At 39.7% G+C, this 1153433-nt stretch overlaps 4 protein-coding genes and 1 long non-coding RNA gene across 7 annotated transcripts; 4 read left to right on the top strand and 1 right to left on the bottom strand.

The window, feature by feature from the left end:
- The first annotated feature begins 375709 nt into the window (after window positions 1-375709).
- On the top strand, window positions 375710-968537 carry TENM2 (teneurin transmembrane protein 2). The gene is made up of 30 exons (XM_062587647.1): window positions 375710-375793; window positions 454653-454943; window positions 497600-497875; window positions 738678-738887; window positions 788532-788766; window positions 804048-804286; window positions 840978-841100; window positions 851187-851392; window positions 858950-859145; window positions 861652-861753; window positions 881045-881239; window positions 886674-886874; window positions 888410-888595; window positions 915983-916129; window positions 928470-928680; window positions 931987-932106; window positions 933617-933878; window positions 934646-934913; window positions 936047-936190; window positions 937706-937955; window positions 940959-940979; window positions 945066-945298; window positions 946872-947026; window positions 947520-948394; window positions 954551-954726; window positions 956310-956545; window positions 960596-960892; window positions 961732-963346; window positions 965699-965829; window positions 966861-968537. Exons 2-30 carry the CDS (start codon window positions 454718-454720, stop codon window positions 967620-967622), a joined length of 8298 nt encoding a protein of 2765 aa, XP_062443631.1. The 5' UTR covers window positions 375710-375793; window positions 454653-454717; the 3' UTR covers window positions 967623-968537.
- Window positions 968538-990469: 21932 nt separating this feature from the next.
- On the top strand, window positions 990470-1071980 carry WWC1 (WW and C2 domain containing 1). 2 transcript variants are annotated; one of them, XM_062587517.1, is made up of 23 exons: window positions 990470-990645; window positions 1026378-1026487; window positions 1032679-1032882; window positions 1035055-1035131; window positions 1036089-1036168; window positions 1037108-1037237; window positions 1037812-1037958; window positions 1038970-1039043; window positions 1044099-1044341; window positions 1045846-1045935; window positions 1048628-1049166; window positions 1054610-1054718; window positions 1056574-1056651; window positions 1057547-1057633; window positions 1060655-1060847; window positions 1062261-1062413; window positions 1062985-1063085; window positions 1063811-1063949; window positions 1065369-1065533; window positions 1067621-1067713; window positions 1068562-1068792; window positions 1070722-1070843; window positions 1071296-1071980. In XM_062587517.1, exons 1-23 carry the CDS (start codon window positions 990527-990529, stop codon window positions 1071360-1071362), a joined length of 3351 nt encoding a protein of 1116 aa, XP_062443501.1. In that variant the 5' UTR covers window positions 990470-990526; the 3' UTR covers window positions 1071363-1071980. The 2 variants fall into 2 exon arrangements, with proteins under 2 accessions (XP_062443501.1, XP_062443502.1); XM_062587518.1 differs by lacking the exon at window positions 990470-990645 and adding an exon at window positions 1004474-1004533.
- A 287-nt stretch (window positions 1071981-1072267) lies between these two features.
- RARS1 (arginyl-tRNA synthetase 1) lies at window positions 1072268-1090729 on the top strand. The gene is made up of 15 exons (XM_062587438.1): window positions 1072268-1072329; window positions 1077216-1077350; window positions 1077877-1078065; window positions 1082051-1082162; window positions 1083174-1083274; window positions 1083651-1083772; window positions 1084100-1084220; window positions 1084534-1084663; window positions 1085014-1085118; window positions 1086038-1086216; window positions 1086776-1086885; window positions 1087789-1087894; window positions 1089080-1089252; window positions 1089934-1090181; window positions 1090581-1090729. The coding sequence occupies exons 1-15, from the start codon at window positions 1072285-1072287 to the stop codon at window positions 1090688-1090690; spliced, it is 1986 nt and encodes a 661-aa protein (XP_062443422.1). The 5' UTR covers window positions 1072268-1072284; the 3' UTR covers window positions 1090691-1090729.
- Window positions 1090730-1094149: 3420 nt separating this feature from the next.
- LOC134146854 (rho GTPase-activating protein 7-like) lies at window positions 1094150-1151723 on the bottom strand. Of its 2 annotated transcripts, none has more exons than XM_062587437.1 (10): window positions 1151593-1151723; window positions 1106214-1106285; window positions 1104566-1104647; window positions 1103082-1103145; window positions 1100516-1101873; window positions 1099882-1100052; window positions 1098914-1099073; window positions 1098561-1098759; window positions 1096323-1096542; window positions 1094150-1094363 (listed from the first exon to the last, which is right to left on the bottom strand). In XM_062587437.1, exons 1-10 carry the CDS (start codon window positions 1151597-1151599, stop codon window positions 1094249-1094251), a joined length of 2448 nt encoding a protein of 815 aa, XP_062443421.1. In that variant the 5' UTR covers window positions 1151600-1151723; the 3' UTR covers window positions 1094150-1094248. The 2 variants fall into 2 exon arrangements, with proteins under 2 accessions (XP_062443421.1, XP_062443420.1); XM_062587436.1 differs by lacking the exon at window positions 1151593-1151723 and adding an exon at window positions 1114184-1114333.
- On the top strand, window positions 1114385-1122735 carry LOC134146916 (uncharacterized). Its single transcript, XR_009959909.1, has 3 exons — window positions 1114385-1114646; window positions 1119907-1120028; window positions 1121590-1122735. It is a non-coding gene; the product is annotated as an uncharacterized LOC134146916 (long non-coding RNA).
- Window positions 1151724-1153433: the final 1710 nt, after the last annotated feature.

Raw genomic sequence — 1153433 nt, 5'->3', positions numbered from 1 at the left:
TTCCTTTGAAATCCCTCTTTACCTCCGCACTCACTTTTACTTTCTTAGGCTCCTTAAGTATATCTACATTTGCTTTATCTACATCAGTTTTAAAGACAGGGTAGATAATTTGAGGATAGAAAAGTTTAAGAGCCTTTCGGAGTCTCAGGAATGATTATCTTTCAATAGTAAGAGCTGAGTGTAATCTGACACTATTTACCTATTACAGAAGAAATAAGAAATATAATCAATTCATATATCTACTCTTACTTTTTCACTGTTGGCCACTAAGATTATTGTTTTGGGGTTGTGTTTTCTTTATTTCTGTAAATAGATAGTCAACTTACATATAATTATATGTATTTCTTTTTGCCTTTTATCTCTGGTAAATGTATTATTTCACCCTTTTGGGGTTTGCAAATATCACCCACCTCCTGGTGAAGTGTAGTGAAATGTGAGGCATGGTTAAAGGAAAATATGCCTTTGACTGTATCCAGGTCATTAAAACACATTAGCCACTGAAGTTTTCAGTCTTCAGTTATCAAGAAATTTTCTCAGGTGGTTGTTATCTATTTGCAGCAAAGTGTGATACTTGATGTTAAAACCTAACCGTAATATTACAGACATAGTCCTTCAATGAGATTATTTTCTTGCAATAGGTAACCACAAACCTATTCCTGTGGATTAGATAAATGTGCAGTAACAATTTAATCTGGTTATATCTGTTAAAATAACGTCTAACATTATTTCTACTGTCAGTAATATATGTTATGTAAAAGCAAAATTTAAAGAATATGTAAATTTAGATGATTAAGTAATCTCATTTTCAAATGCCCATCAATTATATAGTCTTTAAGTCATATCTCTGGCTAGGTCACATGATGTTGGACATCTTCTGAAACAAGCCAGGTTAAAAGGTAGATCTCTGACCACCCCTAGCAAACCTTTTGCCTACAGAGGAGATGTATTGGGGTAGCTGTCATAGAACAAAAGCAAGACACAACTAGAAGCTATAAACAGAATTTTATTAGAGCAGTGTGTCTGGTCTAATTAAACGACATCCCAAGAAGAAGTTTTTGTGATCCAAAAATTGTGCAATGTTTTTTTTCTTCCAGCTATACAGTTAGATGTAACAGAAGGTATGATTTCCAACTGCAAATCTTGCCCTGTGCAAACACAACCAGAAATAGATGAAGTTGCTGTGTAAACTGTACTGCTGGTTACAGCAATAAGTTGCAGTTTATAGGCTATTTAGCCTTTTGAATATATTTTTAGACAATTTGTATGCTTATAAAAGCTATTGAAAATCTACTGATAATTACTCCTGTTGCTAGAAATCACAACAGTAGAATAACCATTGCAAAAATGGCAGATGTTGATTTAAAGGGTCTCGTCTGCCGAAGAGTAATTCAAACTTACCTACGCTCTATATTTACTATGATAACGTAGTAGTTTTAAATGTCATGCAACTGAGGACAAGTAGCACTTTTGTTAGACTATGTTTAAAATGAGAATGTCTACAATATTAGTCAACATAATCTCGTGCCTGACCAGCCTTTTTTGTTTTTTTTTTTTTTTTTTTTTTTTTCAGTTTCTAGGCAGTTTCTTCCATTTCTTAATTCTGTCCTGCCTTCAAATTCAACTTAATGAAACCTATATTATTTGGAAGCAAATTTAAAACCCTTCTACTAGAATTTGTGGTGAGGCACAGGCGTTATTATCACATTATTGTCATGATGTATAAATTTAAGGCTACAAATCAGGTATTAAGAAACAATACTGTATTTACTGTTATGTCAGACAGTGTTAATGTCAGTCTTTTGAGTACTTCCTGTGAGATCATTACTATGAAATTGAGAAACTTTTTAAAGCACTTTTAAATTCATACAAAAATACATTTAGAAAAATACATTTGGTAGACCACTAAAGAAAAATTTAAACAAAATATCCCTCAAGAGGAATAAAGCTACTCTGACAGCAGTTTATGGTCACTTAGTGGTCTTTCAGAAATCTCTACTATGTGGAAGTGGGGTGGGCATTTAGCAGAAGTTCATTTTGGAAGTACATGCAAGAGGTTCCTGATCCAATTTTTGATAAAACAAGTGAAGTGTTTTAGCAGGTATAATGAATGCTGAGTAACATATAATCAATACATTTCTTTAATGTAAGAAAACTTTAGAAGGAAATGTAAAGAAGGATCTGTGATAAAGTGAAGGACAAGTAGTGGAAAGGAATGGAGGATTTCACAAGCAAAAATGCTTTAGGCTAGACTAAATAATAGGTGGATGATGCCCTAATGTAGTGAGACAGAGACTACCTTAGGTAGTAGAAAGAGCATGATAGATATTGTTTAGAAAGAGTAGGGAAGAGCATATTGGCAAGCGTAAAAGTGTGATAAAGGGAAGCAAGTGGCAGAACTGTATTACTTTGAAAATTAAACCTAAATTTAAGAAAAAAAAAAAAAGGGTGATTTAGACTTTCAATGTAATGATTATACATATGAAAACTGAGAAGCTATACTGTTGACTATATTTTGTGTCTACAATAAAGATGGATGGACCAAAGAAGGAAGTACTACATTAATATGGTCAGGATTATACAAGGGAAATTTTGCTATCCTACTTGCTTGGTAGGATGGATAAAAAAGTAGGACTGAATAGTTTTTATAGAAGTACTGACTATTTTTGCACTACAAAAATATCCAGCATGCAGACATTTCCCTTAGCTTGGAGTTCCCCTCAGAAAGCTTCATTTCTCTTATTCTGTTGCTAATCCCTAAAAAGAAAGGGGGAAAATGGTGATCTTCATCTGCAGAAATCAGAATATAAGATTATAAAACCATCTATTAGTTTTCTTTTCTTGTAGCTTTTGAGAAGAAACCTGTGTAATACAATGTGACTTGTGCAACAGGATAGAATAGCCACCAGCTTTGTTTTAAAGGTGGAAAGTATTCCCAGTTTAAAGAGAAAATGGTTACATTTTTCCTACTCTTTCTGAAAATGGAGTTTTGTAATGAGCTATATAAACCTACCCATAAAATGTAACCTCAGGACTTTCTTTTGTGTATTGGATCACACGATGAGAGACCGAGAACCCAAAATAACTCATCACCTCCAGCCAGTGTCTGTTAATGCTTGCCACTGGATTAGAACTGAGCAAATCAACTGAAGCAGTAAGAAACCAGCTGTCAGCCAGTGCTCCTCTTTGGAGGTGGTAAGCACATATCCTGTAGCCAAGGGAAAAAAATCTCTTATGTTGAATGTTCTACACAGGAATGGGTCTTTTGTATATTTAAAATACAAAATTCAATGAATGATCATTTATACTTAAGACTATTTTAGAAGAATTGTAATCAGTTTTATCCAGCTCATCGTCCCTGGTTCTGGCAGAGCTCTGTCCAGGGTGCTTGATATAATTTGTCAAAGCTTTGGTATCTCGTTTTCTTCTGAGGGACCTGTGAGTTTTTTTGTATGTTTGGGTCTTTAGGGAGATAAAAAAAGAAAAAACAAAAGAAGTGTATTAAGAACTTCTGTGTTGAATAGTTTACAGTTTGTAGAAGCATAGACCTGTAAATGTGAATTCATTCAAAATAGCACAGAAGGGAAAAGGTCAAAAGTAAGGAAAAAATGTGCTTCAGAGATTGGCTAGATGGTTGTCTGTTGAAGTCTGTACTGAGATATTATCAGCCAATATGAAGATCTGAGGGTGTACTAGATATCTGTGTAGAAAGACACAGTGGCAGATGATGCGGGTAAACGGTTCTCTTTATTCCGAGCAGCAGCTCTGCTGCTGTTCCTCAGTCTTACTTTAGTGCAATGGCTGAGGTAGTCTTCCATGTCTGTAGTACATCAAGGACTAAGGTATCTAAGAAGTAGATCTTGTGGTTTTAGCTTTTCCTGACTTTTTCCTATGTTCTACATACTGACACTCAGAAAACCACTTCAAGATTAAAAGATTTGCTTGAAACCGTAGTCTGTGTGTTGTTGTGTAAAACTGACTTTTGCAAGTTGATTCACATTTGTCTGTTTATGGTAGAAAAATTCTGACCATGTAGGTGACACTCAAATATATTTAGTACTCATAAAGGTAGTGCAAAACACAGAATTTGGGAGTAAGATGGGCAGAGGGGAATAGATTTTCTAATTTCAGTATCAAGAAAAGTAAAATCTAAATTGAAAAATATTTATTTTGAGGATGGAAAGGAAAAGAGACAACATGAAGACATAAACCCTGAACTGACTAAAAGATTATCAGTTGTTTAAAATGTTGTGTTAGCTAATGATTTTAATTACTTAACTATACGTTCCTGTACTTTGGTTACTTTTGTAACCAAGGAAATCAATTCCTTTGCTGTAAAAGCATTATTTTCCTGCAAATAGTTAGGAAAGATAGTAACAGACCTTCTGATGAATACAGTGCTACATACGGGACTAGTCTAGACTGATGAAAGGATTAATATCTGCTTAGCTGTGATTGCTTTAAGACAGGTTGCCACACTGAGGATTATGAGCAGTTCTGCATAATACTGAGAAGGACAAAAATGTGCACTGTGTTTTTGTCAGTCTGTTCTAAACATCTCTCTATTTTTCCTAATAAAGGCACAAATATTCACTTTATCTAGAAATGTGTTCTTTTTGTTTCGTTGATTGGTTTTTGGAGGGTTTGAGTTTTTCTAGAAATAGTTATCTACCAAATAACAGACTAAAGTAGCTCAGTGAGGTTTGGGGTGGTAGGAACAGATTCAGTGGAAGAAGCTGTGAACAGCTTTCATTAAAAAAAAAAACGCCATTGAAATAAGATGTTAGTGCAAAAATATACAGTAAGTAATACAGATGAAATTACATTGTTTCATATTAGGAATTAAATGTAGCTATCTAGTATTAGGATATCATTACATTCTTCACTTACACACAGGTGCTATATATCTGACTGAGCTTCTTTAGAATTATGTCTGTTTAGCTGAGGCTTGTAGAAAATTTACAAATATTTAGCCAAATAAAAGAAGGCAAAATTTAGAGAAAATACTGGGTTTTTTTTTTTCCTTAACACTGACCATCAGTCACATATCTTAGATTTCTCAAAATATTTATCCAGGTTTTAATGCCATTTGTATTTGGGCATTAAGCTATCATTTTGCTTCAGATATCTATATTGATTTCAAGATCCCCTTTTCAAGTAATGTTGACTTATATAGGAACTATGCATTTCTTACTTGTGTTTTCTTAATGGAGGACCTGAATTGGTTTTCTTATTTTGCATTAATTTTGCATTTATTTGCATCAGATTTCATCTGGGCTTTTAACTGAGAGTCACTTGGTGTTGCAAGAGACTATTGCTACTTTTCAGTCTACTTCAGATTTGACTGCCCCCTCTGATTTTCTATCACCATCATTTTGCTGTCCACCCCATTTTCATATCATTTATGAATGCACTAGTGAGACATCCTCAGATCTTCACTGATAAATCTTCTTCCACAGGAAAAATATCCATTCTTCATCCACAGAAAGACCTTTCTTCTTCTCCTGTGATAACTGAATTAAGAACCCTTAATGAGGGGCTTGTCCAAAGCTTTTCCAAAATCCAAATAAAATGTATTGATAAGATAATATTTATTGATGTACTTATGGACTGTTTCAGAACTAACAGATTTGTGATACATTATTTCTCTTTCCGTACTTCGTGTTAACTTTTTCTTATATCATATTTATGACTGTATCAGCTTACCCTATTTTTATTCTAATTTTTCACCAGTTTGCTTCATAAGTATGTTACTTATAGATATATAATTTCTCAGAGCCTCTTGGACCACTTCTTAAAGAAACCTATGTCACAGATACCATCTTCTATTGTTCAGATTCCAAGACAATGGGAAATGCTAGGTCAAATGCCACCATTAAAAGCAGTTCAGTAAGCAGCAGCAATAAATCAGCCGTTCAGATCCGAGTCCTGTAGGACCCTCTGTTATCATGTGGTGCAGGCAGGTTCTTTACTTCTCATTTTGTTGATGTATTCTAAATGCTTTCTACTGACACTTCAATTTGAGATGGTTTTTCTGACTTACCCACATAAAGAAAGGCTCTAATATAGAAACTTTCTTGAGTTTCTTAGAGAGCAATACTACAAAGAATTTGGTTAACTTTCTGTTGTGTCATTGAGCCCTTGAGCACTCCTATTATAACATGATTTTCTATCGGCGCTGAAGACTGGCTGGCAAGCTTCGTGCTCCTGATGTGTTTGAAAAGCTTTTATTATTAGTCCTTATGCCTTTAGCAGGCTGTTTCTCAGAAATATGTTATTGTAGATCTGTATTTGACTCACTAGAGTTCCTTGACTTTTCTGTTTTCCTTGATGGGATTCCACTTCATTTTAAAAAGCTGTCTTTTTAAAAGCTGTCAGCTTCTTTTTTTTTTTTTAATTAAATCTTTTAAAATCATTTAGATTCATTGTACAGATTGCTCCCAGGTTCTTTTAGACTGTTTGTAAAAATATGTTTCAGCAGATTTTTTAGTTAGATCGTTTTTCATGCCTTTTTCTCCTTAAAGTAATGTTGCATGTGGATATTAGATACTAGTTGTGTGTGATTACCTGTAGGGATTGGATTCTGTGCACTAGCAGGTCAAGATCTGCTACAAGCTTTTTGAATTTTATCAACAAGTAGCTCTAAGAAGCAATTGCAAAGGAGGTGTAGAATTTCTTGTCATGACCTTTATTTTCCAATGAGTTATCTGGTAGCTTTACTGATTTCGCTAAGTTGGATCTGATTTGTTGCATGCTGCCAGCTGATGAAGTATTTAGCTAAACAGCTACAATAATAGGGTTGTTGATAGGTTGGTTTTTATATAAAAGCATTGATAGCGACTTCTTACTGTGCTCATTTTCTGTTGAGCACAGCACAGGCCTCTGAAAGTGGTGATGCCCTTCAGAGCACATGCAAATATTTCTTCTTCCTGTGCTTTAGAGTCTTCTCCAGTCCCATCCTTCTGCCAGCTTGTGCTGAGCCTGCTTCTGTGCCAACAGCAGCTCTAAAAAACTGAAATGGCCTTAAACAACTTCATCCAACTAGACCTGCTTTGAGCAGGGTTTGGACTATACTCTGAAACTCCCTTTCAGCCTGCATTATTCTATAATTCTAGTTGTCATCTACTGTAAAGCATGGATTTGGTCACAGCAAATGCACTATGCTTTCATTTTATGTATTTCCAGTTGTCTAGGTAGTACATCGTATTTGTTAAATAGCCTGAGTTCTCCTTAACTAAGTTGTCTTATCTGCCTTCAAAAATCAAAAAATGATGTGAGGATGAGAGACTGGTCATTGTAGTGTCTTCCTCTCCTTAAACCAAAATTAACATTTCAGTCATTTGCTTTTAGTTTGGTAATCTAATCTACCAGGATATTGTTTGATTGTAATTAGTGTTTGTAACTTCTCCAAAGATTTCATTTTTATTTCTTCTTTAGAGGCAGCTGTAAAAGATACTTGGCAATCTTTCGTACTTCAAGTACAAAAGTTTCAGTTTTATCAAAACTTTTGAATGGTTTAAAAGGTTGTTAAGGATTAATTCACACATTGATAACCAAAAAAGGGAGAGGAAGGGGAGCTGAAAGACTTCTGTGGCTATACTTTTCACAGTTAAAAAGATACTGAATTAATAATGTTTTGCCATCTCGTTAGACCTTCAAACTTCTCTGACTACATCATTTACATCTCTACATCATTTAGCCCACTTACACAGAATGTCAAATAGCAAGACTTCCATTTTGAATAGGTCATCTTCACTGAAAACTCATTAATGTTCACTGTCCTTTTTCAATAGCTACTACAGGGCTATATTAAAAAAAAACTCCTTGCGCTCCACCCAAAATGGCAGTGCTATTAAAGCAGTGCCATATGCCATTATTATTTTGAATCAAAGTGATATTCACTGCACAATGTTTAAACAGAAGACTGTAAAATTATCTGGTGGTAGTGGGCAAGGCTGCTGGCAAGGCTGCGCGATCCATCTGGAGTGCTGCAGGCCCGCGTGAGCCTGGGCTCCAGGCTTCCAAGGCGGAGCAGCAGCAGCAGGGGGTGGGAAGTGATCTCTGTGCCACCATCACTGCAAAAACTCTGGCAACAGCACATCACAGTCGATACAGATATGGTATCTACAAAATGCAGTACAGATATGTAGCAGAAGCAAGAAAGCATTCTTAAAGCAAGGATCTGTAGGTTTGGAAAACACTTCTGGGCTTTTAAGAGGTCCTCTTGTTTCTCTTTCAGTACTGAGGTAGGAGCAGTATGATAATGTTTTTCTACTTTGCTAAACAAATTCTCCTTTTTAACCATATGGGGGTTTTTGCATTTGTTTTTTAAGCAGCTTCTTTCAGCTGTTATCTTTAAACTTGCCGTATTAAAGGATGTGGCTTCATTTTCTAGGCAACAAGGTTATTTTCTTGGCTTCCAAGACACTAAATTGGAAATACACATTAACTTAATAAGGATAAAGTTGGAAAATAGAGGATCTCTCAGATTTATATTGCTATGGGTTAAAATGAGCAACATCCAATCCACTTTTTTTCCCCCTAGATTTCCAAACAAGTCACCACAATCTCTATAAAATAACTCATACTTCTGGAACAGTAATCCAAGATGCACTGTTCAGGCCCTAGGTGCTCCCTGTTGCTCAGAAGGGTAATCCAAAAATGTCACTCTTATGTGAAACAGTCTTGACCTACCACGTATAGAGGAGTTTTAGGGGACTCCCACCTGTATCTGGTGCTGTCCGGCGTGCATTAGTGCAGCGTATTTCCTTCCTCTGCCCATTCAGGCTCCGGAGTGTGGAGTCTTTTCCCCAGAGTGGGCACCTAGCAAACTCATCACAGCTACTGGCATCTGCTGCATTTTGGATTCCTGCATTCTGTTTTCCACTTTTGTTCTAAAATGCTAAGAGAACATTGAGCTTTTGAAAAGGTAGACCTTAGTTCTAGTGTGTCCTTATCATGGCTAGAGACACAGAGTCTGTCTTCTAAGAGAATACTTTTATTAGTGGTTCAGGGCATTGAATGCATTGAAGGGCAAGCAGGTAGCTCATTTGGGAAGAAGAGGGTGTGAGATTCTGTTCTTGGACATTGCTAGTGAAGCAACTGGAGAGCTCTGCTCCTTTCTGTATTGCTCTGTTTCACAAAAGGCGGGAGGTCTACAGTAAGCGTGGAGCAGCTAAAGGAATGGATGTATGTGGAGAATATACCTGCGGGTACGTTCTGGTTTTGTTAGTGTGTGTGGAGTTGGACACTGATATACAAATGCATTGCACTACCTCTTTAGTCCTCCAGTTTTGTAAGCTGAGTTTGCACGTGTTCTGTGTTTGATTGTTCATTCTGACTCAAATAGCTTCGATATTTAAACACAACTTTTTTTAATTGGAGAAACAGTCTTCAAACTAATCATTTCTCGTAAATAGCAGCATGAGTAGTAGTGTGAGTCTAGCCTCTTTGATTTTTTTAAATAAAGATGGCATGTTGCATATTAAGAATAGTGTATTGAGAGATGACAAAATTAGTATAATCATGCTTTGTCTACCTCTTGTTCTACTTTCCATGTGTTTCATTAATGCTAGAAAAGTTTCCCATTTAGGTTGTTGGTCACACAATGTATATGTGAGTTTGTATATTAATTAGTACTGGCGGCAATAAGGAGAATACGGGAGAGGAGATGTGACTCAGGAGTGTGTTTAAGTCGTGTTGTCTCCTGAGATGCCTATACTTGCAAGATGTATCTTAATATTAGAGCCTAGTGTCATGGCTTATCCCTAAACTTAGTGGATTTAAATGGAAGGATTAATGAGGATTACTTTACGGCTAAAATAGGAGGTGCTGTTTATCTCACAGTTTGTTTTACGTTCTTGTATTTTTAACTTAAAACGTCTTGTTTTAGTATCATTTTTGATTCATTAAATCTTTCCCATGTAACTGTGGAAACTGTAGCCATAGCTATTGCTTCCTTCCCTCAGTGATTCTGGAAGAACAGAGTTACTCCATCTGTTTCAGCACTGTTTGGCTGATGGCCTGTTGCTACACCTAAAAGAAACAAAAGTTAAAACAGTTAAGGAGCATATGATTCTCTCTGCTTACGATTATTTCAATCCCAGCCGTGGGTGTAAAGGTCACATGGGGATGGGCAGTTCAGTCCAAATGAAAGAAGCCCCTTGGAACTTGGTCACAAGCCTTTACTTTTCAAAAAGGTACACTCTTGTGATGCATCTGCCTATCCTGGGCCTGAAGAGTAGCAGAAGCTAAACTGAAAAAAATTTTGCAATAGGTTTTAGTTGTAGAAAGACATCAAGAATTCTATGCAGTGTCTTAAGTTTGATACAGAATGACTTTATAAAGATTTTTTTGTTTTTTAGTCTTATGTTAGTATTGCTTCTATTGTAAAGAGAGCTCCTCCAAAACTACCCAAAGCAATTCCAACACTTGGAAAAGATCAATATTGTGTAGATACTGCTTCTGCCTTCTCAGAACTGCAGATCATTTCCACACTCTTTGCAGAACTAATGTCTAACAGATTCCACTTTGCAGAGCATTTCTGCTTATGTGCTATCTCTGTAACCAAAACCTACTATAGTATTGTAAGGTCTACTAGACAAAGCTGGAGACTGTGTGGCTCCAGCCTTGGGGTTTTGATAATAGAAAAATCATTTGTGACATTTCGCTTTTGAGGTGAGAAGACTTTTTAAGATTTGTTATTTGGACTTTCAGTTCTATCTTCCTTTTTTATTTTTTTTGTGAAGATCTTTTTTTTTCTTTTGTCTTTGCCTTCCTACATGAAAGGGTTGATGTAGGTGGTAAACCTGATGTAGTTTTAGTCTCAAAACTGCAACTGACAGTAACTTGTTAGGGAGTTTGATCTCCTATGAACTGATCAAGGCTTAGGTGGTAACCCCTAAAGGAGGTAGACGGTATCATAAAAACTCCTCAACAGGTAATTTTATAAATTAGAATGAAAAGTCATAAGAATAATGTCAGCAGAAATGCTTTCTTAGCTTGCAGGAAGCTGCTGTCTTTCTGGCATGTATGGTGACACATAGTGGAAATACATCAGAGGCATAGGTATCTTTCTCTTTCACAGTGGAAAACCAGAAATAATTATCAGGTTTAAATAATCAAAGATCCAGAAGATACTGTATCTGAGTTTGTCTTGCAGGAGTTCTTACAGGGAACAAAAATATCTACCACTACAACGCAGTCAATGACCAGAGCTCACATCACGAATGAAGGTAGTTTAATTGGCAGGTTTCAATGCCTGACGTATCACTTCTAAAACAGGAAGAATTCTGCAGTGAAAGTGCTTCGTGTTTATGAGTTCACCTGCTGATACATTAACCAGTGAGCTAAGCAGCCCACTGTGGTGTATGTTGTATTACGATTAAAAGTGAAACATAGAACTCTAGTGATAATAAGCAACTTATAATATGGGCATTGGAGATGCACCTCTGTTACCTAGTTCGGTATGTAACAACCATGACACGCGTAGCCTGAGGCACTAATGTAAGGAACACACAAAGTTTTTGCATATCTGGGGACAAAAACAGTTGTTCAGTGGAAGTTATTGAAGATGTCGTGTGATAATCTGTAGTGTGATCATAATTCTACTAATGCTTATTTATGCAGATAACTTTCACTGCTGAACCCCAAAGCAAACTTTCTTGTTGGAATTCAAATTGGCATATGGCAGTTTGCAAGACTGCCTGCCATAAGGTTGACGGCTGTCGGGCCTGGGCCTGTCTGCTTCTGAGGTAGGAGTAAAGGCTTTAAATGTTAGGAAATTCAGTCTAGACATAATTGTAAAAGAGCTTGATTGAGGGAGTGTGAGCAAAGACATTTCTGATTTTTTGCCATTTTTGCCTTCTGAGCCTGCAGGGAATGGAGAGGATACAGTGCCAGGGCTTTGCATGCGTGAATGAATAAAGGGGGTAAAAGACATATTTCTATGTTATCTCGCATCTTCTCTTCCTAGTGAACTCCCTAGACACGAGCAGAGCAACAGTTCATGTGCCGTACAGGACGGTGGCAGTGCATGAGGAGGAGTGGGTAGTCATTAAGCCTCCGAGATACCTCTAATGTTCAGACTTAAGCTTTCTTCCACAGGATTTCTGCTGAGTAGTGGATAACTCCCATCTCAGCTCCCATCATGTATGTTATTTATGATTTAGTTTGAACATTAGGTTTTGACCAAAATAATGAAGCTAAGTAATTCTGAAATCTGGAAAAGTTTATTAGTTAAAAAGTACATTTAGATGTTTCTTTTCTAATGTTTCTGAATGCTGTAATAAATGTATGTATGTCTACCACATGTGAGCCTCATCTAAAGCCATCAAATTACATTGTCAGTTGTAGCAAAGAATGCCTCTGGCTCCAGCCACTTCTGAAGTGGGCTCAGTGTAGTTGGTGGATGGCAGCATTGTTTTCGTGCTACTTCGTTTCTTGTCTCCTATATAGAAGTCACAGCTATACCTATATAGCTATATTGTTAAGAACTACATTTTGCTTAATGTAAATGCCACACACAAGAAAAAGATAAATAACATAAATTTTGGAATGAGGACTTTTATTTACATCTGAAAATTTTTGCTATCTCAACTCTTGTGACTTTTCTACTTTGAAATATATGCCAGATTAAAAAAAAAAAAAAAAAAAAAAAAAAAGTCATAGAGAGCCATTCATTCTCTATGGCATTTATTTATACAATAAAGCACACAAAGCAATCTTTAATTATCACTATATAGGATATCAAGTTATCTTTAATTATCACCACAGAATGGTTGCAAAATCAAATACTGTTGGCAATCAACATTCATTATACAATAGCATGATTGCATCTGTTCATATTACTAGATAAGCAGAGAAAATCAAAACAGTGTCTGATTTATCCACTAAAACTGTCTGAGCAAAATATTGTATCTAACTCTCTTAATATCTCTCAGTGACTTTGATCTGATTAAAGTCCAAAGACATATAACCACAGATGCAAATTTTCTAGTGCCTCAGAAATTAAATACTGCTCTATTTCAACAGACTGAATAGCTGGAACCATACTCCAGCTGACATGAGGATAGGCACAGTATAAACTTATGATAGAGAGCTGTCTAAATCTCTGAGGCCGCAGGTGCAGGATTATAGTAAACCCCATTGAAACGTACAGTATTCTATCTAAATACGCGAGTACAAAATTAATTAGGCAGTTGATCACATAATAAAAGTATGATGGATAATCTAATGGAAACTAGCAGCTCAAAGTCAATAACAAACTTGATTCTTTTATTAGGTGCAGCTGATTTTCAATTCCACTATTTACAGCATTTTATGCTTAATGGAAGATGAGAAAAAAAAATTTGAAAATGAGAACTCAGTTACAGCATTTATCTCTGTTGGAAACTATAATGTGTAAGCAATGTAGAATTTGTAGATAGACATATCTGCAAGTAATTCTGTAAGATACTTGGCTGAAAAGCACATCAAAGCAGAGTGAAATAATGAGACAGGCTCCAGCTGTTGGATTCCAACAGCTTTTGATTTGTGCTCTAGTAGAAGCTCCAGGTTTTGATTCTCTGTTGATTATTTCCATGGTACTGGAGTTGATTTGTACGTTATTTAAAAAATAGGCAGAAGACAGCAAACAAGGGTAAGTTTGCAAACTGCATCTTAAAGGACATTTTGCTTCCTGATGTAAATGATTATTTCCTATTCCTTTGCTGCCCTGGTTTAAAAAAAAATCACCTAGTAAAATATATGTTTAAAAGAATACATGAAAATAATTGGAAAGGCCATCAGAAAATGCTGTGAACAAAAACTCTGGGGAACTCACAGTGTTCATACTGTTTTGCTATTTTCCATGTGTAGAGGCTATTGCAGGAATTGTTTTCTCAGAGCCTTTGCAGAACACGTCTCTCTCTTGGAACTTGATACTATCGAGGAATTTTTGCCAGCAGGGAGCAGGTACCCTGCAAGAACTTTGGAGACCTGAACAGGAATTCAGAATCAAGTGTGTTTATTGTATCTGTATGTGCTAGTAGCATTGTACAGACAAATACAGGTTTTGCTGTGGAGGGCACTCCTAAAAGTCAGGTTGTGAACTGTAGTCTCCCTGATTTTTCTGGCAATGACAGAAGCAATGTATCTTAGTTTTTCTCTAGGTCAAGATTTACGTCTGTTTCTACTCTGACTAGATTTTAGACGTAGTTGAGTATAATTTGGCAATGAATTGCATGAAGGCTGTTGCTGTTATTTGTTACCAGAATGTCAGAATTCAATCATCCCTACTAGGAGAAGCTTGTACGATAGCATACCATGATATTTAAAAATTAACTAATTTGTCTGATGGAGAACATAATGGTAATCAGATATATAAAGTTACAATGTCTTGAAGGTTTCTCTACAGTTTAGCCAAAGCCTGTAGTCTCAAGAAGGTATAAAAAACAAACAAACCTTTCCTGTGTTTTAATGTAATCTGACCTTTCTACCAAGCTGCATTTCCCATTAGAGCTGCTCTCTTAGCTTCTGTACTTCCATCTTCACTTTTAAGATGAAATCATAGCAGGTGACGTTTGCATCTAAAGCGCTTCCTTGAGTAAGGACGTGGTTGTGTTTAATATGGCTACCTGAAGCACGCACTTTGTAACAAGGCCACTGTAATTTTAATATAAAATGTGGAAGCAGTCCTAGGAGCCGAGCTTGAAATTACGTGTCCCATTGAATCCCACTGAATCCTAACTTACTCGCAGCCCCCGGAATACCTTCAGTTTTAAGGATGGAAAGTGTTCCTGCTCAACAGAGCTCATACACTAGTAGTTGTTCATTCTACTGGGAGCAGTCTGGTAGGAGTTTGAGTCTGGTCAGCCTGAACGCCCTGTTTAGCGAGGGTGGGCCACGCTCCGGGGGCGTGCAGCAGCTGCTAGGCTGGATTGCTGTCACGGCACGGCATTCCCCGGCAGCACGCTGTAAAACAAGGCGCCTGCTACAACAGCTCTGTGCCTGGAGCACCGAGCAAAGCCTGGGCACAAGCAGTTACTGAACTGGTTCCCTGGGAAGACTTGCATGAAGGAATGCTTAATTTCTGGCTGGCTTAGACCTGAAAAGGGTTAGAACCTTTTGAGTCGTGGCCGAACTTTGACAACTTTGTGACACTGAAATATGTGCCTAAGAACTTAGGAAAACTTTGAAGTGAAAGATGTATGGAGGTTAGGACTGTGTTGCAGGTAAGTGAGTGTTCTCAAGACTAGTAGATGAAAGTAAGGCACATATGTCTGCCATGGGACCTGCCTCTTTGCATCAAGATAAGTCTTTGAATAGTGTACTGTAAATATATTAATCATATTAAAGAGAAATGAAATCTGTACCTTGTAATCTCGATGTTCTGTAGCTTCTGCGTGTGATACGTACTGTTACATTATTTTCTAAATGTCTGATTTGAGTACCTGTAAAAACATCTCAATTAGACAGTAGGGCCCATCTGTTTTCACATTTTTCTTTATTTTTCTTTTAATCTTGGTGATGTTACCCTTTTCTTCTGAAATTTAAGTCATAGCAAGGATAAGAGGGTGAAAAGGGCATGTCTTAAGCAATTTACTCATACCATTATAAAGTAAATCTCAACCTGCTTCTTGCTAACTAGTGCTCAGTAAGACTTGAAAAGGCTTTGTAGCCAAAGAGAGATTAATTAACTTTTATTTGAATGCCTTAATAAATTGATCCTGAAATTTTATTACGGCAATTTTAAGAAACACATATCTAAGGATTTAAATCAACATTCTTATGGTAGCGTGTGCTGGCAGATCACTTCCCTTTACTGTGTTTAAATAACAAATGTATTTTCTATGAAAATAGTAACTAATGCACTGAGGTAGATAACATCTCATTTGTAATTGCAGAAAAACAAAGCTAAACTAACCAGAGTTATCCTTTATCTTCAATTCAGAACAGCAAATCTGTGAAGATTTGTATTTTCAAAGTAGTTAACTAGTCAGTAATATTGGCTTCAATATTCCTATTTAAAAAAATGACCTTTTAAAGATGCTCTATAAAATTAAAATTTAATGAGTGGTAGTAAATGGTGAAGCTTCCACCGGAGGAACAGCAGTCCTAGCCTGGAGCCTTTGCTGTATGCCATCAGCTTCCGCGCCACGCGATGCGTCCTCTTTCGTTCCTTTCAAGAACAGAAGTATGATGATAATGCCACACTTTGAAGAACTGAAAACGCTTTAATATTACACTTAGTACAGGTATCTTTTTAGCTCTATGAACGATGTTCCAGTGGCTTTCATGATGCTTTTTCTGAGAAGTGTCATTTTATTAAAAACAGAATGACAGTACGTTGTTTTAAGGTGGTTTGTTACATTTTACATTTGACTTCTTGAATAAGAATTGGCTAGTTGAAAAAAAGAATTTCATGTGAACAGTGTCAAAATGTAGGTGCACTGCTGTGAAAGAATTGTACTGTCTTCTCCTGAAAGAGGGAGGAGAAACTTGATGTTAGTGACCCATCAAGGATTAAAAAAGAGAAGGTTGCGTGACAGGCATGAGGAGAGCAGAAGGGGAAGGAAGGGGCGGCGGGAAGGAGTGCCAGCTTGCATCATTAACCTGGTAAATGGTACTAGAATATCAGCCTCCCTCCTGTCAGCAGTGGTTGGAATTAATCCAGGAATTCAGAATAGGTCTGTAAATGCATCTTCAATTGTAGCCTTTGGCATAGATTTATATTTGCAGTCCCTTGGGCACTGAATTTCATTTCCCCATTTGCTAAATGAGAACAATTTATCCTAAATCAACGATAATCAGAGTAAACACTATTATTAATTTATTGTTTCCAGAATAGCAAAAAACAGTAAAATGAAGCTCTTTTCTTTTATCGGTGCTTTTTCTACCCTTTTTGCCCTGAGGATCCTATTAGCAGAAAGCTGAGCAACTCTGTTTCATCAGAAATAAATTATGCCTTACTTTTTTAATGTAAGTACTGAAGGGTTGTAAAGATTAGAAATATGTTTGAACCTACTATCACTTGATGTTATTTTCCTTGATGTTCTAAGCTTCTTTAGGGGAATGAAACAACATGTTCTTTTGAAAGCAAAAAGCAGAGTTGCTTTAAAAGAACACCAGCACAGATTTTGGTTGATGTTTAAAATAATTCAAAATCTGTACAGAAATATTTAAAGTAATGTATATGCAGTATGAAAGAGAGCTGTCAGGATTTCTGGTGGCAGAATGTTTGCAGGGCAAGTAGGTGGCAGAACTAGTCACCTTCATTTTCTAAATGATTAGAAAACTGTAATTCCTGGGAAACTGCAGGCTAATTCTCACTTTCTTCACAAAGCTGCTAAGAATGAAAAAACACCTTTAATTAATAAACACTGTTGGCACTACTTTGGTAACAAGCTGCTGTAAATGGAACTTAATTGCCTCAGAACGGAGTATTGTATGCAAATTTATTTTACTCTTTAAGTGCTGTCCTTTGTTGAAGCTGTTTTACCTTTTCGTAGATCATAAAAGTAGCTTTGACAGCCTCCTTGTTATTGAAAACTCTTCCTGTCAGCTATCTATTTGTGGGGAAGGCTGAGGTTAAAAGCCAAAACAAAACTTTCCCTGAAACCCTGATAACATGAATAGATAGCTCTCAGTAGAGTGCTACAGTGCAATCTAAATCCAAGCTAAATTAAGCTGCCTATGAAGCTTTGGTTAATGTATTTATGCTTGAAATTCTGTAATTAAACTGTGTAATGAAAATGAAGTCCTATGAAAAAGAAGTATTAATTATTGAGGTGTAAAAGGAGATACATAATGACACACAGCTGTGTGGTATGCGTATATATATTTCACATTTTACAGCATTTTTTGAAAAATATTTTGGACCTTTGTATTAAGCAATGTGGCTAATTATATTCTGTATTCAGGATGTACACAGTGAAGTATCGATGTGTCAGAGTTTTGAATGTGTGAGTCTTGGTCTGGTTTTTTTTCAGTTCTCAGAACTTTGATTTCAATTAGCAGGGATTTTGGAGGCACAAGACTGTGGGCAGCTGTAATTTGTGTAGCATAACATGCTGAGACAATAAGCAAGGCTCATAAACGAATCTGTCCTTGGGAAGGACTGAGAGGAATGGTGAAGTAGATGTTGTCTTACAGGCCTGTACAAATCTATCACAGTGATTTTAGTTATGGGAAAATTTGTAGTAAATTACAGAACATTTTCTAGTTACCTGCAAGAGTTTTCTGCTACACCAGCTTTCAATGCACATGAAAGTTGCTTAATGTAAGATATTTGAAACAATTCAGAACAATTCAGTGACATCTCAAATAAGCATTCCTGATTTTTTTTTTTTTTTTTTTTTTTTTTTTAGAATTCCTGAATGAGTGAATTCCTGAATGAGTGAATAGCTGCCAACCCTGTAAAGAGTGGAAGGAAAGACAGGTGAGTACTAAGACACTTATTTTTGAATCTAGAGTGCATAATATATATTGTGAAAGAGAAATTGTGTGGTATTTGATTATTTACAATACTTGAATGATTTGATTTTTTTTAAACAGTCCAGCAAGCAATTGCTTTCTTTTTGCTGTTTAACATAGTGCCATTATTTATGATATCTTGCAAGGCATGTTTCTACCCATGTCACTGTGTACATGTACATATTCATAAGGATTTTTGGCGTGTTTTGCTTCTTGGGTTTTTCTTTTCCTATAGGAATTTTAAGGTATCTTGCATCTAGCACCGAAGTACCACTCTTACAGAAAGGAGGCCCTTGCACAGTTTATAATAGAATCAACAAGTATAATGATGTGGTGCTATGGATTTTCAAAATATTGGGTAAAAATTAATTAAAAGGGGAACAGAATTTAAGGACACTTGTCATTTTAAATTTATTGGATGTCATTATGAATGTTGTTCTGGCACGGAACACATCCTTACCAGCCAAGAAATCCAGTAGCTGCTTGTTATAAATGTCAACTATTAACAATTTTTCCTAGTAATCAGACTTGACAGTGGAGACCTAAAATCTGAGGTAAATCCCACCTCTTTCACCTCCCTTTGAGTGAGATCTAATTGTTCTAAAACCAGTGCAAAGACTTGCAGAACGGTGCTCGGCCGTGTTTCTAGGGAAGTGCACTGTACAAAGTAGAGCAGATGGAGCAGGCTCTGAATTCCTGTAACAGATGGGACAAGGAGCTGGATTGCAAAATATTCTAGAATGGTTAAGAGATATGACAGATTTGGCTTTAAATCCCTTCTGTCAGGTAGGCAAAAAGAAGTCCCACATTTTATTCTCTGAATACCTTGACTTTTTGGGGTTTTTTTTTTTTTTTTTTTGATCCTTACTGTTATGAGGTGTGCCCTAGTGTTGGCTATGCTGCACTTTGTATAAAATACTTAATATTTGCTAAGAATGAGAAAAAAATGAAGTCAAGACTCCATGTTCTGATGGATTGGACACATTTCTGGAATATGAGAAAATGGCTGAAAATGCATTGAGGTTAAAACACCATGACCTTTCTGTCTCATGTTTGCCTTTGGAAAACACCATGTTTGAAACACTAGGGAGGTGGGAATCTCATTTCCTATGTTTATTATTCCATGCTTAACCTTTTCTTTGAAGTTCGTATTTTTGTTTCTCATTCTTTTTTGCTGGTTCTCAAGTTTAATATGGTAGTGTGCTAGCAGTTGAACGAAACCGTGATCTGCCACAATCTAAAAGCCAATTAAAAGAAAACAAAAGGGTATGTAGAAACAAAGGCCTGAATATCCCTGCAGTGATGTCTCAGGGTGCAATTTTGCGATTGGCATAGCCCACTCCGAGTCTGTGCTGCAGCCAGAAAGGGCGGCTCTGTGTGTTTTCCACAGCTCTGCCTACATACTTGTCTCTACTTAGGTTGGTAATTGCGTGTGTGGAGTAGCCCAGTCAAAAAAAAAAAGTTAACCAGACCAAACCAAAAAGCCCTCGGTCATTCAGAAAATGTAAGAGCTAGTATTTTTGTTACGAACAGTTTTGAGTTTGATGTCACCATGCAAATGCATGGTTGATACTGCCAGGGCAAGCGAGGGGGCTATGGAAATGTGTGGCGCGGGGAGCCGGCGAGGCGCCGCTTTGAGTAGCCCGTGGGTCAGCCGAAGCCTGCTGTGGCCCTGCCGCGTGCCGTGAGCGGAAGCCGGCAGGACCCAGAGAATTCCTCCAGGGGCTGGAGCAAACCTTGAATAAGGCTCTCAAGGCTGGCTCGTAAGCCTGCGTGATTCGGCTTCGTATCAGAAACGGTTTTAGTTTTGTCTTTAGCCATAGCTCAGCAGTAGGTGTAACTGGTGTAAGTGATGTTTTTCCATTGCTTAGTGGCACTTTACTGAGCATTGTAGATATGATTAGGTGCAATCTCAGCAATAAGGTAAATTAGTGACGTAAAAGTGGATGGAGATTTCTAGGAATCCTCAAATTGAGTGTTGCATGTGGGGGAAAAGTACAGTTCAGAAACTTGATTAACATTTCAGTATGGATTTACGTTTTGGAAATTCATTTGCATGACACTTACATTTAAATATGTTTGGATATTAGGAAAATCAGTATTGTCATTGTGATATTTATACAACTCTCCAGAATAATGTACACCACATCTTAAAAAATGCACTTTTTCTAAAGAAATCCAGGAGCAGAAAGGAACTATAAGAAGTTCAGCATATTTAATAAATAAAAAGGATGATTACAAACTACACAGTGCTTATCTTGGTGCTTAGGATACAGAAGTTTGCAATCCAGAAACTGTACATATCCTTTTATGTTATTCAAGGTCATCACAGTAAAGCTAGCAAGCAAATTTCAGTGTTATCTTTAAGATTATTAGGACTGTTGGAAAACCAAGCCCTGACATTATCTATGCAATGTGAAAGATGATGTTAAATGTGAATCTAGATGGGTTTGTGACAGTTAGTTTTTACTTAAGGCAGTTTTTATTAAATTACTCTTCCATTAATCTGTGAATCAAAGATTAAAAAAACTGAGAAAATATATAGAAAGAATATATATGTATATAAATGTGTATATATGTGTGTGTGCATATATACGTGTGTGTGTGCATATATATACTCACACAAATACATAAAACAGAATATTTGCAGTTACCCTACTCCTTGAAAAGTAACTTTCTAAAAGAGAAGCATTTTGGAAATAGTCTGCTTTATAAATGAGTATAGTCTAAAGGATTAATTCAAAGTTTTATCCAAATAATAAAGGGAAAAAAGAGAAATACACAATCAGTTTAAAAGAAAAATCATTTTAGTGAAGACACATCTCTAATCATCATCTTATTTCTAATGCAGTTATTGGCCATCCTAATATATTCAAGTAAATGAAGCTGTAGATTAGTAATCATAAATCTATCAAGTTGATTAGTTCTGTTGTCATTTAACAAGGACTCTAAAGAGTTTTGAACCCAAGTCCAGGGTTTGCGATTTTTTTTAACTAAGAGCTATTCACAGTGTATATCAATCAAGTATCAATAAAATGATGTTACAATTTTAAACAAGGTGAAAGAGAAGAAAAATATTTCAGTTTAAAGAACATACGTGACTAACCTGAACAAGGTGTTACAAATGGCTCCCATGTCGCAAATACCTCTTGTGATTAATACAGGTGGAACAGTTTCACTGTGTTATATTACGCATCATAGTAATAAACACATATAAAATATTCCTTTTAAAAAGTTGCAACTGATTTTGCTTATAACAGAGAGCCTAACTGAAAAGGGATTAATAAAATATCCTTCACTGCAATTATAAATCAAAATAATAGTTGCATTAAAAAATTAACAGAACATTGTCTAGAAATGACATACTGTACAGGAACATCTTCCTCATTCAATTTCCGAGAAGAGGATTTCCATTAGTTATAGCAGACTTACAGAACATTAAATATCTAACAAATATGTGGCACTCCTCTTTTGCTGAAGAACTTAAATAACAGGAAAATGAAAGCCCTAGAATAGGAAACTGATTTACAGTTTTATGGGGAAGATGGTGTGGTGTGTATATCTGCATGAGGTGCGGTAATTTAGGTCTCTCTAAACGTCGTTTGGAGATGTCACTCTTGCTTGGTTCAAGCTGGGCAGCTGTTGGAAGGCAAATGAAAGTGCAGATGGAAAGAAAATCAGTACATACCAAACACAACAAGTAAAATAATGTATTGATAAGAAGAGGATGAAAACATGGAAATACTTTGGGTTGATTTTTCAGGCCTTACCGCTAGAAATAATTCTGGGGAAATTCTAAGATAACATCTGAGTAAAGCGTTCTTGTTTTAGTAATGATGGTATTTTAACAGCAGCGCAGAACCTGCCACTTGCTTCCAGTAAGTACAGCTAAAGTTACATAATGAAATGCTTACTTTTACTGGCTCTCTGAAAATACCTGGCAGCTTTTTTGTGTGGTCACTTGAGGCAAAGCGAAAAGGTGATTCAAAGGCAAAAGTGTAGTTGACTGTCTATGGAAAGTTGCCATTCCGTGCGGTAATACATGGCGTAGAAATTACAGAGTCAGTTGCACAGGAACCGTATAATAATCAAGCCAAAATAGGCAGCTGTAGTTTGTGGGGGGGGGGGGGGGGGGGGGGAGGTTTATAGTGCAATTCCTGTGTTGTGACCTTATAATTGGGGATCTTTGAAATGATGATTCTGAGACACTTGAATTTAGGCCTACGTAAAACACTGAGTTCTAGCACTGAGCTCTGAATGTACTGCGGGATGAAGGCCTTTTTCCTGAATATCCGTAGGTTTTTGTTCCACTTCTAAAGTTCAAGCTTTAAACAAATAGCTACTTCACTATTATTATGAACCCAAAATCTCTTATGTGGTGGAAAAGTATCCTGGTTAGATGACAAAAAAGTTAGAAACATAACCTAACTTAATCACTTGTTATGCTATTTCGTTTGCATTGCGATAATTATCGTCTCTATAGAAGTGGAAATTACCGTTCACTATCACACACCTGATTGTATTAGTTGCTGTATACCCACAGAAGAATAAAGGCTCCTTACCTAAAAGAACTTAATCTATAGAGAGACAAAAGGTTTTACAGTTAACATATTTAAATTAATATTACGGAAATTTAAAGAGTCTGGAAATCATACAGTTTTAGAAGACTATATATATAAATATTTTTAATACTTTGGATTCTCGGTTTTTAAATATGTGCTTGCTTTAAATACTTTAGGTTTACACTTTAAATATTTAGAAATACTTTATATTTCTAAGGTAACAGAAACAGCCTAATCTTCCCTCTTTACAAAAAAAAAAATTGTGGTATCAAGAATCATTTTCAAATAGCTATGTTCACACAAACTGCTCATTGCCAGAAATAGATTTCCCACGTAAAAGCAGGAGAGAGAATAGAGAAGGGAAAGGAAAAGGGTTTTAAAGAAAAAGGACGGTATCCCAGCCAATTGTGCCATTAAAAGAAAATGATAGTTGTCGCATCGTGTTTTTCATGGGACTTTTTTCAATGTAGACTGTTTAGTGGAGTCACGTGCTTGGAGAAAGATGATAAGGAAGAAGACAAATGAATTCAGGTGATGTGGATTTGTCACCTGGACTTGTCAGACGCCTATAACTGCGTAAGCTTCCTTTTGCTGTGTAGCAACGGTACATCTTCTCTTTAATGCTCTCTCTGTGTTAACTGTTTAAAGCTGCACGCTCTTCAGGTCAAAAGCTAATGTGTACTGTGTGTATGAACAGCAACCTATTACAGTGAGTGTATTTATCTTAGTTAAGTAGCTCCAATGCCATATACTTGTAATCATTGCTGGTGACTTTGGCACTGTTGTAGTGTGACTACTGCATAGTAACACCAGTAGACTATAAGTATTTTATTTACGTATACATATATATTTATGTAAAATATGTATCTTCTGCATGTCTGATACTTGTCTGAAATTAGTGTAGTGTCCATTTTCTTGTCTAATGTTTTACTGATATCATACTATTGTTCAAACATCATATTCATATTATTTTGCTATAATCCACCATTGTAAAAAATTGGGAGAAAGAAAAAGCTGGTTTTTAGTAACATGGAGTATCGTTGTTGACAAATTCTTTTCCTATTCAAGCCTCTCAGAAGAAAAGCACTTTTTATGTTATGTCTAACAATGAAAATAGAACTTCTGAAAAATCTTTTTTTAAATGTGGATTAAATACTGGAAAAGTCTGCTATCAGCTAAAAATGTACTTACACAATTTTGCTGAAAATTTGAAAGTTTAACTTTAAAGTTTGGAGAATGTGCACAAGATCCAGATGCTGAGTTTTTTCCATTCAAGGAAGTGGCTGGAAATTCTTCTCTTCAGAGCAGTTCAAATAGTTTTATTTGTGCTAGGCAAGGAATATAATGAACAGCCAACCCATATTTGGATTTCTTTTGTAAACCTGACAAAAACAAAGGAAATATATTCAAATGAAACTGATTTTTTAAAACTCTCTTGTGTTAGAGGATGTTCAGAAGGTTTGAAAGAACACAAACATGTTTCATTTGCAGTTTCATTGAGTCTATGTTTTCACTGTTTTGATGTTTCTATGTAGGTATTTCAGTATAGATATCTGTGAATTTTCTAATCATTCTTTCTGATTATATTAACTTATTCTTTATATACATATGGACAGATACACTATATATGCACATATATATATATATATATATATATACACACACACACATATATATATATATACACTGTATATCCTTTCATACTCCTATTTTTCACCCTCTCCAATGGGAAAAATAGGCTAGTAAGACAGTGTTCTTTTACTTTCTCAAGCTTGTTCGTCTTTTCAGTTCTGTTTCACTAAGGGAGGGGGAAAGAAGGCAAATGTAGAATGCAGAAATGGAAAAGAAAAACTTTTAACGCTACTATGTAATAAAATGCTTGAGAAAGCGGGTTTTCTGAGAAGAAAAATCATTAAATCTTCATTTCAGAAAAAATGTTTTCTTAGAAAAGAACTTGAAAGAAGAATTGAATATTTTTGAATTATCCCAGTGTATACAAAGGTTGGATTTATCATTTCATTGTTTTAAAAGGAAAACTCAACTTTATATGTTTACAGCAAGTCATTATCAATATGTAGTTTAGCCTTCGAGATAGCATAGGCCACAACCAGTTCGTGCTGGATGAAATTAGTCTTTTGTCTGTTAATCTGTTTTTGCATGTTTTATGTTGATTTGTCCATCACTTGCAATATATTGAATAAAATTGACAAAATATGTGCTAAAATCAAATATGAATTCTACCCCTTCTCCAAAAAAATTGGTATCTACAGAGATAAATTAACACATCATTAAGAAATGGCTTTTGAGGATTACAAATTCAAGAAGAAATACAGTTTTTCAAATTAAGGGAAAAACATATGAGATTTCTGTTGTCTCTTAGCTGAAGTGCTCCCTAGTTTAATCTGAGAAGATGCTACAAACCTTCCCATACTCACAAAGTAGTACCTTCTAGGCAAAAATAGTAAAGGCAATAACTGGAACAATAGTTACTTGTTCTTATTTTCTGTGCCTGGTCCTGTTTTGTAAATCTGCTCTTGACCTCTCTCAGTTCCCTGTCTCAGGAGCTTTTTCGCAGGTGTTACCGAGCAAGGTAGCCAGTTTCAAGTTAGAGAAAAGCAGCATATTTTGCGTGGAAGCAAAATATATTGCACAGCTCCTGCACTTTCACTGGACTACAGCACTCTGATATCATATGCAGTTATGTAGACTTTAAAGTATAAGAATATGTACAATTTTCCTTTAAATTTATTCCTGTCTCTTTTGCCTGTGAATAATGCAGTTTTGTTGCACTTCTGGACAGATATTTACTCACAAAACTGGGCATTATTTATCTCTGAAGTGTCTTGCTGAACTGTCACCCAATACAGTCCATTCAAAATACTTATCAGTAGAAGGAGGTATTTAGTAGTAAAAGTGAAACCAAGTTAACACTGAGAGCTTGGTGACATAAAGGACATTTGTGTGAAGTTATACATTGAACGCCTGCAACGGAGAGCAGTCTTCAGGTACAAGACCCTAAATTCCTGTCCAGTACATTCATATAGCCAGTTTTCACGCATTCTGGTTGTTCATAGCATTTGGCCATTTCATAGACTTACTGGCAGGATTTGTAGGAGATGAGATGAATCACTAAGCCAGTATCTCGGTGACGGATTTGGAGGAACACGGCTGTTCCTGCCAGTAGCACCAGCACTGCAACCTGTACTGGCATGGGAGGCAAAGGGAGGTGGTGTTTGGCACTTCACACATAGCAGGTAGCAGACTGGATAGCAGGAGGATGGGTGCTCGACTGTCACCTTGCCCTGGCTTCCAGGATATCTCACTATCTTCGGGTAAGCTTCTCCCTGTGGCCATTTCACAATCGGTTCTGTTTCATATATGCAGTCTCATCTTCAGGTGATGAGTGTTTTCAGGCAGCTCCCTCCCCACCCTCCTGTGCTTTATTCTCCCTAATCAGCTTGCTGCAATATACACATCATTTTTCTAGGCGTTGGATTGTCTTCTTTAGGCTGTCTTACATACATTCTTTCTGACTGCAGTTCTTCCTACTCCACGCAGTGTTACTGTTCCTTACCATCTATAATACATTGTAACCATAGATACCATGCACAATTCAAACACCGATGTTCAAGGCTCCACGTTTGCTCTGGTAAATATTTTGATGAAAAGAATGATTGTATTTCAGATCAAGGCTTCACCAGAGTGATACTTAAAAGCTCTTATTAAGACAATTAAAACTAGATACTCAGCAGTATGCATCCATAACAGTGGAGGATGGATTTGTGTCTGAGACTGGACTCCCCCATGTCAGCACAAAGTATTCCTGAAAGAAGTTTTGATCTCCAGAGATCCCTTCCAACCTTACTGATTCTATGATTTTTGTCTTAGTGATATTTAAAGGCCCGATCCAAAGTCTGCTCCAATGAAGGTAAGGCATTCCATTGATACGATTTGCCTTGGAACACAGATCCTGTGTTACTGATGGCTTCAGAGTGGTGTTGTAAGTGATTTGTAAAGTGCTCAAGATGACTATAAAAGTAAAATACAATTAAGTATTCTCCATTCCAGTCTTAAGCAACACTGACTACTCCCCAGGTATTCAATTGCAGAGGTAGTTGATTCATTTTTGGAAAAGGAGGGGAAAGACAAAGAGAAAAAAAGAACATGTATCCCACATTTATAATAATAAATGTTTGATTTATGTTGTCCATAAGCTGACTAGGGAAATCTTTTATCTGTAAAAGCAGAAGTTCTGTCTCTGTATATGGTTATTAAAAACATTATATATCTTTAGGAGTAAATAAATTTAGGAAAAAATATGCAATAATGCAGCACCCTTTTATCAAGGGCATATACCACGCACCAGATGGAAAACAAACTGTGTTTACAACATTACCACTATCGCCACTGACACTACTAGATCTACAATATGTTACAGCAGCAGCTCCATTAACCTTGCTAGTTCTGTTGGAGTTGCCTGGTTTGTTGCCCAATTCGTGTTTGTTGTCAGCAAATGGATCAATTTAGGAGATTTTAATTCTGTTCATTGACCTTTTCCCTCCTTCCTCAGGTCAGGCCATAGTTCATTCAAAATTGGTGTACTATTGCTCGGTAAAATACTGCTGATAGAGCTCTCTAGATCTGCCTGCTGCTATGTATGTAAATTATACTGTCTTACTTCACAGATAAAACTTCAGGAGAACAGTTGAGGTACTGTATTTAACCCAATTTCCTACCTAGCTGATTGCCACGGTTTGTACTGTGATGACACCAAGCTGTTCTTCACCCCCTTAGGGACACCCTGCCCGCTCAAGGCACGTTGTCGCATTCTGATAATAACAAAATGTGAAAGGATTTTAAGAGTAATGAAGATTGTTCTTAAAACAGTCATACTTGTTTGTGTTTATCTGGGAGCAATCGGGAGAGCTGCATTATTAAAATAACTAAGAGGAAGTCTGTTCTTGTCTTGGTACCTTCACTAAGCTAGTGAAGAGAAAAAAGATGCATGCTTTCTAACCCGTGTCCTGTCTTGATGGAAGATATGAGTCTGTGTACTTTACACCATAATAACACAATCTGTTCAGTACAGACCACTGCAGTCCCCTCTGTCACTGGAGGCTTCCCATCCTTTCTTTGTGCCACAGATGTGCTCACACAGCCACATGGCAACCCTAATCTGTGAACTGATCCAGCTGAAAAGTAACCATTTTCTTTTCTGCTGTTGTGATTTTCAGTGTGATTAGTTCCCTACCTCACCGTGTAGTGCAGGAGCACTTCTGCTACCACAAATGAGAATCTTGGAACAAGTGCCTTTGGGTAAGGAGGTGGGCAAAATTACTCATCACCATGATAGTGCCTGACAGATTATATTGTTTGTGGACTAAGCCTGGGAAGCCATTTTCAATTAGATAATTATTTGGAATGAGGTGATGGCCTCCCTGTACCTATTGAGGACATAATCCAAGCCCATTCTTGGCTTCCTTTTTCTCTTTTTTCCTTGACAGTCGGTTTATTAAAATTATAAAGGAAACAAAGTTATAGGAGCAAGAAAATTACTTCAAAGATTGGAATGGAAGTAAGCTGATGCTGGCTTTGTGCAACCTCCCCTCCATTCCTCCCTGTTGGAAGTGAGCAGTGCTGATCAGGCAGTTGCAAAGTAGATCAGCGTCACTTGCCACCGTAAGCTGAATCACCTCCTGACCTTCAGTTTTCTTGTACTGTGCAGGTTTCATTTTCTCTGAACCAAAAGCAACTTGAAAATAAGAAATAAAAATAAGACCTGCTTTTCAGTTTAGACAAGATACAAGATATTGCATCAGGATTCAGGTAGAGTGAAATAGTAGGTTTGTTCCTCTGTATAAAATATGGCCAGTATAAAAGCTAGTCATTGTTTTCACAGAATCACCTACAGCTTGCATGCACAAAGTAAGTTTAGGTTGCTTTCTGAGGAATGCTGCCAAAAAAAATCAATATATTAAGTATGCTTATCTCTAATATTCCCATAGAACGTTACCCTGCTTAGAACATATCTCAAAATATTATAGCATTTGTAAGGACAGCCAGCAACACACAGGATTCAAATTTAAGGAACATACAAAACAGTTTTGAGTCCAACAGTTGTGATAGCAATGATAGAGGATATATTTTATCCAGCCATGAGTACTCTTTTTGTTTGCGCCTTGAGGAAAAGTTTGTCTTGTACTGGGTCTAGACTTTTGTTGTATAGGTTAAAGCCATGTGGTAAAAGTCTTGTCCACTTGACTGTCTCATATCTCATCAATGTTAATTTGGGCAAGAAAGTAATGAAGGTAAATGAGGAGATTATGTTTTATAAAATCATCAATTTACCAATATAATTGCAATTATTTAATTTACCAGAGCTACCTATACTGTGACTATATGCTTCCCAGCATTTGGCAAGGGACAGCAGTTGGGATCTAGCTTATACCAGTAGGAACTGATACACAGCTGATAGGCATGTGTAAAGGTGATTTCAGAGGATTTTGTTTGCCTGCCTTGTTTTCCAGATGACCTGATATCTTGGACTGTGTACCACAAATTGAATATTATAAATCTTAATTTTCTTTAGAACTCCTGTAGGCCACGTTCTTTCTGGAAACACTGGTGAGCGAAAGGACCTTTTATACTTAGACATACAGGTTTAGTGCATGGCTGTCTTACTAGTACTGTCATACTGTGCCAAAACTGCTAAAACAGCTTATTCAGGTTACATTTGAAGCAAATTTCATGCTTAATACTGAGATAATTTCTGTTTTGCCTTTCTGATATTTGCTAGATAGACATGATAGATATTAAAGAATACTTAATAAATAATGTTGGAAGAAGACCCGTTCCTCCATTTCAATAGTGAATTGATTGTTGCATTGTGTATTGGTGTTGAAGGAAGATGTATCCATTCCCAAGTAAAGGTGATTGGGTTTGATCTACTTTTGAGAGTTAGAGAAGACTGAGTGCACAGCAGTTATTTTTTTAGTTTGTCTTAAAATACTTTTTAATTAATAGAAAGATGCTTTTCCCCTTCTGACAAATATTGTGTGCTCCTTGCTTCTTTATCACTATTATTGGGATAAAACTAGGATTATTATAGTACGACTGCATTTTTAAAAAATGATGTGCATTTCTGTCTTCTGTATTTGCTTTTAAAATCAGAAGAAACACTTCTCCATGTATTAGATGATATTCTTCCTTAATCTGTCACATAACTCTTTAGAGAAATGTGTTTCTACCTAACAATATCGTGTGTAGGTATAGTGTATCTGCTGTCTGTGAGATTTCTTTTGTGTTTACTGCTGGAATTGGCTTCTCTGTAGAACTGCAAAAGCAGGTGAACCCACAGAATTGTTGGAAGCCTCCTTCTAAACTGTCATATTTACCTTTAAAGGACTACAATACAAGGCTGAAATGTGGGATCTCCTGTCATAGCAGAGTTGAAATAGTGGTTTTCTGGATATGTGATAATAAAAGAGGTCATTTTTCAGACCACTTATGTTACAATAAATGGTTTAAGAGAAACACCAGTGAGCCATCATTCATTCAAGCTTGTTACAGACAGGTCTTTGTCTATAACAAGGCAACAGGGAAGCCAGAATTGATAGTTGAGTCGTACCAATACCACTTTGTGTATTCATTCCTTCATGTACTTTCCCTGCAGTGTTCTTGAAAGATAAAATAGGACTCAGGATGATGAGGAGGAGTGGATAGAAAGAACATTTTTTAACAGTTTGGACATAATGAGAAATAAGGTATCTTAAAGTAGAATCTATTTATTTCTTTTTTACTGGCACTTTGGACATGATGTGCTTTCAGAGGATATATAATGTGTGCAGTTGTTTATATAATGCATGTGAGTGGGCATGTAAAGGAACTATTAAAGGAAGAAATAAAAGTGAGAGGAAAACTAACAGGCACAGAAGAGAGATCAAGCTTCTGGGAAACCTGGAAAGTGGCAGTCAAGGACAGGAAATGTAAAATCTTTTCTAACAAGGAGGAGACAGAGCTGGACAAAGTTACTGATGGACAAAGAAATGGTGGCAGTAGATGTTCCGTACAGTTTGGTGTTGTATTGCCTCCTGCTCTTTCGGTCACCCATTAAAATAAAAAGTTTCCATACGGGGTATTTGGTTTTACTCAGATGTTACTGTGGTGGTGACTACAGGCGTAGGTCCAGAATCATGTAAAAAAGCTAATGATATGTTGCCTTCGTTGTTGTCCTCACCTGTGATTGTCAGCATCAGTAGAAGCTGTAATCCCAGCTATGCAGATGGGAAAATGCAGGAGGCAGTAAGAATAGGTCACCCAATCCCTCTAGCTGGTTTTCTGTGCCCTGTGCTGAGACCTTGTCGTTACTCACAGTGCTTTGGGAACCTCTGCGGTCCGTTGGTGGAGTCCTGTCTTCACAGCAGTAATGCTGAAAGCTATTCACTTCTTAACAGCCTTTGCAATAGGATTAAATGAAACTTGTTCTTTGAAAGATTCACTGGCTCCCAGTATATTATACATATCCTATTGCTCTACAGTTCTGAGTGTGTTGGACTTCAAGAGAGGCTAGTTTCAGGTGTATTTGTTACAACTTTTTACTCAATATCTTTACTGATGATCTGACTTTTTAAATTGCTAATTAAGCTTGCAGTAGATAAGAGTGAATAGCAGCTGGGGTGAATAAGGATACAGATGCAACACTGCAGCATGAGTAACTTGTTTAATGCAGCCAAATGTGCAGGTTTTCTTTTTAGGGAAAAAGAAGAATATATTTTGGAATTGGCTGAGTGAAAGTATACTGAGAGACCAGAAGATAGCTAAGGAAACACTATACTGGTGGATTACAGTATGTAAGGATTCTGTACGCAAATCCCTAGAGCACAGATGCAGAAGAATAAATACATACTGTATGTAAACATATTGTAATAATAGATGTAAGAGTGAATCTGACCTATGGTGGAAGTGTGAACAAAAAATGTGCAGAAAGGCACGTACATGGGTGTGCCATAGCACACTGAAGGCAAAGGCGCCTAAAGCTGTAGGCAGCCTTCCACCTCTCCTATCCTGATCACAGGATATTGGCCATGAACCCCATTTCCAACAGCTGTCAGGATTACAACCTGTCTGTCATCTGGGGTGGCCACCCACTCAGTATCCTGCTCTTGCCTTCTTCAGGAGTGAAGGATTAGCTGTGTGTGATTAAAAAAAAAAACAAAAAAATCCCTATATTCCGTGCTGTTACTAATATGTGACTATGCAGGTATAACCATAGGAGGACTAACACTGCAATGGATGTCAGGAATGCCACTGTTGAGTGCAAGGCTAAGTGTCGGTGAAGAGGCAGGTGATGACTACCCGCTGCAGGTGTCACACCAGTTGGAGGCTAATAGCTCTCATTTTCATAGCCTTTTTTTTTTCTTTCCTCTGAAGTAACTTCCCAGTTAGTATTGATATATGCTGTAAATTACAGATGCTACTAATAAAATTATTTGTAAGTAAGCCTTTCTCGACATCTTTTGTGCAACAAGATGAATATTATTTTCACTATTTTATTTCAGACCATGGAACTTGCAGTACAGCCTGTGTTCAGAGGGTCGAGTCCTGACTTGGCATTGTAGCAAAGAAAGGAACTTACAATATTTCTGTAGTGACCTGGCAGCTTCTCTAGGGTGGCCAGACTAGCACAGAAGAGATGCACAACAGCTTTATCGCTGGAGAGCTCAGTCACCTGAGCTGATTGCTCCCAATTGCTATTCTTTCACCTTTGTGTAGAAACAGGAGAGTCTGTTACTGGGTGGTGCTACAAGCTGGGGACTAACAATACTCTGAAAGAGGGCGAAGCTGTATCGTTTTAGAGCTGGATGGCGGGAACCAAAGGATACATGGAAACCTTGTGATAGTTTGTAATATGCAGAAAGATGGGATAGCACTAAAGTGTGCCTCTTAAGCAGTGCGGTTTGTTTTTCTGTGAAATCTTCTTGTGAGGGTCCAGCATCTACTTTAGCACTATTAACTGATTTGAGTTGAAGGAGCAGCCTGCTTGCTTTGCCTACAATTAAAATCCCCCATGTAAGACAGATTCAGTGAGAACTCAACCCTTTAATTAAAGCAATGAAATCAGCACCTTTAAAAAACAACTTGGAGTGCGTTTTCTTCTATTAGATGAAGATCAAGGCAGGCAGAGAAAATCTTGCCAACTGAATGCTAACACTTCACAGGATGAGAGAGTTTTCCTTGTAAATTGGAAAATTATTTCTTCATAGGGAAGTCTTACATATCTTAATGAGACATATGTGGTTTTTCTATGGAATTTAAAGCCAGTTCTTAGATTTTCCAGGATGTAATTCTTTTGCATTTTAAATTTTGATTTTTTCAAAGTCCCAAACAGTTCTAGTATTTTCCATTTGATTCTATATGCCCATATTTTTAGAAGATCTGATTACTCATATCTCTCACTGAAGTCATTAATAATCATGAGTCTTCATAAATCACATTTAAACAGCTTTTTAAAAGGTGAATTCTACAGGGCGCTCTCATTTCAGTTGAATTTTGCTATATTTCAGCCATCTGTAGAAATTTCTGCAAAGCATGAACTAGCTGAAGCTGAAGGCATGAACAGAGCCTCACGCAGAGGAATCTAGCTTGTCATTAGTGCTGCTGAGCACTTCCTTAAAATAAATAATATTAATTAAATTGTGCAAATGTCTGGATTGTATGTCTGAGTTTTGATAGAAAAGCTCAGTCTTAAAAAAGTATTTGAAAGTAAGTATATAGTCTTACTCCCATACAGCTGGAGGTACAGCAGTACTTACAGGACACAGCTAATAATGGCTATGGCTTTTCATGCCATCTCTTTGGAATGCTTCAGAATGACCTTGTCAAAGTTAAAAGCTCATAACATTCCTATTTTGTTTTTATGGCATTATGATTCTGCATAACAGTGCTAAAAACAAAAACACAGTATAATTATATTGTCAATCAAACAGCCAGAAAAGGCATTTTCCACCAGCTTTGCAGCTACTAAACTGTAAATAATTTATAAAATTAGAAGTCATGACTAAGTGGAGGCATTTGGGGGCTAGTTAAGCACTTGTCATAGCTCTGTGGTTTAAGTGACCCTATGCACAGGGCTCTAGTTGCTCACTTTTATCCTATGAGTATAAAAATGATCATTTGTTTTGTATTGCTGTGCGTGCACCTAATAAAAATATCAAGCTGTCGATAGAACTATGAACAGGTGTACAGTGTATGTAGTAATGATGTTTTATTCATTTGAATTTCCAGCCCATTTAGTCTCATCCAACGAACAACAAAAATATTTTCTTCATTACCTCCAATTAATGTAAATGTCAAATGTTTGAATAAATTATCACACGGATAATTCAGTACACTGGTTGATTTGTGGAGTATTTGCATTAAAGTGACAATTCGAACAAAAAAAAATATGTAATCCAGACCACATGCTCTTATCGGCTGTCGTGCTATTATAGAGATGTTTAACTTGCTTCTGTGAGGTCTCTTTTTGACTCTGATAAACAAGTTGTTTAAAGCCTCTGAGTTTGCCATCATATCTAGGCTTTTAAAAATTTTAATAATTGATTTGTATTAATTTTTAAACAAGAGGGCTTACTAACTGTATATTGTATGTGCTAGTATTATTTATACTGTGTGGTAACTTAGTGACCTTGATACCTACCTCTCTTAATGGAGGTGTTCAGAGGGCAAAAGTCTGCACTAGGTATATATAAAAAAAAGTTGTGTGTGTGTCTGAGTCAATAGAAACAATAAAATAGCGATCAGATATTTCTCTTACAATAGCTGTCTATTGAACTTTTTATTTGTTTATTTGTGACTAACAGGAAATCTGTGCTTGACTGCTCAAATATAATGTGGATGTGAATAATTCTTACCTATTTTTTCGTGCTGTCTTAAAGCTTAATTAAACACTTTTATAGTAAATGAGACTAAAACTCTTAAGAAACAGAATATGTTCTTAAAACCCAAATATAGGTTGTGAAAGTCAATGATGTCTAAAATTGGGCTTCTTAATCTCAATTCAAGTATTTGAATAGAAATTACTCTCATAGACACAAATCTACTGTAGACGTCACAAGAAGTAATGAATAAACCACTCTTGGTTTATCATATAGTACTTTTTTCATTAGTACACGTTGCTTTCAGTGCTGCTGCCGCGTACGTCCTAGTGCAGTCGCAAGGCTCAGCCCTGGGAGCCGGAGAGTGGGATCGGAGTGACAGGGTGCCGGCACAGGACAGCTCCGCTCCTCTCAGCGCCAAAGCTGGAGCACTGCCGAGATGTTCTGTGCACGTGCGTATCTTGGAGAGCACGCTTTGAGCACTGAAGGGGGGGAAAAAGGATTGCAGCCATTTGCTAATTACTTAGGTCTTCTAAAACTCTTACTTGGTTAGATTTCATTATCGGGACTTGGGACCTATTTTCTTTATATCTTGGTCAGATGTTTTTTCCTACGGGGTTAAGATTTATAGTATTTTCTAAATGCAGATAATTATTTTGAATGTCTCTTTCTTGTCATCTATAACAAGCAGAGAGAACATGAAACAAAAATAAACTCGTAACCCATACAAACTACATGTTGCCATCATAGTGCATGCATAGGAGGGATCATACGGTGTGATTGTTACGTGTTGTTTCCACCAACTTTTGCATATGACCAAAATGCATTGTCTTGAGAATATTTGGTATTTTGGGTTTGTTATTATTAATATCAATGCAAGGTTCTAAAGAGTCATTAAGTGTCGGTGAAGAACTACAGAAATAACCAACTGTATTTGCTTTTTCTTCCCTCCTACCCTAAAAAAAAAAAAAAAAAAAAAAAAGCCTGTATGTAAGTACAGCTTATCAAAATTACGATGAGTAATTCCGTCATTTTTGCTTCACTGAAAGTAGTCCTGTGCAGGGATTTAGGAATAAGAAGGGGAGATAGCAGATTTTAGAACAGGACACTGGTTTATAGCAGAGGCATGACTTCACTGTTGCGCAGTTATGTGTTTATGCCCATGCAATATGCTGAAATCTTGTACATTTTAAGACTGGGGAAGCCTGCAGAGCTGTGAGTAGGATATGCTGCTTGTTATTTGCTCCCTTGCTAGTAAGCCAGAATTAAATATTTGTTAGTAGTTTAAAGTCACTGGAATTCTAAGGTTTTGCAAAAAGCATCTGCCTGTTGCTATCTGCTTTTTTTCTGGTGATCCTCCTTTAATCTTGGGCTGCATATTCTCTTCTGAGTTTTGGTATGTTACCATGCTAGAATTTTCCAAACTACGGAATTATTTGTTTCCCCAGCATCATGGGAATGGAGTATTAAGGGAAGTCAAGGGAATTCTGAGAGGGAATTTGGAGCGCAGGGGATGTTGCACGAGCATCTGGACTGCAGTTAGTTCTGTTGATAGCAGATGAAATTAGATGGAAAGATGTGGCAGAAACTTAATGCCATGGATTCAGAAGATGGCAAAAGTTGGCTAGTACTTCTGATTTAAAAGTTAAAGCAAAACTGAAATACTAGACGTGGAGAGATACTGGTAGAAATGTAGATAGGAAAACACTAATAATTTTAGCATGCCTCATGCATGAGTTACCTTAGTACTGCATAGAATAGGAAATACTGAAAGGTTAATGTGGCTCATTTTCTAAAGAAAATTCCAGTTTCCATGATCCTGTCTCCAAAGCTGCCTTTGTTATGCCTACGATCATTCAAATCAAATGTATGAAATGTTAGAGTTTGTTTTGATTTGTTCAGTTTTCTTTGCAGCATCATAAGCGTTCAGGGAACTAAATGATCATCCAACAAGGCATCAAATAGTTGGTAATGTTACTGAAAACAACACAGGAGGGATCTGAGGAGGGTTTACAAATTGAGGGGAGGGAGGGGAAGAAAGCTATTAATAGGAAGAGCATACTTAAAATTATTCCATTTCCTATAGCTGAGGTCAGAGGGAGGTGTCTTGTATGGCAAAGCTTTAATGATTCATGATCACACAGAAAATTTAATCCCACTCTGGTTAAAAATGCTAGCTTCATGCCATTGCAGAGGGAAACATACAGTTTATGGATTTGTAGAATAAATACAAGAAAGTATTACAAAATGTGTTCTTACCGTGAACGCTAAGAGATTTTTAGAACAAGTTCATGGTAAAAATGTTGATAACTGCTGCAACTTACCATACAAAAATATGCAAATAGAGAAAAGAAAGAAAGGGGTTGAAGGTGTGAACGGATCAAGCAAACTGTTGTATAATTTATGACCCACTCCTTGTCAGAAGGTAGAGTATTATACAATCCTACAGGGCCTCATTACATGTGTAATATACAGAAGACATATTGCAGTCTAATAGGAAAGTAAAGAAATTTAGATACAGTAGGCAAAATTAGAGCTAGCATAAATTGGAAATAATAAATACATCTGTGTATGCAAGCAAAGTTTGTGAGAATGTATTTTAAGGTACAAACAAGATGCTTCCTTTAATTTTATGTGATGTAGCTTACAAGCATAATGAATCTTAACTTTTTATCTGCAGACTATTCTGAATTGTAAAGCAGAGAAGGAAGGCAGAAAAAAAAATTCTTGATTCCTCAATGTCATGTTTTTCTTGGAAGTTTCACTTGAATGGTTTCATTTTGTTTCTGCTCGAGTCTTGGCTTCTAACATGTATTACTCATAAAGTCTCTCCTGTATCGGGCACTGCCGCGGTCTTTGTGTGTGCCTTCACTGCTGAGGAGGTGGGGGCAGAAATGCATGTAAGCTTGCTGCCCTGCTACCCTTTCCTGTCACCGTATCTTGAGGTGCTTTACTGGAATAAGGGTTATTTTGTGACAGGAAAGCAGAAGTGCTTCCATTTCATGGTTGTTTTTAGTCACTCTTTTTATGTTCTATCCCTTTTATCCATGGTCTTCTGTGTCACTGTCTTGGCAGTTGTTTTGCTTTGGGTCAGGCAAGCATCTCAAGAGACTACAGTTAAAATATTCCTCAAAAAGGGAAAGGATCTTTTTAATATGAGTGAAACTCTTTTTTCTTTCTTTCTTTTCTTCTCTTCTTTCTTTCTTTCTTCCTTTCTTTTTGCCTAACTTGCATAGACTTTAAATCCAGGACATTGCATGGTACAATTTCAAGTTTCAATGGGATCTTTTTTTTTTACTGGAGCTGAGTTAATTGACCTATCCCTAACTGGAAGTTATTTGTTATTCCCAAATGCTCTACTAGTACTAAATGTCTCTGTGATTTTCTCTGATTTCTTGGCAATTAGGGATTTGTGTAAATAATTGGTAATAAAAAGAGGAGATTGTAAATGATAATGGGAATTGCCTGTCTTTCCTTTTCATTTTGGGTGTATATCGTAAACAATATATTTAGTTTAAGCTTTGGTAATGTTCCTGAATACACTAAGAAAGTTCATCACATTTCCTGGCAGTCGTTATAACCAACTTTTGTCAAAGGTGTTGTTGAATGAACAGTCATGGTGTACTTAGAGCTCATATGTCTGTTCTTGTGCAACAGTGTAAATTTTGCAAAAATGTATTGCTCAGTATGCACCCTTAGTATTCAAAACCTGATGAATATCAAAATTTCAACACAGTAATTCACTGTGATTATGCACTGGCTGGTCAATATACCCGAGTAATGAATAAGGTCAATTATTTCTGATGATTCATAGCATAGCAGAGAGATACAGATAAGGGAAAAAGCACTGCAAAAATTTATGAAAACTGTCTTACAGAAATTGTCAGTGTTCAGACTGTACTTTACCCATGAGTATTCCCCCAAAATAAGCACCACACAAGAATAGGGAAAAGCAAAGAGATTTTTAAAATTTGCTCTTTCAGTCTGTACTATCCCAAGTGGAAATAACAAGGAGTGTCTGCCTCCAGTGAATCTGAAAGTAATCAATGAAGAACAATTGTTCCGTTGCAGTTGCTTTTAACGTCTGTATGTCAATGGATAATAATACTTGAGCCTCAGGCAGCGCAATCATATGCTCTGCTGTCCAGAGATTAGAAATAATGCTTAGATTCGTATGGCTAATTCTATAATTCTGGCTCTTTTGTAACATTTTGCACTATAGCAGAAAGATATTTGAATAAGTAGGTTTTATTTTGTACCCTTTATAAGGTTATTTTACAGTAATTATACCTTACTGTATGTATAGAGATAAAATAATTAGAACACTATCTGGTGCTAAAAGGTGATACGCAAAGTAAGTGTGGGTGGGTGTGGGCAGAGAAGCTTGGGCAGTTCTGAGAATTTTTCAAGGGACAGTGTTTTGGAGGTTATTTTTCTTTTAATAAAAGATTATTTCTGGCCTGCCCCTGCAAATGCTGTGATGGTGAGATCACATGCAGCAGAAAACTCAGATCTGAGTTGAAAGGCAAAAAGATGGCGTGATTTGCTCAAAATTGTTTTAACATCTCTCTAATGCCAGTGGTTGATTGAGTTTTTAGAGAAAGCCTTTTTCAGCAACTTTCTGTTCTGTAGGTATAGAGGCCTGCTGGCAATCCATTAAGAAACCCATGTAAATTTGGACTGCTCTTGGGATGCAACTTGTCTGTGGTCACCCAAATGAGAACAAAGTAATGAGCTTCTGCCATTCAGGCCCCCTGGTTTCTGACCCCAGAGGTGATGTAGAAGGCAAGTAAAATGTGTGTGCCTAGACAGAATAACAGTAAAAAACAGGCAGTTTGTTTAAGGTCCGTAAGTGTGCTTCTGAAATCTGCAACACCTTCCAGGAGATGCAAGAACAGATTTAGCACCACAGAGATGGACAGTCTTTAAGCTTTATTACATCTCAGGTTTTGGGTTTGTTTTTTAAGCCAGAATTTATTTTTTCCCCTTTCTATAAGTTGTGTAGACAGCAAGCACACTTAGCTATGTAGTCATGCACATATACATCGGTAGGCGTGCATTTTTTTCTCTTCTTGTAAAATCAGGTAGCAGGTGTTCTGCTTAAAAAGCTGAAAAATAACATGGGAAAATACTCATTAGTAAAAAGGTTTGCAAAAAGTAACAGTGGCAAGTTACAGGAGCTTCGACTATTGTACTCTGTGTGGGAATACGCATACAAAAAACAATACACTTTACCCTGTAACAGAACCAACAGTTCATCGGGGTTTTTTTGGTGCTTTGGGAAGACTATAAATGAAGAGTTAATTGAACAACAACAAAATATGTATCAAGACAATCCCACAACCAATTTTTCGATAATTGTTTTTTCTCTTAAGAGAACATTACCTCTCTCACAGATGGTCAAAGTGATGCATTAGGGGAAATTATCCAAACTTGGCTTTCTTCCTGGTCTCTCTGCTTAGTAGCTGCAGCTTTTAACCCCAGAAGTATTGTTTAAATTTGCTCCAGATACCATTCCAGTCTACAAAACTAGGCTTCACAGTGAGAAAGCTCCCTTTAAGTTGTCCAAAAACGATTTCATTTTTCTTAGTTTTTTGGACATTTTAAAACAAGGTTGTCTGCCGAAAGTAAGGTTTCCTTAATTCCAAATCACCCGAAAAGGGAGGCCTGAAAAATGAATCGTAGAATCACATAAATGTCGTAGCTCCAGGAAATGATCTTGCACAGAAATCTTCCAACGGTGTAATCTGTGCTGGGAAGGGAAAGAGGTTTACTCCCACCTCCTATCTAGGAAGGAAGATATATTAAACAGCTAAAATACTTCCTAGGTCATCTGGCCTTGAGCTAAGTTCCTGCTTGAGGACTGGAATCCTGGACTTTAGTGAGAAATACGCTTAGTCTCTCTGCGTGGTAGGACGCTGTGCACATAATAGTATTTTCACGTTATGGGGCAGACTTGTAAGTGGGAGCACGAGGGAGAAAAGTGGCGAGGCACTTCAGTGCTAGTGCAGCGGGACTTTATCGGGATAGCTAAATGAGCCTCAGGAAGCACTTTGCCCATGCCCGCGTGGCTGTCGTGGGGGAAACGAAGCTGCCTGTGTTTCACCGTGGCCGCTCCTCTGTGCTTTCGGGCAGAGCTGTTGTCCTTCCCCGGAGCCGCCGGGATGCTGGGGAGGCAGCCGGGGAGAGCGGAGACGTTCGGGCCTCCTCTGCACGGGGCGAGCCAAGCGGGCCGAGCGAGCCGGCACGCCACGCCATCCTCCCCGCTCTGCCTCCGCCTGTTGTGCGAACCTTCCTGCGGCGACGGCCCCGAGCTGCAGCGCAGGTTGTGCGAGAGCCCGTTTTGCCTTGAGGTTGTTATTCCAAGAACTTTACGAAGTATTTTTTGTTCAGTGTGACCCATTGCTTGAGTATCTTGAAAAGTTGAGTTCACCGTTGAGCATCTTTACGAAGAATGCTTTTGCAGATTAGCAGTTGCTGTAGGCAGTTCCGAGAGGGAGGTTTCTTCTCCTTTAGATTCTTTCTTTTCTTGATCTCTACCATTCTCTCTCTGTCCTGAGGAGCACTGGCGTTCTTAATTCGATTTCCACTTGCAGGTTATGAATTTAGAGTATGAATTTTTTAATTGCTATTATTGTCCCCCAATTTTTTTCTCCTCAATTTTATTCCATTTTGTCAACAGCTGCTGTGCACCCGTTCTTTAGCTGGTACTAGATTTAGTTCTTCAAGCAAATTCCAAAGAGGATTTTGATAAACCAGGGTATTAAGCTGAGAAGCACCTGGATACCGTGGAGATGGGTTTTTAACAAAACTTCTGAAAAATGATTGCTTTAATCTAAAATTAAAACCAGATCTGTCACCTGAGTAGGCACCCACCTTGAGCGAGTCTCTCTCGCGTACCCCGGTCTCATATCCCTCTTTCCCCTCTAGCTCATACTGCCTGACGTGGGTTTCAAGATCAATTCCTGAGGGCAGCGTTTTTTCCCTGAAGGGTGTATTTTTGTGTATATGACTGGTCTTTATGTTAATAGTGACAGAAAGTAAATTATAAATCGTAGCCCTGAGTATTTGTAACGAGCGTGTGATTTAAACAAGACGGGCGTAGCCTGGTCTTGGTGGGGTGGTTAGAATCCCCAAAGCCTTCCCAGCCAAACATGAATGCGGATCGTTATTTATCTTGTTTGGGGGAAAGCATAATTAGAAATGTGCTAACCAAATTCCAACAAAAAGCGTGGAAATTAATATAACAATAAAATATAAATGGAAAACTGTTACAGTGGTTAAAAGGTCCTGAACACAATAAATATGTATAAATCCTGTATAGGTGGTGCTCTAGTTGTATTCTACAGGGTAGTAATTCTCTCTGCGGAACAGTAAAATAGAACCTTTATTCCTGGTAATTTCTTTTGTTGGAAGTGAGGGAGAAAGACAAGATGCAGCTGGCCCAGGTAACAAAGTAATTTTCTAGTAGATTTGTGGACTCAGCTCAGATGTCTCAAATTTCACATAAGCATTGGGGGCAGGTTTAGCTCAGCTGGTGAGAGCATGGTGCTGCTAATGCCAGGGCTGCGGGTTCAGTCCTTGTGTGGGGCTATGCTGAGGATTGGACTAGATGGTCTCCAGAGGTCCCTTCCGGCCTTACCATTTTATGAGTCTCTGATTTCTGGACTGACCATTGCTTTCTGAGGAAAGTACTTGAAACCCATAAAAACTATTTTAATACAGTGTTATCTATATTCTTGTGTACTTTTTTATTTTTCCTTTTAACAGAATAGTTTATTCATTGTTTTCTTTATGTCCTCTTTAGCTGGATGTAGATTTGGTGTTGTTGCTGAGTTTTCTGCTTTGATTTCCAGTGTGTCTGAAGAAATCTGTTTGGTGCTTATTGCCCCTACTGAAGGTATGAAACTGCAACAAGGCTGATGCTCTTTGGTAATGAGTTATTCAGTGCAACCTGAGCTTTTGTAATGGCATGGAAAATCGTCCTGTGGTTACTCTTGGAAGGAACTTGTGCAGCATTTCAGATGGCTAGTGGTTTTGTTTTTTATACCCCAATGGTGCCCTGTACATTGAAGATAGTTTGCATTTTTCCTGTCGCTGCCTCTGTGGAGATTATTCCATTTCTCTCTGTTTCGAGGTGATCTGGGCTTCTATGCCCATGCTTGCATGATGCTTTGGTTTTGGCTCCTAGCCCAGCATTTTAACGGATTCTTTTTAATGGAGTTGAATTTCCCTATCTTTGCCTGCTTTTCTCTTTGCCTTCTGTCATTTAGTCCAAGCAAAATTTGTTTGGATGATAAGCTCAAGCAGGCCAACTGCCCTCTTGCATGGGTATAGATTTCACTTACTTGCAACCCAGCTCCATGGAGGGGAAGCTAAGCAGAGATTAAGGTAGGTCTGATATTTTTGCACTGCAATATAGGCAGAAGTAAGGAGCTTAGAAATGCAGAAAATATTTTAGCAATAATGTAGTCAGAAAAATATTTTTTTAAAAAAGATTTTCTTCTTCTTCCCCCCCCCCAAAAAAAAAAAAAAAAAAAAAAAAGATATTTTTGTAAGGTACTAAAAAAAATCACCTTAAAAATCTCATGCCAAGAAAAGGAATGTGAAAAAAAAAAGTGCACTAACTCATCATTCAGTCACCTGCCTGGTATGGCTAGGCCTACAATATTAATTCTTCAGGTGTCTTCCAGCATACCAATCACTTTCCCAGAAAACCAGAAACGTAATTCCTCCTTGAACTGAGTCTTCCATTCACAATACTTCAAACTGTGGGCAGATCTCCTGTAGCAGAACAGGATAAAGTAAGCGTTCCCATGTGCTACATGTTATCACTCTCTTACAGCTGACAGCGGAGCTTTTTATGCGAGTTCTCCATAATCTATTTGAGTATGAAGATCTGGTTTAGTGAAGGTGAGCTCTTTTAAACTGTTTAAAATAACCTGGCTGTTAGAGATTTGAAGAGGTCACGGCACACAGAGACAAGCAGCTACTGGGCAGAATTGAGGGAGAGTTATTCTCTGATGAGGACTGTCAAGGGAAGCGTCTGTCCCACTGGAAAAGCTGTTTGCATGGCTGCTCATTTGTTAACACCTCAGTTGGCAATTATCTGTTAATCGGGGGAAAGAGACTGCTGTTTGTTCATTAAAAAAGCTGAGAGGTTTTTATGAGAAAGGATCTTAGGTGTCAGTGTCCAGCAGCTGAAGCAATTAGGCGCATTTAGATAAGCTATAAAGGAAGCTTCTGCAGAATGTAGATGCAAATATTAGTAAGATGACCAAATGTTATTAAGAAATAGCCTGTTTTAATGAATTAAAAATAAATGTCTCACTGTAGAGATAATCTTTAAATGATGCATTTCATGTTTTGTTTCAGAGTCGCTGTAATATATTAATGTAGGGAAGTTTGCAATTTGTTCGTAGTGAACAGTTCTGTTTGCTTCTGATTTCGTGAGATCTCTATTCAAAATGAAAAAAGAAACAATTAAACAGGTGATTATACAATTCTGATTATTATAATAGTATTATTTAATGCCAGCTTCTTAGATGCTGATGTGATTCTGTCCTTAGCTGTTTAGTGCATTTACTCTGCTATCTCTCTTCATTTTTTGTTAAGCATAAATGATGTGTGCTTGTACGAGAGAGGTTATTTCTATTCTTTTACATATGAACATCATTCCATACAGAACTCCAGGTCCCACTGACATAGAAAGCACTTAGTCCAAAACAGTGACATGCTGGACTGTAACTATTTTAAGAAGACAAGTGGAGTCCTGTCTTGCTAGATCAAGAATTTTGTGTCCCTGGGGCCTACTGCTGTCATGCAACTTAGTAGCGCTTAAAGCCTTGAGAGTTTGGAAGGTAGTTTGTGAATGAAGATGGGCCAGTTTTTTTAAGGAAATTACTGAGTGACCGAGGGTAATTCATGTCAACTTGTTCTACCTCTGTAGTAAAGGGTGTTACAGAAATGCTAACTAGCAGTTTGTAAAAGTGGTAGCATTCCTACAAGTGGAACCAAAAAAGATATGTCCAAGTGGAATCAGTATCCCTCTGTGTTTTAGTGATTATTTGCTGACTGTAAGGTAATTTCTTTGAGAGAGAACCAGGAAGGGGCAGAGATGCAGCTGCATGTGCCTTCCTAGGACCGCTGAACTTCATTGACCTGTGCTCTCGTAGAAGTTTCCTGTGTGCTCTCTTACCTCTTCCCCAGGTACAGCACTCTCATTTTGTTTTTATATAAGACTCCTGGAGGTTCATGATGTTTCCTACCTCCACAATGCCTAGGGGATATTTCAGTCTTCTGCTGTGAGCAGTAGCTTCTTTGAGTTCACTTCTCTAACTGTTTTAAAAGACAAGAAATAACTCCCATATTCTAATGGGTAAGTTGGAAAATTTATGACTTCCGGAGCTGGAAACAATTTAGTTTGACCAAAAACCTCTAGACAGACAAAACCACTTGAGTTTAACAGCACAGAAGGCTGGCAGCCCTGTAAGAGGACTTTTTTATTTCTTTGTTTCTATTGGATTTTTTTTTTTTTTTTTTTTTTTTTTCACAATATAATGACTGCCAGTAATGGTCTCACCACAGCAGATTGGCTTGTTAGAAGGCTTTAGAAGGTTTTTAATGTCCTCTTATAGTTTTACTCTGGAAAATACATTTGTGTTTGCCAATAAAATAGTAGTAATGTGTATTCAGTTTTCTCTTTTCTTAGATATATTGCTAATTTTCAAATGAGGGACAGTTGAGCTGTCTTGCACTGAAGTCATTTTCCAAAGAATGGCTTTGTTATAAGTAGGGTTTTACCACGACTAGCTTTTTCTTTTGTGTACTGCAGAAGATGACTGATGAGCAGACCACATGTAGACCACACAATTTCTAAAATAGAAACTCTCTGCTACTCTCTGGAGAGAAAAGACCCCCAAGAACAAAACTGATGGAGATTCACTGCGAAGTGGGAGAAGACAGGAGCTCAGAGTCTGAAGGATGTTCTGGGGGACCTAGCTCTTGAGATAGCTTTTTGGAAGGGCAAGGAATGGGTACAGAAGTAGTCAGGAATGTGGCTGGAGGACCCTCTCTCAAACTATTCCTGACTCCATTCCTTCCAGTGAGCTACAGAAAGCAGTGGTAGGCTGAGTTGGAGTTGCCTCCATAAACCTTGAGGAGTCCTATGACACACCTTTAGTCCAGGGACTTATCCACTCTGCTTAGCATCACCCAGACTAGGGACCAAAAAGGAAGCTTCAGAAAATAAGAAAGTTCCGTTATTTCCTGAAAAGTGAAGATGTTAGAAAAGAGGAGAGAGAAGTTTGCAATTTTCTTGCCTTTTTGACTCATTTTTCTTTTTTTACCAAAGTAATAATAAATCTATATTAGACTTATACCCTTTAAAGAAGTTTAACTCTCTAGAAGCTGCGTAGCAAAGCAGTTTGATCTGAATATAATAACGAATAAAGTATATAAAATCCTTTTTTTGTGAACACAGATTTTAATTAGGAAGAAGATCACTATTACAAAACCAGACCATTATTTCCAGGTCTACACCCAGGCAAGAGTTTTAACTGGTATAGAAGGAATCAAAACTTAGGATGATTTATCATTTTTTTTTATTATTATTATTTTAAGGAAATAAAATCAGATATGTAGAAAGCAGTTTTTACCAGCTGAGGAAATGCAATTAATCTACGTGTCTGTTGGATAGCTAGCATACATATGTTACTCTCTAGGGTGGTTGGTGCTATATTAAAAAAATATTTTTTACTATAAATTTTGAACAAAAGAAATGTTTTGTTGTACCTTTTTGTTTTGTTTCCGATTAATTTACTCCCTTCTATCACTTTCTCGTTTTGAATTTTTGACTTGCTTTCTCTGTATTGTGTTTAAAACATTTTATTCAGCTGTATTTCTACATTTGTATTCCAGAGTATGTTCAGTTTTTAGTTCTACTGCTTTCATTATGCTTTTTCTTCCCTACCTATTGTAGTTATATCTGGCTTTTTTAATACCTTATTTTTTTTTCTATTTACTTGTCTCCTTTTCACCTCTCTGCCTCTTTTTCTTGCTCTACTTTTGCTGCTTCCCTCATGTACATTCATTTCATTTGCCAGCAAATGTTTATGGATTGATTGTAGCTTGCTGATAGATACGGTTAGCTTTTTATTTTTATCACTGTGGTGGTCACTTCAATCGTATGGTATTTTTCTTTGTTTCTTTTAACTGTAGTTTCAAGGGTTTGGAAGTCTTCCGTAAGTCACTGGTTGCTTGCTTCTTTCAGGAAGAGTATTTAAGTAGTTTGTGAAGTTTATAAAAATTTAATGGACAATAAAAATTTTTATCATTTCTTTTTAAATATCCACTTTGTAGGCTATTTATGCCAGATTTTGTCAGATTTTCCCACACTCATAAAATTAAACTGCTAGCCAAATGAACATACTTATTTACTATTCCATGTTTTTTGGGGAAAAAGTGTTTTGCAGTTCCATTTTCTTCAAAAGTTGTCAAAATGAGTGTGTGTGCCGTCCTCATTGGGAAGGGTGTAGCTGAATACTGGAATAGTTTACAACATGATGATTTAGAAATAGGTCCAGAAATGGCAGATCTATATTTATATAGAGTAGATCTAGTTAAAAGAGGAAGTTTTGTTTGTCTCTGGAAAAGGATGCCTTAAATAATTTATGAAGTTTTGGTTCTTAAAAGGGCCAATAATTGCACATCTATCATCTCATCTATATGTGTGCACACTGAAAAGCATCAGCTTTAGGAATAAAAGGAGATTAAAAGAAGCTAGACTGTGTTTACCTTCAATAAATAAGTAAACAAAAATTTGTCCTATTCACCATGTATCTTACCCTACTTTATGTGGATACCTTTCTGGATTTTATGATCTACAGTTTTATGTAAGAACATTCAAGGGACAGATCCTCAGCTGCTTCTGTTTAAAGACAGTAAAATTGCATCATTTTTCATGTGACCCTGAAATGGTAGAGAGTTTACATTATTAATTTTAGTATAGCTTTTTCCATGTTCTGGTCCTGAGAAGAGGATTTCAGTGCGTCACATGATGCCGGATTTTCTCCCTAGCTTTTATTTGTGGAATGATCAATTTGCACTCAGAATTAGGAAGAAAGTAGGTGGCAGCAATCAAAGATATATTTAACCTTTTTTGCTGATCCAGGTTTTGGGTGACTGAGAAGTGAAAAGCTCCCAGGTAAAACTTAGTGCCCTCTGAAGATTACTTTGCAGGGTGTCCTGCCACAAGGAGCCACATTGCCTCTACTGTCGTACAGTCATGGCCTACATCTGAGCATTGGTACTGCGGAGCTTTGTATTTTCCTCCTCATATTGATGCTACAGCAAAGCATATTCAACACTAGTATTTTGACTGGGAGCGACTCTATAAATAGTTTCTTGTGCTATAATAGACTTGTCTCAATTCCTTTGGCAATATCTTTCTCTTGACATGTCTGTCTGGTTGCGTTTAAGAACTGGCTCCTACTTTATCTCCATTTAAGCCAGGAATGACAAACTATTAATTCACTGGATAAGCTGCCCTTAGGTAGAAGGAAATTGCTGCCAGTTCCTCATGTGTGGTCTGGCACAGGATTACCACGTTGTGGAAGGAATCATACAGTTATGCAGGTACTTTGGGGTGACCAACAATTTCTCCATAGTGCAGATGAAGAAATTACATGATGAGATTGCCCAGCTTGTCTTGTGTCTGAACAGCTGATGGAGGGAGGCCGGACTGCCCCGAGAGGGGTTGCAGCTGCCCTAAGGATTGCACCGCCTCCGTAGCGCCCTGCCGGGGACGTGGCCTCCAGACCTGGCGAGGCAGCTGCCGCCGCGGGTGGAGCGTTTTGAGGTGATGGGGACTGGCTTCCTTAGCGGAGGTGGGCTTAATGCCTCGGATACAAAGGCTGGCTTTCGGAAAAGGCGAGCGCCGGTTAGACTGATGCCAGCGCTGTCTAGAGAGTGCTGCTGGGTACGTATTTAAATGTTGGGTCATTCTTTTAGCACCGATCTGGAATTACATTCATTTGATAGGAGCAAGGGGTACAAAGAAAGAAAAGGAGAGGTTTTCTCTCTGCTTTATGTAGCTGGAGCCAACTAACTGAACACAGGAAAGATTAAGGAACTTCCTCTAACTGCGTGCAGATACAGCTAGCTTTCTGTGTTAGAAGCTAACATATCTGTTAACTAGGTTAAAGCAGTCATGAGGAGGTCCGTGCAGTGCTGAAAGAAGGGATTTTCAATGGATTTTCAAGAAAAAGTGAGAAAGATTTTGTGGCAGTTCTCTACTGTACATTTACCGTTTTAAGGATGAAATCCCAGCATCTACATTAATAACAAAGCTCCCATATGTCTTACTAGCGACGTTTTATTTAGAAAACTAAAATTTGAGGACATCCTTTCATAACAGATGGAAACATGCTCAACTGTGACTTTCACGTTACTTCGCAATTATGCTAAGAGCTTGTGAAAGTCATTTTGCACTAGTATGGCTACTTAGTAATATTACAGGAATGTAGCTAGACAGTGCTGTAAAGCTTTTTTGTTATGAAAACCCTGTTTGCCAGCTACTGCCACAGCTGTTAGTATTCTTTTGCCTTCTTTTGTTTTCTCTTTCCCACTGGTCCTTAAGTAGTGCACTTCTCTGTTGCATCTTTGAATTAAAGTCGTTAAAATAAAGCACACCAGAGTTCTAAATGTTCTACTGCTCCTGCTATGCTGGCTGGATATGTTGCATTTTGATCAAGAGAGCAAAAGTGATGATGCCAACTGTCTTGGCAGACATTTTTTGGCCAGGTGTGGCTGCATGTGGATTTAACTTTTTTTTTTATACTTGTTGGAAGAATGTATCTGGCCAATATTAAATTGAGGTAGGAGGCGCTAAATCACCACATCTGTTTCATATATTTCTATGCAAGATGACACTAGAATACCATTTGAAGGAAACAGTAATTACTCTGTTTTAAGATTCAACTACCTTTCTAAAGATATGGAGAAGGACTGTATCTCCAGGGAACAAATTCAAAGTGTGCTAGTATCTTTAATGATTACCTTCTTTTTTGTTTATTTAAAATTTTGATTGTTAAAAAAAAGTTAAGCAGATATACTTGTAAGAAAAAAATATTAATGTGGATTGTTCTGTCCCAATAATTCTGATCCCATCTGCTATCCATTGCTCTAGAGCTCTCCTTTGTTTCTTTCCATTCCTATCCAGTAGTCCCAGAACCTTGTATTCAAATAGTCCTTACTCACTTGAGTAATCCACTTGGAGATAAGAAGATAGGGTTTTGGAGGATTTAGCCTTTAAATCTTGACTGCTGGAAGGGACAGCTCTTAGGGGCTTTATAGTATTGCCTAATGACTACATTTTTCTAAATATGAGGAGCTGTACACAAAGAGTGATTATGAATGAGGCTGTTGTACTGCCAGGATGTTGTCTTTGTGGTGTCTCATGTAAAGTGTAAGGATTCCCTTTACTTCTTCCCTTTCTGTAGAGAGCAGTGAGATTAACAACTTGGTACAAATAAAGGAGTTGTGGCATGACTTAGAATTTATTGCATTTATTAAAGTGTTCCAAACTCAAACTTTTTAGAATAGTGATATCAATTTCAGACATTTAAGAGAATAAGTACCTAGTAAGGATTTAGGGTAAGGTTGATTGAGGAAGTAAATCTACTTTCTGAATGTCTACAAAGAAAAATCAAATGAGAAATTCAGTATCAAAAACATCAAAGACAATAATGCAGTTGCTTTCATCTCCGATGCGTGCTAGCACTTCAAAGAAAAGCAAAATGCTCACCCTTCCTCCAGTACCCCCGAAGGAGGATGAGCCTATAGTTGAAGATAAGTCTCCATCACTTCTTTCAGAGAGAGCAGGGAAAATGTAAGTAAAATTTTGAGCAGAGAATAGCAGTTATACACCATTTCTCTCATAGTAACCATTTTATCATATCATTTATCATTTCCTTCATCAGGAATCCCGTTGTTTCATTAGGATACGCAAGTAAGTATGCACCCCTCAGAACTTGGTATTTGCTGAAAGAAAATGCTTCCTTTATTTATCTCTGAAATCTGAGGATAAAGCATTGTTCTCTGAGGTAAAGTAATATTCTTTATTCTAATTACCGTTTTTGCAGGAAGTGCTGATTACACACATTTAAACATGTACATTTGCTCACTCGTAACCTCTTGCCTTTTATCTTGGAATTGATGGTGCTGGATATAATTCTATAAAGTCATCTTTTATTATCAGTGTTGTGCAGGGCATGCTCAGTTACTCTGGTGATGTGAGGAGAGGAAGAGAGGTAAATCACCCTGAAATGCCTGTCTAAACAGTTTGCTGTGAAACCAGCAAATTTTAGGGCTGACCGTGCTATAGAAAATCATGCATGTAATGGTTCCCTAAATTTAGGCACCTGATTCAGCGCTCTTTATTGTCAGTGCAATATAATCCAGTCCAGAAACAACCCACAGAAATTAATAGCAATAAAAATCAGGACATTTCCCTTCTGTACTTGCTTTAGGAAATTTTATTTTTCAGGCAAAGGCTAAAGATGTGCAGTAAACTGAAACCATGAAAATATCATAACTTTTATTTCTTTGAGTGAGAACAGGTTTAAAATGGTTGTTGAAATGGGAATAAATCCAGTTTTGGCTTTTTCTCCATGCTGCTTTAGCTCAGTTTCAAAGCTATCTCTGATCAGGAAGCTTGACTGCCACAGTGTTTGCAAATCCTCACCAATGAGCAGTAACAAGATTTAAAAGTGAAACCTTTGAATAGAGCCAGTTTACTCAGTCTGCTGCTTTATGGAGTCGATTATTTAACCATCTGCAAACTGGTCCCATTTTATTTTGGGCTATCAGATCTAAAATCTGCATAAACAGGAGGGTCGGGAGGAGTCTAGTGAATATCTCACATAAAATAATTGTCCACGCACTCAGCGGTTATTTCTTGATGTACCAATCAGTTTAAAGGGGATATGTAAGTAAGCTGAACAGGTTAGTATTAAGTGAAAGCCCATAGCAATGCAAGTATTTGGAAGTCATTTAAGGGCTTCCATGTTCATTTAAGGGAAGTGTATCTTTGGTCTTAGATCCTTGTCCTTTTAGGGCACTGAATAGAGGAGATTTATCATTAGAGAAGCTAGAGAAAACATTCTCCTTGCAGAATACACATGGTATAAACTGAAACTCTTAAGCCTGGTTGCCAGACCAATGAGTCAAGCTACAAATAAGTGGCAATTTTAAAGACTGAATTACAGGAATAAGCAGGCCTGTAAGCACTTTTGTGCTTCCATAGTATGTTTGTCACTGACAGATTTTAGTGTTTTGGCAATGAAGAATAAATACTAAGTATTGATTTTCAGAGGTTATCCTTAATAAGGGATCCAGAACAATTTCAAATATCAAAGTGTTCACATTGGTTCACACTGTGGTGTCATTTCTGAAAAAAAAGAGAACAGATCACAGAACGTTATTGATGCAGGTGTTTATTTTGTTGGGCACTCTGACTGTTGCATGATGTAAGCAGCCGTATTCAGTGTTTCTCATTACGTGAATCATAGTGACTAACTGTCATGGTTGCATCATTTCAAGCAGTAGCAGACTTGTTTTTGTGACTATCTGGAACTGTTTGCTTCTGCAATAGAGCTGGAACCTGTTGTTTCCTCTTCTTGCTGCTAGTGGGCATCGCACCTCAAAGCAACAAGATGTCATTAATTTAGTTATTACTCTGGAAATTTCCCTAGTCTGTGCTGTGTACATGAGATTCTGGGATAGCTCTGTTCAGATACCATAGCTTTATATCAGCACAGTTTAGATTATAATTTAGTTTAGCTAATATGGGGATATGTCACAACAGTCCATATGGTATCATCTCTAATTAGCTAGAAGATTGTCATGAGACTGAGCTATTTGGAAGCAGAGAGTTCATAAAGAAAGATATTGAATGATGTGTAACAACAGCAATTTAATGACACTTGTGATAACTAGTTTAAATAGGATCTTTTAAGAAGGGATTTTTTGAAGTTGTAATATCATGCTTTTTAGGTTGTTTGCCTGAGGTTGTCTGGTATAGAGATAAGGATTCCTGAATGCTTTGAAATCAGTAAGGAACATACTCTATATTCTTACTACTTTTCTTGTTCTTTGACAGAGTTATTTTGACTGAATTGTAGAATTTTTTCAGTTTAGAAATGACCTTTTGAATCAAGTCTTTGATCTCATTGCTAAAATACTGATGCTATGGAGGGGTGTGTGTGTATACATATATATATATATATATATAAAAAAAATTATGATAATATTATATATATGTATACACACATATATATATTTTATATATGTATGTATGTATACACACACACACCTATGTATAGTGTTTATAGACCTGTATACGAAATATACATGCAGGCATATATTGTATCATATTGTATCATAAATATGCCTGTGTCATTTATGGTTTTTGCCTACTGTGAAAGCAGGCAAAAATAGAAGAGTATTTCCTCATCTGTAGCTTTCTGACTCTGTTACATATACATAGTTTACTGGATATGCTTGCTGAAACATAGTGACATAGTTACAGCACAGTTCCTTCGTGTCTGGAGAAACTTGATGATGTCTGTCAAGTCTACCCTCAGTCTCTTGAACTTTACAAAAACCAGTTTTTTAAAAATGTTTTGTGGCAGAGGGGTACAAATTCACTGCATCATCCATCAGAGATTTTTTTTTCAAGAACGGTCAAAATCTGCTGGTTTCCTCAAGAGAAATTATGATGTGCTCTATGAATACATGTGTATTTGCAAAACATGTAAATACCCTAAGTGGCTTTTGTATGCCATCTGGAAAATAGCAGAGGCAGTTCATAAAGTCCAAAATAGATCATGAAGCCTGGTAGAGAAAGGCATGAATGGTAGAGAAATGATGGCTGGACCAAGAGTCTTCAGAGGTCCAGGCTGTCCATTGGCAGGTCTGCTGCTCCAGAGCTCTGGTGGTCTGCAAGGTGCAAGATCGAGATGCTGTTTCAGCTCTTCCAGTTATGCTGAGTATGCAGCTAGAGAAAAAAGCAGGTAAATGCATGCAGTGTTCAGGAGCCTCAGAAGCCTCTGCGTCCATGGTAAGCTGAGGTGAGGGAGAAAGGCATGAAATGTGAATACTCTAACTTTTTAATTAAATGAAAGTTGCGTACTACCAAGTGGAGCAGTGTTCTTTGCTGGATATCTGAAGAGCTTAATTTATACAAATGCTTAAAAAAAGCTATATTAACGACATCAGATTTTCCCTCTTTCTTTGTTGCTAGAATGCTGTAGAGGAACATATTTTGTAGGTTATCTGTATATTGGTGTACAAAAGAAACTGTTAAACCTTAGGTAGAAATTTTAATTTCTTGCTTTACAGTGAGCATTCCATAAATGCAAAGAGTAAATAAGCTAGGAGATTTCTTCACATAATGCATAAGAGATCTTTTTGTGATTGACTGGAAGTAGAACGTAGAATTTCACTCGTTTCCTTAGTCTGTGTCACAACCATTACATTATTTAAACACTTTATTTTTGTCTGTGCAAATTAAGCTGAATTGCTTCGGCCATTTAGTATGCAAAATAGATGAAACCCTTTAAGGATTTGCTGGCTGGCACAAAAGCTTTTATTGTAAAAAGTTAATCTCTTGAAAATGTTATACTATTGACAAAGTTGCTTGCAATAATTAAGAAATTTAAATGAGTCACTCTACAAAGCTATAACAATTGGGTATTATGGTTTCACAGGAAATAACAGTTTCAGATATTAAATGTTCATATTGTGGTATGAAAAAGTACTTTGCATCTTAAGAGTGGCTTATCTTCTAGTGGAATTTACTCAAAACAATATTCATTGAATCTGATGTCTGATTCCTTGTTATTCATGGGTAGAAGTCACTGGGGCTTTCTGCCCTAGCTGAAAGACGTAGGGCTTGTGCCAACTCTTTCAGACATCAGGCTCCCATGGTGTTGGATGAGGAATACACTGGGGTATTCGCTTTAGCTCTGTAGTGAATACAGTCCCATGGCTAACTATTTCAGAAACATTAGTGATTTTTTTTGAAATGTTGTGCACAGAAGGCCAAACCCTTTTCTAAAAGAAATAAAGATCAAAATTCCTATTGTTTCTATTTATGCAGGTTTTCAACTGGGATTTTTCCATTGCTTTCATAGAGACCAGTTCAAGTCCCTTAGCAATTTTTGTCCTTTGCTTAAGTGAAAAATTTTGAGTTGTTTAAATTATTATGACTTAATTGTGTGCTTTTGCCTAACTATTCCTGATTACTTGAAATAGGAGGCCAAAGTTGGAAAGTGTTGAAAATTACAATAATTTACAATTAGGTAAAAATTCAAATTTTTTTATTCTATGATCCGAAAATAAAAAACAAACCTAATAGTTTGTTTGATTTTTGTCACTAAAGTCCAGTATCATGGTTATACTTTCTTCCCTATCTCCTACGTGTATTACCTGCAGCACCTGTACTATGAGCCATGGCATTTGTTATAATAAATGACCCTATGGATTGTGAGATTAAATTGAATTATTCTTGTGTGCATGTGTTTGGTGAGACTAGTTGCATAGATCATGAGCTTCTGGAGTGAGGAAACCCTAGAAAAGAATCTTTTCCTTTGAAAGCATCTCTGATTCCACTGATGTGAGTTGGCTTGCATCTGCATGATTTTTTTTTTTTTTTTTTTTGTCCATGAATTGCCATGATGAGTGATATATAACAAAATGCATGGTCTTAATGGAGTAATTAAGTTTGATTATCACATTTCATTAACAAATTTTTATGAAGTCCATTTAGTAGTCAGCATTAGTGGTGCCACTTCTCCTACTAATAAAAGCTTAGAAATACCTGAAATCTAATTAAATCTTGTTACTAGAGAATATGACGATATCTTGATAATGTCTTGAACTGTTATTTAAGGAACACAAGTACATGATAATGTCAGTATTTAAGGGCAAAATAAAATGCATTATGCGGACACGTCAGTCAGTCTTGGCTAGCCAGGATATTTTGAATGCCTCATAATTAAATGTAAAGTTTCTGGATCAATTTTAAATTGATACTGAATCAGTAAATTTAGAAAGAGTTTGTAGCTATGATGGCAACTGGTCCTACTACGCATGACTTCCCCTTACAGTACTCTCGAACTTATTTTTTGGCTTTGTTTACAGCCAAGTAAGCTAATGAATCAGTGCTTCTGTTAAAACATCTGCAGTCTAAATTGTTTAATCTAGGTCTTGCTTAGGTCCAGTTTAAGTAAGAAGAAAGCTCTATTCATACCAAATTTGTGCAAGTCCGCAGGGTGAGTTGTGGCAATTCTGTTGCAGACCTTAAAGACCATGCAGGGTTTTAATTGGGTAGCAATCTGTAAGCACTTACAGTGTACAGGCTGCACATTTTTAAAGTTATATTGAGATGGCTTTTCTTTAGTTAATCAGTGTCAAGTTGAAACGCTCTTTAAATCGGAATTTAATTGCTGGTTTTAATGTACACCATAACTTCCCTGAAAGCAAAAACTAAAACACTAAATCAAGCCCTTTGAGGTACCCAACACGCAACTCTTCAATCTTTGTTAACATTTGGAATACCGTAAAGCAATGCATTGCCATACAGAAGACAGGCAAAATGCCAAAGCACTGTATCAGAAAATAACTGAAGTGTTATTTGGGCAGGAAAGATGAGTTATAATAAGAAAGGTCTGGAAGTGGTTTTCTTAATGTTGGCATAACAGGGTTAGGTGCTAAGAATATACATTTTACTGTGCCAGGATATAATGTAGTGCAGGGCTTCACCATTGAAAGATTAAGAATTTTACACAATTGTATCTTGAAGAACAAGCGTTTTCCAACTCATCTGTTGCAAAGAAAGAGGATAAACAAAACAAATTTAATTTGGAATTAAGTAGCAGATATTCTACAAAAGTGTGAAAGATGTCCTATAACAGACATCTTAAACTTGTAAATGTAAATTTGAAAATATTCATGTTTTGAATATTATTTTATTTTATTTTATTTTTTGCTGTAGCTGTAAGGCCTGGCATGAAAACATGTTACATATGTAACCATTTTTAAGACAGGTTGTTTTTTGCAGGAGGACAGCAAATCTTCCCATTGCAAACATTTCTATTTAAATGATAATGTGCCCCTGCATGAATGCCTACCAGTTCATGTTTAAATGTTAGTTATCTGATAGTAAAAGAAGGTAATTAATGCTAGATATTAAGTAATTATCATGGTAAGGGAACTCTCAAACATTTTTTCATTTATTTGTGATTTAATGTGCTGTCTTGATTTTATGTGTAAGGATGAATTAAAATAGCTGACAAATATTCTGAACGTTAGTATCATTTGCTAATGGACAGAGCAGATAGGCTTATCCTTTTTATTTTTTAAATTATTATAAATGTCATTATTGTAAATGACATGGTGCTTAGGAAAATGAAACTAATAGCTTGATTCTGATCTAAGAAAGCTTTGTCCTTTTGGACCTGGAATGTGGGGTTCTTGTCTGCAGCGCAGCTCTCTGTTGCGTATTCTGCACTCATCCTGTGATCACAGCGGTTGTAGCTAATTGATATGCTTTGTATAGACCAAGCAATAGATATGCTACAGATAGGAGAACTCCTGCACTGAGGAGTTCTCCACAGTGCAGACAGACATTGGCAAAGATTTGCCATGATGCTTTGAAAGTACCTTTTGTCTCCAGCCATATATTCATTTTTGCTACTCATGTTTCAGCCTTTTGAAGAATACAGGCTTTAGGCACAGCAAAATTAAGTGTGATGTGAATAAACAGGGTTTTAGGACACTCTAAAATTCATTTACATTTTTGACATTAGCTAGTATTTGAAGCTAATTTGCTGTCATAGCAGAAGACAGCAAAATGAGAGTTAGTTACAAAACAATAGTGTCATTAACTTCCCTTTTACATCCAATTACTCATGTGAGGCAAGATTTTTGAAAGTGCTCAAGAATGATTTTCAGTTGCGCATAACCCTGCCACGTGCATGGCAGGATTTCCAGGGGAGTTCAGCTCCCAGTGAAGCTGTTTGTTTCGGTGTCTGAATGGGAACTAGCACTTCTGGAAATTTGAACCTTAATTTCTTTGTATACAAAGATAATTATATCCTGTGCTTACTTTTATTACTTGTGATTTTTATTGCAATTGCACTATGACTGCATCGTAGCGTGGGGCTTTGATCAGCCCTCAGTCAGTGCTTTTCATCTGAAGTCCTCAAAGCACTTTACAAAAGAGGTCAATGACTGTTTCCCGGTGGGGAAGCAGAGACTGTAACTCTTCAGGCAGCTGAGTCCATCTAATTAGTCACTGCTGCTGGAAATGGGGAGTCTTGCTCGCCACCCCTCGTCCAGGCCCTGTTGCCTTGTGCCAGGTTTAGCAGGAGGAGCAGGAGCTTTCCTTCTCAATATCAATGTGAAGTCCGTTGACTTTGGCTGATGGAGCAACCTGGGACAGAGCTGGCGGCTGCGGAAGCAGGGAATGATGCAGTAGAGAGCCCAGAGAGCTCGATGATGGTAAATTCTTTGAGTTCACTTAACAATGTTAATTGATAAAAAGATCGGGGAACTATTTCAAGGTTAAAGCCTGTGCATCCATACAGAGTTGAAGTTTTGTAGTTATTCATTGCCTGGGATTATTTTAAAAAGAAATGATCTTATTTAGAAATTATGTATTTCTTTGCAATTTGTGGTAAGTAGTAGGATCTAAAGTCACTGGTAGTGTTTGATCACTCTTTATATAAAGGCATTTGAAACAAGTCATACAAGAAAACTGCTAAGCACAAAAGGCCTCTATTTCTGGTATTCCTGGATACTTTTAGTAAGTTTGCCTTAGCTGAGGTTTTAATTTAGCATTAACAAAGGATTTTGTGATGTTTTATATGCTCTAATCTAATATTCTGCCTGTGATTTCATTCAAAAGTACTATACACTTAAATCTGATTTTGGAAGCCAGATACCACAGGAGAATAGTCCTGGAAAAGTCTAAATTATCAGTTATGAGCTGATCTAAAACTTACAGTATTGAAACATCTTTTGAAATATGCATTAGAGAATCTTTAAAGAAATCATACAAAATTCATCAAAACCTACTTTTCAGAAGAAGCTACTTTTTCATCAGGGTTTTACATGTCACTGTTTTTAGTTCCATATTTTTCAGGCATTTACATACAAACAGAATTCTGTATATACACAGGCGCACACGCAGAAGATACGAGAGCTCATCTCTTCTGAGTTGTATGTTAAGGAAGACAGCACAGCTGTAATACTCAAACCATGGATAATAGTCTCACAATTTTAAAAGAAAGAACAGTGCCTGAAGTTTAGGGATTGTACTCCAAATGACTTATCCAGTAGCTAGTCAGAGTTTCATTAATAGATAGGGCAAATGCATCAAAGAACTTTGCTGAAGTTCATCCATACTCTATTGATACCTATCTATTTGTCTACTTTCCATGTATTGGTATGCTTATAACTTAGTCCCTTGGCTAGAAGTCCTACACGAGAGCAAACTACTCTTTAAATTCCATCACTTGAGAAAATTTAGCCTTGCTTGGGTGTGTATCTGTGAATGTGAGGCAATATTCCAGTATTTATCAGAGGGTCATCGAGAAGGCGGAGCCAGGTGCTTGGTGGGAGATGGCAGGCATGAGTGACTGGAAGCAAGGAAATGCTGCTGCTTTGTGCGGACAGTTGAGCAGCGTAACAGAGAGAACCCAGAGAGGCAGTGCAGTCTCCATCACAGGAGATTTTCCACGCTGGGCTGGGTAAAGCCTTAAGCAGCCTTGCCTGACCTCGGAGCTGACCACGCTTTGAGCGGGAGGCTGGATTAGAGGTGTCTCCCAACCTGAATTGTCCTGCGATCCTATGACAGAACAGATGCCTACATTTGTTTTGGGCTGAGTACACCAGTAAAGCTATATTCCTATCAGGGCTACAGATGAGTGTCAGTAAATCTGTACTCCAGGGTTGAAGTCCACATGCTCACTCATTTAGGGGTTTCTGTAACAGAAAGAACTATATAAGCCGTTACTTATCTCTGACGTATCTTATTCAGACCAAGCCTGTAACAGCATTTGACCTTACCAGTGTTGATTATGATTCTGAAGCGCTCCTATTTTCCCATATTTGACTTACGTTGTCTCTGGTCCTGTCCATCTAGTAATGATAGACACCTTACGGAGTTACATCCCTCATGTATTTCTCATGTCTTTAGCTTGCTTCTCACAAAGCTATTGCTTTGTTTGTTAGTCTTCAGCGCTGCTTGGTCGTTCCTTCTGCTGATAACTCTGTAGGCTCAGTAGAGCTGGAGATACTCTGGGCAATAGTCAGGTTATTAAGAACTAAGCAAGAAGTTGCATGAGAAACCGTAATTCCTGGAGGAAGAGAAAATGAGCTGTTATTTCTACAGGAAATAGGCTAGCAAGGAGAAGAGAAGCAAGAACTAATGAAATGCTGATCTGCTATGTCTCCATATTTCACCAACTTCTAGCAATCTCTACATTTCTTAAGCAGTTCATATCTGTTGAGATGCCACATTGCATCTGTCCACTCCCAACCTGACTGTGGCACTATCTTCTGCTAGGTGTATGTAACAAAATCTGGGCCTCCTTTAAAAAGAAAGCCTGAGAGAGAAATACAGTGTGAAAATAGTATTTTAAGGCCTCTTTTAAACTTTGCAAATTATGTGCAAATTATACCTCGTTAATTTGTATAAAATTTCACAAGTGGAGCTGCACAAAACTTGGTGGTTTGTGTTTGTCCAAGACTCATAGTGCCCAAATACATATTTAAGTAAACAAACATCTGTCAGAACATAGAAATCCTTCACCAATTCATTTCAAGGCAACCCATACCTCAGCCACAGCAAACAGACCTACCTTGCAGCATGCCTCGAAGGTGAACTGATAATGAATATTTTAACCAGCTTTTTCAGGATCACTGTAAAACTGCTGTGGCTCCTCATCTTTATCTCTAAGGCATTTAAATAACTCTTCAGATAGTCATTAGTCTATTTAATGTAACAAATCCATTTTCCTATATAGATTGGAATTTCTTTTTAAAACATTTTTTTGTGTATGGTATATTTTGAGGGCATCACCTCTAGCTCAGAATTAAAGGAGAGGTTTCGTCTTTGGTCAGCGCAGTACAGCATTGGACGCAGACAGCGGGCGTTCATAACTAACAGTCTAGGAAGGTGCCTGAATAGTCTTCAGTCTTGATTTGATAAAATCTCTGTGGATTCATTTGTATTACCCTTTTTCCTGAGGCAAATAGAGAACCTGTTTTCAGACAGTGTTTTACTTAACAGTAGCATTCCGTGGCTACTGTCTGCGTGCCGGGGAGAGCGGATTGCCACCTTGCTGACTTTGCCTTAGGAAGAGCGAGTGATTATTTTAGCGCTGGTATTATTCTGAAGGATCGTAACATATTTGACTGTGTTAACCTTTCATATTCCATTGGATTACTTGGTCGGAGTCAAGAGAGGTAAGCTGATGATTTCTGCTTGTGTGATTTGCCAGCCATTAGAGTTGGTGGTGTGCCAGCTTCCTCCCGAGCTGTCACTGCGGCACTACGTGCCAGCTACATCCACCTGTTTGTGCTTGGGCTGCCAGGAGAGATTGGTTGTCAACTTGGCATCTCCGCCAGTACTAAATCCACTTTTTTTTTTTTTCTGGAGAAGGAAAGTAGTTGACATTTGTAGCTTCACGGTTGTAAATTATGAATTTTCACAGACAGCAGGACAGGCATGTTTAGTAAAAAAGCTTATTGAATGAGATTTTTTTTCCTTCCTTGTTTCAGTGGACACATGCATGTTTTACATGACACTTGTAACTGTAAAAGAAGTATATCACAGCCAAATACCCTTGGTGTAGCATTAACTGGCTAAAACTGTTTAAGGTAATAGATTTTTGTCCTCAGGTCATCTCAGTCTTTGTCTATTCTAGTGCATAGTCAACCACAAAAACCTTTTAGCACATGCAGAGGTTTTTTTTTGCTTAGTCTTATCGAGACAACAGTGTTAACAGAAGGAAGCTGATAAGACAAGTTTGTCTGCCACTTTTTCAGTTAATGAATTGATCTGAAATGTGTGAATTATTTTTAGATTTATTATGATAAATTAAACTTGACAGAAAATAAAACCATAGAAATCTAAAACCTGATATATCAGCCTACCACTGTGTCTCCATTAACGTTCTGGTTTGAAGTTAGCTGTCTGAGTGGTACTGTCCCTCTGAAGTTATTCTTTATATAGCCGTAGATTACCTCTTTACTTAATTCCTGATGAAATCTGCCTGTCAAAGATATGCCTAGCAACAAAAAGCAAGAAACTGTGTTGCGTACGGATTGTATGTCTTCGTAACAGGTAACACAACGAATTCTCCTTGCCAGAGTACGTTTCCTTGTGCAGTTTCACCACAGGTGAAGTTATGCAGCAGACTGTGCGGTGGCCTCCTCTGTTTCTAAATCCTCTTTCGGATAGAGGGGAGAAAAGTCCAAACTGAATTTTTCATTCGTCATCACACAGCAATTCTGGTCATTGTTAGAATTCACCACTTCAGTTCTGCAATATTAGGCCCAAAATTCAGCGTGAGCTCTTTAGATGTACTCTCGTTTTACTTGCATGAGAATAAAACTGAAAAATCTTTCAAAGCTCACTGAGCAACTTTCGTCAGCATTTCTTCTTACCTTAATGGCTGTCATGAACACATTTTCATAGTAGCTGTTTTGTGTGAAGATAATACTAATAAAATCACAGATTTAAGACTAATATCAGCTTCTGCAAATAAGTAACAATATAAGGGGCTTGTCAGGTATGCTGTTCAAATAGGTCATACTTTTATTCATTAATTCACTTAAGTTTGCCACTAGTCATGGTAGCATTTGCCTACTTCTGTAAAAAATGTTTCTCTATGAATATTTTCTATGAGCAATCCATTTGCCAGAATTAAAATCATAATTTAAAAGGTGGAGTGTAGAAAAATAGTGTTCATGGGCTAAATACAAAGAAAATTTGTTTCTTACACTTATTTATGTTTATCAAGATATCAGAATGCCAGCTTGCTATGTTTGTATACACTTGTAATATTTCAGTTTCTCACAAATTTTAAAAGCTTTCTTTCAAAAGAAAGTGTCATCTCCAAGTCTTAATACCAGTGGAATATATACATTCTTTAGTGATATTTTGTCTGCCATTTTCATTTGTAAAGTTAATCTATTACCTTGTAATTAAATACTAATTTTATTATTACTGACTTTTATTGCAGTAGAAAGTTTGGCAGATAGTAAAACCTCCTGCCTTAAAGTCTGAATGAAAAGATAGATAAATGTAATGTACAAAGCACAGGTTGTTTGTGGAACCAGTAATTCAACCCTAACCCCTTTATCCCGGTACAGCTCCCCAGCTCCTGGACAACACTGTCTTCCTGTGCCACAATTAATTATAATAATGATTCTTTCTAGATTTAGAAATACTGTAGTGAAGAATGGGTTTGGAAAGGCTGAACAGGTCGTATTTAGTGGACTGTCTAAGACCTACTCCAAAAGCTGCTGTTGTGCTCTTTCGTAGGGCTGTTCTTCATATACTTACTTCATTTCATACGTTCTGCTTTTATGGTGGGAACTGAGTAGAATCTGAAGACTTGCAGTTTTGAGTGCCTGACCGCCGTGGTGAGCCTGTTCTGTTGACTTCTGTGCAAAGAAGATACCAAAGTGAGGGAATCATCTTTAAAAAAAATGGAAATTTTCAGTACACGGAGGTTCTGCAAAGTGACAGTCTTTCCCTAACACACTGGTAGTTGAGATGAGGGCTACATGGGGCAGATAGTGAATTTCTTTTTTTAATTAAAAATCTATAAAGATACAACACTAAGGAGAAGGGATTTCCAGTGGGGAAATAGCAGGGGGACCGTAAGTGGGTCTTTGTCCCTCCCTGTGGGCTGTCTCTAGCATCTTGCTATGGTACCTTTCTAAACAAGAAAAAGGGAAAGAGCACTGAGACTAAACAATGGACAGATTCACAATCTTAGAAATGCATTTTCCCCATGAACTGCAAAAATTATGTTATTTGCAACACCATAATAATTGAAACTATAAACTAATGCAAGGCTCATAAATTTATAGTCTTCCATTTAACTGACATAAGACCAACTAAACCATTTCTATTTCAGTCTTAAAAACATTTTTCACGGTCACTAGAACTCCGCAATCTGATGAAAACTATGGAATTCTCACTAAACTTAGTCTCTCAAATAGTTTTTGTTGCATAGTTAATAGATAATATTCTCCAAGGTAGAACATATACATTTGATGGTATATTTTTGATAATAGAATGAAACAGAAGGCAAAATTACAGGCAGTAGGATAAGTTTAGTAGTAAGCAATGTAATCTATTCGGCTGCAGAATGAAGATGTACTATATGGCAGATGGAATCAATTGCATGACTTAACATCTGCCTCTAAGTAATTATTTTCCAGGAAATTTTGTTTGGAATACTCTTAAAATCTCCTAGCAGAGAGTAAGGTTTATGACTCTCAAAATACTGGTCTCAGGACCTGCTAGTCCTATTTATTTATTTTTTTAACAGTGAAAAAGGAGATGATTGTTGTCTCTTCCAGCAATGCATTGACTAATTTCAGGAAATCAGTCTCTCTGACTGAACCAGACCCAGAGCTCAGGATTCATTTATGTCAGGTCAAAGAAAGTAGTAAGGAAGGACTTGCATGGGACATTTTCTCAAAGCTATTTGTTCATGATCTCCCTGTGCTGCTGTTTCCTCAAGACAGTGTTGTCCTTTTAACTATGAATTTGTCTCTGTTCAGGTAATATCCTGTTCATAGAAGCTAGTCTAAACCACTGGCATACCTCATAGGATGTGTTCAGCCCTGCAGAGTGACCGGCTGGCTGGAGTAGACCACAGCTCGCTTCTAGCTCCCACACTTTAGTTTCATTCTCAAAGAAAGAAGGGGCAGGAGTAAAAAGGGCAAATGGGAGGATGCGCTTCTGTCTCAGGCAGCATGGAGCAAGGATGTAGGGATGTAGTCAGTTTATCCCTGCCTGAGTTCTGGCAATTTCTGCGAGCTGTAATACGCAGAGAGATAGAGTGGCCCATCTTGGCCAGGTCCCATTTTGTGTTCTTGTTCTTTTCCTTTTCATCCTTGGAAAATCCACTTTTTTTTTTTGTCTTGGTGCGGGCTTAGGTCAAATTATAAATTTAATTTTCACATCTTGAGGCTATCTTTATATTGGAGAACATGTCATGGATCTGTAGCACCAAGAGATAGAAAAAGAAAGCAGAAGGAAGCCTGGGAAAAGGTACTTCAGTGTTATTCACCAGATTTTTTTTTCTCGTATTTGCACAATCAGAAGGATGGAGTTAATTATTCTTGTAGAAATGACAAAGCAACTCTGTCTTGCAAAGGTAAAGCTGATATTCGCTACAATAACACGTAAAGTTTGTAATGTTTGTACAGCTCCATTTATTTCATTGTTCATATATTCAGAGTTTAATGTTTATTGATTCTTCTGTTTTACTTGTACCTTGGTAGCATTTTCATATTTCTGCCACTTGAATGCACTTTTCTCCACACTACAGGAAAATTGTGTTTCCTACTTGGAAAGAGTTCACAGGAAATCTTATTTAAGGTATTGTAATTCTTTGACCCAAATTTGGTAACAGGCAGTGAAAGTTACACTCTGAAATATCATTGATCAAACTGAAGCAAATCCAGAAATTAACATCATTCTAAGGTTGCTAAGGTTGCACTATATTCAGTGTATGTGCTGTCATTTGTTTTTTTCCACCTAGCAAGCTGAAAGCAATAGGGAAGTTTAAGCTCTGAACATACACAGCAAACAGGTTGTGTTTGCTAGGAGGGAATGGTAGAGTCAACCTATAAATTCTCATTGAGCAGTATATCTGTATTACTGACTAGTGTGGTGCAAGAGGAGGAGGACAGGAACTTGATGTGCCATGATCTATTCTGGTTCCAGCACTTCACATCCATGTTGTCTCCTTTCATTCCAGTGAACATGGTAGGTCCCTACCACGTGTGTGTCCATGTTGCAAAAGGTGTACTACTAGATGATGTCTAAGTGCTCAGCTTTAACTGGAGTGAGCATGGAGCGTGCGTATGTGTGTATGACCCTGAGCATGCCACTGATGCCCTCAGCTGTATACCACAGATGTCACATGGAGATGTAAGGCAGACTCGCACCAGAAGGACCCCCTCTTGAATGCTAATGTAGATTCATTCGCTGAAACGCTGTTGTGCTAGACCTGGCTCCTCTGCTGTCTCTGTACAACTGACCAGAGGAAAATGTGTTACTGTGATGTGGTGCCAGAAGGATCAGGTGATCTCTCAAGCCATGTTTGGCTTTTGTGCTTTGAAGTGTAGGAAAGTATTAAATTCTCATTACAATGATCCTATTTTCAGCTAGATTGCATTTTGAGCATCAAATTTATGGTAGGTTGCCATGATAGAAGGCAAAAATTGGTAGCTAGGAAAGAGAAGGGAGGGATAGCTACATCTGCTGAAAGTGACAGCTGCCAACTTTTTATCTGAATAAAAGAACCATCACGTTTGATTTGTAGTATATTGCAGTTGCTTATAATAATTACTACTAATAAGAAAACAACAATTGAGGTAGAAGAGATTTAGGCTCTTCCCACATCTTGAAAATGTTGGTATTATGCATCTAGGCTGGGTAGCTGAATCCGTCTTAGAAGTCCAGAATCTACAAATACTCGGAGGGGCAGGAATCAAAGACTTCTCAAGTTAACTCCACATGCCAGAGCAATCCCTGCACCGTAGGAAAGCTAGCTACAGTATGTTGACAGTGACTCCAAGAGGAAGCAATGCCAGATACACAAACTGAGATAAGTGCCAGCAAGAAGTGATGTCCATCCAAAATGACCTTAGAGTAGAAGGGGACACGCAAGTATACATATATCTGTTCTGGAGTGATATAAAGCACTGTCAGATGGCAGCTGGAGAACTGTGGAAAAGCAGTACACAGCACAGATATGCCCAGTAAATATGAGTATGCATTAACTTAGTGCACTATTAATTTACTATATTTTGAAATAGTAGTATAAAGTACAGATTATTTCATTTCTTTATGTGAACTATGAATTGCATTGTGTCATTCTAAAGGACAGAAAATGGTCTTAGTCTGAACTACCACTGCTAAATATTGTAAATATGCCTAATGTTTGGTGTCATTACCACACTATTGCTTCTCTTCTCTGCCAGAATCATGTATGTCCTTTAGGGTTTGCACTGTCAAAGATCTCATTAAAATATGGACAGTTGAATAAAGTAACAGTGGAAAACCACAACTGCAAATGAGTAATAGTAAGAATCCAGGACAGATTCCATATGGGGTCATATGTATAGGAAACAATGCAACAATATTTTGTAGCATAAGTGCTATTCTCTACTTTATAAGACTTGTTCAACAATCAGGAATTCACAGTGACAGAGCATTGATGTTACGAAGCCTAATGACTTACTTGATTAACAAGAAATGCATTGTCAGCAAGGGAACTATAGGAGTTGTTACAGTAAAGCTTCTGAAAAACTTTTATATGCTTTATAAGCTTTTATATGGTCTCAGAACCATTTCTTGAAGAAGTGTCTTGACTTTATCTTGACAGGGAGCCCTGTCATGATGTTTCACCTTGTGTGGCCTTTGAAAATGGGTCTAGATGAACGACAAGAAAGTTGTTGAGCTGCTCATCTTATATGAGCTAGCCATGTCATTTAAGTAACAAAGTTGCTGAGTGCACATTGCTAGTGTGATTCAAGTCATGTTTGGCTATCACCTTTGAAAGCTGAATGACCTACTGTTTTATTTATTTACGCTATGGACACAAAAATGTAGAGGCAAAGCTTGAGGCATTAACTGCATGCAAACTGTATTCTGGCAGCTGTTACTGATGAGCAGGTTAGGCAGTAGAAAGTGGGGGGGAAGTGCTCAGGATGGCCTGGAAGATTAGTATTTGCAGGTGTGACAGAAATAGCCATGCTTGACTGGGGTAAGTTTGCCCCTGTTGGGGGACAGCTAAATGCTTGTTAGAGTTTGCAGTTATATATTTATAGCTTTTTCATTAGAAAATGTTGATCTCATGCATTTTTAATTTATTCTTATGTACAAAGCCTTAGATTACCACCAGCAGGAACGACAACCTACAAAAGTATCAAAAAAGGAAAAACTCCAGGTTTGTCAACCTTTGAAACTTAATGGAATTTATAGTGCAGTCTTATTCTTACATCTGAATTTCTGAATGCTTCCTGCTTGTATCACTTCCTGAACTAAAGGTCTGATACCTCTCCTATGTAATGATATTCAGAATCTTTAGCAAACGTTTTCTGCTTCAGTTTCTCTAGCATTTGTTGCGAGTTTGCTATTTCTCTCACGGAGGTACTGCCTTGCTGTTACACAGTGTGATAATACTGCACCGTGCTGTTCTGTAGGAAACAAGCCAGGAGAGAGTATCATGCCTGTTGAGGTATCCTAGGTATAAACTTTCCTATTTGCATTGTTTTTATTTGCAACAGGCAAGCTAGTTCTGAAGCTTCCTATCAAATAATAGCTAGTACCTAATCAGAAGCTTCAGAGGCTATTTCAGAGTCAACTTCCTACCTGCGAACCTGTCTTAATAATACGTGGAAATAGAGACAGAACAGCACTGCTGAGCAGTCACTCTTTATTATAATGGTGGCTTGCATGATCCCATGCTGATGAGGTTGGAATTGGTGACTGCTGTATCATGTTGAGAAGCAACTAAGGGAGGATTTGGTTTCTGAGATTGCTGGGTAAAGAAATGAAATGCTTTTCTGAGCCAGTAGGTCTGCTATCTTCTTGTTCTTATTGTATGGGATTACTGTTACAGGCGCTAACCTATATGGCAACTTGTTATTGGACATATTAGAAATCAATTTACCCACATGATTTTCTTAGAGTATAACTGCAGACAAAGACGTTATGGCTGTAGTACAGTGTTAGCCATTTAGTTAAAGCGTGATAGGGGTGAGTTGTTCACACTGAATGACCAAAGTTCAACAGATAAACTAACGTTCATTCTTCTTGTTCTGATCTAATAGAAATTTTCTTGTCCTGATTTTACAGAAATCACAAACATGAATACAGGTGCATCAAATTAGGAGGAACAGCAACTAATATTTACAATCTTATTGAAGTATTTTAAATAATTGTCAAGTCCTGAATTGTACACCAAATTTAAATAACTCTTTGGAGCAACAGTGTCTTTGGTTAGTCTGCAGTAAACATTAAAAACAAACACAACTATTTCACCAGTTGAAATTTATTTTCAGTACCAAAATATCCCATATCAAGAGCTGTTTCTAGGAAATTGAGAGACATAATCCAGAGGTCAGTGGTTTTCTTCTTTGCCTAGAGCTATCGCCTTTCTCAGGCAGTTTATTAATCCAAAAGAAATGCCCTGTGCTTTCATAGGTATTGTTTAATTAAGACATTAAGAATCAGGAGAGAATTCAAAGTAAAATCAAAAAACATCTAAAATTTCATCAGGGTTGTATAATTCAATGGCAGGTAGCAAAATAAACATCTGTATGAATGTAAATTGACTTTTCTTATTTTAGAGTCTCCCAAGTTTATGGTACTTTGCTTTCTGTTGCAATCTTAAAATTGAATATAACCTGTATGGCTTTTGAAAAGGCCTTCCTACTAGTCTGTTTCCATTTCTGGTGAAAGATTTTTTTTGACCACAGCTTTGAAATGCAGGAAATAATATGAACTATAGTGCACCAAAAACCAAGATCTTCGATATTTTCATGCTGCTGCTGTTCTAAAGGTCTTTTATTTCAAAATTTATCAAAGAGTAACCTAAAGTAAAAGGAAATGTAAAATGTTTCAGCTTCATTAGAACAAATATTTTCTAGATCTGAAAAAAAAATATATGTTGGGGAAAATTTTATTAGTAACTTTTTATTTTTGGCAAGAAAATCAAACATCAATGTTTGAAACAGCCAGAAACAAATACTTCAAGCTTTAGGAAGGTACCAATTTATTCTCAAAGCTATACTTTTGAGAAATGTAGTTTGATATTGTTATGTTTAAAACATGTAACAGTAACTTTCAGGTTCGTGCTAGAGTTACTTCAGCATAGTTAGAAGCAATTGTTAAAATAGCAGGCAATTTCGCAAAGGGATGTTAAACTTGCCTCTGGCAGGCTCTGCTCCCTGGCCTCACTTTGCTTTCCCCTTGGTCTCTGCTGCCCTGGCTCTGCCCCATAGGTTGCACCTCGTCTCCCAGCCTCTTTGTCCTTCCTACTTGTCCTTAGCAGCACCCTTTTCCTGTCTAGTGTTAGCTGGCATTTCTTTGGCAGGGCACTTCTGAGAGTAATTGCGTGTCTCTGGCTGCCTTCATTAGTGTTTTGGTTCAGAACAGTAGGGTAATTTTTAAGTGAATGTCCAAATTGTCCTCACTTGCTGCACTTTGTCCCTGGTTGCTTAATGCATGCTTAATACATCAAATGCAGAGTGGATTCAGGAGTGCAAGCAGGCTAGTTTCAAAAGAAAGAGATCTGAAGATTTCATTCCCTGGGTGCACAACATGTCCTCCCATAAACGAAACGTATGAGTCTGCACAGTCCCTTGTACAGTCGTGAACAGTTTGTGTAGCGACAGGGCTCAGGCCCGTGGACTAGGCTAAACATATTCCAGAGTAAAACTAGTGGAGCCTGTGTAGGAACCTCAGCTATCAACTGTTACAGTACATTGATTGTGCCAAATTACTTGCTAATGTAGATAAAGCCTTAGCTGCTCTAAGTGTGGGTATTTAAAAATCCATCATTCCAAATCACATTGAGGGCTAAGTACAGTTTGCCTTTCAGACTTGAGTTAAGGATGTTAGCACCTACTTACAGCAGTAGAGAAAATAGAGTTCAGCTATTGTCACTTTTCTGTTGTAGAATAGCACGAATCGTGACTTCCTGGGAGAAAAGATATTTTCTTCTACCAATCTAAATTTAATAATTCCAAGATTTCCAATCTGCAATAGGGAAGAACTTGTTATTATTTATATTATTTCATAGCTTATGGGGCTTCCCTCATCCTGAATCAAAATCTATTGTGCAAATACGTAAGAAAAAATTCTCTAGAGATTAAGGAATTTGACTCCATTTTCTGATTTCTCAGGCCACGTGCTTATTCTTGTGACAACTGAGTAGAGGAATGGGTGATTCTGATTCTCACTAGCCCTAAGCTGGAGATCTGCAGGACAGCATTGAAGCTTTGCCTGAGTGCTCGGTTCTGAGTGTCATTTTGAGAAATTCCATGAGCATGGATGCAAATGCTATTTTCACGCAGAAATATGAATTCTGAATATGCATGAGAGAGACTTTACACATTTCAGAAATCTGGCTAAGGCATTATTCCCACAAGGATATACGATCATTGAAAGAAAATGGAAAAGTATGGAAGCACCAGCTGTTTGTGAATGAATCAGATTTGGCCTGGTTAACATCAGAGATGAATCAAATATGGTTTTGTTAGGATGATAAAGACTGATGAATTGAAGGTGGTTTAGAAACCCTCTAAGGATTCCTCTAAAGATGGTCTCTGGCCAGTAAAAATATCTATGCTGTTAAATAAATATGAAATGATTATTTGGCTGTTTATTCATTCAGCTTCCAGTTCAAGACTCCTTATCAATTTCCTGCTGGCATCATCCGGCTGCATCCTAACTAAATCAAATACCTGTTGTTTACCTCAAGCTTCCCTATTTCAAAATGAAAGGTGAAAATCTCTGTGTGAACCGGAGTCTGTGTGTAAAGTAGATTCCATTTGCTTAGGTAGCTCTTGCCTGCTGTTCTGTTATGTGTTGTTTTGGGGAGAAATGTGCATATTTTAAGTATAAGGTGTGTTATGTAAACCCATCAAATAAGTTATGTAGATACAAATGCCTCAGTGACCTGAGATTATTTGTGCATTATTTGCAAGAAATTTGATTGAATTTTCCAAGTAAATATGCATGACCTGTTTCAAAATGGAGGAGAAAGTCCAGATGTAAATTTGTAGCTAGTGTTACATGGTAAAATAGGTTGTTGATAGCATTATATACTCCGTAGTACATGATAGCTGATGCCAAAACTGAACAGAATATTAAGCGTTTGTACTCTCACCTGCAGATTGATAAAGTGAAGAAAAGTTCTGTAAGGGTGATGCTAAGAAAAATGTTTTATAAAACTGATGAATACTACCAGCTCTAAAATGAATGGCTTAGGGTGTTCTTGGGTCCAGGTGCATTCTTAATTTACATGGACGGATTAGAAAAAAATACAGACCTACATCTATCAGTATAACTGTGCGTGCATTTAAGAAAATGGTGAGGGTATGAAGGTATGCTTTACAGTACTGTTGGTACTCAGCATTTGTCATGCCTTGTTTGGGGACATGAATTTTATGCTGTTTTCAGCAGAAGTGCTTCTAATTTCCTAACTTCGGGGAAGAATTTTGTCAGTGGGAAATGAATTGTTACTGCCAGTAATTCTTGTGTCGTATATACAAAAGCAAAGAACAACAACGGCTGTACTGGTTCAGATCGAAGGCCCATCTAGCCTAGGTGTCTCGATCTTTTTCTCTTTTTACTTCTTTTCTCTTTGGAATCCACACAGCCAGTAGTTGGTAACAGTAATAGTATCCCTGAAGTGTTTCCCCCTTCATAAACCTCTTCATTCTCATTTTCAACTCAAGTAAACTTTTAGCATCCAGTATGCTCCATTGAAGTATAATATAAAAAGGTCTGATGCTTTCATTGCAAAGTATTCAGCAATCCTTTATGAAGTTGCACTTAGCCTTCTACTACTGTGGCTTGCCACTGTGTTTTCTCTTTGGTGCTATGTGTGATAAAAAGTTGGATATATAAATACTTCTCAAAACGTAAAATTAGTTTTTAAAGCAGATGTTATTCATCAGCAGTGTTAGAGCAAGTTTCATTAGAAACAAGTAGAGAAACTAGTATTGTAAGTTGGATTTACAAAGCCGAGATATGGACATGCTAGGAAAGTAACGCTGGTCAGCTCCAGGAGTGGGGCCAGTGGGCAGGAAGCCACTAAGGATTAATCCTCGCAAATACGTGGTAAAATGTGAATCTGAGCCTGAGCAAATAGGGAATGCCAGAGAAAATGAGAGAGCAAGAAAAAATGCCTGCTGACCTGAGCACAGCCAGCAAAACTTCTGGGAAAGAAAGTAGCAGCAAGAGCGGAGTTTCTCAGAGGTGCTAATCAAATAAATTGCTCTTATTGTTGTCCTGTATAGCTAGAAGAATGTTTGATGTTGTCATCTTTTAAAGGAGCTTGGTCATGTTGTCAAAGGCTGGTAGCAAAAAAGAGAGAGACTCTGTGTAAAAGTGGCTTCAGTGAGAGTGATGCTAAAGCAAGTGTAAGATAGACCTGGAGGAAAGCTACAGCAGACAACCGTGAATTCAAAATGCGATTAAAGGTAGAAAGGAGCGAAGGAATAGGATAAGTAATAGAGATAATAAACACTGACATGCTTTATCTATTTATCTTGGGCTTTTTTTTTTTTTTCAAATTGAATTGACCTAAAGCCTGATCATGTTGTTGGGCAGTGAAAAGAGGTGAGACAAAGGATGATGTTGGGCCTGAGGGACATAAGGTTTGGAGATGCCGTGGGGTGCCTGGGACAAGTAGTAATCCTGGATGCAGATGAGCCATGTCTCTGTAACCAGTAATAAGAAGTCTGTAATAAAGAGGAGAAAAGGAAAACTGGCAGAAATGACAGGAGATGCTTACAATTTTGTTAGTCGTCTTTTAGAAGCAATGGGCAGGAAGAGGGAAGTAGTAACTCAGGAGGCAAGTGTGTGGAAGGAGTTAATGGTAGCACCTATATGATATTATAGACCTGCAATGCGATTATGTTGAGAGAGAGCTGTTTTGGTCAGGCGATGGCAGAAATGAAGGAATAGAGAATGAACTCTGGAAAAAGTCATTTTGGTCACAGGATTTCTTCAAAATACAAAGCATGCAAGCAGAGGAAGAGGGTGATGGCTTGAGCAAGTCACATGGCAAAATTGTTACCTAGTTGCAAAACCATGCTTTTTTTAAGCTACATAACATTAAAGTTAACATTCATGCAGATTTCTTTAGGTACTTTATAAACAAGTGGATTTTTTTAAAAACAATTCACTGTATGAATAATGTGAATGTGGGTCTGAAAAATTGGAATTACCCTTATAGAAATATGTATTACTCCGCTATAGAACCAGAATCTAGGTTCATATAAGAGAACTTAGTGGTCAGGGCACTGGCTAGGGATATAGAAGAATTAAGAAATTATTCCTCAGCTAGTTTGATTTGAAAAATAATGTATTCCATTGAAAAGCTTCAATAACACATACCTTTCCTGGTAAAAGTAGGAAATAAAGGTTGTTTGCTAAGAAGTAAACTTTCAGTAATGTATTTTCAACTTTAATTTTAAAAAGCTAAGTAAAAACACCTGTAGACATCCAGCCCTTAGAAATGATTATGACTTTAAAACATTTGCTTTTATCTTTTTACTACTAAGATGTAGCTATTATGAATGGATTAAAAAATCTCAAAAACATAAACTTGCATTTAACCAAAAAAATGACCTGACATGGAAGTTTTAAAGAAACTTTCTGATGGTATCCACTCTACATTATACCTCTAGCTCAAAGTAAAAATTGCACTTGGTTTGACTTTCTGCAAATCAGAGATGCCTTCTATTTCATTTCATCGCAATGTTTGGCTATGCTTCATTGTTACCACATTAGACAGCAAACACAAATCCAGTAACACCTAACCCTTGCTTTCATTTACTTGAAAGTGACTTGCTTGTTCAAAGTCTTTGAGATTGTCTCTTATAGAAAATAGTTTATTCTCAAAGGCAAGCAATGTTCTACTTAATCCTATGAGATTTGATTGATTTTTTTTTTTTTTGTTATTTTAGTCCACTTTCATACTGACAGATCATGAAGTTACTTCATTGTGGGCTCATTTATTTAAATAGAGTAAGAAAAAACAGTTTGCCAATAATAATTTTGTTTCCAAAAAAAAGAAGAAAAAACTTTCAGCACTTAATATCGCAATATGTTGTTCTTCCATTAATTTGATGCTTGTAGATAACATTGATTGATAGATACATTCTTCCATGTATTTGCTCACCAGAAAAGCTGCTGGTACCATATAAAAAGACTGTATAGATAATTTAACCTGCAACATCTAACACAAGTAAGTTGAGGTAAATGTAGAGTAAAAGCTCTTTTCAAAATATTAAGGATAAGATTGAGAGTGACAAACTAATAAAGAAGTGGAAGACCTGATGGTTTTTTATTATCAGTAGAATTCTCTCTGGCCATAAAACGCTTGTGATTTTGTTTAATGAGTGAGGCTGTTCGAATAGTAGAGCTTTTACATCTATTTACAGTGATCTAATTGGCAGTTCTCAAGCCTGAAGTCGTGCAGAAAGTCTGTCAGCTTTGATGCCTAAGTCGGTGAAGGAGTGCTCTGAACTTGGTCTGGCGTTAGCCGGCGTTGGTGCTGGCCTGGCGCCTTGCTCCTGCTTTGTAGGAAGGGACTGAAGCCCAAAGCAAATCCGTCGTGAGCACGGGTGTGCTGAGGATAACCGTTGAGCCAGTCGTTTACAGGACGCTTTGTATTTTGCCTGTGATATACCCTTCACTTGTACTGTCATCGCTTAGAGGTCTGGGCAGTCTGAGATGTTGAGGACCCAGACCGTTCAGCCCACACAGCCACGCTTAGCGTTCAGCGTTATTGATACCTTCACGTGGTCGCAGCGTGGACCTGTAACAACGTACCCTCCTCAGTCCAGCGGACTCTTCTGCTGAACGTCTCGGTGTGAACAGGGCTGATACCGTACACGGAGTCTGCTGTATTTTGAAGTCTCAATTAGTTTTACTGGTCACTGTAATAGTTTAAGTACCATGATCCTGCAAATATTTTTTGTGCTTAACTCTATTCATACAAAGAGATTTCAGTAGATTCACTTGCATTTAATAGGCAAAATGAAATGGGAACATAAAGAGTTGTGCTGTATTAGCCTGGGGACCCTTGTGAACTACGCTAGGGAACCTGGAAAAGATGATGGAGAAAGGCAGGTTATTTACATCTGTAACCTATAGAGAATATATATTTTAGTGAATCTGTACCAACACATGGAACTTCTAGTTTCTATAAATTGAAAGAGATTGAAAATGACTTATTCAGGCCAGAAATTGCATATCTATTGCAGCATAAACCGCACATGAAAATTGTGATATTTATTCCCCAACTGATGGGAGGAAGAGGGAATGTGGAAAAGCAAACAATACACATGGAAAAATAAGATGGTTAGAATTTTCTAATCAAGCAGGCTCTGTGTCTTTTCTAGAGTTACATTGTGAACGTGTCCAGACTTTGCTTTGGCATGCATAGAACAAAAGTTTTACCTTAAAGCTTTTTAGTTGTTTCTGCAAAAAAGAGACACTTCCCCTTGGACTTCAGTTTGAGGTTGAAATAATAGAAAATTTAGGAAATAAAATCTTTTACTCTCAGATTAAATGTGCCTTTTGACTGTAGCATTAAAGAAAAGCCTTTTGGTCTAGCAGTCCTTCACAATAACCTTTTTATTAGATTCATTAAAAATGTTCCATGGTTTTCTTCTGAAAAACAGGCATCTGATCCAGTATATGTCAGAATCGCTTTTGGTACTGCTATCTGAATGCGTTATAGAAAGTACTCTTTCTTGAAGTAATACAAAGCGTTTTAGAAAATGTGAATCATAGTATTTAAAATGGTAAGCACAAGAGAATGGAAGGCTTCTATCAAATGATTTTTTTGTTGCAATCTTTATTACTTTTTCAATTATCTATAGGAGATAAGGTTACTGGTTAGTGTTTTATGGTAAATACTTAGTGTTGGATTCATTTTAATGAAAGAATACATAGCTTTTTATAGCAATATGGAGAATACACATAATTGTTGAATTCAAATTCTTTTGTTTGTTTGTTTTTTAGTAAACCCTTGAGGAATATCATTCTCAGTGTAACTTAAATACTTTGTTAACTGGTATGAACTGGATTGAGCTTTCTCAAACAGTGATAAATTATATTGCTAGAAGAAACCATAGTAAGATTGTTTACTGCATGGCTCTGCATGTTACTGTTCTTTTTTTTTTCCCCTCATAATCTCAATACTGTAATAATAAGTGAATAAATGAAACAGTTTCTCAGGGGTATGTCTAATTATGTTGGATTTTGTGCCCAGGAAAATTAAGATATAGAATGTCTGCAGAACTGAACCTCATACTGCAAAGACAGTCCTGTTAGTATCGATCTCAAAATTGTTTGCAGTGCATTGGGGTGATGGGAGAAATTAAATGAGTAAGTCCAGGTTGGAACTGCTTGACACTTTATATTTATTAGAGTGGTAAACTGCTGTAGTGGTAATTACTGGCCTGCTTAACAAATTACATCATTTTTACTCTTTGGAACTCCACATATTTCACTAAGAAGGCTGGGGAATTATTTTTTAATATGCTTGTTAGCATAGTGGTCTGAATCTTTAGCTTATGTTAATAGTGAAATCAGTGCAACTGTGCTCTCATCCAATAAAAGTATTTGGTCTTGTGTTTACAAGAAGAGGTAAATTTCATGCTGGTGAAGGCTTGCTGGGTATCTCTGGGAACACAGCTACGCTTCATTAGCTCCTTCTTTCTCGACCTCCCGTAATTCTGAGATGGTTTCAAATTAACTCTCAACCAGTCTTGTACTTCCAAGTAACTGGAAGTTGGTGGGATTCAGGCAGCAGTGTCTTTCATGTCTGCAAAATCTCTACTTCAAAAGCATTGCTAGAAATAAATCTGAGAATCCATAACCCAGCCTACTGCATCAAAAAACAGGATGTTGACTGTCAGCTTTAGAAAAAAATCTAAACTTAGACCTCTGAAAATTGTGACATAATACAGCTACTTTTTTTTTCCTATGACAACCCAGTATTAATGCTTAAACTTGCCAGCCACACCTACCAATCAGTTCTTGCCTCCAGCAGGCTGCCTGCAAGCAAAGTCTGCTGCACACGTATTTTTGAACCGCACAGCACTTTCCAAGCAAATGATTGATCAGCTAGCTGTAAGAGCAGCACTGGTTAGCTGCTTTGCATACTTCTTTGTGTTTTCTCATATTAGTTTCCTGATAGTGCTATTGTAGACTGCATTTTTCACAGAAAATTTGTTTGTATTAAAAGAATGACATTTCTTACAACGCTGGTCATATTTCAGTGCATGTTTGACTTTAGTCCAGGAACGAGGTCGTATAGTTACGTTCTTTGCTCCGGAGAACAGAAGATGCTCATTAAAAGAGCACCCTCGTGCTGAAGTAGCATAAGCTGTGACTCTAGCAGAATATTTAGTTGTATGTCTTACTTGATATATCATTACTTAAAGACAAGAATAGTATATCCATGACTAAAGAGATGCACACGTCACCAGCTTTCTTGGTTTTGTTTTCTTTTATTTGAGTTCATGTGAGCTCGGACGTTAGGCGAGTGCTGCTCTCTGGCCGCTGGGTAGTACAGGATGCTTGTTAGTTCCAGCTCTCTGAATTGTGAGAGCAGTTGACTTTCTTCTTGTGTTTGGAATGCAAGATCTGTAGGACCATGTTTTATTATGTGTGTGAACATGACAATAAAGTGGCAAGCTTTTTCTTATAATAGAACAGAGCTCAGAGAGAAAAGGGGAACGTTCTGTTTCTGTGTACCGTTCCCTTAATCAAAGCTTCAACCACAAGCTAAGTCACCAGAGGTCATTGCATTAGTTTCACTTTCCCAAGGTTTTTTCCTGCAATTAGATACGTAAAGAGTTACTTCTTAAGGAAAAATGAAATCCAGGGTGTTCAAAAACTGAGGGGATAGGTTCTGATAAGGGTCAGTTGGGGAAGCTGCTCTGTACAAACCCAATTCTAAGCCTTGCCTCCTTTCCAAATTTATTACTTTTAAAAATATCATTGCAATCTTTCTAAAAATCCAGCTGTGTAATGCCAGCTATTTCTTATTCAGGACCAATTGACTGAATTTTCAATGAGTTGCAAAGTAAAACAAAAACCCTAATTTAACTTTTTGTTTTCCTGTGGTGTGAAGAACTTGTTTCCTGTTATACTTACGTGTGGAAGGGAGCTCGTGAGTTCTGTAGTCCAACGACCCGCTCAAAGCAGAGTCAGCACTGATTCCAGACCAGCTTCCTACGGGCTTTGTCTAGACCGGTCCTAAAAGCCTCCATGGGTGGAGGTTCCACAGTGTCTCTGTTGAACTTGTCCCAGTGCTTAATTAACTATACAAAACAAAGATAATCTTTCTCTTGTAAATCACCGGAAATCTCCCCGTTGGGCCACCCTGCTGAAGTCTGATGATAAATTGTGGTACTGGAATAGAAAAAGTAGAACAAGAAGCTGGACAGTTGTGTAGTTTGCTTTTCCATGTCAGCTAAGCTATCTGTGCTTGACTGAATTTTCTAATTTTTAAAAACACTTTTCCTGTTCAATAGAGAGTATGAAAACGTAATAAATAAATAAATAAGATATAGAAAAACAGAATCCATATTTCCCGTAAGGGAACATTGCCTGTACCTGGTATTACTGCTTTCAGTTAACAAAAGTCAGAAAACGCTCCAAGTGCCTCCCTAAGTAGCCCACGTGAGTTCACTTGAGCTAGAAACGTGAACGGGAGAAGACGTTATAACTGCCCAGAAGTTTTTTTTTTTTTTAAAAAAAAAAAAACAATCTCGGTGGAAAGTGTGAATTCCTCAGAATAGAAGCTTTCCTTGAGAATGTTTTAATGCTGATTTCAGAAGAGCTTTTTAAGAGGGGTAGTCTACTTCAGGAAAGAATTTTGGTCGCCTAATGAGAGGTGGACTAAGCACTGGAACCAGCAAGCTGTCGGGAACCTTTGTTTAGTCATTTGCTCAGAAAATTCAGAGCAGGGCCTGGAGCCTGGACCCACCAGTGCCCTAACCACCTTGCTAATGGCTATTCCTGTGCGTCCCTGTCTCTGCCTCGCTGCTCGCAGAAACTGAGAATCGTGATTTCAGTTTCTCTAGATACGGAATTTGAGTGGAAGAAGCGTACGACAGGAACTGTATAATGTTAATAGAATGGTAGGTAGAGAAAGGATTTCTTTTTTTCAGTTTTGATGGGTCATCACAGCTGTAGTCTCTTTTTTGATATGGCATATCACTAGAAAAGGAAACGCCGGGGCTACAGCCTTCTGTATCGCGGTAAGCCCGTACGTAGGATGTCTTAACAGTAACGTAAGACAGTAAGCAGTGAATTACGTGTATTTTTATTGTGCGTGTTTCATCAAACAGGGTTGCTTGACATCATGTACAACACAACATAGTTAAGCTCACTTCACTATAGCTGTCTTTTGATAACATTGCCTTCTCTATTCACCTTCTTAATGCTTCACCTTTAGTTACAATTCTGTTGTTATTTTGTCAACATCACATTCCTGTGAAGATTTTGTGTGCATTTTCTAAATACACATCTTTGACCTCATCACCTGAAATATATTATTTTTATGCTTTTAAAATTCTAGTCCAAGACTTTGAGCTATTAAGATTCTAGCTTTGTTAAAAAAAAATAGATTTTATTTTAATTAATCCTATTTTGAAAAAATCAACTCCTTAAATACGTCCTTTTTATCTTGTCCAAAAAAGCTTATTTTAAAAATATTTGAGTCTTTCTAAAAAAAGAAACTTTCTCCTTCCTATCTGAATTTTACTTTATCTATAATATATACATAATATACAATCAATGAATAAAAAGTCCATTAGAAATTTTTTAAAAAGGAATTTAACATTGTTTAAATTTCTTGAACATTACTTATTATTTCCAAATATGTTTTGAGGAAATTGAAATGATCTCAGAATGTGTCTTTGTTTTGATAGAACCAGACTTTTCAGTGAAAATTTATTGATGGTTTTGACCAGCTTTATTCAGGAAACTGACTAAAATACAAATCTTTCTGTTTTCATTGTCATTTTTACTGAATGTGTAATACTTCAAAAGTTTATTGCAGAATTACTGCTGTTTTATCTCTGCAGACATCAGCAAGTGAAATTCCTCTAGGTACAGGACTTCATAGCAGGGTTGTCAACCACTTAAAAATAACAAATTGACAACAATTTGGAAAAGGATGCTGATCTGATGGAGCAGTATCAAAAACCTGGTGGTGTTAAAAGCATGATATATGAGAGAAGAAGGAATAGGCAGAACAGTATAACATGAAAAATGAACCAGCATTTTGTTGTAAAGGAATTCCCTCTCATTTCGAAACTCCTCTTTGCTCGCCAAACCCTATGCGAATACTGAAAGTGGTTGGTTAGCAGCAGACGGCAGTGTCAGATGCTTATGCCTTTTCTTAGCAAGACATTTGTATTGATGCGTCTCCAGTACATTTTCAAATTACAGAGCTATGCTAAATAAAATGTCATTTTCTGAATAAATTAGGATTTTATGCTGCCATCTGAATTACTAATGCGATCTTGTGTAATATAATGTTTATGCTTCTCTTAAGGCAGCCTCTTCAATTTTACTTACACCTGTGGCTTTATATAATGCACAAGGTCTTCCAAAGACTGATGTTCCCAGTGGAACATTGCTGATTTTCACAAAAAGGTTTGAAAATTATTATTTCAGTGTTTCTAAGTAAGCCTCTAGGTCTCGTGGTTTTTAATTTACACAGAGTTGCTTGATGTGCAGGTATCAAATACCTTTGGGAACAACTTTTTTTTTTTTTTTTTTTTTTTTTCTGTCTTATAGTTCATAGTCTTCACTTCCTAACCTTGCACAAGACAACTAAAATTGGTTTAATTACGTGTGTTTATTCTGTGTAAGTGCAGTGCAGTTTTCATAACCACTTTCCCATGTATTTTTCTCTTCCATCTTGTTAGCACGAGGTAGGTTAGGTGTTCCCCAGTGATCAGTGGAACTTGGAAACATCTGATGAATGATTTGGTCCTGCATGGGCACCTGGAGTAGTGCTGGAGGATGAAGCTTTTGCTTAGCTGCTGGCATCCCACAAGCATGTTGTGGGATGTACCTGTGGGCAGTACCTAAATGTCCGTGCAGCTTCCAAGCAGAGAAAACATCTTCACGTGTTTCATACAACTGAGTCTCCCAAGATAGAATTCCTTCCCTTCCCCAGGTGCACCCTTGGTGAGCTCTTTAATTCTTAATTTCTGGTTAACATCATTAGTAATGTGAAAGGCCATTTTTAAAGACAGGTGCCTGGCTGCTGTGGAGAGCAGCTGTCGCCTGGGTGCCGACCTTCCCCCCAGCTGTCCGGTGTGCCAAACAGCTTACACAAACAGCTGGTACCAATTCACTGAATATCAAGGCTCACAATCAAACTTCATTTATACTTACTTCCCCAGTTCTATTTTAAACTGGGGGAAAGTGGAACGGGGACATAGGATAGTGAAAACCATTGACCTCGTGCTTTCTTTGAATGTGTTTAAAAATTGCACCTCTTCATGCAAAACTCATTCTTCTCTCATGAAGTTATGAAATGTGCTGTTAACAGTAAAGTAATCATGCTGTAGGTCACCTCACGTTTCATGGAAATAACTTAAAAACAGAAGTTTCTCTCAGAAAAGTAGTTAACATCCTGAATAATTCTTTGCTGCTTTAAAAAAAATGCATTAGATATAACAACTAAATTTTCCGTGGAGTGTTTTACTTTCCCAAAAGGTAACATTAATCAAAGATTCATGACTAACTATTTTTTATATTGTCATATATTGTTTTGTTTAAGAATGAAAGACAAAACTCTCTGGAAAAGTAAAATACTATATATTTTTAAAAAACTATCCTTTTTTTAATTGCAGTTTTACCTTCTAAAAGAGGTAAATTTAAAAATGAAAACACTTCACATTAAATCAAACTAGCCCTTTCTTTTCAAACTAAAATACTCCTGTTTTCATTGTGCAGAGCAGAAGTGCGGGGGAAAATCATTTCAGGTTTATCCAGGACTTGATTTAAAAAAAAGAAAAAAATCTTTCCTGGCACCCTGAAAACATCCTATTTGCACAGCCTTCAGGGTAATGAGAAGCCTCAGTGTTTCAGAGGAACTCACTGTAATACAGTGGAGCTGGGCAGGCAATCACTTTTGAGAACAAGTTGGATTTTAAGGCTCAAAGAGTTAATGCCTACATACCGGTGTAAATCCTGTTTATCCTCTCAGGTGAGGTACTAGATCAGATAGATTGTATATAGAGCTCTTGCCTGAGTCCTGTGTTTAACTGGTTGGCAAAAATTGCTGTCTCAAAGACAAATCACAATTATATGAGTTATAAAACAAAGTAAAATGAAGTGACTTAAAAGAACACTTAAGAACAAGATGAGTGAAGTTCAGTCATACAAACCTTAACAATAATTTAGTTTTGTCTTCTGAATTGTCATTTATTCAGATATATTCAAGTCAATGTTTTATAATATATTGCATTTGACATCTATGGGTAAAGTTGGATAGAGTTGGATAAAGTCAGTAGTTCTCAGCTGTTAGGGGTTTCTCATGTATATACAAATATTGGCATATTCACACACACTGAAAATGCTGCTATTTTCAGTGGTCTCTTAAAAGTACGAGAATTTAGAAGTCCCCATATGCCAAGAAATCCACATACTGCTCAAAATACACAGAAAATGCTTGTAGCTTTGTTTGACATGCCAATAGTGCACTCTTACGAACTGCGCCGTTACAGTCCCTGCAGACCCCTCTTCGCGGAGGAGACTGTTAAATGAATCAAATCGCACCATTAGAGGAAGGCAACGTACTGACTCAAATATAGTTTGGCATTTAGGTTGCTTGGGTTTGGTTCCCGACTCTGTTATTTGGTCACTTCTCTCTGCCTTAGTTTCTACATTTCTAAGATAGGAATACTGGTGCTGACATTTGTAACGTGCTTTGAGGTTCAGAGCTGGGAACTGCTACGCAAGAAGCAGCTAGTGTTCAGATGTTGGCAGAATTGATAACTGTATTTGGTCTCCGCTGTATGTTTGGACACAGTGGCATTTGTTAGGGGAAACAAATTTGGAATGCAAATAAGATTAGTACTAATATTGTGCTGAGTTTAATTTTGCACTAAGTTGAGTTCAGTTGATTTCTAAATTTACAATGTGTTTATTTCAGAAAGTTTTTGATAGAATGAGATGTTCACTTGCTTGCATCTTTTCTTAGGCACACCTCAAGCCAACTCAAATACCAGTTCAAAAAGTGGGTTAAAATATTCTGTATTGGAGTTACCATTCAAATAATTTTACAATTTACAGAAATTAAGGCTTATTTAAATTTCAGAACTGGAACTGTATGAACAGTCGCTTCTTCACTTTTTCAAACTGCTCTGAAAATGTAGATGTTGATTAGCTGTTAAATATGTTGAAGAAAGAATTACTTTTGGAAAAAGATCACTGCTCATGGCTGTATTGTAAACTCGCACAGTAGCTATTTTGTCCATCTAAGAGGAGTAGATTGTCCAAGAGGGTGTAGATTATGTAGGTTATGTATAAAATAAGTAAAAAAAGAAATAGTCTGTGTTATCTTCCTGAGTGCCTATTCTCATTGCTTTTTTTTAATTATTTATTTATTTATTTATTTATTTTACTTGTTCAGTTTCTGCAAAGAAAAACAAAATGTACAACCAGAGACTTAAAGGCTATTGCGGAGCTTTCTACAGATTTTGGCCTCTTGGAGAGTTTTCAGTGAGAATCCTTCTTTAGACCTTTAATATACTTTTAACTTAGTGTCCCCTGCTCCCTGCCTTTCCACTTTCCGCATCCCAGCTTGTGGCAGAGACTGGATTGCATTTAGCAAGAATCAGCTCAGAACTTTGCCCAAGAGTCTGAGCTAAAGAGCTTGCGGTGCTTTCGGCTTCCCGCACCATTTTCCTGGGACTTTTGAATAATTTTATAGGGTTGTTCCATTGGGCTGAAAAGATCGGTGCTGACAGAGTGGTGCCGCAAGAGGAGCGGAGCAGAGCAGAAGTGACCATCCTGATGACGACTCTTGCCTTTTGCACTGCATGATCTGAGGTTGGCAGGCACCAAAGAGAAATAGGCTCGTTCTGGTAGCTGCTCTGTCTTACCACCCGTGTCAGAAACTGAGTAATTTTCATGTTTCTGTTAAAATTTGCGATACTGATGATAGGATTTTTTTAAAACACCTTCTGGTTGTGAAGCATCCTAGCGTGGTGGTCCCCCAGAAAGCACACAGAGAATCCTGCAGTGTCTTTCTTTACAAAATTTACTTACAGTGTAAGTACAGTGTAATGGGAATATTTTTACATTACCTTTTTCATTGTTTTTTTTTCCTTTTTTTTCAATTGGAACTGAACCTTATTCTGTCACTAAATATTTGGTCTTAGAAGCTAACGTATTAAAAATGACGTTCAGCTAAATATCCTAACAACCCTTTTTTTGCAGTTCCAGTATTACTTGCATCTTGGTTTTTGGAAGAATTGCTAGACAGATCTTAAGATATGTCTTAATTATAATCAGTGTCTTCGATCGGTAATGCCCGGCTCTGTGCATTTTGTTTTTATTCGCAGTTCTTTTATTTCTATCAATAAGACCCAGCAGATTTTTGACTGTAAGATCTTCCTACTACAACTTAAGAGCTTAATAGCCACCGCGGCGTGTTTGTGATCCCGCATCCCGCTCTGGGGAACGCCGCAGCAGCCTGCCCGCTGGCTCCCTTTGCTGGGGTCGAAGCCCTGGAGGCGCCAGCAGTTAGCTGTGCTTTGAAGCTGCTGACGTCCGTGCGGCGTTCCACCGGACGGGGTGGCCTGCTCAGCCGCTCGAGGAGCAAACGGCTCCGGCTGTCCGTGGGGAGTAACCGCGCGTGCGTTGGGTCGAGGTTGGCGTCTTACTATTAGGCAGTAATTCCTGAAGGAGGGAGCTTGCTGTTCTCTCGCTTCTGAAACGAACCGGGAGTCTAACCTGGCGTGAACCCACGTCTTACGTTTTTATTCATTGTTTGCTGACCCTGTGGTCAGCTCTCTGTCGCTGTGATTAATCGTTCAGACTCCGGCTGTCCAAAAAGACAATTCAAGCCTTTTCTGCGAGAGAAAATGGTGGGGTGGAAGGAAATTAATGAAACAAAATGGGTTAATCCTTGACATGATAATTTATACCTGGGCTAGCAAACCAACAAGAGTGCTCTTGTATGTGAATGATTAATAGCTGCTATGGTTGCATCTGTGACAAGTGATTAATAAAGTTTGTGATTAAAAAAAAAATACTTCCTTTCCTTTTCCTAAGTGTGCAAATCTTGGAGCTCCGTTTTAGCCTGCACTGTGGTTCAATTACAATGCAGACCTATTTGTAATTCAGATGTCACTCACCATTACTCATGCAAACATCTTCAAACTGAAGTTCACTTGATCTGTTAAGTACTAAAGAAATGGGAAATTCAGCATGTCCCCAAAAGACCTCTTAGCCTAGGGGAAAACCTGTGTTCTAGATGCAGTTGTTTCTTCAGGAGCCTGTAACTTATCGACATGGAATTTGTTACATGCAAAAATAAAATTCTGAGACTGTACAAGCTATTTTACTAGATGCAAATTAAAGCTTTAGTGTCCCTCTATTTCATAATTGGAACAGTGGCTTATGTTAAACCTCAAACCTATGCAGATATAGCTGTGGATTTAATGTTTTTCCAGATATTAGAACATGCTGTGAAAAGGTACATAATTTGAGTGAAAAACCTTCACAGAGCGGCAACGTGACTCCTTCAGCCAACTACTCCTTTTTAAATCCCTACCGTTCCTTCCCCGGGAATTAATAGTACTACATGAAAGTCTGCGAGAATTAGTTTGTAACACCCCCTGCAAAATCAGTCTTTCGGAGTTCATTTGCAAATCCGTCACATACCAACCCCTAGACCGCTCGAGTTGTCACACAATAGTTAAATGGATATATGGCGCTGCAGGCGTACGGGGAACTCAGAACTACCGCAGTCGCTCCGACTACCGTTCCGTTCAGCTCCAGTCTCCCAACAGTGGATGGTAGCAGATGCCTAGGGAAACCGCATAAGGAGAGGGATGATGCCTTTTTTGTTATGCTTCCCCCATTTCTGGGTATCCTGTGCTTCATGAGTGTCCAAATCATCGTGTTTAGTACCTGTCAATTTGTCATGAATTTAATCCATATATATTTTGGTCCCCGTGGCATTGTGCGGCAATCACTTTCCCAGTTTTAAATATAGGTTACATGTTTTTCCATTTTAAGCAAGCTGCATGAGCATTTCTTTAGTTTACCTTCTAGTTTGTATTTCCTGAGGAATAGCAAATAAACCTTCCTTTTCCTTTTTTTACTTTCTATTTGCTGTTTATAATTTTGTAGACTACCTTCACATTTCCCTTTGGTTATCTATTTTCCAAGATGAAAACTTCCACTCACTCAATCTTTGTTCCCATGAAATTTGTGACATATTTTAGTTCAATTCTATCTTTTCTGAGATAGGAAGGACAAGTACCTGAGATGGATTTACATAGCAATGCAATAATGTATTTATGTTTTGTTGTAAATTCCTTTCCTAGGACTTCCAAGCATTCTTTCTGACTACCCCAAAGCTTTTAACTGGCGTTTTCTAAGTGTCATGACTTATATCATGACTATAAAGCATTTTCCTTAGTGGTGATAGCTAATGTGCATAATCTGGGAGGACTTTCTTCATGGTTTTGTTTTCATCTGGCAGCGTTTTACTCAAATGTTAGTAAAATGCTGTTTAATAATTTGGGTTATCTTCACATCTACGGATAGCCGCTTGTTTTTTTTTTCTCCCTTTTTCTCTAACAGAATATGTTGCTTATCAGGGAAAAGAAAATTTAATCTAAAGCTCCTCTTGAGGTCCTCTTGGGCATAATCTGCAGTATAAGGCTGTAGATCTGCTTTATAGTTTGCTAGACGTTCAGTGACGTAGGATTGATGGATTGGTTCAGAAGCCATATCAAGGCCCTTTTCTGGCAATACCACCTCAGCTGGTCATAATTCTTTGCAATAACATGAAGTGAGGTTTGTGTTTCATGCACTTAAGCATTAAAGTGTACAGAGCTTTATCAAAGTAAGTGTCATTGAGAAATTTGCAGGAAAGCTAACAAATTATTTCCTCTTTTCTAGGCATTAATCTAGTACCTAACAAGAGAGTGTTGTCCCTCTGACTTAGGTTCTAGTTTCACTTTATGTAATTGCTGGCCGATTTGTTTCGGGTATAATGAACAATATTTCTGTCTTTTATTTGTAAATGTGTTTTTGATTATCCTGAAACATTTTTGCAGATTCTTTCTGACCAGCAAAAATAGCTTTTCTAAGCAAAAACATTTAAGTTGACATGAAACACAGTGTTTCTGTTTTAATTTCTAGAATTTCAGAAATAGAAAATTGGGAATTAATGATTAAATGAAGAAGGGAAAAATCAATGAATGAGAAGCTAGTAGAGTTCTCAGTTATGTCTAGTAGTACACTTGTGAAGGTATCTTTGTTGTTTTTCAGATTCAGATTCAACTCCTCCTAGTGAAAGTGTCTACTTTTACAAATAGTGACGTTTTCATTATCTCTCTGGAGAAGGGAGTAGCAATCTGCTATTTGAAATGATCATCAGAAGAAAGGGAAGGAACTAAGTTTGCATCAGTATTTCAATACACAATTTTAAACAAAATATAAGTGCTTCAGCAAGGGCGTTTGAGCGAAACGTAGCCCAACGCAGCTGTGAGAACTCAAGTGCGCCCAGTTAGTATTTCAGCCGTGAATTTACCTTGCAAGACCAGACTGCTTTCCCTTTTTTCCCCAACTCAGTCTCTTTCCTAAAACAATACAATCCCCAAAATATAACCTCATGTATTCTGCAGAAGGAAGTAGAAGTTTTTGCTGCTTAGAGCTGTTGAATACCCTCTGCCCTTACTCTTCTCTGTTGTCGCCCTAAGCTGTGGGGCAAAGGTGCAGTACTGAGCCGTCGGAAATGCGGACTCAGGTGGGCTTTGAGTTTGTACGTTGAAAGCGAATACCGTCACATCTCTGACTTTTCCTCTGCTATAAGCAGCCTGCGTAATTATTTTTTTGATAAAGTATCTTTAAGCAAACTGGGAAGTGGTATTAAACCCCGTGTGGTCTGTAAGTCTCTGGGCTCTTTAAAGTGTGTAGCCAGTGACAGTGTTTACTGGAGAAAAAAGGAGGTTTAGTTTCCCACTTGTAGCAGCAGCATTTGATCTACATACAGCATTTCTTCAAGATATAAAACTTGCATATATATTTCATTCTAAATAAACAAGTGTCATTCTGCCTGCAGAGACCGCAGCATTAACATTTAGCTGTTGATATTTTAATTAACAATTTAAGTGTATTGTTTGCCCTGCGAGTTCAGTGGGAAAAACTCTGCAAATAAACAGCAGTTCCCTCTTGGACAATCACTCCGTAAATTAGCTTCCTTTGTCAATAAAGCGCATGCCTATCAGCCCGTCGAGGCGGCAGGGGGCAAGGATGTTCATTTACTTAAGCAGTAGGTTATAGTATTAGTGTGTGTGATTGCTGTTAATTAGGATATGTGCGGATCTCTCTGTGTTGCACAGTCTGTAATATGAAACTGTTAAAACGCAAGGCTATTAATGAAGGCAATAATTGATTTTGTAGAGAGAATGTTTTGGCTTTATTACTGTCTCTTTATTTTGCTATTATGTATCAGTTCTGTTATTTCAGTAGTAGAAGAATATCCAAGGGCTATACAGAAACAATAAAGCACAGTTTTTGCTTCGGAGAGTCTGCAGGTAAAGGGACTGTATTTACCGATATTTATCCTGTAGGTTATAATACAGAAAAGCATGACTAGTCTAGTTATGACTTATGAGTCACTTACATCACTTCCATCTGATGTTCAGTTCAGTGTCTAAATATGCTTTTCATATCCCTTTGACTTGACATAATTTAAGCATTTGCCTAGTTTTCCAAATTCATCATAAGTGGTTGCATTTATGTTTCCTTGTAAACAGGGATATGTGAACATATATTTAACAGACTAGATTCTGTATGAATCTGCTTTTCTAATATAAATAGTCTATAGCAAATCTTGAATGAATAATATCTGTGCTGTTTTATTAGCTACATGTAATCTCTATGACTTCAATAACAGGGTCAATTCAAACTTTTGTCACAGTGAGCATGTCTTATAAATATATAATCCAAAGTCATTTTTGTTTACGTAGAGTGGATCAATTCAAGGGAAACACTGTTCTACAAAGCTAGATTAATTGGAGTTTTGTATGAAAATGTATCTATTACTTGAAAACAAAGTCATAGCAATAGAAATCTCTCATCCTAATCATGGTACTGCACTTGAATATTAAAGTCAATGTTCTGCATCTGTATAAAAATCTTACCGAAGGAAAGGAAGGCAGGGCAATTGGTATTTGGACTAGCAGAAACAGAGATGCTTTTTTGAGCTTATAGTGGTCAGAATGCCTAAGTGAGACTGGAAATACCTGCCAGCGTACTCTGCCTTTGGAGGTCCCAAACAGGGGTATGAAGTCCTCAGTTTTAATAATACTGATGCCACTGTAAGGAAGAGTAGGGTGAAGTCTTTTACCTTATGGCTGTTATTGGTAAAATTCATGTGGCTTTGAACAGGAACCTTGCGATGGATCTTTCTAAGTCAGAGAGTCTTAATTTACTTACAGACTTAATGTGGTATTGAACTCAACTGCTATGGAAATGCAAGGTGGTACAATTTAGATGTTTTCTGAAAATACTTTTCAGTATACCTGTTTTGCCTGATAGATCCATGGTAGGTTTTTGCACAAATGCTGTGGAGCAAACTGAGTTAGCATGATCTACAAAGTCCCAAATCACGTATTGTAGCTATCTAGCTGTATCCCTAGAAGAATCCTTACTTTGTTGGTCATAATCCGTCAACAAGGCAAACTTTAAACCTTAAAAAGAGAAAGGTTTATACTTTCTAGGAGGAATGGAGAAATGATTTTTGCATGGATCAATGAAGATACCAGTAATTGCTGCAAGGCTTTTTGTACTTTATGCAGAAGATGAGCAGACTATTGTGACAAAATGAAAGGAGAACAGATCACTAAAATCTGTTCCAGTATACCTCCTAAGAACAAATTTCTTGGTATGGTTTCTTTGCCAAGTCATCTGAACTCATGGAAAATCATACCGAGGTTCAGAAACTGTGCATAGAAGCCTGCTGTAATCTTACCTGTTAGAACCAAATGCAGTTTGCTGAATTGTAACAGTAAGCTAAATAGTATTTTATATATTTCAGGATTTATTGACAGTTAAAGTCATAAACTTGATAGGAACAACAGCTTTCTGTATTCACAAAATAAATTAACTCGTAGCTGGATTTGAGATGAGTGATACTCTGATCAAAAAAGGATTCGTTTTCATATGGTTTCTGAATGATCATTGATGTTTCCACTGATGCTTAAGTGAAGAAATACCATTCCCAATAGTTGTACAGTGCTACTCAATGGAAGAGAAATGGTCCATTATCTGCCTAATTATTTTCAATCCAGCAGTGAAGCTCTATTAGAAATGTTTATACTAAGCACAAATTGTTTGAACTTTGACAGTGTATTTGCAGCTTATAATTTTAACTTTGAAAAACTGCCATCTGTATGCAAATATAAGGAAAAAAGGAACATTTGCTCCTATCCAGCCTTTTAACTCAGTTCGTGCATTTTCCAAGAAAGTATGCTATAGATGAGATATCACTTGGTCTTGAGAGCTATGTAACCAACTTTTCAATCACTGCCTGGGCATCTGCCGATATAGTTTCAGAATTACAAAAGATAGTCCACTTTGTCCATCTAGAATGTGTGAGAACATTGAGGCAAGTCCTCACGAAATGAATTTTGTGTTTCCTGCAGCTGAAATCTTTTTAATGTATTTTTCCAAGTGTAAGAAATTATCCTTTTGACAAATGACCAATTGCACTTTGTGAAGAGTATGTAACTTACTGTGGGTAATGGTGTTTCTGTAAAGTATAAAGAAAAATATTGTTTCTTAGTTTCCATGTGGAGCTCTTTATTTTCTGCTTTATTTCTATAGGGAAATATTATAAATATAGAAATATATATTTCTTCTTTAGTTATATATTTATATTTTATTTATATTTTTGCTTTGCTATCTCCTCATGCTTTGAGCAGAATGTACTGCTTTTACTTTTTGGAAGTCAGAGAAAAGTAGGGATAGTACTACTGTAAAGATGAGGATCATTAAACTGATTTGAAAGTCATTGGTGTTTACTTAAGTGATGTAGATTGTTGGACAGGTATGAATACATGAGGAGGTGGGAGAACTCTTGCAGAATTTCTTGCCGAATTTTGTCTTTCATGAGATACTTGGGAGATCTGTAACAGGTAACTGTGGTGTAGGTACTCAGAAAGGACAAAAGAAGCTTTTGGATAGGTACATAGATCAGAATACCTAAAATTCTGTTTCCTCATGATTTGGAGGCAGGAGCAGTCTCACTGTTTCTGGGAACCTGATTTATAAGTTTTGAGCTCCTAAAGAAATCTAGTTTGTGATTTCATATCCAAATTGTTTTAGGTACACCAGGGATACTTCTGTAAGCAAGCAAACTGTGTTCTTGGAAACGCTAATCAAATCCATACCAACTGCACTGGCAGTCGGGAGGGGAAAACTTTAGTATCCTGCTATATGACTCAGATCATACTTCACGTACAGACCACTACTTACATGACTATCGCAGTCGTTTCTAATGTTTAAGGTTCTTTCACATGCAGTGATGACTTTGCTTTTCAGAATCATTTTTTCTATCAAAAATACCAAAGCAGAGAAAGTTAACATTGCATTATCTGAGGCACGCAATTTGCTAAGCCAGATCAAACCGTGAAATCTGTTAACTTGGTTTTTTTCTGTAGCTGACCAGTCCCTGATGATTCAGGGGAATGTTAAATATCTGTGGTGCTTGTTTAGGCCCTTAGCTCAGCAAGTTTCTTGAATAAGTGTCTGTTTATAGAAGTCATTGTGAATTTCTTGCTTAATTTGACCCTAGCTAGCTGTTTTTATTGATATTTTGCTCTGAAATGAGTTGAAGCATGCTTTAGAGCAATTTTATGTTGTTGTTCTGCAGTTTGGATCATAGAAATGGTTGATCATAAAGTTAAACCAAAAAAAATGAAATGCAAGAGAACGAAGGCAACTCGTGTCTTGTTCATTGATAAAAATGTTTTATGGATCTGTTACTACTGCATAGGATTACTGCTTACTGGCAGCAGTTACTTGAAATTAGTCAATAAATGATAGAAATATTTTACAACTAACATTTGACATATGAGAAGCATGTACAAATTGCACACTGCGTCTTCAACTGAAAACTCACATTTTGAGTGTGTTCTCTAACGTCTGTGGTATTTAATTACTGACTTCATTTTCTGACCTTAAGTAGGATTTCCTGACATGTGGCTAGAGCTTGTGACAGTGATTAATTAGTACTAATGTACTCATTCGGCGTTCTGTCAAGGGTGATGGGGAATGGGCTGTTAAACTTGTGATCTCCTGCTCTCCTGCAGACCAGCACTCAGGGGGCAAAAAGGAACAAGGCAGGAGGGTTTGCAGGTTTGCTTTGCTGTGTCTTAAATGAGTAATGGGCACCAGAGTTATTTTAGTTCCAGGGAAGGCTTGGGTCAGATCTACACAAAATATAAATCTGGTTAGCTCTACTGTGTCAGGAGAGCCACCATATTATAAAAGTTCAAGATGAATCCATTGTCTTCAGTAACTGCAAGTTGGACATATTTGTTGCTTTTTATACCGTGCCTCCTCTGAGGTCCAGAGTTTTGATTTCAGTCCCGAGAGATTCTGTTTTTCAGTAAAAGCTATGTGGAAACACATCAGAGGAACAGGACTTGGAAGATGTACAGTTTGTTTCTCACTCCGTTAAACCTTTTGCAGGATTTTGCATTAATTAATTTTATCTCATAATAAAGAAATGCTGATGAAAAGTGGCTAACAGTTCCAAATACTGTTGTATATTGCTCTGTTACGTTGTGCCTGAATAGACTTGGTGGGCCTATCTGTGCTGCAACTATGTGTTTCTCCATGTAAGCACTGCGTAAATTGTTATTATCCAGAGGCAGATGAAGATACCACGTGGATTTTGTTTCAAGAGATTTTGTAAACAAATCTGTATAAAGTTGTTAAAATTCCTTGGAATATAATGTTGTACAAAAAGCCAACAAAAGGGCAAATTAATGGTGCAATCAGTTTTATCGTTGTTGGTATTAATATAAACAACAATTTTGTTTGATATGGAAGTATGGTTTTTTTCCTTCTTTATTAGACATCAAAAAACACTTCCGATAGTTATCAGCTTTCTATCTGTTTATTGTTGTGCAATAACAAGTAAACAGTAGATGGGAAAAATCAGTTTCGAAAAACTCATATTCAGATGAAACCGTTAAATTTTGCTGATGATGGTCACTTTATTCCTTTCTCCTCAAATTAAAAAATAGGTTATATTCAGTTTTACGATGTTGAAAATGTCCTCAGTTCCCACTTACTTAGAAGGAGAGTAGGAAAAAAAAAAAAAAAAAGAAAGAAAAAAGCAAAATCCCCACATCATATTGCACTGCTATGTGCATGAGAAGTAAAACAAGCTCCTAAAATCTAACCAAGTAGAATTTATCTAGACCTGGGCAGGGGGATGACATGTGGTTTTTATATTACATCATATGTCCTTTTAAACTCATAGCTTCCTAATTATTTGTGTTAAGAAAGCAATTTCTAATAAATTCCAAAATAGTCTTTGTCAACATTTCTATTTTTCTCTTAGGTTTTCAAAACATAAAACATAAAACGGGAAATCCGATCCACGACTCAGCCGTTCCTCCAGCAAGTACAGAGGGTCAGCAGCAGAACTCTGCACCCCCTTTCACCTGCCCCGTGGTACACAGTTACACCGTTAAAAGGGGAGTCTCTGCAAGTACTGCGCCGAGCCTTGCTGGACACAGGTCAGTAGCAAACATTTCCCTTTGCTTAATGGAGACGGGATTTTGTTTCCCATATTTTAGAAGATCAGACGTTATCACAGCTAAACTGTAGACTGGCTAAATAAAGTACGTAACACCTAGTCAAGAGTATCTGGAGATTTGGGATGAACAATTAATGTAATGAAGCTGATTTCATAAAGCGCCGTATAAACTTCCTCTGCAAATCGTGCTTGTTCAGGGCAGTTCAAAGTTGGCACCCAAATCCAGAGGCATGAAATGTCATTTCTGAAATTTCTCTCCATAACCCATAAAAATATCAATGATGTTGTTCAACTCCATTTCAGAAGGGCACAACCCTGAGATAAATTTATTTGTGACTCTTACTGTAGTACTAAGTTTTAGTAAGTGGATAGGTCATGAAGTGAACTGTCTGTAGTCGCCAACTTTGTAACTTAATGCTTTTCATTTGTGATAGTGATAGGAAAATTCTAGATCAGGTACTCTTGTATTTTGTAAGTGACTGTTTGGGGGTATGATAAAATGAATCATACTAATCATGATGCCTGTGTTGTAGCACCAGCCCCCTTTTTCTGTTCCTAATGCACCCACCAGACCTAAAACCCTGTATTTCAGTTCCTTTAAAAGCACTTACTCTTGGCACCACTAAATCAGAAAAGGATTAGAAACTGTACAACGTGTAATTCTTACTTGTTTTCAATAGATTTTTACTTAGAGGAGATAACAGGTACTTCAGAATTGTCAAGACTATCAGACTGGGGAGAAATTAATTCTTGGAAAAAGATTTCTTAAAAGCATGAAGCAACTTACCCATGGAGATTGATTTGTAGAGTTTGCAGGCCTCCTTTACTTCAGCTCCACTGAACTATCTCCAGGTGTGACATTTCACTGTTCTTGACAGAGAAATGAGAGCTGATGGAAATGGAAATATCTAAGAAGAAATACAAGTCGTAGTAATTAGTTTGACAGAGTAGGATTTAGAGGAGGAATGCCTTCCATATTTAGATACGAAACCATGCTGCAGAAGGAAAGTGTTCCAGGTTTATTGTTTCCTGGTGCCTTACTTGTTCTAATAAAACTTTTAAGTGGAAACAAGTATTTAAGACTTAGTGTCAGCATTGAGTTATGAGCAGTTAGGAACAGCTAAAAACCATGAAAAATGTCTCTATTTACCTTTCAAAAATTATTTTAATAGTCTTTTAAGATTTTTTTCATGCTACACATTGTATGTCATTCATCTTTTTTTTTCCTCGGATTTCACTCATGTGGAAGTGCTACAGTTAAAAACTGAGTACAGCCACAAATATTAGTTACATTTACATCCCCTACTAAGAACTGTGTTTAGCTTGGTCTCTTCCCAAGTATATGGGGACAACTGAATGTTGACATGAATAAAGCTCCTAAGAGTAGCTATATTCTTCTCTTGGGCTACCGATGAAAAATGTTGTATAAACATGATTTGTCATCAGAGATGACAATTGGAAAAATGGGTCATTTGTTAAGCTAAATCTAGGAACCAGAACTAGACTTACTTTTCAGATGGTACAGAAGATTGTTGTGTATCAAAAGAAAATCATGAAAAAGAGGCAGTGATGGCAGGGGTGACTGTTACAGAAGGTATCATCTTCTGAGTTACAAGGTTGATTTTATTTTTATCATATTGTGCAGTCTCCTCTATCTGGCTTGTAACATCAGTAGAGAAGCTTCTCTCTTCTTCCTCATTGATCATTGCTGATACGTGGTTGAGCGCCGTGGCTGTGCAGACCCTTCTGAAGTGTTCCGCGTTGGCCTCACCCCATTGTTAAGAAGCTGGCGTGGCGTCTTTGAGGCGGGATCTAAAACTCTATCTATCAAGAATATACTCCCCTCTGATTCTTTAATGCACATTGTGAGGGGCCCTTTTTATAGCATCTAATGAGCTGTCCCACAAATGCACTGAACATTGTCATCAATGGCTTCAAGGTGCTACTTATTCACTTCTCCTTCTCCTCCAAGAGACAGTTAAGTGGGAATATCTGAGCCCAGCGTGAAAAGTGCGCTCTACGTAAGCAGCCATTTTCAAAGCTGTGGGAAAGATGCATGTTTCTCTAAGATAGCAGTGAGCAGGTCCTGCTTATACAAAGTGTCATTACTTCATGCTCACCTTCATGTTATCAAAGAATTATTAATAGCTTTGAAAAGACCAATTCTAGCACTGGGAATTGTGTTCCTTTTCATGTGTTACCTAATGTTGTGTCTATGTTATAACTGGTCAAGATGATGCAAGTATTTCGTAGATTAAACATTAGCAGTGAGCAAACCACAAAAATCAATTGTAGGCTGTGCAACATTACTAGAACAATCCCATTTCCTTCTCCAAGATAATCCAGTTAAAGATTTCCAATTGAGTGAACATGAAACTGAGAGCTAAAAATTTCGGTTCTAGTTCCATCATCAGGTTTTTGTTGTCTTGGACAAAAGATTTAAATTATTTATTTCTAGTTTATTTCTTTTAAAGGAGGATAATACTTTCCCTGTAGGAGGGCTGATTAAAGAAATGTTTTCTCCTTTAAAGGTATAAGGAGTTGCGGCAGTAACTGTAAAGGGACTTCCAGACAGCTGCTCTTTATGTGGTTTTTGCTACTTCTTTATTAGCAGAGCCAAAAAAGTGCCACTGACTAAGCAGATGAGGGCAAAGTTTCTAAATTTGTACTCACCTGCTCTCATGAAACCTCAGTTTGTAAACTGGGTAGTGAATAACTGAGAGGCACAGGTGAACAAAATTGGCCAAGGCAATTAGGAAACTTAATTGAAAAGTGTCCATTCTATACAAGAATCATTGATGTAACTGGTGGACTGTGTAATAATCATCTATCTTTGTCACTGAATGAAGAAATGAATTTCTTACAAGACGTCCCTGGAGCCCAGTACTGGTAACATTTTGTTCTGTACCAAATAATTTAAAATTTGGGAATGGAAGAATATATTCTACTGTTTCTGCATGTTCTCTGCCATGCCAATATTGCAAGTCTTCTCAGAGAAAAAAGGTTGCAAGCCTCAGACTTAAAGGACGTAGCTAGATTCTTGTAATTGCTTAGTGATTTATTTAGTTATTTTTGAAAATGCTTAGAACTATTTTTATAAATGTTGCAGCAGCAGGTTGGTTTTTAGCAGATTATACATTATTCTACTATAATTTCTGGCTAGTGAATCAGATTCTTCTCCTAATATTATACGTGTGTTGTCAGACCACTATAATTAGATTAGTGATTGAAGGTGTGCTACTCACTGAGTTTCCTGACCATTAACTTAGTTTTGCTCTGCCCTTCCTATATCAATAGATACTCTTTGTAACCAAGGTTTCTCTCCAACTCCTCATGCTTTTTTATGACGCAGCTGTTTTCCAACAACCTCTACTACAGATGTTTCCACTCTTCTGTAGTGACGTTCTTCATCTATATCAGATTTTGATGCATTCTTCCTTTAATCCAAAAGAAAAATGCTATGCCTGACCTATTGTATTTATTTTCAAGCTGCTTTTAGACAGAATGTTATACTTCCCTAGGAATGATCTGATCCTTGTTCTCTTGAGCATCTGAGATTCAAGTAGTGAAAAAACCACTGTTGAGACACTAATGGCATTAATAGAAAATTCTGTCTCGTCCTCTTAACAAGTTAAAATTTTGTCCTGACTTCCTGAAGTAGCACTGCTGCTTTATTGCTTTCATCAGAGATAGCCTGATCAGGTTTCTAAAGAGAAACAGGTACTTAAAGACAAAGGTAGGCGTCTGGAAGGATTTTCAAAATGATGTTCAAGATAATTCCCAAATAAGTTAAATGAGTTTTTAAGGCTCTTGTGGATTTTTTTTCAATAAATATCTATGCCCTTCTGTATAACCTCCTGAATGGCTTTTAAAATCTAATCCATTATCTTTCTTTCTAATCACTGTGAACTACTAATGATAAGTTCATGTCAAGTAAAGATTTCTTTTACATGGTGAGTCCTGAAAGGTTCACTGGATTTCAGATGATTATGGTAAAGATTTCATTTCATCTGGCTGGTGGTCAGCTCACTGGTATCTTATTAAGGAATTAAAACAGTTGCCATTTTTTCTATTAGTCTTTTTCAGCACTCTTTTTCAGTTTCTGTATTCAATGAGTAGAATTTTGTAATTCTGGCCTGCTATTGAGCCACCCATCGTTTATATATACAGCAATAGCTGAGGTGCTGCTGATTTTTTTAATTTGATATTCATTAGATTTGGCTTTTATTTCAGATATTACCATTTTGCATGTTTCCAAGAACTGTGAAAATTTTTGTGCTAGAAGATCTTTGGGAAGTTTTTGAGTATTGCATAGAGTGGCATGTTGCGTGTCTTACAGGATATGTTACCACGCACACAAGCGTACCCTATATGATCTCTGGTAGAGCTCCAAGTGCTGGTTTTGACTAATAAAACGCTACAGTTTTAGATAGCTGCCTGTGGGATTTTCTCTCTGTGTGTAGCAGCAGTTGGTAGATGGAGAAAAGGAGCACAGCTTCCAAGGGCCATTGGAGAGAGTTGACCAATATTAGCTGACGGAAAGGAGATATTTTGGCGCCTGTTAGGGTAGGTCCTCACACTGGATTTTGAATGACTGTGTGTTTTGGAGCTGAAAGAAGTTTAGGAACAGCTTTTGTGTAGCATAGGTAGAAAATGAACATGCAGAATGAAGTTACAGAATGTGATACTGGCAGTTGTAATGCTAGTGCACTGCTAGCTGACCTGTGCACCATACATACATCATCTTGCAGGGTAATTGTTCACTTTTCTCCAATTTACAAGTGAGCAGTTTGTATTTCACTGCTTTGTCAGTTAAATGCTTCTGAAGTTCCTAACACCAATTATTTGGATTAGTGATATTGGATTAGTGATATCATACTCTCATGGATTAATATTTTTAGCTTTAGGTTGGTGAAAGGATAAAATTTCTCCTAATAGTTAAAAAAAAAAAAAAAAAAAAATACCTCCCTACTTGGTATTGCTGAAAGAAGATATTTTGTCTTAAAAGTGGTAGCAGTAGAATTGAGGGCAATGAGATTAGATGTAAAAATATGCCACCACTATAAATGCTATTTCTTTTTTCTTTTTAAGTATTAGATACATAAATGGATTAGTCCAAAGATGATTGAAGTGTGGCTTTGAATTCCAGCTTATATATTGCAATATTCATCTCCCCATCCCCCCCAGAAAGGCTATAGCCCCTCAGGCAAACCTAATGTTGATGCTAATTAATTCAATGGACCTTGGATCAGGCCCACTTTCCTCAGGGAGGGATTTGTCCTCATTCTTCACTCATGCAGTTTGTATTCAAACTCCAATATCTTTTTGTCACTATGAACAAAGTTACCTTTAAAAAGTCATCTATGAATATCATCATGGAGATTGACTTTTATCTTAGCCCTGTAGGTCAACAGTAGAAAAAATAAGAGCATTCAGATTCAGGTCTTTTTGGCCTTTCAGACTGTATGAATCTGCTTTATTTTTTTAAAGCTGAAAACCATTTTACAAGAAAAAGAGCAATTGCTGTAGAATAGATTTCAGTACTAATATGTGATTATGGAAAATGGGAATATCACCCTTTAATTATAATTGTCACAAGAAGATAATTTATCTACTTTACATTATCTGTATATGTTTTTTCCCTCAATGTTGTTAGCACAATTGTGATTTGTTAACAAAATATTACAGGGAAACTAACCTTCTCTGCTGTCTTCTGTGCAATGGGTATGTTGCTGCCATCACTGTTGCACTTTGAATTGTGTGGTAGCTCAAAGCTGTTTCCCGTTTATTTGTATTCTGCCAGATTATACAATTAACTAGTTGGTGCACCCTTGTTAGCTGGGTATATTATTTCAATTTGGATTCCATCATTTTACTGAAAACTCATGAAAATGCAGATTGAGGAGCTTGACAGCTGAAATAAGTAAATAGAATTAAGGCTGTGTAGCTGATCTGTTGCTCACCTCCAACGAGCCTTGCAGCGCGCCCGCAGAACGCTGGCCCCGCGGGGGGAAACCTGCAATCAGGTCTAGTTACATCTTGTGAAAGGTACGATAAATCTTGGGCAATCTACTTCCCATTAGTGTTTCGTAGTCAGAAAAATAGCATTCGCATACCAAAAGGGAACACGTGTACTGCTCGCGGTTGATACTGTACGTCTGAATACTAAAGCGTTTGTGGCACAGCAGTGTAATTGCCTAACCAGGTGTATTTTTTTCCATATAATCGAATCTTTTCTTAGGGTGCTCCTGAATCATTTTGTTCAGTCAGCTCATTTTCTGTGTGTGTTCCTACCTTGATGATCACAGAAGTAGCTAGTATAAATCACGTTACAGTAGGTCTCAATAAAGATTGTGGAGGGTGCATTTCTTTTTTTAATCAGAGCCCCAAAAGATGTATGTCAAAAACAGTTTTAGTAAGTGTGTCTCATGAGTGTTGTGTCCATGCCTTTTATTGTCCCTTGATTTCTATGCAGCTCTCCATCTAAAATATGGAAGATTAATGAAATCTTGTTTATTAGGAACTTAACAATGAGAAACTATGAAACTATTATTTAGTAAATAGCAGTAAGCAAAGACTGCAGAATTTCGTCCTTCTGTTTTTTGTCATTTCCTAACTTGAGCATAAGGGAGAAAGGCCGGAGGAAGGAGAAGAGCACTACAGAACCTGTTTCTCCCTGCACATTCGCTCATAGCACGAGAGTGTCGCCAGGGAAAGCTGCCCAGCTCCTCATCTTCACTGACCTTAATCCTCTATCCTGTAGGTCCAAATTTGTCTTTGGTTTTTCTGGGGGGCAGCTAGTTTGCGAACTTACATTGCTTATAATTAGAGAGAAGGGACAGAGAAGGAAAGAAAAGTAATAAAAACAATGTAAAATGTAATAAAGGAAAACAGAGAAAAGCATAATGTGGAACAAAGAAGAAAGTAGCAAGAGAGAGCTAAAAAATGCAGAAGTGATTAACAGTACAAAATGTGACTGAAGGCTGAATGAGGCAAAACACTGTGCACCTGGAAGCATCCCCCAGAAGAGGGAGATTCACTTGTCCGCTGGTAAGAGCAGACACCTGCAATGTGCAGCTTGCCTTCTCGGCTGAGCTCCTGGGCGGGCAGCACTGCCACCCGCAGCCGGCCGCGCCGTAGCCCGCCGGCGCCAGAGCAGTCACACGCCGCGCACGACCAACACAGTCCTGAGCTTCAGTACGAGCTAATTTATCCAGCTGTGCAGCAGCGAAAGTCCCTCCATAAGGAGGGCTGTACACCTGTTACTGTGGAAGGTTAGCTGGTTTGGATATTTCTAAATATTGTGCAGCTGCTGCTCTGGATTTATTGTTGAGAGGTATCTTGAAAATGGGTATTAATTTTGATAATAATACACTTTGATGTCTAGAGAAAAAGGAAGGGTGTGTTTTAACCTGTACCTGTAGTTTTCTTTCTGTAAGTTATCATTTTCCGTTTCTACAGATAAATGGTAATGATTATCAACACTATTTACAGGTTAAACTTACATACGTGTAATGCTATGAGAAATCCATACATATGTGTTTGTCCTTTGAATAATCCCATCGTTTAGCTTCAATCTCTGGAGCTATTCTAGAAATGGAAACTGAATTCACTAATGCATAATGCTGATAATACCATGACTAAAATCATGTTTGAATTTATAAAAAACATACAGCTAATGAAAATGATTATCTTAGAAACAGGAAAACTCATAATAAAACTAATCTCTTCCAGTATATGGGGGTTCCTCCCTTAGCCACTCTTATTGGTTAATGTTTTCCTCAAGTGTGAAGGAGAGGATGAGCCAGCTGACTCCATAAAGGATAAATTTCCTCAGCCCAGGTGTGGGAGGGAAAGATGCCTACCAAGATCAAGCTCAGAAAAGCATCATGCATCTAAATAGCTCTAAACGTCTAAAAAAACAAAATAACCAAAAAACCTCATACCTCTTCATACCATAAATACCTCTAAAAATCAGTCCTGAGATAGGTGTAAACTGACTGTTTAGCATCTTAAAAGTACGATTTCTTTTTTCTAAGCAACTTTACCAGGATCTGTAATATAAATAGTTTTACACTTACAATCCTGGTAGGCATAATTTATCTTAAAGGCCAACAAACAAACAAGAAACTGTGAGCTTTCCAGCCTGTAAGCTGTTGCCAACCCAGTCTAAAGCGTTAAAAAAAAAAAAAAAAAAAAAAAAAAAAAAAAAAAATTACAGCTATGTGGCTACATAATCTGACTTAAAGAGGCAGTAGTGAAACCAGCAGGCTTTCCCCTGCAGGCTGCTTGTTCAAATTCAGACCAGACTAGGAGAGTCATAAAGCGATTACAAGTCGAGGGGCTTTTGGCTAGTTAAATTAAATGGCTTATAATCTCTTTGGGCCTGCATACATGCCTTTCTTCTTTTTAAAAAAACACGCTAGAAATTATACTCATTTTTAGCCTTGGCAGTTCAGAAAAGCCAAAATTGCTTATCTGGGGTGGCTGAATCATCACTGCAGTTTTGGAAGCCTGTCACAGAGAAGAGTTGCAAAGATGCTTCTACTACTGCTGCGTATGTTCTTGCTGAACTCACCAAGCTGCCAAACCAACTACTTTTCTGAGCTCTGAAACTGTATGTGAGTGTGTGTGTGTTCATACATGTGCACATACACAGCTTTTCCCCCACGTTTGCCGTTTTTCTCACACTACGAAGACTTGATACAGCTGCTGTTTGCTGTCATTTTTATTGCATTGTCCTATGCTTTGGTTGCATCATTTTCAGATGTCTCTTGCTAAGTATAGAAAATAGGGCAGCCCTGAATATATTCAGCTTACAATTTTTGAGGCAAATAGCTATTTATATCCACTCCCTAAAGATGCTATTGTGTAAAAGGCAAAAGAGTGAAAGTGATGAAGAAAAGTATTAGTTATCACCCCAAAAAAGAGCTGGAAAAAAATAGCGGAAATTGATCAGCTGAAGTCATACCATATTACCTCTTACAAGGTATTTTTATACACTAAGTGATAACTGCTGCTGCAATTCTTTGCTTCTTCACTTTTGTTACATGTTTGTGTATCACACCAGGTAGAGTAATGAAATCTGGGAATTAATCTCTGGTGGATTTTGTAAACTCTAAACAGTAGCCTCTTCATACTTGCTTCTTAACTGGTTTCTCAGAATGGAGGTATAGTTGGAAGAATGGGGCCTGAGATTGATCAGTCTTGTTTGGCTTTTCTGTCGTAACCTGTCCTAAACTTTACTTTGGCTTGACGTGGACTGCTGCACTCCATAGAACAGAGAAGGGAGTAAGGTAAGGTAACTTAGTTATAACAAGAAAGGATAAAAATACAGTAATGAGGTTTAAATAGACAGTGACTTAATGATTCCTCCTCACTAAAGCTCTTCAGCAGGAGCAGATCTCTTACTCAGAGTACAGTTTTTCAGTCCTTTCACACTTCTACATTTTTGATATTCAGAAAAAGCTGGAGAAATTCACTCCATCTCAGCATCATAGAACCACTACCACAAACACTGCAGGTTCAGCAGAAAGTTTCTGGCAGTAGCAGGTACTGAGGTATTGAACCTTCATTACTTCTGGTCCTTTGGAGACTATGTTGCCCTTCCCACCAGATGTCCACACCCATAATCATGCACAGAAATGGAGAAACAGAATATGAGTTAAACATTAAGATTATCTTGATGCAAGGAGTCATAAGAGGCAATTAGGGCATGTTTCCAGCTGCGGCAAAGGCAATGGACAGGTTCTCTGGACCATGAATGCTTTGGATAAAAGGGATTTGCGTGGGTATGGTATGGGATATATGTAAATGTGGACAGAAGTATGGTAGCTGAAGTGGCAACCACACAGACAAAGAAGGAAGCTTTAACAGCCTGAAAACCTGAAAGATTCTTAAGAGACAGCTAGAGCTAAGGCTGTGTGCGCAGTTCGGCCAAGGAGTTACCACTCCTTGTTAGCTTGTGAGCAAAACGTGGTAGTGTTGTATGATACTTGCTTCACCTCTGATCAAAAGCAGAACTGGATCCGATCATAAAAACGAAAAGGATTGATTGCATTTCTAATGTTCTCTTGCTAACTAGAGTACTTGTAAATCCAAGTGTTGTCTTGTTGCTACTCAAAATATGTGTCTATAATATCAACACCAGCTATTTCAGTTGTGAAGTTTCCAAGAGAAAGCCAGGTAAAGCAGTAGTAAGGGAAAAGTGGGGACTGTACATTACACTTCATCCGCTTTGTTTTTCTATCATGTTTAGAAAGCTAGTCTTTTACGCTTTTTGTCCCAAGGGAGGAAGCAGCAGTTGTTGTCACCAAATAGCTGGGAAAGTCCTTGCCATTGCGTACCCAGATGTGCAAGAACCACTCATCTGCAGTATTGCTTGAGAAATGCCCACCCAGTGCAACAGTGATAGAGACCTCCAGACGTGTTATGTCCTCTCCTCTCCAACACATAGGGTGCAGCTAAATAGGGTCCAAGTCCCCTGACTGCACTTGCCAAAGTGCTCCCGCTGCTATTGCAGTTTCACAGAACTGGATAAGATAAACTGTTATTCCACTTACTTTCATGTCGTTCATATTGTTGCGTTTTCAAACAATCATGGTGAAGAAAATAACAAGTAAAGAACTTGAGGGGAAAGAAAGTATTCTTGCTTTAGGGTTTTGGGACATCGATAAAACAAATGGAGCGGAGAGATTGATGTGTTTAAATATGCTTTCAAAGAGCAAGCAAAATCTAATCATTATTCCAAATAAATGATTTTGGAGTCTGGTTCTTCTAGTATAGTTATTGAATTTTGTTTTGCTTACCTCTATTCTTAAAGTATCTATTGGCAGTATAAGAGAATAGGTTGAAAATCTGCGGCAGTAAGCTGGAAAGTAATGCTACAAATGAAGTGGCAGCTGGAGATAAAGCTGTTGTATTCCAACAAGTCGGATTGTTGTACAGTTACATTCTTGCTATGATAGATTTGATTCCTTTGTAAATTCTTTGTCATAATAATTGTTATTATTTTGTATTATGTTATACCTGGCACAGACTCGAAGAGAGGTAATTCTGGTTCTCTAGTTATAGTCTCATCAATTGAATATATTTTGATTGCTATCTTCTGAACAAAGAGATTAATTACTCATAGCACAGTTGTTTTATTTCCACTTCATCTTGTAAGAGCTGCTGAACATAATAGGCGTAAAATAAATCAACAAACAAGAAAGGTTGAACTTCAAGATTTACCATCATGTTGCTAGCAAATTAGAATATGAGGAAAAACTCTGGAGCCTGCTACAGCCTGTAAGCAGGCTCTTGCCTTTTCGCAGAAATCCCTCTCTTACTTGTGAGAGCTGAAAATTGGCTGAGCCTTCTGGGGGAGGCAAATCTGGAGGACCTTAAGCCCCAGGGGATTTCTTCTGCCCAGTCTCCTTGCTGCTGTTCCCTTCTGTAAGTCCCGCTGGCAGCGAGGCTGAGCACGTATTCCCGATAGGTGCACACACGTGCGTACGTACACACACACACGTTAGCATTCATATGAACATGAAAGCTATAGGCAGTTCCGCTTCTGCTCCCTACCTGACCCAGAGGTTCAGTAGTGGACCTGCTGCCTCACACTCTTACTTCTCTGTTGCTCCCATGTTCATGAGTCCCTTGAGAGCTAGCTAGCCTGTAACACTGGGCAGCATCTGTGCCCAAACCCTGCGCTTCCCCTGCTCCAGCCCTGGATATTTCCAGGTTCTAGCTTCCTCCTACTTGCTGGAGTGCAGCTGGACTGAAGTATGTCAACAAAGCTTCCATACGTGCTCACTGGCATCGCTGCCACGCTTGCCTCACAGCCACTCTTACTCTCACAGGTGCTTTGAGACCTAGACCAGACGGTGAGTGTGTGCAGAACCAAAGCCCAGACCCTCGGCCCCTCTAACCTCCACCTCCAGCCGTAGGTCTTTCCGGATTCTGGTCTCATAATTACTGGCTAGTTGAACCAGTTTCCTAGCAAATTGCCCACACACAGAGCAGGGTCACACAGAAAATAAAAACTTAGAGTTTTGTAAGGCTACAGTAATCAGGCTCAGGATCAGGCACAGGACTTAACCAGACAAGTGTACTGACAACAGCTTGTTTATGTGCAAGCTGCCACTTATTATTAACTCTCTTCTCCATTTACCCATGTTTGTATCTCCTTGATCTGTCTTGATTTGGCCCTTCCACTAAGCATTCCTTAGTAAGTTTTGCGCATTCCCACAATCTGCTTAAAACAACCCATAAATTTAAGAAAAGTCAAACGAGCCCTCTTATACTAAGTTTGCTCTTTCCTGTGAGACCCATGACAATCTTGTCTCTGCCCACCGCTGCCGCCACCGCTCATCTCTGCCTTGTCATCACGTACAAAGTTGTGGTTAAACCTCTTGGAGATGTTGAAGGGCACAATGGGCCATCACTCAGTAACTGGAGAGTTCTGCTCTTTGCTGTCGTATTCAGTATCTCCGGTTTGTGAGGGTCTGTATATCTAGGTGTGATTTACTACTTATCTCTTGGCTTTGTTTATATGCTGAATAGCCTTTAACCAGATATCCTCACAAACCAGATATCCTTACATTGCAGGATTTTTTTGTAGCAGCAATTTAATATCAATTCTGATTTTATCTTTTCTCCTGCAGTCAAAACAAAGCCATCAGGAAATGTATACATCTGGGCATAGTTTTATATCGTGTGTCCTGGATAATGTGACAGAGATGTGACTGTACCTACGCTTGCCTGGTGATACAGATCCAGTATTAATTGGACTGTGTAACTTCTCTCCCCCCCGCCCTGCATGTCACTATGAGCCAAATTCTTGATGTGTACATCTACTAGGGAAAGAATAAAACAGGGCAGAATAACATAAAATGGTCAAATTTTGTACTGAGTATACGCATGGGACTGTACTAAGGTCAAGAGAAGAATCAGGCACGTGTATAACTGAAGTGCTAGATTAGGAATTACGGTGTAAATCAAGCCTTAGGCTGTGAAGCGGCTGGGATAGAGTACACTCTGCTTTGGTTTGTACAGCACATGTTGCCATTAAAAATAGTGACTAAAAATTCTGACTGTAGTACTATGACAGCCTTGTCTTTATGGGCAGCAACCAGGGCCAAAATGTAAGTGTACAGAGAGGATGAGATGAAGAGGAAATGAAATGAAATGAAGGGAATGCTGTGAGTGGCCACCGTGCAATAGGAATCTTTGGGGTTCCAGGTCATAAGCATGAATTTTTCCCAAGCATTAACATCACTCAGCATTAACAGAGATTGGAAACAGATGTATAGAAATACATGAAAAGCTTTTGAAAGTGCCCTTGCAGGCTAATATTGTTACTCCAGTGAATAAGTCTCTTGAGTGCTCTGAGTCTGTGGCCATTTATCTGGTAGGTTCACTATTCATCTCCTCGGCTTTAGGAAGAGCAAATCTAAAATGTTAAAATATTAGAAATGAGTTAGCTAGCTAGCAAAAAAGTATAAACTATTGCAAAAGCAAACACAAAGAAAACAGGGAAACGAAAGGTAACATTTGGAAAGAGGTAGCTGCACTGGGACTTGTGATCTTACAAACAAATTTGTTTGGTATATCACACAGCTCCGTTCTTGCAAAATAAGAAGGAATTGAGTGTTCTTGTAAAAGTACTTCTTGCTCCCAAAATATTTTGCAGATACAAAAAGAAGCAAGAATGTGCTAAAACAAAATTATAACTAGATTTCTCAAGAACTCCAAATATTGATCTCCTTTATAAATAAGAAATTGTGGTAGAACAAACAGACTGGAGAAAATTCAAGTTACTTCTATTTTTAAAAGGTTAAGTAAGAAAGCAAGGACAGAACTGACAGCAGAGAAGAAAAGGTTTGGAATATAACATTTGGAGTGTATTTTAGTATTGGGACAGATAAAATGATCCAGCTTAACTTGCCCTAATATCGTAAAGAAAAAAAATCAAGATAAGGAGGAAGAGCTTTGAAACAATACTGGTGGAAAGTAGAAATGTGCTTATATCAGACTACTGAAACTGAACACTTCTCATCTCCTTCTGTGACAAGGGTCCAAAAACTGAACCCGTATCAGTTTGACATTCAGAGTTTATTCCTTTAGCAGAAACTGGAATCCCAAATCCAAACATATCTTTCAGATACAGAGCAGGATATAGGCTTTTCTTCCTGCCTCACCTTTACCAGAAAGAAAAAGAGAGTAGTTCAAAGACTGTATTTTTAAGAAACTGTTTTAATGAAAATCTGGAAAAACCACATTAGTCAGACTTGTATGAAAAAAGATACATTGTTCCAGAGTATGTGGAGGTTTTACTGTCCTGTTTCTTTCTGTGGCAGTAAGGAAAGAATTCTTGTGTGCTAATTTCAGAAATGATCAAACACTTTCTGCTGAAAAGGACCTTTGGTGGCTGGCTGGTCCATTTGCTCCTCAGTGTAGGACCAACTCAGATACAGATTTTCAGGGCCTGGTCCACTGTAGTTCTGCAGAAATAGTGAAATTTTTAAAATATTCTTTCACAGAATATTTCAATACTTTTCATTAAAATTTTTGCTTAAAAAGTACAAAATTCTTGTTCAAGGACTGTTTGAATTTTTTTACTTATGAAAAATTATCTTCAATTAAAGATATAATTGAATTTAATTGATCAGTTAATAATTTAATTGAAGATTAAATAATCTTCAATGAAAGATTTTAAAAGAGATTTTTTAAAAATCGGAAGACAGTTATAAAAAAATTTATATGCCAGATAATTTTGTATATTCAATAACCAAGAGAGACTGTCTTGCCTCAAATGTGTTAATTTCTGTTACTTTCAGCAAATCATACTAAAATGTTTTAGCACTATGATAGGATTTATTTTTAAAAATACTCATGTGGAGAAATCTTACTCTTCATTTTGTGCATTATGTAGTGAAAGCTACTGCTTTTTGAAAAACTAAGAAATACTTTTGTGTAGCATTGCGGACCTTTGAAAGAATGAGGCAAATCCTGCCTGTTTTCAGTGCACTGCCAGTGCTTAGGGCCCATAAAGATTTTCAAGGCCACTGCTCGTTGGAGCTCTGACGTGAAGGTCAGATAGCAAGCAGTCTTCAAGCTCCGCGTAAGTAAATTCATTTAGATATCAGAAATAGTACTATAAATTCTTACTGGCTTCTCATTTAAACTCACCTGCACTGAGCACAGCACTGACACAGTGATTTGTTTTTCAGTTAGCTGGGTGCAGCCCAGCATTGTGCCCTGCAGACTGTTTGTGGCTGCAGGAAAAAAAAAAGGTTGAAAGTGTGAACCCAGAGGTCTTGATCTGACAAAACAAATAAGAAGAGCTCTGGATATATTATATTTTTAATGTTCTGAATTTTAAGCCATGGCTGTTTTGTATTTGACTTACTATTTTTTGAATGGAAGACCTTATGCAGCCCTTATGTGTGTCTTATATCTAGCAGCAGCTTGACTTGCTTTTAAGAAGAATCTTTTCCAGAGTATTTGCAGGTGTAAACAGAAAGATTGAACTCTGTAGGCTGCCAGTGTAGAGAAAAGAGAAGCACAGACTTAATCCAGAGCCAAAGCCAGAATTGCTTGCTGGAGAAACTCTTCCTCACTCTATGGAATATAGAAAGGTGCAAGAGAGACATAGGTTAAAGTTACATTTGTGGATATCTCTTTATGTCATTTTACAGTCAAGTACTTATTAAACTGTATAATATAAGAGCCCTAGAAGAGGAAACTCATTCCGAAACTAGAATCATAATAATGCATGAATTTTGCCAAGAAAAAGCAGCTAGGGATCTGTGAAAATGTAGCCATAATTAGGGGAAAAAGAAGAAAAAAAAAAAAAAAGGAAAGCATATTGAAGAAGAGTAAGGCTGTTGTGTTTATTTTCTATATCTTTTAAAGCATTCCTAACTTAGATTCTGACTCTGATTGTAACCCTTTGTATCTTCCGGGAAGTATTTAGAAAGGAGCCTTCACTCTCAACAAATCTTTAGTTAGAAGCACTCAAAACTTTTTCAAGGGAGCAGCGTTTCATTCAGAAAATGCAGATTTTTCACAGATGATCTTTCTCATGGTCATGTACCCTTTTCTTGGCAGAAACTTCAGGTGGAACAGGGTTTCCACAAAAAGAGTAGTACGTGCCTGGGATGTAGAAAAGCTGTGACATGATGCTTTCACAGGTTCCCCGAGAGTGCACCGATCACCATCCCCAGCCGCTCTGCGCAGGGCCACTCTCCCCTCATGGAGCCGTTCTGGTTTAGGTGCCAGATTAAATGGTCGTTGGGTCAGAAAGGGATTCCCACCGTAACGTGGTCCTCTAGCGTGTGGGTGGTGAGAGTACTAAGTAAGGAATAGGCCTGAAAGCATGCCTGCCACATGCCAGTAGAGAGCCTACTTCATTCTGGTCTGGGTCTGTTTTGCACACACATTAAATAAAAATACAGAGGTCTCATTCATAGGTAGTGTTGAAAGGAATTTTCTTGAAATCTTGAAAGGGATAGGAAAACTGTTCCCATTATCAAGTTTTAATTCCTGAGGATTGTTAAATCTTAGCTATAACCCAAAAGTTCTCACCCACTTTTGCGTTTCAGTGTCTTTCAAAAACTTCAAAACGATCTTGAGAATTTTGTTGTGTAGAGCCCTTACAGTATTCCGTAGGGTATATCTTTTTTGGAGATGCACACAGTCTGTATTTGCTATTCTGTTTTCTGGACAGCAGCTTTGCTAAGCTTTGAAAAGAGGATGTTAGCATTTTTAAAGCCTTTTTTTCCCCTTTTATTATATGAATCAGTGTTCTTGAAGGAGTCAAAGTTCAATCCTCCTGCTGCATTACAATGCCTTTCAGTCTAATATTAGAGAGCGAGTCCCATTTTACTTTGTAATACGAAGCTTCACTTCGGCATTAATTTCATTCGGAAAGCAGCTGCACTTATAATAGATTCCTTTTAAGCAAAATGGAAAATATACATTTATCAAATGACTTTCTTCCAGTAATGCTGCAGCAGTCTTTATTGCATCAAAGTTGTCAGCAATCAGCCCATCTTTCTGAATAAAGATGTGCCAAATCATAGAAGCTGGCTTTATATTGAATAAGCAATAAGTGAATTCTATGGTAGGTGGACAGACAGACACTATCTCAACTTTGATAATATAATGTATTTATTTATGCCCACATCACATAGCTTTAGCAAATGAATGTTTGGGAATATTTCCTAAATAGACATGAAAAACGATGTTATCAAAAAGATAGTCATACTTTTCAAAGTTTTTGCCTAGGATGCTAATAACACCTTATTAAAATTGAAAGATTTTAAAAATCAGCTTAATCAGCTCTATCTTTCTCTGCTGAGACTTTCTTTCTTCCAGTTTGGAGGAAATGCCTTACGTTCGGTTCCACATTCTGGTTCAGCACAGTTTTGTTCTGTCTGTCTTTGCAAGAAAAGCAATGTATAGGTTACTCAGAAACATTTCGGGTGTGTTTTTGCAGTTTGGGAAAATGCTAAGTCTGATTTAAAATGTTAATATAGTTTTAATTTGATAATTTGAATTCTGAATATTCTGAAGGTTGGAATATCCATTCTTTTGAAGAGCAACTATTGCTATAGTTTTTCTTGGTGACAGAGCAATGTTAGTGACTCGGTTCTCCTCTCCTGAGCCAAGCTTCTGGTGTGAAGTAAAGGGCATGCCAGCATTTTGCCCCGTTCATTCTATGGGTTTTAGAGTCCTGGGGGTTTGATATTTTTTATTTTATTCATTTGCTTATACTGGACATCTTCAGGGACAATTTCTCTTGCTGAAGCAGTGATGCGAGAGTAGGAAGTGGAGATGGAAAGAAAGAGAAGATATTTTCAGTTACTGCTGTGTTTATTCAGGTTGTAGGGTGTTGAACTCTGCCTGTTCCACAAGCCCAAAGAATCTGCCAATCAGACAAACATTTATAAGAAAATAATTTTTAAAATTTTTCATTAAGATACAACATTTTTGTTGTATATAGTATATACAACAATTTTGTTGTATATAGTGATAATGGCAGTATCACTTTGTTTTCTGACATGAAGATCCCAGGGAGGTTGCACGTGATAATAAACAACAGATTTGAACAGGAGCTAAGGGGAAAGGAAAATCTGCTCTTCCATGCTTCTCCTTCTTGCCTGCTTGCCAACCAAAATCAAATCTGAGTTGGAAAATAATTAGAATATTGAAAAAAAGCTATGGATAACAACATACTTTCAATCAGCAAAAACTGAATCAAAATAATCACAATTGCATCCTAATCACCAGCTTTCAAACTTCCCTGAGCCAAGTGTTTCCGTTCTGACAGTTAGGTTCACAGTTACATACGTAGAGATACGCACTAAAATCAGTGGCACGGGCACGGACATCAGTGGAATTACACTGCTTAAAAATCTTGGCAAGCTACGCTGGCCTCGGTCTGTTCTCCGTCTCCTCGGCGCTGCGAGTCCCGCCGTTCTGCGGTTTGGCGCGTGCTTGCTGAGCCTCGTAACAGCGCGTTCGCAAACTACCGCAGCAGCCGGGTGCAGCCGGGAAGCCCCGCAGGCACGGCGATGTTTGGGACCACCTGTCTGCTAGGCTCGTGCGTGCTCTTAGCTGCAGCGAACACCGTACCCTCTTTCTAAACTTCCCGGGGTAATGGAGTGGAAAGTAGGGCAGGGCAGAATTCAGTTAAGCTGCAGTACTTCTCTGCACTAGCACTGTATGTTCCCCAGCTGTATGCGAAGCTTCAACTATAACTTCCTCCTCAAAGAGCTCCAGCTCATAAAAATTAAAAAGGGTGGAAAAATTCTCCACCACGAAAAGACTCCCAAGCCTTTTGGTTGTAGTTGCAGGAGACTGGCTGATCAAATTGATCTTCCCTCCTCGGGGAAGCTTCCCTTTATTTAATTAAGAGCACCACTACTTGCCTGGTATACTGGTAGCTAGTAATTCTCTTGAACAGGTCCATCAGCAGATTAGGGCAGTCCTTAGCAGATGTGCAGTGCTGAAACACCACCACACTGAGCTGCAAAAGCTCATTTTTTAAGTGCTATAATGCGGGTTGAATTACAGCTGATTGGAATAGTGAATGCTGGATTTCTGATTGGCGGGCAGCGAATCAAATCCACACTGCGTTAACAGAATAATGAGACAAATGGCTTAAGAAACAATATATCTATATAATTCCCTAAGGTTCTGGTTCATGCAAACAATCACCTGTTTGTATAATTCATCAAATCAAAACTGTAGATATGGCGCGTGTATTACAAAATCACTAAGAAAATATAAATCAAGGACCCAATTATAACTGCAGTGTCTCTGAAGATAAAATAACTTTTTGCTGTTGTGTCAGTAGCATATTAATTCGTGTGAGTGTGGTATATGTATGAAAGGACCACTTTTTGCAGTTGGAGATGAATAATTCTGTGAAGCAAAAGTATTATTTGACATGAAGACACAAGATAGCTAAATTAAATAAGGGCAGAAAGCGAGTGCACTTGAATACTCATTATAATGGTCTGCTTCCTTAACTAAAAAACATTAATAAATAAACTGAGATCAATCAAATGTTTAAGGTTGATTTAACTATTTGTATGTTCTTACTCTTGAAACTATTTTTGTGGGAGTTCAGCAATATAATTATTTATCACTCTCTGAAGCCTGATTATTTTAAAATTTATAAATGTAGAGCCGTAACATGTGTAGCCATCAAATAAGTAAATCAGCCTTGAGCGCAGAAGCCCATGCTCAGCTGTTGCATGTTTGCTCATCATTAAAGGAGATTCTTTTAACAGTGAATTGTCCACTCAGTTGAAAAAACTGAAGCAGTTCTCTGTAATAGCTGGCTTATGCTTGATCCAAACAAGGAATAGATGAGTAAGGGGAAATGTTTCAGAGGTCTTGCATATTTGTAATTTGTACTTCACTCAAGAGATGAGCGCCGTAATCATGATTAGATCATACTGGAGATTTTAGTCTTCATTTTCAGAGGCTGTTAGTGGACCAGCAGATAATTATATGAGGAGATATTTTCCTATTTGGCTGTACTTAAATGCCTACAGCAAAGCTGTAAGGAATTTGAGTAAGGAAATTTTTTAAAAACATCTTTTAGTTTCTTGAATAGAACTCTGTCGTGAGGGAATAGGTATCTGCTTATTTTCATTTTTGCACAATTTATCATTTTCATTAGTTCCTTTGCAGTAGGGGTCAGACATGACAGTGGTTGAGTCTTCCATATCAAGGGATAAGAAAAGTCAGGACCTGGCTGTAGGCGCAAAACAATGCATTGTGTCTCTCCCCTTCCCTGTTCAGTGCAAAAAAAGAGCTGAAGTAAAACAAAACAACAGCGCAAGGTTGGTGTCTGGTATTTTCATACACTGTTATGGTGTTGAAACTATACAACTTTTTTTTTTTTTTTTTTTTTCCCCTAAAGAAAAGCAACTTACAATTCTTTCCTATTTTTTTAAACACGCTGGGCATCACCGTGGACTTAAGTTGAAGTTCTGAATTGTTCACAGTTCTGAAATTTAGTCCAAAAGAAATAAAATTCAAATGGTATCCAGATTAACAGCATTGAGACTGTTTGTCATCTCTTTGCCTCAGTTTTTCCGGTTGTATGATAGGATACATCTGTTTTCATAAAGAGCACTAGAGGCTAAGGTGAAAAATGCAATATGAATGACATTACTCCAAAGGACCAGGTAAAAATTTTGGGGGTGGGAAGAAACAAAGAATAAAGTTTTAAAACTGAGAATAACATGAAAAATAACTGGTTGTTCATTTGCAATATAGTTAAAGAGATTTTACAATGTTTTTACACAGTAAGGTTAAGCAATACTAAATAAGAGTGTTGAGAAAAATAATGTTAATGTGCATAAATAAGGAGTTGAAAATTTCTGTTATCTTCTAGGCATGTGAATTGCTGTTCTTCCTTTTCTCTTCCTTTGTCTGAGATTTATCCAACAGATGGATTAACTTAGATTTTCCATTTATTGCAAAAACAAGAGAATAGAAAGATTATATATTTACCTGGTGGGCCTGCACAGTTCATCCAACATGCAGTGTGCTATTTAAACCTACTTTTTAAACCTATGTATTTCACTTTCTCCGCAGTAGAATGGTAAGGTCCAGATTTTTGGGATACTGATATAAGGTTTTTGTTGTTATTTTTTTAATTATTCTGTTCTGACATGAGAAGAAAAAGAGCTATCAAAGCTTCCTATAATTTTACCTCTTATCAATTTTCAGATAAAGGAAGTGTAATTTTTCAAATTTTCCCCCAGTGCATGGAAGCTCTTAAAGCAAGTTACTTGTATCAAGTTATTGATGTTAACCTCTCTCCAGGAAGTGTCTCCAGAAGTCATATGGGACATATTTGCATTTATGAAGGGGTGTGGGAGTGTGTGCGATGAGGACCTAACTGAGCATTTGTTTCCATGTTGTTACAGTTACTAGATGTTGCCTGAGACAAACATACTTCAATCTGATCTGATGTACTTCATACAGATTTTCAGCCTCTGGCATCTAGAGTTTGCCTCACTTAAGGAGGAAAACATGGTTTGATTTACAAAATTGCTGAGATACAGATCCTGCTGAAGTAACTGGGCATGCTGTATTTCTGTGCCTGAAAATAAATGGTTTGTGTAGAGCCCTGTTGACCACAGCTTGCACACACGTGTGCGTATGTAAGTTTTTCCTTTTCTATGATGCTAAAGATTTCATTGATGGACTCCGTGACTGTTTGAGTTAATTTGTGTCTCGTCATACAAGTACTTATGTATGGATCTTTCTTCAGCTTAAAAAAATGAATATGGATTTAGGTATGTAGTTTTATGTTCAGCATTTTTAAGGATTTCTGAATTTAGATTGTACAAAGTTTTTTGGTTTTAATGTTATTAACCCCATGGGTTAGTAATAGCTTTCCGCATGTTTTCAGCTTAGAAGTAACCATAACAGTTTGGTTTACTACTGCAGCTTAGATAGCAAATTCTTAAGAATACAATATTAAAAATGCTATACCAGCAGTGATTCTGCTGTAAACTAGTAGAGAGAAAAAAAGACAGGTTTTCACACACATTGAGATAACATGCCACAGTGAGAAGAATTATAGACTATATAATTGTAGAGAAAAAGTGGCTAGTGTATTTAGGGATATTTGACTTACTATGATGTCTTGGATTTTTTTCTTCTTGCTGTTTTAACATTTCAAATTTTTACTTGTGAGTTGTTTATCTACATCTATGTATTTTTAAAGCATATTCTTATGAAATATATTTCACTTGATTATTTCCATGTTATTAATCCTGGTTTACATAACTCTTTCAAAAGGTATGAGTAGGACTTAGTAGTGATATTTACTTGAAAAGGGTAATTTTCAGATCAAAGTACATCTATATGTTAAATCTTGGCCATTTGCTATCAGCATCATATTGGCTCAAGAATACCATGGTGCTTAGGGAACAAGACTGGTCTCCTGAGTAGCGTGTTGAAACACCACTGGTACTTAATGCAGCACAGCAGAGCATGCTTCAGTCAGCTACAGTCTGACTGAAACTCAAATTATCTTAGACTCAAAGAGCAAGTTTGCTATTGATCCGGATCCATATTGTTAAACTAATCAAACAGTGTAGAAGTCTGTATCATGTTGGTGCATCCCTTCACCAAATATTGAAATAATTAGGATGATTCAGGCTCTGGTTGTTAGCTAGATAATTAGAGAGATGGAAATCAAATATCCAGTGAATTCAGGTTACTTAAAAATATAGGTGGATTAAGAGCTTCCTTCTTTAAAGTTGTCTAGGGCACAAATACCTGTTAAATATTTCTGTTTCTTAAAAATAATTCTCATGCCCCTCACATTCGGTCAGTGGTGGTGGTAACAGCTGAAACTTTCACAATACAAAAAAAAAGAAAAAAAGAAAGAAAGAAAGCAGGATATGTTTAGACAAGGAATTAATGAGACTGGAGATATCTTTCTGTTTTTGTCTATCCCACTTCACTATTTCCCTGGTCCCGTTCTTGCTCAGATCTCAGTGAGGAGCCAAGACCACAGGGATTTCATTTTGTGGTGAAGATCGTAATGTCACTTGGATCACCATTCACCCCTTTTTTGGAGGACAGGGATGGATTCCCTTCATCCTTCATGGGCAAAAAGGCTCCTTAGCAAGTCCCTAACTCTATCTCTCCTGGGACTTGCAGACTTCCTTTGACTGCACGCTGACAACAAATGCATCCCAGTTCTTTGGGGAGAATAAGAAGTAACGCTAGCCCGGAGGAAGGATGTGACTTTCCTCTAGTCCTATTGCTTCTGCACTGGTGGAGCTGCCATACTGTGCAGTTAACACCGGGAGACGGGAAAGGCAAGGAGTGGAGATGATGGCAGCAGAGGACAGCTCAGCCGAGGTAGCTCTGGGCAGGATTTAAGACGTATCTGACTTGTTATGATCGTCTTTGGTATGTTTTGGTAGGTATTGGCATTAGTTGCCATTGTACGTATTGAAAATCTTTATGTTGCCCAGGTATAACGCCCTCAGAGCATTCCCGCGCTTTTCTCCTGTGTTGGGGTTGTGAGGGGAGCTGTATATCACACATGATGCAGCAGATAGTAATGTTTTTTCCGCCGTGTATTTTGGCAGGGTCCATATGCACCTTTTGGAGGTGCATTGTCCCCCAGATGACGTGCATCTTGTCCTGGTAGTATGTCCTACGTGATTCTTTATCATCATAGCTAGAAATTCAGATAGCTGGGCATTTTCAAAACTTGTTGTCTTTGCTGTAAGCCTAGCTATTAAACAAGCCATGTCATTATTCGGACATTAAAGGGGAATCTCACAGCAATAAGTAAGCCTTACATATACAGTGTGTAGTTTAAAAATACTAGTGTTTAATTCCCAGGTTTGAAGGTCTGAATTCAAAACAAGACTTAGGTCAATCAGCTGGAGTGACTAAAGCTGGTTTTGTTGCCAGTTGTACTATTATGCATCAAGTATGTACAAGAAGAGAGAAATACAGAGACAGGCTAAACAAGGTTTTTCAGCAGCCTTCCAGCAGCTTCTGCTTCACGTGCTGGAAACAGCTAGTTCGCCACTAACGAGCGTCGCCAGCTTTGCACGGTGCCTGCGGCGTGGTGCTGGCAAGGCCTGGGGGCTCGCAGGGCACCGGGCGCTCGGCCGGCGTGGGGGCGTCGCGGGCCGGGGCCGAGCGCTCCCGCAGACCTTTACGAGAGATTGGTACAGCGCGGCCTGAGTTTGACGCGCCCTCCGGCGCCGCGCGGCCGCTGAGCCGCAGTCGCGGGGTGCTCCGTGGCGCGGCGCGGGCGCCCCGCGCTCCCCGCGGCCGTCCCGCGCCCTTCTGCGGCGCGGCCTCGCAGGACCGCTCGCCGGGGCCAAAGCCTCGGTGGGTTTGGCCTGGTGACGCCTTTCTCTCTTATTTTGTTCCATCTAAGGAGTAACTCGGGTCGGAGGAGCGGGTCTGAGCTGCGTTCAGGTCCGTGCCGCAGCCGCTGCGCCGGGGCGGCAGCTGCCCCTCCTCCCTCGGAGCCGTCTCTCCTTCCTCGGAAATAAGGGTAGCTTCTACGTGCGGGGATGAAAATAAGCAAATAAGGAGATTATAGGAACTTAGACTTCACCCCTGGAGAGCCTGTTTTTCAGAAGACTAATTCTCCAGGTGTGATGTTGTTCGTACCTCACTTGCCCTTGCGATCTGATGTTTGTTTGAACTGTGCGTGGAGCCGCTAGCGCTTTGCGGTCGAAGCAGGCTGCTGGGTTTGTAGGTTGCTAGATGCAGCTGAGCACTATTAATTGTTCTAGAATTGGGCACAGCAGAATTGCACTTATTAAATTAGAAATTAACTGAAAAATTAGGTGCTGATTGTGCAAGCTGATTATTGTGTTTTAGAAGAGCAATCTATGTTTTTTAAGGGATTATTCCATAACATGATGATATCTGAAAGAAAATACGATTGACCATGTTTATCTTTTTATTTGATTCTCTCTCTTTGTAAAAAAAACTAAATCAATCTCTAGTCAAAGATTCTGAATTGAATTCGTAGTAAGCCATGACCGCTACTCGCTGCGACGTCTTTTCCCTACTAGAAATAATGTTATGGATCTTTCATTTTCCAAAGGAAAAAGTGGAAAGATATAACACCTCCTTATGATATCCTGCAAGTTACTATGTATTTATGATGATTGTAACATTGCAATCTATACTGTTTTATGAAATAAAAAAGAAAAAGCATAAGTCTAAAATGTTGCTTTAGAAGTATTTAGAACAGAGTTCTGACACTTTACTGTAAAATGAGCTCTTTAAGCATTTATGGCAGCTACAAATTCACAGTATGATTTTGATGCAGTAATAATAATAAAAAAAAAGTGAGTTCAATGACATTTTACAGTCAGAACAAAGGATTGAAAATGTATGGCTTATACACAGCTACTTATGTGTTACATATTAACCCCTTAAACTGGAGCTAAACTCAATATCACCCCTTTAAGGGGCTTCAGTTAGTTAATTATTAATAAATTAAGTCCTTCAATCATTCTGAATGTCAAAGAACATTAAATTATATAGCCCCTACCCAATGAAAGCCAAAATCTGACTTAATTTACACTCCGAAGTCAACAGTGTTGAAGAGGTTGTGAACCAGGGTAGTATCTGGTGGTCTTAGCAATTTAAATAGAACCAAATAGATCTCTCTCACAATGTCCATGTGAATCTGCGATGCCCTATGGTATAGAACTATACATCTCCAGGAAGACAGCGCTGCACGGCAGTGTGACGGAGAGAAAAGGAAAACGTGCTCCACTTCTGGGCCTTTCTTGAATAAAAATGATTTGTATGGATGCTCAGCAATTTTCCTGTGAGCTTTTGGGAATGTCTTTGATGCACTTGATTAGGGAACAAGATCTCAACCTTCTAGTCTAAGATCTTCACATGCTTAAATACAGATAATTAGTCTAAGTTCTCTTCCTTTTTTAACTTGCATCCTTTTGGGTTTTTTTTCTTTTTTTGTGCTCTTCATTGATTTTGAGAGTTTGTTTAATTGCCAGTGTACTACTCTGTCTCTAGCTTATCCAGTATGAATGGCCATGTCTAGTTTTTATTTTGTAGTGTACGAAGATACATTTTTTAATGCAGATTTTTAAAGGGGAGTAGGAAATTCTTTCAAAACTGTCTACACAGCATAATGGAGTGAAGTGCAGAAACTCCAAACTCAGCTCCAAATGTACTGAAGTATGCAAAGTTTTGGAGATATATAGCCAAAGTTGGCAAGCATATGTGTCCTGATATAATCTGTAAAAAAACAGGAAGCTTCTGTTGAGGTCTGTGTTTGCTGTGCCTTCACTGACAGCAGTGTTTCAGCAAGGATAAATTTTTGTGTCCATAAAGCTGTGCCCAGTTCCACTGGCATACTTCATACGTATATGCTGTCTGTAGGGACTGCTTGAAGATGATGGGTGGCAGGAGCTACCTTGGAGCATAGCCAATTAGTTGTCCATAAGTAGGTTGTCTGAAAATCATGTGATGAGCCATGAAATTTGAGTACTTAGTTATCTCTCATGAGAATGTTTTGGCCTACAGTCTTATTTTAGTCCAAGATGCTTTACTGCCCTGAGGAATAGAGGATTCTGCCAAATAGTTGCATCAATCCAGCTGTGTAGGTGGGTAGAATATACATGGCGGAGCCAGTTTTCTTCAGTGATCGTGGGTGGAGGCTTGATTTTCAGCTTTGCTGAGTGTAGTTTTCCTCTGATTCCTCAGGTCTGAAGAGGCCTTGTTAAATTTTGGACAGGGCATATTCCACCGTATCTGGGACATGTTCCAAGAGGTGCAGTCGTGCTCTCTGTTGCAAGCCTTGTCCCTAACTGGTTCGAAATATTTAACTGTGGAGTCTGCCATCTACGTATCTACAAGTGAATTCCCTGTTTTGGAGGGGGGTTGCAAAATAATTCATTTGCTGCTTTCATAAACTGAAAATATATGAAATATATGAAAAATATACAGAGTATATTGTGTCTTTGAATCTTTGAAGAGTCTTTGAATCCTGTTTTTCAGTCGGTATTCGTCTTGTATATGGAAGGGAGAGGATCACAGAAAAGACGAAAAAGCAATCTGGTGTTCTAGTGTCTGGTGATTTTTTATGAAGCTGTTCTCAAGATGTTTTGTAGACAATGTGTGGAATGTTAATTCTGTGTCAGAGCATTATAAAGAGAATATAAATCGGAGTTTACTGTGCATATTTGATTGCCTGCCGATAGTGTTGCAATGTCAAGGTGTCAAAACTACAGACCAGAGTATTACCTTTAATCACCCTACTCTTTGCATTTGACACCAACTCTGGCATAGGTTAACAAAAAAACAGCAAAAAGTGCTAGTTTTGTTCTGCTTCGGTGCGCCAGCTCAGAATGGCTTTCTGTCTCACTCCAGTGGTTTTTTGGAGGTGGAGATTGATCTGTGAATCTCTTGCATGATATGTTTGAAATATTTATCTGAGGTTGAACTGTCAGTTGGTGTCCAACTCACTCATCACTAGGCAGCAGAGGGAGGCAGGGCTGTCAGGAAGTTATCATTTTCATAAGATATGGCTCTGTTTTCATCTTTATGGGTAGCAGGTTCCATGCTTTGTTACACTTTGCAACTGGAAGAGCTGGTTGCAAGGCACTTGCTTTAAATGGTGAAAATGGCAAGCTGAAGGTAACAATTATATTCTAACCGTGTTAACATTGTGGTTATCTGTAATATTCTTAACCTTTCTTATTTCTGATTGCATCTTTATTCTTTGCAATTTTTATGCTTTCTTTCTTTCTTTTTTTTTTCTTTTATGTTTTTTCCTTGGGTTTGGTTTTGGAGTTTTTTTTTTTTTCCTTTTCTAAACATGCCAGTGACTGGTTTTGTTTGCAGCCCAGTTTAATTGGTACATGGTAAATGACCTGTATTTTGTTCTGGATCTGAGTACTTCACTCATCTTTCATAGCCCAGTAAAACATACCTTCAGGGTGCTATAAGGTTTGCTGTGATCGAAGAGTTGAGGGCTGTTCTCATGATGTAATCGGGCACCAATAAACACTTCTCTTAACTCCTATAAATTGCAAGTTCAGTTTTGCTTCAGACTATTAGTAAGAAATAAATCACCAGATAAAATCAGACATGTCATTTTTCCTATTGTATGCTCTCTTTTATACCAACATTATGCCATGGTACAATATTACTTGTCTATTCTGTGAGAACTGGTACTATATAGAGCCTAGACTGGAAAGTTTCATTTTATTTTGGATTCCAGGAGCTTGACAGACATCTTTACATTATACAAACTACCTAAAATTGTAATTCTTAAATGTTTCCATTGTCTGAAAGGCACATCTTATAACTGTGGGACAGGAATGTTATCTTTAGGTCAAATTACTGTGTGCTGAAGCATGACCCAATTTTCAGTTTAATGTGAATCCTATTTCTGATTGTGCAAAAATAAATAAAAAATACCCATTGACTGTGAGGTGCTCGTTCCAGTTTTATTAAAGAACTGCTGATTGCAAGTTATAGGATGCTATAAAATTGAAACTGCCTTATTTAAAAACATTCTCACTTGTGCAATGGTATAAAGGTTTGATTTTGTAGCTGAGTAGATATTGTGCAAGCTTATTTAGATAGTGGTTCTTCATCAGGAGATATTTTCTGTTCTTTCTCTTGAAAAAAAAAAAAAAAAAAGTCCTGACACTTTTACATTTTGACAGTTAATCTTTAATTCTGCACTATACCAATTAACTGTGACCTATTAGAGAAACAATAAGCCATGAATCATCAGCTACAAGTAGGCAGCAAGTTTAATAGTCAAGAGATTGAGCATTTCTTAATCTTATATACACTCTACATCAAAGTGAATAAATCCAAGGTTAAAAAGAAAGGCTATCACATTTCCCACCGGTTTCAAAAATAACTTGCTTGTCTCTCTGCAGTTCATCTGCTAATACAAAATAACAAAAGGAGGGACCTGATTCTGCAGCCCTTGATGTGTACACGAAGTTCTTCTATCGTCAGTCCTTTAGGCTGAGTATATTATTAATGGACAATATTCACCATAAACAGATACAGTTCATGAGAACAAATAATCCACTTCGTAAACTTTTAGCTGTATGGAGAGTCCTCATGAAAATGAATGTTCTCGTTTCAAGGGCGGCATGTGTAGCAGTACAGGTATTCAATTAAGAGTCTTTGAAACCTCTTAAAGCATCTACTCTACCTAACTATGAGCATATAAATAGTCTTTAGTTTTTGTAGAACTACTCATCTAGCAGAAATTAAGCTGGAGTTCACGTATATTGCTGAATCAGTGCCAGGATCTTCTGCATCATACAGAATTTAATTTGATGTTAGTAGATCAAAAGGCTGAGGACTTTTCACTGGTCAGAACTGTGCAGGAATTGGGCTGCTTCATCGTGAACATTTGGAAAAGTATTGATTAGTGCAGTACTTCCTAGATATAGTTTACAACTCCAGAAGGTTCTAAAGAAATAATAGTTCAAATTGTATTTAGAATTAAAATGATTGTCACATGGTCAATAAAAAGAAATGTTACACACTTACAGACAGCTAGCTGCCTTTAAAACAAGCAGCTACATTCCAGCCAATGCAGATATGGCTGGCGGAGATGCACAAGTGCAGTGTGTGCAAGCCCCGGGGTTTAACACTGCAGTGTTTTGCTGCCAGGATTGCAGAGAATTTCTCTCTAACAGGGCTCCTACAGGAGAGATGCCTTCCCTATCAGTGAGTTTTCTCTGCCTGGTTTCAAAAGGATTGCAGTATGTTACGGGGACTGTTCTGGCTCTGAAAGGTAGATGTTAGCAAATATTTGGAAGGTTGTAACTTTGTTCTTAGTTTCAAGTGAAGCAGACTCAAATTTGGATTTGTGCACCATCTCACATGATCACTAAGAAGAGGTAGGTTGGGATATTTTGGAGAATTTTTTTTCAGTAGGAGAATACTTACCAGAAGTAACATTCTGAAGGAGAAAGTAGTAAACGAAAGCAGACCTAAATTTGGAAGTGTTTTCAATTGCTAGAAGAAATTCCACACATTTCATGTCTGCCAAAATGACTGTTTTCGTGGTCTTTTAACATTTGGTAGGAGTTGGGTTAGTTCAGAGAAATTTCTCTTTTCGTAATCAATACTTAATTTAACAAATCTGAATATTTTGCAGGTGATTTGTGCATACAAAACACTTAATCCAATATCAACATAGGAAAAAGATTGAATAAGGACTTTGTATGCCAGAGAAAAATAATCTTTGGAATCTGTCTAGATATTTTAAACAAGAATGTTAAGATTTCTAATTTAATCGTGTTTAAATATTCCTTTTGATAGTAAGTGTTTCAGACAACTTTAGTATTAATGCATCCAAGGCCAGTGCTGCTTTCTTACTGTATTTCCCTTCTGAGCCCTTTCTTAGAAAAATTGTACTAAATTCTGCTGGTGTTTCTTTGCTCAGGTTTTTCAATAAAACAATTATGTAATCCCAAACCACAGAAATCAATAACATTTTGCTATCTTGTTATTTTTTGAAAACAGTTTGTTGCCAACAGACTTTCCTTAATACCTCTAAAGCTTCTAATTAGTTTAAATAAGTTAAATGGAAAATTAATCAAATTTTACTCTTTATCATTAGGTATAATGAATAGCAAAAAATTCTACTCTGTTGGAAATGTAGACTTGCCTAATTCAAAGTTCAGTATCAATAATGCTGATATGGGGAAAACAAGTAAAAGGTGTTAAGGGGCCTTTTAAGAATCATTATGTGATCTAATTCTGCAAAGATAAAAGCAAGTGTTGAGACAGAGTTTTATCTGCCTTAAGTTGCTACTTTACTGTTCACATTAGTTATAAGGCAGAATGGAAGTTTTTCCTTCTGACACATTGGCGGTAGGTAGTGGGAGGAGAGTTGGGGCATCGCCTGGACGGCGCAGGGTGCCCTGCAGCGATTCCCGGGCACTGCAGCTTCCTTCTAATTGATAGGTTTTCATGAACTAGATCAATTTCAAAGAAGGGAGGGTTTTTTCCCCCTAAATCTTCAACTACTTAAGTCTCTGCTAGTCTGTCAGAGTATTTGTAATCAGTACTGCTTAAAAACTAACTAACTCTTTGAGAATATTTCATTTATATTGATCCAGCTTTAGCCTACAGCACTATTAAGACTGACTGAATTGCCACAGTTTGCTGTTAGATATTCAGACTCTGAGTTTCTGTGTATTTAAAATAATGAGAGCTGTGGAAGAAGCAGCTGGAAGCAGCAGCAACAGGGAGCTTTGCAATGTTTGGAACGAGCGTGAATCCTTCACCTTCTGATCACGACCCACTAGGGAGAAGAGAAGAAAGTGTGGGTTTTTTTCCATATTTAAGGCACACATTCTTCCAGATCAGGAATTTCTGTAGAAAACTGGAATCTACAAATCTCTCAGATGTTGTCCATTTAGACTTCAACTTCTTTTAGGGCCAATATTCTGAGGGCCTTGTCAGTGTGGAATTGTGTTTTGTTTCACAACTAGCTGTTTCCAGACTAGCAGAAGCGGTGAACAAGGTAGGGCATCTCCTTTTTTTTCTACTGTTGAAATAGAAAATAGTAGAATATGATTGGTACAATCGTAAAAGACTATGAAAAGGGATAGAGAACTGGTCACTAAAGCTATTAATGTACTTCTATGTTCTGGAGGGATGATTTCCAAAAAACACTGGTGGAAAGGCTGAAGAAAGTGGAGAAATGAGCCCTTCAGGGTAAAGACTATTGTCAAGACAAGTTACTGATGTAATAAATGCTGTTTGGAAAATGCAGTGATCTAAGCCAGGAACTTCCAGGCCAAAATAAAAGAGGTGCTACGTTTTGTGCTGAACAGGTAGCAGCAAAAAGCTTCCATCCTTTTACATGTGTCATCAAAGAAACCTGTAACCTAACATAAGGCTGGTAATGACAGTCATCTTTTAATAGGGACTGTAAACAAATAGGCGTGCACATAAAATAATTAGACTAAATAGGAGTCACTAGCAGTTTTAAAAATTCTGATTTTGATGCTTTGCCTTTCAGAGGAATGGGTGGACTGTCACACTGAAGTGTTTTTGCATGAGTCAGATTAATACTTTTATATATCTGTGGTGTTAATCATGTATGGGGAAAAGTCATAGAAAAAGTCAAGTGAAATATTTTTTCCTCAGTTCAAAATATACAATTACCACAATTTTGTATTTTATTTCTCTTTAAAGTTTTCAAAGATTGAATAGCAGTAATGCTCCTGTGAGAATTTACATTTGAAAGAACAGTATTGAAATTTAATACACATTTGATATGCATTTACCTCTCAAAGAACACTGAAGTTTGACTTAGTCAGTTGTAAACAGGCTATCATCCATTCTTATTTTAATTTCTCTTTTTAGAACAACCTCTCTCTTTTAATAATGAACTGATAAAGAGATGATACCCTTTCCGTTCTGTTAATTCCACAGTGCCCTTTGCTACCTTGTCTCTTGTGGTGGTGTTGCAAACCGTTGTTAGTTCTTTCAGTTCAAACAGAAAGCATGTAACGAATCCAAGCGTTGATGGCTGTTTCTTCAAGTGGAAGAAAAGATGGTCGCACAAAGTGGAGCCTTTAGAATCGCTCGTGCGGGTAAACACAGCCTCATTCACAAGGATATCCTCTTGCTAGCACCGAAACCGAGTAATTTCTCTAAAGCTGAATTTTACGTGTCAGTTGGAATTCAAGTTATGTTCGTGTTAAATTTGCTCACAAAATACAGCAGCTGTGAAGCTTGATGTGAGTCAGTATAGCTCCGGCAAGCTGAACGGAGGATCCAGCTTGCCGAGCTGTCGGAACTGTGCGTGGAGCGGGGAGCGGCCAGGCTGCCGGGGCAGTGGAAGAGGTGAAGCCAAAGGAGGTTATACTAAGTTTCAATCCTGTGCTCTCTTTTTTCTTTTGAAAGTGTTTCGCTCAGCCCTAATCGCGGTGTATTATGTTGCCGCTTTATAGTCACACTCCAAATGCAAATCGCTTTGCTGGTTTCTTAGTGACAGCAAGTGCTGGCAGCAGCAGGTACTTTGAATATGCCAATAAGATTTTAACTGCTCTGAAATGGTTGCAAGAGACATTGTTTAGGGAAATTACAATCAGGGCATTCCATCGGAGGGCTGCTGAAACAGCAAGGGCTTTATTTCCACCAGCCTGTGTGCAGGGAGCTAATAAGTGATTACTGCCTTTGTATCTTTATGTTTAAGGAGCGAGTATAGCATTTCATTCCATGAACAATGATTGTGTCTTCTCAAGGCATATGCAACTTCATTAATATTAATGAAACTTGCATACATGCATCAAAAAGGGCTTATACCCAGTATAATCACTATTTATCTAGGCAAATTTAGCTTCATCATTGTCTATTTACTAAAAATAAGCATTGTGCAGTTGATTTATAACTTCTGCCTGGTTTGTGTTGTGAGCAGTAATCACTGTCTTGATCTCTGAAATGATGAAACCACTTTTTACTCATTTAAGAAAAGGAAGTTCACTGTGACCTTTACAAAAGAGATTTCAATTTGGTGGTTGTCCATCTGTCATTTGGAGGAACTATGGATGAAAAAGGTGAAAGCTTAGAGTTTAGTATGTTTTACTACCATTTTCCTGCAATTCTTGATCTGCATTTTGAGCCTAGTGTAAAATGATGTGTGTGAAGTTGCAGTGGAGACCATAAGGGAGCAAATGCTGTTCGGAATGCTTTCCATACCACAAGTTCTTCAGGCAAGCCTGTCCCTTTCATTTGATATGAACTGTTGGCTCAACAAGCTGAATTTTTATTCAAGCATTTAAAAATTCTATTTGTAAAGAAGAGATGAGAAAAGGGAGCTTGACTTCAAAGTACTGATAGGTTTTCATTGGCATGGCGAGTTCTTAATACTCATTTTCACGTGTGATTTTGATATGTATGTATACTCACAAAATAATTTTTTTAATGCTTTACACTAGTTTCACCAAAAAAACCCAGAATATTTGACTATGTACACTTACTATGCTACTTGTTTTTAATTAAGTTGACAATCAGCAAAGAGTCAGACATACCTGTAGTAGGAAGATAAATTATAGATGTTTCCGAAATTATATAAGATAGCCGCTGCCGGTAGCCATTGGCCTGGCTAGTGCAGCTGTTACAGTAAGAGAGAGAATTGTATCAAGCAGCAAATTGTAGCGGGCTTGGGAATTGCAGTGAATGATTAACTGAACCTCAGCTGCCATTGCAACATCATGGTAAAAAGGACATATGTAGTTCTTGGCTGTATAATTAGAGGAATACTAAGTAGCAGAGGGATTATACTTTGCTTCTATGTACACAGCTGATATACCTACTAATTCTGTCCAAAATTTGAAAAAAGAAGTTGTAGAATAGCCATGAGGATCATCAGGTGCTGAAAAAACATGCCTTATGATGAAAGATTCCAAGAATTCAATCTGTTTAAATTCTTCTTTTCAAAGAAGTTTAAGAGATGAGTTGATCATAAACTATGAATGTCTCTTTGCAGAGCAGAGCTGTCATATTGGTTAATCCTTCAATCTAAGGAAGGTGCAGAAAACTCCAGTGGTAGGAAGTTGAATTTTTACAAATTGACATTAGGAGTAAGGGATGAATAAGCATGGGACTAGCTTACAGAGTGTGGTGGTGGGTTCTTCAACATTGGACATCATTTTAATCATTATTTTATGGTAAGCTGTGTGGTAGAAACTGATTCAAAAAAGGAATTGATCCTTTGTGAAGGAAGGCATTAGACTAAGTTATCACAGTGATCTCTTTGGGCCATATTAATAGATGGTAAACCAAACGGGGTTGAAAGTCAATCAGACGGCATTAGGAGATGAATTTCATGAATTCTGAAATTCTGAAAGTGATTGTTAGTCCTAAATTGATCCCGCTTCAGGGTTTGGGTAGCTTTTCACAATATTGGGGAAAAAAGCTTCAAAAAAAACGAAAAGTTTTGGAGGTATTGGGATTGTTTTATCCCCTTTCTGTCTTTGTGATATCTGGGGACTTAGAAATGTAAAAACGTGAAATGAAAATCAAAATTAAAAGCTTAAGTATAGAAGAGTATGAATCAAGGTCATTTTCAGTTTCATTGTTGTCTGTATTCTTTGTCTGAATAGATGTATTTCACTGTTTTTTATCTTTTGTTTGGAGTCTTAAGTGTTACCATTGCCTAGGTAGATCTACAGTCTTATCCAATATATCAGTTCCCGGTTTTCTGCATCTCTGTTTTTAAAAGAATGAGTTGCTGTCTCAAAAATTATTATACTAACAATATTATGTTAAGTTAATATATTAAGTCTTGGAGCACTTAGCTAAGATCAATCTAAAAAAAATATTTTAACCATACAAGTTAGTTAATTACATGTTACAAGTGAGACATCATGTAAGGAAATAAAATCTGCACTTGAAAGACGGGAAACTTGTTTATGGAGGGTTTAATAACATTCTTTGGCCACAAACAGGCCAAAACAAGAAAAAGGAGATAGAAATACTGATTCAAGATTAAAAGTGTAATGTTCTTGCTGTTGGTGATCATTTCTTTAGATGGAGTTATTTGAACATATATAGGTATCTCTGTATTTAAAACTTCCTTACTAAATATTCATCAATACACAGCTATATAAATATTAAATTTATAAAGAGTAAAGAAGCAATAAAAATGCTCAGAATATAATGAGTATACCATTGTCCATTTCAAATTTAGAAAAAAGGGGGGGGGGAGATCTTCCAATATTTAGAGCAACTAAAAGGTGTAAGAATCTTGAATAACTATAAAATCAATACTACCTTTCCCAGATTTCCACTTCATAAACTAGCACAGTGTATTTATAGAAATTAAGTTGTGTAGATATGTGAAACTGCAGTATTTCTGAAGTATGTGAATAACTCACTGAGTCCTGCTTACAGGGGAGATATACGCAACTGCAGTTGTTTCCACATGTTTACTCAATGTTGTACCTGAAGTGTAGTTTTTTTCCGTTGTCCACTGAGTTTCTTTAGACTGAATCAGAGAAATTGGACTTTCACTATTACATCCAAAATTTTATGAATCTCCCTGAACTTCCTTTCATTTGCCAGTAATTATGAATTCATTAGAATGATTAAAAATAAAATATATAAAAAATAATTAACATGGACAAGGCAAAATATGTAAAAGCTAAGAGATATGAATTATGTAAAGCTGTATTAGGTATTTTGCATGATCTACAACAAACTAGGAGGATCTCTAAAGGTCTAGAAGTTTTTTCAAAAATCATACACAATTAGAGGACCTAATTAGTTCATTTCATTCCTAGCTTTGCACTGATACAAGAGGATACTGCTTTGACTTACAGGCTTTGATATAATTAATCTAACTAGGAAGAGGTCACATTCCAAAACATAATAGGTGGGTTGATTTTAGATAAGCACTGCATGCTGTGCCTGAATCTGCACAATTTCCAGGTCTGAAAATAGGTTCAGCTCTGCAGGTGTGCTTTAGTCATCATTATTATCATTACTTCTTTTTAATAGTGTACCAAAAAGAATTGAGGCTCTTTATGTATGAAAGGAAGGAAACTCACTGTTTTGAGGATTATTTGCAGTCTAACATCAGGTGTATGTTTGGAAAGGAGTAGCAGAAGAAGGAAATAAAATAGCAAAGGTAGACAGATCTCTGATCTTTTCTATTGGCCTTATTTTTAAAAAATTCTTTACTTGCTTTCTGTTACTTGTTTTACTAGATCCTGGGCTTCCAAAAAGGTCTTCCTCCATGTAAAGAGCGCTGGTTGTTCCCTCTTTCTTCCGCCCTTTATTTTACTTGAAGTTCTCTTCTCATTCCACTCTTTTGGAAACTTAAAACATTACCTGTTGTTTTCCAGTGCTGGTGACTCACCCCAGCTCTGTGCTGGTTTTGTGTGCAACACTTTCTCTTGTAATTCATGAAGAGAGGGAGTCTCCCATATTAGAGGTGCCACTACACAGAAAAGAGACAAATTTGCAGTGCTTCACTAAATGCATTTGTGACCCATGACACTTCTAGCACAGTTACTTGTGGATTTCTTTACAAGTGTGAAAGTTTAGTCTAACCTAGTTTTTCTCATTGCAGTGGACAAAGACCAATCCTGATGTTTAAGCTGACATCTTAAAACACACTGACTGGGGGGCGGGGAGGGAGGGATTGCATTTAACAAGCGTACCCAAAGCTGCTACCTCTTAATCTGATACAAGGCCCTGAGAGAAGTTTAATTCCTCAGCTCTAACGTTGAAGTTTACTCTATAGTATTATCTTATTTGTGCATTGTTTTCTCCTTTTCTCCCCTTTCTAAGCTCTAGGTCTAAAGCACTCTGCAATTCTGATCAAGACAGTGCGAGTTCGTTTTGAAATCAGGACTAGATTTGTAATACCTTTATAGCTGCCTTCCAGTGATTATAGAACTCTGCTTTTGGCAGAGTGTGCTTGACTACAGAGGCTAATGGTGTTTGGAAAAAAACCTAAAAATTTGGGCAGGAAAATTCAGCATGCATCTGATGGTATAAAGCAGGTTACTTAGATGTTGACATGATCTTTTTGAATCTAGTAATTTCTCAGTATCATAACGAGCAGCACAGAATAAGCTGAGCGTATTTGTACAGTCTGCATAGGTTAATAATTGATAATATTTCTGTAGGCATGTGGTAGAAATAACTCCCTACTATACTATGGTTAAGCAAATAAAAGTGAATTTACCAGTGAAAGTTTGCTGGGAAGCGAAGTCCTAATTGGGTAGAGAAGTAAAGGAGGGTTAATCATCTGAAGCATTTAAAGCATTGCATTTTGCAACTTCCAAAGACAAGCTAAGCAAAGTGCAAAGCAGTGAGGAAGCAGAGCTCGCTCAGGCTGCTGGGCGAGTGCTCAAAGCTCTGAGAGAGGAATCGGTGGGTTTTCACATCCTGCTTGTGTTCTGGAAGTTCTTCCAAAATGGAAACTGTGGACCAGCTGCTTTGAATCAGGTGAGCCAGACTTGATGTGTTGTAGTCATAGTAACTATTCTTTCTCTTTAGGACGGAGTATATGATTAATCCTTTCATTTTGAAAATGGGATTATAGATAAGCCAAAAGCGCAAGTTAACTAGTATTATTTCACCTGTGAAAGTAAGTGTCAGTTTATATAAATAAAGGGTATTTAGATCACTCTAATCTATAGCATTTCTGAAGTTAGAAGACTGCATTTTTTGAAAGACTTAAACCTTATATTTTAATATTCATAATCCATTGTTATCCTTTGACTTGGTTGTAGGAAAATTTCTAAATACTTAGTAACGTTTTTGTTTTATTTAAGAAAAAAATCCTGTTAACAGCAATGTATCTAATGAGGCTGGAGACTGAAAGCTGAGCTTTTTATTTGGTGCTGCAGAAATGTGTAGAAAACAAGTATGTCAGTATTCTGTTATCAGCTAAACGCTGTCTGTCTCCGTACATGTTACTTCTGAAAAGTGCAGGTTAGCATCTGGAAGAGTGAAAAGGACATGTCGAGGTGATGGCATGATGAAGACTGACTATGTTTTCTGCTGCTTGGGTGATGTCAAGGAGGAAGCAGTCACGTTTTTTTTGCCACTCCCCAGGCAGTGTAACCTGTAGTGACTGAGGTCCCACAAGGTCTTCCTGTTCAGTCCCTCAGGTAGTGGGAGAAATGTTGAGAAGGAGAAGTCTAAAGAGTGTTTTTGAAGAAAAGGTGAAGACTTGCAACTGTGGAATAGGTTTCCTGCCCTCGCATCTGATGAGGAGCTGGGAGAGCTGGCAAATGAAGCATCTGTGCCAGCTTAGCCTGAGCCGTGTAGGAGCACTAGGAGGAAGCAGTGAGTGTCAGTAATGGGAGACTCCCTGCTGTGGGGCTGGAGGACCCCATCTGCCTACCTGACCTATCATCTAGGGAGGTTGTGGAAAGACTGCCAAAGCTTGTCAAGTCCTTGGACTACTAGCCCCTGCTGCTCTTCCACATGGGCACCAGTTATACTGCTAGGGAAGATCTGGAAAGTATCAAGCATGACTGCATTGCTCTGGGGGCCAGGCATGGCAGCCCAAGTGATGTTCTTGATCCTGTCACTGAACAGGAGGGGCTTGAGGAGGGCTGAACAAATCCTGTGTGTCAACAATTGATTGTACAATTAGTGTTGGAAACATGGTTTTGGTTTCTATGATCTTGGGAGCCTCTCTGAGGATCAACGACTGCTTGGAAGAGATAGGATTTACCTAAGTGGAGCAAAAGTATCTTTGCCACCAGGTTGGTCAACCTGGCAAGAAGAGCTTTAAACTAGGAATGATGAACTAGGGAGAGAATGACCAAATATGAAGCGAGGAATTAGTGGGTGGTGTGGCAAGCAAAAGATATGAGGTGGTATGAACAGAAGGGACCTCATAACCAACAAAGCTCGAAGTGAGGTCACTCCAAGCATATGCATATAAATAAAGAAGTACCTATAAAACAGCATTATGGGGAAAACTTACACATTTTCTGGGAAATCACCATGTCTGAGTGCCTCACTAAATGCCACTACACTGATGCACGCAGCCTAAGGAACAAACAGGAGGAGTTAGCAGTTATAGGAGCATGATCTCATTGGAATCACAGAGGTGCGATGGGATAGCTCCCATGACTAGAGTGCTGTGATAGATATCCAGGCCAGACCAGGAGACAGCCCACTGGGAAGGCCTTTTGCATGAAAGAGCATCATGGAGCTCTGCCCTGGGGACATGTGACAGGTTAGCTGAGAGCTTATGGGTGATTAGTGAGCAGGCCAATAGATGTGACATTTTTATGAATGCCTGCTATAAACCACCTGATCAGGAAGAGGATCAGGTGGATCCTGAAGGATGAGGCTTCCTTCAGACAACTGATAGAATACTCATATTTGCAAGCAATGTTCCTCATGGGGTCTTCTAACTACTGTGATATCTGCTGGAGGGACAACTCAGCAGAGCACAGGCAATCCAATCTGTTTCTGGAGTGCACTGATGATAAAGTCCTAACACAGATAATTGAGGAGCTGGCCAGGAGAGACACTCTGCTGGACCTCATGCTTACAAACAATGAAGAACTGGTTGGGCATGTAAAGGTCAGAGGCATCCTTGTCTGCAGCGACCACAAGATGCTAGAGTTCAGGACTCTGCAAGGAGGGTGCAGAGCAAAAAGCAGGATCACAACCCTGGGTTTCAGGAGGGCAGACTTCAGTCTCTTCAAGGATCTGGTTAGAAAAATACCAAGTGATATGGTGCTGGAAAGAGGGTTCCAGTAGAGCTAGTTCATATTCAAGCATCATCTCCTCCAAGCTGGAGAGTAGTCCATCCTGCCAAGCAGGAAATTGAGCAAAAGCAGCAGGAGGCCTGCATAGGTGAACAAGGAGCTCCTGACAAAACTCAAATGTAAGAAGGAAGTGTACAAGAGGTGGATGCAGTGACTGGTGACCTAGAAGGAATATAGAAATACTGTCAGAGCTTGCAGGGATAGGGTTGGGAAAGCCAAAGCCCATCTGCAGTTTAATGTGGCAAAGGGCACAAACTGAAACACAGGAAATTCCATATGAATCTAAAGAAAAATCTTTCCCCTGTGAGGGTGACTCAGCACTGTAGCAAATTGCCCAGGAAAGTTGTGGAGTCCATCCTTGAAGATGCTCAAAACCTGCCTGGACGTGGTCCTGGGCAACCTGCCTTAAATGACCCTGCTTGAGCAGGGGATCTGGACTAGATGATCTCCAGAGGTCCCTTCCAACCTCAACCCTTCTGCAATTCTGTGATTCTATTTTGCGCTCTGATGACAATCTTCTTGCCTTGGGCATTCATTTTTACAGTCATGAAAACAAAATTCAATCTCTGCTGAATCACTTCAGCCCCAGCACAGAAAATCTCTTGCATTTTCCATCGGTGGTGCCAGCTTGTTTAAGGATTTCTTTTTAGACTCTTCCAAACAGTCACACACATTTTCTTGTCACTTCTCATTACATTTATTTCAGTGGTGCAGAATATTACACGCTACTCTTGGGTAAACCTTCCTAAAGTATTTTTTTCTTAACTAAATGCTAAAAGAAATTGATCAAAGTGCTTTAAAAAGATTTTTTTTTTAGTTGTATAATTAAAATATATTTTTACTGTAATTAAAATACATTTTTACAGAAAATTTTCCAGTCAATTAGTCCCTAATAAAGCTCAATTTGTTTTCTAAATTAACCTTTTCTTAAAATAACATGATGATTTAATACAAGAGTTATTCTGTTTATTTCAGTCTGCACTACCAGACACATTCTGTGCTAATACACATCCCTGACAAAACAATAGGAGACAGGCTAAATAAGTTTTGGTGCCAGGAACTTAACTTATGCTCAGATTTTGACTACATACCACTGGACTGTTAGGGCTGTTCCCAGATTTTTGGTTTGAGGTCTAGTTTCATTCTGGTTCCAGATCTTGTGGCTCTGTGGTCCTGAAATTAATGTATTGACTTCCCATGAAATTAAGGGTGCCGTATAAAATCCAGCTGCTAGTTTTTAAGGCTGTTCATGATTTTGCTCTCTGTTTATTGGAGTTGGCCCCACCACATGGCTGAGTAGCCAGGTCTGCTCTCATCTGTGTTTATGCAGCTCGGCTTGTGACTGTATCTGACTCCGGCCTTTTTCTCATGTAAAGCAGCTAAAATGTCTTTGGAGTCAGACAAATTTGCAGGAAGGTAGGACTGTAGACAACTGTTGATTATACAGATGTAAGTCCACAGACCTGGAGCCTCGTCTTGCACGCTGCACAGTCGTGGTGGATGAGCTTTTGCCGGGCTCCGCTGGGTGTCCCTTCTGCCTGTGGGCTCTGCCCTGGCTTGGTGCTGGGAAGTGACTTACTAATGCAGCTGCCTGTTCGAATGAAGTGGGGAAGCCAACCGCTAATTTGTGTAAATGAATTTTTTATTGCATTGATTTGATTTTGAAAGAATGCAAGTTTTTATTTTAGGTACTGTTTAAAAATATTTTGTTTACTCTGAAGGTGTTCAATAGTACATCGTATCAATACTTGAGTGAGTGAAGTACTGCCGTTAGAGTCTGTCCTTCTTTACAACCGTACATTTTTACTGCAGTCGGGTCGATGTTCATAATCTGTAACTAATAAGAAGGAAAATCATAAACAATGATAACAGCAGCTAGAACGTTTGTCATTGTCATCCAAGTTGCATCATTGAGAAGGTGATTTTCAGAGACACAAAAGACAGTGGGGCATCCATTTCCTACTGAGAGTGCATAGAAGTTGACTTCCATGACTTTCACTCACTTGTGGCTATGAGAATTTTCTGTTTAAAATTGTTGCTAAACATTTCCCATGTACATCAGCAGCCATAGCAGTATTAAGAATAAATTCTTCTCTCCAAGAAGGCTGGTGAACAAGCACAGGCTGCTCATTCTGCCTCCCTCTGTGCGTGTTTGTTGTCATGCAGGAAGCAAACCCAGGGCAGGGCCAGCGGTGCCCCTGCACTGCTCTGCAGCAGTTGCCTTGAGGTTTACTTTGGTTGCTTTTAACACTGGAGTACCAGTGAGACCTGGGTCTGGAAAGATGTGGGGAAGAATGGGTTTCACTCTGTGCTTGAGAAAATCTGCTGCGTATGAAGCAGTCCTAGCGCTCTGGCTGGCTTTGGTGGCTCTCCTGACCTCAGGGAGCTGGGCAGAGAAGTCTTTCCTGGGAGGGCTGCTGTGCTCTCTGCTCCAAAGCGAGCTGTGGTCCTGGGGGAGCTCAGCTACCTGAGGGGGGACACGGCCTGAGCTAGGTGGTGGAAGCACCTCAGGAAGCTCTGGAAAGAAAGCCGGTCCTCTTATTGCCGCAAGCCACCCTGGAGAGAAAGCTGGAGCTGTGTTTCTGCTCTGAACTACCCCGTCCACAACCAGTGATAATTAAAAAGGAGACCTAGGACAGCAGCTGGCCTTTTATTTTATTTTATTTTATTTTATTTTTTGATTTGTTTGATAAGCCAGATTTAGACATAGCTGTAAGCAAGTTTTGTTGAAACAAAAAGTCTAGGGCTGGCTGGCAGTTAAGTGGATTTATTAAGCGGACTTAGAGTTACAGACAGAATTAATGATTGGAGCGTTTGTTTGTCTTCATGCTTTCTCCTGCGGGCATTGCTTCGTATTGCAAGAAACCAACAAAACGCACGTTGGTAAAACTCATGCTTAACAGGTAGTTAAAACTGGAAATAGAAGCGTTGCAATACCAAGCGATCAGGATTATCGTGAGGTGCCTGTCCTGGCTGAGGACACGAGGAAAGGTGCTGTGTGCCTGCCTGCGCGGGGCTGTTCGCGCCTGCGTCCGCCTAGAAGCCGTGCTCGGCCGAGCGGGGATCGTGTTCCAGGAGGCCCGGCGCAGCGTGGCCCTTCTGGCTCCAGCGGTTCGGCACTCTTGTCATACCAATTAGAAGATGGTGGCAACATGCTGATGGAAATAGTTGCAAATATATGCAATGTACCTGTTTAATGATCTTCTCTCTTCTGTGGGATATTTTTAGTATCTTTTTAAAAGTCAGATCATTCACAAACTGAGAGAAAGAGAGGAACAGATAACAGTGCATCTCCCTATTAAGAATTTAAGCTTCTCCGTCTTCCAGTTTCTTCTAAAAACTCCAGGTCTTTCAGTACTATGTGCATTTTATTTAGAAAAAAAAAAGTGCGCTTCTTGAATTTTTCTGCTTAGGGACATATAAGCTCTTTTGGTAAAGAACTGCAGTAAGAGGAGTACTCACCTGTCTCCCTCCTTTTAAATTGAAGTGACTTGATATGCCTCCTGCCGAGCTCATACAGTTGGATCAGTACGAGGTGAGATGTTTCACCCTGATTACCAACAGTGATTTTTCTAAAAGTAAACTTAACATGACAGTCAAAAATAAAACAGCATGAAAAATTGTAGTATGTCTCACCCAAACATGCAGTTAAATAAAAGAGAAATATATGTCATTAATTAAGTATAGCTGATCTAACTGACCGTGGTAGAAATTTGAGAATACTTTTATTATACTCTGATTCTTCTATGTTCATTCTTCAGTGTGAGTACTGTACTTGGAAATAGTTTTCATCTATTACACATTTCATAATACTATTAGTCTGATTAATTAATGCATAATACATCCTGGAGACTAATTTGTTTACTCCTAGCGGGCTCATTAGGACTTGCTATATGAATGTGAGATTAGATTTTAAAGTGAGCCACCTTTTAAGGACTGAATCATATGTGTTTTTCAGTGAACTGGCAAATGAAAATCTAGTAATCTATATCCCTTGTTGATGTGCAGAAGTGCAGTAAAGGTTCACTGAAGCTAGACACATAGCTAGATGCTTCCTGCAATTAAAAGTATATTTCCTTATGATGGCTATAGCTTTAAATAATTTCAAACCAAAATAAGGATTTATAAGGGCAATTGCCACTATTTCATATCTGAATGGAGTAATACATGCATTTTGTGTTCAAATACATGCTGTTTTCTCATAGGGTTTCACCTATGTTACTTTAGTTTTTAATGATAATTTCTGACCAGAGTGAATGGATAACTCTGAAGCACTGAAGCTAAACGTTTTCCAAATACAGTAAAATTTGCAAGAGTTCCCTTGAGTGCTGTAAGTCAGTCAGGATTTTGTTGCCTGCTGCTGTATATTAATGTCACATTGTTAAAACTTTTCACCCAACTAACCTAAGAGGAACTTTCATTTTTCTATAACGGTCCCTTTTTTCATACTCTAGCATGATTTCTAGACATTTCCTAACACTGGGTACAAGCATTTTTAGAGAATGGGTGTGGCTCCAGTAGGAATATATATACTTATGTAAGTGCATACAGTTTCTTTCTTTATTTATACTTTATATATATATGTGTGTGTGTATGTATTTGCATATATTGTACATATTATATATTATTATATTTTTATATATTATATATAATACAAATGTTTAGGTAGGTAGGTAAAAAGGCAGGTAGGTATATAAACACCTTCCTCGTTATTACCCTCCTAGCTCTGAACCAGTCGTTTATGCTGATTTCTGTTCTTTCTGTTTCATTACAGTTAGTTTTTTTCAAGTAGAAGAGGTAGCAGATCAATGTTTTTTCCAAAGACCATGTCTTCAACTGGTGTTCTCTACAGATAGGTAATTTCTGAATGTTCCTAAGTTAAATATGGTGAATCACAATTTCTGAAATAAATGGTTATGTACATGTCTTCCAGCTCCCAAATTGGGTTGGAAAACTTCCTAGAGCAAATTATGTAATGAGACTGCTTGCATTCTGTCAACTACACCTTTCCTTACCATGAAAATTCTGTTCTCTGCACAGTATTGGAAAGTCATGTTCAAGCTCTCACTTGAGTAGGAAAATGCAAGTCTACAAAATGAAGAGAATTAATTAACCAATTTATTTTCTTTCATCCTCCTTCACAAACCATTCAGGTTCAAATAGCATTAGCTTAGAGGGCTTTGAGTTGCTTATTTCAACTTTGTTAACTGTTCTTTCAGTAGGCATCTGAGCACTCCTCTCCACGCTACTGAAATCACAGATGGCCTTAAAGCTTTTAGGCAGTGTCCCAGTCTCTCTTTTCATACATTTTTTTTTAATTTCTTGAGTACATGATACCATACGCATCAACAATCTTTTGTTTCAGGGGAAAGGGACAACCTACAAGTCAATCTTTAGACTAAAATCTTAGCCCTGTTGAAGGAATTGAGTTTAAGTTAAAAGACCTCCACCCTTACTATTGTGTAGCATGGCTAAAAAAATGTCTTCATCTTTTGCTAACTGCTCGGTATTATATTCATCAGATGCACTGTGTAAGTCCCTGACACTAATACTTTATTCTCTGAAAAAAAAATGAAGTGTTTCTTGAATTATGGAAAATGCCTTGCTCACTAATAGATCTCAGTCTTACTAAAATGGAGCTTAATATAGAGTCTCCTTTTATTCCTTTTTTTTCAGGGATAATAGTAGAAATGCTTTCCTCTTGCAGAATTTCTCTTCCTAATTTTTGGAATCAGTAGTGTTAACAATCTAATTCTTTTTATCTCTCTAAATTATCCCCATCTTCTAAAGTCTTTTGTGAGACAGATGTCCTTTTCCATCAGATTTTCTGGAATAGCTCGGGAACAAGCAGTTCTGAATGAGAATTTCATGATCTAACCTGTAACCTGTGAAAATGACCTCATAAACACTATTTTATTCTAATGATTATACTTAATATCAATTATTACGTAATTCAACTAAATTACTTGTGTATTTTATAAAAATCTGTTTTGTAAAACGTATTTAATTTTCAAAAACCCTGAATTACATAGTCCTTATAGGAATACATCACAGAAAATTAGCTAGAGAGTAATCAGGGTTACTGGAATATCACTACAATCAGATTGATGATAAGATTGCAAAAAAAATCTTGAGGATTATCCTGTATTTGTTGCTTTAGGATATTATCATTTGGGGTCATTCTTGAGGCATTCCAAGAAATACATGCCCTAGAAAGAGTGCTGCTGAACAGCAGCATTGTAAGGAATAAGCTGATTGCCTAATCAGGTACTTAATATAGTTCAAACTTAACATATTTCAAAACCTTATGTTGACCAAATTCCTTCACTTCTCACAACCTCCAGTCTTTGACATCAGCAACAGAGAAATAAAAAGCCACCAGTGTGCTGAGCTTTGAGTCTCTACTTCAGAGCAACTGTAGTATACAAATGGTCTTGATTTGCAGTAAAGGTTTGGGACCAAGTTTATGTGCCTCAGATATACTGGAAGCTGAACCCAGCAGATCCATCAAGAGGTGTGTTCACTCTCTTAGATGTCGGAGTAGGCGTTGTAGAGTGAAAAGTGTTTCTCAGGCACTTGTCCTTGACAACACTGTCAGAAACACTTTGCGTTGCAGCCCGATCCGATCCCTGGAAGCTAGTGGAAGGTTGGTTTTGACTTCAGTGGGAGCAGCGTGCCCGTGAGAGCAGGTAGTGCGTGCCCAGGACAAGCTAATTTGATTTGCTAACACAAAACAAGTGTTAGAAAACACTTTTCAGAAAGAATTAAACTTTTCTCTGGTACAAGCAGGACTAATGTAATTTCCTTCAGAGCTCATGAGCACTGTTCATTTATAATCAAGGGGAGGGATTGCTGGTGACAGGCGACACCGTCCAACCCTCACAGAAGCTAGAGGCACCCACCGTGTGAGTGAATAAACAATGTCGATATGCAAAGATGTCTTGAGAGCTGTTTTGCAGCAGCTGTTGTGTGGGGTTTGAAACGGGGCCGCTAGAGCCTCCCTTGCGGAGGCGTCAGTGCGGCCAAGCACAGCCCTGTCCCTCCGCAGTGCTGCTGCCCCCCAGGCCAAGCGAGGAAATGCTGGGAGCGTTTCGTGCATGACCGTTTTAGAGTGAGTTGTCTAATATTAAGCACTTGTTTCCAAACTGCCTGAACCTATGTAGAGGACAAGCAAAGTGTGAAGCTGCCCTTCAGCACCGTTGATTAAAGCTTAGATTATTTCAGCTAGTTGAAACAGTTTGTCTTGCCGTTGATAATCCCGAAAGCAGTGCTCACAGCGTCTACGAGGGCATCCTCACTCAGAGCTGGCACTCTCAGCTGGGCCTCCTGCTTGCATCACGGAAGAAAGCAAAGTTCAATGAAGAAAGTAAAGTTCAACATTTTTTCTTTCCGCTCTACCAATTTGCAGTCTGTTAACTCAATGCATGTAGTTTCTGAGCAAGGCGTATTCTTGTTAAATGGCTTTGGGAAGTAGATGTTTGTGTCACCTGCAAACACGCTTCAGCAAGCTGCAGGTTTTGAGGGAGATATATACCTTTATATTTAGCATAATTTGAAGTGAGTGGTGTGCAGAGGCTGTAGATGTGTAGTCACTTAGAAATGTGCAATATGTAGAATAAGCATAATTTACAGTGTGCTGTCATTCCTTGGCTTGAAGGATCAACGGGCAGGTCCTGGTACTGGTACTCCAGCATGTCTGGCAGCTCCTAACCCAGAAAAAAAAAAGAAAAAAAAACACCCTTCATTTTCTTTGTAAGATGCTTTTTGTGTTTGTTTTGTATTTCTACTTTTGATTTTATATTGTTTAGATTTACCTGAGAGACACGTAGTAGTCGTAAGGTTTCTGATCAACAAACACTTGCTCACCACAAATTTTTTGGCTCTTTCCACCATTCCATCTGACAAAATGTCATGAAGTGTACGCAAATTTTAGCACTGCAGGAGAATGATTTTTTTTTCTTCCTTGCGTTAACCTTGCTGATGGAAAAGAAAGTTAACTCCCCAGCTAATTACCTGGAAGGATGTCCAGTGCTCTGTCCTGGGCTCTTTCAAAAGGTGGGAAGGCATATTCATCCTGGGAGAAGGGATGGGATTAAATTGGGTGAGAAGGAGTTTGAATTGGAATAATTTTAAAGGAAGCCTATTTAACTTCTCTTAGATTTGAACTTGATTCTATGGCAATAAGTATGTAACATGCTGCTGGAGGTGAAGAGTTATCTGTATCTTATGGGGTGGAGATGCAGAGATGTTTATCAGAGAAAAGACGTTGTGGATTGTATCGTATTTGTGACCCCTTGTAACACAGCAGAGACCTGTGTAGCTAATCTGAGGACATTGCTGTACGCTATTGGAATTTTAAGTGACACGGCTGACCTAAAAGACCATTTCTGCTGAAGACCTTCTGCTAAAAATTCCCTTAAGATCACTTGTGCAGCTGATTAAAGCATGTGTCTTCAAAGCAAAATGATTCTTATCTTTTTTTAAACAAGCAGTACAGTTCTTATGAGCTTGTCCACACTAAACAGTTAATTTAAGTTTCCATAAGCATAATGCAGGATGAATTCAAGGATAGTCAGCATTACCTCTGATTGATTTCAGATACATTGCAAAAGATTTAAAAGATTCAGTGTTATCAGTGACAAGATGACTTCTGTCTCAGTTTCCATTCTGCTACTGAAAAAATGTTTTCTGCCCTCTTTCTTCTGCTTTCCAGACTGGCCTCTCATTTCAGTCTTTTGCTCTCTGCCTCTACAAGCATTTGTGCAGCTGTGTCGTGAAATGGATAAGGGAGCTAATTAGGTAAAAATAAGCTAGCATCATCTAATTTCAGTAAGACTTCTTTTATTAATGTTTCTTTTTAGTGGTAGAAAAACCTAAAAAAATCATTATCACACGTAAGATTGTTTTTCCCCTAATGTTCTCAATTTACACATAACTGCTGCCTTTTAAAGCAGTGCTGCCTTTTTTAAGCATTTGGCCTCTGCCAAAGGCACTGGATTTTAACTGTTTCCAGTCCATGAGCAAAGCAGATTCTTCCGTATATTTTAGGGCATTTGTATAATACTGCATCAGAAAACACGTTGTTTAAATCATAAATTGGTTTCCTATCCTAGTTCACTTCCTGTCATATTAGCTGTTAGCGATTTTGACTTCTTAGTTTCTGAAAGTTTCGACGTGCCAACAGTGCAGACCCCGCAGCCACCGTCCGTTCAGCGCAGAGCGGCGCTGCGTTCCCAGCGGCATCCCTCCGGCGGGAAGCGTGCTGGGGTCCTGCCTGCGCGTGGCAGAACGGCTGTCCGCAGGCATGACCTCTTACGAGGTGTGCTGTAGCTTACGATTTGCCTGAGATCTGAAAATCTCATGAGATTTTCTATAGATTTCTTGCATTTTTAAATCACATCATATTCTGAATTCTCTCAGCTATCTTCTAGTAGTTTCACCCGGAAAACCAGGTAATGTAATGTCAGTCTAACCTAGTTATTGGAGTTACAGGAACAAATTTCTATTTGAAACTGGTGTTAGAGAAAGCTGCTCTAAATACAGGCCTGTCCTGTACACATTCCCTGTAAATTTTAGTTACTTATAAGGATCAGACCTGCTGACATGCACTTTGCTAGTCATACTCTCCACTTGCATTTCTGCAGGCCTTTGACAGCCACTGCATTATTTGCTGATGAAAAGTAGTAAGCATGATGGTTCATCTAATAGCTATTTCAGAAATGCTGAATGCCCTCACCGAGCTCGGAGAATTAAGTGGACGTTTGAGCAGTCGCCTTCCCCGAAACTGCAGGACCTCTAATGGGGGAATTGCTGTGGCGGTGAAGAAACATGTTTAGTCTCATCATACCTAGATGATTGAAGTCAGGTATAACCCTGAAACTAAACTAACTAAAGCCTCAGTAAAATTTGCATTCACACCATTGCAGCCTGGATTTTTCTGTAATCTTGTAGACTGTGTACTCTATTAAGATAGACTCTGAATGGTGTAGTTCACTGGTAATTACCTGCATTTTTTGGGGGGGGTTAAAAGTCTGTTGAATCTACTTGGTTGTTGTGAAAATTAAAAAGACTTTTTTTAAAAATCTATTGAAATCCTTTTTCACTTCCAGTACTTCATACTTTCGCCCGGCTCCCGGCCGCCTTGCGTTTGTCATTGTGTCCGTTGCACAAGGACAGCTTCAGAAGAGAAGCAGCCCAAGCTTTAAACAAGAGGCTCTTTCAAGATTCTCTTAGAGGAAAAAACAAACTTAGAAAATCGTCTTTGTAATCGTGTTAGTAAGAGACTGAAGTCTTTTACCACCTTTGCAAATTAGGGCTTCATTGGTGTGTTTTTTATTTCTTCCAAAGTTTTTCTTAATGAGTACAGCAATCTTAGCTCGTAAGAGGAAATGTAGAGGAAATGTTAGAAATGCTGTTAGAATAATTTAATTACACTCAGCAGTAAACATGGGTTTTTGTGCAGATAAATGCTAGATCTTGAGGTCACAGGAAAAAAAAAGGAATAATCACAATGTGGTTCTGGGAATATTGAAAATTATTTTTCTGATGATTTTTACATTTAAAAAATGGGAAGGCAGGCTGTTATTTTGTGTATTAGCCAGATCGATAATCCATTCCTGAAATGATTTTCAATTTCCTTTGCTGTGGTGTTGATTTGGCGGTGAATTGGAGGGAAAAGAGAAAGAAAAGAAAAGAATTCTCTCCTCTGTCTGATGATAGACTTGTGATCCCTGAACCTGCAGTAAAATTACAAAACTGGAAACTTAACAAAGAAAATTCATGTTGGTGCGTTTTCTCAAGTTAACTGTTTTAAGAATTTCTTTTTACTGTTTTTTCTTGGAAAAAATGCAAGGCTTATTCTTATTATGGGAAAAAAAGGAAATCACATTCATTTGGGGGGAGGGAAGAAATTAAATCTGTTTGGGTTTTTTTGAACAGATTATGATTCTTACCAAGAAATTAGTCCAAAATTAGGCGAGGCTTCTCGTGTGTGACAGGAATATCCTAGTAAGGTATTTGAACTTAGCCAAGATTTTCAGAGGTAACTAATAGTTTTATGTTCTTCATTCTTCAGATGCTGAAAATCTGATGTTTTAATTCAGACATGCAAAAATATCTTGGTGCCATTTTTAGACTGTATTCTCCCATTCGCCCTCCAATATAAAAGCTTCTCAGAATACTGGCTGTTAGTTTCTGGAGTCAGATCTTATTTCTCTTAATAACGTAAGAGGATCACCTGATAGATTTGTGCATCATTATCATTCTCCAGAACACTAGCTTGCTTAGCGTTCTTCTGGATCAAAAATTGGTACTTGTGACACAACCAAGATGTTTTTAAACTGAATGGCTTGCAGTGAAAGGAGTGCAAATGGAACAGGTATGCAATTTCTGCAGTCTTTTCACAAATTTTGCTTGGGGTTTACACCCTTTCCTAATAACTTTCTACTGCTGGGGATCTTGCTGGTTTAACAGTAATTCTTAGCCAATATTTCTTCCCAAATCCCCTTTATTCCTACCTGCACTCTAGCTTGCGTAGCTGTATGGGAGAGAGCATCCCGTTAATCTCCAAGCCTTTTGGTAATGCTGAGTTTCCCAAAATACTCTCCTGAAGTGTTTGGGTACACAGGATTGCTACCTGTGTGGGAATAACACATTTCATTTCTGTTGTTTTATTTTCCACTTATAAATCATTCTGACCACATGCTGAGATAAAAGTATTTATTTATGAAATTTGAAACTATAAATCTTTGTAAAGGTATTGGTTAAGACTTGCAAAACATGCAGTAAAACAATGTTTAAGAGGCCCCTATCTTTTTCCAGCTTATAACTTGCAGACACCCTCTTAACTCGTAAGGTCAAAGACTCCGCTATAGTAATACATACCACACATCCATTAGCTGCGCTCGTAGGAAAAAACGCAGGTTAAGCCGGCTAGGCTGCGCTTTGTGTCCTGTCCATGTCTTGGCGACTTGGTTACGTTCCACTTCAATGGTAAATCTCTCCTTTCTCTTCTTTTTGCTCCCTGAAAGGTTTTCTGAATCTTTATCGTGTTCGGAGGAGTTTTCTTCCCGCCGCTGTGCGGTTGGCATGCCCCCTCCTGGGAGCGCTGATATCCCACGAGCGAGGCCACTTGCGGTACTATATATCTAGCCCCACGCGAAGCAGGATCAGCAAACGACTGCTCACGGGCAGAAGGCTTTCCAGGGGCATCGCCGACTGCGCGGCACGGGGTCCTCTGTGCGGGGGTGGAGACAAGTCAAATCTTGCTGCGTGCGGTGTATGCTTATAATTTGGTTATTATATTTTGTACGTTAGCATCTGGAATTAGTAGTCAATTCAGGTGTGCTTATACGCATGCCGTATAAATGCAGAGACACAGACAGCAGAACAGTGAGATCTGCCAGCAGGACTGCTGGAAGGAGGGTTAGTCTGGTAAGAGCTGATCAGGACACTGCTGCTGGTAACAACTCTTAGTTCTTCGTGAAAAAAATGGGATCAGAAGTAAATACTCTCTTACAATGGGCATTTGAGCTAGAGCTTACCTGAGAGAAATATAAAAAGTTAAAATACAGAACCTACAAAAATACAAAAACCCAGATACTACACCACAGTCCATTGAACAAAAACCTCCCTTTCAAAATGGGAGCTCTGCTGAAAATCGCGCACACAAGGTGAAGGACAAACGGAAGCACGCGGCCTGCTGATCCAGTGCCTCAGTGAGAACGGATGGTATTCTGAAACAGTCCACTTGTGATCAATCCGTAATAAACATTGAGGTTGCGTATTCCCCACCAGAGGTGCTTTCGGCAGCCTGCCAATTAACGAGCAAGTTCTTGGCCCTCCTCTTCCAGCATTTGACTCCTTTTTGTTTTTTCTACTTGCCTGAATCGTATCATTCTTCCCACTGATAAATCTTTCTATAAAAAGTCAAGATAAAGAAAAGGTTTCATTTTAGCATTGTTTTCTGGCTATAATAGCCTATTAAGTGCAATAGGGAGTAGTTTTATTGTTCCAAACCGTAATCTTACAATACTGTTTTCAGCCGTACATGTTTGAGCCGTTCTCCGTTTCCAAGGTTTGAGCCGTTCTCCGTTTCCAAGGTATGTGAGGTTGATAATTACACGGTGAATGTGGGGCATTTTCTCATTGAACTTGTCCTTGTGAGCTGAGAAGTGTGGGGGTGTTAGAGCAAGAGAGCAGCTGTAACTGACATTCTAACCACAGCTGGAGCCTGATATAAATTAATTTCATTTTCTTCATAAGTTGGCTGCGAACTGTTATTTTACTGGTTATAATGGAGCTCATACCCCAACAGGTTGTGTAGTGGCAAAGAACCACCTGATAACCTGGGACAGCAACACAGAACAAATACTAAGCTTCTAGGAGACGGTCCGTATATGGGTGTTACATTGCACTTCTCAGTCCAGTGTGATCTGAGTTTTGATGTATTTCCTGTAAATTTGATACCTACGTTGTCCGAGGCCCATTCATTTTTGTTATTTTTTCATACTACATGCCAGTTTTAGAACATTGTCCATGTATCATCTTAGTAGTGTTACCTTTGAAATATGCAATTATAAATATGCAAAGAAGAGATTTTAAAGCAGTGATTGAACTACAAATGCACATATCAATGTATTGTATTAATGCATAAACAAATAGGTATTCAAGTCCTGATGCAGCGATTCAAGACCTTATTCGGAAGACCTTGAGGTCTTACTGTGTTTTAATCCAAGTAACTGTTCGTTAAAGCTGAAACAAGCGCTCGCTTTCACTCTTCCTCAGTCACTTGCCATTCAGTAACTATTCATTAAGATAAGGAAGCTTTGGTGGAATTCTGTCATTCTTATAATACTTGCTGGAATTAGCCAATTTTACAGTCTATGAGATGGAGAATACTGATATATACCCCAAGCATGCAGTTAAGACTAATTTGTGGCTGTATGTGATGTCCGTATTACTATATATTTCTTTCCATTAATACTGCGTTTTGTATTATGTTAAATAATGAATGCAAATGCCTTCTTTCTGTGAATACCATATATTATTTCTGAAGAGATCTTCTGCCTTCCACTATGACTTCAGAAACCACTACAGGAGTCTTTTTAACATGTAATGTGGTTGCAGTGCTGTGGTAGTAGTGGTGACTGCCTCCTCTTTGAGGCTTGTGGCTCTGAGGCTGCACATCGGAAACGTGAGCCTAAGACTTTTGTAAATAAAACAGCAGATTTCTGAGTGTATGGCCCAGCATAAATGAAATGGAAAAAACAGTTAAAATAATAGTGTTTCATGATAGTGCACTGTGGGCAGGGTCAAACTGTGTTAGTTGTATGGTGTTATCAGAAGCATTTTTATAGCTTGAGTATAACATGGCATGTGCATATCATCACTGGCCAGGCAAACAATTATTTCCAAGGAGGCCACAGCCTTAAAAAAGCAAGGTCACTAAATAAGATTAAAAGATCATTGATGACAAGGCTTGAGTGAGAATTTTAATACTTTGTGATGTTAAACTCAATTCTGCTGAAAGCTAATCGGTGGCAATTGTGACCATGTTAATAAAAATAGAATATGATAATTTATTATTAGCTTTCTCTTGCTGACCTGCCATTTTCTGACCTAAAAGAAATAACAGTTACTTTAGGTCATACATTCTGCACCGCTCACAGCTGTAGTAGGAGGACTTAAACAAAGCAGCATCAGGTCACCTTTCTTTGGTCTTTACCTGTCACAATCCAGAGATCCTTTACAGAGTTGTTTTGTAACAAATTCAGGTATCTGCAGAAGTCACATGAAGAAGCAGCATCCTGGGAGAACAGGCTACACGTCACCAACGCTGTTATCTGAAACTGGGGTTTGATTCATCGTGTCCAGATTCTTGCTGTGACGTGCATATCTGTTATCCAGTGCTTAACACTTTTTTCAAAGAACAAAGGGTCTCTGGTAAAATTGCAATGAGCCACATCATAAATAAAGTCCCATATGTTATTCCTAACAATAAAAGCGTTTATTAATTTCTTTTTCCATGTATAATCATCTTTTCACGTGCCTTTGTACTTGCAAAATAAATCCTGACCTTCAGTCACTTTGGCGTGCTTGCGGCAGCACCACAGTACGTGAATGTACTTTCCTGGTTTGGCTAGTAGAGCTTACTGACTTTGGCTGGCTTTACAGTGGTTTACGTACCAGTAATGATCTTTATGCTAAGCCTGTCTCACGCACCACCCTCCCAAACGGGGCACAGCAAAGGCAGGATGATGATTTCCCTTCTCCCGTTGGCTGCCTGGTGAAGTCAGGCTCTGATAGATCAGGCCTGCGGGCCGGCGGCTCCTGCGGCTGCGCCCTGCCGCAGCGCCGCACCGCGCTCTCCCGGGGCTGGGGCAGCGGTGGCGGATGCGTTGTCTCCTAGCTCTGCCCCAAGACAGCTGCGAGAAGGAAAGCATTGCTTGACCAGTGCAACCTCTTTTCTGTTTTACGGTTTTTCTCCCTACCTTGAAATGAGCACGGGTGTTTTGTTACGTGGCCCTAAAACTCGTTATGATCGTCAGAAGGAACAACGACTTGATGTCCTGCCGTGGCTTAGGGTCCCAGTACTGCGTTGTAATAGTCTCCTCCATAGACTGAAACGTTTAAATTCTCGTAGCTACAGCCCAGGAGAAACTCGGAGTGGACCCGTCTTTGCAAATGCTGTATCCCAGCTCTGTCGGCCTGTCTTCTGAAGGAGTTAGCTGGAGTGTGGCACATGAAGTTAGCACGTGAACTGTGCTGGAGTTGTGTGCTTGTATTTGCAGTGTGCATACCTGTGCATATATCCGTATATATTTGTGTTGTTAGGTGCAACACTTTTTTTTTTTTTTCTAGATAGCATTTTACAAACTTAGTGCATCTTCTTCTTTCCTTTGTGCTTTTCTTCCTCTTATTTTTAAAACACCATTAAATATTTATAGAAATACAGACCATGCCAGAAGTGCAAGGTCTTTAGTATTGCACTAGCAAATTAGCAGCATTTCTGGTGTCTGGATTTGGTGTTGTAATTTTTTCTGTTTCTCCTATTATATCTGAAAAATATTTGCTTTTAAAGACAAAAGTAGTCATGTTGTTATCACCTGAAATTTTCAGAATGGCAGTATTGTTAGTGTAATTCCCAAAGCTGACTATAGTTACAGCCAGTAGTGATCTAACTTAAAACTGGGAAAGAGTTTGCCTTTGAAAATCATGTGTAAAGATAATTTGACAAGCTTCTTGGTGAATTTAACATTAGTTAAAGAGCAGTAGCAGATGTCTAGTAGAAGCAGGTCTGTCAAAATGTTTTATGTCTTCTGAGATTTTTATTCCTGTTTTGGGGGGGGGCGGGGAGGGAAGGAAAGTAACCATCGTGAAATAAATCCTGACTCTCCGGTTCTTCCCGTGCCGCTACTGAGGGGGAATGTGATGCTGTGACACCTTCCATTGCTCTGTTTTGAAGTTCATTTAAGTCTGCTCAGCGCTATAGAGATTGCTTGAATATCTGGCGCTACATCTGGGAGCGAACGATTGCCTGCTGTACCATTCCCCCTTAAGAGAGAGAGAGAAAAATAAAGGAAGATTCACTGTTAGAAATATCTTTTTTCATTTTTATATAACACTCTTACATCTGTTCCCATTCTTAGGCAGAGTTAGAAGAAAGAGGCAAGACTCTCAAACAAATCAGAAAAGTGGCAAGACTAAGTGTCAAGAGAAACATTAGAGAAATACTTATTAATATGTTTGATTTATTTTTATCATCATTCTTTTGCTCCCTTCCTTACTTCTTCACTTCCCTCTCCTTTTTTTGACATAATTTGTATAGTTTATATCACAGTTTACATCACATTTGGGATTTTTGTTAATGCGTAGCTTTCATTTGTTGACTAGATATGGATGCTAAACCAACACAAATAAAGGAAAGAGTTGTTTCTCACTGGATTTAGCAACCAGTTGGACAAGTATTTGTATTAAGAGTACCTATATATCTTGTGAGGTTTGCATAGCTAGCTAAGATCAAACCGGAGTCTCCCGGTCCCTGTGGAGTTACTCTGTGCAGAGGCTTTACCAGGAGCTGGGGGTGAAGCTCTCTCCTGCATGCTTCCGCAATCTTCCTACAACAGCTCTGCACCTGAACCCTAAACCAAAGTGGTGTTGATAGAAAGGACAGATTCAGAGCTGCCTGGCAGGGATGTCCTGTGGGCAGCCATGGAGAGCGCTGAAGAGTTGCTCAAATATAAATGGACTTTGTGTGGACTTTGTACGTTACCCTATTTGAGTGTTAGCAAGTGCAAGAGGAATGGCAATAGAGATAAGACCTTCCCCGTTGCCTCTTGCCTTGACAAAGCTCTTGAGCAGCTTTCCAATGTGCCTGCATTATTCTTGGTTTGTTTTCTGTTAACATTGGCTCTCTCCTCCTGCCATCATGAGCTCATTACTGCTGTGAGATCACTCTGTGCAAAGACTGATTTAATATGTGGAGGCAGATCTTCAACTGATGTAAATCAGCCTGTAATGTTCTTGGGGTTTGAATGATTTACACTACATGATGATTCAGTCTTTATCTCCAGGCTAAGATTTATAAACCAACTGATTTATGTTGCAAACATTTTGCAGTTTTACAAAATAAATATTTTAAATGCAAGTTTGGTTAGATCCTAATTTGGGGAAAAAGTTTTTAATTATATCCAACTGACCACTAAATGAGCACTGTTTATTGATCACTAAACAGGATGAATTATTTTAGTCCTGTTCTGAACAGAATTCAATTCATGAAGTTCCTCTCAGCTAAAAAAGCCTCATATTTGCTGCTGCATACCTTTGTCCACCACAACTAATTACCAAGATGTGTGCATAAGAAGAAACATTTCCCTTCTCATCATCCTGCCCTGGCTGTGATTCATTCCAAGTTGCCACAATCAACTATTTGTAGCATCACAGTTCATTGCGGGGAAAGTGAGTTTGATGGCAGAGCATCGTTGTGTGCTTCCCGGTGCATCTAGTTGAGAGGAGGAACAGACTGTAATTAGAAGGGGGAGAAGTTTTTGTTGTACAAGTACACAGACATGGTCTTGGAAATCAGCAGTGATGAAGAAGGGCATACAGGAAAATAAATAGAGTTATTAACAAATATGATTTGAAGGTGATGACTGAAAAAAAATGTTTTGAAGACGAAGCTATTTAGGAGATAAAAGGCAGTTCATGCACCTAAGGTTAAGTTAGTTCTAAAAAGATGAAGTAGGATGAAGAGACTTTACACCCAAGTTTAACTAGCTGACAACTCAGTTACAGAATATTTAGCTGACTGATAACATACATTCAAAGAAATTGAATTCCAGTGCTGAAGAAAAGCAACTCTAAATCCCAGAGTAAAAACAAAAGATTTTAGAAGATTAAAAATAAAAGATTTAAAAGATTAAAAATAAAAGATAGCATAAGTCTCAAAATCATGTGGAAATTAAAATAGGTTTAAGAGCTCCCTGTTAATCCACTCACCCTGCTCCCCACTGAGATTGTGCAAATGCTTGTTGAGTTGAACCATAACAAGGAAATTATTGGAATCAAAAGCAAAAGATAACTGTCTCTGGAGATGGAAAGGAGGGTCTGGGTTTTTTCAGCTGCAGGTTGTTTCCCTGCTCAGGTTTACAGCATGGCCCCCGGCAGCTCCGCCGGCCCCACTGCGCAGCACCCTCCGAGAGCTGCTGCCCCTCGCCTGGCCTGCGCCGCCAGAGCTCTTGGGTGGCTCCTCTGCAAGCTGCCGGGGGCCTTCGCGCTGATCCACGTGAAAAGTGGTTTTGGCCTTGGTTTTATCTGCAGATGACCCTTAGCGGCCACGGGGCCAGCTGTGCCAGGATGTGGCACAGCGCTGGGACCTGCTGAAAGGACGTGATCGTGCCAGCCTGGCACAGCTGGCGGATTTGCAGCCCCACAGGCTTCTTTTCCCCTATCCCCCTCTTCCTTCTCATTTGCTATAAATTTTAAGGTTGAACTAAATGGTTATGCAAAACCTTTATTTACCTTCGACTAGACTGTTCCTTATCAGAGTGGATGAAGGAAGTAGAGGCCTGAAAGCTAGTCAGTTTTTCCATGTCTAATAAAATTATTTCATTATTACATATACAGAATCAGGCTTCTGATATCGGTGCTCCATGCTCTTGTTTACTGCTGTTATAATACCTTGGAATTTACATAACAAGTAATGCAAATGGGCAGATATGCTGTGGAATGAGAGAGGTTTTTTTTTTTTTTTTTAAAAAAAAATCAAGGTTAAGGAAATTAAAAAACAAAAATTTACATTACTATAGCATTAGAATTACAATTTTAATATTCCAAAGCTAGTGCTAAAACAGTTTTGTATACAAAACCATATTTCACCAATTTTCTACATGCAAATACTACTTTTTCAAAACCACATGAGGATTACTTTATTCCTACAGATGTTAGATGTCTAAATATTAGCTTCAAAAATGTCAGAAAATACACACAGTATGTATGATTTAATGATTCTGAGAAAAGCATAACATATTTAATATCTGGTTTTGAAGGTTTAAATCTTCAGTTTGTCTTTATTAGTACCTAACTCTTGTTATATTCACATTATTTTTCCTAACAGCACTGCCAGCAATTTTGCAGCATTGCTGGCAAATGATAGGATCGTTTTACATTTAGAAATGGGCTTTTTTTTTTACATGTGCTATTTTACTTTTCCTGGATACTAGTAATATTTCAGTAGTCTACTTGCTTTTGATTCTACAGCAGTAACCTTATTGAGTTGTGATACCATCTTGCAGCCTTACCAGCACATTGTGTCTCTCAAAATGGACTTTAGGCTGGGTCCTAGGCTCAGGATTTGTGTTAAAGTAATTTTTTGTTCAGGGTAATTCTAGTAGTGGAGACTCACACACTTTATAGGGAATCATAGAATGGTGAGGTTGGAAGGGACCTCTGGAGATCATCTCGTCCAACCTCAGCATAGCCGTACGGGCACTGAACCCGCGACCTTGGCATTAGCAGCAGCACGCTCTAACCAGCTGAGCCCATTTGATCTCATCAGTAGAGAGGTTGTGGCTCAATATGCCTTACTGTAGTTTGTATTACCACTGTGAACATCTGTGATTCTGCATTGCTTTTTTTGATTTAAAGGCAGAGTTCTTGTGACAAAATGATGGTGAGCTGTACCATAGCTATTTACGTGTTCTCTTTTGGGTAACATCTGGTTGACCCAAAATATTGCTGAAGCCCCACAAGCAACAAATGGGAAAATCTCCATTTCTAGCTATGAGTATGGTACTAATGTTTTACTTGATCTAATGTTTTATTTGATGATAAACAAAATAGCAAAATGCCACAAAATTATAATGATACTAAGTTTCCCCAGCTGTGCGGAAGAATTAGGCATTAGAAAGCAGGAGAACATAAAATGGTCGGTCAAAATATGCTGTTGATCAGTGTCCTTAGAATGTGCATTTTACTTCTGGATTAATTCCCAGAATTATTTGGCTATGTTTTGGGTATCACAGAGAAGTTCTGCTTGCTCGTCCTCAATATAATAGAGCCTTACAGTGGCACCATTTTAGGTTGTTTTAGCCGCTATAGCAAAGCGGGGTGCACATTTCATGTGTATCAGACTTAAGCAGATCTCGTGCAAATCAGTAAAATGCTGGCTGCAAATTAAGCCATCAGTACTCTTTCTTGCTTGTGTACTACTACTAATTTTTTTTAAGGGTGCGAAAAAGAGATGAAGGAAATGAGTGTGTTCCACAGGTCATTGAAACTAACTGGAGTCTTCCCAGCGACTCTCCGAGGTCCTGAATTACAGCAGGAAGTGAGCCGGGAGCCTGCAGGAAGGGAAGAGGGGAAAAGGAGCATGCGGGAGTATTGAACAGCAGCACAGACTGAAAGGAATACAAATTACCTGAAAGCTAGACCTGCGTAGGATCTTAAGTGATGTAGATGAACACCATAAAAATTCACTACAGGTTTCAATGGAAATCATTTTGGCACCCAATATATATTTTTAATACCTCACCACGAGAGCAAAAGCTGAAGTATACAGATTTTTAAATATGTCTTCTAAAGTCAAATTAAAAGGTTTCTCAGGCCCCTCAACTATTCATACACTTATTTATTAAAAATCTATTTAAAACATTCCATTGTTCTCTATAAATATTCATGTTTATTTTAATAAGTGCTTTACAGATTTATTTTAATTCCACCTAAAATCCTCCAGTGGCTTGAAAACTTTATATTCAAGTCCAGGTGTACATGTAAATGTGGAATATATTTCTAAGACTGTGCTGTAGCATAGTTACTAAGAGTATTATTAATGACAGCTATTTTTGTTGTTGTTTTTGACTGCCACAAGAGAACACAGAAGCTTGCAGCTGGGATTCTTTGAAGCAACATTCTATTCTTTAGGGAACTGTTATTTCAATAAAAACAATGAAATCAGTTAGCATAGGTAATAAAATAATTACAGTAATTTATTTTGGCTATTAAATGTTGAATTCCCTTAGCTAATCATCCACTTAAAGCTGTTACTCAAAGTGCCCTGGTTGCTTTTGCCTTTAAAGTTAAACATCATGAATTCTTATGCACTGATAAATCAAATTTTAATAAATTCCTGCTGTACTTTCCTACTAATGTTGATCCGAGCACTATCTGTAATAACTTAAAACTAGGAGTGGCTGTTGCCCACGGTTCCATCAAGGAGAACGGTCAGCCCTTGGTTTCCTTGGAGCTGCTTCCACCTGTCCTTGAAGCTCAGCCACCCGCAGCTCCCCGGCACTCGTTTGGTCGTGGGGTGTTGAAAAATCCCTGTATGCAAGCTGGCTGGAAATACTTTCTTCCAGCATGTGTCAACATAGCTGCCCACCATTCAGTCCATGGGAAGCACAGTAATTAATGCTCTGAAACGATTACAAATTGCTCTCTCTGATTAATTTAAGCTTTGGTTCATTTTACTTTGTTGTAGCTGGTAATAAGCCCTTTAAATGGCCAAAACCTAAACAGACAAAGGTTAATTTCTGTCTTAACTCAGAAAACACTGTTAGTCATGCTTAAGAGAAGAACAAACTGTGGTTCTTCCTTTCTTTTATAGAACAAGAGTCCTCAGAATCTGTAAAAAGACCAATTCTATTTCCCATTTCAGTAAATAGAGAATGATGTTGAGATGAGAAGATGATCTTCCATACTGTTATTATTAAAATATTAGTGAAGTTAGTCGTTATAGGTTAACTGAAAAGTTCATACGCTGTCATGTTTAGAGGAAGCATCATGTTATTGGTTTAACATCACTTCTTGTTCTCCTGAACTGACTCAAATACCTGTTTCCTAAGAGAAAGTAGAGCAGAAAGCGATTCACTGAAAGTCAGCAGATAAACAGCTCTTGGTATAAAACTAATGAACACACATGCATGAGCTATGACAGCAAGATACTGTGAACATGTCTGTAAATGTTTGATCTAAATTCCACTGAAATCAATAAGAAACGTTCCCGTGACTTCAGGAGACCGGCAGTCTGATTTCCCGGGCCCTCTCCTGCAAGCCTGTTGAGCGCACGTGAGTGGATCACCGAGGGGCCTTACAAGCCTGAGACCAAGTGAAAAATCCTTCCATAAAAAGCTGTGCAGCGGCAGCATCAATCTATATTTAAGTTTGTACTGAATGCTAATTTTAGCTGCTTTATTACATTATTTTTCAGTCTGAAAAAAGTAGGAGCTTTCAAACTTACTCAAGGAAGAAAGCTGAACTTTTAAATTGTGTTGAAATGAGATTCCAGGATGAGAGTATGCTGGAATATGATTTCTCCAACATAGGGCTGTCATGATGATCATAAAAGTTTGGAAAGGTTGACAGCTTGTAGGAAGGTTTTGGAAAGAGGTATTTATTGTTTTTTATGCTTTGGTTTTTTCCTCGTAATGCATTATAGTGATGAGTATTTTCAGACAGTTTCGCTTTTGTGTTCTCTTGAGAAGTCAAGGGATAGTTTTTCCTTTAGGAGTCTAAGGAGTCTGCTACGAAAGTGATAAAAAACATCTGCTTCTCCACAAGATTTTAGTAAAAGAACATAAAAAGTGCTGTCCTCTTGTTAGTTAGGTATGTCTACTTTTGCACACAAATTAAACTTTAAAATAATACTTGAATCTCAAGCAAAATCCCTCTGAGGTTGCATTAGAGCAGATAGAGCACTGAAATGGCTCTTGAGCTCTATGATTTTAAATACTGACTGACTTACAACTCAAGATATGGGGCAGAGTATTATTAGGGGATTTTGATACCCATAAAAATTTTTTAAGGGTTTTTCTTTTTAGTATGAATTCACATCTGGATTTTTTGGTTAGGGAATGAACAGGAATCTAGGCCGTGCATTGCATCACTTTACTCCCACAGGAAGCACATTTTACTCACAATGAAGTACCAAAAATTACTAGCTTTCAGAAGGAGGATTAAATTAAATGTATTACACTGCATAAAATACTTTGGCAATTCCTATAGCACATAATGACAAACATTTTAATAAAAATTGTCTTTTTCTTAAAGCCTCTAAAATATACTCATTCTGTTTCTTCAGTGTTTTTTAAGGCAAATTCAGTACTACAGTGGATGAAATGTGCTTGACTTTTCTGCATTTCTGACTCTTAATATCAAGCTTGGATAGGTTCCTTTTTCTTTATGCCTCTAGCTCTATTAATCTAATCGCCTTATCTATCCTGGTAGAGGCAAAGAGGTTCACTATTAACGTGGAACTGAGGAAGCGTCCAGATTATGTGGTGGCTGCCCCTCGTGAGTGCATTCTACAATGCAGTTTGAAATTGCTAATAATGTTTAAAACAAACAAACAAAAATACAGACTATACTCAATAAAGAACCTGGAATAAAAGTCATCCAGGGAAAAAATGATGTAAAAAGTGTACTAATTGTTAGTTTTTAATTCATTTAATTTAAATGAGGAAGAGTTAAAATTGTCTTCAAATATATAAAAAAAAAACCCTTCCAGTTATCAGACTGCTTCAAAAATGGAAATTTAACCTTTAATACTGTAAACATTTACAGGTCTGATTACATTAAAAAAAAATATCTTAATTGACTTGAGTGGAAATAGTAAAAGGTGACATATGGAATTATGTATAGCTCTGTGCCTTAAAATATAATCTAGTGATTTTTAATAGTTTACAGAATGTCATCTCATATCCAGTTATTTAATTTGTAATTTTGTTGGACAGAAAACTGCAAATTTTTGTTTGCTTTGCAATAATGAAATCTTTTTCTTATTGGTTTTATTGTTGGTTATACATCAGGCCATGTTTTTCTTAAAAGCTCTGCTCTGGAGGTCATTTGATTACAGAAAATCACAGCTTTTGTATACATAGAGAAAAAAGCTTGAAAACATAATAAAAAATATTTTATAGAGAGGAAATGAATAAGATCACAAAATGTACTGTCTCAGAGGTTGCATTTTTTAAAGACACTGTCATATTGTGAAACAGCTAAGTAATGTTTTTTTGAGTGCTTTTGTTCATCAGAAATTAATTCAAGATTTCCGTAGACCTTCACGATTTTTGGTAAATATTAGAAATGGGAAAGTAGTAGAGGAAATATGAACTTGACAGCCAAAGAATGAGTAACTGTGGTGGTCAATTTAAGAATATTACTGTATGAAATTTTACACCTAAAGAAACATTTGGGAAAAAAAGCACTCTAAGCTGATAGTGAAACAGTATAGTACCTATGGACTTTTTCAGTCAACATAAAGCTTTTCCTCTTTTAAAATTCAGCAAAATCTATTCACTTAGATGCAAGAAAAAATTCTGTAAGTGATGGATTTAACACCGTGGATAACCTTTTCATTAGACAATTATGTGTTTCAGTCCATGGCATATGAAGTGTATATTTTTTGTAGTGCGTTTTCAGATGTCAATGACCCTATTTCATGGAATATAAGTCACCCTGTGAATTTAAAGATCTGAAGAAAATCAATAGATGAGACATTGAAGACTCTTAAATCAACTGAAAATATTTTTTTTCATTTTTTTCTCTCTCTTCTTTAATCTTCTTGCTCAAAGCTTATCCCAAAAATCAAAAAATCATTGAAAGACTTGGATAATAATTACTACAGTCTTGGATTTTACTGTAAAGAGCTTTTATATTCTGCAGTATTTGAAGTCCTAATCCACTAGGTACAATACCTCTGGATAAGACACCACTAATGTAAAAGAGAGATAATCCATTGAGGAATAAAATGTGTTGCTCTACGTCAATTTTGAAAATGTTGTATTATCTTCATGATCAATAAAAACCAAAAGGTATAAACACAATTCACATTAAATTAATCTAATTAGAGTAATTAACATAACTGCGTTCATAACTGAGTACACGTTAGATGTTAATATTCAAGGAGAGACTTTCAAAAATACACCTTTCACTTGCACCTTAATCAAAATAACAAAAATGAATTATTCTTTAATGTATTTCCTTCTTATTAATCCCAAATATATTTATGAATGCAAAATAATGATCTTGTTCTGACCTAATTCTCACTTACCTTGCAGATTTTGAAAGTTCAGCCTTGGATACTTGAAATTTTAAGCCCAAATCCCATCCTCAGAATTACATGCTTAGGAATTTAAACACACATTTCTCAGGAAAAAAAAAAAAAAGAACAGATCACCATACGCAGTGATTATATGCTGTGCAACAGGTTTAATCCTGAAAAAGATACAGTTTATGAATAATTTAGTGATTCTAGGGATTCAGCTTGATATTCTCTTGTTAAAGCTGTTCAGGATTTGCAAACATGCAGAGCTTTGGAGGTGTCTGCTTAATTTTCTTGTATGCATACATAGGCACTATTAAAAGCTCTTTAATATTTAATAGTACATCCTAAAACATGACAGAAAATGAACAAAGGATACAACAAAGTGGATCCATAGCCTTTACTGAACTAACACAAATGTCAAGGATGTATGTCCTGCCATCTACCCACAGGCAACGATTATTTAACAACTTCGTAGGACCAAAGTATCTGCACAAAAATTGTTGTGCATATTGAAAAGGAAATTTAAAAAAAATAAGTCCGAGTATGCAGAATCATCAAACATCACTCATTCAGTTCTTGTATTTCTGAATTTCTGAAGTCTAGTTAGGAAGCTAGGAGTGTTGGTGGGATTCATGGAAAGATTCTGGTTTGTTTCAGATAAATATTCAGATTTATGTATCATGAAGCGAAAATCCAGTTTATCTACGGTATTACTAAAAGACGATTTGCATTTATATAGTAACAACTTAGAAATGAGTTGAAAATTTTCATCATTGTAATTTTTTTATATCTTTATGTTAATTTCTAGTTAAAAATACAAATAATAAACAGAAAAACTTCAGTTTACAGAAGGTCTACGTTTCTGGAGATACATTTGTTTTCTAATTAGATAGCTTATTTTTATTATACTTGGCTGATACTGTATTTCTCAAGTAGAATTGTGCACACAGATTGATAAGAATTTGTCTTAAGGCTATGTTCAGTTTAATGATATATATGAGAATGATTATGCAACTGAAAAAATGCTAAAAAAGAAATTAAAAAGTTAAAACATTCTAAAAACCAAACATAAGTGCTCAGACTGAATCAGCAAGCATTTAAGCTCCAAAAATTTGTCGGTGTTCAGCTTCTTCTGAAAGTGGTGAGTTTTGAGAAGCTATTCATATTTAGCTTTCAGCTTTATTGCAATATTGTACCCATTTTGGTAGTTTTATAATTTAACATCCTGCTTTCGCATGTTTCAATAGCATCTTAGGGAGCTGCATTTTTCAAATGAGAGGCCATAGTTTAATGCTGTAAATTCTTCTGGTTGAGAATTTGTAACAGAAAACTTCACTTTTTGACAGTGAAACTAAATAACGACCGATAAAAACAGTTGACTTCCTATAATTTTGAATGCCATGATGAACAATGTAAGCATTGGACAAAGGTGGATAATATCAAGGAGGAATACTTAAAATATGCTGAAGTGCAAACTAAGAGACCAAGAAAGATTAAGTAACTTGCTCAAGGTCAGAGTAGGGCTCAGTTTTCTTGAGCCTCTTTCACTGGGCTGGTCTTCCTTATGCAACATTTCCTAAATCTTGTAGGCCCAAGTTACCCACTTTTGCCTATTCAGTTGATCTAATAAAATCTGGATGCTTTTCAGTATTGATTGGTGCAAGTGTGGCTTAATGGCAGGATCATTACTTTTTTAATCTTGGAACTGCCAGCCCTTACTATTCTCAACTGAAATTCAGTTTCTTCGATTAAGGACTGCCATTACTAATTGTTTCTAAATGTTGCTTTGACATTTCTAGTTCAAAAAGTTTAGTTCTTCAGCAATACCTTATAGTCCACATTCTTAGTAATTCATTAAAACTTCATGTTTTGTGGGAGAGCCAAAGCCAGAGAAGGGAAGCTGCTAGAAAATCCTGGAACAAAAGCTAGAACTTAAATGATAATCCTTAGAAAATAGTGGCTTAGTGTCTCTCTGCAGTACATATAAGCTGCATCTCTATGCCCGTTCGTTCTTTTGCGTTAAAATGATGCATGTCTGATGGTAACCATAACTGAGTCTGCCCACCTATCTCACATCTCTTCCGCGCAGTTCTGCAGGAAAGGTCAGATAAGGATAATATGTCAAAAGGGTATAATTAAGATTCAGAAAGATTAATACCTGTGGTATTTAGTGAAATTGCCTTTTAGTGGAATGCTCATCTATTACTTTGATATTTAACATTTCTGCTGTTAAAATGTTAGTGCTTGTAAAAGTATAAAATCAGTGGCAGACATTTGGTTTATATACTCTCTTATACCACAAAAGAACTGCATATGAGAAGCAATCAGATTTTTTTTTCCTGAAATGCTTATGTGCAAGTCTTTCAGTATTTGCACTATAAATTTTTATTTTGTAAGGTTATTTAAGTTACGTCAATCAATTTGACAAGTTGTGTCAATTCAAGCGGGTTGGGGAGAGCATATTAGAAACAGCACCTGAAATGTGTAACCGTCTGCAGTGAAATGAAAATGATGCATCTGTAGGTGAAGTGAAATAAATATTATTTAATTCAACACAAAAAGAGCTCTTTAAGGTGATTCAGCACATACTGTGTAATTTAAAGCAAATCAGTAGCCTCACCTGGAGCTCCCGGTACACAGGAGCTCCAGTTCCTCCTACTATTCCAGCCATTATACAAGCATATAAAAGAAGACAGCACTTTTTCCCAAAGAATTAAATTAAGATGAGAAGACTAGTGCAAAATGGCATACAGAAGCAGGAAAAGTTAACACAGCACCTAGACTAATTTGAACGTTTGAACAATACAATGAAGTCATAACTTTTCTTTTCCTTACCCGTTATGAACATGCAAATAGTTTTCTTTCGTGCAACTATTCCCCTCGAATCTGAAGAGAAAAATGCACAGCCAGCTCATGGAAATTACAGCAAAACAACCACATTTGAATTAAAATCTACATCATGATCCTGAATTCTTGTCCATTTTTAAATCTTTCATTTCTTAAGGCAAATGGGGATTTTGTTTTATTAAGAAATAGATCTTGAAAGAGTTCTCTCTGAATCCTTCAAGTGGTGCTGATGATTAAGTGCGTTATAGGTAAAGGTTCTGTAGATTTGTTCAGTAAAACTTTTACAAGGCTTTGCTGCGGTTATAACATGTTAAGATTTTGAGCGCTGGAAGTACTAAATGCACTTTTTTATATGCTGTATCACGTAACATATCTACCACCATTAAATTAAAGAATTCTTGTTAATTTAAGAACGATCATTCAGAGTTATCACTAACGTCGCTACTGGAATGACTCATGTAAGAATTTACAGGATTATACCCCAAACGAATTTCTGTGGTTTGGAAAAGAGTAGAATTATTGTGTGTGTTATATCAGAACCTTGTTAATTTAATGATGCGTGCATTTTAGCTATAAAATTACAAACACATTTAGTTAATGTGATTAACTGTGTATGTCTATCTATCTTCTTCTGGGCATGACAATACTCCAAACTGAGCACAGAATGAGCTTTGAGAATGAAGTTCAGAGTGCTTCTGTTTTAAAATGGCTTTCAGTAGTTATCTTCAAAAAACATAGGAATTTCTTTACACTCCATTATCATGTAGGAAGATCATTTTTTATCTGCTGGTAGAGCTTTAATTCTTAAACTGGGAAGAAGCATTCAGCTTTCTAAAACAGAAATACAGTCTTAAATTCTTTTAAATTCTCTTACAAGTCTGAAAGATCTGTGGTATGGTAATTACCTCATGTAATCAAATCCATAAATTATAATTATTTGATTTGTCATTATTTGATTATCCACATCAATACACTGAATAAACAGCCAAATAAGATGGACAGAGACTAGACAAGATGCTCTAGGAAATTCAGAAGACAATATCCCTAGGAAGTTTTAAACAAGTACATCATTTAACCTGCTAGAAGTTTCATTCTATAAATCTGATGGTTGAATATTATGTGATGATAATTTTTTTTTCTTAATCATTAAAAACAGATGTGAAATCAGAACCCGCATACTTATTCTGTCATCTTATAAGACTGAGATAAAGCTAATAACTTTGTGTTCATGCGGAAGACAAGGTTATCCCTGAGGCTTTTTATTGTGAGAAGACTGTTCCATTCGTTTGCAAGCGTGCTATAAAGATGCAGCGTACAAAAATGTGGGGTTTTGTTTTTCATACTTATGTGCATAATCCTATTGAGTATTTTAGCCTGATTCACATAAGAGTTTGCGCAATCACACCCAAAGACTTTTGCTGTTCTATAACTTGTATTTATGTTAGCTTTTAGACTACCTTTTATTCTTCTACCTCTACAGATCTTACTGTAATCTGTAAGTCTCCTCTATGTGTTAGGAATTGGAATTTAACCTAAGAACTGCTATCATCATTATTAAATATGTAACTGCCTTTAAAGAAGTAGAAAATATTTAGGGTTCCTTTCAGACCCACAGCTGCCACTTTCACAGAAGCTTTTAGACCAGAATTTAACAGAGAGGTCTCAGATAAAATTTCCCATTAAACAATATTATTCTGTTTTGTAACTACCAGATATTACTTTGTTTGAAATGCATTATAATGACTAACTTATCTTGTATGGTTTACTGGAAGAAAGTAACAGAAAGGGAATGTGTTTTTGAAATAAAGAGAAGACTGAAAGGGGAAGGGGTAAGCAGGGAAAGGGGAGAGGTGGAAAATTGTTTTGAATAGCTGGGATTCTAGCAGCCAAATGTAAACGGAGTCTTGTGACTGCAGAGGCTTAAATGGAGCTCATAGCTGAGGGGCTGAAAAGAGTGGGAACATACTTTGGAGGTGGAATGAGGGACCAGCTATTGCCAGGAATTTCCCTGAGCATCATTGGAGCTCTAAGGATGTTTGATGGGATGAGTTGTGAAGATACTGGGCGGGTTTAAAGGTCTTGCAGCCCTCCTTAGTGCCCTTTTGGAGAGTGATGCTGAGCGGGAGGTAGACAGGAGCCTGCAAGCTGTTCTGGATTCAGCGTTGCCTCCAAGTAGGAAAATGTCCAGACATGCCCTTTTCCTTCTGCAGCTGGCCAGAAAAAACAGTTGGATTTGGACCAATGTGTTTGAGACCTGATCAACACCATACGCATCTGAAACTGCCAAATGCATATACTAAAGCAAGTGATTGAACACCTTGTTGAATTATACTTTCACTTATCAGTATTTGATGGAAAAATATAAATGAGCAGTGTTATAAATATTTTGTTTTTAAAAGTAAATAAAACTAGACAGAAGAAGTGAAACAGAGAGGCTTTAAGGTCTTTTTATTCTGTCTTACTTTGGCAGAATTTCCACAGAAGTAGACAGTACAGTAAGGATTGAGTGATAAATGAAAAATGCTTTATTTAGTAGAATTTGATCTCTTTGGAATGTAGTTAAAATAAGAAACTCAAACTGAGTTTTTAATTACCAGATCTTTGCAGAATGATAATAAGTTCTGTAAGTACACCTGCTAGGAGAATGGATTTTCTTACGCTTCCCTTTCAAGCAGAAACAAGAAATAGAATTTCTATCTCATGCATCATACCCATTTAAAATGACCTGTGCTTCACCTAATGGCTTTGCACATACCTAGGCTTTGTGAGTATGCAGTCTTTGCTCTTTGAATTATTTGAATACTTACTGGTTGACTATTGCTTTTATTATCTCCTTAATTAACTAGTTGTGTCTCTTAACTCGTTATGAACGTTCCTTTTTTTATTATTATTTTTGTGGCAACAAAGGCAAATGCATTGAATGCTTAAGAAGCATGCAGAGGATTTTTGTCACTCATGAAGGCACAATTTGCCTTTGTAAACTGCAGGTATCAAAGCAGTTTTTCTATTCTGTTTGGACACACCACGTAGTAACAGGGGGATGAGAGGCAGCTGTGCTTCAGACCACAGGAGATAATTTGCAGACACATTTTAATTGCCTTTTAGAGACCATGAAGGAGTTCCAAATAGTCTAATGAGTTCCAGCAAACACCTGTGAAATGCTTTCAGATGACCATGTAAAACAGAAATTAAGAAAGAAATAAAACCCAGATCTAGCATGTAGATTCTAAGGGGGCTATAGAGAAAAAAAAAAAAAAAAAGATGTGTTTTCTTTTATACTCACCAATTTCTCTAAGAGTGAGAAATAAAACAACAAACTGCCCTGTATTTTCATACCAACAAAATCCTGAAGAGGCAAATTTCACAGATAATAAATAGATAATAAAATAGTGTGTTTAAAATAGTTTTGCATTGCATTATAGAGTGTTTCAACGTGTAAATGTGTTTTTTATTATTATGTGATAACTCAGCAAATGATTATGGTCAATTATAAATTCAAGTGTGTAGAACTATACCTGTTTAAATCATGCATGTTCCCAAATGCATTTGCTACTTGGCAGATTAAAAATTACAGCAGAATTTCATTCATACTGTCATTTTTTTATTAATCATATTTATGCTTATATAGCATTCTGTATAAATATGTTTTTAGTGGAAGTGTGGGTTGAAAAACGTTGATGACAGTAAGTTGTTATGATTAATATTTAACAGTTACATGGAAGCAGTACATGAAAAACATAGCTCGGCTGGACCTCCAGGAGCATTAGATAACATGAGTTATTTACCCCCTTTATTGCTTCAGCTTGATAAAATATTATTACCATCCCTATCAGGAATACTGATAGACAGCTTTTTCAGAACAGATTGATCAGAGGAATTGTTCAGAAATTTAGAAAAATTATTTGAAAATCAGTAGGATTGTAAGCCCTATAGACATTGTTGTGTGTTGACTTATTTTTAAAAAACTGTATTGATTCACAGAATGAAGTAGTTCTAAAATTCCTTTCTTAGGCCTTTAAAAAATTCCTAACAGTAACTGCCTTTATGCCTTCAAGAAATCCAGTATGTTGATGGAAGATATATAAGATGTGCATTAACTATACAGAAGAATATCAATTTGACAAGAAAAACTCTATGTTTGACATTCTGCATTTCGTCATTTGAACTTGCAAGACTGATTTGTGGCATGCAATAATGTTGTCTTAGGCCTTTTTGGAAATGTTATCGTTCTCAATTGATGAGAGCACTGAATGTTTGGCTTTATAGAAAGAGGAAGGAAGGTTTACCGTTTGAATGACATGAATGAAATGACAGTTCATCTCTAGAATAAGACACTGCTGTGAGGCTGCTGTATCATTACTTCGTAGCAATGAAGAATTCCATTAAAAATCATCTCCACCAAATACTTTGTCATAACGTATATTCTTCTTTGCTAGCAAGGACAAAGCTGTTTAGGATGTGTGTGTTGGAAGGGAAGAACAGATACGTACGCGGCATGCTGTTGCTTAAAAGAGATACTAAAGTTAGGGGAAAACAAAGAATATCCATTCCTATCTTCTGATTAATCCTTCAGAGTTAAGAATGTCCTCTTTTTTTGTGTGTGAAGTTAGACATGACTGGGGAAAAAAAAAGCATTTTTCATTTCGGACACAGAACAGGTAGACTTGAGGAAAACACATTCCACTGTCAAGTGCAAAGCATGCAGTGTCAGGGATCCAGAATTATTCTTCTAGAAATACTTGTTTTCTGCTGTTATGCAGGAACTAAAGGATACAGTAGATGGTATTAAGGAAGCAACAAGGTGGGATAGAAGTGGGCTTTTGACAGTCAGCATGTTATAGAATTGGCAGCAGAGTGTAAATAGCTGCCAAATAAAATCGCCTATTAACCCCAAAGTGTCACGATGGCATGGCAACATGTGGTGACATGAGGGCTAAATTAAGGACGTGACATATTAAAGATTGAGCAGAAATTCCTGTGGTTGAAAGTAAAATACCATATCCCCTTTTCCATATTAAAAATAAATAAATAAATAAATAAAATTGTGTGGGTTTGAACCAGATGAGGTTTGAAGGTGTTTTCAGAAGTACTTCCTATGATTCTGTCATAAAATCCACCCTGAGCAATGAGGAAGTTGCAGATAATTAACATCTATCCACTTCCACACAGTTTAGTTTTCCTTTCATTTTTTGTCCTTTTACTTCCCTCCCTCCCTCCCTCCCTTCCTCTATGCTTTAGAAAGATTCTCGGGTACGAAGAGAAGACTGTATGCTCTGTTCTCGAAGAGCTGTGATGAAAGAATCTTCTCTTTCGTCCATACTATTTCTTTCTTTTTTATCCCTTCCTTCTTCTCTAGCGTGTTTGAACATCTTTCACCTTCATTCTTTAAGATTTCCTAGAACATCTGGGCACTCTTTGCTCCAGCCGTATCTCTTTTTATTATCAAGAATTTTCACCCTCATACTGCTAGATACTTCTGAAAGGGCTAAGCACTGTGTAAACATTAGAAGATTAATATTTGTAGTTTGACTTTTTGAAGTGTTAAAAACTTACTATCCCACTGACTTATGTTAGAGTTGTGCCTACTCACCAGCTCTGAGAATTATGCCTTTGCTTGTGATAGCCCGTAAGTCAAATATGTCTTTGAAGAACTGATCTGAAATGGCATAACCCTTGTGATTGATATTAGTCGAAAAGTATTATTGTGGGTGTGCCAAGGTAAGTAAGTGTCTTATGATAGGTTTTATTTCCATTAGGTACCCCTAGATGATTCTTCAAAAAAGGACCATGCCTGCTGTGCATGTGCCTGCCCGCCATCTGGTGAAGAAGAGAGTTCCAGGGCCACAGTAATCCTGAAGCTCTGCAGAAACCCACAAAATCTCTAGGACCATAGGGGAAAAAAATCTGTAAGGAAAATGCAGTTAACATTTCATTACAAACAAGACACTTAACCCTTGTAAACTAGGTGAGACATGCAGATTTTTGAGGTAGTGAGGCTCTGCTTCACTTGACTTAGTTAAATAAATAAGCAGTTTCCTTCCTAGTATATTTTAGAAGTGAGTGATTGTCTCATTATCTTCGTAAACACCCTTTCAACGTTACTAAACACCATTCAAAAAACCATTACCTCCCCTCAGTAATGGTAGTACCTCTCCTCAGGAGAGCCAGAGGGATTGCCTGCAGCCTCAGTGCATGCGAATGCTAAGGGAAGCTTTGCTTTGATCTGTTTTTGCCAGTAAATCCTCTTTGTGTACCGTGACTATTAATTTTTTTTTTAGGCTGGCCATGCTCAGTCCTTGGACAGTTATAAAAAGATTTAAGGGTTTTAGGTTTAAAAATGGATGGTATCTCCATCATGTTTGTGAATAAAGATAGGGAGTATATTTTGAAGCTCTTGATATCCCTTATTTTTTCTCTGAAATTACAGTCAGATCTGTCAAAATTTGATTACAAAGGGAATTTTTTATTACTAAATAATAGTAGTAAGTATTTTAATAGTGAAAAAGCTGGATTTTACAGTACCTTAAATATCAACACAGATTTTACTCTTTCTTAGCTTGCATAGGGTAGTTGGGATAATGCTAGAAGAAAAATTGTGATTTAAAGTGTTTCCTTAATGACTCTAAGAGATTTTGAGTGTCTTAGTTGTTAAATGAGTGTATAAATCTTATTTACATTAGCGCTCTGTAATACAAGGATCGAATCATAGAATCATAGAATCATGGAATCAGTAAGGCTGGAAGGGACCTCTGGAGATCATCTAGTCCAGCCACCCTGCTCAGCAGGGTCACCTAGAGCATGTCAAACAGGGTTGCGTCCAGGCAGACCTTGAAGATCTCCAGAGAAGGAGACTCCACAGCCTCTCTGGGCAACCTGGTCCAGGGCTCCGTCACTCTCACAGGGAAGAAATTCCCCCTCACCTTCAGGCAGAACTGCCTGTGCTTCAATTTCTGCCTGTTGCCTCTTGTCCTGTCACATGGGGCGACTGAAAAGAGTTTGTCCCTTCCCCTTGACACCCTCCCTTCAGGTACTTGTACACATTGATCAGATCCCCCCTCAGTCTTCTCTTCCCCAGGCTGAAGAGGCCCAGCTCTCGCAGCCGTTCCTCATAGGGCAGGTGCTCCAGCCCTCTGATCATCTTTGTAGCCCTGTGCTGGACTCTCTCCAGTAGCTCCATGTCTCTCTTGCCCTGGGGAGCTCAGAACTGGACACAGCACTCGAGATGAGGCCTCACCAGGGTTGAGTAGAGGGGCAGGATCACCTCCCTCGACCTGCTGGCAACACTCTTCCCAATGCACCCCAGGAGACCATTGGCCTTGGCCACAAGGACACATTGCTGGCTCATGGTCAACTTGTCGTCCACCAGCACTCCCAGGTCCTTCTCTGCAGAGCTGCTCCCCAGAAGGTCAGCCCCCAGCTTGGACTGGTGCCATTGGTTTATTTCTCCCTAGGTGCAGGACCCTGCACTTGCCCTTGTTGAACCTCAGGAGGTTCCTCTCCGCCCAGCTCTCCAGCCTGTCCAGGTCTCTCTGAACAGCAGCACAGCCCTCAGGTGTCTCAGCCCCTCCTCCCAGCTTGGTACCATCAGCAAACTTGCTGAGGAGGCACTCTGCCCCCTCACCCAGGTCATTGATGAAAAAGTTGAACAGGATGGGACCCAGGACTGAGCCCTGGGGGACTCCACTAGCCACAGGCCTCCAACTGGACTCCACGCCACTGATGACGACCCTCTGAGCTCTGCCTTTCAGCCAGTTCTCAATCCACCTCACTGTCCACTCATCTAACCCACACCTCCTGAGCTTATCTAGGAGGATATTCTGGGAGACAGTGTCAAAAGCCTTGCTGAAGTCAAGGTAGACAATGTCCACCGTTCTCCCCTCATCTACCCAGCCAGTCATTCTGTTATAGAAGGCTATCAGGTTGGTTAAGCAGGATTTCCTGCTTAGCCTGCCTGGACACTGCCTAGCAAACATCTCTCCATTTGCATTTTTAAAGTAGAAGTAGTAGATAGTTCTACTTTAAGAAACAGGTTGGGACTGATGGCTGCCTAGTGTCTGGGGACAGGGCAGTTAGTTAGAATTAGATCTGGGAAAAAATGCAAATAGATGTTTGCTAGGCAATGTCCAAGCTGCTCACAGTTAAACACTGAAGAAGTGCTGGGGAAGCCTAATTTAGCCAAAGCTGCCTGACACGTGTACCTGTTCTACTTGTTACGACTCTTGAAAAGTAGCTAGAGCTGAGCTGGGAGGGGGGGATATGTTTCTGTGTAAGGAGGAGCTGAAGAAAGGGTAAAGTCTCCATTCAAAGAGCCTAGTAAAGCATTATGTGAAATTAATCTTCCATCGAGAGAAAAGCTTCAAAACACTATGTACTTCAGTATAATTGCTGAATGTAACAGTAAAAGATTTGTAGTGTGAGAGTCTTCGAGCATTCATTTGACAGCAGGATGTAGAAAGTGTGCAAATATGTGGAAAAATACAAGGAAAAATAATATCCTGTTTTTATTCTAGGTAGTAAACTATATAGCTGCCACAAGATGAGGGGTGTAGTGAGGAAGTAAATCAAGTAAGATCTGCTGAAGTTTAGGATGAGCTATACACAGCATGCTCTATATGTGCTTCCTCAAATAGGGATACAAAGCCTTGGTACATTACAGTCCAGAGGTTTATATAACTCCAAAGAAAGTGCAAAAGAAAGTATCTGTTAGAATCAGAAATACATTGTTTTCTACAAATTATTTATTAGGGATGAAATTTGTGACTGTGATGAACTGAGAAATATCTGTATTACTTGTTATGAATATGCCAGAAGTTCCCATCTGTTTGTTTATGATGGTGAACCTACGGTGGAGTTGCTCAAAAGGAAGTCTTAAAGAAATGTAGCAGGGAAGAGAAAAAAAGGATTTGTCCCATTTTGTTAAGGAATGTTCTCTGTTTGGCCTCCTTCAGGCTAGAATGGATTATTCATTCCAGGGTTAAAGCCAGGGATCAAAGAAGATCCCACATCTTAAAGACTGCGCTAAAGGAAAGGGAATTGAGTGAGCTGAGTGAATGACTGCCCAGGGTTTCCGTGAAAAGCTGGCAGTTCAGCAGCACTTGGAGAGGGGAAAAGGGAGAAACGGAAGCAGAAGCTGCCTGCTCTTCTTTACTAGAGGTGGAACCAGCTGGTTTAAGTGATAACGATGATGTTGGCCTTTGGCTGGTCATACCTGTTGTTTCCATACTTTATATTTTTGTGGAATGAATAAGTAATGCTCTGCCCTGAGGATATTTTCCACATCGCAGCAAATTTGTCACAGCCTCCTGGGAGGAATTTCTCGCGGACACCAAGCCCCAGTGGGAGCCTGTTGTCACAGACACCTTGGGGAAGCTCCCGCGGGGGCCTGGAGCCCAGGCGAGCCACGGCCGGGCGGGGGGCTGGGGACACGCAGGCACAGGGCAGCCTGGCGGGGGCTTGGACGGCGCGCGCCTCTGCTGAGCTGCAAACCTCTCTGCCGAGCGCGGTGCCTCTGCCCGGGCTGCCAGCCGACGGCTTGCGCTCAGATGGGACCAAAGAGTGAGGGCAGGTTAGAGAGAAGCTGCTGTTGTTTAGCCAGTCTGAATTAGGGAAAAGGCAGGAATCTGAATTTGCAGCTGTTCATCATCATTAATAAAGAGCTCAACCCTCTGACTTACTTCTAAAACAAAGTAATGTGGTTTTCCACGAATGGCCATTTCTGTCACAGGCATACATGATTTTATAACAATATTTTAAAACGTGAACCCTTTCCTTCTAGATTTGTGCTGGAAAACATATGATCACTCAGAAGAACAAAGTAAATGTTACTAAATTCACAGTAAATGTTTTGAGATGATGCATGATTTTATCACAAGCACTTTTTTTTGCCAGTGCAGCTATGAAACATTAAAAGCTGTAGTTCAAGTACAGCTGAATCACAAAGCAGAGTGAATTTTATTTATTCAAAGTAAAGTATTCGAGCTTTCTAAATTACATGGGCAACATTGTAAAGAAATTGTGTAAACTGGTTGCCGGAGCGTTTGAGTCGGGCCTCTGCTGCTGTACCTTGCAGCCACAGGCTTTCGGAAAGTATCAGCCAGACTTTACAAAGAATTAAACCACACCAAGATACAGTCTTACATTGTCCAAAGCGTGAACCTCATACTCCTGTGGTCTTTATTTATATAAAATAAGCTGTCCGCATATAGTCCTCTACCCACCATTGATTATCTAATTACACAATCGCTCCATCAGTAAATCAGCACAACATCTGTGACCCTCCGTGTCACTGCTGTAGCCCTCTCTGATTCCCCAGGAGCCTTGCTGAGGCGGTTCTCTTGACATAATATATTCATTATCCATTAGATCTGGCACACGCTCTGCAGTGCTCAATTACAATACAATCGAGCGGAGGGCCTGGTGTCAGCCGATGTAATGACTTTCTGATTATCTGTCTTTAAATGATGAATGAAATGAAAATGTACTATTCAAACCAAATGTAAGATTGCTAAAGATGCTAAATGAAAATTTTATGTATACACTTTATGGAAAGAGGGGTGAGGTTAGAGGGTAAGGGTTTGCCTCACGTTCAAAAATAACGAAGTAGAAATCTTTTCCTAAGCCACTGCAAAACCACTTGGTGGGACTATGCAGTCCTTAAGGTTAGATGATCTACCCATGCATTATCTGAACATCTCAGTTATTTTCAGGCTCCTGCTAACTCACTGGAAGGATTTAAATTTCCACGATTTTTCAATTAATCTCATCTTTCCCTTTTTCATCAGAGGGAGTTAGTTACTTGAGCTGACTTCATTTGTAATAACATTTCTTTAGACTAAACTTCATTTTAATGGAGAACTGTAATAACGAAAGAGTAACTTCCAACTTCATATATGTTGCAATTTTATGAATTAGAGGGGGGAAAAAAACCTCTAGATGGTTTCACTTTAAAATACATTGCGATGTGGATCTCCCTATTTGATGTTTGTTGTTAAAGAGGACTTTGAGACAGGTCTGGGAGCTTGTAGTTCCTTAGGTGATTTCTTAAAATTCCAACTTTAAACAGCGTGTGGCCATGGCCCAAAGAGTAGGCAACCATCTCAAAGGATAGACGCAGCTTATCGGTATGGGGAATAGTATTTTAACTGAACTCTATCCTTCTAAACAGACTAGTACCAAGTGAGAAATTTCAGTATATGCCAGGATTATAAATAGATGGGAGATTCATAAGCATTCTGTTGTTCAAATAATTATGAAGCAGATGTTTGATAGTACAGTCATTTCAGTTATTATTTTAGTTATAATTGAAAATCTCATCAAGCTGCATGCTGGAGCCCTCTTTGAATGCTACTCCCATTGCAGTTTCCTGCTGCACACCTTTAAGAGGGGTAGTCCAGCTTTTCTGGGGAATGGAGCTCTATCTTTCCAACGCACGGTGCCCCGTTCCAGGACTAGTTCTGTGCCGCAGGACCATAATGGAACGTGTTTAAGAGTGACTCGGTGCCGCCAGGTGTGTGTCAGCATTCTGGTGCCTCCCTTCCACTACCACTTGCAGTATAAAATTATTCTCACCTGACACACACTATGGACACGAGTAAATTTTTTTTGCTTCTAAACCTTGTGTGCATATTCTAAGGATACGTTATTATGAATAATAAATATAATGGCAATACTGAAATCTACACTGAATGGAAAACAAGAAAAGCAATGCCTTCCATCTGGAATTTGTAGCAATGTCCAGTGCAGTTATAAAACCTTATGCTACACAGCAGCTGAAAGAAATTTGATTTTACAAAAAATTTCTTATTTGGGGAGTCTGATGAAAGGACTCGAATGTGGATATGTTACTGATGCTTTGTTATTTATGGACTGGAGTAGCAAATATGTGATTGATTTTAGATGGAAATAAATCTGAGTTAAAAGTGTCAGCTCTAAATTAAAAACCATTCGAAGATTTAGTTGTACTCAGATGTTCAGTCAGGATTTAGTCAGCCTTCTTTAGAAGCCAGAGCACTGAAAAAATTTGTAGCTCCTTGAGAACTTTGGGAACGTTTTTTTTCCCCCCTTGACCTGTCATCTCATTTTGAAAGGATATTTAATATAAAGCTTTTCAATCAAAAACAGAGAAATACGCTGACATAATGTAAGATAGAAACATGCTTTGTCAACAGAGAGACGGCATTGGGCCCTCACAAATACATTAGTTTCTCCTAAAAAAGCAGATTCAGAGTTGTTTTGAACTGCTATCAGGGATCCAGATGAATCATGCAGGCTCATAAAAGGAGATTATGGAACATGCTAAATGAGAGGAAGCCTGCAGGTGAAATTATTTTAAGAAATATATTCCTACTTTTCATTCTGTTAATATTCTGATCATCATCCTAGGACCATTCTATGCCACTTTCATCTTAGCTTTTCAAAAAACAAGGGCAGCTTTTTTAGAAGTCAGTAAGATCTCTCATTTCATTCACAAGTCATCCTCCTATCCTAAAAGAAATGAAGTATCCTATCATTTAAAATTTTCGCTTGGCTGTATAATGCAGAATACATGAGAAGTTGAAATGAAATGACTGGAGTTTTCTTCATTCAGGTTTCTCCATACTTTTCTCCTATAATCCTCAGCAGACCTAAAAATTTGTAGTACTGGTAATAAAACAGCAGAGTGCAAAATTCTAGGCCGTTCTTTAAACAGAGGAGAGAGATGACCTCTGAAAGAATGATGCAGTTTAGCCGCTCTCCATCGGATTTAGTCCAGTTTGTGTTTGTTAGCATTAGAAGGCAAAAAGCTAGAGAACACGAAAACGTGGGAGGAAAGTCAAATGAAGGTAAATACCTGGCAAGATGGTAGCGATTTTGTGATTTTAATACTAGATTACAAAATTTGCAAGGTTACAAATTAATAGGAATAAATTATAATACATCTACTAAAAATTATAAATGGATATTGAAGGCTAAATATAGTATCTTATTGTTTGTTTTGTAAATCAGGTGCTGATCTTCTGTGAAAGAACTCTAGAGCCTCTAATCCCATGAACAAGATAGATACGTGCTAGAATTGGAATTTTAGAGAATTACAGAGAACACATAAAAGAGTTGTGCAGTTCCAAACAATTCTTTTATTTCCTCGGTTTTCCTTACTTCTTCCTTTTCCCAGTGGCTCTCTTCCTTGCCTGGTCAAGGCACCTTCCCCGGGTGCCCAAACCCCACCGCTGCTCTCTCGCCTCCTGCGCTGTTCATACAGCCACTGGTATATGCGATAGATTTTATTCCGTGCAGTGAAATGAGGAAATGGGGAGCGCGCGCGCGCTGGTGGCCTGGGAGCCCGCCGGGGTTTGGCAGCCGCACGGACCCTGGGACCGCCCCGGGGCAGCTGGGACGGTGGTTCCCGCAGGACTCCGAGGTCGCCTGTGGCCAGGAGGACAGCACAGAATGATAGGATTTATCCCGGGATACCAATTCCTTTGGTTTTGAATTACCTTGGGTAATTTATGTGCTGAAAGGCTCCGTGGTGTTCTCGGGCTTTTGTTAGCAGCAGCGGTCGAAGGGTTTTAGGTGGCGGTTGTCCGAGTTGTCTGGATAACTTGAGCAGCTTCCTACCTGCGGTTCCTCCTCCGGTAGTTTTCTCAGCCTTTTTAATTCAGAGGGCCGAGACCTAGCTCTGAAAGACAGGCAGCCCGATAAAGATTAGACGGATTTTTCAGTGGTCAGTTACTGTTCTCCTCCATTTTGTTCACTCACTCGATTGCGCATGTAGGAAAGTAAATTTTGTATGTTTTTCCTAATTCGCTTTGTGGCCATCTTCTGCCGTGCAGTGGTGTGCGGACAGCGAGGCTGAGGAGCACAGGCGTCGCCTGGCGAGTTTCGGGCCTCCGCCTCCTGGGGTGTTAGCTACCCGTGCTGAGGGCAGCTGGAGTCGGAGGGTTGGCACTCTCCCACCTGAAGAGCTGGGACACATACTTAGTTCAGGGATACTGAATAACTTCTGCTAGCCCTGTTCTGCTGCTGCCCAGTGAGAGGAGAATATTTACACAAGTAAAAGCTACAACTTTACAGCCTTTCCCTACTCGTTGATAGAAGAATGACATGCACATTACTGATAATATAAACACTAAATCTACATGCATGTGCGTATTTTAGACATCCAGAAAAATACATCAGTGCTTACAAAAGCAATTGTAAGTTTTTATTAAAAATAAATATTGATAATGGTGGGAAAAGTCAGGCTTTTAATTAGAAAACTTCTGTTGCTACTAATTGGAAATAACGTTTTGATCTCAAGCCTCTTAAAATATCGATCAGTAATTTGAACACTCAACAACTGGAAGGCTAAAATTTTTGCAAACTCTGTGCTTTGCTGCTTTTTGTGTGCACTGTTAATAGCTGCTCTTAGCAATCAGCACCTTTCAGAGGCAGGTGTAAAATATTGCCATTCTGAGTCTAACCTTTCCTCTCATTTTCATATTTGATCGCTGGTTTGCCTCAGATAAATGACAACGACAAGTGGTCAAAATGAAGTCTTCTGCTTTCAGTTATAATCATGTAATAACAATGTCTTACAAACTGAAGAAAAGCAGGAAAAAATACAGAAAGCACGACATCGCTCAGCAGCTGAAAAAATAAAGCTGCCTCTGTGTTTTTAAATTACCAGTGAGTCTAGCCTTTCTCGCTTAGTTTTACTTTGATTGACAATGATTTTTCCTGCAGTTTTCCCCTATTTCAAAATATCATGGAAAGGATATTAAGCATTCCCAACCTGTCAGCTTTGGCTGCATTACAGAGTGTTCAATTATGCTCTAATCGAATAGCTGCCCAATGCAGGCCGTATAATGACTTCCTGATTATCAGACTTCAAATGATAAATGAAATGAATATGTAACATTCTGTTCAAAGATAGGAGAGTTAGCAACCCAAATGAAAAATGATTTTTCGCTCTTTTGTCTGAAAAACATATATTTTATTGTAATTCCATTCAACAGTTGTTCCGTTGCTTGTTTTGCCTTCATTAAAATAAACACTGAATGAGTTATCTAGGAGAACATTAGTCTTCATTTTTGTTTTCAAACAGATGCCGAAGGTGTTAAACAGTGTTTAGATTGTTCTCCTTTCCTCTCTTTACATTGAATTGTTATAAAAAGCAAGGTCAGATTTATATGACTGGTTCCTACTGGGAATATTTCAATACTTGCTGGCACTGCAGCAAGTCTGTTTTGAGTAAAGTATTATACAGACAACATTAAGGTCTGAATAAATTATTTAGTGGTGATAGTGCTAGATGTTTTTCATTTCCAGTCTGTGGTATTAGTACTAAGCAACTGATACAGCTTCTGAAATCAAATAAACCTCTTCTACCTCTTTGGGGCAGCATACATTTATTCTGCGAAAGTCGGATCAGTGTCTCATAATAATCTTTCAAAAGCTTGTTGGGGAGATTCTCCAACCTCTTTGCCCAACAGCCTCTCTGTGATGGGCATTTTTCTGAAGCACTGCTGCTTAGTGTCAGATACGATTGCTTGTGCCAAGGAGATTTATAAAAGTAGCCTTGATCTAAAGACTTAAAATAGAGCAGCTCCTGGTTTTGTGACAACTAGTGTGATACCTGTGGCTTGTAAGCCACTGTGAAGATGGTTCCCATCACATGGCACCATAATTAAAAAGAAAAACATGTGTTGAAGTTCAGTGCATTTTGAACTTTGTTAATTGTCTTGAATTTCATATCTGCACCTTTCTGTCTCCCAAGCCTGCATAACCATATATTCCATAAATCCACATCTCTACGGGAGAAGGAAAATAAAGCAGTTCAGTGAAAAGTGTGAGAACCTATCCTTGTTGCCACTAGGCATAGTAACAGAGCAGAGGTAGGTTCAAATAATCCAGAGTTGTATGATTAAAGGGAATTGTAGTCATAGCAAAGAGATCTGATTCATGGAACAAATCTCTGCTCACAGGAGCACGAGTAACTCCACTGTGAAGATAAAGAAGTTGCAGGATGTATATACAATTTAAAATGTATGAGAGTTTATCTCCTGAACTACATCTCCTTTGTTTTTTCAGCCTAATGTGAGAACATCCACAACAGCCATCTAAGATACTCCAATTTGGTTGCAGCAGAACTGTCTTTCCAACGTTGCAGTATATTCTTTTTGCCATTATCATTCTTCTTATTAGGCAGGTATTTACTCTTCGTGTTTGGGGATCAGGATCTCAAATCCTACTTAAACAGTGCTTGTAAATTCTTATGTGGTTGAAATATATGAAAGAACCATGTCTTCTTCTCCTCATCGGACAGCATGTTGGGAATGACCCCCCTCCCCTCAGGGCTAAATCATCTTCGTGCAAGAAACTGATGAGAATCATATAGAGGGCAGATTGCTGATGATCCAGTTGTGAATGATGTGTGTTGAGACACTGAGTGTCCCCTCCCCTTACGGCTTCGGTTCCAGGTGCCAGCACCACAGATCAGGTTCACCTGATCAGCCGATCGTGAGAGCAGTCTCAGCCTGGAGGAGGCACGTGTCCTGGGAGAGGGGAGCTTGGTGAACGTTTCTGCACTGTTTTTGAGAGTAGGGAAGACGGGATTCAACAAAAAAATAGTGCTAAGGAGACAACTCAGAAAGGAGATGCAGGATCTGTGAGTGCTGGGAGCAGCTTTATCAACTCGGCTAGCTGCCCCTAAGAGAGCTGGCAGCCCAGCTCAGCTCCTCGGGAGCCCACAGGCTCCTCTCCACACTGCATGACACTGACAGTGTGTGTTTACAGGTACTGCAGCTTCAGACTCTGCCTATTTTAGTCATTTTCTCCCAGTTGTTTTCCCTATTCTGCTCATTGTGGCTGTCTGGCAATATATTTTACGAAATTTGTGAATCAAGTTAATTAAAAAAAATATTCAGCATTTGAAAAGAGTTGTTCTTAGGATTAAGAGACTAGCTTGTGATACAGGAGACCAAAACTTTGATCTTAAATTTTTTTCCCTGTGTCACAAACTGAACAACTTGAACTAAAGTGATTTAGTAGGTATTAAATAACATTTATTTTGAAATGAAATAAAAATTCTCAGATTCTGAAAAGACATGGGGTTTCTAATTAAACTTCTTGGGGCTATATTATAGCAGTCTTTCTGACTACTACCTCACAGCTGGAACACGTAACAGAAGTAAAAGCAAGGGTTCCTGAGCACTTACACAGTTAAAGTACTTTGGGTTGCCTAAGTTCTCTTGATTTTGTACTGCTGTGCTTGTGATTCTTTAAATTAGGTACAGCTGAGCTGGCTGCACCTAATGGATAGTTGCTGTGAGAGTGGTTATTTCCTTTTTAGGTCTGAAGCAGGATGGGTTATGGAGGATATTTCTATTTTCTGATTAGGTAAGGTAGTATTTATGCATAGAACAAACAAATCTAATTAATTAAAAGTGTCTTCGTTCTTCTTACTTCCCTGCTTTGCCTTTCTCTTTGTTTTTTTTTTTCCTCTATAGGCTAATTATTGTTATGCCAAACTGAGGTAATTATAATGTACGCCTATGCTGCTGTTACTGGTATAATAACAATTTTTACAGCTATAATGTAGGCTAGCTAGTTCAGTATTCCTAGCTCCCTGGACTTCAGTACAAGCAATTTCTTGTTGCTGTGAGAGTTGTAGTTGCTCTGGGTTATTTTTTTTTCTTCAAACAGAAAAAGTGCATTTCTGTGTAGCTGTTGTGTTAATTTTAGCAGTACTTGAGCAGCCTAGTTCAAAAGTCACTTACAGAAGTTGCAGTACTGCAAGTGTACTTTCTGTTATTCTTAGGAACCTAGATGATAAAGAAGGAGTTATTTTCAAAAAGATAAATAAGATAAATAAGGCAAAATTACAAAAGAGGAAAGAAAGCTATTTCAGTTTGATTCTTAGTTGACTTCTTCTGAATGCTTTTTCCTTGAAAGCATTCTCAAAGTAAGGAAGACTATAAATAAACTCTAAGAAATATATTGATTAAACAGGTGAGGGGAAGAGAAAGCATATCTAAAATATGTTCTGTCTTATTTCAAAAATTGTTGGGGGAAGAATCCCCCAATACTTTTTTTTCTGTTCATGTTTGGTGATATGTACATTCCCTCCCTATCTTGTCTTCGTTTTACTTTGCTTCCTCCCAGTTTTGCTATAGTATCTGTAAAAGGCAAAGAGGACAAGGTAAAGGCAGCGAGGGCATCTTAGTAAAGACCAGTCACTGCTTGTTAACTGTGAACTCGATCGTAGTGGAGGACAGCAAAAGTGCGGAAGGGTGTAGGTTTCTCACAGCATTCAGACAGAGAAATAAGCGTTTTGCGTTTTCATTGCTAATAACAGTTTTGTGAAGAGCATCCGGATAATCGAGTCGTAGGAGTTTCCAATGTTTAGTCTAGATAACAAAAAGTCAATCTGATTTGGGAAGACCTGTGCTGTGAGCCGGAGGAGAGCCAGATAACTACATCTGTGTTGCTGGGCATCTCTTAAAAAGGCAAGGCCAGCCAAATTCAATCTTTCTTATCTGAATTCCTGTAATCTATTAGGGATTGTGTTATACAGGTCTGCCCAAGCTTGGAACAGAATAAGACAGGGAAAAATAATACAGAAATGAGTTCCTCTTAGATGTTGCAAGATGGAGCAATCTTGTACTCAGACAGCTAGGGTGTGTTTAGAAGGGCTGGATGATCCATACTTCCTCCATTATGTTAAGTATCCTGGTAGCTGACCCAGAGGCGTGTGTACAGTTATATGACGTGCAAGACAAGTTTTTTTTAAAATATATCTCATACCAAAGACAGCTTGGAAGGCAAGTGATTTAGTGAGCAAAATGGTGGATGTTACTTATCGGAACTTCATTAAGGCATGTAGTAGCATGTCACGTGGGATTAGGCTGAAGAAGTAAAATCTTGAAATGAGTAAAATAAGAGATAATAATTGGCTGAAGATAGAAAATCAAAGTAATACTAGAAGAGGAAGTATATAGAATATGTTTTGCTCTAATGTTTCTGTAACTGTCTCAAAATGTAAGTAAGTATTGTTGAACTTTGCTCATATTACAAAAGTAAGAAGGTGTTGTCCTTGTAGCATACAACAAAACTAGATGACCTCGAGGGTTGGAGTAACAGTAATAGAACTGAAATCCCGTAGTATGAAACATGGGGTTATGTTACAAAGAAAACCAGGGGATTTCAGCTAGGAGTTTGAAGCCCATCAGTTGGATGCGTATGTGTGCACAGAAAAAACCGGAGTATACGGATTGCAGGATGACTGCTAGCTAGTTGGCAAGTGCTACTTGCATGTAAAAACAATAAAAGAAAGCTAAAGTGGAATTGGTAAGATATTTTCTGTAAAGATGGAGAAGTGTTAATTACCTTGCATTTAGAATACAGTGTTTAAAATTTGGTATTCCATGTTAAATAAATGGAGAGGAAAAAAAAGGTCAGGTTCTCAGGTTCTGTACACTGGCAATTAGGATAATGGGTAACCTGTCCTGCAAATGAGTCTGAAAGGCCTTTAATCATTGGCTATGCCTGCAAAGGGTCTGAATTTACAACTGCCTGTTATAAATGCATTAAGAATAAATGCTAGGAAAGGAAAAAGAATTATTTAACCCAAAGGAAAACATTGGTAAAAGAACCAACACATACCATCTGGTCATGAATAAACTGAGTTCTGTCCTAACTATTGGAGTATCTGGAATTGTTTTTGAATGGTTAAATGGGTCAACAGAACAGATGTTTTTGAGTGGTATCAGTCTGGAAAGAACATAATAATGGAGTTAATGGTAATAGTAAAGGATTCTTAGTTATCCAGAATTTCCTTTTCAGACCTGTGTAACTGCATTTGCACATAGAGAGGTGTCAAAAAAAAGATACATCTGAGTGAAGGAAGTCTGTATACAAAATGAAGCATAGTCTTGTGTTAAACTTGGTGGGAGGATTAGTGGGTGGCATCATTGGGGGCAGAGATGAGCCGTAAGTGACCATGACCACCATGGGAAGTGCAAAGGAGTTGAGAAAGAATAGCAGACTGCAATACCTGACTGTCAACCCCATCAGTGATGACGTTTCGTGTGAGATAGGAATGGACTGTGAGCAAAACGTAACGGTTTTAAGCAACAGCAAAATATACTTAAATGTAAAGTAATGCAATGCTGAATGTGGATTGTCTGATAATGCGTTTAATGTAACTACTGATAATCACTAAGACTGCCGCTGGGTATTACTTTCAAAGGGGAAATGTGGCTTAACAAAGTTTTGAAGTTTGGTTGCTGCAGAAATCATCCGTGTTCTTTTGTGGCAGTGGCTAGTGCCGGTCAGTATCGTGGTAAAGCGCAGATATACAGCTTACCATCTTTGTGCTGTAGTCCATCAGTTATCGCTGCTGAAGCTGCACTGCGCTCAGCGTACAGAGCAACTTTTAGAATAAATTTGATTTCCATAGTTGCATTTTAAAAAAAAAGTGTATTAGGAAATTGTTGCTAAGCTAAATTTTGTTGCGCTTGAAGCAATCTGTCTAGAAAAACATGTAAGCGAAGTAGTAGTTGACCATGTGCAGGGTGACATTCTTTTGATGTTCTGTGGTTCAAATTGTGCATAAAATGGTTGTGCTTCAAGTTGAAAGAGAAGTTACTGCTTTCACTGTCTACAGTACGAAAATATCTGAGTAAGATAAAGTTTGTGGCTTTTATGCTTCTGCATCCTGGCTCACTTAGTAAAGTTTAAGTGGACAGTGCAAAACTCTCCAGTTTCTACCTATTTCATGTTAAACTTTCATTTTGATTATGGAGGAAAAAATAAGTTAAGGGAGGAAATGCAGCTGGGATGAATATATTGAACACTTCCTGGTAAGTGAAAGTAACTCTACTAAAGCTAAATAAAAATTCTATCTTGAAGACGTTTCTTGAGGGAATGGGATATTATGTCTGGTTCTTCTACAGTGTATTTACTTAGAAAAGCCGGATAACACTGACTACCCAAATAAATACAAAAGAATTCTAAAAATCAGTGTGATTTCAGAATTTCAAATTTAAAAAAAAAAAAAAAAAAAAAAGGAAGAGAGTTAAGCCAGCAAAGTCATTTAGAGTTCGTTCCCTGCAGTGGCAGCTCCGCAGCAGCGGCCTGAACCGAGGGCGGCTGCTGGGGGAGCTGCCGGAGCCCGAGTGCTGGCCCTGCTCCCGCGCTGTGGGCTCCCTCCTCTGACTCCGGACATCCACCGCTGAGTTTGCCTGTGGATAAAGTCAACGTTCAGAACGGCTTACTGCACACAGACACGAGGGCTCAAAAACACTGCGGCCAGTTCATCCTTGAAACTTCTGTGCAGATTTCAGATGAGGCTGCACGGTTTAGCGCTCCGAAGCATTTGCATACCTGCACGGTTTAGCGCTCCGAAGCACTTGCATACCTGCTCTCTTCCCCCCGCCACCTCCCTCTCTCCTGGATGTTCGTGATAAATAACAGATTGTCTCCGATAATATTCATGTGGTACTCCAAAATAATTCCGCAGACATGGGAAAAGCTTTCAGAGACTGTAAAACTGATTATCTCTTCTGTAACTCTTTTCATCTTCAAAGCACTTACCAACATTAACTAATTAATCCTCCCAGCATCCCTCGGAGTTAGGCCTCCTTGCCGCTGCACGGAGGAGGGGCTGAAGCGCCGCGCGGCGTGGCTAGCTCGGCGTCGCCGGGACGGCCGGTGACGGAGGGGCGAGAGTGGCCAGACGTGTCGTGTCCGGCTCTCTGCTCAAGCCCCCAGAGCCGTCTTCTCCGACGAATGCGCGCGTGGGTGTTAGCGCTCTGACCGCGGCTGGGGGCTGAGCTGCTGTTAACGACATCTTGCTGGGAATTGCTTTGATGAGAGATTTGTTTGTAGTCGGACAGAATATTATCTTTTTAAAACCTGCTTCTGCCGTTTTCCTTGAATGGCCCAGAATGGAAGCACGAATGAGCTGCTCCCAGAATGAGTTATTCTGGATATAACTAATTGTAAAATGGTTGAGTTCTTTACTAAAGATGTTAAACTGTTCAGAAAAGAAAACTTGCATTCCTTGGCAATGCACGGAAAAATGTAAGTGAGAGAAAATGCTGGTAATCTGTCTCCCTTCTGCTCTCTCAGAATTAAATTGCGGAGCAGACTGGCACAGCAGGTGCTATGGGTTTTCTCCTTGCTGGCTCGAGGTGCTTCGAGGAGCTCCTGGCTGCCTGTCGTCACCGGGCAGAAGCGTAACTGAGAGGAGAGTGGAGGCACCCGTACTGAAGTTTAGTGCCATGGCGGTATTCAAACTAGATGCTGTCAGATTTTTGCATAAAGTCTCAAATTCTGCTATGCTAGTGCGATTTTCCTCTTCTGAGGAAAAAGAGACACTTGCATGAAAGATTTCTTTTTGTTGTTGAAAATTCTGTTCTCTGACCCCTAAGAGTTATAGCAAAACTATGTAAGCGTAGCTTTCTCAAGGCCTGCTAGGTGTAGCAGCTGGGTGCAACTCGTCTATTACAATGAGGCTTTGGCCCGCAGGGAGTAGTGGGGAGCAAGGACAGTTTTCTTCTCTACTTTTCACACTGTTCAAGTCTGCATGGAAAATGCACGCAGAGGGATCTCCCCTGTTGGAAGCGGAAGGCTCCCAGGAAAGACCATTACAAATTGCCGAACTCCAAGGCTTGCTCGTGCTGCTGCCCAGAGTAATGGTATGACTATACCAGGTGTTCAAAATCTGAGTTTGCATTTCAGCAAAGGTCCGCTTTCCAGGACTTGCTCTGCGAGACTGAGCAATTTTACGCCAGCCCCTGTGCGCTCCCTGCACAGTCTGCCTGGCCTGCAGTAGGCAGAAGGATCTAAGACGCTATGACGGCATCCCATGCTGGATTGAGCCTTCGTATGACTGCTTTTTTTTCTCTCTCTCTAAATGACCAACTCAAAATACATTAGAAACTTCCAATCTCTAGATCTATGTCTTAGAATATACATATATATATATATATATATATATATATATTTATATTCTATATAAAAAGCAAATCCTTACATCTTGAGAGACACTGGGTGCTGGAGACGTACAAAAAATGACCTGACAAGGTTCCTGCTCCTCCCTGGTGTGTGTGTAGAGACCAGCACGGCTGCCCTTGCTCCTGCCTCTCCTCCTCTGAACAGCTGTATGCTTCTCACTCTCAGCTGCCCTCGAGAGGGGAAGAATTGCCCCTTATTTGAGTACCTCCACCTAAAATGTGGCAGGTAGGCTGCTGCCTTTGTGTGTGCCAGGAATCCCGCCACGTCGAGCACTTCTCCAGTGGACTGAAATAAAAGCTCCTGCCTGCGTAGGAGCAGTTCTGCATGTGGACAAAGGATAAAAAAAAAGCTTTGTAGGATCACTGTTTGCTGAATACAAACCTCAGAATTTAAAGAGCAAGTAACCATGCGATGTTCAGCCAACAAGCAAAAACAGTACAATGTCTTATTGCTCTAGTTTAAATACAATGGGAATTTTACTAAAATATCTAGTTTCATACAATCGAACTTCAAAACCATGAGTTGACATGTATGTATTGAAATAAGCTGCATGCCACAAGTCTTTGTGTTTTGACAAGTCTGGAGGACAGACGTTTGGGGTACTGCTTGAGACTTTCAGCATCTCCTTTAGGGATGTGGTTTTCTGCACTTGCTGAGGCTGATCAGCATTTCCCTGGCGCTGCTTTGGTAGGAATAGCAGGCAGGAATACTTGTCCCTGGAGTAGCTGTTTGTCCTGATGTCCCAGGTGTGTAGCTGTCCATGTGGAGGAGGCATTAGAGGTGTGGAGAAGGTGTTGGAGCTGCTGGTGCTGTCTTATTCTGGAGGTCAGCTGTTACTGTGGACTGTGGCTGCCACGGCTGTAGCCTCGTGTGGGGCTGCTGGATCGCTTTGCCTCTCTTCAAACACAGGAGGCTGTGAGGCGAGCTGGTATCAAGGTGAGGGTTCGGGTGCTTTCAGTAAATAGTGTTCAAAGTTCAGCAGATGTGATCTTAAAAAAAATTAGAAAGTATAAAATTAATATTTAACCAGATTGCTACATTTTGTCTGTTTCATTAATTTTTTATTACTTTATGAGAATGCTGTTGATGGAAATAATATTGACAAGGTTTTTTAATATCTTCTGGTAAATGGAAACCTATCTAACAAGTCGTATTGGGCAAATGCTCTAATAAGACAATAATTATTAGAGCATGGTGCATTAATGTTTGATACTGCTCATAACTCATTTTTAAAGGATTCATAACAGATGTGAATAGTATGCTATCTTAAGCATTTATGATTGTGATGTTAATAGTAAGACATGCTGTAGGAAAGAACATTATTTTCAGTTTCATTATCTATTTTTTTAGAGTATTATGGAGAAAATGTTGTTTCAAGTTTGCTTTAATAATTCTTAAGCAGTTCCACAGAAGTGAAGTGATATGAGCAACTCTTTGTGGCTAATGAATCCCTAAGAACCTGTGTGCATAGTACTTAGAAGATTAAAATTCCAAATTAACTTGAGCTACAAGTCTTTCGCTCCCAGTTATTGGGGAGCAGAAATTAAGGAACCTTAATTAGTTCCAGAAGTTTCACAATTGTTTTGTCTACACGCAAAACATATTGTAAAGCCCTTGGACACTGGTATGATTTGACTTACACATTCAGACTGAATTGTCATTAATTGAAGCCATTTCTAAATAAGAATTTTTCCTTTCGAAAGGCAGAGCAGAATGCCTGGGAAAGTTAGAAGCAGTGTTTAACGGCAGTGAGGGAATGAACAAATGTAGTAAGGAGAAAGGTGCAAAGAGCCTACCGCCAGCCTGATCAGACTTGCCAACTCTGCTTATTCTACTTACGATTTTAAGTAGATGCACACACTGTTAATGCTCATACCTTTATCACACCCCGGCAGGTGAGATAGAGGTATTTTCAAACAGCACTAGTGTATCCTTTTCTCAATAGCGCTAGTATTATCCCTTGCCAAAACAGGCGTGCTATATTGAAGAATCTGTAAGTATACAGGCTCTCTGAGTATTCCTTGTATGTAGCCTGCAGCATGTCTGGCATCCGTGGTGATCCCAGTGTTGCAGCTGCTGTTGCAAGAAGCAGCTTAAAAATATTTTAAGAGCATTGGGGCTGACTTAAAAGCAGTATAGCATCTACTCACCTGCAAATCAAGAGAAGTCCATTAAGGTAGATCCTTCTGGTTTTCAACCTTCTTTACCACCCTGTGTATTATGATAATAGTCCACTTTCATACTTGTAACCTCTGTGAGTTAGTGATGGCTTCAGTTCACAGCCACAGTGTATCTAGAATAGTTAGGGGCCAAATTTATGCAATTTTAAAACTTAATGCTAGTTAACGAAAGAGGTTCCAATCTGCTAAAATCCGTTTGATGAGTTATGGGAAACACTTTTCTTTAGTTTTGCTGACTAGATTAAACCTGACACCATAATGTAGGAAAAGGACAAGTCCAATACTGCAGACCATTTTCTGTTTTATTATCTGTAATATTTGCATACTGCGATGCTCAATTATACCACAATTGTGCAGAGACCCAATCTTTGCAGTATAATGACTTCCTGATGATCTGTCTTTAAAGGATAAATGAAAAGACTTTGCTGCCTCCCATCTGCATGTAAGACAAAGTTTCTTGCCACATGAACCTGGTTTTTTGTTACTCGGATGGGCGGGGAAGTAGAGAAGAAAGATGAAAAATGTGTGTTATTGTTACTCTCTTCTAACCTGTCACTGTATGGTTAAATTATTTGGATACATTTCCAGTGTTGTTCAACCTTCCTGAAATAAATCTTCCTGAAATTCATAAGGGGAAAGTGGTTGTACGGGGTTAATCTTAGGATTTTACAACTGATTTTAGATCAAATCAAAACCCTTGGCTATTGGCGAACCATAGGTTCTTCTTGTTCGTGTAAGTCCCTCCATCACCCACTCCAGCATGGCACTTTTGAAATGCAGAAATCTGTCACTTCTGAGATAAACCCACTAATCCACCTCTCTCCTTGGCACATTCTGTGTTCAGTGGGCAGATTTCTTACATGGATATTTTCTATCACTTTTGCCAGTGCTACCTCTGTGTCATAAGCTGATGGCTTTAACTGGTGATTTTCTGTTTTTCAGATTCAACGGAGACATCCAAACACCTCTCTGTGAAACGTTTTCAGAGTGTGTTCCCTGCTGAAAGTCTCCTCTAAGGTAATGGTTACGAATGACAGCAAGTGTGTTGTAAATAAAATCTCTGAAAATGTTTCTTGCTCATCAAAACAGCTGGTGAATTCTATAGTCTGCATTATTTCTCTCAGCACCAGCAGCAGCCTCTGTCAGTCTTGCTGGTGAATATCTGTAGAAGTCATCGTCTCCTGGTTATTTTGGTTATGTTTTTTTAATCATAATTCCACTTTCCTCACTCTTGTCCAAATTTTGCTCTTTTGTCGTTTCTCTGCTTGTATTATCTTTTCTTTTTTTGCATTTGCCTCATCTCAATATCCTGCTAAAATTTTCTCTCTCTCTCTGTCTTTCTGTCTCTGCCAATGTGTTTGATTAGTGCTTTTAAGCTGTTACACTTTTGTCACATGTGCCCAACTATTGCATGTAGTTCTATACTAAGAATCTTTGTGGTGTGCTGTCATGCTAACGAACTTGTGCGTTTTATTTGTGAGATAACCCTAAGTGCAGTTCTGGTGGGCTTGGCCGGTAAGCTCGTTGTCTCTGCGAGCCGCAGCGGGATTTTCACGGTAATGGGGCGCTCCTGGGTTCTCCTGGAATTTGTTTGCATGCAAATATGTCTGTGCGCCTGCACGCATTTTGTGTGTGTGTATGGTCTGCTTTAAGTTTAGTAGCAAAAAGCACAGTTTCACAGCTAAATCGTTAAGTGGGACAGTTTTTAAGAAGAAAGGACGTAGTGATGATTGGACAGTCTTTAAAATCTATCTACTTGCTTCTTGAGCTATGTTGGTGGTCTTGTGCTTTACAGAATGTATAAAATCTGTTGTATTATAGCATAGGCCATAGTCAGGGCTTTTTGAAATTCCTGCTGATACTCTTGCAGCAGTCAGCTTCCTTATTCTTAGGCTCCTTTTATTGGGAAGTCTTACTACTTAGGAAATAAAAAAATGCGTATGTTGTTCACAGTGCTTTTGCTCCATGTTGAACATAAAAGATGTGAGACAATCATGAGTCTATTCAAGTACTTTGTATTGATTACTATTAATGTATTGTTTAGATTAGGATGTAGCAAGGTGGTGAATTGCTGACCGCATACCTGTGTCCTTTAGCTTGCTATATACTGTTAAAGAAAGTGCTGAGGAGGACTTCCCTCTTTCAGTGGTGTGGGTTTTTTTTGTTTGTTTGTGTGTGGTTTTTTTTTTTTTTTTTTTTTTTAATCCTTTCCTCTCTCTAGTGGTGTGTTTTACAATATGGTCCTTTTTCATAGGAGAGGGAAAAAAATCTGCCAGCATTAGACTATGGCACATGAAAACTGATGACATATGGGCTGCATACATTTGTCTATAGCTTCTCACCCCTCCTTCAAGTCAGGCATGAACTTACAAGACCTGTTGCTGAATTCTGAGAGTCAACATAGTTGCACTTAAGAATGCTACTTCTGCACTTTCACTGGTTTTCACTGGTCAGCCTGGTCACAGGATAATTATGCATGCAATCTTGTGACCAATTTTTATGGTTATGTGTGCAGGGCGCATAGAACTGAAGGTTGAAAAATCTGCAAAGTCTGTGTAGTGCCGCCATTCAACGTCTTGTGTCAGAGGACGATGATTATTCCAGAAGACTTATTAGTCCTCTGCTGGAGGAAATTAACCCACTTTCCAAGGGGAAAATAGGTTTAGAACCTAGAGAAACATAAAATTCCTTAAATTGATAATGGAAAATCATAATCTTTCTTTGTCGGGAGATTATTCTTTCCCTGAATGACTGTTGGCTTCTGTGGTCCCCGAGAATCCGGAGTTTGTTCTCCTAATACACTATAACCCATGAGCAAGTTGTTGGACTTGATTTCTCTTCCTTAGATATCATCAGTCTCTTAGATTTCAAATGTTTGGATGCACTTTTTAAACTGTGAATTGAGATTTTGTGCATGTATTAACTGTTCATTGCTGATGACTAGGGGAGGAAAAAACAATTCGAAATTTACCATTTGGTATCACAGATCATCCTCCAAATTATATTAATTAATTTTTTTAATGAATCAAGTTGCCTGTGAGGACCACATTTTGGAGTACATATTTCTGTTACTAGATTTTAACCAATAAACTTGTTAAAAGGAAGGGAATGCAATCCAGAGGATGCGCCACGAAATATATAGAGAACATCTATTAGTTACACACAATTTTTTTGCGTACTGGATATTCATCAGAATGTTCATACAGTTTCTCATTAGAAGGTAATTAGGCTTAAGGGAAATCTTTGGCAATTTGAAGCTGTGTTCTCTGTTTCTTTCTCGAGATTCAGGTAGAGCTCGTGGTTTATGCAAAATAGTCATATCTTTCGTTTGCATGGGGATTGTTTGTGTTTGCATCTTTGATATTCTCTAAATGTGATGAACTGGGTCTGGAGCTGATGCCTTAGTTTCCGTCCCAGTGTTACACAGTTTGCTTTTAGGCCCACAAGCGGCCATGGATAACTGAGGCAGGGACTGGGTTTGCAGTTTTTCTGCCTCTTGCAAAATCTCCACTGCTTCTGTCTGTCTTTGGTGCCTCAGATAACGCACAAGTGAACGCCTCAGAAAACAGCACATGTATAAAATTGCGTAAAACAAGTGTGTAGTTTTAAAAATTACTGTTCAACAGACAAAAGCAATTGAAAGAGGCATACAAATACTGAAGGCAGTACCAGGAGGGATTGTGAACCAGGATTTTTCCAGGTATAAAGAATAAGCAAAGCTGCTTTAATGGCTGGTGTTCTGTAAACACACTGAACGGAGAGAATAAAGAATTACTGAAGTAATACTGACTTCTCAATGGCAATCAGCATTTGCTCATTAGTGATGTCTTTTTCCCGCTACCTCAAATAGACCATTAAGCATAATTTTATAATAATCTTCAGCTAAATGCACTTATATTCTACAGTCAAGCATCTTAAATATTATTTTCTCTCAAGCCTAGATATTTTTTTTCCATTTTTTCATGTATGTAACCCCTTTAGGAGAATTTCTGTTTGGCACCTGTGAGCCTACCACTGTTGGAGTAGGGCGCTACTGAGCAATTCTGGTGATTTTGCAGCCACCTACAAATATTTATAACCTTGCAGTTGTCGTGGATCCTAAACCAGCTTTTACCATTTTAGTTGCACTGGAAAAAATGATTCTATTGTTTTCAGAGTACAGCAAAGATGAGAAGGCTGACTCAGGAGGGTGCAGTTATTTTAAGACTTCTATGACTAATTGTAACTAACTTACTACCATATATTGTTGCTGGCCTTCCAGAATACTTGTCTATATAGAATCCTACAGAATTCTATAGAATATAGAAGATTTACATGAAACTTTGCCTAACTGTTGAGATAGTCTCAGTATTATTTATGAGAAAAGTTTGGATTAGTTTGTGAGTTGTATTCCTTTCTCATAGAAGACAGACGGCAAAACAGCAGGAATCTGGAGTTACTTGTTTACTATCAAAATGAACAATTAGACCAAATTTTGGATTTATTCTTTGTCTTTTGGGATTGCAGAATGCCTTGAAATTCTTCTATATGCTGAATGTGATTTCTAGCGGGAATCTTTCGTTGGGAATGTGAGGGTCAGTGTCTATTTTATGACCTGTATAACCGCGCTGGCACTACATCATTTGATGTTGAGTGCACCAAACAGCTCTGGTACTATGTTGATTTAGGCACAAAAGTTGTGAAAGGGTATTGGTGTGAAATTGTCATGTGAAAGAGTTCCACCTGCTCATTTTCTAGATATGTTTTCCTTTTACAATTTTCAAGAAAAGAGCAGTACAGTGTTTCAAACACAAAGGATAGCAAAGATCTGCTTTGCAAAACTCTGCGTATGCCAGTATGATTTAGTATTTATCAAAAGGTGCTTGTTTCTAAAAACTTCAGAAATATAAATTGAAATTGAGGAATTAAATGATCAGCACCCTATATTTCTTGTGTACTTACATAGTCTGTATTTCAAATCCCCTCCATGCTCCGTTTTTTACGGTATGTTCTGAAATAGGTGCTGTAGCTTTGAGATTGGGGCAAATTCGAATGCAGTCAATCACCAAGCTTCCCTCCTTCACATTTTTGGGAAGAGCAAGGGAATCTCTCTTTTTCTCTGTGTGAACTCCTTGCCTCATCTGTAGGACTGTGATATGGAAAATAGAGAAAAAGGTTGGCTTAATCATTAGTAATAAAAAGACATAAAAGGAAAAATCTACATTCTAGCGTGATGGGCAAGAGAACTGAAACAAGTATAAAATTCCATTTTTCTCTTAGTTACCTGCTTAGTGGAAGGAAGCAAACTGTCTGCGTGGTAGTAACATGTAGGCAGGGGGAAATACTCATATATGATGAGAAGCTCATCAGTCACGTTTAAATCTATTTTGGGGCCACAAAGCTTGTGCTTTACTAGTTCTGCTGGTTAGCATGCTCTGGTGTTGGTTCTTTGTACTGTAACGTAGGGTTTGATTATTTGCGCACTAATTTTTTTCAGTAACTTCTAACACCTGGGTATTAAGTACTGTCAAATTTTCCTTTTTGTAGATATTCATTGATTTTGGGGAGGGGGATATGAATTTATTCTTTAGCCACCTTATGTTCCTGTTGTGCTGTGAACAAACATAACAAAAATCCAACTTGGTATTTTAACATCCTCATATATTAACCTTTTTATCAGATGATTGTAATGAAAATCTAAATGAAGTAGTTGTTGTTCTTTCCAATGTAACGTCCTGCATTCAATACCAAATCCATCATCTTGTCAACAGCTTTAACAAAATGGAAAGGGGGGGCTACCAGTGTAGATGGGTATTCTGCACTGGTAATAGTTCTTGCCACTCTGCCGGTGGGTGGCTTCATTAAAGTTTTGGAGAAATCTGGTCTCTCTCTGACTCCTGTGCCCAAGCCTGCAGTGATTATTAAAAGAAGTTCTCAATTAAGAGACAGGGCTATCACATTAATCTGGGTACTTCAAACTGTAATATTAAAGTGTTGGGATGTTTTCTTGTGCAACGGCAAGCTGGAATTAAGTTATGTTTTACGGCAGTAGCATGGGAACTATGTTGATAGACCGAAAGTTATATTCACTTAATGTTAGTCTCCATTTTAAATATAAAGGGGATAACACCTGAAGTGCGGTGTGAGGATGCCGTGGTGGTACTGGGCTCCCTCAAGGTGGTCATCAGATGTTGACAGTAGAAATCTTAAAAGAACAAAGTGCAAGAAAAGGAGAAGATGGAGAACTCTGCAGAAGTGCCAGAGAATTGTGGGGGCTTCATAAACAATTTTTTTAAACTCCTGGACAAGTGCAGAGATTTGTTATGGAAGATCCCTGCTAGTTTTTAATGAAATACAAAGTTATGAGAAAAGATGGGCAGGGAAAATCTAGAGGAAAGGCCTGGGGGCAATGCTCCTTTCTCTGTAATGTTGGTTTAGTAGCTGTACAACAGTAGAGTTTTGACTCCAAAGTACCGAAGGCACTTACCGTTCTTCACCTGCTCTTTTAGCAAATGGCTGAGGTAGTGAGACTGTGTGCTAGGCAAAAATACGAGTAAAAACATTGCTTGGTGGCAGAGCAACTTTATGAGCATTTTTTGCACATCACACGTTGCACGTGTGTGCAGAAGTGTATAGATGTGTTTTCCTCAGTTCCGTCATCAGTTTTCTTGTACTTGAAAAGGACATATGTGAGTTAAGAAAGAAACATCATATATTTACATAATATTTGAACTAGTTTGTGTTTTACTACTTTTTACAAATGTGAATTTTTTCTCTAGTGACATATAAGTATTTGGATATAATTTTATTGATATGTGACAACCTCATCGCTTTCTACGAAGCGAAGAGTAAACTACTTTGTAATTCTTGGCTACAAAATCTGCATATTGGTTAGCTGCAAGGTTTCTTCTGCCTTGTGTTCTTTAAAGCTTGCTTGCAAAAATAGTTTGCTCACGTATTTTTGATTTGTGCGAATGATGAAACATTTCTTGCTTTTGTAGTAAAGATGTTTCTATTTGCGTTAGTAAAAGAATAATGGGTAAATATTCTTCAGATAATATATATTAAATTTTATGGCTGCAGAAGCCCAGTTTCAGATTAATACCCTACAGTCAGTATGGAGCGATGTGTAATTTAGATGTCAAAAAATATATGTTACTACTTCTGAATGATTATACCTTGACCAATAATGAACAAAAAAGATGATGTACAACAGATATTTCAGTATGCAGATTATCCTATTGTCAGTGAAAGAAACTATTAGAAACAAGCAAAGAGCCCCCAGAGTTGTAGTGAAGTTGTCATTTTTTTTTGTGGGTAACTTGTGATTTATCAGAACGACACTGCATTGTAGTGCACAGGGGGCTTTGAGAGATGGCTCCTCGTCGTCTCTAGAGTCGTGACCCCACAGATCTAGTACAACGATGAGTTTGTGTTGTCAGAGCCACTTTGTCTAGAAGACAAAACATTTTATTTAGGAGGTAAATTGATGGAATTTAAGCTTTCAAATCATTTTACACTACATACACAAATATACTGTAAGTTACTTTTTATTAAACCAATATTTGAATTGTTAAAGGAATTACTTTAGGATGGACGAGTTCATTTAAGTGGAGAATGAAGGGTCAAAAAAAATCAAAATATATTGGTAAACTCAATCCTGCAATCCCTCTGCTCAAAAGCAATATCTTCTTGTCTATGTTTGTTTATCTTAACCTGTAGATTATTTGAAAGAGACTGGATTACATGCCTCTATGCCTTTTCACCTCTGAATAACCTGAGATGCCAGAAGGTTTCTGATTAATAAGGAATTTGACTAATTCTTAAGGCGGAGAGATGGGAGAGCTGTCGGTTTCCCATAAATGCTTTTGAAAAACGGTGCACGTAATTTGGATCTGTTATTTAGTGGTCCCTTGAGTTACTTTGCTACGCAGCTCTTCAGAATAAACTGAAAAATATGCTGTGAAAGCATACATCCTTTTCACAAATGTAATTCTTGACTCCAGGAAAATTACCTAAATGTTTAAATAAACAGCTTATAGAGAGAGGCTTCTCAGTGTCTTTTCCTTTCCCTACAATGCTTAACACGTGTTTAAATATTTTATTTTTTCACTTCAAAATATCAGAGTCAAGGAATACCAATAAATGTGTTAATATTAGATAATCCAAAATTCCCTTTGCTCAGCTTCTTAGCATATAGTTATCTGTGTGGTTTAGAAATCTATTACAATGTGTTCATCTTCCACCCAAATCTATTCACCAAGCATCAAAACTCATCAGTGAGATGGAATAATGCCATTTAATTAGTCTTTGATATACAGTTTAATTAGGCCTTAATAAGGGGTAGTGCATCCTAAAATCAATTATCTTGCTCTTCTTAATAAGAGCAACTAATTAGTAGGTAAATTGCCACAGTTCCCCTTTTATCCTACAGTTTTCACAGTCTCGTGGAGGAGATTAGGCTGAAGAAATTACTCCCCAATAGCTTGGAGAAATTTCTAGGCATACCTCAGAAGATGCTTTGCCAGGCAGACTGGGATAGATAAAAGAAGAGAATTAGAAAAAGAAAATAAGTCTGATCCAAAACGCTCCGTTTTTTGAGACGTTTGCCGGACCTGCTCGGTGAGGTCCCCCGGCCGACGGAAGGCAGCAGAGCTGCCGTGGAGCCTGGCCTGCTCCGCTCCCCGGGACGAGGGGCGAGCGCCTGCCCGGCTGCCTCGCTGTGCGCGGCACCGGCCAGCCGCGTAGCGCTAAGCCAAGGGCATCTTACGGGCGTTCAAGCTCCTTCTAGGAGAGAGAAAATAAAGCTTTCTGTGAATAATGCCTTTCTCTTAGAATGACTATAGGAATCCCCAAACGCAAAAAAGAAAACCCTGCTACTCCATATTAAAGGACACGCTCGTCATGGGAAGAGGTTGTATTTATCCATAGGAGCCAAAATTGTTACCTCTTCTAAGCATATGGGTGTTGCAGACTTCCAGCTGCCTTCCTCAAGTTTATTCTGTTTTGTTTTTAAATCTAAATGCCCAATTACAATAAAGCAACAGCTGGAAAAAAATCACAAATATTGAAATATTGCTCAGGACTTCTTCACAAGTTTTACCTATTTCAAAACGATACCTATAGACATCTACCTGCTGTGACAAAGACCCTCATTTTATCCAGTCGTGTAGGCTAGTGTACAGTATACTGTAATAGCTCATTTCAGATGTGGTGACATTTTGTAGAGTCTTTGCTTTCAGCTAGATAGTGTCATTCTCTTTCATTGGATAGTAATTTTTTTTTAATCATGATTAAATGGTTCAAGGAGACTCAAGGACAAATCTATAATCATGTAATGAAGAGCTTTTTTTTTTTTTTTTTTTTTTTTTTTCTTTTTGCTGCTACTCTATCCTGCATATATCAGTCCCTTTAAGCTAAACTCCCTTGCCAAGGATGTCAGAGAGATTTTCTAACTGTGAAAGTGTTATGTTACTGCTTCAGCTTCCCTTATGCTTATTGTTGCAGTTTTTCTAGACACTTTCTGGTGTTAGTCATTAATGACAACACAGTGCCCCCGTTTAGAAAGTCTGAGGTTGCCTTCTGTTCTTTGTTTTTCCCTCTCTGCTGCATTAGTCATGCTTTTCGCGGAAGGAAACGTTCTGAAGGCAGCCTCCTTCCCCAGGAGATCAGATCAGATGAAATGGTGTATTCTTTTCTTATCTGTTCCTGATTCAAATGCGTAGCCCAGTAATGCAGTTTCACAGAAGGCTGTGAAAAGCAGTCCTCCTATTTTACCTTAACTGGTCAGGAATATGAGATTGTAAGAATGAATATCTTCAGATTATGACATTTGCATCAGCATCTCTCACTTTCCTAACGTTATGTTGGTGGTCTTAAGCTGTAGAGAGGGAAACCAGATGTGCGCTCTGGTTTCTTCGTGTGCTGTCTCTCCACCTAGGTCCAATCCAGAGTCTGAACACCAAAGGCTAGCAGGCTGTCATACAGTGTGTGGACCATAGCACTCTGTGCTTGATTCACTTGTGAATAAAATGGGTCACTGACATCTACACACACTTGCTGAGCACTTGCCTTCCCAGTGGCATCTGATAGAAAAAGATGCTAGTAAACCCTTTAGTTGGGGTTTGTGTTGATCCTTTGGCACCTGAGAAGAAGACTTCTACTTCTGACTGTCTCCTCAATACTGGGACGTTAACATTGTTGATAGTTTTGCACTGGAGCAAAAGGGAACACGCTATTAAATACTATCTTGGGTAAAAGGGCAAAAAGGCCTACTGAATATTTTTGAAAAAAATAGTTCCCAAGTCGATTTCAGGTCTGTGAAGTCTCAGATTCATTTTTTTCAAACTGCTTCCTCCTAGTCCTCTATTGTGTGTCCTTCTCCACGTTGCCATTTCTAGCCTCCGCCGCATGCGTGGTGCTCAGAAACGAGGACCAGCACACTGTCACGCTGCAGCAACTGCGCAGAAGTCTTCGGAGCCAGGCATGGAGGCACAACCCCACAGTAGCCCAGACATGTGAAACTATTTCTTTTTACAAGGCTCTCTCTGCTATTTGTGCAAAACCCAGCAGATGTTCTGAATTCTTTTAGTAGTCCACAATCCAACCTTGATGCAGTGTAGGTATCTAGGTTATGCCTGCTTCTGCCAACAGCTTAACATTCAGCAGTGCTCGGGGAAGTAAAATACACTAACAGTGTCGCTTCATGACTGTGCTCTTTGTAGATGCAGATACCAGGTTTCTGGGTGGATGCTAGTGGCAACTTTTATGCTATTTTTAAACTGTATAGTTTAATAATTTTTGAATCAGTAGGAACCATGAGTTAGTAATAATTTGTAATCAGTAAGGAAACACAGCTGTCAGGAGGGAAAACTTAAGTGCTTGCATAGGTTTCTCTTTGTTCAATTTCACATGTGAAACAATTTTATTATTTTTTTAAATTGCTAAGAGTCAACAAGCTTTGAAGCAGTTGGAGGGTGAAAAATACCAGAAATCTCTCCATTAGTCTCTGCAGGTTTGGGATCTGGTTCATAGTGGGGACAGAAAGGTCATCATTTCCCTTTCTCCTGTTTCCCCAGCTGTATGTTTTATGCGAAGGCCAAGTTGGAACCTGCAGAGTTCATCACAGCTTAGTTGTTTTCAGAAACATCTGTGCCCCCATGCCTCCAACGCAACTTTTTATTAGAATATTTTGTTCCTTACAGTAGGAACAGCAGATTTGGATCAAACTGCTGCTGTAGTAATTACTAACAGGTTACTTAGGGGGTAACAGAAGGTTATTTTATTGAGTAAAGAAGAGTGTACATTGCTATTTTTCCAATATACCAGGTAGTCCTGACAAGATTACTGTGACACTTTTGGATTCACCTCCACATATATCTCTAATTTTTCCATTTTGCTGGGGGACTGGTTCGTGTAAGAATCATTGTTCTCACAAAATACTAAAGGGTCTTGGACTGCTAGTTCAAAAAAAAAATCTAAGTCAGTATGTTAGCAGTTAAATGAACTTCATTTTCTTTCACAAAGCATAGCAAAAGGGAAATAAATTATCATCCTTTTGTCTGTTCCCTACTGCAATAACAGTACATCTTCTCCCTGCCAAAGAGCTTGGTGGACTTGGATGAAATCACTAGACAAGACAAAATCTCATCTGCAGATGACCTCTTATTTTATCCGTCCTTTGATGGCTTTTGGCGCGTGGCCTGCAATGCTGTGACATGGGGGGGTTCTCCCCAGCAATATTTGTTGATGATATGTATAAATTAATGATGCATACCACATTTAAGCCCAAAAAAATTTTAGCTAAAATCAGCGTACTATTTGGTGTCAGGGACTTAACTATTGAGTGTGTCTGTTGCAGTCCCTGTCATTTTATCTCCTCAGAGGAGCTTGGACATTTTGTTGCTGTCACCTTTTCATGGTCATGTCATGATTTACATCTGCAGCTTGTAAACAGCAGCCATGGGAGCAGTTTGATAAGCGGCAGCTGAGCTAGGAGACACATCAGGGTGCACTTGGAGTAAGTGGAAGGATGGCCAGCATCGGGGGTGGTGCGGCTGCCCATGGGGCTGGTCCCCAGCACCCTTTCCTGCTTAGGATGCCTCCAGGACCGAAAAAGGAAAACGAGCTCCTTGCTTCAGGTGTAGTGTCTGCATAAGATTTGTATTTTAATCAGTAGTTTTTCTAAGACTTCAGTGGTGACTGACCTGCTGCTGGTGTTCTTCCAAAGAGGTTACAATTGCAGACTGGAGAAGTCCACAGAATCCTGTTGGATTTGCGCTAGGCAGTCAGTGCTGTGTTTGGGTAAGTTAAGGAAAGAAAATGTCAGTGTGTGATATGTAGGTATCTGAAGCGCTACCGTTTCCAGCTTTCCTTCTTTGCTCACCTCCTGCACCTTCCCAGTGGTATGCTTTTTGCTTTTTTTTCCGAAGAGGTTTTCCATTTTTCCCCTTTACCCCTTTTCAATTGCACATTTTTAAACCATTCCCATTTGCTCTGTCTCTGCATTCCCTTAAATGCTGGCAAACAAGCAGTTTTCCTGCAGTGCTTGTGCTGTACTGCAACCCGTACGAGAGTAAAACCTTACCTGCAGTTACAGCCGCGACGCGGTGTGTGAGAAGGAGGAACAGGTGACTTTCAAATCCGGGGACAGCTTTGCCTACAGGTTCCTGTTTCTATTTTGTCTTTGATTACTGGTTAAGGGGATTTGATTCACTGGGTGGACGGTAGGGCCTCAAGGCTTGCCCGTGCGGTGGGAGAGCGGGGCCCGGCCGGGGAGGGGACCCGCGCTGGGCAGCGGGGCGCTGGCGTCCTCGGAGCGAGCTCTCTGCCCTGAGCTTCAGGTGAGCGCCGCTGCAGAGGTTTGGGGAGCTGCTTATTGTGAACTGATCAGCCACTCGCTCTTAACAGTTTTTAATTAGCATTGTAATAAGTTTATTTTAAAACGCCAGCCCTTTGCAGGCAATCTGTAATTCAACTGGTGATCAAAATCAACCGCATTGTGCCCTGTAATGTGAACGAAGGGTTATTAGTTCATCTAGAACACTACTTTGCTAGAGAGATGACAATTTTCACTTGTGTTTTTGCCATAAATACCTGTGTGACCTTTCTGCATCTTTTCTTCCTTCACAACGAGCTCTGCCGATCTAAAGCCTAAGTCTGAGATCTGAACCGTGGGGTACAACAGGTTGAATGCTTTTACAGCATTTTACTAGAAATTTTATTCCTGTCCTCCCTCCCTCTCTCCCTTGAGATGCAGCCTTCTTGAATCTCCAGGGATCTTGGGAAAAACAAAATGTCAGCAGCTGTACCACAAATTATAAATTTCACCTGCATTTAAAATTTAATTTAAAATAATCTAGCCTGGTATTATTTTAAATGCCAGCAAGCTTGATATTTCTTTTTACGTGAACTTGAACTTATTTCATAAAATAATAGATGGATATAAATTTACCTTACTCTGTTGACTGTTAATCATTTTATGTTTCAGTTTCTGTGCATTCTATAAAGAGGGTTCTGTAGAACGGTAGGAGAATGTCTTCCCTCTCCTGTTACTTCCTCAGTCCTGAAAGTATGGGGCTCCCAATTTTTTTTCTGTTACTCCCCACTTTTTCTCTGTTTTGGCTTTTCCCCCGGTTCTTCTCTTATCTTCTGCTTTTGTCCTGCAATTTGTCTTTAGTTTTACAGCCCCCTCTGCAAAACATGCAGTGATAGTAGGGAAAAAATGAAATGAAGTTACTATCTTTCTTTTATCCCCCGTCTCTCCTCTTGCCGTCTCCTGGGCATGGGGATTTGCCCCTCTTTGGAGCTGGGGCTCCTTACAGCGCTCGTCGAGGGCTTTCAGGGGGTCGCTGCCTGTCAGGAGAGCGAGCCTGGCGAAACACTGCTCAACTCGGGGCAGGAAAACAAGCCGCTCCCGCTCTTGCGCGCCTTTGCGCTGGGTGACCAGGGTGGAGGACGGCACGGAGCAAGGCTGGGAGGGAGACAGCAATTGCAAATTACTGGGTTAGTTTTCTGCGCTCAAAAGCATTTTTCCCCAGGCAAGCGTGTGCCGTACCTGTGACTAAAGCTGTCATAAAGCTGAACAAATGTGTAAACAATAATTGACTTATCTTGACCTGTTGTTCCATTTCAGAAACAGGTTATTTAACAAATGAATGCCAAAGGCTTTCCCCTAATTTATGAATTGTGCTGTTACTGCCTAGGAAGCGTTATGACTGTGAAGTTGGAGTTTAATAACAGCGGCGTTGTGTTTATGTCGCCATCCATTACGGCCGTGATTAATAGTGGCTGAACGCTGCCGAGCCGCGTGGGGCTCTTGCGGCAGAGAAGCCGACGGGAATTTCTTCTTTCGAAGCTGATGCTCGAGGCGCGCTGTGCGTCGCGGGGCCCGCGAGGGGAGCGAGCGCGTTCGGTGCCGCCGCTGTTCCTGTGCCGGGTGGACGTCTCCCGCGAGCGCCCGCGCTGCCCGCGGAGCCGGCGCCGGGCCCGAGGGGCCGCGGGCCGGGCGCGCCGCCCGCCCCCCGCGCGGACGAGGCCCTGGCTTTCTCTCGCGCCCTGCCCACGGGCTCTGCAGGAAACCGCGGACACGAGCAGGCTTTCGGAACCGTGAGCAGATGTCTTCTGGGGCGGCTCCTGCGGGTGAGCCGATCGTGGTGTTTATTTCTGTTTCAGTAAACTTTAGGCCATCATTGCATTTAAAGATGGCTTTTACCCCGGGGAGAATCGCACTCTCGTCTTGTAAGGTTCCTCCGGGCCCTGATTGAAGGGAAATTATTATTTGGAGGCTCTAAGGAGACGTCGGCTGTGACGCTGCCGCTGTCCTGGCGGCACAGTGTGCTCGCGGGGAGGCTGCCCCGACCTTCGCCGTTCCCCGGCGGCGCTGGATGTGGCCGCCCCGGCTGCAGCGCTCGGCGGCCTTTAAATCGCACGAGGTGCTTCGTCCGCTCCTCGCCCGGGCCTCCGAACGTGCTTAAGGTAATATTCACCGTGTATTTTACGACAGAGTCTTTAGTTCTTTCGTATGTTATTAGCAGGGGGTTTAGTGAGAAACTTGGATATTGTCTTAGCACAGATAATCCCACGTACTCCACCGCGAAGCAAACCCGTGTGAGTTACGACAGGCTCACAATTAAGACTCCAATATGTTTTTTTCTTTTTGTTTTCAAGAATTGTGTTCACAGCTTCAATTCTGTTTTCACAACCTTGAGCTCTAAACACTTGAATACTCTAACTTGCACAGCTGATGTCTAGAAATAAGGAAATAAGACTCTAAGAAATAAAAATGTGAAGTTTAAATAGTATTATTTGTTGGCTTTACAAATTTAACAACAGAAATAGGCAGATCCGTTTCTTTTCTAGTAAATTTTAGATCCTTTCTATACTCTTCTTTAGGTCAGGGCCTCATAAAAATTTTATAATTTTTTACTCTGAAATAAAGCACAGGAATACTTCTAGTATTATCTATGGATTTATATCTGTATGTATATATACGTATATATTCAGTTCTAGAATCCAAAAAGCATTCTAAAGGAACTGAAGAAAAATCATGTTTACAATAAAATTTGGAATTTTGTTACTATTCCTATGCTTTATGAAACGTTGTAAACACTGAACATTTAAACTAAGTTAGACGAATTTTTGTCTACTACTTACTAGTCTAGACATGACTTAGCACAGAAGCAGACCTTCTTTATAGAAGGTCTAACCTCATAGTATAATCTGTAGATTATAGACTATCAGATCAAGGAGTAAATATTGTCAGGGCAATCGTCAGCCTCGAGGTGGGCGAGAAGTTTCTGCATTCATTAGTTTTCTTCCAGTGGTTTTCCTCCCCACACGCACCCACTTTGCAGAAGGATTGTAAATTAATGTTCACTTTAGGGAGTAAAGGTACTGTTGCTTTCTCCAGCAAGTGTCTTACTATGTGATACTTGCTGAAGAGATTGAAACGTGCATGTCGATAGCTGTTTCTGTGTCTTAATCTGTAGGCTTTTTGTGTGTGTGTGTCATCAATTACAAATTGATGATGATCAAAAATCAGACACTGTTTATCTGACCCAAAGAACAACCTCTCAAAGCATCAGGACTACCAATATTTTCCAAAATATCTATGTATTTGAGTAATTTCACCCAAGTGAGGTTTAACTAATTCAATATGTCTGTGTGATTTGAGATCTTAAAATTTATTCATCAGATAGGAAAAACGTCTTCATCAGTATTATAAAAAACAGGTATATGGTATTACGAAGTCAATAGTAATCATGTTGACAATTAGTTTCATTGACTTTTCTTTTTTTTCCCTTTGGATGAATTTGGCTTGCAAGATTTTTTGTTTGTTTTAATGAGGTAGGAAGTTTCTAGAGTGCAAAGCTAAACATGGCAGCATAATTTTGTTGACCAATGAAGCAACAGTCTGTTCAATATGTCAATGTAATGCAAATAAAAATAAATTCTACTTGTACCTCCCCAGCGGTTGTGTTGACTGTAGTTCATTTGAATAAATGCAGTGTTCAAGTGACTTACCCAAATAAATGATGAGAAACACCTCTGTATTTATGAAACTGCTCCTTAAGCAGCCTGATAAAAATGTACGTTTCTGAAATCTAGAAGGAATCATCATTATAGGGAAATTGAAGTAGTGACTTTTAGGCTCTTCCTCTTCAGCATCGTTATTTGGAAGTTTTTCTTAGTCGAATTTCCTAAGGAATATAGGAAAGCTATGGAGTAGAGGTAATAGCGTTTGGGTTTTATGAATAGATTTTATACCACAATCCAGTAAATCTTAATTGAAAAATGTATTCAAAGTGAATAGAAGTAATGCTGTTAGGATACTGAAAACTTCTAGAAGAAAAGTAGGCATCAATAAAATGTGATGTATCAAGCTGGGAGGAGAGAGAGCACCTTCGGAAGAGCCGAGATACCTGCACTAGATGCTCTGTTGTCAGTGATGTTCGTCGTGAACCCGCAAGCATGAACTGCGGAGCACGCGCCGAGGGCGCTCTGCCGCGCGGTCGACTCACGTGTGCTGTGTAAGGGAGTGAAAATAGTTTAAAAGCTCTAGACACTTTAGGAATACTGCTGTAACTTGCAGTTGCATTCATCATGGGAAAATGAAAACTAATACAACTGAGAGGAAATGACTCTGAAGAAATAGTACTGAGAGACCTTGAGGTGATAGTGTGATTAGCATCTAATTTGTTTTCCACTGTGATAGAGCTGCAGAAGTGGCCAGTATTACCATAAGCAGCATATACAAAGTCATTTCAGTTTTGGATAGAGGAATAAGAGACCCTTTCAATAAAGCTCATGAAATAATAAACTCCAGAGACACATTACTGATAAGTCTGATCGATTATAATCTCCTTCAAGAATAACAAAGTAAATAATAAGGGAGCTATAGTCAGATTTAAAGGACAGTGGTGCTAGAGGGAACGCTATGGGAAATAGCAGTTTCATTCAACATTTTAAGGGATATATTATTCATCCATTGAACTATATTGCAACAAAATTGCTAACTTGATTGTTACAGGATGAAGATGCTGAAGGCCATATTTTTAGACTATTAAAGTGCTTAAGTACTTTAAACAGACAATGAGATTCTTGGATGTGTATGAGATGATGTGCATAATATCTAATATTTTCACATAGTGCTTTCAAACAAATTGCAGGTGCATACCTTTATAGCTTTCTTTGCATGATTTAAAAGTGAGACCGGACATGTTTAATGTTAAGTGTCTGGGTGGCTTTCTTTCGCCTGAACAAAGCTAGGTAAGTAAAAACCACAGTGAAGGCGACTTAGATTGTGTGTGTGTGTGTGTGTGCATATGGATTATAGCAGCAATGCTTTACGGGTGCCAGCATGTGCTTTGTAATCGTAGTTGGAAATAGAATTCCTCGGAGCATCAGGAAGTGATATTTATTCCGCAGGGGAAGGGAAACAAGCAGGCTGTTAAACTCGATGCCGTAAAACATCCAAAATTTTAAATTAAGTATGTCATAGAAGTAGTTTGTATCTCCTTGTAAAAAACGTGAAAGAAAATGCAACAAAGATAGTCGTTACTTTTAAGAGTCAAAATATTCCTGTAATCTTTTATCAACAGCCTCTTGACAATAAGATTGATTCCCCCCCCCCCCCCCCCCCCCCCCCGTGGTACTGCAAGACTTAATCTCTGTTGGTAGTAACTTGTGGTAACTAGTAACTTGGTAGATATCTTGTCGTGATTTGGCTCTATTCGGGTGTCTTGATTTGTCGCGTTCCACATCTGATGCATAACATCTGAATGATCTGATGTTATTTTATTAAATATGTTCATTATAATCTTGCAATAGTGAAAGGAAAGTATAATCACAGGAGATTCTGCTTCAGTTATAGTCATGTAAACTGTAAGCTCTCTGGGTACGTGAAAACAGCATGTACGTTCAGGAAATATTAGAAATGCAGCCATAGATTTCAGTTCTGTTCATCATTGGAATATGCAGACTAATACAACTGAAAGAAATGATGATGCATACCTATTTTAGCAGCCATCCAAACAAGCTCCAATTCAATAATTTCAGGAGTGATTGAAATTAATGTTAAGACAAGTACTTCAACACAAATGAGGGTAGTATTGGAGTTGTTTGGATAGTGCTTGTGTCGGATATGAGGGGGCCGTTTTGAGCACGAACTGGACCTTTAAAATCTTGAAGAGCATTGCTGCAAACAGAAAGTGTTTCCCACCTTATATGTGGCTCTAGTAAGAGAAAAAAAGGCTATATAAACTGAAGTATATCTACAGAAGCAAACAGGATTGCTGTCTCTTTCAAATACAAAATTGAGGAGATAGTTCCATTTTTCTCAATGAATGCTTCTGAAAAGGAAAAAGAAACAAACAGAAGAACTAGGAAAAAAGAGTATGAAAAACCCCATATGAAAATATATTATTGTATAGAAATTTCTCACGAGATGCAAATAGGCATGGATTTGCGCTTCTCTGTTTGCTAAAGTGGTGTTTAAAGCTTGTATTAAACAGGAAGCAGAGCACTTTATAGAAAGCATTTCAGACACAACTATTGCTTGCTGAAATCCTTGTTCAAAGCAATGTTATTTTATATAAAATAGAACTGTGAAAAACAGAGGCACTGTTCATCAGACTTTATCAGAAAGAGGAACCAAGCTAAAAAATAAGTATGATGTTCATGTTCATGCCATTGGTATATGAACATACTTTGGCTAGACTTTGAGATTAAATAAAAAATAAGATACCAAGCATTAGAAATAAACTGCTCAGCAATGTTTTAGATTGCACCTTGTTCCATTGACATTTTCTTGCCATATTACTCATAGCTAAAATAACAAAGCACTTAATCGCTCAGCATCACTACCCCTTCTTCCTCATCTTTTTTCAAAAAGTTATTGCTTGCTCAGATCAGCAAGCTGGCAGCTGTTTTGGACTCTTCATTTTTGCCCATTTTGTCTGAATCTCACAACATCTGCCTCAGAAAATGCCTGACAGCTGACCGTTTTGCTTCATCCTCACAGTCAACTTCTTTAACTGGTGCAGCATTCTTTGCTTTGGCTTCTCTTCAACCTCTAATAAATACAACAAATTATTTGTCTGGTCTGGCAAACTATTAATGTTATCTCACCTCTGCAGATCTTATGTGGTATGATACCAGATTCAGGCCTCTCAGCTCTGTGTTGAGACTTCAGCTCATTTATTTTTCTTTGAACCTGTCCGATCTTCCTTCATGATACTTTCTACTTGTTAGTTTTTGTTTTGTTTGTTCCTGAAACTTCATCTATTGATTTATTCTTTTTGCGCTGTCCAGTTGAAGAGACCACTTCTCTTTGTGGGTTTAGAAAATGTTGCTCATACAGACAGATTTACAGACAAAGAGCATAGTCTCAGCAACTTTCTCCCCGATGCTTTTGCCCGCGTAAGATACAAAACCAAAGAAAGAAGGATATTGGCTGCTGATTGAAATGTGCTGTAGCCTCTAACTGGAGGCATTCTAGGAGAGCAAACCGTGTCCTGAGCCTGGGCTTTTCGTACCTCATTTCTATGTCAAAGGAGTTGAAAAATTTTGGTGTTTTTTTTTTTTTTTTTAATTCAACTGTTAGTGCCTGAAAAAAAATTAAATAGATCAACTCAAATTGATTATTTTCCAATTATTGTAATGAAAGATTTAAAACTGCTGAAAATTGATACAGGAGGATTCAAATCCATTTCAGGATTCTTCAATAAAAGCAAAGAATGGAAACAGGCTGAGCTGGGTGTCATTCACACAAACTGCTTTAATCCAGTAGCTCAGGGGATGAGAAAAGAAAAAATTGCTGAAATCAACACCATCCCCACTGATCTAGAGGATTTTTAATTTTAAAAAAAATCATTAATTGAAAGTTAAAGGCACCTTTTTCTCTCTTCTGATTTTCAAATGCAATATCTATTTTGATTATTTGATGGAAGAGATGGGCTGAAGCCAGTAAGGCATGGGTGGTAGATATTAAGGAAAGTGGAGCCAATTTGAATGCATGAAGAACAGTACTATTTCATTCTAATTTCTTTGGGTTTCTGGATCACATACGTGCATATTCCCTGTCATCTTCAGCATCAAGCCCAAGCAGTTTCAAACAACATTTTAGGTAGCCTACTAGGCGTTTCATTTTCTTTAAAAGAAACCAATTATGCTAGAAATTAATAATTAAAAATTATAAATAGAATAAAGAAGAAAACATGAATATTATATCCTACGGCTAAATTTTTCAGCATGGTGTGCAGGGAATTAGGTGCAAAAATCCCATTTATGTTAATGGATCTTGAGTGTCTAATTCCTCATACACTACAGTGCAAATTTACCCCCTGGTGTCTTTGATGGTACAGAGGACCAGCACAGAGGGGGAGAAGAGTGAGTGATTTATTTGATGATCTGTCAATCATAATGGCAACCAGAAAAAATTGTAAAGCTGATTTTAACCTCTGTAGAAACAACTAGTTAGACCATATGCTTTTTTTTCTCTTGCCAGATGTCATCATTAATCAATTTCTCATTAAGAAAACAGCACTGTGAAAAGAAAAAAAAAGAAATTGCGTGAGAGTGCAAGAATGAGCAAAGAAAATCAAACTGTAAAAAAAAATGAAGTCAATTTTCATAAGGGTGATAATTGTATGTTCTTTAAACTTTGCAGTTACTGGTTCAGACTGGAGTGCTTATATTTGTCACTATCTAGTTTTGGACAAAGATTTTACAGATTTAGAATATTTACCCATTTATGAGTTCACTGCAAAATAATTTTTCCATTTTAATTGTGATAGTCTTCAATCATGCTAAGTAACGTAGATATTCATTGTATTCAAGTTGTTGTTTCCTTTTGGTCTCTTAAAGTCACACATCTGCTTAAGTTCATTCAGCCGATGTGAATTACAGGAGTCTTCTGGCTGTTTTTGTGTGTTTGGTATTCAACACAAAACCCTGACAGGTAACAAAAATATTAATATTAGAGTGGGACTGTATTTTGTTTTTAATTTGTTGAAGGCTTTCCAAGAGTCAGCATACAAAGAGAGCTTTTTAACTAAGTAGGTTATCATTTTTGTTACTACTGTGGTTAAATTTAAATACTATTAAATACTGCTTTTTGTTGTTGTTTTTTAAAAGTGCGTAAAAGCATCCAGGAGAACCATAGGACATCATTTTCCAAATGTAACATACCCTCCTTTCTTGTATAAATAACATCAACACGTTGTAAGGGTTTGGTAAGCTGCCGTTAAACATCTGTTTTGTTATTAATATTTTATTGCCCTGTGTTTTCCAAGATATTTTGACACTTGCTATTATTTCAAATGCAGCTTTTCTTGGAGTTTTTAATGGTTTGTGTATATCTCAAGACAGTTTCAAGATCTTGAAGCTGTCACAACATGTTAAGTAGGCAAATCAGCTAACAGTAGTTTCAAGAAAGATAATTTTCTTTGCATAACTTCAATCTGCATCATTTTGCATGACTTATTAAAAGGAACTGACTCATTGACAAACAAGGCATATAGCTTACAGAATAGAGGATGTTCCCAAGTAAATGACTTCAAATAGCTAAGCACTGATCAAAATTCTGAATTTCCATTTGCTGACAGCCGGCCCGAAACTTGCAGAGGCTGCTTACAGCTGGGGTTTTTATGGAAAGCTTTCCACAGGTACATTACAGTTCTACTATATGTAAAACATTTAACTTTACAGCTGTCAGACCTGCTGTGTTCAACCTCACCCGGTAGTTCAAATTTGAATTTCTAAAGGTCGTGTGTGGGACTGTAATTGTTTTAACATTTTAATTTTCTTTTTTCGTTTACTCTTTCCCTTCCTGGAGTGACTGGGACATTGAAGGTCAGAGTAGCGGCAAAAACAGAGAGTTATGTCTCTATGTTCGTATACCAGCTATCGCGCATCTGGTCGAAAGTGTGTGCTGTCATTACGCTACCTTACTCTCGGCCTCTGCTCTTTGCTCGAGATTGCGCCCTTCCCTCCTCTTAGCCTTGGAAGAGATGAGTCACAGCCTGTGAAAGCTTAATCCTGAGTCTCTCCTCGCCAGAGGCTGCTGATTGCTCTGAATTAAGTGCAGTGATTAGTTTTCGGATACGAACTACTATCACTAAGCAGAACGCTGGCCTGTTTGCTTAGGAGCTCGTGTTAGACAAAACAGCTGTCCTGGAGGTGAAGGGATTAATGTTTTATCTGCTACAGCAGGCCTCGGTTCTGTCTTTTTCTAAAGTAAATTAGAAATCTAGTTAAACTGAATGGTTTCCACTTGCTCTGTTTTGTATAAAAGTTTGAAAGAAGTACCACTCTTCTTTTCTGCCTGGGCTTTTTGTCACATGCTGTGATAGCAACTTCAGAAGGGAAGCTGGCTGTTCTCGACGCTTCTCAGCAGATGGTGGCTGTTTTGAACATTCACATGAAACTTTAGGAGACACTATCCTAATTCTGTTCTTGAGAGCTTTCATGAAAAGCAAGGAAAAAGATGCTCGTGTGCTTTATAAGCAATTAAGAATCCAGAAGACAGCACTGAAACTTTGTCCTTTTTCAGGTAAACTCTGTATTAACTTCAAAGAGAATGCACCATGGTGAAGGCTTTAGGATCCAACTTTTAGCAAATAAAGATTTTGATATTTAAATCTCTTTCTGTAACTGTTATTTTGCCTAGTAGAAAGAAGCAGCAGCTCTTCTCACAAAATAAGATTTATCAGAATGACTTTGAAGTTAAAGAAAAGCAAACAAACACATTTGACTCTTTAAATATTTGAACAGTTACCATGACTTAAACTGCCTACATGATGACACTTTCAACTAAAGAGATGGGATCTTTTTCATACATATGTATTATAAGCGCACGTGTAGAGCGCAGGGTTTCCCTGCTGCCTGGGTACCATGTGGTGCCTCCCTGTGGCAGGGCAAGGTCACCAGACACTGAGCAGCCGAGGTTTGCTGGGCTTGACAGAACCTCTCTGCAAGCCTCTGAGCAGAAAACGTCCCTCAAAGAGGAGGAGGAGGACACTAGGACATTGGGTAACCCCTGAGTGGTCCTTAGTGACGTATCAGCTGTGGCAGTGTGGGCTGGCGTGACCTCCAGCCACGCGGTCCCGTGGGCCAGAGCCTCAGCCGTTTGCTGAGGTGGAGCTCAGCAGAGCTGGTTCCTCTGGAGTCAGCTCTCGAAGATATGTGGAGGTGACGAGCAGAAGGGGGACTGCTTGCAAACAGGGCTATTCTCAGCTGATCAAACCCAGTGATACCTCCTGCAGTTACTGAAAATTGGAACTGTAAAACTCAAAGTTGTGTGAAATAGGAGCTCATGAAAGTTTGTGGGACATTTCCTTCTCCTGAGTACTCATCCAGCAGTTCATACCACGTCTGAATATGCGCTGGCGTGTAGACAGACCTAGCAATCTATTTACAGGAAGATTTCGCAAAGTGGTGTGTGCTGTTGCACATCCAAATTCATATTGGTTTGGGAGTGCAGCCCTGCTCTTGGCAGAAGTGTGTCCTTTTGGCAGTAACAGTTACTCAATAATATTTACACTCAATCCTCATGGTACTTAGTTTTCAATCCTGTCTTGTACAGTGAGAGCAGAGGAAGGGAGGCAGAAGACTTTTGTATTTCTTACATTATCTTGGGCAAGTAATTCTGTGCCTTATTGTGTGCAGTATTTTAGGCAATATTATTCTTCCTGCTTTTTTAAAGTTTTTTTCCACTGATTTTAAGGAGCTGCTCAAGTGCAGAGTTGTACATCTGAAGTCATCCCTGTTAACTACACTTGGTTTCCCTAGTCAAATGGGATCGTTACTGAAGATGTACTGCTTCATTCTGAGCACGTAGCTGAATTAGGGGGCTACTTGTAGAACAAATTTATGTTTGTTATAGGTAAACATCTTTCTCTTTTCTCAAAAGCAATGCTTGTGGTGAAAATATTGCTGAAAGGAGTTTCAGGTTTTTTCAGCATTTTTCATAAATTTTTAGTAGATCTGTCACTCTTGCCTTGAATCTATTCTGTAAAATATTTACTGAGAAATCCATTTTGTTACCAAAAAATCATGTTTGTTCCACTTAAACAATTTTGATAATGGTTAAAAAAGCAATAAAAGGTGCTGTGAGACCCTTTATGAGAACTAGAAATTGGTCCAGTTTAAATCCTATGAACTGGAAAAAAAAAAAGTATTTCACAGAATTATTTTTCTGTTTTCTAACAAGGTGCAATAATTTCTTATCATGATGCTGGTTTACCTTGGCATTATTAAAGGAGTCTGTCCAGCAATGTGCTGAGCTCTGTCTTTAACCCAGAAAACCATTTAAGCAAGTGCTTAGCTGAGTACATAATCTTGTTGATGTAACTGAGCCTACAGATGTGCTTAAACTTGAATACAAATATTTCACTGGATGAAAGCTGACACAGTATGATAAAACTGAGTTAAGTCTAAAGCCAAGATGCAAAAAAATTAAAAAAAAAAAAAAGATTGAGAGTTAGTGTAGTTCCACCAAATTTAAAAATGTAAATTGCTTTTTAAGCAACTTAAATATTTTTTCCTAGAAATGACTGCCTCTTACAGATGAGTTTGGTATGGGGAAAAGGCGATGACAGCTGGAAACATACTTGTTTCTGTTGTTCCCTGGATTCCTTTTCTGAACATACCCTGCAGCAAAACCCAAAGCTATATCTTAAGTGTGAATCCATCATTAAGAGAGAAGTATATGGCAGTGAACACAGAACTTAAGTATACGAAGTTGCGCTTTGAGTCGAGAAGGTCCCTGTGAGCTTTGCTGAGCCGAAAGCCCGGTTAGGGGCTCTCGGGGAGGGGACTGGCTTGGTCCCGTGCTCCGGGCGTGGGCTGAGCGGGAACGGTGGCGCACGTGGCCATCGAGCTGGTTTTGCCTGTTGACTCCTCCAGCTTTTAGTGCAGGATGCGATGCATCGCTGTCTTCTGCAGCGTGAGCAACACGGGGCTCCTTGCCTGGGACAGCTGCAGGTTGTCGGCGTTGAGAACCGTCTCTTGCTTTTATTCCTTACACCTGCGTTTTTACAGTATCTCTTACAGGTAAGTAGCATTTCTCTCCTCTCTTTGATCCTCAAGCATTTTCTGAATCTACTCATTATGTAATTGCAGAAGGCAAGAGGAGAGGAAAGAGGAAGAAACACAGTTTACTTAAATGTAATGAGAGACCCATAGAAACATTTATTAGGCTTTTAATAATCAATTTACGGAAACAGCAAGTTGGCTCAGTGAAGTAATTGTGTAGTCTATTAGCCTCCCTGTTCCTGTCTGGCCCAGCATCGATGTTCAGGTCAATGCTTCATTTTGGTGTTGAGAGGTGAGCATCTGAATTTTGATTTAGTTCTCTTTTGTTCTCAGAAAGGGGGTGGGGGGTGGAGTTTCTAGTGGCCATTAAGAAAACTCAGTTTAAAAAAAACTGCTGAAGTTACGTAGTTTGCTGGTTGAATTCAAGAACAGAAAAGACTTCAATTAATAAAGTTTGTCCTCTTTGTTAGATTTTTGTATGAACCGAAGATTCATCTAGATTTGATTTTCTGAAATGTATAAATAAATTGCCTAATTACAAAAAATGTAGATGAATTGCAAAAAAAAACCCTCAACCCCAAAACAAAACAAAAAACAAACTATTGAGCAACAACAGCAATATTGCTTCTGCTTTTGCGAGAATTAGGTGTGCAGAGCAGGTAGGCGTCTCACAGATGTACACAGCAGTCTATATAACAAAGAACAGTAGACTTTAAGTACTATTCTGTCATTTTGATGTCCTGTTCATTCCACTTAGTTGCTGCGCCCCACACCTAGAAATGCCTGGTCTTTACGCAGAGATTAAAGCAGGATCAATACAAAGCAAATAGAATAGCCATTTTCATCTTTTATCCCAACTCTATTTTGTTCTGCACTATTTTCAATGACTCGTTTCTGAAATTATGTTCTTGAAAGCAACAGAGATTTTTGCTCTCGCGTGCTTTTCTGAAGTTCATTGTTCTTGGGAGGTGGAAGATTCAGAATGCTATAAAGGAAAATATCGCACCACCAGTTGTAGGCAGGGATAATAAACTTGACTTTTTTTTCTTCTAATGCATTTTAGCAAGAGATGCTGGGACCTGGAGCATGAAGATTACTCTTTCTTCTTTTTTCTTTTTTTTTCTTTTATTCCTTTCCTCTTCATTGTCAGTGACTCTTGAGCACCTTTGAACAAATGTGTTTGTGTTTGCTATCCCTTAGGACATGTGTCCTTAGTTCTGTCATGTGAATTATTTTTGAGTGGAGTTTTGAGTTTTAACAAGGCCTTTGTGGTGAGAAACCCAAATGCCAAGAGGGATGAAGAATTCTATTCTAATAAATGATAAAGAATTTCTTTTAGCTTGTTTATAAAGTGATAGGTGCTCTTCGCTTAGAACACTGTACCCCAAGCGGAGGGTCGTGATCCTAGAGCTGGTCAAAGGGGTCATGAAGCGTTAGCTGCAGTTAACAGCAATTTATTTCTTCGTGTGTCGGCAGCGGGGTTTAATCCCTGTAGGGAGGGGAGAGAAAACATGGTGGAACAGTTGACTCTCTCTAATTGCCGTTTGCAGTGCAGTTTGTTCCGGCTGGGGAAGTGAGCACGGGCACTGGCAGGGTGACGGCGAGCCGCATGCACGGTGCCGGGGGCCCGGAGCCGCTGCTGGCCTGGGGCGGCCGAGCCGGGTCGGGCAGCGCCGCTCGAGAGCTGCAGGAGGGCTGAGCGCGCGTTTCGTCTGCGGGCGGCGCGCCGCCGGCCGGGCGGCCGGGCTCTTCCCTCCTCTGCGCGGAAGAGCAGGAGAGCTGGGGCTCGGAGCGAGCCGGGGCGGTTGGTTAAGTGCCGCCTGCGGGATCGCGTTGTCGGTGAAGAAAGCAGAGAGAAACGGCAGGAGCCCCCCGTACGTAGCGCAGCGCTTAAGGAAGCAAAGCGGCTACGGACGGGGAATGTGAATCCTCCCGGGAAAATGAATCTCAGAAGCTAAACTGTACGCTACAGGAATAAACCAGCAAAGCTGCTTTGGATGAATGTTAAAAATAAATAAATGAATCTTCATTTCTAATTTGCATGAGAGATTAAAAAAAAACTTTTGAAAGATGAGGCATTGATGTAATTTTATATCTTGGATTATAAAATAAAATACACAGTAGTAATTCATCTAAAATTTGCTTACATAAGGTGATTCAGTCCTGTGTAATCCTTTCCAACACACACAATTGTAACACTGGAAATATAATACTCAGGGCTAAGATATTCCAGTTTGCACTGAGTTCCAATATATGTTCTGTAATGCGCTGGTCTGAGAATACACCCAGGTGTGGTTTTGTTTTGTGAGGGTTTTTTGTTTTGTTTTAGCAAAGCTAGAAAACAGTATCTCCAGGGCTCTTAGGACTTGGGATACATATGAAAAGCAGAGGTTTAAATGGACCTGCACTAATGCAGACATATTATTCCTTTGCAAGTGTGTGTTTGTGTTGATCTTTGAAGGACAATATGGAAAATCATATTTTTTTAAATGCTTGATTTTTATCCTAGATTAGCTTTCCTATAACTTATCTTGCATAGTGAATGAACCTAAGGGTAAAATGCAGATTCCGTTTTCTTATTTTGAATAACGTGTTTGCACAATGTAAGTAATAGTACCGAGAAGGAAAGAAGAAACATTTAATTATATAATTTTACCTTTCTTTCTGTTGCCTTTCATACTTTGATTCTATTCTTTTGTAGCATGTGTAAATAATAAGGCAGTTTTGAAATGTATTTGATTAAATAAGCATTTTTGATTTTCAAGAATACTGACTATAAGAGCTCATAGTCCTGTAAGAGTAAGTTTCATGATTTCCACCTACCCCCATCGCGGGTGGGCGATATGGACAACACGCGTGTTCTAAGTAAGCGCGGGGGTGTATATTTGTCATGCGCCCGATTTCTAGGGCGAGTATGATTTCTTAGTGCCGATAGAGCAGATGGTTCTTTCGACCACTTAAGCAAAGATTTTCGATGACCGCGGAGCTGCAGGGTGCAGCCGTCCGAAACGGGTTCCCTGTTTCGGGATCGACAGCAGCGGTCGCGTGCTTGCGGCAGAAGGCTGCGGCGCGTCGTCTGGGGCCACCCTGGCGGCAAAGGTGCCTCCCGCCTCGCGGGTGCCCCGGGAAAATAGCGCGTGGTCCCTCGGCTGGATCCTGGATTGCTGGATCGAGCGGGAGCTTCGCGCTGGGAACGCGGCATCGTACGGCGCTGCCTCGACACCGCAGCCAGGACTGTGGCTCGTGCGGTGAGGAGTGGTTGTGCGTGTCCGTGCCGCTAGTTAAACGTGTTAGTTCGGAGCGCTGAGGCTGACGAGGTCTAGTTTGTGCTTTTTGAGACTTGGCAAAATGCTCTGTAGTGATTTATGGTTACATAAAATTTTCTACAATTTTAACTAATGCAGATTCTGAAGCTTTTTGCTGAATGGACGCTATTACATCTAGGGTTCACATAAATATATCTATAATACGTATATACAAAATTTTAAAATGAATTTAACATAGTATGTCATTTTTAAAGTTAGGTGGAATCTAAAGACTTTCTGTATTCTGCTGAGTTATGTAGAAGCTCTGAAAAGAGGTGTGTACAGTTATACTGGCTTGAGCTATTTCCATGGTGCTGCTGGCATGACACTAATCCATGGGGCAGAATATCAATAAGGCGAGGATGTACAGCAATCTAAACAAGCTTTAGGAGAAAAGTTCAACAGTTTGTTAAATAGAGCACGACAAAACAATCCCATTATCACTGCAAAAATATCTCTGAACTTAGTATGTCTAATTATCTGAATAGGTCAAAAAATATAATTAATCTATCAGCGATATTCAGTATTCTAATTCTGATACCAGGTAGTAAATTTTATGTGTCTATTCATATCTCTGTCAATGTATTGGCATCTTCTAAAGATGAATAAATGTAAGAATGTTCTCCTTAAGTTGTTCTTATTCTCTTAAACTGAGCCAGACTATAGTGCAAATCCCAATATTTCTTTTTTTTATTTAATGTTGGAGAAAGTTTTTCCTTTCAGCAGGGAGTGAATACTTACGTTGATCTGTAATATTGTTAGCACTGCGGGAAGCCTTTTCAGGAAATACTTTGTCGCCTCTCCAAATGTGGTAGCTTACCTCTGTGTCTGACATTTCAGAATAGTATACTTTATTTAAATTTCAAACACGCTACTGTAGCATGGGACCTTGAGTGACTTGTACAGGGCCAGCCCATCCGCTGTTGAGTCCGGTGAGATCTGCCTTGCATTGCAGGGAGTTGATTCAGCAAGATGGCTGTGATCCAGTCTCAGTTGATATATACCTAGTAAGCCTCTTTGTAATTCGTTTTAAAACTGGCTTGAATTCCAGGCGATACCTTTTTTTTTTTTTTTTTTTTTTTTTTTTTTCACCTCTTGTTCTTGTTGTTTACCATCATTTCACAGTACTGGTATTGAATTGTGCTTATCTCCTAAAAGGCAAAGCAAAGGTCTTTGAGAATTTCATAATATTTAGGAATAAATCAGTATTCATTTATCTCCAGGTAACAAAAATGCCAGTCAAACCAGTACTCTTCAAACACAGTGGAAAGTAGTCTGGGGTGCTTTCTTCTGTTCTGGTTTTATGCTGTGCCTCTTACTTTGCCTCTGCTGTACGTATGTTACTGGATCCCGTTGTTTTACAGCTACCGTATCAGAGGAGCCGCATCTAATTGCTCAGCTCAGAGTAGCTGGTGGTGTGTCTGTCTTCACCCAAATATCGTGACCACTTCCTCTGTTTGCTAGTAGTGAGGACAGCTGCTTACCTTTTCCCTTTTCTCTTTCTATGGTAGTTTGTTTCCCTTTCAACTTTCTCCCTGATGTGTATATATGCTATCTTTCACTCCCAAGCCTCTGGAAGATCTGTGAGTTATTTTAGGACATGCAACACTAAAACAAGCTTTTGTTATTCAACACTAGGTTTTTTGTTTGGTTTTGTTTTTCTGGTAGTAGCCATCCCAGAAACCATGTCTATCTTTTGAAGTTCAGTCATCTCTGTTCTTTTTGGTGTTGTCAATATGCTAAGAGTGATCATGGAAGAGAAATCTATACCCTCAACTGATGTGAAATCATAAGCAGTCTCCTTTATAGTAAGGAGATCTGCCAGTTTTTACCCTAGAGCATTCTGTTAATGACTGACTTGAAGCTCACCTGAATTTTGGAATAGGCGGCCGTGCATTTCATTGAATTTTTTTTCCTGCAGGCTTTGAATACTTTGGCCACCATTGCTGATAACCTCAGTGTGTCACTGAGTTCTCCTGGCTCTTGGGCAAAGTCCTGGTCTTGGCCCCATCTGTAGTTCTGCTGTCCGTGGCCGAGGGATCCCAGGCTGAGATTCAGACTCTCTCACGAGAAATTATTAATAGTAACTGCGAGTACAAAACTGAACAGATAGAAAATATTGGCATATGTACTTTTGTTGAATATTTTAAGAGAATCTTTTCCTCCGGTGAAATACTGTTACATAGTACGTGCTAAAGTAGCTGACAAAGCATTTTAAAGGGGCATTATTAATTATGGAAATTGTAATGGTATATAAATGAGGCTAGATAGGTCTAAAGTATTATGTGACTATCATAAAATGAGAAAGATGCTTTGTTAAACATTTTTAAATGTGACTGCACACTGGAAAGAGAAGCGTGTGTATTTCCCAGTAATCTGATTTCCTGCAGCAATGTAAGATTGTGCGAGTGGTTCTTTAATCTAGGTGGTGAATAAATACTGAAAATTTGATTTAATTTGATTTAAAAGATTTAATCAATGGCCCAGGTCTAAAAGATCCTCAGGAGTTTTGCTGACACGTGATGAAATGAATTTTGGTCTAATATTTATGCAGCATTTTACCTTGAGGAAGATCCACGTTAAAATGTTAGCATTCATAGACCCGCAGGCGAAGCGCGGGAAGCTGCTGATGGGCACTCTCACCTTGCATTCATATTCTTCATTTTCTGCTGAGTGAAGTTAATTTATTGGCTGTATGGGTAGTATCTGAACTCAGGTTTCAAGGGAGAAGGTAGCAAAGTAAATTGTATTTTTACCTACTTGAAATAGATTAGGTGTTGCTTTAAGCTCGCAGGAACGTGCGCTCGGTCCCCTTGCCACGCTCCTTTCCCTGCCTCGCCACCACCTCGGAGATGTGCCACCACGGCACAGAGAAGGGCGGCCCCGGGGCGCCGGCAAGGCGCTGCTGAGCTGGCCTGCCTTCGCTCCTCTGGTCCCTTGGACTTCAGATCCTGTCCAACAGAGGAAAACGAGTGCCATCGGCTTTGGAGAGTTTTGTTCGCTGAGTGATAGGGACAGAGGAGAGAGCGCGATGGGAACGCTGAAGTGCTTCCGGATATTTCAAGGGAAATCTGAGGTTCTGCAAGGTCTTTTTAAAACAAAAAATCCCCAAAGTGTATTGTTTTTTCAGTAAGCTGAGAAAAGTATTGGTGACATTGATTTTGAAGTACTTTGTCAAGTGCTTTCTATATTGTTTACATGAAAAGAATTTTATAAATGAGTCTTCCAACTATGACTGTTTCATGATCAAGGTGAAAATGCTCAGATAATAGGAAAGCTTTGATGAAAGATTTAATCCGAGTGCAGTGAACTGATTCAAACTCCCAATAATGCTGAGGTTAAAGTAAAATCCTAGGGCATTCTTAATAGTTTAATTAATTTGCCACCAAAAAAAAAAAGAAAATTCATAACAGAATTTATAGGATATGCAAGCTCTTTCTTGACTTACATAAGTAAAATAAAAATGAGCAATGTAATAAGCTTTTTTTCAATCTTGACAGAGGAAAGAGCCAATCTGTTACTCGTATATGATGCATTATTAATATTAACCATTATAAAATTTGTTTTAACATTATTTTTATTGGTCTTACACGTATTGTAATGTTATCCTCAAGGATAGCAGTATTTTCCTTCAGTGCTTGTGCATTCTTCCGTGAGAGCAGTGTTTAGATAATTCTTTTGTTGATATCAAACAAAATCAAATTCATTAAATGTCATACAAAAAAAATATAACACTAATGCACCCACACAGTGGATTGCAGAGTTCACTGTTTTGTACATTTGAAGTTAATTGTTTGAACCTTTTTTGTCTCCAGGACTGCAAAGGGATACGAATCAATAGGATTTTACTTCTCTGGAGAATATTGATAGCTGAATTAGAGCTTTAGTCTTGTTTTCTTATTGGTTTAAATAAAATAGAGCAAAAGAGTGAGCTATAGACTATTTTTAATGGTCGATAATTTGGGACATCTTTCCCAAAGAACCAGTTGCATGTTAGTTTTTATACTGTAACCCAAAGAGCCTCGTATTTGTAGTGTTATTTTATTAGGGGCTTGTGTAACACACTTCATCGCTGAACAAAAGAGAGGTTGGATTTTTGCAATTTTTTCTTCATAGTCAAGATCTAAAGTGCAACGTAGGTAGAAGATTCCTGTAAATGAATACATTATTATTCCACATATCGTACGTTCTTTTTTTCTGCATATCTTTACTGAAAGCATTTTAAGATTATGGTTATCTAGTAAGAATGCATTGAAGTCGTTAGTAGAATGATACTTTTTACATTTAATAGAGTTACTCATAAGACACTTGTAGCAATAGCATTACACAGAGCAATCACAGAGGTATGGTGTTGGGTTTTCTTCTGCAAAAGTGTATTTTGCTCTTCACTATAGTATTGGTATACCCAATAATTATGTAGAAACCATTCATTCAACGTTATCCAGATTTTTCAGAGATGCTGAACACATTCATTTCCAAGTGAAATTGAAGAGAATTGTCTGTTTTCATTGTCTTCAAAAATATGGCCGTACATGCTCAGTGGAATGTTATTCCTGTAAAACCGTGCACTTTTTGCTCAGATTTTGCTTTTTGCAGTTCACAGGTGGCTCTTGCTAGCTTATGTCAGTTGTCTGGGGGAAGATCTGGACAGTCATTTGGTTCGTAATTGCCACTCTTTTACTAAATCGTTTGCAACTGGGTTGAAGAAATCCTCAGGCTATGTAAATGTTTTACAGGACATGTGGTTTAAAATCACAAAATGTCATTTTAAAGTGTGAATGCCCACAAATAAATAATAGCATCAATTCACTCTCCATGTTATCTCCAATATCATAGCATGTAGTTAGTGGGGGGGAGGACCCTTGAATTAAAAAGAAAAAAAAAGATATTGAATATGCACCAGAAAACAAAGGAACTGTCTGCATTATCCCTAATTATATACCATGTACTTTAAAAACCACCCACAAAAATATCACACTAGAATTACAAAGAAACAGTCCTCATTATCTCGCTCTTATAGAATTAAACAAATAACAAATTTGCACAAAAATGTACAATTTAAAATAGCATTTTAAATGCATCAAAACAGAAAAAAACAGTCAAATAATGTTATATTGTGATGTTCAGAAAATGAAGAAAATTGAAAAGTATGTATTTCTTTTTATAAAACTATGTCTCAGTTTGAAAAGTGATTTGTATAAAAAGCATTTGGAATATGTAAGTGATTGGTTAGTGGATTTTCAGAAGTCTTCATATACCGACTTCCTTTGGAACAAGTGTAGTCAAGCACTTCTAAATATGCCTGTCATTGCCTGTCTGCATCTTCAGAAGTATCTCTAAAAAAAAGTCTGGTCCATGGGCGTTTAGACGACTACTGCTTCAATCATTGGGGAGGGAACGGGGGGAGACTTTGTCTTCTCAGTCAAGTAAGTGCTTTTGATTTCTTCTTCTGTGTCGCTAAGGACAGGCCTCAGATGTTTGTCTACTTCACAGATTTCCTCTGATTTTTTTTTTTCTGGTTTTTGACTCTCTCTTAAAAACGAGCTCCGTGGGCCGTCTGTTAGTACTGCATTCGTACCGCGCGGCAGCCTTGCTGCTGTAAGCCTGGGGGGAAGCTAGCGAGGTTTCATAGTTAGTCCTGGCGCTGCTGTTGCTCGCGACCGAGCTCGGGACCGGGGGTGTTATCGGAGATGGGGAAGAGGAGGGCTGGCGTCGGGCGGGGAGCAGGGCGAACCCTTTGCTTCGGCTGAAGGACGTGGCTCCCCGTTCGGGGCCGGGCCCTGCCACCCTCCGGGCTCGCTCGCCTGGGGCTGTCGGTGCCGCGGACGCCGGGGGGTGCCGCCGGCTGCTCCGGGGCCCGCTTGGGGCTTAAGCTTAGGCAGGAGAGTTCGTGGAAAAAAGCCCCAAAGACTGAAAGTGTAATGACTGAAAATGTAATAAATTAAATTAGAAGGAATGTTTAGTAGGCTATTAAAAAAAAAAAAAAAAAAAAAAAAAAAAAAAAAAAACTTTGGTAACTTCTTATAAGTGTAACGCTTAATAAATACCTCAGAAAAATGTATCTTTAATCAACAAGCATCCCTAGGAGAGAAAGAAATGCAAGTAGCTCTTCCACATAATTTGAAAGGATCAACATTATATTCTAGTGAAACAAAATTAAAACTCCCAAACTATTTCTGAGGAAAAAAACAGACTGGCCTTGTTTGCCTTCTTTATCAAATACAAACAGGAAAAGGGGAAGTTGACTTTAATTTTGGTCTTTTATTCCTGTATGGATTTTTACTTAAAGACATTTCTGATGAGATTCATCTGTTTCTCTGAAGTCTTTCCCCATTAGTATTTGCAAGTATTTGTGATTTTCTTTACAGTGACCTAATTTCCCAAAAGGGATCATTGCAAACCCTAGTACTATATTTTCTTGCACAAAAAATACATGTATGCTTGTTTGTTCAAAGCCGTAGATGCTGAATTTGGCCTCTCTATATTAAGTAGCATAACATAGTCTTCAAATAACAAACTCAATCAAAATTTGAGCAAATACTCCCTCAACCTAATAAAGAGAGGATGCACAAATAGCGCAGAGGCAATTCAATATGTGTTGTTGCTGACACTGATGCTAAAGATTTTCCCCTGTCAGCATGGCTTCAAGCATGTACATCTGCGATTTTTAACTTTTCATCCCACTTTTTCCTTTCAATTCTTAACCACTTCTTTCCTCCCCCTTCTTTCTTTCCATTAACAAATAGGATAATACAGCAGAGTCACCTTTACTGTGGGTTCCCCAGATATAATGAGTAAGATGGTAATTTCTGTTGAGGCTTTTTAGAACTAATGAAAATTATCAACATGTCACACAGCTGCATTTCAGTTTTGTTTGTCAGAGCCCAGAACAGAATTGATATTATAAATAGATCCTAAATGTGAGTACAAAATATGCATACTAATAAGTTCATGTTAAGACTTTGTTTAGAAAGACTTTTACAATTTACCCATTCAGAGGAGAAAGAATTACATGTCAAACGAATGAAGTAAAGCAGTTTCTTTCCGAAGTCAAGCTCCACAACCTTCATAAAATATCCGTGATGAGTAGGTTTTGCTTTACGCTCGTTCAGGTAGGTTTGTCATTGAAGAACGCTTCATGTGTATTGGAAAGAAATGACGTGCTCTAGAAAATAGAACATCTAGTTTTGCTCCAGCACAGATTCAGTCAGTCTGACAGCTCTTTTTTGGGTAAATTAAAATCAAATTGGTCTGGGTTCCCTTTCTGTACTTGAAATTTTTACTTTACTTTTATTGTATTAGTGTTGGTAAAGGAGCTGCAAAGAAAAGATGAATAGCTCTAGCCAGGAGGGCAGAGGTTTCCCAGATCCGCTCTCAGAAAGGTCCCTTTTCTGCCAACAATTTTCCTCAGCTGAGAGATGTAGCAACTAGTTCTGACATCTGCCTAGTAGTCACTGTTCAGTGCTTCGGGGGCTCCTCAGGTAGTCAGGTAGCTTATAAAATGCTACACACACACCCTTATGCAAGCTCTTCCCCCCCCGCCCCCCCCCCCCATTTGCAAAAAAAGAGAAACTTCAGTGGTTAGAACACAGAGCCAGTCTTTTCCCCATTAAGCTGAACTCTATAATTTCTTAAATGACAAGCATTTCCTCTTGCCAACCATCCTGCAAGGATTGCATGTGCAATGTACAGTTCTGCAGGACTGTATCTCTGTCCCTGTTCTTTGTATCAACATGTATCTATCTGGGCAGCGTAACTGAAGCAGGAGCTGTATTAGTATGCAGTTGTAACAAATTTGTTCCATTTTTATAGCCAGCCATAGGAGACGGTAAGAAGCTAAAGCTGCTTCAGCAAACGTTTTTTTGTATGACAATAAAGACAATTATTTGTCCTGTATTGTATCTGCCGCAGCCCAAGCCTGCTCTGAAGGACCTCCTGAGAAAGTGCGCCTCTAGCTGCACCAGACTGCGGCCCTCCCGCACACAGGATGGACAACCACCTTCACAGGTGGGAACTTTATCCTCCTGTTAGCCCATGTATACCCTGTGGTGCCATTCTTCCTGCTGCCACACGTTTTGCATCTTGAACAGTTAGTTCTTCTTCTCTTGATGTTTTTATTTCATGTCCCAGAACTGCAAACCATCTCTTTTTCCTGACATTGTGGTGCCAAAACAGACTATATGCAACCTCATTATAATCGTGGAGAAAATTTCATAACTTTCTGTTTGGGAGATTATGTTCTGCTTCTGCCAGAGTTGTGAATATTTGTAAATAAATTTGCCAGCTAGAGTTGTCCTTTCATTAGTAAAGAGCTTTGCAAATGCAATGACATCTTTCCGTGGCTTCACATAGGCAAGACGTTTCTTCATATCACGCACTGCAGAGGAGTACTGAAGTTGTAGAGGCTGTGCGAGTGTTTGACATGTTTTGATGAAGTTGTTGATAGACTTCAGTAAGATGGATTTGCTGCTGCTTTATTGCTGCTGATGAATGTGGCTGCAGTATTTGTATTTATTTCTGGTGTTATGTAGGCCTTCTGTGACATCTAGAAGGTGGAAGTGCTTCTAGGCTTTGTGATTGATTTCATAAAATCAGTGTTTTTTACAGTATTTTTACCACGGATTTTGGCTGGCTGGTCCACTTCTTTTAAGAGACAGATTGCTGTGTCCAACTAACCTTAGATCTAACTTTGAAGTTAGCCCTGCTTTGAGCAGGAGATTGACCTAGATGACCTTCTTTGGTCCTTTCCAACCTAAATTATTCTGTGATTGCATGATTCCTACTGCTTGTACAAAGTTTTACTTTCAGATAAGCAGCAGAGGCTGAAAAGGATTCTTGTAGAGCCTGGAGAGATGCTGATTTCCAGCACACTCTTCAGAAGGTTAATACACAGACTGCAGTTAGTTCAAACGGGTATAGGCTGCATCTGTCAGGTGTCCTTAGGATTATTCAAAAATTATTCAAATCTATTGTCATTATACAAATCCCTGGAAAAATTTCCTTCTAATTTTCTCCTAATAAGCAGATTATTTTGATGTAATCCTCAAAATACGTAAGATGACAGTTTATTGCTACTTATGAGAGCCACTTGTCCTGCATGAGAAGAAGCAAAAATAAGGTAAATGGCACACTTTCCATCAAAGCCACAATGTTCTCTGGTGTGTTGAATTAAAGACCAGGTGTGTGCCTCCTCTGTGACTTCAAAGTGACAAAGTATGGCCTAGCTGAATACATAGAATACGACCTCAGGGAATCTGTGCAGATGGTCATCTCATCAAATGGTATGCTGTCACAACTGAAGCCAGTGGTGTCTTTCTAAAGAATATCTGCAAGCTGCTTACTGCAGAAAGGCCTCTAAAGCTTGGCCAACATCAAAGCATTATTCTCTAAATCAGTGATTTTAATAACCCTTTTGGTTTATGATATTCAGAAATAATATTTGTGCCATTTAACAGCTGTGGATATTTTTGAAAAATCAGCATCTGAAAAATTATAACAAGCAAAATTACCTGTTGAGATTCTCAGGTGCTGAGACCTGCGTTGAACGTAACCAGTGTAGCTGAGATTGCTAGTTGTAAGAAGAAAGTGAGATACATAAAATATTGGATCAGAGTTGAAATGATGTTAGTAGCATGCACACATGTTGCACTAAAGCTAAAGCAATTTTACTGTGTTTTGCTTTTAACAATTCATGCTACTTGATCTATTTTTCCATTAGTTTTTGTGTTATTCTAGCAAGAACAGCCAGTCATTTTTCTTAAAGTTATAATTTGTCAACTATATTTCTCTACCAGATAGTTTGTCACTATTGTGCTACATACCCCTGTTAAACTACCATTTTAGTAAGCACTTAAAAATAAAATGTGTGGCAGAAAAAAATTGATTTCAACCACTCTGCAGAAGTGAGCATTGTCTGTAGCTTTGATTTTGACAGATTAATACTTCTGCCTTCACCCCTCTAAATGTAGCATTGACGACTAGACGACTGACGATAGATTAGCCCTTTTCTTAATTCTGTTCTTAAAACCTTATTGTTGGCTGTCAATTTGTGTGTTGTACAAAATTAGTATGCAGAGCAATAGCTGTCAGAGCGTGAGTGTTAGTCCGAAACTTATTCAGGGTCTTCGGGTTCTTTGGGGAGATAAAATGTATCTTTTATTTTGGAAGTAAAATTATTTGTAATTGTTGTTCTGCATTTTCTTATTTTAAATATCTCATTCTGAATAATATAAGCCATAGTGCGTAGTGGCAAATAGAAGTTCTGATACAAATCCGTGCTTTGATTTCAAGTTGGATTGTTCCTTGCAGTTCTGTGCCACAAATTTGACAGAAAGTGCCTTACACAAATTACAGCTTGTTCAAAACGTAGCTGCCAGAATATTAATTTGAACAAAATATTCACAACCCACATTTTCCCCAGTTTCTGGATCTTTTGCTAAGCTTTCCAATCTGTTGCTTCTGTGTATTTCGTTATTAACCAGCGACTTCTTACCGAGGGCTGTGCTGGGGATTTCTTTGAATCTAGGATTATTGCTGGCTTTGTCGCATTCTTTTGAATGTCCGCTCGTTCACCCAGCACACACAAATGGCTGGCGGGGTGATTTTGTTTACGTGCAGGTTATTTAGTTTGGATATAGGCTGAATTGATACATTCTGTCTTGGTATAAGAGATTTTTACAGTCTCACTTAACTAGGAAACTGTGATGGCCTTAGATTTTCCCAGGGATTTGAAGATTGAGTGCTTTTAAGTGGCAGGTTGTGGGCGTAGATGTGATCCACGTCTAAACCAGAGGTGGACCTCCTTCCATTTTCTCTGCAGTAGGTTTTCTTCCCGCCCAAGCTGCCCGCGTCGGGCCGGCAGTTGCCTCCCGCCTTCCAGTGGGCGCCAGCGCCGTCGGCGCAGCCCGACTGCGGCGCCCGCCCAGGGCTTGTGCGAGGAGTAAAGCGAGCATAAATTGACAGAATAATGTGGAGATTAAAGCCAAGAGGTAAGGTGCGCGCCTCCGGCACGGCCTCGCGCAGCGTTACCTTTGCCCCCGCTGCAGCGCGCGAGGAGGAGGCGAAGGGCAGCCGGGGCCGGCAGCAGCCTCCCCCTCGTTACGCCCTCCCACAAAACCGACTTCTGAAGCGGGTGCAAGGTAAACTAAGAGGCATGAATACACTTTTCTGATTGTGCTTGGATTGATTCCTAAGGAGAAAATGTTATTTATATTATAACTGTCACAGAATCGGGAAAAAAACGCATTAGCAAATGCACTACATTCCTGTGTTTATAGATCCAGATTCCCTTAGGGACTGCTGCCAAACACGGTATTCCTCACATTTGGCCTGGAATCTGCATCTTAGCTTGGTAGAAAAGGATACACTGTAAATGCATTAATATCCAAATAACTGAGGCATTGACTGAAAAGAGAACATAGACACATCCTTACACGGCACTGAGACCAGGGGGACGTAACAGCTACCTTAAAATTAGGCCTATGCTCAAGAGGGTGGATGAACAAAGATGGACTTGACTGTATTCGGCTGAACCTTAGCCAGGTATTTTGAGAAATATATTTTTTAAATTATTCTGATTTTGTGAAGCGTATTTATAAAATAAACATCACCCTTCCCCCTATGTACTTATTCAACAGGGAATGTTTGATTTATTTTTGCAAAAGACTGCTAAGTCTTTTGACTTTGGTTGAATGGTCTCCTCTTTTTAAGTAGAAATAGGAAATAAATGTGTAGAAGCCATATTGTTTGGTCCGAATCTGGCCTCTTTGTCTTTGGAAAATGATCTACTCTTAATAGTTCCAGCATTTAGTTGAACTCATTCTCAGGATAAGATACTGCTCAGTGTGATTGAGAACAGCAGAATTTGGTATATACGTGTCAGAAAAAGTTCTCGTAGAGTTTCATTTGTTGCCCCCCCTGAAACGCAGGGTGGTCCAGCTGGCTGTCTCCAGGCCAGGCTCATGGCTTTCAGTCCTGCGGAGCCCACCGGAAAGTTCAGTTTTGCTTTTCTTGTAGCAGCCCTTACAAAATGAATTCCTGCGAAGGACGTTTCCGTACAAAACGCGTGGGGACGAGCCGTGGCTGGTAGAGCTTCCCGCGGCCCCGAGGAGGTTTGCGAGGAGGAGAGGAGCAGCAGGTGCTGCACGTGCCTTTGGAGCAACGAATGACAGAGTTGGCTGAAGCTGCTGCCTGTACCTCCTCAGCTGCTGAGGCCGGCAGCGGTGAGTCTTCTGCAGCGCGAGGTCGTTCTCCTGCAGTAAACCACTGCAGGAACAAATGCAAGGGCAGGGGCTTAATGCAGCCCCTCAGTCCAAGCGTGCAAGGTGTTGTCAGGATCCCTTTAGCAATAGGACAGGTGTCTTCTCCTTTTTTATGGAAAGGGGAAAAACCTCAGAATGGCTCTTGCTATAGTTGTATCAGGGAAGTGTTTCAAACCATTTGGAAAGTGTTAATTGATGAATAAGCAACTTTTACCAGAAACTTTTAGTGTGAATTTTTGGAATTAGTATTACAAGCAAGGAAAATCTAGTAACACTGAAATGTAAAAAGCAGTGTACCTTATCAGCTTTTGTGAAAAATAAACCATATTACATGTATTTACACTAATTGTATAATTAGACATTCAAATTACAGTATGTAAATACTTAGTAATCAGCTAAAATTTGCTTTGAAAAACAAGATAATTCCCTCAACACCAGCTACCTTAAAAGAATTTTAAGTTAGGAGAAACTCCACGGAAGTACAATAAGAAAATTAGCCTATAATAACGAAAACCTCAGTAACTGGGGAGCAAGGCATAACTCGATCGTATTCTTTTGTGCCCAACTATATTTAACAATTTGAGGCTTAATCAGGTACAGTGAAATGAATAGAAATGGAGAGTACTCGAGCATCTCCAATGAGAGATTGCACTGCACTTCTAGAATTTACCCTTCCCCTCCAAAATGTACTCTTTTAAAAGACGTGTGTGTCTGAGAAGACACCTGGCGTAAGGAGCAGTGTCTTTTAGCCACATGGAGAAACTACGTCCACACGTACTTAAGAAGGCAGTGTTAGGCTCAGGGAGTTTCTCTGACTTAAAAAAAAACTCAGTATTTCTGTAAGTTTTTTCCATCCTAGTCTCAAACGGTTCTAGATACAGCGCATGAATAAAAACATTTGTCCCCGTGGAAGCTTACTCTTTCCGTGTTAAATAATCGAGCATCATTTTTGTAAATTGCTGGTGGTTGTCTTTGACTGACATGTTTACGCAGATAATGTAACAGTTTTTCTCAAAGAAATCTACTTAGTGTCTAGATGACATAAACATGCTGGGTTTTTGCTGGATTTCTTTTTTTCTAGTGGAAGGCACAATTCCCAAGCGCTCTGCACAGCTCCTGCCTGGTTCTCTTCCAGGCTTACAGCATCCTTTCATGTTTTACTTCCCTTGCTGCTGCTTCAGGGACTGTCAGTGTTTGCCAGGATCAGTGCAAAGGGCGTTTGGTGGGTGTCTGCTTCGGAAGCGACTTCCTCTGGGCCAGAGAGCAAACCCCGTAGGTGGGTTATGCTGCTCCTGCCGTTTTTGCTGGCTGGTGCGAGTGGAAGCGCCAGGCCACACGCGCCACTCGGTGCAGCTCTTCCCTGCCGCTGGCTCGCTTTCCCAGTGCAAGCGTGGCCGTTGGGGCTGTGAAATGCCAAGCGCGGGACCTGGGTCGCGTGACACAAATCAGGACAGCACAAGGAAGTCTCCATTTGCGCTAGTGACTCAGAAGAGGAGGGTTAGATCCTGGCCGAAGTTCTCCGCTTCTGCGGGGTTAGATCCTGGCCGATGTTCTTCGTTTCTGTGGTGTGACGGTGCATGCAAGGAGCAAAGGACTGGGATGACGAGGAGATGCCGAGACTTCGGGGAAGAGAGGAGGTGCCAGCGGAGTGAGATGAACCCCCAGGCCAGCTTTTCTGAGTAGGCAGGAAGCTTTTTAGGATTTAGTTCACTATTACAAGGCTTGAAGTCCAGAACAGCAGTAAAACTGGGACAGTACAGCAAGAAAGATAAGTCATACTAAAATTCTGGAATTGTTACACAGCCAGTATTAATAACTTATAATAATATAGAATAATAATCAATTATTACAGTTGCTGATACTTAAAACCTTTAGGTTTTTGATCCCCGGAGTGAAGCGGAGCAGATAGGACAGGTTAATCTCAGGCCGCTTACCGGACGGGGTGGGAAGCCGTGTCCCCCTTGCAGGCTCCCCGCGCTGGGTAAGAAAGAGGTAGTCGGTGGGCTGGCCAGTCTGACACCGCCGCTGGGACCGCTGCCGCAGAAGTGGGGTGTCAGCCGCCGAAGGGCGACCTGCTGCACCGGGGGTTTCTTTCCCAGGCGCAAGATACAGCGTGCTGGTTGTGGCAGGGTAGGAGAAGAGGTGGATGAGGAGATGCCGCTGTGCGTAGGGTTACGGTGGGAGGTGGGTGACACCGTCCCGCATCGTGGGCGGCTTTGGAGCTGGGTGGGAGGCGGAGGCAGCTGCCTCCCACGGCCGCGGTGCCTCCCTAGCGCTGCCCTGGCCCGGCCCTGCCGCCAGCCGGGAGCCTCGGCTGCGCCTTTGCTTCGGCACCCGCGCTTCACGTCGCCAAGCGTCTGGTTGTAGCTGGCTGCCAAGCAATGTGCAGGAGATGCTGCCTGGAAGCGCCGCGCAGTGTCCATCCCGGCCTGCTAGCGAGAAGGGGCAGCGAGCTCCCGCGCGCTGTGGCGACGCGCTTGCAGCTCGTGCGCGCTGCCTAACACTGCCGCTTCCTGGTACGCGGAAATAACGCAAAGGGGGCGAGGGTGCGTCCTGTGCAGCGGGGATGACCGAGAACGTGCTTTGCACTGAGCGCCTGTGGTGACCGCTTCCAGCGTAGACTTGCCGCGGAGGACGCCGGGGTGAGGGCGGTGTGGGGCTCCGGCTGGCAGACGGTCGGACTTCACTGGTTGCTGAGAGGGCACCAGCACAGCAGTGCGAAGTTGTTCTGCTCTGCTGCTTGCGTGAAGACAACCAGGATGAAAACTGATAAATGACTTGGCTAGCGATAAACTTGATGCAGGTTTCCTAATTGGTGTGAGGGGAAGACATTTTAGCAAAAGCTGTTGCTGGTACAGGAGACACGAGGAGGGTCAGGCTGAGGGAGCCGGGAAAGATGTGGGGCAGAGCGGTGACCTTGAGGTAACTCGCAGAGGTTGACAGGACTCCTGAGTCATTGCACTTAAAAATAGTGCAGTCACTCCTACCGATAAAAACACAATAGAGATCCCCGTGGAATTTCAATATGTGGAAGTTTTCCACCCATCAGCTCCTAAAGAAGATCCTCAATTTTATAAAACCAAAAGGCTTTTTTGTACTTTTATGAAGTCTTGGCCATATCTTGAGAGATTTTTATCAGTTTCTCAATTGTACTACATTAAAATGAATTGTCATTCTTTAAAAGAACGAACTACAGTAAAGACGACTAATATCCATGGGAACACATTGAGGTTTCCTGGTAACTACCATTCAACCAGTCAACATGGCAATGGCTTTAAAAATCTGTTCTTCATTCCAAGATGGGAAAAATTCCCAAGACGACAGTGACACTTTCTGCAGTAGCTCAGTTGAAGGCAATTTAGATCATTTGATCTGAGACAAAAGAGCATATTTGAACATACCATAGGCACAGATCCAGGTACAAAGCAAAAGATGTGTCAGCTCTAAAATCCAGTGTGCTACTTCAAGGCTCTGCTTTTAAAAGGTCTCTTGCATACAATATATTTGCTTTTTATGCCATCAGCCATCAAGTACCTAAACTGCAAGCTGCTTAGTTCATCACATACTGGAAATGTACACAGCAAAATACTCCAGTAGTTGTCAAAGATTTATTTAAAATTAATAGCAATTCAACAGTACAGCAGTCAAAACTTGCCATAATGCTTTATTTATGCTATACAACAGTACTTTCTGGAAGTTTTTGACCATAGATGACCACATTTTTGACAATTAGGTATTACATTATCTTGTCAATCGAGAGTATAGTTCAGTGCAGTTTTCCCTTTTCTAAGAGGATATATTTGATCAAAATGTTCTTAAAGCATTCTTAGATGCTTTAAGATGTAGATGCCTTCCATCTACAGGGAAACTGATAGCTTAGTTTTAGATGAGAACTTTGTATTAACGCCAATATGTGGACATGTATTAATGGGTTTCCCTCGAGCATTACTAATTTTTGACAAAGCAAGACAGATCAAATGATAACACTTTGAAAATTATCTGCCTAAAACTGATTCTTATACTTGTAATTTAATATGCCTCCATGTCAGATATCTTTTGGGTGAAATACTGATCCAAGTTTGAATTCAGTTCTGTGAAAAGCAACGTCGTTAATATTTCTCCCACTACTCTTATTACCTATTGTTGTTTCTTCATGTACATAGTTATCTTTTTTGCTGCTGGCATGCTGCTTCAGGGAGACTTGATTAAAATCAATAAGTTATTGGGAAGAGCTCAATTAGCAGTCTTTCACTTCTGCTAGCAATGCCTGCCAGGCTTCCCCAGCACTGAGCACAATATTTCTGCATGACTTTTCAGTCCAGATGCACCCATTAATCAAATGCAGATTAAAACAAAAAACAAGCAAACAATAAAACCTTGAGTGCGCTACTGTGTCTTTGATTAGGACACACGATTGAAAGATGACAGGCAGAGGTGGACATCGAAGAGGCAGGCTAGGGTGTTGTTACTGTAACACAGCAATCGCTTTAGTGGGACCAGCGCAAAAATAACTAGATCCCCAGTGTAAAATAAGGGAGATTGAAAGAGAACTGAGTGCTTTATCCTTTGCATTCAATTACATCTTTTAGATCATCCCATCCTTTTTGTCCCCTACCCTTGCTCTGAGGATGTCACAGAAGAATCTTATGGTATAGATTTAAATCTTTTTTTTTTCCTCCCTTCCCCCCTCTAATGGAGGAAAAGTCAGTAAAAGAAGAAAAAGTCCATGGTAGAATCTAGGTTCTTCTAGTTCTTCAGCTCATGAAATACTTGGTTGTTGTATTGTTTTTGTGGGGGTTTTTTTGTTTGTTTTGTTTTCCCAAATTCTAAGTCACATAATGCATGCATACCTGAATGGGAAAAAAGCTCTAATGAATTACTCATAGGTCCAGGGGTTTGGCACAGCATTGACTAAATCTTTTCTTGTGAGTATCTCTTACCCCAGGCCTGGAGAGAGTCACTAACTGCTAATGCATGGCTGTTGTGCAGATTTTACATCAGGAGTGTGTTATGCAAAAGTGTGTGGAGCTTGAAGAAAGTTGCTTTTTTGGGTAGTATTAAAAACTAAATAAAAATAAAATGTTTCAAGCATTTACATGTACTTGTTCAGCTAATCAAAATATTAGTATGGCCCTGTTTTTGGCAATTTCCAAATACATCAGTATGAAATGTATGCCATCTGTTCACTGTTTGTTAAGATACTACAGTGAAAGTTTGGGATTGCTGTTGAAGGAAGTTAAAGATGTATTCTTCATTCAGATTAGGTACCACTGTTGAATTTTTCTTGGTCCCTTGATACTTTATTTCCCTCGGTCTTTCACACTTGTGTGTTGAACTTCTCTATTTAAAAATTTAGGATTCATTCTCTGTTCTAATCGGTCTTCCTCCAATGATATCCTTCTTTCCAAATTGAACTTTCTTGTTTCATCTTTCAGTACAATGCAACGCTGTTTCTTTGTTGACCTAATTTTGGGTTTCTCACCATAATTCCTTCCTTCGCTTGCCATATCTGTGCCAAATGTTTTATAACATGTTTGTGCTCACCTCTCTCACTCCTCCCCAATTTTGCTTTTCCTTCTGAACTCTTCCAGTTCTTACCTCCCTCTTCTGAGACTTATATTTCATCTGTGCCAGTTCTTATTACTGCCACTGTTATCTGCATCTCCATCAAGCTTCCTCTGCCCCTTGCGTTACCTTAAGGTAACGATCGAATGGGAAGTGGGTCTGCTCCGTTGTTGTCTCCTCTTTTGACAGCAGCGCGATTAACTGTTGCCTTCCCCATTGGCAACACGGTGACGATAGAGCTGTCGCTCAGACTTTCGCCCTGTCTCACCGCTGGTATGAAATTGAACCACAAACCGTGAGACCTTTTGGCACTGTCAGGAAAATGTGAGTCAATAGTTTGGAAAGTGGCTCCATGTTTCACGTACTGTCCCAACTTACAAAAGTGGAAGATGCTCTCTAGGGCTTACTAATGAATCAGGATACAGCAATGCCACCACCTGGTGTAATTTTGCGTCCTTGGAGATGAACAAAGGATACAAAACCATTATCGCTCCCTTTTGCTGACATTTCTACTTATTTTCATACTGTATATTTATGACTTGTTGGCAGTGTTCCCCCCCCCACCTCAGTGTATTGCAAACCTTCTGGGAGTTTTTTATTTTTATTCTTTTCATACAAATGCGCTCATTGTTTCCCTTCTGATTTCCCTTCCCTTTTGCTGGTATTCCATTAACCTCTTAAAGCTTTTGCTTGTTGCTGTGTTATTCATTTAATAATTCTAGTTCAATGAACGAGAAAAATCATGTAATGCAAAATGTTTTCAAACTCACTGAAGGCAAACACAGGTGATAACATTAAGGACCTTTTGTGTTTATATTGGAGTTTGTCATGTGGAAAATCTGGAAGTTTAGAGACTTCCAAAAGGCAGAAAACTGCCTTTGCCAAACGTGCGGGTACCTAATTTGAAATGTGGATATGTGGTCTAGACCCTTGTGGGGGCCTCATGATACTGGAAGAAGTATCTTATGAGTGCAAAACTTCTCTTATTAATGAAAGTGGACTGAATTTTCTGACATCTCCTAGTAAGATTTGAGACAATTTTTCTTTTAATACAAATGTGTTCTTTTTCCCATCAGAAAGCCAGTACACTCTTTCCATCGGTGAAGTTCTTTTAATGATATCATAGTGCATATTCAGTATAATTTATAAATAATGTGGAGTGTTAGGTCAAATCGTCTTCTAATGTTACATCAAGTAATGGGGATGTGGCAACCTTCAAGGCAGAGCTTCTTACAGAGGCAAGGCAGTATATTAATTTCTTTTCCTTTTTGATTTCTACTCTCCACTGTCCGACTTTATAAACCCGCTTCACAACAGGAAGAACTAAAATTAACAGAGAATGGCAAGATACCTTTAAAAAAGCACAGTGAATTGGTTTCGATGAAATGGCACTGTGGAAGAGCAGGCAATGAAACTGGCACAAAGCAGGATGAAAAGGAGATTAATTCATCTTCTGTCACTTCTGAGAGGAGAGTTCAAACCAATCCAAAGAGACAAAAAAGACTTTTTGCATGTGTGCTTAATGTGGGAAGTTGTCAGCAGTGAATTAGTTCGAACAGCTCTGCCCTAGTTTCCGGCGTGCAGCAGTGTCGCAGCCGTCGCTGCCCGGTCTTGTTTGCAGCGGCAGCCGCGAGCGCGGGGCTGCGCCCGCTCTCGACCCACGGAAGGCCCATGAAGGGTTGCCCACCACCGCAGGGACCTGCCCATCCACCGAATTACTGTTTGGGAGCAGGCGGTGGGGTCTGGGTGCTGTCTGCTGGAGGGTGTTTGAAAGAGAGCGAGCTCAGCCGAGAGGTGTAGAGAACAGCAGCGGTTCCAGGTGTTTGCCGGTTGTCTGCCTCTCGGCCACGGCAGCACGGGTAGCACGTACGTAAACGTGGTCAAAGAGTGTTTCCGATTTTGCCCAGCGTGAGCCCGGCAGCCTGCCCCGCGGCATCGCTGGGGCCCTCGGGAGCTGCCTCGGCACTGCTGAAATTTGGTTTAGCATGGTTGAGTTCTACGGGACAGTTTCACGTAATACGTGTTAAACAAATGGCATTTCCTGAATTCATTTGTTAGAGTTCCAAGGCTTAAGGATTGCAGAAATGTTTCTAACTCCTGTGGAAATTGAATTTTTTTTTTTTTAACATTTGAAGACAGTGGACGTATTTCTGTGATATTGTCAGAACAGTTTATTCAGTTTTCAGAAATACTTTCTGTAGATTTACTGTTTCACCACCTTTGCATTGTGTTCTGTAAGGTGTTTTAATAAGGCAGAAGGCAAGCTGTCCGCTGTTCATTGGCACTAACAGACAAATCTAGAAGGAAAAAAAAGTAGATGATGGTACTTTAGTAGGATTTAGCTGGATACTGTGAGTAGCGTGCTAGCTTTTTTGTGGCAAAAACAAGAGATGAGACTGAATTTATTTTAATTACCACAATGCTAAGAGCATCACTTTTTACATCTTCTGCACAAGGTGAAATCTCTAATGACTGGTACAGTGTTGAGACTCACGTTCAGTGTTGGTTGTGAGAGAGAGGCTATTCGCTGAGCTTCGCTGTGGCTTCTGACAACAGCTAAATTAATGGAAGTAAAAATTGAGACCAGATGATTCTGATAGGTGCCAAAAGTGAATGGAATGATTGCTCTCTGTATTTTGTAGGCCTGAAGATTTCAGTTCTTCAACACACCTGTAAGCATGTTAGGTAACTTTATTCCAGGCTTACAGGTGACAGAAATCAAAGCATGGAAAAGATAAATCTTGCATTTTATTACTGCAAAAAAACATGCAGTTTTTCATCCACTACGCTGGTCTGTGCGTGTCCCATCCCATATGTCCTGCGGTGCTTTGCCTGAGCTTGGCTAAGGAGCTTGGTGTTCGGCTCGAAACCCGGCAAAGCTCACGGACCTGCACAGAAGCACATGCTAAGGCGTAGCGTAAGGCACCTCTTGGACCCGTTCTTACTTTATTCTAACATGTACCTACTCTCTGTTTCCTGCTGCTTTTATATATATTACTAAATTATTACTTGGGCTGGATTCACAGATTTTTGCCTTACAAAATTCTTCTGGAATTACTTTGTTCTTTTACCAAAAATATTAGATTGTGTCAAGTAAGTTCAGCAGTGAGTCTGCATATGTATTTCTGCTCGACATTTTACCTGTAATTTTTCTTCTATCTATTAATTATATGTAGTGGCTTGTGAAGGATTACATTAAAACATTTTAAATAATTGGTATGATAGGAGATACTATTACTCACCATTATCACCACTAGGTGATAATTTTCTGTTCTCTCTTCTGTTTGGGGAGAATGGAGGGCAAATCTGCTAACAGAGAAAAGAAATGCTGAGTAGGTTAAAGGAATGTTGGACTTGATTTGTTTCTCACATACACTGTATCTTGTCTGATTTCACAGAACTGCTCCTGATTTATATCACTGTAATGATAGAGGAAAATCAGTTCCTATATACTACATTCATTTTGTGTTCTATCATCCTATAATGTTTATTATTTATTTTTTATATTAAGCTACACATCTTGTAGATCACAATCACATTATGTGTAAACTCCTATATAAACTAGTATACTATCTATCATAACACCGTGGTGTTTCTTAATATTTTAGGCTTCCATGTGATGTGATCTGAAGCAATGGTGCTGTTTATCTTTTCTGTTTTCCATATGATTTGAGATTTAGATATTATAAATTTTCTATTTCTTGAGCAAAATATTTACTTCTCAGTATACATCAGGCATTCCAACTGAAGAGCTTTGGACTGTAAAAGGTATAGTCTTATATACTTTAAAATACATAGTGTGATACAAATATCAAATAAAAGGAGAACTTTCCTTTTCAAAAAGAAGCAGACTTCTAAACAAGAACAGATTGTGAAAAGAGCTCCGTGAAATTTTCTGGAGATTATGTAATTGATGGAAAATGGGCAAATGGCATTTGTGGATGAGTAAGTAAAACAACTATTGCACACATTTGCTAAAACAAACAAGCAAAAAAATTGCTTTTTTTATTTTCTTCTATTTGAAGAGGAAGAGGCATGGGCCTGATCTTCAGCTCCTTCTGAAAACATTGGAAGTAGGAGGCAGAAGGAAGAGCATGTTGGGAAATTACCTTCCTGAAGCCATAGCATATTGGTCTAGAGAGAAGTCCCAGAGCAACTGTATGTGCATTAATAGCTATCCGAGATGCCAGAGAGCTTCAAGAATGGGAGTAGATCAGTGAAGCATTAGGCCTTAGCTGTTATTTCCTTATTTAACTTGCCATTTTAACAGCATGGTTGAATTTGCCCAGGAACTCTTCATTCATGCAGGACCTTGAAGGTCTGAAGGATGAGGTTAGCAGCCTGAGCATGTGTTAAAATTGAAATTGGACCAGGGGGCTTCCAGAGGTCCTTTCCAATCTGAATATGGAGCTATGATACAGTGAAGTTTGTGACTTATCTACTGGACTCTGTTACCCAGTTCTATAGGCAACATAATTAAGGTGCAGCTTCCCGCTGAGGAGCCAAGTATTTAATGAAAAACTAATGATTAATTCACAAATTTTGTCTAAAATAGAACTGGCAAAATATCTCTGATATTAATGTACAAATGTTCCCAAACACTTCTCATGTTTTATGAAAAAAGTCTCCCTTTGCTACAAATTTTAGCATAAATGGTTGTTAAACTAAAAGCATACAACAGGCGTCTCTGTTATTGACTTCAGGTTATTTATTTGATCAGTCAGTTTAAAAAAAAATCACGTTACGGAAGTGACTGGCTGTTGAAAAGACAAGCATCCTGTAGTTTGAAAAATATTTGTTCAGCAAATTCTTAGAGATGATAAGCACAGCTGAAGAAAATTATAAGCAGTTCATGAGAGAGAAACAAAAGAGGGAAGCATTTGTAATTAATGCTGTTCACCACAAATAATTTTGAACAGCTCCAATGTAAAAAGGTGTATTTAGGATAAGAGTTGCACTGAACCAGTGCGCCATACTTAAAGGCTGTGTTCTCCTGCTCTTCTCCACCAAAAAAGAAAAAAACACTTTACCAAAATTCTTTGGCAGCTTTGAAAAAATAAAAGTGTATCTGCATAAGAAGAGTAAAATATAAGGAGGAGGGATTGGAGGGAGTAGGTGAATCAAAAGAATGAGAAGGGATAGAGAGATATTGGTACAGAGTCAGAAAGGCAAAGGTGCCAAATGCATTACCATTAGCAAAGGATGTAAAAGGAGGACAAAGTGTGCTCTTAAAATACGTAAGAAGCAAGAGAATAACAAAAGGAATTGTAGGGTCTGCTACTTACGAGGATGGAAGAAAAATATATATGGCAAGTAGAAAGCTGAAAAGCTTAATAGCTACTTTGCATTAGCCCTTCACTAAAAAGATAATAGTTACAGGCTTAATGCACTAATAGAAATAAGGTAAAGGTGAGATGGAATCAGGAAGGAAGAGGTTAAAAAGTGCCTGCCAATTTATGTTGGAATACATTAAAATAATCGCTGGAGAGCCGGGCGAAGTTCTCCCTGAGTGAGGTGGCATCACTATCAAAGCCACTGGCAATTTAATTAGTGAATTAACGGAGGGGAGGGGAATTTTGCTGTTTTGCTGGGGCTGGACATGAATGCTGTAGAAGCGAGTCTAGCAGGGGTAAGATCCTCGAACCCCAGTTCTGCTTTTCAGTTCGGATGGTCAGGCCCGATGGAATACCCTGCTTCTAACAGACACCGTGGCTGGATGGGCCCCGGCGGAGCAGCCCGCGAGCGTGGCTGGCCGGCGGCGGCGGCCGACGCTCGCCCGACGGCCTTTCCTGCCGGTGCGGGGACGCGAAGCGCCCAGAGGCGCGCGTTGAGTGGCAAGCGTTGCGTGAGCCGGCTCCGGTCCGCCTCCCGGCCCGCACGGGAACGGCCGGTTGATTACTCACGTTTTTATTAAGGTCGAGGGACTCAGCAATATTATGCTAAACACATGAAGAGAAAGTATGAAATCACTGTGGTTGCTGTCCAATCTTTTCTTTATAATTATTTCATAAGCTGCCATCTGTAATTAAGTTTAAACTGTCAGTGGTTCCATAGCATAGTGGTGTCGCTGATAATAACGTGTACACAATTACATAATCCTTCCTATTGGGAAACATCAAAAAATCATGGCCAGAAATATTTAATGCTTTTCTCAAACAAGCCAGCAGATGAAACCGGAATTTCAGCATTCCATTATAACCTCACATTCTCGTTATTGTTATTCTCTTTCTTCTTCTTCTTCTTCTTTTTAATCTCTGCAGACAGGATATTTTGGACTCTAGAATATTTGAAGCATTTTGTTTGGTAAAGAATTTTCCTCATATAAATTCAGGTTTTGATTTTAAAATGGGAAAGCAAACAGTGTGAGAGTGCATGTAGGATGTTCCTTTCAGAATATCACACACCATTTGTGCTGTAAAAATTCCCCTGGATAGTTAAGGCACCTGCATGTGGCCTTTCCAATTTTCCTCGTGTGGAGGAGATTTTAAAATCTGCCGCTCCTTTAGGGGAGGCTCCCGCAGCTGCTGCGTGACTCCAATGACCCCCTACGCCGACCCTCCTGAAATGCTCCATCAGCACCTCAGCTAAAGCGGCTCCATCTCAGGCGCTGGCCAGGGCCCTCGCAGCAGCTCGAAGCCGTCACGGAGCTTCCTCAGAGTAGCAGAGCACGTCTGGCATCAGGAGAAGGGCGAGCTTCCCAGGCCGGCGCCGGCGCTCCTCGCCACCGGGGTCTGCCTGGCGGGTAACGCGGTCGCCCTGTGGGACGCTCCTGCTCTTGATCAGCAGAGCGCAAGAGGAGGGACGCGTAGTTTGCTTACACGTCCTGTTCTTGCCGCGTATGCATAACTTGTACAGGGTTATTTACAAACTGGTGTATTTCTGCGCTGTTACTAGCTGTAGTCTCGTATACTTTCTGTTGAAACCCCTGAGCTGTGCACACGGCTGTTTCTCCTTTCCCTGAAGACGCTCAGAATTGCTGGCTAAGCCTACTCATACTCGTCTTGTCCTGCTGTAGAAGCCACACATTATCATAACCTATGGCTGTGACTCTCCTTGTGGGTGGGAGAGTTCTCGCTCCCTCTCCACCTAGCGGAAGGAAATCCCCTTCCAAGGTGTCTCTGGTGACACCTCTGTCTCGTGCCTCCCTCTCGGCAGTCACTGCTGTCTGCCTCTCCTATTCACTTTGTGAGACTCTGGGATTGTGCGGTACATCTGTGTGCCAAATCCTTTCCAATATGTGTTGTAAGTGGTGCTGTACAGCAGCAATTTTGGACTGGATAGGATGGAGTCAGAGGTGTGGCAGGAGCTGGCTGACACCGTTGTGAGGCTGCTCTTTATCGTCTTGGAAAAGTTGTGGTGATTGGGGAAGGTTCTTGATTGCGGGAGAAAGCAAATGATACAGCTGTCTTCAAGAAGGCAAGCAGGAGGCTCCTTCCCCTAGGAACATCTTGAGGTCCCTCTGCTCAGCACCTGTGAAGCCACACCTGGAGTGCTACTTCTAGGTTTGGCCCTCCAGTAAAAGACAGATCTCGGCAAACTACAGTGAGTCAGCAGCCAAGGTGACGTGGAGCCTGGGGGGCCTGGTGTTACAGGGACAGCTGGGGAGTTGGGGTTCCTCAGCCTGAAGAGGAGAAGGCTAGGGGGGGATCTAGTTATAGTCCCTCATTATTAAAGGGGAGTTTTAGAGAAGCTGGAGCTGGGTTCTTCCTAGAGAAACAAAAGGACAAGAGGTACCCAGCACACGTTACCCTCAAGAGAAGCTTCAAGAGAAGGGTTCCCAAGTGACAGTGGTTAAGCAATGGAACAGGGGGCCCCAGCCCATCCTTGGAGGTTTTCAAAACTCAGATGGACAGGGTCCCGAGCTGTTGGAGTTAACTTTGAAGTTAGCCCTTCTTTTAACAGGAGACTTTATTAGATAAATGTCCATGTGATCTTCCAACCTCAATTTTATTCTATGATTTGCTAGATTTCTCTCATTTCAGTATTTATATCATTTGTAGCGAGCAAGACTGTGGCCTTGTAAGCCCTCCTGAGGTCATCCCCATGTTGTTAGCAACCCAGGAGATGCACGCGCTCCTGGCAAGCAACGGAGGAACACCACACAGGCTCACTGAGTCTTGTCCTCGGCGCTGCACCGAGGGGGCTGTGGGATCTGTCCGGGTTCTCGCTTTTCAGTCCTAGCTTTGCTTGAGGCGATTTAAAAGCCCATGACAGTTTTCTATCAGCTGCGTGTGGAGCAGCCACCATCGCAAAAGATGTTCGCTGAAATACAGGGGACGGCAAGTAGTTTTTTATTTGTTGGTCCTACTGGATTTGTAACTCAAGCTGCTGATGCCATGAACCTGAGCTAGAGGCAAGAGACTCTTTCACTGCTCATATATAGGCACTGAGTTGGGTGAGGGGAGCATTTGCTGGCTTCCAAAAGAGGAAGTTTTTAAATTTAGCTTGTTTAACATCTGTAGAATTTTTCATCTCAGCAATAAATCATTTCTGAATCCTTTTGAATACGTTGGGGAGCATTGGTAGTAATGCTTACATTTTGTTTGTAGAGAGGAAAAAGCAAGAGGTCTTGTATATCTTCAATATATAATCTATGTGATATTAGATATGTCAGTGAGTTTACACGTTGTAGTGCAGATAGCAATTTCCCCAGATATTGTATCATATTGACAAAATGGGTGGCTGAGGTCAAGGTGGCTTGAAGATAAAGGCTGTCTGTTACCTTGGTGCAAAGTTTTAGCAGAGAGCGTTTAATGTGTCCTCACTTTCCCACTTTATTTCAAAAGGAGAATTAAAAAGATTTTGTCACATTAAAACAAAACCTTTTACAAATTAAAATTGCTGTCAGTGCTTGCACTTCGCATCTTTCGCAGTCTGACAGTGAACAGTGACAGTGAGGGCAGATCGTTTTTATGAATTTGCGTTAAAGAAAAAGCAGCAAAAGAAAATGCGTCTTGTATATGATTACAATAAAGTGTAATTCAGTCAAAGGTCTCTGTAGTTATAAACTCTTTAATGTAAAGCAGTCAGATACGAGCTTGGGTTAGGTGTTTCTCTGTTAAGATGTCTTGTTTAGAAGTCCAAGTGCTGAAGTGGAAGATTTTTGTTTAATGTTACCTAAAATGAAATCAAGTATCTGCTTCCTTACTGTGTAGCTCTCTGCTTACAATCTTTGGTGTTAGCTTATTTAGCTTTAGAGCTGCACTCCTCTATGCTGTTTGCGTCTTTGAACCTCATTGCTCCCCCTCTGAATTTTATTATCATAAAATTCAAAATATTTGACAGGGGAAAGGACTTTAGAGAATACAGCACAATCATACTTCCCTGACATCAAAGTGAGAAAAGGCTGTGAGATGAGCCATCTTGACCAACGTGAAGCGGGACTTTGACATTGTAATGCATTGACATCGCTCTCGGTTAATCCTCTCCCTCCCTGCGCCTTTTTTTTTTTCTTTTCTTTCTTTTTTTCTTTTTCTTTTCTTTTTTTTTTTTTTTTTCTTTTTTAAGCTAAGACAGAGGATATCCTAAGGACGCTTATGGCTTATGCAAACCGTAAGTGAGCAGAGCTTAAAAAGTATCTGGAGCCCCACATTGCTTTGAAAAGAGAATAAAATATACCAAATAACATAGGGATTGCCTGCCTGAATGTCACGTAATGCTCAATGTTGTAATATTCCCTTGCTAAACACTAAAATAAAAAATAAGAGATTGAGCTCTGATTATATTAGCTTAGCAGTGAATAAGCAGCACTTGATGTTAATACCCTGAAACCTAAAAACACACAAGCTGTAGTGTATGCCAAGTAAATGCAACTCTTTTTTTTTTAATAATGATGAAAAATGAAAATCCTGCTATTTGATGTACACTTCCAATTCTACTTTAGAAAGCTAATGCCATTATTGCTGGAAAATACTTTCTTTAATGTATTTAATAGGAAAAAAGTCACTAGAATCATACTGTCATTGTAGAAAAAAGTTATTTAGTAACTGACAAATAAGAAATAAAAACAAATTGAGTAAAAAGAAAATAGAAACCTATTTGGGTATTCTCTTACATTGTCTGCAGCATGCCATGATGTGTTAGGCTAGGTTAGTCTAGGTAGAATATGAACAGGACTATAAATAAAAATGAAGTAGGTGCATCTAAGAAAAAGAGATTTAAAGATTATTTAGCTTTAATATTTTGACATAATAAAATATTTAATAAAGGTGTATCTTACTAGTAGTACCTCCTCATGGTAAAATATGTATTTACAGACATCATTGTATTTGCTAAACATGGGACAGAATGACTTACAGGCATAATATGACAGCTGTTATAATTAAGTAATTACATTTTATTTCTTTTAGGTTTCTGATGTTATTTAATATGTATCTGGATGAATTAAATAGAAGTTACTTTTAAATGGGATATGTTTTGCTTTATGTTCAATTTGAAGTCAAAATATTCACAGTAAAGTATGAATCTTTGAATTAAGAATGTAAATAGCCAACATGTGAGCTGTAAATATGCCACCCTTACGTCAATATAAGGAAGTATTGTCCTTCATTTTTTTTCTGGACTGTTTTGTTCCTGAATGCATAAAAACATCCCTGAAAAGCTTAATAGCCCAGTTACGATAAGTAATTATCCACTGAACCATTTAGCAGTAGTGCAATGAAAGTAGCACATATACTTAACTGGCTGGACTGAGGGGGAATACTTCATAAAAGTAAAACATTGGAGTAGAAGAATAATATTAATGCTATAATATTTTTTATGAGAGCGATTGTCTATCACACCATCCCCTCATCTTAATGGTTATTTTATATTACCTTCTGCTGTAAATTAGACCACATTATGCTGTAACCTGAAAGACACAAAAAAAAAAAAAAAAAGTTATGAAATAAGCCAATAAAAATTTTGAACTGTTACTGAAAAGGATACTAGACCTCTCTCCGTTTTTCTCTGATGTGGTGAGGATAAGGGAGTTGTGCCGTGTTTCAGGACGGGCCGGAGGTGGCCCAGGGACAGGGCAGGCGTGCAGACAGCTGAGCCCTGGGTTTGGTGGCCCTGGACGGGCCGCGGGGCGAGGGAGGGAGGGAGGCGAGTCTGCCCTGCAGCACGCGCTGCCGGCTGCCGTTGCTATGGTCTCGACTGGGCGCCTGGAAGCACCGATGTACGTGTGAAATGTTTTCGTATCACAAACGTATTAGCAACTTACTTGATACCGAGCGCGGAAGAAGAAACCCATACTGTTCGTGCATATCCTTGTTTTCCTCTTTTTTGTAGCGCAGTAAAGTGCGGGTGTTGTTGGCAGCCAATTTTGATGTCAGGTCTTTCTGTGATTCTTTCTTAGTGCTCATCAGGGTGCCGATAGACTAAAGCCGTCCAGCATGAAGAGATTTTTCACATCACAGTTGCAGAAGCAAACTGCTTCGTGCCAAGCGCGGAAAATACCAATAAACATTACATATTCACATTTCCCTTTTGTTGTTTAATAAGGGGAAGGTGTCCCGGTGATTGCTCAGCCATCAAGCAGGAAAAATTACAACTTCTTTACTTCTCTTTTTGCTCTTTTGTCAACAGTCTCCCTTCCTCAGCCTTCTGCTATAAACTATAGGGAGCATATAGTGATTCTCAATAGGAAACATAATGGGAAAATACAAAACTGCCCGGCTCGGTTGCCGGTTGCAAACGGAGGCCTCCTTCCTCTTGCCTGTCTGAGGTCTGCTTTGTCAGGCAGAATTGCTTCTACTGATTTTGGGGGGCCTGTTTGCATTTTGGGGATATAGCTACTTTCTCCAAATGCTTTACTGTAACATTTATAAATGAGAACTGTGTATGTGCAACCGAGATTTTCCGCTTTGTCCTTTTCAGTAGCTTTTTTCCTGCTGTAACTGCTACCCCTTTGGCTGTATGAGGTGTTGTACGGTACTGTTCTGCAAAGCATCTCCCAGACAGTGGCTTGAACTGTTTTTGAAATAACTAATTAATAAAGCATATGTATACATATGTAAGCTGAATTCTTTGCCTGCTAGCCCCATTTGCTCAGTTGTAATGCCACCAAGATGCCTTGCTCTGCTTTTCACTGATTATGGTGTAAATTTCTGCTCAGGATGAGGAGGACTGAGCAGAATTAGCAAAATGTAGTAATTTTTCAGCTTTTTTTTTCTTTTTTTCCCCAAAGATGACAGAAACCAGATCCTGTACAAAATAGCTATGAATATTCCTCCTTCGTTAGGCTTGAAATATTTCTTCACTAATATTTGTCTGCTAATTTACTCTGTCCGCCAACATGAATTTGACTGAGTTCATTTCATTACAGTAAACCTCTGCTACTAAAACTACTGTGACTATGTTAAGAGTAGTCATAATAAACCAGCAATAATGAATACCATCAGTAAAAATAAACAGTAATATTCCAGCATGCATTTCTAAATTTTGTTGTTGCATGCATAGGAACAAAGAAAACAAATCGGAGTAAATGTGAAGCCTACTCGTTATTCTGAAAAGTTTCTCTTTCGCCGTTCCTGATCTCCGTGATCTCTCCGATCGGAGTGGCCTTTCTGCTCCTACGGCTGTGTTTAGGTGTGCGACCAAATAGAGACACTTTACGTTTCCTTTAAACGGTCGCTTTCCCAGCTTCAAACGACCTGATCCTTTCAGGCACTTGAACTTTTCCTAATGCTTTAGGGTTAATTTGTCTTGTAGATAGCAAATTGTGGAAGCAGAAAATAAGATAGTTTTCCCACAGAGCTGCTAATGCACATATTTCAGTGTTTCACCTCATGTCTCCTTATATGTCTCCTTAAATGTGCAAGTCAGACTCCACCTCCATTGCTGGTAGGTAGTACTGCATCCTAGCGCTTGTGAGAGTACTTAGATACTTTCACTCATGCAGAAATTGTAAAAAACAGTTTTTTCTTGTAACACTTGGCACAAAAGTATCCTGGAAATTCATAGAAAATGCATAGGGAACATATGGATCAACTTACAGGGAGTCATCTAGTATTCTGTTTTTCTCAAACTCCAGTTGTTGTCCCAGTAAACTAATATAATAATTTTGGTTTAATATGTCAATTTAGAAAGTAGTAATACAAGGATTATATATAGCTGTTTATCTTTAGGTAACTGAAAAGGATTTTCTGTATTAGGCAACAATCTGATTCCTCTTGTTATTCTGAGGTATGAGTTTATATGATTGGCTGCTCTGAGAAGTTCTGGTAAGAGTTTTCTAATATATTGCTTGGCAAAATAAATTGTACAGTACTGAATGAGTTTCATACATTAGCATGACTCATGTACAAGGTTGAGCAGTTGCACAGTTAAGTCAGCCACTTCCAGTAAATAGAATTTAAAATCTCCGATTTATTTTAATGTATTGCATATGCATATTTTCATATTTTTCCAGGAAAACATGATCCTCACACACACACTCTTTAATTAGAAGATCAGAGTGACGCCATCTCAGATAGCTAAAAAGGAAAAAACTTTCACATGTAAAGCCATATTTTTCAGAATTGCCCCTTCTTTGAGAAAGCAGATCACTATATATAACTCAGGATGCAAAACCATGCTGAAAACTGGTCTAGTGGAAAACAGTTACAGCTGATTAAACAGGAGACCTTGTCAAAGTAGAATTGTGCTGATACAGGTTTGTACCTAAAAATAAAGATTAAAAAAATGGAAAAAATTTGCATTTGAGCAAATTATGTCGACTCATGTAGATTCCCTGAAGCTGTCCTATTCCTTAACTTTAGGGCATAATGTTAAGTCTTATTGAAAGAAGTACTTCTCATATCACTGCTTACAAAGAGGATTTGGATTTCAGATACTGAATTAGAATCTAAATGTTTTCTAAGATACAGTTGCACTGAATTTGTTTAAGGTCATGTCTGTAATATCTTGAAAATTCTGGTATAGAAAATTCTCCTAGAATTTGTGTTAAGCTTTTTACTTTTCACACTTTACCTTCCACTAAATCGTGTGCAAAGAGTTTTTGTGCATCTTCAGATATCCTCTTTTTTTTTTTTTTTTCAGTCTATTATCTTGTGGCAAGATGGAATATTTCTCTTGTTGTCCTTCAATCTTACCATCTGCCCGGCTTGGGGGAGGTTCTGGGCCAGTATCTGCTAATTCACTGGAACAGATTTGGTTTGTTAAACTATATTCTGTGTGGGTAGAAATAGCCCCAAGGCTTGGGACAGGTAAGTCCCAAGATAGTGTGCTGGATTTACTTTGTGTGGATTACAGCCATGGTTTAGACTGCAGGTTTATTTTTAGTTTGTTATTTTTAATAGTGAAAGTAAAGAGCAGTAAGGGGATGACTTCTTACCTTCTGTGAAGCCTTTTGTTATGTTCTGGTGGGATTCCTGCATCTTACTCTTCTAATGGACTTTCCCTGCTGTGCTGTACAGCAAGCGTGTTAAATAATACCACACAAAAATATAGGACAAGTGGGAATTACTCTGTAAATTTTTTAATTGCTGGGCAGAAAAAATCTTTTTTGCTGTAACTCACTTCACAGCAATATTGTGAGATTTCTGGCACAATTTCTAAGTGATTGGGAGGTGCAGAATTGCACTGGGGATCAGGAGGTTGCAGCTCCAGGAAGGTTTTCCTGGTGTAACTGCCTCGTTCCTGGGGCATTGTTTCAGTTCAGCTGCAAGTAAGGGTAATACTGGTTAGCGAGTGCCATCGAAAAGGTGGAGTTCTTAAACTTGCTTCTGGTACCTTCACCTTTTACCATACTACCTGGCAACTCTCAGGTTTTTGTGTCCATCTTCACAACATAGGATAACAGGATCATCAGCTATTTCAGGTTAGAAGGAACCTGAAGAGGTCCTTAGTCCCACCTACTGCTCAAAGCTGGGTCAGCTCAGGTTGCTCCAGGCTTTATGGAGTCTGGGCCGGAAACCCTCCAGGGCAGAGCCCGCCTGAGCCCTCTGGGCTGCCCGCTCGGCACCCAAACATCCTCTGAGACCCTGAGATGCTGCCGTCTTCCCTGGAGGAGCAAGGACAGAGAGACTCTGAGCTTTGTGCCTTGGAGTTAGCTCACGTTGCAAGTGCTGCTTTGACCTCCAAGCTTCTCCACAGACAAAATCCTTATTTAAGAAAGCTGAGGCATCTGGTCAGTCTTGGAGGATTTTAGTTTGCAGTAGGGTTTTTTCACTGGGCTTTGACTCTCGTGGAGTTACTTGGATCACTTCTGCAGTGAGGTTATAGCTCAGATAACTAGTCCTAGAATACGTAAAAAGTTTCTGACAGAGCACATCCCTGGCTGAGAGTCTTACTTTGGAAGCATCTTAACCAGTGACTGAGCATTCCTCATCACCTTCGTTTCAGGAACTCCCATGGCTTTTCTTGGGGGGTTTTGGCTGTCTGACTACTTTCAAGTGTTTTCTTATCAAGAAAATCAGGAACAATTCAATCAAGTCTTCTGTTACTAACAAAATTGGGAACAATTCAATAATTCCTAAAGGACTTTGTAACTAAGACCTGATGACTACTGAAAGGTGGTAGGACATTAAGGGACTAAGGAGGTAGAAGAGTAACAAGTAGCCTAAGAACAGTGCAAGCAAAAAGTATAGAGAGAAATGGGTTACAAGTGGTTTAGGAAATACTTATAACCTCATCTTTACTTACTCTTTCTTGTGTTACTCTTGCTGCTGTATCTCCTCCCCCCCCACCTTGGTGTCAGAAACTCAAAGGGGATGAACTGGTTTCTAATAGCATGGCCCACATCAGAGCATGTGTTAAACCAGCTTCTGAGCAGCTCCACGTCCCCAGACTCACCCAAGATGCTTTCCGAGTGGGCAGCCAGCACAAACCCCTCCGGGGCTGGCCACGGTGCTGGCGCGCGGGTGCTCGCCCGCCGCGGTAGCTGTCCACACTTCACCCATCCCTGGTGCTCTCTAGCTGATGCTTCTCTTTTTCCCTTTCATTTTCAGATGTATTAAAAATTTATCACAAACATTTAAAGAAGAAAAATGCATTGACTTTTCTGAAAGCAATTTGTTAATTAACATCAAAGGGATGAAATTTGACTTGCGTTGCCTGGTGAGTGGCATTCTTGCAGAGTCCAGGTTGCCATGGCGATGAAGGAAACGCGTTTGTTCCGGGTCACTCCGAAATTTGCACATGAAAGCATTAGAGATTACTGCTGTCTAATCAAGTTATATGGAAAAGTTTAAAGGGAGGTACAATGTTTTACAGCCAGCAGCCCTCAACAGAATAAAACACAATAGCTGAAGAAAAGGATTATCTCTTGCCTTTAAAAACATGCTAGGAGAGTTCAGAATGGTATGAAAGCTTTTTTAGCCAAACATCTTGATTTTTTTCTAATGTTGTTTTCTAAATGAGGAATGTAGAATCATATTTCTAATAGAGAATTAGTGACTGCGTTGCCCAGCTCCAGGGCTGGATTCGGCGCACCGGGCCAGGCATGCGCTGTGCACTCGTTAAACGAGTTTACTGGTGGGCTCTGGATCCTCGTGTGTCACTACCCCTGTTACTGTCGCATCGCTACTAAAGCACGAGAAAAAACTGTTCCGCTGACTGTGTGTTAAATCCTCGGAAGCGGGGGAGTCGGGGCCGGCGCCGGACTGGGCCGGCAGCCTCGCGAGCCGCCCGCGCTGCGGTGCCGGCGCGCAGGGCGGCCGCGTGCCGGGGCTGCGCGCAGAGGTGCTCCGCAGCGCGTTCGGGTGCAGACTGCCGCAGAGATGCGGTCTGGGTAGAACTTGTATTCTTACGTGTGGATTGGGATGCTTTTGCTTTTGCTTGGGCCATTGTCTTATTCGTTGTGTTGACTGATGGAGCTCCGTGACGTGCAATTTCCATGTAATGTGTCAGTCATTTTAATGCAGCTTTTAATGGAAAAATCTAGAGCTTTAACTGCAGTTATGCAAGAAGCTCCGTTACAGAACAGAACATTAAGTTACTTTAATTCTTAATGTTTATGATTTTATAGTACTGCTCAGAAACCACGACTCAAGAAACCTAGTGAGTTCTTCAGGTTGTCTTTTAAATTCAGTATAAACAAGCATATAGCATCCTCTGTCTTAATTATATATGAGGATATTCTTGCTATGAAATAGCATTGTTGTCATGGAAGCAATCAAGAGTCAGCAACAAGGAAGCTGTGTTTGATTGACCAAGGCTCTTTTTAACAATACAGAGAAAGAAATATCCATTTAAAAATAACTGCTGAAGAAATATATCTGTTTAAATAGCTTTTTTTTTTTTTTTCCCTAGTACTAACCTGACATTTTTCCCTGGTAAAGCAACGTATAAGGTACATTTTGTGATAGTACAAATTAGTACCACTAAAACGTAGAAGGAAAGTGCATGTACACATATGTCCTCACTAAAGAGGGATTAATTGCTACCGCAGAACACTGAGGTCTACATCCGTATTTATATATATATGAGGAAGAATCAGTTAAGAGTGGCATCTCAGTTGCATACATTTATCTTATCAGGATTTTTTTCAATCATACCCAGGACATAAAAGATACTGCCTGGAGATTCTCACATCTACCCATTTTGATTCTAATTCTGACATTTTATTCTCAATATGACATTTTTCTGTATGATTCCTCCCCTCCCCCCCCAGCCCCCAGAATTTTCCCGATGAGCGGAAATATGTTTAATTTCCATATCAGTCTATCTGGTCTATTTGCTCTAGAATAGAGCTACAGACCCCTGGCTGTGTTTACGGGACTCAGTCTGTAAACGCGGGGGGCCGAGAGCTGCCCGCCGAGCGCCGCTGCTCCCCCTCCGCCTCCAGCTCGCCTAACGCCCGCCGCGAGGTTGCTACGAGCCCACCGGCAGCAAAACGCCGTGCACTGCAGCCCGCACCGCTCTCGGCAGAGCGACCGCGCACGTGCTTACGGGCCTCGGTGCCGTCAGTACCGCGTCTGACGGTGGTGGGGCTGCTATGAACCCTTAGTGCTAAAATTTAAGTGAAAGGGGAGTTGTGACTCACAGTTCTCAGCAATCAAATTCAGGAAGCTAAGTTAGTATAAAAGAACAAAATGACTGTAGAAGGGAAGCCTAGTTACAGAAATTTTTCTCTTAAGGCTTAGAGGCAGTATTATCCAGCTAACAGGGAAAAAAAAAATCTAAATGACACATGTGATGTTACCCTTTTTTTTTTTTTTTTAGCATTCTTTATTATAATTATCTACGGAATCCCCCCAAAAGGTTGGCCAAATGCTGAAAAAGATCACAATTGTTATTTCAGCTCCAAAAGGCTTTTCTATTCTTTACCTTATTGGCTATTTTTAAACTAGTTTTGTTGGTGGAATGACTGTTCTTTATATAAAAATGTCCCTAACCACTTACAAGCAGATATTCACACATGAGTAGACATATTTTCTATTCTTCAGTTTGGAAGTGTTTCATCTACACCAGGAACAAAAGCGATACTGTGATTTTTACCTGACCAATTGCACATGATGAATAATGCAGAGGGAAATGAATAACTCATCAGCAATGCTGATGCTGAGATTTGTTCGCGCCCCTGGACAAGTAATTGTGACCTGATTCGTATGAAGGAGCCTGCTTATAAATCATTGTGAAGAGAAGACGGGCCACGTTCTCAACAAACAGTATTTTTAATAAATAGTTTTACCAGCTGCAGTCACAACTTTCCATTTCAATTCAAAAAGCATCTCCTTATGGTGTTTCCTATTTTGATCTGAAATGATAGAATTAATTTCTTATTCAGCATTTAAAAAGCATCCACTTCCCAATTCAGCTTTACCGCACGTCTCTCTGTTGGTTACTTCTTAGACGTATGAGCAAAACAGTACTTTGTGAAAATGAAGGAAGTTTCGGAAAGATTAAATCTTTACAGTGTTTGGGCTCCCTTTCCCTGACTTTCTGAAGGGAGAAAAGGAGGAAAAACTTAAGGTTCACTTTGCCCATACTCGCATCCTTGGAGTGTATGATTTTATATAATAAGCAATTGGCAATTTAAAAAAAATACTGCAGTTATGAATGATGAATTACATCATGTTGCATTTTTATTCATTTTTATTCTGGAGCTGTGATCCTACACTCAAAAATGAGCTTAGAATTGATATATTGGCTACTTAATAGGAGGTGAAAATAGCATTTTTTCTCCTAAATCACTCCAGGTAAAAATAGTTACTTAATAAATGAATTTTAAAAGATACATTTTGAAGGAATAAAATCCATACAGCTTCATAAGTGGAGACCAGAAGAGATGAAAAAGTTGCTGAGAAGACCAGGGGGCACTAGGGGAGCGCGGAGGTTTGGGCGCGGGGCCGTGGCTCTGCCGTTCTGCTCCTTCGCCGGCAGCACTACTGTGACCGCAGGAGCCTGCGGCAGCCTGGGAAGAACCTTTCCGCCGTGTTAAGTGCGATGTTAAAAGAGTCAAAACGTGGCACGCGAGTACCGAGCGCGGGAGATGGTTCGGGGTGGTGTTCGGGGGCGCGGCGGCGCGGGCGGCCTGGTCGCTCGGCGGCTCTCGCGGCGCGCCGGGTTCGTCCTAGGTCTGTCACGGTAACGTCGCCTCTTCCAGTGCTGCATTCTTGTGGTAAACGCACGCTTATTTTCTTCAACCCTGAATTCGGGCTTCAAGGAATTGATTCAGGCTGGTATTTTTCATAAACAAGCTCTTAGGAGCGTTTCAGGGAGATAAAATGATTCTGACCTTGAGAAGGAAGAGGCGGCCGAGCCCGCCGGCTGGCTGGGCCACGCGTGGCGCCGGCGGCTGCCGCCGGCCCCGGCCCCGCGCGGGAGGCAGCCCCGCGGCCGACCGCTTCAGCCTTCCGGAAAACCTGGCCGGTGTGTTTCTAGAGGTTACTGTAGGAGGTTACTGATTTTTAGCCTTTGCTAACCTTTAGTTTTAACTTATGTCATTGAAAATGAGGTGTAACTTACTCGTTTGAGTCCTCTAGGTGGTGATGGCTTCTGCAAGGCACATGAAAATTTCTTAATTGCCCAGAAAGCCAAAACTGTGCTTTCTAGCAGCTGTTTGCCTTCCGAAAAAGCTATTTACCTGCAGAAAATTGCATAGACTGTGCAGTTTTCTAAAGACTTAGCAAAATATAATCACTAATTATTGACTAGTTCTTCTCTTAAACATTTGGTTGCGGTTAAGACTGTGAGAATGGAGTTGAAGAGAAGCAAATACGGAGGAGCGCTGTGAAGGTGTTGTCCTGTGTTGTCACGTGTTGAGTTTAGTTTACTGCCTGCTCATTTCCCGACTTAGGTTATGTTTCTGAGTTATTTTAATTTGGTTTTCATCCCTCTCATGTCAGTGGCCTGACAAGTGGAAGTAAAGCATCCGGCTTAACACAGGAGGAGTAGGAATCCTAAACTGCAAATACTGCACTAACTTTTGAGTCGCTTTTGGTTATCACTTGTGCGTTCGTCTTCTCAGAGGCATCCTCCGGTTTTTTATTCTGAACTCTTCTCAGCCCATTTTTAATGAAAATTATTGCTCGTGAATGTTAATAAAGTACAGTATGGTGTTAAGAGCTAATCCAGTTAAATCTCCACTAGACTCTGTAATTCTATCTATTTGTCATTCCTGCAAAGGAAGATTTTATTGGCACGTCTTTTCAAACACCTCGGGTTCGTTTTGCGCTCTTCCTTCACCCGTAGCCTCAGAAAGAAGAAGGGAAAGCGCTGCTGATGTCGACTGCAATGAAATGTGTGTGTTTCTCTCAGCTTTTTTCTGTAGTGCATGGCTCACAAACTGCTGTGTATTTGGCACTAAATCCACATGAGCAAGTAGAGTTATATTGCGAAATGGCAGCGGTTACTGCAGCCTGGTTTTGGGACAAACTCACAGCTGTCAGCTTTTGGCTCAGCGGAGTGTGGAGTTGGTGCAGGGGAAATGTGTCGCCTCCAGCGAGAGGAGGCAGCTGCCAGGCCAGCAGCACCCTTTGCTGCCCGTCCGGGAGCCCGCGGCCACCGCCGCCTCGTCCCGCTCTCGCTGCTCCATGACCCCCCCCGGAAGATGCCCAGCACTTGGCAGCGAGCAGCGGGGGAAAAAAGGAGAGAGGGAGAAGAGAAATGCATTTCTATATCGAGGTATAGGTGGTTTGATTCTTTGGGCATCTTGAGGTAGAGACTTACCTTGCACCTGCCCTTTGGAAAAGAAAGGGGTTAATGAAATGCAAGAGAAGAGAAGAGGTGTAGCCCCTTTGTCTTGAATGACCTGTAGGGGAAAAAACAGGTCCCCCGAAGGGAGAGGCCATGGAATGAGGTAGTATCTGAGCCAGCACTTCCAAAATGCTCCATTAATTTTAGGGCCTAAGATCCTGCATGCTCTGGCTGCACTTGCATCCTCCGACAGGGTGGATGCTTGGGATCTCCTGAAATGAGATCCCAGCTGCTCCTGGTTGGTAAGTCTAAAAATAGTAATCGGTACTGATAAGTTTTATTTTAAATTAAAAATTAAATGTTTTCATTCATTATTTGTGTGGCATCACAGCACTCAGGGAGCCCGGTCACAAGTGAGACCCCTGCATTATTCAGGGCTTACAGCAAAGAACAAAAGATAGTCCTCACCCGGGAGACCTTGCAGTCCACTGCAAAACCAAATACAAGAAACCAGTGTAAAGCGTACAAGGAGAAATGAGATAGGTACCACAGATCAGCGTTGTCTCGACATAATCGTCAGCCTAAGCAGCAGCAAATCATTGCTTTGTTTGTAGAAACTATGGAAGAGGTTTAAGGAAAGATTTTAAAAGAAAACCAAGAAGCAGTTCTTTTGGATTACCCCCAGTCGGTGCAGTTCCCATCTGTGCAGTGAGCAGTGTTGCAGCTCATATGTGGCGTTGTATCTGCAATGGATGAACGCATCTGTGTTGGTATTTCAGCATACTACAATTTGTTCTTGTTCTTCTCCTATTGTTTCCTTTTTTCCCCTTTGTTCACTTTTCTTGTGGCTATAATCAACTGATGAAGAATTATTTCCATACAGACTATAGTTGTTGAATTGAATAATAACATACCTTAAAGCAAAACTGAGAAATTCCCATTGATGTCCAGATGAACATCCCACAAAGAATGTTTCTTATTTTGAAACTTAAGAACAGGCATCTAAAATGCTAGAAAAAAGCACAGTTCACACTGTAAGGAAAACTCACAGAATAATGCAGTGCGTGTGTATTTTATATGTAGCTCTCCATTAAGCTTCAGAGCATGTGTGTGTGTGCTCATACATCCAGTTGCGTGTTTTCCAGAATTATGCGGCTGGATGAAAATGAAGCCTATGGGGAAATAGCCACGTACGTTGTTCCCCTTCTGAATGTGCACTGCTCTTCTTACCCAATTAATTCTTATAATAAGGTGGAAGCATTCTATATTTCAGTATGTGAAAAAAGTTTCTGTTGTCAAAATAAACAATATAGAAGCAGAGGTTTGTTTCTATTATTACAGAACTATGTGTACACAAAGTGTGAAATTCTTGACTTTAGTTATATGAAGTCTCCCTACGTAGATAGCACATCCTCAGTACTGTAAGTATACAGTGGAGAAAGAGTATTTATGTATGTACTTATTTGCAGCAGAAGGAGAAATAGTATTGACAGCATTGAAAGAGATTTTTGAAGTATTATTTACAATTTGCTGGAACAAGGGAATAGTATAAAACCAAGGGATAGTAAGTCCATACGGTCCCAATTTCTGTCATCAATTTTATTTTTTAATTCATTTTTATTATGAGACTGAGCCAAAATCCTGGATCTGATCATCCTATTTGGATGAGACTATGAAACAGATGTGATTTTTTAGCATTCAGATATATCCTGGCTATCTGACTGGCTGTTTGCTGGTTATTTTTTTATAGTTTTAATCACTTTTGCAAGTATATGACATATTCTTGATCTGGGCAACCAAAATTTTTCCATCTTGGCATTAAGTGACAAGGAATTATTCCTCTGTGTAGATGCAGGTGCAATGAAGAATTATCCTGACTTACAGCTTTCTAATTCAAATGAGATAGTCATAGAAGGTTGTATAAACCCAGTGACAGCTGAGAATGCCCTCAAAAATGTGCGTGCAAATGTCTTAAAGGAACCATTCATACGTGGACCTCAAAAGAGAAATTTTTAAATCTAAGAGTTTTTTGTAAAGCTCCATTTGAAATACTCTATTTACTTCACACTTTCTTGCCTTCTGCAAGACCCTATAGCCCTGCAAACCTTTCTTCTCCTCCTACACTCCATATTCAGCTTGTTCTTGATTACAGTTATTTTACCACTGTAAAAATTCTACTTCCAAAAATACATATGAAAGCTTTTATTTCTGTGCTATTCAGCAGAAAATAACCACAGCATGGAGGCCACTGAAAATTGTGGATCTTGTTTCCTGCCTACTTGCATTAAACAGTAAAGAACTAAGGCCACCAAATCATTTCCATCCAGCTATATGTGTGTCTCCTTTGGAGACCTGATACTGAGCTTTCTATCTCTAATAAGCCCTTCCATTTGATTTACAAAAGCTGATCATCTCCACACTCCAAAATAATATTTTGTCTAATTACTTAGCCAAAGACATTATGGAAAGTCTTTTACAGTCACTGACTTCTGGTGAGGTTCTAGTCATGCTCAAAAAAAAAAAAAAAAAAAAAAAAAAAAAAAAAAAAAAAAAGCAGTTTTGGCTTTATATTCCTTGTTTTCATAAGTAAGATGGTCTCAATCATTTTTAATTAATTATCTTTTAGTTTAACAATTCCTGGTCAGCAGTAATGGGCAGTAAACCTTTATCTAGTCTTAAAACATCTCTAGGCGCTTTTAATAGAATAATTTGATTGGGTCAGGCTCCCAAAACTCCCGCAGAGGGAGGAGGTTGGGAGGAGATTTTCCTGTTCTGCATTCATGGACAATGGCACAATGATCAGATATATTATTAAACTACCAAAAAAAATCAGTTTTATTTATTTGATTTTTTTTTCTATTATTTTATTTCTATTATTATTTTCTATTATTTCTAGAACTACACTTAATTGGTTACTCAAGCAATGGAAATGCTACAGTCTTTCAGTAGAACTGAAAGGAGATAGATATTCAGTGTCCTTGATTTGCTTTTAGTTCTGTTATTAGCCTGAGATGGAGATGTACCTTGTGTGTGATGTACCAGCGATGTGCTCCTGTGGCAGACACGGCCAAGGATACCCTGGGCTGCGGGAGGAGGAGCACTGCCAGCAGGTCGAGGGACGTGATCCTCCCCCTCTGCTCAGCCCTGATGAGGCCTCATCTGGAGTGCTGTGTGTCTGGTTCTGGGCTGCCCAGGACAAGAGAGACATGGAGCTACCGGAGTGAGTCCAGCAAAGGGCCACAAAGAGGATTAATGGACTGGAGCATCTGTTGTATGAGAAGGGGCCAAGAGAGCTGGGACAGTTCAGTCTAGGGAAGAGAAGGTTCAGGGTTTGTTTGTTTATTTGTTTTTATCAATGTTGATAGATATTTGCTGGGAGGGTGTAAAGAGGATGGGGCTAGACTCTTCTTGATGGTGCCCGGTGGCAGGATGAGAGGCAACAGACACAAACTGAAACACAGAAAGGTCCATCTGAATCTAAGGAGAAACTTCTTTTTGGTGAGGGTGTCTGAGCACTGGAGCAGGTTGCCCAGGGAGGCTGTGGAGTCTCCATCCTAGGAGACATTCAAAACCTGACTGGACACAGTTCTGGACAGCCTGCTCCACCTGCCCCTGCTTAGGAGGGAAGTTTGACTAGATGATCTCCAGAGGTGTCTTCTAACCTCGACCCTTCTGTGATTCTGTGACAGTGGTATTTGTCTCTATGAACTACACCGAATTCTTATCAGCTGTTTCATGATAATGTGTGAAAGCTTTCCTGGAGAACAGGTCATAAGCATCGTCAAAGCCTAGCTATAAGAACCTAAGCTTGACATTTGTAATTCTTAAGATACAAAGAAATTTTGCATAAGAGCATTTTTTCTCTACTTACCTTGTTTTGAAATTTTCAGAAGTAGCCATCTTCAGAGTGTACTAAATGATCTTGTTCCACAGCTGTTTTACCAGCATTTCCACGAAGTTTATATACTCTAGCAAGCCTCCTTCTTGCTTCCTGTTGGAGGGCTAGACTTTTTTTTTCCTCCTGCTTTCCAAGGTCTCACACTTCCCTATTTAAATAAATGGGAGTTCAGTAACTAAAGCTCAAATGTGCAGAAGTACTTGTTCTCAGTGAAACGAGTACACAGTGGCTTAAAAAGAGTAAAACTGAGCACGTATTCTTCAGTTCAGGCTGTGAGCAGTTTTGTTTGGGAGCGTTAGGCCGTATCCGCCGGCTCCTTGCTCTGCAGTTGTTACGGCTGATTGCTCTTACTAACTGCACAACCGGAGTCCGTCGCGGCCCTTAAAACGGCATGGTGGTCGTGAGGTTTGCATTTGAATATTTTAAAACGACATATGTGCTCTAGAGATGTTTAAACTCATCTGATTATTACCTTACTCCCGCTCAGCACTTCCACAGCCATCACGGTCCTTATGTGCATTCGTGGTTACGTGTTACACAAATTAACATAGAGGATATGAGGGTTTCTCTGGACCCTGCTTTTCTCCATGCCTTCCTTGTCGTTTTGATAGCAACAGATACACAAATTTATATCAGAAAGGTCGACTAATCTGATTTCTAGGTCTGGACGCAGAGATAGGTCTTTATCTAATTCTTTCTCTAATCTCCTGTGTAAGAGAAATAACTTTTATGAATGGCATATTTTAGAAATCCATTCAGTCTGAGTTTAAAGATTTTAGGAAATGAGAATGTACGAATTCACTTGGTAGTTCTTTCCAATGATTAAATGATGTTAATGGAACTTGTCATTGAATTAGGAAAGGAAGAAAAGATTGTGACATGACTGTAATGGGAAAGTTCTGCATTTCAGAAATTATATATATTTTGTTATGTTTAATTTTCCTTTCATGTATGGGTTACTGGAAATTTGCTGATAAATATTATAATACGAACCAGAATAGGGTCTAATAGCCCAAGGATTTAAATAATGGTAAGGTATGTTAACTATTTTATTTACGGTCTGAATAACCATAGAATAAAGTGGATGTGGGTTCTGTTGCTTGGCTTTATTTCTAGCTTTTTACTATTCATTTTTGCTCTCTCTGATAGACAGTAATAGAACTAAAGTTATGTGTGTGGGTTTTTTATTTTTTTTACATTTTTGTAGACACATTTTCAAGACAAGGATGCATATGGTTAAACTCGTATACGCATCAGCACAAGATGTATATGTGGGAGAGTGCAGTCTCCACACTGCAGTCGTCTGGGGTTTCAGATTAAGTGGGAGCTTCAAATAATACTTAGGGTTTTGAAGTCTTTGCACAGGATAAATTTCACTGTCGGAGACTTGGAGCTGCAGGTAGAACTTTGGTGTAGCTCTAGGTGTGCTTAATAACTAAAACAGAATATTGTGTCATTCACGATTGAAAAAAAATCACCTTAAATCACCTTTATCACCTTAAATTTTATGGCACTTCCCTTACAGACTGTTAATTTTTCCATAGGAGTGAGAAAATATTGTGTATTCCCCCAATTCAAAACTTTTAAATTGCTTGTGAGACCAAGCAATTTTGTTGATTTTCTTCATCTTCTCATCTTTTAATAATTTTCTTGCTGCTTTAGAGAAGATTGTAATATAATGGGCAAAACATTATGGGGAAAGCATATAAAATTTCAAATGGTGATAGAAAACCCCTGAGGAAAAATATTTCCATCACAAAGTATTCTCTTTTCAGGGAATCTTTGAAGTTTGTCATAGGACTCCACATACAAAAATCCTCCTGCTTTGTTTCTTTTTTAAATTAATCATTTGAACATTTTTGGGGGCTTCAAATGTTTACTGGGTGATTATTAAAACACTAAAGTACTGAAGAAGACTCATGAGGCTGCATATTCACCCTCATAGGCTTTTTATATTTTATTTTGACAAACCATCAATTGGAATTTTTAATTCAAACTATTCTCAAATGTTACAGCATTTTTACACAGTATATTATCAAAGTATCAAGTCCTTTGATAAGGGTAATTAAACATGCCAAGTCTGTTTCCATAGCCCTAAGTCTGCAATTGCTTAGTCCTTCGTTATGTTATATGACTTATTTCAGCTCTGTTTGTTTACAGCAAAGCCAATGGTAGTGCTCTATCCAGTTCTAAATGGCAGTATATTTCTCATTAAAGTTAATGATCAAGAATCATTTTGGAAAATATAATAAAACAATGGACATTAGGCAGTGCAATCAAAGAGAAGTAAATGTTGGTTCAATATTGATGAGGGTTGTCTGTATAGAACAACAGAATTTTGTGTGTGCCCTTTATTTGGGAAAGTAGAATAAGATATTAAAAGGAACCCCTTGTTTCTTAGAAAATACATTTAGAGAAATTATATGAAATAGTAATTTTTTAAATGAAGTGTGTAATCAAGTGTATGGATTTTAAGGTAGATTAAATGTAGGTTGTGCAAGGTTTTGCAACCAATAGCTGCCAGCATGGTCAGTAAGTATCATATCAGACAAGACTCTTCTGCACAGAAGCTGGAAAACTTTCCAGCAATTTCCAGTTGCTGATGCATGGTCTGCACTGCTGAACCTGGGAACCTACTGCAAGTTGTGGCTCTTCTACAGAAATTTTCTGTACCTACTATGAATATTGTACTGTGAGAGAAAGTTATATTTCAAGTAATCTTCACTATTACTAATAGGAGTATCTTTCTGTTTTGAAGAGATTTACACTTCAAATTAAAACCCAAGCGCCAAGGCAGTGAGACCATCTTGCCTGGCCCTGAGTGGGTGCCAAGTAAAAATTTTTTTTTCTTTATTCCCAAGGAATAAAGAGGAAATTCCAAATATTCCAAAATAATCTTGGTTTCCCAACATAATATCAAAAAGTGGAAACTTCCTATTTCTGCTTTGTGGCGCGCATACTGCTCAGTCCTTTCCGTTTGCTTTTCCTTCGTCTAACAGTGATGGATTTTCCCACTGTTGTGCTCTTGGCTTTGTCACTGGAATATATCCTAGCAGAAATTTCCTTTCGCAGAGCAAGAGCCTCTTTATTTTAGATTTGTGTAAGAGTTAACAAATTACAAGTATTTTAATAAAGGTAGTAGTGATAACTCAGGAGCAGGATTTAGACTTAATGTCTGTGCTAGTGAGTGCACTACTCAAAAATAAGAGCATGTGAAATGGCATACTACTGACATGAGCTGATTATGGTAATGTCTTAGTACAAATTTTTGAAAATCAGATACTATAAAAATATACCATTAAGTTTATGTTAATAAAATATTTTGCTTGATGCCTTTTAAATTATTCATTTGAAGTAGTCTAAAAATATAAAAGACCTCTTATTATCATTCAATTTACATGATTACTTTAAGTTCACTTTTTTGGTTTAACATAAACAGAGTATAAAATTCGCATCAAGCTTTTGGATATTTAAAATGTGTCATTTTTATGCAAAAATTGAGCCTGTTAGGATGTTAAGCTTGTCATTAGTATAAATATAACTTCAATTTCTGATTTGCAACTATTTTACACATAGAAATTACTGCGTTTGCTGATTTGACTCATTATTTTGTGCTTTGATTATTCATGCGCTCTTTTGAAAAACAGTTTTAAAAAATAAAAGCTAAAAGGTTGATAAATTGACTTAAAATGTTGTTAGGAGCATTTTTTGCCCGTAACTCGTGAATCAAGGTAGCCGAGGAAGAAGACATTTGGCTGATTGAGTTAGAGAGCTGTTATTTTGTAAGCTGAGCTTTGTGTAAACAGTGACATTAATCCAAGCACGAGTAAGCCCGTTCGGGACTTTCCGGAGCAATCAAACGGCAGCGGTGCCTGCCGCGGCAGGAGACGGCCGCGCGGCAGGGACCGGCGGCTCTGCGCCGCCACCGTGCCCACGCCGGGGCCGCTCCGTGCCTCTCGAGGTCCGCTCGAGGACCTCAAACACTTCAAAATGCAGCGCGGTTGCAGTAAGGGCTCTCGGCACCGAGGTGGGCTTGGCGGCGGTGACGTGGATCGGGGAGCTTCCTCCCCTGCTGCGTGCAGGAAGGACCGCGGGGCTGCGGAGGGACCCGCGGCCGGTGCGTTCGAGCCTTGCCGGCTGTGGGAGATAGCTTCATTTTTTATTTCTAAGAATCACCTCCCATTTTCAGTGTTTCCAATTTAATCCACACCAAAGCCACTCTGGCTTAGAAACACTAGAAAATATGTTACTTCGTGCTGATTAGCACTTTTTCCCAAGTGGTTGTTTAATCTCCATATCTAGGTTAATTTGAAACTGAGAATCTACAGATTTCCGAGGGGGAAAAAAATCTTCTACTGCACTTCTAAAGAATAAGGGTGATGCAGTAGAGGCGTTTGGATGTGATGTTTGCTATTGATGGGCACGTTGCATGGCTGATACAATTTGCGCCCAAGTGCCCTACTATCTTGAGCTCGTTGGCTAGAATTGCTGTGAAAACTGAGGAAAATTAATGTGATGGGAGTTTTGCAGGTGTTCACAGAGTCTAATTTTAGGAAGTCAACTGAAGTTCCCAAGATAGGCAGCTTGCGTCCTTGGCTATCTGTATCGTCAGGGGGAGAGAGCAATGCAACTCTTGAGGCAGCCGTTCAGAGAAGTCTAAATGAAGTTGTTGGTAAATTAAGACTCTTTCACTCTTTTTATTGTCTGTGTGTGGAGACCCAATTTGGGTGTTTCTCTTGGATGTAAGACTAGGTAAATGCCTCCTTTTTTGCAGTTTACTGATGAAGCACATTAAAAAACAAGCCACTTTTTCAGCATTTTGACTGATACCTCAGAACTTTGTTAATGAAAGAGATCTTCCTTTGTTTGACTGAAAATTCAGTCCAAAAAAAAAGAAAATACTTAAACCCTAGAGATTTCCTGAATATGGGTGGCAAGTTGTCATAGAAAAGAGCTGCAATTTAATTGTAATAATCCATGTCAGTAACGTGTTTGTTACCTTCAGGAGCTCACAGAATGTGAAACGAAGCTGTTCAGCACTGAAGATTATCTTGTGTATTTTCCAAGTGATTATATAATTGTGTTTCTTTGGTTTAAGCTGGTAAATGGCTCCAGGTTCTGGTGAGAGCTGCTTCTCAAAGGTAAGAGATACTACAAGATAGCTCGGTTTAGAACTGCATGTTTTTGAGACTTTTCCCCCCCGCCCCGGGAAGGGTTTTTTTCTAGGTATTATTAGGAAGGCATTCAGGTGAGGAACTGTCAGATGTCCTGCCAAGCGCTGGGTAGATGCATTTCTTTGTTTTCCCAGATTATGTAGCCCAAACTGCAGGGTATAAAAACTATCCTCATAAGCAACTTAAGAAACAAACTCTTTGCATCGCAGAGAAATCTGACTGAAACGTGTTAGCGGGCTGCGTTTCGGAAGCTGGGACGTGAGGAAAGCGCTGCAGTTCGACGCAGAATGGCTCGCCAGGGGCAGGGCGGTTAATCGCTTCCCGGTCGTCCGCGGCTGGGCCTGACCGCGCTCCTGCTTGTGCCGCCCGGCTTCACGCCTGAGCTCCGTCGCTGTCACTCCTGCCGTCACATCGGAGTGACGCGGCAGGGGGGAGCAGGGGACCGCGGTGCCTCCGGCAGCGGTTGCTCACGAGAAGTCGCGGGCAGCGAACGGCTAGCCTACAACCTCTTCCCCGTGGCAGTTTCTAACACGAGGGCTAGAAACGAGCCTCTGTGATACATGAGGCTCTGAAGCGGGTAGAGCCTCTGGGGCGTGTTTCCTTTCTGCAGACTGATAAGTGATGGGTAGTATCGGGTCGTGTCAAACACAAGGGCGACGTGACTAAATGACCGGCGGTTCAGCAGTGTAGAAGCATGTGGTTTCCTTAAATTGCATTTTATTTAACCTTGCTAAAAATAGCAATACAGAAACAAAAGGACCTCTGTTGTTTGCCCCTTATTTAGAATCAGGCTAATTTTTTTGTCATGAATTTCAGTGTAGATTTACTAGCTGCTTATATAATTGTAAAAATTTGAAATGTGTCTATCCTCCTTGTAACAGTAGAATTATATTATTTCAACTTTAGAAATGATTGAGTTGTATGTAAAAGCCATCTGTTGAATCAGCTGAAGAGAGAGAAGTGCTGTGACCTATCAAGCATGTATCTCCTTTCCCAGAAAATAACATACAACCTTTCAAAACATACACTTAGGAAAGACAGAGAGGGTGAAGCTCTTTTGTCTCCTAAATACATCTGTAGTCTTCTGTTTTGAAATGCCAGATTTCCGTGCAAGCTGTCTCACAGCTCCTCCTGCATGCTCTAGTTTAGTTTTTTTTTAGCTGAATTTTCTTCGTTTTTCTGTTTTCCTTTTCTCTTGGTCAGCTATCACAAGGTTCATCTGCTAAGCTGTGAGGTGTTCAGCTTTGTTTTGCCGGAGCATTTGTCTCTGTGGGCAGAACCGGAGTTTGTTTTCCTGGCAACTCTGAAATCACCGCTGGGTCTGTCATGCGCTTAAGCTGCAGATGGTTTGCATGAGTTGCTGGTTTCAGCTGCATGAAATGTCCCTTTGGACTCTGCTGTGGTTCTGAGGAATATATGCACTATCAGTCACATGAAACAAAATCATGTTTTACTTTTCTGTGACATTAATCCTCACTAGCCATAGGTTTAGTTGTACAGTACAGCTGCTTCTTCAGGTGAGAGAAGGAGGACGCACCGGTGGGATGGGATGGTGAGTAGTAATGAACCTTGCACAGACATCATGCAGCCTGGCTTAACCTCAGGAGATACCACTGCCGATAGCCAGGGATGGATGGGAAAGAAAATCTTTCCACAGAAGTTCTTGTCGAATATTGTATCAAAAAGGAAACTTCTTTCCTTCAAAGGACTGCCGATGCAAGTGGGTTTCAAGTAAATGTATAAAACAGTTTTCTTCTTTACAGTAATTTTTAAAAGACATTTTATGTTTCACAAGAGAAGTGTGTGTGTATATATATATATTATATATGTATATAAAAGTGGCTCTGATGGTCAAGCAGCATTTTCTCTGCAATACAATATTTTTATATGAAGCCATTCTTCACATGAAAGCCACAGAGAGTACGGCAGCTTGTTGTTGATGGTTTGTCACTCTTTTAGTTTCACTGGCACAACTTATCTATATGCAAATCTGTGCACTAGATATTGTGAATGCCCAAAACCTCTGGTTACCATGTGCAAGAGACTTACTGCGCTTGTGTGTGCATCACGGTTCCAAAAGAGATTACAGATCAGCTTAAATCACACTAATCTTTCACACAGAAAATAGTAGTAAACACATTAAGGAGATGTTTCTCTATGAATTTAAAGCTCATGGAAGGTGTTCAGTTATGAAATCTGAAGTTTCATGTTTAATTACTAGATCCAAACATTGTAGCTAGAGAAAGCAGGGAAATTTTTTCGAAGTTTGTTCCCCATTTAGATACTGAAGGAGATGGACAGACTTTGAAATACTCTCATTTTGTGAAATATTGACTACTTTTGAATGTCTAGATAGAAATGCCAGGAGGGGAACTCCTGAATGCTGAATTCTTATGAAGATCTCCTATTAACTCTCTTCTCAAATGTTTTTTTTTTTAAAAAAAAAAAAAAAAAAAAAAAAAAAAACATATTCCCAAAGTATACAATTTTATTGTTCATTACTGAGGTGGTTCATAGACTCTTTTGATGACTGTATTTTATACTGCCTTAAAATGTTGAATAAGGTTTTAGATTCCAAAGATTGACGCGCTAATCAAAATGTGTGTCCTGTGGTTTTGCATTTGAGCTAACATGCATGGTCTGAACATCAGGACGTGAGATGGCTAGACCAGCCAGCCTCTAGGCAAATAAGATGATAAGCTACAAACATATCAGAGCTGAATGGGACTTTGATATGAAAATCTCCTAATTTGGATCAGATGCAGAGGTCTATTACTAGGAGCTGTTTCCATGACAAAGAAGCTGATTTGGGGGGAAAAACTGGAAACTAGCAATATTATGATTGCTGGCTTTCCTGGCTTAAAAAGGTCTACTTTCATCCTATCGCACAATACTGAAATGGAAAGATTACAAGTGACATTCTCTCTTCAGATGATCATGCAAAACCCAGACTGTTTCAGCAGGCATCGATTGGCTGTGCATTAAGGCAAAATGTGGTCAGTTCTGAGACCTCTGTGAGTTTCTGGTGAGAAAAAATAGCCACATGAGGGAAAGAAATTTCTACAGTAATGTAGAAAACCAGACCATGTAGGAATTAAAACAGTAATATATACGTCTAAAACAGTTATATTGTTCAATGTAATTGTTTTCAGCAGTCAGTGCAAATGCAAACCAAATTGTCAGTGGCCAAAATAAGCTAATCTGATTGACCGAAGAGTTTAGTGGCAAATTTGAAGTAGGCTTTGGAGCTGTAGCTTGTGTCTCCATTGAGACATGTCTGTATTATGAATCATAATGATAGTATATTTTTTCATATTTGCCAGGAATAGAGAAGAGCTCAGCAGTGAGAGAATGATTCTAACTCATATATGTTATCCAGTCCCCATTTTAAGAAAATTAGGAAGGTTAAATTTCACACTCACAAAAGACCATGCTGTCAGGACTTTCAATATTTGTAACATACTGTGCAACTCAGAGAAAAATACTTTTGCCAAAAACTTCACTAGCAAAAGAGGATTTGCTTCATTTGTAAAGTTTCAGACGTAACACACTGTTGATCTTCTCTTAAAATAAATGATCTTATTTTGAGATAAAATGTGGGACAAATTTCTACAAACAACATGGTGGATTAATCTTGTAGGGGAAAGAGAAAATTTTACAGGAACAGTTTACTTATTAACCAAGGCACATAGCCTGGCTCGTGTACTCTGGAAATGTATTAGACATGCTGGCAAAAGATCAAGGATCATATAGAAGCTTAATATAATTTGCCATTTTTATATGGGTTTCTGTCTCGTAACTATTGAGAAGTAGTCATTGATTGCTGCCATAAAGGGAAAGAACAGCCACTCCCCATGAAGCACAAATTAACCGTAATATGCAGAAAATATTAGAATTCATATTGGATGCCAACAAGCAAGAATAACAAAAAGCACGTCTGATGAATAAGAACTTCTTATTGCTCTTTAAATAACACTTTTAGAGCAATTTGGAACTGAGCTAGTATACCGACAAATGATTGCTGGGAATAGGCAAAATTTTTAAGGATTTATTGTAGTTTAAACTTGTCTGAATTTTATGGATAGACTGTATCTATGATGAGAAGAATAATTCAAGAATTTATATACAGGAAAATGAAAAAAAAAATAGGAAGCAAGTGCTAAAATGGAAAAAAGCTTATGACAGTTCAATAGAAAATGGTGTAGTCTTTAGCATTTACCATTTTTCCTAGGAAGTCGCCATTATTTCCAGCTGTTGTTCTTATTAAAGTCTCTACACAAAGCAAAGTATTTGGAAAACTTGCAATGTATTTTGCCACTGTTTTTTCCTCCTGATTTGCATCTTCAGTCAGAAACATTAAAGGAGGCATAGCTTTCCTTGTATTTTAGATAAAAGCAAAAGATGATGATGACCTGAAATAATTTAATAGAACCGTTATCCTCCTCCCTCATTTCCAGAGGATCAATAAGACTAAGGAAATAAAAGAATCCAGTGGCTCTTTTAATTGGTAATAAAAAGACTTCTGTAACTCTCTGCCAGTTCAGCTTCTTCGTTGCATCAGTGACTATCAATATCTCAGGTGCTTTCCCCCCCACCCTCAGAGCAGTTTATCAACTGTTGAGGTTTGTGGAAGGATTACACAGTTTGCAGATTAACCCAAACACGAATGCAGCCCTTCCTAAACTGGGCTGATGGTTGCCAATACAGCTTTGAAAATCAAGCTCAGAATGAGCTTCACGTCGTGCACCTTGGTTTGGTGCACACTCAGGGATCCCTGCAGCCCGTGTGCAGCAATATCACAAACCTTTCTTCTTTCTCTTGCATTTTCATGTCATGTTTTTGTACATGATTCTACAACAATTTGTATGTTATCCTCTTGGATAATGCCTGTTCTTCTGCCACCTTTACTGTCTGATATACTTGAGGATTAGTTGCGGTACTGGTCTGTACACAGTACACTGCATTGGCATTAGAATAGATCTTTTGGTCGGATGTGAAATTTTAAAAAGTTCTAAAAAATTCTTGAAGTTATTTTCATCCTCTTGGAGACGATGAATGCGGTGGGTCTCTGCTGTCTCGAGGAGGAAGGCATCTGACAAGTGACAGTAGAGGTAACTGTCATTGGAATACTCATAAATAAAAACATTTGAAATCATACTTTGTGTCACCGACGAAGTACTGCTTCAGCAATTAATGTCACTGCAGGTGAGCCCCATATGTCTTTTGTGCTTTTTTTCAGAGGTGATTCTCATTCTTACAGAAGTAGGATGTATTAATTCTTAAAGCCCTATTTACAAGTAACCTACACAAGACCCGCTGATGTCTTGAATTTTCATAAAGACTCTCTTACGAATTACAGTTTCACAAAACGTCTCAGCAGCTCTAGCTTGGGTATTTGAATGTATCGTGGCTCTCCATGGCGCGATGCGTTTTCCATCTTAAGGGAGACCCTGCTCGAAGGCTGGTGTCCCGAGGCGCCTTGCTCGGGTTCGGCCCTACGCGCGCCGTGGGCCCCGTCGGGAGGGCTTTCCCTCTCCAAACAGCACGGCTGCTGCTGCCTGCTGGGGGGCTGCTTGTCGTGGTGCTGGCCACGCGGAACCGAGGTGCTGCAGTAGGGTCGTCCGCTGGATTTAGAAACCTGCCGTGGGCGGGTTTTAGACCTCGGATAGGATATTCCTACCTGGCTTTGTAACCTGACCTCGAGCTACCTAGATTCAGGAGGACACAGTCAAAAAGTGAGGGGGGAGCATGTTAATCCACACAAAATTGTTGGGAAGTCTGTTCCGCTGAGACCCGAATCCCCTGCCAATTTCTGCTATTGCGGTAGCTGCTGAGAGATTTATTTTGATTTTCATGGCTGCTTTGATATAGGTTACTGTATTGCTTATAGTTAGTGGATGAGACTGTTTTGGGGGTAAGACTATGCTGAATTTGTACTCAAGGATCACGTGATTAGTGCAATTACATATGACATGTATTCTGCCATTCCATTCGAAAAATCAATACTAGATTTTTTTTTTAAGAAGAGTGTTTTATTTGTTTTGAATTAGCAGTCAAAATAGTCCGAAGGCTCTTTGTTCAGCTGGTACAGATCAGTGCAGATGTTCTTTGTGTGTGACTTCTTTTTTAAAAAAAAATGATGTTTTGGCTCCGTTTCACTAATATTTCATCATATTTTCACTGAGACAAGTGTGGTAGCCCCCAAATGTCTTCTGCTGTTACAGTGTATGAAATCTTAGTCATCTGATGAGGAAACCTTAATCGTGCGCTGAATATGAGTGGGATCTAAGATATGTAATAGTTCCTGTCCCTTAAAAGCACTTTAAAGAAGGATCTGTTTCTTTAAATCTCTTATAAGTAGTATCAAAATTGAATAGCCAAACTCATGTATGTTCAATTTCTGCTTAGTATTTTCACTGAATATATTTGAATGTGGCTTACATACATAGGAAAAAACAGTTTATCATTTATATTCCTTTCTGTTTGTTTGTTTTTTACAAATTGAGATTTTACAGAAAGGAAGAAAACTTATAAAATATGAACACAGTTACTTTAGTTGTGTATGTTCTATCATCTACTTGCATGCAAATTAGTTCAATTAACTGATGGCTGGTGTACGTTTTGTGTGTATGCATCATTAAGAAAAGCAAGTCTTTATTCTAGTTCTTGGAGAACTGAAAGTGTAACTCTTCTACCTGATTCGGGTGGTCCAGTTTGTCTTATATAAAGGTTCCTCAGAAAACTCTCAAAGCCCTTTAGGTCCTCTGTAAAATATCACAAATAAATTTTCTCATTGTAAAAATTTGTGATTAATATAATCTCAGTTATTTATCTCTACAAAAAAGGCACTTTTACAAAATTCAAGTTATTAAATTTATGAATTTTGGGAGGAGAGGATGGGAGGTCTTTATGAAGGCAAACAGAAAAACTATTCAGTCTCCACATTTAGTTTCAAGACTCTTTCTTAACGTGAAGTATTCTTCCCTGTTAAGAAGGAAGATCATTCATCTAAAAAAAGTAGGAAAGAAGAAAAACAGTCAAGAAACTAGCTATTATTATATTGGTAGGTAGAGAGAAGGGATCAAATTCCTATATGTTCCGGAATTTTTATTAGATCTACTTGTGTCTGCTGTTATTTAGATGTATTTAAAATAAACAACACAGCCAAATATAATGTATATATGTAATTACTGATCTGATTAGAAACTGCAGACCTAAAACCAGATTTATAGGCATTATTTTCTCATAATTATAGTGATATTCTCTATTGTGAGAAGAGCACAATAGGACCGCTCCTATTATTAAAAAAAAAAAAAAAAAAAAAGTGTCAAATTTGTAGAACAATTACTCACTATAATTGTCCATAATCTTCCAGAAGGGTTTTCCTTTATGTGTGGATATTTTTGTATAAATACATAAATAAAGAATAAATCTAAACAAGATAAGAAGAGAAAATTGGAAGCCTTCTCAGCACTTTTTCTTCCCCACAGCAGGAATTACAAAATTATTTTGTTTCTTTTTTCCAGTTCTTTGCTGTTGCCCAGCCAACACCTGAGGGATCGCGAACAAACCTGGGAGTAAGTAATTAAAATTCAAAGCTTCAGCATTCAGATACTTTTTACACTTTTGCTTCCAACTAGCAAGAAATTTTCCAGACAAGCTTTTAATTAACAGGTGAGTTTAATTGATAGGTGAGTTTTCTGTAAATGGAAGGGATATCAGTGAGAAGGAAGGGAGGACTCTTTCATACTCACAGTTTAAGACCATTAATTCATTTGCATATGGATGTCCCTGTTGAATCAATTTACTTTAGTGAATAAATAAAACAGAAGACCTAAATACTGGAAAGCAGCAGAGGATGGTTTGTGCTATTTTACAATATACATACCAGAATGATGGTAAGCTTTTACAGTATGCACTTAGGAATGGAGTGCTTTAAGATTTTTGAAAATGCTTTCCTTTGGGACAGAAATGCCATAAAAGTGAAATGTTTCCTTAATGGGAATTACAGAGTTTGTCAGTTAGATTGGATACTGGTTGCTAAAACTGAGTTTATGGCAGTTCTTAGTTTTAGGCTTACCGTGTGCTGAATGAATGGCATTATCTTTTTAAACGCTTGAGTTTACAGATATATCCGAATTATGTAATTGAAATACCCATTTTATGCTACTATTACTATTGTCCCTCTTGCGGAGCCGGCGTCCTCATCCGTTAGATAGTCCTCGCGAAAGCACAAGGCGAGGTCGGGCAGTAGCAGATTTCAGGCAGTTAACATGCGAGTGCGTAGGAGAGGGGCAAACCCGAATTTTAGGAAGTCATTTCATTCACCTCCCAACCCGAAAGCAGGGCGAGGGCAGCTAAACCAAGCCTGACAGACGTTAGCCTGCTGTGTTTATTAAAAAACAAAAGACTGATGGAAATCCATAGGCACCGTAAACAGTCTGTTGTTGTGCTTAACTGAGCTTTATATAGTTTTATTAGGATTGAGTTAATTTCCCCGAACTTGCCCATCTGAAATGCACTTGCCAAGTCAGAACTCGTCATCCAGACTCGCGTTGTAGGGAGGGGAGAGTCCCGGGGCCACGGCCGCTCCTGCCCCTGGCAGAGGCACCTCCGGGGGTGGCTGTGGCTGTCGGCTCTGCAAAGTGGCAAAGTGCCTGACCTCCAGGTGCCTTACATTAGGCAGCAGGGATTCATTCCCTCGTGAGTCTTGCTCTGTGCACTTTCACACTGTTACTACTCTTTTTGCCCACGAGGGGTACGGAGCTGTGAGTGTGGGTTGGATTTCTGGGAACAGTGAGGTGGAATGCTTTATAAACAGTTAGTTTCTGAAAGCAGACCAAAATACTGTGAAATGTGGTAATCTACTATTTGTTATGAAGCAGATATTTGAAGATCCTAAGCCATACTGTGTCCTGGGGGTGCTGGATGGCTTAGGGAAGAATTAACTAGTAGGACAGCACACAGCCCAGAAAAATAGTTCTCTGCCCTCATTCCTAGTGTGGCTGCACACGAGTCTGCTGGGAGAAGTGATGAGAAAACATTAGCTACAGGGTGGTTAAACGTGTTGATGATACTGAGCTCTGTGTTGTCATGTTGCTGCCACTCTTTTTGAGCATTTGCTGCCGTATTTATTTCCGTTTGACTCAGTGTGCTTACATGTAGCACTTGCACAGGATTACCTCCTTGAGCAAGAGTTACATGGTTGGGCTGTTGTTATAAGATTGTCTTGCAATTGTGGAAACTTCTGCAAGAATATTTAGAAATTCTTGCATCGTGTGAGAGCAGCATGGCTTTTTTGTGAGAGTATTTGATCTCTCTCTGTGAAATATTATTTTTCAAGGAAGAAAAATATGGAGATTATTGTTTTAAAAAGCTCCACATTTTTTGATCAGGTACACTTTTCATAATACACATAAAAATGACTCCAGCCTTTCAAAGCATTTTTAGAATTTTCCCACTTTACTAGCAGTATATAATTCTTTGTAGAACTGATGGTATAGCAATGTATGACATTTATAGCATTTGTAAAGGAAAAACAATCAATTTTCTGCTGTAGAAGATACCAAATATACTTTTTAGTAAAAATGCCAAGCTGTCTTTCCAAAGATATGAATGCCCAGTACAAACTTTCTCCCCCTTTTCTACTGAGGTGCTGAAAATTAATAGTCTTTTCCTTGCACTTTCTTACCTCCTAGAAACAGAAGATGGATTTTCTCTGTGTATATTAATCAGTAGAGGGCAACATCTCCTACAGAGCACACTTAGGCTCTCCTGGTAGCACGTTCTTCTGTCTATAGGGTAGAGTTTGTGCTGGTTGCACTTGGCGTATTGTAGCTTCCTGGGTTATATTTGACAGTGGAGGGGGTTGTTTTGACTTTTTTTTTTTTTTTTTTTTTTTTTTTTTAAGTGTAGAGTTGTATCTGTTGATTTTAGGTCCTGACTCTTGGGGAAGCAAAGCTGGGAATGATGTTAATTTGAGAGCTCTGGTACGTTGGTTTAGGCTGTTGCCTTTCTGTCTTGATTGCTTTGACGTGTTTGGTATCGGTGAGGTTTATTATTGTTTCCTGTTCCATGTGTTTAGCAGGCTGCTGTGAGAGTTTCTTTATGAAAAAATGAAAAAAAAAAATAACAGGAGCAAAATGATTGCACAATATAATGTGCTGATGCTACTCAGCTCCATTTCTCAACATAAAAAACCGTGCCTGCTTCAGTAAAAATAATTCGTTTTAAGTCCCTCATCTCTATTGTATCTCATAGCCCAAATGTATCCTTTTATCAAATAGGATTGCCTTTATAAGTTTCTAATCCTTCAAGTCCGTGCAAAAGCAAGGGAAGATCTAGCTAGAGAAGTATGTTATTCTCAATTTTTGGTGGCTAAAACAACTCCTATCATTTTTATTTGCTGTATCTATGTATTTCTTCAGAATTAAACATGACATATGATCCCTATAAGAAAGCTGTGCATGTATAATCAGTGTTATATTCAAGTTCATAAACTTAAAAATTAGAGGTTCAGATAAGAACGGAAAACTCAACTACTCGGCTAGTGATGGAAAGGTTCATTGCATGCGCTGACCATCTAGGGAACATGACTCTCTCTTCTTCTAAAACAGATGGTGCTTTCAGCATACTGTAAGGTCACCAAATTCAAGCTGTTACGAACCAAAAACCAATTTCAAAGTTTTGCAGCTCTCGGAGAGTTGGCTTGGCCAAGCAACTCACTCTGTTATAATTTGGAGGAGACCAGTTTACTAGCCGTGGTGGTGGCAGCATGTCCAGGAGGCTGCTCTAAATCACTGTTTGGGTCTAATCCAAGGATCAGAGAGCAAAGGCTTAAACCACCTTTAACTTCCCTGGAATTGTACTGAGCACCATAATACTAACCCAAAGAGCTGGCTCAAAGCTTTGTGAAATCGTAGAATATGTGAAAGCAAGCTGTGAAGACTTAATCCAGATAATATCACAGTGGTATAATGATGGGCTGGGGCAGCAACTGGGAGATTTGGCAGGGGCTGTGTCTGCAAAATGGCCAACATTTCCTTCTTCAGAGTTATGATTTCACTGTTATTTCTTTGTTAAAACAAAAGATCCACTGTTAAAAACAAATATTTTCAAGGTATTTCGCTGTATACTGAACAGTGAGCACTGCTGTACAGTGAGAAACAAATTAATGAATCAAATATTGCAGCACTATCCACAGGGGCTCGTTTAAAAGCAAATGCATGACAGAGCTGGAAACTAGCTTAAATGCAAATGAGCCAATGTGATGAAATCTGTAATGTTTGATTCATTAATTTGTCTCTCATTGTACAGCAGTGATCATTGTTTAGTGTGTGCTAAAAGATGAAGTTTCCAGCTTTCTGGATGAGTTTACTTTAAGTTCTGTCGTGAAACCTTTCATGGTCATGCGACATCCCTGCAGCATCTACAGTAACTGCTTTCATAAAAAGAATAAAGAAAACTAAAATATATATTAAATGTTTTCTTGTGATGCAGCCTAGCAGATGGAATGAAGGAGAGCCAGTATCATATGATCCGTTAGCTTTCCAAGGGCCACCAACGGCTAATATGTTGTAGTTAAAAGGAGAAAAAAATAGTGAAAAAAAATAAAATCTTGGCTCCGTGTTGAAATAGGAAAAACAACCCCGCCCCTGCTTTAGTTACAGTTCCTTTCCAGAAGATTTTAATCCACTGGAAAATCATGGCTGAATGCCCCAAAGAGGGGAGGAAAGAGTCTCAACTTTATTTCTTACCTTTTGTGGAAGCTAAGCTATTAAATGCCAGTTTTGACAGGCATTCTGGTAATGTATATTTAATCTCGTGTAAGAGTGACATCAGCCTCCATTTGTCAGCTCCATAACTCTCAGCCTATAGTTGTGCTTCTGTTTTCAGTCGTCTTTCATGTGACTATAGGATTGGGGAAGAAGGGACAGAAATGGATTATCAAATTAAATGGCCACTTCAAAACGTATCATAAAATGCAGAAACCTGAGCTCCAGTGACAAAATTTCATGCGAGTTCGTGTCAGCATTTACAGCCACAAATACAGACATTTGGATGAGTTTATTTGTATTAGGATTCATCAAGGTAATGATGGCTTTGATTAGTAAGGATCTCCACATGCGATTTTTAGAGCCTCGTATTGTATTGGAGAAACAAGAAACACAGAAGTATTCTGTAGCTTGTCAGCAGCCTCTAATAAAGAGTTGGCTTGGTTAGGGCTCGAATTTTTGAGAATCTTGTTCCAAATCCAAATAATTTGTACTAGGGCAATCTATCTGTTTTCATTTCATAGATCCAGTGATTATGTTCTGCTAAGTGCGATGGTGTCTTGCAGGTACCTCTAGACATGGAAACTTGCAATTAACCACAAAGCAGGTACGCTCCTGAGTCAAACACAGCAATTTTTATCATGTCGTCCTAATAATATGTTTAATTTGCAGGGCTCTGAAGCATTTTTTTCTTATAGGACAGTTTCTATTTCCTTGGCTTTTTTTGAGATTGCAAACCCAGATATCGAATGTTGCCTGCTACAATGCCATTAGTTCTTGAGGTCAATTAGAGAAAGTCATAGTAATTAAAATAAAAGCTCTTTTCTGTGGAAACAACCTTTTAAAATGAAATCATAGAAAATCTGACCTTGCTCTAATCATAATTTGTTCTTCACAGCGTGTTATATTACTGAACAAAAACTATACGCTCTTTTTTTAATAGCAATCAAAATAACTTGAAAAGGAAACTGAAATACGTGTTTAGAAGTGAATAAATCTGGATAAAGGTTTTCTCACTGGAAAACTTTCTGGAGTCTGTTGTCCTTAGATCTCAATATGGAGCATGCTGTAAGGATGAAATCTGGAGGGGGAAACCAGCCAACCAAAAAATCCCTGATCACAAACACATAAGCAACTAAATTCCATTGAAATTTGATTTTTGTTTTCATCTAGCATTGAATGTGTGTTAGACTTAGGTTTTTGTTTAAATCTCTTTTTCTGTGCATAGAGTCTGTGTGGCAGCCATTTAGTTTCCAGCTTCCCTAGTATCATTTAAACTACACTTCTGCTTACCATCTTATCTTACTGTAGATTAACTGTATACGCTATCTTCTCTGGATTAAAAATTATTTCGAAGTTTAAAGGGAAAAAAATAGCTGATATCGTAGTCTTTCCATTAATAACTAGCTTTATTCTGCTATAGCTACCAGCAAAAATCCTACCCGTGTCAATGAACCCAGACCAAAAGTGTTGTTGTGTATTTTACATAAAGCCCCAGCTTCACCTGCCTGTTTTGCTTTAATACAGTGTTTTGTGGGTATTTTTGATTTTGACGAACCAATGTTTCTTTTAACATGGGCACTTTCTAGCCTAGAACCGGTGTCTCATTGAATCCCCTGGTTTACGTCCGCCTTCTGAACGGGCTCGTGTGCTCCTCTGCATGCTCAGAAGCAGAGGGTTTTGCCCGAGGCCGCGGCGCCCAGCGCAGCGGTTGCGCGAATGAGCAAGTGCCTCTTCTGCGGGTGGGCTGGGAGCTGCGGGGCCAGGAGCGGTGCCGGGCGGCCCTTGCGCCTTCCCGCCTAGGAGCAAGCTCAGGGTGCTGCTGGGGAGAGATCCCTTGTGCTTGACATGATTATTTTTGGCTTCTCTGCTTTTGTATTTTTTATATTATTATTCATTTCTGCCCATTAGATCTTTTCTAGTCTTTGAAGTCCTACCTAGCGTGATGTTTTTTCTTCAAAAACAATTTTTGCTTATCTCGAGATTCCCAGCTTTGTTGTGGCTCTTATGTTGATGAAGCATTTTCTCGTGGCTATGTTTGTTTGTTTTGTGGTTTCTATTGCCTCCTTTCTGAATGTCATTCCACTTCTCAGCAGCCTCTTTTCACCATCTCTTTTAGCATGTCCAATCCTTTACATCAGTCTTTTGGATGGTTTAATTCCTCAATTCTTCAACTGATGATATCAGAACTGTTTATGTTACTAGGCACAGCCAAAGAATTATAACTTGTATGCTCCGTTCCGCTTCATGCACATGTTTATTAGTAAGCTAGTAATGTTGTAAGAAGTTGCACTAGCCATTGCCTGATGTAGTGTACAAAAATTACAGTATAGTAATTCAAAAATGTGTTATCTCAAAATGAGGTTTGCTTATGAACTTTTGCTTTCTATTCAAGTTACAGCAGGTGGTTTCGGCTAGCTAAAGAAAACTTTAAAAACTTCCTTTTTTGGGTTATTTCCAGATATTGCAGAAGTTTTACAAATCGGGAAGTGCTACTGCTAAAAAACTGACCTAAACAAGCTGCTAGAAACCTTACTTTAGTATTTTCCAAAGTGTGTCTGTTCAACAGCAAGTGGGGTTGGTGGAGGAGCTTGCTCGGGGTGAGAGTCCAGCTGGGCAATCTGTAATTTAACGTCTCGACTGGAGATGAGCTGTCAAAGGACACAGCAACAACTAGAAAGTCATCGAGAAATGAGGTGTTCGTGGCATTCTTCTGCGTAGCCACGGGCGTTCCTGGACCGGAGGAGGCAACTCCTCGCCGTGAGGACGCGCCAGCTCCGTCGCCAGAGGACCTGGCGCCTCCCTCCTGGAGCTTTCGGAAAAGCCCCGTGTCGTCGTCCGGGCGGGTTTCAGATGACCGAAGCAGCTCGTGAAAGGCTGCCCGGCGGCACCGCGCTCGGTCTGGTGAGAGCCGGCAGCTCTCCCCGAGGCCAGTGCTGGCGCTTTCCCTTCCGCCCCGCGCGCCTTTTGCTCCTGCCCGCGCGGCAGCGGCGCGAGGGCGCGTGCCGCTCGCGCTCCGGCCTCGCGAAGGCTCTCGCGAAGGCCCCTTCCTCCCCCTCGGGTGAGCGATGCCCGTTATTGGCGATGGAAATTGGTGCCCTGTAAGTAGCATAACGTAAATAGATCACTTCTGAAGACTCATTACCAGCACGAGCTGGTCTTGTGTGTTATATTTTGTAATGTATTCTTTTATTTCATTTTTAAGTAGTGTGTAGCTGATGAATCAGAAGGCGGGAGTACTGTCCGTTTTCCTCTGTGTAAAATTTAATTTCATTCGTACGAAGAATCTTTAAGAACTAGCAGCAGGAATTACAGTAAATGTTAAAAGACATTTTACAGAGAAACCTCACAGACTTCCTAGTTCGTTAACTGGCCTGTCTTTAGAGCCGGGGGTCCCCTCTCCGTGTGGTAAGACGTATGACTAAAGCAATTTGGGCTTTAATCCATAGAACATGCTGTCAGCTTCGCCTGTGTGTTTTTGTGTCAGTGCTTACTTGACTATGACTGCAGTTGTGAAAAATTGAATAATAACAAGTCTCTTGCTTATATTTGATATGTGATTTTTAGATGTTTTATGCTATTTCCATATATACATTTGCTGAGAACTAGTCTTTAAAATTACTTTCTACTTATCTTTGTGACTCTAGGCTTTGAAGTAATACTTCAATGCCAGCTGAACTGAGACATTTGAGCAGTTTGTGAACAGGGTCTGAGCAGACCTCTCGGTATTCTGTGCCGCACTGAGGAGCTCCTTCCCCCTTGGAAGTCCTATCATGTAGGAGGCTGTTAAAGTTATGAGTTTAGGCTGAGGCATGAATAAATCCTGAGTCTTACTGATGATGTCATTATAGTGGTCAATAAAATATATAGAAGCAAACGCTTTTCATGCTACTAGGATCAGCTAACCAAATCAGGATACACGAGCAATTAACTCTTTAATTAAGATGAATGGATGACATTAGCCCTCCTTAAACCCTGCTCATCAGCATTTACAAATAGAAAAAGACGGATGTCTCCTTCCCAAGAAATCTAGCTTTTATTTTTCATTCTTTGACAGCATCTCATTCTTTTCACTTTGTAAACAAATTCACTGATGAACACTGTCAACTACAGAGATTTAAGCAGCCCTATTCAGTCAGTGCTATTTCTCATTGCACACAGGTAGTGTGTATGAATTTCATCTATTTTTAGGCAAGTTACATTGAATTTATGTTTTAATTGAGAAAAACAAAGAGCTTTTGATGCCCCTATACTTAAGACCATATGAATTCTATCAGCATGACGTGGTAGAGGGCATACAATTAAGTGCTATTCATTTTCTTGCCTTTGAAAGGGATTTTTGATTCAGAATAAGGTTTGTGTAAGCTGAAGGAAGAAAGTCTCTCAGTTCCATCCTTGCAAACTGGAATAATCTGTCTGGAAGCAGATAAGATTATCTTTCCCAACATTTAATACACATATTATACTGCATTTATAGAAAAATTCAAATTTGCCGATGATTGAAGTGTCATTGCCCTTTTGTAATCCTGCTAAATCCCATGATTCCAACTAATAAAGTCAAATTTATTGCTACCTTTTATTATTAATGCCATATGGCACATACAAATCCTGAAATGCGGTAGCCTTTTTCACTACCACATGTATTCAAATAATGTACCACCGCATACATAGGAGCCAAATTGGAATCAACATAGCTGTTGAAAAGAATTTAATATTATTTTCAATAATAATTCTGCACGTGTTTAATGTTTCAGGTATAGCTTTTATCTTTAGCCTTTACACTGATGTTACTGTAGGTAATTTTTGTGAAGCATATTTTGCAAAGCAGAATTAGGAGGCTGCTTTCTAGTTCTGTAACAAGTCCTTTGTTCAGAGAGTTGGAAGTGCTGAACATATATTTAAATCCAGCCTCTCTGAAGTATGGGAAGTGTTCCTCCTTTAGTTGCACCATCAACTAGAATAAAGTAAGTTCACCTTATCCATTATCTTTTTGATACAGCAGTGTAGGCTTGCAGCAAAGAAATAAAAATTTGTTCTTTGAAAATATGTATTTTTTATAGTCATAGATTTTAATGACAGGTAAGAATAATGATGTCTTTAGCTTTCATGTACTCTTACCCCCACAGTGAAAGTAGTGATCCAGACATTTTGCTTAAATACATTAGCTCTCTGTCCTCACCTAACATGGCTATACACTGCTGCTAGTGTCAGATAATCTTCTTGCCCCACCCCGCATCCTGCTAGCTGCAAGTCCCATCCACAAGAAGATTCATACTGGGTATCTGGCCAGGAGTATTTTGGTTTCCTTTTATAAAAAAAGGATAATAAAAGGATAAATATTAGTTCAAGAAGTTTGAGACATGTATGTAGAAAAACAAGGTAGGAAGGAGGTAGAAGAATTAAAATTACAGCTAAGATTAAGTGTATGATTGCACAACGTGTGTCTGTGCCAGGATGTGGAGAGGTTGACAGAAGTCAGGGTTCCTGTGGCATCGTACTTATACTAGAGGTCTAGTGGAGCATCTTTGTACTCAGGAAGTCCTTAATGGTGCGGGTGTGTCCAGAGAACTGACTTCAATGGCACTAAGATAGGTCCAGTGAAAGAGAACTGAGATTTTGCCACGATTTAAATAGCAGAAGCAGAACAGCGCTGTAGCAGAAGAGCACTCCTGACTCCCCATTGTGAGGCTTAGAAGCTTTGGAGTCTTTTCTGAAATTACGTGGCTTTTTGAACACTGAGGCTAGATAAGACCTGGGGGAGGATAAGGCAAGAAGGGCAGTGCTGTTATTTGCTGTATGTAAGTGTAAGTTCCCATCTCCTTTGGGCTTATGACATTCCCCGGTTGTCTACCTTCCCATGCGACCCGGACCTGCAGAGGAGCAGGAGCCTTTCTCCGTGCCCGGGTAGGTGGTGGCTCCGGTGTCTGACCAGCGCTCTGGCTGCTGCCGCCTGAGGGGGAACGTGGGGTTGTCACGGCACCTGTGCTCGTGCCAGAAGGTCTGGCAGTACCTGTGCTAGTGACATTGCCCAGAGCCTAGGCTTCATCACCCCGTGCTTTATCTAGTGGCGTGCTCTTCAGTCAGACGTGCCTATACCCTCCGAGCATCTTGGCTCTACACTTCACAGCTCTGTTCTCTCCAAGAAGGCAGCATGAAAGCTTCCCTATTCAGGGAACACAGTTATGGAGAAGGGAATCAGAGTGGTGAGGCGATCAGGTGCCTGAGCAGCTAGAAGATGACAGAAAAATAGCCATCTGCATTTCAAACTGATTTTTTGGCTTCCTGACAGAAAATGAAATCATGTAGCCATCTGAATGGCCCCAGTTGCCTTCCCCACAAGTCCTGTCAAACAAGGTACTCTTTCAGAAGCTTCAGCTGGTACAAATCTACGCATGCAGGTAAAGATACAGAGATGTAATTATAACGGGCAGAGTCCCAAGCAGCATGGGTTTCATGGGTGAACTCTTGCAGTTATGAAAATGTTTTGGTAGCTGTGCTGCAATTGGAAACGCTTTGAGGCAGAATAAATCAACACGTGCCGATCTTCACGTTGCTCCGGCTAGACTGCTGCTTGCACCCAAGCACGCCTGGGCAAAGTTTAGCTTCGTGCCTCGGTGTTACGCCACCGCCAATTCTTTGACGCAGCCCGAGAGCTTGATCCAAGGCCCGCGGTCTTCTGCACGGGTTGGCTCACTCGCTACGTGATACGCAGGACCGCAGCACGGGAGACTGTCCAGGAGGGCGAGGGAAGGGGCTGGGCACCGACGCTACGCGTGCGGTATTACGGCTGATTTACGGGAGGCCTGACACTCTGCTGGCACAAACCCATGCGGCTCCTCTGCTTGCCGGTCCGCCCGGGTGCTCGCGCGGTGCCTGCGGTGGCTTGTGCCCGCGGCCGGCAGAGCCGTGCGCATCCACGGGACGGCCCAGCGTCGCTTCGGCCGGCGCGGGCGCCGGCAGCAGGGGAGGCGAGGCGCGTGCGGGCTTCGCGCCGGCAGGTCGCTGGTGCCCAGCGCCGCCCGCGTGGAGCCGGGCTGTAGAAACGATTCCCTGTAGCTGTAACCTTGCTTGCGGTGCGGAGCCTCCAGTGACTGCTTCTAACTGACGAGAGGGGCAGTGCTTTCGGGCTTTGAAGTGTTAGACCTCCAAATCCATATAGACACGTATACAACGTGATCAGACTCCTGACTTCTCAGGGTCAGGCCTAATTTGGTGCCTAAACATGAATTTAATTCCTGGCGACTGCAGCTTTTGGTGGTTCTGCTCCTTAGGGTCTCACGGGAGAACCATAGGAAGTGGGATGCTCTTAGGGAATGTCACTGCTGGCAGCCAGAGCTGGAGATGGGACTGGCAAAAGCCCGGGCAGCTTGTGGAGTAAAAGGCGTTCGGACCCGAGTGCAGCTCGTATACCTGTGTCGCCAGCAGTTTGCAGAAAGTCCACTGCCTTTTAAAGCGGGAAGAAAAATGATTTTTTTTATACCTCTCCCTATATATTTAGGTGTAGATAGAGGTGTAGATATAAAATGGTTTTCAAATACACGTGGTTATGGGGAAAAGAGGAGCTGAAATCTTCATATTTTGTACCCATCTAGGTGGGGAATCAGTGCTTATGAAAAAGCAGCACTGTTTATATATCTGTTTAAAAAGTAAAATATTGCTATTTAAGAAGATAAGAGGACGTTAAGATGGAAGGTATGAAATAAATAAAAAGTCCACAGTGGAAATGGAGAATAGAGCTATAATCAGAAAGAAAGTTAATTGCCTCATTTTGTGCTGACAGTTCAGTGAAGTTTCTGTTTTAATATTATGTGCAAGCCAAACTGCCAGGTTTTATTTATCATCTGATATAACTCTAGCTCTAGTCCAGGATACTGGAAAAGCTCTCTTGTAGAGTTTTACCTCTTTAACCTCAAATGAGAACTGGCATTCCATCTGGATAGTGTCCAATGTGTCACATTTTGGTAGTCATCAACCACCTCGCCTTATAAATCAAGAGCACTGATTAAATAATCAAGATTTTTGAAATGCCTTGAGGGAGCTGTACGTTTTTTGCATCAGTGATTAGTATTCAGTGGTAATACTGAAATCTATTTGAGCTGCAGATATAAAACTGCATTTTGCATACTAGGCATAATCAAAGAGATTATATTCAGAAAGTGTGCTTCCCCTAAGACGGCAGAAGGTTACGACTTCTGCCGTGGCTGCATTGTTAGTGTGAGCGAGCTTTGTCCCTGCTGTTGTACAGCCCTTCGTTCACCAGAATAAAATCTTTTCTGCAGCTGTGTACTGGGAAAATGAAAACTCTAGGTAATAACTTTCACGGGGCAGCTGGTTAAATAAAACTCTAGCCCCTGAATGGAAAGCAATTTTAATTAAAGATCTCTTCGGTTATTAAAACTTCGCTGATATTGTATCATCTCTTTTGTTGTTACAAGTAGGCATTTTGTGATGTAAATCGTTCTCCCAAAACGCACGTTACTAGCAACGCAGGTGACTGCCTTTTACAAGAGATGCAGCGGTTACTGGTTGCAAGACAGACTGGTTAAGAAATAAGTTATTGTTCACAGGAAAAAATAGCGCCTAAGCAGTAGATCCAATACAGAGTTTTGAAGAGCATAGAAATATAAATCCAGAAATGTTTTCCGACAATCCTCTACTCAGACTGTGGAAAACCTTGCAGGTTGCCTCTCCTTTCCGCCTCCGCCTCCTTACCGTGAGGGTCCTCTCCACCGAATGCCCCCTCGGATCAGAGCGATGAGATCGAGCTGCACAAGATGCGCCTCCGAGCCGAGGGGTGTTCCCCACCTCCGCTCCCGGCTGCGGCGCTTCCCTGGGCAGCGCTGCCCAGCGGGAGCCTCTCTCCCCCGCGGATCCTGAGATCCCTCGAGTGACCCGAGCGGAGGCACGTTGTGTTTCCCTTCGTACAGTCTGGAGGCAATGTCCTGGAGCCAGGCTTAGGGCAACCAATTCTGGAAGGGTGGTGTGCCCAGGTCGTAGCTACGTATATACTCTTACTGCAAAAATTTTTAAAGCAAAAAATTCCTTCCAACTGTCAAAGCAATGTTTGAACTTTGATGTGGAGCCTTGCAGTACATTGATCCATGAGTTTCTTACAACCTTGTAAATGTGTGATCACATTTAGTGCAGTCTGCATAAATGGGCTTAATGCATGCTCATTACTGGCCTGGCTGTGGTCAGAGATTACGATAATCGTGGAGGGGGAGCAGTGCTCGTTTGGGTTGGCCCTTTCCCCTGGCTAGCCCCGTCCTTGAGGGATCCTCCGGCCGGCTTCTTTTTTCATTCGTAGCGCTCTGGGGGGCCAAGCCGCAGCGGCAGCGCTCGTCCTACCTGCCCGCGAGCCTCCAGATGTGACGAGAGCTTGCTTTGTCTCGCTGCACCAGTTAGCCTTAAACACAAGCCACCTTTCTCTTCAAGCTTTGCCTGCATCCAAAGATTATCACAACAGCAATACTGGTACTGGATGTGCCGTAGCAGAGAGCTCGGCGCTGCAGGTGCTTTCATAAGGGACGGGGGCTGAAGTCCCCTGCCCTCCCTCCCGGGACAGTCCCTCTCGCACTGAGGTTTTGCTTTGAGGCAGGAGGGAGTCCAAGCCTCATTCGGCCGAGGAGAAGGAGCACAAGAAATAGCACGCCTCCAGTGCGGGAAGCCCTTCTCTTCAGCTGTCTAATCTCTGCACTCTTTTTGTATTTTGCAGTAAATGGTTAAAAATGCATATAAAAAAGGCATTATGTGAGAATAAGGTATGTCATAGTAAATAAGCTGAGACAGAAGGTGGTATGATGTAGTTCTCATTCATACAACTAAATTTCATAGAACGAGCACTTGTGTATCATAGAATCAGTAAGGCTGGAAGGGACCTCTGGAGATCATCTAGTCCAACCTCCCTGCTCAACGGGGTGACCTAGAGCATGTTAGACAGGGTTGCATCCAGGCAGGCCTTGAAGATCTCCAGAGAAGGAGACTCCACAACCTCCCTGGGCAACCTGGTCCAGTGCTCCGTCACTCTCACAGGGAAGAAATTCCCCCTCACCTTCAGGCGGAACTGCCTGTGCTTCAATTTCCACCCATTGCCTCTTGTCCTGTCACATGGGGCAACTGAAAAGAGTTTGTCCCCGTCCCCTTGACACCCTCCCTTCAGGTACTTGTACACATGGATAAGATCCCCCCTATTTTCTTATATCCAAAAAGAGGCTACGTCCAAACCAACATCTGGGAGCGGTCTTTGGCCAAAGCTGTTAGGGGAGCAGTGTGCAGGAGGGGTGTGGGAGACTAATCCTTGACTTAGGCCAAAAAAAGCACACTGAGGACCATGCCGAACATGCTTTTGCACATGTCCTGGCCCAAGGGTGCCTTTGCCCACCTGTCTAGTAAAGTCCTTGAACATCAGTACTGTATGTTCCTTTTTAGTGCAGAAAGCACTACTGCACATATTTACGTAGATGCAAACCTAAATTAAAGCACGTAAAATATTTGGGGATTCCTGGATGAAAGAAATTGCATAATTGAAAGGTGTCATTGGTACATTGGATATGAACACAGAAACATTGATACAGGCACAGAAAATATTGGTTTAATAGAAAAGCTCAAGAGAGAAGCGTAGCGCTAAGCAGCCCTCCCTTTTCTGTGTCCAGTGCTAGGAGGTGGCCTTGCTTTATAACTCCAGCTGTGGTCAAAATTGTTTAGTCAATAAGATCCTGTATCTGAAATGCTTAAGCAGATCTTGATATTAGGTGAAGCAACAGAAGGGACTAGGATGCCGATGAGATACTCTGTAATTTTAAGCACAAACTAACTTTTTCTAGATCAGATTCACAGCTAATGTAAACCAGCATAATTCTGCTGACATTTAATGTGAAAAGTATGTGAAAAGTGATCTCTGCATGTTCCAAATGAATGCTTCTTCATTTCATACAGTAAATTGGAGATTAAAGACGTTTGACCCTATCATACTGTACTCGTTTTGGTGTTTGATGAACACTGGCCTGCAGCTGCTGTGTTAGGCAGTTACCTGTTACTGATGCAGCCTTTGCTCATCTTACTTTTAAAGAAAGACGGCTATATTTTTACCCCCCATTTCTCCTCTTTTCAGAGCTGATTTTAATATTGTGTAGCTTGTATATGCTGTTTGTCATTCCCTGCTGGTCCAGTGGACACTCTGTCTCCCGTAGAGGCATCCTGATTTCAGACTTAAATTTCACCTGAAATATAAGTACTTCTGAGTTGGTTTTATTTGAGCCTCTTTATTAAAACCAAAGTTTCAGCTGTGCCTTAAACTGTGATATTTTTGTTTTCGTTAGATTTAATAGCTAGAGCTGGATATTGGTGTATACAGTGTAGTATAGTAAATGGGTGAGGGAAGGTTTTTAACAGAAAAAGACAAGAAAGACAGTTTTGTAATTTGATAGAAATCAACTTCAGTGATGTAAGGGCTCGTTTGCAGGGCACAATACATTATTAGCTGATCTTCTCAGGAAAATCCCCCACTGAGGTTAGTGAATGTTTTGGTGGAAGTGAACAAGGAATGCTGAACAGAGCCCATTGGTATGGGCACTTTAATCCGTGTGCCTCTCAGCTTAATACAGAACATTAAATTACTCTGCTGAACAATTAGGCATTTGTCAAGGAAAATAGATACTTATTAATGGATGATTTGCCATGTTTCATCCTCTCTACTGCAGACATGCTTACTTTTCTATTATTTAGAGAGTGCAAAAAGTTCTCTATATTCATCTACTCAGTAATGAAGCTCATGTCTCATTCATTTCAGTGAGTGATATTTGCATATGGAGGCTTCTGACTCTGCTTTCTTAATTCCTTTAAACTATAATTCTTTGTCAGTCTTTTAAATTATGCTTTAGTTTATGAATTACTGTGAATAAATGCTTCCCAGAACTGATCCTTGCAGTATGGTGATAGTGAAATTCAAGAGACGGGGACAAATGTAATGAGAAAGGGTGATACCACCTTTAAATGGACATGCAGAGCTCTGTGTTCAGTGTCTGCAGTTCACAGCAAAATATGGCCACGCTGCAGCAGTAGTTTCATAAAATGCTAGTTTCTAAAATACCCGTTTCTAAAATGAGTGCAGCAGGTGTGGTACATTGTAGCTAGCAGCACATGAAAGCCTTTCACGAGTCATGAATATTCCTTATTACAGGAAAAACGCCACTTTTTCTCGTAGTAACGATAGCAGAAGCGGGAGGCCGTAATAAATGGGATTTGAAAGAGTCAAAAAAGAAAACAACAGCCTTAAGTGCGCTGAGGTTTTTGGATGTTCTTACAGTTGCTGGTTTCATTAAAAGCGCTATCTGAGCAGTAATGTATTCAGCAGGTGACGTACCTGAATGAATTACAGAAGGACAGCTTTTCCCGTTTCTCGGGGCTGAGCCCCGTCCCGCGTGGGCCTCGGGTCGGACGGTCCGGCCCGCGCCGTGCCGTGCCGCGCCGCGCGAGCAGGCCTGTGCGCGCCCCGTCGCGCGCCGCGCTCCCGGCGCGGTCGGGCCGCCCGCGGCGCGGGGCCAACGCGCTGCACGCCTTCCGTCTGGCGAACGCGGGGTGTGCGGTTTTAACAGGTGGAAAAGCCTCTCGCACTTATTTTAAATACCGATGGGTGTTTGGATCTCTTCACTTAATCCAAGCAATAGCAATTTTGGTCGCCTTGCAAGCGTCCGTTCCGCGCGAGGCGGTAACGGTGAGCGCGGTGCAATGGGAGGGTTTTTGTCGTACCGTGGCCGCTCGGGTAGAAAGCGCGTACGTTTGCCAGGCGTTCAACGCAAAAGCTCCGCGTTGGCACAGGTAATTTACGGGCCACACGTCTGTAACTGACACACATAAGGGGGTTAAACCCCCCGCCAAGCAACTACTAGGGCTTACAAAACGGCGGTAGCGATAGAAGGCAAAACGTTGCGGCGGCGCGCGAGGCCGGCCGTTCGCTCCTCTGGAAGCGCCGCCGCCGAGCGGGCTGGCGTGTTCCTGCCGCAGGGGAGCGTTTCCGCAGGAAGACGCGGCACCGTCTCGTGCCTTTCCGCTCACGCCGCTGGGTTGCGTCTCCGCGTGGAGAGCAGGGACCTCGCGCCTCCCTCGCGGAATAACCGCACGCCAGCTGGCAAACCCGAGCGGGTCTGGTAAGTACGTGTAATAAGCTATCGCAGCTGCTCCAGCTCACTTTTTGCTTTTCTATATCAGATTTTGCATGTAGTATTTTATTTTATGACTTCATCTGTTATGCGTGCTAGATTCCTCCAAATAGCAACAAATTATACCAGCACTTACAGAATTGTATGATGTTTCTGCTAACAATGGAATATTTTCCCACAATTTTGGCTATATAGGGTGGAATAAACAGATATTCTGCTATTCCTTGGTGGCCTTGTTTCCCTTCTATAGGAGGCGGCAAGTCTGCTTTCATTTCAGCAAGCTCTCCGCAGAGTTCATGCCATTTAGACTAAGCTGTGGATGACAAACTGCAAAGTTGACAGGAAAACATGGAAGGTTTATATATAAAACAAGCTACACTGCTCGTGCTTTGACTGTCGTCACTGGTCTCAGATAAATAAATAATACTGCCTCAGTCCTTGCAATATTCCTTAAGAGCTTCTTCAGCTTATGTGGGGAGTGCCGCAAATTCTTTTTTATGAATTTGGAATCTAAGAACTATAGTTTCCTAAAGCGAATCTGTAAAAAGGACTCTGGTTTTCCCAAACAAATCCGTAAAGAAAAGCTTGTTTAATTTGTTTCCAGCCATTTTCAACAGAGCCATCAAAAAAGTGATGGTCCCTTACGTGAACTGTGAAAAACGCTGTAGATATTTCTCTGGCGTAACAACCAAAGGCAAACATTCGCTCTTTATTCACCACTTGCTTTGCAAATTTCACTGCAAGCACCAACAGCTTTACACCGAGCAAACCCACAGGAATTTTCCATCAGAGCAGAAGCGAGTACCCCATGAGCAGGCGAAAATGTGATGGAGAGAGGTGTGATGTCTCCGTGTTTGCTATAAGCTTTAACCCATGCCAGCCTTCATCTAATATTTGATGTTTTGTTTTATTTCCAAATTTCAGTGGATTTAGTAATTGAACATTTTCCTCCTGAGCAATTCATCACCTGGTGCCTGTATGTATAGCACTACGCTACTATATCCTAAAAAATTTCCAGAATTCCTCTTGTGTGTTAATGTGCTGCAGAACTTTCATGAAGTAGAAAGGAATATTTAAACCATCTTTATTTCATTATCTCATTTATTATGGTGTAATTTGGCAACTAATTAATATAGATATTTGAAGTTATAGATTGAGAGAAACTAAATTACCACACCATAATATAATTAATCATAGAAAACTTTTGTTCAGCAACTAATCTCACATTAGCTATTTCATTGCTTCTTGTTGAAACTCACAACTTTAAGATTTTCAGAGCTTTATGTAACATCCCAATTTATTAATATGAAATGCAATGAAGTATCTACTACAGCCAGAAAGATTTGGAATGGAATTCCTCCTTGCACTGTGCTTCAACAAGAAATAACATGTAAAACACCAGAGTCAATTCATCATAGCACTTAGGGAAGAATGCATCAGGATATTCATTAACCTTTTAATTTATGCCCATCCCTCTAGTCATTCTGCTGTGCTTTCAGATGTTCAAACTACAAAACATACAGCCACAGAGAAACCTGATGGGCGGAAGCAGCCATCCCCACCAAAGCCAGACTCCTGGCAGGCTGTAGAAACCTATGGCAGAAATACCGTAAGGGCTGAACTCGGCGGCAGTTTGTGCGTTTCCTTCTACTGTTTGCACCTACGTGAGAGTGAGGGATAGCACCTGCTTCCTGTGTCCCGTTCGGTGTGCTTTCTGTACGCGCTCCCGCTTTCCTCCTGGAGTTGGTGTGCAGCTCATCACTGTTTCTTCTCCTGGGCTTCCATTTACCTAGACAAATGAGCTCTGAGGAGCACAGATATCTGGTAAGATTTCAGAGATGAAAATAAATCAGCGCATAACAAAGTGGGGTAGCATATTGCTACTTGCCCATTATGCCGTTGTGTGATTTTCTTTTCAGTTGAAAGAGTGACAGGATCACAGGTCTGTGTTATTTCACAGGTCTAATCTATCCCTGAAAAGGGCGCTTTCAAGAAGCGCCTGCACACAGCTTCATACGCGCCCAGATCATGCTGGCTCAGATCATTTCTACAGTCTTGCTTTTGAGAAAAGCAGGAACGCAGGAAGCACAGAGAAATTTTGAATTTATAATCGCTGCTCCCTAGAACATCCCCAGCTGCAACCCGTCTCTCACCAAGAGAGCAGGAAGCAGCTTCTGCCTTACTCTGGTTACGGCTTGGGCTGCTCTGGTTTTGCTCGACATCGTCTCGGCGATGACGGTAGACTTAGCACACGTTTGTATTCCTTTCTATGTTTCTGCAATGGTTTTGAGGCAGATCTGCTCAGAAATTTTCTTGAAATCTGTACCAAGCGTACTCAGTGAGCTAGGGACTGCCATGGTGCCTGAGAAGAGAGAATATCTTTTATTAGGATCATTGGCTTTTGGTAGTTCTGGGTCTGGAAAAAGGCTGGTACGTCCACAAATTTGTCTGCTTCTTCCAAAGATGCTTGCTGTCTGATTAGCTGTTACTTCCAGGAACAAGGCTTACCTTGCCAGCTTTCATGGCCTGCATAATTACAAAGAGGTATTAAAACAGAGAATTAAAAATATAAGTGCTTAATTTGTGTATTTTTTTATCTATGGGATTTTATCTGGTCAAATGGTTGCTACCTGCAATACTTGACATTTAGAAAAAATAACTGGGCAATCCTGTAGAAATGCCAACTAAAACGGGGGGGGGGGGGGGGGGGGCAGCTATTGACTAGCCATTTGGGTGATACTTTCCAGTCCATTTATGAAATATTAAATTTTAAAACATTTTTTACTCTATCGTGCAAGCACGTCCTGTAACTCTGCACGGACAGAAGATAACTAGTTTAAAAATAGTAACTTTTCTTGGGGGAAAATATTGGTTAAGGTTTGAAAATTCCTGGTTGTTAGGGTTTTTACTGTGTTTATGATTCTTTTGGTGTAATTTGATGCGTTAGTACTAATGTAACCTATATTCATGCACTAACTGTCTATTTTTGTTATACAGTTATCTGCTATTTGCTCTTTAGCGGCCATTTATATAGTTTTAGTTATCGTGTCAGCCAGCTCCTCTGCTATTATCACATGACTTCCGTTTGTTACATGCTTTGAGTAATGAATAGCAAACAAGCAAGGACTAAACAAAGCAAACAGCATTTTAAGCATAACAAAGCATAAACTGATACATAATAAAGTATGTATAGCAAACACTTTTTTTAGCCAAAATACACTTTATCAGCTGGTTGTGAATAGGAGGAGATACAAATGTTTTGGAAAGACTGTGTGCTAAAATAATTTTTACACGTAAAATAATGATATTTATACCATTCAACATGGCAATTTATTACAGGAGACAGATTTAAAAAATATTTAGAAACTACAGGCAATTATCATCATTTTAATACTGGATAATAGGTTTTCTGGTCTATATCTAAAGCTTTTTTCCCAAAACAATGAAATTATATTGGGATTAATTATAGTAAAAAGTAGATAATGTCATATGAATAATAGTGTACTAGTTTTGAGTATCTTTTAAATTATTATTAAAAAAATAGTGAGAAAAAGCCATTAAAATATCAGCACCTAGAATATCAGGACAAGAGGCAATGGGCAGAAACTGAAGCACAGGCAGTTCCGCCTGAAGGTGAGGGGGAATTTCTTCCCTGTGAGAGTGACGGAGCACTGGACCAGGTTGCCCAGGGAGGTTGTGGAGTCTCCTTCTCTGGAGATCTTCAAGACCCGCCTGGACACAACCCTGTCTGACTTGCTCTAGGTGACCCTGCTGAGCAGGGGGGTTGGACTAGATGATCTCCAGAGGTCCCTTCCAACCTTACTGATTTTGTGATTCTATAATATTCGTGATACAAATGCAAGATTTTCCTCTCTGTGAAATCTGAAGGTTTTTTAATTGCATTTTGTTTTTATCCAAGGCTGAGATTTCATATTACAAATTTAAATGACACGCAGATTTCTTTAGACACCAGTTTTATATATGTATGTGTAAAACGGAAGGCACAAATGCAGAAGGCTGTGGGCTCGACCTGGCTAGAATGCTTTCCGATTAGTGCTCCACAGTGCTTACTCGGTACTCTACTACTTTCTGTGTTTTCTAATGCTTGAGAACAAAAAGCCAGCTGCATCATTTTACAAAGCACAAAACAAATGTCCATTTTACCGAATCAGGAGTCAGAATCAGCAATGTGCGAGCTCTGAATTGTGGTCACATTTGACTATACCGACAGCACCTCTGTTGCTACAACCCGAGAAGCTGCACTGGCCGCACCAGCGGTGAGAAACACCCAACAAAAACTTACCTTTGCGCCTTTACTTCAGGAAATCAATGTGCCTGTTCTCCTCTTTAGGCCTTGATTAACCATAAAATTAAAAACATGCCAGTCGTAATTCTATTTAAACACAGTTTTGCTGACATTGACAATTCACGGACAAATGCCCTCAGTTTCACGTACGGGTATTACTGCTGCGTATGGGCTCTTACGAATAAATCACTAGTAGTACGTGAATTACAGACTTCTGGCAGGGGTGAGGTTCCACAGAATCGGAGGCCTGAAGGCCAAAGGGGATCATTAGATCTTGTAACCTGACCTTCTCTATGCCATATCATCTAATTTCATCCATTTACTCTGTACTGAGTCCAATAACTTGTGTTTGACTAACACGTCTCTTCTATATTTGACCTTAATATTGAGTGTCTTGGCCAAAAGTCCGTTACCATTTTTGTCAGGTCTGCCATTACCAACAAGAACTTTTGAGAAATTTTAAAAATATATTAAACCCCTTCTCATTTGGGATTGTGGTGCTAAATTCCTCTAAATAGATGTGATTATCTCAACAGCCTAGAGTTTTGCATGATCTGTAATGTTTGTGTTGGGTTTTGGGATTCTTTTGAGTGAAATATGCATTATAATTAAAACACTACCTTTCCTATTATTTATAGCTTTTTATTAAGAAGTTTTAGCGAATTTATTAGTAACTGATAAAGTTAGTTAAAAAAAATCAATATTTTTGTTATGCTTAAGCATTATATACTAATACTGCTCTTTAACACTATCAGGCCCCTTATAATCAATCTTGTGATACTCTACATAATTCTTAACAAAATCTAATATCTTCCTGCTAGCATTTGAGCAAAGACTATTACAGAGGGATTTTGAAGAGAGAGAAAGATGAGACAGCGTTGATTTTGACTGTGTGGTTTTTCCTTCCAAGGAGGACATTGCAAACATTCTTCAGCATCCCAGATGTAAATTGGCAAAAAATAAAATTAAAAATAAAAAATAAAAATAAAATAACAATGAAATAATGGTATTATATTTAAATCATTTTAAAAGTCATGGATTACTGTTAAGTATTTCTTTCAGGGGAATTTTTAAGTTAAAATTATTTTGGATTGTTGATATATAAAACTACTTTCAAATATTTCTGTAAATTTTATTCCTGCAGTGCATTCCTTAGGGTATTCCTTATCTTCTTTTTAAAAAATAAAAAATCAGACAGACAGAAAAAAAGCCAGAACAAGAACAACAGCAAAGAGTGAAGAGGAGATACTCCTCTTGATCTCCTTGTAGCTAAAGAGAGAGCAAGTTGGGTTTTTTTCTTGCTGTCTTAAATCTCTAAGAGGAGTCCCTGTAAAGTTAAGGAAGGCTCAAAAATTCAATGAGATGATTAACATTAGGGGCCTAATTCTCTTCCTGACAACACAGATACTCAAGTGTCAAAAGTGTGATGCTGTCAGTGCCCCTGTGGGAGTTGTTTCCAAATGTCCTTCTGATGTTCTCTAGACCCAGTTGTGATAAATAAGCTGAGAGTATGAAATGAAATTAACTAACATTTTTTACTAAAATCTTGATATGCTGGTTCAACAGTCACGTGATATTTTCAGCACCAGTAGGGAGAACGACATTAACTTTGCTCCCAGGCTGCGGAGGTTTTTATCTCTGTAAGTTAGCATGTAAGGCACCCTCCAACAGGACACTAATATTGCTTTAAACATCTTGTAAAGCTAATTGGAGGGGAGCTAAGAGGCTGTAAACTTCCCATGCCTACTACTACTTCAACAGTATTTTTGTTACTAATTTAAAGGTGATCATACCTTTTTGGCAAGCTTAGTGCTTTCGGGTATTTGTAATAAATTCGTAGTACAAAAAGTATTTGAAGTACAGATATTTTTTAATGAGCAACAAAAAGGAGAGATATTTTATTAGGGTATGTAACTACCACTTGCTGATTATTTTTAATTGCTGAAATAATAAATTGCTGTTTTATCCCTTTAAGCTTTTGACCTAGTAATTTCACTGTTTTTCATGAAACATCTCCTTTGTGGGTAGCTGGAGGCTTTCTCTGGGGTTCCTTTCGCAAACATATGAATACTCTCTGGTATTAGTTAATAGTTAATAGACTTTTCTAACAGGGTACTAGGCTGCTCTAGTAACACTCTGCTGTTCCTTACAGCTTTTTTCTTGTGACTTTTCAAATGAAACTCTCTTTATCAGCCAATTCCTAAACACATTTTTACCTGCTTCTGCCTTATCTATATTATGAGTTTCAGAGTACTGAGCAGTGCCTGTCCTGCCCCTTCCCGTCCCGTCCCGTCCCGTCCCGTCCCCTCCTGGCAACCCAGTCGTTGTCAGATTTGTTAAAGCAATTCATAAGAAAAAAAAAAAATTCCTGGACTGTATCTCGAGCTGCTAATACTATTTGTAATGTGCTACAATTTAACCACATAGTGATGCCGTTTTCTTGCAGATTTCTTTCTGGCTATTGTACACTCCGTTCAGGATGTAGGATGTAGCATTCATTTGCTTTTGCTTTATAATTGATGAGAGGATGAATATATATCTGTAATCTGATAGCCCTGAGGACATTTGTCTTCAACAGTCTGAGAAACTCAACTGGTAGTACTCCTTAGCTATTTTATATATTCTTTTAATTAATTGCATTGCAGTAAAGTCAGTGACCTGCTGAGTTACTTCTACAAATAATTTCCCCTCCTCAAACTGCTGCATTATTTAAACTAAATTCTATATATTTTCTTGCTTTTAAATGCGACCATTGTTATTCCTAACCTATGAACTGAACCTTTTAATCTTAATATGAAAAGGTATGCATGTACATTGATCTCTTCTCTTGAACCAAAACAGAAGATACCAGCTTAAGCCTGTTACCTTTCATGATAGGGTCATTCTGAAAATTTGTGTCTTGAAGTAAAATAACCTAAGCATCAGATTTATTTTTATTTTGACTATAGTTTTTTTTTTTTTTTTTTTGAATGACATGTATAACTTGGAAAACTAAAGTTGGAAAACTAAGGGTAGAGAAAGTGGTAACGCTGGTTTCTTGAAATGCTGTAAATTTGAGGTTCTTTGACATTTCTACTTCAAATTTTAAAAGCGGGGAACTAATGAGGCACTTGCGTTTTTTATTTCTAATTACATAAATAAAAGGTGAACTTGTGCATGGTTTTATTCTTGTTTTGCATATTTCTTTTCAATAATAATTGTCCTCCTCCTCATTGCTATCTGATTTAGCACATTAAACTAGCTTTAAATATCTGCTTCTCTCTTCACATTCATTATTATGGCTCTTAGGTCTTGGAGAAGTTAGCCTGTACAGAAAACGAGGCTTGATAGAAGTGATTTTACACAGGTTTTCCTAACAAGGAAAACCCATACCTGGCACAGTTGAAAAGGGTTTGCACAGAGCAAGAAAAGGGGAGTTTTGTCTGGAAAAGAGGACCAGCAATGTAAAAAATATCCGTGGAAGATACTGTTTGGATTAAGCTAAACATCTTTCTCTCTGTTCATTCAGTCAGTCTGTGCAACTGTTGCAAAAGATCTGTGGACCAAGGAATATCTAAGTGACATTCAGGTGTCCTCCCACCAAAGCACTAACGTCTTACTTGCGTTCATGTGGCAGACTAGTTTAATTTGTTTATTAAATTCATTTATTTATCAGTCCTTTGAGAGAACCCTAGGATTTCTGTATAGAAATGCTTATTCTTGGGGAAGCAATGAATTGATTTGTAATACGTGTAAATATTAGTTTACTAGCAATCTCTCATTAGAAGAGGCATATTAGTCCAAAAGTAAAGGTATAGCTCCAAAATTGTAAAATCATGTCATAATAGAAAATGAACCCTTTCACTTGTAAGAATAAAAGAAAATAGAAGAGGATAGATACCTACATACTCGGTTAATATATATTGAGTTTTCAGGCTGCCTTTCCAATTTTTACTGAAGTGACTGTTGAGTACACATATCTGGTTTAATAAATGAGAGATTTTCTTATTTCTTGGTTAACCATTTTAAGAATTTTCTGACAGAAATAGGTTGGCTATTTCATCAGCATTCATCAGTTCTGATTGGTTATTCCCTACACGGACAAATTCAGGCCCTGAGTAAGCAATATGGATTCATCCAAATAAGTGAGGAGTTTGCTCACTGATTTATAGCTGCTCTGAACTAAACTGACCTGCGTCTGGCTAGCTGTGATATTTAAACTGCAGATGACAACATCTGCTTGGACAATCAGACAGAATAGAAAATTTCTATTATCACACAAATATTTTTAGTAATGGGGGAGCAGGAGGCACTCACGCTAGATCCTTTATCTGAATGCCAGTAACTCATCAGATCAGAATACTTCTGTAACATTTTCCAGTTCCAAACAATGAACGATCAAACATTAGCTAATTAAAATGCCTTCAGAGTGGTGAAAGAAAATATAAAAATACATAAAATTATCAATTAAAAAAGTGACAAATTTGTCAGCTTCATCATCACTTTCCAAGTAGCAGCAGCCAACTAAGCCAAACACTGCATATCAATCAATTTTACTTTTTACAGCTGATAAGATACTGTTTAATTAAATTATGTTTTAATTGGCTTTGATTTTTAATGCAAGGAAAATGGCAATATGCTTTCCATTACAATACTCCCCACTCATTTCCGTATACTGTGACTGTCATTATGTAGTTAACAGTTGTTCCACAATAGCATCAGACTCCACATTTTCTCCTTAAATAAGGATTCTGAAATAAATGCAGGGTTGCTTTCTATATCCTATTATATATTTTTTAATTGTTGACAATATTCAGGAATGTCCACTTACGTTCTGTCGAAGTTCTCAGAAACAGGTATTCAGATAGCATTTTTGGAAACACGATTCCACGTGTCACTGCATTTACAATTAGAATGCCAGTCCTGGAAACCATAATCTCCCTATTTTTCAGACCAATTTAATCACTAATTACCTTTCAAAATAGTTGGTCGTTATAAGACAGTCATGAAGTACATAGATAAAAATTTTATTCCCGTTCTATGAAAGTATGAGACACGCCAATTAATTATGGTGTAAGACTGTGCATGAGTAAGAATGGGCCAGAATTAGGACTGCAGATCCTCTTCAGCCGCTCAGCAGTGGTATAGTCATCCTGAACATGATGACCAGCATATGAGGACTGTGTTGATAAATAGACCAGATCCAAGTTGTGAAATCTGAAAGGGACTCTCCAAATATCTATCTGTTATCTTCTGCATCTGCACGAAAGAAGGAGGCAATTTCCAGACAGTTCCTCTTCTTCGATTCAGAAAATATATGAATGTGTTTAGCACCCAGTATTTTGGCCAATTTGAACCGTATTTCATCTTAAAGAATGGTAAGCAAGCTCTAAACAAAAAGCGCTGCAAGATATGACAAGGAAAACAGAAAAAACATTAAAAAAACAGATAACTTATTTCTCTGGCTTTGAGATAATCAGACTAGAGGAAAATGCAAAGTGCAGCCATACTGCATTTAGTTTACTGCCTGACCCAATAAATTAGTTCCTACCCCAATTGCAAAGAAAACATCACATCAAGGTTGCACACAGAGGCTTCTGTCACACTGTCACACGCAATTATTCAACATTTAGGGTTCTCTCGTAGTCATATGGAGCTAATGCTGTGCTACATGCCATGCCCCTTGCTCCTGCATTACAAATAAAGTGCAAAGTGCTGGAGCTATATTTTCTAGGCATTCTTTCAATGATCAGATAATGATATATCCAGTGCTGAGATATATGATGTGACTAGTGGACATTTTAGTCACCACACGACTCCCTAATCTCCCCAGGATCCAGAGGAACAAAATTATTTGATATGAGACCCTTTGATATTACAAGTTGTATTTAACATTTCAAGGCTCATTTGAATCAGCTCAGTTCACTGAACTGCTAAAGCATACAGGACAACACATCCTGTAGAGAGGAAAAAACCTATAGATGTGTTTTGTAGCCTAAAGGTATATTACAAAAAAAAAAAAAAAAAAAAATCATGAAAATGAGTTGCTGAAGATAAGGCCCTAAATTTTATCAGTGTCATTCATTTTAAAAGTCATATGATAACACAGTTATGGTGCATTACAGAACAAAACGGTAGATATTTCAGAAACAAAATAAATTACTGAGATTTCCATGATATATTGGGGAAGTTTGTGAAACAAGAACTTTGTTGTGACCCACGAATATCTGTAGTGCATGAGTGAACCAAATTTCATGTCAATCCAAAAGCTGCTCTATCATAAACTTGATCCTTTTTCCCTGTTGCAACCACTAAGATGTTAAAAAAAAAATAGTTTTCAGTAGAGATGGGCAGGCAATAATATCTACCTACTGTGCCTTGGCAGCGTACCCATGGCTATCGCGAAATGCTTACTGTAAGCATTCAGCCAGGTTTCTGCCCACAGCAGAAAAAAAATGAATAAACATGCTTTCATCCAGTGGTACTACCCATGCTAACACATTGTTTTGTAACTTCAGTATAAAAGAGAAGAAACGGATCATTTCAGGGGTTGTGTATTTTGTGGTACATTGAAGATGTAATCTTAAACAGAAGGTTTTATGCCTTTAGAAAAGTGTAGCTTTGTACTACTCAGAGTGCTTGGCTTCTAACTACAGCACTCTAAAAGACTGCTTTCAGCAGGTCTCTCTTTTCTTTAAAAAAAAAAAAAAAAAGAAGAAGAAGAAGAAAGAAAGAAAAGAAAAAAAATGGCTGATAGCAATGAGCCTGTCCTGCAGCTTTACTTGGGTGCCGTTCTCGATGACCGAGTGGGACAGATTTGGCCGGGAGGGAGGGCATTTATGTTAACAGGCCTGAAGCGTTAAACTTTCTTTTAATTTCTAAACCAGCACAGTTTTTGAAAGGACTCTTCTATTTGTATTGGTAGCATAGGGTTATTACAAAGATAAAGCATGATTTAGCATGCGTGTTTTCTTACCACATTGTTTCTTGGGAGGACAACATCAGTCAGTGGTCACAGAACTAAAACATCAGAAAAAGACAGTAAAAAAAAGAATCTATTTTTGGAGAATATCAAGTTTCCTGTAATATAAACTTGTATTTCTAGAGAGAAATAATTATGTACAACCAGAGTGGTACCTCATAGGAAGCACAGAAGGATACCATGATACATATTCCAGTTACTGTTGGGGAAGGTCTAGTCTAGACTCTCCAAAGAAGGTGAAATCCTTTGTGTTAATTCAAATGGATTTTGGATCATGTCCTAAATTTACAAGTCTGTAAGAGTACTGTGAGTAAGAACAAAATCTGGCTTTTATTCTATGTGTATATATATATATTTATATATATATAGTGAGAATTAACATACACCTTACAAGATCTTTAACAAATGCAGTCGATTTGCATGTTTTTAATCCTTTTTTCTTTCATAGTAGGCAATACTCAAAATCCAGAGGAAGAGGTTGCAATCTACAGGAAGCCGGTAGGTCAAATTTTAAAACTATATAAACAGTAGTAAAATTAGGCTGACAAAAAAGTTGTAAGTGGTAAGGTAATGAAACTTGCATTTACTAGGTATTCAGAGAATATGCAAAATCATTTTAGTTTACATACTGAGGGGGAGAAAATGTGGTTTAGCAGAGACAATTAACATGAGAAAGTAAGACAGATGCTGCACAAATAATTTATAATGAATAATTTCTTTGCTCCATTTTCTGTTTGCAAGTTTTCCAAACAAACTAGTTTTTCTGATGTATATGTTCAAACAGTTTGCTGAATAATATCTATGCATAATTTTTGGTCTGTAATTCATTCATTAGCAGGGCTTTCTGAATATTCAGGATTTTTTGAATGGGCATGTAGGTCGTAGAACATGTTTCTCCTTTTCAGTTGGAGGAATACAACTTACAGGTTCTGTTGTGAATTATCACAATATTTAACAATGTTTGCTTTATTATTTTACCAAACATTCCTACTGGTAAACTCATTGGTTAAAATAATCATGGAAAAAGAGATGCAAACACAGGCAAATAAATTAGTCTGGCATCTCCTTTTGTTTCTCATCTAAAAAAATAATTTGTACTGTCAATAATTCTGTTTGTCTTTAATTAAAATATGTGAAGAAGCTGAAAATATAAAATCAGTCTTGAAGAGACTCAAATTTCATATGGTTGCAATGCAGAGTTGCTCTTACTTGTACAGATGCCCAAATGAGCATGCTCTAGTTTATCTCATGTATTTTTGTTGGCTGATTTTCTGCATGTTGTGCAGATCCAGTACATGTCAAACTAGTGCTTGTTAACTACAGTCTCCTCCTCAAGCTCACTCTCGGAATACCTGATCGCTGATGTGCAGCTTGCCCCTCTACTTGTGTCGTGGCTGAATTTCCATTCGTTCTGGAGCCAAATGTGGTATCAGCTTCTTCTGTACAGCATAAAGAAAGACCTAACTGTAGAAAGATAATGAAGATAAATATACTATCTGCTGGCAGTCAAGGTGATGAATTGCAAGAGGAAGGTTTAGTTATGCCAGTAGTAATAATTGGTGTTATGGACAGACACTAAATTTTTCTAAATATTTTTCCAAATATTAGAATAGTGTCAAAGTTTAAATATGAACAAAATACTGAATTAGTACAAGTGGTGTCTTTTTACATAACTGGCCTATTTTTTAAGTGTTTTTACAGTCATATTTACTTGGACAGCTGGAAAATTTGGGTTTTATTGTTTCTGTTAGTGAAGCAGGTCATTAGAACTGCAAGACCATTGCATTCTTGTGATAAGTTGTGTATGATTAACTCACTGATGAGCGAATTCTCTTTGTAGACTCTTACTAGCTGTGTAAAAAGTGTACCTGCTTTTTATAATTTTATTTTTTACATGTGTTTATATGTAATAGATTTCTATTTCAAAGTTTTCAGTAACTGAGAAGAAAAAAATCTTGGTATTAGTAGGCTGAGTTTCAGATTCCTAAGGAAGCAGTGGGAGAATTTTAAATCCTCTTTATGAGGTACCTTTATAACGCTTTCATACTGCTATTGGCACTGAGGAGCTGACAATCTAAGCTTACACCTTTGTTTCTGAGACCAGAGAATTGCTTATAACATCAGAAATACAAAGGATCCCCCAAACCGTTCTAACACTAGCAGGACAGGAAAATGCAGAAAAGACAGAAATACAGTTCCACAAATATCAGTTCATAGAATCAGTAAGGTTGGAAGGGACCTCTGGAGATCATCTAGTGTATCTGTGGAAGTTCTGCTATTCTCATATTTTACACTAAATAGTGTGAGAACATGGAGACAAGTATACCTGTATGTCTTCAGAAGACAACGGGAATAAAGGAATTGTTTAATAAGTCCTGTGCTTGTTAACTAGCAATTACAAGTTCCTCTGGATACAAAGAAAAGATGTCTTGTCTTTGAACAAGCCTGGTAATCAAGCAATTGTTTGAAAATACAGAAAAATAACAATGAATTGGCATTAAAAATGGAAACAAATTGTACTTTGCTAATTTGGCAGATTTTATATAGCAAACATTGTTTTGTTTTTGAAATGAGATAAAATAAGAAAACAAACAAAGCGTAACACATCCGATAAACTAAGCTAGTTGAATATACGTTCTCACTGATCCTTTCATTACCTGCCTTCTCTTTCTTGTACCTTTTACACCAGTTTAAAATTCAACTTCATAAAACATCTGGGCATAACAAACCTTATAATGACTACGATACATTGGCTTTATTTCTATTTACCTACAGTTTAAAAAAGAACATGTTCAGTAATCAGACTATTTCATTTGAGATTACTGTAATATATTCTTTTTGTAATCTTAAAACAGATGTGGTGCACTACATCTCTCTGCAGAATATAATTCCTGATCTACCTTCCCATTATTCTATAGCTGCCTTCATTTCTTTTTGCACTGCAGTAGTTCCTACTGGTAGGACTGATAAATGAATGAGTTTCTCTGCATTATACATATTTACAGCAAATAAACTGTGTATACCATATCACTTTAGAAGTCTATTGCCCAGTGCTGTTATAGCCAATGCATTAAATACTGGGCTTCTTATGCAATGCTCACTGCAGTTTAACAGAACAGATAACGCAAGGAGATGAGGCATGAAAGCTTCCTCTTTATCTTGCACCTTTCATCACACAAAATAACTGATAGCGGCTAAGTTCATCATCATTCTTTCGTAAAAGATTCAGGAAATCAGGCACTTAAACTGTGGCCTGCCCAGACAAGGGACCATGTCATCTTGTATAGTCAGTAGCAAAAATGGGGCCCTGATCCTGAATGGATTCTATATATTTTATCAGAAGATAAATAAAGCAAATCCATGCCTGTGTGGGGGCTTTTATGGAACATCTTTTCAAGGAAAGCACTTTGCATTGAAAGGAAAGATGGGAGAGAAAGGCACAAATCATAAAGAAAGATGTGGTTAAGTTAAAAGAAAGTTAAGTAAATCAGAAATAAAATTGTTTAATTGTTAGCTTATTTTAAATATTCATCAGTTACACAGTTGCCATTATTTCATGACGTTATCAAAGGTGCTATGCAATAACATGGAAACCATGTTATCGGTTGGAGAATGTTATTCCAGTCCTGAGAGTTTTATATTGGTTTTATTATTATCTAAAATTTCTCACTTTTATTATTATCTAATATTTCTCATTATCTTGGTAATTCAAAAAATTAAAGAAAATTATTATTTGTCTTTATATTTTCTAATGCCAAATGAGCCTATGAAATTTAGAAGATTCACTGATATATCATAATTCTTTAGTCACTACATTTACCTTTTTTCCAGTCTTCAGAATGGTCTGATTTAAAAAGAGCAAGTGCTGATAGAAAGTTTACCTTCCATATAATACATTTCTATCTCTACCTAAAACGCCAGTGCAGCTGTTCACAGATTGGGTGCCCTATTTTATATATTTACTTATATAGAAAATTATAATATATATTAATAATTTATATATTTCTATTTGTGCTTTTTTAGTTCTCTTTTATCATTTTTTCTCCAGTCATTCATTACATTTTTACATAGCTTTTCCAGTGGATGATTTGTCTGCTCTTTTTTAACATGCTTACTGTTAAGTAGACTGCTAACTTAATATTGATTTTGAGTCAGACTTTAAATCTCATGCTGATTGAATTAGTCTCAATATTAGACAAGAGAACTACTGCACCTTGCTAGTTTCATTCTCTCTATTTCTTAATGTATTATTCCAGAAAATATTTCTGGTGGCTGAAACTCAGGACAATTGAACTGACTTTTCATCTAGATTATGTACTAAAACTGTATGTGTTGCCATTTGCCTTAGCTGGTACCTAATGTTATATTATCTCATATACTCTTGTGCAGCTGCAAAATGCCTATCTGTGTTATAGCTTATTCACACCAATAACACTTCATGCTGAGCTGAAAAACTTTACTTCTGCTGTCAGAAATAAATGTTGATCTCCTCCTTAGTTCACTTTGGAAAGCCCGTAGTTATTAACCAGAATGCCTCACCCTCAGTCCCCATGATTTTTTTTAATGCTTATCTTGTAATACTTTCCCCTAGACCAAAAATGCAAAGACGTTTCTATATACAGACAACAACATAAATTAGCACATGCTTCTTTAATGTAATGGTTGCAACCTCTCAGCAGTTACTGTAGGAAGACAAGTGAAACACTTCACCCTCAATGGAGTCAGGGCCATTAGATGACTAAGGGAATTAACACTGTAAAGGGTAAGTCAGCAAAATGAAACTAAGGACTAGTTAACACGTGTTTCTTCCACTTATGTTACAACAGTAATGAGAAGACAGATTGCAATATTCAGGAACTGGACTCTAGAAGAACTGGACTCGAGACTTCTAGTAGAAACCAGTAGGGCTGCAGAGTAACTGCACAAGTCACAAGAAGGAAAGAGACTTGTGTCCTGATTCGTACACGTGAGAGTTGCCCTGAAAATAGTGTATTTAGTTCAGGATTTGTACTGGCAGTTTAGGATTATCACATGGCAAGCACTCTCAGTGCAGTGACTACAGCAGAAACAGCACCTCCCTCCCTGTCCTCTTTAACAGCGAGAGCTAATTCCAGTGCTCCCAAGGTGCTGCTTCCTGGGAGCTGGCCAGTTTGAACACAGAAGTTCTTCGCAGAGCCCAGTGAATTCTCCTCTTGGCCTGCCAGAAGATCAAAGGCTTGTCAGTTGTTTAGAAATGGTACTAACCCACTTTAATAATTAGTTGGCAACTGTATTCTTTAGAATACCTTTGAAATATTTGTGGTCAGCATAGTTCGGTGCATGTAGAAGAACATGCTACAGGTATATACCACTGCAGTTATGTGGTATTCTACTTAATTCTACTTAATTTTGCATGAGGGTCTCATTAGCATGTGTATACCAAATACGCTTATTTGCAAACAGCAATTTCTTTAATGAAAAATGATCCATCTTGCAGTATTACTGTTTTCTGTGCCTATAGAAGTATGCACATTTTCTTTACTTTTCACTGAACAGGTATTACCTGCAAACACTTCCCATCTTTTTTTCTCTCCTTCTTCTTCTAGAACTGCAAACTTGTTGATGGCTTTGAATTGTTCAGAGCTGTTCAAGCATGTAGCAAGTAGCTTTCTACCTGCTTGGTACTTCCATTTGAGTCATTTCAAAGACAGGCTATAATTCTTAGAAGGTAGATGGGCTAGCAGTAGAAGGGAAGAAAAGAGGCTAAAGGGAGTGCAGGCTACTGGAAAATACTAGTACAGTTTCAACACCTTTTTCCTCTTTTTGTTTGACAAATTACAGACTGCTTGTGACAATATTTAAAATGTGGCACAAACTCGCTGAGTCTAATGTCAAACATGCATTACATTTATTGAATTACCAAAGATGGTAATTCCAGTGTGTTAAAATTCCCTGCCCTGCCCTTTCCTCTCTGTTGGTAGCTTGCTGCCTGCTGCTCAGATATTTCTCCCATACCACTGTATGGTTACTTTCTTGGAACACATACTCCCATGTGTATTTTTTCATTTCCCTCGCTATTTTCTTTATAATCCACACTACTGTCTAGAGGATGTATTTCTTACTACGCAATTGCAGGCATAGGATTAAGAATGAAAATAGGACATCTAAATCAGGTGCAACCAATGATATTCCAGTATATATAATAAATGTAGGAAATCATACCAATTAATTAAAGTAATCCTCTTTACAACATGTTAAAGCATTTGAGAGGCATTGTTCAGTAAGATAAGCTCTCTCTTTATTCTGAAGAGTTGAGTCCTATATTGTTACGGTGGATCATCGCCTATCACATGATTCATAGCTCGTAGGGTAGGAAGATGCTAATCATGTGGTTTGACCTCTTGTGTAACATCAGCCAGTGAACTTCATCCAAATAATCACTTCATCAACCCCATCACTTACATCTGAGATGCAGCGTATCTTTCAGAAAGATATCACAGTTCTATTTAAAGATTTCAAGCAACATAGAATTCACAATCCATAGGTAAAATGTTCCAGTTATTAATTAGCTGCAGCATTAAAATTTCACCTTCATTGTACACCGCATTTACATAGCATCAGCTTCTGGAAACTGTATTTAATTATGCCTCTTTTGATCAAGTTACAGAAATGAGTTTGGTGGAGCAGCTACATATTAATATAGGAATAATGATATCTAAGGACACATGGAAAAATAAGCAGTTCTAGGTTAGCGACTTCAAACACATGCTTAAAAGGCAAGGGGACAAGCATCAGGGATTTATCTCCAGTAAATTCTAAATCTTACTTTCTCCTTTTTCCTTTCCTTTCAAATGATACTGAAAGGCTGGTTTTCAAAAAAGTGTGAGAAAGGGAACCACGGCCTTTCTGAAGGTGAAAAAGGTGATCCAGCCAGCAGCTTCTGTACGTGACAAGGAGATGCTGTGAGGGACTCCAAGGCATCAGGGACTGGATCTGATAAAGCATGTAGGTTCTAGGCTGTGCATCACAGCCTCTCGTGCATCGAGCGCTACCTAAATACGTAGCCAGCCGGAAGCAGGATGGTGATACCTCTGCAACCGCATTCCTAGGTTCTTTACCAAAGTCTGAAGGAATATGGGATGCACTGCTTGAAACTTGATCTTGAAGGGTAGCACTTACGTACTTCCCTGTGAAGAACTGAATAGAGCTAAGAGATTTCAAACATCACTTCCTCCAAGCTCAGGAGCGGTGGATCCCTATGAGTAAGAAGTGCAGCATACAGGGCAGGAGACCTGCATGGGTGAGCAAGGAGCTCTTGGCCAAATTCAAACGGAAGAAGAAAATACACAGAATGTGGAAGAGGGGACAGGCTACTTGGGAGAATTATAGGAATGCAGTCAGAATATGTAGAGATGCAACGAGGAAGGCTAAGGCCATGCTGGAATTGAGTCTGGCAAGGGATGTCAAGGACAACAGGAAGGGCTTCTTCAAATACATCAGTAGCAAGAGGAGGACTCGGGAAAATGTGGGCCCGCTACTGAATGGGGCGGGGGCCCTGGTGACAAGGGATACAGAGAAGGCAGAATTACTGAATGTCTTCTTTGCTTCAGTCTTCATTGCTAATGGCAGCCCTCATGAATCCTGGAGCCTGGATGTGAGGGAGAAAGTCTGGAGAAGGGAAGACTTTCCTTTGGTTGAGGAGGAAAGGATTAGAGACCTTCTGGGCAGGCTAGACATCCACAAATCCATGGGCCCGGATGGGATGCACCCCAGTACCACTGAGGGAGCTGGTGGATGTTATTGCCAGGACGCTCTCCATCATTCTTTGAAAGGTCCTGGAGAACTGGAGAGGTGCCTGAGGACTGGAAGAAAGCCAGTGTCACTCCAGTCTTCAAGAAGGGCAAGAAGGAGGACCCAGGCAATTACAGGCCAGTCAGCCTCACCTCCATCCCTGGAAAGGCGATGGAACAGCTCATTCTGGATGTCATCTCCAGACATATGGAGGAAAAGAAGGTGATCAGGAGTAGCCAGCATGGATTCATCAAGGGGAAATCCTGCTTAACCAATCTGAGAGCCTTCTATGATGGAATGACTGGCTGGGTAGATGAGGGGAGAGTGGTGGACGTTGTGTGCCTCAACTTCAGCAAGGCTTTTGACATGATCTCCCAGAACGTGCCCCTAGATAAGCTCAGGAAGTGTGGGTTAGACGAGTGGACAGTGAGGTGGATTGAGAACTGGCAGAAAGGCAGAGCTCAGAGGGTCGTCATCGGTGGCGTGGAGTCCAGTTGGAGGCCTGTGGCTAGTGGCGTCCCCAAGGGCTCGGTACTGGGTCCCATCCTGTTCAACTTTTTCATCAATGACCTGGATGAGGGGACAAAGTGCCTCCTCAGCAAGTTTGCTGATGACACCAAGCTGGGAGGAGTGGCTGACACACCTGAGGGCTGTGCTGCTGTCCAGAGAGACCTGGACAGGCTGGAGAGCTGGGTGGAGAGGAACCTCATGAGGTTCAACAAGGGCAAGTGCAGGGTCCTGTACCTAATAAAAATACCCCTAGGCACCAGTCCAAGCTGGGGGCTGACCTCCTGGAGAGCAGCTCTGCAGAGAAGGACCTGGGAGTGCTGGTGGATGACAAGTTGACCATGAGCCAGCAATGTGCCCTTGTGGCCAAGGCCAATGGTCTCCTGGGGTGCATTAGGAAGAGTGTTGCCAGCAGGTCGAGGGAGGTGATCCTGCCCCTCTCCTCAGCCCTGGTGAGGCCTCGAGTACTGCCCCCGGTTCTGGGCTCCTCAGGACAAGAGAGACATGGAGCTACTGGAGAGAGTCCAGCATAGGGCTACAAAGGTGATCAGAGGGCTGGAGCACCTGCCCTACGAGGAACAGCTGCGAGAGCTGGGCCTCTTCAGCCTGGGGAAGAGCAGACTGAGGGGGGATCTGATCAATGTGTACAAGTACCTGAAGGGATGGATGCCAAGGGGACGGGGACAAACTCTTTTCTGTTGTCCTGTGTGACAGGACAAGAGGCAATGGGCAGAAACTGAAGCACAGGCAGTTCCGCCTGAAAGTGAGAGGGAATTTCTTCCCTGTGAGAGTGAGGGAGCACTGGACCAGGTTGCCCAGAGAGGTTGTGTAGTCCCCTTCTCTGGAGATCTTCAAGGCCCACCTGGATGCAACCCTGTCTAACATGCTCTAAGTGACCCTGCTTGAGCAGGGAGGTTGGGCTAGATGATCTCCAGAGGTCCCTTCCAACCTTACTGATTCTATGATTCTATGAAAGGAGGAGTAACTGCCAGTGCTCACGATTTAATAATCCAGTAGTTAAGAGTTCTAACCCAAGAAATGAGGTATTTGGTTTACTCTCTTCGGCCTCATGAATATTCAGTCTCACGTCTCTCCTTCCCAGGAGAGTACCCTTACTACCAGATTAAAGGGATGGGACCAAACCTTTCATCTGTCAAAGCTGTATCATCATGTCTAGAAGAATCCAGGATTACTCTGAATAAGGAACAAGAACCAGAGAGAGCGTGCCTCCATGTCTTATATTTAGGACACCTATTTTAGGGAGAAGACATTGTCATCCTTCTAAAACATACCTAAATTGTCTCTCAGATATAATAATTTTTGTGGAGTTACCATTTACCTTGAGTGTGGACATGAAACCAGTATTCCCACATCAATCTTAGCAATAATGCCTGGAGATGCAATTTTTGTTTATTTTTGCTTTGACGCCCCCTCTGCTATCCATTCAGAGCTGTTGTCTTACTAAACTGTAACAGTGGAATTATGCACTCTGTTATTTGTCAGGAAGAACTACTGCTGTTTACTGGATACTGCATTCTGGGGAAGAACCCCCAGCTGGAAACGTAAGCCGCCTTCTTCTTCATCGGACACCCGATCTTGACTTCAACATGAACAAATGAGGCCACCTTCCCAAGGTGCCTAGATTAATCTATGTCAGTGACCGGTAGCCATCATATTTGGCCACCAACAGATCTTCGCTGTGTGGCATTTAATCAGCTGTTGGTTTATGCTTTTGCTGGTATCACTGATGAATGTATCGAGTAGCTTTGTAATACTGTTTATCACTACAAGAAACACTCCTACAAGATGAAGATTCACCATTTATAAGTAGATTGTATGGGCTATGTCCACTTTGTTTCCTGCTAATTTCTGTTTAGTCATCGTAAAGACCAAGTCACGTAGACTTCTCTTATGGAGATTCCATTACCTTCTTCACTTAAACCTGTGTTGCATCAAAATGTAGTTTGACAAGATTTGTTTGCCATCAGGGTGTACATCTCAGTCCTTTTTCCTGATAGGGACAACTCATTCCTTAACTGCAACAATCTTTTTAATACATCTCCAACATTCATTTTTGCAGTCTCATTTATTTTCAAGCAGAGATAACGATGTCCAGTCAAATGATTGTGACAGTATCTCTGTGCAGAAGTCTCTGTGCAGAATCATCACCGTGTATATTGCATTAAATTCTAGTCCACCGCACTGGAGACAAGGATGCATCAAATGCCATAGAGAGGGATGAGGCCAGGGAGAAGCTGTGCCCATGTGGACGTCCTTCACCCCCGTGAGTAAATGCAGTCCTCGAGCTACAGCATTGCATGTAATTTACCGAGCTCTACTGGTACGCTCAGCTATCCCCTCTTCTCAATTAACCTTGAAAAGCTGAGAGATACTTCCCTGCTGATTTCTGGATTGCCCCTTAAAACTCCTGCTCTTTGTTGACAATTACAAAACCATAGTTGCAGTCAGAAAATTAACTCCGCTGTAGCCTCCCCCCATCAGACGCCGACAGCCCGCTCCGCGCAGCCACAGGTGAGGCGAGGCGAGGCGAGGCGCGCCGGCGCCCCGCGGCCCCCGCGCGGATTCTCGCCGCTGCGGCCCGCGGGGGCCGCTGTGTCCCGCCCGGTGCCGGCCGCCTCGCTGCTGCCCTGCCCTGCCCCGCTCCCGCGCCCCGCAGCAAGTTTCGCGGGCCGAGGCCGGCTGCTGCGGGGCGGCCCGCTCCCCGCTGCGCCCGGGTGCCGCGCCGCCGCCGGGGCGATGCCGGCGCGGGAGGGGGAGGCCGCGGCGCAGCCCCCGCAGGGTCCCGCGGGCGCGGCGCGGCGGGGCGCGGAGAAGCCTGCGGCGGGGCCGAGCCGCGCTGCGGCGCCTCCGGACCCGCCCGCGCCTCTTCGCGGGGCGGCTGCCGCGGCGGCCGCGGGCCGCGGCCCTCGGCGGGGGGCGGCGCGGCGGCGCCTCCGCTCCGCGCCGCTCCGCGCCGCGCCGCTCCCCTCAGAGGCGCTCGCGCCGCCCCGCCCCCCCCCCCCCCCCCGCCCCACGGCGCGCGGGGCCGCTGCGCGCGCGCGGCCGGGTGCCGAGCGCGGCGATTGGCTGGCGGCCCGGCCGCGGCGCGTGCCGCCGGCGGGCGGCGGGCAGAGCGCGGCGGGCGGCGGCCGCGCCGCGCCGCGCCGGTCCGCTCCGCTCCGGTCCGCTCCGCTCCGCGCGGCTCCGCGGGCGCGGGCGGGACGCGACGCGACAGGACGCGACGGGACGGGGCAGCCGCCCGCCCGCCCGGCACTGGAGGAATCCGCGGCGGCCGCCCAGCGCGAGGGACTCGGGCTGCTCCCGCCGCCGCCGGTAACCGCGCTGCGCCCCTCGCTCCGCGCGGCCCCGCGTGTCCGCGGCCCCGCGTGTCCGCGGGCCCGCGGGCGCGGGCGGAGGTGCGCGCGTGCGGGGCTGCGCCCGCTGCCGCCCGGCTGCTCGCGGCGCGGCGGCGCTGCCTTTGTGCTTTGAGGCGCTCCGGGCTTTTTTCCTGCCGTTATTTATTTCGTGCGTTCCGAGGCTGAAGTGTAATTTCGTTTCGGTTTTTTGCTAACAGCGTAGGAAGGTACCGCTGATTCAGAAACTGTTGTGGCCGCGGCGCGCCTGGGTGAGGAGGAGGCAGAGAGGAGGGAAGGCAGGCATTTGTATTCCGAAAGGGAATTAAAAAATGCTGCTTTGCATCACCGCTGCAGCCTTGCAGGAAGCGGTGAAGGACAGCGATACTGTGTTGTTTGCAAAGATGATAAACAGCGAAGCGCCTCGGCGTTCCGCATGCGGCTCGGCGGCGGAGCTCCTCGGGAACTGCGCTTGCTGCTGAACGCGGAGCTGCGGGGAGGAGGCTGCCGGCGGGTTGCGCGGAGGCGGTGGCAGCGGCGCTTGCCGGCCCTGGCGTCGAGGGGCAGCCCGGCACGACGCCCTGCGCTCCTTGCATGCGCCCGAGCTGCGGGTCGGACAGGGCGGCTTAGGCGTCCAAACGGAGCTGTTGGCTCTCCTCGTCAGATTCCTGCTTCTTTGGAACTCTCCTTCGTAGGATGTTTTTAAATGTTAGCGTAAGCGGTTATCTGTAATTTCAGGTGATCTAATGGTACTGAAGTGTTAGTACATGCTCCTTATGCCTTTCTTTTGTTTTTTCATACTTAAGTGCTCTGTCCTTGGAGAAGAGCCTCAAAATGTAGTGCCAAATACTGTGCGGGTGTATGTATGTGTATCAAATGTGTGAATGGTGCTTGTTTAAATTTACCACACCTTATATTACGTGGAGAAAACAGGTATTGTGGTAGGTTTGAAATGTGGGAATACTGAATTAAAGGAGGCTATATTTACCATATTTATTTCAAAATATAGTTCAAAAATTTATAGGATCACAGGCATTCAGGATGCATGCATTCTGAAGAAGTAAAGTCCCTAGACTTTAGAGTAAAGGTATTACAGTACAACTACAATTACCTGTTAATGCTGTTATTCTATTTTTAGTTAATCTTAGTTAACGTGCTCTAAAAGTTTTTCTTCAAACTTTAAAGGATTTGGAGAGAGAGATATGATTCTCCCGTTAAGGTGTTTGTATTGTCGTTCAAATTACACTGATTTGAGAAACTAGTGAATCTCTACCATACATCATGATGACAGGTATTTTTTCAAAGAAGCTTATTTAAGTGCTAGGGAAAGTGATTTTATTAAAAGGGGCTGCCAGCCTAAAGATAGCTGATGTTTCCTGAGTTGTGAATTTTTAAATATACACAAACAGTTCATTTGTGCGTTAGTTGGATAACATGTTTATTGTGTATTGGCAAATCACTAACAAGACTGAGGGTTAATCGAGGTTGGCCCGTACGCTGAGGTTTTCTGGTCTGAGTAGTAAAGTAAAAAGTATTCATATACTACACTGATTTAGATTGTTTTGTATTCTAAAATACAATGGTGGAGTCTGATCTTTATTTATTTAGAGAGGAAAAACTTTTTCAGCTGAGGTTTCCCAATGTCCAGGCAATTTCTAAAAACTCTCAGTACTATTTTCTTAAATATTAAGCATGCATGTTCAATATTAAAAAAGTTTTGATCCGGATAATCCCTTTGGATTTTTATTCTGTTTATTTTTAAGCATTTTCTACTAAGGCAGTGCTTATACAGAAACAATAATCTCTTAATTCTTGATGTGCTTATTTCTGATGTGGGTACTGAAAATAAAATGATGGTGTTTGTATGTCATTAGATTTCAACTGTTTATGTAGCTTAGGGCAAATTAACACATGAACATCACTAGTGATCTTTTCATCTAATTTAGTTGAACTGTATTTTGAATTTCAGGATTCCTTACTAAAAGTCAAGGAGCTGCATGAGAAAATAGGAGGTACTTGCTCCTGTTAGGCTGCAGAGAATAATAGTGACAGGAGCATTGATTTGAGGGGGCTTATGGTCAGATTTGTCAGACTTTTAAAGAGTCAAATATTTATTTCGGGGAAAAATGGAGATATCTGTCAGCTTTTGATATATTACGGTCCTGGGCTTTGGTATATTTCTGTCAAATGCTTACTGCCATTTTTTTTCCAGTAAAAGTAAATTTCATGTGCACAATATTCTTTTTAGAGTACCAAATAGTGCAAGCTCTGCTAGTGATCTTGTGCGTATAATTATTCAAAACAATATAGAAAAGGAAAAATGTTCATTTATTCAATCAAGGTCAATGTCTAGACTTCCTTGTCTGAGAGGTCAAACTAAACTGAAGGTCAAATTAAATGGCGACAAAGCTCAAGCCACTGCTAGACCACTCAGGTCAATACGCCGATGTTTGAAAAGCTGTTTGGTTGGTTTTTTTTGTAGTTTATTGTTATTTTAATCCCTCAATCCTTAATGTTTTTGGCAAAAGGTATGCATAGGAGCAGTGCTACTGAAGTCTATGATTAAAGATAAGACTAAAAATTTATTGGAGTGATCCTTTAAGTAAAAAAAATTCTTATATACAAATAGATTTAAAGAAAAATCTGTTATTTTCTTCCTCAGCGTGCATAGGAGAAAATACAAGCTCAGATTATGTCTTAAATTCCCTTTTACTAAACTGATTGATGAGAGATGTTTTTAGCCCTGACTTGCTTTTTCAGAAGGGTGGTATTTAATAGAAATGACAAGTTTTTCCAGCCTTTCCTCCTCCACTTTTGACTATGTTTTACTTATACTTTCCCGAGAGCTTTATCAAGAAGAATATTTTTTACAGTACTTTGTGTTGTTATAACCAGATAGTTTTGTTGTTATTGGAAGTATGCAGAACTGGTCCATACTTTTTGACCTGAGGTGTCACATTGCAGAGATTTTCATACCAACTGATAGTGACTCATCTCTCTAATTTCTTACTGCACAGAACAACAGCTCCAGTACAATGTACTTGCATTATTTTATGTAGGAGGTGGAGTATGAAATGACTCTGACTGTATCAAACTCCTGTCAGATAACGGACCGAACTGCATGCTAGTTGTCCTTGTAGCCTTAAAGAAGCCTCTGTTTCTGATCCTTGGTCAAAATTGCAGTTTTTATTTAGCTGGACAGCTAGAGCAACGAATTCTAAAATAAAATGGTTTCTGCAATACTGTCTCACTTAATCCACATATGGATTTACCAGATATATTAGGCAACCTCTGTTAACTGAATTTTGTCTCACAATTATTGGTCTGCATTGGGGTCCTGTAATGCTGTTGAAGTTCGAGTGAATTCTTTCAAATCCACCTTGCTGACTAACTCAATATTATGAAATAAGTCTTTTTGGATAAGCAGGAAGTACTCAAAGCTTAGATACTATTCATTTTTGTATTTCTTTTTTTGTAGCTTCTGTTTGGTTAAATTGATTGACATCCAGTGCCAAATAGTAATAAATTGTTTCCTTTCATGTTTATTGAAGAGCATTAATAATCTAGTAGTTGTCTATATAGGGATGTATTTATAAGATTTTTAGTAATAAGCTGCACAATATTGAATTATAAACTTATGCTTGGCTGAGTAGGGTGCAAATGGGTGTGTGATCAATACACTGCCTTACTACGGTGGCAGTATTCAGACAGATTTTGGGGTAATAGTTAAGTAAACAGACAAGTAATAAAACATGCTTCTTTACTTAACTCAGAAGCATGTTTAGTAGAAGATGCATTTTACTGTCTGATGAAAGGCAAAATTGGGTTGAAGTAGCAGGATTTGATTTTTTTTTTTGTTTAATTTTTGCTTTTTAACTATGAATGCTAGTCAAGTAGCATTGAGCAATTAAGAATTGGATGTGATTCCTTTTTGGTTTCAGGATTAAAAAAAAAAAAGTCTTCATTTCTAGTTTTGCCTTACGAAATTTCTTTCGTATGTAAATACGTACATTTAGCCAGAACACAAACCATAACCTGTTAGTACTACAAAAGTATGTTAAAATTGTATAAAATGCATCATCAGCAGGTCTAGAAGGATTTTCCTGCTAGTTTGTGGTAGTAATTGCCTCTAGGTCTTTTGGTAAGAGCATTTAACTGATCTAAAGTCCCCAGGTTTGCTTATTTTTCCACTCCACGCAGGCAAGGAAAGCACCGGGGATCATTCAGTCGTATGTGAGCCTATCAAAATCAACAATGAACATACCCACAAAATGCTTTTTAAAAAGTATAGAAACGTTATTTCTATGAACGTTCTTTTTGAAGGGGATGTCAGGAAGTGCGTGGAGACCCAGCAGTTGGAGCTTAGCGCTGCATCTGCATACCCAGCGCCCCGGTACTGTAGCTCTATGTGCAGAGTCCCGGCATGCAGGCGCAGGATGTAAGAACAGTGTATGGTTTTGTATTGAGATGCTGTTTGGGGCAAGCAGTATAAATATAAGCAATAAGAACAAAACTGTCTTCTCTTGGCTTTTCTTTGTTCGTGCAAGCCTTTGTGGGCACAGTGATATCAGCTGCTATTGTTAATTTTTCAACCACAATCCAAGAGACCCGGAGAAGCTTTTAGTGTGAATAAGAGTCAAGGCCTGCCAAGTTTTAGTGTAGCACCTTAAGATTGTGAGTCACCTTTCTTCGTCACTGTGCGTGTGCACCAGAGCTTGTCTCCACAGGTATGTGTTCTTGGGTAGCTCTGTAAGAGTCTAAATGCATCCTGGAGAGTTTTGTGTGTGTTCTTTTAATTCTGAATGTGAAAATCTATTTTTTTTTTCTGGAGAGGAAAATGAGAATATTTAGGAAAAAGTCATTCTGCCTGAACTGATGAAGTTGCACAGATTCTGTTAGCACTCTGTTATTGAATGGGTCTGTACAATGCTACATATAAAACTTACTGTAACGAGTGTATGTTTAGAAAGATAGGTAGGAACGTATGCAAGTAAAAACTGTCCAGATTGTATTCTGAAGTCGTTATTACTTAGCAGTATAGGGTTTACATGTAAACATATATAAAAAAAAAAGGTATTGAGATATCCTATTAAATGTATATAATGTTTTTTCTCAAAGCATTTTGCAAACATAGATTGCATAGTGAGTTTTTAAATCTCTCATTAAAATACAGCTATCTACAGTGAAATAGAAGAGTTATCCTAACAAAATTGTACTGTATTGCAACATTGCACTTACATGCTGAGAAAGTGGTAAAAATCTTTTTCAACTGAAAATGCAGAATACTTGATTTTGAAACGCAACAATGACACTAGAGACAAGACTCTTAATCTTGAAAATAAAGTTCACTTAACTTGCTACACTTACCTTGCCAATATTATACGAAATACTATATTTGAATCAGATTTTTTGGGGAAAATGAAGCATTTGCTTTGTAGCAATTGAAATAAAGTAGTTTTGGTAAATGTTAAATGCGTAATAAAAATCTGTTTTCTAGGAAGGAATATTAAACGCTTCATGCATGCAACATTAAATGAATTTTCTGAACCAAATTAGTGATGTGCAGTTTAATGCATTTAAGTGAATATCAAACAATTACAAAACAAATTCCATAAAAACATTCATCAGTGTATACAGTTTCCTGATCCTGCTGTCACTGTGTAGTGATCACCATTGCTGAAGTTTAAAGGCGTTCTTTAAATGCCTTTAAATTAGGCATTTAAAGAAAATAACAGCTCATTTTAATTCATACTTACACAGTTTGTGGTTTGGACGTACATGTGTATGGGTTTGTGGTGCATCTGGTTTTGGTTTTTGCCTAGGCACATCCAGAAAATCATGGTCCATCTGGAGATGGCAGGAGTACAGCCAGGAATATAGAACTTCTTAAGCTGTGTTTTCTTTTTTAAGCTTTTTAATTTTTTTTTCTGTTCATAGTCTAGACATAGATAAAATCTTTTTACAATTGTCTATACTGTTAGACCAGTTTTACGTGAAAACCTGAAAATGTGATCATCCGCAGAAAATATAAGCCCATAGAATAATAGAGAAATCCTCCCCCCTTCCTTCTGCCTGCTTCCCCCCCCCCCACTATAACATTGCTTACTGAGTACTAAAAACAGAAGCATTATTACTGAAAAACACACACAAATAATTTTTTGGCAGATTCCTTTCTTTTATGGGGGAACTTTATATATATACACACACACACACATATATATATACACACAATACATATTTTTTAACTTCTCTTCTGTTTAGAGATGAATGGGTGCCCAGAAGGTGCTGCAAATTGCCTATATGCTGTACTCTCTATAAGATCTAGAGCAGTCCTTAATGTTTCTCCAGAATTCATCTTGCATCTTTAGCTGTTGAAAATCCTTCTGGGGGGACCAACTCCCCTCACTAATCTAGCTATTTCAGATAAGGAACCAGAAATAAATGTGTATGTTTAATTGGTGGGTTTAAGTCTTTCTGGAAAGGTTTTTAAGTAGTAGACAGTATGGTAGATTATTATTAATATTTTTAATATTTTTAATGTTATTAATAATCTAAAAAGCAAGCTGTGGTAACAAAGGTTTGCATATAGCACTGATCACAATAGGAACTTTTTTTTTTCCTGAGAGTAAGCTGCTTCAGTTGTATCCCTGCATATAGAGACTAACCTAAATCTTTTCCTCTCTCCTTTCTCTCCAGCTGCTTACTGTGGATACAGAGCAGTCAGAGAAACCATCTCTAGTGCAGTGCTAAATTTGGAGGTCACAGCTTTATTAACCAATACTGAAGCATGTAGCGCAGCAGTGCAATCTCAGCTGACAGCGGTGGCCTCTGCTATGGTTTAGAAAATGGGCAGTAGGCCTGCTTCTCTTTCAACTTTCCCACCTGCTAAGGGATGTTGACAAAAACCTGGAATTTTAATTACTTTCCTTTCTTCCATGGTACCTGCCGTGGTTGAGAGGGGCAGTGAGAATGATGCTGCACAGAACATCTTCTCAGAAAATCATGTGAACAGTGAGGACCAGTGCCCAGGTGGCTCACTGTGCAGTACAACTACTTGGGCTTTTTTTAGAAACCAAAGTTATGATTTAGAAAGCCAGGAGGCTTTCTGAAATAGACCACTGGAAGGGGAAAAGCCCTTGCTGCATTTTGGCTATTTCATCATTAGAGGGCGAAGGAGAAAAGTAGTCACCCTGATGATGGCACTGATGGCCAACCAGCCTTCTGTTAGTAACTGGTCTTGCCATCATGGGAAGGAGCTGAAGTAGTGACTGCAGTAGTTCACGTTGCAGTTCACATTCCTCCTGTCCCCTTGGGACCACTAGCTGGGAGGGTGCCTGTCTCAGGCAGCAGCTGCCTCCTGCATGCCGTGGCCTCTCTCCTGGTAGGGCTTAGGGGACCAGTGGAAGGGAGACTAATGCAGAAAAAGAGTAGGTGACCTGAATACTGCCTGAGCTGCCTGGGGCTGTTTTCTTTCTCTTTCAAAGGTGTATTCAGGGCCTAGGGCACCGCTGCCATGTCGCCCTTTCCACAGCGTGCACATGTGATACCTCAAGCCCTGCCTTGTGCCTTGGAGTGGTGGAGGAAGAGCTGGCAGCTCCTCCTGGTATTGTGGTCCTTGTTGCGTTACTGGTGAGGATTATTAACTAATGAGTTGAATTAGAGAGACCTTTTGCTTCCCTTTCGCAAGCAGCTGTCACTGCTGGAGAGAAGAAGTGGCGAGAGGTGAGAAGAACCGGTGGATTGCCTGTGGAGTATTTATTCTTCTATTGAGGCTCTAATTACCTAACTGAAACTCTTCTTCCATCTTGCCACTGATCCCACGGGCCTCTGTGGGTTCCTCCAGTTCAGCTGCATTCTGAATCAGCTCCCTCCAGGGTGTAGTTGCCTTTCTTTTTCATGCCTTGTTCCTTTAAAGGAGCAGTAATCACTCCGCCCTGTGCTTCTCAAACCCACCAAACTGCAAGCTTGTAGCATGCAGAGTGGCTCAGGCATTTCCTGGATGCCCATCACTCCTTCTCTGCCCATAGCCTTCATCGGCTGTGTGAGCATTGGAATGAATATCGGTTGTCTTGTTGGTTTGGTATGTCTCGATAGTAACATTTGTTACAAGATTTAGATTTATACTTGTGTCACAGCTGGCGAAAGGCCAGCTTCTGAATGGTCTTTGCTGGCTGCATAGGGGTACTGCTGGGATATGGAGAGCTGTGACGGTCTTTTTGTCTTGGGAAGCTTCTTGGGAAAGTCAGAATTTGGATATTGCTCATACTCCCAAAATAGATTTGTCCTCATTAATGCTGTGGAAAGGAGATAACCACAATACTTTTTCATTCCCCACCTCTTTTATGGAAAAACAGCAATATGAGTTAGGGGTATTGGATCTTTTAAAAAGCTGTTATAATTGCTGCGTTGTGCAGCCTCAGCTTATGAGAGGTTTTCTACCTAACTCTGAACACCAGCATTTCTCTGATCATTGAAAATTTCATGGCTCCTAGATCCTATATTATAAATCCTATATAAAAGCAGACTTAGTTAATCCTGATAAGGCTCAAACCATATAGGTAGTCCAAAAATCTTAAAGCAGTTTCAATAAAAGCAAATTGTCCCTATGAAAGGTAGGAATGCCTTTAAAGTTGCAGCATAACAATACTCTAGATATGAAGCCTGTTGAGCCTTGATTAGTTGTATTTGAATGTTAGAGTCTGATCCTGTAAATAGTTACTACTGTCCTGTTAGTATTCAGATGACTGTGTGTCAGAAGAGGTCATCTGCAGAAAAAGAGCTCTGTTCGGGCATGTTCTTCTTACTGTCATCCATTTTCAGTTTAATTTAATTGACGTATTTGAGAGAAGGAAACTTTAAAAGAGGGCTAGATGTCACTTAAATTTTGCTAATGAAGTGTTGTTTAGTAGCTTTACTGTTGAGTTTAGTACTTAGTGGGCGATAATATCAGCATAGCAGAACCTGTCATTTAAAGCTAACGAGTTTTATTTTCAAAATAAGCAACAACAAACTCATATGTATGAGTCTGAATTTGTGGCACTTGAAGTTAATGGGTGTTTTGTGATGATTGCAGTGGCTTTGGATCAAATCTTGCATGTACAAGCTACTTCTTTGAGATGAGTCTGTGTATGGAGGCTAATTTTCTTTGTTTCCAGTGCTGGATTTTGGGGGGCTTTTTGTTGTTGTTGCTTTTAAGGGGGGGGGGGAAGAGGGGGCTGGTGGCACATGCTGCACAAACAATTACTGAGATTAAGGAAAAATACTAAATACTTGGTTTAAGGTTACCCTCCTGTATACCATGCAGGCCATATGGACAGAAATAAAACCAGGGATTCTCCTGGTACAAGAGGTGCTATGCGTTAATCCATCCATGTCTTGTCTTTTTTTTTTCAGAAAAAAGTACTAACTAGTATGGCAGGCTGGAAAGAGTGTGGCCAATGTGCCGTGTTTCCTGGGCCCGAGTAGTGCTCTTGCAAAAATTACAGATTAAAATCTTTCTGACTGTCTTCCTTCTCGCTTCCCTTATCTGTTCAAAACTTACTGTAGCACAGCTGTATTTTAAGCTCTGAGACTCAAATAAAAATATGGCCTCACCAAGGATTATTAGACTTGCTCCAGTCAGTTTGTGAACGTTTTGGAGTATAAACTTATCATTCATTATGAACAGATCTGTCCTTGTCAGAAGTCACTGTATTTTTTTAAAAATAATTCATTCTGTGTCAGGACGGTGAGTTTATCAAAGTTATGGTATGACCCTAGAAGGAATCTGGTTCAATGATACTTGATTTTCTCCCCTCCACCTTTCTTCCCTTCCCTTCTGTACTCTCCTTAGCCATGATATTGATGGGTAAAGTTGTACAGGTGTAGTTTAATGTTTATAATAGACTACTTACTAGTTGTTGGAAGTTATGTGAATACCGTTCAGGTATGGTGCCATTTCTCCCATTGTGTACGATACCTTGTTTGTGTTTATTACTGATTATAGCTAAAAGCTGAACATGACGAACGAATGTTTATTTCTACTTTGATTACTGTGGAAATCTGTAACCTATTCATCTTCCCTACTTTGCAGTTATTCAGTGTGTCTGTTTGCTCCCATAGTAAATCTGTAATAGCTTTTCTATATTAAGGAAAACAGTATTTCCTTTATTAGGAAAGCCACGGTGCAGGGTTAACTAATGCAGTAGGTTTGTTCTCCACTTCGAAATGGGGCTGCTGTGGTTGCACAGATGAGGGTTAAGGTCTGTTGTCCATGAACAGCAGATAGATTTCCTGCTAACCAGTTCACCTTCTCAGCTTCCAAGCTGTGCTTTCTTTTCTGAACTACCACAGTAGATCCCCCCCCCCCCCCAAAAAAAAAGTATTAATTTCCTTACTTTCTGTCGTAAGAGAAAAAGAAGTTGATCTAATCTACTGTTCGATGCAAATAAAATCGATGGTTATTCAGTTTGTGACCGGCTGTTGCTTATCACTCCTGGGAGCTCTTGCAGAGAGACTGAAGGATGGACTGGCATATATTAGCACTGTGCCCATCCAGGGGAGGGTTAAGACCTAATGGTGTCTGAGAATTGGATTTACTGCCCGAAATATATCAGTTTTGTGGAAAGATGCTTGTCTTTAGGTCTGCTAATTGTGCACCTTTGCTGATTTTTTTTTTCTTTTTTAATGGAAATGTTTCAATTAGAAAGTGTTTTGGAAGATGTTAGAAGTTGAATAAGGTTCCAGCAGTGTAGGAGGGAAGAGAAATTAATCCTTTTTTAATTTCAGATAAACAGCTTTATTATAGAGGCTATCCTTGCCTTTGTAATTAGTCTGAACATGGACAAGAGTCTTTTGAAGTAACTAAAATAGTTGTATTATATTTTAAATGTATAGTAGCTAGGTGGCCTGCTCACTGATTCCTTTTAGCACATTATAGGACCATATTCTTCTTTTCAGTGCAGAGGATCTGGTACAATAGCGTGATGATTTAGCCGATTTAGCCCTCCTAATATCCCTCAAGGATGGGAATCCTATGAGAAGAATTGAGCGGGACAGGTGTACTTCATCTGTGTGATCATGATTATTGTCATACATTGCAGGAGAACTTGCCGTTCTCCCACAAGCAAACTGGATAGAGGCACTGAAATCCTGGTAACAACCTCCACGTCTTTCTGATTTCTGATTCCTCACAATCTCATACTTCTGTGTTGACTGAGACTGGAAGTCCTGGTGAAATTCTGGATTCAAAAGAGTTCCTCTTATTCCTGGGACAAACCTGGCAAGGAAGGAATGAATATTTCAGTCATCTCATATGACTTATTTCCTCATTCCTGTTTTGAGAAATGGACTTCACAATGGAATACAGTATCTCAATGGGAAGGATGTTGACAGCAAATCTAGAAATGTTCTACTTTGAAGCTAGCTACTTTTCTCTAAGCAGTTCATTTCTGAATGCCTTTAAGTCTGTTATATATCAGTTAGTCAAGACCATGCAAGATGAATCTACACAGTTCTATTTGCAGACGGTAGCTTCTTTCACCATTAGTAGAGATAGATTTGTCCTTTTTTTGTTATAGTTAAAGCTCCCTCCCAGAACACTTGTCTTTTCTTTTATGTATCATGATGTATAATGGCACAGACATAATATCTACATGCAAAATGTTGGCACGAATGAACTCCTAACCTGACTCCCCAGGCTGTAGCTGCTACTTCAGTGACCTCAAAGTTCAGTCCAGGGAAGTTGCAGGCTTGTTGCCGCAGGACCCTCCTCTCCACTGATGTCCCCATCTCCTCTCGTCCCACTGCGGGCAGGAGTTCCAGCCTGGATGCCTTATTTGTTCTTCACTTTTCCACAGTTTCCGCAGTGCTTCATGTCGTGTGTCCTTTGCTCAACCACTTCTTTAGAACTTCCTTAAGGTTTCAGTCAGTTTCATCAAGAGACATTGAGGTTAGAAATTGGGGAAACTAACAAAACTGAAAAATCAAAACCAAAACTCTTTTGGATTGTAACTGTAGTGAAGCACTGGAATGCTGTGTCTGCTGAGACTGAAATCTTCACCGTTACTAATGTTGGAGAGCAGACTAGACAAACATCAGTCTAGGATGATAGAGTTATGGTTGCTACTTGCAGGTATGTCTTGCAGGTAGGGGACAACCTAGATGACTGCAATGGAGTGCTCTTCAGACTATTTTTTCCTATGAACTACTGTAATTGAATAACACTTTTTTTTTAGTGGAAATTGGTGAATCTGAACAGATGTATACCAAGAAAACCTTTTTTTTTCTGGGTACTTTATTAAAGTAATGTATTGTTTGAGTTATGAAACTGGTATTTTGAGTTAGGGTGACTGAAAATTGAGATAAATTTGAGAATTTCAGCACTATTTAAGCTGGATTTGTTTGTATATAGATACATGTATGCAAGCATATGTAGGATTTTGAAACCCATACAGTAGTGGCTGTATGGGCGTATCATGTTCTTTTTATTGAACTGTTTTTTTCTTTTAGGGCTTGCTCTCTAAGTAAGCCCTTAATGTATGGAAAGAGGCTAAGATCATAAGATAGCTGTTTTGCTAAGCTGTTCTTTAAGTTCAGTAGAAACCTTGTAGCTCTGTAGTTGAAATTTTGCACTAATAAATATTCGTATGTTCCAGGCAATTCATCTGGCCTCAGCTATCCTAAGAATAACAATAGCAGCCAAATAGCTAATGAGGCTACTTCACATATCGTGTAAGGAAAATAGAAGCAGTGTCCCTTTTTGGTAAACAACCCTGACATGAGAGATACAAAAGCACAGAGAAGCAGGTCATGCTTTAGATCATACGGAAATAACTGTGAGGAGAACAGAATGGGAGCAGTGTCTTTATGGTAATTGCTCGAACACCTATGAAACAGAATAAGATGAAAAACTTAAGCTATAATGATTCTGTGAGGGAATGCCCAGCCTCTCTCCTTTTTTCCCTGTGTTGTGTCAGTACAGATCTTTTTAAATGTGGATATAGGTGCCTTCTGCAACTAACATTGGATCAGTACTACAGTACAATTCATTGAGCTCTGAATAATTTCACTGAGATATCCCCAGACGCCCTAGATATTTGGGTTGAGGTTTTCCTTAGAAAACAGTATTTCAGAAAAGTGACTGATCATCTAGGCTGGCATGAGTTTCCTACATGCTTTTATCATATAAATTACAGTGGAATTCGTGAGTAAAATATTGAATATCATCTCTTGTAATGCTATCCTTTGGAATATTAATAGTAATGATGATTCCCCAGTTTGGGGAATGTGGCAGACCCTGCTGAGCAGCGAGGTTGGACTAGATGATCTCCAGAGGTCCCTTCCAGTCTTACTGATTCTATGATTCTATGATACTAGCTTCAGTCAGTAATGCAATAGATTTTGCAGCATGTTCTAATGAAGGTCAGATAGCAAATGATACTGAATTGTTAGTTTTAAAATCTGTCAAAATTCACAATATTTTCTTTCAGGTTTTGAACAGTCCTGCCCCCACCTCAGTGATACAGCCATGATCATTACAAATATTTTAGTGAATTTGTTGAGCAGGTGTAGTCTATTAGGTTTTGAAAAAAAAAGAATTGGTAAGGCTGTTTAGTTTGATATATGGTGTCAAAGCAAAATTCAGTTTTCAGACTTCAAAGGTCAGATGATATTGTTGAGTAGTACAGTTAAAACTGTGTGACCTGCTAATTTTTGTTGTTTTTCTTTACTTATTGGCTGCATAGCTACCCTAACTTTATGGCTTTATCTAACTTTTGTCTAAAACTGTTATTGTCCAAACAGACTGGTATTAGGCACAATTTTTTAATAGCGTAATATTTTCTTAACTGGGTTCCTTAATATGAGCAGCAGTTTGTTTCTGTAAGTTAACTTACTGGTAGTATCACTAGCTGTTGCAACTTTGATATTCTGCAAAATGCAGTGGTAGTTTTGCTGGTGATTTGGGTTAGTGGATAAGGCTTCTCATGCTGCGGAAGTAGAGGCTTTTTACAAGGCACTAGAAGCAACGTGTCTTGTCTTGTAAGCCAGTTCCTAAAACTGTGGATTACAACAACATTTTTTTTTAATTGTAGATTTTTTTTTTCTCGTTTGTGAAATGTTCATCTATTTGTCATCAGCCAGCCCCATTCCTGCAATATATTTAAGTGAATTTCTGTTAGCAACCTAGGAAGGAATTTTTTTGTACAGCATACTGATTCCTATTATGACCTAGTTATGTTACCTGCACAGCATTCATCTATGAAGCATCAGATAACTGTGATTATTTCTCTGAGTGGTAGAAGTGAACATAGAATGCAAGTTAAAAAATAGTCTCAAATTCTTGGGTAGTGAAAGAAGAATGATGAAACTACCTTCTTCCGTGAATCAGTAATTTAAAGAGAGGATAATACTACAAAAGTATAGTTCAAGTTAAGATTTGACAGACAATCTCACTTAACATCCTTGCTGCTCAGAATCTGTTTTGCAGAAAGCACAACACAGTATCTGCTGCCATTTCACTCCTGTGCTGAGATGCGTTTGTTTAACTTTTAGAAGGATATGCGTGTATATATATGATTTACTTCAAATAAGTAAGTGTGGGAAGTTACATTTCTGATGTGTTGACTCCATGAAGCTGGAAGAGAAAGTCTGAAACAAATTCTTGTTAAGAGGAGGTATTTAACTGTAGAGTTATTTTTGAATTCAAAAATTTTATGTCAAATTTTGAGCTTTTTCATACCAAAATATGTATTATTTCACAATTTAAGATCTGTATGTGTAAATTAAAAAGGAATACAGATACTGATATATACATACATATGTGTATATATATATATATATGTATGATAAGTATATATGTATATATACATACATATATATGTATGTATGTATAAATGCTAAATTTTTATCGGACATTATTAAAAGGCTTCCAATAACTGATCTGAAAATTTTCCTCTCCCATTCAGAATATTAGAGATCAAGGTTAGATACTACTTTATAAGGTTTTTTTTTAAAAAAAAAGAAAGAAAAAGGTACAATATAATATTTGATTTTCTATGCACGTATATAATAGTCTTTCCTTTCTAAGATATGCTGCTGATGGTTACCATCAGCAATGATCTTTATTCATTTTTGGTATAGTATGTACTGGAATATATTGTGAGCATTCTGCAAACATTTTGTTTTAATTAATTGCAAAGTTAGTTTTCTGAAGACTGGAGGCATTAACGAAAAACATAGGCATTGTGTATCTTTATTTTTCCATTTTTGAAAATTATAAATAGCACAGGTTAGAACTGCTGTGAAAAAAAATCTTGTTTGTACTTCATTATCTTGTAATTTACTGCTATAAGGAAATTTGAGGCAAGTACATACGCAATAAGGTTGGCAGATCTTAAATACATCTACTATTTCTGAAAATGAAAAATCCTCTTAAAAAGCTTTATGCATTTATTTTCTCGTTTGTTGTCCAAAATGCTTCTGATTTGCTTCCCTATTACAGTTTCAGAGTGTGAAACACGTGTTTGGGGCAAAACTTATTTTGTTAGGTTTTGTGTAGTAGTTAAAAAGTATTCCTTGTATATCTTTGGTGTCAAGATTATTTTGGCCCAATGACTTAAATCCTTGGTTATGTTGTGGGAAGAGTAATGAAGTTTTCTAGCACCTTGTTTGATGAGGAGTAGCTGTTGTGTTGTTAATCTGTTTGGTGTGGTGTTTATGGAGCTTTCTGAGATAAGATGTTCAAGAAATTTGCATGCAGCATAGCTGCAGTGTAGGTTACAAATTCATAGCTCGTGCTAGGTGTGTGTAATTCTTGGGGCCGTACTGAACTGCAGGTACGTGGGTCAGAGCGCAGAGTTAACGATCCTGCTGGCGCTGAATTGGTTGGGGTGCTAATCCCTGTGATTTTTCTCCCCTGCAATACAGAAAACTACAGCGCTTGTTTTGTCTGCGCGGATGTAGTTCACGCTGCTTCCTAATGGCCAAGGCACGTCAAAACCCAACTGCATAATATAGTGTCATCATATAGTTTTACCTTTTCCTAGCGGGGCAGGAGCTAGGCACGTGTGTTGCATGCCTGCTCCGCAGAGTCCGGTGCTGGATCCCCTTCGCTGGTGTCTGCTGGCCTCACCACACATGCCACCCGTAAGGGAAGCGGCCGTCTTACGCAGCTGGGGGTCTAGGCCCCGAAAGGAGCTCTGCCGTGACCTGCTGAGCGGGTGAGTTATCCTGATTCAGACGCGCAGGACCTCTTAGGGTAGCCATCGGGCTGGTTTGTTTCCTCCTTCCAGCTGGATGCAGTAGTTCTGACCATCAGCGTTTTATTGTTATGACACCCTGTGTAAGGAATTCAGAGTGGATGCCCAATACCTAAGAGAGATTTGTCATCTTGTAATCTCTGACAAGCAGACAGAACCTAAGATAGTGTTACGGCTTTTCTGTTTCGGGTAGATCTGTCTCTCTAGATAGGGTGCCTTGTCTTTGACAGCAGCCTGTGCAGAAAAAGTTCGCGTAATGGTTAGATACCCAGTAATATAGTCGTGCAGTCCAGATTGGACGTATATAGTATTGTGGATGGATTTTTTTAAGCTGAAGTGTGTTATTACTTCCCTGAACGGTTTATGAACTTTCATATTTGATCTCAGTCTGTTGGCACTTAGAATACTCGGCTTTTCTAAGCTGTACAATGCGCTGGTTTAATCCATTATTGTCATCATCAAATTTTCTGGGAGTGAGCTTTTCATTTATGACATGTTCTTAGAAATTGGACATTGAAGGTTCAGCCTCGTACCCTTCCACACCGGAACATGTGAGCTGCCTGTTAACCGTAGCTCGTCTGGCACAAAGGATGTGGCAAGTGTAGCAAGTACCGTGAATGAATGAAAAGCTAACCTCACCTGCAGCTGTCTCTTTTTATAGATCTGGAGGAAATCAGTCATTTCTTTATCCTGGGCACTTGCAGATGTCATCTAAAATTTGCAAAGTAAGCACGTAATTTCAGAAGGGCATAGTCATAAAAGATGGGTGGTTTCTGACCTTGGTTAAAGGTGTTGGAGTTCAGAAACAAGAAGTTACAAGAGAAATGAATGCTGAGTTGGATTCAAACTGCAAGTACTATGCATTTCTTTTATTCTTTCACAGTTCACAGAAAATATATTCTCAAAGACATAGTGTTTCATAATACTTTATAAAAAATCGTGATAGCTATATTGGATTTTTAAGTTAACTTTGATTTCTGCCCTGCTGAACAGAAATGAGCAGCCTTATGTGGGATCTTTAGAACGCTTAGCAAGTGATGTTCAAACACCTGGTGTTATATCTAAATATATGGAAAATAGCTCTGCTGCAGACTCGAGGAAAATGGATTAAATCCAATATTAAATCCAGTATTAAATAAACCACTACAAGAAAATTGTACTGTGTGTGAACAGTAAAGGCGGGTCCAGTCTTCCTCCTCCCACTCTTTGTTTTCTGCAAGTCTACTTTTAATGTTCGCTGTGAATTAGTCTGGTTGAAAAGAAGTAAGGCTGTGTCTGAACCAGCTCTTGGCAGTTCTTGTGGCTCTCTGATAGCTAGAAATTGAGAGTACCATGTTAAAGAGTTTTCTTTCGTAGGCTGAGCTGTGTGGAGAACCATTAATAGGCGCTCATTTAGGGTATGCTGCTTCTGGCTTAATCCCGCAGGTTCATATACTGGAGGACATACTTGCTTATGTGACCTGAATTCATACATGAAAATGCCTTAGTGCTTTCAAGTCGCTTTATTGCATACAGTAATGTTTTGTCTCTCACTTTCACTCTTTAGTGGTAATGTTTCACTCTCTTCAGCACTTCAATAGCATGTAGAAAGCAGATGACTGTAGCACTTGCCATTATATTCTAGATTTCAGATTCCTCCCTGTTTGGGGCTCTTCTCCCACCTTTGCCACTGTGGATGAAATGATAATCTGGTAAACATCAGGAGCAATTCAACCTATGTCTTTTAACTTACAATTCTGAAAATTAGGAAAAATAATTCTGAAATTCTGAAAAAATAGCACATCTTGACCATAGTTTTTTTTATTATAGATAGTAAATTGATTTTCAAAACCTCAGAATAGATTTGTTTACCTGCAGATGTCAAAACAAGCTTGCGTTGTCTGCAGGCAGGCCAGGTTTTATGTTCTTTTCATATATGGGACAGTCCTCAGTTTAATTTTGGTAAAAACAAATGTAAAATGTTTTGATCCACAAAGTAGAAAACAAAGGAAATGGCTAGGATCCTATTGTATTTACTCCATATTTGTTACTCCAAGGATTTATTTCAGTGCAATTTCTTAAACACAATTTTAGGGAAACATAAGAAAAAGTTCCTCTTTTAGATTTGCTTCCTAGTATTTAAAACACAAATGATAGAGTAGCTAATATTTCACGATCTCACCACACACGTGTTTGTTGTAGGAGACTGGAAGGATTGCATTTGCATCTGGTCATTTGATGGAAACCTTTTAAAGCTTAAATGGTTGGTTTAGATTCTACAAGAGATCACAGCTTCAAGAGATCTTCCCCGGCATTATTGTGCTGATTGTGTCTGCATGTGCTAGAGATTACAGCTGTGATTATATAACCAAGAGATGCAGGGTGATAGATAAAGATGAAAATCCTTTGTATTTTTTGGCATCGTTTTTCTTTTTCCCCCTTCCCCCAGACTTGAGCATAGAAACTTAGGGAGAGAAAGTAGAACAAAGATCTGGGAAAAGAACAGACTGAAGTGCAATTAGTAAATGATTTGGATTGGGGCACTTGAGAAGGAGGTATGTAGCTTTTACACACACTTGCACATGCATGCGCACACTTGCGTAGTCTGCCTTAACACACACGCATGCCCACACAGACACATGTGTGCCCACACACCTAGGCTTACCATGCAGATGCCCCTGCTGTGAGCTCACTAACAGCAGTAAGAATAATTTTGCTGCAAAATACAAGTCTTTGCTGTTCCTTAATCTTTATCTGACCCTATTTTATTCAAAAGAAAATGGTGGTGGTAAAAGAAGTAGACTTGTGTTGCAGCAGAGAAATTCAGACTTCATTAGCAGCATTCAAAGCCATCTTCCTTGCCATCTCACTGTTTATGAAAATAGGATTTTATGCCTAGCAACATTAATTACAATTAACTGTAAGGTTCTAATTTGTTAACTGTATTTATTCGGAACTCTATTAGTGTTAAACAATTAATGATAAGTTGAACTTTAAAGTGGATAAGAACATAATTTTAAGCTGTAATAGCTTAGTGGATGAGCATATTGTCCTAAATTGGCTTAGCTACATCGTTAAATGGTCACTGTATACAGTGCATGTAATTATATGACGACTGAATGCTATTAAACTTACCACTTAGTCTTTTAGATACACATACACAGTATTGTAGCAAATGCTTCTAAAAGTTCCAGCTATGAAAAACTGTTGTTTCAGGCAGTACCTTTAAGTGCTCACTGCAGGAATTCTAGATCAGTGTACAAAAACTGCCAAATCTGTTGTGAAGCCCTCAGTCTTAAAGGGGAGAAGGACCTGAACAGCTGTACTCTTTCTTTCAAAAACTAGTTTATTTCTTAGGCCAGAGGAGTCTAGCAATTCTTTTAAATTAATCTTCTTTTTCTTCCTCTTTTCCATTTTCTGAAAATCCCTCTCTATTGCTCCATGTTCTGATCCCTGTACTTGACTGGCTGGTGGTGGCTCCTCCCACTGCCGTGAGTCAATGTTTGTTTCTCAGTATTAACTTGTTTTCTATGAAACTTAATATTCTGTATCCATTTATACTTTAACAAATGTAGTTGATACAAATGTCAAAAGTGGGTGAGTGTAGGTGGCTCATTAGTGGCTCCGGATTGACGCAGAACACCATGGTAATCACCATTTTGTGGACACCAGGGGCTTGGAGCGATTGACCTCCATCGTCTTGCTTCTGGCAATACAGAAGCATAGGGCTTCGCAGGTGAGTCAGAAGCATGAACTGATGGGTCTGAATTAATGACCATTTTAAATGTTACCTTCTCAAATTTGGGCTCAAATGTGACCCTCCCTGTGCTTTGTTGAGCAGCTACGCGGAGCGCTCTGTCAGCGTGGCTAATGATGATGAATGTCATCTTATCACTGTGGTTAAAGTGGTTGTTATCAAACCGTTTGCCTGAACGGATCACCCTCGCTATGAGTACCCTTATACTCTCTTTTCATCTGATTGATCAGGACCACCTTCAGTAAGCAAAGAATTTTTGTCAGGTTTGTAGTAGTTTTGTAGTTTTTCAATGTCATGCAAATTGATGTAGGTCTTCCATAGCCCTGGTAGCGTATTCTCTCTCTTAAGACAGGTTGGGATGTGCCTTTTGTTTGTGTTGGCTGCTGTTTTGTGTTTGTTTACCAGCTGCAGGAGGACTCTGCTTTTTCTTTTGGGTGCATAGAGCAGATAGGTATCTTGTTTAGATACAAGAGCAGTTACTCTTGAGGCTCGTAGTGAAATTGGTCTTGCCATACCGCATGCATTTTGTGATCCAAAATCGGTCTGTGTTGACGCACAGTCAGTCTATGAGTTTCACAGGAAGCTCTGCCTGAACGTGACGGGGAATTTCTTTCTTCTGTATCGATTTTGCCCGTAGAGGAAGGCAGGCAAGATGTGGCACGGTGACCCTGCGCTGCTTCCTTACGTAAGAGGGAGGACTAGGCATGTGCGCTCGGAGGGAACAGATGTGGACCGTTAATTCTGTTGCCCTGACCAAGCGATTAAGGGAATTAAACCTGGCCGTTCCATTACGCTGAGTGTCCTTACACCCACTCCTGTTTAGAGGCAAAATGCTGCTTCAAGTGAAGAGTTTTTGAAAAGCAGAGCACAAAACAAACATTACCAATCACAGATGTGACATCTAACCTCTGTGCCTAAACAAATGCTTTTATGAATATGAGATTCCATTGCTGTGACCAATGAATTAGACCATTCAAAAAAGAATAGTATGGGACACACATTGAGTTGTGCTTTGTGATTAGATTTCATGAGAATTGCATCTATTAAAGAGAGCTGGGGTAGCAAATGCACACAGAAATTACAGTCTGTATTCTCTACAGTGTTGGGATATATTTTGTTACTGTTTTTAAAGAGTATTGCTCTATGCTTTTCTATCAAGCTTTGCCCTAGGGTGATGGTTTAGAATTTTTAATTCAACTTTGTCTGTCATGACAAATATAGAGAACTAGACAGCTGGGAAATTGCAGAAGTAGGTTTAAAAGAGAATTATCGAGTCCCTCAACTCCAGTGGATTTAGCACCAAATCTTACAAGAACACTATTGATTCAGGTTGCAGAAGTAACAGCACAGTCTTATTTGTAAAATGTGGTCATGCTAATCATTACTGTTTTTCCATAATTAAAGGACCCTAATGTTCTAGAGCTGCTTTCTTGTAATACTAATATAAATTTGAAGTAGGATTACAACCTTGAACTTGAAGCTCCAGCTTCAGTGTTTTGAAAGGAAGAAAAACTTGAACTTTCCAAAATGCAGAAAGTAGAAAGATGAAGGTTACCAAGAGCCTGATGAGGTTTTCAAGCCCTGAAATGGTATTAGTTAAACCCTAAATTCCAGTAATTGAATTGCTTCCTTAAGCGTATGTGATACTCTTGTTTATTGGGATAGAAAAATTGACATGCTAAGCCAAGAATTAGATGAAAGGGAGGAAAGAGGTGAAAGTAGCTGGCGGGTAAATCCAGAAGCAATAGGCTATAAAGAATTTTGCCTCTCCTGTCAGAAGGGAGGGCACTGTGGTGCTTGTATGATGATTCAGTGGCCTTCCCTACTTCAACCCCAAATCTGTAAAGATGGAAAACGTCTGCTAGTTCTTTCCCCTCCCCTTCAAGGCCGCCTGCCAGTAGCGAGGGCAAGGGAGGATGCACAGGCTTTTCTCTCTGTTCCGTGTGGTCTGTGCTCCTCTCGAGGAACAATCCGAGTCCAACCCTGTGACTTCCCGAAGCAGTAGCAGCAGCACAAAAAAGTAACGGCTCCACCGCCTCCTGCACGTGTCTGAGCAGGGGCTATGAGGCTGCTCTTTACCAGTCATTTCGTCTAATGTTCGTCAGCGCTCTGAGCTGCAGCAGCAGCGCTGGAATCACCTGTCGATTCGGGAACGCAATGCTGCAGCCGTTAACCTGCGCGGTTAACTGAGTGCCACCTTTGAAACGCTGTAGATAGGAGTGTCGGTATTTGCTTTTTACAAAAACTCATAGTTTAGGTTGCAGCTTGCTAGGGAAGTATGTTTAAGTGTATTTTTCATGTGTTGATATGTTATACTTGCTTGATTTTGTGGTTCTGTGACAATGTAATTAATATTTTTGAATTAATTTCAGGCAACCTCCTTAGCATTCTATAATAGTAGGAATTAATATTAGTACCTACTTTGTTTTCTTTTAAGCAGTTATTTTGCAAATACTTGCCTTTGTCACTGCTGTTTGTAAACAAAATGAAAACTCTTTATTTTAACTGAAAACAAAATATGTCAGTTTTTGAAAATTAAAATACTTTATCTTCTATAATTTTTTTGAACAGGAAATATATTACAGCATTAAGAAATTTAGTAAAACAGAACTTTGCTTGCCTCCATTCCCCACTTTTCTTATGGTATTCTATGGAGTATTGTGTGCCAAATACCTTTTTGCAAGACCTTGCACCATTTTGGTTTATTTTTAGCACGTTGGTGCCTACAGTTTCAGTCTTATGGTGTTACAGTCTTGAGGTCTAGATAACAAGACCTATCGTTGACATCATGTTAGAGGCAGTTTTGCTTTGCATTTTGAGCTCTTGAAGGTACAGACTTTTGTTGTAAATCTTTGGATCAAAAACATTTCTAAACTGAAATTTAACTGAAAAAATACGTGTCTCATGATTATACTGTAATGTATTTGGGTTCCTGCCAACTTTGGGGCTCTTTTGTTTGATTCTGATTATTCCTGCAAGTTCTGCAGCAGCACATAAATTCTTGCATGACCTTTCAGCCTTCTATTTGCAGAAAAACTAGTAGAAGGAAGGTAGAATTAAGTAATGGTGAATGGAAATGCAGTGGGCTCTTCCTCTCTGGTCTTTTTCTAAATCCTCCAATTTATAAAATGAGTCAGTTCCACAGTTCTCCTTTCCTTTGCTGTGCCAAAGACCGGAGCAAACCAGAGGACCCCTAGACTTTCCTCCTCTAGGCCAAGGAGAGTGGGGCACGTCTGTTTTCTGGTTTGTAGAAGTGAAGAGGTCTGAAAGCTTTCTCTGTCTTGCATTTGTTACTATTTCTGAGTCAGCTGAGCTCGCTGCATCCAACTCTGTCTGTGGCTGTGGTCTTAATGAAAAACCTGGCATGGGGCACTGATTCTTCTGCCATTCTGGCAGTATACTGTGAGGACTAGGGAGCTAGGTAAAAGCCATGTGCAAGGGAGAAGAAATCCTCAAAGCAGGAGAAATCTGAAGTGAGATTAAGTGCAGCTTTTTAAACTAGTGAAACAATATGGAATTATTTTCCCTCTATAATGCTGGCTTTAGATAGTGCTCTCAGATCTTTTCTGGAGATAAAAGAGTAGACTGAGCCAGTAAGTCAGACACTGGCCTAACCAGCATTCAAATTGATATGCTCTCTCTGTTTGGAAAGGGAGGAGTTTTGGTAAAACCATATTTTATAATTAGACTAGGAAGATAAAAAAAAAAATAGCAGGAGGGGATTTATTTACATATATATATATTTATGTGCACACACTCACTCACACATGTATTTACTTCTGATAACACAAGTTGTCATAGAAAAGGTTGAAAATTGCTGATATAAATTCTTGTTTTTCAGTTCAGGCTTTTCTGATTTCCTTGCAATTTCACATTGATTTACAAGTGTCCAGACTGCAGGGATAGTTTTCCTAACTTTAGTTGCTGCCTTTTATCATACTATCAGTACTCTGTGCTATTAATCTTGTAATCATTACACTTCTGGTGGTATGCTGTTTGATTTGTATCCTGCAGCATGTTGGAAAGAGTGACAGAACGAAAGACAAAATGCAAAGTTGTTAATGTAGGAACAAGATGAAAGAAGTATTTTTGGATCAAATGCTACAGTAGCAAGCAACCTTTCCTTTTTGTCATCCTGAGTCAAATGCAGGAGAGAAATAGCTGGGATACTTCTTGTCTAATAAAGTAAACTGTGAAACCAAGGTGGATCTATTCATTCACCGCAAAGGATCCTCTCTGCTGGTTATTGTTACTGTACTGGGAAAAGGAAGGAAAAAGAAAAGAGAAAATGCTTTATTTTTTCACTGCTGTCATCACTCATCCTAATGAGGACAAAAAAGGTTACTTCTACTAGGAGCAGGATGCTTTGATGTAGTCTGAAACCCACCTGCTCACTTCTTAATGAGAATGTAAGGTTTGGAGATACTGTGATCCTGTTAGGTTATTTTTGAAATACATTGCACAGGAAATAACTGTCAGCTGCCTATTTCGTAACAGTGACTTTTAAAATTTGGACATTTCAAGGTACGCTCTTGAAATAATTTTGGAGTCCTTTATTCTGATGGATGCAAACTTTGCTGAGGTTGAACGTACCAGCTGTATCTGTCTTGGGGATATAGGTTGCATTTAACACAAACATATTTCAGCGTCTATACATATCGTATGCAATATGTATGTATATGTAAATAAACATCCCAATCAGATCTGAATTTAGAAAAGATCTGACAAAGCCTATGAGTGTTGAGAGAATATGGGTAAGAAAGAAGGAATTATTTTTTGTAAGATATTTTTGATCGACCTAACTGATAAACTTCACCTGTTGTTCTCTTCCTGAGTTTATGTATATAACCTGTGGTTGTGCCGTCATCGCCATGCTGTGCTTTACAACTAGGCTAGAAAGGGGAGCCTGAAATTTTGAAGGTGAGAAGGAGATGGATTTCTTTTGAGACTGAGAGCTCCTGGTGGGTTTAGATAGACTTTTTTCCTTTAGATGTTGTAGCATAACGTGTGCCGTATTTCATGTGCCTCTGGAAATGCAGCTTGTTTGTTTCCTCTACCTATTTGCAGCACCAAGTGTTCTTAGGTATTTAAAACAAAAATTACATCTCCAAACTTCAGTGGTTACAAGCTGCTTGAAACTGTGATAAAAACGAAGTGGGTGTTAACCACCTAGTTCATGGTCACTTGAACAGAGCAACCAAGAGAAAGCGTGAACTTCGGAGTTTTGTCCGCTCTCGTGAGGTTAAGTAGCTTTCTCGGGTCTGGGTTGGGTATATTTAAACACAGAGTGTTTTGCTCCTATCTCCTCTGTATTTTTCATAGAAGTATTACTGCTGTAAAAAATGTGCACAGAGGGAGGAGAAGATGCTGTGGGAACAGACCCCAAATCATTTGGACCCTTCTAGGAAAAAGCAATGCTTTGACTTCCATGTGTGTTTTTGTTAACAGTAACAAATGGCGCCAAGCGTGTTTCACTGGCTGTATTGTAAAGTATCACTTAATTCAGACAGTCACTTAAATATTCATTTCAGTTTTTTGATTTTTCTTGTAATTCCATTTAGTCACATACAACAATAGTGCTGAAGATGAGGTATTGAGATTCAAATCAAAAGGAAGAGGTCACTGCCATCTTGTGAAGCTCAGATGGATTTAATTGGCTCATCTTCTTAACAAATGAGTGATCACTGCTGTATAGGTGGAAATTCTCGTGTGTTTTGGGGTGCCAAGTTGTGGTGTTAGTCTGTGATAATTACAAAGCAGTTGTAACTTGCAATTGTAATTTGTATAGCTGAGGACAATTCAGTCCCCCTGCTTTGTGTCTAAAAGCACGTATTTTGAAAAGACTTGTTGTGTAGCATTATGTATGGGACGTGAATTAAACGTGTTTTTCAAGATGCAGTGATATGTACCTTAAATTTTGCTGAATAAATGCAGTGCATTTGACGACTTCCAGGTGAGGCTGCTTGCTTCTATAATGTCAAAATACTGTACTTTTCTGTGCTGATTTTTTCAGAGAATTAGGAATAGTTCAGAGTCTGACCCTCAAAAAGAGTCAGTGCAATTCGGCCTGTTCAGTATGTTCTTTGGCAATTCCCACACTTAATTAAAACAGTTGATGCATTTTATCTCATAGGCTTTATTTATTTATTTACTTATTCTGTATTTTGAGTGGTACAGTGCCTGCTTTTTTAGGCTTCCTATTTAATGCAGAAAGAAAGGCTTCTCTGAAAGGTAACTCTAACTTATGTGCCAGGACTTGCTGTTTTCTGGGGCCTGTCTGCTGACTAGATGAGGGCTCCAGAGGCAAATTAGCTGAATGCTTCATTTTTAGAACAACTTCAAAAAAATCTATATTAACTTTACGCATATCTGTATCCTTGTGTAGGATCTTTGTTAATTGTGACATGCTATTAACTGACTGATTTAAAACAGTTAAGAAATCAAAGTTTATTAGAGTTGGGACTAGGTAGGATCTTTAGGTCTGTAGGTCTTCTAGATGAGGTGATTCAGTTGGAAGGCTTGGGTCAGGCTTGTTTTTAGCACTGATACTTTGTTTCGCTTGCATAACTCTGCTTTGTACTCTGATCTTGCAACTTTTAGCGAAATACATTTTTTTTTTTTCCCTACCTGACAGGATCAGGCTATCCAGAAGCAGAATGGGTTTCTGACACTTAAGAGTGCGCTGAGTAGAAATCGGCTTGCCTGGTAGGCATGGGTTTACAGGAGCAATCAATTGCTTCCTCCAACGGTGTCCAGCTAGAGCCGCTGGCAGAACTGCTGACTTAGGGGTTCTGCAGAGTAGCAGTCCGTTGTCAAAAATTCATTATGGTCATTGGCCTGCTAATAGAAGTCACTCATCAAGCAAAGTAATTTTGAGTTAGAGGAACAGATGTAGGCTCATTAGTGTCAAGGAGTTCAAGCTGAGTTATGATTAGCCAATGGAAATAGAGAAGGATGTCTTAAGAATCCTTTTAATCCTTGCAGTTGCATATCTTTTATGAGGGCCAAATTCACTTGATAATTTATGGTGCAGTTGGGGCATACCAGATTCAAAATGCTGTGCAGGGCGCGAGAGAGGTGAGGCCACCCGTTCGCTGAAGAGCACGGGTTAGTGCTCGATGAGTGAGAGAGCAAGCAGGCACGTATGCTGCCTCCCTCCTATTTCATTACCATGAATTGGGAGGTGGATTTGTGCTCTTTATCCCTTTTGGTTCTCCAGAGGTCCACAAGCATCTGTGTGCTTCATCCAACCTTTGAAAGCTTGGTAACCTCCCTGTACTTCTGCATTGTTTTTATATATTATTTGAAGGGACTTGAGGGAAAGAGAAAGGGAAGTAGAAGGCAGAGGGCCTCTGGCAGGTGTTCTAGGCTTAGAAATCTGTCCTCATTGTGGTGGCTGTTATTTAGGGTACCTTCAGCCTGATTCCAGATTCTTGGTGTAATGTTTCTGGCATGAGAGCTCTTGTGTTGATGTGGCCTTTTGAGTCTTCTGGGCAGCCCAGCGTTGAGGAAGAAGCAAGTCCTTCATGCTGGAGCTCCTGCTGATTGCTGCTAAGGGATGCAGTGGCTTAGATTAGTAGGTAAACTGTTACAGCACCTTTGCTGCTTGCTTCAGAGGGCGCTAGCTTCCTCTGATAGGTGACTTTCGACGCTTTTGGACTGCTAGTCTGTGTAGACGAAGTCAAAAGGGCATGGCATAATGGCCATATGTGTGTGTGTATATATATATATATGTATATATATATATTTAGCCATTTAATTCTGTTTAAACAAAGAGATGTTCTTTGAATCACAGAATGAAGAAACAAGTGAAGATTTCTAATATTATTATAGTATATTCCCTCAGGTCATAATAGAAAGATTAGTGTTACATAAAGGCTTTCATCATAAAAATTCATATTCTGATGGAAAAGATTGTGTTAATGACATGAAACTACTGGAAGATAGTGCAACACAATCAACTGTTACAGAAATTTTAACATTTTATCCTTCAACTTGTTTTTTTTCCCCCTAGTGCATATTCTTAGTCGTCTTTCACATAAGTATTTCCTGTATCTGATGGATAAGCTCAAATAAGATGTTTGATAATTACTCATGGAACAAAAAATGCTTCAGTTTCTGTAGCATAAGCATAATTATATCTTCTTCTCATCTGTCTTTTACCTGTGATTTAGCTGAAAGTGAAACATAATCAGTTCTATCAACTATTAATCAACATTGAAACAAGTCTGTTGCTTCATAGCAAGATTTAAGTATAAAAACTTTTTTTTAAAGCTTGTCAAGCTCCACAGCTGAATTTTCTTTCTCTTGTAAGAGCTGATAACATCAGTGACACATAAGGAGAATTGAAACAGTATTTCTTGTGGAGATTTAAGTGATAGTGATAATATCTGTTCTGGCTAGAGAACTGAAGAGCTCTAAAAACATAGATCTTGGCTTACAAATAAAAAGAATGGATTTCAAAGACATTGTTTGCAAATATGTGGGGGTTGTTTTAAATATTTGTTCTATAAAGTCTTAGTGTAGAATTACTTTCAATGATGTATATACATTGACTATATTTTTTTTTTGTATGAAAGAGTTAGATATTCTGAAACAATGACTTTGTAATGCCTTCCTCTTCTAAAATTGAACGATTGTGATATTACTGAGGCACTGGCTTTATGCAGCTTAACGTACTCTGCTACCGGTATTACTCCATAGTAACCCCGAGGATATGTGCTGTTCATCTCCTCCGTGACTTCAGTAACCAGTGTTTAGACTTGCTTAGCTTAGGATCTTGTATACTGCTTGAAAAGGCATGTAGTGGTTTGCGTTTGTGTCGTTCGACCCTTCCTTCCACGTGGAAGGCTGCTTACGGAGCGCCGTTCCTTGGGCGTTCACCAGGTGACAAGAGGGCTGAACGCTGACGTAGTCCAGCTTTGGTCAACCCGGTCTGTAGGTCAGCATGAAGGGAGAGAAATGCTAGTATGGTATGCTAGCTTTTCCTCTCAAGAGAGTTGCATTGCAGTGTTTACTGTGCGTTATGTTTCATTAAAATTTATCTGGGGTCTGTGATGAAAGATGAGGCAGAGCCTAATTCATTGCATATAGAAGGAATAGCCTAACCCTGCTTTGGCTTTGTGAAAAGTGTCACCATATGCAGGTGGCTAAAATGCTTCTTTATGTGCATGTAGTCATGAGTGAGAGTTACTGGACTCCAAACTGGATTTGTAGAACTTAAATAAGAAACCGAGTGAATATCTGCTTAGAGCTAACAAGTAGGAGAAGCTGAATTCAACGTTATGTAACATATGATTGTGATCTAACTTGATGCCTTCTTGCTCAGTCCTAAAACCCTTCATTAAATACACTGTGAACAGCTTGGATGCTCTCATCAGCTCATTGCTGCTATCCTTAATTTAACAAAACTCTTGCTGCACAGTTCTGCTCACGAGAGTAACATGATCAGATGCTGAGATCCCACCTGCTCTGCTGTTTGATAATGTGTTTGAGATTATTTTTGATGAAATACCCTAAAGAGAGAACCTCAAATAGCCAAAATGAGCTCTGGTAAATAAGTTATATCTGACAGTTCCTCCTTCATAATAACAAATTATTAGTGTTCTAAGTGAGCTGATTAAAACCTTTGGCTGATAAAGAAGGTAAGGCTTCTTCAATTAGTGAAATTAAAAATATATATGTAGTAGGGTAGGAAAAGAGGTAACTGCATCCCACAAAGATTGAATGTTACTTGTGGATATACAGGCTGTAAACCAAGGACAGATGATGGCATGTTTGTTTAGAACTTGATGAAAATTCCGTTATTAGAAGATTGGAAAGTGAAATAATAAATACGTATCAAAATAGATTTGTTAAAAATGCTGTGGACTGCAAAGTAGATAAATGTTCACGATAGTTGTAAACTAGAGAGTTTGAGTTCTTTTTCTTCGAGGAAAAGCTTGTCTTGTAGCGCGGAGATACGACAAATGACGTTATAATATCCTCCCCTCCACTGAGCTAATGTCGCTGTATTTCTCTGTGTGGTTGTATCTGTGTAAATATCTTCCTTTTTGGGGTAATCTTCCTGGTAGAAAATACACAGTGCTTTATCCAGCCTTGTGTACTTACGTGGTCATCTGCCTGCCATCTTACAAGGGCTTGAAGTTTCGCTGCTGGGAGAGCCATCTTGACTGCCCTGCTGCGTAAGCGAGAGTGCTTCCTGCAAGACGGTATTTCTGTCTGTGCGGAGTACTCGATCTGTAGTCTGCTTTATAGACACGGTGCAAATTAATCGCACGTTTCAGGAAAGGCCATTTGCTGGCCCCGAATAAACCTGTCACGAGCACAGGTCGTGAAAAGCATTTTGGAAAAAAGTAAGGGAGGTCTGGATGATTTCAGCCGAGCTGGTGAAGGCACCGATCCGTTTGATTTACCTGGGTCCCCCGCTCTCCTTTCGGGCCTCTGCTCCAGGGCTGTGACAGGACGGATGTTGTGCAGGACAGACAGACCACAGTTACACCGCTTCCTGTTTCAGCTCTTCAGGTAGTCAGTGTGGAAACTGTTAAAGAGGAGGAATTATTGGGGCACTGGAGAAATTCCTGTAATAGGATTTTCTGACATGTGAGGAAGTATAAATCCATCATCTGCCAGGCATAACAAAGTCGGAAAATAAAGCTAACTAGTAAGAAATTCCTTTACTCTCTCCTCTTTTTAATCGCCACTCAATTTTTATCCTAGTCTTTTTGGTTTGTACATCCTCAACTGTGAAATAAAATGAAGAACAGCATTAATTTATAGTATTATTCTCACATTGAATAATATTTGGTTTATTAAATGAACCATTATCTATTTGTGTATATGAAGATACTGTATGTTTCTCACCTACTGATTTGTATATGTGCAGCACTCCGGAGTATTACAAACATGCATGTGAGTTAGTTTAAAAATGTGTGAACACATCAGTCTTTCAAAGGCAGTCTTAGAGAATACAGTCGCACCAATTTCCTGTATTAATTTTTACCTTTTTTTTTCCCGCAGCAGAGAACTGTATAGACTGTTGTCGCGTGGTGGATTTGCCCCCGTAAGACCACTGCGTCCCCCTGAAATGCGTGCGAAGTCCGTGCGTGCTCGCTCGCTGCTCCTGTCCTGCCCTTTGTAGCGTGCGCCAGGAAAAGGGCTTTTGGGGGGCCGTTGGCTGGGGTTGGTGGCGAAAGAGGTGGTGTCAGAAATGCGCCTCCTGTCGTCAGAAATTCACCTGTGTTTGGTGAAGTGTTAAGAAGCTTTTTGAAAAATTGTACTGTGGACATACAAGCCTGAGGTGTAAAGCTGTGAAGGATCCTGCTTGTTTAGGTCAGTGCGCGCTGCCCTCCGCGGCTCGGGGCCGCGGGTGCCCTGTGGCGGCTGTGCCGAGCGCCGGGGGCTGGGATGGCCGGTTCGGAAACGGGCCGTACGTAACCTGCGAACTGCCGGGGCTCCTTGTGCTGCATAGACGTCCCAGCTGGCCGCGGCTGGTGGCCCTGGTGGCGAAGCAGGGACTGGCAGCGTGGAGCACCTCGGGCGCGTTTTCTGTCGTTTCTCTGGGGCGGATGCTGTGTTGCTGTGGCCCCAAAGCAACTCGCGCTTGATTTGGGGAGACATCGGTACGAGCGTCTCAAGCCGGAGACGAGACCGTCTGCCCAGGTTGCTGGCCCTGGAGACTCGTCCCTTAGGAAGCCGGCCACGCGCCGCGGCAGACCTGCGGGACGCCGGGCTGGAAGTCACCGAGGGACGCGGCACGCTGCGCGGTGGGCTTGGTTAGCCTGATCCCGAAGGCTTTGTCGTTCTCGGTTTCTCCCTCCTCTCGGCAGCCTCGGTAACGCTCTTCTGCGGTTTTATGGTTGTCAGTTGTGCTGGGCTGCTGTTTCGTTAATACGGATAATAATAGTAAATACTATTCTTGGTGCAAAGAGCTGAAGTTTTATGTGGCTCATAAACCTTGCCGGAGTTTCTAGAATTCAATCCATGTTGTCAGGCCGACGTACTTAAATTTCACCAACGTGCTCCTCGCCCAAAGCGCGCTCTGTATGACTGACTTCTGGGAAGCTTGCGTGTTTGCTGCACTGAAGGTCAGCAGTGATTCCTAGTGCTGATTTTTACATATCTGTATTTAAATTCCAATGATAGTGTTTCTTGTTCAGTGTTAATCTTTCTACTAACTAAAATGAAAAATCTGTATTCTAATGTCTTTGAAAAATGCTTTCACACTTCCTTCAAGAAATAGCAATTATTTAATATTTAATGCTTACAGCAGCTAAGTACTTGTTTAGAAATTGATTATGGTCTTTTCTCATTTATGACTATGAAGATTTGTTTATCCACTCTTCCTTATATTAGCATTATTTCTACAGAACTGAGATTTGTTTCACTTAAGTTTTACCCAGAAGCCACACTTAAATCCAATAAAACCTTTTTTTTTTTTTTTTTAAAAAAAAAATCCTTTACTTACATTTTTGCTCTTATTATTCCAGTAAAATAATTGAGGACTAAATCATAATGTTAAATGAATAATGGCCCCACGGAAAAAAAGCTCCAACATGTAATTTTTTTCTGAAGTTAATTTTTGAATTTCTCTTTTTTTGGTCAAAAAGAGTTCACTAAAATGACAATTTTTATATTAAAAGTATTACTAGTAGCTGTTCCTTCAAGTAGTACTTCTGAGACAGACATAGAAAAAGTAAATTATTCTCAAACTTTTTCATACAGATGCTGAAATACAGAGGAATAGTGGGATAAATTTTAAAATGGGAAAACTTGATAGCCAGGTTCCAAGTGCCGTGCGTTGCTAAGCCAAGGTGTGGTGGTACAAGCTCAGAAGCTGGTAAAACTTCCAGAAGCGCTTATGGCGAGACCTGCAGAGGAGGTGGCTGCTTACGAATGCCGTAGTGCTGCTTGGGGACCAGTGGCCGGTGCCGCGGGTGGTGGTGCAGGATTGCAGGAGCTGCAGCTGACCCGCATGATGTACACAAACTTCTCTGCAAACGTGCAGGCGGGCGGTGGGACGCGGTGGCTACGTGGTGTGGCTCCGGGGCCCTGGGGTGCCGAGGATCGCTCAGCCGGGAATCGCTGCGTCTCCTGCAGCTTCGTGAAAACCTGCCCGCGAAGAGCAACGGCAAAGCTCAGCGCGGATATAGTTGTGCTCACAGTCCCCCAAATCTTGTCTTTAAAAATCAGGAGCTGGATATAGAGCTCCAAGACCCAGTGGCTCATTGTTAACAGTTAGACCAAATTACCTTTGAAAGCCTTCTAAGAGTAAATTGCAAATGAACCTGGAAAAGATTGAACAATATTTTGAAAAATGCTGTCTGAAAGTAATGCATTGTAAGAAATACAGGTTAGGTATATAGCTAGGCTGATAAATACCTTTAGCAGTGGTCGCTAAAATAAGTTTAGCTCTAACTCATTCCATATCTTTTTGTATTGCAGTTCATGTAATTTACGTGATAAAATTCTGAGGATAGCACTTAGCTATAATCAATAAGCTGCTCTGAAGAATAAAGAGACTTTAACGTGTAACAATCTCAGCAGATACCATGCAATTGTATGGACCACAGGATGTAAATACGTGACTGGGGTTGGCAGGGTTTCTGCAGTCCATGTTCCTTGTTCCTCTTCTTTCCCTCTTCCATTTTGACTTCTGTAAAAGCTCTCCAGATACACAGTGCCTCTTCCTACTAGCATGACCTTTAGGGCAAATTCTGTTCATAGTTTAAGGATGTGAAAGACAGGAAATATTTTATTTATTCAGCTTATAACATATTTTAAGAAAATTCTTTCTTTGTTGAAGTGTCACTGTAACAGTACTTAGAGTGGTATCTAAATATAAACCATGGCTATATGCCATTTAATATCAGATTATATACATCTATGTAACCTTATTGATGGCTATCATGTGCGCAGCTGTAGCAGAGGGGATTCTAGGTTGTTTAAGTCTTGCTTTTCTGAGATGCATCATTTTTGTTTAAGAGTATGTCATGATTGCAGCACTGCTGTCTGCTCGCTTCTTGTGTGAGTTTTTTGAACGGTTACATTAAAACCGTAAGCAGTGTCTTTTGCATTGAAGCGCTGGTGTGTCCCTGTTTTATATAAGCTGTGATTGCTGGTTTCTACTGATGTTTATCGTGGAAGAATTTGGGGATTTTAGTACGTGGGGGGCTTTAAAGTTTTGTACATCTGACTCGGTTCATGCTGTTGATGGCTTTGCATTTAACTGAAATTATAATTTTATTGTGAAATTAAATTGACAAGAATTCTTACTAGGTTATCACTAATATTATAAAGTCAAAGGCCCATGTTACTTAATTTTCATCACTGAAACAAAAGGTGCCTCCAGGGCAGTTCTTTTCCTTCCCCCATTCAGATACCTTTTTGAACCTGAGCGTGTTCAGCTAGTGCTTTCTGCAGAAAGAATGGGAGTTATATAACTTTGTTTCTATAGTTAACTCTAAGTAGTTGTTTAATGATTTTTTGTTACTTCTTGATTTCAAACACTCTTTTCCTGTGAATCTTAAAAGCAATGAGGTGATTTCCAAACGACATGAAAAGTATAATTTCAGCTTCAAATCGAAGCTTCGTATGAGTCTTTAGTTTAAAAAGGGTTAATTACAGTCAGAGTCAAGATTTGTCCTCCTATTCCTCCCAAAAGTGTTTTTTCCTGGTTTCCTAGTCCATCCCTGCTCCTCAGGCTGGTTTCTGAGCTGCTGCTGGGAGTCCAGGTAAAAATGTGATAGTCAAGAATATGGCTTATCATAGGCAGCTACAGAGGAAGGTTGGTCTCTCTTGGTAGCACTTGCTCTTCCCATCCGTACAAGCGGTGGTGGTTTGCAGTGGAGGATGTTTTCCCGAAGCAATGCCTTACAGGGTGCTGCAGGAGGATGTCCAGGAGAAAAACAAGATGTAGCCTTCCGAGCGACTCTGGCTGTAACGGAAGCAGTTAGGATCCTGTCTGCCTCCTGGCTCCCTCTTCGTGTCTTCTCCAGCAGCCCAGGATATATTCTTCCTAAAATTTCCAACCGTTGGCAACTCAACATGCTGCTTTTCTCTCTTCTTTCACCTCGTTCAAAGTCCTTTGATTAAGAGATCATGATAGTCTGAGTTTCAGCAAACTCTTCCTCTTTGCTGAGGGAGATGGATGTCGTTTTGGGGGAGGCTGGATATGTAGTTAAGTTTTGGAGACTTCGTGTGGATGATTTCTGGCTCTTGGGCAGTTCTGAGCTACTTGTCTTATGCTACTATATTGCAATTGCAAAAATATACATGAAAGTGACAAAAATTGTTTTTTTTCATTGTAAATGTTTATGTAGGACTTTCAGATATTCATCATTAAAAAAGCAGGTTTTTGAATCTTTTGAAAAGGAGGTCGACATCACTAACGCGTCTGGTTTATATATTCCTTCCAAATTAGTATGTGTGCATTAATGTGCCCATTAAAGACATTAGAAAGAAATTATGTTTTCAGATGTTTTATGTTCCTAGAGTTTCATTCTGTTGTTGTCTACATTAACCTTGTTAAAAGCAGTGAAGTTGTGTGTAATAGTCCCCTTTTAATGTATTACATTAAGTAATTCATATCTATTTATTTTAGAGGAGTTGAACCACAGTAGCTGTAGGTGGCTTTTCAGGATGAAGTTGCTCGAGTACCTGTGTACGTGGCGGTGTACCCGTGCACAGCCCTCAGCCTTGTAATTTCAGAATTCCACGTCTTAACAGGATCAAATGGGTAATTACAGAGCGCTCAGGCTGCCGCCGCCGCTCCCATTGAGCCGCAGTCTGCTCCGGGATTGATTACAGGGGAGGAAGGTGCACCCTGGCATTAATAAGGATAGCAGGTTTTGGATTCATTGTTTCAAAATTCAGCAGCGCTGGGTAATGGGAAGTTGTTCGTAATTATTGAAATCAATCAAATTAATCAAATACGGACAGCTTTGTGGTGGTTTTCCTCTCCGTACTTACTAATGTTTTGGAGCAGACTCCTCGTGGTGTGCCTTCCCCGCAGCTGGCAGGCGGGGAGGCCGTCAGCGCAGGCGCCCGGGCGAGGGGAAGGACGCGCAGCAGAGCCTGCGCTCGGCTCCGCGCCGTTCGCCGGCGCAGGAGGGGCGGCCGCCGCGCCCCAGCCGCGGGGCTGCGCTGCCCACCGCTCCCGCTCGCCTTAACGCTACGCGCGGCTAGAGATAGGGCGTAGGGACAAGCGGGCCTGTGGTTTAAACCAGTTGGTTTCGTCTGATGTCGAACTTTTTTTAGGTGCTGGCCGGCAGCTGGGTTCTTAACGCGTGCATGGCGCTTTGGGCGGACAGCCCTCGCGGGTGACGTGATTCATCTGTGGCCTTTCCGCTCCAAGTTCCTGCGTTCCTGCCTTGTGCCAGTGTCTGCCTTCAGCGCAGCTGACGGTGTTTCTCTGCCGTTCTTTCCCACGGGGGTTGCGGGAGCGGTGCGGCATGAGGGGCGGCGGCCGGAGGGCAGCGAGCGGCGGTATTCGGGCGTCAGCGTCTGCAGTTGAGGAGGGAAGCGAGGAGCGCTCAGACCCTCGCAGAAGCGGCTGCTAGGTTAGCACAGTCCCCGTGCTGAAGACGAGCCAAAGGCGTTGGAGTCCTACGCTGCCTGTGCGCAGCGTCCAAAAAGGTTGGCGAGAGGAGAAGGGAAAACGGTTTGGTCTACGGTGGACGTGAGTTTGAAAGACAGCGGAAAAAAATACCGTTGCAGTGTATCAGCAAAGCACGTGTTAGAAGGATGGAGAGCTGGCCGACAGCCAAATGGAAAAAAATTAGTCACAATAATAGAGTGTGGTTCCGTAGGGATCAGCCCTGCTCTTGACACCGTTTAACAGTTTCATCGTAGGCCCGAAGTACGTGGAACTGTGATAAAACTCGTGAATGACAGGAAGTTTACCAAAGTGGTAAATACTGAGAACAGAGTGAGAATACAGAATTGTCTATGCTGAACCTGATTGTATCTGGGCAAAATATATTCTGATTCTGTGGGGCAATAGGTTTTACAGCTAAAAGATACGACATTAAGAACAGCTAATGAGAAACAGGAAAAGTCAGTAACTTCAGAAATCGGTAAACCAGCGAATGACATTGCATTATAACATTACAGCATTTTTGTGTACAGTGCAGGAAAGGGCTAAGACAATCTTTACTTAGGCAAACAGAGAAATAATAATATACAAATATGTCAGTATTAGGACCAAGTACCAAAAAACCCAGCGAATTATCCATCTTTCTGAATCTTCGCATCAAAACTCAGAGTTATGCCATAGTTTAATGTGAATTACTGAATTCAAAACAGAAGTTTGAATCACGTGAAATCTAACCGCGTTTAGAAGTGCAGAAGGTCAGACTGTACGAGCTAGTATTGCCTGTTGACTTAAAACTGTACCTGTACTAAGTTCACTTGCAAAACTTTATCAGACTTCTCTGGAGACAGTATCATATTTCTATAGCAAATTGCTTGTCCCTTCAGGTTAAGGTTGAGGCTGTATTTTTAGATCCATCTAAAATGTATTTTCCAGATACCAAATTTAGCCAAATTAAATTGTCAAAATTTTTACTGGCACAATATTGTGCTAGTCTAGTGTGTTGAGAATGTTTTTTTCATCTTGCTTTTAAGTTTGAGGCAAAATATGTGTAAAAATACAAGGCTTCCTGGAATGAGATACATTTCTCATACCACTTCTGTGATTTGCAGTAAAGATCTGCTTTGGCTTAAAAAAGAAGTTTTATTTTTGGCACAGTGAGGGAGCTTGTTTCTAGACATGGAAAGCAGGAAATTTTATTTCAAAAGGTTTTAAGAGCAGATTAAGAGTTGATGTGTGAACACCTGTTGTCAGGCTTGGGAGTTTATAGTAATCACATGAGAGCTTGTAGGTAGGGTGATACAGCGCTGCACTGCGATGTTCATGTTCCTTTAGAGCAGGAAGCGTTACCCGAGTGATGTTCGCAGGGGCTGAAATTCTGTCATTACCTGTTGGGACAGCACAGGAGCTGTGGCGGATGTTTTCCCTCGGCACGCACGCTTGTTTATCAGTGGTGGGTTTGCTCTGCGGTCCCTGCTGTGTCGGTGTTTTATTTATTATTGTCCTGCATGCTGTACCATCAGTCACTATCCTGAGCCCTCGTGGTGCTCGAAGCTCAGTAGCTTCTCGCTCTCTCGAAGGGCCCCACACAGATGGGTCTCGTTGCACTCGTAAGCACAGAAGCCCTTCTGGAGAGCAGGGGTGGAGGGTCTCTTCGCCCGCGTCCTTCGTGGTTATCATCCCCTACATAGCTCCGTAGTCCCTAGTCGTGGGGGATTCACTTAGGGAGCGTCTCACTTTGGGGGCTCGGTCGAGAGGCTGGAGTCTCCTCCACGGTCAGAGAGGTCCCTGCAGAATGGTTCAGGTTCGGATGTTAACTATGGTAGAGTAAGGAAATACTCTCTAGAAATGAAACAGGGAGCTTAAGTATTGAGGAATAATAAGAGCATTTCATAATGCTTGAAAAGTTTAGCCTAATATTTCCTTTGTGATCATATGAAAGTCAGAAATAAAGCAGAAACAAACAAAAACAGTGATTCACATCCAATACTATTGTGTTTACAGTTGCAAAAATACGTGGTTGGACGTTGAGCATAGTACAGCTCTCAGCTGGTGCCATCCCATTCCTCCATTCCTGCATCAAGGGTATGAAGAAATTAGCCTGAGTCTTTGAATTAGTACCATTGAATCAAAGTTTTAACAGGTTCTAAAAGAATTAGTAAATCATGCATTTCTCCACTGATTAAAGGCAGATGTTTAATTAGTGTCAGTGGGAAACAATAGTTAGATTTTATTGATATAGTACTTTTATTTTAACCTAAGGACTTAATAATGGAATAATACAATTTCTATGAAATATTACACCTCACATTAGGCAATCTGGTGCTTTGTAGCAGGCTGAATTCGAAAGAGGGTATGCTCACAGTTTAAGTGGTTTGATGGTCTCAGATGAGTCTTGTCAAAATGAAAACCTCACCATTTTAATGTAAATTTTTGCAAGATGAGGAAAAAAGGAGACTAATTAGTCCCACTTTTGGAAACATTTTTATGAAGACTAGAAAAGATTTTGTGTTTGATTCCCTTTATAGCAGAGAAATAAGTGTGATTCAGCTTTTCCTCCCCCTGCCACACTCATACACCCCTCTCTTTGGGATTGTATGGAAATCGCCATGTTGAACATCAGTGTTTGGCTATTCCAAAGATTAGGGCTGATGAAAAAATATGCAATATTGTATTCCATCAGCCAGGGTGAGTTTTAGGATGTAGTTTTGGTGGGCGTTATGTCAGGCCCATGTTAACCTCCATCTCCATGCGGAGGCTGTTGGTGGTTTGTTAGGACTCAAGCGTGCTCGAGTGGTGGTGGATGCACAAGAGCCTGTGCTGGACGGAAGGATTCCCAGGGCCACTAGTTGCAGGTGTAACCAAATAACATTTGCTGTTTGACAGAGTCCTGCAGTGTTAGAGAACATTACTTCCTCCAACAAAGCAGAAATGATGAATCATATAAAAACAAGACTGGAGAAGACTGTAAGAGAGTGTCAGGTTTGTTTCTTGTCTAAGGAGAGGATACGCTGTCCAGTGAAGGAGTCACTGGTAGCAGGTATTTGGCTAACCCTTTGGTGCGGTAGGCAGTCTGCATTTCACCTGTCCTGTGATGCTCTATCTTTGCCATTAAAAAAGTTTTCCTTAATCTCTAATTTATCTCTCTCTCTCTCTCTTTTTTTTTTTTTTTTTTTTTTTACTGCAGTTAGATTTCTTACTGTTTCTACTTAGTAACTGCATAAATACGAGTAAGACTTTTCCTTTCCTTTTAGCTTTTACATTCTATGCAGTTGAAGATGTGCTATCTTGTCCCATCCTTTTTCTGTGGCGAATCGAGTCCTTCTCAGGCTAAATAATCTATATTTGTCAGTCTGTCTTTATGTAGGTCAGTCTTTTCTCTGCTTATCCTTGTGGTACTCCTCTGGTCCTTGTCTGGCTTCTCTCATTCCTGAAGCGCAGTCCTGCAGTGGGCAGAACTGCAGCTGAGCAGAGGCAGAAGGATTATTTCAGAAGTCTGTTTTCTTGTTTATACATCCCTATATAAATATAAGCATGTATTTAGAGAGCAAGGAACAGCATGATATTGTTGATTCATGTGCAGCTTGTGATTTGCCGCAGCCGACAGCATTTTTACTGCAGAATTACTTGTTTCTCATCTGTTTGTGTGTAGTCGAGTATTTTTGCATAAATGAAAAATCCTGCCCTTTTTCTCACTGTGATTTTTTTGAAAAACATTTGGCCCATATGTCTCGCTGACTTTTAATGTTGTGCAGTAGCACACTACCCAACATCTTTTTGTTGTTTTTAGATTTAAATATTGTAGAGTGTAGGCCATAGAATCATAGACTAATTTAAGTTGAAAAGGAGCTTGAGAGATCATCTTGTCTAACCGTCTGCTTCATGTCCTTCGTGAAGGTGTTCCGTTGTGCTAGACCCAAACACAGCCCCGTAGAGTGCCACACGGTGCATATTTGGGTTTTTTTATTATTATTTCTTGACTGTGAACCACTGAGTATTCTGGCAAAAGAGGTTTTCCAATTAGCTGTCTCCTGTTTCTAGCTAGACCGTGCTTCATAAGCTTGTTGGTTAGCTTGTCCGCTTAAAGTCATCAGATAGAAGGTCAAATTGTGAGGTATTTTGGGAAGAAAAAGCTTTTGTTTCTCACCACTATATTAATTGAGAGTTGCAAAATAGCCTTAAATTTTCTATTTGGGTATTAATTGGTTTATAGATGAAGGTTATTAATTTGACTTCTCCTCCAGGCAGTACCCGGTTGGTACTCGCAGTTTCTTAGGGCACGGTTTTCTCTTCTGAGACGTAGAGCAACGTCAGCTGCATCGCCCGCAGAGTTGGGAAGATTCAGCTCCTTTGAGGCTGGCAGTCTTTGATACTGTGAGAGGAAAGGCCATGGGGCAGAGGTGAATCACAACTGTGAGATGAATCAGGTTCAGGAAAAGATGCACACCCTTACTGAATCAAATGCTGTTAGTTAGAAGAAAATCCAGAGCTGCTTGATGACTTCCTCTGAATTTGGCCGTTAACAGATAGCTGTCACGTTCTCCAGGAGATGTCAAAGGAGGACATCAAGGAAGCAGAGCTGTGTATTAGACCTGTTCCAGCTCAGGCTTATGCTGCGAGGAGCTCTAGCACTGCAGGAGTAGTTTTCAAATAAGATTAACGACTTGTGAGAAGGTTCAACCTGTGTGCTACTGCTGGCTGAGCAGTAGGTCCCTACATATGTCCCTCTATGTCAGCATTTGGTTCAGAAGCTGCAGGAGAATATGGGCCAGATTTTGAAGGTGGTATTGGGCTAGATAAGTCTCTTAAAATCAGGATTTTGAAATTGTTTAACCTAGACCAAGCATTTTAGAGCGACTTATATGAATTAAAATGATATTTACTGCTGTATTTTTATACAAAATGTAGTCTGTGATGAACATGCAAAAGGTGTTTAATCAAAGGTTTGATATTTATTTATTAATAAGATATGATTCATCTCCTGATATTCTGTGCTCTAATTAAAGATTAAAAATCTGCAAAAGAATACAAAAATATAACATCCTTCTGCAATTGGCATAACTCTGTAGCAGCTTGAAAAGCATTTTTAGCCAGTTCTTATAAATAAAGCATTTGGATGAGTGTGTTTATCCCACACTTTCCTGTGGTTTGGCCTGCAGTCTTGATGCTTGTCTCAGACTGTTTCCTGATAATGCTGCTGCCTTAGTATCTTACGTAAATTCCGGCGAAGTTGTTGGGAAAGCTTTTAAGTACCTCTGGAAATTTTGGTTCAGGTCCAAGAGGCACAGCCCAGTAACCCTTAATCACAGAAGTTGTTGTGTGTTCAGAACAAATGGGCATTTTACTTTCCGGGAAGCTTGGTAAATTCTTGCCCTGACAAGGGAGTAACTGCTGCCTCTGAAATAACTATGCTGTTACCAGGTGATTTCACTGTGAAACAGGGACTTGGCATATCAAGACCTTTAGCAGTAATGCCTACAGGTGTAGTAAAGCTCATTATTGGTGTGCTTGGGGGTTGGGGAGAAAAGCTGTATTTCAGAGAAACACTATTAGTCTTTTTGGCCTATGTCTTTTTCTGAAAGACTGTTCTGAGCAGCACAAATTTGCCATTTGTGCAATGCTATAATGGTCTTTTAAGGAGATCCTTTCTTGCTAATATTTAAATTCTAAATTTTGCAGATCAGGTCATCAGTCCTTGTAAATGAGAAGGTTTTTTCCAATGGACAAATGGGCAAAAGAGCAGGAAAATCTATTTTCATATTAAAGATAGCAGTGTTTATCATTCAGCCAATCAGTGAGCCTTTCTGCAGACATCATAACAAAAAGCCCTAATAATATTTTTAAAGCAGATTAGAAATAATCTTTCTGCATGACCTTCCCCAGGTGACCTCTCAGTTTGCTGTTTTTGAGTTGGACACTGCATGATTAAAGCAACATTTTGCTGTTTAATATGGTATACACGAACTGGCTTTGTATCTTTATCTGTACTTCATCACCAGAGAGAGAAGTAAGACAGTAGAGTACAGTGTACAGAGTCTTACTGCTTTGTGTAAAACACATTTGGAGAGCAATGTCACTCAGATAATGATATGCTCAATGACACTGCAGCAGACAGAAGCAAAAGAGAAAAAATACAGTACAGAGAATCTTGAACTTAGTTTAGTTTAGTTCAATATGAACTCAATGTATAATTGTTTAGTATGATCCCCTTGTTTACCAAGTAATTATAGCTTTAAAATCTGTTTAGGGTAGCATTTAGCTTCCCTCCATTCAAGGGGATCATAATATTGATGGAATATGTATTAGCTTGTTCTTGTGAGCAAAAGTAATTAAAAATGTATCTTTATTATTCTCGGTATGATGGTAGACTACAATAAATTTTGGAATGAGTTCTTCAAACAAAATATCCAAGTAATGTGCTTTTCCTCCTTTGCATATAGCGAATGAAGTGAAACCTGCTTGGTTTTACAAGGTTTTAAATGAGTTAAGGGCTTCTGAAATGATAAATTATGAAAGTGAAGCACGAATGGTTTAGTTAGTATTGGGCAGGAAACAAGTCTTTGCACCAAAATTTTAAACAGAGCAATGCAATAACTTGAAGATTAGAACTGTGGATATCAAGAATTAAAGGATTTTAAAGGAATAACCTTTGTTTTGATTATTACAAGCCAGTACTGATATATCTGACCTAAAGGAAAAGCTTTTTTCCTTTAGCTGCATACCATCAAATAGCTTTTATGTTGTTCCCATTATGAAGAGAATGTCCGCAAATGAGTGCTTGACTGTTTGCTATTTTTGTCTTATATGGCTGTAGTAGCAGTGGGAAATGAGTACAAGTAATTATTATTCAGACTTAGTAGTTCAAGTTTATTTCTAATGTACACGCTTTCTAGATTTTAGTAGATGAAGATTTATATTCTAAAGTGTTGATTGCTAGCGAGGCAACTCTCTTTTGAGGCTTTAAATACAATATGGTATGTGGGGCCGACAAACCAGAAAACGATTTAATTGTGTGCTAACTCAAGCTGTAAGTAGATGAAAAGACAGGATGGATTCTAGTTATAGCTCTTGTTATATATGAAATGTTTAAGCTTTTAGGTTTATGTAGTAATTGTTTTAAAATAATAGTTTTAATAAGCTTTTTGAAGTGAAATACTTTATTATGTGACATCTACATATTGTACATACGCTCACAGGCATTCTGCAGGGCAGAATTTTAAGATAAATTTTAATAGTTATTTTATAGGAAAAATACATGAGGTCAGTTTCTGTCCTTTAAAACTGGGTAAATATTTCAGACTTGAATTACAATTACGAATTTTCTAAAGATGCTTAGGGAGGGGAGAGAGTGCACTGTTCCACAAGTCATGAGAAATTGCCAAATATTTTTGCAAATTCTACAATACTCATGGCTTTTAAAAAAGAAAAGGCATCACTAATGTATTTACTATTTTTATGAAAATGTTTTCTGTAAAATCGTGGCATGCAGAAATATTTAACTGGACAGTGTTTTGTTGTATGAAGTATATACTGAATTGCATATATTCCACAGGCACTCTGTTAATTCTATTATATTGAAAAATTGAGAAGGGAATACTGAAAAATCATTTCAGTTTCTTACATATGCCACAGATCAGGTAATTTGTAAATTGGAAATAGGAAAAAAATAGGGAAGTGCCATTGTACGAAGCTTTCTTTTTCCTGCTTTTCTCCTAAGTATGTGCTTAAATGTCATGTGACTTATTGGTGTTTCTTTTTGGTACGTGGACATATTAAAAAAAACCAGATTGTTAAATACTTCTGGTATTCTGCACAGCTGTTTGGAGGTATATGTGCAAAAGAAAGGCCTTTAGATGTAATGTGTGAGTAAGAACAGCTGAGGTATAAACCTGGTGCAGTGCTGTATTTATTATTTATTTAGAGTAGGAGATAAAACAAGTTTGATTTTTCTTAAGATTAGTTTTGACTGGTCATTTTAAAAAATGAGGTTGGTCATTCAACTGCTACTATGTTCCACGTCTCCTGCGGTTTTGTGAGGTGTCAGGCAAGTCCCTGTGGCTGGGTTGTTGGTGGAACGAAAAGGATCCCGTGAGTGTTACAGAAAGTGATAAAGTAATCGTCGTTTCCTGGGGTTTTGAGGGCAAATGTGGACATTTAATTGTTGCCTATTCTGATTATACAGTACCTGGGAAGGAGAAGTGTCAGTAACTGTGTTGCTTATTCTGTTTTTTCTTTTTTCTTTCTTTTTGCTTTTTTGTTTCCTCCTCTCGTAATGATATTCAGGCTGCGAAGGGGTTGAAACATCAACCTCATATCAGAAGACAAATTTACATTTCACTCCAAACACCATAATTTAATGAAGGTTTTATGCTGTTGTGGGTACTTAATTATGCTAGAGGCAGAGCTGAAATTTAATATTGTTCCACATGCAAGGAAGATTTAGTAGTAGCTTATTTTCAGAAGTGCTCTAAAAGTCTATTGCCTGCGTAGTCTACTGTTGTGTTTCAAAATGCATTTGAATAACCTGAACTTTCGTGAATAAGCCTTCATTTTATTTGTTCACTAAAGATAATGTACATCTTCGTAATGTACTAGTTTTTGAGAAGCAAATATCTGGGTTAGCTGGCTGTGTAGTGGTGATCAGTGCAACATTTACTGTCCTTAGTAGCTAAACCTTGAGCATCTACACGTGAGCAGATGTAGTAGCGCAGGACACGTTACGCTCTACGTGCTCACCTTGTATGTGAATCAAGACCACAATTTTAAAATGACGGTAGGTTACTTGTTTCTGTGTCCCCTGCCGTAGGTTGTGCGGTAGAGGTTAGCATTTTTGACTTTAAGGTACCGTGTTCTTCGTGGCGGCGGCGCTGTGCTGCGCTGGGACGTGCCTTCCCCGCTCGGAGCCCGCGCGCCGGGCGGCGCTGGCGGGCGGCAGAGGCCGAGCCCGCGGCGCGGGGACCGCGGCGCTGGTGGGAGCGCGCTGAGCGGCCGAGGCGCCCGCCGCGTCTCCGCGCTTCCCGCGGGCAGCTGCTCGCGCCCGGCCGCTAGGCACGCTGTCCGTTAACGGTGAAAACGGCCGGGAATTGGAAAGACTAGCCAAGCTCCAGGTGGGCTGCAGCAGCAGCTGCTGGCCTCGGCGGCCTCCCGGTTTGAGACGTCCGGGCTCAAGAGCTCCTCGAGGGAGCTGGCGCCAAAGCGCGGCGTCCTCAACCTGCCGCGAGCGCCGCGCCGTGGGAAGCGCCTCGCCCTGGCCCTCGCCCTCGCCCTCGCCCTGGCCCTCGCCCTGGCCCTCGCCCTCGCCCTGGCCCTGGCCCGTCCCCGCGCTCGCGCGGCAGGGACCGCTCTGCCGGCTCCGAGGCGGCTGCTGCCTCCCGAGGTTTACCCGGGCCCGAGAGTGCGCTGGGATGTGCCTCAAAGACACAGTTCAACGTAGACGGGACAGTCATATGAAAATACAAGCTGTAATTCTAGCTTTAGATGTATTTATTAGCAGCATTTGTTGTGGACGCATGGATTTTTCCAGCTGAGAATTCACTGAAACAAAGATCGATATGGTTAAGCTCTCTTTTTCTTTTTTTATCTTTTAAAAAAGAAAAAAAATATTATTTCCAGTGCATTGAAGTACTGTGTGGAGTTGGTTGGTTTGTTCCATTTCTACTCACTTGGCCAGATGCTGGCCAACTTCAGCTGGAGTGGAGAGAATTGAGTATTTCTGCAGAGCATGTGCAGGGCAGATGCTTTTTTCCTTCTTGCTGAGGAAGTCTTTCAAAGAAAATCCAGTGCCCTTTTTTTGAGGGGGAAAAAATTTATTAAAAACTGTGATTTCATTTAAATGTGCGATAGTTTCACACCTGGTAATTTTTCTAGTAGTAATTCCTTATAACTGAAGACTTAAATCTGGAATTTTCTGAGTGTTAGATGTCCTATTTCCTGTCACAGGGTAAAAGGATGTGGCTGAATGGCTTCAGCTGGAGCAAGAGTTACTGCAGTTACAAGCTGATTGCTGCCTTTTGGGCAAGTTCAGCTTGAAATGCTTCTGTGGGTAAAAGAATCTGTTCTGCTTGTTTTATAATTGAAATTATAATGCAAGCACAAGGTCATAAAGCAATTTTGGGAAGGTGAGAGAACTTTTTAGCCATTTCATGTGTGTTGTGTTATTATTGAAATGGTTTCATAGTGGCGGGATTTCCTGGTGGAAGGCATGTTTCAGCGGAGCAGGATTTGGGGTGCTGTTTCTTAGGGTCGCAGTGGGAATCGCCAAGTTTGGTGCAGCAGGGGAGGTGCTGTCTCATATCTGGGCTGCGTACTCGCTGCTTTTAAAATGTATTTGCTTTTTGCCCTCTCCCAGTCGGAGAAACAAGCAAGGTTTTGGTTAAATACGTGGCCATTGCTTCCAAACAGAAATATATGCTATGTGCCTCAAATAAAAGACGCCCTGTAGCAAAATGCCTGAGTCAGAGGCCAAGGGTATCGTTACCTTGTACGAACAGCAGTGAAGCTCCTGAACGGCCCAGGCCGGTGGAGAGCGAAGCCTGGCGTGTCGTCGGCTGTCGAGAGCGTCGGAGCACGCGTTGCGTTAGGAAGCGCTGCAAAATTGCAGGGATGTGGCTGGTCTGTGGAGAAGGAGGAGCAGGTTGCCTAATGGCATACAGTAGTTTTAAAAGTGATTTAATGCTTGTGCCATAATAACCAAAAGACTTAAGAAAATAGTTTTAGCGGTTAATTCCTTCTTTGCCTTGAGACAAACAGAAGTAGTTTCTGGGCTTTCAGTGCATTTTACTTCAGAACAAAAGAAATTAAAATCCAAGAGAGAATTAGTCTGATATTCTTTTCTTTCCTATAAGGTATATCCCTTACGTAAACAGCTTACTTGAGAAGCATGTTATATTGGAGTTGGGACTTTAAAAATTACACTGGAGAAGTGGCAAGTCTCAAAAACAATATTACATGCATGATCTGTCTCGTAAATACTAATCTCGGAGCTCTGGCTCAGTCGCAGCGGTTAAGCATCTTTCCGAAACCAGCCCTGCCGAGCCACCGAATCCACCACTAGTGGACGAAGGAGGGAGAACAGCACTTACTGGATCTGCTTGCTGCTGAATTGGAAGGAAGAAGAAAGTGAAAAGTGGTAAACAGGTTATAGGCAAAGAGCTTATTTTGCAAGCCCAGAGGATATGTTAGTTACTAACCGCGGGTATCATCTACAGATCTGGGAAAATATGGAAAGTGGAGGAAAAACAGGTCATTAAAAAGGAAGCTAGAAGTGCTGAGAAAGGGTTTTATTTATGTTATCGTTCAGATTGTAGGGGAATGCAGTATTTTTATCTAATTTCCACGTCTCTGAAGTTGTAAAATCTTAAAAAAAAAAAAAAGGCATTTACCACAAGTGTCTTGTTTAAAAAATGTATTTGAGCATTATTACAAATCAAAAAAGAAAATAAAACAGCAGCACAGCAGCAAGATGTGTTTTCTCTTCTGTTTAGTGGGAGCAGAAAGGAAAATAATTTCAGCTACCTTTCCCTGTCCACATGAATGTGAAATGATATGGCACACACTGGAGGCTTGTAAAAGTGGCATTTGATAGTGCCACCTATTGCTGGAAAAGTAGAATTCCAATGAGTGTTTTTGTTAGGTGTGAATCTAAGTGAGAAAGAGCAGAAAAATGAATAGTAGCTGTTCATCTTGGTATAATTATATCAAGCTAGTTAGAACTATGTGGTTATAAGTTTGACTTTGTATGGCTATAAATTTGACTACATTTAAAAACTGAAGTTATTGTGCAGTAGAATCAGAGATGTTATAGTAAGTTTCTGTTCCAAAAAAATGGTGACTTTTGGTATATTGTTGAATGGCGGTAGCTATATTGGGCTAAATCTATTAAGCCTGACTCTTTCCTTCAATTGTTAACCCTGAATTACATATAATGCACTAGAAAATTGATCCTAATAATCTTAAAACTGCATTAGATTTAGCAAAATACTGCAAATTAGTTTTTCCTAATAGTGGAGTTTGTTTTATGTTACATGTGAAGAATAAAACATTTTTTAGTATGCATTCAAAAATACTGAAGTAAAGTAGTTAATGATTTTGCATGATAGTGTTGAGTTGAAAACTTGGAAAAAAAAATCTGTAAAGTAGGATATTGGCTGGAAAAAAAAAGCTTGGGGTATTGAATAGAAGTGCCTCATGACCTAAGGTTTCTGCTGAGTTTAGAGGTGGAGGTGTTGATGAACACTGTTGTAAATGTAATGTAAATGGTAGAAACAAGCCATGGTTTTCTAAACATGAACTGAGTGCTTTGGATCAAAGAAGACTCGGTATAAAATGGAAGGATAATGATATGAATGTGTCTTCATACTGGGTATCTGTCATCAGATCTTTCCTTTGGTAAATGTGAAAGTTGATTTCTCCACCTGCGCTTTGAAGAGTGACGTTTGTTTCATTATGAAAGTCTTGACTAATGCTATTGGTAGGATTAATACAAGATCTATAGGAACAGTTTTATCAGCTTCAAGTTTTAATTGTGCTTAGGACTGCTGAAGTCCTTACTGCTCAGTGATGCTGCTCACCTCTACTAGAGCAAGACCCTACTCAAACAAGTTTTTGGCTTGTAGGTTTAAAGAGAAAGAAAACGTATCTTCTCATGAAGGATCTAGATGGCCAGGCAAGAGGGTGAGAAGATGAAGTGGTTTACAAGTAATATATTCTTTCTCAGGTCCAGGCCAGTATCTGTCAGGAGTTTATTGCTGCCTCAGGTAATAATCTTGTGTCCTGCCTGGACAACTGGCTATACCTGCTGAGCTCCTGGACAGCCAAGTTTGCTGCAAAGCTTATGTCAATCAAGGGAAGCAACTATCCAGGCTATAAGTATCTGCAGCTTTAGAGGAGGTTTGGTAAGAATTTGTTAGTGAGAGCCTGCTTGTCTCCTGACCAGAGAAATCCTGTGGAGAAATCTGACTTCATAGCCCTAGTTAAGTTCAGAGCTGAAACCTAATTTAGCCAAATCAAAAGTCTTTATTTTTTTTCCTTAAAATGAGGTCCAGTTTCCTTTTTTCCCAGTTGCATCTCAGACCTGTATTTCAGAGGTTGCCTATATTTTGTCCCTTGCTCCACAGATCCAGGATGTACTTTCTCCTCTGAAACCTTAGCATCTTTTTTTCTTCTGTCTGTTTGTGGTTAGCCCTTGTGCCTTTCTCGTGCTGACTGCTGCAACATTCAGAAGCAGCATAAAGTCTTTAGCAGCTATATTTTGTAATCTGGAGAGGGGGAATGATGTAGCTGCCTAGTTGGTTGTTTTGCGTGTTGATTTGCTATGATCTCTTGGATCTCCATGCTGAATCTCTTTTGCAGTCTGCATTCTTACCTCTTCCTTGTGTTTTGGGTCACACGCTCATGCTGTGCTCTGCTGATGTTCCTTAGCCTTGGTCCACTCGTTCAGCTGCATGACTCCTGGCCACAGAAGAGAATTTTGGAGCACTTAAGCAAAGCCAGCAATGTTTTAATCCTTGGTACAGGTTCCCCCTCCTCCAGACCCTTACCATTTTACCATTTTACATTTTTGATGTGCATCGTATTGATTTAAACAAACAGCTCCTATTTGCTGCTTTCCTTTCTCCAATGCGTGTCTACAAGACTGTACATATTTAGATTAGAAACTTCTCATAGCAGGGATCAGGGCATTGTAAAATATCTTGTGGAAGATACTTTTAAAATGATCAATTAGACGTAAAAGGTGTATTACCAGTGCTAATGGACAGCCTCCTGTTTTAGTGGAAACTTTAATGTAGTCCAGAAAAGGACACTAGATCTAATGAAAGGAAAGCGCTTTTCAATAGCTAAATTACATGTCTTTGTAGGAGTCTGTATGCCCTGTTCTAATGAAGCTTTATGGTTTCTTGAATATATTTTTATGTACATGTAAAAATGTATAAGGAAAGGCTCTGGAATCATGTCCTTATGGGTGAGCAATGGGGCCAGCAGGTGGCACTTCAGCTTGAAAATGAGAATGTGCTGAAAGCTATACTCCTGTGTATCTTTGTTTAAATGTGGAATATTTAAAAAAAAAATGTTTATGAAAATTACTTAGGCAAGTGGCATTCAGATTATGATTGGATTCTTTGTTGGTCTTGTCTTCTGCAAACTGTAAGTCTGTGGCCAAACAGCATTGCACCGTGGAGGAGTTTGGGCATTGAAGGAAAAGATGTCCTCCATACAGTTTCAAGTATGACTTAATTGAAAAGAATTACAGTTCTGGTGAGACTTACCATCATTCAAACCTGAATGTAATAGCATCTGTTAAAGCCTTCCTTTAAACTTTTGGTTCCTCAAAGTGGGTGTTTTTGACTTCTTTTTGGTTGTGATGTGATTTATTTGTCTAATTAAAAATAAACTGAAATTGGAGAACACTGCAGTCTATTAATTGATTTTTGTGAACGTCATTGTGTTAAGTAATTTTTGTAAATGACTTAACACCAAATAGCAATCTATTCCCCCTTTCAATCAGTGCTGATACTGTTACCTCGTAATACAATACCGGCATATGATTATATCTGCCATTAATGCAGTTAACAGTAGATGACAGATCTTGTTAAGATAGGAAGGGCCTCATGCTCTTCCACCTGCTCTGGTGTAAATCAGAACTCACTGCCTTGAACTGAAAAGTTGTTCTTGTATAAGAACTTTACTGGTGTAAGTTAGGAAAGTCAAGCCTCGTATGTGGTGATGTACCAAATTATATTACAGGATATTTAAATTCCGTCTCCCACAGTGAACAGCAGGATACCACTTTTATCCTTCCTGTTGAATGCAGAATCACTTTTCCATTTATAAATTGAGCCTGAACAGCGTGCACTCAGTGTTTGCTGTTCTTGTGTTGCTCCACAGACAGGATATATTGAGACACCTGTTCATCCTTGTAAGGCAAGCAACAAAACCCCAAAATGCTTCCCTGCTAACAACTTGGTTCATGATTAGTGGAACTAATGAAGCTTCACTGCCTATGGATTTGTGTCCTTCATCCTTGATCCTCCCAGCAGCCCTCCCACCAGTCCGCTCACCCATTTCTGTCTGCTCGTATTCCCTGTGATCTTCCCCTCTTCCCTGTTCCCCTGCAATAATTCCAGCTCCTCTTCTCTTCCGTAATTCCAGCTCTCCTTCTCTCCCATCCTCTGCATCTTCCCCAGAGACAGCAGTTCCTCCCGTGCACCCTGGCCATCCTTGGCGCTGCTGCCTGGCGCCGGCAGTGCTGGCTGCAGCTGGTCAGCCTGCAAACCACTGCCAGCCTCAGGCTTAGCTGGAGGGATGTGCGTTTGGGGCCCTCTTTTTACTGTCTCACCAGTTTTCTCAGAGCTTGGGGGAATATAATATGTTTGAGATCATTACTTCATTAAATTTGGTAGAAATGGTTAGACAGATATAAAAATGTCTTTATTCCCTTCTCCTTCCAGTGGTTGATACTGTCAGATCAATCTCAATTTGTCTTTGCTGAAGTACTCTTCTTCCTTTTCTTGTCTTGCTCTTCTCTGTGCAGATCTAGTGCAACGATTGCTGTCCTTGTAATGATATTATTAACTGGATAGATAGCAAGCACAGATCAGAAAAAAAGGGTGCTTAGCTCTTTATTGGTTTTGAAGGCATGCACGAAGCTTTCTTTAATCAAATTCTTGATCTTGCATTTGAGGACAATGTGTAGTAATCATTTTAACTGTGAGTCTTAAGTAAACCTGTAAGTATACCAAAAACATAAGAGGAAGGTGAGTTCTGAGTATCTTCAACTTTGAAAAATAAAAAATAGCAGTTAGATCACACAGTTGCAGCATTACTCAAATATGAATACTCATAGAATTGTTGAGATTGTAGGGCACCTCTGGAGATCAGCTAGTCCAATGCCCTGCTAAAAGCAGGGTCAACTAGAGCAGATTGCTCAGGGCCATATCCAGGCAGGAATCTCTCCAAGGATGGAGACTCCGCAGCCTCCATTGGCAACCTGTTCCAGTGCTTGACCACCCTCACAGTAATAATATTTTTTTCTTATGTTTAAATGGAATGTCTCCCCCCCCCACCCCCCCCAGTTTCTGTCCATTGCCTGTCCATTGTCTTCTCTGGGTGCCATTGGGAAGACTCTGGCTCCATCTTGTTTAACCCACCCACCCCATCAAGTAATTAAACACATTGATAAGATCCCCTAGAGCCTTCTCTTCTCCAGGCTGGACAATTGCTGCTCTCTAAGCTTCTACACATATGTTGTAATATGCATAAATATATGTGATACATAAATGTATCCTGAATCTAATTCAGACATCTGAGTATTAAGAAGCAAATGTCAAGACAGAACAGTTCTAAGTAATAGCCAGCATGTAAACATTTGCATTTCCGATAAGAGCAAATGGTGTAAAAATCTGAGAGCTGAGCATGGATATATGAGAGTAGAAGTTTGATGGCAGTCTGTTCATAATGGTTTTGGGTTTTTGTTGTAGTGTTTTGTTTCTTTTGAAGATTCTTTAGAAGCAGCGTGATAATATAAAAATTATTTATAAAACTTAAAATCAGCATACATTCAGACAGAATTTGTCAGCCATACCTACATAAGATACCCTACAGGTATTTGTTATTCAAGGTACTAATGATTAGCTATTACATGTATAAAGCTTTGCTTTGTGCATGGTCTCTTTTACACCAGCAGTATTTGTTTTGGATGGTTACAAACATCTGGCTGCAGTCCATGGTATTGTTTTGTAAGCTAAGTATTTTTTCAAAAGCTCATTTTAAATTCTGTCCTCTGAAATTTAGATAATAGTTAAATTTCCAGCGGTTTGTTACCTAAAAGGTGACCTGTCTCCATGTATGTACAGACCTCTAAGGTTACTGTTACTGTAAAGGGGAAACTGCTCGAACTCTTGTCTGTTATTAAGTTAGCAAAGCAAGGAGCGATCCGTGTCCTTCTAAGCTCTACTTTTACCAGTGGCTATGTATAGATTCACTGTCTTAGCTTTTAATACTTGAAAATCCTATCCAAGTGCCTTTATGCTCACTTAGGGTGCTGCCCGGTGTTCAGTGTCCAAATGCTTACGCTCTCAATTTTGGCCTCTAGGCTGTTCTGTTGCACTGACATTTTTCTGTGTTTTGTAAAATTACAGCGTGTCCACTATCATTTACTAATAAATATTTAAATACTGCAAGTTCTAAACTCATCAAGTTTGCTCAGTGCAGAGGGCTGGCAATAGAAATGGTTGGGAGCAGAACTACGCTGTGCTTGTCAAGGTGGCTTTATCCTCAGCACCAAATCTTTCAGTGTATATGAAGGTGATTTCTCTATGCATTAGTTTCCCAAAGGCTTTTCCCCCCAAAAGTTCTTTTTTTAAAAAAGAAGGCTGTAATCTTTATCTCAGTAAATACATTAAAAATGGTGAGATTTTTAGAGACCATGATAGTAGGTATGGTATAAATAACTTGAGCAGAAAGTTAATGTAAACAAATAAACAGCCATCAATGAATCCTGGGCTGGCAGAAAAACATAAGCTTGTTCTTTAGGGACTAATGAACAAATGAAACTATATCCGTTAACTAGGGACTGCTGATAAGTTGTATTCGTGTTTTATTGCTGTGTTTTATCAAGGTCTTGGCTTAAGTCCTAAACTAGGAAGCTGAGAGATGATTTAAGAGGCAAAGACTAGAAATAATCTAAAAGAGAATGTAAAAAAATCTATTCTTAGATTGTGATTTGTAAAAGTAAGTTGATTTCAGAGTTGATCCTTACATAAAAGGCAAATGGCAACTCTTGCCTGAATTTTCTGAATATTTGATGCTGCTTAGTTGGAAATTACTTTGGAAGCAAGGTCTAGATATATATGCCAGAATTTTTTACTATCCTTTGTTTTCTTTTTTATGGAATTGTGAAAGATTTTGCCTTTGTCATTCTCATAGATGAGAGATGATGAGGATTTAAAAAAATAAAATATATCATTAAAATATCTTATGGTTTAGAAATAGTATGTTTTACTTTATTTATGTATTTATGTACATCATTCTGTAGAGGCAATTAGGAAAAAAAAATGACCCAATAAAAAGATTTATGAATTTCTCTAAACTGCTTAATGAGGCCTCATATAAATCTGAATTTCAAATCACATTAGAGTTGTCGTATGCCCTAATTTCAAATGACAGTTCTGGCTTGCCTCTCAGTTGGCCTTTTATTTTGTGTTTATAAATTAACCAAGCATGTGGTTTCATGTCACCGTTTTACTAGAGCGGTGCTGCACTTAGAGATGGGGAAATTTCATCTAATTATTTATTAAATTAATTATTTTATTATTTATCTAATTTCTTTCCAGTAGTTACGTTACACCTCGGCTCACGTTACAGGAAGGAAGTTTCGGACCGTGTTTAGACGTTGTAAACGCGGGTAAAGGGGCCGAGGCCGCCGGGCGCCGCGGCGTGCCCGGAGACGGCCGCCTCCGCCGCGAGCCTCTTTCGACACGTCCCTGCTCGTACGTCGGGCAGAGGCGGCGCGGCGTGTGAGCCGGGCGCCCCCGGGAGTTGACCTGTCCCCGCTCTAAATTTCCTCCTTCTCTCCGCTTGGTTTTATTCGTGGTAACTGGCAGCTCTCGGCGCAGAGCGGTCGGTGTCGGCTTTCTCGCTCTGAGTTTCTCCTCTGCAAGGGCTGAAGCGTGCCTCGTAGCTGGCTCGTTCGCCGGTCTCCAGGTCTCTGAGGCCTTTGCTGCTCTCCTGACGCCGTCTCGCTAGTCCCACCTTTGGCTTTGCTGGTTGTTTTGTTTGTAAACAGCAAATACTGTTTATGGGTGGTAAATAGCAGCTGTAGCTGTTCTTCACATTTCTCCCAGTCCTCCCTCTGGGGTTCGCCCTGTGGAGTCACAGGAAGGGCTTTGAAGAGTGGCTTCTCCTCCAGAGCTTCTTCGCTTTTTCCCGTTCAGGTTTTTCCCTTGGTTGTTTCAGGACCTTGTGCCGATGCTCGGAAGCAGGACGCTCGCCAGGGGGTTTGTTGTCTTGGGGTTGGTGAGCCGTCCGCGCGGTGGCCTTCTGCCTGGGCGCGGGGCTCGGCGGCGGTGCCGCTCTGCTGCGGGGCCTCGGCTCCCGGGCCCGCGCGCGGCGCCAGGCCGCCGCCGCCGCCAAGGGCCCCCGGCGCTCCGGCGGTGCCGCTGTGCTGCGGGGCCTCGGCTCCCGGGCCCGCGCGCGGTGCCAGGCCGCCACCGCCAAGGGCCCCCGCCGCTCTGGCGGTGCCGCTCTGCTGCGGGGCCTCGGCTCCCGGGCCCGCGCACGGCGCCAGGCCGCCGCCGCCAAGGGCCCCCGGCGCTCCGGCGGTGCCGCTCTGCTGCGGGGCCTCGGCTCCCGGGCCCACGCGCGGTGCCAGGCCGCCGCCGCCAAGGGCCCCCGGCGCTCCGGCGGTGCCGCTCTGCTGCGGGGCCTCGGCTCCCGGGCCCGCGCACGGCGCCAGGCCGCCGCCGCCAAGGGCCCCCGGCGCTCCGGCGGTGCCGCTCTGCTGCGGGGCCTCGGCTCCCGGGCCCACGCGCGGTGCCAGGCTGCCACCGCCAAGGGCCCCCGGCGCTCCGGCGGTGCCGCTCTGCTGCGGGGCCTCGGCTCCCGGGCCTGCGCGCGGCGCCAGGCCGCCGCCGCCAAGGGCCCCCGGCGCTCCGGCATGCCGCTCTGCTGCGGGGCCTCGGCTCCCGGGCCCGCGCGTGGCACCAGGCCGCCGCCGCCAAGGGCCCCCGCCGCTCCAGCGGTGCCGCTCTGCTGCGGGGCCTCGGCTCCCGGGCCCGCGCGCCGCCAAGGGCCCCCGCCGCTCCGGCGGTGCCGCTGTGCTGCGGGGCCTCGGCTCCCGGGCCCGTGCACGGCGCCAGGCCGCCGCCGCCAAGGGCCCCCGCCGCTCCGGCGGTGCCGCTCTGCTGCGGGGCCTCGGCTCCCGGGCCCGTGCACGGCGCCAGGCCGCCACCGCCAAGGGCCCCCGGCGCTCCGGCGGTGCCGCTCTGCTGCGGGGCCTCGGCTCCTGGGCCCGTGGACGGCACCAGGCCGCCGCCGCCAAGGGCCCCCGGCGCTCCGGCGGTGCCGCTGTGCTGCGGGGCCTTGGCTCCCGGGCCCGTGCACGGCGCCAGGCCGCCGCCGCCAAGGGCCCCCGGCGCTCCGGCGGTGCCGCTCTGCTGCGGGGCCTCGGCTCCCGGGCCCGTGCACGGCGCCAGGCCGCCGCCGCCAAGGGCCCCCGGTGCTCCGGCGGTGCCGCTGCTCCGCAGCTGCGCTGCGAGCGCCTTCGCCCGGCCCCGGCCTCCCTTGCTGCGGGGAGCCTCTTGCTTCGCCTCGGGTTCTGCGTTCTCCCTCCCTGCTCTCGGGCGTTTGTGTTGCAGGAGGCGTGGCACGAAGGCTGGCGGTTTTTGCCATCGTTGTCGTTTTCCTCTGGGTTTGCGGTGCGTTTGCCGCGTCCCTGTCTGAAGGTACGAGGACGGTGACTTCTGCGGTGTCGGCGGTTCAGTGCTCTGCCCGTTCGGCCCCTTGCGTAATGCTGCGAGGTTTTTGTCGCGATCTTTTCTGTTGCTGTCGGGTCGTGGATTCCCATCTTGTTGGCTTTGGTATGTACTGTAAAATTTAACTTGTTTTCTTTAGTGTTCATAATATTTCATAGGAAAAAAGTCTGTTTTCTTTTTTTCTTTTTTTTTTTTCCCTAAGCTAGATGTTTGTAGAGATGTCAGTTATGATGTGGTAGAGATACTTGAGAAATCCATTCATTTCTTCTCATTTTTTTGTAACTTCTTTCATTTCTTTTTGTTCTACAGCTGTAATATATTGAAACGCTTGTGTTTGTAATTTCATGGCTGTTAAAAGCTCTTTTTTACTATTATTATTCATTAGCGAAAGAGTCAGTTAATTTCCATTTACTAATCTACCACTCTCATATCTTTTGGTAGCTAATAAGAAGAGAAAAATCATATTTTTCTTTTAAGTTTGGCCTAAAGCTCATAAACGTAATTTCCATTGTACGTATTGATGTCAGGATGAGGAAGAGCATATCTTGGAAGTTTTACTGTCATTTGTCAAGGGTGTTAGGTTTCATCGATATCACTTTCAGGAATTGACATCTGTGTTAACTAGCAACCGGAATGTCCAGTCCGGACAGCGTTTGATTTGTCCTAATGTTTGTACTGTAAAGCATTGGTTTGTATGGATTGCTTAAGGATGATAATTCTATGTACTGAGTATAGGGTTTGCACTGTATGTGCAAAGTGAGTTGACAAAGTAGTACCGGGTTTGTCCTCACTTTTAATGCTGGGTAATGCTTTCACCGGTGAGTAGAATCTGTTTATCCGTGCATCAGCCTCTCTTAACATGACTATATTAAAGTGCCGTTAGTCAAGCTGTCAAAAAAAAAAGAAAAAAGAAAAAAAAAAAAGGAGGAGGGGAAAAAAAAGAAAAAAAGGACTTGAGAGTTAACCAGGACTAAAATCTTACGTCTTGAATTCTTGAATTCTTCCTGGCCTTTACGTAACATTTCAGGATGATAAAATCTTTTTCCTCGAGGCACTTATTCATTCTGTATTTTGAGCAGACCCACTCTAAGAACAAATTAGGGTTGTGAAGCAAAGTGTGTGGTGGTGTTTGCAAGATCACTGAAGCGTCTGAAGCAAGGAACTGGGGAAGGGGACGGTGTAAGGCAGGGTTGTCCCACCCCGGGGCCCCGTGGTCCCTCGCCAGCACCACTGGAGTTCTGGACGCTCCTCGGAGGATTAAAGACCTGATGAAAACAAAACTGGAGGGCAGAGGAGATGGGGGGGAAGGGGGACCTTGAACGTGTGGATGTTGAGCAGGTGGCCACGTGGGCGCCTGCCCGGCTGCGCGCGGGCTGCTGGCGGGAGAGAGCGGCCTCTCTGCGGTATTGCGGGTTGGGTGTTTTTTGGTGTAGGTTGTTGTATTTGCTAACTGCTGTGTTAAGGAGGGTGGCGAACTGGAGTCAGTGTCTTGCAGGTTCGGGATGACGGCGGGTCTCTGTACTGAGCAGGGTACGACGCAGCCAGGAAATCTCTACTTGTTCTTTAGTTATTGCATGCCTTAATTTCGAAAAATGTTTATCACAACCGGAGCTGATCTATAGCACGGGAAGTGCTGTATAATACTAAATACTATGAAAATTGGGCACAGGATGTTAGCGGATGCTTTGTGTTCCATCTTTATGTGCCAAGATCCCATCCAATTAAATGGGAATAGTGGCCTCTTAGGTACTGTGAAAATCACGCCGTTAGGGTTTGGAGGCGTTTGAGCACTGTGCTGACGAGTCGTAGAGGAAGCTACCCGGCGCAGGGCCAGCATTTTCGAAAACGAGCAGAAAAATATTTTGGCAATGCTCAGTGGCTGAGTACTTTGCACTGGATGAGCTAGAGATCCTCTGACTGAAGAAAGAAATGGGCTAATTTAGTAAAAGGCAGCATATATACGGGCCAGGCCTAAATACAGATCGTGAATGTTACCTTGGTTTTAGAGTTCCCAAGCTTTCATGTGTATGTAGCTGTAAGAATATTCTGTCTCTGTCATTACTGCACGGGTAACCTATAACCAAGAAACAGGACTATAGTAGGTTTATAGATTTTATGTCAGTTAGCCCAGTGGAACTGAAAGTAATTTACAGACTTTTAAGTTGAATTAATACTTCGTATTCTTACGAGGTGCAGTTAGTGCCGTTCCTAGTACTACTGGTATTAACAGAAATATTAATGACATTATTGATAGGGAAGTGAGCAAGGTGTGGGGGGTATCGGTACATCTAATAATACAAGTAGACACCTACTTGAATTTATAGATGTTTGCATGCACCTCATTTTCACTAAAATTGAGGATTATGGACATGTGGTAGCATCAATATAGGGCCTATCTGCCATGTATTTTCAAGTGCCTTCATAAATTTGATTCAAAGTAACTTGTTTAGATTTTGGAAATAGCTCTTTGGTAGAATTACAAGGATCAGCCACAGGCTTTTATTGCAAACCTTGTTTTGTTTTATACTAATGTGCTGTCTCTAATTTTTTTTCTATATCTGCTAATTATGAAGTACTTTCAGATACAGATGAAAGTTTATTATTTTGTCTCTTGGGTCTCTTAAGTGCGTAGGCTGGGTCATAAAGAATTCGTAGGATGATGGGGCTTTGGGGTTATATACAGTAAACAAACACATAATCTTGATAGAAACTTAAACACACTTAATTTGCAATCTAACATTAACAACTTGATTTATCTAAAATTGTTACATCTTGGCTTTGTTAAAACTATTAGGTTGGTGCCTAGGTCTTTGTAACATTGGGAGTAGTAGTTTGAAATCAAAACTGTATTTTTCCTTTTCAAGATTGTTTTTTCTGTAATGTGAAAGACCTTATGTATACATGTGCTCAGGCACACCTTTAGAAGAAGTATTTTTTGTTGTTTCTTCAGAGCATGAGGTGTTGCAGTTACTGCAGAACACGAGCCTGTCAGTAACTGCAGGTGGAGGAGCAAGACGGAAGGTATCGACCGGCCCTTCCAGGAAGGGTGGATGCTGTCCTCGGTTACGCGGTGCCCTTGCCTTTGCTGTAAGGAGTCAGGAACAAAATGTTGCAGAGCGCTGGTCAGACTGCTCATGTTCGCTCTTTCTGGTATATCCTGCTGTTAAGGTTTAGGTGTGTTCCTGGAAGGAAGATACTGAAAAATTCAGAACTGTGTGGTTTCCTGACTTCATTCAGGATGAAGTCAGAAGCCTCTAAATCCACTGTTCATGATCCCTTTTTTCAAATTACCAAGAATGTAATTAGCAAAATTACTCTTTTGTAGAGTTATTTGCAATACAAATTTAGTTCTGATTTGTCTTCGCCATTTAATTGAGCACCTGATGACAGTTCCTTTGTCATGAGCTTGCAGTATGGCCCTGAACTGAGTAGATGCTTTCCCTGATACCCAGAAGGTATTACACGGTTTGTCTTACTGCTTGCAAAATATTAATCTCCAGTTGTTAGATGCTGATAAATTAGAAGAGAGCCATGGTCTTTCAGACTTCCAGAAATGTTTGATGTCGTAAGTTATAGGTCCATACATAGGAAATGTATTCTATTTTGAGAAATATGAGAGAGTAGATTACTGTATTTTGAGAGTAATTCAGTGTGCTGAAATTTCTTTCTTTCTTACAAATATTTCTGTCCCATATTTAGCAGTCACCAAAGTAGTGACATACAAACACACAAGGTGTAAGAGAATTAGCAATTATTATAATGTAAGTGACACAGACTTACCAGAAAAGTAATACAAGTGTACAGTTTGCACTGAAGCACAGGTTGATAGGATTGCACAAGAGAAAGTAAGCACAATAGGGGAAAACGAGGAGACGATGATTCCTACCTGAAGTCTAAGTAAAGACTGCCTTCCATTCCCTAACTAGGGAGGTTATTTATGTTTAACTATCATACACTTCTGTGAATTTAAAACGTTGCTTGGGCTCATATTCTTAGAATATTCTATAGCACATTTTTGGCCTCAAAGATTTTAAGTGCCATTACTATAAAATGTATATTGGATTCTTTGTCTTATTTTAATAATCAACACTTTATGGAAAGCTGTTAGCTTGAAATACAATTATGCCTATTTATTTCCAGGGAGATAGACCTCAGCAATCAAGTAGTGCTAGTACATCAAGCTTCTTTTTTAACCAAAAATAAATGCCATTAATTTAAATTCATTAGACATACTAGATGAAGATGTTCATAGAAGATTGTTTAAAAGTTGGATGCATAACAGGAGAAAACATTAACATGCTTTTATAAGCTTTTGTGTGTATTTATGAGTTTTATCACTCTAGTGTTGTCGATTTTTCTGTTCCCACCCTGAGCCTGTGTTGATTTTATTTTCTTGAGTGGATGGATATCAACTGTTCAGATTTATTAGGATGCATGACCAGTCGCTTCTTCCCAATTACTTCTTCTTGTGTAATTTCCTAATGAAAGCTGAAACCTGTATTTTGTCCAACTTGTAAGACAGGTAGTTGTGCCTCTAACTGGATCATTTCATTGACCAGGTGAAAAATAAATCATTGCAAAGGATGTGGACATGTTAGATAAATTCTCTTTTCCAAAAACATTTTTTTGAAGATAAGGAAAAAATCTGAAGAAAATTTGGAAGCCCTCAGTTAGTGTAAGGGATTGCAGACGGTGAAAGAGAAGTATTAAGAAGTATTGATTAATAGAGCAAGGAACAGGTGGTCAGCTGAAAGCTTAAAGAGCTTCGGATTAAACCTTTCGCCATAAGGGTACTTGGGGGTAAAAGGTCTTGATCCAAAAGCTGTGAGGGCTGCTATCCAGGATTGTTGTGCCTTTTCTTTCTAGGAGAATCGAGTAGAAAAAGTAGTATAAATTCCTTTCTGTTAATTTTAGCAGTGTAAAAGTTAAATGACTAACCAGACTCATGGCTTAGGTTTCCTTCTGCATTTTGGGGCAGGGAAGAGGAAGAATGAGAGGCATAAGGAAAGATGCTTCTAAAAGGTGATTTCTGACACCGTAAAGTAGATATGTTTGTTGCCTTTTTGGCATTAAAACTGTGAGAGATAAATACCAAAATACTTCTAAAGCCTGTACTTATGGCTAGTATTTTACAGTTCATTTCCCTGAAAGTAATCCTTTCTTTATTTTTCCTTCTTCTTCTTGACAGATCCTTTTTGCTTTTCATTGCCCCCTGAATTAAGAAGTCTCTGTTACCTGCAGAGCTAACAACACAGCCGGGAGGACCGCAGAGCGGAGCACCGCCGACCCCCCTTTCCGTGAGTACTCAAACTGCAGGGCTGTGCCTTGCTCTCTTCTGAGATGTGTTTATACGTTGTTGACCGAGGGGCTTCCATCTACGTTTCAAAAGCGCCTTTCTAGATCTCTGCAGGAAAGTGTTTCTTTGCAGCAAAAAGCAATTTGTCCTAGTACTTTCCTTTACAGAAATCTACTGCAGTCTCTTCCAGCCCAGTCGAATTACTTGAGAATGCTTCACTGAGAGGACTGCATCTTTTCCCTTACACTGGAGTTTTGTTTGCTGGAGCAAACAAAATTCAGGATCAAATGAGGATTTTAGGTATTTCTTGCTCCTGGTGTTCAAAGAAATTTTCCTTTGCTCAAGTGGGCTTTTTATTCAGAATTACAACACAATAAAAATTCTTTGGTTGATAAGAATGGCTAAGTAACTGTGTATCATGATGTTGTAAATCTGTAGATGCTGTGCGATGAAAAGATAAAGAGGAGAAAGTATTGCAAACTTCCTGTTCTTTTGTGTTACCTCAAAATGCTCACAAGACAGCCTGTAGTTTAGCCGCGTTGTACATTCCCTCTGGGAATTAATATAATCACACCCAGTGACACTCTTCCAATTGTCCAGTAGAGAAAGTGGGCTACCTTGCTTAGGAATAGCTCAAGAGGAAAGGAAATACAACCTTCAGTTGATAGCTTGCTATAAAAAAGCTAGATAAAGAGTTCTTTTGTTATTCTGAGCTCCTTATTCTCTTGCAGTTTTTAACTTCACTGAATATCATTTTTGTGGTACATGTGAAAGCTATTGCTCAAGCCATTTAATTTCGTGAGATTGCTGCTTAAGAAACTACTTGTAGATTGTGCCCTTAGTAAAATAAACCCTTTAATTGGAGTTGGTTTAATACAACATTTTAAATTGTATCACATTTCTCTCAAAGCATAGCAAAATTGGGGTTTGGTAAGTTTTTAAACATGGCAGGCCCCATATTTTGAGTGAATTCACTTCACTCACTTAAAAAATCAACATGTTCTTTTGCCTTCTGTTTGCTGTAGGCCAGGTTGTCATTAAATATTTTCTGCTAAAATGTTGTTTATAACTCCATGACTGTTTCTTTAGTTTTCAGAGCGTTAAGATCTTTGCTACATCGTTATGAAATTAATTATTCCAATTGCCTGAATTTCTGAATTTTCAAAATTTATGGGAAATATATAGGAAAACTAAAATGAAATTAAAAACTGTGGTATAAGTGTTTTATAATAAGAAAGAAAATTTGATGTTTTTGTTTTTTTGCAAGTCTGTGTTTTATTATGATAGTTCCCTGCCTATACTGTATGTATCTATTAAATCCTAAAAATTAAATAAGTGATTACTGAAAACTGTTTTTTTGATCCGGTAAATATATCTACATGCTTTATGTAGAAGTTCCTATATTTGTTTTAAAGGGTTGCCATAACGCATCTTCTGAGAGTTAAAGGACAGACTGGGAATGTTTTTTTTACCAAATTCCTAGAAAACAAACCTGAAGTGGTAAAAGATATGGAGGCAGAAGCTCTCACTTCTGTGCTGAGTCTCTGCTGCAGTTTGTGGAACTGAGTCCCCCGGGAAACCTCTGACACCCCTCCGCGAGCTCAGCCTCGGGATCCCTGGCTGCGGTCTGGGTCGGCGGCTCGTTCGGCCGCTGTCGTGGGCGCAGGGCGCTCTCCCGCCGTCGGATGGCAACAGCACGTCCGTTCTGAAAGTGATGGTTCCCTGCAGAAACGGGGTGCGAAAATGTGCCTGTTCAGACCTTTCAAAGTGGCAGCTGCTCTCTGTGTGCTGGGTTTTGTGGGTGGGTTTGTTTGTTTGTTTATTTATTGCATAAAAGATGTTGAGGCCTGGAAGGATGTTCAGGTGCTGAGGAAGAGGCTTCCGTCGTGCTGCAGCCCCCTCCAGGCTGCGGGAGCTTGGCCAAGCAGTGGCTGTGCAGTGCGGAGCAGCAAGGTGGTTGCTTTCAGCAGATTTCCCCCCAATTTCTCCAGTCTAGAGAGCGTTCCTCGCTGGCTCCCAGGGCTAAGGAAAAGCCTAAGGACCACAAAAAGATTGCACAGAGTAAATTAAGTAGGTTTAAGGTTTTATTTTTGGGGCTTGGGGTTTGGGGATCTCTTGTTCCAGTTGAGCGAGATTGGTTGAGCTTTTAATGCCATAATGCCTGTTGTGTTGGTGGGGTTTTGAGCCAGGGAACCACCGTGGGCTGGGGTTGCTGCCGCGGCCGTGCCGCCTGGACCCCGCCGCTCCTCCTGCGCTTGCTGGTGTGACCGAGAGCTGCTGGGAACTGCTCAGTCTCCTCCCTTCTGTACCTATGCGCTCCCTCTTGCCGCCTTTTGATTTGCTTCATTCTTTAGAAAACCCACAGAGACTTGCTGCTGACTGGGGAACAAATCTCAGGCCCTTTTTCCCTCTAGTGTGTCCCCCCAGCCTCTTTGGCATGACATCGGGGTTTCGGCATGTGTGTTAGCGTGTTCTTTTTTCCTTTCTTTCCTTTCGACAAAAGCTCCTATCAGCCCATCATGGCGGATCAAAGCCTTTAGAAAGGAGCTACATAAAAATAAAAGCATAACTTCTTGAACAAAACCCTGCCGATTTTCTCCTCAATGGGGGATTCAGTTCCTCAGCGTTGTCTTGACTGTAACTCCCTCCGTCTGCGGGAGGAACGGGACCGACCCCCAGCGCTGGTGGACCTGGGGCTGCCGGCCCCAGCCCTCCTCGCGGTCCTGCTTTCCCTTAGCAGGCTTTCGTGCCCCTCTCCTGTGCTTAGCGAGGTAGCTCTCAGTGGTTTTGAAGGATATCCAAAGTGTATGTGGATCTCCTCAGCAGCAGCATCCTTTAGGAACACTACTGCTCTATTTTCAGCCTGTAGATCACATACTTTTGCATGTTTTCTGCCAAATTCTGGGGCCCCTTGTGCCAGTTGCAAGTGCTTTTGTAACTTTTTGTGACGTTTGACCGGTTTCTGAGGAAGGTCGTCCTAAGGAAGATGTTAGGAAAACAACTTGACCTGAGTGTTAGCGTGCGAATTAAATGAACAGACCTTGGCTAGAAGACATGAAATAGCGTCCTGTGGCTGTCCTCGGAGGACCGCACGGGCGTTACAGTTCATCGCAGATCACGGTCTGCAGAACACTCCTGTGTAACCCAGAACAAGCAGTGAATAAAGTTGTCTGCCGTGAAGGAAACTGTGAGCTCCTGATGGTGCTACTGTTGGTGCTATTCTTTATTTATGGTTTTATCCATTTTTGCCTGTACAGGAAAACTGACTCCTGGTAAGTGTAGGTTTTGCATAGCTGCTTCCAAAGTCTCACTGTAAACTTGGTGCGATTTCAAAGGAAATTCTACCTGCTTGAGAGAGATTTAGCTCCTCACGTTTAATAATGAATCCTTCATTGAGGTGTTCCAGGGCTTCCTGGTGGAAAGGAGACGGTTTGCATTCAGCCTCCTTCCTGGGAAGGAAGCGTCTGTTTTTAATGGTTTTGCAAGCAGGGTTTGAGGTGGCATGGCTGTGTAGGTGTCTGCTGAATGTTTTTGGAGGGATCGAATGCACGTATGGGGCATTCCATCCAGCAGTGGCCAAAGACAGAGCTCAGTTACGTTCGGTCCATTCCAGACCTCTGATCATTTTTGCATATATAGAAAAATATATTTAGGTGAAAGGAGTCTTGTGTGAAGAGGGTTTTTCTGCAAAGTTTCTGTCCTCTGTTTTAATTCAGGCCATTTGTGCTCATATTTGTTAAAGAGGGAGGTACAAATCGCCTCGCTAGGCTCTGAGTAACCTCAGGTGCAGTGCGCTCCGCTGCTGGGTCTGTCTGCAAGTGAGCTCCTTGTAGACGAGCTGTATTTGCTCAGAAAGAATCTTCCAAATGCAGGTTTGGTAGAAGATGGAGCTAAACTGCCATTACAGCGAGAAATCAAAGTGTTCGGCGCTCGCAGGCGTTTGGGTCCCGGGAAGAGCTACCGTGGCAGCGCTCCAGCTGACAGCTATATATATTCACCACAGAAGTGGGGACATGAATCAGTTACAATAAGCCTGAAAACAGGCGCAGATGTCAGCCTGGAGTTGGCCGCTATTGACTGCAGGAAAGGAGATATTAGAGCGAGCAAGACACCTTGCAAGAATAAATCAGTTTTGAGTAATAGGGCGTCCTTCCAGGGCGCTAATAATGCGATGGGAAAACATGTCAGGAGGGCATCGGAGAGTGACGGGACGGCGCTGCTCTGTAGCAGCATTGCAATTCCTGGAGGTGCACGAAGCCAGATGATTCATGGGACAAATAATTTTTGTCCTACACTTTTATTCTGCTTTCAAATTCAAAGCTGCATGCAGGGAAGCTTGTGGTTTGCCACTCGTCCTCAAGCAATTATTTATTTTCCCTTTCCCTGTGCCTTATAGAAGAGTATCATTTACATAAATATTTCTTATAATGTTAGTACATTTACAGTGACTTGAAGAGGAAAAACACTGCGATTGCTGTTGTCTTGCAGGAACTATTACAGCGAAAGAAGATATACCTGACCTTCAAAGTATGGGTTTCAACAGAGTAATTTAAAATTATATATTTGGTATAATAAACTCAATATAACTGTATTTTTTATATATTTTTATTTTTATTTATTTTTTATATTTTTTTTATTTTTTTAAATTTTTTTATTTTTTTTTTATTTTTTTTATTTTTTTAAGTAGCACCTGCTTTCCTAGCAGCTGGGAGCTGGGTATAATCTTACCTTTTGGAGGCCTGTCTTGCTTTACTTCCTCAGGAGCTGATTTTGGAGGTAGAGTTCAGAACTGCAGAGGGGGTTTGCTGGGAACTGTTGCAGGTGGAGGAAATTAATGGTAGTGAGTTAGAAGAGCGAAGAGCCTTTTGTGGATCTAACGCTAATCAAACTCTTAAATCTTGTGTTCTGCGAACAGGCTCTGTAAACATCCTAAAGAAAATATCTTCAATATGTTATGATTTTTACAATTCTAGTTTTTTAAAGTGTGTGGCACATGAATTTTTAAAAAGCAGAATTTAGTTCTTGAATTTCAGGAATAGTTGGAGGTTTTTGAGTTGCCTAAAACATAGCCACTTACTTGTATTATAAATAAGTAAATAGTACCCTCGGACTTACATCAGTGATCGCTCCCTACTTTCTAATTACTTTTAACATTCTGCTAACGTGCATTGCTAACACATTTAGTTAAATATGTATAGTAGAAGAAGCTTTACTTCAGGCAGGTTACTACTGACCTAGCTTTTTATACCACCTGGACATCCAGTCCCTGCTTGTACAATTACTGGTCAATTATAGCAATGGGAACATATACATTAAAACAATATGCCTAATGTTTTAGATAATGTTTTAGAAGATTGCATCTTTGTTCCTATTTTTTTAATATTAGCTGTATTGTAACTCTAGGGTGACACATTTCATGGACAGTGGAAGTTTTTTTCACTTAAGCAGAGATCTAGCTTATTATGCAGATACCCACTTTTCACAAGGAGCATCTGCAGCTACTCAAGACAGAGAGATACTGCTGTATGTGTCTAGGCATCTTCATTTGTTATGCCGCGTTGTCCCAGAATAAATATGCAGAATATATCGTAGTAGAACAATCTCAACGCAAGAAAAGAAGTGTGCTGGTGTTTTGTTATGTGGTAGCTGGCTGCGCTGCTGGTTATAAAGCAAGTAGTTAATTCCAAGTGAAACTAATTTTCCTTTTAAAAAATATTTTAAATGTTTGCTTTATCTCTTTTTTATTCAGTCTCCTTAGCAACAGAAACATCTGTTTCTTTTTTCCTTAGTCATTACATTCAAAGAAAGTAGCTGCTTCAAAAATAATGAAAGCAATTTCTATGAATTGAGTAACTATTAATTGTAGCCAAGATGTCCTAGTACGATAATAACACATGCAATAACTTGCAATTTTAAAAGTTTGAAGTACAGCGATCTAGTTAACCTGCACTGGTTAGGTGAGCTATAATTTTATCAGCTGTTATAGTGCAGTTATGGTGTCATTTTCTGGGTGATGCACATGATAGCAAGCTTGACTATTTCTGATTTACTTAGATTATACTTTGTATTGACCTGTGGCTTGCTTTGCACCTGACATTTTATTAATTTGCAACTTCATAGCATGTTAACCATGAGTGTGCCTTGAAGACAGAGGACTAAATATTCATAGACTTACAAATATGTTTTGTGCAAGTCTATATTAATTAATTCAGAATATGGACTTTAAAAAAGAATCAACTATGACTTTCTCCAGGGTCAGGGCATGAATGAACAGATCTCTAACCTAGAAGAAACAGACTTACCTCTGCAGTGCTGAGAGGGAAGGACTTTTGCTACTGCCGCCACAGTCAGAGCCCTGGGTGAGCATCATGCAGCACTGACCGCATAAGAATGGACCTGCACACATGCTTGGAAACCAGTGCAGAATGCTCCCTTAGCTCTGGCTAATGTGAACTGCTTACCTCATGGCATGAGGGTTAGCAACAGTGTTAAAAAGGTTTGCGTCTTATTCTCGGACATTAAATTGTTTCTTTCTCTGTGTGTCAAAGTACATAACCTGGCTTGTCATCATTTACAAAGGTCAGGTTTACCCTGATGAGAATAGTGTTTAAACTGATTCTTAGGCAGTAAGAGGGCAATTCACATGACTCAAAATTAGACTGTTTCTCTGAATTCACTCTGGGGAAGTATTTCCTGTTTATTTTAAGTTGTGTCTAGGAAAACAAGTTTTATAAGGCTGCATTTGTGGACATCAGTCAGTGTTGATACTCATGTAACCTTTTCTCAGTTTAATGGCTATCAACTAAATTTCTCCTCGAACCTCTCAATAGAAACCTTTAAATGTAAATTTAGTTCATAGATGGTTAGGTATAAAGGGCACGAGATACTAGCTATGTCTGTATTAGCAAGCAGCACAGAGCAGTAGGAGGTGGTGCTGAAAACCCAGTATCTGCGGTGTACACTCTGGCCCAGACCTGGTCTGCTCCCAAGGTTTGGTGCATATGTTTGGTGCATATCTAGAGAATGTCTTCCAGTTTCATACAAATGTTTGTTTTGGAATCATATGCTTTGAGAATGCTCTGAGATGTGAACCAGTGAATGGTAAGTGGAGGTGATAGGGAAATGCTCTTCAAATGCATGCTCCTGATAAGAACTAAAACACTTCGGTTTATTGATGTAATCAGAATCTCCTGGGAAATGGACAGGAAGGAATTGGACTGGGGAGAACTAACTAACTTTTGGAGAAAGAGAAGCAGGAGCTCAGTAAGAAACCACCTGAAATGCTTGACAAGGCAGCGAACTTCTCTCTGAGCTAGAAGACGAGAAGGAAGTCGGTAAGTGGGAATAAGAACAAGCAACAGTGGAAGAGTGTGTGTGTGTGTGTGTGTGTGTTTTGGTAAAAAATTTTCAGACTGGGACGAAATCAGGAAGACTTAAGCTCAGCTGGTGCTAAACTAGCAAGGGGCCTCAAGAATAACAAAAAGAGGGTCATGTATGTATTTATGCTTATTGCAATAGGAAGTTCTAGGTACATGGGACCACTCATGGATAGGGAGAAAACTTAGGGATAGGCAATACGGAAAAGGGTGAAGTAGTCTTTGAAGGTTTTGCTGTGCTCTTCACAAGCAAAGTCTACTCCCAGACCTCTCTGTGTACCAGCACAGTTTGGGAAGCAGAGGTGTAGCCAGCACTGAGGGGACAGTGGGCCATGGGCTACTTAAGAAAAGCTGGATGTATTCAAATGGATGGGATGCACCTAAGATACAGACAGGTGTGACCTATGTGATCAGTTGGCACTGCTCCTCATGAAAACTCATAGCAACAAGGGGAGGTTCCTGGTGGCTGGTAGAAGACTAATGTTATGACTTTTGTATATTGATGGTCAGCCTACCCTCAGTCCCTGGAAAGATCATGAAGCAGCACGTGTGTTTGAAATCCACTTCCAAGCATGTGAAGCATAAGAGGGTTATCAGTAATAGTCAATATGGACTTACCAAAGTGTGAGTAGTGCTTTCCCAGTTGGGTTACCTTCCACAGTGAAATGACTAGCTATGTTAGTAACTTCTTACATTTCAACATCTTTTTGTTGCAGTTCTTTCAGTGCACATACACACTGAAGTACATTTTTTTTTGCACTTTTCTGCACTGTATTTCTGCTGGGGTCCCCCCCCCCATTGCTTTTAAAATGCTGTTTGACTCTTTAGAGTGTGTACAGCAAGAAAAACAAATAAATAAAAAAAACCCCAAACCTCTTTAGCTTGAAAATTACTTCAAGAACCACCAAAACTTTCAATTAGAAAAGGATAAAGGTAAAGATTACTGCAAACACCTTTAACCAAGTAAATTTTCTCCCTGACTTTTTCCTTGTCTTTCTCCAGCTCTGAAAATAATAGTTTTGGATAACACTATTTCCTGGCACATGTAGGAAACAAAAAATGGTTTCATGAAGCCTTTCCAAAGAACCATCTGCAGCCTGTATGAGGGCCAAGAACACTGAGAACTTCCCTCAGTGGAAGAACTGAGCTAGGTGGGGTTGCAAGCAGTAAGCTATAGCTGTAAACGAGATCAGACAAATGGGCAGCTTGCCCAATTATCCTGTTTCCCTGGGAGTTTTGGATAGCAAGCTAATACCCTGTGCTAGATGCACAGAGTAGTCCCAAATACACCATTAAAACATTCCTGATTACTCAGTAAATGCATGTTTGTGTCCATCATATGCAAAGACCAAGGCTGGGTATAAGAGCTCATTGGCAATTAAGTGGCTTTAGATGGGTCAAGAAAGGTATTTTTGAGAAAGCAGGGTGGGATGGTCTCGGTTTTAGGGATGACAGGCATCCGGAGGGAAGTAGTGGTTTTACAGGAGGCTGTAGGAGGATCCAGGATGCTGTGTGCAACAGATCTTTCTTTTCCTATACTTTACTCCCCAGTAACAAGTGCTAGTCCAATAGCCCTCGTTCTGTGCTTCATCATCTCCATTTATCTGCTGTAGCAGGATAAATAGGATTTATCCTGCTGTTCCCATCTGAGGGAGGACCTCCACAGGAGGACTCGTGTCTGTTTTGGCCAGGGAAGGAGCCAGAGCTGAGGGAAATTGCTGTTGCAGGGTGGCATCCTTAAGCACGTACAAATCCCGGTACCTTGCTGTGGAGGTAGGGAGGCATCACAGGCTGCCTTCCTGGATTTGTTGCCTCCTGTGGAGGCAGAGTAGGAGAGCTTCTGCTTGATGCAGGCTGATGCAGTAAACATAGTTTTTTCTACTAGGTGTTAACTCCAGATGAAACAAATACTCATCCTCTAAAATGACAGTAGATAAATATTTGAAAATTCACTTCCAAGGTCATCTTATAGAAATATAATTAAAACAGACGTATGAAATCTGGAGTCATACATTTCCTGTGAATTCTCTCCATTAGGCTATTTTCTTGTTTTCTTCTAGCTGAACTGCTGGAATAGGCATCTTTCTCTTGGAAGCAGGAGCTGATCTGAATTCTTGCCTAACAGCTGCAAATCAGGCAAGAAGGAAATACTTGACATGACTCAGAGGACTGATACCATCACAGGATGCTTCTTCGCGAGTGACCCTGGTTGTGTAGCAATGCTTGAAAGTTGTAGCTGCAAGGGGGGAAAGAGAAGATTAGTTTGAGATGCGAAGAGCAAAGGCTTTAATCTACCATTTCAAATATGAAAGAGATTTTGTTTGTTCCCTTCTGCTTTTCCCTTCCCTGGAAGGTCACTTTTCTCGGCCCCAGCTGTGTAGATTCTCCCCCCCCCCCCCCCCCCACTGTTTACATAGTGGTGCTTCTCCAGAATAAATGTAGATTGATTCCTATGGAATACTTTGGAGTTAACTGAGCACGTGATTTCATATTTTCACTATGTTTAGGTTTTATATTCAAGCAATCTGTTATTGTCCATAGGTTTGCTTACTCACTTAGGACCGAGTTTATTTAGAAGGAACTGAATATTTCTTTTATTATTAAAGTGGAGTGAAAAAGCAACTCTGGGCAAAAATAAAAGTAGCAAAAAGGGTGCTTGAAGAAGATGGCACTCTCGGGAGCAGTGCTTCTATCAGTTAGAACAGCTTCTTTTTCTGCTGAGGTGACGCTATACTCTTGTAATGTAACAAAAGATTTCAGAAAGAAACCAGATGAAAATGATTGTTTTCAAAAATAGTAAGAATGCTTTTGTTTGGCAGTTACTGCTTTAAGATCTTATATATATACTTTAAGGGTAAATTTGCAGTAAGACTACTGCATAAATTACAGAACCCAAAGTTACTTAAGTATTGATTTTGATCTCACTTAAAGGAATATAGAAATACCTGATTATTCTTTATTGTGAGGGATTGCAACTACACTGGTATTTGAACAAAAATAATTTTTTTATATGGATATATTCCAGGAATACCCTTAAACATTGAACTTTTTAAACAAATTATAATTAAAAACACTTTATTCGTAGAACGTAGTGTTGTGTGGAATTCATTATGCTCTCCAGAGAAGTTTTCGAATTTGTAGGAAAATACTTTTCATCCACCAGAGGAAATAGGGTATTTGACAACATGCATTTGTCTACAAAATGCGAAGCAGTATCTGATGAAATACGCTTTGTCAATAAAATAAATTGCCAGACAAAATGTAATCCTTCCTCAAAATACATTTAACCTACACAGTGAAATAAGCTACTTGCACAAAGTGCATTTTGTTGCTTGAATTATTTTGATTTGCTGTCCATCAAAATCTGTAGATAAAATGTTTTTTTGTCAGACACTGTATATCACCCTGATTTTATTATCTATAGATAAAATGCATTTAATTTGAAGGTAGGCATTTGATAGGATACCTTAAACTGGTATTGGTTTAACTGAGAAGATAAAGCCGATCTCCTGGCCATGCTGGTAGCACGGTGGCACTTGAGCTTGTCTGCAGCTGCTGTTGCCCTGACGTTTAATTTTCCTTTGGTGAATAGTCCCTGTGAATTGCTCGCTGTACTAAAGGTAGGCACATAAGCGTTTGCCTGATTGAAGCACAGATGTCCGTATTTGTTAAAAATTTTCATGTTTTATCAGTCATACATCTTGCGCAGCTATACTGCAGGGCTTCAGTTAAGCCTTACCCTGACTCAGATGCTTCTAGAGAGCCATACCAGATTGCTGTCTGCAAAAAAAAATACAAGATGGGGGGAGGGAATAGCCACGCTTAAGAGTAGCTGTTAATTGAACGGCTTTGTGTTACTGTAATTCTGTAAGAGGATATATATTTCTTTAATTTTTAATTACATTCTTACTGATCTTAAAACTTCTTAAAAAATCTTCATTGTATATCCATAAAGCTACTCTGGCCTATACAAAGCCCGTAATAAAGGACGACTTCTCTCGAAAAAGGCTGCCAACACATGAGCCTCTGAGGGACAGGCAAGGCTCCCACCATGTTTCTGACCGCTTCACCTTGGCACATGCTGAAGTTTGCACTACAGAGTCTAGAGTCTGGTTTTATCAGATGTGACAACTCCAGGTTTTCATGTAAAACTATAGAAGTTGTCATTGCGAGACTACCTTTGTCTCAATGCAAGTTGTTTCGGTAAGAAAATGTACAAATGCAGTTTGGCTCGATCACAACTTAGAAGTACAGAATCAAAGGGGAAAGCAGAGCAGAAGTCTCCAACACAGCTTAAGTTTCTTCTAAATTAGAGTGATTGAAGATTGATTTTTACTTAAAAGAAGTTAACAAGTTCATTCTTGTCAGTGCTTTCCTGACTGCAAGAGTTCTAAGGCGGAAAAAAAGGCATGAAGATTGTAAAGACTTTGGTTCAGCAAAAGCATTTAGCATGTCCTCAAAAGTTAATTTTTTTCAAAGAGGAATGGAATTAGTAATAATATAAACTTGAGGCGTAGATTTCAGAAGTCTGTTAAAAGTAAATATATTTGTTATTTGTCTAAATAGAAATTAATGCCAAGTTTGTGTGTCATGTGGAGACAAAACATGCAGAACCACAAGTGGTAAACCCATCACAGGTGTGGTTCCTTCAGCTTCTGAATGATTTCCTGTTCGTTTCAGGAAGAACTGTGTGGAGGTAAACATGTTGATTTTCACATGTAACAAAGTAGAAATTACTCTTTTAAAATAGTAGACTCCACGGCTGTAGAATCGGTTGTCGTGTGCGGTACAGTTCACGTAGAAGTTCAAAGCCACGCGCGTGCGTGGCGGCGGGCAGGTTGGCGGAGGAGCGCTCTTGAATGCGGGGCAGCCGTGGGGCGGAGCGCGCCACCGCGCCTCCCCCCGAAACCAGCACGCCTTCGTGCGGACAGCGTTCGAACGGAGCGCGCCGGCCTGGGCGGAATGGCGGACGCGTGCGCTCAGGTGCCTTTACCTCAGCTTGGAGGCGGTGGTTGCTCTTGTCCCTTCCTCTTCTCGCTGCCGTGTTTTTGAGGTGACGCAGTGATCGCGCGTTACAAACCGCACGTCAGCTTGGGGCATGGTCAAGACGGGCAGCGAACCTGCTCGGCGAGACGCAGGCTGCCCTGTACGTGGCGTGCTGAAGCTGTTCTTCTCTCGGCGGCCTCGTTTCGGAACTGACAGCTGGGCCCCTGCGCCTGCGCGTCGCTCGGGTCCTGCCTCTGGGTTAATGCCTGGCGTCGGAGAGACGATGCAGTAGGTCTTTCAAGTCTGTTCTGAACTATAAAAAATAGTATAGATGCTGGGAGAAAGTTATGTAAGTGACCGTTTGAGTGGAAGTAGTCTGGTTTGGGGAGGGTGTAGGCTAATTTTGGACAACCGCCTACGCAGTGGTGGTCTCTGGCAGGCCGTGCCCTGTATTTGCATGGAGAAGGACAAGGAAGTATCAATTTCCCTCTTAATGTACGTGCATTGAAGAGAAAAAATAATTAGCTTTAAGAAAGTGTAATAATTCGAAGACAAAAATTAACGGTATTTCAGTCCCAAGGCTCCCAACTTACAGAGGCCATTGAGCTTTTCTCCGGGTTACGCGGTGTGTTGAGCACGTGAGCACCGCAGTCATCTTGGGAGGAGGCGGGAGGCACCCGTGGTCGCCTGGGTACACCCGGTAGAAGGAGGTGCTCTGTACGGCCACCCCTCCGCTGGGGGCACGAGAGCCATGGCACTCAGATGGGCGCGGTGGTGGTGGCTGCCTTTAGCAGCTCCCTGCTTGCGTAGCGTACGCGTCCTGCTCCAGGTGCTGCCGTTCCTAAGAACGTATGCTGAAGTCTGCTAGCTGGCTGCGTTCTCGAAAAGGCTGTTTCCTTGTTTTTCCTGTGCATCTTTGTGTATTCACAGGACTGAGGGCCCAGAGTGTGGTCTCCTGCCACTCGACGAATCCCAAGAGAGTGAATTCCCACACCCCCTTCCTCTATTTCTCAATTTTGCAGGATTTTTTTGAAAAGATCTACTGAAATCCCAGAGTGTTGAAAACACAACTAAGACTGTGCATGAAACTCCTTTTTCTGTTAGTTATGGGGCTCTGACTCCACTAACATCAATTTTTGAACAGTTTTATAGTGTAAACATTCGAATTTGTGTTAGTAGTGTATATTTGTGTTGAAATTATGAAGTAATTAGATTTAGTTTCTTATATAAGTACTATTAAATACGCAATATTATTTGTTAAATGTTGAGAAATCTGTAAAATATTTATGGCAATCAAATGATCCTTGACAGAAGATAGGAGGAATCCGTCCTTGGAAAGCACTACTGCGGTCTTAATCTGTAAACGTGAAAAGAACAGTAGTTTTGAAAAGAAAGTCATAATAAGTGTTCGCTTGATTAGTTTTGCAGAGGAACAAAATATAGGAATAACTATTATAAAAAAAACTTTAAAATTGAGCTCTTGGTGAAAATTGCAGTATTGATAAGTTGAGCAAAGGAAACCTTTTAGAGGATTCAAAAAGCAATGTGTACAGTTTATCAGAGTAACATAGCTTTATACAAACACCTGTTTTCAAAAATTATTCTGAAGTAAGAATTATGAATGTTTTCTGCATTGAATAATTTGCAAACCTTCATCTGGGAGTTAGTATATCACTTGGAAAAAGGACCCAATAATCTCCATGAAGTTTTCTACAATAGGAATATCATTGCAACACTAAAATGTGACCCTAAAATTAAGTCTGTGAGCTTACAAGGAATAATTAAACAGCCATTAAACAATAATTAAACAGAGAAAATAAATGGATTAGGAAGAGTGAAGAACTTTGAAAATACGTAGCAATAAAAATAATTAATTCCAATTAACGTGAGATTGCTCATTATGTTAGCTTCAGATTCATATGAGATTGTAATATACTGATTAGTAACGTATGATTATTAAAAAAAAAAATCTGTTGCAAAAAGGTTTCTTGCCTGTATGTCCCAATTTATTGCCTGTCCTTTAAGTTGCTAGTCCTTTAAATGCAGAAATGGACAAGTAATCTGATGCAAATCTGTAATTAGATTTCAAGAAACAAGAATTCTTCAACGAAGCAAGAATTTAGTGATTTATTTTTAAAATACAGGGACAGGTTAGTACCACATACCAGCTTATTCTTAAACCTGTGAGGCGTGTTGAATTTATCTTCCAAGTTTGAATATGATTCAGTGCAGATAGTAGGATCTGTGTGCAAGAGTATACTCAATTTTTAACTAACTGTAGAATTAAATTAGAGCCAGGCAAAGACTGTATCCATGCCTAGTTTATGTATTTCAATGGTTTGACGCAATTCAATTTCAATATTATCAGTGTTTTCAAAACCCAGATTTTCTGGGTCGCAGAGTGAAAAAGATTTCTTCATCTACATGGTTGACTACTTGAAACTTCTTGTACGTGTCTTTTGCTTCAAAGGGGAGGTAAATGGGGGGGAGGAAAAGCTATTGAGCGATTTAATAATTCAATATAATCGTATTCATTTCAGGAAGGAAAGTGTTTTGTTAGGGTTTATTATATTTTTTTTTAGCGTGTAAGGCTTGTAAATTTTTGCTGTGTATATTGAGGATTAACTACTAGTCCTGACATGTCCCCTGCCACAGGCCAATGAAGGACATGCCCAGGTGAAAAATCTGTGTCTGCATTCCTAATTTAAAAAGAAATGTTGTTGCCTCAAAATCAAAGTCCATGTAGTATGGATGTTTAAATGCATGGCAGCAGATGACAAATAGTCAGCTTAAACAAGGCAGTTGGGACCCTGCAGTGCCTGAAATATTTCAGTAGGAATAGAGGGGAGGAAATCGCAGCTGGTCTGCGTAACAGAAGAGGAGGTAGCTGAACTGCCGAAAGCAGGAGATGCGAAGTAGTTGCTGAAGTGAATGAGTAATTGATTGATCAGGTAATAACTATCTTAATTTAAACTTGACAAGCGAATTGATAGTAGACATTGGTAAATATCCTCTAATGAGGCAGAAAGGGGACAAAAGAAATGCTCTAGTTGTGTGAATACGGTACGAGAGTTGCTTTGATAAACAAATGCAATATGGAATGACTGAGAAACAACACGAGATGATAAAAGGTACAATTTTCCAGTCGTTTTTCAGAGTATGAGCATTATGTCTAGCATGTACAATGGGGGAAAATGAGAGAAATTACTGAAGCTAGGAAAACATGGCATTATCCTTTGTGTGCAGTGGGTTTGCATGTGCACTACATTGTTATTACATCTTAATTATTTTAAATTTGCTCTGTAAAAGCATTATGTCATTCCTGAATTTCTTTGGAAGTTTGAGCATCTGGGTTCTGTGAATTTTTTGTTATGTTCTTGTGCTGTGTTTTTGTTTGGTTTAGTCACATCAGATATGCAGGATTTGCAGATAATACATTTAACACATTTTACAATGTCATTATTTAGGTAAGTTTTTGTATAGGTTCCACTGTCCATGTAGGAGAGGCTGTAAAAAGTAAACTGAACTTGCAGATAATGTGCATTCACTTATGCTATTTTTGGTGTACTTCAAATAACAGAGGTCAGAATGCTACTTTATTCCTATGTCACATGTCTGGTTGGCGTAAGTATTGCTGCAGGGGGAACTTGGACTTGAGTGCAATTTTAAGAGGTGCCAAAAGGGTTTAGACTCCAAATTCCTGCTGAAAATCTCTTAATACCATTTGGAATATCAGTTTTGACCTAATTGAAGGCTGCACAAAGAAAGATGAGAGTAGGTTACTGCTTTTTGCAGTTGTTTAATGTGTGCTTATAATTTGCTATCTGCTCTCCTGAGCAATTAAAAATGCATATTATTCCCAGAAGTCTAAAGTAACAACACCAGGCATATTTCCGTGAAGGAGCTGACTTAGTGGATTGGCTCTGTTTGGGGGAATAAACTTATGGCTTGTAATAATTTTGATAATCATTGTACTGAAGTAATTGAGGAAGCATTTATTGATCATATTAATTATTAACAGCTACTGAAACTGCAGATTCTTAGAAGATTCACAAGGTCTATCATACCAAATACTGGGTTTTCTGGGTTTTTACCAGATAATATTTGAGTTAAAATTTGATTTTATAAAGCTATCGTTGTCTGTTATCTCTTAGTATATTTCTGAATAAATAAAATTTACATTAATATAAAACTCAGTATTTGACTGTATAACATGACTAAAGAGTCCGTACTGCATCAGAATAGGCACACAGATGACAAAGTGAAAAAGAGCTGCGGTCCTAAGATGGTCCCTTCTCCCTTGTCACAGGGGAACTTTTGCTTCCACCAGTGTAAGTTCTGCTTGCTGGAAATTGAAGTTTTATGTTCCAAAGGGAATCAAATCTAAACTGTATTTTGTAAGTTAAAATAATATGCACTAACATTTTTGTAATTCTTTCTTTTGGAAAAATCAGTATTTTGAGTGGTTCTTTTAGGGGTACTATGCTGGGGCTTAATGTACTTAAGAAACACCACTGTGATACAGAATCTTATAATGGTGTTACGGAGGTGGATTATGTTTTAAAAAAAATTAAGCTCTAACTTTATGTTCATGGCAAAAAGAATAAATACTGTTGAAGTAGTACATATACCTACTGCTGGATGAGATTTTGAAAACTAATTCATACTCACGAAAATATTTTCTAAGGGTACAATGTTACTGAAGACTTTCATATATCACAAGACTTTACAATTTGGGTTGAGAAAGTCTTATTATTTTCAATTTGTTAATAGAAACATATGTAAGGAGTACATAAGGAGTAACAGGTTACGGTGTCGTTTAGGAAGACTCTGACTTTAGAGTGTCCGACCGTGCTCAGCAGAACAGCGGTTCCCTGCGGTGCTGCCTGGCGCAGTTTCTGTGGATGTTCGGCAGCAAGCGGGGGGCAGTGACCGCGGCGCCTGCGTAGGAGCCGTGCCGGGGTAAGGACCGTAAGGGTTTGGTGAGCTGCTGAGGTCGCCTGGCAGACACAGCCCCATTAAGGCACTGCCTGAGACTTGCAGGGTGGGCCCTTCCCGCTTCGGTTTGGATTTGCAGGATTTCTCCACCGATAAAGCGAGTGTCACGTGCCTCCGGCGGCCGCCTGCGCGGAGCCTCCCAGGAGCGCTGTGCCGGCGGGTGTCCTTCTGCCTCTCGCCCCCTCTGGGGATGGGCATGTCCCATGAAATGCTTCGGGATGCCTCTGCCAACCTGCCACGTGGAGCGTAGTCCTTGCGTAAAGGTTGCATGCTACTGCGAGGAAGGCGAGCATTGCCCTCCTTGACTTGGCTTGATGCTGGTTTCCATGCTGTGCTTGAGCACTGCAAATGTTTTGTAGGCACTTGATACTGCTGCCACATCCCTTGATCACTGTGAACCTTAATAAAAGCCTCAATGAAGCGCTATATATATATGTAGGTATGCTGCCATGCATACGGGAATACTCGTAAAACGTTCAGGCAGAACAGCAGAACAGGAAAAGGGTACTGAGTTTTATTAGCTTCTAGGGTTAGACTGCCGTGGTGCATTGGGGTTTAGGGATCTCGTCTTCATCTTTGCTATTCAAGTACAAGAGAAGGGTATTACTGTAAAATGAATTGTGCTTATTTGAGTAGCATAGCATGCACGTGACTTTTAATAGAAATACCTGTGCGAGAAAAACAGATGGTTCTCTCTGAGCAGTGATGCAATTTAAGTGACGAAACACTTGCCCAAGTGCGCGCGTCGATGGGAGTTACACGAATGAGGAGAAATTTATGGTGGTATATCAGTTACTTCCGTGAGCTCTTGGTCTGAAATGATTCTCTTTATCAAAGCATTTATTCAGAGATAATGACGTGTCTTGAACCAATCAGTTCCCATTGCCGGCAGCACTTAGCTCCCGTTAGCGTTCTGTGGAACCGTCAGATCAGATCAAGTGAATTAATCTGTGACATGCACAGAAAAGAACAGCAACATTTATCATCTCTAAGGTCGTCTCTCGCAGCAGCAATCTAAAAGCAACAGTCCCTTCTCATAGCAGGACTTTTGACTAAATGAGTGACCTTGATACCCCATATGTTCCTTCTTTACTTGTTCCAGATGTATAGCTTTCAGAGCACATAGCAATCAGTGTACAGAAGCAAGATGGGAAAATATGATGGTGATGGCATAGCAGAGCAGGCTGCTGAGAATATCCATTTGGGATGGAGTTTTGTTTTGGAACATGAAATTTTGGACTAGAGGTCAGAAAATTGAGGGAACAGATAAAATAGCTCATCTTCCAGAATTACAACACTAAAAAGAACAAGCAAAACCTTCTGGATACAATAGAAAGCCCAGTAGGTCGGTTAGCCTTTAGACTTTAATAGGCAGAATCTATATTGATTTTGAAAGAGCATGAATTTACCTTCTGCCTGCTAGGGAAATTTTATACTGGTTTTATAACGAGTATAAAAATTGTAGCTGGGGAGCTTTTGACATCAGAGGGAGAGAGGTGCTTGCTTAATTAAGGGTTTTTAGCCTTGTTTCTTAATGTGATGATGCTGTCAGTGTGTCCCTGTTTTTCCTGTTTCTGCTTCTACCTTCCTGTCCCATTGACTTTTGAACTCCCCAAGCTTAAGAAGGGGCCTAAAGATGCATAAATTCTCCCTGGCTAGAGGAGAGAAGGTCCTATAAGCTCGAAGGAAGTATTTCACCTGTTGCTGGGAAATGGGAAACCTATCGGAATTTCCCTAGGCATTCTTCCTACCTACAGATCTTTTTAGGCGTCTTGGTCTGGCTGAGGTTTCAGGCATCCCTGAGGTCCCGGCTACAATTTCAAGATGTGCAGCGTCCATCCCTGAGAGCCATGTGCTTGATGGCCACGCGCAGCTACTTTGACGCTTGCACAAAGGAGAGGACTTGCAGCCCAAGACCTACTCATTCCTGGTGCACACTGTGGAGTAGGTCTGCTCCCTTAGGAAGAGCAGGGCGATGTTGCTTGGTGTGCCGAACCGTTCATGTGCGCCTCCACGGCACGCCAGCAGGTTGAAAGTGCAAAGAGCTGGCTGCATATGTGCTACGCAGCATTCATGCGATGTGTTTTTCTGTCAGGTAGAGCCTCCATGGAAAGGCTCCAATCCCCAGGAATCCTAGCATGAAGCCTGAGTGTTTTGGGTAACGTGCTCTCACTGGATTTTTTTTCTTGTGATTGGAGCATGTATAAAGTTTTCATTTCAAGGAGAGGCTTGCTTCTTCTCAATTGGTGAGAAGAATCAAGTCTAATACGATTGCCATCATAGGAAAAGCTGTGATTATTAAAATGTTCAGTACCATTTGTGCTTAATAGTCTGTTTCTCTTAATGATTTTTGTTAAGAAAAGATGATAAAAAGAACAAAGATGCCTACATGAGAGTGCTTCTGTTCCAAAGACAGAAATCAAATTCTGCCATAATTGTTATATATCTCTTATTTTGCAGGGCATTCAGTTGTAGTGTAGCTGTCTTACTAAAATTAGTTTTTTTGATAGACATTTTAACATTTGAAATATGTAGTCAGAAAACAAAGGAAAAGACAAGAAAACCCTGTAGTAAAATTCCCTCTTGTGTGTGTGCTTTTGGCTTGTTGCTGCAGGATTTTGTTATGTTGCAACTGAGTAATGGGCTGCTTGAGCATCTGTCGTGCCTGAGCTTGCTCCTTACAAATCCTCGCTGAGGAGGTGTGCGGGTCTGGCCTTGACTGTATATATACCTTAACTCACTGACTGGAGTCTAAAACACATGTTTAGTTTTTGGAATTACTGAAGTTCTCCTGAGCAAAACTTTCATTGTTAGTATGCTTGCTCGTTTTGTTGTCAAAAAAAAAAAGAAGAAAGCAGCGTGCAGTTGTTAGGGGGCACTCGCTGGGTCTCACACTGAATCATCCACATCTGTGAATATCGGTGAGACGCATGGGGCTAATGACTGTCTTGACCACCAGTGATATCTTTTATGACTGCTATTATAGCAACACCTACCTATATAATGATTTAATTATATTTTGGTCAAGATCTGTCAGTTAAGTGATTTGACACTCTAATGTCAAACTTCTGAATACTGGTTCAGTAGCTTTGAAGTAGGTAATGTCAAAGTAGCAGACTTTTAATCAAGCTGAATTGAATGAATTATCAAAATCAAAATGTTACCAAGTCACTCTGTCAAGGGACACTTACAATTCAGTTTTTAAAAAAAAAAAAAAAACTTGACTGCTGTAGTTTTTATGGTATAACCTTTAAACAATACACAGCTTTTGTTGTGTGCTTTGTTTGATTCCTTTCTTTTTTAAGACAAACCATCTCCTTGACATTTATAAGCTTTTTAACAGGGAAGAAGCTGAGGACATAAAGCAAGTGCAAAATTGACTGTTCCAAAAGGCAAAATCATGACAAGTTAATGGTAGGCTGACTGTTGCCTTTTTCAGAGCTGTATTTTCAGCCCCAGTTACTAAGTGCATAGAGATGAGAAATAATATAAAATAGAAGGCTAACAGTTTCGCTTACTCTGGCCTTCATGTTTCATGGACATAGGAAGCATTGTGCCCTTGGTGTAGCTGTAGCCTGAATTTAGCACAGGATTGCCGTGTGTGCTTCAGCTGGCAGAGATGCCTGTGTCCTGCAGACCCCTGAGTCTTGAGTGTTGTTTCAGTCAGCTTTTACTCTGTTCGTGAAGTAAATATTGTTCTTGTGCTGAATAGAATTTGATATAAGGACTTGAAGTATATAAAATTTTTATAAATGGATAAATGATTTCCAGTGGGTTGGTGCTGCATAGGTAAATAATAATGAAAGTAAGAAGAAACAGAAAATATTCCCTTAAACTGAGTGGATGCAGTTGCAGTAACTGTCATATTTAAAGAACCAGATGGAGCTCAATCATTTTGTGACAGCATAAGAAGGGGCATACGAAAACTTCACTGATCCATGTTGGCAAATGCACTATTATTTCCTTTTCCCTACACCGATAATGAGAAATGAAAAACAATGTGTGGAGGCATGTACAACAAAGTCATTAATTGTCAGAAGTAAAAGCAATGCGGATGTTTTAGTAAAACTAACACTTTTTTATAATATTTTGCAGATTGATAGTTTTTCTTCTTGTGCTACAACAAAGAAAATAATTTTAAATGGTATATATTGCTTTTAGCATTAATGTAAAGGCGAGTCACAATTCTTATTTAAATACATATTTTGGGGCATAAATTATATCCAGTTTACAAGTTTGGCATTTCAACCATATAATCCGTGGCTTAGGTAATGCCGAAATCACTCAATATCTGTGTTGAATAAATTGAGAAGAAACCATGCCTAATGAAGTCTGTGGTCGTCTGCCCTTTTCCTGAAGCTCAGGGTCCACCAAAAACCCATTTTGGTGGGTTTGGTGGGTATTTGCTCCCATAACCTCGTATTTTTCCCTAGATGAGGCTTGCCCGGTTTGCTCAGTGTCAATTATTGCTGAGCACTGACCATGGACGTAACTGATTATGCACAACCTTTTGCACACATCAGATGTAGCTCTGACGTATTCATGAGGCATTAAGCATTCAATCAGCTTCTGTTACTGAATCCAGCCACATAACAAATCTTTTATAAGATTGATAGATATTTTATCTATCAATACCTAGCTGAACAGCTGTGAGTGAATATATTGTACTTACTACATGTTTAAATACCAGGGGGATCTTATTAATGTGTACAGGTGCCTGAACAGAGGGTGTCAAGGGGACAGGGCCAAACTCTCTTCAGTTGTCCCGTGTGACAGGACAAGAGGCAATGGGCAGAAACTGAAGCACAGGCAGTTCTGCCTGAAGGTGAGGGGGAATTTCTTCCCTGTGAGAGTGACGGAGCACTGGACCAGGTTGCCCAGGGAGGTTGTGGAGTCTCCTTCTCTGGAGATCTTCAAGGGCTGCCTGGATGTTACCCTGGGCAACATGCTGTAGGTGGCCCTGCTTGAGCAGGGGGTTTGGACTGGATGATCTCCAGAGGTCCCTTCCAACCTTACTGATTCTGTGATTCTATGATTCATGCTTGTAACCTCCAGTTCTTTTCTTGTGACATTATAATTGTTTGTGATTTTTGTCTTGATACAGCTAGCTTCATTTGTGCATAGCCATTTCCTCAAGCAAAAAAAGCATATGTTAAGGCACATGCATCTTAATCTTTTCAATACAATTTTTAAAATTATGTCAGAGTTTTCCTCTAAGTAGCCATTAGGTTGTTGTTTTCCAGTCAAACAGTAACAATGCCAAGTGATTCCTGGTTCCTTACATCTTCATGGAGGTGAAATCTGCAGTGTCAAGTCTTCCCAAGTGCAGCTGCCTTGGCTGAGCTGCTACAGTATGTCTGATGCTGTTGAAACAAGTCAGTTATAACTGACTTGTGTCTTCTCTGTGCTGTTTTGTGAGTCCTTTGAATTAGAAAGTGGCTATATATTGATTCCTCAGAGGTCTAGCTTGCAGGTCAGAATCAAGTAGTAGCTGCTGGACTTTTTTGGTTTTTTTTTGTTTTTGGGGGGGGGGGAGTAGTTAAGTGGTGAGATTGTTGCAACTAAAAACTGTCTGGAAAACTGACCTTTTTGCTGCTGATAAGAACCTGGTTAGCTCGTGAAGTGATCAAAATTTTCATGTTTATGCTAAATTTTACAGACTGGCCAACCCATGTATCCTGTTGAACTTCTTTTACAAAGATGTTGAAACAAAGGCACTTGCCCCAAAACCTCCAAGAAGGAAGTCAGGTGACTGCATGAAGCAAAATAGCTTCTCTACTTGAGCTGCATGTAGAAGTAGTCATCCTCATCAGGGAATTTCTCATCAGGGACTTGTGGCATTTACAGAACATGACTAAGTGAATTAAAAACTAAAACTACATGCTGTCCTACAGTTTGCATTTTTTTGATGAAATTGTTTTCTTCTACCTTACAGAAGGATACTAACTCTGAGTCGGTAATCCTAGGCATGCATGATCGTGGACTTGCAGCAAGCCATGAGTGCAAGCTTTCTGAAGTTAGTCTCTGAAAACAGAACAGGTAGTCTCTGCTGCTTCTCAGGAGAAGCACATGCACAGCACAGATAGACATGTTAAATCATGGCCAGGGAAGCACAAAAGCCTTCACTGACCAGATGGCCCTCTGGGGACTTCACTGTTTTGCTTGACTATGTATACTACCACGACAGCTGTCATGCCTTAAATTAACCTGCCTTTTCTGAAACACTTCCCATTATTTTGTTGCTAGGGTGGAGGAGAATTCCAGTAAAGATCCATGTTTTGTGAGCCTGCTTCTGTCCATGATTCCAGCAGTTTCTGGGTTTATTGGCAGTTCTTTAAAAGAAGGTTCAGGTAGAAGCCCTCAGGCTCATCCTGCCAAACCTTTAATGCTACTGTATGTCACAGTCTGAATGTCATATTGACACTGCTTTAAACTGGTCTGTGAGGGGATCACGTACATCCTGTCTCCCAGTGTTAGTCGTTGAAATACAGTGACATGCTTCCTCTGTGGTAGCAGGGGCTTCTGCTTGTCTAGCATGAAGAAATTACCAGGGACAGTTGCTCTGCGTATCTGTCGTTGTCTCAGTGGGGGTTTTGAAGCTGCTTTTTACCCTACGATTCATGAACAGAAGAATATCTCTGTTACCCCTAGAGAAAGGAAAAGGTGCTTAGCATGATTTTTAGCTTAGGTCCTAAGGAAACCTATTTGTGTGTAAGGTCTTCTGGTTAGTGTGTTTATTAATGAACCTTCTGTCTTATCTCTTACTGCCTTGAATAGCATTGAGAGATGGTCAAATTCACCAGTTGGTAGCTTGTCTGCAAACAGAATATTGTTGAGCTACTGAGCTGCAATCTCACTTTCCAGGCATTGCATCATTTCCTATATGAAAACACAGAGTCTGTGGCCCCAGATCACACTCTGAGACCGTCTGAGGGACAGGACATGTCAGTCAGAAAAGTCGAGCCAATGCTGTGTATCTGTGGTGTCCTGTTGGCTGCATTGGGTGGTATCTTGTGTCTCAGTTTCTGTATCAAGGTAGATCTGTCACTTAAATGAAAGACAAAAAAAAAAAAAAAGTCTTTAATGTGTAGGTTATAAATATGAAACTCTACCACACAAATCAAAATGTTGCTAGAGATTTAGTCTCTGACTATCCAATCGTCTTTGAGCCAACCCTCTTTCTTCTTTGCTTTTCTGAGTCAGTCCCCGAAAGCAGCTGGCCATCCTCGTCTGTGCCTCTGGGACACTGATCTGCAATCTCCAAGCTGGGCCACCGGTTGTTCCCCAAGCTGTTCATCTGCTTGCCCGGCTTACACTGGACAGCTGTCTCATATAGCCTACAGCCAGGCAGTGCCTCAGCTGCTGTGTTTAGCTGAGCCCGTAGAGCATTGCGGTGGAGCCAGAGCAAAATGGCCCTTCTTTTTAAAGCTCTAATAGCTCAGAGGTGCCCCTTCTCTACCACACTACTCCTTTGGAGAGGTCTTCATCCTTTTTCTTGGTTCAAGCAGTTACTGTGTTCAAGATTCTCTTTCCACCATTCGTCCTTGTGTGAATTCAGGGAGGTCGGAAGAAGTTAAGATAGTGTTGACTACTCATGTACTGGGACAACATTTCAGACTTTATGATTGAGGCTAGTGTTCTTCTTTAAACTACCATTTCAGTAGATCAACTTCCCCTCCAAAAGTACTTTAATGATATGCACTGTATTATTACTATTTTTTTAATGCAGAAAAGAGTGAAAGGTTAACATGTGTGCCTTACTTGGAAATACAGATATAGTTGCTGTTGTGAACTTGTAGGGAGAAGCATAACTATTGCTTATCAAATAAAAATTGTTTTAAAAAATTACTTCTGTTGGTGTATTTTAAATCTGTTATACCTGAAGACAAACTGAAGATGAAATTGAGTTATTTTCTTAGAAATATTCACACAAGTGAAACTTCAGTTGAACTTCAACAACATAATATTTAAACATATATTTGGCTTCAAAAATGAACTTTTTCGTTCATTCTTTCTAACTAAAATTACTTTAAAGGTCTCTGGGAAGAGCATAGGGTAATATCTTGCATGCAGGTAACTCGATTTTCTAAGGAACATGAGCTTTCTCATTAAGAAAGAAATTGATTTATCAGCTTTATTTTTGTTGTCAATCAGCATTCAGTTGTGTCTAACTTTAAGATCATCTCATTTTATTAGAAATAATATCTGTGTACATATGTGAATGTGTGTATAGTTACTTAGTTTGTAGTCAGTTTCTTTAGTTAGCTTTATGTATAAATGTTCAGAAGAATTTTCTTTTAGACTGTTATAATCAAGCATATTCAGGCAAATATTTGTACATCATGCATTTTCTCATTTGTACAAAGATTATCTCGGTTTCTTTCCAAACAAATTTCAAGGAATTGGAGTGCTCTCAGTGGATACGATGACCCTATTTTGGAGCCTTCCAAATATGAAAAATAAGAAAATGGCAGGCATTCTTGTACACAAAAACATGAATTTGCATTGTAATTTCAAAAAAAAAAAAAAGTGATTATACTCTGAATTGGGGTGGAAGGGTAGGCTGGTGTTTCCTTAAGATCAGTGATCGGACTAAGGCGATTCACCAAGGCTGCCACTTGTCTCCAGATTCCTGTAACAGGAAGATGATCTCAATCTGCCTTCACGCTGTTAAAATGATGCATAAGCCTACCAGTATTCTCAAATGGTGGAGTATTATTGCAGCCTCCTAAAAGTTGGGCGCTGAGATAATTTGGCTGGTGTTGGAGAACGAATGTACCATAACCCCCGTGGCTCAACTTTCATTGAATAAATACGGCGTGCCGCTGCTTTTGTTCTCCGTGTGCAGGGAAGAACAATTAACGTGTCAAAAAAGAAGAATCGCAGAACGTTCTCGTTCCTCCCTGTGACAGTGTAACTCCACGCTGAGCTGCGGTTTTGAAGTTACTGCGCAACGTTCCGGGTTTTATCTCCAAAATGTCTTGTGCTTCGTGCTGAAAGATACGGTGCTAAAGCTGGAAGAGCTAATGAATGCCGTATTACTTTAGCACCTACCATATGTTTTAAGAACGTGACATATTTTTAGTGCTGGATATAAACAGGACCTGTGCAATGGCTACAGCAGCACGGTTGTAAAAAGGTTTTCATGCGCAAGTGTAAGGAAGGTGGCTATGATGATAGCTGCCGCCTCTTGTAATTAAACAAGCTTCGTCAGCTGGGCACCAGAACTCACTGCTGCGGGAATTTGCAAGATTCCCTCTAAACTGAAGGTTTTCATTCTTTTCCTTGCATATAATACACAACCTTTTAAAGACACAATTACTTATTTCAGTGTTTTCAAACTCTTGTCAGTTGTGATCAAAATTATTTTTTGAAGGAAATTGCACTTTCTTTTTATTTCCTCTTTTTTTCTTGTTTACCTCTGACTCTTTATTGCTGAGAGAACTTTAAGTGCCCAGTAGTATCAAAAACAGTGTAAAGGTGAAATATCTACTTCAGGTACAGCCTAGACAAGTTTCATCTTTGTAGTTGTCTGAAACTTGCAGGAAAGCCGCTGCCAAGGAAGAGCAGGTTCTTTGGGAGTTTCTACTGAAAACCTGTGGCTAGTTTGCATGCGGATGCGTCCAACAGTGGAAATGTTCTCCGTTGCTGACAGCAGTTCGGAGGCTAACAAATGCAGTGTGACACAAAATCAATACAAAGCAACTTTTGATATTTTAAAATATGAAGACAGGATTCCTTATTCTCTAAGTGAGAGTGAACAGTGATTTACTTCTTCATAGGGGTGTTTGCTTATTGTAGTGTCTAAACCAGAACGAGTTTTCCAATGTAATAATGGTTATTGGAAGTTCGCTGATAACGAAGGAGAAGCACGCATACATTCATATTAGTATGCTTTCTGCAGAAGGCAAGTGAAATAGCCAGTTCTTCATGATTAGAACTTTTTTAAAACAGTTTGCAGATAAAATAGTTTGTATAATGTCCTATTTCCAAAAAAAAAAAAAAAAAAAAAAAACAAAAAAGAAAGAAAGAAAATTAAAAATCTTAGACTTTGCAAAAAGACAATAGTAACTCACAGGCTGCGATTATTAAATATCTGTTGTGCCTTCAAGTGTCTGCAAAACATTAAGAATGTCTAATTTTTAGCTGAGCAGTAGTCTTGTAAGATAGTGTTTCAAGTGGTGTTGTGTATCTTTGTTGCTTGCTCATTTCTTTGATCATCTACTTCTGTGAAGCATATTTTCTCAATCAGGAGTTCAAAGGAGGTTTCCTTTCTTCTCAAATATTTTAAAAATGTTTTCACTTCTACTTTATTTCTACTTCTATTTAACAGTAAAACATAAGAGATAATATTAACGTGATTGCATCTATCCTGAGAAAGCTTTATAACTTCTTAAAGGCTTTCTTAATGTAAATGCAAGGAGCAGGTGACCTCCTGTTGCTTTCGCCTGAGGCCGTGTGTCTGTCTTGCCACTGGGTGAGCTGAAGTGCTCAGTGCCATGCGCAGAGCAGGTGATACGCGTGTCGTTAGGTTATATTGCCTTTCATTGAAAGAACAAGATAGATGTGTTCCTTTGTGCCGGTAAGCATGTATAACATGTACTCAGTCTTTAACTTGACTGCTCGGATGTACCCGGCTTATTAGGTCTTATCCTTCCCTTGCCTGAGTGTGATTCTGAAACTCAGTAGTTTTTGCCTAGGATGAATTGGTTAACTCTGAAATCCTGTAGCAATACCGTAAGTTTTTTTTTTTTTTTTTTAGGGAATGCTTCCTCTTGTACCAGCTTTCAGTCTCAAGAGGAACATGAGATGAAGTGATCGTGCTGCATAAAAATTACTTTATCTTCTTTTAATCCTAATATGAGCTGTAACATCTTTTTCTGCATTGTGCAGTTTAATCATGGGTAAAACTCAGGCTCCAGGGTCCTCAAAATACAGGCTTTTTAGAGCTACTCTGCTCTAGCGCTGTGGATCCAGCACTGCACCAGCCACCTGGTTGTATCCTGATGAGTATAAATTAACAACTGCGGTACGGAGCTTCAAGACAGCTTTGCTGTCCCCTTAACCCCCCCCCCCCCCGGTAGTTGTTGGTGCGGTTTGTAGCCTTCACGCACGTTTCCATATGTCTCGCTGTGCCTGGCAGCCCAGAGCTTGCGCTGCTCCTCCAAACCGCTCTTGGGAAGTGTAGCCCCAAAGCTTGCAGCTGCAGTGCTGCAGCCCCAAACGGCGTGCTGGGCAAGCGGCAAGGTCTTCGTCAGTCCTGGGCCGGACGAGGATCCTGAAGAGGTTCCTTCAGAGTCTGATGGCAAATCGCTGCCTTGCTGGGTCTCCCTGCTTACGTATTTCCCGGCCTCCGTCGCTTAGAGGGCAAATCTGCAGGCAGCTGTGAGTGCTGACTGGTTTCTAAATATAGGGAAACCGTTCTGCAGGAACTTTGAAGATAGATCTGATAGAGGAAAAGGTGAGAAACTCCTCTCTGCTATCAGAAAGTGGTAGCTGAAGGTCAATTTTATGTGGGTCTCCATAATACATATACCTGATCAAACTTAGATAGACAACTAAATTTACCCTTTTGGTGTAGATCTCAAGTAATCGGTGTTTGGGCAAGGGTTTGGACTAAATTTGCAGTGTTAGTATTTAATATTTGCCTGTGAAGACGGTGGACTGCTGGGGAGCATGGCAGTTGCTCTGCGATGGGAAAGGTGAGCGATGCCACGTCTCCATTGCTCCTCTCGTTCCCCTGGCCCACCAGCGCTGGCTCGCAGCGAGGGCCCTGTGCAATGTCTTCTAATTCACCAAAAATCTTTCATTCTGCACGAGTCAATAACTTAGGACTACTTTATCGGCATGCTTTTCCCATCAGTTGAAGGCACTGCCCTTGCAACAAATGTTGGTGGGGTAACAGTGCAGAAATGTTCAGTTAAGTGTGAAATCATTACCCCACTGTGATAATTTGACAATCTGTTGTGGCAGGACAAAAATTTCCTGTGCTAGCCCTAGTGGCTATGTTACCTTATGCAGGACATGCCCTTCATACTATAGTTATTTCTCCAGATTTCAAAGATCTTGCTTTGCGCGTGAAGGAGATGCATCACCTTAGTCACAAAGGATAGATCAAAATTAAATTTGGGTGGTTTATATATAGAAAACCGCAACAATCAAGAGTTTCTGTAGCCATATTACAATTTGGAAGCTTGATTACAATTATCCCCTGCTTAACTATGAAACATCATCCCATTAATTTTCTTATACGATGAAAACATAAAAATAAAGCTTGTGGGTAGCTAAATATAAGATGACAGGAAAATATTTAAAAAGAGGCTGTCTTCATGAAGACTAGCGTCTTCTCATTTCTGTGCACGGGGATGGTGAAGCTGTTTTTTCTTTTTGGTTTTCACATACTGCATATTTCGTACCTCGAAAGACACTCAGAACAGTTCTTACCTCGGTTTTTCAAGCACAGAGCCTTCTAAGTTGGGAGCTTTGAAGCAGGTTGTGATAACAGACCATTGCAAACTAACCACTTTGTGGAAAACAGAGGGTAAAGCTTGCCCGATGTAAAGCATAGGGTTAAGAACGTAGTGTGGTCTGAATTGGTGCTCAGGACGTTTTTGAGAGGCTTGTGAAGGGCAGCCTTAATTGGAAGGAGACCCCTACTCGTTGGAAGAGCACCAAGATGAGAAGTGGTGGTAGTGCCGAGGAGCTTGCTGCCGTTGCGTGGCAGAGGAGCCTGGCCCAGGCGTGGTTTTAGCTGGCAGGTTAAAGCTTGAAATTTATTATCTTTTGATTAGAAATGAGGGTTAGAAAGTCTGAGTAAGTGAGGTGAAGACAACGGATACCTGAGCTGTGCGCTGCTGCGAGGAAGAATACAACTAAGTTTAAGACAATTATGGTTAGTTTGTTTAAGGAATGTTTAAGGAGACTGTTAGAGATTATTTAAATATCTGCATTTACTAAATTGTTTGTTCCCTGGATTTTATATTGGGTTTTCTTTTGAAGGGAAGAGCAGGCTATTTTCATATTTTAATTTAAATGTTAATTTTGGGGGTTTCTGTTTTGTTCAGTGACATGCCTTTTAAAAGTATATTATGCTTTCAGTGCCTAATGCAGTTTCATTTTGGTACATGTGGTCTAAAAGATTACAATGCCCTCATAATTGAAATGATAATACAGACTGGAGGAGTAAAGATGATGAAAAAAACCTTGTCTAAGGTGTTCTGTGCCACAGGTTTCTCTTATCGGTTGATTCATATTTTTATTTAGAGAAATAAAAAGCCTCTTATATCTGCAGGGGAAAAGGAGGAGGAAATAAGTCTATGTCCACGAAAATAAATAAGTAAATAAATAAATAAAAGACTCAGATAAAGCAGTGAAAAGCATTGTGAATATACTTATAAGTAAAGCTTAAAATCACGCAGTCGAGAATGCTACCATTATTCCTTTCACGTTGCCTTTAATCTTCCTTCCTTCATTCTCCAACAAAAATGTTTGATACCCTAATATTGAATCTTAATTATTTATTTTTAAATAAAGCTCTTTAATGTTAGTAGCTTTTGACAATTTGTTTATGAATGCAGTCTTGTTTGATTTATTCACAGTTTTGATCTGCATCCGTTTTTGTAAATTTTTCCTAAGCCACTGTGCAGTGTTTTCACCCCCAGGAACAAATGTTTCGATGTTCCTTTTTCTATTGTAAAGATCAATGCCAGAAGCCTGATGCTCATGAGCAATCCTATTATAGGAAACCAGTATTCACAAAGAATGCAGGAAAACCAGTAAAGAAACAGATTTAACTTGAAAGCTTGCAAAGGATTACTATGAACGGCATGGAAAAGTACTCCTTGGAAATAATTATACAGGTATCATAAAATTATCTCTTAAATGTGACTTAAAAATGCATTTGTCTACGTAAAAAAATATGCATTTAATTCTGTGCTACGTGCATATAAATTAGTGCACACAGAAACATGGATTCAGTTTTCAGCCGCTTGTGTCTGTTGTGGATAACGGGCTGGGTCGCAGAGCACTTGGGCGAAAAGCACTGGAGGGCTGTCGGCATATCGCTGCGCTTTTCTCTATTTTGTGATAAAGTAGCCATAACTCAGTATAAGCTATAGGATCTAACTGCAAAGATTTTCATGTGCTAGAGCCTCTGAAAGCAAGGTCAAAATGCTCCAGTGTGGATGAGGTGGTGATCTCAGCTAAGACCTGGCTGGAAGCTGAAGATCACAGTGAAGTGAAATGTTAAATAGTTACTGTTACTGCCTGTAGAGCTCGTGTATGTTGGTGGAATCAATCTATTAATCAATGAGACACTACGTATCTGAAATAAAACATGTCTTTGTATTTTGCCTAGCTATTACACTGTTAGGGGAATGAGAGATTTAATACAACTGACAAGAGAATACCATGTGTCTCCCCTTTTCTGTATATCCAGGTCCACTCCTTGAAGACAGACAGGCACCTACAAAAAAATGTTAAGGTGTTAAGTGCCTGTGTAAATGTAGTACAGCAAGAAGATTTTGGGTAAAGGGTGCAAATCTGGACTGATTCTCATGTTTTATCTGAGCTCTTGCATCTGATTGGGGGGAAGGGATTATGGTGCACAGTAATAAAAGCCAATAATAAAGTGTCAGCATGCATTTTTGTCCTTCCTTTTATCCATTTAAGACTTTGAGACAGATCATTAATATTACTTTAATATAGTGTTCTGTAGCTGAGAGTTCTGTTACAAATGTGAACTGAAACACAGTGTGTTATAATCTATTATGGAAGAATTTTAAATGCATAGATGTGATTGGGCACTCAGAAATAATCTTTCTTCCACTCTGAGTTTATCAGAATACTGTTAAATAAGGCCTTCATTAGCTGTTAGTTAATTTGGGACAAACACATCACTTTACTTTAGTAAATGGAAATGAGCGTGTCTCATGCTGATTAGGGTTTCTTTTTTTTCTTTTTTTTCCCCCTCTCTCCTGCATTTTGCCCATTGCTCAAGCTGTGGCATTTTTGATACCAGCTAATTAGGTTCATTCAGAGTGGATGGACAGCTAAAGCGACTCAGCAGGGCAGAGTTAAATTACTTCCGTCCATCCTGCTATGCTTGTTAGTAAGGCATGACTATCCTGCTACTGGCTTTTTTATTAGTTGGTATGCTTCTGTGTTTTCTTTAGAGAAATTGTGAATCATGGGCTAGGAATTACCCTACAAGAAGGTTTTAGACATCTTGAAGATGGTTGTCTTTTTGCTTGGCAGTACCCTGTAACCTAGTGTTTTCCCTGAAGTGTTTTGATGTTCTACTGCTTTTACTGATTTATTAAAGTACAGTAGCTTTGTACATAAGCTTTTGCAAACATTTGGCATTTGAAGAGCAATAATATAATTAATTTTCCTTAGAATAAATTCTGTATTTCCTAACTTGAAAAGGGTGAACTGTTAAAATGGGAAGATGCTCACAAACCAGAATCCTTTGGAAGCAGGCAAGGTGCCAGGGCAGCGGGTTACATAGGCGGCTGTCCTTGGGGCTATTAAGAACTGCAGGGAAAAAAATAAAAACAACAGTTTTTATTAGAAACATAGCTAAATAGAAGCATCTCGGAGACAGAGCTGGCAGTGGTTTTATATTAAGCATAAATATAGTTTATGTAGACATCCTGGTCTTTCGAACAGAGTGCTGGGGGCCAGGCTCTCGACATCCTTCTCTCGGTTTGCGTTGTGTTTTGTTAGCATTTCTCTTGGGCGCGTCCAGCGTCTTGGGCGCTAATCGTTCAGTGAGCAGCCGGCGTGGCAGGTGAATGCTGCCCCCAAACCACGATTTCTTATTCACTATTTCTTTGCGGCTCAGGAGAGCTACGTTAAGTGTCACTTGCAAAACAGCGTTCTGGATTGTGCCGGGTAGCGCTGTGAGTCAGGCAGGGCGCGCCTGAGGGAGGTCTTCCGCTGAGCTGCGGTGCCCGAGGGGGTTTGGGAGCCGTGGCTCGGCGTTCCCCGGGCGCCGGCGGTGGTCCCCGAGGCGCCCCGCGCGTCGAGGCTGGCGCTCAGCGCGCAGCTCCCCGCCGCAGCCCTCAGCCTGCTGGCCGGAGGTTGGGCAGCCAACGGGTTTTTTTTGGTCTTTTCAGTGCAAATTGTTCTGTTTTTTTTCACATACGACTCGGTACGCTTCGTAATACGCACGCGGTCCTGCCTGCTACCCGCATCTTCGCGTTTGCATAGTACCGGTCGGTTCAAGACATAGCTGATCATCTTTTAAGATCAGGAATTTTATTTTAAGCTGATACAAAGCTACCTTAACTTAAACTACAGGTATAAAAACATTTAATTGAACTAAAATGCCTAGTATGGTAAATACAACACACACATTTGCGTTGATACTCGCGTATGTTCATGGATAGAAATTCCATTTCAAACTTCAGCAGATATTTTTAATGTTTGAGAATATGGCCATTTTTCAGTGAAATATTTTTAAAAATGAACTTTTGAGAGGTTCACTCAATGGAATGTTAACAATTTCCAGAACCCTAAGGTAAGGACTCGTCAGAGCAAGTGCCACTTTTTTGAACTTCTCCAGCACACCGATGGGTCTTCTTGGTGCACATTTACTTTATAAATCTCTGATTTCATGTAGCTGCTGATTTCACACAAAAAGCTGAATCTGTCCTAATATTACTAACACTAGGGTGGTGGATTTTCTGCTTACCCGCGTAAGAGTAGATTTTTCTCTTACTCTTAAGAGGGAGCCACAAAGAGTGCGAGATCTGCACCCAGACTCACGATGCACAAAGCTTTGGATAACATACTCAAAACGCAGATACAGCTGACAGACTACACCACTACATTCCAGTGGTTTAAAATAATATTATCTTTGGTATACAGTGAGCAATGTACTTGGGAAATCCTAACAGAAAAATGATGATAATCAGCATTTTTTTCCCGGTTTCTTTCTATTTATCTTGGTTACATAACCAGTATTTCCCTCTGTTTCTCCACGTTTTCCTTTGTTCCAGCAGCGTTGCTGAAATCTGATGAAATATGACTCAGTCCAATTTCAATAGTCAGCTTCCGGGCATTGCTTTGGTTACTAAATACCTGACATGAACTTTTCGTTTCCCAAATGAGTTAGATTATCTATGTGTTGAGTTCCCTCTAGGCATTGAATTTTTCAACTGATTTCTATCGTGTTTTAGTGATTTTGTAACAATGAATAAGCTTCATTGGGCTGGAAAAGCCAAAAATGTTTGATATGACAAGGAGCATGTTTGAATTTTGGCTTTTTGGTCTTTTTTTTCCTCAGACTCCCTTCTTTCTTTGGCTGTATCACAAATGTCGCTAAAGTTAATGAAGGAAAAGTGAAGTTCTACTGCTTATCATATTAATACAGTTTTGTGTTTCCCAAGAGAGAATTTCTCATTTGTCTCAAGGTGATTTTTTTTGTTGTACTTAAGTTGTCTGAATGATAAATAGTGCCCTAGGTAAGTTGCAAGCGGTATATGTAAGGAAAAGTAATATTGCATTTGCAACTTTTCTGATAAAGTGGAATCCGATTTTGCACTGAAAAGCTAAGAATTTTAACCATTTTTTTGCTGAAATTTCTTCAGATACCTTGTATTTATTACAAAATGAGAAATTATTTTTCACATTAAAAATCTTATTATTCAAAGACTGACAAGGTTATTTTAGAATCACTTTTTTTGAGTTAAGGTAGAACAGATCATAATTTATTTATAATTTATGATTTATTTATGCAGATATTTATAGATATAGATTTATGTATAAACTATGTTATCTACATAGAGTTACATATTTAGAGATATATAGTTAGCTATACTTACAGATACATTTATATATCATATATAAAATTGTGTAATTATATAATTATATATAAATTAGATATATATTTATATAATTTTTATATATATATATATGTTTGCAGATAGACAGATTTCCATATTGTTTAGCATGAAATGTTTCAGATGAATTCCATTGTACAGGTACTAACTAAATGCCATTATTGAAATATCATTTCAATAGGCAACCATCAAAATGTTCTTACTGGATTAATTTTGTTATTTTATCAGGCTTTACTTTGTAATGAAATGTAGCTAATTGAGCTGTACTAGTATTTCTGGCTTAGTTCTACCTGCGTCACAGTTCATCGGGGAGACCGTGATGCTCAATTCCCTGTGTAAACTGTATCACAGACCTATAATTTTGCAACCACTCTGAAGAAAGTAGTTTATGCACCACCTGCACTTGGATGGGAAAGGTATTAATTGGCTCATGAACTGAGAGCTCTGTACATCAGTACTTGCCAAAATATTCTGTAGCAATCTGACAGCATTTATAAGCAACCGTGGGACAGGTTAAAAAGAGCAAAATTTCAAGTGTGCAATGTCAAAATACGTTTTCAAGGAATATAGCAGCTGTTTTACAACACTTCGCAAAGGAGCTTTGATGAAAAATAACTTCCACTGTCCTTTGGTGCAATGTCTTGTAAATGAGTAAATGTGAACTGTATATTAAAAATATTTGCTTTGGGGTGAACAAAGTTGTCATCTTACCCTATTGTTGTTACCCAGTGTAAGAAGAGCGCCCATAGTATGTATCATTAACAATACGCAGTGTTCCAGGGGTGATTATGCTTGTTTGTCCCCGTTAATTTACCCACTAATTGCTCCATGTAACCAGTGCAAATTTGCATTAATACGTCCTCCTCTCTAACAAATACTTAGAGCGGAAGCAGCTGCTAATGAAGAGTTTGTTGAGGGTAAAACGAGGTGTTTCCTCCTGTGCTGTGTTTACGGAGGGTGTAGCGCGGGGGACGAGAAGGCGGGCGTGGGGCGCAGCTCCGTGCGGGCACCGTTCGTGTGGCACGCCGCTGACGGCCCTAGGCACGGGGTAAGCCTCCTCCCGCGCCGCCAGCCCTGGCGGCCGGTTCGGCATTCCCTGTCCCCGGAAAGGCTCCCGCAGGGTTTTGGGTCAGGGTGCTTTGTCGCAGGGCTGGCAGGGGGTTTCAGGGACCCCAGTGCTTGGGAAGAGCGGGGACTCTTTGCCTCTGGAGGCCTTCAGCATCTCACCACCTTCCGGATTGTCCCGGGAAGGTGGTTTGGCCGTTCGTTAGCTCGTGGGGGAGAAGTGACACTTACATCCTGAGCGCCCCTTTGCCAGATCCATGCCGTCTTGCCAAATGTCACCAACATGGGAATGATTGAAGTGTTACTGGAAAATAATGTATTCAGATATTCTTGAACTATTAAAATCAAATAAGGGCAAACAGTGCATTCAAAGTAATGCTGCAAAATATTTCCAAAGGGGTGTGTGTGTGTGTGTGTTACCAGTGTCATGATCCAATAGGACATGGTGCAGCGTGTGGGGTTGTTCCAGAAGGGCTTCCATGAACCCAGGCACCAACATGGACCCTCTCTGACAAGGAGGAGCACGGTAGGTCTCCCATCCGTGTTGCACAGGCCCAGAACAAATTGCTGATTAAAAAAAAAAAAAAAAAATCACCCAAATCAAAGAAAATAGCACATAAGAAAAGTTCCATTTCCAAAGCCCAGGTAGCAAGCTTACTTATATCAGGTAACCTTTCACATGTTGTGGGTTGATTTGAAGTTTTCTCTTATCGAGTCATTAATGCATGCACTCTTAAACTAAGCTTAAGGAAGTATGTACATTCCTAATTTAATTATTTGTTTTGAGTTTATTAGAGAAACAAATATTTCTGAAGTCTTGATTCCCCCCTTTTTTGATTTCTTTGATACTGTTACTTAAAACGAAATGCTGTTACAGAAGAAAGGCTTTTTATGTTCTTAAACTGATCGTTTGCACGTCGTCCCTTTCATGTTTTCTAGCTTTCAGTTAAGATACAGAGTACCAGCGTGTGGAAGGTGTCCAAATGGAGCAAAAAGAAAAAATCAGCGTTGCGCAGCCATCCCTAGTTCTCCAAAATGCTCCTAAGTGACTGCAGGAGTTGTGGGCAGAGCCCTGCTCCGGGTCGCAGACCCAGTGCCCCAGGCACGGCTTCCCAGGCAGCCTCCGGGGATTTGCGTGCTGCAAGTAAAGGCAGGAATGGGAAAGGTGAAGGGATGCAGGAGGAGAAAGAAGGTACGGAAGGGTAACACCAGCTCCTCCCATTAGTGAGAGCAGAGACGCAGGCTTTACGTGATAGCCTTCCACCAAATTCCCATCAAAATAGGTTTTGGATCGCTTGAATTAATCACTGTTGGTTCCATACCTCCTTTTACCCAAACAGCTTGGCATTTGTTTGCCTCTGTTTCCAAATGTATCATCTGCTCTTCCCACCTGCTGCTGTTTTTGAAGATACTTTCCTATCACCTGTTTTTAACGCTCTTCTTGCAAATGCATGCCTACCTCACTCCTACATTTCACTCTTTGTTAGTTTGCATTATTTTAGAGAAATTCAGAATAAGTTTTTCACCTCAAACTCCAAATAGTCTCACTGAGAATATAAGGCATGTATTACATGCCAGTTTTGAAAGGCATGGTGTATCTGAGCAGCTCACTGTGATCTTTTCTAAAATACATAAGATGTAAAGGGTGCACAGATTTTTGCAATTAATTTTGTTTTTATACGTATGCAGTTGTATTTCTAGCGCATTTGATAATGACAGCTATTATGCAGCTGCCTTTTTCCCCTGTGCTAAAAAGTCTTTGTAATAATGTAGTTGAGTGCTTTGTCATGTGACTCCAGCGAGCTATGTGCATCCTGCTAAAAAAAAGTTGCTTTTCTGATTTGCCAGCTGTGTCATCTCTATCCAGTCAGACCCTTCACATCTAGCTCAAAGTTAAAACACTTTTCTGAAGCCTTCTTTCTAAACTTTTTTTAAATTTTTTCTTCTTTGCGTCCTCATCTTTTCTCTCTGCTGATTTTGTTCCAGCCTCTATCCCACGTCTGACCCACTTAAGTGCCTATGGCTTTTCCATGCTACCTCTTAGAGATAAAGCTGTTTTTACTTCTTTTTGTGCCCCAAATACTCATCCCTTCAAATCTTTTTTTTCTGACAGCAAGACCTCTCTCTACTTGTAAGTCAGATCCTCCTACAAAACTTGTCGTCGAAGCAATGTCCTAGACTCGCTGTAATCACCTGTACGTGATTTCTAACAGCGTCGACAGCCCAGTTTGTGCTGAGACAGAAACCCTTCCCTGTTTACATGCCTTTTGGGACCAGAGAGAGTTGCCCCATGGTAGAAGGGGCAGTGGTAATGCATAACTCTCCAGCCCCATAACCTTTTTTTTTCTCCCTCTCTTTTTGGAATGAGGCCTTTAAAACAGAGATCATAACCTATTCCATCTACACCATGTGATGGAGCCAGAGTTTAACAGGGCTTGTGAGTATATTTTTGTCTTAGTAAATAAACCCTGCGTTTAAAAAAAATATATATAGCTGTTACAGAAAGGAAGTAACTGTGGAGCAAGAAAAGGGGGATTTTTTTTACGCACCTCTTTTTGCCTTGTTAGTCCATTACTATGCTTTAGCCCATTCTCCCAGTGGGAAAGTGTGAAGCGTAAGTGCAGGCAGCAGCGTTAAGCTGGAATGTCCTGCAGAGATTCACTATCACAAAGGGTAATACTGCTTTATCGATCCTTTCCATACTGTCTCCCACAGTTGTGTTAAGCCTGTAGCAAGTACAACCTTTACAAAACAAGATCAAGAGATATGACTTACCATTTAAGTTGAATACTGGCTTTAAAATGGGATAAAAGGATGTTTCTTAGGCATGACATATTGTTGGCATTTTAGTATGTACATGATAAAAAATCTATAGAGTGGAAGTTCACATTTATTTTAATAATAATTTATTTTTGAGCCCTACATCTGTGGATACAAGCGATAGAGCTAACTTTACTTCACTTTATATAAGGCATAACTTAAAAAAAAAAAAAAAGAAAATAAAAGGTATTTTAAACTTTGAGCAGACAGTGCTCTTTAAGTATTCACATTCTCATTCCTCCCTGTATTCTGTGATATATTACTTAACCGTTTTTTTTGATATTTGTAGTGCAAGGATGAGTGAAGATCGTCTTAGATGTAAAAAAGGCCAGTAGATTGCTTTTTGGATTCCGCTTCTGTGGCTTACACAATTCCTTTGCTGTAACAGTTGGGAAAGTCACTTTTAAAAACATTTGCCTAGAGCTTACAGCATTAGCACCCCCAGTTTTTGAGAGATTGCAGAGGGACTTCCAGCGTGGTAGTAAATATTGCCTCTTCAAATGTTTACCTACATTTATTAAGAAATGCTTGAATGTGGTATATTTTAATTTCTCTTTTAAAAATCCCTGGAGAAGTTTCAAATGCTGTAGGTCTGATTGGCACTGAGACGTGTTAGCCTGTGCCTGAGCGCTCTGGGCGTTATCTTCCAACAGCTGAAGGGAAACCCAAATGCAGCTGGATCGTATCTTTCTTCTCCACGGTCTGTGTTTCTCCGCTTGGTGCTCTCCAAGCCGTTCACAGGCGCAGGTTAGCTGGCCTGCCTCTTCGGGAAGTGCTGGTTTTCCGTGCTGCTGATGCAGAGACAGAAGAACCAAGATGGTCCAAGAAATGGGCAGCAGCACTGCAGATCCAGCACTGCTTTCCTGAGTCAGTCCTGTGTTTTGTGGCTTGGACGGTCTTCCCTATGAACGCTTCTCCAGGTGAGATGTTCACTACCAGTGGGAAACTTCAGGCAGGAGAAGTGGGAAATATTTCTCAGGAAGCGGTGTCTCAATGCCTCTGACTTTGTTTTTGAGGATACCTCAGTCTCAGATACTTCTGCAAATAAATTGTTATAATAGGTGATGTGAATAAACCTTAAAATTCCTTGTATCCAATTTTAAATATAACGAAGGTAGTGAAGCATGCTGATTGTAGTGCCGTGATCCCTGAGCATGTTGTTCAGCTGGATAGCTATTTGCTGGGAAAGCAGCAGGGCTGCAGGAGGGCGGACTGGCGCCGATGGCGGCGTGAGCACCACATGCTGCTCTGCCCCTTTCATAGGGTGTAGGTGTGTTTTTAGGGAAAAAATCTTCAAAATGGAATGAGTTGTTAGAAAGTGAGTGAATAAAACATGTAACTGTTTTTTTCACATTATTTTGACAGTGGGTAGATTAAAAAGGTCTCTAGGATGCACATGCCTCGTGAATGTGATTCACAGAGCGTAGAAGATACCGTGTCTCTTATGAAGTATCTCATACGTAAGAGCAGAATTCTTCATTTCCTTAGGTAATTTTAACATGGTTTTGAAGCAACGCAGAGAAGTGCTTCTCTGTTCTGCAGCTTCTGATTCTTCACTGTTAATGACTTAATCATTCTGTACTGAATTATCTAGTCAATTATTATGGTTGTAGTATAGTATGAAAATAGTATAATATGAAAATAGTGATGTTAAATATTTTATCTCTATGTATGTTTAAGAAAAATTAAAGCTCTTCTTTTTTCAATCTAGATTGCAATTTTAAAAAATGAGGTAAAAATCGACACAAGTCTGATAATTCATTAAAAAAATTCATTAAAATCTGCATGTGAAACAAAGCCTTGAAGTGTAATTGGAGAGAGGTTGGCTTACAGTGCAGCAGATAGTTGGGATTTAAGTTTCCTGCTGATTTAGATAGTTGAAACTTTTTTTTAAAGGATGGTTGATGGCAAAAGTTAAAGTCTATTTATAAACAGACCACAGGTGAATATGGGTAATTACATGAACAAAGTTTCTGAGGACATACTCATTTTTGCCAGTGTCCATAAATCATGAATGCCTGTTCTGTAAGTTAGTGTGTCTGCCTGTGAAGTGTAGTGAGGAATATTTACAGAGGAAAAAAAAGTGGTAGGAAGGTTAGACTGGTATATTGGAGCTAGTACAGCTGCTGCCTTTACTACTGGTATACTGTAGTAACAGACAAACAAAATATCCCAAACCCCATGCTTTTCAGTGTTACTAAACTGTAATGAGACTTTGGATAAAAATATTCGTGGCGTAATTTTAACAAAAATTATTAAAGTGGTGCCGCTGCATTAGAAGCAGTGGAGCGGATGGCGCAGCACGTTCGTAACGGCTCGGCCGCCGCGATCCGACGCGCGAGTCCGGGTCTCCTGGGTCAGCGTGTGTGCGTGGGGCAGTGGGTGCTGCGCCCAGGGTCGCTCCACCGACGGGTGCGGGGCGGCCCTACGTGTGCTTGCGGATGCAGCCCTGGTGCTGCCGGTGCTTGGGGATGGGCAGCAGCTGGGAGTAAGCGGTGGCACCAGAGATGTTTATCCATCCATCTGTCCGTCCGTCCATCCATGTGTTTATCCCTGGTACATTTCCTAGTGGCTCATCCCCATCCTTCTGCAATAGGTGAGGTTGGGGAAAGCTGCTGCGATGAAGGACGTCAGCTGGCGATGGTGCCGGGCAGTTGTCCTGTGCTCCTAGCCCTCACCCTCCAGAAGAAGCTTTCCAAGGGACAGTCATGGCCAAGACAAGTAATTCTAGCAGTCTGGAAGTCGTGTGTGCGCCCGAAGTTCAGCGCTTCTCTGGAACAGTTGTCCCAGAGGTATCGGTAGAGCTTCAGCCACATATTTGATAAGTGGTCCAGTATTACATGGAATCGTGTTTAGGGATTTCTTGAGGGGATGGGGAATGGATAGATGTTAACACTCTTAACATAAGGAATATTAATGACTGTCTAATAAACTGAGAGGTGGTAATCACTGTATAAATGGTGCACTTGTATTTCAGAGAAGCATTCAGAATAATAATTCAGTTCTGGTATACTGGTTAAGTATGCAATTTCATTTTTCTTTTTTTCCAGCTGAATTATTTATAGCTAGCACAAGGCACGTCCTTCTGAGGCATTCCAGTCTATTGTGCCTGTATTATACTTTTATGTGTGAAAGGCATAGATACAGTAATAATCCTTTAAATTGTTGTAAAGAATATTCTATATTCATAATACAGTGAAAGAATGTTTTGGGTTTTCTGATGTGATGGCTTTCAGAGAGGGCTTTATGCATTTGTATGTCAAGGATTGCAAAATATATGTAAGGTAAAATATCTGATGTGCGTGTACACTTAAAACTTATCCTGGCCCTGAGTCAAGCTGCTTTTGAGATTTGCAGGGGGAGTTCTGTATTATCATTTTTGCACAGCTTTGCAATTTGATTGCGTTAGGGAATGGAAATGTGGAAATATTTTGGAAGAGCGGCTGTCAATCTTAGCAGAAGCTAGTAGTAGTGGAAATCTCATTAGCCGGTCTATCGGGTGAGATCTAAAACTGAGGTCCTGGCCACTTTTGGTCATTAAAGATCTCACACAGTGTTCACAGGAGTAAAGGTGTTAAATGCAGTGTTTTGGACAAATTCCAACTTGTGAAATTAGATTTGCTATAAATTTCCCAAGCAGTTTAATTCTTTGCTTCTGGTTCTTAACTGTAATATAATAATGCTTTGCGTTATTAAACAGCTGCTTACTTGTATCCTAAGAGACTTCACTTCTCAGTGATAGGACCAGTTTTGTGATTGTATATGTGAAATAACATAGAAAAGAGTTATAAGCAATCTTAAGCAGAAACTTCAATGTTAATGTTTTAACACGCAGTAACTTTTCTGTTGCCAAAAATACCCGCGCTGTGCGCGTTCCTGGATTTGATTTTAAAGCCGGGCCCCGGGGAGGGTCCGGGGCGCGGGGTGGCCCGCCTCGGTTCGCGCCTCTCGGCGCCCGGGCCTGCGGGGCGGGCAGCGGGACGCGTCCTGCCTGCTCGCGCCGCGCTGGGAAACGCTGCGGAGGCTCATCCGTTCACCTGCCAAGGCCCGGGGCACTGAAAGTACCTCGCATCCAGCGTATTCCTTGTTTCTCCAGCTCGGATAAATCGGTCCTGGAGGAAGCAGCGGAAGCAGCGGCTGGCTGAGAGGTGGCTTCCAAGCGCTGCTTATCCGCAGGAGGTACTTGGGTCGCGGGCGCGTTCCTGCGGGGTAGGCTGGCCGCCCTCGTGAGTCCTCTGCTCGGTGGGGCCCTGGGGCCGTGCTCTCAGGCTGCCTAGGCCACTTAGGGGTTGGTTAGCTCCCTCAAACCTTCGCGGAGCCGTGCCGGGCTGCCGGCGCGCTGCCGGTCCGCACCGCGGTTTGCTCTCGGTTGCCTCCTCGCGTGTCGCTCGCCTTACTTAGGCCAGGTGTTTTCCTGTAGCTATTTCTATGTTATCTTGTTTTTAAAAAAGCCGCGTCCTTGTTTTTTATGCACTGCCCGCTTCCCCATCTGTCTGAACACCCTCCGTCCATACCAGCAGTCTCCAGCTGAGACCGATCCTGAGCCCCTGGATGGTGCACGGGCAGCTTGGCGCGCAGCGCAGCACGGACATTTTGGTGGAAGTTACATTTCTGAGATGCGTCCTCGAAGACGTGTTTCCGGAACAGCAGTTTTCGAAATTTCGAAATCCAGTGAGAATACCCTACAGAACCGGGAAGGAAGCACGCAACTAAGTGAACAATTTGGCATCAGTGTTTGTTGTTAATAGTAATAGTTTTTCAGCACTCAGAGGGACTCTGTCTGTTCTTTCGTGCATGCTTTCAGAACTTCACGCGTTATTTTCTTAATCATATTTCTTCCGCAACCTTAAAGGACATGCTTAAAAAAGGAGCATGTATCACAGAGCATCTATATTCTTCAATGTGGTGGTGCTCTGCCCGTCTCTTTGTACTTTAATCACCTAGTCAACCAGGTAAAAAATAATTCAGTATTGTTAGGAGAGCTGTACAAATATGAAAATCGTGTTTGATTTTGTGAAGTTTTCAAGTTTGTTCACAATTTGCCAAGTATTGAAGTTACCAAGTGGAACAATTCTCTGCACTGATAGTGTTTAGTTTATAAAACCATATACATTTGATGTCTCCACTGATTAAGCTAGTAAGAGGGCTCTGTGTTGTGGATGACAAGCAGTGCCGTTAAGGACAAGAGAACCATGTGTGTCTGCAGAGTTTGGTCTGTATTTTAAGTGTTTTCAGGGTCACTGCTTCTATATGCCTCACTTGGTCTCTTCTTGGTAGATACCATTATGAAATTAAGTTCGTCAACCTCTAAAGATTTTCAGGTTCTGCCAGAGAATGAAAAATCAGCTGTCTTTATGTCTTTACTTTTTTGTGGTGACTTAGTATTTTCCTGATTTTCATCAGTATCTTTGCATGTGACCTCTTTCGTTAACGCTTTGTCACGTTAATGGTTTGTCTCGGTAAGAACTAGCTCTGTTGGTCTTACTCAGTAGAACGGCGACAAGTTTCTTTGAGAAAGCCCTTAGAAAGCTACGTGGAGCCTGGAGTGTTTTTGAGTTTGTGCATATTGCACCAGTTCAGTTCAAGCTTTGTACAGCTGATAGGAATCAAGCAAAGGAATCTAGCAAATGGCATTAGGTGTCTTTTTCTTAATATTTTTGCAAATGGAGTGAATTTTGTAAAGGATTTGCACACTTTCATATGGATGCCAGCTTTATTTCCTCTTTCCACATTGCATTTTGAATTCTCTTTTAATTTTCATTATTAATTCAATACTGCAGGCAGAAAGAGCAGAGAAGGAAGTGGTCATAGAAGGAGAAAAAAAAAAAAGTTGAACTGATTCTTTATTCCTTCGCATTAGTTAATATTGCTTGTCATAGCAGATCCTGAGTTAGTTCACTAGCACAAATGAGAAGTAATTAATGTATTTTATCATGTAGCCACCTGGCTATTTAGTATGCATCTCAAAGATACAGAGAAGAATTAGGAAAACCATCGGTCAAGTCTCACTAACTGCAGTGAGAATTTTAGTTTTCTGGGGAATGGAAAACACGGCCCTGCAGCTCTGCCCGGTTAGGAAGTAATCGTGCTGGATCTCTGAGAACTGCAGTCTCCTCTCCCAGGAGCAGCTCACGCACCCTGCCCTTAGACTTGGCTGTCTGAAACCTGGTCCGCTGTTAAGCCAAAATATCTTCTTAGTCATTCCGCTGCTTCTTCCATAACCAAGGTGACGAGCAAATTTAGTATAAGATTTAGAAGCTGCAAGGTGTTTAAATTGGTGGGAATCTTTCTTGCTGAGGTATCTGTTCATTCACAGGAGAGCGGTGACGTGCCGGAGCTGGGTTTCAGTGCCCAGCTCCAAAACCTTAAAATTTACCAGAGGGGGATTGGTCCAGTGCTTGCAGGAGTTATTTTGTGTTACTCCTGATGTAAATCATGTTGTCTACAGTTAGGCACACACAAACACTTGCACGCAAATTTTTTCAGGTATTCTATCTGAAACAAATTTTTTTAAATTTATCAGTCATTTATTTTAATAACTGTTCCTAGTATCTTTTTGTCCAATTCTCTTCTGAAAGATTTTTTTCATGTGAAATTCCAAACTATACCTTGCGTTTCTCTGTTAAGCAAAGCATCTAACCAGCTGCAACTTGAAATCATATTTCTTCCCTACATTTATGAATAAAATACTGCCTTTGACGAATTTCCACATCACAGTTGCCATCTCCTGTAAAAGCAGGAAGATATGTGAGTTGGTTAAAGAAAGCTGAGTTTTAAGTGCAAAGTTCCTTCAAAAGGTAGTAATAAAAAAAGATTTTTTACTATTTTCATCTTGTAAATATATGAAGATGATAAATGGCATTATTACAATATAGGGAAAATATTTCTGGTATTTCTAATGCAAAACAATAGAAAGACATTTTTAGTCATTTTAGTCATTTCAATACATTTCATTAAAATGTCAAATTCAATATATAATTATTGAATTACTATTATTAAAACATTGTTGAATATTTAAGCAAATTGAATAAATTTGTGGAAATTCAGGAACTAGTTCATTAGGAGACAAAAAGTGAGACCGGAGGCAAGCTTTGGTAAGTATGCACATGAGTGCAGAGCTAGCAGAATTAGATGCCTGATGGGTCAGAAAATGAAATAGAAAAGGATAGATTTTCTAGACACCATTAAAAATGGGTCCTGTGAGACACAGCTATGAAACTACGTGCTCCTACCCTTTAATCCTGGTCTGAATGACCGGCTACCATATGGTGCCTCTTCCTTATTTGTTTCTAGTTTGGGCATGTGTTACTCAGGTGAGCTGTTATAATGCCTTCTCCTTAAGTAGAATAAGTATTAAAGGGAAAATATGAGGATGTAATTTTTGAGTTTCTGGTTTTTAATCTTTTGTGCGAGGAATATTTTTCTTTGTTAGGAACATCTTGAAAGAACTTTTATTGAGGTATTCTTCAAGGCAAATGAAGTTACTTGGTTACTCAGTAATCTTGACTCTCTGGGAACTTGGCTCCAATTTTACCTTCGTTGCAATCATTCCCTGTGTTAATGCACATGTTCCAGTAGCACGTGTATGAAAGTGGAAGTACCTGATCGTTTCTAAGAAGGTAATCTCATTAGATTAATGATATTCTGTGTTAGCAATGTTAGTATTCCTGCAATACCCACACTCCTTTGAGATGTGGACTTTGCTGTGGAAGTGTAATCCATGATAGGAATTTCTGCTCCTATCTCCTTTGTATTGGCCATGTAGGCAGTCGAACCTCAGATCATTGTTTCTTCTGGTAAGCAAAAATTACTTATATCCTGTGAGTAAATCACAAAGGTGCTTATTTTATTTCACTTTTAGAAATAGTGGGAACTGAGGGATAAAGGTCAAGCCTTGCTTTTGCTAGAACATCTGCTGGTTATGATGCCTGTTGTGTGTTTGGTTAATAATTTAAATTCTTCGACTCATTTGGAAAATACGGCTCAAAGAGATTAGATTACGAGAAATAGCTTGTCAGTGTCAGAGTGGTGAATCCCAAATCTCTTCATTTTTTGATTGCATAAAGAAGACATGGACGCAGCAGGCTTGGCAGCAGAATGGTGTCTGTATCTGTATTTTCCTGGCTGGTAGACTCTAAGTGAGGGAGAAGGAGGACATGGGCTGAGGCTGACTTCTCTGGAGGATAAGGTGACACTTTCATCAGAGAAACTCACGCTCATGTAAGAGGAGCTTGTGGCGCAGAGGCTGGAATGGGCAAGTGTCCATTTTCTCTGTTAAAAAATAACATAAATATTAATTTGTTCCCTGTAAGAACACACAGTCTTTCTCGTATGCTCACCAACCCTGCGCAAAGGTCTCTTGCAGAGCAGAAACCAACTTCCGTCAGGCTCTTGGAGACTAAGCAGGAGTACACAGCCTCCTCCAGAAGGGGACAGCTGGTCCACACATGCACTTTTGTTCATCTATTGGCCTTAGAGGTGCATGTTTTTCTTATTACAGGTTACCTGTCCAAGCAGGTAGCTCATAAGCTGTTGGGCAAACTAAGTGAATACCCACTGCCACCTTCGCTGGCATGCTGCAGAAACATCAGCTGTAGTTGAGTCGATGGGTGGCCATCATTGCACACCTCCGTTGCACAGCAGTAACAAGCCATGTTTCCATTTGGGCTTGATCTAGAGACCTGTTTTGCCTTCAACCTGAAGTAGTCACACTTGGAGTTAAAAAGACCTTAGATTCAACTTTCAGCTGAGAGCTATATACAAAGTTTCCTCCTGCAGTTGAACTACTCTGGGAGATTTTTTGAGCACAGAATTATTATGGAAGTGTTTCTTCAGCATGAATGCAATTTCATGAATGACAATTTTTTTTGTGAAAATTGTCTTTAAATGGAAAAACACAGTCACAGTTCCTGTGGCTGTGTTCTAGCTCAGTCTGTTTATAAATAACTATTAATAAAGGATCTTCAGTGTGTTGAAGTGATGTTTTATAGTATTTGCCCAGATTAAGCAATTAGCATATTCTGAATTTTATTATGTTACACACTCAATTCTAGTTTCTAGGCAAAAATACTCTACACAAAATATTTATTTCAGTAAAATTAACTTCTCCCTAAAGGATTAGTGGAAAACCTACCTTTCTTTTGGAAATATAAATTGTACCTAGACGTTTTTATTGCTCTGTACAGAATGGAAAACATTCCTGATAGTTTAATCCCTGATAGTTTGCAAATAAAATCATTTCTAAATTATATTCCATATAGAATATATTCTTTATTTGAAATCTGAGCTGATATAAGTGAACTGTTGTTAAATATGATAGTTACAGTGCTGTCGACCCCTGCTATAAGTACGCTTTAAGACATGTTTCAATAGATGTTTTTCATAGACATTCACAAAAAACCTTATCCGGGCTAGTTAATAATTGCAAATTTCCACCAACTTTAACCTTGCTTCTTGCATATCCAGATATTGCTGCTGTTTGATACAGAAAACTGAATTCTGCCTTGTGATGATTTGGACCGAACTGTGGAATTCATCATGTGTGATGCAGTTATGCAGCTTTAGCTCATATCAGATGATGATGATAAATTTAGCTAGCAAGCAAGTCACCCTTCCAGAAAAGCCCGCAGAATGAGGAATGTGGATTGAGCATTTTTTGCCTTTGAAAGCAACAACAACAAAATTAAAAAATCAAACTTTACACAAATGGGTGGATAGGCAATATAAATTGTAAAAATACAGAAATTTGCTTTCCCTTCTGGGAAATGCATACAAGCAGATCCTGACTCTTTGGCATTTAGCCTGTTGTTGAAAAAGGCCCCAGAACTTGTCAGAAAGTATTTAATAGCTGATTGCTGATGGCCAGCTGCCAGTCAATCTTACAGAAACCAAACTGAGCAGGCAGAAAAACGAGATACAGGAGTTGCATCTTCATCCTTTTAAGTTCTTTTGGCCACATACTAAACAACAAGAGGAAGAAGGATGGGGAGGAATGGAGCTTAAAAACTGACCTTTCCTTGTTTGAGGGGTTTATTAATTGCTACCCAAGCATGTCTAGGTTGTACAGCAGAAATAAAATAACTAAATACAATAAAAAGCTGTTTTTATTTTAACTGGAATTTTGATGTGGAATGAACATAAGACTGAAGGCATTTTGTGATTTAAGGGAAAAAAGAGACTATCAGTAATCAATTTTACAATAATTACATCAAGACTAAGATAAGTTCTAGGAAAAAAAATAATTTGGTATTTTGAAACTTAAATATGTAGAGTCTGTTGTTAAATTGTTGTTTTACGGTGTTTACTTTTAAAACATGTCAGTTTTGCCACCTTTAAAAATGGTAGTGAAACATCATGAAGGAAAAATTATAAATCTATATGTTAAAATTATTTTGGATTATCCCAGAAGTAATGTTTATTTTGATTTCTTCTTCTGCTCTCCAAAATGTAGCGCACATTCCAATGAGTGTGAAGAGACTTTGTTTGTCTTCAGAAATGTAATATTGTAAGATAAAAATACAGGGCCAATAAGCCTAGGTTATACAGTGGTCTGGGGGCCACTTGACCTGATAAGTTTCAGGAAATACTAAATACTAAGATAGTTCTGCTGATGTGTGGTCTTTCTGACATGTATAGGATCTCTTGCAAGGTTTCAGAACAAAGAACTTTGTCTGTAGTGGAAATTCAGAAGGAAATACGGGAATGATCCAAGGTTCCTGAAGGGTTTCCAAGGGCTACTTTTTGCTTTGCATTTTCTATCAGATGTAGTGCTAACTTCAGCTTACTTTTATGAAAGATTTTATTTGGTTGTTCTTTCTAGTGTAGCTTTTTTTGTGGAAATACTGGCGCACCTTTTATATGTGCTTTCAATACCTGAGTAATCCCTGTTTTATCCTCCCCTCCTGCTGATTTCTATCGAGACTTATATTTAAATATTGAGTAAATTTCAAGTATTATTAGATGAGAATTTTTAAGAATCATAAATTATTTTGTGATTAAAACATTGGTTACAGCTGTGCTTTGTGCCTGGTCTGTTGGGCTTTGTGTCTTTTTAATTGTTAACAAGCTTGTGAAATAAGGCTAAATGTTCAGAAACTTGCAGTTAATCTTTCTCCTCCGTCATGTCAAATATACTAGAAGTGCTTTATTGTTGCCTTTTAAGAAAGGATGATATATTGCTCCTTAGGAGGCAAAGCTCACCCAGAAGGATGGAAGGAGTAAATGGCCAAAAGAAGTAAGTGTGACCATCAGTTGATACCGGATGTCACGGGGAGGGTGTTCCCGAAAGAATGGGGCTGGTAAACTACTCAGGAAGGTTTAAAAATGCCAGGTACTGAGAACTGTAAGCGCTCTGCGTGCTTACAGTGAGGTGCATAAAACATAAAGCATATTACTTCGTATCGTCCCTGTTTTACAAATGACTCTGTCATGCCCCCCCGGCCTTGCGGGAGGACGCCGGTGGTCCCAGCTGTCTCATTGATCATATGCCACCAGTCGTTGCAGCACACACAATTGAATTGCTTCTCCCTTGGGGAAACAGTGTCTCCAGGTGTGCTAATAATAAAATTAATAGCTTAGAGAAACTGCTTGCCACAGCAGCCCTGGCTCTACAGTGTGGGGATCGATTTCGGTGTTTAACTGTCCTAATTCCCTGGTACACGCCCTCCTCGACCATGTGGAGCTGCATTTGGGCTCACAGTTAATCAATACGGCCCTGATTTAAAACAAAGAACCAAGATTCGACATTAGAAGTCTTTCTGAATAAACAGATGCGGGTTAAAACTGTCAAATCCCTTCAACTATTATCTTAACCTAGAAGTTAGGAATGCTGTAGTTCATGATTCAGTAGGAAGTAAATGTAATATTACTGAGTATTATCCCATACATTTTTTAAAATAATATTAGCAAAATCCCTGTAAATACTAGACTATAGTAGGCACATTCATTGTTTTGAACTTGCATTATGCAGAGCTTCTTGAATTTTGACTGCAACTGAGAATATTAATTTTGTAGGGGGAATGTATGTGTATGTAGTGATAGTGCATAGTTATTACCCTGTCAGGTGGTGCTGCTGTCGGTAGTCATGGGTCGGGCTGCCAGCAGCGTGTCTGGAGGGCACCCATGCTTTTCAGGTTGGCTGTTGAGGAGATCTCGATTCTGAATCCCATAAGTGTCTAGGTTGGGCCTATGTACCAAATAAAATCTGCATGCTTACAAGTTGATAGTGGGAAGTGTAAGAGCATTTTGCTTTAATGTGCGGGACAGGGGACTCAATTTTCTTTTCTTTTCTTTTCTTTTTTTTTTTTTTTTTAACTGGTGACAGTTTCTCAGCTGTGAGAGGAGAGCAATGTGAAATCTCTGTTGCAAAGAACAGGTTGTTTGCCAGAGTGTTTCTTTTACCTGTAGTTTGGTCTTATGGCAGACATTATTGCCTTAGTTACATCCATGGATGATGACAACTTCAGCATGGCTACCTACCACAGCTTAGCGTGGGTAGTGAGGGAAGCAGCTGGAAGAGGTCTGAGGAGCTTCAGTCCACTCTTAAGCATGTCAGTTCCCCAGGGAGGGAAACAAATTCTCCTTTCCTATCCCTCAGATTGTAGCTAAAGGAAGAAAATCAGCTCTCTCTATCACACTGAAGGCCACAGCAGGAATGTGGTTTAATTTGGTTCTTTAGAGTTCAAGAAATCTAAGCAGAGCCATTTGAGCAGATTCATCAGTAGTGCCCTGCCCTGGTAGAAGGATGGATGTGGGCAACTGGAGATGGCACCAAGCCTGAAAGCAATACAGGAGTTAGGAAAGGAAATGGTGGTAAAGAGATCTGAACTCTAAAGTGCTGTTGTACCTATCTGTTCGTTTGAGATTGGTGTATTTGAGCTTAGTTATATAGAGGTATTACCATCGCTTTCTTTTTCTCACTTGGCAGGGAAGGGAAAAAAATAGCCTGTAACAAAAGTGTAACTGGTCCTCGATCTGTCATGAAGTCGTGTCCCCCAGGAGCTCACTGTTGCTGCAGGACCTCAGCTGCTGCACTTGGTGGAGCGTAGCTTGCGAGAAAGATAAGAGAAATGAAAAAAACCCCTACTAACATGTGTGTAAGACTAACTTTAACCAACCCTTATTTACACCAGCAGCTAGAATGCCTTTTGTACAGGTGGGAAGTGCCAGCGCTGAAGAAGTGCTGGTGGGGTTTGCAGGTCTGTGAGCCTTCAACTGGGCTCCTGCAAGTTGCTTGCTGCACCTTGTATGAGACCTGTGAGTTTTGTGTCAGGAGCAGCTATTCTTTCATTGGTTTTTGTGATGGACCTGTAAGTGCCTGCACCTCTGTTTTTAACCAGTGTGTTTTAGTGGACTTGCTTCATAATAAATCTGTTTCATATTTTAAATCACTTTGGTTTCAATAAATGAAAGAGTGGACAATGATAAAATGCCTTAGAATAAACAGTTTCAAGAGAGTAACTAGGGCCACAGCCCATAAGTTGTTTCTTTTTTCCCCCCTGTATACCAGTGTCACACATTTCATACCCAAGAGTTGAGAGCCAAAGGTGAAGAGAAATGTGATGCCTACTGAATTTTTCTAAGTGGGGAGTGTGGTCTTGGTTGTTGAGGGCAGACAGTTCCTGGGAGCTGTTGGTAGGGCAGGAGAGCAATTCTTTGTAGTTTTGGTTGTCTGGATGAAAATATTTGTGTTATATTTGCATTACTCAAATGAGCTGATAGGCTTGGGCTTCAAGGGGGAAGCTCTTAAAGGTGCAAATTCAAGTTGGATCTGTTGCTTTGGTGGAGTTGGAGGGATGTGCAGCCAGTTAGGAGAGCCAGGGAACCATGTTCTTGGAGAAGTCCCAGAAATTGGATTTATCTGAAGAGCAGAGTTCAGATGGGATATAGCAGAAATCATGCCTCTCCTATCAGATGAGGGTCTTAGCCAGAATAAGTTGACTATATTAAGGAAGAAATATAGAGGTCCTACTTATGGAGACAGTTTTTCTCCATGGGTAGTGTTGGAGAAAAGCTTATGGGTGACATTTTCATTGATTTGTGAAAATCTGGTCAATATGTGTAATCCATTAAGAACTGCAAATGCTCAGCTTTTTACTGAAAGCTTTCATTTTCATGAAATTATGAGTTCATGCTGCAGCAGCGTACCTAAACTGTGTGTGTTCTGAAGTTGTGCACTCAGGCACAAGACCTATTGACCAAATGAGTGTATGGTTGAGCATTTAGAACTGTAACATAAGGGCAGAGAATAGATTCCGTATGCTTTATCACGTGGGTATTTTGTCTGGGTTGTTTCCACTTTAATTTGTTCTGTTCAGAACGTACATATTAAGCGAGGTGTTCTCCAGAACCGTATCATGTAAACTGTACCCTTCAAACATATGACTGCACCTTGTTTGATAGCTCAAGAGAAATTGATTTTTATTAAGCCACAGTACATTTCTTAAGCAATCCAGGTATATCAGTATATTTTTGTGCATAAATTTTGTGTTTAAGATAAGATGCATATTTTAGGAGTAGCGTTTGATTCACACATAGAATCCTGCTGATGGTACTGACTAAACCAATTTTTTGTTACAGCATTACAAAATGGCATTGACTTTCTTAAAGTATATTCATCTTTTAGAGAACTCATTTCATAAGCTGTTGAGGAGCATCAGTAACTGAATAATAAAGAGACACCATTTAGTTTTCATTAATATTACACTTACTAGATTAAAGCAATGAATTTTTATTAAATGGACTTGTGCTAGAATTTATTTCAATTAAGGCACTGACTTTTCCTATAATGGATGCAAGTTACACACAGAGTAGCAGATGAAAACATAAGAACTTTTTTAAAAATAAAATATAAAGAATTAAAGGTTTTTATTCATGGCTTGCTGACACACAGAAATATAATTCAAAAGCTCTTTTGTCTGCTTTTAATTTATAGAATGAACAATTGGCTTGGGGGTCGTAATGTACATTTTTTAAAGCGTTCTTTTAAAAGCTTTGCTTTATACCTAGTTATTATTAAGTTTTTAAAAATATGTGCCAACTAATTAGAGAATCTAGTATTATGTTCTAGTCCTGAAAGATGCTAAGGGTATGTTTTAAGAAAAACTTAAGAGTTGCGTAGGTGCGATAGGGCTGAGGATGCCCACCTGCAAGGAAGACTCGTGTGTTATAAGTTGATTTAAAAAACAAAGAGCAGCACACTGTAAGGTGCGTATGCAGCGGTAATAAATGTTGTTGCTTTGCATGCTGTTTTCCGTGGAAGCGGAAAGACCGGGGAGCTGCCGGTGCCCAGCCGTGCGCTCAGTCCTTCCACGCTGGCAAAGCCCGCAGCGGTGGCCCCTGCCGGGAGCATCTTCCTGCTCGCGGCGCCGCTGCGTTCGCGGGGCCTGGGCGGGCGGCCCGGGAGCGGGACCGCCAGGCTGCCGCTGCTCCTGCCGCGCCGGCGGTCTCTGCGCAGCCTGGAGGAGGGGGCGGAGGAAGCGGGAACCAGAAGGGTATGTTAAAGCTCTGCCGAAAGTGAATGAGGGGAAAAGACACTTTCTGCAACCCTTAGGCTATCTCCTTGATAAATTTCAAAGGTTCACTGTGGGCAAGAGGTGTTCGTACTTCCTAAGTAGCTTGTAAAATGTGAAGCTAAGCCTCAAATTAAGATGTTAAGCATCGTACAAGTCGTTTTATCAGTCCCTGCTGTAACATCCCAGGGTATCTTTCCAAAGTGGAAGTGTTGTGATTTGTGATTGCGTTAAACGGATAGCGCCACAAAAGCACAGGTGTCTGTCTTTGAATATTTTTTCCCCCAATAATTGATTTACACAAGAAAATAAGTGCCTTTTGCAGTGGGGAAGAGCAAGAATGCTGTAGAAAAAGAGCATCTTCAAACTCTCATCTCTTAAAAATTAATTCAACAAATGAATCTAGGACAGGCAGTAGTTTCATAAATTCGTATAAAACATGGCTTTGTGTTATTGTTCAAAGAATAAATGTCTATAAACCACACTTTCAGAATATTGGCATGGAAAAGAAGTATAAACCTATAATAATTCAAAGGTCATGGACTTCATTATCCTTTTAATGAATAGCTGAATTTCCGAGCAAGTTTATAAGCCTTCTGTGAATATTTTGCTTTTTTGCACAATGACTATTTAGTCTCACTTGACCTCAGTGAAATTATATTAGAGGTGAATCTGATTAGTAGTTATAATCTGAAATACTCTTTGATCAGTTTTGTCAGCTTTGCTTTCTCCTGTGGGACAAACCTGTGTTCTGGAAAATGGCTGCAACACTTTTACAGTTTTTCCTTTTTTGAAGTAGTTTCCAGGGATGGAGAAGCAGGATTTTGTGGAAAAGAGGATTTTCTCTCCCACCATCCCTAATTTCTTCAAGTGTTTTTTTTTCCCCTTTAGCAGTAGCCAAATGCTGCTAGTTGATAGCACACTGTAGGTTTTGTCCAGCAAAAAGTAAAGGTGATAGAACACGTACTCGGCTGGAATAGTGGGAAAAAGAGCACTACTAGCAGGGATTCTCCGAGAGCAACGGTGCGAGCTGCCGAGCGCTGCTGCAGTCAGTTACTAGCGTGAGGTTTTGTTGCTCACTTCCAAAAAGTGTATACTCTGAAAGTAATTTTGAATGAATAGTGATATTTATTAGTTACTTAATGTACAAAGGATAAGGCTGGCATTTCATTACATAGATATATTCCTGAAAGTGTAGAACATCAGCATCTTCAGAAGGGGAATTCTTGTTTGTGTAACAGCTTTAGGACATAAATGTGAAATAAGCCCATCTCTGTTAATAGCAGGTGATGTTAATCACTCGTCTCATGCAAATAATCACTATAAATAGAGCAATTACTACATAAGCAGTCAATTACAATGTTACATTGTTTTAAAAAACGGGTATTACCTTCCACTAAAAAATAAGTGATTCTGTAGGAAAGATCTGGAAGAACTGCTAAACAAGACGAGAAAGGGTAAGTTGTGGGTTTGGGTTTCTCGCTGGCGCCGAGGGAGGCGCGCTCGGCGGGAGCATCGCTCGGCGGGAGCATCGCTCGGCGCAGCTCCGCCTCGGCTGGGGCTTCGCTCGGCCCGCCGGGGCGAGCCGAGAGCTTTGTGGTTGGGGGCCGCGGGGGCGACGGCTGCCGCTCCCCTCGGGGCGGGGAAGGGGTTTGGGGGGAAACACTCAAGGCTGCGGCTCAGTTCTTGAAGCGTGCTTCCAGCAGGGTGGCGGGACTGCAGCGCCGTGCGACTGACTCAGCTCCTCGGCAGAGGCGGATTGTTTACAAACCTCCTTTTTTTCCTCCTTTCTTCTTTTTTTATTTTTTTCTTTTCCTGAGTAAGTCTCCTCCTGTTCCTTAAAAGAATGCGGGCAGGCATTAAAGTTACTGAGTGATGATTCACAGTTGCAGAAATTAGCATTTTTATTTGTAAATGCTAATGCAGTACACCAAAATAGAACCGCCCTCTGTATTCCGCGTTTCTGCAGATGATTACGTTGTTGTTCCGGACAGGCAGGGAGGTCCTGATGCACTCCTGTTGCCACCACGGGCACAGTTTGTTTCTTCATGGTGTGTCGTGGGAGTTGGAAACAACAGATACTTGTGTTTTAAGTACTCGGTCTCTGTGACTGTACAATTTGATATGCATGGAAGACCCGGGGAAGACTGTGTAAACGACTGGAAGGTGCTTGCACAGGGAGAAAACATTGGTATCTAGGAATGTGTTTTTAATTTCACCTCTTCTGGTGGTTCTTAAAGTTTTATGCGTTAAAGTTGTTTTGATGTGCAGTTTGAACGTTGCTGTTACAGTGTCGGATGACTGTAAAAAAGCCAACAAATGGATGAATTCTGATTGAGGATCCTTCGATGCCGCTGGTGTACGGACGTAGGCGGTGTCCAGGTTGTTCGAGTGCCCTGTGCTGAGCCGCTGAGCCTCTGCCCGTCCGAAGTGTCTGTGTTTGCCAATGGTCCCCAGAGAGACGGTGCAGAAGCCCCTGAATACCAAAATGTCTTGCTGGCACCCTCATCCCATTCCCACGCAGGGAGAGGGTGGTGGCAGACACAATGCTGTTAGATGTCCTGCTTCCTGAGAGCCTTTTTCCAGGAAACTCTGGAGGATTTGGCATAAGGAAATTGTTAATAACATGGTCCCAAAGAGGCACTAAACAACAAAGAGTAGGAGTTTCCTACCACCGGCTTTGCTGACCCTATGCCTACTTTACAACTAGAATTTTATCTCTTCGCCGATACGTTTCTCAGCCTTGAGTAACTGGGTGACTTCTTGCATGCATGACATTTGAGGCATTGTTATTTTGGGATATGTTTCTCTCGCAGGGAAAAGTAGTTGATATTTTCCCTTTTGATGAGAAGTTCAGGTTGGTCAGAGTCATCTAAGATGTTAGAAACATTGGTGTAACTGCAGCAAAAAGTCTTTAATTGAGATTGGTTAAAAAGTATAGAAATTCTCATTTTTGAGTAAGCCAAATGTACAAATGAGGAAAAACACAATGAATTTTTTGAGCTGAGTATTTGTACGTCTCAGTTTGCTACTGTATAATAAAAACAGTAAATCTGTGTGTGTCATTAGGAAAACCTGAGGAAGACAGATGTGATATCTCTTCATAAATGATCAGTGATTCTCAGGTCCCTAACAGTCTGTTTCACAGTAACAACAAATATGTTGTTCTTATACTGATGTTATATTAAGAGCTTGTCTGTATCCCCATTTGGATATATGTTTAAGTGAAGGGAAAACCCTCATGCAGTGTTTGTGTACACTGTAAAATATGTAAGCAGTGCTAACTGTGAATAAGCTAAATCTGACATTGCGTATTAGTGTAATGACTGTAGTCTTAACCAGAGCCAAATGTTACGTGATGAACATCATGTTATTATTATCAATATCATGTTATTATGTTATCATTGATGCTTTTTTGAATAGGATGGGCTACCTGGCTTGGTAAAGCTTTTCTGTTTTTAACTGATGGGACTATATGAACTGAACAAGGTTTCCTTCCAGAAAAGATCAGTGTAAGAAGTGTGGCACGTTCCAGAAATTTTTGATAACAGAAGTAATCTGGTGTTGGATCATTGGTGGTAACTACAAATAATGATCACTTTTCTGTGGTGTAAAGCTGTAGCCTTTGAAGGAAGCATATGATTTAGAAGTGGGCTGTTCCACCAGCTGCACCCCCGGACTTGAGCTTAAAAAGTGCCTGCTGTGAACATGGGGAAATCCGGTTTCTGAGATGCTGGGAAAAGCGAGGAGGTGGGAGCGCGCGTGGCCCTCGGAGGCGCGCGGCGCCGAGGAGCGCTGCTGCTGGAGCACGGCTCCGGGAGGAGGAGTTCAACGTCGAGACCCGTCGCGTAGGAACTGTCCCAGCACATAGCAGGGAGAGATCTGCTTGTTGTTTAAATTATTACACAAAGGGTTCGAGCTGCCCGTTTTGAAAAATGCCAGAAGTGAATCAGATAGAGTGACGAAGTGTTGGTGTTTTAATTACACAGTACTGCCACCTAGCAGCAACTCCCAGCTTTGTGTGCGCGCTCGTGGATACCCAAGTGCACCCATTTCAGGCATTTACTACACTTTATTTTCACACTGCGCTTTGTTATGATCTTTAAAGACAGATGTCTCCATTGAAAAAGATGTTTCTTATATTGTAGATCTCAAATGTTAAAGTGAAAAGTCTTTTAATTTGCTTCTAAGCAAAACAGAAGCAGAAGCAGTGAACTTTTTTGTTTAAATAGATTTAATAATTCCGGATGACAGAAACTCATATTAATGGTTTCCAAGTTTGTCTTGGTAGATGCCTTGTTAATAAATGTTATTATTTTAGCAGCTTTCAAAATAATGTGTTGCATTTTTTTAATTAGTGATGTCCTTCCAAAAAGGAGAAGAAAATGGCAAATGAGAAGAAACCTACTCTTGTTTCTAATACACATACCCTGTTTTTGCATCTTCCTAAAAAGAAAAATGTCTGCGGGGAACTAATGAGCAGGGTCACGGTAATGAAAGTGTGACTGATTCCATATGTGACAGCAACCAAATGTTTGGTGTGCCGAAATTGGAGATCTGTTGAGATGTTCTGTGCTGACGTGCCAGAAGTGCCAGGTAATTAGAGGCGCCTTTCTTAGCCATGCACTTGGAGCAGAGCACAGTGCAAAGTCTCCCATCGGATTAGTTTGTCCTGTAGCGTGGAGTTTACACGTCAGGTCAAACACCTCCTTTACCTTGACAGTCTCTGTGCTCCAGTCTTTTTTTATTTCATTTTATAAGTAAAAAAAAAAAAAACAAAAGAAAGACCAAAATATTACACTTGGATTGATGCTGTATTTAATAAGTCCTTTACGCAATGTAATACCAAGTGTTAATCAATAGACGTGCTGGAATAGCTTCCAATACAACCTTGTAGAGTTTTTTAAATTAATCCTTATTAAAATTATTGACTTGTTGTGACTTACTGGGGTTGCAACTGGAACGGTTTTTCATCCTAATTAGGAGGTTAGGTTCCACTGCTCAAACTGCAGATAATAGTGTAATGATTGTCGTCTTGAAACATAAAAATCAATGTGCGATACCATCAAATTCTGCCTACTGTCGCAAATTATGGAAATTACTCAGGGTTTTAAAAACACTGCTAAATGGTGTTTCCTTTTATTCTTTGTAACATATTCAAGCACAGCTACTCAAGAGAATGTCTATTAACAGAAAGCAAATATCAAGTGGTGCTCAGATAGTTAGGGCCACCTCTTATTCTGTAATATCATTAACAAATATTTTAGAAGTGATACAAAATAGTCTTTTTATAGTATTAAAAATCAAATATCTTATTATAAAGGGTAGCAGGATGGATGATATTGACTATTGCAGTTAACACAGTGCTCTGTTTTCTAGTCACTTTATTTGTTTATGGGATTAAAAATCTTAAATATGAAGCTAATGACTGCATCCATGTTCTATACCTTTCTGTCCATGGTAAGATTGTGTGAACTGACAAGTTTTCGGTCATTTTGTAGAAATGCATTCCATCTTTTCTCCTACTTGTTTCACACTGTAATACCAAGGGGCAAAAATAAGAGAAAAAAAAATGTTAGTTGTCACTGGAGCTCTGCTTCACTTAGAGGTTATTTATAGTGAGCTTGCTTTTAATATTTGATGTACACAGGCCTTTCAATCTCAGCTGTAAATCTAAACAACTCCTATGATATGTCTGCCTATAGGAGGTAAGGAAGGTGGAAGATGTAAGTAGAATTATTTTGACTATATTGGTATAAATGAGGGTTTTTAAAAAATTCTCTTTTAGATTTTGAAAATATTCTGAAAAGAATATTTTCCATCTATTCAGATTAAAATTCCATCAAACAATAATAATAATAAAAGATTTGTTCCTAGAACTCCCAAGAATGTTTGCTTGTAGAAACGAAAGAACTTCCAAGTATGTGGAGTGGACAGCTTCAGAAGTGAACAAGATACTTGGTGTTTAATTAGCCTATTGTAAATTACTGTATAGCAGTCCATCGAATTCCATCTCATCCACCCTGTCTGCAGAACGTGTTTTCCAGTCCTCTTATATTCCATAATGAAAAGCCAATACTTTGTGTTTGATTTTATATATATATATATATATATATATATATATATATATATATATATGGTATATTTAATGGGAAACGAAGAGGAAGTGCTTTTGATTTCCAAAGTAAACTAAGCTAAGCTCTAATCTGAGTATTCACTGAGTTAACTCGCTGTTGGTCCTTGTGTCCTTTGGAGGAACTTGAAGTGACTAATTTCAAGCTTTGTAGTGAAGCATTAAAAATTTGAGGTTCAAATCTCTCATGTGTTAAGTCTGCCCAAGTATTGTACAATATTTGGAGGGATGGAGAGGATTTCTCTGCACCTTCTATGTACATAAATTGCTGCCAGTTTTTCATAATGATCTTTTACAAAGACATAAGATTTAAGGGATACAAACCAATATAAGGTTAACGAGTCTCTAAAAGAAGACAAAAAAAAAAGAGTCAGTGCTATTTTCAAGCATGTTTAGTCCTGACATGAGGAGTGGTATTCCAGCTGGAGTTAAAATGCACAAAAGCAAGTAGTGGTTCAGGCAGCAGGCCAATGGGTCATGTGCCACTCCAGGCCAACACGGAGCATGGCTGCCAGAGGTTCACGTGGGCTCGAACGGAGACTGAACAGGTCTGGATTGGAAGCAGGCAAGCCACATGAGGTGGAGGAAATCTAGAAAAACTCTGAGGCTGGAACTGTTGCAGGTGCATCCTCCGCTCTTCCTTCTCCCTGGGTGTCCACTTTGGCCGCTGCTGGACTCTGTGTCAGGGTGTTTGTGTCCTCCTCGTGCACTGGCAGGAGAACAGGAGGTGTCAGGGAGAAAGGTGGCCCCACCTAGGAGAAGGTCTAGGGAGGGCAAACCGAGGGTGTCAGAGCCAGGTATGACTACGAGCTGCCGTTCTCCATGTGGAGGTTCACTTTTCTGTGCTGTAGCGATCTCCTCTAGGGCGAGATGGCAAACTCTCCATTGCTGACTGTAAGATATCAGAATTGCTGCTTTGTAGCTTAAACATATTTGAAGTGAAAGAGTTGGAGGGGCTTTTGATAGAATTTTAGAAGGGGTTGAGATTCAGGTTTTTTTTTTTCTTGAGAACTGTGTTTTATTAGGTGATCATATAAAACAACATGAATGTTCACCAGTCTCTACTTTCTAGATTCTAAAACCTGCATACATCTGAGTTTGTAGGTATGACGTGAAGATGGCATGTGTCCAGTGACATTCAGATTTTCTTCTTTGCCTCTGCTCAGATGTTTAGGATCTGCCAGTATATATCTCTATACTGTGATAAACTGACTTTAATTTTGAGTGATATACTCATGGGTTAATGCAGACTATTACATACTTCTAACAAAAACAAAACCTTTACTGCTATTGCAACTTTGTATTTTCACTGAAAAAGAGTTCAAAATGATGATGCTGACCCTGCTTAGGGGCAGTATCTGGCGAAATTCGCAGCTGATGCAAATCAACATATCTCCATTAACTCAGTGGAGGTGAAGTGATTTATAGGAGCTGCAGATCTGGTAATCATCATTATCTTTATGTGAAGATAAATTGGCTAGGAAGATCCACACAATAGATTATGACACTATTTGAAAAGTATATATTAACCTTGCACTGTTCAAATGAAATTATTTCAGTAGGCTTCTGGTATCTATTAAAAGAAAATTTATAACACTCTTCTAAAGAAGACAGTAACTCTGGCCTTCTCATTAACATTACTTGTATCTGGAAACAGCTAGCCCTGCCCGAGGCTGCGTGGGTTGCTGCTGCAAAGAGGCAGTGGCTCCCATCCCTGGACACAGACTTGCATGCTGCTAGCGTGAGCTCTCAAATTAGTAATCCTTTAAGTTGCTTGGATGATGAGAAATAAATTGTTGAAAGAAAACCACTTCTGTCAGCATTAATGCCATATTGCAAAATTTAGGTCACATTAAATTCTTTCTAATAGAAAATAAGAATTTTGACTACAGTAATTAAAATAACATTAACTAGCACAGGCTGCTTTTCTCTATTGTACTGTCAAATTCAATTCTCAGTTTGAAAACAAAGCAAAACATGGTGTTAGTTAAATGTTTGTTGAATAAAAAAATATTTCCTTTGTTGGCTCTTTAGAAACAATTAAACATTAGCTCTGTCAAATGCTAAGTTGTAAGTAGTTCAGTTTAAAGTATGTGAACCATACATCCTTTGTAATTTGCCTGAAAATGACTCATTATAAAACTAATGTTATGAAAAACCACTCCTTTTCAAACTGGGGAAAGCACCTGAATAAGTTCCGTAAGTGGCTGCACATCATTTGAAAGCATTTTAGTAATGCTTAGAAACCTTCCAAAGTACGTTTCCACTAGTGTATTTCGTATTCAGCACATCTGTATTCTTACAAGAACTGCAATAATGCTCTGATTGGTTGACTGTGCTCTTTTTTTTAACATGTGTTTTAATACCTTTATTAATTTGAGGCAGATAAACTCAATTGTGCATGAAATTTTGCTTATTTGCGGACAAAAAGGCAATTGAGTCTTTGCAGGAAAGAGTGAACTTCCAGAGAGGATAAGTCTTTAGACATTACTTCTTAAAGCATGTTCAGCACATTGAAAAATTCGTAATTTTGGTGAGTATTACTTGTCAGCTACTGAGTTTGATCTATTAATGTGTTCTAGATCCAAGACAACAGTTGCAAGGATTATTGAATGGCATTGCAGATAGTGGAATTGCATGTTAGTTATTTTTCTTTTATCTGCTAATCAACACATTTCTGCACATGGGATTTACTGGCTAGTAGTGCTTACTTCAAAGTGTTGTATACAAATATACACAGTAGTAACTCATTAATTTTCAGTAATCTTGGAAATGCACTTGAGGAATAGCCGAATTCGGCTATTCTGCGCTATTCCCCCATGCTGGATTCAGGTTGTTTCAAGTGCAACTCCACTTACTTAGAATCTGAGAAACCAGGAGAAATAATGGAGTAGGTTTTCAGGTAATAAAGAGGGATTTGGGAATAGTCAAAATAAACTTAAAAGCTATGAGACAAAAATGGCTCAAAATCATGTCGCTGAACACCAAGGGATGTGAATGAAGCTGTGAATGGAGACAAGAAAATCTTATAGTGTTGTCAGAATACTGTTGCAAAATGTGTACCATACGCTCACCTTAGTGCTTTCCTATCCATTTGAAATTTCAAGTTTGGTGTTAATCTCACGATTTTACATGTTTTATTCTGCTAATTTTATACCTAGTTACCTCTCAAGTCTGTTTTGTCTCTTCTGTCTGGCTTGTTTTGCTTTCCTTCCCACACTGATCTCGAAAGAAACCTCCTCTGTGCCCCACAGACTTTTCCCTTACTGTTGCTCTAAGTCTTTCATTACTGTACAGGGTTCTAACGTGGCTCAGAGATGTTTGAGTTAACTGTACAACTGGAACATAGTACGTGCAGTCTAACTTATCATTTCCATAAAAAACATTTGGAAACCTACTCTTCTTTTAGTGATAGGACAACTTGCTTTTCCATAGTTAAGTTCTTACAAGGAGTGATAAAGAAACATGCTTTTGGTGTCTATGATAAATTATGTTACTTAGCAAAATGAGGATTAGTCTGGTTCTGTGTAGATAGTAGACTTACCGTTGTATTTATCTGATTTCTGGAATGCTTAGGAAGTATGGATGATTCATATAGAAAGAAACAACTTTTAAAAGCATTTTTATTCTTCATTTCTAAAATCTAATTAACTGATATGTCACAATTTCATGTTGAATTACAATTTTTAAATCATATCCATTTGAAGCATTGATCTGACCATCTGTCTGGTGATGCACTTGTACTGTATCCGAACTAATATTAGGGCAGTCTAAATGGAGTCATGGAACTATGAACCAATTGGTTTTTCACTCTTATCACTCAAAACTCAATTTCTAAATGGGACATTTCCTAATTCTGTAGTCTTGGCTATTGGAAAGTACTCCAGTAGCTTCATGCAAGTCTTTGATACTGAATATAAAAACATTTCCGATAGCTAAATGATTTAAAGTAGGGCAGATACGTAACATTTTTCACCTCTGCGAAACAGAGGGGAGTGTCTGCTTGTTCAGGCTAGAGTTTCACAGAACTAATATTTGTTCTGAAAATTTAAGAAAATTCAACAGGAAACTGTGAGGATTCAATCAAGGCATTATGTGAGTATATAGGTTTCCTGGAAGGCATTTATACAAAACAAGTTACTTGTTTTTATTCTGCTGTTGGGAATTACTAGTTTTCAGATAAATGCTATCACTTGCAAATAATCCAGATCCCTCTTTTAGGGAATTGCTAAAGTCTTAAGGACTGCAGATTGGAGTGCTGTAGCATCTCAGCTCTGCAGATTACACATGTTGGTAACCACCGATCCTAAATTGCAAAGAGGGAATCTGATCTACAGGTTGCTCTTAACAAATATATTGTTTTTTGTGTCTTTTTTTGGTTTTTGTTGTGTGTAGTTTTTTTGGATTGTGTTGTGTGTGTAACCATTTTATTATGCTATTTATAAAAAATGGGAGTTGAAAGTTGACCTGCAGCTTAAAAAAAATTAAAGAGACAAGGGCTAATGCAAAATACTTACTTTTTATATTTTTATGAGAATAAGGAAGGGGACGTTTAGCCAAAATAGAAAAAATAGCTATTTGGAGTAAAAAGAATTCAAGCAAGGAGACTTGAAAGCCACATATGTTTTAGATCTTGATTAAAATTCAGATTTTAATCAAAATTCTGGAGTTGCATTATCTTGTTTAATTGTTGGAGGTTGGTTTTCTGCTGCTTCTGTTTTCAGTTGTTTGCTCTTAGTGAGCACCACCTCGATCGCTTGTTGTGGTTGTGGTTCCTTTAGCTTTCCTGTCAAGGAACAGGAATGTGAGGGGCGGTATCTCAGCGACAGAAGTTGCAATCGTACGTACTTACAGTAGTTGAAATAGAAAGCATTGATCATGGTGTCTTTAGCAGCTTTAGAATTGAAACAAATTTAGTAACTTCTTCACAGAATTTCATTTTTTTTTAATCTCTAATTACATATGATTGAACGAGTCTTTGTTTGTTTTCTTTTTCTGGTTTCAGTGGTTTCCCCCACTCGCACGAGCCCACGGCCCTCGTCCCCTTCGCAGGCCGGTGGCTGCCGGGTTCGGGGAGCAGCGTTGCCGGGAGGAGGCGGTGGGAATGCAGCTCCTCGCTCCCTAACACGCTGCCTTCGGCTACTGCCCGGGCCCCTGCGGTTCGCGCTGCTGGAAGAACAGAGCGAGAACTGCCCCGAGTCCTTCAGAAGTTCCTGTCTTACACAAAGCCTTTCACACGTTTGAGTTAAACCGTACGGAAGCGCTGTAGGAGATGTCACCTTAAGTGACTTCTGCTATGCCACTTGCAAAGCTCGCATCGAGAAAGAGGTTTCTTTTTCTCGCCTTTTCCTCTTTGATTTTTTTGTAAACAAATTCACGAAAGATTTCATGTGTGGTAGAAATTATTGAGGGACTCTGGGCAACTCAGGAAATTGGTATTGGTATATGGATCATTTCACCTCTAGGTCATTTTCTGGCTTGGTATTGACCTAACTTTACAATCTGATGGCTGTTAATGTATATGAAAAGCTTTGTCAGATACCTTTCAAATTCTGCTTCGTAGTAAATTAAGTTAAAACTGTTGATAGCTTATCGATTTCAGTTCAGAATAATAAAGCGTTTGTAGCACTTGTTTCCCGTTTCCTTCCCGGCGGGGAGGCGCGGAGGCGGCCGGGCCGCAGGGCGGCCGCGCTCCCCTCCGCCTCCGGGACCGTCTCCGCTGCGGTGGGGACGGCAGCGCCGTCTGCACCGGCGGAGGTTACGCGAGCTGTGCAGCGTCAGTAAAACAGCCCGGGAAGGACCGTACCGGGGAGAAACGGCTGCGCTCGGGTCACGGGGCACCTCTGCGGGAAGAGGGCAGGACCTGCCCCGCTGCCCCCGGCACCCTGGAGCTCCTGGGGGCAGGAGATGCGGAACGGGCCACACCTGGGGACAAGGGGCTTGGCTGGGGACACGCTCTGGGGAGGAGGTGCTCCACGATAGGGCAGGGACACCCCGAGGGAACTGGGGCCCCCGGGGGACCTGTGCTGGCCCAGAGCAGTGTTGGACTGAAGTTGAGCCTGGGGAAAGCAGAGGAAAGGTGTTTCCCTAAATATTTGTTCAAGTGTTTATGTCTTCAATTTTGTTTTCCAGTACCTGGATCAGTATTTAAAGGTTGATGTTAATTGGCAATAAGTAAATGAAGTGAAACACCTCAAGTCAACAGTGTTTTCCCCACGATAAGGATGTAGTCGAATGGTACTTAAACTTTATTTTTCCAGCAGATGGAGGTGCATGCATGACTCTACCATTAACCCAGAAATATATGTCTGGATGGTCATGTTTCATGCACATAGAAATATGTAGCTTGAACTTCTGAACTCATTAACGTCAGTGGCAGTTCACTTCAGACGTAACTGTGAAAATGGCAAGCTTAAAAGGATGTGGTTAATTAGGACAGTTCATTGACTGCGTACATCTGGAGAATTACCAGTGCTAGTTCACGTAATGTATCTAATTATTCCTTCTTTCATCAGTTCTGAGGGCAAAAATTTTTCCTAGTCTTCTACAGATGGTCTGCAACCCTTTGAAGAACCTGTAGGAAAGTGAAGATGCTGGAGAAAAAAATGAGTATTTTGTTTAGTTGCTTTTTACACTAAAGCAATCACAGCTCCTTGATGTAGTTATCATAAGTAATGCTCTCTCTGGAGGTTATTTCTAATTCTCCTGCGTTTTCTACAGAATAGGACTTTGTGTGGTAAATACAAGACCCAGAAAAGCAAACAATATGAAAATTTGAATTGGGTTCCTGACCAACTCAGAGGACAGCTGTTTGTCCTCTGACACCAACTGAAAACACCTGCTTTCTGGACAAATGAAAACACCTGCCTTCTGGTAGTAACGGAAGAACTCCTTCCTAACTCATCAGGACACCTGGGTAGTCCTTGGGGGACCAAGTCTGACTTCTGTGGGGTCATGGATTCATACCTAGTATCTGTACCATATCCTGACATGGGTGATAAAAATGAAAGGATTAGGTAGGTAAGTCACTGTAACATCTTAAGCTTTTGATATTTTTCTTCTGTTTTGCCACAGTGCAGATTTTCAGGCAGAATAACGTACCATATATTTGAGTGTCATGCACACACAACTGAAATTGCTCTTGCCGTATCTTGATAGGAGGGGCACAGGTTAATGCCATGCTTGCTGGACTGCTGCACAAAAGACATAAAACCCTCAGTGGATACAGGAATATGTTTGAATTGATTTACATGAAATGGGAACGTGATTGTGGTTGTTGGAGGACTGGACTCTTGGGTGTGAGCAGTTACAGTTTCTTTTCATGCATTGCTTTTTTTAGGTTTATGGTAGAGTCGTTATGACACACTGCAGAGTTGTTTTCTTTTGGGTTTATTTTCATTTCTGTAAGGAATCATTTCAAAGTCAGCACTGTTAAATGACATGTTTGAGAATGTATGAGCTTACAGTAGTGTCTTGGGAGTTTTGGTAGAACTTGTGATTGTTACCTTTGTTAAACTGTGCTTTTAGTCCTTCTGGATTTTCTTTATGGAATTTCTGTACTCTAGAACTGTGGTTTGGGTTTGCTGTTCTCTCAGGTAGTATATATTTTGAAAATGAATATGCAACAAAGCACGTTCTCCTTTCTCTGACGTACCATTTCTTTCTAAGTATAAATGTCTCATTCTTTTATTCTGTAATCAACATGATTACATGATAAGAATCCCACTACAGTCATGTTTGCTGGTCATCTGCCCTCTGCATATGTGCAGTAGTTGACATTAACTTATCTCCATCTTATTTTGCTATTGAAGCCTTAAACTCAGTTTTAAATCTGTAGACTCAGATGAATTTCCCACTTTAAAAAGCTCTGACTTTTTAAGCCTGTTCATTAAGCTTATGAAACTTTTTCGTGTTCATTTTACAGATTTGTTCCCTAAATTAAAAAAAAAAAAAATCACTCTGGACCTTCTAAATTAAGCCTGTTGCAGAATTGTAGAGCCATTCAGGTTGGATAGAGCCTTTGGAGATCATCTGTTTCAAACTTCTACTCAAATCAGGTTTGACGCTCAGGGCTTTGTCCCGTTGAGTCTTGAAACCGTACGAGAGCAGTCAGCGTCTCTGGGGCAGCCTGTCCCGAAGCCTATCTGCCCCATAATGATTGCAGCTCTCCCTCCCCCTCATTCTAGTCAACACTGTCCCTGCATCAGTGACACTGTTGTGACCATGGTTTCTGCTGAGCACCTCAGTAACGAGTCCAGCTCCATCTTCTTGGTGACCTCTTTGCGGTAGTGGCAGGCTGTGAGTAGGTCCCCCTCAGCCTTCTCCTCGGCAGTTTAAGCTCAGGTTCTTCATTTTTCCTCCCAGTGCAAGTGTCCCAGCCTGTTGGTGGTGATGTCTTTCCTCTGGACTTGCTCTGGTCTGTGGCTGCCCCCCTTTTCTGGGGCAAACCGAATGGGATGCTGTATTGTTGCTATCTGTAAAGTACTGTTAAAAATGTTAATCTTAAGAATAATTTACCTATGTAGAAGATGTAAAATTGGAGTGAAGGCAGCATTATAAGGGTTGTATGTTTTTGATATGCGGGCTGTGACTATAGGGTGTTCTAGTTTTACAGTGTAATTCTTGTTTACCTATAATACATTATTTTGTGCTATATACATAACACCAAATCCCTTATAGAGGAATCAGCTAAGTTTGGACATCCGATTACCTTTCTGTTTTGGAAAACAAAGGTATAAGCCAGTGTCTCTAGAAAAGCTGTATTTTTAGTGCTTTAAATGCCAGATATTGGCGATGCAGAATAGGGTGTCCATATAGATGTAAAATTATGTGTTTACTTGAACTATTTGACTGAAACAATCAAAAAATGTAGGCATATTTATACCAGGTACAGTGCCTGTAGACACCAGGCTGGAAAATGTGGGTTGGTTTTAAGGCAGCTGGCATAGTCTTGAGAAGAAATTAAACGCTGCAGCTCTGTTGTACTTTCTGTGACATGGCAACGGAAAGAAAGGACAAAATGGGTTTCTTAAAGATTCCTTGGAGTTTTGGCAGTGTTTTTAACTTTTGCTTCCATGTGGCTGTTCTTGCTTTGTAAAACTCAACCACACGTGGCAAACAGGAGATGTTTTTTGCATCTCTTGTGCAGTGCCTTATCCAAAAGCACCTCTGCTTGAACTTTCATGTCCCGTACTCGGACAGCTTCAGTTCTTATCATTGCTATCCCGTGGTGCCAGGGACACCTTCTTCCAGGTGCCCCTTCGAGATACTGTGTGGGGCTGAGAACTGTGGCAGCCATGGTGTGGATCTGCTCTGGGCAGCTGTGCTGCATGAGTGCTGACTGCTGATGAAATGGTGCAAAAGTAGCCTCTTCCCCACCACCAGCAATAGCTGGACTTTCTTTGGAGGTGACAGGGCAGTAAGGAAGACTACGGTCTTATCCCAACGTTCTGCAGAAGGGAGTGCCAGCATGAGAATATAATTTGAATTAGATGTGCTCTACTAAATGACTGGGTAGCCTAACATGCTTTGAAGCACGTGGCATTTCTCCAGAGAGATTTGCCTCCAGAGTGATGTGGTCTTGTTCTGATTCGGAGACAGAACAGTAACGTCTGCACAGCAGTTGTGCAATATTAAGACGTATTTGCAGCTTCTTGTGATTTTTATTTTTGCTTGATTTAAGTTATAAAAAAAAATCACTGATCAAAATAACCCACTGCATCCTCTTCTGCTGTGCTAATCGGCAAGCAGATCTTACACTGTAGTTTTGAGTGGATAGACTCCAAGGGAACAGGACCTCAATTCTGGGCCTGGCAACCACTTAACTGTGTGGACACGGCAAAGTTCGCTTCGGAGTTTTTCAGCTAGTCAGTCATTTCATATAATGGTTGTATTAATTTTATCCATTGCTGTGAGGTTTAATTAATTTTTACACAGCAATTATTTCTCCTTGACTGAAAGATGAAATAAAACTTGAGGTATAGTTATTTTCTCTGAGAAGCATGCTTGTCGATGTCAAAAGGTTACTCTACTGAGTATCTAAACTTATGGGGCCTTTGGTTTCAATATGCATAATTTCCTGGCTGTCTGAGGCAATCTAGGATTTAAAGCCTGATTTTGAAAATGCTTTTATGGAAGCTGTTGAGATAGAACGTCCTCCGTTTTCTATGCTTTAACATGAAGCTCCATTGTGTTACGTTCATTTTCTTTCTTGCTTTTAACTTTCTCTTAGTTTATCCTGAATCGTTAAAACAAAGGAACTCCATAGGAAGTTAGTAAAATGTGGTAAAATGTGTATGTGTGTAAAGAGACAGAGAGCTCCAAGTAATGAAGTTGATGGCTTACATGCACAAAAGGACTCTTCTTTGCCGCCTCTTTTTTGGGGGAGTGGGGGTAGAGAGGAGCTGCGCATCTTAGCTGAATTAGTTATTTACTTATGTAGTTGGGAGTAGTACTCTTTACTGATATGCTACAAATTACTATTAAAATTTTTGTTTTTTTAATTGTAGTATTTTATTACTGAGACAAGCTTATGCAGCTTTATAAATGGTTTCTAGTAAAAGCTGCTTCAATGGATATTATCCAAGATCGACACTGCTTGCAGGAAGAAAGCATATTAAAGTATCTTGTAAATGAGGATATGAAAATTGGTACTATCAGATTAAGATAGGAGGGATTCCATGGCATCTTTAGAGAAAAAAAGGCTATGCTTCTTAGACAAAATGAGAGAATAATGAAAATTTAGAGTCAGGAGCAGCTGTTGTTGTCAGCTGAAATGATAGGTGAAATACCTAAGCTCGTAACTGCTTGCATGACTTTACTCCATTTGATGAGCTTTGAGACTACTGTTGCAGAGGTCTGAAAATCACTGAGAAATCTCTTCTTAATAAGGCAGCATGGCCTTATTATCATAGCACCCTCTGAGATGTATGCAGGAGCTTTACTTGATCTTGGATGCTGGAGTTCTCCCTTAACAGCATATTCATCTACTAAGAATAAAGAAAGGAGAAATGAAAAATGGGCACCTAATGGTGGTCTTTTGGCCAATATTTTGCCCAGTGCTTGAGCTTTTATCGTTGCCAACAGGAATGAAGATGCCAAAACAGCTGTAAAATTATAGAATATTTAAACAGAAGAAAAGAAGGCAGAAAAGACTTAGGAGGAAACTGTCTTACCCTTTCTGGCATACCTGAACTTGCTTGAGTATAAGAAAAGCACGATTCCTTTGACATAAGTTAATTTTCTCTAACTTCAAGCATGTTGATGTGCTTTAAAATCAAAACCATTGAGTCTAATATGGAAGCACCATATCCAAGAGTCCTCAGAGACAGCTGATGGATTGATTAGTCTGGCTGTGAAGGGCAGGGCTTGTGGAAGTTGACAGCACCAAAATCTACAGCTGAAAAGATGAGGATAAATCAGATTTCTGAGGAAATGCAAAGAGATAGGATTCTAACCAGAGGGCAGAACATGGTAAATGCTAGTAGAAAATAAAGTGAACAAAAGAGTGTTGGTGAAAGCAAAAGAGAGGGGGGATAACTGGAGCACCACAAGTTGAATAAACCAGTTTGAAGTCTTGGCTCCATTACTAGTAAGGTTAAAAATCCCATTAACTTTATTAAGGCTAGTATTCCATCCTAGGATATGAAAGAAGAAAAGAGAACATTAATGGACAGTTAAATAAAGCAAGTTGTCATTCATTGCACAGGCGTTTAGATCTATCTCGCTTCCATAAATGTTGATCAGTTTGATCAAAGACTTAATCAGAAATTATTTAGACAATTATTTCTTGACTCAAAAGTATTCTCTAGTGATATGAAACCATTATGCGGAATCGCTAAAGCATGCTTGACTGTATTGTGTTAATTATGCAATGATAAATTATTCTACCTTTCTTCATTAACAGCATTTTAGCAGTAGATAATAGCATTGTTTGTTCTTTCTATGCAGTAGGAGCATAATCCTGTTCTTTAGGCAATTATTTTTTAGCAAACTTCGTCTTTTGAAATGACCGGTTCACATTTGATCTTTAAATCCATTTTGTGAACTCATTCAGCTATACTAATTTTAAGTAATTATATTAATAGAGAAGTTGGTTTGTTGTATTGTGCAATGATGACTTGACTCCTTTTTTTATCTGCCTGCATACAGTGATTTAAGTACGTAGCTAACAATTATACTGCAAGCAGGAAAGGGAGAGATGGAAGTCGCGGGAGCCCGAGCATGCAGCTGGTGCGTTGCTCGCCCTCTCCGTGCTTGACTTGTTTTTTTTCTGCAGAACAGAGGAGATAGGTATTTAACCTGCCAGGGCAGTCATAAAGCCTAATGAAGGTTTGTAAATCATTTTGAGTTAGGAGGGGAAAGGTGTTACACAGGTGTAACTCTCTACTTTTAGTATTTGGTCAGGTTTGGGGATGGGGGAAAGCTGTTGCTTCTTGGAAAACAAAAGGAAGAGAAATATGTGAAAACTTCACATGTCTAAGAAACTCCAGGACCCACAAGAATTTGTATTCTAGCACTTTCTTTACCTCTCCTTCAGCCTTTTTACTGTTTTAACTCTGTATTTCTAGGGATAAAAGTAAATGTCATTTCATCCCCATTTTTATAACTAGTAATGTTCTACCTCGTTTGAGTGGTTTCATAAGCCTTTCTGTAAAAAAAAAAAAGACTTTAGATTTCTTGCTATTTGTAGGTGTCTGTACTTTTCTTTTTTTTTCTTTTACATGTTTTTGCAAAACCTGATCTTTCTGAGTCGGTGTAACACAATCTGCTTTTCGTGTCTCATGTAACATGTAGGAAGGAAATTGGCCTGTTCATTGCCTTACTCTTTTGATGACCGGGTACTGAAATATGTAGGCTGCATGTAGTATTTTAATAGGTTTAAAATAACTTTTTGAAACTGAAAATTCTTTAAATATCCTGTATTGGCCATTGAATGTGCTAAATTAATTTTGTGTGTTGGAGGCCTTGAGGCTAATATGGCTAATATTTTGTTTTCTACTCTGGATTATATCAAATTTGTTTGTGAGGCTTGTTGTTTCTCATGTCATTCTCAAAGGGGAAAAAAATAGTCCAAATACCACACAGTTCCCGGGAGATGAAATGAGAATTGCGAATGGCTACTTTGTGCATTCCTCATCCTGCATCAGACCTTGGGCAGTGGCAGGTGCTTAGTTAGGAGTGAAGTTTTACGGATGTAAGATTAGTGTCCCAGGTTATAGTGAACCTCAGCTCATGAGGTTGCCAGCCGGAAGCCACATCTTTAATAACATTTAATGGTTTATTCCTCAGTGTGTCTGGCTGCTTTCTTGCCTGATGTAAAGTATCATTAAGAAAGAAACTCCCATTTTTTCTTCAACGTCAACTGATAGGCTGCAATCCTGAGGCTTTTCAGTGCAAATAGAAGGATGTGCTCCCAAGCATCAGCCCTCACTGCTCGAAAGCCAGTGTAAAATAAGGAGATGGTCCTCCGCAGTCAATGACGGACAGGAGACTAACCCCCCTGGGATGTCATCAAAGTTCCTGTGCTCCTCAGGATGGAGGTGGTTGATGGGCTGATATTTTCTTAAGGGGATGTTATTTTCTTAATAGATTTAAACAGTTCTGGGATTTGTAAGAAGCTCCTTGAATATAGAAATCTTGACAGTCTGATATATGAAAAAGGTGAAGATACAAGTATATCTTTTGGACAGTGTTTGATTTTGTTGCTATGTTAACAATTTTGAATGCTCTTAATCTGGAAATGCTTCCAATAGTTTTTGTTTATTTAAAAAAAAAAAAGTGGGTTTCTTGTGCAGTAAAGTGTAATGCAGAATGCCTGTAAGCACGCCGCATTTTATTACTGAAACTTGAATCATTCATCAAAACAGTTCTAAAATAGCTATTTCAGATATCATACTACATCTAATTTTAAACATGATACATAGAGTAAGTACAGTAAAATTAAAATTCAGTATCTGGGAAAAATGAATATGATGAATCAGAAGGAAGGCTTATCAATACGAAACAAGTTACACTGCTACAGCAAACAGACTGTCCGAGTATTCTTTGATTTTTGGATTAAAATCAAAACCAATGTAACAGTCATCAATTTTATTTCATGTAACAAAATGTTCTTTACCAAACTGGTATTTCATTAAAAATTGCATTTCATCTGTTTGCTTTTTTTAAAAAAAAGCAGAGGAGATCCTAATATATTTTCCACTAATATTAAAGTATAAATGAAAAATACAACAGTTAAATAACCCTTTTATTTATTCACTGAAAACTTGTACTATGGGGAAGCTGAATTAAAGAATTTTCCCATTTCAAAAATAGTCTTTGCATAAAATAACAAACAGCATTTGAATCTCTAAATCACATGCTTATTTCCAATTGTTGATGATGAAAAGAAGTACAGGCTTTTAAGAGACTTTTTTTAATAGATTGGTACATAGTGTGCTACTTTTTTTTTTTTTTTTTTTAAGGCTTATTCTAATACAGTATACACTATGGTAGTGGTTTTATCTAGTTGTGCTGGGTTATTCAGGGGCACAAAGTAAATGTGAAGTGCTTTGTTTTCTCGTGAACTTCCAAGTGATTACTGCATTCTGTCTGCTGTGAGTGGCAGGTCTAATGGCCACGTACGCTCTAATAGTATAAGGGATCATTAGAAATGTTAAAAATAAGCACCTAACTAAATAAGATCAGTGTAAGAATCAACTTTATATTTAGAGCTTTAGCGTAGGCTTCACTCAACCATTAACATTCATTTCGAGTCCTCCCTTCGTGCCTCCTGTTGGTTTGACGTTGCGGACACAAAAGAAGTGGTCAAGGTTCTTTCTTGTAGCTCCTCGGGAAAAGGTTGGCCTTCGCTTCTCTTTAGCTTTCTTTTGCTGACACCGCTGCAGGACAGAAAGCATTTCGTGTCCTTGGACCACCCCAGAGTTACCACCAGGCCTACAGGTTTTCCAGGGTGGGTGGTAGCCTTAGGCTTTCGTTACCTTTGCTGTTGTCGAGTCCGGGGAAATGACTCCTGCGCATGTGCACGAGAAGTCCTGCCTTGGATTTCTGATGGAGCAAGTCAAAAGTTTTTGAAATACATGTGATGTGGTGTACATGCAACGTACACTTGCGCATCAGCAGCCAGTACAGCATGTCCAAAGTATGACTTTAAATTTCCTGTCCAGGGAAGGTGCAGCTCAGCTGAGACAACGCGCCTTTGGAAACTTGAACGACCCTTTTACAAGCCATAGGTAGCTTATTCAGAAAGGCAGAAAGCTTGGGGTGGGCTATTACGGTGCTTTGTAGATGTTTAGAGCAATGATAGATGAGAAAACCAGTTCAAGTCAGTTGCTAGCGGTTGTAGCGCTGCTTGGTAGTGCAAGTGGGTGAATATGAGCAATTTTGTTTAAATCTTTTGAAACAAGAGAAAACATTAAGTCAGTTGCTATGTAGGTCAATTACTCAAAATAAACCATTCACAGAGTGCTCTTGAGACGGGCAAGGCAAAGAGGAATTTTAAATTCAAATTGAATCTCACTGCTGTTCTTGGTTAACCCAACCTAGCCCATTCTACCTTTGCAGTAAAATATTACATAAAGATCTTACTATCTAACAGGGAAGGCACTTCACATTGAATTGAAAGCCTTTCGATATCTCACTTAAAAGAAGTGTGGGAAAAAAAGTGAAACAAATTTTCTAAGTGTGTGTTACGATTTCATTTCATCAATGTATTTTGGATAACATATGGTGATAATGTTGTCTGAACTTGAGAAGTGTGGTTTGATGTTCTGGAATTACTTCATTCTTAACTGTTTTGTCCGTAGAAATCTCCCAGCAAAGTTGAGGATGAGAGAGGAATATATGAGTTCTTTGCTGTGCTGAGGTAGAGGTGTTTAGTCTCAGAGGCTTGGGATTTATCCTCAAGCAGTCAGAAAATTGGAGAAAAAATTTAGAAGTACTGTAAAAAAGTTTCATTGAATAAAAAACAAAATAAAAATATTTTCCAAATTATCCATAATATTTTTAGGCGTTTCTTGTAGTTCAGTAAAGGTCTGGAAAATTTTGATAGCACAGTATTACAAAGATGAAGTTATTCAGGGAGTGATTATGAAGTGTGTTTCTTGTAGACTTTCCTTAAGAAAGGTCAAAGTAAAGCTGTTGGGACATAATATTTATCGTATTTCCATGTTTATTTTCTTCTGTTAACATACTGGATTTGTTGTGGTAGCAGCAGTGCAGCAGTTGCACATTATGTGCTGCACAGAAAGGTGACTGAAGAAAGTTCCATTGCTTTATCAATAATAGAGCATCGTCTTATCGCTTCCCGTTATTTTTTATTTCTAGGCAAATTCCACAAAACTCTGAGAACATTCGGTGAGGAAACAATTTCAATAAATCTTGTCTGTCTGAGAAGATGTTTTAATAAGCTAGTATCACAGAAATACTCAGAAGCCCTATCTCAGTAAATCCTTTTAACTGTAGTAACAAGGAATTAAGTACTCTTCCGTAAACAATGGAGATTAGATCAGACAACTTAAAGTATAGAAATTGTGATATTGATAAATAGACAGTACTTCATATGGAATAGAGTCTGAATGTCAGAGTCTAAATGAAGCCAGGAGACCTTCTCTCAGCTCGCTAGCTCCTCCGGCCAAGTACTGCTGCCCTCTCACAGGGACATAACTTTTCCCAGTGAAAAGCAGCAGCGCCTCTGCACATACCGCGTGCGCGCAGCTGCAGCCGTGGCGGACGGGACAGCTTGTGGGGCTTTTAGCATCGCTCCTCTGGCGTTTGGTGTCTTCGTGGCGGAGGGGATCATACCTCCGAGCCACTTGGGCGCTTTGAGCAAAGACTGGCCTGGGAACTGGAGTAGCTGGAAAGCAAAGACAGTCCCGTTGTGCTGACTTTGCTGGGTGGGCTTTAAAGCAGGTACCTGTACCGACAGGGCATGGTGGAAAAGAAAGTGCCTTAAACTGTCACTGCTAAATTTTCCAGAACCGTTTACTCAGACTGCTCCATAGGCATGTGTAAAAAAGCATCACAGTTTTGTTCCACTTTTTGTTTGTTCTGAGTATGTTTTGTGTGGGAAGATTTCATTTATCAAGGTTCCTCAGAGCTAGGATGGTACTGGGCCTACAGTGCAGTGAGACATGCACACAAATGCCAACTCAGAATAAGTAGTATCCCAGTGGCAGGGTATGTTTTTTGCTTCCTGCAGCATCTTTCATTTTGCAGTTTATGCATGCTAATGGTGCATATATTAAAGTATGTGTGCCACAGTACGGGGTGCTAATTAAGTAGGCTACGGGAATCTCTCTGTTTCTGGTCCAGTGAGCAAGAAGATATTTACACTGTTTTGAAGAACTCCAACTGCTGAGATGGGTAAACTGGTCTTCTTGAGGGAATGTGGAGAACATAATCTGTCACGTGCTGTTGTGCTCGAGAGCAGCAAATTCCCCTGAGTGCACTCCTGGAACTAGAGACCCATAGAAACAGCTGCATTGGAAGGACCTCCGGAGATACCTGGTCCGGCCTCTTGTTGAAAACAGGACCTTGGATTAGGTTGTTCAGAGCAAACTAGTTCCTCCATAAACCAGTTTCTGCTGCATGGGAATGTATTGATAAAGCATAACTAATACTGGTGTAATGCATTAATGATGAACAGGAATAAACTCCGCTATGCAGCTCTCCTGCATGCTTCATTCTTAATTGCAAGCCCTCCTGCAGGAAAAAAGGAAATAATTAGATCTCGTTTGAATCTGTTTCTCTTTATACTGTTGCATGACAAGAGCAAATATTGCACCGTCAGTTTCAGGTTGTTATCGGTGCTCGTTCAGCAATCAAAGATAACAGTCATTGTGTTTTATCATTGTTTTTAAACTCTCCAATAAGATGATAATTTAGATAAAAGCTAGTTCTCATACGGAACTTGATTTTCTTTCTTTTTTTCTTTCTTTTTTTCTTTCTTTTTTAATGCTTTCTGCTATTCAGGTCAGTTATTTCAATTTAGAAGACTCTGTAGTGTGGGTCTTTTCTTTCACCTCAGTCTGTGCTGCGTTGTTTTTCGTGTTCACCGGAGAAAACAGAATAAAACAAGAGGTAACGGCAACATTGCTCACTTTTTGTTATCTTTCTGCGTTTGCAGGTGACGGCGACTAAGCCCAAGTATAAGAGTGGCTTTTCCGAAGGTGTCCTGCCCGACCTGGAAGCATGGATGTAAAGGACCGCAGACACCGCTCGCTGACGAGGGGCCGGTGCGGGAAGGAGTGCCGCTACACCAGCTCGTCGCTGGACAGCGAGGACTGCCGCGTACCCACGCAGAAGTCCTACAGCTCCAGCGAGACCCTGAAAGCCTACGATCATGACACCAGGATGCACTATGGAAATCGAGTTTCTGACCTGGTTCACAGGGAGTCGGACGAATTTCCCAGGCAAGGTATGCTTGAAGCCCACACTGTTCTCTCTCACGATAATCCCCGGTGCACAATCTCTGTGGCTAGTGTGTGGCTGCAGTGTTCTGGTCGTAAAAGGAGTTTTACTGAAATAAAGAGAGCAGATGCCATTTGATCATCATTTTAAACTGGCTACTATATAGTGATACATTAGTAGGTTCTTTCTCGTTAATTTTAAGCTAAAATATTCTAGTTTTTGATGCTGTCAGAATTCACTCTTAGTAAATGGGACAAACTAGAATGCTGTCTTCAAAACATTTTAAAAACACTTATGTCTTACTTGTCATGCAAATATGCTAACTTAATATTTTTTTTTTAATTTGTTTTAGAATAATAATGGCAGTTTCGTTTTAACTTTTCTTTCTTTGATAGAGTGCCTGTTTTGGAGAGATGTGTAAAACACTGTTACGATAAAACACAATATGGTAAATACACGGTCATCACTAATCAGATGCCTTGCAATTACTTTCCCGTTCTTTACTGTTCTGTAATTGAAATGCAGGAATGGGAATGCTGTTTCTCTGGCTTCATTTTGTCACTGCTTGAAGTGCTGCTTACTGCTCACACTTGCTGCTTGCCCTTTATCTCATAAAAAGTGGAGGCAGAAGCTCATCTAATTACTTTTATAATTGGCTATAATATGTTATCGCACCACTGAGCTCCTAGAATTTGTATTTGAACCAACTTGCCTCTGTTAACCTGTAAGCAAGGCTTACAGCTTCTTCTGCAAAACAGTTTGCTCTAAATACCTGTTAGAACCAAAGAATGAATGATCTAAATGTTTTTAGTTGAAGATACTTTTCTAACTGTGGTTTTGCATTTGTACTGCACTCACGCACACCAACACACGTGCATGCACACACACCCATGTACGATTTTTACAATCATTCTGGTATTTGTTCTAATAAATTAAAAATTTATATGGTGAAAGCATTAGTGAACACTGCTTCATACAATGAACAGTGTTTAATCCAGACACTGGATTGATTGATTAAATTCTCACTCAGTCAACAGTTAGACGTGGTGGCTTTTAACATAAATTACTAGACTTACTTTCACTTGAAAAATCAGATGTGATTTATGTAAAGTGAGATTTAATAGGATATAGGTGGGTTTTGAGACGTAAATGTATTGCCTGTCTGTGCCCATCTCGGTGGAAGGTAAATTACCTAGTACACTCTTAATTGCTGCAATTCTGCTGTGTCCTGTACCTGCCCGTTAATGGCATACGATTGCTTTCTACTCCACACCTCTAACATTGTGGCTGCTCTGTTCTATGTGAGTCAGGAAATTCTGGGAGTTTATTCCACTCCTCTTGGAGCTTATACCATAAACTCCTAAGAAGTTTAATGAAAAGTTATTTTTTATACTTTGTATCATTGATAATATCATACAGTCTGCCAAAAGCACTTTGCCAGCAATCAGTATCTGTCTTCACCTTTAAGCCAACATATCTATTAATTAACATCGCTAATTAATCCCATGCCTAGTCCCTTGCTTCTCTTGCATTCATTTACCGATGTTTTAAAGCATTTGCCGTGTGTTTTGTCTGCCAGACACCCAGTTCTCTTTTTCAGAGGCATTCTCCACTCCGGTGGGGTGTCTGTTTGCTCATGTGTATTTGCCTCGAGGTGACACGTCACACGGCAAGGACATGATCAGCCCAGCTGCTGAAGCCCTGTCACTTTGGTTTGTTCAGCCATTGTGCACAGGAGGCACCTAAATACATCTTTTCCCTATCTGGATGATCGATGCTTCAGCTCGAGTGCCTCGTTTTAGTGTCCCGGTCATTATTCAGCATTTCTGTGAGGGTGTTTTTTCTCTTGATTATGGATCTGACAAGTGCTCATCGTCCTCCCGCTCTCACAGCATGTTCGCGCCAGCCCTCGTCACGAAGGGCAGCGCAAGCTGGCGGTCACTCCGTTGCAAGGCGCCCAAGATTTTCCTGCTAGTCTGCGTTTACGGTCTCTAGATGAATAAAGTTTATTTTGTAGAATCAAAGTAAGCTTTTTGAGGGGTTTTTTTGTTTGTTTTGGGGATTTTTTTGTTTTGTTTTTGTTGGTGTTGTAGAGTAATCTAAATGATACCTCTCTATTTTCCTGCTTTAATTGGTTAAAATAGATCTAGTTTAACACGTGGAGCATGTTCTCACTTTCTGCATTAAATTTATATGGATATAACAGGGTGATTCTTAAAGTAGTTGAATACTGTTCATTACATCTTCTTACGCTTGCACTTTCCAGCTGCAGACATACAGGAATTTATACATGCAAATTAATTCTAAATTTGAATAGGTGTTTTAATGGGATTAAATTCTTTAGGAAATAAACATCCTTAAAATACATAGTCTGCAGTTTTTATTCTTCTACTATTGCGGAAAAGATTCAAGTTGTTTTTTAAGGCAATCTTAGATATTTTACACGGTATTTCATCTCTTCTGTTAATAAAACTGTATGCATTTGACTTGTTGAAAAATATCCATGTTTAATTAAGCAGGGTACTGAGACTGCACAAAGCATTGTTTTAAGCTGTAGCTTGATCATACAATATTTGGTTTTGAAAGTCTATTAAGCACAAGACTGAGTTGTACCACTTTAATTTTTATTTTTGAAGGCGCCATAGTGAAGTAGTTGCAAAAAAAGCTATACTCAGAGCTCAAATCTAAACAGATTTTCTAGTTTGGGTTTAGTATTTTGTTGTCCTGTTCTTATTATCTTTCTCATTCTTTATGAACAGGCAGATCTTTGAAACAGAAGTGCCTCCCTAAGCTGGTGTGCATAAAGCATTTGATAGGAAAATTGAATGCTGATGGAAGTTTAGATCTGCATATATAACCCAAAGTCTTTGCCATCAGTTATGTGCTTTGAAATAAGGCTTTTATGCTAATCCTTGGCAAATACGCCTACCAAAGAAAATTCCTTTCTGTCCTAGATAACTACCTTCTGGTGCATTATTTGGAAGTTTTGGTAGGAAGGAGTGAACAATTATATGACTTACAATATATGAAGCAGCTTAGTTTGGCCTTGTTTGTGCCAAGATTTTCCTGCCATAAGTTTGTCTCCTATTTTTCCAAGTACTAAGATTCTGTAGTTTTTTTAGACCTCAATAATAGCTTTGTTCAGAGTAATTCAGTGTGTATGTAATGAAGTGCACATAATTCGCGAACACTGCATGGACTTAAAAGCATTAGGTCTAGTATTGCTGTGTCAGACACTTTTTCTGATCATCCTCAACAGATTTTCAGATTCTTCACTAAAATTACAGGTCCAATGAACACTTGAAGTAATAATTAGTGTAAAATTCTCCTTAATATAGGTAGGAATACATTTGTAATTCGGTATCTGGACTAAATATCTTTATTATTCAGTTGATTTGAAAAATTCAGTCCTTCAGTTGATCTAAGACAGCATTCTGATTTTACAAGCTGTCATAAAAGATGAGGAGTCTTTTCTGAATGCTGTGTTCTAAGATTAATAGAAACTTTTTGACTTTCTGCTGAGATATGTCAAAAGTTTGACAATAGTTCTGACACCTCTGAATATTTGGAATATCTTACAACCTTCTGGTAATGTGTGAATTTCTTTATATGCCCTACATTTTTCTGCCAAAGAGATCAAATCAGATTTGATTTTTATCATATTTTTAAGAAAGGAAAAAAAAATCCTTCCTTCTGACTTCATTTGCTGACACAGCATGGTGAAGGTAAGTCACCTTGGAGGAAAAAAAGAACCATGATTTTTGAAAACCGTTCTTCAAAGGAGTTGTTTTCAAAAGGCGTTTTTTTCACGTATACTGTACATATTTTAAAAATGACAAATGATATTTAACATAACACACTATATTTACCTGTTGAAATGGGGTACAGACTGGGGTGGCTGCAGACCTTGTTGTTCTGGAGTTCCTCGCTTGGCGTTTGTAGCTCACAGGTTTTGTCCTTCTGCTTGAGCCAAACTCCAGGCTTCAGCCAGTGCAAAATCTCAAAGTCGGTAGTTCTACTGGATTGACTGCTTTCTCATTTGCAAGTCAGATCTAGTTTAGCGATAAATCTCTGCTGTGAAAGATTAGAACAAATAGAGTACTTGTTTGAAATTATTAAAAACAAGTGTAAAAAACGCAGTTATACTTAACTAGGCCCAACAGTCTTCTAAAATATTTTGCAGTATTTTACCACAGTTGATGGTATCATTTTGCAGATTGCCTAGCAATCCTGCTCTTGCACAGCGATATAATTTCAATAGGGAACAGTGGCCATAGCCTTTCCATGCATCAGCTCAAATTCTGTTTGCACATTTAAGAACATGTGCTTTTGTAGCCTATTTGTCACTATAAATAAGTCGACGGAAATCAGAAAACAGTATCAGATAGTGACAATGCTTGGAATCAATTTGTCTCTTAAAATTGTTCAGTAGGTTTGTTAACATCAAAGAGAAGGTAGAGTTATTGTAGCGGGATCCTCAGAGAGGGGCACTGGGGAGTGTGATATGTTCAGTTTTCTTCCACTTGAAGTTGTGTTATTACGCCAAACTAACCATCGTTTCCTGAGTGTTTCGTAGTGCATCTCGTCTGCATATATACTGAAAAGCTTTTGGGGGGATGGGACAGTGGGACAAAAAGCTGCCAAACTGCAAGATAAAAATGTCCTATACTAATGAGAGAGAAGGCATGTGGCGAAACCAGTTTGATGGACCTGTTCCACCCTGGAGCAGGTCTGATCTCAGAGAAAAAAGCACGTTTCCGTTCTTGTTCTTCTTCACGTGGTAAGTCTGTCACCAAATAATTTACAGGGCAAATAGTAAGGACCCCCAGCAGTAAGAGCAGTTCATGGGAATGGTTACGCTCCGTCTGATTTGCGGTCCGCCTGGTGTCAGGCGGTGCGTGTGCAGCAGGAGCTTTCGTGTAGGTGGGCTGGTTTCTGCTACGACTTCTCAGGCGAGCTGGACTCCTGTCTCTCCTCTGATATTCCTACTAGTTCCAAGATGAGATTTTGATCCTCTTGTCCTGTAACATGGGTCTTGTTCCACTCTTAGCCTCAAATTAGCATTTCCCTTCCAGGTCTGACTGATTTTCAGTAATTTTAATTCCAACTTTTCTTTCCAGGACTTGTGACCTTTTAAAAATGAAATGTTCTGTGTAAATTTGGATGTTAAAGAAAACCTTGGCTTGCCTTCTATTTATAGCGGAAGTGTGTGTTTTAGTTTTTCTTTGTAATGAAAGTCTTTAACTAGTTTGGGATCTGCACCTTTTCAGTATAACTATATATATCTAATCCAAGCAAAATCAGAGGTAGGAGCAGGCAGCTGAAGCTTGAAGAGGAAGCCAGGCATGTGGCATCAGATACAGATAGCTTGTGTGGGGCCAAAGATGTCGAGGCAAATTTCCTTTTGTAACCTGCACACACCTGTCAGTTGTACTGCTGCTGAATCAAAATTTACTTTGGTTTTAATGATTACCTCTGAGTTATACAATCTAATGTAAAATATTTATTAAGGTGAGCCAAGTATTCAAAGCTGTTCTCTAGAAGGCAAGATGTTAGTGGGAAATAAAGATTTATATTTTAATATGTGTATCTTATAAAGCAAAGATTTTGAACAAAAACTCCCTCCTCTTTCTCCTCCCCAATCATGAAAGAGCATATGGTTCCTATTGTTACATGATTAAAAAAAAAAAAAAAAAAAAAAAAAACATAAAAGCACTTTTCTTCTGAGTCTTTTTTGATTAACTGATGTTTTATCATCATGGTAAATTAATTTATATAGGCTTGTTTTCTAGCTCTTTGCACTGACAGCGTTGATACTGTTAATAGAGCTATGCGGGGCATTACAGAGGTGACAAATAGATAAAATAGCATACCTTTATAGCCCCCTTTCCCAAGTGTGCTTTTAGGAAAGAAAAATGCAAGTCCAGCTCAGTATCTACTGTATCTCCTCGCATGAACTTTTAGAGCTTTAGAGCCTTTAGGCTGTAACACTAAGATCTGCTAACCAGTGTGAATTAATTTAGAACCGTGAGTAGTTTGAATCTGAATTTGGGGTTTGAGACAATAGACTGCAGAAGTGGGGAGGAGATATCTCTGTAATACTGAGGACGGCTGAAACGGCTTTTCAGGAAAAGGTCATGGAACAGAGCCTCAATCTTTAGGGTGCTTTCAGGTACATACCTGTGGTTTTCTCTTGCTCTTCCCCCCGTGCCACTGCGGTTGAGCAGGAAACTGTGATTTCTGAATGGTAGTTTAAACCAGACCTTCTCAGAACGTCTTTACATTCCCCTTTCTTTCCCCATCCATTCTCCTTTTTCGATCTTTCACCATATGTTGTGACTTCGTTTAGTGAACGTAGTTGGTGTCTCAGGTCTGATGGAAGCAGCCATCGGGCACTTGGCCTGTATAACGTGGGGCTGTTGAGCTGAAGTGCAGCCCGTCCTCTGGTATCTGTTTCTGTAGTTGAGCCGGCTCCTAGGTGAGCCTCTTGGCCGCTGTGAGCCCTTCCGTGAGAACACCAGCGTGTAGCTACTGAATTACAGCATATGCATTTCAGTCCCAAGAACCAGGCAGTTCAGAGATTGCCATTGCAATAGAGGGTGTTGAAGGATTTAAAATGTCATTGTTATGTAAAGAATATTGTATTTTTCTTTTTTAAAACAGGATACTTTAAAGGAGAATAGTGTATACTGATAGAAATTCTCGATGCATCCTGCTGGCAGAAATGGGTAACTTCTGCACTTTCTGCAAACATTCCACAGGTTCTGGGTTCTCATTTTCAGAATGATGGGCACTTAAACGGAAGTTATTATTTAGGGCATATACTTTACCATCATACTTTCCAGCAAGAAGAGTTTCTAAAGGAGACTGATTACTTCTGAATATTCTTAAATTGATGAAAGGAGATCTAGACGTCTTTAGGATGCCTCTACTAACTGGAAAATCTCAGAAAGCTGTTAAGGCTTGATTTGGGTTTCAGTTGGGCGTTTCTGTCCCTGCTTTCCGAGTGTGTCAGAAAAATAGTCTTTAGGAGTGATGTAGTCTAGAATTTCAATTAATTAATTAATGTTATATCTGTTATAATTTTATTTGTTATTTGTCTGTTCTATAATTTTCTTCTATGTGTTTTTTTAATGTTCTTTTGAGCTGTCCTTTACGACAGTTGGGGACCAAATTCTTGAATCAGCGGACTACTGTTTGGCCCGTGGTGGCAATTACTGTTTATATTTGTTTTTTTATTCCTGTTTGGTTCTCCTGATAACTCAAAAAGATTCTGCACTGTTTAGAAACCTTTTGAATATTGAGACAAAACCAAAATACAAACAGTTTATATCTTAATAAAAATTTAGGAAACTGGCAGAAAAATCCCCAAACACTCTTATTTCCTTAGAGTAGCATGTGTGTTAGTCTAAGGAAGTAACTCTATAACCAGAAAAGAAAGTGATAAGCAAGTATGACAGGCAAGCATTTTTTTGTTTGTTTGTTTTTCTCTGGAATTGAATAGCTTAAAGCCAGAAGGACCATCACATATCTAAGTTGACCTCCTGTCCAGGGGCCCGTTAATGTTTATCAGATTATTCTACATTAAGTCCAAGAATCTTTCTTTGAATGAAGCACATTTTAAAATCCTAAAAACATCAAGAAACAGGAAATCTGTTGTTTCCATTGGTAGGTAGTTCCTGCGGGCAGTCAACTTCTGTGTTAAAACTAGATGCCAACTTCTTACTTGATTTTGGAAACTTGCTTCTCTTGCCAGCTGTTAGGTCTACTTTTTCTACTTTATTGAAGCACCCATGATACTCAGTATTTTTTTCCTTGTAAATGTACTTAAATGGTACAATTAAGCCAGTCTTCTTTTTGATGAGCTATATAGTTAATACTCTTCAAGCACCTGTTTGTGAAGTATCATCTTCAATTATGAAATCAGATATGTTGCTCTTCTCTAAGACCTTTCCCATCTTTCAATGTTTCTTGAAAGCAAGCAGAAATGTACTGTAGCAATCCATATATTCCTTAGTGACATCATATATTAAGATAGTAATCCTTTCATGCTACTAATGTGTTTATAAATTCAGAATTTGAATTAGCTCTTTCTGGTGGCCGTGTGTTGCTGGTGAGCTGCTGGTGGATCAAGGCTCCTCATTTCTTTTCAGAGTCTACATAACTGACTAGGCAAAATACCATGCAGATATTTTTCTGTAATGCTAGTGCTTAGCTGGAAGTGTCTTACAGTGAATACTGAAGTACATATCTGTGAATGTAGACCATATTGGAAACAGAGATTTACTGTCCCAAAGTGTAATGCTTACTCAGCCATCTGATGAGATTTGAGCACTAAACAGTTTGAGAGGGATGCATAAAGCTGTTTTATTACAAGATGCTGTTATGAATTGTAGCAGCTTTCCTTATGGTGTACTGCTGTTGCCAAACAAGTTACATGAGTATAAGCAGTTTTATTTGCAATTTCTTGCTTACATTTCCTTAGAATATTTGGGTTATAGCTGTTTGTGATTCCTACTCATCCTCTAGTGGCAATCCCTACATCCTATTTAATTCAGAATCAACAGATATCTTTTAAAACTATTCAGAGAAAGCCTCTTTGAGGCACACTTTTTATTACATGTGATACAGAGTAGGCCTCAGATATTTGTATGTGTATGTGGTAGAACCTTGCTAAAATGGTTATGGAAAGCCAATATGGGAAAATGCAAAAATACAGCTCTGTTTCTCCTTAGTGCAGAGAAAAAGGAAAGAAGAGGGGTTTTTTTAGATGCATTTGAGCAAGTTCAGAGAAAAGGACAGCAGAATTACCGGCTTATGGAAACTTTAGTTGTTAAGAACTTATATTTTGAGGGCTGTTTTCTGAGCTGTGGTCAAGAGCTGGATGTTACAAATGGAATTTGACACTTGAAAATATTCCTGTATCAAATAATACTAAAGGCACTGCCTGTCTTTCTGCTTGTGGTTGTATTTCCTGAGCTGTATATTTACCATCATGTTCTGTGATTGGTAGGTGGGTCAGTTTGCCCTGCTACCATCAGATGTTTTCCTACTGTATTGCAGTACTAGCATACTTACAGGAGGTAGGTTACAGGAGGATAGCAGGGTTAGCATCAGGCCACAGTTGCCTCTTCCGTGCAGTTTGTCCAGTGTGATTTTGGAAGTCCAACACAGATCTTCTGTTCATGACCTTCTGAGGTGCTGCTTGAGCTTGGAAGCGGTGTTGGGAAGGGGCTGCTGGGAAGGTGCTGCTGGTGTTGGGAAGATGCTGCTGGTGTTGACCCTGCTCTGTTGCTTGAGCTGGCACCTTTATCCGAGCAGGGACTCTCCGCCAGGCCTGGCACCCTGCGCCCGGTACGGCGAAGACCTTCCAGCTGTCAGGTTCATTTTACGTATCAGCTCAGTTATCCGGCTGGCGCTGCACATACGTAGCTGCTGTCGCTGTGTATCTTCTGTCAGCGCGCCTTTCGAATGCGTTACCGTGCTCCGCAGAACCTCGTGGGGCGTTCCAGGCGTCGGGTAGAGAGCTAGAGCTGTCTGGTGGCAGTTCTACCAGTTGCAAATGAAAAGGAATGCTTATTTTTAAGAAAATTTAAAGAAATATCCACCATGAGGATAGAGCTTTTTTTTCAGTGTTGTCTATGAAAAAGGTAGTTTATCATTTTATCAATTTTTATGTAGAAACCAGGAAGCTGTGTGCTGGGTGCTTGCTAAAGATGTTTAAGTTGGGATTGTATGAATTAATGCTCAGTTACTACTCAGTTCAATACAGCTTTCTCAAATGCATTAATCACCTAAAGAAAGTTTTTTATAAGTATTAAAGATTATCTGTGTTTTATGTGTTATTAATCAAGCAAAAGACAGTGTTAAGTCTGATGATTTACCAAAAAAAAAAAAAAAGAGGGCAGGCATCGTTATAGAGCAAATTGCATAAAAATGGCCCATTTTGTGGTAACTGGTTTTACAGAGGATACTAGCTTTTATGAATTACTAGTTAAATATTTTACAATGCATTCTAAAGATGGCAAGTTAAGCTGAAATATTAAGCATTATTAATATTTCAAATTATTTTCTGTAGTTACAGCAGAGAAAAAAGAAAAAAAAAACTTTCAACGTCGTCTTCTGTTTCACAGCAATATCCAGTTGTCCATTGGAGTTTCTCAGTCCCTAAGCTAGACCTCTGAATGGTATTTGAAACAAAGCTAAAATGATGCTTAATTCTGAAGGAGAACTACTGTCTTCAATGGAAATTGCTCACAACGTTTCAAAAGTTTACTATACTGCAGTTACAATCTAGACATTATTCGTGCTTCAATAATCTTACAAAATACTTGTTTCTTTTCCTGACAATATTAGTCAGATGGCTGATGGTTTGGGTTTCACTTCGAAGAAGCCTGCTGAAGTTGGAGCAGCTTATTTTTTCAGTGTTATATTCTTAAAATAGGATGAGAATGATTATAATTTTGTGTATGGATCAGCAACTAAATGTATACTCTCATATTAGGTTTGCTTCTAAATTCTTATAAATACAAAAATGAAACTTGCAGATATTATTACCCAGATCTGATTGAAGCACTGAATTCCTAAAGTAGATTGTTAATAAAATGTGGGATGATATATCACAATTGTAATGCTCTGTCTTCCAAAGTTAATGAAGAGTTATAATTTTTGTAATGAAAAATTAAAATAAGGTTAAAATGGTTTGTTATAATGCTTACAGATTTAGCAGCTTTCTAATGAAAAGAAAATGCATTAAAGTGAATTAAATCTTGAAATTTGAGGGATTTAGAAATAAGTGGTGTACTGGTGAAGGAGGACTAAATGTCTGTGCTTGTATTTGGAATTATTCTGAAGCAGAAGAGTCAACCGTAACATGGCATGGAAGAATCAGGTGTTATTTGCTCTCTGAAATCATTGTGTGCACAACAGATTGTGGTTTTGGATGTCTTCAGTACTTCAGTTACGTGCTTCTCTCTCGCTGACTCGTTGCAACAGTCTGTCCTCTGTGCTTACCCGTTTCTCTTCCACTTCTTAAATAAATAAGTGAGCCCTTGTGCTTGTTTCTGCCATTACCAAGCTGTCACAAAGCTGTTGTTGCTGCACGTTGGCTATTCTGCTGCAGCAGGGCGGCACAGGTGACGTTCTGATTCAGTGGATTATGGTCTTTTTGGAAAAGACTTCTTCCCAAAACTATTTACCTTTTTCACCTCATATTGTGCAGATAAGGGTCTGTTTGGGTTTTGAGGTGACCCTCAAAGAAAATATCGACTTCCATGAGGTCATCCAACTTCAAACCCCACGTAGGGTGTCACGAAGTGTCTTTCCTGTTGCAGCATTGAACGATGACGCGACCTGTGCAGGGTATGCTGGAAACTGTGAACCGGCTTTTTAATCCCACCAGTACTTACCCGTTTGGGCAACTGGGGAGACTCCTTCACATGCAGGGAGGCTTTGAGAGCTCAACAGCATAAAAATTGAGGCGAATACTGTAATACTGCACTTTGCTGAATGGATTTCTTTATTTTATGTAATCCAGAATGACTGTAATTGAGAGTATATTTGGAATAAGCAGGTTTTGTGGTTATCAAATACATCAGCTTGGCTTTAATATACTCTAACTCCCTTAAACCATTGCTGCCACACGGACTTCTCCATCTTAAAACTCTAAATTCATCATCTTCCCTCATTTTTTGGACAGCGTAACAATTTTAGGCCTTGGTCCAAGTACATCCATCCCATAAAGGCTATTTTATGTGGTGGCCTTTTTGTAGGTGATCACAACACTCGGCAGAACAGTCTTTGTTAACAAAATTCTGGTATTGTTTTAGTGAGGACTTCCTGTCTATCTGCATGTTTACTTATTTCTACAGTTTGTAAAAAAGTAATGGGGTTGACTTTATCTATTTTTTTCCAGTATCTCTTTTACTGCTCAAGATCTTAAAAATCAGTTTAGGAAATGTCCACAAAAAATTCTAGTGGTATGGTAGCCTCTCCTTTGCCTTGCAGTTTGTGATGATGATGTGATAATTTATAAAATACAAACTTTGGAATTTCAAAACACAATGATCATCTGTAGAACCAGATTGAATATCTGTGCATAGAAAGAACTTAAAATTAACAGAATGACTTGGTAGATTAAAGAAATATGAAATTAAGAGGCCGTTTTCACAGCTGTAGAATAGTTGTAATATTGTTTGATAGGATTGATTTAATTACTGAATCTGAAATTTCATTTTACTCAACTGTTCTACTGTGGAATACTGGCTTGTGAAAGCAGGCATTTAGTTTAGATTCAGATTTATTTCCCTGACAGTTACGTTTTTTCTAATACATAGTGGATTTGAAGGGTATAAAAATATTTTCGTTACTCCAACATCATTATTTTTGTATCCTCATTGTTTAAAATTAAGTTGGAGAGGGGGAAGCTAATACTCTTTTTCTCCATCTTTTCTCTTTTTTATGTGAATTGTTTTATCTTCCAGATGATAGAGAAATTACAGTAGTTAGTGTATTTCCCAGGTTTGGGAAAGACCTGTGTACTTGCATTCTCATCAAAAATGTACGTTAAACAAATGGCTGAAATTGCAAGAGGTTTGCATTAGATCCCCCCCCCCCCCCCCCCGAGACTCAAGATAATGTTATGCGATAGATAAAATACAGTTGCATATCAAAAGGTACTGTTACCAACATGCGCGGTGCGTCACCACAGAACAAACAAATTAGGTTCTTGGCCATGTTTACAGTAGTATTTTTCAAAATTGAGATTAAAACCTGTCTCTGGAGGTTATGTGACCGTTTGGTAAGAAAGCAGATATTTGGTTATTTGGCAACATCAGTGAATTTCAGACATGCGAGGTTTTTTTGGTTTTTTTATACATACATATATGTATGTATGTGTGTGTATACACACACACACACACACACACACACACACACATATATATAGTGCCTAGTATGTTTAAAGCATACAATAAATCCAAGAGTATAATTTACTTAGAACTATGCACATTACACCTGAAAAAACCCAAATCGTTCAGTCTGAGTTCATCTCATTCGTATGTGATGTTTAAATAAATGGCTCATTCATTGTTTGCTCAGGTAAGAGAAATTCTCCCCTGTAGAGATTGCATCTCTAAAAGGCCTTTATCACTTCAGCTTTCAAAACAGAGAGGGAAGTTGAGCTAAATCTCTGCACAAACTTTACCCTATTGCAGTCGTTTTATTAAAAGGCATTTTTCTGTTGACAGTAGCTCCAAGAAGCCCATGTTCTGCTTTAATTCTGCATATGATCCATGTAGCTACCAAAAAGAACACAGGAGGTCTGCTAGGACTTTGAGCAGCTGAAGTAAGAAGTGGACCCTACTGCACAGGAGGGCAATGTTTGTATCCTTAGCATTTAACTTGCTCGCTTTCCACTTAAAAACATCTTTATGCGGACTGGCTTAAAGTTCTGATGACTCTGGGTTGTAAATTAACACGTGGCATAATCTGAAATGCAGATGAGAGGAGAGAGGGCACTTGTGGAAAGTGGCTTCTTACTGTCAAGGACTCTGTTATGCTTGAAGTTTTGTATTTCTGCTGAAATAGGTAGGTATTTTTGGATATGCAGGTGGTAGAGTGTATCTGTCATGTTTTCTAGTTATTTTTTTCTCTCAAGGAGTTCTTTGTGGGATTCTTTAGATCCATGGCAGAACATTTTGAATGCCTTTGAATTTGTGTTTTTTCTTTTTTTTCCCCCATATTCACCAACCAATTACAGGATTTTCTCATGCTGGTTGTCCTCTCTTAAGGACATGTAATCTGTATGAAATCATATTGGAAATAAAGGCTTATGAAATCCCAGAAAAAAACTTGCTCCTGAAGCCTAAGTGGAGTGGCAGTGTCTTCAGTGTTGAAAAGGCAAGGTAAATGTTGAGATATGAGAATCAGTAAGGAAGATAGTTACCAGGATAAAGAGAAAATGGAAAAGGCTTGTCAGGAGCAGTGCTTAAAGAGGGGTGAGTGAGACAGGTATCAATATGGACGTTAGAGTGCTAACTCTGGCCGTAGGAAGCAAGAAGAGAAAGCATTAGCAGAATTTGTGGAAGTGCGTCTTACCAGCAAGGGCAGGTGGAAAGGCCAACCCAGAAAGAGAGGGAATTGGAAATATGACTGAGCAGAATAACCTGGAAAGAGGTAAAAAGGTGAAAGATGTGCAAGATGGTATCAAGTGACCTTGCTGTGCACAGTTTGAGAGAATTAACTGAAACAGGCTTGGGTTCTGCTTCTTGCCTAAATAGTAGAATTGCTATGGACAAAATTGAAATAAAAATAAGGGAAGCAGCGAACTACAGCAGAGCTGTAGATGGAAGTGGTACCTTGAAGGTCATCGCACATATACTTTGATCAGCGTGGGCAAATACTATTTACTTTGCTTTTGCCTTTAATGACAGCTGCCAGCCAGGTTCTTGGGGGACAGGTGATCTCAGCAGGTAGTGAGGATTTCGTGAGCAGCAGAGGGTGGGCACAGGCTCTGGAGGGTATATTGTTTTCTTCTTATTACCCTCTCAGGAGACAGCTCTCAGCTGCTTGCACCACTTAGGCTGTTGCTGCTTGAAGGAGAAGAGGATGAAAGCAGCTGGGGAGAGCGGTGAGGACTTTGGCGTGGTTAGCTGTGCAGCTCTTTGGGAGGGCAGCAAAAGGGGCCAGGGAAGGGCAACGGGAAGTAAGTTGAAGAGCAGGGTAGGCCAGGACAGCATCCAGGCAGAGCAGAAGGCCCTGAGCAGGGTGTGCGAGCTTGACTGCTGGGGCAGGGAAAGTTGGGCCTGGAGGCTGGAGTGGATAAAATGTGGGATGAAAGTGGGGAGAAGGGAACTGAGGCGGAAGGAGCATGAAGCGAGGGCAGCTGAAACTTGAAGGAGAGATTGCAGGTCACTGCAGGCAGCCTTATTAGCTGTGCACGGGTGACTAGACCGGGTTTAGCAGTCCTCCTCCTGTAGCCACCATCTCCTCAACTTCTGTTATCTGAAATGTGATGGCTCTACACTCATATGCTTAAGTTTTGGAAATCAGAGGCTGGGAGGCTGGGTGCTCAGCAGCCTGAGGAGTGTTATCTGATGATGCAAGGAGAAGAGCAGGATGGAGGAGTTTGTGCCCAGAAGTCTTCATGGAGCAGTCACAGAAGAGGTTGTGAGTGGTAGCAGCTGATATAGAGGGTATTGTTCTCCAATTTGCACATTTCTAACTTAAAAAGAGCTAATGAGCTTTCTCAAATGATCTTCTTGCCACCTCTCTTAAATGGCCATTTGTTTTTTTGCATTAATTTGGGGAAAAACAGTGCAAAATGCCTTCCATAAAACCTGAAGAAATTTTTTTCTAGTACAGAGCCCTTTTAGAAACACGTGAGACTTCAGTGGTATCCACTAAGCAGTAGCTGAATTACAACTATAAATACTATCTTAGCTCTGGGGAGGAAAAAACCTCTCAAATTCATGTTGCCCTATAGCAGTTATGTAATATTTCAAAACCACAGACTGACTGAAGGAAAAAGGAATGGTGTAACTGGGACTCACTCGGAAATGCAGTGAAATCCGAGTCCCTATCTCTATGAGATACCTAATGTGCAAGATTGCAGAGCAACTAAAAGTTCATACGATCATCGCAATACCGTTTAATTTCTAGCTGGCAGGCTTTACCTGTAAACACGAGCGTGCTCGTACAAAAGAGGCCAGAGAAATGAGAAGCAAGTGCAAGCCAACACCTTGCCCAGAGGCACCAAGAAGCCCAACGAAGCGCCGTGAGCAGTCTCCCCGCATGACCGCAGACTTTCTTGGCGTGGACTGTGGCCAGACAGTCGGTACTGGCATCTTGGAAGGCACTTCTGCCGAATGAGGAAAAAGCTTCCCTATTAACTGCAAATTAATTAGATCATTAAATAGGGACATAGGAGGAATGCACAGGAGGTGAGCAGAATCAAGTGTTTGACTAGCACTGTGTGTTTTTTTCCAGTTTTTGTCAACAGATAACACATTAATATTACAGAAAACATAGCAATTAAACAAATTGTCAAAATATTATAAAGTAGGTGTGTTGATTTCACCTTCCAGGTCATTCTATGTTTATTTTATAGGGTACATAAAACTAGGAATGGTGGGCTAATAAGCTGCCCCCTGAAATGCCAGTAGATGAAAACGGTCTGAACTTCGAGACTGATCTGCTGAAGCTGCTGGTTGGCGGTGTTTTCACGGGAAGCCCTGCCCCTGCTTTCCACATCCAGGGAAAGCTGCAGCATCTCCTGCCAGTGGCTGGAGAGAGCGTGATGTTCATATTACTTTGAGAATTTTTCATCTATTGTCCAAAATAATTCATAATGAAACTTTCAGAAACACTTTGGATCAAAAATAAATTGAGGACTGGGGAAGGAAAAACAGTGTAAATAGGAGATTGTGAAAGAATTAGTAATTGAACTGATATAGATCTTAATATATAAAAATTTGGCCCTGTGTTGTATGAACCTCAAAGTAAGTTCAGACTATTTTAATGTACTTTGTGTTCTGGGAACAGCCTGTACGCTAGCAGGAGTTCAGGTAAGGATTTCTGTCCCCGCCTGGCATTCTTTACAGAATTTATATTTTTGATTAACAACTGAAATTTCCAAGCGTATTAAAAAGTATGACATAAATTTACATATAGTGATAAGTGATCTAATTTTATGAGATAGCTGTTAGGAGGGGGATATTGTACTGGTCAATGGCCAATTTCTTTTTTTTAAAAAAAAAAAAAAAAGAGAAGAGAAGAAACAGATACAGCTCATGAGAGCATTATTTTACCATTCTTTATAATTTCACATGAGCTATGGGTCACAAGTTTACCAAACTTTTGCCATAACAGCAATATTATCATCACGTACTTTCAACCATCGTTCTCATTCTTGTAATAAAAAAATGTGCTCTGCTATACTGATAAGTATCAGTATGCAGTGTGGATATTTAGTGCTACATTTCTGGTGAATATGTTTAATGATGTTTGATACGAAACTTCTGTGCACGTCTGATTCACTGCAGGTCTAAATTCGTGTTGGTATAACCCGGAGACCGAAAGAAAGGGCTGACCTGCAGTCAGCGAGGCTCCGGGGTTTCCCGGCGAGGGGCCGGTGCGTTGGCGAGCGCTCTGCTCGCGTCGGGGCCGGGCTGCGGCGGCGTCTCTGCCGGCGGCTGCGCCCATCCATTCTCGCTGCCTGCGATAACCTGGTTTCCTCCCTTTTTCCGTAAACATGTTTGCCATGGCTGTGACTCAGCTCAGTGAAACCACTTCTGAGCTTGAAGTTCAGCATTGGCTGCAGCAGGCAGAGTTGTGCCTGGGGGTTGTTTGTTTTCTTTGGTTTTAACTATTAAAAGCTGATATCTATGTTATATCTAATTTCGCTGTAAGAAGCATCCATAGTAATCTTTTAGCTTTTGTTATAAAGCTACTAATGTTCACTTAAAATGGTTGTGCTTGTGTGGCCACCCCTATTTTTGACGTGTTTGAGGACACGGTTGGTTGTACTCATCCCGTGCGTCGCGGCTGCCTGCGTAGCCGCTGCCGCTCTGCTGCGGCGCAGGGAGGTGTCGCCTTGGTGGGACTGCCGTATGCTGAGCTTGGTAGCGTGTTACTCTCCTACGTGATGTGCAAACATTTGTGTTAATGTGTATTAATAATGGAACTTTTTTATAGGTATGCAAGATTTAGATGGTATTTTTCTCTGAATTAGTGCTGTTATGTGCTAAGAGAAATTTTTTTCAACCGCAGTTCCCCACAGTGCTGTATTTAGAAGCACCAAAATCCATTCCTATCATACTTTCATTTATATAGTCGTGTTTATTATTTATTTTGTATTGACATTATTTTTTCCTTTGGGAAGCAAATGCGGTACTTTTGACAATGGACATTTATTTATTTAGCAGGTAAAACTTGCTTTCAGAGCTTTTTGATTAGAAAGGAAGAAAAACAAACTGATTAGATGAACCATAAAATTATTCAGTATTCATTTTATTAACCAGTAGATGATCCAGGGTACTTTAAGGTATAATTCTTTCTTCTTTTTTTAGCAGGCCTTTGAATGCTAATGAACTTGTCTTGATATGCATGTTAATTTGTTGTGAAAGGAGTGAGGAGAGTTAGACAAGATTCAAAGTCCAAAAAAGCCCTTAAAATGCATTCACTTCATCTTTTATGTAGCTGAAAATGATATAAATTGGGAGATGGCAAAGACTGAGTTGTGTGCTTAAGAGTGAAAAATGTATACATTTTGAGTACATCATAATTTTTTCCCAAAGAGAACAAAAGCATAGATTATATATGTCACCTCGATGTACTAAATCCTATTTAAATAATTATGAGATGTTTGGATTTTTTAATTTTTTCATCTTATTCTAGCTCTCCTATTATACCATTGGGATAAATTATGTTGGTTTCATTCTCATTTTACAGAGAAAGCACACGAGAGAAAGATTAAGTGAGTTGCTTAGGGGCATGAATAACACTGTGAGAAGAAAAAGGGGGGGAAAAAAGTATTTTTGCACTTAGATTAGTAATCCATTTTTATTTGTATTAGCTAATATTTGAACTGTTGGTCTTTTTTCTGGCTGATCTGTTGTCTATGTAGCATGCATTTTTTTTTTACTAATCTGAAAATTATTTTGATTCGAAGCAAACTTTTCTGATTAGTGAAACTTCAAGTTATCCATCACAAGGGAGAATTTCACTTGCGTTAATTCCATGTGTCTCGCCTTCATCTAATTTTCTAGTGTTGCTAGCAAATACATATTGCCTTTATCCATCACAGAAATGTAATAATCATTTAGAAAAATAAAGCTTAGAGTGTTTCATTTGTTGTTACAAAATAGAATTTAAAAATATGAAGGTGAAGTCAAAGACATGCTTTTACTGAGTTTTATTAACATAGGAATTACTCATGTTCAACAGTTTGACAGCTTTATTAATATAATTTATTTAATAAAGAAATCTGACACGGCTGGATTTGGGGAGAACCAACAGTAGTGGAGGATAGGAAAAGCAGGCTGGAGGAGACACAGCTATGGAGGTTGCATGGGGCCTCTCAACCTGGAATTCAGGCAGGGGAGCAGTAAAACTATAGGAAAGGAAAATTATAGTCAGCATGGAAGAAAAAACATCAGAATTTGCCACAATCCTTGGGAAGTGTCTTGACCTGACAGAGAAGCAGGAATAAGACCTCCAAAGTCAGTGACAGCAATGTCTTTCGTAGTGCATCAGTGTTAATTTTGACTCTTCATAAAACCTAGATACTGCTAGACTCTTGCCTTCCTGGTTAAATCTTTTATTAGCTATGCAAGATCCCTTTCTGCATGGGATTTTCAATGCAGGTTCAGCATGGCCTCCAGGAGAGTGATAGTCCATTCCTCAGCAGTGTCCCCTCGTGCCAGGGGCCACCAGCTCTTCGGAGGCCGCCCGCCCGCCCGCTGGGCGCCGGCACCGGGCAGGCACAGCCCCTGAGCAGCGCTGACGTGGCACGGAGGTGGCCATGTTCTGAAGCTCTGCCTTTGGAAGCCCTAGCACAAATATCCTCGCCAACCTCTTGGTCTTCATCTGAAAGTTTTTCGTTACTCTGGTGGGTGAGTGGTTTTGTGCTTGGAGCACAGAAGCCAAGCTGCATTTCAGGTCCAATGCTGAGGTCGCCCGGGTCTTTGCGATGTCAGTGTCGATAGCAAGTTACAGTGCTGGTGCTAGTGTAATTTGAAGCCCCTAGTGCTGCTGTTTTCAAATTTGTAAAGCATCTTTTTGGAACTGTTCACTGGAACTTTCAGATTTTACCCATGGGACATCTTCCATGTAAAATTTCTAGAATATCAAGTCATCAGGACCTGCAAGCAAAAAAGCATAGAAGTTGTTAATTTATTTTAACTGGATAACCTTGCTAAAGCTTTACAGACCGAACCAAATAAATACTGTAAATGTATTTGAAGTTATAACAGGACTTTAAAGAAGAAATTGTGTGGGGGAGTTTGCATGTGTTTTCCTACAGATGTGTGTGAGTACTCTTAAATGTATTTGTGGAGGAGCTGTGTATGTTTAGAGTTGAGGAAACCATGCTCTTTCACTGTTACCCCCAGCATATATTTTGTACAGATACATAAATAACTGAACCTAACCGCTCCAGACTTTCAGATTAGCCAGACCTTGTTGTTAGCAGTGATATTTTATTCTGGAAATAATGGAAATTGTTGTGAATTTTGAAGTGAAAATAGGTACAATGGTTACTAAAATGTAAGCGATAAAACTCACTGAAAATCTCAGAAAAGGCAAGTAATTGAGAAGATGCAAGAAATATTTTCATGACAACATCATCTATTTTCTTGATTTCTTTTTTCTTTATTTTCGTGACAACATTATTTCTTTTTAGATTAGTGTGTATTCTGCTGGTCTGTATGCGGCTGTCTCTACTTTCCGATTGAAGGACCTATGAGTGAATAATTTTTTTATTGTACATACTTGGTGATTAGCAAAAAAGTGAAATATCTAGGACTTCCAGACTGGACTGTTCAGGTTATTCCATCCTTCTAACCAATGTAATTCTTGTATTGCAGTTAATTTCAAAACCTGAAACAATCTTGTTTCGTAATCTTCTGAAATACAGGGAGCACTGTTGCTGTCAAAAATGAATATTCCCTTTAGGGGATTACACAGCAACTTTATTCTTCTAAAACAGAGCCAATGCAGAGTTGGAGTTCTAGTTGGGCTTTGGCCAATAATCCTGCCAAGTTTTCGGGCAAGCTCGTTTTAGAGCTGTTTTGCTGTCTGTAGCATGGCGAGTTAAGGTTTGACTCTCTTCCACAGCTCGCCTCTGTGTGATACTGTCTTATGATTGAAAAGCGTGATGTAGCTTAAGTGGGGCAGTACTAAATATACGTGAAGAGCTTCTGTGTGCGGCTGGCCAGCCTCCTCTATCCGCGGAGAACAGGAGTGTCTCCGTCCACCCATTCCTCCTGAGGAAGCAAGAAAATCTGAGTTACCCTCAGGTAACTGTAAAATGCAAGAGAAAGTGTCCAGAATTTGTGATATTTTAGAAAAATGTATGCAAAGTATTATTTTAAATTCGAGATGAGTTTAAATGTGCATGGTTAAGCAAAATGTTCCCATTTATATATAATCACAGTAACTTAGAAATCTGTTCATAAAAGTCGGAATGTTTTATGCGGAGACAATGCTTGTAATTATCAGTGCATCCAAGAAAATTAAACGGTAGGTGTAGCAAAATGAAGACACTGAGAAAAATTGATCATAGCAATGTGTAGAAGTAGTAGCTAAGCTGCATTCCTCTGCTCTGTGGACGCTTACTCAGCGTTTCAGGGGCTTTACTTCAGCCTCATTAACTGATTTTTTGGACGCCACTGTGTTGAACTGAAGTAATTTTTATTTCTAAAATGAGAGTTCATATAGATATATTTATTAGTTTAGCTAGTCTGCTTTAAATACTCGTCTGAGCCGTTGGGGATTTGTGCCGATGAATTCCTGCTCGCCCGGCCGGCCGGGCCGTGTTTCGGTAGCTGGGTTCGCAGCGGCTCTGGCTCTCGTCTGGAGGCAGCGGTGCCGCACGCCCCGCGGAGGGTCGCAGCTCTGTCGCAGGCCTTGCCCCGGTTCGTCGATACCGCGGGAGGAGAGGGGCGAATATTCTGCTCAGAAGCTTTCAAATACTAGTGAGGTATATCCTCTGAGTAAAAACAAGGGGTCTGTGTAAATAGGCGTGTTAGTGGTACCGTTCCGTGAGAGTAAATGATCTGACCCAGTTTGTTAGGTATTTGATGATCGTATTTTCTCTGTACATACCAGACTTAGCAAAAAACAAGAAAAACCTAAACCCGGCCCCTCTGTCATGCCCTTCGCAGTGTCATTTACCATTAGTTTCTCTTTGAGTCTGGAAAAAAGCTTGTTGCTGCTCCAGTACGGAGGTGGCGTTACCGATTTTAGGTCCCCGGTCACCACTCTTCCCCTCCCCTCCTTTGGTCCTGCCGCCCTCCCTTCCCTGCCCCGAACCCTGCTCCTCCGTCGGGTTTAAACGGCGCCGCGTGGATCCTCGTTGTCTGCGCTCTCCCGCCTGCCGGGCCAGGGGGCTGGATTACGGGTTTTTTATCCGACAGTAATTCACGAGACTGAGCCCCGTGAACGCCTGTTAAATTGCAAAGTCTCTTTTCCCCTGTGTGCCGCTGCCCAGAGCACTCCTAGCCCTCTGTTTCAGTAACAGGAAAGTGCTTGGGGAGAGGAATCCCGAAGCTGTCGCTGATCGAGCCGCGGCAGACGAGAGGGCTTTTCCTGCCGGCTCCTTCGCCTCCCTTCTCCTCCTGCGGGCCCGGCGAGGCGAGGCGGCTGCGGGCCCGGGGAGGCGAGGCGAGGCGGCTGCGGGCCGGGGAGGCGAGGCGAGGCGGCTGCGGGCCGGGGAGGCGAGGCGAGGCGGCTGCGGGCCCGGCGAGGCGAGGCGGCTGCGGGCCCGGGGAGGCGAGGCGGCTGCGGGCCCGGCCAGGCGAGGCGGCTGCGGGCCCGGCGAGGCGAGGCGGCTGCGGGCCGGGGAGGCGAGGCGAGGCGGCTGCGGGGCCGGGGAGGCGAGGCGGCTGCGGGGCCGGGGAGCCGAGGCGAGGCGGCTGCGGGCCCGGGGAGGCGAGGCGAGGCGGCTGCGGCCCGGGGAGGCGAGGCGAGGCGGCTGCGGGCCCGGGGAGGCGAGGCGAGGCGGCTGCGGGGCCGGGGAGGCGAGGCGAGGCGGCTGCGGGCCCGGGGAGGCGAGGCGAGGCGGCTGCGGCCCGGGGAGGCGAGGCGAGGCGGCTGCGGGCCCGGGGAGGCGAGGCGAGGCGGCTGCGGGGCCGGGGAGGCGAGGCGAGGCGGCTGCGGGGCCGGGGAGGCGAGGCGAGGCGGCTGCGGCCCGGGGAGGCGAGGCGAGGCGGCTGCGGCCCGGGGAGGCGAGGCGAGGCGGCTGCGGGTCCGGGGAGGCGAGGCGAGGCGGCTGCGGGCCCGGGGAGGCGAGGCGAGGCGGCTGCGGGGCCGGGGAGGCGAGGCGAGGCGGCTGCGGGCCCGGGGAGGCGAGGCGAGGCGGCTGCGGGCCGGGGAGGCGAGGCGAGGCGGCTGCGGGCCGGGGAGGCGAGGCGAGGCGGCTGCGGGCCCGGGGAGGCGAGGCGAGGCGGCTGCGGGCCGGGGAGGCGAGGCGAGGCGGCTGCGGGCCCGGGGAGGCGAGGCGAGGCGGCTGCGGGCCCGGGGAGGCGAGGCGAGGCGGCTGCGGGCCGGGGAGGCGAGGCGAGGCGGCTGCGGGCCGCGGGTCCTCGACAAGGCGGCGGCGTTCGCCGAGGGACGCCGGCGGCCTGCTTCAGCGAGGGGGGCACCGCGCGGGGAGCAACAACTCGTCCCCGTAGCTGTGCGGGCAATGAACGACTTTATAAGAAATATTCCATTTCTGATCGCAATCTTCCTTAATAAAAGGGCGATTTAAGGAGACGTTTTTTGGCGCTTTCTATGCGGGCCTCGTACCGTCCTCGGCGCTGCTTACAGAGCTGCGGGTCACCGCGCTCGTTTCCTACTACGATTCTTTTCATAGAAGAGATGTAGTTAGCTATACTTAGTTAATTTAATGGACTAAAATAGCTGTCACGCTCTTTAATTTGATTGTGTTATGAGGGTTTACCTATAGTTATGCTAGAAAAGACAATTAAAATCTTTAATAATTTCCTCTTGAAGAAATCTCTGCCGATGAAGCTTCACTAGTAAATGCTTAACAAGCGCAGTTCTGCTGTTGTCCTTGCAGCGCTTCCGATTTAACAAGCTAATAAGTGTATTAATGTAAGTGAGCGAGTTTCCTTCTCATAGTGAGTTTAGCTATAGGTTGTTACTCACCAAAATAAGAATCATACGAATTACGAAGTTTTAATATTTTACCATAGGTTCATGAAAAATTCTTTACCTCTAATTTATTTATTTTATTTATTTGGCTGAGGCTACTGTTTTGGTTGCCTGGCTTTATAACTTGAGTAAAAGTACTTCAGATAGGCCGTATTGACTGTAACTATACCATGTAAATGAGATGAGGGAGTTTTAGTCCTTTATGCTTGTTCTTTTACATTATCCTTAGAAGTCTTTGAACAGGAGTACAGAAAGGATTTATTCTCTTAAGAAATTATTTGTTTCATATACATATTGCTGCATATGCTGCATATATACTGACTGCAGGTTTGGCCTTTTTTTTTTTTTTTTTTTTTTCAGAATGTTCTCCCCTGTGCTTTTTCATATTTAGGACAGGTTTGAGTTTGAAGTGGAAGTTTTTTCTGTCAAATTGCTGGGGTCTGTTAATTTGTATGGTTCATTTGTGCTCTCCATAGGAAAACTGAACTTGCTGGTGCATAGGTTGATTGTGTCAGAAATGCAGTTACATTCTGTTACAGTCTAGTCCCTGTAATTTTTTTATATCAGTGTTAATGTATTTGGAAGACTGAGTCTCTGTAAGGTTGAAAAGAGTCACTCTGGGAAATAAAAATAAATTGCATGTAAGAAGTTTGCAGAGGGAAGCTTCCGTGGCTGGCGACGGCTTGTTGCAGCAGCACCGAGGGGAGGAGAGGACCTGCTCAGTGCTGACCCTTCCTGCAGCCTCCCCGTTTATTCCTGCCGTGGACCTTGCAAGCCCAATGCACGCATGCGATTTTCTGCTCCTTACTCCAGGAGCTGGAGTAAAACTCCAGTGCTGGGTCCTGAGTGTAAAGTGAGTGATTGTTAATTAGTTGGCGAGTGTGAAAGGTCTGGTAAGGCCATTAAGGTGCATGTCCACAGAGACAAATAGGGACTATAAATATCATTGTGTTTGAAACCTAATTTTGCATGTAGATATGTAGATATATTTTTAATATTAATGTTAATAGGAGTAACTATACTCTTTCAGCCCAAAAGCTCTCAAAGGCCTATACACGCAGCACGACACATAGTGTGTGAGAAGGATCCTGGTTTCCATCATTGAAATGCAGTCATCTTGGAGGTCTAGCTAGTTATTAGTGAGCATTGCGCGGACATAATTGTGCATTTTAGGTTATCAAAGCAAGCAGTGTTTTGTCCAAAAACATATATCATCTCCTGAGTGGAAGGTGCTAAAGTAGATACATGGCGCTATTGAAAATAGTAGCTGAAGAAGTGCATGCCAGTTATGCACTTAAACCTTCTTAATTCTGAATTCTTATTTTTCCAATTCGTTGCCTTCTTTCAAGTAAACTCTGGAATATAACATTGTTGATTGTTTCACTACTCATTAGAAACTTTAGCCAACTTCATAATTTTTAGGTAATTTAGATAATGCCATAAATGGGAAGAATTCCTTGCACATACAAGAATATGTATTTCAAATGGTTGTAGATTTGAAAATATTCTTGCTCCTTTCTCTAGATGAAGCTGCATATTTCATGTGTACTTGAAATGTTCGTTTGAAATGCCTACCGTACTCTTGTTGTTACGCAGTTTGCAGACTTCCGTGGGGTTTTGTGCCGTTCTTGTGTGTTTTCCTGAAAGCTGGTGAAGCTTAAGGCAATTCAGATTAACAAACGAGTTAAAGATTCAGTGTTTCTCTTAGTAACAGCTATTCCAGTATGTAAAACCAGACCTGACTGTAACTCATGAAGAACAATCCTCTCTTTTTTTCCCTGGGGAAAAAGATTCAAGCAGGGAGTTGTGTCCCTATGGATGCTTCTAAAATGCCTTGTGGAGTTCCGCTATTCCCAGTTTGTGCTGCTATGTGGAATTATGTTTGATCAACATAAATCTTACTTACAAAATTTAAAAGAATCAAAGCTGATAATTTTTCTCTTTATGGTTATGAAAAGTTTGTCAGTATTTCTGGAGTGGAACTTCCTCTTCTAGATTGGACACTTATGTTGCCACAGCTGCTTGTATTGGAAAATGCTAATATATAATATTCCTTAAATACAGAAGCAAAAATGGCATTTTTCATTCCAAGGCAATGGACCATGAGGTCAGATTCCCAGATTTTTATGTCAGACTGTTCCAGGCGTCCTTGTTATAAACTGCTTTCATAGTAATTTAAAGCATTTACCAACAAGATGAGCAAGGGACTTCTGTTACACAGATACGTGAAGAAAAAATTTTGTATTAGTATTTTTTACTGAAGAATAATACAATTTTTTTTTCTATGAGTTATTCTAGATTGCTTTCTGTTTAAGTAATGGAGAGGAAGACTTGTGTAAGACTTCTGGGGTTTGTTCCTCCCTTTTAAATTACCTGAATTTTATAGTCTTAAATGAACTTTTGTTTTAGTAGGATCTTAAATGACAGTAATGGTAAGTTTTTGTTTAAGGGATTGCCTTAGTGTCCGGCTGTGCCTGGGAGGCAAGGAGAAGCAGCTGAAAGTTGATGCTCTGTTGAATAGGGTTCTGGCTGAGAGATAACTACCTGCACAAGAACATATAGAAGTGGTAGCTACTTCAGTGTCTTTTTTGAATGAATCTCTAGTGCTTAAATTTCGTGGTGTTCTTGGAGTGAAGGTGAAAAAAGTTAAAACAATGCAGTAGCTATTACCACATTTCTGTTTAATATCTACAATTCTGTAATTAATAACTAATTACATGAAAATTTTGGTGCCTCTGTGGATAGCCATCCTGGAGGTTTCAAGAATTTAGCAGTCTCTCTGAAGAAATGGAATTAATCACTCACTTCAGCAATGTATTATATTAACTAGTGAGTGAAGGAAGTCAAAAGGCTAATAGATCTAGTGAGCAAAGCACTTGCTTTTCAGCAGTAGGTCAAGCAGTGGCTGCAGATCTCTGAGGAGCACTTATCCTGGAGACAGCTCGGTTCAGCCTGCCCGAGTGACTGACAGGGCCGAGGCTGTGACTGACAGCTGGGCTGTTTGGACCTTGTCAGAATAACTAATGCTGCTTGAAACCGTATCAAAATATTTCATATTCTGTAATGAAAGTTTGGTGACTGAGGTAAAATCTCTTAATATAGCATGGGGTAATGGGAAACCCTTTTATTTCTAGCAGTTTTCCTTTCAGGGTCTAGTCTTCTTCTGCAATATCTGACTTTCTGCACATACATAACATTAATGAGATTGCATACAAATTGTGAGTACTGGAGAAGACCAAAAAATGTGAGGACTTTTAGTAATTGCTGCCTCCTTTGCTTCTCAGTGATCTAGCACTGGTACACTGGAAGAGAATTACTATTTACACATGACCGCATTTTCAGACATGTGCCTGGCTGTGTATCCGTAACTCCTGATGCATTTTGGGCTAAAGACCGTTAATCTACAAGGCAATGGCGGTCTATAATCGACAATTGCAGAACGGGAGAATGACTGCATACTAATAAGCTTAGATTTAGTTGTAGGCTTTTTTGCTAGTTTTGCGTTTTGCCCAGTATTTGTTGCAATTCATGTATGCCTTTTTCAATATAAATAGATATTGCTTACTAGTGATTAGAAATGCCTGTTGAGTTTTGAGGTATGAATGATGGCACACAGCTGAGAAGGAAGAGTGCTCACAGAAATGTATTTCTTAATTTATTCAGTTACTTTGTAGTTCATAGTAGAGGAATGTGAGTCAGTATGGTTACACAGGGCTGAATTTGCAAACAATAAATAGCAGTGATAAAAGTTCTTAACAATAAATATTTTGGAGGGAAATTAATTCTGTAGCAATCTCACTCAGTTACTGATTTTGTATGGAAAAGAAAAGACAACAATGTTCTTTGGATGTAGTTTCCCAAGTTGTGGCTTCATCATCATCTTAAATTTCTGAGTCTCCCTATCTCCCTATCCCTATCTCCCTATCATCCTCCTATGTAAACATTATATAAATGTTTCATTTCTAATGCTAATAACAACAACTGCTCTCAACAAATGAAAGAGCCATGGCAAGTGATCGGTCTTGCTTATGTTATGTATGCTTATTTCATAGGGAGTTTTGACTGACGGAAGTCAGTAAAGACGTATACATTTAATATATACAGTATGGATGGCAAATAAGATGCCCGAATTTGCATTTCAATTTAGACTGGATTAATTCAGAAAAGACTGCAAAATACTGCAAATACAGGTTGCAAATGTAACATTTTAGGGTAGCAACTTGACACGAGGATTTTGTTTATAGAGCTAGTGATGAGCAGGTTCACTGCGATGGCTCGGAGCTAGACTTCTGTGGAGTAGGAATGGTAGATGATTACACATGCAGTGGTTCTTCTCGCTTTCAAATTGGTATCATTCACTAACAGCAATATCTAAATTAGCATTTCAGAGGTTTTTCAGGCTAGATGATTTTAACTGTTCCTTTTTGCCTGAAAGTCTTATCTCCCTCCCAGCACGGACCTGTGAAGTATGTTACGTGACGATCCGTGGTGTGTACCTGATAAATATGCCATCTAATGAGGGTCTTGGAGACGAGGGATTCCTCCGGTGGTGGCAGCCCCTGGCTATCGCCTCGCCCCTCCTCTCTGACCCCGCCGCGAGGCAGGTCTAGGAAGTGAGTCGCGCAGAAGAAGGGTCTGTGCCGCAAGTGCAGGAGATGCAGTTTCGCTGAAGGAAGACACAAGGCAGGAGCCATTTGTGTGGATACCACGTGAGATGCAGCAATGTACTAGTACAAGTCAATAGGGCTCACCTAGTGGTTTATTCATGAAGCTGTATTAGGAATAGCTGTTCCTGAGTAGGTAAGGCTCTACCTATCCCTTAATCTGCAATGTTGCAAAGAGGCCCTGTGAATACACAGATCTCTGCAACTACAGGGAGTAGTATTGAAATTCTTTATTTTAATATAAGACTGTAAGAAAATCTGAATGTAAAATAAGACTGTCTGAAACCATTTGAGTATTTAAATTAAAAAAAAAAAAAATCATTCCCTGTGAGAGTGATGGAGCACTGGAGCAGGTTGCCCGGAGAGGTTGTGGAGTCTTCGTGCTTGGAGACATTCAAAACCTGACTGGACACAGCCCTGGGCAGCCTGCTGTAGGTGACCCTGCTTGAGCAGGGCATTGCACTAGATCATTTTAGAGGTGCCATCCAGCCGCAACCCTTGGGTGATCCGGTGAAACCTGTGGGGTTCTCTGCGGCTCTGAGATTCTTCCTTTGTTTGGAGAATCGAGGCCTGTGTTATCATGTCAGTGATAACTAGATAAAATATACAGCTTGCCTTTGGTCTCCTTTAAAAGTTTTAGTTATTAGGGCCTGTTCAAGGATTTGGAATCAATTTTGACATATGTCATAGTTGTTAAAGTAGGTATTAATACAAAATAATAAATCTGTGTAGTGTTCAACTTTTTTGTAGCTGTCTATCAGAAAGTTCTGAAGTGGATTTCTTTAAAGACTCCCTGTCTCCTGAGGAAAAGGGGATAAGGCAGTGTGTCCCTGGACAGGATCTATGACTCATTATGTCAATCAAACCCCACTTCAGAGGGGAATAAAGAGATTTGTATCTCAAAGCTGTGCATAACGACTTCTCGGCTTTTCATTTCATATTTATGAGCGGTTTACTTTGAAGTGTTTATCAGGCAATACGCAGAAACATGAGAGAGCATTGCCTGAAACCATGTTCAAGTGTCTAATCTGTTAAATGCTTGCTGAGCAGGCTAGTTCATCAGTGCATGCAATGCAAAAAAAGCGAGAAAAAAAATAAACTTTCTGGTTTTTCTGAGGTTCTGAAGAGAATCTTTATATTAACAATATAAAAAGGATTAATAATGCCAAGCTTTTTGAAATAAATGTAATGTCTGAAACTTACAGAAGTTGGCTGTGTTCTGTGTTTGGTAGATAAACAGTCCATTGCTTGAGAGGAAGCTAGATGTTACTTAAACCTTATACAGGGCCACGTCTGTTCTTAAGGTGGGAGCATGCAGTGACCACAAGAGTCTCACCGGTGCTTTTGAAGGCCTGGGGTGTTCAGAAAAGGAGAATTGTGTCGGATTCTGTCTGCCCTTCTGCGCAGGGCAGTTTGCTGCAGCTCGCAGAAGAATAGCAGTGACATTAGTATGTAATGGAAATAAACCTTCTACAGGATTACCCAGTTGCTGTGTGGTGTGCCTACGGTGCGAAGCTGAAAAGGGAAGCATTGTTAAATAGGTCAATAGTAAAAGGCCAAAATATTAGGTAATGTGGAAAGGAACTAGCAGTGCTTTCCTCCTTTTCCGGCAGCTCCACTGGATGGGCTAGCGGAGGGTATGTGCCTGACGATCACTGTTTCAGTTACCTGTCTGCAAATTCTCTCCTCCAGCTTTCTGCAGTTAGGCGTTACTGCTCCTGGCTGGATGTGCCTGCCATCTAGCCGACCCCGCAGGACGGGCAGTGTGTAGACTCCAGTGCTAGCAAAGGAGCTATCGATCCTGCTAGCAAAGGCACACTGGTAAATTATGGTACATATGTGGTCCATTCACAGTATTTGTACCTAGGATTTACTGAGGTGAGCAGTTCCTGAGGATGTGTAGTGCCTGGTGTTTGTGTATTTTTAGATTTTAGTAGTCCTTTCTTCAGATTCAACAGCCAATATGATTAGATCAGTGTTTGACTTTTTTAACAGGTCATTTTATGCAGATCAATTCTTTCTTTATCTTTCCCCTCTATAGAGAATATGATTGACTTTGAATGACTTGATTTCTAGGTCCCCCATTTTGGATGACTTAAATCACCCCCAGGTGACTTACAGGACCGCAAGTTGATTGGTACTGTGTTCTTCTGGAGCTGTAGGCCTCTCCTTTGACTTTGCATATCAGAATCTGTTGGGAACTTCTAGTGTGTTGTCTGATTTGGTTTAAGGGTTCTTCCTTTTGACTTCCCCATTGAGGAAGGGAATGGCTTTTCCCTTGATTATATGTCTATGCACATTGTTCCCCACATTCCCAGTAAAGAAGCCTACCAGAAGAAGAAATAAATGCTGTGGAACAGATCCCATGGTCAGTTTTAGTGACAAAGGAAAGTTGCAGAACTTGCATCAAGAATACCTTGCCAACATAAACACTTTTTTCCTGTTTTAAAGTCATTTAAGAGATGACAAGGAAGAAGATAGAGCAACAAGATGCCTTTAAGAAGCACAAATACGAAATTCAAGTATATGTGCTGTCAAGTTTTAATACGTTTAGCTGAACCAGAGCTACATTGCTCTGAAAGTGATGGCTAAATCTGTGAAGTATCCAGGGCCCTGTTGCAGCTGGTTAAGCCCCCTGAATTTACTGGCCAACTTACTTCATGCACTTTACTACTCAAATAATTAAGAAGACATTTTTTTCAGAGAAGGCAGTGACTAAAAGGCCACAGGCAAGAGATGTGCAGCAGTACTCCACAGCCATGTCATTTCTGTCAGTATTCACGTAATGGAAAAAAAGGATTGAGTGAAAAACTGGCAATATCTCTTCTCCAAAATGTGTAACCATGATAGAGATTTTTACTATCTGTGGTCTTTAGAGCTGTTCTTACCTACTGCCTACTCCCTTGCACAAGAAACAGGTTTCAGGTTGAAAACTACCTGTGACACCTGTATGGCCAAAAAAGAAATAAAAGGACAAGCCTAAAATGACTCTTTGCAAATGGCTGATAGGTTAAAAAGTGAGAACTAATGTGAGGATTAATGAATAATCCAATCTGAGCTCCCTCTGCTAAACCCAATGAGTTCTGTAATTGGAGTCTGCAAAGTAAAAATATTAATGGCATCGTATGATGTCTAGGTATACTTGACCTTTATCAGTGCAATGTGAATTTATCATTTCACCTGATCTGCAAGGCACTTGTGAAACAAGTAAAAGCACTTACAAAGTAAGATGAAGTGTGTGTTAAAAATAGTTAGATAAAACAACCTGCACAGTAACTGTCTTTCAAGCAAAGCAGATTTTGCTCTGGCTATCTTTGTAGATTTACTGTATTATCTGTTAATGTTAGTGACTTGCTAAGATTTTGTTTTAAAACTGAAGATAGTGAAGATACAGAAATAAGCAAAGGTAAAATGGCTTTGATGATTACCATTAGTTCTTAGGTACTATTGAAAACCTTAGTACTGTAGATTCTGGAAGTATCAGTATAGTATAGTAACAGTATAGTAGGCATGAAAAAAGTAGCAATAACAGTGTCTTGTGTGTATGTTAAAATGTAAACCTAGTAGCCCAATATTAATGTCTTGTGTTTGTTAAATAGTTACTGAGATCACAATTTGGGAGAAGTAAAAAATAACAACAACAACAACAAAATGAATGCAGCATTGTGTTTTACCCATGTCAGATGTATTTACCTTTGATTTGGCATATGCTATATTGGAATGGCTGGTCTAGTTGCACTGATGAGGTGGCAATGTCTGCAAATAACTCTCCTCTGGTGACCATCCAGTCCCAAATAGGGAACCCTGGTGTTTAGGTGCAAGGGGAAGAGCAAGCAGAACAGTGTCTGTTCTTGTGTAACTTCAGCCACACAGATTAGTATCCTGAGCTGAATTGTTGGGAAAGGAGATTCATACCAGGAGCTTACTGATGTGAGACAAGGGGAAAGTTGGGAGAACAACCTGAACCAGTTACTGTGAGTGAGGTAATGACACACGTTGGTGTTAATAGTACCGCTGGCTGGCTTGGAAAGGAAGGCTGGAGAAGAGTCTTTTAATATCTGGGCACAAAAGCTCTGACTCAGTCTCCTTGAGATCTGTGATACTTCTGTGATGTACAAATACTGCACATACATCAAGGAAGGTTCTGCTGAGCTTCTCCGGCCTGTGATCTGCTTGTCACCAGAGTTCAAAGAGGTTTCTAATTAAGACAAAAGCACGGCTACATCATCTTTGGAGTCCTGATTTTCCTGAACTCTGAAGTTGTTTTGCTCTAAATTTTATTGTATATGTGTATTTATATAAAGTATATATACACCATGCGTATACCCCTACATGTATACATACACACAGAGACAAATTTATACATGTATACATATACATATATATAAAAAAATTATATGTTGCGTGGTGTTGGAGCACCTGAACATTCAGCTTTCATCTTTAGTCTTCTCTTTCTATAAAGCAGACTGTGGAGGAAAGCGGTGTCTCCTAAGGGACACCCTGCTAAGATACCGTGATTGGAAGATTGTTAAATAGATCAGTTCCCTCATCTGCTTTGCTACTTTGCTTTGGTAAGCAGTGAATTAATGAATTACTGCTGATATTTAAACTATCATTAGGAGGAGTCAGCACTTCAGTGAGACAAACAGAAATCATTCTTCCACTAAAGTTTTGTTTGTGTTTATAAGACTTGAAAAATTGATAGTTATTTCCCCTTATTTCTCATATTTTCCTGTTTAGAAATGTCTCAAAATTAGGATTAGCCAGAAGACTGGTCAGTGTTGCGCTTTTTCTCCTAACTAGTAAAATAAATAAATAGCGTATAAATTTTACGTTAGAAAAAATTGTCTGCAGAAACTTTCTGATCAATAAGTAAGTAAAACATTTTTTCCAATTGATGTTGAATTAGTCAGTTTGTTTGTTTTGTCTTCAAATAGTCTTTTTTGTTTGTTGTTTTTATAAAGGAAAGCAAAACCAAGTTCTTTTGCCATGACATACTGGGGAAAATGAGCTTTTAAAAGCAGAGTCAATGTTTTCCTCATATGTGTAAGAAGATTTGACAAAATCATTTTTAATTGGAATTAACTTAATATCACTTCTTACAAGAATCACACAGCAGGTAAACTTACTGCTTAGAGTGGTTGCATCTCCATTTTCTTACTGAGCAAAATAAAGTCAGTTGCTGAAGTCCTTAAAATCCTGGACTAAGGTGGAGGTGAAAAGATAGCAGAAAGGCAAAGACCAGCCCTGTTGCTAAAATGGAGTTTTATAAAATCGTAGTCCAGAATAGAAGAAAACTGGAGGAAACGTACTCTAAGAGCTATTTATTGACGTGTATGCCAAATCTTCCTTTCTGTTCATTGCAGAGCAAGGGGAAAGATAATCCAAAATTAAACTTTGAAGTGGGGGAACTGAGATTCTAGAACACTGCAACGGAATGAAATTCAGGCCAAAAACCAGAGGAGCAGGTTGCAGTGACAGAGTAGCGCTGCGTTTCCCCGGCAGGAGGAGGGTTTGCGGAACAGCGCGCGCCCGGCCGGCGCGGGAGCCCAAACGCCACCGGCTGGAAGGAGAACTTAGCACTTGGGGTAGCACAGCGACCAGCAGAGCGAGATGAAAAACAGCGTGTTTGGTGTGTGTGAAAAATGCTTCTCTCGGGAACAGAAAGAGGGCGCGGGGAAGGAAATTGTATTTCCTGCCTCCTCGATTCGGTGGGGAGCCTGGGCAGCCCGGTGGGGCGAGGGCGCTGGTGCCCGTCCGGCGGGAGCTGCCGGCCGGCCGCTCGGCGCGCCCCTTCGGCGCTCGGGCTGCAAATCCCGGTCTTCGGAAGGGGGAAGAAGTGCCGTAGTGAGGGTGTGTGTTTCATCTGTAGCAAAGTTCAGGACCAGTAATAATCTGAATTGGTGCCAGCTGCTCCTTTTATTATACCACAACTGACTGGCTGTGGAAATAACTAATTATTTTGCTAGGATTAAAAATGAAAAGCTGAAAGCAATTTATAATTCAATCAAATAAATAAAGACATTTCTTGATCTCTTCAGAAAATGAATGGAATTGATGAATAAAGGAAAATGTGGTTGTGTCTGTTTTGTGGTAGGTGTACTGTCTCAGAGCACTTAATTCTCTTTTCACGGGTGTCTGATTAGAATATATGTATCTTTTTCTTCAAGACTGTTGTGCTCAAATTATTTTAATTACATTATTGTTAAAGTTTGATATAAATTTTATATAGGTTTGTTGAGTATGGTATTTTTGAACTCATCTGGTGGTACTAAACTCATATTGAATGGATTTGGCATTTCTGGAAAGCTGTTTCCATTTCGGGTGGATTTCTTTCATCCCTGCTGAAAGTCCTTCCAGTTGGTCCCCAGGTGTGCTCCTAGCGGGGTTAGAAATGCAGCGTTGGAGGCTGGCACCTCCGGCCCTTCTGAAACCTGTCACGAGCAACATCATTCCGACTGTAAACACGGTGCTCCTGAGTCGAGTAATGGTTTGAAGTTCTTATACTGTACTGTGCAGGACACATTTTACATTGCCGTTATTTCTAGTTGACATGATGTTTACAGTGAAGAAGCTGCTTGTGACTAAACAGCTGACAGCTGCTAGTGCTGAGAAATCTTTATATGTGCCTGGGGACCTTCATAAAATATAGAGTATCCATGTTCCAAACTTGTGAAGCAAGGTATGAAAGAAAACAATTAAGATGTCATCTGTGATGACAGCTGATTCAGTTATTTCCATAGTTTCCAATTAAACAGATATGAAGGTACGAAAGCTTTATTACCTGTGACTTCTACTGTTTCTTGAAAACAAGGTTTATTTATCAGGTCAAGAAGAGTGGTGTATTTCTTTAGTGCTTTTTAAATCTTGATTTAACAAAAATAAGAAAAGTCTTTTCATTAATCCATCGAATTATCACGAGCAGTTTTATCTGCAGTTTCCTACAGATTTTCGTAGTGAGAGATGTCTCTTAAATTGAATTGAACTCAGATTCATGTATCCAGGAAGATTACTTATTGCAAAGTGATTTTATCCACAAATACTCCTATCTGTATATTTTTGGACAACCAAATTTTTTTCTGGGGACTAAGGAGAACTCACTAGCTTTTTCTTACATACCCGAAGCACTTTTATAACAGGAGACGGGCATCTTCATGAGCTAGGCTGGAATGCAAAAGGCTGATACCATTTTTAGAGATGGAAACAAAGCTTTTTGATTCTGCCGGTCCGTAGTCTAATCATCGTACTTTTTGTACGACATGAACCTAATTGTTCATTGCGAATATGCACAGATAGGAAATAAACATAATAAATACTATCTACTTTCAATTGGGAGAGCACATTCTTCTAATTATCTATGTATTAACTGAGTCATCTTGGAAATTGGAGTTTTTTGGAGAGTTATGGTTGATATCCAAGTGCCCTTCATAGGAAAAAGCTATGGATGTGTGACAAGAGATATTATCAGGTGCTGGTGAGCAGGTTGTTTAACATGAAAAAGTAATATGAAAATGATTCTTCCCATAATCTTGTATCATTGCTCTCACGGTTATGTAGACAAATTGCATTGTATTTGTTGTTAACTTGGTGCTTCTGTCATGGACTTGATTTAGAAATTCATGATCTCCAGTAAGGAGACTGACATACAGTTATTCCCTGTATTTAGTCACTTTTGGACTGGGAATAGAAAACGCACTTTCTGAATCCACTTCATAAGATCCCACCCAAAAAGGAAAAAACCCCAACCTCTTCAAAGAAACCTGTCTTATTTTGTGGATGTTTGGGCTAGAGTGGAGAAGTGCTGTAGAATATTACTGGAAATTTAAGAAAATTTTTACTTGCTAAGAAGTTTTATGTTCTATTCTTTCTTTGCTACTTACACAAGAGAAAGTACTAGCTCCTGAGCTTTAGTCATTGACAACCACATATTCCTATTGGAGTACAGCAGAGAACATAGGCTGTGAATTGATACAGATTTAATCCCAACAAATGCACTCACTATTCATCATTGTGGAGACAAGTAGATCATTTTGACAGTTGTATTGGTGCCGTGTTGCTGACTTAATGCTGCAGATGAAAAGGGCAGAATTCATGCTATCTTTCCCACAGTCACTGTTTTTGTGGGTTGCTTTCAGCCTTTCTTTTTAGCATGAGGAAGTTAGTTTCTGCTAGTCCCCCATGCTGTACAATAGCCCAGTTAATTTTCTACTTCCGTGAATGTATTTTGACATGAGTAATGTGGCACAACTAATTTCAGAATGCCAAAATGTCTATTATCACGTCTGCAGAAGCATTTCCAGCCCTGTTCAGATAGAAAAAAAAAAGTATTGTTGTGTTTTTAAATATGAACCATTTCTCATGTTTTCTTGTCACTTTTTCAAAAAATGCAGAAAATCAGATTAGAATTGTGTTAGATTACTGGTCATACTCATAGTATCTCTAGACCCTAGGTAGTCCTCAAAAGAGCAGATTTTTTCTCTTTCCACTGGAGGTTGCCCAGGAAGCCCTCACTGCAGTGTGACATACTTATGCAAATACAGGTACGCACTGAACATGTTTAGTGCACAAAACCCAGCGGATTTCTGATTTGTTCTTGGCCACAAGCAGCCGTTGCTGACTAAATGATAGATGGTGCATTTTGTTAGAGATAAGCAGATACATGGAGAGCAGACTAAGAAAGGAAGATCTTATTTGCATGGTAATGTGTCATGTATCGTTGAGTGTGCCTAGCATTTCTTATAGTCAGTTCTCAGAACTTTGATAGATTGAACTACTTAGGCTGAAATTTTCCATGAATTCTCTCCACTTAGGGTTGATTTGTTTGGGGAGTAGAAGGGGGACAGCTGAGTGGTTCTGCGAGCAATGCTAGAGAAAAGATCTTGTTTTGCCTGCGGTGACAAAGGTCGCCTGCGCATTTTGTTGATTAAACTGTCGTGTGAAGCCTGCCCAGCCTGAATGCAGAAGGGCAAGGGAGCGGAGGAGAGCAGAATTGTCTACAGAATTGCATACTTTCTTTTCCTTGCCTCCTTTAAGTTTTGAGATGGATGATTCTTTAGGAAATACACATTCCTTTGTACTAAATTAAGGCGTTCTCCTTTTAGTGTTGCCTAGTTTTTGGAAAAATTTGAAAAATTAAAAGAAATGAAAGACTGCTTAAGAAGGTCAAATGTTACCCTGAAGAATTACTTTTCAGCCTGGGCCGTGCCGAGTAAATATTAATCGTGCTTGTCGCTTCGCTCCTTCTCCCTATCCTCCCCAATCCGATTTAGCTCTTAGTCAATATCGGCATTTGAGGAAAAAAAAGATAAATGTATGCTTTTCCCTGAAACAGCATATGAGCATGAGGAGGAAAAAAGTTCATCACCATAAGCTGATGTAGGAAATAGAAATTTGGGGTGGTACAAGTTCTGCCCAAAGTCGTGGGCCGTCTGGAAAGAGGTTGCTCTGTTTCCTTGCCTTAGAGCTATAAAATGGGGATAAAACAACCTCACCTCATGAGGCTGTGAAGATGTATTAGCTAGAGCTGGAGATGCTCTCAGAGGCTACCTTCAGCGTACCCACGGGAAATTGTATGAAGTAATTCATAATACTGTGGTCACTGTAGATTTGTGATTGTATAGTAGTGTGAGCTTGAGTGAGATCTCATTAGATGCGTTAGATACCTGGTTTTATAAACTCGCATATTTTTATAAGTGAAGAAGTAGCTACTGTAATCGTACTATCAACAGACTTTCTATCAGAAGGAGAAACATCTGTATTGAGGTATTAGGCTCAACGATCTCTGAGTCAGAAAGAAGCAAAGCAAAAGGGGGATTATAAAACAGAAAATTAAAGGATTTTGTTGTCATTAATGAGAAAAGCTAGAAAACGTGTTGCAAATTCAAAACTGTACGTTGGTATCTTGTCTGTCTGTCTGTGTATTGATTTGTGTGTGGCCGGTTGTAGTCAGTTTTCTCCAGAAGGTACTTAGGCTGACAGATGATATTTTCACTTTTAAGAAAACTATTATGTTTCTTTTGAATTGAAAAAATTGTTGCCTGGAGACTAGTGAATTATTAATCCTGACAAAATTTCACGGTGTGCATCTATATTCTAAGCTGTAGCAAGTATTACCATAGCAGGGGGGACGACGGCGCTTCGGAGATGGCCTCAAGATGCCTGTGGTATCCTCGTGCTTTCTCGGTACGGTCTGTAGAGTGCTTCCTGATCTCTTTGTCACAAATAATCTCTATAAAAGTTGTGTTTATTACCATTAAGCAGTTAAACTTCGTACTGGATTATTGTAAAATGTTTAGCTTTCCTGACTAGCCCTATCTGGAATTTAATAACCTTTAAAGAGCATAAGTCATCTGCAGATCTTTATTTTGCAGCAGACATGTGTACGTACGTGTGGGAAGCCATGCTACTGTCAACCTGCCCGCTGTAGGTTTTTTTATTTCCAGGACAAGGTATAGCTTTCTCGTTGTTGTTATTGTGTACTTTCCAAAGGAACAGCTCTCTGGTGCTTTTGGTGAATTTTACCAGTTGGGAGTTGTCCCACAGCAGCTGGACATTTTACATTACCGAGTAGGCTATGTTGATTAAAGGAATATTAGGAGGGGAAAATGGATATAGAATTAGGGAAATAGTTCTGGCAAATATTTTATTTTTACTTAGGTTATTAGTAATAATTGTATTATTATAATATAACAATGTAATTATTATGTTATCTATTATTTATTATATGAACTTCATGAATGTTATGAATATGAGAAAAATCTAGGCCTTAAACTGGCTGTAGATTGCTCCAGTTCCTGGGGAGAATGGCCAGTATCATCTCTTATCTGGCCTCCTGAATCATGGAGGATTTCCTCTACCTTGAGGCACCATAACCGAAGAAGAGCTTATCTTGCTTATCTTTTCCTTGTGGTTTTTTTCCCTGAATTTGTTTTCATCATAAATGGGGTATTGCACTGACTGTGATATCCATGATGTTAAGAGAGAGAATTTTCCAAGCATTTTTCATGCAAATATTTTTTTTTTTTTTTTTTGCCACAGAGGCAAAAACTTGTGCTCAAGTACTTAAAAATCCAGTATGTTGCACAGCAAAGGTACCTTTGATTTATATATATTTAAGCCGCCAGAAGATGCAGTATGGTATTTGCATCAATGCAAAAAAAAAGTGGGGCATTTATAATAGAAATAGTTTTAATAGAAATTAAAACGTTTTCCTTTTTAATTGTAATTTAAGTAAACAATAAAAAATTTTAAAAATGCAGGAGGGCAGTATTATGTCAGTGAACTTGGTTTTGGAGTCTGAAAAATCTGATAGTGGTCCTGTCAGGTGCTGGTATCTAAACTGTGGTGCTCATGCCATCAGAAATCGTTACGGCTGTGAACACAGCAGAAATCTGGAAAAGGACTGAATGTTTTATATGAATGTGAAAAAATACCTTGACTTCTTATAATGAGTTATAGTGGCAAGACTGGAAGTGGCATTTATTCTTTTGTTTTAGACTTAGTCCAGTTTCTAACTGCTGACTTAGTGTTCAAGGCAAATTTACCATATCTGTGCATTACTGGTTTCAGATATCTTCCTCCGAGGCATCTTGTAGTGATCACAGCTGGATTAGATTAATCTTTAGAAGGGCAATTCCTATAATTTATTACAGACCAAATGAGACCTGTGCCTAGAGGTTAGGTGCAAGTGGCCTTTGCTTATATGGTAATGCTTTCTAGTTTTAGCTGAGATAATAAGTGGAATTGTACATTACTGAATTAATCACACTTTTAGGGAGTATTTATATACTTAATAAGTTATGTAGTAAATTGCTGTAAAAGGAAATGAGCTTAAAAGACATACTCGTAACATGTAAATTAAATTCAAAATAAAGCTGGCTTTCTACTCTACTGGGAAACTATTCACAACGTGTAGATTATGGGCATAATGATCAAGTATATTATATTATATTAAACTTCTTACAAACTAGTATAACACCTGTCTATTTTTGGATGAGAGGTTATCTATACCTTAAAGGAGCATATGCTATTAACTGCTTTTCTTTAATGAAAGTAGTCACAGTTGAAGGTATCTTGCATCTCACTAACTTGTAAAATGCTCTAGGGGTTTCTGCCAGTGGGGATGAGGGGTGTGTGTGGGGAAATCAGTCGGCTTTGCTGCGTGTGAAAAAGCAAACAGTCTTGTGACTGTCTTTTTTTTGGTGGTGTGTTCTTCAAGAGAAGGAGGTTTCTTTATTTCCCCCTACGAAGGGGATGATGTTATTTATCCCGTGTCACTTAGTGTCACCAGCAATGTGCTAGATGCTACAAGAAGGTGCAAGAACATGCCCTCGAGCCGTGAAGGTGGAGGCACGGTCCTGCGGGGCGAGCGCTTTCGCTCCCGTGCAGTGCCTGCTCCAGCCCGGTGCATACCCTGGGGCAGAATATGCCCTGTAACACCAAAACCTGGCCGTCTGCTTAGCCACTAGCGCTGGTGGCACATTTTCTTCAGCTCGTGGGCCAGGTTGCCCGCTGTGGACGCGCAGCAGGGTCAATCGAGTTCCCAGCGACGGATAACACTACCCTCCTTCCCTGGGGTTTTCTTCTGTGAGCTGTTGATTTGCTTCATCTCCTAATCTCAAGGAGCTGTAAGGAGGGCCCTTCTCGAAGGAGATGCTAAATCTTAGCGGCAGGCCAGCTCGCCCCAGCGGCTGGGGCCGGTCGCTGGTGGTGGAGATAGAGAATCTGGGGATGGAGCAGGCTGGCACCGCTCCTGACGTCCCGCGAGCGGACGTGAAATGAGTTCGCTGTCCTCATGGTCCTGTGAAGGGGCTCTATTTGCAGAGTAATAGCAGGATTTTTCCAAGCAGGCATCCTTGTGTGAACAAGATCTGTGCACACGGTACGATTTTTCCCTTCTGCCTGAATTTACAAAGCGATCCAGTACCGTGATGCACGATTGCAGCTGAGTAAGTGACAGTGTTGTACTAGTGAGGGTGGTTCACGTACTATTCAAGAGATCTGGACAGCTTCATCTGAAGGAGGTGAGGCCTCCAGGTTCCTTGATCCAGATGAAGAAAAGCTGTAGAGAACATTATTATCTGCAGCGTTTTTATTTACTTTGCATCCGATTTGAAGAAGGGCACTGAAGGCAGGAGGAAGCGTCCGCCTGCCTTGGCACCCGCAGCGAAGCGGGGCCTTGATTCTGCTTTCCGTCCGTCTGCACGTACCCACCTTGCCCTGAAATGCTTCAGTGGCTGGGTGATGTTGCGGGGCTGCGGCGGGCTCATACAGACACGGACTAGACATGCTTAACACTGATCGCTTGTGGCTAGTCTGTGACTGAACCGGAAGACTTTAAATAAATTCTGATTACTTAAAGTTATGTATTAATAGGCATTTAAGTATAGTTTTGCTTAGTATATGAACTGCCGCTATGTATCTTCATTTTTGCGTTCTTCCAGGTGATTCTTGCCTCTGTAGACTTGGTTTTCTAAGTGGTTGTTTTCTGTGAAGTGGTAAAGTATTTGAAAATTACAATTAGAAAATCTTCCTCTCTGGAAGGCTCATGCTCATTTCTTCATTTTTTTTTTTTTTTTTTTTTTAAAGGCTGCTGTTCAAGTAATGAGATACTCAAAAAGCCAAAGCCAAGGCTGTGGTCCTACCAATACACCGTTCGGTATTTAATACAAAGCAAGTCATGTCATTAGGACTTCTGAGCTTTATATTAATCATGTACCTAAATAATGGATTATTTGGGGCCTAAATAGTTGGAAAAAAATAACCTAAAATTTAGCCACCTTTTCTACCTGTCGTGTGTTTCTCTTCCATTTTAACTATGTGCATCTGTGCACCAGAGGGACATCTACATAACTCGTTGTGAAGACTTGGCACGCAGCGTAGCTAAGATAGAATCATAAAATTGCAGAATGGGTAAGGGTGGAAGGGACCTCTGGAGATCATCTAGTCCAGCCCCCCTGCTCAGCCGGGTCACCTAGAGCACGTTAGACAGGGTTGCATCCACGCAAGCCTTGAATGTCTCCAGACTAAATTAAAAAGGTCTGTTATTTTTGAACTTAAAATCAGTTCCCTAGCATGTATGTGACTTTAATTAATTTTGTTTGTTTCTTACCTGTCCTCCCAGGTACGAACTTCACCCTTGCCGAGCTAGGCATCTGCGAGCCCTCTCCCCACCGAAGCGGCTACTGCTCAGACATCGGAATCCTGCGCCAGGGCTATTCGCTGAGCACCGGCTCCGACGCCGATTCGGACACGGAGGGCGGCATGTCCCCCGAGCATGCCATACGGCTGTGGGGCAGAGGGATGAAATCCAGGCGCAGCTCCGGCCTCTCCAGCCGGGAGAACTCGGCCCTCACCCTTACCGACTCCGACAACGAAAATAAGTCCGATGAGGAAAACGGTAGGCCTCTTCCAGCGTGTTCTCAGTGCGCACGCATAAGAATATGTGATCATGCTTAAAATATATGAATATTCATTTAGAGGAGAATGTTTCACCTTTCTTTCTCTTTTTGACTAAATCTACTTTTTACTTATTTTTTTTTCCACCAATATCAGGAAACGCTCACACATGTATATTGCATAATATAGATTGCTTTATCTTACAGTTTACTTTCCAGGCAATAATCTTTTACATAAGTCTGTGCTTACAGTAGATTACATTAAAATGAATGGTGACAAGCATGACCAGCTTCATAGAAAAAATAGTTTCTCATATGCGATTTTTATATACAGCGTAAAGAAGTATTAACAGTTTTCAATATGCTAGTAACTGTAACAGTGGGGTTAGTTTGTAACATTTAGATTGAGTTTTTATCTGTTTTTTAAAAAATTTGCAAAGTTCTATAAAAATATAGCTTTGGTATTTGCCCACTGGTAAGTATGCAGGCTTTTAGAAGGCAAAACTATACATCATACTAAGGCAAAATAAGACAGATACTTGCTTCAATTTAGTGTAGTTTATTGATTATTAAATTTGTCAAAAGATGCTGCACATAATGCAAAAATCACTTATGACAGAACACCTAGACATCAGCTAATTCTTGATATAGTATAACATTGGGGTATGTTCTGTGCGCACATCTTTTTAAATTAAACGAGTGTGAACAGATGACTAAACCATATTTGCTCTAATTCGTCCAGTAGGGTGATCAGGGTGGGAACTCAGCTTACTTAAAATAGGAACTAAACTAGTGATCTGTTCCAATATTTGCTATTCTGAAAAGTGGAGTGAAATCTCGCTGCTGCTGTACGTCACTGGGTAACGTTCAGGCAGCTGATGCCAGCCACTATAACCAGCTCCCTGCTACTCTCGTGACAAAATTGGATTTGCTCTATGTTGGTGTGCTCAAGACCTGCAGGTGCTTCTCAGAAGGGAATTTTGTCCAAGTTTATTTTAGGCTCCTCCTCACACTTGCAAACAGTTGTCTTAGTTTGCACAAAGCCAAAGTGCCAGGCACTTGAAACACGAGCAAAGGGTTGTTAAGGTAAACAGTGGAAAACTGAATTATATTTTCTGTATTGATAGAAGAAAGATAAGAAATTTGCAGATGATTTTGCAAGAGCATCCTTTTCTGTGTTTTAAATTGAAGCTTCAAGTAATATCTCCCCTCCATAGGTATAGCAGGATACCTTTCTTTATCAAAGCCAAAGAGGAAATGTATATTCAGTAGTAATGGTGGATATGAGGTAGCAAATATTTGAAAAAAACAAGAAAAAGATCAGTGACTGGTAAAATGTTTGAGTCTTTGGGTTTTTTTTTGTTTTGTTTTTTAATAATACTACAGGTTGACTTTGGTAAGGTTTTGATAAAAAGCTACCTAATGAAATATAGAACATTTGAGATTAATTTTGGTGGCTTGAATTAACATCTCTTAACATGATTGGCACTTTGTCTCGATTTCGGTGAATTCACTGTGCCATGCCTTTTGTTTGAGAGAAGATTTAATCTCAGGGCCTACCTATGTGGTTGTGCAGACACTAAGAAAAGAATGAGTTGGTTTGCGTTTTGTTGTCCTCCTTATAATACGTGAATTATTAAGTAACTGGAAGTGCAGTGATTGCATTTTGAAGAGGTGATTTTCCAAACTGTGATGTTAATAAAAGAAAGAAGGACATGATAGAACAGCATGCAAGAAACAGGCGTATTGTATTCATTTTTATTTAGCAAGGTTTTTAAGATAACGGTCTCTATGTTCGGTTGAGAAATGATCACACAAGTGTGAAGCAACTGTTACATACACAGAGGTGTTAACTTCAGTAAACTTTTTATTCTTCCTCTCTGACAAATCTTGGTGAGCTCAAAAATCAATGCTTTTTCACATCACTGATTTTTATGAAGTTTTGGGATGTATTATCATATAGATTGACAGTTGCCCACTGGTTCAGCACCACAGTGTGGACACTTACAAAGCCATCATTAATTCCTCATGCTTGTGCCCAGCAGTGCTTTCCTACATCATAAACACTGTGTCCTTCCGAAGCAAATCAATAACCTGCTAGGTATTCCTCTTGGAGAGGAAGTAACAAGAATTTATACTTCAAGAGAAATTCACTTTCTGGTACAATTTCAGATTTGTAGGAGATACTGGAATAAAACAAGACATTTCTTAATAAGAGATTTTATCCGTAGATTATACCATTGCACTTCAAAATAAAAATCCTCTCAATTTATAGTAGTAATAGATTTATTTTGTCAATTTTGTCACTTTTAGTACATCTCCAAGTAATCCCAAGGAGGCTTAATTGCTATAAATCACTGTAACAATATGGTTTTCAGTGTTTGTGCTCATTCAAATCCATTTACAAAGCTTATGATCGTTTTCTTCACTTTCAGATTTAGTATGATCTATCTTAAATTAGAATTGTGTGAACCTTAGGAGTTTGAAATGCTTATAGATAAATTGAAATAATGTAAACTTCATTTGAATTCACTCTTAGTTTGCATACTAATATTCTTCCTAACAAAACAGCTTATTGAAGATCCAGTGTGAAAGGCAACACTTTTGTATCTACAGGTCTGGTAGTTTACATGGATTAGGCTCGAAATTCTTACTGTATCTTTTACTGCTCTCTGTCTGGGCTGTTCTCTTTGAGACATAGGAGTGTGAACATATAAGAGCCAATCTGTCACCAAATTGTTAGTGAACACATTCTGTCCAGTTGTGAGATTTGAAGTGTATGAGTGTCCTCGAGTGGTACATCCAAGGGTGAAAAAAACATTAGCAATTTAACTCGGCTTTTATGTCATGTGCTGACTTTGCAGAGGCAATCGTTTCTGGGGACCCACATACAGGGGGTAGGTGCTGACTATATTTTGGCAGTGACCCTTCCCCCTCCCCCTTTTTGGGGAGAGCTGGTTCTTTTTATAAGACTATAAAGTTTATTTATATGAAGCTTTTAGTGATAGTTTCTTGTAGCAAGTTTGAAAATGCTATTACCACATATTATGTAAATCTTTTTTTAAAAAAAAAAAGAAAGAAAAAAAAGAATTCAAACTGACCTCATATTTCATTGTAGCTTCAGTTTTATGGTACAGCATAATCTGGGGTTTTCCCAAGGTAGTGTTGAATCACAGACTTAGGCATGTAGTGGTAAACAAGATAAAATGTTACCACATCACAGGAATGTACAAAGAAAGACCAGAGTATCAGATATTAGTTGAGGAGTTTATTTTCATATTTAATTTTGTCATGCTGCTCCCAATATTTTATTACTTGAATTTTTGTTCAACTTTTCATTTCACACTTCAAAATTTGCATGAAATGGTATGATGAAACTGTGATTCTACTCTTCAGCAGATTTGGATTTTGTCCTATGCATACTGATATCTGTGCACGATAATACCAGTTTGAAAGTAGCAAGTTTTATTCTGGTAATTGCTAACAGAATTCTGTTTGGATTAACCAGTAACAAGGTTCTTTGTTAAAATTTTTGAGGGCTATGAAACCAATACAGAAATGAAAAGCTGAGGGTGCATACTAGATGGTCCCTCTAAGAAATGCTCACTGTGGTCTGTGGAAGGACTTTGGTTGCTACAAGGGGTAGTTCAAAAAAGCGAGCACACAGCTGGAGCAGATCCGTGGACTCTCTAGTTGAGCTAGAAAAAAAGGTAATATACCCTTACCATTTTGAGATGGTGTATCCTTTATGTTTTGTGTGCAGGAAGCAGGGAAACTGTAGACATTATGTGTTTTATAATACAGTGCTAATTTCACCTGATAGTGTAATCCAGGGATATTGTGCCAGTTTGCCCCGCAGATCAGTCCAGGAAGCTTGGGAGCAGCAGATATGAAAGAGAGGAGAGGAAGAGCTCCTACAACTGTGTGACTGCTCATGGCTGCGAAAGTGCCCAGATGGTCCAAGGGAAATTCTGGGAGTTAAAGGAAATGTCACACACTCCAGAAATGGAAACGTGTACGTCACACGTTACCTCGGCTGCTTGGGAAGGAGCGCTAGGAAGGCGAGCTTGTGCTTGGGCACACTTCATCTCTTCTTCAGGAAAGCTTGTGAAGTACTTTGCAAATGACAAATTTAAAAAGTCATTAAGCCTAGTATCAAAGCTCGGTTACTTAAGTGCATTCAATTTTGATGTGCTCTCAAAACCTGAGGGCACTTCTGGTAGGAAGTAGCTTCCTAATGAGGGAGTTGACTAGCGGGAGTGAGTTAAAGACTTGCTACTCATCAGCTGCAGCTTTGTCCAGGTAAATGGCTTACACACCCAGTGCAGGACACTGTGAAATGACAGTGTATAAAAGCTTAAGTGTTTGCTACCATTTTAATATAACCCAGAGACCCTCTAGTACAGGCGCAGGGGTGAAGCAGTGAAAGTGGTGGTAAACATGCAGGCGTGCCAGGCTGGCTGAGTAAATACTATTCAGAGCAGTGCTTGGTGATATTCTGGAAAGATACAAATGTGGCAATAGTGATACCTGTGTTCAGCTGGCCTATTATTGGCTAAACATCAGGTAAAATAAAGGGTAAAATAATGCCTTCTGAAGTTTAGTCGCTTTTAGCCTGAATTTAGTAGCCATTAGATTATTTACCATTCAGTACAGTGTTGACCAAAGAGTTGTACACCAGGATCTCAGGTTTCATTTTTCCGTAAGTATGTGTGTTTCCAGCCCTCTTGAGTATATCTGAAATGGTGGAGCGTGAATAATTTATAATCTGTTACGCATGGGTACGGAGCGGACTTAGACCGTGGGTGTCTGTGATCTTGCGAATTCATTTGAGCCAGGGCTTCAGCGGCTGTGAATTTACCGGTTGCCGTTTCCCCGAAGTGCCGCTCATCTCAGTACCTCTGCCACAACACATGCCATCTTCTGCCTGCCAGGCCTTGAAAATTGTGTGTTCTGCCCATGCATCGTACCAGGGCCTGGAGGAGGCTGTTTCTTGTTTTGCAGTTTGCTTCTTAAGGCTGATCTGTCTGGATTGTGTGAAAGCCCCTTGCAGTGTTACATGAACCAATGGGACCAGGTGTTGAGACATGGGAAATGAAATCCAGTATCTAGCCAGGAAACTGAGGAAAAACAGAAATACATGCTGGTGAATTAGGCCACCTGGAAAATATTGCAGCAGCTGGGGCTATAATCTTTTGAGGCTAGTTGTTAGTGTCCTTTTTCCTGGAATAGATGAGGAAAGAACTTCTGCATGGGAGTGTCTCGACAGTATCATGTGAAGGGTGCGACCTGGAGAGCTTTATGAAAAACCTATCTCAAAATAACCATCCGATTTTTCAATTAATATTTTAATTATAAGACCTTCCATCTACCAGAGAGAACAGTATTTCTCAAAACTTAAATACAGCACATTATTCAGTTTGCCAATTATTAGTTTTAATAAAGCAGACTTAGATGACATAGGTCACCTAAGTAAGCAAGCAGCAATGCCTTTGTTCAAAGTGTATTTGAATTAGAATGATGCCTTTTAATACTTTTTCCATAGCAAAATTGTGTGTCTGATAAAGTTAATCCATCTTGGAAATGAATACATTAGAAGGGGCTGATGAGTGATAAAACCTTAGGAAGGTTTGGCTGTTCGTGTTGTTTAACAAAATCTATCACAGGAAAACATAATATGTATATTTTACATTTATCTCGTAAATTGAAGCACACAGCACAAGAAGGCCTGCACGGAATTTATTTTACTTACGTCTTCTCTTTCAGAAGGCAGTGAAATCTTACCACAGGCCTCTAACTTTTTCAAGCCAGATGATACTGGCATCTTTGTTCATGTAGCGTATTCCAGTGGTAGTAATCTAACTAATTACAACCACTTGCCTGTTTCACTGATTAGCACATAATTAGGTCAAGGTACATATTACATTTTCTAGTCAACCGTTCATTTAGGCAGCTTGGTCTGTGTCTAACCAGTGAACTCCATGTGCATGTACAATGAATGCCTGTTTGCAATGCGTGTATATCCCCCCCTACACGGGGCTGTTAAAGTATTAATGCTGTTTCTAAATATTTCATTTGATATGTTTTTTGATTACACTCTGCTTGCTGTCCATTTCAGGTAATCTGATGACTTGTCCAAGACCGTGTGCTCGGTATGATTGTTAAGGTCATATTTATATATAACATTCTGTTCAGACATATGTGATCTTTAGTTAGAAAATGTATAGGAAAATTACGCCTTAGCTCTTTTTGTGTCAAAACGTCAGTGTTTATATATTAGAATAAATGTAACTTGTTGAAAATTAAATAATTCTATAATCACTCAGTTTTGAGAGAGATCCCATTTCATTATATTATTCTTTTTTATTAAAAACAGAATATTCTTTTTTTGTAACTCTCAAGTAATACATGATGTGAATGTGCAATGAGTTCCATTCCATTTATCATAGGAGAGGAAATCCAATTCAGAAACTTGAGTTTTCTCTGTCTTTACCAATGAATCTTTTTTTGTAACTGTTAACTTTCTTCAGAAGCTCCTGGCAGAACTGTATTCATTATGTTAAATACTATATGAGCAATTTGGAAAGCACTGTTTTCTTTGTTTTTAATTTCATTCTATCTAAAATGGATTAGAAACAAATTTCTGCTTAATTTAAGCTTTTATACATTTTGTAACAGTGAGGATAGACCGCTTGCTGTGGTTGGGAGACAGTTTCCTTTCTTGCCGTTGATAAGGGAAGTACTTCTATATATTCATTCAGCTGAATCTTTCTGTAGCATTGGAAATTGCAGACTCTCTGACATTTTTGTTTTAAGAAGCTACAGAAATGATTGGCAGTGCTTCAAAAAAACTGAGGTTCAGCCTCTGACAAATTAAAAGATTTGTTATAAGCAGTTGTCTGTCTGCTTCCAAAGCACTTGCCTGTTGAGTCTTTGTTTCACACACCTCCTGCTTACGTTCTTGAGCATCTCAAAAACTGTTGGTAGCATCACAGAGACCATGTTCAGATCTTGGCCATATGTGAGTGCTAAATACTACTCATGATAAATATAAAGAGGAACATTTTTTCAATTTCTTGTTTATCTAGCTGATGATTAAAGGGCATCTGACTAGAACGGATTTTGAAGATTTTGAAGAATTTGCCTTTTCAATAATATTGACTACTATGAAAGGCTAATTGTAGTTGTTCTTAAAATTACCTACCGACATTTTGTGACTTTCCATAGGAATGCATTCTGTGCAATACAGGTTACATGAAACCAGAGATTTCTAACATTTTACTGGGCTGAATATTTTATCTCATTATAATGTGTTACTGTTTGTCACCAGAGGGTGCCATTGCTGTGGTCTTCCACACTCATGTACCAAACAACACTTGAATTTTGGGAAACGTACTGTTTCTAGTCTTGCTTATGTAGAGTGGCTACAGAGAAGGTGGCCTTATGGAAGCCACTAATGTATGCAGCCGGCAGCAGAGCTTGATCTGTGTACAGACTTGGTTCTTCAGGTGCTGTGACTTTTAGGAAGTGGAGCAATATCTTGAACTGAGTCCTAAAAAGGGACTGTTTGCTGGTTATCCACTTGGGTTAAGTTTGGTGAATACATGTAAGTAACAAAACTTACACTGCAGTTACACAGCATCTAATACACTCTTTGGTGGCTCTTCAAGGCATCCAGTTCAAGGTCCCTTTTCTAAAAATGCTCAACAGCCTTAAGATTTTGTGCTTGTGTGTACTATCTGTCCAACTAAGTCTGTAGTTACGTGGTGATTATCCATGTTTGCTAAGGGGAGAGAGAGGTTTACACAAGCTGGACCCTAGACTAAGAAACTTAGTTCATTCTTGTACACAGCGTTATTTCAGACTGTATTTAGACTCAACTCGTTTTTATACTTTCCTCCCTTCAGTATTTTCTGTATGCTCCTGAATACACAATGCAGCCATTCATGCAAGCAAATTGAGCTAATTAAGCTCCCTTTTCTATAGGTTAAAAGAGAAAGAAGGGGAGATCACTCTATCTTTTATTTTTAAATTATTAAGAAGCATTCTGCTGTGGAAGGCCTTCAAATAACAAGATAAAAGTAACCTCTCTCTGGGCCACATTTTATCTTGTTCAAGGAAAGGGTTTCTGAAGCTCTTTTAAATATCTATTCGAGTTATTTTAAGGCTTTCCAGTAGGATATTGCTGATATGAGAGGAAGAACTTTCAGCTGATGAAACTGTATTTGCCAGGAAGTTCAAGATGCCAATGGAAACTGATACTTGCTTGCCATGTTTGCCCTATTGAAACTGAGATACCATCTTGCACAAAGGCATAATATCGTTCAGCTATAACAACATGCCTGTAGGCAAGACACAATATGTGAGCATCATTTGTTTGCTTAGAGCCATGACTGTCATGCAGAAATATTGAAAGGTAGCAGTTGGATTTTTTCACACAAATGGTTAAGGGACTTTTCTCAACAGCAAATTAGTGTTCAAGAGTGAAAATACAGCTTCTGTTTCCTCAGATGATGAGCTGTAAGAATGAGTAATCATGATTGCTGGGGGGAATGATCTTTTTTTACTTGAGTGGTACTAGATAAAAAAATGGGTTTATCAATATTCCATATAACATTTCTATTTAGTAAACTTGAAATAAGATGGTTAAAAAATTCAGGTTAGAATTTTGGCTTCTTCCAAAAGAACTTTTTTCTTTTTAAGGACTGGCATGCTATTTTTGTATGTCCCACAGAACACTATAGCTTTAAGGCATATTAGACAGTGTTACTAGGAAGACAGAAAGCACGGATGTGACTGCACAGAGTGGAGTTTCTCTAGTAGCTCTATTCTGTTTCATAATAAGGAAAACAACATGAGTGAAGGTTGTAATAAAGTTTTCTGAAGTGTTTTGCACAGTGAATAGAAAGAAGGTGGAGGCAGGAAGGATTAGGTCAAATCTGAGATTACAACTTCCTCCAGCAGTATGAAGAGAAGAGTGGCTGAAAGCAAATAGTGGGGGATTAGCTGCAAGAAAAAGCATGAAGGAAAGAAGGGTCAAACTAGGCTGCACTGAGCCCAGCAAAGTGCTCAGGTTTCAGGTGTAGAGCTTAGATGGCCCATGAAACATCTGTGCAAAGGAGGTAGTAATCTGCCCTCAGAAGTGCTTTTACTAACGCTGTGTGAGTACGGGTATTTTTCTAAAGCATGATATAGCAATATAGAGAGGAATGATGGATTTTATTCTTATATAAAGCTGTTTTCACTTAACCTTTACTGTAGCAAACTTCTAAGTTCTTGGTCTTAAAGGGTTAATGTGGTGGTAGATGCCACAAGATTAGTAGGAATGAATAGTTGTATTTGTATTGTACGTTCATAAATGAGATAGAAATATCTGCAGTTTTATTTTCTTTCTATTTTTTTGTGCGTTCTGTACTTACTTCTAAAGCTAACAATGCATGTAAATAATTCAGTTCATTTCCTTGCTTTGTGTAGTTCTCAAAATTTACCGTAATAAATAATAAAATAACAAAGCTTATCTGCCCAATCCTGTCACTATGTCCCTAGGTAGTTACTCAAAGTCTCGTTGAGTCTCCATCATCTAGATTAATTTGGCATTTATAACTATTATAACTATTTTCTAGATAATTAATGCATACTTCAAGACCACTTTTATTATTGTTCTTACACATTTTTTATTCTTGTAGCTATTTTATTTCTTGACCTACAGTTTTACTTCCCTAAAATCTATTTGAAGATGAGTAGCCATATTCAGATAAATAATGAATTTTTGGAGCTCACACACCACCAAGCCCATCCTCCGTCTGTCTTACACAGTCAGGATCCGTTGTCCTCTTGCCAGCGGACTTCCCATTTGTGGACTTGGTATACTTACCAAATGTATGCGCCTTGTATACATGATGCAGCAGGGCCTGGACTCTCTTAGGTCACAGAATACCATCTAACCTTTCCAAATGAGCACTTTTATTTTATGAATTTAAATGAAGACTTTCTCCTATTTTTTTCAGATTTGGGGGGGGGGGGGGGGGAAAGGAAGGGGGTGAGTTGATCTATTACATGTTATTTCCATAGATATCATTACAGATTAAAGCAGCATGGTATGATTACAATTATGATTTTTTTATGGCTCTTAAAAAAAAAGGAGGGAGGGAGAGAATGAGAGAGAGAGAAGGATAAACATGAGGCATGATAAATGCTGGAAGACTGACCTATAACTACAGCAGGCAGAGATTAATAATCAGTGTTTTCTATCTTATCCCCAGTTCAGCTGTTTTGATAGAGACCCTGAGGAAACATTTAGGAAGCAATCAGTCCTATGGCGTTGTAACCTGGGGGCTGAAGCAGAGGAGGGTTTGGAAATTTCTTTGCTGTAAAATTGTGAGGACTCTTCACAGGCAGCATCATCAGCATTAGTAATTACATACGATAGAGTTCGCAGGAGACAGACCAGGCAGCTGTATACCTTCTGCGGTTTAGGTCAATCCCTTAATGATTTAGATTAACCATTTCATATATATATATATCATTTTCTACTCTTACTTTTCTCCATATATTTCGCCTATTATTTTCTCACTCGGTGAAAATATTATGCCATTTGCTGGTCTTTGCCCCGAAGAACATATATTCTCCCTTCTTGCATTTTCTAATACACTATAGTGCCATGAGCCTAAGACTTTAATGTGGTTCCAGATAATCTCCTAGTGCTGTTTGACATGTGATGGCTTAAGAGTACGCTTTACAAAGCAGAGTATTACAGTGTGAAAGCACACAGTGAGGGGTAGTTTTTTTTTCCTGTCTGTCTGCCGTGAATTCCTTGCATGGTGAAATAATGAAGGAACAGATCATCTTACAGAAATAATGACCGTCTTAGGAAAATGATCTGAAGGGATCAATATGTTTCTTTTTTCTACTGTTACCCCTGCTTTTTTGGGTCTAGCTAATGAAAGAACTCTACATTAGATATGTTCCAGATTGTTTCTGTGCTGATAAATTTTGACACTTTCAAATATTGTTTTTACATATTTCCCTTTTGTTAGTCTTCTTCTGTGATGTGTATTGCAGTAGTACTCTCATTTTTTCTTATCATGAAAGAATTAGCTTTTTTTGCTTTACAAACAAAATTTTTCAAACAATTTTAAATGTGATTTGAAGATCCTAACATCTTTAGCTCTGCTGTTGATGTCTCAGAGGAGTAGAACATATGTGGCAACTTCTCCAGAAAGATCCTCTCAAAAGAACCTATTAAAGTTGAAATATAAGGATTTTTAGATCAAAAGGATAATGATTTTTTAAAATCTTTACTATGTGATAAATTATTTGGAAGGCATTATAAAGATGTACAAACTTGTGCAAGGGGAGAGAAGAGAAGTAGGCAGTGACTTTGAAATTAGTATAGACATAGACCTAAAGACACACTGTACTTTCATGAGTTGGTTATAAACCAGTAGACAAGTGCTGTAGAGTATTTGCTTTTTAGAACTCTGAAGTGTGTCAGGGTGATGTGATGAGCATAAAAATAAATGAGATCATAAATAGCTTATTTTATAAGGTATTTATTTTATTTACATATATGGTAGAAGGATCTGATGTAAAAATTATCAAGAGTAACTGACAGATCAGAAGGTAATACTGCAGTGGCTTTGTGCAGAAGCCAGGCATTAGCCTTTAGTGCCAAGTCTTCATTTACAGTGCAACAGGTATACCAAATAGAGTGAATAAAATTATAGAATGATGTTGTACATTAAAAAAAAAAAAAAACCCAAAACACCCCCAAATTACACTGTTATTCTTAAAGCTGAACATACCTTACTAGAATTATTCAGTATGGACGTAAGTGGCATGTTTCTAACAGCAATTTTAACCAACAAACTTGATTTAGTAATTATGAACGAATTTTGCTATTTAATGAAAAGCTCAACTGACTTGCATAGCAATAGGATATACATATTCAAAGACAGATACCAGACCAAACCACCTAATATTATGATAATTTCTTCTTCATGTTTTTTGTGTGAGCACTAGCATGACTCATTCACACTTAAAATGCGTTTGTGAATGGATTTATCCTTTGGTTAATGATTTTTTCATCGTGGAATACAGCTAGAGCAAAGCACGTTTTAACAGACTGCAGCGGGAAACATCAGGAAAGAAGAATCTGAATTGCAAGTCTAAATACGAGGGTAGACCCTAATAAAAAATAGAAAATAAAAGATATACAGTAATTAAATTTATAGTCTGCATGACAATGAATCTAATTTTTCAATATATGTTTCCTGTATTTACAGAAGTCAAATTTCACAACTCGGTGAACTCTGTGCATAGTTACGTCGCAGTGAAGTTCAGGAGGTCTTAACATTCACAGGAATTTTGCCAGTATTGGGAACAAAAACCTTGGCTCTCCAATTTAATTTATTTTTTAATTAAATAATGCTGATACCTTTCTAAAGGGGAATTTTGGGAAACAACCAGAGAGTAACTTCACTATAATAATTTATCAATAATGATGGGGAAAAGCTCTGGGTTGCTTGTATAAAGATGGTGAGTTTATAGCAATCTTGATGCAGTGTCATGACTGTGGATGCAGCCTCTGGAATAGACGTGGGCAGTGCTGAGATGGTAACACATAGTCCACGTGGCCTTTACGCACGCGCAAAAGAGTCTTCCTTGGTCTGGGAACTGATTACAAAGCTGGACCTTTCTGGTGGAGCGAGTTGTGCGCACTGGTAGTCTCAAAGTAGAGAAGCGATCCTTCTTTTTCACCACAGCGTTTTCTTGTGATGTCGTTCAGAAGTAAAGCTCAGTAAGGGAAGTAAGTTTTGTGCAAGGCTCTTCTGTAAAGGTTGGGACCGTTCAGTAAGTTCATTGCAGCAAGTGTATTGGAGAGAGGGTAAAAGTCCCTACAGAGCGGCCCTGGTTTCACGATAGCAGGGATTGTGCTTAAGTGCCCGTTTGTACGCTGGATCGAGCATCAAAACTGATGTCCTGGAGGTGGTGTTACCCAGGAGCTGACGCCTGCCGGCCCCCGTGCCCCGCTGCGAAGCCAGAGCGGGAGTGCGCTGAGCACACCTGGCCTGGGGCGCCTCTGCTCCTTTCCTTCTCTGCTGGCAGCCCGAGGACTTGGGGCTGTGCCCACCTGCAACCGGAGCAGGGCCGCCGTCGCTCAGCTGCCGTGTGCTGCCGCCCGGCACTCTGATGCGCTTGGTCCTCCTCATCTGCTCCCCATGTCATGCACCTCATTTCTAGGATGCGGTTCCTCCAGACGTCTTTCCTGCTTATTCTACAACCTTTGTTCTTATCTTGCAGATTTTACTTCTTGCACATCCTCTTTGGCCTCTTTGTGCTTATATATTATTTATGTACTTATATTTAGCAATGTTACGTTATTGCTGGTTATGCTACTAGCAGGTTTACGATGTTACAAAATGCTTCTGTAGGGCTGCAAATAGTGCGGTCTTTTAGAGTGCTCATGTCCAGGCTCAAGGCAGGTAAATATTGGCTGTGTTCTGCTTGGTGTGCTTCTGCTTTAGGGATACAGTAGGCCTCATCTTCTGCTTTTGTCCTAGAGTAAAAGAAAAACAGAATTAGCTTAAATGCAAAATTTAAAACAATTAGAGTGCCAAGTATTTTTGACTGCATTACAAGCTTTATATAAGCTATTTCTATCTATAGGATAGATGGAAGAGGGGGGTCTTGTCTTGTGCGGCCGTGCTGTGGGGTGGTAACCGGGTATAAAGGGCAGCAGCAGATGGAGATTTCACTGCTTGAGTGGTGCATGAGTTAGGAGTTAATCTTGGCTCAAGCGCAGCTTTGATTAATTCCATAAAAACTACCAGAAGAAAGGTATTGTCGCAATAAATCAGCTCTGTAGTGTACATAGGATTTGGGTGATGAAGCCTGGTTGTTACATTTGATTTTTTTTCACTTGTGGTTTCCTGTAATGCCTGTGGACTGTAGTGTTTAGTTTTATTCTGCTCACTTGTATAGTGCTGAAGGTAATATGTCCCGGAGTCCCAGCTGAGGCTCTGAGCTCCTCGTGTGGTTTAAACGGTGCTATGCGCTCTCTGAGCCCGAGCCAAGGCAGGTAGAGTTTCGGCGGCAGCGGTCTGCGCCTGGTTCTGCCGGTCCCGCGGCTCGTTGGAGCCAGTAGGTCAATTGATCCCTGCTCCTGGTCTGCTCTGCCTCTCCACGCCGGCTTTGACAGAGACACGCAGTGACTCGAAAAGCGGATGCTAAATCTGTACGGTTATCAGTGAGAATGAAACAAGATCGTTCTGGTCCAGACAGAGGTGAGTTACTGCCTGCGTTGGATTGAAGGCTGCAGGGGGACAAGATTTCCCTAGAAAATAACTAAGTAGGAGAAATGAGATGGACTTCTGAGGATTTGAAGTAAAATATGCAAATTGCAAAGGGTGTGAGGTTTATGCTTGTTCCCACAATGTACAGAGCTCATGTGCAATGTGTTCGGTCCAGCATCTTGTGATACATATTTTTACAATGAAGTCTGTGAAAGGCTTTCCTTTCTCTTGTCTTTTTTTTTCTCTCTTTTTAATTTGAGCATTTTGTGACAAGAATCTAAATCCTGTTTGGAGTGTTACTCTTTCTATGTCTGTCTCCTTAAAACTTCAGTGAAAATACAAGATGGCTATTGAAGTAAGTCCGGGTCTCCAGCAGTGCCTGACAGTGATGGTACTTCCTTATGGTTCCCGCCTGCGGTATCGCGCCGTGCATACGCGCGTGTAGGTGGGTAGTTTCTTTGAAAAAATGTAGTAAGTAGGTTCAAGATGTGATGTCAGATCTAGTTAATCACTGTATTAGAAATATATTACACTAAATCTCAGTTAGGAAAATAGTAATCAAAGTGTTGACTTTCTTTTTGTTTGAGGAGACAGATGGCAGATCTGCTTAACGGCAAATATCCAAAAAAATTTCTTTTAAATTCTCTCTTTCAAAACATGGTAATCAGAATCATCTTGGAAAGGAACTATTAAATTTAATAAGCCATATGTTCGGTGAATTTACTTATTTTGTTCTGAGATGTAGACAAAAAATTCACCTCTGCGTCCTTTTATGTAAATTAACTGCCTTGTTCTCTGCTACACAATTAAGGAATTTAACAAAGTTTCAAACATGCAGCGTGTTATTAGCCAAATACAGCAACTAGTTTTCATGTTGCTAAAAATGCGTTTAGGTGAACAGTCTGCAGTTTACCAGGGTTCCCTCTGTGGAGTGCGGCGTGTTTGAGGATCAGATTGACTGGCAGCTTCTTTGGTATACATAAAACAGAGCTAAAATTATTTCAAATATAAATTCTCTGAGGATTGTATCATCTTTGCCATTCTGTTGTACTGAAGCTGCAGATGTGCCAGACTCCTCTACCCGATTAGAAATGCATTAGTGAAACCCTAATACACTCTCTAACAAATATATGCAGTGCAAGAGATTTTCTTAGCCATCTTGTACCCACTCATTTTATTTATTTCATGTAATTGGCATGTTGTTCTGCTTTTATAGCTTGTTAAAACGAGATGTGAAAATGGCTGTAGCTAATGGCTGCTGGAAAATCTTTTCCCATGGTAGACAGAAAAAAACATTTCAGAACAAAACCCACATTAGGGGTTAAGGCGCAGCTCTCTCCCTGTGAGAAGCAGTGATTAAAAAGACAGGTGTAACGCGTCGGTGTGCGCGGCGGAGCGGGCTCACCGGACCTGGGTGGATGAACGCACGTCGTGCGCGAGCGCCCCGGCGTTAAACGTGGCGCCGCCTTTGCGTCTCCCCTCGGTCGTTAAACGTGGGCCACTGCTTTGCTGGCGAAACCTGCCCCGAACGTCCCCTGCCGCAGGAGCCGGCCAGGAACGGGCTCGGCACGTTAACGTTTTTAATGAAGGTTTGCTCCCGCATCGTGGTCTCGCGCTTGGTCTTGTTTGTGTCTCGTTTCTCTGCGTCTGTGAAGCTGCTTTGGGCTGGACACCGACCTGAGCGGTTACCCCAACAGGACTTTTTTCTTTAAATGAGAATTCCCCTAATCCCCATGCTCTTTTTGTGTAAGTTTTAGTCAGCCGAGCTGTCCCAGCCCTTTCTGGAGAACCCCTTCTAGAAATTACTGAGGCAGTGGACTCGGATGGCTTGGCAGATACTACGGATAAAAACATCTCTGATTTGGAGAGATGCAGTCTGTATGCAACGTGCTTCATAATCCCCCCCCCCTTTTTCTTCTGTTTAACTATAAATATTTCTGTCTTCCCACCATCAAAATGTAAGTCTATATGTGATTTGGGCAGAGAAAATCAAGACTAAAGTTAAAAATTGGAATATAAGAACCTCTACTTTGCTTGCCAGCGTGCTGTTGTGTTTAAAAAAAAACGCTGTAAAAGAACACAAGCTCTGTTGTAAATATAGTAAATTCTCCAACAGCTAATTTGAGTATGGTTGTATTTCTTGTTCCTTTGGACTTTTTGACAATTTTTTTTGGTAGGTGCTCTGTGTGCACTGTGCGCTTGATAGTGTTTGAGTGTTATGAAAGGAAAAAAGTCACCTGTAAACCTCTGAAACGACAGACCGCTCTGCATGGACCTGTCTTCGGTAGCAGGTAGATCCTGCCTCCAGGAGTAGTTTGGTTTTATTTCTAGTATGGGGTGATGATTGTTTGCGAGCAGAATCGTGGAAAATGAAATGCGGAAACGCTTTGACAGCGCAACTGATGAAAGAAAACAAGTCGGTTCAAAACTGAAGCCAAGTTGGTATAAAATGTGAGGCCTGATAAACCAGGCTTTTTGCCCGGGTTGTGCCAGCTCACGCAAAACTAAGTGCAGAGGTTTGGCAGGGCCTCGTTAAACATGTTGCCTGGTTCGTTTACCTTTCGGTTGTTAGTGTTGTTAGGGTGGGTGTGGGGTGTTTAACGCTGCCGAGCGTTGAGGTACGGCAGACCCTGGAGTATAGGTGCAGCATTTATTACAGAAAACGTAGCGCTTAGTTCCAGGAAACTTTGACAGAGTAAATTGTGGGCAGGTGCGCGTAGCGCCGTCTCCCCACCGATTCGGGACGATAGAAAGTAGCATCCTTTTTACGCTGCTCTAACAGCGTTTGAGCTGTGATTGTATAGGAGCAGATGTAAATGCCCAATGCAGACATGACTAGCTTTAAAGAAGTATTGTTGGAATATTTTCTTTGTTTCTAATTGCTGTCTGGAGAAAAACACTGAGTCTTTCTTGTGATTCTTATCCACTGAATTTTTAAGCTATTACGACATTTAAAAAACGTATAGTGCTGCGTAACATGATGTTATCTCATAAATGGACTTTTTCATCTTTAACCGCTCTTGGACGTTTGGAAAATGAAAGGAGGTTTCAGTTTCAGGATTTTGTCTGAGAAGACGGGAGGTGGGAGTTTGATGTAATCCTCGTGTCCTGCACCACGAAGGGGCGGTACGGAGTCCCACTGCCTCACCTTCGCTAGACCTGGAGCTTTGTCGGACGGGAAAACGCTGCGGAGCCGGTCCGCTCGGTGGTAGGTGAGGCTGCCTCGTCCCGGCTCTTGGGAGCCAGGTGGTTATGGGCACCATGAAAAATTAGGATGAGAATACTAGTCCCAAGTAAATGTATTGAAGAGAAAAACAGTTCTCAAATTTACCAATTTTGCCGTTCTAAGAAAACATTTGGCATAAAATGCTGAGAAACCGTCTTTGATGAAGGGAGCAAAAATCTTTTTGCCATGTCATCTGCTTCGTTTCATAGCAAGAAATTAAATTGCAAGTTGGAAGAAAAATACAATTTCAAAATATATTTTAAAAAGATCTGTTGCCTGAGCACTGTTTTTCTGGTGCTTTTTATTCCTAGCTTCTGGTACAAGAGAAACTTTATTTATAAACTTAGAAAGAATAACAATGCTAGGAAAATTTATCAATTATTAAAATACCTTAGAAGTTCGTGAGAAAAGGCCAGGTTTTTATTCTGGATATCAGTATCAATTTCTAGGGAAGAAAAACCCTATTTACAGTGTAGCATTTGATTTCTAGACAATAGCATAGCACCTGCTAGATGGGTTACAAAGAATGATCAACTGTTGTGTGCCTGTTCCAGTGTAAAATATTGGTAAGATGAAGTATATCAAACACATTTATCTGCTGCAAATCAGTTTGTCTCAGAGAAGACTCAGTTAAATTTTATGGCGCCTAATTTTGTTACTGATACACCTTCTGAAATTTATCTGAATATACTGTATTTTTCTTCTCTGATAGGTCAAATGAATCATCATTTTCTCTCTCTTCCAAATGGACAGTAAAAATAAAGCCATTTGTGTATAACTAGCATGATTTACTGCAGGTCTGAGTATAAAATCATAAAACTTACAGGACATGGTTAATACATAACCATCAAAATAACAGAGTGCAATTCTAAATTTATGAGGCTGAACTTAACACTGAATATCAAATAAGAGCCACATTGATTTCTGTAGCGCATGGCTTAAAAACACATTAGGTGGCATAACCGCAAGACAGTACATTGATTTAAGCGTAAAATGCATAGCACTCAATACTTCACCACCTAACGTTTCTCAGTAATGAACAAAGCTGTTGTATATTGATGAAAGGAAAATTATTTGTTTGGTTAGATTATGGTATTCAAGAAGATGCCTTGCTTTTAGACTAGGTAGGCATAATTTGAATTGCGCTTAGTAATAAGTGACGTCAGACACCTCAGAGAGTACAGCATGTGGTGATCTCCACATGATGTGTTTTAAGAAAGATGCATTTATCTAGCCTTATGCAGGCGTGAATTTGGGCACCCCCATCTTGGGCAGAGTGCTTAGGCAGGTGCTGAAGATGCATTGCATTTTGGAGACCTGTAATTGTTTTGAAAATGTTAAGCGCTGCTTTCCTGAATCATGTCCACAGAGTAACTCTATAAATCTCTATCACCCTTGCTCACTGAGTTTTGCTAAAATTAACTCTGTTTACATCAGGAAACATATTTTCTCCTGTTTTAGGCACCAACACACAAGATGCCTTGGCAAGTGGCAAGTGGGAAGTCTCATTGGCTCTACTCTAAGCTCTCCAAAAGATTAATTGGGTTGACATTGGCAACTCATTTAAATTTAATCTTTAGTGGAAAATTCTGTGTGGGTTTTGCAAACAGGTCTGCTGAACATGATTTTGTCACAGGACAGCATATCCCCAGTGGCATCCTTGCCCCTTTTAGTGCTCTCATAGTGCTCATGGGGCTTCAAGCAAGGGCAGTCAGGTGCTGTAGGTGAGAGCAGCCCTGGTCATGGCCAGGACCGGCAAAAACGTCCACCTCGGTGGCGGGACGTGCTGCTTCGTGCTGTCCTGAAGCCGTGGCCCTATTTGGTAATGACAGTAAAGCCAAAATATCTTAGTGATGAAGGGTACAGCTACTTTGTGCATCTACGTAAAGATCGTTTCTGTACCTATAAACATAGATATAGATACACAGGTACGCACGTACACGTATCTCACAACAGTGCTGAGAGCCGGTAAGACCTTTAAGGGCACCAGGAATTTTACGCCCTGTTTACGTATGCCTACCGTCTGCATTAGGCACGTGGCGTCTTGCAGGATGTGGCCTTTGGCTTGTGAAGGTTTGTTCATTGAAGTGAGCGGACATCGTATCAGAGAGCGTGGTGCAGACATTCGCAGGGCACTGCTTTAAACATGTGGCCTTCCTTTAGATTTTGTCTGCATTTTTGGTTTACTTTTTAAAAAATATTTATCATATCAAGTTAAAGTATTAGTCTTCCTGCCATGTAGAATGGACTGAGATGTTGGAAAATAATGTTTTTAATCATCATTGACATTTTCAGAGAAGATTAAAATTTAATAAAATTAATTGTCCATGTTTGAATGGCTCACTTTGCAGTTAATCATACATCTCTAGTTTCCGTTACAGACATGTATTTTTTTCTTTTGCTGCAGTGTTTTTTTTTTACCTTGAAATGTACCTAATTAGGATAATGTATTAAATAGCTGGTTATAGTTTTTTATTCAAATTAATGCAGTGTAATTACAAGTTATGTTTAGTATGAAATAAACTGTTTTTTTTAATCTTGTTGAATAAGTACTATTCTGAACTTCTACAAAATATTTTTACTTTTCCTTTTTTAAAAAAATATCCAGGTTACCAGAAGAATATAATTTACTGAGGTTATATTTAATGGCAAGTACAAAATACATTTCTTTCACTGCTGTGCATCTCTAGTAATATAATTTGAAGTGCTAGGGCCCTTTGCATCCATTTCTGAATCTATTATTAGTTGATTAAATTAACTGGCTGAATCAGTACAGTGAGAAGAGACACAGTAATGATATTACAGAATTAGTATGCTATGATGAATTGTCAAGAAAAGTAACTGTGACAGCCCTGTGGCCATATGCACTTAGCCATGCAATTTATAGTCATTTGAAAAGCCAAGGACTTTTCAGTTTTGGTTAGGAAATTTGTTCTTGCTTTTGACAGAAGTTGAGGGATATGTGTGTATCGAACAAGAGGGAGTTTACGGTGCCAACATGAAAAGAAATCAGAGGCTCTCTTCAACTGTTAGCATTTGGCTGATTTGGAAAGAACAAGCTACAGACAAGGATGGTTTTTATTATAGCTCTGCCAGTTCTTTTAGAGAGATGTGTATGATAGTGCAGTTGCAGAAGATAATATTACTTAGGGTAAGAGAAAAGTAAGTGCAATTGTGTATCACAATTTCGCTAGTTACAGAGCACTGTAAATTTTGGTACAATACATTTTGGTACTCTCTCTCGCTCTCTATATATATGTATGTATATAGGTACAGAAAATATCTTTACGTAGATGCACAAAGTAGCTGTACCTTTCATTACTAAGATATTTTGGCTTTACTGTCATTACCAAATACATACATACAATGCAATACATTTTTAGCCGGACAGTAAATGCAGCTGGTTTTTATTATTTTAGTACATATGGACTTCCTAATTACAACTGATTTGAAGCTACTTAAAATGTATTATTTTTCCTTTATGCAAATATTTGTGAAGAAAAATAAACTCATTGCCCCAAAACTTCTGAGGAGCTGATAGTTATAGTAGGTAATCTATAGTATGTAAATATTTATAGTATGTAAATATTGACTCAATGCCAACTTTGTAGTAGAGCGCACTCTTTTTGGATTGCCCTGTTAAATTTACTGGATGTTTGGAATTTAGATTTAAAATCTTGCTTTATAACATTTACCATATTATGGGTTGGCTCTCTATATAATATTTTTAATCATTAAAGCCAATACCTTCTAATTAGGTATTAACATTAAACATGTTTTCAAAGTGGTAGCAAGCAGAGGCTGAATATAAAAGTAAGACTATACCAAAACATGTTAGATTGTAGCTACCTCATTCTTTTTGACAGCCTAATAAATGGTACGTCCATATTACAGTGGATATACCATCTTTGCTGAATGTCAAACTACAATTTATGTTAAACTTTTTAAAGTGGAGTATTGAGTCATTTTTCTTAATGATCTGTTAATTAAAATCCTAGCAAAGAAAAGAGAAATCTTGAAATATTCTGTTACAGTTTTTTTAGCTGTATGACTTGCTAAATAGGGTTTCTTCATTTTATAGGTAATCACAAAGTAATTTTTGATCTCTGCTGGGATCAGTTCCCAGTGCTCGAGTGCTGTAGGTGATTGTTCAGACTTCTGTATTTGCTGCTCATGTCCTAGATAGCAAAACTGCTTTTGTCTTAGTCTCTGCTCCAACAGACTTTTGTTTATGCATGTTGTTAGGCAGCTTTAAAAAATAAAATTTTATTTTTCGTAACATCATTTTGTATGCTAATTTGCCATTAGAGAAACATCATTTTATAACCATGATGAAGCCCTAACCACTTCTAGTCATCTGTTATCATGAGCGAAGCCCACTCTTGTAATTTTATGAAGAATGAGTTGTTTCCTTCTGATGAAGATTTTCCACCTTCATTTAATTATCAGGACTATTTAAAATCATTTTGTTTATATATGTCAATTAATATTTTAGAGTTAAATATGTTAAGCAAAATATGTAGTGTAATGTTCACTCAAAATAAGATTTGGTCACTTTACATAACTCATGAAAATAATGTTGTCTCTCCCAGAACTTTCAGTAATGTGAACTGGCAACAGTTTCATAATTTTTACTGATAGAAGTCCCAGTATTAGTAAGATACTAAACACTAGTGTTAATACTGTTGTTAATCAAGAAAAATACACCTGCTTGCTTTAAGTAAAATAGTCTCATTGTAACTTCATTGCAAAGTAGCTCAAATGCTCATACATTTAAAGCTAGTAGCATACATAAATATTTTTGTAGGCTAAGATAAAGTTGGTTTGGTATTTTTGGGGCTAGGTGGCTGGATAGAATTTCTTTAAAGCTGTGACTTACTAAATGCCCACAATGCTACTGATCAGTGAAACTGTGAGTGCTAGTTTTTGGTTTGGTTTTGTTTTAAACTTTTACCATTGCTTTAGATGTATTAACAAAACAGTGTGGTAAGCTAGGATTTCCATAATTATTGCATCCATTTAACTCTTGCTATGTCGCTCAGTCTGTGTCTGAGTATGGTTTCAGTTAGAGCTCAAGCTTTATTCCTGCGGCATTGTGAACTGTGTGCTGCTGCCTGCCTGCAGACTAGGTAAGGAAAACTGCAGTCAGGCAGTAGTTTCCTAATCTTCAGGGTTTGCATGTACAGATGACTTACTCTTGCACTTATTTGCCGCTATAAATTGTGAATACTTAAAAAAAAAAAAAAAAAAAAACAAGAAAAGAAAAAAAGAAAGAAAGAAAGAAGAAAGAAGTTCAATATAAACATAAATTCAAACAAACATAGTATTTCATCAGAGTTAGGTTTTTGGCGTAATTATGGTATGATTATTTAAAAAAAAAAAAATTTATATATATTTCAGTATTACCATAGAAAAAGGTGCTTCTGAGATCAGATGACCAAAATCTGCCGTCATAAACTAAGGCAAACTTCTGTTGGTGTTAGTGAATGTTGGTGAGAGTAGGACTAGATGCCACATTTAAGCTAAGCAGAATTGAGGAGACATAAGAGCTGAGAAAGTATTTCTCTGATTTGCCTTGCTCTGCGTTGCAGGGCTTTTTTTATGATTTGCATATCTGCTTTGGGAACATTAGTTAGAACTGAGTGAATTGGCCTGATTAAACTTCAGTCTCTGATCTGTGACTCACCCTATGTAAGAAGATAAGCATTTAAGATTTTGCTTATAAATTCGTATACAAAAGTACTTGGTCCTGACAGTGAATAGTGAGGCTTTTGAAGACATGTGTTTGGCCTTTGCTTTTTATAGACAGTTGGAGTCCACCACTTGGAGTAAGCAAAAGATTAAAAAAAGAAAAAAAAATATTATTAGTAGAAGATGTTAGGAGCGTGGACAGTGAAGAACAGAAAGCGTGGCTTTGTGAACGTGCCCCTTTTCCATACTGATGTATATTTTGTGCTTTCACCCAGAGAAGGGCCTCTAAACTCTCCAGTGTCTGAACCACTAGGCAAAATTGTCCGAATGATGTGAAAAATACTGCCGGGAATATTTCCTCATTTTATTCCGTGTCTGGAACCTAAAGAGGACATAGAGCCGAGAGAGGTGACAGTGGCTGCTGCACGCCCCCACTTTGGTGCCGCTCTCCGCGGAGGAGCAGGAGCAGCGAGATGCCGTGCCCCGTTCTGCCCGGCGCGGTCGGCGCTTCCGGCGGCCCGAGCCGCGGCACCTCCGTTCTCACCGCCCGCAAAGCAGAACGAACGCCTTCAGCTTTAAAGTTTAAATGCCTTGCTCAGCAGGGAGCCCGGAGAGATTTGTTCAGCTGAAATGAGCTTATAATAAGGCTTTCATCCTAAGATAAGTAAGGACAACATCCAATAGCTCTGTACTTCCTCACCAGAAAATACAAATAGTTTTCTGCGTGTGTTACGACGCTGTTACTGTCGCTCGTGCAATATGTTGCTTTTCATGCTAATAGGAATTTTCCACCATAGACTCCATGTTGTAACTGGATTATATTTAAAAATACAGGAAAACTGGAGTTGCAACTTAGATTGCTTATTTATTTATTTTAAAAAATAGTGTTTGGATGTTACTTACAGAGAGAGCTGCAATAGCAAGGTACTTTAACCCATTTAACAGTTCCTAAACTGGGCAGAAGTCCAAAACAAATTTAGAAAGATTCATGGGAGAGGGAAATACATCAGCAGCTATGAGATGTGCAACCCAGATCGTGGCGTAAGCAGTCCCAGAGCCACCGACTGCCGGGGCAAAGCGCGGCTGCCGGCGCCCTCGCTGCGCTGGAGCCCTTGCTGCCGGAGACGAGGGACCAGGTTTGGTGTCCGACCCGGTGCGGTGTTCGCATAGTCTTAGTCCGCCGTCTGCTGTTTTTCTAGCCTTACCCCCGTTACAATTATTTTTCACGTAATCAAGCCATGGTTTTTGACCCACGGTTCTCATCTGGGATGGTGGAAACAGAGCGCCTGAGTAGGGTCTTTGCCCACTCCGTTTGGCGTGTGGTGTTTGTCCCAGGGCTCTGGAGTCCCTGCGATGCTGCTAAGAAGCCGTCAGCTATAGCGCTCTTGCAAATTAGTGACCCCGACACTGAGCGCCTGTGCATGCTATGTGCCAGCTCCGGTGATACCAACGAAATCCTTCCCATTTTAATCAGTGATGCATTCTTCTTAATGTTTATAAAGCATTCGTCTTGTCTTTTCCCTGATATCATGTTTACAAATTAAATACAGTAGTTAAATATCAATTAGCACAGGTCATATTTTGTGTTAAATACCAGCCACCTAAAAATAGAACAATGACATTTAGCTACCAAGAGCTTCAATGAATCTGTCTTGATGATTGTTTAAATATGTTATTCATGATTTGCTGTTTTTCTGTAGTTCGTTTGAATCATCTTCTACTCCTTTTTTTTTTTTTCTTGTTTTCCCCTGGATTTTCTATTCACCTCTTTTCAATATATCTTACTTCTGCTTTTGAAATCCATTATTTGTTGAACTCTCTTTTTAAACTCTTCCCTAAGGGTAGCAAACTAGGTGCAAGTCTCAGTACACCAGTCATCAAGACTTCTGTGGCTGCTTATTTATTTATTTATTTTAAAGTAACTCTCTGAAATGAATTCTCATAGTTCATACTTCTTATCTTACACGTAGTTCCCTCAGGAGCGTGTCACAAACCTAATCTCTTCCAAATTCTCCATCAAAGTATCGACAGAAATTTATTTGTGTCCCCCTGGTGTTTGCTAGCTCTTGTAATACTCGCCCAATGTCATTTCATACCCCATGTTACTAGACTTGGCTGCATAAGCACAGACCATTTTGGCCTTACCACTTCCAGTTAAAACTCAAATGCTTCCGTTTTGTGCTTACCACTGCAGTATTTTTTTTTCATCTGTTTTGAGAAGGTGGAACAAAGTAGCAATTGGTTGACTTTGCTGTTTGGCTGTTGAAAGTGAAGTTACTAATGGGGTACAAGTGCCAAAGAGCTGACTGCAATGTTTAGCAGGATTTGTATTTAGTAAAAATGGCTGGGTTTTTTGAAAGGAGTCAAATATCAATAAAAACTACATTTTTGCTGTGAAATTTAAAGCTAAAATGACCATCAAAGTCTCTAGCCTGAGAGTTTCTCACTGTATGTATTCTAACCAGAAGTGGCAAAAAAGGTAAGCAAATATAGCAGAGTTGCATTGAATGTACTATAGTGCAACGTCGAGCAGAATTAAGCCTATTCATGGTTCTCTTTTGAGTTGGAAGTGCAATAAATTTTATGCAATTGGGACTTCATAGAGAATTACATTTTCTGGAAGACTACATAAATAAAACAAAGCAGATTTTAAACTGCGGAGGTCTGTTCTAGCTTTGTAAAGTGTATTTGAGCAATTAGGTTTCATTTGTGGGCTTGTACTAGAAGCCATCTAGCTTTATTTCTTTCTGAAAACGACAGTTGCTGTCTTGGGTTCAAGTCTGTATTACAGAAGCATAGACTCTCTTAGGTGGGAAGGCACGGCTGGAGGTCACTCTCTCGCTCCCAGAGCGTTGAAATCGTTCTGCCGTACTCGCGTTCCTCGGCGCTGGACGGGCCGTCCGTGGTCCTCGGCGTGGGGATGGCTGGGCAGTCACCCTAGGGGGGAGGACGAACCGGCTCCCTTGCCTCAAGGGCATCAACAATCATACAGCAAGTGGATCATAAAGACGTGATCTTCCACCGTGTAAAACTTGGCTCTTGAATTAAAAACAATTGAGCCCAGTGTTAGGAGTGTATCGGCATGGTTTGGCTTACCGGAGTCTTCTGCTGGAATTAAGTGGGCTACGTGCCTACGGACTTGATTCTGCTGCGTTAAAATCAAGGCCTGTTTTTCCTGTGAGCTGAATGGAATCAGCATCAAGTGTTAAGTAAAGTTAAACAGATATTCATATTCATTCAGGAGCAGTACAAAGTACACATTCAGCTTGGTGCCATAATTTTCATGCGCTATCTGGTAAGCTTATTACTTAGCAGGAGCTATTAGATGAAGTTAGGCTCACAGTTACAAGGAAGCCCAATCAGGCTTTTGCTTCCCAGAGCATGTACAACTATAGGAAGCTGATTAGGATATTTGTAGGGTATTAGTGGGAGGCTGAGGAGTTGTCGTTCCCTTTTCTGAAAAGATGGATTTATTCAAAAAGCTATTTAATTGGGTAGATAATTGATTATCTCAGAAATTATCTTTTCAACAAAAAACTCTCACCAGTCAGATAAAAAGCCTGTCCTTTACAGATTTTAGAATAAAAGATGTTAGGACAGATGTCTTCCAGTTGTAGTTTCCCAGCTGGAACTCTGTAAGACGCATTAGAGATGTGAGAGAGCATCATACTGCCAGGATGTGTTCAAATTTACATTTTTTTAAATAGTCAACAACAACTGGCTGCAGCATCTGGCATTATTGTATGTTTTTAGAGCTGTTAATTCTTAAACTTTGGGAATGTTCAATCACTTCTACAGGCAAAGGTTTAAGGGATTTTGTTTTAGTTTTTAAAAACTCTCAAATCTAAGAAAGCTATTAAAACAATATTTTTGGATTTCTTTTAAAACAAAGCTAAGCACAGAAGAATCCACTTTAAAAAAAAATCTGAAGTTCTTTTATTACCATGATAGTAATCAAATAAAATTGTAAAACTAGCATGATAAACTAAAAAATCTTTTTTTTTTTTCCTCATGAAGACTTCCTTTATTTTATTGGTTGAAATGTGCATTTTGTAACTAAAGCAGGAGCCTTAGTATTATTGATTCTATATTTTGGGGATGATATGGGGAGAACCACTTACTGTGGTAAAACTGTCTGTGTGAGGAAAGAGTCAGCAAAAAGTTTTCATCTCAGCTCACCCGTCACATGGGTGCAGCCTCCAGAGAATTGGTGGTAGAAACCTATGGCAACCGTTTACTTGTACCTCATGGCAGTGTAAGTATGTTGCTTACAGCACGAATGTAGTTAATTTTTGCTGGTGTAAATATTCACGTAGCATCTTGAAAGACTTAACTACCATCCCAATGGTCTTTTTTTATTCTTGAGGGTGCTGGTTGCAATGATCTCCGACCTTGCTAATGTGTTAGAAGTGAACGTAATGCCCGGCATACTGGGACTGAATCTGTGATTGAGTAGGTCTCGTAGTACTCAGGAAAATGATAATAATTTTTCTTCTAAACGTAGTCAGGCATTCTCCTTCCCTTGTTAGTATTCCAGTCTCCCAATTTTATTTTTGATAAACCTGTGTGGAGTAGTACTATGTTCTCATACTCTGTTTTATGGAGATACCTGGCTGCAGTTCATGCATGTGCTGATACCCGTTTTCAGATCCAGCCACCAAATCTGTATGTAATTGCAGGCACAAATTGAAAGGCCAGATTTGAAAGGTTGAATTTTTTTTCTTTTCTTTTTTCTTCTCTTTCTTTCTTTCTTTTTCTTTCTTTCTTTTTTTTAAGCCCTCAAAGTTAATTTGAAGTCTCACATATGGAATCTGATTACCATACTGTAACTCAAAAGTAACTATATTCCAATGAATGAAGTTGTAAATGAAGATTAAAATAAGCAGTAGCAAGCGTTAAGAACGTTGTCAAGAAACAAATGTTGCAACGTCTCCTATCAACTTTTGGCTAAGTAGTACGTGCTTCTTAACCTATTTACACAAAATATGTAAAGTTAACTTGACTGCATTGGGGTTTTTGCATGTTTTACACTTCATGGACATGGACTAAATCAGCTGTGCTGAATAGCCTTATTAATGTTAAATTTATCTCTCAGTCCCTTTAAAGGAACCATGCAAATGTTGAGGCTTCTTATTTTGTTTTGATTTCTTAGTGGAAAATTGTATCCACGTAAGTAAGCATGCACTGAACAGCAATAAATCATTATTTCTCAGATGACCAATATCAGCAGGAGTCTCATATACTTCTCTGCTGGAGTTGATTTCTAAATTCATTGAATAATTATTGGTGCTGCTTTTCATATGTGAAAAAACACTTTTCTGTTAATGCTTAAATCATGGCGCCTGACTCCCCCAGCCCTAGTGGCTGTTATTTTAAGGGCCAGGGCTATTACTGCTGTTAGTCTAAGGAGTGGGGAAGGGAGGAGTCTGAGGTTAACCTACGTTTTAAAAGAAAAACCTATAACATAGCTTGAATTTTGCACTATGAGTTTATGAAAAATCTGATTCACATTACTTTAATAACTTTATAAAATATGTATTTTATCTTGATAAAATTCCAATATTTTATTGCAGCGTTAGTATTGTGAACTGTTTCTGTCATGAGGAATAATATTGTCATTTTTAAATGATGCTGACAAAATGCAGTGGTAGAGGATCAAGTGCTTATACTGAATACAAAATTTGCTGAAGCACCACAGGTTTTAGCAAAAATTATGCAGATGATACTGATCAATGGCTGCATGAAATGATATCTTTTGCTATTGATTTAAAAGCACTTGTATCAGTATATTTTTGGAGAATAACTTCTTTTTTGATTTTTTTTAATAGCCTCTGGGTCAGGAGAGCAATCAGAATTCCCGCAGCTCTGCCTTGTCCACGCAAGTTGTGCTGTGTGGTCAACGGGATCGTTTGCACGAGTAGAACAGACTGAGAATTACAGATCTGCAGAGCTGGTGCTCAGAGGCCTAGTTCTGCTAGGGTCCGTTGGATATTAATTCACTTTAATTGAAGTTAATGCCACCTCCCCGGTCCGACTGATGCAGTATTAGGCAAAATGAAAAAATAAAGCAGTGGCTGATTTGGAGAGTGAAATTGAAAGCAAAACTGTTTACAACTTAAAAATAAATCTAATATATATATTACATAAATGTATAATACCTTTGTCAGAACAATACTATCAATTACTATTTTATTCATCAAAGGGTTAATTGAATTTTTAAGCACTGCAGAAATCTATGCATCAGCGAGACAACAATTTGTTAAAGAGAGAGAGAGAAATCCTTTAATAGCATATAACTTAAATAGTTTGCCACCAAAATGAATTTATTGGGTATTGATTGGCTCCCAACTCAGTTTTAATACAGATTAAAATTACAGCTTTATTTCAAGCCCCCTGCCAGCTTTTTCTTTTTTTTTAATATTGAAACTCAAGTAATTGGTTCAATTAATTTCAGGAGTTAAATTCAGGAAAAGATAGCTGCAGTGAGAAAAGCTGGTCTGTTTAGAGCGACTTTACTTGCTTGCTTTTGAAGGATACTGTATCGTTCCCTTCTTTGCCTGTGACTGATGCCTTCCAAACAAAGATAGCAATTCTGCTAAGATTTACTCTTCCAAAAACTGTTGCCCTTAGAATAGCTCCAGATTTTTCCATTTATTTATTGTATTACCTTTTACTGGTAGCAAAGCCAGATCTCCTGAAACTAAAGCAAACTTTCTCAAGGCTCAAAAATCTTGTACATTTAAGGATTTAAAATTCATTATTCATCTGTTAATGTGTCACCGTCCTGAGTGACAGAGCCGACAAGTTTTGGAGTTGTTGGTCCCTGGCTTTTATTATCACTTGTCCAACTGTATATCTGGTATTGCTGGAATCACTAATCTATATGCAACCATCTCATAAAATAGCAAAAATAAATCTCATTTTATTTCCCAGATTATTTATTGAATTTCCAAATACAACTTTCTAATGATTCTTTGGGAATAAAGAGAGAAAAGAACAGGTGCATTTGGCACACAGACACACACACTGTAGACCTTATCTTTAGCTCTTAACTAATAAAAACACTTGACTCAACATTACCATCTTCAGCATCTCTGAATTACTGAGAATCGATCTTCTTAACAAGAATTCTGATAAACTAGACTGAGCTGAAATTTTCCCAGGTTCTCTGTGGCTAGTTTATACTCTTGGATATATAGCGTTTGTGTCTTTGCTTTTTCAACAGATTTCTTAGTGCAGACACGTCCTCATTTGAAACACTGTTCTGGCTACGTCATACCTTGTGAAGGACCCAAGAAGTCTGCTTATTTTAATTTGAAGATGAAGCTGAGCTTTTTTTTTTTTTTTTTAATAATCTGTAGATGGCATGGATGTGTTCATTAAGAAGAGCTCTAATTTTTAGCACATTAGTTGAATCATACTTCCGAGTATGTCATTGGATGGTTTGTTTGGTTAAGAAGGACTCCAAATGATTGCCGTTGTCTGTTTCTTGGGAAGTCGGCGTGCTGTGAATCTATTTTCTTCAGTAGCTTGGGCTGTAGAATACACTTTAATATTTGGAGGTAATCAAGGCTTTTGGTACAGACAAAGTACTTCTTTAGTGCCTCTTTTAGAAGCGGGAAAGGAGAGCAATGTGACCTAAAATTGCGTCTCTTTGCCAACAGAAGTTTGACCCTGTTGCCCTGGCCCGGCCGCCTCAGTAGCTGCCTGCGCCTGTGTAACCTACGTCAGCTCACTGAACCAGCTAAAAAGATGAAGGAGTTGGCTAGCAAAATGGAGAGCTAAATAGTCGTGATTGAAAGGTTTAGACTTAATGCTCTGCTCTGATGAACAGCAGTGTTTTACATCTCTCAGAGCTGTCATTCTGGGTGACTCTGCACTCAGTTAAATATCCTTGCAGCTGGATAAAACATGAAAGATTAGCCTTTCCAGCTGTGATTACAGAGAATTTTTTAAGCTTACACTTCATTGTACAATTACCCAGGAAACATTTGGAAGTCTTCAGTATATTGTAACACACACATGCTTATGCCCACAGCGTGTTGGAGCCCTCCTGCTGTGAGAAACTTTCATCTGTTTAATTTTTATTAGATACGATTAAAATATTAGAGATTCAAGTAGCAGTAGCTCATACAACTTATATGTATGCATGATTTTGGGGGTTGCTTTTTGCCTAACAGTGTTTGTAGGACTCCACTTTTCCATTGGACATTTAATGCATGACACTCGACTAGTGCAGAGGAACAGCTCCGAATTAAAGGGTAGCACCAGTTCAGCATCCTGCCGGGCTCCCTGGGCAGAGCCAGCCTCTCCGAGCAGAGGCTCTCACTGCTTCCTCCTTGCCCTTAAAGCACTGTGGGGGCTTGGGTTGGTTGTTTTCTGTGAAGGAGAGGACGATAATTTTTACATTTCCCTTTATTTTTTGTAGGCCTGTAAACATATATAATGGCATTTCTTTTATCTCCTTCACATACAGCCGTATTGCAGACACTCAGTGTTCCTGGGATGTTCAGGTTTGTGATACTTCTGGAAACAAGTTTGGCAGCGTTTCTTCATACATCTTTTCCAGTAGCAGTTGCAGCTTTTTTTGCCTGTTGTGTTTTCCTTCTGTGATGGGTTGCAGCAGAACGTAGTTACGGAAAATGGCTGTTCCCTCGTGTGAGGGTCTAAGCCAAGCAAGTTCGGTTAAGTTTTTTCTCTTCCTTTTGGTTTTTCTTCCCATCCCACTCCCCACTCTCCTGGCTGTCTGGCAGTGTGCTGAGGGAGCAAATAACTCCTGGCAAAGCCATCAGATTGGTATGTTTTGCAGGTTCCTTTCCTCATCTCTCCACCCCACAACTTTTTTAAATCCACCGATATGCGGGAGAGTTCCTGGGGCTCACCTCCCCTCACTCTCGCATTCGTGAGCTGTCATTTTCTAACTGTTTCTGACCACCGGTCTGTCTGCGTGGAGTCCACACTGTGTTTCATGCAAGTGAGTGCTGCTGTTTGAGGCCAGGCTTGAGCTCCGGGCTCAAGCACGTGCTTTTCCTTCTCCCATTCAGCCTTGCGAAGCCTCGGTTCGCGTTCTGAAACGGCACCTGCGGCTTGCAGTTACTGGGAGCGTTATAAACGTGTACATTAGTTTTTTGAGTCTAGAATCGGAGGTTTGGGTCATATAAAACGTGCATGGAGCTCCTCTTTCCTTAGAAGGAGAGGATGTAGGGAGCTCTGCTGACAAGGTACATCCCAGACTTTCTGACAGGGACAGGGGTGAGCTCGTGCCAGGAAGCTCTGCCAGAGCCTGGGCTAGAGTTGGCTGGTGCTAAAGCAGTGACCTGCTGAAGGGGTTACGGCCGTGGTGCCTCAGTGGTGGTATCTGACGCTTGGAGCAATGTCAAGGTCGAAGGGAAGTGCTGCTGCAAATGGTGATATGCAGTCCCTGCTAGAGAAGTTACTTGACTCAAAATCCAGTTTCTGGTGCTTTTAGCTCTGGAGTATGCAGTTCAGCCATGTGTGTCAGGCAGATGATGACCTTCACAAAACCTTAAGCAATTAGTTAATTCAAACATGTAAATGTTGACGCCTCATAAATACCACATAGGTTGAATGGATGACAAGGAAGGAAGGAAGGAAGATATATATGAGGTATATAGAAATCCTCAAGTTTAGAATCTTTGGGTTCGTTAAACAATTCATTTATATCCAGATGGAAAGATATTTTTTATGTATGATTTCTAAGTTACAGCAGTGTGCTAATGTATACCCGCAGGCACCAGCTTGACAGGCAGTACTGGTTTCGTGGTGTTTCTCGATGCTACAGGTCTGTTTATTTGGGAGTTTTCACATTTTTGCACTTAAAATGTAAACAGTATGTACAGAATGTCAGCGACGAGGGTTCCTAACAACTTTGTCATTTTTAATCCAAGCATTAAGAAAACCAGTTCCTTTCTTTTTGCCAATTATGTAGCAAGAGCTAAAAAAAGACATTTAAAAAAATCTGCTATCTTGGAAAACATGCAGACAAGTCCACCTTTTGTTTCAGATTCAGTGCTTTTCATCAAGGCAAAATTTTCAGAAGACTTAAGTTTTTACTTAAGATGCCATCAGATGCAGGCAGGAGTTTCCACTCCCGCAGAAAGCCATCAGTACAAGCCACTTCAGGCTTGCCAAGCCAGGGAGGTGCTCGAGAGCGTTTTACGCTCTTCCCACCTGGGCGTTCGGAGTTCGTCTGCAGTCGCTTGCGTGGGCAGATCCGCTGGTGTGAGTTGCTCCCTCTCCCTGAAGGATCCCTGGAAAGGAAGCCTTAGGGTGGTCTCTAATCCAGTTTAGCAGATCCCTGGCCGGTGACATTATTCCAGAGCAGCTTCCTTCTTTCCAGCAGAATGTAAACAGGGAGTTTGTCCCTGAAAACCGTGGGCCCGAGGAGGTCTGCGTCCGGACCAGCAGCTGCCCCAGGGTGAGCTCTGTGCTGTTCTTCCCTGCCTTTCCGGCAGAGCGAGAGCCCGCGGAGGAGCAGGAGAGCCTGCGGAGGGGTGGTGGGGCGGGAGAGCCCCCCGTGGGGCGGGAGAGCCTGCGGAGGGGTGGTGGGGCGGGAGAGCCCCCCGTGGGGTGGGAGAGCCCGCGGAGGAGCAGGAGAGCCTGCGGAGGGGTGGTGGGGCGGGAGAGCCCCCCGTGGGGCGGGAGAGCCTGCGGAGGGGTGGTGGGGCGGGAGAGCCCCCCGTGGGGCGGGAGAGCCTGCGGAGGGGTGGTGGGGCGGGAGAGCCCCCCGTGGGGTGGGAGAGCCCGCGGAGGAGCAGGAGAGCCTGCGGAGGGGTGGTGGGGCGGGAGAGCCCCCCGTGGGGCGGGAGAGCCTGCGGAGGGGTGGTGGGGCGGGAGAGCCCCCCGTGGGGCGGGAGAGCCTGCGGAGGGGTGGTGGGGCGGGAGAGCCCCCCGTGGGGTGGGAGAGCCCACGGAGGAGCAGGAGAGCCTGCGGAGGGGTGGTGGGGCGGGAGAGCCCCCCGTGGGGCGGGAGAGCCTGCGGAGGGGTGGTGGGGCGGGAGAGCCCCCCGTGGGGTGGGAGAGCCCACGGAGGAGCAGGAGAGCCTGCGGAGGGGTGGTGGGGCGGGAGAGCCCCCCGTGGGGCGGGAGAGCCTGCGGAGGGGTGGTGGGGCGGGAGAGCCCCCCGTGGGGCGGGAGAGCCCGCGGAGGAGCAGGAGAGCCTGCGGAGGGGTGGTGGGGCGGGAGAGCCCCCCGTGGGGCGGGAGAGCCTGCGGAGGGGTGGTGGGGCGGGAGAGCCCCCCGTGGGGTGGGAGAGCCCGCGGAGGGGCAGGAGAGCCCGAGGAGGGGTGGTGGGGCGGGAGAGCCCCCCGTGGGGCGGGAGAGCCTGCGGAGGGGTGGTGGGGCGGGAGAGCCCCCCGTGGGGCGGGAGAGCCCGCGGAGGAGCAGGAGAGCCCGAGGAGGGGTGGTGGGGCGGGAGAGCCCCCCGTGGGGCGGGAGAGCCTGCGGAGGGGTGGTGGGGCGGGAGAGCCCCCCTTGGGGCGGGAGAGCCCGCGGAGGGGCAGGAGAGCCCGAGGAGGGGTGGTGGGGCGGGAGAGCCCCCCGTGGGGCGGGAGAGCCTGCGGAGGGGTGGTGGGGCGGGAGAGCCCCCCGTGGGGCGGGAGAGCCTGCGGAGGGGTGGTGGGGCGGGAGAGCCCCCCGTGGGGTGGGAGAGCCCGCGGAGGGGCAGGAGAGCCCGAGGAGGGGTGGTGGGGCGGGAGAGCCCCCCGTGGGGCGGGAGAGCCCGCGGAGGGGCAGAGCTGCTGCCTGCGGCTCGTGCAGCGCCGGTGCCGCTGGGCTCGCGGCCCACGGTCAGTGGCCAGGCAGATCCTGCACAGTTGCAGAGACATTGATGGAGACCCTTCAAAATTGAAAAGCCGTAACCCCCTCTTCGCCGCGTTAGCCTTTAGCCGGGCGGATTGTGTGGTTGTATAATGGCTAGTAGAAATTTTTTTCTAGTGGTTACTTTGGTGTTAAAAAGCACCTGTTTCTTGGTGTCTTCCAGCATCAATCACTTTTATCCTAGTAATTCAATTAATTAAATACATTATTTCTTAAAATAACATTTTAAATATTAGAATGTTCCTCTGTAACAATATTAACAAAAATATATATTTTTTAATTTTTTGACTTATCTTTAGTCAGTTTTGCCAAGTGTTCGGAAGAGCCTCACAGTATTTAGAATTCCTTCCATTTTAGGGAACTGTTTTCACTGCACTTAGGAAGGTACATTCTGCCTTTGATTTACTTTCTCTATTACTACATTGATCGCTGTAGCCTAATATATATTTAATTAGTAGGGATGTGATTGCAACTAATATTGTAGAGCTTTTAAGGGACAATAAATTCCAGAGTGTATTTTATAGATTATTTTTTTTTTATGTCAAATCTTTTAACTACTGTGGGTATAGTTTATCTTACTGTTAGTATTCCATGCATTTTTTCTTAATATAACTCAGGCTGCATGGAGGTTGCATCAGCTTTGAGCCAAGCTTTGAGCTAGATGACCTCCAGCAGTCCCTCCCCTCATAAATTCTCCTGTGAATCTGTAGTGGCTTTTGTAGCTACCTGTTTTGCATAGTTTCAGTGTGGAGCATCAGTTATCTTAGTTCTGTCTTGTGGTGCCAGTTTTTAGTTTTGAATCTTCATGCCCTGGTGGATTTATCAAATAAGATAAATATGAGGAGGAATAATTACAATTTTTTAGAATTAATTATACTGAAATTTGCATTGGTACTTCAGGTATTTTGGCAATAACTTTGGCAATAACGTGTAGACTGCAGCTCTCCGCTGTATGTGACCCCGTTAGAGCTGTGCTGCTAAATGGTAGTAACGTAGGCTGAGTCTTTTCCTCTTAAATCCCTACGGAAGGGTACCCGAAAGGGTGGCTTCGTGGGAAAGTTGCATACCCCTGTCTGATGGCGAGGGAGAGTTTCCAGTTGGAGCGGTGGAGAAGGAGCCTCGTGGCTTAGCGTGACTAATGCTCGTTCCGACCTAGGAAGAGCCTCGGCGCGGGCGCTGAGCGGAGAGGCTGCACGTGGCGCGTGTGCTAGATCGGTTATTGCCAGGTACCGCAGAGAAAATAAAGGAAAAAGAAACAGTGGGCTAGAAACGTCTTTTCCAGGCTCTGCTTGTCAACATGAAACATCCGGCTCAGCTGCCCGGGCTCCCCCCGACAGTCCGCACGACTAGCGCAGCGAAACAGCTGCTTCGGCGTTGCCGCGCCTCGAGCCTGCGCGCACGCGCTGCGGGGTTTGGAGCAGGTTAAAGTGCAGAGGGTGCCAGGGCGCTTGCACGCGCGTCACGTGTGGAAATTAGCACTGGCACTATTAATTTTTGTTTGTTATAGTCTTAATGTTGCTAAGCTACAGAAAGCAGCGGAGCAAGCTGAGGAAGTCCACGAGTTGCTGACTGTTTGCACAGAATCTTTTTAAATGTTACACTAATTGTATGCTATAGCTTGGCTTTTATTTAATGTAAATAAAATGGGTACTTTTTTAAAACCATCCATCCTAGTTTTAAAATATCCCAGTCTTTACTTCATATGTAAATACTTGCAGTTATAAATAGCAAAAGGAATGTGCTTAGATCAGCTTTTTTATCTAAGGAAGTTTGATTAGACATGAATATGATCAAGTTTTGTATACCATGAAAGAACAATACATTTTTTAAGAGTTACGGTTGCTTCTTTTTATATCTGAGCAAACTAGTTTCACAGACAAACACAGGCAAAGCTGAGACCTGCGAAGAAAGGTAATAATACCGCTTCCTAAGTTGAAGTGCTTAACTTACTCCCCTCTATGAATTCCCAAGGTAGCCTTGGATTATTAGAGCTTGAAATATAAAAGTTAAGTGCTTATGGTTTCATAGGCTGAGCCAATGGCTAACACAGTGCAGAAGAAGAAAGGCGAAATCTTGACCTCAAAATGGAATAGAAGTGATCTATGAAATCTTCTTTTCCTACATACGTTTCCCCCAAGAATTTTGTTGGATTCTTTGGTAAAACTACGAGAAGGGGGTCAATTTACTGTGGATTTTTCTTCTTGCATTTGCCATAGATTCAGTTTATTTGGATAATGAAACAAATTCTTTGATACTAATTTATAAAAAATACTATATTTTATAAGGACAACTTGACAATATGCGTTTGATTAATCCTTTTGTTTTTAACTGTTAATGTTGAAAATTACAAAATCTTAACCATCAACAGTGAGACTTTTCATATGATGGTAAAATAAATATCAATGCCTAATACGTAAATTTAAATTCTAAAGTAAAATTTAAAGTAAATGCATCAGTTGTGATTTTTTTTATTGTTTAAAATCACTAAAAAATGTACAAGATTTGAGCATGGAAGTACTAACTTGTTCTGAAACCAATCATTGTCCTCAGATCAAAATCTGCAGCTTTATTGCACTGCAGAGACCTATAGTTTTCTATTACACAGTTGCTTCAGCTTACATGGCAACACTTCACTTTACAGCACTAGGTCTTTTGAACAGTAACAAATGTTTCACTTGTATTTCCTAAATGGAAATTTAGTTCTGCAGCAGTTCTAGGCTAGTAAGTTTAATGAAGTAGGTACAGTTGTGTGAAATTCCACGAAGGTATCCTTATCAGACTTTACTTTTCTATGTTGTATAAAATATATGGTTTCAATTTCAGATTAGAGGAGATATTTAGATGGTATCTCCTCCAGACAAAATTAAAATTATTCTTAATATTAATATCATATATTAATTATTCCTAGCAAGATGCTTCATCTTAAAATGGATGCTCTTAGCAGTGAAAAGCTGTTACTCAGCAAATAAGGGTGTGCAGTAAACTAAGTACTTGGTGTTCTATATTCATATCGAATTATGAATGAATTATTTAAACTTGCTATATTTTTAAGTCTATGAATATAATATCTTCACAGATGATTTATTTTATTGATGCTTAGACATAGCATTCAGTGTCATATGGGAGTTGGACTCGGAAATCAATTGGCGGCTCCTACATTAGACAGTTTTAATTTGTTGTTCCCTAGAGGGAATAAGAAGCCGTATGTGCTAACAAATACATAGGTGAAGATATCTTGACCTCAAGGATGCAAAAATATCAGTACATGGTTAGCACATGAGATGACTCACTCAGAGGCAGTAATGAACTCCCTACACACACCGCATGGTTTCAATTACAGCTTTATGCGCCTAGACGGCATGGTGCCAGAAACAAAAGACTGAAACAATTTAAATGATTCTCCTCTTCATGGTTCAGAGATTTGAGCCTCTGCTTTCTGTTTCCTTGTTAATGTTCACTTTAACTGTGCAGAGCTGAGACTTGGGCAGTAGGAATTCAGCGTTTGAATATGTAGAATATCATCTTGTTAAAGGATGCTATGGGATGATCTAGTAATATATTACTTATTTTTTGCTGGGTAATAGCTGCCTGCAAGTTTCATATGCTCAAGGTCAAGAATCATTTCTGCAAATCGTTTAGTTTGTCTCAGCCAAAATTAGAAAAGTCCTTCTAAAAGCTAGTTAGCAAAATAAAGGTTGTCGTCACCTCATCACGTAATTACTTAGTGTTTTAATCACGCGCGCCTCCAGCAGCGTCGCTTCGCCACCACCGTGCGGGCTGAGGGAGGCCGCCGGTCTGTCGGGTATCGCAGTGGCTGGCCAGCTCCGCGCCTCGCCTTGGAGGCCTTTCACTGCCCAGTGCTCCTCGGAGGATTACAAGCCTCGTCTGAATTTCTGCTGTTAGGATTGAGTGAACGAGGAATTGTAGGATACTTAGGTTTTGTTTTCTTTTTTTTTAAGACAACACCTCATGTAATGGCAGGTATGCAGACACGAAAGTCTTGACGTGTAGGCTTCTGGGTTTGGCTTTATGTAAAGTTTATTTCCTTTGCACACTTGGGTCAAGTAAATCAGAAATAAAATGGAAAGATAACCTGGTATTAAATGTTCAGCTCCTGACTTGGCTGCCTGTGTCATCGTCTTTTACAGCATTTTGCTTTATAAAATAAGTTAAGGTGGTACTGATGGAATCCAGTGATACATGCTTGCTTTTAAGAAGTCCTATTAGGTTGTGTTTCATCAAACTCATTTTGTCAGTAACTTAGTTACTTCTTCTTAATTGCCACTCTTACAAAGGATCGCATCAGCGGGGTGCTTAGTTGTTTTATAGGAGTGATGCTGCATAGGGATATTATGCATAGAAGAGGTGGGAGAGCAGGGATGGGGGTCCCTATCTCATTCTGTAGGCATCCTAGGACATTCCAAGTAAGACAAGAATTGGGGAAATTCCTGATGGAGAAAAAAATAATAATTAATAAACCGTAATTGCTGTTCCCAGACTCCTTATGAAGCCTTCTCCTGTGTATGAATTTGTTGTCAGCAGTTCTAAAGTGCACTTCTTTTCTCCCTCTTTTTCTTCACTTTTCAAGCCATGAGGTCTTTAGTTGCTTACTTACACTTATTTGGGTAATATTTAGATAGCTATGGGTGTGTGTGCTTACTAGCTTTTACCTTTTGCATGAAATCCGTGGTTTCCTTGTGTGGATCCCAAGCCACTGTCAGCATACTTGCTGTTAACCACTGTTGACACTTCCTTGTCTTCTCATCCTGGAAGTTGGTCTGTGTACCTAAACTATCTAGCAAGTGCCATTTGCAATTTCTGAGATAATCTTTTTTTGGCCATGTAACTTAACTCTGTATAGAATGGTTTTCTGTTATTCCTAGAAAGTCTAAGTTCTTAAAATACATTTTTTGCACAAAGAATAGTAGGATATTACAAATACTTGGAAAAATACAGGTTTGAGGATGCAGCCTGTATGTCTTAGTGCTGCAAGAAATAATCTGGTCTCTTCAAAATCTGATTTTAATCTTACTAACCTTGCAAAACTGTACTGTCTCTTTTTTTTTTTTTTTTTTTTTTTTTTGTGATACTGGCCATAACCTGGAATCTAAATTTCTTTATTCCTAATTTCATCTGTTAAGTAATTCTGTTACCACAATTTTTTTGTAGTTGATGGACTTCCTAACAACCAGTTCATCAAGCTTGTTCAACCTGTTTCTCAAAATGGCATACATAATTTTTAAAAGTGCTGTAACATGGGTTTTTTATAAATTTTCGTATCATGAAATGTGGGATCAGGATAAGAATTCTGTTTCATCTTTGATGATTTAAATTTGATCCAACTGCTTCTTCTTGGTTTATTAATCATAAAATAAGTCATTTAACTATGTCATTCTTTTCCTCTGGAAAATAGTTTTGACTTTTGAAAAAGGTCAAGAGGGAAAACTCAGGTGACCTGATTGGGAAGTTCTTATGGAATCTGAAGTGCTTTTGGACTTAAGACTCAAACCTCTATATCTAGCTTATGTCTATACTTTCTAAAATAACCTTACTATCACCATGTTTATCACAGTCAGACAAAAAAGTTCTGTGTAGAATATGTAATTCTCAACTTATCTTTAACTTTAGGAAAAAATGACACTTAAAAAAAACTTTCTAAAGAAACTAAAGCATCAATTTAAGTTCTACTAGAAATTTCAAATTAAGATAAATTGGATTCATCTCTGCTTCCTAAAACAGAAGAGAGAAAATAAGAGAAACAGGTCTCTTTGTTCTGTGTGAAAGAGAATACTTAATCACATATCAGCAGAGAATTAAAAAACATAGTAATACATGAAAGTATTCTTTTTTTCTTCTCTGAACAAATTAATTGCCAGAAATGAAAAAACTACAAAGTGCTGTTTAAAAATAAAAATATGTGTCTTAATGTAATAAACAGCAGCTAATGCAGTTAAAGTGAAGCTCCAAAAAAATCAAATAGCAACTGGCAATTGGTTTGTGGGTCTCATCAGCCTGAAATACATGTCAAACAACTTTCTTGTAAAAAGAAATATGCAAAATAATTCTACATGCGTGTTTTTCCCCAGACATGTACATAGGAAAAGCTTCTGTATAAATGTCAAGAGAAATGCTCTCTAGTTTAATGCATTTCATAACTGAAACTTGGCCAGACTTAGACATCTTAAGCCATTTTACAATAACCTTTGTAATATTCCTTAAAATATTATTTCTTAGAATCCTTTTGTAAAATAGGTAGGAGTAATATTCAGTATTTACAATGAAGTAGAATTTGTGTATCACTGCATATGCCGTCAAAGGTAGGAGGAGGACAGGGGGAAGAAGTTACTGCCAGGTAAGTGAGAAGGCTGCAAGATGGTTACCCCCTTATCCACTGCGAGTGACCTACAAGGGAGCCACGCGTGCAGAACTCCGAGAGATATATTTGCTTCTTTTGCAGCGAGGGGTCTCTGAGGGATTGCAGCATTTGTGTTGTATATTCATACACTTCTCCCTTTTTTGTTGACAGGCTGACTTGAAACATGATACACAAGGAATAATCACTTTAATTCTGTAGTGCACATGTACTCGTTCAAATCCAGCTTCAGAAAAAAAAATAAAATCAGTGCTGATTTTGTTTTCCAGCATTGCCAAAACAAAACAAAGGTAACAAATATTTTCACGAAATGCAGGACCATGGACCAGGCCTGAAAGGTCCTCCAGGAAAAAAGTCCTTCAGAATTTCTGATGAACATATTGCTGTATGTGCTGCATACCTCCTCCTTCCTAGGAGTAATGAGAGAGGAGGCAGAGCTCGAGCACGTCTGCACTCAGAAGCATTAAGTGAGTGTATAATGACCCAAGGGAGAACCATTACCAGCCGGCACAAGCAGGGAGTTGGTCTGCAATTTATGGAGATGAAAATTGAAGTTGAGGAGCAGGGTACTGAAAAATTCTGGAATTTGTTCTTATTTCTATATCTTACTGGTTATACTGGGAGTTAGTTCTCAGCCACATTTGTCTGCTGGTTTTATTCATATGTGCAGAACAATTTTCATTAAGAATTTGCTTTGTAATGGCTAAAGTGTATAGAATAAAGCATTTTGGTTGCTGCAAGTTTTTCCTAAAACATAGGAAATAGAGAAATGCATATTTTGTTAACTTTCTCTTGCTTTTTTTAAGAATTAAATGCCTTTCCCTAACATGTTACCAGTGTTTTTAGCAGTGTGGTGAGGGGACTTTTGCTCACTGTCATATGAACACAGTATATCAGACTGTAATAGATGAGAATAGATCAGATCTAGCCACAGGACTAAAACTGTGTGCCAGGGTAGCTTATCTATGATGGCAGTTTAATTGTCCTGAACCACCTCAGTATTTGGAGATAGGAGTTTTTTCTTTTTCTTTTCTTTTTTTTTCTTTTTTTTTTTTTTTTTTTTTAAGTAAAATGGGGCTTTGTATATTGTTCACAATATTCAGATTCAGATTGTTGACTCTTTTTAGTCTGTTTCTGTTCACTGAGCAACACCTATCGGCTTTCCAAGGTGGGCTTTTGTGGTCTTCTGTCAATATTGTTTATAGAAAATCAAGGCTTTATTGTATGTTCTAGTTTCAAGTACTTATTTTAAGCCAGCAAGTGGGATCATTTTGCCTTCCACTAGTCAGGGCTGGTAGCAATTGACAAAAAAAACAAAAAAAGATTAGATTACTGCTTAATGATGACGTCTTCCAAAGCCCTGGAGCAATGGAAGAACACAAGTCCTGGGGAAAATCAATGAAACTTAGGCTCCGAAGACAGTTAGGTGAGTAGAAAATGTTGCTCTAATGACCTAAATGTTCATTCTCTCTCCTGCTGCCTCAGCTGTAATATCCAAGAGGGAATGAGTCTGTGTAAAAATATCTGGCATCCATGAACATTTTTAGGCCGTTAAAAATTGGACTTCTAGATCTTTATCTTATTATTATCTCTTATTCCTACCTAACTTAAGCAGCAGAGAGCTAAAGCATTTTTAATGTTGATTCTGAAAAAAAAATCTTTCAATAAACTAGTAACTATTCAGATAGCAAAGCAGATAAAGGATATATTTTAAACCATACATATTAGTTAATTGTATTCTTCATGTTCTTGTTTTTTCATCCCTCAAAGGTTGTTCTTTAATACTGATGCTCATTTTGTATATGCACTTGATATTTGTGCACATCCGATAAAGAGGACACAATTTTCTCTTAGAGCTTGCCAGCGGTCACAAATTTCCAATTTCTAGGTGGTAGTTTTGACTTCAACTCCCTGAATCATTTATGTGGTTATTAGATTGCTATCCTGTGAACTCTTTTGGGAATCTGTTGTTCTCCTGTCTGGCCTCTAACATGTCATGAGGATATATTTGCTACTACCAGTCCTGTGGCACAAGCAAGGAGGAGGAAGGTGAAGATGCCAGATTTGAGTCCTGATAATGTTTTTAAGGGAGGAATGAAAAGTTCAGTTACATGTGCAGTGCTCTGTGTGGAGAGCAGTATGACAGATATACTACTTTGATAGATATCTCATAAGGCATCCTGCCATGTTATAGGAGTTGAACAAATAACGGATTACAGCGTATTTTCTGCCCTGTTATATGGTGGTATAATACAGAAACTAGTCTTTGGTGTTCTGCAAATTTCTGCCTTTTTCCTGCTTTATAAAGTGAGTCTATGTTTTAGCATGCTGAGTTCCTACCAGAACGAGTGGATGTTTGGGGGTACAACAACCAATAATTTACCTGGCAAATGGCTGTGACACGTCTGATACATGAAGGAGAAAACTGGAGATGTACAAGCAAGAACTATCTCTTCTTAAGATACGTAACCTTTTTTTTGTTAGCAAGCATTGCAGCAATTAATGCCGTTCAATGGCAATGTAATACATCATTCAGCTGGTAGCATGAAGCTGTGACTTCAGTCAGACTTAATGTTTAAGGCAAAAGACAAAGTCTGGAGAAGTTTCATCATTGTGTAACCTATAACCGGTGCGAGGCAAGTGAGTGCACAGTCGTTTGGTTTAGAGTGTGTGCGTGGAGCACATGTTGTAAGAAGAAAGGCTGAGAGTTGGATTTGTTCTCCTTGGTGGGAAGTCTTATTTCTGTCAGCAGCTGCCTAACGGGAGAGCGTGGGAGATGGAGCCAGACTCAGTGGCTCACAGCATGGGCCAAGGGGCAATGGATGCAAGCTGCAGCACAGCAAATTTCAACTCAGTAAGAGGAAAAAAAAATTACTCGCAGGTAGTCACATACTGGAACAAGTTGTCCAGGGAGGTATTAGGTTAGCCATCCTTGGAGATACTAAAAACTCAACTGGATGAGCCCCTGAGCCACCTGCTGTGATTGGACCTGCTCTGAGCAGCAGGTTGGATAAGACCTTGGATCCTAGTTGAGTGCCGTGCTGCTCAGGCCATCCTCCCGGTCCTTCATTCAGGCTGGCGCTAGGACAGGGTGAACAACTGTGCTTCATGATTCTGTTTTATGTATTTTTATGCTGGACATTCTGAAATGATGCTTCAGACCATAGCAGAAAGTGTGCGTAGCTACTCAGAGCAAACTAAGGGACTTGATGCATAAAAATAAATCTCAATTGCAGCTTGCTTGTCAGAGATGGATGCTTGAAACAGAATATTCAATGTCTGTTTAGGTATCTCTTTTTTGCCTAGTTTGGTACATTAACCTCTTTTTCCCTTTTGTCATGAATTCAAGTTCATCTGGGATAGAAGTTGTAAGGAAGATTACAGTGAATTTCTTGATCCTTGGCAATGCAGTAGAAAGGATTCTGTGTCGTTCCCAGGGGACACAAGAAGTCACAATTTGTCATTTTCATCTATTTTTTGGATCATCTTGCTACCTGATTAGCTGTGAGAGACTACTGGTGTTCATTGCTGCTTTTGTATATAGTCTTATATGCAGTTGCAGTAAGGAAACGCAGTTACAAAAATGAGCGCAAATTGGAAGATAATTTTGGGTGGGAGGTTATTTGTTAGTTTTAGAAGAAATATTTGAGGTGTTTGTATCCAGGTTAAGAAGTTGCCATTATGATTGAAGTCTGAAGGGCCATACTTGTTTGGGGGGATAACACTATAGACTTGTTTTAGGAAGAGAGTGGCTTTAGCCAAACACTTCTTTTGTTAAAGGGGGGATTCCTCTTAAATGAAGAATACAAAAGCTAACATTTGTTGAAATGTAATGATTCATTTGAATGACCAATTTTCTTAATAGTTTTTTTTTACTAAGATCATAAAGTGATTAATAGTTTAATCCAGCCTGCATTTATATTACATACTAATTCTGCATTATATATTCTCCAATGTCACAGAGCTAAAAGTTCAAATTGGACTCATTTTTATTATCAAGTTAAAGATGGGGAAGTGTAAATTATTCTCCTCCACTGAGGAGATCACATTTATAAATCTATTTTAAGGAAAATGAAGAAAGACAGAATACATCTTCAAGATACTAACTTGTATCACGATTTCCATATAGGAAGTTTATGGCCAGTAGCTGTTTTAGGCTAAGACTAGATAACCTTTCACCATTCATATTCCTGTCCCTGGTATTAACAAGAGGCTCGTTTCTTTCAAAGTAAATTCTCCTAAAATGTGTGCAACTCTGCTTTTGCCTTAAATGTGCAAAACTAGTTAAATTTAATTAAGAGAATTGGTATGGAGACTGTGTGCGTGTGAGCAGGTCTGGTGATCGGTGACATGATCCTCTGAAACGACTTGCCTTATGACTCTCATACATAATGCTGAGATATTGCCCATCTGATATTTTTGTTTAGATATAAGACTGTTTGCCCTGAATGTAATAAAATAGTGAGCCTTATTTGGAAGTCTGTAAGTCATTTTAAGAGCATCTGGTATGTCCACAGAAAAGAAGAAATGAATTAAAACCGGAGTTTGTATATGTTGTCATTAGTGATCCAGCACTTAGACCACTTGTTTTTGTTAGAAAGCCTACTGACTTAAATGGGCTGCAAAAAATAATGGAAAAAGGAGTTAATAGAACATATTACAGTTGCCTCATTATGTAATGGCTTTTAAGAGTTTACATGAGGCAGGGGGGAATCCCGTAAGATCGCAAGGGAAAATCAGAAATCTGTGATTTAGATTGTTGCCATTTTGTGTTAACTTTTTGGAAGACAGGAATAGCCACCTTTTTGTGCTCCTTTAGCTGTTGTATGTTACATTAAAAATGTCATTTTGAAGTCCTGTCCTAGGAATTTTCCTTTTGTTTTAGATATCATAAGCCCCAAATATTATGAGCAATTTATAACCAAAGATTGATTTTTACAACCTGAAACATCATCATTCCACATTTATTCTTTCTGCACAGCTATTACAAGGGTATTAATTTAAATTGTTGCACACTGGCTTCCATTTGTCTCTGAAGTGTATGTTAATACACGAAGGTCAAGGGCTTGAGAAAAGTGAATGTAAGATGATTACTTTGGCAAAGAAAATATACCTATTTTTTTTTACTGTTTTCCTTAACCTGCTGGTCCAGCCATGCTGACTGCACTGCTGAAGAGTATCTGGTAACTTTCTGATCGTGGTGATCATACTCTTCTCATGGATTAAAAGCTTCATCACCTTTGAATTTTTTTTTTTTTTTTTTTGCTATATATGCTATAATGAACAGCATCATGATCTATAGCATACCGACAGTATTCTTAAAACAGGTCATATATAATAGCTGTACTGTTGATGATGAATAGTACAGTTGTTCATACATGCACAGTTAACTATTATTAAAAAGACGTGTAAAACCCTGAAATTTAATAACATAAAATTTAATAAATAAATCTAAAATACCTCAGCAAGGATGCAAGTTGTTGCCTGGGTCGCTGTTGTTTTTCTCTGTGTATGCAAGGTGAGTGTTGTTCTGGTTGAAGATGGTAAGTCATTCTGCTCTGCCCTGCTGGGCTAAGCCCAAGGTGGCCCCAAGGGTACCTTGCGTGGTGGTGTACGTTGCACGGAGACATGGCTGAGCTTCTGCTGCTCTTAAGATGCAGACATAGATGTGGCAGCACAACCTTGGGTGGAGCATTTTGCAGATACAGTTGCACCACGTCCCCTAACATTGCAAACTAAATCTTAAAAAGCACGTCCCTTCTGTCAGCCTCCCTTGTAATGTTTATCTTTTATATATATATATATACACAAATTAAAAACATGATTTAAATGCGCTGTGTCCTTGAAGATAGGCATGCAGCTTTTCTCCCACCACATACAGCTATTTTCTGACCAAATAACATCAACATGTTTAAATTGCTGTTCATGTTGATATTGAATTGGAGATTAAAGTTACTCAGAAGAATGAGACCAGTTAGACCAAATTATGAGCTAAGATTTGTTTTAAGATCCTGAATAATTCTGCTGATTTTAATACTGAAAACTCAGAGAAAATGTGGTCAGTTTATCTTAGACTACATTTGGCTTTTGTAGAATTGTCCCAAGCCATATAAACAAGGTGTTTAACAGAATGATAAGCTCTGGGGGAAAAAAAAAAAAAAAAAAGAAAAGCCCCAAACCTCCTTTTTCTAAGATAAGATGAGCTATGAGTTTATCCTTATACGCACAATATTTTAAATACCTGCCTATTCAGCTTTATGTGACTCACTAAACTGTTCTGTCCCAGCTTTGTATATATAGAATGACATGTTCCATGACATCTGGGTTAAGGTGAAGCTATTGTATCTGTCAGTTAACCTCTTTTTGTCAGCCTGCTGGGCTGATAATTTTATGTGTATGGTAGAGTCATTAAGGTATTCTCTGTCCTCTGCCAAAATGAAAAGTTAGGTTTCCCATTCAGTATGAAGACATTCTTTATTTCTGCTATAAATATGTGTGCTAGAATGCTTCTAATTTATAAACCATATCCCAACATACCCAGAGACAAAGCCAATGTGTAAAGCGTATTTCCTTCCCTTCTCACAAGTGATTTATTTTTTGCACTTTGTTACCAAGTACAGCTGTAACTACTTATTCAGTAGATATTGGCATGCAAAATCATTAAGTGGCATAAGAAAATCAAATGCTGTAAAAGCAATGCCTTAAGTACATTGTAAGATATTTAATAAATAGATACATATCACTATATGTAGCTCAAAAAATACGTAAGAATACTAGTGTTACTTCTTTGTAGCTTGAATATTAAATTAATAACATATAAAGTATGTTCTCTGATACCTTGTGGCATCTTGTAGGTTATTTGGTTTGAAGTAATTATGCTTCATCACAGATTTATGTTCAGTCAGAGATTTAAATGCTGTTGGGCTCTACAGTAAGTGAATGATTGCAGATTTTCAAAAGAGAAGAGTTTTTGAAGGTGTCTGTGTGTTAAGTTAAATTTTTGAATTAATGGGAACATCAAAGATACAGCATCTGGGTCAGAGAAGGACCTCAGCAGAACTGCTGTTTGAAGCCTTTCATTCTTGACCTCCAGGACTGTAATAAACTTTTAAATAATTTTCAAGGGCACTTCAGATATTCTGTCAATTAAAGTGCCATGCAAGCCCTTTTCCTGTTGGCCTGTAGCCATTATTTAATACAGTCATTAAAATTTAGTTTTAAGAGATATCATATGCCACGTGAAGTTTTTTCATTAAATGGCTTTCCCTCACAGAAGCAAAAATAAATGGGATGTACAATATTTATGTTTAAAAATGAGCTAATGTGATTGTTTGGAGGACCATTCTGAGAGAATATACATCTTGGTTACACTGCACGTAATATATTTTAGTATTTAAGTGCTTAATCTGCACAAGTCAGATGTGATGAAAACATGCAATGAACTTAAAATATGTATTATTGCAAAAAAATAAAAAGCGTAGAGTTAATTCTTTTGCTGTTCTGAAAATTCCCCTTCAAGGCATGCAGTACAGTAGACACAGCTTAAGATAGGCATGCTGAAGACTCAGTTGTTCTGAAATATATTTAATATAATAAAGCAGTGTATTCTGATGAAACCAGTATGCTGTCTTCTAAAGTAAAAACTCTGAAGTGACACTCGGAAGTAGTAAGGGCTCTAAGGAAGCGCTGTCTCGCTGGATGCTGTTGCAGGAACTGGTATTACCGAAGAAGAGGAGGTCTTGAGTGCTGTTCCTCGCTTTGTGTCTGTCATTGCCTTTTTAGGGTGTTTTTTTCTTCTGAATTGTAGGATGTCTGTAACAGCAGTGATACCTGCTAAGCTCCTAGGAATAATTTGAGCCATAAGACGTTTGTGTGAAAATCTGTTTAGTGTCCTTCAGTGGAGTGTACTATGAACCTACCAAAAATATTTTTATTGTATGTAGGTAAAGGGCTTCAGGCAGTGCTTTGTTGGGGGCTGACGTGTTGGTTCCACTCATGAACCTGTAGTAGTTCTCCACAATATTCTAACTAAAGCTTCAGTTCACCTCTGCCCATTAAGTCTCTTCGTCCTCAGACCAAACAGTACTGACCCTATCCAAACAAATAGGGAGAATGTTTGGTGACACACTACCTGAGCTCCACTTCCAGCAAAAATTGAGTTTTAATGTAGTTTTGTGTTGCTTGGCCAGAAAGCTCAGTCTGTAGAGATCAATGTGGTGTTGTTAGGAAGAGAGTGAATAGTATCATGTGACATATTCGAGATACATATTTCAGTAGTTTTTCTGTTATTTTTCCTCTTGCAAGAAATCACTGGCATTGACTTGCTTTCAAACTTTAGCTGTAATTTCTGGATAAATTCTACAGCATGCATGAAGACAAGTCTTACAAGCCTGAACTCTCTCTGCCTTAGGGTCTTCATAGAGTGCTCATGTTTTTATGAAGGCCATAGTTTCCAAACATAATAATTAAAATCAATTAAACTGCTTCTTTATTTCTGAAATAGCAATGACTGATGCCCCGTTCATTTAGGAGAGGAAGTTTTATATCTTCTGTAGTTTTAGAAAGCCCTCAGACCCCGAACCTAGTCACTGTCATCCCACAGGTGGGCTTCCAGGGTGGTGCCCCAAGTTCTCTTCCCTTAGGTACCTTGCACCTAACTTGGTGTGGAGGGTAGCTGAGGGTATGTGGTCAAGATACCAAGATTTGTGTCGTGCTGCTATATATTCCCTCCCTTTTACTCTCTTATACTCACAGACTCAGACTTCAATATTACCTCCTGTGATAAGTTTACTGCTCTCAAATCATTTGGTACACTGTATAAAATCTGCCCAATGCTGGGTACTGCAGATGGAAATCTTTCTTATTTGTTTGCTGCTCAGTTAGTTGACTGGCTGATTTTCAAAGAAGTGAGAATAGGAAGAAGAGTCATATTGTCCGTTTTTATATATGTATTACTGCAGGCATTAATATTTTCCTTTGTTTAGTCTAGTTCAGACTAGTCTGCCTCTCAGTGAAGTTGTCTTTCCTTAAGCGATTAGGTGCTGCAATGTGCTACTTATTGCATCTTCAGAAGCATGATATAAATTTAAGTCAGGGACATTGTACTCTAGTTAAGGGAGTGAGAGGTTTGTAGAGAAAAATGAGAGGTACAGCAAATGTGTTTCCAATCTCTGTAGTACATACAATAGAAAGTTTTATTCTACAATTGTCAGAGAGGATCTCATTAGAGTTCCTCTGTTCCTGGAAAAGTTCTAATGTTGGGTACTTTAAAGGAAAGAGTTCACAGAGTTAAGATATAAGGGCATAGGCTCCCTTCTAGTACATGGAACTGTGATCACAATGGCCTGAAAAGTTCATAAGCTGTTTTGAAGACAGTAGCAATGTGTACAATTTGCTTTATTCAGAAGCTCCTTCATGATGCAGGTGCACCTGCAGAGCTGCAGAAGGGAAGGAATTTTCCATTCGGTTGTCATCCAGTAGCCTCCAAAGTTAGCTGCCTGAAAATAATTGACTGGATCAGCATTAACTGATTTTTTTTTTTTTTTTTTTTTGAAATAAGACTAACCCAGTTGCTGGGGAATCGTAGCCATTGGGCTGCTAGCAATTATCTGAACTCGGGGGCTTTATATTTGAGTCCCTTCTCTAGCACTGAACGGAAATTTCACTCATCTGTCGACATGCATCCTTGGAGAATTTCCCGTGGTTTTACTTTACAAGATGGTGATTTAACTTGTGCCTATTGTATGTACAGATAGGATTAATAAAAATCTTGTTGCATGTTCTAGAAAGTGAGGAAGAACATGCAAACAAACCTGAAAAATCTGTGTTTAGACCCCTTGCTCTTAGTCTGGCAGCTGGAGTAAAATTAACCAGGAATTACATGGAAATAAGGAAAACAAGGTACATGTCTTGAAGCAAAGGCCGCTTACTGCCAAAGGAGGTAGTAAGGGAGAAATGGTGTTACAAAATGCACCCGGTGTTTGGAACGGTCGGGTCGGCGGAGCCCCGCTCGGCCCGTTCCCGGGCAGGTCCGTGTCCGCGAGCGCGGCCGCGGCCGCCCGGGCGCGTCGCCCGCTCGAGCCCCGCTGGTTTTGAGCGCGGCCGCGGCGCGGGGGCAGCGCGAGGGCCGACCTTCCTCTTCGCCGGCCGGCTTCTGTCGCCCTCCCGCTCCCCTAACACGTGAGCTTTCTTCTAAAGTTTCCCGTAGGTTTCCCCTTTTCTTCCCGTTGACTTCAGAGGCACAAGGATCAGCGCGAGGGAGAGGTTTGTAAAAGACATAAGGCTGCTCTTTCCTATTCCCTCCCTGCCAACTAAGCTCTAAATTTATCATTTGGAATTGGTTTAGACCATAATACAGCAAAATACTAGTGAGCGATCGGGGTATCTCGGCCTTTTCCTTCGGTTTGGCTGTTCTTTCACTGTAATCGGTAAAATGTCCATCCACCTCCAAGCAGGTATATTTGTAAATAAACTTCAGTGCTGTTTATTTTTCTAGATGGAAAATAATCATAAAAAATTCAGATCAGCATTTAAAATCAAACATTCCTAAATTGTTTTTCAGATTTGGTATTCTTGTACATGTGTTCTTGCTGAGCTTGCAAAACATCTCAAACAGATTAAATTAAAAAAAGGAAAAAACTTGAAACTGGTCAGGTGAGGAGAAGCCAAACAGCTGGAGAATTAGTTCTACCTTCATATAAAGAATGAGCTCTTATTGCGTCTTTGATTTCAAGGAACACTTTGGTAGTTTCTTAGATGTATTTATTTTAATTTGCAGATAGGTATCATCTGTAGCCCAGTGTGAGAATAATCTGTGAAAAATCTGTTGCTTCTTAAAATGAATTTTCTAAATTTCAGATACACAGAGAACACATCAGACAGAATCCAGGAAACTGTTTCTGATAGACTAAGTCTTCGTGTTCTAGTTCAGAGAATATTTTTAAAATTTTGAATCCAGTGGATTTTGGGGCTGTAATTGTTCAGTACTTATTAGGCTTATAATAGTATATGTCATATCTAATTATTTACTTTCAGAGCTCTTAGATCGTGCTCCTAATTGCAGAATGAATTGCTACAAAAGCATTACTTTACATTTTTCTGAAATTCCAGAAGTAAATTAGATGCTTTTTTACATTAAAATTTCATGCCATAATGCTGTTAAACAACAAAAAAGGACAGCCTATTGGAGGAAGAAGCTAATATTAGTTGTTTTATGGTCATAGCCACTGAGATAAGTTTTCCTGAATATGTAAAATATTATGAAATATGACAAGCTTAATTTGTGCTAGAAAGCGAATAATTGCTTCTACCTTTTAGACGGCATGAAAGCTGGAGATCTGAGCTGGGGTGAATTCTAGTGGCCGTTTCTAATGCACCTGATGTTAATGCGCTACTGTATATGGCTTGTTTTCCCCATGCATGAGACGTGCTTATTTAAGTGATGTACACTGGGTAGCTCTGCTCAGTTTTCCACATATAATAAATATGCATATATATCATCTGTGGATCTAAACACCCTTCGTTTCTGCCCATTTCTGCTACTCCAAATTAGTCTAAGTAAATACATGTTTTCAATTCTAGAAGTGAAGTATCAGAATATTACTGTAAACATGTATTGGTCAGCAAGTGTCAAATTCATCGCTACTGGAAATTAGTTCTGTTGATAATTACTAAATACAGAGAGACTAGCCTGGACTGGAACCAAGATTGACATTTGGACTTAATAATATAATGAAGCTTTAATAAGCCAGTAATAGGCAGCCTCACAAAATGAAATGAGCAAAGATTACAAACACAGAAATCAGTTCCCTGGATCTTAAATACATAAATTGTATTAATCTGTATTGAAAAAAATTAATTGCTTATTTTATATGGTCCAGATGCAATTATAGATCAAGATAACATTTTTTAATAGAGCAACATAGCCTTTCAAATTTCACTCCGTATGAATTTCACAGCTCTGATTTTGGGAGATCTGGAAGCAGAAGTTCTATTTGTTTGTTTATTCCAACCTTTCCCCCCCCTCCCCTTTCTCGTGCTGGTCCCGTGGCCTTCTTGCCTTGACTGTCGCCGTTCTTCCTGCGCTCTTAAACTGCCTCTGGGGTCCTTATACATAGGCCTGATTTGAAAGACACTCTGAATTGAAGGTTAGAGTGACGTGATGGTCACACCAGTCCTTCAGCAACTTTTCTTTTTGGATTTAAGTTTAATTAAGTAAACCAAGCTTGGGAATTGTCTAGTTGACTTTCCTGTAACATTCCTATATCCAAATTAAGATTTACTGCAGTCCCATCAAAAACTATGACACAGGAATCTTCCTACACACCGAGTCGATGCAACAGGGTCTTAAATAAGCAAAAGTAAGGAAAATAAGTGTCAAATATTTGTTATAGTATACTAATTCTTACCCATAAATTTATGAAGGTGAGCTGTCAGGTTTTTTACATATTTAGTGTGAAATATATAGGAACTCTATAATGTGAGCTTTTTATTATTATTACTTTTATTGTTGCTGTTACTGTCTTTCATTTGAAGTCTTGTCTGCCCTGTGGGGTTTTTGTTTTCTGGATGACCACAGAGGGCATCTCAGGAAGGCTTAGCATCATGTAGGCCAAGTTCCTGAGCAAGTGAAGAGGTAAAATTTTATTTAAAAAATTACCCAAAATTCAATTATTAATTTAAAACAAACAGGTCTAAGCAAAACAACAAACAGATGTCCTGCGTGGATTACTGAAGATCCTTTCCTCCTCTCTGTTGTTCAGATTCAATTTTTAATGAAGTCACTGTTAACACTTCTTTTCTGATTGTCATAGTATTTTAAGTTTTCTGCCAAAATAGGTGTTAAAAACCTTTTGTAGAACAGAATGTGGAAGAAAAACAACATTTAGATATACATTAAAGGGGAAGAAAAAAGATTGTAGCCTAATGATAAGCCTTTACTGGTCTTGAAAAAAACCTGGTGCACATTGCCCTCAATCCGTGTGCTGTGTGCATAGGTATGTGAGCTGTTAAGGTGAGGAAGTACTTTCTCATACGGCTTCTCTCTGGGGTTTTCTGGCTCTGGGTTACATGTGACACTCTTCTTGAGTCCGTGCGTTTATGAAAGATGTATCTGAAAACCAAGCTACGTTCTCCATAAAAATGTTTTCCCAACTATGTTCGCTTTGACTACAGTGTATTATTCCAAAGTAAATGTGAAAAGTGTATCTTCAGGGTAGTGCATTTACTTGACAATGACATGAAATGTCTTCATTCTGAAACAGTAAAGGTGTGTAACAAGGAAAAAATAAGAATTCTGAACATGGCCATTTTTAAAAAAATTGCTGGAATTAATGTATGTTTGTTTACTTTCTAAAATCTTGTCATACCTATCCAACTTCATCAAAAAAATTAAGAGACTTCCCATGGGGAAGAGAAACGCTTACGAAAGGAGAACTGCTAGTGAGAGAGGAGCGTTTATCAATCAGTGTTTCTAGAGGCTTTTCGCTGTTGCTGACTTGCCTAGATACTTGCCTGTTTTTTGTGGTGGTGTAACCAGCATCATCTAGCACGCTGCAGCTGACTTGGTAAGTTGCGGGTGAAAGCAATGACCACCCAGTGGTAAGAGAAACACTTTTTAATGGTGCTGGGAACAGAGAAAACTGGATATATTGTTGGCTGTGGTCATAAGTGCATCTCACGTAGTGGCTTCTCTGGTTTTGTTTGTCTGTCTTGAGAACTCTGCGCCGTTTCTTCTCATTAGCATGTGATAACGGGAGTGAGTTTCACATGGTTGTTCCCCGTTCCCACTTGGCTTGACATTTGCGGAGCTCAGCCGAGGCTCTAAACCGTTCTGAGACCTGCTCGCTCTAATGATGTCTGTTCAGTAAGGGAGATCAGAGCACAGCTACCACGGTAAATACTATACTTGTACCTAATTACAAAAAAAGCTGCTATGAGAATGAATAATTAGCGTTTTAGGCAAAAATCATCAGAAATACAATCTTGGCTACCAGCACCGTTGCCTCGACTAATTTTTTCGAACTTATTTTACTCTACATCCTTCTTCATCCCCTTTGCCTTAAAGGGATCCTGTTCCAGCAGATTTGCTAATACGATACCTCAGTTTCCATTTGAAATTACCTTCTTCTTCTGCAGCGTGAGAGAACTGCCCGCGGCCAGGGCGAGGCAGAGAAGAGCACTGCAGAGAAGGTCTCGTGAGCGCCTGAAAGTTAGGGTAACCTTGATGGGCAAAATACTCTAAAGCAGAATATACATCCTACCCAATCATTTTTAGTCATTTTTATACGTTAGTTTCTATCTTTCTCCACATTTTACTGGCTGGAAAAAAGACAGCAATACAGATATTTTTGCTTTACAACTAAATGTGGAAAGAATCTAAATGGTAAGGACTATGCCTGGAGAAAAAACGAGAAAGTAGAAACTCCATCTGCGAGGATTTTGTTTGCTACAACGCTCTCCTGGGCCTCTTCGTTTCTGATGTTCTGTGTTTGTAATCTAGTAGCTTTTTGCAAATTACTCAGTTGAAGCAGCAGGGCGCCCGTAGCCAGTGTTGGTTTACGCAGAGAGCTGCTGGTGAGCGTGATGCTGACCTTCAGTGCTTGCTGCAGAAGCCTAAGCTGTGTGTACACCGAGTTGTAAAGACACTGTGTAATCTACTTAGAGTACGGAGAAGAAGTGTGAAACCACACGCTCCAAGCATCTCCTCTACAGAACACCTGTCAGCAATGGCATTCTCTAGTCCCTACTTTATTAAATACAGTAAAACTGTTACTTTGAGTGGGTGGAGGAAACTTTGCTTTTATGCAAGAAACGTCCCCTTCGTCCCCGCTGCCGTATTTGGAAGGCTGGTGGAAAAGGCTTGGACGTTGCTGAGTGCTGCACACGTGCTCGGTCCAGCAGACAGTCACGTAGTTCTCTGGCTTACGTGGCAGGCAGGCGCGATACGTATTTCGGGAGCCCCGGTAGTCCCGGCAGGACATGTTCTCATCGTCCCCTCCAAAGGAGCAAAGTGTGTGTTTACACAGTGACTTTTATAGCCCTGGTTTCGGCGTCAGATGCAGGCTGAGCGAGCTACACAGGGAGGAGATCTCGCAAGTCCTTCTCTCCCTGAAGCCAGACGTAATTATTCTGAACTGTGACTTTTTTCAGATCACAAGGAAAGTGAGCACAAAAAGTTCTGCTCAGAATTAGAAAAAACAAATAGCTTTTTCCATTTCTGAGACCTGACCCTATTAGTGAAAAACAAATTAATATTGAAAATACTGCGTTTAGTTATGATCTTCACCACCCGTTTGCCTGCATGTAAGGATTTTGCCTCAGAGTGACTCAGTTTATGTCCTAGAGGAAGTTTCATCTGCTGTATAATGATGTGAGCAAATAAACCAGGTCTTTCCTCAGCTGAATCAATGCCCATAAAGGCCAGTTTAATGAGCACTCCCAAGCTGACCAGGAGCACCTGTGTGAGCCTGCAGGGAGGTCCTGGCGTGGACACGCTGGAGGGTGGGAGCGTGGGGAGAGGACCTTCTTTGAGTCGCCCCGTACGTATAGCGAAATAATCAGTATAAGCATTATGTGAAGTGAGCTTTAACATGTTTCCCTTTCTGTTTAGGGTAGCATCCGGTGAATTTTAGTATAATTAATCAACTTGGGCTCAAATAACTGTGTTTGGATTGTAGTGGGATACCAAGTGGCACCTCAGTATCCAAGTGTCTGTAGGATATAGCAGTACGAAGCCACACCTAGCCTTGAAATGGTAAATAGTGCTTCTTTGCGAAGAGAAACACTGACTCAGAGATAATTCATATGTTTGTTTTATAGAAAGAACAAAGCATTTTTTAACACTCAGTGAATTCGTACCTCGTTTAGAACACAACTGTTTTTTACATCTTCTGGCTGGGTATGGCAGTAGCTTCTTCCACTAATATTTATATGTTAATAAAATAATGAAATAGTAAAACAAAGCCAAAAGTGCATTGTTAACTTCTGTTTGCTTGTATTAGGTCCTGCTTTCAGGCATTTAATGGGTTCTTTTTTGCCCTGTCCAGCTTAGTACTGTGAAAAATAGTCAGAACAGTAATAGGAAAGCTTCCTTAAGTTTGTTTTTCAGTAAGTTATGTTCACCTTTTAAAAAATAGTATATAATTTGTTAATCTGCTTTCCCTGCCAAACTAGTTTTCTGATTCAACAGTAAATTGAACGGAGAGCTTCCCCCAGGCAGAGGGACCGAGTACCAACCTCGGCAAGTCCGGCAGCTTCACTGCCGCTCGGCGGGAGCCCTTGGCAGAAGCTAATTTCCACCCTCTCGATGCATACGCACACGCTTTCCATAAAGCACGCAGGCTGCACTGCAGATAAATTAAGACTAATTCTCGTTGTCGTCTCAGGTACGCGCTCGTTGCGGTGACATAAAGCCGTTTTGCTTTCGAGCGAGGGAGTCCTCGCGCCTGCGAAACGTGTCCGCCCTCCAGGAGCAGGATGCGTTCGCGTCGTTGCAGGAGGTTTTCGCAGCGTTAGTTTTATTAAATTGTCGTCAAGTGAATAAAGCAATCTATAGAGTAAAACCGAGAGTTTAAGCCCGTGCTCCCAGAAGATGTCCAGCCTACGTGAGTGCTGCTGTTCAGGACTAACAACTATCAGACAGGCTCCTGGGTCAAAGAGAAGCGTCCTTCGTAGAAGAAGGAGCTGCGCAGGCCTAGCTCTCGGTTTGGAATAAGCACTGGGCAAGTTTCCTTAAATACAGGTAACAGACTCAACCGGGTAGCAGGTAAGCATAGAAATGTCAGGCCATTATAAGGTAAACAGAGGACTAACTTAAATTATTTCATTTAAAATGCATTTTAATTGTGACCCATTTCCTTTGCCTTTTTAAATTGAAGTCAGTGAATGAAATCCAACCTCCAACAGCAAAACTTCTGACTTTGGGAAGGGATGGTTTTGTCAATAAATTAAAGATTTTACCAGCTGTGGGTTTAGTCCATTTCTCCTACTGTAACAGCCCTTCATATATGTCCTGATGAAGTCCTTGCTTTGTAAGGTTTATCTATAACAGCTGTTTTCAGTACCTGTTAGTGCTACAGGTAAAGCAAATATATTTATGAAATTAATGATCTTATGTGACCAGAAGCACACAATCTGGAGGCGAGACATACCTGTTAGGATACCTCATCGTTCACCGCGGCAGGGAAAAAGCCTGTGAATCAAAGCTCTGAGAGAAGTCGGTGGGACTCTGTGTGGCTCTGAGTGTGGTAACAGCAGGAGAGAAAAATCAAAAAGAAAAAGAACGTACTTTCATATACTGTAGTGTATTTAACATGCAATATCACATTCCTAAGTTACAAGCAAGCAACTACTTGAATTATCCTAGCTCTGGAAGTGAATTTATCTTTCTTTACTTTCACTGGGAAATACAATCATTAATATTGTCTTGTTTTCAAAAATTGTATGGGACATACATGTGATGATTTGTATCAGCAAAATACTTCTGATGATACAAACCATCAGCTACAATAACAGTCTTTATTAAAATCATTGTGGGGTTTGGGTCTTCTTGGAACTATTTGGGAATTGCAATAGGCAGGTAGTACAATAACTCAGCAGGAGTTTTGCCTTTACACTGGCACGAGTCATCGACCCGGAAATCTGCTTTGTGATCTGTGAAGCGATAGGAGCAACTAATTTCTAGCTGAGTGCTCATAGGTAGAGTCGCTGGGAGTCAAGAATCAAGATATGCTTAAAACATATTTGGTAACAGCTGGGGTTTGACAGCTGCCTGCTGAAGACGGCGGGGTTTGGTGTGGTTCCTGGCGCAAGATTCGGACCTAAGGTAGGAAGGAAGAGTTGAACTGCAGCATTACAACATACTGCTAAAAGCTCTCCCTAACTTCTTGGTGTGCACAACACACCTGCTCTGGTTAACCTAGCATTTATCAGCATAACGTTGACCCGTTCTGCTCCAAGATACTGAAGAAAATTATTTTCTAAAGATGACATACAATGAAAAAGAGAAGTTTGGCTGTTACCTGCAATGGATGTGGTGGCAATTCGTTGCAAGGTCCCACTATATTTGGCCCTTTTCTAGATATGAATGTGTAGACCAGGGTAGGACCAACAGGTTGCTCCCCTGGGTTCATTAGTTGCTGTGCAGGGATGATGTTTACCAAGGAAATGTGTCAGCAGTGCCTGTGATAGCCTCTTAGAAATAGGGAGATCTACCTGTAGTAAATAACTTGCAGATAATCTGCACAACCTTTCTATGCTGTGTTGCTAAAATTGAGTTTATGGATAATTTATCACCTACTTGTCTCTTGAATAAATTACATATACAAATAAGACAGAAAAACTGTAACCGGTGTTGCTTTTGGCTCTGGCAAATATGCATGTGAGAATCTCTTATCAAATATCTAACAGACTGTTCTGTTTAGCAGTTCACGATTGTGAGCAGGTGATTCATTCTTGTAGCTATTGTTTCTGCAGTGCAAACATTAAATATTCTTTCACTTCTGTGACAACTTAGACATTATCTATTATATTTGACACGTCAAAAAAAATTTTCTGATTTACCCAGAAAGAAAGAAAACATTGCAAAACTTAGTTTCACTGAAACTATTTATATCTGTGGTTAAAAACTCCATGGTTAAAGATTATTTTGCTTTCTGATGCTGTCATTTGTAACTACCCAGTATGTCTTTAATGTTAACATGTTACATTATGTAAGCTTGTTTGCTTAACATATTTTTTCAGTTTCCTCAGTTTAAAGAGGGATTTTCAGGAAATTTTTATGACCTTTTTCTTGGTTACAAATAACACTGTAAGTTGCTTAAATGCAAATAGTAGCAAAGGAATCAAAAGGAATGAACTTCAGAAATTGCCACAATAATAAATGTCCCATCAATTTGGTATTAAACTCCTTGTGTACCTTTGGTTATATTGCATTTATGGATAGATTTTCATGAAACTTCATTGTTACAAAATTTTACTCCCTCCCCCTAGGTATTCCCGTGTTGCCCCTGAGGCTCAGCTTGAGCGACTCAGTCCAGCGCTGGCTCTGCCAGCTCTGTTAGGATCTCGCACGTGTTTTGTCCTTCTGCAGCCTAAGGATGACACAAACACTGGTCTGCGCTAAGGATATTCTCTGCTGAAAACTGAGAGGAGTTATTTTCCTTCGGTTCTGGCTAGCTGGTGCCCAGGTGCTGGCGCGTCCTTCGCAGCGCTGCTGGGCTGGTGCGGCTGTGCCCCTGCGGAGCGGCTCAGCGGTCTTGCTCCGCGCCTGCCTCCTGTGCGGTTCGATGGCCTGTTATTTAAAAGCTCTCAGCGAAGTTGGTATAGCTGTTCGCCTGCGTATTTCCCTCCTACTCACTCATTTAATTCCAAAATGTCAAAAATCATGGGGAGCTTTTAAAAAAACATAAAAATAAAGGACTCTGATTCTTGCTGTGACAAATACACAAAGTTAATGATTAGTTTTCACAAATAATTATACTGTTAATGGAGCAGAGAAGAAAATCAGCTTATACAACTGGAGAAAATGACCTTAGTTTATAGAAAACTGATGGTCCAGAAGGACCTAGCACCATTGTGTTAAAAAAAAAATTATTAACAGCATTAAGTTATTACTGATTAATACTTAGATGTCTAATTAATTTTCTGTGTGCGCTACATAACGTTTTGCATTTCAATGTCCTTGTGTTTTAAGAAAAGACCAATTTGATTGTGTTTCTTTCTATGAATTTCCTTGCGCTGTCGGAGTGATGTTATGTTTGGGTTTACAGCATACCCGGGGAATATCATCTATGCTAATTCCATGTATCCGGCAAGCCAGTACCTTTTAGAAACCCCAAAGAATTCAAAGACAGCTACTACTAATTGATTTACTACCTAAAACAGGAAAAAAATGCACACCAAAAATCTCTCAACAATTCTTTTGAGATGTCTTTTAAAAACATCACTTACTACACTGATTTTCATGTTCATTCTGAAGTTTCTTTCTTCTCTTCATTAAAATATGTTATCTTGCAGATAGATTATGTATTTCCTTTTCCAAAGACAGGTCTTTTCTGCAAGTTTTCTGCTTGGATGTGTTATGCTCATGTTAGGACTAACCATAGAAGGCAGCTTCCCTTCCTCTGCTCTTATTTGGAGGGTCCTTCCTGCTCTTTGCTGCTAAGACATTTCCTGATCTTTTTTATAGCTAGGTAAAATCAGAACTGTTTACAGCAGTTTTTATGACTCAATTTTCTGTTAAATAGAAAGAGAAATGTTGTCAGGAAATGAATGCTTTTGACAAACCATTTCATGGAATTTATTCAACAGTGAAAGTGTTTTTATTTTCAGTGTCTCGTTTTGACACGGGCTTTATCATATAGCATAATTTACAAAAGCATGTGCAGATTGTACATGATAAATAATCACAATTTCTCAAAATAAATCCTATGTGAACCCTAACAGCATTTCAATGTTCTTGAGAAAATACCTCTGTAATATTTCTGATCTGTGCAGAAAAAATGAAATTTTAAATTTTACCATAAATCATAACTAAAATGAATGTTAAGGATATTGTCTTTTTCCATGACTTAGAAATTCCATGTACTAATTACCCATAGTAAAGAACTTTTGTCAGTACAATTTGTATATTCAAAATGAAACCTGTAATTACATAGTCAGTACGTCATTTTCTTACAATACGTTCTCAAATACAGTGAATGTTGCAAGACAGACTAAACCTAAATGTACTCCATCTCTCTTCAGGTTTACGAGGAGTTTAGTAAAGATTCACTAATTCACTGTTTAGTAATAGTATACTATGTCTATTGGAATTTGATAACAGGAACAAAAAGTAAAAAATGAAAGTTGTAAGTAATGAAATGGTTTATATTCACAATTTGGTAATGACAGGAAGGAGTTAAAAAATAATCCAATTATGTGTCATTTGTATTACTGTTACAAGCAGGATTTGAAGTTAAAGAGTCAGTTGAGCCCATACAGTGTTAGAATAGAATATAGCTGATACAGTTGTGTGAGAAAAGTATTCACAGTGTGAACTGCGCTGAGGTCTATGTTCATAAAGTTTCTAGTAAAAGAGGGATCACTGTGATTCAGTGAGCAGCAGTTAGTGTAATAATCCATAATATTTAGATGTAGGCATTTATCTACCAACAAGTTTTTGAAATATCTTGTGCAGTGTAGCTGTTCTTCCCAAAATCGTAGTAATTTACGCTTGTTGTAGAACTGCATTGTATTTTAATAACAAATGTAGAACTAGAATTAATTTCTCTTGATACTTGGAGTAATACATTTCCAAAATCAAATCAAATGTAAACAACAGGTGGAAACTGGTTAAGTTAATAAAACATGACTGTGATTTTTAAAACTTTTTTTCTTATAAAATAGAAACAAAAAAACCCCACTGAGAAATCCTGACTACGGATTGCTTAAACTCAGGTAGAGCTGAGTTTAAGAGACACTGAGCTACATACGTTGACCATAGCTACTTGCTGTATGTAGATAGTGCTATCATATAAAACAGATTGAAAATGTACTGATAAGCCTCACACCTTTTGCTGTAAATGTTCATAGTCTGTAAAAATTAAAATCACCGACTCATCAGACTTGGTTAGCATTTTCTCCTTTGTTGAAAAGCTACCAAGTAAATTAAACCCCTTATACATATAAAAGTTTGAAACTAGGCTGTAACAAATACTATTCATTGTTTTTATCGTGCTTGTGCAAGCTCTGGAGCTTTTGAATTTTCTTTTATCTCGCCTCTTATCTTCTGTATTATGTGCGTATGACAATAGGCTGTACTGAAAAATTTCTTCCAAGTAAAAATGACGAGGGAATAGCAGCATATAATTGTTGTTGTGAGCTGAATGCCATACAATACTGAGGCTCTATTTATCGCTTGATCTAAACCCTGCAGAAGTCAGTGGTACTATTTGTATCAGAGATTGTGTTCCGTGCTGTTTAAGCAACATGACAAACATAGTACTATCAATTATACTGTAAGACCTTTGGTGGCCACCTTCTATTCTGTCTTTGGGCAAAAATCTGAAAAAGTGGGCTTCCCAGTGTTCCCCGAGGCAGCTTCTGGGTTGACCTACAGAATGATGAATCAGAGCCAAGGAAGAATAAAGTTAGGTTTTTTCGTTTCTGAATTTTAAGGCACTTTGGAAAAGTAGATGATCCCAAAGGTGCTGTTAAACTTAAGTGAGTCCGGTGGAAGACTGCCAAGGTTGCGAGGGGCTGGAGCATTTGTCCTTCGAGGAGAGGCTGAGAGAGCTGGGCTCATTTAGCTTCGGGGGAGACCGCTTCAGGGAGACCTAACAGCAGCCTTCCAGTAACGGAGGGGAGGTTGAGGAGTCCGGCTACGTCTTCTCATTACGGAGGCATATGGCAAGGGAACGAGAGACAACGGCTATAAATTGAAATTGGAGAAGTTCTGTCTAGATCTAAGGAAAATAAAAATCCCTCTGAGAACAGTGGTGCACTGAAGCGGGTTGCCCGGAAGGGCCATGCATTCGCCATCCTCGTAGGTTTTCCCAGCTAGAGAAAGCCCTGGGCAGCCTGGTCTCGGTTCAGCGGCGGTTCTCCTTTGAGCAGCGGCTCAGAGGAGATAGTCTCTGGAGGTCCTTCTCATGTGAATAATTCTACATTTCCGTGGGAAAGCAAGAAACAGGAAGGTTAAATGATCCACAATAATATAAATCGGAAATAAAACCTAAATCAGCTGGAAACATTTTAATTTCTTTTGTCTTTTCCATTCCTTTTATCTGCAGTATTTGTTGTGTATCTAGTGAAATCTGCTCTATTCTATTTTATCAGCTATAGTTTACAGTCATTCTTCTAGGTGCTTCTTTATCATCTTAATGAACAACAGCTTTTTGTCTAGAAGTGCTGACCTCTAAATTTTAGGAAGCTTTTTATAGGTACTAGTTATCCATTCCTTTAGCTCATATGTTTGTTACACTTCTGGATACCTTCCTTGGCTTTACACTTGCTTTTCTACATTGCAAGACCCTTTGTGAATAATATTGCTATGCAACTCCTACTTTTGTGTTAATATTACCTATTTTACCATATAAAAATAAAAATGCTGGGCATTCTTGTCATTTGTAGAGATCAAGGTCTGTAATCGCACCACTAGGGATCCTGAAGTTGTCTTCTGTCATTTTACACTCTATGAGATTTAGGAAGCAAAGAAAATAGACTTGCATGGGATTTTATACTCCCCTCCCAGTTTGACACACCCCTTACAATTTCCTTTACCAAGAGAAAGGAAAGACATAAATTTCAAAATGAACCGTGGTAAGATCTCCTTTTACAAACAGCAGGTTTTTTACAAGTACACAGAGTCGCTGTAACCACCTTGCAAGCCTTTCTCCGTCCCTTTCCTTGTCTTGTCTGGGGCTGTGATTTGGAAGATGGACTCTTTGCTTCCCAGCAGGAAGCTGAACACAGCTTAGCTGTCTCACAGCCATGCCTTTGTTGCTAAATGTCCCTGGGTTTTTGGTGTTCTGCGCTGTTACGGAAATTGATCTGTGTGGGCTGTTGTTCACGAGCACTGGAATGAGCTGTCAGTGTGTGTTGTGTCCTGGGTTTATACAATTACTGTTCACATTTGATTGCAAACTCCGTGATACTGGCTTAGCATGTTGGATGGTGTTACTTACATACCATGTTTTGGTGTGAAGTGAGTCTATCACAAATCACTTAAGTGTATAGACCATGTAATTTGTTTTCTGTTTTTGTTATCAGTTCGGGAGAAAGGACATGGGCAAAACTGTCATGGAAGATATGCTGTTGTTAATGACATTGTTTTTGTTAATTACTGTTTATTGGAAGTGGAAGCTGGAAGATCACTGAGGCTGATGAATTTACTTCAGTGTCTCATGTCCAAGATCTGAAATGATTTGAGTACGACAGGTATGTTAGAAATGGAGCATCATATATGGAACATCGATTTTTAGTATTTGTTAATAGCAGTTTTGTTTTCTTATGTGTTCTCACATCTTCTCTTATGTAAGAAGAAAAGCGGAAATACGGACAGACAGAAGAAGTAATGGGGAAAAAATGAGAAAGAAGTAAATAGGCTTAGAAAGGCCAGGATTTAGAAGACTGGCGGAGAAGATGGTGGGGCTGGATAGGAGTAGAATAGAGATAAGGCAGAAAAGAAGCATGGTTGTGAGGCAGTTCAAGGAGGGATTTATCTCACTAAAAGTGATGATGTTTGTCAGTGCCTCTGTATTTGCTAAAGCCCATTCGGTACTGATGACGACATACGGAAATCATAGCGGAGGAGAGGAATACTTGAAATATGTTCCTTCTTTCAAGTTTTTTTTTTTAATGGGAAACCCTGCGCTATGTAGACATCTCAGATGACCTTTGAGCTTTGCATAATATAGTACTGGTGAAGTAATATTTTCCTTAAAAGCAATTATTTGTATGTATTGAAGTGTCAGCAGCATGTGTGGTGCTATGGGCAAATTGAGTACACTGCCAGTAGAGCTTAGCATACCGAAATAGCTAGACAAGGCAGTGTGCAAGTTGGTGTGACTTTCTGCGTTTCCTGTGAGATTTAAGACACAGGAATAGTTGTAAGAAAATTCTTGACCCCAGCATTACATTCATATCAAAATGCTGGATACAAATAATACATAATCAAAATCAAATAGCTGGATACATTAAAAAAAGAGCAGCTCACAAGGAAAGTGAACAATAAGGGGTGTGTGTGTATGTGTGTGCGGGGGGTCACTTGTAACCATAACTATCTTTTTTTTTTTTTTTTTCTGATTTCATTTCTGCTTCTCATTTTCAAGAGATCAAGCTGTTGTTAATATGTTGACATCTACTGTTTTATTTATTTTACTCCATTACTGAAACTGCAGATTTCATCTCTCTTTCATAGATTGTGTTGTCTAGAATGAAAACAGTATTTTTGAGAGACCTTTTTGTTGTTAAATGCATTTCTTTGTGGATTTCAGGAGAGATGATTGAAAAAATATCAGCTTACCTGCAGTAATACTATCTTTCATAGGTGGAAACCAAAGTAATAATGAGTTGCAAGTACAATTCAAAGTATTACTGCTGTTCTGGTTTCTAGAAGGTGTTCATTTAAGTTGAAAAATCCCAACAAAGTATAATACTACCAGAGGGTTATGGAATTAAAAAAAAAAAAAGCAGTTGTAAGACAAAGTGGAAATGTGCAGCAGGATCATATCTGTAAGGGCTGTTATTTTTCCTTTTTCCTCCTACAGGCTTCAGAGTAGGGAATACTGTAGGCAGGGTTCTGTTGGCACATCTGTTACAAACTTTGCAAGTTTCGTGTGCTTGGTGCTAGGAGAAAAATGGGTTGGGATAGAGCCAAGAGTTGGAGAATCCTCTTTGGAATTATTATAGAGTAAAAAATACATTTAAAAAACATTTTAAGCCTCTCTTAAATTAATCAAGAACTCAAAAATAGCTGATGAAAATTTCTTCCAAGCTCTACATGTGATTAAATAATCCTTAATGAGAAGTAGGCCCTTCGTTAGACGCTGTGTCTAGCTAATTGAAGAAATCATTTTGAATACACTCCAGAGCACATGAATGAGTGAGCATGGCCTATACATGAAGATGTCTATTACTTATTGATATTTAAAAGTTGCTACATGAATCTTATTTAACTGACTGTGCACTGCCAAAACACTGTTACAGTAATTGTACTGTGTAACTTGAGGGGTTTATTCTGCTTCAGTGCAAAATTTGCAAGAGCAATATGTTTCTTGAAACTTTTTTCTGCAGTTCATTGTTGCTGTGATTAATTCATCATGGCTACTTAGACATGCAAAATCTAAATACTACACGATGATGATATTTCTTTTTTTGTTTCCTGAATATGAAGCTTGACTTAAAATTGTAATATGAAAAATCACGTGCATCATGAGAAAGATTAAAGAAAATATTTCTTTAATCGGCCAGTGAGAAGCAGGGACTAAGGGCTCCACTAGCACAACACAGGATTGTAGCCATACTAAGGTCAGACAAATTTGGAGAAAATCACAATCTCCGGTTAAAATGAAGACATATTTTTCTTCCATGCCAATGCTTTTTGTCAGAAAGATTTACCTTTGGTTTTTCTTTCCCCCTTACGTTCTGTTTGAGTGAATTACACATCCTTTTTACTTCCACAACTGTGTAATGTGGAAGGCCTAATACATACTGAAGTGTATGGGGTGTAATGTGGTCCTCCACTTTCTTTGTTCTTTGCTTATGGTTCCACCAACCCCCAGGACCTGTAGCTGTGGTGGAGCTAGTGACTGGCCCAGCAAATCCTAAGCAAGTCACAGAATGCAGAAAAGATTTTCAACTGATGTAGAAATGAATCCTAATTATCAAACAGAGCGACTACTTTCTGGTTCCTGTCCTTCCAACTCTTGACACTCCCACAAATATGCGCACTCTTTGCTAGACTGCTTTACTTGTTGTTTGGCCAGTAGTTTCCCTGCAGAGAGTTCTTGAGCCTTAGAAATGAAACTGTTAGGCTCTTGCACCGAGAGGAAAAAGCAGTCAGGTTTTCTCATCTCCTGCTTGCCGAGCAACTGGTGAAGGCATGAGAGGTAGGCATAGGTTGATACTTGCCCCGAGTTTGGTGGCTGCCTTGAGTACACTTCTGAACTCTTGTAGGAGGCATCAGCTGCTTTTCTGGAAAAACTCTGCCTGGTGTGGTTTACTAAGACTACCTGAAATTTATGATTCAGATAAACCTGTAAACTGTTCAACTCCTAACTATCTTTTAATTAGTTTATTTTCTGTGTTTTTGTTGAACAAGACTGAGAGAATTGGTTTTTGCAAAATTGCAGGAGTGGTGAAGAACCCTTGGGCCTGGTCTGGGGCCAGGTGGTGCTGCCTGTGCCCCCTCCTTGACATTCTTGTCTCCAAGGTCTCTCTGAGGTGGGTGAGGAAAGAGCTACAGGCTGGATTGGTGCTTCTGAGAGGATGCTACTGACTGTTCACTTACAGAAAAATCCTGCAGGGTGTCCAGAAGCGCGTGAGTGCTACAAGCAATGCACAGGCATTTTCATCGTGTGCTCTCGTACGGAATAGGCGTCACGTGGCTTGTTCACCAGCTCTCCTGTGTGAGCTGATGCGGTGGCCCTGTGGTCCCGTGGCACAAGACAGCTCTGCGCTTTGTGCAGAGCCGGGTGTCTCTCACTCGCAGCCTGGGCAAGCGGATGTCCGCATCCGAGACTTTTCAGGGCTGGGATAATCACTTAAGACCATTGCAGATACCGCATGCACAGACACTAGCAATAATAGTTAATAATAAATGAAGATACGTTGGAAAAACAGTTGTGAAGGTTAAGCAGAATTCTTGACTACTGCAGACAGTCCGGTATTTCCCTGTTGATTAAAAAATAAACAGCAGAGATGAGGTGAGTGTTTAATCTAATACAAACAGAGGTTAAACCAAGATGTTTGTTAAAGCAGAATATAATTATCCCACCACAAGAGTGTGTTGGATGGATGGTAGCTAGCCTTACCGAGGCGTCAAACACTGCCGGAGAAAACAAGGCGAGAGGGCGCGGAACGAACCCTTGCGTGTGCTGGCACGTCTCGCGGAGCGCGCGCTGGCTCGCGCAGGGGAATCGGGAGGGCCTGAGTGGTTTGCTTTTCTTCAGGAGTGACTGGTATCGGAAGTGGTCCAAGAGCTGTGCGCGCGTAGGGGGGCGAGGCGCAAGCGCCGCCGGCAGGGGCTCCTTCCCCCTGCCTGAAGGAGAAGCAGCGGGCGGCGGCAGTTCCCCGTTCGGGTGCAGGCCCTCTCCCCGGGCCGGCCCGCGTGGCCTGGGTGCTGCCTCCTCGCTGCCCTTCCTCGGGCCGCGGGAGGAGGCTGGGGAGGAGGCAGGAGCTTGTGCTGCCGCAGGGACACCGTGGGGGTTTTGGGCGGGCTCTTGGTGCTGGTGGCTGGCTGAAGGGTCGCTCCGGCTCTCTCCCCCCCGCCCTCGCTATCTTGGCTTCCTTCTGGCCTTGCCGTGTCCTGTTAATACGGCTTCTTCGCCGGGTTTTCTCTGTTCGTATTTCTTGGCTGTTTCCCTCCTGAGTAAAGCTCTGCGCGTGCTGCGAGGAGGAGGTGAAGCCCCACGCGGTGCCGGCCGCTCGCCCGCCTCGTGTGCTGGGCTCTTTGCTGCCGGTTCGGGCCTTTTCGGGCTGGGGCAGGGAGGTACCAGAGGTCCCCCGTTACGCTGCTTGTTTGTTCCCTTTTCCAAAAGCAGAAATGTTTGTTCTTATGCAGTGGCAGCGTTGCTTAGCAGAAAAGGGGCAACAGGTTATATTTTGCCTTGCCTGTGCAGGACATCTCTGTACACTACTTACTATGTCAGGGGTCCTGACGGTACGCCGTCCTGGGAAAACACCCTGGTAAACAGGAATGGCAGGAATGGCAGAAATGACGCATCTGACGCTGTGTTCATCGTTCGGTGCTTCTACTGACACGTGAAGCAAAACAGTGCCCGTAATTCCCCGCTCCCCACAGCCTCACGCCGTACCTACAGATTTAAACTATCATCTTTCCAGCCCAGCTCTAATGCAAATTGCAGTCAGAATTACGTACAAAGCCTTTCTGAATGTGGGAAAATGCTTCCCTTACTTCTGGGATCCCAGGATAATGTGGGCAGTCAGAGTTTGCTGGTCTTAATTTGTATGCACAGACTATAGTTTGCAACCTTTTTATGCTGGGAAGTCCTTACTGATCCCACTGGATTAAATGGGGTTTCCCTGTCCAGCATCTTCTCATTGAGGGTTCTGGTTGCTCAGAGTAATAAACCAGAGTAATAAGTGAGCTGTGGATTATAAGAAACCCAAACCAATTTGTACTATTTTCATAACAAAACTGCTTCCTAATCTGAAGTCAGTTTTGGTAAATACTTCTTAGTAGCTGATTTCCTGGTATCAGAGTTGTTTCATATAATAACAAACAAACAGACATGAGGATCACCTCATAAATACAAGGAGTTTTAACAGTGCCTCGTTCTTTATTGAGATAAATGTTTATATTTGGATGAAAAAAGAAGAGTTGCTCTTAAAATTGGAAGCATAATGGTTTTGTTTGGTTGAATTCTTGTTCAATTTTTAAGAAAGGATTGACTTTGAGGTATTATTTCAGAAATTGGGCAAAATATTCTTTTAAACCATTTTAAGATTTCATTTTCATGTTTCTAACTAGCATTTTGAAAATTGTGCTTGCTCTTGGTTCTAAATTAAATGAAGTAATGAACTCCAAATTAAATTTGTTTAGGTTTGGGCCTGCGTCTGGATCATTTTTCGGTTGGAAGATATATGTATGTTTTTTACTAGACTTAAAATGATGACTTAATTATTAGTAGACACTATTAAAACATAGCAAGTTGCAAGAATCCCTTTCAAATTATGTATTTGGATCTTTTAAAAAATGAGTTAAGTAAAAGAAATCAGAATTGTGCTCTGCTCATTTCATTTCAAGGTAGTGAAGCCTGACATTACTTTCAATTAGGAAAATCACTACTCATCTCTGAAGAAGTTTCCAATACTATGAGAAGAACACTGGTGATAATGTTCTACCATCTACAATTTCTAGTACAGTACCAAGAACAAGGAAAGGACAGTAAGGTGGTGATTTTAATTATCTGTGTAAATTAAACTCTTTGCTACAGTCCTATGATTGAAACTCATTACTCTAACTTTATTGTTTGGTTATGAGTCTAAACGACAGGCCAATTAAATTAGAAAGCATGGCTTGATAGATGTTCATAATGTGAGGCTTTGGGGCAGGAGAAAGCCCTATCAAACAAATCACGATTGCCATATCAGCTGTGCTTTTCTGTTTCTCAACCAAAACATGCTATTAGATTGAATATTTTCAGGTAAAAAAAATATATTGCATATGTTGTGATGTAATGGAACTTCCTAGGAAGCAAACTCATTTTTTCTGCCTGCATAGTTGTGTGCTAGGTATTTTCTTACACGTTTGGATCTGACCCTCTGGAATTGACACCAATAATGAGTCATTTGAATTGTCTTCTAGAGCAATGCTGCATGAGTGTCAGCAGCATGGCCTTCTGTGGCGTAGAAGTCATGAAGCTCTGACATGTACCAATTACCTTATACGTGCTAGGATTGGCCCAGCCATTCCTTAGACTTTTTTTCATGGGTGTTTCTAATGTTAGTGCCACAGAGAGTGGTGCTGGCTGTGCAGCAGACCTGTTCCATAAACTGTTCCTGAACAAGCTCAACTAGATCGCTGTAGGGACATGTTACACGTGGGCGAGGGTATTCAAGTTGTAAGTCCTGAAAACAAGACTTGAGGCTGTTAGAAAAAAATTGCATAGCTCCTTCTGCAAACCAATGCAGTAAAATAGGCTGTTAATTCTAATAATCTGTTGAAGTGTTTCTTAACTCTTTCCGTCGGTGAAGAAAATATGGACATCTTTAATTGTTTTCCAGATCCACTCCACAGGTAGTTTCCCTGTAAAGATGATGAGATTTTGTGGGGTGTTTTTTTTTTTTTTGGGGGGGGGGGGGGGGAGTTTAATGCTTTTTTGGTATGTTGAGGAGTATTATGAGGTCCTTGTTCTTAGTGCATGGTTATGCTGTGGACAAATACTGCATGCTCTTAAGCACAACCTACTGGCTTTGTAAATGCAATATGTGACTTCATGCAGGTGATTTCTTTGAAAAGAAACAGGATGTTGATGAAGACTCATTCCAGTGCTGTCACCCAACCTTTTAGCTCCTCGTTTTTCTCTTTGTCATTAATCTTGGTGGAGAATTATTACAAAAAATGAGCTTATTTCTTCACTATATCCATTTCTAATCACCTTGCTCCAGTGCTCCTTCACATTCCCTTCCCACCCAGTGTCAGTCCTTGTTACAGTCGTAAAGGTATTTGGATTCTTTGACTCTTCCTGTCAAAGAAAGAAATGTTGATAATGCCCAGGTAGACTCAGGGTTCTTCTGTAAGCAAGGTCCTCGTTAAGATAGGATGACCACATTTTAACCTTGATCTTTGTGTCAACTCAGACTGTTGGTCAAAGAAAGTTTCACAAGGCTTCTATAGTTTTAGCCCACCAATAGTAATTAAAAAATTTAATTTGTCACTCTCTCCTGAATAACTTTGATATTCCAAGCATGCGTTCCACAAATTATTTTTATTTGTAGTGTCTTGGATGATGTATTAGTTCACTGGTGAAGTAAGTAGCTGAGAAATAACAAATTCCAAATACTTCTATAAATTTTGGTTGATTATGAACAGCAAGTGTTATTTTTAATGCTCTTTTTCAATCTGCAAGTTTTCAAACATGTTTTTTTTATGCTAAACAGCTCTACTTCTTCAGCTGATTCATTCCTGGATTTTTTCCTCATCACCAAAAGTATTTCTGTTTCGGTAGTCTTCTTTTAAAATACACATTTATCCTAAATTTCTGGGCAGGTTTACAGATATGATCTTTTGCATATTTTAAATAGTCTCTGCTACCTATTGCAAATTTTAAGGATTTAAATTCTCTTCCGTGACTCTCATATTTGAAGGTATAGATAGATATGTGGTTAGAAGAAGTGGTTTCTGGAAATGACAGAGGAATTTTTAGTATCCAGTAACTGTAAATGATTAAATATTCCAATTGTACATCTAAGAAATCTGAAAAAGAAAATAAACTTTCTTCAGGTGCAAAGTGCACTTATAGCGTTACTGGAATTATAGGAGCTGCAACAAGGAAAAGCAGTAGAGCCTATCGTTGCTGTAAGCCAGCTGCAGCGTGGATGATGGTGAGACGTGTGTATATCACCTTTGGAGACAACGCACCATGCTTCTGTTTAAGATTTTCTGATTGATGCTAATGCAAGCTAATAGCAAGGAAAAGACTGCGGCAAACGAACGAGGCCTTTCCCTGCAAACACGACGATCCTTGGCAGGCTGACGGGCGCCACGGGCTGAAGTCACGTACAGATCTGGTTCACACTAGGAGCTGCCAGATGCTTCGATAATCTCGCTTCGAGCCTAACAGAGCCATGAAACATGCACTTTATTCACGCATTTCCGCAGGCCCTCTGTAGTCGCTGTGACTGTGTACCTGAAACGCGGGCACGTGCTCACGCGCCGGGCTGGAGCAGGGAGCTCAGGGGCTCTGTGCTGTCGCAGCTGTGTCCTGGTGCGGCTCCCCTGCCCCGCAGGATTTGTGTAGCTACAAATAGAAATACGTCTCTGTGCAAACTGTCTGGAATTTATCCTGCATGGTATTACCTAAACTGTAGTCTTTCATCCACCAAAATCTTGGCTGTCTAGCGTCAAAGCTGAAGAACGTCAGCTTTCATGATGTAATTGTGGACATTTTGATATACTCACGATGGCTGCCATTTCATTCCTGTTTTGCCCTAGCATAAGAAAAGCTGCTTAGATATCTACTTTTTTGGAAATGGCATATTGTTTCTACACCCACTCCGGAAATGCATACACACATTTTCAGTTAGTGTATGTGTATTAGCCATGCAGGATTATTTGAGCAGCAGATTTGTCCCGCATATTGAGGTGAAAATAAGTAATAGGAAACATCTGACATTTAGGGCAAAAAAAAAAAAAAAAAAAGAAACATGAACTTTTTAAATGCTAACAGTAACCAAGAGGAGACAGAGCTGATCTTTCTATAAATATTTTGAAAACTTTTTTAGGGTGTGTATTTGTATCTCTGTGTGCTCCCGTGCTGCTTTTCTGAGTTTAAGTTAGGGCTGAAAGATTGCGCGTTCAATGGGAATGGGTTAGAGCACATGTCAGGATATGCTTTATAGTCTTCGTGGATTTTCTGTAACCCAAATAAGAACTTGAAGTTTTGCTAAATACATGACACGTACTAATTAATGTACTGTAAAGTCAGCTGCTATTCCAGATGACAGTTTTCCGAGAGAAGCGATGGACCTCCTGGTACTCCTTGTGCTAGATACCGCTCGTGTAGACAGTCTGCGCTGCTCTGCGCCGGCACGCACCGCTGGGCTCTGTCTTCGGCCGCTGCGGTCTCCATTCTCCTCCTCGTTGTACGGTTCTTACTCTGTAATTTTTATTAGTATTTTGTGCACACTTCTTTTAAGAGAGAGGGAAAATAATGAAGTAGTTCCTCATCGCCTTGTTGTGTGAGCGTTCTGCCTGCTCGTGGAGCTGGTCCGGCTTGCCCCGAATTCCAGAGGAATTTTTCTTTTTAACAGCTACCCAAATAAGACCGTATGTAGTTACGTCGAATCACTATTGCAAGCTTTCACGTCATTCCATTGCTTCATGAAGAATTTATTAAATTTATAAAGTATGTCAAAGCAGTGCATCAGTAATTTATGAAGCTTCTGTCATCAGCTTTGTAGACTGGGGACATGTGGGAAATACCATTTGTGCCACTGGAATGATGCTTGGAAAACAGAAATGACTGCATCAGACAGGCTATGTTACAGCTATTTCCTACTCTACCGTTTGTGGCTGTATTACAAATATGGAAATCCCCTGAAAGCTATTTGTGCTTGTAAATAAGGTCTCGGGGGGAGGGGTGAGGAAGGAGCTTTTTTCTGTGCAGGCTTGTTCTTTTTACATTTTTCTTTTTTTAAGGGCAAAACCCGGTGGTGCAGTCCGTGCCTTAGGGACTGGAGCAGGGAGCTTTGTATGCTCACTTGTCTGTAGCCAACCCTGTGGCAATGCCACTGATCTGTTGCTTCGACCTCTTTTTCTTCATCACTGAAATCCCCCCAAAATGCCCTGTATGGCCCTGTGATGTTGTGCCTTGACTCCTGGTGTCCAAGCAGGGATCGGTAATGTTCCCTTTTCCCAGATGAGTTTTGCAGTTCTCACTTGGAGAACTTGGGTTTAGGCTGGCAAATTATTTTATGTGGATGAAGGAAAGACAATACTGTTCTGATGGCGGTTGTAAATTAATGTATTCTGCTTGGAATATACTGTGCTTTTCAAGACCAGCCATTGATAAATTTGATATTGGAAATCAGGTGTGTGCTTGTGCTCTTTTCATTTTTGTCATAGCAAGGAGGGGGAAGAAAAACTAAATATTCCTTTGGCACAATTAAGCGTTTCTCTTTAATTAGTTGCCTGAAACAAGCCTTTGAAGCAATTGATTTGTAGAAATGCTCATGCATTGGTTATCCCCATGGAATAGCTTTCTTGGAAAAAAATATCCAATGTATACAGTCTTTTTGCTTTGATAATTCTTTTACATGTTATGGAAAATTTTATGGAATAACATGGGAATTCTGTAACAAGATTATTTCCTTTAAGATCTGAGTATTCCTAACTAAATTATGGAATTGGCTGTAAGTATGGTGAACTATTAAGCTTTATACATTTTAATTTTAAAGGCTACTGCATTAGCATTGTCATTTAAATATTTTAAATGTTTTGTTCTCAAAACTAAGGGGTTAATTTTCACTTATGGCTTGTTAGGCATTTACACTGTAAAAGCCATAACTTATGTGCAATAATTAGAAGGGTTATTGTTCTCCAATAGAAAATTTAGGCACTTAGTTTTCATTTACTGACATTTCTTTGGCAACATTGTCAAACTCCCACCTATTCTCTGTAGGCAAGTGATTAATATGCAAGGTTTACAATAGAATTATTGTAAAATGTAACTTAAACTGTACCTACAGCACACTAATGTTAAAAGTTTAGCATGTTTACTGACCCTGAGCCTAGCCTTTGCTACAGGTAACTTTTACTGCTGAATTTAGTGAAAATACAATCAAGGCTTGTAAATGTCCATATTTTTCATTAAAACTGGTACCATGGTTTCCTCTTCTTTATGATTCAGCTTGACTTAAAAAAAAAGAAAAGAAAAGAAAAGAAAACATTGGGAAGGTTGTTTTTCCTAGAGCCAGTTTGCCTTTGAATGTGCAAGGAAGAAAAATACATATGAAAACCATCTGTCGATACAGAAGCAATAATAAATGTTTTTTTAATGGCAATGGCCACACATTTCAGCTGAATTATACTAATTCAGATTTTAAGAGAAAATGGAGTTAGGTTAAACAGGCTGGCAAGCAAAGATGTTTGTTCTTCTAAGGAAAGCTTACAAAATCTCAATCTATATAATTCATTTTACAGATTGAAATTAAAAAATCCTAGCTAAAATAAAGTCTATGATGCAGAAATGTTTATGGAATTTCTTGTATTTCTGTTAAATTCAGATATAGCTGTTATTTTCATGTTTTCTGGCCTTATGCATGTAAACAGACACCTTCAAAATTTCTAGTGTCTATAAGAATATCCAGATAGAAACTGTCGCTGAGATGACGAAAATACCTATTCACGTTCTGTTTAATATCTTTTCAGAATTTATGTTTTGCACTAGATTGAAAAGTGCCAAGAAGTATCCACTTGGTGCAGAAATATCTAAGTATACGTTAGAAATCTTCTTAAGAGAAATGCACTGTAAAGTGCTCGGAGATGATCTTGTGTTCTTGGCTGAATGAGTATCCTTGGCACTGCTGATCCTCAGCTGACTGAAGGGGAAATCAGGGTTGCTAAAGAATTATCTAAAGGTGCTTGGCAGTTTGTATATTGAATACTTGTGATACAGACATACCCACTGCAAGTCTTGTATTGTTTGTGAGCATTGCAAATAATTCTATACATTGTATTTGTAGTGCAGAAAATGTGCTCAGGTCACAGGTCTTTTGCTTCACGAATTGTTTTGAACGTGTTTGGGAGATGTGGGTGTGAGGTATTCATCCCAACGTACTCGTGTTTTTCCAGTTTATTGTTGATTTTTTTTTTCTTTTAAAGAAAGATCAGAGTATATGGCCAAGGAAATGAAACTCACAATCACCTTTCCCACCACCTACATATATGCTTTAAACGGGAATAATAGAGACATTTTGTGTGTGGGCCGGCACTTCAGTGTAACTCTGTATAGTTTCATTGCATTTGTACTTACTAAGACGTTGGTGCATACATTTCAGTCGTAGGCCTTTACTCTGCTTAATAGGATACAAACCAGAATTTCAACATACTTTCTCATTTCAATTATTTGTTTTCCTAATGCATGTTTTTCAGCTTCATTTTTTTTGTTTGTTTCTTTGTTTGTTTGTTTTTTACTTAGATATTACCAAGTTTAATTCAGGAACTTTTGTCAAAGCTATAAAAGCAAGGAGGAGAATAGTGAGGGTGAACAGGGAGTGTCCTAAAATTTTGGATGAGATCATCAGGATGTGGGGAACTTTAATTTGGCATGATTTGGAAAATACGTAAGCCTATTCAGAAGAACAACAAAACTAAAAGAAACATCTGAAAGAAAGTAACACAGAGTCAAAGTATACAGCAGAAGGTTAAACACCTACTGCAAGGATTAAACCACTCAGAGGAGTTTATGGGTTGAGCTGTTGAGACATGCACTCCTGGGAACATTGACTATCTGTTTTACCCCTGCTGGAGGAAATTATATGTGGAAGTTGAAGCTGTCATTTATTTATCCATAGGACAACTAGAGCAAGGACACCAGAAGAGCACAGTTCTCTCCCCAATAGCATGTGAGTGCGTTTTCCGAAAAACTTCTGCCATGTTGATTTTCAGACCTTATCCTCGCATTCTTTTACCCTTTCAAAGAAGAAAAGCTTGAGTCTCTTGAAGGTGACAGTCAGGTGAGTCAGTAAAGCTGGTAGGAGATTGTGAGCCTTTCTTTTTCCCAAGGTGGAAAAAAACTTGGGTTTTGGGGGGATTTTGGTTTCTTATTCATGCTTGCTGAAAACAGTCACCTGAATTTTCCAGACTCCTCCTGTGCTATCCTTGTTGCTTTGCCATTTTACCATCTCTGCTTCAGGACAATAATTAAAACCTTGTCCTACTCTGCTGAAGATTAATACAGCCCAGTTGATCTGACCGCTCTGTGCCTATGTTCAAGGTTGTGCATTCCCGTTCCGTGTTACAAAGCGTTTATCCAGCGTGGTGTGAGGAGGATGTCCGCTGGTGACACAGGGAACTTTATGAAGGGAAGCTGCGGCTCTTACTCTTGTTCTGACTGCCGTAGCTGAAGTTTTTAAATGCAGGACTTGAGTAACGAATAGCTCCCTCCCTCTACTGTTAATGCTGTGGCATTTCTCACTATCTTACAAAGCAAGAAACTCTAGTGGATGTTGCCTCTAAGGTTGAGTTAGAGAAATCCTCCCTATGTAGAAGTAATTTTCTATGCTCACTTTTTGGAATTTGAAAAATAAACAACATATGTCCAAGAGTGTGTAGGAGGCAAAATGTGCATACCCTTAACAACTTGCATGCTTCACAAAGCACACGCTGGATAATTGCAGTAACACGGTACTGATATTGATAGTATGTGCATGACAGAAATTTGTAGGAAGAGGATAACCTTAATGAAATGTTTGGTTAATTAACAGTCTAATACGGAATTATACTAAAATAATTAATTCATATAAAGAGGGTCATATATTTGCTCAGAATAAAATTCTGTCTATATTTTTACACATGGATGTATATGTGAGACTATCTGATGCTCTTCTCTGAGTATGACTAAAAGATCCAGGCCTGTATTTATATTCATGCTTAACTCTGAGCTCGTAGATACCAAAACAAACACTTTCACAAAACTGAGTGTATGTACAAGCATTCGTTTGAACAGCTCACAGAGATGCAATTTTAGCTCATAGCCTTTCCTTTGGTTTAATGATGTGAGTAAAACTATCTGAAGGACGTCTGCAGGGGTGTCCCTTTGGAAGACCACTTCCATTCGTTTTCGTCACACCCAGACGTACTCCTCTTAGTAATGAACTTGTGTGGTTTTCAGTCAGCAATTTTGTTATCAGTCAAAAGAAGCTTGCGTTTTTTTTTTTTTTTTAACTTTTTGAAAATTATTTTATTCCCAGATGTCAATCACAGAATGTTTTTGTTCATAATTTTTAAAAACTGTTGGAGAGACACTGTGTAAACATAATGGCTAGGAGTGATTTGAACGGTTATAGGATGTGATGGGGATGCTTTTATCTCCCGTTCTGGGAAGGTCTCAGAGCTAGCGTCAGCAAACCCACGCAGAGGCTCTGTGCCATCTGCTGCCGGTTGAGCAGAGGATGGAAGCCAGTGGCTGGATTAGGACGTAGGTTGGTGAAGATTTTTCTGCAATTATTACTGTAAAGTTAGATTGGACTTTTACCTAGTCTAGCAAATTTTTAAGAAACGTGCACGTTTTAGCAGCAGGAGTTGGATGGAGCAAAGGTGAATATGATGAATCTGCCTTTGATTCAGCCAACCCTACCTCCGCGGGGCTTGTCCGGAGTCCAAGTCCTCTGCTGCAGACCTTGCTGGTGTCTTACGAAACCTTAACGACTTTCTATAACGCATTCACTCGGTGTACATTAATGAGGAATTTTTGGTTGTGTTCCTGCTATTTGTCTCTTTTAAGACTACTTTCTGTGTTTTAGCATCATGTTCAAAAGGCTAGTCAGACTTGTGTGCTCGCAGCCTCATTAAAATTCTGTTCTGCACGTCATCTGACTCGCACTTTATAATCTATCAGAACACCTGTTTTCTTTACAATGGCCACAAGGCAGCTCAAAACACTGTGGTATTTAGCATTTAATAATGAGCACAAGATATGTATTTTTTGACACTTGAAATTTCCTTTAGAAAAGTATACAGAAAAAAATCGAGGTTTGAATGAGTTATCTGAGTTCTCCCTCCTTTCCTCCCCTCCTCCCAGTGTTTCATTATGTGTATTTTGACAAAACTCAATAATCTGGTAGCGAAATGGGAATGCTAGCACTACATTCGGCAATGGGCATGACGTTAGCCGAGGTGGAATCCACACAGCAATCGCTTTCCACACAGTATTAGCAATTTTTAAATTTGTTAGGGCAGGAAGTGTTTGAGATTTGTATCTACATTTGAATAAGATTCCTTCACAAGCAGTTCATTATACCTCTACCCCTATGAGGATGCTTAGGAGCTTAAGGATATTGTTAACATCTGTCTCTTTATCATTCCATTACTTAAATCAATAGTGGGCATTGCAAACAATTTTTCCTTTAGTTGCAGGCTTTTAGTTTAATATTAGCCCTTTGAAACCGAGGCAGTTTGAGGGCTCAGCATGAGGTGAAAAATGTGCTCTCGGAGGGCGAAAGCCTGACGCTGTTATGTAAGCCAGGAGTCGTTTCCTGGTGGATATGAAATGCTGTATCTTCAGTGCCCTCATAGAGGACATACTGCAAGTTGATTATTGTAATCCTACAGTGTTATCTCATCAGCGAGTGGATTAAGGGAGTTCTTTCTGCTGAGGGGTCAGAATAAACATTTTCATTTACTCCCTGCTGTGTCACTGACAAATAGAGGTGTTATCTAAGAACATTTTAAAGCACGTTGTAACAAAACTATAGTAATGTAGCCGAGATTCTTCTTCCAGCCTTCCACTGTCATGTAAAATAGAACTCATGCTGAAAATTACCTCCTGAAATGGTAACTAGAAACGAAAAAGGAATTATTTTACTTAATGAAGAAGCTTGCCTTCCTTTCTGATTGAATCAGCTCACCTGATTTCTGTTTTGTAAGGTTGTAGGTGCGGAATATGGTATGCCATTTGCAGAAGGGGGGAATCAGTTCGATAGCTGTGTCAGTGCAAGAATCTGAGATGATAGAGATTATTGTAAAGGAGTAAGCTGAAAAGGAGAGATAAGGAAATAAATACGTAAGTGGAAGAGATATGTAACATAGGTAGATTTAACATGCGGTCTGCTGAAGAACAAAATTTCCAATGACTCCTGTGCTTAAAAAAAAGCATTGTGCTTTTAGTTGCTTACCTAGGATATTCTTCAAGGGAATTTCTGTAAAATAACATAAAAGAATACTGATTTTTTTTTTTCCTGCTAAGTGGTGTTCTTTTTGAAAACTGTTATTCCCAGGGAGAAGTCTCCTTCTCTGAACAAAATGATTGCAGGGCACATTTTCTTACAAGAACTGCTTTTGGTAAACCAGGAGCCAAATTGTGTGTGGCATCAGAGTAGTGGGAGGATAAAAAGTATGGCAGCAAATGCAACAGGAGAACCAGTATCACATTGAAGTAAAAGACTTGGAGGTGCTAATGCAGAGGGTTCCTGAGTCTTTAAAGCAAGTGTCAGCTTAGCGCTGTGGTCTAAATCACTCAGTAGAGCTGCAGGGGTTTTGTGTATGGAAGAACAGTTCTCTGGGATGACTGCAGCGTTGCTGGCTTCCAGTAATTCTTAGAATTGATTTCTTCCCAACATGGCATGTATTTCTGAAGACTGTCTTTAAAAAAAAAAAAAAAAAAAAAAAGATGAGGTAAGCTTAGTGGCTGAGTGATATTCAGAGACAATACCAAGAGAAAAATATGACCAAAATGCAAAATTGCAGTGAAATTATTTGAAAGATTCCATAATTTGCTGTGTGTATCCATTTTTCTGCATACATAATATAAAATAGTGGATGTATGTCACACTATATGCTGAACAAAGTATGCAAAGAAAAGGGAGCTCAGAGTTGAAAGCCTCTTTCTATAGAGGAGCACATCTGCTTGGGAAATATTCAGCATCATGGCCTGTTACTTCTAAGACGCGTGTTGTCCCCCAGCACCTTTTTGGTGTTCTCCTCCAGCCAGGTTGGTTGAGGAGACCCTGCCTCGTTCCACCTCTCCTTCCTCTGCCCTCGCTTCTCACGCCTGCCCCATCTGGCAGGTCCTGTAGTCCTGTAGCAAATGAAATTTCCAGGTCAGAGAAATAATCTAAATGAAGCTTCCTTCCCCCTCCCCCCCCCCCCCCCCCCCCCGCTTTTTTTTTCCTTTTTTGTTTTTTGGGGATGGAGGACTCTCTTACAGTCAGATCTTCAGCTAATGCATTTGCAGCAGTCTCCCCTTCTCCTGCCCTTGCACCAGCACCGGTGAGTGTGCTGTGCGGCGGGCGAGCCGGGAGGCCTGGCAGGGACGCGTGGGTGGGAGAGGAGGAGGGCAGGATCTGTTTACATGGGGTTTGCCACCAGAGAAAATTACAACATGGAACTGCACTCTCAGCAGACAATTTGATTACTGAGACAGTGCTCCAAGCACGTGATTTATCCACGTAGCTCAAACCAGATATAAATACAGTCAGCATACTAATGCAAAATAAGAGTTTCAAACAGAGGTTAATCAGATGTGACAAAATAGAATGAAATGTAGACAAAATTAAACAAAACTTGTGAGTGTTGTATAAAAGAGTAAATGTATAAAAGACTAAATAGATTGAAACATATAAACTACTAGACACATGACATACTGAAGTGTGTCTGAGTGTGGCTTGCCACATGACAGGTTTCATTATATCGTTCATTTGACAAAAGCAAAGAAGTTTTCTCCGGAGCCTAAAAGCAGAAGTATTACCAAGGTCAACACGTACTGGATTTGTTAGTGCATCAGAGCAGAGACATCACTGCTTAGGTCGGGGGACCTCACATTTGTGTGTCTCAGGACATCGAATGTTCCTGGGGATGTGCTGAGGCCCCAGCCATGACTAGCGCAGTCGTTTGCTGCATGACTTCAGCATCTGATGTAGGAATCAAAACTGCACCTAAGTTGATCTAGCTGCCAGCTCTTGGTCTTCCCAGTTCCCATCAGAGCAATGCCTATGGAGTACTTGTGTTGGCATAAAACAAACCTTGTCAAGATATCTCTGTGTGAGATTTATGCAGAGTGAAATAAAAGTGTGACATGGACACCTGATGCGTGAGTCTTCTGTATGAAGCATGACACTTGGCAACAGGGAGAGTGCTGAGCTCTGCAGACCTGCCAATTCGCACTCGTTTGCAGTGACTCAGTCATTTTTTCCTGTTAGTTGTGCACAAGTATCTAGCTAAATAGTTCCTGAAGTTAGAGATTTTTATGCAATGAAATGTTTTTCTGAAGTATTTTTAACAGTGCTTCTTTAGACATATGTTTTCCTTCTGTTCTTTAATCACACTGTTAGCCTTTCAAAACAAAATGTATATGGATTTTGAACATGAATAATTAGAAAAATACATTCTGCTTTTGTCTCCTTTTCCTTTAGAAGCATACGATGGTTTGAATCTTCCCAGCCATTTTTCTCGGTGTTCATAGTTGCCCTGGTGAACCATGGCATTAGCCTTACCTGCAGGCAGCTCCCTGGTTTTAGCGCTTGTATCCTTGTCCTGGGCAAAGAGGAAACAGCTCTGTGTAAAGTCAAGAATTCTCTTTTAGTACAATTGTAACGCTACCAGGCTAATCAAAAAACTATTGTTGGGCCAGATGAAAGTGTTACAGAAAAAGATGGACAGGGAGAAGTGAGAGAGCTTTGCAGGAGGCATCTCGGCTGTGCTTGCACACGCACCGCCCAGCCTCTGCCCTGCGGCTCCTGCTCGCGCGCTTGCGCCGTCCCGTCCCCGCGCGCTCGCCTGCAGCCGCGGCGCCCGGTCCGGGCCGGTGCCCTGCTGGGGCTGGGGGGCTGGTTTCTTCTTCCTCTTCTGCCTGGAAGAGCATCATGCTGCTGTCAATGGTTTTGGCTTCCTCCTTGCTCAAGGGACCCTGGGGGATCGTGGAAATTTTCTGACGTGCTTTTACGCCTCGCTCAGTCTTCTTTCGGAGTCTGAAATTCCGCGCAACTTCCGAACGCGCTGTGTGCGCGCTGTCTCGTATGTGCTACAGACTTCAGCGTACAGCTCTGTTCTTTGTACCACTAAAACTGGTTGTGCCCAGCTGCCAGGTGTGTGCCTGCGTACCTGCCCGCGGGGGAGCTGCTCTCGGTGCCGGGCCTCCCGTGGCCGGCCGTGGCCCTCCGCCGTCGCCCGGGCCCGCGCGCCTCCGTCTGCACGGGAGAACTGCTCGTTACTGCCGTTCGTTTACAAATTGCAGTTATTTCACGTGATTATGCAAAGCTAAGCGAAAGTAAAACAAATTAGGCAGTAGCCACCTGCTCATTAGAAAAAATTATTGTTACAGCTAAAACTGGAGCTGCAGCCGGGCCAGGACGAGTCCAGACGAAGCCAGGCGAGTCCTGAGGCCGTGCTGTGAGGTTGGGTCGCGCAGAGCCCGGCGCCGGCGGCACTGCCGCCTTGCTGGGGTCCGAGGCGGCGCTGAGAGACAAGGCAGCCAGAGCTCTGCCCTCTGGGTCTGTCCGTTGCGTCTGTCCTCCCGACGTGCGTTTATTTATATTGAAGACAGCACTGATGATACGAATAATAGCATATTGATAAGTCCTTATGTCTCACATGTTTTTGCAGAGATGGAAAGTGAATAGGCAGGTGTATTTTCTTAAGCTCATAGAATTTGTGAATGAAGGTTGAGGGTAATTCTTTGTGTGTGATGCCTGTAAAAATGGTGAAGGAAAAATAAACTTGAAATAGAAAAAAAAAGGCATGAAAATTGCTATTGATCATGAGTGGCTGTTTCAAAATCTATCACACCGAAGTTACAAAAGCAAAAGCAATCATCTTACAAGAAGTATTTTGTCACTAGGGCTGTGTTTTTTAATCCTAGTGCCGCCAGAGCCCCTTGGTGGCACCTGCAGCTCCCATCTGTGACCGTGCCCGTGTAGCTGCTCTGGGGCCTCCCGAGCGGGAGAGCTGCAGTCGCGCGCAGGCGCTGAATGTCTAGCTCCACTAACTAGCCCTGGTTAAATCCACTCACTATGTCTGATGAAGTTACTGCGGGACACCCTTACTTCTGACTGATTTTGTTCTTTCTTACCCAGCGGTCATAATTTTGTAGAAGAGGTTTTGCTTATTCTGACTGCTCGGCGTCCCCGTCCAGCTCGCCGTCTCAGCGCACGCTGCTGAATTCCAGCTGAAGAGGGGGGAATGCAGGAAGGGGCAGGTGAGCGAGCGGCAGCCTTGGGAGAGTCCTGGAGAGGTGTTGCCTCCCAGCACCGTGACGGGGCTCCCGGGCCAGCTCCCGGCTCCCCAGCTCCAGAGCAGGGGCTCCAGCACCGTGATTTTCTCCACCGTTGCAGAATTGCTGGGGGCTGTTAGCTGATCCCTGCAGTATCGCAGCAGTTTTGCGTATGCATCACGAGCAGGAGAAGGTAGGACGACTGACAGCGAGCTGTTAACCTCTTGATGTACAAGCCAACTTGGTATTGCTATGAAACAGCCTAGCGCTGCCTTCGGAAGGGACACACTCGCTTTGAGACCCTCTGTCCACTAACAAGTGGCAGCGATATTGATTCATATCACAACATTTTGGTGTAAGGGATTCTTCATGATTCTGTCTGTGTCCAAAACCATAAATTTCCTGGTCCACCTTCACTGATTTATTAGACACGAGGAGCAATGGCATGTCTGGCGATGCCAGAACCGTTGCAAGTTGATCTGAGTGGAGCTGGTGCCTCCGCTTACTGAACCACAGGTGGTATTCCCTCATATTTTGTGGTCCCACTGATTACTTTGGTGCAACCAGTCAAGCTCCTGCTTGTGGTGATAACAGTTGTTCATAGGCATATTTAACAAATTACAAATGAGATATATATGGATTTTTTTATATATATGCTCATACACACATATATATATATTTTTTTTCTTGATATGTTGATGAAGTGGAAATGTCTGAGCCTTAGGGAGTTATTGGTGATATATATGAAGGCTTACATATCTCACAATTTTTATTCTAATAATATTACCATGATTGTTCCTGTTTTGCATTTCCATGTCAAGTTGCTTTCAGCATTTTATAACGTTCTAAATCCTGGTGATAGAGTGTGGCAATGAATTCCACAGATTCCAAAGTATAATGAAGTTGTCTGAACAGTCCACTTGATAAAAATAGCATGTTTCATGTGCCAGAAAACATCAGGAAAGCATGCAAATGCAGTTGGGTTGTCAGGCTTTCCACCAACGTGCAGAAAAGATCTGCAGCTACATGAATCCAAGACTACTAAATACTTTTAATACTACTTAGAATGTGTTCCTATTATTCTTTGATAGCTGTATAAAAATCAGTCTTCTGACAAATTCTTCCATTTTTTATTTAGATAAAAAGTTTAATAATTAATTTTTGCCAATGAAAGTCAAATTTTAGTTAGTGAAAGAGAGAGAAAATGCTGAAACAGTCAGGTATTACACAATATAACAACGTTTCATTTTCACAGAAAGTGAGTTTCATTATCTTAAAACTTAAGCTACTGCTCTTTCCTCAAACATTTAAATGAGGAAATGCTTGTCATAACAAAAACAAAAAATTGTTATTATTTTCTTTAAGTGAGTAAAGGCTGGAAATCTTTTCTGCTGTAATGTCTTTTCTTCTATTATCTTTTAAGTAAAGTTTCCCTGGAAGATAAGCTGTGAGTGAGAAACAGGCCTATCTAGAGATTCAGTTAATCCTATATTTTGCAAGGAAACAGCAGAAATAGCATGAAAGCAGTGAGCTGCTGTGAGGAAATAATGTAGTTACTAGTCAAGCCTTTTGCTAATCATATGGATGATGGCTCACAGAATAAGTTTGTCAAAGATGTCTTCTAATTAGTCTGTGTAGAGGAGTTCTTAAGCCATATAGCAAAGTTGATTAGCCCTGTAATGCAGAATCATACATTTGTAATGTAAGAGCGACAAGAAAGGAGTTGAAATTAAAAGAACTAAATATTGAAAATTTAAGATTTTTAATATGTTAATAAAATATCTTTAACAAGTTAAAAGACAGCTGAAAAGCAAAGAACATGAAGGTGCAGATTATTGGTATTCTCTGCATTGCTGATATGAACTTACGTATTTTTTAAAAAAATAGAGCTTGTCACTTGAACTACATGTATTCCAAAAATAAATGCATTCCCACCCTTCCAGATCTGCTCCTATTTTTACATAAGTTAAAAACTTTGTGAAAAAACATCCAATGTGTATCGTGATCATCCATGGTGAAATTGTTTCTCATGGACTGCTTCAAGACAGCAGATGCTACTGCTCTACTGATGATGGAGTAGGTGTAAATTCTAGCCATGAGCACATCTTAAGGACCATACTTGATTTCCACACAGAAGAGCAACTTTGGCTTACCTCAGATTGTACCCTTTCTTAGCTTTCCTTCTCACTGAGCCAGCTGTGTAATGTGACTGTACTTTAAAAAAACATTTGGCAAAACTGTCATCAAAAATATAAGAGCACAGACTTTTTAATAGTATTTTATGTATCAGTACACTCAGTGATTCTTTTTAGTTTTGGAAGTGATGTGTTTATACTAGAATCAGTTTGTCTGTTTGGAAGGAGATCCTCATTGTAATCAGAGCAGTGAAGAACTACACTATAGGCATGCTTTTTGATTTCCTTAAACAGTTTTCATATAAAAAAGCATGTAATATACAAGATAATCATCTTTGAGTAAGTAGTACAGCCCTTACCTCCCTGCATTACCCCTTCCAAATAAAAAGTAAAAGCTGCAAAGAAAAAAAGAAGTAATAACAAGAAAGGATAACAACTGGACAAAATATAGTGACCACAAGCCTAATTAAGGAAATCACTACCTAAACAATTGTCTGCTTCCCCCCCCCCCCCCGCAACAGTGATTAATCAGAAAGGTATAATTCAGCAAGTCATACATATGCAATTTAGCATGCAAGAACATATGGGTCAAAACTTTTAGATTTGTGTGAAAAATTGTATGCTGGATTTTATGTCCATTTTACTCAAGCAACTCCACATGCAAAAATTGTGCATAATTAAGCAATTTCTCGCAGAAAGTAGAAGTAGTAGACAGCAGTAAGTCTGGTAATGATAGGAATGATCTGTATGTGTGCAGTCCTCTCAGCTTTTTTAATTATTTCCATAAGTGGATGAAATTTAGACCGATTTTTGATGGCTTTTTTATATTTTATGTTATGATGGTGAACTAGAATGCTTTGCCAAAATCTGTTGAGACATTATGAAGAACAACTTCAGAGTTTTAGCATAAAGTCAAAAGTTAATGTTGTACATACCCTGCGGTCATGAACTGTTACCTCCATATTATATAATATGATTCAGCTTTTGACTCTTATGTGCAAAATGTTTTATTTAGTTTTCTACCAATTTAATTTGAATATTCCGTGATCAAGGTATCGCATCATCTCCAGCTTAATTATTATCAGCTTGTACTATGTACTTGAATAGAGCAACATGTCAAACCTGAGTGGCTCCTACATGTTTTTTCTAACAATTTAAATATTTGTCTAAGCGCCTAAACTTTCTTTGCCATTCTTCTTCCTGATAGATGTAGCATAAGCCCTGTATTCGTAAGATGTCTGGATCTAACTGGTTATTTATTTTGCAGATAAACGAAACAATCAAGTAGTTGCTTTCTCGCTTCTTCAGCATATCAGCACAGCACAACTAGATTAATATGTGTAGAATTCACAAATATAAAGTTTAATTATTTGCATGAATTTTGACTCATATTAATTGGTAACTGTAATTGCAAGACATCTCCTCCCAAACAAGTCTGAGTCTAAAAGTAAAAGAACTAATGGGAATTGTGTTTATTAGCAAAGAAGGGAACAGCAGTTTTTACACTGAGGTTGCCTTTGGTGAATTCTGTCACTTGTACTATGGGCTTGGAAGGAAAGTGAGTCCTAACTAGACTGAAGAAAATCTACCTTAAGAAAAGGAGTATGTAATAGGAACTCTGAAACCATTGAGCTTGGTCTACCTAAATGCAAAAATATATATATAGTAGTCATATATATTACATATATATATACAAAATATGTAGATACATATGTAGTCATCTTCCCTGTTAAGCACCTGTCCACCTCTGTCAAGTTTTGTGTAAGTTTAATTAGTAATATCTTGATTTCCTTTGCATCCCTCTCATTGCCTGCTGTTGGTAATTAGAAACTATCTTCAGTGAAGTAAAGTATTTCAGTATGTTTTAGAAGATAACATGTGACTTTGATAATAAGGGACAGTAATTCAAGCTAGAGGGCATAAATATTGCAGTTGATGTGAATATATTTACATCAGTGAACAAACACATTCAAGTAAAATCAGAATTTGGCCCTGAGTATCAAGGTGAATAATATTGTGATGCTTTTTAACTATGTGAGTTGGAGATATCAAGCATGAATTACTGTCACTCAAGATAAATAGATATTGGTGAGCTTATTCTTCTATTGAATGTGTGAAAAATGAAAAGCATATTGTATTGGTAGAATAGGTGGTATCAATTTCAGAGACACCTTTGGGACAAATAAACTGCCTAACTCTAAGCTAAAATGAAAAAATTTCATTGAAAAAGTGTAATGTAAAATTGTAGATTCAGTTCCCATATATTATCTTGCCTGTGTCTGTTTTGTTCTGGTTCTTAGAACTTTTCTTTTATTATCGTTTTAATCAACTTGATAAGTATTATTATAATCACAAAATGTCAGCCTGAGGAAAATGATAATCTAGTCATTATTACATTTCAATGTCACCTTTGTCAATTCATGCTTAGCTATCATTTAAAATTACTGTAGTAGATATCCTGTGATTAGATATTGCTTGTGATATGACCAGTATTTACAGGTGAGCAGTTAAAGTGAAACAACACTTCAGTATACCTGTTCAGAATTATCTGTCTCATCAGAACTTATTCACCTTTGTAACCTTAATGACTTTTTTCCTTTGAAACTCATCCTCTGATCTAAATATTATATTCCAATAGGCAAATATTTGTCTTTCATTAAGTGCCACCTGGAAATAGCCCTAGCAGGGTGGAATAATCTTCTATGCATGGTCAAGTGTAGATATGGTTTAAATATCTGTAGCATAACTTTAATAAGTTACTTTTCAGGACACTTTTTAATCACCTTTTTAATCACTGTAATGTTTCAAAACCTCTCTTGGAAATGACCAGCAGATGTACTAATCTGATGTTCTCAGTCTCTGTTTAAGAAGAAAAGTACTTCATTGTTTATGCTTTATTCCAGTTACATTCAAAACAAGATAAACTTAGCAAGATTATTCAGAAATGTAGAGGATGATTCAATACTGTTTTGCATTCTTCATTTCAGAGGAATGAAGATAAACTGTGTTAAAAAGAGGGACCACTAATGCGGCATAAAAATGCTGCAAGAAATGACGTCTCCTTAACACTGAGAGAAAACACTTCCCTCCATTGAGTGCTTTACACTAAATGCAAAATATTGACACATCCCTATTATACCAAACAAAAGACTTTCTTCAGAAAGATAATTTTATAGAAGGCATAGTATCATGTGATCTTATTAATATTTATGAAATATGATAACAGAAAAAAGGGAAGCTGGAATAGCACTGCTATCTTTACAGACCCTATCCATTTCGGCTTCAAAATGTTTTTCATTTCACACATCAGACACTAATTAGCAAATATCTAATTAGTGTTAGAAGAGTAATCGCTCATGGGAGTTGTTGAGGCTTTGAGCTTTCATGCATGCAAAAATAGTGCCACTTTAGGTACATTTGTTAAGGTACAGTAACTTTAACTTTTATTTTTCTCTGAAAACTGTGTGAATTACAATAAAAAGTAAAATTAAGCTCCAGTAATTGAAGAGGGGAGGAACTGTATTGCTAAAGAGTGAGGCAAGCTCCAGAAAACTGAAAAGATAACTTCTGCAGAGGCTGGTAAATTCAGTAAATGGAATAGAATGTAATACTAATTATTTGATTTGTTTTTACTCTCCAGGTGAAAATCTGTCTGTAGTTTACAAAGTACATAACTATATATATATTCTAAATCTGTTGAACACACAGTACAGCTAAGGATAGAATAATCAAATGCTACAGGAATGCTACCGTTCTGAAGTTTTATTGTTCAAGTACGTCATGTTGATAAGTTGCTTGTTATGATAGTTAATTATTAAAAGTTATGTGGATATTTTGTTTGTTTTGCCTTTTTCTTTATAAAGGAGACCTGAATTCTTTATAAACAAAATCTATCTTACTAACAATTTTGCCATACAGTAGATAAATGCATTTAAGCTGGAAACTTGGAGAGTACTCAGTATATAGCATTGTGCTTCTGCAGATATCAAAATTATAAATATGACAGAAAATAAAAACAACTACTTCCCATTACTGGCTTTGGCAACACTGGTAAGTTTGCTCTAAAGTACAATAACCTGGAATCCGATTTTGAAAATAAATGCATTGTAGGAGTTCTACCTGTCAAAATAAGCTCAAGGATGAAATATTTGTGTACTATTTAAATATACAACAAAATATGCAAAAATGCTGGAGGGCTGAAGAATGAGGTGTATTTCATGCTATAGAATTTAATAACAATGCAACCATTTTTGAAGAGTGTTGTTCAATTTTCCAAAAATGAAATGGCTATAAGAGATCAAGTCTCTGAATGCCTTCTAATTCATAGTCATATGAATTTTCAACAACTAATTATTTGCTATCAATTTTATTTCCATTTCAGTGGAAATAACTTGTATTGAAATTTCAACTGTCCTCAGCAGAACTCTTATTCCAAATGATGCAATATTTGAACAATATCTAGTTGTGAAGCTGTGCAGAGCCTGGCTGCTAAATGTTAGAGAACTGGAGTAGTCTGTTTCACTGAAGAAGCTGAATGGAAAACAGAATGCAAGTAAATACCAGAAATGCTGGGGAGTTGGTTTTTTCCCCTACTTAGGCAGCCAGATCTGCATGTAGTTTACACCTGTATCCCAGGTTTATTAATAAAACTATCAATATGTCAACAACACCTACCTTACAACAGAGAAGTGACTATCAGTTGTTTGATAAAGTGTCACCTTTTTTAGTCCAATCTCCTACTCTGCTGACAGAGGACAGAACAAATCTAATTCTGATCTAATCAATACCAGTGAGCCGTTAATTTCAGTTTTTGGTCTTACACTGTTTTCTGTCTTACCATGTTACTGAGATCGTTGTATATTCTTAAATTGTAGGCCATTTTGTACATCTGAAAATTTTGGACATGGAAATGAATAGTTAAGTGTGAAACATGTTGGCGCTTATATTATAAAGACTGCGAGAAGACAACGAAATACGTTTTGAAAAAGATTGAAAGTCTCATAAGGGACCTCTGAAAAATGAAGCATATTTAGGAGATGGTATTTCCCTACACTGAATCCATGAAAATGGGAAAATGACTATATTTCAGGGAAGCTTCCATGCATGTCTTAACAGCCTGATTGGAAATGGACTGCTATAGTCTATTGGTGTTTCTCAGAACTTGAGGGGACATAGCGGCACATCTTTCTCATCATCGAAATGCTGCACAAATAGGTTGCATAATGGAAATTTTCCCCATATTGTGACTTTTCTAATTTCAACTACTGTTTGCAATAATGGTACCTAGCTGTTGCATGCCATTTTTAATCAGTCAGTTGCAAAGTGTTTATACAGAAGAGGTTAGTGTCATTATCTCCCATTTACAGCTGAGAACATTGAGAAAGAGGGAGGCAAATGACTGCCGAAATAGATTTGAGAATATAGCCTACTCTCTCCAAACTCCAGTCTTGATTCTCTAGTCACTTGTCCTCACTATCTTACTATCTGTATCAGAAATTAAGAGTTTCTGAACTTTACTTAAATATTAAAGTGTATATTGGTGTTTTAGGTAAACAATCCTGCTTTACCAGTTTTTCCTTAGCTTTAAGGCTATAGCTAGTCAGCAATTGCTAAACAATAGACATAACATTGCAGCATTCTGAGCTCTGTTTTTCAGTTGGTTCAGTGCAAATTTAGTATAAATATTTTAGTTCATATTTAGTAATGTGCAGAAAAAAGAGGTATTTCCTATACTGAATAAGAAGACTTTATTGTAGAGTTGGGTTTTATCTTTTTGATTGCTTAAACACTATAAATTTTGTTTGTTTGTTTGTTTTGCATTCCTCATGTTTGTTAGTGCAGGAGTTGTATTTTTTTCATTCTTTTGGAGAATGTTTGTCTTAAAACACCATTCAGAGGTGAAACAAAAATTAGCCGATAGAGGGTATTCTATAGGACTCTGGCTTTCTTCTTTGCTCAAAGACTAGTGTAATCTCTCTGTCAGCTTGAGTGTCCTCATTTATAACTCAACACCCTTAGGCTTTATTCCTGCTCCCCTTCCAAATAATTGACATGTCAATGAAAATGCAAGAGCAACCACCCCATGGGTAATAGGGATACGGAGACACTTCTGTTATCCTCTCTTCAAAGGAGCTCTAGAAATGCCTTCAATTGATCCATTGCTGTATCCATCTTTTAATTCATGTCAGTGCAGGAGCAAGGGGTTTTTGTTTTAACTGAAGCCTAATTTTGTTGTAATCAACATTGAGAGATGTGCTACGTACACAAAGATGTATTATTGTGTATTGATTATATACAGCAGAACAATTAGCAAAATGAAAATAGTATTGTATCATTATGCTAGTCAAACCAAAACTAACAGTAAAGAACATCTTCAAACAGTAATGCATTTCAGTGTTTCAGTAGGAGGACTTCTATTAAATAAAGCAGATGGAGTCAAATTTGGAAAAATCATCTTGTAGCAGGTTTTGCAGGTGTCTGACATTTGTCTCAAATATTTGATGGTATTTGCACACAGCCTAATTAGCAAGTTCAAGAATCAAAGCTGCATATATAAAGCAGCAATGACCAGATCATAAGTATGAATTGTAAGCAGATTCTTGATATCCCATGATGATTTCCTAATTATGGGAAAGCTCCTCTTCATCTCCAGGTTTTACTCCATTTATTTTTCTCCTTCCTATAGTAATGATACACCAAAAAAATAGACATTTTTGTGTTTGATGTAGTGCCATAGTATATTTAATATATTTAGGCAAAACAGTTCTTTTGGGTTCTTTATTTACTGAATTTAGTACTTTTTAAGATAGTCACCTTGGGTTCTTAACTTTTCTTTATTGTAAAAGGGGACTCTGTAAAGGCAGTTCTGTAAATTTCAAAACTTCTTTTTTTAATGTCACTTCAGGGTGTGGCTTTACCAGGGGAATAAATTCCATTCCTTTAACTTGACTTTTCAGTTTTGATTCTTGAGAAACTTTTTTGTGAATAATCTGAGCATACTTAGCTTTTCTACCTGTTTATTTATTTTAAAGCAAAGAAAAAAATTACCTTGGAAAAATTTTAAGTCTATTAAATTTCACAGTCTGTAAGTCATGGTACGCTTATCCCAATACATAGATCACAACTAAAACAGATAAATGCAATTTATAAGTCAGACAGTGTAATTATAAGTACTCTTTCATAAATTGTCTTATAATATTCCTATTAAGTAGGGTAAATGTAGTTTATTCTCATTATTTTGAGATCAAGTTGCGTTAGCAAATTCACATTACACCTTAGCACCAGATGTACCAGCTTGTGAGCTAAATGTTAGCATCTTTTATAAATCAACAATCTCCAATTAATTTCATCTGTTTGTTTTGTTTCTTAATCTGTAGAATGGGAACACTTATACTAAATGCAAATTTGATATTAAAATGCGTATTATGACTTGTGTGATCCGGTGTCAACTGTTGTACTGTTTGTAGGACAATTTCTCCAAAGAATTAAACTTCTTTTTTTCAATATAACCATCGAGTCATCAAAACCATCAAAAATTTCATGATGAAGTGAAGATTCAATCCCCAAACTTCCTCAGATGGTAGATAAATGCGTTAGGAACAACAGCTATAGTTGTTCCAGTTTCTTCCACAACCAATACATAACCAGAAGGAAACTCTTTTTTGCAGAATTATATACAGAGTACGATAATATACTCAACACACAGAAACATGCATTTAAGATATGAAAATCAAAATTTAAAAAGTCCTAATGTAGCTATAAGATAATAGGATTTGCAAGACTGTATGGATCATCTCATTTATTAGACTCATGTAAATTAATGCTTTTAAAATATAGTCTCAAATAATGTCCATATATTCCAGACTGTAATGTAAATGATAGTTTATCAGTTGTATTATCCCTGAATGTGTTTATTTACTTGATCAGAATTACAACCAGGTGGTAGCATATTCCCACAATAATTTTACTTTGCTTTGAATGAGAATGGCTCATTTGAAGTTTGTGAAAGGCACATCCGTATGGAATTCACAGGATTTAATGTTGTGGTGCAGCAAGGAGACTTGCCTGTTTCAGGCTGATGATGCAAAACTAGACATCTGTTAAATTAACATCTATGTAACATTTCTGCCTTTCAGTCAAATGCATTCAAAAAATTTAAATCTTTTTTAGCTGTCAAAACAACTTGTCACAAGATATTTATTTTTCGTGTAGTGGGTTACTTAAGGAAAGCAGCACATGGTTAAGTGAGCTGCACCTATGGTGCAGCTTTACCAGATCTCTACTACCTATAAACTGCTGAAAAATATATATACTTTCATGACTACTTTTGCTATTTTAAATAAATAATGTAGAACTATATACCTTTCAAGCTATTGGATCCCTTTCTAATCTGTGTTTAAAGAAAATCTTTGATCCTGATTTTGGTAAAAATCTTAAAACATGTCCTCCTGCCTTTTGTCTTAGGAAAAAGTCCATAGAATGATAAATACCTCCCTGTGATAAATCATGGCATGAGTAACCTTGCATTCACCTATAAGTTTCTTTCTTTGCTTAACTTAGGACATTCATTTCTTATGCTCACATAGAGGAGGATATAATAACACATTATTATAAATTACATTTATGTATGATTTTAATAAAAGCAGTAATTAGGTCCTGAAAATGATCAAAATAAAGCCTTCAGAATAGTATGTAGTGTTCCATTCTCATTCCATCAAAACATGAATTGTGTAGATTGGTGCCATATTCAGTATGTTTTTATGTATCTCTTTCAATCATCTAACAGTCTGCTTTGCCCCACCTTCCACAGTCATTTTTCTAGATTAAATTGATGGTAAAATCCTGGCCTCATTAAAGTCAATGGGTCTGCTGCTTCTAAATCAGTGAAACCTAAACTGACTGCTTACTTCACTGTATTTTCTAATAGACACACTAAAACTCTAATGTTTGAGCAGTTTTAATTTGTTTCTTTTGGATGAATTTACTTGTATGTATTTTTTCTACTTTCAGTTTTTGATTTATATATGCTTGAAAAATGGGTTTTTGTTCTGTTTTGCTTTTGTTAGTCCCATAGCACATACAAAGCATGTGTGAATATAAGATATCCTGCTCTGGGAATAGTCAGGAGTTTTGTAGACGGGTAAGATTGGAAGTACTGAGGATGTGACATACTTCACCTCTGGGGAGACAAGAAATGTGTCACCCAGACCACTACAGCCCTTCAGGGAGCATCTTGTGTTGTTCATTCATGGTGTAGTTCTGGATTTACTTTCAAAGCAAGAAGAAGAGTGCTGTATAAAAATCTTGCAGTAAATCACTGTATTTCATTAGTTATTAATAGAAATTCTTAAAGTGCCCCAAAAGAAATCTCTGTGGGCTTGCGTGTCAGTATAATATTTTCAGAGAGACAGCATTTGAACGTTGAGACCATATGGGGACATACACTATGGAAATCATTCACTTAAATGTCACTTTTATCTTAGATTTGTCATCTAATTTTAATATTCTGAATGTCATGAATATTTTTAATTGTAGTTTGCTTTACAGTAGGTTGTATTTCTTACTACTGATTGCAACCAGAACACATGCATGTTAATTATTATTTTTGTTGTTTTAAAAGCCAGTAATTTTCATTTATTTTCTTTTTAAGGTAGCCTGTGTATATAACACGTGCTACAGAAACTGTTCTAGGGTTTGGAGGAGAATTTGAAAACAAGTTTACTCTAGTAAAGACTTAATTATACTGAGATAAATGGTGTAGGTTATCAGAGAAAGAGAAAAATGAAAACTGTAAGATCACATTATAAACTAGTGTGACTGCTAGAGCCCCTTGATTTCAGTGGTGCTTATATTATTTGGGGATTTTGTCACATTAGAATAAAAAAATGCTAATGTGTATTCTGATAGCTTTTTTAGTCACAACAAAATTGTCAGCAAGCAGGAAAATTAATGAAGCTTAGTTTCTAAGAGCTTGTGTAGTAAGTCATTACAGATATGCTGGCCATTTCTGGGAAATGCATGGTGTATTTGTTTGCCAAGCTTGGAGCTGAGAACATAACCACTCTTAACTGCAGCTGAACACTCGCTATGTTGCATATAGTTGGAATTACCTGTGTTCCGATCTGCTAGCTGCATGTAAGAGGTATATATGTTTTCACCATTTGGCTGCCTGTAAGTGCCAGCACAGACTGAATAGCATGTGTTGTCCTTCAGCCACTGGCAGGCCACTCACTGGAATTTTTTTCTGATGACTGCAAAATTCTGCAGGCCCTCCTAGGAAATGCTCTTCCAGCTAAGGTAAAAACAATGCAAATAGTGGAGCCTGAGAACTTCCAGTGTTTAGGAGCACAGGTAATGTTTCTCCAGGCACAGGTACAAAAGAAATGTGAGTATTAAAAACCATTATTTTAAAATGCTTTTATCTTAAAATATCCAAGGTGCTTGGAATTCCTTTTATCCATCTCTTCCCTTTTTTATTTTTTTAATACTGTTTTTAAGAAGTAGATTGTGCTGAGAACAAAAAGATTCTTTAAAAGACTTGTTACTCAGTATTTACAGGTTTTTTTTTTTCCAGGATCCTTCTTAAGTCATCTCAGTGATTCACTTCCCTAATATATTTATATTTATTAGAAGAAAACCTTGCTCCATTGTGAGGAGAACTGTACCTTGGAGTGTTTTATCTAGTGCAGTGGTTCCCAGTCTCCATGCCTTATGTATCAGATACGTAATACTATGTAAACATCATGCCTCAGCAGGTTAGGAACTGTTGCACTTGTGTATGTGGCATTAGTAAGAATTATGATCATCATCATCATCATCTTTGGGAATACATGAATATTATGGTTTTTTGCATATGTATTAGGTTATCATTTAGCCAAATAATCATAATTAGCAACTCAAAAATTTTGTGTAAACATCAGTTATTAAACCCTTAAACAGGTCCTATGAGGTATCATTACCACCATTAAACAAACAGAAAAAACTGACCGCATCAAAGGTGATTGTCTTTCTTAAGTTCCAGCAGTGAATCACTAGCTGAGATACGATTAGAACTCCAGAGCTCTTGCCTCAGTCATGTACTTTGCATGCTTTAACATGTTGACTCCCAGGAATTAAATGTGACTTGCCTGAATTAAATTACAGGTAAAAGTATTATTGATAACATTTTATTTTCTAGTCGTCACAACAAATAAGTTTTTAGGACTGTCCATATTTTGGGGGGGAGGGGGTGTTTTTGGAAATAAAAAGATTTTTTTTTTTATTTGGGATGATTTCTAGTACTATTATAGTAATTGTGACCTTAGATGTCACTTTTACCTTGAACTAAAATTACTGAAGCAAGACATTATCTGAAAAATAAATAGCTATGTTAGAAACCCATTGAAACTTAAACCCACATGGTAAATAAATGTGATACATAATTATAATCATGCTTCAGTGTGGAATGTTATTTTTGTATATAGCTCTGGTCTGTTTATAACTGTTAAGAAGGGAATTATGCATAGTAATGTGTTAGAGTCCAAAGATTATGATTTTTATTTGTTGTTTGGCTGTAGGACAGCATATGGAGTCATTATCCACCTAATAAATGAAATAGATGCAATCTCCCTTTCCACTCAGTGATTGCTGGTAAGGGAGTAGGTAGCATCTGTCACCTGTAAGTGCAGACTGAGAAGTTGAAGTTCAGTCAGGATTCTCTCATTTCTGTCTTCCCCAAGGAGATTTTTTTTTTTAATTATTTAACTACCTAGAATAATCAGCCTTTCCTTGGAACGCGTGGGTCTGCTTGCGTTTGTTCAGAGAATGCATTCCTGTGTACACAAGCCCCATCAGTGCACTGTCCGTTCATAGTGTATAATATGCTTAGAATCTGGGATACAAATGTGGCAGGGTATAAAAGATGTAACTGAGGAAATAACTTCAATGTACGTTGAGGTCAGAAGGTGTAACTGGCTGAGGTAAGATTCCAAGTAATTGCTTTATTTAAGAGATTGGAACAGTCAAATATTGAGAGAGCTCTTTGTAACCAAGTAAAAACATTTTCATGTTCGCATATTGTTCTTTGGAAAATGTACTAATACTGCATGTCCCTGTCTCCCTCTGTTGTTCAATTTCCTACTCTTTATTTTATTTTATTTTATTTTGTCACCTTTTAAATGTTTTATCTTTTGGCTGAATTGCAACCAAGTGGCTAATGGGGTAACTAGTTTTTAATAAGATTTTATTATAACTTAATTGGAAGCTTTCAGTTCTGATTGGATTTGGGTAAAATAAATAGTAATTTTTTTTTTCATTTCAGCAGTGGTGCAGTTAACAATCTGCTGAAAGCCTATGTTTAAAATTATTAATTTAAAGTGAAAATTACACACTTTAATCGTGAACATGTCACTAGCAGCTATCAGTTGTGCTGGTTTTGCTTTTTATGCATGAACAAAGCTCACAGTCTCTACCTGGCTCTCAAAGGAAATAAAAGGTAGGTTTCTTCAGGCACCTACAGCATCAGCGTTGTCGCGCTGACGGCCGTGGCTAGACAGAATCGCCATTAGCGTTAGCCCTTTGGCGTCTCTTTTTGATCACCGAGCCTTGCCAAGCTATTCGGGTATTCTTTGCACGTCGCAGTTGCGACTGGCATCCAAAGGAGCTCTGTGCTCTCCTCTTTCTGGAGCTCTTGCTCAGTGCGGACATTGTCAGTTCCCGTTTGTATCAAATATTGCTCTTCTCTCTCTCAACCTTTCCTTGGAAGGGTTGTCCTGGGAATCGCACTGCGTTCCACAGCTTTCTGGATCCTGCCTCACGAGGCTTCGTGGTGCTTTTGCTGGTGCCCAAACGTTAGGGTTTAGCAGACCAGCAGGTACCCTGGACAGTCATCTGAGAAGGTCGGGTGGGAGGGAGGCTTTACCTCCTTCTCGTGACAGAGGATGTTCGTTTTTCTCGTTCCATATAAAACGCTGCCACCAGAGATCTCAGTTTTATTGTGTTACTGTATTAAGTTCTGGAGCAGTGCTCTGTGACACCTGCCTGCTCCGGGTTTTCTGTCCCTCAGCTGGGAGAGGAACTTGGTTCCTGAACAGCAGCAAGCCCTGCTGCCGGCTGTGCGACCACCTGCTAAGAGAAACCCCCGCACACACACCGGCCGGCTCCGCAGGTGCCGCCGCGGAGGAGGCGCTGAGGGCAGCCAGCTGCGCAGCGCCCAACGGCCGCCGCCCGCGCGCCCAACGGCCGCCGCGCTCGCGAGGCGCGGGCCAAGCGGCGCTGCCCCGCGGCGGCGGCAGCGGCAGCGGCGGGGCGGCCGGTCGTGCCCCCCCTTCCTGGCGGCGGGGCGGCCGGTCGTGCCCCGCTTCTCCGCGGCGCGGCGCGGCGGCCGGCGGAGCCGAGGCGGAGGGAAAGCGGCGCCGGCGGAGCCGCCGCTCCTGGCGGAGCCCGCAGGTTTGTGCTGCGCGGCGCGGCGCCGGGGCGGTCGGGGGCGCCGGCTGTGTGAGGGCAGCCGGCAGCGCCGGGAGGTGCCGGGGCCGAGGGCTGGTGACCCTCGGGAGCGAGGCTGCACCTGTAGCCTGCGTACATGGAGCACGGAACTCTAAGCCCCTAGTTATTTTTTCCTTCCTTTTTTCTAAATCTTTAAACAGATCCTGAATTAGTTCACTGGTGGGGAAGAGGCAGGGGGAGGAGGTGGTGGCTTCGCACCAGGCGGCTGCTCGGGAAGGTTCTTCCTCTGCCCAGGTCCACCTCACCCTGCAGAGGCCGGGGGGCGAGGAAGCCTGACTTTTGGTTTCTTTTGGCCAGAGCATTGCATAACTGCTTTTATTCAGGGAAGCTCAGTCTTAAAAGAGGCAGCTTGTTCAAGTAAGCATCTGCTTTAGAGGTGGAAGTAGGTAGAAAGAAGCCTCTAGCCTCCCTGCCCAGGTGTTGCCCATATAGTTGTATTAAATTGAAATTTAGTTTTAACGTTTTTTGGAGCAAAGCATCATGTTTGTAGTTGAATAGCTCGGGCACTTTCTGCCAAGCTCTTCTGTAGAAATAGTTTCATCTTTCCATTTTACCCCAGTGTACTTTGTCTTCTGTGGAAGAAAAGGTTGTTCAAATTGCAGTGTCGCAGCCTACCTATGTGGTTGTCTGATTTCGTGAGGTGAGGCCTTCAGAGTATAAAGCGTTGTAGTTCTACAGATAAGCACTTGCTCGCCCTCCGTTTCTGTAGCTGGGGTCTCCAGGGTGGTTAGGCAGTTCAACCACGTGCTGGTCGTTTAGTAACGCATAGAACTAACTGAACAGCACCCACCCTGGAAACGTGCCAAACTGCCCACTGACTTTGTGTGGACATTGCCTCAGTAGTATATATAAGGTGTCTAGAAGTCTTCACTGCCTAGGGAGTCTATCCTGAACCATTTTTTTTTCTTGCTACCTTTATGCTAAACATTTACTTTGTCTCATGAGATTTAAATGTCAGCAGATGTTGAGAATATTTCAGTAACACCCTTTCATTGCTTTATAAGGACTTCTTAACAAGCATGAGGAAATCGAAATGTTTTGGTGAATATCGGAACATAGAACTAGTTAGGCCTTGAATCAGACATCACCTGTGGTGGCAGGATGGCCTTGGCTAATCCTGTCCAACTGAGGAGCACTCCTGAAAGGAGGCTCAGTGTTGTGTGTTTCATGACATTTCTTTGTAAACATGTGTCAGTTGATGTCAGTTTGGTTAAGGGCAAATCTTTTTGAGAGTTGAGATACAAAAGCTAAGGTGATACAGTAAAGGTAAGGGAGGCAACAGACTTAAAAGCATCCTGTATGATTTGCACACTTTACTTTGTATTCTTATCCTTTCATATAATAAAAAATAAAAACCCACAACAGCATAGTGGCACTTTCCATTATTCTGGTTATTTTGAAATCTTAATCAGCAGAAAATATAACATGAATAAGGAGTAAAGATGTGTAAAATTTCTGTTAGTGATCCGAATATTTTCCCATTGAAGTCAATGTGCATGCTTTTAATGGAGGAAAACATGGCAAGTTAGGGAAAAAAAAAAAAGCTAAAAATACTATAAATCAATTGATTTTCGTATGTGATGATATCCATCTCTGGTTTCTTCAACAGTAATTCTTGAAGTATTCTTGCAAATCATCTATTATCACAGACCATCAAACAAGTGGAGTGTTTATAAGATTTTTTCTCTCTAACTTTTCCAGGACTGGAGCTCTTTAATGTCATGCTTTTGGTGTTGCACATTAGAACAAGCATCTTCCATGAAATATGTTTGTGGCAACTCCATCGTATTGTGTAGTGCAGTTTCTGTCTCTTCCTGGTAGCTTCTAGAGGTTTTTTAGATATTTGGCATCTGAAATTTTACTATTTTATCCTAGGCTTCACAAATAACCATCAGATTATTGTAAAAGAGAATGGGCTGATACGTAAAGTTTTGAATTGCTTTTATGATTGTCACAGGAGAGAATGCCAGAGAAGGAAGCATATTATTCTTATGTATTCTTATATTCTTAATATATTATATTATTCTTATGCTTTACTTTTAGTATATTGAATTACCTGTTATGGATAGCTTTAGGAGACTACATATAATTTTAAAAGTCACATCTTACTGTTTATAATGTGATCTGACTGCATTTAATAGCTTTGAAACAGTTGTCTTAAAGCTAAAACTGAAGTGTGATTTTTAAAGAAGAATTGTAGTTTTAATCATTTCTAATGTCATCACTTCCTCACTTTTTTTAAAGAATATTTAACAAGCATTTATTACCTTTATTTAAGAAACAGCTTGCTTAAAAATACTAAGTCTGAAAGCTCTCAAGAGGCAGTCATGGCACGTTCTTGCTGTTCTCAACATTCTAATGCAGTACTTCACATTTACCTCATTTTTGCTCTTACTGTTTTCCTTATACTATGCTTTTTTCTGCCTCTGGTATGACAGAGGTAAAGAACAGCCATTCTGGTTCATACCAAGACTTTGTTGAAACAAGTATCATTTCTCTGATGAGAGCTGATAGCATGCCAAGAAGCGTGTTTTAAGGATGCTTTTCTATGCCATGTCAACCCTTGTTGGTGAAATCGTACTCCGTATGTTCTGAATCACAATAGTCGGATCATAATCCACACTTTCTTGAAGCTCACTCCCCCGGTTTTATTATTATTTACTCATTTGCTTGAATTGTAGCATAGATAAACTGTGTGTGTATAGATAGATAGATATATAAAATCAATTAGACTCATGTTATACGGGAATCTTCACAAATATTCAGGCAAGAAGTAGCAATTGTGCTTCTTAGATTGTTTTTATACAATTTTTTGTCATTATGGCATTGTTTGCATTGCCAGCTCTCCGTTGCTTCTTGCACGTTCAGTATTGTGGCAGGTGTTGGTGTTTTGAAGATAACAAGCACACACATGATGAATAGTTACAAAATTGCAGAAACTGAAGTATTCTGAATCCCCTAAGAGTGTCTCAGTTGAGGTAGTAGACTTGGAAGGATTAAATTTTTAATGTTTGTGAGACGAGTGGACTTTTAGGTGTTCTGTTATAGTATATGACTACTTACTTGATCATTACATGAAGTATTTTCAAGCATTTTTTAAATTAGCAGATGTTAGTGGTAGAGTAAGACCTAATCCTGTAAGACCTTCATGCTATAGATGTCAAAAGGGGAATTTTGATGCCATAAACATCACGTGGAAAATGTGGATGGGAATTAGAAAATGGGTAGAAGTGTTGAAAAAGGAATTTTGTTGCGTATCTTACACTTCCTCTCCTGTAACCTATATTAGAGATGGAGAACCATTTTTCTGTTTCCATCTAGAGCTTTATTCTTTGATAAGTTTTCCTTTTTCTCATTTTTGATCGTTTCTTGCAGGCTCATTATTCCTTTTGAGGAAGGCGGAATCTATTAGAGGCAATTTTAGGCATCTTTGCCATATAGCACAGGTCAAGCTCAGCTCCTGGCAAGTCAGCAGGCTCTTTGGATCCAAGCATAACAACAAATAATTTGCAAGACTTTTAAATTTGGTTCTGTGCTACCATATTATCATGAAAATAAGCCTGTGCCAAGATCATTTTACAAAGATGTGTGTTATTTGACTAACACCTGTTTCTAGTGAATGATAGCATTGGCGTTTAAATTTGCTGACATCCTTCTGCTTCTTGGTATCCCTATCGCGGGCATAGCAAAGCAATGTAGAGAACATCTAGAATTGGATTCACAGCAAAAATAATCTCAAAATAGAATTTAGTCTGAATATAGGTCAAGTAAGTGCATAGGAAACCAGTGCATCTTCAATGCTATAGCTCAGAGAAGTACTGAATATACTCAAGGGTATATTTGTGGCATGAATGTAGCATATTAATTGAGAGGACTGGGCAGTAAAAATAGGTTTTATTCAGTTTCTAGGCGTACTCCCCAGTACGCTAAAATAAATTGTATGCTCTCTGAAGCTATATGTACTCTATTTACATTGGGTGGATCTGCACCTCAAGTAGAGAACTTAAATTGTAATTTAAAAAAAAAAAAAAACCCATATGGGCCATATTGCTCTGTCGTGAAGGCTGGCCTTTGTCTTTGCAAGCAGGACATCTTTGTTTCCTAACCCATGTTATGGGAAGAAATCGTGGTAAAGCATGGCTGGAATTTGAGGCAGGCAAATATGTAGGAAAGTTATTCTTTCCATACCTAATAATAACCCAGTGAGAGAAGGTCCATTTAGGTACAGATGATGGTAATCAGATTACTGCTGTTTAAAAAAGTACAAATCTTGTGTGGGAAGTACTTCAGGAATTAGCTGAATCACTGATGGTCATCTCAACAGGCATTAGCTTTTGTCACTGTATAAGGAGCTGCAATTGGAACAAAAATGCTAAAACAAAAAATATACCAAGCAGACTGCAGTGTAAATTGGTGCTACAGAAATCTCAAATTGGAAATGTGTAATTTTTATGTATATTTATCTATGGTTTTACAAGTAAGTGCAATGGAAAAAAATACATTTCCTTTTGAATTAATATTCCCAAATAACCAGAGGCATACTGATTATCTCCTATTTTACTTGTTTGGTGAAGCAAAAGTTACAAAAGTGCTGATTTCCGTTCATGAAATGAAATGACTGATTTTATCATGTATTAATGCTTCTTTTATGAAATAGACCAAACTGAAAATTAAATATATAAACAGTAATAAAGTTAGGTATTAGTTACTACTACTACTGAATTTATGTTAATAATAATCAAAGATTATTTTCAGTATCAGTTGGGAGATCTGTATGACTCGGAGTCAAATTGTAAATGGCTTCTATTAATACCTAATATTTTCTCTTAGCTTCTTTTGCATGACACTTGTCTGTTTCTTCTACAATATGTCACCACCAGACAAGATAAATTAGTTCACCCATGGATGTTGTGAGTAAAGTTGTTGTGCTTGAACCAAATGCAGGTCAAAAACAATTTTAACTTTGACACTCTTTGACTTGTGCCTCTCACCACTGTTTTTGTCTAATTGTTACACTCCACTTACCAGCCAGCCTCATTTCTTATCATAATTTGGGTGCTAGGAAGTTGAGCATACATGGTATAAGACACAATTTATTTTTTTCTATGTTTTACCTTTGTGCTAGCCCTTCTGCTAGACTACTGTATTAGTTTTGAACAGTGGATAAATTGCAGTCTAGGGAACAGCAGTTGGAAAGGGATGAAGAGCCTCACAGTGCCATTGCCACTTTTGTAGTGGTTGTGATGTAAAAGGATGATCCAAAGATATTATTGAAACAAGATTTGTAGGAAAAGGCAGTATATTTTATTAAACCAATTGATGTAACTGGAAAAAAAGAAAAAATGCTTTCAGACACAGAAGTCTTTCCTCAGGTCTGAAGCAGAAGAAACATAACAAAAGATTGGAAAGAGCAGCTCTGTGTTCATGTTACCCGGCTAGATAATTAGTGAGGAAAAGGTCTTTGGCAGGTGTAAGACAGGGAAGCATGTTTGTTAGGAGAGAGAGCCATTAGCTCTTTTGCATTCTGGAGGCTTTAATTTTGCTCAAAAAGAATGTATAGTCAATGATCTTTCTGACCAGTAATGTCTTTGCTAAGCATTGGCTTAGTTGAAGTGCTTTTATAATCCTTTGGCACTTCATTTCCCCATCGTGTGTTGACATGATGCTTTGTGTTCTAGATAATACTGTTGATGCAAAAGAGAGGAGGGGTCCTTGTCATTGAAACAACGGTGAATGTAATTATGTTATGGCATAACATTTATTATTATGCAAGTTTGAAGTTGGAGATCTAGAGCATCTGAGTTTGCATGCAGGCTGCTGAAATCATTGACCTGAAACCAACTAAGAAAAGATCCAGATTTTCTAGCACAGTAAAGAAGTAAGGAAGCAAGAGCATTCTCTGTGATTGAACTTGACTTCATCAAATAAGACTGAGGGAAAGCTCTGATTAGTTGTTTTATATATATATATATATATTTACACCTTTGCCACGACAGGAAAAAGTGTTGGAAATCAGTTATTTATATCTCTGCGCAAAATGACATTACCAGTACATTTCACTATGTAGGTCTTTTGAAATATTCTTTAGTAGGGTTGCTTTATACTACTAGAGTAATGCTTGAGGAAGTTTAAGTGAAAGCACATTTAACAACAGTAAAGTAGAGTCCTTGCATGCACTTTGATCAAAGACCTACCCTGTCTTATGGAAATGTGGCTGATTTTATTATTTGTCTTCAATAGAAGCATAACTTATTTTCTTCATTCAGGCTGCCAGGATTCAAGCAATTAAGGGTCCAAACATTTTTAGTTCAAACACAAGTTCAGTTCGTGTAGAAAAGAATTTCTTTAGAATGGTATGTTAGCTTGCGTGTAGTTTTAAGCACACAAAAGAAACAAACTGCATCCATACTTGTAAAGATTTTTGTTGATCTTGGATGGGAATGCAGGGTTTTGGTTGTGTTGTGACTGTAAAGATAATCTTGTAAGAATGAAGAAATAATTTTAAAAGTGTACATGGATGTGTGTTTAGTATGTGTGGTTTTTGAAAATTGTTGTCACGAATATAACTTCTGACATTGTAAGATACATAGAAACTGCTTATCAAGTTTTCCATGATGACAGCAATTTACTAATAAGATGAAGAAAATACAAACTGAAATGAGAAGTAAACACCAGACAGGAGAAGTCTTTTACCTCTTTGTTGCTCAGCTTAAAAATTAAAGGTGTGCAGGCATGTGTGTATGCACATGTGTACAAAAATAGTGACCTTCTTAAGGAACTTGAGACTTGTTCAAGGTAATTGGGCACTTAGCTTCCATTAATATATTTACTGACCTGCTTCTTAGTTGTTTTCTGGAATAATTCACAATATCTGAACACAGAGATCTTTATTTCCCCTTCCTGGCCTCTCCTCCTCTATCTTTGTTTGTTTATTTCATACATGTCTGAAAGAGAAAACAGGAAACCTTAAAAAAACAACTACTACTTAGATTAGGTCCCTTACACCAATAGAGCAGGGAGAAATAATTAAAGTATTTGTGTCAAGTACTCTTTTGTTAGGTCAGACTATAACCAATAAAAAACTATTCATACATATGGGGAGAGAGGTAAAAGCCCAGTATCTGTATGATTATTTTTCTCTTTATAGCAAACTGAGCCTGTGCAATGATGGTTGCTGAAGACATTTAGTGAAAATCTGAATTTACTGTACCTGTATTTATGTAAGTGTATTGCCAAACCCCGGGAGGGGGTGGAAGGGGGGGAAGTAAAACGCCATAATAGTCACATATTTAGAAATAAATGTGGTTTGGGGGACAGTTTTAAAGCTTATAGAATTGTTTTTCAAGGTTTACTTCATAAATAAGAAAACTGGATTTCTCTCGCCCAAAACTTTGTGTGAGGTACTGTGGTGAGATTCTTGATTTTAATCTTAGAAAAACATGAGTTATTGCAAAACTCATGTGCAGTAATGATATGCAGATACTAGGTGTTGAATCTGGCCATTGATCCCGTGATAATCATTTATGATTATCCTTCATAACTTTGCTTCCTTCAGAAGAGGGAATGGAGCTGTGTATAACTTATAGAAGATTTCTTAAGCTAGTTACGTATCCTGAAATATGGACAGTAGAAAGTTCAGAAGGAACCACTTGTGTCCTAAAATGTCTAAACATAATTCTATGTGATTTGCCCAAGGGAACTCAGAAATGTGCTATAGAATCGAGCCCTACATCCAGATTTCCAGATTCTCATGTTACTGATGTTGTTCTTCCCTTTCCCTAATAGAGTTGAGATACTGAGCCTCAAGTGGGAGGCCCAAAGAGGATGTTGCAGCAAAGAGAATATGTATTTTCTTTTTCAGTTTTATTTACTTTTGTGCTGCCCCCTTAACCTTTCTTCACCAGGTAATAACAGAGTCTGCCTGTGAACTCATGTTGGTCCTTCAAACAAGGATAATGCCTTTTTACCTGTAGAGCAATTGCCAGTTGGTTAGTAGCCTATTTGTCCTTTTCTTTTTTATTTTAATCTTAAAAAGGCATAATCAAAGCAAATTGCAGAAGGTGTTCTAATGTTAAAAACTGTGTATAAAAAAAGCTGGTCTTGCATGAATATGAACCCTACTTGTATGTGGATATAATGCATGGACTTTTTCTAAATGAGTAGAAGTTCATAATTGAATTTGAAATGCTAAGTTTAGTTCTGCTTCTCAGCTTGTAAGCACATGTTTTTAGTTCTAAATCTGACTTCATCTCTGATTCCTTTAAAAATGTTAGTTTTTGGTCACGCTTTTTCCTTCTCCCACCACTTAGTGCAACTTTGTATAGAAATAACAAGATAAATAGAAGAAAATGTCTGTCATTCCTCTTTTTGAAACAGATTCATCAATGCTAATATGCTTTGTTGCTACGAAAACTCAGTTATCATTAAACATTTGTTCAGTCATTTGTTTATCAGGGGCAGTTTGTTAGTAGTTATAAGTAGAAATCCATCTGCCAGTTAAACTATATTGTAAATTGATGTAGAAATTAGCAATTCCTGATAGTTTTTTTTTTTTTTTTTTTTGTCCATCCCAATGCATATATGAACTAAATTGCGTATAAATGGACCTCTAGAACAAGGCTGGAGAGAATCTCAGGTATACTGCGCACAAGTATGCCAATCAGGCGAAAACAGGCACACATTGTGATTATCTCAGTTTTCAAACCTGGAAGAGACAAGAATGTGTTGCTAAATGAGAAAGGCAGTATGTCATGCTCACTGAGATAAAAACAGAAGCTGCCAGACACTTTGGCTTTATTCTGTGAATCCTTTGCTTTAAAACTCTCCTATCTTTTCTTCATGCTTATTCTCCCTCACATTCTTATTCTTTCTCTTTCTCTCGTTGCTGTCTCAGTCTCTCTCTCTCTCTTATTGTTCTCTCCCTCTTTTCCTGTCTTTGATGCACATATGTTGTCACATTTCATTGACTCTCCTCTCTTCTCTGTTCTTACACTTACGCCTAGTGGTGCTTTAGCCAGAGCTTGCAGCCTCTCAGGCGAATTTTAGTCATGTGTGAAGCTCAGTTTGATCGAGCGCTCCTTTTCTGCCTTTTCACTCTTGCAAAAGATTAAAAGGTGGCGTCACATCGCTCCCCTGCTCCTTCCCGCAGGAGGGACTTAAAAGGGACAACAAATACTAATCACTTTCAATAAGCATTTTCCTGCGAAAAAGGAACTTAGCTGTGCAATTTGACGCTGGTGGGGAGGATTGGGAAGGCTAGAGGATGCTTCATACTGCTAACAAGGGAAGGAAGCCTTCAACTGAGGCAGGTAAGAAGTGCCTGAATTCGAATGTTTTACGGAGTGGCTTGGTCAGAGCAGTAGATTTTCAGCATTTTATAATTGAGGAAAGCAACTGCAGCGAGAGGCAGCGCTGATGCTGTGTCAGATTCCTTTTGTTTAAGATGTAAAGTATGTGTAATAATTCTGGTGAATTTCAATGTGTTATAAATTGATTTAGAAATGTGTTTGTAAAGAAGCTGTATTTACACTGAAAATTTTTTTTTTTCTATTTTCTGTGCATTAGAATAAAGCAGAAAACCAGCTTTTGTGAAGGCTGGACCTTGCTTAAGGTTAAATTCAGTGTTTAAGAAAACCTCGGTATAAAAAGGCTTTATAACCTTCTAGGAGCTTGGCATTTCTGTGAATTGATTGTGACAGCTCAACTAAAAATTAATTATAATTATTTACTGTTTATTTGATAAGCTAAAATCTAGTGTGGAGTTTATGTCTAGGTAGATATGATTTGTTTTCCTGGCATTTCATCGGATGAATAGCTCTACCCTTTTAGACATACTGTAAAACCTATTTCATGTTTATGTTTTGTAAATTGAGATTAAGTACCATCCTGAATGAAATACGTGACTGAAACTCATATACTGCATCTGTGTTTAGTAAAGCAATCACCAAATTAGAATAATGGATTTATGTCAGTTGTCAAATGGAGTTAACTCTGGAAGCGCTGTCCACAAGTGCGCTTGGATTGCAATAAAGGGCTTTCTGTTTAACAGTTACTGAGGGGAGCTAATTTATCAGGCAAAACCTCTGAACTTAGCATTTATACTAATATAAAATTGTATAACTTAGCGTTCCTAGTTTTGAGAAACATGTCCTTTTAGTCCTTATAAAAATACAGTGAGGCTATATAAGGGTTATAAGGCAAAAATAATTTTCAATAATTTTTAAATGTTATGTGCTGATGAGAGGCTTTTCTTATTCACAGCTGAATTTAGCCTTGGGGATTTCTGTTTCTAGTCTTCACTGCGCTTTGGGTCTTTTTTTTTCCTCTCTCTACATTTGGGCAATTACATTTTACAGTTGCTCTCTGTGTGAGCAAACTAAGACTGGATAGAAAGAAGGGATTCTGTGAGCAGCGGTGGTGTTCTGAGTTTCATTGTCATACTGAAAAGTGAATGAACGTTCAAGGATAGTTAGACCTTTAATGGGGATTTAAAGGAAAGCAAACAATATTGCAATGATCAGAGTTATTTGTCAAAGTAGAGTAGTAGTTAGCTCTCTGAAAGCAGAAGTATGAAAAGCTAACCTTACAAGCTATCATAGGATAAATAAACATCATTTGGTAGGTAGATTTTAGTGTTGCTGACCACTGCAGAAAGAAATTAATGTATTTCTTTGAGAACTTTTGTCTTTATGCAAGTTTACGCTAATGACTTAATTCTGCACACAGATATATCACAGATCTATCTAAATATATCACAGATACAAAATCAGTGGCAGTGCATTTTGTGTACATTCACAGTAGCTGATTTTACAAGATAGGCAGTGACAAGCCACCACGTATCTGAATGGAATCAACCCCCCCCCCCCCCCCCCCCCCCGAGAAGTATAGTCTCCCATCAGCTTTCAGGGACTCTGTGCATCATTACTTTTGTCTTCAGTGGCAGTTATTCATGCATGTACATCCACATATAAAAGTACAAAATTTTCTCTGTAGATTTAAAATCAGACAAAAGAACCCGTAAGTATTTCAGTGATTTATAATGGAGATTTCTGGTCTGTAACTAGTTTTGCTCAACCTAGTGTTGTTTATAACTTGGTACTGCCATTACAGCTGCTCTTCTCTTTTCTGAATTCACCTATCTATTCTTCCAAGCTCATTTCATGATTCAGATCTGTAAAACCTCACGTCAGATCAAACTGAAATTAAGAATAGTTTTTTTAAAATAAAATGAAAGTCTTGGTTATTCTGTATATAGTGTGGCGTTTTATCTTGTGACTTACGTAAAATAAAACCAACATATGTGGTAGATGACTTTCAATATGAATTACTCATAAAGAATTTGTTACTTATGAAGTGGCAGAACTAGGAGGTTGAAGGCTAGCTAACTTTAGTTGATTAAGCCCAGAGTGCAGGATCTGAATTGCAGATCACTTATCCCTCATTTTAGCATTTGCTAACTCTACTGTAGTAGATGTTAAATGGGTGATTAATATAAATAGCAGCGTTTTACTGATGTTCCAGTAGATGTTGCTGAAGAGCAAAGTAAAGGTTGCTTCATAGAGTAAAAGAAATGTGGTGAGAATATAAAAACCAAAGAAAAATCTGAAATGAGGCAAATGTTTGTATTGTTTGTACAGGTTGCTCATAGCTCAATAATATGAGATCAATAGATTTTTGCACCATCGCCTTAGGTGCTGTTCAATCTGAAGAGGTGCACATACTGAAGTTTTTTTTAGATGTGTTATTACTTTGTGCTGCCATGGATTTTTTTAAAGTTTTTTTTAATCACTTTTAATATTTCGTCACTAATATTAACATTTTTTTGCGTGAATGTTTTCTCAGAGGAATAGATGAAAGAGAATATCCATAAAAAAAATCCATGAAACACAGATGTTTAATGATATATTAAGGAATGAAACACATGCAACCTCAAAATTAGTAGAATTCCAAAGCAGTGAAGTTTCTTTCTGTAGAATAGTAAGAGCTTACTAGATCAACACAGAACATAATTAAAGAAACTTTACTGGGTAGGGGGTTTTCAACATGTGCATATGTACTTCATCTTTTTTAGCTATGAAGGATTGTGCATTTATATCTCTTTTACTGTGTGCTTAAATTCTGAGAGAAATCCTATGATAAGTCTCAGGCTAATAAGTTGGAGTAACTAATAACAAATGTAAGTATAGAAAACTGTGGTCTTCTATGGGAAGACTACTGTGTTAGTAATTACTCCGATAAAATGATAAAACAGTCCCGTAGGGGCAGAGGATTCTAGTATACAGGCGCTAACTGATGCAATTTCAGGCAACCACTGACCTCTATCTGTGGGAATATTTATTTTTGGAGATGATTATCAACCATAACTGATTTCAAATTCAAAACGGTGTGTGTTTTGTTTGGTGCTTGTTTTTTGTGAAAAGTAGGTTAAACATGCAAAACTTAGTCATAATAAAAAGGTTATATCTGTGCATTTGACTGTTTGTGCATCTATTTGTACCTTAGCTAAAAAAGGAAAAAAGACCTTTTTGAGATGAGATTTATGTTTTTAGGATGAATGTTGCTGTATTGCACTTATTTATAGTATGTAGCAGCATATGACTCTCTCTAGTTTCTTTCATTTAGTGTTTAAGAAAGTTTCAGCTTCTCTTTATAATGGAAGAATGCAGACTAAAAAATGTGTATGGCAGATCTTTAGTTATTCCCAGTGTCATTTGCATTGTAGATTCTTTATTGTGGTTCGGTCTAAGTGTTTTCATTTGTTTTGAAAACGCGCGTTCAGTAATTATTTTAATAAGTTTAAGGTTGATGTTCTTCTCTGTAGGCAGGTTTGCTATTGTCAGTAGGGTTTTTTGTGATGTTCTGTCAGCTGTGAGTTTGTGCATGCATACAACTGTGTACGTACTAAGGTTATTCACTAATCTTTAGGAAACTGTTTGAATACACTAAAGAAATGAAATCTTCCTTTATTTCACAAGTATGGAATCATCAAAGTGCGCGTGCATGTGTACACCCACCCACGCTCAAATTACCATGTGTAGTTTTTTGGCGTGGGCAAAAGTGCATGCTTCTATATGTGCTCATTTTACAGTTGTACATCGTTCAGAAAAACAAACCTGACTGAGGGACTATTGCCAGAGTTACTTTCTTGCACCTTTCTTGCTTTGCTTTACTTTAAAACTTGTCCGTTCAGTGAAAGGGTACATTATTCAGTTTAAAAGATCGTAATATGTCATCACTTTCTGAAGAGAATTCTCTGTTGAAAACATTACCAAACTCAGTTTAAAGGCTTATGACACGACATAGCCCGGAGGAATAAACTTTTATCTTGTATTTACCTATTCTTAAAGTCACGAGGAGAAAAGCAAGCTTAGTCTTATAGTGGAATTCTATTTATAAATGCACTATGGAAAGCTCAAGATAGATGAATGAAGTAAATATTTCTGGGTATAGCTGAGTCTAGTGCTGCATTTTTCGTGAGTAGCAATATTGTCTTTCTAGGTTTACACATTTATACACACGTGTGTGTACATATATGTATATACATATAGGTGTACACATACACCAACATAAGTCAGAATCTCTGTATTTTAATTTAAGCTCATTTCAAATTTAAAAATGCATAACTAATCTGGTGTTACTGGAAAACAGATAAGTAGATATCTTGAGGATTACAGTAAATTTTGATATATAAAGCTGTAACATGGAAAAGGTACTGAATGTAATTGTAATTTCATGACTTATTTGGGAAGATTGGTTGAAATGTATTTACATTTTCCTATCATTTTGGTAGTTTGGAAGTTTGACATAAGGAGAATGAAAATAATAAAAAAAATGGTAGTAGGATTTGGCAATGAATTTGTCTTAAGGTTGTTACTTCTGAGTGAAAAGACATGGATGTATAAAAAAGGCATGGATGTATGAATCTTTCTCATTTATGTTAACGTAACTCCTAGGTAAGTTAAAGGAGCGAATTTAGGTCCTTTTATACCTGTATGGTGTAAAATTTATTTAGTTAAACACAGTTCTTAGTCTTTATGTGCACAATTTTTGAAAGATACGAAGCTCAGTTGCTCTCTTAAGCTTATGTTCCTTTAACAAAATTCTTATTCAACCTGTTGCTCACAACTGATTCCACCTCAAGTAAAATTTATATTGTGTTATGGTGTGCAATATGATTATAAAAGTATGCAAAACATTATATCAAAAAGCTAAAACTTTTTAAAGTAGGGGTTTTTTTTCCGGATCATCCAGGGGATAACATGCTATGAAAGAATCTTACTGAGTGGTCTTTCTCTGGAGCATGCTGCAAAAGGTTTTTTTAATCCTACAGTTTTCTGTGCATTTGGATATGAAACTTGACACAAAGTATTTTGACGTGAAAAACAAACCTTTAAAATTTCACATGTTGACTTTGTTGTATATATTTGTGGTAATATTTGTATTATACTTGACCACAGTATATGTATGAGCCAGGTAATGGCTCCTAACAGCTGTGCTAACGTTGTTATGGAAGAGCATAGTTTGTTCTGTTCCCCTCATTTCTCTTTATTACTGGATTAATGTCCATTTTGAATGGGTTTTAGCTGACAAATTCAGCTTCTTCAGCCATTTTTGTTTGATCTAAATGTCAAACCCAATGCAGGCTTTTGTACAGATTTTTTTCTAGGTATCAAAGTGGAACCAAGAAAATAAACTGCTGCAAGATGTTGCCATTTATAGAAGGAAAAAAAAGTGTAGATACTGAATTGTGGGAGACTTTTTCTTCCATCTCTACATTCAATAATGAGTATTTAACAATGACTAGGAACTTACAGTTTTGTGCTTCTCTCTCTGTGTCTCTCTTGTCTTTCTGCCTCTCAATGAGCACGTATTCATTCTGAGATGAAATCTGAATTATCTCTATTTATATTGATATTCACACGTAGCTTAATTCTGTGTATAAGACTGAAAGAAGTCTGTGGTGTGTGTTTGGATTGGAGGGATGCAGAGAGGAAAAGAAAAAATGGGGGGGGGGAAGGCCTAGCATAAGATTCTTCAAATCTAGAAAATGCAGGAAATGAGTGGTTCTTAGAAAAGTTTTCTGATTAGGGTAGGAACTATTACATCACATACTACTTACAGATTTCAAGAAAGTTGATGTATCATGGCATTCCTCTAGTATGTGTGTATGCACATAAATAATATATGTAAGTATGTATACATACCATACATACATACACACAGTCTCTAGAGGTCAGTAGAATGTAAGGAATGGGCAGATGTTCAACGCTCTAATATGAGATTTGGAGAGAAAAACATGTCAGTTTTTACTACTTAGAAAAGATGAATATGTTTCTAATGAAATTTGGAAGTGAAATAATTAATCAGAGTTAACAAAGAGCTGAATGAAAGAGAATCATGTCTGTCTTGTTGCAGAAATGAATTTAAATTATTTGTTTTAAGCAAATTCATGATAAATGCTTATTCATATTGTAAGAAACTTGACAGAAATCCAAACCATGATTATTGTATTATAGTTCATTGATGTTATATCTCCTTACTACCTTTTCTGAGAGGATTTTTAGAATCACTCAAAAATTAAAATAGTCTTTTGATACAGTATATGTCAAATGCAAAGCAAATCAGGAATACAATGCAGGCAACGCATTTTTCTTTCTACATTTATTTAGTCACCTTTGGCCAGTTTTAACAAATTAATTGTTTTATCCTTGTTCACCTTCCTCTAAAATGGAATCTTCTAAATGAACTGACTGCTTATGATTGACGGTTCTATTTTCCTTTTAAGATATATTTTGGTAGTTTCTCATCAAAAATATTTTTTTAATATTATGTGACTGTGGATTTCCTTTTGGTTATATTTTTCCCTGAGAAGCTTAGCAGGTGTAGAGCTTTTATCTCTGAAGGAACTGGTTCTAATTAAGTTGCAAGTGGAAATGAGTTTTATTTTTCTTGTGATGTTTTATACTTCTCTGAATAACGCCAACATTTAAAGCAGTTACACTTCTCTGCTAAGGAGAGGTTGAAAAAGGCATGAAAGGGTGTGACAAATGAAGTGAATTAACAGTGATGCAGACCTTTAAAGAGATCTGCATTAGAGCAGGCAAGTAAGCTGTGGTTTTTTTAGGTTTTTTTTTTTTTTTTTTTTTTTTTTACAATAAGTGTGGCTTAGGAGCTGAATTTGAATTACGTGTTTAAGAAAAATATTTTTCAACTGAGACTGTTCATAAGAATAGAACTGGTTTGTATCCATAACACAAATTGTAGTTCAATTTGATAAATGATTTTGCTGCAACATATCTCCTTTTTAAGGTGCACTTGCATGGGAGAATGTACTAATGTAGCTTTAGCAATGTAGTCACACCACTATCATTACATGTGGCTTTCAGTACCTTACAAAGACACTTCCTGTTGCTTTCTTCACTTAGGTGTATGTGTGTAATTTAGATATCCAGTCTATACAGTTTGGCTTTGGTCTTTGCAGAAGCTGTTTCCAGCTTAATTTATATTATGTTGAATACTATTTTACCTGAACTGGGAAAAGACAATCTGATCCTAGAATTAGGTTGTATTATAGTGACATACTGTTCTGTAAATAATGTGGTTAGGCTATGAAATTTATCCATGCAGACAGGTCTTCAAAATTGTGTTGTATACTCTTTCTTTTTTCATGTCTGTGCATGTGACATATTACACCTTTCTTCTGTTTGTGTTGCAGTTATATTTTGCATTGTAAAATATTGATAATATGCAGTTCCTAGAACTTTAAGGTAGTCTGTTGGTTTGGTTCCTACTTGGCTTCTAGTGGTTTCTGTTCATTTGCCAGGAGGCAAATTGAAAAGGCTGTGAAAATATGGTCTTACTCTAGGAAGCATCTTCAAAATAGTTGGCAAAGCATTTTTAATTAGTTTGCTAAATATAATTAATTGTCAGGAATCATTCTTCTTTTTTTTCCATTTAGTTCTCTGAGTATACTCAGATTTGTCTTTAAGCATCAGATGTGGAAGCAGGCCTCAAACTTAGAAAAGGTAGCTACTGTTGCAAGAGTAGGAATGCTGTCAACTCTTAATAACATCAGTTGAAGTTGAGTGTAGCCAGCATCACGAAGGATTAAGTTTGGTGAAATGTGTTTTGTTGTTGTTGTTCTTTAGTCACATATATATATATATATATATATATATTCACGTATATTAGCTCTCCTCATTTACCACTACTGTAAAATGTGTGGGCCTTACTGAAATCTGGTGGCAGTCTCCACGTAAATACTCTAGAAAAGTTTGGAGATCAACTACACAGATGTAGTGTGTGAGGTAATAATATCTGAATATGTGAAAACATAATCTCAAAAAAATGATTGGATAATATGTCTGAATGAAAGTGGTCTAGATGCAATGCATTTGCACAGCTATACCTGTTTTTCTACCTACCTTGCACAAGTTCCTAGTGTTAGACGTGCTGAGATTTGCTGTTGCTGGGAAAACAGAAAACTCATGGTTAACGAATATATTTTCACTACATTGGAGAGAAAAGTACAGTCGGTCTGGTTTTAAACCCTGGCATTCCATTTATTTTCTCCTTACTATTTTTCAGAGAGTCATATTTTGTTAGGGACCTGGCATGTTCCCAGTCTCTTTGCAATATTGGATCAGATGACATTTTTAAAAGGAAAGCTGGGCTAAATTAACTTCCACTTTGACACTCTGCTGGATTCAGAGAAAGGGACTTACTAGGCAATTAATGTTTGGAGAATTGCCATCTTGGGGAATACCTGCTTCTCTTCTATTTTAAACACAAATAAACTAGCATGGCCCCAGATTGAGAATTTGTTGTCATGCCCTTAAATGCAGTCTTATTTCCACTGTGAAGACTTAATAAAAGTAACACACGCACTGGAGTTAATGTTGAAGAACCTGATCTGACAATTTATCTATGACATTGATGACCTACTGAACTTGGTATAACTAAAAGAGAAATATTACCTCCATAAATGGGTATTTATGAATTTCACAAATGTGACAAGAAAGTTGGTGGAGCTATTAAAACAAATGGTGAAGAATGAGTTATTCTTTCCTGAGCTTGACGTTATTGCAGACTATTATTATTATTATTTACTTTTTGTGTTGATGAACTCTCAGGCAAGAAACGATTATAATACAATAGCAGTGGCCTGTGTTTTTGAGTATGGTGATACTAACTGCTCTTGTTTAGCTCACTGAGAGTTTTATGAAATTATCAGAGGGCAAAACGGAGTCTCAGAATTATCACTTCTAAAAAGTACGTCAGTAGATCAGTTTTCCTTGTTTTTTTCCTTTCCTATCAAAAGTGTAAGCAGAACAGCGGTGGAACTGAGGTCCAGCAGCGTGAATGGTAGCTATGCACGCACGCCTAACGTTATCTGATCTGACAGAGATGATGAGAAACTTTACGAATTCACTGCTATTGCAGACTTAGATGTTGATAATTCCCTTGAGGTTTCTTGCTCCCTGTAGTGCACAGTGCACTTACTGAGACTTTTATACAGAATGTCTGTGCGAGACCTGCAATCTGAAGCATGTTTGTGGTACGTGAGGGGTGAATTGAGTGTTCTGTGGGCTCTTCTGGGCCACGTGTCCACAGAAAGTTATGTTATGGAATAAGCTGACACAGCAAAAATACAAGTAATAAGACTATCTTTACTGAACTTGAGGAATCCACTAAATGGTATTTTTACAGAATATTTAGGATAAAAGTGGGCAAAATGCAGTATATACTGCCTGTGCTTCATGGTATATTGTTGCACAGTGATGGGTTCTGGTAAATGTGGAACATAGACAATCCATTTATAGGTAATTATAATGTTAATAAATTGTACTATGCCATTATCTTTGTTTATGGAGGACTTGATTTTAATGAATCAGTCTCTTCTAGTTCTGTGTTCATATGTAGTTCACTGTTTTATTTCTTCATGACAGAAAGCGTATGCTTAGTAAACAGAAGGACAAAGGTGCTTGTCTTCCAGAATAGACACCACAGAACTCGGAGAATAATATATGAACTTGGTAACCATGACGTTTGGATCTAAAGAATTCTGAAATGACAGTAATAACTAATATCACTATAAGATTACAAATTATTTCAATTTAAATGGTTTCAGCTTTCTAAACACATTTTTAAGTCTGTCACCATAAGCTGCTGACTTCATCTTGAATGCGTTCTGCAGTCTTGACAGTTGCTGTGGATTTGTTAATGCTAAATCGGTAATTGTTGGCTTTGAAGAGGAATCCAGCATCTTCAGCAAGAGCTTATTAAATTGTAAAATATGGATTGGCTTTACCCTAATGGCCTCTGAATCCTATTACCAGCCCATTAGAGAGTGTGGGATTTTAGTAATTCTGTTGTTGTTTCCAGTGGGCAGTGAGTACAATGGGGAAGGGCAGGGGTTAATGTAATTCATCTCCTTTAATATGTGTAACACTGAATCCTTTATCATTCAATGAAAGGTTGTTTTTTTTTCCTTTTGCCAAGAGAGCTCCTTCAAGCAATTCCAAAAATAAATAAATAAATAAATAAAAATAAAAATAAAACAAAAAAGAGATTTTTATTACCTACATCTCGTAAACAGAATAGAAATGAAAAAGTTGATAAATCATCAAGTGCCAAGTTGGCTGCCGTCTAGAAGGATTTTCAATTGCTGTCATTATGGCAAGAGGTATATTGAAATCAAGAGGTATATTGAAATACCTTTTCAGTCAAGATCATTATATTTTTAATTATTCAATTATATTGATACTGTAATATTCTAATTGGTTCCTAAAAACACAAAAGCACCTTATTCCTTTCCTCATAAATATACAGTTAAAATTGCAAACCAAAATGTAAAGCAAATAAACAGAAGGAAAGGATGTATTGTAAGTGGTAAGAGTGGAACTTTTGCACAGGGAATGTTTGCTTATTTCGATCTGTAAAAACTACCCCTAATGATAGTACATCCTATTAGAGGATTTATTTCTTAAAAGTTCACGGTACAAAAATTGTGAAGCATTAATAGTTATTAGGTGAGGGAGAAACCTGCCTATAATAGAGTTCTGTTCCAGCAGAGAATAAGGCCAGTCTGTAACTTTCAGAAACTAGTGTGATTTTTTTTTCAGTGTTCTGTGGAGATTTTTTTGACAGCTAAATTCTAAATGCCAGAGGCAATTTGCTTCTGATTTTTGGAAAGGATCAAAATAGGGAAAATTTCAAACAGGTATTGCTAGATAACTTGAGAGAGAATTGTCGATGTAACTTTTAAGATGAACTGTATCTGATGCGCATACCACATTGAGTTGGGATTAGTTTGACTCGTGAAATATTTCTAGCTAATACTTTTCCTTTTAAATAAAAACAGCAGGATTATTCCTCAAGCCACATGCTTGTACAGAACAAGTAATACAAGTACAGAGGCATGTAATTTTCCTTTTTTTAGAAATCAGAAAATACTTGTGAGATTGAAGACTTTATGACTGTTTTTTCTTGATCTATTAATCAGTAAAAATGTTTGACTTTATTTCACTGTAGTGTTACCTATAAATGCAACCGTTCCTTTTTGTTCTGAATAACTCATCTCACATGTCAGTAGAAAAAAGGGCTAGAGAAAGATTTGATAGGAGAGAAATGGACTACTGGGTCTTAAATCACAAACAGTAATGATCATGAGATAAAATGTACATACAAGGTATCCACTGATTTATACCTCCATGTTTGATAAAAACCTGAAAAAAAACGAGAGAGCATCTTAGAAGTAGTACTCTATAAATACTAATTCATTTGTTTTTACAGTATTCTCCTAGTTAAGCTCATAGGACCTTGTGGTTTTTACATATGGATGCTTGCTCACATGTTGACAGATACTTAGATGTGCATCCTCTGTCTCAGGTAGTTTTGGGCCTTACATAAAAGGGTTTGGGAAACTCCTTTATACATTCATTATTTTCTTCCCAGAATGGAATATCTCTGTAGCTCATCCTTCCTGATCAAAGGTGGAGTAAGAGAACCTGAATTTATATGCTATAAAACTCACACATGGGGAATCTGCTTGCTTGAAATATAAAATAAAAATAAGAATTTCAGAATGTCAGAAGTACTGACACTGTTTCTTGATTGTGGGATAGGTGTATTGTCTATCTTATCTTTTACAAAAAGTAATGAAATTTAAATGCCTTACAGTAGGTTGTACAAGTAGGTCAATGTTATAGGTAGTTAATTGATTTGTCAAACTGTTTTCCTTGCTGAAACCACCCTTTTCTTGATTTACATTGGATAGAGTGCATATGTTTCAGTAGGTCAGGGCCTGGTTGTTTTAAGTGGTGAACACTTAATGTGTAGGAAGATGTGATCCAGGTATTATGCAGTTAACAATTCACGTTGTAATCCTCTTCTTATGTAACTATACAGTTTCTGATTATTTTAATGGCTTTTTTTCTTGCTTATGAGCAATTTGAAATAAGAGGCTACTAATGGAAATCAGCTTACTTAAAAAAAAAAAAAAAAAAAAACTTTTTCTGCTAAATCTAGTATTCATCTTTATTCTAATCAGCACAACCTAGATCGTAATGTTAAAATGAGAGTGTATATTTGAATTTATTTATTTGTGTTTATTTGAATTTTGCATTACTTCCAGGATTTTGCTAGATTCTTTTGAGTTATACTTAGCAAAATCAATTCAGCAAGCAGCAGTACTGGTACAGTTCCTAATTAATTTGTGTGCATCTCAAATCTGATGGAAGTCAAACATGGTTTGGCAAAAGATACGTAGCAAAAGAAAATCATTATTTTAATGGCAAAATAATGAAGGAAAATGTTACAGGAATCTTACTCTAATCACTTCTTATGTGAGTGAAAGCCATGTGAGTGGTGAATGTCACGAGTGTAAGAAGGGCTTGATTCTGCATTGTGGTCATGCAAAACATACTGCAACGCAAGAGAGTAACTGGAATGCACATGTCCCTTTGAAGACAGATTTTTTTTGCCAGATGTAACAACCAGTAATTCATGAGTTGGATAACTGATATTATCTTTGGATCTTGCAACCTCATTTCATTTGGTAAATGCTTTTTTGTTTGTTTAACAGTGTGGTTCAGCCTACAGTACGCTCACTTGCTAGCAATATGTTGGTAGACTTGATACGGTTTGGTTACTTCAGTTACACAACACAAATTTTTCTTTGAAGGCTCTATTTCGTGCTGGATTATGTTTTGTAATGCTGTAGCTTGATAGGAATATAGCTGGCAGAACGCATCCGTTACGGGAGGGTTATCATTATGACTTTCTTGTATCAAAGCTAGACTACTGTATTTTTCTCTATTAGCTTCTGAACTGCTGCCTTAGAACGTATATACCGAATGCAGCTATGCAAGATTATTGATGATTGCTAATCTCAGAGTATTTAAACCTCTCTTTTCGAATTTAGTTATTTGCATAAAAGATTTGTGATCTGACTTGTTTTTTGCCTGTTCTTTTTCTCTTTTTCCTTTCTTTTATTCGTGAAAGTTGCTATCGTAGTTTCATCTACGTGTTACTCCAAGTAATGTGTCATTCTAGTACCTTGTATTAACAGTATTATTTTTTCTAGTGATGAGGAGACTGGATTGAATAGTAGTTTTGTCTAGCTATAATTAGCTAATAGGAGTTGAGATACTCTGTTACAAATATAGCTAACTGGAAACTACGCTGAGATTACTCGGTCTATTATGGCATTTATATTAAAATTCATTTACAAAAATAATAACAAAGTAAATCCTTAAGGAAGGAGAACTGGCTTTCTCTTCTATGTCGTGCAATATGTGGCACAACAGGTTGTAATGCAGTACTGCAGGAAAGCTGACATTGAGACTATTTACAGCCTACATTGCTTCTAACTCTGAATTCTTCACTACTCTAAAAGGTGAAATGTTCTGTAATCCTTTGGAAGGAAGTTTTAATTATTTTTATGCTCATGCCTAGAAATATATAAACCGCTTGTTTCTTGTGGATTCATTTTACGACCCAGATAAATAAAAGGATTTGATATTTTGTTTTATATCTTGTGAAGCTGGTGGCCAGTTATCACTGAACAAACTGTTCTGAATTAGTAGAGTTTTGCACTAATTTTCTGTTATCTATAAATTCCACATTGGTAAATCATTATCCCCAAGTGGATTTCTATTGCAGTAAAGCTGTTTTGTGTTTCTGTGTTGCCTCCTTTAAACACCAATTTAGCCTGGAGAGACTTGAGATTCAGTAGTCTCTTCATCATCTTCAGGGTAAATTCCATGGCTAGATGATACTTCGGGGCTAAAAGAACCTAAAAAAAAAAATATATACACACACCCCAGTAGTATAGTGTATCTATAAATGTAGGTTGAATAAAATAATCATATTCTTACTTCTGTGGATCTTAGACAATACTCGCATGTGTTTTATGGCTTCTGTTCTTTCTTTTTTCAAATGTGAATTTTAATTTAATTTAAATGCATTGTGCTTAAAATAAAAACACATTTTAAAAAACGAAAACAACCTTAAAATACCTTGCCTGAATTTGCTTTGCACTGGAATGTTGACCTAATACATTAAGTACTAAAATTAATCTCCTATGAAGATCAGATTGTTTAAACATCTGATATATGCCCAAGAGGAGGGGAAGAAAGACAGCAGGAAAACAAAACGTTTGTGCCAAACAATTGCCTTTTACCCTGACAAGCAATATAAGTCTCTTAGTCCAAATGCAATTACAAGAAAGCTGAAACTAATAAAGCATGCAGTACTTCCATTTTAATCTGTAGAACAAAAATGTAATGCTTAAAGGAAGCACTCAAGGGAAGTGGAAGTAACTTAACATGGAGGTGCAGAAATACATAGTCACGAATGAAATCACTTTGATAGAGATTTGATGGTTGATTGTTAAGCCCGGGCTAAGAGTTTAGGAGAACTGCTGCCTAGTTACCATAACATAATAGAGTAAAACAGTCTTATTGGACTGTTGAAGGTCATGTTTCTGCTTAGTAACTGCTCTTTTGATTTGAAAAATGGATCCTCCTGTCTCTGCGATCAGTGATGTTTTTATTTTATTTGAATTCAGCCCTAAAGGAAGATCAAAGTCCAGAATGGAGTCCAAACCAAAATAAATTTTGATCTCTGGAAAGAGCTTTCTACAGAAAATTAAATTAGCGGTAGCTATATACTTCTGTTACTAAACAGTTCTTTATTTCAGATGACAAAAAGTACATTTCCAAATAAGAATTTAGCTGTCCAGATTTGGGTGAAGAATTAAGAACTGAAATACATGAATGGTGTGCACAAAGGTTTATAACTTGTTGCATCCACATATATATAAAGAGCTAGATTATGCCAGTTTTATATATTTGGTCTGGTAATTTTGTCTGAATAGAACACAAGCTAAGCAAGGTGATTATTCTTCCTTGTTTGGATCATAGGTTCAGTCTTGGTCCCATCTTTCATAAATAACATTGCTAGAAGAACTAATTTGGGAATGGTAAAGTGTTTTTATCAGTAGAGAAGTAACCTGAAAGGTTGAGCCTAAAACTTAAAAATAACTAAATTAATGACCAGTATAGAACATTGGGAGGAAAAAAAAAAATCCAAGAAGCTACTTAGGTCAGAGTTAGCTTTAATCTAAATACAATCTAGCAGCAATTTCTGTTCTTCTGCCTGAAAATATGTCTTAAGCAAATGGCAGGATGTCTAAGAGTTTGAAGTGCGTTATTTCCCCCTCTGCCCTGCCCCCTCCCAAATTTTTAAACAGCAGAAAATGAAATTTCAATTTGATAAATTGAGCAATCCATCTTGAAGTTCAAAGGAGATCTTTCTCAAGGGTTGTTTATTTGAATACAGATATTTGAGGCTGGAGTATAATCTGTCCACATATAATTCTATCATTAATTAAGTAGTGATTTCTTGTAATTTTGTGTGTGTGTTTTGGTAACCTTTCACAGTGATTTGCACATCATACTCCCAGTAATTTTAAGTTAGATGAACAATTTTCTTGAACCTTTTGGCCACTTAAGACTGGTGTGACAGAGAAAATAATCTCTGTGCATAAATTTCCATGTTAGACAATAATTTACAATGCAATGTCACTTAATTTGTTAAAGAAACTTTAGGACTGTTGTCTTCACCAATCATACTTCTCCTAAGTGCAACTTGTTATATTTCTTGCTAAAGTACTCTCATTAGCTTGCATAAACAGTGAGCCTTTTTTGACCTCTCTTGTGGAATTGGTGCTCCTCAAGATGACCTGAATTTATTTAATGCTGTGAAATGCAATATCCCTTTTGCAAAGCAGGAATGGTTTCTATGCAATCTTGGGCATTGTATTTCAAACATACTACAGTTTTTGCACAATGTGGTTACAGTACCTGTATATTAACCTAAAGCTCTCTAGATAACAATAATTTTGTGTGGTAGCGGATAGGGAGGCTTTTAATACTAATTCTTACTATCTTCTAATGGAAAAAACAGTTCTCAGCTACATTCACAACTAGTCCATTTGTATCAGAACATCTGCTTTTTGAATGAACGTTTTGATTTGCAAATGAACTTTTAACATGGTGGCTCTAGCTTTTGTGGGGGATACAAATGACAGACTGAAGATTCAAATCAGAGGAAGGTTTTCAGTAGCTGTTTCTGGTCTTTATGACTTTCTGATTCATTCTTTAAAAAAAAAAAAAAAGTCAGTTAGAACATTGTTTTACAAAAGTGTAGTAACATTTGCAGTATTTCTGCTTAAGATACACTTAGGTGAAGATGGGAGAGTAACTCCAAAAGAAGTAGGAAAGAAACACTGACTCTTCCATTTAATGCACTCAGATGGTGAAGACACTGGCTTCAAATGGGGAAAAGTCATAAAGACCAGAAACAGCTGTCAGCACACATTTATATAACCACCTACAGAATTATTCTATGCATATACATGTAACAGAGTGGTAGGTTAGAAACCAGATTGATAAAATGAAGATTGAAGGAATCTGCAGTTTCAGTGCACGCTGAGGTCTGCTTATTCAGAGTGATTATCCCACTCTGCACTGGATAATCCCTTCTGAAGTTTGCAATATAGCATTTTCTTTCTTTATTGAAATTCAGGAATATATTTTTCAACTAGAACAGAATTAGTTTGTCTTTTCTTGTGTATAGGCATTTGAATAAACTTTAATGTTTTTCCCCTCTCTATACTGTTACTTACTACAAAAGAACATAAATGTATCAGTAGATGGTTTGAAAAAATCAAAAAAACTCTGCAGTTGTACTGGCATGATAGTGAATTTAAGGGCAAGTTGTTCCTTCTTTATATCTTGACCTATATGGCTTAATAGTTGTTTCTTCTGGCAAAAGCTGTCACTGTCATCTATATGGTACTTGGCCTTCTGGAGGTTCTTCCATGCTACACTGGCTTTTTATGGAAGGACTAGTTTAAAAGTTCAGGTAGCGCACTGCAGTATGTTACCTTTTCATTTGTGCCACCACAAATCTTTGAGTTTGTATATTTACTTACTGATATGATGCTAGTTGAAGGTAGCCTTTGCCTTCCTGACAGTTAAAAAAAAAAAAAAAAAAAAAAAAAAAAAGTTACTTCAAAGCAATGAAAATACGGATTTCTACATGTTATGGTTGTGGAGAAAGGCATCACACATGACATAAGGATAGTCTAGAACTAGGAGGTATCTACTGAACCTTTTTCTCAAACTCAGATGTGTTGGGGTTTTTTTTTTCTTGCCTTCAATATTTTGGCAACCCTTTCACACACTAACCACTACTAACTGTAGGAATCTACTTTGCAAGTAAAGTGAATTTCACCCTAAAATAGTAAATTTATTAGCTATTTTATATGTCTATTTAGGAAAGTATATGCTTCCAAGGCTTTTTTTAATTCAAATTTTTTTTTAACATCAAATTAGTGAAAATAAAAGCTATATTAAAATAATTAGAGAGAGCGAGTGCCTGCTTTTACATGAGCCCAATTTTCTCCTGTGTTATGTCTCGTGAGATCTGTAGACTATCAGTGCCAAGATAACGTTGGCACCATGTTCTTATTGCCATGGTGATCATCAGCTCTGCTAAATACTCAAGGGAGACTATGGTATTTCAAAGCAACTAGAATTTTGGTAATTAAAAAGGCTGGAAGGAATAACTTTCTAAATTTTGTCAGCTTGGGTAAATAAAGGTAACAAATTATGTGTGAATAGGAAAGTTATTAGTCTGTTTTACTTGATTGGTTTGGAATAATAGTCATCTTCAAAAGTACCTGGAGTTGGAGGAGGGGAGCAGGTAGGATCTCCCCAGAGCATACCATCAATGTTCAGAGTCTCTGAACTGAGATCTTCGGGCATGTTCCCTGCAAGAGTGCTGGGAAGCAGACGTGGCCGATGGCATAGAGACAGCAGACCCCTTTGCAGAAGAGTGACCAAGATGAAGACCACCACCTTGCTCCTCGTGCGTGTTGTCTGCGGAAGGAGCTAAGGACAGGAAAACTACTTAAAAACTTTCCAGTTAATGCTATTTCTTGAAAGTCTGGTTTGTTACTTTGTCTGCTTTTTTTTATCAAATACAGATTTTAATGTTACTAAGGGTAGTGAATTTTTTTCAAACATTGCATTGTTTTCTTGGTTGTGGCCTAGTTTTCTGTTTTGTGAAGTTTCAACATGAGTCAGCACTTGGGTTTGTTTTATATGCTCAGCTAGTTCTTTACTATTTTTAAGTCCTTTCACTTGCACTGTCAAGCAGACAAAGACAGAGCGTGAAGGATGCTGAGAGAAAAGACAGTGAGATACCTACTTCGTTATTGCTTTAATTTTTTTAAATATAATTCAGCCTGTTAGGTCAGATTTAGCCCTTTGGTCATAGTCACTATTTTTGCAAAGCTGCATATTGGTTTTGACACTTGTGTAAATGTGCTTTTAGCAAGCAAATAAATATTTCAAATTATACATTAAGTATCATTTTTTTGCTAAACCTCTGGAATATTTTGTCAGTAAATACAACTGTGTTCATTATTGTTTCTAGCTGTCTGTTTACATATGCACTTACTTATTGTTGCTCATGCTGCTTGTGATTTGGGGAATATTTTCTAGTATTTCTTTGATAATATAAGAAATTTAAGTTTATGCTAAGTTGCCAAATATAAAAAGAAAACAGGAAATAGTATTCTCTTTCAGCATACAGTTTAATCATGTCACATCTGAAAAAGCCCCATTATGCTTATTAAATGTTAAAAGAGACTTCAGTTTGCATTGTATGTGAAAACTAGTCATCAGGCCAAGTTTTAAGTCCTGCTGAAGTGAAGCTCTCACTAACCTGGAATGTTTGACTCTAGGAAACATATAAATGCCGTATGCTTCAGAATGAGGTAGAACAGCCTTGGTGTACGTGCTGCTTTTCATAGTAGTTAGTTTAAAACCATTAGGTGATCCTAAATGGAGTGATACACCCTGACTCTTCATAAGGAAAATCCCTTCTGAACACATTACAGCTGTAAAGGAGGAAACAAAGCACTTTGCTTCAGTGTATCATTGCTGGGATCCATCTTCGAGATAACTCTTGCATCTTTACTCTGTAGTTTCCATATTGATACTGCAGGATAGAGGGGGAAGAAAACAGGTTCTGAAGGTTTAAGATTTGCCAGTAAATTAGTTTGGTGTGAGATGCACTGGTTGGTTTCCTTTTCCATAGATGTCAGTAAGAACAGGGTTGTCTTTAGACTGTTACTTGCTGTTATAATCTCTGTATTGGAACTTTGAAACAGCATTGTTTCTGTAGGAGCAAAGGTTTGGCAGCTTTGTGCTCTCTCCAACACAGGCAGTTAATGGAGAAAAATACTGCCTTTCTGGGGGGAATACAAAGCAGGTGTTGTGCATGTGCACGTACACCCACCCTTTCTCCCCCAGTTCATCTGTAATCCTCCTGATTTGCACTGGACCCTGTTGCCTGATCCTATTCTCTGCCAGTATGTATAACAACGCAATTTCACTTTTGGAGAGGTAGGTGGAGTTGGACAGCTCTGTAGCAATTCATGAGGACAGAGAGTAACTTTCCCCAAATGGTTCAGGCTCTAATTAGTGGGCATAGAGCCATGCCAACAAATATATTTCTGGCAGAGCTCCACTTTCACTGGGTGGGTCAAGATTTTCCTGATTATTATTACTGTACTTCATATGTGATAAATTCTGTTCAACTTCGTGTAGTCCTCTAGTTTGTTTTTTGGTATTAGTGCAAGTGAAATTCATCCTTTTTTCTGTTGTTTTTTAAACATTTGAGTGACAGCAACTGTCATTTACATAGATTAGAAGCACGCCAGCTTTTCTAGCTATTTGAGGTTTTTTATTATTTGAAGAACATAATCTAAATATGCTTTAAATTTACCATCCTTTAAAAAGAAGAAATCTGCTACCTACCTGCCTCTGAGCAAGGAATTCACAAAATAAGCAGAAGTCTCTTTCTGGTTATTTTTAGCTTAACTGTACTTCTTTTCTTGTTATTTCAGTTGAAGATGAGATGAGAACTGCAAATAGCCTAAATTGGTCTGTAGCATTTATATCTTGTTAGGTTTCCTGCTTTGGAAAATATGCAGGAAAATGATTATATGTGGTATTCATCTAGAGGCTGATGAGTTTGTTGTAATTATGAAGGTAGATGTAATGAGATGAAAACATCTCTTTAGGCTCTCTGAGGATTTCCTTCTCTCCTTGTTGCCGTCTATTTAACTATTTTCTGCCCAGGGAGTTTTTCTTCAGTATATACTTATGTTGTTTGGGGGAGTTTCTGCCATCATCATGTAGTAGGTTGATTGACAGCTCTGGTATTAGCATTTATAGGTGATAACTAATTAAATTCCACATGTACATGGGTGGGTAATGAAGGACCCTTTCACATCTCATTTATGAAGACAAATCTCCAGTGTAATTATCACTTTACCATTATTTAGAATGCTGGCTAGACTCTTCTGTCTGTTGAGTATTTTTCTAATTCCTTCTAAAATACAGAGTTGAGATGCAAGTGTATCTTTTGTCTTGTACAAAATAAGTTTAGGGTTTTTTGAGTTTATGCTTATTTCTAAAAATCCTTCAGGAAGTAAATTTTTATTTTTGTTGTTTCAGATCGAACACCTTCAAATAGATTTGAGTCCACTTTGTAATTTCTAAACTGTCATCAAATATTTAGTGGGCACTGTGAAGCATTTTGCTGAGGGAACTGTGGAGTATACAGGTTCAATTTATCATTTGTTGTACAGGGAGTGCTGTTAACAAAGAGTGTGAGAATATGATTATGAATATTGAATATCTGATAAGGAATAAAATAGTTTAGCAATGTAGGAGTACCTTAGGAATCACTCTTCTGTTTTGATAGTTTCTGTTTCCATGATAGTCCTTCTAAAGCTCTCACGCATCACATTCTTCATTACTTCACAGTTAGTTTGACTAAATATTCATTTTGCTGAGTGACACTGTATGCCACAATGTATCTTAAAGTATTTTAGGAGTGTTCTCAAGCACAATCTCTAACACTTCAACATTTAGACCTTGAATAGCTGCTGTTCTGACCCTCTTCCACATCTTCCCTTCTCAAAGGGATTCTGTCTGTATGTTTTTTATTTTTTTTTCTGATTGTATTTGTATGTGCTAGTAATGCATTTTTATATAAACATACACCTATACATGAATGTAACGTGCACAAGTGTTTCTGTAAGAAGTGGTAATGTTATCCTTATTTTCAAGTGAGGAAAAATCTGGCAAAATTAAATTCAGACTGGCAAAAACTTAAAAGTGCTTCTTTTTATCGTATTAACCGTTCTGTGGTAGTGTTTACACATGTATTTATATAAAAGAGGATGTGTATATACATTAATACACACACTAATGAAAACTATGCGTTCAAAATTTTTCTTTGCTGCAGTTACTTTCCTAGTCTCCACCTAGCCGTGTTTTTCTGTTTCATTTTTTTTCTTTGTGCTACTTCTCAAGTATTTTCATTCAAGTTCAGTCACCTTCTTTCTTCTGCTGTCTGGGCACCCACCCTTGAAAAGCCCCGAGGCACGGAACAGGCACTCTTCCTTCCTGTCGCGTGCCTCTGCTGTTACAGCGGTCGTGAGGAGCAGTTTCACAAAGGTCTGGTTGACTTGTGCGTTAAAAGACGACGGAGGTAACTTACTTACTGACGTTCCGTGGTAAGTCACCACTGTACCTATACGGATGGTAACTCTTAGAGGCTCATACATTGGCTATTTTGATATGAACAAAATAAAAGAACAGCAGAAGTTTCACCCATGATTACAGGAAAATTCTCTGTCTAATATTGAGGTATGTGAGTTTTCAAGGGAGGAAACAATGGAAGCTTTTCCTTTGTAAGACATTGTAATTTCCCTTAACTTTTTTTCTCTCGTGTCGCTGTAGCATTTTTCTGAAGTTTCCCAGGAATTTGAGCAGGGATAGAATGTTTTTGACAACTTTAGTTTTGCAGCTATTTGGTCGTTAGTTACTTTCTATGCTGGTAGAAATGCCAAGCCACCGTTTGCAGCTCAGTCTGCAGTTGAATCTGACAGAGACGGCGAGATTGGCTTTTTTCACAGCAAGCCGAGATCACTACCTGATCCAAATTACTAATAAAGAAATGGGCAAAAAGAAAAGCTGGAGATTCTTGAAGAGAGATTAGTCAACTGTCTTTGTGGGTTTAATGCATTTTTACATGAGACAGCCATCCTTGTGCTAGATTGATCTTTAAAGATCAGTCTGCTGTTGTCAGTTCATCTGAGGCGTTGGGGAAAGATGTAGCAAAAAGGGATGTAGCATAGTGTTTGTGAACTAAATGATCTTTATTTTTGTTTTGAAGAATTTTAACAATGAAATTATTGCCAGTGGCAGTTAATAGGATTGTAGTGGATGTAGCTGCTAGAGTAACTTATGCAGGGCTACCTGCATCAACAAGATTTGTGTAGTAGGCAAAAGATTGGGGTGGTTTGATTTATCTCACTTCCTGTTATAGCTTCTTTTTGCCTATGTATGTATCTTAACTTCGGTGACATTTTCTTAGAGGCCTTCTTTTTTGTCAGTAAGCATTTGAGATTTAAAATGGAGTTGGATGCATATACATGCTGATTTTTATTCTGCCTTGTAGGCTTTGAGCAAAATTATTGGCCAAGACCTTATTGTGAAATGTCTATTACATTTCAGTATGTGGCACAAACAATATAACTAACCTTTTGGGTGCTGGGTTGATTTGTAAAAGGAATATATTTTTTTCCAGAAATTATTTGAGGTATGCTTTTGATACAACTTTTCTCTTGCCTTTTGCTTTAAGATCACCAACTGTAATTCCTTTAAACTTCTTAGCCATTGAAGACCAGGTTTTTATAGTCTTCATAAGCATCTACCTCCCATTGGTGCGTTTAGATGTTGAATGTTGGAGCAAACAAATGGACAAAATGATTACAAAATCCATGCTGAAGAATTAGAGATTACTACACCTTAAAAAAAAAAAAAAAAAAAAAAAAAAAAAAAAACTTGCAGTATGCTCATAGATGGCAGTTACTGTGAAAACAATTCCCTTCATATACAACTACATTGTAGAGAGTAAAGGTTCTACTGTTTTCTGTATTTCTGAGGGGTCTTTGTTTGTTTTTAGAGACTCCAGTTTAATTACTCAAAATTTCTTGATGATACACAGTCATATTTTGTAGCTTTTCATTGTTCTTCCATACTGTATCTTCCTTGCAATTTAGGGATTTCTGATGACAAAAGTCTTTGGATTGGTAAATAATTCTTAATTTAAGTCTGTCTTGTAAAAACCTGATAACAAGGGATTTATAATAGGTTTGCGTTTCTGAAACTCCGTGTTTATAATTGTTGAAATTGGTAGGTGTTCTGTTGGGTGCAGGGATTTATTTGTAAGTCATTGCCTTCCAGTAAGATCATACTGTAACAATTTATAATGTTGATAGTGCTGCACTGTTTCTTAAATCAGTCAAATAACACAAAGTAATATAAATAGGATGTGAAGTTTTTTTGTTTGTTTTGTTTTTTTCTTCAGGACGTGAAGCTTTTAGCTACTGTTTGGGTATGTCTTGCAGTATTTTTTCTTTTTAGAGGTATAACAAATGGCTGTTAGCTAGTTGTGCAACATATTTTTGTTTCAGTGTTCCTTTATTTTTGTATTCTGATCTAGTATTTGCTAGCAAGGAAATCTTGCAAGAACTTTTAATGAATGCTTAAAAGAAAATGAATGTGGTGAGAACTAGGCCACTCACATCACCAGTAAAGATGAAAATTTCATTGGAGAGTCCTCCTATCCCTACCAAAGTGACCTTGGTTGAGGGAAAGATGACGGAGTGCTTTCCTGGCTCTGCCTGACAGCAGTGCGATAGCAGCACATTTGACAAATCACTCACATTAAAATGGGGGGCACTTCGGCAGCAGTGGCGTCCCTATCCATCAATCCTGATTACTACACAAACGTCAGCCATGGCACAGAGCACATTTGTCAGAGGGAGTAAAAAGCAGTTGTTAGTAAGAGCACTACCTGTCATACTAATGGACTAAAGCGTGCTACGTTCTGACTTTCAGGAGCCAGCAGATTAGCAAAATGGCTTGACCAGTGCTTTGAGAAAACACCTTCTGTTTGCACACTAGAATGGGATAATTAAGCAGCATGAATTACAAACTTTGGGTATGGAGATTGAAATGGCTACCAGAAGCATATCTGAGACGCTATATAGGATGTTTAATGTGGTAAGGAATCTTAATGCACAGATGAAGTAAACATTAGGAAGAAATAAATGCCTGTTAATCTGATCCCAATCCAGTATAATAGATGCAGCAAACTTCAGAGGCAGCTTAAGAGTTAGTACCTCCGTTTCTGATTGTGGAAGCATCAGTGTATGATGACTGAGTTTTCAGAAGGATCCTGTGTCTTGCCTGAATGGTGTCCATAACCTGTAAATGAGTTAACAAATACGTTATGACGAAATGAACAATATAGTGATTTCTTCACATCTTATTCGTATGTGTGGTTCCTGGTCTGAGGAGGAGTAGGTTAGGAGAATTTACTGAAAAATTCTAGTATCATATAATATAAAATACAAATTACTTTCTGTATGTTGTTGATGGTGACCGTGGTTTGCTTTGATTTGGTTTGACTTTACTATTGGGTATAATTAATAAAGCATATGGCCTCTGAAGATTTCTGTATCATAAATGAGAGATTCTACAAAAAGACTATCATTTTCTGTTAGACTGAATCACTGTGTGTTGTGGTTTCTATAGAGACCAACTGATTTTATCCTAATTGAAGTGAGTAGGACTATCCCACAAAGAAACTGTGGAATGCTGGTATGACATTTATACTGTAAAACTGTCACTCATAAGGGCTTGTTAGAAACAGAATTACTCTGCTTTTCACCCATCCATTAGCCAGCATTCAGTTGATAATAGATTTAATAAACCTCCAGCATCTAAAATAACTAAAGCCCTGGTTCTTCCACTTCTAACATGAACAAAGCGCAGAGTATCACTTTTATATATAAAAATATAAAAAAATCTCAGTTCAGTTTAGATTTATAGTACCAAGTTTTTGCTTGTAGGTATATCCAAATCAACGTGCAGTCTATAGTCGTTTTCCTTTTGTAATTGTGTGTTTTGAAAGTGTTTAAGAAATGGACATTTAAATATTGCATTTATACTCCCTTTGAAAATATTGCACAAAGAAATACAGCAAAAATATTGCTTATGTTCTGCCGTGTTTTTTGTTTATGTAAACTGTTAGTCCTAGAATGAAACTAGAATACGAGTGGACAACAGAGACCATCTGACAGCGCTTCTAAATATTCTAAGTTAACAACTGTAATATTCTTTAGGTAAGAGGCATTTAACTTAAAATGTTGTTATTGTGTCAGTATTTAAGTCTACATTATGCAGTTGTTATGGAAGATTCTTTTTAGAGGTTTTCAAGTAAAGATTTTACCACCTGTGCACAAATTGAATTAAAAATAACTAGCTTTTAAAATACCTAACGTGTATGACTGAAGGTTGTGAAACTTTAAGGCACTGTAAAGGTTTTTTTCTCATAATAAATAGGAGTAATTTTATTTTCATCAGATATTAATGATTACATTTATATATTCTCTGGTAAATTCTTCGTTCTCTTGGTGAATATGAAAATGAATAGAGGCTCTTCTTGTCACTTTAAAAATATTTTTAGCAAAATATCTATGTTACTATTCTCTAAGATTTTTTTTCTTCATGGGACAGTGAGAATGATCTTTACAAGTAAATACTCCAGAAAGAACAAGACACTCGCATTCAAATATATTTACATTTGAACTGGTTTTCTGGGAATCAATGTTTATTATTTTTGATAATGCCAATTCTGTTGTTAACTGTCCTTTTTCTATAGAGGAATTTTTCCTTAAGAAAAAGCTTTTTGAAATCTTGACTTGTGCAAGTATTCAAAGTATATGCTAGAAAGAACCTCAATTCTTAGTAAGCAAATAAAGCAGTAACTGTGTCAAGCAATAAGTCTTAGTAGCCTTCAGTTGCTAATTTATTTGCCCATTCAGAATTTGTCATTTGTATTTTCAGGAGTTCCACATTTCAGTTGTCCTCCCTTAATTATTACCAACTTAAACAAGGAAGCCTTTGGGCTAAACCCCTTAGATATTAACAAAAAGTTAGCCGTGGGGAAAGCTGCATTTGATTTGATTTTTTTTTTTTTCCCAGTTGCGCATAGATGCTTTTGTGTGGGAACATTTAAGTATTAATTTTCTCTTTGTGGTTGTTAAGCTTGTGTTCATCAGGAAGGAGATAAGGAAATTCACTTAAAATCAGAAAGATGTAGGTATTTCTATGGGTCTCTTGGAAATCAGTGAATGTACTACTTTTTATATTGTGGAATAGACGTTTAGTATTCAGAAGTAGTTACATCCATGGGTAAAAGCAACATCTTTGTATCAGTATTCATGCCTGGTCGATTCTTAAAATCCTAATTAAATTTCTGAATTTTGCTCTTGCTATATTTTTATATAGCAATTATCAGTTTCTTATATTTCACAATAAACTGGGAGGGTCGCTCGTCCTTCTTCACGTACTTTAAAGACTTAGAGCATTGGTGCAGTGCAGCATTTGCTACCAAGTGAAAATATTAGGAAAATGAGTTTGAAAACTGAGCTTTCTTCTTTGGCATCTTCCTGTCCGGGGAGGCAGGGAAGAGAGTCCTGGATTATTTAAGTGTTTTAGGTGTGGTTCCTCACCACAATTACTGTATTTCTTTACAATCTTGCTACTTCGGGAGGTGTAAGCATGATTCTGTTCACTGGCTTAATTAGATTAACAATAGATTACTGGAATCAAATCTATTATTAAAAAAGTAGTTCCACTGTGTGCTGCAAAATATAACATTAACTCTTGTTTTTAGTTAATTGAATTCTGTTGAAATACATGTTGCAGACTACTTATCTGTGAATGTGTGGTACTAATTCCAAAGTAAAAACTCCAAACGATTCTTTATGCGTGTTTGTTTTACTGAAAGGTTCCTGTTAGCATCATATTTTATTGGTCAAAAGTGATAGTTAAGATTGTTTTGAACAGATGAAATTGAGAGGTTTTCTAGATATCTCATATTTATCTCTTTGTTATGTCCTGGAGTGCATGAAAATGCAGATCTCTGTGCATGTGTGTTGACAGAAGCAGTGCAATTGGGAAGATAGGCATCCCTTCCGTTATCACGGCTTTATTGCTCTGCCTTTCTCGGGTTCCTTTTGCTTTGTTTTGTTTTTTGGTTCTTTTTTTCCTTATGAGCAGCTGTAATCAGTAGTGGTTACGTTTACATTAACAAATACAGGCTATGTTCAGTTAACCAAATTTGTTGCAGTGTATACCTAAATGTTATATACTATTGGAACTTGCATACACTCAAGAGTGAACACGCAGTGTTCGCTAAAGTAATCAAAATCTGCAGTTAGCGCTTTGAAATTTCATCTTGATCCAAAACAGAGTGAAAGGCAGGTGGTTGTTTTTAAATCTTCTAGAAAATGGAAATTTCCTTAATATTTCTTTGTCCAAAGCACACCTGTTTTTACATACGAAATGAAGTTCCTAACAGTTTCCTGAGTCCTCGGCGTGAACTCTGGACAGACTGTCACGCTCTCAGATCTGCTGGTTCCTTAGGAAAGTAATAGAGAGCCTGAAACCTATAGGCATTTTCTGGAGTTTTTCTCTCTGTGGCAGCATTGAGTGATTTGTAAAGCAAATTCTGGCAGGCTGTCATGAAATCTGTTGAAAATAATGAACTGTGGCAATTGGATTTTCCAACTAACTCTGATCTTCACCAGTGAACTCCTGTAACAGAATTTTTACTGCATTCCACTGTGTTTCAGTACACTTAGAGAGAAATATGAGAAACAGCTGATTTAATGGTTGTTCTCTGGACTGTTGATGAAGCCCTGAGGTTTACAGATTGTGGCATCTTTCAGTCTTGCAAGTTGGTAAGGGAGCAGTGTGGTCAATAGACCGTTTCAAAGGCTTTTAAAGATTCACCAGTGCAACGAAGAAACAAGCTGATGATTGTCCATCCTTTGAGTGTTGCTAATGTCAAGTATCCTTAGGGCAGGATAAAACTGGTAAAGGAGAATGCCGTGTAAAATAATGGGATATTTGGAACTTTTCTGAGAAAGTAACAGGAGGAATCTTGGAATAAAACTCTTTGAGAGGAGAACCTGGAGAGGACTTTCCCAGAAAACTTTTGAATTAATGGAGATGTACTTCTGATTACTAAACTACTCATTTCAGAGGATTTTATATGTACTTTGTGGATGTTATCACTTCTATGCTTCCTCTCAATTTTATGTATGCTTAATATAATTGCAGAATATAGAATCTTTATATATAGAGTATAGAGAGGGTCATCCATTTGTGCTAAGTTCATATGGACAAAAGTGTTCTTTCATTTATAGTTCTATCTTTGGCACAACCAGTAGTAGTGTGTAAAATCATATGTGACTGCATTCATCCAAATATCAAAATTGGAGAATTTGGCCCTTACTCTCCCTTACTCTATGCATCTATACATCTATGTCTGCTTTTTCAAACTTTTCTATTTGTATTAAAATTTCACAGAGACAGGAAGATATTAAATGTGTCATGAGGTCACTGCTAAAAACCAGTCTTTTTAAAGGACAAGCCCTTTGTTCTGTGATTTGAACAGTCATTACTAGAACCATAAAAAATTTGTACACTTCTGCTTGCACATGACTGATACTTCTTTCAAAAAGGTCTCATTATTTAGTTTGGAAGATTCAGTTGTCATGTACTCGCTAGGGTACATATCTTTTTCATAATATGCTTGAAAATGGTAAAACAGTAGTCTCTAACTGTATGAGTTCAACTCCTCTTTAGGTTTTAATGAAAAATGTTTTTACAGAGAATTTTATATGCTGGTAAAAATAACCAATAAAAGACTGTTAAAACTGATAGTGTTCATGAGAGGTTCCGGCCAACAAGTACACTTTCTAAACTATTTATTTACTTTATCTTCATGGCATTGTATTAGTTCGCCATTTTTTAAAACAATCAAAATTTCTTCTTTATGAATGTGTGCAGATTGGATGAGTTAAGGAAATATAGTGCTTTATTTTTTTTTGTAATCTTTGAACTACCTGATTGAATAATTTTCAGTTACTTCTATTACTTAAAGACACTAAAAATATAAATGTTTTACTGATGTATATAAAGCCTGTGGGTATGAATGAAATTTGTCAATAAATAAAACATTTAATGATGTTTGCTCTGTTTTATACTGTTCTGGTATTTGTTCAAACTTTAAAGTACGTTTTGTCTAAAAATAGCGTAGGAGAGGTGGAGAGATCTTCAGACATGATGACTGCTTAAAATGGTGTTTACAGTGATGGAAAAGACAGCTGTTTCCCAAGGAGAGGGAAAAACAGCCTAACAGTTAGGCGGTTCAATGTACACATCTGAAGAGCTGGAAAGAAATCTGCTTGCGTTGGAGAGCATCACTTTTGCTGTTCTGTTTTATTCTTTTTCCGTTTATTTTTCTCCATTTTTGTATTATTTGAAACTGTTGATAACTTGTCAGTATCTCTGGTGTGTTTTTAATGAGATAATGTGGATATATTTTTTTTTTCACAGAATGGACATGAATATTCTAGACAAGGTGAAATTACACTTTGAATTCTGACTTAAATATTTAGAATGATTATTTCGATCATCGTCCATCAGCTGCAAATTTGGTGGACTTTTGGGAATTTGATAGGATGAACGTTGCTGTGATGAGCTATAACGAGCTATTGGAAGCTTAGCATTTGCCCTTGCGGAATTCATGTCTTGAAGAAATAGGAAAATCTATGGAAAATATGCTGAAATAGATTTCAAGCAGTAGTTCTAGAATGTAGTAGAGAGTTGTCATTATCTTATTAAATATAGACTATTAATTTGGTAGTTTTCCATTATTAAATTTACTAGAACTGTTCTGTGTCAGACAACATCTTTCTGCATAATGAAAATAAATGTTCATTCCTCTTCCTTTCTGGTTAGATAAATTTGATTCTCTTTATATTTTCTTGTTCTGTCTTTCAGTTTGAACCATAGTCATCTTCCTTGACAAAAAAGAAATCATGAGTTTCTCACTAAGAAGAAAAATGATAAAATGTTTAGGTAAGAATTGGCCAGCATTAGACTTTGGACTGAGTCTGGCTAGGTGCCGGTTTCTTTGATAGCATATTGTAATTCCTTCTATTCCAGTGAAGTTGCACCTGTTGACATCACTAGAGAATCTATGTTTGATTTTATTCTACGTGTCTAGTGTATATTTATCCTGGAGTGGGAACTACAATTCCTAAATCTAAGCTTTTTTTCTGAAAACAATAAACAAATAAAATTTGACTCTTGGCTCAATAGAGTGACATTCTCTTAAGTACGCAGAATTACCTGTTTTCTGTTTTTTCTTCCTATTTGTTCCTTATCTTCTAATAGAATACCCCTTGTCCTTCCACCCCTTGAGTTTAGTGCTGTGTAACCACTTATCACCTCTATATTGAATAGAAAAATATTGATAATATTTCTTTCCATTAAAAATATGTTGTAGTTGTAGTCCAAAACTCCTTGAGTCTGTAGAGTGATAGTAAACAATAGGTACAAAAATCAGATTGGTGCAGTCATCTCTGCACTGAATTAAAGTGCAAACTTATTTTTACTTCAGCCAATAGGAATTTCACCTTCAGTGAAGTTGGATATCTTGGTAGAAGTCTATACTGTTTTTAAGTCTTTCAAAATATTTCCTAGTGAGCAAACTCTTTGAGCTGCTGCTTGGGCTTAGCAGAGTATGGTTGTAGTGGAGAAGCGTGCCTGTGAAACATAGAGAGATGGAAAAGCTTGGAAATGGGGCATACAAAATGAGGTTACTCTTCATGAACAGTACCGCCTTTGACATCCTGCTAAATGAAACATTTTTTTGTTTTTTAATAAAGGAAGATACTCTACTCCTGCCAGGCTCGCTGTCTTTTTGTCCCTTCAGCTGAATATAAGCACACTACTTGTTAGGTGGTTTCCTACAGATACCTGCTCTAGAGACTGCTCTGAGTTATGCGACTGACCAACAAAATACATTGCTCGAGCTTTATGTGCAGTAGCAAGTTTCATTGGGAATGAGACATCTCACTTCAGTTCAAGGGTTCATCTGCATCTGAGCGAGCAAACTATGAGTAAAGAAGAATTGTAATCAATGGCATTTTTTTTTCTATTTCACGAGTTTGCATCCCAAGAAAATGAGAGAGATCTTATATGTGAATGTGGGTGTTTTTTTTTTTTTTTTTTTTTTTTTTTGGCTTGCTTTTGTGAAACATTTAATAAAGTAATAAAATAGTCAGAAATAATTAGAATAATGAAGGAGAGACTTTAGCACAAGTGTCTCTAAGCATTAATAAAACATGGTTGGACTAGATGATCTCCAGAGGTCCCTTCCAACCTTACTGATTCTATGATTCTATAGTAGCAGTTTTGCTGATACAGCATATTTTACTTGGATTAAAAAACACTTGTTTGCAACCATATCAAAATTTGTTTTGTCTGAACTCTTGATGAAAACTAAATTAATTTTGATGTTAATTAAATTAATTTGATTGTGAATGGGAAGCTTTGATACTAGAATATTTTTGTGCTGATTTTAAACATAAGTGTTACAGTTTAACTTTAACAATGGCAGGATCTAGGGAAACTAGCTGCCAGCAGGGATGACTTGACTGAAGTACCAGTCAGGCAAGGGAACTTCGGACCGACTCACCTGAAACTACAGATTTCTGAAATGACACGCTTAATCCCCGTGGATAGGGGCCTTGGCAGTTTGCTTCCCCACTCCTAGCTGACCTGCAGCGCGGCAGCTTTCCTCTGAGAGGGAGGGCGAAGGGGCTGGAATTAGTGAGAGTAGAACGTGGCGAGGGAATTCAGAGGAACAGACGGAATTGTATTAAATTAAATGTTTTCATCAGTAGCTAAGGAGCAAGCGCCATGTATACTGTGTGAATTAATTATGGAAAGTATTTGTTCTTCTGCAGTACGCTTGCTGTGCGAGTAATGCCAGTGAGGACAGTCTGTGTTGAGTATAACATTACCGTGAAGGAAAGGCATATGAAAAGTGAACTGTGTAACTTCTGTTCATTTTATTCTTCTCTTCAATACTTTCTTCCTTTTCTCAGAAACAGGTAAAACAAATAATCTTCAGACTCTTTGGGGGCTCTCAAGCTTCCAAAGATATATACCACAGATAGTTATGTGTAATAGATGCTTATGAGCTGGAGGGGGGTGTCTTTTCTTCATTTTCTTCTTTTTTATTTTTTAAATTTATACATGCTAAGTGGTACATAGGTGTTCATAAATAACGCTTCCTTGACAGAAGCCCTAAAACATAGACTAGTTCACTACAAAAGATTTAAGCATAATGTAGCCTGGTTTTTATGGTAGGAGATTATTAGAATGGCTTGCGAGTTTATTTAACACTTAAAGTATAATTGAGATTTGGAGGCCGTTAAAGCTCTGGGTAGTGATATCATTACAGGTGTACTCAGTTCAATATTGCATGTTTCTTTTTTTTTCTTTTTTTTTTTCCCTAGTTTTTAAATACAGAGCTCATTTTGTTAAGGAACATCTGCACTGCAGGCCGTGTGTCTCATGATGATTATTTCACTTCCCAGGCCATAGAATGCTATCCAACAGCATACTGAGCTAATGTGGCAGCTCACTGTTAAGTCTTGTTTCTGAATAACTAGATGAAATAAATAATAGCGCAAAAGTATATCACAAGTGCAATTATGTTGAGCAATGTAAGACTATCTGTATATTTTCCTTGAAATATTGATTTGTGAAGAAAAAATAAATAGTAGCTAGGATGTTTTATAGTAAGAATTAAATGTTCTTCTAATACACAGATCGGGTGTACAGCACAGTAGGTGAAAGGGGCTTTGCATCTGCCAGCAGTCATTTCTATCCAACAAAGAAATAGAGTTAGTGTGTCAACTCTTTATCTTCTGAAAATAGCTCTCCAAATTAGGTTTATAAAAGTGGAAAATAAATGGAACCAAGTACCTAAATTTTTGTGCACTGAAATTAAACAACATTATTTGCCCAGTGATAAACTGTGAATGACACATTTTTGTATGTTTGTGAAATGCTAGTAGAGAATATAGAGACAAGTATGTGCTAATTATGATTAAGGATCTAACTCATAGACTAGGTTTGGGGATAATATGGATTGCTTTTTTTGTATTTTAAGAACTGATTTACTTTTTGGTCTGTCCCATTATCACTAATCATCACAATAAGATCAAATACGGAATGAGAGTGAGGTCATTTTCCTTCTGCTGCTTCTCCAGTAAGTTTTATTTTTATGAAGCACTTTTTTACTTCAAAATCTTCCCTATATGAAGTATTACCTGTATATCAAGATAGAGTATTTTTAAATTTAGTATTTAGAATTAGGTTAGGTGTTCACTTGTTGATGTACTAGGTAATTTCTGAGAGGTGTGGGTTTTTTTGGGTGTTTTTTTTTTTTGGGTCAGATTTTAAAGAAATACAAAATAAAGTTCATCTGCCACAATCTTTTAAGATAGCCAGCTCTAGAGTTTGTGGTCCTTATGGCTAGAAATACTCCATAATATCTTGCAGGAGTGATTAGTTCTTCCTTGGACCAGACATCTTTTCAGTTAGTGTCCTTTCATGGTGAAGATTAAATTACTATAAAAAAAAGTCATCTGTTATTATGCTGAAATTATTTCTAAGATTACTGTATACCTTTCTGCTCTCTACATGATCCTAGTTAGCTAAAGAAAGAAATCTGAATTGGTTCATAATTCACTTGTGACAAATCTGTTGCCTGTTCCTTATCTTCACTTCTTATCTTCACAAAATTTATGTTTAGCAATTGGTTCCATGTCATTTGATATCAGAGTTAAGCCGACAGGTCTATTAATTTCCTCTTTCTTCCCTATCCCTCATTTTGTAAATGCAGATACTATTTTCTGTTCCTGTGGGATGCTTCATCCTCCCTGAGCACTCGGATGATCTTGAGTTGGTTAGAGGTTGGGGACGTGTGTGTGTGTGTGTGTGTGTGCGTGCATGTTTGAGGGGGGGGAGATTTTTCTTTTATTTCTTTCTCCTTCACCCCAGTCGTTTCTTTGAAAGCTGTAGAGTGAGCTTTGTTATTCTGTTGACTTGAATATATCTGTCTTACCAAACTACTCTTTAACCCAATATGATCTTTTTTTTAAATGTTTTTGTGTACTATTTAATTGTAGTAAGTTTTTAGATGTAACTTATTGCTGCTTTGAAGACAGAAGCAAAATCAGTGTTTTACATTTCATCCTTGTAATCTGTTTTTTACAGAGCTTGGCTCTCTTTTTGCTTTGTATTTAAAGTTTTTTTTTCTCTTCTCTTACTGTTGGTGGCTCATGTTGTGCTTTATTTTTCTCTTTGTATTTCTAATCATCAGCAATAAAAATAAGAATAATTACCCTATTATTAACGGAAACAAAATAAAAAGAAGTACTGAGAATATACAGAACAAATTAATTCAATGGATAATCTCTCAAAACTGACAGAGGGTTCCTCTAGTTAAAGTTCAAAATGCACAGAATGTATTTATTCTTTTATTATGGCAGCTCCCTTGGTTTGTTATACATACAATTAAAATACTGAAAAATGAATCTTCTTAACATACATGAAATAGTGTGCGATCAGAGTGCTTTTGTTCGTGCTTGCTGAAAGCTGTTTTTTCATATGGGGAGAATAACTTTGTTGGAAAGAAATGAAAAAACATTTTCTTTTAGCGAAATGGAGAATGTGCATTTAATCCCTTTGTCGGTAAAATATTTAAGCATGCTCTTGACTTATTTTGTGTGTTCTCATTCACTGAAATGAGACTGTGCTTAAAATTAATATGAATAAATGTTTTAATGCAGCAGGGCTGTAAGAAAAAAGTATGTTTTTCTCTTGAAATGAACATGCATATGATATCTATGAACTTAGATGCTTATTACTCCCATTTTTCAAATGTAAAACATTAAAACAAAGCTAAAGCTGTCTGTAGCCTTTGCAGTAAAGCAAAAGAAAAGAAGGCTGTCATCGCCATCTGATTGCTTCAGTTACGTTTTTTTGTCCAACTAAATAGATAATTTTGAAGACGTAGAATGTAACTCATGCAAAGAAGCAGAAAGTGAAAAAAATCACACTTGGTTTGTCTTGCCAACTGTATCATAGTAGTTATAAGATCGTACGTTATGGATGTGCACTTACTGTTTTTAAATCTTGCATTTTGTAATAAGCTTTGTATGCAGCTTCAGTGAGATGTTGCACAAGCCATTGATCTGTAATATTGTTACTATTACAAGTTGAAAGTCTTAAACTGCCTATACTCATTTTTGACAGCACGGTCAAGCTTTGCCGTGTGTTTTTGTTTGTTTTTACTGCATTCACTGTTGAAAGTTTTTAGCATTAAGTTCTTAATATTGTTTAAAAAGTCTGACAGCTGTGGATAATTATATCAATCCTTGTACAGATTTATAAATCCAGTCCTTTTGTTAGCAGTCTTCTGCGATAATTTTAACATGTTTGTGATGAATATATCAGTAATTTTCACATGATTTTTTCCCTAAATTATTATTTGCAGTTAGCCATGTTTATAATAACTAGTAAAGTCCTTAAAGCGTCAGTGTGAAGAGTAGAGTTTGAGTAAATTTATTCAATATTTTATAGCATTCATTGAGTTTCTTAAGCTGTACTGTGGAATTGCCTGTCATCATGCCAGCAAAACTGCATGAGCCCATACTATAATCTGTAGGACTGACCTATTTGTTGATATCTTCAGCCACTTGCTAAAACCAACCAATATTCCCTACTTAATTATCATTTCGTATTAGCCATTGATGGTATGAGGTAGATAAGAGATCTTGGCATTAGTTTGCACAGAAGTGATGTTACACATATACATACATATATATATATATATGTATATGTGTGTGTGTATATATATATATATGTATATATTTAATTTTGTAAATGTTTAAATTTGAAAAAACTGCTTAAAGAGTGTTAAAGAATGTTTTCTTTCCTTGTGCTGCTGTAGGTGTCCATTGGTAGTAGCAACTCAGCATCAAGGCAAATTAGTATACTGAGAGGCACAAGTTAGCAGAAGAGGTAATGAATTCATTTCATACTACTCCCTTCATTTCCTGGTAACACTGAGGGCACAGGGAAAAGAGAGCAGTCCGATATATACATTCGTACACCAGATAGCTTTCTGAAAAACATTTTTCTAAATAAATCTTAATGTACAGACAATATTGTGCCATGGTTAGAAACCTTTGGGACATTTGAGTTTTCCTGTTTTGCCATCTGAGTTATAGTAAACAGCTGGCATTACTTAGGCATTCCAGTTTCTAAAAGTAATGTGGAAAGTGCAGAAGTCTGTGGTTAATAATTTTATCCTGTGTTCCTGAAATGTCTTCCATGACAGTTGTTGTTAGCACAGCTAATTCTCTGAAGAAAGGTTCTTTCAGTTGTCAGTCCTCATCTCAGTCCTGTTAGCAAAACATGAGGGACTTTGTCAGGGACTACAGGACAGAGAAAAGTACTTCACTCTCAAGACAGAAATTCTTATACTGTTAAGCAAGAATCACCCAGGTGAAAGAAGAGCACCGTTTCTGCTGTAAGATTTTCATCCCAGGTGACGGCTTCCTAAGTGGGATTCAATTGACGAGGGTACAAAAATGACCACAAAATTGTATAGACTTCCATAAATCTTGTTACTTGTTCTTGGCTACTACAGATGTTCAGTGGGGAAGTAACCTGTCGTGCCTATTGAATTTTAGAATTGCTGTGCCATTCTGGAGAGCTCAAACGTTGTAAGGAAATAAACAGAAAGATGTACTACAGAGAAGCAGTATAGATTGAAAATTGGCTAAGAGGATAGAAATGTAATTAGGGAACCACGTTTTCATGACTAGTAAAATTAGCACCCATTTATACATGTTACACACTTGAACCCTTGTTGACACCTGAGGCTAGGAAAATATATCTGCTAATCAAAACATGTAATTATATCCTATGAAGCTGAAGTAACACACTGAATTCTTGCACTTCATGGTGTTAATGATTTGGGAAACTCATTTACTGAGTCATCTCAGTTTGTCCTCTCTTGCTGCATTTCTGCCCTCCGAAGTAGTAAGATCAGGGCCATGCTAAAGCAATTAAACATTAGTTCTACAGAAAAGCGAAAGTCACCTAGGTTGTTAGAGAGTAGTGATATCAGTAAAGACGTTGTCACTCTCAGTGGAAAAAATAAGCAAAACAAGATAAATTAAGTATCAGCTTGCTGGAGAATTTAACTTGCTGTAGATCTGCAGTATGGTAGGGAGTTGTTAAGTTCTAATTCCCACTGGCATGACCTTTGGTCCAATGGCTATCTTGAGAATGTGTGTCTGCATTGCTTCCAAGAAGATGACGACGGTATCTCTCTCTCTCTCTCTCTCTCTCTCTCTCACGTACATACATACATACATGTGCATGCATATGCACACGCAAAAAAAAGAAAAAGGTGTCAATAGTTGGCTATGTAGGGGGTTTTACCTGTGCGCAGGAGAATCGCAGAGGAATACTAGGGTAAAAAAGAATGCTCAGTAAGTTTAATGATATGGTAAAGAATGAATTTGTTTTGTTTCAAACCCAATTCTAAAGCAGTGTTATGGAAATGAGAGAGATGAATAATCTTAATGTAGAAAAGCAAGTTATTTGGTCTACAAATATTAAAATATCTCATTGTCAATGAAAGCTGTGCTGACATAGTTCTCTTTCATCATTTGTTTTGTGTATGCAGTTGGCACAAATTAGACTTGCATGGTGGGGGAGTGAGAAGGGTCATGCACAGAATTCTGTGATGATAAAAAGTTGGAACAGAAATGAAGCAATTCACTATTACATTAAAATCATCTTCAGCTTTAGTTCTTTCTTTCAGTTCAGCAGAATCGTCAGGCTAGTTAGCTTGTAAAGGTGAATGTGAAAAAGAGAAATCCTTCTGCTATAGAACACTTCCGATATCTTTGAATAACCAGTCCAAAATATTCTTTTCAATTCCAAATCAATTCTTTTATTTTTTTTTTTTGCGTGTGCATATGCATGCACATGTATTTTTGTATGTATGAGAGAAAGAGATACAGTCGTCGTCGTCTTGGAAACAATGCAGACACACATGAAGATTTCTTCATTTATCTTATTGTTCTAGATTAACCGAACAAGAAGAAAACAAGGAGAGTTTATAACATTTTTAGTTTACCACTCCTCACTTGCATCATTTTTAGATTCAGTGATGTTCAGTGAGAGAACATTCTTTCTTTTTTTGAAAGCTAAGATACTTAAAATTTAAAAAGGAATAAACATAGTATACATAATGCTTATTAACCACAAGGTCCTATGAAGAACATCATAGTATAAAGAAAGATGTATTAAGTAAACTAATGCAGTTACATTAACATATTTAGTATTAAGGTGAATCTTAGAAAGCTGGAAATGAAAGGAAAATTCATTACTCCTAATATTTGAAGGTAAATTAATTCAGTATCTCATAGTTCTGTTCATATCATTTTACTTCGTGCCCTGATTTCACGTAGGGGAGACTGCAGCAGTTTGCATACAGCTAAGACAGTACGTACAATATAGTTAATGTCCTCTATTTCCCTTTTGGATACCTTAATCTCATAACTTCTAGAGGAGGACTCTTGGAACATCATAGATGTTCAGGGAAAATGTACCACTTAAGACTCAGAGATTACATTAAAAATACTTCCTGTGTGTGCCTGGAATTAAAATTGGGCAATGTGAACATGTTTTCTAAATAGAACTGATATGATTGCATTGAATCTCTACCTACACATGGGTACCCTAGCATGTAAATAATTTAGTAGTTTCTATTAGTTACTGTTATTTATCTACTAAATGGTAGTAAGTGCTGTCCTAGTGCATTCTTCTCTCTAGGATGTGATGGAGGGCAAATTCTGAATGTCTCTGTATAACTTGTCACAGTTTATTTTCTCCAAAGATCACTGTTTCTGTTATTTAAAGATCAAGAAAGTTCCATTTCTCCGTTTAATGGTAGCCTAATTTGGTTTTTGGTAATTGTAAAATTCGGTGGCCCTTTTCACGTGCTCTGCTTCATACTGGTGCATGTTGGGGATTCTGAACTGAATCTGTGTGGAACGTATGGACTTCCTCGGACATCGCGAATCCAGGAACAGATCAACAGAAATTTTATGAAAAGTAATGGAAGTTGGCTTTCCACAGAAGTTTTTGAAGTACTGGAGATAGAGACTCAATCATGGGCCTTGAGTTCTCTCTGTAGTGAGTTGTTACAGGATTGAACGATTCGTATCTTGATCCATCCAAGAGTACTTCATATTTATCACATTTATCTTATTATCTTGTTTACCTTGTTATTATTTATCAAATTTACCTTAACGTTTTTCCATATTTTCTGTATCAGTTTATATTATCCAGCCACTTAGGAACATTTTTTCAGCAGGATTGTCTTTACACTGGGTTCTAGAGACTAGAAGAAGGAAGTGTAGAAAGCACAGGTTTAGTTGGCATAAGTTAGCACTTAGCTCACTTAATGACATGGTCTTTTAAGTAAAGCACTTGATTTCCTTCACAGTTGGTAGGAAGCAGTAGGTGCTTTTGAACACTTCCCCAGAGGAAGACAGTCTGTCTTGGGTTTGGTTATTGAAGTTAGGCAGACGAGGTCCATGTTGATTATGGAGAGAGTAGCTTTTTAAGAGGTCTTGCTTCCCTCCAGAACTAGGGCATGATTTAAGTGCTGAGGTTAGCCAAACAAAATCCTACTCATAATTTTTTATGCATTCTGGAAATGTTGCCCAGTAAATAACAATTTAAAATGCTTTTGTCGGTGTCAGCCTGTAGAAAGAAAATTTGTAAAGAAAAATGTTGATATTTTTGTATTTAAAGAATGCAACAGTGGCATTTTTCATATTTGCACCATTCAGAAGTAATGGTGTGTGTTTATAGTTGTACCTTTTGAAAAGCATTATTATTAGATTTTTGAAGATTTTTGAAGCAGAACATACTGTTTTTGTACAAAGTACAAATATGAGGAATGAAAATATCTGCCACACTAATAAACCCTAAAAATAAGCAGTTCATTATATTATTTATATTCTAATAAGACTCAGTTTTGTATTGTTGTTTTCAACTGTGCAGAAACCTATTTAAACTTCCCCACTACATTTGCACTTTGTCATGAACCCAGTTTGTTCTCTAAAAGGAAGAATGGACTGTAGGTCCCTTAAAGCAAAACACACTGATTCTGAGCTCAATTTAATTTTCTATCCTTACTTTGCCTTATTTTAGTGTCTGTACTGGAAGCAATGTTAAATCTTTTCAGTAGTTTTTTCAGAGTCTCTCTTGAAATAGTTTGGTTAATTAGGGTTTGTAGTATGTTAGGTGCTGTAAATAAGGAGTTATATAAAGTAATTAATTTCCTTTTTTTAAAAAAAAAAGGAAAAATAACTTACTTGCTGAAGACACATTGTATGATGAATCAGTGTTGACCTAAGTAATGCTATAATACTTATTTTTGTTTGCCAGAAAACACACAAATTCAGGAGGATTGAGAAAACAATGCAAAGTCCTCCATCATTTGCTGGATCCTTTCTTTATCTGTCCTGAAACTGCCTTTCCCTCTTTTTCCCCAGTAGAACAGGCTACCTGCAAGGCGGTTTGGTGTTTGTCTCTAGTGCGTGCCTGCGGGCGACTCTTCGCTGGCCGAAGTCAGGCAGATGGCTGCCCAGAAGAGAGGGAGCGGGGAGGCGACCGTGCGCGTGAGCTTTCAGCTCTCCTGGTTCCCTGTGGAATTCTGCCCTCTTTTCACGTTGGGCATCAGTTAATTATTAGATAAAATGGGTTTGGAGACAATAACTCATTCTGAAAATGCAGTTCTGATACTGCATTTTCTTTGATGTGTGGAACTGTACAGCTGTATGTAGGATGCGCTATAAGCGAGCAGCCCTTACCTCGGGAGGTGAGGTGGTGCGGTTGCAGCCTCGCCTGCCGAGCAGAGGTTTTGCCGTAATTGCCAGACTCTTGGCTCCGTACTTCAGCCAAGTGCTGGTTCGTAAGCAGGAGCTTGTCTGTGTTGGTACGTGGTCAGCAGCTGTAGGGAGTTCCTGAAATATAAACATCTTTGCATACACAAAGTGTTTGTGGCATTAAATCCTGTTTTGTGATATGTGCCTTTACTCCCAGCTGATAAAACACTGTTAAGACGCTGTTAATACGCCACACGAGCAAGCTTCGTGTTGTACCGCTCCAGCCATGGGTTGCTGGTGAAACATCTGACATCTGAGTTAGTTGATCACTCAGTCCTTAAGCAGCCGCATCAGAGGTACTGTGGTAAAGCACCGGAGAAGTGGCAGAGGGGGGTATGATGGTGGAGCTGAGGCACGATCTGGTTACTGGCGATAAACTGAAGTTTGGGATGACCTGCTCGCTCGCTGGAGTTGCGTACTCCGGCCTGTGTTCGTGTTTCTCCGTAATAGCGTTCCAGTCAGTCTGGAACACGTTGTTGTTACCTTTCTCCTGTATTACCTACAAAGCTAAGCAGTAATCAGCGGTCAGTTAGCTGCGGTGTTCAGCACTTTCTGGGAGAGACTTCTGTCACTGCATCTCTTCATTCTGCTTTCTCAACAATTATGTAACTACTAAAAAAATCCATCATACTGTACATGTTAATCTCTTGTTCCTTCTAGTGCACCTTATCTAGCAAATGTTTGCTGGTATGCCTGCTTCTAAGGGGAGGGATTATGTCACCTTATCTCTGATTTGAGAGGCATTACATAGAATGAAACAAAAATGCTTTTTAAACAACTGTTCTGGATTTTACACTAGTATTAGTTAGCCCTACCACTGATACTTTAGAAAAAAAAATAGTAGTATGTGAAAGCTGCATTTTATTTCATTCTAAAGAAACCTCATGGCTTATTTTTCAGGTAGCTTTCCCTGCCTGCCCCCCCCCCCCTCCCCCAACACTGCCGCTGAGCCTGCGAAGCTGTTGCAGCAGATTGCTAAACTGAGGTCGTGCTTTGGCCATACCTACTTTCCTTTTTGTTCTTTTTCTTTTTCTCTGCCACCCATGCTAGAGCTGGTATAAGTGTCCTAGAAATAGGCATTTGGGATGAAGATGACAGAGGTGGATTCCTTCTGTACTCTCAGACAGCTCTTTGACTTTTTCCTGTAGTCGTATATTTGTGCTGCCTGAACCATAGAAAAGAAATACAGACAAGTATGTCCAACATGATTGTAAACTATTGTTTACAGTAGTTTGTTACTTGTTAAACTTGTTAAAGTATTACTATCAGAAATAGTAACATTTATTTAATGTATTTCAGTTCTATGTTTATCTTTCCAGCCTTACCCCTTACTAGTAACTACTTGGGAACAGATTTTACTCTGGGTTAATGATCTCTAATTGTGCATTTCCTGATATCTCGCCAACCTTGCCTCTTCCTATAAATTGGTTGATACGGACACAGGTAAGGTAATGAATTTGGACTGCATTCACAATCTTACTTTCTAAAGAGGTATGTCAGGCAAAGACTGTTAGCACTTCTTTTCATTATCCTATCTTTGACTTAATATTCAAAAGAAGACATGCTGAAAATAGGCTTGAGAATATGTAGTGTGCTAGATAAGACAATGCCAAAGATGACTTAAGAACTTTTTATCTATAATACAATGTCAGAGATGGTACAGGAAATGTCAGCTCTCTGCAAAGATTAATAAGTGAGAACCATGTTCTAGAGACACTCATTAAGGGCAGAGAGTGCTGTCAGTGTAGAGGAAGGAAACGGAAACGTGCGGTTCCATGAAACAGTGAATGAACACAAATGTATGTCCTTCTGCCTTTAGCAGACAGTTAGTGGCTTATTCTTCTGGAAGAGACAGAGAAACTCACGTACGTGTGCGCACACACACACTTACTCACTTTTTTCATTGCTGTTATTTCAATATCCTACTGCTCAGTAAAACTGAACTATTAACAGATTCCATGAATGCAGATGTACAGGCAGATTGATCTTGTTTGATTGTAGCGATTACCTTGGTCTTTCAGGAAGTTCATCCACCGCGATGTTGTCATCAGACTTTCAGACCTCGGAGACTGGCCTATTACGCTGTGCTCTCGCCGCATCGTTGGCGTTAGGTTCACGAGTATCAGATCTTACTGCACGGTTCTGTGATTCAGTGAAGTGTCCCCATCTATAGGTGGGAGAGGCTGCTTTTAAAATAACTAAAAGATCTCTTCAGCTCTTAATATTCCAATAATATTTTTTTTATAAGTTAGTTGAGGATATAGGGTACGAATGAAACTTATGATTCTCTCATTTGCTTTGATTTTCTTTAGTTAGGACCGAAAGAGTTATAATAGAAAAACAGCAGCACAAGGGTTGGGGAGTATTGCTCAGATGCAAAGGCCTGTTGTGTACTTCTGACTTCCGTTTGGTCGGTTGCAGAAACAGCTGAGTGTGCTATGTTAACCTCAACAGGTTCAGGAGATACTCAGCACTTCTAAAATTTAAGTCACTACTTCACCTTTTTTTTTTCCTTCCCCTTTTAGAAAGACTAAAATTTTCCTCATTTTGTTCCTTTTAAATCAGAGGAAGTCTATTTAGATTGACACTGAGACTACTTTTCAAATTCAGTAGATCTTGTTTAGGAACAAACGACATTCTTTCTGAGCAACTAAAGTATTTGGAGGTAGGATCTCTGTGAACTGTCTTACACTTATAGCACTTCCATAATACTAAGGGTAAAAAAATCAGATTTGTACTGCTCTTCCAAGACCAACTGTGATTTGTCATTAAAAGTGAACGTTCTTTTAGGTAACATAATTTATAATCAAATTTGTCATATTCATGGTTTTAGCATTCATGAAATGCAACATTTCTGCGAGTAAGGATGGCAAGCTTGTAATTGCCAGAAATAGCTTTTAGAAAGAAAAATAAAGACTTTAGCAGGCACAGGTCTTTCACTGTGTACACAAACGATGTATGCTGTCCACATTTCATGTGTGTGCATGTGTGTGTGCATGCGTGTAACGGATGCCAGAATTTGGAACGTTTTGTGGGGAATCTGGTGATTCTGTGTAATAGCACTGTCTCCTTGCTGTGCTTTGGATGACTTTTATCTATCCACTAGAGACTATTTCAGGATAAATTGACAACCTGCACTGTATCTTTTCACTGAATCACGTCTATTACCCGGTAGTATTTTCGGAATAGCACTTCTGATAAGAAAAAAGAGGCATAAATGGGCTGCTGAGAACTTACTCATACTCCTGCTGATCAGGAGCCTTGCCAACTCAGTGACTCTAGTGCCTGTTTAGTGAACAGGTAGGGTCTTTGCTAGCCAGAGTATTTCTCCTCCTCAGAGATAAAAATAGGAGTTGGTGACTTACGGGTGGAGTGCATAGGAGCTCAGACAGCTTGTCAGTGCCGAGTCTTGTCCTGACAGCTGCCTTAGCAGAATGCATTTGATAAACTGTGATTGACAAAATACTTGAAAACTGCAGCTTAAAGCTGAATTCACGGAGCATGGGGAAGTAGACAGGATGAAGTAAGAATAGCTTTAGGAGCATACAGAGCTGTCATCATGCGCATAACTCTTTCTAAATGGAAAATCAGAAGCTGTGGAGAAACCTAGACTGTCCTGATATAATTATCATCAAGATCATTACTGTAAATGAGCCTTCATGAAGCTAGAGAATTAAGCAATATTTTGTACTTGCTTATTGTATAAAATTTAATGTTGTAATTAATTCAGTGGTAGATACGGGGTGAAACAAAAGCTTCAGCTACTAATTCCTCCGTACTTTGGGAGTCCATACATGAAATTTTATGGTCTTTAATACTATAAAAAGAAAATCACAGCAGGGGATTTAATTTTACTGACATTACCTTTCTGGTTTGAGAACACTTAGAAGTTACTGTAGGTTAAACTCAGAATTCTCTGGAAACAAAACCCTTCTAACATGTCTTCTGCAAGAATGGAGGCACTCAGAGGTCTTTTTTTTTTTTTTTTTCCTGGTGGGCTTTCTCTTTTTATATCAGTATCGTTTCCTTAATTGTCCATATAAAACATTATTTGCAGTTTTCAAAGGTCATGGCAGTGAACTGCAGTACTTCTACATAAATCCTGAAGTGATTTTCAAAGTATTTCTATATAAATTTGGTTGCAGAAAGAAGATCTGCAGAACACTGTTAGTGTTCCCAACTGCAGAACGCTGTAATAGTGAGTAGAAAGCAGTCTCTTTTGCTTTGGAAATTGCTGTCATTAGGCTGAAGTACTTGTGGATGCATTTGTTGGTGTTCATTCTATTTCACATTTGCATTTAAATTCCTGTGTAGGAAAGATAAGATAAAGAGGAAAACAAATGATGCTTGTTGGCTCTTCGATTGTGCTTCTATTAAAAGTATGATTTTGAGAGAGAGGGAACATTGGGGAAAAATGCCTATGTATTCTTTACAAAGCATCATATGTCCATTCAATCAGCAGTAGACTTCAAAAGGGCTTATCCCTTAGGTTTTAATGAAAACGTAAATCAAGAGGGAATAACTCAAACTACATTGAAAATGAAAAGGAAACTAGGTCACCCACCACATGACTCAATATTTGTAGCTGACACAGATTATATTACAGTAGTTTCCACATCCATAAATATCCTCCTGGTATGTGTAGGACATATTGCCTGTGTTTATTTACTCTAAAATATTATCCCTTTTGAGTCATTGTGTCTAATGCTTTCTTTCTAACAGTGCACAGCGTGAACTTGTAATACATTTATGTATGTCTGTCTTCAAACAGCCAGAAGAATTGCCTGGGTATAAGCTGTTTGCTTTGTTGAAAGCAGTCAGAATCCTTAAGGCTAGATTCTATCTAATAGTAAGGGGGTGAGTATACTCTGTTACTGGCTGATGTTGTGTATGGAAGGCAGCAGCTGCCAGAATGTGTAAGGCGATCGTAGGTTGCTGCAGGGAAGAGCTATGTGGTCTGTTTTGCGTATGTTACTACCTCTCTTTATGCTTCGTTGTTCTGTCTGTAAAATGCAGCAAACTTCATTTTAATGTTCTTTAAATGATTTGGGAAAAGAGAGATACTGAGGTGACAATTGTCTCTATGCAGGGTGTTGCCGGTGGTACTGAAGACAAAGGCCGGCAGGGAAGAATTTCAGGAAAAACCTCATGATGCTGAATGGTTGAGAGAGAAAACAGCAGTGAAATTCATCAGGAGAGATGGTGGGCTCTGAATTGACTATTATTTTTCAGGAAAGTTATCTTAGTGCTGCAGTGGGCAGTTCTATGAAAGCATCACTCCACACTCAGTTACTATAATACAAATAATCCCCCTCTCACAGAAAATGAGAGGAACTAGTAGAAAGTTTATGTAGAGAAGAAACACAAAACATTACTTACCTTCTCTAAAGTGATGGAATGGCCACGCTGATTGATATATTGAATTCTTATCTCTCCATTGAAGAAAGATATAGTAGAACTGCAAAGGGTATGAGCAAGTGAGATGGGTTACCCAAGGTATGGTGCAGTTTTCTTATGAATAATGACTTAGTAGTTTAATACTCTTTAGTGTAAAAAACACATCCCTAGTGATGTGACTGAACAGTGTGTAGTGGTGAGTGAAAAAAGTGGGTGAGAGAAGGTGAAATGAGTGGAGAAGGTGAAAAATGAAGAGATTGTTCCCTGCTTTTTTCTTATATAGGAACTAGGCGATGTCAAATTAAACTAGCAGGAGGTCAGATTCAAAGCACACAAAAACATGTACTACTACATACAACAAGTTGTCCTTGTGTTGGGACTTTGTCAATAGTAACAGTTTACACGTATTGAAAGAGCACGTGGAGAGCATCATGGAAGAAAAATCCAGCCAGGACTATTGAATGCAAATTTTGTGAAATCTAAGACACACTCCTGGAGTTTTGGAGAATATTCTGAAGAACTTTCACCCTATATTTACTCTTTTATATTCTCCCTTAGACTATAGAAGAAGTAAAAGATCTTTGACCTGATTCACTAAAGGTTGTGCTTATATTCTTTGTCAAAGGGTACTGAGTATAAATTTGTTTCAAGGCCACAGGTGATCTCATTATACAGGCTGAACAGGTAGTTGATAAAATTTGAGGACTAAATCTTGCCCCTTGTAATTTTTCCCCCACAAATAATGGAGTAAGGCTCAATTTGTGTACTTCTCATTTTTTAAGATACTTATTTTTATCCTTATGAATTGTATGTCCGTTCTTCATGGTTCTTAAATATCACTCATAAACACAGATGATAAATTATTTACCACCTAAACTACTTGAAAACTCTAGTTTGATTTTCCCAGCAATAGAAATTGCCATAGGAAGGTAGCAGAGATCAGTAGGTAAAAGTAGGCATTTAAGTTTCATCAACTAACTTGCCATAACAATTTTAAAATAAATAATAACTCATAACAGAAAAGAACATAACTATTTAATGAGAAAGATGTTGAGTGATACTGAAGTTGCTATTTTGCTGGGAACTATATTGTGCTTTTTCTTCTTTTTCTGAGGGCATTATTACTAATAGATCACTGACTTCAGTCACCAGCTCTCTAATACCATAAATTGTTTTTAAATGAGCAATTGGATGTGTTGTTAGAGGCATGCAGGATGTTTTAAAGCCTATGTGATATTCAGGTCATTGAAAAAAAGTGCCTAATATGCTAGTCGGGTAGCACAGTAGCACTGCAGTCCTCCTCACCCTTTTTGTCCATGTGACTTAGCTTAACGCTCTTCGTTTGCCAGAAGCAATCTGTAATGCCCGTTCAGAATGTGAGGAGGGCTGCATGCGTCCGATTTGAGATCCTCTTGTTGTAGGACTGTTGAACAGTAATTGATTGCATGATTCTTGTATCCAGTAACAGGAGCGTATCTTTTGTCAGCCTGGTGTGGCTTAACTATAACTGAGGGAGGAGTCTCTTGGAAGCAGAGGTTGCAATCTTTCATTCTTTTATCTATCTCATTATGTATCTTAAACCATTACCAATTGTGCTTGCGACACAAATTGAATGTCTAGTTATTTATGGCTTGACAAATTCTATGGGATGAGCAGCAGAGATTCTGGATGTGGATGCCTTACTTCCGAGTCCTGTCTTGGAGACTTTGCGCTAACTTAGTTTCTTATTTGTTACTTGTTTCCTGTTTTCCTTTATTCCGTATGATGGAGTGATCAGTTCTATTTTCTTTTTCCTATTGCCCATTCTGCTTGGTGTATTCTGTTTTGGTGGCTCTATACTCTATAAACTTGATTACAGTAGAAGGTAATCAGGCTTGAAGATGGCTATAGTATGAGTCTGTGTACCCTACTAGACTCTGTTTACAGGCAAAATCTTCATATGATGGTGTTCAGTGCTGCATTTCTTCTAAAGTTTTGGGTCCCATGTAGCATATAAACCAAACCAAGGTATGTACAGTAAGAGACCTCTAGTGTAATAGAGACCAATTCAGGTTTAGCGCTTTCCGAATGACATGCATATTATTGGAAAATCTTCTTTCCATCATTTTGTTTGTCTCTTAACATTTATTTCACAGCTGTCACTACTCCTTTCAGGCGACATTAGCTTATAAATTAAAATTAGCGTGATTTTATCAATAGCAGCTAACCTTGCTCTTTACTCACAGAAGAAGCAGCAAAATAGCATTTGGCAGATAATTTTTACTTCCTTGCTTACTAGTTCCTCCTACCTAGGATGCTAGAATACTAGTTCCATTGGGATAAGGCTGAATCAATTGGTAGAAAACAGATAGTGTTCTTCATTTCAGTTGGGAAATGCGCTGTATTTCAAAGACTCCTTCTATCGTTTATATGTTGCAGTGTAACGTTTTCAATTTTTAAGTGCTTTCAGATTAGAAGGTCATAAGAAGTTAATGCACTTTTGAAGCGCTAGTGGTAGACCATTGCACTAGCATATTTCATTTAATAAACTTGCACTTTAATATGAGCTGTATTAGTTCAAGACTGAGGTAGCCTATATTCATACGGAGTCGACAGTGCAGGTCTTGTAACATACAAAGAAGCGCTCACCATCCTGCTTTAGACCTTCAGGCCAGAATGAACAGGACTGGGGTTTGCTGATGGATCTCTTTGCACCTGGGGCAGCAAAATTTCAGTGGTGGTAATGGTAGCATATGCTACTCAGATTTTTCTTGAAAGATTTGAGGTCATTAACACTTTCAGTAGCATTTTGATTGGCTTTTTTTTTCTCTACACTTTCAGGTTGAAAAAGTGTGGGATATTAATATGCATTCCACCATGAGAGGAAAATATAATTTCTTTTTAGCATTCTCCAGACAGTTTTTACTCAGATATTTTGAGTATGTCGGCAAATGTGATGAAGAAGAGCAGTAAGTGCTTTTAATTGAAGTGTTGATTAGTTGTTGTGTAATACATAGAGTTCCCTCTTCATATTTGAACTTTGCACCAGTCCACTTTTGTTGTAAAGCTCTATTAAAATTATTTTTGTCACCAAATTTATGTTTTGAGGTGATTTTTGAGTTCAAATAGCTAGATTTGAAAAAGCAGTAAAAACTTTCTCTAGGGACTGTTCGTTTAGTTTGTGCTTCAATAATTCAAATTCTCTCTGCTAGCCTAATTTAATTTAGAAACTAGTCTTTCCAGGCTATAAACACAAACATTGGAATAGCATTTGAACTAGGACTAGGATTAACTAATAGTAAGGTTCTCTTTAGGAAGAAGAGTTGTGTAAAACAGATCTAAAGAAAGAGAAAGCAACCTTAGAGTAACTATAGTTGTTACTTGAAACTCAAGCCTCTTTTCTCAGTTATTAATTATGTTATTCCCATGAGAATTGTAGCTTATGGTTTTATGACTGAAGTTATGGGGATATTACACCCAACCCATAGCCAGTAGCCTGAAATCATAGTTAAATTGCCCCTTAATGTTTAAAACAGATGAAGATCTCCAAAACCCCATAGGAAGCAGTGTCAGGAAGAAAGAGAATAACTGTTGCAAAGTTTCACTTATGGAGTTTTTCTTCTAATGTGGTTCGGTGACTGTTTTAAATATAGAGATAATTATGGATGTTTTGGACTTCAGGGCTTGACTGTTAGGGACATTTGAGGAGAAAAGTCCAAATTACTGGTATTTTTTTTGCATGATTTTTAAAGTGGTGGTGTTAAATTGCTTGAAACTCTTTTGTAGACATATTCATGTGGAATTAAGAGGGCCTTTATTTAATGTAAATTTGAAATAAGACAAGTTGAAACCATTTAATTTGACTTAAGTAAATCCATTTTAAATTTAATTTTAGCTCACTTTAAGTTTGTAAGTGCAGACAAGCTTTACATTTCCGCAGAGAAGCAGACACTTTACGCATACCTTCTAAGGGCTGATGTAAATCATGCATGTTCCTGTGATTCTTAGGGTGCAGCTATATTCTAATGATTTTGTTAGTCATTAGGAAACAAAAATGTGAAGTAAAGGAATTTGTCATTTTAAGTGTAGCAGAGTGTTTTTCTTGTAGCTAATTTCTTAATTGATTTGGTTGGACAGGAGATGCTAGCGATGCACTTGGAAAACCTGACTCCTAGTGCGGCAAGTCTGTTACCTGTAATATTTAATAGTAGGACATTATGAACACGTATGTGAAGCAAAACTACTGCTAACTCCCATTTTCTAAAACACACCTCTGATAGAACAGGAAGAGGAAGATAGTGTGTTGTCAGTTGAGTTCACTGAACTATAATGAGCTGCCAAACGTACTTGAACTAATATTGGAGCATTTTCCGCTATAGCATTTGTCATTTTTGCATGATATTTGGAGATGGCTTAACATACTTAAGTGTATACTTTTAAAAGATAAAAATGTGTGTTGTGGATGTTTTGTGTTGGAGGATAATTTGGTTTGAGACCTGCTAGTACACTGTGCACATAAAGCTTTTTTTTTTTTTCCAAGTTTGAATGGCTTGGTGAATGTGCTTCGGAGGAGAGAGAAACGAGTACCTGCAATCCTGGTATAAGATCAAAACACTGGATATAGCGTGCAATAGAACATAACGCAATAAAACTCCACTGATAGAAAACAAAAACTACACAGCCCTTTTACTGTTGAGCTGTTAATATTCTGATTGGTTTTTGCATGATCTGTGTTTTGCTGGTTTTCTTCTATTTTCTTCATAATCATTACTTGCATGCAGAAGTAGTATATATACAGGTTAAGAGTACAGTATTTTTATTCAATGTGCCTGACCCAGAATATATGAACAAAACATGATAGAAGATTAAAAAAAAAAAAAAAAAGCTAAAAAGGTGATCTTGCAGCTTTAGTTTACCCAATATTGAGATAGTGCTTTGTCAAATGTCACTGTTTTTGTCTCATTCCTCCAAGAACATAACGATCAGTAATACATGGTGATCAAATATCAGTGATCATGCATGAAAGTACTAACAGAGAAGAAATTTCAGCTCATCAGAAACGCTGGCTAGGGACGAAGTGCGAGATGGTCCCGAAGGACCACGGCTGGGTAAGCGTGGCAGCAATGGGAAATGTGTGTTATTGGATCTTTTTGTGTGAATATTGTGGGGGGAAGAGTCTTGGGAAGTTAAGAGTATTCATGTGCTTTTTTTTTAATGTAATTCTAAAGTGCTGTTGAAAGTTAAGTACCATTTGTTTGCTTTTTATAAGTAGTAAATTTAGGTTTCCCCTCTTTGAACGAGAGAAGAGGGGCAACAAAAGCAGAGCTGAGAAGGGTATTTATGAACTAGTCATATTAAAATGCCATCATTATGGCACGAAAGCTAACAGAGAGGCAGTAGAATTATGGATGTGGAGAAAGGAAGGTTTTCAAATGCAGCAAAGCTTTGTATTGTAAAAAAAAATCATAAACTGTATGTTACGAGCTTAAAGGTCAAGAGTATAGTGCGTGACTGGAAGCCAAGCTCTTAGCAAAGCCTACTAAGAAACACAAAAAAGAGTAGATCCCGAATGCCCTGACTAAATTAATTAGGGAGGAATTCAGAGGGCAGAGTTGGAAGCATCCCTTCAGACAGGATTATGAAGGGAAAGATTCCTGAGGATGAAACAAATGGGAAAGAAGAGAGAGAGACGAGAGGGGAGTGGCGCGTGGATCTGGCTCGGTGATGGTTCCGAGGAGTTGTTTACCATACAGCCCAGAGGGTCCGAGAGCACCGGGGCACGTGCTGGGTGCTGAGGCACCCTGCTGCGAGCAGGGCACGGCCCCGGCGCTCTGCGTCACTCTGGGGTGCTCAGCGCCGCCTTGGGGCCACGGTCCCACTGCCTGCTGGTGGAGAGGGAAGAGTAATTGCAGCCTTTCCTTGCCGGCCTTTCTGTTGGACAGCAAAAGCCTTTGTACGGGTCTGGTTAGAGTGCCAGGTCTGGTGGACATTTGTTGGTGTCTGAGGGAAATTAGATACGTACTAAAAAGTAATAGAATAAGGGAAGCAGAGTGCCAGTTCTGGGAGAGGGTGATGTGAGGAGAGGAGAAAACTCAGTTCACTGAATGCTGTGTGGGAGACAAGTAGCTGGTCTGAGCATCATACACACCACAGAAGACAGATTTAGGGACTGGGATATTTCTATTTTTTCAATTTTCAACAGGTGTTGCTAATATTCACGCCATTATTTAAAACCAGCTGTGTCAACATTGATTTCAAACTTGCACTGAGGCTGGAGACTAACTGAGAACTGATCCGTCTGTCTTTGACAGTAATACGCAGCCATCGGGACGCTTCCCCTGACGCTCACGGCAGCAGCAACGGACCTGTTGACACAGGGGCTTTGCCTGATAGAGGAATGCGTAAGAGAAAGTCCAGGATAGTCACACAGGTTCTACTTTATCCAGATATGAAGTGTGATGTATTATAGGACTGAAATTAACTTAATGATGTAAAGATTTACTTTAAAAGGATTTTTTTTTCTTTTTACTAATTTTTGGCAAGGCCAGAGATTGTAGGTCATAGTCTATTCTTTCCTGTCTGATAATTGCAAAATCCATTACTATCCCTTTGAGATGTTTTTTATTCAGATTTAGTATGGTCTTTTTATAAAGCTTAATAAGTAGATTAGTTAGAACAATAGTCCTCGTGAGGATGTTTGATTCTGAGTGTAGCTGCTAGAGATAACCCTAAATGCAATTAGGTTTAACTCCCTGTGAGTGTCAAAGGAAGGTAATACCCATAGACACTTCCCTTCAGATGACATAATTTTTTAAAAGTGTCTCAACATTTAAATTATTCTTTCCTTTGGGCTTTTTTTTTTTTTTTTAAATAGAATTGTTGGAGAAACAGAGCTTGGAAACGTATTTTTGAGAAATTTTGTTTTAGATGTTTAACATCAAAAAGAGGGATGGCTCAATTTCCTTGGGGAGAACAGTTTGTCATCCTCATCTCTGCTCTTTGTAATAGTAAAGATCAAAAGTTACGAAGTGGCTACAGATGAGGACAAAGAGAAGATAGCAGTTTCACTAACGTACACAAGTTTCTAAAGGGTAATGTGGTAAAATGTTGATGGATTAAATGTCAATGGATTAAGTGTTTTTCCTCTTGAATCTGAAAGGAAAGCAAAACTTCTATTAAAACAAAAATCAAGACATTAAAGACCTCTTCCATTTGCATGTTACAGGGTACAATAAGACAGAAACTATAAAACTGCAAACTACCAAAATTTGTTTAATTGTATGTACCAAAGACAGACTCCACTGTATTTAAGATTTTTGTCCGATTTTGCGAAGAACAGCTAAGCATATATGTATCTCTAAACAATTTTCTTTGTGATAGTGATATTTGTCTGATACGCTGTGATCCTTTAGCTACTTTCATTTTTCTTCTGTACAAAAATGCATTCTTCTTTTCTCTACATCCCTATCTATTTGTTTTTTGTTTTCTCTTCCCAAGCTATGAGGCAGAAAAGGTAGATAACATTAATTCTTGGACTGCTGGCAGACTTGATATTTATTTTCTACCCATCATTAGACTAGAAATAGTTTTATTACCTTCAGAAGAGAACAATCATCTGAGCTTTCCAGTCAGAGACTAGGTGTGAGATATGGAATGCTGTATTTTTTTGGTGACTTAAAAAAAATCGGAGTTTGGGGGTTTAAGTACAGAGAAATAGTAATGATTTCGAAAACTGAAAACTTGCAATTTTGTAAACACTAATGAAATATTAAAATGTATTAAAGCATGTGTAACATCTATATATAGTATGGTGAAATCTACTAAGAGGAAGCCTTTCCATTCCAAATATATGATGATTAAAACTTTGTGGTTATATCATATATCATATTTTTCACCTTTTGGTGCATGAGATATTATCTGAGTAGATCTTTTTAATTCATCTTACTGTCACTATACTTTCTTACATAAACTTTGCATATGTGTTTATCTTTTAAGAGAAGAACCTTTATGAAGTTTGCACTTCTGAGTTGTCAAGAAAGTGTGTACGTCAATATTCATGTGGCAATGGGAGAGCGGTGTTTAAATAATCCTATGTGTGTGTAGGACTGAAAAAAGATTATTCTTTCATGCGGTTTTGCTAGTGATCTAATAAATATTGCCTTCAAGACCAATTATCATCTAGAAACTTCAAACTTCAAAGTATATATGCTAAAAATACTGTTTATGCCATGTGAAACTGTTCCACAGACCTTTTCATGTATTTTTTTTTTGCTAGTTCATTATATAAAAAATAGAAATAAAAATAATCTTCCAATAAAAGTATTGGATGTTAAGGTGATTTTGCCAACAGGGTACAATGGGTAACTGTCTTTTGTATGCACTTTGAAGGTACAAATAGGACAGATAAGGAAAACAACTCCCACTTGCAGGGAGGTCTTTGAAGGTGGATGTAGCAAAAATCTGATGTAATTTCAGTTCTTTGTATATATTCATACTAATTCTTCTGTCAAAACAACAAATTACAAATGCAATTTGTATTGCCTACCTGAAAATCTGTTATTTTTATTTCCTTGCTTTTGAATCAAAAATCTGTATCATTAAAAGTAAAGCTGAACTAATTAGGGTTGAGCCAAAACAGATACGGTTTATGAAAGGTAGGTTACGAAGATGGCTGATAGTCATCCTGCATCAAAATTTAATTTCATGTGTGACGTGAAAGGACACTTCACCAGTTCAGTATATTCTGTCTGTTTTTTATTGTTTGTAAGTACGACTTGTCATTTTTATTTATTTATTTATTTACTTGCTTATTTTTAGCCCTAAAGCCACTAATGTTAAACTTTGGAGGTCTTATTCTTCAAGGTTATTTCAATTGCAGGTATTTTAGGTCAGAAACGTTTGTGCTCTTAGTCTCCTTGCAAATATGTAATTAGTTGTCTTCTGTCTTCAGCATATGCAAACTTACTTTTCCTACTGTTTTGATCTGCTGTTTTCTAATCTTTGAGCATCAGTGTTGTGCTTTTTTTTCCCTTTGCATATAATAAATGACTGTGATCTACAGAACACATTTTCAGTGTTGTTTCTGATCATCTTGGGTGCAAGATTGTATTATATTAATTTATAAAATGATTGAGTCTTTGAACCTCAGATGTAACAAATAAACTTAGTTCTCAGTGAAGCCCTTGAAGGCAGTGAGGAGCCAGAATTGAAAGTAGCCATATGCTAATTGTTAGGCTTCTTTTCTTACTGGTGTGTATGAGGAAGTCCATATGAATAAATAAATAAATGAGAGAGGGGAGGTTGCATCTGTTTACTGCCTCTGAACACTGTGTTGTTAGTATTGAAATTCGATAATGTTCTTCAGGGGATTTTGTGCTTTTCTAATTTAAGAGGACTTTCTAATTGCTTAAAGTATTTAAATTTCACATATATTTGAATTAGCTGTGCAATCCAAAGAAAGTTGAATAGTTCTAATTCAATTGATATGTTCTTTGAAGCATTTTTGCATACATCAGTCTTTCTTCCCAGAACTTGAGCATTTTTATGAGACAAAAAAAAAAAGCTTATTTTATATATCTGTAAAAAGAGACATTCTTTGGAAAAAGAAAAAAAAAAGAAAAAAGAGAAACACACACAGGCAGTCTCCATCCCCCCTACCCAGGTTCTTCATTGGTTCGGCTGAATATTTCCCAAATAAGAAATTGCTGTCCTTGCAGCACGGCAGGTTCCCTGGCGCGTGTCTCAGGCAGATGCAATAGAATGAGCCTGATTATGTGGATACACAGTGTGGATAGAAGTCATCATGCCACTCAAATAAACATGTAAGAAGTGAATTGTTCATAGTTGAATGTGTCCATTTGCTAAATATATCTTGAGTTTAGTTTTAGGTATCTTTTAAAGAGAGAGAATGTGATCCATTATTGACTACAGGAATGATGGGTAACACACTGAAAATAACATAGTGTGCTCCTACTGTACCACGTGTATGGAAAGCTCTCATGGACCTCGGGTGAAATTGTAATGCATGTATCACAGCCAGATTTTTGTTGACTGGGCCTGCCAGTGTCTTGGTAGCGTTTTGGAGAGATGTTGCACTCTTTCTGTTTTCCTGGTTAATGGTGGTGATATAGTGGGTATCGTACCTCCTGAAAAGGAAGAATTCACCAGTAGTGCCACTACTCAGCATACCGATTTGTATTTCATCAACAGGAGTTATGAATCTCCAGATAAAAACAAATGTTGGTTTTGTTTTTTGTTGTTGTTGTTTTATTCAGAGATATTTTGGGTGGGAGGAGGTGAACCATTCCAAGATGATTTTCTGTATTACACCAAAAGTGAATGAAATAGAGGGAAAGGAGGAAAAAGAGCCATCTCTAAAATGTATTTATTTTATTTTATTTAGATTTTCACACACACCTTTCTGAGAAATTGAAAGACAGACAGACAAGCTGGCAGCAGCTGGCTGAGACAAAGAGCTCTCTAATACGTAAGGTTTTTATCTTGCTTAAACTGTATTTCTTGTAAACTTGAACCTGGTATAGAACTTGGGGGTTTTGCAGTGATAAATCTGGTTCTGTTTGTGTTCTGCTTCTTATGTATTGTGGGATTTTTTTTTCTTTCCTGAGTGTTTATATTGTGTTGAGTAAACCTGATCCCTCTTTCTTTTACTATTTATTAATTCCTCTTTCATTTTTGAGTATTACATCCCTGACTGAAGTAAGTTAGAGTGATTTTTATTTGGGGTCTTCAGTGAGTAGTGAAGGAGCTGGAGTTTCCATGAGCTAATGTTTCTTCAAGGGACTAGGCACATGACATGAAGAGAGTGAGTCCTGAACTGTGGAAGAGATGTCAGATCTGGGTGCACACAGGCATAATTAAAAACACTATGGTACCTATATCTAGCAATATTTTCAAAAAAGTAATTGCATGCTTTATGCAGTTAGTAAAAACTTGCATGTGATATGCTGCTTCAGAGATCCTTAAGTCTCGATTTTTTTTTTAATGAGAAATTTTGTGATAGCTGTGTTCATCTTTGGTCTTGATTTGAATTTTTTGACCTAAGAGCTTCAGATTCAGACAGTCACCCTTGATATGACACTAAAGCTTTTTATCTTAGGGGACTGTGTAAAATGCTTTTTTTTTTTTTTTTTTTTTTTTTTGCTATGGAATTACCTTGGACAGTTTTTGTGAAGGTATCGCTACCCCCGCCCCCCCCCCCCCAGCAAAATAGATAGAACTCCTGTAGGAAGATAAGTGTTAAAAAAATTAAATAAATTGTGATATTCTTCTTTCATTAAAAGAAAAATTCAATCAACTGTAGTAATATAGAGTCCAAAGACGACATAAAAAATTTCCCTACAAAAATGATTCAGTGACATCTCCCTTCTGATGTTTTCATTCACTGGGTATGTCCAGTTATACTAACTGTAGTATAACTTTATTAATTTCCCTGGAGCCTTTTCTTATAAAGTCTTTTGTCCTCAGTGCTGCAGTTTTTGCCTTATATTTGGCTGGTTAATAAGGTGAAGGCTATATCCTGATGTTTTATTCTTCTTTCCTTTCACTGTATCCATCACCTAGTACACACACAAAGGATACCTTTCAATTTGGACATCTCATTTCAGCACTCAGGTAAATGCCGTGCTAAATTAGGGCCCTTACGAGAAATAGTATTCTACATACTTAACATTTAACTGCTGAAATATGAATCCAGACTTTCTTTTCAGCCCCGACTGGATTTTCTGATGCACTCCCTTCCGTACATGCTTGGTTGTCGATGAAGCCTTGTGAATGGCATTATCCTCTGAATCTCAAACAGTGGCTGAGCAAATACTGGGACAGTGTCTTACATCAAGTGATAAATTCTGGAAAGTTACTGAGTATCTTTGATCCTTTTCATAGTCAGTGTAACCCAAGAATGCTTAGTATGTTTTAAAACTGGAGAAAGACCTTTTTGGGTTCTTTATGTTTGTTTTTTATGTTATGTCTTTTACGTTTTCTCTGTTCAAGCTTCTTGGAAGAATGGGAGCCAGAACATATTTTATAGCAATTAGATTTCAGTTACACTGATGTATATAACACTAGAATCTGCCCTAGATGGCATATGTGTGGTTGGGAATAAAAATGAAAAATGTGTGAAGAGTGGAAGTGATCTGGTATATAGCTCTGCACAGCGGAAGCATTCATGATGCATTGGTGTTCTGACAGTGATTTTGGCACAGGCGAAAAGAATGGGTTATGTTGTTTTGGCTGTATTACATCTGCAGTAATAATACTTGAGTGCATTTTCCAGGATCACGAAAAGACTGCCTATGATTTGAATAGGGCAGTGTAACAGGAGGCCTCTGTTCTTCATTGAATAATGAAGAAAAAACAAAATTATTGCTTCCCTGCTTTGCGTGTGCGCTCTGGCCTGAACGTTAAATGCAGGAGAAGGCTTTGTGGGGAGAGGGAGAGGACGGACTATTTAATCACCTGCTTACAGGCAGTATTGCAGCACACACATACTGCAGCTTGTCATGGCAGCCTGTTTTGTACTATTTTGTGTCTCAGTTCATGGAGCCACTGAAGTGCAGTTGAAGCATCTTTGCTGTCGTGTTGATGTATGCTTTTGACCATACTGTGACTATGTAAATCTGCACAGTGGAGTGGAGCCCATGGGCTCTGAATTTGTGTACAGCACTGTCAGTACTAAAATGAGATTTGATTGGCGTAGTTAATAAGCTGTATATTTGACATGTTGTTACAATGAGCAAACAGGTATCTCGAAGTTCTGAAATCATCTGTGATGTGCAGGTAAATTCTTAAGCAAATTTTGGGACAATACCTGTTGAACTGCAGTTGAGTAAAATAAGGAATTTGCCTTTTCTGAGGGAAGAAAGGGCTACAAAGATGATCATAGGGCTGGAGCACCTGCGCCATGAGGAACGGCTGCGAGAGCTGGGCCTCTTCAGCCTGGGGAAGAGCAGACTGAGGGGGGATCTTATCCATGTGTACCAGTACCTGAAGGGAGGGTGCCAAGGGGCCGGGGACAAACTCTCTTCAGTTGTCCCGTCTGACGGGACAAGAGGCAGCGGGCAGAAATTGAAGCACAGGAAGCTCTGCCTGAAGGTGAGGGGGAATTTCTTCCCTGTGAGAGTGACGGAGCACTGGACCAGGTTGCCCAGAGAGGCTGTGGAGTCTCCTTCTCTGGAGATCTTCAAGGCCCGCCTGGCTGCAACCCTGTCTACCATGCTCTAGGTGACCCTGCTCGAGCAGGGGGGTTGGACTAGATGATCTCCAGAGGTCCCTTCCAACCGTACCGATTTTGTGATTCTGTTTGGCTTTTATCCTGCTGTGTTTATGACGTTTAGAAGCTAAATGTGACTGGTTGTACGGGGATTTGATTTAGGTGTATGATCTCTCTATGGCATGAAATTAAAAATCATCAGTGAGAATAGTAGACTGTTGTCTGGTAATCTTCAGATATAAATACGTTTTTTACTTCATTGAAAAATCTGTTTAAATACTGTGGATGGATACTGTGGATGTAGCTATACCTTATAATAATTCTGTTTAAATCACAGTACTGATGAATTCAGTTCACTTTGCTATTTTGAGTGTAGATTTGCCTTAGTTGAGGATTGTATGGGCATTTGGGGAGCTGGAGGAGTGTTTTTGCATTTTAATGGAAATTCTTCTACAAAACAGATAAGCAAAAATTGTATCTTGGGATTTTCACATTGATTTCTTTAGTAGCCAGCTCCAGGTTTAACAATTACTCCTCTTGCAGCATGCTGTTTTGTTAAGAAATAATCCACCAGAGCATGTAAACTGCGTAGCCAAAAGTGTGTGAAAAATAAAATAATGAGTGTAAGAAATTCTAGGGGGAAAAAAGCTTTCTAGCATATTGGGTCCTAGAAGAAGGCCAACTGACAGTTCCACCAGGTGTCCCTCCTGGAGGCAACTTAGTGCTTGTTACAGACTTTGTCTTGAAAATGCCAGTATTTGAACTAACAAATTTGTGAAATTTGTTTGAGAAACAAAACAGATTGCATGTTGAAAGACTGAGCTGCTAGCAAAATACTCTATCACGTCAGATTTATACAGACTGATCTCCTGTGTATTGCACTGTGTCCTAGAAAACTGGAAACCATGAAAGCAATTGCTTATATTTTAAGGAGCTGTGTGACAGCTTATAAAAAAATACTTTCTCACTTTTTGCATGAGGCCTCCACCTTAAAGAAACTGACTAGATGAAATAGGTGGTAATTTTTAACACAAGCAGTGACAAAATAAACACCATCTGCTAGTGCTGACTTATTCCATAGTATTCTCATGCTGGGTGATTTTATTTCACTTTTTTTCAGAAATAGTTAATGACGCATCTGCTGTGTGTTAGAGGTGCATTTTGGGTGATTAAATGTGGACATAAGTTTAGGGAAAATGATAGTGAAACTCCTTCAAGGAACTGAAAGGAATATTGAACTACTAAAAACAACTTTTAAAATTTTAGTTGATTCCTTTAGTTGATTTAGTTGAATGTTGATTCCTTCCATTTTATCTTACGTTCATTATCCAATCAAAAATATTAAATGCGTGTTGATTCTCTCAAAATACCTGATTATCATCCAGAACTCATTTATTCTTTATTTTTTCCAAGACAAAAATCTTTCCCAAATGATATGCTTAGTCTTCTAAGCAGGCTTAGTTTTCATCATGTATGTGAATCTGGGGCTGTCGAGACAGACCAGGTTGAAATGTTACGTGGGATCAATGTCAGATTTGTTTGCATGGAAAAAGTATTTAAGGAGATGCACTGTAAACTGTTACCACTGTAACTGCAAAACAGCAGTGATGAGGTTTATCTCAAAGACCAGTTTAATACTATACAAAAAAATATATACACGCATAAAAGGAATTTTGTTGTTGTTTACTTTTATACTTCTGAGTAGCAGTACAGCTCTGCGAGGCCTTTCTCCCTCCCAAGCAGGCAGGTTTGCAAGAGCAGTTGTAATAATCTGGTGTCCCTAGGCTATTCAAAGACACATTATTTGGTGTTTTGTGTTGTAGCGTGTTTTTTTTTTCCCTTTGGTAGACCTTGGTAGTCCTTCTGGTTTGAAGGTTTCTTCCCTGTGTCCCTCCATAGCAGTCTCTGCCCAGATTATGGCAGTATGTTCCACCTTTTCTTTTTCAGTCAACAGTAGGAAGCCTTTGAAGTGGTAATTCTTATTTAGCACTTTATGGTATGCATTAATGAACATAATGATCCACCCTGCGAAGTCCGAGCAATTGAACTGTTAGACCTGTGCTTACTGTGCCAGATCATATGTCCCTATGCTGTTATCAGAATAAGAAAGTAGATTTTAAGAAATGTTTTCTTTAAAAAAAAAAAAAAAATCCCTATGGCTGGGTGGGTATATAATTTTAAGATTTTGAGATAGAAATTTAAGCCATAGCTTGGAAAGCTTAAAGAAAACCTTATGCTATGTTATTCTTTAGTAGCTGAAGCAGCATGGTCACATTATGGTGACATTAATTTAGTCTCTCTCTTAGGTCTCAAACTTTTAAAAAGTAATGTAAAAATTCAGTCTCTTCCCCTCCTGCCCTCCAGCTCTGTTCAGTGGCATGAAACCATTGTCCTCCTTTTTCTAGTTTTGATGAGGTGTGTTAAAAAGTTATGTAAATAAAACTACATACAATTTAAACAGAAAATTAGGTATAGACATATCTATACCATCAGCAAAATTTTTAAACATATTTCTGTTTCTTTTTCTGTGGAGAGTCTTGAAACATACATTACCTGCATTAGGTCCTAATGAATGTTGACTATATATCAATAGAAATATGTTTAAGTGTAAACTTGTATACTTGTAGTTATTTTAATACTTCTATTTAGCTTCATTCAATTTACTATTTTAGTAATGAATGTGGGGAAAAGCAATAGCCTGTCTGTGAAATCATATCTGAATAATATTAATTGTTCTGATAAAAGAAAAAAGTAGAGCAATGTGGATTTTTCTCTCTGCTGAGTGCACAGTAATTAAAAATTGGAATGAGAATTCATGCAAGTTACACACAATGTATACAGCATATATTAAATAGCATCTGAAGTCACCCCATGTTTTTCAGCAGTGATAGATGGATTTACATGAGTTAAATAGTTATATTAGATACCTTTTGACTTGACCTGACCTCTATAAACATTGAATTTATGAATTATCAAAGCTCTTTGAAAGACAGCCTGAAGTGTATGTGTGATCATATATGTTAATTTGAAACATTTGTCAAACAGCTCTGCATGAAATTAAAGAATCCCTTATTTATGCATATGCCTCTTGTGAATAAAGAGGGAGAAAAGAAGTGAATTTTTTATATTGGTGTGTTTTAGCTTCTGGTTTAGGTTTAATTATATCTACCACTGGGGTCAACGGGAAAGGAGCGTTTGCACGCTGATGGATGCTGTTTTTGTAAATTCTGTAAGCTTTGCTTCAAGATCATTTTATGTTGTTGGATCACAAGCTGGAAATTCAACATGCTTTATTTTAAACTGGATCTACATATTTGGTAATTTTCTTCTGTTCTCTAGTGCAATATACTCTCTATATTATATATAATATTACATTTCATTTAATATGGAGAAAGTGAGTAAATTAGGTAATTTTTTTTGGCAGTAAATTATTTTCAAATTTGTCATTTCTGAACAGTTTATTTTATGGTTTGTTCCCTATGTTAAAGATTTTACACTTACAATGCATAACTGCATTCAGAAGTTGTCAGTGAAAGGCCAAATATTTTGCTAGGAATGTAGATAGCAGATGGGACTTTTCTATATGGAGAACAAATTCTGCTTGGGATAATGAGCAGTGGTGTGGTGAAAAGCTGGGACTTCCATAGCACGCTTCTTAAAAGGGGTCATCTTACTGGAATGAGTTGAATATTTTCAACCAACATTGCATTATTTGTCTTCTTTCCATCACTCATTGATATATCTCGCGCTACATTTTCATGTTTCTTCAAAATTACTGGCCAGGAAGAGGATCATTAGGAGTTAATATTTGGTTCCAGAATAATTGTTTAGATTTAATATTAATGATTCCTTAGAGTGAGCATGCCTCAGAGACAGTCTGCAGAGGTACTTTTGATATATACTCAGAATCTGGCCATACTGTTTGTATTCTGTTCGTTTTTTATTTAGAATGAAAACTTTGTTTTCTCAAAGTCTGGCGTAGGAAAATACTGCTCCTCTAATCCCGTATGACTCGAACTACCTGGTTCCAATTAATGAAAATACTGAAAGCGATGCTGATCCCTGGAGGCCCCAAAAGGGCTCTTAGTGAATCTTTTTGACCTTTTTTAAAATAAAGGATGGCTTTTATTTATTTTCTAAATATCATTTGAAAGTGGGAAATAGTGCATCTTGGAAAACTAATTTGATCTACTAGTAGAAAAAAATTCAGATGGCCTCTTTCTCTTTGGATACCAGGTCTCTCTATCTGTTACCTCGCAAGGCAAATTCTTCAGCCCTTCTTTCCAAACTGCCGTGACTGTGCAATACTGCTGCATCTACCCTCATGCCTTAGTCAGGAAGTTTACAGTTCACCAGGCCTGGGAAAGGGTTTGGCTGTCCCGAATGACAGGGTGGGAAGGGAAGACGTATTTTGATTGATAAAGTATTAGACCAGCTTCATGATCGTTTTTCTCTGGTAGTTGAAGTAGAGACATAGCTGAGACTTTCCAGATAAGATTATTCCTCCATGACTTCAGCTTTATTGTAAAAGTTTACAATATTGAATATTGAATTTGAGGTACCGAGGCTTCTAAGTAGATTTTAAACTGTTTTCCTAGAGAATTTATATTAAAAATATGGAGGCAGCGTATTTATAGAATGTTTTTTACCTCTGTTTTTCCTGTCAAATTAATACAGAAAAAATATTTTTAAATTATTTTATCTTTCATTATGAGTGTGAGATCAAGTAATTATATAATTTATGAGAATGATTGGAAATTGTTTGCTACTTCAAAATTCTTGATATATTTTAGATGAGAAGCATCTACCTAATGTTAGATAAGCTTATGGAATGTTAATAATTACTACACAAAACAATAATAAGAAGCGTTTGTAGTTAGCATATAGATGAATATAGACTTCATTAAGTTAGAACATATTGTGAGTGTCCTTTATAGCAGGAGTTTGTGCGTGTGTTGAAGCAGGGCAGAGGGAAGGAGCAATACAAAACAATTTCTTTGCTGTATTTCTTTCTTTGTAATCTTTTTAAAAAATGTCTTTGCACATTGATGTCCATGTCTTTTATTAAGTGATAAAACCACCTCAAGTTTCAGATTCTAGTATATTTTGCTAGATTCACACGACAGTTGAGATCAAGCCTGAGCTTTTGCCAGAAGAACGTTTCTTCCTTTGTAAACCTGAGGTTACCACAGGATTCTTGCAACATGCACAAATGTGCAGATGTTCTCAGATGTAATTTGTAGAAAATCTTGAATCTGTTGTCAATCAAAAGTATTGTCATGCCAACTGTTGCAGTATTAAATGGAGATCACATTTTTCATAGCTACTAATAGAAAGGCAGTGAGTGATAAAAGCAGATTAACTACATCATAGTAAGCATGTGATTCCTTTCCTCTGTAATTATGTGCTATGTTATAAATAATATATCTATTATGATGATTCTGAACTTAGAACTGTGATGAATATAACTTTTTTAATTTGGGGGTGTGTACTGATTGCTCCATATACACCTCTCTCTTCAGTATATTGAATTTTACATCATCAGTGGATTAAGGAAGGGCGTTTCTACCTACACAGTGGAGGATGTAGTGCAAAATCCTTAGAGTTACCTCTGGCCTAGTTAGCATGTCCATGCGTATGCAGGACTAACTTAGATCTCAAAAAATAATATAGCCTTGTTATCGCTCTAATTATCCCTGCTTGTCAGCTAGACTAATGAGCTCGTGCAAAACTCCGCTGAGGTGACAGTGACTGCTTCCGTCCCGACCTGGCGTGCTTGCGGTATGATGCAAATACAGCTGTGGTCTAATGCATGGCTGTTACATAGGTGAAGGAGAGTTTTGTGAAGGCAGAGGGTAAATATGTCTGTCTGAGCTGAATTCCTTAGTCTGCTATTAATCAATTTAAATGCAATTCTGGATTTGGTTCCTTGACCAGAAGGTCATGCTTCTGAGAGTTTTCTTATGTGACCAGCAAATTAGCATTTAGAAATTCCATGTCCTTCAGCTTCCTGGTTCTCACTATACAAATATCTACTGCAGTGCTCATTCTTTTTTCAAAACCGTAACTTGAATTTATAGCACTGAAGTGGGTAGACCTTTCTTAGGTAAGCTGTCTAATTGAAATCCATTGTATGACTCATTAAGGTAAGAGTTCCTGGAGTGGGTCTCCTGTTAAATATTGATTTTTTCAAAAGAATTATTGGATGGAGTTGGGTACTCTGACTTTTTCAGGACCTTTTGAAGGGTTGTCTCTTTTTTTTTCATTTTCTATTATACTATTGGTCTTCAGAATTTGTTGTTTCTGAAGTACATCTCTTCACTTTCACTTTAGAGTGTATTGCTAAGACTTCTCATTTGCAATGAGTTAGTTGCCTGAGATGAGAGTCACAGACTTTCCTTTATAAGTGTTTATGTAATGTTAAGATAATAGTCTTTGGCTAGATAGACCACTAGAATGTAAAATGTGCTCAAAATCTGGAAAGCCATGTTGTGTTTTTATTTTATTTCTGTTTTTAATAAATAGAGTGAGTGGAATGGTTTCCAGTAAAACTACCAAAAATAAACAAACTAAATAAAGATAACGGTCGTTCTCTCCAAGCCCTGTTGACGTGAAGAGTTACTGAGCCTCCTTGATGAGGAGGAATGTAAGCACAGGAGTCTATGGAAAGTTATTATTTATATATAATCTATAGGTCTGAAAGATATTGTTCCATTTGTTTTCCTATGTTTAAATCCTTTGAGGTTAGCTTTTTCCTGAGTTACAAGGGTTTGTGTGAAACTTTTGTCCTTAAGTTGGTATTACTTCCAGAAGTGCCCTGTGTGATGTATCAGGCATCCCACAAGAGAGTAATCCAGCACAGACCACTCCGTTGCTTCCTTTGACATAGTGACCTACTCTCTTTTTGTTTTTCCTGTATCTAGAGTAAATTTATCCTGCCTCAGTTTAAGTCTCTTTGCATTAATAGAAGCAGACTAGAAATATGTTTAAACTTGACTCTTGAAATAAGATGAATAGTTCAGCTTGTGTGGTTCCAGCTAGATCATCAGGCCTGTAGATACTTGTTCACAAACTCAGTTTGTTTCCTACAAATGCCCTTTCCTGCAAGTATTCTAGTGTTACTCTCAACTAGTATTTACATTTTTGAAAATGAAGCTAGATAGACTAAAAGCAGTATTTTCATAAATCCTCAGATTTCTTTTCAAGAATACGTATCTGATTTCATTTGACTTGGTTGTGTAGGAACCTCACAACCTCCGTTTTCCTGTCTCTTCGAAGCAATCTCTTTAATTTTGCCATTTGACCCTTTGGAGTTCCACTGAGGTATGCTTCATTTCAGAGAAAAAGATACAAAATCTCTGATATTTTTAAATATACTTGATTTGTTAAAAAAATGAAAATTCTAGAATAGATTAAAATACCTAGTTTTCTCTTACTGTTTAATTACAGGTGTTTCCTAAAAGCTGATGGTGGACTGGATTTTAATTAGCTATTGAGAGCTACTTTAAAATATACATGTATGTTTGTTGCAAGGTTCCTAATGCATAAAAATAGGATATTTGGAACCATACAGGTAACCACGTATATTTATTTTAAACTTTGCATTGGCAAGGTATGAAAAAGGAATTTAGTTTGGATAGCTTTTCTTGTGCAACATTTACTGCTGTATGCTTGTGTTGTGATTTCACATTTTCCCTGTTTACCTCCTAAATGCATTTCTTTAATTTCAAGATGAAAAAAGTTCCTTGTGTGCACGTTACAGGGATATGTGAGTATGTGTATTTGTAGTTGAAGAGTGTCAAAGAGGTGATGTGTAGCTGTAGTTAGGCATAACATGTACGATTGCATATACAAAAAATATATTTTTGCGTTCTGTTTTTACTCACATTTTGAAAATGCAGTGGAACAATACATATCTCTGTCCCCGAATTCAGTGGCATGACTCCTGTTGACTTCAGCACAGCCAGCCCGTCACATAGTATATTTACAAGATGCGAAGTGAATGCAGAACAGTTTCACAGCTAGCTACTAGACAGTAGCTGAAAGAGGTATTTGAGAAGATTTCAGACACAGTCAAGAGGCCTCTAACAGACCTAGTGATATCTGGTTTCTTACTGCTTAATAGAGAAAATCATTTCTTTAAACCTTTCTGTTCTTAGGCTACATAGATATACACCCATTAATTTAGATACCGATTTAAAAAAAAAAAGTATGCAAACAAAATATTATTAGACACATAAGAATTGTTCTTTTATTTGTGTTCATAGTTCCTTTGTTTTGTTTTGTTTGTGTATATGGTTTTTGTTCTAGCCATATCGTGCTTTGATTGGGAGAATCAGGAACACTAGGAGATTTCTTGTTGATGAGAAGTGGCGACACTTTGCTTTATTGTTCTTTGAGGACTTTGTTGTGGCAGAGATAGATGACATGCATGGCATTAGCAGGAAAATGGGATTTCATCGTTGAATGGGGGAGCTTTGAAACAGTTTTCCTGATTTACAGAGGAGCCCTGAATGTGCCAGATCTGACAAACCAGGGTTTATTCTAGTGCCTGAGCTCTGACATAGGCATCACCTGAATGTTGTCTTATGGCTGTCTATTCCGTACAGGGTACAGTTAAAACATTTTGAAATGATAGCAATAATCTTCATTATTCGTGTAAAAGCATGTCACATAATTTGTCTAAACAGTATATAGAGAGTAGAAGACTGCTTATTGTTTGTTCCATATGGATAACAAAATGTAATCAGCTTGTGCCAACAAAATTTGGACCCCTTATGATCAGTAGCAAAGGTCAAGGCTGTAAACTCATCTTTTTCCATTTCTGATCCAAACTGAGGCACCAAAAATAGATGTCTGAATTTATTTTTAAATGAATAAGTAGATTCAGGAGATAAGAATCATCATCATTTTTGTTCATAGCCATGTGAATGTAATCTATTCTAACTTTGGTGGGTTGGACTGGATGATCTTGAGAGGTCCCTTCTCACCTTAACTAGTCCATGAGTCTGTATAAATATCTCTCTGTACATCTCAGAGGCACAGGAGTGCAGTTAATTTGCGCGCACCCTGGAAATCTATATCCCAAAATCATAATATTCTTGGCCAAAGGTTAGAGACATATTCTGCTGAGACTTTTGATGTCATTTTGGGGATTTAGATCCATTGGGAACCCAGGTCAGCTCTTGGCAGCAGTTTTGCTGAGGGATGTTCCAGTGGTGTGCCTTGAAAAGCTCTAACAGCCGGCTGGTTGTGGTGCAGTATTGCTGTTCATGACAGAATTTTCATTTCCTTGTAATACAGTGTCTGTTTTGTAAGTAAATAAGAATTAAAATAACAAAAATTGTCCTGTAAGTACTTAACAAGACTTAAATCTTCTGGTAACCCTTCTGTTGCATTGGTGAGAACTGACAGAGCTTTTTTTTTTGCTGTGTGTGTGCAGTAGCTCTGCAAGGTGCAAGGGCAGGTCAGCAGTAGCTATTGCCTCCCAAACCTGGCAGACCACCAGACCCTAAACGGAAACTTTTAGTCTCTGAGCATGTAAATTTGCCATGCAGAATCCAATGTTGTACTTGGTTTCACAATACTTCTCTCCTATAATGAACTATTTTCCTTGTTCTGTTCATTTTCACTTCTTCACTAGAGATGTTACTTTACGTAACTGAACGTAACAAGATTATGAAAAAATTTGCATATTTCATGTTATTTATCAGGCAGCAATATATAACTGGTAAATTCTTCTGTCTGTGTATTCCATCCGTGAGTATTGAAATGCATGGTACCGTATATTTTTTGGAATATGTTACTGAAAAGATAAAACATGTCCATGGGAAATGGAAACTAGAAAGCTCTTTGTTTTGCAAGTGTTCTTCAACCTTACATTAACTAGGTTTGCTCCCAGAGGTTCTCAGGAATTGTATGGCTCTTCATATTTTGTTTTATGGTTTCATTGTTATTCATTGCTATTCCTTTTCATTTTCCCTGAAAATGAGTAGCTATGGTTACTCTATGGCTACCGCAGTCCCATGCAGTGAGGTTGCGAGGGCTCTTAATTGTTGGATGATCTGTGTTCGCAGCTTGCATTAGGGATTCTTCAGCTGCCAGTCCTGACTCTTACTTCTTGGGCAAATAAAAACAGATCGCTGAAGTTGCACAAGTCTGCCAACAAGTGAAGTTGGTAAAGGGGGATATTTGAAAAATGATGTTGAGCCTTTTGAGAAGAAAGGTTTGGTTTGGTTTGATTTTAGGGAATAGAATATGAAGAGGGAAACTGTTTAAGTAAATCTTGTCATGGGCATATGTTACAAAGAAAGAAAAGTTGCTCAAGATAAATGCAGTTGTCGTTAGTTTGTAGTGAGCCAGTACATTTGGGAGATATCAAATGATGCCTGAGAGGAAAGGGGTATGAGTGTAAAAATACTGAAGTAAAAATACTTATGTGACACTTCTTGATGGTGTTTGAGCTAACTGGTTACTCAGTGTGATTTAATTGGACATAAATTGTTGGACTCATGGACTCTCTGTAGTCTAAAGCAGAGCTACTATTACATATATTTATATATAAAGCCACTGGAGCCAACTGTGTGACCTTCTGTGCCTGTCTTGCATTTTGCTTACAGAGCCATGAGATTTAGAAAGAAAATCAGGATGCCAGCTAGGCTGCTCGGTCCTGCTTTGTGAGCAGAACCAGAGCTGTTAACCTCTAACACCTTCATGGAATATGTGAAAATGCTGGATGTTTTTCAAATGTTCTTGCACAATGTGTAGAGACTACAGTTACCGTATAACCTTTCGGTACTTTTATATTATTTTTATACATACTCCTATCTTTTTTAAAAAATAATAAAACAGTTAATGTACATAGTTTGGTTCCTCATTGATCAGTAGCTGAAAACAGCAAAAGTAAGCGATCAGATTAAGCTACTTCCTTCCGATAATACTATTTGTTGACTTAGTGGTAATCGGCAGTAGCAGGTATTTGAAAGAATAACTGTTGACTAAACCCAAATTTTGGTGCATTGGTTGGTGTATAAGCATACTGATGGGACATAGATAAAGTTGAGTTCATGGGAGAGATTAATATGCAGAAGTAGAGTATGTTGGATGTGGGATATTTTATCAGCTGTGACAGACAGTGTTCCTTTCAATAGCTGTTCTAAGCTGCCTGGAAAAATAATAGAAGCTTTTTTGTAGTATTAGAAAGTCTTCATACTAACTGAACACAATATGCAAGAGAGAACCTGTGGGTCCGTCTCATTAAGAGCAAAGACACTTCTTTGAAATGTGCCTTAGAGGGAAGCAGAGAAGGTAGCATCTTCAGGAAATGACCAGACTGTTCTAAGACAAAAGAATCACGGTGTTAAATCAGAGCAAGATCATGTTGGTGGAGTTTAGACCAAGAATATAATAGTCGTACTGTATGTCAAAAAGGAAAGGATCACATCTGTTAAAGACATGTTATTTAAGTAATAGCTGTTAGAAAGCTTTTTCCAGTTTCTTTTGCAAAGTGATTCTGGAAGAAAATCTAGACGGTGCTCACTTCACGAATAGTGCAGTAACACTTTATTTTATATGTCTGTACTGAAGTACTTTGATGAATCAAGGGTTTTGGACATGTCATCTGAAAAAAATATTAGGTATCTGAAACTGAAAAGGTTTATCTAGCTTACCTTGCTCACCAGCTGTTCCTTAGATGAGTTTTACAGAAATGTTGACTTTCATACAGTTATGTGTATTTCTGTGCATAGCATTTAACATTTAGTCATTTCATGGAAATAAATGAAGACGCAGCTGTGATGGAATTCTGCTCTTAAAAAGCACAGAGAACTTTTGAACTTCCTTTTTAAAAGCCAGCCTCCTAAAGATGGCATTTATTCATTTAAACTTCAGTGAATTCTGGGGTACAAAACAAAAAAAATAGTTGTTTTTAAGTACATTGAATCTTTTTTTCCTTCTTTCCTTTCTCATACAGATCAAGACATTTTTATTTCATGGCCCTTAACGGACATTTTTGTGGTTTGCTCCACCTATTAAGAGTAATAGATTACTCTTTGCATTCATTTTCAAATATCCTAGAGATAAAGTTACCTTGGCTACTGGGAACTGCTGGGGAATGCCTAGCTTTTACTTGATGGACTGCAAGCATTCGGCTCTCTAACTCTGCTTTTTAATTAGATGGTTTAAAACCATTGTAACCTATATTTTTAATGTAGCAGCTATTCTTTTTGTTGAAACTAGTATTTCTGTGCCTGACTAATGGTACTTAAGATGCCTCTTAGCAGTTTTTGGCACTAGATAGGAAATATGAGAGCCTATAGCTTTCTTTAAATAGCTGCTTTAATATAAAGCAGGAAACAGTCAATAGCCCATTTACAGATTAGCATCTGAATTTCTACTGATGCTAATTCTGTACTAATTGGTTATCTGGATGTTACTAAGTAATTAAAATAGGGAAAAGAGATGATTAAAAGAAAAAAACATAAGAAGCTCCTATGTTGTTTAGTCTAGAAAATTAACAGTTCCCTGACTTCTGATGGGCCAGTCATTCAAGTGTTGTCCTCCGCTTGCTCTCTCTGTGCTTCCAAGGTGTGAAGGTCAAAAATTCAGCACTAAGCCAGCCCAAGCACTTGGGATGCCTCCCAAAGCACAAGGAACAGCACAAGGTACTTGGCCTTCTCCAGCTTCAGCAATTCCTGGCAACTGCCTAACAGGATGTTGTAGTCAGTTGCCTCGTTCTTGTCTCCTTTCCTGCAGCACGTGTGTGAAGCCTGTTGGGTATTCACAGGGGCACAGCAAGACAGGTTTGCTACTTCTGCTGTAAGACATAATTCCTCAGACAGGTAGGCTTCTGCTTTTTGAGCTGATCCCTAAGTCAAGCACAGTGGTGCTCTTTATTACCCTCGAGTAATACAGATAAATAAATAAATAGTCACGGCTTGCTCTTCGCTGTGCTTTTGAGCTCCCTTTTCAACAAGTTTGATAATCTTACTCATTGTACATCTTTCTTTTATTGAATCCAGCAGTTCCCTTTTCTTCTATTCCTCCTACAATTGTGTTCTCCTGCATCTTAAATAGTTTTTTTTCCCCCTAATTGGTAGTAGACTTCCAGAGGAATTCTGTTACGCTCTCCTATTTATGGAGATTTCAGTCTGGTACACAATTACATCTCAATCTGTTAGATTTCGGGAAATTGTTTAAGCTTTAAGAACTTTGCGACAATGAAGCAAGTTTAGTGTGCAGTTAGCAATACAATGTACCATAGCGTTTTAATAAAATGGGATTACATCCTAAGGAAGCATGTTGTTCACACTGAGACGGTAATGTAAAGGACCCAAAGAAAAAACTTAAAAATCACAAAAGCTATAGTAACATCTGAGCATTATCAGAAATTTGTGCCTTTACATTAAAACAATTGGGGGGGAGGAGGGGAAGAATCCATTCTTTTAGCCCCTGAGACTGTTATCTGTGACCATGAACCTGTGGAGAGAAAAACAGTGATGGGTAAAATCACCTTCTGTAGCTGTGATACCTGTAGTAACATTATACTACCAAGTGTTGTTGTACCATGCTGCATTCAGTAGGACTGGACTGCGCAAAATAAGGCAAAACTGGGACCTGTACAAAAGTATGTGTAATGCGAGTGTGGTATCTGCTACCTGACCTGAAACTAGATAGTGACCGCTAAGAAAGATGAAACTCTATTTTTTAAAAAAACAAAACAATGGAACCTAATGGGAGTTAAGCATGATAGGAGACTAATAAAATCAAACTTTATCAGATAAGAGGCTAAAAATAATTTGATTTTTCATCTGCTGCAAGTTTAGAGCACAGATTTCACATAATAGTATTTTATAGACATCTTCAGTATTTTATAGACATCTTCAGTGTGTGCAAGTCGGTATTTGCTCATTTTGTTATCTTTGAGAGTCAGTAGCATCTTTACATTGCTTCTAGCACATGAATAGAGTTACAAGAGAGAACCAAGTATTTAGACAACTTAATCGGCCTTGTCTCAGTGTCAGGGGCATTCCCTGTCCCTAACGAGACACGGCTCCTGGAATCAGTCAGTTATTAAAACTTTGTTAGAAAGCACAACTTCTGGAAAACTTCTAAAACAGATAAATACAAAATTTTTCCTTCTCAGAAAAAAGAACAAACAGTACACCCGCAGTGAAGGCATAAGCTACGTATCCATAGCGCAGAATAGCAGATGAAGTTTAACTTGTGAACTAGGGTAGTGGTTTGGACAGTGTGCAGTTCAGAATAGGATACGCCATGTTTCACCCTGAGAGGGCGAAAGAAGGATTCAGCTGTCCAACCACGTATTTTCAATGTAACACTATTTTGGGTCATGAACACAAGACTCATCTGAAGCAACTGTATCCTCCCTGATTTACTCTCATCGCCGTACGTGCCCAGAAAGTTTGGCAAAAATAACACGAGCTCTTCTGTGATTTTAGTGGGTTGTAGGAGAATTTGTCTTTCCAAAACAGTATGGAGAGAATTGCAGGAAGACACGGGGAAGCAACATTTGAGGAATAAATATACATATTTTTGTTAATTTGGTTGCATGTTTTTATTAAGGTTTGGCCTCCAGTATGTATGTTGTCCTCTGAGAAGAGGGACTGCTGCCTTACGCGTGGAGCAGTAAGTAGGCTAGTAACACCAGTTTGCTTTGGTAAAAGTTTGAGGTTAGTTCAAATCAAGCCAGATTAAAAAGTGTCTTCTGCAGCATGTATGTTGTTAATAATTCATTATTTTTAGTTTACTGCAGCAAAATATATGATGTTATTATCTCATGTCCAAATATGTCGTAGTGCTTTTTCCGAAGTTTATCCTCTGCCTGCAGTTGTTCCAGTGCAACAGCGGAAGAGCTCATAGGCATAAAGGCATCTAACAGAACGCTAAGCTCCGTTTCCTGTGTTTATTCATGAGAAATACATCTTGAAATACTGTAGTTTCAGACTGAACAAAAAAAATACTTTGATGATTGTTTGCCATCTTCCTTATACGCTGAGATATGTATCTCCTTTTTCAAAAGGAATGATCTCTGACAAAATATTGAGGAAGTTCAAAAGCCTCTAATTTTCCTTCAAACCTATTTTTTTCATGATCGGGGTCTGGCAAAGTTTAAAAGTACAGGATTAATGGCACTAATAGGAAGAATGCTTTTATGGAAAGACACACACATTCTGTGGCTGACCTTAAAATGCTCCATTTTTTTTTGACCTGGTCCTTTTTATGGAGTACAGTATATTAGTGAGGAATATTTAATGATTCAATTCAATTTCTAGAAGATATTATAGTAATTTATGAATCCCATTGCAAAATCATAAAGTTTAATTAGCATGACTTTTTACTTTCGTTGGCAATACCATAAGTATTGAGAGAAAAATATATATCTAATGAGGAAAAATATTTTAAATATGAATTCAGAAGCATATAAAAACAGTGTTTGTAAATGTATTTGTGTATATGTATATTAAGGTTACTTTATATGAAATCTAACATACAACAAAGGGTATCTCTCTTGGTGAGTTGAATAAAATTGCTTTGCATGGTCCACGTAGGGAAGAGGTAGCAGAACTGAATAGACGTTGAATCTGAACTAGTGTCTAGAAGCATTTTAGAAGTTCTGAGAAATACTAATATAATGTCTACTGTGCTTAATGTAGTAAGGCTGTTGTGAAGGTGTGCCTGAAATCTATTGTGAACAGTTTTGTAAACTTTCTTAGGCATTTCTTTGAGAATTGAAGGCCATGAATAATCTATATCTACTTTTAAAGATGGCTAGAGACATCCAAGGTTCTAACTCTAGTTGACTGAAATGTGAGTAAAATGTTTAATGCGTCCTTCAAAATAGTCACAAATTTCAGTTTAGTGCTGCATTTCTGCAAGCACTACGCACCTCTCCCTAAGAAAAATTGCTGTAATGACTGAACGGCAACAACAGCTGATGCACAAAGCCCTGTTCACTACTCAGCATCTGTGTCAAGTCCCTATTTGCTTTCTAAGTGGTCCCAACTGGTGATTTACACTTGTGTAACCCCGCTTCGCTTTCCCCCTCCCCCCCCCCCCAAAAAAAAAGAGGGGGGGAAACCCAGGAAGAAATTGTTGAAACTTCGGTAGGTTTTCCAAAGCTCTCCTACTGCAAATAACATTAAATAATGTAAGGCATTAAAACATACTTAGTGCCGACCCTGCTAAATATACCTATCGTGATGGTATTTTCAGTTCTGAATGGTTCTGTTGTGTATGAAGAAGATAATATTTGAACATTTAATACCATCCGTCAATTGAAATGTAACCATTGATTCCAGAAAGGTTTTCAACTCTTAAAAAGCAATTGCTTCCACTTAAATCAAAACACAATGTGGAAGTGGTTTCATAAGTAAAATAACTTTTTAAAGGAAGCTCTATAAAATGAAGATACAAAGGCAGCAATAAACACACATTTTTGACGATATGTATATTTTAAGCACTTGTCAGAAACGTTAACCTGGTGAGATGTGGAAATGTCAGGCACATTACATGTGCAGGACGTGCATTTGGCATTTTGCTATCAGCAGGGGAGTTCTTCTACAACTAATTCCTCGGGAACCACACGCTGAGTTTGTCTGCAGGGAGGAAGAAGGGCTAGGGGGAGAAGCGGATAGTGTTTATTTTGTGGAGATGTATTACAGGATTTTTTCCTCCCCTTCTAGGCTAGGGAAGACCATGAGTTGTGTCAGTCATGCTGTATGATAATTTTCTGGAGTCAGCATTAAATGCATGTTTTATGCAAAACATGAATCAAACTGTGTAGCTCATTAGTATTTCAGGTACAGATGGGTAGATACTACTAGTATGCTACATATAAAGCACATTTAAAATCTTTTCTCTTGCGAATTTTGTGTGTTGTTGAATGTTAACAGCAATGCTAACTCCCGTAAGTGCAGCATTTCGCTAGTGCTGGCGGTAGCATTACAATTGTTAATTTTAGTCATGGATATTAACTTGCTGCTGGTTGATACAGTTTGTAGGCTTAAAACCTGGCAGGGAAATGGAACTTAATTGTCTCTGTAAACTTGTAACCAAATCTCTTGAAGGATCCTATCAGATAAAATCAGTTCAATTCATCTGTGAGTACACAGAATTTAGTAATTGTGTAGATAAATTTAAGCTGTACACCAATGTTTGCCTTGGAGAGCTTCATAAATACACCATAAATGCATAAGGATGGGGTTTTAACCTCTTTTAGACTATAACATCGATACGTGGTAATTGATACTATCCAATTTTAACAGTAGAGGAGCCACATTGTGTGTAAAGTCAGGTTCACAGAAAGTAAATTGTTTCCTTTTCCTGTTGCACATTATTTCTTTTTCAAATGTTTCCTATTTTAGTTTGGTTATTTGATACTTACTTGGTTACCATTCACATGATGCATTTTTCTTTTAACCAATACAGGCAGAATGCCATGAGAAACGTACCAGACTTGATTTACAATAAGAAAAAATGATAATTTGATTTTTTTTTTAAGTATGCCTTTGGTTTGGGTACCTGTGGTTATAAATCTTGCTCTGCACTGGCAAAAGCTATATAGGCTTTAGAGTGGAAAAAAATGCCTTTCCCGCACTGGTGAGGTATGTTCTCTTTTTGTTTTTTCTCTCCTGGAGCCCATGTTGTTTTCTGTGAGTTGCTGCAGTAACTAACTACATCTTCTTATTACGAATCCAGAGAAGGCAGGAGGAAATGGAGGGGGAAAATGATCCTTTAGTTCCAGCTAAATACAGGAAGTGTGTCTGTTTCTGTCTGTCTTGTTAATTTAGGAGGAAGTCGCAAAAATTGTTTCATAGACTTCTACCTAATCATAGTGCATTTTTTCCTAAATATAAAAAAGAAAGACTTAAGACTCTTAGATTTCTTTAAAATAGGTATATATAACTTCCCCTCATGTAAAAACATTAAGTTTTTTTTTCAGGATTAGGCCAAAATTCATATTACTATGCACTGCAGCTTCACTGACAGCAATGAAAATGATGAACCACATTTAATATTTGGCAGCAGTCATTATTGGAATTTAAATGTTATGCTGCAAGAGCAGCAAGACTATTTCTTTCTTCTTCTTTTCTTTTTTTTTTTTTTTTTTTTTTTTTTTTTTTTTTTTTTAATGTCCTTAGCTGTAGTTAACTGCATAGGGAACATAAAAGTAGGAGGCAGTGAAGCTTGTTTTTTCTTTACTCTTGCAGAGTTCGCTAGTAGATGAAGGATAAAGCCTTTTGCAAATACATACAATAGTATTTTAAAAGATACTTAATTTGTGGACTGCATTTGATTGTCTGCAATTATATAAAAGCTGAATTTTCCCCGTCTTTCAATTAAAACTTACAGCATAGTCAGTCCGTATTTGTAAAATTGCCGTAACTGCGTATGAAGTTGACAGCGTGTTACTCAACACTGAAGTCAGATTTCCTTCAGCTGAAATCCCTCTTTGTGGTCCTCAAATGCTCGCATTCCTGATCCCATGTCTGCTACGCCAGCGTGTTCGGGAAGGACAGGAGGGTTAGCGACAGCGTTCAGTGAGCTGCCGTTTCGGCGGCTTCTCTCGAAACTTGTCCTGTCACTCTGCTGTTTGACGGGCTCATAAAATATTGGTGCTTCAGCATTCATCCCGCAGAATGCCTCTGCCCTGGGACGTCGCTTTGTATGGTTGGTGTGCAGCCCGCTTTTTCCCCTGATATTTACTTTGATGTTCTTTTTACCATCTCCCGTACAAAATGGGCTACATAGTGACTGTTACTTGGGCCAAAGTGATTCAGATGATATGATACCTTATTTTTACCACTGTCTTTATTCACAAATGCCTGAACAAACAGTAGTTTTGTGTCTTTGTGTTGCATGAAAATAAGCGAACGGAAGTGCTGGAAGGTGAAATAGTTGATTATTAACTACAGAGTTAAAATGTTTCTATCCATTTCCTATTGAGGTGTATGGGGATTTTGCTTTTTAAAAGGTAAACTACAGTGACTCACTTAACATGAAGGAAAAATACCATTTTTTCCTAAAGGGAAAAAAAAAAAAAAAAAAAAAAAAAAAGAATCCCCAAAGAGGAAAATACTTCTAACAGCTCTGTTTGTGTTATTAACTGAAAATGAGCCATATTTTCTATATAATGCAGTAGTTACTGGTAGGTTTCTACTTTTGAATGGAATTGACTGAATTACAAAGATAGCTTGAAAAATATCGAAAATATCCTTGGGCTGTTAAGTTCTTCTTAAATGGAAAGCAGAAATAATTTTTAATGCACCTCCCTCATTTTACCACATGAAGACGACTATTAGAAGTTTTTCTTGCTAAAGGTTCAGCTTTGAATAGATAAGAACATACATAATTCTGTTTTAGATAAGTGGTATTGTGCTTTGTGTATCAAGATCGTGGGCCTGTGTATTATGTTGTGGAATGTACTTGTTTTTGAGTGGAGGGAAGTAATTTTGATAGAAAGAGAATGCTGTTTGGTAGCTATTTTTCAGTGTGAAAATACAACAAAATATAATTCAGATTTTTCTTCTATAAAAGGAAAATGTTTCATATGTATATTGCATGCAGTTCTTTCTATTATCAGCCAAAAATAATAAGCTCATCTTGTGTATCTCTTGAAAATTGCTGTAAAGACTCATTTTCAAGGATAATAAACCAGTAAAGTTATTCTGTACTAACTTCTTATGTGAATGATAAGAGTCTTAAGAGCAACTTTCATGCATTTTTTGTTCAGTCTGTTTTGGTAGCTGATCGAATTAACCTTCAAAAACAGGAGACTTGAACATGGCTAAGCTATGGACAGGGACTAAACGTTAACACCACGAGATAGATCAGTTGCAACAGCTTATCTGCATAAACAAGATTACGACCTGTATGGAAGACGTTGCATCAGAGCTGTAGGACTGTCACCCTTTTACTAAGGCTTATAATTAGAAGGTGATGAAAAAAGTGGTTTCCAAAAACAGAAGAATGATTCCAGCTTTACCATAGTTCTTCTCTTCCATGGTCATGCTGACCGCAGAAATATTCGTATGTCTGAAATGTCAGTTCTCTCTAACTACCCTTGCAGATAAGGAAACTTAGTTGCTAGAATAAAGATCAAAGACCAGTAAACCACTCTGGTCTCAGCTCCACTCAGATGTCTGTCTGTTACATGCTTGGAGAAAATGAGCCAAGTGAAAAAAATTTTAGCTATTACTAATTTATCTTAAAAATATCTGACTGATTCAAGCTTAGTAGTATAAATATGTGCTTAAATGCAAAGCTAGAGATTCTGATTGGAAACTTTGTTTGATTGCATCTGAACAGAGGATATACAGTGACATCGTAAAAGGATGTGGGGAAAAGATGCGTTTTGTTTATAAAACTGTCGTTTTGTGGCAACATATTTTTATAAACATCTGAACCTGCACGATCTTGCTTTGTTTTATAGTTTCTCTCAAGTAAAGCCTAAGCACGGCTATAACTAGAGTGCATATCAAGAAAAAAAAAAATGACAGCTGTAGTGTTTCAGTGTGCTTGGGGCTTGCCTTGAGGATCTTACTGTTCCTCTGAACCATAGTTTGGTTCCCACTTTGCCAGTTGGATTGGGAATTCAAAGTCATCTTGACCGTATCATTTCTGGATTGAGAAGAGTCTTTATTCTTTTGAGCTAGAGGAAGGAATGGGATTTGATAATTTTGAGCTGCTTGTGGAGAATTTCAGTGATGCCACTAGATCTCTTTGCATTTAGTCTTGGCATTGACATTTCCAATTGGGAGTATAGTATTTATTATGCTTTCAGGTATGCTCAGAGTCATATTAAGAAAGAGAAGAAACAAAGAGAAATGTGCAAAGCTATACTCTTTTGACTGTTAGTTTTAGCGGTTGCTTTTTGCTTTTTAACATACAGCACTCCATTAGAGGCAGAAGGCCCTGGCAGGTTGTAGGAAGGATGATCTAGTGGTGCGTTTCTCCTATAACAAAAAGCATATCTGTTCCTTTTATTTTCTGTACGTTTTCCTCACTGACCAGAAATATTTCAACGTTCCAGATGCAGATTTGTCCCTGTGTGGTATCAGCATCTTCACTGTTTTTACTTTGACTAAAATTTAAAACTTGCAGTAATTATGGCTGATAAAGCATCAGCGATGTTACGAGGCTCCTCAGGTTTGTCATATTTTACCAAGAGTTGTCTTAGGACTTAAACCACTGTAAAGTTGTTAACATTCGCTTTAAAGAAAAGCTGCCATACACAGGCAAAGTTATAAAAAGTAAAGACTTTAGATCAAAACTCAGTATGATCAAAACTTGAGTTGTCATATGATTTTATTTTTTCCGTTACAAGAAATTGTCAAATACCCTTGCTGAAAAATAAAGCTCCTTTCGTTTCATCTTTTCCTCCTATGTAGTTGGCTTCTCAAACTGGTGGTCTGCTGACCGTGGCGTCAGGTATAGCTTAGGAAGCTCCACAAAACTCTGCTGAAGTTACATCAGCTCATTTTTTGTCTCCTGTACTTGTACTGTCTCAGCAGTGAAGTGCGCTGTGGCTACGTGCCAGTAGTAAACACTGTGCACCAATGCAAAGAAATAAATGGAGTATTTTGCATTTTTAATGTTTTTGCTGTTGCAAATTGCTGTTTAATGTGTTGCTTTTTTTAAGAAGCTTTCTGTAACCGTTTCTGAATGATGAAGGTCTGACTCAGCATTAATGAGGTTTGAAGATGTGGTTCCATGGTGCTCTAATTATTTTAATCTAGCTTTTGAGACAATCTATTTTATTAATGACATTGTGTTAAAAGCATGATGAGTTACTCTGTAATTGTGGCAGGAAGAGGGACCTAATTAAAAAAGAGAAGTATTTTGTTTATACTGAGAATCACATGGAACTTTTTGTTTGTTTGTTTTGTAATGGGAAACATTACCATGCAAGATGTTCAGTACTGGAGTGCTCAGTCACTGGGATGAGTGCAACTTGTCCCTAGTGCTTGATCCTTCGTTTTCTCATGCTCACGTGTAGAGTTGCCTGATGTTATGTAATGGAACAGTAACGTAGCCTTTATGTTCCTTCAACCTTACGGTGCTGGTATTTCTTTTTTCCTTCCGTAGCTTTGACTTTCTGCAAGTTAGAATATGCAACATCCAGCCTTCCAGATGATCAGTAAATGTCAAACAAATGTGTAGCTACCAGCAGAGCTATTGAAGTGCTGCGTTCTGAATGTGACTTTTTTTAATTGGTTTCTGAGAGGTAGGAATACAAAGTATAAATGCATGAGCATCAGGGAGTCGGAGCGAGAGGGCCTCAGCATTCCTGTTCTCATCTGTGTGCGCTTGTTTGCGCCTTCCTTACCTTTGGCAGGCGTGAACACCTGCTTGTGCTCATATATATCAGCCTCCTAGGAACAGTTTGAATATAATAAAATTTTAATATAGTTTTCCTTTGCAGTTTTGCTGGGAATTAGCTAATACCTGGAAAGATGTTTCTGGAAAACATATCTGACAACTGGGAGGCAAAGCTATGTAGCTGAGCAGTGCACATTTCTTATAAACACCAGGGGCATATTGAAGGCTCCCAGATGCCACCATCAGGTGTAGGTAGTGGTCCCCTGCTTCTCCCCCTCCTCCTGCATGTTTCCCCGTTCATCTTACTGCCTGTTGCTTGCTCTTTGCTTGGTCAGGTGGGTGGATTGAGAGGTGTTGCATGTGCTGCTGGGTCCATATTTTCTCCCCCTCACCAATCTGTATGTGTTTATTGACAGACCAACAGTCAAGTAGCATTTGAGTGTATTAGGTACACTTGTATATTCCAGCCCGTGGATGGCAAGCGTAGTCCTGTCAGCTCTGTTAGGCCAAGAGAGGTGTCCTGTGGGTCTGCCCCCATTCCAGTCCTGTGAGATGCTTCACATAATCATTTCACAGCAGAGAAACAGTGACAGGAAAGGGATGGCATTTCATCTTGTTAATAACTGATGTCTTTTGACTTAGTGATAATTGACTTCTGCTTTTTTTTTTTTTTTTTTTTTTTTTTTTTTTTTTTTTGTAGACTCATTTCAAGATTTAACCTCTTTTTCCTTTCCCGTGGAATTCCTCTCTTGGTTACTCCCTCTCTTTTAAACTACCTTTTAACTTCAGTTTCACTCTCCCCAGGCTCACAAACTTATCAATTTTAGGAAACTTATATACAGAGAAATGCTTTTCCCCACTCTGCTTCCATCGTTTACATTTCTGCTTTGCAACCTGTCTGCAGAGTGACAGATAAACCTATATATAGGTTTATATAGATAAACCTTCCTCACTGTAAAGTTGGTCCAATCGATTTAAGCTAGAATACAGCTCTCAATATTATACTGTGCTGCTGTCTACTCTGATTTATCCAAATAGTTGCTTTTACGTGTCAGATGCAGAAAGAAGATACCAAAAATCAACTTTACTCATTTGTGTAATCATTTGGGAGTGTTTTCTAATCAGAGACGCCTTCTGCATTAGCATTGATGATTCTCAGTTGCGCTGATACATTTGTTTTGTATTGTGATTAATAAGCTGTTTGGAATATTTTTCCACTTGGCAATGTGTGTATGTTTTCACCTGTGCCAAAAAGCATTGTTAAAGTCCTTCCAGAGGTGGTTTTTCATTTGTCTGTTCCTGAAAAATATTTGGAAACCATGGACTTATTTGGAGTATATTTCATTACTTCTAGCTATATCTAGTCTCCACTTGCACACAGGGATGGATGAACATTGTCAGAATGCATATATATGATTGCTGGATAAATATTCATGTTCAGTGTAAAGCAGTGGAGAACTCCACCATACCTGCTGTGTCATGCCTTTATTATTATCGTTTATTTTTGCAACAGATAGACACATGCAACTATGTAGTAGATGAAATCTGTAGCTCTCAAAGTTAACATTTACTGTGAGGTTTATCTACTACAGACAGAATGATGATGCTGTGGGAGTTAAATTTACCTGAGAGTAACACCCTGGCACTTCTGCATTGTCATGTATATGTACAACCTCTAAAGAGATAGTGATGAAAGGAGATGGCTTTATATTTGCTGTTTTAGCAACTTAATCTTTATGGATAGCCTAATGAGTAAGAATATGCCTTCAGTACTGTACTGAGGTTACACAAGTGGATGGAATTGTACCTTTTTAGTAATTTCCATATTTGAAAGCAATGAAATGAAAAAATGACTCAGTCTAATATAAAATAGTCAAAGAAGTCACACAGATACTCTATCAGTACTAGCAGGAAAGTTACTTGGGAAAAAAACCTTCAACTTTCATTATATAATACTGATAGAAACGCGAATTAGATGTTGGTATTTTGTCTAGATGATTCTGTGGCTGTTACCTTTCTTTTCATCAACAAGGTTAAAGTATATGTATATTTAAACAATAGGCCTAAAATTAAAGAGAATTTCCAAGTGCAGGTTGTGGCCTAAGTCTGACAAAATCGTGATCTTATTTTTTTATAAATGAATTATTTTTAAAGGCTTTTTTTTTCCTTCTAGAAGTGGGAGTTTGAAACACAATACTAAATAAAGAGGTTAGAAACATTAGCAGAAATCTCGTACGTGGCTCAATATACGTAGCTAGCATGAAATCCAACAGGGTAATAAATAGTAGCATATGCAAGTATGTTGGAAAATAAAGATAGGTGCATGCAATTGTCATTGTAAGGCAAATCACGTTGTACAAGTGTTCTTAAGAATCCAAATACCCTCCAGCTTAAGGGCTTAAGGTTCTCACCATTTGAAAATAATAAAATAAAGATAGAATTCATCTTGTCTAATTTGAGTTAATATAAAAGATGTACTATTAATCAAACTTAATCGTCAGGGAAGGGAGACAGGCATTAGTGATCCATCCTGCCTGCCTCATCTTACTGCAGGATGGGAGAAATTTCCCTGTGCTAGCATTTTTCTCTGTCCATGACTGTAAAGATAACTACTCGACTAGTTTAGGTTAGGTGACTACTTTTTTAGATTGCTAGAATTAGTCAAAGTCCATCCTCAATATGTTGGTTAAGATAGAAGAGTCTGCTTCGTTTCAAATTCTTTCATTAGGTGATTTTTCTGCTCTATACCTTAGGCATCGGTTTCCATGCTGCCATCTGCTCCTTGGTAAAGGGGACTGGGAGACCAGTGGTGCTAATCTTTAGCTGCTGTCACTTGTAGGCTGTTCAGACACATAGCCTAATTCTAGATATTCCCAAATTTGTCTTGTTTGCAGATATTCTCAAGAGACTAGATAAGCAACAATACCTCTATTTGTGGTCTTCGCTTGGCTTAGCTTCCATATTAGACAAGGATAATGGAGAAAAAAACAATTTTCAAAGCAACAGCATTGCGGACCTAGACATGTAGTTACAAAAGCGAGAACAAATGTTATTAAAAGGCATCTGACAACATCATTTATCCTGGATGTCATTTAAAGATTTTTTTGAAACAAATCTTGGTCACAGAAATGGATAACTCAGGTGCACTTCACACAGTAGTACCCTGCTGGGGCACAGTTCCCACAGTTACTCTTCTCCAAAGAGCACTGAAGTTGAATGCAGGTGAGTTTGGTTTTGTATCTAGTGCAAACAGTGGTTCAAAGAGGGGTTTATATTCTTTCTCTTCCTATTTACAGGATTTTTTTTGCAGCTTGAGGACAACAGGAAGGCAAATGGAACATTATTTAGTTTATTTGAGTGTGACTCCTTAAGTTTAGTTGGGAATTTTTCAAAGAAGTACTTTGAATATGAATTTTTCAGATATATCTCTTTTGGCTCAAAAAGTCAATTAAAATGTAGCTGTAAACTCATTATGTGCTGTTTGAGTTTGCTGATTTTTTTTTTAAGTCACTTAAGAAAGCCTGGTCAGAGACTATACCAAGGAAACACGTGTCAGATTTGGGAATATGGTACTTGAATTAAATGCCTTCCTTTTTTACATGTACACATGCATGGAGTTTTAGTGACAGTGTGCGCTAAAGTCTATGGCATAGCGCGCACAATATTGTGTTGGGAATGTTGGTACACTTGGAGTGTACCACCACTGAATTCTGCATTAATGACATTTATGCTACTTTGCCACTTATTCCCATTCTATGGCAAATTAGAAACTTTCTGTAACACAGTAGCATTATACATCCATCATGAATTTGAACTGGAAGCATCCGTGAAATTTAACTTGCTTATTTTATCTGTACGTGTAGTTTATTTTAGACTACATGTACATGAGGTTTATTTTAAATTTATATGTGCATATATTTCAAGGATGTTTTAAAGATTATTCTTTAGGGCCAAGGTTACTTGTTTTTAATGAGATGAGCTGTTTGTATAGCTCATTAAATTAATATTCATCTTCATTATTAATACATTTTGTTTTTAGATGTATTTGAACACTTTTTAAAAAAAAATAAACTTTCTGTCTTTGTGTAGTAAGTAGGCTTTTAGATTATCTGTTGCAGCATTCACAAGTCTAGATCCTGGATGGGCAGTTTTATTTCTGTGGCCCTTACTTGAGTGCCTGTGCTTGGGAGGGAAGGAGAAGTAGGGTGGAAATTTCGCACTTTGGTATTCTCAGTACATCCTGTTTTACTAACGTGTGATAGTTCCATGAGAAGCCCCCAGGGTTTTTGGTGTTGCTTCCAGTTACGCTTCTAAGTTACCTGATTCTTCCCATATTCGCAATAGAGAATCCTGGGGACCTAACTGGAACTGAATGCTATGGTGCTTAACCACACGTACTTACGTCTTTTATTTCATCTAGTCTAATCTTGAAGTCCAGAGTCCTGACTCTGCTACTTACCTTCCAGGCTTGCTCAGGATCCTGAATTCAGTCATTTTATGATCATGTCATCCTGGAGCCCTGCACAGTGAAGTGCTCCTCTCTCTCTCTCTCTCTCTCTCTCTCTCTCTCTCTCCATCCCTGCCTTTCATTCTAACTGGTCCATTCTCCCCTCGCGTGTGGTTTTCTACCATGCCTCCGTGATTATGATCACGTCACAGATTAGTGACTGAACTTGAAATTCTTCCCATTTGCTGCCCCAGCTGTGACCATTAGTGGACAGGCATGGATGAAAATATCTGAACACTCTCTCTTCTGAGCAGGAATGTGAAAGGTCTGCCTGTGGCTTTCGCTCTTGCTTCCCTCCTCCATTTGCAGCTCTAGCTCCCATACTTACAAGTTTCAGTCCATATTTCTTGTTTGTACTCCCGCAGCTAAGCTAATATACTGATTGACGACTTTGATAAAATTCAGTTTTGCAGATGTGCAGGAGCATATATGCAGGTTTAACATTAAACTATATGATTTGTTTTCCATTTTCAGCCTTGTCTTATCTATAAACAAACATATAGATCATACTTATTTGTCTGACAAATTTTAGTTAAACTTAAGTATAAATGTAATTACTGTATAATCTTGACTAGGAATTCTTGTATCAGGTGTCAGTCACTACCATTTGGGATGCCTTCCCTATGCTCAAAGCACCCAGTGCTCTGCTTTAAGACCAGAAACGGTGGCACCATTTCCAGCTGCCTCTCTGGAGCCTTTTAGAACTTACAGAAATTCTGTCACTGGGAATCAAGTTTTCAAAATCCAAAGGAAAAATTGTGTTATTTTCAAAAATTCTTTCAGTATATTTAAGAGCTGGAAATAATTCTCTACAGTTCAATAAAAAAAGAAATATTCTTGCTTTGTAAACACAGTTCTTTTTTCCAACTTTCCCTTTGAAGCTATACATTTGATAGACTAGCCCAGTGTTAAACAAAATGCCCTTTTTTTTTTTTTAATGTGTGAAAGCTTGCTAATTGCTGCAGAAGGATTCTTAGTAGCTCATAATATAATCAGATCAGTTTTGAATCCTACCTTAGCTGAAAATGTAAGAATAATCCCATTCACGGTTGTTTACCTTTGCTTTTTCTGAAGGTTTTTCTGGTTGCCTCAAATGGTGTAAGCAAACAAGGCCACATCAGCACCTTAGTAAACAGGGCAGCTGGTTTAGTGGTGCAGTAGATGTAGGCCTCTAAGGAGGACATTTTTGAAACTGTTAAGACAAATCATAGTGCTTTCTGTATGCACTTCTTAAAACTCTAAAGCCTGGCTATGTGATTAAACTCTCAAGTCAGATACCACTGCACAGTGGTAAATCTTTTCTGTAGCTTTTGTGTATGGCTATCTGATACTTTAATTATTCCACCATGTAGGATTTCCAAATACCGCTCTTCAGGAGGATGCCTGTCATGCAGTTGAAGTGTGCACATTTGGTATATATTTAAGCAGAAACCAAAGCACTGAAGTTTCAAAATACTCTGTATTCTACCCTGGAAGTGTGGGCAAGCCCGTCGTCCTTAGGTCTCGGAATAAAGCCTTTTTCTACTACTTTGACCTTTAATGGAGATTATTACTCTATGGGGATAGTTAGCTATGAGATTGGAGGGAACTGAAATATCGGTTTAAAACTTTTTGAAGTGTTTTACTTTTTTCTCCAAATCCTTAAATTAATCACAGCCTTCATTGTATTTGAAACAATTCAGCAATTCTTTCTTTTGGTCACTTGTGCTTTCCCTTTTCCCAAGCATCTTTCATCATTTTTGTTATAGTCTCAGTTTCATGTATTGTAACAGCAGTGGGAGAGTTAATCAGTTCAGGTGCTGATTATATAATATAATTAAATTAAATTATATTCAGAGCAAGGGAGAGAGAGAGAGGAGCTAGCCCTTTTAATGTGTTAGTGTATATATAATTGACCTAAACTAATTTCAAATTTTAAGTGTCTGATAATTGTTAAAGATTAATTTTGTCTTTGGTAACAGTTAACTATATGTATATGTTTCTTAATTAAATTGGCTATATGTGAAATGGTCAGTATCAGTACATGTATATGGTACTGTTTAGTGCCTTTTGAAACACACGTATCGGGAACCTGATCCTGCTATCCCAAGAAATATACCACAAGCTATATTTTGATACGCTTGATATGTTTTTGTATACCTACATTCTTTGTATTGGGGGGCGGAGGGGAAGTAAAACACTTGAAGATAATTATCCCTGTTTCTAAGTGTATAACTGTGTATAATTCATATTTTTTTAGTGTAGACTCTCATAATACCATGCCAGTACAAGTATATTTGCTGGCAAAGCTTGCAGTAGATGGTCTATGAAGATAAATGCATATGTATTTGTTTTTCGGTGTTCCTTAAATTATGCTCATTTGTTTAAGAGGGCCAACAGAGCTCCTTATTGATAATCTGTATTTAACTGTAAACCATAATGGATTTTAATTTTCTTGAATGGTGAGATTTAAAGCATTTAAAATTTTAGCTGCTTTTAAGTGTTTGGCAGTGTAGAAACTGAAGTCACGATGTACAAAATTAGAATGCAGTGGTAAAGATCTGCTTCATTGTTTTTATTGTTCATTAAGAAATGCCTATAAGGATAAAGGAATTCATTATTTCAGTGTACACATTATGTCAACAGGCAGAAGTCAGGAGATGCTTAAATCATTTTTTATAATATGTTGAGGTAGGGGCAGAGAGGAGGGTTCTAGCAGAATTCCACTTTGGAAATATGATGAGGATGCTTGGATAACTTGAAGTTATTTAAATGGGATTTTAAAACACACAGAAATTGATGTTCTGCCTAAGTGGACTATGTTTTAAAGATACCAGCACTTCAAAGAGAATTACTGAAAGGAAATCAGATGCAACCATTTCTGTATGCAGCAAAATTAGTTCAAAGTATCCTGGGGCAATGCTAAATTAAAATTGTTTTTGGTGTCAAGGCATACAAAAATGGTATTAATGTTTTCATTTTTTGTCCAAATGGGAAGAAAAGGAAAAGATGTAAAAGCATTTTCTGCACATAGGAAGGTAACTGTAAACAGTATAACTTTAAAGGTATTTGGTTAGGATATTTGACACAAAATCCCTCCTACTTGCTCAAGATTTGTACTGGTTTTAGTCTGCTGGATAAAATTACCGTGTCTGACAAAAGAGGGCTTTTTTTTAGTAGTCAAATACCTCTTTTACACTTAGAGCGGCGTGTGGTGTGTGGTCTAGATGGGGAAAGCTTTTTTCTTTTGGGGGGAGAGGAAGGTTAATGAAGCCAGAGCGATGGAGTGATCCGCCTGATAATAAAGCGTAGCTTCAATGCCAGCTCCATGCTGTTACGGCATATTACTAAACAGCAAGAAATGTGGCACAGATGTTGTGGCAGCCATATTTTACACCCTCCAAAAGGTCATGTCGCTTGTTATTACATTCAGAATCAATATTAAGTGAGCGTTCCAAATTTCAGCCGTCCGTCGAATTTATTGCTGCAAACCAAGGCTGAAAGGTTCTCAACTGAGATTTGAGAAAGCTAACAAATTAATAATACAGAAGTATGTATGGTAAAACAGGTGATCTAGGTACCAACAGAAAAAGAGGTTTAAAATGATAGTAAATCACAAAAATCAGAGCTGGGTGTTCAATCCATTCCCGGCACCACACAGTGTCTTGCACCCTCTGCTTGTGGTAGCTGTGAGAGTGCACTGTGCAGTGGTCACTGCTGGGGAAGATGTGCAAATAGGTTAAATTGTGTGTGGTACAGTGAGTTACTGTGTATACGTGTGTCGTAACTTCAAGTATCTGTCTTGTCAAATATTTGGATCTCTGGCATGCGTAAATCCTTTGCAAATTCATCTATTTTACATACGATTGAAAACTCTGTTTTCCAGTAATGGTCCCTTCTGTAACAGCAAGGCTGAACAGCTCTCAGTCAGGAAAGCCACCAGCAGTGGTCTAGCAGCGCTGTGCTGGAGGATCCAAAGGCTGAGTTTGCACCCCCATTTTTACTTTCTACAATTCAAGATAAATTGCAACATCAAAGCAATCCCTGACAAGGAGAAGTTAGAGCCCTGCAATGGGCCATCGCTGAGCGAGGGGGTAAGAGGGGTGCGCGCGCACGGGCTGTGCCTTCTCCGTAGCCACAGCGCTCACAATTCAGAACATTCCAGTTTTTGCAGAAGTTGGTGTTGCTCAAAGTTGCTAGTTGTTCAGTCTTTTGGATCTCGCTTACAGAGGTACCCAGAGAACAAAATAAAAAGCAAAAAACCTTGCAGTTTGGAAGTTTTCAGTTGTTTTTAATTTTTGTAGGTATTTAAGTTTGAGGTTAAAAAGCATGTTTTAAAGCAATCAGATTTAAAATCCGATTGGTGTGTATCATATTTTGGATTTCCTTGCCCTATCTTCACGTAGTTTCCTTCTGTGAGATTTGCATTTGCCTAAAGCTTTTTCATGATAGCTGCAATATTTCAGTGTTTTTTTTTTCCTTTTTGCTGCTTTTCCTTCTGTTTCAGAAATGGTGGGTTGTATTTCTTACGTGCATCTGTGAAGGAGTTTGCTCCATTTCAGTATACAGCTGATCACAGGGAGATAACATGCCCAATCTGCAAAATTTCTTCACATCTCTTAAATTTTAACATTTTTCGTCTTGCTTAATGTAAATTCTTCACATAGAAGTTTATGGGTCTTGAAGATAAACATGTAAAAACAAGAAAAAATACAGAAGAGCAGTCAAACTGAAATGTGAGCAGTCAGAGGTGTGCCCCTGCATCCGCCTTCTGGGTACTTTTTCGCTAAGGAATTGTGGGTTTTTTCAGCCCATTTTAAACTGCCGCCTTCTCATTTGTGCTACTGACAAAAAAGAAGCAACACGCATTCTGAGAACGCGACTGTTAACTAGAAAGTAAATAAAAGTAAGTAAAGATGTAAATACTGTGATACCCTTTTGGCTTCAGTGGATGTCTGACAAAAAAATAAAAAGCCAAGAAAAGCTTTTTTTTTCCCCCCCTTTTTTTCCTTTAAAAGTCGTTGATAGGTTTCAGAAGACATATATGAGTCTCCTCAGTAAAGACTTTGGAGAAATAACAGGGCTAATATGAGGATAAAAACTGAGAAGGGAAAGCGGTGGGGCAGGTGGGTTAATATGCCAAAGGTCTTTTGCCAGCGTACTGTATACTGCTTCTGGACGAGGCATGAATTATGTTCATTTAAAATGGATCATAAGCTGATTGAAGTCTCCTCGATCTACTACATGCCTTGTTATCGCAAAATAGCAGCTTTGCTGCTGCAAGAAAGATAATTGTTCTCAAGTATCTTCTGTCTCGTCCTCACTACCATTTCCATTCTTATTCTTCTCATCCTTCCCGTTTCCTGAGTAACACCTATAGCTTTTAGCATTTGCGGTGGTCTCTTGAGACAACAGACCTCCGAAGAATTAGATGTTTGTGTCTACCTTCAGTTTTTGTGAAATGGTATTTTCAAGATCATTGTAAAAATCCATACATTTATTTTACTTCTAAAATGCAGAAATGAAGAAGTGGAGACAACAAGAGACAACTGTTATTCTTTAGTTTATCAAGATATAGCCATATGGAAAAGAAATTTGCGTCAGTTTACGTGGTTAAACTACCACATAAACTGATTTCATCTAATTTTGTCAGCTTCAATCCAGATAAAAACCTTGTTTCCTTTTTTCTTTCTGTATACTTCAGAGAAGTAAATACTTTAGGTTGCATGGCAGCCAAAATTTGGCACATGAAATTTTACAGATGGTAAAAGGCATGTCTTCTCATCTGCCAATGTGTGATTCAGATAGCACAAGCAGACTTCAATCCACTTGACCTCAGTAGAGCTGGCACAGTTGCCTTTCCCACTCTGTTCCCAAGCTTTTAGATAAAGCAAAGTCAGTGATGCTTCTATGTGAAGAGGGAGTGTAGGTTTGAGATCGAAGGTGATTAGAATTACTTAAAAGAGGAAGTATTTTTAGAGAAGTTTCATTTTTATGTATATCCAGTTGAATTCAGTTGTGTGCCAAGGTGTATATTTTCTAAGGGTTTGATGTGTCGTCTTTTTAGAAGGCAGTAATAATATTTTAAAAGTAATTTAAATTTCAGAATCAGAGAGCAAATACTTAATAAGAGGAACAGATAGAACATCTTAATTACTACAAATCAATTTTTAACACTAAAACCATAAGAATATCATATTTTAATTTATATCGACATGCTATGCATTGTATATTTAACACTGTAAGAGCAAGAGGTTTTTTTAAGAAGATTTGATCTTTGTTTGATACAGGTTTTTTGGAAACTACTAACTGCTAGAGTTTTACTTTATTTTAAAAAAAGAAAAAGTGTTCTTAAGAATCACTGGATGATGAGCATAGAGATTATTGTACGGTTTCAAACAAGTTTTTAAACCCTGTAATACCTTCTTAGGATCCTTAGAAATGTGCTTTTCGAAAAGATCAAATTTGCACTTCGTCGTACATGCCAGTCTGTAGTCGGACATCCAGATTTATGTTAAGGAACTGAGATTTCTGAGATGTAGATATCTATTTGATTGAGCCCAATAGGGTGCTTGTGTCATGTAGTGCAGCATTTCTCAATATTTAAAAATCAGTATACATCAAAAATTCAAAAGTACTTATTATACTGCCTGTAAAATTTTGATTAGTTTAATTAAAAATTTTTCTTATTCTGATTTTTCACTGACTTGCATGAAGCCTGATTGCAGCATGTCTGTAGCATACGTAGTACAGCAATATATTGTACCCTGAATTTTGAGAACCACTTCTGATAAGGAGCTCTGTCTGGCTGCTTTGGGCAATTACATATGTAAGTACTCTCATTTTTCTGTTTTCCTTGCTGCTACTTAGCTCTTTCTGTAATAATGCTATCTTACCAGATCAGAGGTGTACCTAACTAGTAGCAGGATCATGAGTAGGAAGTCTTGAGCAAATGATACTGCAAATTATATTTGTAACTGGGCTGCTGAGCTGAGTATCACCCCTTGCCCTTCCCTGCTGTTGTGAACTCTCTCAGAAGAGGCTCCAGGGACTGCCTTCACCTGCGCTCTTTACATACAGCCTGCTTCTTGTTCTGTTTGCTTGCTTGCTGGGCGTGATGTCCTGAGAGCTGCGGCACGGCAATCCGGGGGCCTGCTGTTGACCCTAGTACAGGTGACTCCTCAGCAGCTACTCGTCTCTGTGCAAATGAGATAATTCTTGACAACGACTTGCTGGGTATAGTGTGCTCTGATTTGCATAAGGTGTCATTGTAGGGGATTCTGTACTTGAAAAACTGTAGAAAGCAGAGATATAAGAAAAATTGAGGTATACTACATGCCCACAAGTTGCATTTCCAAAAGCACGACAAAATGGAAGCCCCTTTTGTACAGTTAGTATGAACACTTTGATTCTCTTGTTCAGAATTTTTTTACTTTACGGACTCAACCTCTCGCTGAGTAAATGGTTCTGATCTGATAAAGAACAGTAAATCCACTTACTCAGTAGCCTTTAAATTCTAATGGCTTTATAGCAGTATGAATGATATGTCTATTGTTAACGTCCGCAAGATTTAGGCAAATCTACTGTGACCGACTCTGGCATATAATACTGGCAGAGGCACATTCTTCTAAATCATTTTAAGAGGTCCGTGAGAGGAGAGAAACAACATGTGGTGAACTGCTCTGTGGTCCCCATAGTGGAAAGCTGGGGATCTGGTGAGTCTCTGCAAAGCAGTTTTTTGGTGGGGGCAGAAGATGGATCACTCCTGCAGCTTTGAGGACAACTGAGTCTCCTCGTTGCTCTTTGGCGCTGAAGGAAATCTGATGCCAAAAGCAGGCAAGATGCTGCATGGCAAATGAATGCCTGCATAAAGCTTCCTAAATACTGATTTTAATAAGTGGTCATTCTTCTGTATTGAGGTGATGAGTTTCAATGTTCAGGTTCATCTGTTTTGAAACTTTTGTCTCTTGTACTCCAGTCTCCTGCTATTGACCAGTATTATCATCATTACACTAGACAGTTAAAGGAGATCATAAATTTACAGGAACTAGTGAACTTTCCAAATAGTCCTGTAATTGATATACATAAATGACTGAGATAAAAACTGCTTTGTGCTAGAATTCCTCAGTTTATTTGGAGAGATCAAGGCAGAGAGCATGGCAAAATGGCTATGTTCATTTGCAACATGTATATGAATTCCTATGATTTTCTTCTTTCTCTAAGAAACACATTTTCCAACATTTCCCTGTAATTTATCTCCTAGATAAAATCCTTTCTTTCTCTGCTCTTTCTCTCTTTTAATTACAAAATTCCATCTTCTCCTTTAAGGAAGTTAAACTGGTGGAGACTGGAAAAATTTTTCTTGGGAAATCTAACTATATACTTGTCCTATTTATATGCTTTTTTTCTAGACATACTGGTTGCTGTTGACAGCAAGATGCAGCATTTGATGTAGTAGTCTGGAGGCTTTTGTGTTTGTGTATTGCTCTGTCACTTCTGGATTTTCTGTTTTCCCTTTTTTGTTCTCCCTTTTTTGTTCTTATTTTCCGTTTTCTCACATTTCTTAAATTGACTCAGTGCTTTTCTCAGCTTCATCACAAAAACTTTCTTTTGGCATCTCAGCATTAGACCCTCACCTCATTTCTTGATAGGTGTTCATAGATGTTGTTCTAGGGCAAGTCATTAGTAGCCTATCTGTTGTGGCAGCAACAGCCTCGTTGCCAGAAGGTTCACTGCCGATCAAGGCCAGGATGAGATTGCTCAGGGTTCTGCATCTGTCAGAGTCAAAGGCCAAAGAGTCACTAGGAGGATTTAGAAGGAGAAAAGGAAACGGCCCTGTTTCAATTATTAGAAATCCATTAAAAGGGTGCTACCCAGCTGAGACATGGTTTTGTGCTAGAGATGAATACCTTATTGAACATACAGCTGCTTCTTCGGGCAAGAAATCTAGCGGGAGTTACGACGCTATATTCAGTATGGTCAGTAACTGTTGGGTGCAGTTAGATAGAAAATTGAATAGTGTGATAGTAAAAAAAAAATGGATAGCGCACATGGAGGAGAAAGGAAAATCTGTCAAAATCTCTAAGAAATGTCTGTGAAAAGAGGTAAGGAAAGTAATGTTGTTATTCACAGACAGTACAAAGTTCTTTCTGTCCCTCAATTACATTAAAGGGCTCATAAAAGCAATTAACATTTAGACTATTCTTCTAAGTCTCTAGAAGTTTCAGCATCTAATTACCTATTATGTAGTTGCTGGAAGCCAGCAGATAAACTGCAAATTGTTGATGCCCTAGGATAATTTCAAATACTTCTACAAAGTTGTGTAAAGAAGAGGGAAAATTTCTTTTTTAAAAAATATATGGACATCCCCTTAGAACGAATGTGTGCATTTTAAATTATTCAATCTCAGATTGAATATCAAATTATTCTCTTTATTTTGGTGTTACCATTTTTTGATCTTGTTCTGGTAAATCAGGATTGATGCCATGTCAAATAGGACTGATTGTTATATCAGAAACAGGGAAAAAAAGTTCAATAAACTTACAGCAGAAATTGGCAGAATGCAGCTTTGGATCAACTGGGTAAAAAGGACAGCTTGATTCTGTCTAGTACAATCTATTTATTACCTGAAATAAGAGATTTAAATGGTGTTGTTCTTGCTTTAAATTTTAGATTAGTGTTGTCACTGGTATATAGCATACTTTAAATCTTGACACACAGAAAAGAGAGGGAATAAAATGATCTAATGAAAAACTACACAAAAAAAAAGGAAACCAAGATGAAGAAATTCATGATTTTTGTGACTTTTATAGTCCAGTTTTCTAGCATTTCCTGGACATATTTTTATTATGATTATGCTATTCTCCATAATAGACAAGAACACCTTTTTCCTGGTTTCATTCTAAAGAATAAATTGTCATCTCAGTGCTCTTAAATAGTATTTTTGAAATTGCCTATAGCTTACATGTGTATTTTGAGTGCCATTATTGCTCTAGTTCATTGAAATGTTTAAACAAAACTTAAATACACTTCAAAAGTTTAAACAAATGCCTATATAATTGCTGAATTGAACTGAAAGCTACACTTGCTTATGGATTTAATATCTAAGGCGCAAAAGCTCATCCTAAAGTCCTGAGAACTTAACTGTTTCTTTTCCTGCTCTTTTTCCATTCAACCTTTAAGCATTTGTTAATTATTTTTAGCCTTGTTTTGTGACTGTATCCAAGTAGGTTCCAAGAGTTCTGATTTGCATCTTAACATGAAATGAGAGAAGGTATTAAAGAAGACTGAGCCTAATAGTTTTCATTTATACTTAAAACTTTTTAAATTAGATTTCTATCTGATATGTATAAGCAAGAGGATATGATGTCTGAAGATTTAAGATACTTATCTGGGACTCTAAAGATGAAATTTTTTTACCTAAGAGTGCTTATATGAATTAATCATGATGACTAATGGGAAGATACATGTGGAAAGTCATGAGTCATGGTGCTCAGCACTGTGACACAAAATTCTTCTTACCAGGCTTCATAAGGCTCTCAATGCTGTTTTATACCCGTGTGAAGAAGGTAGTTTTTCAAGTCAGGTCTTGAAGGCTCAGTCAAAGATTCCTGACGTCGTGCGTGCCCCTGTGAATCTCCTGGAGACAGTTAAGGAGCAACAAGCTCCTTTTTTGGCATTTGCGTTAGCCGTTCTCTGTTTGCACAGCTGTCAAAAGGGGAGATGAGCACTTCAGCGTAGAACTGAGAGCTTGGAAGAATACTAGGGGAGGGGTAAGCATCTAGACCACTGTCTGACTTACTGTAGACCAGTGGAAAATCTTACCTGCGTCTTAACTAGACTTCCCTTTTGTTTATTAATGCAATGTTCAACGCAGTTATAGTTGCTGGGACTAAAATAGTGGATACTGTGATCAAGTTACTTAGCTCTTGAGGCAGATCTTATTTGTGATTACTTTATTACTTGTTCCTCTAGAATTATCACTAGTATTATTTGAAGGAAATGACCTGAATGCGGGTTCATACTATGATGTTTTTGTCTGGACGTATGTGGTGTATTTATCTTGCTGGCTTTATTTTGGTTCGTTTTCTACTTTACATTGAATTCTGAATTTTTCTTTTAATTTCGTTATTTCACGAGAAGAATCGTGCTCTTGTGTTGAAAACTTTTCCACATATATCTAAGAGTTAACAAACACATCTTGCGGTTATTGTATATTAATTGGAGCAGAAGTCAGTGATGAGTTTTTGAAGACAGATAACCAGCTATTTAATGTCATTTGGATTCCAGTTCAGTTTGTTATTGGTGCAGTTGGAGTACCAGCACAGTAAATTTTGTTAAAGGCTAATATTTGTAATTTGTTTTTCAACACTTACAGGGACATAAGCAACTCTTGTTTGACTCTTGTCAAACTGCTGTCTTTCTAATAATCGCATTACTTTGAATATAAACATCCATATCCTAAATGGATGTTTCTCTCAAATGAAGTTAATTATAATTAGATTATATGTAATGTATACTTGTCAGAAAAAGTATGCATAGCAGGTACAAAAAAAAATCGCATTTTAAACAACGGACCCACTTGTCTTTAGTTTTCTCTTGGGATGTCAAGGCAGATGTTGAAGGATTTAGGCCAGGACATTAGGTTCCATTGCTTGTTGTTACAAATTGTTTTATGAGGCAAAAGCTAAGGGTATATTGAGATGAAAGGATGAATTATTTGAAAATCTAAATCACTTTAAATCAGTCTGAGAAACACAGTGAACAGGCCAATCAATCAGTAAATTTAGGACTAGATTTGCATACTTTAAGACCAGAAAGGAGTACCACTAATCATACGTCTTGCAAAATGTGGGGTGCTTTATAACTTTTGAAGCAAGCATTTAAGGATATGGTAACTATGTAGATAGCCTTTGATTATTGCAAACATTTTGTTGGAAATTTATTAACTCTAGTCCTAGTTTTACTGTTTAATACAGTTTTTTAAAAAAAGAAAAAGGTAAGTAAACATAGGAAAATACAGATCTCAGTGTTTAAAAAGAAAGAACAGTTGCTGTAATAGCACCTAGGAAAACAAATCTGTCAACAGGAAATATGGAGACAAAGATGAAAAAAGTGAGCTAATAAGATGAATTTTGCCATCCAGGTGAAGGTGGATCTTACAGGTGGAATAAATGCATGTAGAACTTGACATAGAACCACATAGTACACAGACCTTGAGAGATTTTCCCCCACGTATTATAAAATGATAAACTAATGTTTTACATTTTGTTTCCATAGCAAAATTCTTTGCTTTTGATTCTGATAGTCCTAGGTTCAAGCTTTTATTGTCACCTATATAGGATGATCACAGAGGAGAATGGTGCTGTTGCTAACTGAAGCTTCAGTTTGTATGAGAACGTAAAAATGCCCACACGTAGGTCAGACCAAGTATGCATCCTGTTTTGTATCTGGCAGTGGTCTGCAGCAATCCCTAGGGAAGAATATAAGAGCTCTTATGGCAACATATCCCCAGAGCTCTTACTGGTCTTTAGTGTGGTTTAGCATCCTCCAGAACATGCCTTTTTAAATATACTAGCCACTGAGGTGTTTTTCTCTGGTCTAGTCACTTTTTGACTGCAGGTAAATTCTGGCAATTACAACATATTTTGGGAAGGAACTCTGCAGCTTAGCTGTAGGTTGTGCAAAGAATCACTTTTATTATTTTAACTTCTTATCTACTGTTCTCATTGGTGCTGGCCTAAGGTCTTCTATACCTATAATAGCACCAACTGAAGACAGAAAAAAGTATGAGGAAGTACAGACTTTTGTCCAAAAGCTAGTAATAATTTTGTAGGTAGTAGTAATGAACTAATACCAGCATGCAGGTGTCTTTTGAATCACCTAGGAATCACACAGTCACAGAATGGTTGAGGTTGGAAGGGACCTCTGGAGATCATCTAGTCCAACCTCCCTGCTCAGCAGGGTCACCTAGAGCATGGTAGACAGGGTTGCAGCCAGGCGGGCCTTGAAGATCTCCAGAGAAGGAGACTCCACAGCCTCTCCGGGCAACCTGGTCCAGTGCTCCGTCACTCTCACAGGGAAGAAATTCCCCCTCACCTTCAGGCGGAACTGCCTGTGCTTCAGTTTCTGCCCGTTGCCTCTTGTCCTGTCACATGGGACAACTGAACAGAGTCTGGCCCCATCTTCTTGACACCCTCCCTTAAGATATTTGTAGACATTGCTGAGATGCCCCCTCAGTTTTCTCTTCCCAAGGCTAAACAGGCCCAGCTCTCGCAGCCGTTCGTCGTAAGAGAGATGCTCCAGCCCTCTGATCATATTCATAGCCCTGCACTAGGAAAACTGTCGTATTGTTAAGTTCGGCCTCCAGCAGATTTACTGATTTACTGAAAGTTTTCCCAAAGCGCTGCGTAGGCTTCATGTGCCTGACCAGCTGAGTTGGTGGTAATTAGCTTTGTATTGCTTTCAGAGCTTGCATTTTCAGTCCTATTATAGCTTCAGGTTCGATATGCCACTCCTTGTTGTCATATTTTTTTATATTGCCTCTCAGTAATAACTATTTTTTTATAAGGAGAACGGAAGGTTGGCAAAATGAAGATAGCGGGTGGACAAGCAAAACAAACAAAGTTCATGCTGCAAAAGTAACATAGAAATCAGAGTCTTGCAGCCATGTTGTGAGAGGGGGAAGAATGGACTAGGTGACTTCTGATGGGCCACTCAAGTCCACTTTACTGTAACCAACTACTCCCTGAGCTAAAACGTTAGAAACTGAAGAGGTGAAGCTGATACACATGATAAATGTTTTGCACTCTCACAGAGCTATATTGATACTCTGTCATATGTCTATGACTGTGAATGCCTTCAGGGTGGTGATCAGGTTAAAATTTGTATGTATTTTTGATTATCGCATTTCAGCACAAAGCTTTTTAAAGAAAAGTATGCCTTGTGCTTTTTATTAGGACATTATGGCAGGACCTTTGAAGAAATCGATAAATCTCTGCTTTCTGTTACCTCCTTCTCTTTCAACTAGAGATGGCTCTATATAGTATAGGCTTCAAGTGTCTGCAGTGAGTCAGGTTTGTCAAACAGCTCATTGTGAAAACGGTTGAAGTTTGATGGTTAAGACCATCTAATCCAAATGCAAACATGTTTCTCCACTTAGAATGCTCAAGGAGGAAAAAAAAAAAAATCCTACGTTTGTTTGTTTTTTTTCTAGCTGTGATACTAATAGCACTTCAACATTACAACAGTTCCCAAAGAATGTATGAGATGTAGGACTTTAAAAGGGACTGTCTTCCTGGAGAAGCTTTCCAATATCAATTCATTTTCCCTTAAGTGTTTCTACTAATCTTTGCCATAAGTTAATTACATTACAAATTTTGTATTAGAAAATAAATATTGTCATATCTTGTGCCCCTGTTAATATGAGAAAAATAAGAAAAATCCACAACAAAGATAAAGTACAACCAGAACAAAGATAAAGTTCAGAGTATATCCAATGCAGTATCTGATTCATTATGACTTTGTTATCTTTTCAGCTTAAACTCTGTAGGTCTGTGCCTGTACCTTTCTGTGTTTTACAGCTTTGAATATGCATGTTTTAATACGCATCTTCCAGTTAGAGGTCAGTTTTTGAGTATAATGTGATTTTGCTTGGCTATATAATGAAACCAAATGAGATGGCTACAAAAAATAGTAAAATTAAACATACTCTATGTAAACTTGAAGAAACAGTTACTTGCTCTCTGTTGTTATTGCTGTAGAAAGACACATTTCTTCTGGGATATTTTTCAGATTATTCTGATGTATATATCCTTTTGAAGCAGAAGTTGCCATTATGAAATGTAGTCTAACATGAATAGCAAAATACTATTAGAAAAGTTAGGATGTTAACAAGCAGCACAGTATAAGAAAGATTCAGCTGTGGTCAACTCTTCATTTTGCTACAGGATTCTTATGTATCCTTGACTAAATGGTCTGGTTGTTCCTTTATACGCAAAACTGAGGCAGCAGAACATACTTACTAGGATACAGAAATGGCAGCACCTGAAGAACTTCTAAAGGAGAAGACAGGAAACAGCTTTAGCACTGTTTAAACTAGAGTATCATTCTACTGCAATACTTTGACTGAACTGAAAAAAAAACCCCAAACGTCTTTCATTTTCAAAGGGAGAAGGAGACCAGATCTCCTTCCTGAATAGAATTGATTGGCAAATTATGGAACTTAATCAATTAGATGCAGTTTACATCTTTGTATAATACTATTTCATCTATTCCCACACCTTTTTTGTGCCCAATCCATCCCTAATTTATCTCCTTATTTTAAAGAGTCACTACTAAAGAACAAAATTGGTATTTCTATCTAGTATTAATACTGTGCATACTCCCAGTCTCTCCCCTTCTCTCTCATCAATCTAAGCTTTTACTAAATTATTCCAAATAATTAAATAATTAATTAATTGCAATTAAAATAACACAGAAGTTGAAAGCTTATTTGTCAAGCTCCAAGAATTTTTTTTTTTTTTTTGACTCTTTGTGAACTGGTTCCTTAGCAGATGATTTTGATTTGGAACTAAAGATTATTTGTTACTAAAGCTGAAAAATTTAACATTCGCATTTCTTCAAAGAGTCAAGCCGGTTGCTTTCAGCAAAAAAAAACATTGCTTTTGCATCTGGCATAGCTTACTTTTCAAATCATGTAGTGTATATACTGGGGGGAGATTTTTTTTACATGATAATTATAATTGAAATAAAAATCCTGGCCTGCAGAATTGTGAAATAGGACATTGCTGATTCTTGGAGTAGGTTGCAGAACGGACGGTGTCTTGAGATTGTGTTTTCCTGTCTAATATGCTCCTTACCATATCCCACACTTGCCATACTAGTCTGACATTCTCTAAATCCCTGTGGGCTTGAGTGGCTATGCTTTTCTGTGATAAGTCATGAAGACAGTGCTACCAAAATCAGTTAGAAGGTTTGCCATAGTCCGGCAAATGAGCTGTGTTTCCTTTCAGTTCACCTTGGAAGAATCTTCCTGCTCCTAAACGTTTTAGGTGTTCCTGCCTTACTGATGCAGCCAGAACGTACTTTATTGTGCATGGTATCATCCAGCAGAAACTCATTATAAAGGATCATCTTAACCTGATGAGATGAAGGCGATAGGTGAAACCCAAGTGAGGTACATGGCTCCATTACCTTACACGGTTCTTGCTTTTTGTTCTCAGTCCTGCCATCTCTGTTTAATTTTGAGCGGCCTTAGCAAGATCCTAGAATACGCAAACAGTGCAGCAACCGCTTACTTAAAATATAACAACAGGATGTTTCCTCTTTATAACCAAATTTGAGGCATTCCCTAAGAGCGTCAGTTGTTATGCTTACACTTTGGTGGGTTGCAGACGCGTCTGGAGGAACGCTTAATTCCTCCTTGGAAATTTCATGAGGAATTTTGTGGCAGCAAAGGGATAACTTTGTTTTGCTTTAAGGGGAAGCTTATTGTTTGGTTTTTGTTTTGTTTGTGTTTGTTTGCTTTAAGGAGAGGCTTACTGTGGCATAACTTCAACTTACTTCAGTCAGCCTTACAGACGTAGAAGGAGATATGTAAGTCTCAGGAACTGTAAGTAGCTGCAGAAATGTTGCAAAGGTAATTTATTGTAGTATCTTAATTAAAACTATAATTAACAAATAATCATTTTGCTAATAACACGCTAACAAATGTTACAGAAAGGTAATATAATCAGAGATTTCATTCTTATTTTTCATGCACTGTACAGTAGTGCATTTTCATTGATTCATTTCTAGTTTTTGTAGATGCTATCATATTCAGAATCAGGTCCAGAAATTCTTGCTGGAGATTTGAAAACAAAAGCTTCTTGGATGTGGAGCTGCCATTGGGTTTATTTCTCTTCAGTGCATTTTTTTTCTGCTAACTTGTAGATGTTTTATCTGCAGACTAAGCGTAGAATACAGCCTTTTAACGTACTTTTAACAGGAATACAGGGACCAAGTATCAGGCCTAAAATATGATAATGGTGAAGTATATCGAGGTAGCTCAGTCAGCACAATCTGTATACCTATTGTGCGCACTGTCTCTTTTCATTTGTACAGCTAGAAATTGGCTGTCCCTATTAAAAAAGGAAACATTGTTTTCCAAAGATAATAAATGCAAAAATATTTTGGAAGACAGTAAAAGACTTTGATAACATGATGCGTTTGTACAGCTACTGCAAACACAAATTGGTAAGATAGATTTTTTTCATAATACAGTATTATACACAGTATTATCTGATTTTCACAGATTATTTAGTTTTGAAAAGATGATTAATTTGCTCAATGAAGCTGCTTATAACAGTTTATTTTTTTTAAATCCTTTACATTTGTAAATTGCTTTGTGATTCCCAGCTAATAGGAGTTCTAGGAGTATAAAGCATAGTTATTAAATGTTCTGCTTGTAGAAAATGATTTCCAAAAGCTTTGTTCACCTACAACATGCTGAAAGTACCTACCAACAAAAGCGTGTGCTCCTCTACCAGAATGGAACTAAGTTTTTGTAGGAAAAGTAGCTACCTGGAGGAATTAGAAGATGTGATAGAAGGACACGTTTTGGTTGTCCATGTCAGGGCTGCATGTTTAATTAAAAAAAAAAAAAAAAAAAAGAAAAGAAAAAAGTTAAACTTTTCATGTTTAATTTAAGGAAATGGTAGAGTTTGGGGCTTTATAACCTTAATGACGTTGTCAGTACTATGTAATGTTGGTGGCATGCCTGTTGTAAAAGCTGTGGATCTATAGAAACACTTTACTAAAAACGCCTTTATTTTTGTCACTGAGAAAAAAGCAGAAAACAGCTAAGGCAGCAACAACAAAAACAACACATTAGGCATGCACTACTAGTCTAGCTAATTCTAGGGCTGCTATTAGCAGACATTTAGGCAAATCTATTAACATTTAGCATCAGCACAAATGCAATTGCATTGCTACTTTTCATGTTTCTGGCAAAATATGCATGGCCATTCAAGGGAGAAAAAGGACATTGAAACTATTTGTTAAGTAGTATAGCCTAAATGGGGGAAGGAAGTTTTAGTGAAATTGAGAAAGAAACTTTTCTTTCCCTTTTTTTCCCCCAAAAAGGAAGCCAGATTTCTTAAAGAATACTGTTGATCAAATGTTTGGTTGACGTTTTCTATGTATCACCATAGGTTTTGATTTTTAACAAGTCTGATGGAAATACTTTAGCTTTTAACAGGGTTTTATATTTAATTGCTCAATTTTTTATTGTTCTGTTTTTCACTTGTTAGCACCAAATCCCATCAAGTGAAAATAAAAACAGCTTCAAAATGCCATGTTGTTAATTCATATGAAAACTCTGTAAAACATCTGTATGTGTATCTTCAAAAGCCTTTTCAAGAGGTGTACAATTTTTTTAATGCATCATTGTGTAACTCAAGTTAAATCTATTTAAAAAATATATTTGTCATCTTTTCCATGATATACCAGACAATTCTATAGTAGAATTGGCTAAAGGGGTAGCTACAGTAATTGTCTTATTTTTGACAGTGACAAAGGGCAAATGCTTTATTATACGTCATAAAATATCAATAGTATATGCATATTGTAATGCAGTGCCGTAATCGGGAAATTTCTTCCCGACTCTAGCTTATGCTTTTTTTGAGTTGACTGACATCAGAAATTAGACAACAGGAAATTCCTCTTCAACTTTGCAATTAAAGTACATATTTTGAAGAAAGACCTGTCATATATTCTAACCATTGTTATTATTTTTCAAGCATTGAAGTTTATCATACGCTTTTTATTCGACGGCTCAGAGTTTTGAAATGTCTGACTGTGTGGTCCTTGAAAATTTACTTTGACTAGTATTCTCGGGAGCTGAGGAGTGGAATGGCCTGCAGCCGGGAAAGGGGAACGTGCTTGCCGGAGGCTCCCCGGGCCTGGCGTGCCGGCCGCGGCGGCGGGAGCCGCAGGGAGCTCCCGCGCGTCCTGCTGGGAGCAGGTCCGGGTCTGGCGTCGACGGGGAGCGCCGAGGAATCCGGTTGTGTGAGGGTGAGGGCCTCGGGCGGGCGGCGGGGAGCGGCGGGGGCGAGCCCGCAGGCAGCGCCCCGCGCACCTGCCGCCGCCGCCGCCGCCGAGCCTCCGCCTGAGCCTCCGCCTGAGCCACCTGTTTACGCCTTTACTCATGGCTTTGAACTGTTCTCTGTCAACAAAATCCTGTAGGGCTCCTAGGTATAAATCTTCTGTAGCCACTCTGAATTTTTTTCCAATTTAATTTTTCAAGTAGGTGCTTTATATTATATAATTTTTCTGATTTTTTTTTTCCTTCAGTGATAGCCAAGAGTCATATTTATATGAACTACATATAGTTACTCTGTGCAGACTTTAGCGATTATTTATATTAAGCGTGAGAATAAATTCCTCCTTTGCGTGTCTTTTGAGACTTAAATTTGGGATTGGGAATTTTTGCTCAAGCTGTGGCTGATGACGTGACCGATACTGGGAGCAGTGCAAATCCTCTCACTGCTCACAGGTCTTTCACTGCTGCAAGGAAAATGAAACCATGAAATAAATCCTGCTATGCTCTAGAAAGGAAAAAAAAGTAAACTATGCTTTATTTCTTGAATTTGATATGACTCTTATAAAATAGACCTCTTACTTGTAAGAATAAAGTATGCTTCTTACAATATCCTTAAATGTATTAAACCTTAAAAATCCCTTAAAATTCAAATTTCAACTGTAATACCACTGTTACCTTTTTTGGATTTCAGTGGATTTTGGACTTTGTATACTCTCTTTGTAAAATTTTCTTCTCCCTTTTGGCACCTTTTGGGAAGATATAATGAAGGCTGCAGAATTTGAAAGTATTCAGCAGTTTCCAGCATCATGCTTGAGATGGTGCAAAATCTTTTACGTGATCTAAAAGTTTGCCTAAAAGACCCCTGATGTGTGGGGTTTTTTTTTTGGTTTTTTTTTTTTTTTTTTTTTTTTTTGAGTCATATTTCACACAGGAGCTGAATTACTTCCAGCACATCTCAGTGTATTTCAAAGACAGCGCTGACAATATCATAAAGACCACCTTGGAGCATGGCGCCCAAGCCATTGCTATTTTTAACATCTTTGAAGAAGTGAGAAGGGACTGGGGGGGAAAAGGCTCGTTATAATGAGAACGCTGATGCCTGCGCTCTTCCGCAGACCGCAGAATCGCTCCGCTTCCTTAAAACTCTGCATGTACGTTTATTGTTGGCGGAGTAATAGTGGCTGAATTATCACAATGTCACCCGGGCTTTCCACTGCTCACCTGAACCTCCTTGTAATCTACAGGCAAAAAACAAAAGACAAAAAAAAATATTTTTTTTCCCTTAAAAGGGAAAATTCCATTGAAACTCAAATGTTTAAGCCTTCCATATGGTCAAAATTAATGGAATTTTATAGTGGAAACTTTATTCTCTTGTTTAGATCATTTGGGACCTAGAAAAGACTGGCAAAAACATTTTATCTCTGTGTCTTAAACTCAAGACTAAACTTTGTGGTAGGTTGCCTCCAAGCTGATTCTTTGAGCACAGTCCTCACATTCGGTACTCTGAAGTTTGGGAGGATGGCACTATATTCTGCATAGGTGATGGCACGGCTGAAAGCATCTGTGCTTTTGCGAGGCTCGGACGCGTTTGTCGAGTGCGTACTTGTACTAACAGTGTTTCTTCCTTGGTGTACTGCAGACAGATGTGATGTTTAAGGTGGTCAGTACCATGCAAATCAACGTTTCAGTGGAACTGCCAGGATTCATGTGCAGCCTGAGGGGAAGATGTAGCTGCCTAAGCTGAAAGCTTTTTGTAGCCTGTGCAGTAGGTCATTCAGCACATATTTTTGAAACAGATGGGAGTATTCCTAATTTCTTTTTAGATCACCTTCCTCATGATGGCAAGGCACCATACTAACTTTAACACATGATATTTTAAATAATTGCCAAGAAGTAAGAAAGATTAAGGGGTTAATACAGAAAATCCCCTAGTTACCTTTGGGTGGCAGAAAAGCTGTGAATGGTCTTGTTCCAGAAAAATGTCACCTATTTTCATTACTTAATTTAGATGTTTAAGTTTTAAAATGTTGGTAATTTAGAGGTAGCTCAGTATGAATCTCAGTATCTGATGAAATAAATCCAGATTAGACTTAAATCATAAAGGCAAAACTTTGTCTTATTTTGTCAATCGAAGTATTACATTATCTGAATAAATAATTATCTAAATACTGAATTCTGCTTTTCCTGAATCATGTACCTGTAACATTGAACATATAAGAATCTTCTCTGCGAGCTGATCTCTGAGCTAGCTGATGCGTTAAGTATATATTAGTGACAAAAGATAAATAAACAGGGATAACTTCTGTTAACACTGTTTTTTCTAAGGCAAAGAAGTGAATGGATACTTGATCAATAGCGATCATAGTAAAAATTTCTGAAGGAATGATGTAGCAATTCTTGCACTCGGTAATTAGTTTTTTTTTTTTTTAGACTACTCTCAGGGGGATCGTGATTCTAACAAAACGTTAATCAATTCTTTCAGTGACAATATTGAATTTAAAAAGTTAGTGGTTACTAACAAAGTCATGTTGTAACCAGTATACAGAGAAATCATACGTTCTGTGGTGATTAACATCTATTCAAGAACTTGGAATGTATTATGGAGTCCAAATTATCATAGAAATTAATGCAATCTTCTTAAAAGGCTTAAAATATGGTAATAGATACTGCATACTAGCACCTGCAGCTCAAGGTACCAAAATCATTAAAGTTGGATATAATTATATTTATTTTGCAAGCATCTAAATGAGGGAGAGAATGAGGAAGAAGGTTTAATAAAAACGAAAAGGATAGGCAGTCAATTTGAAGTCTATTTGGATTTTAAACCGTTTCTTTTACATAATAAATATACTGTCATTTCTGATATGTACAATGTACTTTGTAAAGTGCATTTTAAAGTTATTCTTAGACTGCGGTGAAATGATGAAATTTTTTGTACTGGCTTCGTATTAGTGAAATTCAGTTGACTGGCGTGCTCGTTATTTACACTAGGGCCTTAAGAGAGAATTTTTTTGTTGCATGTGTGATTAATCAAGGCAGCTGCTTCTTACCTATTCACTGGGCTTGCATTTTTCTAAGGGTCACTTGCAGATTAATTTTTGTGTAGTCGAAGACAGTGGTAAGTATGAGAGAGAAAATGTGGCAGCTGCTTGCAACTCAGTGAGAGCTCTTTTTTGGAACTGCATGCCCTCAAAGCGAGGTGACTTTTTTATGGCTGGTTTTGGGGCTACACCTATGCAAGTGTCTTGTAGGAATAGGCTGGTACAGAAGAAGCTAGTGGTACCTGCAGATAGCAAGTAAAATTAACTGGAGGCTGACCTACTATAGTACTTCGCACATTTAGAGAAACAATGAATGGATGAATAACTGATCTAAACTTGACTTCAGCTCCCATTCTGCAATGAAATTAATGGAGCTAGCTATTTTGTAAAAGGCTGTGATTATTTCTTCAATGTAAAATGGCAAAAAAGAAAGTTTCTGTAGAATATCTTTGGCCTAATAAATTGGTATTTCCCTGTTCTTGAAATGTTTTATTGAGTGAATCCCTGCCGATGTGTACGATAACAAGAAGACACGCTGACATTTGATGTGAATGTTCGTTGTGCGTACCGCGAGGCCAAGTATAGAGTCGGAATGCCAAGGGAGATTTATGCGTAACAGAAATCAGCAGAAAATGCTTCTTATATCAGTATAGAGATATATTTCAAATGATAGCCAGATACTTGTTTACCACGATTACAATGTAAATGGTAATATTCTGTTCATAGTTCTGTGTGCATAGCAGTTATTGAGGTCACTCAATTCTGGAAGGCTTTAAATCTTTTTTTGCATTTTGTAAGCAAAGTGACTACTATTCACAGTGCCCCAAACTATGAAGTGACATAGAAATGGTAGCTATGTTGTGCATTCTGTTTTCTGTATGCCTAGTACAGGAAAGGAGAATCTTGCAGACTAGAAGATCTTCATTTGTCAGTAGGGTTGGTTCAATTTTCCCAACAGTTCCTCCGGCACGAGATGCTTTTATGCCTCTGTCAGGATCGTATGATGGTCTTAATAACAAAGGAAAACAAGCTTTTACTGAATTCAGAATCTTTTCTCCGTGTTTGGAACAGAATTCAAATGACCGTTCAGTCCTTAGGTAGATGTCTTTGTCCAGCTATTGACATTTAAGATTACTTTAGCTTTAACGTCAATATTTTTACTATTGAGATAGTATTAGTGATTAGTGAAAGAGAAAGTGGGAAAAAAAACACCAAACAAACAAAAAGAAAAAACCCAAGCATTGCAGAGAAAAGAAAGCCAATAAATAGTGTAATTACTAATTCATTCAGGAGCAGGAATAATGGCTTTCTAAAGTGAAATGACCAAATCCAATAACTAACAGTTTGTCAGGGCAATAATAATGGTATTTGTAGCTCTTTTAATTGGCTTTAACCTTTCCCTTCGTGTGCGAACTATTAAAAAATTGAAGAGGAAAGTATTTAGAGAGACAGATTTATGTTAGCTCATGGTTTGCACCATTTTAATGAGGTCAAAGCAATAAAGAGTCTCAACAGATCCTACAGTCTGGATGATGAATGACTTTCTTCCACTGCAGATATACAGTATTGTGCTCAAGTCTTTGAGTTGCTGTTTAAGTATGAAAATACAGATTTCTACTGTTAGGAAATAGCTTTGAATGGTTTACTCTTTCTTCTTTCTCAGGCATATGTGTGCAAATACGTATGAATAAAGATGAAAGAACCTTTTGGTTCTTGGGAGGAGGACTGAAGTGGTTAGACTAGAGAAAAAGGTTTTAAGGTGCAGTTGATTAAAATGAAAAATGTATAAACACACACAGAAGAAAAATGTATGTATGCATAGGAAATACGGTGATGTCTCCATATAGATAACCAATAATCAGGTACAGTAAAGTTATAATGAGAATTTAGCAAGGTAACATGCCATTCTCCTAATGCAGGGTTCAACCTGTTGTGGATTTAAAAAAAATATATATATAGTTTCAGTGGAAGCGTGGATAGGAAGTATTGCTGATCAATTTTTTTCCATAGTGGCTCCTTTTATTCGAGGTGTTTATTTGGGTTGGTGGAAATGCATGGCATTTCAGGCTTCTAACTGAAAGATTATCTTTATTATTTTTTAGTTTTATTTTGGCCTTGGTCCATTTTATTCCTGTGAAAAATATCTGAAGTTAAAATCTGAAACAGATTCCCTTAGCTCTCATCCACACGTGCACTGTAATTTATATAGTGAGCTGCAGTGTCTAAGAATAGAATTAGTAAAGACGTGCGTGATTGCTGACTGTATTCCTATGGGAAATGGAAGCTGCTTAAGAAAGGAGTGTATAGCTCTTTTTGCACTTAGGACAGAAATCTCCATTAAATGCACTGTGAGATATAATTCCCATGTAGTTATCTTTCTTTCACTAATGATGTCTTCACATATCATTTCAAGAAAAAAAAAACACTGTAAAAATAAAATAGGTATTACTGTGTGACAAAGAGTCACATTGTTGGTCTGAAAGTTTTATTAACAATTCACATTTAGGTATTTTTATGATACTTTAAAGTAGTGAATTATGAATGATTGAAAATACCCTCCAGCTTAATTGAGAACCATTATATCTAGTAATTGCCAGTGATTTCTGCAAACAGCCGTTGTTCTCTGGCCTATTAACATAATTTGAAATTTTTATTGCACTTCGTAATTATCTGTTGGAGTTAACAAACAGGCCCATTTGCTGAAGTGTTTAAGAACAAAACCCCCAAATGGACTGGATGGTGATGTATTATCACTGTCAGCTGGCCTTACTAGAACGTTTTTATACATCAGTTTTTGATGGGGTTGTGACTTGTACTGGTTATTGTGGATTTTCTAGTTTTCATTTCATTAAGTGTAGGTAAAACTGCATCTTTTAATATTGGCTTTCACTTTCTTACTTATTTACTTCATTTAGTTCTCAATAGTGCTTAAACATGATCTCCATTATAGCTGGAGAGACCACTGTTTCAGCTGTAGGCATTTAATAGGTTTCATCTGCTCCCCATGTCCCGTTAGCAAAGACAGAAAACTTGACACCTACTTAGATTATAATGTTTTTAGATCATCTTTAGTTCTGCAACTTTGCAGTATAAACTGGCTCCTTACCTAAAACTGAATTTCTACGAATTGCAATGCGAGAAATGGTAAATGTTAACAATTTCTTCTGAGTTTTACATTGACTATATAAATTCGTTTTATATGTAACTATAATAAAAGTTCATACATTTATTCTGCCATTGATTTCCTACTACCTATGTCTACATTTCTCAAAGAATATTTTTTACATGGCAGTTGTTATTTTATGGTTTTTCTTTTGTACTTGCTCCTCTAATAACTATTCCGTTTTTCCAGCCTTTCATTTGATATGTTGCTGCAGAAACCTAGGGCCTGAATGCTAGGGACCCTGTTTGCACTCCTTGCTCTCCTCAAAAACATCTCATGTTGTTCATTCAGTGAGTGATTTTTATTGCAGATGGGATGACTGAGATGAACACGCCAAGCTTTCATTGCCTTTTTTCTTGGCAGCAGTTTTAAAAGATGAAGAAAGCAAAGCAGTGTAAGGAAGTTTTGCAGCATCTTGCTGCTTGCTGGCCAAGTTTGGTGCAGAGCACTCGACTGGGCTTGGCAGGCAGGTTGGAGGTGAAACTGCAGCCTGCACCACTAAAACATGCTAGAAAGAGCAGGACTTCAAGGGTTGGCACTGGCCTGGCAAAACTATAACCACCATCAATTTTAAGTTCTTGCATAAAATTCTATTGCCAGTGAAGTCAGTAAAAATAAATTAATTGATTTTATTGATGCTAAAGTGATATTACAGTCTGACTATTTTCTTTCTTTGTGGGTTGATGACTTTTAAGAAATGGAAAGATTAGTGGTTGATCCTGCAACAGTTGTTATTTAGATCTGCCCAGGAAACCCTTGCTCTGTCAAGCACAGCAAGTTTGAAAGGCAACATGTTTAAGTAAAATGATCTTGAGATCTTTCTTTGGCTTTTGTCAGGTACTTTACAGTCCTATTCCTAGGTTTAGCGTATTAGATATCAGTTGAAAATATAATTATACAGAAAGAAATTAAATAACGTCAGTAGCCGCACTTAAGAATGGCAAGAATGACCCAATGCAGCCCCTGCAGACTTCTTCAAATCACTGAAACTGCCCATGCATTTTGCATTACTGATCTGAATAGAGGCTCTGCAACTTCGACCATACTGGTTAAGTTGCATTATATTTTTGATAGGTAATTTTGTACCAAAAATGTGAAACACTATTAGCTTTGTTTCATTGCCCAGAATACAGGCTCTACAGAGCCTAAAATAAAAGTTTTTAAAAATTTAAAACAAACAATTTGGGAAGTTCATTCTAATTTCTCAGTAAGGAAGGCTGGTGATTTTTCCTCAATCTTCAAAGAGAGAGGAAAAAAAAAGAAAAGATTATTCGAGTATCTTCAGGAAAATGTAGTGACAATAATTTTTATAACATTAGCTATAAGCCAGATATGTTAGTGGTTTCCTCTCTTACACATGTATTTGCGGTTTATATAAATGTTTTTAAGCTGGATCATGCTTCTTAATAACTTTGGAGGCATTAGGGAAGGGATTGCACCACTGCTCTAAATCAATTCCTAAAATGAAGATGCTACTGCTTACTGCACGTCTGTGCCTGCAAGGAAGACGTATATAGTGCAAGCAGCAACAGTTGCTGTCTTTTCTGACACACAGTTTATCCATTCAAACTGAAGCTCACTGTATTATTACTGTTATTTTTCCAGCACATGATCGCATGCAGTATACCGTCATTTGTAACATAAAACCTTCAGTGACAGAAAAATCTCTTAGTTGTTCCTGTTTCTGTCATTCTTCTGTGTAGAGACAGTTTTTAACAGGTTTTTCTTCCTTAAGCATTTAGACCTCGAGCCTTCAGGTAATCTTCTCAATTAGGCCCCGGGGCTGCAGGGAGACGGGCAAGCACAGTTCTCTTAGCAGCAGCCAGAATTACAGGTTCAGGCTAGAATTAAGGTTCAGGCTTTAAACAACCTAGTTCTGGGGAAAAGAAAGAGGATGGGAAAAGATAGAAATCCTGGAGCTTTGGCTTGTAGTAGAGTAGTGAAATCCTGGAGCTTTGGCTTGTGGTAGAGCAGTGGAATAGGTGACTGACTTTTTGGAGAGAATTGTGTGGCTTTTTGCGGTGACTCTTCCCACGTAACCCTCCGGCAGGAGATGCATCAAGCTCTGTGCAGTGCTTCTCTCTGCATCTGTTCTCCCGGCCCTCCCGACTCTATCTGCGCGCCTCCTCGTCCCTCAGGTCCTGCGCGGGGGCTTTGCGGAGCCCCCGGGAGCGTCGGAGAGGACTTGGGGGCACAGGTGGGCAGCGGCAGCGGCACAGGCTCCTAAGCGTTTTGCCCTAAGCCAATTGCTTGTTTCGTGCATTCAGCTGTCACATAATTTCACCCATCATTTATTGCTTCTTTTTGTGGAAGAAACGTTTTACATTCCCTTCTACATTCTTAATTACAAAGCATATATTGCAAGAAAGTGATGTACCTCTCAAGAAAAAATGTTAGAGATAAAAAGGCAGTCTTTGCTATGAGTAAAGAGAAAGAGTTCATAAGTAGTTGCAACTTATTTTGTGTTGTGTTTTTATTAGAAAGTGATTTCCTCCAAAATAAACTGCCAGAGCCTAGCTGCAAAGCTACGTTCCTGACCCCAAAGCCGAGAGGTCTGTTAAAATAGAGGCGTTTGACTTGCCATGCATTTGCCTTGGCCAGCAGCACAGTTTACATTTGAATAAGCCCAGAGCTCTTTGAGGATTAGAATGTCATTTTTTTCTTTAAGAATATTTTAGATATGTGAGGTGAAATGTATAGAAATTTTTTTAATATGTGCAGTGTTCTGCTGTCATTGAAAATGCAGAAATGAATGTTATACGTTTGAATCTTCATGATTTAGTGTGGGAGGAAGAGGGAATTTTCTTGAAGACTAGGCAAGAAAATCACACACTACTTTTTTTCATTATTTAAGCATGAACTAGTAATCTGGAATTGTACTTGCTGTATGATAATTCTTATTGTGGGCAACCAGCTATGGTTATTGAAGCAGATACCTTCATTATACTTGCATAAATCAGGTGAACTGGTTTTGCCTTGTAGGAAATACTTTTTGTTATCTGTCTTGGGAGGAATGGATAGTGTTATTATTAAGAGCAATGAACAAATGAGGAAATACCTATCTCTTCCTAATTATTGTTACAGGAATGTGCTATGTTTTGCTTAGAAATTTTTACTTGGAGGATCTCAGGGGCTGACCTGACTTGCATTTTCTTTTGTTGCTATTGTAAGTGCTTGGATTTACTTTATGTGGAACTCATAAATAATGAGATTAATCTGAATAAATTGGTGGTATCAATCTGTATAATTGTGACGCTTAAATATGTGCTTCAAGTATTTAATTGCAGCTCTAAGAAGACAGTGGTTTAAGGCTCCACTGTTGTAAAAGATCATATATTTAATTTTGCAGTCCTCGGTGAATCTAAAAACTTCAATAGGATTGTACACAGTAGTAAAGTTATGCAGATGGTATTTACAAAACCAGTGTCTTACTGTGCAGAATCAAGTCCAAGTGAATAACAGTTAAAAAAATATATGTTTGGTAAATATTATGTAGAATAAGTGCACGTTGTTTCAATTGCACATCATGCAATATTCTGTATTGCAGAGGAAGTAATTTCTGTCACTTCTCATTAGCTTATAGCTGCTGCTAAGCTTGTAAAGGTACATGTGATGTGACCCGAGTTTGCAGTGGGGGGTATTTCATCTGGATACGAGAAGAAAGAAGTTAGTCTATTTAATGTACTGTCTGACTTCCAGTTGGGAGAATTGTTTTCCTTTATACTTCTGCTTGTGACACACAGTTGTAAATGTAAAAGGTGATCTCCTCTTTTACCTTAAAATTGCAGTGTAAATGAGGATTTGAAATAATTATCCTGAGTTACGAAGTTCAGAGAGTTTGGAACTTGCTTTTATGGTGCGGAGGCCTGACTTCAAAGTAAAAGAGAAATAATCCCTGTATTTCTTAAGCACCTTTTAATGTTGTGTGTTTCCATTGACAGACTGTATTTTTGGCAGTGAAAGCAGATACAGTTATATTCGGTTCATCTTCCCTGACTGCTTTCCCCCTAAGCCATAAGCTGAGTTTAGTTATGACTTATAACTTGAGCATGGCATTTGGGAAAACAGAAAAAGTAGTATAAATGTAAATGTGAAAAGCTACAGCTCATTCTGTTTTTGAAATTGTTGATGTGAAAAGAACTCAACAGTGTTTTATTTAAACAAGGTCTGCTTCAACCTTGATTGACTTGCAGTAAATTGCCTGGTACAAGAGGCAAAAGGAAGTGGATAGAAAAATGGCAATCAGCACCAAATGTTTCACATAGTGATTGACAAGCACCGGAGATGTGCTAGAGTAAGATAAATTGGCCAACAGAGCCCATCTTGACAGCTCCTGAGATGGGAAAATTGTTCCTGTTAATTTGCTGCTGGGACCTTGTCGTTTTATGGGGATAGATATTTGAGTGTCTTCTAATGCTGTAAACAAACTTTGGATTCCTAAGTAGTGTATTTCAGCTTCAGTTGCTTTAATTCCTTTTTTTGTCCATGTATTTCTGGGCTATAATGATAAAGTGCCTTGACTGAAAGAAAGAAAGGAACTATCATTGTTTTAAAGATACAGTTCACTCTGAAATAGAGAATAGCACATTTAAGCTATTTTAGCCTGCTCCGTTTTAGTGGGGTTTTTGCTTTAATGAAAGATGTGCAACAGAGCCCCAGATTTGTTTCTAGGGAAAGAACATGATCCCAAGCTTTTTTCCTTCATTTTCGCAGATTTAATCATAATTGTAATGAAAAGATTCCTTACCTTTTAAACATACCTAACTTTTATTTGCAAATGCCTTTTAATAAGATTACAGGTTTTCTTAGTACTGCAGGGTGAAACTCCCTTTTCTGTATAGTAGCCTTTCATCTCTGTGATTTCTTTGTATTGAAAGGAAATTTTATCTTTTTAATTTCCTGTACTGCTTTCCTAGTGTGCCATTAATTGTGGTGGTACATCCCAATGCTAAAATAGTTAATGGTCTGATAGCCATTGTGTTGGAATCTTCCATTTAGAAAGGTTTTATTTTTGGCTGAAAACTTTCGCTGTAAGATGAAATTTGACAGAAACATTCTCAGTTCAGGAATGAACAGTTTTTAGTTTTTCTATTAAAAAAAGAAAAGCTTGTTTTAGTCTTCATTTAAGGTGCACCCACAAACACTAAATGGTATTTTCCTTTCTTTCATAGTTTACATTCTATTTCTTTATTTAATCTACTTTCCAAACTTTTGAACTGGAAATAGACTTTACAAAAGAAGGAAATGTCTCAAACCTATTCAGTATTGGGGGTTGAACAGTGAAAATAGCTTTTCATGCTTAAATTGCTCATTTTCAGGCGGTTTGGTTCTTTTGTCCATAATCCTGTTTCTGGATACTTTCAATATTCCACGACTACTTTGGGGATCGTTCAGCTCCCGCAGAAGACATCAGATGGATTTTTAAAGGGCTTAGATGACTAAATAGGGCAAGCTCCACATTAGTGACAGTATGTCAGTTCCTCTTCTGATTTTTAAATACAGTTAAGCTCCAGACTGTGTTTATAGAGTGAGCATGATGGACCGCTCTGAAGTGAGAGAACTGCAGCCATCTAATGTTCAAGGCAGTAAAAAATTTCTGCTGGGAGAGCTTGTGTCCCTGCAGAAGTCTTTTAGGACCGGAGGGTGAAATCCAGGCTGTGCTGAAGACAAAGATTCAATTTGTTTTGACATAAAGGAACTGAGATTTCACCATGTCTTGCTATTAAATTCTAGAATATTCATTCTTGAATCAGGATCTGTTACGGTCCAAGCAGGGAACACAGTGTTTGATGGGAAACTCATGAAGTCCCTAGGTGCCTGAAGATGCAGTAAGACACGGGGGAGTTAGATGCCGAAGCAGTTCTGCACTTCGGAAAATCCCATCGGTGACCTGACTCTTAAGTTTCCCGGTACACTCAAAACTTCTCCTAACATCAATATGGGTTATGTAAGAAATGCAAGATTGGATCTTCAGAGAGAAGAGACTAGATAAAGCCAGAAAAATGTAAATATCACGATAATATCATGTAAATTTAAGTATCAGTATCAAGAGTAACGGCAGATTAATTCCATCATACTGATACTTTACTTACTGCGCTTTCATAATGGCTCCCACCACTAAAATACAAACCTCTCTAGAGCATATCATAGCAGATGTTTCGCAGTAATTCAGAAGCGCGTTTCATGCAAATTTACTGCAGGAAGCAAAAAAGGAATACCATATTCAAGCTGTAGCAGTAACTAAGAAAAGTGGATTTTAATAACCTAAAGCAGAATTATCCAGAATATACTGTGTTCTGTTGGTGGTGGGTTTTTTTGGTTTTGTTTTTTTAAGCATTGGCATTACACTATGTGATATTGCGTATTTTAAGCATATTATTTAATCTATTTAACCGTTGACATAGTATTCATTATGTAAAGTATCATGCTTATTTTAGATTCGCTCATCAGACGTTAGAGCTGCTTTTATAGCCAGTTGCAAAGAGTTAACACAAACGCTCTAATCATTATCCCGAAACTGCAAGTTAGTACTATCTATATATGACTTTCACAGAGTTTGCTAAATAATTACCAGGCTGAGCTTTCTCATGTTTGTTGAAGCCGGTGTTATTTTTCCCACCTACTAAGAACTCCAGGCACTTGAATCACTAATTGTTGTGATGTTCCTGAAGAGAAATCTCTCTTTAATAGAAAAGCAACCTAAAGCCAGTATTAGCGAGGAGCACATTCAGTGGAGATGTCATGAGTAGTTGTTTAGCAGTATTTGGATTGGAATAAAATAAGATAATAAATGAGGTAAAGATAAACAGGAGGTGTTAGCTGGTGGAAACAAGTTTTATCACAATATAGTCTGAACTATTTGTCACTAAAATACAAATAAAATCAAGTACTTTTAGATTCACACGCAGAGGTAGGTTTTGTAAAATGTCTGGTAATTATATACTCAGAGCTTAATTACAGCTTCTTCGTTAGTGGAATTCACTGACATGAATGCTTTGCTGGGTAAGAGCTGATAAGATTGACAAATAGTGAGATTTCTGTCTTCCCAGTTTTTAAAAGCTACACGTATGTTACCACATTATTTTAAAGGTGGAAATTCAGTCACATCAGGGATGATGATTGTAAACCTTTGGGTAAATTTTTCCCAAATACATCCCTAATCTTACAATGTTATTTTGGTCTTTGACATGGGCACAAAAAAAGGTAAATTATGACTTATTGTAATTTTTAGTTATAGTTGGCATAGTTTTAGCAGAACCTTACTCTATGGAAGCCAAGTTAATGCAGGCACATTTGATTTATGTTCCAGTGAATTTGGCTGTTTCTTCTTACTCTTAATTTTACTGGCTAAATCAGAGGTAAGGTAAAATTAGGGAATTCATTTTGACTCTGTGAGTGATGGGAAAAAATCATTGAAACAAATTACTATTTTCTAGCTGTGAAGGTGTCATTAAACATATGCCAAGTAATCAGCTTGCTACTGTAATAGGTTCATGAAAGAAAAACATTTTCTAATCTTACTCATTGATGTTTTTCCCAAGACAGCAACAGCTTTTATAAAATGAGGGCTATATCTTCTCATTATAAGATCTAATCTCCCCCAAAGACATCAACAGCTGCAAAACCTTACCATCTACTAGTTGTGAATTGTTTTTATTATTTATCTTTGTTTAACTAAAAAGGAAGGGGCATCAGATGATTTAGCAAGATGAAAATTAAGTGACATTAGCTATTGACAGCAGCAAATTATTCCTTTACATACTAAATTGATTTGGATCATTTTTAAGTTATGAATATCTAGGGGGTTTTTTATATCCACATTTCATAAAACTAATATATTTTGTGGATGGATTGACTGGGAAAATTAATTTAACTATAACTTTAATGTTAAAAGCCACAAGAGAAATGATTGATTTCTGAGCTGTTCTTACTGTTCTCATAGATTATAGTAATAATAATATTTTGCAGTAGTCCAGTGATTTTCATATTCAAGGGCTATACATACACAGCACTTCAGGAAATATTAACCACATACAGAGGTCAAATGGTTTAAGGAAGGTAACACAATGATAGCAGAACTTAGAAGCTTATAGAATTAATCCATATTGAAGTGTAAAAAAATAGATCCCAGGACTTGCCATTTTTTAGTTCATTGGTTCCTTTTCTAATACCCCAAATCATCAGAGTGTATTCATGCTTCAGAACATTGGAATTTTTCTCACTTTTTTTTTGTTAACTGAATTCGTCATTTTAAAAGTGTCCCCCCCCCCTTTTTTTTTTCTATTGTACATAATTCCTTGTAAGAAGGTCCTCCTTTTTCTGCAGGCAAAGTCTAACTAGACTAAAACAATGTAAAAAAAAGCAATTCAACTTATGTATTACTTTCATAAAGATTGTTTTAATTTCTCTTCTTCCAGTTCTTGGCAATTTTCAAGCTATAGTTATTTTATTTTGCTTAAGACTTTGTTGAGTTTTTTTAATTTATAGTAGGATTGCTTGGAAAGCTTTTATTGTAAATAAAAGCTTTACCATGTCCCCAAGAAAAATAGCCTTGAGTTTTAGGATAATTTTAGTGACAAAAGGTAAGAATTTTACTTATATATTGATGGAAATTGCCTTTTTGGGACAACTCTGACCTATACTATAGCTCTATCTCATTTCCTATTTTTTACATTATTTTTACTCTATTCACACTGTAGTTTTGATGCTTAATGCTTAATTGCATAATGAAAATGATTTGAGAGAACTAAGGGAATGTGGGCTGCTGTTCAGTTTGTAAATCACAGTTTGAGCAGCTTACGCTCACAGTTTCACCTGATTTGTTAACTGGAAAAGTTAACCGTAGAACTGCTTTGTCTTGGTTAGCTCGTTATCTAACTCGGGGATGGTTAGTTACTGTGCTAGATCTCTTCTTTTAGCATTCCCTTTTCATTGTTTCACAGCCACTTTCAGTCAGTTCTGCTGTGATACGGTGGTATCTACTTCATCCGTACTTCCCCTGACTATCCTTTTACGTGCAGGAGATGCCCCAAAGCATGAACAGATAGGTCTGCGCAGGAATATCAGCCATTTCCTAAATGGATGGCCATTTAGGAAAACCTTATTTTCTCCTTTTGCTCCTGTGAAATAGACTCAGTGAAAATCCTTTTCTCAGCTTGACTGGTTTTGGTACTTGGTTGCTTTTAGAGATAAGAGCTTTAGAAGCATTTGGAGCACCTTTCTTTTGTGGCCATTTGCTATCATCCTAAATCCTGATTTATATCTTTCTTTTCTCCTGTTTTGAAACTTCTTTGCCTTAGAGAAAAAAATGCAACATGAGTTGAAGCAAAAGGAAATGATTTGATTCCAAAGAAGATCATCACAAGTTGGCAGATTTTTTTCCCTGTTTTTCTTGTGTACTTCATTCGGGTTTTGTTTTGTCTTATCAAACTGAAATGCAGTATGAAAAAAGAGGCTTAACAGAGTTCTTGTTAGAAGTAAATTAGCCGTGATACTTGCAGGATAATGAGTTAACTCTTAGGTGGTGTCTTGCCTTTCTTCTGAGAGCAGACAGTGCCAGCTGCTCAGCTCGGCAAGCAAATGGCAGAGGAGGCAAGGAGCCCTCCAGATCCCCTGGTGAAAGCTCTGCCTGCCGAGGCTCCGCGCCGGCCCCTCTGCGGTGAAGGGCAAGCTCCCCTTTAGGTACAGCAACAGCAGGTGCTTCTGCTATACAAGAACAGATGATTTCTCCTGTTGTCAGTTAACTGTTATAATCTTATCAACTACAAGGTATTTTATATTCATTATGCTGGTTATGAGACTGTATATTTAATTTATTAAATAAGACTCTACTTGAGAGTGCCCAGCCCATCGCCAGCCATGACTTGCACAGATACTTGAAGCACAGCTTTTTCTTGCAAAGAACGATTACTCTAGGAAGGAATAGGAGAGTCTGCTCAATGTGCTGTAGCTCAAGCAAGTTTCACTTTGGTCAGCTGCCTGCGTAATAGACAGAGGTTTGCAAGGCAAAAACATGTGTCTTAGATTATCGAGTTGTTTCCTGACGTGTTTAGTAACATTTCTTACTCTTAAAAGTGAATTAGCATTGCTGATAACATGGGTGCTTTGATTAGGCTGCCTTGGAAATTTAGCCAGAAAGTGTTGCATTTCGTAGAGGAGGGAGAGAAATAGGTTACTCCTGGAAAGAGGGACCTGGCTAGTGTTCCTTGTGTTGATGCCATTCCTTTTTCCAGCTCTGTTTCCTGAAGTAAGGGAGTAAAAGACCCTTCTCTCTCATTTAAATTGTCTTTGGTTATTGTCCAGTAGATGCCATTACTGTGGATCTCTCCTTGTATGGTTTTAGTAAACATGAGCAACACAGCAGCTGTTAATAATGGCAACCATTTAAAAGTCATTTTTATTATAATTTTATGAGATTATTTTTATATAGAACTATACATTGTATTAGTCTGACGTGCATATCATCTTCAGTCCATCAGTGCTGGAATCGTAATTGCCGATTTCGTGTTTTACAGTCTCTATTATGATGGCACCTGTTACATAGAAACAACATATCTCGCCTTTTAATTCCCTGGATGCCTGCGTTAGCGCTTGAATACTACTACATCTTCAAAATGGTTATTTTAAAAAACAGTTATGTTAAAGTTTCCCTTCTTTCTGCAATCCTATATGTTGAAGATTTCTCGGTTTAGTTTGGTTTACATGTATTTTTTTCTATTTGAGTCGTGGTCCTTAGAACAAGACCTGTGGAACAAAGACCTAAATGAATTTACTAATAGTACTGTATGTGACTGTAGTTGTTATAGATAATTTGTTTATTTTTTTATGATAGTAGGTAGAGAGTACGAATTAGTTATAACCTCTTATGAAGATTTCCAGTTGTTTAAAGCTACTGACTTGATTTTGGTTATAAAAGCCTTTAGACGTAGTATAATACCTTCTGGTGCCTTCCTAGATGTAATTTATCAAAGATGATATGCTATTTAGGTACATGAAATTCTAAATGCATGAGGCCAAACAGTCTGTGTGGATTTTTGCTACGCAAGAGCTAACCTTAGAAACAAGAGTCTCTTGACAGGGAAAAAACTTGAGAATTCTATTGTCGATGCAATAAGCTTAGAAATCTGTGTTTACCACCTTTGGGATTCAGATCGTGTCTAACTACATAGGTTTCTATAGGGAAAGGAATACTTTAGGAATCTGGGATGGCAACGTATTGATTGTGATCTTCCCTTTAACAACATTAATGGCAGAGTGGCTATTGAAGAGCATAAATTGATCCTTTTGACCTCTTAGAGTAATGTTCTCTTTTGGACATTGTAAGATGTGTACATTTTTAAGTCATCTTCTCTGTATCTGATAAATGTACGTGTGTAAGTATGTATAAAATTATTTTTCTTGCGTGTTCTTTTTTAAAAATAGATAGTAATACTATTCTGAATTACAAAACCAAAATGGTTACTTAATAGCACTTCAAGATGTGTTTTTGTCATGGATATTTACACACTGATCGCTCATGTGCCAAAAACTTAAATTTCAGTAGTTTTTGTCATGTGTATGCCATGCCTCCTCCCATGCACTGTGGTAGAATATAGAGGTCTGAATTTCACGCTCACACGGGTTTTATTCATCCACAAAATTCCACGGGTCCTTTGGGGGAGGAGGAAGAATGTGCATATGGAAAGCACATCTCAAAAATCCTGCAGGAATTGATAAGCAACCTGCTACTTCTCTTTGATTGCATCCTATATTTATTTATATTAATGCTAGGAGTGACTGCAGGCAATCCTTTTCCATTTTTTATTTGTCTAGTAATAGTTCTCATCGTTCAGGTTAACAAGAATGGGAGTATCTCTTTCCAAGCATGTTACTGTGCATTGGTAAAGATGAACTCTTAGCTGCCACACAAATATCTGGGCTCAAGATCCCCTTCTCTGTAGCCCCACTGGGGTAGTCTGCTATGACCAGGTTCATAGCGGCAAAGCTGCTCTCCATTCTGACGCTGTCGTTTATTCAGTTGTGGACTCCCTGCGTACAGATCGCTATGCTTTTAGATCTCTTAGCAAATGATACGAACAGTCACGCCACTCACCTAAATAGCTTGCTAGATGCAAGGAAAAAGAAAAGCGGTCCTCCCCGAAACAGGAAGTGATTATCTGGTTTTAGAAACTTGCAGCTTCTGGAAGGACGTGAATAGGACTTGCAAGGCAGTTGTAGATGTTCTAAGCAATCTGCTGTGGTTCACTGCTCCAGAAAAGTTATGATGAAAAAACCCCAAGCCACAACCTCACTTTTCCTTTATTGGACATGCCCAAAGGTCCCAGTGAGACCTGTCTGAAATGTGAGGCATCTGACAGAAAAACCATAGTACTCTGCAGTCTTACTTGTGTTCCTGTTTTACAGGCCTGCCGACCTGCCATCTTGAGGATTCATTTGTTTTTCCGTTGTAGAGAACTTGTTCTCTAGCTCTGTCAGTTTGGAGTACTCTTCTGAGCGCTCTCCACCAGCAGGGACTATCAGCTGTCACAGGGCTGTGGCAAAACTGCATGGTCAGAAGGCTGCTGTGGATTCTGCCAGTGGCACAGTGCCTTGCTCAAACATATTCAGGAATTTGTAGATTTTAACTGAAACTTGAACCCTTCACTGATGCCCACCCGTCACTTGCCAATAATGGCATTTCCAGACATGCCCAACATCTAGAGAGGTACAGTTAGACAGTTTTTAGCAGAGCATGTCAGATCCTCTGAAGAAGTATGTTTCTGTATCCAGGTATCAGGCCTCAAATTCTCCTTTTTCTAGGAGGAAGCTTGTTGATCTTTAGAACTAGTTTTTGTTAGATATACGCCTGCTGTATTTTATCTGATTCTTTGGATGCTTTTATGAATGTTTCTGCTGATACTTCAACTTAGACTATAAGTGGAAGGTGAGGAAGCTTTGCAGACCTGATTTCTTCTGAGCTTGACTTCCTTGCCTGTTCTCTTGTCAACAGGAATTATTTTCTGGGAGAATCCAAGCTCTCTGAGTATGTCCCTGGTCTCATATGGCTTTCTTCCCTGTACCTCCTTGACAAGGTGAGGCAGGAGGCAGCCAGAATGACTGTGTTAGCTTTGACCTGGATGGCAGGTTGCAAGATTTTAGATACATGAGGTGCTTAGATCATTATTTTTGCCTGTAGCTTTCACCGCTACAATCTGAACACCTGTGTCCCTTGCACGAACTTTAGTTCCCAGTACGATATTAATTTTTGGCCTCGTTGTTTTAAGGAGAACTTTTTCACACACTTTTCTCATTTCTGAAGTTTATCTTCAAATAAAGAAACAGCAACTTTGCTCCAATCACTGTTTATCATGCTGGCATGTTGCCCTAGAAATTTTCTCATTTTTACATTTCTGACACTTTTCAATGGATTCATCCTTGAGGGGGGGACCCATTCTTGTGTGACTTTTAAATTTGGTGTTCAATTCATTTTCACCTTATTCAGTCTCTGTCTCTTTATTAAACTGCCCTTAGCAAGGAGAGTAAAGGAAATCCTCGTACCACTAGCTGATTTGCGTACTCAGTGTTTGTAGACATCTTCCTGAAGATCGCTGTAGAACTGTGGCAGCATTACAGCTACAAGCAAAGGCTGTTTTTATGAAAGGTGACTATGGCAGACCTTAAGCCTAAGGGACACCAGAGTGTAGCAATAATTGAAGTGTGGTTTCATAAACGTTTCTAGGTTCATGAAGAAAAGATACGACTGTTAAAAAGAAAAAAATGGAAATAGCAAGTCTGTGTTGTTTGCTGTATAACTTTATGGGGAAAAAAAGAAGGATAAAAAGGGTAGGAAAGGCCATTGCAGAAATAGGTGTTGCATTGCACAAAAGCTCAAAGATATCCCAAATTAGAATACCCTTAGGTGGAGAGTTATCGAATTTTTTCTTCACACTCATCAGTAAGATAAGATAAATGACAGGAGAAAGTAATAAAGATGAAAAAGGAAAAGATTTTTATTGTTGTTTGCTTCATTTTTTGAAAAATGCCCTACAAGTACTGTAGCTGATACCTGTATGAGTCCTTGTCATGCATGACTGTTTGCAGTATGAATATGCATATGAGGAAACATTTGAAGAACCGAGGCTAATTTTTCCAATTGAAAATGTAACATAGTAGTTTTTAGGCTTCAGTTTCCCTTTTAGTATCTGAATCTCCTTTATATTTCTTTGGGCATATTACACAATTACGTTATTTCTGTCTGTAGAAGTATCTGTTACATGTAACTTTTGTCAATGCACAACTAGATAAGAATCTTAGCCATAGAAACTTTACCAGTGTTAATGTATTAATCAGTAAGAAGTTAGACAAGAATTGTACTGATTCCTACTTTATGATTTTAAGCAGTGATAATAGCAATGTAATGCTGTAACTTCTAATACTGTATTTCACAATATGTCTATAATACTGTAATATAAGTCCCGCTGTGAAGTGACTGAAGTGAATCGTTTTGAGAGATGGGAGGTTCCAAAATGTGTCTGTTAAGCTATGTGCAAGTATATGATTAGAGCTGTCAAGAAACTCAGATTTACAACCCTGTAAAGCTCAGTCTGTCGTTTTAAATGGTGCTGTAAAACACTGAATGTATTTGACCAAATTATTTGTACTAATAGTATCACATTGTATGAAGTGAAGCTATTTTTTCTATCTTAAGAAATATGTAGTAAAAAGTACATTGTATATATCTTGCCCTTTATAGCCTGATCATGTATGTTCTTTTCTCTCTGGCAGTTTCACAGTCGTTCCAGCAGCTATGCAGTGAGCTACCTTTTTGATTCATTTCCTAAGGAAAAAAAGCTTAGTAGGATCTCTCAGTGCATGTATCTTTCTACTCCTGTTCAGTAGCTTTTCAACTCATTTCATACCAAATTTTGCAAAAGGATGGATGTCTTAAGATATTCCTACAGGTTTCAAGGAGGAAAAAAAATAAAATAAAAATGGCCGTACAGAGAAAAGAAATTCTAGCAGAGCCCCACTGCTGTGGAGGGAAAGGCCATAGTGAGAGCTTGATGTTTAGTAGATGCCTGAAGTCAGCTTCACGGAGGGATTGTAGTTGCCCCAGGCCCAAGAAAAGCTTTAATCAAATCTGGCGACTTACCAGAGAGAGCTGGCCACAAGACCAGCTGGCGATAGGTTCCATGGCTCATAGACAACTATGTTTTCCAGTTAAACGTGAGCTTGTAGACCAGTCTTCCTCAGGAACCAACTTCTCACCAGAACAGGATGAAAGGTTAACAGCTTGATAACTTGTTTCGTCTAAGCTACAATCAGAATTGAATTTTTACCTGGGCTTCAGGGAACTAGGGATCTGGGCTACTTTATTTTATGAAGATAACAATGTGATTAGCTTCCTATGCAAAAGAATATTTCTTTAGGTGTTTTTATTTTTTTTCCCAAACTTTCAACATACTCTGCAAAAATGCTCCTAAGTTTCTTTGAAATATCATACGTTTACACAGAATGCAAAGTCTTTTTCCCTTCATCTCATCCCCTCACACACATAATGTTTTGATAATACAGTAGTATATTTTTGTATGATGTAGTAAAAGTAGATTCTGAATATATAAACCTTCTTTTAACTTCAGAATGTGTAAGTAGAGCCAGAATATGTGAAAATAAAATGCAGACAATGTATACAGGGTCACATTCCTGTCTGAGATAGGTCAAATCTCACCCTGGTTGTTTGTTCCCAAAAGAAATTGCAAATAAATTAATAGAAATTGTTTTTGCTCAGTCATTTCCCTTGGATGTTTAGCATATTTGCTGTACTATTTCTTAGGAATAGCATAATCACGAATAAGTAGTTGTTCATGTTTTCAGTATTACAATTACTTCTTGGTAAATACAAGCCCGCAATGAAAACCTTGGTATATACTTCAAATGTTCTCTAGTGTAAAAGAAGGTAGATGTGGGTTACTATGGAGTACCTTAAACCTGTATCTGTCCTGTGATAACTTGATTATTTCATTTTATCCTCAGTTTCTGTGGTGTTAAAAATGTAATTAAAAAAGGCATGAGAGTCATGCTTTCCTGTCTCCCAAGATTTTTTTATTTTAAACTTTTTGAAAGCAAGAAAGTAATTCATGCTATTTGCTTGTACCATGAAGGTATTTTTTTTTCTAGTATTTACAGGTACCTTTGGTTGATTGCTACTCCCCAAATGAAAGTCTCATATTGTTGGAATTTTCTTTCATTTTCTTTTTTTTTTTTTCTTTTTTTTTTTTTAATTGGGAATTTGATGTATGTCTCTGGAAGATTACCTAATAGGATAAACCTTAGTGTAATTCATATAAGGTGATTCCAGAAACTAAGGAAATGTAAATAATGAAAAAGCCAGTGTACCTTTGCTCCACTACTATTTCTTTAAGAGTGATGGAAATAAGGATGCGTCATTTTTTGTAGTTTTGCTGCATTTTAACATCTGTAGCTAGTGAGCGGCAGATCTCTCTTTGCCTCAGAAACTTTGGCAGTATCACAGAGGTTATGTTTTCCCATGGATAAATTATTCATGAACAATTTCTCCAAAGCACAAGATATGTATTTCCAAAAATCAGAATACGTGTTTCTCTTATTCCTCTCATTCCTATAACCAGTCATACTATAATAGGGAATGCCAAAAAAAAAAAAAAAAAAAAAAAAAACTCAACAAACAAAACCTGTCTTTGTCCTATGTGTATTTGATGGAATAGGTTGATGGAAAATTTTGAAAGGAAAGTTCACAACAGCAAAGAATGAGTAAGTGTGAACTTCTTTAAGAATGAGTAAGTGTGAACTTCTTTTTGGCTGGCTTGATACCACTAGTTTAGTTAATGAAGTTAATGTTGTTACAGTGCGCTGAGATGTATCTTACACAGGAAGAATCATGTTTCAGAGTTGAAATGAATCTGTCTGATGAGTCAGGAGGGAAATTCTGCCCTAGAACACCAGTCTAGAATGAAATGAAAGAACATGAAATCATAGGGTTTCCAACCCATATTCAAGTATAGCCCAACTCCACAAATTTGAGATTGCCCCATGAGTGGTGTTCAGTGGTGTAAATGTAGGCATTTACTTACAAGCTACTTGGGCGTATATACAAGTTATAGAGCCTTTTGAGGAGTCTGCAGGACTTTGCAAGAAAGCTATAATTATATTAATATTTTTTCCCATTATAGCCAGAAAAGAAAAAAAAATCAAAATCAGTCTACTAAGTTTTTTTAGGTATATTGTTTCTAGTCCTGCTAGCTTTGAAATCAGTAGTTACACTTCCGTTGACTTAGTGGTGTCAGACCCATTACATGCATCCATTTACACATCTCCGCTTTAAAGTGTACTTCATAGTTGCATGAGGAGGGAAAAAAGAGAACTTAAAATTATGAGAAAGTAGGGAGTGTAAAATACACATCTCGTACAGCTATATTCTAAAGAGCTTCCTAAGTAAGTAACCACGTCACTTTAGTCAAATGAGAGATTTTAGAGAATAAAGGGAAAAAATTAGGATATCAGATATACACTATTTTAATGGTGCAGCATTTGTGTTAGTTCGTTTCTGAAAATACTGCCTCTGGGAAGGCTACTGAAGAGGGAGAAAATAATGGGACGGTAAACAGAAATAGGTTCTGAAGATCTTTCAGAATGATATATTCAAAACTTGCTAGAGTGGCAGATGAGTGGTTAAGTTCTGTTGCATGGGAGAAGTACTTTACTGTCCTGTCTGGTTGGGGAGTGGGTTGGTTATGCTGAGGAGGTTGGATGGAATTTGCAAGAATGAGCAACTGCAATAAGAGAAAAGGTGTTTGTTGTAGCCACTGCGCTCTCTCTGAGTCTCACATCAGGCGTGCTAACAGTGCCAGTTAAAACAGTGGGAATGTTCCCAGTGTTCTGATCCAAAACCTGCTGAAATTGATGGCAAAATTTCCACTAAGCTAATAAGCTAAACATTTTATTGGGTTGAAGTGATTGATATAAATGACAGAATGCAAGCAATGTAAATATTCATTGAGTAAAGCTTTAGGCCTACACTTAGGTGTAAGTACTACAGAATTTCCCTGTAAAAAATATCAGGAGGAGAACATTATTTTAAGAGATGGTTACATATGTGCTTTAATTCTATATTACATTAATTTTATAGAACTAATACTAATGACTGTAGAAAGAACCACGAAAAAAATTCTGATGAAATAGTGTGGAGGATGTGCTTGGATTTTGCAGGATCTGTGAATTAGGCTTGGGGCCTTTCAGCATTTGGCTGTTGTGTATTTGTCAGTATACGAAGAGAACTGACCACCTCTTATCCAGCGGTGTTCAGTTATTTGCATTCACCAGTGAATCTGTTCGCCTGATGAGTTACAAGCTGATGCTGTGGAGACATTTCTGGAATGACTTCACAACATTGCTGCTCACAATGCCTTGAATATGATACAAAGGGGCAAGTTAGTACCAGCAGAGAGATTTTTTGACTGTGCTCAGCAGTAATCATTTGTAACGATGGACAGTTACAGTGTAATTACTTGTCTGTTGGGTTTTTTTCTTTTCATTACATTCATTGCTGATCTTTGATCCCTGTGTCCTCTTTCCCAGGTCGTCCCATTCCACCTACATCCTCGTCTAGCCTTCTTCCATCTGCTCAGCTGCCCAGTTCTCATAATCCTCCACCAGTTAGCTGCCAGATGCCATTGCTAGACAGCAATACGTCCCATCAAATCATGGACACCAATCCTGATGAGGAGTTCTCTCCTAATTCATACCTGCTAAGAGCATGCTCAGGGCCACAGCAGGCTTCCAGCAGTGGTAAGAAAATTGCAAACATACAGATGTTTCTTTGTGACGTGTTTATGCCATTTTTTTACATTTCTTGCAAATGTGCGTTTTCATCACTACAAAATCAAGACTATATATAGAAGTGAGGCAAACAAATTTTGGACTTTTATTTCATTGAAGCTTTTTTTGAAAATACTGTGGGTTCTTTTGTTGTTGTTCATTTTACTATAGAGATCTGTTTCAATTTCAGGCCTGTTTTCAGTAGAGTAAAAGTTATAATTGAATACTTGTCATCAGAGGGATTTAATTTTCAAAGTTCGTTTCCTGCTTGTGGATGCCTCTAGTAGAGGAGAAGTGTATACACAGTGGTACTGTTTTGTTTTGCACAGGTTAATCCAGTATCTGAGGTAGGCAATGAGGTTCTGTATCTGAAAACGTGTGTTGCTTTTGTTATTCTGTGTCTGTTCTTGTTTTAGAATCTGTATGATTCTATACTCCCAATGTCACACTTACCTAAGATATTGATATTTTCCACAGATTAATCCTTGTCATTCAGGCCACAGCTTTATAAACATTTGAAGCTCTGCTTATCAGCTGTATCCACTGTAGTACGCGGTTCTTTTTCTAAATACAAAAGTCGTCTTTCCATTTTGACAGCCAAAAATTGAGGAATTGAGACACAAACTATTTTGAACATTAACAGATGCTTATGTTCAAAAGTATAAGCAAAAAAATTAGAAAATAAGATATAGTAGCCTTCTTTGTTTTCATCTATTTTTTTTGCTTATATTTTTGAATATAAACATCTGTTGTGCAGTTCCTGACTATTGGTTGGAAACTACAAGTTTATATTTCGTAAAAGGGCGAAAGTTCCATATAAAGCTGTACTTGGCTCTTGCAGTTCATTTTAATAGCGCTATTCTCAACATATAGTTGTGGTTAATGTATGTTTAGGATCCTCATTTAATAACATTTTGTCCTTGAAAACTTCCCAAGATAAACAAGCTGATTTGGTAATATGATATATACCAGTAGGATTGTAGGGCATGGTCTACAGCTATTATATGATAGGAAAATAGAATATGTAGTTACCTGTCTGCTTAAGGTCGCTCTTTCCTGTAACAGATCTGAATGATGTTGGAGGATACTATGTGGTGCGAGAATTTTGGCCTCTGTGGATGCATATAGAGCATTTAAATGATGGCCAGGGGTGCACGGTGGAAGGATGAGAGGCAATGGGCATGAGCTGAAAGATAAGAGATTCAGACCTGATCTAAGGAAAAACTTTTCCCTTGTGAGGACAGTCAAGCATTGGAATAGAACAGGCTGCCCAGAGAGGTTATGCAGCCTTTGTCCTTAGAGATTTTCAAGACTAGATTGGATAAAGTTCTGAGCAACCTCGTCTGACCTCAGAACTGGCCCTGCTCCGTGGGAGGTTGGACTAGGGACTTCCCAAGCTTCCTTCCAACCTCAATTACCCTTTAACCATATGATCCCTTTGCTCTATGAGGTACATTAAAATTTAGACAGGTTATGAGACATCTTCAACAGACACGCACAAGGTACTAATTATTCAGAGTCTGAGCATGTTTTCTAGGTGCTTGAGGTTTGAGGGCGGAAAATGTGATGCCAATTTTGTTTGGCTGGGTTTTTTTTTTTTTTTTTTTGATAGTGATTCTGGGTGATGTGGGGACTAACCTGCAGCCCTCAAATCCGTTCATCTGTGATGGAACTCATCAACTTGATAGAAACCATAGAAGCAGGGGAAAAAAAAGTGGATACCTAAATAACATGTTCCATCTTTGATCAGTCAGTATAGCTTCTGTGAAGCTTCTATAATCCTGCCATAGAAACCTTTAAGAGTTCTTTGCAGAGGCCACCCATTTGTGAATATGGGTGATCTGGTGGTTGAAGTTTTCTGAGAGGTTCAAAAACCTCTCAGCAAAATCTATCACTAAATGCTTTAAAAGAAACTGAGCTATGTCATAGGGGAAGAGGGAAAGTTCTTGCATAAAAAGTAGTTATCTGAAAGACAGGACACAAATGCTGAGAGTAAATGGTTGGCGCTCTCAGAGAAAGGAGCTCCTCAGTGAAGCTTCATGGGCCATGAAGACACCTGGAGAAGATGGTGAGCAGGAAAGTACAAAAGTTAGCTGAGGGTAGGGTGTTAATAACAAGGTCAGACTATGAAACATCGCAAAAAGACCTTACGCAATAAAGTAACAGAGCAATAAAATGTCAGAAGTAATTCAGAGCAGAGAAATGTAGTGATACTCATGGAAAAAGCAGTTCCAGATGACAGGTTAATGATGGGCCATTACCAAAGAGAAGTGAGTTCTTGGGGATATGCAAGTTTCAATTCAGTGCTCAGCTGCAGGCAAATGTCAACAGTTTAGGAAAGGAATAAAGAACAAAACAGAGAACGCTGGCTGAAGGATGTAATGAATCAAACAGTTTACAAGGGTTCAAGAGGAAACCAGACAAGTAATTGGAAGAGAGATACAATGAGGGTTGCTAAATAGAAATAAATCAAGGTCAGGAAATGTGAAGCAAAAATAGTCAGAGATTTGGAGGCTGCTTCAGTACTGGGTACATGAGGAGTATGGCTTCTGCTGGAGTGTGAGTGTGAACCAGTATGGCTTTTCTTTTGTAATCAAATGAAGAAAGTGGCAATAAAAGAACATCTACAAATGTGATGGGAGAGCTCTTTATATCCCATTTTAAATAAGTCATTGCTTGCTTTATATCCTCAATAGCTTTGGATTTTATGTTTTTTACAGACTGTGGAGTAATACAAGGTACCTTTTCGGCATGCTTAGGTATGTTTTGAATTGATTTTTAGTAGTTGCTTTGTTCATTCTCTAATTTACCATATGTTTTCCCAAGAATATTCCATTTCCTTCTTTAATAAACCCTCATGCAGTATATATTGACTCACTTCCAATTTCCAAGGTATAGGAAACACCTGTATTCTTTCTATCTATTTTTGACCACAAAAACACTTGGGATGGTTTGATCAACACTGAGAATGTTTTATAGCATGAGCTTTTCAGGACTTAATACTTCCTTAGAAATTAAATAAATGTTTTCTATCTATCTTGCTTTTTTTCTGCAGATTTTGCAATATTTCTTTTAGAGAGTTCACAGAAAATACCAGAGATAGTGACATATACTTTAAATGGGAAACAGTAACCTCTCTTTGTGGTTCATCCTTCTACTTGGAAGATTTTCAGAGTAGCTTGTACCAACTACATGATACAGAAAAGTAGATCATGTTTTTTTTTTTTTTTTTTTTTTTTTGTTTATTTTTAGTGTCTATGGAAACTAGTGCCTAGAAACATTAATCCGGACATTTGGGAGACAGTGTATAGGTTTAAATATTTTGTTTGAATTGGGGTTTGGGTTAAAAAAGGTTTTGAATATACTTAAGGCTTAGATCCCATATATTATTGATACATAAAGATAGTATGCCAGATACCGATTATTAATAATTATTTCCTGACACTTTCTTGGTTTTTCTTTTAGACATTTCTATTGTATAAAGTACATGCTGAAGATGAAATGTTTACAGATGTCTTAAACAGATAGCATTATTTAATAAGTGTCCTCCTGTATGGTTGATTGTACAGTTCAGCCCCCACAATTACAGGATAACTCCTCAACAAGTTTAAAATGAATCTTTTGCGGTATGAGGTGGTAGCCATCCACATGTACTGCCCTGTGCCCTTCACAATAGCCATTCTTGATATATCTGGAAAACTCATTTGCCTAAAAAAATTACCTAATCAAATCTGCCATCAAATGAGCAATCTATTGTTGATATTATGAAGGCCTTTAATCTACAATAAATCTTTGTTAGAACTCATCAGAGCTTCCAGTTTGAGAGAAATGTGATTATAGCACTCTTAAAATGACATTACATCATTGGGGTGATTGGTTTATCATTTGGAGAAGCGACATCAATCATAACTAGCATAACCACACAGTAAATGAATTCAACCTTTCTGCTGCAGAACAATGACACAATAATTGCTCAAAATCAGACTTAAAATGAAATCAGAAAATGCACTTTCTTAAAATATGATGTTAACCTAATGGAATATGTTATTAAAAATCGTATTTGAGGAAATTCTATATAATTAAAAATATGTGAAAATGTATTCTTTTTCGTGTCTCATTAAAACTTGATTTCAGTTGCAGAATCATTTTATATGCAACAGAGATTTTGCTGTTTTTAATTGAACTCCCATCACTTAAATTTCTCTGCTTGTATTTCTTAATATAATATGCAGCACAATTATTTGTGATGAAGGACAAGAGGTTTTTGAAATCTGGTGCACCTGCTGATAATGTTTTGAAAAAAGCACAAATATTATAGAAGGAAATGAGACTTTTTACATGTGAAAACTTAGTGGAGAGATTTTTTTTCCCCCACTCTCTTTAAAAGAAGGTCAGTTCCTGTCACACCATTTTCTAGGATGGTTTCTTACAGCTAAAAGTAAGAATAGATTTGTTTCTTCTTCTTGTGTACATTGTATATATATTTTTTCTGATACTGCATGGCAACTCATCTTGTTGGTGTATCATTTTAATGATTTCAACCATAATGCACTAGAACAGGCTGGTTTACATAGATACATAGATAAACACTTAAAGATAAGGGGTTTTGTTGCTGATAGCTTTCCCTTTCCTTTCTTGTATAGGGTTTACTGTTAGTTAAACAAATTTTGGAATCCCAACAGAAAAAACATTTTTTTTTTCAGTTGAACACTTCAGATATAACTACTTGCACAGTAATTTTTGATATAATGGATCCATAACTGGATACATTCATCATCTTCAGCCATTTTAACAATGAGAAAACAGATGCTGAATGAGTTTGTGGGTATTTTGAACTTGGGAATAGGATGACCTAGGTGCATCACTAAACTAGGAATATGCATGAGATGTTTTCTTGATTCTCAAGGAATTAGTAAAGTTTAAATGAAAGAAGGATCGTGCCCAAATTTTCAGTATTAACATGTCTTTTTGGCTCAGAGACAGTAAGATAAAAACATTTGGCTCATTGTAACTATTTGCCCGCAGAGTATCCTGGACCCTGCTTAGAAGATAGATCTTGATTTGATTTTTCACAAGTGATTATTGGCAGCAGGGGGAGGGGAATGGAGAAGCAGGTTGGCTTAAGTAGAATGGATTGCTATTATTTAGTGTTGTCTGTGATTTAAACTTGGGATAAAATACAACTGACTTATGTTTGTATGGCTCCCAATTCTATGATCCCAGCTAGTAATAATTTATTACGTAAAATTACAATATTATTTCTATTCAATACAAATATCTAGATAGAATGATCTGTGTTCAACAGGTACTACCTATCTGTAGGATTTGGTAATTATTAATGTGTAACTTAATTCACACCAACTGTTACTTTGTAGTTTAATCCAGTAGCTAAAAACCTTTTTTTCTGAAGGAAACCAGAACTTAATCATTAGTATACCAGAGCTGGGGGTCTTACTTGAGAGTGGGAGTGGTTGGAAGTCCATGTTTTATAACCCTGCAGCATCAAAGAAGCAGATAGTTCTAGTTTCTAGTGTGTAATTTAAATAAATTCATAGAAGTCATCTTTAGGAAACAAATGAATCCTACAGAAAACTAGGGAGATGCCTAGTGATGTCATCTGGAGTATCAGAAGACTCTCCCAGTAGCACAGAGAGCTGAGGACAGGGGAGAGGAAGAGGAAGATGCCATGGCTGGATGAGGACTGCGATGCCATTTCTATCACAGCAGCCTGACTGACGGGCCGCAGGCAGGTGCAGGCGCTGCGAGGCCGTGGAGCGCATCGCAGAGACCCAGCTGGCGTGGGCACCAGCCGGAGCGGGGGTCAGGTGGGCGAGGGCCAGAATGTAAGCCATAGTAAAGAGCACCGGCATATAAAGGCTGCAGGTGAATGACTGGGCTGCAGCTGCCCCGAGGTGAAGCTCCCCACGTGCGCCTGGGGAAGCGACTGCACGCAGCATGACAAGGTCCCCGACCTGATGGAGAGCGGTGTGAGCTGGGAGCAGGTACAGGCAGCAGCGTGAGGCACAGCAGCATCTCCTTTTGATGGTTCAGTATCACCCCCTGCTGCACGGAGAAAGGCCAGCTTCCAAGACAGCAAAATAAGTAGCAACAAAAAAATCTAGAATCCTTAACACACTTCTTTTTCTTTGGCTTACTTAAGACACTAAATGATAGTTCAGAAGGTAGCACTTCCATCCTTTTGCCAAAAGGACGTGGATTTAAACTATAGCTAAGAAACCTAGGTGTGCTTAACTATCCCAGCACAATACCAGTGGCTGCAGGATGCTGGAGGAACTGTTCTACAGTGAAGTAGGCTCAGTACTGACAGCATCGAAAATTTTGACAGGAACCTCGTAAAACTCAACAAAGGGAAATGCAAAACTCTGCACCTGGGGAGGACTGGACACGGTCCTGGGCACCCTGCTCTAGTTGGCCCTGCTTGAGCAAGGGGATTGGCCTAGACAATCGCTAGAGGTGCCTTCCATCTTCAGCCACCCTGTGTGATTCCCTGACACTGTACAGAGAAGAATGCAGTGGCCAGGCTTTTCTAAAGACAAGTAAAAATATTTTTCTTTTTAGAACAAACCTTGTACCTTGAACAGTTTGGCTCAATCCAGTACGTGCTCTGTGTTGACATCCACCTTAACAATTTGAGTAGTCAGTATGTTTTAGGGGTGGGAGAGGCCTGCAGCTTGTATATGGCATGAGGTTGCCATTTTTGCAGAGCTTAGTTCTGTGGTTGTTCCTTGTGTAGCCCCAACTAGAAGGTCTAGGTGCCTCTTTCTGTTCTACACTCTGCACCGTGCTTTTCTAGCTTCCCAGTAATGACTGTTAAAATGGTGAGATATAATTCCACTCATATTCAGATGATTTACTTGTGATGACTTGGTAACAAGTTTACGGGCATTCTTGTGCAATCCTCAAAGTACAGTGCCATCAAACTTTCCTTGTCATGTACCACCTTTGCAGGTATTTGCATTGCTATGGCAGAAGGAGTTGCAGATTGATCATCTTAATTTCTATTTCCAAATGAAAGGGAAATTGTGTTTCATTTTGTTTATTATTATTGAGCATTTCAGTGTGATAGGCTTTTTTTTCCAGCTTGGCCTCCATGGCTGCTGTGTGCTCCCCTGGAAGAAAAAGAAAGAAAAGCTACTTTTAATGTAGTTAATGTGGGGGAAAAAAAAAAAAAAAACAGTGTTTCTTGAAGACTTCACTTCAGATGAAGTCAGGGGGGTAATGTCCCGTATACGTTTATCTTTTATAGTATCACAGAGTGGTTGAGGTTGGAAGGGGCCTCTGGAGGTCATCTAGCCCAACCTCCCTGCTCAAGCAGGGTCACCTAGAGCATGTTAAGATAAGATTGAATAGATATAAGATACATCAGATTGAATAGAAACTAAAACCTATTACTTGTTTTTTTTCCAGTGGTTATACTTTGAAGACTGGCTCCTATCTTCTAGGTTTTAAGTAGTAGTGTCTTTCAATACATAATGTTTTGAAGTGTTTAGCAGCAAGAAGTAAGGTCTTCAAAATTTTTAGTAATTATTTTCAATAGATTTTTCATTTTTGAATAATTTCTTTTTTTTATACAATTTGGTTTTAATACTTAAATTCTGGATGTGTCTAATGGAGTCTCACATTCTAATTCCCCTGCTGCATTTCTTAAGCACCAGGAAGTTTTAAATTTAGAGCTTTGATGGGGCAGGGTTTAGAAATGGAGGAACATATGAACTATGTTTTTGCACTGAAACTGGAAAGTGTACCTTTTCTTAAGTATTAGCTCCATGCTGCTGCCACTATTACTGATACTACTGCTCTGCTAATCGGTGTAGCATGTTTGACAATGCCAGCAGATGTCTGAATTTCAGACAGAAGACTTGATTCTTGATATCACATATTGCAGAAACATTGTGTTTATTAATTTATGAATTCATAATCCTAACAGGCAAACAAATCTCAAACAGAAAATGTTATGGTAATGAAAAATGGTAATGCATTACAAAAAGCTATAGAATAGAGAACAGATTCCGATACTGTTGTTTCTAAATTTTCCTTAAGACCATCATGGTTTTGAGAGCTGTGGTTTTAAGACCTACACAGATTTTCTAGATTTTCTTAGCTATTTTTACATCATTTTTTAGTTTAATGCTTGTAAATGTGCTAATATAAATGTGCAATAGAAACAGCATAGTGAAGCAGCTGCAGTGCTGGCTTCCCAAAGTTCAGTTCCCCTCACATACTACTTTACTGTCTTCTGATACCTATCCTAATGGTTGGGAGACAATTGAGTTAGTACTACCAGTCTGTCCTTGGCTTTTCTCATTACGGATGTTCATTTTGTCCCCTACCAGCTAGTTTGAGACCACCAATTAATGTCACTCATTCGAAATTTGCATTAAACACTAGATATTGCTGCCTCATGCCACTGTGGCAAGTGGATGTGCAAACGGATGTTTAGACTTGGTGCTTCGCTTCAGAACTGAAAGGCCTTGAGGATATTACAGTTATAGGAAGAATAACTCAATTTTTTTCATATGCTGCTGTTTGTGTTCAGATGGGGCACTTTTTCTTTTGTGTAGAGAAAAGACTAAAATATCCTTCTTGGTAATCCTCTCTGCTGTAAGTGGTATTGTATTGGAAAGAATTTCTCAGGCTTTCTGATAATTCTGTCTGTCTTTTGATACAGACTTTTTGTCTTCTGAACTCTATTGCTTTTCTCGTTATCAGTGACATAGTCGTAGCAACTTCTGCAGAGTATATTGCAGATGTTTATATGGAAAGGCAGCATTAAGGAAGCATTTCACATCTCTAACCGTCACCAGCTCAACTTAGTGTCTGATTTGGAGTGAGGAATCAAGCACACATAAGCAACCTGCACTTCACAGACCACAAAACTGAAGACTGCAAATTTAGGATATGATTTTTCTGGCAGAGTTCTCTGCAGTATTTATACACACAAAGTTCTGGATCTTTTTTGTTTTTGTTTGTTTTTGTTTGCTTTAAAAATAGAAGCTGAATCAATTCATTCCTTCTCGCTACAAAGCCCATATAACTGCTGCTACAAACATTTACGGGCAAGGCGACCCTTCGTCTGAGTCAGTTAATATCCCATCTTACGGATTTCCTGATTTTGATAAGTCAAAGCCGTATGCTTCCATTTTATTTAAATGATATATTGTGAAGAGGTTTTGTTAAAACTACATTCATGCATAATTCATCTAGCATTGAATCATTAGCTGTGTTTATAGAATTGCTTGAATAGATTTGTTGTTTTACAACACTTGTTTCTAATGTGCTTATTAGTATCAGCATCATATAATGGAAATATGCTGTAAATGTGTGTCATCATATATAATATATTGATCAGTTATCAACATCTGGAAACTGTGAGCTTATATAGTAGAGCATGATTCAACTAATAGAGATTGGGATTTTTTTTTCTGTTTTGAGGATTTTCAAGCTAATTTTAAAGGCTACACATGATGGAGAGCTCATCACATCCATGGAGAAACTGCTCAGTGATTATTCATTATTCTTAAGTCTGAATGGAAAAAATAATAATAATATTGACTTTTTGCCTGAAGGTCTCCTAAGTGTATCTGTTATTTCCCTCCTCCTTAAACAGGAAGAAATCTAAACTCTTTGCAATTTACTCTGAATGCTTTTCCCTTCTGTTTGCCTCTCGGTATGTTTAAACTAAAAAGGTTTGCAGATATAGCCTTATTGATAAACTCTTCTACTGAAAATACAGTTTACACAAGCAAAATATGCTGTCCTATTAATTCCTAGTCCAGTTCATCAAATAGATTAAACCGTAGTGGAAGTAGGACTCCTTTGCTTCCATCACTCATCTTCTGGCATACCTTTGAAGATTAAGATTTTGACTTTCTTAGAATCTCTGCTTTAACAGCAACATATTAACTCTGTGCGAAACCACTGTTACAGCAGTGCTCTAAAATGAGTATATGGTTCCTCTGCTAAGCACCTGCTGCATTCTGATGTAGATTTATGAATGCCTTCTGTGAGAGGGAGCGTGGTGGAGGTGTACAGCATGTACTGGTGCTCAGTAAATGTTCAGAGACTTGGATGTTGTCAGGTGCATCCAGAGCTCGGCGTAGATTTCCAGCCTTGTCCCGTCTGTGGGGATGCCCTTAACTTGCACTGTGTCTGTCCTGACGTTGCTCCTGCTTACCTGGCTTATGCCACTTTAACGATTCAAGAACAAAAGGAATTTAAGTGTAAAAGTCTTGAAGTGATCAATCCCTATTTATGTTGTTTGTAATAATTACATATTAAAACTAAATAAGAGGAGTTATCTTTTTTCTGTGAACTAATCTGGAAAATAATGTTAGCTTTTTTGACAAATAGGTAAGTCATTTATCTTCCTGTAGATTCCTGCACAGAAAAGATGAGGATTTGAATGTTTCTTAAAGTTGAGAATTACTGGCCTGAGTAAATGCATACTTTTTCAGATAGTTTGAAATCATAGCGTAGGGGGAATCCTTCTGCATTTTGCCAGCTTCCCAAGTGTTTACATAGCTCATTCTTTGGCATTCGCACTGGACTGGAATTGCATCTCGCTTTCTGTGCTCTGTTTTTTGGATTCTGTGTCTCTTCCTGTCTGTAGCAGTGGTACCCTGCTCCCAGATCCCCCGGTTGTTTCAGTACAGTGACCTTTTCCATCTCTGCAGGACACTGTTTGCTGCCCAGCGCTCTTCCAGTCCCTGCCCCGCTCCCCCAAGGCATTGCCTCACGTGTCACTCCTTTGCTGTATTTGCTTGCTGTTTAATCCATTACTGTTGGATGTCGTAGGGCTATAGCGTGCAGTTTGCACCGACGGAAACTTACCCTCCTTTTACTCAGGTCAGGTCTAGCGATGTGGAATAGAACACTCTCCTGTTACAGATGATAAAAAGCAAAGTGTGGGTGTCAAAGTGCAGGGCCTACAAATACCAAAATCACAAGCGCTAGAGAAACCCACTCTGCTGCTGTACGTTACTGACAAATCTGCTAAAGGGGACCTGCTTAGTGTGGACCACCATGCCTCAAAACTTTGTTTGTGATACATAGAAGAAAAGTTCAGTGTTTTCTCAGTGGTCCATAAGAAAATGGTTATACTTCTTGGTCTTGAAGCTCCAAATCTGGGCAGAAGTTGTAGGCTGTAGTTGGTGCACTTCTGTGATAGAAGTGCTGCCTTGAATGGTGGTGAGCAGATCTTTCTTGGCAATAATATAACCCTTCCACTGAAGAATTGAAGTTTCCGTATTGTTCATCATTAACTACGCTAGGCTATGTGCTTTTAGTTTGTATTAATTTTCAGGGATGAATGTTTGGAGGGCAACAGTGAGCTTCTGCTGAAGACCTTGAACTATCTGTCAGAAAATGAGTTTTCATTTTCACTGTGCTGTTCCTGTGATATCTTTCACCTTGGCCACTTAATCCTTTTCTGTGTGTCACTCGCATATGTGCAAATTAATTAAAAAGTAAGTTGTCTCTTATAAAGAGGCATTGTAAGTTACCAAAAAAAACAAGGAATGGAGGCAGAAAAGTAACCCTTTGGTTTCCCTTTCTTTACACAAAACTGTACAAATCTTCATTCAACTTAAATAAAACGAGGAGCCCCAACTGCTAATTCACATGTTTTGGGGAGAAATCAGAAATATGGGCTTCGACTATGTTTTGCACTGAATTAATTAAATCTATCGTTAATTGGGTCATGTTAATTATTTTGGATGTTACAATTATTTTTTTCTACTAGAATCAACGGGAATTTTGTGCACCAAATACCAGGCTAACTTCTCCATTAATACACAGTATAATGAAGTGTGAAATGAGCAGGGAGGTTGTACTAGATGATCTCCAGAGGCCCCTTCCAACCTTACTGATTCTGTCATTCTATCGTTCTGTCCACCTAACAAAATGCAGTTAGTGTTTGAGCATGTTTGTTAATATCCCCACAAACAGCTGCATAATTGTTTCACTTGACATAAACATGTCAGCTATAGGGACTGGTAAACTTGAAAAGCTGTAAAATTCTCATAGTTTTGTGAATTCCAGGTTACTGAAAATGTAGTTCACAATGCCCACAGGAGGGAGTTTGGGGAGCAGATCTTGAGCGGTAAATGATGGCTTTCTGTTACTTTGTTGAGTGATGAGAAAGAGGATTGGGATTGGGATGGTTTGGGATTGCATATGAATTTTTAACAACTCTGTGATACGAATTTTATCAACCCCAGACACCTTGGTTTTCACTGTAGCTGAAAACTTGCATTATCAGCAGCATTGCATTTCAGTGCATCTCCACAAGTAATCATGTGATATAGCCATAGCTCAAGAGTTCTTCTTGAAGTGTGTTTAGTTTAGTGATCAGAGGCTGGTATTCCTGGTTTATTGCAATACAGAGTTTGCACGTGAGCTCAGTCATACATAGCCAAAATAGAGGTCCTTCGCTCTCAGTACCTAGTTTACAGCCGCCTTTAACAGTTGATCTTTGTGGCGTGTGCAGGCTTGTTGTTCTTTTAGCATGTACATTGCTCATCTAGAGTTTGAATGAACCCCATCGTGTAGTAAACACCAGAAGACTATCTGCTAATACTCCTTCGAACTCATTGATCTGGCCTCTACAACGTCCTGTAGTGATGAGTTCCACCCTTTAACTATGTGGTATGGGAAAAAGTGCTTCCTCTTTTTTGTTTTAAATGTTTTTCCTGATAGATTTTTTTGCATGCTATTTACTTCTTACGATATGAAAAATAACAAAATAATTATTCCTTAGCAAAGGTCTCCACCTTTTCTGTCCACGGTAGTTTATTTTCAAAGCTGAAGTGCCCTAATGAGAGCCTTTTGTCTTGCAGAAACTGTTCTATACTCTTTTGCCCTTCAAGGCACCTTTCCTCTCTTTTGCCCTTTCAGGCACCTTTCCTAATTCAGCGGTGTATTTTTTGAGACAGACTGCTTGTATTTCTTGTAGTATCACTCTGTGCACTTCCTTCAGTGGATATACAGTTGTGGCTTTAACAGACTTGAATTTAACTTCTCCCTGGTTTTGAATAAGTTTTTTTCAAGTGGAAAGGTACATCTAAGAATGAGAAACACCAAAAGGAAAATGTTAGAGAATTGGTAAGGCGCAGGTGGAATGAAAGAAGAAATTTTGAATTTTTCAGTTTGCACATTTGTGTTAGGAAGAGCAATATGAATTGATTCATTCAATCTGAAAAAAAATGTTTTGTTATGTTTTAAGCTTCAGCCTTTTTATTTAACTTCCTTTCAATTTGGGTAAAAAAACTCACCTCAAAATGAAAGGTGAATAATTTGCTAAAATATCTTCCAAGTGAAATGTTTCAACATTTCAAAAATGAAATAGTTCTCGTTTTATTTACCTGCTTCTGTACTTTCAGAGTCCCCCCCACCTCCAGCTTTTTCAGTTGAAACTATGGCAAAATTTAACTACATACTGATGAATGTTTGTCTCCTTGCGGTGAACCAGAATCAATTAAAGAGCTATTCTGAGTGCCAGGCACCTGGTAAGGCCAGTCGGTCAAAGCTGTAATAGCTACGTGTAGCTGGAGAAAAGGGCAAAGAGAAAACCAGACCTCCTGGGGAAAAATGGCTGCAGCCTGTTCGCTAGCCCTTGAAGAAGAGAAGGGATTTCCAACACTCCAAGATTCTGGGTTGAAACTGTGACTTGAGGGTAGGGTGAGGTTGTAGAGGTGCGTATGAACAGACTGAGAATTGGTTGTTCTGGTAAGAAAGAAAGACTGGTGAGGAGCTGTAATTTTAAAACTGGCCTGATGAAAAGACTCAAGAGACTGTGAGTAGAAACTGAATTTTAAAAAGCGTGCTGTCAGCAACTAATGCCAGTCCATCTCTATAGAGAGCCTAGCCGCTTCCTTCAAACTGTTTATAGAGAAAAGTTACATAAACCATTATAGTAATCCAGAAGTACATAGGCATGTACAAAACTTATTTCTTCATCTGTATTTCCAGCTGTACACCAGTTGTTCTTACTGTCTTTTCTCCTTTCCTTTTTTTTTTTTTTTTCTTTTTTAGTCATGGAGAGAGCTGGAAAGATTCCACACTCTCCATTCCTGAATTCCTTTGGGATCATACCAAGAAAGTGAATGCATTCAAGCATCTAGTTTCATTTTCTTGCTTTTTTTGGAACATTTTCTGTCAATATCCTGCTGTCACAAAAGAACTGGTATTATTCCATAGTTCTTTCTGATGGCAGCTTTGTTTTGGGGAGGCACAGAGGTTGCTCACCAATGAGACCCAGAATCCTGGCACTGTGGCCAGCTCTTCCCAGTAACGTGGAAATTAAACTGTTCTGTCATGATCAGTTAGGGCAATAGCAACTTAATTTTTAACGTTTACAATTCTTTGAGCAAATTAGTACTGGTAGGAAAGGCTGGGTCAACAGCCTTTGAGTTCTGTGTTTCCCTTCTAGAGTAGAACGGGATCATTGTTGGGTAGTGGTTTTGTTACATGATTTTCAGATTTTGTTCAAATTCCCCGAATGTCACACTCCAGGGCGTACTTCAGTCTGACGACCTCATCTAAGATATCTGCAGGCTCGAGCTGGCTTACTGGAGAGCTTAGTGTGCTGTTGGTTCTCCCTGGTTTTTTTTAAGTCAGTAGGACCAGGAAGGAGGCAGGAGCTCTAAGAACTTCTGACAAGTCCTAAAGGCAGTCGCTGGGAAGAAGTTTTTCTAACTTTAGGACCAAACTTCAGGTTCCTGCACCAGTGCTTCTTTTTGTTAGATCCTTTTTCTGAGACATCTGAGATTTGATATTGATTAAAATTAAATCACTAAAAAAAAAACTTCACAAAAATGAGACAAATAAATGAAATATGATGCTTTTGCTTTTTATGATTATAAAGTTAGGGTGCTTTTTTGAGTAGTGGAAGAGCTCCAAAAAAGCAAGTGATACTCACTTTGGGAGTCCCTGAATGGCTCAGGGTGAAATACAGCACTGCATTTGTCATTACAGAGATTTGTTATGCCTCACGTGGGCATTAGTGGGCTAATCTATTCATCAGGAATTTGCACAGAATTAATACTGCGTAGTAAAGATTTCAGCAAATAAAATTATATATTACGTTGTAAACACAACAGATACCTGATAAAAAGATCATGTAATGAAACAAATTAAAATATCATTGGATTCCTAATTAAACTTTAAAACTCCATGTTTCATCCACTAGAGTAATGGGACACATAAGTGAAGTGAAGTTTACTCGTACGTTTTGGATGATCCTTGTGCCAAAACACTGCATCGGCCTGTGTGTCACAGGACGTCACGGGATTTGTGCATTTTGTATCTCCTGGGATTTCTGAAAGGAATGTTCTGGCAGCTGTCGGTAAAACAAGTCTTACTGTCCAGTAGAAAAAATGATCGTTACCAAGAGTGTTGCCGTTAACATGTATGCTTACATGCTTCAGCACTCCAGAAAATTGATCCAATAGACATGATACACATGCACGGATGAGCTAGTAAGAGATGTCTTTACATTTACATCTTCAAAAACTTACAGCCCGTATTTATTACAGCAGTAATTAAATTAAGTTTTTTTTAACCTACCATGTGATAGAAAATTCTGAAAGCATCTGATAGTATTTTTCTATGGGAAATCAAAAAAACGTAGTGTCCTGCAGAATGGTTGTTTTGTTTGAAACACTCTCACTGATGAATTTGCCAATTAATAGCACATTTGAGGAATCTTTAAAGATGAGCTTATTGTCAAGTATGATGGACTTTGCAGCACTGACTTTACATGCAGTCATTAGTTTAGGGAAGCACTTAGTATTTTTTTTCTGAGCAAAGTAATACAATCTCTGTTTTAAACATTTTTATTAATAACCCCATTGTTAATTTTTTTCCATGGCTATTATATTATTTTACTATTAATTATATATATATGTATGCACGTGTATCTATATATATAAAGTAAATACATATTGTGTGCTAGCTGTATTCAATTTACTACATACAACCAACCAGGCGACATAGATAATTCATATGTATTTTCCATATTAAGTATATGTATGTATGTGCATGTAACCTGTGGACCCTCTCTCCACTCCCATATATACTTAAGAGGCGTACCTGGAATGGGAGAAACAAACTATACTTGTCAGAGTTTTTTACTTGTCCTGTGTTTTGTCAATGCCCGTCAGATGCTGGAGACTACTTCTAAGTTAACGGAAACAATCTTTGCATGGACAAGTCCGGAAAAATCAAGTTGCACAAATATTTTAAATAACTAATACAAACCAAGAAGTGATGTAAAGGCTGAGAATGGTTGTTTCATCGCTATATAATGGGAAGATTTTGAATCATTGTTAAAAATCTTATTCCATGCCAAATTTCTTAAGGCTTCCAGTTGTCATTTAGTCATCAGGATAATTTTTTAGAGTTTCAGAGGGCTGCAGGTATTAGAGTTCTGTTTCATTTTAAAACTCTACTGGTTATTCAGGTGACTAAAAAGAGGCTCTTGAAAATTTTACTACACAATACGGAATAAACTGAGATTTGAAATTTTTGTATTTCTGCCTGAAATAATCTTTGGAGGAGTTCTGCTTTTATCTTGCATTGTTTTTTTATTGAAGGGTCTTGTAAACTTGATTTCAGATTTTTTCATGCTAGAAACGTGCAAAGTCTAATACATATTTTATTTCCATTTTCTGATGTTGGCGAGAAATTGCTTCTTCCACTTGGTAATATAAGCTTGAAATTCATTAGGCCAGTAGCTGGGAAAAGTGCAGATGGTGAGGTTTGGCAAGCTAGTGCTTTTGGTTAAGGTCTGTGTTTGAAGTCAGAGATTTGATTGTTGATTTATTTATCGCTGATTTATTGTAATTTAAATGAGAACTTAATTAAGCAAGCTTTGAAAATTTTATATGCAGATTATAAATGCTGGTAAATAACAACTACTCTCAGAATTTTTAAAGAATTAAAAATCCGTGGAATGTTTACTGTTACCTGGTTAGATGTTTTGTGTTAGCAGTTCCTTTCCACAATATTTCTCACGGTGTACTTTCTGCAGTATTGTTCTGTCTTACCAGATTGTAGACTGACCTAATTACAAATACTGTCTTCCAAATCTAGGAATGAACATCAAAATTTAAAATTTACATATATTGTTCTTGGAAATTTCTGCTGTTGTCATTCATCAAGTGCTTGAGCGTATTCAGCATCTGCAAGCATGGAATGAGATGAAAAATTTGGAGGTTTGATGTTTAAGTTTAACAATGGAGAAGAGCGCTTGAAGCTTAAGGAGAAAGCAAAGACCTTGACTTATGAAAGAGGAGGGTTGACCAAAAATAAGGAAATGTAGTTTAGAGCAATGTGGATCTGAATTAGAGAACCTTGGAGTGCATTTATAATGCATTTGATGTTGCCATTAAGGATTTTGGATAGGCTTAATCAGTGGGTAAAATCCTACCAAAAACACCAAGTACAATTTAGTGATACTTTCATTTATAGCTAGCATTGACTGAACATGTGTATCAGCTGTAAATTATCTATGTGTATATTGGTGTACATATAAACACATGCCCATGTCGCACACATTGTGGAGATATAATGAGTAGTATACATACTATGCCTGTATGTTACTGTGAGCATGGAAAGAAGAATGAAGGTGGGGAAATAAGGTAGATTTTTAAAAATTAGGAAGAGCCTGGATATCTGAGAAATTCTTTTGGACAAAAGCAAGGAAAAGGGCATTATCTGTAATTAGAAATAATAATGTATAATTGGTTCATTTGCTGTATTTCTACAGTTCTGATTTAGTTGAACAATGTGATCATTATGGCACCAGTTTTCAATAGAGGTGTCACAATGAAAAATAATTGCAATATTCCACAATATTAACTGTACCCTAATTGCAAAAGTTTTGAAATATAATTACCATGAAAGCTAATGCGACAGGGAACATTAAGCATAATTAGTGTATTTAAAAAAAGGGAAAAACTGTTAGAAGCTTGTTATTGTCTCGTAAGGTAGCTTCAAATTAGCTGGATGCAGAGCACTTTCATCTAGGTTTTCTATAATTTTCATTATTAGCACAGACTGCAATAAATTTATTTGACATAGCCCACACCTGCTAACCCTGCAGGAGAGAATTTCTAATGTGCACAGGTCCCAGGTTTCTCAAAGAATCTGTCATAATTTCCTGGGAGACTGCAGTAGGTAAGATTTAAGTTTGGCTTTTTTTTTGGGGGGGGGGGGCTTTTTTGGGGGCTTTTTTTCTCCCTAACAAAGTCAATCATATTGCACTGCGCAAATTTAACAGTCTCTGTTTTAAGTAATTTTCATGAAAAGCTAAGATACACAAAAACCCTATTATGAACAACATTCGTTACAAATCATAACCACATTCTGAAAAATTTTATAGTATACAAATGGTCCATTGTCTTTACAGAATAACTGTGTGCTTTCACATGGAGCATGGAAATTCACCCAATATGTTTGTAATTTGTTTCTGAAGTCAAAAAAAACTAATGATGTTGCACTGCTTCTGTACTGGAAATAGTTCTGCATCTGTATAGCAGAAGATAGGATCCAGGCCATATGAAGCAGTGCTGGTTTCTATGTGGTCAATTTTATAGGAAGAAATATCAGATATTTTCTGTGGGGTTTTATGTCTGATATTTTTTGTTTGTTTTGTTTGTGTGTGCGTGTGTCTGTGAAAACATTTTGCAGTTTAAAACTAATGTTCTTTTTCTTTTTGGTGGTGGAACTAGTGGAACATACTCTTTAGAATAAGGTAGGCACAAATGGAAATGTAGGAGGAACACCATTAATGTAAGCAGTGTTAGTAAATGTAGTTTTAAGAAGCACTTGTATCACTGAATTTCTATTAGCCACTTAGACCTCATTTTATCACCTCTTTTTGCTGTCATTGCAGATTTGTACCAGGTTTCTTTTGAAGGGAAATTAGGACATATACTTAAATAAAATTTTAGATTGGCTAAATCTATTTAGTGAAACCCATTTTTTCCTAGAATCATCTTTTAGGAGAAAGTTTCTGATGTTAAGCTTTGGAAGTGTAACTTATGATAAGGCATGTTTCTTTTTCATTTTAGCTCCTGCGATTTTTTAGGTCCATCAAATGCCTTTCAGTTGCAAAGGATCTAACACTGCAGTCTAGACGTAATTTAAGCAGACCTTCCTGCTTTTAATTACCATAATTGGAACTTGCAACAAAATTTCTGGTTTTCTCCTTTAAAACTAATCATGATTTAATTGTAAGCTTAAGATAGAGCTTGCTTCTGCAAAGGTGATAACATTTTTCCTTAGTTTTATTATTTTTATCCAAAGCGTGTGTGCATTGTGCATCGTCAAGGTCAGCCATTTGAAAGCAGGAGCAGGAAGAACAGCAACCTGCTCTTTCTTTCCAAAGGTTAGCTCCGATTCATTTATTCTGCCTATCCTAATTTTCAGTAAATTTCTATTCTGCAAGTGATTAGGTGGGTTTTTTAAGTTCTGTTAAATCGTGGACATGAAAATCCTCATACAAAATTTTTGTGATTGTTTCATTGTTTTATCACTCAGGTTTGTAAGTTCTTTAGTAATTTGAGGTGTCTGCAGACATTTCCTAAAGGCCTTTGGTATATATTTTTTTCTAGGTTACACAGTCTCATCAGAACACTTCTAATTAGGAAACAGTACTGCAGAACTACTGAGCTAGGGGAATCAGGATCGAAACAGGATGTAGGCACGTGCGATCCCGCACTCAGGTTGCTGTGGTGGCAGCCTCACAGCAGATATATACCACAGAAGTAGATTTTAGATAGTATTAGGAATCACACTCATATTTTCAATCACACAAAGATCTATAGTCCATTTAGTATTTTGTTTTTTCTCCACCTTAGTTTTAAATTTGTAATAAAAGACATCAAAAACCATGAGCTTACACCTGAGCTACGGAAGAGTACGCTTGCATTATTTAAATGAATGAAGAACAGGGGCTATAATGTGTAGGGCTAGAACACCGTTACGACTTGATTCAATGGGCTGTTTCCCTGGTTTATGTTATCAGCGTGACCCTTAGGCTCTGTTTCCCTCAGCACGCAGGAAGACAAACCCGATGCAAAGGACAGGTCTACGGAGGCTCCCGGCTTTCCTGGAAGGCCTCCGTTTCGGAGCGGCTCAGGAGAGGGGCCTGTATTGAGAACCTCTTCTGCGATTTTTCACAGGTGCCAAGACTTCTAGGCAAAACGCAGCCTTTGGTTGGCACCGCGAGTCGAGCCTGGTTGTAGCTCAAACAGCTGGTTGTTATCCTTAGCATATTGAACATACAGGGCTTAGCTTCCCTGGGCACCTCGGGGTGATTTTTCATCAGTGGGTCCCACCAGCCTGAGACTCCCCTGCTTCTGGAAGCAGCGGCCCAACTCCTCCTGCCCCCGACTCACCCCTGCTGCCCCTCTGCCCCGTGTCAGGTTGGCTCGGGAAACTCTCCAGGTTAGCTGGATCTTCAGAATGGTTTGTCTGAAAGCTAAGCCAGTACAGAAGGGAGGATTTGTTTTCCCTTGGATCATCAGGCAGGCTGAGCAGGACTCAAAGTCCACTCTGGTCTCCCTTCCCAGCAGAAGGGAAAGAGGCTGGGGTAGGTGGCAGAGCTGGGACTAACCTGCTTTTTTGGGCAGCAGTTGGGGCTTTGTCGGAATCACCTGGAAAGCTGCAGCCCCCAGATCTTCATAAAGGCTTAGCAAGTGCATCACTGAGCTTTGGGCTGGCTGTTAATGCCTCTTTCAGAGCGTGTCTTACCCTGCTGACCGGTGCTCTGTCTTGTCTTTTGTGTGCGAGGCTTAGCTGGGTCCGCCTTGCTGAGCTCCCTAGACCACATTTCAGAATAGCGTGCCTGTTGCTAGGTCTTCATGTGATAAAGGACTCTCTACTTTATTCCATCTCTCTTTCTCCTTTCTACCTTGATTTTTTTTTTCTTTCTCTTATTCTTCTTTCTTCTGGTTATTTTGAACCTTAGTGGAAAAAAAATACCGTTCTTTCTTACTGCCGCAGTGTCAGAGTCAGGGCCTGCTGCTTACAGGTACAAAAAAAGAGGGATCACCTTTCCCAAAGAACTTCAATTTCATCTTTAAAATTGGAGCAGCACTCTAATACATCTGTTCTTTTTCCTTTGCAAACAACTTTAAGCTATGTGTTTTGCAGGCCTTGCATTGATTCATTATTTAATGCTTTCTGTTAACTCCATGGCTTAATTCCCTTGTTATTTATTATATTAAAAAGTCATTTCATTAACCAGATTGAAACAGATGTGAGTGGAGAACAGAGATCTGACAGAGAAATTTTAATATGTATTCAGCATCCAAAATCAAGCTTCAGATATCTGGCAATTAATCTCCATTTGGACTTGTATAGGAAAGAGATTTCTTTCTTTTTTCCTTCTCTCTCAAACATGTATGCAATTACTCATACACAAAGAAGCATATAAATATTGATAAGTGTAGATTTTTAAAAACAAATCATAGGAAGCACAGGAATCAGGCCTCTCATTTAAACCACAACAAATATTTTTTCTTAATACTACTCAGCATAGCTGGAGGTCAGACTTGCGCATTCTTGCTGTGTGAGATTGTCTTTGGAAGTGGAAATTATCTGTTGCAGTGCTAAGAAGCTGTAGATGCAAAAGGATTGCTTTGGTGAAGAGCATAGGTACCGAGAGATGCAGTGCCTGCAGAAATGCTAGCAGCACTGCTACAGTCGTCTTTTATTCTGTATCGGTTGCTTTTTCAGACAGAGGAAGGCGAAAAAAAGGCTTAAATGCATGTTTTGTTACTGATAAATGGTCTTTTTTAAAAAAGCTCACTATATTTCAATTTGCTCTGCGATTTTGAACGAAAGGACACACTGAAGAAGAAAATTCAGATTAGATATATGAGCCAGTCATCTACTCCCACTGTTCCCATGAAACTTTTGCCACTGGGTTACTGAAATCATCAGTCCTTACGAGCAAGTAGACAGATGTTTTTGTCATCCATTTTTTGATGAAGTGCGTGTCCCTACTGTTTGCAGAAAATCAAAAATTATATGTCTGAGTATTCTTTGGTCTCCCCCTTCTTTTGCCCTTTGCGTTGCTTACATTGAGAGGATATTAAATTAAGATGACAAGCCCAGCTTGTTTTTCCCTTTGTTAAGCAAGGAATGTGCCTTTATTAATTAAAATGAGAATTTGTTTCAAAGTCAAAGTAACATTTGTGATTCACAGATTATTCTTAATCCCTAAACATATAGATGTAAAAGAAATAGCAATAGCCAACTCATGTTCTGTACTGTGCAATGTATAGAAATGTGTGCTTCTCATTAAGTCTTTTTTATTTTTGATTTATGTTTAACAATGAGCCATTTTCTGTTTGGGATTTACTGCATAAATAGCTATTTATTTTTTGTTTCTATCAGCTGTGCATTTGAGTAGCACACAACAAAGTTTATGTATCACTCCTCCTTGACAGATCACAGTATTCCCCCACATTGCCAACAGCAGCAAGTGAATGATATTAGCACTTAAATCTCCAGAAAACTCTGTTCAGTAATTAAATGTTAAATCAGTGATGCCTATCATCACTCAGTGCCAAGACCCATTAAAATACGGGTCTACTGTACTCAGGTAATGCTATTAGAGAAAGAATTTATTCTGGAAATGTAGCTCTTTGAGAAGAATGATTTAGTGTGGCAAGAATTATATTTATAAACTGGCTTTTCAGAAGTTTTCTCCTAATTCTAATATTCACCATGCAGGAATATTTATTTAATTTTAAAAAATCCTCTGTAGGATGACAAAGATTGAGGAAAAGAACAGCATTTAAAACTGTGACACCAATGGCAGCGCATAATAAAGTGTGGAAATCTCCTTTGTTCAATCAGGATAAATGATCCAGCAGCATTCCAGGCTTTGGCCAAAGCTTCCAAATTAATCTGCTGCTGCGTTGGCATCAGTGTAGAAGGGAGATCAATTCAGTAGCTAGCAAAGAAGCTCAAGAAACTTCAAATAAAGATTCTGGCTTGTAACAAATACAGCACTGCTGATAGAAACTATGGAGTCTGTTTTCCATCAGTATATGTACCTAGCTTATTTTATTTTATTGTGATGAGAAATTATAAGGATAACTCTCAAATTAACCGCTCTGTGTTGCTGGGTAGCAGCCACAGCTCCTGCCAACCGGATGAAAGCGTAGTGGTCTGTTCACTGTTAGCAATTTTAGTCAAAGGAAGATAAAACACAAAGTAATCATTATTAAAGTCATAAAATCAAAAGCTAAATCAGAAATCAGGTGGTCGGTGTGATCCTCCTTTGCCCTGCGTTAGTGCCGTGCACGGGAAGCTGCAGCGCCGTTCTGGCCCCGCAGCCCACGTGCTTCGTGGGAGCCCTGGCACGTGCCCAGGCCCAGAGCTCTTTTCCCTTCATTCTGGCAGTAGTCTTTTTTACAGCTTTCCTGGTTTATTTAGTGCACAGTCTGTCAGCCTAATTCTCATTTTCCTAGCTCATCCTCCACCGCCTGCCCCTCTTCCTGTTCCAACTTTCGGTCTTTTCCCTTGTCTGGATTTTTTTTTTCTCTCTCTACCTTTCTCACTAGTTTTCAGTCCCTCTTTCCCCTTCTGGGTGCTTTAAAACCATCTCTCTCTGCCTGCCTGCCTCTCTGCCTCTCTCTCTGCTTCTCCATTTTTTTGTTGTGCTTCTCCCTGCACCTTGATGTGTTCCTCTCTTTTTGCATCTGTGTCCCTGACTGGCACTCTCCATCTCCCAGGCCCTCCTCCCACCTCAGTCTGACGTTCGTCTCCTCGCCCTTGGTCCCAGCCTTCCCGTTCTCTGGTTAGGAGTCCCAGCCTCTGTTCAGACTGGCTTGTGTCCTGCCCCTGCAAGCTGGCAGCGCTGGCAGCTTCCCCTTGAGGCCGGTTCTTCGCTCTGCGCCAAACTGTCCAGCTTGATTCTCCGTTCTCTGTCCGACAACAGGTGTTTTGGACGGTGTGTGGTATGCGGAGCCGGTGCTTTAGTCTTCTACGGCACTGGCATCAGGGAAGGTTTTGCATCGTCACCAAGTCTTGTGATGCCATTAGAGCTCTGGGAAGGAGCACGCTGTGAGTGGAGAGCCCTTCTCTACCTCTTGCTCTGCCCTCCTTAACCCCAGTCCTCCTGCATGACTTGAGGAGAGAGGACTTCACTCTGTGGCAGAAACTGCAGCATGAGATAGAAATGGGAAGCACAGATGCACCCCTCCAGGAGATGGGCATCTCTGCCCAGGCACAGCTCATCCAAGACCCTCTGACTGTTGATTTCACACATTGAGGTGCAGCTGTGCGCTACTGTTGCTTGCTAGAGAAAAGGGCAGAGTGCTGTTTGAGCAGAGCACCACAAAAGCTCAACTGCTTCTAGTTTTCCCCATATATCGCATTACTGCTGCAGAGATGTTTTGAAAGCTTCACCACCAGCCCATGTGAGCGGAGACAGAGGCACAAGTCAGGACTGAGCACAAGGCTACTCTTCGTTCATCATGGTGCTGATTACTATCTGGTGCCACGTGCACTGAAAACTGTGCTGCGGTGGGTATGGTTACGTTGTCTATCGTAAACGCATGGTCTGCTGCAGCCCAGAGCTCTAGTTGCAGGAAGGAGAGGAAAGCCCTGTTTTGATCCAGGCAAGTGCCCAACTGCTGGCAGACCCTTTGAAAAGGTGAAATTTTCAAAATGCAATAAAGCTATTGTGTATAGAAACCCGGGGATGGCAAGAAGCATTTCCCTGATACAGAGTCACACTTTCAAAGGCCTTCTCTCTGCTGCTAAGCATGGGGTATTAAAGTTGTTCAAACAAAATGTTGCTATGTTTTCTTTATTACGTACAAAATAAGATTTGTCCTGCTGTTTTTCTTCTAGAAGCAGCTGAATCCTTTGGTCTGACATTTTCCAAAATAAAACCAGGCCAATACGTTTATAAAATAATGACCAGGCAATTTGAGAGTGCTTTTAAGGGAGTAAAAACAGAATATTCTAGTAGGGAGTATAGGGCAAGATTAATAGTAAGTCGAGTTTTTAGTGCATAGGATATATGAATAGATGTAAAATTGTCAGAAATGTTGAGGGTATGGAATAGATGTATTTCTTTTTTACTGGAATATTTCTACCTATTAGAAGAAAGCATGTAGGGGAAATATCTACATTAAAATTAATTTTTATTTACATCCTCAAGAATAAGAAAAATATGTAAAATTTAGTATGCATAAAATAATAGAATGTTTACAAAATAAATACACATTTTTGCTTGGAGTTATGATGAATAGATCCAATACTTGAAACAATTGTATTCCGTATTGAGGTACTTGATTTTTTTTTCTCCTTAATCTCTAAGACACATGCAAAAATTAAAACATTGAAAAGACAAAGTATCAATGCTATCTGCTTGTGAACAAAAAGGAAAGTTGTGTTAGTAGGATGCAGAATAGGTGTGAATGGAATTGTTTTGCTATAACGTAGATTCAGCAGAATCTACACATTGATAAAGAAAAGGATTGAAAAAATAATATTAGATCTTTTTAAAGATGTGATTAACACAGCTCAGTATTAAGAACCCAAAATGAGTTTGGCTTGCAATAGCAGAGTTTTGAAATAAAGTAACTTCATTTGAACCCCTAAAGCATTTTGAAGGACTCAAATGCAGCAGCAGTAATACCATGTTACATTACTCCGAAGCTTTTCAGCTCATATTTAGAGAAAGTGTTTCACATAGGAGTTGCTTTTCAGGCCTGGAGGAAAAAGAATGTGTTTACCTCTAAGCTCTCAGTCTTCCCCAGCTCTGTACACCTCAAGGTGTCTGAAAATAAGAGTTGAAATTCTAACTAAGAACTAACTAAGAAGTTAGGTCAACACATAATTGAAGAGAGAGTCACTGTTATCGCTCGATAGTGGGGTCTGTAGCGTGGTGCTACCTCAAGGCATGCGGCATGATGACAACTTTAATGCGCAGTTCAGCATAGCGGCGGTTCGAGGGCCTGTCGTGTGTAATTATCCTGTGTTTGTGTGTGTGTGCGGTATGTGTGTATACGCACATCTTTTGATTAATTTGGTCTTGTGTTGACTTTTGTTCACATCAGAAAGTTCTTCGTGTTGGGAGGTCAGTGTGTATTTGCAGATCACCCCAAACAGAGCTCAAAGTAACAGATGAGGTATCTCCCAGCTGGATGATGCTGCTGAACTGGTTGCTCAGTAGCGTGGTTTAGAAACTATTATTAACATGTAGTTTTTCTGAAGGTGAGATAACTTTGCTCCTATTTGTGACTTCTATTATTTTAAGTTAAATTTAACTTTCTTGGGTGTCTTGTGTTCTCGTAACAAAATAAACTTTTAGCTCCTTCTATATTATCAAGTAGATTTAGTAATAACATTATCCAGGATGACTGCGATACAGATCTCATTTGAATCTTAGATAGGTCTCTTAACAGATTACTAAGTGACTAGTTGTTAGGTCATCGTTTAGGTGAACTATTTGATTTTGTCAGCAATGTCAAGGCTAGAATAGACATAAATCTATGTAAATGGGCATTGAAACTCATCTGGTAAAACTGCTGTAGGGTACAGGAAAACCTTAGGGGGAACAGGAAGGGAAAACCTTTAAGCAGTTAAAGCAACCTTTTGACAACTCTTTTCATTAGATAGAGAGCCAGCTTCTTGACTGATGTGTGTTGAGAAGGACCCACTGTCTATGGACAGTTGCACCATCATAGTGCTAAAGCGGGATCTAGGGAGAGGCATGTTGTAAGCCTCTGGTTACAGATAATTCCCAATTAAACCACAGTCATCGAGAGCGTAAGTCACAGAATCATTGAATATGAGATAAGGTAGGACTTTCCCTTCAAGTCTAACAGTCAAACATTCTGGAAATTTTTCAGTGTTTTTTAACTTGAAATCTAGTTTCTTGAGTAATCGACCTCGTGATCTGAATTTTGCTATATGCATATTCACGCGTGTGTTTACACATCGGTTTGTTTATTGCATCTGGTACTTCAGTAACGGGTAATTTCTGTTTCTTCCTTTTGTCTGGAGGCCTCTCCTATTACATTTAGATTGTATCCTTCATCATCCCAAATTGACATTTATGCTTTTACTGCTATTGTTCGCCTAGCTCCTCTCTGGTATGGATCAACAATTTGTTTTAATCTGTGTCACTTCAGCTGCCTCCCTGGAGGCGGGGATGGAGCCGCTGCGCACCGGCGCAGGCCCGGGGCCGTGCCGGGGGCCGTGCCGGGGGCCGTGCGAGGCCTCCCGCCCTGGCTGCGGCGCGGCGCCTGCTCCTTGCTCCCCGGGGAGCTCCAAAGAATCCCGAGGCAGCTCCATGTGCCCCACCAGTTTGGACGGCAGTAATGGTATGCTGGTGCCTATGAACAAATAAATCTGGTTTTCATAGCAGAATAGTATGAGAATGGACAGGAAGTCATGGAAGGGAAGCGAATTATGGTTTAACGATAGTATTCCTTTTTCTTAGTTAGAGGGTGAATAAAGCTAGAGAGTGTTAAAATATGACCGTAGTGCTTAGTCTGCTTTCTGTCATACTTTGCCCTACAGGCACAGTAGGCTTTGCAAGCAGCTATTTTTGTCTTAGTTTTCTAAAATGACTAGCTTAAAAACTTTGAAGTATAAATGCTGAATGTAAATTAAACAATAAATGTTTGAATTTCTAGAACCTTCAGGAAGCTGTTGTGCTACCTATGGATTTTTTGCTAACAACAAAAAAAAATTTTTTTTGTTTGTTTACAGTCCCTTCCCTAAATCTGTTTGTTTAAAAGCTGTGATAGGAGCTGATGCAGTGTGTGCACTGACAGATCTGGAGCTCTAAGCAAAGCATTGAAAAGAGGCAGATTTGCATCCTGAGCGGTGAGCCTCTGCCCTTTGGAAAGAGGGAAACAGTCAGAACAGGCCAGCAGAGAACGCTCCTCGAGAAAGGCCTCTGCCGCACTCGTACATCCGTTGGGGTATGAAGGTTGCTGATGGGAAAAATACAAACCAAACAAAGCAGGTGATCTAGGAGTGAGCTAACTAGAGTGCCTGCCTGTCCCCTTTCTCGTGTGGGTACGCCAACTTATATGTATGCAACCTGGCAGAAGGCCTGCAAGTGCCTTCGCGACGCCTCTGTTTTGCTTGGGGTAAATTTCATGCACCGTGAGTTTACCATTTGTTACAAAATATGACGATAGCATCCAGTGGCTTCTCGGGATGAAAAGGTGCGGCATTGCACTGAAGAGTACTGTGTGGAAGGAATATGTTTTCAGCATTCATATGAGTCCAGGAATAAATGCTGACTGATCTGTAGAAGATAATCCTCAGCTTGGAGGGAAACAGTGCTGATGAATATGTTAAGGAGAGAAAACTTCTGTGTCAAAATTTGACAGAGAAATAGGTGAAATGTCACGAGGGAGTAGAAACATGTATTTAAATTATTGAGTTAGATGGTAATAGCAGATGTATGTATATGTGTGTATATAGATAATGAGAAGCAAAGTTAATACTCATCTGCCTTATTCAGTTCTGGAGACTTAATGAAACATCAAAACAATTGGATGTTCTGTGCATTTTCTCCAGCATAGCATCCTTGTTGGTGATAGAACTTCCCTCTTACGTTTTCTTCACTTATTTTTTTTCTTCTCATGTAATGTTATTTTTGCTTTAAAAATAAGTGCAGGTTTGGAGAGTATGTGGTGTTTAGAAAGGAGGAAATAAGTTTGCCTTCTCAAAGCTCTCCTGTTCTGTGATGGGGAACTGAAAGCAGCCCAGCAGTATGCCCTCACAGACTTGGCAGTGACAGGATTAGATAGATAATTTACAGACCACAAATAAACAACAGTTTATTTCTAGCTTTTATCAACTGAGATTTTTTTTTGGACTTCCCCCATGTAAACTGAGGCAGATGCATGCCTGTCTCTTACAATCTCATCAAACACAAATAAACAACCCTATAGTACTGTAACTCTTCAATTTATGATCTAGTGGGGCCTTATTCTCCTTGACCAGCAGCTTTGTTTGCATTTCTACTAAAGCATCATGTGATTAACTTTTTAATTCGTTGAAGTTGGAAAAATCAGATGCTTCAACTAATACTACCTGAGGAACAAATTCATTCTATCTGCATCTGAACTGGCAAGTATGAATCTTGTGAATTAAAAAAATAAAAGCAAAGCAAGTTAGGATGTTGCCTCTTACGCTGAAGGATTATGAAGCACTGTAAAGCTGAAGATACAGTATTATTGTGTACCATTTATAACAGTAATGTAAGTACTTAGACTATGCCTAAGCAATGCCTCTTTTTTTCTCTCTCTCTCCATTGCTGATGCTGTTCATTTGAACAACATACATCAGTAGCTGGCTTGACTCACACATGAAAGGGGTAATATATACCCCAAAGCAGCAGAGGTGAGCAGCAGGCTGCAACTTCATTTATGCAATTTATGTCTAAGTGTAAACTGTGTCTAAAATATGGGCACAGGATTCCTCTATTTGCAGTCATAGGGAAAGTTAGTCCCTATGTTAGCTTAGGGAAATTCTGGGGTTAAAGAGAAGGAGACTGAATTATTCAGGTCTCTGCCACTAATTCTAAAGCTCAGAGTCTACTAGCTTGTCTTCTGGCATCTTACTGTTGAGGAGAGACACTTGACATGCTGACTGCACTGAAGAACCACGGGGATGCTAATGCTGCATGGTCACACCTTCAAGATACATGATTGCTGGACTATCTGCAAATAAATCTAGTGCTTGGTATCATCTAGCCAGGAATCTGATCTTTGTACCAGAGATGTGTGTGCAGTCATCCTTAATAGGCTGGACATGCATCTGAAATAAATAAGACTTGATTGGTCTAACTGTTCTTGTGATCTGGCATTTTTAGTTTTACGCTTTTAGTAGCATTTTTCTTTTTTTCATTTTAAATCTCTAACTGCTTATGTTCATGGGTTTTCCTCCATCATTTGATGATAAAGATGTTCAGCTTGTAATTGTAATAGTAGCATGCCTGATTCTCAGGTATAGAAAAAAAACATGACTGCATTTGTGGCTGTGCTGAAGACCATAAAGCTTCTTGCTGTTCCCAAGGGGTCAGTTGCAAGCCACCTTTTGGCTTACCCAGCCTTAGGGTAAGGTTCTTTCCTTACTTGGTCCAGGGCATACCACTTCAAGTCAAAACAGTAGTATAAAAATCCACTGGAAGAGATTCCTGACTTACTTTTTTAAATATTAACTTCAACAGGGTAAGACTTGAGCCCCCAAAAGATGTATCTCCATGTTGTTTCTCCTGTTCTTGGTTCTCCAGTAGAATCAGGCTAACATTTCATAGCTAATACTATGTGATAGAGATAAAGCGAGCTCATCCAGGGCATAATCAATAAAGAAATGCCATTTTTGTTTCCACAGCTGCAAATGTGAAGTTGTAGATGACTGCGGAAACATCTTTGGTTCTTTGACCTTAGACACCTCGTAGACTGTGTGCTAGCCACTGGTGTGCAGCAAGATCACCAGATTCAGAGTTTATTCTGCACAGTGGATGAATTATATATATATATAGCAGAGGATGTTCAAAGTGCCGTGTTCTAAATACTAATCTAAGTTTACAGAAAACGATTGTACTAATTAAACATTTAAAATGATCTCTTTGCTTTTTCACAACACTTAGCATGAATGAGGCAGAAAGGATGTAGGAAGGCACCTAACACGTTCCACGCAATGTGTGTGAATGATGGAGTATTTCATAAGTTGGTGCCTTTGTGCATGTTAATGCAAGGTATGTTGTAAGTCGGCTGCTGACCGTCTTTTCCTTCAGTAGCAAGGTTGCTGCATGTATTCTGCAGCATGTAATCACTCGATAACCGAGCTTAGAAGATCTGTTTCATTCTTATTTTCTTTGTTTGTGATGTATTTAGACTGTTATCCTGGAACATCTAATGGATTACAGTTACTTTAGTTGAGCTGTTTACAGAAATTCACCACTCCACGTTTTTTTTTTTTTTCTTTGAGCTCATATAATCAATAGTTAATAAAAGCATTTCAAGTTGTTCTTAAATTTGTCAACACTTAATTCCATCTCCTATCCTACCTGTTACCTACCTTTAATTCCTTTGAAGGCCCTCACAATGTGTTGTATTTTAATTATTTTAACAATATATGATAACTTTTAGATTTAGGAAGGTGTGTTCCCTTTGAGTCTTCTCAGCTCCAAGAGTGTCTCTGTTAAGTATTCTCTGTTAGACTGTTTTCCATTTCATAAACATTTTCTAATTAACTGAAATATTTTATTTCCGGTTACATTATTACTTTTTACTTTAGCAGCTTATTGTTTGGGACTGGGTCAGAGTTGATTTGAAAACCACAAATCAGACATAAAGCATAAGAATTTTAACTTCTTTTCTTTACAGACGTTAAGTTATTCTGTTCCTATCATAAATTCCTTATCTATGTGTTTAAATCTAATTTTAGTTGGCATTATGACTCAGGCATTGATACTGAAGAAAAGCTGATCTCCCAAATTCCCATGCTTTTCTTTTTTTATATTAATGCATTTAATATCTCTACCCTGTGAAGTTATATATGATTTTAATTAGATACTACCTAATTCTTATTCTTTGAGCAGCTTAGCCATCTCATTCTTAAACTTTCTCAGTATTCTTCATTTTAAGAATTTGTGAGCCTTTTGATGTGCCTCTCAGTGGTGTACCAGTTATGTTGCTTTTTCCAGCTTCGTTTTACTGTATCCTGATTTCTGTACTGATTGCTATTTAAAAAATAAAAAGTTGTTGAATTCTACATCTTAATAATTAGAAATTAGTTGCATTTAATAGTTAGTATTTTCTTAAGACATTAACATTCAAAATATATAAATGACTGCGTTTGATGGCTAACAGTTGAGCAAAATGGACTGTAGGTTGCTGTTTAAGTTGTTTAGCTTTGATGATTAAAGTTAGTGAATGCAGCTGTTGTATCACTTGATCGTAGTATTGGTTCCTTTTGATTATATCCATTGGCATGCTCATGACTGTCAAGTATATGAATTTATTGACCATGTTTCTTGTTTTTCTAATATAATACTTGATTTGAAAGCTGGAGTTCTTGCTAGCTATATTTTTCATAATGTTTAACCTCATTTACGTGTAATGTGGAACAATCATTTTGTGTTGCTTGCATATTGGACTTGTCTGTTAGGAGTGCTATATCAGCAGCACAAACCAAAGCTATGATTAACTAGTTAATAGTAAAGTATTTCTGTTTTTCCATTGTACGATTTCTTCTCATAATGAAATAACTGGCAGTGACAAATAAGCGAAGAGACTGAGTTCTCTGTTGACACCAGCAGCTGTATTAGACTCTTGGCTGAAGTCTGCAATTGGTTTAAACGTAGAAGCTCTACCTTGAAATACAGTTCGGTGAACTAAATTATTTTTGCTTGTTTCCTATAACATTTCAAGGTATTTGAAAGGTTGTTGTATGCATTCCTAAAATCCATAAAATTTATAATGAGTAGCCATCATTCTGTTATTGTGCACCATTTATTACCATCTGTTTGTGCCATGTCAGGTGTTTTAATTTCTTTCATTTTGACTTCAGGATCTCTGTCTAACCTGAGTTATTTTTTAAATCTTACTTTATTTCCTTCATCAGAAATATGATTACTCTTCTCTCTGCTTGTTGAGAAGTCAGCAGCTTGATACCATCGATTTTGGGTAATACAGGAACGCTGAGCATGAGAAAATACAACCCCGTTAAGGACTCCGTTTTGGTAAAGAATATAGCTCAGGCAAGTGGGGATAAAAGGAGGGGGGCACAGGACGCTGGCTTTGGAGAATACTGCGCAGAGTTAGGCTGAAACCCCGCACCGCAGTTACGCCCTGTACTGCGGAAATCGTACTTTGAGTTACTGCGAACTTGTGATAGCTATGCCAACTGGTGTCCAGATTTTTTTAAGGAAAAGCAGGTTTGTATCTGCAACATATGCATGTATGTAATTTCTGATGAGGAGAGAGAAGGGAAAAAAAAACATTTTACTACAGGGAGCTTTTTGTACAGAATTTCATGAGAACAAAAATTGACGTCTTCTGGCCTGCTGAGTGGAGGGACTTGCTTTTGAACGGAGACATAGACTCCAACGAGGCGCTGGGAAAGGAGGAGGGGAAGTCGACGTTAATGCTTACTCGCACGCAGGCACAAACGAGTAAAATACTATAGGCTTATATGGTATTCATCGTTTACCTTACTGCTGCTCGTTTTGCATTGAACCCTCAAGAAAATTTCTTTTACTATGCAATTAGTTTTTTTACTTTATTTCTTGTGAAGATTAGGAATATTAATTACCAACATAAAAACAAAAATGCATTGCACTGAAACAAATGGACGCCTTTTTTATGCTTAGATTAAAACATTACTTGTAATTGTTTACAGTGAAATCTGCTTGCTGTCACGATGATGTTAGCAGGGTTGTAAACTTTTAAGTCCTTTAAAAGGAACCAAAAGTATATTACCTTCCAGCTATGGCGTAATCCACCATTAGTTACCCAAATATTGCTGCACTTATACTGTATCATGTACTTATCAAACATCTACATGACTCCTTAACTATTTTCAAAACAAAAGAGTCATTATTTACCCACTGTGAGAACAGTCTAGTGTTAGTGGTATTAGAAATCATTAGCTCTATTAAGTCCGTTATCAGCTCTGTTAGCAGCTGGAAATATCCTGCAGCTCAGGAGGGCTCCAAAATGTTCCCCAGTCATTATATTCTAGATCACTTTGTTTTCTTGTACGGCGAAAACAGATTGTAATCACATCCAGCCACAGGCGAGGATAGACACTGACAACACTGGTAGAAAAAGATTTATGAAACTTTTTGTTGCTTGGGGCAGTATTTTGTAACAAGATAAGAGTGTTGTCCCTTAGATAGGAGCATGAGTGAACAGTTCAGTGCTTTCTATCTTTTTTTTCTGCAGTGAGTATCAAAATGACAGTTATCTCACCATAAAATACAGCCCAAAGCGTTACGGATGTCTATAAGCAGGATCTGTATTATATTGTTAACGTGTGAAGAACAGACATGCTCGGATCTGTCTGAATTCATGTAGGAAATGACAAATTTTTATTATTTGAAGAGCACTGAAAACCTAAAAATATCAATTTGTTGTGTCCTTACTCTGAATGGGATCGTCTCTGAAGATGGTATTTTAAGTGGTGGAGTAAAACAGTTCCTTTAACAGGCTTTGTGCTGAGTGGGGTTGACTCTTCAAATGGTATGTTTAAGTGATAGGATTAAGACACTTTCTTCCTCAGAAAAAATAATTTTTGCAGAAACTACTTCCTGATAAAGAAGAAGGTTTAGTTTTGAAAAAGCTACAATGTAGAAAATAATGGTGATTCTGTGAAAATAATAAACTTTTTAATTGCTTACGGTACTAGAGTTTCACAGCCATTGGTTTACTGTTTTTAACCCCCTGAAATAATACTGATGTTTAAGAAGTGTATCCCATAGGTTTTCCAAGAAATATCTGTGAATTTGAAAACTTGATGGTATTATTAGGACTAAGGGAGAGAGGTATACGATGCACAAGCTGTCTGCTCTGCTGTCAAAGCAATGCAGCGTCAGCGTAACTGAACGAGCGCTGGCGGCAGCCCCGGCCCCAGCGCGGCGCCGGGTGACTTGCCACCTACTTCAGCAGTTCTGAAGCTTGCCCGAGGTCTGGCCTTCTCTGTTCAGGCTGCTGGTGCCACAAAAATCTACTAAACGTGAGCACGAATTTGTAAGTAATTACAAGTACGCATGTGTCTTATATCTAAGCACACACAGTTTCCCCTGTTCCCTCCTGCACTCTTCCTACCTCTGCAATTCTTGTCCTGGTCTTGGCAGCTCTTATGTCCCTCGTTTGCACTTCATTTTGAATCTTACCGGATCAAAAAATGCAAAGTGTCAAGGAGGAGCCCTCCACCTTTTCCTTTCCATCCCTTTCTAACTGTTCAGTTCTGCTCTTGGGGTTCCCAAGAACCGCGAGGTTCTTTTTGTAGCTGACTCTGCCTTGAGACAGCTGCCGTGCTCTGCACTGCGCGGAGGCTGCTCCCCCACTGCCATCTCCATCTCGCTCCTGCCCTCCTGCTCCCGGCACCAACGCTTTGGTCTTAGGCACGTTTTCTCTGTGGCTCTGAGCCATCCGGGACCATGAGGGTCTATCCTGCGCCCGCCCCTCGGCGGGCTGCTTCCCGAGCCTCGGCCCAGAGCCGTGCAGTGACCCTGCCGGGAGCCCAGCTTAGGTCTGGCAGGATTTCTTTGCTTCACCTGTTCGGTGTTTGTTCCTTAACAGGTAGGAAAGCTATTTATATATCTGGATGTTGCCCCATATGTTTCCGATTACTTTGTGTCCACGTATACCCAAATATCTGTGTATACCCAGAAAATAAGCTGTTAAGTTAGTATGTCTGAATTCCAGTAAGCTGTTAAGTTGGTATGTCTAAATTCCATCTATGTTGGATGGAATTTGAAATTTAAATTCTACCCTGTTGTATGTGCCTGCTGTCTTCCCTGGCTATCTTGTTTGAAACTCCTAAAAGTTAACAGGCCACAGAGATGTTACGGGGTCACATACAAATTTTCTGAGGTTGCAGAAAGGGTGGATGAAAGTCGGGTAAATACTTCTTAAGATAATGTGGGTACCTATCTGTGTTTGGATAGAGAAGTGTTGCGTACAGCTGTTGTTTGTCATCAGAGAAATGCATGAGAACAGCTCAAAAATGCTGTTGCTCAATATATTGCAATTATTAGTTGGTAATACTTACTGATGTGCTATGAAACAGTGTGGTCATTTACTCATTATTATACAGTCCTTTTTCTTAGATTAAGGTAAATTAGTATAATTCAGATGCAAACTTAATCTGAAATCTCTTTACTGTTCGTTTGAAGAGCTAAAATTTGCATCACTTGAGTTCTGTCTAGAGAATCATCTGAAGTATTTATAACTCGGCCCTATAAATGTTGTAAAGATAGTAGCATGCCATTTCCTTTTATGCAAAACCCACTTTAGTATGACATATCTGGAGCAGTAGGAAAGGCCAAAATGTTTATTTTGCCAATGCGAAACTGCACTGAACCAGGTGAACAAGTAGATACAGAAAGAGAGAGGTGAATTCCATTTATGGCAGTTTATATAACAAATCAGGTTTTGAAACAGGCTGAGACTGATTTTCAGCTTGTGCTGGTGTTACGCCAGGATATCAGAATTCCTGCCTGTTATGCAAAATGTATGAATCTTGTGCAAGAACCTGAGTAACAGTTTAAAGCAGAATTATGGGGTTAGGAGAAAAGCTGCTGCATCATTTCCAGCTGTAAAGATTCTCCAAGAACATGGGGAAGTATGGGAAAGAAATGGAAGGAAAGATTAGGGAGGAAAATTCTTAGAAGTGTTTTTGCAAACTAGGAAGTAAGATTGCACAAAATTGCACCCAATTTTGCAGTTCTATTTCACCAACATATTATGGACCCTTATGTTGTTTGAATAAGTTTCTCAAACATGTAGAACAAAGGGTGCCAGTGAGTGGGAATTTCCTATTTCAGCAGATATTGCAGAAAGTTTTTTTTTGCTGCAGACCTGTTTAAAGTTAGTCTCTTAAAAGAACGCAAATCGTACATGTCGCCAATTATGTACTGCCGCAGTGGGATCATGAAAATAAGTCCCCTTGATGCTGTGGTGAGAGATGAGGGTTTTTTTTTCATATGAGTTTAAGTTGGATATCTTTGAGGATAGACTGTGAAAGATGATGAATGCAAGGTTCAATATCATGAACTATGCAAACTCAATAATATTGAGGTCACAGGACGAAAGAGCGGGGATGAGGAGGAATGGAGCAGTGGTATTTATGTGTTTTTTAAACACCCTCATAGCAAGTAGGGAGTGTGAGCTTGTTAGAGCAGGGTCTTACTCCATAAAAGACATTGAACCAGCTTTCTGTCTTTCTCTTCTCCTTCTTACTCTTCTTTTCTACTCTTCAAACTCTGAAAGACTTTCCAAATCATTGACATCTTACAGTTCCTTTTTCAGCAGCCTGCACCGTAAAAAATGCAAAGATGGAATAACCACTTCTGATCATAGGTTGTTGATCACTGTGCTGCTGGGCAGTACTCGTGTTTGGCACTTCTACAGTCTCTTCTACTGAGAAGATCTCAGAAAGCTCATGAAAATTCCCTGCATTTATAAATCTGACGCCCCTTCAAGATATGCAGTATGCTTCTATATTTGAGAAACAAGGAATCTGGAACTGAGGCAGAGTGATTAAGGTCAACCTGATCAAAAGTGTGGGTAAGCACCAGAACCATCATCACCAGTGGTTCAGAGTTCAGCTAAAATCATTTATCCAATGCAAGTAACACCACCTTTCCATGACTTCTAAGTTTGCCCCTCAGTATAATTTGGCAAAGCAGCACAGAGTTGGCCAGTGGCTGAGGCAGCTGTTGTCCAAAGTGCAATCACGACCTTTTGCCTTTTCACCAAAAGCTGGGGATATCCAGTTTACACAGGCACATGCTTGCACCTTATAACCATCTTGGTCTTCCCATGAGTCTGTCTTGGTCACTTGCTCCCAGTTTTGACTCTGAGGCTGCCTCAGCAGCAAGTTGCCTTTGTTCGGCTGGTGTTTTGCTGCCAAAATGTGCCTTAATCAAAGGACCAGCTGTTCTCCCTCAGGACCGAGCTTCCACTCTGTCTTTAGGTTGCTTCTTAATTGTCTTATCACTGATGAATAATTTAATAATCTTTCTTGAGTATTTCAGAAATTTAGAGCTTTGTGGAATCCCAGTGAATAAAAAGCCAGCATTAACAGCAACACAGAGAAATTTTTCTTTCCTTTTTTTGCACAACTTGCCATAACTTCCTGTGCTTGTATCAAATAATATGCAAGCAAGCTGAAGTATGAAACCATATCAAGGTGTCTGTCAGAATCCTACACAGATGTATAGCTTGAGGTTTACTCTATACTACTTTTTCATGATACAGAAGATAGTATGTATGAAACAGTATTTCAGGTTGACCTTCCTGCTCTGCAGAGGATAGCTTTTGCTCTTACATTTTTGTTGTACAATGTAAAAAATAAACATTAACCTAAAAATGTAATCTTCTGCAAGGGTTAATACTTAGTTGTGCTATATGTCATTTGGAAAAGCTGTGATCCACATCCACTTTGGCCTTTTTTTTTTTCCCCCCTTTTAACAGCTACCTGGAAGGTTCTACAGAAATATATTACATTTATAGGTTATTATCCAATCAAGAAAATACCACCATTTTTTCTGTTTACTGAAATAAATTATCTAAATGTTCTGCACAGGAAAACAAAACTCTTTTTTTTTTGTATTTACTGAAATACATGATTTAAATATTCTGCATGCAAAATATACCTGTTTGAAATAATAGATAAGTTTAAACTTGTGTTAAGTTCTATTAGCAATGACTGTAATTAGTTTTTGTGTATTTTGTTTGTTATAACTGAAGAAAAGTATATGATAGAGGAGGAAAGCCTGTTACTGGAAGAATAAGAGCAGGATAGAAACAATGACTAGGGATTTTTCACACAATTTCATATTAATTCATTATGATTTATGTATTTCAATTTATGTGCCTATGTAATTTTGATATTATCCTTACTTTATAGACCTTTTAAGGCTTCAGAAACATTTATGAAGCACTAAGGAAAACTTAGGGCAGATATTTTAAAAAACACTATTATCTTTATTATTGTATAGTGGTTACTACTGTTGATTGAGGCAGTATAATTAAAACAGTGACTACATGCATTTTTGGCAGGTAAGAATTACACAGAAGAATTTTATAATTGTTTTGCATACCATGTTTTACTATTCATTCTAACATTTCTTTTGTCTTCACTTGTTTGTGAATATTCCTTTCAGAAATGTTAATTTAAAATAAGATCTTTGCTACCTGGGCATCCATCTGCCCATGTAAATCTGTCAAAGCTAGCTATAGTATTTGGGAATTGTATTTGCCAGCATATCATTCTTATTTCTGATACAGGTGTCATGTGCTTGTACCCATATCTGTACAATCTTCTCGAAAGTGCAGTTTGGTTCTTTGTTGTCGCGATGGCTTTCCTTGTTAGTGAAGTTGCCTGAGTTGATAAATGAGTGCAAATGAAAATCTTTCACACATGCAAATAGCAAAGGAAATTGCTAAAAAAAAAAAAAAAAAAAAAGTGGATATCTTAATCTAAAACATTGAACCAGAGAAATTTTTTCAAATCTTATAATCTGTAGAATGACAAATATCTAATGGCAAGGATTTATCTAAATAAGACTTATTTTTTAAATTGGTGTTTGTTTGGTTCCTTCTATGTAGAAAACTACATAGAAGGAACCTAATAAATATCTCTCTACCTGAAACTGTGGATAGTTCTAATTGACAGGCAATGACATAGTGAAAATAACCTTTACTTAAAATAGTAGAGATGTTTGGGGGGAAAAAACCCTCTTGATTTTGGAATTTTGTAAGATTGATTTCTCTATTTCTGAGCATTGCTTCCAAAATTAGGTAGATTAGGAGCCTTGCAGAAAAACCATTTTGTATCAATCTAGGTGATGAACACGTCTCTGTAGATAGCTATGAGGAATTAACATGAAAAAAAATGTTTCTTTCAGTTTAGAAACGGGCAGATCCTCTGTCATTTTATATTATAGTTTTGATATCAGACCAAGGTAATCTTACTGGATTTTTCAAATACAGAATTGCTTAATCTCTATTAAATTATCAGTATTTTGCTAAAATGATAGTCCATGCTGTTGATAGTTGATCCTATTCATTCCGAATGTTCTTTTTCACACTTCTTTAAGGATTGTTGTTAATTACAGACTAAAACAGCTAGTAAATATCTCATTCATTTAAAAATAAAGATGAAACAAATGTTGCAGTTTTTCTCAGTGGGTCCTAATTACTATTCTTGTGAATTTTCATTATGTGAAATGTAGGTTAACTGATAGGTTAGTAACAAACTTTAAGACAGTGACATCAGAACAAGACTCTCTGAATTGGGTTGGCTTTTGTGCTGGAGCGGTAGTGCAATTTTGAAGCAACTCGTTTGGTTGCCTAACTTAAAAACTCTGTTTTGAAGAGAAACATCAGGATGGACAAGAAGATTTCTTCCAGGGAATACTGAATTAGATGGTGTGATGCGAATGTGGTTCCTCTCCTAACAGGGGCACAAGGAGTGGAAATAGCGACTGATCCTTTAGATGGTATCAAAGCACATATATGCTGGGGGCTTTTGATCCAGGTGTGCCAAACTAGATCTAGTGGAAAGTTGTGCGCGCGCACGCACACACCGATCCCAAACAGTGTAAGGGATAGAAGTAGAGGTGCCAGTACATGCTGCTCTGATCTGCTCCTATTGTGCTAAGTTACTGATCTCTTTAACTTTGCATGTAGGTAAGTAAGAGGCTTCTGTTCTCTATAGAAGACTGATCTTGCTACTGGAAGAGCGTATCTATTTCCTTCATTGTGTTGACTTCTGCCTTGCTATCTTGACTCCTGGAGGCAGGCTCCTCTCACTTGCCTTAGAGTCCTTCTTAGTTCCTTTTCTTCCCTTGATCTCACAAGTCAGCTTCAGAGTCAAAAAATGTGGCCCCTTGGTCTGTGAGTTTTCTGAAGCTTCTCTTTCACATTATGGCTTTAACTACCATGGACCATTTTTTTAACCAGAAATTTGAAACATAGGTTTTGATTACTTGTCATCCTTAAAAAGCTGTTAGTGTTTTTTTTGCAAGGCTGCAGATATTAATCCAGAGGCTTTGGCCAAACTGCAATCTTAGTATTTAATTACTGTCTTAGCCTCTCCTGTGTCTTGGATTAAATATTGTACTCATCCTCATTTCCTGTTTTTAATTTCCTCTTTGGTGTTGCTACTGTTGTTATTATGAATGCAGCATTGCCCCTGTCTTCCACTCTTTTTTTTTTCCACAGTACTAAACTCCATTTAGTACTACGATGTTGTCATGCAGAGGTTCAGAAGGAGGAAATGCTGTATAATTCACAGCCACTATTATACCTTCAGTAGAGAATGGAATCAATTCCTTCATTGCTTATATTAATACCATATTGCTTGTGTGGCTTTGCATTTCTGATCTCCTCTGAAGAGTAAAATCATGGCCTTAAAACAAAGAAGGGCATGTAAAGAAGGTGTCGATCTGAGTACATTGGATGAAACAGTTATTTCAGAAACACGTGCCATATAGGTAACAGGTATCAAAACACATGTGCTGGGTTATGTACACCAGAGCAGGTAGCACCACCCGGCACTGCTCTACTTTTGAAGCTTTCTGTTTATTCTGGTACTGTTGGACAGCTTCAACGGTAGGTTGCCTGCCAGTAGGACTGAACAATCTCTTCTGGGTTTAAATTCTGGTATTTAAATATTGCCTTTTTCATGCTGGAGAGGTAAGAATAATGCATATTTTAAGTGGCAGCCCAAAGCTTGTAGTGGGATTGTAATTACAATATCAAAGGTAGCCTGTGTGAAATGGGCAGGGGATGTCAGGTAAGCCAGCGGCAGGGTCCCAGCGGATGAGCAACGACAGTGGTTTCTTCTCACTGATGAGTGAGTCATTAGGGAAACTCTTCAAGCTCATGAAGTAGAGTTGCACTGAGGTGTATTATCTTGATAAAAAATAAGTTTCTGTGAGATGTTGTTAAATAAGACAATACTTAGTTGTCTTCAGCTCATCAGAGTTTCCAGTAAGATACTTCTTTTCTTACTTTGCTAGAGGGTATTTCTCTAGGTTATACTGAATTCATTCATGGTAAATGCAACAGTAGGTGGTATTTGGTGTGGTGCTAGGGAGGGTCTTGCTGGACAGCAGGAGCTCCTCAGGGGCCTCTTCCCAGCGGGCTGGCCATTAATTCCTCCTGATCGTGGGCCGGCAGGACGAAAGCCCGCTGCAGCCACGGGTCGGGACGGTGTGGGCTGGCGCTGGTGCGAGCACGGCGCAGGTCGGGCCGGGACGTGGTTCCTCCCAGCGCTGCTGTTCGCCTCAGCCTGGCAGCCGGCTGAGCTGCGTTTACGACTGTCTGTCTGTCCGCACGCAGACGTCCCCGTTTGCTCGGACAGCGCCTGCCTTGGCTTTCCCGCGTTTCCGAGATGCGCGGGTCGAGGCGTGGGTCGCGTTGTGCAGCTGCGCAGCGCTGAGGACCTCCGCTCGGGGGGCGGGTGAAGCCCGAGAGCCGCTCGCGCCGCACAGCACCTTGCGGGCAGCTGTATCGCGACTGCGGCACCCAGGGACCAAGCCTCTGCTTATTTTCCTGGCTGAAATTCCCTAGCATAGAGTTTGCTGGGTTTTTTGCGTGTCGGGGCAAGGGGGGATGGCTTGCACACACTAAAAACTCAAATTAAAAGCTTTCGTAAGAACTGTGGGCTTAATGTTGGCTCATTTGTTGCTGAGCTATAAACCGTGTGAAGGCTTTCATATACTGCTTTATGATGCTCTATATTTCTACTCTTTAACCCATGGTTTCATCTTCTAAGTAACAGAATCTGTTGCTTATGGTAGTTACAGCTAAATCCCCAGTACCTTGAAAAATCAGGCAACTTTTATAGGACTTCCTTTTTCTCCCATAACTAATAACGAACTAAAAATGAATTCCACTGCCTATGGAAGAAATGCCAGTCATGTAGTCCTTGCAGCTTTCTGTTCCCTAGGGGAGACGGACAAATACTTACTTCTCGCTAGTAATTGCTTGTGTCTTGCCTGCTTTTAAAACAAGAAATAACTTACTGAAAAGTCTGGTTTGAAGTGGTATACACATTGTATTATATCTGCTTTTGTTTGCCATAGCATCATGCAGCATTCAGTTTACTTTTTCCATATAGTCTACAAATTTTTTATTTTTTTAAACCTCTTTACCTTTTAGGAAGCAGGTCATCCAGACAGTAAATAACTCTGGCTTCCCAGGAGCTCTGAAACCAGATTGTTCCAGGAACCTCCTCAGAACCTTGCAGTTACCAACGTAGGTCGGTCAGGGTTCGCAGTAATGAACGGCAGACCTCCGAACTGATTCCCACCCTTTGATTATCAGCAGGTTTACTCAAAAGGAAAAACTGTAATTATTGTTTGATGCTTTCTTTGTGCTGAAGGAGTAATAAATAGTGGAAACTAGTGGAAGAGCACTGTAGTGAGATAGAATACAGGATTTTTTTTTAACAGCGGACAAAAATCATACAACTAAGTTAAAGAAGATAAATACACTCCGTAGTCTCTCTGAAATATGTTTCATTTTTATTTCGTTATGGAAAAATTAATTGAATAGATTGATTGGAAAAGATATGATTTTTTTTTTTAATTGGACAGATTATTCTTTAACCTCTCTGTGGCTTATTTTTCTGATTCTTAAAAATGGAAACAATATATCTACCTTGATAAAAATAAGTGTATCGCAGGGTGTCTTGTCCACATAAAATGTTATTACGAAGTGATGCGCTCTGCCCGTGACTAGGCATTATTTTGTACAGCCAGTGCAGCACATGCAGTGAGATAATGCGTATTTCAGTGAGGTGTTTAAGCAGATGCAGATAGAGCATGGTATCTCAGATAATACTATTTTATAGGGCAGTGGTTTTTAACCTATTGTATGACTCTCTCTTGAGGAAATTGGTTATATACCCATAGTCCATCAAGCTGAACTCCTGAAGAAGGATGCAGCATCTTGTCTTTCTCTCACGCGAGGATCCACAGCACTTTTTCATGACCCGGTTGGCACAAAGACCAGCTCTGCCATTTTGGGGCTCCAGCAATGCTGAGAGCAAGCTAATAATCGTGCTTCAGCCCGGCTGAATACGTCTGCGTCTGCCTGGGCGCGTGCGCGAAGCGTCTCGGCCCTCCTGGCAGGCGGCGCAGCGGGGAGCGGCAGCGCGCTGCGCGCCCGCAGCAAGGCCCCCGGCGGGCAGAGCTGCCTGCGGAGGCCCTGCCTCTGCCCGGGCTGGGGAGCCACCGCTGCAGAGCGTTTGCCTGCCTCATCCTGCAGTAGCACCTGATCCCCTTTTAAGTGGTAAGGGGACTTACCTTTGGCGCTCCTGCAAAGGACGCAGGCAGGTAGCAGGCAATTTGTCTGCAAGTGCTCTAGGGGCGCCTCACTCACAGTGAGGTATGGAAACCGGGATAAGGTCCTAGACTAGTACTTTATCCATTGAACCACCTTGCCTCTCTCTGTGATTATCTGGGTACAGTGGGTTACCAGTTTTCCGGGCATGTTTGGGGTTTTTTGTTGGTGTTTTTTTTTTTTTTTTTTTTTTTCCCCTGACTGTAGCAACTTGCAGTGCTGTGCTCTAATGCTGTGCAGAAGAGGTGGTTACAGTGCCCTGGCCGAGAGTGCTCGGTGGCTTAGGACTTGTTCCCCACCTTTACTGAAGTCTCAGTTTGAAATGCTCGGATTTGGATGACTGCCAGTCATTCCTCCTGTTCTTGCCTCAAAATCCTATAAAAATTTGTGAACAAAAAAGAAAAAGTACTGGCAGATGTTTTGCTTTTACAACAAGAAGAGAGTTAATGATATCTACGGTTCTGAGCCAGGTAGCTTTCTTCTTTACAGTATGTGCCGAAAACATTTTCAGAATTTGTATTTTATTTCAGCTTTGGCCTTGCACAAAATAATTTGGAGATTCAAGCAAAAGAACTGAATTAGGCAGCATAAAAATAGGATCCATATTACTGGCAAGGATCCCCCCTCCACCTCAGCTTCCCATTAAAAACCACCTCCAAACTGAAATTCAGGGTGAGGCCTGGGGGTGTACGTTGGCCACTGAGGTTGCAGCTTCTTGTGATACTGCGCTGAATTCCTCCGTGCTCCAGTGCTTCCTTTTCTTCCCAACTCTGAGCAGTGTTTTCCAACTTCGAAGCTGACTGTAACTTGGAAGGTGACCCTGCGGTTCTGTGAAAGTGCTGTTACTCGCCATGCTGTAGACGATGTAGTTTGCTCGAAGGAAATGCTGTGGTAGAGGTATCGGAGTGCAGAACGAGGGAACTGCAGACTAGGGCTCTAATAATGGGTAACAAGCATTTTCTGAGACGTTCGTTCACCCATTTAATCTTTCAATGCATCATTTTCATTATCTTTTTATATTTCATATTGTATTGTTTATATGCATAAGGAAATAGTTGCATCCTTATTTATTTCAGAAAAATAATGTGTTTGGTGGTTCTTTTCTTTTAATTCTTTTGTGAAAGGATTGTTGAGGAGGTGTTTACATGTCTCTCCAGCATTTAGTTGCGATAAAGAGAATAATTCAGCACAACTAAGGTACGATCTGCATTCCTTTTTCAAAGTAGTATTGACAAAGAACTTGGATGCGGGAAAGAGATTGCTCTGCTTAGATTAGAGATGCTGCCGATGCTGCTTTGAAGTTAAGCTCGGAGGTGGGAGATTAGCTGGTTCCTCTCAGATCTTTGTGTTGCATAGACTTAGTGCGTGTGTAAGGTAAGTTTGCAAAACTGTTGGAAGAACTTGAAAAATAATTGGACAATGTCAAAGCAGGTGTGGGTGTTAGTTTTACTCCGGGTACTATGCAACATTTGAATTGCAAAAATAACTGAGAAGTAGCATTTGGCTGTGTGTTGGCGAGAACATAAAGCAATTACTGATGTAGCTGTAACGCTGGGGTCTGCGGCGAGTCTCCGATCGCTGAGGTCTCTTGGCTGCTGTTGCAATGAGCCTGTTGTGAGGACTGTGACAGTACCACTCGCAGGGTCCGCAGCACCGGCCTGGCACCTGGCACCCTCTGCAGCACCTTGGCTTTTGCATATGCCAGGCTGATAGCTGCTGGATTTTAATTTGGGCTGTAGATCATTTATCCTGTCCTGTGCATGCAAAAGAATGGAAAATGGTGCTGGGTGAATTACGTTCAGGCTTTTTGTTAAGGGAGCAAGTATTGTTTTGCATCTTTCTTTAGTTACATTTTATGTCTATGCATAGCCTAATTTGTTTAATTGTTTTAACAGGTAATAGAATGAGCAGAGTAAAATAGTTTTTATTAAATGTTAGCATTTTGATTCTGATTAACTGGATAACTTATGATTATGTCAATGCTGTTTAGATCAGACCTTGTATTACAGCATAGTTTCTCCTCCCTCAACTTCCAGTCCGCACATCTTAAATGAAACATCTACTGACGTTTTTGACCATAGCGATCTCTCTCAAACAATATTGAATATATTGTCATCACACTCTGGTTTTTCAGAAGTGCTTAGCACATTCAGTACATACGAAAATTCAGATTAGCTGTGTTTGTCTATTTGTGAAAATCAGAAGTGAAGAAAAAATCATGGAAGGTGCCATATTTCAGATTTCCAGTTCTCTGATTTTCATGGTGTTTTTAAGCAACTTCTCCGTAAACCATAAGTGTTTGATATTGGTTAGTGTATTCTGACAAAGGCAATACAAATAATATTTGAAAAAAGGTATAATTCCCTCAACACTTTTTTCCACAAGCCAAGCCTGTGTGTTGGCAGCTGCTTTATTAAAAATAAAATCTCTTTCCTGATGTATAAAGTTATATGTACCCCATCAAGATATTTGTCATCTTTAGGCTTCAAATTTCCAAAGCAATTGCAGGAGGCAATAAGTTATGTAAGTTATGTTGTAGCAGTCCTTTAGGCTGCTGCTTGTGTTTAACAGGACAAGGGGTTTACCTTTCTGAACTTGTTGAGGTCAACACATTTGCACGTAGTGCTTGCTGAGGTCACTAACTAATTTAGACAAAGATGCTTATAAAGAAGAGGTGCAAATGTAAAGATAGGAATCTGGTTTTATATCCCTGCAAGTTCGATATTGTTCAGACTCCTGCTCTTTGTTCACTTAACACAGGTACACAAAGAGAGCGTATTAAACTTTCTTCTCTCATGTGAATATATGTGTATGTGTTCTGCTTTCTATGTATAATTTATATATATGTGAACTTTCTGTGTTTTAATATGTGTAAGCTTGTATCTATGTAAGCTTCAATATTGATTTTTTTTTATTATTCCATACTAAAAGTTATATTCATCTTCTGCCAGATGTTTTGAGGTTTTACAGCTGTGGTGTATGTTCAGTGACTTTGGCATAGCATATTTTGCCCGCTACTTTTTGTATGCTGTGTGGGAACTGCGTATTGAGGCACTTTAAGTCTTAACAACTAGGATTCGGTTCGTGCCTCCTTAGTCTTACAGATGTTCATTCTTACTGATGTGCAGTTGGTTCGTTTTTAAGAACAGCCTTTATGGTTTTGTGGGTTTTGTGGTTCCAAGGTTCAGAGTCTGCTTACGCTGGTGTTACTGTTTCTCTCAGAAAGTTACGACTTTTCCGTATTTATCTTCTGAACGGAGAAGGTGCATCAAAAGTAGCTTGAGTAGCGGCAGTACAAAGCGCGCAACTCTCCTGAAGTACCTGAGCGCACACGAGCACACGTTTGTATTTTATCACTCACAAATGCCTACTTACTGAATCCCAAACCAGCATGTTTTGTTTAAAGCCGGGATACAGACCTTAGGAGAATAATCCCACTTGAGCCCCTGTGCGTGTGGATACTGCCCACACACGTTTCCTGCCTGCTGGGTCTGACTCTGCGTGCCGTGGGAAACGGCACAGGGCCTCGTGCGCGTGAGACGTTTGATGTTGTAGGAGGGCCGTATGGGGGGGCTTAAGTGTAAAGTTTGCTGAGCTAAATCACCTCTTTCAATCTTATGTAAGAAATAGCAAATATTTTATAAATATCCAAGGCCAAGCTTGTAAGGTGAACAGCACAACTGAGGGCTGAGATTTGGCTTGTGCTCCTAAAAGGCTTATTTTTATTTAAACAGTGGCCTTTGTGAGGGGTAAGCATTCAGGAGGTACGCATTCAGAGGTTACTTCTGTGTGGATTTAAAGCAGCACGTGCAGTAGACAGAATTTACTTTTAGTACCAGTCCCTCTCTTGCCATAGGATGACTTCTGCTTGTCTTAAAAGTCCCCGTAGAAGCTGTGTGTTTCCTCCTGCTCTACCAGAGCTGCTGCAGGCCCCAGAAACACCGCAGAGGGTCGTCACCCTCCCGAGAGCGCCCCGGCTGCCCGCCGGCCACCCCTGGCCCCTGCCGGGCCGGCGCCTGGGGCTGGGCCCCCGGGGCGCCCCCCGGGGCCGGGGCCACCGCAGCCGCCTGCTGCTCCGGCTCCTGCGGGCGGCTTGACAGGCGAGTCCCGAATAGCCCCCCGGGGGGAAGGAAGGTGTTCTGAGCGCGACTCAGAACTCAAAACCTGAAATTACACACTTACTTCAGTTCCTAGCAGCGTGGCCTGCTTCTCATAGGGGATTAGTCCTCCTTGGAAAAAAATACTGGCCGTAATTAACTTCCAGTTAATTGAACAGGTCAACAATTTTTCTGTATTTCAGTGTTTCATATGAGAACGGATCACTGTTGCTGTAAACATCTTCCCCTTGTGATGTTTTCTGTTATTGTTTGATTCATTAAATGCAAAATGTGCTTCAGTCTCTAAAAACGAACATACATCATTATAATTATAATTTGCTAATGTTACTTTTTCTAATTATTGTTCACTAGAAGACTAGGACTTATATAATGACTGAAACAAGCAGTTAATAATCCACTTAGTGTTTTTCTTTAATCTCTTTTTCTATTAAATTATCACAACATATAGGATTACACTTGAACTTATTTATCATTCTATATTTCTTGTTAGAAAAGTGGCTATGCCTAGACCGAAGCCTGCCTGTTTTGCCTGCTCTTTTTTTCACATGCACTTTTTAACTTAAGTAAGGCAAGCACCTTATTAGAAGGCATTTTCCTTTTCATTATCAAGGCAAACATATCAGTACTGAAAGAGTGAGAAAAGTGGATTTCCCTCTTTTTTTTTCTTAATCTCCAAAAAAACCATTGTTTATCACTTTGCAATGAAAGAAGCTGAAAAGAGTAGCATAATTTGTACATTTTGATGTGCATTTGTGGCATCGCTACGTAGAAAAATACAGGCCAAATCATGCTCGGGCTGAGCAACGTGAAAGAACCATCCTTGTATTTTGGCTGTCTTGCCATGTTCGGAGCTTAATCCTCTTACATTGGCACAAATACAGTTCATTTGAAGATGACTGGCAAAATAACAGTGAGGAAAGCAGCCCGAGATCTCTGTTTAAGCTTTATAAAGACTGCAGAGTACATTCTCAGAAACTGTTTTTAGTCCAGCGGGGCTGCTCTCCTGAAACGCCCTGGTGCGAGGAGGCAGCTCCTGGGGGCCGAGGCGCGGCCCGGCCGGGTTCGGCTCCTGTGCTGATGCCTCCTCCGAGGAGCCTTTCTCCGGAGCAAATCTGTAAAGTTTAACTGTTTTTAAATCTAAACGTAGCCTTTCTGAGCGTCCCAAGTAGATGAACTCTAAATACTGTTCCATCGTCTGTGAGCTGACTTCTTCCGGGCTCAACAGGCGCGTTTCCAGCAGGCAGGCGGCAGGCTCCGCTTCCTGGCTGCGCGGGGGCGTTTGGGTGCTTGTTTGCACCCCGTGGTCCGTGGTCTGCTGTAAGCTCAGAGGGGAGTAATGTCATCAACACGCATTTGTGATTTATTTCTCTTTTCTCTTTTAGGCCCTTCAAATCACCACAGCCAGTCGACGCTGAGGCCCCCTCTCCCTCCTCCTCACAACCATTCCCTGTCCCATCATCATTCATCCGCCAACTCGCTCAACAAGAATTCCCTCACCAATCGCCGGCCCCAGATCCACGCCCCAGCCCCAGCACCCAACGACCTGGCCACCACTCCCGAATCCGTGCAGCTCCAGGACAGCTGGGTGCTCAACAGCAACGTGCCGCTGGAGACCAGGTAGGTCGTGTGGACAGACGCAGCGGGAGGATGCCCCCGCATGGTCGTCTGAAATATTTAGTGGCTACCGAAAAAAGCAAAACATTTCCTGCGACAACTAAGTGACAACTTGTTGGGAAGCAAATCTCAGAGATGGTGAGGTTTCCTGTGTTTGGGATAGTCCTGTACCTGGCTATACCAGTGTACTGAGTAGCGTGTGTTTGTATATACAAAAACCAAACTGCCTGGCAGGGAGAAAAACGGAAAAGCATTTGGCCAATAATGAGAGTTTTTAACTTGACTTTGTGTCAAGGACTTTTTTTTTTTTTTTTTTGTCTGACGCAAAATTGAAAGCTATTGCGTTTGGACTACTTGCAAGCCTCTGATTTGCTCGGCATTGGAAGATAGACAGACATCTCTCTGTTCACTTGTTCTGCTTTAAAGCCTGTTACTCATCTGGACAGTTCTTATGCACACAGCTAATGATATTAGTATAACATATTTTACTCTCGGGCTCGGGGGGAACTTACTTATAAGGTGTATCAACTGTGTGTTGCTGATCAAATATGCATTTTGCCTTTCCTGAAGTAATAAACAGTGACTCATTTGAAATTATGTGTTTTGGGAGATCTTAAGGAAAAAATCACAGATTCAAGACTGACGGGACAGTAGGTTTAATTTATATTTCATCCAGTATGCAAGCTCATTTTAATCTCCTCTGTACATGTTAACAGCTTGATGCCCAGAGGGGCAAACAGGTGCATATAAATTGAAAGGTACAGCACTTAGGGCTGCCAAATAAATAAAAAAATAAATATCTGACATGCTGCAATTCTAAATGTTCTGTTTTGCTGTCAGTTGGAGTATGGAGTCTTCAACATATTTAACTTGTGCTTTAAATAGCAGAGCTGATCTCCCAGAAATTACAATCAGCCCTTGTGATGCTGTTTATAGGAGTATGTGTTTGCATCGTGTTCACAGAAGCGTGCCGTCATCTCGCCGCTCTGCCTGCCTGCGCCATTTGTCGGTATTCAGACATGCTATGTGCTCCTGAGAATATCAGAAAGCAGAAATTTGCGTATCTCAAAGCTGCCCTCTCTCATTAATGGAGTGGAAAGTTATTTTATTCTAGAAAATTATGTATAAAAGAAAATGGAGGTGACACAAGTGGCCAGAGTAACAGAATGGTCTTGCTTGCCTGCCTAGCTATAAACAGGGAATATAGCTAGAGAAGCTGGACTGCTCGTAGCGCTGACTCATACGGTTGTTTTAATTGCTTGATTGCCACAGCTTCTGAGATGCGATGTTTGAATTAGACCCTTCCGGGAATTCAGGGTTGCTGCGCTGGATCGCACACAGCATGTTGTGTCTACCCCAAGGAGAGGCTGGAAGAAAGTGTGAGCATCTTAGCACAGCTGGGTCTAATGTAGCTTAACCCCCTGTGCGGCCCCAGCCCAATCCCTGGTGGAGTCTGAGGACGGGCGGACTTCTGCTTTGGAACTCTAGAAGTTAGTGTAGCTGAATTTAAGCCTGCAGCAGACAAGTTCTTATCCATCAGTAAATCAGACATTTGCAGCACCACCGTTATTCTACGGAAAATTATATTTAAAAAGCAGGGAGACTGTACTCCTTCCAGTTTGATACATTTCTGAAATGCTCAGGCAGTATTTTATTCCTATTAACGTGCTTTGTTAAAATGGTAGGATGGGTGCCATAAAACAGTGGATGATGTGAAAAGAAAAGCGAGATGAAGCCTAAGATCTCCAAAAAGAGAACAGAAAGGGGTTCTGACTTTCGAAGGCTTAGGAGCTAACTTTGGCCAAAAAGATCTCTGAGGTATGAAACACTCTTAACTACTGCTTCTGTGGAGGGTACTGCCACTAATTGGGACTTCATTTTGGCATCCTGGGTTTGGTGTTTATTATGAAGAACTGCAAGATATAAAAATGTTAGGTCTATTCAGCGTGGGCCAGTTACCACTGTGTAGCTCATTGCCCGAGATGAGAATGGATACTGTTAATTCTACTCTAAAGTAAGTCTCTACTATTACTTGACTATCTGCATATAAAGTTGTTCTTGGGTGCAACAGTATGTGAAATACGTCAGTTCTCGTGTTTTCAGATTGCACCGTTTTGCCAAACGCTTGAGAAGACAGGGAATTCCTTGGGATATTTGCAGAATGAATCTTTAGCATAATATTGGCATCCCCAAGAAATACAACTTATCATTTATCTTAGTATTTTTATTTTACTTTCTGATTTTGTGCTTACTGATCCCTTGTTAGTGGAAACTAGTCAATTCAATTACAAACTTTAGACCTTATTTTTTATTTTTCATTATAAAATCTCAGGCAATATATATGTGTTCATGCTGATGAAAAAAAGGTTACCTTGTGTAAGCTATTATTTTTGGAGGCTGCAGAATGCCCAGCCGTTAGTTCAAGGTTTTCTGTAAGCTTTGCATAGACAAACTTTAAGATACTAGAAAACATCCTCACAGGATTGTGTTCTAAGACTATTCCAAAGCTGTTTAGGGATTGATTTTTCTTATTTTCTGAAATTACATACCTGACAGGACTTGGTGACAAGTTTCCTCACAAGAATATTAACGCGGAGGATGAGAATCTTTTTTCTGGTTTTCAGTAAGTTTTACTGAAATTGATGCTTGCAGAATCATTGGATACTTTGAGAATTAGCCTGTAATTCTTTCACCTTTCCTAAAACTGGTATTTCCTCTAAATTCATATCACAAGCCACAAAAATGAATGAGGCGTTTTTGCTAACTTTTTAGTTCAGCCTTTATTTTATATCTTTACCTTGCTATAACACACTGATCCAGCTTGCACTGCCTCTTCATACGGCACTATGCTTTAATTTTGTTGTTGTTGTCAGCTTATTAATCTCAATGGCAGAGCCACTCAGTAGGCAAAGTTACTGCTGGCAGCACCTGCTTTTATCAGGAAAGGGAGTTTTGCAACTTTCATTTTTCACTTTTCAGTTGTTTCAGTAGATTCTTTTCCCAAGTGGAAGTAATATGCAAGTGGTCACATTACTGATTGTGAAACAAAAAGTTGATGCCTGAGCTGTCTGGAGGTAACACTTTGTCAGCACTACAAAATGCAGATCACAATTTAGATTCCAGACGTCTCCTTATCTAACAGTACAAAGCACTGAAATCACTGAATAACACTACATGTATCTGCATATTGGTATTTTCTGGTAGGAATGATTTTCCATTCCTTCTTTCCTTTCCAGTTTTAGGCAGTTCAGGCTAAATCCCCAGACTCTGTAGGAGACAGCAGTTTTTCCGAACGCATCCTTTCTTCCTGGCTCTTGTTTCGGTGTTGATTGGGGAGGGGGAGAGGAAATAGTCACATTTGTTTTAGTTTCCCTTTGATGTGAAATAAGTTTGTTTTTAAATGGAATCAACAAAATATGTTGATGAAATACTCCACTTTTAATAACTTTTTAGGCCCCAAACTAAGTAAATTTAAAGTATATGCAAAGCTTGCAGATGTCCTTTCTTATTACTACAGCATCGTACTTGGAAGGATGAATGTGATAGGTCAGACCGGATATGTGTATAAGAAGTGTATAAAAAAAAAATAGGAAATTAGCAGTTGCTGTGATGGGAGTGTTTAAAAGACCATGTTGGGGCAGGGGTACCTGGGTGAGCCCAGTGCAGGCTGTGCTTTACTGCCTGGGCAGCCCCGCAGGGCCTGAGCACGGCGGCGGAGCTGCTGCTGGTCACAGGGTTCCTCCGCAGCCCTGGAGGCAGCAGGCGACAGCCGGGGTCAGGTCCCTCCGGGGAGCCCGGTGTCGAACGAATGGAGACGGGGCCAGAGATGCAGCTGCGGTGCGTGGCCAAGAGACCCATGTGGGAGATGAGATACCTCCTCCTGAAAAGAGGAGGAAATGATTTTGTATGCCTTGGATGCTGCGCATCTTATTTTGGGACTAGACCTTGCTCTGGTTTCAGCAGACATCCTTTTGACTTATTCTGCAGGCGTATTCCGGTTTCAGCAAATACCTCTCCTACTCTTCCCACGGGACTATTCTAGTTTCCCAAGCAGCCATCTTTCCTTCTTTTTTTTTCTTGCAGATTTTGCTGCTTGCACTGTTTTTTTTTTTGTTTTTTTTTTTGTTTTTTTTTTTTTTTTTTTTTTTTTAAGGTACCTTCTTCAGGCAACTATACCACCAATCTCTGTTTAGCCCTTTGCGGCTCAATATTTTTTATGTAATTACACTTAGCTGTATTGCAGTAGCTTGTTGCTGTTAGTAGAGTTGCAATATTACAAAATGCTTATACATTCTTGCTAGTTATGCTATTTTAGTGTGCTTACGTCTGGTTCAAGGCAAACAACTATTGATTATATTTTAGTCTGCTGCTTCTGTATGGGCAGAACAAGCATCTGGTTTGGCTACATAGTTGTTACATTTTCTTTGAAATAGGGGTCTGTAATGGAAGGGCTGAATTATCTTTAAAGAGGTAAAAATGCATCACCATGCCATGCCGTGATGCCCCTTTTATGGTTCTTTTCTGCAGTACTTAGCTCTCTTTACCTTTCAGCTCGGAGCTGCCGTTTAATGCTCTTTAACTTTTATTGTGCTCCTGCAGTCTGTTTCAAACCGTCTCCTCCTCCCCCTTCCCAAAGTGCTGGTTTCTACATTTTCCAGTTAAGAGGTATTCCTTTATTGCTTCTTTAATCATTGCTTTTTGTGACGATGAACGATGGGAATGCAGCGGTGGAGCATGCAGGCGCAGGTCTCGTCGTTTCCCGGCAGCCAGGGAGGGAGCGTTGCAAAGGCTGAAATGCTTTTGGGGGATCCTCTGTGAGAAAGGCCAGCAAGGGAGCTGCAGCTTTGCAAGCGAAGTTGACATCGCTCTTGGCACCCACAGAGCCATCTCTGCTGCAGGAACCACACACAGGGCTGTCTGTGGATGCCAGTCAAAAGTGTAATGACTCATAAATGAGGGTAACTCATTTAGAAACTCAGCGCTTCTGATTGTTCGTGGATAGATGTTTGTCTGAGATTGCCTGATGGACTAATGCTGGTGCTTGTACTCTGTGTTGATACGAATTTAGTTTGTACCATTACAATTAATAACACTGAATTTGGGAGGAGGGGGTACCACATTAAATAAAATTAGTCTCATTCTTTATTACTTAAAATATTTTAAAGCACAATCTTATAGTTGTAAAGATAACTTCTGTGTGTATGTTAACTCTTCTTTGTTTACAGTTTCTTTGCGCTGGCTCAGAAAGATTTGTTACGAGGCTTTAATGAAGAATATTACATATTAGGATTTCTCCTGTATTTCAGGGGAAAGGATGATGGTGACTCTTCCTGTGATTACAAAATTCATGTTTTCTTAGAAGATCTTATAGGTTATAGTGTAAGGGTAATGGTCCACATGTGGGGTCATTTAAACAAAGCTCGTTTTGAAGATAGAGTGATCACTTAAAATCAGCTTTTAACTAAATCGTGTTGTTGCTCACAGTATTAGCGTGCTCCTGGGTTTCAGTCTAATTTTCTTACTTTGCAAGTCTGATTCCAACAGTCGTGCTAGAGGGAAGTCTGAGAGGAGGAAACTAGGACAAACAGAGATGGGAGAATAATGGATGGAGTAGCAGCATGAGCAACATGCTCCAGTTTGCACCAGTGCAGTACAGAAACGTGACATCATGGAGCATCATAGCAGCAAATAGCTGCTCAGCATTTGTGTAGCTGCAGTTGCCCAGGCAGGAATGGGATGAATGTGTACTGTAGTGCCTGTGCACCATCTAGAGCTGTCATTGCCAAAGAGCCAACAGAGTACGCAAAGTTTTACTATGTGGATTTTAGTGCTGAAACACTTCAGCGTACTTCAGGAAATTCAGTACCTGAAATTTTGTGAATACTGAATTCAGATGTTGTACCCTATTAGGATAAGCTGCTTCTGAACTGAGTATGTAAAGTTGGAGTTTCTGAATATGCAGAAATTCCAAGTTAAAGCTGCTCTCCACAACACTCTATTTTGTCTATTTTGAATAGCATCTCAATATTTTGATATCTTTATGCATGATGCAAAATGTTCTGGAACAGAGTAGTGAAACAAAATTTCCCTTCCCTTTGTTAATGCAAATGTCTAGGATATACTGGGCATAGCAAATGGCAGAATGCTGCCTCAAGTAGCGAAATAGCTTCTCACTCTAGTTCTGCTTTGTCTTATGTGGTCTACTTAAACTATATGTAACTGCATGTCGTTTAGCTATAGCTGTATATGCTGTAGCAGCTTAAGGGCAAGAACTGACTCCTTCACTCCCTTGTTTTCCTGAATAGCAATTAAAGAACAATTCCTGCATGTGAAGGTTGTAGGAAGGGTCACAAAAATGGGATCAGCACAGGTAGATTCTTGATCTGTCTAAAAGGAAAAGCATTTTAAAGAGTCCAGTAAAGCACTGGTAAAGGCATCCCCAGGGACTCCATGCACTTTTTGGCTGTGTACTTGGAGGAATTCCAGAAACACTGTAAAAAGGTCATTTTTAGCAGACTACTCTAGTGCTGTTTTCCTAATAAATGCAGGCGCTGATGAGAGGAAAAAATAAAGGGTGGAGGAAAACATTGCAAAGGCAGGATAATCTAGTGATGGGTCTGAAGACCAGTCTAGATGTACTCCTGCTCACTTATACGTATGCTCACAGTTTTTACCAATTGCAAATAATTGCATGTTTTCATGATTTTGTTGACTTACATTTTGAATTTTGGGGTTGTGAAGATTGAGTAGGCAATGTGACTGACTGGAAGAAGCAGGCATGCTTACGGTGTTAATTTTTATTGAAAAAATATTTTAACTCAACTGCTTTAATTTAGGTTTTTATTTTTGTTAATTTATATGTAGACTGATGGCAAAATTATTTTGGGGATTTGAATTTATTATTATACAATTCTATTACTTGTAGAATTGAAATAGCTTATTAATTTACCCCAGTTGCTAGTGTTTTTTTCTTTACTTAAGCAAATAGTTAAGAGAAAGTGAAGAGCTTACATATATCCTTTTAATAAAGAAATGTTTTGCAATTTAATTAGTTGATGCAGAGAGCTAAAAATTAGAGGACTTGTCAAAATGCAAAAAACTGTTGTAATTATCATCATTATAGGAGTAACAAATGTAGGCATTACTTGATTTTCACTGCACTATGCAACATAGGACTTACAGCAGAAGGGACCAAGTCTTTCCACCGCAAAAGGCAAAGGTCCAACAGTCTGAGCTAATTCAGAGCTGCCTAAAACTGTTCCATAGCTGCATTGTTGAGTCTGCTTCCATTTAATGCAAGTATATATGCAGAGTAACTGGTTCTTTGCGTTGACATCTGTAGCTATTCCTGTTACTGCTTTAACAGGCGTTAACCAACAGTGCTGCCTGTTGCATATTGGAGAATAAACAGCTGTGCAGTTTTTAACAGCTTTGTTGTGCAACAACATGTCAGCTTGGCTTAAGTGAAGATTCATCTGACACAAACTGGGAAGAACTTTTAACACCTGCTTATGGGTCAGATTGTTCAAGGATCTTTAGTTGGACTCAAAGAGGATGAGAAGACTGATATGCAGAACTTTTGAAGTATAAAGCAATTATTTATTGGTTACACCTGCAAAAGCTAGCTAGGATTTAAGCTGATGAGCTAGGTGGTACTGTGTTTACCACCTGGAGCATGAGGCATCTGAAGGGTTTCTCCTGGCCCAGGGTCCACGATGTTAGTGAGTTGCCGCATATGCCGATATGACTAGCCTCCCTACTAGCCTCCTTGGTTTTTCCCTTTCAGATTTTGTGCCTTTCCTTGTTGATGTTCTCCCTTGGGAATTCTTGAGTGACTAATGATCCCCAGCTCAACAGTCTTTGCTCTTTCCATATTTTTCCTCCATCTGTTTGTAGACTTTCTCACGGCTCTTTGTCACAACTCAGCAGCTCTCAGCAGCTGTGCCGCGGTTATGCTGTCCGACCAGGGGTGGTGGAAGGCGGCAGATTACTGCAGGGATTAGGGACAGAGAGTACCTCGATTCGCACCTTCCAGACCAAATGCAGGTTGTTCTGTACAAAGGGATCTGCTCGAGAAAGTGCAGAGCTAATGCAGCTGGGAAACAATACAGATGCTTCCCTTTTTTATCTACTCTATTTTCAGCTGCAGCTTTGTGAACGTTACGTCTTCATTTTTGTTTAATAATATGACAAATCAGGATGCCAAAAGGCTGGCACCTGCCTCTTAGTACAGTGAGTATACTACCTTGCTGTCAGGCAGCTTTTGATTGCTGCATTTCTGTGTGTCCAACTGTGTCTTTTTGAAGAGTTTCATGATGGCAGTGACAAGCTAGTCTAGTGCTTAAGGCAACATGCATGACACACTGCCTTAACATTTGCATGTTTTTGAAACTGCCTCGGGACCTGAAGAGCCCAGCATTTAAGCCATCAGGAGCCTTACAGGGGCTGGGGTGCTGGTGGTGGAGCATCCGTGCAAGTCAGGGTGCTGCTGCAAGGTGCCAGACTCCTGTTACAGTGGTAGGTGCCACTCTGCTTTTGGTGTGTCCGTTCTGAGTTATCTTGTCCGTGCCTAATGGGGTTTTCTTAGTTCCTAGACTGTGCGCAGGGAGTTACAAATTGGTTATCTGCAGCAAACTGAGAAATATCCTGAAATTGCGTATTCTCGTGGGGACTGCCCTCTGTCTGTTTGGATCACGTATTTGAACGTGAGGGTGCCTGTATGCACACCGTTTTAAAATGGCTGATTCATTTACATAAGCACATAGTTTTATTTTAGTAGAATTTAAATAGTTCTCTATTAGTCAGTTTAATCTCCAGTTTTGACATGATTGGGACAGTTAAGTTCTTGTAGGTATAAAAAATAAACACATACATACATATAGATAATATTTTAAAAACTTGGGGTTGTTTATGTTTAGTCCATTTGGAGAATACCGAAGTCTCTGGGTTCTAGAGAATAAAAACAGTAGAAACTTCCCTTCAGTTTTAAAGCTGTCTACTCCCTTTTTTCAGAGCTCCATCTGCAGACGACATCTTAAAATGTGTTCTTCCTGAAAACCTGACTATAAAGTTAGGTAGGGCCGTGCGCACCTAGTTGGAGACAAAAATTTGTTTTTTTCCCCTTACCAGGGCCCACTAAAATACCGTGTGAACAGCAGCTGGTGGATGCACATTAGAGGATGTGATTGAAGTTTAAGCATCTATCTTCTTCTGTTTTACAGTATGTCCATTAAGAGCTCTGGATAGTTTTAGCTGTGACTGGCAGAGGATCTGAGTGAGGCATACCTTCGGAGGTAATACCTTCTGCTAGACCGGCAAGTAAGATTGAAAGAAACGGGAAAACCTTTTGGGCAAAGAACACAGCAGAGGCGTGGATCTGAGGGAAGGCTTCACATAGTACTTGTGGAAATGATTTTGAAAAATAGAAGCTATTTTACATTTATAGCAGATCAGTTTGATCGTCTTGAAAAGTCTGAGGTATGTTATAGGGCAAAACCAGCCCTCATGTAAATCAGAAAGTTTAGATTTCCTCCTTTGACATTAGTCCTGTTGCTTTGGATATAAGGTAGTATATTGGAGAACATAACATTCCTTTGGAAATACCAGCTTGAATTTTCTTTCAGTTTATTATGTGGACAAATAAAAATATTCCTTTTGATAATTAATAATTGTATTAATACATGCATAATTCACAGTGGATCATGACTATTTATGTAAAAATACTGATCAGTTACATAAATCACCTCAACCAATCGCAGCAGAACTTTTCTCTAAATCTAAAAGGTATTTCTTTAAAGAGGCTTACCATAAAAAGTGGCTGCCAGTGGAAAATTTGGAGACAGTTTGGAGTGAGATTAACCGATTTTTCTTCTTCCCACATTTTTTTTCCTCGATTAATCATTAATGCATTTCTGTTATTGAAGAATTGTCATACTTATAAACCCAGATTTAGAGTTTTCTGTATCAGCCTCCAAAAATACTACACCTTGCTGCATGCCGCAGAGACCAAGAGAACAGTAAACTCCCACATCAGAAGAAGCCCTTAGAGGGGTAAAGTTGGCTGATAATCCTGCATATTCTGCCAGAACCTGGCAGCAAGTATGTGGTATAAAATCGCATTTGGGGAAAGACTGAGAGACATATAAGCAGGTAACCACGTCTTGCATCAATCAACTACTCAGAGTTCATTTTCAGCATTAAAGGCATAAGAATAGTTCATAGTTCTCTCTAATCTTGTTTTCCTTTTGTGTGAAAATTAGAAAACTGACTTGAAATGTTACTGTCTGAATTTGGCAGCCACTTTGAGGCTTCTATTGACATAAAATGAATTATAGCCACCCTTTTGGAGAAGGACTTAGCGGACAACAGAAGATATTTTTTTCAGTGAGACCCAGCATGTTATGCTCCCTATTTAATTATATCTTTTCCTCTATGAGTAAATGTCACCTAAAATTATAGACAGATAGGATTTTACCACAGCTTAAAGATCATTTTTAAGAATTAACACCAACAAATTGATCTGATAACTATACTCTTAGTGTTTATTTTTTCTGTTTACTAATTACTATTAACATTTAAGCACTAAAGCTCTCTATTTCATTTTCCATACAGAATACTTCTAGGATAGTGTGAGGAAGGAAGCAATTTCTTCTAGAAAGTATCTTGTTCTTCCTTTCTATAACAGTTTTTCATCACAAAAATGATTTTTTTTCATCAACTGATTCTTGCAGTGTGCTGACATGACAATCTGGCCAGAAGGGAGAAGAAAAAATTGTTTTCTCAAAGAATATGGACGTTAGTACTGTCTCTGTCAGACCACTGTTCCCTGAACACCAGAGGTCCTATTGGCCTGTGGGAAAAATAAATGCTATATAGAATATATTTCTGAATTAATGAAAAAAGAAAGAAAATGCGGCTTGTTTTGTTTACTGTTAGTTTGCAGAACTAGGGACAAATGTCCCCTTGCAAGCTCTGCTTTCACAGATGTCACCTTTCTCCTGCACCGGGGATGTCCATGATGAAGCAGTGCCTGTTCTGATGTGGTCGCTGTTCGCGATCCTGCATGTCGACGGCAGATGCTGTTTCCATCGAAGGAGGTTACTGCCCTTTACAGCCCGTGAAGCTGCAGAGCAGTAAAAGAGAGCATTGCATAGGGGAGTTACAACTAGCTTTTTTTCAGGGAACAGCGTGCAAAGTATTTCCATAGTGTTTGCGGACGCTTAATCACTGTATACTGACAGTCATACTTTGTTGTTTTCCAGTATAAGAATATCTTCACAATGAACAAAATATTAGAGACACTTAGTAACTTTACTCCTATGTTTTTTAAAATATAAATTTAGCACCAACCTAAATACATAAATCTTTAGTCAGTCTAAATTTAAGTATGTAGTCCCAATCTAAATCTAATTATGAGATTCAGAATGTGTTTTTCTTTATAATGCTTGATAGATGAATAGGTAACACATCAAATTATTTATTTATTTAATTCTGATATGGAATCTATTTGAAATTAAGTGCATTGGTATAAATCAGGTCATTTCTTTTGATAAGCAGTCAGTGTGCAATATCTCCCAGTCTTACTGCTGTGAGACTGTAATTAATGTAGATAAATGCTTGTGTTCTCTCCGTGCAGCTAGGTCCACAGACTGTTGGTTGTGGCAGAGCATGTCAAATCTCACATAGAAATATAGCTGTAGATCATTGCTTTTAGGCATAGGGTTGAGACAAGTCAATTTATTTCCATTTGAAGCTGAGTCTGGACATAAAACTCTGGCGGTTCCAAGCATTTTATCATTATGTTCTCAGTCTTACTAGTGTCCTCTACTACTGTCTGGGTACTTCTGCTAATCTGGTCGCCAGTTTCTGAACAGAATGCCAGGTTTCCAAAATGGCTTAGTGAATATTTAACGTATCTTTAGTTAAATGATTTTCTATAACTTCAGAAGACCTAATTACCATATTTTACATGACACGGTATCTTCTGATGGTTGCCGTTTTGTCAGAAGTCCTCCTGCAGAGTCAGTAATCTTTCAGCTTTCAAAATACATGGGTAGGACTTGCATATGTGACAAAATTCAGAGTTTTTCCAACAGTATTTTTTCTCTCTTTTGCCGTGGGAATGACACAATTCCCTGTGTCATTTCAGTCAGCCTGTTTTGCTTCTGTGAAGCTGTAGGCAGTGGTAGCAATGTAAGAGAGGTCGTGTTTGCATGTATAAGTATTTCGCTTTCCTTTATAAGCTTCGTATATCTCAAAGTGAATCATAGTGGGAGTCTTTTTTTTCTTCTTCTTCTTCCACATGAAACAGGATATGATTGGCATGTTCCATTGAAACATTTCGAGATACTCATTAATTCAATTTTAATGGGAACAGAGTTCCGTTATATATCTGAGTTTACTTTAACAATGCTTTGTATTAAAACTTTTATTGGTACTGTGGCTGCCATCTCAGCTAAAGAGGACATAAAATTCGCAGGTTAAAAACCTTAACATTGCAGACAAAGACACTGCTAAGGATTGCAATTTTCGGTTTCATTCTATAAAACTTGCTTTTGGGCCCAGAAAAAGAGCCGTAAGAACTGTCTGTTGTAGACCCTTAAGCCCCAGCCTGAAAGGGCCGCCAGTGCCATGCGGATTTATGGGGAGAAGCAGGGCCAGGGCTGCGGCAGATGCAGACCTCACGTGAACATGAGAAATGAGCCTGCGTTAGACCTCGCTGCATCAAATCTCCCTCGCCAGCTCTCTGCCCTTCCGTCCGTCCTTGTGCTCCGTGTCGCTTCAGTCCCTAGTTGCTATTCTCAACACCAGAGAGCAAGCAGCAAGGGCTGAAACTGGGTGTGCTCACAAGCGTTAATCAGGTGTTAATCAGACAACAGGAACCGAAATGCCACTAAATCTAGTGTAACATAACCAGCCCGATACCCCTGTCTCTTCCCCAATAGCTATTTTAAGTGTATTGTTGCAGTGTCAAAATAAGCGATTCTTAATGTTTGTTAATGGAGTTGGTTAATGACTGCATAAAAAAAGTAGATTTTCAGAGACTGTCTTCAAATGTGAGTATTTAATCATAGAACTGGGAAGCCCAGCCAGCCTTCCTTTTACTGTCTGCAAAGCCTATGCAGTTTATTATGCTCGGGGTTTTATTTCAAAACAAATGCTCTAATACTGTTTAAAATTAATTCCGGTGTTCTGTATTGTAAGAATACAGTAGGCTGCATGCTTAGAAGTATTCACGTGCCTGATGATGGGGTGGAAAACATACTTAGGAAATTCATTTCATTTGCAAGCTTTTAAATTGTTGTAATAACAGTGACTAAAATGGATTTTAAAGTTCTGACAGGTGATTTGCAAGTGACCTACTTGATTCTGATGCTCTAGAAAAAGAACATTTAATGTTTTTGCCTCTGAAATAAGACTTTTTTTTTTTTTTTGACTGTAATTTTCATTTTACAGATTACTGAGTATCTTCAGTCTCATTGATTCCAGGAAGCACTTGTTGCTTCTCAGGATGAAGAAGTGTTGGAGTATGGAATGGGTCTTGAAAGGTCTTCCATCTCAAAGCAACAGGAGCTTTGTCCAAAATTTTCCTGGTACCTACTTCTTAACACCTCCAGTATTGGAGAGTGCACAATAAACAGATTATCTGGTACTTAAATATCTACACAGTTCAAGATTTTTTTTTCCACTGATTTCTAAATGAAGTTTCCCTTGCTGAAACTTAGGTCCCCTACTATTTGTCCTATCCAAAATGGACATGGAGGACATTTCTCCTTTTCCCCTGACTCCCCCTTCCCCTTCTTCCTACTTTTCCCTCTTTCTCCTTGCTTCCCCTTTTCCTTTTCCTTCTTATTTTACACAATATGACAGTTTTTACTTGTATTCAGTTTGGTATCTGCTGCAACCATCACTTTTTTTTTTTTTTTTTTCCAGAAATAATGCCTAGCTGTTATTTTCCTTCTAGTATCTGTGCAGCTGATTATTTCTTTATTTTCTTATTATTCTTATCTTTTGAGATAATGTTCTATTTTAATGCCATTATTAGCATTTTTTTTTCAGAATTGCTCCCATGTACTCCTTTTTCAGATTGGTTTGATGTACAGATTTTATTAACAGTCTTTCTATTCCACTGACCAAGTAATTAATGAAGATATTGCTTAGTGCTGTACTGTGCTGCACCGTTCTTTCTATTTGACAGTGAACCATTTGTGTTTGAATATTGATGTATTGATATTAATTCAGTCTTGTTGATCCAGAGTATTAAAGCCTACGTTCTTGAAGATGGCTGCCTTTATTCTGTGCTTCTCTTTTCATGATTTACTAGGAACATGCTTGTAACCAGTTCTTCCTGACCATGAGGAGTTCATCTAGAGAAGCCAGATTGTTTTCCCCATTTTCTGCATCCAAATGTTGGCAACATGTTATGAGAATTTGTTGGATACTGTATGTTCTCCCTTATTTTTTTCCTCACATAAGTCTGGACAGTCCTCTTTTTCTGCTGAGTCCTGTGCTTTCAATGATGGTTTTAGTAACTCAAACCAAACCTCAATATCATTAAAAAAAGAAAAAAAAAACAAGGATTATTCTAATTCTGGCAAAAATCTCTTTCCTACAGTACTGAAGTGCGTCTCAGCATTTTTTCCTGGCAGCTTTTTCCAAGGTTATTAATGAGACTAGCAGATTTTTTGATCTTAGAGTTTGGGTAGTAGATCCCACAGGGAAATCATCTAAGCCTGTGAGCTCAGAAAGGATGCTTTCTAGTAAAGTGAAGAGTTCTGTTAAACTAATAAACATACAGGTATTTTGTATTGTAACTACCTACTTTATCTTCATCAAGTACAGGCAAATAGGCAGTGATAGTCACGTCACTTCTGAGCTCTGTTACTAGGCTGCTCCCGCTTGAGGTGCCATCTCATCTGGCATGAAAAATCACTTAATTGGTCATATTGGTGTTTTAGCTAATATCCGATCAAGTTGTTTCAAATTACAGAAAGGTTTGAAAGGATATCCTGACAAAAGTAAAACTGTGGGTTTTTTTGTTTTTTGTTTGCTTGCTTGCTTTTTGTTTTTATTATCTATCTACCTTACTGATGTACTGACAGTGTTAAGCACTGGTGGCAAAAAGATTTTGAGTTTTCAGCTCTTTATTTCTCCATACAAAACTCTCTTGAGTTTAAGACATTACAGAAGCTGGGAAGGAACAGGAATAGGATACATTCTCACCTCTCTCTTATTCTCACAGGACTTCCCATTTTCAGCTGTGTTTCATTTTTTTTGTTTTACAGGCATTTCTTGTTCAAGACATCTTCTGGAACTACTCCACTCTTCAGTAGTTCCTCCCCTGGTTACCCGTTGACCTCAGGAACAGTTTACACTCCACCCCCCAGACTGTTACCTAGAAATACTTTCTCCAGGAATGCGTTCAAGCTGAAAAAGCCCTCCAAGTATTGTAGCTGGAAATGTGCTGCTTTATCTGCAATTGCTGCTGCAGTTCTGCTTGCCATCCTCCTAGCTTATTTCATAGGTAAGGCTGTTTTCTCTGCCTAACCACACTGATTTTGTTTAGGCTGTCAGCAAATCAAGACTCAGCAGGTAAAAGGATGATTTAGTTTTTTTTCACACCCCTGTGTTCTTAGTGTGTAAAAACCATTACTATTCTTTATATTGGTTGAAGAGAGAAAAAAAAAAAATCAAGTCCTGCTTGCTGGCATAGTAGAAGTGGGAGCAAAAGAGTAATTCAGATTCTTCAGTGTATAGTGTTAACTTTAGGTGCCAAATATGCATATCTCACACTTCCCCCACACAGAGGTTGATACAATGATGATTTTTGTTATATACTACTGTATATTTTTAAAATATTTGAAAAAATGTGATAGGTAGCGGACTAATGTGTATAATGGAAGATACTTGGATCTGAATTTAGATACTACTATAGCTTTTTGCATTTAGAGAAAAACAAATTCATTTTGATTAACAAGTGAATATATGCATGCCTAAATTGCGATTGGTGTTAAATCTGAGTATCTGAATAGTGGCTATCCCATTTCGTATACTATTTTCCATGTTCTACACATCCTTAGTATTCAGTAGGCACAAGTATAGAAAGAAAATAATTTTTACACTTATTTCCTGTAACCTATGTTAATAATGATCACATTTTATTTAAATAATATCATTAATAACGACCATGCTATATCCTTCTGTAGTCTTTTAGAGCTTTTTTTAACATGCTGCAGTTTTTTTTGTCTTTCCTAGCTTAATTTTTTTCTGATTTTTTCCCCCTGATATCCCCTTCGTTGTCTGGTGTTCTGGAGCTTCTCCTTAGTTTCTGCACGAATTAGCTGTGCATTTTGTACCTTTTACAGAGCCCTCAACAATACATAGATGGTAATGACAGCATGCACAACCTCTCTAGCTTCCCTGAATAAATTGCATCGTTGTGGTAGCTTGTCCATATCTTGTGTTAATATTAGCCAGACGTGTTATGTTTGGTTTTTAGATCATGATGATACTAATAATTACTGCTGTAGTCAGCAAGGCTCATACATAGGGCTAGAAAGCCCTGAAAAGATGTGCTGAATTTTTCTCCCTATTAAGAGTCTGCTTGGATGATATCTGCCACTTCATCCAGTCTGGTAGCTGGCAGGGTAGGAGAGAGGAATATTCTGCAGAACTTTCTTGGAATTAAAGAAACAAAACAAAACAAAAAAAATAGTAGAGGGTAGATGAGCATTTGTATCACAGAAAAGCTGCCACTACCTGTTCTTTTGTTTGAGGACTGATGTCAGAGATTCAAATTTCTGAGCAAAGGCTTTGTGTGATCAGGGTGGTATTGGTTGTGCAGGAGATGGGTGCGTTGCAAGCCAGAGGTCCAGCTAAGGTTACATCTCTCCCTTTGAAGAGAATGATTTTTTTGGTCTTATAAAATGTGACTCTACAGGATAGATGCTGCCTTCTAAGGAAACCTCATTCTTTGCATTAACGAGCTTCCATATATGATTAATATATAACAGGAGTGTGAGAGCTGACTAACTGCTTTATTGCTGCTGTCTCTTTAGGCCAGTGCAGTTCAGAACCCTGCGTGCCAGCATACTAGCTATTACAAAGGTAACCAACCTGTTTCTTCTATAGAAAAGCTCAGACTAGCAACAGGCTTGATTTGATAGATAAATAAAAAGATTACAAAGCACATGATCTGTTGAATTTGATAGTTACCGTACAGTAGTTTCTTCTGTGAGTATTCAGGCACAAAGGAAGCTGTACATTCCAAATGAATATTTTAATCAGGTACATAACTTTGAAATGATGGATTATGAAACATATTTTTGCTTGGTATTTGCAGTGCTCAAAGCTAAACCAGAGCTTTGCAGCGTGGTTATACATGCTTTATCCTTTCATAGCATTTTTTCCTTTCTTACTGTTTGTAACAAGGCATACCATTATGCAATGTGTTGTCCCTTAATAGTTGGCAAATGATCTATCACCTCAAGTAATGAACTAGGAGAGCAGTTTTGGCGGAAGTTTTGGACGTTGTCTTTGCTAACTAGAGAATGATGAGCGCATGGGAGTTGGCTAGTAAACAGGAGAAAGCAGGTTTTAGAAAGCAAATGTTGGTTCAAGGATTAAATAATCAGACCTGACAAGCTTCACGCCATACAAAGCAGAAATAAGTGCTTTGAAAAGTAGCTGTCAAAACTAGAAAATAGATGCAGTTAATCCTATGAATAGATTTGATGGATCCACTGTGATCATAACTTAAAAGGATGGAAATAGAAAAGAAAAGCTAAAGAAGCTGCATGGCTCTAGGCACATAGGAAGAACAGAAGGATAGACGGGATGTGCTGCAGGTAGGCCATTCGTTAACTTGATTCCCTCACTCTCAGCAAAAACTCGTACAGTTCGTTCCACAGGATGGAGCCAGCAGAAGAGCGTTGGCTGTAAACTAATCCACCCCCCTGCCATTGCTGGGACTCTGCTCCCCCTCCCCCTCTGCTACGACACTTAAGGTGCTTGATGCAGCACTAGAGGAGCCAGTCATCTCCTCGTGGCAAAAGGCCTGGCGTACCTTGCTGTGGGGGACGCCCCGAGGGTGCCGTGCCGTGCCGTGCCTCGCTGGGGAGCGCGGGGCTCGCGGCCGGGCAGCCTCCGAAGGTCAGTCTGGCGGGAGGAGAGGCGCCCGTCCGCTTCCACAGCAGATCCCTCGAATAATGTTCAGAGCAGACCGGAATCCCGATTCAGTCCTAATTGCTGAGGCAGTGGGAGGGGGGGAGCTGTTCATCTAAGCAGGGGAGCTGGAAATCTTAGGATGAAGAAAGATGTTGTTTAAGTTCCCCCAAGATACACAGGATGAAGCGCAATGCTCCATCTTGCAGTAATTCCTCCTGATGTATTTTACTGTCAGCACTTCAAGAATGGGAGAATTTTTTAAGGTGCTGATAATGTTTTTCTGCTATGCAAGTCCACAGAGACCCATTTCTTGCTCTCCACCGTTGCAGAGGTTATGTTACCCGGGTTACATATGTTAAAAGTAATAGTTACAGAAAAAATCATCAAAATTGGTGGCAAATGCTTTGCTATTAGGTTTGTCAATGCTCCGTGATCTGTGAAGATCTTAGCAATGCTAGTGAAGGCTATTGTAGGATAAATGAAAAGCGCAGTGCTGGCTAGTATGAAGTAAATTATGTTGAAGAACTACTTCACAGTTCTCATAGATTTTAGAGGTTCAGAATGAATTGTCCTATTATAAAAGAGAAGTGGGAATCGAAACAGTTCATTGAAAATATGCTATGTACAAGTTTAAATACGTGGCTTTCAGAGGACTGACAAAGATTATGGGTGGCATGAAAAAATTTCTAAATAGAAGAGATGTAAAAAAAATACAAGATGTCATAACAGAGGTGAAGAGAATGAATATTAAATGATTTAGGCATTCTTATTGACTTTATGATACTGTAGGTAGAAAAATGAATGAAACAAAATGATAGTACATTTAAAGCTGTAAAAAATAAATATGTAGTGCATAAGTAACCTTTGAACTTTTTGCCAGACTGAGTAATTGATGTTATTTAAAGATACTACTGAGATTAAAAAAAGTTAAACATTTGTGAAATATTGACAATATAATTTTATCTACTCTGAGTTTTCCCAAATCTTCCTCTGAAAATTAACCTGACTTATATCTGGGACAAACTCCTGTAGTCTGCCTTGTACTGACCTATATTGACCTGTATGGCAGTGTCTCTGTGTATGTGCAGAATATGCACATTTTCTATGCATACAGTTTGCTACCTTGGACATACAGGACATTTCATTGGACATTTCATTTGCACATTTCATTTCCCTGGAGGAATATCTGCAGAAACTCCTACATGCATCATTTCCACTAGGTTGAAAATAAAGCAAGACAAGGATTTTTTTTGTTGTTCTTGTTAAAGGAAAAGACAGAGGCAAAAATCTTTGAGAAGGTTTCTATGAAAAAGAGCATTTTAAGATATTTTAATGTCAGAGAATATGAGAGATTCACTTCGGTTAACTTTTTACTTAGTTTATGCACAAAATGTGACCTGTTTAGCTAACCCAGAATTATCACTTCTGTGTTTCTTCAGTAGGACTGACATAAATGAAATTCATAGCATAACTTGCTAATATTTTACATCTTGGCAAATCTCAGCACTCACTATGTAAATAAAATTGTACTACAGTGCTGTGTGTGACACACATCGTTTCTTAAAACCCAGGAGTTATTCCCAGTATCCTGGGGTGACACGTAAAGTCATTCAGATTAGGACATCCTGAAAATACTGGACTGGTCATAAAACCCAGTTACAAGAAGGTAATTTATAATGTATCAAAAGAAAAGCATATACCGCACATACTCTCTTTGTCAGAGTGTTCGCTTCAGAAGTGAGGGGAGCGATGAAAGCATTTGTCATGTTAAATTAACTGTTAGTTCTTTAGATTCATGACAAACCTGAGGGGAAAATACAAAACTGAAGAAAGAAGGAAAGGAAAATGAAAATTTTCCTGTCTTTTTCACTAAAGATTGTAGTCCAACGTGAGATACAACATTTTATGCAAGCCTCTAAACTGCTGTGACTTCTGCCAGTCTAACTTTGAGCTTAGAAGAACATCTGGCCATCAAAGTGTCAGTATGTTAAAAAGTGGTAATTTTGACTACTTACTTTCCTTTGAAAACAATAGAACTATTATTTTCTGTGGAAGTTAAAAGCATCAGTGGGTTTAAAGTTGCTGCTCTTGAAAACGGTATGTTGAGACTCACACTGATAGCTTGGAGAGTGTCGGTGCTATTTTATCTACTCCTATCATGTGAAAGAGCTAGAACTTAAGAAGATGAAAGAAAGAAATTAGGAGAACAGCACACTTGCATTACATCTTTAGTGTATTTCCTGTGTAGGAAAAATACTATCACTCATTCTGTTCTTCAGTGTTGTTTGGTCTTAAAGTTATATGAGGTTTAAAATAAACTTCCATTTTCTGCATAAACTTAAAATACTGCATTCCCTTCTGTGCTATGTGAAATGAATCTCATTATTTGAAGAGCTGATTTGCCAAAGGCAGTGGCAGTTAATTAAGCAAATAAAATTTCTTTTTCTATTCCCCTATATATTCAAATTTACAGCCCCAAAATAGTGGTGCATGTAACAAACATTTTGGTAAACTTCTTCCTATGAAGAAGAATCATAGCAGGCGGTTTGTAGCTATAGTCACAGGCAAATAAGTTTTAATGTATTCTGTTACCTTTCCCATACTCACAAAAGTATTCATTTGTTTTTGTGACAGTCAAGTAATAAAAGTTGTGGGGTTCTTATAAAATGAGCCTTGAACACAGAAGTCTCATCCTCGGACTGTTCTGTATGAAATAGGTATATGCAACCTAGTGTTCATGAACGTGTAGTCTGTAGGTATCAACTTGAGTTATTTTCTTACCACAAATCAGTAAGATATTAATGTACGTGCTTGTGTGAAGTTTTGTGTTCATTCACATCTGTAATTTTTTGTTAGAAAATAGAATGCTCAGACTGTAAAGTACTTTACTAAAGAGCCTGGAGCACTGCAAACGACACAGCTCCCAGAAACACTGGCTTACAACCAACTAGTGTTAGACTGACTACCATTTTTAACCGTTTACATGAAGAGTGTTTTTTAATTCAGACACCTTTAATGATGGCGTAAGGCTAGTAGTCTTGTTGACTTTGATTCCGTAGATCTAGATTAATTAATACAGTTCACATAAGTGGTTGCTGTGTACATTTCCTCTGTTTTTTATTTGTTTTTGACAAATGGCAACCTCCATTTCATTTGATTTCTTGTGTTTGTTGGATTTTACTTGTAGGGTCAGATACCACTCATTTCAGACTTCACTGAAATCAAATATGCTAGACCAGGACTGAAATAAGGGAAAATCATGCAAAGTTGGAACCTCTGAGAGGCAGAGGGCATCTGGCTGCCAGTCACCGCTCTCAGATTTCACTTGAAATCAGTGCAAACTGAGGGATTTGCATCTTGTGAGATTAGTTCTTTATTAGAAAAGGTTCTGTTCTTAAATTTGCGTTGTAAATAAGTATCAAGCTAAGAGGCAATAATCAAAAGCAGGAAAGCAAATCCGTGTGCATGGATCTGCATCTGCTAGGATGCTGGCACATACCCATATCTTCTAAGAGCAGTCATCTGCTTGCCAGGGAGGGGACATGTTCATCAGAGCACACCTCAAAGGCGATGAGATGAAGTTCTGTAAAGACAGAGTTCAAAGAGATTCCATTTTCGCATATTGAAGAGAAGGAAGAGTCTTGGACAAGTGATAATACAAATATCCCTTGTCAGACTCCTTATTCTCAGCCCTGCTCCTCTTTTTTCCCCCTTCTGTCTCCGGGCCTTGCTTACTTTGCTATTTATTTATTTATTTGCATGAATATTTCCCTAGGAGTTAATAGTACAAACCTGTTGGGTTAATATTTTCTTGTAGTGCATTACTCATGGTACTTAAATGCTCTGATTTGTGAGTAGCACAAGTGCGTCTCTGTCATGTTGCAGCTGCTGTTTGGGATATGCCTGTCGCACATTCAGAGGGTCTTGCTGACTGGTACCAGTCACTGTGAGGAAGAGCAGCACCTTTGTAAGCTTGCCTGATGGCAGCTCCTGAGAAGAGAGCTGTTGAGGCTTCTAAGGATACCAAGTCAAACAAGTATACCCTGAAACCTTGTCAAGAAACTGGGGACCAAAAACTTTTCTTTTGTATATTGTTGGAGTTTGGGCTTTTAGGGGGTGTACTTGTTTGTATTTAATACATGATTGCAGAACGCAGTCTAGGATAATTCTCAGGAAATCTTTTTCAGGGATGCTGGTAGCACTCCCTAGAAGCACTACTGGGATAGTCAGTATAAAGTTCCCTTTCCACTCAATGTGAAGTTAAGTGAAGGTGTTTAACTTAGTTGTATTTCTCATTGTGGTAGTACCTGGTGCTGCACTACTCAAATGTGTGGTGTGGTAGAGGTTAGCATCACAAAAATGAGCAATGTGATGCAACAGGAAGCAATAGTTAACTTAGAAATTTTTGAGAAATAGTGTTAAAATTAGTTTTTTAATTAGTAGTAAAATTATTAATTGTACAGTACAGGTTTTGTCTTTCTACTCAAAGCTGCAAGAATAGCCTCCTCAGTGGTGCCTGTGTTCTCAGTTTGTAGCGGTAATACTGCTGTACATGCTGTGCTCCACATGCACTGTAGTTCTACCACCTACTCAGACGAGGAAACATCCTGGGTATCATAACGAATGTGAAACAAAGTCTATTCTCACTTTCATCAGTGCAAATACTGAATACTCTAAAATGTGCTTAGTAGTCTAAGATTTCAGCCCAGAATCACAGGTGTGAAGCCTCATCAGCAAGTTTTGCAGGAAATGGGGGTGGGTGGAGAGATGAAGAAGCTTTGAGACAATTTAGTGAGACATGCTTTATAACCCAACCCTGCATACTGAAATGAGACCATCTTTCAAGGGAAGGGTGATTATGAGGGGGTATTGAAGATTAAATTTTGCTAATATAATACTAAGCCATATATGCCTATCAAATAAATCTATGGTCATTCTCTCTGAAAAGTGTGTTCCATATCAATGTAAAATGTCTCAAGCTTCCCAGGGGAAGCGTTGCTCTGCCAGATGCTATTTATCCAGAGATCACCAGTTGATCATTTATGAGTTCGTTTACACTGATTACTTGTTGCTGAACTTCTTTGTTAACTGTTTATATTGTTTTGCACTTCAGTACACTTACAGATTTTATTTGTTCCAGTTAGAAGTACATGCTTGCCTTTAAGAATATAACTTTATTTGCTGAATGGGGAAATGGCAAATTGAAAGACATGAAGTGGATTTTGTAAGTGTAGCTAATGTAACTCTGTAATATTATTCTGTAAGCCAAGCAAAACCACAAATAAAAGTGCTTAAGCTTACTGAAGAGAGAAGAATATATTCAAGGAACTTGTAAGAAGACAAAATATAAAAATAGGAATTAAATGTAAATTGTGAAATAATAAGAGAAGGCAGCAGCCTACAGAAATTACAAAGTAAAAAAAAAAAAAAAAAAAAAAAAAAAACATTGGGAAGAAAAATGACACATGACTCTATGAAATGACAAAAAGCTTTATTCACTGTTTAATGTAAAATGATGAAATTACCTCCTTTTGGTAATCTAAAAAACCGTTCAAGAGTTAGTAAATGGGTTCCTTTCAGCTTTCAGACTCTGATTGTGTGTAGTCTTGCTGCATCGTACTTTCAGCTGCCTACTCATTTCACGACTAAGATACAAAAAAACTCAGCAATTTATATAGTCTCTATGTCCAGGAATAAAATCTTGGACTTTCAAAGGTCAGTGACTTTGAATGCCTAGCGCATCGTATGCATATTATGTCACGCTTAATGAGTAATGCTTTGTACAACAGTCAGGAAAAAAGCATTTTCCTTGACAAATCTATCTGATCCTTTCAACTAATTTTACACTCCAGATTTAGAAGTTAATTTAGGAACTCACAGGATTATAGGATAATCCAGGTTGGAAGGAACGTCTTGAGGTCCAACACTCCTGCTCAAAGCTCGGTCAGCTGTGAAGTCCAGTCTGGCCTTGAAAACCTGCAAGAATGGATAAAGCTTCCTGGGCAACTTGTTCTATTGCCTGTCTCTCTTCTTTGGGAAAAAGTACTTCCTTATATCTGCTCTGAACTTCATTTCAGTCTGTGCCCTGTCTCTTGTCCCAACTTCCTCACGCAAGTGCTCCAGCCCCCTGATCATCTTGGATCTTGGTGGCCTCCACTGGATTCCGTCCAGTTTATTAGAGTCTGTCGTGTAGGGAGGCCAACCGCAGGTGCAGTTGTTCTAGAATTAGTCTAATGAGGACTGAGCAGAGGGAGATACCCGCTTCTGCCGTCTCTGGCTGTGCTGCTGCTCATGCAGCCCTGGGTGCTGCTGGCCTTCGTTGCTGCCAGGGCAGCTGCTGGGTCCTGCCCAGCTTGCTGTCCACGAAGAGCCTCAGGGCCTTTCTGCAGAGCTGCCTCCAGCCAGCTAGCCCTTGCTTGTGTCATTGCAAGGGGTTATTCCTGTTTCTAATCATTTGAGGCAATTTTGCCTGAGTTATGATGTGTGCCAAACAAGATATGTGCTTCTTTCACGAAATATAGGTGTTTGTCTTCTAGAGCAGAATTTGACCATGATAGCTGTCTGAGACCCATAGCCTATTTTATTCAGTAGCAAAGGCTGTGGAGAGGAGAGCCTTCTATTTGACAGATGTTTGCTTTCTTGGCGTTCAGGAAATTCTGTCCTAGTTCATTACTCTTAATCATTTCTGGCATCAGAAGCTTGAATTAAAGGGCCAAAACATGAAAAATTGTATTTTGACTTATATGTTGAGCGGACTTGGTAATTAGAGAATAACTGTGGAACCCTGCTATGTGATTATTAATGTCTTTACCTTGACTATTACCCGACAATTAGTAGGAAAGACAAGCGTTGGTATTAATATAGTTCCTGAATGGGAAAGAATTTCATTCGCTTTAGGTTGACCTTGCAGAACCTTACCTAAAACTTTAAATATGTTCTGGGATGGTTTGTTTGTTTTCTTCTTCTGACATGTCCAGATTTATCCTGCTATGTCACATTTAATTTTTAAAAGCTAATATACATAATGCATAACAGTTCTGCAGTTAATTTAATTTTAAGCTTTTTTTAATTTACTGGTTGGTTGATCAGCTGATTTCTTCCAACATTTTTCTTACTAAATACTTTCTGAGGAAAGTCGTAGAATAGAAAATGTTTTAACAAACTAATGCCTGTATGGTGGAATACGTTCCCGTTTTGCCTGATGAGAGCACATACTCTGCGCCTGCGATACTTTTATCTGCTTTGTAAGAATTGTTTTGGATTAAACAAGACTCTGAAAGGTCAGTTAGTGTGTTGTGTATATACTCCCTGTGCCAGTATGTTAATAGTTGTTTTGCTTATATCTGAGTTATTCAGTTGTGTCCTCTATTATTTTTGGACTTGTATTTTGTATATCTCCATCTTTTCCTTTATTCATTGCTCCTGTCAGAGCCTTCCTTCCTTCTTTCTTTAAGGTGCAAAACCCACATATAATTAAGGTAGTAATTAGAGGCTGGAGAATTATATGAGGAAGGCAGGAGATATCAGAGTGCCCTGGCTATGTCCACTTCAGCAAGAGGAGGGGCATGAGCTGCTGGTTCTCTCTGTCCCAATTTGGCCAGGTAACCACCTTTAGCACAGTGTTGTACCAACAGGAAGGGCAAAGCCAGCCTGCTGCTGTCAAAGATTTGGTAAGCTATCTGTAATAATTTTGTGTAACACTGTAGTCAGAAGAACAAATTACAAAATTTCAATTGTAAATTGGGAACTTTGAGGTATAGCTAACTAGAACATTGCTAAATCTCTCTGTAAGTGTAGGGGAGCTGGTTTGATCAAAGGCATGTGATTTATCAGCACATCCGGGTTTTGTTCATAACAATTGGAGTCAGCTTTAACAGAACTATAGTCGTGAGAGTAATGTTCTCTTCTGCAGAGGAAAAGAGATTTTTTTTTTTTTTTTTTGGTGAGAATGTATTTGTTGATATAAGATGGTTATGTTGTTTGATAAGTCATAAAAAGAGAGAAAATAGTGCTTGATATGCTGAGAAAATGAATCATGGAATCAGTAAGGTTGGAAGGGACCCTCTGGAGATCATCTAGTCAAACCTCCCTGCTCAGCAGGGTCACCTAGAGCATGGTAGACAGGGTTGCAGCCAGGCGGGCCTTGAAGATCTCCAGAGAAGGAGGCTCCGCAGCCTCTCTGAGCAACCTGGTCCAGTGCTCCGTCACTCTCACAGGGAAGAAATTCCCCCTCACATTCAGGCGGAACTGCCTGTGCTTCAATTTCTCCCCGTTGCCTCTTGTCCTGTCACATGGGGCGACTGAAAAGAGTTTGTCCCCGTCCGCTTGACACCCTCCCTTCAGGTACTTGTACACATGGATAAGATCCCCCCTCAGTCTTCTCTTCCCCAGGCTGAAGAGGCCCAGCTCTCGCAGCCGTTCCTCATGGGGCAGATGCTCCAGCCCTCTGATCATCTTTGTAGCCCTACTCTGGACTCTCTGCAGTAGCTCCATGTCTCTCTTGCACTGGAGAGCCCAGAACTGGACGCAGTACTCGAGATGAGGCCTCACCAGGGCTGAGTAGAGGGGCAGGATCACCTCCCTCGACCTGCTGGCAACACTCTTCCTAATGCACCCCAGGATACCATTGGCCGTCCTGGCCACAAAGGCACATTGCTGGCTCATGGTCAACTTGTCGTTCACCAGCACTCCCAGGTCCTTCCCTGCAGAGCTGCTCCCCAGAAGGTCAGCCCCCAGCTTGGACTGGTGCCTAGGGTTATTTCTCCCTAGGTGCAGGAGCCTGCACTTGCCCTTGTTGAACCTCATGAGGTTCCTCTCCGCCCAGCTCTCCAGCCTGTCCAGGTCTCTCTGAATAGATACTGGAAAAATCTCAAGAGTACCTAGCGAGTATACCAAGGTAACATAAAGGAGGATGTGAATTTATACCATGTCTGCTGGTCTGTGGTTAACGCCAAGTACTTGAAAATAATTAGCCCTTCAGTGAAAGAGGTGTAAAAATTTCACAGCATGATTTCTAACCGTTACCAGAGAAAGGCAATGCAGTGTAACCTCGTAGTACTGTTTAGCTCACAGCAATATGTTAGCATGCCTGTATCATACCAAGTCTTTCCCAAGAGGAGAACCGTGCATGCTTACGACAGTGCAGGGCAAAGCTGGGACCTAAAAATACAGGCAGTCCTCTTAAAATTGGACACATGGCAGTAGTGAGCGTAAAGAGGGAAGAGAGGCCCATAACATTTGTTAAGCCAAAAGTTTAATTCACCTGTTGTTTCTTTAATCATTTGTGTACCCGTGATTCACTCACACCCATCTACATCTTGAGAATCCATTAATCACTGAAAATACAAACCTCCGACTGCATGATGAAAGCGAAGTAAGAGCCCTTAATGGAGCTGCTCATTAAGAAAAAGCTCGGGTGATCTTCAGATTATTCTTATTCTTGCATGGGAGTTATTTACTTATTTGACTTTTAACTGTCATTTTAACTCTTAAAGTAATGTTACTGTCTTTATAACCTGAATTTATTTTGAACCTTAGAAACATCAAAGTTCTTTAACGTGGGTCCTTAGTTCCTTGAGAGTATTAGGGTCCTTTTCACATGATGAATTTTTCTGTACCTCTGAAGGCTTCCAGAAAACCCTAAAATAAATAATAGAAAAATAGTAATTTAAAACCTAATTTCTAATACTAACCAGACCTGGCTGTCTAGATGAAGAATAAGCTTCAATAAATGGGAGACAGACGCAAGCCTCTTCAGTATGAAGAGTAGCGAGGAAGCAGAAATAGAAATGGGTTTTTCATTACATGAGGGATTATGCTTGGGCCAGAAATGCCAAATATTCTGTGGACCGCAGCTGCACTTTCTGTCTGCTGTTGTATTAGCTGGTAATAGTAAAACAATGATGTGATGGTAGAGACAGCTATTTGTTCTCAGAAATACAGAAAAGTTGTTTTGCCGTTCTTTGCTTGGATTGCCATATTGTACTCCATGGCATATCTTAAACTTCAATCCTTTTTGCAGCAAATGAGCTACAAATGAGAATATACATTCTCCCTGAGCGCTACCTGAGTATGCACCTGCAGCTGCTGATGTATTCTCATAGCCATTTTTTTTCTTCTATCATTCTGATGCACTTTAGTCAATTCGGAGACTTGTTATTTGCTACCACAAGCTGGGTCGATCCAATTGGTGAGGCAACCATGGCCAAACGTTGGCGATTAGCCTGAGGCTAAGGAAGTGGGTTAGTGGTACTGAAAGCAGTGAATTTATAGACATTTAAGAAAATAGCAACATGCGTCTTGCTACTTGATTGGTTTTCTGTCATTTGATCAGCACTAGTCACTGTCATATTATGTAACAGAGAGACTGGAAATAGAATGAGATGTAGGTTGGTAAAGGAAGTTTCACTCAATTTTGTCCTGGAATGTTTTTAAAGGGAAATTACCGTGGTTGAAAAGCTGCAAATTTCATCTCCTCTTTCACATTTTATACAGATCTCTGACAGAGCTGTTTTTATCTTTTGCTTTAGTAGAAATCAAGATTTAACAGCATCTAATACATGTAATTCTCTCCATCTTTACTATTTTATTTTATCCCGTCACAAATTTCTGCATGTTTTTTTCTATAAAATATACCACAGGATGAAAACAGTCTGTTCAACTCTATTTCACTGTGCTATGAAGTATTGTTTTAATATGCTGTTTGACTTCATAAAGTGAGCATTCATAAATCACTCATCTTTTCTCCCGTATTTACTAGCAGAAAATTGTAAACAGATAGAATAGGAAAAGGCTCTTAAACACTGCTTGATTTGCTTAACACTGAGTTGGAACTCTTGGACCACTGGATGTATAATGGAAAAACTGAAATAGCGGGAGGTTGCTTTTCTGTAACTGTGTGTGCATTTGGAAATGTACAGTTTTGAATGTGGTTTCCCTAATTTGCTGAACACAGGTAGTATAGAATTCACCATTTGAGAATTGCTGGATCCCACTTGCAAAGCTATCTGCATACTAACCTGCATTTCAACCTGCACCTGAAGTAGGAGCCTTTACATTTCAGCTACTGTAGTAGAGTAGTGTTTTGCTGCTGAGTTAGTCTGCAGTACAACATAGCTGAGTGACTTAGATCACTGGCCAGGCGTAGCCTGCTGGAACAGTTCTCACAGTCCCTGGTGTCCTTCTGGCACCGCCTTTTTCAAGGGCCCCAGAGACATGGGAAAAGCATGACCGACAGGTTGTGAAGTGTGCTGTAAATCCCCGTACGCCTTACAGCTCTGTGGCCTGGGCTTGGGACCGAGCGGGTTCCTGGGGTGCATGCCTTTCCACTGCACCTGCAGCTTGTGTCAGCTCGGTGAGTCCACACGGAAGGAGCAGCACACAGCTTTGGACTGAGTTTGTAAGTGGCTGCAAGAGCCAGGCGACTTTTAACTTCTGAGTGTGAAGTTGATCCTGATCACAGATCTTAGTTCTTTCTACTGGAAAGGTCTGAACCAAAAGTCAGGACCAAAACTTAATAATTCTAATAGTGTTCATATGTAGATTAAATTTTTTCAGCTCTCAGTTACCACTTGCACATTTTCAACAGATTTCAAGTGTTCTCCATAAACAGCTTGTGCTGCATGGTCCAGCTTGTGCACTCTGCCAATCCCAGAGCGGTTTGCAGACGAGGGAACGTTTGAGTGTGTTTCGTAGCTTTCCTGTTCTCTAGTGTAGTCATTGTTCTGAATTTGTATATTATACTTTTTATAGTTGTATAAAGCAATTTCCTCAGTTCAGTTCTGAGGGGGTTGGAAACCTCTCTAGCTTTTCCTAAATATGAGTACATCTTTTTCCTAAAGCCATCTTGGAAGTCAAAGGTCTGAAGTGAAATGGCGTGCTTATAACAGTGTTTGGGCTGAAGGTTATGAAAAAGCCAGATTTGTAGTAGATAGAATTATATTATACATTTCAGTAGTTTACTTAGTCTGTGTATATGTGTGTTTATGTCCTTGCGGGTATAGATATTTATAGAAACCAATTACATTTGTAGATAGTCTATTGATTGATTTCACCTGTTTTTTGTTGTGTGTTGCTAGATGCACTTAAGCTATAAATAGATGATCATTTGTACTCCACTGGAAATAACTAATATTACTGTAAATTAACAAAAACTGCAAAAATACTTCCTGTATTTTTAGCTTGCTTATTTTGTGTATTTGTCAGTATTTTGCCCCAGACTCATTCTTGAATATATTATGCCATGTGTACCTTTCTGAAGTTTGTTGGATCTGCACCTCTAAGTAAAGTCAGAAATGGGAAACTTAATCACAGTTGTGTAGGGTTTTCTGCAGCAAGGAAGAAGCTTTTTGTCTTAATGAACGTGAAAAACAAAAAATAGTAGTAGAGCTGAGGCAAGTAACTGGATGCACTTTCATTTTATTTGGTGAAATTCACAACATCCCAAGGTGATTAATATTTTGGACTAATCTAATACATGTTGGTTACCAATACTTGCTGATACTGAATTATAAGTGTGTGCTCTTCTATAATCAGTAACGTATTTGGCTGTGAATTAGACCTTTCTCTGTTCTAGTTTCAGTGCAATGTTTTATACAAATTTTAGTATAGCATACATAAGGTTCTTTATTGAACAATAAATCTGGGTAAAGGCGAACAGTTTTACACATCGGTTGGGTCTGCAGAAAGCTGCCATTCCTTGTACATGTTTTTCCTGAAAGAGAGCACTAGGGAAAATCTTTACGTAATAGAGCAGTTTGTCCCAGTGTTATGAAGCTGGGGGCAATCCCTCATTTTAGCAGTATGGATTTAAAAACAGCCCTTGCTTGTGCAAAACTCCAGCTGAATGTTCTCCAGGCACCTCTAAAGCTTTAAAGCAAAATTTTCCCTTTGTTTCCCTGGCTGAAGGTTGGACACAGCCTCCTGCGTGCACCCAGGGGGTCTCGACACAAGCTCATCTGCCCTTCATCCTCTCCTAGTTTCAGGGCAGAGGGTTTTGACCATCCCTTTCTTCCCCACCCATGGCAGTGGTGCAGGCACCGCTCCCGGTGTCTCTCTGGCACCATCAGTCCGTTGCATGAGGTTGCAAGTTTGAAACGGGCTGGGATGCCATGCTAGGAAAACAAATAGTGCCAGGGTCCTAGCCAAGGAGTAACAGATGGGGCTAAATCCTGCTGTTCCTTAGTAAATCTAGCTAGAAATATGATAACCAGCTCTTTCACCTTAAGCTGAAGTAAACTGACTCCCAGGTCTACAAAGGGAACTTACTACTTCTCTGGATTTGAGAGTCTTGGCGCTGTAGGTGAAGCTAGGCTTGGTAGATTTCTTTTTATCATCACAGCCATAATGATACCGTTTTCCCCCCTAATTGTATTTCCTTACTACCATTTTAATTTTTGACTGTGTGGATGTCTTCTAGCTGACCCAGATACTGCTGATGTCTTTCAACAAAAGGCTCTTTCAATTATGCACTTTGATTTTAGTAAGAGAAAGCATATAGTCTCTGGCTCTATCATAATTTTAAAAGAATTTATGTAGACGCCATTATGGATTTATTCTGAATTTTATTCTCTCTCAGAAAAAGTGCAAGTCTTTCTTAGGAGCAATAATATTTTCTTAAGTTTTATTTATTTGTAAAGTAATAGCTGCTATAATTGAAATTAAACAGGGAATCATGCTGCTTTTGATTAATTCCAGCACTGAGGAGCCAAAAAAAGGAACTCTTTTTTTTTTTTTTTTTTAATAGGCTATATTAGCTTTTGGTGAGTAATGATAGTTGAAGGAATTGAAAACAATGACAAAAGTTTTATTTCCTGCTTTTTGGAGTTATTTATTCAAATGCATTGAGACTTAAAAACATGCTGCAAGTTAAGCGTATGATTCACTGTTTTCTAGAATTCAGACCAATGATACTTAAGGCTAATTTAGCTTATAAGCGCTTTACTGTAGGGAAAGTAAATGTTATTATTCCTACATTCCAGATGACTAAATAGAGTTTCAGTAATGTATATATTTTACAGTATTTAAAAATGGATTTTGAGCCTGCTGATTTTGAGTGTCCTCTCTGAATAGAATTAGGCTCTATTTTCTTCTAATATAACATAATAACCAGAAATAAAGGAAGAGTGTTGGGTTTCAGAAAGAAACTATAGTGTAAGGTAGTAAAGTATGTAAACTGACAATTAATGTCTGTTTTGTGTGTGGATAATGTAGCTACTACTTCACCAAGTGCTGAAATAGTTCACTACATTCACTTCCAAAAAAGTAAGAATACTTAGATGTTGTCATCATTGGATTTTGTTTGGAATAACATTTTAAAATTATTTTTTCTTACCATAGGCAAAATATTTTATTCTAGTCTACGTCTTGGCACTTTTAATTGCAAATAACTAGTATTTTGCTAGTTATTCTAATGGAGAATATGGTATATTATTAAAGACTTGAAAATTGGTGTACTGTTAAAACTTTCTAGGTAACTTTACCCCAAGGAGGTGGCTGAAGTACAGTGTGGTCCCAAATGGAGCCGAATCTCCCTCTGGTCCGAGTGGGGGACCTCCTCTCCCAGCACAACCGTGTCCATTTTTATTTCGGGACGCAAAATTATCGTCCCTGTGGGGCACTGTTTGCTCGGGAGAGGAAATACTGCCACCCTGACGGGGGAGGTACAGCTACGTCTAGGCTTCGTTTCCTCTGGGCAGCTGGGCAGAGAGGAGATGGGCATTGGCAGCGCCGCAGGCGGAGACGGCGGCGCTGCGGGAAGCAGAGCGGGTGAGCCAAACCGTGCGGAGCAGCGCGGAGCAGGGCCCAGAGCCGCGCTGCAGAGCACCTGGCAGCATCGCTGCCCGCCGCCGAGCACGAGGGGGTTGGCTGGTGTCAGGATGTTTAGGATCAGGTGACTTCGGTATTGCTGGTATCACTTCCATCATGATTAGTCACATAACGATTACAAAATCTGAAGGACTCTTGTTTTCCTCACATACTGCATCTGATGCTCACTACTATTTTATCTGTCCCCGTGAAAACTAACACTTCATTTCCTACAGATTTGTTATTTGTATCTCATTAACTCTCAAGATAAAGTAAATGAGAATGAAGTCCATGATACTAGGCTAACCGATCGGTTGTTGCCTTGATATCAGATGTGACTTCATGCGCTCTCAGTGCTCAGTCACTACTTAGTCTTCTTTCAGCTGAGGTATATTATTTTCCCAGAATAGCAAATGATAAAAGACTGATTTCTTGAGAGAAGGATTGAAGATGGAGCACTTAGGGAATCTTTCATTGCTACCTCCTATTCTGCAAGTAAATGATGAATATCAGTTTCTGGTACTATCAGTCTAGTGTCTTTTGTTAGCAATATATTCACTTTAAAATGAGTTAAAGCATGATCTAATGTGATAGAAACTATTGCAATTATAATTTAATATTTTATATTAATGTTCTACACTAAAGTGAAGAAGTCAAGTTTCATTCTACTTCCAATATAACTTGGTGAAAAGAATTTTATGGAGCAAGGAGGAAGAGCAGCATGTTACTTTTCCATACTAGTTGATTTTCTCTAGAGGGAGCAAGTTCTGAACCTTGGTGAAGCTTTTAGAATGATCCTGTTTTCACGGTAATCTGCCCTTTCCTACCTCTAGTTAGCTATTTTCTAAATCTGATACTTGATACTCTTTTCAGTGCTGTCAGATGTGAAAGTAGTTCTGTTTTGTTTATGTTGCTGTTAGTGACAATAATATGTGTCTTCTCATTTAAGAATCTGCAGGAATCTTGAGCCTGATTCCAAGGAAAGTAACTTGTATTTACTAGTAACTAGTATTTTACTATTGAAAAAGTTAAAAGGCTTTGCAAAGGACAGATGAAATATTAGGAAATGTGAATATTGGCAATATTTTGGGGCAGTTTTTTGGTAGACAAGTCTGCTTGCCAGCCTTCCCAAATCAAATTTTTAAAAATTGTTTTCTGGAAAAGATGGTGAATATTTTGATTTTGACTCTAGTATCTTGATTGTATACAAATAAACTGGTACAGATTAATTAGGAGAGACACTGCAAAATTGCATCGTCATTTCTGTTTCCATGATACAGATTAATAAAACCAGGTTGTTTCTTCATAGTCATTAAAATTCAATTCAGTTGAATTGTGTTTTTTTTCTCATTTGTATTCTTTGATTTGTCTGCAGAGTTACTATAGAAATGTACAAGTTTGCTTGTTGATGTATACAAATTGAAACACAGCTGGGTAGTTCTTGTTTTACTGCTTTCAAAATTGCTCTTTAAGTGCCTGGTGTTACAGTACTGGCATTCATTTTATTGTGCTACTAAACATTTCAATATTGCTTGAATCTACAGCATTCATATGCTACTTCCTGAGAGTTTCTGCCAATAGGACACGTATCGAAAGACAGTCGGAGTCCTTCCTGTCTTTTGTCTTCTCCCCAAGTTCCATATATATTGTCAATTTTTGCCACAAGAAATATCTTATATAGACAAAAAAAAAAGAATGAATTAGCACATAATTTATCTAATTATATAGAAATCTTCTAGAAGGAAAAAAATTCAATTCATTTACAAAGCAAGACACCAAGGGGAAAAATACTGATTTCTCTGATATCAGCGAGCAACCACTAAATCTTCAACCTACACAGCTATAGATTGCAGCCCTTCCCAAGTACGTTACAAGCTCAGCTGATCCCATTAGCTGCTGCAAGATACCAAAGGAGCAGAGATGGGAGGTGAAAGGAGTCCGATCCTGTGTCAGGGTTTGTGAGAGGGGCTTGACCTAGGACCACGCACCTCTTGGGGACAGGGAAACCTGCCTCAGGGGACGCTGAACGTTTGCAGTAAGTAGTTTTGCCCAGCTGGCTTCCCTCTGCGCTGCTTGAGTTAAGGGGAGGAAAGCTTTTTGGTAATGATAAATTCATATTTATCTTTTAGAAAGGGGAAAGAAAACAATATTATTATGTTTTATCTTCTAATTTTTGCCAACCCAGAGTACAGGATGTCCGTGCCTTAGATGCAACAAAAATAATGTTGCTCTGGCTGCTTCAGGAATTGTTCATATTTTTGACATTTGATGGTATTTATGACAAATCGTGAATAAGGATTTTTAACAGCGGATGTTGTGAAAGCAATTGCATACCTATGTAGTGCATCAATATTCACATTTCATGAATCACTTGCACTCTTTCCCTCATTTATCAGCTGTGCCCCTGGTCGCCGTACGTCCGAGGTGGTACGGGCCGCGGGTCTCACGTTTCCCTTGGGCAGTGTGGGCTCTTCGGCGCTGCCAGAGGATGACTTGCGAGGAATTGGAAGGGCTCTTTACAGGAGAAGAGCAATAACGTCATGCTGGTGCTCGGGGCGCGAGCGCCCCGGGCAGCCGCCCGCGCGGAGCAGTGGGGGGAAGAAGGCCGCTGCGGAGGTGCAACCCCCGTGCAGGCGGGGAGCCCGGCGCGAGGGACGAGGGGTCAGTTGAGCACCGGCAGCAGCGAGAAGATGGTAGGGGCGAGCGCAGAGGGTGGCGTGGGCAAGCCTGCCGGCAGGCCCCGGTGCCCCAGCTCGGCGGGAGGGCAGGACACACGGCGGCGCCTGGGAACGTGTGCGGTAACCTGGGGCTTGCAGACAGGTTAGCTGAATTCCCGGCTCCCATCACGTCTGTTCTGCCTGCAACCGATACACACGCAAACTGGAATAGAGAGGACCTGGCCCTGCTTCTGTGCGGGTGAAGACCCAGGCTGTCCTCATCTGTTTTCCTTTTCAAAATACTGTGCAATACAAATCAGGGTTAGAAACTTTAATTGAACTTTAAATTACGCAGAAACTGCTGCAAAGCTACTGAGGGAATAATCTTGAGTTAAGGCTACAACGTTTAACCCCAGATTGCTTCCTCTGGTATAATTGTGTTATAGATTAGACGAGACCTTGTCCACGCTGACTTGCCCCCCGATTTCACAGAGCTGACAGTCGCAGTACCCATCATATGCAGCAAATAAAAGCTGTTTCTTGGTTCTTAGAAAGTAAAGCTGCAGACTTAGTATATTGCTTTAGTATAAATCAGTTTTCCTTGGATTTATTACCATGTATCTAAAGATATGACTAAAGCTGGCTTGGACCAACTCTTGAGGTTTTCATACAGTTCCACTGCATACCTCAATGAGGAACTAAATTTCTTTTTCTTGTTCTGCATGAAGCTATTGAACTTCAGTCAAACTGCATTGTTCTTAGCTTTCATGCAACCGAGTCGCGTTTCAGTTAATGCTTACGCTATGCTGCTTGGCCATAGCCCAAGGTGGCAGTGCGTAAAAGTGGTGATGTGAAGAAATCTGCACCCAAGGTGTTGTGCTGTAGGGCAAGTTCTTTCTTCCAGTTCACACTGGGGGCTGTTACTGAAATCAGCTGAAACCTTACAGCATGGACAACTGGGCACAAAATGTTTCAATTATTTAGGGAAACTTTTGAGATCTCCTTTACTGAAACCTTAATATCCTTACCAATGAATTTGCATGACAAATATAGTGATTATTGTAAAAAAAAGTACATCACTAACTGAAAGATCCAGTAAGGACTCGGTGCAGGTATAGGTACAGGGTTTTGTGTGCCGACAGGGCAATAAAGCAACAGAAACATAAATCCAGCTTAGACATCCTGTTCAGTATGAAGTGAATAAATTCATGGAGCCATTCTGGGACCAGAACCGCCCAGAAACCGTTCTGCCAAGGACTTTGGCTGATACACTCTGCTTCCTCTGGCAGAGGCTTGGGCTCCTGGTTTGACAGCTGGCCAGGTGTATGTCTCAGTAGTTTTTAAGCTTGTACCTGTCAGTCGTGCATATCCTAAATGGGCTGTGGGCATGGACAACTGCTAGATAGGGAATTTAATTTTTTGCCTGTGCTGGCTGGCAGCAGGATTGTATGGTGTTGTGATGGGGAAACGTAAGCAGTTTCCTAGCTGGAAACAACTGTGTTACGTTGGCAATGCAGAATCCACAGGGGCTCAGTGTCACTACATATGTCCCGTGGGCATCAAGGTATTGGTCTTGAGATTCTGCCCTTTCTGGGTATTTATAGTTCTGCTGTTCTGTAAAAGCAGAATTCCTAACCGGGGATCTTGATCAAAATGTAGTATGATTTTACTGCAGTCTTGCTGTTATCCTCTGTTTCACAGCAGAGCATAAACAAGGCTTGTGCATATGTATACTTAAACGTGTTCTGAGATGTTTAAGGGTGTTGAATATGATTAAATGGGCATTGGGCATTAGTAAAAATGTTACTTGAGGGGACTCAAGGTGCCTCTGGATTTTCTTTGTTTGGTCAAAGTTTTTTTTTTTTTTTTTTTTTTAATGGCCTCATTAGAATTTCACAAACTTCTAAAGAGCCTTCAGGTTACTAGATTCTGAATTTCATAGTAAACCTTGTTGCTAAGAGTTCAGGTTTATCATACTCTGCTCTCTATCTCTGCTAATTGTAGATACTCTAAAACATATGAAACTCCCTGCTATCAAGTAAATGCTTACTTTTTAACTTTGAAAAAATATGCATGATTCTAAAAAATAATTAAAAATGGAGTTTCCCATTATCACCAGTGCTGTTGTGAGATCTGGGCTAAAAGCCATGCAGTTTCTTCCTTGCCAGTATGGGGCTTAACCAAGTTTGTTAGCAAGCTTTTCGTAAGTGTTAGTCCTTACAGTGAAAGCTCCTATCCTGTCACCTGTGTTTAAATGCTTCAAATTTAGGAAGCCTGCTGCAGATGGTATCAGTGGTTTTACTGATCTGAGGCCTTGGGCAAAATCGTTTGAATTGCTTTGAAACTGCATATTCAAAATTCAATAAAATAAGAGGGTCTGATGGTGCAGCTGCAGCATATCCCCTCCAGCTGGGTAAGCTGAGATGGTTTCAAGGCCCTGGACTAGCAAAGCCTGGGTGTGATACACAGATTATACAGCTAGCTGCCAGGGAAGAGGTTTTGGCAGGCTGGGCGCAGCAATGTTCCCTGCCAGCAGACTTGGGAGTAACAGTGGCGTTCGTGCTATGTGGCATTTTTTTCTGGCTTTCCTAGACAGAAATTTGTTGGTGCAATAGTGGCTGCAGGCCAGTGGGAGGGGATGCCTCAAGGGTAAAGGGATGGAATATAGGAAAAACAATAAAATCAAAATGCTCCAGTTGTTTTAAAAGTGATTGGCTATCCTGAATGCCTTGATATGGATCCAAAATGATCTGCACTGTGGGTGGGTTTTGTTAAATTGCATTCAGAAATCATATTTGCCCTTGGGCAAATATGCTTGCTTTTGTGCATACTAGGCGAGTCATGTGCTCTGCAATGAAATTCACCTGGTGCTTCAGTCAAAAAGCTAACGTCAGTCATCATACCTTTTATGCATATCCGGTCCCTTGGTTCTTTGTGCCCGTTTAAATATGCAGAGATGCTTTTTATTATTACCTAGCCTGTAAAGCACTGACATATATATGTAGTGTAATTGATTACATTATAGGCCCTTCTCTGCATTTCTGTTCAGCACTTACAAATACAAATTAAAATCATGAAGCATGAAGTATTTTGGTTGTTGTGTTCTGATTTTCTGATATTTGTGCCATTAAACTGGAAAGTATTTCCCTTATGCACTGTGTGTCAGTGCTTTCCAAATAACCACTTCTGTAGCAGTACGTGGCTCATCTCCGTAGCGTTGCAGTGCCGCTCTCCGTGGGAGCTTCACAGTTCTGGCACGACCAGCGCTGTGCCTAAAGGTGAGATAATCGGAGAATACATGCAGGGGTGTTATTTGAGCACCGTATCAGTGGGCTGCACAGTGTGTCCCTAGTTAGTGAAAGGGCTACCGTGAAATTTAATTTGGAATTTTAGAGATACATTTTGAATTGGAAATCTCAGTAATAACTTTCCCTTTGCTCAGCCTTTTAACTGTGAAATTCAGCTGGGGAGTTTTGAAGCAGCAGGTAGTGTTGCAGCACTCTGGAGGGATTTTGCCAGAATTCAGCTAAAGTGCTTGCAAGTGTCATTTCCATATTTAACTAATTTCAGTTTTTAATTAGCTCCGTGTGAAAAATGAGAGTTCACGCTGAGCTAAGCTGTCAGCATAGACTCTTGTTTCCTTTCTAGCCTCTCAGGACAATTATTGCAGCATCCTCTGGTTTTTTTTCAGTAAGAGTGCTTAGCCACAGCTCTTTCAGTCCCTCCCGTTGTTCACTGACAGGGAGGAAGCGAGTGTTGTGTCTAGCTTGCTAAAACAGGGAAGGTAAGTTCTAAAATATTTCACATACAAAATTGGTTTAGTAAAGATTCAAAGAACTTTATAGGTGTGACTCTGAAGTATACAGCAGAGTAAATTGTATTTCCTCCTTGGACTTCGCTGGTACGCTGCAGTCAGTTACACTGTTCAAAACAGTATCTGATCATTTCAGCCTCATAATTTATTGCATTGGATAGCATTACGTTTTAGAAAGCACAGCACAAAAGCAGATTATTTTCATGGTGCTTTCTGTAGCCTGGGTGCGAACAATGCAGTTCCCCAGAGGCTCTGTCATTCCAAAGGCCTATGGGCCGCTATAAAAAGAGAACTGATTTTGTGTACAATTCCATAATGCAGCGTAGGGATGGAAATTTGTTAATCCTGCTTATGAACTGAAAATCTGCCTCTGAGGACTTGAATGCAAATGGTAAAGTACATACGTTTCAAGAATGGATTGAGAGCTTCAGTTTATGCAAACTCTGCAAAAAAACAGGATGCAAACAGATTCCTTAAACAATTTTTGGAAGAGTAGATAGCAACCCTGAATTACAGTTACATGAAATGCATGTAATACTATTGTTTCTTTTTTAAAGAATATAGTCATTAAAACATCAAAATAACATATAAATGGAAAACTGGTGAAGCAACTCTGTAGCTGTTATCACAGATTTTTTAAAGCTATCGTGGAAGTTGAGATGTGTAAATATTTATAAATACAGGGTTTGTAGTATTCTCATTTTAATTCTGTCCGTATTCTAGGAATCTAAATATTTTTATATATTTTATTTCTCACTAATTAGTATGGACAGCTACTTCCAGGAGACAGAAGCAGATTTTCTCTGTTGGACTATAAAATCAAATATGTCTTCCACAAATTAAAACTGAAGGAAACAATTCTCAGCTGTAACACTTCTTGGGTACTTAAATATTAGCAGTGTTGTGAAGGGAGAAGCTAAATGCACTGTGGAAACTTGCCAGATGCGGTGACATAAAGGAGCTTCCAGTCATTTTTATGCTAAGTTATTGAGGACCAGCTTTGATACCTGCTTCTGAGTTGAAGCAAATACTCAAAAGGAGAATAAATTTACTTTTTGCAAAACACTTCTCCGTTCATACTGTTCTAAGAATCTCAGAAAACAGCTATTCTGCTGTGCTTGTTGGGGACACTGAGGTATCTGTTGCCTCCAGCTGCAACAGTCCTCACAATCAAATTGTGCATGTCAGCTGCAAAGTGAAGTTAGATAAACTGTGAAGAGTAAGGCTGAAATGCTAGATGCAATTTTGAATATATTTTAATTTTTAAAATACGTAGCGTTTACCACTTCTTCAGTCCAATAAAAATGGTACTGGTTTGATTGCTGGCCAACTAGGTGTTATAAAAAGGAGAACCTGAGCGTATTTACTAAGTACAGTTCTTGTGTGGTTCTAGCTAACATGTATTGCATTCACCCCCATTTGAAAATATTAGTGTAAGTGGTTTTCTCTTCAGAGAAAAATTCTCCATTATTTTATTGATAAATGATAGTGTTAAGTGTGTTAAAAAATATTATTTGATACAATTCAGTTACGCTTTGCATAGTGTATGTAATTGAGCTTATCATTTCAGAAGAAGGTTTTCTGAGGGTGTATACTCTAGCTCAAATTCTGTTCTGTGATTCATTAATTAATTGCATACAGTGATACATATGCCGATGCATTATCTCTCATGTCCAATTCACCATGCAATTTAAGCTGTTGATTTTGAAGGGCACAGGGTTTTTCTGGACTGCATTGCCATTGACTGCAGAAAACACTGTTTTGGAGGAATGACTGTGATATCTACAGTCTTCAGTACACAAAATTAATAGAAGAGTTCTGAGGTGAAGCTCTCTCCACTGAAGTCGGTGACGATTTTGACCTTGATTACGATGGGCCCTGACGTTCAACCGCGTTGCAGACTGGCTGGTGATCAGCAGCCTGCATTGCTGTGGCCTCAGACCATGGGACTGGCTTCTTCGCCAGTTTGTATGCTAGACAGGAGGCTTCTTTAGAATGATCAGATACTCTATACAAAAGCAGACTTCATTTTTCTGTTGTGGACAGCAGCTCTTGTATTATCTCTGCTGTGAAATTTCTTGTATTGGGAAGAATATCAAATTGAGGTAGCCATAAAAACCCATATGATAAAAAGCAACTTTTGAAATAATAGGGAAAGACAAGTAGTAACTCTTATTAATATTTAATTAAGTATTTGTCATAAGTGTATATTATAATGATGTTCCTTACAGGAGTCAGGATTTAGGTATCCAAACATAAATGTAGCTTTCTATATTTATGCATGGTGTACAGTGCTTGAAATGGACTGATAGAGGCTAGTATCCTCTCATAATATTTCTCAGAACTTGAAATGGGTATGCAAGGTTTATTTTTTTTGTATTGACTGATTAGTTTGCGTTACAGGGTGTTTGAGCGACGTAGCTGCAGATCGTATATGAGCACGCGTACACACAGAGATTCCATGTGAAACGCACATTGCTGCAGTTTGAAAACCTGCAACTTTGCAACTTGAAAATAAGGCAGTGGTCTAAAACTAAAATCTTGGCACCACATAAGTCCTTCATTGATTTCTCTGGTCTTTTTAATGCACTTCCACATTGGTGAGATCACGCTGAAATCATGTCCCTGCTTTCAAGTTGCACTTTCTTAACTGCTTTAGAATCCTGAAGATGAGAAGGTATGGAGGATGGAAAGCAAGCTTTCAAGTGGATTTGTTAGTTACTTGGAAAGAAAAATAAGCAAACTTCAGACTTTGAAAATCTGCCAAGACCCAGGAAGATACAAAATGAAAATTGAGTATATCCCAGTTATAGTAAACCCACCATAGCAAATGGTTAATAGAACACGTGTAATGAGAATGGGGGGGGGAAAGGATTTCTTAAAAACATAACTAAAATAATAATTTCATGTTGTTCCTTTACAAAAAAGTTACAATTAAAGAAATCAGTGAGAATTACAGCTACACAACCATAACTAACCAGTTATGTAAGACATCTATCAAGTAAAACTGTACTTGATTTTCAAGTGTGATTCTACTTTGGATCAGTAGGACATCCAGCTCTCAATATATTAATAATGTCTGCCCTGCAAGGCATACAGAAGGCTGAACTCTGCATATATACTAAAGGTAGTCTCTATCTTCTTCTAATTGCCCAGGATATAATTTGCACTGTGTTTATATATACCTTTGGAAGTGTATCATGAAAGAAGTTTTAACAGTTTATAGTGTTGAAAATGAATGAGAAACTTCTGGGGGAGGAAATCGTGTTTACCTTGCATCGTTACATTTATTTCCTCCTTGTAATGAACTTTTAAATTCAAGGCTTAATTCATGCAGAAAGTGAAATCTGAAATTTTATTATACGTGCAGTGTTTACAGCCATGTAATTCAGTTAAACTGTTCTGCATAATTTGTGTTCAGGAAGAATATACTCCATGATTAGAAAGGATACATACTAGTATTGGGGATAAAATGTGGCCATTCACAATCATGTGATTCTACTTCATTTAGTGAATTAAAAAAGAGTAACAAAGGAGAAAACTCTTGTTTTCTTATCCATATGACTGCCAATGCAGAGGTTGAGCAACAGTCTGAATGCTTTGGAACAGTTAGATTGAGAGTCGTCTTCATCTTGGTTGTAGAGATTAGGGCACCACGTTGCAGTTTGGGAAGATAAACATAAATCTAATAAAATGATTGACATGATATCCCTTACAGTTAGAATTAATATTGAAAGTAAATCAGTTATTTTATATGTAAATTATAACTCTCCTAAGTGCAAGTGGCAGTGATTTAAAAGACTATATTTATGTCTGTTTTCCCTGAAACTACAGTTTCAGGTCTCAGCTACGCTCTTCCTCCTTCTGGAAGTAGAATAGAGATGAGTTGAGTACTTCGTTCATGATAATGGTGTCTTTTACCTGCGAAATTAAAATTAGATTCAATTTGCTTTGTATTAATATTAAATGCTCACAGTTTCTCATAAAAAGAGGATTTTTTTCACTGTGCTTTAGACAAGAGCATCCCTTTCTGCTTTTCTCCTGCTATTTCAAAAATGACTGTTTTGGCAAGGCTGGTTAAGCAGTTACTCTTTAATGTGATTTTGGACCTTCTAGGCTCAATGATGCCGTGATAGATAAATAAAAATACTCTTACTAGTTACAGCTATCTAGGTCAGTTGCAACATCAAAAAGATAGCAGTCTTGACTCTTAAAGTTGCCAGAAGAAGTAAGCTCATCTTATACAGTCTCAGGAACGGATTAAACTTGTGCCAGTTTTCTACGCACTGTGCAATTTGCAGCCTGTCATGAGAATGGATGAACGGGGCGCTGTGTTCTGTTTCTCCTTTAAGGTCTTTGCCACGTGATTCCAGATTCTGAAGGTAGTATGCAGTGCTGTTACCCTTCTTATGACAAAAATTCATTCAGAAAGTGGCACAAAATCAAAACATTTCAGTAAAGACGACTGAAAAGGGAAAAGTCAAAAAGTATCAAACAGCAATTCTTTCTCAGTCACAGTTAGAGCAGCGAAGGGGGAAGTATCGATTATCTGAAGTGCAACATGTTCCTGCAACCTGAAGCTCTGTTGTGGTACTCCTAGCAATTGGATGCCAGGTGCTAATATTCTCCTTCATCAGGTAATTCAAAGGACATGTAAGGGTTTCAAGTATTTTGAAAGTCGAAAGACTGAAGGTGGACGTAGAGGAATAAACCTTCAAAGCATTGCATGGCAGGTGAGCACACAACTCCCATTGCTACTAACGGGATTTGTGGGTGTACCTTTCATGCTGTGCTTTGAAAATTCATTCCATTCAGTTTACTGATGTACATGGGGAAAGAAGTCAGTCAGTTTGGGGGTGGGATGGGGATGTGTGGTAGCCAATTTTTAAAAATTGCTTTTATTAGATCTCCCTATTTCTTCCCTGTGAACACACTGACAAACATCTTACAGTCGTTCCGTCTCCTTTTTCATCTGTAATAACATTTATTCAAAAGAAAGCAATTAATAAATCCCAGCAGAAGTTGTTCTGCTGGTAATAACAATCCACCAATTCATAGATCCTTATGGTATTTCTATAAAGTGCTTCTGGGTTTGAAGGTTTCGTAAAGCAAAAGCCAGTGCAGCAGTGAAAAGGCCAGCAGAACCTGTAACTGGTATTTGTTGTTTGTTGTTCCACAAATTTATTGTATAATCATCTCTCAAGATATTCCCCACATAGTCAGAAAATTCAGACTCTGTTTTTTCTCTTTGGAGAGTTGCAAGAAATTTAGAAGTAAAGCTGCTGAAGGACTCCGGTTAACAAAATGAAGAATAGACAATAGAAAATGCAGAAGGATAACCAGCTTAATCAATTGGTGGAGAAGTGCTAAGAAACGTGTAACAGAGTATAAAAATATGCAGTAGTAACATTGTAGTTAATGGAATTTTCCGGTTTTAACATTGTGGATTTGGGGGGAAAAAAAAAAGTCTTCAATAAGTGATAGGTCTTGGTCAGTGTAATACGTAAAGTAAATACAGATGGAAGAATGTGCTCTCCAGCCATGATGTAGAAATACCTATTCTTGTAATGAGAACAGTGTAATCCTGTTAATTTTTGAAGTTATGTATTTTGGTAATGCTATAAATTGAATTCCCGAATGTACTTTTAATATAAATTTATTAAGAAGATTAGTGCATACCAAGTAGCATATGGATTAAGAGAAGCTTAAATTTACTGAGACCTAATGACCATGAAACAGAACCATCTTAGTTGTTGAATTTCAATAGCTGTGGTCAATAAGCAATTTTCTGTATACACTGTAAAAAAAAAAAAAAAAAAAAAAGTATTAAGTTTAGATCGTTACCTTTTTTGAAATACTACTTTAATCTTTCTTGAAAACAATCGAATATTCACAAATAGAAGATCACAGTATGATCAGGAGTGCATCCAAATATTTTAGCTGAAGTGTGTAGAATTCTTAGTCATTAATCTTACAACTTGAGTTCGTAAATGCCCTAAGTACTGGGTATTCCAGCTAATTCTTTTAGTTGAACTTCAATCTTTGATTATAAATCTAAAATCTACTCTCAGGAGAATTTAAACTCTTATCACCTGTATCCCTGAGCTCTCTAACAAGATCCTTTGAAAATATTCCTCCCATAAGTGGCTCAGATTTGCTATTAACAGTAGTTATTTAGAATATTTACTACTGCAGTGGTGAATAACTCCTTTAGATTGAGGCCCCTGTGAAGTAAAGGTCAATCTTTGCAGCATGTCAGCAATTGCCATTTTATATACTGCATTCCTAGTCTATTTAGAGATGCTGAAGCTTGTACTGTAGGGTACCTAAAAAATGTACTGCTTCTGGGAAGTGCTTTGTGGCATAAAAATTCAAGGGTTTGCTTGTGATAGGGTGGTCTAAACATCCCTTAAGGTAGCAGAGCTGGTGGGTAGGTACGAGTGTTTTCTGGGCAGGCTGTGATATAGAGCAGGGCGTAAAAATGTATCAAACATTGCAAGAAACATTTGAGACTAGCAGATGCCCTGAAGAGTGCTGTGTACGTGTGGGAGCAGCTGTGCTGGATCAGATAAAAGCCAAATAATCCAATAACTTATTTTCAACAACCAAAAGTAGATGTCTTGGAAACACTGCAAGAACCAGGCACAATGTTATGTATACTTCTCCCTAGTGATTTTGCACCAATTCTTCTAGGTCGTTTCTGAGATGAGGACAGGTGGCCTGACAACATTCCTTGCTTTGCTCACTTTTCCTTTTCTCCTGATAATTCAGTGTTTGACTTGCTTTTTTGACTTACTTGAATATTACATTGAAATTTCCAAGGAACTTCTCATCTTACAGCACAAGATTCCCCCTTCAGCCTGTTGGTCAGCTCGGAGCTCACCACGTTATATGCGCAGTCAGGCTTGCTTTTCTCCGGTCACATAAAGTCGTCACGCAGTTTCCAGTCAGCCCTCGCTTTGAATAATGCAGTGTCGGTAGCAGACTCCGTCACTGCGCTGCGCAGCCGCTTTTCCATTTGCAACTCTGTCGTATCAAATGATAGACCTTTTTAAAATATGACTTCAAGCTATCGGGTGGGTAATATAGCACAAATGCAGGCGCCCACCCAGCAAGCCAAGTGGCCATGGCTTTGGTTTTGCCTTTGGAAAATGGCATGGGAACGTGATGAATTTTACTGAGATCTCTCAAATATCCTCAGAAGGACTCTGGCATCCTTATTACAGTCACGCTAGGTGTCTCACAGCCTAGTGTGTTTGTTTCCTCTCTGCCTGTATAACAAAACCACATGTGACAGCAACATATTCCTGGTAGTCATCAAACAAGTTTCTATTTTTGATACTTACATGCAACATGTTACAGCTCCCAGCAGCGAGGCTCTTCGGGCGCCTGCAAACCCGGGTTAGAGCCAAGCGTGACTTTTTCAGGGGCTGTGCAAGTTTTGCCCACCCAGCTCCTCCGCTGCTCTTCTCGCTGACCTTCAGAGCCCTGCTGTTCCTGTCCTGGGCATCTCTTGAGGAGAGACTGTCAGTTGTGATGAATTGTGCATTTGTTTCATAAGAGGGGCAAATAATCCCTGGAGCGCAGGCCTTCTGCACTCATTTCACTTGTGACTTGAGTTAAACACGAATCTAATTCTCTGGAGGAGTAGTAGTAGAACGAAAATCTGCTATGTACTCTGCTCTTTTAAGTAACTGTCATCTTATGAAAAATGCTATCAGTCAGTAAGACCGGTTTCTGGCATCCGTACAGTTTTGTTGCATGATCAAGCAGTAATAAGAGTAGTAAAAAGAATCATGAATCTCAATTGAATAACATGTAATAAAAACAAAGCATGCAATAATATTTAAGTATTTTTTCAATTTTGGGGGATGCATTTATTCTTTTCAAGTAATTCAGGTTACCTATCTGTATGTGCAAGGAAGTGTAAAACGCTAAACTTCCTTCACTTCATACAAGTATTATCATGCATCAAGACCAAATGCAAAAGATATATATAAAATAAACAATAGATATATAGATAGTTTTTTGAACAAAAAAGTTATAGAATTATATGCTACATTACGCATACGTAATTTTGTTTCATCATGTCTGCAATTCATTAGGCTTGATTCTGAAATCATACTGATGTCATTCAGCACTAGCTATGCTGTAGTAAGTAGCATTATGTCTTTGTTCATCTCATGAATGGTTAAAAATGAAACTTCTAGTGTTTCCACTCCCCTATAATAGACTATCCCACACAAAGCAAATCTGCTTTTAGTGTTTATTTCCTAATGTTGTTTGTGATGTACAGAATGGACCAATTTCTATTTCATGTGAAGGAAAGCTGACCTGCTACAATTAAACAGAGTAGCATGACTAGATATATCCTGACAAAGTGAGAACATAGTTTGATGGGATAATTTTGGATGACACTAGTTTAGGATGACACTTATGCTTCAGAGCTGTTTAGTAAGCATGGCAACTTAATATTCTGGCTAGTTTTAAAAACTTCTTGCCTTTTTGGATAGTTTAGGGAATACTGAATTTTCTACACAAGCTAGTGGTGCGTGTCTTGCAGACTTCAGCTGGGAAGATGGAGTAGGAACAGGAAGAATGGTGAATCATTGATCTGCATAGACCTCCCTTTAAGAGGGAATGCCATCGCGTAAAGGGCTAAATGCAAAAGCTGATGGTATCCTGCCTGTTGACAGATGCTGGGCTGTAGCACTGGGAGATCTTTAGCAAATGGAGAGTTCAAAGGTATTGACTTTAAAAAATACATAGTTTGGGATGGTCAGGAGAGCACGGGGAGAGGAAGGAGAGTTTTCTGAGCTTGGACACCATTTTCCGTTGTACTAAACTCTGAAAGGAGTGACGATAGGGGTTATGGCAAAAAAAAGAGAAGATTGTGCAAAAGAGAAAATCGGGACACTATGGAGTGCTAGAGAACATTCACAAAGGTTTTGCTTGCAAACTTTGCTATTGTTTTCTGCAGACCTCTGTGATTTCGAAAATAATGTGTAATGTGACCCCGGCAAACTCCGTCTTAGACTGACATTTGGTAGGTCTCTAGTGGTAGACTACTTCTCTGCTGATGTATATGTAGGTTCAGCATCTATTTTTTTTTCTTCTTTTTCTGTTTGTGGCATGTGTTGTGGGGGAAGAGGTTGGCTATTCTCTTTTAACCTACTTCAAAATTCATTGTTTCTATATTCTCAGTTTTTAGAGTATACAGAATTCACCATCGTAAGTTACTTGATCAATGATAAGTTCTGATAAGCTCAATATTTAAAAATAAATTATTCAAAACACAAAGATTATGCTAAAATTTTGAGGAAAAAGTGAACACATCTAGCTAAATAACTACAAAACATATCTGTATTCTTGGTACAAGATAATTTATGAATATCCTGTATACGTAAGGAATAAATTGGCACTTTTTTTTGGTGTTTCAGGTCATTCCCTGACAGGCTGGAGTCAGAGACTGCCAGACCTTGGTGTCTTTCTGGGCATATGGATCTAGCAGGGTATCCACCTCAGCTGGCTGGTCAATACTCGTAAATCTGATGAAAGTGTGTGTTTGGAGAAGAAGGCAAAGCCAGAGCATCACAGGCTCCTAAGCTGTAGTTTCAAGAAAACCTACAATAGAAAGCAAACACAAATTTACTGCCTCAGATTTCTGCTCTGACACACGTGCTCAGCTTCTGAGTGGGTCCCCATGTTTCTAATTAAATGGGCTTCTGCTTATTCCTTTGCTGGAGGCGTTTTTGTTTGATTAACAGTACAAAAGGTTAATCATATAAATTTACCATCTCACAGCATTTGGAAGCAGGAGAGAATAGGTAGCTCCGTGTTCTCGCTGCTGTGCTGCCGTTCAGGTTTGCAATATGCGGTACGAACGCAGAGCTTTCCCCTCAGGCCCCCGCGACACACTTTCCTTTCCGCGGTAGGAGATGAACAGGCCTCGTGCTTGTGACTTCCGTTGTCTTAGTGGAAGTTCGTAGATCAAGTTGATGGATATGAGAGCTGTGCAGGAGATTTGTCATCTTCTCTCTGTCTCTGTTGGGAGCTGTAGCAGACATGCAAATCCCCGGCCTGTTAGGAAGGAGCTCTAATTGCTCCTACCTAATGTGCATCTATGATTAAAACACAGAGCAGCAGTGTTATTAATGAAATCGTGGCATACTTGGAAGCAGATGGATCAAAGTTTGTCTTAATACTATGTTAATAAGATCTTTTTTAATTCCTTGTCTGAATTTACCTAGTTAGCAACTGTAATTCTCTTGGACAGACCATTAGTTATGATTTCCTTATCTCCTTGTTGTAAGGAAGGATTCTTACTTGAAGCAACACACTTTCATCTCTTCATGACCTACATTTATGGCTGTACTTGCAATGAAGAAAAATAATTGCAACTTTGCATAGACACACTGAGAGTATTACTTCAGCGTGGAACACACAGGTCTCATTCTCCTCCGTAACTTGTTTTCACTTTGGAGCTCTGAAGCTCACTTCGTTTTTATTCATCCCTTGCTTAAGGGAGTGATCCAGATAAACCGCGCCTGGAGCCCTGCTGCGGGCCCCTGCGTGGGGCTCGCCGGCAGCACGACCTGCCGCCCGGCTGCTCGCTCGGCGCCCCGGAGCCCCCGCGCCGCCTGCTCTCGCGCCCGGTGCCGGCAGGCCGCAGCGGGCTTCCTCGTCTTTTGAGCCTGATGAATAATTTTTCAATTTCTTTGCCGCATTGAAAAGAAAATTAATTGCTTGACGAGACTGAAAAATACCTTTTAAAATGTTTGTTTTGTCAAAACGAAGAAGTTGTAATTGAATAAAACGTGTGATCTCCCATAAAATTTTTGGCTATTTTCCAGGAATTCTAAACATGTTCCAGAAATGGAAGTTGAGTAATTTCTCAGCAAAACATAATTTTCAGGTTCACACTTAGCTTTCTTTAAAATGCCAGCTACTTTAGCGCATTGTTTTTGTCCTAATAGGAAAAATTTTGCAAATTCAGCGTTAATACAAAATTTGCATTTTTTTTGGCAACCACAGTCACACAAAATGTCTCCAGACTTCAGTTACTTCCTTAGGCATCTGCTGGGCCCGTAGGTTTGTGTATGGGAAGGCGACGTTACGTGGGCTGTCTTGCTTCTGAGCTGCTGCTCTCAAAAACACGGAGGCTAAACCGTGTATGGATTATGTGCTGAGAGGTTTCCAGGATCTGCAATAGGTGGATCTGGGGGGATTAAAGACTGGAGGGTGGGGGGGGACTGTTTTTTTGGTTTTTTTTTCTTTTCTTTTTTTAAGAATATGCACATGAATGAGTCACACCTAAACGGATTCCCTGTATTCAGAGGTAATGTATCTGAGTGACGTTTCAAGCACAGTAAATTGCAGTTCCCGTGATAATTCTTTTCCTTAACCTATGCCTGGTATTTGATGTCTGAATGTTTAGCTGTGGGGCCGCTGTCAGTGTTTGTGACTGTGCCAGTTCTGCGGATGCTTTAACCGGATGCAAAATGTCTGTGGATCTTATGCAGATCTGGCGCTGTAACAGTGAACAATTATAAAAATGCCTGTAATTGTACTGTTGATGTTTTCTTCTCCTGAATGACAGCGTGTCCCTTCTAACACCATACAGTATGTAACTGAAAATGCTGTTCTCTGTGGTAGGGGCAAACTTTGTGAACAGAACAAGCGGTGGTGGTGTGCATAAAGTAAATAAGAGCACCGCTGTGGGCTCTTGCCACCTCCCTCCCCGTTTTCCTCTGTATTGGGAAGATGCTATGGAGATAATATGATGAAAGTGTGGAGATATATTCGGGTAGCTTCCGTTTATACAAGGTGCGGATGCCCTTAAACCCCTGTGCCCGCCACTGGGCGATCTAGACCCGCGAAGTCTCGTGCATTTGGCACAGCACTCGCTCAGGGAGCGCCGGCCACGGCGCCTGCCGCTCGGCGCTCGCCGGGCGCTGCCGCGGCCCTGCTCCAGCTCCGGAGGCGCTGGGCGCCGGGGGCGGCCCCTCCGCACGGGGCCACGCGCGCCCCGCGGCGAGCTGCAGCGAGCCTGCGCAGCCGGCGAGCTCTGCCGGGAGGCGAACTGCCCCCGCTGCGGCCGCCCCAGCCTCTGCGCCGCGGGGCTGGGCAGGGGAGTCTCGGGCATCGCGTTGTATTAAAAAAAAAAAAAAAAAAAAAAAAAAAGTGAGGCCAAAGGATTGGCAGAGACCTGGATTTGTCAAGACAGTCTAAGCTACAAAATTAAGACAAAAACTGTTGGAAATGCTGATTTACATAAATTATAATAAACAAAATAATTGAATTAAAATGTCATTAGTGTACATAGGGCTAAAGCTAATTTTGTAATCAACATGTAAATTATCAGAAGTAATTTAAATAAACTTTGAGCTAATATTTGCAGTAATGTTTTGTTTCAAAGAACATACCCTTTTTAATCTGTGAATCAGAAAGGTTAGGGTGTGATGCCAAAGCATGAAGCAAATGAATGCTTGCCTCTGGGGTTTTTTTTTGTTGTTGTTGTTGTTTTCACCAGAATATGAGCATTTTTTCCTTTTGCATTTCTGCAGTTTAGAAAATCTGGTTACTAAGCAATAATAAAATAGATTCACATGAATCTTTTTTGGTTTTTGTAAAGCATACTAACAGGCCTCTGAGACAGGCAGCTCTACAGTATTTTCATTGAGATGCTTAACTGAAAGTAACTGTAGTCTCTCCCCAAACACCTTTGTCTGTGTCCTGCGTATTGATTTTTCCTGACCTTGTATCTCTTGCAGCAATGCACCTGCTCGGCCTGAACTGGCAGCTGCAGCCCGCCGACGCGCACACCTTCAACAACGGCGTGAGAGGCGGCGCGCCGGGGCCCGCCGAGGCAGCCGCCGGCCCGTCCGGAGGCAGAGGTGAGCTTGCGCTTGCAGCCCTCGCCTGCGGGGACTCTGCTCTTCCAGCCACACGTACTTCGCCATGCAGGTTTTGGTATTGGTACTTGCACCAAGATGCATGCAAACTCTTCTGTATGGCTGTTTTTAGCGATGTTGCTTTCTGCATTCTGCAGGAATGGGTCAGTGCTGGTTCACTGCCAGGGTGCAGCTATTCTGACTCTGACCCTCTGCGTCAGTGCCTAAAATCTGGTAGATTCCACAAGCTCATCTGCTAATGAAGAGGTGCTCCATCAAAACATACATGTACATTTATTGGTTTTGATATATCCTGTTTCTAGGTTTTGCTTAGAAATGTCTAAGAAAGAGGAAAAAGCTTGACTTGTAGGAGAAATACCTTGTTCTGCCTGGGGGAAGTCAAAAACTTTGCCTTCCAGATGGGACCAGATCCCTGGGTTTCTTCCTCTCTCAGCTATGTTAGTTGAAAACACCGGTAACGCTGCATGAGCAACAACAGCAGGATTTGACCAATAGTAAATAATCTATCCTGTAATGTTAATAAGAGCAAAATGAAAAAATGGATGAATTTTTTTCCCTAAAGGAAAACTATATGCCAGGGGAAGAGGACTGGTGAGGTGGAGTAATGAGAAGAATGAGCAAAAGAATTAAAACAGAAATATTTTCTTACTTTAAGAATGTATTAAAATATACAGAGAAATTTTATTTCGTGAAAGGGATTTTGATCATTTGAATTGAACTCTTTTTCATGATGAAGTTCAGGAGTTGTGGGATATTCATTGTGATAGGACTTTCCATGTTTTTTACTGGAATTATATTAATAATGAAGTTTCCCTGTTCTGACATTTTATAGAAAGTTGTTGAAATGCTAGCAATTTGATAGGAGGGAGGGGGGATAATATTTAGGGAAGTAGTCTTCCACCACGAAATAATATGAGTACATAACCTATTGATTATTCAAAGCACCAAGACTTTACTTTGAAGCTGGGATGGGGTGACTGAAACAGAAGAGAAGTAAAAGCACTAGATATTAGTCAACAAAAGTGTTTTGTTTACAGCTGTACATCCTCTGGTTCTCTGGACCTATGTTTTGGGTTAAACTTGTTCATCCATGAAGAAAATGGTAGGAACAACTGCTAGCACAGTACTGCTAGTATGTACTGATGTACTGGAAAATTTAAAATTTCAATTAAAATGGGGCTAAGAAAGAAAGCTTGAGTCCAGTTCTTGGAAGCGCCTGTTCCTTTTACAAGTTATAGGTTTGTTTCTGTTTCCAGTAAATGATGCTGCTGCACCTCAGCTTCTTTGTATGTTCAGTAAAGGGGCTAATTTGGGTCTCCTCTTTTTGTTAAAACTCAACGTCCCAGTGCTGTCGAACTGTAGATTTTCAGACAGTGGCTGGTTGGCCTGACTTTCGGCGACTGTAAGCAGGAACCCAAAGAGCTCAGGACTTCAATTCTGGTCGCTTAGCAGACAGCTGCCCTGTTTAACACGTTTCCACATTCGCTCCCTCCGGCTTTTTGTGGCCATGTCTGCAAGCAGGATTTCTGAAGTGCAGCGTGCTCATCTGCCTGGGACACTTCTTGCAAATCCTGGCAGTTTATGCCAACCCAACTCGCATTAGCTTTGCACATTCGAAGAGGCTGAGGTGGCGGCTGTTACGGGAGTGGTAACCTCCTGTAGATGAGCCAAGGAACTTACGTCTTAAATTGCTGCAATTAGCTTTTTTCAGATCCCATTGGAAAACAGAAGTTTCCCTGTTCTGACATTTTATAGAAAGTTGTTGAAATGCTAGCAATTTGATAGGAGGGAAGGGGGATAATATTTAGGAAAGTAGTCTTCCACCACGAAATAATACGAATCACAGGTTTGGATGAACATAAGGAATAGCTAAAAATTCTCATAGCAGGGAAGGGTGAAAAGTTTTTCTATCTCACCTTTCCCTTTATTATGTTCAAGTTAATATTGCTATCCAAGCAGTTTTTAGGAAGGTCTCTGACAGCTTTTAACACAACAGCTGTTTCAGGGCTCAGCTCTCTGGCTGTGGAGAGTGACCTTTCTATAATTGACATGACTCAGGATGAAGCCATTCTTTTCAAAACATGGGTCTCCCAAAGAAACCTCTAACCCTTCGACTGAAAACGGCCACTTAAAAGCAAGCTGTGCCTACTCAGCAAGCGAGGCATTTTGAAGTAGAGTAATTTGGAGGAAAAAAAAGAAGCAGGTATTTCAATTTGATCTGCTTGTTTCTTATTAAGAAACCAAATTCTGATACAGAATAATAAAACTGCAATTTAAGAGGAATGTAAATTACTTTTTATTTCCCTATCTGAATGAAACCAAAATTCACCATTACGATAACACAATTGCATGTAACTACACACTGTATGTCGCTGATACAGGAAACATCTGAAAGGAGCAGACAAGCACAATGGGTTGAGAAATCCTCAGTGCTGCTGTAGTACAAGTCTACCATGGTCTGGCTGTAAACAAAGCAGGAAATGTCTTTTCTGGCCTTGAGGCCCTGGAAGTTTTGCTGAACTGGGGATAGACTGACTAAGAGATAAAAGTTTAAAAAAAAAATCTAAATCAAGTGGTAAGGTAGGATCCCTTCATTATAAATGTTTAAACATTAAAAAACATCAAAACATTAAAAACCAAAAAGTTGGCACTGCAGTAAAATTACAGAATAGCTATAGGGGTGATATAGACAGTAATGACATTAAAAAAACTTCTTGGACTGAGGATCTGTGACAGCTGCATAAGAATAGCGTTAAATTTTTGGTGTAATTAAACCTAGATTGGGAAAGAGAACCCCAAAATAAAGTAACAGCGTGTTTGGGAATAATCCTTTCTTCATGGAGATGTGAATTAGGTGACCTTATGGAGCTTTTCTGAGCCTAGACTCTGCAAGTCTGTGCCAAGAGTATGTATTAAGTGTAAAAGCATATAGTAGACTAGACACATTTCCATGAAGTATGTGACTAGCCATGTGCCATTTGCTTTCTAATTGACAGAATATACTATGAAAGTCAACTTTAATCATTCTAGAGCACATCCAGGATAAACTCCTACAATTCACGTGGAGTTATGCAAGCTAACTTCACCTGAAAATCTGAATAAAGAATGCTTCAGTGTATACTTTCTTATTTTTCTTTATGACTTACTGTCTTCAGTGCGCTAGCTCCAAAATTTGGCAGATTTTCTGCTATAACAAACAAAATTTAGACTCGATTTACTGGTTTTTAACTTGATTATTTGTTATAGTAAGGTTATGTAAAGCTGAAAAACATAGTAGGAGTTTGGGGTCTCTGAACCTAAAAACAAGCATTTTAGAAGACACCAAAGACAGTTACAGGCAAGTGCTGTGGACCTGAAAGATCAGTTTGGTTTTTATCAATATACTGAATAATTTTAAAAGGTGAATTTTAATATGTTTTCTGATACTTACATAATCAATTCTCTTTGTTGGTCACTTTGGACTGACCAGCTAGATCCAGGTTCAACTAAAGCTTGTAAGATATGATCCTAAGTTCTTCATAGAATATGGATTTAGAAAATGTAATTACAGTAGAGTTGTTCCTAATCAAATGGTGGAGTATTGGAGTGCCACAAGAAACACTTATTTCCGCTTACTGAATACAGCACCAAATTGCAGTGGAAATGTGGCAAACTAATCAGTGAACCTGGGGTGTTGATTTGGTTTCAGGAGCCAGCTTGGAGCTGTTTTACTGGACTGCTGAAAACTTACACAAATTCAGAAACTTCTTTCCTTCTCACAGCACAAAATAGAGCGTGTTATTATCTTAGCATCTTCAGCATAACTGAAGTTCGAGATGTGTCGTAGCAGCTTCTCCAGCCAAACGCTCGTTTCCTGGCTTTTTGTGTTGTTATAGCTGTGAGAGTTTGTTTTGCATGAGCAGTTGATCTGTTTTACACATTGCAAAAATACCTGTTTTTTGGTTGGGTTCTAGGGCACTCGTGTGTTAGCAGTAGACAGTCTGAGACACAAGCTCATACAGAAAGTGATCACTAACATAGCAGGTCATTGCACTGATTTTTCTACTGAAAGGATGTGTGTAGAAAAAAAAATCTTCTTTTTTCTTTTCTATTTTTGAAACTGTAAGATGTGTCTGGTCATATGAAGAGCAGATTTACCTGAGGATAAAATCAAGCTGGCATAGTAATTCCCGTGTTTTCTTTCTTGACGGAAAGACAGTAGAGTGTATTTTTATATTGAATCATTTCCTTTAAACAGATGTACCATAGGTGTCTTTGGAATTCTGAGTCAGCAGTGAAAATTCCTAACAGTACAACAAACAGCAACAACAGAAGTAAATTAGGTAAATAGAGAAAGAAAGCTGTATTTGAAGCCGAGACTGGTAACAAATGGAGAGATGTGTGAAGAGAGATCCAGGAAGAGAAGTGAAAGAGAATGCCCTTATACCAACATTGGTGTGGTTTATTCTTTGTATGTATTTTGAAATTGCATGAATTATCATGGTAACTCAATTTGGATCCTTAGGAATAGTTGTTCTGTTAGATATGTTTCAGGAGTATTATCAAGACGCAATTTGCAGCAATTTCCATTATAAAGACACCCAGTCAAAGCTGTGTAGCTAATTGCTATTTAAATGTGATGTCTGCAGTGTGACACTGCTGGTAGTCAAATTTTTTTTTTATTATTTATTTTAACTATGATATGGGAGAGGAGAATATAAAACCCAAATAAATGTGGTGTCAGCCTGGAGACAGTTCCGCCTCCCTAGCTGACACTGCTAGCCGTTGGTTACGGGGCGTGTCCTGTCAACTGCCACCCAGAAACTGTCCTGCCGCTCAAAGGTGAGGCCTGCTGACAGATTTGCGTGGGCAAGTTTGCGTTGCTGCTGCCATGTATTGCCTGTCTGAGAGCTTCAAAGGCAAATGTACTTGAGTGCTAAAACAGTCTTTTCAAATGTATATGCCAAAATAGTAATTCAACTGGGTAAATAACACAGCAGTTTAAATGAATAAGTGTTATTTAGTTGATAAATATATGTTTGACAGAGAGATTGAAATGGCTCCCCTGGGTAAGATAAAGAAGTATGCTTTTAAAATCTCTTCTGTGGAAGTTTATAGAGATGAAATCACAGAAAAAAAAATTGAATACCCATAGGTTTATGAGATAGATAAAACCACAGCTGAGATGACGGTGTCAAGATGTATTTGCTCACGATAGTATGAGTTCTTTGGGTTACTCTTTCTTCCCAGATCTGTCAGTTTGTCATATCTGTAACTTCACTTAAATGTAGTTGATGGTCTTTGGGTATGAACTGCAGTGGTCCATCAAAATGGAAGAGCTTCTAAAAATAGCTGGAGAGAGTGAGTCAGGTGGAAATATGCACTCTTTATTTTAGGAGGTAAGGATGGAAGGAAACTATAAAAATGTTACGAAGTTTACTTACAAAAATCTCTAGGGACAAGGTTTCTAAGTGAAGCTCTTAGTGCAAAGTAAGCTATTGCAGATACAAAGTTGGGATGGTGTTGCTCTGCTTTTCAGATTTAGAAATAAAGTAAACTTGATGAATCTTTAGCCTGTTGACGAAGAGGAGGTTAAGTGGTCATATCTATTTTGCATTTCACTCTGTATTTCTAACTTGGGGTGGAAGGAACATGGAGAGAACAATATTGAGACACCTCCTGTAGTATTTTTAATGTGACTGCTCTGCATCACTCATCTGCAAGGTGAGAATTTCTAATAGATCAGCACTGCTGTTTCTGTTTTACAAGTAGTCAGTTGAGATCATAAAGATCATGATCAACTGTGTGCACAAGCTGTGGCAAAGCGAGGAGGAGAAGTGAGGTGCTCTCACTAGTTTTGTTTCTCATACCGGTGAGAAAATAACTCAGCATGAGTATGGAAAGCCATGTTTTGACATTAATAGCATTTTGTATCAGTAATAATGAAGAGATTGTGCTGCTTTTCTACCAATGTTCCGTATTTATGTAGATATGTAGGTACAAGTATTAATCATTTTTTTGCACCTGTAGCAGATATTTTTAAGGGACTATGATTCAATATATTCTTCAGTTGAATATAATCTTCAGGGGTTTAAAAGATCCCCTTGCTTGCTGGATTTAAACCTTTATAAGAAGGTTTTTCACTTGCAAACATAAAGCTTCTTGTATCTTTAAGCATTTCTAAATTGTGTTACTTCAGCATTATAATGTAGAGCAATAAAAACAGAATATGTCTTGTCTTGTATTCTTAAACAAGAAATATGGATCTTTTTTGACATATTGGAGGCAACAACCAAGTTTCTTACACGTATGACATGGACTGGGTACAGAGCAGAGATCGGCTCTACTGGAAAAATACAGACTGGAAAATTAGGGGTCAGCCATCCAGTCCTTGCTTTATTATAGGGTAAGTGTGTCTTAACCACTCATGATAGATGTTCATCTAAACTGTTCTTAAAATCAGCTTCTGTGTTGAAACCTCTTCGCTCCTGTGAAGCAGAGTTTCCTGAGACAATGAAGTATACCAGAAGGAGTGGTTTGGGCAACTGGAAACCAGGTCATCTTATACAGCAGAGCAGAAAAAGCACCTATGGGGAGATGCCAAACTGAAAAGAAGTAATTTCAGTATTAGGAACCTGAATCATGTCTATAGGCAGATTATGTTAATTAAAAATTCAATAGTCTAATCTGCTGTTTTCACCAATTTTTAAGCTAATTAATTTATAATTTTCCTGAGAAAAATAAAAAAGGTCTTTTTCTAATAACCTTTCATTAGGAAAGGTTGACACCCAATATATTAATTTACCTGTAAGGTAAGTGCAGACATAGTATTAACGTAGCTCTAGTTCTCCTGACAACTGGAATAATTTTTCTCATTTTATTTTACCTGATAGGTTTGATAATTCTTGACTCTTGAAAATTACCCCTTTTCACTTCAGAATACAAAACAGAATTTGAGAAGACAGAAGGAGGCTAAGGCTGAATGCAACCAAAAGTGCTAAAATTTGAGCCTTCATGGAAAGTTTGCCTTTTATTAATAGTAGGAGTTAATTTACTTGAAAAGTTACAACTCTAAGGAATTTAGATTCAGCTGACTTGGAAGCAAAGGAATTGATGGCTCAAAACCAGAATTCTTTTCTATTATTTGTGGTGGTGTTTGTGAGCTGCTTTAACAGCCAATGAAATCGTCCTCTCCAACAGAAACTGTGGCAATCTTACAGTTTGCATGCTCACCAAGCTTGCGGCACTGCATAAAAATGAGGTACGATGGCTGAGTTCAGAACTAATTTCTGTCTGGTGTGATAAAAATATGTGACTCAGCATCTGTAACGCATCTGTAAGCAAGAAGGCATTCTAACGCTGCCACTTCTGGAAGTGTGCTAGCAAGGGTTCTTTCTTTTGTAACTTGCTCTGTGGCATAGGCTATTTTTTGTAGGTTAGAAGCCATCACAGAACTCATTAGCCCTGATGTTTATGGTTTTCATGAGGGATACATGAACCTATAAGCTAGTTATTATTTAGCTGGTTGGCATATGAGTTTCATATTACTCATCCAAGCTATAGCTCTAAATCTGCATGACCACTGCTGAATACTAGAGTTAGATAAATAAAATATTGTGTTAAAAGAGAAAGAACAAGAAGAGAAGCAGGTTCCAATATGCAGGACTCCTAACAGTCAGAGACAGTTTTGAGTTCCAAGCTCTCATCCATTTTATGATGTTTGGCTTTCAGAAATAGAGCATATTTACTGGCTTCTTTCTTTATGCCAAAGCCTTGCAGTAGCTTCAGTGGGCTGAAACAGCTTTATTGTAGCCATGAAAGGATCGAAGTGCAAAAACATGTAATGGAGATAATTCTGAGATAAGTGTAAGGAGTCTGTGAACTGAGTCAGAATACTGGAAGAGGCATAGGTCTACTGGTAGTTCTTCTCACTGTTATTCTTTACATCTTTTATCATAATAAAAATGTCTACTGTAATACTACTGGAAATGACTAGAGCGCTGACCAACACAGCTTCTTCTTTTTCACTTTAACTATGGGTATACTGCTTCTGGAAAATACAGGTTTCCAGAGCGTGTCGAGAAGTCTGTTCAGAGATTACGTACAGCTGATATTCATTTAAATACACACAGTCTGCTTACATTTAAATACACACAGGAGACTTTTTAGGAATGTAGAAAAAGTGCATCATTTACTAGGATGACTTGGAAATGTGAGATGTAGTGAATGTTGTGTTCAAAGGAAAAGGTGGAGCCCTCGCTCTTAGGTTGACTTTCCAGCTCTGCCACTGAGTACCACATTGAACAGATGATTTTAAGTTTTCTGTATCTGGTTTTCCAATTTATATGGTTATGAACTAATCTAAACTCTAGTGAGATGATGCTTTACTTCATAGAGGTGTGAACTTTGAGATCCTCCCTTGCATTAATCACTTTGAAGTGAAATCAATTGTTTTTGAAACATTGCTTGTCTCAATGTGGCTAATAGGTCTGCAATTCACGGACAGCTCTATAGGCATGTCAACTGCCATTCGCAACCATTTTTCCTTTCTTTGCTGCCTATCTTTGCAGCTTCTTATGCTTTTGCTTTTTTGTTAGTGCCCTGGTGTTGTTATAGACCCATTAACACAGAAAATGAAAAAACAAACAATTTATTAAAAACTACCTAACACTTGGTATTTAGAGCATTCTTTGTCATTTCAAGACACTGCCAATATAATATGTTTCATTACATGTAAGTGTAAGTGCTGCTAACAGGTAACTTGGGACCTGAAATTGAAACCATGCTATTGTAGTACTCTCAATTAAGGATAGTCAAGACAGAGAAGCTGTTATGGTTCTTGTATGCTGGAATTATATGTCATCTGTTCCATCTTACTGCGTTCATGAAGTGGTGGAAGATATCTCAGCAGTATGTGTAGCTCCTTCCCACACCTATTGTTTACTGATAATAGCATTACACCCTGACAAAAACATGAAGTAAACAGCTGAGCTCTTAACAAATATTGGCAGCCTGTATTACAGGTATCACTATCACCGAGCACTTATTAATAGCCTTGTTAGATCTGTATGACTGTAATAGAAATTTTCTGTGGTTTTCTGGTATTTATAGTATCCATTCTAATAACATAAAAATGGATTAATATCCATGTTGTTTGGGTACGTGAGGCACAAAATCAAACACTACTTTATACTTTAGCCCAAAACTACTACCACTCTTCACCTATTCCATTCCATATTTAAAATATATGTTATCTCAGAACCATCCTGGTCAGCTGCTGACCAGAAGAGATTTGCCCCATGTTTTAAAAGCTTACTGTTTCCTGGGCTGGAAGCCAGAGCACTCAGCCAGAAAGGTCTTGTATCTTGTCTTCAATAATGTATGCTGAAGAACTATCAAATGCTGGATTTTAACCACAGCAAATATGGTAGTGCGCAGGGGGGAAAGAATCTTGTAGATAGTCACAGCTTGAGGCAAAGAGAACTTAAAAGGCAGTGCATTGGGTTGTAGTAACTTTCTTTAAAGAATGCAAAGATACTTCGTAGAGTACAGATGTTCTCTAAGTCCTGTTCTGTGCATTTAATTTTTTATATGAACTGTCTTGTCTGTAACTTGGAATTTATTGGACTTCTTTATTATATAAAACAATAGTAATAAAAATTTGCAGTCAGTTAATTTAGATTGAAATTACAGCTCTAGTTCACCTTTCTGATAATTTTTTTTTAATATATCTTGGTTACATATAAGATGCAACTGAAAAAAAAGCACAGAGAGCTTTATATGTGCTTAATTGACTCTCTACTATATTTGGTTAGTAAAGAGCAATCACAGAAATAAAGGGTTGGAAGGACTGGAAGAAGCTCCACAGAAACGGGTTGATAGCCTTCTTAATTTAAATATAAAGGATGAATTCTTATTTACCGATTGAAAAAGCAAGCAGAATGCATCCATATAAAAAAGTAAAGCTAAAGTTTAATTTAAAAGGCAGCATTGCAACAGATGGTCATCTTGAATGGCACTACTATTATTATTATTAACTGTATGAAAAACAGTTATCTCATCAGATTTATATTTGTTTTTATTTTATAGGACCATGGGTCACTAGGAATAGCAGCATAGATAGTGGAGAAGCCGAAGTTGGCCGCAGGGTTACCCAAGAAGTGCCCCCTGGAGTATTTTGGCGGTCTCAGATCCATATCAGCCAACCACAATTCCTGAAGTTCAACATATCCCTAGGGAAAGATGCTCTCTTCGGTGTTTATATAAGAAGAGGCCTCCCACCATCACATGCCCAGGTATTTTATGAATGTATGTTGGTGTTAAATGTCAAAATGTAAAAGCTAGTAGTATCTGTGTAAGGTTTCTGTTTGAGTTTATGGAGCTTAAGGTTATGGAGTCTATGCAGTATTATGGAAATTACTGAATTTGTGATATTTGACCAAAAGCCATGATTTTAAGACACCTAGCGTATTACATATCTTAACAGTATATTGTTAAAAGGAGTAACCAGTAAATGTTCTTGCCAGTCAGTTTTTTTAAAATAGTTCTTTCAGTTTGACAGTCACAGTTTTAAATACCTGATGAAATCTTGGCATCAATTGGGATAAACTTACCCAGTTGTACACCAGTCAAAAGTACCCCAGGAGGGATGATGACTTACAGTATGAAAGAAGTAAATGCAATGGGAATGCATTTAAAGCTAGGTTTGATAACATAGATGTATCTTTCCTTACTTTATAGAAGTTTTTGACACCTTGGCCTGTTGGCAGGAATAGCATTTCTGGGATATGTAACAGACTGGTATTGCTGCTACTCAGCAGCAGAGGGTAGAATATAGTGGTCATGGGTTGGAGAGGCTTATTTTTACTACCGAAAATTAATTCTTTGTTTCAAATTTATCACTTTAAGTGCTTTGCTTGAAGCATGATTTCTAGAGCAGACTTAGAGCTCTAAGGTCCCTCTTGGGAAGGCTCCACTTGAACATTCCTAGAGGCCTTGCCCTGATTTGCAGAAGAATTGATACAATTTTTTTTTTTCATTTGACAAAACTGATTGCAAGTACATACATAGTTAAAATACATGATCTAAACAAAAGCCTGGAGGCTTCAACCTAACTACACTGCTTTATGTTACCATGTAGGATGAGTAGTAGGGTGAGTATATTCCCACTGCCAGCAAGGAGATACAAACTGAGTGAAATTTGTCCATGTGCATACGCACACTCATAGTACAAGGAGCCAGTGATGTTTGTTTAGGAATCTATGTTTATGTTAGCTGAGTTTTGAATCTACTTTCCAATATGAGGTGAAGATGTGGAATGAGCGTATGTTGCCTCTTTTTCTTTGGCTCTTACTCTTGTCTGTAATCTGATACAAGAGCTAGAATCTTTAACTAGAACTGGGAGGAAAGGAGAAAAGAGGTTTACGTGGGTTTATGACCTCTGTTCCTAAGAGTACTCTCCTCCTAATGAGGAGTTTATGAGCTCTACTCCGATTTTGTGAACAAGTAGTTTTATGACTGTCCAAACTCTATTGACTTATTGTGATGTGCTATTTTAAAGTTACTGGAGAGTTACTGAAAAAGTTAATGAATGACTCTGTCAGACCAGTTAGATGTAAAGACCAGCAGACCACAAGTAAAGGAGGAGGGTAGGAAGTCAGTTTTTCATACAGCGAGAGGGTAACATTTTGCAGCATCACAAAGCTTCACGCACAGACTAGATAAATTGGGGAGGTTGCTTTGGACTGTTACGTCATTTTCAATTATTTTCAGACATCCTTGCCATACAAAAGATCTCCACAAAGAATATGTTTCCTAAGAGCATTTTACTTCTGGCTCTTGGGCTTCGATATGTTGACTTAACAGCAAGATCGTGTGTATGATTTTGAACTATTTTGGTGGAGTAGTGGCATAATTCTTTGAGCATGTCTCATTCAATTCAGAATTTTGGTGCTTACTCTATCTGCCATGCCACCAAGAACAACAACAACAACAAAAACAAAAAGCAATTTTGTCCTTTTTTCCAGGAAAACAAACAAAAGTATGGATTGTAAAGTGAAGACAATGGCTTCGGGCAACCCAAGCTCCCTAGCAAACATCAAATTTTGCTATAAAAACATGTTAAGACTAAGAGATGATGGAGATATGCCCTTGTCTCTCACAGGAAATCTGCGTGGAAGTAATTAGCAGTATAAAATACTTCAAACTGAACTTTAATTTCTATTCTGTTGTGATCAGGTGTATTTGTTCTAGTTTTCATTATGATGTTCTTATCTGAGAGGCTGTGATTAGGCAGAGTTCCTCCTCTTTTCCTTCACTGCACCATGCATGTCCTTGGTCTAGATTCCACAACCTTTATGTTAACTTAAATAATAATAAGTAGCAACCATGAGCTCTTCCTGAGCCAGATTCCTCCTCAGAGAGGAATCTCTTTCCTAATCTTTAGTTAGAGGAAGCAATGCCAGCCTTCTTCCATTATTGGAGTTAATGAAATCCACAAGTACAATCTGCAGAATTACTTTCCCACGTTCAGGCAGGGTTCTTACACTTTTCAACAGGGTGAAAATACTCCATAAATACTTTTCAACAAGGTGCACTACTGCATTTTTACCTAGCAATCAAAATCCAGCCACACTGTTACAAAGAGAAGTAATTTTAGGAGAAAAAGAAAGCTGTTGCCTGCCTGACTTGGTGAAGAGAAGCCTTGTTCTGACAGAAAGAAGCAGAATAATTCTGTATTAATGAAAATAGTTGACACGAGATGATATTTTAAAATTGAAATTTAAAAACCTTGTTTCTGCAAGTTAGGGACATGAGCTATAAAGCGGTGAACAACTTCACTTGACAGTTCATCACTGATCAGTGCTGATATGTCAGGACAAGTAAAATCCTTTGTGGGAACAAGTCAATAATCAGCAAATTAGGTACATGATTAACCTCAGACAACACGATGCAATTCCCGTCTGCGAGCCCTGCTGAGATTTAACCTTCTCAGTATTACTGTTTAGCAAATATTCCAAATGCCTAGTTTAGTCAGTCAAAGTGATGTAGCTGTAAACTTGTCTAGAAGCAGCCTCGTGTGCCATGCGCGTAGGGAATGGCGCTCCAGGGGAGAGGTGAGAATGCAGGTTTGAGTGGCAAGTGGATTAGAAACAGCAGTACATTGTTTTCAGGGAAGATTCCAGATACCAGCCCGTGTGGTACTAAATACAAATAATGAAATATGCATTGCAGGCTTAAATGATCAATAGGAAATTAGCAGAAGATAGCCCAGTGAATAGCAGTGGTAATGTCTGGAAACAATGGGCACGCCAAACAATGTGCGAAATGAGCGTGCGGAGATGGCAGCGTGTTGGTAGAATATTCTAAATGACGGCATGAAAAAAGCAATCTTGTAGAAGCATCACTGCAGTGCCTGGAGAAGGCAGTGCATGGAGCTGTACTGCTTTTGTTTCCAGCAGTGTTTCTTATATTTGTAAACTATTCATGTCAGAATGAAATCTGTCTTCATGTAGAGGTGGGACTGGAACTGACTTCACAGAATCACAGAGTGGGTAACATTGGAAGGGACTTCTGGAGATCACCTAGTCCAACCCCCCTGCTCAAGCAGGGTCACCTAAAGCATGTTAGACAGGGTTGCATCCAAGCGGGCTTTGAATATCTCCAGAGAAGGAGCCTCCACAATCTCTCTGGGCAACCTGTTCCAGTGCTAATCCTGTTCCTGTTCCAGACTTTATCTGAAATAACTTGAATACCTGAGAAGCTTCAGTGTTACCTTGCTTTTTAACCATGGCTCATACATATTCCAGTACCCTCATCACTCGAAAGTTTTGTGATGGTGATTGTACTGTTATTACTGAATCTTGCACTGCTTTGTGTCAGCTGTGTTGTGTCACATTCAACATGCGCATTCCAGTGTCAAAACACTGGATGTTGTGATTGGCTGCCAGATATTTCATGGGGGATTATTCATTTTAATGAATAATCTACAAATTGGATTTTATGAAGAACTAAATTTTTACGTTTTCTTTTTAAATAATATCTCTGAGAAATCTTTCAGTTCCTGATTTCAAACACTCTCAGGGATTTTATGTGGGCATGCAAGTTGTTTCAAAGCTAAGAAAAAATAAAGATTATATAGTCTTGCTGTGTTCCCAGTTTTGAACCCTGCAAGCTGTGCTTGCTTCTCCGTGCTTTCAGAACTAGGTCAGTGCCTGTATCCAACCTGGCTCAGTAGATCTTTACTGTATGGATGGCATCGTGCAGTATAGATACTACCATGTATGTAAAGTTCCAAAAGCATTTTGCTATTTCCCCGTGGTTGCTGGAAAAATAAAGTAGCCATGTGTTGAAAATACATAAGGGAGAATAAGAAGTACTGAATGGAGAAATTCAAAAAACAAATTGCTTAAAAAGAACTTAACTTGAGATTTTGGCTTGTGAATCAAAATATGCATCAGGGCTTGTGATGCTGAGTACTAGTAAAAGCAAACATACTGAAGATGCTAATTTGGGATTTGTTTTGAGGAGTGGGCTGGCAAGGCATTTATTCATGTGGATCTGTAATCATATTAAGTAGTCTTCTCTTACTTGCAAAACTGGACTCTGTGAGGATATAGTCATTTGTGATTTCTGGGGTATTTTTTTTCTGAGCAAGTCTTTGTCATTTCTTTAAGACTTTCTGTCAGAAGCCTTTAAATATAAGGGAGCATTAAAAAAATGAGTCAGTTAAACTTCAGATTACTTCAGACTCCTCAGTTTCACTGGTGACTTGGTCCATTCCCTAACCTGTGTGATTTAGCTGCGTCTTCCCTAGCAGATGTGTGTATTTGATAGTGTACGGTTGCTTATAAATGATCATGGAAGCACCAGTAATCTTTTCCTATATGGATCTTGTAATCTATGCGTATTTGTCGATGGGCAGCCTTAAAGTGAGAGTGGTATCTTCAGCAGAACATATAAAATAATTTATCTCGCAAATGTGGTAAATCAGAAGATCAACAGGGCAGCAAGAAGTAAATTGATTTTCCAGCTGACCACATGAAGAAATCTTATCTAGTGATGATTTCACAGTACCGCTTTAGTTACCCTTCAGTCAGGCATTTTACGTTTTGTGGTACGTATGCCCAGTATGTGCTGACTAGCAGATACATTATCTTCCTTTCTTTCTATTTTTTTCTTTTTTTTAAGTCCTGAGGAATCCAAAGAGATGAAGATTTACTTTTATGTTCTATATCAGTTTACAGCAGTGCTTCACAAGTACAGCTTATTCAGGTTTAGTAGTATGCTTTTTCCTGAGCATGAAATAGTTCTTTATGATTTGAATAAAGAGGAGTAATACCAGCCAAACAGTGTGTAATTAAAACCGTAGCCTTATGGAGAGCTGTGTCAAGTGACCGGCTCTCACTAGGTCACGCGCATCATTGTGGAAAGAGATTCTGTAGCTAAAACTACTTCAAGCAATTTCAGTCTGAGTACTGTTCCCTTTCGATCCTACCCACTGCTGAGCCTTTTCTACTATATGAGGTAGAATCAGCATCAAACAGAGGGGAGGCAGAGCAACCTGCCAGCCCAAGCAGAGCCGAACAGCGTGATGCCAGGGAGAAATGTCAGCTTTTATTGCTGTTTCTTTAGTTGACCCTTTGTGAGCAATTGCTCTGAGGAGTAAAATTTCTTTTTTCCCAAGGTGTTGTCCCAGTAATAAAGTTTTCCAAGGAGCTGATGAGTCTGTCCTTAACCTCAGACTGTTGGACTATAGATTTTGGTAATGTTTCCAAATGTCAATGATTGTAGGAGGTTGATGCGTGTGTGTTTGACACCTCTGATGCTCTGAAAGTTATTGACTTGCCAGAATTCTCTAAATCTTTGGTGTGCATTGGTCTAAATGCACTGATTTAGCTGAATTACCCTCTCCTGCCAAAATCTCATATAAAAAAGTGCTTGAGTGAATGAGAGCCTGATTCTAACAGTTAGGTGAAACTTGTTATTTCATTCCTACTGTTTCCCAAGACTCAGGGCACTGGAGAGAATGGATTCTGCGCTGCTTTTGACAGTAGTTTTGAACTAGTAGATGTAGGCTCAAGTTCCCACCTTATTATGGATTTCATTTGTGTCTTTGTACTGGTGTCAAAGTTTCACATATTTAAAACTAAGGTTTTAAAGAAGTATTTTCTTACTTTGCCCTTTCTTTTAAGGTTACATGCATTGAGGACTCTATGTTGCTGGTATGTAATTGTTACATAATTTCTAATAGGTGAGATTTTTCTATCTCAATTTTAGGTAGATATACTGCACGTCACTGAAGGGTTAATGTCATTTTCTCTCCTACTAGCAGGGTGAATCTTCTTTACTTCATTGTGCATCATTAATTATTTGCTAGAACACACTGTTAATTGCATTCAGCATACAAGACACTGAGCCCTCTATGGATGTGTGGCCTGTTTAGAATGCAGGATTGCAGTTTTCTTTTTAAACAAAAAGCAAAACAAGGTAGATGTTTTCTTAGAGCTGTTGTAAGCCCGGTCTAGAGATAACAGGTGGAAATGTAATAAACTGGCAAGCAAGCACATACTATTACAGTATCTTATTGAACACATACGTCTTTCTTTAGACATGTCTATCTATCTCTATCTACTCCTGGATAGATAAATGTGTCTAAAACAAGATGTGTTTTCATAGGGGACTTGTTATATAGCTATCAAAAGATGAGATATATTGTTTTTGTTGTTTCGTAAGGACTTCCCTTAGATAGGGGCTGTGAGAGCAAGTAAGTTGAGCACAGCATCAGCTTGAGAGCTCTAGATTCACAGACGTTAAAGGCAGAAAAAAGCCTATAAGGACAGCTAGCCTAGCTGCTTTGCTATGCAGAGTTATTCCCTATCGTAGATTAACTAATATTTCTACCAGTCTTGTTTAATTGTGTGATGCAGTGGCATCTCTATTGGGAGGCTATTACTGAGCTTAATAGACGGGAAGCTTTTCTGACACTCATCTTAAATTTCTTTTCTTTTTTTTTTTTTTATTGTTTCATGCCATTAATGGTGCCATTCCTCTTATACTTTAAATAATCACTTGCTCTGTTTGATCCCTTTTTCAAAGATTTATGTATTGTTCTACCTTACTTGGAAATCATCCAACCAGAAATTCTCAGTTTTCCTTCAGCTGCTTGACTTGTGTTATTCCTTTCCATGCTCCCTCTGGTTTTATATCCCATTTGCCCCATTTGGCCCTGGTTGTTCTACATGCAAACTCAGGTAAGCAAACCGCTCTATGATGTAAAGCTTTTGCAGTGTATTCTTATTAAATACTGAGTTACCTTGCATTAGACAAACACATTTTCTGTTTATGTTGTTTCCATTTGTTTTCACACTGTGGGGGCTTCCATTCAGTTGTATGTCTGGAAGGAAATGTTAGGCTTCTGTTCCGCAACAATTTGCTCCAGGTGGTTGCTTTGGAAGAGATGGATTTCCTGTATATTGAAGATTCCCAGCATTGAAAGCCATGTAGAAACCTAAAAACTTTTGTGATTAGTCAGATCATTGGTTTCAGCTTCTGTCTCAAAACTCACCCTGTGTAGAAATACAGTTTGTACATTTTTTATCATCTATGCAGAGCAAGGTTACATAATTTTATATCACTATTTCAGAAGAGTTAAGAGTCACAGAATCGCTATAAGTTCCACAGTTAACTAGTAAATACAAGTTTCACACTGACATATTTTCTAGAAACGCTGTTTTGTGGTAAGGTAGAAGACAAAACAGTGTGAGATTGTGAGCTGAGATGCTCTGTATTCAGCTCTGTTTGTTTTTTTGTTTTCTTTTTTTGTTGTTTTTTGTTTGTTTTTTACCCTACAGTACGATTTCATGGAACGCTTGGATGGGAAAGAGAAATGGAGTGTGGTGGAGTCCCCACGGGAACGTCGAAGTATTCAGACCCTTGTTCAGAATGAGGCTGTGTTTGTTCAATACTTGGATGTGGGGTTGTGGCACCTGGCTTTTTACAATGACGGCGAAGACAAGGAAGTGGTCTCTTTCAGTACAGTTATCTTGGGTAGGTATCTCCACAAGCTGAGCATTTCTCCTCTGTATTTATTTTTTACTTAAAGTCATAATATTTTTGCGGTTTTCAGTATTCAGCCTGAGTGTCCTTGATGCTATGTAGTGCATGTTTTTGTCTGTTGAGAATCTGGTCGAGTCTGTTAGTTAGCCACATGCTGTCTTACAGTAACCACTCATCTAATACTGTGCCATACCCTCAACACAGTGGCATTAAGAGCATCTAGCCTATTTCTAAAGCTAACGTTAGGAGAGAAGCTTGCAGCTTTGTTAGAAAACTAGGGTTCCGTTTAGTCATCTGAAAACTAAACTGAGCTTTATCAGAAGATTTGTCAAACTGTGAAGTATTTAAGCTTTGCTGAATATTATTGTCACAGTGACATCAAAAACCATGAGATGCTCTACCTGTTATTCCATCCTGGCTTGTTGAGGAGTTAGATGGCACTGCTGGGTTTTGAATCTTCTTTATTGTGTATTTCCTATTTGTCTAGGAAAAGAGAAACTGCAAATCTATAAATGCTAACCCAAAGTAAGTTTATAAGTTTCATAAAAATAGTGGCTGTCTTCACCATCCTTGCCTGATTCATGATATGAAGCTTAATTTTTCCATTTGCAGTACAGAATTCATTTTTTTTCAGTTTAAGTCCCAAGCGGTGTAGAAGGATAGCCAACACTAGGTCATTAACTGTGAATATAATTGTTTCTGTTAACCTCAGTAAAGGTGAGAAAATAATTCTTCTTCCATAGATTATATGGGGTTTTGTAAGGGATACTAGGTGCTATGCATATATATAGGCATATCTGCATATTTTCCCATAGAAAGCTTTTTCTACGTGTCCAAAAAAAGGTGAATATTTATGCTTGGTGTCTTGGCGTGCCCCTACTGCGCTTCTTACAAAACCCCAAGATGCAATAAAATGTCCTTAAAAGACTTGCTTTGTCTAGGCTACAGCTTTCAAGAGCGTCAAAGGTCTAATTGTCAGGTATACTACTTGGTAGGGCAGTGATAGTAACTGGGTTGAAATACAGAGAAAAGTATAGTGTTTTATCCAGCTCAGAGGTTCTTCTACACACATCTAATATAAGTTTCGTAATCAAAGGATCTGAGAGAGCTGAAAGTTTCTCTGACATGGAAAAGCAGAAAGAATAACAGAAATGATGACAGACAACACTAAATTTAGCATAATTTTGAATACACAGGAAGGGCTTTCATGTGCAATGAAGCACAATAATGAATAACTCTATAGACAAATTTCTTCATCAGACAAATTGATATTTTTGAGCATTACATGTTTCAATTTTTTGTTCACTGTTTATATGAATCATTTCAAAAGGCCAAGTTAGTAACATCTCTTTGAAAATTTGCTTAATGTTTCTTTTTTATTTAGTATCCTGCAACTGTGAAATTAGATCTAAAGTTATGCTTGAATCCTTTTCCTCTTTTCAGTTTAATTTGATAGAAAAATACTCTGAATGCTTCTGCTAGTTCCAAATCCAAAATTCCTTTTCTGTGTTGTACAGCTGCTGCTATTTGCCTCATGTCTGGGATTGACAGAGCCTTTTACTTTGGACCACAGGTCCCCCAACAACGAGTAGTAATGAAAAGTAACAACATTCCAGTGAGACTTTTATTAAAGTAACTTAGTGTGGAAAATGTGTTCCTCCAAAATCCAACATATTTGAGATGAAAGTGATTTTAAGAATTACTTTTGTAATTGGTATTTAATTTCCAGGTTGTTATTATGAAATGTTCAAACAATAGCATAGAGGTTGTGGAAAGCAAATATTTTGCTACAGCTAAAATTTTGTTACTAGACTGGTGTGCTTACTCCTCAAAGATCATTGAAGTAGTTGACATTTCAGCCACCGACACGAATTGCAGTGTTAAGCACTACTCGGGAGTTTTGCAGACCTCTTCTTTGTCCTCTTGCATAGCTGCTTGCACCTTTCTGATTAATCTTTTAGGATAAAAAATACTCATTAGCGTGAAAGAGTTCCTCTGACGCTACAGCAGGTGTTTCTGTCAGCTTATTTAATGAAGCTTTAAATGTCTGCAGAAGGGAAATTCTGATACAGTCTTTGTAGTAATCAGTTCTACGAGGGAAGGTGGTTGTACAAGTCTCACTGCAAGAATGAGATTGTAAATGTTCCTGTTGGAGCATTGTATTTGATCCATAATGTGAATTCAAACATAGCTACAGAGGTCTTAAAAGCAGTTTTGTCTATCTATTCAAACAGAGGACCTGATATCAGAAGGCTTGAGTGTTAGCAGCACTCAGAGACTTAGTATGTGACTTTGAGCAGATCACTACATCTCTGGCTGGCATTCATGTTGCCAATAATATTGGTGCCTTTCTGCTTCACGTGAACTTTGCGGCATGAATATAATTAAATGTTATTTTTCTGAAGTGTTGAATACAAAATAAACTGAAGAAAAAATCAGCAAAGAATTTGCAGCTTAAAAAGGAACCAACTGATGGCTGTTGATGCTTGCATTTCAGATTCAGTGCAAGATTGTCCACGTAATTGTCATGGGAATGGCGAATGTGTATCTGGTGTCTGCCACTGTTTTCCAGGATTTCATGGAGCAGACTGTGCTAAAGGTATCATTTTCCCTGTATTTACAAATAGTCTCGTTGTTTGTTTGTGATTTGTATGGATCTACAGAGCCTGCTAGTTCGCATGGATCCAGGCTAGATTCAAATAGATCAATACACAATTTTTTTTTTTAATCTCTTACTTAAATATGATCAGGTAGAAGTATTGCTGCATGGCTAATGACCTTGCTTAACTACAGCTATTTTTTGTGTCCACAGTAGTAAGCAAAAACAGCAAAAGAGATGTAGTTTCTGTGAAAGTGAATGAATTACCATTGATGCTTTTTAATAATCATCAATTGGTCCATAATAGAAGACAGTTTATCTTTCTTAATACCATGTAATCTAAATTCTGGCTTGGCTGAGCCATACTTCTAGTTCATAGATTTTTTTTTCATTATACAATTACTCTTAGACCAAAGGAAGTTCTCCTTTTTTTAGGAGAATGAGTAAGACTTGGTAAAGTTTTAAAATAAAGCTTTTTTTGAATCTTGATTGTAAATTTGACCACTAAAACTGAGAGATACAGAGTTATCAAGGGTTGAACACAACTCTAAAAGACATCCATGGATTGGCTGTATGTGTTTACTAAATCTTTTTCTTGGTTTGAGATAGCTGTGATAATTTGTAAAGGAGGAACTCTTTAGGTTATACAGATACTGCAGCACATACGTTGTCTAAAATCAATGACTTGGTTATGACTTGGTTGAACTCCCTGCTCTTCCTGGGCACAGTCATAACATTTTCCAATTTGCTTCATTCTGAGTTTGTGTAAATATTAGGCACAATATCAATATCACGTACTTTCAATTGTTTTTCACGAGAATAAGGCCAGTGGGGTTCAAAGGTGGGAAGTGTGGTCTTTGAAAGCCTTTGAAATGCCTTGAAGGGCCTTAGAAATGTGCCTGTTTCTCCTTAGATCATGACCAATCCTGAGGCAGTTCAGTGAGGCCCCACCTTTTCCACTGATGTAGTAGTATGTCACCCAGCATAGCTGTGCCTGTCTATGAAATACTCCTTAAATAGCTGTTACAGCTATTCTGGAGGAAGTAATTTCTTTTTTTGTGTCTCCATAATTGTTTCTTAGAGGTGCTCTAGTATAATAAATAAATAATAAAATAAAATAAAATAAAAGGACTCTGAAGGCCTTGGATGAATTAATGATGTTACCTCAGTGCTAACCCTACTCGTTTTAAAGAATACATGAAATACAGAGGTCATGTTGTTTTACTACCTGAGAAATAAGACACTTCACAAACATATAGAGGAGACTGTATATTATAAAGTAAATGGTGTTATAATGTGTGCTATAAATACACGTTGACAACTATATGCATTTCTGTGGTGTTAACTTGTGAAAATATGCATGCAGTGACTGTGTGTTTCACTGCCACTCTTTACACATCAGTATCCAGGCCATTAAATAAACTAATTTACATTTTGAGTTTGAAGCAATACTGCAGTGTGTAGTGAACCTCTGTCTAATACTATATTCTACGTTGATGCTAGAAAATGTTCATTCAGGCTACATCAGATGGAGAGCTTTATTATAGGGTACTTTTCAAAATGCATCTGTCAGGCTTCTACTACTAACCGCTCAGTACTTTTCCTCTGCTTCCTGCTTTGTCTTTTCTGTGTAGTCTCATCCCCTCAAAAGCAGAACTCCTGCTTGGAAGCTCCGTTCAACTCTGAACTGTTTTCTTATCAGAAAGATCATGGTATCTCTAAAGAACACGGGAACCAGAAAAATTACGTAAAATGACAAAATGGGGGTGCTGGCAGAATTCGCACATTTCTGTGCAAACACATAGTTGCACATCTAGATACTAAGAGACATGCTCAGACATGTGGAGCTGTGTTAGGATGTAAAGGCCGAAGCCTCACCCATTTCACAGGCAATGTCATACCTACACTCATGTCCGTAGGTTTTTCTGCTTGCTTGAATGCTGATTATATGTGACGACAGTTTCAGAAGATAGAAATCAAAATTGGGATGGTAGGAATGGTAAAACTCCATAACATGATATAGCAAACTAAATCTGTTCTAGCAAGTTATAGGTATGGACACATGTTTAATGTATGTTTACTCTAATGTTGCATTTATATTTAAGTTCTCACATGTTTGAATAGATAATGATTTTCTTTCAAACTGCTTATTTATTTTTATTTCCAACTTTTATTTTTGATTTCCCTAGCAATGCATATTTCGATGTCTCAGTTCTTCACTCTGAAATAATTTGAGGCAAACTCAGACAGGGGAAGGTGAAGAAAATGGGACTTCAACTAGTTCTTAGGGCTGGGCTCATGCAGTAACACAGCAACCCAAGAGCCAATAGATCAGCTGATGATCGGCCTGAGAGTGACAGATCTAAAGCATGATCCTTTATACCGGTGAATCCCTGGTTACAGAGCTGGTCTTGAGGAGATCAGAGGCAAACTCTTTGCATACAGTGTGCAAGTTCTCCATCTATGACTTTGCTCTGGATTCATGCATTTCTGAAAGACCAAAGCGAAGGAAACCTATGAGAGACACCAAAGATAGACTTGGAAACCTATGAGAGACACCAAAGATTGACTTTAGATCTGTTAGCTCCAGGATAGACAATTAGAAATGGAAAACTATTAGAAAGAGCTGAACTTGTGGCCCAGTCCACAAGCTGAAGTCCACTTTCATGCCTTGATTGAAGTAGGGGAAATTTCAGCTTTGCAAACACTCTCACCAGCTGCCTTGGGGGTTTTATGCTTACCCTTACCTGTGGAGGTAAGTTATCTTGATTAGCTAGTCAATCTCAACAGTTTTACTCAGTCTGTACTCAGGCAAAATCTGCTTCGAAATCATTTGGAGGTTAACCTAATTAAGAGTTCCATCTACTATGCAAGAAAGTTAATGATGCATTTTAATCTCATGTGGTTAAAATGCAGCATTTAAAAAAAGAAAAGAAAATTTTAATAATCAAAAGCAATTCAGGGGGTAGAGATTTATTCTGATAAAGGAAGTACACATTGAAAAATTGAACTGCAAATTGAACTGCATTGTGAGTAACCTGTGCACAAATAGCTGTAGGAGTTAGCGATAAAAAGGGTCAATTAAAGAACCAGACAAGCAGCTACGATTATGTTGTTTTGGTGTCTTGTCATTTCTTTATATTCATCTCCCTTTTTTTGTAACTTCTGTGACATACCCACTCAGGTATCTCGAAGTGTCCTTTTTACTGTTCTCGCTCTTAATGTCTGATACTAGTTTGGTCTTTCAACTGCCGAGTGTCTTGTAGTAAATCTGCAAGCAGGCATCATTCCTAGGGTCCTGCTTTTCATCATTTGTAGTGTTCAGTATTGCAGTGAGTTTGGTTCCCAGAGGTGTGCAGCGGAGCTGGCTGTAGTTTTTTTTCATCGCATAGTACTTTGGAGAGCATGATACTCCTCCACTTCTCTAAATATATATATACACATATATATATATACACACACATATATATATATATATATATACACACATATATATATATATTTTTTTTTTCAAAGCAGCAGTAACATACTGTTTTGCAAGTCTCCTCAGAACTTTTTTTGGTTTTGTATTTTAAAATACTAGCATTTGCATCATGAAAGTTTTTAGCTAAACTGCAAAGGTGAAAGAGTATACCCTCCCATGCAATTTGAACATTGAAATGATGAGTGTAGTATGATCCTTTAAGTAAATGCAAAGAAATAATTTGATGCGATATGTCTGTTAAGAAATGGTGTTGATTTGTAAAAGAAGGGAAAAAAATTGAGTCAAGTAGCTCCTGTCAGCAGCCATGAAGTTGTCATTTAACAGATACTTTTAATTGATTATGAAATGTAATAAGAAACATGTTTAATATTTTAATTTAAATGGAGTGAAGACTTTGGGGTTTTTTAAACCAGAAATTTATACTATGTTTGATCGGTTGACTTCTTAATCTAATTTTAAGAACTCTAATGATTCAGATTTATGTTATACTCAGTTTCTTTTCCTGTTCTTCTTGTGTGGGTTTTTCATTATTTTATTTTCATTCTGTTTGTTTTTGGCTTACTGGCAAAGGACGGCGCCACTTTAATAAGTATAAAAAGAAGGGTAGGTTTTTTTAAATTTCTTTTTTTATTTCTTTTGAGACACTTAGCTTGAAAAAGTTATTAAGCTGTAAAGTGTAGTCTATCTCTTTTTAAATTTATTGTCAAGGATTTGCTGTTTCTAATGACTGCCCTCACCAAGATAAGAGTTCCTATCTAAGCCGTTTTCTTTGTTTTATGTGCATTTTTAACCTCTGTATGGAAATGTAAAAAGTCCTAAATTATTAGGTAAGTAAGATGTAATTGCTGGAAATAGCAACTCTTGCTTCCTCTCAGCTGATACTCAAGAAATGTTTCTCTTGCAGATTTCAGTTGTTTGGGATTCCTCTTCATCTGACATTATTTAGAGGCTTATTGCTTGGGCAATAAAATTCTTCAAGTGCAGAAAGTACGCTTTTTCCCACTGAATAATCTGCTTGACACTAGTCTCTGGTGGCATGTCCAGAATGCTCCCAGTGACATAAGAGCTTATGGGAGGGATCCCTGTGGGTAAAGCATGATTTTGAAAGTGCATCTTGCTGAATAATTCAGTACTCTGTTCATTGCTTTAAAGCACCTGGGACCCACATGAATGAACGCTGTCCACCACATGCTAATGAAGTATTGCAGTAAAGTATTGCAGTTATCTTTTTCCTTATTCCCATGGAGAGGAAATGCTATTTGTCTTCATAGCTTGACTGGAAATTATAGGAAATGAAATAAAGCAAGCATGGTAAAGCGCACTAGACTTTGATGGCGACAAGTAAGGTGTCAGTGAACACCTTGCTCCGTCATCTGTCCTGCATGTGTCCCACAGCCTGGCAGAAGAGAGGGTGGTCGTGTTCAGGCAGCACTTCTGTTCATCCGTGGTGCGGTCATCGCTGGAGGGGGGTGTATGTCTTCTGTTGTCCTAGTGAAACACTGCAAATTAGTGCAGTAGCATATTACAGCTCGGATGAGAGAGATAGGTTGGACTGAACATGATGGTACCCAAAACAAATAGGTTTGGCAGAGAAAAAAGAGAGAGAGAAGCAATAGTATAGGAAAATTGTCGTAGTGTAATTTTAGGGAGCAGATGATAGAGGGACTGTCATCATCATTGCTCCGTGTTCAAACTAATCCATTGTGGTTAGTGCTTTTCAATAAATAAAAAAGCAAAAAAATAAAAGCAGTGCCTGCCTCAAAGGAGTTACTATGTCAATACAAGTAAAGAAGGAGCAAATGGATGCCAAGTGGCAGATGTGGAGACAGAAGGAAAAAAATACGTTAGGCAGTGTTACAAACATGCTAGCAGTGTAACTGTCACCAGTTTGGGGAACCACTGTGGTAAAAAGCCATTTTAAAGAGGACTAGTGAGGCAAGTAACATAAAATCATGTTGCTAATGCAGGACAAATGCAGTGCAAACACAAGAGAGAATGTAGGAAAGAGCTCAAAAGGGCTGTTTTCAAATTTGACTTTTAAAAACGGCAGCGGTAGCATGGCAGGTCTGAGAGAGGTGGGAGGCAGAACTGGAGCAGCGAGCAGCCTGGAGTGGAGCTGGTCTGCACGTGAAGTCGGAGCATGAAGTTAGTGTTTGGTCTAGTAAGGGAAAAGGAGCAGGAACAGGACTGGGAAACAAGACTAAGTGGTTGAACTAACAGATTAGCAGAAAGCTTTTTGTAACACTGCAGCAAACAGACATGGATGGAGAAGACTGTATTTGTCAGCATTGGAGAAAAAGGTGTTGCTGTAATGTAGATTTTATATGCTGTGATTGAGGATGAGGAACCTAACAGAAAGGCACAATGCCAAAAGAAAGTGTAAGATTTTGTCCAAGCCTGGATATGAGGAGAGTGGATGAGTCAAAAATGACATCCAGATTATGAACCAGAGTGACAGGTAGAACGATGGTATTGTCCGCAGTGATTGAGCAAGAATGCAGGGAAGGGCTGAGAAGCAGCAGGACAGAAGGGAAAGAGAAATTAAATAAATAAGAACTTATACTGGAAAACATATTTCATATATTTGTAATCATAGCACGCCCCATCACTTAGATTAAAAAAAGTGCTTTTCTTTGAAAATATTGCATGCATGAGTTGTCTTCCACATATATCTCACATCTTGTCTTGTGGCTAACAAAATCCAGCATGTTTAGCTGCTTTCTTAGTATCACTCCTCTCTGGGTGGGGTTCGTTTTTGGTTTGAGGTTTTTGCGTGTGCGTGTGTGTGCCAACCTGAATGTATGCTGCAGCAGCAGTGCCCTGGGGTGTCATTCAGACCGTGTTTCTCTCACAGTGGGTGGAAGCAGCATTTTGGTACTTGAACAGACAAGGCTGTCTTTGGAAATGTTACCCTCCAGCAGTTTCCACCTCTCTGACTCAGTACCTAAAAATACCTTTCTTATAAATTTCCTTCTCTTTTTCTCAGTCTCATATTTTGCCAGGGAAAGCTTTTTTCATTTCTGGCAAAGTGATTATGTCCTCGGTTGTCATGCAAAGAGTGCCATGTACAGGACAGCGCTTGCCCTATCTGCCCTAAGTTTTCTTAATTTTACATAATTTTAGTATGCTGTGGAAAGAGTTTTGTGTCATTAACTGTGCCTAAAAAGATTCAAAAATAAACAGAGATGTATCCTATTTCAACCAAGATTGACGGGGATTGCCATCAATCAGCTGCTGCATGACTGTCATGAAGTGCATTAGTAACTTTGATCCCATTTCAGGTGGGCAAGCATAGCCAACACAAAATATACCATGCAAACTGTAATTGGTGACGTAAACAGGAGCGCAGAATAGCAGGGGTCTCAGCTTTGTGGGTGGTAGTGGTCGCGAGTGGTGCCAAGGTTGAAGGCAGAAGCAGTGGTGGACCGAAGAGCAGATCTCAGGCACAATCATTGCCGGTCTTCAGCTCCCATCATCGATCCTCCTGAACCATGAAGTTTCAGAGGCAAAACCAGGGGACTGGAACATCTGGATTCCTGAATTCTGAATGCAGATACTTTGTTAAATTCCTGTCTTACAACATACCGGTTAGCATCTTAACATTTCATTACTCTTAAAGAGTAGGTACCTATCCTTACAGCATTGTAGATCAAATGTGAGGATTACTTGATGTTTGCAAGGCATGTGATATATAGTAAAAGCATGGTGAAATCAGGGTACTCAAATTACTCTTTAGCCTGTACAGGACTAGAAATTGATACTTCATATTATTTGCATTCTTTGTAAAAAGAATATTCATAAAGTTCAAATAGGACTCAGCAGCTACTTCTAGCATTGTGAGTTTTTGAGAAAACAGAGTTGAAAAACTTGGATTTCAGCAAGCAAAATATTAACTTACTTACTATTGTTCTTAAAGTTTGTGTATCTTTCACTGAATCCAGCTTTGAATTCAGTGTTACTAAGATTTTTTTCTACAGAAGAGTCGGTCCTGAATAATTTCAAGTGGAATTGCAGGGAGTGCACCTGTTCCTTAGAAACTCATCTTTCCTTCTCTTTCAGTTGTGACTTTACAGGGTAGCAAAAATATTTTTTAAACTCTGTTTAATTTAATGGTGTTAAATATACCAAACAGTTGCATCTAACATTATAATTAGCATTTATTTTACATATTAAATCACTAGTAAACATATAGCCAAAATCATGCTTGCGTATTGCATTGTATGCTGTTCCATATGTTTCTAATTTGTGTTGTAGCATACACACTTGAAATTATGTATGGCTCCGTTTCCCTGATATCTTGCAGGATATTGTTGCAGTTAACAAGGTAGATTGCTATAGGAGAAATTTTGAAACAAAGAGCGTAGTAACAGTTTTTTAAAAGGAGTTGCTAATGTCACTGCTGATCAAAACATGGTAGGTAAAAAGAAGTGGGTGTATATAAGCAGTTACAAGTCTCTGATTTCAGTGAACACTAGTCCTTCTCGGTCCATCACTCATTATCCAGCTTGTTGAAATTTGGACAGCAAAGAGCAACAGGAAGTGCTGTAGTTAAGGTCTTCGAAGTGGGACCAAATTATATTGGCATAGTATAGTAAAGAAGTTTGTGTTGCTCATGTCCAAGCTTGAAAGCATATAGAAAAACAGGAAAATCTCATTACTGGTTTTTCCTTTATCAGCATTATAGTAATATCTTCATGCTTACTAAAGGCCAGGTATGTTCCTTTTGTTCTCTTACAGTCTCTTCTTAAGCCCACTGTATTATCAATTCTTTCTTTTCTTATACATGTGCAATAATGGCATATCTGTTTGCACAAGTATTTTCTGTTGCAGTGGGATTCCAGTAAGCAAAATCTTTAGAAAGGTCCCAGTGCAGCAATGAGGTGGGCATCTTCTGCATGGACATGCGTGGAGTGCATGTAGTATACATCCAATTCTGGCAAGCCACAAATCTCTTTCCAGTTCTGTAAGACTACGGTTGGAGACTGAGAATCTCTCTGCTCTATCTGTGCCTTGCTAGACTGAATTGTGCTCATCATGATGTATGTTTTCTAATTTGTTTTTGACTTTAATTGCTTAGCTTATTTAATTGCATTGCAATCTACATTTTGTTTTCAGATCATATCATCTCCGTGGTCTTGTACTGATATTTGTTTTATTGCACTAAGTTCTGAGAGTTTGTCTAATTTGTCTTAGTATCATCTTGGAGTCCTAGTAGTGGTAGTAAAAGTCATTGAATCAACTATAGTCAAGTTGTATCGTAAATAACATATGGAAATACAGCTACTAACTAGATCCTTATACATCTGTCGTCTGCGAATAACAGAAATGGTCCTGAATCAGATCTTCAAACTTCAATATGTATGATCTTTAGGTACATTAATATCTATACGCTATGTAGATTTGAACCTGAAATTTAGATCTCTTCCTATATTTAGGCCCTATCTGGATGAGATGAAATTGTTAGCTGTCATCCTGCTTCAGTTTCTCAAATGAAGTAATTTTTTAATTCAAATATAGCAAAATATTTAAGTATCTGCAGCTAACATGGAACTGTGTAATTAATTGTACTAGGATTAAGTGTTAAGTGTTTTTTAGTATATTTAATAATAGAAATAGCAGTAACTAAAATGAGACCAAAGCAGTCTGGGTTTTAAACACACAGAACTTTCAAGTACCATAATCTAACTTAACTTTGGCCAACCTGTAGGTGCAACCTGCACCTACTACATCATTGTCATTTAGCCACTGTAAAACATTACCACAGAAGTACGAATGGGACAAATGCTTTCATTCTAAATGTAAAATCTTCCCTGAAATATTTTAATAAATGTTTCACTTTTTTCATTTATTTTTTATCTGCATATATTGACTTCTTGTTGTTAGTGGTTTGCTGCTGTGAATGACAACACATATGTTTGGAAGGAATATTCTGATATTTAGCAGTTGTCCTTGCTACTGCTTTTTGGGAGCTTAAAGAAACATCTTTTTCATTCCTCGTTGACTCTTCCCACTGAGCAACTCAAACCTCTGAGATAGTTTTAGTTGTCTCCTCCTCTGCATTTTTTTTAGTGATGAAGTTATCTAAGCATACAAATGAAGATGAACATGTTTGTCTATGAAAATAGTCTATTTCAACATCTGTTCATTTCCATCTGTTGTTAGAAAGTAAAATTTATTTCTCTATATACTATTGTAATCTTGTCAACCTCATTGCTCACATCTAAAGCACGGATTTCATGGCTCTGGATTTGTGTTACTATTATCCACAGAAAAGGAGTTTTAGCTTGCAAATGTCTTCAGGACTTCTCTATTTACCATCTCTATTTTCCTCCAACTCCATGTATCATGCAGAGAACTGAAAAGAATTCTCCCTCCCTTCCTCCCTCTGCCCTTGTTTTTGAAAGCACAAACGTACAGCCAGCTGCTTAGCCATGTTCTCCTGCGGTAAACCAGAACCAGTGCAGGGTAACTCCTGTTTCCCTGAATGTGTTGAAGCCCATGAAAAGGAACTGAGCTGTGATGCCTCCAATAGCTATAAAAAAATAGGGAGGTTCTTAACTGGAAAGGCTGCAAATAAATCTGCTATTATGAAAATTATCTTAGTCTACTGCATGGAGAACTGCAGTCTTCCCTTGAAGAGGTAGTGATAATTGCAGAGCTTTTGCAGCAATGGAGGGGGAACAAACAAGTCGATGAAGTGTTTGCATCCCGGATGCGTTTATGAGAGAAAGCCTTCAGGACATTTGAACCCTGACTCAGCTAGTTGAGTTTACAAGTGTCTAGTTGAACTGAAATGTTGTCTTCTCTATCTATCTTGTTTTTGCATTTTCAGAAAGAGCAGTGGTCTTTCTTTTCTTCCTCCTCAGGACTCCAGTATCCTCAGGGAACTAAGACTTAGCTCTTTGATGATGGCTGGCTAGATTAACTAGCTTATCTTCATCTTCATGCTAGTGATACAGGGTTTCTCTCCTTTCAGTTGAGCATCAAATGTAGCTGGCATTTGCTTATTTTATTTTCCAGTTCTTACAGACTGATGAGTTATTGTTATTAAAAATATTGTGAGGCTCTTTTCATAAAGTAAAATTCTGTTGTACCTAGCGACCAATCCCAAAGAGATAATTTTGTAATTTGTTGTAGTTCTGAAAATTACTTGTCAGTACAAGTCAACATCGTCAGTGTTCTACTAGATAGCGTATGGAGAGAGAGTCATATTCGTGACATACATTTTTGTAATAAATGTATGCAAAATAGTCATGTAATGGTAGGTAATTTGTAGAATACTACATGAGGGAAGAGCAAGTGTTGTCTTCTTGACAGTTAAGGTTACACCAAAAGTTTTGAGAAAAACTGCAGTCTTTCTGATAGATTTTGACCAAAGCAAGAGTTTGCTGAGTGTTCGGAAGAATGTAAATATTCATTGTCTAATTAATGCTGTTCAGTCACTCCTATAAAAATCCTGCCATTTTTTTTCTAGAATAGCTTAAGTACTTATCGATTGAAAACTTCTATAACTCTCAAAATGGAGGTATCCCCATATCTCTACAGGTATTTTAAATGAATTGAATTAATCATAGGCTTAAAAGTCTCTAGCGATCTTCGTTAACTTCCCTGGGTTTAATTAAAACATCTGTGCGCTTTTAATTTATCGATTCATCCAACTCATATGTCATGTTTTTAACACACCCCAGCATGCTCTGCATCATTTTTAACCCGATTTCCACTTAACTAAAGCAATTAAATTCACCCCGGATTAATTAAAGCATCCATACTTTAGTGCTTAAGTCAGCGTGTGCTGCTTTCCCCAAATGGTTTTTGAATGTCAGAGATTTGACACACCTGATGGGTTTTTTGTCCTTCTGGAAATTCTTCTGCGAATCTCTTGCTTGCTTGCTAACGTGCAGTTTGACAGAGCTAGACAGGGGATCTTGGTTAGGCTCGGGTCTGGGCAGCTGAAGGGAGGACTGCAGGGTGTGATTACTGTAAAGGGCTGCACATTTTCGCTCAAGTCCCTGATCCGATGCCTGCCAACATAAATCATTTGTGTGCTTGGATTCAAACTAAATAGTTTCATGTTTTGAAAAGTAACTAACAAAGCATATTGCCTGGTAGGAGCTAAGCTGCCAGTTTTGTGAAGCGTTTGTTTTATATATAACTGGAATAGCTTAAGGATCTATGCTATCTGTATTTTACCATCTAGCATAGATGCTAACGGTCAAGAAAATCTGTCAGTTATTCACAGTTGTCCGTTCTTTGGATGCTGGGCGAATTTCCACAAGCTGACCTCCAAGCAGCTTGTGCTTGCAAGAGCACAAACTCTCTAAACAACCTAAAACATATTCTAGGTCATTGCTGCTGTTCTTACAACCATTTCAGTCCTGACCGAAGGTAACAGTCTCTAAAGAGCAGGCAGCCTGGTCAAACATCGTTTTTCCTGACTAGGCAAATACCATGTTTGCTATGCAAAAAGAACAGATGAAGGAAACTGGGTCTGGAGTCATTTCATCTCCCCCCTTCCAGAATGATTTTCCTGGGGACAAGTTTGGCAGGTGTAGGACAGCTTCATAGCAGGGAAGTGGCATTAAGATAGCATTAAGTAGTAAAAGTGAACTGACATAAACTATGAGATGGTCTTAGAAGTTACTTCAGATTTTCATATCCATAAATGAACTCAAGTTAAAACTAAATGGCTTTCAGACAAATTCTGAAATGTACGGTCAACTGGTGTAAAATAGGTTTAAACAAAAAAAATAGGAAAGGTGGCATTATTAAGCTATAGCATTGTATTTTATACTACAAACCAAAATACTCGTATTTCTGATGCCTCCTAATTTTTGGAAATAACCGTATGTGCAAACAACTGATCTAACAAGGCATGTAATCATTTACCATGTTTCAGTATATTTTGATTAAAACAATAATAATGTAAAATTTAGAGCTAACATGTTTAAATCAAGGTCTAAATCAAGAACTTGAGTTCTTAAGTAGGCTTATTTTCTAAGATGCAACCATTTGCAATTTCTCTGTTTTTAGTGGTTTTATGAATTTTAGGCCCTTTGGAAATAAGAATATTTATATCTAAATAACTTCACTTTAGGAAGCTGACTTGGTTGTAGCTTTTGGAGTGCATCTAAATTTGTTCAAGGCTTTAGGATATGATTATAGGACCCAATTCATGCATCAGTAAAACAAAACTTCACTTGCCTGTATCTTAATCTAGTTTGTCCATGTGAGAGATTAGTATTTGTAGATGAAATCGACATGTGGGTCACTGAGATACAGACCAAAAAGAGCCAAATTCCAGTAGAAAGTGCCCCTACGCGTGCTTTTTATGTCTTTTGATGAGGCTATTGTAGGTGATACTGTGCTTGGATCTTTTTTGTATTTCTGCTCTATTTTGCAGCTGAACTGGAATCCATTTCTGGTTTCAAGTTAGTCTGTCATAAACAGTAATCCATCTTTCCTCTGTACTTGCAAAATCATGCATAATGTGTCAGCAGAAGCAGCAGCTTAATCTCTGCTAAAAGAAAGTCCTAGTTTGAATTATTAGAGAGTCTGAATTAATTATCCCCTAAAGGAACTGCCCCCAGAAGGTCAACTTTGAGATCGCTGGTGAGAAGTTCGAACTACATTTGTCTTTGCTACAATTCCCTGTGGTTGGTGAAACAATCTGATCCTATATAGAAGTATAAATGGCGTCTCTTCAGAATGCTATTTCCCGAAAGTGTTTGTTAGTATATGGGTTATTAAGAAAGTAAAGCTGCAATGGGTCAGGCCAGAAATCCATTTTGCCCAGGAACTCCAGCTCTGATGGGGCCATACAGCAGACAGGTAAAGAAGAATAAAAATTGTACCTTTGTTTGATGATGCTTCCCGGGTAACTTCTCCCCAATTTAGGGATAAGCTGTGTTAGGACTTCCTACAGTAGATGTTGTGTCTTTGTGTATAGTAGCCTTTGTAGATGTACGTTCTATGGATTTGTCTAATTGCATGTTGAATCAGGGAATGTTTTTCTGTTTTAACTTTCCAGGTAATCTTGTTAAAATTGGTTGATGGAGCAGTTGCTGTTTGTCACAGCGTGCGAGGACATTAGACTATGTCCAAGTGCTATATTAGTGAAGCCTCAAACTTGCACTTCAGTGCTTCGTCCCATATCTGCATATTGCTTACATTATAAATGTAAAGCTCATATTTTATGTTTATCGGCTTGCAGTAAGAAGAATTTGGCTGATAGGCAACAAAAGGTTTTCCAGTCATTATGGATATGAGCACACTAGTCTTGAGTCAAGCAGTTCTCCAGTAAGATTGATGCAATCACTTGTCCATCCAAACCAGTGACTTTTCCTTCCCCAATCTGACTTGAGCATCTCTCCACAAAGTTCTGTGCTACATACGTTGTAAAGCATTGCCTTGATGTTGGGCGATTCCCGACAGCTTGTCTGTGCTCTGAATAAGCCTGTAGATGGCACAAAGGAAGCTAACCTTCTAATGCCTCCTTTGGAAATTTACATTTGGATGTAAAACTGGGCACTTGAAAAGTAAAAGCAGTATGAGGGCATTGCCAGGACAGGGAAGCAGTGCAGGTACAAGCTCAAAAATCTCTCAAGTCGTATTTATGTGCTCAGAAACTCAGACAGCTTTCAAGAGAAGTATACCAATTTGTCCATTTTATGAGGAGCTAAAAACAAAGTCTGCGTTAGAGAACTAACAGCCTAGATCCTAGAGTACAAGACTCTCTGCACCAGGGCAATGCGTACTCTACAGCAAGAGGAGCCAAATCAGAACTCTGCCTTCAAATCTTGTTTGAAGCTTGAAGTAGCAGGGGAAGGTCTTTCAACCAAGCAGCTGGGTAACTAAACCAAGTTCTGCACCACCTTCCTCAAGCTTGAGTCCTCAAATGTCCTTTAGTGGTTTCTTGCCATGCTTTAGAAGAACAGCTCTGGTGAGTATGTATGTGTGAATACGATAAGGGTGAGGGAAAGGAGTGGGTATGCAGACTTTACCACTGGGATACCTGTGTGCTAAGAATCGCTGGACAAATGGTGGCTTTTGATGGCAGATCATTTAGGCATTATCCTTCACTGTCTCCCCTCTTAGTTTGTTGTACTAGGCATGTCAAATCACCTTTCCTCATCCACAGGGAAGTATTAACAATACACCAAAACACTTATCCAAAGGTACCTTTCAGAGTGAGATCCTAGCATGTCTAGCTGATCTTTCCTGCTCAGTTCATGCTCTTAAATGTGTGTAGCCCACAGAACTCAAGGGTCTGAAGAATCCATTTTCCATAATTTGACTAGACTTAGCTGTTTAGAAACCTATGTTAAAAAAATCAGTAGATTTTTGCTGGAAAGCTGGTGAAGGGCAGAATCACTTCACCAAAACTGCATTCAAGGATGATACTTGTTGTGCTTATTTAAACCTATGCAGGAGATGTGCCTTTAGTCTTTTCTTAATTTACCTGAGCATCACCTTGCTACTTCCATAACTGCTCCCCAAGACCTCTGTCTGCTTCTCAGCAATGGTACCTGTGATATGGAATTGTCTCTATGCAACTCCACAGAAATGAGATAGAACTTGATTGTTTTATTACATAAAGCATCCTTCCTTCATTGTCATTCAGTGTACTGTGAACAGACAGGTCTGCAGGAATACAGACCTTCCACTGCATATGGGAGGGAGAAGCAGTCATAGATAACAAGCACTCCAGATGAATCTCGAGTTGTTTGCACATTTATTGAGGCAATCTGGATCAATAATTAGTATGACCTATTTTGGATCTCATTCTGTAACACTGTGGCCTAAAATTGACTAATTTAGCAAACCTCTTTTGAGGTAGAATGCCTGCTGCTGTTTTCCAGGGAAAATCAGCTTGATTCACTCTCCATTCCTCACTCAGATCAGCCTAGAAACTCACAGCAGCGACAATAGTGAAGAGCTGTATGTTACAGCAATGAGAAACCAGCTTCTTACCACCTGCCCTTGCTTACATTCTTGTTTACGGTTTCCCCTGCAATCTTGGTGACATGGTGGTCTTGGAAATACCAAGTTTTGACCACAGACCTCTGCCACTCACTCTCAAAGTGATATTCCTGACATTATATATATTATATATATGTGTGTATATATATATATATATATATATATATATATATATATACACACACACACACACATATATGTACATATATTGTAGAATAGCCCTGGCATGAGGCTCTAGATAAAACTTTGTGGCTTGAGGATGGAAGTATTTTAATCTGAACTATGTTCTTTCTCGTACTCTGAAAAGAAATGACAGATTTTTTTCTATGTCCACAGTCAGTTCCTATGTCACTAACATCTTGGTCATGCACATTCCTGCTGCAGTTGAAGACAGGTCACTGCTTAACTTGCACACAAGCTTGGGGGGAAAGGATTGTATAGTGGTTATCACATCTGCTTTGCACACTGAAGGGCCTGGGTTCAAGCCCCAGTGGAACCAGCACCAGGAAATCTTTGGGAGGTTGGACTGGATGATCTCCAGAGGTCCCTTTCAGCCTCACTGATTTTGTGATTTCACAAGGTCTGAGCAGATTTTTAGACTGTAGCAAATCCTCTGATGTGGTAGAAGCACAGAGCTGTAATACTGCTTTCACCTTCACTTCAGTTCCTGAAGCACCAGATCAGGGCTTCCTGGTGCTTTCTGAAGCACCAGACCAGGGCAAGGGAACACTACATAGCTACTGTGGAAGCTCTTAGCCCAAGACCCAGCAGCATCTGCTAATCTTTCTTCTACTGTGTCAGTCCAGTCTCTGGTATCCCAAGTTGACCCTGAAAATGCAGATCAAGGGATGGAGTTGAAAATAATCTTCCCATAAAAATGTTCCAAACAGCAGATGTAGTCTTTTTAACTGGCACACCTTTGCCCATTGCTTAGTTATACATAGGTTCAAAGCAAGGTGAGAAGTGACCTTACGGCAGGTGGCTAGCACGGGATTATGTAGCTGCATCTGGAATGGTCCCATCTAAGCTATTTCCTTTTTTTAATACTGGACTTCTTTCTGTTTAGTCAGTCTTGCAGTGGACTGCGCAGTTCAAAGAGAATTACTGCCTTTACTTGAGCTTTAAGACTCCAGAGGAAGGTTTTTCAGAATAGACAAGCTGAGCACTTTGAGTTTGCTCAGCTGCCACTGACACCTGTAGCTGAATACATTTTTCTGTGTACCTTTGTTCTGTTACAGCAGAGCTCCTGAAGGGCGAGGGGGCCCTTTCTGGTGATGACTACCATGTTGACTGGTTAAAAAACAAAATAAAACTACCCTTGTCCTCCCTCCTCCCTTCTGTTTTTTTCTGCTTGTATCCAGCTGCTGGGTCAACGCTAACTTTTTGTTTTGTTTTTGAATAAACGCGTTTTGTCTGAAGAAGCTGTTTGCTCTCTTCTGGTTCATTTAGCATTCCTGGAACCTTTTCTTTCCATACCTGGTAGCTTTATCCCAGCATGGTAAATGCCATATGGAGACTGACACGCAAAAGCAAGCTATATGCTGTTATGTGTATTTCTTCTACTGTCCTGGTACAGTTGGAGGAACCACCTTGAGCAGCCATTCTGGTAATACTGACCTCTCCAATGTGTCCGAAGCAGGGAGAGAATGTGCATCTAAAAGTGTTGCGTCCTTCTGCAGTGGAATAGAACAGTGAGGCTGTAAGCTTAACCACCACGTACAGGAGCTGAGAGGTGCCTAGTTCCAGAGACAGATGTTTGGGTATTAAGATGAGAGCTGGAAAAAGGAGCAGTGTCTCTGTAACGTGTCAGGCAGACTCTGTGGTGTGATGCATGCAGATAGAGGGAACAGTTAGTCATGAGGCATCCAATATGTTCCTAGTTGAGTGTGTTAAATATCATAGCAGAATGTTCCATGGTGACCTGCAAAAAAGTGTAGAATGGGCTGAGTATGGTATGGACATACTGGATATTTGTCTGCATTGTGATTCGAGCGGGCTGGTTCACGAAGCATAATTCTGAAATCAACTGCAAGTACCAGAAGGAGTAGGAGTTTAGCATAAACTCATTGATGGAACTCTGTGAAGCGCTTGTGAGTATAGGTCACATCTGAAATTGAAAAGTTGCTGCTGGAAATTATATTTTATGCAGATCTGGAATTAGGAAGAAAAAGATTAAATAAGAGCAGAAGGATTAATAGTAAGAGAGAACAGCAGGGAAGAAGCAACTATCCCTGCCAAAGGACCGGCAGTATGGCCTTAAGAGAGAGAAGAGAGAGCAGAGCAGGGAAAAAAAGTGCAATATACTAGTTTTGCTGTTACTCTGTTGTACAAAGACATAGGATAAAAAGGATTATGTAAGTGACGTATGACGCATCAATTTTAGTCTGAAGTGACATAATACTCAGAGTTCCAAATTTTAGCTAGTATTTCAGGTTACAAATCTGAATATATATATTTTGTGATCAAATTTTTCCATTTCAAATAAGAAAATTATTGAAAAATCAGTCCCAAAATGTGTTTTTGCAGCAGATCAGTGGGACAGCTGAGATGGATAAGGCTGTAGGACTGAATCTCAAGAGTACAGTGGAGAAGTTGTGCAATTGGACAATTACACATTTCTTTTTAGTAAATCAATTACTTGGGTTCTTCTTGATCATTCAGGTTAAAGGGATAATAAAAGCAAGAGGACAGAAGGACCTTTTAATGATTAATAGTAGCTTTTGAGTATATTTTTGGCTCTGTAAATCTAGCCATTAGTTTCTAATTACTTTGAAGGGCGAAAAGACAAGGAGATACTTTTTTGTCTTTATCAAACCGCATCAGAGAGTAGAGCACGGCTCTTCTCAAAGATTCACTTCATTACTCCCATTTTCTGTTACTCCTTTGGTTTCTTTTCCCCCCTTTTCTCTGGCTGGTGACCACACATACAGTCTTTGGCAGGCATGTAAGTTCGGAGATTGCTTTGGTCCTATGGAAGACTCGGGCATATAGGGGTGTGAATATACCTTAGTGTGATGTTTGTGTAACTGGCTTTAATAAATTGTTTCTTTCCATCACTGTGTTATTTACAACATCTGATTTCTGGCATCCAAGACCTGCCGACTACCTTTATTATTCATAGGCCTTGCTGCTTTTGCATCAATTAGTTCTGAATATTTATTCAAACACGTTTTTCCCCATTACAGAAGAAGAAAGGGTAAGAGTTAATGGTGCTTTCTTGCCATTATACAGAGGGTAAAAGCATTCACTCCAAGGAAACAAAGATTAAGCAGTGAAACTGAGATTCAGCAGGGACTGGTGGCACACACTGGTTGTACATTTGTAGTAGATGAAAGCTTGTGTTATCCCTGTGTTCAAGATCCTTATATTCAAGAAACAAGCTAAAGGGACTAAAAATAAATGTGGGCACAGCATTAGAAGATGTTATGGGAGAAGAAGGATGTTGCATAACAATATGTTTCAGAATTGAATGTTTCTGTTCCACTATCTGTGCAAATTAGATGTTACCTAGTAGAACAAACCAGAGTGATGCCAAAATCAAGTCCATTCACGTTGCCCAGACATCTGCATAGTTCTGAATATCATAGCAGCAGCAGCTATATGAATAGTGGCTGTATTCTCAGAATGCCCAAAATGTGAGTGCTTTGTCAAATAATAATTAGATGATTTATTTGGGAAATCAAGAGCTAACCTAGTACATATTATTTTAGTTTTTTTTCCAGTAAACGAACGTATTTAAATATATATATAAGTACTTGGTAGTAGATTTTTAGAGCACTTTTACATATATGACCCTGTGTGCTGTTCTTCTTTCATTCAATTTTCCAGCTGCCTGCCCAGTACTGTGCAGTGGCAATGGCCAATACTCTAAAGGAACCTGCTTGTGCTACAGTGGCTGGAAAGGACCAGAATGTGACGTACCCATCAGCCAGTGTATCGATCCCTCATGTGGAGGTCATGGTTCCTGCATTGAAGGGAACTGTGTCTGCTCTGTTGGCTACAAAGGAGAAAACTGTGAAGAAGGTAGTACTACAGTGCTTTTTCTTTTTATGTTAGGAACTTGTTTTCTGGGTTTTGGAGCTATTCAGTGGGTAGAAAAAAGTAAAGAATGAAATTAAATTACAAATCTAAAACTATTGTGGCAGATTGTGATGAAGGGGGTGTTAAAATGTGGTCCACTGCAATTTTACTGATCTGTAAAAGTTTAAACTAAACTTCTAATCTCCATATATGTTACTTTACAGAAGTAAAATATATCTACCACAAGTATATCTGAATGATTTTTTGCCAAAGAATGAAGATAGCTTTTTTAATGGATTATATTTATTGAACAATCTAGAAATGAAATGCAGAAAAATGTGTAGTGTTAGAGAAAACTGTATCTCCAACTTCACACAAACCAAACTTGTCAGTCACTATTAAGACAGAAACTGGTAAGACAAATTTGAAAGACTTAGATAGGCATGTTAGTTACAGACTTCCTGTAGGGCAAATTATTCCCTTTAGATGCAGTCGTGTGGGATCAGAGAATGGTAGATGGCACATACAAATGACCACTGTCTTTTAAGTGCAAAAAACCCCTGAGGTTGAAAGTGTCCAATTCTTTGTGTATGCAGAAACAGGCAGACTTAACAGAAGAACCCATGTAAAATTTGGTCATAGACTGAGCTCAATATTAGTTTTATCCACAGTATTTTCTGTTAGAATGCACAACAACATAAATTGGATTGTTTTTCATTTTAAAATGTATTGATATGGTTTTAAAAGGGGATTTAGCTCTCTGGAGGATTGCTAGATTGACAGTTCTGCATGCCTCAGCACATCCTCAGGGCAATAATGGTTCAAACTGCTTTATATGACATTCCAGCATTTATTAATCCTCCAAAGAGAGGAACATCTTGGGGCTGAGGTGATAGGACCGGAGCTGCGTGGTTTAGAAGTAAAGAGTCCTTTGGGAGTGTTCTGAATGTGATGCAGAGCTGTCCACCAGGTGTATATTGATTTATCTTGCTGTAAAAAAAACAGCTGTTTCTCTCATCAAAAAAAGAGAAGGAAAACTAAGAGATTTACTATTTGGGCATGGAGTCATCCCCTTCAGGACTCAATCTTGCATTAGTCTGAGTTAACTTCTTTTGCTAAAAGCAAAAATAAGTTCAGGTCCTCACTAGTGAGACTGCCAACACTAGACTAACCACAGCCATCTGTTCAGTTTGCTCCTGTCATCTCCTTCCAGCAATGCTTCACAACACTTGGGTCATTAAGGCTCTAATCCAAAACTACTGAAGTCATTAGAGCTTTTCTGTTGTTTTTAATGGACTATGGTTTAAGCTGTCTCAGGTAAATTCTATAATGTCCTTCTCAGCTCTTAGAACTGACGGTTCGCAGTTCACGCTGAGTGTATGTTTACAGGAAATACTCAAGAATTACCTGAAATGCTCTGCTATATCTAGCATTCTCATGGAAGTCAAAGGTGGGAAGGACTGTCTTTAGCGTGCTCATCCAGTCTGTTCCCCAGGAATGCAGAAGTTTGCTGAGACTAGTTAAGTTATATAAGTTCTATTTTGTTCTTTGTTACGGTATAAATGTTAGTATTACTAGAGAGAATTTGATAATTGGCTTTCTTTAATTTATTCCTGTTAATTTTACCTGGTAAGCAGTTCCTTCTCTTCCTCAGTTATAATTTCCAGATACTTGTGTGGAGTTTTCTAACTTTCTGTCTAGAATGCAGGCACTCTGTCCGAGCTAAACATCATGACTCCCCTTACGCTCCTGTAAGAGAAATAGGCTCTTGTGGTGCTTAAATCAGCTCATCCTAAGGTGAATGTTCAAAGTGAGTAAAACAAATACACCATCAGCTCCAGATAAGTTTGTAGAGTAAGCTAGCACATATCTTTCTTTGTGCCGAGGCATTAATGTTAACAACACTCAAAGTTGGAAGCATTGCAAAACATTGTCAGTCAACAACAGAGGAGGAGGAGGGGGCTGTGAATTAATATGTTAGGGGAAAGGGTATAGATTATTTAATCACTAGCGCTTGAAAGGATAAGGTTTTAAAAAGATAAATGGATTACAGAGGCAGGCAGTATTAACTGCAAACTTGGAAGAGGCCAATAACATGACAGGAAAGGTTAGCATAACCTTTGGCATACAACATTTGGCAATAAATAAATAAATAAATAGCAACCATGACATTTCTACTCAAAAATTCCATTCCTTCTGTAAATATTTTTCACGTTAATTCAAGAGCTACTGGAAAAAGAAAGGATGTAATACAAATTGGTGTCTCTTCAGTTGAAAGTACTCATCTAATCTTATTTAAACTGTATGTGTGAATTAATGGTAGAATGAAACAAATAAGTTTGTCTGTATTTATATTAAAGTATGAAATCTCCTCTATTGATTTGAGCTTCCAAGAAGAATGTCTAAGGTTAATTCGTGCGCCATTTTTCAACTAAGGTATTGAAATAGAATCGGTGGATCAGCATTTTCTTTCTTCCAATTAGCTTTTTATTTCTGATATTCAGTACAGTCATATTGTTCAGACAATCTACCTGAAATGAAAGTGGCACTAAAATCGATATTTGCGATGCACAATTTTTGCAGCATAAACACAGTTGTTCTATTAGCAGATCTGCACGCAGGATGAAGCGCCGCGTTTGCCAGGTTTCGTTCAAGCTGGTTTGGGGGGAGACAAGGGAAGGTGACGAAGTGGGTTAAGATAACCGTGTTTTTCCTGTCGGTTTCATGGTCGAGTCATTTTTCAATGACATTTAACTTCCTAAGTGTAATTCATGGCTCTTTGGGGGCTTATAGTACATATTGTTCAGAAAACTCCTTGACCTCCTTTTTTGTCCTTAGGGATATAAATTGCTTTCAGTACCCTTTTTGTCAAATCTGCAGAGGGACCAATACTAAATGAGTTCTAATGATCTGAGCTGCCAAGGGGCTGTGAGTTCTGAGTCTAACATACTTACTTGCTGAGGCACGTTGTCCTTTGTTTAAACACCACAGAAGCTCCATTTATAAATCCATATTAAATACCACTGTAAACCCTTCTAAAGACTCGAGGCCAGAACCTTTGCTGCATAAGTCAGTGTAGTTCTACTGCAGGTAATCAAGTTATGCTAATTTTAGCAGCTGAGGATCTGGCCCCAGATGATAACCCTAAGAGCATGTATTAAAGTGGAACAAGATTTGAGTTCAAAGTATGAACACTCTTCGATCTGAAGTTTGAAATCTATTACTTAACCATATGGTAAGAACAGAATAGCTGTAAAGTATATTTGTTTAGAACAATAGACAAAAGGGATTAATTTGAGTTATTTCATAAAATGGGAGAGCAGGGGCTTGGAGGAGTTGAAAAGTTTATTCGGTGGTAATAAATCCTAGCTGCAAGACTGCTGTAATTCTGGGTAGAGGAAAGGTGGTTAATTTCTGTGGACGAGGGATGCGTTTTTCATTTGTTGGAACATTTCATTGTTCCACTTGCTTTCATTGGTACTTCCATTTTATAAGGAAGGTAATATATTTCTGAAATGTACAGTACATCAAGACTCATCAGGATTCTCTAAAGTTAGCTGTCCTGCAACATACAACACCAAGTAACACATGTACTACCTGTTGAAATTTTCCATTAAAATATCAGTATCTAAAAAATTGAGTAGACAGAGTTTAGGGGAAAAGAAGTAACCTTCATCATAAAAGCAAATTGACCTAAATCTTTCTTTGTGTTCTTTAAAATTTTTAAGTTAGTGCTGACTGTTTATTTCTTTATTGAATCAGATTGTTTTACCACATTTCTCTTTCTGCCAGATTAAATAGAAATAGCACAGAAGACATATTCTAAACTTTGGACTGTTTCTAATCTTGTTAAGCACCAGAAAGTACTGACAGTATGGGACAAGAGTTTTAGATAATTTTAGAATAATTTATAAATATATCAAGCCCTATCTGAGCTGAACCACAAAATAACCATCGTTTCCCTATAAATACTACTAAATTACATTATCATATTTTTAAGCCCAATTAATTGAACGGTAAATCATTTGAAAAAAATACATAGCCAGTGCCATCATTACAATCAAAATCTTGGAAGACATTTTATAGTAATTTATTCCTGTGCTACTGTAATCTGAATTAAAATCGAAACTATCTTGATAACTCCTGTTTGCATCTCTAAATGTACTTGCTTCAATTCTCTGAGTTGTATCTAATCTATAGACTTACTTTACGTGTTCTATGACTTCATAAAATAATTTGACAGGACTTTATAGAAAAGTTGAGATTTGAAAGATCAAGTATTGTTCACATAAGGTAGAGTGAAAATGTCTCTGCCTTAATTTAGAAGGATCAGTTTGGAAAAGATGAGAAATAAATCACTTTCATTATAAACCCAGATCTTCCTAGAGTCAAAAGAGTGAGTGCCAATCATTCTTAGTTCTTCAGTTGTGAGCTAATATATACTAGTCATGAGATGAATTCATTTTATTTAGGACTTGAGTTTGACCTTGGCCCTCAATTCCACAGCAAGAGGCAATTTGTAAAGCCTCTATGTTGATGTTTGCAGTAGAGCATAGTATGCTTACACAAATTCAGGGTACGAGATAAAAATCTTGAAAACCAAAAAGTTGCTGATAGAGTTTATTTGAAAGACAGCTTTTAACAGTCCTTTATCGGGATCAAAATGGCAACTGAAATCTCATGGATGTTTTTCCATCATAATTATTTTCACTTTCTTTTCTTTTTTCTGGATTAAAAAAAGATGAAATATATATATATAAAATATATATATTTTTTACATTTCTTAAAATGGAATTGTCTGCTAGTTAAAACATGGGTTCAGGTACCTAGATCTCTCAGTTTCACAGCTCAGCTAATAACCGACTGTGAATAACGTGTTCAGAAGTGCCTGAACATTTTAGGAGTCTAAATGAAGCTGAAAGCCACTGATATTTTGACTTCTAGGTACTTAAAGTGAATGTAGTAATACTTACTATTCTCAGAATACTCTGCATTTTGACAGTAATAATAGCAGTTTTGATAAAGATGTTGCAAAGAAAAACATTCTAAAAAAGTGCAATTCCTTTTTTTTTTTTATTATTATTATTAATTATAGTGTTTGAGTCGTTACGTCAATGTATTTCAGAAGAAACATCTGCAAATTAAGGCTTAAGTGTGGTATACTTAGGTTTTATTTTTAAGCCCTTGTACTTCCTCATTACAGAATTCCTGAAGTAAGCTTTCATTCTTCTGTCACACACTGTTTTATTTGGAACTAATGCAAAACATAACTCTTCCATTTTCAGAGCAAATATTTATGAGACTTGAAGAAAAAACACATCCGTTTGCCTTATTTCATCCCAGCTGAATAAAATTTGCAGAACACGTCTGCATGTTTTCTAAATATCATGTTGTGTGACCTGAGCTTTCTCTACACTGTTTTTGTTTTTTCACGTAGTTGATTGCTTAGACCCAACGTGCTCCAACCACGGTGTTTGTGTGAATGGAGAATGTCTCTGCAGCCCAGGCTGGGGGGGAATCAACTGTGAGCTTCCCAGAGCCCAGTGCCCAGACCAGTGTAGCGGGCATGGTACATACCTCTCTGACACAGGTCTGTGCAGCTGCGATCCCAACTGGATGGGTCCTGACTGCTCTGTTGGTAAGAAAAATATTTCTTCCTGATTTTGCAATTATACTCCTGTTTTGTTAAAATGTTAGCATCAGTGGCAAATTGGAAATGCAGATAATTCAAAAAAAAAATTCTTTGCAACTTTTGAAGATGATTGGTCCTGTTTTGCCTTATTGTGGGAAGTGTGAGTTTTTGTATATACATAGGATAATAAATTTTGTGACATCTTTAATTTGGGACTGATGGGTAGGGGGGATATAAAAGTCTGTATTTCATTCTGATACTGACACTCTTGAGGACTGCAAAAGTTACTTAACTGCGTCATATCTGTTTCCAACTTTAAATAAAACCTTCCGTGGTAATAATCTATGGATACGTTTAAGGAATGGAAAACAGTACATTTAAGTAAGTACTTTTTTTTGGTTTTGCTTTATTACACATCAGAACAGCATACATTTGAGAACTTCACAGAACAGAAAAATAGCTTTTCACAGGTAGGATATTTTCCCCTCTTTGATTTTTCATGGGAATTTAAACAATTACTTCTAGGCAAGAGACATGTTGAAAAGCAGACAAAAATATAAGCTATGAAGTTCATCCTCTCCAATGCTACACAGTTGAGTGAATGCTCATAAAACTTGATTATCCTAACAGAAAGAGCTAAGGCAAAAAACACAGTTTGGACAAGACAGCAAGCATTCTATTTGGTGGAAATATTACATTTTTGCATTTATATTGTAAGCTGAATCTTGAGATGGAACTGGCATGGAGCTCCATGGATGAAGGCAAAAGCAAGTCTCTAACTTAGAGTTTTCACACTGTTCATTATTTCTTAAGATTATTCTGTTGACTCAGAATACCCCACCAGTTGAATAAATGTGAAGATGTGTGCTTTTTGCTTCATGCATCAGCAGCAGCCAGAGAAATTAATGAATGAGAGTTTAACTTTCAGTTTTACTGAAGATGCATGAGGCAAAAATCCCCTCTGTTTGCTTTTCTACAACTTCAGCTGGCAGTAAAAGCATTTCAGACACTGGATAACTGAGCATAGTAGCAATAGGTTTCTAAAAACTCAGCTGCAAGTGGTTTTTCCAGTCACTCCTAGAGTGTAAGTGACCCTGAATTGTCAGCGTGCACTGCTAAATGAGTTTTGGGTGAGTTTCACCCTCATTCTTACCAAACAAATACCCATAGCAAAATCACCATGGGTTCAGGTTTGAATAAAGCAGAATTAAAGGCTCGCCCTCTGCAGAGCTGACAGATTTTGAACATGCTACTTGTGAATTTTTTGCATTTGGGTAGAGGATGCTGCTCTACAGCTGGCTGTCCAGCATACATTAGCAGATTTTTAATGACTACTTTAATAACTGTTTGTTTCTTAACAAAAGAGGTAAATGCTGGTTTTGATCAGAATATGGTTGTGGCAGCTTTTAACAGTGTATAGTTCTCAATTAAAGGTTGTCTGTTCTACTCTGCTTTTCACTATACATGGCAAGTACACGCTACGTCTGCCCCGTCGTCTCTGCCTGTGCTAGCTGTAATTCCTACTCTTTCTTTCCTCCTAGAAGTGTGTTCTGTGGACTGTGGCACTCACGGGGTGTGCGTTGGCGGAGCGTGCCGCTGTGAAGAGGGCTGGACCGGAGTGGCGTGTGACCAGCGTGTGTGCCATCCCCGCTGCACAGAGCACGGAACTTGTAAAGATGGGAAATGTGAATGCAGAGAGGGCTGGAATGGGGAGCACTGCACCATTGGTAGGCAAACGACAGGCACCGAAACAGGCACATATTGCTTTCTTTTCATAAATCGTAGAAACATAGTTGCTGTTGTGTACTGTAATAGGCTGTTCCTTTAAGGACCCTAGCGCTTTCAGACACTGCCTCTGCCTCTCCAGATGTGTAGGGTGGAATGGAGAGGAGCTCTGGGGGTCATTCAAACTCAGTAACAAACTGATCTGAGGAAAGAAAATCCTCAGCGAATGAACATTAGTAAATAAAGATGTAACAAATGGTCCATTGAGGTATCAGCTGACCCAAGCTTGTCAAACTTAACTAAACATTCCTTTGTGTGAGTGGCATCTTTTTTAATTTCCTGGTCTGATGCATCAGTGCTTTGCTGCTATTATACATCGCATCCGAAACACATCACCACCACCACCACCACCACACAGAGCAGGGGTCAAGTTACGGAGAAATGAGTGTTCCCGTTGTTACAGAAATAGCTCCCTAGCATTTTCCTGTGTTGTGCTGTGACAGTGGGCATGGTGTTTGCATATAGACGATCACAGCATGGGAGGGCCTTGCCGGTACTGCAGCATGCTGCTGTACCCTTTCCGAACAGCGTGCTGCTCAGTACAGCATTGGCATCACGCAGAGTGCCATGACTAACACGATTGCATCTCAGCTGTGATGTGTCAGCCTGGGAAGTTCAGAAAGGTTATACTTACACAAAGTAATGGTGTTCCATCCTCTCAATTGCAGTGCTTGAAATTTTATTTTGGAGAGGAATTGTTCCTAAATGAAGTTCTTTATTTTGTTTCTACAAGAAGTCGGGTAGTGTATTTGGACTATCTTGTGAAGTTACAGAAAACAAAGGAAAAAAACAGTTATTTTCCCTATGCTTTAATCTAAGTGGGAATTTCTAAGCAGCTATGTCTCTTCTGAGAAGTCTCATGAAAATCATCTGGAACAAGAGTACTCAATTGCAAAGTGAAACAATATGAGTTTCAAGCAAGTGTGTGTTTCTCTGAAGAATTTTGGAAGGCTGAGAGAGACACCTTAAAAGAAACCCACCGAGTCCAAACCGTAGATCAACCCTAAATTCCAAGATTGTTTTAATCATCCTGAAGAGGTAAATTTAACAAAGAAAAGGCAGTAGGTGAATTGAGATTCTCGTGGCAATCAGGGACCCTAATGGGACAGTCCTATTACAAGTGAATTGTTATTTCTTTAATTAAAAGTATGGTGAGATTTTTGCATCCCTCAATCTGTTTTTCTTTTTCATTCCCCTCTGATTTCTCCTCGGCTATATAAACCTTTTCAGATACACATATGAGCTGGAAACTAAAAGCATACCCTTACTAAAAAAAAAAAAAAAAAAAAAAAAAAAAAAAAAAAAAAAAAAAAAAGATACGTATTTTTAGGGCATATCCTTTGATGTTGTGGTGCTGCATGCTTCCGACACAGTGTGCTAATATGATTTAAATCAAAGCTTTTGTGATTGAACACTTTGTCACCAGTGTAGATGCAGAGTGTTTTTTCACTGTTGCTTTCTGACTTCCATTGTATCAATATATCTCTGCTAGATCAATGTAGGCATTTTGTTTTAATATTAAGAACTTTCCATCTTTACAAAGTGCCTACTATGTAAATAAATATTTTGCATTAAATTGTGCGGTAATTATTTACTTTAAAAGTTGCTGCTTTGCACAAGATTTGTTTTGCTTTATAATCTTTTAGAAATATGTCTATGTTTAGAGAAAATCAGTATATTTAAAGTCTTTATTACTGTGCACACAAAAAGATGCCTTGTACAGAGTCTTTAAGTGAATTCTGAAAATTACAAGCAGGACTGCTGATCTCTGAAGTGAGATTTTTAGTCCAGCTATTCAGAGATGTAAAATAAATACTTTCGCTGTTATGGATGTACATAATCACTGCTCCTTTTGAGAGGAAGGGAGCAGAACCTCAAGCAGATAAAATGTCTAAGGATTGTGGTTTTGTTATGTTTGGGGGGTGTATATGCGTTAGAAAGATTTCTTCGAACATTTATATGTGTCTGCCTGTGTCAGAGATGAGACTAGAGCAAAAAATTTAGATTTGCCTTACTAATTAGCCATTTGAGCAGTTATGTGTGTAGACAAACACCTTCTTGCTTTTGTGCCTGGCAGTATTAATAAGGCGTTGCGTGTGTTCATATCATCAGGCCTGATCTGTGAGGTCATTTGCAAAAGCACAAAAAGTGGTGCCAGAAAGGAGATTCACTTCAGAGGGAGCTCTCGGCCTGGTCCCGTTCTTCGGGTTTTAACACGGAGGCTTAGATGATGGGGCTGAGAGGGAGAGAGAATTTGGAAGAGAAGGACAAAACCAACTTTCATCCATGTTTGCATAAAAAAATCCTAAAAGTTACCGCACAAAATTTTTTTCTTAACAAATGGGTTGTTACTTCGGAACAAGGATGAGTTGCTCAAGGTATTTTAATTAGTAGTTTGGAAAGTGAACACGTGCTGAAATTTTACGGAAACTTATTTTAGCTTTGTGCGTTTTCTCCATGGTTTAGCTTTCAGACGAAAGTTCAGCAGACCATCTGATACCAGAATTACTTACTAAGAAATGTCCACTTAAAAAGATAATATTCGTGAATGCAGATCTGGTGTATTCAAACCTTGATCTTTTCTATTCTTCTATATCCAAAGCCGTGTCTTAGTCCTGTTTGGAAGGGACCTGACAAACTGCTTTACTCTGAATATGCATTTATTGCTAAACCTAGTCTAAAATCTCTTGAAGTCAGTAGAAAACTTGCTTTGATACTAGTGATTTCAGTCTAAGCTCACTTAGGAAAAATCAGTCTGTTTCTGACGAAGCATAGGTTTTTATATAAACCAAAAAAAAAAAATTTTTTTACTTCTCTGCATGCTTCTTTACCATTCATGTGGCAGTGGAAGAGCATTCACTGCAGCAACCTGCAGGTATTCCAAGTTCATTCAGGGTATTTTATTCTATTTAATATAATATTATTCCTTTATAGACAGTTGACTACTCTTCGATATTTCAGTGCTGAGTATCTGAGCTCACATCCTCTCTGGTTAAATTCAGATGAAGTGCTGTTTCTCTCCCACTCACTTGCATTATCAGAAAAGCACTCTGCAAAGTCTCCAAGAATGCTATTATTAGTTCCCTGTTAACCTGCTTTTTGTCCAAAGCAGCTTTCACCTATGTGCAGCAACAGAATTATGTATATAAATCAATGAGCACAAATTCCACCTTGTGCAGTTTTTGGTAAATCTGTGGATACGCAGATAATGTAAAAGTGAAAGGATTGGTGTCTGATCTTTCTTAAATACTGTAGGCAGCAAAGCAGAACTCTACACTAGGAACTAGATTTCACTTTGCTACTTTGGGTAAGAGGAAAAATAGCTTGCTGGAGTGATGATGAAAAAAATAAATCTTTTCCTTGTGCAAAAATAGATCTGTCAGGATATGTTTATTAAGTGATTACTATTCAGTGATTGCAATTATGGAGGAAGTTACAGCTAAATAATAAAGGGTAATCTAGATGAGGAAAAAATATTGGAAAACTAATAACAAAGCAATAGACTAAGCTATAGCAGTTGCTAAATCTTAAACTAATACCATGCCATAAATTTAAGTTTGAAGAATTAGTTTTTACTTGAAACATCTGAGTTTTTAGTGTCGTTAATGAATGCTGTTCTAAAACAGATCAATTACATTCACTGAAAATAATATTCGGATAGAACTATATTCTCCATAAGAATTGTCAGGATTGCAGAGTAAGGACAGTGTGATCTAGAGAGATCTTAAGAAGGAGTCAAAATACCGTTTTAAAAGTCTAATTCCATCTGTAATTCACGTCACTAAAGCATGAAATAGGACTGTTATTAAGTCACTGTGAAACCAGGGTTTAATGCTACATATTTATGAAATTAAAGATTAAAATTAAAAGGCCTACACACATACTGTATCTTATAAGGTGAGCTCTCACCAAAAGACAATATATGAGGTTTTCTTCATGGCAGCTTATCATATTCCTGAAGCCTGGCTCCTGTTTGCTCTTTTCCTCCATTAGATGTAGGTTAAGCATTCTTCCTTTCAGGCAGAAAGTGGTGAAAAGTTACAGTCAGGAAATTTGAAAATATAGGTACTCTATTGCAGATTAAGATCAAGACAGTTCTCATCTTTTATTTTTATTGCAAATGAACTGTGCCCCCTTTGACAGTCATAGAAGCTGAACCTTCAGATACCTGCCTGCTAGGCAAAGCCTGAAGAGTGGTAATGTGTGCATCGCTACAGGACTGTTCTTACTTACCAGGATGATGATTTTCAGAGTCTGACTCCAGAAGTGAGGAGGATCTGCCCCTCTCTTCCCTCCACAGAGTCTTCTGCCTCCGAGAATGTCAAGCGGTAGGATGTGTTCCCTAGAAAACAAGAGATTTGGAGCTCTGTCCTTAGTTTCAATATTTTCTTCTATTCAATATTTTCATGAAGAAGTAGGGCCTAGAATAAAGAAGAAAGTTTTGAAGGAACTAGGATTTCTTAATCTACACAAAGGCAGACTTGTAGGAAATGATCAAAAGTCTTAAGATACATCAAAAGCTGCAGGAAAATGGAAGAAATTACTTTGTGTCTAGGCTGATGAAGATGAGAAGTTTGGGTTTAAATTGCAATTTGGGAGATTTAGGTTAGATAGCAGAAAAAACGTATCAATAAATGATGAGCTGGAATACATTAGGCAGGTTATGGAATCATCACCAGTGGAGATTTTAACAACAATTTAAACGTATGTCTGTGAAGAACAGCGTTGAGATAATTGATCCTACCATGGGGCAGAAAGCAGACTTCATAATCATAACACAAGATAAAATCTCTTCCAGATTGATTTTTAATGATACTGTGAAATTGTCCTTTGTAGTATGAAAGTGTATGTTATTTTGTAGTGGCGTATATTAAGAGTTGCTCTGTCATCCCTTTAAGAATCTGACTCCATTCTTAAAAGTGGAATATATCATTGATCCAACTGAGGAAGCTGCATATTCTTTTCTGTAGCATGTAAGATGATTGCTTGTTAATGTATATATTGGATCACTCTGAAACACTCAAACAAAAGCAAATATTACACCATATAGGTAAAGGCTTAAAATACCTCCTTTTGGAGTACCGAAACTCTCCTAATTGAATACTAAATAGATAGTTTATACTTCTGTTTTCACTGAACGTTTTTCCCGAGTGTTTTGGCATGAGCATGCCATTTCCAGCTTCTAGGCATGTTTACATTTTTTCTAGACAGGAAGGAATGCCACCTATCAAGTACAAAGATTTAGATTTTTACACTATCACAAAGTCAGTAATCAACAGAAACATTCATACTGCAGTATTGTGTTACCTTTGGACACAAGATATTTTTGTCCTACAGCGATGCTCTTTGTGTCAAAGATTTTTTTCTTCTACTGATTTTTATTGTAATTACAACAGTAATGATTCAAAGATGAGGCAATTTTCAGGAGAGATGGAAAGTGTGTGGGAGGAGACAGTGGAAAGCTGTCATATCTGACAAAGAGCAATTTAGAAAGACTTGGATATATTAGACTCTTGCAATGCATTTCATACTCGAAATTAATCTATAACAGCTTATATCTTACAAAGTATAAAAAATCTTTCAGGCAAAGCCAACAGAGTTTTAGATTGCATGCTCTGTAGAGTGAAGAATACATTTTTCCTTTTTCTTTGAAAAATGTGTAGCATATTTGGACCATGTCTGCTTTTCATTACTGATGATTAGAAACATTTCAGTAGTATGTATAGTGACATGACAAAAAATTTTAGAAACGTTGACTGTTTCTCTATCTGCAAATTCAGTTTCCTCATTCTTGTTTATACAGTCGTCTTAGTGTCTTTACACTGGGTAGCAGGTCTCTTGATAAGCATGTCTGTGATGAGGTCTTTTAAGTATGTGGTGTCACACTTCAATTTTGAGTATCGTGGAATGGTTCTCCCTCTGTGCTTCTCTTCCGCAAAACAGAACAGTAGCAGTTACTGCATGAATTAATCTGCGAGATTCTCAACAATTCCTGACATTTTATGCATGCAATCTACATTTTAATTTCTGTCATGCAAGTTGAGAGAGACTCATAAGGTAGAAATTTCCCTTAAAAAGTGACATTTGGGTATTTCTATGACCTGAGAACAGTAATTTTGACATTGATTGTGCAATAGTATTTATTTATTTAATGTTGTTGGCTTTGGTTTTTGGATTTTTTGTTTGTTTGTTTGTTTTTTGTAAATGTGTCATCTTTTCTCTCTCTTCCTAAGCTCTGAATAAAATCTCTTGGCTGTGGTTCCCAGATTATATGCTGTAACAATAACAGCTCTTATTTCTGATCTCATACGAAGTTCTGCTTCTAATTTGTAACTCTCTTTTAATTTCTATCCCAGTAACTAAAACATAATTTGCTACTTTTGTGTTTCAGGCATGAGTAAATTTTTTAAACAATTTCTGTAGCACCAAGATATCCAGAACTAATATATACCTCCTCTTACTTTATCATAGCTGTCTGTGATATAGTATTCCATTCTGAGTATATAATCTGCTGTATAGAGATTTGTTTATGTTCCAAGTTTTGGGGAGTTGAGAATCACAATTACTTTTCGTTTGTAAATCATGCAGAGGGCTGCAGGGGATCTTTGGGGCTAAAAGGGAAGGTTATTCACTAGGGATAATTTTCCTGTTTGTATTCTTTGGTGAAGACTCCCTATAAATGATTGAAATATGTTACAGTGCAGTGTCAGACCACTTGAGCAGCTTTTCTCTTTCTTTGTGTATAGGATATATGCAGAACATGACTTTATTTATTCCCTTTCTAGCTGCAAAACGTTAATGAGTGTATTTTTAGCAGAGTCCTGCATTTTGGCTGATGCTTCAAAGATTCACCCAGCAGATATTGGTAAATGATTTCCCAACCTAAAATCACATTTCTTCTGCTTTTGGAGGGGCTTGTACATGAGTTATATTGATTTTCTGGCCAATTCTTGAACTCTTAAAAGACCAAAAAAACCAAGAGGGAGAGGGGTAATCAGTCAAGCTGCTGATCTGACTTTCAAAAGGGCAAAGCTGATTTTGCTGTTCATAGAGGAGTATTCACAGCACCAGGCAGTCTTCTCTTGTTCCAGAGATGATGTCTTCTCTGTTATTTTCTTCCCTGTGGTGTCAAGAACAGCTTCAGCAAGTGAGTGAATTACACAGGATTGCTGGATGCAAAATAAAAAGACACTGGAATGCTTGTGTGGGGTTAGTGAGATCGATCATACTGGGATGGATAAGTAGTCTAAGATCTTGGCAATATATAGGTTTATTTCTTATTAATAAATAAATAACAGAAGTGAACAATACCTATGCATCCTTTTGAGGACTGGGTTTAGTATTCTTTTTTAAGATATCTTTTCATTAATCCCTTGCATCCTTGCTTATACATCCCCAAGATGTAATTCTTACATCTTTAATATCAGTTTAACATACTCTTTTGTGCTTGAAGATGCAGATAAGGCCAAATGTCTTTTGCCTGACTGCAACAAACTCTGCTCTAAAACAGAATAACAATTCAGACACAAGGTCTTACCTCTTCAGCTTTCCTGTGTATTTTTTCTCCAATTCTAACATAGTATCAAATTAACAGTAGTGTGTGTTAGAAGTTAGAGACTTGTTTTCCTAAGATATTTCATGGTTTTGAAATGCTTCACTTGGTATTTTCTTAGTTTAATGCTATATTAAAAATATTAGTGTCAGGAAAGAAAAAAAAAGGGGGGTTCTGTAGCATCTCTCAACTGTCAGTTCAGAATTTTGCTTTGTGATCTATTTAGGGCCTAGGGGAAAAAGACCTGAAACTGTTGAAAGATTTTTCTTTAAACTGTCAGTTATCTGTTGTGTAGAAACTACTCACCAGGAATGAAATGCACACTGATACTCAATATTGATGTATCCTTTAGACACAGTGCTTAGACCCCTCTCTAATACTGGTTGTTTTAAATCCTTAAGTAAGGATTAAGTAATGTGAGGACTTGTTCAGGATGCCAGTTACAGGGTAGGCTATATCCTGACCCATTCTTATTGAACCGAGTTCTTACAAAATTTGTGTTACTCACTTCTTTTCTCGTGTCCTATGCCTCCGTCTCTATTCTGATCTGCTCATTAAATACTTACTAGGATAACCTTAACTTCTGGAAATACTTCCCACAGATAGCCTCAGTCTACTTCTTTTTAGATAAAGTTGTTCTACACATGCCGACAGAAGCCAAGTATCCTGTTAGGAATCTTCATCTAATGTAGTATTTCTGATGTATTAAATATGAAACTGAAATGTACTGGATACGTGAGCATCTTGGAGGTGCTCAGCTCTCAGGTCATGGTCCTTGCTCATCTCTGTGTATTGAATGTGCAGACAATTAAGGTAATGGTGGGGTCACGATTACCTGCTTTCTGGCTGCCGTTATTGTAACTGCGTGTTTAGATTTTTGCAGTTCCCAGCACATACTTCTATGTTTTCAGTAATGTAGTATTGATTCACATAAAACTGTCCAACTCTTTGTGTCAGTTATATTCAAAACACATCTGTGCAGAGTAGATGGAGGCAAAACAGTATCAGTTTTTTACTGTTGCAGCAGTTCATGGTTGTATTATTAAAAGCCTAGCGAAAAGTGGGACGTGAGAAATTAAGGTTACTATACTTGCCCTATTCTCTCTTCATTCAGTAACAGGATTAGAGCAGAAAGGTTTCATGGTCTAGCTCCCTCCTTGAAGATTATCAAATACGAGAGCTGACCCTGGACATTGGGTACTGCAGACTTAACTTGAATATTTCAATGCAAATAAATACTTCTGTTAAACAGTTTAAAAGTTTTGATGCAAAAGTAATAATTTTTGCTTTAACAAAAACTTCAGTGTCTGGTGGATCTTAACATCATCCCTAGTGGCCATTTAGGCAAGTGGGACATGGCAGTCTGCTTATCCAAATCCAAACTTTCCTCCCTCTCTTTCTAATACCCTTAAAAGATTCTTTTACTTCCCCCTCGCTGCAGTCTGCCGGCTCTATGGCCCGTGACCTGTGTCTGGCATCTGGGCTTCATTGCCTCTTCTTGTGCTGTCTCGGTGGTTATCGGGAGCCATGCAGTGAGTCCCAGATGTTCGAGTGCGACACAGGTTTCGTGTTTGCTCAAACACGGTTTGCATAACGGCGCCCGAATCCTTCCCGTTGTACGTTTAGTTTCTGTTCACAGTATTGAACAGTGCAGTGCAGAGCAGGTCGGTCAGCTCAGCATCAGTAGACTGTGGCATGTTTTTTTGTATGCGGCGAAGGAAGATACGAGGCGAAATAGCTGCAAGGTGCGGTTTAAGCCTTTCTTTCTAAATGTTCTCGGGTGATTAGGGTAGAGTTGAACTACAAGAGCTGATAGTTAATCTTTCATATAATTAAAAATGATCTGCACTTTTAGCATTTTAGTATTTTTACAGAAACCCATATAACAAAAAGATGCATCTCTACTGTATTCATTGCAGTCAATTATAAAATTGCAGATGTGATCTTTTAGGTTGATGCTGAAGGAGTGAAGTTATTCATGAGTATGACAAGTGAGTAAGATTCGTAATGAATCTAGACCACATATGTTTTAATTGGCTTTCAAATAGTCATTCAGAGGGTCGAACAACTAAGCTAAGAAACCACAGTGCTTCATGATGCTGTCCCTTTCTGTGGAAGAAACAGAGAAACGGTAGCAATAATGGTTTTATTATTTAAGAAATAAATACAATAGTCCAATCATGAGTTAAAATCTTTCTTTTTAATTAAAAAATAAAGCATTTTGTAGCAAAAAAATAATACTAGATTGTGATTCTAGGCTCTAAGAGGGCAATTAAGAAAAAGAACAAATGAATGAAAAAGATCCATTTAGCAATAACATTTTTTCTTACAAAATGGTGATTTATTGATCATAAAAGTAGCACCACATCAAACACTGTGATTTTCCAATTGGTAAGAATCAAAAGTGGTTGCTGGGCTGTTTGTGGAGTGAGTCCCTCAAGAGGACTTGTTATTTTTGTAAAGTCAGTATGCACCCATACAAAAAGCCTAAATGTCACAGATGATGCTGGTTCTCCTGAAGCCACAGGGGCATTAGTACAGATGAGAAAACTGACTTTTTGTTTAACCACTGGGAGCACCAGAAGGTAGAACTCAGTTCCTGTAGCATGTTGCCATCAACTTTTCAGCATATTTTAAATATAAACTGATTTGACTTCTTTTGCTTTCCATTTAATAAAGCAAGGCAAAATGTGTATCTGCTGGGTTACAGATCACTTCTCTCTGGAATTAGTAGAGGAATTAGCATTTTAGCATGCAACCTTACAATGGAAGGTAGTGTGCCTAAAATGAAGCAGTTAGAAAAGAAAGTTGGATATTTCTCTCCCTCTCTCCTGCTTTCTTTTATTTTTAAATTGCAGAAGCACTTGCTTTTAAACAAGCAAAGTAGTACTTTGAGCAGGAAGGCATGGGTCATGATAATTATTTGCTATTGAAAATAGAAAGCACAATATGAAACAAAATTTTAACAAATTCTGATTAATTCTATAACCCACAAATAGTTTTTTTCAGAGTAATCTGATGACAGTTCAGGAGAAACAACGGTAATGTGCCTTTTGTTGTTTCTGATAAATTTGAAAGATGTCTTAGACTTAAGAGAGAAAATCACTGCAGAGGAGTTTGTTAGGAATATGAAGAGGAAATGAAAGTTGACACTGCTCCCCATGCAGTGTTGGTAATAGATAGCTGAGTTGGAAAACATTGTATGGGGACATAGATTTTTAAATCCAATGCATTTTTTGTTGGTTTCTTTTGAAACTGGGGAGGGGGGGAAATTGCATTTTGCTACTGCCTAGCTTGGATCGTTATTAATTGATTCTTTATCGTGAAGCCAATCCATATATATCTTCAGTTTTTCCTGTGCAGAGTTGAACCTGCTTTGCCAAAATAGAAACAGTCAGAAATACATTGGACTTAGAATGGGGGAAAAACTTCCATATTTAGAGAACTGGTTATTAATGTCAAGGTCACTTTGTCTTTGTGAAGGCTGAGGGTAACATTTACTTGAAGGAAATGCTAGGTGAGTGCTACCCCGTAGAAAATGTTAAGCTTATGTAAACAGGTCTGCATCATTGCTTGTGCAGTGCTCCTCCGCAGGGATGGTTCTAAATCAGAAACCAAACACGTGAGTACTTCTGTGTAGAGACTGCACTAGCTAGAAAGCTGAAGGGGAAATTAAAACCCTATCAAAATCTATGCTGATTCCTAAGCACTAGCTTGCACTTGCAGCCTTTCTGAAATTCAAACGCAGACAAGCCTGGAGAGATTATCAGTTTTGTGATTTTTACATTGGAATCTTTTGTTAAAGAATTTTATAACAATTTTGCTTGCTTACGTGCTGAAGAAAAAAGTGAATGAAAATTACCAAATTCATCCTTTATTTCAAACAATAGTTCATATTAAAAATCTTACTTACATATGAGATTCCACTCAGATACCAAACTGTGCAGATATTCTGAAGTGAGTCTTGAAATGGTTAATGCTTTCAAACTTTCTGAAATTTTGTGCAAATAAAATGAGAGTGGTGCTCATTAAAATCTGGTGATTTCCCCCTTCCTTTTAATCTTTTCTACACAGAGTGTTCAATAAGTAAAGTCTATCTTCTCTCACCAGTATTTGTGTTTCTAGTTACCATATCTTGAAATGCTTATTACCCAACTGAAAAGTATTACTACATGGGAAGTTTTAAATATGAAATAATTTTTAAGGGGAAACATTTATTCAGGAGAATTTGAGATATTTATTCACCTTTGTTTTAGAATGCATCTGGTACTTCCCCTTTATAGTTAGTTTCTCCTGCTATTCTGAGAATTTCATCAGCATTTTTCAGATAAAATGCTGTATTTTTCAAATTTTCTAGCAAGATATATATTACATATCTGATTTTTTAAGCCAGATGTTCCTATTGAGATTTAATGAGAGCCAGCCTTAAAAATCATTTGCACAATATGCCCCAAGGTCTTAATTTTTTTGTTTCATTCTCCATGTTTTAGCACTTGAGATAAAGATGTTATGAAGCATGCAGAAAGATAGCAACAAATGACGGTAGTCCTATAATTAAAAATTACTTGTTTATTAAAGATGATGTGTTACAGGGCTACTACTGCTGGTCCTTTACTTGAATTCAATTACTTCATTTCAGATTAGGAAATAATTAAAATCAATAAGTTGTTTCATTCAAAATAAAAGCAGGTATGCATGCTGCAAAATGCACTTTAATGTCTCCGGTTTACTGATACGTACATTGACTAGGAAGGCAGACCTGTGTCATTAAACTGCAGGATAATTTTTCCAGTCAGTGATATGCAGATTAAGAGGGATTTTTGTGAAAGGTTCCTAACCACTTACAGAAGTTATTACAGTAAATTGGATAGTCACTATGCCTGATTTAACTTATTCCCAAATATGTATTTACTTCGAAACCTAAAGCTGTTCCAAAGTTCACTTTCCTTGATTAAATCCTGTGGAGGTCTCATAAACTCAACAAGGTCAAACTGCATCTGTCTTTAGGTGAGAGAGCTTCAGCTAATATTTTGATATTGCAAGGTGTTCTTGTGTTAGCTAGCCATGAAATATATAGTGGAGTATTTCAAGTAAGTGAAGACTTCTGCAGTTTGGCTTAGGGCAAATCTTCTCACTCTCTGCTCTAAACTGATGAAATATTTCTGTACAGTATTAAAAAGCTGTTATATAAAGTATATATATAAAAAATAAGCTGCTTCATTTCTAAGTAGTGAACAAATTGGTTACAGTGAAGCCTAATTAGAATACATTAGTATTTCTAACATTTTCTGGAATCCTTAGAATGTGGCAGCTGTTCAGCTATGGGGAACGGTACTGTACCCAATTGAAATCACTGGGAACAGGCAGAGTATGGTATAATTTTATAATAAATTGTACCATATATCAGTTGTAATTTTATTTGAGCACTAAGAGGGAGATAATGCAAGTTTTCCAAATAAGATTTGGTTATTTTTCCTTTAACATTTCATTAATAATTAATAACCTTAATTGTCATTTAGCTGTGTCATTCACAAATGTTAGATTTTTTTTTTTATGTTATTGGAAGTAAATCATGGCAATGCGTAGTTTTGCCCTTTTCCCCTGGGATGGATCGGGGACCAAAGTGTGCTGATCCAAAGCGTTGGTCGTTCACTTCCATTAATTCACTTCCGTTACAGCGGGGGTAGCTGGTCTTGTCTGCTCACGTAGACACTGTGTTTCTCTTCCCTGGAGAACTGCTTCTAGCAAACAAGTCCCATTATAACTAATAACATCCTGCCTGTCCCAGCGTGCATTAAAAACTGTGTCAAATACAGATACAGGGCAATGAAGATAAAAGCCTAGCTGGTGCTTCAGATGGGTTCAGCTGAGAAATGGAAAAGAAATACTCTGTCTATAAGCAGAAAGGTGGCCTAAATACTTATTCCATTTCTAGAGAGGTCAGGGGAGGAGGAGAGCCATGAGTTGCCAGAGAGTAAACATTTTTAATATGTAGCAAGCAGCGCTTGAAGAGTCCTTCACCTTTAAATTCTGTCCAAATGCTGATTAAATACTCCAGGCTTTCTTGGGGAGGGAAGTGGTGAGATCAAAATCAATATTTCAGATTTATTTAGTATTTAAATATCAAGGCAACTGGCTATGTTTGAAGGATTATCAGATTTTTCCTTACCATTTTTTTTCTTTACCGTTTAGAAAGATAAAGAAGTAACGAACAAAGGAAGTTATCCTAGGCTTTGTCTGGGCATGCAGGATTAAAAGCAGTTTGTTCGTGAATCTAAAATGGTATAAAAATAGCATTTTTATTTTTGTTGCTTTTTATTGGTTATTTGTGCAGTTGGTACATATAAAAACATATTTTAAAAGGAAAATTGAATGATGTTACTCATGAGCTTATATATATTGAAAAGGGATGCAGAAAATGCTTAGCACTTTAGAATGAAAAACATATGTATAAAACATACTTTATGTAGTGAAATATCCATCTTCCAAGCTACATCTGCCAAACAGCCCAGCATACACAAATACTCACATAACTCAGAATGGATTATTTATCTATTTTGTTTTGTTTTACATACATTGTCTATGTGGTGGAATATTTCTCCTTTGACATGGGCATTATTTCATCCTTTACAATCTATTTAAAATCCACAAATTCCATCTCTAAAAACAAATGTATCTTGTGTTTGTAGTATTCAAATATCCATTATTTGTTGTCACTTCTTAATCACACTTTACTGTCATGAAGATCTAGGTTTCCCACAAGCCAGAAAGGGTGTGAGAAGCATTGTGTGTCTACTTTTGTATGTTTTTTTTCTTTGACTCTTCCTTTTGATACTCCTTTGGATAGCTGAAATGTTTGGATACTCTAGTTTGAGAACCATACAGTGTGCCACCATATATTGGAATTCCTGTAATGAATGCTTTAAGGAGGCCAGCTGCAAAATTTAATACATAGCCAGCTATGTAGTTCTTTTCATCCGAAAGAGATTGCAAAGTTTGGTACAAATTGAGGGGTAAATGCTCATAGAGCATACTAATTCGTTATGCAGTGATGGACGAAAATGTGTGCTTGTATTAAGGCTCATATTTATTCTTTTGATACAAATAACTTGCACAGTTACACAGGATCTGCATACCTTTAAGTTAATTGCTAAGTTATAAATTCTATACAGACATCAATATCTGATGAATAGCAAGTAATTATATTCTAATAATGCCGAGAAAACTGGTATTCCCTGGCCTGAGAATTATGCATTATGAAACCCTGAAATTGGAAGGATCACAAATAATGCAGGCTGGAAAGGATATCTGGAGATCGTCTAGTCCAGCCTGCTCAAAGTAGCTTGAGTTATGAGGTCAGACATCAAACCAGGTCACTCTGGTCCATAGGTTTTTAGGCAGACGTCCTACAAACCCCTTTATTGTACATTACACAGGCTGTTACTCGCCACTCAGCACCATAGCGAAGCTTGTTCTCCCGTATTTGCTTGTTCACTCTTTTTCTTTTCAAAGAAACAGAGTGCTCTGGTATGCACACATCCTATTCTCTCACATCCCTAAATTCCAATCGGATTGGAAATCCTGATGTGAACAGGTGAGAAGTAATGGCCTGACGGAAGTGGTTCTGTTTCGTGGTCACTGTAAATGCTGGTTTGGCATATTAGGGTGTTCTGATTCTCTTCGACACCTCAGTGGTGTAGTTGTATAGCTATTTGTTTATTAAAGGAGTTACAGTCAAAGAAATTCAATTTGTACTTGGAGCAGAAAGTGGATAATATGTGGTAACTTTTTATATGTAAGTTCTTATTTATAGAGCGAAAAAATTTATTCTGTAGTCTTGAGTTAGCTTCTGAAAAATCTCCACCTCCTGCACAGATAAGATTAGCCTTTGTCAGCTTAGCAGAGCTCTCAACCCCAGTTTTCATCCTTGTACCTTAGGCAGTCTTTTAGATATCCTGAGCCTAGCAGATAAGTCAGTCCTTGAACTTGATTTTGAATTTCTTTAGGAAGCCACTGGCAAGAGAATTAAAATAATAGTTCATGTGCTCGTTGTTGCTGAAGAGACAGGCTTCACTATTCATGCAGCTGAATTTGACTTAAGCCCGTATATATTTTGCTGTTGTAGTCGAGGCATGTATAAGGGGCTTCAAATCATCATGTTAGCATGGAGTGGAGTCTTACAATCGATCAGAGACGGAAGATAGCACAACTTACACATGCCCTGTGTGGGGGATTTGTGAAGGACTAGAAGTATTCTGAAGTGAACGGTAACTGAGAGTGGATGTCTCCCTGAAAAGCCAAGATACTAGGCTGGAATTGTAGTCAGATTACTTTTAGTGGGGCTTTGTGAAACTGTTTGGGGACAAAAAATATTGTACCAGTAATATTTGGATTGAACAGATACATCCAAGGGTTCTAAGTGATTTGTTGCTTCTTTCAGACAGGAGAAGTGCTGGTTATCCGTGGCCCTTTAAGGAGCCAGCACGGGCTGTAAAAACAGCAGCAGGAGCAGTTTATAATCTAAGGTACTACCACCATCTCTGGTTTTTTGTCATGTCTGGTAGTCAGTGAATACATAGAAAGCAGAGAAAGCCTATACTTTTCTGAAGAACAGCTAATACGTTATTTTTAAGTATTACATGAAGGGCCTAGGTTTAGCAAACTGCCATGAACCTTGAGGCCATACATTAGCTGATGGAAATCCATGTAATTCTGTTGAATTTGGCCGTGTTTTACCAGTGTGGACTAACATCCTACCCTTCAGTAGCCGTGACTCAAAAGGATGAAGAGTCAATCCAGTCCATAGAGAAGGATGTAATTCCAAGAAGTCTAGCTGCTTCAGTCTTAATGGTTAATTTTGTTACATTGTAGTAACAATTGTTAAATATTAGATCATCCCAGAGAGAGAGAAATTTTTCAGTATTTGCAATATCCCTGTGTTCAGCAGAACTGATACCAAGACCTTGTCTGTAGTGTCAGCTTTCACGTCCTGCCCTGCTTGCCCGTGGGAGGTTTCACTGTCGTTCTCCCTAGTTCTTCATTGCCTCTGCAGATACCGGTGTCTGAAACTTTGCCTCGTTTTCACGTTGTGTTAGGCCATTATCGTTTGCAGGATGCTAGAAATAATCACGTTGTTATCAACACTGATCTAGAGACCTCGATTCAGGTATAAATGTGTGAGCACAGCAGAGGACTCATTATAATGTTTCATGCTTAATTACGAGTGTCTTGGAGTTTTAGGTTTACATCAAGCCTTATCCTTACTTCAACGTGGTTATGTTTATATACATTTAACTTACCAGAAAATGTCCAATTTAACTCTGTTTGGCATTTATACTCCTTGCTTCTGCACTGAGATTTTGTTACTTAAAAATATTCTCTGAGAAGTAAAGCTAGTGATAGTTTCCTTTAAAATTTAAAATAGAAGGAATGCCGGGTGGCATTTCTGTCTTGAAGACAGCTAGCCAGTGACAGTGTAGTCTCCCTTGCTGACCCATCAAGGCATTCATAGAGCAAAAGGCACGTCATCTGCACCACTCGAGGGATTTCAATCAAAGGAGGTGTCTGGGAGTGCAGAGCTGTCGGAGCAACAAGCAATCCTGCCCTTAACAAGCCTGATCTTGCGCTTTTTAAATCAGCAGGTTCTTAGATTATAAATTCTTAGATTATAAGGAGTTAAGTCCTACCTCAGTGGCATCTTGGTGTATACAGGATTTTTAGATGATCATACCTGAGCAGGTACAGAGTAGGGCTTACCTCTTAAATTTCTACCATCATCCACATTCAGAACAAGGAGAAGCTCCTGTGGAAGACTTGTGACACTGGGCTATGAAACTGTTCTGCTTTAAGCTTCTGTTCCCTTGGCAGATCCCATTTTTCAGAAGGGAAACATAGGCTGCGTTTACAACTTCACTAAATTAGGTTCAAATTTGAGTAAACGTGGCACCCTGCCATCTCCTCTGGCAAGCTTAGTCTGATTAGGAGTGCAGTGTAGAGTGACAACATCCTTTGTTGTTCTCTGGGCTTTGTATGAAGACTGCATAAAGGATCACGAAACTATGAAAATCTTTAAAACGATGTGGATTCATGCTTTATTAAAAAGCTAGAATAGGATACTACAGATAGCTCAGTCATTTGGGCATGACTCTGAGTTCGTACGTCATCTTGAGTGTTAACAGTGGCAGAGGTAGAGATTTGCAGTTTCCTGTCTGAAACAAGGGAAAATTAAGTCATTTAGACTGAATTTTACAAATTCCAGGTAGCCAAATGAAAATGAGCTTTTGAAATTTAGCTTTGGGATTTGATAGCACAGTATCAAACATCATTTTGCTAGGTACAGATATCACTCAACATAAAAATCATTGTGTATTTTTCATTTTTGTGTATTCCCATGTCAGGAAGAGGATAGGCTGGGTAAAGACGGCATAGATTTGTACAGAGCGACCTTTTGAAAATTTGCCTTTATATATCAACATGTATGTGATTCTTGAAGGCTCGTAGTTAATAAGTACATTTGAAAGTACACCACCATTTGTTATAGTACAACAAAAGTATGTTGTTACAGTACAACAAAAACATGTTGTAGTCAAAAAAGTTCAAAGATGTATTTTTTAAAACAACTATGACTGCCACAAATTTTAAAGGCAAAAATTTAACTGTATGTATTTATTTATAGTAAAGAGGCAAATTGTATTGTGTGTAAGAAGGATGAGTAGCAATTATTTTGTGATTCCTAACATTTCTGGATGAATGTCTGAAATTCATTGCCATAACACTGTGATCAATGCAGGGATTTTAGGTATTAAATTCTAATTAGGTTATATACTCTTTCATATACAAGGTTAATGTTTTGCTTTTTACTCCACAATTGACTGAATTTACACATCCTGTCTGAGAGGCCACTTTATTGTTATGCTGTTGCTAAACTGTTACAGATGGTATTTTACAGATAAATCCAAGACCTCTCTCCCTGGAAATAAGGTTTTTATCAAGGATGATGCTGACCCATGTGCCCAGTATCAAAAACCTTGATAAAATAAAAGATTATGGTTGTGGTACTGGTTTTGTGAATGCAGTTTCATCCGGGGTTATATTTTAAATAGATTTTGTCACAGTAAGGTTAATTTTAAGGAGCTAGCTATCTTAAATAAGAATTTTACTGTATCCTTCATGTGTCTTTGTTTTGGATGTTGACTATGAATGTTATTTGAGAAGTATGCCCTTGCTCAAAGCCTGAGCAAATAGTCTTCTGCTTAGATTACCGAAGAAACTGTGTAGCTACTGTGCAGCTTTTGGGCTGCAGTAGTGTCTTCACTTATGTCCTTAGGTTAGGTATAACTACTTTGCTTACCTTACTACACGTCCAAACCTGCCTACACATGATCCTGGTGGCCTGAACGGCTACCAAGAAGAGCCTGGTGTTGGGTGGAGTGCCTCTTCTGGGCCCACAGCCAGTGCTGCCGGTGCAATCACGTCATCTCAACCCTCGCCGCTCTCAGAGCTGTGCGGAGGCAGATCCCGTGGACGCTCTCCTTTTGCAGGACTGGCTCTGGCCTCCTGGCTGCTCTGCCAGCCAAAGACAAAACTTCTCGGTCTTACAAATGCCGGTGGTCTTCCCTTCAGTGCAGCCTCCATTCCTTCTGGAAAGTTTCTTTTATTCATAAAAAATAGCCCAAATTCTCCGGCTCAGCTGGGTTGTATTTTGTGTATACTTAAACTTCCGAGCTGACACGTGGGTTTTTTGATCATTCCTCTGGCTTCCTCGAGTCTCAGGACAACGCAGAGCAAACTCTGTGTTGTCCTCACTTCCCTGCCCTGCTGCTGGCAGCTTGAGGGAGTCGCTGCGAAAGCCAATGGGAGGGAGCGGCTGTGTCCCGGGGGAGCCCTCGAGGGGTGTCTTCCCCCCAGGAGGGGAACAGAGGTCCATCTGCTCGAGTCACTTGCGCTGAGCCTGCCTATTGCGCTGCTGGGAGCAGCCCCATGCTAACAAGGAGCAGGGCTCTGATTCCTATTAGATTTTTTTCCATCTCATGTTTTTGTGTTGCAAACATGAGCTTATGCCCTTCTTTTCCTACCTGCATGTCTTGTGTTTTTTGTCTTCAGAGGTAGGTAAGGACAACTGAATGTGTTTCAGCAAGTGATTTCTCTTGAGACTTCTTTTTAATACCAGCAGTTCCTCTTCGTGTGAGGTTTGTATTTCTTCTTTTAAACAGCCACATATCTTTCTTTCTACCATTTTTTCCATTTTGTTTTGAAACTTCAATGTTCTCCCAGTTCTTCTCCTTATGAAAGACATACAAAAGGTAGAAATTGCATATGTAAATAGTAAAAAAGTGCAGTTAGAAGGGAATTGTGTTATGGCACATGTACCTAGGTAACTTAGTGAACCTTCCTTAGCATCATGGTTGTCTGCCTGCTCTGTAAGAGTGGAGGCAATCAGAATTCTTGAAATACACTTCTTGGCCCTTTTTCTTTCAGCCTATTCAATAAAAAAAATCTGGTTAGCCCATTCTGCTTTAGTTTTAATTCAGGCATGTGCTCATTGCCCGCAGCCCAACCACAACTGCAGTGTTTCCTTCATTTATCCTGGACATTTCTTTATTTGAATTCCAGGTTAAAGAAATATTTAGGATATCTGGTCATTTTTTAAAATGGCTATTCTAAAAGAGGAAAAAAGAAAAGAAAACCAGTGAGCACCAGTTGGTGGCGAGCGCTTCCCAGCCGCGGAGAGCCCCGTGCCCCTGCTCAGCCGGAGCGCGCTCTAGAACTGAAAGCAGCACCGGCAGGTCTGCAGCGAGACCCAGCTTCTGGGTTACGTTGAAAGGATGAGTTAATTCTTAACAATTCATCCGTCTATGTGACTATCCTGCTTCGAATGTCTGAGGCAGTATTTCTGCATGGCTCTCTGCCCTCTCTGTCAAGCAATATATATTGCACAAGCCTCTGTTAATTACATATTTTGGCTTGGAGTTCGTTTTAGTTGAAATATAGTGAGGCGGAACATAATTTGTGCATGCCTACCCTATTACTATGTGTCATTTTTATTTCTGTGACCTACCTCTAACTTTAACTATGCGCAGTGGGCTTGGAAATGAAGAATTAAGAATAACAATAGGAAATACAAAGCGTAGTTTTATTTTCCATGTTGCTAGGTTCTTCATTCTATGTACCTCTTTTATTATTTGCTGAATAGCCTTAGGCATACCAGCAACTTAGGGAAGGAAAGAATAGACAATATGAAAACAGTGATTATCTTATAAAATCCAAATTTAAAAGGCTATTGTCGTTACTGCTTTTATGTCTTTTCTCTATATTCTGTAGCTACCATCATTTCCTGGACTACTTACATTTGCTAGAGTTCTGCAGTTAACAGCTCTAATGAGAGGAAGACGTTTTAAATGTAATTTAAATACTCCCCTTGAACCTGATGTTGTATATCCCATGAGAGAGAAAAGACCGTCCTGTACAATAGACTCTGTTTTGCAGGACATCTTTGCCCGAAGAGCTACTTGATCCAGTCTCCATAGAAGTCAGTGAAAAGACTCTTGGGACTGCCAGTGGGCTTTGGATAAAGACCTAAATAATGGAGTTAGACAGAAAGATAAACAAGACCTTTTGATTTGGATCTGATTTTCCATGTACAAACTGAGTAGAGACTAAAATTCACTGATGATTGTCCATGTCACTACTAATAGTGATTAGGCATCACCTGTCCCCTCCATGTCATCTATTCCACCTTTTCCCTTAAAATAAAAGGCTGCCTATTTCTGCAAAATTCAAAAATTTTAAAAAGAATGCAGAGATCAGTCTTGTCTGCCTAGGAAAAAATCTTCTGACTTCTCTCTCGCTGACTGCCCTTTTCTTTCCTTCTTTTCCAAAGCGATTGGCCCCATCATAGCTGGCAGTTCTGGTGATTAGAAATGGAATTAAGGTTTAGACTGAAAACAGGAATTAGACAATATGTCTTCATGTTTTGATCTACTACAGTGTAGCGCTATATCGTTGTTTGTTTGGGAGTTCTAGAGTAGTTCGTGCAAAAGGAAATCTGTGCGCATCTAGATAGCAGTGTACATGTGTTGCGGTGTTTGTAAACATCAGTGAACTAGGTCGGTACTCTGTGCAGAATTTATCCAAAATTGAATATGAGTTTTCCATGTACTGCATGTATCCGGGAAATTAATTTGCTGAGTTCAGAAATGAATTAATTGCCTTACAATTTAGTCCCAGAGTAATTTTATTGTAGATGAAACCTGTGAGTACTCTCTCTTAAATTCATCCATTGCTGATACTTTCTACAAACACACACAGTATTGATTCTGTTTACTATTCATAATAATTCTGCATTTTTTTTGTTGAATTCAGCTTTTCTTCCTATATAAATTTTAAGAAAATGAGACTGGAGGAATAGATAAAGCTTACATAGGCCCAAAGGAAGTAATAGAGTTAATTTTGCTCACAATGAACTAAGTAATAGCAATGCTTTTTTTTTCCTAGATTCACTATTTATTTTTCTTACTCCTCAGTTGTTGCTATGAAAAATGATAAGACATTAATTTGTATTGTTTTAGTACCTACTAGGCCCAGTCCTGGACTGTGGCCATATGGAGCCCTACAAGCAAATATAAAAACTAAGTATTTTAAGCACGTTCTGTCTTTTCTATAGTAAGCAGTTTCAGACAGCAGCTTTCCTGTTGGGTGTAACCATGGTCCTCCAAACTTTTTGACCCCCTTAACCCAGGTATATTGATAGTATGAAATAAGATGAATATGATAATTTATATATACAGTAGTAGTTAACTGCAGCTTAAAGTTCAGAAACTTGAACCAAAAAAAGTCAATTATGTTATTGCAAAGATACCGAATATTTTTTTTTCTGAAGTCACAGGCCTCTCATGTCTTTATCCTGTATTCACCTGTATTACGTATCACCAAAGTTCCTTTCACTGTAATGTCCTGTGAGCATATGTGTATTGGAATGAGTGGGCTGGGGAAGTATTAGTGAAAAAATTGCAATATGTACTGAGAAACAGCATAGGTGTAGGGAGGAGAGGGGTCCCTGGGCTGCGACACGCGTTCGCTGAATCCTTGCATACCAAAGCTCAGAGTTTCAGTGTTGTCCTCATGTTGTTGTGGGTGATGAGAGTCAGCGTTCTCATACTGCTGGCTACTGCACCTGTGGAATGATATTGCCAAGAAATAGTCTTTTATAACTGTGAGTAAGTTAAGCATATAGCAACCTCTTTGAACTGTAAGCAACAAAGAGCTGTGTGAAATCCGGTAAGGAACTGGTTGTGCTGCTGCAATTTAGTTGGGTAGTTGAAGTTGAAGAAGAGCCAAGACAGAGAGGAGATAAATGCAGGTATTAAACACTAGTCCTGGTGTTCCAAAACTGTGAGATTCTGGAGATTGTTCTGTTAAGTGATATCTTTAAAAGTGTCTTGGGATCTCCTACATGGAAAAAACAGTTTATGTCATTCTGTGTTAGATTCAGAGATGTATTGCATTTAGTTTCTCCTTGTCCTTTACCACTCTCTTCCAGGATTCCCTTTAAATGAATGCTGGGCATTTTATCTATCTATGGTGTAGAGAGGAATGAATATTAGCATTTTGATTTTGAAGTCTTCTCTTACTCTGATGCTGCCTCACAATGTCATGCTAGCCATGTATTTCTAAGGCTACACTGAAAAAAGTGCTGAAATTTTTCTTGCTATTTTTATTTGTAAATGTACCTGCGTATACACCTCCTGATTACCAGTCCCATAGGCAAGTCGGAGGCTGAAGGGGAAGGGAGACTGCATTAATGTTTCACCTCCAGCGGCCGTCTCAGCAGGTCTGTGCAGAGACATTGCTGGGAAAGTGTGAGACACTTGAACTGCTGTTGCCCATGCTGTGCCTGCTCTGTGAATAAATAAGTTGTCAATCTAGCACTTTAAACAAGCACATCCTTCTTTTTTTCAGCCAGCTTTTTGACATTTTCCATTAAGCATACTGTAATAGAAAAGATGAGTAGAGCTTTTCGACACGCAGGAATAGCAACCTGTCCGTTAGCGGGAAGGGCCCTTTTCTGTACTGCGACCGAGTGCTTTGCACAGCGGTGAATTGCTTCTCAAGGTTAGGTTTTGATAGGCCTTCTCCCTGTGACTACCTTACTCCCTCTTTGGCTACCTTACTCTGCGGGTAACTTCACAAGGCGACCAGGAGGCAATACCCTATTCAGCGTGAGCTGGGACTGCAGAGTGACAACGAGCTTCGGTGGAGACGCAGTCTGCAGAGCGCTTGGCGTCGGGACACGCGTAGTGTTGCGAGCGTTTCCCGTGGAGCGGGTGCCACGGCCAGTGGTGAGCGCTGAGCAGCAGTTCAGACTCTGGCGGTTCCTCCGGTGAGCGCTTTGGTTCGCTATCCGGTGTCAAAATCCCCTGAAGGGTATCAAGGCCGCAGAGGCCTCCGCAAGTGCTGTGTGTGCAGAGGATGTTCATCAGCACTGATCAGTGGGGAAAGTTTTCAGTATAGGTATTCAGACTCCAAATGATAGTGCACTGCCTAAACAGAAACATATTCTAAAGAAAACGTACTATTTATTTAATAGACCATAATGGAGACCATAATTTAATGACCAAATGCCAATGTTTAGTTGGCAAGCTTTTAGAGTAACTCGTGAGCTAACAGACTGCAATGCTTTGTATGTATTTGGGTGGAGAAAGAAACGCCTGAACAAACATGCACACATACACCCGTGTGTGCATGCACCCCAACACCTAAGCGCACAAAATACGTCCATAATTCTCTGGGCACTTAAAGCTATTTTGAAAGCTAAATGCATCTACTAATTTAGCAAAGCTTTTTAAAGGAAGAAATTATTGCCAAAATAATTAGAGTACATTCTAGCCTGTTTCTTCTTTTTTTTTCCTTCCTTCTGATATTTATGTTTTTAACACAAAGTCTCTCTTTGGATGGCCACAGTTGAATGAACTCAGTAGAAGTACCATAGTGTTTCCTAGCAACATCATGTCCATACCAGTGGTGTTGGCTTCCCTCTTAGAGCTAAAAGCAAAGTCATGTCCATTAATCCCCAGCTGCACATAAAACTTTTCAGAGATTTCTCTAGCTCCCTACTGTTCATGTTTTCATCTTGCTTATATGTTGAAAAGCAAACTGCTACTGTGATTTCTCTCTCTTCAGTGCCCTAGTCTAAAGCCAACTGTGTGTGTATATTCACAATTAATGTTTGTTTTTCTTTTAAAACAAATAATTTGCCCTAAAGCGTGGTGCCTTCCTTCGTACATTATCATTCTGGTCATTCAAACACCCTGACAAGCCAAGAGATAAAATAAATGCCTTGAAAATATATTACCTCTGTTGCAAAGTAATTGGGACTTTTTTATATCTAAGTAACACGAAAATAACCTTTTTTAGGTGGAAGGAACACTGTGGTTTTTTAATACACAATAATAGCTGTAAAATAAAACTTCCAGGACTTGTTTCTATATGCTGATAGTTGTTCTGTGTAAAACGGTCTTGGCCCTGTCCCCAAGGTCAGGCATCTTACTCGTGAAACGTAGCACACCTGCAGCTCCAGCTGGCAGGCTCGGCAGCGTGTCGCGGCAGAGCTGCTCTGCCAGTGCTGGAGGTGATACAGACTCAAGCGCACTGGTAGCATAAGGTGCAGAAACTTTGCTGTTATCTATAAAAAGCGTTTTTTGAGAGTAGGCTGAGGTCTCAGAGGTCTTAGTCCAGCACAATTCAAAAGCACAGTATTTCTTTTTTTTTAATGGTAAAGGAAACTTAGAGAATTACCCAGGAAATGAATGTGGCCAAGGACTACTTACTCCTGTTAAAATTTAAATACTTGCTATAAATTTACCAGGTAATAACCCACTGAGGAAAAGTAAGAAGAGATGCTTGTGTAATGTGAGCATAGCAGGGATGCAAAGCCAGCCTGCATTCCCACCAGGGAAGTTCTGCGGCAGTGCGGGAATTAGTGTAGGATCAGAAGGACTTCTCTCGAACATCGCTGGGTTACAGGAAAGGCAGCTGGGAGGAGTAGGAAGAGGCACAAACTCAGAGCTGTGGTTTTCTGAACAGCTTCATAGAAAAGCGCTTGCAGGCAGGCTGAATTGGTGCTTTTGGGGAGGCTCCTGAAACTTTTAGCCCTTGTCCTAGTATGAAAGATGTGCTGGTTTGAAAGTTGCTCCTTTTCCCAGTCAGCTAGAGGCTGAGGGGCCCAAAGGCAGTGTACTGTCCTCTTCGTCTTTCTTCAGTGCCACGCATTTGAAGTGGTACCACTGAGAAAAAGAGAACATGTTTATTTGCTTTCAGGATATTTCCCGCTGCTGCCTTTCTCCCTCACACCTGATGGAAAGAGGAGCCATGCTCTGCGAGGGTGCCCAGTTCATTCCTCGGTGCTCTTAAAATGTTTGGGGAGAGGGAGGGGGAGTAATTAATAGTCACAGCTTGGGGCTGGGGTGGTGAATGCAAAGGACTTATGCAGCCCATCAGGGAGAGCTGAAGGCTCCAGCAGGTCCCTTCAGGTCTTGATTTTGGCAATGACGCATTGCTGCTGATGGAGGGGAAATGAGAGTGTGAAGCATCATGAGCTGTACAGAGAAGAAATTTTCTGCCTGAGTCCAACAGCAATGAGATTAATTATTCCGTGTTTTGTGGAGGTTGTATAGATGGCAGGATTAAACTGCACTCCCAAACCAGATGAGAGAGCTTGAATGATGGGGCGCCAACATCTAGTGTCAGTGTGGCAATTTAGCCTTCTCCTTCCTGCTCAGACTAATGAAAAGGTGACATGAGAGAGCTGTGGCAGGACTATCAAATCATCTTTCACCTTTACAGACAAATGAAAGAAGCTTATGTGGTGTAAGATGTGATGTGTTGGAAGGGCTACCAAGGCTTCATGCACCTCACAGGAAGGAATTTGATTTCCTTACCCTTTTCCTTAATGAATGTTCACTAAGGTACAGTAATGCCTCCTGAGATTGATTTAGCCTCAAGAAGGAGAAAAGCAAGTCAAGTTACTCTATTATCAATGGACATTTTGTTAGAACATAGAAGCACCTTAGCAGGGTGAGTAATTCAGTTCCCAATTCAGTTCTTGGTGTATAGTAAGGTCATATCCATAGTCAATTCAAAACATACATCTTTCGTGGGATATCTCTTCTAAAATACCTTTTAGAAAATGTGAAATATTACATTACAACTTACATCATAACACAAGTAAACTTAGTATAAGTAAGTACGTCTTTTAAAGTGACCGTTAAAGAAGGAAGATATTTTTAAAACAGGTTCACCATGTTTTGTATACTTAAACTTTGTGTTTAGAGAAACTGTGCAGAATTATGCAATGCCCTATGTGAAAGACACCCTGAACAGTGACATGCTTGTTCTAAGAAGGCATTCTCCTTCTTAGATGTATGCAAACACATACAGTGATAAAAACAGAAGGCTGTGATCTTCTGTCAGCAGAAGATCTGTTATAACTCTCTGATGACTTTAACTCAAGAGCTGAAGTTTTTCAGGGTTCTTGCAACCTTTATTGTGGCTGACAGTAGGACTTGTCCTTTCTTAAAGGCTGGAGTGAAGTCCTCATTTTTCTAAGGTATCCCCTTTCTTTACCCTCCTCCTTTACACCAGCCATTTGGCTCTGGAGCAGGGAGAGTGTCCCACCAGCAAGAACTAGACTTTTTGTTTGCACAGTAGTATTGTGTGTGAAGTCTGAGTGTTGGTGTGAATAAGTATGTCTTGTACTTACCTTCTTCATTTCTTCAACCAGATGGCTGCCCCGATTTGTGCAATGGCAATGGGAGATGCACCCTCGGCCAGAACAGCTGGCAGTGTGTCTGCCAGACCGGCTGGAGAGGGCCTGGATGCAATGTTGCCATGGAAACTTCCTGTGCTGATAACAAGGATAATGAGGGAGGTGAGCAAAAGTCTTCCAATTCCCAGTCCCTAAAGAACAGAAGGTTATACACAATTTCTTCATGAGTCATTTTACTTCAGAAACACTTCCTCTGTCATGCTGTTGTCAGGTATTCTTGCTGCATTTCTTTTGAAATAAATGAGATTGGGAGAGTTGTGTCCTTGCGGAAAGATGTTGTGACCTGGAAGGCCTGCTTTTGAAAACACGTGGACTCCCTTCCAGCATCGACTGCGCTGTAACCGATGGCATTTACATGAGTAGTGAATATGGCCATTGTGTTAGAATTTTTTCTGCAGGCTCTTAGCCTATGTGAATTGCAAAATAACTTTTGTGCACATTTGCGCAAGCGTAGCAACTGATGTAACAGGATATTTAAAAGCATTTTTCAGCCTTGTACTAGAGGCTGAGGTCATACACTCATATACACAGCCCATACAAGTTCTTGCAGTTCGTTGTTGTATTTAATGGTTCATACACCAAACTGTAAAGGGCTGAGTAAGCTGTACTGACTGGTAAGCTTCTGAGATCACAGGCCAGGTTTCTCTCTACCAGGCATACCCCTATTAAATACAGAATTAGTTCTGTGTTTATCTTCAAAGATGCTCTTGGTTTATCTTGTTTTCTAGAGCCTTCCATGATCTCTTAGGTTATACTGGGCTAAAAGCATTTCTGAATAGCCGTGACATTAAACAAGATTGCTTGGTAACTTTCCCCTCAATTTGTTTGAAGTGGCTTTCTTATATCTTTCTTTACACTGCCTTACTAGGTCAGCTAGTTTCTATTCAGTCTGCTCATCCTCTTTTGCTCTTCATTAAAAATCAGGCATCACATACAGCTTTCCTCCTTGAGACTCCTTTACTTCTCTTTGGCCAATAAGTAGTTTGAAGAGCTGAGCTGTTGTTTGCTGATTATTAAATGTTTTACTCATAAAGTTCCTAAGACTGCAGAGAAACATTCGACTTACTTGAATGATTGCTTCTAGGGTAAAATTGCCTTTGAGATAAGTGCTTTAATTCTGTGTAAAATTTCAGCTTGTAAGAATTGTTTAGGGTTCTCAATCTGAGAAATAGTTAGGTGCATTTGGAAAATTTGAAAATGGATCTATCACCAGATATTCCTCAAAACAAGAAGTGAGTTTTGGAAAAATTACTAGAAGTACCAGAATCAGATGGATAAGAGAACCTAAGGAAAATATTTTTACACAGAGAGCAATTTGTTTACGTATCCAAGACAATATTCTACACTTGTAAAACACACAGGGGAGCAAAGAAATACTAATTGACTAGTGAGACCATTCAGCTTTCATCCCAATTTAAAATTACAAGCCTTTAAAACTTTGCTTACAGAAGGCAGTTACTAGCCCCTGAAGGTCAAAGAATGTATAGAATATATATGCTGTACAACGGAAGTGTAGTATTAATTGGCAGTGCTGTGCAAGGTGCATGGTTTTTAGTTCACTGTTGTCATACCTAAAAGAGAACTGCTTGGCCGTGTTTGAATGTGGGAAATAATTAAATTAGAAGGTTTGCCAGCTATCTCATCACTTTTGTTCTTGCTCTATATTTTCTGAAGTCATGATCTTTTCATCTGCACCATTGCCAACAGTGATAATTGATTATAATACTTTTTGTCAGATAATCTAATGTAGAAAAACATGAAAATTTAGGTTTTGAAGGTAAAAGAGCACTTCTGGGTTCTCATAACTATAGCTGTCTTTATAGTAAAAATTAATAGGGTATATTTAAAAAGTAGCTTTTTCTATTTCTAAATTATTTTCTAGAATTGAATCATCTTTTCCACCAGTGCATCATTGGTGTATGGAGAAAATTGTATGGAGCATCATAGGGATGATCATAATGTCTGTCTATATTTAGAGTGATACCTGCATAACCCTACTGCTACCCTGCTGCTTCGTTTAACAACATCTCCAAAACTGCTCAGGCGAAGTTCAAAAAATTGTAGTAGTTAACATAAGAAGCAGCAGCCCTGACCACAAAGTATACACAATCTGTATCTATACAAAAATGTGGTGAGAGGCAGAAAATGTTATCCCATTTTGCCAATGGGGAGCTGAAGGCTAGATAGATTAAGGGCAGAACTTTGAAGAAGTTTTCAACACTTGGAGGTTGAATTCAGGTTTTTCCAAAGAGCCTAGCTAGATTACTGCTTCTTGCTTCTTGTGGGAGTGTGGGTAGTTGAAAATCTGTTCCTGATTTCAAAGTCTGAACAACCTGAAAAATTGGTATGACCCACTTATTTTTACAGGGGGATTTTATGATAAAGCCAGAAATTAACACTTACCTCCTGAGTCTTAGCTCAGTGCTTTAATCCAAAGATCATTATTGCTCACTGTTAGTATCATCCTCATTACTTTTCTACAGGATTTTTCTGTAAGAGAGCCTGGGAGATGTTCAGTTAGCTGTTTCTCCACACATTTGCAAGATATATGTGAAAAAAATCAAAAAACAAAAAATGGAAGACCCTTTGATTCAGCGGCACTGTGCGTTGTGCACAGCGCACGTGCTACAAGCCGAGGGTCACCCCACAGGCTGCAGTGCACTGCCCAGCTCTTCTGATGACTTTGTGATTTTTGCTGTTTCCGTTTGTTCGATGATATTTGGGGTTTCAGATTTCTTTGAGATGGCACAAAGTCCTTTACAATATTCTCTGTAAGGGCAGAGTCATCATCACTCCTATCAGGTTGTCAAATTGTCAGTCACAGGTAAGAGCTACAATAAAAGTCAAAAATAAATACAGCTTTAATCTTTTAATTCTTGGGATCGCAGAGTGGTGTTCTGTCTTTGCCGTAAGCTGCGTTACTCTTCGGTAGCTTGCTCGCTAGACAGCTGGCCAGCAGCACATCGCGTGCCCTGCGTGTTTATTGATGCCAATGCAGAGGAGCCAAAAGGAGTGTGCAGGAGCAGGAGAAAGGCAGGAATATGTGCAGTCTGTGCTGTTATGACTATATAAAAAGGAACAGATAAAGTTAATTTGTGGCATTAGATGAAGCTGAAAACTGTGCTACAGGAGCCAATTTAAAAGATAGAGCCCAATACCAGAACCCCAAGTTCCATGTAAAATACAACGTTATTGGAAGGTAAAGAAATTGCCTGTCCTCCGAGTCACTCTTCTCATTTGAAAGGCGAGGTTTCTTTGTAGCAAAATAGAAAACTCATTTGAGCAAGTAATTCTGGGTTAGTTCTAGGGATGCAAGTTATTCTTTTGAAAGGGAGTAAGGTGACTATCAAAAAATATCCATCTATTTATATTGTTAAAATGCAGTTGCTTAAGTATGTAGAGCAATAGTAATTTCTGCCTTCCATTCTTCCCCAGGTGGCAACAGATTAAACATATTTTTGCACTTGTTTCCTGTTCAGCCATTCATATTGCAAATGTATCTCTCAATCAGATTCAGATGCCTTGAGCCAAGTCTTCATTTCATGGATGTCAAGAAGAGGGTTGCCACTGCTGCAAAGGGATTTCGATTTGTCCTATTTTATCTTATCTGCCATGATATGAATTCCATACGATAGTTCAAAAGGAGAAAAATGAAAGATTATGCTTAGTATTTGCTTTCAGTTTTAGATTAATGCTCCTTAGTTGGTTTATTCCTAGAAGTGGCAGATGTGTCCCTGTCATGTGGAGTCTTAAAAATCTTCATTTTAAATGAGAATGTCAGTGTGTATTACTCTTGTAAATGAAGCAGGATTGCAGAGCAGGAAGAGGAGAGTGTCGAAGGACCAGAGACGCTTTCTCTTCTTAGACCTCTAAGTACTGCTGTGTGTGACCAAGGATAACCCTGGGAAATTCACCCGTCTTTGTCCTTGCCATCACAGGTTAAGTCTTGATTGGGACATGCTTGATTGAGTCTTCATTATGAACCTGTTTACATACACTGCAGTACATAGGCTACTGTACTGAAAAAGCTTCAAAGACTCTTATTTATTTATTTACTTTTAAGGAAGAAGCCTAGCTAAAAGCTAAGATGTTCCTTTTTAAGATCTTTTTAAATTGGAAAATACTTCTATTTTTCAAAACATATTTCAAGTGCATAATATACTCATTGTGCGCACTTCTAAATCCTTTTTCTTAATCAGTCCCTCTGTAATTTATCAGTTGTTAAGCATCTTTTTTGGGGGGAGGGGGTAGACAGTTTTGTTTTAAGACAAATAGTTGTAATTACAATTTGTAATCCCCCCAATAGACATATATAACCTGTTGAGATCACACTGTGGACTTATTTTAGAAAAATAGGCGATTAGAAATGAGATTTTGAGGAATGGGGGAAGGTACATTAATTTTTAAGCTCTTACTCCTTTTTACTTACTGCATAAGGACATAACTATATGGGAGTATTTATACAGATAAAAAGATATACATCTTTTTACAATAGGTATTTTATAATTCTTTGGTTGTTGCCAAACTACAAAATCCGTCTAGCCTCTCAAAATACTCTTCATTAAACTATGATATGTGTTTTCTAGACTTCACCTTAGACCTTACTCTGTCTTCAAGTAAAATGCATAATGTAATGCAAAGCAAAAACTGTATCTCTTTTTCTAAAGACTAGTGTTATTAGATGTGGGATGCAGCTCATACACAGAGCTCGTGTTTGAAGGATCTTTGACCCAGACTTGACAGGGTAATTTGAGCAAAGTATTTAAAAAGAACCGTGGCCTCTACGGAAGCGGTGTTGTCAGGAGACCACTGAGCTGCTCTATCCCGGTGTTTCTTTTCCTTCTTTTTTCTGTTAAATGCCCTTGCCTTATACATCACTCTTTCCTCTGGTTTTGCTCTGTGCTTTGTAAGACAGGGTTTGACACTGCCTTGTATGACTTGGTCCACCAGAGCTGTTCTCCCTCCAAGCCAGACCTTGCTTGCCTTGTATGAGAAAAAAGCTATACAGATTTGCTTCTTTTGGGGGATCACCCGAAGAGGTGGCCCTGTTACCTGTCCCCAGAGCTCCGGGAGAGGCTGCACCCAGCCCGGCTAGGCTCAGCGGAAGTGCTCCAGAGGGAAGAGTCAGCTGGGACCAGGTAGGCAGAGTTGTGCACTGTGTATTGCACCATACTAGATCTCTCAAAATTTTTGCTCTGTTCTCCCTTCTGAACCACACACCCTCCTTTCTGATCCGCTTATATTTATTCTGCACATTTTTATAATTTTTTTATTGACAAAGCAGCTAATGACATAATCTCAGAGAAAACAAAACAGAAACCAACAGATATTTTGCTAAATTGGTTTGTTTCAGATTTGATCAGGATGGAGAGAATAGGTGCAGGCAGGTTTAAAAAAAAAAGCTGAAGTGCTCTTGTTGCTTATGTCATTTCACAGATCACATTCCTCCCCCCACCCCCCAAATGTAATTATCTGAACTAAGAGGGGGCAGAAGAGGAAAACAACCTATAATGGTTGGTACGATATAAAACTCTAAATAAAAAACAGAATGAGGAATTCTGTTTCTTAAGCAAAGTTCCTCTTTTTTAAAATATATTTTAAATTATTTCCATTTGGCTTAGCAAGGGAGAGTTGTGCATATCTCAAAAGGTAAATTTGTCCCTCAGTTTGTTGCTATATAACAGCACAAAAAAATGTGTAACACAAAAAAATACAGTTGGTGATAATTCTGTTTGGCACAATACATTAAAGATAATGAACAAGAGAAAGTCAGCTGTCCGCTCCAGTATGAATTCTCTGCAATTCAAGAGCAAAATACCTTTCTAGACAAGTTCACTGTCAGGACAGTGCACTTGACTGATTGAAAGGCTGTTTATTTGAGTTGTCTTAGAAAAGCTCATCTCTGAAATTAGACAGAAGAAAATAGAAAAGAAGTGTCTTCCTGTAATAAGCATTTAGAAAAAAATTGCTTTTAGAGAATTACAAATCCTATGACTTGCTACTGCATCAGGCTCGTGACATTTAAGATAATGCAAGTATTTCACAGCACAAAAGCAAATCATGTAATTTAGCTTGCCTCAACAAGCATTGCCTCAGCAGGGGTCTCTAATTCAGCACAGACAAAAGATTTTATGAAGTTCTTGGTATAAATACCCAGAATACCATTGGCGCAGAAAGCCTTCCCGGAGCCTGTACAACAGTCAGCTCTCGAGCATTTAATGTAATAAGTAGCTGAAACCTGTTGTGGATGGGGGGGCCAAAGTGAGCTATATAAACTCAAGTCTAGAATCTATATCAGAGCTAGACATTAGATAAGTGTGGCAAGAGCTAATGAGTGCTTATTTATGATTTTTTTTTTAATTTCACGTTAGCCTCTAATCATCTTTACACACATTAACCAGCTTATCCTCATACTGTCCCTGCAGGATACATTACTGCAGTAATACTCTCTTATAATCCATGGAGAAGGGAAAGCAAGAAATTCGGTGCCTGCTTTTTCTAAGGTTTAAAAAAGCAACCAGCTGCTGCATAGGTATCCATGTGCACACTGGAGTTGAGCGAACATTTTTTTAAGATTGCTTTTAGCTTGGAACCCTCTGAGTCATCTCTAAGTGATGTGTGGTTTGAAGCTGCAGGATCGATAATCTACCAGTATTCACAGGTTCTGCAAGGCTACCAGCTCAGTACGGAGCTGGGTCAGAGATGCTATTGCAGGATTTTCTTCCAGCTGGCACTCTTAACGGATGATGTTTTTCCTGAGTACGTGAGCTCTGGGCAGCGCTGGAGTCCTCCGAGCGGGCAAGGGAAGCATAGTGGATCGCTCTACCACGGTCGTATTCCAAGGGTACTTAAACTCCTGGAGAGGGAGCTTCTCTGGCATTCAGAGAGACACTTTGCTTACAGAAGGCCCAGGTTCATTCTACCTTGCCACGGCTTGGGATTTACCATGCAGATTTTCCTAAAACGCAAAAACACAGCCTTGTTTTAGGTTTATAGTTCTGAAAACATACAGTTGTGCTCACAGTTCCTTGTAAAAGCCAGTGTTGTAATGGATGTCCTGGTAATTTATAGAGAGGCTTTCCAGCTTGGCCAAACCAGTTGAGGAATAGGGCTGAAGCGAGGCAAGAGGTGTTTCCTTTGTTGTTGACACCAGGAGCTTGTGAGGAATTACTTTGCCGGTGTAAATAACAGTAATTAGATTAAGCTAGAAAAGTGAAAATTTGGACTGAATACAAGATAAGCTTCCTGGTAATATGGTGTGTTGGGCTGTAGAATGGTCTACCTGTGGAAACAGTTCTGCGTGCAGTTTTAGAGCTCAGTTAAAGTATTTTTGTATTGGCAGAGAGAAGGCCTACTCTTCTAATAATCTGATAGAGCATCTCTAATAATTCTGTTCACCTTGGGTATATTAATACTACACATAATTAAAATCGGATCATGATAAATTAACTAATTTGCCCTTAGAGTGATCAAAGGCCCTTTTGCCCTTAGGGCTTATAGTAGCTGCTGCTCTTCCCCCTTTCAATTTAATCATCAGTCTGAAATGTTTATTGAAAAAAAAATTTTTTCCACGAATTATGCTTGGAAAGTCATCAGCTCCTGAAGCTAGGGAAGTGTAAGGATGCCCTCTGCTGAGCATGTGCTCAGAAGCCTTGTTTCGGAAACAAAGTTGTCCCTAGCTGGATGCGGAAAGCAGTTTCTCAGGTAGCTGGATCTCACATCATACGGGCTGAATTATCCTAACGTGTGTCTTGAATTGATTCTGAAATTGCAAGTATTTGACAAAGAGTGGAAACTAAAGATAGTTGGCTCGTGGGAGTTGAAAGAAAAAACACAGAAGCTTAGGTTTCAATTTTCCAATGAAAGGTGTAGCACCATGCTGGAACCCAGGCATTGAGCATGAATGGAAAATCACGGTTAAGATTTACATCAAAGCAGCACAGATGCTTCATTAGGCATAGATCAGGAAAAAAAGCTTCTACCTTAGAATCCAGAAGTAAGTACAGATCTGTAAGGTTTTTAATTTGCAGAGGAAGCTACTATAGCAAATGGCAACCCGACAGGAGGAGAGGATATTGAGAAAAAGACGCTGTCATCTGTGTTCTCCAATTTTTCTAGCTTGCCTCACGTTTAGGCTTGGATTTAGAAGGGGAACGAGGTTCCCTTTTTACTTCCTCGTCATGGCACTGGCAGCTTCCCTGGCTCAGGCTGGCGCTCGCGCGAGGGCCCGCGAAGCGCCGCGGCTGCGGGAGCCCCTTGCGGCACGCCGGCTCGGGCACTGCGCTGCCGCGCTCTGTTTAGGGCGGACAGCTATGAAAAGGCAGCTCTCGTCATGCTGCAGCACTTGTAATCAGAAATACATTCAGTGGTGAAGGAAAACTTGACAGTGAGAGGTGCTAAACACATAAGCAGTAAAATATATTGCTATTTCTACTGTGCGCTATTTAGGTCTTGAAATGATGTTCAAGAGGAGCGCGGTAATAAAGCCATCTTTAAATATGGCATGCACAAGTAGATTATTTTACTTACATGTGATACTTCAAAATTTTGCCTTTTGCTGAACCATTAAGTCTGCGAAAAAGTTTATGTTTTAATTCACAGAAGGTCAAGATATGTGTGTACCCATTAGCAGAAGTGAAGTCCTCAAGAGGAATACAATGTCGCTTGATTTGTTTCTGAAAAGATATGGCAATTCAGAAGAACCAAGAACAGCAATGAAAAGCTAATCTTATGCTGCCTATTTAAATCAGATCAAAGTTTCCTGTTTCTTTCTTCTCAGCAAAAGCCATCTCAGGACATCTTTTGGTCTCGGATCTCTGGCGGAGGTTCAGCACCACCGTAACAGCCTGTGCAGTCTCTTCTCCATAGCGCCCGGCGTTTCCGAACGCTGCTAACTGGCCACTTCAAGCTCAGATGTGAGCCATGAAAAGCAGCTGTGTCTTGATGAGGCTAGCAGTGAGGTTTCTGTCATTGAATTAACCATATAAATAATTCTGTCTGCCTGAGGAAATCTGAGAATTGACAACTTCTGAAATATATATTAAAAGCAAAGTACTGAATTCTAATTGAATTTCATGCTTATGGCAGAGTTTTCTCTTATAGGAGGTACTTTTTTTTCCTAGCACTCGTTTTAACCAACTAAGTCTAATGTAACCAGCTCATTACGCAACGATTTACTTCATTTCATGTATAGTGCATCTGGATAACAGATTTTGGCAAATGTGAACTAGAGAAAATATTATCCTGGCCATAGTCAATAAATATTCTTTCAAGTGTAGAGTATTTCTGAGCACCGAAGTAAAGAGCAGCAGCGCAGCAGCGCAGCAGCTACGCCCGCAGGAGGAGCGGAGGTATGTGAGCCTCGACGCCCGGCGTCTTGGCAGCCTGGGTTCTGGCTGCCCGGGCTCCGCGCTTTCCTCCCTCTGTTCTGCCGCTGCAACAAGATAGATCAATAATAATAAAAATATCCTGAGTTTCTAATCCGAACAGAGCCATCCTGCCATTTGGGAATAAATTAGTACAAGGGAACACAGCCACATTTATAACCTTTGTCTTTGAGGTTTTCTCCGTAACCAAAGCTATTTTATTTTTAGTGAAACTCTTCGGGTTCATATGACAGCAAAGTACAGACCATTAAAGTTATTTTAGTTTCTTCACTTTGGGTGGTTTTTATAATTTTTGTTTGCTTGTTTCTGTTCGATATTAATGCGTTCTCGTTGAATTCCCTAGCTTTTTGACATGGAGGATATTGTAAAATATATAAAATGTTACCACAATTTTACTTGAAAATTAGATCACTTGGTTCCATTGCTTTTAATAATGTGATTCTGTTGACTCAAAATCAGTGAGAAGGTTGAAATAAGCCCTGTTTGTGCATCGTGAGAAACTTTCTTGTTCCATTCTTTGTTTTTTACTGTTTTTTTTTCTCCTGTGAAATGTATTTACACCTTCTAGATAAAGTTGTTGTATAACTGTGGGCTTGAAGCTATTTCTAGTAGTGATCAAACTTTCACAGAGCTAAAATATTTATTAAATGAAAAGATCTTGCTTTCGTATGTGTGGGTACTTACCTGTCTAGATTACTGTGAGGGAAGCTAAGGAACTTAATATGATGAGAGTTATGTGTAAAAATTAACTCTGTGGATATTCAGTAGTGTTTCATACCTTTTAGGTTATCCAGAGAAAACATGAATACTTTCTGTGGCCCTCTAATGGAGACATCACTGGAAATGCTTTGGGGTGAGGGGGATGTTCAGCTTTTATTCCAGGATTTACTGTGAGAGAGCGTAGATTGGACGACACTGAATAGATAACAATATCCCAAACAAGTAAATTATAGGTGTGTTTCTACTGCTGAACATGCCTGCCTCTTCTAAGCGTCCTTCTGAGCCCAGGAGAGCGTGCGAGTTTGGGTTCACGCAGGTGCGCGAACGACCGCGACGTGGCGAGCGGCACGCCGGCCGGTGGCGGCGGTCCGCGGGCGCCGGTTCGGCCCCCGCGGGCTGAGCTGGCCGTTCGGAGCGGTTCGATAGCTGCTTGATTGCTTGCGAGATAACCGGCGGAGCGGCGCTGGCAGGGTAATTTACTGCAGATTGCAATGTCACGCTGTATCCAAGGGGCTCGCTGGCATAAAGATGCGGTTCTCCTGAGTGACAGGACGCCGGGAGATTGATATAGCAATTTAAAGTTCGTGGTCTCGGTAAAAGCGTTCGGTCACCGCAGCCCGTAATCTGCTGCATGATGAGGTCCTTACAGACATAACATACGCTCACCTATAATAACAGGCACAGCAAAAACCTCTGCGGCTCAAACAGGTAAATGTAAATTTGTGAAAGGCAGCAATTTATATCCTTTGTTTTGCTGCTTCTATTTTTAATGTGTTGATAGGATTCTCTTGGCTGACAGTCATCTGAATAAAAGACCTGAGCAGGCTAAATAGCGGGCAATTTTCAGCGCACGGCTGCGGAGGTGCCACAGGCTGGGAACGAGCAGTACGCCGAGGAAAAAGTTCTCAGAGCCTAATAGGAAAACTGTCCTTAGTTATAATCTGAACCCAGTGGTGTCCTCACATTGATTACATGAAGTGGGTAGAAAATGAGCTTCAGCAAAGAAAAAAATCTCACCGCCAGATTGGAGAGGGTTTCAAGATGAATGGAGCTCCTAATGTGAATAGGCCTCTGACCTTAAAGGAATGTGTAGCTCTAACAACAAGGGAGTTTGTCTAACTCCTGTTTCCTTAGAGAGCTGAACGAAACATTGTCAGCATACCTCAGCAGTTTCATTTTTAAATCAGAAACGGTTATTTCATGTGTAATCCATTGGAAATACAAGGCTAATTGCAAAATGAGGGAGCTTTTTAAAAGATTTCTTTTTTTAAAAAAAAATCACTGTGTATGGTGCTAGCAACCTGTTTTGTGTTTGAAAATGGGCTTGAAAAGTATGCGTGTCTTGATCTTACTCTAAGAAACAAATAGTATGTGATACAACCTAGCAGGATACGTGTTCTCGTGTGTGATGCTGATATGCCTAGTTTGTTAGAGATAGCAATATTTTAAAGTTAATAGTTGCTAGTTTATAAATTAGAGTAGAATTTCAGCAAGAATCCACATTTCAATTAAATGATGATACTCCAGGAAAGGATGATGCTAAAAGGTGTTACGGAATGTGTTAAAAGTAGTCGGTTGTGATTTAGTTTGTCACTGTATGGTACTATCAGCCTCTTGATGGTTGAAAACTAATGCGGGCCACTCACCTGACTGAAGATCCCATTTTAGTTTCTGGTGTTTAGATTCTAATTTCCTTTAAAAACGTTTAGAAAATAGTCTTGTTATGTGGCCTATATGGTGGCTGAACCCACCAGCTCTGTGACTGATCCTTCCTTATGCAGGTATGCGATTGAGTTACGATTCAAATTTTTAAGGGAGGTGAGAGTCACATCAGCAGTTCCCTATGAATTGGCAAAATGCGTGCAGCGTAATTTTGATTAGATAATATTAACTTACTTTTTCAACCCTGTCCCCTTCCCTAATGTCCAAAAAAGGAACAAATGAAATCAAATTGCAATTGCTCTGAAGACACTAAAAGCCCAGCAAGCAAATGTAAAAACTTTGCAAAAGAAACACTTGAAAGGATCCCCCCAAATCCTGTACTCCTTCCTCTATTCCTTCTTCCTTATTTCAACTCTTAACAGATTTCTTTAGGCTTGATTCTCATCTAACATTGATGTAAGTAAGTTGTAACATAAAGAGAGTTTAACCAATGCACCTGAGGAAGGAATCTCATCCTCGTTGTGTTACTGGTTCAATTACTAGTTCTATGGCATAGAGATGTTATGAAGAACAATCATTAACGTTTTTTTCCAGTGCCTTAAGATATTCATTAAATATTATTACTTGGGAGCACTGTGCAGCTGGCTGATTCTCGCTGATTCTTACCCTTTCAGACGGTTTGGTTGACTGCCTAGACCCAGATTGCTGCCTCCAGTCCGCTTGTCAAAACAGCCTGCTGTGCCGGGGCTCACGGGATCCTCTTGACATCATACAGCAGAGCCATTCTGGTTCACCAGCCGTGAAGTCATTCTATGATCGCATCAAGCTCTTGGTGGGGAAGGATAGCACTCACATAATTCCAGGAGAAAATCCCTTCAACAGCAGGTAGCAGCTATAAATTATGACATGGCATCTGTGCAGTTGGATTGCATGGGAAAATTTCTCCCATCAATTTTATTCATGTTTTAACATGAGATATTGCATTCAGGAGCTTCATATGTTTCCATCGCAGGGATCCATCCCACTGAAGGCAGTCTGTTGCAATTTGTAATCTTGTCTTTATTTTGTAAAACTGGGTTTATTTGCATTTTAACATGCTGGCAACATCTAGAACAAGATTCCTTCCACTGAGAAGGAGCTGCTGTGATTTTTGTTTTATGAAAATGGTGATCTGCAAGAAGGGGAAATGCACACTAGTTCCCAGTTAAAAAGCGATTGCATTTTATGTAGTGCAGATAACACAAGTTTCAATAATCATTTCTAATTATTCTAAAGATGCATTAGTTTGGGGAGTTTTATTATTTTTTCCTTATATAAAACTTTTTTACTTGGTACGTTATAATATCGACAGATCTAACTGGGTTTGGAGTTTCTTTGGGGTTAGCTTTCTTTATGTCTCTTCTGCATTTGATTATTAATTATATATTAATACAGAATCTAAAAGCCAGCGTATCATTAATTGATATGTGATGCAATTGTGTCCTTACAGAAAGGGTGATATTCCTATTTATCAATATTATTTGAATGTGTCTGCATGGAAGGATGCTAAGAAATTGATAAATTTGTTAATTATATTCATATTGCCCAAGTTAAAACTGAAGAAAGAGCTCAATTTGGGGTAATGCCCGGAAGATTAGATTTCATTACAGGAAACCCTTTTCTCAGTCAGAATTTCATTATAGGCTTACTGGGTGACATAGAGCAAATCACTAAATATTTGTCTGTAAAATGAAGATCATAATATTTCTGTATCTACCAGATGGAGCCAATTGCCTTCATCCCTATGATGCTCAAATATTAAAATTAATTCCATATTCTAACACTAAAAGCCCTACGGAATTGTATTTCATTCAATACAGTTTTACTGTATTTTATAAAATGTAGATGTAGAAATATGTAGAAATAAATAGAGTTGCTTTGAAAAATGGAATAAAACTGTTCTATTTTCGTCTAAATTTGTTACTAAAATTTTCTCATTAGCTCTATAAAAATAAACCAGGAAAATTCTTGCATTTTTCTTCAGTGTTGCATGAAGAAGGCAGGAGAGAAGCTTCCTAACTCATCAGGCTGAATAATTTGTCCAAAAAAGAACATAGCATAAAAAGCGTGCATCGTCCACAGGCTGGTGCATGCTGCTATCCATCTGTTACAGTCAGCATATTTCCTTGAGAGAAAAGGAGCAGCCGGTCCTCTCTTGCATATCGTACGCTGGTCGCTGTCTTAACGCTTGCCTCGTTAAGCCACTCAGAGTGGCAATGAATGCATTCCCTGCATCTGTATTCCACTTTCTTCTGATAACGTTCAGTTATACTATTAATATGATCCAAAACTTTAATTCCTAGATTTTAAAATATTTTACCAAAGCAAGTGATTATTGCTCCCAATTTCTAGATGACTATAGTGACTTGCAGGCATTCCTGCACCGGCTGGGATGGGATTCCTCTCCCAGGTCTAGGTGTCTGTAGTGTAAAAGTCTGCCTCTGAGTTCGTTTCCAAACTCCATTAATAGCTGGTGCTCCCAGAAGATGATGCATCTGACCTACTCTGATGTCTGTCTTAAGCTCTGATGATCATACCCTGGACATGCCTGTTTTTCCTCTTCCTCATTCCCTGTGAGAGTCGAGGTGACTAGCACATTTGTAGACATCTAATACAGGGAAGTGAACCCCCCTCTCAGGAGCCGAGTTGCCTGAGGGACCCAAGTGTTTTCCCTGCAACCCTTGCAATGTTCATCGAACGGTACTGCCTTTCATATAGCTTCTCACTTGTAATTCAGTATGAATGCTACAGGTTTGAGGGAAACACTCACTGGTTGAAAAGAAGTTCCATACTGTTATGTGACCACCTTTAGAAGCTAAAGGGGTGCTGGAGCAGGAGGAGACTGACTGTGCAGAGAGCAGTGAGCAGGGCAAAGTGGCACTTGTGCGACCAGCCCCCAGTGCCTTCAACAGCAGCAAAGCACTGTGAAAGAAGAGGGCTGACTCTGTCTCTTGGAGGAATAAGTAGTCCTTATCTCATGTAGTGCAAGCAAAGTAGGTAGTCTGTTGCCTGAGGAACATGTTTGTTTTGCCTGTGCCTAGAGCTGGCTTTGAATCAAATCCTTTCTCCAACTGATAAAGAGGAAAGGCAAGGATTACAAATCGGGATTAAATGCAGTATGCAAGTATCAGTCACTCCCTGAGAAGAAGGCACATGAGCTGTAATTTGGAAAATAAGTTGTATAAACTGCAGGTAGACCCTGCACACAGACACACACACCAAATACACAGATGTGTATGGCATTCGAGGCTTATTATAGAAGTTGACTTCGAGAGAGAAGTATAGTGGGCAAGAATAAATGACTTCAGAGAAGAAATATCCAAAATGTTTACAATGTTAAGACTGGATAATTTTCAAATTGAGATTTTAAAATCAAACTAAGACCTTAGAAAGTTGGTCATAAAAAATCAAGCATCAGAGACCTTCCTCAGCTGATAGCCATTGACATTTGCAGTTGGATTTTCCCATAAAACCCTGCTTTCTCTTAGAAAGCTCTTGACCTACTCTGTTCTGAGGTCTCAGAAAGATTGGATCATCTCTGTGCATTATGTTCATCTTAAAGTCGTGCTGCATGTCTGAATTCAAAAATTGGAAGAATATCCACTAAGGGAGGGACAGTTATCAAAACAGCATATTACAGTTTTAGTAATTTTACCAGAAATTGATTAATTAATTGTTCCAGTGAAATTAGTGGTGTTGCACCATATTTTTAACTGTATTGGCCACGTGCAGGCGTGGTATTGCACCTAGGGAGCTTTTTCAGAAGTGCCCAATTGTCATTTCAGCGGAATTTCAGGGTTCCTCAAGCATTTGAGAGGCTTTTGAAATCCTTTCACAGTTATAAGCATAAAGTTGTTTTCTATCCCTATTCTTATTTCTGTTCCTATTTCTATTCTGCAAAACCTAGTTAAGCAAGCACATGTGAATTTGAGCCCAAGTGAAGGCATTAATTCCCCTTGGGTCCATAAGGTGTGGTGCATTTCCTTGTTTTAACCATGTGCAATATTGTGGTCAGTTCAATATTCCAGAAAACTTTGGATTAAATCAGACTTGGAGTAAATGAGGCACAAGTGTTCCGCTACTCAGTTTATAAACACTGTAGCTCTCTTTTCATAACTAGCTTTAATACCTTTAATTATATTTCTTTTTCAGTCTTGTGTCTCTTATAAGAGGCCAAGTGGTGACTACAGATGGAACTCCTCTAGTTGGAGTCAATGTGTCCTTCGTCAAGTATCCAAAGTACGGCTACACCATCACTCGTCAGGACGGCACGTAAGTTTGCTTTTTCTGTCCAGTACCTGCTTCATCTTTGCTGATTAACAGATGGTGTATTCTAATGGAACCACGTGGTGTCACGCAGTGAATTCCTCCCAAGGCAAAGAGCTATCAAGTAAACATGAAAGTAATTTTTCACATGGCATTTTGAATACTAACTGAAAGTAAATATGAAAAGGCTGACTTCTGGTAATAATGTGTTAGCAGTCAGACTTCCTTCAAATAAATTGCTCTGTATCTGTGAAAACATTTGTGAACTACAGTAATATCCAGCTGAGACCAGAAATACTTTAATTTAAAATGCAAGGCAGGCTAACACTGCTGGAAAGAGAAAGAAGTATCATTATAGAATAGTGTATTTTGTTAAAAGTTCCCTTCTCTCTCTCTCTTTCCTTTTGAAGATCCACTATCTTTTGAGTTTCTTCGGGGTAGAATATAATCAAAAGATTCTAATTGAATACTTTTAGACAATTTCCTGCTGTGCAAAGAAGTGCTTTTTTCCTCCTTGTATCATCTGATTTGAAATGCACACAAATTCAGATAAACAAAAATCAATGTGTCGTGGTTTATCTAGTTTACTGGCTATGGCAACTAAAACAGTATATATGTGACACAAACATTGTAAACATTTGCTATTTTATCTTGATTTTTCAGGCAAAATACTGAATTGAAATATTTAATATGAATCAATTGAACTATAAGGAACTATATTTCATTTCCACATGTTCCAGAGTACCACTCCGTTATCCTTGAAGTATAATATTGTTGATTTCAGTGCTTTAATAGTACAGTAGCTGATGAAATTAAGTCCATTCAGGTGCTGAATAGAATGTCAACATCTTTGGATAATTCATTGCACTGCCACTATTTACATGAATATTTACATTTACCAATACCTAATTCTGTTGTCAGAAAGACCGACAATTATTTTACCCATTTAGGCCAGATTTCAAAATAGACACACACCTCTACGTTATTGCCATGTTAATATGGGGTTCGGGGAGTAAGTACGTAATTTATCTAAAAAATGAGAGGTCAGTTGCCCTGGAGACAGGAATTATCGTATCCATAGAACAGAAACAGCAGAACTTTTCACTCTTGTTCTCCTACTGCCATGTGTAACATTCTGTTCTTGAAGGACAGCAGCTATGAGGAAAGGGATAATTCAGTGCTCAGTTCGGTGTGAACTTGGTTTCTCGGCTGATTCTGTGTATAAAGGTGACTTGTAATAATAAATCAGGTGTTTGGGGTTTTTTAATTATTATTTTAATTTAAAACAGGTTTTTAATACAAGGTACAAGGTTTGTTCAGGTGACTTCAAATCACTGCTTCTCTTGGCTAGATTTCAGTCAGCTGTTTAGCTGTCAGAGGTTCAAATGCCATTGCAGATAATTTGCAGCATGACATTTAAAATCCACATACTGTCATTACATTCCATTAACCACGAATGCTGCCACTGGAACTGCTCAGTCTGGTCACCTCTTATGTTAAGCCCACATTTTTCTAGGTTTGACTTGGTCGCAAATGGTGGCGCATCCCTAACTTTGCACTTTGAACGGGCCCCGTTTATGAGTCAGGAAAGGACGGTATGGTTGCCATGGAACAGCTTTTACGCGATGGATACACTTATGATGAAGACGGAGGAGAACTCCATTCCCAGCTGTGATCTAAGTGGCTTTGTCCGTCCTGATCCACTCATCATTTCGTCACCACTCTCCACGTTCTTCAGTGACGCCCCTGGCCGCAATCCTATTGTACCAGAAACCCAGGTGAGAACAGCATGACTGAAAAGAATGGAGACACCAGTGGTCGGATGCTACTGCTGACCCAAGCCCTTACCAGAGAGTCCCCTAGAATTGCTATAACAACTGCTTTGGTAGAGATGCATTTGTTCTGACAGCTACTAGACTTTCTAATGAAGTCTGCAGGAGATATCTTAGGTTTCTGTCACCCAGACACATTTCTTTTTGACTACCCTACACCTTCTCATTATCATACAATGTATCAAGTATATTTGTGTATTTCAGTTGAAAGTTAAGGTGTTTCAAGAGCATTTTGCAAAGCCTCGGCATGTGCTGCTAACCACAAGCTGATTTCTTGTATGTTAGTTAAGATAAATGAGACGTTATTTATGGTAAATACTGGTACTATTGTTTTCACTACTTTATTCGGTAGTTTTTATTAGTTTACTTTATACTAAGTGTTAGTCAAAGTTGCAGATTCATGCAACTGCGTCTTCTTGTGATCCCCTTGCACATAACTTGCAATAAGACTTACTGTTATTTGCACTTTTGCCAGCAGTGGGCTCTTAAAAATAAGCATAACGACGACCAGATAATTATTTGTCCAGAAAATGAACCAAACGGTATCACTATCCTGATCTGAGAATACTCATTCCCAGTAGTAAAAAGTCATTAGTTCCTAAGAAAGTACGAAGAGATACTATTCTGAAAAAGTACAAAGCTTGAATGTAAACTGTTTTTTTTTGGTTTTTTTTTTTGTTGTTTTTTTTTTTTTTCCTCCTGTCTTTATCCAGGTTCTTCATGAAGAAATTGAGATCCCTGGCTCTAGTTTAAAGCTCAGCTACCTGAGTTCACGTACTGCTGGATACAAATCCTTACTTAAGATCACCATGACCCAGTCACTTGTGCCACTGAACCTAATTAAAGTGCATTTGATGGTAGCAGTGGAAGGACATCTGTTTCAAAAGTCATTTCAGGCATCTCCAAACTTGGCATATACATTTGTTTGGGACAAAACAGACGCGTATGGCCAGAAGGTTTATGGATTGTCAGATGCTGTAGGTAAGTCAGCATATAGAAGCTCCAAAACTTTCCAAAGAACACCTGTAACTTTTAGTAAGAAAACTGCAAATATTTTCTGTGTATAGAAATATAGATTAAACAATTCTTGTCTTCCTTACAGAGTTTATCTTTCTGTTATGTTTCTTTTAAACATTAAAAAGCACATTCAAAGGCTCTAAACACCATCAACGTGTGTGTCTCCTGATGGATAGTTCCTTTAAGAGATTGAGGCCAGCCGGTGGGAAAACTGGCCACAGGAGTTTAGGATGAAACCTAGTCCATCACTATGTCTATATTTTCTTTTCAGTTAGCAAATGAATCTCATATTTGGCTTGGCTGGCAATCTTCAGTGCATTTGCAATCTAATGTGCTGTTATTATTGCTTCCTGTAGGATTTGGAATTCAAAATGAAAATAGTATTTTCCAGTGCTGTTCAGTCTAGGGGTTTTATAGCTATTTTTAGTATACTTTTTTATAGATCTTGGTTCTAGTGGATAAGAGAAAGGGTGGCCATCACAGTATTTTTACATTTTCATTTTCTTTTGAAAATCAGAAAAGATTTGAAACAACAGTGCTAAAAATGTGCATTGGAGCTGTGCCAGCCTGGGAAAAAAATCGTTCTAAAAATCATACTTCTTTTCTATATTTTCGTATCTTCTCTTTCTTATAATGCTGCATAGGATACTACTTTTTTGAGTAATTTTCACAACATTTGTGTGCTCAAAAACACACAAAACTTTCACTGCTCTTTGATATGTGGTATGTAAAATGAATGCATTAATATCATAAATAAATGCTGTGAACACCCAGCAAATTAAGAGTTTGATCTTGTTCTGGTAGAAGAATTTTATTATTTTAAATTCTATTTCTCACTTTCCTCTCACCAAACCAGTCACTTCCCAAAGCTAGCTATTCAGAGAGAAAGTGATCAAATCCCTGCATATGAATGAAATTTCAAATTTTAATCTACTCAAAGATCTGAAATTAGTATTGTGGAATAAAAGAGAAGAACATTATCTGTACATCTTCATGAGAGGGCTGGGGAACTGACATGTTGAACCATTTGAACGTGCTCTAGGCATTTAATCAGTGTTTGTTCATCAAGTGTATTAGAGTCCATCTTATTTTTTCAGTTTCTGTGGGTTTTGAATATGAGACTTGCCCGAGTCTCATTTTATGGGAGAAGAGGACAGCACTACTACAAGGATTTGAACTAGATCCTTCAAATCTAGGAGGATGGTCTTTGGATAAACACCATGTTCTTAATGTCAAGAATGGTGAGTAAGTTAATTCCATGTGTTTTCTGTGCTATATCTAGTTTTGAAATCTGTGAAAACTTTTTATTTGCATTATATTTTGAAAAGTGCAATTTCTATACTCTTTATTTCTTCAGCTTTGTAAAGTAGGGGACATGTTTTATTTGTCTAAAAAGATTGCAAAGCATCACTTTCTTCAGGTCAGAATTGTTATCCCATGTTCTTTTGTGCCATTCTCACTTCCCTGTTTTTCTTACCTTAACCATACCTGTGTCTGCTTCCTTTAGTTTGCCCTTTTCCCCTCTAATCCTGAGACAGGGCTTAAAAGGAGTATGAGCCTGGGGTAAGATAGATATTCTTGTCTGTCCCTTCCTGTTGTCACCTATTTGTTTTTTCCTCACTTCTCTCTGTCTTTAAGTAGCCTAAGCTGAGTATTCTTGATCTTTAATTTTTACCAGTAAGTCTAAGGCAGCTGAATACTTAGCATGTATTTCACTTGATCCCTGTTAACTGTTTTCTGCAGTCTCTCTACTGTTTTTTGCGTTAACAAATTTCAGAACATATTGTTGCAGGAGGAAGCTAAGGTAATGTCCGGAATTAGGAGGATCAGGCTATTCAAACATACTTTATAAATGCTGTGCATATTGAGATAGCCATTTTGTGTAGTGCCTGATATTTGCATGATATTCTCTGTTGTCATCAGTGATGGCAGCTGTACTTGTCACCAGGGAGTCAATCACTTTACTTTAAGGTTATGCAGCTGATGAAGCTAAAAGCTTCCTGCAATATCTCTGCAGTCTTTAGTGACTTTGAAAAAGGGTCATTCAGTCAGAGAATCCCCCACACACACCTCCCTGGAGCAACAATCTGCTCTTAAAACAGATGTATATATATAAAAAAGAAATCCTATAATAAGGATATTTTGAAAGCCTAAGATCCCCCACTAGCTCCCCTCTTGCTTTCCATTGGTATCCTTAGCAGGCTAAGAGTTTAGTCTTTCTCCTACATTTTCATTTCCTGTACTATCTTCTTTTCCATCATCTGCATTTCTGTCCTGAAAAAAACTGTAAAGGACTGAGAGGCAGAAAGGCAAGAGTAAGGTTGGCATGAAATTCCAAACTAAACGCACCTTAGGAAGTTGGAGTTAGAGGATCGGAGTATGCTGGTAAGGAGCAGGTCCTCTCTGTTGTTGGCCTCCCTGCCTCCCAGTTAATTAATATGATGGTCTGATCCACTGTCACATGCTAGAGAGAGGTATGACCATATTTATTTTGACTGTGTTTTTAGGTTTGGATTTGGGGTTGTGTGGGATATCTTTTTTTATATATATATAACAGAGGATCTTCCTTACACCTTTATTCTCACTACTACAAGCCTGTTTTGCTCTTTTGCACTCTAACTTACTGCTGCAATGTTGAAGAACCAAGCACTGTATAGTCCTCTAACACCATCACAACAGCCATTCAAGACAAAACTATTTGAAGTCCCCTGTAATGTGTGACTGTAATAACCGCTTCCTCTCCGGTTCATTATTAGGCATATTGCACAAAGGCAACGGAGAGAATCAGTTTCTAACTCAGCAACCAGCTGTGATAACCAGTATTATGGGGAATGGGCGCCGAAGAAGCATATCGTGTCCTAGCTGCAATGGTCTCGCGGAAGGAAATAAGCTTTTGGCCCCTGTAGCACTGGCAGTGGGAATTGATGGAAGTCTCTTTGTTGGAGATTTTAACTATATTCGACGTATCTTCCCATCCAGGAATGTTACTAGTATTTTGGAGCTGAGGTAAGGTGTTAATCTTAGCACTTCATTTTTGTAGCCTGTGCTTAAATCAGCATTTACCATTACTTTTTATAATTTTGTAAAACATTGTCACTTTCAACCTATTTAAATTCCAGTGGAGAAATGGGGCACAGATATGCATAGCTCAAAGTAGGTGGTTAATCAGAGCAGTGAATGTAGAGGAGGACTGAAGAGTCCCAACTTGTACAAAGTACAAGGACAAAAAAAGAAAAAACACAAACTAGCTCATTCTCTCCTGTTGGTGATCATTTGATACAGTCTCCCTTCAGCACTCTACATCATTTAGTTTTGTTTTAAAACGATGGGTTTGACTGCCATTAGGTGTTAGCGACAGTGGTGAACAAAGGCTTAACAACTTTATGAGATTAGAAGGAAGGTTTTTGTATTTGTGGTTTGGGAGCCACTTTCACACTTCTTTCCCATGCTTGGAAGTCTATTTCTGTAGGTTGGCAAGTGCAGTTAAGGTTGACATACAAAGCCACTTTACATCATCAGAATACTTTTGAAGACTATATCTCTGTTTGCCCCTGCCCCCACAGTCGTTAAGATTTATTCACTTAATAGAGAAAGCATGAGTGTAGAGTACACCATTCCACCCATTTCTGTTCCATCTCCTTTTCTCAGTCCTCTGGGAGAGGCAGGAGCTACTGCCTCAAACAGTCACTCATGTAATTAGTCCTTATTGTTCCAGCACTGTTGAGTATTTGCAGAAAAATGAGGAAAAACTGTACTCTGCATCACTGTCTTCTGATACCTCTGCAGCCCACTCAGGCAACGGGATTAGTGTTCTTGTGAATTGGATGCGACTGCCAAATGCATTGAATGAATTTAGGTCGTTAGTCCTTTTTTTTTTTTTTTTTTTTTTAATAATATGACCAATAAGGAATTCCTCCACTTCTACTTTTAGCTTCTAATCTGTAGAGGAAAGTGCAAAACGGTTGGGCTATAGCAGAGCAGGAGGCCTTGCTGTGTTTTACACCTCTCTCCCTTTCGTGTCATTCTGTTGATGTCACTGTTGTGAGTTCTGGTTTATATCAGAGAAGAGAGATCAGGTTCAGGCCAGTTGTGTTCTGAAATTACTCTCCGACACCCACCTCGTGTACCACCAGGCTGCCTTGAACATATCATCCAAAACATAGATTTTACCGGTTGCTCATTTTCCAAAGGGTTTTTTTTTTTTTTAATTCATAGGTTGTAGATTAGCCAGTGCTTTCTGCTAACACCTTAGTGTAAGCCAGAGAAGGTAGCCAGTGTGGCTGTGTGACCTGCTGTAATGCATCAGTATACTCTGTAAATCTGCAATTTATAGAATATGTTGGGGTTTTTTCAATTTGCTCAGTTCTGTCTAGCTTTCAAGTAAACAGGAATACAATTTCACAATGAAGAAAACATTTTCAAACTAGAATACTTAATACAAGGCATTTACAGCCATCTTGCTTTTGAAAATCAGGTCACTGATAAAGTGTCCTAGCACAACTGATACTTGAAAACGTCTACAAGTTTACAACAGTAGTAATCTGAGCACTTTTCTGACTGTGCGAGAGGAAAGCTTGGGCTTTTTCAGAATGTGTGGGGAAAATGGGAAAGTACATTGTTAGAGTTTAAGATGCCTGTCTTTAATTTCTGCTTTTGTCCTGCTCCTGTTTTCTTTTATGAAAGAGTTTTCCGTAGCATAGTTTCTTTAGTTTCTGTTACAACTCTTAGCAACAAACAAGAAAGCTTTTGTATCTCGAGTACTGTTGGTCGTCTGCAAGTGACTTGCCACCTAGATTTTTAGGATTTGCAGTGATCCTTACCATCTGTTCTCTAAAGGGAATCAAGGTCTATTCTAGCAATTATCATTCATAGAAATAATTATGATTCAGTAGTCACCTTAAAATCTTAATGACTTACACAGTTAAGAGTGTGAGATTTGGGCCATTGAGGTATGAATGAGAGCAGAGCATCCAACTGGTATCAAAAAGCTTGAATAAAATTGCAAGTTGTATTTCTGCAAGTGAAACAAACCAAATAAGTCACTTTATTTGGATTTCACAGTGGATATCATCTTGGTTTTACATAAAGCAATATAAATCTTGAGTAGCTTCATAAGTCAGGATCCTATCGCGGTGTGCGTGCTTCCTTTGCCTTATGAAGGCAGCTGACCTGAGAGGCGAGTAGGAATTGAGAGTCAGGAGTGCTGCGGGTCACCCACAGCCTGGGTGTTGCAAGCTTGGGCTTGGGCACTGGGCACTGCCGCTCAGGAGTCACGCGCCTCACTGTTTCATTTGGTATGTACTCTTAACTGGAAGTGTCATAAAAATAACAAAAAGGTAATATGAAGAATGTATAAATTTGCATCTAGGGAAGCAGAGGACTTTTCTTTTGGCTTTGTTTCTAAACAGAAAACTAGGCATCAATTAATGCAATATATCTCCCGTTCTACAGTATCTTACTTCTCAGGTAAAAGTTATTTTATAACCTAAGAATTGCTTTGATTAGCTTAAGTAGATTCTAGATAAAATGCTACCAACTAGCATCCAAACTTGCTTTAAGCAATTATTTTGTAGCCTGGGGGAGAGAATAATAAACTGCATAGTAATTTGTTCAGAAATAGCCTATTGGAAACTATTTTGATTAAAAGGGTCGCCTCTAATTGGCGAGCAGCATCCTATGCCCAGTACTTCCCCATTCCCACCACTATATTCAGAAAACTGCCAACTTCTCTCCCTCTTAGCCCACATGCTACGCATTTTTCCATGTGAAAGCTGTTTCTGTGGTCCTGCAAAATGTATGGGGGAGGGCAGGGGTGTCACATTAGGAAACTAGCTTGCAAATGTAACACTCCCACTTGTTCTTCATCCCTAAACCAACCTAAGGCTAGTGCTGAAAAGAGATTTCTTCTCCTGTGTCCTTTTGTAAAATAAAACAAATACTATGTTTGCTTTACCATCTATTCTTCAGCTAACTGTTTTTTCTTTTTCCTTCTGTTCCCCTTCTATAAAGAAATAAAGAGTTTAAACATAGGTAAGACATGAGCTCTTTCCCATATAATTTGATATGGTTTGTTTGCTTCATTGTGTTTGCTTTTTGTGTTGTGCTTCTTGTGTAATGTTATGTTCTTCATATACCATATATAGTAACATTTTATGTGCTAATTGTATGTTATGAATATGATAAGCGTTAGCAATTATGAAATGCAGTCAAAAAGCAGCCAAATAAGTTCTGACAATAATAAGAAATTTCTAGTAGAATCCAAGTATAATGAACCCCAAGCTAACTTTTACATAAACACTTCTCCCTGCTGTGTATAATTGGTCTAAATGGTTGAGGTAAACTGCAACGGCAGTTTTACAAATGCTAGAAAGGGTTCAGAAAAGTACTAATGACTGGAAATAGGTCAAAAATTCACTTTCCAGTCATTAATGATTTTCTGAACCCTCTATCCTTTTTTGTATTTTAGTTTCTATTTTCTTTCATAAAATACATTTTAACAGTCAGCCAGCTTGCCGGGCTGGTTGCACGCAACCACTGGATAGAGGCATTTTAAGCTTCCTAAGGGAGGCATAACCTTTTTAGATGTTAGGAGAAATTTTTTCCGTCTGGCTCACTTGAGCACTAGGCCTTCTAGATGGGATGAGCATAGAAAACACTGACACCTTCCTCCATGCCACGGTCCTCACCCGGGGGAGCATCAGTGGCAATAATAAGAAGAGCTATTACAAACTCTTCTGCAGTGTTTTGTGCATGACATCTTTCAAATCATACTTGTTATCCCTCCATTTTTGCAGTATAGCTTGGAAGCAAAAGATGGTCTGGACTAAACAGTGTAATTTCACCTTTCCCATATATTGGTTTACCAATCAAAAGAAGTGTCTCCAGTAACTGTCCTTACCTGGATGAATTCATTTGCAATCTGCAAGTGATTCTTTGTGCTGCTGGCTGATCCTCATTTGCAGCTATAATGCTTAGCTAATTTTTAGGAGCTTAGAGATTTGCACTGAGCTGCTCAACGACTGTCATTTTTGAGATCAGGATAGCCGCATACCCCATGTTCATTAATTGGTTAAATTTGAAGAAAAGCTGTTCTCAGTGTTGTGAATTTGATGCAAGTAAGAAAAGAGTAGGAATCTTGAGCTAATCCCACCTGTACTTGTGCTCAGGCACCAGGCTTCCTGGCAGACCAAAGTGAGACTGCTCATTGTAGTAAGTGCTGCATTTGCCGGAGAGGGCTAGAAGAAGAGAGACTTTATTGGCAGAGGTCTCTGAGCAATATTAAATGTTAGGGAAAATCTTCTAAAACACAGTACATTTCTTGGCTTCCTGTAGTTGGATAAAAGATTATAATGGCATGGTGGAAAGAGATAGAAGTTCTTTATTTGCTCAGATGCCAGTCTGGGAAATACTTATTACTCATTTATAAAATACATCCCTGTTTGAGGTAGTAATCTCTTAGTTTCTGTGGAGACACAGTGAACGCCTATTGTCTTATATCAGTCTTCTGCTAAAGTTTTCCATCTCTTCGACAAAGTCCCTCCAATCTTTCACCTGGCCAGTGTCCCGCTAGCTGCTCAGCAGGGAGGAGCTGGCACACCCAGCAGCTCCGGGAGGCGCTGCCCCGTGCGCCACGAGAGCTGGTGACTGGCTGCAGAAGGGCTGGTGAACTCCACAGGCGCAGGAGTGGCTGCATGAGAGAAACAGCAGAAATAAGCCCACATCCCACCAGTGTTCCTTACCCTGAAATACACCTTATCCCATGCCGGTAACAGCGAGACGTACCTAGTCTTAGCTATAGTCCTAGCTGCAGTATGCAGGATAGCAAAAGGGAAGTAGGGACCTGCTCACTTAGGAAGACAGACTCAGGCTGGCAGAATCATGGCTTTGGAAAAGACATGCCTTTGCGGTCTCGCAGAGTGGCTGCGGCCCATGTCAAGCTGTGCTGGCAGCGGTAGGGCAGCTCCCCCAGCCCTGTGCCCTAAGCAGCTCGCACCGCTGTGAGCAAGCACGTTCCCTGCCTCGGGTAACGTGTAGCTGTGTCTGCACCCAGCCCCGGCTGATACCTGCCTCAGGTCTGCCGTTTCTGCCAGCATGGAGGTGCCACAGTTTTTGAAGAACCAGGCAAAAAGCACTTTGCTGGACACGGTGGAGGCCCAGCAGCATCAAGCATGCAGCAGCAGCACATAGTCACTGGCTCTTCTGCTGCTACTGCAAAGCCTGGAGCTAGGTGAGGCCGTATTTGCAGAGTGAAATACGGCACAACGCAAGTGTCACAGCAAAGTTCTTTAGTGTTATGGAAAAGCATGTTGCAAGAAGAGAGAGCAGCACTTCAGAACAGCAACAAATGTGCAGGCGTTTGTATGGCTCAGATGCTTGAGAGAGTGAAGAAATACTGTAAGTGAAAAGAAATATTCTTTGTATGTGGCAAAGCTAGAAGATTAAGCTTTGTTTTGGAGGGTGAGAAGGAATGTGAGAGGAGGATCTAGTGAAAAGATGCGGGCTGTTGTTGAAGATAAGGAAGGGAACTTGGGAAATAAAATTAAAAAAAAGTGTGCTCTGCTCTCAAGCGTGTCAGTAATCTCACTGTATAGCCTTGTCTACACCACTTAACCTCTCTGTGCCTCAGTTTCCTCCTCTGTAAAATGGGTATAATACCCATCTTTATAAAGTGCTTTGAGATCCATGCATGAAATAATACTGCCAAGTATTTTTTTTTTTTTTTTTTTTTTGTATTTTTCCATCTCTAATTTCTACACTCCTAGAGGCTTCAGCAGATGGTATTACCTCTGCCTATTTTGATCAAACCAATCTCCTTTCTGCTTTGGGCAGTTTTAGACAGAAAGGTTATCAACCTAAAATTGTGCCATGCCAAGGAGTGGTGTAGGGGAAGATAACTGTAGGCAGTGATATTTTGGAGCCTCCTCATTCCACCAGATCTGGTCATGACCACATAAACAGTTGTCTCTGTGCTGCTGCTAACCTATCTGCCAAAAGTGCCCTTACTATAGTTTCAGCAATGAGTCTGACCAAGGCATGGCTTATTATGTCCATCATAACGTACCTCAGTGTATCCTCACTCTTGGAGATGGGTATCTTTGCCACATTAAACTAGGAGTGTGGATATTTGGAGGCAAATCTCTCTGGTTACTGGTAAGTAACCTTCATTTTTTTTCCTTCTGTCTTCATTTGTCTATGTTTTAAAGCCACCATTGACCTTATTTATGTTCACCCCATAGACTCAAAAGGCTGGAAAATTCAGGCCATGCTTAAAATCCAACTAAATTGAGTTAAATAACCAGGCAAGATTTCAAAAATATTTGTGCACTGCAGTTCTCTGTGCGTGAATGTATGTATATATATCACTGAGATTGACATTTCTCAATTTGCAGATGATTTGCTAAAGTAGTTTCAAAAAGTGACAAGCTGTCAAAAAACATACAGTCGCATAAGAGAAGTAGTTTTCCATCTGAGCACCCATTCTAATCACAAACTGAGGACTAGTTTGTCAGTAACAGAAGATTTGGACTTAAAGTCAGACATTTGGGGTCTCTGTGGTTTCAGTTATATAACCAACTTCATCTATCATAAATGAGATTCTTGATGAGAGTGAATGAAAACAAATTTGCTTTAGGAATAAATTTGTTATGCTTCTGCCTCCCACTTATACAAGAGCTCACAAATTTTGTGGTATAGTATCAGTAACTCAGAAGCTGATTCTTTCCTCTCATTCCTATGATTTCTGCTTTCAAGAGATATTTAAAAAGGGGGGGGGGGAGAAGCCAATGGGTAGAGATGAGCAAAAGGGAATTGGTTGGAAGCAGATTTAAAGGGCAAAAGAGATGAAGAGGGAAGACTGTGCTGTCTTTTTGGCTTATTGGGCTTGACTATGCAACATCTGATCTAGTTGGAAGAAAGAGATTTGACGTGACAGTCCTTCTGAGAACGCTGACCAGCCCCTGATCACATCAAGTCCTCAAGCAGGACCCCACCTCTGTACAAGGTTGTCAGACTTTCTGTCCAGATCTCTGTATGTCTGGTGCGTATCTATGCTCGGAAAGCCTATGAAGTTTTTAGACTGCTCAGCTGTTTCTGTTTTGTGCTTTTCTTTCTCTAAAGCAACAATCCTGCTCATAAATACTATCTGGCCGTGGACCCTGTTTCAGGCTCCCTGTACGTATCAGACACCAATAGCCGACGGATATACAAAGTCAAATCCCTCAGTGGCACAAAAGACCTAGCTGGTAACTCAGAAGTGGTAGCAGGGACTGGAGAGCAGTGTCTGCCCTTTGACGAAGCCCGATGTGGAGATGGAGGGAAGGCAGTGGACGCCACCCTAATGAGCCCGCGAGGTAAAGAGGCAAAAGAAGCTGGAGAAAATGAGTATATGAGGCTAGGCTGGATGTGGAAATAATTATCTGGCAATTAAATCAGTAGTTGCTTGGTAATTTTTATTCTGAGCTTTAATTACAGTGGATTGGCAAGTGTTCGTGCTTTGTTTAGTTAAAGCAAACTTTATTACCCCAACACTGAATGCTGTGAAAGGAGAACAGAACACAAATTAGCAGGGTACTGCTCACTCCAAAAAGCAAACAAGTAAACTGGGAAACAAATGACTGTTTGATGTACAGTCTTTTGGGAAGAGAAAATGTCTGCTGTGGCATTTTTCTGAGTTTTTATTCTTTCTTTGTGTCCCGTTTTTCTTCAAACGGAAAAAAAAAGGAGGTATGTGCCCCTTTTCAGTTTCTGATTTTTAATACAGAATTTTCAAAAGGTTGTAGAGTTTTGGGAATGTATTTATTTTTAAGGTTTTTTCCCATTATTCCATCCTAGTTGTAATCAGGAGTATTGCCCTGTGTTTCAGACATCTTTGTTTTTTCTTTCAAACATCTTTAATTTTTCTTTCAGTGGTCAAAAATAATTAGATTATACTAAAACTGAATAAAAATGAAAGGGTCTGTCTCTCTATATAGGTAATAGTTTCAGTTTGTACATAAAAAGGAGTATAAGCAGGACAGAATTGCTTGTATGTTCTAACTTAAGCCTCTACATGGCGGTTGAGTTGATACAACTGTAGGCCAATCGTGTATCTCAGTGGTCAGTAAAATGACTGCTGCTACTTTTTAGGGCAGAATTCTCTGATCAGTATTTGATTTTCAGCCCAAGAAAAGGACAAGGCAGTGCACCAAATTAAAGCAGCAAAACCCAGTGAGAAAGAGCCTTCCCTCCTTAACGACAGCCCTCAGCGTCCTCCTGCTCCTCTAGTGCATCACTCTTCCAGTCTGCGCCTTTCCACTCTAAGGACTCCCACTCCATCAGCCATTCAACCTTTACTTTTTTTCTAGGTTGGAAGCACTTGTCCATCATTAACACCAGATGTTCTTCCCATATTCCTTATAGCAACAGGTCAAAGAATTTAAAAACATCCTGAAATAATATAACTTCCTCTTAAAATTTTGAAATTGTTAAAGAAATTTTTAAAGAAGTATAAAAAATCTTCATCCTCATTAGATTCTTCAAGTGCAGGAAGCAGTACCTTAAAATGTGTGAGATTAAAATTTAGGAGATACTTCTTTTTCTTGGGTTTACATAATATATCATACAGATTTTAAATGTAGAAATAAGCTGATGCATTCTGCTTCCTACTTGGTATGTTTTGGAGATTTGAGGTTTTTTTCTTTCTTTTTTTTTCTTTAAAGCCCAAAGGATAAATCTGCCTTGTGCCATTTATTTGGTAGAACTACAGCTACTTGGAGGGCTCCAGGACGTGGGCTCGGAAGCCAGAGCTACAAGTAGGAAGTGAGGAAAGAACAGGGGAAATACAAAAAAAAAAAAAATCACTTATAAACTTGCTTAGCATGATAAAGCCTATCCTGCAGCTAGAAGCCAACGGTATTCTCTGATGCCTGTTTTGCACACTTGTAGGAATTGCAGTGGATAAGTATGGACTCATGTATTTTGTTGATGCCACTATGATTCGAAAAGTGGATCAGAATGGAATTATATCAACGCTGCTGGGCTCCAATGACCTAACGGCCGTTCGACCTCTAAGCTGCGATTCCAGCATGGATGTCACCCAGGTAGACTCTCACTGCCTTTTTTCCTTCTCTGCCTTAGAAGAGATGGGCATCTATTTTGGATGACTGCCTGGCCACTCAAGAAATACTTTATGCAGCACAAGATAATAGTGTATGTGATTCATTACTGAAATGAATGAACCATCTTTTTACTGTGGTTAACACAGGTTATTTATACAGCTATAGAGAAATAAGGTTGAGATAATGGGAGTTACTGTCTTAATTGCCTGTTTTTCTGTAATTACTGTAGAGATTCCAGGATGTAACATTCATTCTTTGCACAGAAACACAATTAGCTAAAGTTACCACTGCATATAGCTTTAATATTTCTGGAAAAGAAAATCATTGTTTGAAGTAGTTGCAATTCATGACTTAGCTTCATGATTTACTCAGATAACCCCCTCACTAATTTGCTGTTGTTACACATGGAATTTTAAACACTGGAAGTGTATTTTTCGGTTGTAAGTTTTACAGTAATAATTTGTGCAACTCATAGGTACGGCTGGAGTGGCCTACTGATCTCGCTGTCAATCCCATGGACAACTCACTTTATGTCCTAGAGAACAATGTTATTTTACGGATCACAGAAAATCATCAAGTTAGCATTATTGCTGGACGCCCCATGCACTGCCAGGTTCCTGGTATAGACTACTCTCTTAGCAAACTGGCTATTCATTCTGCACTTGAATCAGCCAGTGCCATTGCCATCTCACACACAGGAGTTCTTTACATCAGTGAGACAGATGAAAAAAAAATTAATCGGCTACGCCAGGTAACTACCAATGGAGAAATATGCCTTCTTGCAGGGGCAGCTTCAGACTGTGATTGCAAAAATGATGTCAACTGTAATTGCTATTCTGGGGATGATGGGTATGCCACTGATGCCGTCTTAAATTCACCATCCTCCTTAGCTGTGGCCCCAGATGGTACCATCTACATAGCTGATCTTGGAAATATCCGCATTAGGGCTGTCAGTAAAAACAGGCCCGTTCTTAATTCTTTTAACCAATATGAAGCTGCATCTCCAGGAGAACAGGAGCTGTATGTCTTCAACGCGGACGGAATTCACCAGTACACTCTCAGCCTTGTTACCGGCGAGTACTTGTACAATTTCACCTACAGCAGCGATAACGATGTCACGGAGGTGATGGACAACAACGGCAACTCCCTGAAGGTTCGTCGGGACGCTAGCGGGATGCCACGCCATTTACTCATGCCGGATAATCAGATTATCACGCTGGCCGTTGGCACTAACGGCGGACTCAAGCTAGTCTCGACACAGACCCTGGAGCTTGGATTAATGACGTATAATGGAAACAGTGGTCTCTTAGCAACGAAGAGCGATGAAACGGGATGGACAACATTTTATGAGTAAGAATGTTTTTGGATATATTAAGCGTACATGTATTTTTCAACAGGTAGGGACTAGGCCCTAATCTGATCCTGCCAAAATTTGTCGTAGGCTTTTCACCGGTGCTGAATAAGGTCTTTACGTCTTTATCTCGTACGATATTGGAAATGATGACGTGATTTCTTGATTTCATCAGTTTTGCCGTGTCCTTTAGGTGGGTACTGAACCGCCTAAACTCGAGCCCGCGGCGGGAGGCCGGTTCGGAAGATCGCCCGCCTCCGGCGCGCCGCCTTGCGCCCCGCAGCTGCGCCCGGACGCCCGCGTTGGTGTCGCCAGGCGGGGGCTGCTCCGAGCCGCCCGCGGCGCTGCGGGGGTTCGGATCTGGATCCGGCCGCGCCAGTCCGTGCCTCCTGCTGAGTTGTCCCTGTCTAGGAATCTTAACATTGCCGTTTCTTTTGGAACTCAAATTATAAATCTTCCTGTTCAAGCTCTCGTATTACTCACGGTTGACAAAATGTTGATTAACTTTACTGATTGTTCGTTCTTGAGACAAGCAGGGAAATTAGATCCCCAGCGATCCGTCAGCCCCCTAGTGTAACGTACATCATTTGTAGATAACCCAAAAGCACATTGCTGTTCAGGGGAATATAGATTAAAAGGCAGAAATTCTTCCCTGAATGAAACTTATCAGAGATGAAGTTCCAAAGTATATTAAATATCTAGAAAAATGAATTTTCTTTAATAGTTATCCTGTTCTTAATAATCTTCTTGTCATTTATTGACGAGAACAAATCTTTAACAGAAGCTAAATGATATATCTGAAATATGGTTTTGGCTTTTAAGTAAGGCAAGTCTGTTGCCCACATATTTTGTTTGAAATAGTTAACGATTGCTGAATAGCATCTCAGGCTACTACGTAGAAAGTAGCAATAGGGCCTTGTATTTAACTTTAGACTGCCGCAGAGTAGCGGCAATTCTGTGTGATTTGAGTTTGCTGGTGCTTCCACCTCGCTCGGGTCGCTGCCGTGTTTTTTAGGCAGCGTGGTCGGGGCGGGAAGGCGGGGACGAGCAGGGCCCCGGGGCGGCCCGCCGCCGGGAACGGGGCCTTCCCTCACGCAGGCCGTGGGCAGGGCTGGGATTTTTTTTTTTTTTTTTTTTTTTTTTTCCTCCTCACTATTTTGCCCAGACGTTTCTCTACCACATGCTAATGACACAAATCAGCCGGTCGTGGGGACGCCCGGAGGTATTGGGTCGCGGGGATGCCGGAGGTATTGCCTGCTGATTAAGAGCTCAGGTTGAAGTTCACCGCGCTCGATGCTGGTGCAGGCTCACGCTGCTGAGGAGGTGTGCGTGCCCTTTCGGGTAGGCTTTTTTTTTCCTCAACAGTTGAAGATTCATAAACTAATTGTGGGAAATTAAAATAGTAACATAATTTAAAACCCTGCCTCAAAACCAGTGAAACGTTAAAAAGGATCTGAACAATTACACAGCTGGTGTAACTGGTAGCTGAGAATCACGTGAGGTATTAGGTCGACATGATTTATTAGAAAAAATGTACTACAGTTGCTAAGTAAATATAGAAGGGAACTGCTTTGATGTCTTACTGAGATGCATCTGAAAATATAATTTATTGTGTTCGTAGTGTTGACGTATTGATCAGATGTTTTTCAAAGGTCACGTAAGGAAAAGTGTGCAATCCTTGCCTCAGGTCAGTGGACTTTAACTATTTAACTAATTATTCCAAGTAGTAAAAAATTATTTAACTAGTAAAAAAAAAACATATGAGCTAAAGTTTAGAAACAGTTCTGAAATTTTTATTTCAGTGTATTTATATCAAACAGACTCCTGAAGTGCAGTGCTATCTTATTGGGTATATACTTCTCTCTTATGTAAACTGTATCCTGAAAATGCTCACAGAATTAAATTTGTAAGTTAAATATGTATGTATGCATGTGTTTCTACACACACATATATACAAGCTATTTTTATATAATGTATATGTGTGTGCATACATATTCTTTCTATGTGTATATTATGTATGTATAGTGTATGCATATAGGCACACGTCATTCACACTGGGAACAGGCAAGTCTCTTAAATAATGCAACAGCTAACAGCAGGCTCACACGGGGAAAATTAAGCTTAGTTTTAGGCATGAAGAACAGATCTTTGAAGTGGTCCTCAGCAGAATTGCACTTGGCCTTTGGAGCATCCTAAGAGAATGCTGCTGCTTTCTTCTCAAATTGACTTGTTCTGGTAAAGGAGACAGAGAATAAGGGTATATGTAAATGTATGTGGATGTGCACTTTGCCCTTCCCTATGTTGGGTCAAAAGCTGGTGTTCATGGTGGTGTGATGGTTCATACTGAGTATGAAACCATCCAGACTAATCCCACGTGCAGGCTGACAGGCAGTAGTATTTCAAACTTCAAAGGCCACATTGCCAGCCATGAAGATGGCATAAAATATAGAAATGCCATAACGCTGGGCATGGGAAAGCATCCACGCAGTGTCTCATCACGAGCCTGCTGCAGGAGTGCCCTGTTGTTCAGATATTTGGGGCTACCTGAGAAGCTTGCAAGCAAATGTCTGAACGCATCTCGTGGCGTCCCCCAGGTGCCTTTGTGGGCCAGGCCAGCCCGTGAGGGGCAGCGCTGGCCCTGCTGACCCCGAGCTGCTCGCATCTTGGACCGCAGGGCTGGGGGTGCCCTCTCCCAGGTGCAGATCAGCCAATGCCCCCAGTGTCGATGTGGAGCCCTGATGAGTTATGTAACACAAGTCTGTAGTACAAACTACTGTCCTTGAAATCTTTACCGTCTCTGTCAGATTAGGTTGCCTGTAAGCAGTAAATTAGGAAGTTATTAGTGGTCACAGGGAGTTTTTAAAGGTACTAGGATTAAGAAAGGATCTATTTGCACTCTCCCCACTTATATCCTAGATGAGAGCATATGCTGGATGTCTTTGCTGAGGTTTAGATGCTACTACCTCTTTCTTCAGATCTACCGCTTAACAAATTCACCTGTAGATGTTTGTTGCCCGATTTCAAAAAGTAGTTGTTAGTTTGTGAGCTGCCAGTCTGCTCCAGTGACTGCTCTGTCAGGTGTCCGGTGTGCTGTCATAGGTGAACCTTGCCCGTCTCCCGTTTTCTTACCCACCTCTTGAACAACACAGTAGGAAGAACCTGCAGTGAGACCTTAGTGTAACTGAAGTCAGTAGCAATAGCTCAGTAACTGCAGTGTATCCAGCATCCTGCTCATTTAAAGATACAAAAATTGCCTTATCCGATCTGTTTCATCTAGCCCAGTATTGTGTGTTCAACTACGATAGGCAGTAGCTGCTGGAGAAGAAGGTACAGGAAGTCCCACACTGATCAGCTAAAGTATATTTTTCCATTGGAAAATTTTTCTTATTGATTCAGTTAGACCTGTGTTTATATCTTGAAGGAGAAAGATGTATAATCTATCTAATTCCTATATAACGTTTTTTATCTTATTATTCAGATAAATTCACTTTTTTGTATTCAGCTAAGCACTTGCTATCAAAAATACATAAGTTCAAAAAATACCTCAATGATTTGTCACTTTTGAATTATATAGTACATGAATGTATTCTGTTTTTTTCATTTTAAATTTTTTGCCTTTAAAGGCTTTTAAAAATAGGACTTTTCTGGTGCAACGGTTTAAATAGAAATGCCTTCTTTATATGTTGGTATTGCAGCATGTATGTATTGTTTAAGTAGTAAATTTTTTTATGTCTCTAGCTCATAAACTAAACAGTCTGCAGATCTTTATATGGAGAGCATTTGTGTGCATATCACTTTGAGCACGTCCATCCGTTGGTAATAAACCCTTTTAATATCTGCCATTTCCTTTTTCAAATAGCGTGACTGCACTGGGAAGCGTGCTGCATGGAGGGGACAGGGCAGGGGGAGCAAAACATTGACTTACGGAAATGGTACTAGATCTAAATCTTCATTTTTTCTGTTCCAGTCTCTGTACATCCTAATACATATTTACTTTTTATACTGCCTTTACACTTTGAACAGATATTTTCAGTAAGTAGCCCACAGCAATCCCCAGGACTTTTTCCTGAGTTAATTAAAAAATCAACAATGTGAATGAGTAGTTTAAATTGCTCTCTCTCATTTGCATTACCTAACATATACTTACTGATGGGGAATTTCACTTGCTGTTATTCTGAATTTTCACTGAGTTCTGCATGGTCACTCTGAAGTAGCTTACAGACTTTCTGAGTTACGCCTTAGATAACATTGTATCTTCTGTAATATTTGGCACCAAAGTATTTCTGAGTCCCCCCAATGATCACTAAACATAAATATCACTAACCATAAATATAGTCCACATATAGAATCTTAGAGTATATCTCATTATTAATCTTTTAGATTATCAAAACTGTCCATTTTTTGTGCCTTTCCTTTTCCTTTCTAGGTGGACATTTGGCTGGACCAACTTCCTCCCTCATCTATGCATTATCGGTAGTTTTCATTACTTTTTGTGAAGACCTTTCTATAGGCTTAACCCAAAACCCTTTCACAAAGTACAAGATACTGTCATTTAACCAGTATCTTGTTGATATTCTCAAAAAGTTCTTAGTATGTCCTAATGGGCAGAAATGTGTGACTTTTATTAAGAAAAAACATACCACTTAATCTTTATTTTGTCTAAACTGCGTAAATGAACACATCACTGGTGCCTGTTGGCTTTCTGTTGTTGATTCACTTCTTTGTCTACTTCCATTGGTTCTGGTAAGATTTTTTGGTCCACAGGTGACTGTTTTTTCCTTCCTCTCCAAAATTCAGTTGAATGGCTGCAGCCATCCGTAATGCCTATTTTCTATTTGTATCAACCGAGGAACCTATTTTGTATATTAATTTTGGAGATATACTCTACACTCCGAGTGTCCTACTTTGAGGTTTGTTAACAACTTTTCTTTGTAAAAAGTCATATCGAAAGCGATGAAATTATTCTCACTGTTGGAGCTAAACACAAAAATGCAAGAAAATTATCTAGCTTTGTGATACTACTTTTCTGTTATACTCAGGCAGCTCAATTGATTGGTCGGTTCTCTTGCAGGCTTCCCTTTTGCTGGATTTCCACATTCTAAGGATGACCAGTTGGTTTCAGTCGCTACCTAATCCTTTCCTTTAATCTACATCGAACGTTTTTTCTTGCCACTCTGCTGTTTGGAAGTGCACGTGCTTCAGTAGTGGTTGAGTGGGAAACTCTTGCACAAGGAGAGACTTGTCACCTTGAGTGGCAGAGCAAAATATCAATTTCGTGTTTCAGGTCCATATTTCTTGCCCTCAAGATCCACGGGATTGCTTCGTTAGTATATATGTCCACAGAAATATAGACTACAAAAGGAAATGGAGAAACAGTGTGATTTAATTTCAGTCAGCATTTCCCCCTCCCAGCTTTAAACCTCTAAATAAACATAACAGCTGCTCTGAGATGCAGTAAACTCATGAACAGCCATTTTTTAATTGTTTTTATTTTTGTGCTTCTGGAGCAGTAGATTAATCTTCTAAGGTGTATTTTAAGTGCTGACTGCTGCCTTTCGTGCAACATCAAGTTGTCCTGTGCTTTAACTTCTCATCATTCATCTTTATGAGCGAAAGATTGACCCAAAATGTAGTGAAATGCCATAGATAAGACTAAAATGAAGTTGTTATGTTGTCGGGCTGATGTCTTTTTTAATCTCTTATGGCAAGTTTATTCCTTGGTATGTCGCTTTAAACCATACTTAGTAGTTTCCACTGAGTATGCATTTGCAAGTATACAGTAGTGTGTTTTAGTATCACTGTGTTTCAACTTACTTAGAGTAAAATGCAACTCCTAAAATACAGATCAGTTATAATTATACTTGGTTGAACCAAATACGACTCTGTATATGCATCAATAACTTAATTGCTTCAAAAAGATGCTAGCCTGGATTTGCACTGGTATAGCTGAGATTAGGATCTCTGAAAATTATTATTTTATCATCATATCTTCTTCAACAAAAGAGGAATAAGTATGGCCAGGATGCTCTTTCATTTTATTTTTTTGGAAAAATTTGGTGCATTATTAATACATTGAGTAGAAAAATGAATATATACATATATCTATATATATCTATCTCCTCATGCTTTTTTGCTCTCACTAACTTTTCTGTTAGCTATGATCATGAAGGGCGCCTGACCAATGTAACACGTCCCACTGGAGTGGTAACTAGCCTTCATCGAGAAATGGAAAAGTCTATTACCATCGACATTGAGAACTCTAATCGGGATGACGATGTCACGGTCATCACAAATCTCTCCTCTGTGGAGGCTTCCTATACAGTTGTTCAAGGTACCAAAGTGCACTTTTCAGCACATCTCCCAACCACACACATAATTTGTGAAAGCAGTTCTCAAAAGATTCCTCTCATTAGTACAGCTATGAGCAGGGGCAGGGAAAGTGTAAGATTTGCAAGAAAAACTCCCATAAAACTCACTCTTAGATGACAGGTAAGAAATATTCCAAAATAATACTGTGTGTCAGATACATACGGTTGTTATCTGCTGGTGTAAGTTAGTTCTGCAGTTGCCTCTTGTATCACGTTCAGTTTACCCACTTGCACATTTCTCTGCACTTCAGCGCAAAATCAGTTCTGACCTCGCTGTCAGAAAGATGCAGTATGACTGATGAATGTGGGCTATCTGTGTAAAATGCGAGTGGAGAAAGAGGCTCAGGTAGCCTTCTCTTACTATTAGAAGTGAAATTTTCCAAATGTGTACACTAACCATTTGAGTGAAATGTAAAACAAAGAGAGCAGAGGATGAACTTGTGCCACAAGTAGCACATCAGGGAACATGCCTGAGCATGGCTGGAGAGATGAGCAGGAAAATGGTTAAATGTTTGTGTAGAGCTTTCCAGCACAGCCCAAGCACTGTATCTGATGCAGTGAGAACAGCCCCAGTTATCAGAGATAGATTGCAAGGAATTTGGTGAATGATGTGGCTTTTTAATTAAGATACAATGTCACTGGAATAAGAATATCATCAGTGAACAATAGTCTTTTCCTGATATAAATGCCAGCATTTATAGACTATTATACCATGACATGCCTGGTTACGAAGACTTTATTTCTCTTATACCAGATGATTAATTATGGAGATGCTGTCCTTTTGTCAGACAAATATTGATGTTTTGATGACAGCGGCACGCTGCAGCGCTCCATCCTGATTGTCCCAGGATGTACTTGGCTGCGTCAAAGAGTTGGAGAATAGCACGGCCATAAAAGTGCCGGTCTATTTTTGTAACTTTTATCAGAAAGCAAAAAGGCCAGGTGTGTGATCAGCTAGTACAGTTCTTTTGTGGTAGAATGAAGAATGACATCCAAGGAAAGGACTGTGGCCGCCAGCTAGTATTGTTGGAGCTTCACACCTTGAGGATTTAAAGCTAAACTATAATTCTAAACCATGCATCTGCTGGGAGACAGATTTTAAACTGAGACAGAAAAAGAAGAGGGGCTTACTTGTTCATACTCAAAAAGAAGCCAACAGTCCCTTTTTTCTTCCTTTTATCCTAGAATTTAATGTTTGTTGTTTATCCAGCAGTTCAGTTTTCAGGAGATTTTGTTCGTGTTAGAAATAAACTATGTGGTTGAAATATATCAGTGTGCATTTTGATTTGCAATTAAGACTAAAGGCAAAGCATAATGGAATAAACATAGTATCTCTCTGCAAGCTCTGCAGGCTCACTTTTGCACTACTGTTCTTTACATGAATCAGTAACATCTGTAATTTCCACCATAGTACCACGTAAGTGGTAATTGCAGACTGACTTCATTTAACATCAACAGGAGTGCAATAAAAAAACGATCAAATTAAGCTATCTGTTTTCTTTATGACTGGAGTAGCTAAATTATTTTCTTTTCATTATTGCTGTAGATCAAGTGAGGAACAGCTACCAGCTCTGTAATAATGGTACTTTGAGAGTGATGTATGCCAATGGCATGAGTATTAGCTTTCACAGTGAACCTCATGTCCTGGCTGGGACTGTAACCCCCACCATAGGACGATGTAATATTTCTCTACCAATGGAAAATGGTTTAAACTCAATTGAATGGCGTCTGAGGAAAGAACAGATTAAAGGCAAAGTGACCGTGTTTGGAAGAAAGCTCAGGGTAAGTAGAACCTGTCATAACAATAATGATCTTTTCTTGTGTGTGCAGACAGCTTGCCATTTTGAAGGACATGTCTCTTCTATTTTTACTTCTTAAAAATGTGCAACTCAGATTTTCTTTGGTGTGACAATCTTTTCTTTATTTGAGAGGCCAGTTAAGTATATGGAATCATCTACTGTCATCAACTGTAAAAGTTTTATTACAAAACGTTTGTTAAAAGAAAAAATACACAGAATATTACTGTAAGTCCCTCTGCTTATGAAGTGGCAGGGAAAAAAACAAGACAAAACAAAACTGACCATGCATCGTTTATATGACTTCTGTGGTGTACTTACCGCAGTTAAACCTGTGAAGCAAATACAATTAGAGTGTGAGTGATTACATTCTACTTACCTAAATTTCCCCTGCAGTGTCAGTGAGACAGGTATTATTTCCGCTCCCAAATAACATGTTTGCAAAACAATTGCCATAATTACAGAATCATAATCATAGGATAAGAAAAACTCCCAGGTCATTTAGTCCATCCCTTGCCAAACTGAAGATCAGCTGCATCCAGGTTAATCCCTCTCAATGCTTATTAGGCTATTTTTCACCTCTTAGATACAGACATTTTCACTAGTTGCTTCAGTATGTGCAGATGGGAAAGGGCTTTGAGATACTGGACAGAATAAATCCATAGGGCTGATCCAAGTCCTGGTTCTTTTCATAATTCTCTCAACATTTGTGGACATGAGGGAAAGCTTTGTGTGTTCAAGGTGATCATATTAAATGCAATGTATGTAATCAACTACTTAGCAATTTACAAAAAAATAATCAGGGGGTTTAATTTTTGTTACTTGCCTATTGCTTAATATCTAATTCATGACATTGAATGAACAACAAAAGTCTTTCCTTATTCTCCCAAATCCTCAGAATGGTATGCACCTATTGCTGTGAGGGGGAAGGTTAGACAAAAAATGGAATGAGATTAGCAGCGAATCCTTAATGACTAAATTTCATGGCTGTGTAATTGATTTTTGATATGTTGACCTGCAGAAGTTGATTGTAAGTAGAAAATAGATCAGCTCTGCATCTTGACTGGATGTTCCAAATAGAAGTAAATAGGACCCTAAAATAAAATTTCTGTAATCCTCACTCTCACTAGTAAAAACTTAATAGAAGTACTTGTGGTAATTAGCTGCAGTTAAACGCGTGAGAGCCGAAACCTTGCCTGAGATGGATTTTCTTGCATCGTGTTTATGCAAATCAAAACACTGCTTTATCTAGCAACACCTCAACATTTAATTGTCTGGTGTTAGTTCCTGTAACAATAATCACATATCCATTTAGCTCTTTTAAATGAAAATCACTATGAGATTATAACAGGTTGAGCAGACTGAAAATGAAATTTGAAAATGAGGGAGAAAGCACAGAGTTTATTTGCATCTCGTTTATTCTGATTCACCTTCATAAACTGCTGAGTGACTGCAGCGGAGCCCTGGGTTGGCCGGGGAGGCCCTGGCGGCTGGGGCGCGGGGCGGGCAGCGCTCCTGCGGGACGAGCGCAGCTTCCTGAAGACCGGTGCGGAAGCATGCGGAGCTGTTGACTGAATCCCAAATTCAAGATCAAGTATTAGTAAAAGGTGTTGTTACTGCTTGGGTTTCACATCTTACGAGTAGCTGCAGGGCAAGCAGAGGGCAAGCGCAGCCCCCGCCCCGGGGGTGGCAGCGCTCTGTCCTTGGGGCTTTCTGCCCTTTGCAGCGAGACATCACGGGCATCTCCTTGGCTTAAATGTGGACCTTTTCTCACTGCCAGCACCACACACAAAGGCACACCAGCGTGAGAAGTGGCACACCGGGGTAAGTCTGTTACAGACTTACGCAAAGTACCTGGCACGACAGAGGCGTGTCCTGGAGGGCGCTGAGCCCATTTCCGTGTGGCACCCGAACCCCTGCTCTGCTGGCCGCGGTCACCGGTGTTGCCCCTCTGCACCCGTCCGTGCTGTGCCTTTACATTTACCTACTTACTGTCCCCTACTACTTTATGAGTGGGATGTTCAACATCTTGCTAATATTTTCATACAAAGTCTTGATAAAAATTCCGTACTGACGATTTTTTTGATGCACTCGAACATTACTTCAGTGGTTTCTGTTGCAAGACCCTTATCCGTTGCGTAGAAGGGCTCTTCCCTCTTGCGACTTGTTCAGCGACAGCAAAAGGAAAAAACAGATGTGCGTGTAGGTAGCAGAACAAAAGAGAAATAGCTTCCTAGATAATCTTCAGTCATGATATTCGTAATAGTGTTATTAGTGTTCTCAAGAAGAGTGGGAGTTAGTCATTTTGTTTGGGTTTCTATATAATTAATATGACACTGCAATTACACTCTGTGGTTTTACTTGTTTTACAAACGAAAATTGAAGGTACTGAATTATCCACGCAGGTGCTTCTTTATTCTGCAAGTAATGTTTGTGTGTGTGCATAGCTCTTCTTCTGGGTAATCATTTCAGAAAACTAGTACTTCAGTATGGCAAAAAAACTAGTAACCTTAATAAAGCTTTTGAGATAAAAGGGGGACACCTAGAGTCAGACTTTTCTGCATGCAGATTGCAGTTACTGTAGGGGGAGGAAAAAACCCAAAGAAGCCTGACCACTTCATGAAGGTTTAAAAGTTCTTAAAAAACAATTTTTTAATTGTTCCCTTTCAATCTTTTTGAACGCCTTTTTTTCAAAATTTGCCTATCCTTAGGAAATCATAATCTTTCAGGCTCATCGTTAGCTGACTGAAGCTGAAGCTCTCTTCTGAGGTCTCTGTCATCAAGACTGAGTTTGCATGTACAAAACAAAAATAACCAGTTATGAAAGTGCTGATGTTGAGTTTGGCTTCTATAGTTTTATTCCCATTAAAATGGGATTGCAGAATATGATTTATTTTGCCAAGATGTTTTAAAAAAATACTCTAATTTGAATCGAGAGAAAAGTTTCCAATGCAAAACCTTTGGGAAAACCTACAGAAAAAAACTTTTTATAATGAGTGCCCACTGAGGAAAAGAAAACTGTGTTAAAGAGCTAAGTTTTATTAATGGAAAAGTTGAGGATAAGGATAATGAATGATAATTTAAAATAATTATTTCTTTATAAACGCAAAACTGTATTAATTCTAAAATTGCTTTTTGTATAACTGAATTCCTGCGGAGTAGGGTGGGATGGGAATTGGGTTTACCCTGCCAGTGAAAATATCTCAAAATAACTTTTATGTCTTCAAGAAAGGCTCAGGGTTAATTTACATATTGTTTGATGTGCAGTTTAATTTTGGATAACAGAAAATGTTGCTTAATCAAAGCTACTATAAAATATAAGCTGAAGAACAAATTCCCAGAAACTGATGAATATTTTCTAAGTAGTCATTGCTGTCAAATGATACCTAATTTGAAGGCTTCTACTTTATTAATGACGCATCTACAATTAAATTGCTTAGGAAGCTTTATCAGATTACAGCATTAGCCTGAATTCTGTTGCTCAGCCTCCAGTGAATATAGTTAAGTATCTCTTATTACAGCATTTTCACTGGAAACCTCTGCATTTCTTACACTCCATTCTTTCTGTTTTGCTCATGTATTAAAAAAAAAAAAAAAAAAAAAAGGGCAACTGTGGAATTAAAACACTTTGATTTAGAAATTTTACCCGAAAAATGAAAAGCAAAAAACATTTTACTTAAGTATTTAGAACTTTTGTTCTCACTTGTTGTGAAGGATATCTTGCAAAACATTAGAAGTCTAAAATTCCCAGCCTGTACGATCAAGACTTCTAAACAGAAGAAATCAGACACATCCCATATAATTAGGTTGCTGAGGGATCTGCTGAATGTTTGGAAAATAAATAAATAAAGTGTTAATGAAAGAAATTCAGAGGCAAAGTGTTGCAGCTATAGAACTTCAGGTGGCTAAATCGACTACACTTTTTGAAAATTTGGGGAAATTTAGTTCTCCTTTATGCTTACTATTTTCAGCATGAAAATTCTTACAGGTTTAGTGCTCACTGGTTGCTGAATATGGCCTTCTTTTGTGTCCATAGGTCCATGGAAGGAACTTACTGTCCATCGATTACGACCGGAACATACGCACAGAAAAAATCTATGATGATCACCGCAAATTTACACTGAGGATAATTTATGATCAGCTGGGACGTCCTTTCCTTTGGCTACCCAGCAGTGGCCTGGCTGCCGTCAACGTGTCTTACTTCTTCAACGGACGACTGGCTGGGCTGCAGCGGGGTGCTATGAGCGAGCGAACAGATATAGATAAGCAAGGCCGAATCATATCGCGCATGTTTGCAGATGGGAAAGTCTGGAGTTACACCTACCTCGAAAAAGTACGTGATGTTGTTTTAAGTTCTGACATGAGCTACAAAGAGGCAGTAGCTCTCTGCTTCGTTTTAGGCTCTGTGCATAGCACATACAAAAATGATCTGAAATCTGAAGTGTTGCAGCTGTCAGGAATCCTTTTGTGCCTGATCTTGCATATTGATATGTTTCAATTAGGCAACTGAAGTTGACTAGTGTTTTATTAGGAAATTTTTTGTTCATGGTTCTTGTCTTTTGATATTCCCCCGAAACCAAAAATGCATGATAAACCTGATAAAAGGTTCAAGAGGAAACAGGTAATTCATTTCTAATCATTATTTCTCAAATGAAAATATGATATTGCATTTTAATTAGCCTAATTAAGACACTTCAATCATAAAACTTTGTCTTAAATACTTAAAATCACATAGCATTTTCCACTTCCCTTCTTTGAATCTGTTGCTTTAAGCAAGCCAGCGTTGTCATTCTCTGCTTGGTTTCATATGTTTCACGGTAATGGTCATGAATTACAACTGCTAGAGTAAATAGAGGTCAGGTCATTTATCTAACTCCTCTGCATCTCAAAAGAAAAAAAAAATCCTACTTACAGGAGGGTAGCCAAGACACTGATACCCTACACTTTGTTTTCAGCATCAGCATATTGATTTCTATGCAGAAGCACATCCTCGTATCTGACAATCTGTCCATTTTCCTGAGCAGTTTTAGCCCCAAACTGATGACTTTATGTCTCTTTTTATTATTTTAACAGTACTGCCTCTTCAGTAAACTCTTCTTTTTTAAAGTGCCTTCTCATAGGTCAGATGCTGAAAGACAGTAAATATGTATTACCTTTTTTCTTTTTCTGTAGTCAATGGTACTACTGCTTCAGAGTCAACGGCAATACATCTTTGAGTACGATTCTTCAGACCGACTTCATGCTGTTACTATGCCTAGTGTTGCTCGGCACAGCATGTCAACTCACACGTCTATTGGCTACATTAGAAATATTTATAATCCTCCTGAAAGCAATGCATCAGTGATTTTTGATTACAGTGATGATGGGAGGATTTTGAAAACATCGTTTTTAGGTACTGGTAGAGAAGTCTTCTACAAGTATGGAAAGCTATCCAAATTATCTGAAATTGTTTATGACAGTACTGCAGTTACTTTTGGATATGATGAAACTACAGGTGTCCTAAAAATGGTGAACTTGCAAAGTGGCGGATTTTCTTGTACAATCCGCTATCGTAAAATTGGCCCTCTGGTTGACAAACAAATCTACAGATTCTCTGAAGAAGGTATGGTCAATGCAAGGTTTGATTATACATATCATGATAATAGTTTTCGAATTGCAAGCATCAAACCGGTAATAAGTGAGACACCTCTTCCAGTTGATCTTTACCGTTATGATGAGATTTCAGGCAAAGTAGAACATTTTGGCAAATTTGGAGTTATTTATTATGATATAAATCAAATCATTACTACAGCAGTTATGACACTGAGTAAGCACTTTGATACCCATGGACGCATTAAGGAAGTTCAGTATGAAATGTTCAGATCACTAATGTACTGGATGACTGTACAATATGACAGCATGGGAAGGGTGACCAAAAGGGAACTGAAACTTGGCCCATATGCCAACACAACCAAGTACACCTATGATTATGACGGAGATGGGCAACTGCAAAGTGTTGCAGTAAACGATAGGCCAACCTGGCGTTATAGTTACGATCTAAATGGAAATCTTCATCTCCTGAATCCTGGAAACAGTGTCCGCTTGATGCCTCTGCGTTACGATCTAAGAGACAGGATTACACGTCTGGGTGACATACCTTACAAAATCGATGATGATGGATTCTTGTGTCAGCGAGGCTCAGACATCTTTGAGTACAACTCCAAAGGACTCTTGACAAGAGCTTACAACAAAGCGAACGGCTGGAACGTTCAATACCGTTACGATGGACTTGGCCGAAGAGCTTCCTGCAAGACTAACCTGGGGCATCATCTACAATATTTTTATGCTGATCTCCACAATCCAACAAGAGTAACCCATGTCTATAATCATTCCAATTCAGAAATTACCTCCTTGTACTATGATCTGCAAGGCCACCTCTTTGCGATGGAGAGTAGCAGTGGGGAAGAGTATTACGTCGCCTCCGATAACACGGGCACTCCCTTAGCTGTATTCAGCATCAATGGCCTCATGATCAAGCAGCTTCAGTACACGGCGTATGGAGAGATCTATTACGACTCCAACCCTGATTTCCAGCTGGTTATTGGATTCCACGGGGGGCTGTATGATCCTTTAACCAAACTGGTCCATTTTACCCAAAGGGACTATGATGTCCTTGCTGGGCGCTGGACATCTCCTGATTACACGATGTGGAAAAACGTTGGTAAGGAGCCTGCTCCTTTCAATCTGTACATGTTCAAGAGTAATAACCCTCTCAGCAACGAACTGGATTTAAAAAATTACGTAACAGGTGAGACTCCATTACTTTTTTTTTTTTTTTGTAAGTAGCACTGTAGTGTGGAAGTTAATTTGGAAATGAAATAAATCAGACTTCTCCTTACTAGACGTTTGCTGAATCCTCTGATCCCATTTTGGCCATTTTCTTCCTTTTCCTGTGGAATGGGCTGGCTGTCCGTGATCTTCGGTACAGCTTCTCTCCAGAGGAAGGGCACTAAAAGAGCAAACACAAAGAATGGGGCATTCCCTTATTCAGTTTTTAATATGCAAACAGTCTTTGGGCTTTAAAACAGAAACCTTTATGTTTTTCAAAAATGACTTCCTCCTGAAAGACAAAGAAATTTTGTGGAATGCATAGACCTGAAAAAGAGAAACAATAAGTTAGCTTTGACTGTGTACATTAGAACTTGGTTAAAATTTGTAACCTCTCCTTAATTAGTACGAATTTTTCACTTAGTAAGATCACACAGCTGAACTAGCTGTCAGCAGTTTTTTTAAAAGAAAGGTAATTAACATGTCTTGAGGAAAATAATTGGAGCAGTGATATCATTTTGAATTAATTATTTATGATAATTTTAGCAGTAATTTGAATTTCCAGAAAAATGTGCATTTCCTTCAAAGAAAATGATAGCAAGTTTCATTAGTTTTTGAGATTTTGCATTTTACTATAGCACATACCTTGTAGTCTGTTAAAATACTATATTAGTGATGAGAATCTCTGTTGCTCCATGGACCAAATAGTTTATCTGGCACAAGAAGTGACTAGGCAGACAGTTTAATTTTCATAGTTAAAAAGAAAAGAAAAGTCTCTCCCCCCCCCCCATCCATGTTTCCTGTTAGCCTGTGATACTGCTCCACTCCCGGGCTGTGCTGAAAGGAGTGGATTGCTGCTGGAAAAGAAAAACGGGGACTGCTTAGGACAGACGTCCTGCTCTTCAGTGCTGAATTAGGGTGCCTGAAGTAAATTTTGGAGGAGGTACCGTTACCCCATAAAATATATAGAAGCCTTAAAAAGGAGCTGGAGCTATGTGCTGACCAAATCCAAAGGGAAAACATATTAGGCACTGTATAATGGGAGATACTTCCAAATATCATCCTAGAAATAGAATATTTTACTACTTGTTTTAGTGGCATAAAAGCTAAAAAAGACCTCCCCCTTTTGCTGTCCAGTACCCACAACCAATCAGTATGACTTTTTTTTTTTTTTTTTATGATGACACTTTACCTCTGCTAAAATCCATGGGAAACAAGGATTTGTAGCGCACCCTGGAGAACCCCAGCCGCCAGCTCCGGCTGTGGATTTGGGGGGCTCGCCGGCCCGAGCGGCGAGTGCGCGGGTCAGCTCAGCCGGCCATCCTCGCCCTGGGAGTGCTTGGCCGCAGTCCTCTGTCTTTTCGAACGTGGAGTTCGGCTCAGAGGAGGAAGCAGCAGAAGCTGGTATAGGCTAGAGAGGAGAGACGCCACTAAAAAAAGACAGGAGAGAAAATTCGAACGAAAAGTGGTCGTCAACATAGGTCCAAATCAAGTAAGAGGTGCCCGTGCGCCCACATGCTGCCTAGCTCCATGACAACCAGAAAAGAGGAGCAGGAAGCAGAAATGTTAAACACGGTCATGGGCTTTTTTTGGTTCGATAGCATCTTTTAAATAACCAGGATAAATCACTGGTTCCTAATATCGGCTGAATGAGAATTACCATTACTAATGTAGCGGAAATTGCTTGCTGTTTTTCAACTAGAAATTGAGTCGGAGTTGTGCAGGTCAAGGCAAGAGCAAGACCTTCCCAAAGCATGAGGGAGGGCATGGGTGCAACGCCGCTGCGCGGTAGAAGGCGTCAGCGGGAGCCTGCAACAGTGTCTAGATTTAGACTCTGAATTACGAGTCTGGCCTCTCACTGCGTCTGATGGAGAGACTGATCCAGAGACTTGGTGAATGCTAATAGGCGTAGGACCTGGAGAAGAAGCCATGTCTTTTCCCAGTGGACTTTCCAAATGTTCTTAGAAGTGCTCACCTAATCAAACATCATTTTGCAATACAGTGTGCGGGTTGCACTAACTCCCGCGGAAGGTGTCAGAGATGGAGAACAAGTATTGTGTACAGTAAAATGTTTGGATAATCCGTATGTCGTAATGGAAAAAAGTATGAAAGAGGTGATATATCCCTGATGAACTATTGAGGATAAATTTAAAGTAATGTTTCTTGTGTCTGTTCAGTATGGAATCGTATAATTCTATAAACTGCCATGCTGTAATATAAACTATAAGTTCAGTTGCTACTTGAAATTAAAGAGTTAGAGGATGGATTTCCTAAACTTTATGTTTATTATACATTTTTATTTCTCACTTGCCTGATTACTTTTGATTTTTAGATGTCAAAAGCTGGTTGGTGATGTTTGGATTTCAGCTCAGCAACATTATTCCTGGTTTTCCTAGAGCAAAAATGTACTTTGTGTCACCGCCGTATGAGTTGTCTGAGAGTCAAGCATGTGAAAATGGACAGGTAGGCAGAACTATGAAGTTATTTTATTGATAAATTTGAGTCACTGTGAATAGAATTACTGGCTCTACAGCAGCAGTAGTAGAAGGCAGCGTATATATTTCAGTGTAAAATGGAAGTGAGTATAGCTAGATTTTACACTAATGAACATATGCCGTTTTTGCCAGCCTTCGTTGTTGTTGTAATTACAATGTCATTAGTTTGTCTTTTATTGAGTTCTGGCTTGATTAACAAGTTGTAACTTGATTAACAATGGCAAAAGGAAACTTTGCAGTGTAATTTATCATCTGTTGTACCTGTGGTAATGTTATCCTGATAACATATGTATTGCAATAAACCTAGGTTGGTACTTGTACTGTTAACAAATGGTTTTACTCCCTACCTTGTAAAGGAAAGCAGGTTATTTTTTGCGTGAAGTTTTTCATAGTTGGAGGGTTTGGTTTGCTACTTCTGTTACTACAGTTACCTTCAATTATGGTGTTCATACTCACTTGTCAGGTAAAGCGTGGGAAACGGGTGTATGCCTTCCTCCTTTGTAATGAATTCCCACTCTTTTAAGATACTTGAAAAGAATACTACACCAATTTCATCTCCTTTCAAGTATTTTATTCATATATACTCGTTGAAATTTGTGGGCAGAAGTGTGCAGTAATTAAGTACCATCTTTTCATAAATTGGTTCTGTATATTGTAGACGCCAATTAAAATTGTGGTAGACCTGGGTCTAACTCTTGTAAAGGAGGACATCATCTAAACAGCTAAGACTGAGATTTGTGATACATATATGCTATAAAAGGTGATTCCTGAGAACATTAAAAAAATCTTACCTGATAGTGTCAATAGAAAATAATTTGCCAAATGAGTTTTTACCCGATTCTGAAGGCGATATGGTCCTTGGGCAGATAACTGAGAGGGGTCCTTCTCTAGCTTAGCATTTCTACTGCATGGCTTTCCTTTAGAAAGCAAAACACAGATTAGCGCTGGTCTCTGAAATCAGTATTTTCAGAAGGTCTGTATCTTTTTTATTATTTTCAGCTCATTACAGGAGTTCAGCAGACAACAGAAAGACACAATCAAGCATTCATGGCTCTTGAGGGACAAGTCATATCTAAAAGATTACATGCCAGTATTAGAGAAAAAGCAGGCCACTGGTTTGCAACAACCACTCCCATTATTGGGAAAGGAATCATGTTTGCTGTGAAGGAAGGCCGTGTAACCACTGGCATTTCCAGCATAGCAACGGACGACAGCAGAAAAATTGCCTCTGTCCTTAACAGTGCTCACTACCTGGAAAAAATGCACTACAGCATCGAGGGAAAGGACACGCATTACTTCGTCAAGATCGGCTCAGCCGACAGCGACCTCCTCACCCTTGCGATGACCAGTGGGCGGAAGGTGCTGGACAGTGGAGTGAACGTCACCGTTTCCCAGCCGACGCTCCTTATCAATGGAAGGACTCGAAGGTTTACCAATATCGAATTTCAGTATTCCACCCTGCTGCTCAACATCCGCTACGGACTAACGCCGGACACGCTGGACGAGGAAAAGGCGAGAGTGCTGGACCAGGCTCGGCAGCGAGCCCTGGGGGCCGCCTGGGCCAAGGAGCAGCAGAAGGCGCGGGATGGCAGAGAGGGCAGCCGCGTATGGACAGACGGAGAGAAGCAGCAGCTTCTGAACACAGGAAGGGTTCAAGGTTACGAGGGATATTATGTCCTGCCCGTGGAGCAGTACCCCGAGCTAGCAGACAGTAGCAGCAACATCCAGTTTTTAAGACAGAATGAAATGGGAAAGAGGTAACAAATTAATCTGCTGTCATCCTTTGCTGGATGAATCAGTAGTCACAACTGTTATCTCCTCTCCTAAGGAGATGAAGACCTAAATGGGGGCACTAGGCTGAGCTACTTTGGGATAGTAAGTGGCAAAAAGCTCATATTTTTTGAGTTAAATGCTACTGTTCAAGTGATTAAAAACCACATCCTGAAGTGGACTAAAGCCAGACTGAAAACTCTAAGCATACAAATTAAAAAGTACCCCTGAAATATTACCCACTTGTTCTGGGTCTAAAGAAAAATAAAAAGAAGGCCTCATATTGTATTACCTCACTCCATTCACACGTGAGCAAACTAAGAAATCCAAGTGGGCCACTTTCACTAACCAGCTGATGAAACACAAATGATTCAGACTGCTTGTTTGATAAATATCCAAGAGGTTTTCATTTAAAGCAAAATACAGGTGCATTTAAAACATGACTTTGGGGTGATTTGTGTGTAGCAACTGGAGGAAAATGAGAATGCAAGTGGGAGCGCACTGGAAATAGTAAAGAAAAATATATTTAAAAATAACAAAACCGCACTTGCACTCCAACCCTCCATTTGTCTGGCCTGGAGTTTAACTTATTCAAAGAGGGCAGAGTGTAAAGTTACATTCGAAACGGTGGCTATAAATCACTACAAATAAATTTCATACTCTGTTTGTCTTTGAAGATTTCCATTGTGGACAGTATAACACAGTTACAGGGTGTAGTCTGTTTAGATTCAGTAGTTTGTTGGTATCAGTTCCAGTAGAGCTGTGGGCATTGTGTTACACTATTGCAAATGGGCACCACGTCAGATCACCCTGTACATACATCAGCCAGAAGGCACAATCACTGTTTCAGATTTAAAAATTATTAGTGTGTTTGTTTGGTCGAGAAACTGAGACAATCACATTACAGTCACCACAAAAAAAAAAAAAAAAAAAAAAAAAAAAAAAAAAAAAGAGTCTAATAAGAACTTTGGTACAAGAACTTTTTTGTAATATACATGTATGAATTGTTCATTGAGTTTTTATATTAATTTTAATTTGCTGCTAAGCAAAGACTAGAGACAGGCAAAGATAATTTATGGCAAAGTGTTTAAATTGTTTATACATAAATAAAGTCTCTAAAACTCCTGTGAATTATTGTCTTCTATTGTGAAATCTTTAACATATGGAAAAAATAGGGTTTGTTTGTCACTGTCATCTAATACATACAGCATCTTATACATAGACAAGACGTGCCGTCACTGCACCGTGGATTCTGCGGAAGGCGTCTCCGTTCAGCTCTGGTAAGGAAAGTCCCGGTTACCCGTCACCTGCAGCCCTGGTGATGACCCAACAGAAACTGACAACTGCTCGTGGCAGTTCCCTCCCTGCACCTCCCGAGGAGCAACCCCCAAACTGTCGTGTTACAACCCGGGAATTAGTTTAGTTGTGCTAAAGTGAAATCCAAGCAATCTGAAAACGTAGTAACGTTATTCAGATAGCACAAGGAAAGAAGTGCTGTGAGCCAGGACAATTCCATGAAGTCTGTCTTCATTGTGAGATGCTTATTTCTGCCATGTGAAAATGGAAGGTAAGATCAAAGACCCTCTCCTAAGCAACAGGATGTTGAAAGGGGATCATCCATCATCCAGTGCCCTGCTGTTTTTATCTCATTTAAGGATGCATTTGGGGAGCTCTCCTTAATTTTGAGAACGGTTTTGCTTTTCTGGCTGCAAATGAGATTTTTAATGATTCATGCTATTGGCAGGGATGCTCAAGTTCATTATGGGCATTAAGCGACTCCTGGGCATTTCTGAAGCCGAGCAGGCCGGCGGTGGCGGCGCACAACACCTGCGTTCAGCCCGTGCATCCGGCTGTTGCTGTGGGAGCAGCAGCGGCTCGTGGTGCCGCAGGAACTCGCTGGCGCGGCTGCCCCAGACGGGGCACGCGAGGGCCACCAAGCCGCACACCCTGTTCAGGGAGCGGGGCGTCTGTTCAGATGAAGTCCTGTAGGTCCACCACCACGGGGATGGTTTTCTGTGGTGATGGACTTGTAGTAGTGTTGTTTCATCAGACTGTTGTTTACAAATGAAACCTCTTAAAGATGTGAAGTTAAGCATTGGGCAGACCTTTGTGAAACTTACTTTGTGTTTTTTTGTTTTGTTTTGTTTTGTTTTTAACGAAGGCATAGAGCATGAAATCACACGGTAGGTAGTTCTCCCCATCACAGTTTCCGGGGTCACCCTCGGTCTGTACTGATAAGCTTTTCAAGTCTTTTTTTAGAACACAAATTTTCTTGCAGTTGAGATGGTTGAGCAAGAACCCTTTGTCAGAGGCCTCTGTATGTCCTTTGTCCTGTTCCTAGTCGCGAAGAGCTTAAATTCTTCAGAATTAAGGGATTGTGCTACTTCATCCCTATTGTATGCAAATATACAGTATAATTATATAATTCACATGTGCACCATTATATGCAAAAGGAAACTTAGTGAAACCAGAAGTGAAGAGGCATTTTAAACATTAATTGCTATGGGATGAGACCTGACAGATTGGCAGGGGCTGCACTCAGAAGGACTAGGCTCCCTAGCCAATTTCTTTGCAACTAGTATATACGTCATCAGACGCATACATAAAACTAGTGTATACATGATCAGATATTCTTAAATACAACTTTTGAAAGTGGTACAAATGTTGTGTTAGCTAAACAAATACTAACCAGAGACCATTTATCCTGTTCTAGCTGTGATTTCCAAAGAGTATATACGATTTAGCAGAGGTCCCATGCAAATTCCATAGTGTTTTTAAGTTACTCATATGCTTCTGAAAATAGCACTCTTCACTGCAGCCAGTGAACGACTGCCCCTTCGTCACTCTTCCAGGAAATCCCCCGACGCAGAAGTCCCCTTTTATCTTTGTGCAGCAGAAAGCACCACTGAGCCTCCCGGGGATGAGCAAAGCCCAGCAGGACACCGGAGCGCCTAGATCCCCCTGACTCCTGCACCGAAGGTCAGGCTGGGATCGCTGCTGAACCCAGGTCGCACCGGCGCCGTTGCGCTTCCTGCTGCGCTTCCCCACAGATGTGCCTGAACGTGCAAATCCTCCCAGCCTGCCCCTCAGCCAAGTGACCTGCGGCATGGCCAGTCGCTTCTGAAACCCTTGGGTGGTGCCTCAAGAAGATCTGAAGAACAGCAGGGTTTGGGGCTGCTTGCTAGCAATAGAGGCTGGCGAACGGCTAGAGGCTTGAAGAAGTCTCTGCTTGACGCAACAACAGCACAAAACTTCGACCTCTCTTCTGGCCAGCAGGCAAGGAGAAGAGGCAGCTTCCATGCTTCCTCCAGAACCGACACGCGATGAAGATTCTTAATACAGGGGGAGAGGAACGGGTTTGCAGTCCTGCGTTAGTTTGGCTGGATACTCTGAAGTCCGGAAAAACAGCCGATCATTAGAGGCCATTTGCAAGAGCTTTTCACTTAAAGACCAGGGCTGCGCTTTGTGTTTTTCAGAGAAGGGGCTGGCTTTGGCTTTCCACAGCCCTGCCACATTCCTCCCTCTGAGCTCTTGCTTTTCCTCACTCCTGCTTGCTGCAATTTCCCTGCTTCGTTTTAGGCTTTTTGTAGGAGAGGTGATTATCCGACAGCAACACTGAAGAGGGGTGAACTGGGGCCCTTTCATGGGAGAGCGTTAAGTGACGCATTTCACAGTGAAGCTCGTGCTCTGTTGAACCGTGGTGCGGGTTAGGCCCATGCGTCACCCATGTTCCTGCAGGAGCTGCCCTGGCTGCCGGGGGATCGGGAGCTGGCCCAGGAGCGGCACCGCAGGAGCTACAAACACAGCGTTCGTGGCTCTGACCCGCTGGGCTGCGAGCTGAGGCTCCTGCACCCCATGCACGAGCCCAGGGACAGGCTTTGGGTGAAGCTAAAATCAGATGGAGAATCAGCATTAGAGTATGTTGTCCTTTTTCCTGTTAGATCGGTGAAACTGAAGGAATTTGGTATTTCTAACCTTGCATTTCAGCTTGAAAAACCTGTTTTGCTTCCCGAGGCCCAGGACCGGCGGTCGGTGCCGGCGTGTGCCTCGGCGCGCTCTGCTCCTCGCCGCGCTCGGGCTTTGCCCTCGTGCGGGTCGGCTGGGCGATGGCCGTTCCAGCCACAGGACGGCTGCAGAGGTCCCGGCATTGTCCTCCTCCCACCACCAGCCCCGAGACGTGCCACGCGAGCTTCTGCGTCGCAGTCCGCCGGTGTCGAACGAACGCGCCAACAAAAGCTCTTCCTAACGCCATGCCAGGCCTGATGCTGTCACAGAAAAACGCATGTGGAGAAGGAATGATTTAGAGCCTATTTTTTTCCTTTAACGCCTTCAGTGCAGCGGCTGACGCGCGGCTGTGCGCCGGGCCCTGCGGACGCGCCCGAGTCGGTAGGGGAGCCCTGCTCTGGCATCCCGGGTTTCGCTTCCCGTCCCTTGGGCAGCGCAGGCGTGCGGAAGCCGCCCGGCGGAGACGACGGCGCGAGCAGCCGGCCGCCTCCGCTGCGCTGCCCGGGCGCCCTGCTCTCCAGGGACTCCAGGTTCTCCATCGCTGTGAACAAGAAGCAGAAGAGCCTGCTTTGCCCCTGGCCCCGGCCCGGGGGATCCCACAGCACCTCCTCCCTGGGCTTTCGCATGTCTGCCAAGTTTCCCGTGCTAAAAGCAGGGCAGCGCCGGCCCTTCCTGGGAACTCTCGTCCCCGCCGCGTGCCGCCGGCCACGCTGCGCTAGCCCGCGCTGTGCTCTAGCGTCTGCCAGGCCGAGCCTCTGGCCTCCAAAATCTTACCTAGCCCAAGTATTAAAGACAAAAGGCCCTTAATCTCACAAAATACAGACTTTTATCCTGAAGACGAGAACTTTTATAGCTATTTTTTTTTCAAAGAAAAGCTAGGAGTATGTGTCCAGAGGCAGTTTTGAAGGTGGGAGTAGCTACGGGGCTTTGCTCCTCAGCTGTAGCTAGGATGGGACAAGGAAGAAGCAAAGCCCTCTGCTCCCCCTCGTGGTAGGAAGCCACAAAATCTTTCTGTCAGCAAGGAAAGGTTCTTTCCAGCCCCTTCAGTTGCATCCTGTCATGTAAAGGGTTCGTTGCTTACTTTAAGCGGTAGTCATGGCAAACAGGCACGCACACCCCGCCAGGCCTCCGCAGTCACGCTCCCGTCACCTCAGCAGTGCAGAGTTGCCCAGGCTGCGTGGCCAGCAGGGAGCTGAGGACAGCATCACCGGCCACCACGCGTGGCTGTCGAGGCGGCAGTGAAAGACATCTCACGCTCCAGACCACCAAATTAGCCAGGAGATGGCACAGCTTCGCTGGCACATTCAGCCCGTGGAAAATGAGCCCAAGTTTGGCTCTTCCAGGTGGTTGCAGTGGGGAGAGGACAACGGCAAGAGGCTCTTTAGCCTTTCGCACTATACGAGTACACACACGTTATACAAGTACTTGCTTGTTTAAGACCACAATAAACTAGCACTTCTCTCACACTCGCCCCTTTGCAATACATAACCAGCATCTGCCTCATAAGCATAGTTCTATGCGACACTTGAGCGTGGCCAAGAACTGTGGCAAGGCCAGCGCTATCGGCAGCGTGAGCTCAGCCCTGCCCTGCCTTCCCGTGGCATCAGCTCCCCCATGCTGGGAACGCCTTAACAGCCGCAGAGCTGCTCAACCAGCACAGCGGTGCTGGCAGGGCAGAGCCGTGGCCGGGCAGAGCCGCAGCCGGAAGGGTGGCACGGCCAAGGCAACACCTGGATGGGGTGGGATAACCTAGGCGAGCAGCTAGGACGATTAACTGCTGTTTACCCAGCAGCTAAGACGTGTTCACACAATGCTTTGCAGCATGTTTTACACAACACTTCATGCCAGGTCCCTCATGCTAACTGGCAAAGTTGGCAGGTTTAATTTCACCATTATTTCGTCTATTAAGGTAAAGGTAACAGAGCCCTGGTACAGTGGCTTGACTTTAAGCATGCTGGTAGAACCGCTCCTTTGTTCATGAGTGCACAGATAAGCCTGCGCTGTCATTGCTCCTCTGAGACCCCAGCAGGGCCTGGAGGGGCGAGGGTAAAAGGGAGACAGGAGGTCAGCTCCGGGAACATGCAGGAGGCACCTGCTGGAGATGCGCTTTCCCACTAGCTGTGTCAGAGGCATTCCCAAGCGGTGCAGGAGAGCCCAGCGCAGCACCTCACACCACCTGGTTTCTGCTGGTTGAAGCAAATGCGGCTTCATTGGCCAACTCACACCAGAGCCCTCCATGGCTGCTGGCCATCACACCAGGCTGAGAGCACTGCTGAGGGGGGGGGGTGATGTGGGACATGGTGGGAGCTCCTGGGGATCTGGTGGCCAAGTGCTGGGGAGTGCTCATGAACAAGGCCAGCACCCCACCAACCCAACACAAGAAAAAAGACAAGACTAGACTACGGGCACAAACACTGGTGCGATGTGCTCAGGCGCCCTGATCATCTATTCAGCCCAGCACTCACTGACCCAGCCAGTGGGTGATGAGAGTCACACCCACAGCACTCCCACGTGCATGTTGTTGGCTGCCCGCAGTGGTCACGACGTGGCCCATGATGGTCACAGAACAGCCCATGGCAATCACAGTACGGGCCCTGGTGGTCACGGCACAGCCTGCGGTCTTGACATGGCCCATGGTGATCATGGCCTGGCCCACAGCAGGGCGGCTCTTCCCTGCCGGCCTCCAGGCAGGGGTGCTCACTAGCCTCTCACCTGCCTGGGTTTTGCCCCAAGGCAGCAGTGACTGCCCAAGGGAGGGGGAGACCCTGCAGCCACCCCAATGTGCTCCCACTGGGCACAGGCAGCCATTTTGGGATGCTATGGCGCCCAGCACCACCTGGCCCTGTCCATGCTCCCATGTGCTCTGGTCCCTGAGGCACAGGGCACCAGCTCCTGGCTCCCTGCCTCTGCTCTGGGGAAGAGACAGACCCTATCTGAAGGTGTGTGCGCACGGTAACATGTTAGGTTTACCCTTGTCGCCTTCTCTTTAAAAAAATATTTCTGTTATGGTTTAGCCTCCACTTTTAGGTTTTGGCTTTTCTGGGTTTTAAGTGAGTAAGTAAGTCAGGCTTTGTCCGTGGAGCTTCTGGGGCTGGGGAAAGGGGAAAACCAAACCAAAACAAAAAAAAAACTAATAAAGTGGAATGTCAGAAAACCACCAGGGGAGAGTGCCATGTGCCAGCTTTCAGAAAGAGGCGAGTGAATGCAGCCAGTTTATAAATCCTCGACAAATCGGATTTACAGTGGAAGTAGCCGTTAAGCCCTCACGAGTACAGAAGGGGGCAGATCGTGTACGGCGATGCTGTCTGCACTGCATTGCAGCGGCTCAGCAGCACTGCTATTGGAGAGATGATTGCGTTTATAGAAGTTTCACATCTTTAGATAACAGCTTCTGGCAGATTTTAGTCTAATTTTGTAATTGTATATAACAGGAAAAGCTGCCAGTGTAATTGCATTGGCTTTGCTGTTGCCTAGTTGGCTAAAAAACCTGGCCTTGTCACTGCTGCAAATAGCCCCCACACGGACGTCAGTAACTTTTAAGAACTCAGGTAAACTGAAGTTAAATACTGACAGACACTAATGCTCCAAACCAGTAATGTAACAACTTGGTTTCTAATGGTCTACATGATGCAATAGTCTCTTCTTCATAAATCTGATTTTTTTTTTCCGCGTGTCAAAAAAGATTCATAATACAAGTAGGCAACTGAGATTCCTGTTTGGCTCTGGGGGCTGTAGTGATTCTTTTGAACAGATCCCCGCCTCATTCCTTAGTCTTTGCCCAGCTGGGCAAGATGATTGATAGGTTATTAATAAGCTGGTGACAAAACCCTGATGATAAGAGATTTTTATCATCTGCCAGAGGACTGGGCACTTAAATAAAGTGGCGGTGTGGGGGGGTGAGGGATTGATAGAGGGCAAAGAGCCTTTGCCTTTTTCCTCAGTTTCACAGGATGGTCAAGTTTGGAAGGGACCTTTAGAGATTATACAGTTCAAACCCCATCCTCCAGCAGAGTCACCTAGGGCACATTTCTAAGGACTGTGTCCAGACAGCTTTTGAATATCTCCGAGAATGGAGACTCCACAACCTCTCTGGGCAGCCTGCTCCAGTGCTCAGTCACCTTCACAGTAAAACAGTTTTCCCTTATGTTCAGACTGACCCTCCTGTGTTTCAGTTTGTGCCCATTGCTCCTTCTCCTATCGCCAGGCACCACTGAGAAGAGTCTGGCCCCATCCTCCCTGCTTCCCCCATCAGGTATTTATACATGTTGATCAGATCCCCCTGAGCCTTCTCATCTCCAGGTTGAACAGGCCCAGCTTGCTCAGTCTCTCTTCACACAACAGATGCTCCAGTCCACTAATCATTGTGGCCCTTCATGTGACTCACTCCAGTAGCGCACACTCTCTCTCCCTCCCTCTCTCTCTCTCCCTCTCTCTCTCTCTCTCTCTCTCTCTCTCTCTCCCTCTCTCTCTCTCTCTCTCTCTCTCTCTCTCTCTCTCTCTCTCTCGTATTGGGGGGCCCAGAGCTGGACACAGTGCTCCAGATGTGGCCTCACCAGGGCTGAGGGGCCTGGTTGACCTGCTGGCAACACTGTCCCTAATGCAGCCCAGGATACCATTGGCCTTGGCCACAAGGGCACATTGCTGGCTCATGGTCAACTTGTCATCCACCAGCACTTCCAGGTCCTTCTCTGCAGAGCTGCTCTCCAGCAGGTCAGCCCCCAGCCTGTACTGGTGCATGGGGTTGTTCCTCCACAGGTGCAGGATTTTGCACTTTCGTTGTGCAGCTTCATGAGGTTCCTCTCCGCCCAGCTCTCTAGCCTGTCCAAGTCTCTCTGACTGGCAGCACAGCCCTCAGGTGTACCAGCCACTCCTCTCAGTCTCATGTCACCTGCAAACCTGCTGAGGGTGCACCCTGTCCCTTCGCCCAGGTCACTGAGGAGGAGATTAAACTTCCTCCTAAGGGAGTTTTGAAAAGCTAGTTTCCATAGCACTAAAAGGGTGGACCAGAGGACCTCCCTGAATTTCCCTGCAATATATACCACCTTGTTTCGTTATGCACTCTGTCAGGATTAGTCCTGAAGGGATTTTTGGCATATGTATAATATGTCATTTATGTCAAACAAACAGTTCAATTGATTTGAAAGAAATTACACAGGATAAAATAAAAGGTTTGTGTATAACTAAGGTCCTATTCTTTGAGCATTTACTTACACTGCAAATAGCCCTCAATTCACAGCCTGTCTGGTTTCATGAGAGTACTTTAAAGGAGCACTCGCCAGCTGCCAGTATTTACTGCTAATAAGCAATTAAAATCTGTCTTCAAGACAGTCTCAGAACATTTCTTGGGTCAGAGCTGTTGCCATGTTAAAGGAAAAACACGACGGTATCTCTAAGGAGAGAAAAACAGTCTTTAACAGTCTCTGCACCACGAGCAGAGCTCTCTTGCCCCTTCCGAGGTACTGTTGAAGTGAGATTTCCCTTTGGGGCTTCTAGGACATTAAAAAAAAAAAAAAAAAAAGCTCTTATTATTGGCATCATTTTTAAGAGTATTTGACTCACGCTAAATGTGGAAAAAAATTAAACACAGGTTAAATTGATTCTGTTTGTAATAAAACTTTGACTCATTGATTCAAGAAAATATAACATCAGACTGGAAAAAGAGGCCTTGGCTAATGAGGCTTTTTGAGACCCAGAGAGAGAAGTGGGGAGATGCAAAGCAGCAAGGCCAAATTCAACATGTGAAGTAACTCAAGGATTTCTTACACAAATTTGCTTTGGATTGGATACATAGTATGAACCTGCAATGAAGAGTCCTAGAGCTTAAGAAATTCATTCATGGTGCTGTATTTTTCTATAGGAATTTTAAGTCATCATTAAAAAAAATTCTTCTAAGAGCTAGTTGTGGGTTTCTCTATGAATTTGACCTACCTGGTATTGTGTAACGAGTTGGCTGGTCTTTTCGTCAGTCGTGGCTTTGGGGTATTGCTGCTACTAGCGTTGCAGTCACAGTGAAGCAGGAGTACTGGAGGCCTGCGTTGGCTCGGGCTGCGGCGAGCTGCAGTGTGTCCACGTGCAGTTTCCAGGCTCGTGCAAGTCTCCGTTACATCACCAAACTGCTACCGCCTGAACGATTTCCCACATAATTATGTCCCAGCTTTGACTTTTGCTCTGACTATACAGACTTGTCAACAGTGTTGCACTATTTTTTCTGACTTTCTCAAAGCAGTCTGAGCATGAAAAGTTATCTTTACAAATTTAAAATGCAATTCAATAAAAAGGTGTTGGCAGTTAGCCCCAAAACCATGATGTAGCGAGCCTGTGTTACTCGCTCTGCTCGAAGCGGAGCTGTTTAATGGGCACTTGGAACTGATGCGTTTTGCCCATGCATCCCGAGAACTACCTGATGTGAGCTGATGGTTTCAGCTCTCAGGATACGAGGAGCACAGAGAGACGTAACTTAGTGAAAGAAAAGCTGAGCTTTGAAATGATAAAAGAAACAAGACTGAGAAATCAAACAAATGAGGGAGCGTGTCCACAGCAACCTGATCATAGGATGGCTTTAAAAGACCCCCAGTATCTTACCAAGCCAAACCAATTTTATGAGCACCTTTTACTTTAAAAGTACTTGCCTGCCTCTAGGATTGCCTCCATGCGTTAGAGATGCCTCCACCAGATGAGTAAGCTCTGAAGGGTCAGTACCACTAGCTGCAAGGCGGGGGGAGGCAAACTGGGGTGTTTTTGGGGCCTGGTGTGGGGCTTGGAGGATCCCAAAAGAATCTCTGTTCCCAGGCTGAGAGTGCTCCGCGGCCTGAAGCTGTAGCACAAATTTTATCGACTGATGGGTTGGGGGCAGGGGCATGCCAATACCCTGGCCTCCGGTTCCTGCTGTGCCACTGGGTTTCAGCTGTCTTGTTTGGAAACTAGGAATTCAAGCAGTCACTGCATAAACTTTCAGTCACAAGAAGTTCAGTATATTATAACTGAATTTGCAGAGAAAGCATGGGAAATATGAAATCTGGGTAACAGCATTAGAAAAACATGTGCATGAGCTATAACGCAAGCCCTGCTGCCATCCCTGAGGACTATTTTCTATGACTAGTCTATGATGACTATTAAAGGCAAGCACTCCGGCATGATCACATGCAGTTGTGTCCTTAAGAGCCCCTGGCTGAGTTCCTTATGCTAAAAAGTTGTTTCGCACCAAAGCAGCGAAGGGTTTGGCAGTGCTGAGCAAGCTTGTGGAGCTGGGTTATTCCTGTTGCTCCTTTGATCCAGCACTTGGCTGCACAGCATCGCCCAGGGAGGGAGAAGCAACAAAAAATGAGAGAGGAGACAAATCCAAGTGGGATGCAGGCAGATAAGGGGCTGAGGGTTGCGGGAGTGGGGCCACACACCTGGGACGTAGATACCCCAGCCTGGCTCCCCGCGGGTAGCACTACTGCCCCCCATGCTGAACGAAATAAGCTCCAGGGAGCCGTTCTGCAGCACCGCAATTACGTACTTTCTCATCATATTTTACAGTGAAGGTGAGAGGTGTCATACTGGGGGGGAGCCTTAAAAAGTGGCATTTGACCAGATTTAGTAGCAGATGTGTCCGAATGCCCGCAGGCCTCTGGCGAGCAGCAGCCATGCGGGCCTGCTTTGCTGACTGGCAAAGTGCCTCCGTCAGCTCCAGCCTTGCAGGTCCCATGACCGCCTCTCGCTAGGGCCAGGGCTTCACTGCAGCCAGGGTCGCAGTCCTCTGCCACAGCACCGGGCCGGGGAGCGCCCAGGCCAAGGCTACTCCGCTGCTGCGGCCAGATGTGTGGCTCAGAAACTGGCAGTGAAGGAGGGCAGTAACAAAGAAGACACAAAATCACATGGGGGCTCCTCAACAGCCCAAACCAATAACCTGATGGTGCTGAGTTTCTGCTTGTTTTAGCTGTTCACAATTTCCCAGTTTCCTTTTTTTTTTTTTTTTTTTTTTCCTCTTTTGCAGCTGAAGTCCTATACAAAGAACAAATGGCCTTATTCAACAGAAATATCACAATGAGAGTCTTGCTTTTGTTACAAACCTGGAAGGACAATCCTCAAACGAGGTTGGTTCAATACACTCAGCTTAAAATGGGAAATGTAAGAGCGGAGAACAGAGTTCTGCAGTGATACTGCAGTTCCCGTCATTGCCTCTCTCTTAAAGAAAAGATCATCGTTAACAATAAGAGAACGAATTTGGGCTTGCAAGCAAACCCTCAGTAAATTTTCCATGTTGGAGAATGTATGGGGGAGGAAAGTGGTAGTTTACCCCCAAACAGCTCATCCTTGGGTTTTTGCTAATTACAAAAGAGAGAAAGAATTGTTGAGGAGTTGATAGAGCTCAAATGTGTTTTGACCTCTGTCAGGTCAAGCCATTAAAGCAGCAATGGTGTGGTGTGACTGAGAAGGGAGGAGCTGGGAGAAACTGGTTGTTTGGGAATACTAGGGTGAGGCTGACATTCATCCAAGAACAACACCATGTTAGTGAATGCTGGTGAAGAGCTGCGAATCGATAAAATGTAGTACTCCAAATTTATATGTGTGTCATCATAAAAGTGCATAAATTAGGGAGTAGAAAAACAAAAAGGTGTGGAAAAGGGGCTCTTTGGGGCTTGCTGCTGGTGCTTGTTTCTGATGAGCTGGAGTCGCAGGTAAGTGCCCAGGTGCAGCTCTAACCTGTTTTCTGCAACAAAAATACTTGTCTGCTTTTATGACAGATGGATGTGTGACAAAAGGCAGGGTCTGCCCTGAGAGTGCAAGTCAGCTACAAGCCTCAGAAGCATAAATCTCAGAGAAATCTTAAGTAAGTAAAAGTGTTGCAAGGTTAAGGTCATTATTAATGGACTCTGCACCAGCAATGGAGCACAAGCCGTTAATACCTGCAGGAGACATGAATATACTACGCTCATATAACCGTCCAGGAAGGACGAAGCCTTGGCTGTAGCTCGTTGCAAGGCTGAGTCACACCAAGTGTCACCCCCTAATGCCCCTCAGGTTTGGAGGAGGGGTGGTGAAACGCTCCAGGAGGAGGTGCATGTGCAGCACAGGGCCCCTGCCCAAGGCTCCTGTGCACAGCACTGCTCTCCCTTTCCTATTGCATCACTCTTCCTTACCCCCCCCCCCAGCTATGACCTAAACAAGGACAAACTACTTGTGAAGCAAGGTAATTTGAGATAAGTGAATAACAGAGTAGTGAGTCACTAGATTCATCTTCCTTTTTGGTCCATGCCAGAGTTAAAGCCTGCTTCTTTTGGCAACTGTGCCACCTACCGATTCGCGATGCCATTGCCGTCCATGGGGACTTAGCAGACATGAGAAGGGGCTGCAGTCTTCAAGGGTTTACCAGCTAAATAAAAAAGCAATAGGAGATGCACGCAGTCTGGAAGCAGAGTATTAAACAGATCTCCTATGTGAATCATAGTTGTTGTGACATCTTCTGATGGGCTTTGCAGGCGCCTGGACAGCTCCCACGTGTTTTGCATGCTTCCGAGGAAGCTAATTACCAGATTGCTGTACATGCTTGTTTCAATTCACTTTGCTGTCCTTTTCCTCAGGTATCTGTGTGACTTCATGCTTAGCTTAGAAAGGTCCTAAGGACAGTTAGCACTGGTGTTTTGAGGACTCTGCAAATATTGCTGTAAGACCATCTGGGACTTGTTTCATGTCAACATATGGCTTGGGTTAAGCCTTGCTAGTTCTGCAGTCCATACTGTCTGCTGCTTTGCAAATTTGATCGACAATAGTATCATCATCAGTGTTTACTGCACCACATATAGACAGAGATAGGGCAGGGGATGGCTGCAGTGCCAAGACAGGGTTGCACTGCTGGAAAAATGCTTGGAGTCTGCTTCACTGGGGGCACGTGCTTGCCTCTACTTCCACTGGCCTCCTCCCACTCAGCTCCTCCTGCCAGGCCCTGCAGCTCACCCTGGCTACCCTCAGCATGGCCTTTTCCCCTCTAGGAGATAAATGTTGATGTTCATCTGGTCACGAACCTTATTTGGATTAAGAAAAAGTCTCTTGTTATGCACTAAGACCCTCTTGAGATCACAGGTAGATTGATAGCAACACTGCCAATACAACTTAGTGCTGCATTACAGTTCAGATGGGAGGTAGAGCAGAGGCTATAAAGCAGCTTTTGGATTACTAAAGCATGTAATCAGTGTTCCTTAGAGTCCTAGTCGCTTGTTAAGTATTTTCCAAGTGAAACTAAGTTGCTCTAAATGGACATTTGTTTCTTTATTGTCTCCGATTTATGCCATAAAGTAACTAGGTGGGCTTTTGTTTGTTTTGGAGTTTTGCTACTGTGAGTTGCTGGGCGCTTGCATGGTAGACAGCAGCGGCTGCTCTGCTGGCTGCTTTCAGAGCGCTGTGAAGGCACCTTCATCCAGCAACAACCCTGCTGCTGTCCAGCCTCTTCCACATCCTGCCTGCTGTAGTGTCAGCTGTAATTATGTTGTGGTACAGGTAACAGTACCATCTCACCACCTCCCGAATGTCAAATTCGACTTAATGTTTGATTAAAACAGACTGCTTGTGAGCAAGCTGGAGGTGAGGTACGTGGGAAGGGAAAGCCTTGGAGAACTTGCCTCTTGAATGTTGGTCTGTCACAGCACTTTGCCCTTAGCCAGTACAGTGGATTGCTTTCCCATCGGGGCTGGTCATCTCCCTGAGGGCACTGGTGCCCTCCGGTAGGCCACCCTCCAGCTCTGCTCCTGCATTTTGCAGCTGGAGGAACACTGGCTGCAAGGGGCTGCTGAGGCCTCTCGCTCCTCTGCCTCATATGGGGTCAGCTGTGGCAGCCACCGGGACCACGGCTCCCTCCTTTCCCATCCTGGGGTGACCTGCCCCTGCTGTGTCACCTCCTGGGGAAAAGTCCCCTGAATCTCTTGCACCACAACTCAGTGGCTCAAGTCACATCACTGTCAGCAAGAGTTTGGCTCTGTCCTCTTTGAACTCCCCTCCGCTTCAAATAGTTAGGTGTAGTAGATTAGGTGTTTGTATAGAGCAAATGTAGTGATCTCAGGCAAGTCAGCTGTCTATTTACATAGAAACATCGAAAGGTGATTTATTAAATATCCGTGGCAGATGCATGTATCTGCAGCCCCACACACTGGATGAAAGACAGGTATGCGCTCCTCTCAGGCTCTGATGAGGTTACTGAGCAAATGTCTTTGATCCTACGGCTTAATTATTCCAACTCACATCTAGAAGTAGTCTTGCTGGCTACAAAAGCTGCAGCTGGTACGAAACACAGCTGTCTGCCTGCTTAGCAACCCAGGTTGCCATGACCGTATTGCCGAGCACCCGGCTCGTGCGCCGGCTCCGTGCTGAACAGAGCCCAGCACGAGATAGCCGGCTGCACATCGCTCACCCGAGCCAGGCGCCCAGAGGAGTCTGACGGCTAATCGTGGCTGTCCTTCACAATTCATTTCTACCAATGGCTATTCCCAGCTCCACCAGAGAAACCATTTATTAACTAGTAATGGGAGAAGTTTTGCAGCATCTAGTCCTAGACAAGAGAAATCAGGCCTGCAACGGTTAGCACACTGCTGTTACTGCAGTGACGTGAAATGAGAAAGAATAGAAAAAATTACATCTATGAGGTTAGAAATATAACACACTGTTGAACAAAATACCTTTTCCTCTCTTTATTCTGTACGAAGCGCATGTAACCATTGCAATAGCTCAACAACACTTGCATTAACTCGACTCTGTGGAGGTGTTTGGATAGCATGTTTTGACATGGCCTAAGAGTGAGACTCGATGTGTTTTTACAGCTCAAGAACTAATATCTGGATCAACGTATGTGGATATGTTTCATTTTGCAAGCCTAAGCAAGCAAAAGCTATTCCCTCTTGCACATAGCTGAAAAGTCAGTTGTCAGACTGATGAAGATGAGGATCCTTCTCTCTTTTTGCTGAAGTCTCAGGAGCACCTGAGACCTCCTCTCGAGAGATGGGCTGATCTGAGCGGCACTCCTGCTCTTTTCCTACTGTCTTCTGAATTACTCCATAGCTTCCTACTGAGTGAAGCCTATATGAATTTATAGTTGACTCTTGTGGATTTGGGGGGTCATAGGCCACTTTGGCAATAATGTGAAAATTAATATTTTCAGGCCAGAAATGTGCAATGTTCTGGCAGCTATTTAGCTGGCAAGCTGACAAACAATAAGGAGAAGCTTGCTTAAGGGAGAAGTCCTCTTTCACTTCTGAGCAAATAACGAGCCAACAGAAATTGCAATTGATGCCAAATCAATTGACTCTTCTGCAGTGTATGTTCTCCATGACAGGTTGATGGGAAGTTTTAAACTCTTGTATGGATTTTTAACCTTTTTTTCCCCTTTTTTTTCTTTTTTAATGGGAAGTAACTGACTGTTTGGACCAGTTCCGAATTACCACTAGAAGCATTAGCATAATAACTGTTCACTATTGACCAGGACAGCTCTGGTCTCTAAGTCTGCTAAGCATCTCCTTTAAAAACGCTATAGCATTTGGAGCATACCCTTAGGGTCCCAGGAGATGGGACAGTTTCCAGGGTGAGGGGCTGGGAGCAGCAGCTGAAGGGCTGCTAGTGCCCATGGGGGAGAGCCAGCACCGTGGGATCTCTGCAGATGGCTCACACCACAATCAGACACTTCACCCAGTATGAGTGAAGCTCTAGGGTCCATATCCCATTTCTTTTAAGTAACTCCCGGCATTACAAGATGTAAACTATTCATGTTCAGCCTCCTATCCTACATTTAAGAGGCCTGGTCTTCCTAACGGTCTATAAAAAGGTTGCAGTTTGGTACCTCCAGTGGCAGACAAGGGTCTAATAAAACAACAGAGATAAGGGGCAGGTTGTTTTAAAAAAATCCTGATTGGTTTTTAGGTGCATAGATTAGTGTTATCACAGCACTTGGAGGTCATAGTTAGGAATTTATTCCTCTCTGCAGACTTGTTTGCCAAAAGATAAAACCTTCAGTGCAGGTGTACAAAGTGCCAGTGATCACAAAGGTGACACGTAGCAAACAGGTAGCTGAGTGACTTGCACATGCCAGCCCCAACAGCCCGTGAATTACCAGGAATGTGCAGGCTGCAGGTGTCCTCCCAAGGATCACATTCCTGGGGCAGAGCTCACCGGGAGGCTGTTTAACTGCCTTCGGGAGAAAATCGATCACAGCAGAGAGGGTCTTCCTGGGGCTAGGGGACAAGGCCTGGGTGCTTGTTTCCGTGTAAATATTTACTGGTGATTTGGGAGAATCCTGATTCAGCAGTGTTTCAGGACTCCAGACCTCAGTATCTTGCCCTGTTTCATAAATAACCCTGTGCAAGTTAGCCCAGACACAAATTCACTTGGAATTTCTTTCGAACTGAGTAAAAAAAAAATAATAATAATTAATAAGCACTGATCCATCTCAGAGTTGGTGAAAGCTCCTGGATAACACTCTTCTTAGCATAGACTTTGCCACAGAAATACTATGCTAACAGTGTGTGCGTAATCGAGGCTGAAATTTTTTATATGAAATGCTGAGGCACCTGGAACAAGTGAGGGGAAAATATTATTTCAAACCTGGGAAGTGTGCTGTTCAAATACAGCTGTAGTTCAAACAACACCTGGCTTTGCTAGCCTGAAATTATCTGTGCCCTGTCCTGATACTTGAGTAGATCAAGGCATAAAGGTTGAGAAGGGATGAATTTGGATATAGTCCTATAGACTTGGTGTTGTAGATGCACTTTTCTTCTTCACAAGGCTGTATAGTGGTTGCAGATTCTTAAATCTGTAGCTTCCAGAATCACACGTCAGTCTCCTGTCTTTCCTTTTCATTTTTTTCTTAGCTACTGTGTGACTTTTAGCTTGACTTTTCCTTTATATACACGATTCTATTCTATGAGCTCACAGAAATTAAGAATATATTTATCACTTAATAAACAGTAATGGGGGATTCTACTCCAGTTTTTAATGTGTAGAGTAGTGTAAAGAAATGCATTACGGCTAGTAATGCTTTTGATGACAAACAGCATGCCAAGGTAAGTTAAAATTTAACATTAGAAGCAAATCCTGAATCACTACCTTGAGGTTTTGTTAAAAGAAGGCTGAATTAAACTTTCTGTGGTGTCAGAAACCTTTATTCAGCTTGATTGGTTTATGCAGGCCTTATACCTTTCTCCATTTACTTTCTACCTGCCCTTTTAACATTTTTCTTATTTTATTAACACTGTATGTTATGCTGTCTCTTTTCCATGCTCTACTGGCTTTGACACCAAGCCAGCTGAAGAAGCTGGTGTTTGTTATAGAGAGTAACTATAACAATTCCTAAAGGGGTAGTTTCAAGTAAAACGATTTGTTCCAGATAGTGTCAGTTAGGGCACAGTTAAATAGCATCTTGTTTCACAAACTAATCTAGTCCAGGACCTTTTACAGTGCCCCCAGGGAAGCAAAATGCCCATCAGAAATCTGACCAGCAGGCTTCCAGGGGCAGTGGGAAGCCCAGCCTGCTGCACTGGTCCTATTCAGCAGCCATCTTGCTAGATGAACATGAAAACTTTCATTATTACTTATATCTCATCTAGGATATGCTACACCCTGCATGAAGAGCCCATTGTACTAATGTTGTGCAAGTACAGAACAAGACGACAGATGCTTTGTCTCAAACAATAGGTGTATACAGACAGATGGGGAGTGCAGGGCAATACTCAAACAATACTGTTCAAAGTAATAGGCCAACTTTGCTGTTGTCAATTTTTTTCTTTCTGGAGGCCTCCAGCAAAGGGTGTTTTAAGGAGCAGTTTAAAAGAAAACAATGAAGCGACTTTGCCAATGTTTACAGAAAGTTCCTTTCATGCTGCAAGTGGAAAGTAAGCCAGTCTTGTGATGTCTTCCCTGCCTGGTGGGCACCTCTGTTCTTCTTGCCAGGCTGGAAACTGCTTTGGAAAGTGTGAAGACTTTTGGGTACTTTCAAAATGAAACGTTGACTTTTTCAAAACCTTATTTTGACAATCATTTAAAACTAAAATGCCCTTTGGAAATTGAAAAAAAAAAAGAGGTAAATTTGAGAAGCGGGGGGGGGGGGGGGGGGGGAGACAAAAGACTTTCTAGAAGAACAGAGCAACCCTCCAAGTAATGTTTGCTTCAAGTAGAAGAATGCCTGAGGTTTGAAGAAAGTGACTGTACTCTGGCAATTGAACTTAAACCCATTTTTCGTCCTATTTCACCTCAGGCACTTGAAGAAACCTTTTGGGGGTTAGATGACTGACACCTTGTTCTAGCACCTTTTAACACTCACGTTTTTGTTAATTGTACTCAGTTGAGAACAATGCTTTAAGTGTTAAGTACAAAAACACAGACTTTTGAATGTATTAAAAATAAATCGAGCAACAAGCAATCAGATTTCTGAAACACGTATCACCGACAGGAAATGGTCGCTGTTGTTACTGAATAATACGTGAGGCGGCCTGTTGTGGACTCCGCAAAGCTGGATGCAATGGCTATGTGCAGCAAATGAGGTCATACGCCGAGACACTGAACCCAAGGCAAAAAACCATGAGGTTTCTGGAGACTTTGTTCTCTGCTCTGTACTTCCTTTTCACATAGGTAAGAACTTACTTACCTGGGTATCATACCTTTCCTTCGTTTGCTCATGAGAAAACAATCACCTGTTTGTTTATTGCTTTACAGTTCAAATAGACTCTGATAACATTGAATTCTTTTGTTGTGAGTGTAAATGGTAAAAGGCAGTAAGTAACCCCACACACATTCCTGATTACATTCATAATTTCATGTGGTTCCATGGGAGGATTTTTTTTCTCAGTGAAAAAGAAAAAGAAGAGTTATAGAAAAACAAGATCTTTCAATCTGAGTCAGAAAAATCTGCAAATATTTTCCTGGATATTTATTTTAAAAAAGATATCTTTAAAAATCACACTATTAGTTTCTTTATAAACACAGACAGTGACATCTGCTTATTTAAATATCCTTTTTATATCTCATCAATATACTGTCCAAAATTTTTGGGGAAAAAAACACTTCAGAATGGAACATATCTTCTGGATATATCTCTGGGCTTTAACAGAAGACCACAATACAGGAACACAGAAATACACACTAATTTGATTTGTGTTCAGTTTTTTATGCTTTTCTTCCTAGATTTCTCTTGCAATATTTTAAAACATTACTTGTTGCTGTTTTTTTCTTTTTTTTTTTTTTCAGTTGTGACAGTTCTCCCTTTTAACTTTCATAAGTATCTTGCCAAGTGTTTTACAAAGAGAGAAACACCACTATCCATAAGATCAAAAGGAGTGAACAGAAAACGATGAACTGAAGTGACTAGCCCAGTGTCCCTCAGAAATTTGTTGCAGGCTTCTGGCTCAAAACCCAGGAGCTCTGACAGTCCCAGCCTCTGGTTGCAGAAGCATACTGTTCCCAACAGAGAGCTTTCACTTCTAGCAATCACAAGTTTTATTTAGAGCTGTGGACAGATGTAGTGTTTATTCCATCATTCTTGTTTTAATATTACTTTAAAAGCAGTGTATATGGTACTGCTCATAAAAGCAACAAATTTAGCTGCTTCCTCCAAATTTGACTTCATATAAAATGAGATAAAATCTAGCTATCTTCCAATGCCTCACTTTCTGTTTCACTTGTCTTCTTTTTCTTCCTAGTTCAAGCACTTTACCAGCCCACTGCTGCTGCATCCTGTTGGCCTTCAGAGAATTAGCAGTTCTGACTCCTGGTGGGCTCTCAGAAAGCCTGAAAGATGTCCATCTTACCCTTGAAATCAGGCACAAAATGGGATGCTATTTCTAATTGTCTTTCTTGCATTTATTTTTCCTCTCCAGTCTGTCAGGGCTCAGTACTTCCCCGTGCGGTTCCCTGCTTCTCCAGGCTCCTCTTCCACCCCCGTGCTTTGGCAAAGAGCCCTGCTCCATTCTGCTGTTTCAGTGGAGGGAGCAGTAAAGTTCTTGCTTTTCCCTCATGCCTAACAGTACAAAACTGCCGTCTGCTGCAAGGGACACTAAGGTAAGGGTATTCCTTGGCCTCCTGTCCCTGTCAGTTGGTGCTCCCCAGGGCAAATGTTATCTCACGTAAAAGTTCAGGTTCATTACTGTGTGGTGCAGTTTGCTCGTGTTGGTTCACGGTCTGATTACATTGCACTTTGTGGAGCCTTCTCATGGACAGCCTGCTCCAGCCTTTAGGATTACCTAAATTCTGGGATAGAAGACCAGGGAGGACACTGACTCTTAACCTGCTCGCACCGTAGTTTTGTGTGAGCTGAGCCACCCAGGTATTGATTGCAGCTAGGTCAGTGTAGACACCCTGAGTCACCTGCCGGCTTATGACTTATACTTGAGACTTTCTTGTTCTCATGTAATTTCTTTTTATAATCCTGCCTTGTGGTGATGATCATAAGATCATCGTACAGATCCACTAGCAAAGAGCTTCCACTCTTGAAAAATCACCCTGAGCGTAAACTGAAAAGTCGCTAACGTCCTAAACATATATACATTATATAAGGATAATTTCAGTTTTGTTGACTACCACTGATTTTTGGCATAAACAATCTATCAGTAACAGCTCTTGACGGTCAGCCCATCTCTGTTCTCCGTGGTTACGGTAACCCGCAAGCGGGGATACCCTCTCGCTGCTCTTGTCCGACTGTGGCCCAGTGGGTGGCCCTTCCTGGCAAGAAACGGAGCCAAAGCTGATAGATACAGTTGACATTAGAAAAACAAAACCTCCCCAAATCTCCAAAGTCCTCCTCTTTCTCACCAGCAGAGTTCTTAATGTTCATAACGTGTGCTTGAACAGCTGCTACGGGCTTTACTCTCTCGGTGAGTAGTTTTGTGAGGTGAAGGCTTTATTGAAGAGGCTTGGTTGTCTAGCTCTTTCTCTAAATTCCTCTTTCTTGCTGAAAGGGGACCTCATTTTTCAGTAGGATTGCCTCATCGGTGTGAAAGGGGTTACAATACACATCCTGTAGATATTTATGTGCTTTGCCATACAAAAGTTAGCATCTTGGATGTCTTGCTCTAAAAGCAGGGCTCTGACTGCCCGGGCCGCAGCTGTTCAGGCTGCTTTCCAGCGTTTTCAGCCGTTCTTTCCACGCGTCTTTGCCCTTCTTTGGGGGCCGGATGAGCCCAGCGCGCTGTGGGGTACGGACCGGCGCCCAAGGGCAGCTCTCCCTTTCGGCCCGGCGGCGCGCACTGAGCGAAGCGGGCGGCGGCGGCGCTCGCAGCAGCCCGGCCGGGAGGCGCGGGGACGGCGCCGCCGGGCGCCCCCGCGGCCGGGCCTTGCGGGTCACCCCGACACGCGCCGCGCGCCCGCCCCGCGGCCGTTGGCCGTTAACGCCCCCTTAGGCGGCGCCCCGCCCCGCGGGCAGGTGCAGCGCGGCGCCCATCCCCCGCGCGGCGGCGGGGGCGGCGCTATTACCTGCATTACAGCAGCACCTGGGGCGGGGGCGGCGCGCGCGCGGAGCCGGGCGCGGGCGGCGCCTTTAAGAACCGGCATCCCCCGCGCCCTCCCCTTCCCCCCCCCCCCCCCCTTCGCTGGGGGCGCCGGTGCCTGTCCGGGCGGGGCGGGGCGGGGCGGGGGAGGAGCCGCCCGGGCCGCGCGCGGGGCCGCCGCGGCGCGGAGCAGGAAATGGAGGCGTGAGGGGCCGCGCGGCGCCGCGAGGCCCCCCCCGCGCCGCGGCCCGCCCCGCCCCGCCCCGCTGGGGGCGGCATGTGAGCGAGCCTGCCCGGCGGCGGCGGGCGCCTCCCTGCCGGCGGCCGCGCCGCCGCCTCGCCGCCCGCGGCCGGGAGGAGGCGGGAGGCCCGGCGCGGGGCGGCCCCGCGGAGCGGAGCGGATCGTAGCGGAGCGGGGCGCTGCATGGGGCGGCGCGGCCCGCGCCGGGGACGATGCCGCGGAAGGAGCTGCCGCTGCCGGCGGGCTGGGAGGCGGCGCGGGACTACGACGGGAAGGTGTACTACATCGACCACGGCAGCCGCACCACCAGCTGGGTCGACCCCCGCGACAGGTGGGCGGTGGCGGGAGGCGCGGGGGGGCGCGGGCGGCGGCGGGGCCGCCCCTCGGCCGCCGGCTCCGCCGAGCGGCTTGCGGCCGGGGGCGGGCGGCGGAGCCGGCACCGCTGTCACGGCCCCGGGTCGGTGCCGCTCGGAGATCCCGGCCGGAGCGGGGCTTGCTGCGCACCTGGTGTGCCGCGCCAGGGCGGAGACAAAACCCACCTCCGCCCCCCCCCCCCCCCAAAAAAAAAAACAAAACAAACAAAAAACAAATAAAAAAAGCACGAGAAGCGGGGGGTGGGGGGGTGTTTACAGAGTAAAACCTTAAAACCCGAGAGGGCTCCGCGGCCGCCGCCTGCGGTTTGGCCCACCTCTGCAGGCAGCTCTGCGGCCGAGGTAAGCGCGGTGGTTTATCGAGGTCACCTCACGGAGAGGGCTTCTGCCCGTCCCTTCTGCTTCCTGGGGGCCCCTTTCGTGCCTTCTTCTTCTGCAGTGTGTTCCCTATTGCTCCCCTGAAAACTGAAACGGAAAAAGTCTACTGTTTAGGAAAAACTCAGTTATTTTCCAGCAGCACTTCATCTTAGCAAGTTCTGGGTTTGTGCTTGGGGCAGTTACAGCGACTATGCAGGTAACTCAGGCAGGCAGCTTAAATATTAGATCACTGGTGAAGCCAGAAGTTTCCAAATGTCACGTTTCACCTGCTGCTAGCTGAGGCTTCAGGATGCTCTGCCTCACAGAAAAGCTCCTGTCTCAATGAGATTTGAATTCCAAAGAAATCTGAGTATACAGTTTGTTATAAAGTTTATAGACCTCCTCAGTCTGACAGCGAGTTTTTTTCCTTGTTGTGCTGCAGTTACTGCGATTTCTGAATTTGTTTCCTTCTTCCCTTCCAACTGCTTGTTTGAAGAGGTTTCCATGGTTAGTGGGATGCCAGTACTGTTGGTTCTTTCCAGTTCTGCCTAAGAGTGTGGTGTTTTGTTAAGCGTGGAAGTAAAAGATTGTCCAATTTTACAAGATTTCAAGGAGTGTTCCAGCATTCCAGGAATAGTCTTTGTGTATACTGTACACAACTGTAATCTGTTGGCCTGCAGGAGGTTTGGAACTCATTTTAACGCTTCTCTTTCAGTAATGTGGCTGAGAAGAAGCTAATGATGTGTTTATCTCAAGCTTTTTAAAAATCTTCATGAAAGTCAGTAAAAGCTTTAATTAGGAATGTTCTCTTAACATCTGTTTTGTTAAATAGAATAAAGACAAGTGAGAAATCTGTTAGGGCTAATAAAGGCTTATAAAAATTCTGATCTGTCCTTGCTTAGTAATTCAAAGATGATATCAACAACTAAATGGGTATCTTATTTATGTGCACTGACTATCGCAGAAACATTGAATACTTGCCATTATTAAGAGCATTCAAACGTAGACTGATAAGTCATATCACATGATGTATTCATTGTATACTTGGAAATACACCTGAATACACATGGCCTTGAGAAGCTTTGGGTCTGAGTCATCCTCTCTTGGTGCTACCAAGAAAACAAGCTGAGTTAACTCCCTGCTCCCCTCTTTTCCCCCTCTCACCCAAAATCATCAAGATTTTGAGGAAGCTATGAGTCCAACCCTAGAACCACTAAAAATGTTGAGTTTTCTTAAGGTCTGGGAGACCCTTGTGCTTGTACGTGTTCAAACCCTACTCTACCATACTTATAGAAAAAAAATACTCTATTTAAACTATCACTGTCCATGAAAAACAATTGATAGGTGAGTTTCTGAGCAGCTTAAGTCATGCTCAGTGTAATGGTGATTAAATTTATGCACTAATTGCTGGAGTTCTACAGTATATTTTCAGTTGAAATTTCTTTTAGGCTTAGCCCTTTCCAGGTTGTGTCTAGGATTCCTGCAACTGAGAAGTTGGTTTGTGCCATTACTACAGTACACTCCGTGCTTTACTTACATGTGCCATCTCCTATGTGGCAAAAAGCAATAGATATTAGGAAATGTGGTTGTAAAACTGCGAATTTCAGGAGATGTGAAGGAAGTTTTCTTTTAAAATTCCTAAACCTGGTTGCTGCAGAATGGCAAGATTTCAGTGTGACTATAGCTGTGTGCTATCTGGTCAGTGTATTCAGTGAGCAGCAACTGGTACCTGAAGATGGGAAACACAGGTTTTAAAGCTTCCCTAAATTTTTCATTCTACCTTAATTTAGTGGAAATAAACATGAGCAGGGATACCATCTAGCTTCAGGGCGTGGATTTGCACCTTGTTTTTGCGACAACAGCAGGTGCCAGATTTGTATTTGTATAGTCCTTGTGATAAAAGAGGTTTGCTAAATAAACCACCAGGGAAAGGGACCTGTGTATGGTCATGTAATGGAGTATCAGCTGGGATGGTGGCTGTGTTGGAGAAATGGTGGGTAGCCCAACACTGCTGTAACGGAGATAATTTCCGGTTAATCTAAGTTTGCTTAAGGTAACTTATACATGTGTACCTACTTTAAATATTATATGCTTGCTGACAGCTTTTTGTTAGTGTTCTCATGGAAAGTGTGCTAGAGAACCTTGTTTCTTACTGTTATAAATTAACAGTGAAACATGCTTGCATGCTTGGCAGGATGAGTCCAAAGAAATAGGAGAATGCTATCAGAGATCTTTCTTCATAATTGAATTTCAAGGTCTGCAGGCTTCTCTTATTACTAACCTAGCAAGAGGGTGGAAACCTGTTTCTCTCAAGGGACATTTCAGATGCCTTGTGTTGCATATCTGCATGCATGTTATCTATACTTGCTTGTCTTGAGGTCTCTTATGCCTTGTGCTTGTAGCTAGCACATCTCGCTAGCCTACCTGCCATTTCATTTCATGCTGCAGTCTTCAGTGTCACATAGCACTACTCTGTCTGTACAGGACGCTTAGAAAGCGTATCCAGTGCACCTGGGAACCTCCTCCCCATCTTCCAGGAGTTCCTCCAGATCTAGCTTTTCAGGGGTTGGGATCTCCTTCTCTCCTTCCCGCTCCTGTCACTTTCTCCATTCTACTCCATGCAGGCTCTAGGACCTTTTCTCCCCTTTGGGGCTGGAGGCTAGGTAGTCCACCTGGTGGACTGGAAAGTGCTGTTCTGGGTGCACATAGGACTGTGCTGCAGCAGAGTAAGTTGGAAACTTGGCTGTGGACAGGCGTACATGGTGGGGGTTGTGATAGGTAAGGGGTAGCAGAGAGGGGAAGGTGGTGCCTCAACAGGCCATGGACCCTATGAAGTCAGAAGCTGGGGTGGTGAAGCTGGTGAGGCTGGTGGTTTTGCAGCCTCACTGTTACCAGTTATGCAGCTGGGCTTTTGGTAACAAGGTGCTGCTAGGCTGGGTCACTGAAGTCACTGTCACCTGGTGACATGTCACTCCTCTGTTGTACTGACTGGAGTGAAACTCTCACTCCTGAAGTCTTGGTCAAAGAGGTTGCATGTCGGAGTGCTTTCACCTCGTGCACTGTGGAGGTATACCAGATTTCAAGGCAGTCCTGGGAAACAGATGGACTTTAGAGCATTCTGGGAAACCTTCTGAGGATAAAGGTTAAATGTTGTATCTTAAGCATTACTATACCTATGTTAGGATGTAAGAGAAAATAATAAAGGTATCCTATAAGCAATAATTTTGGGTTAGAAAGCTGTAAGGCAGCTCTAGTGACCAGATGAGTTAAAAACTTGACTACTGCCCCCCCCTCCCCCCCCTCCCCCGGTAAAAAGAAGCTCAAGTAGCTTGCTTTGTTTTAAAGTCATTAGGTATTTCAGGACTTGGATACAGTATAATGGCAAACCAAACCTTACTGAACTGGAGAAAGAAGTTTGTTATTCCTGATTTTAGAAGCAAGTGTGATTATTTCAGTCATACACTGTGCATACCGTTTGGTATGACATGGCACATGTCACAACTGCTTTCTTAAAAGAGTATATATCTGCATTATAAGCTGCTTTTAACTGGTTTTACTGATTACCAAATAAAAAATAAGAATGGTATCTCAGAAATATGTTAGCACCAGCTGGTATCTGTTCTTAAAAATAGCTGTGAATCAGGAATTGCATGAATAGAAAAATGGTTCAAATAAGATCTGCTTTCCTCAGACATGGAGTAGAGGTGTGTAACTGTTTTACTGGTGTGTTATTGTTGGTTTGTTCGGGATACAGCAAGTGGATGTACACTTTCTTAGCTTGTCATGTTTAGGGGAACCTCTCCTCTTCCTCATCTTATTTTGAGAAAGGACAGTTTTTTCTCTTCACTTTACCTTTCAACTCTAAAGCTTCCTAACTGTAGTTAGGATTTGGAGATGCCTGATAAGCAGCCCCATTCTCCAGTTGTGTTCTCATGACTCTCCCTACTGCCATGGTGGTATAGGCAGTTTTTTCTAGGTTATTTTAGATGAAGCTGAACTGAACTTCACATTTACCCCAATCACTGGGCTTCCGTTGAGAGTGAAAAGTAGTAAAATAAGAGTAGTTCTCAATTTAGCTTGGTGAAGCTACTAATAAGCACCAGACATTTTCAGCTTTGAATCTTCAGGATTGTTGAGCCTGAGGATATTACTGAAGAAAAACTAAGCAGATTATGTATAGAGCATAGTCACCTAGCTGTGCCCCTCTAAGGCAGCCTTCTAGATTTTGTGTGAAATATTGCCGTATATTTTCTCTTCTGTATTGTTTTGTTTTTGAAGCTTCTCATGCCTGGTCTGCAGTGTACACCTGATCTCCAAACCTCCTGTATTAAAGATTTAAAAATGTGAACATCACACTAAAATTTCATTATGCAGCTGCCTTGCCATGTGTATTATCTGTCCACAGCATAACTTTAAGCAGTGGAATAAAACTAGATTTAGCTAACTGAAACATGGAAGTTCTCCAAAATGAAAGAACTTGAAGAGGAGAGGGCATTAAGAGGCTTTAAGAACAAAAGGGGCTGTGCTTTTCTGCAGGTGGAAATCAACAGTGTAAGGAGGAAAAAAAAAATCTCAGATACAGCATTTTTCCTCTCTAACTTTGTATCTTACCTACAGAGCTTTCATCATTGGCAGCAGTATAGGTCATATAGCAGCAGGCTGCTAGTTTGATGCCTGCTGTTGCTTTTTTATTTATTTATTTTTATTTTATTTTTTTTACTGCTAACTAACCAAACACCTAGTCATATGTATGCAAATTGCTTTTTTCTCACATTTACATTCCCAAAGATAACTGTTTATTTTATTATAAGGCACAGGCACTTCAATATATCCATATAGGCCAGTGATACCCATTTTCCCGTGGTGTAGAACCGATAATAATAGAAATGCAGTCTTTTCTTTAATGCAGTCCAAATGCAAGTCCTATATATTTAGACACCTGTTCCTAGAGGTTGCATTCTTATAAAAACTTTTTTTTGGAGTAAAAGGAAATTGGTTTGTCCTATGGAAGTGCTAATTCACAGGGAAACAGAGATGGGACATAGGACTGTGATGGTGGTACTTTTTTTTTTTTTTTTTTTTAATTGCTGATACCAGGAATCTTCCAGGGCGAGTTGATGCTGGCTGAACCTGTAATTGGGACAAGCGAATTGGAGCTGAAATCATTCAAACCTCTTCAATTATAAAAATCAACCTTTGTGTTTCTTCTGCAAGACGCACAAGACAAGCTCTATGTTAGATCACTTTGAAGACGGTGGTGACTTTCTGAGATAGTGTCCTCCTTTGCTTTATTGTGTAAGCTCACTTAAAACTTGGAAGGATAGCTGGGAACAACAGATACGGGTTCCTTCTAACAAGAGCATCACTATGGGGGGTTACACACACAGATGTGCATATACTGAGAGAGAGTGTTGGCATTGACTTTAGAACAGCTAAAATCATTCTTTTATCTTCTTTCCTTATGGAACACGAAAAAATTAAATGCAAATCTTTGTTCAGCTCAGCAGACTTTTAAAGTGTGTTGAGGAATTATTGTTAAATAATTATTTAACTCCTTTTGGAAGAAATCTATAAATCATGTTGTTTAGAAATTTCACCTTACTATTATGGCAAGGTCAGCTTGCTTGTGGTAGTGAAGATTTAGCTTTAACTGCTTGAGTAAAATGAAGAGCTCTTGTTCACAGACCCTATGGTTACTGCTTTCCCCCGCCTTTTTAAGTTACATGCATAGATAATTGAATGAACAAACAACAGACAAAACTGCTCCCAATAGAATATTAGCTGCTTTTCACTGCCACTCATCCAGTTAAGTGACATCTGGAAGACTCTTTGGTTATTCACAGGAGGTTTAGTGTGCAACGGGAAGATGTAAAGAAGCCAAGTACTACAGCTGTCAGTGTCCTCCAGGTTTTTCCTTGCTTCTGGATGCATTCTGTTGGTGTGGTTTGGCATTCTCTGTTTGTTCTAGTACTTATGGCTTCCACCCCACAGTAACATAAATATCCAGCACATGTTAAAAACAGATAAATTGCTCTGCTGATCTTATAGAGGTGCTGTGGGGATTAATTAGTCCTGATAAAGTGCTTTCTGGCTGAGGTGTCAAGCTGATGTTTCAGGACTAATGGTATTGTTCAGTGAAACTGTTTAGTTCTCAGAAATACCTAATTGCTGTTTTAGAAGAATTCACTCTGGAGGAAAGCTTTATTGATTTAAAGTAAGCAATAAATGATATGATCTGCAAGAGCAGTCATTCACACTTGTTCTTTGCAGAGTAGAGATGTATGGTTATTGCATAACTATTTTGAATTAGAATCGTAAGTGAAACTGTTGCTTAAATGGCCCTGCAACAACTTGAGACTCTATGATACACAGCTTTAGCCTTGTACTTGGAACAAGGGCAAGCTTAACAGAGGACTGTCTGCTATTTCATCCCTCACAGCCCTACCATAAGGTCTCTAGGGGAACAGCAGTGTCCGGATAATCTTCTGGGCCTTTAAAGCAGCACAGGAAACTTTAGGTAGCCCCAGAAGTGCTCTACAAAGCTATGCTGATGACTGACAATTTTACAGTTAACTTGCTTTGTGCCAGGCACAACTTGGGGATTGATTTCACAAGCCTCCCCTTGTTCTGAGCCAGCTGAGTCTGTGCAGCTGCTGGAAGTGCTGCTGTTGCTAATGGCCAGACTCCACAGTATCACCTACCACCTGCCTGGCCTCTAAGTTGGCTCAGCTCATGGATCCTGCAGATTTTTTTTTGCTTCTGAGGTAGGTCAGCAGAGTGACAACATTGGCAATGGCAAGCTATTGGACTATGACACCTAACCCTCAAGTGCACTGAAAGAGCCATCTCACACTGACATCTTCATTGTGGGCACTACGGTGTGTGGTACTCAGGCTTTTCACAGTCTGAATGCTCGAAAGGTTAATTGAGTATGCTGTTTTGAGCTGCTTATCCAAATTACCTTGAAGAGGATGAGGGGAGATGATAATTGAATGTATTTGATTAAATCACCTTTGCTGCAGCTCTGCAAATTAGGCAGCCCATCTCCTGTGAAGAGTCTTAGTGTTTGGTGGGCTCTCTGAGATGGTGCTGTGGCAGTCAGTCATTCTGATTCAGAGCTACAGAGAAGCTCCTATACTCTTTAGGAGGTGGAGTGTGTAATACTATGCTGGCTGATGAGCTCACTCTGCAACTGTGAAAGTGTGAGGGAGGAGACAGATGAGTATGTGGATGGGAACAGGGAAGCAGGCAGGAACCAAGGGAGTAGCAGCTGTCATCTTAAGCTGCTGTGAGACTGGACAGTTAGGTGAGAGGGGCTTCCTTGTTGCCTGTGTTGTAGTAATGCACATGAGTATTTCATGAAGTGCTTTAGCTAAAATGTCTACTTACCTCGTGGCAGGCTTTTGCCTCAGGGGAAGTCTTCAGCCTCTCAATTTTGCTTAGTCCCTATAGCACCAGGTCTGATGGTTCACTTTGAGGTGACTCAGGTTTCTAAGGCCACATGTGTGTGCCGTGCTTCTGCATCTTATGTCACTCATCTGTAAGATGATCCGACAGTACTTTTTTAACAGTGCACGCAGAGTAAGGCCCATGCAGAGTGATGCTGCTCTAGTTTTTAGAAGCAATTAGTGTTGCAATGCTCTTTAGACAGGCTTTTTGCTGTTCAGATCTGACCTTTGTTCAGAGTGGTGCCACCTCTGTTCCTTAACATCTGATATGACTGGCCCTGTTTTTGCTTGCTCCTTAGGCTGTTCTGAATGGGAAGGCAATGGCTCAGCTAGTCAGGGACCTTCATAATTACAGCGCTTCCACAACAGCTGCTTCTGTATTTCTTTTTAAATTATTCCAAGTGCTTTCTGTGAATAGCAAGCGGATACTAGGGATGCAACTTTGACTGTTGTTATTTGGAACTAATTTCTGAATAGCAGAGACCTATTTTTTTTCCAGGCAAGAACTTGGTATAAAAGAAGTACTTCTAGGAAAAAATTGTAAGGCTTATCTAATTAGGGATAACTCGTACTGTATAAAGCATTGGAAATGAGGCTCTCATATTGATTTGTTAACCCCTCCCCCCAAAAGAGCAATCCCCCAAACATCATTAACATGAATAACTCTTTTGCATTGCACAGTTCTGACATGGTTGAACTTGAAATGGAATAAGCAGAAGTTTAGGACATAGATTTTTTTTGTTGGAGTGTGTATGTGCTGATGCCCTGGTGTGTTTGATTAGTGATATATATGAATCCTGCATAGAATAAGGAGGTTAAATTGTTCTGTTCAATATGTTACTCAACATTTCTCAACATGTGATCACTCTTTGCTCTAGTAGTCCAGCCACCAACTTGTTTATTTTTTTCTGAAATTCCTTCAAGTTACTTTTACATCCAGCTAACCTAAGTAACTTTTTAGTTAGTAAGGCAGTAAACTAGACTTGCCATTTTTTCCTTTTTTTGTATTGTTAATAAGTATTTTGCACAATACAAGATCTAAGTATTAAAGTAACACAAACTATCTGTTGCTTTGATGGGAAGTTGACTTTAATTCTTATGTGGAAAATTTTCCAGTGTTTTGAAACAGGTAGTTTTTCATTTGTCTAATAAAGAGATAGTCTCTGCCTGAAGTCTCTCTCTCTCTCTCTCTCTCTTTAAAAGCAAAAAAAAAAAAAAAAAAAAAAAAAAAAAAAAAACTTATTTGAATATAGTAACTCCTGATTTTTTTTTCTTTTTCATGATCCAAAATACATCACTGATATCTCTTCAGAATTTATGGTTATCATTCTCGGCTTGTCTTCACGGAGTCTTTGTAAATGCTGCTGTTGTCCCTAAAGCAAATGGTGTTACGTTTTTCTCATAGTTATTCTCTATTTGTCTAATAGTCTGTAGCTAACACCCTGTACCACTTTGTGTTGTCAGATTTCCCAGATGCAGTCTCCTGCTGTTTTGCATGGTAGTTATGGTAAGTTGTGTTGTGTTGACTTCAGTGACTTAGATGCTCTGATGATCCTTTTTAAGCGTGGTCAATAGTCTCTAACTCAAGGTGACTGTCTTGGTTCTTCCTTCCCAAGGACCTTTTCTCTTCTCCTCTTGTATTAGAAGACGACATGACCACAGCTGAACTTTCTGCAGTTCACAGGCCTGCTCTAGAACACATGAACAGGCAGTGATTATTTTGGAAGAGTTTGTTTTATATCAGACCATATTCTGTCATATTTCTGTGGCTGCTGTCATGAATCCTTGAGAAAGGAAAGCAGCCAATACAGGTGAGCTCCTGAGTGTTGTTCAGTGTTTTGCTATGTAGTAACACGAATGAAAACAATTTGAGTGGTTGTAATTCACATTTATAATCATTCTGCTTGGAAATCTGTTTGTGACACTTGCTTCTGAGTACTGTAAGTGTTTTCTTCACTATCAGATTTAGTACACAAGTATCAAGAACTCTGTGTGGATGAGTCTGCAGAATAGGTTTTCAGTGAAATAAATCAGTTCACTACAAAAATCTTGAAAGGAATATTTGCTTCTCAGTTACTTTCCTGGAAGAGTTAAGCAGATGTGTGGCAACACCTGTGAATGACAATAGTGGTGCATCTTATTGAGTATATTGCTGATGACAAAGCCTGAAATGTTGTTTAATGCTACTGCTTCATGAGTAATAAAGATGTCTCAAGAAAGGTACAGAAATAATGGAGTTACATCAGTATGAACTAAGGATTTTGCAATCGGAGTATTAATTTGTTTTGTAGACACATGTGAGATTTACTTCCTCTTAGTGTTTTTGCAGTTGAAGGCAAGATAGTGAATTGTTGTGTCATGTCATTCTGTTCCCCTCTCTGTTCAGAGTACTTTTTTTTTCTCCCAGTGCTTGTTGCTTCTACTTTTCTCCCAACAAGTAGTGTATCACTGTTGCGTGGCTCTTATGATCATGCTTAAAGGTTGTTTAAAGCCTTCCATAAAATAAGTACTTTAAGAATATTTACAGAGTTACATTAGCACAAGAAATATACTGTAGATAGACTCTACTATTGCAAATTTGTTTAAGCACCTCCCTAAGCAGAAGGAAGGAGTTATTTAACTTTAATTGAAGATTAAAATCCTTGTTTATATCCATGTCGAAGCTAGAGGCAAAGCAATCCATTCATAAATGTACAATAGGACTCACGTCATGATGAAAAGTGCTACGTGCATATTGATGTATAGCTTGCAAATCCTTTAGCGATTAAACACATTACTCCAGACTCCCTAGAAGTAGATGACCTTCTTGCTGAAATGAGATGTCCAGAGGGTCTAATGCTTCTCCAGCAAAGGGAGAAGACTAGCTGATGTAGTAGATCTATTACTCTTAATTTTCACTCTATTGAAAGTTTTTTTGTGTGTGCTTTTGAACATTATTTTATTAGGATAATCTGCAAGTTTTGAACAAAACATATAGCAGAGACCTGCAAAAAATACAGATTGTAGAGCTTAACATTCTAGGTGAAGTAAATAGACTTGACAGCTTGTTAACATGTCTTTCTCAGCTGATTTTAATGTCAAATATAATTTCTAAACTTTTGTATCCCATAGGTAAAGATGGCGGTGTGGTGTGTATATATATGTATATAATAGAGCCTGAGGAGCGCTGATATTTGAAAGAAGTACTTTGAACAAGTGAAGTACATCAGCTTTTGGGAATATAGCCTCTATTCTTCATGTAACAGTAGAATGAATACGAACTTACTCTTGTTAATGCTTGTGGATTGACAAAGCCTTTAAGCGTTATAGACAATGCTCAACTCCTGCTCTCACAAATGGACAAAAATACTGCTGCAGCATAGCTGTTTGCTCTGACTTGGGTTGTTACAACCAGTGCTTGCTCTGTGACAACGTAGAATTTCTGGTGTGAATGTCATTGACTTTGCCCTTTCGTCACCGGTCTAAACGATACTCTGCAGATGGAGTGGCAACTGAGAAGAGTCTTGCTGAAAAACCTGAGTTTAACATAAGCCTGAAATACTGATGTGAGGTTTGGACTTCTCATGTAATTCTCTTTGATCTTTGTTCCTGGTATGGTGTGGACAGAGGTCAGACAGACTTACAGTCCTTAACTGCTCTGGTACAACAGTCAGCTGTCCTTTACCTGCCCTAGCCTTCCTCAGAGTCATTCTAACAGCCTCCATCCTGCATAGGATTCATCGGTTTGGTCACACAGCTGACTCGTGTCCAGCTAGTCTTGGATTGTCCTGGGATTTCTGTGATGGCAAATGTTTCTGTATTGCTACAGTCAGTTCCTAAAGCATTTGCATCTTTTGACTTAAAGTTCTGCCTAGTATTTAAATTTTGACTGATTAGTATGATCAGCAAACCTAAATTTTTTGTTTACTCTTTGGAAAAGCTTTTGTTTGTTCTTGAACCTGGAACAACACAGTGCTACTTACTGCACTTTTCCTCAGTGTTCCTGATGGCTCATTTCAGAATTGCTTGGTTTTTTGGTTTGTGATCTCTTTCCTTTTGCTCTCCAGTTTTACCCTGGGAAGAATCTAAAATATATCCATGTTGGATGGAAAAAGTCAGCAAAATTCCCATGCTCTTTTTCCCTAGAGAGGTTAGTCCCTTTTTGAAATTTGCTGTGAAGAACTTGTCTGATTTAGCTTTCCTGCTCCTGTTTTGTAACAGTCTGCTTCTGGAATTCCTTGATTTAGCTGAACAAGGAAACAGGGCAAGGTACTGAATTCACTAAGGACTTTTTATTCATTTTTCTGGTTCGCACAGAAGTAACAAATGATCTCTTACTCCTGTTTAGTTGTTTTCAGATTCAGTCACAGGAAGGTCCTGTTTATTGGTGATCGGAGAAGAGGCCTAGATTCCCTGTTGCTGTCTCACATTGTAATTGTGGAGGCATGTAGCAAAGGTTATGTCTCTTCTGGTGCATGGGGCCTCTGCTGTACAAAGCTGTACAATTATTTGCTTTGTTAGACCTGATCTTGCTGCACTTGCTGTCTGTATAGTTCTGCATAAAGTACTAGAGTAGGCCAGGTTGGCTAAGCTTGCTGCTGGGGGATGTTCTAAGTCCTTGAATGCTGCTGCACATCTGCCTCCTCGGTGAGCTAGCTGGCTCACAGAGGCTATGCCCTCTCTTTCTGCGCTCTCTTTCTGCTGTTGCCATAAGCTGAAATGGTGCAAGGATTGTGTGGTTTTGTAGCAGTGACCTGCTGAATGAGTAGCTCTTCTGTGAACCGCCAAAAGTGAAACGGCTTGTGGTGGAGTTGGTGCCATAGCAGTGAATGTGGCCTGGCACCAGAGCCGCGAGCATGGGGTCAGTAAGGCAGCACTTGCCACTTGCCGTTTGCCTTTCAAAGCAGACAGCTTAAATATCAAAGGTTGCTGCATTCTTAATGGTGTGCTGTGGGCTGAAATTCCATCTGCTCTAAGTACTCAATGAGAGTGACACCTGAAAGGGTGTTTATTCATCTCTGGATGTCTCTTCTGTGTGCCTATCTGCAGAGCACCATTTTGCCTGCATGTTGGCTTTCTTGCTCAGTGTGTGGTTACTGGGGGGCCTAGAAAAACACTTGTAAACTTCTGTCTGAAATGCTGTCATCAATGTAAGATGACATTGAAATTCTCTCTTGCATTCATCTCAGGCACTGCAGTTTCTGAAATATCCCTGTCCTTTGTCTCCTCTGGCCTGGAACAGTAGAAGCGTGTGTTTATGACATTGATTTGGCAATTATTGAAAGGACAATGAATCAAGGACGTGATTAACGTGAGGGAGGAGTGTTCAAAGACCTCTGCTAGTGCAGTCTGCATTTTTAATAGTTCTGCAGATTCATCACTGATTTTGGAACTTGATAGCAAGTTAGTACTCTGGATCCATCTGTGGGTTAGCTTAAAGATACTAGACAAGGTCAGCAGAACTTTTTTTTTTTTTTTTTTTTTTTGCCAAGGTGTTTCAATTTGGCCTTTGTAAACTGGCTAAACTACTGGTTATGATTGATTTAGCTGAGCTGCTAATAAATTAGTATGCCTGTTCAGAATTGTTTTTTGTTACTGAACAACACTTAAAATGGGTTTTCATTTATTTTCAGCTGCTTTTATCCTTTGACAGTTATAAAGGCTATGAAAATTGATGTGTAAAAATAGATATTCAGGGATCTTGGAACAAAATAGTACTTTTCATTATCTGCAAAAAAATTCTTTTTTCTTTTTTTGGATGAGAGAAAGAAGAGGAAACGTGATGGAGAAATTGGAAAGGATGTCTTCTTGATAATGTCAGTTATACAGGACTTGAATTTAGGTCAAAGTTTGTAGTGCAAGAGACTTGATAGATCTAAAGTATCTTGTTTTTCAGAATCCTGCCCTCTAAATTTTAATAAAAGGTTCTTATTACAGAAGCTGGAGATGAATACAACCTACGTGCATCAAGACAGAGATCCTGTTTTGGAATCTCTGCTGACATCTCTCTTGACATGAGGACAACAACTCCTGGTGGAGGCGTTAGCCTGAAAATCCAGCAGTGGTAATTTAAATAGTCAAAATAGTCAGTAGGTTATGTGAAAACGGTGGGTGTATGAAAGAGTTGCTCATAGCAATTGAGTTGTTAGTTTGGCTCTAAAGTATGACTTTTGGGAGAGTAATGCAGCCTCTTTTCCCGTTCCTCCTGGAACGACACAGTGTGCCTCAATCTAAGGTCCTTGTGACCTAAGGATATTTTGCCCTACAAGAAAATATTTAGGGGAGAGTAAATGTAGTTTAAAACATCTACACATTCCGTGAGCTGCATCTGTTTGGCTGGTTCAAGAAGGGCTTAATTTGTGAGGAAAACATTGAGGTATCAATATCATTTTTGTTTCCTGATTAGATCCCCTGGATTAACTGAAACTGGAAAAAAACTAAAAAGGAGAAAATATACCTCTTTGTTACAGATGAACATGCCCTAAGGCCTGGTATGATGGGAAGATGTGAGTTCCTATCACAACTTAGAACTGTGAGATCCATATGAGATTTTAAGAGCTTATTTTGACCAGCTCTTACCTTCCAAGACAAACACGAAACAGCTAAAGGCTTAGTCTCTTGATCATATACTACATCTGCTGCTTCCAATAACGTGCAGGGAAGGGAAACACACTTGTGAAAATGGATGTGCTATGGCTGTCTCACTAAACCCCTAAATGATACTAAAAGTATGTATTTTATGCCTTATGCATCAAATGCATAAAATCCTTCTAATTTGAAGTTCTTTTTAAAGAATAATGAGCTTAAGTGACAATGCCCAAAAGGTACAAATGGGAAAGTCCAGTGTTGAGTACATCGCTCTGAAAGTATAGCCTAAGGTGTAGCATGCGGTCCCTTAGGAAAAGGTTTGCCACAGGATGGAATGGTGCTGTGGGGATAAGCCCAATTGAATTAAAGGGGTGGAACTTATTTGCTGATGGTGTTGAGTATTTGGAGATCTAAAAATGTGCAGCAAAATCTTGAGCAGAAGTTCTTTCAAAAACAAGAAATGCCAGAAACAACATCTGATCCACAGAAGGCATAGCTGTTGCTGTCAGTTTTTACATAAAAAGCACCCTGATGCTTTGTTAATGAGTACAGAACAGAATGAAAACGTAGCTAAAGTGCCAAGCCCAGGCACATCTCCTGTCTGTCGCTCCAGAGTTTTGTGCTTTGTGCCATGTTTTTTTAACCTTGACAATTAATGTTACATGAGAAGTAAAAATTGAAGAGGAGGACATCTGTGAAGTGCTAGTCTGGATACCTGCTCAGAAGTTGTTTGGATTGTACATGTGGCGTTATATGAAGATAACTGTTAAAAATCAAAATAGTTCTGCCTGAATTCAGTGGGAGAAAAATCAGGTACTTCCAAATGAAGACAAAATGACCGAAGGGATGAACCAGCTTCTCTAAAGGCTTGCAGGCTGTGGCATTATCTGTATGGTAAATACCTAGGATGAGGATCTCCATCTGGCAGGCTTTCGGCCGTGCTGCTTAGCAGTCGAGGAGTGGCTGCTGCCATAGGAACGGAGGATTCCCAGTATGCCAGCGAGCCCAGAGGGCCCTTGTGTTGGGATTAAATTCTTGGGTAGTTAGCTGCATTGGAGCCAGCAGCACTGCCTGTCATAATGTTGAGCGCTGTCTTTAAAATTGATCACCTGCACTGTTTTTTTCTTTATTAAGATCACTTTTATAGTTTAAGAAAAGCATGTGGCTTAAATGTCATGCTGTATGTGGAGCTTTCAGATGACTGGAAAAAAAAATGAAGTAGGGATTTTAAATGTCGTTAGGAAAGCTATATGTGCACCTCTAGGTCATGTGTAGTTAGTCAGGTTCTCGAAAGACTCAGCTTTGTGTTTGGATGTATTGGCCAGCAAGCTACAGACATTCCAGATATTTGTGTTCATTTTGGCTGTATCTAGGCACACAGGCACAAAGAGCAAGATGCGTGCAGTGAAGTATAAATTCTCTGCTCTAATGACTCAAAGCACTGGTGTGCATGCATACATGCTTAACAGATTGTATAATTAGCTTGCTTTGTAAGCAGGCAGCTTGTGTGATTCTTGAGTAGTTAGGAAGTGGTCTAAGCAGTTTATGCAGGTCCTTACCTTGTTGTATATGTGCATAGGTGACTCGTGGGCAACAGCCTGTAGTGCTGGAATTTTTTTTTCATGGAAATTTTTCGTATAGGGTAGTAGGATGAAAAAGTGGCTGTGGGTCTGTGCTACGGCTGGGAGAACAAGCTTTGTGACCGCCTCGGGCAGTCTCTCCTGGGAGATGCAACAGCAGGTGTAATCCTGGAGTGCAGCGAGGGGCTGTGGAAGCTGCAGTGCTTCTCAGATGGTTCTGTGCAGCCTTCTGTGGGTCTGCAGTAAATTCGGTGGTCTTCCAATCTGCTGAATACTCCCAGTAACATATCCCCTGGACCCCAAGGAGAGGGCATTCCTGGGCCTTGCCCCCTGAGGTCTGCTACATCTCTTCTGCGGCCCAACAGGCTGGCAGTCAGCCCGCTCTTCCCTGCTTGCTGCAGATGTGGGCTGGTTCGAGCCTCCCGCTTTGTGGAGAGGGGTCAAAGGGGCTCTTTTAAGGCAGGCTCCACAAAGGATAGGCAGGCTTACTAAATTACCTAGAGATGTGCTTTAGCGTACACAATGTGAATTATGACTGCAGGCCCTTTATTGGTCCCATGAGTTTGGTTAAGTTTTGGCCTACACTGCGATCTGTTTTTATATGAAATGGTTAATTTGGAAAAGTTAATCCTAGAGGTCACAAGCTTGATTGTAGACTTATCCTCCCCTTCCTGCCCCCGACTCTGTGGCAGGCAAGCTGCTCAGCTCGGTTACAGAGTAACTGCTGCTAGCATGGAGGCAGGTGTAATTCCTTGAGTGTTTGCTCTCAGGAGAAAGGTGTTTCTAAACCTAGGTAGCCACTTGAAAGTAAATAAGCCTGCTGGGGTTTATTAGTGCAGAGGAATGTGACAGGTTGTGCCGGTTTCCAGGCGACGCGGAGGGTGGGAATGTAACCTCGGGCCCAGGGCTGCATGCCTGGAATTTCACTCGAGCTGAGGAGAAACGGGGAGGGAGTGAACATGACCTTGAAAATCCTTATCAGGATGAAAAGGTGCAGTCAGCAAGCACATTCTTCTCCAGGCAGCGCGCTGTGCACAGTGTGCTATTTGGCTGTGCTGACAGTGAGCGGTGTTGGCTGCACAAAGCTGTAACAAACAGCTCCTTGTAATGTCTTCGGGAGATCACTTCCTCTAGCTGGCGGGAGGGAGTCTGCTCGGCTCGTATGACACAACTGGCTTTTGCTGGTACGCGTAAATCTACAGTGACCAGCTTCTAAAGTTGAATATTTTTGTGTACTTCATTTATAAGTAATAATGAGTGTGAATGCCGTAGCAAGGCAAAGTGTGGCAAGATGGAGTGCTAGAGAGGACCAATTTTAATTATGATTCCATGACAGATGAAGCAAATCTAAGAATTTGGTTCCCAGAGATCTGGTGAGCGGCCAGACAGCTCATCACAACCAACAAGGGGTGTTTTCACTTTCTTCCTCAGTCCTTTTTCTGTTCCTGACACTCCTCATTGTCACTGGCATGCTATTGACTGCTGAGAGCCCCGTTAACTCAACTGTAAATTAACTGGGCAGAAAAATCTGGATACTTTTCTGTTGTGTTACTGAACTGAAGCAACTCACGGAAGGATTTGGAGGATGCAGAGGGGGAGGGTAGGACTGAAGGACAAGGAAGGAGTGTGAAGGATGGATGATGGGAGCGACGCTTTTCAGGGGAGTGACAAACAGCCTGGCTCAACTGCCTATGGATTTGTGCTGTAGATCTGAGGTGGGTCCTCCCCCCTCCCCTGTACCAGCATGTGTTCCCTTACAGTCACGTGGTGATGCAGGTTAGGAAATTGCACTGACTGACAACTGATTTTTTTTTTAAAAAAAAATGCTTTTTTTTTGTTACATTCTGAGGGAATTTTGATGCACATCCTGGCAAAGTGTATAGCTTCACTGTACGTATAAAGCAACTCATGTAGTGCGAAAGAAGAAACCAACCCTTATTAATACTATGTGTGTGTAGTACAAAATGATAAATGCCTGTGTTCGTGAAGATGCTTAAGTACGATTACAGCTGGGCTATGATTATGGCACTTTTATCATATAGAGCTGAGGCTGTGCTTATAACTTGACGGTAGGTATTTGAGAATTAATTTTTCTCTTTATAGGGATATAATGGCCACCTCTATCTCCATGCCATACCTGCAGGTCAAACACACAGGCTGAAGTTCATACAGTTTATGAACTCATGTTTGTGTGTTAGACCTGTATTTTTTCTTAAACAAATTCAGATGTGTGCTAGTGTCAGATAATTCCTTGCTAATCTTGATTTAGTGAACGAGGGCAAAAATTTCTCACTTACAAATTCAGATCCTTTTCCATTTTCAGGAATTTAGACGTGCTAGTGTCACACAAAGGAATATGCTAAGAATTTGTGTGCTAATGATCTTTGGAAATCTGTATGCATCTAGTATTGAGCAGTGTGGCCTCTGCTCAGGGAAGCTGGGCCAGCTGTCTCCAGTCTATTGGCTTGCTGCTGCTGGCCTGAGCACTCCATCCCCTTCACTGCTAGGGAAAAAACATGAACACTCATCTGACTGAATGAGCTGAATTGCTGAGGAGTTTGAGTTCTGGTGTCATCCCTGACATTCTTGTACTTTTGCCCTGTTTAGTTATGATTAGCTCGGCTAACAGGTATGATCTAGGTGGGTTATAGAGTATGCTGTGTGTCTGTGCAACCTGCGTCAGGGCACAGGGCAGAATATAGGACTGCACCATTTCTCTCTGCATTTGTGGACTTGCTAGCCAGCTTCAGTGCTGTTCTGAGCTCAGTTCTGTAGCAACAGTTTTGACTTACTAAGATACATGATGAATGTATCATCTCATGGGTTTTTTCTTTGATGTTAATCAGCTTCTAAGACCAGGATGACAAAGTTTATTCCACTGTGAGTTACTTCTCTAATTTCTTAATGCTATGTAATTAGTGTGGAGTTACTTAAGCTGGCACATCTGCCAAATTTCAAGCCAAGAGCTAGAATGAAATACAGAACCTTTAGAGACTTAAAGCATATTTTTTGGCAGGCTATTACAATCCCTGAAACCACTAGTAATAAAACAATAACCACCAGGTGTCCTGTTACAATGAAAACTGAGGAGAGAAGATCATTAAACATGATCCACCTGTATCTTTCCAGCACTCTGTGACATGGGTTGGTTGGGTGTGAACTGTCTGCAGGACTGACAGGCTTGTCTCTGAGTTCAGCTCCCCAAGCCTGACCTTATAGAAGGCTGCTTGTGCCCTTACAAGGACCTAGATTTCAAAGTCACTTAATATTAATGTAGGAAGGCTTGTCTGTTCTCATTAGCTCTGTGACTTTCAACAGGGAATGACGAGTATAGCTGAACTGAAGTGCCTTTCTATATGGCTCTGATGCCAATAAGGTTATTGTCATGACCGCAGAAGAGATGCAGTCTTTAGAGACAGCTGTTTTAACTTAATTGTTTTATAAAACTTGCAATCTTCTGTTCTTCCCTGAGAGGGAGTGCTGTAAATCTGGCCTTTGGTTTTAACATGTAGAATGCTGCTAGTTCTTCCTTAAAGGTCAGAGGCATTGCTAGCTGAGTTGACTTGAAGAATGAGAGACTGACTGCAGGGTGAGATGAATTTGATGATAACATGGAGCTGTTTGGGAGAAGCTTCAGCAGACTTCCAAGCAAAGAAAATAATTAAGACATTTGATATTTTTGCCTGGAATTGCTGTCTTATGAGAAATATTTTAGAAAAGTAGGTCTTATTGCTTCAAAGAGATTCAGAATAGTTGACATGATCTTGCTTTCAGGAGCTGATACAGGTATGAGGAAGAAGTGGGGGTGGAAGTAGCAATACCAAAGCTGTCAGCAAGAAAAAGAAACAACTAGTCTAAGGTGTATGTCCGTCAGCAGCTATGGAGTGTTTTGGAAGGAAGAGGACAACAATTTTGTTTAGAGGGAAGTTCCTCAGCTCTGGAAAAGCGTTCTTCTCTCGAGACACCGTAAACAAAGGTGAATTGGTAGCTAGATTCTGGTAGCAAGATTTTGAAATTTTGAAGGTGAAGTTAAGATTTGTAAAGCTTAGCTTCTAAAGTAAAACTCATTAGTTATTGTGCAGGAACTTGATAATTATGATAGGAAACAATCACTTGCATAGAAATACTTTCTCACAAAAAATTAAATGTGGGAAATGTGGAGGCAATGACATTCAGTGGGTAGTGCCTTCCTGTGAAGAAAGCCAATTGTGGCAGATAAAAAGAAATGGAAATGGTAAGAACCAAGTTGTCTGTGATCCCACAAAAACTTTCGATGCAGTGAGACAAATGTAGTGTGAACAAAAAAGTTGCTGATAGATGCTACTAACATTTTGGGCACAGTTGTACAATTTCTAAACTCCAAAGTGTACACTGGGGTTCCTGGCAATATCCTCTTTCGTTCTCATAGCTTGCATCTTTTGCTGTGGTGGTGGAGGCAATAAAATACTTGTGTGACTATATGGATATAATTTCAGTTGACAAATACTTGTAATATGAAAGGTGAGCAGCAATGAAGAAATACTGTCTGTGCTCAGTGTTTGCTTACCCGGAAGAAATGCTCTATGTTTTGAACAGAAGAGTAACTGAAATGTTTCTGATATCTGGTACCTCTCTAAAGTCCAATTGCAGACAAGGCACTTTGAAAAATGTTTTTGTGATGATACACTGCATGAGATGAACTTGGTTAACTGCCCCAAGCCGAAATGTATGGCTGGCTGTTCCATAGGGACTGCAGAGCAGAAGAGCTGTGTCAGTTACCCCATATGAAAAGATGCCAGTTTAACACATACATATAGTTAAAGATGCCGTGTTATTTTTCTGGCAGCCAGTTACAATTCACGATCAGACTCTCGTCTGTTGCTTGTACAGGGCTGCTGAGCCTTTCTATTTATTGTCTTTGAAGAACTGATACTGATTAAATCGATGAGCTCATGTTCATACCCAGCCTCAGGTAATACCCCCTAACAATACCAATCTGGCAAGCTGCAGGATGTGTGGTGGTTTGCCTCTTGTCAAATGTCCTGAGCCTGAGGAGGGCTTTCCTCTCAGTTGTGCTGCTCCAGAATCTTGAATAGGGGCAGTACCAAAACCATAATCCTTCTCCCAATTTGATCTGCACTGCAGTCCTTGGGTCTCTGGCCTGTGCCATTCCTTTGGCTGGACTGTTTTCTTTTGTCTTCAGTGCTGGACCTACAGGTTTTCAGCAGGCTTCTTGAGCTGCTTTGGGTTAAGTGGGAAGAGGAATGTAAAGAGCAAGTGGCATATAACCTCTATGTTAGCACTAATTTTCATCTGTTGGCAAAATATATTGCAAGTGCATTATGAAGGATCATTCAAAATAAATTAAAACTAAATGATGATTATCAGAGTAAATCAGTGAAACTCACTTGGTGATGCAAATCTCATTTTGTCCTCGAATGAGGTAGCAAATGTCAATAGTTGCTGATTCACATTTACTCCCATTGAATGCGGGAAATACTGAAAAGTTTTTTTTTGTGTGTGTCTGCGTGTGCTTTTTACAGTTCTGCTTATAAATGTACTTCAGAATCAATTTTTGGTAACTTAACTACATGGCAAATCAAGGCTTTACTCCTTGGGATGAAAAGATGATAAAGCTACTGTGAGCTTAATATTTTTATTTTATGCTTCCATCTTTTAATTTTTGTCTCCTGAAGTTTAAATCTCCCATCATAGTTTTAGACATCATCTGCCCTTGCTTCTGGCTTGCTTTGATGTTTCTATACTTATTTTAATACAGACTGACTTTTTAGGAGTCAGGATGGCATTGCATCAACAGTAACAGTAGAGAAATAATGCTGATATTGTGAATTCCAGCTCCATATAATGTACTTTAACAGTTGTTGCATAGCAATGAGCTAAGCGCTATGTAACCTAAGTTTACTACTTTTCTGAGCAGAAGTGAATTGCTATACCTTCATTTAGAAATGTTCTTTTCAGTTCTGAGCAGCAAAGCCGGAGGACTGCTATAGCAGGGTTGGGGTGGTGGTTTTTTAGGTAATTCTAACTCTAACTAGTGTCTTCCCTTCCACTTGGATCTCAACAGATGTGTATTTAGGCATATCTTGATTAAAATAAACTTTCTCTGTGTGAAAGCAGTTTAAAAGCACTGTGGAACACAGGTTCTGTGGAATCTGTATAGAATCTGTGGTTCTAGGATCTCAGTGTTACTGTTTGTGATCCTGTTAGCTCAGCCTGTTGTTGGGGCCTGAAGCTGACAGACTGGGAAGCTGTAATTACAGCTACTGCTTGGGCTTAGAGTGTGAGAAATTTTGGAAGCTAAGGCCGGGGGGTGGTACTCGAGTGCCTGAAAGTGCACGTGTGTTTAAGATGGGCAGTACTCTGTTCAAGACCTTGATGTTTAAAGGATTTTTTTTCACAGGGGAGATTTTTCCTGATATGGTTAAATGAGTGTCTCCTCTATGTGTGTACGTGAACATTTGTGTTAATGGTGAGTTTTTAAAGCTAACTTTTAGCTTAAAATGTAGAGGAAACCGTGCGGTCATACTCTTAGGAATTGTTTCTATAGGTCTGTTGGTAATAGTTGTAGTTTACTCGTCTTGAAGGGTGTGGCATGAATCATAATTTGCAGAGCAATTCCTGTGCTTAAGTACTGCTTTGTCTCTTTAAGGGACAGTTGCTTTACACCTAGATGGATTATTGTTCTATGTTCTCCACTGCTCCAGGATCATCTTGACCTGGTTTGCTGATGCTTACTGGCAGGCAGCCAAAAATAGTCCTGTTCTTACTTAGTAGTGCTGAGTTTGCATAGATATTAAAGGGGCCATGTCCTCCTCTAATTCTTTAAGGAAGAATTTAAGCCATCTTTATGCAGCTGAATTCGATCCTATCTGGATAAGATTTGAGCCTTGACAGGCAAATTGCTCTCACATCAAAGCAGTGAAGTAATGTTTTCAGAACTGTTCTAGGCACTGAGTAAAAGCAAGGCAGCTGCAACAGGACTGTTTTAGGGCAAAGAACATGAAAGACTGGTGATGCTCTGCTACTTGCCTAAGGTATATCTTGCAAGTGATGCTTCTGTTAGAGCAAAGAGCCTGATAACATTGCTGTTGGAGTCAGGAACATAAATAGCTATGTAACTCAGTAATAAAAGTGGAGTTTATAATGTGAAAATATGCCAAGCAGGCAGTCCTCCTGAAACTACTGTGCAGAGACCTCAGTCAGCAATTAGCCCGGTGTTAGTAGGAGGTAAATCAGGGAGCAGCATACAAACTATGTGCATGTAAAAACAAGCCTCCTGTGCTTCCCTTGCCCCCTTCCAAGTACATTTCCAGACTAATAACTCTTGGTTTTATGTTGGATAGATTATGGAGTTTAAATGAGTTCAGTGATGTCATCCTGGAGCTGTCTATTTTCTCAGTCTTTCCCTTCTAACATCATGTGTTTATTGTCAGGCTGTTTTTTCTTTTCCAAGCTAGAAATGGAACATGCTGCTAAAATATGGCAGCGTCCACTGCTTTTCAAAGAGTTGGGATATTGTCTAACTGCTGTAGATCCTGTGCTAAGTGAAAACTTGCAGTGCTTACTGAAGTCAGATTGCAGCATGAACCACAAGTAGTTCCTCTTTAGAGGCCTCCGAATGGTCAGCCCAGTGCGCACTCTGCTGCCACTGATTGAATTCTGAGTGCGTTTTGTCTTTACCATCTATATGGTAATGAGTATGTTCCTGGACATTGATGTGGAACGGTTATTCAACATGTTTCTTGTTGCCAAAATTTCAGAGTATTTTCTTTCTTCCAGGAGCTACTGGATCCTTGCTGTAGAAGCTGTGCCACTGTATTATGGAGGAAAGTCTGTCCTGCAGACCTCTTTATCTTGAGGCATCTTGCCAATGCAAACTGCTGCCACCTACACTCTATAGACAGCCTTTCAAAGAAGTAGAAGTGCAGCCTACAAGAACAGAGAGAAACTTTCCAGTTTCTAATCTCCCAAATATGTCAAGAAACTAGTTGAACTACTCAGGCTGCGTGTTTGGTAGACAATTCATCCCTTATTGTGAAGAGTCCCCTTACTCCAAAGCAGTCTTACTGTTCTGAGTAAGGAGAGAGATCTGACTTGATCTTAGTTGATTTATTCAGGCTAGACAGGTGACAAACTGTTTCTAATCCTAGAAGACTGAAAACAAACTTAAACAACCTCCAGCCTATAAAGTTGAAATTTATGTAGATAAATTCCAGCTGCTGAATGCTTTTATTTTGGTATTGTTGCACTTTTCACATCAAGTTGTACCTTATTTGTATTTCATTTCTACTTAATATATTCTGGAAAGCATGCAGGGTGTAATGACTGGCAGGCAAGTTAATGTTGTAAGAAGCCTTAACTCCCATTTCCTGACTTTTTAACCTTGAACTATCTCAGGAATTTTGCATTGAGTGATTAAGAAGGTATGACTGACCTCTTGCCTCTCCCCTGCTAGCAGAGTGAGTTTAACCTCAGTGAATGATCTAATATCTGTAAGTGGTTTTTGATAGTCTTTTCCTTACAAATAGCTTAGTTCTTTGCTTCCAAAGGCAAACTGATCTGTCCTGAAAAGAAACACATGGGCAAATACTGTCACTTTGTACAAAGCAGAGCTTGTAAACAGAGAAGTCTTTAAAAATAGATAGAAAAAGCAAGCAGCTCTTAAATGTTAATGATGGGTACTAGACACCATCATTGCAGCTGGTGAGGTGTTAAATTGTGTGCTATGTGACTCAGTGTTTCTGTGAATCTGTGTGAGTTTAAGTAATAGGAATGTGTTTGCTTCGGTGTATCTTTTTCCCTTACAAAGGTGTAAAAAATAGTAAAGTTCTATATTTTTTTCCAAAAGTTTGTAACAAAGGAAAAGTGCTTAGGTTTAGCCAGTTGAATTCTTCTATATCAAGGTTTGGAATGCTTGAAGTACAGGCTGTTGCTTGGTTTCAGACATTCGGGGTATCACCTGATTGCTTTGTGTAGCATCTACTTGGGCAGCCTGTGACAGTGATTTCTGTGCAAAAAGAAATTTGAGAATTACCTATTTGTGCAAGAGAAGTGTTAAAGGCAGAAGGCTCTAAAATGACAATTACATACAATTAAAGATCATCTTTATGAGTTGCCTTGAGTTATTCTCATGTCTTTGCCAGAGAGCAGTAGAGAACTCCAATCCCATGGCTGAGAGTTCTTGGGAGCTGGTAAAACTGTTTAAAATGAAAATAGTTGAGCAGATGAGCTCCAGTGCTCGTCTTATCTGGAGGTGGCCCAGTGCATGGAAGCTCTGGGGCTGCTGGAAGGAGATGCAAGATGGAAGAAATCTCTCTGGGAGGCTGAGGTGATGTTCAGTCACCAGAGCACCAGAGAAAACCAGTTCCACAGAGAAAATGGCTCTGCAGTTTAGGTTGCTTGGGTTGCTCTTTTGTTTTTTAGTGTTTCTTTACAGTTAAAACCCATAAATCTCTACTGATTTACGGATTGTAATTTAAGCACATTTATTTTGTGTAGAGCAACAACTTTAAAATAAGCTGGTTTTGTCAGGCTTAACACCATTCTTACAGTAAGGGGTTAATTCTTTTCCAGTCTACCCTTCATCCCAGCAAGAACAGGACCGGACTGCAATGCCTTACACATTGACAGCCACTGAAGTGACATCTCTTTTGGTCAACTAGAATTTTAGGGTGGCTGTTCCTATGTGTGGATCTTAAAGTGATATCTGGCTTCTAAATCTTCAAAATGTGTTGTCAAATTCCTTGGGGTATAGTTAAGGAGCTCTTAAATTTCATGGTTGCTTCTTAAAGGTGTCCGTTAGCTGGGATGCGCTTTCCTATTCATAGTTTGTATCTGCTTGTGATGCTTTTGAATTACTCCTACTCTAGGTGAATTTACATTAGTAATTGTTATGTTGGCCCTGCTTCCCTATAGGCTGTCACTAAAAGCTGTGTAAGTTGTCGGGGCGGGGGTGGTTAGGGATCTCATCTATATAGCATTTTGTCTCCTGACACCAATTCTAAAATCTTTAGAAGGATAAAATGCATTGCTGGACTTGTGACTTGGCTATCATTCATTCTCTTAAGGTTCAGTGATACTCCATTTCCCCAAGATGGCTACCAAAAATGACCTGAGTACTTTAAAACCTTGTGAGAAGGATACCTTTTCCCTTAGAAGGGATATTTTGATTAAATGATCTAGAGCTCAGAATTCCCCTTGGAGTGGGGAGGGTCTCCCTCTTTAAACTCCATTGCGATTGCTGAATTTGGTATGATTGAGGATGGCGTAAGGCCCCAGCCCTGCCTGGCATGTCACTTCTGTGGAAACTGGTTGTCAGCGAGGAGCTGTTGCTTGCCGTCTTCTCCCAAGACTGCAGCTGGAGTGAGACTCCAGGAAGCCTTTGGCAGCACGTGGGAGCATAGCATCTGGGTGGGGAAAGTTTTGTTGATGGTATGTAAGCAAGGGGCTCTTGGCTGCCACTCCTCCAGCCTCCAAAGGTAATTTATCTATGCTAAGAAGAAGTTCTGAGGAGAAGTTAAGTTACTATAGAGACAAACAGCTTCAGTGTTTTTGAGGACTGGTTCAGTCCTCAAAGATTGAGTAATAAATGTGTAGGAGTCTACTTCATAAAAGCTTTTGTAAAGAGCAGATTGCTACAGTCCTAGAGAACTATCTTCTGAAAAAAGTGATAGTTTTTTTTATGCCAAAGTCTAAAATTGCTATCTCAGGCAATTCTCTGTTCTCATCTATGCAGCACATCCCATCACAGCAGAAGCAATAAGTTTTAGTGGAGTGAGACACAAAGAAATGTATGTGAAAACTTAAAAATTGAAGTAGAAGCCATTAGAAATAAAATTTCACTCCAAACTTCTCCTTTAAGATGCTGGGTTCAAAAACTATTCTGTTAGTAAGAAGAATGGTATGAGTGGAAATACTTGCCAGAACTTGCCAAATGTTATCTTGTTTGACTTGCCCATGAAATCTGTATGCCTCATACTCTCACTGAGTGTAGGAAGAAAGGAAGAGTAGTGAACAGTTGTTAAAGCTGTTAAGTTCTGGTGGCTAATCCTGTAGCTGCAAGAGCTACCTTGAGTACCTGTGTGAGTCAGGTTTTACTGTTGTTCATTATGCAGTGAGCTGTTGCTATCAGTAAACCATAGGAAATCCCCTAGTCTGTAGTTTTACCCGCACAGACAGTCATGATGGAGTTTGTGTAAGGTCCTGTGGTCTGTGCTGAACAGATTAAAATAAGGCTCTGATGGTGAGAACAGCTTTACTGTTCTTTCAAGGTTCGAGAAGCCTTGCAACCATAGGAATTAGGTGGCTTAAAGTACAGTGTAGAAACCTGATGATCCATTGTTGACTTATAAATTCTTAACTTCTTTGTGACCTAAGCATGCTGTTTGCATTAAAAAAAAAAATGTGTATACATATACCCACACATGCATGCATGCACACACACAGACAGAGCCATAAGCCTAATTGAAGAATTGCCTGCGGTTTTGGGTGAATTGCTGTAGGCCAGCAACTGGGAATAAAATCCAGTAATTGCAGAAATAATATTGCATGTTAGTTTCTTTAAGAAGTCCAGAATTGATTGCTTTGTCACTGTAGAATTAACTTCAAATTTGTAAATGACACGGTTCACCCATTTACTGCTTCAGTCAGGAACCTTTGTGATGTTACAGCCATGTTTCACAAACCTTCTGTCAATCAAAAACTTGTTATACAAGATTATTTGCCTTCAGTTTCCTATCTAATGAGGTTTTTTGATTGATAACAGTGGAGTTAAAGATACAGAAAGGCTTTCTGAATCTTTGGAGAAGAAGTTTCAATTTAATGACCTTTGTTCATGATAACGTTGGCTTCCAGTTTTATCTATAAAGAAAGCTGCAGGTAATTGATGTAAAATAATCACAAAAAAATAAACTCCCCTCTCATATTAAAAATGACATAACTTACTAAGCTAAGGCTAGGACCTAACTTCCTGCTGTGGGAGAAGGAATGGAAAAGCATTTGATGTACAAATACTGCATGGCTGTCAGGGCCAAATCCTTCACAAAGGTGGAAGATGTTTCAGGGCATTTAAGTGGTTAGGGAGATTAATTTCGGAAACTGCCCTTACTTGACTTGCTGTGTGTTGAGCGTTAAACTAGAAAAAAATCTTTTGAGATTAGGAGTCTCCCCTTGTCCTAAAGTCTGATACTAGTTTCCAGTTCTTATTAAACAATTACACTTAATTGGAATTACACTCAATTTGAATTCACTGGATGAAACTCAAGGAAAAAATAACAGCATTAGAGATTCTATTGGTTATAACAAATAACCAAAACAAAAGACGATGGAAAGTTATAAAACTAAGTTGATGTGTACTGTGTTCCAGAGTGACCGTGATTGAAACTTAGTTAATGAATACCTTTGCCTCTGAGTAAGGGATAAGGCAACCACAGGTAAGATGAACACAAGATACAGATGGGCCAATACACAAGATGAACATGTGGATTGTTTTTGGTGAACCAGAAGGCCAAAGTTAGGCTATGATTTACAAGTGCCTTCCCTAGCTGAGGGGTTTTGTACTCTGTGGGATCCTGGCAGTGATTATTAAGTTGGAAACCTGGTGATCATTGACAAGCTTCTGTCTCTGAGCAGGTACCTTAGAGTGTAGTGTGGGTTGGATGAGAATGGATAAGGCTGATCCATAACTGCTTTGGAGTCCAAAGTCTAAGTAGGAATAGTAAAGGTGACAGTCTTAAAATACTGTCTCATCCTTAGCTTTATTTGGCTCCTGAATTACAAACTGACGTTGTATATGCTTTTCAAGCAGTTTCTCTGTCCCAGGCGTGACTAACTGCAACTTGACCTGCTGGCTGCAGTTGTATAAAACTGAGCTATGGTAGCTTGAAGACTGTAGCCCTCAAGGCAGAGTAGAGGAGTCACAGGTGAGCTCAGGAGCTGGTGTGTTAGCCTTGTACAAGTGCTACTCTTCCACTTTCCTTGCCACTTGGTGTTTCAAAGCATCTCCTACCAGGCTCTCCAATGTCACTTAACCTTTCTGGAAAGTAAAAATGATTCTAGGGAAGAGACTTTCATAGCCCTGCTTAGACTTTGGGTGGAAAGGGTGTGTGTAGTCAGGTCTGAAGTGGAGCAGCGCAGTCTGGAGAGATTTTTGGCAGTTCTTGGCATTTGCATGTTCTGGAATATTTTTAGGAAGCTGGAATAATGTCTGGTAATAGATGTAGTTAGGCTATGCTGTATTTTCTTGATTAAAGATGGACCATTTTATGTATAGTACTGTTTTTTGGAAGAAAAAGCAGAATAATCGTGTCTAAATTTCAAGGTTGATAGTGTGTTGACTGACTTACACTCGATTGCTTATAGCAGAGAATAAGTTGCACGTATTGCTTGTCTTTTAATTATGAGTATGGGACTATGCCTGGGATTTCATTTTGGAATAATGGTTCCAACTTCTTGATGTTGAGAAAATGTTACACCTAGGGTATTTGTCATCTTCCTCTCTTTAGGTATCTTCAGTGACAATTTTCTTAAGACACTTTGTGCTGCAGTTTGACCCAAAGCCATATTTTTCTTTTCCTTGTTTAAAACTTAATTGCTTTATCTTGGAAGACCTAAACATGTATGTGGCTGTGAAAGGAAATGTCAGTGCCACTGATTCTCAGGTTCTTATGAAAGACAGTCGCTTCATACTCTTGCTCATTCTGATCATGCCCTATGTTTTGTTCAGTCTCATGAGGCTGACCTTCAGTGGTGCACTCAAGAAATAGCTGGCAGGATTTGAAGCTTTGGAATATTAATTTCTTCATATAACCGTAGATGGCAACTTAACATTCCTGTTCTTCCATATTATGCTTATTCAATTAATCTGAGAAAATGAAGACTTAACTCACTTGGTAATTATTTTTTGACATCAAGAAGTCTTAAAAGTGAAACTTCTTTTTGGTGGCTGGATATGCAAAAAAAAGATTGTTCTGGTTAGGTATGATGAATAAGTATTGTCTTTGACTTTTTTTCTGTTTGGATAGGCCATCTGTAATTGCAGCATTTTTCAAGCACAGTTTCCATTAACTGAAAAGCCTTATTTACAATGAGCACAGGACTGGTAGTTCAGCATACTGAAGGTTTGAGTAATGAGATTTTTATATAAAACATACTTGTGTTTGTGTATATATATATATCTGCATTGCACAAGTTTTGTAAACTGTGATAATGCTGTGAGGTGTAAAACTACTGAATGACATTAGCTTTCTTTGAAAGTATTTCTAAGACTCTGATCCAAAGACACTAGATAAAGATGAGGATGCTCAATACCTTTCTCACAGAGGGCTTTATCTAAAAAAGCAAAAGGAAATGGAAAAGGTAGCTTTCAACCCAGCACAAAGACTCTTTAATGCAGACAGTTGTTATATGCCATTGCATTTTCTCAGTTCCAACAAGTACTTTTTCTCCTTTTAATATCAGCCTGGTGCCTATCTGTCTTTTATGCAGCGTTTTCAGCAATGTTTTTACATATACTTTTTTAGAGGAGTTAAGAGGAGACCTTATGGATAGTCTTCAAGGAATTCCACATATGGACTTAAACTTCTGGCTTATTTTTCTTTCCTCCACATAGTTCATTCTTTTGACTGTGGAAATCAGAAGTCATGTAAATTAGGATTTTCTGAACTTTCAAATATGTTGCTTGCTTTTGAAAACTGGATGAATATTTCTGGAGGTTTCCCTAACCAAGTTGTGCAAGGTATGCATAAATCACTTTGTAGATTCCTTTCCTTGGAGTATACAACAGTGGGTGAAAAGTGATTCTTCTAGACAGTTACTACTTTGAGTCTGGCTGCAATGAGGAGTTATTTATATAATGTCATGATTTGACTATGAGTTGATGAGTTGTCCAAGGCTGCACGAAACTTTGTAAACTGCAGATGAGATGTTTTACAATAAATAATTCTGCAGATATATCTTGGTATTAAATTTTTGAGTGCAGAAACTGTCTGGTTTTGTGTAGAAATAATGCACCGATAATTGAATCATTAATTGCTATGAGGAAGGAACTTCCTTTTACTTGTTTAATCCATTTTGCCACATTGTGAGGATGCTTAATTTCGAACTTCTTTTGGAAAATTGGGCTTTCTCAGTCTTCATAAAAAATAATGCCTAAAATCATTATCTTAAGAGGGGAATAAAAACATTTTTTCCTTTTTTGGATTTATTTTTTAATCTGGCTGTATGAGAGCTTGCATGTCTTGTATCTGTCTTTGTAACATTGCCTCTTTGAATTATGCCGTTTGTTCCCACAGCAGCAAGGGAAAGGAGTTTATAAGAATAAGTAATTTGGGGAAATAGCTAAATGTACATATGTTGTCCATAACTAAATAGAATATTTTATTAAATCAAAAACTAATTACTTCTGGCTGAATGACACTTTTCTCTGTTAAGGAATACTCTGTAGAAGTGGGATGGTTGCAAACATTCATTCAGCCAGGGAGGACAGCACTGATCTGTTCTTGGGGGTAGGTGTTCTGAAGATATGATTTTTAAGGCTATTGAAGTTATTGCCTGTGTTTAAGCTCTAGTAATTGCCTGTATGTCTCCCAGAAGGACTAGATGGCTTCTATCATTGCAAGAGCAGACTGAGCCTGCCTTGCATCCTTCTCCTTTTTCCTCAAAACTCCAGCTGGAAGAATCGAATGGATGTAGTTCATGCACTGCATTTTATATATATATATATATATATATATATATATATATATGTAAATATATATATGTATGTATATATATATAAATATATATGTATGTATATTATTTTTTTTATATATAAAAGAGCATCTTTAGTTGCATGGACCTTGCATCCTGTTGAGTCTCTTCCCTTGGCATGTCTAGAAGAAACTCAACTACCTCTAGCAAAAGCTAAAGTCTGGATGAAAAACGAGTAGATATTTTTATAGTTTGGTGTTACTTGTGACCAGTCAGGTAGGCTTTATGATGCTATTCATTAATGAAAGTATGAAAGTCATCCCAAATTCTGATACTGACGTCATAGCTCAACGCTGTTTCAAAAATATATATATTTTAGTGCTTTATATTGCTGCAGGAAACTGCTCGGTGTGTGGTGCAAACTAAGCTGCTACGGTTCCTCAGTGAACCTTAATATACTTTGTAAGTATTGATTTAAGGACTGCCCCATACTGAGGGATATATGCTTGGATCACTTGCCAAAATTGTTTTGAGCACTGTAGCCTGGAGATGAGGAATACCTGGTTTCTTAGTTTAATCAGTCTGTCTGGCTGAATGAAAGTTGGTGCAGAAGGGTAGAGACGGTGTAAAAGCGGGATGAAATTACACTTCTATTGACAATGTTCCCTGAAATATGGAAGTAGTAAAATAATCATAAAATCAATTCACAGCAATATTTTATGACTGTTACTAATCAAGTAATACACTGGAGAAGACCACTTGGATTTTGTATGGCCTGGATGGCACATGGCACCCTTGTTGATTTTAAATATATTTTATAAATCACTTAATCTTTATTTTTTCCTTCTTTTCCTTGGTCCAAACAACATCTGAAAAGCATTAAGTTTAGGCTTTGTCATGGGTGAGAAGTATAAAACATTTTTGCACTGATTCTTAGAGAAAATGTTGGGACATGGAACAACAAACTAAATCAGGCTCATCAGGGAAATCAAATAATTACTACAACACAGATGTTCCCAGAAATTACCATGAAGTATCATCCTGCTAGTTTCCCAGATATGTGTGAAGTTAAAGAGCAGCTCTTAGGGCTTTTAAAAATCAGCTTAATTCTTAAAATTTACATGAAAATAAGTAGTGTGGCGGAGATGAGGGTGTTTTAACAAATCAATGACTGTCCAGAAGACTCGGATTTTTTTCTAAATTTGTGTGCTCTTAATAGAGCTGAAGGAGCAGGTTCCCTCGGAAGGAATCGTTGCTATTTAGAAATGCTGCCTTGGATTGCTGCTGTTAAAAAGGGGAGTTGTGTTGTCTTTAACATCTTGGCAAGTCTCTCCTGGCATGCCCAGGGAGCCTGCTTGTGCAGTCGGAGTTGGTGGCAGGCGTGCGTGCGAGCTGCTGCGGGCTGGGGGGGAGGAAGGCCAGCTCGCTCACTTGTTACAGCTTGATTGAGGAGACCAGCAGAGCTGATACCTTGGTACTTTAAAATGGGACTTACGGGCCTTCCAGAGTCATCTTGCCCTGGAAAGGTGTGGGAGCCCCGTGACACGAGGTGCAGGGAGAAGAGCAAGGTGCCCTATCCTATCAGCCCTGGCATGCTGGTCCCGTGGGGCAGCTGTGGGGGGCTTGAGGCTGATGGGTTGCACCCCCTGAAGGGCACCTTGGGAAGGTCTCTACCTACCTCCACTGGAGGTGGGGGACAGAGCAGCGAGCAGTGTTCAAATACTTTGATAGTCTGATGGATATCTTTAGATGTACTGACAGATTTTTCACTAGATGACCAGCGTTTGCTCTTGCTCTGTGGTGCTGTGCTGCCGTGAGCGTTGGGCTTTTGTGCTGTCTTCACACTGGGGGCTAGCCCTGAAGAGTGGTGTGTGTGTGTGTGTGGCTGTCCCATTGCTGCGCTTAGCCCTGGAGAGCTGAGCTCCCTGGCTGGGCTCCCCCTGCGTGGGGCTATGGGCAGCTGCTGCAGGGCAAGTTGCACTCCCCTTTCTTGCACCTTGCTGTCCCAGGCATGTCTGTGCTCCGTTAGGGCTTGGAAGCACCTCTTCCGCAGCTCAGTGTTGTTCCCTTCTTTTTCCATACCTGTGACACTAACACCTGGACTGCTAGAATTCAGTAAAAACAGATGAGGTGAAAGCAGTCATCCTGGTGCTGATGTGAAAATCACCAACATGTTTGTAGCAGAGTTCTTTCATCTGTGTTACCTCATGAGATGCTTTTATCTGACTGTGCTTTATGTTTTTATCTTTGTGCATCTTTAACTTGATCAACTCACTGAGCAACGTATTTAAGAGTATGTCTGGGTACTGTTGGGCTGGGAAACTGGATAATGTGACTCACAGACAAAACCGTAGGGTAAGATACCAACCTGAAGTGTTGAGACTGTGTTTTATTTCTGGAAAGGTGTACTTTCTGCAGAAACATGCTGAAGAGGCACAATCTAGATTAAGAAGAGCAAAAATAAAAGTAATAAACCCTTCAGTAAAACTTTGCTGATATTAAAAGAACCTTTTTTGGCAGTCATGCTTCGAAGTTCTGAAGTTATTTTTGCAGTATAGAACTTAAATTTAGTTTTAACATTTTGAGACAACAGCAATTCAAGCACTGCTTCAGGTAGCAAAGGCAATAGTTTTAAAGTGAAATGCAAGAGCAAATAAGAGTAGAGGCTTTTTATTGGGCTTCTGTAACTCTTATAGGAGCGTTCTCACATCAGTCTTACTGTGTCTTGAATTTCCAAATCATTCTTTAGGAATTACATTGATCATTTTATGTATTGATTTTTACCTCTTATGGTTGGAACCTTTTCCTAAAATGCTCTTTTACACTGCTAAATTGTAAGATGTTATGTGGGTCTTTCAATTTGTTCAATGACTCCAGACAGACAGACGGTGTGCTCAAAACTTAGTAAAACTTTCTATCTAGCTGCCAGCCTTGCTGAATTTCTTTGGAGCTGAAATTTATTCTCTTAATGTGGATTGGAAATCTGCTGTCTTAACCCTCTTGTTATGCTCCTTCAGCATGCCACTTGTACCTAGAGGACTTTGGTACAGCTCCGTGGCTGCTCCTAGTATGTGCAGTGTAAGTGCCGGACAGATGCTGCAATGCTTTCTTACATGCTCTGTGCTTTTAGCCCAAGGGGCTCTTCTGGTAAGCCCAGGTCATGGGCCTCCATCCAGATATGCCATGCAAGTGCTTTGGGGTTGTCTGGATGCATGGGCCTGTGGGATCTTCTGCTTTTGGCAGTGGAGTGCACTAACATCTCTATAGCCTTAATTGTGCCTCCCAACAGTAATGCATTTGATTGCTGTGTTTGTTAATGTGAACTGAATCTGGTTATTTTTGACAGCAGAAGGGAAGGAAGGAGCATGGTTTCAGTAACTAAAATCTGAGGTGTACTCAAGGTGTGCATACTCTAAGCTTTCTAGTCGCAGAAGCTTTTAAAATATTGCTCAGATATGGTCTGCAATAGAAAAAAAATACTTAGAGCAGTATTGTTGAAATACTTCTCCTTTTGGACTGAGTTGGTTACACATTTTTGCGGTACTGAGAAAGTAATGTAGATTGTCATTAATGAAACAGAACATATTGCAATGCAAATGACTGGAGTTGCATGACAAGTGGTCCCATAGTCCTCAGCATTTACTATTGATTGTGCAGTCTTAATTATTCATGCTATGCAAATTGCATTTCTCATCTTGCTCCTTCTTGCTCTACATATTTTTGATACAGGACTTGCCTGCAAACACTCTTGTTCTTTCAGCTGAGAGACTACAATTGTTTCTGGCAAAGTTCTTAATGTTCTTTTGTTGAGCGAGTACTGGCTGAGCCAGGCAAGGCTTGGGAATTCTGTCAGAAAGAATTCATCTTGTTGTAATTTTACACGAAGAAAGGGAACAGTTTGTGGTCTATTACTAAATAAGAATAAAAACTTTAAACTTCTGGCCTTCGTTGTTTTTATACTGAGTCTCTTGTGATACTTGTTTTCTAGTCAGTTATTTGGATGTGACATGTTTGAGTGTGTTTATTCATCCTAACTATCATTTTGTGTTTCAGGTATACTAAACCACTGACCTTTGCAGACTGCATTAGTGATGAATTGCCATTAGGATGGGAAGAAGCTTATGACCCTCAGGTTGGAGTGTATTACATAGACCACAACACCAGTAAGTGACACACAATTGTATTTTATAGAGTGATTATTTTGTGCCCATGTTAAAAATGAACTGAATGCAAAACCACCAAATGGCTAAGCAATGTGCTTCAGAGTAGATGATGATGACATTTGCAGTTTGTGGAATCAAATTTTGTGCAGATTCTTCTCTATCATAGGAGTTTCTTCCCTCTATAAAACAGGAATTGAGATTTTTTTTTTCTTTTTGCTGCCTTCAAATCAGCAGTCATGTTCAAGCTGATGCCATGGACACCTCAAAGATCTGGCTTTCTGCTGAAGAATCTGACTAGGTAGCAGTGACTTGGAGTTTGTTCTCAGCCTGGAATTTGTTCTTGTGGCAAGATCATCAAAAAGAGTGCAAAGGTCTTGTGTTGATCTTTTGACAGGGACAAACTGAGAGACTGCACATATTGTTAGTAGAGTGCCTTGAGCTTCAAGAGTTCACTCTGCGTTTTACTAGAGAGGAAGCTCTCAAGCAGGCTTGGTATGTTTTGAATGGTGTCTGAGCAGTAGAAGACTTAAGTTTGTTGGGCTTGTGTGGCATTTTCATTCTATGTCCTCAAACTAAGCTGCTGCTTATCTTTATTAGACTGTTTGGTAGACCAGAGGTTCTATGCATTACAAGCCAATTTGAATTATATATGAGAAAATTCAAACTCAATGTATTACAGAAGTTGTTAGGAAATGTGTATAGTATTGTGCTAGAACAGATCCCCTGAAAGAGAAGCCATAAAAAAATAGACTGTACATAACTTAATATTAAAGCTGTTTTCCGGCTGTATAACTTTATATTATGCAGAGGCAGGTCTGCTTGAGCATAACTACTGCTGTGCGGTGTAGATGCTCTAGAGAACAATGATATAACACAACCGGCAATAGGCTGTTATTTGTAGGTTTCTTTCCTCCTGATATGAAGTGATATTTCAGTGTACTAATGAAAAGACAAATATTGTAGGACAATAGCCTCAAAAGATTTTTTGAATGTTTGTTCAAAAATAGTTTGCACTTGTTCTCAGGTCAGTTAACCTGTATGTCTGTAACATTCTTTTTTTTTTCAAGCTCAAATGGTTTTGAGATCACTTATGCCTGAGTGAATAGGACTGAATTAGAATATGGAAGTGGATGGCAACTGTTCTAACTTCTACTCTGATCGTGAGGTGGAAGAAAAAAGATATTCAAAAAGAAATATTAATGACTTCAGTTCTCTCTAGAGAATGGCTCCTACTGCTGTCCAGAAGTTCACAGCAGAGCCATGCTCAGGCCCTGTCAGAATTAGCTTCTTGTAATTAATGCAGAGAGAAGTTATCTTAAAAGAAGACACTGCTGTGTAAGATGCTAGGATCTGGGATGCTTCTACCAGAGTGCTGAAGGCTGAGGGCAGCCTGGTGGCAGAAGTATTCCAGTTTAGTGGCTCTTTAGGGCTCTGCTGTTTTAGGCAGCAGTGCTGGATTAACAGGCTTCTGCCACTTCAGTTTTACCTGCATAGTCATTTTGGAGAAGCTTGCTTGTTGCCTGTCTCTTCTAAGCACAATATCTCTGGAGCTAGGTTCATTTTAGCCTGGCTCTGTTCCCTCCTCTAGTGCAGGCAGTGATATCTCACTGTTGCAGTAGGCACAAAAGCCTCAGCAGCTCCTGCGGGAACTAGTATTGCCCCCCTTCACTTTCTGAAGTGAAAATTATTTCCACCTCTGACCACAGGAGAACTTGGTTCAAGTAAGATAGAGAGGACTTTTCAAAGGGAGATTTTTCATTGTCCCCTTAGAGCTTTCCATTATGAGCTCAGTTTGAGGTATGGGTATAGTTTTGTCTCGAGTCTTTTGTTTTCCTCTTCAATCCACAAAGGAGGAAGTTGAGTGTTCCTTTACACTGTGGCTGTTCCTAGTCAAAACCAGAGGATTAACTTGGTCTGCTAAGATTTCCCTAAAAATGGATGGCTAGCTTTGGTGCCAGGGAAATGCATCTTGTGGCTGGGACGGGGAATAGACCAGACCCAAGGCCCTCTGTGGATGAGTTGTTGGAGCCCTCCAGAGAGGGGTAGCTAGCAAAAGCTTCAGGATGTAACTGAGGCAAAGACAGATCCAAGCTGTGCATCTGAGCTGACCCCAGTGAAGCCGGTGAGAATACGTGCAGATCTGGTTACAGGCTCGAGGCCTGTGTGATCCTAGGGGCAATTATTCCTGTTACTTGCCATTCAGAAGAACCACAAGCTTCAAGAGCGTACAGTGTCTCAAAGCTTGCTGGCACATGGTAAACAGCAGTTGCTCTTTTAGAAGTTTGGCTTCTTCAGGATGCCAAGTGCCACAATACTTGAGCTAAGATTTTGATTAAAAAGAAAAACAAAATCATGACTCTATTTCCCAAGCCATATTTAGCCCAAGTCGTGATAGAGCAAACCATCTCCACTTACCTTCAGCTAATCAAGAGCTTCATCCTTGGCTTGTGTGAAGGCTTGTGTGAAGGAGCCTCTAGAGAGTGCCCGGAATATTTTTCCTCTCCAAGGTCTATACCAGATCTGTTACGCAGGAAGAAGCTGTCAGCAGAGGGTGTGAAGGGAATGGAGACAGGTTGGTTCTTGCTGCAGACTTGAAGTATTTGAGTCTAATTATCAGAAATGAGCCCAAGGACAGACCTAAATGAAATCTAAGGCCAGCAGCCATTAAAAAAAGGAAGTGAAGAACAGTTCTAACCTTCTCTCTGAGGAAAAATAAATATAATTAAATTGAATTAAGTATGCAGAAAATTCCTAATACAATGTTAATGCATAGCCTTGAGTGTGTTTCAGACTCTGGTGAAAGTTCTTTGGAATTTGGTTTGCACATAGAAGTGATAATTTTCTTGCCAGATGCTGATCTGGCAAGAATGGTAAGACTACGCTCTCCAAACCTGAAACAATCAGCTGTATTTATGACAAGCTCAACATCAAATTTATAACTCACAAGACAATAAATGATACAATAGCCTGTATTTCTGTAGTCTTTTCATTTGACTTTGGAATGTATTTTGCATTTCACAGTAGTTTGGGCAAGCTGAGAGCCCTTGGCCAACATTTTGATAGATTGTGATTGCATGTTTGAAAATCAAAGCTCAACACTGCAATTAAAGGGTTAAGGTTGGTGTTGTGATTACCAAAAGGAGATGAACAAAAAAAAATGGAAATGTGATAGTTTCAGTACGAGGTTACCTAGTCTATCCTGTCCATTAACTTGGCTGCTAAGTATTTGCTTTGTCAGGTGGTGTGTTTGCATTTGGGACACTATTTTCCCTTGATCATGGAGTTGCATGAAAGTTGCTCTGCCTGAGCAGAGTGGGCTATGATTGTATCAGTTTGTGTAGAGTATGGGAAAACTGTATGCAGTCTTGGTCAAGGGGCAGACCAACTAAATATTTTTTTTCTCCTTTCTGTTCCCTTGCCTGCCTTCCCCTTCCCAGAGGAAGTTTGTTTCCATTTACGACCTGCCTTGCCCCAACAGGCGTGGGAATGGGGAAGAACGGGCAGCCACAATGCTCAGGCTTGAACACACCTATGGGGCTCCACCTGTGCAACAGAACGTGATTGAAAAACACCTTTTTTGTCATTCGTTCTTGTCCCTGTTTCCAAGAGTGAGGCAGGCCTAATGAGAATTAGTCCTAATCTCTGATGGGGGGGGGGGGGGGGGAGAAGGGAAGGAGGAAAGAAAAGAAAAAAAACGTAAATGGTGAAAGTGCCTTAAATCTTGGTGGTGTTGTCTTTCCTTAGTGGAGAAATTGTCTTACTGTCCCTTCTCCCCAGTATCATGATGTTAAAGATATAGCAAGTGTTGCTTATGTCATCTTTGGATCAAGTTTGAATCTGGATTAGAGTGGTGTATTTCTTCAGGAGTGAAGAAGTTAATCTGTCACTGTGTGTTTTTTTTGTTTCTTTTTTTTTTTGTGTGGTGGTCATGCAAAGAGCTGTGATATATCAACAATAATGCTGTATTTTTGTGCATGATATCTGTAATATCAAATAAGCAACACTAAAATGAAGATAAATGCCTTAAACTACAGGATGTCTGAAAGATGAAGGATTGAACAACAGGGGAAGGGAGGCAAGATGGCTCTAATTGGGGCAGAGCTTGCAGGACAAACCTCTCCTTGGATTTCTTGTGTATCTACAGAGCACCAGTGAATCACTAGTTATTTTCCACTGGTGAAATCAATGCCTTCATATTTGTGTTAACCTTCTTAGTTTTTGTCTTTTGGTTTTTACTTGCATGGGTTTGATGGTGTCTGAGCTGTATCTCAGCTCTGCTAATGCTGATGTTCATGATGAGAAAATGGACTCTTACAGTCTTCTGGCAGCTTGTGAGTATACCGGAGGGGTTTCTTGGAGGTGGAGGGGACATCTCCAGGTAGTTCACAATTTTCCATTCTTGTTCAGCTATAGTGTGAAGGGAGTTGTCCCATCTGGGACAACTGGGTGATGTTTTTTTCCAAAAAATGGAATTTAGGGGACAGTAATGGATAGGAGCCTGATAAAAGGGGTTGACAGACTGAGTTGATATGCTGTTTCTTTCTGACTTTTTGCTCCTGTTGAAGTGAGACTAAGTAGCTGTTTTTTCTTAAGTTATTTTGAGGCTGCTTTTTTCGGGTCTAGGCTTAGTTTTAGTATCTATAGCAGCTGAAATGTTGCTTATACTCACAGGGTCTATAAAACTTTTGCTGAAAAGTTTGCACAACTGGTCTGCTAGCTGTTAGTCTCTTAAAAGGTAGTGGTTGTTTTGCTAAATTACGTTACTTTTACTCTATTGTTCAGGCTTTGCTACCTAACTTGAAATGCCATGTGTTCCTGGATGTCTTAAGCTGCTGTGAAAAACATGTTATTGGAGTCTTCTGTTAGTTTTCTCATCAGCATGATCACGGGCAGCTTGTGAAAATTGAATATCTGTCTGTTGGGTAAAATTCTTTATTTCAAGTTCTCTTCCTGGGATTATTGTCAAAACATTCACTTTCTAAATCGGTTGTGTTCCAGTGTTAGTCTAGTGCCTGACTTGCTTAAGATTTGTTCATGCCTTCCAACATGACAGTTTTTACTGCATATTTAAAGAGACTCTTCAAAATATGGAAGTTAGATTCCTACTGATAGTTCTAAGCATGTCCTTTTAATTAATTTTTCATTTTGTGGTAACTAGGCAACCTTACTCACGCAGATTAGTTTAGATGGTTTAGAGCAGTTAAAGTCAATGGAATATTGGAACCTGTTCCAAACAAGAATTAGCCTTGAAAGAGAAAGGAAGCATATTTGGACACTTCAAAACTAAGACAAAATAGTAACATTAAATTTACGTAATTAGTATTAGGACTAGCTGCATGTCTGTGATGTTATGCCTTTTTCTTGATTAGGAACCTCAAGCAGTGTATTGGCTGTGTTGGGATAATGGGGGTGAAGGTGATTTAAGCTCATGACCATGTTGCCTGTTACCTCCAAAATATTTTTTCTTAAACTTTACCTCCTGTATTTTGCAATGATTTAATAGTTCAGTACTTTCTTTCAGAGAGGAAAATGTTTACTCCCCTTCTGTGAGGTCCTGTTTATGCAATGCACTTTGAAGTGCTTTCATTAGTCTGTTCTGTGGTCTAATAATTCTGCTTTATTTATATTTACCTATGGAGTCTGAACGAGAAGGTTTTCTCCCCTCTTGCAATTAAAAGCCACTTGACAGTGGTCGGGGGAAGGAGGGGGAAGAGAGGCCGAGTTGGTTATTGCTTTCAGTGTCACACACAGTATAATGCAGTCATGTGGCAGTGATGTTCTCTGAAAGATTTTTATCAGTTAAGTAGTAAAGCTATTTTATTAGTTATGTTATAAACCAGTTACAATAAAGATAAGTCTAACACTCTGTCAAATTTGTAAGACCTATGCATGTATGCATATGCTTGTGCGGATGTTTTAAGAGACAGGACTGGGATGGCTTCAGCGGAAGAGTTGGAGAATTGTACAGTGATTTTGGTGTGTTTTTTCTATGCAGTGACTCAGTGTGGCAGAGTTGGTTAGAATTCATGGTGACTCAGTGGTCACTTCCAAAGCAGAAAGCAAATGTCCTCTTTCTCCTTTCTCCTCTTTGGGGTGTGTGTGTATGCGTGCTGCTTACCTGCGTACTCTTCAGGCTGCAATGCAAGCCTGCTTGTGATTGATCTTGTCTCCTCTTCTGCTTCCTCTTCAAGAAACTACACAGATTGAGGATCCTCGTGTGCAATGGCGACGGGAGCAGGAGCACATGCTGAAAGACTATCTTGTCCTGGCTCAAGAAGCAATTGCTGCACAGAAGGAGATCTATCAAGTGAAACAGCAGAGGCTTGAATTGGCCCAGCAAGAATATCGGCAGCTGCATGATGTTTGGGAGCACAAACTGGGCTCTCAGACCAGTTGTGAGTATTTAATGAACTCTTATCAAATGACTTTCTCATTTGTGATCCAACTAGGACAGTAAAATGCTTGAAGATAGTCCTCTGATAAGGCACTGGGGTATGTTATGCCATGTCAAGTACTCTCCGTATTTGCTCAGGTTGTCTCAAAAGCCGCTGTTTAGCACACGTTTGGTAAAGGGTAGCTAATACAAAATGTTGTTATGGTTGGCTCAGATGCTGAAGTGAGTGCACAGTTTTTTGGCCTGGGCTCCAACAGATGTGAAAAAACCAAGTTCTGAGTTATTTTTCTTGATGCCCCTGCCCAAAGTATAAAAATAAGGCAAGAAGGCAATCTTAACTGTCTTGTGAAGACTGCTTTCCTAAAACCCAGGGTCCTTGGCAATGGTTTGGTGCTTGATGTTTATAGCAGCAGTGATTCTCGACATTCTTCTTGCTGTATGCATCTGAGCGCAGGCTATATCTCCTAAGCATCTCCCCAGTCTTTTGTGAAGACAGGAGTTAGGCTTGAGCAAAAAAATCTTTTCTCTTAAGAAACTGCCTAGTAGCTAACAGCTGTCTTTCTGATGAGCAGCTGAATTTGATACTTGATCCTCCAGTTCAATAAAGCTGATCTTACAATCTGTTCAGCTACCCTTTTAATGTTTTCCTTCTCTTCATTTTGCTTTTCCCTGAAGTTCTTGGGTTCTTGTGTTCAGCTTGCGCTCATTCTACACGCTGCTCTGCTTCAGTCTGGTCATCTAGTCTGTTTTCAGCTGGTGCCATCCTAGATTCCATGGTTAAGTCATTTCTTGAGATTTCCATAAAATTGTGGTTGCTAGCCTTAACTGCCATTTCTTATGTCTTATTAAGGAAACCAATGCTAATCTCTGAGTGTTCCCAGGCCTCTTTGGGTTTCAGCATCCCAAGTAGCTGAGTGACTGCCTTGGGAAGCAAACAGTCAATATTTTATGCCATATACAAGCTAACATTGGTGGAGTGTCTCTCTGTATTAAGAAAATTATTTTATGTTCCCTATTCTGTGTCATGGCATGAAGCCCCAGTACTTCTTGCTTCAAAAGCTGCTGCAGAAAAGTTTACAGAAGGATCAGTTTCCTCTGTATTAGTTAGCATCCAGAAAAATGACCAGAGAATGATACATTTCATACAAGTCTTCAAGAAGATTTTTCTTAATCCTTACTATTGTAAGCTTTCTGTTCTCAGTAGCCATGTCAGTGGACCAATCTCTTACTCGTACTGAACTGTATTTTGTGTTGGTGAACTCCACAGGCTAATCATGTGCCTGGTGCTTAAGAAGAAAAAAATAGTTTTCTGTTATTGAAGGATAGTTTTATTGAATACTGTCCAGCCATTCATCCCTGAAGCAAACATTCTGGTCTCCTCAAGAAGCACACTCTTAGTATGTTAAAGCAGTACGTTAAGAACATTGTAAACATGAATTAAATTGGCATGATGCTGTCTCTCTTAAAAATACAACCAGAGAGAACCAGAAAAGCTTTTCAGTGTTTATAGGGCATAAACTGATGGCTGCAAGGATCAAAATAACTTTCTTGCCTACAGCTACCTCTAACAGTATTGCACATTGTGACCTTCTTTGCCTTCTGAAGCATAAGAATTTTAGCCAGTGCTGAGGAAAGAATGGTGCTCTTAATGGGACATTGATCTAATCCAATGTGACATATTGGGTGGTTGGTCATGTCCTCAAGGCTATGACAAGGCTTGTGTTGCATTTTTTCAATTTCTTATTCCTTGCTTTTTCTTGTTTCTAAACATTCAATGGATTGTTTACTCAACAAGAAAGCCTTCATGCTAAGTCTGCCCCTTCAGTTCCGTAAATGCCTTTAGGAATGCAGGAGGCCATGCTGATCTGAATGGATTGAATGTATTTGGGAGTCCACAGAGTCAAGTATTTTAACTGGAGGCAAATCAAGGCTTAGATATATGGACACGCTCTAATGTTAGTGTATGCTTTTTGCAGAATACTTGACTGCACTTGCCTTTCCCTGCCTTTAAGGAGGTGGGAAGAGATTCTGGAAATGGGGAAAAAGGCCTGCATCAGCCCTGTCAAGAAATGGGTGTGCAGGAGTGGCGGGAGGCCTTGTTTCATGGTGACACCATTAGAAGAATAGGGGGAGGAAGGTAAGGCTGCTAACCTTAGTGTTTTATTTGTTCCAGTGCTCTCTGGCTCATCATCCAGTTCTAAGTATGACCCGGAGATTCTCAAAGCAGAGATTGCCACTACAAAATCCAGGGTAAGAAGTATAAGCTGGAGCTCTACTTCCCACAAGTAATCTTCAGATATTTCCAAGCCTCATGACAAATATTAAAAGGAGATACCAAAGCAGTTGAAAGAGCTAATATTGCCATTCTTAATCTAGGAGATAATTTATCAGAATTCTCAATAGTTGCTGCCTAAGAGTTTGGGGGGTTGTGTTTTGTTTTTTTTGTTGGTTTTTTTTCCATATAGACATTGCACTTCCTTGGGAGCTGATAGTACATTTGTCTCCACGGATACGCTGTGGGGTATTTAACTGTGTTCTGACTCTTTGGTGTACTGCAGCAGTGGAGAGCTAAGAGCTCTCTCCAGAGACTGGCAGCTGTTTTGTCATGAGCTCACTGTAGATTGTTAGCGGTGGCGGTGTGCACTCTCATGCAGAGCTCAGTTTGGGAAGAAGAAAGGACTAAAGTAAAGTAGGTCGATCTGGCCTCTGCAGAGGAATATAAAACAGCAAGCTGTAGGGCCAGTGGATTTACAAATGTATTATCATCCTGCTGTTATTCATGCAGTGGGGCCTTTTAACTCAGTATCTCGGAGGATGGCCTCTACCACTGCAGTGCAACTCCTGTTCTGATACTTAGCACTTCAGTTTTGTCTGTGAAATTTTTAAATATTAACGAGTAAAATCAACGGGGTTTATTCATGTCTGTCTCTTTGAATTCTTCTCAGCTTTTCTGCTTGTGAGGTGGGAACTTCTCTTGAGTACCTGATTAGATGGTATAATATCTGGGCACTGGATAAATCCCTGACCAGTAATAATGCCCTGAACTGATGCAGATGCGGTCAGGGCTGCTAGCTGCTGCTGAGATGAACGGGTTTCCTAGACAGCTTCAGTGTACTGCCTGCTAAGTACATCTTGAGTTGAATGGGTAGTGCTGCACCTAAATATTTGTACAAAATATCATTCTAAAAATGTAACATTTTGCTACAGGTTAATAAGCTCAAGAGAGAAGTAGCTCACATGAAACAAGAACTCCAGTACAAAGAGCATGGATTCCAAACGCTCAAGAAGTAAGTTTGCTCCGAAGAACTTATTTTTCGTGTAAAATACCTCTGGCTTGTCTTGCATCTACATTCATATATAACGGTCTAATAACTGAAGCAAGCTGAAGTGTGCTGCTGCTGATATCCTTAGGCATATGCAACCTTAAAAGCAATATACAGATGGGGAGTTAATTCTCTCAAATCTATGTCTGAATATGGTTGGCCACTTTGGAACTGACTTAATGGCAAAAAGATTTTGAGCCAAGATCACGTCACTTAAATGGCATTCTGTGTTACTTGTTATTGCTCAATACTTGATGGCACAGTACAGTCTGCACTGATTCTGAGTCGTCATTGTTTTAGGGCACAGAGGAAAAATTTGGGGTGGAGGAGCAGGAGAGGAAGAGTTTCAGGTACTTACCTGTGTATGAGTACACAGCTGACATGTTTTAAGTAATATCACTGGTTAATCTCTTACCAATTTTTATAAGCACCAACTTCAGTAGAATTCCTTTGAGAAGAGGGAAGGATGAGGTGACTCGTAATTGGATTGTGAAAGAAATACATCCATGTGTATGAGGCCTGTGCCTGGTTTCAAAGATATGACTTAATATAAGGTGATTTTCAAAGACGGCTAATTTGATCTTTCATGGGTTAGAAGCAAAGTAACTGGCAGCGATTTATCCAAACAGTGTTTGGGGGTTTTGTGTTTGTCCTTTTCTTCCCCTCGCAGAATATGTAAGGAGTCAGAGATGGTATGGCTAACTTTGGAGTTGTGAAGCTTAATGTGCTTCTGAGTGGAGTGACTTAGAAGGAGCAAGAACCCAGACCATTACTGCTTGTCTTATCTGTTATACCTTATGAATGTTTTTGTTTTTGAAAAATGAATGGCAAAAGATGTGTGCATTTAGGATATTTGGATCATATGAAATGTTAACTTACCATATTTTTTCAACTTTTGTGTAGAATTGACATGAAAATGTCCGATACTCAAGGTGGCTACAAACTTGATGAGGCACAAGCCATTTTAAGTGAAATGAAAGCTATCAAGAAGGCCATCACTTCAGGGGAGAAGGAGAAGCAAGACCTCATTCAGGTACTGAAGCAGCATAACTTTGTAATATTTTATGTGCCTTACAGTCAATTTGTGAGATTAAAATACTGAAGTAGTTTAAGTTCAGAAGTGTAACCTAGATTTGTTATTAATGTAATAGCTACATATTGTGATTGAACTACAGTCTTTTTATTCCTCAGATCATGGAAATAAATACAAAATACAATGAGAGATAAGTAATAACAGTGAGAATTTGCTCACATTCTTAATGACTGAGAATGAACCAGTGTGTCTGTACTGTTGTCAAAGAGCAGATCTGAAGAAGCCATGGAAATGCTGTGGCCTGTTTGGTCTGCCATCCCCAGGAGGCTACAAGTAGCCTGTCTTTTATCAGGGCAAGACTGACAGTGTTAATGCTCTGTGCCCTCAAACACAAGGGCTCCTTCATGCTGTGGGAGGTGTACTCCAACCATACTTAACCTTGTGCTTGCAGGGTATGTCTTCAGTGCATGCAATGAACGTAGCCAGATTTTAGTATGTAGTTTGAGCTCATATGATGTAGCTGCTGAAATATTTTGAGCAAAAATGAGATCACCTGATGAATTTATTATTTTAGAGCTTAGCCAGGTTAAAAGACAGCTTCGTGAATGACCGAGGATCGCAGTCAGACCTGTGGGCCAGCAGTGTGTCCTTAGAAAGTTCCAGCCCTCTGTTATCCAGGCAATACCTGGATGTCAGCTCTCAGACGGATGTTTCGGGAAATGTGAGTAGTGCATGGGAAAGCAATTGTATATAGAAACATTCCTCTCAACTAGAAATAGTACTGCCCTAGTACAAGTCTCCAAGCAGGGGCAAATTATCTATGAAATGATATGTTCTCCTGGTTTAAATGTTAGTGTAACTTTCACTTTCATGTGCACTGCTAATTAAAGGCAGCCAGCTATTTCTTTATACTGTTTCCATCAGAACAAGTGGGAATAAAAGGAAAGGAAGTTTAATTTTATCTGTAGGTGTATCTTCTTGAGGCATGAATATTCTTTGCTCTTCATAATAATGTTATGCTACTAGATAAGAAACATTGTGCAGCTACATACGGACTAAATTCTAACTAGGGCTCTTCCTTAAGAGAGTGCATTTTATTTTTAGCTTATGAGTATTAGAAATGAAAATGGTGGCATATGGGCAGATGTTTTGATGTCATCAAGTGTACATGGTGCTTTAAGCACTCAATCCCACTTGTGCAATGAGATCATAATTGGCAGGTTTGTGCAAGCCTGAGCAAGGACTTGACTTGCACTATAGGTGTAAGGGACATCACAGCCTCTCCTGTGAACATTTACTTATAAGTTTGTAGCTATTTTCAGTGAGAGCCACTCATGCGATTAAAGATCTGCAGATCTGGGCATGATGAAATGTCCTTTGTCTTTAAGATTTACAACCAAAGAAGAATGCGTTATCCAAAACAAAATGTGACATAGCACTTAGAAGATTACCGAACTTTTGTGTGCGTGAAAGTAGAAACCTGAAATGCAGGAGGTAGATTGTTTTGAATGGTAGACTAGGCCAAAAAGCTTCTGAACCTTGTGTTCTTTTTCTAAGCATTCAAACAATAATTAAGAATTTTAATCAAAAGAAATATCTTCCCATTTTGTGCTTCATTTACCTGGTTAAACTTGCTCGCAAAAGCAAGCGTAACTTGTAACATTACCAATTTTGATAGAGAAAATCTGAAGATGAGTGGTTATTAAATTGCTGATTTTATATTTTGTCTCAGTTTATTACAAGCAGCAATAACCAATTGGCTGAGAAAGTGAGATTACGCCTTCGATATGAAGAAGCAAAGAGAAGGTAATTATTTTGTTTGTACTTTTTGGCTGTCATACAACTTATTCTGTGAACAGATGTGCGTTTCACTAGAAATGGTGCCACTCAGCTTTGTATCGATACCCAGCATTACTGCTGAGTAAAATGCTAATCCTTGAGCCAGTGAGGCAACAGGCTTTCTGGGCTAATGTTATCTTTTAAGAAATAAATAACTATCCTAGATATTACTAAGGAGTGACTAATACATCAAGAATTCAGTCTGGCCACACCTGCAGAGGCATAAGTGGTTTTGCTGCCTATTGCCAATGCCTTCCCATTCCAACTAAGGCATCTATATTGGAAGGCATCTCCTTACTTTATTCCAATTGTCTCAATTGTTTGCACGGCTTTAAGTTAGATAATCAAATAGGTGTATTGTGTTAACACATATATCAAAATATAGCTGAATGGCTACATTTTCAGAGTAAATTTGCTTTTCTACAAGAATGTTAAGTTTTCACCAATGTCCTCTGATCTGAGATGAATGAAGGCTAAATGAAGACTAAAAGTTTGTCCACCTAAGAGACTAAGTTAGGCAGAAGCTAGCTGGGAGTTGCTTTTTTAATAGACAATATTGATAGCTAAATGTGGGAGAAGTCCCTGTATTTATCCTGTATGTGAATAAATACTCATGCTAAACAAAAGCCCACTGAGCAATATTGTTCCTATGGACTTCAACTGGGGTAGTTGTTACTCAGAGATGTGATAATTGGTGATTTTGATTTTAGCTGGTCTAAAAAGGGACCTGATGGCTTCAGAACGGCAAACTTCAGATGTACCGTACAATGTATACTTGGGATATGTGCAAAGAAAGGGATGGTTCCCCATCTTCCCCCCCCCCGCTCCAGGCTGGTTAGAGATGAGAGCTCTAAGGCTGATGTCACCCATTGTGTTCTCATTTTAGTATACTGATGTGGTCTGTAGATTGTGTTTCTCCTTGGCATAAACTACTTCAGCCTGAATCTTTTCTTAGAAGGGGCAAGTGAATCAAAACTACCCTGAGATAATACCATCTTTAAAAGAATGAGAACTTTGTAAAGGGAATACAATAGCGTATGATGAAAGGAAGGACTTAAAACAGTCTTGCAGTTAGTTTGATACCTCATGTCTCTGCCTACAGCTTGTCTGGGTAGAACTTAAAAATATTATCATATGGAAAGATAGGTCTGAACTAGCATGAATAACTGATGCTAAAATGAAAAGGAGATTTCCAGCTATCAGAGCACTGTGGTTTTAGCATAGTCTTCAGTAGGAGCTGCAGAAACAAGAATCCCGTAGTTGGTTTTAAGTTGAAACAATGTTACAGATACACTGACTATCAAGGAACCTTCTGGACCTGTGAAAACTCCTCCTCTTGATGTGTTAACTGGAAGCATTTCCTGTCGCTACAGCAGAATATTGAAATGTTTCAAAAGCAGAAACAGAAAAATTACTCTAAAAGTAGATGAATAAGTACTTTTCCTGTGTGCATATTATGAAGAGAGACTAATGGTAGAAATAAATCTGTTTTATTATCCCTGTGTTATCTGGAAAGGTAAAAAGCTTACAGCATCAAAATCAAGATGACTGCACATTAATTTGGTTAGAACTATTCAGTTTATAGGGGCTGGTGAATCTGATGGCTGATTCCAGCAAACACTGCTTGCACTGTTAATGAATGAGGCTAAAGTCCCAGAAGTAGGTGAAAATCTTGCTGAACTTCAGTCATAATTGCTAAGGTGCAATCCTCTGTGTTCCTCTATCCCCCAAAGTCCCTTTTTGTCATAGCTGCAACAATAACAACCCTACAGTAGGTAGTGTTAAACCAGCATGAAAATAACAGAGGAGCCACTATGACAAACCTTTAGCTTAACTGATTTAGAAATAGGTAATAGGTATCATGTCGAAAGAGATGTCACTGCTACATCTCTACTAGGAGATAGCGGCTCCAGCAGTCCCTGAAGCACAAACGTAATCAGGGATGTAACTAAATTATTTGTTGTTCAGTTTTAGATGTGTAGTAGTAACTTGATTGTGTTGCACTTTGAGTACTTTATACAGTGTTTTAGTTCCTTCAGTGGTGTGTTCCTTCAAGTGTTAGACTTTCAACCAGAGTTTTGAATGACTATTGATAACTGGACAACTTAAAAGTATGTTTGTTTTTATAGTTTCTTAAATTGGAATCTCTTAATGACTTACTGGGGAGCACTACAATAGTGGTGAATATTTGACAAGCCAGTTTTTAGAGGGCAACTTTCCTTTTGATCTTCTGAGGAGTAGAGGCTGATGTGATGGGATCACTAGTTACTGATTGTGGAAGCATGTCTTAATGCATAGTTCTGTGGAGATGCATGTGCCCTGAATTTTCTCCAAAGAAACTAAAAAATTTCCCTGTTACAGCTATATTGCATGTAAACAGCTTGTCTCAGTGTTTTAAAAAAAAAAAAAAAAAAAAAACTTGATATCATGACAATGAATAAAACATCTAAATAACTTTTCTAGGTAAGAAGTAGTAGTTTAAATAAAACCTGAGCTGCTTATTCTCCGTGTTCAATTTTGCAAGCTAGGAGCCGCTCAGATTCTGCATGACTTGAGTCCAGTTTCGCTGATTCCTTTGTAATACAAACCGAACACAGCACATGAATGATGTAGTTCAAATTCACAGGCAATGAATGTTGAAGAGCTGGAGTTTACAGCTGAATGTCTGACTGCAAAGCATTTCTCTTATGATACCATTTTACTGAATTAGGAAAAATAGAATATGTAAACTTGCTTTTAATTGAAAAGGCAAAAGAATGATCATTTTTACAAAGCAGGGTAAAACTCTGGGTTAACTTAAGAAAACTCTAACACTTCAAAGTGCATAGAGAACAAATTCCACCTGAAAAGCTATATCCATGCAAATATATGCCAAAAGTGATTAGATTAATGCCAGTGAATCCTCTTAAATTCATATCCCTTCAAAATGTGCAGAGGAATTCCTGGATTATGAATTAATGCCACAATGCCACTGTTAATTCTTCATTGGAGCGCAGTGTTGCACTTAATCAGGCACTCAAACAAAATAGCTCCTAAGAAGACCTAAAAATAGTGGAATTGAATGTCTAACAATTATGGAATTTAAATTAATTAGAGCAAACCTGCTGGGGGAAATGGCTTTATAGGAAAAGGTGAGGCTTCCCTTCAGAAAGGTGGTTATCTTCTGTGACTGAGGAGGCAGGTCAGTCTGCCATTTCACTGGCACTCTCAGGGCTGAAGTTCTTGGCCTTTGGACCTTGGAAAACAGCTTTATTCTTCAAGGTTGTTCTGCAGTCTTGTAGCTGTGGCTGCCCAGATCTACATCTTATTATTCTACTCACCTTGGTTTTGTTAGTTATAGTTGAAGTTGGATTCACACTGTACCTGCATATGTGCTAGTTTACTTTAGCTAATGAACACAATTATATACACTTGTCTAGCATAAACCAAGTTACAGAAAGAAGCTAGATAAGCATGCGCAAATAGTGCCTAGTTTAAGTCCAGTAATTCCATCGTCAAATTTCAGAGTGCTTTGCAAGGGGAGATGAACATTGGACTTCCATTTTTACATGTGAAGAATTCCTCCTCAGTTTATCAGTCTTTATAAAACCTGAGTGAGATGATGAGGTAATAACTTGAAGAGGCATGCCTCTTGACTGCCTGACCTTTAGTCAGGTGAAATATTTCTGTGGATAACTTGCCTCATATGGTGATGGATGCCTTTTCTCCTTGTTTGTCTTCTGAACTTTTGCATTCTCTGCACCTCCACCCCAGTCTGCCTTTCCTATTCCTTGCTCCACACTCATTCTTAAACGTGCAAGTTTCAGAAACGCGAGTCACACAAATTGGTATGTCTTATTCAACTTTCTTTACTATTGCTTTCCACAAAACTATAATAATTACCCCTTTAAGGGGTAGTGGTCCTTTAAGGACCATGAGTAACAAGGAGACAGCTTGTCCTGGGATGACTGGTAGCATTACTGCCTTTGAATCCATACTCTGGCATATTGTCTTTTTTTTTGGCTTGCCTCTGAATGTTGTGGTGCAAAACTGATCATTTGCAGAGCTGCCTGAGCAGTTCAGATACTTGTGAAGCAGGGACTGGGCAGATAGCTGGGGCAAGCAGCCTCCTGATCTGCCACAAACTGTGCTGTCCTCTTTTGTCTGTCAAAATGCTTGCTAACTTCTAGGTCTGTATTTCTGTTAATTTCTTAGCAGTTATCTTTCTTCCTGAGATGATGTGGTGTGGCACTAAAGGATTAGCAATTCTGAGTTTAAACTGAGATCTGGAATGGTACCTGTAATCAAACTAGACTTTAAATTGCGTGCAAATAAGTGACTCTGGATTTAGACAGAACTCTTTTACTGCTTCTTCAACTTTTTGCATTCTCAGGTGCCTGCTGCACCAGAAACAATGGCTTCCTAGTGCCTCAGTATTTCTATAATACTGCTTAGTGTTGAGTCAATAGTTGAATTCTTCTAATAGTAGCATGCATGTGATTAATTCCCTCATTATGAAGAGAAACTTTCTTCTAAACTTCTGAATAACCAGTAATCTCTATCAAGGTATTTGATCATATGCAGGGAGTACGGAATTCTCTTCCACAAGGCTGGTGAAAGATCAGATATTCACTGCATGATATTCTCTGCACTAAGTACTCTGAGGGCATTAGCTTCAAGTCAGGTGGAACACCTCTGCAGGCTCTCTCCTAGCTTTTCTTCAGACCCAGAATTTCTGTTACATGATGCCCTGTCTGGACACTGCAGGTTAGCTTAGGGACTTGGTTTACCATTGTGAGCAAACCTGAGTTTAAAATCTCATTCTGCCTGTCAACTTCCTTTAGCAACACCATCACTTACTGACTGTACCCTGCAGCAGTTGCCCAGCTAAGGAGGATGTAAGGGTGAGATTAGTTGTCCCTAAGTTGAGATCCTCTTTAGGGGTAGGAAAGAGATGGTTAGTCATGGTATACGTCTATGCCTGTGAAGCAGTCGAGTGCAGGCACTCCTTATGGCATGATTGCCTTTTTTCTTCTGCTGCAGAATAGCAAACCTGAAAATACAACTGGCTAAACTGGACAGTGAGGCCTGGCCTGGCGTGCTGGATTCTGAGCGGGACCGCCTGATCCTAATTAATGAGAAGGAGGAACTCTTAAAAGAAATGCGATTTATTAGCCCCAGAAAATGGACTCGGGGTGAGGTGGAGAGACTGGAGATGGAGAGAAAACGCTTAGAGGAAGACCTTCAGACTGCTAGAGACACTCAAAGCAAAGCTCTAACTGAGAGGTAGGTTACTGGATACATGACAAAACTTACATTCTTGAACAAGAGATTATTAAGAGCAAGCAGGAAATTCTGCTGACTGAATGCTGTTAGCAAAGTGCTCTCAGATTTCCAGGAGACTGTTTCTAGTTAAAAGATTTCTGAAATCATCTCCCAGAAGAAGATGCCTTAGGAAGTAAGCAATTCTTGCTTCCTAAGTGGGAAGGGTTATTGTGGTGCCCTTCCTACAAAGGGATCCTCTATAAGGGTGTAAGAAGTGTTAATGCTTAGGCATAGCTATTTCAAGGGTAATGCTCGAAATAGCTCAGTAAATGTTAATGTACTATACTGTTTCTCTACGCAGCCAGCTCCTTGCAGCTTCTACAGTTGCTGTGCAGTCTGGACCTTGGTAAATGCCAATGATGGAATTAATTTCACAACTCATTTTTTGTTTGCAGCATCCTTGTGTGATTCTTGTAGGAATCAAAATTTGACAGTACTGTGGGATATGCATGGAATATCTTGTGAATCTGAACTAGCTGAAAGAAATGTTGTCAACTGTCCTCCTCAATTTTACTTGTATTGCAGTAGATCTCATGGGATCATATGTACAGTGAAGATGAGGACTGCGTAAGGCATTAGCTCCAAATATTTTACAGTCTGGATGTATTAATGTGGGTGGCTATGCCAATGCTACTTTTAGCTGCGGTGTCTTGAATATGTGGAATGAGCAGGTTGTATTTATTATCTTTATGACTTCATATTTTGATTTCCTCAGAATATCCCAATGTTCAGACTACATGCACTTTAAGTTTTTTTTCATGGTTTTATGGTACTAGAAAAATTCTAGGCATCTCAGAAGTCTCAGCTACAGGATTTTTATTAGTCTGAAATATCTATGGTTCAACAAATGTTTCTGGTATTCATTGGAAGAACACTTCCATTTGTGATTTAGGAGTATGCCAAAGAAATAGCAGTCTTCTGGGGAAGAATCTCTTGTTTAGAGGCCCATAAAGTAAGAAAATGAGTACCCAAGCACACATGTTATGGTGTCTTAAACCAGTCCAGGTGTGAAATAAAATTGAGATGTTATTGAAGTCATTTAATTGATATAAAGCCCTGATGAGATGGTTAAAAACTAAATCACGTAAAATTTAGCCATCCATGGGCCTATTTGAAAACAAATGAAAGTGTTTACACAGTTACCACAGTAAGTATAAGGACAGGATTGTGTATGGCGAGCAAAATCTGCCAGACTTCTTGAGGCCTGATTCTAGAAATACCAGCTTTCATAGTATTAGCTGTAGTTCTTTTCCCAGTTGCAAATGTTTTCAGAATCAAGTTCTACATTTTAAGAGTATTCGAAGTTGATAAACACATTCAAATCTTGACCAATTTCTGTCCTATTTTTACTCTGTGTGTTCTCATTAACTTTGGTAGGACTTCATAGGAGGGGTAGAATTTCCCTTTAGCCATCATTTTAAATTAAGTGCTGCTTAGCTTCTCTTTTCCTTCTCTTTTCTCATAGATTGAAGTTGAATAGCAAAAGAAATCAACTAATCAGAGAACTAGAAGAAACAACACGATTAGTTGCAACGTTACACACCCAGCTGAAAAGGTGAGTTTGTAACATTTTACAGAAGTTGTACATTAACTGCATCTGGTGTAAGTACCCTTTCTCCACTAAATTTCTTTTCCCAGTTGAATTACCTAGAAGGCCTTTCTCTTGTTGTAGTCACCGAAGTTTCCTCTGTAGTCAATGGAGAGAGGTACCTCAAGAGGATTTATCCCGCTCATGTTGGATGGCTGCTTTAGAATGGGATAAACGACCTTGTGGAGAGAGATCCCTCTCCCTGACGATAGAAAGTGCTTCGGCAATCCCTTTTAGATGCCTAATGTTTAGGTGACTAAGGCTAGGTGAGATACCCCACAGTGTTTGAAGTACTGAAGTGCTTTTATTAAGGCATGTTAAAAAGACAACTTACCTCTCACACAGCAAGTGAAGTGAATCTCAGTAATGCAAATAAGCATTCATGTGTTTATCATGAGTATCACAATAATGTTTCTCTAAATTGTAAGTGTGCGGCTGTTTGCAATATAAACCATGTATTGTGGCATCTCTGAATTTGTGGTGGTTCATAGGGTTAATAGAACTGGTTCTGAAGTCATAAGTTCTGCTTGGTCAGGCTGAGGCTTTTGAGAGCTTAGAATTTCTGTCTGCAGAGACGAATGCACACCTGTGGGCAGGAAGGCCAATCTCTTAGTTTCAGGTGTGAGATAACCTTTTGATAGGAAGAATTTAGCTTTTTTGTTTGGCTGAGGTGTTTTCCTATCTGTATGTACTGAATTTGTTCTGTTCTTAGTTTCTGCTCCACTTGGATATCATTTTATGAAGATGATACTGGAAAGACTGGAAAAATCATAGTGCAAGACTGACATGATATGTAAATAAGCCACCATGGAGAATAGCTATCTGCGATGCTTTTACGCAGTGGAACTGCATCTTGTTTTCATTTCATCTAGCTGATTAGGGATCTTTTGAGGTGACCGAGAAGCATGTGTAACTAATTTTTTTTTCCTAACTATATGCACTGTGCTCTTGATGTGCTCCTTCATAAGAATGAGCATTTGTTATTAACACCGTAATGCAAAGTGCCTGGCATGCAAAGGTGGGCACAAAAATTAAGTTTAGCCAAGTTTATTAGTAGGGAAGAGTTTAAAAAAGTTTCCCTTTTTATAGTGCAATACACTAAAGAACTGTGAACTTAATCCTGGCTAGGTTTTACATATACTGATAAGATGCAGAAACTGTTATCCTGTTTCTGTTGTAGTATTTCACCCCAAAGCTTTTTTGAACAAGTGTGGTGGATTGCACATCTGCCATACAAATGCAGAAAACATTTAGTGAAAAAATCAGACTGAATTCTGTGTTTCTCTCATAAGGCTGTGAGCATAATTTTATGGACTTAGCTTCTAGCTTCTATTCTATAAATAATAAGTGAGGGATATTAGGCCTATTAAGTAACATCCTTCTTGCTATTCAATATGAGACAATTTTTAAGCCACTTGTACATATGTGGAAATTCTCTTTTAATAGCTAATTCGTATCGAAAGTGAGGGTTTAGGCTTCAGTAAAGTGCAAGATATTAAATATCTGGAGCAGTGATGTTGATTTTAAATAGAATTTCTAAGGACGCTATATACTGAACCAGTTGAGTATTTGTTCGGTCCAGTTCTAAGAAGTTCCTTCACTATGAGTTACTATTAGCCTAAATGGATTACCTAATATAAAGATATTTCATCTTAAGCTTCATCTTACATCCTGGACAACAGAAGTGAGCAAAAATACATAATTTGAATAGAGGAACATGCCAAACTCGGCATTCAAAATTATACACGTGCTTTATTTATGTAAAAGTCAGTGCAGACTTTCTCTTACAAAACAAAAGACCTAAGGCTGACTTAAAACCAAGCATAATGTGTGCTTCCCACGTGCTTCTGCCAATTGTCCAATTTGTAGCATGCTCTACTATGTCAGCTGGTAATGCCTGGGCAGAAAACTTTGTGCTGAAGTGTCTGGATTTTCTCATCTGAACAAACTTCTATTAAGCACCTGCCTAAAACTTAATTTCTGAATTATTACTTTCTGAAACTAGATCTCTAGGGGTAAACAGATCGTGTGAATTGGTTCCCCACTCCAGGCCTAACTTTTTGCTTGCTTTTGTGGCCTCTGATTCTGTGTAGCTGTCTGTCTTTCACATAGATAAATCCTGCCAGTTTTCTGAAAACTAGTAATTGCTGTGATGTCTAAGGGCCAGTTCCAGGCAGTTGAGGTTGCATTTTGGGGTTGAGTCAAAGATGAGGCAAATATAAATTATTCTTATGTGGACAGATGGCTTGTTACTATGACTTCAAGTTCATCTTGTGCATGGAGCTTGCTGGTTTTCATGGCCTGCTTTGGAGGTTAACAAGAACCATAGTTTTTCCAGATTTTGGGAGGAGAATGTTTCTACTAATTTGACTGTTTGGAAACTGCTTAGTAAAGTTGTTTTGGCTAAACAAGGACTCTTCTGAGATTAATATGATGAGCTGAAAAATGTGAATGAAATGCGTTATTTTGATTGAAACGCAGTCCAACTTCTTGTCTGGGTAGACTGTGGTTCTGAGTTGTCGTGGGGACTAATGCACATGGACAAGGCTAACAAAGCAAAATGTACTGTGTGGCGTTGGAGATTTGACAGTATTGCAGTGTTTTTCCTAAAAGTTAAAATCTACAGCATCATGATTTTTCTGACTTGTGTTTCCTTCAGTCTGTCTACCAGCATGCTTTCCCTCTCCTCAAGTAGCAGCCCTGGTTCTCTTGCATCTAGCAGAGGATCTCTCGCCAACTCCAGCCAGGATTCTTCCGCCTCAGCCAGTTTCACTGATCTCTACTATGAACAACTGGAACAGTTGGAGCAGTTGGACTCGGACTATCAAAACAAAATTGACTTGCTCCTAGAAGGAGCCACTGGATTTAGACCATCAGGCTATATCACTACTATTCATGAAAACGAGGTAGCAAAAACTCACAAAGCAGATGCCGCAAGTCGCATCCAGGCTCTGAGATCATTGTCTGGCACCCCAAAGTCAATGACATCACTATCTCCAAGGTCATCTCTGTCTTCTCCATCTCCACCTTGCTCTCCACTGGTGATAGACCCACTTCTAACTGGTGATGCCTTTTCAAGCCATATGGATTTTGATGATGCAGAGATAAGTACAAATCTCTCAGAACTCACCCTAAACATTGGGAGTGGCAACTATAGGCTGGAAGAGCCTAGAGCAGGAGATAAACATCTAGGTCAAGGTATGGTAACAAAATATTCACATACATGTACACGTGTTTATTTTTAATGCAATTCATGAAGCATTAAATAGTAAGTATTTTCAGAACTCATGTGTCATTGTGATACCTTTCATGTGTTAAAAATGCATTCAGCTCTATATTCTACCCTGTGTGGGAGAAGGAATTGGTATTTTGATTTATACTAAAGAAATACTGCTAGTCTGCATCTTGCAGAGGACTGTATCTGGGTGGTTTTGTGCATATATATGTGTGTGTGTATATATATATATATGTATATATATATACATGCACACAAATGACGGGTTTAATTTGCTAATATGAATGACTGGTGGGTTGCCAGGTTTAGTTTGGCACTTTACTACTCAGAGTGTGATTAGTGATTAGGATTGTAAATTGGCGACACGTAATGTCATACTGAAGAAAACTTTGGCTAAGCCTCTGAGGAAGACTGTGGAATAGCCATTCAACTTAGTAGTTAAAAATGATAATAAAAATCCCTCTCTGCCCCCTCAGCATACACCAAATCTTGCTCTGGTTCCCAGTAAATCAGTAGGAATAAATTCATTAACTTCAGTTGAGTAGACATGTCAAGGCTGTGCTTTGGATTTCTGCTGTTTTGAGGGGGGGTGGTCTCTTAGCAACAATACTATCTTTAGATTATAAGCATGATGGAATAAGACATTTAGAGTTAGATGTTCTGATACACATATGTATATATAAATATATATATGGATATAAAATTATACATACACACACACATATATGTGTGAATGTATATAAACAAAAAATTCATTAGTGGATGGGAAATGTTTGTCCTTTAGAATAGGAGTCCTACATAAGTAGGTTAAAAGCAGTAAAACACTGAATGCAGTCATTCTAAAGCCAGGGCCTGTGTGAAGAGCTACTGACTATAGTAAGGTTAAATCCAATGGAGATGGATGGAGTAGTTTTATTTGTAACTATAGTGAAGAAAAGATTCTCAGCTGCAGAGCTTTAAAGACAAGCTTGCAAGCTATAGCAGTACCAGTGGCACTTCAGTTTGTTTCAAGCGACTGAAAAATAGCCTATGTGAATAAAGGGAGCTAGTGCTATGTTATCACTTCCTTCTGTAATAGAAGGGAAGACTGGGAAGACTTCCCATTGGGAAGAATGATACTATTTAAAATTCAGTAGAAGATATTCTCCCCTTTGAATTGCTTTTTCCTATGAGCAAGAGATACTTAGGGATTTGGGTAGGAAACAGTAATTATTTTTATTAGAACTGGATGCTGATTAGTTTCAACCTTTTTAGCTCTTCAAGATTTGTCAAGGCTGTTAAAATGAAAGCTAAGGTGTTAAGCAGATTAAGTGATTATTACTGTTATTCAATCAGCAGACAAAATAATCACCATAAGTAGTTTATTTCAGGGCAATAATGAGATGGGATTTTACTCTTCAGGCATTTTGTGCACAGCTCAGTGTAACACCCAAAATGAGGTGGCTGGATCTTATGTAGTTAGTGCTTGGCCTCATAGGAAAAACATGCTCACGTGTTCTTGTAAGCAGAGCTAATCAGTATGTATCTGAGAGATTTGCTTTTTCTCTCTGTTATAAAATATTCCTGCTACTTCTAAAGTTACTCCCCTATAGACGGTGTGAACTTGCACATAGGCTGTTTGCCTACGGTGATAAATGGAACACATTGCGTTAGGACAGTTGTAGCCATTTAGATGGAAATACTTTCATGCTGCCCAAACCCTGCTAGCTTCTGTGGCTGAGTTAAATACAAAATCCTACCTGAATCGGTTTAAATCAACCTAGGTCTACCAAATATTAATTTTCTGTCAAAAAAAAAAAAAATCAAGCTGACATTTGTGGCTATTGTGGGGCTAGATTACAGAAACATTTTGTGTACTGAGGTAGTTATACAAAAACTGTGATGGAAGCCTTCCTGGAAAGTTTTGCCATCCTCTGAGGAAATGACGTGCTAAGGACAGCGCACAACATATCTCTTGCAGGTCTTGTCTTGCTGTGCCCATCAGGGGAAAGGGCAAGAAGTGAAGAGAAAAATTGAAATTCTTGACATGAAAGATGTAAAATTATAGAAAGTGTGATCAGTATGCTAGCAAATAGAGTGGAGTCAGTTCTGCACTGTTCCGTAAAGCTGCTTTATAGGATGACACCTGTTTATAAACTTAAGGCTTAAAACAGAAAATCCAAACTGTACATTAGTTAGCCAAATGAGAAAGCTCCAGGTGCATAGCGTATGAGGTTTTCAGGGCTGAGCTCTCAATTCCCTTTAAAAAAAAAAAAAAAAAAAAAAGTGCCTGGTGAATCATTTTCAGAGTGCCAGTCAATCTTTATTCAGATTTCCAGTGAAACATTCAAATGTATGAACACATCCACTTCACTGTTGGTTTTAGGCAGCTTCTGTATTCCAATTTTCGACTGGGGTAAGAATGTGTCAGAATACTGCCAACAGCTTTCTGAGTATATCTGGCCAAAATAGAAACAGGGTATCTGATGATTCTCTTAAGCCATTTTTCATATGGCTTCCCCATATCTTGGAGTTGTGTGCCGGGGTTGAACTGTCATGCAGTGAAGGTGTCTGCTTCTGAGGTGCCCCCAACACACACTGCAACACCTATCAGCTTTTTTATGTTGTTCTAGCACTCATAGCTAAGCACTGTTGCTATGACAGTGTCTTTTACTATGTGTCTGATGTGCCACCTGGGATATCATCAATACTGCCTAAACAGAGGAACCGTGATCTTGGCTCTGATGAGCCTGGGAGATAATGGGGCTTTTTCCCCTTTCCAGGGCAGCTCCCCCTTCTCCCTTGAATGTTTGTCCCACTTTTGATCTTCCTTTGAGCTCCAGCTAAGCTGTTCCCTTTTTGGAAGCACAAAAGCAAAGGCTCTGTTTGATCTCCAGGGAGCTGGCCCGAGGCCCTCGCAATACTGGCTGCCCTTGGCCTGCCTCCATTCAGGGCGATTCGCATTGGTAACACAAGACCGTGGCTCATACCACCTGAATGAAGCTGCCACTGAAAAGATGTAAATAGGAAACAGCAAAAACAACATAGGGAGTATTAGAATTAAACTTCCTTAATTGCTAAGCTACTAACCAAAAGAGAAACTGGAAAAGGACTGTTGTGGAGATGAAACCCTGTCCAAAGGAACAATAGCTTGCACAGGGGTACTGAAAGGATTCCTTCATTCCTCTTGGCCGCAAGGTACTCTGGTAAAATGATCAAAATGAATGCTTTCTGGGTCGAAGTGCTTAAAAGGCATTGCAAATGGAAGCAGAAAAAGAGCTGAAGTGTGTGGAGACCGATTGGTGGTGTCCTTCCTAACGAGGAAGCTTAGTAGGAAAAGATTTTTGGATTGACATTTCTAGGAGCAGTGCATAAACCTCAACTATCTTGGTCTAGAAAGCCAGCCAGCAGGCAAGAAATGATTTTCGTATTAAAAGCCACGGAATAAGGAGTACAAAGCAGTGTTTAAGAAAGATTGTTTGTGAACCTGCTCTCATACCTCCAGAGTAGTCGTGTGTACTTCAGTGGGAGTGCAGCAGGAGCCAGGCCCTCTCACGAGCATGAAGGGAAGAAGGATTAAGCTTGTGAATGCCAGTATTAAATGTATCCATTCATTTCAGTTAATGATTTACCCATTGTATTATGCATGGTGATTTTTTTTCATGTGGCTTGGCCTATGGAAAAAAGGTCTGAAATATTTATTTCTCTCCAACAGTTTTATGGGAATACTGAGAGAAAATATCATTCAGCAGCATTGTCAAAAACAACAACAACAAAAAGCCCTATAGATCAGTTGGTCCAAATAGCTCAGGTGTGAGCTCAGTGCTCAATCAAGAGCTCTTTTGGTATTGGTGTTACCTGTAGCACCCTCTACAGTTAACTCTAACACAGGTCTGTATAACTCTACTATCCTATGTTGGACTTGCACGCTTTTTTCACCAATGTTTTCCAAACCAGTTTTAAAATCTTTAAGTGGCTTTATATGAATGTGTGTAAAAATCTGCTTTATAATAAAGAAAATCTAGGATGAAAAACATTGGCTGAGAGGAGCCTGTGCTTTCCTAAGACTACAGGGAAGAGGGACCTCTTCTAAAAGATGGAAAACCATTGGAGAGGAGTTCATTGCTGCATTTCTGCTTAGGGGTTACAGTCAATACCAGTGTGACAACACTGCAATTCCTCGCCCTCAGAGCAGGAATCCCAAAGTTCTGGCACTGAGGACATGTTAGGTAGGTTCCAGGACAAGGTAGCCATTTTGGCACATTGATGGTGCAGACTCTTGACTAAAGCATATCTCCCCAGAAATATGATGAAGTGAAAAGATGCACAATTTGCAGAATGTTTTAGGGCATGCCTTTCTCTGTTCTGTTGCACAAGAAACCTAAGTGAGATAAAACCTCTGTGCATGACTCCTGCTTTCAGCTTCCTCAGTTTCTCTTCCCTATCTCCTTCCCCTGCATTTCTGTGCATGGCTGCTACTTTGAATCTTCAGATCTGTTTCTCTCTGTATTTAGCTAGTTAGTCTCGTCTTTCCAGACCTATGTTCAGTGATTTGCATCTAATATTTTTGTTTAGAGGTAGAAGGGTGTAATTTTCATCATTCCCCCTCTTTGAAGCTAAACTCGATGTAAGCTCTTCTAGGTCAGATATACCATACGTCTGATTCTTACTTGGCCAGTCACTAAAATTTGCCTTGTTACTTCTATTTGTGGTAGCTAGGACTAGAAGGACTTCTACCCGCTTAAGGCAGACTTGCATTAGAAGCTTTTTTGGTTAATATTTGTAATCTTAGAATTCAAAGTTTCTTCTACACACTGCCCATCTTGCATGGGTACCTCCCTGCCCTTTGAGTGTTTTGAAAGTCTCTCCTATGAGGAAGTCCTACTGCTATTCTCCTACTACTATCCTAGTCCTACTACTATCCTATTCCTCCTACAAGGACCTGCATCCATGGAGTAACCAGAAGGGCAGCCAGTCATAGTACAGTAATTGCAAGTGGTGTGTAATGTAAGTCTTACTGCAAGACCTGGCTGTTAAATGAGCATTGACAGACCTGTCCTTTCACCCAAAGCAGAAGCGAAAAACAGCATGCGCATAGGCAGAAGTGAAGGGTCTTGCTGCTACTCTTTTGTATCTGTGCAAGGAAATCCTCCTCTCACCTCTACCTCTACACTGTCTTAGTCCTAGTTGTCTAAAAACTTTTTGTTCTCCAAGGCAGTTTCACACTTCACCTGTTAGCCAGAGTTAAGTTAATGCTTAAGGGGAGTTTACCATACCCTTGTCCTGTCTGTGTTCAGAAATGTGCTGTTGCTTAATAATACTTGGGTGGAAAGAAGAAGATGCAACTCAAGGGGAGAATAAGAAACTGTACCTGAAGCAGACAATTGGTTTTCACTAACACCTGTTGTTTTTTTTTTTTTCTGATAGGTGTTAATATGACTGGAGGGACAGCACTGAAGGTGGCATGTGTGTCAGCTGCAGTGTCTGATGAATCTGTCGCTGGAGATAGTGGGGTGTATGAGGCAACTGTACAAAGGTAGACATCAGCTCCTTCTCTAGGAAGAAGCTAATGATTCAGCTTTGTCCACAGAAATCAACTAGAACAATTCTGGATGTGATACTTTTTTACAATTTGTTGACTAAGGTCTTCACTCAGACTTCATTTTTAAAGAAACTGTAAGCAAACTGAACTTGATTATAAGGAATGTCCCATGCTTCCCGTTGTAAAGTAGCCGAAAATAAGATTACCGCCTTTCCCCTTAAGGAAAGTTATTTGGAACAGTTGATCTGTTTGTGAAGATACTAGTAACCCATTAGCACTGCCTTTACTGTGTTGGCAGAGAACACCATCTGGCAGGTGTAAAGTTCTCCTCTTATCAGTTTAACTGTTCTAGTGTCGATTACAGCCTTAAAAGAACATAAGAAGCATAAAAGAACTTTGTCGTGTTTATAAGGTAGCAAGCATCCCATTAAGAAGTACTTTGAATGGCTTTACAGATGTTTGTGCACTATGATGCCATTCCTGATTACTTGGATTCAATATGCAATTTCCACAGGACTTTTCCCTATAAGTAGCTAAAGCACTTACAGAATGAACTATGCATTATTGCTCATTCTGGGTGTCTGGACCTGCTTTTCTGCTTGCTGAAGCTATCTGGAATAGATTTTTAAAAAAATTCACTGGAAGGTACTGTTCTTACTAATGTCTAACGTGCTTTTTCCCCAAGTTTTTGTTGTTGAGATAAATAAGAGTGGTCATTTGATGCAAGCTATGAAGAATTTTTAACCTCTGCAGTCAACTTGCATCCCTTCTTTTCTTCCTGAATTCTCCAGAGAAATTTATTATTTTATATTTACAGCACAATTCACTCTGAGAATGCACACCACTTTCGTAAGTTAGACCTTATGGGCTCAAGTCAGGGAGCCATACAGTTAAGCATCTTAGGGGCTGTTATGTTCTCTCTATTAGGTAGGGAGATCTAATGGAGAGGATAGGAGGGTTAATGTGTGATAAAATTACAGAAGGCATCTCGGTGCACTCTTGAATATCTTCTCATGTTGCTTAATCTTTGGGTTGTTGACTCAGCTTTTACAAGGACTACAGTATCATTTTGATGCCCATAATAAGTGGTGAGGATAGGAAATACAATGTATATTGTCTTCTGTAGCTGAAAAGAAATGAATTGCAGAAGCATGCGTAGTAATATGTGAAATATTTACAGGGGAGAGATGCTAGTCATAGCACCAAGGTTGTGAATAAATGTCATACTAAATGTGAGATTTCTTGGATGATGTGACCACTCTGAGTCACAGGGCAATGTGTGTTTGAGTCAATGAGATGAATGTAGGTTTGGGGGTTTATGGTGCATAAAACTTTAGAGAACACATTAGGAGAAAAAAAACACAGGTAGCTTTTTTTTAAAGAAGGCCAGTTAGTATACTCTGTTACTTTTAATATGCTTAGGAGCATCTGATTCCTTAAAGAAACAAAGGAATGACTTAAATCTAATCAAACTTGAGAATTTCTGCTATGTGGACAGGTTTGCAGTTTTCAGGTCTTATTTTCTGTTGCTGGGAAATCAGCTGTTCTTACCTGAAATGCAGTCAAAGGGTCCATTTAAAACTTTTTCCTTTTCTTTTTGCACAGCCTTTTGTGTGGCTTTTTTTATTGGCAGTGAGTGGAGAAGGCATGTGACTTTCTGCTGATATATGTCTAGGGATGTTTGTTGCATGTTGCTCTTAAATGAGTTCTCTTAACTGCTAGTTGTTCTGCAAAATCCTTATGCCCTCCCTGCTCCCGAATAGAAGGGGGTGGGGAGATCTCATCACACAAATGATAGCAGTTCAGGAATATGAAGATCAAGTCCTTAACTGTCTTTGATTTCTTTCAGGCCATGTGTGTCAGAAATGGTGTTTGACAGTGATGATGCAGAAGCAGTTGGGACTGCTAAAGTCCAGATTGCAATGAAGTAAGCACTACAGTTCTTACAGAATTTTCTTTCTTAGGGAAGAGTATGCGTGATTTAAGATAGCACTTTGTTCTGCTTTCTTATCCTATTAGTATTAACAAACACTCTTTGTAGTGTAATTTTTCACCTGTCTCTAGGCTGCCTTTGGCATGATTATCCTCTTTAAAACCAGTGGAAATTCACTGGTGGTAAGTGTGGTATGATCCTGCAAACCAGGAATGGGAGGAGTGTCCCTGCTGGTTTGGAGGAAGCATTTTGAGGACCCTCAGTCTACTTTAATGTGCAGCTTAGGGGGAAAAAATGATGAAGGTAAATGGCAGACATAATGATTTACCACACCCGAACACTGTATGTAGTGTACAAGACATAGGAAAGTAGACAGCAGTTTTCCTCAGATTATTTGGGAGAATTTGTGTGAAATTGAGAAAAATAGCTAGTGCAAGACTGTCTTGTATCGTGGCCATCAACAATAAAACATAGTTACCCGTAATATCTTCACTGTTCTAGTCTCGATTCATCAAGTATTTTTTACCTGTAAGGTGTTTTTTTTTTAATTTTGTAGTTATACAAGGTTTTTCAAAAGGTTTTAATTGGAATACAGTGATTTAGTCAGAAACCAGAAGAAACAATCTATATTGGGTCAAATCTCTAGTCCATTGTATCTGTGAAATCCTAAATATTTATGTAAGTAATTCTGTATGTTCTTACAGCAAAATTTCAGGTAATATGAAACTGAAGTTGATACGGGGGCAACTCATATTTCCATAATAGTCTTGATTGTAAATATTTAATGATGTGTTTTTAAGTTAGTGAAACAAGTTCACTAACTTTTTCATGCAGTCTAAGGCAGATTTCTGTAATACTAATGATTTTTTTATCTTTTCAATTAATCCAGATATGATGACAAAAATAAACAATTTGCAATACTCATCATTCAGCTGAGTAATGCTCCAGCTTTGCTGTTACTGCAAGATCAGAAAGTGTAAGTGGATGAAATAAAAATGCTTGAAATATTCACGTTAGATTCCAGTTGGAACTAAACAGATATTTGGCTTCTGTTTTTCTCATTTTAAAAAACTTACCCCTTCTGAAGTGCTTCTGCATTTTGTCATGTGTAGCATCCTTTGTGAACTGATGCACCCACAAAATGAAAAAAAAGATGCAATTTTTTCCTCAAATGCCTGTGTTTGTTAAGGGAGAAACTTTCTTAGAATTAACCCTAGCCAGCAGATTTCTCAACTGTGGCAGAGTGCCGAGAGCAACCAAATTAAGAGGCAGAGAAAGTATTTGTTCCCATTTAAAACTTATGCCTGAACATGTTCACAGATGCATACATGTGAGTTTCCTGGAGAGCATTGATCACTTCCTGACACAGGTGATGGAGGGGCTAACAAGGAGAGGTGCACTGCTGGACCTTGTACTAACCTTGTTTGTACTAACAAACAAGGAAGGGCTGACTGGAAGTTCGAAGGTTGGGGGCAGCTTTGGCTGCAGTGATTATGGGATGGTGAAGCTCAGGATCCTGTGAGGAGGAAGCAGGTAAAGATCACAACACTGGACATCGGGAGAGCAATTTTTGGCCTCTTCAGGGACCTTCTTGGAAGAATCCTATGGATAAGGCCCTAGAAGGAAGAGGGATTCTAAGAAGTTGGTTAATATTCAAGGATCATTTCCTCAAAGCTCAAGAGTGATGCATGGATGGACAAGGACTCCTGGCAAACAGAAAAAGGAAGTGCACAGAAGATGGAAGCAGGGACAGGCAAATTGGGAGCATTACAGGAACATCATCTGAGTATGCAGGGATGTGAGTAGGAAGACTAAGGCCATTTGAAATTGAACCTGGCAAGGGATGTCAAGGATAACAAGACGGGCTTCTTTAAATACAACAAAAAGTACACTAGAGAGAATGTGGGCCCACTGCCAAATGGGGCAGGGGCCCTGGTGTTGAATGATACCAAGAAGATAGAGATGCTGAATGCCTTTTTTGCTTCAGTCTTTGCTATTAAGACCAGTCCTGAGGAATCCCAGAGCCTAGGGACCATGGGGAAAATCTGGAAAAGGAAGACTTTCCCTTGGTTGAGGAGAATTGGGTCATTTAGGCAAAGTGGGCATCCACAAATCCGTGGGCCTGATGGCGTGCACCCACAAGCGCTGAGGGAACTAGCAGATGTCATTGCTAGGCTGCTCTCCATCATCTTTGAAAGGACCTGGAGAACTGGAGAGGTGCCTGAGGACTGGAGGAAAGGCAGTGTCACTCCAACCTTCAAAAAGGGCAAGGAGGAGGACCCAGGGAACTACAAGCCAGTCAGCCTCACCTCCATCCCTGGAAAAATGATGGAACGGTTCATCCTGGATGCCATCTCTAAGCAGGTAAATGATAAGGTGTTCAGGAGCAGTTAGCATGGATTCACCAAGGGGAAATCTAATATTCTTCTACAATGGGATGACTAGCTGGGTAGATGAAGGGCGATCAGTGGACATTGTCTAACCTGACTTCAGAAAGGTTTTTGACACCGTCTCTCGTAACATCCTCAGGACAAGTGTGAGACAGATGAGCAGATGGTGAAGTAGGCTGAGAACTGGCTGAAAGGCAGAGCTCAGAGGGTTGTGCTCAGTTGTGTAAAGTCTAGTTGGAGGCCTGTAGCTAGCTGTGCTCCCCAGGGGTCAGTACAGGCTGCAGTGTTGTTCTACCTCTTCGTCAGTATCCTGACTGAAGTGACAGAGTTGGCTGATGATAGCTGGGAGGAGTGACTGATACACCAGAGGGCTGTGCTGCCATTCAGAGGAGAGACTTGGGCAGGCTGGAGAGGTGGGCAGAGAGGAACCTCATGAAGCTGCACAACAAAAGCTTGAAATCCTGCACCTGTGGAGGAACAACCCCATGCACCAGGACAGGCTGGGGGCTGACCTGCTGGAAAGCAGCTCTGCAGAGAAGGACCTGGGGGGTCTTGGTGGACAAGACACTATGAGCCAGCAGTGTGCCCTTGTGGCTAAGAAGGCTAATGGTATCCTGCGGTGCATTAGGAAGACTGTTGCCAGCAGGTTGAGGGAGGTGATCCTCCCTCTCGTGCTCAGCCCTGGTGAGGCTGCATCTGCAGTACTGTGTTCAGTTCTGAGACTATACAAGACAGCTACTGGGGAGAATCCAGCAAAGGGCTACTGAGATGAAGAGGAGACTGGAGCATCTCTATTATGAGGAAAGGCTGAGCAAGCTGGGCGTGTTCAGCCTGGAGAAGAGAAGGCTCAGGAGGATCTGATCAACATGTATAAATACCTGATGGGGCAAGTAGAGAGGATGGGGCCAGATTCTTCTCAGTGGTGCTTGGTGATAGGAGAAGAGGCAGTGGTCACAAACTGAAACAGAAGTTCCATGTGAACATGAGACAAAAATTCTTTGCTATGAGAGTGACAGAGCACTGGAGCAGGACTCCAGAGAGGTGGTGGAGTCTCCTTCTCTGGAGATATCCAAAACTTGCCTGGACACAATCCTGTCCAACATGTTCTAGGTAAGCCTGCTGGGGAAGAGGGGTTGCTCCATCTGAAGATGATCTCTAGAGGTTCTTCCAACCTCAACTCTTCTGTGATTCTGTGGGGAAATGTACAGCCTCTACTAACTTCTTTCTAGGTAAACCTTTTTGAACCTACTGTACTGAATGCTGACATAAGTTTGATTCTTTTTTGCATTGTCACTTTCACTTGCAAAGTGTATGCTAGCAGCCTGTCCATTGTTCAGATGTAGGTAACTGTGTAAAAAGTAGTCCCTTGATGGCTGCTTAGAAGATTCAGAGGGAGGAAACCTAAGGGAACTCATACCACTTCATATCTCTGATTTTGTGGTAAAAGATGTGTATTTTTTCAGATAACTGATATTCCAAAGAGAAGAATAGCAGAATAATGTTCACAGTGCTTAGGATGGATTCTTCATGAACAGATTTGTGGTGCTCTTGCAATGGAGGTATACTGCAAACTTGTACAGCAGTACCAATTACATTTTGTTCAACAGGAACATTCGTGTGGCTGTTCTTCCCTGTTCAGAAAGCACAAGTTGCTTGTTTCGCACAAGACCAGTGGAAGCTTCAGACAATCTTGTGTACAATGAAGTGTTTTGGGTTTCTATCTCCTACCCAGTGTTACGCCAGAAGACTTTAAGAGTTGATGTTTGCACTGTAGATAAATCTCACCTTGAAGAATGTCTGGTTAGTATTTATCTCTATTTTAATATCTTTTTTGATGTGCTTGTACAAAATCTTAAACTCTGAAGAGTGGCAATTTCTTTGAAAGCTTGCTTTATAATCCTTAGCTGTGTGATCTCTCCCAGATGGCAGGGCAGGAAAAATCTATTAAAATTATTGTTACTGTGAAGAACACTCATTTGGATGAGTAGATGGATGAATGTTTGTTAGAGAATATTTGTTAAGAACTACGATAATTTTGTCACAGACAACTAGATTTGCCTTCTCTCATGATTTAATGTGAAACCCCTGCCTATTTATCTTCCTTTTGGAAACACATATTGTAATCTAGGTGAGAATGGACTTCTCACAGGATTTCCGAAACTACCTGTAGAACATAAAAAGGCTCTTTACAGGATTTCTTTTAAAAGCTGCTGTTAAGCTTCATTATTAAAATCTGTATAATTTTGGAATGCTAGTATGTCCATAGCCCTCTATCTTTTAGAAGAGTTTTTTTGCTGTCTAGTATTACCTGGGTAAGTTGATTTCAGTAGAGCTACTATTGGAGTAATGCTCTCCAGAACATGAGTATGTTGTGTTGAACTAAGAAATAAGCAACAATTATGTTACAGGAAAGGGTTTTTGTGTGTGTGTGTTTTTGTTTTTTCTGCATGTGTTCTGTACCATCTCCCTTGGCTGGAGAGAGACAGTACATGTTTTATGATGATTTATGCATTTCTTCCTTCACTTGCAAAGCACACTTTGGTACAAAAAAAATATTTGTTTTCTAAACAGGGTTTTTCTGTTTGGCGGTATGTATTGTCTTGCAGTGTGTCTGAGCACCAGCTGGGACTAAATTATCTTGGAAGAAATCTGCACAGTATGCAGTCAGCTGGACAGTGCTCGGAAAATTGGGTCCACCAAGAGGTGGATTAAATTGCAAGTTGGTTCTACTTTGGTTATGGATCTGTCAGACTATGTTCTAAAAGCAAGGCAATAAAAAATGAAAATGAAGATGGAAAAGAATGGAATATGTAAAACTAAGCATCTCAGTCCAAAGCAGAGTGATTTCATCAGCCTTGCCAGTTTCCTGAAAGGGATTATTTTCTTTTTTCTTTCTCTTTGAAGCAGTGGTTGTAACATACCATGGCTGAAGCAGAGTGGTTCATCATTCTTGCTACTTACACACAGGAGCTGGAGTGTAGCATTTGATACTTGGATTGAAGGCCCCAGGCAGAAATGTTAAAATCAAATATAAAGCATTAGTAGTGTAATTCCTGAAGTGTTGCTGAAATGGGGATAAAATGGGAGATTTTCAGTTTTTTTGCTAAATTCCTGAATAATCCTGGATTTTTGCTCTTATATCTTCCCACTGATGTGACATTGGTTCTTTGTAATACTGCACTAAAATTGGTTTGTTTTTTTTATTTTCAATAGGGTGGCACACAGATTAGCCTTGCTGAAATATGTAGATCTGGAGAGAGATCAACTCGTTGGTACAACCTTCTTAATTACAAATATCTACAGAAGCAAAACAGGAAAAATAAACAAGGGAACGTTCATTCTGAAGTACCTTGCACCGGAAAAACAGTAAGAACTGCTTAAATCAAAGGTCTCTTATAAACCCTCTCGTTAGTACTGTACAGGCGACTAAAACTTACAGCTGGTAAAGGCTGATGCATTTGTATTTAGAACTATTAACATGTCATTGATAAGCACAGCAAAGGAGTTAAAATGATGATCATGATTATGCCCTTGTGCATGGCTAAATACTACTCGTGAAGCTGAGGGATATGGTATGTGGTTTGATATAAGCAATATGTGTGAGCTCTTCCCTTCTCATTAGGCAGTTCACCTTGCTGCACTGAACCTGAACAAATCAAGAGATAGTTACCTTTGCACGTGCATTGCCTGCAGGATGCTCCATCTAGCTTTTCTGCACATGTGCGCTACTGCCAGTGTCACTGGGTGGAGTTAGACCAGATATGCTCACGTAGGTTTGTGCACTATGTGTGTAATAGAGTGCCCGAATAGTGTGGACTTAGGGGTTATGACACTGCCACCAGAGTGAAGCTGGCTGGGACTGTTCTGACCAGAAAGACTGGGCACTTTGCAGTTTGAGTGAGTAGTATCTTTAGATGAAGCCTCTTTGTCTCTGCAGGACTCTGTATCAGCACTCTTAGAGCAGACAGCTGTTGAACTGGAAGCTGTGGAGAAGAAACTGGAGGAAAGTAGAAGCACTTTAATTAGCGGAGAGAGCTGGTAGGTAACATCCCACTGTCTTAGTGTGATGGAATTATCAGAGGGTTTAGGGATTCAGGAGTGTTTGATGTGCAAAGAAGAAAAAGGCAAGTGATACGAAGCTGTGGGAAGCTTTTTTCTGCTGTTCAGGAGGTTGCTTGAAAAATGAGAACAAAACTGAAAAATGTTAAAAATACAGTATGCTAATTTTGTGACTTGTATAGTGTTCCATGAACCTCTGTGAGAGCTTTGCCTGAATAATAAATTTGGTTGTCATTTTATTCGTGAAGTCCAACATTTGAAATAAAAAGGAAGCTTGACCAATGGGCTTGGAGAAGCCAGCAGTGAGTTCAGAGGTGCTGAAAAGGATGTTAAATATTTTGATTTTGTTTGATTTCACTTTTTAAACCAAGAGATTAATTGCATCTTGAGATTGTCTCTTAACAATCTCTTAAATTCAGACCATATGACTGGAGCCTGAGCTGCCTCACTTTTCATTTGAAACAAGACTAGTAGGAAGTTTTTAGCTGTACGGGTAGCTTTCTGGTGTAGTTAAATTCCGGTTTGTTCATTCCCTTATAAAACTATGTTTGTTCTCTGTAATCTTGGGGGCTATGGGACCTGTCAGGTACAACTGTTTGCCTTAGTGTGTTTCTTTCTGTTCAGCAAGTTCTAAGAATACTGTGCTGAAACACCAGAGTATTGTACTAAATAGATCAATTCAGTAACGTAAGTTTTTATTACAGGCAAGATGAAGAAGTTCCTGAGCAGGATGAGACTAGTGAAAATGAAGCAGAAGAGGAGGAAGAATTCTGTGCTGGAAAATCACTGTGGGAAACAGAAGAAAGTCTGAATTCCCAACTGCACATGGAGATATCAGTAAAGGTAAAATCAAGGGCCATTCAAACAGAAAGATGAGTCGAGCTTTCCATTGCTTGCTGCAGTTTTCCAAAGTACCTCTGTTTAATTGCATCATCCAAAGATTCAGGGATGAAATCTAGTTTTGCCTCTCAGCAATTTCACATGCAGTTTTCACTCTTGTATTAAAGTTTCAGAAGGAATAAACCCTTAGTAAAGAGCCTTGGAAAGGCAGCAATTGAGAATTGCCTGTGGGAGCTGTGAAGAAGCTAGGCCACTGCTGTAAGGAAATGCTTGTACCTACTTGATTTGTATTCTATTCATGGCTAAATCTCAAAGCATACTACATAACTGAGTGTCCACCTGCAGAAGTTTGTGAGCCTCTGCAGCTTGACTGTGCAGACTTGCTCTTGCAGAAAGCTATCATGTATTGGAATAAGTAAACAGGCATTTTCATATTCCCTCAGCAGTTACCTGTTTTTCTTTGCCAGCACAGGGTATTATTAATGTGACTGGCTCATGTCTTTGCAACAGACATTTGCTTTGAAGGGGAAGGTGCACCCCCAAGTTTTGTTGTGCTAAACCAAGACATAACCTTGTACATCGTGCTTTTGTGTGTCTCATTGGCTATGCACTTTTTTCTTCTAACAGGAGATTTTAGAGCGCTCAAAGTGAGAAAAGCTTGTTCTTTAATTAGAACCTCTTCTGTTGTGTGATGTTAATGTCTTGCTCCTTTTAGTTTATCTCCTGCTAAGGGAGATCTTGTTTTATTTTTTTGTTGAAAGAGAGAAATTGCTGTTACTTAGCTGACTAGGTCACTGATGAACTAAGCAGGATTATAGCAGTTATTTGGAAGTACACAATTGACTTTTAACTGCTTATCTACCTGAAGCAATTTTAAATAACTCCATGCACTGTATGTGACCATTTTGTCACATGGTTAACATATTGTTCAGTGCCTCCTGTTAGCTCATGAAAACTGTTTTCATGGAAATGTGACCATGATTTTGACCTGATATAATTCTGAATCTAGTTGTATTCTAACAGTGTGCTGTAGAAATGTTCTCTGTGCATATGGTGATTTGAATTCCTTTGTCAGCTACAGATGCAGAGTAAGGGAATGGTTTTTAAAATTATACCTCTGTTCTGCATGCAAAGATTGCTAGGCCACATCAGTGTCGCAGATCAACAGAATCAATTGTGTTGTACAGCAGTCAAGGGACATGGAGCGCTTAAGGAGTGATACAGTTAACATAGCTTGTGAGTTCAAAGAATAAAGTGTCAGGACACCCTCCGTGAAAAGGGCAAAAGAGTGTCTGTGTTTGTGAATGCTGTGCCTCTGGGACTGAAAGCAGAGACGCATCACAGGTGGCTGTCGGACACCCTGGGTATATGTAGTCTCTACGATGGCAAGCTGGCGTTTACAATGCAGAATGTGTCTTTCAGGTGGATAAGGAGACAAACACAGAGAGCCTTGCACAGTCTTCTACTGTAGTTCGTCCAAAAGACAAAAGAGCAGCAAATCCACCGCAAACTCAATTTGTCAGAGGTAGCACTATCATCCGCTCCAAAACATTTTCTCCAGGACCACAAAGTCAGTATGTGTGTCGGGTAAGAAAAACGCAGTCTGGGATTTATAAATGCTGATTCTGGTTAATGAATGCACCATATCACTCTTCAGTTAATCTATGAATTCTTCACTGAAATCTGACAGTGCTTTTTTCTTCCCCTTCAGCGGATGCTCTGTCCTCACTTACTTAGAACAGTATCTTTCCTCAGAGTTAACAATTTTAAACAAGTTTATAAAATGTTTTGGTACGCATATTTGTGGTGCATACGGCATGCTGAGATGCCCAGACTAACTTGGAAGGGATTGGCTGTGGTAACGCAAGTATTTCTTCTGTGTTAGTACATGGTTCTCCCTAGATGAAAAACCTTCTTTGCTTCTCAGTAGCATTAGGTGAGAGAACAACATGGCTGTGCTTCTTCTGGTACCAAAGCACTGTGCTTTGTAGACCTGTCTTACTGTCGCACAGTCCCTGTGAAATTTGTGGTTGTTTATATCGTGCCTCATTGACTTTCTGATACGCAGTCATTGTAGCAGAACAGTGTAACAGAGACAATTCCTGTAACTAAAACTCTGGAATGAGTCTAGGTATGACTCTAACCACATCACTCCATTCTAGTTATGTTCACCTACATGTTCTAGACATGTTGTTAGAAACAAACAACTATATTTGCTCTTCCACTTCTATGTATTGTTTGTGTGTTCAACTTAAGAGAATATTCATTGGGTTTTTTTCTGGATAACAGGCCACTTCCAAATGGTCGTCATTACGTCTTAATGCCCTGTTTCTCCTTTCTATGGCAGTGATCAAGCTGGGCAATACTTAGTACAGGTTGTCTCTGAGTGGTTTCTATGATTTGTTGCCAGTTAAAGACTGCAGGGAGGATGAGTAACATCAACAAGTCCTCTGACTTCTGAAAGCTGTCTCACTTAGTGATGAAATTTAGGCTGCTCTAAGACAGTGATGAGTAACCTGCATATTAAATCCTCTCCTGCTGGTTTAGGACTGTTTTATGCTAACTTGAACTGAATTTAGGTGCATCTACCTAACATCAGAGGATGTGAACATTAAACTGTGTGATGGAAATGATGAGAGGTACCTGATAAGGTCAATAAAAATCCTGTGGAAGCTTGAAAGTGTCCAATGTGCTTTGTAGGAAGGTAGTTAAACAGGCCATGTGCTGGGTAAGGGTGTCACTTTCACCTCTTTGAAATGTTTATTCGCAGTTAATTATTTCCTGGACTGAGGATCAGGGTAAACTATAAATAACTCTTTTAAACTGAGCTGGCAAACAAGTAAGCCCTGCCTTTTATCATGCATGAGCTCTCCTAGCTAGGTGGGAATTCTGTTAATGCAGCTGAGCAGGGTTTGATGTGCAGGTTTTCTCCAATTCAGAAGCAGGTGCTCCTGTAGGAGCAAACCGTACTTCATTTGCACTATTGCTCTGTGCTTAGGTGGCAGAGGCACAATGTCCCAGCGCTGGCAGATTCCTCATGCCTGCTATTTCCCCACAGTCTTTTTGTCTGAGAAGGAACATGAGAAGGGAATTAAACTCTACCTCAGCTGAGCTATTTTTAAAGATCTAGAAACAATCATAGAAGAAGGCAGGCTCTGTGTACATAACACGACAACTTAAAACTTGTCAAATCTAGGGGGTAGCTTAGAGGTACCTGCTGCACCACTAAGTTAAAATACAATTCATTAGAAAAGAGGGGAAAAAAATAATTTCTAATGAGGTAATCCCATGTTTTACAGATATTGGCAAAGACTATATTACTATTTCCTACTACAACTATTTTTCTGTTTTGCCCAGCCTTTTTACTTGCACATGAGAAGAGCAGCGAGGTGCAGTCCTGTACTGTACCCTGACTAGTGTCTCCTTCCGTAGTATCTTCCCACAAAGGGACTGAGAGCCTAAGGTTTGTGGCAAGGACCTGGCTGTGCCAAATGGATTGCATGTTGTGCGCTTGCTGATCGGGGTGGCATGTGTCCACTGTAGTCTTTCACAAAATCCAGCAATTCCAAGTCCATCACTGTTCCTAGTTGCCTCGGCAGCCCCATGATCTTACTAATAAGATAAATGCACTGCTTATATTTGTATAATTAAAAAAATGTGGTTTTCGTTTTCAGCTGAATCGCAGTGATAGTGACAGTTCAACACTTTCCAAAAAGCCCCCCTTTGTTCGCAATGCAATGGAGAGACGAAGCGTCAGAATGAAACGGGTAAAAGTATCGCTCTGTTCTGTTTTTTTGTCTAGTATACACGTTTCCAAAAAATGAGAACTGTTTTAAAGGATTAGCAAACAAATTAGTTCCAAATTCTTTCATTCATAACCTTTTCTTTGTGCAAGAAGTCTTTCTTAAGGCTGTATTTCTTCACTATTTCAAAAGATGACAGGAATGTCTAAGTTGCTAGAACTCATTTAGAAAAATAAATTGAGGACGAAAAGAGTTCTTGCTATTCTCAGTATTGTCAGAGTAGAAGTAGCGTGCATGTTTTTGCTGTGTTTGTTGTTGTAAAATAATAGTTTATATAACAAATGTGACTTGGAAAAGGGCAGTGAGCAGGGGAATCAAGCTTCAGATGCTCAGATGACCCAGTTGTTTCCTCAGTTGCGCACAACGAACTCTTGCTCACACTGTAATAGTAATCGTTAACGTTTACCCAAGCTACAGATGCTGAGAATCTTGCTCCTTTCCTAAGGATATGGTTTTATGATTTTCTTGAAGTAGCTTGTGTTTGGGACTGTAACTGAGGTCATGAATACGTTAGAGTTTTTGGTTTTTTGTTTTTTGGTTTTTTTTTAAGAAAAAAAGGCATGTGTTTCTGCTGCATTGCATATTAGTCTGAAGAATAGAGAGTTTGACTTCTGAGCAAGGCATGCAAGCAAGACTGGCTTGAATCTGCATTTTCTGTCTTGAGATGGATCGAGAAGCAGGATTGATAGAGATGTTTTGCACCGGAGAGAAGTCTTGGAGAAAAAAATTACATGATGCATTTGCCTTTCAAGGGGGGTGCCTTTCAAGGGGTCAGTTCTTTTCATTGCATTTATAAACCCCTTCTTTTCTAGCCTTCGATTAAGTCTTTCAGTACAGAGCGGCTAATCCGCACTTCACTAGACCTGGAGCTGGACTTGCAGGCTTCGAAAACCTGGCATGATCGGCTAGTAGAGGAGATCTCTGTGCTTAAAGAACTGAAGGAGCAGTTAGAACAAGCTCAGAGTCAAGGTGAAAAGGAGCTGCCACAGTGGGTGAAGGATGATGAGAGATTTCGATTGCTGCTAAGATTAGTGGAAAAACGAGTAAGTAATAAACTGTCCTTGGATTTTATTCAAGATGTGTGAGAAGCGTGATTTGAGAAACATCAGTTTGGACAGTCAGGAAATTAAACCTTAGCACTGTAGTTGCTCATCTTCCTGATCTTACTGCTCCATCATTAGCTGTTGCTAATGAAAGTTGCAGTCGCTGCTGAGTGTCTGGCTATTCTCAAATGTGCTGAACTATATAGGATTTAAACTGCAGAGTCTGTTCCTGCTTACCCACAAACCTGAAGTTAAGGAACACAGCTCTTCCAAGTTTCTTCCTCCTTCTAAGAGAAATGATGCCTGCATAAAACTTGTGCATGGGTGACACTGGGCTTTCGAACAGAATCCTTTACTAGTCAAAGTTGCATGGTCTAGTACAGAAGTCTGACCCCCCTCTGTTATGCAGCTTGTAACTGAATGATGATTTACATGCACTTACCAGCGAAGTTCAGAATTGCAGCTGTAAGTAGTTTTTTAGAAAAAACAAAAAGCAAACAGCCTTTTTTTAGATTTTTCACATATAATAGAGGGTGTTAATGCGTCTGCTCTAAGACTACTTGTATAAATTTGCCAGTGCAAGCATGTATGTGCCTGTTCTGGAAAGCAGTATTACTTAGCTCTGCCAAGTTACTCTAAGAACAGAGGTACTCAAATATGAGCTTCACAAAAAATCCCAAGCAAAAGAATTTGATGTATAAATAAGTTAGATGAATGCTTTTGTAACTTTTATTTTTCCAGAATGTGAGAGTTGCAAGAAGGGCAAAACATATGAAGTGAAATACCATACAAATGTTACCAACAGTATTTGTTTCATTTTTTTGGCTAGTTAGAAGGGACATTTCAGTATGATATATTTTCTAAATGTTTGTGAATTTTAATGCATATGAAACACTAAGTTAGATGATAGCAGATTTTCTGGCTCATTTTAAGAGCTTAATAGAAAAAAAAGGTAGTTTCTGTCTTGCTGTTTTTGAAGGGTAGACTGCAGAGCGCGGATGGAAAGGAGACAGAACTAGTTACCAAGAACTATAGCAAACAGTTCTTTTTTTTTTTTTTTTTTTTGTGAAAGCTGTCTTTCAGCTTGGGAGGTATTATTACTTTTCTGGAGAGCCTTTAAATAAAAATCATATTAGCTTCAAAAAGAACAGATCTATAAATAATGGTAGGAAAGCTTCAGAAATGGCTGGGTATCCCTGGGTGGATGATGAACAAGGTGGGCTTTCGGTCATGCTTTTTTCAAAAACAAGGATTATTGTGTAGTTAATTGTCCCTTAGATGTTAGCCTCTCAGTTCTCTGCCAGAATTTCTCTCCCCTCTTTCACTTCCTATGGAGAGCTTTCCTCTTGAATGCATGCATTTACAAGCACAGAGCTTCCTGCCTTTACACAGGTGCAAGTATGAGAAGTTACAAATGCCATCTGATTTTAAACTTCAGCCTCCCAATATGTCGTAGGTGCAGGATGTCATGGTTAGTGCTTACTTATTCTGTCTGCATGATATTCATGTACATGTACACGGTTTTTTCTCAACTGCAGAGGTGCCCCTGACAAATCACAGCTGACCTCAAGCAGAAACTGTGAGTTATGCTGGCCTAAGGTGTAGTTATGAGTTTGCACAAGATAGCTGAAACAGGGGTTGCTGTGTTCTTGCATAAGTTCACCTTAAAAAAAAAAGGGGGGGGGGAGGCAGAGGAGGTGTCCATAGCAGCCATAATTCTTAGCAAAGGGCCCTTACAAAAAGCTCTCTGCATTACAGTGGTCACCTTAGCTGTAAGTCTTCATTTTAGCTTCTGCAGCTTGTGATTCCAGACAGCTCTTCCCAAACCACTTGTACTAACAGCTGAACTGCCTTGCTGTATTTAGAAGTTTGTTGGGATGAAATAATTCTTCATGGGAACATATACAGCTTTTTCTATTATTCATTTAGGTGGAAAAAACAGAACACAAGTGTGAGCTCAAAGCTGATAAAATGATGAGAGCAGCTGCCAAGGATGTGCACAGGCTACGAGGACAGTCTCGGAAGGAGCCTTTGGAAGTGCAGTCATTCAGGTAGGAGCACCTGGAAAGCACAGGAAGGATTGACTACTGTTATGATTTTTCTGTAGATGACTAAGATGCTGATAAGGAAAGCCAATATTTGTAGTAGTAGTTAACTGTTCTACTTAAACTAAGATTTTTATGACCTTATATCTTAGCACAAGGTCTCTGGGTCAGGGAAATAACTTGCAGTGCTGCAGCTAAACTCAAAGCAACAGAGAAGTACCCAAGTCCATCCACACCTGGCAACAAATTTACCAATCTTTTCTTTAATACAGGAACAGCCCTTTGCTTTTCCTGTTGTGAGCTTAGCTGTAATGATGCCTCATGCCTAATATGTAAATAGGCTGAGAGGATTTGCTGCCCTTTCTTTGGTGATAGCTGGTGGGCCAAATTTTAATGTAGATCGTGGACATGTCTGGCAAGAATTGTGTTGCATTAACAATTGATCGCTTTCTTTTTAGAGAGAAAATGGCATTTTTCACGCGGCCGAGGATAAACATTCCAACGCTGTCTGCGGACGATGTGTGATCACCGTAAAGTATTTGTTTTGGGGACCGTTCCACAAATGCAGTTTGTTTCTTGAAGTTATTTATGTGGTATTATGAAGGTACCAAGGCATGTGTACATTAGAGCTTTTGTCAGTATGTGGATGTTTTAAAGATTTTTAGCTTAAAGTTATATCATCACAGAAACCAGCATTAAAGTGACAAGATTGTATAGTTTGTATATTTAGGAATGTATTTTTGGGAAATAGAATTTTAAATAAGAACAAATACAGCATAAGGTGCTGTTATTCTTAAATAATGCTGTTTAGACTTTTTGTACAGCTCTACCTTTTAGAAGTTTTACTGCAATAAAATACATTTGAAGGAACCTCCTCAGTCCTCCCTTCCGTGACGCTGTGCAGCACAGCATGAGAGCTGGCGGTGGTTCTCCGGTGCTGCGCCGTGAAGCGCCGGGCTCCTGCCAGCTCAGGAGTTTGGGTGCGGAGTTTGGAATGTTTTGGGCACTTCTGATGCTCGTCCTGCAGCCGGTGCCCATCCTGCAACTGGGGGAGCCCGATGAAACCACTGCAGTGGGAGGAGGGCTGTGGGGAGCACGTGTCCCTTGGAGGGTTTTTTCCAATAAAGTGGCCTTTCTGGACAACTCTGCCTTCTCCTAGCTTTGTTGTGTCGATCTTCTCATCACCTGGCGGCTGGCTCAGTTTCAGCTGGTGGCTCAGAAACGTGCGTCTTATCGTTTTAAAGGAATTTGGGAGCAAGGGCGTCTTAAAGCCCTGAGTAACGGGGGGGGGGGGGGTAGGGGGGGCGGTGCCCCTCAGCCAACGGCCGCTCTGACGTCAGTAACGGCCGCGGCCGCCGCGCCGCCCGGGGGCGCCGCTCCGGCCGCGCCCTTCTGCTGCGCCGCGCGCTGCTGCTGCTGCTTCCGCTTCCGCGGGCGGCGCGGGAGGATGGAGGCGCGCGTGGCGCAGGCGGCTGCCCGGCTCGCGCGGCAGGTCAGGCCCGGCGCGGCCCCGCGGCGGGGAAGGAGGGGGGGGAGGCGGGCCGGGGCCCGTCGCAGGGGGGGCGCGGCGCGGCGCCGTGCAGCGCCTCGGCCCGCGGGCGCCGTTGCAGGCCCCGCGCGCGGGGCGCGGGGCCGGGCGGTGCGGGGCGGGGGAAGGGGAGTCGCCTGGCGCCCGCGTTGGGATCCTTGGGGGGCCCGGAGGGCTGTGCGCGAAACGGGGGGACCTTTGAAAGGGGGAGGGGGGAGGTTTCCTTCCCGATACTGGGAGCAGTGAAAAAGCAGGGGCCGGCGCGGGCCCGCTCCTCGTGGCCCTCGCCGAGAGCTGCGGCGGCGCCTCTCGCTTAGGAGCTGCGGCACCGCCGCGCACCTCCGGAGCGGCGGGCGAGGAGCTGCCGGCCGCGGCGGCGCTGCCGCTTGTAGCGGCCGCCGCGAAGGAACCGGCCGCTGCCAGGCGGAGGGGCGGGGTGTCGAGGCCGAGGAAGGCAGAGCAGGGCAGGGGAAGCTCTTGCAGGTGTCTTAGAACTAAAGTAGTTACGGTAGCGGTGTTTCACACTCCCTGATACAGGGTTACAGCAACCGTAAGGTGCTTGGGGTTGGGAGGAAAGAGGGTGACCAACCTTTCCCTTCCCTACCATAAGACCACCTTCGGACTGGTGGGTCTGCCCTGGCCAGTAACGCGGGTTGGTAGGAGGTTGGTTGTGGAAACAACCCTTGGCACAGGCTTGCTTCTCACGTAGTGCCTGACGGGCACGTTACTGAGAGCTAGCCCAACGTTTCGTCTGGGGTTTTTTGTCTGCTGTAAATGTGTGTTGTTAAGTAACTTTTTAGTATGTTTTTGAGTCACAATTCAAATGTAAGATAAGCACTGCCATGAAACACTGAGATAACAAATCTGGCTTGAATCTCTGCAGCTTCTTTCTGCCTTTGTTTCTGTATTTCTCCTTTGTAGCTGCTAGGAGAGGAAGGGCATGTAAGGCATTTTTCTGCCCAGGTGTTCCTCCCTCTTGCTGCTGCTGTCTGGTCTTTAGTCAACACTCGATTTCCAGTTGCAATGTGTGAAGCAGAGGCAGCGATCAGCCCTGACTGTAGGAAGCTTGTAGGAGGCTGAGTGGAATTACTGGAGTGTTTAATGCCCCACTCGCAGGCACCTGCGTCCTATCTGCCTACCTGCTCCCAGCTGCAGTGCTCCGGAGCCCCTCATGAACCAGCAGGAATCGTTAGTCCTGTGGCAAAATCACCCAACCAAGAGAAAAAGACGTGTGCCAGGTTACCGCACTGAGCCAGTTCAGCAAAGGGTCGGATGAGTAGTAGAAGGAGGAGGTAGAACTGTGCAAGGGGCGAGAGCAAAGGGATGTGACAGAGGTGGCCTGACCTTTTTGCCAGGCTTTTCTCAGGCCATTTTCTCTTTCTCTCGTTTTCTCTGTTGGAGGAAAGCTATTTTCCCAGAGATAGAAGCTTGTTTATGTTGCACATTAATTTGGTGGGGTGTTTGGAAGACATTCTTGTGTGCTAACAGAAACTGTAAGGATGATTTTGGTCTCAAAAAAGCTATAGTTTTTTTGTATTCACAGGTGAGGGGAAGATTTCTAGTACTTAGCTGACCAAAGAGCCCTTGGAGATGTCAGCATGACTTCATATAATTCCCGCAGCTTCTCATGAGGTGGTCATCAGGTATGACCCTTTATTGACAAGTTGTGATATGTCCAGGGCTGTAGAGTAGGTGGAGTAATCTAGGGGGTGAAGTTTTATTCCCCGAACAGCAATGAAATCAGCTTTTTCTTCCTTTTTCAGTCATATTTTACTGATCGGAGATATAATGGCCTTCTCTCCTTCCTCACTTGAATGGTACTTTGAGAAAGGAACTATTCTAATTAATGTTTGATTTCTAGAAAGAAGGCAAGATTTTTAACACTCCTTTAAAAATACCAGTATTTGTAGGTGATTTGCTAGAGAATGAGGTTTATCACAGAATAAACGTAGTAACCCCTGTGACAAGGGGCGTTTCTAACATATGAGTGTCTAAATGACCTTTTTCCAGGTGGGCCCTGCACATGAATATGGGGTGGGAGGCCCTGAGTGATGTTACCTCTCTAGTAGCCTGTGAGGAACTTACTGGGAAGCTCTTCTGATTGCCATTTTGGAGCAGTTAGCTGTACTGTGCCCTGGGGCTGTCCTAGCCCAAATGTTGTGACTTTACCCCTATTGATTCTGGAAGGCAAAGTAATTGTTGCTGAGTTCAGATAAGCCCTCTCTGCTGAGTAGCTTTGAATGAAAAGTTTAGTTCATCATCTATGTTAGCTGCTGATGAGCACAAGAAGGAAGACTTAAATGGCAGCAGCAGTATTTGGGTAGCCAGCTAGACTGCTCTGTGAAGAAGCCTTTTGCTTTCAGTTCACGGTCAAGTAGCATAAAGAGAGCTACTGAAACTTCGAAGAGGAGAAGCAGAAAACAAGATGTGAAAACGTGGCAGTGTGGGCTGACTTTTGGGCTTGGCCAGTTCCAAAATGGAGCCAGCCTGAATATCTTGTAACTGCAGGTGATGTTTGTGCTGCGAAATTCTTGCTTCTTGCAGTCCTGAGAAAGACGTAGATGGGACATAGTGAATTGTGCCAGTGTATTAGTTTTTTTTTCTTTTTTTTTTCTTTTTTTTTCCTCCTGGCCAAATCCAAGCAATTAGGAGATGAGTTGTCACCTTAATTTGGTGGGGGAAATGCTGTTTGGGCCAGGTGTGTGCTTTGATGGGACCAGGGTTCCAGAGAGCCCTTGAGGCCTAGGTTCTGGCTGCATATGCAGACAAACCTCTGTCCTCATCCTCTCTTGTAGTGTAGTGTAGCAGTACGGAAAGGAATTCCGGTAAGACACTGGGTGTGTTGTCTCCTGCGAGTCTCACCTTGGGTGACCAGAGACATTTTTGATTATGTAGGACAATCGGGAATTAATTTCTGTTCTGACAAGATTGCAGGGGTGACTTGCTTGTTGGCTAGGGTGTCTAGTGAGGTTAGTTCCAGAAGCAGAAAGCAAATATCTGGATCCAGTCACATTTATCATCTATGCAAAACTTTCTGAGGTATCTGAATAGTCAACATGTCCTGAAGCAGCTGGCTTTGGTAGAGAGCAGGTAATACTGCATGGATACAGAATTTATAGATAATGTGGTACTAAGAAAAGAACGTATCATTGTGCTTTTCTTCCCGTGCATGTTTTGTGGGAGCATTTTCTTTTTTGGTAAGTTTAAACTTGAATTATCTGTGTCACTGCTCTAATACTTCTATAAATCAGTTTGTTGCAATAGTGTTTGCTTAAATTTAAGGTGAAACACCTGTAAAATAAGGCAATGAGATCTCTCTTGCACTATTGAAATTTGAAGTTCAGCCTGAAATTTTTTCAAAGGGATCCGTAAGTTACATGAAATGTTATTGAGTCAGGCAAGTAGGAAAAGTTAAACAGTAAGAAAAATACATTTTTCTGTTGATTAAGTGGGGGAAGGTGTGTGTATGTAAAGAGAAAAACAGTCTTTTATTTCTTGCCTTGGGTTAAGAAAAGCAAAAGTAATAGGACAGAAAAGGAAAAGCTGTGATAGACTGTTTGAAGTGAGATTTTTTTGAGTTTTTGCTATGCTATTGAATGATTTTAGGTGGATAAATGCTAATACAGAGAGGTTTTGATATTTTTTTTTCCCCTCAAAGTCATACTGCTTCACATCTGAACCTGCAGGAAGCATCCTGTTCTCCTGTAGCAGAGGAGACTCTGAGGTTGTAGAAGTGCCATGGAAGCACTGAAGCTCAAGTGCAAGTGAAAAATGACCTCAAAAGTACTGATTTTCAACATGTTCCATATACAGGCCACTCCTAAGTTTGTTACACCTCAGCTTGTGTTTTTTGGACATCTACAGTTAGTTATACTGGGATTCATGGGAGCAATTGTTCGGGTGGAAATACAAGGCCAGAAAATGTGAGGGCCCAGTTTTTTTTCCTTAATTAAATACTCTGATTGTTTCAGAAGCAAGAAAATAACCAAATACTACTCTGATAACCCTTGGTGGCCGTTTTCATCTGCCATAGCAGCTTGAGCTGCCTCCTGATGCGAGTCTTGGTAGGCAAGAGGCTGGATGAGTCAGATGGGAGGCTGGCAAGCCAGGCTGGGGAATGCCTACGAGCCACTGTTGCTCCCTAGAGGCAGTGGGTAGCTTAGATTTTTAACAGCTTTCTGAAATTTATTTGGAGCATAGATATCCACCTGAAATTCCAGATTTTTCACGAATGACTTTTGTCAGTTTTGAGAGGGAAGCTGCACTGTGGCTAAGGAAGGAAAGGTTTTGTGAGTAGGTGGAAGCAAGTGCATGCTGCAGAGGTGGCCCCACACTCTCCGTTGAAGCAGCACCCTGCGCTTCCTGGCGTTTCTCTCTCTACTTGGCGTTTGAGGTTGCTGGCATTGTGTAAGCGATTGTGGTTTCATCCTCTGCAAGAGAATATGTGACCTAGCTTTTGAGATGATGAAACTGGGTGAAGCCTGAAAGAGCCTTCAAGAAATTTCAGATTATAATACTGGACTTTTTTAAGAGATGAGAAAAAGAACACGAGAAAGTAGTTATTTGGGGAAGGTATTTTATTAGCCCAGCCTGTTGTCTTGTCTCGCACAACTCGCTTGAGATCAACTCATGTTATCTCACTGAGATTTTTTAAAGAATGTTTTAGAATTCCTATTTTTGTCATGGATAGAAGCCACCATTAAACACTAATAGCTTGGAATTATTCACCTTATATATTGTTGCTGTCACATTTATGGGGCAAAACTAGAACTGTACAAGAAGTGTCAGCTTCTCACCCTCTATTCCTCCTCTCCAAGAATTGTTGTGTTTCAATCTGATTTGTTTTTCAGGAAAACGAAATAAAGTGCTTAACTGCAGAAATTGAGCACTTGAAGAACTTTGAGTGCTTGGGAGTCTCTCCAAGTTTGGAAGGATTACGAGACGAAAACGCAAAACTTAAATATCGGTTAAACTTTCTTCGAAAGGTAGGAGAATGAAGAATTACTGCTGTAGCATGTGTTTTTGCCCACACTGAAACAAGGTAGATGATGCCATTTTGTTAGAGCTTGTGATGTGTGACCGCATGCTTGTTCTGCATTCTAACGCCTTGATTGTGGCTAGGGCATTGGATGTTCTCTGGTTCATTAAACAGAAAGTTTCCATGTGAAAAATCTTGGTCGGTTAATAATCCCACCCTGTTGTGTCTTGGACAGCTGTGTAACAGGGCACTCCAGTTACAGATAGACCAGCTGAGGTCTCTTACGGGACGACTGACAAAGGTGTGGAAGTAGTGCAGCCCTACATTCAGGGAAGGGATTTGTGCAGCAAGATTCAAAGGAGGAGACAGTGCTTGAGTGGCCTGATTTTAATGTTGGATATAGTGCTGCTGTGCCTGGAGGTGCCAGCTACGTCTGTCAGCTGCGCTTTGCCAGGCAGCCATGGGAAGAAGTGGGGTGTAACTGCTCCTGAAGTGCTGTGAATTGAGCCTTCTGGATTTTGGTATTTTTTCAGAGCCTTCAAGAGGAAAAAAGTAAACCAGTGAAAAGCATGATCAACATCAACAGCCGTCTTCAGGAGATCTTTGGAGCTGCTATTCAGGCTGCCTACCCAGATTTAGAAAACCCTCCGCTAGTGGTGACACCAAGTCAGCAGCCCAAATTTGGGGATTACCAGTGTAACAGTGCCATGGGCATAACACAGGTAAATCTGAAAGATTCGTTGAGTGTTTATGGCATTTTTGGAAGTGCTGGTCTTTACAGAGTAGGCCTTTAAACCTCTGTTTAAGATGACTGATGTGAGAGAGGAGAGTGAGTGGCTGAGCTACCTGTGTTACATAGAGAAAAACTACTCAATTCACGTGGTTTAAATCAAATCAGGATCTGAGTGCTGTATTGATGTACTAATGACATGTAATTAGCTGGCAGTTATGTAAGCTGTGTGTTTGGTACCAGTATTATCAATAGGATAGATAAACTGTGAATACTAGACATTTACAAAATGTTAACGAACACCCACATATCCTTAAATGCTTCTCTGTAATGCAGGAATTTACAGTGCACCCCCACACACATTCGCACAGTTAGGGGCACCCCCTTCTCACAGGACAGGCGGGTTGTGGATGCACACCGCTTTTCTGGGCGTGCGAGTTCCCCTGCTTGCACACACCTCCTGCCTCAGCTTTGCATGTACTGGTGGGCAGGCCCTGGGTCTCTACACATCTGTTCACATGCTGTTCATGCTCGTTTTCCTGTCTTACCGACACTTGCTGTCCAGGCATTTAACAAGGCTGGGACGAATCTGTGGGCCCCCTCAGATCTGTGCTTGGTGGGAATCTATATTTACTTTTAACTGAGCAAAAGTCAAGAAACACATTTGTTTTGCTGTGAGATAACAAACCTGCAAGAACCTCTGCTGCAAGACACAGATTTGCATTTTAGAAATGTTTTAGTAACCAAATATTTAAGTTCCTTCCCAGTTTTTTGCTTGGAAGTTTTTAATGCTGTTAAGTGTCAGATAACTATGACCAGAACTGGGCTATACTTTCTCTCTTGTTCAAATGTACCTTATTTAAAGTAGCAGTCCAAAAATGCTGGCTTTAATATGCCATCTATGATTATTTTGATGATACAGGAAGAATTAAAGGGTTTGGGTATTGGTGAAGAAAGGGATAGGAGACAGTGGCCCTCAAACTTAGTGAGAGTGCTTGCAGATGGGCGAAAGCAAAGGACCTCTGATGACACACTGCTCCTGTTCTTAGCTTTGGACCTGACCCAGGGATTCTGGTGTAGGCAGCTCTGAGAATCTGTTTGCTTTATCAGGGGTGTCTGTGCCATCTCCAGTAGCCATCTGTCTATAAGGGGAGTAACAGTAGGCAAATGGGAGACCTGAATAACCTTAAACATTCCCTGTGTAGGCACAAAGCGGATTTCTCCAGTATGTGATATAGAGCAGCAGTTCCAGGTGCCTGAAGTTGGACAGAATTAAAACTTTGCTGTGTTGACACCCATGTTTAGCATTCTGGGGAAGGTGGCAGGAGTCGTGAGTGGCCTCTGTATTTCTGAAGACTTTTTGTAAGCTCTTCTTTCTACAGAGTAGCTCATCTTTCTGGGATTGTGTAAAGTAATATGAAAAGGGAGCTGAGGACAGCTGGTGCTAGGTGGATGGATTTATCTTGCACTCTCTGTGAACTATATGGGTTATTAATTAGTGCAAATTTAAGTAATGTTTTAATTTCAGTCTGTGGCCCCAGAAAGGCTGGCTGATGGGACTGTATTGAAGTGAAACCAGGCTCTGGGCAGGGGAGAGGGAGAAGGTAGCAAATTCTAGTCTAGGTATGAAAGCATCTGAACTTTCAATGCATTGATACCTCTGAGTGAATAGATAGACTCTTTGTAATCATAGATCTTCTATTTTGTAACCTGCAGTCTCGACAGAAGGAACTTTTAAGTAGCCTGTTGTTAATTCCCTTTCATTGAAGGATTAGACTGAATCATGACATCGGACTTGCGCTGCGATATGTGAAATTCCGCTCACCCCAGGTTGCCATCCGTGGCCGCTGTGCATTGTCCTGCCGCAGTGAGTTTGACTCCGGGGCAGCATCAATACGTGCCAGCCAGCAGGCTCCTGGTCTGGAGCGCCAAGGCGGAAACAGCCCTCACAAATACATGCCGTCTTCCTTCGGTCTCATTAGCATACTGTGCCTGGGCTCCAGCCAGAGGAACACCCTGGGTGACTGCCCTGACACAAGCTTTCAGAGCTTTGCCATTTTTTTGACCGCTGTTTTACCCCAATTAAGTTGCTGTTAGGATTTTCGAGCAGTTCTGGCTTCCCAGTGTCGACACTACTTGCATAACTCGGTGTCCAAAGTCCCCTGTGTTCAGGGGCCTTTGAGGCAGGGTTTCTTGTTCCTGATTGTCAGCAGTACCGATGGATGAAGGTTCCTAGGACAGGCTTGGCAGTAGAGTTGTTCCCAGAAAGGTAGACACTACGAGCTGGGCCCGAGCTTGGGAATATTCATGTGTAGCACGCTCACAGCATGCTCATGCAGCAGAACCAGGGGATGCTGCGTGGTCATTTCTACGAGCAGTGGGCTGTGTACTTCCCCTTTGGCCTCAGTTTTAAGGACTTCACTGTGGTGCGTCTCCCCTTCAGCCTTGCTCCCACCAGAAGTCCCGGTCCCGCGCAGAGCTGGAACAGTGGTCAGCATGACTGCAAGAGGAGCAGGATGTGCCCTGACTCTCAGGCAGCACTGATACGTGCCAGGCGGCAACCTCTCCGTTCGACGCGCCAGTGTGGAAACAGCCCTCACAAATGTGTATTGTATTCCTGCGAGCTCGTTAGCGTATTAACGCCTGGGGTTGGAGCCAGGAGCAACACTTGCTCCTTAGAGTCATAGCAGCATGGTGCCTGGTTTTGGAGTGATTCAGATAACATTGCCTGTAATCTGGTGTTGCATTTATTTTTCCTATGGTTTGTGCTTTGAGCAGCATTGAAGGTGATTGCTAGAGGTGTTCTTTTCTTCCCCATTCTAAGCCTTTATCAGCCTGTACGGATCCTGTTGCGATCAAATATATGGCAGGTTAAACATGAAACTGTAAATTGTGTAAAGTTTTGCAGCAGACTCCAAGCCAGTAGTGAGCGTAAATTGTGAACTGACGAAGAGGGCGTGCTCTTTGTAGGCCTCGCGGGAGTGGGGTGGTAGATCATTTCCAAACATGTTGCAGCAAGAACGGGAAATTTTTTGAAGAATTCTGTAAGAAATGTGTTCAGAAACACATTGTTCTGGCAGATTTTGTACAGTGTGAATGGAGTGTTCTACAAGGGACAGGTTGGGCTGGCTCGCAGAGTTATAGGTGTTTGTGGACAATTTGTGGTCCTTCTAAAGGCTGCTTTTTTAAGAATTGCAAAAAGCTATGTGAAAAGATGCTTCGAGAATGGACAGATAAATTGTAGAGTAACCTAGGGTGTGAGCTTGCATTGTACTGTCGGAGTTTCTCCTCGGAGGCCATTTCTGCCAGGGGGGAGAAGACGAGCTACTTCACAGGCAGTTTTTCTGATGCATTTTAAAGAAAATTGGGCATTGTTAAGGTCATCTTTGGTAGCTCCGGTTGTTATTTTTTTTTAAGTTTGAGTCTTGAGTAAGGTAGGATTGAGGGAGGTTTGCTTTGGTTGCTTTAAATTATGAATTGGCAAACTTTCTCTGAAAGTGCAGTCAGCTCCTACTGTAGGTGCAGTTTATAAAATTTCCAGAAGTGAAGCTTGGCAGAACTAAGGATACATGTAGGACTGATGAACAAGATTTTGAAGCAGTGCTAAGGACCATGGTAGCTACATTGGTTTGGAAGGGTTTGTGCCTTTTTACTGGTTTAAAGAAATTCAGATTTGCCAGAGTACTTGACATGCCTTGAAAAACAGCCTTGCAAGTTTTTTACATTTGGGACTACCTTTTAGTTGCCCATAGTGTGAGGGAGTGAACATGTTAGTCTAGTTAGACTAGACTAGGCACATATAAAGAGCTAATATGATCTGCAAAATCTGTTGGAGAGGGTTTTCTCTGTGTGTGTCTACATTACTGAGCTACAGAATCATGAGGATATTTTAACGCAGTAGGATCTATGCTTTCTGTTTCATTCTATGGAAAGTTTTGCAGGATCAGATTTTACTGGACCCTCTTGCTGTGTTTCAGATTCTGCTCAAAACCACGGAACAGAAGGTTAGTCCAAGAGAAATCGCTGAGAAAATTTCGAAAAATATTCCTGTGAATGAATGCATTGAGAAGGTTGAAATCGCCGGTCCTGGTACGATAGTTTCGTGTTATGCCCCTTGTATGTTTTAAAGGTGACATGGCAATTTTATACTGGGTGGTGATCAGGGAAGCTGAGTTGAGTTTGACTGTTCTGTGATGTAAAACTAGAGTTACGGGGTGATTCAACTTTCTCTGTCTGGATGAGATTTATAGCCCACAGACTTGGGCAGCAGCAGAAAAACTACCTTTGTTTTAGAACTGACAAATGCAATCCTGGCCCCTCTAGTTGGAAAGCATTCTGCTGATCCTCAGGTGATTAGCTTTGGCCCCTCGGGTACCTGTGATAAGTATTTGGTGAATTTGCTGCAGAAATTGGCATGCCCTTTTGGCAGGCACCTGGTGTGTTTGCTGTTGCTCGCCTGGTAAGGAGGCCTTGCCCCCTCAGCACTAACATGGGGTAGTGGAGGTTGGTAATTGCTGCATCTCTTGTGTTCCTTAGGGCTGCAGCATAAACACAGAAATCACATGGTGCAGCCTTTCAGGGTGTTTGCACAGGGGCTTGCTCCTTAGTTCTGCAAGAAAGGAAAACTAAAGCAGTGTTGTTTCACAAGCAGAATTTTTTCAAGGAAAAGCTATGTATTTTAAGATGTTGATCTTAAAAAGGGGGAGACAGTGTTGTCCTTGTACCTGTCCAAGGACTATATTCTGCAAACCTTGGCAATATTATTTGTTTTCTCTTAAAGGATGTTTTTACAAATTCATCTTTTGAGTGGTAGTGTGCAAAACGAGTCATGTCAATGGTCTAACTCACAGAATCTGACTCTTGCAGTGAAGGCTATAGTTATATGAAACAGGCTCTCTTAATCTGCAAATAGAAGTTGTATTTTAGTGACAACTTTGTTGTCTTGTTGCTGGAAATGTTTTTGTCATGTCAGGCTGACTTGATATGCTCTTGTCCTTAATGCAAGGAAACAGAGATCCAGGGGAACGGGAGAAAAAAAACAGAAGTGGTCTGAGGCACTTTTGCAGCCCTAGTGCTCATTGCTGGTTTTCTCTTCTGAAGGTTTTATCAATGTCCACTTGAGAAAAGATTTTGTGTCAAAGCAGCTGAGCAGTTTACTGGTGAATGGAGTTCAGCCACCAGCTGTTGGCAAAAGGAAAAAGGTATGGCAGTAAGCACGTAGGCATCCTGCTCACAGGCGGTTCGCACATGCTGGGCTGCAGGCAGTTTTGAAATTGCCCCGTGAGGGGATATGTTGAGTGCGTGGGTGGGCACGTCGGCTGCTTGTTACAGTGGGTGAGATGGATGCAGATTAAGGCGGGTGCTTTCAGGGGCAGCGTGTTGTGCTGAGGCTGGTCTGGGAGTGTCACTGTGGGAACAATCCGTGCCTCTCTGCTGCTGTGCGCTGCTGGCAGCGCCAGGGACCTGGGGGTCAGCAGAGGGGGCCTGCCCACCACCTGGAGAAACCCACAGTGAATACTGGGATATAGTAATGGCCTTTGTCTTTTATTCATTTTTCCCTTTGTTGCTCTGTCTAAGGTGGTGGTGGATTTCTCTTCCCCTAACATTGCAAAGGAGATGCATGTTGGCCACCTGCGATCTACCATCATTGGAGAGAGCATGAGCCGCCTGTTTGAGTTTGCAGGTTACGATGTTTTGAGGTGAGAGTCAGCGTTTGGGTGGGGAGGGCTTGTCTGGCTAAATTTCTGCAGTATCTGTCTGTATGCTTTGGTCTATATTGGTCTTCTTTATAATCATATAACAAATAATCCTTGATAGTAGGATTAAGATAGCAAGCTGAGCAAGTGTAGCAAGGTGAGGAACCATGAAGGGTGGCAGCCTAGTTGCACTGAAATCAGGTGCTTTTGCCTGTTTTTGGTTTCTGATATTATGTTTGTTTCTTCTTTTAAAATATATATATATTAAAATACTGGTATTTTAAAATATATGTTTGGAAAAACAATATTTTCCTTTTTAATTGCTTCGAGGTTAAACCATTTAGGAGATTGGGGTACCCAGTTTGGAATGCTCATTGCTCACCTCCAAGACAAATTCCCAGATTATTTGACCGTTTCTCCTCCCATTGGGGATCTCCAAGCTTTCTACAAGGTATTTTTAGCAAATAAGTGTGATGTTCATATTGACACCTGAAAAGCAGATTGAAGGTCTTTGTAAATTCGCAATGTAGTTTTGGAGAAACAAATGAAGTAAATCACTGTTAATAGATTGTGGTAATTACAGCACTTCGTTACCTATTAGTAGGTATCTTGTCTTGAGTTTTTGGTTTGGGGCATGTTTAAGGACTTTGTAAGCATGCTGCCTCTCTTATCATTTGAGTCAAGAATGATTTGAGAGTCTGTTATGAATATTCATGTTTGAGGGGGAAGCAGGGGCTTTTTTCATGTAGCATGTTTCACCATAGGAATCCAAGAGGAGATTTGACACAGAAGAGGAATTTAAGAAGCGTGCCTACCAATGTGTGGTGATGTTGCAGAGCAAAAACCCAGACTTCATTAAAGCATGGAACCTGATATGTGACGTGTCTCGGAAAGGTCAGTTTTCCAGATACAGATACACTTGTCTCAGCAGTAGAATGGTATGGATTTCCTCACTTTGTGTATAAGTCCTTCCTCCTTTTTTTAAAGAAGAAATTACTGCCACACTTCTGTAAGAAGCTTAAAATAAAAAGGTGAAACAGCAAAGCATTGACTGCTCTGAAGAAAGAGCAGCTAGATCTTTGTCTCCCGAGTCCTAGTTTGAGCCATGCTCTGATAGCTTGACCAAGAGACTGGTTCAGCAAGTCCCGGAAGATTTAAAAAAAAAAAAAAATCAGTAAATTAATGTCACTAATTCCTGCTGCATGCATTTAATGAAAGTATTTTATTCTGTTTCTCTCCTCAAGAGTTTCAGAAAATCTACAACTGCTTGGACGTTGAAATAGTAGAGAGAGGGGAATCGTACTACCAGGAGATGATGAAAGATGTTGTGCAAGAACTTGAAGACAAAGGTGAGGCTTCAGTCTTGGAATCAGAGATTCTGCATTTGTCAGGATGAGTGAGTTAACTTTGCTCCTGTGAGGCTTAGGACTGATGTTTTCCAAGCTGCCCGTTCCCCACACTTGCTCTTTTTCTCAGCCACATTTCCTGAATGCAGAGTTCCTCCTTGAGAGGCTTTGGCAGAATTGATTCTTGTATGTATCATTCCAGAAAGCTTCAATCTTTTTGTGTGATATTTGTAGGAAATAGCATGAGGTGCTACTGGAATTTATTCTAGCTTCAATAAACAGTCAAGGAGCAATACATGACAGACTCCCCAGTCTTAGTGTTGCAACTACTGTAATGAGCTTTGGCTGCTTCCTGCCTAATCACATCACGAAAAGAGAGCTTGCATCTGAGAAGTGTCTGTGAGAACAGCGGCATTTTAGAATCATGTTGACTTTGAGACTGGCAAGAAGCCAGATGGGCCATAAGGAGTCTCTGGGTTTGTGCATTCCTGTCTGGATATGCAGTCAGTGACTACCTTGACTCTTGTCATCTCTTGTGTTCTGACTAGCTATATCTCTGATGTCCATAGAGTTTCTGTTGCCTTTAATGCCCCACTTTGTGATGCTGCTTTTGTGGCTGTCGGGGGATCTGGATGCGAGTGATAGGAGGTTTTTAATCTGATTAGGTCTCTTTTGGTAAGGCCAGATCTACTTGCTTCTGCATAGTCTCAAAGTGCAATGCACAGTGTGAGCTAAGCTGACTAGAGAGGGAGGTTCTCTCTCTCTCTTTTTTTTTTTTAATATATATTTTGAGCTGTTAATTATTTAGAATGTGATGCATGGCCTTTTTCTTGTGGCAGCTAGGAACGGAGGTGTTTCTACCTGTCCTGTCCTACCAACTCCCTATGTGATATGAAAGGGAATTTATTCCATTGCTTTCTAGGATTTGTCCAGGTGGATGATGGGCGGAAGATCATGTTTGTCCCAGGTTTCTCAGTCCCTTTGACAGTCACGAAATCAGACGGAGGTTACACATACGACACATCTGACTTAGCTGCTCTTAGACAGAGGCTGTATGGAGAGAAGGCTGATATCATTATTTATGTTGTCGACAGCGGTCAGGTGAGTATGCCAGCCTTGGCTGTCACTGCTGCTACAGATCATTAGGTGTGTTGAATGAGGGATGCAAGAGTAACACAGGTAGAACACTGTAGGAGTTTTCAGCTTGGTATGTTGGCTCTTGTCCTTATTGGTATAACAGTAAGCCTAGTTTGGTGATGGTAATCTCTATGGAGAGCATGTAGGACCAAATGAGTAGGGAGACCTTGGCACCTGGAAGTGAGTGATGCCAGAATCTCAGCAGATTAATCCTTAGGTCTCTCTTTACCTGAGGAAATCCAAAGGTCATGAGGTTGTCAGCACCATATTTGAGTGGTGATGGGAATTCGTGGTTACTTGGGAAAGGTCTTTGAACAAAGTTGAGCTTTCCCAAGTGGAAGTTGTCTGTGGAGCTAAAATCATTTCAAGATTCATTGTGAAAGAGAGAAGGCTGAAATCAGTCTGAGCCTTAGGAATGTTTGCCTTGTCCTTTGTAGTCTTGGTGTGGGTGCAGGAGATAATTTGGGAAGAAAACTGTACCTGAAAGAGTGGGTTGAGAAGTGGTTGAATTTGTTCCTTGCAGTCGGTGCATTTGCAAACAGTGTTTGCAGCTGGACAGATGATCGGCTGGTATGATCCCAAAGTGACCAGAGTGGCCCATGCCGCATTTGGAGTGGTGCTGGGAGAGGACAAGTAAGTCTGAATGAAATTTTTCTCTGTATTAGCTCTTAAGAGGGTGTTTGAGTAAATACAGAAGACTTGCTTTTCCCTGTTTGTTGAAAAGTGTGTATGTAGCATGCCAAAAAAAAAAAAAAAAACCCGCACATCCTATGCTGTTATTTGTAACTGTGAGCACACGTCATCGTCCTTTGATGCACACAGTCACAGGTGCTATAGTGAGGCTCACTCCTCAGCCTGGCTTCTGCTGCATGGCAGTTGGGGAGGGGACCAAGGTTGCCCATGGGAGTCGCTGGTGGAAGTGCAGAGGAAGCTGGTAGAAATAGTGGGAGATGGGGAGGGTAAAAGCTGCAACTGCCATCTTTTCTACCTGCCAGATACAGTGAAAGCTGGGAAAAGAACCTCTGTGTCCTACTCTGCAGACCAGGCCCTTTGTACTCCAAAGCTGGTCTTACATATGTGTGAAGGTGCGGTTAAACCAGTACACTGTGTAATGTTACATGCAGTTGCAGACTGAGTGGTTTTGCTGTAGATGTTGTAAGAGTAAAGATGAATTACTGAGCTGGGCTGGGGTCTGGCACTGCTATTGTGTCCTGCCTAATGTGCGAGACTGAGACAGGTTGTCTTGACTGTTTGAGCCTTTGTGGCCACTCTCCATGGGTGTTTTGCCAATTTTCCACACTTGCTGCCAGGTGTAGCTCTCTGAGTAGTGTCAATTTCTTCAAGAAGGATTTCCTTCTTCAGGAAGGAATTTGAGGGCATTGACTTTTCTTAGTAAGCTGGAGGTGTGAGCAGTAGAAATCCCTCCAGGAATTCTGATGAGTGTCCTGGAGCTGCCTGGGCACATGTGGAGTCCTAGATGGAGGGTGGGAGTGTTTTCTCTCTATGCAGGTGGTCATTTCGGCTGTGTGTTTTCAGGAAAAAGTTCAGAACTCGTTCAGGGGATACAGTGCGTCTTATGGATCTGCTGGAAGAAGGGCTGAAACGAGCCATGGACAAGCTGAAAGACAAGGAACGGGACAAGGTATGATAAATTGCTTAGCTTTCCTAAGGACTTCCCAGGTTTGTTCAGACTTGTGATTTCCACATTATGGATGTGAGCTGAAAATACAGATACTGCTAAACTGCCCAGGTGATGCTGCGGGTTGTGGACAGAATCAGTGTTGTTTTCTGGGAGGTTAGGATGAGGTGCCATCATGGGAAGAGAAGAATCTCCCTGAGCAGATAGGAGTGAGAAACTGAGCTGCAGTTGGCCTCCAGCTCGTACCTTAGAGCGTTTTAAAGACTGGGCAGGTGATCTGGTCTTGCAGGTACCATCAGATCTCCCATGTGCAATGGAAACAGCTGCGACTCCCTGAGATTCAGAAGGTGATGGCAAAATATAAAGTGGTAGTGGTGGCTGGTCCTGCTGGACTAGCAGTACCCAGCACTTGGGACTTGTGGTGGTGAATGTTTAGGGATTTGCTGGGGGGTTTGGCATCAGGCATCATCCTTTTCCTTGGAGGCTACGGCTGATTTTGCTGGGAGTCATTTGCTTAATGAGATTTCTGTCCATCGTGGATTGTGACAGCCTAGAAGCAGACTAGACAGTGTGAAACTGTGGGAGGCAAAAGAATTGGGAAGTGCAGCTGTTTGGTGCTGCGTAGCATCCACTGAAAGCGACGGTCCTCTTTTAAACATGAGCAAGCAGAGAAAAGACCAATTTGAAAGTCTTCCTAGGACTCATGTGACTCGGGCACAAAGTGCTTTAGCATGCTAACAAGGTCCTATTCCTTCAAGGAAAGTCTTTTGTGAGTGCTTGGATTGTCCAACATGTGGTCCAAGAGTGGCAGGGCCAAGTGTTTGTTGTGTGGATGAGTAGTTTTTAAGCAGGTACACACCATACGTGTCACACCTGCACAGTAGATAGCACCTCGTGGAGCACAGAGGTTCTGTGGGCCTTCAGGAGCAGTGGGAGTCAGCTTAACATGGGCCAGGCTGCAGTGCCCTGTGGATGCAAGAGAAGTGAGGGGCAGATAGGGAATTTTTGGCTGTCCTTGTTGTAATGATGCATGTGATCTGGGGGCTGACTGCCATGTAGGTAAAACCCCCTTACCTGCCTGGGCTTTCCTCTGAGGTACGCCGAGTTGCCAAGGCTGTGTGCTGCAGTTCGTGATGGTGACAGAGTGTTCCTCCTCCTGAGCACTCTCCCATTTTGAAATTTTAACAGGTTCTCACCGAGGAAGAGCTCAGAGCTGCCCAGACATCAGTGGCTTTCGGATGTATTAAATATGCAGATCTCTCCCACAACAGACTAAACGATTATGTATTCTCCTTTGACAAGATGCTGGATGACCGAGGAAATACAGCTGCTTACTTGCTGTATGCCTTCACACGGATCAGGTAGATCAAGGGTGCTGTGAGTGGCTCTAAGATGGTGTCTGGGGGTGTCTGCATTTTTTTTTTTCAGAGAGCTTGTATGTATGTAGAGGCAGGGCGCAACTCAGTTGTCAGTGGTGTTTGGGGTAGCTGGTAAGAGAAGTCAGCTACACAGATACGCTATGTATGCAAAATTTTATTTGTCATTGTAGATGATGTTCTAAACTACCTGAATCTGAGCTCCCCTCTGTGACAAGCCCCTGGGCCTTCTAGCTAAGAGGGAGGGAGAGAACTATGGTAGCTTCTGGTGACAGCTTCAGGAAGTGAGGTTTAAGTGGCTGGAGAGGGGAGAGCCTATGTTTTAGCAGTTGCTCACCTCAGGTTATCATCTCAGGTATTGCTACACCTTATCATAGCTCTTATGGCACCCGACTTTGCTTGCCAGCATCAGCTGTTCTTGCCCATGTGAGTGCACAGAGAACGTTACTCCCCATTCCTTTGCAGTATCTCTAGGATCACTCTAGGGCAGCACCTCCCTGTGTGTTCCTTGGGCAGATTGTAGTCGGGTAACCCAGGCCTGGACAAGTGAGGAAGTTGGCCTATGCTTGCCCTCAATACCAGAAACAGGACCAGCTGCAGAGGCAGGGCTGGGGCAGGTTTAGCAGGGGGACCCTCACAAATGGATTGTGTTTTGGATCATTTCAGAGCTATTGCTCGTTTGGCCAATATTGACGAGGAGATGCTGCGGAAGGCAGCCAGAGAGGAGGTGCTCATCCTTGACCATGAAAAGGAGTGGAAACTTGGCAAGTGTATCCTGAGGTTCCCTGAGATCCTGCAGAAAATCCTGGAAGACTTGTTACTGCACACACTCTGTGACTACCTCTATGAGCTGGCCACAACCTTCACTGAGTTCTATGACAACTGCTACTGCGTAGAGAAGGACAGGCAGAGTGGTGAGTGCTGGCCTAGGGATGCAGCATGTGCCTGTGTCCCACACCACAGTACAGGTGACCTGTGGGACATTTTCCTGTGTTGGAAAGTCTGACTTTCAAAGTCAAACTAGTCAAACTGCCTACTGCTGCGGAGCAAGTGCTGTCAATGTGGGAGCAGTGAAGGTCACTGGCATAGCCTGTGTCATCTGTTGCCTGCAGGGAAGAAGGTTGCGTAGTGAGCTGCAAGCAACCAGGCCCTTGGAGGCTTGGAGTCACAGTGGTTAGTCAGTATGCCTAGCCTGGGGGGAAAGGGAGGAGACTCCCTGCACCCAGCTCAGGTGGGAAATGCCAGGGTGTGGGGCAGGGGATGGGGGCATTGTCCTGAGCAGCTGCTCCATCTCCTTCGTTGTTTCTTTGCAGGCCAGATCGTGAAGGTGAACATGTGGAGGCTGCTGCTGTGCGAGGCCACTGCTGCTGTTATGGCCAAGGGCTTTGACATCCTGGGAATTAAACCTGTGCAGAGGATGTAGCTGTGCCCTGTGAGGGTGACATTATAATGACTGAACGCCTTCTGGTGTCTGCGTGTCTTTTTGGATTGGGGTGACCCTGTCTAACATGCTCTAGGTAGGGAATCATCATTTTTCTAGATGATCTCCAGAGGTCCCTTCCAACCTTACCGATTCTATGAGGGATGGCAAAGGAGAAGAGAGACCCATCTACTGTTCCTGCTGCATGATGCAGGCCCCAAGAAGGCAAAAAACACCAATGGTGCTCTTCTCACCTACCTCTTCTCCCCATACAGTACTCACCCAGCCCTGCCAAGGCTGTCTGCAATACTTAGGTTATCAGTTGCACATGCTGCGCAGTTAGCCCTGGAGGTGCCTGTAGCTCTAGTCATGGCTGTGATGTGGGATTGCCAGGTAAGGAGAGGGAGCCTAGGGGTGTGTGGACAGACAGACAGATGGATGACACCTGGTTTTCCCTTCCCCACTCACCTGTGTCACCTCAGTTACCTGTGTCTCCTAGTACACTACTACAGGTCTATTTATCACTGCCTTGGCCATGCAAAGGGAATGGACACAGACACACCCTTTCCTGCCTGCATCTCAGAGGATGCAGTACCTGGCCCAGCACCATAGACAAATGCAGTCCTCACTGCTAGCACAATTTTTCTATCATCGTGTTTCCCAGTAGAAGAAAATAAATGTCATCCTTTTCTCGGTTCTCAGCAACATCTAGTTCTTCCTTTCCCTCTGTTTTTGCCTTGCCTTGCCCTTAGTGTCCAGTTCATTGCCAAATCAGTCAATGTCTGTCTCTGCCTTACCAAGCACCTAAGCACCGTGCCCAGCACGGTTCCTTTGCTAGCTGAGCAGAGTGCACTGGCACTCCCACGCAGGGGGAAGCACTGTCGGCTGCTAGGAGTGCTGGGGTGTTGCAGGCAGCAGCAGCACCTAGAGGAGGAACCTCAGGGGACGAGCAGCTCAATTAACTGCAATCCCTCAGCAGCTCACACAGGGGAAATGCCTTTCCTTGCAGGAGGAATGCCCTGAATCCCTACACAGCTGGTATGTATGCACCACACACACACGCACACCCCCCAAGCAAACAAAGTGACAGTGCTCTCGGCTGGGCACAGAAAGCCAGCCAGGCTCCTCTGAAGCACCACAGCAGTGTCAGGGAGCACCAGCAGCCAGCACCTCCCTAAGAGGGAAGTGAGTGCAACAGCCTGGCTGGGGCTCACCAGCCAGGCCCCTGTCCCACAGTACCTGAGTGAGGACAGCAGGACAGGCCCTGTCATGGCAGCTGGGATCAACCAAGAGTCCAGATCACCAGACATGTCCACTGGTGATGAGGCATCTGAGGCCAAGTGCAGTGTGTGAGTCAGGAAGCAGGGTCAGGTTCTGGGTTGGGTCCAGTGCCAGTAACCAGGGTCAGCAACAGTCCAGTGATTGCCAGGAAATTCCAGTAGTGACAAGGGCTCCCATCCCACAGAGCAGTCTTGGCGCCTTGCCCCACCGTCAGCAGAGGGGGCAGCCTTAATCCTAGCCTGGCTCTGGGTCCCAGCATCAAACTACTGAGGGGTGGCGATGAAGGGAGCAGGACTGTGGCAATCTCAGGACCCTGACACACCACCACCACCACCAGCAAGGGGCTACCCCACCCCTCACATAGCCCTGGGGTCAGGGGCCTGGCTGCAGCTGGAATGCCCTGGTGGGAGCAGGAGTGTGAATGATGTCTGCTGGATCCCAGACCAGCCTGAGACTTGCCAGGAAGCTCCATGGGCTGTGGTCATCATGGCTCAGTTCTCCAGCTGTCATGTGGCCAGGTCACCTGTCACCAGAGGATTGACATAGGGCCCAGATCAGGACACCCCTACAGGGCCTTCAGGCTGTGGGTTGGGGGGGGGGGTAGGGTGGCAGAGTTCGAGGGGGTTAAATCAGGCTGCCCTGAAGCAATCAGGACCATGGGCTGGGCTGGAGGTCACACAGGAGATCTGGGCCAGCTCAGGGACAGGGTCAGTGCTGTGGGGGAAGCCTTGGGGCTCTCCTACAGTCTCAGTTCAGGGGACCATGTTTGGTGGGGACAGGGAGGTCAGCCCTCTGCACAGCCATAGGCTAAGCCCCCATCCCACAGGACCTGAGTGGGGTGCAAGGCAGGCCCCAGGAGGACAGCTGGGATCAACTGAAGGTCCAGCTCATCAGACACGTCCATTGGTGATGAGGCAGGTCCAAGGCCAGGCCCAGTGTGTGAGTCAGAAGGCAGGGTCAGGCTCAGGGTTGGTGCCAGCGATGGTAACCAGGGTCAGCAACAGGCCAGTGCTTGCCAGGCAAGTCCATATTGATCCAGCACAGCCGTGGTAAAACCAGAAAGTTAGTCTGTGGGTCAGGGTCATGGTCCTGGGCCAGATCAATGACCGTTGCTCAAGCCAGACCCGACAGCAGAATCTCAAGTTAAACTAGATTCCCACTGTGGAGTAGGCGGGAGGGCAGTGGTAAATTGCCCTTCCCCCTCGCCCCAACCAGGCACCAGTGGATGAGTGCAGCCTTCAGCTCTCACAGCCCCTCACAAATAGTTGTGGGAATCTCTGCTATTGCATTAGTTTTCACTGCACTAGAGTCAACAGGGCACAGGCTCAGAAACCAAGCTGGTTTGGCAGAGCCCTCTGGAGGACTGTGAGCCAAGACCCTTCTCAAAGTATGCCAGCTAGACTGGGTTGATCAGGACCTCCTCCACTTGAGCTCTATCATCTCCAATGATGGAAATTTCATAGGCTGTCTGCGGCCCTGTTCCATCGTTGACCATCCTCCTGGTGATTTTTTTTTTTTTTTTTATTTTCTTAATATCTAGTGGGACATTTCCTTGCTGCAACTTGTTCCTGTCACCTCTTCTCTGATCATCAAGCACCTCCCAGAAAAGTCTGTCTTCTTTGCACCCTCCCATTAGATGGTTGTAGACAGCAATAAGATCCATGCCCATCACCCTCTTAAGGCTGATCAAATCCAGCTTTCAGCTGCTCCTCTGCATGCCAGATCAGATCATCTCTGCTTTTGCTGGACTTGTACAGTAAGCCAATGCCACATCTCCAGGCCATGCACACATGGATGCAGCCTTTGCCTCACTAAGTTTTGGGTAAAATTGCCCAGTGGGAATGCAAGGTACCTGTGGTAACTCTGGTCACAAATCTCCCTACAGGGCATGCTTCTTCCCTTCCTCTCTGCTCTACCCAATTCTGCTGCTCCAAATTGTTTCCTGAATTGCTTGGACCTCGACTCTGACCCCCCACTCCCCACCCCCAAGACCAGCAGCAGCAGCTGCAATTCCACTGTGTTGACATTGCCACCTCAGACTTCCTTAGACACTAGCCCTGCTACCAGCTCTTTTTGTCCCCCACATCCTCTCACTAGCCATGTCCTGCCTGTACAGTCTTTCAGGAAAACCTGAATTATGATGTTTGACAACACAAAAAATAAAGAGAATGGAGACATCTGGCCTGCAACATAGCCTACAAGGCAGCCTTGTTGACGCTTCTGGTCAGTGTGGTAACAGCCGTTATCTTGCACCATGCTTCTGCTTTAATACAGCAAGTGCTATACCTGGAAGAGCCTGTTGCACTCCATTATCATGTGGGCCAGGCCTTGTGTTGCTGCAAGATTCTCATTCAACTCCCTCTGGTCTGGCTTCCCCAAACTGTACTTCCTGTGACTGGATGGAGAGAAGGGGGGGGGAGAGGGAGAGGGAGAAAGAGGGAAGGGGGGGGGGGGGAGAGAGAGAGAGAGAGAGAGAGAGAGAGAGAGAGAGAGAGAGAGAGAGAGAGAGAGAGAGAGAGAGAGAGAGAGAGAGAGAGAGAGAGAGAGAGAGAGAGAGAGAGAGAGAGAGAGAGAGAAAAGGGAGGCTTTGTTAACAGGAGCTATATGAACCACAGTTGCAGAGTGCTTACCTTGAACCATACCACCAAGGTGCCCTACTTAGGGCCTGGAAAACAGCAGCAGCAGACATACATACTCTGCACTGAAGGCTCCCCAGATATGCAGAGTGAGGCTCGCACTACACTACTGTAGAAAGGTATGTGGAAATGATTCCCTCCTGGCACAACCCAAAAGTGCCTGGGCCTTTACTGAACAGTAGCATGGTCTCCTCAACACCAGTGAGTCAAGGCTTTTTATTCCTCAGACCATAATCATACACTCTGCCAAAGACAATAATGAATCCTATCTGATTTTCCTGCAGCCTTCAAATAGCTAGATTCTTCAATATCCTGCAAAGCCCTTGCAGAACCGCTTAAATCTTTAGGCCTAAAACACCTTACCATGTTTTTTTCAAAGACATTTCAAAAACAGTCTCCTCTTTTAATTCATAAGCATCCTATGACATCATTAATCCTGACTTCTGATACTTTTATCTGTGTGCATTCCTCACAAATGGCTTGAAAAACAGGGTGGAAGGTATCCTCAGCGCTGCTCATCAAAGTCAGAACTGTCAGCCTCTGCCCTTTGAAGTATGAAACCTGCACTACAACATTAATGCTCAGTTATAAAAAAGCTAACAATTCAAAGCAACCTCACTTTCAAACCATGACAACAAAGAGAAAACTCAATTTCTATTTTTGGGCCTACTATTGCAGAGAATATTTAAGCAAACCAAAATCTCAAAATCGCTAGAAGTATGTTTCCCTCACTGTGTGTCAGCTCAGCCAAGGGAGATCTGAGCTGAACTGTATTTACACTAAGGCATTTTCAGATGTTTTGTGCCACTCAGAAGTCCTTGGTGTTTTCTTTCCCCTCCCTGTGCTCTCTAGAGCCTGCATTATTAGCATGAAAGGTGCCAAAGGCACATCTGACAGTTTCTGCACCTCTCTGGAACTAGTCCTAGTCTCATCTTTAGTTTGCCATGTGAGGAGATTAAGTGGCTGCTATGATGGGTGCACAATGTTTCCATCAAGGCCAGCTGTCCTCTTTACCCTGATACATGTCTATCCATATGCAGAACATGGAGTAAAGCAAACACTGCCTCAGGAGACCAGATAGATAAGGCACAAATGCTCTCAGAGATTACTTGAGTACTCTGGCCCAAGGGCACCTTCCTCCCTGCACGTACAACAGGAGGATGTTATGCAACCCAGATACTTTTGCTCATTAAGATAAATCTACAGAATCCCTGTAGCTCAGTTTGGCAGGAACCATTACCTTATCACTCAGCAGAATTAGTGCCAGGGATTCCTACAAACTGTCAGATATCTGTAGGGCCTGTACTTGGACTCAGTTTACCGCCACAAAGAGCCATATTTTTCATCCGTGGCATCACCCAAATGCAAACAGTGTGTTGCAGGCTGAATTCCAGGGCACCTGCATCTGCAGATGATCTCAAAGAGTGTAAAACAGTCACAAAGGAGGCAGGCTAGCTCACGTCTACACTAGTCAGGAGCATGACAACAGGGCCTTAACATAGCTCTAGGCACTATACAATGAGTTACTGGATCTCTGCATGGACTGAGGAAAGCTCCTGCTGGACCTGAACAAATCGTATTTGAGACAAACCCCAAAACATGTACACTTTCTCCCCTCTTCATAACAAACACTTACCGTAGGTCAGCAACAGAAAGCATTGATTCAGCAAAGAGGAAAACTACTGACAGTAACAATGCTAGCATTGAAGTGATCATACCTAGTGGATGAGGAGGAACTGTCTCGTCTCAGGGTGTTGAGGTGAAACAAAGAAGGTGCAAGACAGACAGCTATGTTGGTTGGTGTCATCTGGTTTGCCTCAACAAAAGCAACCACATCTCGGAGAAAGAACAGGAGGATTTTCAAAGCTTCTCGGTTTTCCTCTGGGAGAAGGAGAATAGCAGCCTGGACAGCCTGAAACTGCTGATCCTTTGGCAAGTCTGATGATAAAAAAAAAAATCATGAAAATCTCATGTGAACTGCAGAGGAAGCATTCATCAGGATAGTCGCACACAGGGCATTGAAACTGTAGGTGCATCCATTTTCTTGTCATTCTAGATCACAGGTGATCTGGCTAAGGCCATTATTACAGCTGCATCACACAGGAACGGTTTTCTCCTACTGCTTGTCAATACACACAATCATTCCATCCAGTGATGCTTGTGCTTGATTTGCTGAAACTTGTCTCCAACTTCATGCTAAAAAATTTGCACTAAACTTGCTCTTGTTATAATCCAAATAACGGCTTATCTCCCCACAAAACATTACTTCGTAATAATAGTTTAGAGGAGATATCTACTCCACTGTTTTTCTTCCTTTTAGCTTCATGCAATGAAGATGAAAGTTGCCCTTGGATAACTCAGTTTTGGCAGGCAAACATTGAGGGAATAATGTTTTGCCAACATATTTTAATTTGTAGTGAAACACAGTGCTATCAGGTATTCAGATGACAACTTCTGCTGGACAGTAGGTATGGTCAGTCTACCCTGTCATTCATCTTCTGTCACAAAGACAGTATCTCTTTTTCTTCATCATTACAAAGGGTAGATCATCACTTCTCTTTCCTTAGTAGGAGCACATGTGCAGACCATACATAACACACTTCTTGGCAAAAGCACCATCTTTTCTTTCTCTCAAGTATGGTTATTTAAATTGGGCACTTGCTCAAGAGTGAAGGGTGAATACAGTTCAATTATTTACTATCTCCCAACACATGAGCAAGGGGGTGACCAGTGGTCAGGTTTAAAATCAATGGAAAGTATTGGTTCCACATCAATCAGACAGGGGAACTGTGGAACTCCTCACAGAAGGGATCTGTGGGTGTAAAAAGTTTACAAGGTCTCAAGGACACTCTGCGCAAATTTACAGCAGAAACCAACACTGGCATTTGCTGCAGGAAACTCCCAAGGCTGAAAACAGGTGGGGGCCAGAGGAGAATTGTATCTGCTCACTCTGCTCACATTTCTTTCCAGGCATTCATCTACATCCAGCATTAGAACACTGGGATAGAAACAGACAGTGGTGTTGTGGTGTGGTCATGGTTACAGCAACAGTATACCAATTTTGACAGTCAGAAAATTTCTTTTAAACAAACCATTTCAGACAAAATCCAGAAACCCCTTAAGGTTTAGAAAATAAAATCCAACTACATTTTCAGGGTCTTATATCATACACAAGACAGCAGCAGCACACATGCTTATGTTGATAAAAGTCACATAACACAGGCTAAAACCCAGTCCTCTCAGAAATCTCTCATTTTCAAAATCTTTTCTTAAAAAAAGAAGAAATTTTCCTGTTTGAACACATAGCTCTATGGCAAAAACTACTTCCTCACCCTGGTCACTTCTAAAAAGTGAATACCTTGCTGTCAAAGTATTGGAGATGGAACCTTTTTAAAAGTATATTCAGCACTAGAGTTTTGCTTCAGATTTCCTTCTTTTTTCAGGCTGTGTCTCAAGGATGGTCTTAGTGATAACACAGGTGGAAACTGGCTGTGTTTCCAGACAAAGATGCCATTTCATAACAACTGTACTTAGGCACCTTAATAAAGTGATACCAGCAATATAACACGATTCTTGCACAGGGAGCTATTTCACACCATGAACAAGCGGACAAGATTAATTCCTAACTTCGCATAGGTAAGTAAGTGACTATTTAAAAACACAGTTTAGAAGGACTGTTACAACATGTGTTATTAGACAGTTTTTCCCACTCCTTTCAAGGACAGAAAGAAGCTTTAGAGCTAGAGACTATAGCTAAGCTATTTTCAAATATTGTGTACAAGTCTAGAACCCCAGAGAGCTCACATTTTCAGGCATGTGCAGCCTCATTCACCTCCTCTGACTAGCACCAGTCTCAATTTGTGAAAAATCAGGCTCTGGCCTTCTAGCTGAACACTGAAGGTAACATAAAGACGTTTTATTCAAGAAATTAGAAAATTATAGCTTTTGTTACCTACATTGGTAGATGTGGAGGAAAGATTCACAGAGCCTGCTAGTAAATATAGGTTCAGGAAGGTCTCGGAAATACTGCTTAACCATATCTGCCACATCAAATGCTGACTGCCCTTCGTAACATACATTGTTCGGGTTGGTTTCATTCATTTCCCTTAAAGACAGGATCCTGGATTTAACACCGGATTTTCGGAACAGACCAACCTATCAATAAAAGAAAACAATAAAGACAAAGAGAAGCTTTATGAGGACTTGTTCAGAGCCTCAGGAGGAGCAAGAAAGCAAGTCAGTCCCTCATAAAAGCTGAAAGCAGAGACCACAGTAGCCAGATTTACTTCAGGCTGCTTCATGTTCATACCTGGTCAAGTGAGTGGCTTCTTAAATAGTCCAGTGCTTGCAGTATGCCTTTAGGTAGCGGGTGGTTTCTTCGCTGAACATTCAGAAGCAAGGGAACCCCAAACACATTTTTGTCCTTGTAGTCAGAGGCTTTTATTTTTTTAATGAACTTTGGTATAGTCCTGAAAACAAAACAAAAACAAGTGCATCCAACTCATTAGCGCTCCAGCACAGTTCATTCTGCTACTCTATTTTTACCACATGCATGGGAAAGGACTTGGTTGTACTTGCCATATCTCCAGATTTTACCACATATGTTCCTGTACGTGTAGCATTATATGGTAGAGAGAAAATCATTAAGGGCAATTCTAGGAAGGACCTCCTCATTTCAAAATTGAAATTTGCTTTAATAAGACATCCTCATGTGAAATATGCTCCATCCCTTTAGCACACTTTTTTTTGCACTTCATTCTAAATTCACGTACGAGATCTCTACCACAAGATGCAAACTGATGTTTTCAAGTCTTAGGCATTTACTAGCATGTCGTTATTTTAGTTCAAACTTGGACTTGAGGCTGAAATGGTGGATTCTCAGCCTAGCCCCCCTCCCACCTCATGTCCAGTAATGTCTACAAAGGGCTTACAAAGCCCCACAAATGGACAAGGTTACAGAGAAATTAATTATGAACCATTTTAAAATCAGTAACAATATGACTACCAGAGAAGAGGAAAGATGCAATCCGTAACAAAAGAAATCCTGGAATGATGATGATGATGATGATGATGATAATCCTGGAAAAAACACTGAAATAACCACAAAACTGCAAGTGATTTAGCAGGATGAAGTTCCTCATTTTGGACACTGTAATCCAGCCAGATGAGGAAATTCACCTACTTACATTCAATTCTTTTTTTTCCCCAACAAAATTCAACAGAATTTTTAATCTATTTTATAAAACAAAAGCTTTAATTAAAGCTTTAACAACCTACCAGTTCCAGCCCTGCTTACTGGAAGGGGAGTATCTGTCCATTAGAGCCGTGAGTTTCAACAAAGCCAGCTTTTGGGTCCGGGCTAGGTGGGCAGCAGACTGATTATCAATTTGGACAGAAAGGCTTTCCAAATTCACACTCTCTTCCATAGACCAGGATTGTTTCCCATGCCTATGGGATAAACATTTTTCAAGGTAAATGACTGTTCCCACTGTCACTGTCAGTCCTCTGCCTGCATCTGTGAAATGCCTAAGACTCTAAATGACCTGCAATTCCCAAACAGCTTATGGTTAGTTGCATTTAAATAAGGTATTTCTCCTCCAAGAGGTACTACAGACACATAAAAGGTTTCAGTAAGGAACACAACAAGCTAGTCCTGAAGTCTGATTCAAAATGTCTAACCAAGTCCTCATGCAGATTATGAGAGTGCTACTCTCAGCAGAGATCAGAGCATATGTAGATATCTGAGTGTATACAGACCAGTAGTGCCTAGGACCACTGGTACACACCCTGCTACTTGGAATAGACATAAGAATATTTTGTTGTATAAAAGCAATTACATTTTGAGTAGAGAGAACAGATGGAGAAAGCTTCCAGATGGGCAGCCTATTAGTGAAACCCAAGCAAGGCTAACCTGTTGGCCTTTTTAGAGTCTGTTATGTATGCCACCTCCGCAGAACTGAGCTCCTTGGCCAGTTCACAGCTGCTCTCTCCCTCTTTAGCTGGGAAGTCTGCTGACTTATCTTCTGAGTGCTGTATTTCAAGACATACTTCTTTAGGGAAGGATGGATACCCAGAGGTCAAGTCACTGGCAAAGCCTGACTCTCCATCATCTGAGATCTTCTCTGTCCACTGATCGACCAACTTTCTGAGTCCTTTGACATCTTCTATAACATTGTTCAACTCTGAAAAAACATCATCATCACCAACTCCTGCCATGTCCAAGTTATCAAGCTGAATATTGGGCATGTTGTCATATATGCTCAGCCTGTTATCTGTGCACAAATCGGGGCTACTGGGGGCTTTGCAGTCCTTAGAACTGCTTCTGCTCCTGGTCCTTCTACACCCATGAAAACTCCCAGTTCTCCAATCGACAGAAGAGTTGTCTACTGGAGACAGGGAATCGTTTCGAAGTGCTTTGGGGAAAGTACCAGGCTTATGGCCTTGTGGCATTTGAAACATATGGTTCGTTCGCAACTTCATTTCATTTTGTAGGTTTTGCTGAGATATATCATTCCACAGCAAAACCTTGCTGCAATCCAAGTCCTCCGCATATGTCCCCCCTCTTTTATAGTGGCTTTGCGGTTTTGTAGTGGGACTTGGAATGCTCCCTGTGCTCCTATTTTCAGATTGATTGCTGCTATTGCAGCTCTGGAGAGAATAAGAAGAATTGTTCTTTCTTTGGATGTCAGAGAGGTCAGAAATATTTACACAGTTAAGCATCTTCAACTTTTCTTCATTAAGCCCTTCCAGAAGAACAGGTTCACTTATTAGGGGCTTGGCCTTTGAGTGACTACTCCTTAAGTTGCAGCTCCTCAAATGCAACTTCTCCATTTTCTTAAGAAGGCTCTTCCCTTTTTTATATGGGGATTTATCCAAAAGCTTCTCTTCGCCGGTGGTGTTTAAAAATCCAGTGGTGGGAGGAGAACAATTAAAGGTGTCATCTGGTGAAGCGACTTTATTTGAGGAACACTTTGAGGAACTCCTGCTGGTCTCCACATCTTCAAAAGGTTTTGGGAAGCTAACAGTGTCACTGTCACCACTGCTAGTACTATGATTTGAGGACACATCATGTTTCTCTCCATGATCCAAAAAAGTTATATCCTCATTGCCGATGCTCCTCGGTGTTGGACTGCCTAAGACTGCCGTGCTAGCACCTTCCTCTCCTGGGAAACCTTCTAGGCTCTCAAAACGAGACCATCTCTGACTGCATCTCTCATAAGTCCATTTGTTACTTATTGCACAAGGTTCATCATCTTCAGATTCATCACTCTTAGAAGGAAAAAAAGATAGATTTCAAGGGAAAAGTTTGGTAAACTTAAAATTACTGCAGATGCAATAAAAAAGGAGACTTAAATTTTCTGCCTACTTCCAAAACCCCCAACACCTACGTAGGGAAATGTAACCATGATTACACATTAAGCCTGAAAGTCTGCTCTGTGCTGTCAGTTGAAAAACACAGAAACAAATTAATCTCAACCCCGCTGACAAATCTGTTAATTTTGCTGCAGGAAAAGATGGTAGATTTGATCTGAGGAGGATGAAAATTCTGTTTTGCAGCAAACCATGAGGTTTTAAAATGTGTTTTTTTTTCCTGAAGCCAAACAAACCAAACTCTTTTTCATGCTTTTGTGACAAAAAAAAATCAATTTGCCAGTAGAGAAGCAATTGACTGTGGGGCTGTGGCACTGTCAATATTTGGCATGCCATCTTGGAGACCTCCATCCCACTAGTTCAGGAGCTCCATTTGCTGTATTGCCCCCATTCCGAGCAAGTGCCTGACCAGTAAATCATACGAAAGATGGCAATGACTTATCTCTCCTTGATGCTTCCCTGAAGACATAATGGAAACTTTCAACCTCAACATTTTCCCAACAGATGACATCAGTATTTTCTTGCTAGTCCCACGGTTAATCCATGGTACCTAACAGGCTTTGAAATCCTACTGTAAACCAGATACAATGTGGCTATAACTCTGGTTTGAAATAGTCTGTTTTGTTTGTTTGTTTGGAGAAGACAAAGCCAACACAGCTAAGGGCTATCCAGCCCTAAAAACCCAGCTTCTGACAGTATTGGCTTGTCCATTTTCATTTCTTATTCCTCCCTCAGGCAACAAGAGTGAAATTTCACTTTCAGACCTTAAATATGATGCAAAAATACTTAAGAACACATTAAAACACCTGCTAAGGTGACTTGTTGGTGCAATTATTGACCAACAATGTTTGTCAAAAAAAAAAAAAAAAACCCAGCCCAGCTGACAGACTTACTTACTTACAAAATTAATATTACCTAAGTTCTATAGAGTCAGCCTTCATCACTATGATTTTTAATGGAAAGTACAAACACAAGATGGAAGAGAAGAGAAGAGAAAGAAAAGTTCAGAAACTGCTATTCCTTCCTGCACCTTTGAAAAACAGTCCTTTGATATAATAGCTTATCATATTGTTTATGAGAACATTAGCTATATTTTACAAACATACCTGTTTCCTCCGACAGCTTATTTCCACTTTCATTGAAGCACACTTGTTCAATGTGTTCAGCCGTCTAGGTATACAAAAAAAGCCTTAAGTTTTAAATTAAATTACTTTATTTCTTAAAACCAGGAATGCTCTAAACTGGTGTTGAATTTCTAAACTGAATTTGCAATATCAGCCTCAAAGACTGTTTTCTTACAGGTGCTCCATACATATTGCCACACCAATGCCTATTAACAACCTCAAGACGTTCACAGTTTGAATTCTGCCATCATAGAATAAGAAGAGGACCATAAGTAATTAGTCCAATAATAATCTTATGATGAGCTTCAGTGATGACTGTGAAAAATTGTGAATTGATTAAAAAGCCTGAGTCACCTTCTTAACAGAATGTAGACAATTGAAGGCATCACCTTGCATCCTTGGAAAGACTTTACTATCTATCATTTTAAAAGACTTATGAGATAGTAAGGTCACAAATGAGACAAACTCTTAATGGTTATACAAATATGCAACATCAACAGCAAGGCATACTGGAAGCCTGCAAGAAACACTCAGGACAAACTTAGTATCAAGAAAGAAAACATAATCCTAAATTCTCAATAATAGCTGCTGTGCCTCAGGGATGTATATACAAATGACTCCTTTTAGCGCTCCCAACAAGCTGCATTTGAATTCAGGAGAATTCGCAAACAAAACCCACATTTTGCCAGAAGAGTAACTTCTCTTTCCTTTAAGAGCTGTAAATTCTCCCTGCCTCCCTTGGACTGACCACGCAGCATGTCATGGACAGCATAACGTTCACATAATCTGCTAAAAGTGAGCTCATAACAAGAAAGCTTCAGTAACTGCAGTGTACTTTGTTCTTCCGCTACTGCTATTGTCCTAGATCAGGGAAGCTCACAGAGCAATGAGCTCTACTTTGCACTGATGATGCACTTTCACTTGTGTGTTGTGAACAACTGTGCCAAAACAATAAATTTTAGGTCAATATTTTTGTTCCGTACTCAATAAAACATTCAGGGAAAAAAAGAAAAAGTATCCCTTTTGCAGATTATTTTTGCTGTTTGTCTCCCCGGAATATCTCTCTAGAAGCTCATTAATCAGAGGAAATCCTTGCACCTTGTAATATGTAATTCTAAAGAGCAAACTGTTTTCCTACCATGTGCTTGCTACCGTGTGCTCACAGGGAACTGATTATTCCTCCTAAGCCAGCAGAAAACATTTCACCTCATTGCAGAAGAGACAGATTTGATGCTTAATATAACATTGTTGAGACCTTGGCTGAAGAAGATAGGCAGGCACATGCTTACTTTACATTTAAATACTTAAATTGATCAAATTTAGTGATACTTAAAAATGTACTTAAGTGATTTCGTTCAGTGGGAGCATTAGCAAATGCATCTTAGTCTCTGGCAAAAACTCAGCTATGAAAAGAGGAATGACAACTTCTGGAGTCAGACACTTGGGATGATTTAATGTTTACCTACCTGAAAAGGGATTCAATGGCATCTCCATCTAAAAATTCATGATCTCTCCTCACAGTTTTTGTATCAATAGGAAACTGCATATCTGTGAATAAAAAAGTTATTTAGATTATGAATTCTGAGTTATAATTGCAAAGATTTTCAGTTTGGCCACATAGTTAGCATATGTGAAATAAGTCTAAATCTACAGATACATAGTCACACAAATGACCTTCAGGTCACTGAGAATCTGTTGCTTAGAGCAGATGTGAGAACAAGTTAGGCATCTGCTTGCTCTCACTAGCGTTTGCTGCATGGGAACACAACATTTTCAGGAGCATGCCACCCATTTGCAGTAGCCCAGAGTACTATAGCCAACGAACACAAAATTAAAGCTTTGCTTTGTTTTGCTTCTCTGCATTCCTACCTTATAATATAATATAAAACAGGGATTTTTTACCTGAGCTTTTGCAGATGGTAAGCTAAAATGCAGCACATGCTGAGGTGTAAAGAGCCTGACAAAACATGATGTGCTTCAAGCTAACTGATAAACTAGCTGAAGAGTTTAATGTTCCAGCTTTTGTGATTTGCCTTTACAGATAAAGGAGCCAGTGAGATCCACCAATATCTTACTGGTTTACTTTTTAGGCTTAGTTATCTAGTCAAGCCAGGACACTGCTTAAACAGCAAGATAATAGAGAAGTTTCATTATCCAAAAGCATGACAATGTGCACCATCATCAACAAAGTGTAACATTCACAGTTTACATTGTAAAAATCTGCTGTAGTCCAATGGGAAGCATTTTCATGGGACATCACGTTTCAAGGTAGACAGTATTCAAATTTAGCTCTGCATTTCCAGAGTGCTCAGTTTCCAAGCTTTAATTTTGCATTGAATGGGGGAAGTGGGCACAAGAGCCCATAGCAGTTACCGCTACTTCTTTGAACTGCAGTTCTTTTTGTTCAAATCTCTCTTAAAAATAGATTAGATTTTGTTATATTCCATGTTTGTCACAACAAATACATATATAAAAGAAGAACACTTTTAAGATATAAGCAGAAATGTTATCTGAAAATTATATGAGTTCACGATGCATCTGTTTCTCCCCCAACAGGTAATATGTACTCTTTGCAGCTTATTAACAATACGAAAACAAGCTGATATTGTGAAATATTACTGTGGTTGGCTGCTTCTGAGTATCTGTTTGTTTGAAAAACTTATGATTGCAAGATCCAATATTCTTTTTCAAAACACCACTCAGAGAATACTGCTCAAGATCTAAGGCTGGAGAGGCCTTAGATAAATTTTAGTTGGAGTCAATGAGTTAGAAAAAATAACTCTCTAAGGAAAGGAGACTGAGAAAATTACAAGCAATTAAAAATCACAAAAGCAGAAATTTGGTGGAGTTGCAGTCTAACAATAACTACGAAATATTCAGTCCTTTATGGAATTCTACTGAGCCCATGTTAACTGTTAACTTAATTATGATTTCACTTCTGTTTTAGAACACAAATCAGGTTACAACTTTTTTACAAGTTTGCATGAAGACATGGCAGGATTTGGAAGCGTTTCATTAAAAGTGTCAGGTTCTGATAGATTATTTTAGATTATTTATGTAAACAACTCTACTTGGGTTTGGTGTCAGCTGCTTGAAAAGTCTTTCAGTTCATACCTTCAAATAACTGAGCATACTGCGGAAAACCAGCAGCCCTCAGCCAGTTGCAGGCTTCTCTGGCTTCATTTTCTGCAATGAAAACATAAAATTGATCACCTACAGTGCTCACAAGGGCTAGTGACTGGTGCATGATTTTACAATTTAAGCAAGCCCATTTTGTCTCATGGATTCTCAAAGTATTTTATACATGAAAGTTTTGCTGCTACACTTACATCTGACAAACCTCCATGTACATATCTTTGGGACAGTCATTGCCATGTAAGGTAGATATTAAACATATAACAGTTTAGATATAAGCACTACTTGAGATGCCATACACCAGTGTATACCAACCACCCTTGCAATTTGAACTCTGCAACATCTCTTTTATGTTGAAACGAGTCATCAGAAAAGAGTATGATACACATCTGCCCCGGCACAGCAAAGCCCATTCATGCATCCTAGTTCTGAGAGATATGACAAGAAACAAACAAATCCTATAATGAGACTTAAAACGCTATCACAACATTAATAACACTGAACCCTGCCTAAGCATTCCCAGAATGAGAGTTCTCAAGAGTACCTGTTGCTAGGGTCTATCAATATTTATTTCCTTGCCAGCTATCAGTTCTACTTGGCAGTTGCTTCAGCACAGCAGATGTCAGGAATTAACTGCTCGTTTTGTGACAATTAATAAAGTCCTATGGCCAACAGTGTAACATTCCCACAGGAGCAGAAGTAGCATATAACCTCACAGAATCACAGAACACTCACCAGATGCTTCAAAAACATAAACATGTTTAGCATTAGCACACAGCAGCAAGCTCTAAACTCTGCAAATACTGGAAGTAACTGGGTCTGCTGCAGAGAAAAGGAATCCCAAGCTAGACTCTTTTTTTATATCTGTGTGCCCTCCAGCACACATTACAACTGACATCAACCACAAGGCAAAAATTCAAAGCCTGGTTTGCTCAAACTTCTCAGCAGTAAATAATCAGTTTAACATAGTGAAGAAACTCAACAAAATCCTTCTGGCACTTTCATGAGAGTTTATTATTCTACTTTTAAACATTTCCATTATCACTTGATTCATTAGGACAATGGCATTTACAACAAAGGCTTCCCTGCACAAAACCCTGTATCTTTTTCATCTGAGAGTAAAGAGGTACTACAAAACGATAAGGATAATTCTATACGAAACATATGCATGACTTTCCTTTTTCTTTAAACTGCAGAACAGAAAATAATTTCTTCCACAATAGCCTATATACATTGTGATAACATTTATTAATATACTCAACACCGTAACTTATCATGATCTTTATCATAACACAGCATTTACTGAAGAGGCCAGTCAGCCTCACCTCTATCCCTGGAAAGGAACAGCTCATTCTGGATGTCATCTTCAGGTATATGGAGGAAAAAAAGGTGATCAGGAGTAGTCAGCATGGATTCACCAGGGGGAAATCCTGCTTAACCAATCTGATAGCCTTCTATGATGGAATGACTGGCTGGGTAGATGAGGGGAGAGCGGTGGACGTTGTGTCCCTTGACTTCAGCAAGGCTTTGACACTGTCTCCCAGAACATCCTCCTAGATAAGCTCAGGAAGTGTGGGTTAGACGAGTGGACAGTGAGGTGGATTGAGAACTGGCAGAAAGGCAGAGCTCAGATGCGGATGTCATCAGTGATGCGGAGTCTAGTTGGAGGCCTATGGCTAGTGGAGTCCCCCAGGGCTCGGTACTGGGTCCCATCCTGTTCAACTTACTCATCAATGACCTGGATGAGAGGACAAAGTGCCTCCTCAGCAAGTTTGCTGATGGTACCAAGCTGGGAGGAGTGGCTGACACACCTGAGGGCTGTGCTGCAATCCAGAGAGACCTGGACAGGCTGGAGAGCTGGGCAGAGCGGAACCTCCTGAGGTTCAACAAGGGCAAGTGCAGGTTCCTGCACCTAGGGAAAAATAACCCTATGCACCAGTCCAAGCTGGGGGCTGACCTTCTGGGGAGCAGCTCTGCAGAGAAGGACCTGGGAGTGCTGGTGGATGACAAGTTGACCATGAGCCAGCAATGTGCCCTTGTGGCCAAGAAGGCCAATGGTTTCCTGGGGTGCATTACGAAGAGTGTTGCCAGCAGGTCGAGGGAGGTGATCCTGCCCCTCTACTCAGCCCTGGGGAGGCCTCATCTCGAGTACTGCGTCCAGTTCTGGGCTCCCCAGTACAAGAGAGACATGGAGCTACTGCAGAGAGTCCAGTGTAGGGCTACGAAGATGATCAGAGGGCTGGAGCATCTGCCCTTTGAGGAAAGACTGCGAGAGCTGGGCCTCTTCAGCCTGGGGAAGAGAAGACTGAGGGGGGATCTGATCAATGTGTACAAGTACCTGAAGGGAGGGTGCCAAGGGGCCGGGGCCAAACTCTTTTCTGGTGTCCCATGTGACAGGACAAGAGGCAACGGGCAAAAACTGAACCCACAGGAAGTTCTGCCTGACCGTGAGGGGGAATTTCTTCCCCGTGAGAGTGACGGAGCACTGGCACAGGTTGTCCAGAGAGGTTGGGCAGTCTCCTTCTCCGGAGATATTCAAAGCCTGCCTGGACGCAACCCTGTCTAACACGCTCTAGGTGACCCTGCTTGAGCAGGAAGGTTGGACTAGATGATCTCCAGAGGTCCCTTCCAACCTTACCGATTCTATGATTCTATGATCAAACCATGGGACTGATAAAACACAAGCATTTTAGTGAAAAAGCAAAACAGAAAAGAAAAAAATATCTGTACAGCAAAGGTCAAAGGGTCAGGAGGGTGACCAGAAGCCTCATCCCAATCCTACTGGAGATTGAAATCCTAAACAGCAAACAGATGCCTAAGAATTTTACTCTGATCCCAGGAAATTCCCAGATCAACCTGTATTACAATTAAAATGATCAATATGAGAGGAGGAAGTAGGAAGGAAACAAGAAATAATTGCTCTAAAGGAAACAACTGCTCTCCACAAGGCTGCGTTCAGAACTGTTTTATGAGGCTGCGTTGCCTTTATGACACATACAGCCTGAAGGACGAGTGAAAACTCATTAGTTGATAATGGCAGAAAACACATGAAATGTCCCCAACAGTGGTTTCTGTCAGGGACACTGGTCAGTTCTAAAGCTCTGCAAATAAAAGCCACAGAGACCTAACAGAAAAGCAATAATCATGAGTAGCTTTAATGGATAACAGCAATATATCCACTTTGGGCAGCAAGTTTAACAAATAGGTAACAGACACAAATCCCACTTTCGTGCAGGCGCTGAAGTAACAGTCACAGTTTTGTAAACTTCCCTGATGCTTTAAAGTATGCATCTAAAAATTGCCAAAGTTCAATTAAGCCTATGCAAGACTCTTTTTCATGAAAAGCAGAAATCATCTTCTTGAAGAGTCTTTGGGCCTATTGAAAATGTCCTTACATTAGGTTTTTTGGCCAAGAAAATAGTACAGCAAAGTCATTTCTGATGAAGATCCATTGTTAGCATCTGACCCTAGTTAAGTTTTGTGCTCTGCTTCATTGTGAAATGATGACAACATATGCCTTAGAAGCCAGATTCACTAACTGATTAGAATTGCTTTCCCATTTCTACAGCTGCACAGTCACTATAAAATAATTGTTCAGGTTTATTGACCAGCTTTTAACTCTGTAGATCTACTCATAAACACAAGCCGATACCAATTGTCTGGTTCTTTTTGATGCTAGAACAGCTGCTCAGATGCTTGTTGGAGAGGAATTAGCTCTTTCTAAACAGAAAGAGGAAATGGGGGAGTCTTTAGAAAGCTGGCACGGAGCAGTGATCCAATTACTTCTGCAAATCAGTATCTCTGCCTCTGAGTCAGATTTCACACAAGTAGAAGAATTTTTATAGACCTTATTGGCACTATCTGCATAAGATATTAAATACCAGAGTAAACCTAATATGTCAACCCCCTCTAATGCACTGATTTCACAATAAAGCAGATGAAGAAAAGTCCATTCTCTGAAGGCCTCGTTACTCTATCTTAGACTAGAGGCTACCAGCAAAATTCCCAAGGCAAGGCAAGTCAGTTGTTTCCCCTTGGGCCATGGGAAATAGGTCACTACTAGATGTTCATGAGAAGCAAAACAAAAATACGTATGTGACCTGTGAAGTCCTTTTGGTCAGTTTTGGGCTGAAGATGGTTCAGTGCAGTCCCAGTGAAAACAGAAGTCAAAATTATGGCTGTATCATGGTCTTCCTTTTCCAATTGGCCCTTGACCAACCTTGCCCTCCTCAACTGCTCTGCCTTTTTCTCCCATAGCAGTGCCATGCCGTACTCTGCTGCCCTTTTCTCTCTGGAGCCTTACCAACTATGTCAGCTTAAGACTTGAAAATTCTCATTCCCTTAGTTGAACACCATCCTGTTTGCAAACCAGAGAGCAAACCCAGACTCAGAAAACACTTTTAGACCAGAAAAAAAATGCTACAATGCATATTAAATCCCTGTCTGAATGAACACTACTATTAGCAGGAATGCTTGCATAGTTGTTTTAAACAATAGTGAAGAGACATTTCTGCTGAGATTTAGACACTCTCTCTACAGTATCTTCCTTACAAGAAGAAACACTGTGCAAGTGAGAAGCAACCACTGAAACCAGCCGGAAACAAAATGTGAAACAAGCCAGTCAGCCTTACTGCAAGATGATTATGAACTTCGACTAAACAAAAAACAATCGCAAATTGCACTTCAAACTTTTAAAAATACTTCTTGTAAATAAAACTGAAGGATACAAATTTCTGTTTGAAAGCATAAAAACAAACATATTCTTAGAATGCAGCACAATGCTTCAGCCACACAGATCAATTGCCAAAACACGAATCCTCTTTCTTTCCCTCCCCTTTATTGCACACCTTCTTGCACTGACTCTGCTGATCCTGAGTGAGTAGGCCCAGCCAGCCAAACAGGCTGAAAACTATTAAATTTTTTTTGCAAGATCAGTTTTCTGATTCTTCATCTTTCTGAACTGGCTACCACATGTCCAGACGATCGTTAGTGACAAGCCAAGGGAGGTGGTCAGAGTGCACACATAGGTAGTGGTGTGGATACATGCAGTTGCACACTGGTAGCACACAGCCAGAAGGGCGGTTTAGTTCAGCATGGTGTCAAACTCTAGCCTAAATGTATCATTTTTCGCAGTGGGGGGGGTCTCATTGCTGGAAGTAATTTTTCAGGCTATTTTAAAACACCAAGATAGATGAAATATTTTTCTTTCTGTCTTCATACAATACAGTTTTCCAGCTTTGACAGGTAAGAATTGTATGGTGATCAGGTCTTAATACATCAGAAGGATTTGTGTTTAAGTCTGAATCTCTTCCAAAACCCTCCAGTGTACAACCACTTTGAGAGGCTTTCTTGCTGCTTGTTGTACCTCCGCATTAGTTACTCTAGAATCCTACTTTTCAACTTTTCTGTAGTATCCAGGTTCAGAAAGATTCTGAAAAGAAAAAGATTTTCTTAACATGCCCAGCTCAGCCCGGCTCACGAGGCACTCATGTTGGCTCTCCTCCCCATGCCCTGCAAGTACAGACATGAGAGCAGAAAACAGGGCAAGACTGATTCTGACTTTATTTGATATTACATATTACACCAGTTTGGAAGATGCCCTGCAAGTACAGACATGAGAGCAGAAAACAGGGAAGACTGATTCTGACTTTATTTGATATTACATATTACACCAGTTTGGAAGACGACAGAAAAAATTCCAAAAATATTTGTTCATTCCTGATCTCTGGGATTATATAGGAAGATTTTTTCCACATGGTACTAATTGTCCCACAGCAGCAACAGACAAGCAGACACACAGAGCCCCGCTCTGTGACCTGCTTGATTGAGCATAGCAAAGGCAAGCATTCAAACAAATGAGCTGTCGCTGCCTCCCCTCATCACTGCAATCCCAAACTACTCTGCTCCTCAGCCTCCCCCAGAGCTGGAGTCAACAAGCACCGGCTGTGCTTGGCAGACACGTGCCAAGCTCTGCAAAGCATTTTTCATATAGCCCACGAGCAGTTGGCAGGTTCTTTACTCAGTAACTTAGATACTGGCATTGTTGGGTGTGCTGGCAGCAGTGGAAGTGACAGGGTCCATTTGAAGACAAAATTACTAGTTCCCCATTGCTTCTTCTGGTTTGTGTAGCTTGCTGGGTTTATAAAGATCTGTATTACCTCCCTATGACTTACAGCAGCTAACAAGGTATTTTATTCATAGTCTATGAAAAATGCATTTGCTGAGGTAGAACTATGATTTCCTGAGGGTGTTAGGAACTGAATTATAACCTATGACAGGACCTTCAAGAAGTGTCTTTTTTTAAAGTATCTTCCCTCACATTCAAAGATACAGTCAGTATGTGTTGTCTGCCCAAGGTTTAAGGTTAAATGCCGTCCTTTCAAAGCTGGGTGTTCGGACTGACCAGGCCAAGCAGTCAGGGGCTCGTAAAACTGTCAAACTCTCCAAAATATTCAATGTATCATACATAAATGGAAATGTTTATTCTGTTGTCCCTTGTGCAATGCAGACTAGCAAAGCCTAATTATATTTTATTAACCCTGGAGGGGAAAAAATTATTGCTAGGAATTTTGCCAGGGTAATTTAGACTTTATACAGAAAATGAATATAAATGTCTGGAAATTAAAAGGTCAAGAAAGTTGGCCTTTCACACTTTCCTGTTGTGGTGGTGCTTTGGAATTTCAGCCATCTCTTCAGTTACCAGGGGTGGGAACTGCAATATATCCCAATACTTTGTGGCAACATTAATTGTATTTTTATCCAGCTCCTTGGCATTAACCTCCCATGTTGGTTACTGGGACCTTGACAAGTTTAAAGACATTATTTATGCAGATCACATTGACTAGCTTGTCAGTGTTTGCTTTTTACAAATCTTTATTTGCATCTATCTAAGTTAGAAAAGTCAGTGTTTCCTCTGCAAGACTTTTGAAGGGATCAAGGGAATTAGGTATCTAAATCCCCATTGACTTTAGGAGGGGATAACTCTCTAATTTCCAAATCCACACTTGAAAATTCTTCTCCAAGGAAAATGAGCAAAAGATGGGGGATGTGGCTCCCTGTGGTCTAATTCCAGATACGTCACTTCTCCATGCTTTGGTTCAGCTGGCTGAAAAACAGGAACAGATACAACATTCCTCTGATGTTTCAGTTCCCTATGGCTGTTCTTTTATAGGACCCTCATACATGATTGAGAAATATTCAGTGTAAAATTTCCAGGAAAAACTGCAGGTAACAGGAAGGGTAACTGCTGGCTACCAGCAAAGGTGGTATCAATAAACCTATAGCAAAAAAGACTCTCGTACAAACAGGTGTATTGTCCACGCTCTTTCCTAACGTAACACTACCTTTCTCTTTAATCCATAAAATGCCAAAAATATCAGTGCCCACATTACAAGTTCGATCTATCTGTCCTGTAAATTGTTTAACCCAAGGGAGGCTGCTCAGTAAGTGATGACGCTTCTTAAAATGAAGTTTCCTCGGCTGCCCCGCGGGCACGCTGCGCTGGGGCAGTGCACAGCTGCGGAGGCCAGGTCGATGGACAATCTTTTACCGGCTCGATATACGTTAATGAAATGCGCTGACATTCAAAGGCACGCAGCAAGGGCAGAAAACGAATGATCTCCTAAAAGGCAGGCTCTCCAAATGTGACACCAAATTAGGAACCACAAGCAACAGCTATTAGGAGAGCGATCGGGAGTGCAGAAAGCCCAGGAATTATTTTAATACTAATAAAGTAGGACTACAACGGAAAATCTCCATCGGAGCTCTCACTCGCCAAGTGATTTAACCTATCATCACAGCCCAGCCGACCGAGTTTGCTGCTTTGGGGCACTCTGCCGAGCTCCCTGTGGCAGCCCCGGACAGCGCCGTTTGCTCGCAGAAGGAGCTCGCTGCCCCTTGCGCGGGCGAAGCGCAGCCCCGCGCCGCGCCGCGCCGCCCCGCGGCCCTACCTGTGGGCATGGCGGTGCCTCCGGGGGGTCCCGCCGCTCGCAGGGCGCCAGCAGCGCGGGCGGAGCGCGGCCGCCGCCCCGCATCCTCCGCGCAGCCCCGCGCGGCGTCAGCACCGCGAGCCCCGGCAGGCGCCGCCTCCGCCGCCGAGCGTCGCCCTGCCCGCCGCTGCCCGGCCGCGGAGGCTGCCGCCGGCCCCCTCACGGCGCTGCCGCGGCGGCAACGAACGCCGCGACCGTTAACGGCCGTAACGGCCGCGGGGGCGCGCGGGGGAGGCGGGTCCCCGTTGCGGTTTCAGCCGAGCGACAAGCTCTTGGCCGAAGGGCTAGCCAGCCCGTGAGGTACCTGGCGCTGGTGAGCCGGGGCCTGGGCTCGCGCTCGGCTCGCTGCTGCCTTACTGCCCTCTAAAAAAGGTGCATCGGTTTGCAATCTGCGAGACTTTCACCCTGTTTTGGCATCTCATAGGTAAGGGGATTTCAAGCGGGGCCCGGCGGCAAGCCGAGGGGGACGCCTCTGCTGAAACACGCTGTCGGAGGTCGCGCCTCTGGGTCCGCCGGAATCCCAGCAGCAGCTACTGATGAGCACTTAATTATGTACTTTAATCACAAGAAGTATTCTTTACGCTTCATAATGTGCAGGTAAACCTACTGCCTTGACTGAATTTCAGTATTTCAAAGAACAAGCTACTCTGCAGATTCGTAACACTCCCTTTGAGCCCCACAGCGCTCTGTCAGGAGCAGCTTTGAGCCTGGCTTCTGCCGTCACTAAGAACTAACTACATGCTCGCCAGCCCCAGATGTGTGGCGAACATGGTAGAACACAAAATTTTGCCCATTCAGTGAGGATAAAATGAGCTGTTCAGAAGTGTCTGAGGGAGCCGAGAGACCTGCACTCTGCTGCAAGCTCTGTCTGGAGATTTGTTCAGGGGCTCTTCATCAGCAAATGAGGGTACCTGTATGCTGCAAGGAAGAGTGTAAAAGCAGCACAGCTACCTGTGCCCGTACTTGCTTTATTCTGCTACCCTGTGCTCTGCCATTCTGAGGGTATAGTAGCGTGGGCTTTGGAGTAGGCTCTTCAGCTTCTCTCAGGGGCAGGTGCAAAAGTCTTTGCTGTTATCACAAATCACATGTCTATTTAGGCTAGCTCGAACAGGCGTACCTCAGCTCCAGACTGCACCTATCGTTAGCGTGGAAATTCAAGAGGATATCTTTTATGTGATATCCTCCCATTACATGCAAGTTTTTGGAGGACCTACTGGCCATGTCTGCTCTGCCTGTGAGCTCGTTTGGGTTTATCTATAGAGAAGCACCTTTACTCAACGTTCAGAGATACTTTAGGCTTGCATAAGCTGGCGTGACTATGCTTCAACCTGCTTTAATTTTGTAAATTAAATCATCAAAGCAGAACTGAGGCTAAAAATGATTCAAAAATGCAAAATTTTTCAATAAACCCTCATGACAGACCTGCTATACTGCAAACAACATATTTGACTCCAGCGCAAAGACACTGATGCAGAACACCCAGAAATGTGGGAGCAGTCTCATTCCAGTTACCTGCATTCGTTAATAGGGAAGAAATATCTGTGAGCAAATTCACATTTCATGGATGTCTTAGCTGCTGGTTTGCCTCAGTGTTTTAACATTTTGCCAGTGTTATTTTGATGAATTACTCGGATTTTTACAGAATTAGCTACTGTTCTTTCTTGCCTTCCTAACATACTTAATATGATGTTGCCTCCCACCTGCACACGTAAAATTAAGACTGATGTTGCATCACACAAAGGAGAGATCAAGCCTTGCAGACGGATTTTTCTTCTTCTTCCCCTCTGCCCCCCCCCCCCCCCCCCGCTTTAGATGGAACAAAACAGGATTTGGGATCTATGATTAAAACCCACAACTGATCTCAGTGTGTGGGTGTGACCCAGCCATACGGTATGATTATCATGTTGTAACTAGGTCCCTTGCTGCAATAGGTTGCATGGAACAGGCAGAACCTTTACTTATATTTTGCTTATGTAGACTTAGTCTAGACAAAAAGCAGTTTGTGGTCTGAAAAATTCATATGCAATTTGAGCAATGAATCTGTGTGCTACAAACGTCAGAACACTTTTGCAACCTTTACAACTAACCAGATTTCTCTGCATTTGCTGTAGTTCGTTGCTACTATGACTCTTTTTCTTCTTCTTATAAAAGACCCTGTTTTACTTACTCAACCCAATAGTGAAGAAAAGTGTTCTAAATGTGGATGGTCTATTTCTTCACATTAAATATTTAAAAGTCAAGCAAAAACTTTGAGCTGATTTTAAAGCCAAGATCAACAATACAAAATTGTAAATTTGTAATAAAAGTATGTGATCAGCCTTTACAACCTGAACAAACCATTGCACAGGGATAACTCAACAAGACAGAGTGTCATGTGGTGTGGTCTCAGAATCACATATCAAAAGTACATATATATTTAAAAATATTTTCTTGCAAGTTAACTTTAAATCAATACTAATTTTATACCAATAGGACTGTTGGAAATTGCAGTTATATATAGAAGCCATAAGGATGGGACCCTGTGCTAATTTACAGAGGTCAAAAGATCATTTAAATCCTACAAACCACTCCAGATAACCACACCAGACCGTAAATTTCTGTAGGAGAATTTCTTATAATGTTTAGGCGCTTACAGTTTGAAGCTTATAATGCAGGGAGCAAAAACAAGGAGGCTGGATGCAATAGATAAGCAAAAACTTTCTATATTTCAAACAATAATTCCTCTGGATGTGGATGGATTTTATAAATGAAGATTTAAGAAGTGAAGTCAGGCATCTTTCTATGCATTTGATTTACCTCAACCTCATTTAGGATTGCTATACCCTAATGAAATTGCAATTTAAGGGTATATTTCATTAACATTACATTTGTTTTCCATATAGTAATCAAATGGAAAGTTTGTACAGGCTTATGATGTATTTTTAATGCAAGAGGTTCCTAAACTGGCAATTTAAACTGGCAAAAATAAAAAAGATGCTGGATAATGGCATCAAGCTATGCTTAACTTCGCCAAGAAACAACTGTCAGACTATTGTAGGGCAACACATGTAGAGATTCTGTACACGGTATCTCCACACCAGTTACGTTCCCATTTTATTAGATTCTTGGATTATTCAAATACAGCGATGCAGTCCAGCAAGTCATCTTGGAGTGGATTGCATTAAACAAATTCACAAACCACTGCATGAACAAAGTTAAACATTTCATAAATGAGCCAGTGACTTCTAAACTCCTTACTCCTATTTATTCAAAACAGTAGAAAGAACTCTCTAAGTTACTAAAGCTATTGCAGACAGGCACAGTGCCAAGAAATGGAGTCACATCTCATTAAAAGCGTGCTCCTTGCATATTTTTATTCTGATGTCACTGGTACATTTCCCAGGCAAATTCATTTACCAGAGCTCAATTCTCTCCCTTCTTCCCATTCCTTCCTTTTACTGCCTAACCCCCCAGCACCTTTCAGGAATCAGAACTGAATGCATTTCAGTAACTTAAACGGAATTTAGCTTCTGACTGTTTTTTTAAAAAGGCAATTCTGCACAGAAGGGTTGTTTCTCAAGAATACCCCATGCACTGCCACCCACTGTTTTATTTCTCATTTACAAATAGCATAATAGTTTCAGGACTAGAGGCCCCAGGACTGTATGTTGAGTGATGCACCCTGAAGACCACAGTCCTAGCTCCTCAGAGACTCATGGGAACATCCCCTCTACAATAAACTGGCAGCAACTCTCTTGTGTGTGGCTGACTCCCACCCCAAGTGCCGGCCAGGGTGGAGTATGTGAGGACCGTACAGTGCGCCATCGCTGCTCAGCCTGGCAGCACAGGCATTTTGCACAGCCTCGGCCGTTCTCCCAGAGTATGCAAGGACTCACATAACCACTGTGTTACAGAGCAGCACTGTGCTGCCTTTTACCTTCATTTATACGCATATTTTTTTAAAACGGAAGATTTCTTGCCTTTCAGCAATAAATGTTTTGAAGGCATACTAAGAGAAAACACAAGCACTGCACTGACTTACAGAAGGCTTGCCTCTCTCAAAGACCGTCCATGAAGGAACGCATGGACAACACTACTTGTCCCCTGCTGCAGGCTTCTCCTCACAAGGCTTATCTGCCGAACCTCTATCATAGATTGCATGTGCCCCATTAAGCAGCAACTGGATGTTTCATAGAGAGCATATATATCTAGGTAAATAATTAGACATTTTCAGAAGGAATATAAAAGCTCATGTTTCTGAGTTTGTATCAGTTTGTCATCTACTAGGATACAGGATGACACTAGACGCAATCTGCCTGAAACAGGGTTTTCTTAAACTTCAACAGAACCACATGGTATTGACGAAGGAAGGAGCTAAGATGCTGGAGCTAAGACTGACTTGCTGGAATGTACCATAAGGCTCTGAATTAAATTCTTTGAAATATTCCTTTATGGTTTACAGTCTCAGTGAAAATGCTTTGGATGAAGCATTCTGTTATATGGCACATATTAAGGCCCCCTGCTGAGCACTGTGAAACCTCACCAGTTCTGACAAACCGATTGCTGCTTATGAGAGTCTTTTGTTTCAGCACTTAATAAAAAATCTGGCTCTCCAAATACCCCCTTACAAAGAGAAGTACTCTGTTCACTCTGTTTCCAAGCTTGGCTCAAACCAGTTCAGATATGGAAGTGGGCAGGGATGCTTACTGGAGTTGGCGCCAGTCACTCCAAGAGATACATGTTCCACAATTCAGCAGAAAGAATCCCACTGCTGAGTGGTAAGGAAGTTCAAATGCAGAATTCACTATGGAGTTAAACAAAATCCATTACACATAGCAGTTATACACAGGCCTTTCAGACTCCCTCAGAGCAGCAGCCTTAATATGGGAGTATGTTCATTTGAGCTTGACATGGGTTATATTCACTTTTGGCCAGGAGTAGGAAGATTGTTTGGCTTAACAGCAACTGAGCTGAGGCCTTCTCCCATTTTCACTGCCTGCAGTCTTTTCCTCAAGGGAGTGAAGTTTATAGAAATTGCATCTTCAAACACAACAGAAATATTTATGTTCTCCTCCAGAAATAGTTATGTTTTTCTTTAGAGCCTGTGAGGTCAAGTTTTTTCAGGGGAAGTCCATAAAAGGTATTTTAACTTAGTCATTGCCCATTCCTTCATTCCCTAATTTGCTCCTAGCAAAAATTAAATCTGTCGGCCTACAGTCAAAAAAGGGACAAGCCACGGTTTACCTTACTTATTGGAAGCCTTAGAATCCACAGATGGCAATGAAAAATGATAGTACTGCTTAATTAGATCCACTACAGTCTCTGTATAGCCATAGACATCACATAAAAGGAACGGTAGTATGCTGGTTGCAATATGTTAAATTGAATATAAGTAAAACACGGCTCTGAATGGGAAAAGTAGATGACCAGTGCTGAACCAGTTCCAGTGAGCTAGACTCACAAGGGGAAAAGAAACTCGGTGCTTTGCTTTACCCCCTGGAGTAATATCTCTCCCTCTGTTGTTTACATAGGTAGCCTGAGTTCCAGACATAGGTACCTAAATTAGAAGCTTGGTGGTGGTAGTGTGAAGACCTTCTGAACAGACTACAATATGCTCTGTGTGTGTTTTGTAAAAATGATTCCTTCCTAGGGATGGACTTTCAGACCAAAGACCTGAAATGACACAATTCTTGCACTCTTCTTAGGAAACCATCAAGTCCAAGAGTGATACCCCAGAGTGTGGTGTATACTGAGAATAAGAAGAAAATTAATAAACCATAATATGATTTTCAGGCAACTAAGTTACATGTTATCAACAAAATGCCAGGTAAAAATAATATCATTATTTTTATGCATTTCCTTATTTTATGGCTGTTAAAACATTCCACTCCAGTTTTCCCGCCATGAATAAGCTTCTGTTTTAGCTTTTTCTAACATAAGATACAAAATGTAATAAATTGGAAGATGTATTGGTAGATGCTCATATGCAAGCCTTACCCTCAAAGACACACAGCAGAGCCTGGAACAAAGTCCTGAACTCTCTCTGCACAGCCACACTAAGATGCAACAGAGATGTAACCATTCTCTCTTGTAAAAATATATATAAGCACCATATAAAAGCAAAAGGAAGAATGGTGGTAAGTAGAGGTGCTCAGGAAATGGAAAATTCTTTTGCAATATAAAAGAAATAAATGCTTTAAACTGGGTTGAGTAGTCCAAAGCTCATTTTTATTTCATGGACCAGAAACATTTTGCTTCTGTGCTTCAGAAGCAAAAAAGTTTCTCTGTCAGCAAAACGAATGGCTATGTACAGGTATGTTTATGGGTAAAAATGGGCAATTATACATTTTGAAGACCTCCTGACCTCCTAAGTGCTCTTGAAAATTTCTTTGTCAGGGAGATATTTTTGTAGGGGGAAAAATCAGTTCATTTTGTCAAGCTGGTATTTTGCATTGCCAAGGAGAGGGGAGTATACTGGAATACATCTGATGATAAATGCTAGTTGCAACCCTTGCAAAATAATGGTCAATAATACATGACCATAGATAAATAAGGACTTAGAGCCTGGTGCCACAGTCACCACCTTTACAGGACAGCAGTACCAGGAGATATAAGATTATGTTTTGTGTGTGGATGCATACACATATGTATATGTATCTACAGGAATGACCACACTTGAACTAAGACAAACCTTAACAAATTTATCTTTGGTTTTTGGAGAGTCCTCTCACGTAGTCAATATTTAGAAAACTGGGGTCTTGTCTTTGCTGCTCAAAGATACTAAATAGCACCACTTTCTCTTGCTTCTTAAAAGCACACTCCATGAAAATAAGCTGTCAAATGAGACCCAGACAGTTTTCTTAATAGGGCACAGAGCATTTTCAAAACTCCAGACATCAGTGTGGAGACAGCTGTCTCCACATTATCACATGGCCAGCTTTGACTATAGCCAAGATGTCCAGCAGCACAACTGACAAAACAGCTGTGCAAAAAGTGGTAGACCCCAACTTTGCACTGGTTCAATCAATCCAGCTCCAGCATTAGTAAAGTGAAAAAGCAGCAGCGGCGTTGGGAAATAGGACATATTCTAAAGTTTATCTTTAAAGGAAATGGGTGTATTAAAAAAATCAGTAAGTCTTAAGGCTTACTGAACTTTACTTACAGCTAAAACTGACAACCTCATCATAGGAATACATCCTAAAAGTACCAAAATTTTTACTATGAAATGTATACATACTACTTGTTTCAGCACAGACTTAGTGCTCTTAATGTATATAATCCGTAGCATGCATTTTTGTTTTTGTCAAATCACACAGAACAAACACAGAATTTGACATCTATATCTGCTCTCTTGCTCACCTTTATTTCTCTGTCTTTACTGTTGGCAGCAGAACTATGAAGAACTGGAAGAAGGCTTTGCCAGAAAACTCTTCCTACTGTAGGGAAATGAAGTTCTATTCTCAGTGAATGTACGATACACTCTTGTTTACTTTTCACTTGACGTAGTCAATGAACACAGAAAAAATGCTTGGGAAAGGAAAAAGAAAAAAATGCTTCAAACAGCCATTTGAAAATGGGCAAAAATATGTTTTTAAACATTCTTATTTTATCTGAAGAATACCTCAAAAGATTCTACATTTGCATTCCATTTACTCCTTTTAGCTAGATTATTGCCATACTTCTTTCCCCTTACTATCGTGGTTGAAACCTTGTAATAGCAACTCACAGATATCCCACAGGTGAGAGGTGCCATTTCTCAACATCCCTACTGCCATCTGACATAATTTGCAATACCCAAGAATGTGCTAGGTCTGGTATGGAAAGAAGATAAGGAAAACAAATACAACCTTCCTTGTCCCAAACAACATATAGTAATAACATCTGCCCTTTCTAGATCAGTCTCCTTATTTTTCACACATAATACATCTGATTTGGTCACAGGTGCGCTGACTCTATCATTTTGCATGTTAGAGATGTTAGTTAGTGTTTGTGATCATGCTTAGTTTTGGCTGAAATCTGGGGATTCCAGAAGGAGGGGAAAATGCTTTAGTGCTGGTAGCTGGTGAGCTCTGTCACTCTTCCCACAGAGCTCCTTGAAGGACAGACAAGGTTTGCTACTTTGACAGGGGGAGATTTTTGAAGCATCTCATCATCATAAACCTTGCCTACACCTGCTGAAAATGCAGCAATTGGAAAAAGAATATGGTGAAATCATTTGGTCTTTGCTGAGGGACACTTGTTCCCTCAAACGGGAGTCAAGTAAGGCTAGAGTGAGCAAGCCTGGATTAGTCAAGCAGAACATGAAGGTATAGGAATATGAGCTCACAAACTGAACACAGGGAAGAAGAGAAGATATTATATCATACTCTGTACAATGAGTGCCAACTATGTGTGCAGTAAGAGGCTGGAGACAGTTACGATCTGCTGCTGACTCTCCCAACCTCTTCTAACAGAGTGAGATGGGAAGCTAGGGAGTGAGCCTCCTGTTGGCTGCTGATATAATTTTTTACATGAATTTAGAATATGTGACAAACTCATCTGACTGGGGCTCGCCAGCTATGGTAATGCCAATAGGCTGAAGAGGAGCTATATGCAAGATGAGCTGGAAAATAAACTTTCTCTATAGATCTGTAATGTAAATTTATTCTGCTCATTTGAGACAAAACAATAATAATTAAATATCAGTAGGATTTCAGAGTATATTTAATAACATCAAATTGGTCCTTTTACAGCTAGTTGAAATATTTATACAAAAATAAGGACAGATTATAGAACTATATCATGTTGGTCTCCCATTATCTTTTTACTATTTCTTATTTCAAAGAATCGAGATGATCAGAAATTTATGAAAACATTTCTGATGACCTTCTTGGGAAGGCAACCCCATCTGGCAGTGTAAGTGGAAAGTGAGGAGAGCTGCTGAATCTCTTGCCTTGCTCACATCGCAGCTTCACACCCTTCCTTGTCTTACAGAAATTATAGCATGTGGATAGGTTTCTCCACAATCCAGACAAGACTATCATTGCCATTTAGGGTATTTTTAAGCATAAAAATAAAACAACATTTCTATTATAAATTGATATAATTAGGACACTAATCATTAAACATCACAAAACTCTAGTGGGAAGAAGCCCACTGCACAAGAACCTACAGCAATCCCAAAGTAACTGTCTTCCATTTTCCTTGCTGACAATCTTGAAATTAAAATAGGAGACTGCGAAATATAACCTCAACTGTGACTACACTAATATGCATCAAGCAAGAGATTTCTGTGGGAATAAGGAGTTCGGAAAAAAGCTACATGATTAGTTAAGGAATTAAACCAATTAGAAGGAAACACAGATAACTTAGCAAGACAGCAGTTAAAGACATAGGAGATGGATAACGGAGACAGTGAAAATTTTCTGCAGAAACCAAGGTCATTTTCATGTCAAGTTTTTTTTCATGGCAAGTAACATGGTTTATTTCCACTTCAGCTGGAGGGGTCTGTCCAGAGAAAGCTTGTAGATCATACCTGCTTATATTTGGACTTCAGATACTTGGGAGTAGATGACTATTAACTCTTTTCATATCCTACATGCACGGGCCTTTACAGATTCACCGTCACTGATACTATTTTTTTGATTCAAAAATCAAAAGTAATAATTCACATATTACGTACATTTCCCAGCGAAGCAATCAAGCTGGGATCTGCAACTTTCTAAAAGTAAATTTTTGAAGCAGTAAGGTGTGCCCCAGAAGGGAACTCTAGAGAGGTTTCATATGAGAAACATTCAAAAGGGCAAGCTACAGCATAGCCTTGAAGTGCCATGTTCTGTTCAGGCATTTGTGGACAGTGTGCTGTCTTGGACAAGAGTGAACATTGCCAAAGCCATTATGTAAAGGGGAGAGACAGGTGATCGCATGGAAAAAGCCAACGCATTAAGGGAAGAAATATTTAAACTCTTCTACTTAATATATGTGGATTTGTATGCAAGAGAGAAGTGTCTTCTTTCAACCCTTCCCATGTAAGAAGCCAGCGGACTGTAATTAGCTCTGAATCACGAAGACCTGTTTCACCCCCAGCCCACTACTGCCTTCTTGAATACAGCATCTGCTTCCAACAAGAAAGCCTGTTTGGACTGTGAAATGGAAGTGGTGATGAATAATTTGTCAAGTAGGTATGCATGCCAGTTCTGAACAGAGATTGGATAATACTTTATTTCCTCAGCATGACTGCTCAGGTTTTCGATATAATGCTCTACTGCTTGTGAAAATTGGTTATGCTGGTTATGAATTAGAGTCTACTAGACAAAAATTCTAGAAAGAATGAGAAGAAGAAAGTCCAGCAACAAATGGTCATTCCTTGCCCAGATTACCAAACTCATTTTGATTAACTAATTTACAAAAACACACTTGTATAAATGTTATTTAACTGAGGCAAAACACCCCAAAATTAGAGCATCTGGTGAACTAGATGGAGTTCAACACATCACTCAACTGTGCTGTTCAACATTTAAATTTTACTTGGAGGAAGAAGTTTGGCCAAAAAAAATATATATATATATTTGTCTCAAAACTGAGAGAGAGAACTATTCTGTAGTTGCTGAAATCCCAGATCTCCTGAAAAGTTTCTGAGATCTACCCAGCCACCAGGTCACTTTAGTGGCACCCAGCCAAAATCACTTATTTTCTTCTTGGGATGACTGTCTGTTTAGCAGGATGTGAAGAGAAGAACAAATTCCTCAGTAGGTTTCAGCTTTTTAAATAGATAAAAGCAGACTGCTTAGTCTGTATTACCATGTAACTAATGCCTCCAGAATGGATGTGAGTTAGTATGAATGGATGATACAACCCTAAAACTAGCACTAGACACTTGGAAAATACAACTTTTTGTAGAAAACAGCTAATAAGGACCCCTTCTACTGGTCCTATGCTACTATGTGCCTCTGCCACATAAACCAGGCAACATGAACATGCAAAGTTGCTAAAAAAATCATTTAAAAATGTTTCTTCCCAGTTCCATAAACATAGAGAGCTGTGTGCTTCTAACCTTGATGAAGCAGAGGTTGTGCTCAGACACTAAACCTTCAGATGACAGCACTGTCACTGCACAGAGATTTAGACTTGGTCTAAATAGGAAACATTCAGCTTCCTGCATAAGGAAACTGTATAACACAGGAAACTTCATCAAGAAATTGCAGTGTGCCACTCGTTCTTTGTTAGGCTGATGGCATAACAGACAAATTGACAGTCAACTGTTTCCCTCTGGAGCATAATTCTAAACTCAAAATACAATTTTAACTTCCACATTGAGACAGAGTTCAGAAGTTACTGTGATAATGCTGTGAACTAAAATCAAGTTAAGTAGGATCCTTTTCCAGCCACCACTCTTGAAAAGCAGTTGCTTCTTCTATGTCCAGAAAAGCAGCAATATACCTTGCATTTATTTCTTTTTCTATGTCCTTCCTATCTAGGCTGTCAAACAAAGCAGATGGACAGAATATTCCTCAAAGATCCAATGAATGCTCATCCCAGCAACAAATCAAAGCAGCTGGGCAGGTCAGTTCTTTGTCAGTCAGCCTAAGCCAGTACATTTTAATTTTAACAAAGATTGATTTCATATTTGACACACTCCATTCTTTTAAAACTGAGTTTGTAAAAAGACAGCAAACTGATTGGAGAATCAGGGGAATCCTGATTAAAGAGATTTAACAAATACTGGCTTAATTCTCTGCAGTTGTTCAGTTTGGCCATGTTCACACCCTTATTTCATTATATGCAGGCATTTGTGGAAACACAGTTTTGTTCAGCTGATTAAGTGGGGACCAGCAGATCTTACAGCTAGCAGATGTGCTGTACTGTACAAACAACTAACATCATGGTCACGTTCACCAGTTAGCTTTCATCCCACAGGCTAAAATGGTTTTCATTGGTATTTGCTGAGTGCTTGCCAATCTATTTCCAGGCATGTGTCAACAAAAACGAAAGAAAGAAAGAAAGAAAAGAAGTATGGTGGTTAATTTGAGTAAAATGTATCATTATAAATCAGGGACTGATTTTATGATGCAATTTATGTCATTTTCTATTTTCCTGGCTCAATTTTATCATCAATAGATAATACTTTGAAATCTTTGAGACCTTTCCAGAAATCAATGCATTTCTTTTTGTGTGTGTGGTTTTTTTTTCTGTGTACTCTTTTCTATGTCATAGGCTTAAACTTTTCATTTGGATCACTAATGCTAGGCCTGTAGTAAATTCCTGAAAATGCTAGTACAGTTTGCACTAATTCCGTAAGTAGAGGTAGCATTTTCATCTAAAAAGTGGAACAGCTTATAAGATAATAATTTGGACCTCAGAGGAGCTGAGATTCATTTTGGCTTTTTACTTTGGCATTTCACATGAGAAGTAGATATCGAAGAGCAGTAAACTAAAAGAAACCAATTCACACACATGCACACACACACACAGACTATAATCCTTAGCAAACGATCTGCAAGGCAGAGTATAAAATTGCCATTGTGACTTGTAAATCCATCTTCAAAAAGTACAAAATGTGCTGTCTAGACAGGTAACTAGAGAGGATCTCAAGCTGCAGTCATTATATGGACTGTTACGAGAGCCAAGAAACAGGTCAATATTCTGGATGCTTTAAAAATAATTCTCTTCACGGCAATTCAAAACATTGGAAGGAAAATCTTGGAAAAATGGCAATGATGATCTAGTTGTGTATATCTCGTTTATATGATAGGTCTGAGATTGGCTTCAAATCAATTTAAAGGCAATATAAAACTAGATTCAAATGTTATACTTGGCTCAGTCTCTTTTAATGGACTATACCACGTATCTCAGCAATGCCTATTTTAATCTCTGTGTGCTGGTTGTTTACTCAGAAAATAAAATATACTTCCCACATGGAAGCAGCTTTTAAAAAACATTCCATGAATGTTCTAAGCTCATAAAATAATTAATATAATTAATAGTGTCCAGTTCTCATAGCTATCATGGGAATTCCATTTTTCCCTCTATCCAGCACCCTCCAGTTCTGACCTTAAATTCTTTGAAACTGCCCTTTTCTACTTCAACTAGTCCAGTGTAGCATATGGTAGAGCCTGACACTATCAGAAGTTCTGATTCATGAGGAATTCTAGACTGGATAGTGTGTTTTCCTCCTTCATCCCTTATTCATAATGTTTAAGTGCTTGACTGGTAAGCAAAGAGCTGTCATTCTCTTGCTTGTCTGTCTATAGGTGGCATCTGCTGCCTCGGGATTACTGTTCCCTGCTGGGTTAGAAAAAGCTCCCAACTCTGCAGACTGAACACAGAATTTATTATACTTAAAGTTAAAATGTTTCAGCAAAGGAATAGGCCTAGAAGCATAGCTAAAACCAAAAATTTCTCATAGCTAAAGCAAGATATTTCAAGCAATAACCTACATCAAGATTCTGATAGGAGTTGCCATTAAAAATGATCTTATGCAATAAGATTTTTTGGAATGTATCACATTGGAATCCTATCTGTCATTAGAGATTCATTTCCTAGTCAAAGGCCAGAGCACTGCTGAAGCGATCTATTAGCACATTAATTGATTGGCACTGTCCTGATTTCCAAACTTAGCTTCCTAAAAGTGCAGATGAGCACCAAGTGGGGGAAATATCAAAGGAGCCTAAATAGCTCTTAAATGCACCAGGGATGACTGGCAGCCACAGCAAATTTCTCTGTCCTCCAGCAACTCCAGCTAGCATTTCTGTTTGCACATCTGCACTCATCCAGCTACCAAGCACTATGAGCACTGGTGCATGCCGAAACCCCGGGCAGCTGCCTCCCTGCCACCCCCGCCAGGGCTGCGGGGCCAATGTCTCCCTGCCGAGCGCAATGCAGGCAGCACCTCTGCTGACCAAAGTTTCCACGGGACAGGCTGCCTGAGAGGAGGCCTTGCTGTCCACACCATCACACACCTCCAGGAGCCCTTTCTGTACAGCAAATAACATTAGCACGTACTTTCAGGAAAGTAACAACTTTCTATGCAAGTCTCCAGCAAGAGAGAGACACAATTTTTTTCCCATACTATTAAACATCAGTACAAGATACATGAGCAGGACTCATGTCAGTATGTAGTTGTACACTCTTCAGTTTACACTGCAAGCCCTCAGTGTCCCTCCAGCAGGGCTCCAACACCAGCTGCGGCTGCTCAAACATGACTGAAATCTTCTTCCTCGAAGCTCCATCCATGCAGCCTGGACATACACAGGGACTTTCCAGCAGGGGACTAGTTTTGTTCTGTGTTTTATGGGTAGATGAACATGTCTGTCGTCAGAGTTTAAGTTGTGTACATAACTCGTTCTGACCTCTTCCTCCTTCGCCAAAGCACTCGTCTTCTCCAGCTATCTGTCGGGCGTCACAAAGCTGCTTCTTTGATGCACTATTTTAAAATTACTCACAAATATTTAAACAACATTTCTGTCAGCATTACGTTTAGAAGATATCTAGAAATGTCAAGAGTACCCAAGCCGGTTGGCCCAAAGTGAACATAGCGCTGAAGTGGCTTACAGAGCAGCCTGCAACTCACAGCAGCTTATGTAAAGCCCTTTGCATAAGACATCCTGCGTGAAACAAAATAAATACTAACAGAGCAACTGTTTGAAACACTAAGCTCTAATCATGGTTGTGCTCAGGACTTGCATTTTAGGGGATAACAGAGAACCCAAAGTCAGTACTGAAAACATGTCTACCCAACTTTGGTTCTGTGAACTTTCTCGGGCCCTTTAACCTTTCCCAGCTCCTTTCCCAGAAAAGAGGAAAGCACCAGTTCTGGCTAACAAACCTTTCCAGATCTAAAGGAAGATTATAAGCTTGGGGCTGAACACTGACTGAGCCAGCAGTCCTGTCTCACACAGAGTAGTGAAGACAAGACAAAAGCCCAGCTGGATTTTAACTGCCATTTTTTTGGCTGTATCTACCATAACATCTAGTTTTGGTTATTGAACTACTTCACCATAATGGACTTTCAAAACTGGTAATAAGAGTATTTCATACATATTTTGGGTTCAAGAAGATTACCGTAAAGAAGTTCAAAAAGGTAATACTGGCACAAAAAGCCAAAGCCACTAAAACCTATTAACAAAAGCATTTCAGATCAGAAGATCTTGATTTGCCTTAGATTTCAGCTTGTTCTTCAGATTTCAGCAGTGCCCAGTCCTTACCTTAGAGTGAAACAAAGCTTGGTGTCAGCCTATTAACAAATGGAGGTTCTGTATGTTCTTATTTGGATCCAGGCGTAACAAAACTTGTATTTGCTTGAGCCAAATGTTTTTTCCTTGGATGTGTTTGCCACCTAGGTTGTTACAGGACTTGTAGTTGGCAGGTCGCAAAGGTATGTGTTGTCTTGGGAGAGTGCTGACAAGACATACGGAGGAGATTTCAACTCTTCTTTTTTGAGGAATGGGGAAAATAAAGGTGGCTAAATCAAAAGAGAAGAAAATACATGTGCCCTTTCATCTGATTGCCAGAGATCTATGATGTGACCTAGACCAAGTGTCATAGGCTGGTGCAGAGCAGGATTTGGAAGATTAAGGTACATATTAGCTACCTAGTCAAGGTAGCAAGTCAAGCTCATATGTGATAAGTTAAAGGTGCTCTAGAAGGATCAAGAAACAAGTACATTATCTTGTCAATAACAGAAGGTCAGCACATCACCCTCTAGATTGTGGCATGCCTAAGAGCTTGGTTTCTCTCTGTTTGCAAAATTTTCAGAGTCCAAAAGGCTTCATTTTGGATAATGCAAGCCTGTTTGCAAAGAAGGCACCATCTCTATTTATAACACTGATGCTGAAGTAAAAATAAAAGAAGTTAGGCCTTCTCCTTTCAGTCAAATACTCTTTCCAGCTCCTTGCCCCTACAAACAAAGTCTGCATCAAAATCTCAGGCAAGGTCAGTTGTTAGATGTATCATTTTCCTTAGAAGTCAACCTGCCAGGAATGAATGAATAGGCAAGTGCGTGCTGCAATTCATGTGTTGCTAGGACATCTACCTTTACCTGAAGAGTGCTGCCATGTATTTCAGTGACAGGAGGATTTGACTTATCTTCTCACATTTAAAAAAGACTATTTCTATCAGGTTCCAGCTGGACCCAGGACCAAATGCTGTGCAACTTCTAGTTGTGGAATTCAGATAGTCCTTACCTTTGATAACAAAGAATGTGGGAGTATCTGGACTGCTGGGAGGTGATGGGCTCGTTTGCGTTAATATTACTTACCTAACTAACTTCACTATAACTTTTTGCAATTCTTGTTAAGGAGGCAGTGTAGAAATACAAAGTACTCCTAAACTCCCTCTTTTCTCCTCTCCAGAAATGCCCCATTTTATCTTTAAAAGAAGTTAAAACAGCAAAGGAAAGAAAATTGGCACTGCTCTCTTGCAACATCAAACCAGCACAAAGGGTAACAGTATCCACAAGAAATATTTTACCATTAATGGCTCCAACAGAAAGTCTCTAGACAATCCACAGAAACTCTGCAATATCAGGAATGTTGTAAGCTTTGTTCAACCTCATTTCAAATTGATGGTTCTCTGATGAGATAGGAGTTGCCCACACTTGTATCATGACATTTAGAAATACATTTAAATCCTTGTGATGTGATTTGAATAATAACTTTTGAAAGGTTATAAAAATGCAGCTAAACCATATTTGTTTTTTTCGGCAATACTTGGAAGTGTAAACACTTAAATCATCAGCCAAGTGCATAGCATTCATATTTACCATACCTTTTAAAAGCATACTTAGCATACCACTGAGAAAGATTACTCTGCTGACAGAAATCAAGCATCTGGATTAATTTCAAGGAGTGCATTTTACAATCCATCATCCCGGAATATGAGAACAAGGAACTGCTCAGTTAAATTAAATGGTGAGTTACTCTGCAACAAATCAAAGGAAATTCATCTCTGCACTGTGTTCAGTCTAGACATGTAATTCAGGACTGATGCTACTAAAAGTCAAGCAGTCTAGTTGTATTTAACAAAAACTGGATCATTTTATAACCAGTATTTACTTAATTATTTGCACTCTTGCACAATATGCTAGGTAGTAACAGGATTTGTGCCTTGTAACACAAGCTAGCAGTCTCAGGCCAACACTTTTCAAGGACTTTTTGAAGGACAGATGTGGAAGAAACAACCTGGGAATGGTGTGCCAGAAGCAAAATCCTACTGAACAAATATAGAGGGTGCATGTTCCTCCCACCATGGTGTATCTGAAATGGCAGCAGGGTTCATTTCTTGGGACACTTCAGTGGCCATCACAGACTGAATATGGTCAACATCCATCACATAAAGGGCTCTTGATTAGACTCTGCACATTTCATGTCCAGCTGGTTGTATAGGAGGATTCTGGACTAAAGATTTGTTTTCTTCTGAAAAAAGATTGAAAACTTGATGACCCAAGAGACCATGTGGAGAGGCTCAGCAGGACAAGTGATTTACTGAAAACACTTTACAGTCAAGAGGAGGAATTAATCATAGAACATAATAAGGAATATGCATCAATGTAAAATTCCTTCTTGCAGCAATTGGCTCCAGCTTTGTAGATACTAGACAAAACCTAAATTTCTCAAAGTATATTTTAACTTTTGCCTTTTTTCAGTTTTTTGAATCTTTAAACAACCTCTTCCTGTTCCATTTTCTCTTAAGTCTTCTCCTTCATTTTCTCTTTAAATTTCGAACTTTTTCTCCACTGAATCTATATAGATATATTTAACCCAACCTTCTCCTAACAGAAGAAACAATAATTTGAGAAAGACTGCTCCATGGAAATGCAAACCTTTTAATAACCACTAATACTTTAAAAATAAATCAGAATATTAACCTCATAGTACCAAACCTGACAACATTCCAGGCAAAAAAAAAAAAAAAGCTTATTTACTTTATATTCATTTCTCTAACTAGATCTCACTTAGGCACCTGACAGCAGAGTCGTAACAGTACAATTTATCAAACAGAAAGTCAAATCTGCTCTACACTCTTGCAGGCTATGAAATCTTGGGAAAAAAATCCTTCAGAAATTGAGATGAGCTTAACAACATCTAGAAATCACTGAGATATATCTAGTACAATGACATAACTGGTCTACGCACACTTTTGGCACGCTTGCCCAGCAGCATCTCTCAACGCGGCAGGTAAGAAAGCTGCCGTGGTGCCCAGTGGTTGCTGTGCTGCTGCTGCACCTCCCGGCTCTGCCGGCCCCATGCGCTGCTCTGGACTGCAGGCGCGCAGCAACAGCTGGGGTTGCGTCCTCACTCCCTTAGGGATATGTCTGCCTGTTTTCCCAGCTGCTCCGCTGCGTTGCTTCTTTTCTTTCACCATGTGAATCCATGAAGCAATAGGGAGAGCAAGGACAAAAATAAACTGTCTGCCTCACACACATATACATCTTGCTGTAGAGGAAATGTCATTCATCCCCATTTTTTCCATGTCAGATTGCAAATGCTAGGAGGTGGCTGCGGCCAGAGGAAAGTGCATTTTTATCCATTCATAATCTTAAAGGCATAATGGGAGAGCAACACTTCAGCCATCTTTAGGTATCAGAGAAATTCTCAGAGCATAAAGCACCCTTAATTTATTCCTTTTCCAGTTGGGGCACGTGCTGAAGGGGCAGCAAAGCTGTCTTTTGCCAATGGACTGGCAAATTTACCAGTTTGAGAATGAAGCCAGATAGATGAAGTGGCTTGTTCAGAGGAAGTATTGAAGACAGTGAGAAACACTGCTCGACTTCTCTCCCTGGAGACAGAGATTGTATGATTTTTCATGATAGAAATGTATGCCTACAGGCTACTGTGCTTCTAAGTGGCTGTATCTCTGAGCTGAGAAGTCAGGCTGTGAGTCAGTGCTCCTGCAACCTTATGGATATTAAGAAACAGCCATCTAGCTATTACCTGAACCTTGTCCAAATACTGCCATTAGTAAACAAGCCCAGCTGATTTGGTATTTGCTTGCAATAGTTTATTCCTCTTTATCTGCTTCTAGCTTGATACATTTAGGCATATCTCATAAATCTCATACATTAACCAACTTAGTATTTCTGCAAGTCCTTTTTTCAGAATTGTTGTGCTTAATCACAGTGAAAGAAGAATCTCAGTTCTCCAAGTTCATTCTGCAAACTGTAAAAAGCACCAAAATACTGGGAGCAGGTCTTCCTCTGAAGAGCTATCCTAATCAGAGAAGGCATCGTGAGAGAGGAGATATACACTGCTTTTTTCCAAGGTCACACCACAGGTGAATAGCAATACTGAATACAAAACTATCTCCTTACAAACCTCACAGCTTAGGCCCATTCCTACTGCAGCGTATCATCTTCTCTGAAATCAGCATGGGAAATAATTTCCATCATCACAGTGTGATTAATCCTTCTCTATTGCAAATGGTGGGTTCTGCTGGAATATCAACCATTTATTTTTATATATTTGGTCAGACACCTTTTCTTTTATAATCTTGGGCAAAATCAGCCCAATTTTTCAAACTGATTGGACATTTAGCAGTAACGCACCTAAATGGCTTTCTACTGCCGTATGATAACATTGGCACAGAAGATTTATAGCAGTGAGCCCCAGGTAAGGATGCTGCATTTTCCTGCAGACTGATTAGCACTGTCTATTTCAGTGATTTAAGTGTTTTTTCAAAGCACACATTTGAAGAGCTGAAATGGATACATATTGTCAGCTTCTGGCAGTTTAAGTGCAAACAGCTGCCCTGAAAGCTCTGTGCGGTACCACACGAAGATGAGCCTCTATGATAGTTAGTCAATCAAAGAAGATAAATCTTAGTGTCAGTTCCAATTATTGAGATACTCCAGTTAACTCACAGAATCATAGACATTAAACTGGCTTTAAATGCCCACGTGGTTGGGACAATACCATTGCTCTTGGGAGGCAATTTCACTGTCTGACAGATCAAAAGGCTTTCCTCAGCTAGTTAATTCCAATTAAGTTTTTCCTCTCAATTTCATCCCACTATTTATTATCCTCAGGCAGCTACCCATAGTGATTCTTCTCCTGCCATGCTACTCCTGTTAAGACTACTGGAAATAGTGACATTATTACAAGCACCTGGTGATGACACCCAGGAGACCCAGCAGCATCCTAGTGCTACACCTCAGAGCAAAGACGGTTTCTGTCTTAAAGAGCGTCTTCCAAACGTTATGGTCTTTTCATTAAAATGGCCTTTAATTTAGTTTTACAAGCAACCTTCTCTCCTTTCATTCTTGCTTCTTTTGTCTTCTGATAAGCTTTGTTTTTTTCTGATCACTCTGGTGTCAGATTATGAAGCTGTGTTAACATGATGCAACATTAGAAAAAGAGTTGCTACAGAATTATCTCTTGGTATTTATTCGGACATCTACAAGCACCAGTGTCTTGGGAGACTTTAAAAATATATATAACATTGTATAAAAGATTATTTTATCTGCATACTACTGTGCTATGGAATCTATGTAAAGCAAAAATTACAGGGCATAAAGGAGACACTAAAAACAACTTTCCAGTAAATAATTCCTTTCCTTGCCCCTGCAAACATCAATGGGAATAGATGGGCTTTATGGCACATCCTAAGGGTCAGTACAACTAGGTCATTTGCAAGAAAAAGAAGTTTTGAAGGCAAGAAGTAGAACAAGTCATATATTTTCAGTAGAAAGTGCTTTGGCAGTTAAATGTGTTTAAAATAAAAGACTTTTTTTAGTCAAAGTTCTGGTTTTCCCAGATTTTTTTTTTTTCTTACAATAAAATGAACTGTACCATAGCTGAAAGGTACTCCCGAGTCTATTTACAATCCAGCTGCACATTGCAAAGTGGATGGGACTAATTAGTGCCTAATCTACATTCCTGAAATGGGCTCATCACGCAGCTGCAGTCTAGCTGTTGAACAGGTATCTCATGGCCTTACATCCCTGCCCTGGGTTCGAGGAGATGTGTGCTGTGACTGGCGTCTTTGAGCCCTTCACCATGCAGCCAGGGACTGAAGCCTGCTCTTCACAGCATCCTGGAGGCAATATGTCCTGACAGTCCCCTTTTGAATAAACCCACTAGATCAATGCTGGCAAAAATAAAACCAGGGGCAGATATATCACTGTATGGTGCATATTACTGTAGTTTTATAAATTAAATGAAATGAGCCTATAAGGTAGGGCTCCCCTTCCCATATGAAGGAAGATAATTCAGCTTCAGATAGTCCTCTGGTTCACAGCCATTTACAGTGATACTGACAGCCCTGTGCCGCAGTGTGACAGCTACACTCGTGGGTGGACCAGCTGAGCTTTAACGCTTCTGATGGAAGATCATGGATGCTATTTATTGTGTTCTTGCTAGCATTTGTCTTGTGCAGAAACTCTCACTGTAGCACATGAGATGCATAAATCCTCTCTGCCCCTCGGAATTTGGTGTGGGGCACAGCGGGGCAGGAGGGCTGTTGCCGTAGCACACTCGAGAGCATCTTTTCAGCAAGCCTCCTCCTTCCCACCTCCCGTGCCCAGCCCCCTTCTGTTAACCACACTGCCACTTCTCTCATGTGCTCAGGAAGACAAATTGACTTTAAAAATGTGTAAACATATTCCTCCTGCTTAGGGAATGCAAGGAGTTTACAAGTTTGTTTCAAGAAACAGGAAGAATTCAGCCTTTTTTTTTTCCAACTGAGCGATGACCATGGTATACTCCTCCGAGAAAGCAAACTCCTTTACAAGAAAGTGAGTGGGCAAAGTGCAGGAAAATTGGTCTTGACAAGCATTTCAGAGAGTCAAAACAGGAAGATAATGTTTCTACAAGCGAGTAACTCTCTTCAAAACCCCCCTGGTCCAGGAGGGCTGTGCCTGGTACCTGCATGAAGCAGGGACACTTCTGAAACCAGGGAAGCAGCAGTGCAGAGTAGGACACAACAATTTCTGTGCCAAATGACTCAGCAACTACACTTCCTTCCTTGTACCCAGGATTGTACCAGTTTTCACCTTGATTCTCAGGTATTGGGAGTAGATGGTGACATTGTCATGACAGTCTTCAGACCATGACTGGTGGTTCCTGGGCCATGCCCTGCCTCTCCCCTCAACCTCCACACACTCCCCTTGGTGCTCTGGCCACTGCTGAAAGCTCAGCTAAGCAGTGGCAAAGTCTAGAAAGATCAATACATTAGGCATTGACTCTAGGAAATGGAAAGAAAGATGTGTCCCTTGGGAGCCGGCATCAGGGCGTGCAGCGACTCATGAGGATCACCGCGTGCTCACAGGAGTACGACCTCCCAGTAATTCAGTCTGCAAAGCTGAGCACTACTTGTGACACAGATTTCTCAGGTGTGAGGTAAAGCTAGCGTATGTGAACTAATGGAGCTGTACTGCAGCACCTTTACATGCCCAGAAATCTTGTCACTTTACAGTTTTCTACAAAAAAATTTTATTATTTTGTTTAAATTTCAAAGATGATTTTGAAATTTAATGAGTATGTATCATGATGAACTCTGAAAGTGTTATGAGAAGCACCATGGAATTCATAAGAGGTGCTAACAGAACGTGGGAGCTTGAGAGAGACACTGGGAATCACTCTACATTTTAAAGTCATAAAATAATTGGCTTTTTTTCTGCTCTGTGTAAGTTTTAACTCAGAACAAACAGTTTCAGCTCTTTCCATTTTCCAAGAGTAGTCCTGCTATAAACTGATGCTCTCTTCACCTTTTTTACCTGGAATGGTAAAATAGTAACTGCTAAGAAACATCAATACATGTGTATAGTACATGCAAGCAGACCCAGTTAGTCTTAGATGAAGTGCAGGCTCTGAAAAGCAGAGCATAGTAATAGTTTTATGCTAGAAAAAGGCTCCTTTAATAACAAGCCTACATACTGCTCTTGTTATACTTCCACAATACCTGGATTGAACAAATAAAATAGGACAAATTTCATCTTGTTGACATTTTTTTTTAAATGTGTCTAGCCTGTCATCCCCATTGGGATTTTTCTGGTTCTTTCTAGGCTGGTATGTATTCTCTGCCTGTAACATTTATTTCTTGGCCACTCCATTTCCTCCATACAACATGGACTGCATCAAAATTAATTTAAAGATGACCTCTAAAAACCAGAGTCAGGCTTTTAGAGTTTCACAATCTCCAAACTCTAAAAAATGGTCAAAAGAAACTGTGCAGTATCAGAAGAATCCCTCTTGCAAGTGATACCAAACCCAAAGGTTGTTTTGGAGTACAAATCATTACTTTGACACTGGAAGTTCGCACTGCTGTGGTGTTCACCTCTTGGGATTTTTCCCAAAGCTTTTCCAAATGTGAATCCCAGAGATAGCTTGAATAGATATCTGGTTAGGGCTTCCTAAAATGAACAGGTCATGAAACTCACTGAGAACTGCTAGTCTTCTGTGCAGTTATCAGTGGACGACCTGTTTTGGAGGAGGTCATCACCCAAGCTTCTGCAAGGTAAATAGCAAGAGACAGACCTGCAAATGCCTTGGACTCATTTATCCACCCTCAGATACATCTGTGGCTTCCTCCTCGTTGCAGAAGGAATGGGAAGAGCTCCCACAAAATACTTCCTAAAATGATGGTGTGGAGGCTGGACATGCCCAGGGGATTTTCCCACTGATTCTCAGGAGAGAATAAATCAGGAGTGTTTTTTTCTTTTTTCATTGTGTTTTAGAGGTGCCATTTCTGCTGCTATGATGCCTCACACGGAGCTGTTCCCAGCCAGGCAGCCTTGGTGAGGGGCGTGCGTGTGGACTCCTGCAACGTGCCAGCCTCCTATGCTCTTCTTTCACTCACACATCCAGTACATCTTTTGCTAGATGTCACAAAACCCACTGAGACACAGAAAAGTCTTGTGAAAATCAGAGTCTGTCAAGATATAAGCTCCCTTAAAACTGATTTTTTTTTCTTATCATATCTAAAGGAAAGCCTGACAGGTGGCCAGAAGACCAAACCCTCTGAGGCCAGCTTCATATCACAGTTTATAGAAGGACAGACTGCATGGTGCCCTGTCCTGCAAAAGACCCTGTTGACTCAGCCAGTTATTTCCCTACGTTCCCAGCATGGTAGCTTTGCCAAGAACACAGCAATAGCAGCACTGCTTGGGGGTCTCAGCTGTGTTTCCAAGCCACTTGTATCCAGCAATAGCATTAGACTAGGAGAGTGAGTTTAATGGCTGTTGTTTACGATAACATCACAAGTTCAGTAGGAAAACAGTAGAGATCTCAATTCTTTTCAGATTAACCAGCAAAACATAGAGCAAGAACAACAAAAAAAGTTACTTTGAATGTGACTTGTGCAAGAAATGAGTGCAAACCTTAAAATTAAGTGTACATCTCTGTCCTGCCACCAATCTTCTGAGCGAGCCAGCCCTATCTTAAGTGCATTTTTAACATCTTCCTATAACCATCAGTACAATTTGAAATCTGCCACTGTGTGATAAAACGTCTTCTCCAGCATGCTCCTGCTATGTCTGAAATATTCACTATTCTTGCTGAAATCATGAAGACATGGACTTCAGGAAAGGAGTTAATATATGGAAGAGATAAATATTCAACTCCTTATCTGCAAAGAATATCTACTTCAACCATTCTAGCTGCATAATAAGTTCAACAGCAAAATAAACTAATTATCAAACCTGTAGGTATTTTCTCTGACAGGAGAGAGAAACATACTGGAAGAATCTCAAAGTGATCAGTTTATTAGCAAATAGCAGCTCTTGGCTACAATCTCCACCATGGGCACAGTGTGAGGTACTAAGCCAAATTCTGCTGCTGTTGCACAAGCAAAACTCTGGAGGAACTGCTCTGAGGTCAGCTGAAGTCAAATTCGCAAAGCTAGGCAGAAATCCAGCAGAGATTTACACTCAAGCTTAACTTCATACCACGTGCTGTCCTGCTGAGATCCTCAGGGGTAAAACGTGGTATGTTCAAGGCAGGGTGCGGGCTCCAAGCTAGCTATACAGCGATGCAAAGGAGCACACTACCCAGGCCACTATTTACAGTACTCAGGCTGGGGAGAGGTTGTAGTGGCAGCTGTGTACAGTCAAACCCAAAACCCTAATGGAGAGGCCTTCATGAAGAGGTTTGGCTTGTTGTTGCAGCTGACTCTCTGCATCCACTTTATCTTTATATCCCCTTCAGAGATGTTTGACCTTAAATGCAAAAGGATGACATGAATCAGGAAGTGTGTTTATTATGTATGAGATATTTTTCTTTCATGTTAGCAAAATCCTTTTGTAAAAGTTGGCAGGAGTCCTTGCTACAGCTATATTTCAGACCCATGGGTGATCTGGAATCTAACATTATTTATATCTCAATATAAAAAAAGCAATGAAAAGGAAGCAAATTAAAAGAAAATAATCATAACACAGCTGAGGTCTAATAGCTTTTCTTTTCTGGAACCATTCAGGTCTATCACCACCCTGAAGTCACATCACTCCCTCAATGGTTTGAGGACTTGCTATGTAGAAGCTGGAGTATTTGTAGAAATATTGCGTTTATTGCTATGTTGCCTCACAGGCAAGGAACGTGAAGCACTCTACCAATTTTAGAAAAATAATTTGCATGGCAGAGCTCCTATTTACAGGTGTGCAGACACTACCTGCTCACAACATTAACATGTTAATAGTAGCAATTCGGCATTTTAAATCCTTTGTAATACAAGTACAGAGAGGAACACTGCATGGTGATGAAATCCTGCCACCAGTGCCACTAAGGGCACACTTCCAGCCTCTTGTCCCCCAGCCCATAGGTTTTAATGGAGCTGAAATGACAATGAGCCAGATGGTGTAAACCTGCTCACTTTACGTGGTGTGCTCTTACTCAGATACATCCCCCAGCGCCAGGGAGGCTATTTAAACCATGTAAGTAAGTAAGTGCTCAGTGTGAATAAGAGCTAAATTTTAGCCCTCAGCTGCCAATGCTGTCTGAACTTGCCTCGTTCCAGAGAAGATCATTCCTGAAGAGAAGGTTGTGAGGAACATTTTAAGAAAGGGTTATTTGTGTTTGCTTATCCCCAGACAGCTCCAGGATCAAACCTACACCATGTAGTTTTCCAAGCCTTGATAATTTTCAATCAACATTTATAAAATAAACTAATGGGCAAGTTCTTAGAATATTCAGAACATACATAGGTTTGCATCTTATCCGTGTTATTCCATAGTGATCTTCCAGCAAAGCAAAGACCAAAGGAAGAAATGTAAAAGAAAAACACAATTGCTCATTCTACAAACATGCACAAGAAAAAGCATTCTCAAAAATCCTGCATCATCACAACCAGAGGCCAGCCTAGTGATGTAAGAAGCTCTCCCTTGGCCATGCCGTCCTCCAGGAGACCTTTCTTCAAACAGACATCCCTCCTAAGCTCGGTATCTCATCTCTCCATGCACTGGAAAGTGGCTAGGAAAAGAAAGCAAGCAGCACCCCACAGTATCTCCAAAATGTCTTCCCGGACACGCAGGGGAAGTTGATATTATTCTGCTTGGAGTAGAGATGACCTATCTGAGTTTTGAGAGCAAACATATTTAAATGCAGAATAGTTTTCACTTTGAGGCATTCACTCCCTCTAGCATTAGCAGACATTAAATATGTGCATACTTAATGCTTTGCAGGCTCCTCAGCAATCAGGTTAGATCAGCAAAGGGAACTTGCCTTAGTAATTCAGGTATTCATGTTATGTCAAAATCTGGAGATACAGCTAGGGTGACATTTTCAGAAGTGTCTAAATTTCTTAGACTTTTTAAGCCCCATTGAAGCTTGCTTGTGGTGGGTTTTGAATGGAATTTAGGCTCTTGAATCCCTTTTGTGTTTTAGAGAAAGGTAGGCTCAGTCGGCAAATTTAGCAATAAAAAGCAAGCAGACTCTGCTTGGAAAGTCTGCAAAGTTGGGAGATAGCGCTGAAGTTTGGATAACATGACCACAAGCATAAATGTGCACAATTCCTTTGCATACTAAAGGCACATTTAATGCTGTGCCCAAGGATATGCAGCAAATCAATGAGCAAGCCTGAATCATAGCCCTAAGGGCATATTACATGCACTCTGATGCAGGAGGAATTGAGTAATTAACAGACTTAAAAGTAGCATTACATCAAGTTGATATATGGCTAAAAAGGAACTTAAGGGGGGTTCAGTGGTTTGCTGAAAGTGAGAAAGGGTCAAGAGCAGAGCTGATATTAGATATGAATAGCTAATTTCACCACACAAGTAACCTGGCACTTGAAAGTCTACTACTAATTTATTACTACATAAAACTTGTGATTTTATTGTCATAGTTTTCAGTATCCACTACTGGAAATACTGAAATTTCCCCACTTGAAAGACACAACTTACTGAATATTTGCACTGTGTTTGGAGAACCTGAGATGAAAGACACCCAGTGACTTGGCTCATACATCCATGCTGGCACAAATACTAATAACAGCTATTTAGTAAGAACATTCTTGTGCATGGAAGTGAGAACATTCTCCCCTTGGCAGCTCAGAAGTAGCACGACCTGCTGCCCTAGCAGTATGCTTACCAGACCTCCTTGACAACATCTTGCCTTTAATTTCAACTGTCAAAATTGCATCTATGGTACTGCAGTGTTTCCTGTTTCCTAACTTCATTGGTTCTTTCAGTCATTTTTCCACGAAAACACTCAGTGTTTTAGAAGTGACCTGACCTCTCTTCCCTGAACATAGTGTGCTCCCTTCTGCTGATGCCAGGATGTTGCTCATGTGCCAACTGCTGCAGTGACACCAGAAGAAACTGAGAGGTGCAAACAATACCTTATGACTGCAAATGGGCTGTGCTCTCAAGATTGTGCATAGCTCACGTTGAAACTCCTTCCTGTTTATTCACAGCATGCCCCTGTTATTCCAGTTTCCTCATGTTCAAACTGCAGTGTCCAAACCTGTTGACAGATTTCTGAGCGTGGTCAGTAGGTCTCGGCTCTGGAGGAATCACCCCACAGCCACTGAAATCAATGGAGAAGTGCCCATCAACTCAAGTGGTCTGAGGTTAGGCCAGGTATTTATTTCTGGAAAATATTAGGCAGCTTCTTTTCTGGGCACTTTGTTGCACACAGGTTTTCTGATGGGTTGTTTTCACTTGGAGGTCTACTGGACACTACGACCTTCTTTGACTGGAATATGATGGTCAGTAGGAAGGGAACCATGACTGCAATCACTCTGGAGATAAGCCACGGAGAGGACCTTCCCTTTACCTTAGATGGACAAGCTTAACCTGTCAGTGGCCTGACCGAGATGTGAAGTCATTTGTCATTGAAGAGGATGGATACAGCAGGCTCAAAAATCATATTAGTTTTACATGCACCACACACATCCCTAGTCAGGCTAAAGGAAAGTATGAGGATGTGTAAGTTGCCAGAAGGAGCTGTTGCTCTGCAGCCTAGACACCAGCAGGTTTTCAACAGACACCGCACTCCACGTGATTAAGCTAGGCAAACTCGCTAGAATATTGCATTAAAATGTTAAAAAGTTGGGAAGCTGTGAAGGTGCAGTCTAGAAGCAATCTGAAAAGACAGCTTCCTTAAAATTTATAAATGCAGACTCTCCTGGCTCACCACGTCTCAGCTTCAGGGGCACTGAGCCCAGCAACAAGGAAATCAGCACTAGTTTCCTTACTGATCTAGACAGCATGGGAATGGGATAAACATGCAAAAGCCAGATTCTGGTTTCAAGAGGAGGACTAGATAACACCCTGGTCTTCAAGGGGTATCAACACAGACCTGTAGGAAAGATGCACCTTTAATGAAAGGAGTAAAGCAACGTGGAAAGTCTCATTCAAAATATTTGGCCGGGTGAATGACCACTCACAAGAGGCTGCTGTGAAAGTGAGTCACTCACGTTGTAACTACTTGCGCCAGGTTTTCTTTTCACCCCCTTTCCTTTAGCAGCTGCTGCCCTGGGAGTGGTGCCACCCAGGCAGGCCTCTAGAGTGGTGCATTCTCTACAAGGCGAGTTTTCATTGCCAGACTCCAGATTCAGTTCTTTTGCTAGCGTAAATCAAACACTGACACATCTGAGGTCAACAGAACAGCACAAGAGTGAAAATGGCATACGGGAAGGAAACTCAGGGACCTGCATGGTCCTATGTTACACATTCCTCCTGCAGAGCACTTACACTAGCTGCCTCCCAGCCAGCTTGTTATCTGTACTGTCCTTAAGAAGCCTTAATGTCTCTGGAAATCACATTTAATATAGCCACTAGTATAAATTAAAAACATTAGTATGAGGGCCTTGTAGCAGTTTGGTCATGCTGCGGAATTAAGTTGAGATTAGTGATAACTGCAGAAAATTAGATTTATGTTAATTTTTTTTTCTGCAAAGAGTTTCCCATTCCTAGTCCAGGCAGCATCCCAAAGAAATAAACCTGTTGGCAAATGTTACCCTCCCATGTCACTTCTCTCTCCTCACACTGTGAGACTTCTCTTCTTCCCATTCTGCCGGCAGTTTGATGTCTGGGCAGGATGTTTCTCACCTGCTGGTAGCTGCATGCCCATCAGCGAAAGGCAGGCTGTGGCTGTCCCGTGAGACTTCACAACTTCCCCAAAGATGAAACTGGGCTCAGACCTGCCAGCACCAAAGGGCAGCACCTAACCTAACCTTCTGCTTCTCCTGAGGAGCAGCCTGGTCTGCTCAAAGTACCTTTTGCTGTGATAGTCACTATAGGTGGTCAGCAATGATAGGGCGGTCCAAGTAAGTCCCATTCTCTAAAAAAAAAGCAGCACAGCAAGTATTTTGGGAGACTCCTAATATTCATTTTAAGGAACAATCACTGACTAACTAAATAAGAGTTGTACATATTCTACTAGTTCCATGAAAAGAAAAAGCAATCCCAGACAAAGCAAAATGATAATGTGTTTTTGGTCAGAAAGATGCATGTAGTGAAAATCAGCGGAACCAGGTGGTATCAGCTATACCCCATTCATCTTGTCTGTGGCAAAGAGAACAAGATCCTCAGTTATTTGCAGCAAGATGTCTGACATTCAGGTCACAAACCATAATTTAAATTTCTCCAAGTTCTTCTTTGTTCAACATACTGTCAGTTTGGAAGTGGTTCAAGGAAAATCCCTGAGATTTCTCTTTCCAGCTGCTTCAAACGACTCTCTAGCTTCTGTAGTTAGTAGCTTAATGAGGTAACGGCCCTAGAATGCTTTGAAGATGCAGAGCCCTCCACCACACTGCCCCGACGACGTATTGTGGGCCCCACGGTAGGGTTCGGTGGCTCCGGATGGGTGGCGACTGCAAGAGCTGATTCTGCTACAGTTGAGGGGCATTGGAGTTCAAGATGAGTTTTCTTTCTGGGCAGTTTTTGAAAAATTTAGGAGTGTTTTTACGAACTTTGGGATCATTTTAGAAAACGCTTTCCCCTGAAGAGATCGTCTTCCTCATGAGGCACGACACATGCTTACATAGCATGTAGAAACAGCATGGGAATGGTATACCTAGCTGGACATGGGGAGAGGAAAAGGATTTAAAAAAAGCATACACGAGAAAGGTGTGATTTCTGTAAACTAAAACATTGCTTTGCCCTTTTCCTCTTTGACAGTGGTGTCTAATGGGGGCGGCTTAGTGCTGTAAACTGGAGAGTGTGCTCCTCATCTTTCCAGGTGGCTGTACAGCATCTCCTGAGGCACAAAGTGTCCGAGCTGGGGTTGGTGCCCAGTGTCTTTCTGGGAGATGATGTCTGGAAATATAAGGTGGTGCACACACCACCTCAGGTAGCTTCACCCAAACTCTGGGGGCAACTAGACTAATAAATGCCTGGGTATTCACGAAGATCCCCAAATCTATCATTACAGGGGAAGACTAAGGGCACTTCACAACACAGTGTGAACAGGAGCCAAAGGGGCAATACCTGAGCCCGGGCAGGGCCCAACAGCAGCAGCAGCAGCTTCATACCACACACAACCCCAAGAGCTGATGCTTGGGGGCCCCAGGCGACGGATGCCGGGAGCAGACGCTCTCCCCGGGCTCAGCAGCCGAGTGCCTGCCTCCCTCTGCCACGTGCTGGTGCTGGGGAGCTATCCCAGGGTGCGCAAGGGGGCAGGGGTGAGCTGAAGGACCATCCAGTCCTGTGATACCCTTCCTTGGGCTGAGCAGCTCCCAGTCTTGGGACCACCCTGCTAAAACCGGCAACGCCACTTGGAAAGGAAGGTACCGAACACGAGGGAAAAATACCAGTAGCTAGCCCAGATAAGAGCCGAATACATCATTTGTTCACTTTCAAGTTGTCAAAAACACACCTTTTTTATGGAAAACGAAGGGGGCAGGGCGATCACATCATCACCTGAATAGCTACATTGCACAGAGGGGCTGTGTGGCTATCAGTACTGCCAGGGCCTTGACAGGTCTAGGTCTGTCTAGAAACCACTTCCAACAGGAGTTTTTAAACATGGTAATTTCATTTATTTACTCAGCAAATGCATCACACTGATCTATTTCTGGTCTTAAAACATTTTTTTAATAATACTCTAAAAAATAATTTGCATATACCCTCATTGAACTGCTCCAAACCTGCTATTTTTAGATATTCTATCACCATTCAGTACAACACTCAGTAAGAGAGAGGATGCAAAATTAACCTTCCCTGCATTGTCAAACTGATTAAAGATGCAGCTCAGAAGAGAGAGGAAACACGCGGTCAAGTGTAGTGTGTCTATAAATAGCTGTGTGATAGGGTTTATACGGCGTTCGGCTGAGGCATCTGCACAATTTCTGTCCTCCGTTTGGCTCCGGCCTAAACGAAAAGGACTGCACAGCACAGCGACAACAAAATACGTCTCCCCTTGAGTACGGGCTGTTTGAAAATATATAGCCTGCTCCTGCTAAATTAACGGGCGCTAATGAGAGATTGCCGCTCGCTGAGCTGAGAGAAGGCCACGGGGTCCTTGCCAACACACGAGCAACGTTGAAATGACCCGTTCCCCTCCCGACGCTGCTTCTCCGCAGGTGAAAACTCCAGGCGAGAAATCCCCCCCAGCAGAGCTGGCGACATTGCACAGAGGTCTATCACAGTATAACATAAGACACTGGATTATTTTTTCATTAGGAGAGAATGGTTCCTGCTGGACTGGACTTAACCTTGCGAGCACTTTAGCAGCAGTGCATTAAACACGGCCCAAAGCCTGGCTGCGCCTCACGTCAGCCACGGGAACCAAGCAGAGAGCCCGTCACGTACCTCTTGAGCTGTCCGAGGTAAGAAAGCAGGACTTTCAGCTGTGCTTCCCAGCATTTGGGTTATTTTTTCTTGTTTCTTTGTTACCTGTTCTCCCCTCTTCCTTACTGATCTCACTGACTTCGCTGAATTTAATACAAAATCTAAGCCTGTTTCCAAAGTGCTCTAAAACAGAAGGATGGGTGTGAAGGTGCTCCAGTCCGGGAGAGACACCTGAGGGGACGACTCAGTCCCCGGTCCCCGGGAGAGGTGGCTGCATGGGGTCCCTCAGCCCTGCACGCCGCTCCTGGCCCCGGCTGCACACCTGGGCACGCTGTGACATCTAGTGGCAAGTCCCCCGGCCAAGCCAGAGAAGCTCCGGGTTTTGCAGGTGTCTTGCACAATCCCTGGACAAACGTTTACTACAGACTGTTCAGACTTGTCCTAATGTGTAACTAGGTATTTATGTATAATTTTACATACATAGGGTATGATGGTTATTTCTATTTAGGCCAATCTGCTAAGACTCCTATTTCAAAGTATACCACAAACATGATAAGAAAGAAAGAAAAAAAATCAGTTTGCAACACAACTCAAAACCCATCATCTATTATGCACAATATTTTTCACATATATCCCCCTAACCTGGGTGTTTGGGAAAGAAACTGTTAACAGCAGCATGCCAGGGCTTCTGAAATAGATTCAACACCTAGAGGAAACTGAAATGGGTGGAAACAGAGTTGTAAATTGTCCTTTCTGCCCTGTATCCTTAGATAGATTAATATAATAGAGGATTCACAGTAGTTACCAGAATACAAATAATATAAATGAACAGTAAGCCACTCCTACAGATCCTCCAGGAAGATTTAGGAAGATATGAAATACAGAAATACTTTCATTTTTGCATTAAAAATGAGTGGGCTTGGTACACAGCAACTTGACATCTTGCATTAATATTGGGAACACAGAAAGCCAGGATGACAGTGCTGTCACTGTACAAAAATGGTTACTGTTTTCCTCACTCAGACATGTTTCTCTCCCAGTTAGTTGGCAGGGAAGTGGTGCGGGGAGAGCGAGATGCACGTGCTGGGTGGCCAGGAGGCCTCTGTGGCCGTGGCCGCTGCCGTTGAGCTCTGTTGCATTAGCAGCTGTGCAGGTGGGTATTCTTCACTAAAACGACTCTTTCCTTTTTCCTTTTCCTTGTTAAATTGTAGTGTCTCAGTGCAAATAGCCAACACTGAGTCTGCCTCCGTCTGGCGAGGCGTCCTGTACGAACAACAGCACTGCTTCCTCTGCCACCCGTAACCATCCTCCAAACGCTGGTGCAGCGGGCATTAAACCCCCAGATCCTCATAGTCTGCCTCTCGTTCCCACAGGCCACTTCACACTGGTGGCCTGGCTCATTTTTCCTCCAACTTCATCACCTTTTGATGCGTTTTTCTCTCTGACATCACCCTTTTGGGTTCCTCACCTCCCTCAGTACTGACCGAAGGCCCAGAATTATCCTTTTCCTGCTTTCTAAAAGTAAATATCATTGATGATAACAATGGTCCAACTAGGAAAGACAGGAGGAAGGCCCTGATCACCAGAAGGCCAGAAAGGAGTAAAGATTGGAACCAAGATTTTTCTGGGGAAAAATCAAAATCCATCTTGGTCAGAAGCCCCACTGCTGCAGAGCAAACACTGATGAGGCACCTGAAGAACCTGAACCCAAAAGGGCAGCCAGGCTCCCGGCTCCAGCTGCAGTGGGTGGCTGTTAGGCACCAAAATCCCTTGGTGAGAATTAAACAGCTCTTTCCTGGCAATTAACCGCTTGAGAAGGAGTTGGTCACCTGTTGGTTTAAATGGACGTTTGAGACAATCATTTTCCACAGTTTTCCATATATTTTTTGACTGCTTAATAACTCACTTATCTCAATATTTAATCCTTTCTCCAATAATCAGAAATGGCTGTTGTGGAGGAAGCAGGAATGGAGCATGGCTGCATGGCCCACCACACTCTTCCGTTCTGCTGACTTCCCTGTGTGAGCCCCGCTCACTAGGATGTATGCCGCTTCCTATCTGTCTGCCTTGCCCTTACGTGTTTCTGCAGCTCTTAATAAACCTTTGAGAATCAGAGATTTAGCTGTAATCTCCACGCAACAGTCCATCCTGAGTCTGAATTGCTGCCTCTGAATTTTACGCTCCCTGCCAAGGACAAAGAGTTGCCGCTCACTGTGGGAGAAACCAAGCAGGTCATTAGCTTTGCCCCCCTGGTTTATACAACACCATGCAGAGAGGGAGGCAGCTGCTGTATAAAATCACTCTGAAACAGATCTTATATTCAGCTTGGCTCTGTGTTTCTCAGACTCAATAGTTCAAACAATACTCTGATTCTTGCACCTATTTCTCAGGATCTGGATGCACAGTTATCAGCAAAAAATGGTGATTTCCATGACCACTAAGAAAACACAACCTGCATCCCAGTCCAGATCCAGCCCTACGCTTTCCTCAGGATCACATCATGTTTTTGAGCGATCTTCTAAAGGGAAGGAGCATGAGGAGAAACCAGGGTTTCATCCTCAGGTGCTCAGATCTGATGGTGAAGGGGACAGTATATCTACCTAGACAGACAGCTCTCATCTCTGTGCTAAGTGAAAAAAGTCCAGCGACCTGCCCTTCACAGGTAAATATTGAGTGCAAGGTGCTTCTGGTGTCACCAGGGCTGTAGCTGTGCAGTGACAAAGCAGCCAGATGGCACCAAAAACTGTTTTGTCCATTCGCTACCACTTCCATTTTTTTCCCTCCCAGCAGCAATCACTGCTGGTATTTGACCGGCTCAAACAGCCCTGACAACATCACGCAGAAGCCAAGGGTGCCAAAAGTCCATGTGCAGCTGGAGTGATGGACTAATGCTGCGGCATGACACAACCGTGTTGCACATTCACCTCCACCTCCTCTCCCTCCTTTGGCAAGGTTTTATTTAATATTTCACCCTTTTTTCAGACTTTGTTCGATTTCATGCACCATCGTCAGTGACATATTCAATATTAGCTTGAATAATGATGCAGAAATTGAATCAATAGGCTTTGCCTAACAAATAGAAAGGCCACATCATGCAAGGCTGGATAGCATAAGTTGGGGAAATCGACTGATTGCTGTGCTGTTTGTTGAAAGAGGAGGACAATTACCAAATATGAAGAGCAAAAGTGAGAAAAAAAGGTCAGAATTCAAGAGGATGATAGATTTTGTTCGAGATTTGGGACCCAGGGAAGAAAGCTGGAGCCCGTCATGTAGTGCACACGCCCAGACCTCTTTGCATGAGCTCTGTTTCTTAAAATACCCAGATCCTGCCCCATTTCTGAAAAATGATGGAAACAGTAGTGAGATTTGCAATGCCATCACCCTAAAAAGTGGAGCCATGAGGTCTCTCTGAAACCAAGAAGGCTAAAATCAATCCTACTTAAGGAAAAGATGCGAGTGAGTCGAGGCTTTCAAGTGACACTGCCTCCCCCAGGTTGCAGCAGCCAGAAGAGACATCTAGCATCGTGGTAGAAACCTTCTTGAGCTGCCAACAGCACCTTCCCTGTGCCTTTTACCTCTCATAAAGCTTTTTTTTAATGCATAAAACAACTAATGCAGCATAGAGGCCAGCAAATGATGGCTTCTTCCTGCCGGGGAGTTTGGAGTTGGCGGTGGTGCCCAGCGGCGTGCCCGTACCACAGCAGCCCCTGTCACCCCAAAAGCAAAGTCGAGCCTTTTCACACTCCATTTATGATATGAGAAGTTAAATGTGAAAGGTTCTTATGGCAAATTCATTATGGCAAGTCTCTGGCAGCATAAACTCATTCCCTCCTTATCATTTTTTGCTTATTTCATCACTTTAATTTGCTAAAAATACATAATTTTCCATCTGGAAAAAAATACACAATTCCTACTTCCTAGAAGACCTCTGCATACCAATGGACTCTCAGTCCTGGTCTCAAAAGCAATAAACTCATTGCGTTTCTGCTTAGCTCTCCCACTTGGCACACAGCCAGGGTGACGCAAAGCAATGAGAAATAAATTGACTCAAAACTTGGCCAGAGAGCATCTGCAAACAGAGAGCTGAAAACTCAGCTTGATTTATTTTATAGAGAGGCGAAGGACAAGAAATATGCTGCTATTCCCTATTGCGGTCCTGGCAAACAGCGCTCCGCATCCAGGCGAGAGCCAAGCCGGCAGCGGCGGACCCAGCGGGTCGCACGTTAGGAGCACACGACTGCGAGAGGCCGACACCACGCTAACTCGTTTTCTGGAGACATTCGATGCAACGCTTTCATCTCCTGTCCAGAGAATACAAAAATGTCCTACAAAGAGTGATAATATAGAAGCCGCCATCTGAGATGCAGACACTTGATGCCCTCCGGCGGAGCAGTCACGGTGCTGCTGGATGATTTTTTTCAGCCTTGCAAAGCGAGTCTCTGGCGCAGCCAGGACCGGGCTGGTTGAGCTGATTCCCTGCGCAGTGGCATGGAGCTGTCACCGGCACGGCTAACCCGGGACCAGGGAAAGGATGCTGGCTGCAGGGTTCCCAGGCACCAGCGTGGTTCCAGCCCGCCGCAGGAACCGCCGCCAGCCCTCACGGCGGGACGCAGCGCTTTGTCTAACCAACGGCGGCTTCCCCATCTTGGCCAGCATGAGGAGTTTCATGACTAACCACCTTAGAGAAGTATAAGAAGATAAACAACACTCGTACGTATATTCACATCCAAACACACACCTACCCTCTTATAAGGAATCTCTAATTCCCATAAGGAATTTCAATTACTGCAAGGACGTTTGCAGCTGAAGCTGTGCTCGTAAGCCCAGTACCAGCTGTGCCGTGTATTTTCCTCGGAGAGCAGGCATGACAGCAGGAACGCAGGTAACTGCTACCCTCTAGAGGAGAAACCTCTGTCAAGCATTAGTGGAGAAACTTCTGCTCTATTACCTCGATTCAGAGAACATTAGGTTTTGCTGTGGCATTTAATGCCATGTATATGGCTTTCACAAGCTTAAGCATTGGATCTCAGTGTGTTCAACAACTGCATTTTTTTCTAAATTGACCCCAAATCTATCACAATAAAATTTTCCACTTTCTGTCTGGATAAGCATGAAGAGCCCAGTCAGGAGAGGCCAGCTAGACCTGTACCTTCACCCTTCCACCCCCCAGAACTCTTACTGCCTGTTTTGGGGTAATAACACTAAAATATATATATAGAGAATAAGCAAGGAAAATAAATAAACCTGTTCCTACCTTCCATGGGGAGGGTGAACCGAACAGCGTCACCGTCCCGCTCGGAATCGGTCACCGAGCCCCGGCGGCGGCAGCCGCGCTCGCCGGGCCGCGCGGCCGCTGTGCGCAGGCGAGCTGCTCCCCGGCACGGGCCATCCCGCCGCGGGGCGGGAGGCTCCGCCGCGCTGCCCAAAACACGCAGCTTTCAGCAGAGGCGGGACAGAAACGCGAGGAACGGGCGCTGCAGCTACGACAGTCAGAAATCCCGAGGTGAACTGGGGCATGGCTGAACCGCAGGAGCAAAGCCTAAAGCAGACTTCTGAGCGCTACAGAGCGGCTGCTGCCTCGATCTTTACCACAGGCAAGGAGGAAGATATGCTAAATCCTTTATTTCAAAAGCAAAAGGAAAAAAAAACCCACTAAATTGAACTCATTCTGGATGGAGAACAGGGATCCGAACACAAACTGAATTTATTTTGCAATAGTAAGTCAGACATAGTGGATCTGGGCAGGAGCTGGTGCCCACGGGAGCACCGGGCTCCACCGTGGCACTGCTTCTGGGGAAGCAGCAGCAGGCGTGACCGCGCGGGGCTCATTTCCACCTCTCCAGCCCCACTGCTGGGCAGCTTGCTGTTTCCTGGCTGGTTTGGGTGGGCAGAGACTAGAGGATGCTAGAAGGAAATTTGGGCTTACTGTAATTATTGTCTGCCATGCATCTCTACAGCTTTGAAGCTGTTCTTCTTCAGCTGAAATTCTGCATTAGGGTATAGGTATGATTTTCACTGAAAGTATATTTAAAGAAATCTAATATGAAAGAGCAACACAGTCTTTTTTTTTTTTTTTTACTATTTGAGACATACTATACTTATGACAACACTGATAACTGTGAGCCTTCAGAATCATGGAAAGCGGCCTGGCCTCCATCACTCGCCATTACAGCTTGCACAGGGGAAATAAATACTACATTTGCAAACACAGTGGACGAGAAAAAGGAGAAACTGGTCATTGAGCAGCCGAGCTGACTGCCCATATCGCTGAGAGACCGTGGTGGATCCCTAGGAGCAGCTTTCAAACTCGCCGAAGATGACAGAGGCAATAGTAAGCCAGACATGGTGGATTTGGGCAGGAGCTGGTGCCCACAGGAGCATCGGGCTTTACAGACGCCTGGTGCTGCGGCCCGGCGCATTACTGCTTCACTCTGCGCTGCACAGGCTCTCACCGAGCAACAGGGCTAAGCGCTAGTGAAGGGAAAGCTGAAAACACTGCGGGTCCTCGTGCTTGCTAGTCATATACTGAAAACCGAAATAACTTCCGATGGGCTTCTAGTCTGGACACGCTTCAGCACCTGTCTTGGAGGAGGACACCCAGATTGTTTCCAGTTACCCTAGCTTACACGCAGACTAACTCCAGAAAGACACGCTGTTGTGATGAGAACAGCAACTAGCTCTGAGTTTCTTCTAAAATAGGGTTTCTGAAAACATAGTCTTTTCTCGTCACCTTCCAGGAAAGGACCCAGCAGATACTGTCACCCCTTTCTGACTGGTGGTGTAATCTCCTGGAGAAGGCAGCGATTTTCCAGAAAGCCCAGAATTTTCCAGGGGCTGGACAGTCCCTCCTAGGACCTAGCTTGTGCACTGTAGTTTCCCTGTTCTCCCTGCATTTATTCTCCAAAGCTTAAGGACAGGCCCCTTCCCAAAAGTCTCTTGGTCAAAACTGGAACAGAACTTTGCTGCTCATTTGCTGTATTGTAATTAATTGACCTTCCTTTCGTAAGAACTTGTAAGTCTGAATAACATCAGCAATATCTGAACAGGGTAATGTTGCAGCCTGCCAGTCAAAAACACATTGACCATCCACAGGAA

This window comes from Rhea pennata, chromosome 14 (genome assembly GCF_028389875.1).
Source record: "Rhea pennata isolate bPtePen1 chromosome 14, bPtePen1.pri, whole genome shotgun sequence".
NCBI lineage: Eukaryota > Metazoa > Chordata > Aves > Rheiformes > Rheidae > Rhea > Rhea pennata.
This window is presented reverse-complemented; position numbering and strand designations above follow the sequence as displayed.

Coding starts and splice junctions, on each gene's coding strand:
- TENM2 (XM_062587647.1), top strand. CDS start 454,718: ATGGATGTAAAGGACCGCAGACACCGCTCGCTGACGAGGGGCCGGTGC. Junction 916,130..928,469: donor TAACAAGGATAATGAGGGAG/GTGAGCAAAAGT, acceptor TTACCCTTTCAG/ACGGTTTGGTTGACTGCCTA. Junction 936,191..937,705: donor TGTTCTTAATGTCAAGAATG/GTGAGTAAGTTA, acceptor GTTCATTATTAG/GCATATTGCACAAAGGCAAC.
- WWC1 (XM_062587517.1), top strand. CDS start 990,527: ATGCCGCGGAAGGAGCTGCCGCTGCCGGCGGGCTGGGAGGCGGCGCGG. Junction 1,063,086..1,063,810: donor TTAATTAGCGGAGAGAGCTG/GTAGGTAACATC, acceptor TTTTTATTACAG/GCAAGATGAAGAAGTTCCTG. Junction 1,070,844..1,071,295: donor TTGGAAGTGCAGTCATTCAG/GTAGGAGCACCT, acceptor CTTTCTTTTTAG/AGAGAAAATGGCATTTTTCA.
- RARS1 (XM_062587438.1), top strand. CDS start 1,072,285: ATGGAGGCGCGCGTGGCGCAGGCGGCTGCCCGGCTCGCGCGGCAG. Junction 1,077,351..1,077,876: donor GGTTAAACTTTCTTCGAAAG/GTAGGAGAATGA, acceptor GTATTTTTTCAG/AGCCTTCAAGAGGAAAAAAG. Junction 1,084,221..1,084,533: donor ATCTCCAAGCTTTCTACAAG/GTATTTTTAGCA, acceptor GTTTCACCATAG/GAATCCAAGAGGAGATTTGA.
- LOC134146854 (XM_062587436.1), bottom strand. Junction 1,100,053..1,100,515: donor GACTCTAAAAAGGCCAACAG/GTTAGCCTTGCT, acceptor TTTATCCCATAG/GCATGGGAAACAATCCTGGT. Junction 1,098,760..1,098,913: donor GAAGCCACTCACTTGACCAG/GTATGAACATGA, acceptor TTTTATTGATAG/GTTGGTCTGTTCCGAAAATC.